Below are 1,032,050 nucleotides of genomic sequence, written 5' to 3' on the forward strand. Positions count from 1 at the left end.
CATTGGTCCAAAATGGGACAATAGAAAGACAAGAAATAATAATGACAGGAATGGGTTGCAATATATTTAATTATTTTAAATCCATAAGTCCATAGTAATGAGAGAGAGAAAGAGATCGTGTGAAAGAAAAGTGTTGAAAGGTAAGAAGTGAAGTTTCTTTTAAGGATGAATTCTAGTTACTATAGAAAAAATGAATGACGGATTTAGAAAAATGACTATTTTGCGACCGCCAATATAAAAACTACTCCAGATCAGAACCATCAAGAGTTGCTAAAAGTATTATTGGGTGAAAGATTTTTGAGGTATAGGACAGTCCCATGGCTTCATAGTATCATCACACAGACCTTATCAATTACAAAGGGAGATGCTACCTTTAAAATGGAGAGATGTGGCAGTCACCTCAAGCTAACAAATTTAGCATCACAAACAGGGATACAGTTCAACATTACGTAAGTGCTTGTGCGAAGCATCACCTATGTAGTGCAGGTATTTGGGCCAAAAAGATGCTTAACCTGAATATAATAAGGAAATAGTCAAATCCAGAATGTGGGACAAGACAAATCACTCTAACTCTTTAAAAATTCAGTATTATGAGGAACAAAAAAGTCAAGCAGAGGGGATTATTCTAGATTAAAAGAGATTAAGGAGATGTAAGAACCAGATACAATGCATGAAACAACTGAATCCTGAATAAGAAAATAAACTACAAGGATATTTTTGGGACAATTGGGGAAATTTAAATATGGGCTGTATACCAAGTTATAATTTTGAGTTAATGGTAATTAATTTAATTAATGTTCTTTATTTTATGAGGAAGTAGTGTTTAGGGATGAAATATCATGTCTTCAATTTTTAAGTAGTTCAGAAAAAGAGACAGAGAAATAAAGAAAATGTGATAAATATTAACAACTGGGGAAGAAAAACGACTGGAGAATCTAGATGAAGGATATAGTAATTGTTTGTAATGCTATTCTTTTTTAAATTTTGTAAAATGTTTTGTAGAGACAGGCTTTCACTGTGTTGCCCTAGCTTGTCTTAAACTCCTGGCCTCAAGCAATCCCCCTGCCTCAGCCTCCTAATGTGCTAGGATTATAGGCACGAGCCACTACATCTGGCCCTGTAATACTATGTTTTAAGTTTTCTGTATATTTGAAATTTTCTCAAAAAAATCTGAAAGAAATTTTTCTTTTGTAATATAAAAATAATATACATTTATGGTAATAAAATGTTGTATTGAGTTTCTAAAGGAATGTTTCTTGCAGACAATTAACAACGTGTTAGGTATCTATTACTGTTACTATTGTATTGTTACCTTTTTCTTGCATTATCTGCCTAAACTCTATTCCTGATAAATCTACTTTGTAAATGCTTTTTGTTTTCTGATACTTTGGAATTAAACCGTGTTGCATCATGATTCATAGACAATAAGAGTCTGCAAGACAATATTTTTTTTTTTTTTTTTTTGAGACGGAGTTTCACTCTTGTTGCCCAGGCTGGAGTGCAATGGTGCTATCTCAGCTAACTGCAACCTCTGCCTCCCGGGTTCAAGCGATTCTCCTGCCTCAGCCTCCCAAGTAGCTGGGATTACAGGCATGCACCACCACGCCAGGCTAATTTTGTATTTTTAGTAGTGATGGGGTTTCTCCGTGTTGGTCAGGCTGGTCTTGAACTCCCGACCTCAGGTGATCCGCCTGCCTCAGCCTCCCAAAGTGCTGGGATTACAGGTGTGAGCCACCATGCCCAGCCAAGACAACATTTTTTATGGGTTTTAATCAAGTTTTAATAAGACCTTGTAATGTATCTCTACCTATCAAGTAGGAATTTTCCCATATATTAAATATAGGTATATTATTCTAAGTGTTTATATGGAATACACTTTTTTTATTATAAACATTTACAGCAAAACCTTTCCTGGTTTCTTCTTAAAATATTTTTATGGTGTCCCCTAGTTCCATTTTTTTATTTCCTCAATTATTCAACAAATATTTATTGCATAGCTACTGTGTGCCGTGTGCCAGCTACTGTGTGCCGTGTGCCAGCTACTGTGCTAGGCTGTTTATATAATCTGAACAATGACAGTCTTAGATTTTTTTTGTTTAACATTTATCATTACTGTAGGAGAGCTTTAAATACAGTACACTGTTAAAGAGTACATATCTAATAGTACCCCCACTTTTACAGATACCAGAACTTCTCTTTCTGTGTGTGTTTTTTGTTTTTGTTTTTGTTTTGAGACGGAGTCTCCCTCTGTCGCCAAGGCTGGAGTGCAGTGGCACGATCTCAGCTTACTGCAACCTCTGCCTCCCGGGTTCAAGCAATTCTCCTGCCTCAGCCTCCTGAGTAGCTGGGATTACAGGCGCACGCCACCATGCCTGGCTGATTTTCGTGTTTTGAGTAGAGATGGGGTTTCACCATGTTGATCAGGCTGGTCTCGAACTCCTGACCGTGTGATCAGCCTGCTTCAGCCTCCCAAAATGCTGGGATTACAGGTGTGAGCCACTGTGCCTGGCCTGTTTTTGTGTGTTTAATATCTCTGATGCCGATTTTCAAATCTGTGCTTTGCTCTTGTGTTTGATCCTTAGGTATAGATATATTTTTATGAGATCTTGCTTCCCACTTCACAGAGAAAATATAGGCTGTAAGATATGAACTCTGTAGCTTCAAATTACAACTATAAACTTCTATGCATTTTTGTTCATTCTTACCTCCTTTCCTGCCTCACAATATGAAGTGTTGCTCCTCTTTTTGCATTTGATACTTTTGGCTGTTTCCTTTTTCTTGAAAATATCTGTTGCTTTAGATGTCATGATGCTACATACTCCTGCTTCTTTTCTTGAAGGCCAGTTCTTTCTCGGTTTCCTTAATGGGGTCAGTTTTGACCATCTGCAGTTTAACTGTTGGTATAACACGGGGCTCCATTCTTTGCCTATTTCTTTTCTTACAGAACTTGTCTCAGTCAGTTCAGGCTGCTATGGCAAAGTACTACAGGCTGGGTGGCTTTAAAACAACAGAAATGATCTCTCAGAGTTCTTGAGGCTAAAGTCTGAGATCCTGGTGCCTGCATAGCCAGGTTCTGGTGAGGGCCCTCTTCTGTGTTACACTCTGCTGTCTTCTCGTTGTGTTCTCATGTGGCAGAAAGAGGACATGAGAGCTCTCTGGGGCCCCTTTTTATAAGGTCACTAATCCCATTCATGAGGGCTTCATCCTCATGACCCTCCCAAAGCCCTTACCTCCTGATATTGGAGGTTATGACGTTAACGTATGAACTTGTTGGGGGGGAACACAAACATCTGGTCTGTTGCAGAACTCCTTCTACCCTCTTACCCATTCCATTGGTTTTATTTACAATAATGTTTTCCCTGGCCTCAACCTGTTGTATCCAACTACTTACTAGATGTCTGCACCTGAATATATCACAAACACTGCCAAACTGGCAAGTCCCAAGCTGAGCTCTACAATTCCCACTTTCTGCTTCATCAGCTATTCAACCTGTAATTTTTAAAAATCTCAGTTAGCTACCACCTTTTAACTTTATTATTTAAAGACAAATACTAATTCTATCCTTTATTCTCTGTTGCAGATATAACATAAATCTCTTTCATTGAATCCCTGTAATCATTTTCAGTAATTGAGTTCAGCTACTTCAGAAGTTTTTCAACAGCACTTTGGTAAATGTATATGTCTTCACTTTCACATCTTTCCACATTAGGTGTCCTCTACTGAAGGAAAATATGAATATTTCCCGTTTAAAACTCTTTTATTTATTACTTTGATACTTCTCTGGCCATCTCAGTTGCTCCTGGGTTTGAAGTTCTGGTTTCAGCATCTGCCTTAATCATTTCCTTATGCTTTTAATAGCTCATTATTAGATAATATAGGCCAAATATTAATTTAACATTTTATAGCTATATCTGATTTAGATTGCTAGTATATATGTCAATCACAGTTTATATATTTTATACATTAAAGTAACCTAATGGCTTGGGAGGCAAATATTCTAATTATTCAGAGATGCATATTATATATATGTATCTCTCTTACATTATTCAGAATTAGTGTGGTTTTGTAGATGGCACTTTTCATATAAGAATTTCTCTTCATAAATATAGGCTGGGTGTGGTGGCTCAAGTCTGTAATCCCAGCACTTTGGGAGGCCGAGATGGGAGGATCAGTGTAGGTTAAGAGTTTGAGACCATCCTGGCCAACATGGTGAAACCCCATCTCTACTAAAAATACAAAAAATTAGCTGGGTGTGGTTGGCGCCTGTAGTCCCAGCTACTCGGGAGACTGAGGCAGGAGAATGGCTTGAACCTGGGAGGCAGAGTTTGCAGTGAGCTGAGATCAGGCCACTGCACTGTAGCCTGGGCGACAGAGCAAGACTCTATCTCAAAAAAAAAAAAAAGAATTTCTCTTCATGAATATAAACATATCATGCCTGATTTTGTACAGGACAATCATTCACTCTCTAGGAAAAGTTATTAGTGACTAAAATAATAGAAGAAGTTGGAGGTTAGGAAATTCAGAAGCCAGGAGGAGCCCTGTTACTTTAAGGAGAAGATTGACTATTTTATCGTTTTACATTTCATGTTATATAATACATTTTGGACATAAGTGCAGTGGATTGTTTTGGATGAGACCAGGTCCAAAGATTTTTGAAATGTTGAAGAGAAGATGTGGCTAAAACTGCCTTTAAAATTTATAAGCAGGAGACTTCTCAGTGGGAGCAGAGCTGTGGTGGCAGCAGCCAGCCAGGCGAGACTCAACCTGAACCTGAATTTTACTGCTGCTGGCTTATAGGATATTGAGAAATTCAGGCAGCAGCTTCATGCTATTAAAAGTTTTTGAGTATATAGATCAAGGTTGAAACTCCCAACCCTATACTGAAGAGTACTTAGAGAAGTCTCTAGCTAAAAATAAACAAGTTAAAGGCAAAATGGACACAATAAAGAAATTTAAAAGCCTTATGCTTCAAGAATGGACATGGCTAAGAATTGAGCCACCAAGGTGGGAATCATCCATCTTCTTAACTAGCTGATTTTTACCAAGCCTGAAGGTACCCATTTATTGCCCTTGCTGAACCGACATGCCCGTTACAAAGTATTTGTGAACACTGAATATTAAAGTTTTCTTGCTAATGTGGAACTGGAACAATTACTTCAAAACCATTATAATTTTCCTCAAGGCATATGTCCTTGTAATTTGACCTTGCTGGGTGCTGGAAACTTCAAGTTATGGGAGATGTGAAACCAGTTTTGTTTTCTCTGTCCCTGAAAGTTTATATTATTGTCATGTTTTCAGGTACAGGCAACTTCACATCTTTGGGTGTGATTTATTTAATTACTCTCCATGGGAAAACCGGTCCTAGGAAAATCATTTTGGAAATATGAACTATGCTTGGTAAACTAAAGAGTTTTAAAAATTAAAAGTTACAACTCTTTATTTTGAGAATGGGTCTAGATATAAGCAAACACTGAACCCTGTTTTTCCTCAAAAAATAAAGTCATTGTGGCTGGGTGCTGTGGTGTGTGCCTGCAGTCCCGGCTACTCAGGAGGCTGACACAGGAGAATCACTTGAGCCCAGGAGTTTGAGACCAGCCTCAGCAATATAGCAAGATCATCCCTGATTGTATGAAAAAATTTAAAAATTAGCTAGGCTTGGTGGCACGTGCCTATAGTCCCAGCTACTCAGGAGGCTGAGGCAGGAGGATCGCTTGAGCCAAGGAGTTTAAGGCTGCAGTGAGCTGTGATGGCACCACGGCACTCTAGCCTGGATGACAGACCTCATCTCAAAAAAATAAAAATAGGCCAGGCACGGTGGCTGACGCTTGTAATCCCAGCACTTTGAGGGGCCAAAGCGGGTGGATCACGAGGTCAGGAGTTTAAGACCAGCCTGACCAATATGGTGAAACCCTGTGTCTACTAACAATTCAAAAATTAGCCGGGTGTGGTGGTGCGCACCTGTAGTCTCAGCTACTCGGGAGGCTGAGGCAGGAGAATCACTTGAACCCGGGAGGCGGAGGTTGCAGTGAAGCAAGATCGCACCGCTGCACTCCAGCCTGGGTGACAGAGCAAGACTCCATCTCAAAAATAAAATAAAATAAAATAAAAATAAAATTTAAAAAATAAAGTCATAATCAAAATAACCACATAAATGAAGTGTTCTGACTTAGATGCATGCTACTTTGTCTTTTTGGGTGGAGGTTGGAGAAGGCATGTGGGGATGTTTGTGTGCTAGGTGTTGTGACAGAATATATGAAAACAGTTGCTTACTTCTATGGCTAAGGCAGACTCTCTGGTTGGTAGGGAGCTAGTGCTGAGAGAAGCTTGCCAGAGATGAAAAATGAATGGAGAGGAGAAGTCAACAGGGCAGTCTGCGAGAGACCTCATGAGGTTTGGGCTTGAGCACCTGGGAAGCAAAGTGTCATGAATGGAGGGAGCAGGCCTTTCTCCCCATATCCACACAGGACCCAGCCCTGTTCTGGCAATGTGCAAACAAATGGCTCTGCAAGTATCAGGGGGCTACAACCTTGGCCTGATGGTGGGGAGCCCACAAAGGGTGCTGTCAGCATTAGTGTCAGTGATCCTCCCTCAAGCAGTGTCAAGGGCAGTGGGCAATAGCCAGGGCCAACCAAAGTAGAAGAGAAAGAACATGGTGGTCCTGAGTGGGAAATGGCGTGAGAACAGCTGAATGGTGCAGGGCCCATGTTATACCATTGCATCCACATTTTACTCCCTGTGACTCTCAGCTGGGCCCTGGGAGTGATATTCACCCAGAATACCATGTCGGTCATGCATTCCGGAATTGGGCAATGTGTCTGCCTGGTCTTGGGAAGCATGCCTTTTGGAGACTCCCAGAAATAATTACAGGCTGCTTTTCATGGGCCACTGAGGTTCAAGCTATCAAACTTGTAGGGACCAAGCCATTATGATTTTGAGTTTCGAGTTAATACATCCTCATTTTATTCATATGGTCTGATAACATCTGGGGGTCCTCGTTACTTAGCTTTTACCACTCTTATCAGAGATTGTTGGGTTGTCTTATAGTAGGAGCCAGTGGGAGTATAAGCAGTGTTCCAAATTCAAGTGCATTTGGAGGACTGATGAGACAGGCCTGGCAGCATGCATTTGCATGGGGGTCTGGGATGGCTTGTAGGTGGGTCAAAGACTATGAACCTGTGTTAAATTGAGTGATTTTCAGAATAGCGTAATATCCATCATTCAGATTGTTCTCCATTCCTACTTATACCTGGGTTTTGAGGTAAATCTGCAAAAAGGTCATATTTAATTTAAATCTGTTCAGGGCAGAGCTTATGGCAAGCTCTAGTGGGAGAATCAGTGTAGACCGCTCTGGAGAGAAGACATGCCATCTGAAGAAGATAATTATAGAAAAATTTTCTGGCACATTACTGGGAGAAAATTTGACCATAGGGAACCAGGGGGTGATGGGTCCAGAAATGCCCATTAGGCATTTTGCCAGACTTGCCAAGTCATAAAGACAGGTGGGCCCAGGAGCAGTCCATCAAAAAATTGAAATGGTACATTTGGGGTCAAATGTGAGCAGAGCAGAAGGCACAAGTAAGCTTCAGGGAAAGGTAGCCTAGACTGATGTCCCCTGCCACAGATGCACAGGTACCCCTACCCTAACTCACACTTATGACTGTGTTGTGGGGAGAGTTCCCATACAGCCAGCTAAAGGAAGATGTATTAGTCCGTTTTCATGCTGCTGGTGAAGACATCCCCGAGACTGGGTAATTTATAGATAAAAAGAGGTCTGATGGACTCACAGCTCCACATGGCTGGGGAGACCTCACATCATGGCAGAAGGCAAAAGGCACATCTTACATGGGGCAGACAAGAGAGAAGGAGAGCCCAGTGAAAGGGGAAACCCCTTATAAAACCATCAGATCTCGTGAGACTTATTCACTACCATGAGAACAGTATGGGGGAAACCAACTCCATGATTCAATGATCTCCCACTGCATCCCTCCCACAACTTGTGGGAATTGTGGGAGCTATAGTTGAAGATGAGATTTAGGTGGGGACACAGCCAAACAATGTAAGAGGGAAAAGCCCAAACCTTGTTTACAGATGTGTCTGTTGAGTTACATGGGTGCAAACTGAATATGTATGTGGCTGCATTATATTCACCTTTAGAGATGCCCTTAAACAATACTGGGCAGGGAAACTCTTCCCAATTGGCAAGCTGTGAGTGGTACTTTGTGTGGAAGGAAGAGTTGCCCAAGATAAGAATATATGCAGATTCCACGGCAGTGGCCGGTGATCAGGGGCCTAGAAGTCAAAGACTGACAGATTGGAGGCAAATAAAGTCTAGGGAAGAAGTGTGTGAATAGACACTTGAGAGTTAGCAAAAAATATGCAGGTCCTATGTCAAAATGTTAACATCAGGCCGGGCGTGGTAGCTCATGCCTGTAATCCCAGCACTTTGGGAGGCCAAGGTGGGCAGATCACTTGAGGTCAGAAGTTGGAGACCAGCCTGGCCAACATGGGGAAACCCCATCTCTACTAAAAATACAAAAATTAGCCGAGCATGGTGGTACACACCTGTAGTCCCAGCTACTCGGTAGTCTGAGGCAGGAGAATTGCTTGAACCCAGGAGGTGGAGGTTGCAGTGAGCCGAGATTGCGCCACTGCACTCCAGCCTGGGCAACAGAGTGAGACTCCATCTCAAAAAAATAAACAGTTATCCACCAGAGAGCATCCAACATGGATAAGGCATGTGATGGTTAATTTTGTGTATCAACTTGACTGGGCCACGGGGTGCTCAGAAATTTAGTCAAACATTATTCTGGGTGTGTCTGTGAGGGTGTTTCTGGGCAAGATTATCATTTCAATTGGTAGACTCAGTAAAGCAGATTGCCCGCATAATGTGGGTATGTCTTGTCCAATCAGTCGAAGGCTTGAATAGAACAAAAAAGTTGAGTCTCCTACAAGTAAGGGGGAGTTTCCTCCTGCCTGACTACTTGGAGCTGGGGCATCAGTTTTGTCCTGCCTCTGCACTTGAAGTGAAACATTGGTTTTCCTGGTCTTTAGCCTGCTAGGCTTTGAACTATACCTACACTATTGGCTCTCCTGGTTCTCAGGCTTTCAGACTTGGACTGGAAAAACACCATTGGCTCTCTTGGGTCTCCACCTTGCCAACTGCAGATCTTGGGACTTGTCAGCCTCTATAATTGCATTTGTTTCCCTCTACCTCTAGGTAGGTAGGTAGATAGCTAGCTAGATAGATCAATCTTATAGAGATATATGTACATAGGCCCTGAAGGTACAATTAAGTTATTTAAGAAGTGGCCCAAATGCCCATGGTCCCCACTATTTCTAATTACCTTCTCTCTTACAGCCTGCACCTGTGGCCTCATGGCGCATTCTCTACAATCAGTTGACAGAGGAAGAGAAGACTCAGGCCTCGTTTACAGATGATTTTGCATTCTATGCAGGTACGACTCAAAAGTGTACTTCTGCCACATTACAGTCCCTTTCTGAGACATCCCTGAAATACTGTAGGAAGGGAAATCTTCCCAGGTGGCAGAACTTTGAGCAGTGCACTTGGTTGTTCACTTTGCTTGTAAGGAGAGATGGCCAGATGTGCAATTATGTATCAATTCTTGAGCTGTGGCCAGTGATTTGGCTGGGTGGTCAGGGACTTGGAAAGAACATGATTTAAAAATTGGTGACAAGGAAATTTGGGGAAGAGATATGTGGGTGGACATCCCTGAGCAAAAAACTTCTGAAGTTATTTGTGTCCCATGTGAATGCTCACCAAACCAAAAGGTGATGTCAGCAGAGGAGGATTTTAATAATCAAGTGGATAGAATAACCCATGTGTGGATACCAGCGGTATTAGTCCATTCTCACACTACTGTGAAGAAATATGCAAGACTAGGTAATTTATAAAGAAAAGAGGTTTAATTGACTCACAGTTCCACATGGCTGGGGAGGCCTCAGGAGACTTGCAGTCGTGGCAGAAGGCACCTCTTCACAGGGCAGCAGGAGAATGAGGGCTAAGCAAAGGGGGAAGCCCTTTATAAAACCATCGGATCTCGTGAGAACTCACTCAATATCACGAGAACAGCATGGAGGAAACAGTCCCCATGTTTCAATTACCTTCTACTGGGTCCCTCCCATGCCATGTGGGGATTATGGGGATTATAGTTCAAAATGAGATTTGGGTGGGGATACAGCCAAACCATATCACCAGTGAAACTCTTTCCCCAACAACCCCATTATTGTCCAATGGGCTCATAAACAAACTGGCCATGGTGACAGGGAGGAGGTTGTGCATGGGCTCAGCAACATGGACTTCCATTTACCAAGGCCAACCTGGCTGTAGCCACTGCCGAGTGTCCATTCTGCCAGCAGCAGAGACCAACACTGAACACGCCATATATGGTCCTATTCACTGGGGTAATCAGCCAGCTACCTGATAGCAGGTTACCATTGGACATATGGAAGAGGCAGCATTTGGTTCTTACAGGAACAGACATTTATTCTAGATATAGATTTGCCCTCCCTGAATGCAGTGCTTCTGCCAACACTACCATCTGTGAATTTATAGAATGCCCATCCACCATCATGGTATTCCATACAGCATTGCTTTTGATCAAGGAAATAACGTTTCAGAAAAACAGAGGTAAAGAAATGGGCCCATGTTCATGGAATTCACCATGTTCCCCACCACCCTGAAACAGCTGGCTTGACTGCATGGTGGAGTGGCCTTTTGAAGACACAGTTACAGCTCCAGTTAGGTGGCAGAGCTGAAGCAAGGTTCTCCAGGAAGTTTTATATGCTCTGAATCAGCATCCAATACGTGGTACCGTTTCTACCTTAGCCAGGACTCACGGATCTAGGAAGTAGTGGGTGGAAATGGGAGTGGCACCACTCACTGTTATCTCTAATAATCCACTAGCAAAATTTTGCTACCTCTTCCCATGACCTTATGCTCTGCTTGCCTAGAGGTTTTAGTTCCACAGGGAGAAATGTTTCCATCAGGAGACACACCAGTGATTCCATTGCACTGGAATTTAAGACTGTGGCCCAGACATTCTGGGCTCCTCATGCCTCTGAACCAACAGACTAAGAAGGGAGTATCTCTGTTGACTGGAATAATTAATTCTGATTGCCAAGGGGGAAATTGGACTACTACTCCACACTGGGCATAAGGGAGAGTATATCAGAAATACAAGCAATCTTATTATTATCATGCCCTGTGACTAAGGTCAATGAAAACTACAACAACGCAATCCAGACAGGATTAATAGCCCAGACCCTTCCGGAATGAAGGTTTGGGTCACCCCACTGGTAATGAACCCCCAGCCAGCCAAGGTGCCTGCTGAAGGCAAAACGAAAACAAAAGGGGTCATGGAAGGAGGTGATTATCAATACCAACTATGATCATGTGACCAGTTACAAAAATGAGAACTGTAATTGTCATACATTTATCTCCTTTATTTTGTTATAAATATGTATGTATGATAAGTAACTTTGTTTCTTCCCTCTTTTATTCCTTTATCATGTAACATAAGATGTATTGGCTTTATATCATAGTATTTAAGTATTGTTAATTTTACATCATAGTATTTAAGTTGTGGGATACCAAGGACAAGAGTAAATGTCACTCAAGGATTTTACCTCCTCTGCTGGGGAAGGGATTAATGTGTTTCCAGTTGTATGCAGGGTAGTTGTGTCATGTTAGGTGGAATTATGACATTGGTTCTGTCTTTATTTGGAGATTAAATATGATTTAAGGAGATGTGTATATTTGCCAGCCTGACAAGGGGTGGACTTGTGATGGTTAATTTTAATGTGTCAACCTGACTGGTCTACAGGGTTCGTAGATATTTGGCTAAACAATATTCTGAGGTTATGCATGGGCCCAGTGACCTGACCTCCCACTTACCAAGTCTGTTCTAACTGCTGCTGTCACTGAATGTCTAACCTGCCAGCTAGGAAGACCAATGTTGAGCCCCTGATAGGGCACCATTTACTGAGGAGACTCATTGGCAACTTGATGGCAAGTTGATCACATTGGACATCTTGCTTTTCTCACTCAATAATACCAAAAATATCTTATAACTCTTAAAGTCAACTTGCAGAACTCTATTTTATTTATTTATCAATTTCTACTATGAACAAAGCCAAAGAGAACATCCTTCTATGTGTGATCTTCTCCGTGCTTTTACTCCTAAGGGATATAAAGCAGGTTTGTCATTGCTTGGGAAAAGATACAAGTAAATGTAATTTGAATATATATTGCCAGATTGTTTTACAAAAAGGCTAAAATATTTCTTGTTTCCACCAACAATGTATGAGAATCTCCTTCTCGCCATAGTCTTGCAATAATAGGCGTTATCACTCTTTAAAATTTTTGACATATATATATATATATTTATTTTTTTATTATTATTTTTTTTGAGATGGAGTCTCGCTCTTATTGCCCAGGCTGGAGTGCAATGGCACAATCTTGGCTCACCACAACCTTTGCCTCCCAGGTTCTAACGATTCTCCTGCCGCAGCCTCCTGAGTAGCTGGGATTACAGGCATGTGGCACCACACCCAGCTAATTTTGTATTTTTAGTAGAGATGGGGTTTCTCCATGTTGGTCAGGCTGGTCTCGAACTCCCGACCTCAGGTGATCCACCCACCTTGGCCTCCCAAAGTTCTGGGATTACAGGTGTAAGCCACCACTCCTGACCCATTTACTGTATTTTCAAATGTTTATTAGCCATTAGATTTTCTCTTCTGTGAATTGTCTGTTCATATATTTCAAGACTTTCTTACTAGTCTTTTATTCTCTTTTGCATCAGTTTGTAAAAACTCCTTGTACAGTATCATTATGGAATAGTTACCTCTCCTATGTATTATAAATATTTTCTCTGCATTTATTATCTATTGATTTTGATTACTGTATCTCTTCCACATTTATTCATATAAAAGTTTTAAAGTTTTGGCCCTGCGTGGTGACTCACGCCTGTAATCCCAGCACTTTGGGAGGCCGAGGCAGGTGGATCACCTGAGGTCAGAAGTTCAAGACCAGCCTGGTCAACATGGTGAAACCCCATCTCTACTAAAAATACAAAAATTAGTCGGGCATGGTAGCAGGTGCCTGTAATGCCAGCTACTTGGGAGGCTGAGGCAGGAGAATTGCTTGAACCCAGGAGGCGGTGGTTGCAGTGAGCTGAGATCATGCCATTGCACTCCAGCCTGGGCAACAAGAGACAAACTTAATCTCAAAAAAAAAAAGTTTTAAACTTTTATAGTCTAATACGTTTATTTTTTTCTTTTGTCATGTCTGGGTTTGTGTCTCTCCTACCTAAGTATATATTTTCCTAGATTTTTCCCTCTCAAAGATTTTGTTTGTTTGATTGATTTTTAATTTTTTATCCATCTGTAATTTATTTCTGTGTCTGGCATAAGCTAGATATCTGAGTTTTTTGTTTTTTTGTTTGTTTTGTTTTGTTTTGCTTGAGACGGCATTTCGCTCTGTCACCCAGGCTGGAGTGCAGTGGCGCGATCTCGGCTCACTGCAAGCTCCGCCTCCCAGGTTCACACCATTCTCCTGCCTCAGCCTCCCGAGCAGCTGGGACTACAGGCGCCCGCCACCATGCCCAGCTAATTTTTTGTATTTTTAGTAGAGACAGGGTTTCACCGTGTTAGCCAGGATGGTCTCGATCTCCTGACCTCATGATCCGCCCACCTTGGCCTCCCAAAGTGCTGGGATTACAGGCGTGAGCCACCGCGCCTGGCCCAGTTTATTTTCTTTTAGATAGTTGTGCCAGCACCATTTATTAAATAATTCATCTTTTCACAAGGATTTGCACTACCACCTTTATCACATATTACTTTTTGTATATATACTGAGTTCTCTTTCTAGGTCCTTATTCCATTCCATCAAGATGTTTGTCTAATCTTCTACAGTTCTTTAATGATTTGGTAACAGTGATTTTTCAGTTTGTTCTACTATCTGCCAAATCTCCCCTCACTTTTTTTTTCTTTTTTTTTTTGAGATGGAGTCTCACTCTGTTGCCCAGGCTGGAGTGCAGTGGCGCAATCTCGGCTCACTGCAAGCTCTGCCTCCTGGGTTCACGCCATTCTCCTGCCTCAGCCTGCCGAGTAGCTGGGACTACAGCCACCCGCCACCACGCCCGGCTAACTTTTTGTATTTTTAGTAGAGATGGGGTTTCACTGTGTTAGCCAGGATGGTCTCGACTCCTGACCTTGTGATCCGCCCACCTCGGCCTCCCAAAATGCTGGGATTATAGGCGTGAGCCACTGCGCCCAGCCTCCCCTCACTTTTTTTCTTGCTATTCTCAGTCATTTATTTGTCCATGTAACTCTTTCTTGCTTTTTTTTTTTTTTTTTTTTTGGAGATAGAGTCTCGCTCTGTCACCCAGGCTGGAGTGCAGTGGAGTGATCTCAGCTCACTGCAACCTCCACCTCCCAGGTTCAAGTGACTCTCCTGCCTCAGCCTCCTGAGTAGCTGGGATTACGGGTGTCTGCCACCACACTCAGCTAATTTTTTGGTATTTTTAGTAGAGACGGGTTTTCACCATGTTGGCCAGGCTGCTTTTGAATCCTGATCTCAAGTGATCCACCCATCTCCGCCTCCCAAAGTGCTAGGATTACAGGCATGAGCCACTGTGCCTGGCCTGTCCATGTAACTCTTAAAGATATTTAATCCAGATCACCCACTGCCTATTCGAGTACTAATTGCAATGTAACTAAATTTACACATCATTTTGGGAAAATTGTCTTACCTAGTTTTTACAAATAGATGTTATTGTGTATATTTCAGGTTTAAACATGATGTTATGGGTACAAATAGACAGTAAAATGGTTACCAAAGTGAAGCAGATTAACATCTATAATGTCACACAGTTTCTTTTTTGGTGACAAGAGCAGCTAAAGTCTACTCTGTTGTTTTCAACAAACATCCCTAATGCAATTTTATTAACTTTATTTGTTATTTGTTTTTGTGTTTTTGAGATGATGTCTTACTCTGTCACCCAGGCTGTTGTGCAGTGGCACAATCTCGGCTCACTGTAACCTCAGCCTCCCAGGTTCAAGCAATTCTCCTACCTCAGCCTCCTGAGTAATTGGGATTACAGGTGCCTGCCACCACACCCGGCTAATTTTTTTTTTTTTTGTATTTTTAGTAGAGATGGGATTTTACCATGTTGGCCAGGCTGGTCTTGAACTCCTGACCTCAAATGATCCACCCACCTCGGCCTCCCAACGTGCTGGGACTACAGGCATGAGCCACCGCGCCTGACCAATTTTATTAACTTGAGTCTTCATCTACATTAAATCTTTAAACTTGTTCATCCTGCATATCCACCGCTTTGTATCTTCTGATCTACATCTCCTCAGTTCCTCTCCCACGTTTTAATAGTAGTCTTCTCATCCAAGCATATGAATGCTTTCTCTTTCTTTCTTTCTTTCTTTCTTTGATACAGAGTCTTGCTCTGTTGCCCAGGCTGGAGTGAAGTGGTGCGATCTCGGCTCGCGCCACTTATATTTATACCATTTTTCCTCTCACTGAAGGTACTACACTGTTCAAGACAGTGTTAAGTAATAACACTGCTGATATAGCATGGTGTTGTAGTTATTAAAATCAACTAGTTATTCATTTTAATAAAACAATTTTTGGTATTTTGTTATTTAGGACATTTCCTGTTGGGTTTTGGTAAATAGTCTATTATGTTAATAATTTTCTTCTATAGCTAATTTGTGTAGAATTTTTTTGTTAGGAATGGCTATTGAATTATATCAGTTATATTTTCATGATCATACATATCATGTATCTTGACGTGATCATATAGTTTTCCTCTTAAATCTGTTGATATATTGGATTATATTGACAGGTTTTCTGTTAGTCAACCACCTTTAAAAAATCTTGATTACATTTCTGAATTCAGTGTAATTGTGTGGAATCGTGCATATATATTCATAAACTTAGAAATGTGCATCTATACACATAAATGTGACTGAGCTACAGTTTCCTGTTTTGTTTGGCTTTGTTTTGTTTGCATTGTCTTTATTGGGTTTAGATTTACAGTTTGCTGACTTCTTAAAATAAATTGATGGGCTTTTTATCTTTTTTTGAATAGCCTGGAATAGTATAAATCACATTGAGATTTTATGCTGTTTAAAGAATAGATAAAACTCAGCTGGGAACCCATCTGTCTCTGGTGATTTTTGCAATGTTAGAGTTTAACACTTTTTCAATTTCATCAACGGTTATTGTTCTATTTATGTTTAGTCTCTTTCTTGGGTGAGTTTTGTTTATATAGGAAATCATCTCTTTATCCTCCTGTTTTCAAATTTATTGACACCAAAGTATATGTGTATATGTGGTATCTCTTATAATTCTTTTAATCACTTTATCTCTGGTATGTCTTCTTTCTCATTCTTAGTCTTATATATGTTTATTCTCTTTATTTCTCCTTAGTTAGACCGGTAAGAGTTTAAAAATATGATTTGTATTTTCAAAGAACATGTGTTTTATGTTATTAAGAGTGGACAATTGAAGCTACAAGGCATCATATATGTCTGAATTGTCTCTGATGATGGAGGACATCATAAGAAATATCAAAGACACTTCTGTAAAAAGCCACAGAATATGCAAAGAAAGCAATTATATGCCAGACAGAAAATAATGGGGTGAAAGACAAGAAATAAATATAAATTATGTTTAATTCAGTCTTCATTGTCAACTAGGAACTCAAAATAAGAACTTTCAAATAAATGCCATGACTTTAGCAAATGGATGTGTTCACATAAGCATAGGTGATGCACCAAAAGCACACTACTTTGGGGAAAAAATGGAGTCAAACCTATACTGAGAAAGAAAATGTTTCCTCAGTTATCAAGCTATCTTGTCTAAGAGTATTGTGTGGAACAGTGTTCAGTTCTTATTTTGTAGTCAAAGGATGTTCTAAAATTAATCTTTATCATCAGCAGATAAGTAGATTGTATTTATTAATACCTTTGTTCTAAACTAAATAATAAAACCATAAAGTTTCTGATAAGTTTGAAAACATTGTTGACCAGAAAGGAGCAAGAATATGGAGAAAATGGAAACCAGGAGTAATTCACACATATTCACACATAGGCAATGCTCAGGGTGTGTGTGTGTGTGCGTGCGTAGCCTCTCTCTCTCTGTGTGTTTCTATGTAGTCTCTTTGTTAATTTAAAAGTATTAAAAAGTATTATGTATGATCATTTATAAAATAATCATGTCTGATATACTGAAATTTAAGTATCATTACAATAATTCCATTTCATTAACTTTTTTTTTGCTTGTTTTTTTGAGATGGAGTCTCCCTCTGTTGCCTAGGCTGGAGTGCAGTGGTGCAATCTCAGCTCACTGCAACCTCCGCCTCCCGGGTTTAAGTGATTCTTATGCCTCAGCCTCCCGAGTAGCTGGGATTACAGCACACCACCATGCCTGGCTAATTTTTGTATTTTTAGTAGAGACGGGGTTTCACCATGTTGGCCAGGCTAGTCTCAAACTCCTGACTTAAGGTAATCCACCTGACTCAGCCTCCCAAAGTGCTGGGATTACAGGAGTGAGCCACCATGCGCAGCCTCATTAACTGTTTATAGTTTTATTAGAAACAACACTACAAGCTGCTATAATTTAAGAAATCTGGCATTCTTCATTGTTGCAGCCTTACAAAAGAGAGGTAAAATCTCAAGAAAAAAATCACATATACATACATTAAAAACAAAGCTGTTTTTAAAAATACAGAAACCACAAATTTTATCAAGAGTAACTACAATAAAAGAACCCCACATTAATTAAATACACCATTTAACATACTGCTATCATTACCATCAATTTCTGCTGATTCTGATCTTTCATTTTTTACATTTAACAATAATAGTTATCACTTATTAGGAAGTTACTATATGCCAGGCAGTAAAATACATCAAACTCATTTAATCTTCTGAATGACACTGTAAACAAGTATTATTACATATCTTGCCCAAAATTTATTTATATTATTGATCAGAATACCTACACATCTGGGCATGGTGTCTCACGCCTGTAATCCCAGCAGTTTGCAAAGCCAAGATGGGAGAATGCCTCGAGCCCAGGAGTTCAAGACCAGCCTAGGTAACAAAGCGAGACCTCCCCTCTACTACGAATAATAATAATAATAATAATAATAATAATAATAATAAATCAGCTGAGGGTGGTGATGTGCACCAGTCCCAGCTACTCAGGAGATTGAGGTTGCAGTGAGCTATGATCACACCACTGCACCCTAACCTGGGGAACACAGCAGCAAAAACCTGTCTCAATAATAATAATAATAATAATAATAATAATAATAATACCTATAGTGTTTCTCAAGTATGAGTTTCAGTGAATTAGTGGTTCTAGCTTAGTGTCCATTCACATTCCAAATATATAATTTGGCTGGACACGATGGCACATGTAATCCCAGCACTTTGGGAGGCAAAAGCAGGCGGATCACTTGAGCTCAGGAGTTCAAGACCAGCCTGGGAAACATGGTGAAACCCCATCTCTACAAAAATACAAAAAATTAGCCGGGCATGGTGGCATGCTTCTGTAGTCCCAGCTGCATGGGAGGCTCAGGTGGGAGGATTACCTGAGCCAGGGAAGTCAAGGCTGCAGTGAGCCTAGATTGTGCCACTGCACTCCAGCCTGCGTGACAGAGTGAGACCCTGTCTCAAAAAACAAAACAAGGCCAGGCGTGGTGGCTCATGCCTATAATCCCAGCACTTCGGGAGGCTGAGGTGGTTGGATCACTTGAGGTCAGGAGTTCAAAACCAGCCTGGCCAACATCGTGAAACCCTGACTCTACTAAAAATACAAAAATTAGCCAGGTGTGGTGGCGCATACCTGTAGTCCCAGCTACTTGGGAGGCTGAGGCAGGAGAATGGCTTGAACCCTGGAGGCGGAGGTTGTAGTGAGCCATTGCACTGCAGCCTGGGCAACAGAGCAAGACTCTGTCTCAAAAAAAACCCCATAAAGAAACAAAAAATGTAATATAATTTGTTCCTGAAGACTAGCTTGATTATACAATGCAGCAGCAGGCTTTTCTAGTAACCCTAATGCAGAATTGAGAAAAGTACATAATCCTTTCTACATATATCCACATACCCATACCACCCCCTCTACCTTCAACACATCTTCCTTCCCCCTCAGTCCCTTCCTCTCACCTCCTCCCCCACCTCCTCTTCTCCTATCATTCTCACAATTTGTTATCACATCCTTGAAGTCACCTTTTATTTATCTTCTCAGTGTGAGAGTCACATATGATGTTTATCAACATACAAGACCCATCTGCACACATGCAACTTAATTTCCCTGTGTTGACTGCTCTTGTAGAATTCAGGGTCCAGGCCTGTCCTCTACATGAATTCCCAGCTTGCCCAACCCCCTAAACTGGTTCCTCTCCTCTAGTTTTACACATTCAGGCAAGTGGAGTGAAGCAACTGAGCAGTCACCCACCCAGGTATTCAAGCCATAAACTTAAAAATCACTCTTGAGTCCTCTTTTTCGCTCTCCACAGCACCGCCATCCATTACGTCTACCTCCAAATCTTTTTTCTTTTTTTTTTTTTTTTGATACAATCTCACTCTGTTGCCCAGGCTGGAGTGCAGTGGCGCAATCTCTTGGCTCACTGCAACCTCCGCCTCCTGGGTTCAAGAGATTTTCATGCCTCAGCCTCCTGAGTAGTTGGGATTACAGGCATGCGCCACCACACCCAGGTAATTTTTGTATTTTTAGTAGAGATGGGGTTTCACCATTTTGGCCAGGCTGGTCTGGAACACCTGACCTCAAGCAATCCCCCTACCTTGGTCTCCCAAAGTGCTGGGATTACAGGCATGAGCCACCACCACGCCTGGCCCCTCCAAATCTTTACCCCTAAAACATATCCTGAATCTTTCTACTTCTCCCCCCTGTCACTACTGCCACATTGTCTAAAGGATCATCATCTCTTACCTAGATACTATGATAACATCCTAATGGTCTCCTTGCTTTCACCTTTGTCACTTTATGCTCCAGAATTCACCTGGCAGCCAGATGGTTTTCTAAAAATATCAATCCTTTTATCTTACTTTCCTGCTCAAAATTATCCAATGGACTGGGTGTGGTGGCTCACACCTGTAATCCCAGCACTTTGTGGGAGGCTGAGACAGGAGGATCACTTGAGGCCAGGAGTTTGAGACCAGCCTGAGCAACAGAACAAGACTCCATCTCTACAAAAAAAATAAATAAATAATGTTTTTAAAAAAACAACAACAAAAACCCTATCCAATAGCTTCCTAATGCGTTTAGAATAAAACCCATATTGCATACCCTGGACTAAAAGACCCTATATGAACCAGACCTCCTTTTCTTGTCGGTCTCATCTTCCATCCCAATCCCTGGTGTATTTTCTTCACAGTTTGTTTTTCTTCCGTCTTACTTTTTTTTTTTTTTTTTGACAGAGTCTTGCTCTGTCACCCAGGCTGGAGTGCAGTGGCATGATCTTGGCCCACTGCAACCTCTGCCTCCCGGGTTCAAGCAATTCTCCTGCCTCAGCCTCCTAAGTAGCTGGGATTACAGGCACGCACCACCATGCCCCGCTAATTTTTGTATTCTTAGTAGAGACGGGGTTTTACCATGTTGGCCAGCATGGTCTCAAACTCTTGACCTCGTGATCCACCTGCCTCGGCTTCCCAAAGTGCTGGGATTACAGGTGTGAGCCACCGCGCCTGGCCCCCGTATTACTTTCTTGCTTATGCTAATAGGTGTGTGAGCTTTACGATTTGTGTACCATCTAATGAAGATGACCTGTATATATTTATTACAGAGGGGCAAAACAGAAGTTCTTCTTTGGACACTTGACTTATTAAAAGCCTAGGGAAAACCCATGCATCTCTGATCAATTAACTTTGGACAAAGGTGTCAAGATTATTCAATAGGAAAATAATAGTATTTTCAACAAATGGTCCTAGGACAACTGTATATTCATATGCAAAAGAATGAATTTGGACCCCCTACTTCACACCATATTCAAAAGTAACTCAAAATGTATCAAAGATCTAAAGATAAATGCTGAAACTACAAATCTCTTAGAGGGAAACAAAGGTGTAAATCTTTATGACCTTAGATTAGGCAATGGTTTCTTAAATATGACACCAAAAATACAAGCAACCAAAGAAAAAATGGGTAATCGGGGCCAGGTATGGTGGCTCATATCTGTAATCTCAATGACTCAGGAGGCTGAGACAGGAGCATCACTTGAGGCCAGCAGTTCAAGACCAACCTAGGCAACATAGCAAGATCTCATCACTACAAAAAATATGTATTTTTAAAATAGCTAGGCATGGTGGCACACACCTTTGGTCCTAGCTACTCTGGAGGCTGTGTCAGGAGGATGACATGAGCCCAGGAATTCAAGGTTACAGTTATGTTCACACCGCTGCTGTACTCTAGCCTGGGTGATAGAGTGAGACTCTGTCTCAAAAAGAAAAAAAAAAAAAGAAAACCCAAACAACACAATCTTAAAATAAGCAAAGGATTTGAACAGATATTTCTCTAGAGAAGATAAACAAATGCAATGAACATGTGAAAAGATGCTCAACATCACAAGCCATTGGAAAAATGCAAGTTAAAACAGCAATGACATACGAACTCATACCAACTAGGATGACTACAGTTAAAACAAAAATAAAATCCAGAAAATAACAAGCTTTGGCAAGGATGTGAAGAAAATGGGGCCCTCATACCTTGCTGGTGGTGATGTAAAATGGTACAGCCACTGTGGAAAACAATTTGGCCATTCCTAAAAAAACAAAGTGTAAAGTTTGCATGTGACCCAGCAATTCCAAGCCTAAGTATATACCCAAGAGAACTGAAAATATGTGCTCACACAAAAACCTGTACATGAATGTTCATAGCGGTATTATTCATAAGAGCAAAAAAGAAAAACCAACCCGAGTGTCCATCAGCTGATGAATGTCATACATCCATATAATGGAATATTATTCAGTCATAAAAGGGAAGGAAGTGCTGACACATACTATAACATGCATGAACCTAGAAAAAATTATGCTAAATGAAAGAAGTCAGACACAAAAGTCTACATATTTTATGATTCCATTTGTATACAATGTGCAGAATTGGCAAATACATAGAGACAAAGTAGATTAGTGGTTGCCAGAGGTTGAGGGGAAGAGGGAATAGAAAATGATCGCTAATGAGGACAGGGTATCTTTTAGGGGTGATGAAAATGTTCTGGAGTTAGATAGTGGTGATGGTTGCTTAACTTTGGGAATATGCTAAAAACCATTCAATTGTATACTTTGAAATGGGTTAAAATGATAAATGTTATGTAAGTTTTATCTTAAAAATTCAAAATAAAAAAATGCCTAGGGAAAATGTCAAGAATTTGGTATGTATACAAGTCAGCAGCCCAGGGAAGAGGCCACAATAGAGATAGAGATTTAGGGGAGATTGAAATATTGATGGTATATAAAATGCTGAGTCTGCCCTGTATTTGTGGATAATATGATTGAATGTGAAGAAAATTCTATGGCCTCCATAAAACAACTGCTAGAACAAGTAAGTGAATTTAGCAAGGTCCCTGGATATAATAAGGTCATATAAAAATCAGTTGTATATTTATATACTGCATCAAACAATTGGAAAGTAAAATTTTTAAAAGCACTCCATTTATAATAATATTGGAAAGCATATAACATACTTAGAAATGAATTAAGCAAAATATATGTAAAATCTCTACATTGAAAATTACAAAACATTGCTGAGATAAATTAAAGAAAACCTAAATGAAGAAATAATACCATATTTGTGGTTTGGCTGAGTCAATATTGTTAAGATGTCAGTTTTCCTCCAAATACATCTACAGATTTAATGCAATCTCAATCATATCCCACTAGGCTTTTTTTTCTTTGATTAAAAGGCTCATTCTGAAATTTGTGTGGAAGCATAAAAGGGCCTAGAATATCCAAAGGAATTTTGTAAAAGAAAAACAAAGTTGGAGGACTAACATTACTTGACTTCAATATTTACTATAAGTTTAAAGTAAGGCAATATGGTACTGCTATAAGGATCAACAAAAAGGTGAATAGAACTGAGGAGAAATCTGAGAAACAGAATCACACATATCATTTGATTTTCAACAAAGACACCAAAGCAATACAATGAAGAAAGGAAAATCTTGCAACAAATATGGGCTGGGTGAGGTGGCTCATATCTGTAATCTCAACACTTTGGGAGGCTGAGGTAGGAGGATCGTTTTAGCCCGGGAATTTGAAACCAGCCTGGACAACACAAGACCCTGTCTTTATAAAAAATAAAAAATCAGGCCAGGCGTGATGGCTCATGCCTGGTAATCCCAGCACTTTGGGAGGCCGAGGTGGGAAGATCATCTGAGGTCAGGAGTTCAAGACCAGCCTGACCAACATGGAGAAACCCCGTCTCTACTAAAAATACAAAATTAGCCAGACGTGGTGGCGCATGCCTGTAATCCCAGCTACTCGAGAGGCTGAGGCAGGAGAATCGCTTGAACCCTGGAGGCGGAGGTTGCAGTGAGCTGAGATCACACCATTGCACTCCAGCCTGGGCAACAAAAGCAAAACTCCATCTCAAAAAATAAATAAATGAATAAATAAAATGAATAAATAAATAAATAATCAATAAAATGCTAGAACGACTGAATATCACTATGGAAAAAAATGAACCTTAAGACCTATCTCACACTATACACAAAAATTAATTCTAAACTGATTAAAGACCTCAATATAAAGGTGAAAACTACAAAGCATATAAAAGAAAATATAGGAGAATATCTTCATGACTTGTAGGCAAGGTTTGCAGAACACAGAACTATCTTGCCATAAAAGAATAGATTGGTGAATTAGACTTAATAAATGTTTAAAACTTCTCATCAAAAGAATCCTTTAAGAAAATAAATAAGCAGGTCATAGACTGGAAGAATATAGTCATAGGGCTGGGCGCAGTGGCTCACGCCTGTAATCCCAGCACTTTGGGAGGCCAAGGCAGGCGTATTACTTGAGACCAGGAGTTCAAGACCAGCCTAGCCAACATAGCGAAACTCCATCTCTGCTAAAAATGCAAAAAATTAGCTGGGCATGGTGGTGCTTGCCTGTAATCCCAGCTACTCAGGAGGCTGAGGCAGGAGACTTGCTTGAACCCAGGAAGTGGAGGTTGCAGTGAGCAGAGATTGTACCACTGCACTCCAGCCTGAGCAACAGTGAGACCCTGTCTCGAAAACAAAAAATAATATGTGTGTGTGTGTGTGTGGAGAGAGAGAGAGAGTTATAAAATCATTTTCTAACATAGGACTGGTACCCAGGAAATAAAGAGCTTCTACAACTTGATGATAGAAAGACAAATGATTCAATTTTTTAAACAGGCAAAGAATTTGAACAGAGAATTTACAAGAAAGTTAATAAGTACACAAAAATCTTCATCATCACTAGTCATGAAGAAAATGTAATATAAAGTCACAATGAAATACTACTATACTTCCACCAAAATAGCTAATTTTGAAAAGAACAGCACCACCAAATGTTGGCAAGGATGTGAACAACCGTAACTTGAATTCTCATATATTGTTGGTTGACGTGTAAAATGAAATAATGCTTATGGAAAAGGGTCTGACAGCTTCTTATAAAGTCTTGGATCTGGATGAAACTAGTAAGAGAGAGACTAAAGATGGTTAAGAAAAGGGAGTCAAGTTCTAAGGACTAAAACATGCTAACATTTAGAAGTCACAGAAACAAAGAGTATTCATAAAAAGCACTGAGAAACAGGAAAGAATAAATCAGTAGAAAACTAAATGAGTGTAATGTCAGGGGTGCCAAGACAAGAAAGCATAGTGAAACTTCCATCCTTGACAATGTTTTTTTGTTTTTTGCTTTAATATCCATTTTGTTTGCTATGACACTTAGGTTACTTCCGGTTAATATTTGGCTAGAATATTTATTTTCTGTCATTTTATCTTCATCTGTTTTGTATCAGGCATGCCTCATTTTATTGCACTTCTTTTTAGCGTGCTCCACAGATAGCGCTGTTTTCACATCGAAGGTTTGTGGCAAGTCTGCATCAGGCAACTCTGTTGGCGCCGTTTTCCAATAGCGTGTTCTCACTTTGTGTCTCCGTGTCACATTTTGTCAATTCTCACACTATTTCAAACGTTTATGTTATTATTATGTATGTTATGGTGATCTGTGATCAGTGATCTTTGACATCATTATTATAATTGTTTTGGAATGCCATGAACTGCGCCCATATAAGATGATGAACTTAATTGATAAATGTGTGTGTTCTGACTGCTCCACCAGCTGGCTTTTCCTCCATCTCTCTCCTTCTTCTTGGGCTTTCCTATTCCCTGAGACATAAACATTTTGAAATTAGGCCAATTAATAATCCAACCATAAAATAACCCTACAATGGCCTCTTAGTGTTCAAGTAAAAGGAAGAGTCATGCATATGTCACTTTAAATCAAGAGCTAGAAATGATTAAGCTTAGTGAGGAAGGCATGTTAAAAGTTGAGACAGGCAGAAAGCTAGGCCTCTTGTGCCAAACACTTAGCCAAAATGTGAATATGAAGGAAAAGTTCTTGAAAGAAATTAAAAATGCTACTGCAGTGAACACACGAATGATTAGAAAGCAAAACAGCCTTATTGCTGACAGAGAGATTTAGTGGTCTAGATAGAAGATCAAATCAGGTACAACATTCTCTTAAGCCAAAGCCTAATCCGGGGCAAGGCCCTAACTCCCTTTAGTTCTATGAAGGCTGAGAGAGGTGTGGATGCTGAAGAAGAAAAGTTGCAGGCTGGCAGAGGTTCATTATGTGTCTGGAATTGGTGGGTTCTTGGTCTCACTGACTTCAAGAATGAAGCCGCGGACCCTCGCGGTGAGTGTTACAGTTCTTAAAGGCGGCGTGTCCGGAGTTTGTTCCTTCTGATGTTCAGATGTGTTTGGAGTTTCTTCCTTCTGGTGGGTTCGTGGTCTCGCTGGCTCAGGAGTGAAGCTGCAGACCTTCGCGGTGAGTGTTATAGCTCTTTAGGGCGGCACGTTTGGAGCTGTTCGTTCCTCCTGGTGGGCTCGTGGGCTCGCTGGCTTCAGGAGTGAAGCTGCAGACCTTCGCAGTGAGTGTTACAGCTCTTAAGGCGGGGCGTCTGGGGTTGTTTGTTCCTCCCGGTGGGCTCGTGGTCTCGCTGGCTTCAGGAGTGAAGCTGCAGACCTTCGCAGTGAGTGTTACAGCTCATAAAGGCAGTGTGGACCCAAAGAGTGAGCAGTAGCAAGATTTATTGCAAAGAGCAAAAGAACAAAGCTTCCACAGCGTGGAAGGGGACCCGAGCGGGTTGCCACTGCTGGTTAGAGCAGCCTGCTTTTATTCTCTTATCTGGCCCCACCCACATCCTGCTGATTGCTAGAGCCGAGTGGTCTGTTTTGACAGGGTGCTGATTGGTGCGTTTACAATCCCTGAGCTAGACACAAAGGTTCTCCAAGTCCCCGTCAGATTAGCTAGATACAGAGTGTCCACACAAAGGTTCTCCAAGGCCCCACCAGAGTAGCTAGATACAGAGTGTTGATTGGTGCATTCACAAACCCTGAGCTAGACACAGGGTGCTGATTGGTGTGTTTACAAACCTTGAGCTAGATACAGAGTGCCGATTGGTGTATTTACAATCCCCGAGCTAGACAGAAAGGTTCTCCAAGGCCCCACCCGAGTAGCTAGATACAGAGTGTGGATTGGTGCATTCACAAACCCTGAGCTAGATGCAGAGTGCTGATTGGTGTATTTACAATCCCTGAGCTAGACATAAAGGTTCTCCACGTCCCCACCAGACTCAGGAGCCCAGCTGGCTTTACCTAGTGGATCCTGCACTGGGGCTGCAGGTGGAGCTGCCTGCCAGTCCTGTGCAGTGCGCCCGCACTCCTCAGCCCTTGGGTCTGAGTAGTGGTTGATGGGACTGGGCGCCGTGGAGCAGGGGGCGGCGCTCATTGGGGAGGCTCCCACCGCACAGGAGCCCACGGAGGGGGTGGGAGGCTCAGGCATGGCGGGCTGCAGATCCCAAGCCCTGCCCCGCCGGAAGGCAGCTAAGGCCCGGCGAGAAATCAAGCACAGCGCGGGTGGGCTGGCACTGCTGCGGGACCCAGTACACCCTCCGCAGCTGCTGGCCTGGGTGCTAAGCCCCTCATTGCCAGGGCCTGGCGGGTTGCTCCCAGTGAGGGCCCGCCAAGCCCACGCCCACCCGGAACTCCAGCTGGCCCGCAAGCTCGGCGCGCAGCCCCGGTTCCCGCTCGCGCCTCTCCCTCCACACCTCCCTGCAAGCTGAGGGAGCCGGCTCGGGCCTTGGCCAGCCCAGAAAGGGGCTCCACAGTGCAGCGGTGGGCTGAAGGGCTCCTCAAGTGCGCCGAATGGGAGCCCAGGCAGAGGAGGCGCTGAGAGCGAGCGAGGGCTGTGAGGACTGCCAGCACACTGTTAACTCTCAATAAGATTTAAGGGAAAAAGCCATGTCCATAACATAGAAGTTCAAGATGAAGCAGCAAGTGCTGAGGGAGAAGCTGCAGCAGGTAATCCAGAAGATCTGGTTAAGATCATTGATGAAGGTGGCTACAGTCAACAGATTTTCAATGTAGATTTTAAAAGCCTTCCATTGGAAGAAGATGCCATGCAGGACTTTCATAGCTAGAGAGGAGAAGGCAATGCCTGGCTTCAAAGCTTCAAAGGACAGGCTCACTCTTTTGATAGAAGCCAATGCAGCTGGTGACTTTAAATGAAAGCCAATGATCATTTATCATTCCGGAAATCCTAGGGCCCTTAAGAATGACCCAAAATCTACTCTACTCTGACTACTCTAACAAAGCCTGGATGACAGCACATCCTTTTACAGCATAGTTGGCTAAATATTTTAAGCCCACTGTTGAGACCTACTGCTCGAAAACAGATTTCTTTCAAAATATTACTGCTCCTGGTCACACAAGAGCTCTGATGGAGATTTACAAGCAGATGAATGTTGTTTTTATGCCTGCTAATGCAATATCCATTCTGAAGCTCACAGATCAAGGAGTGATTTAACTTCCAAGTCTTATTATTTAAGAAATACATTTTGTAAGGCTATTGCTGCCATAGATAATGATTACTCTGATGGATCTGGGCAAAGTAAATTGAAAACATTTTGTGAAGGATTCACCATTCTAGATACCATTAAGAACATTCAAGATTCATGGGAGGAGGTCAGAATATGTGTAGGGCTATGCACATGCCCTAGGATGTATGCATGTTCAGGAATTACTTGAGAATCTGTAGGCTTTCATCTTGGGCTAACCTTGGGCTCTGTGCAAACATGAATTGAAGGCAAAGGAAGAGTTGTGAATGGCCTCACTGAGTGTTGAAGGCATGCCCTAACCCTTAAACAGAGCCCCTCAACAAATACTGGGAGACTTAATGGTTCCAAGCATTAAAAAAAAATCTACATTCAGTCACTAAAAACTAAATTAACTGAGAAGTGAATTCAGTGCCACGCATGACAAAGCATACAGATTTTATAGAAGTAGTTCAGAAAAGTCACTAGATAAACAATATTAACAACAATAAAAACAAGCCCAGGGAAGGGGGTGGTATATTTCATTTCCAGAGTTGACACATTCAATTATCTCAATGTCCAGTTTTACAACCAAAAAATTATGAGACATTCAGAGAAACAAGAAAGTGTAGCCCATACAGAGGAAGAAGAACATTTAATAGAAACTCTTCCTGGGGAAGCCCATATGTTGGACTTACTAGACAAACACTTTGCAGCTAATTTAAAATATGTTCAGCCAGGTGTGGTGTTTCACGCCTTTAATCCCAGCACTTTGGGAGGCTGAGGCAGGTGGATCACTTGAGGCCAGGAGTTTGAGACCAGCCTGGCCAACATGACGAAAGTCCGTCTTTACTAAAAGTACAAAAATTAGCTGGGCATCATGGTGCATGCCTGTAATCCCAGCTACTAGGGAGGCTGAGGCAGAGAATCACTTGAACCTGGGAGGCAGAGGCTACAGTGAGCCGAGATCATGCCACTACCTTCCAGCCTGAGACACAGAGCGAGACTCCATCTAAATAAATAAGTAAATAAAATGAAACATGTTCAAAGAACTAAATAAAATCCTGACTAAAGACCTTAGAGAAAGTATGAGAATAATGTCTCACCAAATATAGAATATCAATAAAGTGATAGAAATAATAAAAGAGAAACAACTAGAAATGCTGGAGTTGCAAAGTAAACTAACTGAAATGAAAATTTCACTTGAAGAGCTCAACAGTACAGTTGTGCAGACAGAAGGAAGAATCAGTGATCTTTAAAGATAGCTCAGTTAAACCTCAGCGAGGTGGCTAATGCCTGTAATTCCAGCACTTTGGGAGGCTGGAGGATTGCTTGGAGCCAGGAGTCCAAGACCAGCCTGGACAACATAATGAGACACCATCTCTACAAAAAAATTGGCCAGGCATGATGGCTTACCCCTGTAAACCCAGCACTTTGGGAGGCTGAGGGGGGCAGATCACTTGAGTCCAGGCGTTTGAGACCAGTCTGGGAAACTTGGCAAAACCCCATCTCTACAAAAAATACAAAAATTAGCAGTGCATGGTGACACATGCCTGTGGTCCCAGCTACTAGGGAGGATGAGGTGAAAGGATTGCTGAGCCTGGGAGATCGAGGCTGCAGTGAGCCATGATCACACTACTGCATTCCAGCCTTGGTGACAGTGAGACCCTGTCTCAAAAAAAAAAAAATTGTTTTTAATTGCTTAGTATGCTGGTGGTATGTACCTGTCTCAAAAAAAAATTTTTTTTAATTGGTCAACATGGTGGTGGTGTGTATCTGTAGACTGAGCCACTGAGGAGGCTAAGGCGGGAGGATTGCTTGAACCCAGGAGTTCGAGGTTACAGTGAGCTATGATTGCACTACTGCACTCCAGCCTGGGAGACAGAGTGAGACTAAACAAACAAACAAACAAACATAGCTCAATTACAATTACCCAGTGTGAAGAAGAGAAAGAAAAAGGAAAAAGAGTGAAGAAAAATGAACAGAGCCCCCAAAGACCTCTAGGACCCCATGAAGTATAATACGCTAACATATGCATAAAGGGAAGCCAAGAAAGAGAAGAGACAGAGAAAGGGCAGAAAGAATATTTTGAAGACATAATGGCTAAAAACTTCCCAAAATTTGATGAGAAACATCAATCTACACATTTAGGAAGCTAAATGAAATTCATGTAGGATAAACTAAAAGATTGTCAGACCTAGACACATCACAATCAAACTCAAAAGGCAAAGGCAAAGAGAGAATCTTGAAAGCAGCAAGAGAGAAGTGACTCGTCACATTCAAGGGAGCCTCAATAAAATATCATCTGATTTCTTACCAGAAAACCTAGAGACCCTGCGATCACATATTCAAAATACTAAAAGAAGATACTGTCACCCAAGAGTTCTATATGTCAAAAAAACATATTTTAGAGGTAAAGAAGATATAAGGCATTTCTATATAAACAACAACTGAGAAAATTTGTTGGTAGCAGAACTGCCCTATAAGAAACACTAAAAGGAGTCTTTCAGGCTGAACTAAAAGGACATTATACAGGAACTTGAATCCACATGAAAAAATAAGGAGTACTGGTAAAGGTAACTGCATAGGTTATTTATTTATTTATTTATTTATTTATTTATTTATTTATTTATTTATTTATTTATTTTAGACAGAGTCTCACTCTCTTGCCCAGGCTGGAGTGCAGGGCGCAATCTTAGCTCACTGCAGCCTCTGCCTCCCGGGTTCAAGCAATGCTCCTGCCTCAGCCTCCCAAGTAGCTGGGATTACAGGCATGTGCCACCAGGCTCGGCTAATTTTTGTATTTTTAGTAGAGACAGGGTTTTGCCATGTTGGCCAGGCTGGTCTCGAACTCCTGACCTCAAGTGATCCACCTGCCTCGGCCTCCCAAAGTGTTGGGATTACAGGCGTGAGCCACTGGGCCCGGCTATGGATAAGTAAATATAAAGAACAATGTAAATGCATGTTTTGTTTATAACTCTTTATTTATCCTATTTGATTTAAACACAGCTGCATAAAGCAATAATTATAAATCTGCACTGATGCATGTGCACTATATACTGTATGACAGTAACAGCACAAAGGAGTAGGGGGAGAATGCAGTTTATAGAAATAAGGTTTTTGTAGGCTATTAAAATTAAGTTGCTACTAACCCAAACTAGAGTATTATAAATTAAGATGCTAATTACAAACTAGATAGAATCTTTCCTGTCTCTTACCACTTTTCCCTTCCTTCCTTCCTTCCTTCCTTCCTTCCTTCCTTCCTTCCTTCCTTCCTTCCTTCCTTCTTTCCTTCCTTCCCTCCTTTCTCTTTCTTTCTCTCTCTCTCTCCCTCCCTCCCTCCCTCCCTCTCTCTCTCTCTCTCTCTCTTTCTTTCTTTCTTTCGAAGGAGTCTTGCTGTGTCGCCCAGGCTAGAGTACAGTGGCGCTCACTGCAACCTCCACCTCCCGGGTTCAAGTAGTTCTCCTGCCTCAGCCTCCCGAGTAGCTGGATTACAGGTGCCCACCACAGCACCTAGCTAATTTTTGTATTTTTAGTAGAGACGGGGTTTCACCATCTTAGCCAGGCTGGTCTCGAACTCCTGACCCCGTGATCCACCTGCCTTGGCCTCCCAAAGTGCTGGGATTACAGGCGACAGCCACCACACCCGGTTTTCCCTTCCTTTCTTTTACCCTAAATTTGGAGGGGGCAGAAACCATGTCTAGTTGATTAGGGAGCAAAAAGAATGAGAAAGTGGAGAAACAGAAGTCAACCAGGGTTATCTTTTCCCACTACCAACTATCACCTGAGGGAGAGAAAAAAGTTTATCTTAAATAAAGTTCACTTATTGCATTTATTTGTTCTATTACTACATATACATTGTTAAATATTATGATATTTTATGGTACTTAAAATTTTAGACTCGGCCGGGTGCCGTGGCTCATGCCTGTAATCCCAGGACTTTGGGAGGCAGAGGTGGGTGGATCACTTGAGGTCAGGAGTTCAGACCACCCTGGCCAAAATGGTGAAACCCAGTCTACTAAAAATACAAAAATTAGCCAAGCATGGTGGCAGGCACCTGTAATCCCAGCTACTCGGGAGGCTGAGGCAGTGAGCCGAGATGGTGACACTCACTCCAGCCTGGGCAACAGAGTGAGACTGTGTCTCAAAAAAATAAATAAAATAAAAATAAACAAAAAATATATATAAAATTTTAGACTCACACCTGCACCCCTGCTGCGGGTCATGGTTCTTCCTCCTGCTCCTCATGTGGCTCTTGTTCCTTCTTGCACAGGTTTTTCTGCTGCCTAAAACTCCTCAGACAAAAATAAGACCTTGACAGAACAATAGAAGCTCCCCCAAAGCCTCCTGTGTGCACCTTCATCCCTTCAAGTTTCACACTGTTCTAACACTGTGGACTGGCCTGTCCTCTATCTATCCTCTAGCTGTCTATTTATCTATCTGTCTATCATATTATTATTATTATTTTGTAGAGATGGAGTCTCACTATTTTGTTTAGGCTGGTCTTGAACTCCTGGACTCAAATAATCCTCCTTCCTTAGCCTCCCAAAATGCTGGGATTACAGGCATGAGTCACAGTGCCTGGCCCAATCTGTCTTTCACATTATGTAAATAAACTGGAGTATATATTCTTTTGAATATTGCTTTTGCTTAATACTGTTTGTCAAGTTTATCCCTATTTTTTTATATACCCACAGTTCATCACTGCACAATAGTCCATTGCATGGATATACCACAAGTGATATACTCTGAACAAAAAATCTATTCTGTTGATAATAGACTTTGGTATTATTTCCAGTTTTTGGCTATTAGGTGCTACAATTAACATTCTTGTGACTATGAAAACATTTCTCGGCTGGGTGCAGTGGCTCACGCCTGTAATCCCAGCACTTTGGGAGGCCAACGTGGGCAGATCACCTGAGGTCAGGAATTTGAGACCAGACTGACCAACATGGAGAAACCCTGTCTCTACTAAAAATACAAAATTAGCCAGGCGTGGTGGTGCGTGCCTGTAATCATGGCTACTTGGGAGGCTGAGGCAGAAGAATCCCTTGAACCCAGGAGGCGGAGGTTGTTGTGAGCTGAGATCACGCCATTGCACTCCAGCCTGGGCAACAAGCGCAAAACTCCGTCTCAAAAAAAAAAAGAAAAGAAAAGAAAAGAAAACATTTATCTTTTCTCTTGGGTATATATGTAGGAATGTTAACTTTGGGGTCAGAAGATTGGGTATGTTCAAACTTGTTAAGTAACACAAGTTATTTTCTAAACTTCTTTACTGACTTACAATGCCATTATCAGTGTAGGAGAGTTTTCAGTCGATGTTCCAAAAACTTCTTAAGATTTTAGAGATATATATATGTATATATATATATATGTATATATATGTGTGTGTATATATATGTGTGTATATATGTGTGTGTGTGTATATATATATATTTTGTTGTTGTTGTTGTTGTTATTGTTGTTGAGACAGAGTCTTGTTTCATCGCCCAGGCTAGAGTACAGTGGCGCAATCTCGGCTCACGGCCACCTCTGCCTCTTGGTCTTAAGCCATTCTCCTGCTTCAGCCTCCAGAGTAGCTGGGACTATAGGGGTGTGCTACCATGCCCGGCTAACTTTTTGTATTTTTAGTAGAGACGAGGTTTCACCATGTTGGCCAGGCTGGCTGCAAACTCGTGACCCCAGGTGATCCGCCCGCCTCGGCCTCCCAAAGTGCTGGGATTACAGGTGTGAGCCACTGCACCTGGCTAAAAATTTTTTATCATATAAGTACCAAGTGCTAATGCACTTTGTACCCCCTAAATTTTTTTTTTATTTGAGATGGAATCTTGCTCTGTCGCCAGGCTGGAGTGCAGTGGCTTGATCTCAGCTCACTGCAACCTCCGCCTCCCGGGTTCACACCATTCTCCTGCCTCAGCCTTCCGAGTAGCTGGGACTACAGGCGTGCACCATCACGCTCGGCTAATTTTTGTGTTTTTAGTAGAGACGGGGTTTCACCGGGCTAGCCAGGATAATCTCAATCTCTTGACCTCGTGATCCGCCTGCCTCGGCCTCCCAAAGTGCTGAGATTACAGGTGTGAGCCACCGCGCTGGGCCATGTACCCCCTAAATCTATTTTTTAAATTTTAGATCATTATCACAATAGTTTAAATTTTCCTGATTACTAATGAGGTTGAGAATACCTTTTCCTATGTTCATCAGCCATTGGAATAGCCTTTTTTGGTGAAGTGCTTGTTCAACTCTCTTGCCCATGTTATTTTGTGTTGTCTGGCTCTTACTGGTTTGTAGGAGTATTTTTATTTTGGATACAAGCTCATTGTTAGTTATATGTGTTGAAAATATCCTCTCCCACTCTGGCCTTTTTCTTTTCTTTTTTTTTTTTAATTAATTAATTTATTTATTTTTGAGATGGAATCTTGCTCTGTCGCCCAGGCTGGAGCGCAGTGGTGCGATCTTGGCTCACTGCAACCTCTGCTCCCCGGGTTCACGCCATTCTCCTGCCTCAGCCTCCCGAGTAGCTGGGACTACAGGCACCCACCACCACGCCTGGCTAATTTGTTGTATTTTTTAGTAGAGACGGGGTTTCACCGTGTTAGCCAGGATGGTCTCGATCTCCTGACCTCGTGATCCGCCCGCCTCAGTCTCCTAGAGTGCTGGGATTGCAGGTGTGAGCCACCGCACCTGGCTGCCTTTTTATTTTCTTAAAGCCGTCTTCCAAAGAACAGAGTTTTGCTTGTTTATTTTATTTTTAAAAAATATATTTATTTTTAAATAAATTTATTTAATTGGTCGGGTAAGGTGGCTTACACCTGTAATCCCAGCACTTTGGGAGGCCAAAGTGGTGGATTACCTGAGGTCAGGAGTTCAAGACCAGGTTGGCCAACATGGTGAAACCCTATCTCTACTAAAAATACAAAAATTAGCCAGGTGTGGTGATGGGCGCCTGTAATCCCAGCTACTCAGGAGTCTGAGGCAGGAGAATTGCTTGAACCCAGGGGGTGGAGGTTGCAGTGAGCTGAGATCACACCACTGCACTCCAGCCTGGGTGACAGAGTGAGACTCCGTCTCAAAAATAAAAAAAAAATATATAGATATATATAGTCACATTTATTGATCTTTTCAAATCTTACTAATGCTGTTTATATTACAGCCTAGGCTGTTGATTCTGTTCCATTGTTCTGTTCCAATTTCACACTGTCTTCAAACATCATGTTTTTAAAAGGTATCTTAGATCCCTGAGTCTATAATAAGACTGAAAAAGGGGAAGGGGGGACATAAAAAATCTTTGTGTAATTATTCCATTGAACAAGCAGGACTCTCTGACATAGAATTGAACAAATTAATAAAATTGTTTTGTGCATGCAACTCTATGAAGTCCTGGCCCCTCGGCACCTGACTGCATGGCACATTTTAAGGTGGTTAAGAGTGAAGCCCCCTGGAGGGAAACTGCTCAGTTTGTATCAGAGCTTCACCACCTACTAGCCAGTGACTAGCCTTGATTTCCTTATTTGTCAAATAAGGATAATAATCCTACCTACCACATGGGGTTGTTGTGAAGATGGAATGAGATAATACATACAAAGTTCTTAGCACAGTTTCTGGAAAATAGTAAGTGCAAAATAAATGTTAGTAATTACCAAGTTTGTTGAACAAAGAAGTCCATCTGAAAACTTCCCCTGGTGTGTTCATGCCTCAAGTATTCTGGGGCTCAAATCAATTTAGCATCAAAAGACTTTTATTATTCCTTCTGATCTAGCAAATCACAGAGACTTGGTGAATTAATTGGAAGGCAGACAGTGGCTTGCAGCACTTACACATTTGAAGCAGGAGCATCTGAAACCTATGACTGTCATTTTTCTGATCAGTATGTTTTTCTCTGTCCGATAATATTTCTGTGTTTATTTTTCTTTTTGAGGTTACCTTGCTTCTGCTCTAGTATTTGCCTTGAATCCTTTTTCTTTTCTTTTCCTTTTTAAATTATGAAATATTAACATCACAGAGAAAAATAGAGAAAATAATAAATCACCAGGTCACCCATAACCAACCTATATCAGTGATTACTATTTTACCTATTTGCTTCAAATTTATGCTAAAAAAAAAATAAGAGACATAGTTGAAACCCTTATGACATTACCCCCTTCCTTCTCCAGAGGCAAGCACTGTACTAAATTTCATGTTTATTCTTCGCAGGCATTTTTTATACTTGCACTTCATGTATACAAATATCCATAAACAGGATATAGAATGACTATGCAAGTTTTAAAAATTTATATAAATGATATAATATACTTACTACTTTAATTGAATATAATAACATTTACTATTTAATGAGTAATAGCAACATTTATCTATTAATCTTTTTCTTGATAGGTATTTAAGTCTTCCCTTTCCCTTTTTTCTTGTATTACAAACAATCCTGCAATAAACATGCTTGTCTCTATTTTCCAGTTTTGAGTGCTACCTGATTCATGAGTTTTTCTTTGTTCAAACTGTTAAATTTGTCTAAAGTTTAATTTTTAACACTAGAAATAGCTTTACGACCTGTATGGTTCAGCAGTCAAGAGATAAAGAGGCTAGAGCTTGGGTCAGACCACCTCCAATTGCTACCTCATATTTTCCTGTACAGATTCTTCTTCTCTTATGGAGCAAAAAAATATTATCCATGGACCATGTCCAGCTCGACATTTGGGATCTCTGGATGGAGTGCCATCCTTTCCATCAGGTGTGAACTTGGCTTCCCATAGTCCTGCAACCCATAGGCTTAAAGACAAATTGCCAATGTCTAGGACACCTAATATACAATGGTGAAGAAAACGAAGACAACTGCAACAAAAACTCCTGCTCAGAGAAAAGGGGAGAACGGGAAACTACAGCAATTACCAATCTTGACAAATTATCAAATCCTGCTGGGCAATTACTAAGTCCTGCTGGACAAGATCTGTGAGGACTCTCTGCCCTGGTTGTGAAATAAGTTCCTTGCTTAGCCAATCTGGCAGCCCCAGTCTTCTCCCTGTCCCCATTATCCCCTCATTGCATTGTAGATAATGCCCTTCTCCACCTGCTGGTACTATTGAGGGCCCATAGATTTCCTTAGGGTTCAATAGCCACGGGCTATTATCAGATTTGGATTTTTTTTTTCTTTTAAGACCAGATTACAAGCTTCAGTGTTTTTTGTTTTTTAATCAATACAGTTCTCTCTCAAACTCAGTAGATTTTTGGATAATGTATTTTCAATTAATTTTACATGCAAGTAACCAGAGCCCAGATATTTTCTAGACAGACTTCAGTCCTGAGAATGTTTGGCTGTTAGGCTGGCCTTAATGCTCTGCCAATCCCCTACCCTCAGAATTTAATGGCCACTGCCTTGAGGCATTCTTACGAACGTCAAGAGGACAACATCCTTAATCCCATCTTCTTCAGCTGGTGTTGCCTCTTTGCCTGGCAAAGCCATTCTTAAAATGAAGGCATTGGATAAAGTTCTGGGCTCCTGGGCATCCATCCTGCCAGGTCTGCTGCTGCAAAGCTCCACTGGTGGGACCTCAGGGTGAGGTGCTTAAGCATTAGGCCTTTTCAGTTTCACAAGTCTCTCTACCTCAGAAATGGAGGCTCTCTGCAGAGTGAGCCCCTGTTGACCATGCAGTTCTCCATCTTCTCTTTCCTCTCTGCTCAAATTCCGGCTGGCTTGAGTCTCAGTTTGCTCCTCTTTTGGAGGTCTTCGTTGAAGGTGGCAAGAAATACAGCTTCCCAGCACACTTGGAGGAAAAGCCAAAGTCTTTTCAGTCCAAAAGGCCTTTCCAGATCTCATTCCCCTCCCCCAGGACACACGCCTCTGCATCACTTTTTGCTATCCTTCTGTTTGTCTCCATGTTCTTTCATGAACACTACAAGGACACTCCTGCTATTTTCCCTGCTTAGCCAGGGCACCCAGGTCTCCTCCTGGCTCCCTCTCTCACATACTTCAAGCATCTGTTTACCTGGCAAATTATCGGAGTTCTGACTCCTCATATAAAATAGCAATCCTATCTTGGGAACTACCTATCTCTTTTAATCTGTGAATTTGTTTTCCCATAGCACTTCTTAGATTATACATTATATATGTATTTGTTTATTACCTGTTTCCCCCACTAGAATAGAAACCTTATGAGGCCAGTCACGGTGGCTCACAACTGTAATCCCAGCACTTTGGGAGGCCAAGGCAGGCAGATCACTTGGGGTCAGGAGTTCGAGACCAGCATGGCCAACATGGTGAAATCCCGTCTCTGCTAAAAAAATAAAATAAAATAAAATAATTACCAGGGTGTGGTGATGGGTGCCTGTAATCCCAGCTACTTGGGAGGCTGAGGCAGTAGAATCACTTGAACCCAGGAGATGGAGGTTGCAGTGAGCCAAGATCATGCCACTGCACTCCATGAGAGCAGGGGTCTTGGTCAGTTTTATTCACCACTGTATCTGGAGTTTCTAGAACAATGCCTGGTATGTGGTAGTAGCAGCACATAGTAGAAACTCAAATATTAACTTAAAAAGAAAAAATACCGCATTGTGTCAACATTCTGAAATTTTCTTACTATTCACTAACAGTCAGAAGCCCTAGTAAGCATATGGTATATATTCCAAGCTATGGCTGGTGACAATCTGCTCAAATGTTTAATCACCATACACCAAATGTCGCCAGCTCTTCAGCCTTAAATGATTGGCTTCTTGGTACCCTCTGGCCTACTTTTTCTTAGCTAATCCCCCAATTTAGTTTATTTTTTCTTGCAGCTTGTCATTTCTGAAAAAATTCATAATCAGAAATATTTTGAGCCACAAGTAATAAAAAACTTCAGTGTGACTATTAAACAGAGCATTATTTGTCTCAAGCCACAAGATGTTTGAGGATAGGTAGGCAGTCCAGATCTGATACAATGCATTCTCCAGGTCCAGGCTTTTTTAATTCTCTGAAACAGTTTGTATAAGATAGAGATTCCCTGGCAATTAGGTAACATTCTCTTGTAAAACTTCTGTGCATGGTGTCTGTTGATGGAGAATAATTTCCTATATCTTCTTGAGTCAATTTTTGTAATATACATATTTTTTTCAGAAATATATTTTTAAATATAAATTTTCATGCTAGCTTTTAAGAAAAAGATGGAAATTTAGAGTTCGTTGTTGTTTTGTTTTTGTTTTTTTGCATCTCCCATTTTTCAAGTGCTTTTAACTCAAAATAGTCAACATGCCAGAGTGGAATATTTGGGGTGGTGTGTTCCAAATTCTTTCAACACTAACAGTAAATAAACATGCTCAGCAATTAATATTTCAGGATTTTATTTTATTTGGAAATGATCTAAATATTCACTGACTATCCATCATTTAATTTAACTTAGTATAACTGCAGGGTATAAGTTACCAAAGAGATTTCTGAAACTATTTTTTAAAGTTTATTTATAAGCTTTAATTTTATATATGACTATTTAATTCACTTATTTTTAACAATTATGTTTGGATTGCTTATGAAAATTTTATGCGATATTAAATAACTAGCATCATTTTAAGTTATTTTTCTTGCTGATAAGTTTTGTAGCATAAAGATAACCTTTTTTAAATTTTATTTTTAACTAGTAAAACTGGGTAGAAGAAGTTGTGTGCCTGTATTACACTTAATGCTGATTACTCTGAAAACATGTCTGGTGTTTTTTAAGTTTTTTTTAAACCAACAATATTTTTGTTTACCAAAGTTTTCCCAAGTCACATGAACTTAAAAAGTATATGGGTCATTTTCTATTTTCCTGGGAGTTTTAGGGATACTTAATTTATATAAGAGCTTATTATTATTATTATTATTATTATTATTATTATTATTTTGAAACGGAGTCTCACTCTGTCACCCAGGCTGGAGTGCAGTGGCCCCATCTCGGCACACCACAAGCTCCGCCTCCTGGGTTCATGCCATTCTCCTGCCTCAGCCTCCCAAGTAACTGGGACTATAGGCGCCCACCACCACGCCCGGCTAATTTTTTGTATTTTTAGTGGAGACGAGGTTTCACCGTATTAGCCAGGATGGTTTCGATCTCCTGACCTCGCGATCCACCTGCCTCAGCCTCCCAAAGTGCTGGGATTACAGGCGTGAGCCACCATGCCCAGCCAATAGCTTATTATTATTATTAAAGCCAATTAAATAGAGCAATTGGCCAGGCGCGGTGGCTCACACCTGTAATCCTACTACTTTGGGAGGCCAAGGTGGGCAGATCACCTGAGGTTGGGAGTTCGAGACCAGCCTGACCAACATGGAGAAACCCCTTCTCTACCAAAAATACAAAATTAGCCGGGTGTTGTGGTGCATGCCTGTAATCCCAGCTACTTGGGAGGATGAGGCAGAAGAATTGGTTGAACCCAGGAGGTGGAGGTTGCTGTGAGTCAAGATCGCGCCATTACACTCCAGCCTGGGCAAAACAGTGAAACTCCATCTCAAAAAAAAAAAGTATTTTACAAATTAATTTTGACAATACTATGCGGTGGCTCATGCCTGTAATCCCAGCCTTTGAGAGGCCAAGGCAGTAGTAGTAGATGGCTTGAAGCCAGGAGTTCTAGACCAGTCTGGGCAACAGATGAGGCCCTATCTCTAGAAACAATTAAAATATTAGTTGAGTACAGTGGCATGTGTCTGTAGTCCTAGCTACTCAGGAGGCTAAGGTGGGAGGATCAGTTGAAGCCCAGAATTTGAGACTAGCAAGGGCAACAAAGTGAGATCCTGTCTCTACAAAACAGTTAAAAATCAGCCAGGTGAGTGGGCAGGCACCTGTAGTCCTAGCCATTCAGGAGGCTGAAGCAGGAAGATCATTTGTACCCAGGAGTTGGAGGCTGCAGTGAGCTATGATCATTACTGCACTCCAGCCTGGGCAACAGAGTGAACAAAGCGAGACCTTTTCTTAAAAAAAAAAAAAAAGAAAAGAAAAGTCCGGGCGCGGTGGCTCACACCTGTAATCCCAGCACTTGGGAGGCCGACACGGGCGGATCATGAGGTCAGGAGATTGAGACCATCCTGGCTAACACGGCGAAACCTCGTCTCCACTAAAAATACAAAAAATTAGCCGGGCGTGCTGGTGGGCGCCTGTAGTCCCAGCTACTTGGGAGGCTGAGGCAGGAGAATGGCATGAACCCAGGAGGCAGAGCTTGCAGTGAGCCAAGATCGCGCCGCTGCACTCCAGCCTGGGTGACAGAGCGAGACTCTGTCTCCAAAAAAAAAAAAAAACCAGAAACTTGGCTGGGCATGGTAGCTCACGCCTGTAATCCCAACACTTTGGGAGGCTGAGGTGGGCGGATCACAAGGTCAGGAGTTCGAGACCAGCCTGACCAACATGGTGAAACCCCATCTCTACTAAAAATACAAAAATTAGCTTGGCGTGGTGGTGCGCGCCTGTAATCCCAGCTACTCAGGAGGCTGAGGCAGGAGAATTGCTTGAACCCGGGAGGTAGAGGTTGCAGTGAGCCGAGATCACGCCACTACACTCCAGCCTGGGTGACACAGCAAGACTCTGTCTCAAGAAAACAAACAAACAAAAAAAAAAACACAACACACCAGAAACTTTTAAGGTTTATTGATTGTCCTTGAAATAAAATTTTGGCAGGGCAACTACCTTTGGCTGCCCAATTCCAGGGGCCACCATTCACAAAAACTACAATATTAAAGGCACACCATGGTGTGCAGAGAATAACCAACATGAATGCCCTTGGTAGCCCTGATGCTTGGCCTGCAGAAACAGAACAACAGCAAGGACAGCACAACGAGGATGATCATTGTCAACATTCTATAGCACTTTTCTGTTTATACAGTACTTAACTAGAGTGTCTTATTGCCCATCTAACCAATGAAGTTACTATGGCTCTCCTCCAAGCTCCCCCCATCTTTTTTTTTTTTTTTTTGAGAACAGAGTCTTACTCTGTCACCCAGGCTGGAGTGCAGTGGTGTGATCTCGGCTCACTGCAACCTCTACCTCCTGGGTTCAAGTGATTCTCCTGCCTTAGCCTCCCAAGTGGCTGGGTTTACAAGTGAGCACCACCATGCCCAGCTAGTTTTTGTATTTTTAGTAGAGATGGGGTTTCTCCATGTTGGCTAGGCTGGTCGCAAACTCCTGACCTCAAGTGATCTGCTCACATTGGCCTCCCAAACTGCTGGGATTACAGGTGTGAGCCACCACACCCAGTCTTCCCCCCATCTTTATCGATGTATAATTGACAAACAAAAATTGTATGTATTTAAGATGTACAGGTTGCTGTTTTGATATATGTGTACGTTGTGAAATAATCATCACAATCAAGCTAATTAATACCTATCATCTCACATAGTTACTATTTTATTTGTGTGAGTGTGTGGTGAGAACACTTAAAATCTCCCTTCTTAGCAAATTTCGAGTATACAAGATAGTATGTTAACTATAGTCACATTGCTGTGTATTAGGTCTACAGAGCGTATTCATCCTGCATAAGTGAAACTTTGTACCCCTTGATCAATATTTCCCCATTTCCCCTCCCCCAGCTGCAGGCAACCACCATTCTACTTTCTGCTTCTGTGAGTTTGTTTATTTTAGATTCCACTTTCCTCCTTGTTAAGCACAGTTCCTGGGTTCTGTGAGCTTGAAGATGATGAATAAAGAAGGAAAACGGCAGGAAAGTAGGGCCAGCAGTAAAGCATTCACCTCATGCAAAATTTAAGGGGGCTCAGAATCAAGATAAAGATTAATGCAATTTTTTTTTGAGACAGGGTCTTGCTCTGTCACCCAGGCTGGAGGGCAGTGGCACAATCACTGCTCACTGTAGTCTCGACCTCTCAGGCTCAAGCAATCCTCCCAGGTAAGCCTCCTGAGCAGCTGGGACTATAGGCATGCACCATCACGCCCAGCTAAATTTTTTTTTGTATTTTTTTTTGTGGAGATAGGGTTTCACTATGTTGCCCAGGCTGGTCTCTAATTCCTGGGCTCAAGTGATCACCCCCCTCGGTCTCCCAAAGTGCTGGGATTACAGGAATGAGCCACTGCTCCTGGCCCTGAAATATTTTTCTTTAAGTCTAAATGCAAAACATCCAGGATGAACTGAATACCAAAAATGTAAACAAAGAAAGGCTGTCTGTTTTTGTTTGTTCTATGACCTTGAGTTATTGCTCAATGGGATCAATGTTTCTGATCAGCCTGAGGTTCACAGGCTATAGGGCCATGGTGTCCCTTGATGGGTAGGTTTATGAAGATTTACGATGGCATGTGAACAGATTGGGCAAGCTGGGACATTATGTGTAATCACGGTTTTTTATTGGAGAGCCTTTATTAACTTTTCCACTTGGTTCACAATATGGGAGGGTATTTTGGTAAGTGTGTATATAGGGGCATAGATTTCCCTGTTGCCTCGGGCTCCAATAGGGCTTGGCATGGTACTGCAGGAAAGTTCTTATTTTACTGGTATGCTTGGAAAATGGCTTCACAACTTAGGGTCTGGCAGGGGTTTAAAGCTGACTTTTTCTCTCCTGGGACTCTTCTTGGGTGGTTCTCTAGAGGCTGTCCCTGGAACATTTGGCTGCATTTCCTGTGATGTGGGTGAAAGTAGTGATTCGACAGGTTGGTCAATTCTCTCTCTGGTTTTTCAGAAGTTTGCGCCATAGACTCTTGTCTTCTGATGTCCCCTCATTCTTTCTTGTGGTTCCCTGGGGCAGGATTTAAAATGGCAATCTGGCTCTCCACTGAGAGGGCTCAGTGAGCCTTAAAAACACTTACACATCCTTTGCTCTGACGCTGTAGGAGCACAGGCCACCTGCCCTTCACTCCCTTGTCTTTATCCTGCTTCTGCATGTAATGCCAGCCTGAAGTCTCTGGCTTCAAGACTTTCCAAATGGGAGTCAGGCACCAATCCACTCACTTGATGTAAAGGGAGAAGGGCCCTCCACTACTCCCCTGAGGTGGGCAGAGAGACAATCACAGAATCAATATTCTGCAGGTACATGTACCACAAATTCTTCTCCTTTTAAAAACAATTTGCTTCCTTTATGCTCTCAATATAGGTCAAGGGTTGTTATGAGCCATGTTACCAGTTTTCAGGTATCTACTTTAAGACTCCTTTAGGATGATGGTTTGTCTCAAAACTCATTTTGGTATCTAATATCTAGAGCCTTGGGGTCTCAGCTGAAAATTCCATTTAAATATTTTGCTAAGTTTCACTTTTCTCTAAAGATTTGAACATGGTGAAATAAAAGAAGTAGTCAATTAAGATTCTTTAGCTCTATTCTTAGAGGCATAAGCCTGCATTTAAAAAAAAAAAAAAGACAGGCTGGGCGCTGTGGCTCACACCTGTAATTCCAGCACTTTGGGAGGCTGAGGTGGGTGGATCGCTTGAGCTGGGCGTTCGAGACCAGTCTGGGCAACATGGCAAAAACCGATCTCTACTAAAAACACAAAAATTAGCTGGGCATGGTGGTGCATGCCTGTAATCCCAGCTACTCAGGAGGCTGAAGCAGGAGAATTGCTTAAACCAGGGAAGCAGAGGTTGCAGTGAGCTGAGATCGTGCCACTGCACTCCAGCCTGGGCATCAGAGTGAGGCTCAGTCTCTAAATAAATAAATAAAAATAAGTAAGTAAATAAATTAAAAAACCCATAATATTTCAAACTGAAACCCCTGGGATCCTTGGCAATGGTGTGAGGATGAAGTCAATACTGGGATCATCACCTGAACTGAGTGCCCTTCCCAAGTGATGGCCAACTCAGTTCAGAGAGGACAATGGTTCATCAAACTTCATTTTCTTCAGTACCTCCTATTGAGAAGAGCTAAAACTCACAGGTAAAGATTCCCAAGGTGGCAGTAGTTACAGTCTCGTTATCAAATAAAATAAAATATATGAAAGACAAACTTGCAAGAGCTATTTAAGGATTCGTTTTTATTATTAATTTTCGCTGAAAACCAAATTCTCTATATGCAATGTCAAAGTACAGGTCAGCCAAGTTTCTAAGTGAGTAATTTAAAAATCCAAAATTAGCAGAGTTCAATAAAGTAAGGTTTGGCAGTGAATGTCTTTATTCTACTGTATATATCGAATGCTAATCTTGTTAGGCGTTGCTGTGAAAGATTAATATTCAGCCTCAGGCCAGTTTATCTGTGCCATCTCTCTGTGAGCACTCCTTTTAAGATTTAGCTTATCAGGCTGGGCGCGGTGGCTCACACTTGTAATCCCAGCACTTTGGGAGGCCGAGGCGGGCGGATCACAAGGTGAGGAGATCGAGACCATCCTGGCTAACACGGTGAAACCCTGTCTCTACTAAAAATACAAAAAAATAGCCGGGCGTGGTGGCGGGCGCCTGTAGTCCCAACTACTCGGGAGGCTGAGGCAGGAGAATGGCGTGAACCCAGGAGGCGGAGTTTGCAGTGAGCCGAGATGGCGCCACTGCACTCCAGCCTGGGTGACAGTGTGAGACTCCATCTCAAAAAAAAAAAAAAAAAAAAAAAAAGATTTAGCTTATCTAAGAAAACCCAAGTCACGGTAAATGCTTCTCCTCAGGTTTATTTTCACATTTGAAGTAGGACAGTGCTGCAGAATAAACATTTATTTATTTATATGTCAGACTGATCTGACATTCATCCATTAAGCTAAACAATTTCTTCAGAGAAGCTTTTGGAGTAGGCCAGTGTCCCTTAACAGAACAGGAGATTCTTGAGGGCAGGGACCATTTGTATGTCGCCGCTGCTATATCCCCAGGGCCTAGCCGAGTAGATGCTCAGTGGTCACAGGTTGAATGAATGGATTCATTTACTCAATAATATGTGACAAGCCCAGTGTTCTGTACTGGGATATAAAGAAGAAAGACAAGGTCCCTGCCTCTCCAACAGCTGCTGGTCCCTTCGTGGCTGACGGACAATGAACTGACAACTGCCATGCAGTGTGAAAAGCACTTTAGTAAGGTACGTCTAAGTTGTTTCAGGAACACAGAAGAGAAGTATGTAATCTAGCCTGGGTGAAAGCAGGGGGAATGAGGGAGCTCAGAGACAGTGTCCAGGAGAAGTGTTGCTTGAATTAAGTGTTTAAGGACAAGTAAAAATTATCCTGGTCAGAGGAGTAAAGTAGAAGCAATTGCATGGTCAAAAGGAAAGAGGCCAAAGGGCATGCTTGTGTATCAGTACTGTTCTAAGGCAGTGAGTCTAAGAGGTGCCCTGGGGGTGTGTACTTGTGTGTGTGTGTGTGTGTGTGTGTGTGTGTGTGTTAGGCTGGAAAGGTCAACTGGTGCTTATTCACTTCCCTCCCATGGTTCTTCCAAAGACCCGCCACCCTATTTTCAAATAATGGGCTGAAACAGAATGTTTAACCCCTGTCTCCTCCATTCCCATCCATTCTCCTAAATCATCTGATTGTCCTTGATGCTGGTATCTACCTGGTCATGACTCCTTTTCTTTCCTCTCCCTATGTGGGTGTGACCTTCTCATTTGCATGGATCACAATCCTTGGTGCAGGGACCATCTCTGAATCAGCTCCAAGGTCACCCCAGAAGGGCGAGAGTCCTTCACATCACAAATGGCTATTTTTTTCCCCCTACAGAATCATTTAGTTCATTAACTTACTTTTCTATTTTTCTTTGCATTCAAAGGCACAATCTAAATATTCATATCTTAGTTTTATCTTTGGGAAAAGCCAGGAAGTGTACCACACAGCTAAGGCAATGGAACAGTGGAATACAACTGGGTTCCAGTAAATCCACTATCACTAGTAAGGTGTATAACTTTGGAAAAAAAAATTTTTTTTGAGATGAAGTCTCGCTCTGTCACCCAGCCTGAAGTGCAGTGGCATGATCTCTGCTCACTGCAACCTCCACGTCCCCAGTTCAAGCGATTCTCCTGCCTCAGCCTCCTGAGTAGCTGGGATTAGAGGTGTGCGCCACCACACCCAGCTAATTTTGTTGTATTTTTAGTACAGACAGGGTTTCACCATGTTAATCAGGCTGATCTCAAACTCCTGACCTTATGATCCGCCCGCCTTGGCCTCCCAGAGTGCTAGAATTACAGGTGTGAGTCACTACGCCTGGCCAAAAGTGGTTTTCTTATATTTAAAGCAAGAGTTGGACTTGTACTAGGTGCTAAGATATTACTCGGTTTGAATTCTTGACAGGCAAAGAGAAAATATTCTGCTTTATAAACAGGATGGGGGGAGGGAAATAGTACTAGGTCCTAAGATATTATTCTGTCTGAATTCTTGACAGGCAAAGAGAAAATATTCTGCTTTATAAACAAGATGAGGGGAGGGAAATTGTTGATACTGAGCAGAAACAGTAGATATTCCAAGTCACTTTCTCTCTGTCTCTCTCTGTCTGTCTCTCTCACATATACACATGTGCACACTGGATGGAAACAATTCAGTTCAAAGAAATCAGCTTAATAGAAGCTCAGCAGTGGGTGTAAGGTTAGCATTCTCCATAAATGTTTTCATAGTTGTACAGTTGTAATTAAGTTCTGCTTGAGAAAATTGGTTCTCACGGTGCAACCTGAGAACTTCCTTCGTGGCTTCTTCAACTCCAAAGCTTGAGTGGGTCTCTGTGTTCTACAAGTGGCCAATTTAATTTTTCATTCTAAGGTCCAAAGCACCTATGGTACCACTGAGATGTGGTGTCACCTACCTGACCTCTCACTAATATGTGGTAGAAATTGGTGATCTGTATTTTTCAAAGGAAAAATAAGTACAAAATCTTTTTATATTTAGGTTGTTGAAGAATATCTTTTCATCTAAAGGAGATCTAATTACATTGTTTTTCTTCAAGGGGATAGTTGGTTCTGCGTCTCCAGTATTGTGTGTGCGTGCATATGTGTGTGTACCTGTCTCAAATAAAGTAACAATTCCAGTTTGGCAACCCCCTAATTGCAGGGATTGCTAAAAAGATTATTATGCATGTTATTGCAGAGAACTCAGCACCCTATAAAGTCATGTGGCAGGAACTAGGGCATGTCTCAATTTACCACATTAATATTGCAATAAACCAACACCTCTCTGTAAACATCAGGGTAAGGAGGACTACCTAGAGGCTGGCTTTGTAGGGTCTTCTAAAGAATTTTTTTTTTTTCAGGAAGATGGAGAAATCACAGTAGTTTCATTAATACATATTTTGTTCTTTGGCTTTTCTCCTTTTATTCCTTATTTTAATTTCTCTTTTATTCTAATTAGAAAAGTAATACATGATGACTATAGAAAGTTTTTTTTTGTTTTTGTTTTTTTGTTTTTGTTTGTTTGTTTGTTTGTTTTTTGAGATGGAGTCCCACTCTGTCACCCAGGCTGGAGTGCAGTGGTACCATCTCAACTCACTGCAACCTCTGCCTCCTGGGTTCAAGTGATTCTCGTGCGTGTCACCACACCCGGCTAATTTTTGTATTTTTAGTAGAGACAGGGTTTCACCATGTTGGCCAGCTGGTCTCAAACTCCTGAACTCAAGTGATCCACCCACCTCGGCCTCCCAAAGTGTTGGGATTACAGGTGTGAGCCACCGCATCTGGCCAGAAAGTTTTAAAAGTGCAGAAAATTATAAAGAAGCAGAAATTAAATAAGTTGATATCCCATCTCCCAGTTAGAAACACTGCTAACCTTTGGAAACACTTTCTTCCAGTCTGTTTCCCCATGCATTATAAAAAAGTTATGCCCTGCTTTTTACACGTAATATTATACAATATACATTTTTCTTATTTAAAAAATTATTATGCCTATCATTTCAAATGGCTAACTAGTGTTTTACTTATGAAATTTGTCTAAACAGACCCCAAGTGTTAGATGTTACGTTAATGTCAAACTTTTCACTTGCATAAAAATGCTGCATTGGCTGGGTACAGTGGCTCATGCCTGTAATCCCAGCAATTTGGGAGGCCGAGGTGGGCGGATCATGAGGTCAGGAGTTCGAGACCAGCCTGACCAACATGGTGAAACCCCATCTCTACTAAAAAATACAAAAATTAGCGGGGCGTGGTGGCACGCACCTGCAATCCCAGCTACTCAGGAGGCTGAGACAGGAGAATCACTTGGACCCGGGAGGTGGAGGTTGCAGTGAGCCGAGATCATGCCACTGCACTCCAGTCTGGGCGACAGAGTGACTCTGTCTCAAAAAAAAAAAGAATGCTGCATTGATTATCTTAATATTAAAATATTTGTGCCTCCTTCGAGTCACTTCTTTAGTACAGATTATTAAAACTGAAATTAGGCCAGGCGTGGTAGCTCATGCCTGTAATCCCAGCACTTTGGGAGGCCGAGGCGGGTGGATCACTTGAGGTCAGGAGTTCAAGACCAGCCTGGCCAAATGATGAAACCCTGTCTCTACTAAAAATACAAAAATTGCCTGGGTGTGATGGCATGCACCTGTAGTCCCAGCTATTCAGGAGGCTGAGGCAGGAGAACCACTTGAACCTGGGAGGCAGAGGTTGCAGTGAGCCGAGATAGTGCCACTGCACTCCAGCCTGGGCAACAGAGTGAGACTGTGTCTCAAATAAATAAATAAATAAACCCAAACAAACAAATAAACAACCCCTGCCCCGAAATTACAGGATCAGAAAGTAGAACATTTTAAATAATTTCAAGTGTCTTTTTAAATAATTTCAAGTGTCAAACAATATACCCATGTAACAAACCTGTGCCCGTACCCCCTATGAATCTAAAAAAAATCAAAGTTTTATTTTAGAATTAGGGGGTACATGTACAGGTTTGTTACATGGGTATATTGCATGACGCTGAGGTTTGGGGATGTGAATGATCCTGTCACCGAGGAAGGGAGCATAATACTGAATAGGTAGTTTTTCAGGTGTTCCCCTCTTCCCCTCTCCCCAACCTCTAGAAGTCCCCACCGTCTATTATTTCCATCTTTATGTCCATGTGTGCCCAATGCTCTCACTTATAAGTGAGAACATGCAGTATTTGGTTTTCTGTTCTTGCGTTAAATCACATAGGATGATGGCTTCTAGCTTCATGCATGTTGCTACAAAGGACATAATTTTGTTCTTTTTTATGGCTGCCTAGCATTCCATGGTATACATGTACCATATTTTCTTTATGCAAACCATCATTGATGGGCACCTAGGTTGATTCCATGTCTTTGCTATTGCAAGTAGTGGTGCAATAAACCTATGAGTACATATGTCTTTTGGGTAGAATTATTTATTTTCCTTTGTATATATACCCAGTAATGGGATTGCTGGATACAATGGTAGTTCTGTTTTAGAATCTTTGAGAAATCTCCAAACTGCTTTCCACAGTGGCTGAACTAATTACATTCCCACCAGCAGTGTATAAGGGTTTCTCTTTTTTTCTGCAGCCTCACCAGTATCTGTTACTTTTTGGACCTTTTAGTAATAGCCATTTTGACTTGTGTGAGATGGTATCTCACTGTGGTCTTGATTCACATTTCTCTGATCATTAGTGATGCTGAGCATTTTTTCACGTTTGTTGACTGCTTGTATGTCTTCTTTTGAGAACTGTCCATGTCTTTTGCCCATTTTTTAATGGGGTTGCTCGTTTTTTGCTTGTTGAATTGTGCAAGTTCCTTATAGATTCTAGACATTAGTCCTTTGTCAGATGCATAGTTTGAGGATATTTTCTCACATTCTGTAGGTTGCTTGTTTACCCTGTTGATAGTTTTGCTGTGCAGAAGCTCTTTAGTTTAATTAGTTCCCATTTGTCAGTTTTTTTGGTCAGTTTTTTTGTCAGTTTTTGTTTTGATGCAATTGCAAAGCCTCTTTAAACACATTACGAAATTGCTATTAAGCAAGGACATATTAGTTTTTATTCCTACCACCAGCAGTACATGAAAGAAACTGTTTCAGTACACCTTCAGTTTGGGGCATTCACATTTTAATACATCTTTGTTACATTGGCAGGTAGGCAAAGTATTATATATTTGCAGTTTTAATTATGTTATTTGATCATTAGTGAAGTTGATCATTTAATCACATATGCATTGTGTATTCATATTCTTTGTCCATTACTATTGAGAATTTAGAATTGTTTTTAATTTTACTCATTTGCATGAGCTTATTTAGTACTTAGTCCATAATGTTTGTTTTCCTATTTCCCTCAAATGATTGCTTATATTTCAAACCTACACATATCTTTTTGATACACAGAAGTTTAAATATTTGCTGCAGTCCATCTTTTCAATCTTTTGTTTTCTTTTATTATTATTAATATTTTTTGAGACGGAGTCTCGCCCTGTCAACCAGGCTGGAGTGCAGTGGTGCGATCTCGGCTCACTGCAACCTCCGCCTCACGGGTTCAAGTGATTCTCCTGCCTCAGCCTCCCAAGTAGCTGGGATTACAGGCATGTGCCACCAAGCCCAGCTAATTTTTTGTTACAAATACAAAATAAATACAAAAAATACAAAATACAAAAAAAAAACAAAAAAATACAAAATACAGAAAAAAGTAAATTTTTGTATTTTAGTAGAGAGTTTGACCGTGTTAGCTATGATGGTCTTGATCTCCTGACCTCGTGATCTGCCTGCCTCGGCCTCCCAAAGTGCTGGGATTACAGGCGTGAGCCACCACGCCCAGCCTCTTTTATTAGTTTTAACCTTGAACGGTTATCTCCAGTCCTGAGATTTAATAAAGTTTTTCTCCATCTTTTGCTGTATATACATACATTATTTAAAATGTAACACACACACACCCCTACACATACACCTCACACCTACACATACACCTGAAATTCAGAGGGTATACCAATCAACTTAAAGAAAGCAAAGGTAGTGATTCACCAAGAAGTTAAAGCTGTCGTTTATTAAGAACCAGTTGGACCGCAAATTTCAATAAGAGCATTTGAAAGAAAAACTTGTTACCATGGATGGGTGGCTTATTATGAAGAGTTGGGGATGACAAAGAGGAGGCTGCTAGAGAATCCTTTTCCTGACTGCATTTTCACATTGAACTTGAGGCCTCCTCATGTTCTCCACTCTTCTTTTTTCTGAGGCCTCCTCATGTTCTCCACTCTCTTCTCTTTTTTTCTGAGTTTCTAGAAGAAATGTATGTGTAGCAATCTTGGATCCAAGGAATGATGACTTAAAGTAGCTGTGGGTTGTAGAATACGAAGTTCCTCATTTTCAAAAAAACTGAGAGCAACTAAAAGGTTAGAGAACTGAAAGAAATGGTCTGGGAATGCCCGGGAGTCTCTTACCATCTTTTCCTGTGATAACAGAAGCAGGTTGTTAAACAGAAAACTTGAGTCTAAGGGTATGGAAGGTGGTCTCTGTAGTTGTGAAGCCAGAGGGAGAGGAAGTTGGAAGTTTCCCTTTTGACATGAAATAAAGGATATCATAATTAGATTACACATCATACAATTTGAAATTCAACATGAGAAAGGTAAATATTTATACTTAATAAAATTTTATCTATACTGTGGACCTGTTTATTTTTATTTTACCCCTGTGGATTATTTAAACATTTGTTTTGGTGAACAGTTTAGCAAGGACATTTCTTAAAAACTGAAATTGTAACGTATGTCCTCATAATCATTCTTACTTGGAAAATGCCTAACTGACGGGTCTCTTAGCTACTGCCTAGGTTTCATTCTTTAACCTATCTGAACAGCAGGTATAGTGACTAAGAGGAACTGCTTAGTTTGTGAAGAACTGGCTTTGTAAACTCAGCTTTATAAAGTGACCACAAATTTCACAGGTCGACATGTGTGTCCTGTTTGAGCTCACTTGTCAAGGGTTGTTATAAAACTTGGGGTTTGGTTCTGCATCTTCAAGGGACTGTGGGCAAAACACCAGCTCTTGGAATACCAATTTCTTTAACTGTAATATTGGGGCTTTGGCTGAATCACTAAAGCCCCACCTAGCTCTAAAACTTGAATTTAAAAAAATCCTGCAATTAGGAAAAATCTAACAAGCATAACTTTTCTTGTTCTTCTTTTTTACCTATATAAAAATGACATTTTAGGAGAGTCATAGGAAGCAGCCCAGAACTTTTTAGCTAATCAGGAATACTAGAAAGACAAATTTATGTTATTCCTTTAAGTAACTCTTAATCGAATAGGCTGTCTCTAACTTTACTATGTTGGTTCCCTTTTTTAGATGGATTTTTCTGTTTTCTTTGTTTATAACAAATCTTGATACAATATGTACCTCATAACAATGTTTCTGTCAGTGATGGACCACATATAAGGACAGCTTCTAACACCCAGTGACATCCCAGCTGTCCTAACATGGTAGCACAATATATTACTTTTTCTATGTTTAGCTACATAAATATTTATCACTGTGTTACAGTTGTTTACAGTTTTCATCACAGTAACATGTTATACACATTTGTAGCCTAGGAGCGATAGGGTACACCATACAGCCTAGGTGTGCAGTAAGCTATACTATCTAGATTTGTGTAAGTACACTGTGATGTTTGTACAACTACAAAATTGCCTAACGACACAGTTCTCAGAACATATACCCATTGTTAAGCAACGCATGACTGTTTTTGTTTGTTTTTTTTTAATTTTTATCTTTTGGAGATGAGTCTTGATGTGTTGCCCAGGCTGGAGTGCAGTGGCGTGATCTCAGCTCACTGCAACCTCAGCCTTCTGGGTTCAAGCAATTCTCGTGCCTCAGCCCCCTCAGTAGCTAGGACTACAGGTGCACGCTGCCATGACCAGCTAATTTGTTGTATTTTAGTAGAGACGGGGTTTCACCGTGTTGCCTAGGCTGGTCTTGAATACCTGAGCTCAGGCAGTCTGCCCGCCTTGGCCTCCCAAAGTGCTAGGATTACAGGTGTGAGTTACCACGCCCAGCCAATATGACTGTATATAAGAAATATCTATCATATTCAATTAAATTCAAATATTTTAATAAAGAATTAAAACATTGCAAAGAATAAAAACATACATACTAGAATATCTTCCTACGGTCAATTGTTACTAGGCAAAGAAACTGGCCATGATTAAGGCACTACTGCCACCTGATGGCACATAGACTAATTACAGGAAAAGTATCATGAAAAGTCAGCTTTTTCAATGAGTGAAATTAAAAACTGATGATATATTTTTAGCCTTTTTTTTTTTTTTAAGACGGAGTCTCACTGTCTCCCAGTCTGGAGTGCAGTAGTGCGATCTAGGCTCACTGTAGGCTCCACCTCCCAGGTTCAAGCCATTCTCCTGCCTCAGCCTCCCAAGTAGCTGGGATTACAGGGAACCGCCACCACACCCACGTAATTTTTGTATTTTTAGTACAGACAGTGTTTCCTATGTTGGCCAGGCTAGTATCGAACTCCTAGCCACAAGAGATCCGCCCACCTCTTCCTCCCAAAGTGCTGGGATTACAGGTGTGAGCCACTGCGCTCGGCCAAATTTTTAGTCTTAAATGGTCCTCCAAAATTTATGTTTAAGAAGGCATCTGGCTGGGCGAGGTCCCTTGGCCTCATTTAATCCTCATGGCTACCCTATGAGGAAGGTACTATTATCAGCTTCATGTTACACACAAGGTAACTGAAGAACACAGAAGATGAGTAAATTACCCAATGTCATAATTGGTAGAGCTAGGATTCAAATCTAGTCTGCTTGGATTTAAAATCTGCTCTTCACCACTATACTCTACCACTTCTTTGTTGTCCATCACTTGAATAAAATTTATTTAACAAAGTACTCATTTCTGAGTACTTAGGTAGTTTCTAAGTTATTATTTTAAATAATAACGTGATGATCATTCTTGTGGCTAAATTTTTGTAAACAGATATCATTCTACTCTTAGACTAAATTCTGAGAAGTAAAATTGAGGATCAAGTGAACTTCACATATTTAAAGTTCGTTATCTAATTGCCTTGTGTCAGAAAGTAAGGAAATGCTCAAAGAAAGGACGTGTACCAATCAATACTTCCAGAAGCAGACCTATGTTATTCTTTGTTTTTAAATTGACTTTCAAATTGCAAATGTCATACATTCTTATAAAACATTCAAACAACTCTAAATCTACTTTTTGTGTATCCTAAGATTCAGCAACAAAGTAAATACATTGTGATTAATGGGAGTCATGTGTCCTAGTGTTAAATATATTAGTTATAAATAGGGAAAGTGGAAGGCTAAAGTGAACCAGTGGTATTGGATTAGAATAGAAGGTATGGGTATGAATTTATGGGTTTTTTAACATATTTACATAAATATGGTATAGAAATAAATTTAAGTGTGTGTGTGTGTGTGTGTGTGTGTGTGTGTGTGTGTGTGTATGTGTGGTGGGGGGAGGTATGTATGCATTTGTGTATATATTTCCTAACCCTGTTAAGAAGGCCTAAAAGCAGACCGGGCGTGATGGCTCATGCCTGTAATCCCAGCACTTTGGGAGGCCGAGGTGGCAGATCTCTTGAGGTCAGGAGTTCAAGACCAGCCTGGCCTACATGGGGAAACACCGTCTCTACTAAAAATACAAAAAGTAGGTGGGCATGGTGGCGTGCACCTGTAATCCCAGCTACTCGGAAGGTTGAGGCACGAGAATCGCTTGAACCCAGGAGGCGGAGGTTGCAGTGAGCCGAGATCCTGCCACTGGACACCAGCCTGGTGACAGAGCTAGATTCTGTCTCAAAAAAAAAAAAAAAAAAGGTCCGGCATGGTGGCTCACACCTGTAATCCCAGCACTTCAGGAGGCCAAGGTGGGCGGATCACTTGAGGTCAGGAGTTCAAGACCAGCCTGGCCAACATGGGGAAATCGTGTTTATTCAGGAAGCTGAGGCTGGAGAACAGCTTGAACCCACGAGGTAGAGGTTGCAGTGAGACAAGGTCATGCCAGTGCACTCCAGACTGGGACAGAGCAAGACTCTGTCAAAAAGAGAAAAAAAAAAAGGTCTAAAAGAATGAAAGCCAGTAGCAATTAACTTCCAAGTGCCATTCTTCATTAAAAAGAACCAAATATCCTTGGAGAAATGGCAGACTGCAAGGTTGGGGCTGTGAAAGTACAAAATGAGTGTAGAGCAGGGGTTCCAACCTCCAGGCCACAGACTGGTACTGTGCAAGGAATCTAGGTTGCCTGCTCTTTGTGAGAATCTGATGCCTGATTATTACAATGTAATAAAAATAAAAATAAAGTACACAATAAGTGTAATGCACTTGAATCATTCTGAAACCATCCTCCACCCCCCAGGTCCATGGAAAAATTGTCTCCCACAAAACAAGTCCCCAGTGCCAAAAAGGTTGAGGACCAAAAACCAGTCCCTGGTGCCAAAAAGGTTGGAGTGCACAATAAATGTAATGCACTTGAATCATTCCAAAACCATCCTTCACCCCTGGGTCCACGGAAAAACTGTCTTCCACGAAACCAGTCCCTGGTGCCAAAAAGGTTGAGGACCGCTGGTGTAGAGCATCTTTGTGTCAGAAAGTAAGGAAGTGCTCAAAGACAGAGGGGACATGTCTAAAGGATGTGGGAGCCAGCTCCACCGGGTCCCCCACTGGCCAAATCTGGGGCAATTTTGTGTATCAAAATACATGATGAGGATAAAGAATCCATAGCAATATGGATTCTGCATCACAATAAATAATTCTGCATCAAAGTAAATAATGAGGATAAAGAATCCATACTGACATGAATGAATGAAAGAATGAATGAATGGGGAAAAGGGAAAGCTTTCTTTGATAGTAAAATTCCAACTAATTAATGTAGAAGGAATGATGGAATCAGAAAATCACCATTTCAAAGGGAAAAGTAGCAAATTAACAGCAGAAAAACTTGGCAGACATCCCTTTAACCAGTGTTCAAAGTATTTTTTGTTCTTTTTTTTTTTTATGAGGCAGGGGTCTTGCTATGTTGCCTAAGCTGGTCTGTAACTCTTGGGCTCAAGGAATCCTCCTGCATCAGCCTTTGAGTAGCTGGGATTACAGGTGCATGTCACCTTGCCAGCCAGTAGTGTTGAAAGTTTAACATCAGTTGTAATGGGATATCATGTGCCTCCTGACGTGAAACATTGAGAATACAACAACAGTTCTGTGAATTTATTGCCAAAAATGGTAACCTGACTTGAATCATGAAGAAATATCAGACAAACCCAAACTGAAGGACACAAATATCTGGACTGTATTAATCAGAAATATCAAGGTCATGAAAAACAAGGAAAGACTAAGTAAGAAACTGTTTCTAATTAGAGGAGACTAAAGAAACCTGACAACTACATTCGATTCACTACTTGGGATTTTCTTTTTCTATGAAAGTCATTATTGGGGCAGTTAGTGAAATTTAAATATGTTCTATAGATTAGCTAATAGTGTCTTATCAGTGTTAATGTCTTAATTATCCTGATTTTAGTATTATCCTATGGTTATGTAACAGAATGTGTTTAGAGAATACATGGTGAAGTATTTAGAGATAAGGGGGATCATATCTGCAACTTACCCTCAAACAGTTTTTAAAATGTACACACACACACGCACACATGCAGAGATTGCAGAGGGGAAAAAAACAGAAAGAGGGAAAGATAAAACATCCATTACAAATGTGACAGATGTTAACTTTTGGGGAATCTAGGTAGAGGTTACAAAGTAATTCCTTGTACTATTTTTTTTTTTTTCCTCCCAAGACAGAGTCTTGCTCTGTCATCCGGGCTGGAGTGCAGCGATGCGATCTGGGCTCACTGCAACCTCTGCCTCCTGGGTTCAAGCAATTCTCCTGCCTCAGCCTCCTGAGTAGCTGGGATTACAGGCGCGTGCCACCATGCCCAGCTAATTTTTGTATTTTTAGTAGAGACAGATTTTCACCATGTTGGCCAGGCTGGTCTCAAAGTCCTGACTTCGTGATCCGCCTGTGTCAGCCTTCCAAAGTGCTGGGACTACAGGCATGAGCCACTGCAGCCGGCCTCCTCACAGTATTTTCGTAACTTAGTATAAGTCTGAAATTTTGTCAAAATAAAAATTTAACAAAATTTAAACAATATAAAAGTGTATCTGTTTAAAAAAGGGAACGGGATTTCAAAGTGATTTCTTATTCTTCTTTCATTCTTTCCACAGATCTTATCACAATGAATAATTTGGTGAGTAGCTTTCTAAATTTTTGCTATGCATATACAAATACATGTATACGTATGTGTCTCCATGTTTGTTCCTGTACAATTTCTAGTAGGTTCATACTTCACTATACAATAGAATATTTTGCTGCTTTTCTTTTTTTGATGGAGTCTCACTCTGCCGCCCAGGCTGGAGCGCAGTGGCGCAATCTTGGCTCACTGCAACCTCTGCCTCCCAGAGTTCAAGCGATTCTCCTCCCTCAGCCTTCCAAGTAGCTGGGATTACAGGTGCCCACCACCATGCCTGGCTGATTTTTGCATTTTTAATAGAGATGGGGTTTCATCATGTTGGCCAGGCTGGTCTCGAACTCCTGACCTCAGGTGTTCTGCCCACCTTGGCCTCCCAAAGTGCTGGGATTACAGGCGTGAGCCACCATGCCTGGCCCGCTGCTTGATTTGTAAAATGCTATATTACTGACATTTTCCCATGTCAGTACATATACATATACCTCTTTTTTATATATATAACTAATGTAGTTCTATAATATCTAGGGTATGGATGTAGTATGACTCATATACTAATTTTCCCATTGATGAACATGTGGATTGCTTTCTTTTTCTATAAAAAACTGCAACTAATGGCCAGACGCTGTGGCTCACACCTGTAATCCCAGCACTTTGGGAGGCCAAGGCGGGCAGATCATGAGGTCAAGAGATTGAGAGCATCCTGGTCAACATGGTGAAACCCTGTCTCTACTAAAAATACAAAAATTAGCTGGACCTGGTGGTGTGGGCCTGTAGTCCCAGCCACTTGGGAGGCTGAGGCAGGAGAATCGCTTGAACCAACAAGGCGGAGGTTGCAGTGAACTGAGATCACGCCACTTCACTCCAGCCTGGTGACAGAGTGAGACTCTGTCTCAAAAAAACAAAAAACAAAAAACTGCAACTGACATTTTTGTGCATTTGCCTCTATTTTCTGTGGTATAGATGTGGAATTCCTGAGTCAAAGGATATTCATATTTAACCTATTGATAAATATTGCAAGGACTATTGCACTGTAGAAAGCACAAAGTGCAGCTAAATAGCTTCTCTTAATGACCACTGGGAGAAGCATATGTTAGCAACAAGTGTGAATAATGCTAAATCAAATTTGTGGGTCATTTGGATGAGTCTTATGGTCCATGAGCTGCTTACAGCTGTGCATTGCTTGCTGGCCAGCACAGAGCAGTGACAATCAGCCATGCGTGCATTGCTATCAGCACAGAGAAGGGAGAGTTGCCCTTGTATATTACTTGCAAACTATGTGTTATCTCATGCAGGCTGGTACATGATTACAGTCTCCCAAGAGTTAATTGTTAACTGGAGGGGTTATGCTAACTCTGTTAAGTGCCCATTATTACCTACATGTTTTCTGTTGTGTTTATTTTAAGAATGCAGACAGCTATTAATTATTGCGACAGTTGGATCACTATTTAACTTCTACTTTACTTTCTTCTCCTTACTATTTTCTCATCTTTTAGTCACAATTGATGTAGTAATATCAGTTATATATCTGTAAGAAAATATCAGAGGTACTGAGAAAGGCTTACTATAAATGAATAAATATAATAGTTTATTTTATTATTCCACCCACAATCCCTCCTAAAAATATCTGTTTTATCCAGTAGTCTGGCTTTTCATCTGCAATGAATATGTCATGTTTTGTGAAAGGGGTGTATGTGTGAGGGAAAGGGGGCAGAAATAGTTATCCCAATCAAATGTATACTCAGAGATTGTTTCCAGGCCAACAGAAGTGCTTTTGAATTATTGCTGTAAATTAGCATATTAAAAATAGAATAGTTTTTAAAATATAGCAGGTTAAAATCTTTAGGCAGCATAAGGTTTATTATTATGTGACTTTAAAACAATGGAAGGAAAGATGAAAAGATAGTTTTCAAGTAATATGTATTGAGTTTCTCTTCCAAGTCTTGGGCCGGGTGCTAAAGAACACAGATGAACAAGGACATTGATGTTCTTTGTCCTTGAATAACACACTTTTGTGGGACACAGACAAATGAGCACGTAGTTATGATATGAAGCCTGTGTAATATTGACATATACTGGATGTAGGTGTAAAATATCAAGGTAGCAGAGAAGAAGAAATAATTAGTTTTGACTGAGGGTATCAGAAAAATTTCAATGGAGATATGATCTTTGGGGTGGCCCTTGAAGGATGAGTAGGAGCTCTAGGTTGGTAAGACATAATGGAAGACATTTCAGGCAAAGAGAATAATGAATTGCACGAGTGAAGGCAGAAAGACTTTTGGATTCCTTATACACCTGTGACCTCTAAGAACTCTGAAAGTTAATGCAAATCCTAGGCCAGTGCTTCTCACACTTTCTGTGTATACAAACCATCTGGAGCACAGTAATATTCAGGTTCTGATTCAGAAGGCCTGGAGCGAGCCTGTCATTCTGCATTTCTAACAAGCTCCCAGGGGCCTGGGGACCACACTTTGAGCAGAAAGGCTCTAAGCACTGTAAACTGTTGTGTGTTTCAGCCAGGCCTGCTACTTGGTGCAGCCTAGAAACAAGATGGAGATCACACATTTGTCTTTTGCCACGAGAAAATTTATAGCAAGTATCTAAAGGCCCTCTTTTTGAGACTGTGATATTTCAGAAACAGATTCTGCATTGTACCTGTACCAGCCCAGGTATAAATAGAGTGACTCATCCTGGAGGCCACTTGTCCAGATGACATGGGAGCAAGCACTACAGGAAAGGTGAGGGAAAGGTCCTGGCAGGCCAGGCTAGTTCCTGTGCATCCAGGGCAATGGTGAAATCCTTAGTGTGAGGGGACTGTGGCAGGAGGTGGGAAGAAAGCCAGACACGTAGTATTTTCACAAGATTTAAATTGGTTGGGGCTCCTTCAGAATAATAATAATAATTAGAAAAACATAACCCCAATCACCCCTTTGAGTTTTTTTTGATGATGCTTTCTCCGGTATTTAATTTTTAGTGAGAAAATAGCTACATCACTTGGAATGGTTTGTTTTAAATTCAAAACTTTTTTTTCCTTAAAAAAACCATTAAAAAAATCATAGAAATAGGCACTTGTCCTTTGCAGAACACTTGACAAAAAACAAAAAACAAAACAAACAAAACAAAAAACCCACAACATTTTGGGGTGGTCATAGTTCAGTAGATGATTTGGACTCATTTCCTCTTCTTTCTATTGTCCATACATCACCCAGTTGCCTACCCTCCTTGGGGTGTTGGCGCCAGTGAGGGTTTGGTAATATGGCAAACTGTTATCTGCAGTTGGAGAAGAGCTGGGGGGGCCCGCTTGTTGTGCTAGAGACAAATTGTGATCTCAAAATGAGGTCACTGAGCTTTTCTTCACTTTCATCTTCCCTGCTATTTATGCTGATTGTGAAATGGAATAGGAGACTTCTTAGATTAATGAAGGAGGGGGAGAGATTAGGTGATTATTTTTCACAAGAAAGATCATTGTGGACATGCCTTCTTTTCCCTAATAAAATTTACAACCTACACAGATAGCTTGAAGCAGACCACATGGCTACAATTTAGCACCCAGGGACTGGAATGGGCTGACTACCTCTATCCCAAAACATCCCCACATAAAGACTGTTGCAGAAACAAGAGATCATGCTAGATCATATTAGAGGGATAAACAATTATCAACACCAAGGACTCACGAAGGATAAATTAAGACAGATGTCTGAGCTTGTCGGAGAGAACGATAAAACCAGAGGCTGAAGGAGACTAGGTGATGAGGACACCACAATGCAAAGTCAGTGCATCTTTGATATATTCCCAAGCACAAGGTAAGAGCCCAGGTCATCTGGATGCCTGCATCTTGGGGCTTAGTAAATAAGCAGCTTGGAACCAGAGTTTATCTCTTTCAATTTTGCTTCCACCAGAATTCCTAAAAGGGATTCTCATGTTTTAGAGGCATATTTAACACCTGGAAGAGCTTGTTGGGAATGCAGAGTCCTGGGCTGCAGCCCAGCCTGCTGACTCAGAGAAGCCCCTGATGATTCTCAGTAGGTGGATTGAGCCCATCCTGCGAGCATAATTGCCTTAGTGAATTCACACTAATTGACAAGGCACTTGAGGAAAACAAAAACAAAAACAAAAAAACAACAACAGCAACAAAAAATGTAGGTCTCGTGACACTAGGAAAGAAAGTCATGTTTTTACCCCTGCTGGTCTCCCACCACAAGCTACGGGCAAAGAAGGGAAGAGATCCAAAGCAGAGAAAACACAAAATAGACAAACCTCAATTTTTACATCATAGGGGTATTTTTAAAAGGCTGTGTATAATCAAATTTGTGTGAGTTAATCTTTACTTTCCCTTAAGTCTAACTCAATGTATCCACTTTTGATTTTTAATGTGGTAATGACTTTGTCATCTTTTTTTTCTCTTCTACTTATGCCATACTTGTGGCATACTTATGCCAGCCTCTCCATCCAGAATTGAACTGCCTGTGAACCAGCTACAGAGAGCACCCAGGGCCATTTGCCTCACAGCAGCAGAGCTGCTTGTTTACCGAGAGCTCCAGCCCCTTGTTGGCAAAGGTGGACCTCTTGTCTCTCAGGGATCACTCTGCCTCTGGGTTCCTGTATCCCTGTGTGGGATTTACACACTGCCCGAGGGCCTGGCTCTTCCTGGGTTCTGCTCCACTGTTGCCCAGCTGACCTGTCAAGTTGTGGTTGGAGACCCAGAGTGACCCAGCCCCTACATCGCCCATCAGACTTGTTGCCCTGGTCTGGCTGGCCATTTATCTGGCTCTGGGATTAACTCTAAAATCCTGAGGGCACCAGCCTTCTAGGAGTCTGATATGGGCCATTTTCCCTGGAAATATAAATGAAACTGACTGGCGTGGGAGCACTTATAGCTCTTGCTGGTCCTCCTGGTCCTGGGTCCAACCTAAAAGGATCTTTTTCACCATTCCCACTGTCCCTGATCAAATCCATCTCTCCTTATTTGTCATATGGACCACCCTGGTGCTCTCCTGACTTACCTCCTTCCACCTTTTTTAGTCTATTTTAGTCCACCGTCCGTTTGGCTGCCCGAGGAAACTCTGTAAACTATGGATCTGACATCATTACCCTGCCATGTCCCTTTAATAGTTCCCCATTATCTGAGGGTAAAGCCAAAATTCACAATGGCCCACAAGGCCCTATCTCACCAGCCTGATCTCTCTCTCTTTCTCTCTCTCTCTCTCAAATCTTCCCCAAAATGCCACTTATGCTCTAGCTATAGCGAACATCTTATTCTTTCTTTCTTTTTTTTTTTGAGACTGAGTCTCACTCTGTCACCCAGGCTGGAGTGCAGTGGCACGGTCTCAGCTCACTGCAAGCTCCGCCTCCCTGGTTCACGCCATTCTCCTGCCTCAGCCTCCCGAGTAGCTGGGACTACAGGGGCCTGCCACCACGCCTGGCTAATTTTTTTTGTATTTTTAGTAAAGACGGGGTTTCATCGTGTTAGCCAGGATGGTTTCGATCTCCTGACCTCGTGATCCGCCCGCCTTGGCCTCCCAAAGTGCTGGGATTACAGGCATGAGCCACCGTGCCCAGCCTTATTCTTTTTAAGTCTATGCCATCTTCCAATGCCACATTTGTGTCCTCATGTTATGTCCTCACCCTGGAATGTTCTCTCTTCCCATTTTTGTCCCTCTTGCTTTTTCTTCAGCTTTTTTTTTTTTTTTTTTGAGACAAGGTCTTGCTCAATCACCCAGGCTGGAGTGCAGCCTCGACCTCCCAGGCTCAAGTGATCTCCCACCTCAGTCTCTTGAATAGCTGAAATCACAGGTACGTACCACTATGCCTGGCTAATTTGTTTATTTTGTAATGATAGGGTCTCCCTATGTTACCCAGGCTGGTCTCAAACTCCTGTACTCAAGAGATTCTCTTGCCTTGGCCTCACAAAGTGCTGGGATTACAGGTGTGAGCCACCATGCATGGCCTTGTCTTTTTTCTTGAATAAGAATCTCACCTTGTCCCCCAGGCTGGAGTGCAGTGGTGTGATATTGGCCCATTGCAGCTTCGACCTCCCAGGTTTAAGCAATCCTCCTGCCTCAGCCCCAACAAGTAGTTGAAACTACAGGCATGCACCACCACACCCAGGTAATGTTTGTATTTTTTTTTCTAGAGACGGAGTTTCACCATATTGCCCAGGCTGGTCTCAAACTCCTGAGCTCAAGCAATCCACCTGCCTTGGCCTCCCAAAGTGCTAGGATTACAGGCATAATCCACCATGCCCCGCCCTCCTTTAGCTCTTTTAACATTTTTTGTTTTTTTTTTTTTTGCATATTATTATGAAATGGTAAGCATTCGTGACGGAAAATTCAGAAAGTGTAGAAAAGAAAACCAACCATAGTCTCATCTCTCATAAGCAACAAATGTTAATATTTGGGCATAGTTCCTCCAGTCTTTTTGTTCATTTGCATTTTTCTTTTGATAACTGACAGCATTCTATACATGAACTCGTATATTCATTTTTTAAAAATTTTTTGAGACAGGATCTCTGTTGCCCAGGCTAGAGTACGGTGGCCCAAACACAGTTCACTGCAGCCTCAACCTCCCAGGCTCAAGCGATCCTCCCACGTCAGTCTCCTGAGTAGCTGGAATCACAGGCACACACTAACATGCCCAGCTAATTTTTAATTTTCTTGTGGAGACGGGGTCTCACTTTGTTTCCCAGGCTGGTCTCTAATTCATGGGCTCAAGTGATCCTCCCACAGTGCTCCCAAAGTGCTGGGATAACAGGCGTGAGTCACTGTGTTTGGCCTATGTTGTCTTAAAATAGTCTTAAATACCAACATGGGCAATATAATGAGACCCTGGCTCCACAAAAAGTAAAAGAATTAGCTGGGTGTGGTGGCATGCACCTGTAGTGCCAGGTATTTGAGAGGCTGAAGTGGGAGGATTGCTTGAGCCCAGGAGGTTGAGGCTGCCATTGAGCCATGATTGCACCACTGACCTCCGGACTGGGTGATAGAGCAAGACCCTGTGTCAATTTTTTTTTTTCCTGAAACATATTTTAAAAAAACAAACTTTTTTTTTTTTTTTTTTTTTTTGAGATGGAGTCTCGCTTTATTGCCCAGGCTGGAGTGCAATGGTGTGTTCTCAGCTCACTGCAACCTCTGCCTCCTGGGTTCAAGCGATTCTCTTGCCTCAGCCTCCCAAGTAGCTGGGACTACAGGTGTGCACCACGTTCAGCTAATTTTTGTATTTTTAGTAGAGACAGGGTCTCACCATGTTGGCCAGGCTGGTCTCGAACTCCTGGCCTCAGGTGATCCACCTGCCTCGGCCTCCCAAAGTGCTGGGATTACAGGCATGAACCACTGTGCCCAGCCAAAAAAGCTTTTTGAAAGTACAATTCAAAAAATTTTAAATAAAATTTTAGACTTACCAAAAAGTTGCAAAAATATACAGAGAATTCCTGTATATTCTTCACCCAACTTCCCTTAATGTTAACATCTTATAACCAGAGTATAATTATCAAAACTAAGAATTTTTTTTTCCACCATAAAGTTACTACTTTTCTCTTTGTAAATAATATTTTTTGTGGGGGGGATACTTTGAGAGCATACAAATATCCTGCTTCTCCTTAAACTTTTGCCCATCAATTTTAGCATCCATCAGTGGATACTGCTTGCAGTTATTATTACTGCGATATTCTAACCGAGATTTTCTATTTCCTTATTCCTTACATTTTACAATTGGAATTCTTCTGTAAAGTAAAGTACCTTCTCCTCAATTTATTTATACTGTATGGACTCAAAGATTTTTATTTAACCATTGGGTTTTAATCTAGTACTATCATAATATAGTACTATGCTTAATCCAGTAGTATTCTTATTTATTTTGTTGCTCAAATTGTTTCAGCCTTGGCCATAGGGGGCTCTTTCAGTTTGGCTCTCGTGCCCTTTCAACAAGATCCCCATCCTTTTTTTTATGGGGGGGCACTTCATTAGTTTTTAGCATAATTTGTGTCTTAACCTCTCCCAGCTCTGGAATCCACTATTTTTCCAAGGAACCACAATTTCTTTTGTTGGAGAATAGTATTTAGAAAACAAGGTCAGCCAGGCGTGGTGGCTCACGCCTGTAATCCCAACACTTTGGGAGGCCGAGGAGGGCAGATCACGAGGTCAGGAGATCGAGACCATCCTGGCTAACATGGTGAAACCCCGTCTCTACTAAAAATACAAAAAAAAAAAAAATTAGCTGGGCGTGGTGGCAGGCACCTGTAGTCCCAGCTACTTGGGAGGCTGAGGCAGGAGAATGGTGTGGGCCCAGGAGGCGGAGCTTGCAGTGAGCCGAGATCGTGCCACTGCACTCCAGCCTGAGTAACAGAGCAAGACTCAATCTCAAAAAAAAAAAAAAAAAAAAAAAAAGAAAACAAGGTCTACGACTTGCATTTTGGAGTCAAAAAACATGGATATTACTAACAGCTAAGTATACATGCTGCCAGATTTTTTTTCAGTAAGTTTAAACTAAACACACTGCCACCAATTTTTCCAGTTCTACTAAATCATATTGTGTGTCAATTCAAATGGATTATCATTCATCTATCTTTCTCTTTATTCTTCCCTCCATCCTTCTGTCTCTCCTACTCTCTTTCCTTTTATTCTTACTTTCTCTTTTAATATAATGAGAAAAATGTACCTCATTTATTCTTCAATCCAGGTGAGTTTGGATATTTCTTTCATTCATTCAACAAAAATTTAGTGATGCCAACTGAGTCAGATTCTAGGCAATAGAGACATCCTCTTTTGGTTAATATTTTCATGGAATATCTTTTTCCATTTTCTCACTTTCATTCTACGTGTATCTTTGGATCTAAAGTGAGTCTCTTATGGACAGCATATAGTTGGATCATGTGTTTTTATCCATTCTTTTAATCTCTGTCTTTTGATTAGAGACTTTAATCCATTTGTATTTAAAGTAATTACTGATAAGCAGGGACTTCTGTTATTTTGCTATGTTTTCTACATGCCTTATGGCTTTTTAGTTCCTCATTTTCTTTTAATTTTTACATAACTTTCCTTTATTTTTTTTTAGAGAAATGTTTAAATTCCTTTATCATTTCTCTCTGTGTGTGTGTGTGTGTGTGTATATATATTTTTTCCTGTTGCTCAGGTTGGAGTGCAGTGGCTTGAACATGGCTCACTGCAGACTTAACCTCCTGGGCTCAATTGATCCTCCTGCTTCAGCCTCCTGATTAGTTGGGACTAGAGGCACAGGCACATGCCACCACGTCCAGCTATCTTTTGTATTTTTTTGTAGTGACAAAATGCCTGGCTCCCAAAAGGGTAAAATGAGAAAAATAGAGGAGAAAAGAGGGTCCTTACCCTTTAAATCCCCTGAAGTCACTTCAGCTAAAGGCAGAGGGGCTTGCAAGAATAGGAGGAGGTGCAACAACAATGGCTACCTCTTTGTATGCACTTCTGTGTTCAGAAGCAGACCATTTGTCTGAATAATGTCACTGTAGACATGAGTGTACAAATACCTCTTTGAGACCACCAATGTCAGTGGTCTGATTTTTAAAAATCAATTTTAATTACATAATTTTCAACATCTCATATGGGTCCCCACATTATTCTTGCATTTTACAATTTCTCTTGTGTTCTCTCCTATTTGGTTTTCCAAATGGATTGTTTTTCCAACTGCACTCCAAAAATGTCTATTAAAATTTTGATAAAAATTATAAAATAAATTATATAAATTAAATGTAAATAATTATCTTTTTGGGAAACCAAATATTTAATGTGTTCACTAAATTGTATCAATGCAATTTCAAGCAAATGCCAATTGGAAGACCAAGCCCAGGAATTCATAGAGGAAACAATCTTCCAAATAATAAGGAGCACTAAGGTGATCTTCCCCTTCAGCCACAATACTAGTAGCTATAAGAGTGTAAGTCAGTCAGTATTATCCAGATTTCTGAGCATTTACCACAGCATCAATTTTCAGAATTCTCTGGACAGTTTCATTTGCTAGGGTCAGAGCAATAAATGAAATCACAAAAGTTGGGCAGCCAGTTTTCCAAAATGGAAATACTGCCCTTTTGATACTAATGCCTGCAATTTTTTTCTTGTTAGGCATGTTGATTTCTTAGTTCTGTTACTGTAGAAATGGGATTCAAAGCCAGCATTTTCAGCTAGTGTAGTTGGAATGACCTCCATAGCATCTGCAAAACATGAACACTGTAAAATTCCATACCACTCAATGTTCACAAACATTCAGTTAACCATAGGGCCAATTCTATTGGAGCACCACCTCCTGCAGTAAGAGCTCTCTTCACCAAACAGCAAATAATACATAGCACATCGTGAATGGAAGGCTCAATTCTTCAGTCCTATGACAATTTTAACTGTTTTTCCAGCACTTGTACAGCCTGTAGTCTTGAGCAGTTTTCCAGAACCATTTAAACTGACCTTCTCAGCTAACTCAGCAAAACCCAGCATGTCAGTGTGACTTGGTCAGTACGAGCAACTGGTTTGGTTCCAATTGTCTTACAAATGAATTCAACATCTTCTTTTTCAATATTCTTAACCAACATAATAATTTTGTTCAGGAAATGTCATGCAAGATCACTAGGAGCGTCTCTAAAGTGTCCTGTATGAGAAGGACATTATATCCCATTTGTAAAAGTTTGCTATACTAAACTTAAAATATAGGCTCTCTCTCTCATAGCATTTAGTCCATCTGAACATTGTCAGAAACTGCTACTTGATTTCCAAATCTGTTGGGAGCAGATAAGCAAAACTGAATGTGCCCAATCTTAGCCTTTTCAAATTGGGTTATGCCAGAATTTACCACTTTCTGGGTGAGAATAAGACCTTCCACCAACTCACAGTCATCAATTTTTCCACCAAGTTTCTTAACCGCAGTCATGTATTGCTTAACAATGGGGTACAATCTGAGAACGGCATTGTTAGGTCATGTTGTCGTGCAAACATCATAGAGTGTACTTACACAAACCTAGGTGGTATAGCCTACTACACACATAGTTACATAGTATAGCCTATTGCTTGTAGGCTATAAACATGTACAGCATGTTACTATACTGAATACTACATATCTAAACATTGAAAATGTACAGCAAATACATGGCATTATAACCACTGTCATATGCAGTCTGTTGTTGACTGAAATACTGTTACATGACACATGACTGTATGTTAATATCTCTAAGATTTACAGTAGTACCTGTAGCTGGGTCACTTTCATCACTGCATTTACACTCGTCGGAGGAAGCAGAACTTGAATACTGAAAGACAACCTGTGAGTTCAAAGAACTGGTGGCACTGTTTAACAAAGTTTCTCTGTCATTCAGTTCCACAGGTTGAGATATGTTACTTAAGATCTCAATACCCTTTTCCAAAGACTTCTGGGATGACTTGGAAGTGATGGTTGGATGAATCCCTTTCTGAAGAAGCTTGGCCCAGGAACCTATGAGAGAGCCAGCAATAGTGCCAACTGATGCAGTGCTATCTCCTGCTTCTATATCTTAGCTCCCCCAGCATTCTCCTGCTGGATGTGACACTTGCATTTGTTTCAGAATGGTGGCACCATCATTTGTAGTGATCACATTGCCTTTTCCACCTTTAATCTTTTTTCCCATTCCTTTTGGTCCAAGGCTTGTTTTAATAGCATCAGCAACAGCTTTGGCTGTGATGTTGCTGAACCAGATCTCAGCCTGCTTGTCATATCCCTGACAGGCACCTTTCACACAGCAGCTGGCAGCCCTGGTGGGTGCCCTGCTCCATGGTCCAAACAACATCTTTACTTGGGCATGTTAACTAAAACTTCCTCCTTATGTGTTACATCTTGTTTTGTTTTTTGTTTGTTTTGCTGTCAGGTTCTAAAGATGTGCTCCTTTAGGGTTAGGGAAAGGCTCCAGGATGGCTATGGAATTCCACTAGGGAGCTAGAGGGCCACAGGAATCTACCAGCTGGGGGACTTTGGCCAAGTTACTTTAAACCATAGTTCTCAAAGTGTGATCTCCAGACCAGCATCATCAGCCACACCTGGGAACCTATTACAAATACAAATTCTTGGGCCCTGTTGGAGATCTATTGAACAAGAAACTGGGAGTGGGGCTTAGCCATTTATGTTGAACAAACCCTCAAGATGCTGCTGATGAATACTTAAGTTTGAGAAATACTGTGTTAAACCATATTTCTTAACCTTGGCTGCACAGTAGAGCCACCTAAGGAGCTTTTCTCTATCTACCCCTATTCTGATTAGTCTGGAGGGGGACCGGTGACAGGAATCTTGATTCTAATGCATAACCAGAGTTGAGAACCACAGCTCTGAACTTGTTTGTGTATAAAATGGGGGAAAATAATACTTACCTCTTAGAGCCGTTGTAGGGATTAAGTGATACAACTTACAGTAAGAGTGAAGCAGGCCGGGTGGCTCACGCCTGTAATCCCAGCCCTTTGGGAGGCCGAGGCAGGTGGATCACTTGAGGTCAGGAGTTAGAGACCAGCCTGGCCAACATGGCGAAACCCCGTCTCTACTAAAAACACAAAACAAAATTAGCTGGGCGTGGTGGCGGGCGCCTATAATCCCAGCTACTCTGGAGGCTGAGGCAGGAGAACGGCGTGAACCCGGGGGGCGGAGCTTGCAGTGAGCCGAGATCGCACCACTGCACTCCAGCCTGGGCGACAGAGCGAGACTCCGTCTCAAACAAACAAACAAACAAACAAACAAACAAAAACCAAAAATACTAGCTGGGTGTGGTAGCGCACGCCTGTAGTTCCAGCTACTTGGGAGGCTGAGACAGGAAAATCACTTGAACCTGGGAGGCGGATGTTGCTGTGAGCCAAGATGGTGCCACTGCACTCCAGCCTGGGCAACAGAGCGCGACCCTGTCTCAAAAAAAAAGAGTGAAGCAGAGTGTCTAGCAAATGGTGAAGCACTTGACAAATGATAGTTACTGGTATAATAATACTCAGAGAGGTTAGAGCTACATCACCAGGTCAGGAAAAGACAGTGGGACTTTGAGGGTTCAGGTTATGACTCTGAGGTTGCCAGGCCATGCACCATAGCTCTCACTAAGCAAAGTTTTTATGGTTGCTTGTGGGTCTTTGTTCATACCATTTGCTTCAACCCTTTCTCTCTGCTTGTGAAAATCCTACATTAAGAGTGTGATGAAAGGTACAGGGTTTGTCACCTACCAGGGATGGAGAATAGAAAAAAAAGAAGGTACATGTTTTAGAGTCAGCAGTTTGAACTTAAAACTTCAGTCTAGACATTTATAGCTGTGTGATCTTGAGCATTGGTCTCCTTATCTGCAAAATGGGGATATTTATCATATGGGGGGGCATCAAATAAGATATAGCCTGCAAAGCGCAATGTATTAAACACTCCAGAAATGCTGGCCTTATCTGTATTTATTGCTGTCCTGCTTGGGAAGTCATTCCTGATGATGCAAACATTGACCTCTTTTATCTCTAACCCTCTTTTTAAATATTAACTTGTTACTAGTTTGGTGCTTAACCCACTGGCCATTTCTCACAGATATTCTCAGACTGGAGCTCTTTTTAGATTAATCTGTATCCTTAGTCTTTCAATTTCTGTTTAGAATAGTTTTTATTCTAAACTCAACAGGCCAATTGTTTGTGGCTCTATCGGGAAAATGATTCTGCACTGAGCCCAATTTAGATTGTCTTACTGAGACAAGGCTAGGTGGAGCTCGGTCTTCTGCAACAGGGACACAGAACATTCTCCATAAATGAATCCATCCTTTCAGAAAACACATATTTCCTTAAGTAGAATGGAAAAGGTCTCAGAATCTACCTTGGTTTAACTCTACTTTCTACTTTAATGTGAATCTGTAATATTGCCACATCTCCAATTAAGTTACAAAATTGCATCTGGCTAGTTTTATAACTCTTCTCTCCATTTTGCTGCCTTTATGGCATTTAAAAAACATTTCACTGTTTTAAGTTCAGCATAAAAATTTTACTGTTTATCCAGTTATCTTAGTATCCAGGGCTGGACAGTCTCTCTGTTTTATCTAAGTATCCTTGAATGTAATACTGTTTGTTTTGCTGATTCTTTTTTTTTTTTTTTTAAGAAATGCTTTCTTCTGAACCTTTCTTGAGTACTTAACGAAAGCCATGAAGGCAGGGTTGGCAGGATAACAGATGTTTCCCCCTATTTATTGCTCCTGAAGTTTGTTCCCTGCTCTAAATCTCTAAAATTAGGCACATAGGATCTTTGGGAGAAATGTGTGAGTAAAGAGAGACGGGGTGAAGCAGGCAGAATTTCAAATTTTGATTTATTCTTTCTTGGAAAATGATTTATAAATACAAGCATTATGGTTATATATGTTTATATGATGCCTTATGTTTATTTTGAAACACACATATATGGTGCTTAAAAAATAAACTTATGGAGCCCATAATTACATAAATAATAAGATGTTACCTCTCATCTACCTCCTCTTCCTGAACCTATCATGCTGCTTGTAAACGTGGCGAACTTTATATTTTTAGGAGATATGTGTCAATGCTGCCACAGAAAATTGCGCTAGTAAGACACAGCAGTACTTACTAGTCACATAATGTGCTATATGTAAAAGTTTTTAACTTTTTATAATTTACAGAGTTCTTTTCACAAATATCTTATTTCATTAATCCAGTGAAGTATTATGATTTTATAGAGAAGGAAAGAGGTTCAGAGAAGTAACTGACGTCACATAATCAGTAAGTACACTATATCACAAACCCATGACTTTTGAATCTAAAACCCAGTCTTTTTACTATGTTATGCTGAAATCGAGGGCAAAATGGTCTATGCACACTGATCCCCACACGTTAGAAAGCACCAATAGTTTAGGTTTTGACCAGAGAAATCCAATTAAACAAACTGGCTAGTCTAAACTTGGAGTTAAAGATTTTTTTCTGATTACACTTAGTCACCATCTTAACCATTGGTCACTGTTGTCCTGAAATTTGTTGACTTCCCTGGTGTCAAGAGTTAACTTTTCCTTATCTTCTATTGATACCTTCCAGCTGGTCCATCGTACTTCTGTACAGGCTGTTTTGAGTCACACAGCTTGCTCTATCAATTGAAGGTATAGCTTATGTACAAATGTATTTTAGCTTTCATTTCTGATTTTCAGCCTGGAGCAGTGGCACACTAATCTACTTCTGCGTTATCTACAAACTTCCCTGTCAATCATTGCCAAGGCTCACTGCAGGGTCAGGGTCTGAGATCTCACTGAAGCTCTTCCATCGGCAAACCAATACATTGATTCTTTACTTGTTTTCTGACTCAGGTCTGCTGTTAGAATGTAATGCAGTTATTCTCTTTAAAATATCATGCTAATTCTCTTAAGTTCCTCTTACATTCAGATCTTTCCCAAAAGCTGGAGATCACATAATTCAAACATCTGCTGAGCTACATTGGGTTCAGGCTGAGATCCTGTTTCTCAGCTCAACATCCTGGGGTAATCATCCACCTACACCTGGCTCAGCTGCATTGGCCAAGAATAACAGTGCATCTGCACTTTTCTAAGCACGTTTCTGAGATCTTGCCAATACTTTGTAATACACACATGCTCATTCACACAGTCTTAGGGACTAAGTCTATTTGTCTCTGTATCCTCTACAACTATCATGTGTCAAGCACATGGCAGGTGCTCAGTAAAAAGTTCTAAATGGGCTGGGTGTGGTGGCTCATGCCTGTAATTCCAGCACTTTGGGAGTCTGAGGTGGGTGGATCAGGAGGTCAAGAGGTTGAGACCATCCTGGCTAACACAGTGAGACACCTTCTCTACTAAAAATACAAAATATTAGCCGGGTGTGGTGGTGGGCGCCTGTAGTCCCAGCTACTTGGGAGGCTGAGGCAGGAGAATGGCGTGAACCCGGGAGGTGGAGCTTGCAGTGAGCTGAGATTGCGCCACTGCACTCCAGCTGGTGAGAGTGAGACTCCGTCTCAAACAAAAAAAAAGGTCTAAATGAATGAATTCTCCTTTTGCTGGAATTCACTTCTACCACATACAAACCACCCAATTTTATTTTATTTTATTTTTTTAAACAGGCTATAAAATAGGCCCTAGCCATACCATCTGGATTAGGTATCTTTAAAAATAGCATTCATTTAAACATATGTACTGGGAATCTTTCTACTTCAGGAATCATTCAGTGTTACAGAGAAAGAAAACTGTGGCTGGAGTAGCTGCTATACATACTCCAATAAATACTATCACACTAAAATGCTTTTATATTTTGATTATTTTTTGAATAATATATGTTTGAATATTGACACTATTGTACACTTAAATATGGTTAAGATCATTAATTTTATGTTTTTACTACAATAATAAAAAGTTATTAAAAAATTACTGGACATGCTAAAGATTCAGAACAACTCTTGGAAAAAAAAAATCAGAGAAGCCTTCACAATTTTTTTTTTGAGACAGAGCCTCGCTTTGTTGCCCAGGCTGGAGTGCAGTGGCACCATCTCAGCTTACTGCAAGCTCCGCCTCCCTGCCATTCTCCTGCCTCAGCCTCCCAAGTAGCTGGGACTACAGGCACCCACCACCATGCCCGGCTAATTTTTTTGCATTTTTTAGTAGAGACGGGGTTTCACCATGTTAGCCAGGATGGTCTCGATCCCCTGACCTCGTGATCCACCCGCCTCGACCTCCCAAAGTGCTGGGATTACAGGCGTGAGCCACTGTGCCCGGCCAAGCCTTCACAATTTCTTTGGAAACTCATTGCTGGAATACAATAAAACCAGCAGCGAGCTACTCAAATCTATACAACAGTCATCCCTCATAGAACTTCTAGTTATGTTCAAGCTTTTCCACAGAATTTCCAAAGCCCTTCATGATCTGGCCTCTGTTTTCTTACAGCCAACCATGAACAAAGTCAGTGTTTCTTGAACAGACAATTTCTTCATACCTTAGGGCTTTGCAAATAGTACTCTCTGCCTCAAACCCCTTTCTCACCATTTTCCTTTTGGCAACCTCTTATTTATTCTTCAAGGTTCAGCTTAAATATCATTTTTTTTTGAGATGTAGTCTTGCTCTGTTGCCAGGCTGGAGTGCAGTGGCGTGATCTCAACTCACTGCAACCTTTGCCTCCCTGGTTCAAGCGATTCTCCTGCCTCAGCATCCCGAGTAGCTGAGACTACAGGCGCATGCCATGACGCCCAGCTAATTTTTGCATTTTTAGTAGGTGGGGTTTCACCATGTTGGCCAAAATGGTCTCGATCTCTTGACCTTGTGATCCACCCACCTCGGCCTCCCAAAGTGCTGGGATTACAGGTGTGAGCAACAGCGCCCGGCTTAAATATCATTTCTTTAGGGAAGCTTTCTTTAAATTCCCTAATGTGATTTGGGCTTCTGGCTGTCTCTCTCTGCATTCATCCATCCATCCATGCTCTTATAGAAGTCTGGCTTTTTCCTTTGTAGCATGTAATACAATTGTATGTAATTATGTAATATTAGTCCCTCCCACAAGACTGAAACTTACATGAGGTAGGGAGTATTTCTCTTGCTAACCACGTGTATTACCAGGGCCCCAATATCTTGTACAGAGCAGGTATTCAATACTTCCTTTTAAAAGATACTTACTCTACAAATTCATCTTAATAGATTTCTCAAAGGAGTAGGTGAAGACACACAAAAAGTTTGTGAGCTTGGTGGTGGAGACAGTGGCTGAAAGGCCCAAGATGAAAGAAGTTTAGGGCTGGGTGAGTCAGTAAGCAAGAAGGGAGAAATGAGGACACTATAGGATGCTCACTTAATGAGGATTCCCCCAGCATCCCATCCCACCCCAAACAAATCATCAAACAATAACTTAGGTATTTATTTCATTAGAGAATCAGGTAAACCTCACATTACACGGCCAAGGCCAAAATAATTTTGCACAGTTAGAATGTGTTCAAGAAACCAGCCACAATGTAACCGGATTAGATTTCACCAAGGAGATGACTGTGTTCCTCCAAATAAACTTCATTTAGGAAGATGACATTCCTCCAATATGTGGAAAGACAATAAATGCACTTTCTTCTCTCCGCCACTGAGGAAGAAAGTCTCCCTCTTGAGGGACCAACACTATTTCCTTTTTGCTGCTCTTTTCCCTTCTCCTTTCTTTGGTTTCTCCTTTCCACGAAGCTTCTTTAGTCGTTTTTGCTCATCCATAAAATCCTGATGCTCATCTCTGAATGAAGAAGGAAAAAATAATTAACCAGTTATTTTTACAAGAGTAGAAAAGTACACTAATCTAGCACTGCTCTCTTAGGTCATTCTGGTTATCGATCTTTGACTTTTACAAGTTAGCCACATGCTCAGCTTGGTGAACAAAAAGTATAGGGAGTCCCTAACATAGAGATGCGGTGTATTCCAAAAGTTCACTTGTAAGTCCGTTTCCCCTCACAGAAACACTGCCACAAGCTGCAGGGAAATTCCCAGGCCAGCCTACATAAACCTACATAACAATGACACAATACTAATGATTACCCCAAATTTCCCTGCAACACTAAGACTAAACAGAGAGGAGACAAAGTGGGAATCAGCTCCAATAGCTACACAGAGACCCTGACTGCCCTAGGAACTAGCATCTACTCAGAATGGGGTGAGGTCTGGAGGAAGCTCAGCCTGGCCAACATGGTGAAACCTTAGTGGCAGCAGGTAACTCACACAAAAAGGCTGCTGAGGAAAGGCTCAGGCAGAAGGAAGCCAAATCAAAAGACAGATACTAAAGGAATCAAAGCAGCCAGGACTACGTAAGTATGTGGATGGCACAGAAGTTGATGATTGCTTATATTATAAAAAAAGTCCACATCTTAAGCCCAGATACCTAAAGATTGGTATGGTGTTTAAACATGTAAGCTCTGGATTCCATGTGAACCTGGGTTCAAATTACGGCTCCACCATTTACTAGATCTGTCACCTTGGATAAGTGGCCTTACCTCCCTGCACCTTAGTTTCCTAACCTGTAAAGTATGGATAATAACAGTGTATGAATCAAATGTAAGAGAGGGGTGTGCTGAGCTTAAGTTTTAACTCTCTAGGCTATCCATGAACATCATGGACAGTATACAACTCTTTGGGATTAGTGGTGAGTGTCCCCAAATAATTCTCAACAGTGCAGCTAGTATAATTCTTCTAAAATATATGTCAGATCATGCCACTCCTGTTCATAGCCCTGCAAATAGTTCCCCATTTCAACCAGAGCAAATGCCATTGTCCTTACTATGGCTTCACAGCCCCTTGCAATCCGTCTCCAGTCCCACACCCTCCCGGTACCTGCACGCCTCCTGGAAAGGAACACTCCCACCTCAAGGCCTTTGCTGTGCTCTTGCCCCTCTGCCTTGCAAACTCTTCCCCAAGTCCTACTTGGCTCACTCACCACCTTCAAGCCTCTGCTTAAACCTCAACTCCTCAACGAGGCTGACCCTGACTGTCCTGTTTCATCCTGTAATCTAGCCTCTCCCCACCTACTGCAGGCCCCGTCAGAACTCTGGATCCTGCTCAGCCGGCTCTACTATTTTTTTCCACAGCATGTTCAACTTTGTAACAGATCCTATAATTTACTTATTTTTTTTTCCCCCTCTTCTGTCCCTCCTTCATTCTCATCAACCGTTGGACAGAAAGAAAGCTTTCTGGCGACTCTGTCTCTGTTGATGATACAAGCTAGGTACCTGGTTAACTGAATGAATCAATTGTTTCTGAGAACTGGTGCTTCCCTCCCTCTTTTGCAGGTCTCTGAATAATATTTTCTTTATTGGAGACTGTCTAGTTTCATCCTGCCTGATGCCACAGGAAGCCTAGCATTAGAGGTATCATTTACCATACCTAGTGACTACGTGAAAATAATTTTGTTTTTCTATGGATAACTATATTTCCCTGTCCCCAAAGATAGCTAAGTCTTTATTTTTCAAACAAACAGACAGCAGCAGCAAAAAGATCAATTAAAATAACTGAATGTGATTTTTTCATGGGTTATAATCTTCTCCTCAGGATATCTGCCTCCCAATATTTTATTTTGGGTTATAATAAAATTAGTTTTTATTTTCTGAGCCCAGACTAATGGCAAGAGAGGTAGTCCCAAAGCAATTCCAAACATTCAAAACATGTCATAGATTGTAACCTCTAATGTTAACCAAGCACATCTATTATGTTCACCGCTGTTCCCCTAGTGCCATCTTAAGTGCCTGCATGTGGAAGGTACGTAAGAAATATCCACTGGATAGTGAATGTACCAATCTTTAGTGATCTGCAATGAATGTTATGCTGTACTATTAATTCTATTGTATTAGAATAAATGGTTCCCAATAATTTTAGTATTGTTGCCCAAAGACAAGTCCAATTACAACTTGTTAAATTTTTAAAAAGATGGTAGGTATTTTAACTTTATACAATTATGTACTATTTGAATTCTTTTGTAATGGGCATGTATTAGTTTGGTAATTAAAAAAATAATAATTTTTTTTTTTTTGAGACCGAATCTCGCTCTGTTGCTGGAGTGCAGTGGCACGATCTCGGCTCACTGTAACCTCTTCCTCCTGAGTTCAAGCAATTCTCCTGCCTCAGCCTCCCAAGTAGCTGGGATTACAGGCATGTGCTACCACACCCAGCTAATTTTTGTATTTTTAGTAGAGACGGGGTTTCACCATGTTGGCCAGGCTGGTCTCGAATTCCTGACCTCAAGTGGTCTGCCCGCCTTGGCCTCCCAAAGTGCTGGGATTACAGCTGTGAGCTATCATACCTGGCCAAAAAAATAATTTAATGAGAAAGATCACATAGGTATTTGATTTTTTTTTTTGAGATAGAGTCTTGCTTTGTCACCCAGGCTGGAGTACAGTGGCATGATCTTGACTCACTGCAACCTCCATCTCCTGGGTTCAAGCAATTCTCTTGCCTCAGCCTCCCAAGTAGCTGGAATTACAGGCGTGTGCCACCACACCCAGCTAATTTTTGTATTTTTAGTAGAGACGGGGTTTCACCATGTTGGCCAGGCTGGTCTCAAACTCCTGACCTCAGATGATCTGTCTGCCTCGGCCTCCCAAAGCGCTGGGATTATAGGCCTGAGCCATTGTGCCTGGCCTGATCTTTTTTTTTTCAGAGATGCACACAGTTCTAAGCACCTACTCCCTAGACATACACACACATACAAACACATGGTGTTAAGAACCTGTGTGATTTACGTATTATCCTTAAAGGCAAACTACAGCTTATCCAGACCAAATTAATATGTCAAAAAGGGTACAAAATAAAAATGCCAGAAGACAGTAGGAAGAAATGTCAACAAAAATGCCACCAGAAGAGAAAGAAGGCTCCCACATACCAGTTAAGCAGCAGATCAGGTGTCGGTCAGGGACTCTGTTCATCTGATAACAAGAGCCCACTGCCCTGGCAACCTTGGTGTTTCTGAGGCTTTCTTCCTCAGTACTTGGACCAGTTTTTCTCTGCATTGTTTTTTTTTTTTTTTTTCTCGAGATGGAGTCTCACTCTGTCGCCAGGCTGGAGTGCAGTGGCGCGATCTCGGCTCACTGCAACCTCCGCCTCCCAGATTCAAGCAATTCTCCTGCCTCAGCCTCCCGAGTAGCTGGGACTACAGGCGTGCACCACCATGCCCAGCTAATTTTTGTATTTTTAGTAGAGACAGAGTTTCACCAAGTTGGCCAGGATGGTCTTGATTTCTTGACCTCGTGATCTGCCTGCCTCGGCCTCCCAAAGTGCTGGGATTACAAGCGTGAGCCACCGCGCCCGGCCTCTTGGCATCCTTTTTAGAGTGCTCTTAGATTAACAAATGATTAAACACCTCTCTACAGCTCAGTATCTATTCAACATTAGTCATGTTGTAGACATAATTAAAATATATCTTCCAACAAGCATGAATTTCCTTTTTTTTTTGGTCTCTCCATTATGGGTATTTTGAAAGAAGCCTTTCTCCTGCCAACTGTACCTTTTGAACTACCTGGGCTCTATTATAAGAACAAAACTACAAGGATAGAAAGGCTAATTTTTTTCCTTTTCTGATCTACTGAAAAAAAGTCTCTCATAGGTCCCTCTTTGTGTTTGTCATCACCTGTAGAGTCCAAGAAATCGGAGGGTCTGCATGAGTTCAGCATAAGTGTGGTGATTTGGATACCAATCATAAGTCTCCTTCTTCTTGGCCAAGGGCAGTTCACTAAACAGTTTCACCACTTTCATAGACTTGGAATTAGTAGGCCTGGTGACTTCACCAAATAGCCGGGCACTGAGACGAGACATGCGGAAGGCATATTCTGAAAGGGAGGACATTTCTTGAGTGGCAAGGAGTTAGAGTTCCTATTGAAAATGAGAAGAAAGGTAAACAGGTTAGGGTAAGAAATTCCAAGATTAGCTAATGAATACGTTAGAAAATGCAAACACAGCAAGCCACTCATGGATCAGCGCAGTGTTGGCAGGATATGCCTTGGAGTGGAGAAGTATCCACAGTCCAAATGGCTATTTCCTTTCCATGCTTTACAGCTGCGATTTTTGCACTTCGTGTTTACATGCCATTACTTCCTTGCTGTATTGCCTCCTTTGCAACCAACTATTTTGTGATTCACCAGGTTATTTACTGACAGTCAGTTTACCTATTTGTAGGCTGGGGATGAAGAAGACAGGGAAACAAGTTATCCTAGTCCAGCATTATTATACCTTCAGAAAACACCCACCTAAGCAATCTGCAGCATTAATATGCTGACTGCTTGCCATCAAAAGGTGTAATCATGGCAGAGACATAATTATGTTGTCTTTACTATCAGTCCTTTGAACACTGTTCTCCTCAAGGGCTCCAGAAGGCTCTGAGAGCTGCTAATGAGTTATGAGGTCATTTGGCTTCTAGGTTACTGAACTGAATTTTGCCTAGAGACTGAGAGCCATTTGGGAAAAACAGACAGTAGCCCTATAAAAATAAATCCAATAGCTCAAAAGATCCATTTTCTTACTAAATAGAAGGCACGTATGAATTGTAAGGTTACTTGCTGTATCCTCCATCTTATATATTCTGCTTTAATGCAAACTAGCTAAGTTCTTATCAGCTGGAAACAGTAGCTTTTTCTTCAGAGACATACAACACTGAAATGGGTATAAGAATGATATCCGTGATATGCACGAATTACAGCTAATAGACATAAAAAACTATACAGGGGATACATAAAAATCAAGAAAGCTGCTGGTGGAATAACTATCTCAACTCAGTTTAGACCAGACGTAGGGGTTATTGTTGGCAGAATATGCCAATTTATGAGAAATTTTAGTAGTGAGATGAGAATCTTTGCTGACTCAGAGACTATCCTGGGAAACAGTTCAGCTGAGATGAAAAGGTGCTGATATTCAAGCAGGAAAAAGGCATAAACTTTGAAAAACCAATGGGAGAAATGTACCAAAAAACCCTCCTACATAAAAATGGTGCCAAGTGAATTTCAAAATAGTTCTTGCAAGAAAACAAACTGTGTTTAAATTAAGGAAGTTTTAATGCTTGTTTCAAGATCCATTAACAGAGGAGGCTGGGCATGGTAGCTCATGCCTATAATCCCAGTACTTTGAGAGGCTGAGGTGGGAGGATCGCTTGAGGTCAGGACTTCAAGACCAGCCCAGGCAACATGGAGAAATCTTGTTTTTACAGAAAAAAAAAACAAAAAACAAAAGAAAATAAGAAAATTAGTCTGGTATGGTAGTGCACACCTGTAGTTCCAGCTACTTGTGGAGGCTGAGGAGGGGGACATCGCTTGAGCACAGGAGTTTGAGGTTACACTAAGTTATGACTGCACTACTGTACTCTATAGCCTGAGTGACAGAGCAAGATTGTGTGTCAAAAAAAAAAAAAAAAAAAAAAAAAAAAAAAAAAAAAAGCAGAGGCTGATCTCAAACCACTGTCAACCTCAAAACCATTCAGAACACCAACCAAGCAATTTTGGGTCAATAGTGCCACCTGAAGGCTGGCAACGGTAGAACTGTCAGATCCAACGTCCACCCCTCCCTCCCCACCATCTGCAGATCACCTACAAGCCTGTTCTTCCTTTTCCATTCAGCATTCTCAGTTTCCTGATTCACTTCTTTCCCAACTCTGGTTGGGGGTGGGGTTGTTAGGACTAGGGTTATAGTCTCAAGGTGAAAAAAATTCATTTAGCAGTTTAATGTATAAACAAATCAGTGCCATAAACCTCTAAAAAGCCTTGCAAATGTCCAGAGTCACCTAGTTTCTTTGCATGCTTTTTCTCTTCCTTTGCCCTTTCCAAACATTAGATGCAAAAACAATAGTTGCTTCATCAACTTTGCTTTGTTTGCTTAATTACCATTGTGGCATCAGAATAGATTTCTGCTGTAATTGCACAGTATTTCCACAGTTAGTTATCTGTAAGCTGGTCTGGGAACTATCAGTTTGTTACAGTGTTTTCAGGAAAATCTGTTCTGAATTCCAAGTCCCTTTATTTGTCAATGAAGAGGCAACAGGGATTCCTGAGGCCTAGGTTTGACTACTGGCTCTGTCACTTAATCCTTGGGTTATTGTGAACAGTTACTCATCCTCTCTGAGTCTCCTTTTCTGAAAACAAAGCTTGCATGACTAGTGCGAAAATGAGTAACAGTGGCATTCAGTAGTAAATGGTAACTTACAAAAAAGAACGAGCCCAGATCTGTAAGTTTGGTTTTCATATATTCTACATAGACACATTTGTTTATTCCTTGTTCTTAATCATGTTTAAGAAAAAAAAAAAAGAGAGAGAGAGACAGACAGATAGATACTCCATATAGTAAAAACTTTGTGCCTCCCTGGAATGATGACCTCATTTACAAAGACTGACAGCCAGAGAAACATAGGGAGAGGACCAGCACCTTGGTAACTTGACAAGATAGCCAGGAGGAGGAAGGGACTCAGTAGGACAGTAGTCACTGAAGCCATCATAGGATGCTGCTGTTATGTCCATGCCCATTTTGGAATGTGGCAAATTACTGGGATACATACCTTGTAAGTAAAAAGGTCACACTAGAATCGGCTGGAACATGGTTATATCATAAAATCCAAGTCCTAAAGTTTTATGACAGAGAAAGGGAATAAGCCTTTTCAAACCTGAATCCCTTACTAGAAACAAAGGCCCACTTGCTAAACAGGAGGAAACCGAAAGTGGTTTTAACAATTACCAATGACACTGCTTTGTTGTTTCCTTCCACAGTGCACAGACACATGTCTCTCACGAAGAATAACACGGGAGCTTTTCTTATAATGTGCATGTCAATTACATTTTGATTCACATGAAACCATTCTCGGGGAGTACAAGTCACTTTAAGTGTTACCTTTCTTTAAATGTGAACTAAAGAAAACTGTACTCTCATGAAAAAAGTTAACTGGAGCTGAAAATGCTAAGCAAAAACAAATTACTCAAATGTGCTGAGCAAAACAAATTAAGCCCACATGAGAAGAAAATTCCCATATTTTTACTTTGGCATAACAGGGCAAACTTCTTTGATCTTTTTGATAGGTCTGATGCATTTAAAAGATTATTTCAATAAGTGGCTTTGTATTAGGTTTGCCTTTTCTCTTTGAAAGGTAAAGATGAAGTGCAAGAGTTCTTAACCGGGATGTGCTTCAGCGTTTTGAAAACAGTGGAAGTGTACATCTGTATGCTGATATGTGTATGTATGTGTGTGTGTAAATTGTTCTGGGAGAGAGCTTTCTCCAGTTTCCCAAAAACCATTGGTTAGCAGAACGCACCAGCTGCAGAATAAAAAAGCTGGTTGGAATCTCGCCTCTGCCTTTTAATGGCCACGTCGTTTTTGTAATGGTGCTTATTCTCTGCCAGGTTCTCTCATCGACTACACGAGGACAGTCATACTATCTGCGATGTGAAGCTAATATGCAAAATTCACGGCACAGTGCCCACCCTAATAACCATCAGGATCCAAGGAATTCACATACAGTGTACACACGTTGTCATAGAAACAATCTAAACATAAAAACAATCTCAACAGAATGCTTAAAAACAAAAAAACCCGGTACCGATTATTTTACGGAGTCATAGAGGCATCAACGGCACTGAAAATGTATTAGCTGCATTCAGCTCATCAAGAACAATCTTCAACTCCCTCCACCTGACTCGATCATGCCTGACTGTGATGGAAACTGTAGTAGTGTCAAGTCAACCGATGTTTGACTCGGGAGCGCATTTCGCAAATATTTTTCTTAAATATCACCTTACCGTATTTTTCTTAAGGTGGTTACAAAATTAATCTGCAGCCCACCACCCAAAGCTACAGTGCCGAAGGCCGTGTGATGAGCAGAGAAACTGAGCCTTCTACTGTTAACCAATATGGAAGAGAGTAACTGCGCCTGAGAGGAAATTACGGCAGCGGAAACGCGGGTATCCTACGTTTAAGAAATCCCCCAACTGAGGCAGAAAAAGGCCAAGTTATTTGTGTGATGCACGTGAACCGCCCGAGCTGGTCACTAATGAAGTGGATTCGCCCTATTCCTGGCGACTCTACAAGGTTGGAGACCCCCGTAGACCTCTACAGCCATCGCCCCTTGCTGCAGACCCCCAAAGTCACCGACAGCCTTACCTGGACCTGACCTTCCTCACCCACGCGCCCTCGTCCCGGAAGGCCCGCCCCCTACCCGGCTCCAAGCTCGCGCAGGCAACTATTACGGGGAGCAGTAGAGAAACGGAAGCTTGGCAGCTAGAGCGGAGCCCTAGTGAACGACCCGGAGTTACTAGCTCCCCCTCCTGAGGCCTCCGAGTGTACCTGGCGCCTGCGCAGTAAGGCTAGCGCCGCCGCCTGTGCGGAGGACCCGGGGAGGTGGTGGGCTGGGGAGAGTTAGGGAGGTCTGGCTCTCCTGGAAGGGCTTGCACGGTTCGGTAGTATGTTTTGGTGGGAATGGCTACAGACCTGCCTCCAAAAGCTCTGAAGCAATGGCGATGCGTGTGCCGTGTGGTCTTTCTGACCGACTTGCGGCGCCATCCCCCTCCCCTTCCATCTATCTGCTCATCTTCTAATAGTTAATTAGGATCCCCAGCTGCAAGCCTTCCTTGCTACTGGGTTAGGAGCGCTTTCCCCCATTGACCCAGGAGCTTCTTCAGGGAGTAGGGGATGGAACGTTTGTCTCCTCAGTAGTTATCTTAGACCTCGCTAGGCATATAGTAGAAAACATTGTGAGTATTTCACCCCATACTAAATCTGTTTTCAAGCAAGCCACATCCCATAGGCATTGTATGCAGCACTTACTCAATGTTTGATAGTTTGGGTGAGGAAACTGTACTAGTTTTCTGAGTATCGTTCAAGGCATTTTATAAATATTTCAAAATGTACCCTGGAATTAATATCGGTAGTGAGTTGCCTACCTAGTGGGTATTGTATTTACACCCTCTTTCCTCCTACAGAATTTACTTTTAAGTTAGAATTTGACGTCTAATCAATCTATGCTATAGGATTTGCTTTTATCAAGTTAAGTTTTGACATGTTATCAGCCTTATATGATATAGTAAACAGCCTTATAAAGTTGGGTCTAGTGACTACATTTAAGTTTACAAAGGGGTAATGAGTATCCTATACATGGCTACAGTCCAGAAAAGAAGTCCTAAGGAGCGAAACTCCTGGGAGAAATTTCGTCTTGTCTTTTGTACTTGTTTCTGTGGAGTTGGCTTGTTTTTATGTAATGGCCACTGAATCATATAAACAAGAAGACTTCCTTTACGTGTAAGCTGCTGGTTTAAAGCCAAATTTTAATTGGCTCGAGGCAAGAGCTATATATATATATGTGTATATTTTGCATAAACCTTGTTGGCTTCGTTTTGTACATCCTTCCTGTTTTTTCCTTTTCACGTATGAATTATTGGTGTTATCAATGTTTTGTGAATTACTATAAGCTACCATAAATCTTTCTTGAAACATAGCTAGGTATATAGAGTTTCAGGTGACTGTTTAGGTACTTTGCACTATCACTTTTATTAAGTCAATTTCATGGGGTTCATATTAGTTTCCTGAGGCTGCTATAATAAAATACCACAAACTCGGTGTTGTAGAGCAACTGAAATTTATTATCTTACAGTTCTAGAGGCCATAAATTCAAAATCAGCATCACTGGGCCAAAATCAAGATGTTGACAGGGCTGTGTTCCCTCCAGAGACTCTAGGGGAGAATCAGTTCTTTGACTCTTCCAGCTTCTGGTGGCTGCTGGCATTCATTGGCTTGTGGCCACATCACTTTAGACTTCAAGGCCAACATCTTCACATCTCTGCTCCCTTTTCACACTGCCTTCACTATGTGTGTCAGACTTCCCATTGCCTCCCTTTTAGGAATGTGTAATTGCATTTAAGGCCCATGGAGCTAATCCAAAATACTCTCTCAATCTGAAGATCCTTAATGTAATCACATCTTCAAAGGCCTTTTCCCCGTATCTGGTAACATTTGCAGGTCCCAGGGATTAGACTCTGTTATCTTTGGGGAACAGTTTTAGCCTACCACAGGATTAGAAGGAGTAAGCCATTGAAATTGGCCAATCAGAGACTGTTACTTATCAATAGGAAAGTTGGAATATTAGGGATGGAAAAATGAAATGAATAGAATAAAATTGAACCTCCTATGGATATTGACTTCACCAGACCTTGGCTTACCCATTTACACCTCCAAGATAATGCAGTTTTAAGAGCACTTTTTATAATCAGAGATTGCTCTATAAATCAGATATTTCCTTATATATTTCTATTTTCTGTAGTCCTGTGTTTTCCAATTGTGTGCTGTGAATCATTAGTTGGCTGTGAAATCAATTTAGTGAATAGAGACCAGCATTAAAAGAAAGACATTAGGATAAAAATATCTAAATGCATCACATGTAGTAGGGGTAATTATTGTTTCATGAAACAATATGTATATGTGCATTGGATCATAATATAAATATATTTCTTGCTGTAGGTTGTGGTAAAATGGAAAGCCTCCACTTTAAGTGATTTCATTATTCATCATACTCTTTGGCAAATGTTCTTTGTCATTAGGCAGGGCAAGAATTAAAGCTACATCAACTTAAAGTTCTTATGGTGTGGCATAGTCCAAGGGGCAGGGGAATATTTATTGCTTTAAGTAAATCAATTTACAGATACCGTATTTTCATAAGTATTCTTTCTTAGCATCATGTAGGTTCTTTTTTACATCTGCATTTACAATAGTTCTTGGACCTTACAAAAGAAAGGTATATCCATCACTGAAGGTGTGAGGGATATACCTTCCAGGATGACAGATGAAAGGAAGATTCAAAATGTTTTGGAGGAAGCTTCCTCTAATGATCAATCAAGGCACCATCAACCCTTCTTAGGCTTCATGTCTTTTCCTCTCTTACATATATTCCACTTAAGGGGGAAGTACGGCTGTCAGAAATATGGTAATTGGTTTGTTGTGATTTTCTGAAATCAGATATACTGTGTGAATGTTAGTGGTAAGAGTGACAGTAATTTTCCTTTAATCATCAGATGTCTTCCATCCTCTGTTGAAAAGTGCAGTGTTTTTGAAGGAGAATCTGGTAAGAGCAGAGCAAAGCAGCACTGAAGAAAGTATCGAAGACAATTTTTTTTTCCCGTATATTTAACCCTAAGCAATTCTTTTCAGCTATTCTCAGTACTTCTCCATAGGATATAGCATTATCTGGAAAGAAAAGCAACTCTGAACAGCTGAAGTAGTAGAGCTTTGTGACAGATTTTTTTTTTTTTTTGGACAGAGTCTCGCTCTGTTGCCCAGGCTGGAGTGCAGTGGCGTGATCTCGGCTCACTGCAACCTTCGTCTCCTGGGTCCAAGCAATTCTTGTGCCTCAGCCTCCTGAATAGCTGGGATTACAGACACCTGCCACCACGCCCAGCTAATTTTTGTATTTTTAGTAGAGACAGAATTTTGCCATGTTGGCCAGGCTGGTCTTAAACTCCTGACCTTAGGTGATCCACCTGCCTCCATCTTCCAAAGTGCTGGGATTACAGATGTGAGCCATCGCCCCTGGCCGTGACACTGATCATTATAAATATCATACAGATCATTTTCAGGTACCTTCATATTTTTCACATTGCACTGGAATAAACTGTGCAAAAGTCATACATAATTTTATTTTAGATTTGGTGTGTGTTGTTCAATGAATGTGAAAATGTATTGTGATAATCACTGATACAGTTCACCAAATCTTTTCCATTTCCTTCCACTTTGGCTAGATTGTATTTCATGGGAATTCTGAGATTGGTTAGGATCATGTGACTTTTTCTGGCCAATGAGTTATGAGCAGATGTGAAGCATCACCTTCCGATTAAGGTGGTTATTTACCCTGATGAAACTCCAGAGCTCTCCTTCCCTTCTGAGACAGAGAGTTGTTGCACTGTCAGCCTGTGCTCCTGAGTTGTTATGAAGGGCTGATCCTATTCCACCAGCCATAATGGAAATATAGCTTTTGTTAGAAATGAGCCGTTGTTGTTTTAATTCACATGCCTCTGTTTTAAGTCATACAAATTTGTTGTTTGTTATTGGAGCATGACCTAGCCTATCTTGTCTGATACACTTATTTTTATCAAATTCTATTATGAAATAGAGAAATACTTCAATCCTGACTTTCTTTCTGCCTCTTATTAACAAAAATAAAATTATGCTTTAGCCTCTAGGCTGATTACTTTTTAAATAGCATATTCTTTTATTCTTCATTAAATATATAGGAAACATTTTGATTATGATTTCCAAAAAATTGTTTAGAGCTATTCTAGAATATTTATATATTATTCTTCTTCAGTTATTCCTAAAAGCTGAAAACCAAAGTTCAATATACACACAGACATACTGAAGGAATATGGTCTGTTATACTCTAATTCATAAATAACATTCATCTCACACATTATGTTTTATTATTAGGAAATAAGTAATGAGAAAAACCATATAGATTTATTCTTGGTTTTATGGCTTATTATAAAAATGGATAAACCAATTCTAATAGTTTTGATATCATTTTAATCTTGGCTACTTTTAATAATTGAGGTTATGAGATGTATTTGATAATTTCCTAGTTTAAAAAAACTAAGAATACATATTCTAATACATTTAGTTAAAAATGAGGTTAGAAAGTAAATCTGACCTAGATGATTGGTTTGACAATGAGGATTAACTTTACTAATTAGATTATGTGGCTAATGGGTGTTTTCTATAAATTGAATAAGCCATATCTACAGCTCCAAGGTTTGGCAAAAATGTATAAAGTGCATGATGATATAAATCATTTTATAAAAGATATTTTGTATCAAAATTAACAATATATCCATTTTACTAACCCCTTGATGGGCTCAAAGATCCTCCCACCTCAGCCTCTGGAATAGGTGAGACTACAGGTATGAGCCACCATGCCTGACTACTGTTTAAAGTTTTTGTAGAGACTGGGTCTTGCTATGTTGCCTAGACTTGACTCGAACTCCTGGACTCAGGTGATCCTTCTCCGCTTGGTCTCCCAAAGTGTTGGGATTACAGGTGTAAGCCACTGTTCCTGGATAAAACAAGGTGATTCTAAATGAAAACAGAACAAATATAGATTTTGCAAATCTTGGTGTTGCCTTTTTGGTATATTTCCCAAACATTGTGAAAGCGAATGACTGTATAATACATGCTCTTAAAAGTCAGGTTGAAAGTAATTCTTTGTTTTCAGAAAAAGAAGAAGGGACTAGGTAAGTTTTTAGCTGACAGATAATTAAATAATTTTTGTGATAGATTTCTATGTACCTTTGTCATATAACTCAGAGAGAGTTCAAATAATTGGGTGATATTGTCATATGCTAAAACATGGATGAACCTTGAGGACATTATGCTAAGTGAAATAAGCCAGTCACTAAAAGACAAATATTGCATGGTTCCACTTATATGAGGCATGTAAAGTGGTCAAATTCTTAGAAATGGAAAGTAGAATGGTGGTTGCCAGGGGGTGGAGGGAGGGAGGAAGGGGAGTTGTTCCATGGATACACAGTTGCAGTTTTGCAAGATTAAAATTTTCTAGAGACCTATTGTTCAACAATGTGCATATAGTCAACATTACTGTACTGTACACTTAAAGATGGTTAAGATGGTAAATTTTATGTTCTGTGTTTTTTTTTACCATGGTTTAAAAAAATTGTGTGATACTGCTATAACACAGGTTTTCCCATTTCCATCCACTTACATGAACACATTTTCTCAATGCTTACATCCATTTAAGTGAAGATAGTAATAGGATTGATGCTGTCCCCTCCAAGCAATTAAAAAGTCATATTTGACTATATTAACTACATGGGGAAAACTTCATCTATCAAGGGATATGTTAAGAAGTTTTTTGTTTATAAGTGTTCATCAAAATTCATGATATATTTAAGTCATTTTGATCATTTGTGTACAAAAAGTTGTAATGATAACCCAAAGGGAAAAATATTTTCAACACATACTTTTAGTCATAGAAGTTAAAAAAGTTAAAATTCAATTGACAAATATTTTGTTGCAGGAAAATATGACACATGGTCAGTAAAAGCTTTCAAGCATAAAAACATATTAAGATAAAGTAACATTTTGTGAGAGGAGTAGAATATAACTTCAAGGAGAAAAAGCAATGATGTAAACTGGCCAAGTGCAGTGGCTCATGCCTGTAATCCTAGCACTTTGAAAGGCTGAGGCGGAAGGATCTCTTGAGCTCAGAAGTTCGAGAGTCTAGGCAACACAGGGAGACCTTTTTTTGCAGTTCAGTAGTTTTGGGGGGAACAGGTGGTGTTTGGTTACATGAATGTTTTTTTTTTTTTTTTGAGACACAGTCTCACTCTGTCACCCAGGCTGGAGTGCAGTGGTGCAATCTTAGCTCACTGCAACCTCCGCCTCCCCAGTCCAAGTGATTCTCCTGCCTCAGCCTCCCGAGTAGGTGGGACTACAGGTGCGTGCCACCACACCCGGCTAATTTTTTGTATTTTTTAGTAGAGATGGGGTTTCACCGTGTTAGCCAGGATGGTCTCGATCTCCTGGCCTTGTGATCCACCCGCCTTGGCCTCCCAAAGTGCTGGGATTACAGGCATGAGCCATTGCGCCCTGCCCTACGTGGATAAATTTTTTAGTGGTGATTTCTGAGATTTTGGTGCAACTATCACTCGAGCAGTGTACACTGTACTCAGTGTGTAGTCTTTTATCCCTCACCCCCACTCCTGCCCTTCCCCCTGAGTTTCCAGAGTCATAATATCATTCTTATGCCTTTGTGTCCTCATAGTTTAGCTTCCACTTATAAGTGAGAACATATAATGTTTGGCTTTTCTTCCTGAGTTACTTCACTTAGGATAATAGTCTCCAACTCCATCCAGGTTGCTGTGAATGCCATTGTTTTGTTCCTTTTTATGGCTGTGTAGTATTCTATGATATATATATCACATTTTCTTTACCTGCTCGTTGATCGATGGTCATTTAGGCAGGTTCCATATTTTTGCAATTGCAAATTGTGCTGCTATACACATGCGTATGCAAGTATCTTTTTCATATAATGAATTATTTTCCTCTGGGTAAATACCCAGTGGAAATTTTGTTTGCTTTGTTGAAGATCAGTTGGCTGCTAAGTGTTTGGCTTTATTTCTGGGTTCTCTATTCTGTTTCATTGGTCCATGTGCCTCTTTTTATACCAGTACCATGCTGTTTTGGGAATTATAGCCTTGTATTAATAGTATAGTTTGAAGCTGGGTAATGTGATGCCTCCAGATTTGTTCTTTTTGCTTAGTCTTGCTTCAGCTGTGTGGGCTGTTTTTTGTTCCATATGAATTTTAGGATTTTTTTTCTAGTTCTGTGAACAATGATTGTGGTATTTTGATGAGAAGTGCATTCAATCTGTAGATTGCTTTTGGCAGTATGATCATTTTCACAATATTGATTCTATCCATCCATGAGCATGGGATGTATTTCCATTTGTTTGTGTTGTCTGTGATTTCTTTCAGCAGTGTTTTGTAGTTTTCCTTGTAGAGATCTTTCACCTCCTTGGTTAGTTGTATTCCTAAATATTTTATTTTATTTTATTTTATTTTTTGCAGCTGTTGTAAAACAGCTCTTGAGTTCTTGATTTGATTCTCAACTTGGTTGCTGTTGGTGTATAGCAGTGCTACTTATTTGTGTACATTGATTTTGTATCCTGAAACTTTACTGAATTCATTAATCAGATCTAGGAGCTTTTTGGATGAGTCTTTAGCGTTTTCTAGATATATGATCATATCATCAGTGAACAGCAACACTTTGACTTCCTCTTTACTGATTTGGATGGCCTTTATTTCTTTCTCTTGTCGGATTGCTCTGGCTAGGACCCAGTACTATGTTGAATAAAAGTGGTGAGAGTGGACATCCTTGTCCTGTGCCAGTTCTTAGGGGAAATACTTTCAACTTTTCCCCATTCTGTATAATGTTAGCTGTGGGTTTGTCATAGATGGCTTTTATTACCTTAAGATATGTTCCTTCTGTGCCAGTTTTGCTGAGGGTTTTAATCATAAGGGGATGCTGGATTTTGTCAAATGCTTTTTCTGCATCTATTGAGATGATCACATGATTTTTATTTTTAATTCTGTTTATGTGGTATATCAAATTTATTGACTTGCATATGTTAAACCAACCCTGCATCCCTGATATGAAGCCCACTTGATCATTGTGTATTATCTTTTTTGATATGCTGTTGGATTCAGTAGCAAGTATTTTGTTGAAGATTTTTGCATCTATATTCATCAGGGATATTGATCTGTAGTTTTCTTTTTCTTTCTTTCTTTTATTTTTTGGTAAGTCCTTTCCTGGTTTTGGCATTAGGGTAACACTGGCTTCATAGAATGATTTAGGGAGGATCCTCTCTTTCTCTATCTTTTGGAATGGTTTCAGTAGGATTGGTACCAATTTTTCTTTGAATGTCTGATAGAATTTAGTTATGAACCCATCTGATCCTGGACCCTTTTTTTGTTGGCAATTTTAAAATTACTGTTTCAACCTCATTACTTGGTTTTGGTCTGTTTAGAGTTTCTATTTCTTCCTGATTTAATCTACAAAGGTTGTATTGATTTTGTTTGTCTTTTCAAAGAACCAGCTTTTTGTTTCTTTTATCTTTTGTGTGTGTGTGTTTTTTTGTTTCAGTTTCATTTAGTTCTGCTCTGATCTTTGTTATTCATTTCCTTCTACTGGGTTTGGGCTTGGTTTGTTCTTGTTTCTCTAATTCTTTGAGATGTGAGCTTAGATTGTCAGTTTGTGCTCTTTCAGACTTTTTGATGTAGGCATTTAATACTCTGAACTTTCCTCTTAGCACCGTTTTGCTGTATCCCAGACATTTTGATAGGTTGTATCACTATTATCATTCAGTTCAAAGATTTTTTAAATTTCCATCTTGATTTCATTGTTGACCCGAAGATCATTCAAAAGCAGATTATTTAATTTCCATGTATTTGTTTTGTTTTGAGGGTTCCTTTTGGAGTTAATTTCCAATTTTATTGCACTGTGATCTGAGAGAGTACTTGATATGATTTCAGTTTTCTTAAATTATTGAGACTTGTTTTGTGGCCTATCTTATGGTCTATCTTGGAGATTGTTCCTTGTGCTGATGAAAGTAATGTATATTCTGCAGTTGGGTAGAATGTTCTGTAAATATCTGTTAAGTGCATTTGTTCTAGGGTATAGTTTAAGTCCATTGTTTCTTTGTTAACTTTCTGTCTTGACTTGTTTAGTGCTGCCAGTGGAGTACTGAAGTCTTCCACTGCTATTGTATTGCCAGCTATCTCATTTCTTAGGTCTAGTAGTGATTGTTTTATAAATTTAGAAGCTCCAGTTTTAGGTGCATATATATTAAGGATTGTGATATTTTCCTGTTGGACTAATCCTTTTATTTTTATATAACAATCCCTCTTTGTCTTTTTAAACAGTTGTTGCTTTATAATCTGTTTTGTCTGATATAAGAAAAGCTAATCCTGCTCCCTTTTGGTTTCCATTTGCAAGGAGTATTTTTTTTCTATGCTTTAACCTTAAGTTTATGTGAGTCCTTATGTATTGGGTGAGTCTCTTGAAGACAGCAGATATTTGGATGGTGGATTTTTATCCATTCTGCCATTCTGTATCTTTTAAGTGGAGCGTTTAGGCCATTTATATTCAACATTAGTATTGAGGTGTAAGGTACTGTTCTCTTCATCATGCTAGTTGTTGCTTGACTACCTTTTTTTTCATTGTGTTATTGTTTTATAGGCCCTGTGAGATTTATGCTTTAAAGGGGTTCTATTTTGGTGTACTTCAAGGTTTTGTTTCAATATTTACAACTCCTTTTAGCATTTCTTGTAGTGCTGGCTTGGTAGTGGTGAATACTCTCAGCATTTGTTGTCTGAAAAAAACTTTATCTCTTCTTCATTTATGAAACTTAGTTTTGCCAGCTACAAAATTCTTGGCTGATAATTGTTTTGTTAAAGGAGGATAAAGATAGCATCCCAATTCCTACTGGCTTGCAGGGTTTCTGCTGAGATGTCTGCTGTTAATCTTATAGGTTTTCCTTTATATGTTACCTGATGCTTTAGCCTCATAGCTCTTAAGATTCTTTCCCTCATCTTGACGTTAGATAACATGATGACTATGTGCCTGTGTTATGATCTTTTTGCAATGAATTTCCCAGGTGTTCTTTGAGTTTCTTGTATTTAGATGTCTAGATCTCTAACAAGACCAAGGAAATTTTCCTTGATTATTCCTTCAAATATGTTTTGCAAACTTTTGGATTTCTCTTCTTCCTCAGGAGGGCCAATTATTCTTATGTTTGGTTGCTTAACATAATCCCAAATTTCTGGAGGCTTTGTTCATTTTTTAAAATTCTTTTTTCTTTGTCTTTGTTGAATTGGGTCAGTTAGAAAGCCTTGTCTCTGAGCTCTGAAGTTCTTACTTCTACTTGTTCGATTGTATTGTTGAAATTTTCCAGTGTATTTTGCATTTCTCTAAGTGTGTCTTTCATTTCCAGATGTTGTGATTGTCTTTTCTTTATGATGTCTGTTTCTCTGGAGAGTTTTTCATCGATATCCTGTAGTGTGTGTGTGTGTGTGTGTGTGTGTGTGTGTGTTTGAAGGAGTCTCGCTTTGTCACCCAGGCTGGAGTGCAGTGTCATGATCTTGGCTCACTGCAACCTCCGCCTCCCAGGTTCAAGCAATTCTCCTGCCTTAGCTTCCCCGAGTAGCTGGGATTACAGACACATGCCACTATGCCTGGATAGTTTTTGTATTTTTAGTAAAGACAGAGTTTCCCCACGTTGGCCAGGCTAGTTTTGAACTCCTGACCTCAGGTGATCCACCCACCTCGGCCTCCCAAAGTGCTGGGATTACAGGTGTGAAGGTGTGAGTCACTGCCTGACCTGTTTTTTTTTTTGAGATGGAGTCTCACTCTGTCGCCCAGGCTGGAGTGCAGTGGCGCGATCTCAGCTCGCTGTAAGCTCTGCCTCCCAGGTTCACGCCATTCTCCTGCCTCAGCCTCCTGAGTAGCTGGGACTACAGGCACCTGCCACCATGCCCGGCTAGTTTTTTGTGTTTTTTAGTAGAGACTGGGTTTTACCATGTTAGTCAGGATGGTCTCGATCTCCTGACTTCGTGATCCACCCGCCTTGGCTTCCCAAAGTACTGGGATTACAGGAGTGAGCCACCAGGCCTGGCTTTTTTTTTTTTTTTTTTTAAGACAGAGTCTTGCTCTGTCACCCAGGCTGAAGTACAGTGGCATGATCTCAGCTCACTGCACCCTCTGGGTCCTGGGCTCAAGCGATTCTCCTGCCTCAGCCTCCTGAGTAGCTGGGATTACAGTTGCCCATGACCACACCTGGCTAATTTTTGTAGTTTTAGTAGAGCAGGGTTTCACCATGTTGGCCAGGCTGGTCTCGAACTCCTGATTTCAGATAATCTGCCCACCTTGGCCTCTCAATTTGCTGGGATTACAGGCGTGAGCCACCGTGCCTCCCCCGGCCTGTTTTTTTAAAAAAAAATTTCTTCAAATTGGTTTTTACCTTTCTCTGTTACCTCCTTGAGTAGCTGGATAATCAACTGTCTGCATTCTTTATCTGGCAATTCAGAGATTCTTCTTGGTTTGGATCCATTGCTGGAGAGCTAGTGTGATCTTTTGAGTGTGTGATAGAACCTTGTTTTGTAATATTACCAGACTTACTTTTCTGTTTCTTTTTCATTTGGGCAGACTGTTTCAGTGGAAAGATCTGGAACTCAAGGGCTGCTGTTCAGGTTCTTTTGTCCCACAGGGTAATTCCTTGATGTGGTGCTCTCCCCCTTCCCCTAGGAATGGGGCTTCCTGAGAGCTAGACTGCCGTGATTGTTATTGCCCTTCTGAGCCCTGGGCTGGTGCTAGGCAATGTCTGCAAAGAGTCCTGTGATATGATCCATCTTCAAGTCTCCCAGCTGTGGATACCAGCACCTGCTCTGGTGGAGGTGGCAGGGGAGTGAAGTAGACTTAGACTCAGTTAAAGTCCTTGGTTGTAGTTTTGTTTAGTGTGCTGGTTTTCTCGAATGCTGGTTATGCTAGCAGTGAAGTTGTCACACAGATAGACTCGGGACCTCTGTTTGGCCAGGATGTTGCAGGTGGTGGAATTAGCTATTGTTTTCTCCTTCTTTGGAGCAGGATTGTTCTCTTATAAGTTGCTGTAATGGCTTGAGTTGGTTGGCCTCCAGCCAGGAGGTGGTGCTTTCAAGAGAGCCCCACCTGCAGTAGTAGAAGGGGGATATAAGCTTGCCCTACATTTGCCAGATAAGTAATCGGCTTTCTCAGGTCATGGTTGGGGCCATAGAGCTCCCACGAGTTTATGTCTTTTGTCTTTGGCTGCCAGGGTGGGTAGAGAAAAACCATCAGGAGGGGGCAGTGTTAGGCGTGTCTGAGCTCAGACTCTCCTTGGGCAGAACTTGCTGTGCCACTGTGGGGGATAGGGGGATGCTTCTCAGGCCAATAGAATTATGTTCCCAGGGGGATTGTATTTGTCTCTGCTGCATCATACAGGTCACCAGGGAAGTGGGGAAAGCCAGCAGTGACAGGCCTCACCCAGCTCCCATAGCCAGCAAAGCTATTCTCACTCCCTCTGTGCCCCACCAACGGCACTAAATTTATATCCAGACAGCTGGCAAGCAGGGCTGAGATCTTGCTCCAGGCTACTAGCCTCCCCAGTGAGAAAGCAAGCAGGGCCCTCAGGACTTGCTCCTCCCCACCTGCCCACACGATCTCAGCTCACTGCAACCTCTGCCTCCTGGGTTCAAGTGATTCTCCTGCCTCAGCTTCCCAAGTAGCTGGGACTACAGGCACGCACCACCACACCCAGTTAATTTTTGTATTTTTAGTAGAGACGCAGTTTTACTGTGTTGGCCAGTCTGGACTTGAACTCCTGACCTCAGGTGGTCCACCTGCCTCAGCCTCCCAAAGTGCTGGGATTACAGACGGGAGCCACCATGCCCAACCGTTATGTAGTTTTAATCAAAGTTATGGATACAGGAAAGCAAAGTTTTCTTCTGGTGGTACATACTACTACAAATAACCTTTTCTTCCTTTTTGTTTCTGTTACTCCCTTGTCATATATTTGTTGCATACTATTTTATACAAAGAAGTTGATAAAAAGGAGAAATAAAACTTAGCAATGTAGGAAAAATTATCTTATCAAATGAATTTAAATACATTTTCTCTTACATCAGCACAGTTAAAAATGTCAATTTTTTTGTGAAAGGATTTAACAGTGCATAGATATATAAAGACATATTATCAAAGAGTTTTTGCATCCCCCCAGGTCCTTTATTTCCTATGTTCCCTCAGTTTCTTGTTTCAAGACTTACAACCATAGAACTCCATTTACCCTCCACCCTTTATCAGTATTACATCTGCATATATTAGAACCCTTACCAGGGGATGTGATAATTTTTGCTTTCAACAGTCTATTTTAATAGTCTCATCTATTTTAAATAAATTAAAAGGGCCAGCCATGGTGGGTCATGCCTGCAATCCCAGCACTTTAGGAGGCTGAGGCAGGTGGATCACCTGAAGTCAGGAGTTTGAGACCAGCCTGGCCAACATAGTGAAACCCTGTCTCTTCTAAAAATACAAAAATTTGCCAGGCATGGTGGCTCACGCCTGTAATCCCAGCTACTCTGGAGGCTGAGGCAGGAGAATTGCTTGAACACAGGAGGCAGAGGTTGCAGTGAGCTGAGATCACACCACTGTACTCCAGCCTGGGCAACAGAGTAAGACTCTGTCTAAAATAAATTAAAATAAAATAAAATAAATTAAAGGACAAAAATATTTATCCAGATATTTACCATTTCTGTTGTTCTTCCTTTATTCTTAAAATTTCAAGTGTCCCTCTTGAATATAATTTCCTGTTGCCGTGAAGAACTTTCAACATTTCTTTTAGAGCAGGTCTGCTGGTTACATATTCTCTTTTTTTTCTTCATGTAAAAATGTTTTTATCTCACGGTCATTCCTGAAGGATAATTTCAGCAAATGTCGAATTCTGGTTTGACAATTCTTTTCTTTCAGTTCTTTAAAGATGTTGTTCCACTGTTTTCTGGTCTCCATGATTTCGGATGTAAAATCAGCAGTCATTTGAATAGTTCTTCCCCTTTATATAATGTGCCACTTTCCTTTCTGGCTGTTTTCAAGATCAACAACAAGAATAATAAAACTTGGTGTTCAGAAGTTTGATTTTGATGTGTCTGGCCACAGTTGATTTTCTTTGGAGGTGTCCTATTTGGGATTCTAAGCTGCTTTAATCTGTAATTTAAGTCCTTCATCAAATTAGGGAAGTTCTGGCCTTTATTTTTTCAAATATTCTTTCTGAACCAATTTACTTTTCCTATCCTTCTTGGATTCCAGTGAAATGAATGTTAGATAATTTGATGATGTTCTGTTCATTTCTTCCCCCTACCTCTTTGTTCTTCAGATTAATGTCTATTAACCCATCTTCACATTCATTGACTCTTTCCTTTGTCATTATCTCCATTCAGCTATTGAGCCCAATGACTTTTTCATGTATTATATTTTTTAGTCCTAAAATTTGCATTCGATTATTTGTTATTCTATTTTTTTCTGTTCGCATTCTAAAATTAAATTTTTAAATGTTTTTCTTCTTTTTAGAGACAGGGTCTCACTCTGTTGCCCAGGCTGAGTACAGTGGCACAATCATAGCTCACTGCAGCCTCAAACTTCTGGGCTTAAGTGATCCTCCCCACTTGGCCTCCCAAAATGCTGGGATTACATGCATGAAACACTGCACCCAGCATCTGATGACTTTTGTATTTCTATTCCCTTAAGGAGTGTTTACCTTTACCTCATGAAACATAAATGTGATAGGCTTTAAGGTCTTTGTCTGATATTTCTAACATCTGGGTAATCTTGAGGTAGTGATCTCTTGATTTCCTTTTTCCTTGAGATTTTTCACAGTTTGTTGGTTCTATGTTGAGTAATCATGGACTGTATCCTGGAAAATCTGAATATTATATTGTGAGGTCTCTCAGGCCTGTTTAATTTCTCTAGAGAATGTTGATTTTTGTTTGTTTGTTTTAGCAGGCTAGCAACTTGATTTGATTCAGACAGTTCTGTATCACACACAGATCTAAATGTAAGAGCTAAAACTATAAAATTCTGAAGAAAGCATATAAGAACATTATTGTGAAATTTGGTTAGGCAAAATGTTCTTGGATTTGATAGGACAGGAAAAACATAAACCATAAAAAAATTGTTAAATTGTACTTTATCAACATTTAAAAACTTCTGATCTTTGAAATAAACTGTTAAAAAATGAAGAGACTAGCCACAACTGGGAGAAAATAGTTGCAAAAATATATCTGAAAAGGATTTGTACCCAGAATATTAAGTAACTCTTACAACTAAAAATTAAGACAATCAATCCAATTATTAGCCCAGTTAAAACTTGGGCAAGCCAAGTGTGATGGCTCACGTCTGTAATCCCAGCACTTTGGGAGGCCTAGGTGGGTGGATTACCTGAGTTCAGGAGTTTGAGACCAGCCTGGCCAACATAGTGAAACCCCATCTCTACTAAAAATACAAAAAATTAGCCAGGTGTGGTGACACATACCCGTAATCCTAGCTACTTGGGAGGTTGAGGCAGGAGAATTGCTTGAACCTGGGAGGCAGAGGTTGCAGTGAGCTGAGATCGCACCATAGCACTCCAGCCTGGGTGACAGGAATGAAATTCCCTCTCAAAACAAACAAACAAACAAACAAAACAACAACCAAAAAAATGGGCAAATGCTGTGGACACTTCATCAAAGAAGTACAGATGAGAAATAGGCACATGAAATGATGCCTAACACCATAGGTTATTAGGGAAATGCAAATTAAAGCCAACATACTGAGTAGAATGGCTAGAATTAAAAACAAACAATAAAAAGTGCTGATGTGGATGTGGAGCTAATGGGATTGAAAAATGGTACAGCCACTTTGGAAAACAATTTGCAAATTATGATAAAGGTAAAAAATACTTACCAAGAGGCCCAACAATTCCATTCCACCCAAGAGAAATGAAAAAATATGTTTACAGAAAAACCTGTACCCCAATTTTTATGGCAACTTTATTCATAATAGTCCAAACTGAGAAACATCCTAAATGTCCATCAACTGGTAAAGAGATAAACAAATTGTAGTACCTATATACAATGGAATACTACTAAGTAATAAAAAGGAATAAACTACTGATACATAACCACAGTGTGAATAAATCCCAGAATGATTATGCTTAGTGAAAAAAGCCAGACACAAAGGACTACATGCTGTGTGAGTCCGTTTATATGACATTCTGGAGAAGGTAATACCATAAGGACTGGAAACTATAGGGACAGATCAGTGGTTGTCAATGGCTGGACACGAAGGGAGGGGATTGAACACAAAGGTGGCATGAAGGAACATTTTGGGTAATGGAAATGTTTTTAAATTATGTTAGTGGTTACACAACAGAATATGTTTCCCCAAACTTATCAAACTGTATACCTAAAAAGGCTGAATTTTATGGCATGGAATTACATCACAAGAAACCTGAATTGTTAAAAAAGAGATATTCTTTTTATAGCTTTTTGAATGAATGCCTCCTTTACTTTTTCCTTTTTAAAATTTAGATTTTGCTCTGTAAAATGTGGTACAGATATAGCTGAAGTTCTATCCCTCCTACCTTTTCTCTCACTTTCTTTCTTCCCAGAGATAAGCATTGTTCTGAAATTGGTGTGTATTATTCTCAGGTGTCCATTTTAACTCTTAGGACATATGTATGTATCTGTAAATAATATACATACAACTATTTTTTATTTAAAAATTATATAGATGCTATTATTCTGTATGAATCTTTTGCAGCTTGCTTTAATCACTTAAAATTGTGTTTTTGAGATTAATCCATGTTAATATATACAGATCTAATTCATCCATTTTAATTTATGTAGAGTATTCCACTGTATGAATAAATTACAGTTATTTAGCTATTCTTTTTACAATAAGGGGACAGTTGTTTCCATTTTTTATCTTTTGTTATCAGAAACAATGATTCAATGAACATTTTCTATAAGTCACCTTTAGCATATGCATAAGAATCTCTTTAGGTAAGGCACCTAGAAATGTTATCACTGGTTTAAAGGATATAACTTTCAACTTTATTAGGCATCACTGAATTGATCTAAAAAATGGTTGTGTGAACCATTATGGAAAGTAGCGTGGAGGTTCTTCAAAAACTTAAAAATAGAACTACCATATGATCCAGCAATCCCACTACTGGGTATATATCCAAAGGAAATGAAATTAGTATGTCAAAAGGATATTTGCACTGCTATGTTTATTAAAGCATCAATCACAATAGCCAAGATATGGAATCAAGCCTAAGTGTCCATCAGTGGATGAATGGAAAAAGAAAATGTGGAACATATACACAATGGGATATAATTTAGCCATAAGAAAAGGAAATGCTGTCATTTGTGACAATATGGATGAACCTGGAGGACATTATGCTAAGTGAAATAAGTCAGGCACAAAAATGCAAATATCTTCTCATTCACGTGTGGAATCTAAAAATGTTGATCTCATAGAAGTATAGAGTAGAATGGTACTTATCAGGGGCTGGGGCAGTTGCATGGGGTTGGGGAGATGGTTAAAGGATACAGAATTTCAGATAGGAGAAAGTTCAAGAGATCTATTGTACAACAAGTGACTATCATTAACAATATATTGTGGAGGAGCCAAGATGGCCGAATAGGAAGAGCTCCGGTCTACAGCTCCCAGCGTGAGCGACGCACAAGACAGGTGATTGCTGCATTTCCATCTGAGGTACCGGGTTCATCTCACTAGGGAGTGCCAGACAGTGGGCGCAGGTCAGTGGGTGCGTGCACCACGTGTGAGCCGAAGCAGGGCGAGGCATTGCCTCACTCGGGAAGCGCAAGGGGTCAGGGAGTTCCCTTTCCTAGTCAAAGAAAGGGGTGACGGACGGCACCTGGAAAATCGGGTCACTCCCACCTGAATATGGCGCTTTTCCAACGGGCTTAAAAAACGGCGCACCACGAGATTATATCCCGCACCTGGCTCGGAGGGTCCTACGCCCACGGAGTCTCGCTGATTGCTAGCACAGCAGTCTGAGATCAAACTGCAAGGTGGCAGCGAGGCTGGGGGAGGGGCGCCCGCCATTGCCCAGGCTTGCTTAGGTAAACAAAGCAGCCGGGAAGCTCGAACTGGGTGGAGCCCACCACAGCTCAGGGAGGCCTGCCTGCCTGCCTCTATAGGCTCCACCTCTGGGGGCAGGGCACAGACAAATAAAAAGACAGCAGTAACCTCTGCAGACTTAAATGTCCCTGTCTGACAGCTTTGAAGAGAGCAGTGGTTCTCCCAGTACGCAGCTGGAGATCTGAGAACGGGCAGACTGCCTCCTCAAGTGGGTCCCTGACCCCTGACCCCCGAGCAGCCTAACTGGGAGGCACCCCCCAGCAGGGGCACACTGACACCTCACACGGCAGAGTACTCCAACAGACCTGCAGCTGAGGGTCCTGTCTGTTAGAAGGAAAACTAACAAACAGAAAGGACATCCACACCAAAAACCCGTCTGTACATCACCATCATCAAAGACCAAAAGTAGATAAAACCACAAAGATGGGGAAAAAACAGAACAGAAAAACTGGAAACTCTAAAAAGCAGAGCGCCTCTCCTCCTCCAAAGGAACGCAGTTCCTCACCAGCAACGGAACAAAGCTGGATGGAGAACGACTTTGACGAGCTGAGAGAAGAAGGCTTCAGACAATCAAATTACTCTGAGCTACGGGAGGACATTCAAACCAAAGGCAAAGAAGTTGAAAACTTTGAAAAAAAATTAGAAGAATGTATAACTAGAATAACCAATACAGACAAGTGCTTAAAGGAGCTGATGGAGCTGAAAACCAAGGCTCGAGAACTATGTGAAGAATGCAGAAGCCTCAGGAGCCGATGCGATCAACTGGAAGACAGGGTATCAGCAATGGAAGATGAAATGAATGAAATGAAGCGAAAAGGGAAGTTTAGAGAAAAAAGAATAAAAAGAAATGAGCAAAGCCTCCAAGAAATATGGGATTATGTGAAAAGACCAAATCTACATCTGATTGGTGTACCTGAAAGTGACGGGGAGAATGGAACCAAGTTGGAAAACACTCTGCAGGATATTATCCAGGAGAACTTCCCCAATCTAGCAAGGCAGGCCAATGTTCAGATTCAGGAAATACAGAGAACACCACAAAGATACTCCTCGAGAAGAGCAACTCCAAGACACATAATTGTCAGATTCACCAAAGTTGAAATGAAGGAAAAAATGTTAAGGGCAGCCAGAGAGAAAGGTCGGGTTACCCTCAAAGGGAAGCCCATCAGACTAACAGCAGATCTCTCGGCAGAAACTCTACAAGCCAGAAGAGAGTGGGGGCCAATATTCAACATTCTTAAAGAAAAGAATTTTCAACCTAGAATTTCATAACCCGCCAAACTAAACTTCATAAGTGAAGGAGAAATAAAATACTTTACAGACAAGCAAATGCTGAGAGATTTTGTCACCACGAGGCCTGCCCTAAAAGAGCTCCTGAAGGAAGCACTAAACATGGAAAGGAACAACCGGTACCAGCCGCTGCAAAATCATGCCAAAATGTAAAGACCATCGAGACTAGGAAGAAACTGCATCAACTAACGAGCAAAATAACCAGCTAACATCATCATGACAGGATCAAATTCACACATAACAATATTAACTTTAAATGTAAATGGGCTAAATGCTCCAATTAAAAGACACAGACTGGCAAATTGGATAAAGAGTCAAGACCCATCACTGTGCTGTATTCAGGAAACCCATCTCACGTGCAGAGACACACATAGGCTCAAAATAAAAGGAGGGAGGAAGATCTACCAAGCAAATGGAAAACAAAAAAAGGCAGGGGTTGCAATCCTAGTCTCTGATAAAATAGACTTTCAACCAACAAAGATCAAAAGAGACAAAGAAGGCCATTACATAATGGTAAAGGGATCAATTCAACAAGAAGAGCTAACTATCCTAAATATATATGCACCCAATACAGGAGCACCCAGATTCATAAAGCAAGTCCTGAGTGACCTGCAAAGAGACTGAGACTCCCACACATTAATAATGGGAGACTTTAACACCCCACTGTCAACATTAGACAGATCAACGAGACAGAAAGTCAACAAGGATACCCAGGAATTGAACTCAGCTCTGCAACAAGTGTACCTAATAGATATCTACAGAACTCTCCACCCCAAATCAACAGAATATACATTTTTTTCAGCACCACACCACACCTATTCCAAAATTGACCACATACTTGGAAGTAAAGCTCTCCTCAGCAAATGTAAAAGAACAGAAATTATAACAAACTATCTCTCAGACCACAGTGCAATCAAACTAGAACTCAGGATTAAGAATCTCACTCAAAACTGCTCAACTACATGGAAACTGAACAACCTGCTCCTGAATGACTACTGGGTACATAACGAAATGACGGCAGAAATAAAGATGTTCTTTGAAACCAACGAGAACAAAGACACAACATACCAGAATCTCTGGGATGCATTCAAAGCAGTGTGTAGAGGGAAATTTATAGCACTAAATGCCCACAAGAGAAAGCAGGAAAGATCCAAAATTGACAACCTAACATCACAATTAAAAGAACTAGAAAAGCAAGAGCAAACACATTCAAAAGCTAGCAGAAGGCAAGAAATAACTAAAATCAGAGCAGAACTGAAGGAAATAGAGACACAAAAAACCCTTCAAAAAATTAATGAATCCAGGAGCTGGTTTTTTGAAAGGATCAACAAAATAGATAGACCGCTAGCAAGACTAATAAAGAAAAAAAGAGAGAAGAATCAAATAGATGCAATAAAAAATGATAAAGGGGATATCACCACTGATCCCACAGAAATACAAACTACCATCAGAGAATACTACAAACACCTCTACGCAAATAAACTAGAAAATCTAGAAGAAATGGATAAATTCCTGGACACATACACTCTCCCAAGTCTAAACCAGGAAGAAGTTGAATCTCTGAATAGACCAATAACAGGATCTGAAATTGTGGCAGTAATCAATAGCTTACCAACCAAAAAGAGTCCAGGACCAAATGGATTCACAGCCGAATTCTACCAGACGTACAAGGAGGAACTGATACCATTCCTTCTGAAACTATTCCAATCAATAGAAAAAGAGGGAATCCTCCCTAACTCATTTTATGAGGCCAGCATCATTCTGATACCAAAGCCAGGCAGAGATACAACCAAAAAAGAGAATTTTAGACCGATATCCTTGATGAACATTGATGCAAAAATCCTCAATAAAATACTGGCAAACCGAATCCAGCAGCACATCAAAAAGCTTATCCACCATGATCAAGTGGGCTTCATCCCTGGGATGCAAGGCTGGTTCAATATACGCAAATCAATAAATGTAATCCAGCATATAAACAGAGCCAAAGACAAAAACCACATGATTATCTCAATAGATGCAGAAAAGGCCTTTGACAAAATTCAACAATCCTTCATGCCAGAAACTCTCAATAAATTAGGTATTGATGGGACGTATTTCAAAATAATAAGAGCTGTCTATGACAAACCCACAGCCAATATCATACTGAATGGGCAAAAACTGGAAGCATTCCCTTTGAAAACTGGCACAAGACAGGGATGCCCTCTCTCACCACTCCTATTCAACATAGTGTTGGAAGTTCTGGCCAGGGCAATTAGGCAGGAGAAGGAAATAAAGGGTATTCAATTAGAAAAAGAGGAAGTCAAATTGTCCCTCTTTGCAGATGACATGATTGTATATCTAGAAAACCCCATTGTCTCAGCCCAAAATCTCCTTAAGCTGATAAGCAACTTCAGCAAAGTCTCAGGATACAAAATCAATGTACAAAAATCACAAGCATTCTTATACACCAAGAACAGACAGAGAGCCAAATCATGAGTGAACTCCCATTCACAATTGCTTCAAAGAGAATAAAATACCTAGGAATCCAACTTACAAGGGATGTGAAGGACCTCTTCAAGGAGAACTACAAACCACTGCTCAATGAAATAAAAGAGGATACAAACAAATGGAAGAACATTCCATGCTCATGGGTAGGAAGAATCAATATCGTGAAAATGGCCATACTGCCCAAGGTAATTTACAGATTCAATGCCATCCCCATCAAGCTACCAATGACTTTCTTCACAGAATTGGAAAAAACTACTTTAAAGTTCATATGGAACCAAAAAAGAGCCCGCATCGCCAAGTCAATCCTAAGCCAAAAGCACAAAGCTGGAGGCATCACACTACCTGACTTCAAACTATACTACAAGGCTACAGTAACCAAAACAGCATGGTACTGGTACCAAAACAGAGATATAGATCAATGGAACAGAACAGAGCCCTCAGAAATAACGCCACATATCTACAACTATCTGATCTTTGACAAACCTGAGAAAAACAAGCAATGGGGAAAGGATTCCCAATTTAATAAATGGTGGTGGGAAAACTGGCTAGCCATATGTAGAAAGCTGAAACTGGATTCCTTCCTTACACCTTATACAAAAATTAATTCAAGATGGATTAAAGACTTAAACGTTAGACCTAAAACCATAAAAACCCTAGAAGAAAACCTAGGCAATACCATTCAGGACATAGGCATGGGCAAGGACTTCATGTCTAAAACACCAAAAGCAATGGCAACAAAAGACAAAATTGACAAATGGGATCTAATTAAACTAAAGAGCTTCTGTACAGCAAAATAAACTACCATCAGAGTGAACAGGCAACCTACAAAATGGGAGAAAATTTTTGCAACCTACTCATCTGACAAAGGGCTAATATCCAGAATCTACAATGAACTCAAACAAATTTGCAAGAAAAAAACAAACAACCCCATCAAAAAGTGGGCGAAGGACATGAACAGACACTTCTCAAAAGAAGACATTTATGCAGCCAAAAAACACATGAAAAAATGCTCATCATCACTGGCCATCAGAGAAATGCAAATCAAAACCACAATGAGATACCATCTCACACCAGTTAGAATGGCAATCATTAAAAAGTCAGGAAACAACAGGTGCTGGAGAGGATGTGGAGAAATAGGAACACTTTTACACTGTTGCTGGGACTGTAAACTAGTTCAACCATTGTGGAAGTCAGTGTGGCGATTCCTCAAGGATCTAGAACTAGAAATACCATTTGACCCAGCCATCCCATTACTGGGTATATACCCAAATGACTATAAATCATGCTGCTATAAAGACACACGCACACGTATGTTTATAGCGGCACTATTCACAATAGCAAAGACTTGGAACCAACCCAAATGTCCAACAATGATAGACTGGATTAAGAAAATGTGGCACATACACACCATGGAATACTATGCAGCCATAAAAAATGATGAGTTCATGTCCTTTGCAGGGACATGGATGAAATTGGAAATCATCATTCTCAGTAAACTATCGCAAGAACAAAAAACCAAACACTGCATATTCTCACTCATAGGTGGGAATTGAACAATGAGATCACATGGACACAGGAAGGGGAACATCACACTCTGGGGACTGTTGTGGGGTGGGTGGAGGGGGGAGTGATAGCATTGGGAGATATACCTAATGCTAGATGACGAGTTAGTAGGTGCAGCGCACCAGCGTGGCACATGTATACATATGTAACTAACCTGCACAATGTGCACATGTACCCTAAAACTTAAAGTATAATAATAAAAGAAAAAAAAGCAAACAATATATTGTATTCTTGAAAAATGCTAAGAGAGTGCATGTAAAATGTTCTCATCATAAAAATGATAACTATGTTAGGTAATGCATATGTTAATTAGCCAGATTTAGTCGTTCCATAGTGTATGTATATTTCAATTTTTTTTTTTTTTTTTGAGACGGTCTTGCTCTGTCACCCAGGCTGGAGTGCAGTGGTGTGATCTTGGCTCACCACAACCTCCGACTCCTGGATTCAAGCAATTTTAGTACCTCAGCCTCCTGAGTAGCTGGGATTACAGGTGCCCACCACCACACTTGGCTAATTTTTGTATTTTTAGTAGAGACGGGGTTTCCCCATGTTGCCCAGGATGGTCTTGAACTCCTGGCCTCAGGTGATTGACCCGCCTCAGCCTCCCAAAATGCTGAGATTACATAGATGAGCCACCACACCTGGCCATAATGTATGTATATTTCAAAGCAATATGTTGCACACAGTAAATACATCTAATCTAATTTTATCTGTCAACTAAAAAAATTTTAAAATGGTCATACTAATTTCCCAGTAGAAATATATAAATATTTCTGTTTTCTCACTTCTAATTTTCATATGAGCAGATTTGTTAAGCTTGGGGAGAAATAACATCTAATATGCATATTCTGGATTATTAGCAAGATTGTATCTCATTTATCTCATTATCATTCCCGTCTCTTTTGTCACACTAAGCTGTTCCTTCTTCCATGTAATTCATCTCAGTGATGATACCACTATCCTTCCAGATGCTCAGGTCAGAAGTCTGGGGGTTATCTCTGAGTTCCCATGCCTCCTCCCCCACATCCACCCTCCAAATCCCTTTGTTTCTTATCCACAACATTATAATGACCTCCTAACTAGTCTCCTCCCTCCAGCCTACTCTCCCTCCAGTTGATTCTGTTCACTGTAGCAAGAGTATTTGTATTTCTGAAATACAAATCTGATTACGTCACTCCCCACAGCCCCAGCATTCTCTGGTGGCTTCCCATTTCTCTTTGGCCATTTCTCTTTGGCATGGTTTACAAGTCTCATCACAAGCTGGCTTCTCTGCCTACAGCCTCATATTTCTCCACTCCCTTCCTCAAAATTCTCACTCTGGTTTTGCTGAGTCATTTTCAGTTTTAGGATGTATCTCTACTTGGAACATTCTCTTTTCTCCTCTGACTAATTCGTCTTTTTTCTCAGATGAGGTAGCATTTCTTTCAAATAGACTTTCCTGCTGCTCTAAAACTGTGTTGGTGACTGAGTGAGTGTGTGTGTGTGTGTGATTGTGTAGTGAGGGACAGGGTAGCCTGCAGGTAAAGTCTGTGGCTAGACTGAGTATAAAGAGTGCCTAGGTTAGAATCATGGCTCTGCTATTTCTCAACCATGGCACTTTGGGCAAATTCATTTCTTCACGACTCAAATTTTCTTACCTGTGAAATGGCAATAATAATAGTACCCACCTCCCAGAAATTGTTGTAAGAATCAAATAAATTAATACACATGTAATATGCTTGGGACAGTGATGGTCACAGAGTAAGTGCTCATTGAATTCTAGCTGTATAAAAATGATATTCCTTTTTTTTTTTTTTTGAGACAGAGTTTCATTCTTATTGCCCAGGCTGGAGTGCAATGGTGTGATATCAGCTCACTGCAACCTCCGTCTCCCGGGTTCAAGTGATTCTCCAGCCTCAGCCTCCAGAGTAGCTGGGATTACAGGCACTTGTCACCACGCCTGGCTAATTTTTGTATTTTTAGTAGACATGGGGTTTTGCCATGTTGACCAGGCTGGTCTTGAACTTCTGACCTCAGGTGATCCACTGCCTCGGCCTCCCAAAGTTCTGGGATTACAGGCATGAGCCACTGCACCCAGCCCTCTTTCCTTTTTTGTTATAATTATTTACTTGTGTATATTCTGCACTTTAGGCTCTTGTAGGGTAGAGATTATAAGTGTTTTGTCATTGTACCCTTCAAGGCTAGTGCAGAGCCTGTTCCATAGTAAAAATTCAATCAGAATTTACAGATTGATTGAAGGAATGTGGGAAGAAGATATCCTTGAAGCCAGTCTAACTGAAAAAAAAAGTGTTCTTCTCTAGCTTTTTTTTTTCTTTTGGAGATAGAGTCTCGCTCTGTCACCCATGCTGGAGTGCTGTAGGATGGTCTCGGCTCACTGCAACCTCCGCCTCCTGGGTTCAAGTGATTCTCCTACCTCAGCCTCCTGGGTAGCTGGGATTACAGGCATGTGCCACCACGCCCAGCTAATTTTTGTATTTTTAGTAGAGACGAGATCTCACCATGTTGGCCAAGCTGGTCTCGAACTCCTGACCTCAAATGATCTACCCGCCTCCGCCTCCCAAAGTGCTGGAATTACAGGCATGAGCTACCATGCCCAGCTGGTCATCTCTAGCTATTCTTAATTCAAGTAATGTTAATTGCTCTTGTTTCTGGGTTCTTAGCCAGTTTCTCTTAATCAAGCATCATATGATCAGCACATCATAGATTCTTTCCAGATCTTGCTTGTTCACTAGGTTTACCTAACTCTTTTTCTTAACACTTTGCTAGTGGAATAATGACCTCAGGCCTGCACAGTGGATCTTAGCTTCTTCCCGCTCATAGGACTTCTAGAAGCCCCTCAGCAGCAGCATTGATTGAAGAATCAGAGCAATGGGACCGAGTTTTCAGAGTAGAAGGGAAACGTGTAACAGGCTGTGAGAATGTTCTAAGCAAAATCTTGGCGCCAGGAATGTATTTAAAATGTTTTTATTATAGAGAATTTCAAACATATATACAAGTGGAGGAATAATGTGAAGAATCCCTACTTACTCATTACCCACTTTCAGGTGACATCAACCCATTCCCTGTCTTGTTTCACGTGATTATTATTTTGAAGCAAGTCCTAAAAACATCATGGAAACATACAATAGTATGATTTCATTAGCACATATTTCAATGTACCTGTCTAAATGATTTGGACTTTTTTCTTCATTTAAAACAAAACCAGGAAACATCAGGATGTCTTCTAGTAGGTGAATGGATAAATAAACTGTGGTATATGCAGACAATGGAATATTACTCAGCACTGAAAAGAAATGAGTTATCAAGCCATGAAAAGACCTGGAAAAAACTTAAGTGCATATTACCGAGTGAAAGAAGCTAATCTGAAAAGGCCACATACTGTATAATTCCAACTATATGACATTCTGCAAAAGACAAAACTATGGAGACAGTCAAAAGATAAGTGGTTGCCAGGGGCTGCAGGGAGGGAGGGATGAATAGTTGGAGTAAAAATTATTTTTAGGTCAGTGAAACTCCTCTCTGTGATACTACAATGGTGAATACATTTTTCTAAACCTCACACAATGAACAACACCAAGAGTGAACCCTAATGCAAACTCTGGACTCTGGGTGATAATAATGTGTCCATGCAGCTTCATCAGTTGTAACAAATGTCCCAGGCTGGTGGGGGGTGTTAATAATGGGGGAGGCTGTGCACTGGGGGACTGGGGACATGTGACAACTCTTTATACTTTCTGCTCAATTTTGCTGTGAACCTAAAGCTGCTCTAAAATATAAAGTGTATTTTTAAAAGTACAAGTATTATTTTCAAAAAAACAAAAGTAAAGACAAAAACCCCCAGCTTATTCGGGACCTTGTAATGAAGTGCTGATGAGTGACATTATCATGGTACTTTGGCCTAAGGACTCATGAATATAAAGATCTGGGCTGACGTGGCCTACTCCCAAACCTGAACTCAAATCTTGGAACTTACAATTTGGACAGAGCAGAAAGTCACCTTCCAATACCAAAGGGAAAGGATCCAGACAAAGATGTTGATGTCATAGAGGTCATTGGAAAATACATCCCCATCGGTATCCAGAAATCCTAGCATTTAGATCACTTGGGCAGGAGGCAGTGTCTGAGAGATTAACACAGCCTAGCATAGCCAATGGACCACGTAGAAGAACTCTCGTTTAAGGGGGCATAATACTATTTGTAAATTACAGGCACACATGCTTGTATTAGACTGGCTGCTTCTCTCAGCTTGGTCTTTGGTTGTTTACCTATCTCATGACTAGAGTGAATTTTGCAATCCTGGGAGAGGCATGTTTTCTCTTGGCTCCCAGGAGCAGCATTTTTTTTTTTTTTAAAAGGTCTTTGGAGTCAGACAGAACTATGTGTGAATCCTGTCTTTCCTACCAATGACGCTTAGATATTCTTCCTTATTAATAAAACAGGTTGGTCACAGCTACTTAGCAAAGCAATTGTAAAATTAATAAGCATGATATGCGAACTACCTGGTGTGTGTTTGCCATTAGTCATTCCTTTCAGTTTAAAGTTGAACCTGCCCTCCTAGGAGTTACCAGAAACTTAGTATCTCTGGACTTGGTCAACAGAAATTTCATAAATTAGGCTGGGTGCAGTGGCTCACGCCTATAATCCCAGCACTTTGGGAGGCCGAGGTGGATGGATCACCTGAGGCCAGGAGTTCAAGACTAGCCCGGCCAACATGGGGAAATCCCGTCTCTACTAAAAATTCCAAAATTAATCGGGTATGGTGGCGTGCATCTGTAATCCCAGCTACTCAGGAGGCTGAGGCAGAATAATCGCTTGAACCCAGGAGATGGAGGTTGCAGTGAGCCAAGATCGCACCACTGCACTCAAGCCTGGGTGACAGAGCGAAACTCCATCTCAAAAAAAAAAAAAAAAAAAAAAAAAGGCAGGGCACGGTGGCTCATGCCTGTAATCTCAACACTGTGGGAGGCCGAGGTGGGAGGATCATTTGAGGTCAGGAGTTCGAGACCAGCCTGGCCAACATGGCGAAATCCCGTCTCTACTAAAAATACAAAAATTAGCCAGGTGTAGTGGTGCGTGCCTGTAGTGCCAACTACTTAGGAAGCTCACTCCGGCCTGGGGAGCAGAACAAGACTCCATCTCAAAAAACAAAACAAAACAAAAAACAAAAAAAAAAAAAGAAAGAAAGGAAGAAGAAATTTCATAAATTAAACTCTGTTTCTGGCATTTATTACCAGTAGATCAGACTCCTGAGTAGACTCTTTTTAAAAAAGTTCTCCATATTTCTTAATTTCTGAATCCAAAAGTTTTCTCAAAGTTTTTTCCACAATTCTGCCCTGGGTGACAGGGAGTTCTTGTCCTCAGATACACACCAGAATGTTAGAAATTCTTAGTTAATGGAAACATCCTGCCTTTGAGCAGTCTAATGATAGGATTAGCATTCTGAGAATTCCACATTTATATTTCATCATATCCTCCCTAACCCATTTTGAGTTCTTAATTGAGCCATAATGATTTGGAGAGAATGTATTATTTTCCAATAGCACCATGGGGAATCAGAGTTCCCAGGATGAAAGACAGGTTTGAAAGAGAGCTTGGAAACCCTCGAGGAACACTCATTTGCTTCCCAAATTGGACTGCAGTAAGCTTTCCCAGTGACAAGACTGACACTTCATTGGGTCTTTCTAGTATCTCTTTAGTCTCCGTGGCTTTACTCTCCCATTTCCAAAGTGATAGATAACAGTGTCAGTGGTCAGTATCCTCTGAATGGAGGCCGAATAACTTCATGTGATTTATTCATAATAATAGCATCATAATGCGTACCCTAGAGGGTTAGGGAGTCAGGAGAGTGTTATGGTTAAACACAAGAGTTTCAAAGCCAGACTGTGGGTTTGAAGCCCAGCTCCACTATTTACTAGCCATGTGACTTTGGACACATCACTTAATCCTTTTAAGCTTGACTTTCGTCATCTGTAAAATGGCGGTAATAATAGCACCTATTTTGTAGTGCTATTAAAATATTAAGTGAGATAACCTCTGGTATTTAAGTGCTCTATAAAAATCTTTTTATGATTGTTCTTAAAAGTCTTAACAGAGATGAAAGATGAAAGTATTAAAGTGTGAAAGCCGCAGCACAGTAGGTGCTTACTAAATGCCAGAAGTTGATGATTGATTATTTTCTCTTTCTTTAACCCTTCCTTCTCCATCAAATGAGCAGTAAAAATGAAACACAAATGGCAAAGTAGTTAAAGTCCTTGACTCTGGACGCAGATTATTTGGGTTCAAACCTAAATCTGATGTTTACCAGCTATGTAATCTTAGGTAAGTTAATTAATTTCTCTGTGGCTCAGTTTCCTCATCTGTAAAGGAAGGATACTGATAGAACCTACCTCATAGGATTATTCTCAGGATTAAATGGGTTAATATTAGTAAAGTATTTAGTAACAGCCTCAACACACAGTTAGTGCTATATACATATGTAGTAAATACAAGATATTTAATTTGTAAATTTTTAGTACCGAATTCCAGGTGTGTATGTCCTCATTATGTAAATATATTACTATATGGTGAGCATAGACATCTTGAGGTTGCATAAACCATGGATTAATTGTATTGTAACAAATAGAGTTTGAAAGTTTAAGGAAGAGAAATATGAAAACCAAATTTATGTAGTTACAATAATAACTAACATTTATTCATTACTTGTTACAGATCAGTTAATGATTCAAATACTTGACATAAATTATCTCATTTAATTACACCATAAGCCTTTGAGGTAGGAGCTATTATTATCCTTATTTTATAGATGAGGAAAATGAGGCGCAGAGAGACCATGTAACTTGCCTGAGGTCACAGAGTAGAGCCAAGGTTTAAACTCTGAGTCTGACTTCATTGCCTTGGCGTGTCCTCATCATGCTCCATGGTCTTTTTGATACGGGAAAAATGTGCTCTGCAGGTCATGGGCTTAGTCCAGTGCCCTGGACACTTTTTGAGTCATCAACCCCTTTGAGATGGGGTGGACCCTCCTCAGAAAAAAATGTACACACTTAGGTTAGTGTTTATCTTCTACATAGTCTAATGCTAGTTCAAAAATTCCAATAGCATAAATCAAGTTTTTTTTCCCCCAAAATATATTGCACTGTTTATTCCAACATGTGTTTAAAAGCACAAAAATAGCCTGGGCAACATGGTGAGACTTTGTCTCTACAAAAACTTAGCCAGGCATGGTGGCTTGCACCTGTGGTCTCAGCTGCTCGAGAGGCTGAGGTGGGAGAATTGTTTGAGCCTGGGTGGCTGAGGCTGCAGTGAGCTGTGATTGCACCACTGCCCTCCAGCCTGGGCAACAGAGCAAGACCCTGTCTCAAAAAAAAAAAAAAAAAAGCACAAAAACGAATACCTAAAAAATGCAGGCACTCCTGGTTCTGCTAATTACACAAAAATAAACAGATTAAGGAATAAATTTGGATATACTGAAGGCTGGCTCAATGAAAAATAAGGTCATTAATTCAGACACAACACTGAGCTGGTGGTGTGGTTTCTCTGACAATTACATTAATGGTTAAACTTCCAAAGGCAGATAGGCAACAGATACTACAGAAGTTTTAGGATGTTTTTCTTGGGGAGTCATGGAGCAGCTGTGCTTCACCACAGTTGCTGGAACACTTGTGTTGGCCAGAGTCCTGGGACTTTCCCTTGCTTTCCAAACAGGGAGAGTTTGACACTGCACCTACACTTGCTTAGGATCTGGCGTTCATCTATTGAAGCCACAGATTCCTTCGATTTTATCTTAAGCAACTGTATTAGTCCGTTTTCACACTGCTGATAAAGACATATCCGAGACTGGGCAATTTACAAAAGAAAGAGGTTTATTGGAGTTACGGTTCCATGTGGCTGGGGAGGCCTCACAATCATGGCTGAAGGCAAGGAGGAGCAAGTCACATCTTACGTGGATGGCAGCAGGCAAAGAGAGCTTGTGCAGAGAAACACCCATTTTTAAAACCATCAGATCTCGTGAGACCCATTCAGTATCACAAGAACAGCAGAGGAAAGACCCGCCTCCATAATTCAATCACCTCCCACCGGGTTGCTCCTAGGACATGTGGGAATTGTCGGAGTTACAATTCAAGATGAGATTTGGGCGGGGACACAGCAAAACCATATCAGCATCCATAGGCAACATTTACTGTTTTGATCACCTATTACACATTTGCTTTTTTTTCTGGATTAGGGCACCCTGAATTTCCTTTGGAAAACCATTTCTCCAGGACTCCATTCCTGTGGATTGTGGATTGGGTGGGGGCTCCCTTCTTTCTCCAGAGGCAGCACATGTGACCAAGGCCAGATTAATCAGGAGCAGGCCAGTGACCCAAACTGATCCAATCAATATGAATCCAGGGACTTACACCTGAGACACTGAGATTCTTCTTTGCTGGAATACAACCTGGGAGGATGAGAGCCTAGGAAGCTGCTGACTGAATGATAGTTGGAAAGAAACTGAGTCCTAACGACATCATTTGGGCTCCTGGATCAAGTCAGGCCTGAAAATCATTGATATGGTTTGGCTCTGTGTCCCCACTCAAATGTCATGTTGAATTGTAATCCCCATTGTTGGGGTAGGGACCTGGTAGGAGGTGATTAGATCACGGGGGTGAATTTCTTCCTTGCTGTTCTCATGATAGTGAGTGAGTTCTCATGAGATTTGATGGCTTAAAAGTGTGTAGCATCTCCTCTTTGCACTCTCTCTCTCTCTTGCTCCACCATGATAAGACGTGCTTGCTTCCCCTTCACCTTCTGCCATGATCGTAAGTTTCCTGAGGCCTCCCCAGCCATGCTTCCTGTACAGCCTGTGGAACTGTGAGTCAATTAAGCCTCTTTTCTTTATAAATTACCCAGTCTCAGGTAGTTCTTTATAGCAGTGTGAGAACAGATTAGTACAATCCCCGAGGCTTTTCAATAACAAGCCCAAACCTTTTGCCTACAACAATTTGAGGTGAGTTTCTGTCACTTGCAACAAGAAGAGTCTTAACTAATGTTGCATCTGACAATTGGACTATTGACCTTTGTATTATGCATGGTAGCTTGTGCCTCATTTATAAAGATGTATTTTTCTTTTAAAAACTTGTTTATGTCTTCTTTAAAAAATATAATAAACCTTTGTGATTTTTGAGAACTTTCAGAGATCTTCATGCATCCCTAATTATTAGTTACCCTTGTAGCATACATTATTTCCTAAATCAGCAATATCCACGAGATAGCAACAAGTCAAAGACAAAAATGTTGCAGTGGGATTTCGATGCTCAGGACAGGCACCAGAGACTTGGGGCACAGGATTCTCAAAATTAACGTTTTAGCAATTTTTTTATTGCTACATGATGTGGACTTCAGAATAAAGAGTAGACTAACTCTTCAATCTAAATCCTCAATACTAGACATTATATTTCCTTACTGTGTTAATTTGTCCTACTGCAATTTATTTCCTTTCCCTGTCATTTCATCAAGTCAGGATTCCCTCCCTCCCTCCCTCTCTCCCTCCCTCCCTCCCTCTCTCCCTCCCTCCCTTCCTTCCTTCCTTCCTTCCTTCCTGAGACAGAGTCTTGCTCTGTCACCCAGGCTGGAGTGCAGTGGCATGATCTCAGCTCACTGCAAACTCTGCCTCCCAGGCTCAAGTGATTCTTTCATCTCAGCTTCTTGAGTAGCTGGGACTACGACGTGAGCCACCACACCCAGCTACTTTTTGTATTTTTTTGGCAGAGACAAGGTTTCGCCATGTTACTCAGGCTGGCCTCAAACTCCTGGGCTCAAGCAACCCATCCGTCTTGGCCTCTCAAAGTGCTGGGATTATAGCATGAGCCACCACACCCAGCCTGGAATTTTCTTTCAAAAGCCTTCATATCTAATATCCATGCTCCTTGAGTTAGTCTGTAGCCTAACTGTATTTGGTAGCCACTAAACAAAATGAAAATATTGGAAATGTTCTAGCTTCTTGTTTAATTTAAAATAAAATTTAATCTTTCCCTAAAGTCCACAGTTTATTGACCTTTACATTTTAGATTTTTTGTACTTGTTGATACAGTAAAAGCAGAGACATTTAAATGAGTTTTAATTTAAGAGAAGCTGGTATTTGAGAAGTAAGATTTATGAAATGTCTATTTGAGGAGTGATTATTTGCATGTAAAATTATTTTTCACTTTAAACAAAGCTTTCTTTATGTTTCCTATTAATATTCACCCTAGTGAGTTAACTATTTGACTTAATGTATAAAGTTTTACTTAAAATTCTAGAATTTCAGAGCAAGAATGGTACTTGAAGATACTTTTACATTTGAGGAAGTCAAGGAAAGAGGCAAGTAAAATATTTTATTCTGGCTGGGCACAGTGGCTCACATCTGTAATCTCAGTACTTTGGGAGGCTGAGGTGGGTGGATCACTTGAGGTCAGGAGTTTGAGACCAGCCTGGCTAACATGGCAAAACCCTGTCTGTACTAAAAATACAAAAATTAGCTGGGTGTGATAGCACATGCCTATAATCTCAGCTACTCAGGAGGCTGAGGCAGGAGAATCCCTTGATCCCAGGAAGGGGAGGTTGCAGTGAGCTGAGACTGTGCTATTGCACTCCAGCCTGGGTGATAGAGGAAAAATCTGTCTCAGATATATATATATATATATGTATGTGTGTATGTATATATATATATATATATATATCTCACCGGTGTCTGCTCATGCCTCCATATAGGGGCAGAATATTACCCCACCCCATTTTCAGACTTGGCCATATCACTTGCTTGGGCCAATGGAAGAGACAGTAAGTATGCCAATTCTGAGCCAAAGCTGAGTTGAGTTGAATTCTGCCTTTTCCTCAACCACTCCACATCAGTACTTCTAAATCAGGAATTTCATCTGGCATTTGGTCATTGGTGGTGGCAAAAGTTGACTCACAAGTCCAGTTCTGTGGCACTGAAGCTGAGCCTTGAGACTGTTGCTCCAGCTTTCCAAATGATTCTGTGAGCTATTAATACTTTTAAATAAATCCCTTTTCTGCTTAAACTAACTGATGAGGATTCTTTTTTTTTCACTTAAGACATATCCTCTCTACTCCATAGACACATTTTCAGAAACACTTTTTTTGTGATGAGTTCAACTGCATGCTTTCTGAAGAAATGAGAAATAGGTATATTTAGCATGCTTTCTGAAGATATGGGAAATAGGTCTATTTAGCATTTAGTATTAAACATATGGTGTGTTTAATACTTTATATGATTTCCAACCCCCGTCCCCCCAGTAATCATGTTGGTGTAGATTAAAAAGGTATTTTACTCAGGATAGTTGAGGCTGTGAAGGACCAAGAATGCTCACACTCTTCTATAGGAATGGAAATTGCTATACATTTTTTTTGGTATGAAATTTATTAGTTCAGTTTTAAACAGCCTTAGTATTCTGCATATCATTTATTTCATCCATAATTTTTTTTTGCTTCATAGAAAGAGTTTAATAATCACAGGGCTGGCCAAGTGGAAGGATGGGAGTTAATTCTCAAATCTGTCTCCCAGATAATTTGAAAGCTAGGGTTTCTTAGGGATAGTTTGATAGACAGGGGACTAGGGAATGGAGACTGCTGATTGGTTGGGCTGGGGATGAAATCATAGGGCTGTCAAAACTGCCTTTGTGTGGTAAGTCAGTTCCTGGGTGAGGGTCATCAGTCTGGGAGATGTTATTCTACTAGAATGCAAAGTCTGAAAAATATCTCAAACCCCAGTCTTAGGTTTTACAATAGGAATGTTGTCTGTAGGGGTGATTAGAGAACTTACAAATTTTGTGCTCACCCCATGTGCCTCCTGAGCAGTAAACAATGACTAGTTATCATTTATGCCTGGGTCTTAGCAGAATTCAGGCCCCTCCCATAATTCTAACCTTGTGGGCTGTCATGAATTTTACAAAGGCAATTCTATCCTTGAACAAGGAGGGGCTATTATCATCCTTGCTTTAAGGTTAAACTATAAATTAATTCCTCCCATAGTTAGCTTAGCATATGCCCAGGAAAGAGCAAAGACAGTTGGTTTGAGAGGTTAGAAGCAAGAGTGAGTTAGGTATGTCAGATTTCTCTCACTGCCATAATTTTTGTAAAGACAATTTCCATCCCCAATTTGAGCTTGACCGTACTTCATTCTTGAGTTGTGAGCTACAGAGATGGGAAAAGGCTAACGATTGCTTTAACTTCTTGCTGACAGGGGGGTGTAGTGGGGGTAAAAGTTGGCTTATTGGTAAGAGGAATAAAACCATTTTGCTATTGTCTGCATGTATTCATGGGTGTCTTGTGGGGATCTCGTATTAGTCAGGGTTCTCCAGAGGGGTGGAGCTAATGGATATATGTATATATGAAAGGGAGTTTATTAAGGAGAATTGACACACAGGATCACATGGTGAAGTCCCACGATAGGCCATCTGCAAGCTGAGGAGCAAGGAAGCCAGTAGTGTCTCAGTCCCAGTCCTAAAACCTCAAAAATAGGGAAGCCGACAGTGCAGCCTTCAGTCTGTGGCTGAAGGCCCAAGAACCCTTGGCAAACCACTGGTGTAAGTCCAAGAATCCAAAAACTGAAGAACCTGGAGTGTGATGTTTGAGGGCAGGAAGCATCCAGCACAGGAGAAAGATGAAAGCCAGGAGACTCAGAAAGCCAGTGTATCCCACCTTCTTCTGCCTGCTTTTTCTAGCTGTGTTGGCAGCCCATTGGATGGTTCCCACCCACCTTGAGGGTAGATCTGCCTCTCCCAGTCCACAGACTCAAATGTTAATCTCCTCTGGCAACACCCTCACAGACACACCCAGAAATAATACTTTGTATCCTTCAATCCAATCAAGTTGACATTTCATATTAACCATCACAGGTCCCAAGGCTTGCATGACAAAGATACTAGTACTCTCATCTACAGTTTTAGCACAGCACTAAAATGAACAGCAGACTGTAAGATAAGGAGTCCTAGCATAAGAACTGAAAGCCCTGGCTTCAGAAGCCCCTGTGGAACAGATCTGAAGTCTTCATCCATCAATTCTATAATGAAACTTTTTAAAGGACAAATCAGGGATGTATGAAAAGATAAAGGATGTCATAATAGCACTATTTGGAATAATATTTATAAGAAAAATGATATTTATTTATTTATTTATTTTTTGAGATGGAGTCTCGCTCTGTCGCCCAAGCTGGAGTGCAGTGGCACAATCTCAGCTCACTGCAACCTCTGCCTCCCAGGTTCAAACGATTCTCTTGCTTCAGCCTCCCAAGTAGCTGGGACTACAGGCATGCACCACCATGCCCAGCTAATTTTTGTAATTTTAGTAGAGGCAGGGTTTCACCATGTTGGCCAGGATGGTCTTGATCTCTTGAACTTGTGATCCACCCACCTTGGCCTCCCAAAGTGTTGGGATTACAGGCATGAGCCACTGCGCCTGGCTTGATAATAATATTTGTAATAAAAACTTGGCACTTAATATTCCAAGAACTGTAGGACAATTACAAAAGATGTAACATATGCAAAATGGGACTTCCAGAAGGAGAGGAGAGAAAGGAATAAAAAAATTATTTGAAGTCATGATGACTGAGAACTTTCCAAAACATCAAATCATAGATCTAGGAAGCTCAGAGAACACCAAACAGTATAAATATAAAAATATCTACATGTAGCCATATCGTATTCAAACTGCAGAAAATCAAAGACAAAGAGAAAAGACTTCAGATAGACTCATCATCATCATCCTTCAACAGTCACTGCATGTGATGTTGGATGATTTCCTCTTGGGATTGGTTGGTCAACCATAATGGATATCATAGCCACAATCTTACCATGCCTTCTTCATCTCTGACTCTAAGGAGTCACCTTCCTTTCCACTGTTGCCTGGTTCTGTAGTCTGTAACAGATTCATAAGCTTTGTGCAGTGGCAGTAAGGTAGCCAATGAGGTTTATTTGAGGCGCAATTATTGCTAATTGAAACAGATTCGTAGTGCACAGAGAGTGGGATTTGTAGTTAACTACATCTAGATTTTTAAATCCCCACCCCACTGTTTACCAGTTGGATAAACTTGGACAAACCACTCTCTGAGTGACTCTCTTCATCTGATTAAATGAAGATATTAGTAGTTCATAGGACTGTTGTGACAAAGCAGGTCACCAACAAATGGGAGCTGGATGCTCATAGTTTTTTTGTTTTTTGTTTTTTTTTTTTTGAGATGGAATCTCCCTCTGTCACCCAGGCTGGAATGCAGTGGAGGGATCTCAGCTCACTGCAGCCTCTGTCTTCCCGGTTCAAGCGATTTTCCTGCCTCAGCCTCCTGAGTAGCTGGCTCATTGCTTTTCTTCTGACTTGCCCTAACTTTCAGGTATCTGAGGCGGTTCAAGGGGTGCTGGTTTTCTTCACAAGACTGTCCTTTCACTGGTCCCAGAATCTTGCTTTCTGTTCATAATTCCTGCCTCCTCTCTGGCCTTTTTTCTTTCCTCATGTGGATGTTTGGGGTCCCATTATTTTGCTTCTTGATTCTGTTTCTGTGACACCACTAGTTCAGGAGTGGTGACTTACCCTCTCCACTGCCCCAGCTCGGTTCTGATTTGAGCTCCACCCCTGTCAGTTCCCTCCATAGCTGGCCTTGTAAACTTGGCAAAGTCACGTAAAGTCCTGTGCCATACCTGTGCTTTTTTACAGCAGGTGCCCATCAGACTGAAACGTACTGACCAGATGAGGGAGGAGGTGGCCTTTGCCTCATAAATGTCATAAAAGGATGGAAAATTGAAAGCAATGAACAGAGAACCCTGGAAAAAATCATGATTTTTTTTCTCCTGAAAAGACTCTTCACTGTCAAAAAGAGTAAGGCAAAAATGTATAGTTGAAAGCACTTAGAAGCAGAATTATCTCTAAGGAGAGTACTTTTAATTTTGGATGTCAATGGCTCCTTTATAGATTTTGTGCTTTTGAATGAATTTGTTCAGTAGGAATTTCGGGAAGGCTGGCTACATGGAGAATTAATCATACATATAAGCCTTTGAATGTGAGTACCTTTACTATCTTCATATGGCCATTATTTTCAGATGGTAATACATGTTCACGTAGAAATCTAGAAAATACAAAAGCCCTTGAAGAGAAAATAACCCAGAAATAATCCTAACATTGTGGTATATTTCCTTGTCATTTATTTTTCTTTACAACATTTGGATCAGATTTTACCCACAGTTTTATATCTTACTTTTTGCACTTACCAGTATCTGTTTGAGTATTTCACTACATTCTTAAATATAACACCAACATGTTAATTTTAATAGCTGCTTGTCATTCTATTGAATGACTTATCTTATGACTTACTCAGCCAACCTCTGGTTTGTTATGAGTGAGCTGCTTTTTGTGCCTGTGTCAGCTGTGGCAGGCTGTGGCCGTGTGAGCATTCTGTAATGCAACGCCCTCGGCTGTGCCTCCGAGGCTTGCACAGGCCTTTGTTGACAAGCAATTTCTTTTCTAGAGTGGGGCGCTTCCTAGTAAGGCGGGCATCTTCAGGAAGTGGTGGCAGAATGGAAATCCCCACACTCAAGTTTCCCCTTGATAGGAATGACCTCCACTGCCAAGCTGGAGTCTGGGGTTGGCTGGGCTAATGTGGCTGTATTGTGGTGGGCCAGGGTGTGTTTGTGGGTGTGTGCATGTGTGTGTGTGTGTGTGAGAGAGAGAGCGAGAGAGCATAGTCAATAAAGCCGTCCACCACAAAATTCTCACGCACCCTCCAAGGATTGTGCAATTTTCTGTCTTTCCTGAGATGATCCCCCTTTGTCTGAGATGATGACTTCCCTTTGGCTTTGCTTTGATTTTTATTTGGACACCATGAACTGAGTGGTTTAAAAACAGATATTTGTTTTCTCACAGTTCTGGAGGCTGGAAGTCCCAGATCAAGGTGCTGGTGGGTTTAGTTTCTGCCAAGGGCTGTCTTCCTGGCCTTTGCTAAATCTCTTTGCAGATGGCCTCCTTCTCACTGTGTCCTCACATGGCCTTTCTCCGTGCTCATGTGGAGAGAGAAAGAAAGAGAGAGATCTCTTCCTTTTCTTATGAGGTCACCAGTTCTATCAGGTCAGGGCCCCACCCCCCTAACTTTAGTTACCTCCTGAAGACCCTATCTCCAAATATAGTCACACTGGAGATTATGGCATCAACATACAGACTTCAGTGGAACGCATTCATTACATAACACCTACATTATGGTCTATTTTTTTTCCTACAGCATTTATCATCTTTTAAAATATGGCCAGGCACGGTGGCTCATGCCTGTAATCCAAGCTCTTTGAGAGGCTGAGGCAGGCAGATCATCTGAGATCAGGAGTTCAAGACCATCCTGGCCAACATGGTAAAACCCATCTCTACTCAAAATATAAAAATTAGCCGGGCATGGTGGTGTGCACTTATAATCCCAAATACTTGGGAGGCTGAGGCAGGAGAATCACTTTAACCCAGGAGGCGGAGGTGGCAGTAAGCTGAGATCACACCACTGCACCCCAGTCTGCGCAACAGAGAGAGACTCTGTCTCAAAAAAAAAAATTTTTTTTTTATTAAGTTGGTTTTTACCCGTTTCCCATAGTAGAATATACGCTCCAGGAGGGCAGGGATCTTTGTTATTCATGGAGGTCTCCCAGGAACCTAGAAGAGTACCTGCATCTAGTAAGTGTAGAATGAATGAATGAGGTCAGCAACCATGGCTGTCAATGTGGGGAAATAAAAAAGGAAAAGGATACAATGAAGTCCTGGTAATATGTAGAAAATCCCCCTCCCCTGGAAATACTGGATATCTAGAAGGGGAATTGAGAGTTATCCCACTCTAGAACTGTCAATACCTTGTCCTGCAACATGTAAAAATGTCACTTGATTGGGCAGGATGTAAGGGAGACCCTCCACATTATGGTTCAAATGGGGGCAATGGTGCCATAGTCTACTCAGTCTACTATAAGAACATACCATAGACCAGGTGGCGTAAATGACAGAAATTATTTTTCACAGTTCTGGGAGTCCAAGATCAGGGTGCCAGCATGGTCAGTTTCTGGTGAGGGCTCAGATACTGGCTTGTAGACAGCTGCCTTCTCACTGTGTCTTCATGTGGCAGAGAGAGAACTCTGGTGTCTCTTCCTCTTCTTATAAGGGCACTAATCCCATCATGAGGGCCCCACCTTCATGACCTCATCTAAATCCAATTACCTTCAAAGACCCCATCTCCGAATACCATCACATTGGGCATTAGTGCTTCAATATAAGAATTTTTGGGGAACACAATTCAGTCTATAGGAGACAGTGTAGCAAGTGATCAGGACTTTCAGGATCCAGCCTCAGAAGTCAGGTTAGAAGTAGAATGGGATGCTGTCCACATAACCTATGCCTCCTCAGCCCAGAATTCAATGATTGGAAAACATTGAGGCATTGCATAGGCCGAGGGGCATCGCTGTGCACTCATTCAGGTCAAAACCTGGCTGGGCAGCTACCATTTCCTTGTCACTTTTCCAGATCTTGAGGAATTGTAGTCACTTACAGATCTAATTTCTTACAAATCATGTTTTTCATGATTTTTAATGAATCATGTCTTGTTCTTTTTATTTATAAAAAAATACTGAGGCTTCTGGGATGGGGAATGCAGAGTCTAAGAAGTGGGTATCACACTATTTAAAATACTGTGATTAAAAATATTTTAATATTTATGAAAGATTATCCCTTAATAATATTTTCGCTGTTGTCATGAATATTTTTTCAGATTACCTTGAAAATTATTTTTTCAAGTTCCAAATCAAACAAATGGAGATTTCAATTGGCACCATATTAAATCTATAAATGACTTTGAAAAGCATCGGCACTTTTATAGTATTGAGTTGTTTCATTTAGGAACATGGTAGGTTTTCTTTTGTTTTGTTTTGTTTTGAGACAAAGTCTTGCTCTGTCGCCCAGGCTGGAGTGCAGTGGTGTGAGCTCGGCTCGCTGCAGCCTCTGCCTCCTGGACTCAAGCGATTCTCTTGCCTCAGCTCCCGAGTAGCTGGGGTTACAGGCGGGTGCCACCACGCCCAGCTGATTTTTTTTGTATTTTTAGTAGAGATGTGGTTTCACTATGTTGGTCAGGCTGATGTTGAACTCCTGACCTCAGGTGATCTGCCTGCCTCGGCCTCCCAAAGTGCTGGGATTACAGGTGTGAGCCACCGCGCCTGGCCAGAACATGATAGGTTTTTACATTTTGTTTATATCATTTGTGTCTCTCAATGAAGTTTTGTAGTTTTCTTCATATCCTCTCCTTTCTTTGTAACTGTTATTCATAAGTGTGTTATAGTTTTTGTTATCTTGAATGGAAGAGTTTTCCAATATATTTTCTGATAATTAATTGCTATTATGTTTGAAAGTATTGATATCTGTTTATTTTTCTTATATTCAGCCATCTTATCCAACTCTCTTATTAGTGCTACTAGCTTGTTAGTTTATTCTTTTGAATTTTCAGTCATTTTCTGTATATAGTGATAGTTTTGCATCCTCCTTTCCAATGGTTATAACACTTATTTTTGTTTCCTGCCCTTTTCTTGACCTCTAATATATTAAATAGTAGTCTGATGCAGTGGCTCACTCCTGTAATCCCAGCACTTTGGGAGGCTGAGGCGGACAGATCGCTTGAGGTGAGGAATTTGAGATCAGCCTGGGAAACATGGCAAAACCCCATCTCTACAAAAAAATTAGCTGGACATGGTGGTGCATGCCTGTAGTCCCAGGTACTAGGGAGGCTGAGGTGGGAGGATCGCTCTGGGCTCCTTGCTTGAACCCAGGAGGTGGAGGCTGCAGTGAGCTGTTAAGTGTGCCACTGCACTCCTGCCTGGCTGACAGAGGGAGACCCTATCTGAAAAACCATCATATATATACATATGTGAGACAGCATATTTATCTTGGTCCTGATTTTATTGGAATGTCTCTGAAGTTTCACTGTGTGCCAGTTCACCGTGTCCTGTTTGCCTTAACATCTGTTCCTTGCCCTTCCCTGCTCTGTTGTACTGCAGTGGACTGAAATCGGCGTGTCCCAAGGTTCCCATGTCAGCTGGCTTCCTGCTGAGTGCAGGCCCTGGGAGGTTCTGGCAAGAGATTGGTGAGTAGAAGAAAGGGAGAAGCCCAGGTATTCCTCCCTTGTTCTCTGCCACAAGTAGCAACTCTAGCAACAGCTGCATCTGTTTCGTGGCTCCAGCTCTGGCCAGACAGGTGTCTCCATGGGTCCAGCTTCTGTTGGGCAAAGCTGGTTCCAGGTTTCAGGAAATACTTCTTCCTTTTTTGTTTCTTCAGCTAGGCTGCCCTTAGTCCCCACCAAGAGGGTCCCTTCCCAACCCCACCTTAGAGGGCTCTGCATATTCCAAACACACACAAATAACCGAACTGAAGAATTCATGGTTGCCTCTATGTCTTGAGTTCCTGCATCAGGTCTGCACGGCATGGACTGTGACCCTAAACTTCTGCTCTTCTGGTTAACACAGAATGGGCCCCAGGAAAGTGCTCTGAGATACCTCTTGGCCTGTATCCTCAAAACAAAAGACAACTGCATCTGAGTGCCATTAAGTGTTTTGGGTTGTGTTGCTGCTGATGTTGGGGGTGGATTCTGCTTTGACGTGCTGAGAGGATCTGAAGGTAGAAGCACTTAGACACAAAAGAGGACAAAATGATTAACTTGTCAATCTTTTCTCCCAGACAGCATGTGTTCAGTAGATTTTTGAATAAGGAAGTATAATTTCCCAGAAGGCATAAGTATCCATTTTCTGTCTTCCTTTGGTGTTCCAGTTCATGGTTCTGGAGTTACACGGGAATTAGGATGATATTTTGCAACAGTTGTACACGGTACCTGAGGACTGTTTTGCGATATTAAGCAATTCATGTTGCTCTTAACTATATTTCTTGACCCATTCTGAATTTTGGCCTAAAATACAGAAACATGCTAATGTCACATATCGTTCATAGTTTAATGTGTTACTAAGAGATGTGGCCTCAGCTTGAGCCAATAGTCGTAAAATTCTTTGGAGAAATTAAAAGATTATAGGTATTTATGCTATATCTTGAATCTATCCACAGACAAAGCACATTTAAATGTGATCTTATAGCCACTTGAAGACATATGATGGAAATTCTGACTAAAAAATGCTGCCAAAGTCATTAAATTTTATTTAGAAAATACATAAGGTATACTAGATATAAGATGTACCAGCTACCTGAAACAACAGATGATGCTCACATATAGAGCAAAATGTGGTCTTTGGTGGAAAAGGAAATCAGTTTTGGATTTGTGCTATCCACAATTCTTTGATGTGAACTATTGCTTGTTATTAATAATGTAAACAAAATAGGTAGGAGGTCCTGAAAGGGAGTCCTCCTTAAAAGGTTTCTGGCTTAGTTTCCTTTCTTTTGAGGATTTTTAACATATAAGCCAAACGAAATCCAAGGATTAAACTGAAAAAAAAAGTAAAAAAAAAAAATGTACAGAAACAAAAATCTGTAAAAATTAGATCTGTAAAATCTTAGATCTGTAAAAATTCAGATCTAAGTTTGGCAATTTCTCACTTAATTTTTAAAATATATTTTTAAATTTTAAAGAAAATGTTTTTCTCCAAATAGAAATGAACTGCATGTGAAATCAAAATGATATTCTAATAAAATATTAGGACATTAGAACAAGAAAATGAAAATGTTTTTATGACTTTAAATTAGTCAGGTGTGGTGGTGCATGCCTTTGTCTCAGCTACTTGGGAGGCTGAGGCATGAGAATGGCTTGAACAAGGCACATGTACCCTAAAACTTAAAGTATAATAATAATAAAATAAAAAAAAAGAAATATCCAGATTAGGCAAATCTAAAAAAAAAAAAAAAAAAAGAAAGACTTTAAAGGAGAAGATTAATTATCCCAAAGTAATGTCTATAAAAACTATTTTCCAATCATTATAGATCAAGATATGGTCTTGATTAAAGACTGATTTTAATAAATTAAGCAGTATGTTTTGATTTTTGGTCTCCTTTATCCTAGCATTGGAATATTTGAAAGATGAACTTAAGAAATGTTATATGGATCTAGATATTACTTTAAGAGATGGTAAAACAAAAAGGTATATATGATCGATCATGATTTATATGATAAAAGTAAAATATAATATTGTTCTGCACTATGAGCTTTTCATAGATGATTGTTACAGTGCTTGAAAATAACGTAAAATTTCAAAATAAGTATGCTTTAAACATTTTACCAATACTTCCAATAAAAGTGTTACTGCCTCAGTAGAGTGATATTTGTCCAAGTTGAAATTAATAATGCTAAAAAAACCTATCTGGCTGGGCATGGTAGCTCATGCCTGCAATCCCAGCACTTTGGGAGGCCAAGGTGAACAGATTGCTTAAGCCCAGGAGTTTGAGACCAGCCTGGGAGCCATGGTGAAACCCCATCTCTACTAAAAATATAAAAATTAGCCAAATGCGGTGGCATGCACCTGTAGTCTCAGCTTCTCAGGAGGCAGAGGTGGGAGGATCTCTTAAGCCTGGGAGGTCGAGGCTGCAGTGAGTTGTGATGGCACCACTGCAATCCAGCCTCTGCTACAGAGAGAGACCCTGTCTTGAAACAAAACAAAAAACGATCTAAAAATTACAATGAATCAAAAAGTTGTTAAGAACATTTGGCATTACCATCAATAGAAGTTATGTGAAAATCTTGATTATAGCAATAGGATTAATGATTTTTCTGGAGTAAACATCAAGAAAAATAAGAAAAAATATGTATAATTAGTTATGAATTATGAAATGCTTTTATTTTACTATGTATTTGAACATTGCTGGTTCACCAGCACATGCTATTTTGCCAACTTTTATTTATGCAAGAAACATAACTTGCTGGGCATGGTGGCTCATGCTTGTAATCCCAGTACATTGCGAGGCCAAGGCAGGAGGATTACTTGAGCCCAGGAGCTTGAGACCAGCCTGGGTAACATGGTGAAACCTCATCTTTACCAAAAATATGAAAATTAACCAGGTGTGGTGACACACGTCTGTAGTCCCATCTACTCAGGAGGCTGAGATGGGAGGATCAATTGAATCCAGGAGTTTGAGGTTGCAGTGGAGTACACTGCTGCACTCCAGTCTGGGTAACAGAATGAGACCCTGTCTCTATTAAAAAAAAAAAAAAAAACTAAAATAACTTTACATGTATTTATTTCAAAATTTTGTCATCATAAAGGTATTTGTAATATAGAAGGATAGAACACACTTTGATTTAACAATTTGTCATTTGACTTATTTTAAACATTGAGACTTATGGTATGTGGACCTTCATTTGTATGCTTGCCCTGGGGTCTCTCAATGTTGCTTTTAACCCAGGGTGCTAGTGGCTTCCTGCTGTCAACTTACTGTTGCCTACTTGGCTTTTTACCCTTTGATTTTGCACAAATAAGTAGATACATGTATATTTTCTTATGCTCCCTTTTTTTTCTGTATGAAAAGTAGAGTTATGGGTTGAAGTCCTAACCCCCAGTTCCTCAGAATGTGATCTTCTTTAGAAATAGTGTCATCATGGCAGGGTGCAGTGGCTCACGCTTATAATCCCAGCACTTTGGGAGGCCGAGGCGGGTGGATCACGAGGTGAAGAGATCAAGATCATCCTGGCCAACATGGTAAAACCCCGTCTGTGCTAAAAATACAAAAATTAGCTGGGCGTGGTGGTGTGCGCCTGTAGTCCCAGCTACTCGGGAGGCTGAGGCAGGAGAATCACTTGAACCTGGGAGGTAGAGCTTGCAGTGAGCCGAGATTGAGCCATAGCACTCCAGCCTGGCGGCAGAGCAAGACTCTGTCTCAAAAAAAAAAAAAAAAATCGCATAATCGTAGATGTAATTAATTAAGATAATTAAGATAGGTCAAACTGGAGTAGGGTAGGTCTCTATAGCAATATGACTGTTGTCCCCATAAGAAGAGGGAAATTTGGAGATGGAGATGCACAGAGGAGTGATGTGAAGATACACAAGAGGAGATAGTTATGTGATGACATGGGCAGACAAGTACAGAAGGATATCTGCTGGGTCATAGAGACATGTCTTTTTCATCTTAACAGTGACTCCAAATTGCCCTCTAGAGTGGCTCTATCAGCTCATGCTCCCACCAGAAGTGCATGAGAGCATGTTTCTCTATGCCCCAGCCAACACTTGATATTAACAGACATGTACATTTTTTTCCCCATCTGGTGGGTAAACAACAGTATTTTAAAAACATTTGCATTCTGTAGATTACTAGTGAGGTTTTTTTCGTATGTTAATTTTCCATCTCAATTTCTTCTTCTGTAAATTGTCTTTTTATAAACTTTGCACATTTTTTTCTCTTGTGTTGTTTTATTCCTACTAGTTTGAAATATTTCTTTATGTAGGAGATGATCTTATTCATTTAAAATTATCTCTAGTTTAGGAACACCTTTTACATATCAAGAATGTTTGTTGGGTTTAATTGGTGGTCTTTTTAGCTTCTAGTGAGATGATCAAATGATGTTTATTTGACCTGTTGATATGAGGCACCTGTAATTGTAAGGATCTTAAAAACCAGAGCAGTGAGATATTATGTGGGCAAGAGGAATGATACCAATGTGGAGCTTTCAAAACATGTTTAGAGGGTGTTTCTTTGAGAGTGAGGAAGTCATCGTTAGAGGCTAGGCTGAAGCCCTGGGCAGAGTCTTATAGAGATGTAAAAGGTCTGAACTTTACCGTACAGACAAGGTGAAACTACTGCAGAATTTTATTTTATTTTATTTTTAAGACAGACTCTCATTCTGTCACCCAGGCTGGAGTACAGCAGCATGATCTCCGCTCACTGCAGTCTCTACCTCCTGGATTCAAGTGATTCGCGTGCCTCAGCCTCCCGAATAGCTGGGATTGCAGGCCTGCACCACCATGCCTGGCTTATTTTTGTATTTTTAGCAGAGACGGGGTTTTGCCATGTTGGCCAGGCTGGTCTCGAACTCCCGGACTCAAGTGATCTGCCCTCCTTGGCCTCCCAAAGCTGGGATTCCAGGTGTGAGCCACTGTGCCCAACCCTACTACAGGATTTTAAAGGATAACTGTGGAATTTAAGAAGATTAATATGGTGGTGGGGTGGAGGAAGATGAGGAAGAAGAGAAGGAAGGTAGTTAAACTAATATGACTCTCTAAAGCTGACTTTTTTTTTTTTTTTTTTGATACTGAGTCTCACTCTGTCACCCAAGCTGGAGTGCAGTGGTGTGATCTTGGCTCACTGCAACCTCTACCTCCTGGGTTCAAGTGATTCTCCTGCCTCAGCCTCCCAAGTAGCTGGGATAACAGGCACCTGCCACCATGCCTGGCTAATTTTTGTATTTTTAGTAGAGATGGGGTTTCAACATGTTGGCCAGGCTGGTTTCAAACTCCTGACCTCAAGTGATACCCTGCCTCGGCCTCCCAAAGTGCTGGGATTACAGCCATGAGCCACCCTGCCCAGTCTTAAAACTGAGATTTAGAAAGAAGATCTGCATGAGAAAAGAAAGATACCTGTTCGCCCATAAATACTAGCATGTCATTGACCTGGGAACTGTGTCAGGAGGGCTAGAGCTCAAAATAACTTTTGGGTTACAAATAATGTCCAAATTGTGCAAAGTTAATTATGAAAAAAGAAATAAGAATATGTAGGGAAACTTTGCTCTAGACAAATGATGTATTTTTTTTTTTTTTTTGAGGCAGGGTCTCTCACTCTGTTTTCCAGGCTGCAGTACAGTGGTGCCATCATGGCTCACCACAGCTACGACCTCCCAGGCTCAAGTGATCCTCCTACCTCAGCCTCCTGAGTAGCTGGGACCACAGGTGCATGCCGCCACACCCAGCTTTGTAGACATAGGATCCCACTATGTTGCCCAGGCTTGTCCAAACTCCTGGGCTCAAGCAATCCTCCCACTTTGGTCTCCCAAAGTGCTGTGATTAGAGGTGTGAGCCACTGCACCTGGCCAAATTGTGTAATATTAATATTGATATGTGGCAGAGAGAAAGAACATCTCATCAACTTATTTTGCTTTCAATTGACAATGTCAAAGAGAGATTTTCAGGCCGAAGGTGTGGTATAGTGTAGAACAATATGGTAACTGAAGGCAGTTCAGAAGGGGTGAAGAAATTGGAGGAAAACATCTGTCTGCTCCAGGTGAACTGTGTTCCAGGAAATGGAGAGAACTTTGAATGATGTCTCAACCTTTGTCGGTGACTTTAGAGAGAGCTTGCAGAATGTTAATGTTGCTTTAAAAAAGGGAGTGGGTGGGTGTGAACAAATGAAACGCCAAATTTGAAAAATGCAGATTTCACAAATCACAGATCAATGACCTTAATGCCATTTTGGAGCAAGATTCTAGGAATGGCTTAAGAAGGGGATGACTTATGGGCTCCCAGAAGAGGAAGTGAGGATCATTAGAACTCCACAAAGGTCATATAAGAACATGACAGACTTACCAAATTTTCTTCATAGGTTTACATGACTTCTAGATGAAGGAGGTATTAGCTAAAAGGAACACTAACAACCAGAAAGTATCAGAAACCAGAGAAGAGCAATCACAAGAATGAACAAGGGGTATTTAGTCTGGAGGAAAGAAGGTGTAGGAAGAACATGATGACTGATGTCAAGGGCAAGAAGGACCACTAAATGGAAGACAAATCAGGCCTCATCTGTGGGCCTCTAGAAAGCAAAAACAAAAGCCAATGAGTATAATTATACAGACTTAGGAGAAAGCTCAGTATAGGGAAGAACTGTGTAGCTACTTTCACTGTCTGAAGTGGAGTGGGCTGCTTGCAGACAAAGTGATTCCCCCATCACTTCAAGTGTGCAAGCAGAAGCTGGTCATTCACTCTTTGGAAAATGTTGTAAAAGAGATTCATGCATTATTACATGTGTGTTTGACTCTAAAGACTCTTCTGATTTTGAGATCCTATGATCTGGGATGGTGTTGGTGCAAATGGGAAGAAATAGGTTGGAAACACAAAGATGGTGATGCTATAGCTAGCAGAGTGGAAGGAATCGGAAGCAGGCAGTAGGAAGAAACTTAGATCACCCAATTAAGAAAAGATAGTCATGCAACCGTCTTAGCCCCGAGGACCAGGATCATCCCGTAATAATATAGGGCTGCCCAAGGTAATTGCACTTCAAAGGAGGCCATGAATCAATAACTTTATAGGATTTTTGGGATTTCATCAAGGACAAACATTTCAAAATAGAATTTTAATGATGTTCAGTAAAGAGGAGGATAGTGTACCATTTGGGTTGCCACTGCAAGCAGGGCCCGAAATACAGGACTGCTGAGGACCTTGGGGAGTGGGCCAGGCACATCCTTGGAAGCAGGCCTCAGGTACAGGCCAGGAGAAACTAGATGGGTGGCACAATGGAAGAGGAAGGAAAGATAAGGACAAAATAAACAGGTACATTTACTAGGAATGAACAACTGCCTGGACTGCCAGTGGTCTCAGGGGCACCCCCTTCAGCCGGGTTTAAGAAGAGAGGAAAGCTGGAAACCAGGAGACTGGGGCTTGAAGGCCCCCTGTGCCCTGATTTCGCGAGTGACCTTGTAGATGTCATTTCACCCCTTTTCTACCTCCCTGTTATCAAATGCAGGCAGCTTGTTAGCCTAAAAGTGCTCTCGACTTTAGTGAAGAAGATAACTTTAGAAATTTAAGATGTTGTCTGCATGAGTGCAAAGTGTTTGCGCTTATTTGTTTCTCTATTTTCAAGGTTGGGGGAGGGTGCACTGGTTAAGGGGGGTGGGTAGAAAGGAAGATTAGAAGACACTGGGGCCAAAGTCACTTGACTCCATCTCGACATCCTAGGGCAGCCAGAGGGCAGAGATCTGGCCAAGGGCGCATGCCTGCAGTCCCTCGACCAGCCGGGCACCAGAGAATCCAGCGGGCCTCCTCAGGCTCTGCTGTCCCTTGGGCAAATCCCATTGCAGAATCCAGGGGTGAAAAGCGAAAGCGAGGCACGCCCCTCCCCCACTAGATGGCACTGAAACGCCTCGTTCGCGCTTTTCAAAATGCAGGAAGGGCGGGGGAGAGAGAGAGAGAGAGAGGGAAAAAAAAAAAAAGACAAAAAGAATATGGTGGAGGTGCGCTCATTTTGGCTCACAAGCCCCGTTGTGCAAAGCAGGGTATCAGACACTCTCTTTTTCCCCAGGGCAACTCTTTACCCGGCAATGCCGTACCTCGACTTTGGGGTGAGGGTGAAAACGAGGGGTGAGCGTTAGAGTGAAAAACCCAGCGTTTGATGCCGGGAGGGAGGGTCCCAGCCTTTGCGGCGCCGTCTCACGTGAGCAGAGCAGGGGGGCTGAAGTTGGGATGAAGCGGGGCTTGCCTGGGGCCCACCCGCTCAAGGTCTGGGGTCCGGCGCTACCTGCCAGAGCCCCTGCAGAGCCTAAATCCAGCGGCCACCCTTACAAAATGACAAACCCTGCATCGAGGTTTCTTTTAACCCCACCTTCCCTCAACGCTCGAGCTCTCCAGCGTTTTCAAAATATCTACTAACCGACCATCCCCCATCCACCATTAAATTTCTCTCCTTGTCTTGAGTCGATCAGCCAAATTTCTTCTTTCTGTTCCTGCCGAGGAGGGAGGGCAGGTGGAGGTGGGTGTGTGTCGGGGTGCCTGGCTCTGGCTTGGGACTGGACTGGGGCTGGCCGGATAACTCCGCAGCCGCTCTCAGCTCAGTCCTGGGTGGAAACGCCTGTAGCTTGCAAGGTAGCGCCTGTGGCTTTCTGGGGAAAAAAAGATCAAATGCCTCCCAAGACACCAGCGACCCAAACCGGGGATGCAGGGAGCTCGCTTGGCCCCTTTGAAGGCCGACTCCGCAATAAGCAGTTTTTCCTTTAAATAACTGTAGTGGATTTGAGAGAATTTTCCATGGCTGAAAAGAGAAACAGGAGCTGTAGGCAACATCCCTAAATTTATAATAATGCATGTAAACATGCTACATACCACATATATGTATATGTGCATAAATATGGATGTGGTTGGGCACATACCTATCTAGACACCATTGACTTGCCTGGTCAAAGAATAAGACTTAGACATTTCGTGCCTGGGAAATGGTGCAGTTTATCTTTAAGGAGACTAGAAAAATAAGAGATGAGGCTCACGTTGCACGGATGACATCACTAGCTTTTGGCTGCGCGCTCGGTGTTCTCGTCTGTGGGTTTTAGCCAAGGCTGCAGCTACCCGCGCCCGACGAGAGAGCGCGGCAGCGGCTTCCTCCGGCGCCCGCACCCGGGCAATGCGATTTCCCCAGTCCCCTGGGCGCAGCCTGGGCTCTCGCGCCTCCCGGGCACCAGCCGAGCCTGCGAGGCCTCGGAGCCGCCGCGGCTAGAGGAGGAGGCGACGAGGGGAAGCCGAGTGACCCAGCCTCCCTCCCCCATCCTCTCCCCATTCATCTCGGCGACCACCGCGCGCCGGGAGCCGGATCGTGGGACGCCGAGGCCAGGACGGGATTCTCTGCACGCTGTCGAGTGAACCGGCATCTCGGCGCCCGGGTGGGCTGCGAAGAAAATGGTGCAATCTGAGAGCGACTGAGCCCAGCTGGGCAGAGCAGACGGGGTGCCAGAGTGCCAAGGGCTCAGGTGGCTGGAGAAAGGGGCGGATTGTTTGGAGGGGCCGGGACCGGGGTTTTCTTCGGTGCCTGCGGCATTTTCTTTGCACCTGGGCGGCAGGCTCCCGGGGCTCCCGGGTGCCAGATGAAGTGAGGCGGAGGCGTCGCGGGAGAGCCGGAGGCGTCGCGGGAGAGCCGGAGGCGTCGCGGGAGAGCCGGGTCCGGAGGCGGCCGGGTGGACACTCCAGGCAGAAGACGGCGCTGGGAAGAGCTGCGTGACGCTCGGGGGCTGGCGGCTGGGCCGGCAGCGCGCCGTGGCGGCGTGACCTGTCCATGGTGTTGAAGGCGCGGTGGGCCGAGCCCCTAGCGCCGCGCGCAGTGAGCGCTGCCTGCTGCGCCCTCCGCCGCGCAGCCCGCCCCTCGCGTCCGCCAGCAGCCGCCCAGTCTCCGCAGACCCCAGGCCGGGTCTCGTCCGGTAACGCCGCCCGGGTGAACACGCTGTCGGCCCGAGGGGCCGTCTGAATGGCGATGCCAGAAGCAGGGCACCGGGGAGCTCGCGGGGAAAGGTCGGCCGAGAGCGTGCGTCCGCGGGGAGTGCGCCTCTGAGCGCAGCACGCGGGTCAGAAGGAGCAACCGACCTGCTGGTGACCAGAGAACGGAGATTTTAAGAGGACCCTACCCAAAGAGGAAGAACATTTCTGGGTGCGCGCCCCAGGTCTTTGCTTGCAGACGGGCAGGGGGAGAGGCTCTGAGCCAGAGACCTAGGAGGGACTCCGAGAAGCCGGCCCCAGCACCTGGAGGTTTCTTTCGCCCGCCGGCCGCATCCGGGGCGTTCTACTTCACCCGGTGGTCCAGTGGCGCCTCCTGACAGCACCCCCCGTCCCCCTCAGAGAGACAGGCGAGTTCTGTCCCGTCACCATCCTGCACAAAGAAGCCCCACCGCAGCCGAGGACACTTGGCATTTAGTTTCCGGCCCGAGGGCAGCGGCGCCCGAAGCCGGGCTGGGAGCCGAGGCGGCTGCTTCGGGGCAGTCGCTTCCTGCGGGGCGGGGAGGGGGCGGGAGGCGGCCGCGCTGGGTTCGCCGCCGCCGGAGGCTGCACCTGCCTCAGAGGATGCCCAGGAACCCGCGGGAGCCTCTCCGGATCAGAACTTTTTAGGCCGCCCGCCCCCATCCCCGCAGTCCCCGGGCCGTGCTCCGGTAGGCGGGGGCCGAGAGGGCGCCGCGGCGCGAGTCCCTTTCCTGCCCCCTCCCCCAGCTCGGCCGCCCGCCGCTTTGTTCCGGGTGCGGCGAGGGAAGGCGAGGCTGCGGCGGATCATGCCCATGGTGTAGCCGCCAAGCGGAGGCATGGCTGCCGGAAGGTTACTGCTCTACACTGGCCTCTCGCTAGCGCTCTGCGCCCTCGGCATGCTGGCCGTGGCCATCTGCTCGGACCACTGGTACGAGACGGACGCCAGGAAGCACAGGGACAGGTGCAAGGCCTTCAACACCCGCCGGGTCGACCCCGGCTTCATTTACAACAATAACAACAACTTGCCGCTCCGGGCGAGCCGCTCGCGCCTGGACCGCTGGGAGGGCAAACTCCTCCGGGCCCGGAATCGCCGGCAGCTGTTCGCCATGAGCCCCGCGGACGAGTGCAGCCGGCAGTACAACTCCACCAACATGGGCCTCTGGAGGAAGTGCCACCGGCAGGGTTTCGACCCCGAGATCGCCGCCCTCATTCGGAGAGGTAAGCGCCGGGCGCAAGGCGTGGCGCTGCGGAGAGCCCGGCGCCTTTAGGCCCCGCAGCCCCTCGCGTCTCCTTCCCAGGCCACAGGCTATCAGGTCTCTGGGTTCCAGGCGGTCCGGTTATCCAGGCCTGGCTGAGCCTCGGGGCCAGGACTTGCCTCCCAATAGCTGTTAATGAAGCTTGGTACAGGCTTAACTCTCTCCCCTGCCTCTCCTTTCGCGCGTCTCTGTCGGGATTCGAGTGGAACCTCATGGTCCAGGGTTCTTATCCAGGATAATGCTTCATCAGCCTCTGAGAAGAAGGGAATCTGGAACGTTGTTTGTGGTCTTAAAGGAAGCCCTTTAGGAGTCATGTGTCAGGGGTAGACAGGTCCCTAATTTTTGCTGAACTGATTTAATCAAGGAAAATTGGGGGAAACATTTCACAGAGAAGGCCTTATTCATACCAGAAACGTTTGCTGAGCGCTATACTATACCAGATATGGTGTAGGCACTGGTCATATAAACATCAATAAATCACAGCCCCTGTCCTGTAAGCAGCTCCAAGCCAGCTGACCAGCAGCATCATATCACAATTCTTTATGTCTCCTTCTGAAACAGTGGTTGACTGTAGTGACTTCTGTGCATCGAATATCAACAAGGTCTAATAAGTAAAAAAAAAAAAAAAAAATAGTTCTTTCAGTAACATCAAAGTGGGCATGTCAGAGAAAAAAAAATAAGATTTTCAGAAAATGTATATAAAAATTCCCAAAGTGTACGTCAAAACACAAAACAAGCTGCATTTGCTAATGATAAAAATTTATTTGATACTTTAATATGATCACATTACTTAAAAAATTCTGCTTATCTGATGGAATTTGTAAACCTTGTGTGATTTATACTTTGGAAACCATCCTGTTGTCAACCCACTGGAATATTGCTTGAATGTGTATTAAAACTGCTCTGGAGAAAGGAATATGTTCTCTTCTATGGTAGCTACATCCTAGGAAGATGTGCAGATTTTATGAGTCTGGTTTTTTTCCCCTTGTGTTTCATTCTCTTTAACTATTAAATGGTGATGTCAAGGTGACAAAGATACTATTATTTGCAAAGTTTTTAAGGCCAAGATATAAAAGCAGTTCTTAGTGTCTCATTATAATGCTGTGAGGTTTGCTGCTGTATTAAAATAATATTTATGAGAACTGATGTTCTTTGATGGATACAAGTGTGCAATTGATCAGAAAAAATTGTTAATTTGCAAAAAAGTCAAGTGTTTAAGAATGACAAGCAGTGGGTCTGGTCTAGGTGGCCAGCTCAGATTTAGGTGAGGTGGCTTCAGAGACAGAATCTATCTGTTTGTTTTGTAGCTTCTTTAGAATGACTAGGGATTTTAGCTGATTTTGTCATTGGTGTGTTAATACAACCAATATCCCATTTGCTTCACAATTGGGTTCTTATTGGAACCAGGTGACCCATTTGGAGCACTACCACTTTGTAAAGATGTACAGAATATTAGGGGAGTCCAGAAGAGACCAACTTGGGTTTGGCTGCCAAGGCAGGAAAACAAGAGGGCCTAGAATAGTTTTTGACAATGAGTGACCTTATAACAGTGTTGAGATTCTCAGATTTATAAAGTGTTATTTTATCCATGATTTTCTGCTTTCTTTAAAATTGAAATGAGAGGAAGTTAGCTGAAATGTGAGGGAGAATTCATGTTAATAATGAACAGCAAACACTGGGAGAATTTGTTGAAGGATATTCTTACTTTTCCTTCCTTGAGTGCCTTCTAGAATAAGAGAGGTATCCCTTCTTGTGTTGGTTAACCCCACTTAGAGAAAGGGGGATGGAATTCATGGTTTCTGGCGGTTCCATTCAGAGCTTTGATTCCCTGTTGCTCTGCTTGGCAGTCTGACTAGAAAGGTTGACTTGGTCTGTGCACCGGAGGGGTTGGTTGCCATAGTGACATGTTCTTCCGGTGAAGCTGGAAACAGAGACAGGGAAAGGGATAGGGGAAGAATGTACAACATTTTGATTTTGTATCGACTGATTTTTAATTGCAGCAACAGAAAATGGACATGGCACAGCAGGGGTATTGAATACACTGATACCTAGAGTTGGCAGGGCATTGTATTTCACTTGAACTAATGGAAATGGTGTTCCCCATCGCCCAAAATACAGCAATCACTGTCAGCGGCAAGCACCCGCTTACCATGGCTGTTTCTGTCCATTTGACATTCTTGTTAGGTATTATTGAGATAGATGACATGCCAACCTTACAAATCTTGAGAGAGTTAAGGTCACTATCTTCATTTTTAACCTCAAAACACACTCTTTGAAAACCAGATCTTCCTTTTCTGAGCAGCAATAGACACATTTTGGAAATAAGTGCATGTTATATTAGTAGAATTCACAAGCAATTCCAATAACATATAGAACACAATTTTTACACTTAGTGTTCCTCTTAGATGGGCAGATTTTATAAGGAAGTTAAAAAGAGAAACTGATATCCCTATATTTAAATGAGACATTTTAGAAAAAGATGTTTATCTCACATTATTCATTAGAAACCGCAAAAGAGATCTCAGACCTCTGTCTTCTTTGAAATATCTACTTTGATTAAAATTCTGGAAGATATGTAATGGGCAAGGGAAAAAGAAAACCAGAGAAAAGACTTTAAAATCTGTTAATATATAGGAAAATTAGAGACTTATCTAAATGATCTAAAGAACTTAGTTATTTGTTAAATCGATGTTCATTACATTAGAAAGTGCTATTTGTGCATTTCAACATAAAACCACATAATTAATAAGAAAACGAACATCAAATCTATGTCTGATTTGAAGGTAAAGTCCTCTGGATTCATATTCATTCTGAAATCCATTCCCCTCCAGGACCTTCTGTCATGCTGTACCCACACGTATGCATTTCTCATCACTGTGTATTCATTTGTTTGCATTATTAAACTGTAAGTTCCTAGAGGTCAGGAAAGACCATCATTTGTTAAATACATTCACCAGATGCTTGGTATTTGGGAAATATTTCATACAAATTAGGTTCACAGAAATGTATCCATCCGAGCTTATTCTAATTATAGAAACACTTGTGTGAGAATTTAAGTAAAAAATTAGAAAATCGTGATTGGAAAATATGAAACAGTGTGGCTGTCAGGCCCGGTTAATATTGCAACAAATGCTACATAATCTATGAAGGGACGATTTCTTGAGCTTTGCCAAAGAATAAGGAAAACAGACAATTCTGTTTTGGATAACATGTCACTAAGCAGACACATATCACTTGTGGACATTATTTTTTATCATGGATAAGGTTTTAATTATTTCCTTCTTGGGGGTAAGATTGGATATAGGGTACAGCAAGGGTAGATTACCCTGAATTCCCATTTGTTGGCATCCATGACAAGTCTTAAATCAGGTCCTTTTGTCTTCTTGCTTTTAAATCTCATCCATGTCTCCCTAGTAAGTGACTGCAGGCACTGGGGACAGATCAGTGACAAGATCAGTTTCTGAAATCCAAGAGACTTCCAGACCCTTAGGAGGAGGAGTTATAGGTAGGATTTTGTTCTAGGGAACTCTAAGGGGAAAATTATATTATTTGGTTTGTACTAAAATATTATATTGATATAGTTTGAAATAAGTAGAACTTCAACTGATACTCTAAGAACTTTTTATTATTTGAAAATTGGCCTTATAATAGACTTTGACTTAAAGAGTTCCCATAATCACAGAGTGGTTGTCAATACTCCAAAAGTAATTTTAAGAAAACATTCACATATTTAAAAATTAATAATGGGATCAGCAAATATTTACTACACATGTATTGTGTTATGGGCACACATCGCTAGGATGAAGAAATGCATAAGATCTGGTCCTCAGAATTTGCATAGTCTGTTAGTGTCAGAGAAAATAGGTTACAACTACAGGATGATGAGAGCAGCAACAGAAACAGATGCAGAGGAACACAGAGAAAGTGATGGTGGATTGTGTCGGCAGTAGCGGGAGGTAGGCAGGAGGAGGTTAGGGAAAGTTGTCCTGAGGAAATGAAATCTGAACAAGATGTTTGATAAGGTTTGGAGGTGGATGTGGAGGAAGGATATTTCAGGCAATGGGCCAGCATATGCACAGCCATAGAGGTGTGGAACAGCAGTTTGGCCTTGTGAGTGTTGATTTCTGGGGCAAGGAGAAGGAGCAGACCAGGAGCTGGAGAGCAGCCATGGACCAAGTCAGGGAGCTCGTATATCAAATCCCCTACAGCTATGCTGCCCAGCTGGGGAGCCACAACCCACATGTGGCTGTTCAAGTTAACAATAACCAAAGTTAAATAAAATAGGCTGGGCACAGTGGTTCACGCCTGTAATCCCAGCACTTTGGGAGGCCGAGGCAGGTGAATCACTTGAGGTCAGGAGTTCGAGACCAGCCTCGCCAACATGGTGAAACCCCATCTCTAGTAAAAATACAAAAATTAGCTGGGCATGGTGGTGTGTGTCTGTAATGCCAGCTACTCAGGAGGCTGAGGCAGGAGAATCTGCCTGCTTGATACAGCTTGAACCTACGAGGTAGAGGTTGCAGTGATCTGGTATCATGCCATTGCACTCCAGCCTGGGTGACAGAGCGAGACTCTGTCTCAAAAAACAAACAAACAAAAATTATTTCCTTAGTTATATTGGCCACATTTCAAATGTTCAGTAGCCGTATGTGCCTACTGGCTATTGTATGGGACAGTGCAGATTACAGTGAACATTCCCACCATCGGAGAAAATTCTGTTGGACAGCGCCACGCAGAGCCTATAGCCTCTAAAAGAACCAAGCACATAACTTTGTTTCACATGAGTATAATTCCATGATAACTTGGGTTTAAATTTAAGTATATCATTCTACACTTTAAGAAACTTTGCTACTTGAATATATTGGGCAGAAGGCTTTAGTTCATGGTCAATTATGGTAAATCTATATTTTAATTTTCTATCATCAACTCACAGAATTCTCACAAGCTTCTCCCTTCTTCCCTCCTGCCCTCTCCATCTCCATTAAACATCACTTGCAAAGTTGGTGGGGTGGGAAAGAGATTAATGATAATTATAGCCAATCTTGATGACAGGTCTCTCCTAAAAGTTTTATATGTATTAGCTAATTTATTGTTCATAATAACCCTAGGAAGTATAAGTATTATTTTAAATTCTCATCCTAAAGTTGAGGGAACTGAGGCACAGAAAGGTAAGATAACTTGTGAATTCTCACAGTTAGGAAACAAACGTGTCAGAATTTGAATTCTGGCTCCGGATGTGGGAACTCACCCACCACACTCTACCATCATCTTAGAATCTATCGGGGCAGGAGTGAGGTGGAGAAGAAACTGGGATATTGATTCCACAAATTGAGAATAAAAAGGAAATAATACTCTTGGAATCTCAATTCTAAATTGAAGTAATGAGAGTGGCTCACACACCCTGTTTTGAAGCTCACTGACCAAAGTGCATACACATTTTGTCATATAACTTTTGCTTATTTACTTCGCTTGCTGTGGTAGATGCTGAAATTATAGACATGAAGGACACATTCATTCATTCAACAAGTATTTATTGAGGGCCTTTGGGCTGTGCATCAGGTACAGTGTTGGACCAAATGGAGAAGCTTACATTCCAGAGGGGAGAGACAGACAATAAATAAATACTCACGGCTGGGCACGGTGGCGCACGCCTGTAATCCCAGAATTTTGGGAGGCTGAGGAGGGCGGATTACGAGGTCAAGAGATTGAGACCATCCTGGCCAACATGGTTGAAACCCTGTGTCTACAGAAAATACAAAAATTAGCTGGGTGTGGTGGCGCATGCCTGTAATCCCAGCTACTCGAGAGGCTGAGGCAGGAGAATGGCTTGAATCCAGGAAGCGGAGGTTGCAGTGAGCCGAGATCGTGCTACTGCACCCCAGCCTGGGTGATAGAGTGAGACTCCATCTGAAAAAAAATACTCATAGAGTAAAAATAATATCTAATATATGAATCGTGTAATATAGCACAGGGTAATGGGCACCATGAAGGTCTGCCCTTACTAAGCGCAAAGGGGAAGAATGACAAGTAAGGCAAAAATGAAATGCAGTCATGTGCCCCGTAACATTTTGGTTAAAGACAGACTGCAGTGGTCTCATAAGGTTATCATGGAGCTGAAAAATTCTTATGGCCTAATGACATCATAGATGTCACAGTGCAGCAACCCATTACTCCTGTGTTTGGGTTGAGGCTGGTGTAAACAAAGCTACTGCACTGCCGGCGGTATAGAAGTCTAGCACAAACAATTATGTACAGTATGTAATACTTGATAATAAAATGACTGTTACCGGTTTATATATTTACTATGCTATACTTCTAATCATTGTTTTAGAGTGTACTCCTTCTGCTTATAAAAAAAAGTTAACTGTAAAACAGCCCCAGGCGGGTCCTTCAGGAGGGATTCCAGAAGAAGGCATTGTTATCATAGGAGGTGACAGCTCCATGTGCGCCATTGCCCCTGAAGACTTTCCAGTGGGCTAAGATGTGGAGGTGGAAGACAGCGAGATTGATGATCCCAACCCTCTGCAGGCTTAGGCTAATGTGTGTGTGTGTGTCTTAGTTTTTAACAAAAACGTTTCAAAAGTTGAAAAATAAAAAATTTTATAAACAGAAAAAAGCTTATAGGATAAGGATATAAAGAAAGAGGCTGGGTGCAGTGGCTCACACCTGTAATCCCAGCACTTTGGAGGTTGAGGTGGGCAGATCACCTGAGGTCAGGAGTTCGAAACCAGCCTGGCCAACATGGTGAAACCCCGTCTCTACTAAAAATACAAAAAATTAACCAGGCATGGTGGCACATGCCTGTAATCCCAGCTACTTGGGAGGCTGAGGCAGGAGAATTGCTTGAACTTGGGAGGTGGAGGTTGTAGTGAGCTGAGATTGCGCCATTGCGCTCCAGCCTGGGTAACAATAGTGAAACTCCATCTCAAAAAAAGAAAAAAAAAAGAAAGAAAATATTTCATACAGTTGTAAAGTTAAAAGAATTAAAAAGTATATAAAGTAAAAAATCTACAGTGAGCTGAGGTTATTGTTGAAGAAAGAAAAATATTTTGTATACGTTTGGTGTAGCCTAAGTGTACAGTATTTATAAGGTCTACAGTAGTGTACAGTAATGTCCTAGGACCTCACTTTCACTCGCCACTCACCTCTCACTCACTGACTCACCCAAAGCAACTCCCAGTTTTCTAAGCTGCATTCATGGTAAGAGTCTCCACAGGTGTATCATTTTATGTCTTCTCTACTGCATTTCGACTGCATCTTTCCTATGTTTAGAAACACAAATACTTACCATTGTGTTATAATTGCCTACAGTATTCAGTACAGTAACATGCTGTTCAGGTTTATAGCCTTGGAGCAATAGGCTATACCACATAACCTTGGTGTGTACTAGGCTACACCATCTAGGTTGTGGAAGTACACTCTGATGTCTGCATGATGACAAAATTGCCTAACGATGCATTTCTCAGAACATATCCCTGTTGTTCAGTGACATGTGACTGTAGTTCCATACAAGGAGGCTTTGGGTGTTGCAGGGAAAGGAGGTGGTAAACCTAATATAGACTGGAGTTCAGGGGGTTTCATTAGCTGAGGGGCCTCCACAGGCTCTTTCTTTCTGCATTCTTTATTGAATTCCTAGAGGGCAGGAACTGTTTAATGTCTAAAACACACTTGGGGTCCTGTACTTAGTAGGTTCTGAGAAACTGTTTGCTGATTAAAAAACTTAAGACATACTCACCTTCAAAGAAACACATGCAAACATCCATAGTCTTGTATACATGATGTGCACCTCCTTGTGTATACGCCATGTGTATGCCCATATGTAATAAATAAACACTCATAGTCCCACCTCTCCTCCTCAATCATCCTAAAACTCAACTAACCAGTGAGAGTCAATGATTCAAGAAGAAAACCTGTGACTTACTGGGCAAATGAATGGATGGAGTAAAGAGATGTGTTTTGAGCACCTGCTGTGTGCAGAGCTCTTTGCTACGTGTGGAGGGAGAACAAAAAGGCATGGTTGGTTCCTGTCCTAAGGGAGCTTACACTCCAGCTTATGGTTTCCCAAGTTCATTGTCATGTGCAGTGGTATCAGGTGCTTCCTCAGGAGGTCTTACCTGCATCAATTGGATAAGGAATCAACTAGTCAGAGAATGCAGGAGTGAGCTCTTTTTATTGAGTCAACAAAGTCTAGAGCCTTTTTTTCTGTTGAAGAGGTCAGTTTATTTATTCTTTTACTGTAGGGTCAATTAGAGGATCAATACTGTATATTCCACTTCGGATTGTCCGTTGAAAACATTTCCCCCTCTTTGCTATTAGTAAGTAATCCTAGGCCTTCAGGCAGAATGCTAAACACACTCTGGGTTAGTTTGACCCATCATACACAGACACGCACACCTCCCCCCACACACATCGAGATGTTAGATGTTACAATCACAAGCGTCTATTTAGATGCAGATATGTTTGTAACTTACTACTCCCAAACAATCCACAGAGAGAGGAGGAAGGGTGTGACTTGGTGAATGAATAGATGGAAAAATCATCCTAATGTCTTGATTGCTGTTTTCGAGAGAATTCATATATTCTCTTATATGACTTATTTTCTCATATGTAAAATAATGTGTTTAGATTCTATAAACTCCAAGCCCTTTCATACTTTTACATTTGATGAGAAAGTTAGATTTAGGTGTCAAAGAGTAGATAATAGGTACATGGTTGAGGGAGGGTGAAAAGAGGGGCAAGGCAAAAGTTGATGGGGGGTGGGAAGAGAAAGAGGGAGGGAGGGAGAGAGAGAGACAGACAGACAGACAGACAGACAGACAGATGTGAGAGACAAAGCAATTTCTAAAGAGATCATCCTGGGTTCTAGTTTGCAATAGGAATAGCTAATTTCTTACCGCTCTAAAAACATGTAATAAAAACGAACTTTTCCTCTTTCAAATGGCTTGAAATGTGATTTGCAGTTCAGGGTTTAAAATGAAAAACCTAAGAGAAAGGTGATGACAGGTGCACAACACTGTCAATGTACTTAATGCCACTGGACTTTAAAAGTGGTTAAAATGGTAAATTACCCCCAGGAAAAAAAAATACATTTAAACACTCAATAGAGAAAGGAACTGGATTCTGTTTAGTGTGTGGAATAATTCGTAGCCAAGGCTCTTCATTCATTCAGCAGATTTTTTTTTTTTTTTTGAGACAGAGTCTCGCTCTTGTTGCCCAGGCTATGTAGCTGGGATTACAGGCACATGCCGCCATGCCTGGCTAATTTTTGTATTTTTAGTAGAGATGGGGCTTTGCCATTTTGGCCAGGCTGGTCTCGAATTCCTGACCTCAGGTGATATGCCTGCCTCGGCCTCCAAAAGTGCTGGGATTACAGGTATAAACCACCACGCCCAGCCTATTCAGCACATTTATTGAGCACCTACTATGTATTAGGCACAGCCAAAGTATGCTTGGGATGCAGAAGTTAGTAAAACATGAAATTCCTGCCCTCGTAGGGCTTACAGCTAAACATTTTTGAGCCTTAGATTTTTTTTGCTTTTTCTGAACAGAGCTTTTAGGGAGTACCAATATATAAAACAAGGAAAACTAATGAATACATCCCTTGGGCCATTTAAAAATCATTGAATGGTGAAGAACATTTCACTGAACTTATTTAAAAAATGTCTATTAAGCACCAACAATGCCAGGCACATTACTTGAGGTGAAAGATTTTGAGTGAAATCTGTTGTTTCTGTCCTCATGGAGCTAAAAAGTGAGGAGATAGGTAAACTCACAAGTACAAGCCCCCTGGTTGGTTCTATGGGAGATTTCTGTGCTGGGAGCCTGGATGGCTGGGCCCCATCTGGGAGCTGTCAGCGCATGTTTTGCAGAAAAGCGGACATGTGATCCTAAGATGTTCTTAGAGAGAGATTTGTGGATTGATAAGGTGGAATCTCAGCCTCCCTTAAAAGTTATGAGCCCTGACTAGGTAATGCTTGTCTAGTCTCCCTGCCACCCCTGCTTGTCCCCCAGATGCCTGTCCTTCTCCTAAAAGGCAGCCATTGCTGCCCAAATTTTATAAATCATATCATATCAGAGATCATATATTCATGATGTTTAAAAACAGCAAGTATAAATATAAGCCGGGCAGCGAACAGGTGATTCAAAGATGAAAAAAGTTTATTGTTTTGTAATTTTTTTTTTGTTTGAGACCGAGTCTTACTCTATTGCCCAGGCTTGAGTGCAATGGCACGATCTCGGCTCACCACAACCTCCGCCTCCCAGGTTCAAGTGATTCTGCTGCCTCAGCTTTCTGAGTAGCTGGGATTACAGGTGCGCACTGCCACATCACGATCTCGGCTCACTGCAGTCTCTGCCTCCCAGGTTCAAGTGATTTTCCTGCCTCAGCCTGCTGAGTAGCTGGGATTACAGGCACCTGTCAGCACTCTCGGCTAATTTGTATTTTTTTTTTTTTTTTAGTAGAGATGGGGTTTCACCATGTTGGCCAGGCTGGTCTCGAATTCCTGATCTCAGGTGATCCACCAGCCTCAGCCTCCCAAAGTGCTGGGATTACAGGTGTGAGCCACCATGCCTGGCCTATTTTTTGTAAATTTGTATGCACAGAGATGGCATTTAAATGACCTTCCAGGAGTCACTAGGATTCATCTACAGGTGATGTTTCATCTGAGTAGAAGCTGCTGTGAGCATTCACAGAAGTTTGACAGATTTGCTGCTTTTATGGGAGACTGCAGTATCTGAATTATTTCAATTGATTTTTTTTTTGGCGTCAAAGTATTTTGCCAAGAAAAGGCAATTTACTTTATATTAGGTCATCGTCATGCATTTATATCATTTCCTGCTTTTTAAAATGCCCTGCTGTTCTATATTCTGGAGCTCACTCTGCTGGACACTTTATTTGCTCTGGAGTCCCTCTCATTCAGTTTTGCCCTCAATTTCTCTTCATCTTTATAATAGTGATTCTATTTAGGCAATGCAGCTCCATTTCCCCAAGGGCCTGGAGTATTCGCAGGCCTGGATGGGCTAGGGTTGTTTTTACCTGAAAGAAGCTCCATGCTCAGGCGATGCTGCCTGCTCACTGGCACAACACTGGAGAGAGATGAGGTACTCTCTCATGAGGTTGAAGACGTGCGTGCCTGTGGCCCGGCCCTTCCACTTATGAGCACGTGAAGCCCATCCAAGAATGTCCATGGCACCACTGTTTGTGACGGTATCACAAAATAAACAAAAGATGTAAATGTTCATTAATAAGATAATGATGTATGGTATATTCATACAATAGAAATGATCATGGTATATTTGAAATACATGTATTCATATTAATTATTATTATTTTTTGAGACCGAGTCTTACCCTGTCGCTCAGGCTGGAGTGCAGTGGTGTGATCTTGGCTCACTGCAACCTCCATCTCCTGGGTTCAGATGATTCTTGTGCCTCAGCCTGCTGAGTAGCTGGGACTACAGGCGCCTGCCACCACTGCTGGCTAATTTTTATACAGCAGGGATGGGGTTTCACCATGTTGGCCAGGCTGGTCTCGAACTCTTGACCTCAAGTGATCCGCCTGCCTTGGGCCTTCCAAAGTGCTGGGATTACAGGCATGAGCCATCATGCCTGATCCAATTAATATTAACATTAAAACATGTATTTCAAATATACTGTAATCATTTCTATTGTATAACACATGTATGTTAATATTATTACATGAAGCATAGGTATATATTTCCAAATGGATAAACACAACTTTGAGTAAGAAAGGTAGGGTGCAGAATGAAATATAGAATAGGACGCCATTTATACAAAGTTCAAAAACAGGTAAAACAATATTAGATATTCTCTAAAGAAACATATTTGCATTGTATGCATAAAAATATGCATGAGACTAATAAACACAAAATGAAGGATGGTATTTACTTTTCTCAAGAAAGGGAAAGAAATGGAATTGGGAAGGGTGCCAGGGAACTTCCAAAGCATCTGTGATACTTTATTTATTTATTTATTTTTTGAGATGGAGTCTTGCTGTGTCACCCACGCTGGAGTGCAGTGGTATGATTTCTGCTCACTGCAACCTCCATCTTCTGGGTTCAAATGATTCTTGTGCCTCAGCCTCGATTACAGGCACCTGCCACCACGCCCAGCTGATTTTTATATTTTCAATAGCAACAGGGTTTCACCATGTTGGCCGGGCTCTTATCGAACTCCTGACCTCAAGTGATCTGCCTTCCTTGGCCTCCCAAGATGCTAGGATTACCGGTGTGAGCCACCGCATCTGGCCTGATATTTTGTTTTTTAAAAACAAAAAAACAGAAGATCTGAAGCAAATATTCACATGCATGCACATTCAAGCCACATGAGCGATTGTTACAATTCTGATAAAAAAGGTAAAATTTTATTCAGATTGTGTTGTTCAGTGTGCAGGATGCAGGTTCTTTAAGGAAAATTACCAGAAAACTTTGTCCCTGGGGCAGTCTGTGGTTGACTTTTGTAAGTAGGAACAAGAAGCATTTAGAAAAAAGGGGAATCAGTTCATCCCTAACCAACAGTTTTCCTTGAAATTAGCTGTTAGAGAAGAGTGTAGACAGAATAACATTTTGCTTTATTCCCTTCTGATGTGTAAGAGGAGGAAATCAGGGCTTTACAATGATTGATTACTGAGATGGAGACTAATGGACGAGTCATTCCAGCCCCTTTTAAATTTCCTGCTGCTTGTGGAGAAAAAAAATCAAGAATTCCAAGAGCCACTAAAGTCACTTTTTCAATTAACTTGATCATAGATTGAACTTTAAATAGATAGAGCACTGAGACAGAGAGTAACCAGCTATTGAGGGTGTGAGACAAACCCAGAATTGAGCACAGACCTCTCAGAAGGCATTTTAACCCCAGGGAAGATAATTCAGCGAGAACTAGTAAAGAAAAGGTGAGAATTGATAAAAAAGAAATAGAATATATTTGTCTTCTTTAGCAGTTTTCATATCATTTTTGAAACTGAGTAGAGAGTGTTAGTAAAACTTTAAGGTATTGATCATTTATTCTGAAGATTATGAAGGTGGCTTCAGCCAAGAGTCCTTATGTTAAGATCACGTGTTTCTGCCTTCCCTATTTATACAAACTATAGCTGGAATAGAAAAATCCCCTCAGAATTATAGCAAGAACTCCATTTTTCAGTTTATAATGCTTTGAAAAAACCAAAGCTGGCCTCTCATTACCAAGGGATCATGAAAGTTCCAAGGGATTTCAGGGGTGTTGAAGCAGAATAACTTCAGTGCTCATGTTTTGGTAACCACAGGGCTGGAAGAGATGCCCAGATGCAGCCCTGGACAGGCCTGGGCTGAAGGTCCCAGGTGGGTGTTCTGCTTGGTTCTTGATGCTCTGCAGGGAGGGAGACATGTTGCACTTCATGAGGTGAATGACCTTCCACTTTGGGAAAGCCTGGCCTCTGTGTCTTCAACCTCTTCTCTCTCACTCCTTCCTCAATGTCAACATCAGTGGAGTGGAAGGTGACTTGCTTGGCCCTTGTTCTTTTTAGTTGTGGCTTCTCTGCTTGCCTGGCTTTCTTTCCTTCCTCGTGTGCACCTCCCATGCACTCCCATGTGCTAGGTTTCCTCACCCATCCCCCTCCTGAGACTGCTCCTGAAAAACCTCACTCCCTGGCTTTCCAGACACTGTTCTCTACCAGATCTGTGTGTAGCTCTATTCTTATTCCTTCTTCTTTGCCAGTTTTTCTTCCTCAGACTGTGTAGATATCCTTCAGAATTCCACTTCTCTTTCTCACTCTCCACCTTCTCCTGGATCAGTCTCAGCCACGTCTAGGGCCATTTTCTTTTATGCTCATGACTAGTTGCACCGGGAATCTCTAGCCAGTCTTTCCATCTGAGCATCTTGCCTATTGGATATCTCCACTAGGATCACCCATGGGTCCAAAGGAATCTATTTCATCTTTTTCCTCCAGACTCATCTCTTCTTCATTTTCCTCTGTCTTGGAGAACATGGCTCACTGCCATAAATGTGTTCTTTTGAGAATTGTGTGTTCATATCCTTTGCCCACTTTTTGATGGGGTTGTTTGTTTAAATTACTTTGTGAATTGGGGATATGGAGGCTTTAAGAAAAAAAATAAACCTTAAAAAAGAAAATAAATTGAAGTTTATTATATGCATTATAAAACAATTCACATCATTGTTCCTTTTAATAGTGAATCCCCCACCCTAGCCCAATGAAGTTATGAATCTTTTTAAAATGAGATTTCCAGATCTAGTGCATAAACTGAGATAAACTTTCATTCATTCAACAAATATTTACTAAGTACCTATTATGGCCCATGCATTATATCCATGCATTATGCAAAACCCTGTGGATAAAAAGGTGAATAGGAAATAGTTCCAAAATGGTCTCAAAAGGGAGGGAAACATATGGGTAAGCAAATAAATACAACAAAATGTCACTATTGCTGGAAAGAATGTATGTTTGGTGTGTCCAGAAGCCTAAAGGAGGCAGAAAGCACTTCGACCTGGTATTTGGGGATGAGGGGACATCCAGCAAGACTGGGAGGAAGGGCTTTAGGCTGATTCCTAAGGGATTAGCAGGCACTGGACAGGCAGACTTGGAGGTAGGGGGCCGAGATGGGGAGGAGGCTTCCAGACAAAGGAAGCATCATGAGCAAAGGCTCCCAAGGGATAAATAGGAACACTTTTACACTGTTGATGGGACTGTAAACTAGTTTAACCATTGTGGAAGACAGTGGCGATTCCTCATGGATCTAGAACTAGAAATACCATTTGAGCCAGCCATCCCATTACTGGGTATATACCCAAAGGATTATAAATCATGCTGCTATAAAGACACATGCACACATATGTTTATTGCGGCACTATTCACAATAGCAAAGACTTGGAACTAACCCAAATGTGCATCAATGATAGACTGGATTAAGAAAATGTGGCACATATACACCATGGAATACTATGCAGCCATAAAAAATGATGAGTTCATGTCTTTTGTAGGGACATGGATGAAGCTGGAAACCATCATTCTGAGCAAACTATTGCAAGGACAAAAAACCAAACGCTGCATGTTCTCAGTCATAGGTGGGAATTGAACAGTGAGAACACTTGGACACAGGAAGGGGAACATCACACACCAGGGCCTGTTGTGGGGTTGGGGGAGGGGGAGGGATAGCATTAGGAGATATACCTAATGTAAATGACGAGTTAATGGGTGCAGCATATCAACATGGCATATGTATACATATGTAACATACCTGCACGTTGTGCATGTGTACCCTAGAACTTAAAGTATAGTAAAAAAAAAAGTCTAGCCACCACTTCATGATAATCTTGTCCACTTTTGCTACCCTTCTTGCCTTTCCCAGACTCTTCCTCTCATCAGCATACTTGGATACAGAGAAGCCTACTGCCATTCTTGTTCCTATCATGAATCTAAGAATTTCCAAATCTGCTTCTGGACCTTTAAATTTTTTTTAAAAATTTAATTTTAGAGACAGGGTCTCACTCTGTGGCCCCGGCTGGAGTGCAATTGTGTAATCATAGCTCACTGCAGCTTTGAACTATGACCTCAAGGGGTCCTCCCACCTCAGCATCCCAAACCCCAGAGTGTTGGAGTTACAGGAGTGAGCCACTGCACCCAGCCTACTTCTAAGTCTTTTACTGGCATATCCAACTATTTCCTCAGCATCCATTTCCAAGTTTCTCAATGTTAATCAGCAGTAATGTCCTCGGGTTGTCTTGATGAAGCCTCTCTCTCAAACGTTGTTGAGAGCAGCCTCCTCATATCTCCTCTGATAATGACTTTGGTCAGATAATGAGAACAGACTGATGAAGGAAAGCAGACTGTGCTTTCTGTAATTTCCTCTTCTTTGGTTTATTCCTCAGTTCACTTTTCATGACTTTCAAAATGAGTGGGTCAGTGATGTTGGGAAAACATGGTGGGTATCTGCCTCTGATTCTCTGATGTATCTGTCCCTATTGTGGTAGGTGAACATTACAGAAAGCATTTGTCCCCCATAGGGGGATTCAGGGACAGAGAGATGTCATGGCCAGCCAACACATCTTTTCTTACAAAGACCACCAAATTCCAGGTTAACAATATGTGAGAGAGTTTCACTCCTTAGGGTCTCACCGAGAAGCAGATTCTCTTTGGAAATGCCAGTGACTGTTGTTCAGTCCAGGTCATCTCACAGTCAGGGTTTTAAGGACTTCTCCTTTAGCCATAATATCTGAAGGGCACAGCCCATTGCCACCTAACTCAGATAAGTAGAGTAATTATTTTGCTTTTAGCAGATAAATATAGATATGGCTGCATTGCTTGGCTCTCTAAACTAGGTTGAATAAATGATTCATATCAAGGAAATATTTCCTATGACCCCCATAACTCCTGGATTTATATTAGGAGTTAATTATGCTAGGTTAAGCTGGAAAATGATTTCCAGCACTTTCTGCCCAAGTTGTATAAAGTGCTGTAGGTCAAAATTCAGTAATAACCATTGGGTAGGCATTTCTGTTAAATTTGTGTTTTGAAGAGCTGGCTTTAATTTAAAAAAATTGTAAATATTATTAATGAGTTATACAGTAATTCAGGTTTCATAAAATGGTGGGTAACCCTTTCACTGGAAAACTGTCTCTTGTTATATATATATTTATTTAAAAACCTGTAGGAACCCAGTGGTCTATTTCAAACTGAAGGTGGCATTTCTTCTCTTTGGGTCAGCAGAGTTGTTAACATTTCAAAGAAGGACATTTGTGCTCCTCTGCCAGCAGCATGCCTGTATCAGCTTTTATTACACATATCTTTAGTGGTGTGGTGGCTGGCTGGGTGCTTGTAGATCAATAAGCTGCTAAAAAGGGAGCTGCATCAGAGACCATAATGGCTTCTTCATAGGAGATAGATTGTCTCCAGGTAGTGAAGTGCATTTAGGAATAACAACAAGAATATCCCTGCATTGAGATCCTTATTATTTAGAAGAAAGAAATAGATCCTTTCAAGGTGATGAGTCCTAGAATGTACTTTGTTAATTTTTTGAGACGGAGTCTTGCTCTGTCTCCCAGGCTGGAGTGCAGCAGCGCGATCTCGGCTCACTGAAACCTCTGCCTCCCAGGCTCAAGTGATTCTCCTGCCTCAACCTCCTGAGTTGCTGAGACTACGGGCGTGTGCCACCATGCCTGGCTACTTTTTGTATTTTTAGTAGAGACAAGGTTTCACCATGTTGGCCAGACTGGCCTCGAACTCCTGACCTCAAGTGATCCACCCACCTCGGCCTCCCAAAGTGCTGGGATTATAAGTGTGAGCTACCACGCCCCACCTAATGTACTTTAACATGCTAAAGATACATTCCAGGAGGTCTTGTGTCCACTGTTATAGCTGAATTCCATACAAATTCAGCTTCTGTTAATGGAAGAATTCCCAGACCGAGAAAGACAGGATTAGTTCCCTTGGCCTCAAATATTTCTTGATTATAGTAATTCTTGGTTACCCTACCAATTTAAAAAAATCTTGTAATCTGAACACTGATTTTTAAGAGACTTGGGTGGGCTTGGATATAGCATCAGTGAGGAACTAGGAAAAGTAAAGGCCCTGGAAATAAAGTGATATAGATGGAAGTGGAGGGTAATGGAAACCTGCAGAAGACAGCATGAACCTCCTTGGCTGAGTTTCTTGACTTGAAGGCTGGGGACACTTACAGTCTACCTGTGCAAAATGTACTTATGTACAGGTGAGGTCCTAGGTCCATATGAACTGAGGGAGGATGGTGACTTTTTCCAGTGGGGTAACAATTTCTACTTTATGCTTCTCCTTCATGATGCATGGGTAAATTATATAGATTATATATTCGCTTGTTCAACAAATATTTGATGAATACTTACATGTCATAATTTGTACAGGGGGCTTAGGATGCAGTAGTTCACTAAATAGGCAAAATCTTTTGCCTATATGGAGCTCATATTCCACTGAGAAAATGGACAATAATCAGATAAATAAGTAAAACATATAATACATTAGATAAAGCTTAGTGCTAAGGAGAAGAAAACAAAGCATGGAAAAGGGATAGGAAGTGTGAGGTGGTGAGTTGAAATTGCAGATGGGATGGCCAGAGAAGAGTGCACCAATAAGCAGACATTTGAGTCAAGGTCTGAAGAACATGAGGAACTAGCTATGGGGCTCTCTGAGGAAGAGGATTTCAAGTGGAGGGAATAACAAGGGCAGTGACTTTGATGTCAGAGAATGGTGGCATGTTATAGAAATAGCAAAGGTGGCAGAATGAATGGGGCAGAGCAGGTGAGGGGCTTGTAGTCAGATGTCAGGGAATTAAAGATCCATGTTACGTAGTGTTTGAAGGTCATAGGAAGCACTGTAGGATTTTGAGAAGAGGAGCGATGTGATTAAATTTATGGCTCAAAAGGATCCCTTGGGTAGCTGAATTGGTAATAGATTATAGAAGGGCATATATAGAAGCCAGGAGACCAGCCAGCAAAGATGGTGACTAGAACCAGAGTACAGGGAGAAGAGACTGGATTCTGGATGTATTTTGAATGGAAAGTTATCAGGATTGGCGGAGGGATCAGATGCAGGGCAGATGAGAAAAAGAAGTCAAAGATGGCACCAATATTTCAACAGGAGCTGGCAGAGCAGAGCTGCCATTTACCATGATGGATAGGACTGCAGGATCTTGTTTTGAAGATCTACTATTTTGTGTATGATAATCTTTGAGTGCCTTTTTAGTTGCTCAAGGGGAGATATCAAGAGTTAGCTGGATATATAGGACCGAGTTTGGGGGAGAAGTCTCACTGGGGATGTAAACAGAGGAGTCATCAGCTCATGGTACTGGAAGTTGTGAGACTGAAAGAGATCACCTAGAGAGGGATTGATTGTAAACTTGGAAGAGAAAATATCCAAAGATTAAGCCCTGGGGCACTCCAGCTTGATAGAGCTCAGGGAGATGAGTTGGAATCTGCAAAAGAGACTGTGAGGGACAGTCAGTGAGTTAAGAGAACATTCGGGAAAGTGTGCTGTCCTAGAAGCCAAATGAAGAAAATATGTTAAGGAGGAGGAAGTGGTCACCGCTGTGAAGTGCTGTCAATGGGTCAAGTTCAATGAGGCCTGAGACTTGAATTTTGGATTTCACAATGCAGAGGTCATTGATTTCAGTGTTGGGGGTAAAAACTTGACCAACATGGGTCCAAGAGTGAATGGAAGGAGAGGAATTGGAGACGGTGAGCAAAGACAAATTTTTAAAGGAGTTTTGGTATAAATATAAAGAAAGAAATGGTAACTGGACTGAGAAAGTTAGGTCAAGAGAGACTTAAGTTTTTCTTTTTAAATTAGAGAAATAAAAGCATAGGTGTAGGCTGATGGGAATGGTTCATAGATAGGGACAAAACTGATGGTGCAGAAAAAACAAAAAGGAGAGAATAGAATTGCAGGAGCAACTGCTGGATAGGGTTGAAGTAGGAAGGAAGGTGGGAAAAAAAAGATGGAAGGAAATGAACATGGCCCAGGAAGAAACACATGTTTTAGGTGAGGCAGGAAGAAAAAATTGGAGATGGCCTTTCTTGATGCAAGGCATCAATTATTTTACTCACATTACAACCTAATGGGAAAATAGAGCAAAGAGCTTTATGCTTTTTAGAAGAGAGTTTCTATAGTATTTTAGCATCTTTTTATTATTGAGTAATTAATGGGAGTTCTCTGAAGAAAGCAGGATTGGAAAGTGAACCTTACTCTATTCTATTTGGGTATGGTGGTTTGCATTTGCTTTATAAAAAGGATCTCTGGTCAGAGTAGCCTAGCTATTCTAAGCACTGGGTGGCTGGTGATTGGTTGGACATTCTGAGACATTTTGGCCTCAGTTAGTTGGAATGTGACACGCTGTGTCTTGAAGTATGGTGCTCTGAAAAGCATAAACAGGTTTCATTTTTTAAAAGAGAGGACAGTGCATCCTCAAACCTCTCTTTCTAGTTGCTATCTCCTGTAGGGATCCTTTAGCCAATGGTTTCTGCAGTTTTTAATTTAATAGCATCACTCTAATTAGAATTTAGGGTGCTTTGGCTCTGATGACATTCAGGTCATTTTTTGAGATAAAGCTGCTTTATTTTCAGGCTGAATAGCCACATTCTTGCCTTGTCATCCTAAAAATGCTTCACTGTGTCTGCATTTCAGAGCCTCTGATTAAATGACTGAAGACCTATAGTGATGCAGAATCAATTTCTTTGTTATTATACTGTTAAGTTCTTTTTAAAAATGAAGTGCAATAATTCCTTGTAACCTCCCCACAACAAGTATTTTCTACATTAATATAGAAATTACGGTCACAAAACCTTCCTTTCTTGGAAAAAAGAGTCTGGCTATTGTGTGAAAATTATTGGCCACATTTATAGGCAGCCACTTTGTAGGTTTTTTGAGAAGGTATGGATGTCATTAGCCTTTTTTATTTCTTCAGTGGGGTTTGTAAGGACTCAAAATTCTAAGAAAAGCTGTGTATGTTCTGGAGACAAGGAATAACAGGTGCAAGTTAGTGGAGCAGGTGGTGTGTCATTTTCCCCGTTGCCTTCTACTCAGAAACGGTGGGATACTAGTTTCCAGTTTGGAAACCATGTGAGAAATGCCATTTAGTTCCACCTGTAATTTGCCTTTAACTTTTGACTTTTTCTTTACCCTTCTGATGTGTGTCTGGGAATATGATGAGTTCTACCTGTAAACAAGTAGATTCTTAATTTCCATAAAATGTTTTTTGGAATGTGTGTCATGACCAATTTTATTTTTTCAAACTCTTGGGAATTTTTTAGCTTATGATTTTTCTCTGTTACGTTATTGCTGCTTTCTTCCACAACTATCCCAGTACATAGCCTTATTGAATAGATTGCTCTCCTCCATAATCTTTGGTTGCCCATTTGCTTTCTGTCTTTCAGCAGCTGTGTATTCTCTCAATCAGATCATTTCAACAGTACTTTTATTTTCACCAATCAAACCCTGAGCCACCTCACCAATGTGTGTGGCATGCAGAAGATGTATGATTATTCTCATTTTACATACAGAAGACCTGAGGCTCAAAAATGTTTACCATCTGTTGCCTGGCTAATAAAGAGTGGAAGCAGATCAGAACCATTGCCTTTTCCAGTGATCTTTCAACCACTGCACTCCAGGATGCTGCCTCATGGTGCTGTGTTGAATTGGGGGTGTGCCTGTGTGTTTTCCTGTTTTGTACTTTTACCTGTCTTTCATCACCTGGTATCCATAGGAGTGGCCAGGTGGGTGAAGAGAAGTATAAATGCTGATGGTAACGTAGGCAACCAACCATATCCTACAAGGCCACTACTGGCATTGATGGCCTCGCCCATGGTATCCAGAGGGGACTATACAACATGATCAGCCTCTTGCTCTGTCTCCTCATAACTGGCATTCTTCCAGCTTTGAGGGGTAAATATTTAATAGAGTAGTATTCTAGTCATAGATATTTTGTTACACTATGCTTTAAATTGCATTGCAGGTCAAATGTTTGCCCACTGAACAGACAGTGCCTTTCCTTATGGGTGTATAGCCAGGCTATTTTCCTCAGCATTCTCTGCAGTTAGAGTTAGGTGTGGCTATGTGACTGGGTTCTGGACAGTGATATGTGAGTATAAGTGGTATATTCCACTTCCATGTCTGTCCCATAAAATAATTCTGTGTGATTGCCTATTTTCTTCTATCTTCTCTCTGGATGCTAATATTCTGGGTGATGTTAGAAGGCAAGGACTGAAGATGGCAAAGCCTTGAGAAGCCTGAGTCCTCGAATGTCAGAAAACAGTGACCTCCCCTGTGTTGGTGGCCAATTGGACTTTAGTGAACAAGAAATAATCTTCTGGAGCTTCTGGATAGCTGACCATGTGGAGGTTCCTAGAAGGCGGTGTAACCAGGGAGGGCAGGGAAGCTCCATACCCCTTCCCTTATACTGCACTCTATAGTCTCTTCTGTATCTTTTGTAATATCCCTTATAATAAACTACAAAATGTAAGTAAGTGTTTCTCTGAATTCTGTGAGCTGCCTCAGCAAATTAATCAAATCCAAAAGGGGATCATGGGAACCTTAACTTCAAGGTAGTCAGACAGAAGTTCCAGAGAGGCTGGGTGGGTGGCTCACACCTGTTATCCCAGCACTTTGGGAAGCAGAAGGATCACTCGAGCCCAGGAGTGTGAGACCAGCCTGGGCAACATAGCAAGATCTCATCTCTACAAAAAATTTAAAAAAGTTAACTGGGCATGGTGGCACGTGCCTGTAGTCCCAGCTACTCAGGAGGCTGAGGTGGGAGGATCATCTGAGTCCAGAAGATCAAGGCTGCAGTGAGCTATGATTGCACAGCTGCACTCCAGCTTGGGTGACAGAGTGAGTAGTTGTCTCAAAAAAAAAAAAAATTCTTAGCGAAGTTACAGAGATTTTAAAGTTACAGTAGCTGGTATTCCATTAGTTATACATGTATATAATAATGCATCCCCTTTCAACTGTAATATGAATCCTATATCGCAGCTAACATTGTGGCGGGCGCCTGTAGTCCCAGCTACTCGGGAGGCTGAGGCAGGAGAATGGCGTGAACCCGGGAGGAGTTTGCAGTGAGCCGAGATAGCACCACTGCAGTCCGGCCTGGGCGAAAGAGTGAGACTCCGTCTCAAAAAAAAAAAAAAAAAAAAAAGACAAAATGTAAACTGTCTACATCTAGGTTAACACAATACATGTTATATTAATCTGTATGTATTTATAACAAGATTTGAAGAAATGAAGAATAAATTCAGTACTTTTTTCCCTCTCAAAAATGTTAAGAATGGTCAAGGGTCTCTTAACCTCATCCTGGTTACTATTCAAAAATTGAAGAGAATCAGTCCACCTTGACCCATTTTGGCCAATAGAGCGATACGGGGTCTGTCCATGGTCCTGAAATCTTTAGCATTTTCATCAAGTGCTAAATTTGCAAACTTCCCCAAACCTCATCATCTTTGATGTGTACAGTACTTCTTATATAACTTATTCATCATATACTTATTTTTCTCCTTCAACAAATTGCCATTCGCTTTATTTTTCTTTTCTTTTTCTTTCTTTTTTTTTTTTTTTTTTGAGACAAAGTCTCACTTTGTCACCCAGGATGGAGTGCAGTGGCACGATCTCTCTCACTGCAGCTTCGACCTCCCTGGTTCCAGTGATCCTCCCACCTCAGCCCACCAAGTAGCTGGGACTACAGGTGTGTGCCAGCATGCCTGGCTAATTTTTGTATTTTTTGTAGAGATGGGGTTTCGCCATGTTGCCCAGGCTGGTCTCGAACTCCTGGGCTCAAGTGATCCACCTGCCTCGGCCTCCCAAAGTGCTAAGATTACAGGCATAAGCCATCACACCCAGCCAGATTTTCTACTGTGATTCATGACATTACCAAAAGTCCACCATTCTACATGTTCCCTTACCAAAAATATGAAGCCTTACAACTTTTTCCCAGTGAGAAGGTATCTTTCCAATTTATTATCTCTTTTACTCACTTGATGTTAGAGTCTGTGCCACTTGAAACTTTTGGTACTGGAAAATGTCCCCAGTGTCAATGGAAGAATGTTCTTCTAACCATAATTCCTCATACCAGATTAAATACAGAACTGCCCTCTTGAAGGGCTTAATGTTTTGGATCCCAGATTTATCAGATTTGTCAGGACACAATTACAAATATTTTTTGTCTTAACCCAATTTAAAGGCATTTGTATGTAAAGTGGTTTGTCTAGGCTACTGTTTTAAGTAGCTTCTGTAGAGAGTGAGCAGTGAAGAGTGTAGACCCTGAAGTTATACTGCCTTCAGATCTCAGCTTTACCGTTTACCAGCTGTGTGACCCTGAGCAGATTACTTAAGCTTTCTATGCCTCAGTTTCCTTATCTATAAAATGGAGATTATATTTGAATTCTATCTTAGAGATTTATTGTGAAGGTTGAGTGAGTTCATACAAGTAAATGCCATAGAATAGTACCTGGCACATAGTAAGTGTAGGCTATTGTTATTATCTTTAAAACTCATAAGAAAATAGAATGGGTTGACAAGGCCATTTCCATGTGCGTATCTGCATTAGATAACTGCCAAAATGATTTCTCTTGTCAGAAGTGCTGTATGTGCAAGTGCATATCTGAAAGTCTCCAGTTGTGATTTCTTTGGGGCTTTGCCTTCACCTTTCCGATGAAGTTTACCCTTTTAATAATCTGTCTGGCTCCATCTCGGCCATTGTTATTTACAAAAACCAAACCCAAAACAAAACAAACAAACAAACATGTTTAGAGAAACCGAAAACAAAAGTCTTCTAACTTTGCTAAAGCCAATTAGACCATACATTATCAACCAGGGCAGAATGGAATCTAGGGACAGCTGTGAAGTTTGTCTTTGGAGATCCCAGCCTCCTCCTTCAGAATATTTTCCTCCTTGATATGAATTTTCCTCCCTTTTCTATGAATGAAGTCATTTCTCTACCTTCCTTCCTATTGGCAGACCCTTTATTATTTTCAGTTGTAAATGACTAATAAAGTTCAATTCCTGGCCCTTCCCAGGAGAACATGCCACAGATATGGAGACTAAGCTTTAGGGCAAAAGGATACATTTCTAATGTGAAATTTAAACTATTAGGTAAGATGAGTATTTTGTGGCCACACTTCCCTTTTAAACATTATTATAAATAGCTACTTTTGAAAACTTTCTTACATGTCTGGGTCTGATTAAGGGTTTGCACATTAATTCATCCTGAATTGAATTGTCAATGTGCTGAATGGACTCATATGTAGCCAGCAATGTATTGTTAAAGAACCATAAGCTGCAGCCTCTCAAAGAGGGATGCAGATCAGAATAGACCTCCACACTCAGTAATGTTCTAATCTCTTGATTTGGCACAGGAGCTTGGTTTGCACTATTATAGACCTATAGCAAATCACAGTTTCTTATGTATCAACTGCATTCATGCATTATGGTCCTTAATCACAGCTTTGGTGACATTTAATGGAAAGATCACTGTGCTAGGTTGAGTCAAAGCATTGACTCCTATATCCAGCTCTGCTGTTTACCTGGGTCACTGGCCCCTTTGGAGCTTGTGTCTGTAAAATGAAAACGGTGTCTCTTTTTTTTTTTTTTTTTTTTTTTTTTGAGACGGAGTCTGGCTTTGTCGTCCAGGCTGGAGTGCAGTGGCGTGATCTTGGCTCACTGCAAGCTCCGCATCCCGGGTTCACGCCATTCTCCTCCCTCGTAGCTGGGACTACAGGCACCCGCCACCACACCCGGCTAATTTTTTGTATTGTTAGTAGAGATGGGGTTTCACCGTGTTAGCCAGGATGGTCTCGATCTCCTGACCTCGTGATCCGCCCGCCTTGGCCTCCCAAAGTGCTGGGATTACAGGCGTGAGCCACTGCGCCCAACCAAAATGGTGTCTCTTAATTCAGACTGCAATCCTAATCACCTGGGCAGTTTTAGAATAAGCAGATTCTCAGACCCCACATCTGTAACGTCTTTTTTTTTTTTTTTTTTAATAAGTAACTTGTAATTCAGCATGTTTGGTTGGGCCATGCATTCTATAATATAGCTGGATTGGGAATTACTGGATACGTCCATCTTTTAGTTCCTTTGGAACTTTTGATTGAGTGGTCGTTTTCTTCCTGAAAATTCTCACTTTGCTCTCTGTATAAGTGCAAACACTCATACACATTTCTTTTTGGAAAGTATGAGAGATGCTAGCATTTTCTATAACCAGCTTGGAGTAGATAGCATGCTGTATTTTGTGGAGGAGAGACAGGAAAACTAGTCAATCTCCCAGATATTCCTGATTCAGTCTGGCTCCCTAATCATCATGTGTTTGTATTATTTTAATTAACATAAATTTACAGAAGTTCCAATACACCTATTTCTTACAATAAATAGAAAAGCATGCTTCATCAAATATTAAATAGAAATTATTTTTAGACTCTTTGCTCTGAGGCTCTTCTGTAGATATAAACAAGGGCTGACTGTATTGCACACAGATACATATATGAATGTAGAATACATATATGCAGAATGTATACATATTCTACATATATATGTAGAATGTGTGACAATAAACTGATTTTCTTATGTGGCTCATAAACTAATTCAAAATTTATTCCGAAAGAGGCATTCCAAATGTCTTCTGAGTAATGGAATAATTATATAGGCCCAAATGTAAAGTACTAAAGGGCTTTGAGGAATGAAACTGAGTGTATACATTTTGGTGTTTGTTCTGTAAAGAAACAGATGCCGTCAAAGAATCTGGCTACTTCATAGATACACATATTTTGACTTATGTGCCCTCAAGCTATTACACCACTCCCTGGATCTTTGGAAAGGAGATAATGTAAATTTCCACAGGCTCGATTTGATTACTTTTCTAAGTTATTAAAATAATTCTTTCAGATATATCCTCTGGAGCATTAGATAAGCCACCAAATTCTGAGTGTAACCTGTAAATCTGGGAAAAAATATTTTGGCTCTTTTGAACCTAATTTGGGTTTGGCAGAAGTTACTCTAAATCTGTTGCTTGTTGTCTAACTCTTGATTAATTAATTAATGAATGACAATAAAATGTTTCATGCAGTCTTTCTGTTTTTCCCTTTAACCTTTAAAAACTGGAATAATAGATTTTTACCTCTTTCTGTCTTTTTGCCTATGGTCATGTGGTAAACATTGATTTCTTCAGCAACAAACCTCACCAGTGATTATACAGCCCTAGTTGTAATGGTTGAAGTGATTAACTCCTGTTTTCTCTGGTACAGGTGAAGACGCCCTTGTGGACACAGGGTGTGTTAAGCTACTCTGAGATGATTTGAACTTGGAAGCTGCCATAATGGTAATAATCCTGAAACAAACATGTCTCATGATGCATTAGTGCTTCCCTCTATTTTGTGTGGTGGCAGCAGCCGGAGAGACTGATGGATAACAGATAACTATCTATAAATAAAAATACACGCAGCATATTCTGGTACAGTCAACTCCATTAGGTATCACATATTTTTGTTGTGGTAGAGTTTAGTTTTAATGGCCTATTACTAAAAATTACATGTCCAGTGTGTAGTGAGCTGAAGCCCTGCTCTTCATGAATTAGCCAGTGCAAAGGAATAATCGGAACATGGGGATCTTCTAGGATGTTTGTCAGTACCCTCTATTTTTTTTCTTCAGGTGCCTGGATAGTGTGTGTTAACGTGTGTGTGTGTGTGTGTGTGTGTGTGTATACATACATGCTCATACTGTATGCTTAGTTATGTGTATGAGTAGATTTTGGTTTTTTTCAGTAGGTTTGATTAGGATGTTTGAGGTGAGACTCAGCGAAAAACAGGGAGGCCTGTTGAAGAGTAATTGCTACTTGATGGCAGAACTAAAGCACTGTAAAGAGGTTAGCAACCCTATTTTATTGCCTGCAATGCAGAGATTTTGTAATTAGTAGTTTCATTAGAGAGTGCGAATGACTATTAAAGGGTTCAGCCAAACAAAGCATTCATTGTATTGGAAAATTTACTGTAATCCGATAGAGAAAGTACTGTTTTTGTGAATCATTTGTTAGGGTGGGTAAAGAGTTTCACTATCTAAAACCTTTCTCTTATGAAGAAAGGTTTTTATTCATAGGCTTTGACCTATATAGGACAGTGGTCACTTTGCTAGAGACCTTATTTGCATTTATCATGCTTGTGTCTGGCTGCATGGGGTTCCCTGGTCTAATTGCAGGGTATATTTTATTCAATTGACAGGGGTTGGTGTTCAACATGTTTTTTGGGAGTTGGGACAGTTGTGTTTGGCAGTGGTGTTGCCTGCTACAGATTTAATTTTTCGAGCTCTCCTACACTGCTGCTATAAGGCCAACAGAAACGTGCTAGTTTCTAAGCATATGCAGGTTTCCTGGCATAGAAAATGCTTATGGGGATGTGCCCACACACCAACTGTCTCTGTTTAGGAGTAGCTGTCCCTATTTTTTAACCACATTCACACTTTGTCAATCTAGAGGAGTACAGTGTATTTTAATCAAGCCCTAAGGCAGCTCTGTGGCTAGGTTAATTATAACCCTCTCTTATATTTGCACAGTGTTTTTGAAGCTTAGGAGCATTTCCACTGATCATGGTTCCTTTGATTTCCCAAGCTTTCTGTGAGGCAGGCAGGGTAGCTGGTATGACCCCATTTCACAGAGGAGAAAGTTGAAGTTTATGAGATTGAATGAAATGTGTCCAGTTAAGTGGCTAAGGCGGGTGGAGCCAGGCCTCTGGAACCACCATCTGGATCTCTCTCCATCACAGGCAGCCACACTCACTGACATCCCAAGGCTTGTGCTCTAAGGGGCAGTTAAATCCAGGAGCCCAAAGATACCCAGAGTAGCACTTCATGTCATTTGTGGGTTTTCCCTACTGCTATATCTGTCATTTTCCAGCTACCTAGTCTTCTTTCAAATGCGGAAAGGAAAAAAATTATTGCTCCCCAGGTGGGGTCAACTCATCTCTTCTGAGAACGTTGAAAGGAAGAAACCAGTCTAGACCTGCTGAATCACAATTGTGGTTGTAGATCACCGGGGTAGGAAAGAGAGGGGCAGTTGATAGTGGACATATATTGTCAGGCTGAGTTGAGAGTATAAAGCATTGTAACCAGCATGTTTTCTCTCTCGTATCCTCTTTGATTGGAAGTTGAAATTCAAGTGCCTTCAGAATCCCATGTACAATGATCACCTTTCTGAGTTTCCCTGTCTTCTTTCACTTTGCCTCTGTTGGAGCACATATCATATTACACTATAATCTATTGATTTTTGTGTGTCTACTTTACCTGATAATGAGTTTTTTAAGGGCTCTATCTCATTTGTCTGTTTATTCTCATTTCTGTCACCCTGCCTGGCTCATAGTCAGTCCATGGGAAATGCTGGTTGACTGAGTGAATTTTTAACATTGGTTTTAGAAGGAGGATTAGGACTATCTTTGGGCTTCTATGTAGCTTTAGGGAACAAAATTTGACCTGGAAGAAACCTGAATTTGTGCAATAATGAGATGTGGTTTTTGAATTTGTACCACATAATATGTTTTTTCTATTTATTTAAAACACTATTGCTGACATTTTCTCTGAAGATTTATTGGCAGATTTTACTAAGACTGTATTAGTGGTGGAATTATGGATTTTCCCTGGTAAGCCCTTATCATTGCAAAGAAAACAGGGTTGATTGGATTCAGGATCCTTTCAGGAACCAATTCCTCTGCATAATCACTGTTGACAGAAGAGTATCTTCCCTTGGGGTCACTGGGTATCATTTGAAAAAATAGAAACTATTTTCTTCCGTTCTCACCTACCCCCTGCCATGCACAACCGAAAAAACCATTCATGCATTTTCAGAGTGACCAGTTATTTTAGTTGAATCTGAGCCAGGTCAGAAATTTTATGAGTTTTGAATGTAAAACAAACATGATTTGCTTTTCCCCGACCTCCTGAGATGCAGGAGCTTCATCCTGGGCAGCTGGTAAAGCCTTTACCTCACTTGGAGACTGACGGCATGTGGGCTGTCCTGGCCCCTGCTGTAGAGGTGAAGGATCCTCTGTTTTCAGCCTGTATTTCGAGCACAGTGACCTATGGAAGGCTGAGGTGGGCCTCCTGTGGAGCTCTAGAAAACATTCTACTGCCAGCAGGAGAGATGACACTCCTCTCCAGGTGCAAGAATATATTAGAAGATGTGAGGAGGGAACTACTGCAGGGCAAAGCTGGGATTCTTTCTAGGGCTAAAAATGCAATTTGGCATTCAGAGTTTTATCCTCCCTCTATCTGCTGCTCTGTCTCTGCCCTCTCAGCCCTGTCATCAGCTACCTCTGCTGCTTTCTACTCTCTCGCTCATTGAGACTGAATCATGTCTCTTATTTATGGGCTATATTAGTTTGCTTGGACTGCTGTACCACAGACTGGGTGGCTTAAACACAAAAATGTATTTTCTCACAATTTTGGAGGCTAGGAGTCTGAGATCAAGGTGTTGGCAGGGCCGGTTTCTCCAGAGGCCTCTCTCCTGGGCTTGTAGATGCTGTCTTCTCCCTGTGCCTTCACGTGGTCTTTCCTCTGCACCTGTGTGGTCTTCATCTCCTCTTATAAGGACACCAGTCGTATTGGATTAGTGCTCCTTTAATGACCTGGCTTTACCTTAACTACCTCTGTAAAGACCCAAATACAGTCAGATCCTGAGGTCTCCGGGGGTAGGGGTTCAACATGGGAGTTTTAGGAGAATACAATTTGGCCATAACATGGCCTGAAAGTCAGAACTGTTTGTGAACTTTGAAGACAGTTGCATTGAATGAGAGTCACAGATCTGACTTAAACCACCACAGCAGAGAATTACCCCAACCCCAGTGTGGCCTTTCATCCCAAAGTTGACATGATGGACGTGTGAGGTGGGAGAGGAAAGAGGGGCAAAGAGCAGGGGTCACTGTGGGAAAAAGGAAGGGCCAGCTGGCTAAACTGTCATTGTATGAGCAAACCCCTACTCCACCCCAAGATTTTATTTAAAAGAGGGAACATTGGCTGCCGCGGTGGCTCACGCCTGTAATCCCAGCACTTTGGAGGCCGAGGTGGGCGGATCACTTGAGGTCAGGAGTTCAAGACCAGCCTGGCCAATGTGGTGAAACCCTGTCTCTACTAAAAATACAAAAATTAGCTGGCGTGGTGATGTGTGCCTATAGTCCTAGCTACTTGGGAGGCTGAGACATGAGAATTGCTTGAACCCAGGAGACGGAGGTTGCAGTGAGCTGAGATCGTGCCACTGTATTCTAGCCTGGGCAACACAGTGAGACTCCATCTCAAAAACTAAACAAAACAAAACACAAAAAACATATTTCTTTTGTTTTATTTAGCTACAAATAGAAATGCACATTAATATCATTTTCATTAAAAGCACTCTTCTCCCTAATTTCACTCATCATTCATAATGACTTCTTCCAAGTTCGAGCTGCTAAAGATGTTAGGGGAAAACCTAAAATGCTCTAAATAGCTCTAGAACAAAGTGTTTGGTCATTAGAAGACTATGAAAGCAAAGCCAGAAGTTTGCACAAGGTTCACATAATTCAAAAGAGCCTTTTAATAGAGCCTTTAAAAATGATTAGTTTGGGGCCAGGCATGGTGGCTCATGCCTGTAATCCCAGCACTTTGGGAGGCCAAGGTGGGTGGATCCCTTGAGCTCAGGAGTTAGAGACCAGCCTGGGCAACATAGTGAAACCCTGTGTCTACTAAAAATATAAAAATTAGCCGGGCGTGGTAGTGCACGCCTCTGGTCCCAGCTACTTGGGAGACTGAGGCATGAGAATTGCTTGAGCCTGGGAGACAGAGGTTGCAGTGGGCTGAGATCTCAGTCAGTCTGGGCAACAGAGTGAGACCCTGTCTCAAAAAAAAAAAAAAAAGAAAAAAGGGTCATTTTGGGTCAGCCAAGGCAGAATTGTGAAAAGGTGAGTTTGTATTTATACTTCCATTTGACTTTGCATTCTTCATAGTTGTTTTCTGACAGTTCCAAAGTGCCCAGTGATTCTAAAACTGGGGTTCCCCTGCTTCCTAGGGAGTGCATGATGCCCAGGGCAGACATGGCACTCTTTTTCTAGCTTGTGCATTTTAAGATTGTTTAGGAAATCAATTAAATCGTTAAATAATTTAACAGTATTTGTATATTAAAACACATAGATATATTACAGAGAGGAACATAAAATGCATCTAACTTTTAAAGTGAAAACATGATTCTTTAAAGACATTTAGGTTTTGGTGGGCCACGCCCACCCTTCATTTCCCCTAGGAGTACAAGCTCACAGTTATTTCCTCTTTGGAGTAGGTTGACGGGTTGTGAGAAAGTTTTAGAAATACTTAAACTCTCTCTGAGATACCAGATATCTGGAGCCTTCTTTCTTCCTCAGGCCACTTTCTGAAGTAACAACTAGATAATTTGATAAACACATTTGTGTAAATGTGCTAATAAATGCTAACCTGTTCCTGGGAACCCAGTGGTCCTCCCCCATCATCACCATCTTCACTCCTGGATAAACTATGTATATTCTAATTGTTACTTTTAGTAATCTTGTCTCTGCCTCTCATTTACTGTATTCACTTAACACATATTTCATATTTATTGGGTGCTCATAGTGTGCCAGGCACTGTTCTAGGCATCCAAAATTCATGAGTCAAAAATAAACAAAATCCCTGTTCTGCCTGAGCCTAGTATTCCAATGGGGAGACAACAATCGGAGGCTGATGAATGTTTTGGGAAAAGATGGATCAAGGTAAAGAACATGGGGAGTGTGAAGTTGGGGTGTTGGTTTGCAATTTCAAATAGACTGGACAGGGAAGAAGAACTCACTAAGAAGATGACACTGAGGGAGATACAGGACTAAGAAATATTTTTCTGGAGTAGGAGGGGGAAGAGTGAGGAAGCAGCCTGTGCAAAGTATCTAAAGCTGGAGTATGCCCAGTGTGTTTGAGAAACAGCCAGAAGGCTGGTGGCATGGAGTAGAGTGAGTGAGGGATAGAGCAGTAGAAGATGTGGTCACATAGGGCCACTGTCAGGTCCTGGCTTTTACTCTGAGATGAGAGGTTGTTGGACCATTTTGAGCAGACCAGTGATATAATCTGCTTTATGTTTTTCAAGGATCATTCTGGGTACTGTGTTGACAAAAGACAGTAGTGGGGGAAGAGTGGATGCAGGGAGATCAGTTAGGAGCTGCGTTTCCAATGTAGGCATGGTGATGGTAGCATGGGTCACAGTGTTGGCAGTGGAGCGGGTGAAAAGTAGAGATACTTTAAAGGTACAGTGAACAGGATTTTCTGATGGATTGAGTATGTAGAGGGGATATGAGAGAAATATAGGACTCAGGGAAAGCTCCACAGTTTTGCGTGGCCAAGAATGGAGTTGCCATCAAGTAACATGGGCATTGAGATGGCTAGCACAGGCTTTAGGGAGATAAGGGCTTTGGTTTAGGGCATATTAAATTGGAGATGTCTGTTATACATCAGAGAGTAGGCACTTGGATATATGTGTCTAGAGTTTAGCAGAACAATCTGAACTGGAGATACAAATTTGAGAGTTGTCAGCGTTGATGGTATTTAAAGCTATAATTAGATGAGATCACCAAGGGAGGGGACAAGAGAAGATAAAAGGCCCATGGACTGAGGCCTGGGACACTATAACAAAAAGAGTTCCTGGAGAAGAAAAGGAATGGCAAATAAGATTGAAAAGATGTGATTGGTGATGTGCTAGAGTTTGTGGTGTTCTGGAGGTCAAGTGAAGAAAGTGTTTCCAGGAGGAGGAAGTGGTCTGTGTCAGATGTTGCTGGTCGAACAGCTGAGGACTGAGATTTGACCATTGCATTTGGCAATTTAGAGGTTATTGGTAGTATTAGCGGTGGAGGAGTAAAAGCCTGATTGGACAAGGTTCATGAGAAGATGGAAGGAGAAATATTGGAGGCCGTTAAGAGAGAGAACTCTTTAAAGATGATTTGTCATAAAGGTGGTAGAGAAATGAAGCATTAGCTGGGACAAGAAGGGATTTTGGGAGAAGGATTTTCAGAGATGGGAAAAATAACAGCATATTTGAGTGATAATGGCGTGGTCCAATGCAGAAGGAAAATTTGCTGATATGGGAGAGAGGGAGAATCATTAGAGTGATGTTATTGAATAAGCACAAGGGGATGGAACCCAGCGTGCAGGTTTGCATCCAGAAGGTTCATGGGCAATCCATCTATAGTAGCAGGAAAGAAAGCAGAGTGTGTCATGGTTAGACTCGTGCTGTTAGGTAGACAGATGTGGTACTGGGAGTTTGTGGAAATTCTTTTGATTGCATCAATTCTTGGTATTGAAGGATGCAAGATCATCACCCAAGAGTGAGATAGGGGAGCAGGTGATGGAGGGGCAAAGAGGAAGGAAGACATGTGAAATAACTCTCCAGATGCTTGAACAAGTGGGTGGACTTAGACTTCCAGTATCCCGGCAGGCAGGTTTAGGGCTCACTTGAGGGCTGTGGTCCCAGGTATAACATGAGACTAGTTTGGCATGATTGTGTGTTTTTTCTCTAGCAGTGTTCTGCTGTGTTAGCAAAAGCATGGAGAAGGCAGAGAGTTGGAGTTAACCAGGAGTGTATTAGTCCATTTTCTTGCTGCTGATAAAGACATACCTGAGACTTGGCAATTTACAAAGGAAAGAGGTTTAATGGACTTAAAGTTCCACGTGGCTAGGGAGGCCTCACAATCATGGTGGGAGGTGAAAGGCACTTCTTACATGGTGGCGGCAAGAGAGAGAATGAGAGCCAAGTGAAACGGATTTCCCCTTATCAAACCATCAAATCTCATGAGACTTATTCACTACCATGAGAACAGTATAGGAGAAACCGCCCCCATGATTCAATTATCTCCAACTGGGTCCCTCCCACAACATGTGGGAATTATGGGAGTACAACTCAAGATGAGAGTTGGGTGGGGGACACAGAGCCAAACCATATCAAGGAGTTAGTTGGAAGTGAATGAGAGGCATGGGAATGGAGTGATATAGCGCCTGGTGATGGATTCTAGGCTGAGATATGTGGACCAAAAGGACAGGAAAAGGTAAGGGGTGGTGAAAGGGTGATGGGATCAATGTGTTGTAAGTCTTCGTGGAGTTAAATGATTGATGGAGAAATGGATATTAGAGAGAGTAAGCTGGAAACTCAGGGGGTGGTGGACAGAGTGTGACACATGAAATTGTGATTATGGAGGAGTTGCAGTTATTGGCAATGACAAAGCTTTTGGATTCTTACCTGATCTCCTGCTCTCACTTTTCAAAGGCCTGGGTTCCTTTTCTTCAGTATACTTAATTCAGTTTAATTAATGTTTATTAGTGTGATCATTTCCTTTGCTAGATTGTAAGCATTGCAAGAGGGGGGGGACCGTGTCTTTCTCCTCACCATTAACCCCCCTTGTCTAGGACGGAGGCTGGCAGATTGTAGGAGCTTGATAAATAATTGTGGAAAGAAAAGTAAGTCCCATGGTGAAGGTAGTTAATTTGGGAGAAGCCTGTGGCAGGAGATGGCTGTTGTGGCTTTTGATGACACTAACACAGGAATAAAAAACTGACTGTTGGGCTGGATGTGGAGGATCATGCCTGTAATTCCAGTGCTTTGGGAGGCATAGGCAGGAGGATTGTTTGAGTCAAGGAGTTCAAGGCTGCAGTGAGCTATGATTGTGCCATGGCACTCCAGCCTGGTGATAGAGCGAGACTCTGTCTCTGTCACTCTCTCTCTCTCTAAAAAAAAAAGACTCTTAAGCAAAAATTAAACAGGATTTTATAAAATTTATGACTTATTGATTAAAAGATAAATAAAACCCTATGCCATTTTAAAAAGCCAATTTATAGGAAAAAATGTACATGGTAGGAAAAGTAATGATTGGATTTTAGCAGCTTATTTCTTTAATAATTTTATTTAAAACCGTATCTTTTAATTTGGTGTGTGGTAATTGTTGTTTCTTTATTCATTCAACAGTTGTATGAAAGTCTATTATGTATCAAATGCTAAGTAGCTGTGGATTTCAATGGAACAAGACAAAGCCCCTTCCCCCAAGGGCTTATAGATTATAAAATTTGTTTGAAGAAATAACTTTTTTAGTAAATAAGTAGCGGAAGTCCAATAATACAATTTGGAACATATAGTTACATCAGAACTTGGGAAGAACACACAAATATTGATTCAAATTGTGCTACTTCCACCTGAAGCACCACATTAATGTATAGAGGCAGCATTTGGAGAACCAATAAATATACACTCAAAGGTTAATAGACAAAACTATAGGTATGAAGAAGAGAGGCAGCTGTTTAGATGTGAGCACTTATTCATGCTTGCCTGTTCTCCACATGTGTCCTCTCCTTTTTCTTCTCTTTCCTTTCACCATCAGGGTAATGCCTGGCACATAGGAGAGCCGAATAAATCTTGACTGAGCGAGTAACTAATTTTCCTAAATTCCAGAGAATAGCAAATTTCTCCACAGATACTGTTATAGACTGAATGTATGTGTCCCCCTAAAATTCATATGTTGAAGCCCTGACCCTAGTGTGGCTCTATCTGGGGTAAGGGAGTAATTGAGATTAAATGAGGTTGTAAGGCTGGGGCCCTGATCTGATAGCATTGGTCTCCTTGTAAGAAGAGACCTCTGAGAGCTCGCTGTCTTGTTCTCCAACTGAGAAAAGGTCATGTGAACACACGGTGAGAAGGAAGCCAGCTACAAGCCAAGAAGAGAGGCTTCACCAGAAACCAAATGCTGCTGGAACCTTGATCTCAGACTTCCAGAAATGAGAGAAAGTAAATATCTGTTGTTTAAGCCACGCAGTCTATGGTCTTTTGTTATGCCAGTGTATTAGTCGGTTCTCATGCTGCTGTAAGGACATACCCAGTAATTTATAAAGAAAAAGAGGTTTAATGGACTCACAGTTCCACATGGCTGGGAGGCCTCACAATCATGGCAGAAGATGATGGAGGAGCAAAGTCATGTCTTACATGGTGGCAGGCAAGAGAGCGTGTGCAGAGGAACTGCCCTTTTTAAAACCATCAGATTTCATGGGGCTTATTCACTATCGCAAGAACAGGACAGGAAAAACCACCCCCCCAAGATTTGGTTACCTCCCACTGGGTCCCTCCCATGACACTTGAGGATTATGGGAGCTACAATTCAAGATGAAATTTGGGTGGGGACACAGCCAAACCATATGAGGCAGCCTGAGCCAGCAAATACAGGCACTGTGGAGACTGGTGTCTACAACCTGAAGAATATGGCATCTGCTAACCTGTCCTTATCTAACATGTTAATTTGCCATTTTTGTTTTACAGGATTGCTTCAAAAATGCTTTCTTTGCTGACAATTCATTAGCCTAGGGAAAGTCCCTTAAATATAGGTGGCTTCTTCTTGTCTCAGCTGTGAAGCCAGCTTGTGTAGATCGGAGAAGATGAATGTTAAAAAGTTGGAGTGGATTTGCCAATGTTAATTCTGGATGAAGAAATAATTAAAGAGAAGGAGGAATGGTCAGAACTGAAAAGGCTCTTAATCATTTCTTCAGATAGAGGGCTAGAACACTTTATAATAATCCTGGAGGAAAAGGAGTAAGACAAATTAATGCCATTGTGAATTGTGTTTATATTTACTTTTCTATTGCCAGAAATGAGTGTTTGCCTATATCAATATTTTCATTCTGATTATACCCCTCAATAAACTGAAGTGTGTGTATTACTTTACAGTAGTTGAAGTTAACAATCTTGGCATTTCCTGACAAAGGCAGAAACATTTGTCTCTAGAAGTATTAAGGATACACAATTTACAAAGTCAATAATTATTTTTCCTGCTATTTGCTTATATTTGAACTTTAGTTTTTGCCTGTATGTATGTGTATATTAGCCTGTTCGCTGGTAGTCATGAAGAACGAACACACATAGGCCATTTTCATGCTTTTTGGGCTAATTTTAATCTGAGAGATTTATTCACCTCAAAGTGGTTTATTTTCATAAACTACCTCATGAACTCATGAAGTCTATTTTTTAATTTTTTAATTTTTTATTTTTTAACCTTTTTTAAAGGCAGAGTCTTGCTCTGTCATCATGCTAGAGTGCAATGGCATGACCACGGCTCACTGTAGCCTTGATTTCCTGGGCTCACGCAATCCTCTCACCTCAGCCTCCTGAGCAGCTGGGACAACAGGTGTTAGCCACCACAGCCTGGCTAATTTTTGTATTTTTTGCAGAGATGGAGTCTTGCTAGGTGGCTCAGGTTGGTCTCGAACTTGTGGACTCAAGTGATCCTCCTGCCTTGGCTTCCCAAAGTTCTGAGATAACAGGCATGAGCCACCACGCCTAACCGAAGTCTTTTATTACTGGATTAGAATTTAACAATCTGTTAATAGTCTCAGGCCAAAGTATCAGTAATTTCTTCTCTTCCTTGCTTTGCTGCCCTACATATTTTGCAAGGATACCTCTCCATCATCTCCAGGCATGTGACTCTAGGAAATCTAAGAGGGTAAGTATTGCTGATCACAGCAAAGAGTGGCGCTCTCTCTTTTTTATCAGAGAGAGGAGAACTCACCTGGACACCTCTCAAAACCATGCATTTTGTTCTGCAAATAGCCACTCATCCACTTGGTCAGGGTGATAAAAGGCTTTTGCTGGGTGAGTGGCCAGGAAGTGTATTTCATTTATCTTACTCCTCTAGCCCCTCATGTGGGGAAGAGGTATAAAAGGAAGTAAAATATACTGTGACTTGGGAACTTGCTTTGCATTTTAACCAGAGGCAGACCACTGGGTATCAGCAAATACTTTATCAGGCTTCCAAATATTAAGTAGATATTTGGAATATCTACTCAAGCTGTCTAACAATTCAGAGATAGCAGGAATAGTTGGAGACATTTTGAGAGATGCTGAAGGATGAGAGTGAGAAAACTCAAGGCCCTTGCTCATGTCTGTGTGGCTGATTGGTGGTGGGGTAAAGTACTCAGACTGGTGCTCTTAACTCCAAGATTGGTTTTTGGGTTTCAGATGCTTGTTTAACAGTAGAGTCCATTTTGTTCTCACTCAGCTGTTCTAGTTGAAGCAGGAGGGGTACCCTCAGAGCCCTGCGCTCTGTCCCATCTGTCCCATCACTGTCCATCTGTTCCCTGAGATCCTGAGTCTCCACATCACACAGCTTGCACACCATCAGACTTGAAAACCATTGGACTTGAAAACCATTGGACTAGACAGGCATGGAAGGTTCAGGTGAGGGCATTGCACAGCCAGATGGGACTGCTGGGACCCTTTTCCTTCCTATTCTCATACCTCTTCCTGGGAGGATCCTTTCAGACAGAATGACCAGTCAGAATGACCACCCACCTCAACACCCCATCCTTTAGGAAGCCATTCCTAATTACCCAACTGGAATGGGAGTCCCCTCCCTTTGAGCTCCTTCCGTGCATCTGTTTCTCTGGGGGTTCCTCTTGATGTCTACCTCGCAGTGAGCTGGGCCATCCTCAGTCTGAGGCCGGGGACCATGGCATGCACATCATTACATGCCAGCACCTGCAGCAGCAAGCCGTGTATCACAGGGACTCAGTGAATGTCTGTAGAATTGAGTTGAGGACAACATTTTATTTGGTTACCATTGAATGGGCATTTGAGCTATATGACCTCTGATTTATAGGCGTGGTAATTGTGCTATCTCAGACAGGGGAGAAGGTTATTTAGATAATGTGATTAGTGTACAGAAATGCTATATAGAAATCTAACATAGTGGTTATCTATTGTCTTGCTATTTTCACAGTTAAGGGCATTTTAGTATGAGAATCAAAGATGGTTTATAACTGGTATAAAGAGGAAGCCTTGAGATTTCCAGATCTGAAACCAGATGACCACAGAAGAGCATTGATTAATATGTGAAGGCCCTAAGGGAGAAATGTTTGCATTGATTCTATAGGAATTGCAACACACCTCCTTTCAGCATAGCATCGTACTGGTTGCTGAGGCAGGCAGGCATCTCTGTGTCCTGTCTCACATCCTCTTTGTCCATCTTGTACTCTGATCATTGCTGGGCAACCAGCCTCACACAGATGTAACTAGACAGCATCTCTCTTCAGCTGCACTGTATATCTGTATATCTCTCCCTTCAGCTGCACTGTATCTCCCTTCAGCTGCACTGTATCTCCCTTCAGCTGCACTGTATCTCCCTTCAGCTGCACTGTATATCTCTCCCTTTCTGCCCCAGGGTTTCTGTGAAGCATCTTTGGGAGACCTGTTGGACTTCATGCCTGTGCTACCTGGAGATGCAAAGGAGTCAACAGCTGTCAGGCCAACACTTGACCAGTGAATAGGAGCTGGTGGTAAAATGCTCTCTCCTTCTGCCCTTTGGGCAGGTGATTCTGAGGCCTATTCTATTTGTCTCTTTCCAAAGTCTCCATGGGGCTGAGCTCATTAATGTGCCGGTGCACTGGCTTTCTCCCCCTCCTGGGCTTCCCTCTCCCCCAGTTTTTCACTCCTGTTCTTTGGATCCATCCCAGATAACCTACTGCATATAAACTATTATCTCAGACTCTGCTTAAGCGGGGAATTCAGGCTAAGGCAGGGGAATAAAGAATGTAGTAAGATATTTTCCCTGTCCTCCAAGAGCTTCCCCTTTGATTGGAAAATGGTGTGGAACACTGGGGTTACTTTAGAATGTCTTGTATGGGTAAAGGCCAAAGTGGGTGACTCAGCTTGGGTAGGTGTTACCAGAGAAAGAAAAAGAGAAGGGCCGTGTACATGGAGCTTGTGGACTAGATTGATCCCAAGAAGGTCAGTTAGGATCTGTGGGATTTGTGTGTGTGTGTGTGTGTGTGTGTGTGTGTGTTTGTGACAGAGTCTCGCTTTGTCACCCAGGCTGGAATGCAGTGGCGTGATCTTGGCTCACTGCAACCTCCGCCTCCTGGGTTCAAGTGATTCTCCTGCCTCAACCTCCCGTGTAGCTGAGATTACAGGTGTGTGCTACCATGCCCAGCTAATCTTTTTTTTGTATTTTTAGTAGAGGCAGGGTTTCAGGCCAGGCTGGTTTTGAACTCCTGACCTCAGGTGATTCACCCAACCTGGCCTCCCAAAGTGCTGGGATTACAGGTGTGAGCCACCATGCCTGGCTGGATCCATGGGATTTGAATGGGCTGGGGAGAAGGACAGAGGGGACTCCAGTGTTATGTAACAGTAGGAATGAGCTGAAAAGCCGGGTGGGGCCTAGGGGTGTTATAGGGAAAGAGTGAAAGGTGTATTCGAAATTATCAGATTGTTTAAAATTTTTAACACCAGGCATAGGACTCAGAACTTTCCCTTAATTTGATGAAAAGTAGGAATTGATATGTGGAAATTTTAAAACTTAGAGGCTATTGGATGGAGAAGGGAGAGAAAGGGCTAAGAAACTGTTGAGACATAAAAGTAGGGATCAGGCGAATGAGGGGCAAAGTTCCCTGGCTCAGTCAACTGAAAACTTCACTAGCACCTGCTAGAAGCAAGGATCCCTGGGGAGGGCAAAGAGTGACCTTTCCAAGGGCATTCACCTCTGAGGGCAAAGGCCTGTCTGCAAGGTTGAGAGCTGCATTTAAAGGAAAACATTCTTCTGAACCCCCAGAGTTGACTTAGATTATTTTTATTATCATGTTATTTAAATATGTATAAAATAAAGCTAGGTATAAACTCCTAGTACTTAAAGCTCTCATATATCCATGAAACCAGATGAGATTTACACATTAAAAACAAATAAAATGACAAAACCAATAAAATGGAAATTAACAACATTAATTTAATGTGATGGATGATGTTTTTTACTCAAATGAAATTGCTCTTGGCAAATGAGTATGGCGCTGGCAGCTTCAGCTCCGAGTTCAATGTTTCATGTGTCCCACACTGACTTCATTCTCTTTGAATTTCTCTTTGAACCACTGAGAAACCTTTGTTTGAACAGCTGGCCATGACTGAATGCATTATTTACCTATCGAGGTGCCTCTGTTCTCATTAGCCAGAGACAATTTGGTGTTCTTTGTGCCAACACAGCCATAAGCCCAAAGCAAAGGTGGGTGCAGACACAGAATGGCAGAGTATGTTTCCCTCTGCCCTGTGGCCTTCCAGGAGGTGCTGGAAGAAAGCTCAGAGATGGAGGTGAAAGGGAAAAAGAGGACTCAGGAGTACAAACAGCATCTCCTGAGACCAAGAGGGATGCTAGATTCAAATGTTTAGTTCATTTAGGGAGTTGAAGTCAATTTCTTTGACTATTAAATTCCAATGAATTGAATCTCCAATGAATTGACTCTGCAATGAACTTGGAGACTTTTTTTTTTTTAAATACTTTAAGTTCTGGGATACATGTGCAGAACGTGGGGGTTTGTTACATACATATACACATGCAGTGGCGGTTTGCTGCACCCATCCTCCCATCATCTACACTAGGTATTTCTCCTAATGCTATCCCTCCCCTAGACCCCCATCCCCTGACAGGCCCCAGTGTGTGATGCTCCCCTCCCTGTGTCCATGTGTTCTCATTGTTCAACTCCTACTTACGAGTGAGAGCATGCAGTGTTTGGTTTTCTGTTCCTGTGTTAGTTTGCTGAGAATGATGGTTTCCAGCTTCATCCATGTCCCTGCAAAGGACATGAACTCATGCTTTTTTATGGCTGCATAGTATTCCATGGCATATATGTGCCACATTTTCTTTATCCAGTTTATCATTGATGGGCATTTGGGTTGGTTCCAAGTCTTTGCTATTGTCAACAGTGCTGCAATAAACTTGTGAGCATGTTGTCTTTATAGTAAAGTGATTTTTAATCCTTTGGGTATATACCCAGTAATGGAATTGCTGGGTCAAATGTATTTCTGGTTCTAGATCCTTGAGGAATCACCACACTGTCTTCCACAATGGTTGAACTAATTTACACTCCCACCAACAGTGTGAAAGCGTTCGTATTTCGCCACATCCTCTCCAGCATCTGTTGTTTCCTGACTTTTTAACGATTGCCATTCTAACTGGCGTGAGATGGTATCTCATTGTGGTTTTGGTTTGCATTTCTCTAATGACCAGTGATGATGAGCTTTTTTTCATATGTTTGTTGACCACATAAATGTCTTCTTTTGAGAAGTGTCTGTTCATATCGTTTGCCCACTTTTTGATGTTTTTTTTTTCTTCTTGTAAATCTATTTAAGTTCTTTGTAGATTCTGGATATTAGCCCTTTGTCAGGTTGATAGATTACAAAAATTTTCTCCCATTCTGTAGGTTGCCTGTTCACTCTGATGATAGTTCCTTTTGTTGTGCAGAAGCTCTTCAGTTTAATTAGTTCCCATTTGTCAATTTTGGCTTTTGTTGCCATTGCTTTTGGTGTTTTAGTCATGAAGTCTTTGCCCATGTCTATGTCCTGAATGGTATTGCCTAGGTTTTCTTCTAGGGTTTTTTATGGTTTTAGGTCTTACATTTAAGTCTTTAATCCATGTTGAGTAAATTTTTGTATAAGGTGTAAGGAAGGGGTCCAGTTTCAGTATTCTGCATATGGCTAGCCAGTTTTCCCAATACCATTTATTAAATAGGGAATCCTTTCTCCATTGCTTGTTTTTGTCAGGTTTGTCAAAGATCAGATGGTTGTAGATGTGTGGCGTTTTTTCTGAGGCTTCTGTTCTGTTCCATGGGTCTATATATCTGTTTTGGTACCAGTACCATGCTGTTTTGGTTACTGTAGCCTTGTAGTATTGTTTGAGGTCAGGTAGCGTGATGCCTGAACTTGGAGACTTTTTGGGGGGTTAAGGGACCGTTCTATGGCATCTGTGGTGGAGTAAAATATTTGTGAAATGTTACATTATTTGCTATCCCTTATACAATTTTGGGAAATTATTGTGTTGTAAAACACTCCTGTGGAAGGGAGTTTAGTTGCAAAGTTCAGATGGTGGGACTCGATCAGCACTGCAGATGTTTCTGTCTGTGGCTCATTCTTGTGCCCACAGTGGCCCCAGCTCTTTGAGAGCCTCTCTTTCAAGGCTGATTCCTGGATTTAGGTTGGCCTCCAACTCAAACTGGATTCCTTTTCGAAGCCTGGCCTGTCTGCCTTTGCTCAGGGCCCACAGGTGAGAGCCTGTGAAGAGCCCTGAGTCTAGATTCAGGCAGCTGGGTTTCAATCTTAGCTTCTCCATTTGCTATGTGACATGAGACAAGTTACTTAAACTCTGTGCCTCTGTCTCATTATCTGTACAATGGGGAGGATAATAAATAATGCCTAGTTTGCAGGATGAAATGAGTGAGTATATGTGAAGTGTTTAGAACATCCAGCGTATAGTAAGTGGTATACAATAGTGACTGATGGTGATGGTGATTATTCTAGTTAAATCAGGGATCTGTGACCCCAGCGGGGAAGCTCTGGGCCTGCTCGTTAGAGTCCTGTACAAGTATTGTAGGACGCCTGAATGGCTGACAATTTTGAAGACTCTTTGCTAAAGAGGCAACATTAGGGTAGAAAATATATCAATGATCAAGAACTCTCATTATTTCAGATCTGGTTAATTTGCCTATTTGAAAGACTTTGTGGTCAGAAGAAGTTTGCCTTCGCAAAGAAGAAAGGGTACTGAAGAAATCGTATGAAGGAAACAACGGTGTAAACAAAACCGAAAGGGTCTTGTTGAAGCCACTTCGGAAAATCTTACTTCCTAACAAAGTTTATTTTGCATTAAAAAAACAGATGTGCTAATTATGTGTTAATCTTATCTATTTAGTATAGCGGGTCCCCAAGGATAATTATTTGGCACGCGCGGCTCTCTTAAGACATTTTGCTGAGTCAGGCAGGCCTTGTATTAGTTTGAGTTCTCCCAGAAGTCCTGAAACAAGGGAGGAGGAAGACTGGAAGGGGCATGGGGGAAAGGAAGCCTGCAGAGGCTGAGCTGTTGAGCAGGTTAGTGCTGGGGGCACCTGGGGCTCCATCCCACTGGAGACTGCTGGGAGACAGAGCAGAAAATGGTTCAGGTTACTCAGCCTGACCCATGAGGGTGCTGGCCTATTTATCCATTTATCCACTGATTCTCCTCAGTCATTTGTTGAGGCCTGCTGGGGATGGGGGCATTAATTACCTGGCACTTCTGGTCTGTCCCACTTGGTCCCAGTGAGCTCTAGTGGCTAGAGGGAGCTGTCAGGCATAGGCTTGCAAGTGGAAGATGTAGAGGGCCTGCAGGGCCTGAGGAGCCCTTAGGATGGGGGCGGAACACTGATGTGGGCTACTGCCCTTCCTCAGACTAGAGTGACTTAGTGTGATTTTACAGCATGTGTACTCTCTCTGCCTAATGTCGATTGCTCACTACACAGAGACGGTTCAAGCCTGTGTTCTGTGTAACATCTACACCTCAGGGTGGCACTCAGCGCATCTTTATGCACATGCTTTGATGTATTTTGCAGGTATATTTGTTAATTGTCTTCAGTGGGGAATCCCTGTCTTTTTTGTTTGGTTCAGCCTCAGAAATAGGGAGGGTAAGGGTGAGATGGAGGAAAGGCTGGAGAAGGGAGCCGGGGTTATGTGGGTTGAGAGAAGGCGATGAGGCCCTTGGAATGTGAGAGGGCTTTGGATTGGATACCCTCTGGTGCAGCTCTCAGTGAGGCAGAATGAGACCTCAGAGGGCATTGCGGGCTCTCTTTTCCTCCTAGTGTTTGGAGGCCTGGAGCAGGGCAGAGCTCTGCCATCACCATGGGATTAAAAGTGTTATCATCAAGGCATAGTCTGCTTTTATTGGATAGTCCAACTGTAATGAGAAAGTGGCCAGATCTTAGACAAGAATGGAAGGGTGAGGTGAGGTGGAGATGTGTCTTGTAACCATAGCTTTGGGAAGGGCAATGTTTTTCTCCATATCTGTAGGCAAAATTTGGTGACTTAGCATTGAGGGATCTGGCTTAGAATAGTGAGGCGATCTCAACAGTGCGTGCCATGTGGACCTGAAGTCAGAAGCCCTGCATGGAGTCTCAACTCTTCCCTTTAGAAGTCTTGTAACCTTGGGCAAGTTCAACCTTCCTTTCTTTTTATCTGCAGAAGGAAGGAAATGGTAATATGCAATTTATCAGGTTGTTGTGAGAAAATATATCTGTTTATGAATGGATAGCATTCATATCCATGTTAGTTTTTTAAAAAATGGTGGACTACTTTAAAAGTTTCTATTCAATAAAATGCTTTTAGTAACATAATGCAATACCATACAATTGTGCAAGATTATACAAGATAATCGTAGCTTTTATAAAATGTTAATTCAGAATATATATTAATAGGACACAAGCTTTTAAATCTAGTTTTATTTTTATTAATACTTTTTAATCAAACTGCTAATAAAATACAACTAAAGGTGTCCTAAAGAAAAAAGCAGTCCCTTGCCTTCTGTTTCCTAAGCCAGTTTTTTTAGAGGCAATGACTTTGGAAGTTTTTAGTTATTTTCTCATATATCACCATGTTTAAAAATAATATACTTTGCTGGATGAAGTGTCTCACTCCTATAATCCCAATACTTTGGGAGGCAGAGGTGGGAGGATCCCTTGAGGCTAGGAGTTGGAGACTAGCCTGGGCAATATAGCAAGACCCTATCTCTACAAAAAATAAAAAAAAAATAGCTGGATATGGTGGCACGTACCTGTAGTTTCAGCTGCTTCAGGGATCAGAGGCTGAGGTGGGAGGATCACTTGAGCCCATGAGGTCAAGGCTGTAGTGAGCCATGACCATGTCACTGCACTCCAGACTGGGTGACAGAGCAAGACTCTGTCTCTAAATAATAATAATAATAATTATTATAATTATATACTCCTTCTGCTATTTCTTGGAGAGCATTGCATATTATGACTTTCTAGCATACTTGATTGGATTATAGTCCTTATACCTCATCCTTCCCCCCTTCCCTCTTATTTTCTTAATATTACTGTATCACTATTTTTGGTTAAATCCCTTGTCAGTGTTTACATTATTATGACTGTGTAAATATCATTTACTTTTAAGCCAAATTGTATTATGATGATGTTTAATTATTGTACATTGTTTTGTTTTCCTAGAGGTAATAATCACCTTTAAAATCTTTTGCTTAGCTTTTTATCTATCTATGGCTAAATTTTCCCAAAGAGTATAGTAGATCTGTGAAATACCTGTCAGTATTGTTTTCCAAACACCCACACATGTCAGATACTCTGTAAGTTCCGTTTCCCCTTTGCAGAGCCCTCTTTCTTCCAGCTTGAGTTAGTTTCTCTTTAGGCTGGGAGTGTGGTCTCAATTATCCTAGGCTTTAATTGATCACACTCCTGATTAGATCACCTCTTCCATGAGTGCTCTGTCTTCTTTTTTCTTAGTTTATTTCCTCTTTTTGTTGCAGTACATCCTGTAGTAGCCTCTTTAAAAAGGGTGTGCATTTTTGAGTCCTGTTTGCCTGAAAATGCTTTTATTCTCTCAGTCTTGCCTGATGGTTTGATTGGGAAAAGAGTTCGAAATTAATTATGCCTCAGTTTGAAAGCACAAATCTCTGGGTAATGAGAGATGCGATGTCTCTTAGATTGTTTCTTTTTATGAGACCTGATCTTTTCCTCCCCATGAACCTGGTATCATTGTCTTAGGCTTTCGTTGGGTCTCTGGAGATGAATCTCCCTTCTTTTTAGCACCCCCTTTTTGACTTGCTGAGCTTGTTAACTTCCTTTGCTCTCTTCAGTCAGCTACTCTCACCTGTTCTCTTCCTTCCAAAAGTTTGTTGCAATCTTTCATCTGTTGAAGTCTCCTTTCCCATTCTTTGTCTTTGTGGGTTGCAGGCATTTCCCCCACTTAAACCCTTTCCTTCCATTGGTAGATTTCGTGAGGGTAGGAGAAAAACAAGTGTTATTGGATTTGCTCTGTCCAATTAGAAGTCTGTTATTATTAGAAATAAATGAAAATGGCCTGAATATTTCACTGGAAAACTGGAACATAATTTATTCAAGGTCTTCTATTTAATAAATAAATAAGACTTTTGCTGGGTAAGCAAACAGAGAACAGTGAAAAGGAAAAAAAGGAATGGAAAAAGGAAGGGAGAGAGCTCAGTAGAAAAAAATATGCCTTGAGGAGGGACTTCATAAAGACTTTTCAAAAGGGGAAAAAAGCGGAAATCTAGGCCAGTTCTGTCTAATGCAGGCTATCCAGACACTGTAGATTAGGGAATTGTTATTGATAATGGATTTATCAATGGACAATTATTGTAGCATCTTTTTCAAGGGCTGTCACATGTAAGAATTTTATGCTTGTCAGTCTCAGAGCGTCTTAAGGACACAAGATTGTAAAACAAAGGGATGTTGATTCTGCAAAACAAATTCCATCCTGTCCTAGGAATGGTGGTTCACCTCTATCAGAGAGAGACCACCAGCATCGTGGGAGATGAAATGCTGGGTCCAGGGACATCTCCATGTACTGTGTGGAGACTGTGGGCCTAACTTTAAATATGATTACACAAATGTAATATTATTTATGGTATGGGAGGAACCATAATATCATGATGGTATGGGAGGAAATTATGGATAAGGGCTTTTTCCTTTTTCATCTTGCCTATTATTTTTCTTCTTTCTTTCCCACTTTTCTTCTTTGTAAATCTGAAGGCTCTGAATGAAAGATAACCATAATAGCTTGTTTGTTTGTATAGCTATGAAGATAACCATTACAGCTTGTTTGCTTCCATAGCCAAACATTATTTCCTGCCCACTTGCAGGCGGATCAAGGCTACTGGTCAGAAAAAGAAGAAAAACATTCTCAAAGCTGGAAATTCCAGTTGTGGTCAGCCAAGAGCCTCTGTCTGAATTTCAGTCCAGTTCTACACTCTGTGTTATGCCTGACATTCTGAGGCTGCTTCTGCTTCTTCTCCTTTAATTATTTTTATTGCCGTCTCTTGCTTTAAGGCTCTTCTGAGTGTCCTGCATGTTGCCTTAGCCTGTCTTTTCTCTGTCTCTTGATGCTGTATCAAGGATACATAGGAAAATAGAAATTATGCCCACTTTGTGGGAAAAGAGACTTTTGGAATCAGATAAGGCTGGGAAGACAACACTGAGCTTTAATGGACTGGGTGTTCAGGTGGCCTGGGAGTCTCTCCCTTTATATCTTCAGGCCTAGTGCCAAGACTAGTGGTGTCACTGTCTGTCATTGTGAAGATTCTCTGAGGTCTGCGTGGCTTTCCATGTCCTGCAGTAGATGTAGGAAACAACAGGAACAAGAGTGTCTTCTCCTCTCCTCCTCATCACATTATCCCCTGAAGCTCCTGGAGGAGTTCACAGGCTGAAGTGTTTGCATTCATGCAGAGGAGATGGCAGCTGTTAGTGGCTGTGCACCTGCCTCAGACCCAGGGACATGGAGTCTAATTCCGGTGTCTGTACTGGTGACCACTGTGAACTCAGGCAGACCTTGACCTCAGTGGGCTTTGGCTTCCTTCATTGGTAGTGGGGGAGCTAGAGATTGCTGCAGCCCTTTGAACTAGAACATACTCTGAAGCTCTTGGCTGATATACATGCTAGGATGGCATACTGCTTACTTCTCCTTTCTTAGAGTCATATAAACAGTTAGGTTAGGTTTTTTTTTTGAGACAGAGTCTCACTCTGTAACCCAGGCTGGAGTGCAGTTGCATGATCTAGGCTCACTGCAGCCTTGACCTCCTGGGCTCAAGTGATCCATCCACCTCAGCTTCCTGAGTAGCTGGGACCACAGGCACACACCACCATGCCTGGCTATTTTTTTTGTATTCTTTGTGGAGACAAGGTTTTGCCATGTTGCCCAGGCTGGTCTCAAACTTCTGGGCTTAAGAAATCTGCCCTCATTGGCCTCCCAAAGTGCTGGTATTACAGGTGTGAAACACCATCCCAGGCCTGAACACTCTGTTTTTAAAGGTTTCAAACAGGCTGGGTGCGGTGGCTCACACCTGTAATCCCAGTACTTTGGGAGGCCGAGGTGGGCAGATCAACTGAGGTCAGGAGTTGAAGACCAGCCTGTCCAACATGGCCAAACCCTGTCTCTACTAAAAATACAAAAATTAGTCAGGCGTGGTGGTGTGGGCCTGCAATCCCAGCTACTCGGGAGGCTGAGGCAGGAGAACAGCTGGAATCTGGGAGGCAGAGGTTGCAGTGAGCCAAGATCATGCCACTGCACTCCAGCCTGGGTGACAGAGTGAGACTCTGACTAAAAAAACACAGAAAAAAAAGTTTCAAATAAATGTGAACTTCTGCCTCAATGGACATAGGTTAGTCTATCTGGTAATGAATATCAAACATTAAGAAGTGATGATTTTTCTTGTGTCTCCTTCTGCCTCCTTTTACTATTGGCAAGCATGGTTGCCTCGACTGTAAGCTCTCTGAGGGCGGGACTCCTGGTTGTCTTATTTTGGAGATCCCTTCAGAGTATCTACTTGTCCACATTCCTGAAAGTGAAAAAGTGGGTCACATTTTATTTATTTTGTTTCCCCAGCACCTAGCAGAGTGTCAGGAATGTATAATAATAAATATTTGTTGACTCCAATGCCTAACATATGGTATTCTAAGCATGCATTGTAAATGTTTGAAATTGCAACATAAGCAAGGTAGGGATATGAGTATTATATTTTATTTTTTCTAAAAAAACATACACTGTGTGAAATAAAAACCTTTCAAAAAAAGATTACACAGCGGTTTTCTTTCTCATTACCCATCACTTTTCTCCTCCCTAGAATTTCAAGACTTATTTTCTCACCAAACAGAATCAAAAGACAAAATTGTAAGAAAGCTTCCAGAATTACCTGGGCTACCTACTATCCCCCTTTATGTTTGTTGGAAGTTAACCAAAGATAAAAGAAATATCTGAGGCCCCCTATTGGGGTGTTAATTAATTGTTTCTTGTCCAAGGAATTAAAAAAAATGCTTCAAGAGAATGTCTGTGTTTGAATTAGCAGACAATCTCTCTCCTATCTCAACCTCAGTTTTCTTAGTTGACATTCTCAAGTGTCTCCAATTAGCTTAAGGAGTGTTAAGACATTAACAAAAATTCCCAAGGCAAAATTAATTTCAATTTGCTTTGGCTTAAACAGATATGCCATACATCACCTCAGGAGGAAGAAGCCTGTTATAAAATCTGGCCAGCAACAACAATAACAGTAACAACATAAAAACTCCGCAAACTGAAACAACTCAGATTTCTCCCTGCTTGTTAAGAAGTGAAGCCCGGCACCGGATGTGGTGGCTCATACCTGTAATCCCAGCACTTTGGGAGGCCGAGGAGGGTGGATCATGAGGTCAGGAGTTTGAGACCAGCCTGGACAACATGATGAAACCCTGTCTCTACTAAAAATACAAAAATCAGCCGGGTGTGGTGGCACACACCTGTAATCCCAGCTACTTAGGAGGCTGAGGAGGAGAATTGCCTGAACCCAGGAGGTGGGGGTTGCAGTGAGCCAAGATCATGCCACTGCACTCCAGCCTGGGCGACAGAGTGAGACTCTATCTCGAAAAAAAAAAAAAAAAAAGAAAAAGAAAAAGAAAAGAAGTGAAGTCCAGTGCCACAAGCCATTTGAAACCTACCGGAAAATGAAGTTGTAGTTTTAATTGCAGTTGGCATTTGCAACCCTCCAGGTAAAAGAAGTCAGTTTGCTAGAAAATTTCTTTTGGCACTGGAAGTGCAGGAAATTAATAAGAATGAGCTGAATATAAGTTGTATTTAACCTATTAAAGCCCAGCTTTGGAATTTCTCCTGGACCCTCAAGTAACCTTGTCTTTTGTCAGTTGGTAGACTTTGTTGAGTGACTGCTAAGGGACACCACTGGCCTTTAATGCTGAGAGCTCCCTTCCCTAACAGGCTTTGTGCTAGTTAGCAGGAAGGGAGCAAGACAGTTACCAAGCGATGACCAGATTGTGTGAAATGAGTGATCAAATAGTTGGTGTGGTAGGAGTTCGGAGAAAGGAGAGGACGTCTTGGATTGGGGTGGAGGAAGAAGACATTATGGAGGAAAGGATTCGGAGAGGACATTTGGTTTGCAGGTTGGGGAGGGGATTGGGAAGAACATTCTAAGCTGAGGAATAGCATGAGTCAAGCACTGTCCTGGCATGCTGGGATAGAGGGTGGTGGGGATGGGGCCTGGAGGAGGTGAATGGGAGATGGGGCAGGAGAGGTGGGCTGGGACTGGTTTGTGAAAAGCTTTGTAATTTGAGCTAAGTCTTGACGCTGTAGATCCGTGGTTTCCCACATTTATTCATTTAGCCTCAGAACCCTTTCTTAAGATGCAGTTTTACGTGGAAGGCTGTCATATAAAATGGGTAGAAGTGGAGATGTGCTGTTGAAATCTGCAATGTTACCCTCAAACCTGACCCTCTCTATTCCTTCATCCGATACTCTGCACCTTGTTCCTGCTTAGTAAGTGGAAAACCACTGGGAAAACACTGCTTTAGCAATGGGCCATCAGTGATGCTTTTTGATCAGGGGAATGACATGCCTGGAAGATAATGACACAGTAATTTTAAATTCAGTTTTCTATTGTTTTATGTCTTGTTTATATTCGTGGGCACTTGATGGACAGGCTAAGTTGGATTGGTGTTTGGTGTTAAAATCACGTGCGAGACCTTGGTCTAGAAAAACCCTGGGGGAATTTTGAGACCGAAACTAACCATCTCCTCTTTGGTATCTTCTCAAAGCGTGTGTGTGTGTGTGTGTGTGTGTGTGTGTGTGTGTGTGTGTGTATGTGTGTGTTGAGGAGTGGGCAGCTGATATTTATGGTGACCAAAAGTTGCAAAGTGTGGAGGCTGTAGGATCAGGCGGATTTGCAACAGATGCAGCTCTAACATATTCAGCCATGTGACCCTGTGTATCGCTGACCTTCCCAGGCCATCAGCAGTGAATACCAGGAAAAGCCTTGCAGGTGAGAGGTGGACATGACCAACAGTCCAGCTGTTCCTTCTTGGACACAGTGGCCATAAAATAGTGTCCCTACCTCTTGGGTATTTGGTTCTCTTAGCCCCTTTCTCCTGCAAGGGATCGAGCTCTTTTTCTTCTTACTCCAAATTTAGCTCGGATAGACCTTTTGAGTTTTTAAAAAGAATATTTGGTAAACTTTGACTCACCTGGGAACTGTTTTGTATGCATTTATAGTGGGCTGAATGTCTAAAAAGTTATGTTCATGTCCTAACCCCTAGAACCTGTGAAGGTGCTCTTATTTGGTAAAAGACTCTTTGCAGATGTAATTAAGGATTTCATGATGAGATCATCCTGGATTTGGGGTGAGCCCTAAATCAGAAGACAGGTGTCCCAATAAGAAGAAGAGAGGCCACAGAAGTACAGAGACACACAGAGGGGAGGGCCACGTGAATATGTAGGCAGAGATTGGGATGTTGGAGCACCAAAGATACTGGAGGATTACCAGAAACTGGAGAGAGGCGTGGAATAGGTTCTCCCCTACAGCCTCTGGAAGGAGTCAGTTCTGCAGAGACCTTGATTTGGGCTTCTGGCCTCCAGAACTGTGAGAGAGTAGATTTCTGTTGTTTGAAGTCACCCAGTTTGTGGAAGTTTTTTATGGGAGTCCTAGGGAACTAACACAAGCACTGTGGGTTAGAGCCTTCTCTCCCCTTTGTGGTCAGCCCTTTTAGCTTCGCTGAGAAGTCTTTGCTTCTTTAGGGGTTTTCTACTTTTCCTTTTCTGTGAGGTCTTTCATGCTGGTAGAATAAGAATTTCAAGTTTTGGGTTCAGTTCTTTTGCACCATATTACCTCTCAGATTCTGTTGGCTATGGGATCTGCACTTCTCTGAGCAGGCCCAACGCGAACCACAGGGCATAAGAGGATCTGATCCCCTTTTCCTAAAGGCTGTGTGAATTCCAGTTCACTGGCTATTTCTTCCTGTATTGATAAGGTGATTGCATAAATTATTGTCCCCTTACTGATAAGGTGAGCATATAAGTTAAGTGAGACACACTTGGACACCCTTGAGAATAAAAGGGACACTATTAATATTTATAACAGGTGTAAACTGGGACTATCCCAGGCAAACTGGGACAACTGGTCATATCTAGAACCTGAATACAGTTCCACTGGGCCTGCTTTTTGGTCTTGTCAGTATTAAGTCAGGAATAATTGCTTGCTTGGCCTTAGGAGGAATTGTTGGCCTTCCCAAGTCTCTTTTCTCTTGCTTCCTTATTCTCTCCAAAGGTTGAATATTTCTTTATAGCTAAGGAGTTATCAAACTTCTTTGGTCTTCAGACTTATTTGGCAAGGCAAAACAGCCCCTGGGCACCTTACCTGTCCTCATTTTTGCTACTCAGCATTGTAAAAATGCTTCTCTACAATGAACAAGCACATCAGGCTATTTTGGCTGTAACATCAATTAACTTGGATCCTTGAAAAAAAAAAAAACTCCAAAATATGTTAAACAAATTGTTAATTCATGCCAGGAACAAAGCACAGTTTGTCATGTTTCATACATTAATAGTGCATGGGGTTAACTCTTGAACCATCTGGAGGGCAGAATTCCGGGGCCCACGATGAGTGTGGTAGGGAGGAACTGAAGTCAGACATTGTTTCCTGATTCCCACATCACTTCTCCTGCTAAGAGAACAAAGAGTCATCTGTTGGATGTTCCTCTGGAGAGTAGAAGCCAGGCCACATTCTCTAAAATTAGCCTCTTCTCCTCTGCTGTTGTCAGAAACAAGGAGCCTTCCAGGAGGATGTTTGCCATCACCACCAAGAAAGACCTAGAAATGTCAATTGTAATTAAACACCATGATTGGAGATATATTACCCATATTGCTCCTCAGAAGAAATGGATTACCATGCATGATGTTTCAGTTACTAAATTAAAAATTAGAGTCTAAGGTTTCTCCTGTGGAAGTCAGTGAAATCCTGCAAGACCCTGTGGTCACATTTAGAGAAGCTGCCACCAGTTGCCCCAGGATAGTGGGTTACATGGCTGACTGCCCATTTCAGGGATGCCCTTGAGGGTACGGATTGTGTTGTGATGTTCATTCGTGTGTCCTGGGGAGCTAGCATGGTCCTGGCAGCTGAGAGATGCTCAGGAAATGTGGATTGAATGAATGAACTATTTATGATAGAGGAGGTCCAGCATTCTCATTTACTGCAGCCATCAGTAGCTGAAAATATCTGAGATATCATATAAGAAATATTCATATTCCCGTAGGTACATCTTTATTTTGCTTAGTTGCACTTAGATTAGTTAGAAATTTTTATATTGAGGTATAAGCTACATACAATAAAGTGCTCAGCTCTGTAGTGAACAGCTCAATCTTTACACATGTACACACCCATGTCACCAGCACTCAGATCAAGATAACGAATGCTTCTAACACTCAAGAGCATTCCCTTGTGGATCCTTCTAGTCAAAAACTCCTGCCAAATAAATATAAACACTCTCTGACTTCTATTATCATAGGTTGGTTTTGCCTATTCTTGAACTTCATATTGTTGATGAAAAGAGTCAAACTCTTAAAATTATTTGAAGAGATATATTCTGAGCCAAATGTGAGTGACCATGGCCCATGATATAGCCCTCAGGAGGGCCTGAGAACAGGTGCCCAGGGTGGTTAAGGTGCAGCTTGGTTTTCTACATTTTAGGGAAACATGGGACGTCAATCAAATACATTTGAGAAATACATTGGTTTGGCCCAGAAAGGCAGGATAATTCAAGGGGTGAGGGGCGGGGCGGCGCGGCTTCCAGGCTATAAATATTTTCCAGTTGACAATTTGTTGAGTTTTTCTAAAGACCTGGGATCAATAGAAAGGAAATGTTCAGATTAAGACAAAAGATTATGGAGACCAAGTTTCTTTTGAAGTTTCAAGTCTCATAGTGGCTGCCCTTAAAGACAATAGATGACTGATGTTTCCTATTCAGATTCCTATTCATACCTTTAAAAGGTGCTAGACTCTCAGTTAATCTCTTCAGGATTTAGAGGGCCTGAAAGAGAAAGATTTAGCTATATTAATAGAGATTCTTTAAAAATGTGAATTTTCCCCCACGAGGAACGGCTTTGCAGGGCCATTTCAAAATATGGCAAAGAAACATGTTTTGGGGTAAAATATGTAGATTTTCTTCTTTGTCACATAACATTATGCAAGTCAGATTGGAAAGTAAGTCATCATATACAGTTAAATAAAACCCATCTGATAAGAATTTACGGTTTGTAGGGCATGACTCCCCAGACCCCTTAGATAGGAATTTGGACAAGATAAGAAAAATCAGTGCTTACTCCTCAATATAAATGTAATTGTATAGTATGTGATCTTTTATGTTTGCCTTCTTTCACTCAATATTATATCATGAGAGTCATCCAAGTGGTTAATTGCTGTGTAGCAGCAGTTTGTTCTTTTTATTGCAAGGAGCTATTCCATTATATGACTATACCACAATTTATTTATCCATTCTACTGTTTGGGTAGTTTCCAGTTTTGGCTATTATGAATGAAACTTTTATGAATATTTTTGTTCATATCTTTAATTGCACATATATTCTCAAAGTTTATGTTTTTCTTATAAGAGAGGAGGGAGAGGAGGGAAATAATAATGATAATAATAATAACTGAGACTTATTGAAAGCTTACTATATTCCAGGAATTATACTAAGCAATTAACTAAATGCTCTATCACCATAGCCCATGCATGCTTTTTATTGCTATACCATTCTGCCTTCCAACTTCACACCTTAATTAGAAAAACTTAAAAGCAAGATGGCCTTTTAAGTACAAACTGAGTATGTGATCAGTCAGCATCTGAAATTATGTAATTAACTTTTTTGTTTATTTTATAGCTGACCCTCTCCCACTGCTGCCATTTCATTCCCCATTAGAATGGGAACTCATCAGTTTTAGGGTTGAATTCCCAGGCACTCAGTTCCTTGCCTGGACCTGGTAGACTCTCAGTAAATCTGCTTTTTTACAGGAGAGCTATTTTCTGAAAGATTATTTGTGACCAAGTTGTTTTTGAATCTCAGAAGGCATTTGCTGCAAAACTCTCTTGGACCAGTCCACCCAACCTGATATTATTGACCTAGAATGCTAACAGTAGCTACCAAAACTTTGTACATTCTTTAAAGAGAGCAGATCTCTCAACTCAGTTGTTTGCTGGTATTTTTGTGTGCTCTTTATTGGTAATCTTATACTAAGCAGCTTAATTTTTTTTTTAATTGAGTGTTCATTAACATACAATAAAATGTCCAGATCTGAAGTGTTCTGTTTCATATGTGTTACCAGCTGAGTGTAACTATCACCCAAAATAAGATGCAGAATGTTTCCATCAGCCCATTATTCTCTCATCAATTCTCCACCTTCTCCCAGCCCCAACCAATCACAAATCTGACTTCTTTTAGTATAGATTAGTTTTGCCCACTTTAGGGTTACGTATAATTGAAAACATACACTACATGCTCTTTGTCTACCTGGCTTCTTTTACCTATCATAGGGTTTTGAGATTCACCTTGTTCTGTTTATTTTTATTGCTGAGTAGTATCCTCATAGTATGAACATCTCACAGTTTGTTTGTCTACTATCTTGTTGATGGGCATTTGGGTAGTTTCTAGTTTTGGGCTATTTTGAATACATTTGCTATGAACATTTTTGTATAAGTCTTTTTGTGGACAGATTTTCATTTCTCTTGGGTAAATTCCTAAAAGTGGGATTATTTGGTAAGTGCATGTTTTAGCTTTATAAGAAACTGGCTGTCCTCAAAAGTGTTTGAACTATTTTATACACCCACCAACAATATAGGAAAGTTGCAGGTGCTCTGCAGCTTTACCAGCATTTAGTATTGTTATCATGTTAGTATGGTCATGAGTATGCAGTTCTGTTTGTACATGCACTCATTTCCCCCAACATTTGCTTTTATATAATTTCACTCCTCTTTCTTTCTCACCATAGACTTTGAACCTTTATTCCTAGTCCTAGGCCTTCGTTTTGAGTGCTGAGGCTGAGGATTTCCTTCACTCTGAAACTCACTGTGGATTCAGTGTTCTCTGCTTGAGAAAAGAAGACTATTAATTCCTCCTACCTATCTTTGTTTGGCAGGTCATAAGTTCCTATTGGGCTTCTAAGGGCAGACTACCATTTCTGTTGGATTTTTGGCTGTAACCAAATTTAACTAGAAAATAAGCTTTCAAGATTGGGGACCTTATCTGATTTGAGGATCATTATATTCCCAGCTTTCAGATCAGTGCTGGCACATAATAAATATTTGTTTAATGAACGCATTTTAAAGCTATGAAAGTAAACATGTTACACTTTAATCAACATTTAGCAATGTACTTATTAGGAGTTTCTGACAGTGGCAAAGTTAATATTTGAATTTTTCCTTAAAAACAAAATGTAATATGGTTTGGTGATAGGGTCTGGAAATAGCCTCTGACACCCACCTGCACGTGCCACCTGGGGGCCTGGGAACTGGTCTGCCCAGCCTGCCACTGCCACTGCTGGTGCCCACATGTGCCACTTGGGGGCTTGAGGGTTGGCTGGCTGATGCTACCACCACCACCCATACCATGCGTGCTACCTAGGGGCCTGATGACCCTCCTACACACCCAAGCCACCATTGCCACTGTAGGCACCCAAGCAAGCTGCCTGGAGGCCCAAGGAGCCACCTGCCTGAACTTGCTACCACCAGTGCCCACATACGCCACCTTGGGATCCAAGGACTGACAATTTCAGTTCACTGCCACCACCACTGGTGTCTGATGACCAGTCTGCCTGGCATCCCTGTCTCCCACAGAGCCTTGCCGTAACCTCCACTAACAACTGCAGCCTAAACCACTGAAGAATTCATAGACACCTCTGATGCTGATTATAGTTAAAGAAATCATACAGACCCTACATTACTGCACCCACCCAGAATCAAAGCCAAGGTATCCTACCCAAATAACATTATAGATATATCTATAGAAAAAGTCTTTTCTTATGAAAGCCAATTCATAAAATTGGAAGAAGCAACTGTTACACTAGATGTGCAGGTATTAATGTAAGGACACAATAAACATGAAAAAGCAAAAAGATATGACACCTATAAAAGAATACAATAATTGTTCAGCAACAGATTCTAATGAAAAGGAAATCTAAGAAATGCCTGAAAAAGAATTCAAAATAATGACATTAAAGAAACTCAATAAGATACAAGAGAACACAGATAAACAATACAGAGAAATGGGGAAAACAATTCATGATCTGAATGAGAAATTCAACAAAGATATACTTACCATAAAAAAGAACCAAACAGACATCCCATAACTGAATAATTCAATGAATGAGATAAAAAATACAATTGAGAGCCTTGATAACAGACTAAATCAAGCAGAAGAAAGATTTTCTGTTCATGAAGACAGGTCTTTTGAAATAACCCAGTCAGACTTAAAAAATAAAAATAAAAAAGAATAAAGGAAGCCTACATTCCATACAGGATGTCATAAAGCAACCAAATATTTGAATTTTGAAAGTTTCAGAGAAGAGAGAGGCAAAGGTGTAGAAAACCCATTTAACAAAATAATAGCTGAAAACTTTCCAAGTCTTGCAAGAGATATAGACAACCAGGTACATGGAAATTCAAAAATTCTCAAATAGATTCAACCCAAGAAGATCTTCTCCAAGGCAGATTGTGGTCAGACTGCTAAAAGTCAAAGACAAAGAATTCTGAAAAATAACAAGAGGAAAGTATTAAGTTACATGTGAGAGAGTTCCCATCAGACTAACAAAAGATTTCTCAACAGAAACCTTAGAGGCCAAGAGAATATATCATGGGATGATATATTCAAAATGTTGAAAGAGGTGGGTGTAATGGCTCATTCCTATAATCCTAGTGTTTTGAGAGGCTGAGATGGGAGGATTGCTTAAGGGCAGGAGTTTGAGAGTAGCCAGGGTAACAAAACAAGACCCCATTTGTACAAAAAATAAAAACATTAGGTGGACATGGTGGTGCATGCCTGTAGTCCCAGCTACTTGGGACGCTGAGGTAGGAGGATCACTTGAACCTGAAAGTTTGAGGCTGCAGTGAGTTATGATCATGCCACTGCACTTCAGCCTAGGCAACAGAGTGAGACTCTGACTTGAAGAAAACAAAACAAAATAAAACAACAACAACACAAAAACCCAACACAACAATGTGCAGAAAGGGGGGAAAAAAAGAAAAGCCATCAGCTAAGAATACTAAATCTAGTAAAGTTAGCTTTCAAAAATTAAGGAGAAATAAAGTCTTTCCCAGACAAGCAAAAACTGAGGACATCCATCACCACTAGACTGACCCTACAAGAACTGCTTAAGGGAGTCCTACATCTGGAAATGAAAGAACAATATCTACCATCATGAAAACACACAAAAGTATGAAAGCAGGTGGTAGAGCAGACACATAATGGGAAAGAGAAAGGAGTCAAATGTTACCAATACAAAAAACCACCAAACTGCAATGATAAACAATAAGAAAGAAAGGAACAAGGAATATACAAAACAACCAGAAAACAATGAACAATAATGACAGTCCTCACCTATCAATAATAACTTTGGCTGTGAATGAATTAAATGTCTCACTTAGAAGCTATAGAATGACTGAATGGATTTAAAAAATGACATAAGTTTGTGCTTCTTACAAGAAACTCACTTCACCTGTAAAGACACATATAGACTAAACATGGAGGGATGGAAAAAGATATTCCATGCTGATATGGTTTTGTTCTGTGTCCCCACCCAAATCTCATCTTACATCTCCCATAAGTCCCACATGTTTTGGGAGGGAGCCAGTGGGAGATGACTGAATCATGGGGGTAGGTCTTTCCCATGCTGTTCTTGTGATAGTGAATGAGTCTCATGAGATCTGATGGTTTTAAAAATCGGAGTTTCTGTGCACAAGCTCTCTCTTTGCCTGCTGACATCCACATAAGATGTGACTTGCTCCTTCTTGCCTTCTGCCATGATTGTGAGGCCTCCCCAGCCATGTGAAAAAGAGACAAAGAAGGTCATTATATAATGATGAAGGGATCAATTCAGCAAGAAGATATAACAATTTTAAATATATATGCACTCAACACTGGGTGCACCCAAATATATAAAGCAAATATTATTAAATTTAAAGGGAGAGAGAGGCTTCAATACAATCACAGTAGGAGACTTGAACACCCCACTCTCAGCATTGGATAGATCATCTAGACAGAAAATCAACAAAGAAACACTGGACTTAAATTGGACTTTAGACCAAATGGATGTGACAGACATTTACAGAACATTTATCCAATAGCTGCTGAATACACATTCTTCTCATCAGTACATAGAATGTTCTCCAGAATAGGCTGTATTTTAGGCCACAAACCAAGTCTCAATAAATTTTAAAAACTCAAAATCATATCAAGTATCTTCTCAGATCACCATGGAATAAAAGTAGAAATCAATAACAAGAGGAACTTTAGAAACTGTACAAATGCATGGAAATTAAACAACATGTCCCTGAACAACCATTGGACCAGTGAAGATATTAAGAAGGAAGTTAAGAAAAAATCTTGAAACAAATGAAAATTGAAACACAGCATACCCAAACCTATGGGTTACAGCAAAAGCAGTTCTAAGAGGGAAGCTTATAGCAATAAATGCCTATATCAAAAAAGTGGAATGATTTCAAATAACCTAGTGATGCAACTCAGGAAACTAGAAACACAGAAATAAACCAAATCCCAAATTAGTAAAAGGAAATAAATACCTAAGTGAAATAGAGACGAAAAAAATACAAAGGATCAGTGAAATGAGAGGTTTTTTTTGAAAAGATAAATAAAATTGATAAACTGCTAGCTAGACTAACCAAGGAAAAGGAAGAGAAGACCCATATAAATAAAATCAGAAATGAAAAAGGAGATGTCCTAGAATTCATATGGAACCACAAAAGGCCCCAAATAGACAAAGTGATACTGAGCAAAAAGAACAAAGCTGGAGGCTTCATACTACCTGTCTTCAAAATATACTACAAAACTATAGTAACCAAAACAACTTGGCGTTGGTATAAAAACAGACATATAGACCAATGTAACAGAATAGAGAACTCAGAAATAAAGCCACGTTTTTACAGCCAACTGATCTTCAACAAAGTCGACAAGAACCTACATTGGGGAAAGGACTTGCTCTTCAATAAATGGTGTTGGGAAAATTAGATAGACACATTCAGAAGAATGAAACTGGACCCCTATGTCTCACCATATACAAAAATCAATTGAAAATGGATTAAAGACATAAGACTAAAACTATAAAACTACTTGATGAAAACATAGGGGAATTGCTTCAGGACATTGGTCCAGGCAAAGATTTTATGGCCAAGACTTCAAAAGCATATGCAACAAAACAAAACCAAAAATAGACTGATAGAACTATATTAAACTAAAAAGCTTCTGCATAGAAAAGGAAACAACACTTTGAAGAGACATCCTGTAGAATGGTAGAAAAGAATTACGAACAATTAATCAGCAAGGGATTAATATCCAGAATATATAAGGAACTCAAACAACTCAACAGAAAAACAAAACAAAACAAAAAGCCCAATCCCATTAAAAAGTGGGCAATCGGCACAGTGGCTGATGCATATAATCCCAGCTACTTGGGAGGCTGAGGCAAGAGGATTGCTTGAGCCCAGGAGTTCAAGGCTGCAATGAGCTATAATTGCACCACTGTACTCCAGCCTTGGTGACAGAGTGAGACCCATCTCTACAAAAACAAAAAGTGGGCAAAGGATCTGAATACATATTTCTCAAAAGAAGACATATAAATAAATGGTCAACAGGTATATGAAAAGATGCTCAACACCACTAATCATCAGGGAAATGCAAATTTAAGCCACAGTGTGTGAAATATAATATCACCCCAGTTAGAATGGCTATGATGAAAAAGACAAAAAATAACAAATGCTGGGTTGGGGGGATGTGGAGAAAAGGGAATTCTTATATGCTGTTGGTGAGAATGTAAATTAATATAGCCATTATGGAAAACAGTATGGAGGTTTTTAAAAAAACTTAAAATAGAACTACTATATGATCCAGCAGTCCAACTACTGGGTATTTATTCAAAAGAAAAGAAATCAGTATATCAAAGGGATACCTGCACCCCTATGTGTATTGCAACACTATTCACAATAGCCAAGATACGGAATCAACTGAAGTGTCCATCAACAGATGAATGGATAAAGGAAATGTGGCATATATATGCAATGAAATACTATTCAGCCATCAAAGAAAATGAAATCTTGTCATTTTCAGCAATGTGGATGGAACTGAAGGTCATTATGTTAAGCAAAATAAGCCAGGCACAGGAAGACAAATATCACATGTTCTCATATATGAGAGCTAAAAAGTTGATCTGATGGAGGTTGAGAGTAGAATGATATTTACCAGAGACTGGGAAGGGTATGTGTGGGGCATGAAGAGAGGCTGGCTAAGTTCTAGTGTTTGAAAATATAATAGGGTGGCTATAGTTAGCCATAATTTATTGTATATTTCAAAATAGCTAGAAGAGAAGATTTTGAATATTTCCAATACAAAGAAATAATAATTGTTTGAGGTGATGGATATCCTAAATACCCTCATATGATCATACACATTGTATGCATATATCAAATATCACAGGTATCACATAGATACGTACAATTATTGTGTATCACTGAAAACAATTGTTTGAAGGATATGAAAATAGAGAAAATACACTGAAGTTATTAATAATAAAATGCAACTTCTGAGTTGACACAGTATTTAGCTGTCCATGTTGTATGATGGAAGGGGGCTGCTGTAAGTTTCCATTCTACAAAATATATCTCCCACCAGATTAGCAGAACTCCTAAAATGCATATTAGTAAAGATTTGTTTCTTGGCTTAAGGTGCTCTTATTTTCATGAGATGTCTTTTAAAATTCATTTTTTTTTTTTTTTTTTTTTTTTGAGACAGTCTCGCTCTGTCGCCTAGGCTGGAGTGCAGTGGCGCCATCTCGGCTCACTGCAAGCTCCACCTCCCGGGTTCACGCCATTGTCCTGCCTCAGCCTCCCGAATAGCTGGGACTACAGGCACCCACCACCATGCCTGGCTAATTTTTTGTATTTTTAGTAGAGATGGGGTTTCACCATGTTAGCCAGGATGGTCTCGATCTCCTGACCTCGTGATCCACCCACCTCGGCCTCCCAAAGTGCTGGGATTACAGGCATGAGCCACTGTGCCCGGCCTAAAATTCAAAATTTTAAGGGAGAGTCATATGGGTCCTTATGGAGAATTAGTTTAACAGATTTTATTGCCAGTTCCTTTGTAAGGTCTGGAGAAGCAAGACCCCAGAAGAGAGAAGATGGCCCAGGTGGGTTCATCCCAGGGCCTTGCCTTCTGAGGGTGGGGGTGGAGGTGTGTGTGGGTATGGATGGGGAGTTTAATCATCTCATGTTTTGGGAGGTGAATGTGGACTTAATGCTGGACTTGGGAAGCAGTAGGGAAGGCACTGAAAAAAAAACCTGTTTCAAAATTTAGTCAAGCTATTAAAGATAAGACTTACAGGTTGAAAGTATAAAAGTGGTGGCCGGGCGGGGTGGCTCACGCCTGTAATCCCAGCACTTTGGGAGGCCGAGGCGGGTGGATCACGAGATCAGGAGATCGAGACCATCCTGGCTAACATGGTGAAACCCCGTCTCTACTAAAAAAATACAAAAAATTAGCCGAGTGTGGTGGCACGTGCCTGTAATCCCAGCTACTCGGGAGGCTGAGGCAGGAGAATGGCGTGAACCGGGGAGGCGGAGCTTGCAGTGAGCCGAGATCGCGCCACTGCACTCCAGCCTGGGCAACAGAGTGAGACTCCATGTCAAAAAAAGAAAAAAAGAAAAAAAAAGTGGTTCCCCACTTTCTTTTTATTCCTAAAATCATGTACAAAAATGACTTACATGTTTTCAGGAGGGTTTTTTCTCAGAGATATAAAAAATTATGGACGCCAAAGTTAAACTTTATCTTTTAGACATAATCTTCAATGAAATCACCTCAACATTTTAAAGATATTTTTAAATTTTGTTCTTTTCTTTTGCCATTAATCACACAGTCAGCTGAAATACAATGAATATGCAAAGATGAGTTTGCTTTCACCTATATTTTTACCTTTTCGGCCTGCCTAATGGTTTCCATCTTTGCTCAAATGTGTTTACGAGACTTACAATTTTTATCTTCAATATTTCATTTCCCATTCACTTTAAAAAATTTTTTTAGGCAGAGTCTCACTGTTGCCCAAGCTGGAGTTCAGTGACATAATCATGGCTCACAGCAGCCTCACCCTTCTGGGCTCAAGAGATCTTCCCACCTCAGCCCCTGAGTAGCTGGGACTACAGGGACATGCCACCATGCCTGCCTAATTTTTTGTAGAGACAAGGTTTTGCCATGTTGACCAGGCTGGTCTTGAACTCCTGAGCTCAAGCGATCGTCTGCTTTGGCCTCCCAAAGTGCTGGGACTACAGGGATGAGCTGCCACACTTGAGCCCCCATTTGCTTTTATGAAATGAATGATTATAATTTCCATAGTTGCACAGACATTGCTCTGCTAAATAAGATGGCTGTACTGAGAAACTAAACTCCTGTTACTTCTTGGTGAACTTAGTATGAAGTTTTTTTTTTTGAGACAGAGTCTCACTCTTGTTGTCCAGGTTGGAGTGCAGTGGTGTGATCTTGGGTCACTGCAACCTTCACCTTTTGGGTTCAAGCGATTCTCCTGCCTCAGCCTCCCAAGTAGCTGGGATTACAGGTGGCCACCACCACACCCAGCTAATTTTTGTATTTTTAGTAGAGGCAGAGTTTCACCGTGTTGGCCAGGCTGGTCTTGAACTCCCGACTTCAGGTCATCTGCCTACCTCAGTCCCCCAAAGTGCTGGGATTACAGGCACGAGCCACTGCACCCAGCCAGAGGTTCTTCTCCTTACTATAGCCTGTAGCATCAAGGTCTTGAGTGTCTGGCGCTTGCATACCCCCTCAGCCTTATTTCCCTCTGCTCCACCTCTTGTTTATGGCACTTCAGGCATCCGGACATTCTCTCCATTCCTCAGATCTGCCAAGGTCCTTCCTGCCAGAGGGCCTTTGCATGAACTGTTTCCGAAGATCTGAAGTTTCTCCTCTCCTTACAGGACCCAGACCTTCAAGTGCAGGCTTAAAGTGAACTCCTCAGTGGGGCTTTCTTAGAACACCCTGTTTAAATTAGACTCCTCTCTCCATTTATATACTTATTTTTACTAATAGACTTTATTTTTTAGAACAGTTTTGTATTTACAGAAAAACTGAGCAGACAGTATAGAGAGTTCTTACAAATCCTGCCCATAGTTCCTCCTATTTTTAACATCTTACATTAGTGTGGTGCATTTCTTTCCATTAATGAGCCAATGTTATATCAGTATTAATGCAAGTTCATAGTTTATTCAGATTTGCTTAGTTTTTACCAGATGTCCTTTTTCTGTACCAGGATCCCATCTAGGACTCCATATTAGATTTATTTCTCATGTATCCTTGGGCTCCTCTTGGCTGTGACAGTTTCTCAGAATTTGTTTTTGGTGACTTTGACGGTTTTGAGGAGTACTGGTCAGGGATATTGTCAGATGCTCCTCTACTGGAACTTGTCTGATGTTTTTCTCATAATTAGACTGAGTTATGGGTATTTGAGAGGAAGACCACAGAGGCGAAGTGCCATTTTCATCACTGTGTATCAAGGGTGCATGCTATCAACGTGATTTATGAATGTTGACGTTGATTTTGATCACCTGAATGGGGCAGTGTTTGTCAGATTTTTCTACTGTGAAGTTATTTATTTTTCCTTCTTTTCCTACTGTACTCTTTCGAAGGAGGTCACTAGACACAGCCCACCCTAAGGAGTTGGGAGTTACACTTCCCCTCCTTTAGGATGCAGTATCTATATAAATTGTTTGGTATTTTTCTGCATAACAAATTTATTTCTTCTCCATTTATTAATATATTCAATCATTTATTCATATCAGTATCAACTCATGAATATTTATTTTACACTTTAGGTTATAATTCAGTACTACCTTGCTTATTTTGTTGCTCCAATTGTTCCAACCTTGGCCTTTGGTAGCTCTTCCAGATGGTTCCTGTGTTTCTTTGACTTTGCCCCATCAATTTTTTTTTTCATCTTCTTACTTTCTGGCAGTACAAGATACTCTAGAATCATCTTGTATTTTTCCTGCCCCAGTCTTGGAATCAGCCATTTTTCCAAGGAGCCCTGGCTCCTTTTATTGGAGAATGGCTTTAGAAACTGAGATCTGGGTGCTAGGTATGCCCATGGCTACTGGTGTGTTCCTCATTTGTTTTTTATTATAGTACCCTGATTCTTTCATCCATAGCTTAAATTATACAGTATGTTATGATTCGTTTGCTTTCCTATTTATTATCTGTCTCCCCACATATATTGTCAGCTCCATGAGTTCAGGTGCTATGTTTCACCCACAGTGCCTAATACATAGCTGGCCCTCAATCAACATTTGTTGAAGGAAGAAATGAATGAAACCTGGCCAGGAAGCAGAACTTTCATGAGAGAGCTTGCAATGTTCATTCAACACCTGATGAATTAATGCCCAAGTTTAACATATGAGCCATGGTTTAAACTTTATGGGTTTCAGTGCATAAAGTATTAAAGAAAAGTTAGACTGATTAAAAAAAGCTGAATGTATGAAATTGAGGATTCCATTTATGTATACAGTACTTAACAAGTTCATTAATTGTGTTGATGTTTATATTCTAATTCTCTAGGCAACTTAAAAAATAATTTCAACTTCTATTTTAGATTCAGGGGGTACATGTACAGGTTTGTTACCTGGGCATATTGTGTGATTCTAAGGTTTGGGGTATGATTGATCCTGTCACCCAGTTACTGAGCATAGTATCCAATAATTATTCCACCCTGTCTCCAATGTCTATTGTTGCCATCCTTATGTCCATGAGTACCCAGTGTTTAGCACCCACTTATAAGTGAGAACATGCAGTGTTTGGTTTTCTATTCCAACATTAATTTGCTTAGGATAATGGCCCCCAGCTGTATCCATGTTGCTGCAAAGGACACAATTTCAGCTTTTTCATGGCTGCATAATATTCCGTGGCATATATGTACCACATTTTCTTCATCCAATCCACTGCTGTTGGGCACCTGGACTGATTCCATGTCTTGCTATTGTGAATAGTGCTGTGAGGAACATATGAGTACATGTGTATTTTGGTAGAACAAGTTATTTTCTTTTTTCTTTTCTTTCTTTTTTTTTTTTTGAGGTGGAGTCTTGCTCTGTCGCCCAGGCTGGAGTGCAGTGGTGCATTCTCTGCTCGCTGCAAGCTCTGCCTCCCAGGTTCATGCCATTGTCCTGCCTCAGCCTCTCAAGTAGCTAGGACTACAGGTGCCCACCACCATGCCTAGCTAATTTTTTGTATTTTTAGTAGAGACGGGGTTTCACTGTGTTAGCCAGGATGGTCTCGATCTCCTGACCTCATGATCCACCCGCCTCAGCCTCCCAAAGTGCTGGGATTACAGGCGTGAGCCACCACCCCCGGCCGAACAATTTATTTTCATTTGGATGTATACCCAGTAATGGGATTGCTAGGTCAAATGGTAGCTCTCTTTTAAGTTCTTTGAGAAATCTCCGAACTGCTTTCCACAGTGGCTGAGCTAATTTATATTTCCACCAATAATGTATAAGCATTGCCTTTTCTCTGCAGCCTCTCCAGCATCTGTTGCTTTTTGACTTTTTAATAGTAGCCATTCTGAGTGGTGTGAGATAGCATCTCATTGTGGTTTCGATTTGCATTTCTTTGATGATTAGTGATGTGGAGCATTTTTTCATGTTTGTTTGTTGGCTGCAAATATGTCTCTTTTTGAGAAGTGTCTGTTTATGTTTTTTGCCTATTTTAAAATGGGATTATTTGTTTTTTGCTTGATGAATTAAGTTCCTTATAGATTTTCGATTTTAGACATTTGTTGGATGCATAGTTTGCAAATATTCTTCCATTCTGTAGGTTGTTTACACCGTTGATAGTTTATTTTGCTGTGCAGAAGCTTTTTAGTTTAATTAGGTCCCACTTGTGAATATTTGTTTTTGTAGCAATTGCTTTTGAGGACTTAGTCATACATTCTTTCCCAAGGCCGATGTCCAGAATGGTGTTTTCTAGGTTTTCTTCTAGAATTTTCATAATTTGAAGTCTTACATTTAAATCTTTCATCTATATTGAGATAATTTTTTGTATACGGTGAAAGGTAGTGGTCCAGTTTTATTTTTCTGCCTATGGCTAGCCAGCTATCCCAGCACCACTTATTGAACCAGGAGTCCTTTCCCCATTGCTTATTTTTGTTGACTTTGTCAAAGATCAGATGGTTGTAGGTGTGTGGCTCTATTTCTGGTTTCTCTATTCTGTTCCCTTGGTCTATGTGTCTGATTTTGTACTGGTACCATGCTGTTTTGGTTGCTGTAGGCTTATAATATAGTTTAAAGTCAGGTAATGTGATGCCTCTGGCTTTGTTCTTTTGCTTAGGATTGCTTTGGCTATTCATACTTTTTTTTTGGGTCCATATAAATGTTATAATAGTTTTTTTCTAGTTCTGCGAAAAATGACTTTGGTATCTTGATAGGAATAGCATTGAATCTATAGATTGCTTTAGGAAGTATGGCCATTTTAACAATATTGATTCTTCCAATTCATGGGCATGTAATGTTTTTCCATTTGTTTGTGTCATCTATGATTTCTTTCAGCAGTGTTTTATAGTTCTCCTTGTAGAGATCTTTCATCTCTTTGGTTAGATGTATTCCTAGATTTTTTAAAATTTTATTTTTGCAGCTATTGTAAATGGGATTGCATTCTTGATTTGGCTTTCAGCTTGAATGTTATTGGTGTCTAGAAATGACATGGATTTTTATACATTGATTTTGTATCCTGAAAGTTTACTACACTTGTTTAGCAGTTCCAGGAGCCTTTTGGCAGAATCTTAGGATTTTCTAGGTATAGAATCATAGCGTCAGTAAAGACAATTTGACTCCTTCTTTTCCTATTTGGATGCCTTTTATTTCTTTCTCTTTCCTGATGGCTCTGGTTAGGGCTTCCATAACTTGTTAATTAAGCTTTATGATCAGAAAAGGTATCTGTGAATTCTAGCTGAGTATTGCTTTCTGTAGGTGAGATATCTGGCTGGTATTTATTTTATTTTATTTGCTGTTAGGTATAATAAAGACTAAAGTTTTTTCCTATGCCAAAAATAAAATAAAAAGAATAGCTGAGGGCAAAGAAGTACAAATAGAGGCTCAATAAATGTGCTAATTATTTTTTCTCTGTTGAAGGTAACATTTTGGAACAAAGCTAGAGATGTGACATGGTAGAGCACAGAGGGCTGGATGGGGCTGATGGAGCGCTCTCCTTACAGTGCTGAACCCAGACACAAACGATGCTGGGAGGCCTGAGCACTGGGGGTCGGAAGTGTTTCTAAAGGATACTGGCTTGCAGAGAGCAGGACTCTAAATTCAGGCAAGGGACACAGGAATAGTCCTTTATTTAAGGATGGGCTCAGAGATTTGGGCACAAAGGAGGTAGGAGCTCCTTTCCCAGACATGCAGTTCAAGGTGGGAGCAAGAGTGAAGGGCACAATGCCAGGACTGGACCCTGCAAGCCAGACCCGAGGCTGAATTCTCAGTTGGCCCACAACACCGACGTTGCTTGTTTTCACTGACCAGGCTCAGGGTGGCTGAGGCTGCAGGGGCTCCAACTTGGGTGGGGAGGATGGTCATGTCATCCTAGCTCTAGGTTGAGGGGAAATGCTGAGTCTGATGTTGGAGTCTTTGGTTGCTATCTGACCTTTAGCTCTGGCATAATTACTTTTCTGAGGAAATTATTCTAAGGTCACTTTTGGTTGCATACTGAGTCAGTCGGCAAGACTTGCCCCAGGCCTGTGACTCAAAGTTCTGTTCCTGTGCAGCATAAATACCTGCGTCCTACCAGGCCTGGTGGACCCTCGGGTGCCCCTTGGCTCTGCTCCCTCAGGCCTTGAGCCATGCTGCTGCCCTCGGTCAGTCCCTGGTTCCTGAGGAGGGCTTGAAGAGGACTGTTAGCGTCCTGACTCTGCCACTCCAGCCAGGGGTTCTGTCCTCTAGGAACTGCTCTCTTTGGCCTCAGATCCACCTCTTCCCTCAAGGCCCAAGCCTGGTAGAGCTAACCCCGTTGTGCCTAGCTTTTCTGGCTTCTGAAATCTGGACAAGGAAGACCCAGTGACTTCCCCTGGAAAAATTCCTGGAAACTCTATTTTAAGAGGGCTCCTTCTTTCTAGGAACAGAAAGATGGCCTTTGTTTATTTCCTGTCTCCTATAAAAGAAGCATCCAAACCTGCCAGCATCATGGCTCAGTGCATTGACCCCTGAGCCAGGCATCTTGCTGGAAAACACGAAGTGTCTCTTTTACTCTTTAATTCAGTGGCTCTCACACATGAACGTGTACAAGAATTTCACCAGCAGAGTTCAGGGCCCCTTCCTGGGAAAGTCTGATTCCGTAGATCTGAAGTAGATAGTTTTAGGTCCCCTTGATGCTGATGCAGGAGTTGAGAACTGAATTGCCTTCAGGGGCTGGGGGTGGCCATCTGCAATTGCAAGAGCTGCTACTTGCTGAGCTGCTTGTCTTGTGGCCTAAATTAGGGCTCCTGCCCAGTTACTAAGCCTTTTAAAATACTTTGCTGGCCAAACACTATACATGCCAGAGGGCTGTAGTTTGCAATTTTTCGTCTAATGCTTCTGGAAAGCATTAGGTTCAGGGAGCTGAAGGGTAAGTATTTGTTGGAGTAACAAGGGGAAGGGATTTCTTATTTGTTGAGTGCTTACTATATGCTGAGCACTGTGTTCAATACTTTTATATCCTATATCCATTTAATCCTAATAAAGCTCGGCAAAGTAGGTGTTAATACCCTCACTTACGGATGAGGAAACTGACACTCAGAGAGGTGAAGTAACTTGCTAAGGTTTCCACGAGTGGGCGGCAGAGCTAGGATTTGGGTGTAGAGCCAGGATTTGAATGCAGAGCTAGGATTGGGTGCAAGTCCACTTGACTTTAAGGCTGGTGTCCATCCCCAGAGGGCCTGTTACTTCCTTCTATTCCATGCTGCTTTCCTGGAGGAAGAAGACATCCAATCCCCAACTTCAGCATGTGAGTGCCTAGTGGCCTGCGAATTACTCTTGGGCAGGGTCTTGTATTGCGAGGTGGATAACAGCACAGACCCTGGACTCTGACAGCCTGGGTAGGAATCCAAGTTCTGCCACTTTTTAGCTAAGTGACGTTGGATATATTACCTAACTTTCCTGCACCTTGTTACATCATGTATATATAGAGTGTAATTATAGTATCTATCATGAGATTACTATGAGGATTAAAAGAGTTAGTACAAGCACAACACTTAGTGTCTGCTATATAACAACCACTATCATTGGCTGCTATTACTATTATTATCAGTACTACCAAGGATCTTCATAGCCTTATTGTGTAGCAGCATGGCGTTTGGCCTGTCACTGGGGCTTAGTGAATGTTGGTGAATGAATATATCCCAGTTAGCTCTTCCATGGTCATTCTTCCTTTCTCCCATTTACCCATAATCCTTCTACCATCCTTTCCCACCCCTTCTCCTGCTCCCTAAGCCGCAGAAGCATGGAGGTTTGTACCTTCAGGCTGTGTCTGTGCATGAGGATTTTAAGGTTAGTTATGGGAAGGCGCTTGCAGCTGGATCACCATCTGTCTGTGTCTTCTGTATCTGTGTATTTCTATGGGTGGACATATCTATAAGAGAATGACTATTACATGCATTTGCATCTTGGAGCATGATTTTGCATTTTTGGTTGTGTCTTTAGTAATGAGAATGTATAAGAGTGGATATCTACATGTGCAGGTGTCTTATATGGAGGGGTGCTGCTACTCCCCTTGAATTGGAAATTAGTCAAATGAGGGTTTTGGAGAAGCATAGTGAGTGAAGGAAAGATTGGTAGTAAAACCAACCTTTTTTCTTTCCTCCCCTTCCCTCCCTCCGTCCCTCCTTCCCTTTCTCCTTCCCTCCCTCCCTCCCTCCTTCCCTCCCTCCTGTGTTCTAATAGAGGAGTGCATTTGGGGTAGTGGAAGCAGGGGCTGTGGTGCAGAGGAGGTGAGGCTGGGTGGTGGTGAGGCTGGGTGGTAGGGGTGGGAGGCAGGCGAGGAGAGCCTTGTAAGCCGTGTTTAGCAACTTGACTTTTATCTCAGAGGAATCTATGAAAGGAGGGATGTGTTAAGATTTTTGCATTTTAAAAAGAAAAATGCCACATGGAGGATGGACTCTAGGAGTTCAAGGATGGAGGCTGGTGGCCAGAGGGAAGGCTATTGTGGAAATCAAGGCAAGCGATGAAGAGGGGTGTGATGGAAGCAATGGAGAGGAGGGGTGAGCATATGCAATCTAAAGAGCAGGACTTGGAGATTAATTGCACATTGGGGAGAAGGAAAGGAAGTCCCTAAGGAGCCCCACGTGGGAGAATGGGCACACCATGCTGCCATCAGCTGAGACAGAGAACACAGCGAGAGAGACAGGTTGTGGGGGAGTGGGAGAGGGATTGAGCTGAGGGTGTATTGAGTTTGGGGTACCCACAGGACATCCAGTTAAAGATGTTAAGCTGTTGGATGTAGAAGTCTGAACTTTAGAGAGAAATATCCACTTATAGATGGCAATTGAAGCTAGGGATGAAGATAAAGTTGCCCAAAGAGAACATGTACAGGGGAGAAGAAGAGAACAGCATTAGGTTTCTGTGCTGCTGTAACAAACTGCCACAAACCTAGTGGCTTGAAACAGCACAAATTTATTATCTTATAGTACCAGATATCCAAAGGCTGAAATGGGTCCTAGGGGGCTAAAATCAGGGTGCGAGCAGAGCTGTGTCCCTTCTGGAGGCTCTAGGGGAGAGCCCATTCCCTGCCTTTTTCAGCTTCCAGAGGCTGCCCACATTCCTTGGCTCATGGCCCCATATCACTCCAACCACTGTTTCTATTGTCCATCATCTTCTCCAACTTTAACCTTCTTGCCTCTCTTTTACAAGGACCTTTGAGATTACATTGGGCCTACCTAGATAATTCAGTATTATTTCCTCATCACAGACCCTCAGCCATGCAAGGTAACATACTCACAGGTTCCAGCGATTAGGATGTGAACATCTTTAGAGGAGCATTATTCTGTCTACCACAAGGACCTAAAACAGAACCCCAAAGTTTACGGACATTAAAGGCACAGACAGAGGAAGAGGAGTGTGCAAAGTAGGCAGGGAAGTTATAGTTAGAGGAGCCAGGAAACCATGGCCTGGAGATTGGTCAGGGATGAGAGAAGATGGTCAAGAATTTCAAGAAGAGGGAGTGATTGTTCGTGTCAAATGCGATAGGTTCTGCAGGACAAAGATTGAAAAATGCCTATTGGACTTGAAAATCAAGAAGCAGTTTATTTATTCAACAAATATTTATTGAGCATTTATTGTGTGCCAGGCACTATTCTTGGTGCAGAGAATAGAGCAGTGATGGAGGTACAGTCCCTGCTCATATCCTACTGAGGGTGACGGGCAATCAATCAGTCACATGGTTCTAAGTGCCATGTAAGGAATCGAATTAAGAAAGGTGTGAGAAGATCTCTGGGAAGATTTCTGAAGACGTGATGTCTAAGCCTATGGCTGAATGACAAGAAGAGTGGGTCATTTGAATCTTGGGGGTGGCATCCCAGGCACAGGGAACTACTAGTGAAAAGGCCCTCACTTGGGTGGTCCTTAGCTTGTCAGAGATGGAGAGGAGCTCTATGTGGCTGTGGCATGAAGGTGAAGTGGAGGGCAGTAGAAGTTAGGTTGGGAGAGGCTGTGAGGATCATGGCTTTGGGCTTTGAATGCCAGGTAAGGAGTTCAGATTTTGTGCTAAGGTTTTGTTGTAGGAGGGGTCAAGAGTGGAACAGGGAGACTAGTAAGAGAGAAGACTGCGGTAAGAGATGATGTTGGGTTGGACTAGATTTCAGTAGTTGTTATCCTCCAAAAATATATGTTGAAGCCCTGACCCCTGGCACCTGTGAATGTGACCTTATTTAGAAATAGGGCCTTTAGGCCAGGTGCAGTGGCTCAGGCCTGTAATCTTAGCACTTTGGAAGGCCAAGGTGGGTGGATTGCTTGAGCTCAGGAGTTCAAGCTCATGGGAAAACCCCGTCTCTACTAAAAAAAATACGAAAATTAGTGGAGCATGGTGGTGTATGCCTATAATTCCAGCTACTCAGGAGGCTGAGGCAGAAGAATTGTTTGAACACTTGAGGTGGAGGTTGCAGTGAGCCGAGATCGTGCCGCTGCACTCCAGCCTGGGTAACAACAACAACAACAACAACAACAACAACAAAAATAGGTCCTTTACAGATGTAAGTTAAGATGAGGTCATACTAGATTAGCATGGGCCTAACGTAATGTGATTTGTGTCCTTATAAGCAGAGGGAAATTTGGACTCAGATACAGAGACCCCTGGGGAGAACGCCTTATGATGACTGAGGCAGAGAAGGGAGTGATGCAACTGCAAGCTAAGAGCCACCAAGGCCACCACCAGAAGCTGGGAAGAGACAAGGAAGGGTTCCGCCCTGCGGGTTATGGAGAGAACATGGCTCTGCCAACGTCTCGATTTTGTCCTTCTGGCTCTAGAACTATGTGACAATACATTTCTATTGTTTTTAGCTGCCTGGTTTGTGGTAGTTTGTTACGACAACCCTAGAAACTGATGCAGCAGTGGAGATGGGGAGAGGTGGCCTGGGGGTAGAGCTGACAGGATTTGTTGATGGGTGGAAAGTGGGAGGTGAAGGAAAGAGAGCAACTGAGGACAAACTACATTTGTGGCCTGAGCACTCGAGTGGCTGAGGAGTCTCTTTACTGGGGTCGGAAAGACTATGGATGGAGCAGATATGGGGAGGAAAATCAAGAGTTGAATATGTGAGTCAGAAGCTGAGCCAGAGGTATAAATTTGAGGGTCATTAGCATATAGATGGCATTGAAATAATGACAGTAAATGAAGTCACCCAGGGAGAGGAAGTTTCAGACAACCCTGAACGGCCTTGAAACGTCCTAGTTTGGAAAAAAGTATTTTCCAGTGTCGGATATTCTTGACTTTTTGTAGGTCCAAGTCAGGATGCAATTTTTCCCCCACAGCTACATGGGCTCAGTTATATGTATGTTTCTTTTACTTTAACTGGGTTGAAAACTGGACCAAAATATTTTGAAGCTCTATCAGTGGGTAGAGTCTGTTCTTCCCTCCAAAGTCCTCCCCAACAAAGAAACAGTTGGACTGGTCTTGGGACTTCCCTTGACCCATGAAAGTGGCAGAAGGGACGTTGAGCTAGTTTCAAGCCCAGGCTCCAGAGGTCTTTCAGCTTCTGGCTTTGGCTTCTTGGCTCACCCCTGCTGTCACGGAATGAAGCCTGGGCTGGACTTCTCTAGGATGAGAGAGAGGTCCAGCTGACAGCTGGGGCTGAGGCCATTTTGGGCCAGTCATTTCAGCTGCTGTCTGACTGCAACCAAATGAGTGAGTCCAAGTGAGACCAGCAGAACTGCCTAGTCAGCCGACAAGACTGGAAGAAATAAATAGATTGTGGTTGTTTTAAGTCACATACTTTTGGGGTGGTTGATTACACAAAGGGATACACTTGGTGTAGACCTTGTATCCAGATAAGCAGGATAATATGGAAGAAAAGAGCTACACTGTTCAGGGTCATGGAAATAAATCAGGATTTAATCTAGATGCATGATTAAATGAAAATCCAAAAGGTCACGAAATAATACATCATTCATGAAATGATAAAATACAGAAGGTACATCTCAGAGACCAAATGTCATCCATTTAATTATTCCTTCAACAAATATTTAAGGGTCTGCTCTCTACAATATGCCTGGCAGGGTGGTAGATGAAGGACACAGAGGAAAATGGGACGAACACTCAAAATACTGTCACTGACTCTCCCCTTGGCGTTTATTGTTGAGTGTACAGCATCCCTGTGTGCTAGAAATGGCCGTGGAGATAGAAAATGTGGTTAACAATAATAATGGCTGCCATTGATTGACCTCTCACCAGGTCTCAGGTACTTTATATTCATTATCTTATTTAGACCTCACCACAACCCTGTGTGGTGGGGATTATTCTTCTTCATTCCACAGCTAAAGAAACTGGGTCTTGTAAAGGATAAGTGGCTTGGCCGGGATTACACAGCTGGAAAGGGGTGGATGAGGCACCAGCTGGGTCTGACTCTCAAGTTTATATTCTTTCCACCAGGTTGCCTATTTTCCATGAGTCCCTCACCTGACTCTAAGGCAGGGGCTAGATCCAGATTGTAGGATGGGCTCGGTGGATCCTGTGGTCAGACAGAGTCCCTGACTGGGCTGGCAATTAGCATCGGGAGGATTGATGGTGAAAGTCACTGTGGAGATATAGTTCTCTCTCTGCACAAGGAGAATCAGGACCTCAGCGGGAGGGGAAGGCCATGTGAACCCACGCCATCATGATTTTAATCTGTGTGATCTTGAAAGACACCCCTCCTTCCTGCCAAATAGGTCTTAACAGGCAGGGCTACTCTAGGACATTGTCTCATTATACCAGATTCAAGACTCAGCCACATGTAGGGGGTGTGGGTCAGCTACAGGGGGGGTGCCCCTCACCTCTCAGGTCCCTTCTGGCCACGCTGTGTCCTGTGGGCTCCACAGCATGGATGCTGCAGCCAGGATTCATGGGTACAGCCTGACACGTGACGTCACAGCCATTGGACAGTGTGCTACAGTGGGGGCAGTAAGCTAAGATCCACAGAGGACTTCCCTGTCTCTGTGACTCGTAGGGAGAGAGGGGGCTCAGTGGCCAGTGAGTTGCCCTATGCTGAGAGGCATGGCACTGTGCAGGATTGGAGGAAGCCTGTGGCAGCTGCCTCCCTGGAGCACATGTGGATAAAAAACTCCCAAGCCAGGAGACCAAAGTCAGCATTCAGGATGGGATGCAGGCTGACTGAGCCCCACACTAGGAGGCTGGGAAAGACTCTTGGCCCTGGGAAAAGGCATAGAGCGCTCTTGCAGCAGCCGGGCTTTTCAGCCTCCAGCCCAGCGTGGGTTGCTCTCTGCAGGGAGGCCCTTCTTGGTGGCTCAGGACTGGTGGGCACTGTCTCTGGGAGGAAGGGCCTCAGAGTTCTGAAATGTCATGCTAGTGTGGCTTCCAGACTTCAAAAAATTGGGGTCACCTCAAAGACAGTGATCACCTCTTTTTGCTTCCTGATGCTCATTTATAGACTCCAGGTTTCTGCGAGTCCTGGAACTTGAGGGCAGAGTGTGACCCTCTGTCACTTCTACATCAAGAGACCAAGCTTTGTCCTGACTGGGATACTTAGGAGGGTTTTGAAGTTAAAGTTTTTTTCTGAGATAGCATTGTGGACTCAGGAGCAAGAACATTAGCAGGGGATTGGGAGGTGGAAAGTGGGCTCTCTCGTCCAGTGGTTCAGTGGGGGGGCCTCCAACCCGAGGGGCTGCTTCTCCCCTTGGACACAGCTGGCCTTTCCACTGGACAGGCAGTTAGGTAGACTCTATTAGACCCCCGTGGAGGCCAAGGCCAAATCTCAAAATATGTTCATTTCTCTTTTTAAATAATAGTTACTATTCATTTTCTCTAATAGCAGTAGCTAACATTTACTAGACATTTACTATGTGCCAGGAATTGTGCTAAGCACTTCACAGAGATTATTTTATTTAATTCTAGGAGATAGTACCAGAATCCTTTTTTCAACAGATGGTGAAAAGGAGGTGCAGAGAAAGTAGATATTTTGTCTTAAGTCACATGGCTGATAAATCGTGGAACCAAAAATTAAACCAAGGCCTGAATACTTAACTGTGCTTCTTCCAGATGAAAGACACATGCTTTCGGTGAAAATTTGCAAAACATAAAAAAGCCAGATTGTCTATAGTTTCTCTATTCACAGATAGCAACTGTTAATATTTTTTCCATGTACCCACGTGTATTTTTTTTAAACAAATGGATTTGTGAAAGTGCTGATTTATAGACTGCTTTCCCCCATCTCTGCAATATATTTTGAACATTTTCCAACGTTGAAGATTTTTTCAACACCTCGATTTTTAGTGGCTGCAAAGTATTTCATTATCTCAGAATCCATAATTTACTTTTAAAAATCTCTCCCTTTTGTTGGAACTTTAGTTTGCTTATAAATTTTGTTGTTATAAATAATGCCATGATAAGCAACTTTGTTCAGGCATCTTTGCAAATAGACTGCTTGAGGATAAATTCTATTAGTGCTATTTCTGCATCAAAAGGCATGTACATTTAAAAGCTTTTGGTATTATTGCAAAAACGTTTTCCTGAAGATTTACACTAATTTACTTTCCCACTAGCAGAGTATGATAATATTCATTCTTCACAACTCTGCTGACAGTGAGTATTTCATTATTTTTAAACTTTGTAAATTTTCTCATGTGAAAAATACCTTTTTAAATGACAATGGACACTTTTTATATGTATTGGTCACTTGTTTTTCTGTGAATTGCCTTTATTTTATTAGAATGTTTATCTTTTTCATATTGATTTGGATGAGCTCTTTATATAAGACATAAGCATTTTGTCCTATGTTACAGATATTTTTCCATTTATCATGTACTTTCATTTTTATCATATCTTTAACATACAGAAGTTTTAAATTTCTAGGTAATCAAATTTACCAATCTTTGGCCTTATTGTTTTTACTTTTGGTTCTATGCAGGGTGATATAGACACCTTCATTTAAAAAAATCAATTCTTTTACTCATTTTGAAGTCTTGATGAATATTTATTCAGTGCTGTTCTGTACCTGACACTTTCTAGGCATTGGGGCTACATAAGCAAGGTGGGCAACTTTCCCATTTCTATTTACTTTTGCTATCCATCTGAGATTTATTTTTAAATACGGTCAGCTGGGGGCTGATTGAATGCCTCTGTAGTGGCTCTGTCTTCCATAGGTGGAAAAGATAAAGAGGAAAATTCTTTAGACAAGGCCAGAATTTGAAGGCTTGTGCCAGAATGGCTTTCTGCCTAAAGGAAACATGTATTACCAAGAGATCAGACAGTAAAATTGCAAAGCCCTTGCCTCAGGCCAGCCCATGCCACATGGGTCGCTGAGGTCCTCATTGCTGGAACTGGTCCTCGAGGGCAGGTGTGGACCCTCATCTAGGACAGACCGAGGCTCTGCTATAGACTGGTTGGTGTCTTTGTTTGTGCAGTTAGTTCTGCAGAGGTGGCTTGGTATGGATGGGAAAACTTGACCCACTGAAGGTCATGTGGCTCCCCTAAACTGATCACACAGTAGTGTCCTTTGTCAGAATCTTGCTTTTCTGGGTCAGGGCAGCTGTTCTTGCACATGTGTTTTCCAGTAAACATTGGATCCTTTCTCCATGGAAAGGCGATGGGCCTGGATCCACGGTGGCCCTTGGATACTTATAGTTCTGTTTCTTCATGAGTTAGCTGGAGCCCTGGAGCTCTTAGTCCCTGGGGTGCAGCTGTTAACTTGTTAACTATTTTTTTTTTTTTGAGGCAGAGTCTTGCTCTGTTGCCCAGGCTGGAGTGCAGTGGTGCAATCTTGGCTCACTGCAACCTCCACTCCCCAGGTTCAAACGATTCTCCTGCCTTAGCCTCCCAAGTAGCTGGGACCACAGGCGCACACCACCATATCTAATTATTGTATTTTTAGTAGAGATGGTGGGGATCTCACCATATTGGCCAGGCTGGCCTTGAACTGCTGACCTCAAGTGATCCACCTGCTTCAGCCTCCCAAAGTGCTAGGATTACAGGTGTGAGCCGCTGCACCTGGCCCAGCTGTTGATTTTTTCAGCTCAGGTTAGGAAAGGAGAAAACAGGTTGGTTTCCTTGCTGTTGCCCAAACTCGGCCAATCTGTGGAGGACTCATAGGACACAGTGTTAGGCGGGTCCAGGGCCGAAAACAGGGGACAGGTGTGGGCAGCAAGAATCAGGATACTGGGATTTTAGGCAGAAGATTTAGACAGAGAAGTAGTTTGTAGAGATCACATTAGGCACATGTGAGTCGGGTACTCATCATACAGGGATGCAGCCCATGGGGCTTTTGCTGCCAAGGATCTGGGTAGGAGCTCTTTTTTCCTTGCTAATTCTGTTTTTCCCTCTCTGAGTATCCCTGTCTGTGGGGATGGCTCTTCTTAATTTTAGGGCAGGCCATGACTCCCTGATGGGGGCATAGCACCCCATGGTCTAAATACACCCACCATGATTTCAAGCTCTCAGCAGTTTAACAGCTGGCACACAAAATGAAGCTTTTGGTTCTGAGCTGTTGGCACAGGCTGGCTCCAGCACATCATCAGCAGTGCCCTCACCCTTCCAGTGGTGTTTGGCTTCCACGTCTGATGGAAGGGGTATGTGTGCTCAGCCATCCTTGGGTCAGGCTAGCATCTGAGGTGCCAGTAGCCCTGGCAACCTGCTGGCTCTTCAAGGAGGTCTCAGTTTCTTCCCAGGCAGGGCCATTTTCTTTTGTTATTCAACCTCTGCCCAGACTTGGGGCATGAGTCCTGGCATCAGGCATCTTAACAAATAAGGGGTCGGGCGTGGTGGCTCACATCTGTAATCCTAGCACTTTGGGAAGCTGAGGCGGGTGGATCACCTGAGGCCCGGAATTCGACACCAGCCTGGCCAAGATGGTGAAAACCCGTTGTTACTAAAAATAGAAAAAATAGCTGGGCATGGTGGTGGGCACCTGTAATCTCAACTACTTGAGAGGCTGAGGCAGGAGAATCGCTTGAACCCAGGAGGCGGAGGCTGCAGTGAGCCGAGATTGTACCACTGCACTCCAGCCTGGGTGATAGGGTGAGACTCCATCTCAAACAACCAAAAAAACCCCAAAACAAATATGGAGTGACCCATTTTCAGTGACTCCCTTAGACACTTGAGCTTATTTTGTATTTCTAGCATGATTCTGCAAATCTCACTCATAGTACTGATTGCTCTGCCAATAACCAGCTCTGTAACTGGGGGAAGATCAATTACCTTCCTTGTGCCTCAGTGTCCTTCTGTGTAAAATGACAGCTTTGGAACTGGATCTCTGAGGTCTTTTCCAGCCCTACTATGCCATGATTATAAGAATTTTTAAATGACAGCAGTATTTATAGGCAATGATATTACTAAGGCAATGTTGAGGCTGACTTGAAATCTGTGTGAAGCAGAGAACATGCAAAGTCCCTTGGGAAAAAAGCGGTTATTTTTGAGTACCATAGAGCCTAGTAATAAAACACAGATTCAAAAATGAAAAACGTCAGCCACATTTCTTAGGTACAAAAGATGGACACCTTGAAAGATGATGGGGTTAATGGATTCAGCTCTGATGCTCCCAGTGACTTCAGCAGAAGAAGAAAGGGCCTCCTGGGAAATCAACAGGAACTTGTTTAGACGGATCAACTCTAAATTATGGAGGGATTATCCAGGTTAAATCTTGCTTTCATGCTTTTTGACTGCATCTATTCTGCTTAATTACTTACTTGGTTGGCATCTCAGATTTCCTCTCTTTTCTTGCAGCCTGCAGGGAATTCCTTTGATGAGATAGGGTGGGATGGTGAAAAAGCTGTGGATTAGAAATCAGGAGACCCAATTTCTAACTGGTTGTAAGGCTCTAGCAGATCATTTCTCCAGCCTGGGTTTCAGATGCATCTGTTGATAAATGAGGGATTTAGGGTAGATCAGTGGTTTGTAACCAGGGGATGTTTCAGAATGCTGCTGATCTAAGCTGGGCTGGCCTCCCAGCTGTAGTTGGGGCTCAGGTCTTCTCCACCCAGCTCCCAGCTTTCAGTTTTCTGGGGCCAGCAGACGACCCTGAGTATATCCTTCTCTTAGCAGTGGTGAAAGTGGAAACACGCAGTACTTCTGGAGGCCTGGGGGGAGCTGAGGCTCACTGTCCCTTCTGCCCTCTTCCCACTGGCCAAGACAAGTCACATCGCCAATCTGGACAGACCTGGGACGGGGATGGATGCTCTGCCTCTCTTGGTGCAAACTACCAAGTCTCATGGTGATTTTGAGGACAGGAAAGGGTGAAGAATTGGGACAGTTGGTGCAGTCTACTGGAGAGGACCACACACTTCCTCCTCTCATGCTGGAGTCCTAGGAGAGGAGCTTCCTCATTTTATAGAACAGCTTTAAGGCAAGAAGCATAGCAAAGCAAAACAGATCCTCTCTTTCCTACTCCTGCGCGCGTGCACACACACACACGCACACACATGCACACCAGCCAACCAACAAGCAAACAAATGAAACTCAAAGCACCCAGGGACAATAGCAGAACAACAACAACGACAACACAGAGAGAGGAGGTCTGGGTCCAAGAGAGTAACAGCTGCTTCCTCATCTCTCTCAGCAGCCGGACCCCAGGTCCTGTCGCTGGCAGTCTTACTCAAAAACACTTTTAGTTATAACTAAGCCCAACTTGCACATCTGTGAAATGGGGATGATAACCCCAATCTCACTCCTCGCAGGTGACTGTGAGTTCTGAGCAAGGTAACAGTGATGACGCTTCCGGCGTGATGCCTGGCACATCATGGTGATAAGATGTTAGTTTCTCCTTCTTGCTCCTCTCTGAGATCCTCATTTCCTCACAGCTGAGTGTCATCTTAGCCTCCTGGAGGCCCTTCCACCCTGCTTCCTGTGTGCTGCTCACTGGCTCTACTGTTCCCCGCCTCTGTGCCTCTAATGAACCACTCTCCCCTGCCTGGTGCATCTTTTCCTCTCCTCTCTGCCCAAATTGGGTTTTTCCTTGTAGGCCAGCACGAGTCCCACTCTCTTTTGCTAACAGACATCAGTCTGCAACAGTCTCTTTCTCTTTACCATGCGGTATTTAAGCTTGTGTGGCCTCAGATTGCCAATTTTTTGTTTTTTGAGATGGAGTCTCACTCTGTTGCCCAGGCTGGAGTGCAGTGGCGCAATCTCGGCTCACTGCAGCCTCCACCTCCCGGGTTCAAGCGATTCTCTTGCCTCAGCCCCCCAAGTAGATAGGATTACAGCCATGCACCACCATGCCTGGCTAATTTTTGTATTTTTAATAGAGACAGGGTTTCGTCATGTTGGTCAGGCTGGTCTCGAACTCCTGACCTCAAGTGATCCACTTGCCTCAGCCTCCCAAAATGCTGGGATTACAGGCATGAGCCACCATGCTTGGCACCTCAGGTTGCCAACTGATGTCTGTCCTGAAAGTTCTTCAAGAGCAAGATCCGTGTCTGATCAATGTCTGTATCCCTTATATCCGGACATTGCTAAGAACACAATAGGTGCTTAGTAAATATTTGTTGAATGTTTAAAGACCAATCTCAGCCTCCCCAAAGCCATCCTTTATCTATAAATGTGGCAAGGACAAGAAGACCATCAGGAAGAACAAGACTCCCAGGGACTTGAGAAGAGGCCGAACCTGTGGACAGGGTCACTCTCTGCCTGGAGCCCAGCTGGGGATACCTAGATCTCACGCTGTCCTCTGAGCACTGGGATCTGCTGACAAGTGTGGATGGCTGATTGGCCAATTCTCAGGCCTCTGCTTGGAGATGCGGTCTGACTTCCTGCCAGCCTGCATGCCGAAAGAACAAGCCTGCATGCTTCAGTAATGTCTTGGTCCTGTGGGTGACCTCTTGATGAGTCACTTTCTGTTCTTGAGGAGGCAGACAGGGAGCCTGAGAGAATGAAGGTTAAATGGAAATTTAGGATTGTAAAAAAATTAGAGATGGAGAGGACAAGGGAAATGAGGAAGAGGTTAGGCAGGGCTTTGATACCTTTTGTGAACTATTTAAAGATATTTATATCCCTTGCTTTTCTCTGATTCTGTGAATGATGTCACCATGTACCCAGGGAATCAGGCATCTTCAGCGGCCCCTTCCCAACCTCTCCTGCCTGCACCCCTGTTCTATCCCCATCTGATGGTTGCTTACATCTCCTCATCTCCTCTTTCTTCCCTCTTCTCTTTCCAGGGCCTCATGATGACCTTCTAGCTGCAGTGGTCTCCCTGCAGTCACTCTTGCTCCCACAATCTATCCTATGTGTTACCAAGCCAGAGGGATGGTTTAAAAATCCAAATAAAATCATGTTACTCACCTGCTCAAAACCATCAGATGACCTCCAGTTTCACTTAGTTTAAAATCCCAGCTCCTCGCTCTGGAAAACAGTATGGTAACTCCCTCAAAAATTAAATATAGAACTGCTGTATGATCCAGCAATTCTACTTGTGGGCATACACCCCCCAAAATTGAAAGCAGGGTCTTGAAGAGATGTTTGTACACCCATGTTCATAAATGCATTATTCACAGTAGCCAAAAGGCGGAAGCAACCCACATGTTCACCGACAGACAAATGGATAAACAAAATGTGGCATATTCATAGAGTGGAATATCATTCCATCTCAGAAACGAGGAAATTCTGACGCACGCTGCAACACGGATGAACCTGGAGGACATCATGCCAAGTGAAATAAGCCAGACACAGTAAGACAAATACTGTAGGATTTCACTTATATGAGATAGAATATTCTTTCTACTTAGAATGGACAAATTCATAGAGACAGAAGGTAGAAGGGTGGTCGTCAGGGGGTTGGGGGATGGAGGAATGGGGAGTTGTTTAATGGGTGTGAAATTTCAGTTTGCATAATGAAAATAATCCTGGAGTTTGGCTGTGCAACAACATGAATGAACTGAACACTACTGAGCTGTTAAAATGGCTAAGGTGGTGAATTTTTAAAAAATTATTCAACAATGGGGGAAGCATTGTTTATTTTATATATATATAATTTTAATATATAATATATATAATTTAGATATGTAATATATAATCGATATATAATATATATATATAATTTCAATTGTTTTTGGGGAACAGGTGGTGTTTGGTTACGTGGATGTTATTTAGTGGTGATTTCTGAAATTTTGCTGCACCCATCACCCGAGCAGTGTACACTGTACCCAATGTGTTGCCTTTTATCCCTCACCCCACTCCCACCCCTTCCCCTGAATCCTCAAAGGCCACTGTATCCTTCTTATGTGAGGTGATGAATTTCAAGCTGTCTATATCTTACCTTCTGACTCGCCAGCCTCCCATGCTGGGCCCTGGTACACAGTGATACCCCGGCACCAGCTTCACTTCTCCTTGAAGGCTCCGAGCTCACTAGCTTTTGCTGTCCCACTGGCCTGAGCATCTCCTCCCAGAAGAGACTTGGTTTGGCCGGTCACTGCCTCCTCCTTGCCCCTCCTTCCCTCTGCCACATCCCCACCTATCTTGGCCTTGCTAGTGTCGTCATTCTCTAGGATGGATTACGTTGCTCTCTGCCTCCCTAACCTGCTGTCTGACTGTGCCTTGGTGGCCAGAAGAGTGCTTGCCACATGACACATGCTCCATAACTGCTTGTTAAGTGGTGTTTTCTGAGGCCTGTGTTTGAGTGACTATTGAGAGCGGGCATATGGGGCATATGTTCTGTACCATTTTCCTTATGGTGGGTCTGAGTCATCTGGAACCAGCCATGATCTCTGGTACACTGAGCTTGTGCTCAGTGATGGGAACTGGCCGGATGTGGGATTAACACAATTAATTGGCTTGCATAGAGATTCAATTATTAACCTTAAATTCAACACATTTTTATTGGATTTCTTTTTCTTTTTTCTTTTTTCTTTTTGTTTTTGAGACGGAGTTTTGCTCTTGTTGCCCAGGACGGAGTGCAATAGTGCGATCTCGGCTCACTGTAACTTCCACCTCCCAGGTTCAAGTGATTCTTCTGCCTCAGCCTCCTGAGTAGCTGGGATTACAGGCATGCACCACCACGCCTGGCTAATTTTGTATTTTTAGTAGAGATGGGGTTTCACCACATTGGTCAGGCTGGTCTTGAACTCCTGACCTCGTGATCTGCCCACCTTGGCCTCCCAAAGTGCTGGGATTACAGGCATGAACCACTGCGCCTGGCCTGGATTTCTTTTATGCTCAAAGCATGAAGGAAGGGGAAGAGAGATGTAAGGATGAATGGGACACAGGACCTGTCTCGAAGAGCTTCTGTCTGACAAGATTGGGATGAGAGTGGCCAGGGCTATGGTGGATGGCGAGGTGGTGAGTGGTCTGAGGGAGCCACAGAGGGAGGGGATTTTACTCTGAGCCTCGGGGCTGCAGAAAGCCTCGACGGGAAGGCTCTGCTGGAGGTGAGCTGGGAAAGGCAGAGGATTCTAATAAGTGGGAGGAGGCCTGGACGGTGACCCAGGAGCGAAGCCAGAGCCTTTGTGGGTCTGTTGTGTGGCCATTATTCTGTCATGCTGGGGGAATCAATGGCTTCTTAGCAGAAGAGTGACAAGATCAAAGCTGAGTTTTATGAAGGTCATTTGTGACCATGCGCAGGAAGGCCTGGGTGGGTTGAGGGACTGGCAGCAGTGGTCCCCCAGATCCAGAGGCTCTTCCAGGGGAACAGGTGGGAGGCAATGCGGGCCTGGGCGTGGGTGCCTGGGAAGAGGGTGAGAGACATTTCTGAGGTGAGCTGGACAGAACTTGACAACTCTGTGTGTGTCTGTATAGGTGAGAGAGTGGGTGGTGTGTGTGACAGTGTGTGTGTTTGTGTGTGAAGTGTGTATGAGAGAGTTTGTGAGGGTGGTGAGTGTGTGAGAGAAGCAGAGTGTGTGGCATGTGAGTGTGCAACTGTGTGGTATATGAGTGCAGCAGTGTGGTCTGAGTGTGCAAGAGCACGTGAGAATGTGTGTGTTTGTGTGAGGATTTGTGAGAGAGCGTGAGAGTGCGTGTGTCTGTGTGCACTTGCAGGCAGAAAGGGAGGCATCCTTCCCAGCGCTGAGCAGCCAGCACTCCCTTGCCAGGAGCTAATTTTCCAGATGCCCCACAGTCAGGTGCCAATAACCGCCTTTCTCCACCTGCAGGGCTTGGCCAGCTCCCCTAGGATTCCCCGTTTCCCCACAGGAACTGCAGAGAAGCCTAGAACGAAACAAGAAGCCATCTCTGATTTGGAGGCTGACGCGTGACGCCTTGCGCCCTGCAGCTCCTGCTGGCTGTCGTCCTGCTCTTTGTCTCCAGCCACTTGCCTCTCACCTTGTTCCGCTCATGTTTTACATCCCTCAGCTGTCCCTGGGCTCTGTGGCCTGACCGTCCTTTGACCCCCTGTCTGCTCATTGCTGGCATGCGATACACCCTGGGCTTTGCTGGTTCCGGATGCTGCCCACACCCAGGGCTGACACCTGAACAATGTTTACATAGAGCAAGTTGAAGCTTAATAAGTAATTGTGGAATGTTTGAAAAATAAGCAAAATGGGCCCAACTAAATACATTTGCCTTTTAGCACTACTGCCTATGGGAATAAAAGCAATATTCATCCCATTATAGGATGTTGACATCTAATTTAGTTTCTTACCAATGCATAGTTAGGAAAGAATCTCAGTCCCATGGTACCAACACTAGCATTTTATTTCATTAATCAAAATAGGCATGTTGGATTGAATTTAGGCACAGCAAAAGATGGGGTCTGGTATAAATGGTTTTTAAATCATGATTTCAAGAGGTGGTATTGTGTAGATAACTCAGCATTTGAATGTGCTTTTATGGGAGTGAAGAATAAAGCTCCAGAGAGTGTGTAGGCAGATTTCCTGATCCATTTGTGGGCAAAGGATTGATTGTGCATGTGGTGCCAAGCGTGTGTGTGGATCCCTCACTTCACTAGCAAACCAAATCCATTTCCTGTAGAACGTTTTATGGCATATATATATAGCCAGTGCTTGCCAAAAATAGATTCCCTTCAAAGTTGAGGTTTTAAAGCAGTGTATCAGCTAGCTTTTGCTGTGTGACAACCAACCACAAAGCCTCCGTGGCTTACAATGAACATTATTTCTCCAGTGTCTTCAGGGTGCAATAGATCTGTTCTGTTCTCTGCTGTGTGGTTCTGCTTCTTGGCTGGACTCATTCATGCGTCTCTAGGTTGATGAGAGCCTGCCTGAGGTGCCTTAGCTAGGGCGGTTCTTCATGTACTTATCCCCCTACCGGAACCAGCAAGCTAGCCAAAGCATGTAATTCTCATGATAATGGTGGAAGCCGCACAAGTATGGAAATACATAGGCCTTCTGGAAGCCTAGGCTTGGAACTGGCATACTGTCACTCCCACCATATGATATTGACCAAAACAAGTTATGTGGCTGAGCTCAGATTCAGGGGGCAGGGATAACGACTCTACTTCATTGGTGAGAGAAACTGTGATGTTTCATAGCAAAGAGAAGGGTGAAGAATTGGGATCATTAATGCAGTCTACAACAGATTGGTATTCTCTATTTAGCAAACAGCAATTTTTTTTTTTTTGAGACGGAGTCTTGTTCTGTGGCCCAGGCTGGTGTGCAGTGGTGCAATGCTGGCTCACTGCAACCTCTGCCTTTCAGGTTCAAGGTGGTTCCTCATGCCTCAGTCTGCCAAGTAGCTGGGATTACAGGTGAGCGCCATCAAGCCTGGCTAATTTTTTTATTTTTAGTAGAGGTGGGGTTTCACCATGTGGCCAGGCTGGCTTTGAATTTCTGGCCTCAAGTGGTGTGCCTGCCTCAACCTCCCAAAGTGCTGAGATTACAGGGTGAGCCACCATGCCTGGCCAGCAAACAGCATATTTTAAGCAGATTTAGTGAAGAATGCAAAGGTATAGACATTTGAAATAATCATTTATACATAGATAGTGAAAACTGAATTTTTTTTAGTGTTGTGAAATTATTGATTATTAGAATTACAAGGAAACCATGGGAAATCAAATCCCAGCTAATCCTCTAATTTTACAGACTAAGACATTTGTAACTCAGATTGGGGAAGTGACTTTCCCTGGGTTTTTAGGTTAGTAGTGACCGTAACTACTGAAACCTTATTTTTTTCTGAATATAATACTCTTTGATAGATACAATAGTACACATTTTCCTTTGTACAACCCCCTTTTAATGAAAACCAAGTAAATATAACAAATGCATCATTTTTAATATGTGAGTCTTTGGTTCCTGAAACTCAAAATGTGAAATTCACAAAATTATAATTTGCAGACGTGTTGCTGTGGTCAGTAATCTATTCCGAAATGTTAGATTTCAGAATGTTATCATTAGAGTGAGATAGGCGAGTCAGTGTGACAATCAGAAAAAACCTGCATTGCAGTATTTTACCCTGACTTTTATGGGTGTGATTATATTAATGCTGCAGTGCTGGTTTTTGGAATTCTCACCAACCAGTGAGACCCAGTGGAGGAAGCTGGACTGGGACAGGACTTGGGTTTCTGTGTTTGCTTTGTTGTCGGTGATGGGACCTGGGCACATGTTTCAGCTCTTTGGTTCTGTTACTCATGCGAAAAATGACAATTTGGACTAGATGGAATTTAAGACCAAGTCCAAGGCTAAGATTCTAATTTTTATATCAGTGATAGAAATTGTGCAGGTTTTCATTCTATTGCTGTTATTAACAAGGATTAGGTTTGGCTGCATTTGATAGGAAACCCCCAAATAAGTGGCTTATAGAAGATACAGGTGATTTCTCTTTTTCATAACAAAAAGAGGTTTGCAACTAGGAGTTCAGGGCTGATAAGAGGGCAATGAGTGTTGTCATTAGGGATCTAGGCATCCATCTTTCTGCTCTGTTATCCTCAGGACATGACTTCTATCCTCAAGGTGACTTCAAGGTCACCTCATGGATCAATAGGGCTGCTGGAGTTCCAGCAATCACCATCATTTAACAGGTAAGCAATAGGAAGAAATGGGAAGGGTAGCACTTGCCTCTTCCTTTTTGAAAGACATTTTATTTTGAAATAATTTTAGATTAATAGAAAATTTACAAAAATAGTACAGAGAGTTTCCGTGAATCCTTCCTTTAACTTTCCCTAATGTTAACATCTTACAAAACCATGGTACAGCTTTCAAAACGCAGAAATTAACATTGGTACAATATTATCAACCTGATAATATTATTTAATAGAATTTTGCCTATTTTTATACTAATGTCCCTTTTTGGCTCCAGGATCCAATCCTGGATCCCACGTTGCATGTAATCATTATATCTTCTTAGTCTCCTTCAACCTGTGATATTTTCTCCATCTTTTCTTGTTTTTCACGATCTTGATAGTTTTTAAGAGTATTGGTCAGGCATTGCATAGAAAGCTCTTCAATTTGGGTTTCTCTGATGTTATCTCATGGAATAGTCTGGGTTATTAGGTTTTGGGGAGAATTTCACAGAAGTGAAGCCCCCTTTCATTGCATCATATCAAAGTCCATGATATCAGCATGCCTTACTACTGGCAATGGTAACCTTGACCACTTGGCTAAGGTGGTGATTGCCAGGTTTCTCCACTGTCTAGTTATTTTATTTCCCTTTCCAGACCCTCTTGGTTAGAAGCAAGTCTCTCAGTTCAGCTCACACTCAAGGAAGGAACATTCAGCTCCACCTCCTGGAACCCCCTCCTTTTAAAGGCATGTTCCTGGAAGTTCAACACAAAACTTCTGCTTTTACAGCTGGAATTTAGTGTAGTGTAATGAGTGGTGAAGAGCTTTGACTGGGGTCAGGCCGCTTGAGTTGAAATCTCAGCGGTGGCACTCATTAACAGTATGAATTGGGCAAATTACTTAACTTCTCTGGGATGTTTGCCCTGTAAAAAGGGGATAATCACTGTGTCTCTCATAGGGTTTTTGTGAGATTAAGTGAGTTTATGTACAGAAAGGTGCTTAGCATTGTGCGCGGCACATAGTGAGGGACTGTCATTGTTAGCCATGGGCATTGTTACATGGCCACACTTAGCTATGAGACAGCCGTGGAAATGTAGTCTTTATTTGTTTTTTTCCAGGAAGCGACAAGCCTAGCTAGCTAAAAATTGGGGTGCTGTTCCTGAGGAAGAAAAGGCAGGCTGGATAGTCAAAGACAACCAGCAGCATCTGCCACAATTGCTGTACTCAGACTCTGGGCCAGTAGACCTATAGTAGGTGGGACCCAGATGAAACCTTCTTCCCAATTATGAAGTCCCCCTTGTGCAGGATCCACAGTGCTCTCTAAGGGGCCATTTTGGGCTCTAGGAGAGTGAGAAACACAGATTGCAACCAGACAGGTGCTAAGAGGTCATCAGGAATTAAGGGTCCTGCTGGGTTTATTTGATCATTGGGAACAATCAACTTTCCTCTGTGTCGGAATCCCAATGGAGGAATCCTTTTGAGTAGTTCACACCAGCGTGAGCTGGTGGAAGCAGCAGTGCATCCATGTGAGTGTTTGATATGTTTGCTTTCCTCAGAACATATTTAATCTTCATAAAGGGAAGGTAGCTCCTTTGGAAACTGCCATAAGAGATGGGGTGGGCTAGAAAGCTTTGCAAAGATCAGAGCCACCTTATATTATCTACTGACAAGAGGGGATAGGAAGAAACATTCCTGGGGATGTGGAGGGCTGCTACCCAGGAGACCCACAGGAACGGTCCCAGAACCTGCCCTAACCTTGTCTTTCATGTATCAGGTGCTCCTTTTTAGGACAAAGAGTAGCACCAGGAACCAAGAACTTTATCACTGCCAAGTCTTGCCTTTGGGTTTTTAGTTTTGAAAGATGAATGAGAAAAGACCAAGGACAGCTTCTCCTGCAGATGGGAGCTAAACACTGTGATCATGGCTGGAGTGCAGTGTGCCCTTTCTGGCTATTGCTTTTCCTCCTGAAGTTTGATACCCACAGATTCCTCTTAACAAGCATTCATTCCCCTTTCTTGTCCTTGTATGGGTGACTTGGAACAGATGGTTTCCTCTCAGTCTCATGTTAACTCTGCCAGATTCGTATCTATCACTTAATATTATGTTTGGAAAATGACAATGTTAAAGATCATAGCCAGTAGCTTCTTGTGTGGCCTATAGCTAGTCATTTAACTTCTCTGGGCTCCAGTCTTCTCATCTGTAAAATGAGGGTGTTGACCTATGTGATCTAAGGTCCCTTGCAGCAGAAGCTGCTCTGGGCTCTTTGCTTTGCTCTGAGGACACATGGAACTAGTCTCCTGACACATTATCTAGAGTTGCCTGTGAGTACTACATCTTGTCCTTCAATGCAGGACTTAAGAAATCGCCTCTTCGCCCATGCGTCTGTTACCCCAAATGCCCCTCACTGTCATTTGTCTCCCTGTATGAGTGCAAGCAGATCCAATATAGGACACTCTGTCTTGCGTATCTCAGCATCCTGGGGCCCTCAGTGGCAAGTTGGCATGAGGTAGTCACTGTGAGTGTGCGCTAATCGTGTTGCCCTCCTGCCAGTTCGTTGCTCCTCATTCCCGTCAGGTTCTATTAGGAATGACAACTCTGAAGTGGATTTGTGCCTTTAGTCACGTCACCATGTACAAAGGGCCTGGATCTATGTCACTGACATCCCTCGCTCTTTTTCGTCCCTTTGATCACAGCCCATGTCTGATGTGCCCTCTCACAAAGGGCTTCCCTTCAATCCCTTAAAATTTTGTCAAATGCTCAGGCCTGTGCTGGCCTCAAATGCATAATTAGTGAATGTAGGGTAGCTCTCTTCCTGATTCTGAGGCTGCTCTACCCTTTTAAGGCCCTGTAAAGGAATGCAGCCCTGGACAGGGCCGGTGTGCCCTGGTGGCTCCTCCCAAGGCCAATTTGCCAGCAATCTGAGAAGCCTACCCGTTGTGCCCCAGGGAAGCAGCTTTTTCCTGCTGCTCTGAACACAGAGCAGCATCCCACCTTATATTTGCCCCTACATTTTTGTAAAAATCTCATAATCATTTGGCTTCCTTTCACGCTTTCATGCACTCACTTAGCTCCAACATTTATTGTGAATTTGCTGCAGCCAGACTCTTCTATAGATAGCACTTTCAAGTTTATGCATCTTTTTCAGGCACATTTTCTTAACATGTTTGATTTTCATGACATCCCTGCGAGATGGCCAGGGCAGAGACCGGGAATCTGAGTCCCATAGTGTTTAAGTGACTTGCTTGAGCTGGTGGAGATGGATCACCTACCTAGCTGGGTTGTCTCTCTTTTCTAATCCAAAGATCTCTGATATTTCATGCCTTTGACTTGGTGTAATTTGGTTGGCTCGTGGCTTCAAGTCATTCTTCTGGTGACCTTCAATTTAATGCAAACTTCATGGCATCTCCTTCCAGAGACACATCCTGCCTTGGAGAAGGTCTCTAGGCCTTGGAGAATGGGAACCAAAGCTATTCTGTTCTTGTGCACTTGGCATTGGGGATTGTAATTTGTGGAATTACATCAAAGGGGCAAACTGAGAAATTTTTAAATCCAGCACTCTCTTCCCCAGATTTTGCTCTGATTTCCTCTTTCAAAAGATGATTCTGCCTGTAATCCTAGCACTTTGGGAGGCTGAGGTGGGTGGAACACTTGAGGTCAGGAGTTTGAGACGAGCCTGGCCAACATGGTGAAATCCCATCTCTACTAAAAATACAAATTACCTGGGTGTGGTGGCGAGCACCTCTAATCCCAGCTACTTGGGAGGCTGAGGCAGGAGAATCGCTTGAGCCCGGGAGGTGGAGGTTGCAGTGAGCTGAGATCATGCCACAGCACTCCAGCCTGGGCGACAGAGGGAGACTCTGTCTCAAAAAAAAAAAAAGAAAAAAAAGAAGATGATTCCTCCTGGATATTTTCTTTTTGTTTCATTTTGTTTCTTTTTAATTTTTATCGGGACATAATAATTGTATGTATTTATGGGATACATGTGATATTTTGATACAAGCATACAATGTGTAATGATCAAATCAGAGCAATTGGGATACCCATTACCTCAAACATTTCTCATTTCTTTGTGTTGGAAACATTCCAAATCCATTCCTCTGATCTCCTCTTTTAAAAATTAGTTCTTCCTGAATATTTTATGTGTTTAAATTTAACTTTTATTTTAAGTTCAGGGGTACATGTTTGTTATATAGGTAAACTTGTGTCATGGGGGTTGGTTGTACAGATTATTTTATCACTCGGGTATTGAGCCTAGTACCCATTAGTTATTTTTCCTGATCCTCTCCCTCCTTTCACCCTCCACCATCCGATAGGCCCCAGTGTGTTGTTCACCTCTATGTGTCCATGTATTCTCATCATTTAGCTCCTGCTTATAAGTGAGAACATGTGGTATTTGGTTTTCTGTTCCTGTTTTAGTTTGCTAAGGATGATGGCCTCCAGCTCCACCCATGTTCCTGCAAAGGACATAATATCATTATTTTTAATGGCTGCATAGTATTCTATGGTGTATATGTGCCACATTTTCTTTATCTGGTCTACCACTGATGAGCGTTTAGGTTGATTCCATGTCCTTGCTATTGTGAATAGTGCTGCAATGAATGTATGTGTGCATGTATTTTTATAATAGAACATTCATCTGGTTAATATCTAGACACATGGCTCTTGGGGTAATCAAGGCTCTGACAGGCTCTGCAAAGAATCATCCACATGCTTGCTTGTAGCATTTCCTCAGTATTTATGGAGAAAATAATCACTTGCAGAAAACTCTGGGGATACAAAGGTGAAAAAGACACTTGTCCTGGCCTCAAAAGGCTCACAGAGATTATTGGAGCTATTAGAAACCTTAGAGATTCTAGCACAATTTTCCGCGTTTTGATTTTCAGACTTTTATATTATATGCCAATAATGTTTAGCAATATTTGTGCAACTCTGGATTAAAGAAAGATAAAAAATTCACCACAATCTTTTTGGTCAAATCAAACTGTTTTCAATAGTGTATGTTCCCTTCCACTGTTTGTTCACATGAATACATAATTTCTTTTGCATAAATGAAGATTTTTCTTCAATCTTATGCAAATATTTTTCCATATTGCTACATAAATACAATCAAGTGTGTATTTCACATTCTTTGGCTTTCCATTACTATTGGATACTTAGATTTCTACATTTTTGCCATGGTACAGCTGCAATAAACATTATTTGGGTATAACTTTAAAATTCTTTGGGTTCTTTCCTTAGCCTAAGTTTTCTCAAGTGTGATTACTGGGTCAAAGACTAGGCATTTTCATGGTTTCTGGTAAGTATTTTCATATTGTTATTCATATGTTTGTATTAATTTATTCTGTCACCAAAGTGTGAGTTAATTTTCTTGATCTGAATAGTCCCTGGATAGAGTCCCTTCCATTTATAATGAGTAATTTTTGGGATTCTTACAGGACCCCCAAAATAGGTATAATCCGTCTTACAGTTGATTATACCTTGTTTCTTTCACTGCGGCTCTTCTCAGTTTTTTATTGAGTGTGTTGTGACCGGCCATGAGATCATGGGTAAGTGACTTAATATGAGTATGCCTCATACTGTTCACCTGTAGATGGGAACCATCAGTTGTTTCTCGTTGTTATAAGGATCAAACAATGGAATTTATGGAATTGCTCTGCAAATGATACAAAGGTCAGCTGTTACCGATGGTGTAACTGATTGCCCCTCAAATTCCCCCCCATATCTGCTCCAAATGACCCTTCCCAGAATGGCTGCCACTAAGTTCCCACCAGCTGACAAGGACTGTGTGCAATGCATTGCTGTATCAAAGTTGAGACTGTGGGGCGGGGACAGACATAGCCGCTAACAGGAAAATATCTGGAAGTGCCCTAGGCAGCATTAATCCTGGACCAGCCCCTGTTGGTCAGGTCTTCATTTAACTGCTGTTGCTCTGCCTTCCCAGCCGCACTATCATAAGTCCTGTGCCTGACCCTGAATACACCAAACTGCAAGGCACAGTCAGCATTCCTCTGTCAATCAATGTCATGTGACTTACATGTTCTACTTCACTCTGTGATTGATCTACAGCCTTTGAATAGTTATTACAGGTTCAGACTACACATCACACACACATACACACACACACACACACACACACACACCCTAAATATAAATTAAAATAAATGCTTGAAGTGTAACTCTTCACTTTTGAATCTTCTAGTCTACTCTTAGCTCTTCAGGGTAGGCCTGTTGTTTATTTAAAAATAGGTTGGGTGCAGTGGCTCATGCATGTAATCCCAGCACTTTGGGAGGCTGAGGACAGAGGATCCCTTGAGTTCAGGAGTTGGAGACCAGCCAAGGCAACATTGTGAAACCCTGTCTCTGGAAAAAAACCAAAATTTTATACTTTTTACTGTGTGATAGGCAGTGTTCTAAGTGCTTACACACATTATCTTACTTTGTTTATATAACAATGCTATGATGTAGGTACTTCTGTGAAATCGTTTTTACTGACTGGGAAACAGTCTGGGAGCTCAAGTAACTTGCCCACAATCACTTAGCTGGCAAGTGATGGAGACAGAATTAGAACTCAGGTCTTTTGACTGTTCTGCTAGTTGGTGTTTCCGGGCTGTGGGTTGGCCAGACTCACGCCTATAATTTATTCTGAAGTGGGGATGCATGACCACCTTGCCAGGCCTCGGTCTCCCGCATGACACTGTCTTCTGAGTGATGCATGCAAATTCCAGACAGAGGGGATGGCTGTGGTGTCACAGCAGAGAGCCAGCAGACAAAGACAGTGTCTTAGACAGGGCAGGGGGTAGAGAGGCGACAGTTAAGCAAGGCAGTGTGAACATGTGCAAATGTGGGCCAGCTTAACACCATGAACCCAGTGCCTAACACCGTGCTAGCATTTGTCAGGCTCTCAATACACATTTGTGAATGAATGAATGAAGGGCAATGGCAAGAGGCATGTGTGCCTTCAGGTCTTGTTGGAGCCTCTACACATTAATTCTCAACAGGTAATTGTTGAGTACCTATTGTGTGCTAGTGCTGTGATTGCGACCATTTATTGTGTACTTACTATGAGACAGGCACCGTAGTAGGTGCTTGATACATGGTTTCTGTATTCCTTTCACGGATGCTGTGTGTTACACATTGCCCTTTTACAGATGAGGAAACTGAGGCATATAGAGATTAAATACCTTCCCCAAGGTTACAGAGTTGGAATCAGTATTCCAACTCACAGAACAGTGAACATAAAGTAGTCTATTTCATAATTTTGCTTCATCTCATTCATTCATTCATTCACAAATGTGTATTGAGAGTCTGCCAGATGCTAGCATGGTGTTAGGCACTGGGTTCAAGAGTGAAACCTCTGATCTGCTGCTGCCTGGGAGGATATTAATCATGTTACATAGGGAGTACCAGACTCCATGTCTCTGCCCTTGATGGGGAGTGTTGGGAGTATTTTTCATCTTGAATGTAAGCTGAAAGTTATTTTTCACACCAGAAAGGAAACCAAGACCATCTTAGACATGCAGTGAAGCAGAGAAAACAAGGCTGAGGAGGGGCCCCTGGAACAGGGAACCAGAGTAAATTTCAGGGCCCTGCAACCTCAGCAAGTGGTGCTATGTCTAGCATCTACAAGGAGCAGGCTCGGTTTCAGAGCCTCTTGAGAAGTAACTGACCAGGACTCTGTTACCTCCCAGCAGCACAGGATGCCACAGAGGAGGACCTGAGGAGCAGATATAGCGGGAATGGATGAGAACAGAAATGATTGCTGGCCACATTGGCTAAGGGAGGAACAATTAGTGATTATGAGATGGTAAAGGTGTAGTACTTCTAGTCTGCTGTACTTAATTTTGTGTAAGTTCCATCTCAAAGCAAAAATCGTCATTCTCCATTAATTCTTTTGTTCTCCTTGTTAAATCCTGATTAAATTATTCCCTATAGTATTGTACAGATGAGATCTGCACAGATGTATTGTGGTGTGTGTGACTATGTGTGTGCATGAATATCAGAATATCACTGTTGAAGTCCAGATTGTACGTCCTGAACAGGGTGACCAGCTAAGTCTCCCAGAGACTGCTGAGCATTATACTTGGCTCTGGGGATCCAGGAACCCATCACTAGAATTAATGTGGTATTGAGAAAAGTGAGTAGGTACTTGAAAAATTGGTTAGTTTTGGGGTCTGAGTCTATATACCACATTGAGAATTCTATGATGGATCATGTAACGAATAGTGCAACTGGAATGAACATTATAGAGAAGTAGTCTAGTTTGAAGCACTTGAAACAGAGGTAAATACTGCAAGGTAGACTGTAAGCTCCTCGAAGGCAAGAACAATGTCATGTGTAAATTTATATCCCCAGTACCTAGTATCATGCCTGACACAAAGTAGATGCTCAGTAAATGTTTTCTGATTGAGCTGAATCAATAATATACAAAATGTTATGGAAACAGAGTTGAACCAGTCGGTTACTCCCTGACCACGCTGCCTCCAAGGAAGGCTTCACTGAGGTGGGAGTATTTGAGTCAAGACTGAAAGATTGGCCTGCAGTCACAACTGCAGGATGTGAAGATATCAAAGAAGATAGCCTATCTCACATGAGAAACTTGCAACCCTGACAATATATAAATCAAATTTAAGGTCATTGAATAATAACTTATGCCTGGGATCATTTCCTTCTGAATGTCAACCTCAATCAATCATAATATTTGTCTGAATTTGTGTTGAGGGAAGGATTCTGAAGTCTTATACTAGTTTTGGATTGATTGGCCAAGTTTGCCATAGGTGGGGGAGGATTACTTGTGTCATACATTAGCCATTGCCATATTAAGTCTCTGGACTCTTCAAAGTAACCCCTTCTCCTTTCTTTTGACTCAACTCCATATATAGAGTTAATAGGGGCCAGCATTGTGTTTTGTGCCAACTCAAGCAAGAGGAAGAGACCATGAAAGTGTGAGAAGTGATTCTCTACCTTTCTAATCAGTCAAGTCCTCCATCACAAAAACATTTTTTAAAAATTATACTTTAAGTTCTGGGGTACATGTGCAGAATGTGCATGTTTGTTACATAGGTATACATGTGGTATGGTGATTTGCTGCACCCATCAACCCATAATCTACATTAGGTATTTCTCCTAATGCTATCCCTCCCCTAGCACCACCCCCACCCCCTGACAAGCCCCAGTGTGTGACGTTCCCCTCCCTGTGTCCATGTGTTCTCATTGTTCAACTCCCACTTACGAGTGAGAACATGTGGTGTTTGGTTTACTGTTCTTGCATTAGTTTGCTGAGAATGATGGTTTCCAGCGTCATCCATGTCCCTGCAAAGGACATGAACTCATCCTTTTTTATGGCTGCATAGTGTTCCATGGCGTATATGTGCCACATTTTCTTAATCTAGTCTGTCATTGATGGGCATTTGGGTTGTTCCAAGTCTTTGCTACTGTGAACAGTGCCGCAATAAACATAAGTGCGCATGTGTCTTTATAGTAGAATGATTTATATTCCTTTGGGTATATATCCAGTAATGGGATTGCTCGGTCAAATGGTATTTCTGGTTCTAGATCCTTGAGGAATCGCCACACTGTTTTCCACAATGGTTGAACTAATTTACACTCCCACCAACAGTGTAAAAGCGTTCCTATTTCTCCACATCCCCTCCAGCATCTGTTGTTTCCTGACTTTTTAATGATCACCATTCTAACTGGCATGAGATGGTATCTCATTGTGGTTTTGATTTGCATTTCTCTGATGACCAGTAATGATGAGCTTTTTCTCATATGTTTGTTGGCCATATAAATGTCTTCTTTTGAGAAGTGTCTGTTCATATCCTTTGCCCACTTTTTGATGGGGTTGTTTGTTTTTTCATGTAAATCTGTTTAAGTTCTTTGTAGATCCTGGATATTAGCCGTTTGTCAGATGGATAGATTGCAAAAATTTTCTCCCATTCTGTAGGTCGCCTGTTCACTCTGATGATAGTTTCTTTTGCTGTGCAGAAGCTCTTTAGTTTAATCAGATCCCGTTTGTCAATTTTGGCTTTTGTTGCCATTGCTTTTGGTGTTTTAGTCATGAAGTCTTTGCCCATGCCTATGTCCTGAATAGTATTGCCTAGCTTTTCTTCTAGGGTTTTTATGGTTTTAGGTCTTACGTTTAAGTCTTTAATCCATCTTGAGTTAATTTTTGTATGGGGTGTAAGGAAGGGATCTAGTTTCAGTTTTCTGCATATGGCTAGCTAGTTTTCCCAACACCATTTATTAAATAGGGAATCCTTTCCCCATTGCTTGTTTTTGTCAGGTTTGTCAAAGATCATGTGATTGTAGATGTGTGGTATTATTTCTGAGGCCTCTGTTCTGTTCCATTGGTCTATATATCTGTTTTGGTACCAGTACCATGCTGTTTTGGTTACTGTAGCCTTGTAGTATAGTTTGACATCAGGTAGTGTGATGCCTCCAGCTTTGTTCTTTCTGCTTAGGATTGTCTTGGCTATGCATGCCCTTTTTTGGCTCCATATGAAATTTAAAGTAGTTTTTTCCAATTCTGTGAAGAAAGTCAATGGTGGCTTGATTGGGATAGCATTAAATCTATAAATTACTTTGGGCAGTATGGTCATTTTGACGATACTGGTTTTTCCTATCCGTGAGCATATAATGTTTTTCCATTTGTTTGTGTCCTCTCTTATTTCGTTGAGCATTGGTTTGTAGTTTTCCTTGAAGAGGTCCTTCACATCCCTTGTAAGTTGGATTCCTAGGTATTTTATTCTTTTTGTAGCAGTTGTGAATGGGAGTTCACTCATGATTTGGCTGTTTGTCTGTTATTGGTGTATAGGAATGCTTGTGATTTTTGTACATTGATTTGTATCCCGAGACTTTGCTGAAGTTGCTTATCAGCTTAAGGAGATATTGGGCTAAGACAATGAAGTTTTCTAAATATACAAACATGTCATCTGCAAGCAGAGACCATTTGACTTCCTCTTTTCCTACTTGAATACACTTTACTTCTTTCTCTTGCCTGACTTCCCTGGCCAGAACTTCCAATACTATGTTGAATAGGAGTGGTGAGAGAGGGCATCCTTGTTTTGTGCTGGTTTTCAAAGGGAATGCTTCCAGTTTTTGTCCATTCAGTATGATATTGGCTGTGGGCTTGTCATAAATAGCTCTTATTATTTTGAGATATGTTCCATCAATGCCCAGTTTATTGAGAGTTTTTAGCATGAAGGGTTGTTGAATTTTGTCAAAGGCCTTTTCTGCATCTATTGAGATAATCATGTGGTTTTTGTCATTGGTTCTGTTTATGCGATAGATTACGTTTATTGATTTGCATATGTTGAACCAGACTTGCATCCCAGGGATGAAGCTGACTTGATCATGGTGGATAAGCTTTTTGATGTGCTGTTGGATTCGGTTTGCCAGTATTTTATTGAGGATTTTCACATCGATGTTCATCAGGGCTATTGGCCTGAAATTTTCTTTTTTTGTTGTGTCTCTGCCAGGTTTTGGTGTCAGGATGATGCTGGCCTCATAAAATGAGTTAGGGAGGAGTCCCTCTTTTTCTATTATTTGGAGTAGTTTCAGAAGGAATGGTACCAGCTCCTCTTTGCACCTCTGGTAGAATTCGGCTGTGAATCCGTCTGGTCCTGGACTTTTTTTGGTTGGTAGGCTATTAATTGCTGCCTCAATTTCAGAACTTGTTATTGGTCTATTCAGGGATTCAATTTCTTCCTGGTTTAGTCTTGGGAGGCTGTATGTGTCCAGGAATTTATTCATTTCTTCTAGATTTTCTGGTTTATTTGCATAGAGGTGCTTACAGATTCTCCAGTGGTAGTTTGCATTTCTGTGGGATCGGTGGTGATATCCTCTTTATCATTTTTTATTGCATCTATTTTATTCTTCTCTCTTTTCTTCTTTATTAGTCTGGCTAGTGGCCTATTTTGTTGATCTTTTCAAAAAACCAGCTCCTGGATTCATTGATTTTTTTGAAGGGTTTTTTGTGTCTCTGTCTCCTTCAGTTCTGTTCTGATCTTAGTTATTTCTTGTCTTCTGCTAGCTTTTGAATTTGTTTGTTCTTTCTTCTCTAGTTCTTTTAATTGTGATGTTAGGGTTTCGATTTTAGATCTTTCTTGCTTTCTCTTGTGGGCATTTAGTGCTATAAAATTCCCTCTACACACTGCTTTAAATGTGTCCCAGAGATGCTGGTATGTTGTGTCTTTGTTCTCATTGGTTTCAAACTTCATTTCTAACTTCATTTCTTTATTTACCCAGGAGTTATTCAGGAGCAGGTTGTTCAGTTTCCATATAGTTGTGCAGTTTTGAGTGAGTTTCTTAATCCTGAGTTCTAATTTGATTGCACTGTGGTCTGAGAGACTGTTTGTTATGATTTCCGTTCTTTTGCGTTTGCTGAGGAGTGTTTCACTTTCAATTACGTGGTCAATTTTAGAATAAGTGTGATGTGGTGTGGAGAAGAATGTATATTCTGTTGATTTGGGGTGGAGAGTTCTGTAGATGTCTATTAGGTCCTCTTGGTCTGGAGCTGAGTTCAAGTCCTGGATATCCATTTTAATTTTCTGTCTCATTGATCTGTCTAATATTGACAGTGGAGTGTTAAAGTCTCCCACTATTATTGTGTGGGGGTCTAAGTTTCTTTGTAGGTCTCTAAGAACTTGCTTTATGAATCTGGGTGCTCCTTTATTGGGTGCATATATATTTAGGATAGTTAGCTCTTCTTGTTGAATTGATCCCTTTACCATTATGTAATGCCCTTTGTCTCTTTTGATCTTTGTTGGTTTAAAGTCTGTTTTATCGAGACTAGAATTGCAAACCCTGCTTTTTTTTGCTTTCCATTTTCTTGGTAAATATTCCTTCATCCCATTATTTTGAGCCTATATGTGTCTTTGCACATGAGATGGATCTCCTGAATACAGCACACGGATAGGTCTTGACTCTTTATCCAATTTGCCAGTCTGTGTCTTTTAATTGGGGCATTAAGCTCATTTACATTTAAGGTTTATATTGTTATGTGTGAATTTGGTCTTGCCATTATGATGCTAGCTGGTTATTTTGCACATTAGTTTATGCAGTTTCTTCATAGCATTGATGGCTTTACAATTTGGTATGTTTTTGCAGTGGCTTGTACCGGTTATTCCTTTCCATGTTTAGTGCTTCCTTTAGGAGCTCTTGTAGGGCAGGCCTGGTGGTGACAAAATCTCTCTGCCATTTCCTTGTCTGTAAAGGATTTTATTTCTCCTTCACTTATGAAGCTTAGTTTGGCTGGATATGACATTCTGGGTTGAAAATTCTTTTCTTTAAGAATGTTGAATATTGGCCCCCACAAAAACATTTCTTAGCAGACTGGATAGAATAGACTTTGAAGAGATTCTAGTGAAGGTGTTTCTTTAAAAATATTACTTATTGTAAAGAAATTATGCATCTGGGAAGACATAGAAGCGTTTTAGCACTGTCCACTTTAATGTAATAATCCTAATCATTTCTTCTATAATCATTGACATATGAGCTGGACCACAAAGTTTAAATTTCCAGATTACTTACGCTTTGTGTGACAACCTACACAAAGCTTAAAACAATTTCATTGACAATAACCATAGAATTGGTTGTAGAAATTATTCCTTCTTAAATGGCTTGGCTTGTTTTAGCCATGATTTAAAGTGATACGTTGGTGATACGCTGTCATCATCAAAAGGTCAAGTATTCTGTTTTGCTGTAATGCAATTATGTGCTCCCTGGTGATCCCTGCACTGAATGGCCCCAGGTTGTTCTGACTTTTGAGATCTTCTTTCTCCTGAGTCCTACTTTGACAACCACAGACAGCCTCTTGGCTGCTGTCAGTTTGCCAGCTTTTAGCAGTAGTTCTTTCTGGTTATAATTTTCCGTGGCCTCCAAAATTACACAGTTTAACTTTGCTAGACTTTTGTCTAGAGGAAGCAGCAGCAGGCTCTGAATGGAGGCCCGAGGGACTCTCCTGCGACTAAAGAATGTGCACTTTCTGTGAATGGGTGCTGGGCTTGTTCCGAACCTCTTTTCACTTGCTTTTGGGTTCTCAGCTGACTTTTGCTTAGTTGAGGTTGATCTGTAAGTGCCCTTCAGATAATTCAGGTGGAACTGTGCTGCTAGAGAGCTACTGATTTTATGGACAAGCCCTTGACATCAAACTGGAAACCACTGGTCTATAGAATAAGACTTCAGACTAGAAAGCTAAAGGTCTAGATGTACTTGCTAGAACTTGCGTAGCTTCTCTGAAATTTGGAAGAAAATGCCCTCCTCCAGCCTAGTTTAGTTTTCTGGATAAAGGGCTATATTAATATTGGAAAATTATAAAAGTTAATGCCTGATTTGAAGGGTTAATAATAATTTAGGCAAAGTAGTGGCGGCATTTGCCAATGGAAAAAAATGGATACATTTTGGAAAAAAAGGGACTTTTCTTGATAAGTTAATTTTTTTCTTTTGAGGGACAGAAGGCAAGGAGAGGCTTTCTGATAAAAAGTCATCATTTGAAATGGTTGCATAATATTAGTCAGTTGGCAAGTCCTTTAGCATGGATGCAATGTGCTGCTACTGTAATATGCAGTGTCACTGGAAGCTAATCTCTTTATTGATTTTTTTTTCCCTGTGAACTTGCTGACAGCAAAAGATTAGGTCTAGAGAAATAGTTGTAGTTCAAGTTCTATTTGAAAATATTTAGAATTTAAACTGACCTTTACAAGAGAAAGGGCTGCAGGGAGTGGGATTTAAGTGGTTAGGGACAGAGCACCGTATGAAGGGTGAGGTTGAGGGGAACGCCTTTCTAATGCCAGTGTCAGAGCAGGCCATCCTGGACAAGTGTCCTCTGTCCCGAGGGCCATGTGAGAGCCCAGGGCCAGGCTGACCCTTGGCCACACTGCAAAGAAGATGAAGTTTGATTTTGTCCCATTTAGTACTTAATGCACTTTACTCTCCCTTCTGTAGCCTTCTCCCACAGCTCCTCTGTCTCTCCTGGCCTCGCCGGTTTGTCCAAAGCTCCAACTGTCTACTCTTCTCAGGCCCTCACACTTTCAGTGCCCCATGCTCCCAAACCACCTCCATCACGTCTTCCATCTCAGCCCATTTTTAAGAGGAAAGCAATTTAATTAAACCAACTTAAGATGTAAATGGCTGGTGGTCCATAACTCTCCGTGAAACAGTATGGGGAGAAATGGTGTTTTTCTTTGTGCTTATCATCGATATGTCAAAATGGTAGAGGGGGAGAATTGATGGCTGTGTTTTAAAAAATTATGAATCTAAAGAAAACACAGGCCAGGCGTGGTGGCTCATGCCTATAATTCCAGCACAGGCTGAGGCCGGTCGATCACCTGAGGTCAGGAGTTTGAGACCAGCCTGGTCAACATGATGAAAAATGCAAAAAATTAGCCAGGCTTGGAGGCGGGCACTGTAAATCCCAGCTACTTGGGAGGCTGAGGCAGGAGAATCGCTTGAACCCAGGAGGCGTAGTTTGCAGTGAGCTGAGATCGCACCACTGCGATCTCCAGCCTGAGAGAGACAGAGAGAGAGCCCATCTCAAAAAAAAAAAAAAAAAGAAAGAAAGAAAAAGAAAATATAAATCTACAAATCCATGCAAAAGTATATCATTTGTTCCAGCCCTGTCTTCTAGTTTACCTCTGCCCAGAGGCCTCCCTTCCTTTAGTCACTTCATGGGAACAAAATTAATGTTTCACTTGTAGACTTATTGTATCACATAATTGGGAATATCCAAATTAATACAATGGGTTGTTTTGACATATTATCTTTTTAGTTTTCAATACCACCTTGCTGAGGACAGTAGTGTCTCCAAGTTCTCAAATTGTATAATTATCTATTACTTGTGGTTTGACCTAAGACTTGTCTCCTAATTCCTCTGGCACTCAGTTTCCTTATCTGTGAAATGAGAAATATAATCAGATATCTCTAAAGTCACTTCCACTTGTAAACTTCTAGGTTTTATTGTGCCCTGTCCTCTCTTGTTTCTAAATCCCATTTAAAAAAGGCTCCATGTAAGGAAAATTCCATCAACATCCATTCATCCATCCTCCTCCCCACCCATCCATCCACCCATCCACCCATCTGTCAATTCATCCATCCATCTCTCCATTCCTCATGTGCCAAGTATGATAGTGAACTGCATAGGGTAGCATGGTAAGGATTCAAAAGCCATAGAAGGTATGATTCCTTTCTCCAGAGAACTTACCTTTCAGTATTTGAGGCAAAATTAGATACATGAAACAGCCAGAGACTAGGAACAAATGCAAGTGTGTGTCATTACAATGATGTGTTCATAAATACATCTTCAAATGTGTCATTAGATTGTAAGCCCTTTGAGGCCTCAACACACAATAAGTTCTTGATACTTTTGCTAAAACTCATGATAAAGTACATACAGTGGTAATATACAATACAGGATGACCAGTGTAGACTGGCTGACTGGGGAAGGGTTGATGTAGGCTGGCTGACTAAGGAGAGGCTCAGTGTAGACAGGTTGACTCTGGAAATAGTTGGTGTAGACTAGTCGGTTCTGAAAAGGCTCCATGTAGGCTGACTGTCTCATAAAGGGCTCAGTGTAGGCTGGCTTCCCACAGAGGGAAATATTTGAGATGAGTGGATTGGGAGGTTATATCCTGTGCCCTAGTTCTGCCATTAACATTGCATTTCTTTGCAAATAAATGTACCTTTGTCACTTCAAATCTGCAATTAGCATTAACTGTCAATGACAAGACTAGGGTGACAGTGAGTTCGGGTTCACAGCCACGAGCTAGGACCAGGAGAGCCACAGCCACATATACTCCTCTTTTATCTCTGGTCCTTGAATGTTATCATGCTAAACTGCATCCCTTATTTCCTGAAAACTCTTGGTAAGTCTTCCTCCTTGGGTGCTGATCCTGTTCAGGATCCGCAGTCACTTTCTTTAGAATTATGGTGCTACTGGCTGCCCAACTAGGAGGCTCGCCTCAACCCAAAGAGTCCTGCTGCTGGAGTCCACCTACCATCTTGGATCCCTTGCCTGTGAACTAATCTAGTTTTCACTAGCGACACTGATATTTAGACTGGGGGTCATTATCATTCAGGCTAGACCTTGAGCTGAGCAGTATTTTCACCCAGCCCTGCTCATTCCCAGTGCACACCCTTTCCTATTGGCTTACTTTTGAAGTTCTCATGCCTTGAAACTAGACCTATGAGAATATGACACAGAGAAACAATATGACACAGAGAAAGATTTTGGGGGCCTGGACAGTCAGGGGTCTGGAACCAGGTAAGTGTCCTGGGCACTGGGGGAACTCATGCATGCTCGCCAGGCAGCAGCCTCAGGCCACCACGATTGAGAAGGCCTGCATAACTAAGGACATGTTGCAGCCAGGAAACTCTTTAGACTCTTCCTACTGGGTCCAAGAGGGTGGGGCCAACAGCCCTGGTCCTTGACTTGTGTGTCAAGAAGTTATTGTGTGTTAAGGTCTCAAACTTATTATACTGGCTTGTTATACTGGTCATCCCTGTATTGTATATTCCCCTTATATGTATTTAAACATGAGTTTTAACAAACATATGTCAAGAATTTATTGTGTGTTAAAGCCTCAGACAGTCCAGTTCTAGGGCACAGTCCATCTGGAATCACACAGGTAAGAGAAGAGAAGTGGGTCACCTGGCCGGAAAGAATTAGTAAGGGAAACAGAAGAGTTGATGGGGACATTGGGTTTTGATATGGCTTGGCTGTGTCCCCACCCAAATCTCACCTTGAACTGTAGTAATCCCCACTGTCAAGGGTGGGGCCAGGTGGAGATAATTGAATCGTGGGGCGGTTTCTCCCATACTGTTCTTGTGGTGGTGAATAACGCTCATGAGATCTGATGGTTTTATAAATGGGAGTTCCCCTGCACAAGCTCTCTTTTCCCTGAGCCACGTAAGATGTGCCTTTGCTTCTCCTTTGCCTTCCACCGTTTCCTTAGCCATGCTGAACTGTGAATCCATTAAGCCTCTTTCCCTTATAAATTACCCAGTCTCGAGTATGTGTTTATTAGCACTGTGAGAACGAACTAATACAGCTTTGAATAGTCAACATGTTGAAATGATGTTCATCAGACATTGAAGTAAGTATGTCAAAGTCCTGAATTTTGTCACTAATCAGACCTTTTTACTGGAGAATCATATGTGCTTGAATGAATGAAGTGCACTGCCTTAATGGCTAATATTCCTGATTGTAAAAACAATGTTGGCTATACATCCTAACACCTTGTGAGTCAGAGGACCTCAGAGTAAACATTTTGTCCTTGATCTCTTCCAGACCTAAACTCTTTCAGCAGCATGGGGTTAATAAACCAAGGGTGGGAGGGAACAGCTTGTGATCTTTGGCGGCCTTCACAGCCCACCCTGTCATTAGAATGTTCCCTCTCAAATTCTGGGTCCTCTGATTTGCCCTTAATTGTTGAAAATGCACAGGAAATTAATTTGGTAAGTGGCAAAAATTAGTGCCCTCTTAAGTCAGACCTTTTCATTCTGCAAACAGCTGGGTTTGAAATTTTTCTTTGTGTTACCTACAAAAAAGCAGTTACTTATCTGTATTAGAAATGTAAATAAGTATCATTTTCTGATTTCAAACAATTTAGAGACACCTATTTATATCCTAAACACTGATGTGTTAGTCACCACATAGTTCTTTATGTTTATTAAAGCCACAATTCCTTAGACTTGCCTTCTCTCCTCCTCCTTCTCATCTTCCTCCTCTTTGCTCCTCCAAATAGATGACATTGTTACCTGCTAAGGCCGAGACTGCATTTTCTTACTTTTCTCAACCCAGCACCTTGTGTTGTTCATGATACCTAATGACATGAATGATGGATAATTATGAATATGTATATGATTATGATGTTTGAGAAATAAGAGCATTTTCTGGAAGTGACAGGTCCTGAGCTGAGGAATGTGGGTTCATCCACGTGCTGGTTCATGGTGGAATTAGCCCCGGCATGCGGCCTCCTTGGTGTGCAGGACAGCCAGGTTGGCCTCAGCAAAGAAGCATCACGTTCAGACACGATGGAACTGGACCTCTCTGAGGTCAGACTTCAACCAGTGATGCTTCTTGGAAGCTCGTCCCTGCACTTGGTGGGTTTTTATTAAAGGAGAGACATTCTTTGTGAGTTTTCTTGGGGGATTCCTCTCCTTCGCAGAGTTCCCTGCAGAACAGCACAGGCTATCAGCCATTACCAATGAGAACAGCAATTGCTTTTGAAGCTTGAGGCAAATATCAGGGCCTAGTAATCTATGTAACATTCTGGAGGCCATATTTCTATTATCTTGAACAGTATTTTTCACAGTTGCTCGGTATTTGTTCACTGGATTTTACCTGATTGATGTGATAGATCTGCAGTTGCTTTATTGTCTTGGATCAGGTTTTAAGCCTGATTTTCAGTCCTTCCTCCGCCACTGTTACTCTTTAGGGACCCTCAAATTCTTCCCAGTGGGTTCAGAGAGTCCCCAGGAGTGTCTTACGTGTTTCTAAATGCTCTTGACTCTAGGCTACCTGGAGGGCTCTGACATTTCCTTCACCCTGTCCTCTCTGCCAGCAAGACCCACACTATGGCCTATTTAGCCCCAACTTTGAGGGTCTCCTGCCACTCCCCATGTCTTATATGTGGGAGCCTCTGCTCTCCTAGTCAATTTCACCTACTTGTGCTGCCTTGGGTGTGTGGCAATGTCTTGTGGGGACTTTTGGCTGTGGGCTCTTTGTTTATTTTGTTAAACTTCTCTTCTCTAGGGCTATGACATCAATTCCCGGAGCACGGAGCTTGGGGGAACTCCAAAGCAACACATCCCCCAGCATTTGGAATCCCCCTCTCCTCACTATGATCTATTGTCCTTGGACCAAGTTTACACGCAGTGACCCTTTTCTCAGGATGAATATTTTCCTGGCCGACTCATTGATCCTTGGTACAAATAAACTTCTGGAAGACCCAGAGAGAGGAAAACACAGGTAATCCTGGGACTAGACTTTAGATATTCTGAATTCCAATCAGCACTTCTGCTCTAAGCTGCAGCTGCCGTACTGTCCTTCTGGACGTGGCCAGACACATCTAAAGCTCAGCGCAGTTGAAACGGGAAAAGTTCCCTTGCACCCCTCGCAGGACGTGCGATGGTGATGTGGCTCACTTCTTCAATGCCCTGCTGCTCAAAGCTCTAGGGGAGCAGACAGATAGGCAGGCTGTGGGGCTCCAACCCCACGGCAGTATCTAGGGGTGAATGTTTACAGCTGAAGCCCCAGTGGGCGTGTGTTACAGGGTGCTCTTTAGTTTAGCCGTCCGTAGGTGGCTTGTGTTAGCTCAATTAGCCTCCTGCCTTATCTCCAGGACAGAGGGCTTTCTGTATCCCAGGTTTCTTGCCTTGGTGTACTGGAAGAATCAGATCACACATGGGCTTGGAGAATGAGTGCAAGGTTTTACTGAGTGGAAGTAGCTCTCAGCAGATGAGGGAGCCAGAAGGGAGATGGTGTTCCCCTGGAGTCAGGCCGCTCAGCGGCCTGGGCTCTCCTCCGACTGCCCTGGCCAAACTCCATGTCGTTCTGCTTGGTCAGTGGCCTGCTGGCATGTGGGTGCCTGTTGGTGTGCGCCCAACATCCCCTCAACGCGCAGCCGCTTGTGTGTTCCTCCACCAACGTGTTTTCTCCTATCTCCAGCTGCTTGTGTCTTCTTCCGCAGATACGTTCCTCTCGACGTCCAGCTGCTTGTGTGTCTTCTGGCTAGGGTCTCTGGGGTTTTTATAGGCACAGGATGGGGGTGTGGCAGGCCAGGGTCGTCTTGGAAAATGCAACATTTGGGCAGACAAACAAAAATGCCAGTCCTCACCTCGGTCCGTGGGGGTGGAGCCCTAACCAGGGACCATGCCCTCCTCTACCCAGCACTTCCCTTCCCCCTTTCCATATCACAGTCGTGGCTTAGGCTGTTAAGATGTTGCATTCAGGGCTTTTCTGGGGAGCTGTTATTAAATGCCTCAATCAGAGACCTGCACAGAGCAGATCTCTGTAGATGATCTTAATTGTGATATTAATGTGGACTTTGGTCTTTGATCGGCTCCTCCTGAGAATTCTCTCCTTTTGAAACTTCAATTTCTTGAAACCTTCTAGATCCTTAGTAACTTATCACCTTTCCTGCCCACTGTGACTTGATACTATAAAAAAGAAAAATGGGGTTTGGGTAGGGGTGTGTATGTGTTAGGGTGGAGAGAAAGCCATTATCAACCTGTAGCAGGTTCGGTGTGTAGTTAAAGAGGCAAGGTCATCGATAGGAAACCAGAGCTAATCCTAGAAGGTCCAGTGGGTGCCAAGAACCAAGCAGGTGGTGCCAATAGTCCTGGTCCAGAGAGGGAGTTGTGTTTTGAAAGTTGGATGCATTTTTAGGGTACCAAGTCTGTTTGGTTTGACATCAGGAAACCCACAAAGATTATGTGAAGTAAAGAGGGTGAATTTGCATGGCATGCCTGGCAGTGGTGTAAACTGCAGCAGCCCCATCCTGCCCTTCCTCTCGGGGCCTCTGCTCCTCCTTCCCCATCTGCTGTCTCTACTTAGCTTCTTCCTTGTCCATCTCCCTCCTGCCTTAACCTACATTTTATTTCATTTTATTGATGTTGTTTGTTTTCCTTGACACCAGCTTAATCTTATAGTCCCCTCTTCACTTCAGCTGCATTCTTTCAGTGTTTCTGGCATCATCTTCACTTGAGAGAGGATTTGATCAGCCTCGTTCAACATCTTGTGCTGGACCATATGGCATGGGTGGCCAAGGCATGCTTCTCTAGTTTCTAGGGGATGGAACTGTGAAAACTGTTATGTGAGTGGGTCTCTTGATTCCCAGGGACAATAAGTAGCCCCACCAGTGGCTACTAACAATGTGGCTGCCTTTTCACCAGGGCTGTTGGCCCTGCAGTGTCTTAGGGGTCACCTGGTATCTGGCACAGTGGAGCAGCACAAATCCATGTGGATGGCACAGAGCCTGTTTCTCCTAGAGAAGCTTCTTTGAGATGATGCTTTTTTAAAAAAAAATTTTATTATTATTATACTTTAAGTTCTAGGGTACATGTGCACAACGTGCAGGTTTGTTACATATGTATACATGTGCCATGTTGGTGTGCTGCACACATTAACTCGTCATTTAGCATTAGGTATATCTCCTAATGCTATCCCTCCCCCCTCCCCCCTCCCCACCACAGTCCCCAGAGTGTGATGTTCCCCTTCCTGTGTCCATGTGTTCTCATTGTTCAGTTCCCACCTATGAGTGAGAACATGCGGTGTTTGGTTTTTTGTCCTTGCGATAGTTTGCTGAGAATGATGGTTTCCAGTTTCATCCATGTCCCTACAAAGGACATGAGCTCATCATTTTTTATGGCTGCATAGTATTCCATGGTGTATATGTGCCACATTTTCTTAATCCAGTCTATCGTTATTGGACATTTAGGTTGGTTCCAAGTCTTTGCTATTGTGAATAGTGCCGCTATAAACATACGTGTGCATGTGTCTTTGTAGCAGCATGATTTATAATCCTTTGGGTATATACCCAGTAATGGGATGGCTGGGTCAAATGGTATTTCTAGTTCTAGATCCCTGAGGAATCGCCACACTGACTTCCACAATGGTTGAACTAGTTTACAGTCCCACCAACAGTGTAAAAGTGTTCTTATTTCTCCACATCCTCTCCAGCACCTGTTGTTTCCTGACTTTTTCATGATCGCCATTTTAACTGGTGTGAGATGGTATCTCATTGTGGTTTTGATTTGCATTTCTCTGATGGCCAGTGATGATGAGCATTTTTTCATGTGTTTTTTGGCTGCATAAATGTCTTCTTTTGAGAAGTGTATGTTTATATCCTTCGCCCACTTTTTGATGGGGTTGTTTGTTTTTTTCTTGTAAATTTGTTTGAGTTCATTGTAGATTCTGGATATTAGCCCTTTGTCAGATGAGTAGGTTGCAAAAATTTTCTCCCATTCTGTAGGTTGCCTGTTCACTCTGATGGTAGTTTCTTTTGCTGTGCAGAAGCTCTTTAGTTTAATTAGATCCCATTTGTCAATTTTGGCTTTTGTTGCCATTGCTTTTGGTGTTTTAGACATGAAGTCCTTGCCCGTGCCTGTGTCCTGAATGGTATTGCCTAGGTTTTCTTCTAGGGTTTTTATGGTTTTAGGTCTAACATTTAAGTCTTTAATCCATCTTGAATTAATTTTTGTATAAGGTGTAAGCAAGGGATGTTTTTAAAGTGACTTTCAGTATATCAATCTCTTTAGCTCCTGTGTTGTGTGTAATGGCTAAACCCACATCTTCACATGCCCGAACTCACTGGATCATCACAACCACCCCTTGAAGTAGGTACGGGTTGAGGATCCCTAATCCAAAAATGCAAAAATCTGAAATTATCCAAAATCTGAAGACACTCAAAGGAAATGCTCATTGGAGCATTTCAGGTTTTGGATTTTTGGATTAGGAAGGCTCAATGGTGAGTATAATGCAAGTGTTTCAAAAATCTGAAAAGATCCAAAATCCAAAACACTTCCTGTGCAAATACTCAACTTGCGTAACTGCTCTTATTAGATGTAGGACGAAACTGAGTCAGCAAGAAGTCAAGAGACTTGCCCAGTTATACACAATGAGCAAGTGAGAGACAGATCTAGCTTCCTGACTTCCAGTCCCAAACATTTTTCCTGTATGTTCTACATCTGTATGCCTGCCTTGTGCTTCCCTAGGTGTTATGAGGAGATAAAACAGAAATAAGCTTACATTCTAGTTAGGATAAGCTGCAAACAACATCCATTAAGACAGTCATTTGAGAGCTGATTGCTCTGTGCTGGTGATTGTGACCTTGAAGTACTCACACGAGAGGACACACAAAAATTACAGGCTGCTTTGCAAAGTCTGGGATGCGCTGCGGATTGAAGATAAGCCTGGAGAGAATCAAGGTCACAGACTTACCCAAACCTGAGAAACCCTGAAAAGAGCCAGCGTTATTCATTGGTAATGCTGAGCTAGAAGGTGTCCCTGAATCCAGCCGCCTGAGGAAGGTCCAAGGCCACATGGCCTGATGCTGAATTAGTTGACAAGGAATCAGGCCCAAACCGAGGAGGTCACAGTGTCCTTTGGAAAGACAGAGTGGTGGACCCAGTGTAGCTCTGAAGGTCTACAATGAAGCCATGTTTCATCTTTCAGACAGCTGTGGTACCTGGACATCATAAGAGGCTTTCTGAGCTGTTTGAATATAACCCAGAATGAACATCAAATGACAAAAGAGAATCCCTCACTGCATTGTGCTAGAATGTAGCCAGAGGGAAAGACTTGAAGGCCTGTTTCCAAGAGCAAAGCTGTAATGGATTGGCCACGCGAAGCATTGAGTGAAGGCAGAACTCTCCCATGCAGTGGCTGCAGGGGCACCCAGAGTAGAGGAAACCCTTCCAGGGCACTCTGGTGTCAGGAATGAATAGCTGAGCCCGGCCTGTGGGCCGATGCTGGTGGGCGGGCAGATAGCAGACGGGCAGAGCAGCAGGAACTTAAGGGCAGCCTGTAGACTATTGGGTCAATTCCTAGGTCTGGCAGCCAGGGACCAAGCCTCTGAAGTTCATCTGAGGCCAGGAATCCAGAAGGTGGAATCCTCAGCTTAGGGAAACTGGTGACTGAAGCGGTCATCACAGTCAGGCCCTGGTCATGGGAGAATAAAGCAGAGGCCCAGTTACCCAGTCTGGTATATAAGGTCAGGGCAGAGTTCGTGGTGGCAGTGACAGAGCTGGCTCCCACATCAGCATGAGCAGCATCCTGACTGTGTCAGCCATTCTAACGTCTCTCTAGGAAAGGTCAGCCCTGCCTTGGAGTTTAGAGAGGGGTGGCCAGAGTTGTGGGGAGAGGAGGGCTCTGAGTACCAGAAACTGGATGGTCTCGACCAAGAACCACCAGGGCTGCTGGGCCCTGTGCAGCTGTGAGTGTGGAACCCTGAAGGGCAGGGCTCAGAGTCTGAGGTTCAGAGAGGGGAATTGGCCATCCCCACATCATCCTGGGCAGAGCTGGAACAGACCCATATTCTTTTTTATGATTTTAACTTCACCTTGTTTTGTTTTTTAGCATTATAATCAACATTTAAAAAATAGGCAATACAATCACATGGTTTAATGTCTTAAAAGCAGAAAAGGATAAACAGATGTTCCTTGACTTACGACAAGGTTTTGTCCTGATCAACCCATCATAAGTTGAAAATATCAGCAGTAGAAAATGCACTTAATATACCTAACTTACCAAACATCATAGCTTAGCTTAGCCTGCCTTAAATGTGCTCAGAATACTTACATTAGCCTGCAGTTGGGCAAAATCATCTAACACAAGGCCTATTTTATAACAAAGTGCTGGATATCTCGTGTAACTTTTGTTTTTTTTTCTTTTAGACAGGGTCTTGTTCTGTTACCCAGGCTGGAGTACAGGGGTGTGATCACAGCTCACTGTAGCCTTGACCTCCTGGGCTCAAGCGATTCCCATGCTTCAGTCTCCCAAGTAGCTGGGACTACAGTCATGTGCCACTGTGGCTAATTTTTTTTTTTTTTTTATAGAGATGAAGGCTCTCTATGTTGCCCAGGCTGGTCTTGAACTCCTGGGCTCGAGTGATCCTCCCACCTCGGCCTCTCAAGGTGTTGGGATTACAGGCAGGAGCCACCATGCCCAGCTCATGTAATTTACTGAATACTGTATTGAAAGTGAAAAACAAGTTGGTCGTATGGGCACTTGACATATGGTTTCTACTGAATGTCTATCACTTTCCCACCATGGTAAAGTTGAACAATCTAAGTCAAAGTATCTTAAGTTGGGGACCATCTGTACAAGCAATGTTTCTTTCCCTCTCATTTTCGCAAACTCCCAAGTATCCTTCTGTAGACAACCAATATTACTAGTTTGCATCCAGAGATGTTTTATGCATAGGCAAGCGTATACCTATTCATCTATATTTATATTTGTCATCTCTTTCCCTTTTTTTTACATAAATGTGGTATACTGAGTCCTCACTTAACATCGTCAATAGGTTCCTGGAAACTGCAATTTTAAGTGAAGCAACATACATCAGGTCCTTGAATAACATTGTTTCATTATAATACTGATGAGAAAAAATAACTGGGTTCATTATACATCATTTCGCTTAAAGCCAGTTTCCAGGAACCTATCAATGACATTAAGTAAGAACTTATCGTATATATTACACCTTGCTTATTTTCATTTAGTTTATCTGGTAAGGCTTTCCATATCAGTTTCTAAAGCGTCTTGTCTATTTTTAAGTGGCTGTATTGCCTTCCATTGCATGCATGTACCATAATTTATTCATTCTCCTATTGATGGAAATTTAGGTTGCTCTTATGAGCAAAGTGGCAATGAATAACCTTGTACATCTGTCATTTCACACCTGTGAAACATCTCTTGGAGAAATTACTAAATGTGGAATTTCTGGGTCAAATTGAGGCTTTGTAATTTTGAGAGATCCTGATGGATTGCCCTCCAGAGAGGCTGAACAAATTTACAAAATTTACACTCCAACGGCAACTCACGACGGTGTCTGGTTCTCCACATCTCACCACTGCCATCAACCTTGCTTCCGGGCCTTGTCCAGAATGATAGTTACAAATGGCATTCAGTGTAGATTTAATCTGTTAGCTGTCTTATTTTGAGTGCTCTTGAGTATCTTTTCATATGTTTAAGTAACATTTGTATTTCCATGAACTTTCTGTTCATATCTTTTGCTCATTTTTAAATTGTATTGGTTGATCTTTTTCTTATCAGTTGTAGGTGCTTTTTTAATCTTTGCAGCAAATGAGTTCTTTGTGATGTGAGTTGCAAGTACTCCTCTCAGTTTGTTTTTTGATTTTGCTTATGGTAGGTTTTGCTATGTGAAATTTTGTATTTTTACGTGTTCAAATTTATCAGTATTTTCTTTTTTGGATTTTGGGTTATAGTTGCAAAGGCTTTCTTTCTTTTGGGCTATAAAAAGGTTTTAATCGTGTTTTCTTCCGATGCTTTGTGACTTAAATTTTTCCAAACAAATATTTGATCCATTTGGAATTTACCCTGGTTTAAGGTGCAAAGTGTGCCTTCAATTTTATCTTATTTTTCCCAGAGGGCTATCCAGTTTACTGAATATCATTTATTAAATAAACCATCATTTCCCTTACTGATTTGAGATGCCACTATTACTATATAGTAAATTCCCATATTTTAAATTGAGCTGGGTTTTCTGGATTCTGGCCCAGTTCTTCTATCACCTAGGCAACAGAGAGAGGCAGAGCCCTACTGGGAAAGAAGCACCAAGTAGCTATAGAGAGAGGACAGGCAGAGGGCTCCAGGTCTGCAGGGAGTGACCAAGATCAGCAGAGACACCAGAGGTTAGATAAGGACCATCAGGGTGTGGAGGGGGAGATAGGCCATGTACCTGGGGAAAGGAGAGGTGGGGGTGGCCGGTCCAGCAGAAAGAAGCACCAAGGCAGATGTTCCAGGAGCTAACTGGGAGCTGCTACAACTTGGGATGAGAGAAGGGAAGGAATGGGGACTCTCCATGCAGTGGTCTTTTTTTTTTTTTTTGAGACAGAGTGAGCGAGATCACCCAGGCTGGAGTGCAGTGGGGCGATCTTGGCTTGTTGCCAAGCTCTTGCCCCAGCCTCCTGAGTAGCTGCGACTACAGGCGCTTGCCACCACACCCGACTAATTTTTTGTATTTTTAGTAGAGATGGGGTTTCACCATGTTAGCCAGGATGGTCTCGATCTTCTGACCTTAGGTGATCCACCCAGCTCAGCCTCCCAAAGTGCTGGGATTACAGGCGTGAGCCACTGTGCCCAGCCAGTGATCTTCATTTTTAGGTGTTTACTTCAGTCTGTTTCAGTACTTAGACATCACTTGCTTTGGTGGTTTCATATCTGCCACTTTATTCCATAAACATCTCTGCGATGTGCGTTTTGAAGTCCTAATTCCCAGGGGGGAGGCATCTTACTATTTGATATTTATTTTTATTTTAAAAATCTTAATGTATTCCATCTTCTGTAAGCAGGAAAAAATGTAGGAAAATGGAAATTTCTCCAATGTTAGCTGCCCATGCCCTCTATCTAATTGTTCCACTCTGGCCATGGTCTCTGCTTACCTCCAACTCCTCTGCCCGTCCTCCAGTCAAGCCCTGCCCCTGCAGCCTTCTTCTCCTATGAGGCGGTGGCCCTAGCATCCTCTACCTCCAGCCCTTCTGCTAAACCATCCCTGCTCTTGGCTGTGCTTTTGGGATCCTGAGTTCCCCTGAGAAGACTTCCTGGCCAGGCTCGTGCAGCACCAGTTCTGTTCACCACAGTGAATGGAGTGGCAACCTGAGGCCTTGCAAAACTAGATAAGAGACAGCTGTCTGTCTTATCTCTCTCTGCTCCTGTGTGCTGGCTTCTGATTTCAGAGAGGCCCTGAATGCAAAACCTAAGGGACCCCTGGAGTCATGGGAATAATGTGCTTATGCAGAGGAGTTGGGCAGCCCTTCCAGGGTCAGGTGACTCCATCAGCACGAGTTGCTCCTCTCCACTCACTCTGTCTGGATGCCTGGGGTCCCAGGGGGTACCCACTTGCCACCTCTTAGCTCTTATGTTTGGGAAGTGAGAGTGGCTGTTGGACTGTGCTGCAGGAGAAGGGCGAGCACAGTGTGCAGGGAGGCCTAGGCCGAGCCCATCCCTGCAAGGAGCAGTCAACTTCAAGGGGACCTGGAAGCCAAGTGTAGACTGGATGGGCTCCTGTGCATCCACCCTACCCATGTCTGCAGCCATACTCAGGCCCCCACTCTGGTGCCTGGACAAGCACAACAGCCCCAGCCCAGGTCCTTCCCTGAATGCCCTGCTGCCAGTTCCAAGGGCCCCCTGCAGGACCCTGCCCAGTTCTGGCCCTCAAAGTACTTCTGTTTCCTGTTGAGTGAGGTGCAGACTCCTCATATGCCATTCCAGGCCTTGTAGGCTGGCCTCAGGCCACCTCATATACTTCTTACGTGGCAGCAACAAGAAAAAATGAGGGAGAAGCAAAAGCAGAACCCCCTGATAAACCCATCAGATCTCGTGAGACATATTCACTATCACAAGAATAGCATGGGAAAAACCAGACCCCATGATTCAATTACCTCCCCCTGGGGCCCTCTCATAACACCTGGGAGTCCTGGGAGATACAATTCAAGTTGAGATTTGGGTGGGGACACAGCCAAACCATATCATTCCACCCCTGGCCTCTTCAAATCTCATGTCCTCACATTTCAAAACCAATCATGCCTTCCCAGCAGTCCCCCAAAGTCTTATTTCAGCAATTACCCAAAAGTCCACAGCCCAAAGTCTCATCTGAGACAACACAAGTCTCTTCTGCATATGAGCCTGTAAAATCAAAAGCAAGCTAGTTACATCCTAGACACAATGGGGATACAAGTATTGGCTAAAAACAGCCATTTCAAATGGGAGAAATTGGCCAAAACAAAGGGGCTACAGGGTCCACCCAAGTCTGAAATCCAGCAGGGCAGTCAAATGTTAAAGCTCCAAAATGATCTCCTTTGACTCCATGTCTCACATCCAGGTCATGTTGATGCTAGAGGTGGGTTCCCATGGATTTGGGAAGCTCCGCCCCTGTGGCTTTGCAGGTTATAGCCTCCCCACCAGCAGCTTTCCTGGGCTGGTGTTGAGTGTCCGCAGCTTTTCTAGGTGCACGATGCAAGCTGTCGGTGGATCTACTATTCTGGGTTCTGGAGGATGGTGGCCCTCTTCTCACAGCTCCACTAGGCAGTGCCCCAGTAGAGACTCTGTATGGGGTCTCTGACCCCACATTTCCCTTACACACTGCCCTAGCAGAGGTTCTCCATGAGGGCCCCATCCCTGCAGCAAACTTTTGCCTGGGCATCCAGGCATTTCCACACATCTTCTGAAGTCTAGGTGCAGGTTCCCCAACCTCAATTCTTGACATCTGTGCACCCACAGGCTCAACACCACGTGGAAGCTGCCAAGGCTTGGGGCTTCCACCCTCTGAAGCCACACCCAACCTGTACATCAACCACAGCTGGAGTGGCTGGGACACAGGGCACCAAGTCCCTAGGCTGCACACAGCACGGGGACCCTGGGCCTGGCCCATGAAACCACTTTTTCTTCTTGGGCCTCCAGGCCTGTGATGGGAGGGGCTGCCATGAAGATCTCTGACATGGCCTGGAGACATTTTCCCCGTGGTCTTGTGGATTAACATTAGACTCTTTGCTGTTTATGCACATTTCTGCAGCTGGCTTGAATTTCTCCCCAGAAAATGGGTTTTTCTTTTCTATCACATAGTTAGGCTGCAAATTTTCCAAACTTTTATGCTCTGCTTTCCTCATAAAACTGAATGCCTTTAGCAGTACCCAAGTCACCTCTTGAATGCTTTGCTGCTTAGAAATTTCTTCCACCAGATACCCTAAGTTATCTTTCTCAAGTTCAAAGTTCCACAAATCTCTCAGGCAGGGGCAAAATTCTGCCAGTCTCTTTGCTAAAACATAACAGGAGTCACCTTTACTTCAGTTCCCAAGAAGTTCCTTATCTCCATCTGAGACCACCTCAGCCTGGACCTTATTGTTCATATGACTATCAGCATTTTGGGCAAAGCCATTCAACAAGTCTCTAGAAAGTTCTAAACTTTCCCACATTTTCCTGTCTTCTTCTGAGCCCTCCAAACTGTTCCAGCCTCTGCCTATTACCCAGTTCCAAAGTTGCTTCCACATTTTCGGGTATCTTTTCAGCAACACCCCACTCTACTGGTACCAATTTACTGTATTAGTTCATTTTCACACTGCTGATAAAGACATACCCAAGACTGGGAAGAAAAAGAGATTTCATTGAACTTACAGTTCCACATGGCTGGGGAGGCCTCAGAATCATGGCAGGAGGCGAAAGGCACTTCTTACGTGGCAGCAGCAAGAGAAAATGAGGAAGAAGCAAAAGCAGAAGCCCCCAATAAACCCATGAAATCTCATGAGACTTACTCCCTATCATAAGAATAGCACAGGAAAGACCGGATCCCATGATTCAATTACCTCCCCCTGGGTCCCTCCCACAACACATGGGAGTTCTGGGAGATACAATTCAAGTTGAGATTTGAGTGGGGACACAGCCAAACCATATCAGTATGATACTGTACGTATCAATGCGCAGTTCTATTTGCTTTTAATATTATATTTTGAGATCTGTCACTATACACACACACACATGCACACACACACACAGTTCTATTTCATTTATTTTAATGACTCTGTAATATTCTATCATGTGAATGTGACCACCTTTTACTTTTCCACTTTTTTCTGGTTTTTACTCTTTTTTTGGATATTTGGTTTTCACTCTTTTTTGCAAGCAATGCTGTATTGAATATCCTTGTATATATGTCCTCCTCAGGCACACATGTAGGAGTTTGTTGAGGGGCTGTAAATGTGGGCCATAGGACATATACATTTCTACTTGATTTTGTCAAGTGTTTGGAACAACTTGTATTCTAAATAACAGTGTCTGGAAGTTTCTATTTCCCCTGTCTTTACCAAGTCTTGATATAATCTGTTAGGTTTGCTGTTGTGATTGGGAAGTGGAATGTGGAGCAGCGTTTCTGAAAGTTAAAAAATAATAAATTCCATCTTGGCTTGGACTCATCAGGTTAGAGCTAAGGGTTGGGGGTTAGGGGACACTTGTTTAACTAACCTGTATCACCCTTGCAGGTCAAAGGTGAGTCCTAAATCATGACTCCCCTGGGTGCATCGAATATCAAACTATATTTGGTGCTGAGCAGCTGCAGCCATGTTTCTGCTTTCATGTCTTGGGGATCTCGTGCATGCGTGGAGGAGATGTGCTGGAGAAGCTCATTGGTGTAATTGGTCTTCAAGGGGCCTGGAAATCAGGGCACAGTAGGCTCAGTCCTTGAGCCAGGAGTAGGATAGCAGGACACAGCTAGGGTTACAGTGTAATGGGAGATGCTGCCTTGGGCTGTGAGTGGGGATGGGGTGAGATGCCAGCAACATGGCTGAGAAAGAAACTGAGATCAGTAACCGAGGCCAGAAGAAGACAGGATGATAGGAAGCTGTCTCCTAGACATTCATTTCTTTTGTTAAACCATGACAGATTTGTGCTTGCTGCATATCTTAAAGGACATTCGTGGTGTCTGACATATATAATCTGTGTCCCAAATGGTGCCATAGTATAATAATAGCAATAACAATTATGGATTGCTTATGACATACCAGGCACAAAGTGCTTTCCCTGTGTGAACTTATTGAATTCTCACAGTATCCCTAAGGGGGTAGATACTTGCACCACAGCATTTTAAAATAAAGACACTTGGGTATAGAGAGAGGGCTTCATTAATTTGGCCAAGATCCCATATCTAGGGATTCTTAAAGCCAGGATTAGAACCCATGGCAAATTGGTTCCAGCACCCATGCTCTTTATTCTGCATAGTGCTGCAGGACACAGGAGGAAAAGAGTGAATAAGTTGCTTTTCCTTTTTTCAGTTCTGTTTTTGAATTTCATTGCAACTAGGGAGTCAGGATAAGTTAACCCTTTAATTAACATCTGTAATCTAGCCAAGCCATTTAACTTAAACACGGAAATAATCAATTTTGTGAGTAGACAGAGGTATAAAGAGAAACATAATTCATCTATTTGGGGTTTCTACATTCTGTCTGTGATCTTTAGTTTCCATTCAAGTTTTTTGTTTTTTGGTTTTGAGATGGAGTCTCACTGTCTTGCCTAGGCCGGAGTGCAGTGGTGCGATCTTGGCTAACTGTAACCTACACCTCCTGGGTTCAAGTGATTCTCCTGCCTCAGCCTCCCAAGTAGCTGGATTATAGGCATGCACCACCACACCTGGCTAATTTTTTGTGTTTTTAGTAGAGATGGGATTTCACCATGATGGCCAAGCTGGTCTCGAACTCCTGACCTCAGGTGATCCACCAACCTTGGCCTCCCACAGTGCTGGGATTACAGGCATGAGCCACCGTACCCTGCCAGTTTCCATTCAAGTTTTAGCTAAGGCATATAACAGGTTGAAGAGGAAAATAGTCCATCATCTGAATTGTGTTTCTCAAGTACAACTCAGTTCCCCCCAGTTCTTCCCTAATCTCTTCTTTCCCTCTCTCTCTCTGAATTAACTGGTAAAAAGGAAAATCAGCATTATGTAACTCCCTTTTCAAAGGAAAAGTGGAAAACTCAGTGATATGCATTTTTTTTTCCCTAGCTGAAACTAAACATTCATTCAGCTGTTTGGAAGCATCTGTGTGGCTGTTTGAATCCTCTCATTTTTATTGAGCTCAGTCTGTAGGAAATGCCTGGCCTTGGCCTTCTGGAGGTGCATACCTGGGGGAGGCAGACTTGACTGGGGAGAAGCTGGCCAGCAGAGTGTCTGCCATCAGGTCCCAAAGCCACACCCAGAGGTGGCAGCGGCAGAGCCCAGGAAAGCCATCTCTGTCCTGGCATCTGCAATTCTGGTGACTCATGAACAATCATTTTACTTTTCTCTGAAGAAGCAGGAATGACGAATTTCCAAGTCTGTTTATCTTCTCTTTGTCCCTTTCCTTTAGGACAACTGCCTCATGCTGAATCCTTAATTTAAAGAAAATGGATGTTTCCCTCTGGCCTGAGAGCTGGGGATTCTTATCAAAAGTGACATTAAAAAAGTGCCAGACTGGCCTCCTTCCCCTTGCTGGCCCATCCTTCATCGCCCCTGCCTGCCTCCATCACTGTCTCCCATCTCCAGATCTGTCTCCACCTCCTGGGTCCCCAGAGAGAAAGCATGAGCTCATTGTTTTCCTGTGAAAAACCAGATCTGGTCTCCTTCTCGCCTCGTTTGTCTGTCAGAGCCTGGAGATGGATGATTCTTCCCCTGGCTGAAACTGTACCTGGAGGAGCTGCGCCGGGTGTCTGCACCGGGCGTGTGGGGCCGCAGGCCGGGTGGTGGCAGCTCGCGGCTCTGAACTTTCCCAAAGGTCATTAGGGATGTGATGGGAATAAGGGATAGATTATTTACTACACCCCAGATGGTAATCTAAAGCCACACCTCACCTTCTCATTCTTTCCCAAGAAGTCTGTTTCAGGCTGGAAAATACATGAGCGAAGTGGGGAAAAAGAAGCCAAAAACACACAGGCAGGATGGGCCATGAGGGGCACAGACGGTGACAGCTCATGCTTTATTTCCTCTTGTGAAGAAGCGACTATGTAATGACATTTAAAAATGTCTTGTTTAAAACATGCAAAAAAACTCAGAAAAGGGGCAAAGGCATTCAGAATGCAGGAAAAAAGGAATTAGGATAAAAAGGTGGTAGCTCCCACTAAAGATGAGGTGACCTTTACAACAGAAGACTGTGAAATGTTATAGGTTGCTGCAAAAGTAATTGCGGTTTCTGCCATTAGTAGTAATGGCAACCTAGTAGGTACTTTAGTTAAGAAAAAGAGTCTCTTGATAAAGGAATGAAAAGAACCTGGTTAGCAAATGCAATGATAAGGCAGAGAAATGGAAGCCATCCGGCATAATTTGGGGAAGATCTCCATCTGTTATAGTGGGAGAGGTGCTTGGTGGTACCCCAGTGGGGAGGCTGCTTCTCTCTCTTTATTCCTCGCTAATTTTCTTCCTTTCTCCTTTGCTTCCTTTTTCCTTCCTCTTCTCTCTCTCTTTTCTTCTTTGAGACAGGTCTTGCTCTGTCACTTAGGCTGGAGTGCCATGGTGCCATCATAGCTCACTTTAATCATGAACTCCTGGGCTCAAGCCATCCTCTTGCCTCAGCCTCCAAGAAGCTGAAACTACAGGTGCAGGCCACCATGCCTGGCTAAATAAAAAATTTTTTTTGGCAGGGCGCAGTGGCTCACGTCTGTAATCCCAGCACTTTGGGAGGCCAAGGCAGGTGGGTCACGAGGTCAGGAGATCGAGACCATCCTGGCTAACACGGTGAAACCCCATCTCTACTAAAAATACAAAAAATTAGCTGGGCGTAGTGGCAGGCGCCTATAGTCCCAGGTACTTGGGAGGCTGAGGCACGAGAATGGTGTGAACCCAGGAGGCGGAGCTTGCAGTGAGCTGAGATCGCGTCACTGCACCCCAGCCTGGGCAACAGAGTGAGACTCTGTCTCAAAAAAATATATATTTTTTTGTAGACAGGATCTCGCTATGTTGCCCAGGCTGGTCTTGAACCCCTGGGCTCAAGTGATTCTCCTGCCTCGGCTTCCCAAAGTCTTAGGATGGTGGGTGTGAGCCACTGTGCCTGGCCCATTTTTATTTCTTAGTTGGAATGCTGACCACCAGATGATGTGAAAGCACAGGTAGAGGTGGCTTTCTAGTGGGCTGTCCTGGTTGTAGGGGACATAGTTTTTCAGAGGTGGTTTTTCTAGTGGGGCTGAGAGGTGGTTTTTTTAGTGTGTCTGTTCTGGTTGCGGGGGGAGACAGGATGGCTTGAAGGAGCTGTGGAATGAAAAGTGCTGTGAGCCTGGAGGCAGGTGACCGGTGTCTAGATTTTCAATGAAAGAGAGCACTATCAGGGGATTCCGTGAATATGGACAAGCAGCCCAGTTAGAGGGAGCCCTGGAAAGCTGTCCAAAAGGCTTATTAAACAGATGGTGGGTGAGCACACAGCGAGAAAGTGGTGATGCCGGCAGAGTGAACAAGCCATGCCAAGCTGACCTCATTCCCTTTTTGGATACGGTTCTTAGACAGACTGATAGGGGTGAACAGTGTGGGCAAGGTCTCTCATGACATCCAGGTGGACAAAACAGGAACATACGGAGGCAGATCAGGGAGGGAGCTGAGTTCCTGGCAGCGGAATGATGGCACCCAAAGTGCTTTCTCCTAACTGCTTGATTTCGGGTCACGACAAGGCTTTGTGTGTGTGTTTGGGTAGAGTTCTGCCTCCAGCACCGCCCTGTGGAAAGATTTTAGCGATGGCTTGGCGAGGATGGGGATGGCCTGCTGATGCAGCATGTGGGACTAATTGCTAATTTGTAGAATGACAGAATCACGATCCAAAATTTTTTTCAGGGGCCGGAACAAATAGAAGATCCTACACTGAGGTAACAAACCAAAATATTTTAAAAAACTGAAAAATGAGAAAGGACAGCTGCCCATGCACATGAAGGGGCAGAGTTGGCTTAATAGCTTTGTTGGAGGAAACCACATCGGCGCCATCCCCTCGGGTGACAGCACCGGCACACAGCAGCCCACAAAGCTAAGAGGAGGCCAGGCCACATGGCCAGAGCTGTGACACCAGACCTGGGAGCCGGTGGCCCTACTGGGTTTGCACAGGTCTGACTGTGCACAGGAGTGACTGTGCTCAGTGCTCCGTGTGACCCTGGGAAAGATTCTCAACCACAGACTGAACCTGGAGGATGGCCAGTGTAGTAATGGGTTTTGTGACTGTGTGGTTGGGGGAGCCGGGAAGTGTTCAGCTGGAAGAAAAGGAGACTTGGGGGTGGGGAGGGGCATAAGCATTGTCTTTAAATATTTATGGGCTGTTGTATGGGAAGGGGATTTTATTGAAGGCTCACCATGGAGCAGGTTTTACATGGGTTATCTCATTTATTCCTCATCTGTTTTCTGAGGGGTGTGCTATTATTACCATCAGTATTTTGCAGATGATGAAATAGAGGCTTTGAGAGGGTGAGCCCCAAAGGCTCCTGCTGGTAAGTGGCTTGTCCTGGGAATGGGGACAGGAATGTAGCTGAGACTTAAGACGTCAGATGCGGGCTAGTGAGCACTCTGAGCTCTCCTTCGCTTCTGTGCTCTGTGTTACTGCGGAGCTATCTTCTCTCCAGCTTGTTAAAGAGCTATGGAAGCAAACATTTTGTCTTACTCTGATAAGAGCAGTAGAGTCTGTAGGTGCTGAAAATCCCTGCAAATGGAAAAGTTTTACTTTATATGTTTCCAATATAAAGCCTTGGAAGATCTCCTGCTTTCTTTCAGAAGAGACTGGTATTTCCCAAGTTCTTTTCACATGTGTGGCAGGCCTACTTAAGAGTGTGTTAGGTGGATTTGAATCCCACCCCTGCCACCTAATAGCTATGCACTTTTGATAAGGATACGTCTCTAAGCTTCTCAGTCTTCATATATGAGTGGGGATAATAATGCACCTTTTAGCATTAAACAAATGAATAAAACAGTTCTGTGCACAGTACCTAATACACAGAAAGTATTCATTAAACAGAAGCTATTGTTAAAATGAATAACAGTACTCAAAGCATCATTTTCACCATCAGGACCACAAAGGTGAAAAACACAAGCTCCTCCATCTCAGAGCTTTTACCATAGATAGAAATACCTGATGAATATATAATAAATGTGTTGCAATAGACCAGCAGAAGGTGTTTAGGGGCAAGGTAAGGGGGTCAGAAACATGATGGTCGGGTGGGCAGGTGGGTGACAGGTTTTGAAAATGAAATTCCATGTGTGTAATGAGGAGGGTCCCCCGAGCACCTCTCATAACAAACATTTATGTAACATAGAATGGAAAGAAATTAAATATTTAGAACTCAGTCTACGCAATGCATACAAAACAACATTAAAAGGCCGCATTGATACGGCAGTACAAAAAAACAAAGCATACAAAATGGAATGCATTTGAAAGCATTGAAAATAAAAACATAGATAACACTTTTCCTTAGCATGAAGAAAATAAAAACTTCTTTCTGGCTGGGCCTGCAGCAGCTATAAGCCTTGCAAATCCTTGGACTCAGAACATCTGGGAGGAGCAGAAGGCGCTAAAGAGAAGATGTGGGGGAGGTGGGGTGTGGAGATTTCTTGAAATAAGCTTTTGTGAAGAGTTGCCTTTTAAATAGGGAGAGCTCCTGTCAACATTGCCGGTCTTGGTGGAGGTTGCCAAGGGTGTGCCTTCTCCACCTCTCCCATTTCTGCCCCATTTGGGGACAGGGCTGTGGGGGGTGTGGGAATCACCAGCATGGTTTGCCCGCTTGGAAGCCCCAGAATATTCCTGGTTTGCTTCCTGCACCTTTCATCACCGACAAAGTTTCCCTTTTAATCTCCAATCTTTAAGCCCCGAGACTCCTGTGTTCCTCCACCCAACTCTCGTGGTCTTTAAAGAGTCCAGTGTGATAATGCGAACGCATCTGATAAATGGCCTTCTTAATGTGCTAAAGAAAAATCTCCCTGCTAAGATGTTATTTTCACTTTTTTCTTTTTTGAGAAAATGCTCTTTAAAGAGGAGACGAAGCCTGAGCCTTAAATCTCTAACTGGTTTTGTCTTTTTTTGTTGGTGGTTTTTTTCCATGTGCTCTTTCTGCTTTTGATTTAATCTTCCATATATTAAGTGCGGGGGATTAGCCAGGCCTCGGGCTAGAAAGTCTAAGAACTGTCAGCCCATTGGGTGAGACAGCGTCAAGTCCTAAAGGCTGACACTGTGGTGGGCAGAGGCCAGCATGTGCCACTTGGAGACCCCACGTGGGCTGGACACTCCAGACATTGTCACCGTGGAAAGGTGAGCAACATATAGGACATGGACGATGTCCCTTCCTCCCTTTCTTTCTTTCCTCATCAGTGGATGTATTGAGTTCCTTCCATGTACAAGGCACTGTGGCTGCAAAAATAACCCTTGTTCCCAACAAATCTTCCACCCAACAGTGAATCCTTATAGCCGTGGTGTCTGAAACTGCTGCACTCATACTGGAAAGCACATACCTGGGTTAGTGAGGCCAGACTCTGCATCCCAGCTTTTCCCCTGGCTGGCACAGATGAAGGCCTGGAGGCCTCTTTTGTGAAACAGGGCTGGTCCTAGAATACCCCCTCCTGGGGTTGTCATGGGGACAGCATGGGATAATACGGGAGCCTCTGGCATGTGGTCGGCATTGAATAGATTTTTGTTTGTTTTAAAAAAAGGAACTCTGGGGTGGAGGAAACACATGGACTCTCAGAAGTGGTCCAGTAGTGTGTCCTGGACTACTAGAGTCTATCCCTTTGCCTGTAGATGGGTGAATACCAAGAGAGGAAAGGGCCTCGGGGGAACCAAAAAGGAAGAGAAAGCCTGCTTCATCCAACAGTGCTGATAGGACCCTTCAAAGTAACCGCAAGACTAAATTGTACCAGTTCCTTTTTCAAGCATGTAAACCTGTCTGCTACACTCCTCTAAGTCATTGTTCTTAGTTTGGGTTCTTCCAAAAGTAGAGCTTGTGACAGGGACTCTGAGGGAAGCAGGTGGGCAGGAGCTGGAAGCATGAGACCGGAAAGAGGGGAAGCCAGTCAAGAAGGTGAGGTTGAGCCAGTGACTACTGTGAGCGTCAGGTTCAATTCCAGGGGGACCCTCTGAGGAACTGTGAGAAAGCATCTCATAATTACTCTCCCAAAGGACGGGGCTGTTGCTCTCCATCTGTCACCTCTGTCACCCCCTTAGTTGAGAGCTGCTTTCCCGTAGTTGCTCAGCGTGGGCTCAGTGGACTTGGGAAGGGAGTGGAGGTAGGGAGGGCTGCTGGGTGCTTGCTGTGGGCACTGTCAGCTTTCCCAGGAGCGTCCACTGAAGCTTCAGCTGGAATCGGAGGTGAACGGAGGGGATGTGGCACAGGACACTGAGGGCGATTGCACTAGTTTTGTCCACAAAGATTCCAGACTAATTTTAAGACATTGTGTAAACACAGCTCGTGGGTGGGAATTCAACCCTGGTTTGGCTTTGCTGGTTGCTCTCAGATATGGCTTCGGAGAAGAGAGCAGCAGATACTTGGAGCCATTACTCAATTTACCTAGTAGATCATTTGATCAAATAGCAGGCCTTGATATCTATTTTTCACTCATCCAAATATAACTCAGGGCTTCCTATGTGCCCTTTGCTGTGCGAATGTAAACAAAAGAAATGGCTTCTGACTTTTTTTTAAGAGACAGGATCTTGCTCTGTCACCCAGGCTGGAGTGTGGTAGTGTGATCACAGCTCACTGAAGCCTCAAACTCCTGGCCTCCAGCAGTCCTCCCACCCCAGCCTTTTGAGTAGCTAAGACCACAGGTGTGCAACACCACACTCGGCTAATTTTTAAAAGTTTTTTTTATAGAGACGGGGTCTCACTCTATTGCCCAGGTTCGTCTTGAACTCCTGGCCTCAAGCGATCCTTCCACTTTGGCCTCCCAAAGTCCTGGGATTGCAGGCTGAGCCATGGCACTTCGACTGATTTCGATAAACTCTGTCTAGTGCTGGAAACTGTTCTTTGAATAAAAAATGATTTGGGAATAAAGGAGTCTAGGAAAATCTGCTGTAACTGTCCCTTTTTGGGGCAGTCACAATGTATATTAAAAACTCTTAAAGTCCTGCAATAAGGAAGCTGTTTATACTTTGTTTAACCCAACCTCTCCTAAATACACTGGGCCATCACGTTCCAATCCTACCTCACCACTTGTAAAGTGATGGGTGGAGAGAGTTCCCACATTCCAATTCTTCCTCGGCCACCCTGTCAGCACCAGGTGCCCAGGTGCCGTTGTGAGTAGTTTAGGGCCTTGCCTTTGCCTTGGGTGCTTCATCCCTTCTCAGCATCTTTGCTCTCTAGGCATCCTCTGTAGCTGAGGGGCCCTCCCTCTGGAGGAAGGGGATCTGGGATCTCAGCCCTTCAGACTTATTTACAAGAGCTTTAACAATGGGTGTCCAGGAGAACAATATTTGATCCGAAGGAATGACTCTGTAATGGAGATATAAAGTACTACAGCATTTGTTTAGGGAAGATAATTTTAGATGGGCTGAACTTAGGTCCCAGCACTGCCTCTAAAACCACTCTGCCTAGAAGGGCCCTGCTTAATATATATTACCCTTGAGTGATAGACTTCTTTGACAAGCACTTAGGAAGCCCTGGATTGCTGAGAGCTGATACATATGGGAGAAAAACTGCCTGCTGGCATTGCTGTAGGTGTGACCAGACTTCAGAATTCAGTGTCACTGCACGCAGTTTCTGTGCCATCTCTGGCACCCTCCCTTCCTTGGTCTCTGTTTCCGTACATCAGAGCTCTTGCTCCACCAGCCTCCTGGGGCTACTGTGTGCGAAAATTTATACTCGATAGACATAGATCTGTGTTTATAGCATGATGCAAACATTTCAGTAATATTATTTCTGAGTTCCTGTGTTCATGTCCCCTTAAAGTAGTCTTAGGACAGCAACTGATAAGAATAACTAATATTTACTGAGCACTTACTAAGTGCAGGGACCACACTTAGTACTTGATGTGAGTTGTCATGCTATGTTTGGGTCTTAGAAGACTTGAGATGGAGAAAAAGTAATGGAACAGTCTCTTCCCATTGATGCTTCCCCATGTCTTCCTTTGCCACCAGGGACCTCTAGGAAGGAAGAATGTGCTAGCATTGGACTAAGTGGAAGCTAGAGTGATGCATTTGGAAGTGGAAGAGTGAGGGGAGATGTGAGAGGAAGAGCCCTGGAGAAAGAGAGGAATGAGCTGGATGTTTTGTCTGCCTTTCCAACCTGGCCTCTGTCTTCTGCACCTGCTCTGAGCTCCTGGAGGTTGACCTACCCTCCGGCTTCTAGTTTGGGTTGTGCTACTGGGAGGAACTGATGGGAGATTGAAGGTTGGAGCAATGAGAGGTTGGGTGTTTCTTCCCTGCCACCTCACCACAGGTTGGCTGTGACTCTCCGCCAAAGGCCGCATCATCTCTGTCCATATGGCCGCCCTTGCCAGGTCCCGGTGACAGCTTGCTCCTCTGCCCCTCCAGGCCTTGGGGTCATACCAGCTGCTTCTGTTGCCAGCCCTGGGTCCTTTGCACCATCCTTCACTGGTCTCTTCATACTCTGTGTTTAGCTTTGTAAATTGCCCTCCCTGTTTTGCTGTTAATGTAGTAAGGACATTTAACATGAGATCTACCCTCTTAACAGATTTCTGAGTGTATAATAGTATTATTAACTATAGGCATAAGGTTATACAGCAGATCTCTTATTTATCTTGCACAACTGAAATCTGTATCTGTTGAATGGCATCTCCCCATTTCTCCCACTCTCCAGCCCCTGGCAACTACCATTCTCCTCTCTATTTCTATGAGTTTGACTAGTTTAGAGAATTCATATAAGTGGAATCATGCAGTATTTGCCCTTCTATGACTGGCTTATTCACTTAGCATAATGTCTAGGTTAATCTATGGTTGTCGCATGCAGCAAGCTTCCCTTCTTTTTAAAGACCGATTATATGGCATTGTAGGGATGCAATATTGCATATCGCATGGATACAGCTTTCCCTTATCCTTCATCTGCTGATGGACATTTAGGTTGCTTGTATGTTTTGGCTATTGTGAATAATGCTGCAATGAACATGGGAGTGCAGATATCTCTTTGAGATAGTGATTTCAGTTGTTTTGGATATATGCCCAGGAGTAAGATTGCTGGATCATTCGTAATTTTTTGAGGAACCACCATACTGAGCCCCACCGTGGCTGCACTGATTTACATTCCCACCAATAGCATGCAAGAGTTTCGCTTTCTCCGCCTCCTCGCCAATATGATTTACTTATTTATTTATTTTGATAATAGCCATCCTAACAGGTATGAGGTGATATCCCCTTGTGGTTTCAGTTTGCATTTCCCTGATGATTAGTGATGTTGGGCATCTTTTCCTGTTGGTCATTTGAATGTCATTGCCTTTGGAGAAATGTCTGTTCAAATCCTTTCCCCATTTTTTAATCAGGTTGTTCTTTTGCTGTTGGGTTAAATTGTCCTTTTTTGAAACTCTCCTTAATTACCTGTGTCTTGCTATGACCCTGACATATGGGCAGGAGGGGTCACTAGCTCAGAAGGCAGAGCATGACTGAGGGTTTAAAGTGTCCCACCAGGCCAGGGATGGTGGTTCACGCCTGTACTCCTAGCACTTTGGGAGGCAGAGGTGGAAGGATCACTTGAGCACAGGAATCTGAGACCAGCCTGAGCAACATAGTGAGACCCCATCTCTACAAAACATAAGAAAAGGCCAGGTGCGGTGGCTTGTGCCTATAATCCCAGCAATTTAGGAGACTGAGGTGGGCAGATCGCTTGAGCCTAAGAGTTTGAGACCAGCCTGGGCAATATAGTGAGACCCCATCTCTACTAAAAATAAAAAAAAATTAACTGGACACGGTGGCATGTGCCTGTAGTCACAGCTATTGCAGAGGCTGAGGTGGGAGAATCACTTGAGCCCAGGAGTTCCAGGCTGTAGTAAGCGATGATTACGCCGCTGCATGCCAGCCTGGGTGACATAGTAAGACCCAGTCTCTTTTAAATAAATAAATAAATAAATAAGTCTCCCACAGGGGCCACAGGAAGGAGCCACCCCTGGGATCTCAACCAGCCAGTCCTCCCCCACCTGAGGCTTCTAGAGGGAGAACAGAGACTCTGGGCTGGGATGCAGGAGTTTGGTGAAGAAGGGTTTGTCCTTCCTTCCAGGTGTAGCCCCTCTGCATTGTGTGCTGCAGGAAAACCTGTTTGTATTAGGCAGCCCACATTCTGGGCCTACTTATTTGGTGCCCAGATGGTTCCTGTATTTACAAAAGCCCAGCACGCCGACAGGACCTGCAGACACATGGATAAATATTTTGCTTTTCTTTTTAGGCAATATTTGAATCTTTCAAATTTAATTGCTGTCAGAGGCAGGATGCTTGCAATCCCCCAGGCAAAGCAAATAGCGAGGGCCTGCAGCGGGGCTGTGGTGGCTGCTCCAGGCAGGCTCCCTAGCCAGTCACCTGCAGTGCCTGTGGGTTGGCTTCTTGCTCTTGCTGAATGTCAAGGGCCTCTTCCCTCTCTGGCTGGCTGGGCTGCGGTTGGAGGAGGTTAAAGGAGCTGGCTCCAGCCTGCCTGGAACCAGTGGCAACTTGTTGAGTTTCTGTTGAGGCTGAGAGAATCTGACCTGAGCTAAGAAATCAGGTACTTTCCTCACACAAGAGGGAGTCACCAATCTGGCCATTCCCAGTGGGATCTGGTTTTGTGTCCCAAGGCTGGGTCTTGGAGGTGTTTTGTTGAATCTTGAGATTATTGTAGGTAGGGCTGCTGCTAGCTCGTAAGGCAGCATTGTGCAAGTGAGACAAAGGCAGACCTTCTGGCAGGGGCAGCCCCCAACACCCCCCAGCAGGGTGCAAGGCTTGGCCAGCAGAGCAGCAGCTGGGTTTCAGTGCCCAGGTATCCCTGGGAAGTGCCATTGTGCAGGACACAACCTGCCCAACTGCACATGTCCAAGGCATGATGGTATTCTTGTTACAACCTTCTACCCTTTATATCTTCCTTTCCTCTTTCTTTGATTCCTTTTTTTCCCCAAAACCATTGACCTAGTTGCCCCGGGGCTACATTTACCAAGTACATTGAGACACTGTTCTGTGATCATATGCCATTTTCTTCTACCTCACTGTGATTAATAAGCCTCTCCTTGTATTGTCCAGGCAGGGAAGAGGCATTTGCTGTAGACTCACAGAGTTCTGCAACAATCGCCTCCTTTAATTCATTAGATTCTAATTTGCCTCAATTATTTTAATTCCTTGCATGTAATAAAAGCGGTTGGATTCTTTGCCCACTGCAGTCTTACAAAGAACACCTCGTATTATTCATTTCTTTCCTCAAAGCACATGTTATTATTGGTGCTTACCTTGTGCTAGGGGCTGGGAAGATAAAGATGAATGAATAAGGCAACATCCCTGCCCTTGAGAAACTCATAATCTAGTTGGGGAGTGAGGCATGTAAACAGATACATCACAGTGCAGGAGTGTGTTTGCTGCAGGAAGGACAGAAGCAGGGAAGCTGCTGGTGGAACGCCTGCTGCTGGGGTGCAATCTAGATGCAAGGAAGGCTTTGCTGAGGAACTGTCATTTGAGCCATCTCTTAGGATGAGTAGATGTTTACTCATCCTAAGGGAAAGAAAGGCAGGAAAGAGAATAGATGCTAAGTCAGGAGTGAATATGGCATATTCAGGGTAAGGTGGGAGGTTCACCTAGCTGGAGCCTGGGTATGTGAAGGCTGGGGCCTGAAGGGAGCTGGGACTTTATGCCTGAGGAGTGTAGGGTTTATACTGTGTGTAAGAGGCCAACAGAGGGCCTGTGAACGGGGTGTGACATTATCACATTTTCCTTTATAGAATACACTCCACGTGGGAAGGTGGCCTGGTAGAGGAGGCTCTCTGGTTAGACAGTCCTGGGTTTTAATCTTGGCACTGCTACCTCCTTGGGTGAGTCATTTAATCTCCTCATGCCTCCACTTTCTCATTAAAAAATAGGGATGAGGGGCTGGATGCGGTGGCTCATGCCTGTAATCCCAGCACTTTGGGAGGCCGAGGCGGGTGGATCACCTGAGGTCGGGAGTTCAAGACCAGCCTGACCAACACGGAGAAACCCCATCTCTACCAAAAATACAAAATTAGCTGGATGTGGTGGCACATGCTTGTAATCCCAGCTACTTGGGGGCTGAGGCAGGAGAATTGCTTGAACCCGGGAGGCAGAGGTTGTGGTGAGCCGAGATCGCACCATTGCACTCCAACCTGGGCAACAAGAGCAAAACTCTCTCTCAATCAGTCAATCAATAAAAATTAAAAAAATAGGGATGAGGATGGTAATGCCTACTTAATGTGGTTGTAGAATGGATTAAATGATTAAATGAGATGATATCAATAACAGAGTTTCCCACTGGTGGAATAAGTCCAGAACCCATAAATAGGTTCCAGGTGTGCTGGAAACCCTGGCTCCTTCAGTGCCCTAGGAGCCTGGACAGAGCCATGGGCAGCCTCATCTGTTTACTCCAGGGAGCCTTGTAAACATCTTCTGTGTGTGCACCATAGCATAAGTAAAGTTGGAAACCAGTGGTCTACAGAGCCTTGGCGAGTCCCTCCTATCTCGTAAGTCCTTAAACAATGTGATTGTTGACTGTATCAGGACAACTACTACAGGAGGAGGGGAGACAGAGAGTAGGTGCTGGACTCCAGGGACATTTCTGAAGTAGACCTGGCAGAATTTGGTGACCAGCTGGCAGGTCAGGAAGGCAGGGCGCCCTTGAGGAGGAGGCAGCATTTGCAATGACTGCAGGATTTATGATGTAGACTGGATGGGAGGTGATGCTATTAATGGAAATTGTTATGGAAATTAGAGCGTGTGGGGTTGGAGGTGTGAATGTGAATGGAGGAAGTGGAGACTGGCTGGTAGACTCCTTTTTCAACAAGTTTTGCAAGTTAAGGAAGGAGGATGACAGGATGAAGGTATGAGGAGGAGGTGTGCTTAGGGGGAATGCTGGGGACATGTGAGAGGCTTCAGGATGCTTGTGGGCTAAAGGAAAAGAGGCAGAAAAGTTGAAAAATGGAAGATGCAGGAAGAGTGCATACTACTCTCTAGAACGTGCCTCTTGGACAGCGTCAGTCCCCTGGGAGGAGCGTCTGCCAATAACTGGCAACTGGGCAGTTGTCCAGATATGATTTACAATAAGGCATCAGTTTCATGAGGCACTGTCTAAATTATTGCACTTCACCAATTGCAGGTTCCCTGCTGACAGTGGGCCAGGGGGTCAAACAGTTCAATCATGTGCACCACTTATAAATTGAAAATCAGTGGGGTGCAAAATGGATTACCATCAAAATCCATTCAGGTGCAAAACAAAATTTAAAACCCCCTAACCTTTGAAAATCACCCCTTTCCTGATTCTTCACAATGCTCTGATATTGAGTCTTTATATCCCCCAGATGAGCAAGCGTCAATAGATAGGCTGCAAGAAACCAAAAGTAATGGGGGAAGAGCTCCCCACCGTCCCTTCCTTTTGGAATTTGCAAACATAAAGGGTGGATTTATGCATTAATACACTGGCAATTTTGTTAGTTTCTCCAAGGCAGTGGTTCTCAAACTTAAGTGTGTAATAAAATCCCTGGAGGGCTGATTTAAATTCAGATTGCCAGGCTCTACTTCCTAGTTTGACTCAGTAGGTCTGGGGTTGAGCCTGAGAAGTTGCATTTGTAGCAAGTTCCTAGGGAATGCTGATGTTGCCAGCCCTGGGACCACACTTTGAGAATCTCTGCCCTAAGATCTAAATTTGACAATCTAAGATCTATTTTGACAATCGACTAGTAAAGCATGCTTTGATTGGTGTTGAGTCTGTTAATAAATCAAAATTTTGTTCAAGAAACCTGAAAAGAGACTAGTTCAAAGAGACACGGATTGATCTGAGTGCTTTGTGTTCAGAAGTGAGGTTGGGAGGATGAGGATGGGAGGATGGAGGCCCCTACCCACCATTCCCCCAGCTCACCATTCCAGAAAATTGTGTGTGCCCAAAGCACAAATGATATCATTAAGGCTTAACAAATCCTGCTGTCTGCTGGTCCCGGGGTGGAAACTGTTGATGTCCTTTCATGCCAAACTTCCTCTCTTGACTTGAAAGTTGATTTTCTTGGGAATGTTAGACAAGCTGCTATCAGCCTAAACATTGGTTCTTCCCACCTCTGCATGATCCCAAAGAGGTATTTTTCCATCTAAATCAATGCTATTTGATTGTAGTTCTACTCTCTTGCTGTTTTTGAGTTGAAGGTATTGTCTTTCTGTAGTTGTCACCAGGCCCAATATGAAATAAGTCTTCTTCTCCAGGATGGAAAAATTAATCCCAGAACGAGTCCAGATGTGGTTGCTGCTTCCTTAACATTTTGTTTCCTGTTTCTCTTTTCTAGGAGAAATTGAGCGATGTACGTACATCAAATACCACTACTCCTCAGCAACCATCCCCAGGAACCTCACTTTCAATATCACGAAGACCATCCGTCAGGATGAGTGGCATGCCCTACGTAAGTGCACCTGAGTCTCAGTGGCTGTGACTGTGCTGTGAGGTCCCCTTTGGAGGGATTGGAGGATTGGATGTGCCTCCTTCTGGGATCTGTGGATGGTCTCAGAACATTGAGATGGTTCCATAAAGTGCCAATATCTTTGGGTTAGAATTGCCTCAGTTGGTTTTGATTGCATTATAAATTTGGGGAGTTTGCTTCTAAAATTAAAGAAAGAACCAACCGTCAAAACTTCAGAAACAACTAGCAATTAGACAGTCATCTTATTTCACTACCCTGGTAGGCATGTAAGATTTCACCTACCTGACTGAACCAACTCTTGGGATTTATTAATAATTCCAGCCTGTCTTCAAGTTGCTTGGAATATTATTGTGGTAACCTGTTAGTCCCTTGGGTTGCATTTGTAAAGGATGAGACCAGCTGGTGGTTGCAAGATGCATCACATTGGAGATTTGCATCCGGGTGGGTCACTAAGAAGTAGGATCTGGTCTTTAAAGCTACTGTTTACCCTCAAATGATAGGTTTTGGAACCCTGGTTCATGTGCAATTCCTCAGCAAAGATCAGAATATCTGTGTGCATTGGTTAGGGCATTTCTTGGCCAGGGATCCTCAGAGACTTAAATGACAATGAGAGGGTTAGTTCATGAGCAAACAGAGTTTGTTGGCTATTTTTACTCTTCTGCGCCATTGGGATACATTGCTTGTCTGTGGCAGGAGAGCTCTGCTTCCTGCAGGCACAGTTCTTCAAGCTGACACATTCTTACTGTCAGCAGGTTCATGCTGCCTCTGTTGATTTGTCATGCATTCATAGTCCATCTTTTTTCACCAGATTCTGAAAGGTTAAGATTCTGTTTTCATCTATATGTGAAGGGTGATTCTTTTATTGTTTCCTGATAGTAAAGATCCCTTTATTGGTAAACTTTGAAGATAGTAGATCTCTAGATGGAAAACATCTCTCTTCTCCTTATAGGTGCTTAGTTATGTTTTTCGTCTATTAGGCCCACCAGGTGTATTCTACTTTTGGGATTGGCTTTAATTAAACCACCACAGCTTCGGATGGGAGTGGGAGGTGAAAGAGACAAGTAAAATTAAACAGAACAATCATTCATTGGTTTCAAGAAGTATATTGTGGCTGCGTGTCCAGATGATTGTCACTAAATACTCCTGGCCTGAAATGATAGAGCAGGTGCCAATGGCTGAGATAGCATTCACCGGGCTGTTTCCCCTACAAGATTTATCCATTACTAGAGACACTAAGCAGCATATGGGAATGTAGAGCTAATGTTCAAAGAGGATTCCCATGTGCTGGCATTGAGCTAAGCATACCACATATTTAATTTCAATGTTATATTTGCCTTAGAGACACTAGTCATCAGGGTTATTAATTTCCTTTTCAAGGTAGACATGTAAGGACTAAAATGTAGAAATATACAATAACTGCTTATTTCCCACAATGTATTGGTCTAATATAGTCCCTTCTTAGGAGCCTAAAAGGGATGTTCAAGATTGATAAGTCCTGTTGATTAACCATTGAAATCTAACTTAAGTTATGGGGGTCGTAATAGGATTCAGAATCTAAGAAGGAAGAAATTATTGACATAGCAGCTTGAATTCAAATTAACTCCATTTAACCAAAGTTACTGTGTTTCTTTTTGTGCCAGTGAATACTGAGGCCACAGAGGGCTCTTTAGGGAGCTCAAGTTCAGGGGTGGAGGAGGGTGGGGGATGGGGAGAGACATTCATAATACAAGTAATTACAAGGCAATGTGATAATTACAATATAGTAGAATTGCTTTAAGCAAGTAAGATAATTTGGAAATTTTTTAGCAAGAAGGAAAATTATTTTAGTGTAAATTGCACAGATACTCTTCAGGGAAACCTGGTAGAACTCTTTTGACTGCACACACTGTAGATACGTGGAATTCAAAGAGATTACCTAGGGAGGCATCGCTGGAAACATGTCACGAGGCATTGGCAAAGACAGAGAGGAGAGGATAATGCCAAGCTTTGTGGGGTCTTCTTTGAGCCCTGCGTGTCTCCAGGTTCTTATTCCCAAACTGTAGTGCTGTAGGGTTCTGCAAAATCTAGTGTGCAGCCTATGCTGTGAACTGGGGTGACAGATCTATTTTTAACTGATAAAAGCCATCTCAACGACTGATATATGAAAAGGTCTCGGGCACTTGGTGTGGGTGAAGTTGAGGCCACCTTTTGGTGAGGGATTCATCTGCCTCTTTCACAAAGCCGCCTAATGGGCTGTTAAGCAGAGAGAGGGAACATTTGCCATTTCTGACATCGATGACAGTTATTTTTAGCCAGAGGGCAGGTGAGCATCTGTCACAACTGAATTTGGTACTAAGTGTAATTGGGAATGCTGGCAAGAGGGGAAGCATAGGAAGTGTCGATTTTAATTTTTAGAGGTCAGATATTGATGACATTAGGTGGGAAGTAGGCACATAAGCCCCCTTTAAAATAAAGTAGAAATGATTAAATATTAGCTAACTCCTGATCAAACATTGGAAATGAAAAAAAAATCAGTTTGATTTCTTTACTTGGTTTGAGAGTCCTGCACTCTTTAAGTGGAATCAAGTTAATTCTTTTCATTCTAGATTGGTTATCATCTTTATTATTATTATTATTATTATTTTTTTTTTTTTTTGAGATGGAGTCTCACTCTGTTGCCCAGGCTGGAGTGCAGTGGCACAATCTTGGCTCACTGAAACCTCTGGCTCCCGGGTTCATGCGATTTTCCTGCCTCAGCCTCCTGAGTAGCTGGGACTACAGGCGTGTGCCACCATGCCCAGCTAACTTCTGTATTTTTAGTAGAGACAGGGTTTGACCATGTTGGCCAGGCTGGTCTCAAATTCCTGACCTCAAGTGATCCACCCGCCTCAGCCTCCCAAAGTGCTGGGATTACAGGCATGAGCCACCGTGCCTGGTCTGGTTATCATTTTATAATTTGACCATAATATCTTGTATTCTGTAATTTTTCCTACTATATAGTTTTTGCCAAAGGAAAGACATTTGATTTTTTTCCTGAAACACTTTCTGGCAAATATTTGGACTTTGGTTAAACTTGAATTATATACTTTCCTTTCTTTCTTTCTTTCTTTCTTTTCTTTTCTTTTCTTTTCTTTCTCTTTCTTTCTTTTCCTCCTTCCTTCCTTCCTTTCCTTTTTCTTTCTTTCTTTTTTTTTTTTTTTTGACAGAGTCTTGTTCTGTTGCCCAGGCTGGAAGTAGTTGGGATTACAGGCATGTGCCACCATGCCTGGCTAATTTTTGTATTTTCAGTAGAGACCAGATTTCACCATGTTGGCCAGGCTGGTCTTGAACTCCTGGCCTCAAGAGATCCACCTGCCTCAGCCTTTCAAAGTGCTGGGATTACAGGTGTGAGCCACTGTCCCTGACCTGAATTACATACTTTTCATCAGGAATTTGCATGTGGCCTCATCATCAACCATTGATATAGAAATAAAATTTTCAAGTAGGAAAAGGCACAATTTGGTTTAAAACTACATTGTGGTTTTTGAAAAGTTAAGCCTACCAATGGGAGGCTTAAATGATGGTGTGTGCGCTCATACACCTTATGGTCGGGTGACTAGCAGGTGAAAGGATAGAAGATTCTGGAGGCCACTAGGCTTACAAATCTAATTGTAAAGAAAGAATAAACTCCATAGAGAGTAAAGGCCAGAGGATGAAGCCTGTGTGTGTGTGTGTGTGTGTGTGTGTGTGTGTGTGTGTGTGTGTGGTGGGGAAGAGGGGTGATCTTTGTGGATGAGGTTCAAATGCTGAGTTGTCCAGGTGAACTGGTGTGTGTGTGTGTGGTAGGGAAGAGGGATGATCTTTGTGGATGAGGTTCAAATGCTGAGTTGTCCGGGTGAACTGGTGACCAGGTTCTCACTCTGGCTTTTTAGGTGATTGCTGGTGGGTACTGTGGGTGCCTTTCTCCTTCTCACCCTGGGAAAAGGCAGAATTCCTTTTGGAGTTGGGATCCATGTCCTTAGTCCACCCAGGCCTGGTGCAGCCCATCTGCCTTCCTACCCACCCACTATCTGGCTTGAGGTCCCAGCAGCCCTGGGTGGGCTGCGGTGTGGTGCGGTGCCCTGGGGTGCAGCGCGAAGCGAGGTAGAACAGCATTTATCCTGCCTCTGTGGGCTCCAAGGGTAAGCTTCATGCCTGACCCAGATCCTCTGGCTGCCTCCAGGACACAGCGGGACAGGCAAGTGTCACTGGCCAGTGAGGAGGGGACAGGCAGCTGCAGGAGGTGAGCTGGGCTGGTGCTGCTCCTGGGTGGGCTGTCTGGTTTACGTTTTAAATATAACAGAATCTGATTGACAAGATCAGGGGAAGTGGTGGCATTTTAAATGGAGCTGCTTCACTCTCTCACTAGACTATGTCTTTATATGCTTTTCATATCCCACAGTCTATGGTAGCAGTGCTTGTTTGGAGAGTTCGGTGTCCTCGGACAACCCCCAGGAGCTCCTGAGGCCATCCCCAGTAGCTCTGCTCTTGTTCTCCCCGCCACAGGCATTGCCCTTTCAGCACAGGTGGGGCCTGGGCCTTTCCCAGTGTGGCACAACAAGGGGAGGTGGCTGATAGGGAGTGGGGGGTCTGCGACAGGACCTGGGCAGCCAGGGTGGGCTATATCAGAGGAAGCTGAGAAAACAGGGGATGGGAAGATGTCGCTGAGAGGTCAGTGCATCCGTCCCAGGAAGGAACTGGGATGGCATGGAGCTGGGCCTTGGCTGCCCCAGGTGAGGACCCCAGGGAGGCTGGCAGAGGGCACGGCAGTAGAGCCTGCCTGAGGTTGCAGGGCAGACACCCATTGGAAGGTATTAGCTTTACTTCAGCCTGGGTGACAGAACGAGACTCCATCTCAAATAATACCTGCCTGAGGTTGCAGGGCAGACACCCATTGGAAGGTATTAGAAGTGGGTCTTCTTTGCCCCTTGATCTGCTGATCTGCTGGGCAGAGCCTCTGTGGGCAGCTGTTACTAAGGTTCCCTCAGGGTCAGATCCCTGAGACATGGACTCACTGTGACGTGAGCTCAGATGTTCTCATTCTGCTTGGCGTTTTCAAGATGGAGGTTTTTGCTCCCAGTAGATTGCCCCTGGCAGCGAGAATCAGAGAGCTGGAGCTCTACTTTCCTGCAATCAGATGCTCTCTGCTATCTTTCGAGTTGCTGAGAGCCAAGAAACCCAGAGGTGTTTTTTGAAGCTTTCTTCTGTCAGGACTGAGGGTTCAACTAATTAGATTGGGTAGTCACACAGCACATTTCCAGCTGGCCAGGGAGGGAAAGAGTGAGAGACGATTTCCCCTCCGAGACTTCCCTACTCCCTACCCCCAACCCCGCAGACACACAGACACGAGCTCACTCGTCGGCCCTGTGGCTGTTGCCTCAGGCAAGCTGAGCACATACCAGGACCAGGCAGAACAGGCTTCTCATCTACAGCATTGGGGGTCCTCGTCTTCACCAGCACAGTGGATCCTTGCACACCTGGGGCAGAGAACATCAGTGCCAAGGAGCCATCCTGAAGCAGGGTACAGCCTGGCTGGCAGAGGGAGGGAGATGAGAAGAGGAGGGAGGGAGCAGTGGGGATGGAGGAAGGGAGGCAGGAGACCAAGACTTTGTGGATGAGCAGGGACATTTTAGTGTCCATACCACTAGGAGGGACAAGAAGTAAAAATCCAGAACTGTCTCACTTACTGCAGACACGTGGATGACACACTTGGCTCCCGGTCCCCACAGCTCTTGATCTCTCACCACTGCCTGTGGGTTGGCTCAGTCTTAGGGGACCAGTCCTGACCCCAGGCTGGTGTATGGTGGGAAGCCCAGCGTGTCCTGGTGCTCTGGTGTGGATCTTGGGGCAGGACTCTTAACTTATGTTTCTTGGCTAAGCCCAACCCGGCCCCCCACACCTGGACTCTCCCGTGCCCTCTTCCTCGCCCTCTCCCTTTCCAGAATTAGAGGGTCCTGCCGCTGAACTCCAGGGTCCCTGGTGCTGTCTAGACTCTCTCCAGCCACCCTGGGTCCTCCACTCCCCACTGGCATCAACCTTCTCACCCTGAACTTGTGTTGGCTCTTTGCCTGATGGTACCTGCCTTCCCTTTCCCGGTGGACTCAGCTGGCCAGTTCTAGCCCAGCCTGCTCCAACGTAGAATGGCCACCTTCTGAACTTTCTTCCCACTCAGAACTCTCTGGCTTTCTCAGCCTGGGAGCTGCCTAGACACCTGGTCCCTCCTCCCCCAGCCATCCTTGTTATGAGAAGATGAATGCTGTGGACCAAAGGGCTTGGGATGAAACTAACAGTAATAACAACAGTAAGCACCTCTTTTTGTTCAGTCAGCTGTAATGCTGCTCAGAGGATGACTCGACGTTTCCTCCCAGGAGCCCCTCCAGTGTTGTTGTGGCTCCTTTGCAGATGAGGTAACCGAGCCAGTGGGAGGGGCTGCCTAGAGGTCCCATCTCAGACCTCAGAGGAATCCGAGGGTGAGGGCTCAGAATCCAGGCCTGAGCTCCAGTAGGGTCCCTCCAGCTATTTTTTTCTTCATGTTTTTGGCTGATGTTATGGAAAACAGCCTAATGAGGTAAACATCCCAGACATTAGAAGCTCAGGTCCCCTGCAGCATCAGCCATTTTCCTTCTCCCACATCCGCATCGGTGCTCAGCCAGTATGAGGCTCTTACTATTTGCAATCTGTTGTTAGCTGCCTCTTGCTTGCAAGACTGGGATCCACGGGGGTCATCACTAGCAAGAAACCACCTCCTTGCCCCAGAACTAGAAAAACTTCGTAGCAAGAAAACTCAGCCAACAGCGTGTCATCATAGGTTGCCTTGAGTCCTGAAGTCTTTGCTTTTTGCAAACCATTCCTTGTGTCTCTGCCCCAACCCAGCCCCTGCAGAGAAGCTTGTAAACCTTTCAGTATACCCACTGCCTCATGCCTGTCCTCCCAGAGCTCTGGTGGTATTTATGCACCAGGCCAGGCAGAGAACAGAAACCCCTTAATGTGATATTGCACCAAGATCTGTTCTTGCAGAAGTAACTCATGCCAGGACATTTCCTTTCCCTCTCAGCTTTCCTGCCTGTCAAAACTGACCTCTTATTTGTCCCATTCCCTCAGGTTTCTGTTGGAGAACAGGCTTACTGATTTGATGAACATGCTTGAGCTAGGGCGTTAATGTGTTCTTGGATTACCTTCCCTGGATAGCATTTTTATTTTTCAGGAGGCCTGCCCCAAGGAATGATGGCAAGGGAATTATAGGTAACAGAGATCCTTTAAAATTATGAATGTTGGGCCAGGCATGGTGTCTCATGCCTGAAATCCCAACACTTTGGGAGGCCGAGACAGCTGGATCACTTGAGATCAGGGTTCGAGACCAGCCTGGCCAACATAGTGAAACTCGTCTTTACTAAAAATACAAAAATTAGCTGGGCATGGTGACATATGCCATACTTGGGAGGCTGAGGCAGGAGAATTGCTTGAACCTGGGAGGTGGAGGTTGCAGTGAGTGGAGCTCGCGCTGCTTTACTTCAGCCTGGGTGACAGTGAAACTCCATCTCAAATAATAATAATAATAATAATAATAATAATAATAATATAAAAAATGCATGTGCATGTACAGCTGTGGGTCCCACCTACTTAGATAGCTGGCCTGGCTGGGGGTCAGTGATTAAAATGCACTGTAGCATGGCTGCCTATACAAGGGCGCCCTCTACATGGATAAGAGGGAGAGTTTATTTTTGAGATGACCTGGGGGGAGGGAAGGGAGGAGGCCTGGAGTAGGGGTGGGAGGGAGTACAGTACAGCCTTTTCTGTTAAAGACATCCATGTCCTGAACAAAACCTAAGAACCACTGTGCTGGTATAATTACAGTCTTCAAGCCACAATTCATGTGAACGCACAGGTCCAATTTTGTGCTGGGAATTAGTTGGAAGTCTGGCCTGGAGGCATTCTCTCAGCTTCTGCAGATTGGAAGTGGTTTTCTTCTGGCTGAGTGCCCTGATACGGACATCACACCATGAAGGAGAACTGGGAGAACAACCCCACTGTCCGCCTTCATCCATTTGTTCATTCAATAGTTGTGGAGTGTCTGTTCTGTGAGAACCCCCATGTTGGGTGCTGGAGGGGATATTAAAAGGTATTCTGCTTCCCAAATTGGATGATATATTTCCAGGTGCCAACCAGGTAAGGGCTCAAATTACTTGTTGTTTAATGTTTAAACATTTAAGACTACCTAGAGAGTGCAGGCTAATGCTGCTGACATGTACACTTCATGGGTCCCAACTTCCATACTTAAATCAGCAAGGATTCATTGCAGGGGAAAAAAACAATATATAAGACAAACTACCTTATCTCGGTAAGAGGCGTGGCCTGCTTTTTACAGCGAGGGAAAAGTGGGCATCATCCAGGACTTGCCTCTTCTTTGTCCTCTAGGGGAACTGTCCCAGTTCCAGGTGCTGAAAAGGGAGCTTAATATGGCAGGTGATTACTCTTTTCAAAGTTAAGACAGTCTGAGCTCAGCTTCCGGGCAAACTGCTGCAGTGAGGAAGAGGAACAGGAACAGGTGCTCAGCACTCTGGCTGGCAGAAACAGCTCAGTGATGGAGAATCTGGGTTAGGTAAGACATGGATGTCAGAGCAGGCAGATACCTGGCATCAATAAAGTCAGTCAGCAGGTATAAGTCCTGTAGGTGCTACTTTGGCATTCCAGACTGAATGAGTGAACTCCCAGGGAGGACTCTTAGCCAAAGGAAGAAAAGCCCCAGCTTTACAAGAAATTTGGAATAGAAGGTTATTAGAATAAGAAATAGACAATGGTGGCTGAGAGAGGAGCCCACTTATAAGAACCAGGGCACACAAGGCAGGTGTGCTATGCCCAGAGCAAGATGGGAGGCTGTTATAGTCAGAGCACCAGTCACAAACAGTGATTGGGTTTGATCCTGGATTTTGGGGGATGGGTGTTCTGAAGATGGGGAGGGCAGCAGGAAGGTGGCTGGGAACAAGGATGGGGTAACAGAGCAAGTAACCAAGTTCATGTTGTGTGATGAAAGTCCTACCAGAGTCAAGGCCAGTGCTTCCCAGATGGGGTCCATTGCCTGGAAGTGTCTGCATTATCTGGGGACTTGTTTGAAATGCAAATTCTTAGAGCCCAGCCTAACCTACTGAGTCAGAATCTCTAAGGGTGGGACCCAAGAATCTGTAAGACCTTTAACACATGAAGGTTTGAGAGCTCTTGGTCTGGAGAGCATTGGTGTGGATCGTAGCGGTCAGAGAAGGGTCAGGGCAGGAGAGCATGGGTAGGCTTGGGATGGGAGATGGAATATAGCAAATTAGCACAACCTCTCAGGGAAGCAGGACCTGTATTTGTGTGCTGTCTGTTTACTGGCTATAGATTTGGTAATTTACTTTCCTTCCATATTTCTTGTGGTTAGTTGAATACAACAGCATGGAAGAGGTGAGGTGATTTTTTGTTTTGTATTGTGTGTGTTAGCTAAGGGAATCTTCCTAATATCTAGCCTCCAAATCTCTATCTTATGTTTTTGATGTACTCCTTTAATGGGAAACAGGATTCAAGCCCCATGGAGTCCAGCAGATATTGGATTGAGTTCCACCTCTGCCACTGTCTAGGTATATGACTCTTGGAAACTATTTAAGCGTTTTGACCCCAGTACACTCATTTGTAAAACAGAGATGGTAATACCTGCCTTGAGGATTAATATAAAGTTTAAATTAGATAAAATAATTCATGCACAATCTCTGAGTAAGTTTGCAAAGTCTGATGCCAGCCAACATGAGACACTATTATTATTGGAAGGCAGGGGTCCCATACTGAGGTCCCATGGGAGCTGGGGGGAATGCCTCTGAAATGACATTTCATCGACTCAGGGGCTTTTCTGTTTGACTCTGTGCAACCTGTGCAGGTGAATTGGCCTTGTATGTGGCTGTTTGTCTTGGTGAGTGTTGGGGGTTTGCTGTCTGCACAGGTATGTGTGATGGGAGCTTGCATTAGGTGTTTACAATGTAGGAGTAGAAAGTGGCTGACTATTATTTACTGGCAAGTGTAGCATATTGTGAAAGGAGTTTCAGGGCAGAGAATTATCAGTGTTTGAGGTCCTCAGTGTGGTGGCAGCAGCAGAAGCAGCTCTTTAATTTATCAGTGGTGCCCAATAAGAATGCAATTTAGACACAAACAGTCTCTAAAAGAAGATTTATGTACTTAGTGTCTAAAAAGTAACATTTCAGAGCTTTGAAGATAAATACAATGTGAGTACAATGTATTGAAATTGTTGAGGGGAACCAAAAGACTCGCCTGTCTAGCCCGGCCCTGCCTTCCGTTTGCTATGATCAGATCCTCTTCTATTCTATTTCAGATGTGTGAAAACACACATCTGAAAGGAGGATGCTGCAAGAATGTTGGACATAGAGAGAAAGGAGGGCCCAACAATAGGATAAGAGCTGCGGTTAGGGTGGAGGGGAGGCCATAGAGGTGACATTACTATACTGTATTACTATCCCCTTATTTTCATCTCTTTGCCCTGGTTCTGGTGCTGGCTATGTCATAGATTGGATTATGGGATTATGGAGTTGGGGTTACCAGGCAGAGCTAAGATGTTTGGGGTGCATGGAAGGGCCTCTTCAGATGATTCTGAGAGGAGAACCCCTTCCTTTCTTAGGCTTTGGAGCTGATGTTCTCTGCTGTTTTCACTCTTTTTTTTTTTTTTTTTTTGTATTTCCCTGATATCTAACTCTGGTTTAACTTTGGAGGTCATAGCCAAGAGGCCTGCATGCTTCTGGGTCATTCTGGCTTGCCTGGAGTAGTTGTGCATGGAATTCAGCCTTCCACGTGCTGAGCTAGAGTTCTGGGAGTTTGGGGGCGGGGATTGAAAGCCTAGTGGTACTTATCTTGTTTCACTCTCTATGCATATCCATCTGAGGAGCCTTCTGGGGAAGCTTGGCACAGAATACAGTTCAAACCTTCCTAGGTCCTTTACAATTCAACATTCCAATCAGCACCATCAAATAGAACTCCCTGTAGTGATGGAAATATTCTGTAAGTCTGCGTGATAGCCACAAGCCACAAGTGGCTACTGAACCCTTGAAATATGACTAGTTCAACTGAGGAACAGAATTTCAAATTTTACTTATAAACTGACATGGTTTGGCTGTGTCCCCACCCAAATCTCACCTTAAATTGTAGCTCCCATAATTCTCACCTATTGTGGGAGGGGCCGGTGGGAGATAATTGAATCATGGGGGCGGTTTCCCCCATAATGTTCTCATTGTAGTGAATAAGTCTCACGAGATCTGATGTTTTTATAAAGGGTTTCCCGTTTTGCTTGGCTCTCATTCCCTCTTGTGTGCTGCCATGTTAAGACATGCCTTTTGCCTTCTGCCATGATTGTGAGGCCTCCGTAGTCATGTGAAACTGTGAGTCCATTAAACCTGTTTTTCTTTATAAATTACCCAGTCTTGGTTATGTTTCTATCAGCAGAGTGAAAACAGACTAATACATAAACCAACTTAAATTTGTGTGTGACACATGGCCAGCAGCTACCATATCAGACAGAGCAGTTCCAAACAAGCAGTGCTTGTATTTCTTTTACGGATTCGATCTCCAAGTTATAGACTCTTGATTACAAGCATTCATACATTAGAAACAAAACTTTATAGGTGACCTGGATGCCCCAGCCATTTTCGGGGTATAGGAATGCACATTTCCTTGAGTTCCCAGATTCTTGCTCACCACTCAGCCCTTGGGCTCTCAGCAGCCCCAATCCCAGAGCTACTTGGGGTGTTCCTAGGCCTTTCTGCCAATCTGTGTCCTCTGCAGGTAAGGAGAGAGAGGCAGCAGGGCAAAGATCTCAACATTTACCCGAGCCAACTCTGGGCCAGGCTGTCACAGGCTGAGTTCCCTGGGAAGTGGACTCAGATGGAGTTCAGTTCCTTAGGACTCATGCCTGTAGAAGGGCAGGGGAGGAATCAGGTTCTGGCAGAAGGAGAAGTCAGGCTGGGATGTGGGTGTGATGACACCCCTTGGAGGGCTCTCATCCTAGAGCGACCCTTCAAAGTCTCCTGAATGAGGTGGAAATGGCTGGGTCTTTACACTCCCACATTGGGCACTTCTTGGATATAGGCACTGGAAGTGGAGTGACCTTGAGTATGTGGCTCTGGGTGTATGAGCAATCTCTAAAGGGATTGACCGCTAAAGGTTGACAGCCTTTCTAGAACCTGGCAGCAAGTCTTTCCTTGCAGGGAGGTCTGGAAGGTGCACCACAGTGCCTATCATGCGGGCATTTGTCTGATGCAATCAAGGTTGCCAGTGATGGAATTGAGACAAGAGATCTAATACTTCCCCCAGAGCTACAAGAAGAGGCAGGACTAGAATCCAGACAGTTGTGACTGCAAAATTCATGCCCTTTCCTTACCGCCAGGGAGCCCCACACATATATCGTGGGGCAGGCCTACTGCCCTTCTCTTCTCCCAAAGGACCTCCCTGCTCCATCCTTCACCCCTCCCCCACCATAGGCTCTATCCTATTATCTAAAGTAAGTGAAGAACCCTTCTCTTTGTCCATTTGTTCGAAAGAAATGAAAGAAAGCTATTTATTTTCCACTTCTCAGTTTTTCTTTTTCATTTAATTACTGCTATCACAACAGGAATTTTTTTCTATTCCTTTTCATTGCAAATGTATAGTATTTCATTGACATTATGAGTTAAATAGGCTTTTGTGGACTAGCTAGAAAGCCAGTCATCATTTATAACAGACAGGACTTCTCTGGAAATGGGTTCTGAATTCTAAATAATTGACTTAACAAATGAGATTTTGGAATGGAATTCATTGCAAAGCTGGAGACTTACATCTTTCTATTTTCCAGGCAGTTTTGCCTCTGAATGGGCTTGCCATCTCTGCCCCCTACCCCAGCTACATCTGTCATTTTTAGACTGGATCCCCCAAATTGGATACCCTCAACTCCCATGATGAAAGTTCAGATTTCTCTGTCCCTTGTAGCCAGCCCCTGATACAAAATCGATGATTGCCCCTTGATGTGCCCTGTGTAGGCTTGTATGAAGTCCAGAAACCCAACCAAGGGACATCCAGCGTCCTTGGTGCTGGGATCATCCAGTCTTAGGCCCCAGTCTCAGTTCACGTTGGTAAAGTGAGACCCATTCTGCCACGTTTCCCTGAGGCTCTTTGCTTGGGCGCCTGGCACCAAATTAGAAATGAGCAATCAGGTGTGTGTGGTGTGTGTCAGCTTCCGAAACCATGAGGCTGCTAAACATGGGTGTGGAGGTAACACATTTGACTGACATCAGCATCTGTGTTCCATCCGCTACCCCATCCACTGCCTCACTCTTGGAGCTTCTAGTGCTGCACAGTTGCCAAGGAAACTAGAAAAAGCTACTGTGCACAAGTCACCTCCTCCCCAGAGCTCATGGGAACACCCTCTTGGGGGAGGGTGTGAAGAAGGAAGGAGCTGCTCTTCAGGTGGTTGTTCATGAGTATGGATGACAATGCTGACTGACACCAGCCCCGAGTAGGTAGCTCCAGGCCGACTACCCTTCCAGAACCCTCCCCAAGGCTGGCTTTGTCTCCGTGTTGCCTGAGTCCCACACACCACCCTCTCTCATCTCACATTGCCATCAGTACCTACTCAGAAGAGATCTTTTCATTTTCAGGAAGTGAAAATTCCTTTACATCAAAAAGAATAGGGACTTCTGGTTTTATAGGTGAGGTCTCAAATACAGCTACTGTTTAGCTTGGCAGAGCTAACAGAAACATACAGTTTTAAAAACTACTGGCTAGGCATGTAGGCTCATGCCTGTAATCCCAGCATTTAGGGAGGCTAAGGCAGGTGGATCACTTGAGGCCAGGAGTTCAAGACCAGCCTGGTCAATATGCTAAAACCCATCTCTACTAAAACAAAACAAAATAAAACAAAAATTAGCCGGGCATGGTGGTGCATGCCTATAATCCAGCTACTCAAGTGGCTAAGGCATGAGAATTGCTTGAACCCAGGAGGCGGAGGTTGCAGGGAACTGAAGTTGCACCACTGCACTCCAGCCTGAGCAACAGAGTGAGACTCTACCACTCTGAAAAAAAAAAAAAAAAGAAAAAAGTAATTACTAGTTCAGTTTTGATCCCTCATTAAATTGAAGGAGAGAGGCCTGGATTTTTAGTGTTTACCATTCCTGGCTGGAGCTTTGCAGATCTGGTTCACGAGGAGCCATCTTTGGTTGTTGTTGGAATGACTTGCAGGGCTGGTCCTTAGTGCCCAGTGTGGACTGAGAGTCCACTGTGTGGACAGCACTGGAGCTGGGCAGTGAGAGAGACACCTTAGGGAACCTGAAGTCTCCCAGGGAACACAGAGCAGTGACACAGACTCAGGATGGCAGAGGCCGGGGCTGGAAGTGTGGTAAACAAAATGCTTTTGGCTGCATCCAGAGGAGGAAACGATCATCTTAGCTTGGATAACTGGCCAGGAATAGTGGCATCTGAAAGGAGCCTAAAGTACTTCACTCATTTACTCAAGTAAAACGGTTTGAGTTTCTCTCACTTACCAGACACTGTTCTAGGCATTAGATGGAAGAGCGGCAATCCCTGCCCTCATGGAGCTTGCATTTGTGTGCAATAATCACCACTTACTGACAGATGTGCAGAGGCTGTGCTAAGTGCCTGACATACCTTATTCACTGAAATCTCAAATGTACTATGAGGTGAATATTATTATTATATCTGTTTGACAAAGGAGGAAACTGAGGCTAACAGAGGTTAAATAAGTCACAGAAGAGCCGTGTCCTATGAGCCTTATGATGACTTTAGGAGGTCTTAGGAAATGCATCTGTCAGCCAGGCATGATGGATGTGAGTGGGCAGAGTCCGGACTGTGAGGAGCCTTTGTGACATTCCTGCTCTGAGAGAATGGGTCTGGACTAGACTCTCAGCAGGGGATATGAAACTTCGCAAAATAGGGAGGTGAGGCCACCTGCTAAGGTGGTGGTTGCCCTTGCATAAGTGTTTTAGGGCACAGCAGAGATTCTGAGGAGTATGGACAAGGCCTGAAGAAGCTTCTGTGGCTGTTTTCTAACCCACTCTCTAAAGGATCGTAGTGACTGTCTTTATCTCCAGGAAGACATTTATCAGCACTAACTATGGGTGTGGAATATGAGAAAAATCCTAGAAAGCAAGATTTCCTTGAAGTGTAGGGAAGAATTAACTATATTTTCTTATAGCTTACATTTCTCTGTCCATACAAAGAAATAAGGTGTGTGTGTACACACACACACACACACACACACGCACACACATATCACATTCAAAAGCAAATTCAACTTAGGCATCTAATAAATGCATGAATCGTGTATCTTTTTGGCTTTCAGGTCTCACATCATTTTTATTGTGTTATTAAATAAGATCACTTTGATTATGATCATTAATCCATAAAAATAGTTTTCATATATATGTTGTATTTAAATAAATTTAAATATACCAAGGTCCTTGCTTTTTTTCCCTTTTCTAATCAAGTCCAAGATATCAGAATTATTCTTCAGAAAAATGTCAACTGAAACACAATTCTCAACTTCACTAATTATTCACGAACTCAGATTTAAGATAGACTTTCTTCTTTCTTTTTTTTTTTAGACTAGATTCTCATCTAGGGGTCATGAAGGGGGAAAAAAAATCAATGAGTAGCTATCACTTACTCTCAGAAGAGGGGTTCCTCTGCCTTCCCTGATTGGAGCTGTGAATAATTCAACACCGTCCCAGGCTCCCTTTTCCTTTCTTGAGGTTGAGCTTATTAAAATTGCATGGCCAAAGGACACTGGTGAGGAGATGGCTGGTGCCCTCCATATCGGCTGTCAGGATCTCCAGTGCAGCCTCATAACAGCTTAAGCCCCTGCTCTGGGAGCACTGAGCTGCCGCCAGCTAGGGGTGACCAATGGGTGAATGAAGATAGCAGTGGAGGAGCAGCCAGCTGTCTCCCTGACTTGTATCATTTTCCTCCATTCGCTCGGCATCCATCCTGGTGGGGTGTGGAAATGGAATGCTGTCTCCATGCTTACTATTGATCAACTTCGTCATCATGGTTGGCCTCATCATTAAGTATTTATAGTTCACTGAGTGAAAGGTAAGTGCTGAACAGACGGGGCACCCCTTTTAGAAGCTTTCCAAGACTATAATTCATCTCCTTCAGTGAGATGGAGTCTCCAGAGACAGAATTTGAACAGTCCATGGATTAGAGTCAGTACTATCTTTTTTTTTTTGGTTGTGGGGGTGGAATTTGATTACATGACTAGGGATTTTTTTTGCAAAATGATGTGTGTGTGTGTGTGTGTGTGTGTGAAACTTTTTTTTCATGGGTCAGTGTATGAAGTTTCTAGGACCAGGTAGGATTCAATTGGAGGCTGAATATGATGGAACCAAATCAGACTTAAAATTCCATGGACTCAGTTCAAGATTTTTTAAGAGTTGTCAGGGAGATGGAAACCTAACAGTAAATCCAGCTAATCTTGAAAAGAGGGAGGAAATTTGGGTCAGGCATTGTCACCAAATGCTACTCTGGCAGCATGCATTTGCCCATCCTCTGAATCCTGTAAGTCTCTGGTTTCAATCCTTCCCTGTAACCACCTACCCCATCCCCAGTTCCATGGAGCAGGGGAAACATCCTTTTCTTCCTCATTACATTAATGGTTTCCCTTCCTATTATTTTCTCTTGCGTTTTCCATCAGCTTATTTTATTTCTCCTGATCAAGATGAAACATAATTATTATAGAAAAAAATCAACAGACTAGTATAAAAGAAAAGCAGAAACAACCACTTGAAATGCTATAATCAATAGGCAAATTACAGGCTGGGCATGATGTTTCATTCCTGTAATCCCAGCACTTTGGGAGGCCGAAGTGGAAGGATCACTTGAGCTCAGGAATTTCAGACCAGCCTGGGCAACATAGTGAGACCCTGTCTCTACAAAAAATTAAAAAAAAATAGTGGAGAGGATTGTTTGAGCCTAGGAGTTTGAGGCTGCTGTGATCTATAATTCCCCAGTGTACACCAGCCTGGGCCACAGAATGAGACCCTGTTTCAAAACAAACAACAACAACAAAAAGAGACAAACTACCGTTTGTGTTTTTCTTTGTATTTCTTTTCATAGCATAAATTATACTCTATAATTTTGTATCCCAAATTTTGTTCATAATTCTATGATAAGCATTTTCCCTTGTCATCAAACTCTTCATAAACATAATTTTAATTACTTCATCATATTCTACCATGTAAGTATACATAATTTACTTAACCTTTCTTCTAAAGTTAAATGTTTATGTTGAACTAGTTTTGGGCCATTATAATAATGTTATAATGATAATCCTTGTGCATAAATCTTTGATCATATTTCTGATAATTTGTTTAGGATAAATGCCCAGAATTGGAACTACTGGCTCAAAGATATGAACATTTCTTAGGTTCTTGATATATAATGCCAAATTGCTTTCCAGAAAAACTGAGGCAGTTTATAGCCCTACCAAATTTTACCTTCATTGAAAAATCCTTTTCCCCTCAAGATATATGCTGATTTGATTGATAAAAAAAGTTACTCATTTTTGAAATTATAAGAAAGGTTGAATTTAAGAAATGGTTATCAGCCACTTGTACTTCTCCTTTGTAAAGTTCTCTCTTTCTTTTCTTTGTCTCTACTGTCCTGTTACCTTACTTTTGCCATCTCTAAGTAGATCAGTGTCTTCAGTGGGTGTGCCACTTGGCCAAAGACTCCTTACTTCTCTTGTTACCCTCTTCACTTTCCCCCTTATTTAATCTTTTCCACTCTTTAAAAAATTTATTTTCTAATTTTTGAGACAGAGCCTCGCTCTGTCACTCAGGTTGGAGTGCAGTAGTGCAGTCATGGCTCACTGCAGTCTTGAAGTTCTGAGCTTAAGCGATCCTCCCACCTCAACCTCCCCAGTAGCTAGGACTACAGGTGTGCTCTACTGCACCTGGCTAATTTTTATTTTTTGTAGATTACAAGACAGCTCAGAGGTTCTCTCATAGGACAGCAGAGGCTGAACCTTGCAGGCAGGTCACAGGGTCTCTCTGGGTTGCCCAGGCTGGTCTCAAATTCCTGGCCTCAAGTGATCCTCCTCCCTTGGCCTTCCACTTTCCTACTCTTTTAGATTTCTGTTGCAGGGCAAAAGAAATGGACAACCTTTGGATAAGAGGCACCAAGCCCTAAGTGATGTTCAGAAAGGAAAGCCCAGAAGCTACTTAAATGGGTTCAGGAACATTTGGGATTTTTCTGTCTTGAAGTTCTTTTACAGCTTGGGGAACTCCCAAGAGGACTGAGACATTGTCCTGTTTGCCTCTGCATTTCCAGCACCTAGAACAGAGCTGGTGCATACAGAAGGCAAGCAGCTCAGTGCATATTTATTGAATGATCAAACAAAGCCTTCTCAAAGTTCAGGTTTCTTTGCCATGCTTTGGGGCTCCTGACCTAGAGCTCAAGAGGAAAAAAAAAAAAACACGACAAGGCTGCCAAGGAAGTTTGAAATTAATCTTCATTTTGCAATTTGTACAAAAATGTAATTAGATTCCTTCTCCAGAGGTAATCCATTAATGTAATCAATGATTGCAGTTACTCAGTATGTAACCTGAAAAAAAAATTGCTGATGCCTCAGAAAAATAAACACTTGCTTAGTAAAATAATTCCGCACCCAGTGCCAGCCATTTCCTGTTTTCTTTTTCTATTTGACATGGTATCTCCTCTGCAGCATTCCTATTTAGAGACGGAAGCAAAGCCTGCTCCCTGGGGGCTGGAAGGGCCCTCTCTGCCACTGCACCTGCAAGGTGGAGACTTGCTGCTGCTTGGTGGAAACTGCACAGTAGCATGGCTCCCTCCACTGGCAGTTCTCCCACGGTCAACTAGCTGGGCTTCAGATAACTGACCACATGATCTAGCCTAGGCAGCATTGCTTTTTCTTTCTTTCCTTTTTCCCATCAACTTTTATTTTAAGTTCCGGGGCACATGTGCACGATGTGCAGGTTTGTTACATAGGTAAACATGTGCCGTGGTGGTTTGCCAAACTGATCAACCCCTCACCTAGGTATTAAGCCCAACATGTATTAGCTATTCTTCCTGATGCTGTCCCTCCCCTTGCCACCCCCAACCCTACAGGCCCTGGTGTGTGATGTTCCCCACCCATGTTTCCATGTGTTCTCATCGTTCAGCTCCCACTTATAAGTGAGAACATGCGGTGTTTGGTTTTCTGTTCTTGCAATAGTTTGCTGAGGATAATGGCTTCCAGCTCCATCCATGTCCCCACAAAGGACATGCTCTCTTTCCATTTTATGGCTGCATAGTATTCCATGGTGTACATGTACCACATTTTCTTTATCCAGTCTATTATTGATGGGCATTTGAGTTGATTCTATGTCTTTGCTATTGTGAATAGTGCTGCAATGAACATATGCATGCATGTATCTTTATAATAGAAGATTTACATTCTTTTGGGTATATATTTAGTAATGTGATTGTTGGGTCAAGTGGTATTTCTGGTTCTAGGTCTTTGAGGAGTCGTCACACTGTCTTTCACAATGGTTGAACTAATTTACATTCCCACCGACAGTGTTAAAGCCTTCCTTTTTCTCTGCAACCTTGCCAGCATCTGTTGTTACTTGACTATTTAATAATTACCATTCTGACTGGTGTGAGATGGTATCTCATTGTGGTTTTGATTTGCATTTCTCAAATGATCAGTGATGTTGCAAACCAAATCCAGCAGCACACAAGCACAGCATTGCTTTTTCTATACATTTTAATTCTTAGTTGAAATAGAAGTAAAAATATGAATTAAATGCCAATAAACCCATGTAACCTTAGGGGCTCAGCTTCCTTACTTCCTCTTTCTGTAGCTTTCTTCTCCTGCCAGAAAGCTTTCCCTGGCTCCATGGTGTTCATGGATCTCCAGCCACCCTACTTTTACCAGCAGGCAGGGCTGTGTCCCATTAGGAGCCCTGAGCCCCCTGCTACAAAGCCCTTGGGGATCCAGCAGTCATGCCCCAAACTCAGGAAGCAGGAGATTAGTAATGGAGGCACCACAGCCTGATTGAGAGAAGCTTGAGGAGATGATCTGAGTACAGCTGTGAGTTGCCCTCCCTAATAGCCAGAGGGGAGTGGATGATGTCACTCCCTTAGGTGGAAAGTTCTCTTGTAACTTGGAACAGATGGAGCGAGAGTGCATTGATTCGAATGTGGTCATCCTGGAGAAGTGTGTTAGTTCTGAGATTGAAACCTCAATCTTCCCTGCTCCTCTCTCCAAGGCAGATTGGGAGTCTCTCCTGTGAACACTGCTGTCAGCACACTATTTAAGTTACAATTATTCACTGCTGTGCTTGTCTATGCTAGGGCAAGGGGCATACCTTTTTATCTTTTAATCCCAATGTCTGGTATGATATCTATCTGGCACATAGTAGGCACGAAAGACATTTCTTTAATCAAACAAAGTTAAAGAATGTGAGAGTGGAGTTGTTAGGTGCAGGATTAGCTCAAAGCCTAATGGGGGTGACCCAGGAAATTGCTGAAGGTCGAATTTCTATTGCTCTCAGCTGCGCGAGCACTGTTCTGAGAATAAATTTTCTCCATTTTTCCATATTAACCTTGGAAACCTTTCTCCAAGTGATAGTCCACCGTAAGCTCTTCTTCTATTTTGGGCTACTCCTTCTCAGGGTTCCTATGCATTTCGGCACAGACACTTGTTAAGAGCTAGACTGGGGGTGTTATAACTTCCATGTCCCACTGGGGTATGTGTTTTGTGAGGGAAGAAAGAGTCTTAGGTCCCTTGTAGCACAGATACCTTCAGGGAGCTGGGTGTTTATATAGAGCCCTGAGCACTTTGACATGGACTTTTGCTGGTCAAAAGAAGGTTGAGAGCCCTATTCATTCCCATGAGTTCCCTATCAAAATGTTCTTGTCCCTTTTGCAAAACTGGCAATGCCAAGTTCGACCTCTTTGACTTCATTGTGCATCTGTCCCTATCACATGAAATATTTCCCAGGGCAGAATTGTCAAACAGTGATCCCAGGACCACCAGCATCAGAATTACCTGAGTGGGCTTGCAAAAATGCAGATCCTTATCCTGCCATTTCAGACTACTGATTTAAAGATTATTCCTTTGTGCTAGCCAAAGTTGGATAACTTCTGTCTTCAGGCATGGGGAGTTGGTCCCCCTAGGTGCAGTAGTCCTCTCTGATGCTTCTAAAAAGATGTATGGTTCAGATTGCACTGGGAGAAGGTGACTACTCTCTTTTGCCTGCCTCTTGCTGGTCTATAGTTATATGTAAAGTCTGTGATAGGCATTTGTGGGGATAAAATATCAAGACACTGCCTCTGTTCTCTGTTGTGTAAAACTTAAAGTGTCTATATTCATAAACAAATCACTTCAATAAAGGGCACGTTGGGGCAAATCAAATGCCGTGAAACATGGGGAGAAGGAGAGATCATTTTGCTGAGGTTAGGATGATCTGGTGAGAGTTTTATGGGATTTCAAATTAGGCCTTGAACAATGGCTGGGACTTCCCAGACAAGAGGGAAACAAAGACTTTCTAGATTGATGTAGCAGCTTGATCAAGTCATGGAAATGAGGAGGCCAGAGGGATGTCTGAGCAGCAGAGAGGAGTCCTGTGTGGCTAGGAGGGCGAATGCAGGAGGCTGTACCATGAGAGGAGAGATGGATGCTGCTTAAAACTCAGGCACACCAGGGCTGTCTTCTGTGTCCAGGGTGGTGAGTCAGCTTTTCCAGCAGGATTAGATATGATCATTCCCCCTCGTGCAGAACCTGGTCCGAGAATTTCCATGCCCATCACATTTCCTCATTCTGGGTTAATCAAACCCTAATTCCCTTTGCATCTTCTTGTACCCCATGACCTCAAAATTGTTCTGTGCCATCTGCACTCTCGTCTATGTGGCAGAGCCAAGCCTTGATGAGAGAGCAGAGGACAGGCCAAGAAGAGAAACAGTTGGGTCAGTTCTGTGCCGTCTATGCAGACGTGGGAGGTGAATAATCTGAAACAGTGGGTGATACAAAAGGCATTTATATTTGGCTTTGGAACGCACGACATGATTGCTGGCAGCGGGGGTAGCAGATTTATCTTCCTAATTAGGCAAATATTCAAATGAGTTGGCACTCTCTGAACAAGCCACCAAATCCTAAGGCCATGTAAAAAGAAATCCTAGGATCAATTTTCATTTCAATATGAGTATTATTTATGTTAGTACTAGTTGGAATGTTCTAGAGTATTAGCATTCAAAGATTCCCATCACATTGGCTTCTATGGCGAATGGGCTTCCATCGGCACATCTTCATTTGTGACTGATTTTCCGTGAAGCTGGGAATGACCTTTACCAAATTTCAGAATCATTAAATGAAGCCTTCTGATTTATTGTGGTAAGGAATATGTTCTTATATTAATAATAGTTTAATGGTTGGTGTAGAAGACTTGCTTGAAGAATCATTTCTGTGCCTGTGTTGCAGTGTACACAGCAGGCTAGAAACAGCCAATCACAATTCTAATTCCTGTTTGAACTTTAGCTTCCAGTAAAGTACAGATGTAAATTATTGCATATACTCTAAGCCCATGTGTAGACAGAACAGAATTGATAACCATCAATAAAAGCATTCATTTTAAGTAATTAATCTAATCATGGAATTTTATAGCTAGAAGTGACATCTGAGGTCATCTAATCTAACTTTATCATTTTAGTGATGAGGCCCAGAGAAATTTAAGGAACTTGAGGATGAAGTACTAAAGGTACTATGGGCTTTTATCCATGGGCTAGTCAAGGAGAAAAAAGTGCATTTGTTGCTAAAACCAAACCAAACCTCAAAATCCTTTGTGGATAATTCCAAACAGTTGATTGTCTATGCATATGTTAGTCCCCATACTTCATGGGGTACATGATGGAGAGGATACTCCTAATCATTCCTTAACAATTATTGACCGAGCCCTAAGAAATTGCCAGGGCCTCGGATACAGTGAATAAGATAGGTGTGGCCCTTGTCCTTTGAATCTTACAATCTCCCCTAGACACGCAGTGCTTTCCTGCTGGCTTTCAGGCCTGTCTTGGCCGTCCCGGCTCAGCCTTCCCAGTCCTGGATGTGGGATAATCTTTAAGCCTGTCCACTGTTTAGTTTTCTGATGAGAGCAAACAGAAGAGTGTAACAGGGATTTTCTTCTCTCTTCTGGATCACCAGCAAGAGATGGGGATGAGAGAACCAGACCAGAGCTCCCTAATTCCAGCTTCCAAATGTTCTCTGAGATGCAAACCTAGTCCACACCCCACCCCCTTACCCCCACAGGTCCCTGTGACTATCTGGAGGTAGAGGGTACAGGGAGCTCCAGTCTCAGAGAGGGTTTGTATTGAGTGGGAGAGGAAAAGGAAATTTTCCCCAATATCACTGACTAAGCTGCTCCCAAATTTGAGAAGTTACAGAGATTCGGTGAAGAGAAGCACAGAAAGGGAAAGATGGGAAAGAGAGGAGAAAGCAGGTGCTTGTGTGCAAGTGGGGTGGGGTTACCAGGACCCCTGGGAAGAATTCCCAACAATCCTGGACATTACTTCTTTCTCCCCTGGCTGCAGATAGATGCAGCCCTTGGGAGGTAAGCAGGGGCACTGGGGCACTTTCTCTTGGCCCTGTGTGCAATGTCACAAGAAGATAACAGAACCAAACCACCTGCCTGCAGCCTGCATCTTCCCTCAAATATTGCAGGCCATTTGAAAAGGATCACCTCTATCTTCACTCCAGGGACAATTGCAGCACATGGGATGAGTGACGAGTGGGAGAAAATAACCTGCAGTGAGGGAAGCCCTGGAGAGAAGCTGATTAGAAATGCCTTGAGAGTGGGAACAGTCAATGGGAAACTATTAAACAAAGCAGGAAAAAGAGGTGATTATTTATCTGATGCCCTGATGAGGGAAAGATTTTTCGAAGCTTAAGGGAAATTACAAAGGAAAAGATTGATAGGTTTGTTCACCTTCAAATTAAAAACTGTGCAGGCCGAAAAGTAATGAAAAATTAAAAGGCAAGGAAATTGGGAAAATACTTGCAACAAACATGCTAGACAAAATATTAACTTTCCAAATATGGTAAGAGGGCATGCAAATAGATTCAGAGCCCAATAAATAAATGCATAAAGGATGTGAACAGGTTGCAAAGAGAAATGGACATTTCTAACAAACATGAAAAGTATTTGGTTTCACCAAGTAATCTGAGATGCAAATTAATACACTAATAGCATATCTTTTGTTTTGTTTTGTTTTTTTACCTAACAAAATTAGAAAACTCTCAGTCATTGTTGGTGTGTTCATAGGAGATCAAATTGATACAACCTTACTTGAAATCAGTTTGGCAATATTTATCACAAGTCTTAGAATGTTCATACTCTGTGACTAAGTAATCCCATTTAAGGGTCTTTATCCTAAGGGAACAATGTGAAATATACAGAGAGTTTTAAATTCAAATTGTTCATCACTAAAAATTGGTAATGATCTTAATGCTCAAAAATGGGGTAAGTGTTAAACAAATTATGGTTCAGTTATATAGTAGAGTGTGCTATAACCATTAAATGTGACATTTGCGCAGTTTTTAGACATAAAGAAATGCTTGCATATTGAATACAAATTGAAAAAAAGAATAATGTAAAATGAGATGTAGATTATCCGTCTAGCTAGAATGTTAAAAGATAATATATACACATATACATAGAAAAGGGCTGCAAGGAAATAAACCAAAATGTTAACAGTGATTATCTCTGGGTGGTGGGATTATGAGTGATTTTTCCTTTCAAGATTTTTTTTGTATTTAATCTTATAAACATATGTGATTCATTGAAGTAAAATAATAACAACCACCACCATCACCATCACATACTTTATTTTGAAAGTAAGGACAGGGCTGGGCGTGGTGTCTCACACCTGTAATCCCAGCACTTTGGGAGGCTGAGGCGGGCAGATCACCTGAGGTCAGGAGCTCGAGAGCAGCCTGGCCAACATGGCGAAACCCCGTCTCTACCAAAATACAAAAATTAGCAGGGCATGCTGGCACATGCCTGTAATCTCAGCTACTCGGGAGGCTGAGGCAGGAGAATCGCTTGAACCTGGGGTAGCTGAGGTTGCAGTGAGCCGAGAATGCACCATTGCACTCCAGCCTGGGTGACAGAGCAAGACTCTGTTTAAAAAAAAAAAGAAATTAAGGACAGGAGGAGGTAAACAGGGCACAGTTTGGGACTGTAAAACCCAGTCCCAAGCACAGACTGGGAAACCGGTTGACTTCAGTGGAGGCTCATGCTCAGGAGCTGCGTTAACAAATCCTGTTGCTGTCTCTAGGCTCAGAGTCCAGGGAGTAGGACAGGTTGTTGAGAGGAGCTGAGTCTTACCCTGAAGCCTAGGAGTTAGATCCAAGTCCAGTTTGGAAAGGTCTCACTTCTCTATGGAGAAAAAGGGGCAGCTCAGTGGTGGTCAGTGTTATGACAAGTGGGATAGAAGCCCCCAGGGAAAAGAGAGGGAGGAAAGAGACCTTCGGGAACCTGGAAGATTGTTTTATATCCTCCCTGGGTCTGGCTTAGCGTGCGATAGAGAGCCGTGCTTTTGATATATCTTAACTGTGTGTAACCTACAACCCAGGATTCTCTAAACTTTAGAAAAAATACCTGTGCAGTTGAACTACAGTATCAGGGCTGCAGTGGACCAGACAGGGAAGTAATGCTTCAGAGAAGAAGAGAAAACAGGGAAAGACCAGGAACCCAGAAGACCATCTCTGGGAGAAAAATCACTCTTAGTGATGGAAGCAGTGAGTGAACTGAGGCAGGTTCAGCAGTATCGCGGCTGGGGGCAGCCCCTGTCTGGGTGTGCCACTGTGAGTTTCCTGACCTGGCCACTGTTTATGCGGATCTAAGCCTGTGTTCCCACATAGCTTCCCTGTGACCAACAGCGAGAGTGCTGCTGGGTTCTGTGTGGTTAGGGGTGCAGTCTGTAGTCAAGGAACAGAATGAAATTAATTAGCCCCCTTGGGATAGCTGCAGCCTATATCTTTGGACTCGTTAGCAAAGGGCTCTAACTAGGTGAGATAACCAGCTTCACGGGTAGGTTAGCTCTTGGCTGTCAGGATTTCTATTCTCTGCCCAATAGAGCAGAGGCTGAAAAATATTTCACAATAATCATCACAATGGAGGGACTCTGCAGGAGCCGGTAGGAGATAGGTTTTTTTTGTTATTGTTGTTGTTAGCTGACCCAACTATCCTGACATCATTCCTGGGCCTGAATGCAAAGCAGATAAAGTCCCCTCTGTGCATGTGCATGTGTGGGGACGTGTCACATGCATGTGTGCATATACATTTTGCTGTAATGTGTTCTTCAGATCTGGGGATATCTTAGGTGGGTTCATCCAGAAGCAGACCTTGAAATGGAGCTTTGTATGCAGAGGTTACTGGGGAGTGCCATGGGAGAGAGGGAGGGAGGGAGGAAGGCAGGGGAGCAGGACTGGGTAGAGGGAGCCACTGAGCGGCAATGGAGTTGCAGCAAACGTCTCAGTCATTTGGACCTGGGATAGCCCTTCAGAGTGTCCTGTTGTTTTATGAAGTCGGTCACTTCGTACCCTCCACTGACCCAATTGACCTGTCATTGGGTGCCAGCCATCGCTTGGAAAGGGTCATACCTTAGGTGAAACCTTACCTTTGGCCAGGATTGATTCCCCGGGTGGAACTCAGCCTCGAGTCTCAGCAGGGGGATAACTAGAAGATCCCATGCCTCTGCTCTGAAGTGGGATCTTGGTGGCATCCCACGGCACCCACCACAGGGGGTGATGAGGGTCTTAGAATCCCTGCATTCTGAAAACTGTTCCCATCCTGGGCTCATCCATGGTGGTTTCCAACAGGACAGCCTTCCTGATGGTCCTGGTCACTGTATCAGGTGGCTACATGGAGCTTTTCCATAGGACTTGGTGGATCTGCTTCTAGAATACCATCAACCTCATGACCTGTGGCGGTGAACCTGGGCTTTGCCCCCTAGTGTAGGGAGCTGAAGTTGGTCACTTGAGCACTGTCCGGTAGAAACAGAACATAAGCCACAGATTTCACATTTTTCTTGTAGCCACCTAAAAAAATAAAAAGAAACAGATGACATTAATTTTAATAACATAGTTTAACTTAATATCAAAATTTTATTTCAACATATAATCAACATTGAAAAATATTTTAATTCGATTTAATTATTTTGTACTAGGTCTTTGAAATCACATGTTAATTTTATACTATGGTGCATCTCAATTCAGACTGGCTACATTTCAAGTGTGCAGTAGCCACGTGTGGGTAGTGGCTACTGTATTGGATAGTTCTAGAGTACAACCTCTTTCTGCCACGAATTTACTCCTCCCATTTAAAAAAATGAGGTTTTTAATTGGGACATGGCCAATAATTCAAATTAATTACCATTATTATTAAAAAACATGTACAACACACCAGATTGAATTTGTTTTATGTGCAGTACAAAGAAGACTATTCCAGATTGGTATTTTCCTTCTAGAAGTTTCTAAGCTTCTGCTACAGTGTTTACTGATTTGGCTTCTAAATCTGTATTATCAGTCTTCAGCTCAGGCTGCAAAAGTAGAATATTCTTGTCTCTTCCATGGATGATGACACCTTCCACTTTCCCAAAGTAGAAAGTTAATGATTTTCTGTGTTGCAAGTGAGGACAAGAATTTCTGTGATTACAAATTTTACTTTTAAGAATATTTCTGGGTAAAACTATTTAATTGATTAAATTGCATTTTAATACCGAAGAGAACAGTATTATAAATGAGTTAGATCTCCTTTGCCTTTGGCAAACACCAGGATGGATTTTCTAGGTATAAACACACAGCTGTGTGCACTGTTTTGCTATTATTTATATGAAGCCAATTGCTTTCTCATCCTCTACTGCGCTGAGTTTGTGTGTGTTCCTTTTGCTTTTCCATGTCTCTGTTTCTCTCCTCCTCCTTGTGATTTGGTATCTGCTAGCTTTTGATAAGTTTTCTGAAAGGTGGGTGCTGGGAAGGTTGCACTTCTGGACTTCCTGCCTTGTGACTCCACCTGGTGGGAAGCCCCCATGAGTGGAGGTTCCATGAGTTGAGAACATTGTCATGTCCTCTGGGATCCTTTTTTTTTTTTTTTTTTAATTTATTTCATAGCTTTTGGGGTACAAGCGTTTTTTTTGTTCTGTTACATGGATGAATTCTATAGTGGTGAACTCTGGGATTTTAGTGCACCCGTCACCCGAGTAGTGTACATTGTACCTAATGTGTAGTTTTTTTTTAATCCCTAGCCCCCTCCCATCCTCCCCCTTCTGAGTCTCTGAAGTCCATTATATCACTCTGTATGCCTTTTTTTGGTTGAAGAAGTTTCCTGCTTTCCTGGTTCATCTCATCCTAGGCACCAACATTACAGATTATTTAGAATTTATCAGGTTCTGGCCTGGCGCGGTGGCTCACGCCTGTAATCCCAGCACTTTGGGAGGCTGAGGTGGGCGGATCACCTGAGGTCAGGAGCTCGAGACCAGCCTGGCCAACATGGTGAAAACCCGTCTCTACTAAAAATACAAAAATTAGCTGGGCGTGGTGGCAGGCGCCTATAATCCCAGCTACTCGGGAGGCTGAGGCAGGAGAATCACTTGAACCCAGGAGGCAGAGTTTGCAGTGATCTGAGATCCCGCTGTTGCACTCCAGCCTGGGGAACAAGAGCGGGACTTCGTCTCAAAAAAAAAAAAAAAAAAAAAAAGAATTTATCTGGTTCCTCAGCTACCAAGGCTCCAGCAAGATTTGAGGGCACGTGGTGGCGTTGGTTTCTGTCAGACCTCTTTAAAGGAGCTTCGCTTTGCTTCCTTCAGAATAGGCCTGGCTAGTTGAAACACATGAACTACATACCTAATTTTAGATTTTCCAGTAGCCACATTAGAAAAAGTAAAAAGGAATGGGTTGACTTAAATTTAATAGTGTATTTTACTTGGCCCTATATATCCAAAATATTATTCTTGTTTCAATGAATAATCAATGTAAAATTTATCGAGAGATCTTTTTTTTTGCACTAAGTTTTCAAAATCTGGTATACTTAAAACACATCTGAATTTGGGTGCTACATTTTCATCAGAAATACTTGATCTATAGTTTTATAGAGTCCATAAAACTGACAATTGAAAATGTGAATGCACATATCCAAGTTATTCCAGACATATTTAAAAGTTTTTTAATAACTGAATTGAGTACCAAAAAAATCAGCTTTAATATTCACGTTCCTATTAATAGAACTGGTTTATCTTTTTGAAATAAGATTAACTTTGAAGCAGATTGACTTGAAGCAGAGTGAAAAGTAGTCCTACCAAACAAAGTTGTGTTTAGTGGCAACAGGCTTTATATTGCCTTCATTTTAAAATTTAAGTGGAAGTTTAATTAAAATTACATCAAAGTCGAAATTTACTTTCTCAATCCCAGTAGCCACATTTCAGCTAATCAATAGCCACATGCCCGGCTATTTTAGAATCTTTTAAAGTACTGTTGAATTGAAACAAACAATATAAACAGAGCAGAACTGCATAGTGATTTCCTCATGGTATTCGCTCTGTGGCTATTTTCACACTTTGTGTGAGTGTGTGTGTGTGTGTGTGTGTGTGTGTTTCTCCATTACCTACCTTCCCGATTCTTTTCCTTTTTTTTTTTTTTTGAGACGGAATCTCACTCTGTTGCCCAGGTTGGAGTGCAGTGGCACGATCCTGGCTCACTGCAGCCTCTGCCTCCCAGGTTCAAGTGATTCTCCTGCCTCAGCTCCCGGGCAGCTGGGATTACAGATGCTTGTCACCATGCCAGGCTAATTTTTGTATATTTTCAGTAGAGACAGGGTTTCACCATATTGGCCAGGCTGGTCTCAAACTCCTAACCGCAAGTGATTTGCTCACCTCTGCCTCCCAAAGTGCGGGGGTTACAGGCATGAGCCACCGTGCCAGGCCCCGATTCTTTATCTGAGATTCCAGCTGCTGTCTCTCTGCCTTTGAATTGCATTCGCTCCTGTCTCCTGTCTTTATGTCATTGTTTTCCACTTTTCCCTCCATCTACCTTTTTTTCTTCCTCTTTCTCCTCCTTTTGCGTCTGATTTTCTTCTTGAACTAGGCACAAAGTCTATTTTTTAAATGTTCTTTTGTGTATTGGCTAGCTTTAAATCCCCAGGAATAAAATAAGAGAGACAGTTTAGATTTTTCATTCACGGTAAATAAAGTAAAACTTAAACAAACCCCCAACAACCAAAGTCATGTGACCCTGGCTTGATTGCCTTTTTTTCGGGTCATTGACTAATGAAGGGGAGAACTGTCTCTTTCTCGGAGTCCATGCGAGGTCAGCCTGGGACTCTGTGTGTGCTTTTGCAGAGAGGGCCTCTGGGATGGTCACTTGTGGATTTTTGTTCTTTTGTTTTTGACTCCAACCGTTAACTTCTGCTTGGAGATTAAAAATGACACTGAAGTCTCTCAGCATTTCTGTCTTTGTAAGGGGTGGAGCGCGGTCAGCTCTGCTCTATGGGGTTATGGCAGCCATCAGAAGTAGGAAGAAGCCTCTCAACCAAGGATGTGAGATGCTGATGAAGCTGAGGGAAACGTCAGCAGGGGCTGGTGGTGTCCTCAAATGGAGACTGGAGGAAGGGGAGCAGAGGGGAGTGAGGCAGGAACCTCAGGTTAAGTTGGGCCAGTAGAAGTGTGACCGTTACCAGGTCACTCTCCTCGCTGGGCCTCGGCTTCCTTCCTCCTTCTCAAATCCAGCTGCACTCTTTGTGGTTCCCCTACTGTACTGGCCCATGGGCCCAGATCTATTTTGTAGAACATTCTCATTCTCATTGCCAGCCATGCAGCCAGTGACAGAGCTGAGAAGAGGTGAAGCCAAACATTTGTATTATTAAAAGTTATGAGGGGAAGGAAAGTAATAGTAGCGAGTGTATTTTCATGTTCCATTTCACTCCTGGAATAATTCAAGTCTGTGTGGACCAGTTTTGCTTGACCTGTCAAGGCCCAAACATGTATCCACCACTGAATACCCCTGTGTATCTGTGTCCTCCACAATGCCTGCCCTCATGATGGTCCAGTATTCATAGCCTCCCACTAGAGCTGGTAGAAGAGGCAAAACCGGGGCTGCGGACATTTTGGGGGAGCGTTTTGTGCAGTTCAGTCTTACTCAGTTTACCAAATGTTTCTTACTATTTTTTCAAACCTATATTTTTAGGCTGTTATTTTGCACCAGGCCCTGAGATAAGCATTGCATAAAGCTCAGCTCATTTACTTATGTGCCAGGGTAGACAGGTCCTTTAAAAAAATCCATACAGTTCCTTTCATCCAGAGCTTGTAAGTATGTGTATATAACATAACTGATGGTGTAAAACATAACTCATGAAACAGGTAACTGTGCAAAGCAGTGTTGTATTAAGTACCCAAATGATACTATGGCAAATAAATGCATCAGACATTCAGAGAAGGGAGAGATGACTTAGGACTAAAATTGAGCCTTGAAGGTAGCTATGACTGGGATAACTGGAGAGAAAGGAAGATGACATTTTGAGTTGGAATAAAAGGGGCTAAAATTTTGGTTATGGTGGGCTAGAAAGGCTATAGGACACAAAGGATACACATGTGAGTAATTGTTGAATGAACAAACGGATGACTCCAGGCTTTTAAGCCTAGGTGGCAGAACCTAGTGAGGCTGTGAGAAGGAGTAATGAGAATGGTGACAATGATTTCAGTTTGAAGCACGTAGAGTCTGTGATGATGACAGGTCCGGCTGGAGATGCTTGTGGGCACCTGAGTTAGAGTGTCAGTGAAAAATTGAGTGAGAATACAGATTCGAGAGTCATGGAATAGAGGTGATAGTGAAGTCATAAAATAGGATGTGTTTCCAGGATGAAAGAGGAAGGTGTGAAGTGCACATAGGTTGCCCTCAGGGGGAAGAAGAACTCAGCAAAGGGCACAAAGAAGGATGCACAGGGCCGGGCTTGGTGGCTCATGCCTGTAATCCTAATATTTTGGGAGGCTGAGGTGGGCAGATTGCCTGAGCTCAGGAGTTTGAAACCAGCCTGGGCAACATGGAGAAACCCCATCTCTACTAAAAATACAAAATTTAGCAGGCATGGTGGCGTGTGCCTGTAATCCCAGCTACTCAGGAGGGTGAGGCAGGAGAATTGCTTGAACCTGGGAGGCAAGAGAATTGCTTGAACCTGGGAGGCGGAGGTTGCAGTGAGCCGAGATCGCACCGCTGGACTCCGAACTCCAGCCTGGGTGACAGAGCAAGACTCCATCACCAAAAAAAAAAAAAAAAAAAAAAAAGGATGCACAGGGGAGGTAGGAGGAGAGCCAAGAAACATCATGTTAAGGGGCCCAGGAGTGAGAAGGTTTCGCAGTGCGGGCTGCCTCCTGGGAAAGGGAGGGAAAACAGGACTGTGGAAAGGCCAGAAGCAGAACCCAGGCTGCTTCTGGAGTGGAACTGGGGAAGGACATTTGTGGATGGAGGTTTGTTCATTTTACACTTGCAGATAATTTTGCCCAGAGGCCTGAATGTTAAACTCTTGCTATAGAGGTTAAGACTTCTTTTGAGAACATTTTGCAAAATAAAGAAACGGCAAAAAGTCTCTGATAGTCTGTTGAGTTTACAGCAAGAAGAGAAATCACCGAGGTCTTAGAACTGTTTTCCTTCTCTTCTGAGAATCCTCTCCTGCAAACTCTCTCATTTCTGCAAATAGTGCTCATACGCTTTCACTTGTCCTTAAGCTCAAATGCAGCCACATCGTATATATAAGCCAGCTCCCCTGATGGAACTCCACAGGAATTGGGAATGCCTATAGATTTTTCAGCAGAAATAGAGGCAAGAGAATTGGCATGCTGTGAGTCGATCTTCATCCAAACCTTTTCCAAATCCATATTCTTTTTGTTGTGTAAGTTTGTCCAGTGAATTTCATTATGGTCCATGATAGAAATGTTATTGTGTGGAGACAGATGTAAATCCACTTCTGTTATATAAACAAGTACTTTTGGACCTCACTCTGGAACCACCGTCAGACTGGAAAAGGGTTTGGAAGTAGGGATGGGAGTAGTAGAGTTTGGGAAATGATGCGATTTTTTTTTTCCTGAATTCCAACTAAACCTGTAAATTTTTAAGATTTCTACAAACTTAGGAAAAGCCTGTTTAGCTTAGGCCTATCACAACTTTTTATTTTTGTTCAAATTTGTTTCTGAGGGGATGAGTCTGAATAAGAATCAGGTTGCTTCCAGATCCCAGACAGCTACTGAGGACCAGCAGCAAATGTGTCCATTTTTTGTTGATAGTTCATCTCTATGGAGCCATGCTTATTTTAGTTCACATAAAAATGTATTACCAAATATCTATTACTTCCTGAGTAAAATGAAATTGAAAAATACTTACAGAGTAATGACCCATTTCCCCATGTGGATGCAAGTGGCAAATCTTTTCATTCATGATTTCAGCATGTATTTATCAGGTTCAGTACAATGTTTCTGAGACTACGAAAGGGTATTTGGAGTAACATCCATCCTCTAGGGGGTTGTAACGTAGGTAGAGAGACAAGAAGATCTTCAATAAAATGATTTAAAAGTAATTTGGCTAAATATGTAAGACACTTTGTAGCCTATATGCTAAGAATTCAAAATAAGTATTTTTTTAAGGGGTAGAGAAACCAGAGATGGCTTCCTGGAGGAGGCAGATCAAGAACTGGATCATGTAGAGTTAAAACTGGAAAAAATTTGTGGAGGCTGGAAAAGAGTGTGTGCAGGTAAGCAACGGCGTAGAGGTGAGAACAAGAGACATGGTGTAGGTGAAGAATTTGTGTTGTAGAGAAACGAAGGATGAGATTTGGTAAAGGGGCCGGGGTCAGAGTACAGAAGGGCCTGAGTGCCAGACTCGTAAATGCTGTGCACACCTTAGGGGCTACGGGGCTGCTGTAGGATCTGAATAAGGGAGCATGTCCAGCCACCCCCAGCACTCTTTTCCCCATTACCAAGCATTCATTCTTTAAAGAGCTTATTGCTCTCTAAAATAAACGTCTGGTTAGGTTATCTGTTTGCTTCTTTGTAGATCATCTCTGCAGCTAGAATGTGAGCACCATGGGGTCAGGGAACATGTGTCTCTGATTCGCGATAGGACTTTTCCCAGTATCTAAAACAATCCTGACAGAATTATATATGTATGTGTGTACATATGTATACATCTTTCGCTCTCTCTATATATGTATATATAGAGAGAGAACTTTGTGGAAATAGATATTTATCTTTATACATAGATATCTCTCTCTTTATAGGTTTCTCTCTACACACACACACACACACAATTCAAATCAAGATATATGGCTATGTAGATATAGATATTTATATATACACAGATATAGATGTAGATAATTCTTTATATACATGGATATATCTCTCTGTAGGTCTCTCTGTCTCTCTATCTATATAAGCTTCCTGGAAAATAATGCACACTTAGAATTTTTTGCCTACGGTTTTAGACTGGTTACCTCCCTATCACAGTAGTCCATCCCCAGACCCATGAGGAACCCTGAAATGGGCTTAAGATCACAGGTTCTGCTCGAGATGTTTGAATTCAGCTGCCTCCAAGCGACATCCATAGCTTCTCCCTCTGTCACGTGGGAAAGGGATTTTCTTTGGGCTTTCATTCTTTTTTTTTTTTTTTTTTTTTATATTATACTTTAAGGCTTTCATTCTTTCTGGCAGTAGGGAAAGGGAAAGAGGATGGAGCCATGCTTTGTCTTTGTATTTCTAGTGGAGGATGCAGAGGAAGAAGAATGGGAGAAAACTTCTAGCAGATTCTCTAAAAGGTGGGAGCTGTAATACCAGGGCATATCAGAGGTGTGATTGTCAGGTAATGTAGGATGCCAAGTTACATTTGCATTGCAGGTAAACATTGACCAAATTTTTTGTGTATGTTCCAAGTATTTCCTAGGATATACATATACTAAAAATTATTTGTTGTTTATCTGAAATTCAAATTGAACTGAGTGGTCTTTTTATTCCCTCTAAATCTGGCAACCTTAATTAATTGGGGGCTCTCAGGACCCTCATGAGATCTTGTGTCTGGCACCCCTCCAGGCCCTGTCATGTGTCCTCCCCTGTCACGTGTCACTCAATCCTCTGTTAATACATATGTGACCAGTCTTCCCCGTTCTCTTTTTTTTTTTTTCAGTCCATCTCTAAAGCATTGTGCAAGTTGTTTCTTAAATTGCAAATATAACCATGCATGGCTTAAAGATGGGGATATGTGGCCGGGCACAGTAGCTCACGCCTGCAATCCCAGCACTTTGGGAGGCTGAGGTGGGCAGATCATTTGAGGTCAGGAGTTGGAGACAAGCCTGGCCAACATGGTGAAACCCTGCCTCCACTAAAAATACAAAAGTTAGTCAGGTGTGGTGGCAGGCGCCTGTAATCCCAGCTACTCAGTAGGGTGAGGCACGAGAATCGCTTGAACCTGGGAGGCGGAGGTTGAAGTGAGCCGAGATTGTGCCACTGCACTCCAGCCTGGCAAACAAGTGTATCGGATATTCAGAGAGTGAGACTCTGTCCCAAAAAATAAAGATGGGGATACGTTCTGAGAAATGCATCATTAAGCAATGTTGTTGCTGTGTCAATATCCTGGAGTGTACTTATACAGACATTGACGGTATAGCCTACTACGCACCTGGGCTACATGATATAGCCCATTGCTCCTAGGCTACAAACCTGTACAGCATGTTACTATACTGAATTGTACACAATGATAAGTATTTGTATATCTAAATATAGAAAAGGTACAGTAAATATAAGGTATAAAAGGTAAAAAATGATACTTCTGTATAGAACACTTACCATGAATGGAGCTTGCAGGACTGCAAGTTGCTCTGGGTGAGTCGGTGAATGAATGTGAAGGCCTATGACATTTGTATACACTACTGTAGGCTTCATAAACACGATACACTTAGGCCACCCTCAATTTATGAAAGATACTTTTCTTTCTGCAATAATAAATTAACCTTAGCTTACTGGATGACCACTGTCATATATGTAGTTCTTTGTTGATGGATACACCTTAGCCGGTGTATGGACTATATTTTGTTGCGTGCTCAGAGCTGGGTCTCTCCTATTGTGACTTTAGAGTTTCCTGCTGAGATTTTTGAGCTGCAGATAATGTGGGCTGTTGGATGTTGGTGGTTCCTTATAGAAGAGGGGCCTACTTGGAAGAGGAAGAGTGACTGATATGGTTTGACTGTGTCCCCACCCAAATCTCATCTTGAATTGTAGCTCCCATAATTCCCATGTGTCATGGGACAGACCCAGTGGGAGATCGTTGAATCATGGAGGAGGTTTCCCCCATACTGTTCTCGTGGTAGTGAATAAGTCTCCTGGGATCTGATGGTTTTATCAGGGGTTTCCACTTTTGCTTGGGTCCTCATTCTCTCTTGCCTGCTGCCATGTAAGATGTGCCTTCTGCCATGATTGGGAGGCCTCCCCAGCCACGTGGAACTGTGAATCCATTAAACCTCTTTTTCTTTATAAATTGCCCAGTCTCAGGTATGTCTTTATCAGCAGCGTAAAAACGTACTTATACAGTAAATTGGTACCGGTAGAGTGGGACAGTCCTGTAAAGATTCCTGAAAATGTGGAAGCGACATTGGAACTGGGTAACAGGTGAAATGGCAGAAGTAGGCAAGAGTGAGAGGGCAGAAGAAGGCCCAGTTCAGGGAGGGTGTTAGCAGGATGCTAACACTGAACTCTGCCCTGTTGGTAATTACATGGGACCCAGTGAGAAAAGGGGCTCCTTGTGATGTGCCTGGCCAAGGGTGGAGTTGTCTGGAAAAATGGAAGGAGGCTTCCTTCCACTTGGAGAACTTTCTCTGCTCTAAATGGGAAGCTTATCTTCTGCCATTCCAATGGTTGTTGGTACTATTTCATCTTTTCCCTGGAGATGCATTTCAGATAGCAGAATTTTGAAAAGAAATTCTGTGTGGCTATATTAAATCTAATATGAGACTTTCCTTTATCTAATATCATTCTAATAATTCAGAGGCAAGCTTTAGTGGAGATGATTAATTCAACATGGATATTTCTTACCTTAAGGAAACAAAATTTAAACTTACAAGACCAACGTCGTAGAGATGAATTCTTTTTAAAGAAATAAAACTCCCAAAATGAAATATTTTTTGGGCCAAAATAGTTAACTATTGGTAATAATAAAAATAACTAATTTTTTTTTCTGAGCAACTGCTGTATTCCTGGCATTTTAGATTGAATGTATTCACTACCTCCAATCCTCTCAAATACTCTGCAAGATGCCTATTATTAACTAGCTAGTTTTATAGATGTGGAAACTCAGTCTCAGAGAGTTAACATGGCCAGTGAGCTTGCAGGTCACCTTTACAGCACTCATGCACTGATTTATTGAATCTTCATACCAGCCTTATGCATAGGTACTATTATCATTATCCCACTTTATAGATGAGAAAATTGAAGTGCAGAGAGCTTAAGTAACTTGTTCAAAGTCACACAGCTAGTGAGTGGCAGAGGAAGGATTCGAACTGGGCAGTCTGGCTCCAGCATCAATGCTCATTTCCACTACAATATGTCCTCTCCGTGTAATTGGGACAGGACCAGAAGGAAATATATTGCTAAGGAAAGAAAGCATGACAGAGTAGGGAGAACCACTTAGTTCCAGGAGCTCAAAGGAAAGAACACAGGATGGAGTGTCTGATGTTCTCATGGGAGCTAAGTGGGGGCTCTGTGCTCGCCTTCCTTTAATCCCCCTGGGCTTCTTGACATTTATCACAATCAGCCTCTCCATAGCAAGAGGCTCCTGCTGAGCACCTGGCCACGTGTGGTTCTTCTCTCATCCCCCCTTCCCAAGATGCACTAAATCAGTTTCCTTTGCCTGTTACCTTTTAATAATTTCCAAGTGGAGCCCTGGCCAGCATGGCCTCATTGTTTGCCCAAGCCTTTTTCATACCTGACAGGATCAAATGGGTCTAATCACACTACAGTCTTTCTTTCTGAAAGCATTTAGGTCCAAAGCATTGTCTCTGTTTTCTTCCCACCTCGCAACAGAAGGGCATTTCTCAGCACTCCAAGCTGTGGGAAAGGAAAACTCCTTTCCTTGGCTTTTCCTTTGCATTCAACTCTATGTTTCCCTAAAGGGTCAGCTACGCTCCAATGTACCTAAAACACAGTTCAGATTTTGCAGATCTTTTTTAGGCATCTTCTGTGGGCCATGTGGCTCTGCTGGGCCCTGAGGTTACAGTGATGAGTGAGAGAACTCCTTCATCTCAAGAGGCTCACAGTCTAACTTGTATGGGTCTCTCAATCCCTAAGGAAGATGCAGTCTCTTTGCCAGAAACTTCTATACTGGAGGTAAACAAGCAAACAGAAAAAAACAACCAAACAAGCAGAAGCACCCACAGGAATCAGAGAAGCATTAAAAAATGACAGCTAGAGTGGCCTGGGCAGTGCATTACAGACAGATATGCAGGGAAACATATCATATGTGTACCTGGGAATGGGCCAGAAAGGGGTGTGATGCAAGACAGTACTAGGCAGTTTGGGGGAACATGAGAGGGTGAAGAAAGAGCAATGTACCCTCATGGCTTCCAAAGTTCTGCAGCTGGAGATACTGCAATTAACATTTATTGCCAGGACCTACTAGGTGCATGATATAGAGTTCCCAGGCAACCACTTAGCCTACAAGATTACTGCATCAGTAAAAATTATTAACACATTAAGCCATAATTATTAAGTGAAATAGCGACAGTAATAACTCCAGAGCAAACTTATAAAACAAATTTAGAGCCTTTATTACCCCAGGTATACTTTATCCACCCCGTGTTGTACCTGTTACAGTGTGCCCCAACCCACGGTCCTCTGTCCAAGGTCAACAGACTAATATTTCTTTGATTTATTAGTAGACTTGGCCTTAAAATCACATTTTCTCTTGGGTCATATCCCCATGAGTTTTGCACCTGGGGATTTCAGCAGCACCTGACAACTCACCTTTTACTGTCCCTAGGGTGCAAGGGGGAAGTTGCTTCTCTCTGAAATGTCATTCAACTTGATGTTTTCTTTTATCATTTAATTTTTTTCCTCTTAAGAGAGAGACATTTCTCTAAGATCCCTGTTTGCTTAAGGCTTAAAAAGTTGCAATTCTACTATGTGTTAGTGTCCCTACCGAAGATGCTATGAAATAACTAGAGGAAGACTTTGTAAAGCTACAGGACTGAAGTCACTAGAAGTACTAATGAGACAGGAAAGACTAGAAGGCCTGCCATTAGAGGGCAGAGTGTGGACCTATTGTCCAGAGGGTCTTTTCCCCACTAGCTGGTATGGGGCAGGTACCAGTCCATGGATGGGAAGGTTGCAAAAGAGAAGGGACCCTTGCAATAGGAGAGGCTGCCTGCAATGGTGAGGACTGGACAGGGGGTCTCTTCCTGCTATTTTGGGGGTCTGAGCCCTCTGTCCTGCAGGCACAGCCTCACAGGTTCTGGAGTTCAGGATGGTTCATCTTCCAATTGTGCCCATATTTGCTGTTCTCAAAAGAAACAAGGGAGGCATGTGAAATTCTGAACTCTTCGATAACCCCAAGGGAAACTGGCCACGATGTAGACGTCGCTCTAGTGATGAAGTTGTTGAGAAATGAAGATGAGAATTCCTTGGGCCAGTTTCTGTGCCCATGGATTTGATGTCTGTCTGAATTTTGGAGTTAGTAAACACATCAGTGTTACATAGATTGAAGGGCTCTTGTTGAAAGCCTTGTGATACCTGTAGTAGCTGATGTGTTATTACTAATTCTACACATCTCCTGGATATATATAGCTCCTGGATCTACATAACTCCTGGATGAAATTGAATCAAAGAGACCACAGACTGTATGGTACAGTCTCTTACCTAGAAGTCTAGATGTGTTGTTGTCCAAAGTCTGAAAGCCAATACAGCAGTGGCACAGTTAGCACCAGGTGTCCTGGGTCTCAGTCTAGGGCTCTTTACTGGCTTGGCTGCATTTGCCCCAGCTCCATTCTCCTTGCCCTGTGAAGCTGATCTCCATGGACAGCATTGCCTGAGCTCCCTGGCTTTCTGCCTTCCACTTGGGTTTGGCCATTGGGAGGCACCACCAGAAAACCAGAGGGCAAGAGAAAAGAGGTGGCAATCTGTATGTGCACATGCCCTGCCCTCTGCCTCCTCCAGTTCTGTGGTGCTATGCTCCTTTAAGGCACATCTTGTGCAAAGTGGCCTTTCTTCCACAGTTTTGGCTCCTGCAGGCTCTCAGGCACACACAATTCCCTCCCCTGGTTCCTCAGGCCTAGGGGCAGTATCTGCTTCCCCCTTGTTGCCAGTCCCTTTGTGCTTCCCTATCCCTTATTGGTTCCTTTAATTCTGAACACAGCTGTATGCAGAATTCCTTCCTGAAACTCTTTCCCGTTAACTCCCTCTGAGCGTGCCCACTGTGTTGGGTCCTGATGGATCCAGGTTCCTCCTTTCTCCGGGGTGTTTGGATCTGCAAATGTGCAGCTTCAGCAGCTCCATGCTATGCTCTTTTAAATCCTCTGTAGCAGGTTTATCTTTGTTTACAAAATAGCTGTGCTCCAAAAATGCTGCATTAAGTTAAATATTTATTAGTTGAGTCCCTGTTTTTCTATACTATTTTCATTTTAGATACACATTTTCCCTTCTTTTTTTTTTTTTTTTTTTTTTTGAGATGGAGTTTCACTCATGTTGCCCAAGCTGGACTGCAATAGCACGATCTCAGCTCACGGCAACCTCCGTCTCCCAGGTTCAGGTGATTCTCCTGTTTCAGCCTCCTAAGTAGCTGGGATTACAGGCGCCCACCACAGCGCCCGGCTAAATTTTGGTATTTTTAGTAGAGACGGGGTTTCACCATGTTGGCCAGGCTGGTCTCCAACTCCTGACCTCAGGTGATCCGCCTGCCTCGGCCTCTCAAAGTGCTGGGATTACAGGCGTGAGCCACCGTGCCCGGCCCCCTTCATTTTTGAAGGCTCTACAAGGAGTTGTGACTCCTAACACTAGGGACCTTTGTTAGGAGCCCCTACATAACAAAACCTGCATTTGTATCCCAGGGCAAAGCTATACATCTTTTGGCAAAGGAAAATATGCCTCCCTGTTCCCTTACTGTTTCCCCACTTTCAACTTTTTGTTTATGAGTTTGGAATTTTGCTTTTTGAAAAGGTGTCAAAAGTGGGGCTTGCCTGGACTCTGCTAGTAAAGTAGAAGAGAATCTTCCCGGTGGAAAGGAAGGACATTTATTTGAATCTGCTTTGTTTCCTAAGTGAGAAATAACCAGTTTCTCTCTTGTTTGATTGGCATCTGAGGATGGGGCCATCCCACCAAAGTACAGAGGCAGCATGGGTGGGAAATGGCCTTTCAGAGGTAAGCCCTAACAGGTGATGCCAGCAAGGCTGCCTGGGTGTGGGGCAGCTCGTTTGCTGAGATGACCCCAGCTGCTTACAGGTGCTACTCAGGGTTCCCAGGAGAGCACCCCCTGCCCGCCTCGGCTTGTCTCATTGCTTTCCTTCTCACTTGAAATTAAAAGCTTGTTTACTGCTGGCTAGGTGTGGTGGCTCACACCTGTAATCCCAGCACTCTGGAAGGCCGAGGCGGGTGGATCACCTGAGGTCAGGAGTTCGAGACCAGCCCGGCCAACATGGTGACACCCCATCTCTACTGAAAATACAAAAATTAGCCAGGTGTGGTGGCAGGCACCTGTAATCCCAGCTACTCAGGAGGCTGAGGCAGGAGAATGCCTTGAACCCGGGGCGGGGCGGAGGTTGCAGTGAGCTGAGATCGCGCCATTGCACTCCAGCCTGGGGGACAAGAACGAGACTTCGTCTAAAACAAACAAACAAACAAAAAAGCTTGTTTACTGCAAGTAGAATTCAAAAGGGGTGATTTTTGAGTCGTAGTGATTTTCAGTGTACACAATTCTTAGATACCAGAATCTAAGTAAAAGTGACCCCCATTTTAACAGCAGGTGATAAATAAAAATCTGTACTTTCAGAAATATATGAATCAGGGGGCAGTCTTTCTCCATATAAAATAATTTTTCACTTCACAATCTGAAAAGTTCCTTATCTCCCTTGAGTGTTTCGAATCACTGGTTCTCAGTAGAGATGAGAGAAACTTAACTGTGCCAGGGTGCATTGTCTCTTGAAACACAACTAAGAAGGAAGAAAACTAACCATGAGGTCAATGGGAAGATGGGACTTAACATGCAAAGCTTATTTTACACACAGTTTTCAGGAGCATGACGCAAGGTCTGCTTGTTTTTCTCATTTTTCCCTTCTCTTATCAAGGTCCCTGCCAATGGGATCGGGGCATCAGAGGCAGAGCTGGGGTACAGAGGTTGGATTCCACTTCCCGGCGGGATAGGGGTGAAGGTAGTACAAGAAACAGCTCAATTCAAGGCCAGACTCTAGCCTTAAAGGAACAAGCATACTTTGCATGTTGTTATTTGACAAGACTTTGCAATTATTAAAGACTTTGCTCACAGGAAAAAGGCAGAAAAGGAGTAACCAGAAACAGTGGTTTCTAACCCTTTGATTTCATTAACAAACATATGTACCTCTAAAACAATGGAACACAACATTGGATCACTAGTAAAGAAATTGCCAAAACCTAGTTACCACTTACTATCACTTTTGCTTTGTAAAATGATGAGAATTTTAACATGAATTTTAAAGTATAAGGACAATCTCAACATAAAGGAGAGTTATAAAAATTCAGTTCAATGAAAGAGTCATTACATTATTCTTATTTTTCTAGTTTTTTTTTTCAGGGTGAGTAAAAAACCTAATCCTGTACCGATATGAATCTGTAGACTGGATATTGTCCCTGACCCCTGCCTTTTTTTAAGATACAGGGTCTCGCTATGATGCCCAGGCTGGTCTCAAACTCTTGGGCTCCAGCCATCCTCTCACCTTGGCCCCCCAAAGTGCTGGAATTACAGGCATGAGCCACTGCACCTGGCCATTTGGGGCTTCTAACTAAAGCAAAAGGTCAGGATGGATCAGGCATCGAGAGAACTGTGGTCTCTGCTGAGGATACTTACATTTCCCATACCTAGGGATGAGAGAAACCTGTCATCCATCCATCTATCCATCCATCCATCCATCCATCCATCCTTCCTTCCATCCATTCATCCATCCCTCCATCCTTCCATCCGTCCGTCCATCCTTCCATCCATCCCTCCATCCCTCCATCCATCCCTCCCTCTGTCTATCTATTCACTTATTTATTCATTCAGTGAATATTTAAGGAGCACCTACCTGTGGTAGGGCGTATTCTATATGCTGGGGATTTAGCAGTAAACAAAATAGACATTCTTAGCTCTGATACATTCCAATATAAATAGAAGACCATAAACAAGTAAACTTAAATTAAAAGAAGGGATAGGGCTATGAAGAAAAATAAACCAAGAGTGTTTATTTCAAACACAGTAATCAGAAAAATGCTCTCCCATGAAGTGAGGGCAAACCCCAATACATTTAATGGGAAAACCAAAGCGATACTTGGGGGAAGAGCCTTACAGGTGGTGCCAAGAGCAAGTGCCGAGGCCCTAAGGCAGGAGGTACTTGGAATGTATAGTAACTCAGGAGACCAGAGTGGCTAGAGCGCAGTGGCTGAAGGTGAGAGTGGTAAGGGGTAGGGTTGGGGGTGTAGCCAGGGCCAAGTTCATGTAACCTACAGCAAGATGAGCCTCTGAATGTTTTCCAAGTGTGATGGAAAGCTCTGGAGAGTTTTGCATGGGGAACTGACATAATAAGATATATACTTGAAAGGTCTGCTCTGGCCTCTAGGTGGAGAATTTTGTCTCAAGGGAGAAGGATGGAAGGAAGGGGAGCAGTTGGGAGGATATTGTACTTAGCCTGGTGAGAGATGATGGTGATTTGGACCAGGTAGTAGTGGAGGTGAAAAATAGTTGGATTTGGGATACATTGTCAAGATGTTGCTGACATGATTGGATGTAGGGTGTGAGAGAATGGAATTATCAATTTCTGAGATGTGCAACGCTAAGAAATGCCTATTTGACATCCACATTGGGATGCTGAGTTGGACAGTACAATATTTGTATCTGGAGTTGAGGGGAACAGGTTCAGTGTGCATGATATTGACAGTTATGGTGCTGGACGAGATCACCTTCAAAGGAAGGGTACAGATGAGAGCAGCCCAAGAACTCATATTGAGACAACCCAACATAGAGTCATGGAAATTGGAAGGATCCAAGAAAGGAGACTAAAAAGGAATGTCCAGTGATGTGGAAGGAAACCCAAGAGATTGATGTTGCAGAAGCAGGTAAATAAGATATTTCAAGAAAGATGAAGTGCTCAACTCTTTCAAATGTAGTGGAAGCCTGGATGAGGTGAAAATTCAGAACCAGGGAAACTAGCTGGTTGTTGGTGATCCCCTAATAATGGAAGAAGTAAGTCCCTCACTTTCTTCTTTCTCTGGTTCTAACTTCAGGTTCAGTCCAAGCTGTCCTCCTAATAGCTCTTGCTGTTGAGAATTATATTTTCAAGATGTTGACACAAAAAGTCTGTAGGATCTATGTTTCTGAATACTCAAATTCAAGTTATGTCATGTTTTTCAGGAATATGACTGTTGGAATATGTGGGGATTCCACAGTTCGCAGCTTTTTAAGAGCTGAGTGACCATTGAAGTTTTAAAATCCAGTCCTCAGATCACAGACTGCTTTCTAGGTATTCCCACTCTGACTGCAAAAACTCCCGTCTGACAGTTTCCGCTTTCAGCTCCTCAGCTCTTGATATGTGTGCTGTAAGAACAGCGAAGCCAGAAGATGGAGCGGGGAGGCAAGGCAGCTAGGCAAGAAGCTCTACAGCATATAGTGGGGTCTTTTTATCTTTTATTTTTAAATTTTTATTTATTTATTTATTTTCTTTTAAATCTAGATGGACAGTCTCTGCCTTTTGATTGGAATGTTTCATCCATTCACATTTCATGTAAATATTGATATGGTTGGATTTCCATTGGCAGTTTTGCTATTTCTTTTCTATATGGTCTCCTATCATTATTGTTTATCTGTTCCTCCCTTCCTTTTTTGTTTAGTTAAATAGATATTTTCTAGCATACCATTTTATTTATTTGCTTTAAAAATTTTCCCTGTATTTTATTGTGTTTTTTTAGTAGTTTCTCTAGAGAGCACATTATGATCTTCAGTTTATCATAATCTACTTCAGATTAATACTAATTTAATTCTGGCAAAATGTGGAAACTTTGCTCCAGTAGAACTTTATTTCTTTCTTCTCCTTTATGCTATTATTATCTCATATATATATATATGCATGTTATATATGTATATATTTCATCTTCATATGTTATAAACCCCCAGATATGGTTCTTATATTGTTGTTTAACATTGTTTAGCAGGGATGTCCAATCTTTTGACTTCCCTGGGCCACATGTAAAATACACTAACACTAACAATAGCTGATGAGTTAAAAAAATCGCGACAAATTCTCATAATGTTTTAAGAAAGTTTACAAATTTGTTTTGGGCCACATTCAAAGGTGTTCTGGGCCACATGTGGCCTGTGGGCTGCAGGTTGGACAAGCTTGGTTTAAAGAATAAATCTTATGCCTTTTAAATGCATTAAGGGCAGAAAAGAAAAAATATTTGCCTAGTCATTTATATTTACCTTTCTGTGCTCTGTTTTCTTCATGTGGATTCACGTTACAGCCCAATGTCATTTCCTTTCAGCCTGAGGACTTCCTTTATTATTTCTTGTAAGGCAGGTCTGATTCGATGAAATCTCTCCATATTTAATTATCTGGGAATGTCTTTATTTTGCCACATTTTTGAAGCATCAGTTTGCTGGATATAGAATTCTTGGTTAAAAGAGTTTTTGTCTTCTTTCTTTCTTTCAGCCTTTAAATAGGTCATCTCGCTGTCTTCTGGCCTACTGTTTCTGATAAGAAGTCAACTGTTAATCAGATTATTGTTCTCCTATATATATGAGTCAGTTTTCTCTTGATGCTTTTAAGATTTTCCCTTTATCTTTGGCTTTTAACATTTTGACTGTAATGAGCCTGAGTGTGGACATTCTTCTGTTTTTCCTGCTTACAGTTTACTAAGCTTCTTGAATGTGTTGATTAGTGGTTTTCATCAAATTTGGAAAGTTTTTGGCCACTAGTTCTTCAAATATACTTTCTGTTCCTTTCTCTCTCTTCTTGTCTTCTGGGACTTCTATTATATGTATGCTTGATAGTATCCCACTATTCTCTGAGATGTTCTTCATTTGTATTTATTCTTTCTGGTCTTTAGATTGCATGATTTCTATTGTCCTGTCTTCAAGTTTGCTTATTCTTTCTTCTGCCATATGATATACTCTTTTAAGCCTCTCTAATGAAGTTTTATTTGTTGTTATAGCTTTCAACCCCAGAATCTCTGTTTAAAAATATTTTTATTGATACTACCTATTTGATGAGTCATTGTCATACTTTAAAAACTCATTAAATATGGTTTCCTTTAATTCTTTGAGCATATTTATAGTAGTTACTTTGAAGTCTGTCTGGTGATTCCAGAACCTGTTTAGAGTCATTTTATATTGACTGCTTCTTTTTCGCCTTGAGTGTGGGTCACACTTTCCTATTTCTTTGCATATCTCATAATTTTTGGTGAAAACTGGAAATTTTAGATAATATATTGTAAGAACTCTAGGTTCTGATTTTTCCATGGGGATTGTCACTGTTGCTTGTTGTTAGTTTAATGACTTGTCTGGGCTAAGTAAGATCTGTATCCCCGAAAATACGTAGCTACTAATGTTTCTGCTTAATTCTTTACTTCTCATTTTTATTTTTAAGCTGGTTTTCTAGGGGTTGCTTCTAGGTCACCATAGCTTAGTGGTTAGCCAGCAATTGGTCAGAGGCTATGCCCAACACCTTAATCTGGTAGGGTCTCCATCCCTTGCTGAAGAATCTGTGGATGGATTGGGACATACACTCAAAGTTCAGTCAGCTTATAGGTCTCCCTGGCTTTTACTTTCCGTTATGCCCTTTGTGTCTCCTCTGTCTGTGCACAATGCCTCACATTCACCCAGGGGTGTGTGGATAGCTGGGGCCCTCTCTGATCTCTCCTGAGTGTGAGGACAGCCTTGTAATGCATGCAGCCTTTCAGACCACCAGGGTTATATGGGACTGTATCAAGACCCCGATGTTTTATTTTCTGGATCTCTTTGTTGTATGTCTAGCTTGTCTGCCATTTAGTTGCTTGCTTCACCTTGGCATTGACCTTCCTCATTTATTTGCCACCAAGATTGCTACTGTTTATGACAATGCCCAGGAGATTGCTTTGTTTTGTTTTGCAATATACTCCAAATCAAGCCAGCTGCCTTCCTCAGCAAAGCTGATGATTTTCTTATCTTGTTCCACCTTAATTGAAGTACTGTTTCATTGGAGGAAGAGGTGGGTGGGAACATCTCCTAAGCTAAAACCCAGCAGATTCCCACTGATCTTGGACAAACGTTTTTCAATTTGATGTATGTCTTTCATCAATGTCCAAACTTTTCATATTGTTTTTTTGACCATTTTTTCCCCCAGTTCTATCACCGTTTGTTGGGAAAAGGATTTTGCAGACTTCCCACCACCATTCCAGAAGTCCCTCCCCATCCTTGTATTTTGGTCATCTCTGACTCTGCCACTTTTGTGTAAAATCATCTCCCTACCTCATCCTTAGGAAGCAGGTAATAGTCAAGTAATCTTATTTATGCAGCACAGGGCAACCCAGGCCCCATCTGGAATATGGTGAAATAAACATGGTGCATCTTCTAGAAGTTTCTATTTTACTTGAAGATTTGGAGTGAATGTTATGTAGGTGGTAAGTAATTTAAAAAAACATTATTTTCAAATTAATAAATCTAGATACAGAGTAGAAAACAAAATTCACAAAAAATATTCTTTTTAAAGATAAAACCATGTAAGATATCAGAGGAATTTTACACTTACTGGGGCCACTTTGGAGTAACCCCACAGGTATCACTTCATGCTCAGAAGTATTTCCATTGGAAAATTACAGAAATATTATAGAGATTAGGCTTAAAACAGTTAATAAAAGATAATATAGGCTTTATTGTGAGAAAGCTTTAGGATTCATTAAACTTAAAAAGACCATTTTGTAATAATATAAATGATAACCCCAGATCAGCCTTAGTGACTGAAAAGAATTGTGAATTCTCAATGCAGTATATTTCTGTATTTAAAAAGAAATCCAAAATTAATGAATGTATTGCTTGCAGTCAAAAACTGTTGGGGTGGAGGCTTAATTTCTGCATAACCATTTTATTCGGGGCACAAAGTTTTTATAAATTCAATTTGAATGCCCTGTTCGCGAGGAAGAGGGCAATGCACTCTGTTCTATTAAGAGGTGGTTCTACTTCTTCCTATTTGCCTCAAATTGGGAAACCTCACTTGTATAGGTTTTTTTTTATTGTCTCCCAAAGCCATTTGACTTTGTTACCCTTAAATTGGTTGAAATCTAGGTGAGGGCTCAGGTGAAACAGGGGCAGAAGTTAGAACCTTTGTCTGCAGGAAACGCTACCATTGGGGTATAGGTGGAACTTTTGGGTGGTTGGAAATGGGACAGATGAGGCAAAGAAATTGTAGATGCAGAGGAGGGTCCCAAGTGCAGGGATCGTTAGTCATATATGGTTTCAGAGCTAACAAAGCAGCAGTTCAGGAAGTCTAAGACCAAGTGAGTGCTTGAGAGCTGTGAGTGAACGTGATTATCATTACAACTTCCCCAGACTGAGCTCCTGCCGCGCTCCAGGTCCTCTGCTGGGTGCTTCTGCCTCCATCACAACTTCAGGAAGTAGCACAAGGGCCAGGGAAAGAAAAGTGGAGTCCAAAAGTGAAAAGAAGTGGGAGACAGGGAGTGCGTGCTCTGTCTGTTGCAGCTGCCTTTAACCCCTGCATGCATCTGTCTTATCTACCAACAGACAGTAAGGGAAATTACTCATTTTGCACCTTGAGCTTCATAGAATCCTGGCTCTTAGACCTGGAAGGAACCTTGCTAGGCTCCTGTTTCCAACAAAATAAATTATTGTTATCCTTAGCCCCACAGGCAGCTAAGGCCAGAAAAGAGCCCTAGAGACTTAGAATGTTAGGGCCACAAGGACCTTACAGCTCATCCAGTTTCCTCTCCTACTTTTAATAGATAAAATAACTGTTCACAACAGGAGTCATCCAAGGAGAGAAGATAGCGGTGCCAAAACTAGAACCAGTTTGCAAGCCAAGGCAGTTTGCTTCACACCAGGAACCCTGGGCCATCTTTTATAAAGTGGCTTCACTTAGTGAATCCATTTGATTTGCATACTTCTCTGGGCTCAGCAAGTGTCCACTTTTTCAGGCTCTGATTTTGAGTGGAATCTATAGAACATCAGGGTTTGGTGCTCTCTTTCTCCCTCTGCTGGCTCTCCAAGCTGATTCCCTGAAACTGACACAGATATTTGGGCCAAGAAATGATTTCAAATAAAATGGAGGCATGCATGTGAGTTGCTTTGGAAACAAGGGAGAAAGCGACAGCTTTTTCTTAAAGAGGTAAAACCATTCCAATGGAAAGCTTGATACATACATATAATATATATATATATGTATATATATATATATCCCTCCCTGCCTTTCCTGGTTTCTCTTGACTACACACAATGGCAAAGCAAAAATGGAAAACTTGAAAAAAAAACTTGACAGCATTTCTATGATTCAGCTGGCAATTTGCTACGGTATCCAGGGAGACAGCTTCTCACATACATTAGCATAATGTGAAATGGCAGCTAGAACCAGAATTTACTGTCTAAGCAACTCAGCCTGAACAATCATTGACGACAATGCAATTTAAAGGAAAGCCAAATATTAGGCGTAAGTGACTGATATAGCCCTGAAACCTCTTCATTTTAAACATATGGGGTCCAGTTTGTTCCTTCATTTTTACTCCGTATTCTTGGGGCAGTTGGCTGGGACTCAGGGTTAACAAAGGAAGATATTGTGGCTAGTTCAGACCCAATATAGCATTCAGCCAGCATCAGCTCACTCTAGGCCTTTATCACCCAAATGCATTTTCTTTCCCTTTTGATTTTTTTGAGGCTTTCCATTTCCACTGGTATCCAAATGCTGACATTTCTTCTTCCTGTATTTTCCCCATGAGCCTTGACAGAAGAATGTACCTCCTTGCTTCCCAGTTATCTGGACACTAAACCACTGCAGATAGCAGCACAATCTTGAAAAGGAGCTTTGTTTCTAAGCGGAGGGGCCCAGCAAGTGGAGGGAAGACATCCTTACAGGGGTGTGATTCCTGAGGATTTCAGACGTTGTTGTGGCTGACACTCTTACTGACCTCTGGCTTCCCTGAGCATTCCTCTGGCTCCTTTTTCCTCTTTCTTCTGCCTATATAATTTCTTCTCTTGGGCTGAGGACCAGGCTCAGTGGAATAGTGGCGATAACATTTTCCAGGCTGATGGGAGACATGGGCACAGGTGGCAGTTTCCCAGGTACAGTCTTCCACTTGATATTGCTTCCAATTCACCACCTACCATTGCTATTTATGCCAGACTTAGAAATCCCAAATAACCCAGAGATAGGACCTCTCCCATATTGTACGTGGAGGTCAGAGGACAGAGTGAAGGCTGGGGTAGGGGAAAGGTCTGTCTGTATACATTAATTCAGGGAGTGTTGATCATTGAGACTACACAAGGACTTGCAAGTGAAGGCAGAGTAACAATTTTATGCTTTGAGGTTTGCCTTATGATGACGACAGGGGATGGCCCAAGGATGTGGTTGTTCAGTTTCCTGGAAACTTCCTAGTACATACTGGAATCTGGCTGCTCATCTGCAGGGATTTTCCCAGTGGCCTCTGCAATGTTAGAGGAACAGCCCGCAAGACTGCCCTCATCTCTGACACCAATTGTAGATTTAGAGGTCCCCAGGACCACTTTTACTTTCCATAGTTCTGTAGAAGGATGCATAGAATGTACCAAAAGTGTTTATTACATGGTACAGTTTATTACAGTTCAATAATACAGATTAAAATTAGCCAAGGGAAATGGCACATAGGGAAGAATTCAGGAAAATTCCAAATGTGGAGCTTCTGTTGTCCTCTCCCCTTGGAGTCATGGAGAGTGGTACTTTCTTGGCATCAACATGACAGTATACATGGAACATTGCCAACCAGGGAACACACCTGAGCCTAGGCATTCAGATATTTTGGTGGGGGGCTCCATCACATAAGTAGGGTTCATTCCAGTCTCCAGTCCAATCTTCAGCTGGAGGTTGAGCTGACTCAGCAAGACCCAAAGCCCTCACTGTGTCACATTGTCACATCATACTAACTGCATGACCCAAGGTCCTAGGCAAACCAAGACACTGCTCTCAGGACTTTACATTTCAAGGGCTTAGAGACGACCTCCCAGAAGCCAAGGGCAAAGGCCAGACTCTCTTTGGGCAAGGTTAATTCTTTACTACACAGTCTATCTTTGTTTGCCTGTATCTTCTTTGGGACTTCCCATGCCAGATGCAGAAATGTGTTCCGTTGTGGTAGGGTGTTCTGGAGCTGTAGGAGGCAGTTGGCAGTCATGGAAATGGAGGCGAGAGAACCACAGATGAGGGAGGGGGGTGAGGAAGTGACTGTAGCTGGCAAGGAAGGGATCCGCTATGAAGAAGTGTGCTGAAAGCTTATGTATGAATAGAGTGGGAGACATGAAACCCAATGGATTTGTTGGTAAGTGAAATACTGTTCTAGGTTGTGATTTACTCTTTCATTTTGTCCATCAGGTTGGTATTACACCAAGGATAAATATATCTTAACCTTCAGGACTGAGAGCTAGTCTTGCCAAAAAGGCAAGATGAATTAAGGTCACAGTTGGAAATAACTTGCTCTGGAGTCAATGGAGGTTTTGTTTTTGTTGTACATCCATATAGGCAGTAGAGATACCAAGTTGCATGGGAGGAAATGGACTGTGTTTTGCGAGCATGTCAATAGTAATGACTATTATAATGATAAATAATAAAGGCTGCCATTTATAGAGTGCTTCCAAGTGCCAAGCACTGTTACATTATTTACCAACATTATCACATTTAATTATTTGAATATCACTAATGGGGGAGATATTATTCTCTGAGTTTTATAAGTGTGAAAATTAAGCTTTTGAGTGGTCAGTTAGCTTAAAGACTCACAGATGACAAAGCCAGGATTCAAACCCAGGTCTTTCTGACTTTAGTGTCTATACTCAACCTGCTGCAAGTCCCCATGATGGACATGGTTAACAGGGCTTCGCAGGTAGAGATAAACCTCTGGTTTCCTGGTTTGGTCTTTCATGTGTTTATTTCAAAAGTGGCTTCAAAAGACTGTATCTGCTAGGACTGAGGCTGGGTGCACCAAGAGCCTCAGTCGTGAAAGGCTTTGAATGGGGCCATGATGATGGGGTGGGGTGGGAGAGGGCTGAGTTTCATGGCTTCAGGACTGTGGCGCAGACTTTACCTCAAGGGACTCCCTGGCTCACAGGGTGAGGTTGCATGTTCATGCCTGTTCATCTACACCAGGAAGGAGATGGTTTATATTTCCTCCTGGTAGAAGGGATCTTTCTGGGGTGGGACTCACAGATTAAGAATATAAAAAACAGAGATAGGAATAGGCAGTGTTGGAATTCTCTAAGGGTATCTTATTTATTGTTCTGTCTCCAGCATCTAGCATAGTACGTGGCACCCTGGAGAAGGTTAGTGAATATTGCTGGATAACCAAGTGGGTAGATACACAAGGCAGTTAGGTGGGGCACGTCTCTTTTGGGATTGGGTTGGATGAAGAAGAAAGAAGCAGAATCAGCTTTTCCACCACCAGGTACATTTTCAAAAGGCTCCCAAGTACTTTCAAAATAACACTTGACATTTGTAGTTTAAGGTAAACTGTATAGTTTAAGGTGCTCTCATGTACTTCCTTGGTGAGTTGCTGAAGGCCACATAACTCATAGAGAACCGAGATCTTGATTATTTGGAGAGGCATTGTGACAAAAGGTCTGGGTTTCCCCAGCTGAAGGCTCTTTACTAGTTGGGCTAGAGCTCACCCTCATTCATCAGCCTTGGATGTGGTGCCTGACTGAGGGATCAGAGTCCCCTGTGAGCTTGTCCTGAGTGTGGAATTCCTCCTGCTTCATCATCTAGCCCATTCTGGAGCACATCAGCTCTTCTGGCATCAGAGACCTTAACTCAGAGGCTGTTTAGGGACTAGAAGAGACAATGTCTCTTAAAGACCCTCTTAAATGCCTTAAGAAAAATACCGATATTTGAAGCTCCAAAGCCTTGAGCAGCCCCTCTTCTGGTGCAACTCATTGGGACTTCCCTCTGTGGGGGAGAATCATTGCATTCATCTTCCAGGTGCCTTCAGAAGCCACCTGGACCATGATTAGTAACTGCCTTGCTAACTGGCCAAGGCATGCCTGAGGTTGGACACCTCACCCCAGTGACCCTGGAATGTTGAGTAGAGAGAGAAGCCTCATTTCTGGTGCCCATCAGTTATCTGTTAGAAACTCAGAATCCTGAGTGTAACTGCTTTCTCAACAGATGTTGTACACTCTGAGCTGTTTGTTCTGGAAAACCCTGTGTCAATGGAGCATTCCCGGTGGGTTTAGTTCTGCATACTCCCTACCTCAGGAGGAGTAACAAAGGTGTGGTTCCTGCAGGCTTTTGGCTTAAGGAAGTCTGTGAGAGTCTTCCGGTGGGCTAGGGGCTGCCTCTGGACATCTTGAGCAAGTCTCAGCCACACCTGTTGCAGCTTCTGTGCGAGCCATTGGTGCCTTTAGTCTCAGGGGGACTCAGGACTAAGGATGACTTGTGTAACACTAAGGCATGAAAAGGGAGTTATTATTTACAGGACATTTTCCAGAAATACCGCATTGCTGTTGATTGATGATGAAGTTGTTACTCACATGGGAAACTTATTTATTAACTGAGATAGGAGAGGACAACCAGACCTGAGTTAGGGAGCATTTTTCAATGCTCTTACTACAGTTGAATTTTCTTAAGATGTGGCTGGCCCAGATTGTTTCCTGAGAGCTGTCCACAAGCCCACAGGGCCTGCCTCTCATTTCTCTGAAATGAGGCAATCCTTCTGGAGGCTTTGCCCTTGGCCAGGGTGACAGTAGTAGGTTAGCAGGTGTGTCACCTGCCCTTTCCTGCTACCTGAAGAGGTGAGTATGGAGCAGGATGAATGTGACAACACACAGCATCCTCCTGTGACAGCCAATCTAGAGCTAAAAGCTTGTTGGCCCAGGAGAATTCAGCCAACAAGCGAAGCTCTGTAACCTTTCTTGGTTCTGTTTCCTGGTTTCTGGGTCCTCTACTTACCTCAAATTTCTATGGTTAATGGGTTTTCCTGTCTATCCTGACAAGGCCTTAAATAATTGTTAAATTCGTTCTCACTAAAGTAGTAGGAGCTTGAGTGAGTCCTACCTAGAGTACAGCTTTTGTTTTTTTAGAGAGAACTGAAAAGAGAGGACATTGCCTAATTTAAAACAAGGCCCAGCCAGTAGTGGGTTTGGAGGCCTTGGTAACGGAGAAGATATTGGAGGGTGACCCTCATTAGCTCATCATGTTGTCGGCTCCCCTCAGCCTCCTCTTCCTCTGCATTAGGTTGGCTATGGCTTTGACCCAACATCCTCCAGGGCCCAGGCTTGGATGTGGGCATCCCCAGTTATGGACTGACATCAAGCATCAGGCTGGAAACCAAGCCATGTCTGCAGAGATGCAGGAGTGGCTACCAAGCCTTGTGTGCTTCAGGCTTCACCGGCACTGCTACAGTCTTCTCTGGGCTTTTCCAGCTTTCTTGCTTGAGCACTTGGGACATTTTTATATTTAATTTATGATATATCCTTGTCTAGAACAGCTTTCCTTTAAATGCCTCTGAAGGGCTCTGCTGGCCTGATTCTCTACTCCTCATCATATAATTGGGGGAAGGGGCAAAAGAGGGCCAGGCTGATAACCATTTCCTCCTCAGAACATAGCAGGTGCCTGCACTTAGCAGATGTTCCTTAAGTATTCTCGAAGTTTACCCTGAAAGTCAGTGTTGGAGCTGATAAAGGGGCACGAGCCTGATTCCAGCCCATTTGTGGCTCTGTCTCCCATGCCACTCTGCTTATATAGACCTACAGAATTACACCGAGCCCATGCAAGCATTCTACAAAATGTTCATGGAAAATGCATATTATGAAAAAACTATGCAATGGATTTCTAATTTTTTTTTTTGCACCAAAATAAACTCGCACTAACTTGCAATAACATGTCTGATCAGGACCCAGTTTGAAGCACTAAGAAGGATAAGACATTAGTTTAAAAAAAGTCCCTGTCAGAGCAACATGTATTCTGTTAAAATTGAAGCAAGAACAAGCATCAAATTTATGGTGAAACTTGAGCGGAAGAATGGTGAAATCATTGATGTTTTATGAAAAGCTTATGGGAAAAATGCCCCAAATAAATCAGCAGTTTACAAATGGATAACTTGTTTTAAGAAGGGTTGAGACAATGTTAAAGATGAAGCCTGCAGCAGCAGGTCATACACATCAATTTGTGAGGAAATAATTCATCTTGTTGATGCTGTAATTGAAGAGTACCCGTGATTAACAGCAGAAACAGTATCCAACACTATAGACATTTGAACTGGTTCAGCTTATACAATTTTGACTGAAAAATTAAAGGTGACACAACTTTTCACTCAATGAATGCCCAAACTGTTGCACCCAGTTCAGCTGCAGACAAGAACAGAGCTTTCAATGGAAATTGTAAGCAAGTGGGATCCACATCCTGAAGCATTTTTTCGAAGAATTGTAACAGGAGATGGAACCTGGTTTTACCAGTGCGATCTCAAAGACAAAGCACAATTAAAACAGTGGCTTCTAAGAGAGAAAATGAAAGCAAGAGCAAAGGTCATGCATCAGTTTTGAGATACTCAAGGCGCTTTGCTTATTGACTTTCTGGTGGGCCAAAGAGCAATAACACCTGCCTATCATGAGAGTGTTCTGAGAAACTTAACAAAACTTTAGCAGAAAATGCCATGGTGGAGAGAGTCCTCTACCACGGCAATGCTCCTGCTTGTTCCTCTCATCCTTCAAGGGGGTTTTGCAAGAGTTTCAGCAGGAAAATTGTTAGGCATCCCATTTACCTTACAGTCCTGATTTGGCTCCTTATGATTTCTGTTTGTTTCCTAATTTTTTTTCTTTGAGACATTCTCACTCTGTTGCCCAGGCTGGAGTGCAGTGGCATGATCTTGGCTCACAGTAACCTACACCTCCCGGATTCAAGCAATTCTCATGTCTCAGCCTCCCAGGTAGCTGGGACTACAGGTGCACGCCACCATGCCCAGCTAATTTTTGTATTTTTAGTAGATATGGGGTTTCACCACGTTGGCCAGGCTGGTTTTGAACTCCTGACCTCAGGTGATCTGCCTGCCTCACCCTCCCAAAGTGCTTTCTGGGATTATAGGCACGAGCCACTGTGCCTGGCCTTTGTTTCCTAATTTTAAAACAGCTTTAAAGAGAAACAATTTTTCTTCAGTTAATAATGTAAAAAAGACTGCATTCAGATGCTTAAATTCCCAGTGCCCCTACTACTTTAGGGATGAACTGAATGGCTGATATCATCTCTTACAAAAGTATCTTGAGCTTAATGGAGGTATGTTGAGAAATGAAGCTTATATTTTTTATTTTTATCTTTTAATCTTTTTTCCATGAATTTTTGGAGTCTTGTGTTTCTCATTTATCAACAGTATGAAATGCAGTGACTGGCTAGACATTCATGACAGGACAGATTTCCCTAGATATCGATGACTTTATGTCTTTTGAATGGAGAGCTGTGGTGCCTGAAGTTCTACTATAAGAGTTGTGTGACTTTGCGACCAGGCACAGTGGCTCACACCTGTAATCCCAGCACTTTGGGAGGCCAAGGCAGGTGGATCACTCGAGGCCAGGGGTTCAAGACCAGCCTGGCCAACATGGTGAAACCCCGTCTGTACTAAAAATACAAAAATTAGCCAGGGCTGGTGGCGCATGCCTGTAATTCCGGCTACTCAGAAGGCTGAGGCAGGAGAATCGCTTGAACCCAGGAGGTGGAGGCTGCAGTGAGCCAAGATTATGCCACTGCACTCCAGCCTGGGTGACAGAGTGAGACTCAGTCTCAAAAAACAAACAAAAAACTCATAAAAAAAACACAACAAAAGCAACAACAGAAAAGAATTGTATGGTTTTGGAAGAATATAGTAGCAGAAGTAAAGACCTTTGAGGGAGCACCCTGTTCAAAGCTCTGATTTTTGTATGGTCAGTACACAGCTCTGGGGAGCACCTGGTTCAAGCCCAGACACTCAGGTGGGTACAGACAGTCTACAGCTTTGGGGAGCAACTGGGTCAGGTCCAGAAGCTCAGGTGAGCATTCTACATCTCTAGGAAGCATCTGCTGTAGGTGGCACAATCTTGGCTCACCGCAGCCTCTGCCTCCTGGGTTCAAGCCATTCTCCTGCCGAGGGACAATAAGAAGCTGACATTCAGGAATTTTCTTTGAGTAGGTTCTCTCAATCCTAAAGATTCATGTAATGTAGTAATAAGTGTATTCAGCCACCTTTTAACATTATTTCTGGTTGTGAAATGTGTTCACCAAGAGTGTTTCACTACCTTGAATGATTGTTTTGTTGCTATTCTTTCCAGTCTTGCTAAAGCATCATTTCTAATTAAAATATGGGGTTTTTAAAAACACTATAGGATTCGAGTTGAGGTTTAATCAAAAGGATGCAAAGAAAGATAAATTCTCTTTACAAGCCTCCAGAAACTGAAGCATAGCTCTTGCTAGCCTTCGCTGCTAAATGTTGTCATGTCCTTAGTAACGATGTCGTTATCTCTCTAGTATCAGAAAAGAAAATGCCACTGCACTTTGGCCACTGAGCTAGCTTGCTTAGCCCGGGTGTGTAAGAATGTTTCCATCAATCAGCCTCTTTTGTCTCTCCTGTGCCTTCCCAAGCCTCCTGGTTCTTTTCACTTCTGTACCTTTCTGCTGTACCATCTTCAACACTGTGGATGGTAGTACTAGCTGACAGGCAGGTACATTGCAGGCCTTCTCATTCCCAAGTCCTCTAAGCCAGGGATGTTCAATATGGGCTCTAGAAGTCTCCCCTGGGACTTCAAAGGGACAATCAATTGTCTCCTCCATTTGTCTGTTGCCCCGAGTAACAGAGGAGTCCCTACCCCAGCAATGGCTCCTGGATGAGACATGCAGCTGTATCTGGTTCCAGTGAGTATTGTTCCTTCATCCATTTCCTGAGAGGCTGGAGTTGGGGTGGGAGGAGGTCTGCTTCAAAATCTCTCCACGTCCCAAGCATTGTAGCAAGTACTCTCAGTCATCTCTGCCTTCAGTAAACTCTCATTTCCTGTGGTTTCCTGAGGGGAAGGAATGAGGGGGCAAAGATTGTAAGGCACCATCCCCAAGTATTTCCCTGAGTTGGTTTCCTTCTGACTTTCCTCTTAGGAGCTTTTTGGTCTAAAGAGTGTAACTGGTGTAGGAGCTGGGCAAGGGTGAATGGACTCCATTTCTCGTGCTCATCATGAGATGGGCCCCAGTGCATAGGAAGAGTCTGCTGGTGTTGATCGTGGTCCCTTTTCCTGAATCACTCCCTTACATTCATTTTCATGAAAGGCACCACGGAGCTTCATGACCCATTTCCTCTCTCTGGTCATTAGTTGCTGTTTCAAAACAAGATCCTTCTGTCATTGATCTTGGCTCCAGCGTTGAGCTCAACTCAAGGGTTGCCTGCGCTCTTTCACAATCTGGCAAGTGTAACAATACTGCACATTGACTGCGGGCTTTCCCTTAGTTCCAAGTATGGTGCTGCCTAGTGCTTCACTTGTATTATCTCCTCTATTCTCCATGACAATCCTGTGAGGCAGGTTCCTCTAGTGTCTCTCTTTTACCATGAGAAAATGGCAGCTCAGAAAGGTCAAACTTGCCCATGGTCACACAGCTGGTAAGTATCAGCATTTAAACTTGCATTTCCACCTTCAGATCTGCCCTATTGTGCCTCATCTTCATGTCCTTGCACACATTGTCCCATTGCTTGGGCCTCCTTCTCTCCATGCTTCAGTGCTCAGCTCAAGTCCTACCCCCTCTTTGGACATCCCAGACAGAAGTGATCTCTTCTATGGACTCATATAGCTCAGGTAGCACAAACTGCTTACCATTCACTGCCTTATGCTATAGTTCATTTTCATGCCTCTGCTTACCAGTTGAGTGGCACATTTTCTGAGGGCAATTCCTAATGCATTTCCCATCTCCTGCAGTGGTTAGCATACATTCCCACATAGTGTTATGTTTGACAAATCCTGGTTGTTGATTATGTTACTTTAAATTTGGGCCATTACCTGTGAAGGCAGGAATGCATCTCACTGAATTGATATCGTGCAAAGCAATTTGAGAATTTTACTAGCATAATTCACTTTTCCAATCCCCCTTATTTAAGAAATAATTTGGTTCTAAAACAAGGCATAATATATGGCTATTTCCATGAAATGATTCACTGAAAACAAGAAAAATGGTTTAAACCTTCTGAAGTTAAATCTACAAATAACATTCAGTGTCAACTATGCTGTTTCCCTGCCAAAAAAACAAAACCTCCATTTTGAAATGTAACTGTTGGGTCATTCCACCAGAGGTCCCGAGAGCCCCAGTGCTGGGAATTATATCCGTAGGCACAACCTCTTTTCTGCCCACAAATCCAGAGATTCTGAGAGCTCCCCTCTACACATCAGCCCGTGGGCTGCCCTTGCCATCCACCCTGAGCAGTGTAGGCACTGCTTCTCATTGCTGCTTTTAAACATGACTTGCGGACAAGATAAGAGCAGCAACTTGATTTTCAGCCATTGTGGAGAACTGCATGAAGTTCCTCAAAAAATTAAAAATAGACCTACTGTTCTATCTAGCAATCATCTTCTGGGTGTGTATCTAAAGGAACTGAAATTAGTCTGTCAAAGAGATATCCACACTTCCATTTTTATTACAGTATTATTCACACTAGCCGAGATATGGAATCAACCTCTGTCCATCAATGCATGAATAAAGAAAATGTAACATGTGCGCACATACATACACACCATGGAATATTATTTAGCCATAAAAGGAAGGAAATTCTGCTGTTTGCAGCAACATGTATAAACGTGGAGAACATATGCTAGGTAAAATAAGCCAGACAAAGAAAGACAAATACTGCATGATCTTATGTATATGTGGAATCTAAAAAAATCAAACTCATGGAAGCAGAGTAGTAGAATGATGGTCACCAGAGGCCGGGAATGGGAGAATGGGGAGATGTTGATCAAAGAGTACAAACTTTCACTTATAAGATGAACAAGTTCTGGGGAGCTCATATACAGCACAAGTGGTAATGGATGTGTTCATTAATTTGGTTGTGATCATTATTACAGAATGTCTACATGTATCAAATTATCACATTGTGCCCTTTAAATATGTTCCATCTTTATTCATCAATTAAATATTTAAAAAATGCTACAGAAACAAAATGTTAAACCCTGAGGGTCCTTGGAATATAAGAAGCGAGTGAGAAATGGAGCCATTTTTGAAGAAACATTAAGGCACAGATATGATGCCAAACTAAGATATAATTATAAAACCAAACCAAAGCATTGCATTCTACAACGAATAGAATAGTGATTATTAATCATCTAAGTGGATACTATTTCAGAAAATTGACCAGTAATTATGACTGCGGAGAGAGCGTGTACTTGTATTTATTCTCTCATTGGCTCCAGTTATAAGCAGGTCTGCCAGCATTTCCCTTGCCCGAGGCTCTCACTGCTCTCACCATCTCCATACAGGCACTAGCAATGCCCGTTTCTTTATCTACAGTACCACTTTTGGTCCTGATCTCTGGACTTTTAGTTCCCACTGCCTGTTGGGCATGTGGACATATGTTTGGATGTAATAGGTTTCTCAAACTCAACAACTAGTCTCTAAAGATGACTTACATCTCCTACTCCTTGGTTTCTTCCTCACTGAGCCCCATCCATACCACTTGGTGGTGGTTTCTTCAGCAAACCAACTGCTGCCTCTGCCCCTCTACATTTGCCCTTCAGTAAACTGAACACTTAGAACACTTTCCCCAGATATTATAATGACTTGTTCAGAACTCTGCTCAAATGTCACCTCTTTAGAGAGCTTTTCTATGCCACTCCTCTTCTGAAAGTAGTTCCCATTCACTCTCCCGCCTTACTTTTTCTTCCTTGCGCTTGTTACCACCTGACATTGTAAATGGCTTTGTTTTTTGTCCATCTGTCCCACCAAAATATAAATTCAACCAGGCCCAAATCTTTGTTTTATTCAGTCTTATGCCAGGCACATAAGTTGGTGCTCAACAAATTTTTATTAAATGACTTAATTAACTTATAATATTTCTTCCCATTCCAGACCCCTCCTCTGTGTGTGTTCTGGTTCCATTAGCAGCATATTCGTCCATCCAACAACTCACTTGCTGCAAAAATTTGGATTTCGTAGGTTCTGACTCTCTATCATAAATCACTCCTGGAAATGTTAGATTGTATACCTGGGCCCAGGGCTGAAGCAAGAGTGCAAATGGAATCCAAAGAAGGCCCACCCCCTTCTTTTTCTATTCCGGCTCTGTTCCATTCCAGGAGGGTCCTCACTTCCACAGGTATGGCAACCCAATCTGCAGGTCCAAGCTCTGTCCATGCCCAACTCCATGCCCTCAAGGGAAGAAACATGAAGAATAGGCTGTTTCTTTGGACAGAGAATTCCAAAGTCCTGGACGCTTGGAGTTTGTGATCTAGAAGGAGGGCGGAGGGTGAGGTCTGCATGGGAACATCCCTTTGGCCCCTGGGCAAAGGCACAGCTGGAGGAGGGCCAAATCAGGGCCTTCTAAAAAGCAGGGACCGAGGAGGCAGCTCTGTTGCCCTGGTCTAATGGCAGCGCTGCCTGGGATGAAACCCAAATTCCAACCAAGGGTGGATGGAACCAAACGAGTGAAGTCCCAAAAACATGTGCCTTCCCTCCGCTGCCTAAAAACCGAAGATTTAAGTTTTATATCTCAAGAGCTAGCAATGTGGAGGTTTAGAAAAGGAAACTTAGATAAAAATACTATCAGAAAACTGGACTTTATCAAAATGTAAAGCTTTGGTTCTCTGGAAGACACTAAGAGAGTGGAAAGACAAGCCAAAGACTGGGAGAACTATTTGCAAATCACATATCTGATGAAGGATTTGTATTCAAGTTACTAAAAACTCATTAAAAATAACAAACCATCCAACAACAACAACAAAAGTTCCTATGCCCAGCACTGTCTTGGGAACTGGGAAGAGTCCCAGCAAGACTCTACCCAAGTGTAGTACCTCTTCTGAGAAAAGACAAAATCAAAGCCATATTTGAATAAGTAAAGTACTTATAGCTGCAGTTTTTATGAATATATGCAACGGGGTATCCAGATGACTTTGTGATAGTGAGATGATGAAAACTGTGTAGTTTGCCTTGTAACACCCCACTCATCTGCAGGAGCTTCAGATGAAAGGGCACTGATGTCCAGCCTCTCCTATAAGATAGTTGGCAATAATCCTTTGAACCCTGTAGGGGAAGGATGGGAGCACCGCCCTTCAGCATCCAGAGGGGGTGCTCATGGGTGAGTTTCACTGAAGGACTGTTAGTATCTGAAAGCAGGATAAAGAAGTTGCAAACCTCTCTGCTTACCTTGCTCATAATGTAAATAGCTCAATCAAGGTGCCTTCTGGATATAAGACTATGCTTTCTTTAATTTCATTATAAGGTTCATGGAAAAATGGCAATATATACAGTCCAAGGAAAGCACTTCTATACATAATTATTTGTTGTACAGAATTCATTATCACTTAATCAATGACAGACTGTTTCTCAAGGCCATTGGCTGGAGTCTGGAAGCATCATTGCTGCAGAGAACAATGATTTGTGAAGATTCAGAGGCTTCTCATGCTATAATGGATGTGTTCATGGAGAGCTGCATGTTAAGTACATATGGGCACATCTGATCATATTTTATAAAAATAAATTCATGACAACTTTTGTAGAGGGAATCCCATTCTAAAGTAAAGGATGATTCTTCCTCTGTTTTGATTAACCTCAGTGCTCACCAGTTTGTTCCAGATGTTTTTCCTGAGTATTAGAAAGGCTGAGGGGACATGGGGAAAATGCAGTGGGTCGGGGCTCATGGAAACAGTGAGTTTTGAGATGGCAGTGATGGGAACTGAGGAAGGGGAGGGTCATAGAGATCCGGGTGTGCCTGGGTGCCAGCAGGCTGCCTTGGGGGCATCCAATGAGTCCTGTGGAAACAAGCATGAGTCACAGCTGGAAATACACTCATGCATCGCTGAACGACGGGGATATACCCAGAGATATGAGTTTGTATTAGTCTGTTCTCATGTTGCTAATAAAGACATACCTGAGACTGGGTAATTTATAAAGGAAAGAGGTTTAATTGACTCACAGTTCTGCATTGATGGGGAGGCCTCAGGAAACTTACAGTTATGGCAGAAGGGGAAGCAAACAAGTCCTTCTTCACATGATGGCAGCAAGGAAAAGTACTGAGCAAAAGGGGGAAAATTCCCTTATAAAACCATCAGATCTCACGAGAACTCGCTCACTATCATGAGAGCAGCAGCATGGGGGTAGCTGCCCCCATGCTTCAATTACCTCCCACCAGGTCCCTCCCATGACACGTGGGGATCATGGGAACTACAATTCAAGATGAGATTTGGGTGGGGACACAGCCAAACCATATCAGTGTTGTTAGGTGATTTTGCCGTTATGCAAATACCATAGAACATACTTAACACAATCTGGATGGTAGAGCCTACTTACTATACACCTAGGCTATACAGCATAGCCTGTTGCTGCTAGGCTACAAACCTGTACAGCATGTGGCTGTACTGAATATGGTAGGCAACTGTAACACAATAGTATTCGTGTATTTAAACAATGTAAACATAGAAATAGTACAGTAAAAATATGGTGTAAAAGATAAAAATGCTATACCTGTATAGGGCACTTATCATGAATGGAGCTTGCAGAGCTGGAAGTTGCTCTGGGTGAGGCAGTGAGTGAGTGGTGAGTGAATGTGAAGGCCCAGGACATTACTGTACACTGCTGTAGACTTTATAAACACTGCACACTTGGGCTACACTAAATTTATAAAATATATTTTTCTTTCTTCAATAATCAACTTTACTGTATAAAGCTTTTAATTTTTAAAAACTTTTTGACTGTTTTGTAATAATACTAGCTTAAAACACCAACACATTATACAGCTGTATAAAATATTTTCTTTCTTTGTATCCTTATTCTATAAGGTTTATTTTCTATTTGTAAAATGTTTTATTTCATTTACTTTTTACTTTTTAAACTTCTTTGTTAAAAACAAAGATACACATACATTAGCCTAGGCCTGCATAGGGTTGGGATCATCAATCTCGCTGTCTTCCACCTCCGCATCTTGTCCCACTGGAAGGTCTTCAGGGGCAATGGCACACAGGGAGCTGTCATTTCCTAGGATAACAATGCCTTCCTCTGGAATCCCTCCTGAAGGACCTGCCTGAGGCTCTTTTACAGTTAACATTGTTTTTAAAAAATATATATAAGTAGAAGGAGTACATGCTAAAATAACAATAAAAAGTATAGTATAGTAAATACTAGATGACAGGAATTTTTCAGCTCTATTGTAAACTCTTGGGACCACTGTCATATACGTGGCTCACTGTTGGCTGAAATGTCGTTTTGCAGCTCGTGACTGTGTGTATGTATGGAGGGGCAGCTGACCTAAGTCTTCAGGTGCTTGCCCCTGGGACTTAGATGTGATTCATCAAATGTTGAGAGTCCTGGGCAAAAGGATATTAGGGTAAAAATGAATCTTAATGAACCAGCATATATATATTGAATATCTGCTGAATGTTACCATGCTGAACATCTACACTTATTCCTAACATAAAAGTATACAACATTCCATCTCATGGACCTTATAATCTTGTTGGAGAGATAAGATATGAAGATATGAAGAGTCAGATAAGAACAGAAGACACTAACTTTGGAGACTAATAACAATAAATACAACAGGGCTAAATGTTAGAGAATTCTTCTTAGATTTAAAATACCAATGAAGAAATTCAGAATTGGGAATATCTAAGAATTTTAGATGACTACAGTCTCATACATGTCGGCAGTGGGAAATAGCTTCCAGAAAGGAAATATACACAATCTCAAGCTTCAAAATGAAGGCTTTGTTCCCAGGGAAAGAGGGCCGAGGGGCCTTCGCATTCTGCATAGCTAAGCCCCTCTGGTGCATGGCTTGTGCATGGGCATGACATCAAAAGATTGCAGGGCTGGACACGGTGGCTCACGCCTGTAGTCCCAACACTTTGGGAGGCCAAGGCCAGTAGATCACTTGAGGTCAGGAGTTCGAGACCAGCCTGGCCAACATGGTGAAACCCTGTCTCTACTAAAAATACAAAAATTAGCCAGGCTTGGGGGCTGCGCACCTGTAATCCCAGCTACTTGGGAGGCTGAGGCAGGAGAATTGCTTGAACTCGGGAGGTGGAGGTTGTAGTGAGCCAAGATTGTGCCATGGCACTCCAGATTGGGTGACAGAGCGAGACTCTGTCTCACAAAAAAAATAAAAATAAAAAAATAAAAAATAAAGATTGCAAATGCCTCTTGAGGGGTATGGTCAGGGAAGTGAAGGGTCTAGAAATCATGTTGAATAAGGAGCAATTACATCATTTATTCTTCAGCAAACACTGCTTGAATATATATGTGCAACCAGCGCTGTGGAACGTGTTAGGGATTTAGATGGGAGTTTACTGAGGTCCATCTAGTTAGCCTGGAAAAGAGAGGACTGAAGGGTGAAATTTAAGAATAATCATGTAGAAGAAAAGTTCCAACGGGCAAAATAAGGGTTGAAAGGTGGAGATTAAAGGCAGGCAGAATTGGGACCCAAGTAAGGAAAATCCTTTATCACCATTAGACCAGGGTGAGCACTTTAGCTCTATCTGCAAAATAGCTTTGTGATGAGAATCCACCAAAATTAATGTGAATAAAGCATGTGTGAACATTATGTAACCTCAAAATGTCTGATCAAGGTAAGATTCTGTTCAGAGTGAGGTCAAACAGAGGTCATATGCTGACCGTCGATGAGTCCTTGTCTTGGATTAGTTGGGCCAGAGAACTTCCTAGGTGAGTAGCTCAGGAATGCTTTTCTGCAGTCTGGGGCTGGTCTATGAGGCCATTTTCTCTGGTCCAAAGCAAAATGAAAAAAAGTAGAAAGAGGAGACAGGAGACGGCAACATAGTAAACTTTTCATTTGTTTATTCTGAGATTGTGTGTTTCAGGTGCTTTTCATTTTTCTTTGGTATAAGAACGTTCTTTATTTCATGATAGGATGGTGTTAAAGGGTTTTGTTTTTAAAACAGTGTTACTTTTAGCAAAATAATAAGTTGGCACTGCTTTTATGAGAGGATTTTATAGGCCTGTGAAATTTTAAATATTGGGAAACACTGTCTGATTTTCTTTCTGACTCGAAGGCTGTCACAGACTGTAAATAAGAAGAGTGATGGGGAGAGCAAATGCTGTGACAAGTTGTAGAAGGGAGAGCTGGCCACCTTTGTTCTAGGCAAAGTAACTGTTCCCTTAGCAAGGCAAAATCTAGCAAGCTGGACTCAGAGGCGTGCACTCCTGGCTGGGAAGGAGAGGCTGCCCTGGGCCTCAGGTGGGGTTCTGCCAGGGCAGCCCCAAGCTGGAACCCTGAGTCTGACCTCAGTTACCAAAATGACTGGAGTGTCTCTCGAGAAGCCAGCCGTGAGGAAATAGCACTGGCTTCTCTTCCTAGATGGCCCTTTCTGTAGCCATCGGTGGATTCCCATTGCATACCTCCATGATTCCCAAGTTATTCACTTCTGGAATCCTAGAAGTCCAAACTCTCAAATAGACTCCATTTTCACTCATTGACTTTGTGTAATACACAATACTCTTTCAGTTGCAAGTGACAGAAACCCAGCTTGGTGAATCCAGTTGCAAGCTCACTTCCCATGGCATGAGAGGGGCAAGGGTGGGGTAAGTGGGGCCCCCATGGGCCTTCCTGGGCTCATCCTCTAGAAAAAGGAAATAAAGAGAGGTGCCGCTCTGAACAAATAAGAAATGTCTAGTATTGCATGTTTGGGAAAGTTCCCTGTCTGGACTCCATTCATATGGTGGACTCCCTGCTGGCTTAGACCAGTAATTAAAGCATGATTTTTTTTTTTCATTGAATGAGTTGAAAGAAACAACCCTGGCTCTTGACTACCCAAACAGGTCAGAAGCAGGCCCATGTCTCTGGGCACCTGATATAGTTTGGCTGTGTCCCCAGCCAAATCTCATCTTGAATTGTAGCTCCCATAATTCCTACGTGTTGTGGGATGGACCCGTGGGAGATAACAGAATCATGGGGGTGGTTTCCCCCATACTGTTCTCGTGGTAGTGAATAAGTCTCACGAGATTTGATCATTCTATAAGGGGAAACCCCTTTCCCTTGGTTCTCATTCTATCTTGCCTGCTGCCGTGTGAGACGTGCCTTTCACCTTCCAGCATGATTGTGAGGCCTCCCCAGCCACATGGAACTGTGAGTCTGTTAAACCCATTTTTCTTTAAAAATTACCCAGTCTCAAGTGTGTCTTTATCAGCAGTGAAAACGGACTAATACAGCACCACTAACAAAACTCCATTTTCTGGGGCAGCTTTCTTTAGCATGGAGTTGCTTTCCAGAAAACATGCATTTAAATGACACTTTTTTCCTCCTAGCAGAGGTTCTGATTCCACGGGTCTGGGGTGAGACCTGGAACTGGCATTTGTGCCCAGACCCTGGGTCTCGGGGGAATGACACAGGCGGCCTGCTGGCCACAGTTGGAGGCTGCTTCTCTTTCTTGTTTTTTCCTGTTTTTCTGCAAAGCATTCTGGTCTTTCCTTCAGGCAGTTAATATTTTGAAAACGAATGGTTAAATGTACAAAGTGAACTATTTCAGGGAATCTAGGAATGAATGCTTTTGCAAGGTGAAGCACAATCTTTTGATGATGGAGCCCCCTTGTTCTCTTTGCTCTGCACCCTCTCCTGGGAAGGGATATTGTGGTTTGTCAAAATTCTGTGAAGGGCCTTTTTTTTTTTTGGATTCAAGGCACCCTGTTACCGGAGAGCCTGTGATAACTCCAGCTATTAGTATTAGTTTATTTTAAGTCTCAGTTTTAAAATAGCTGCAGGGCTGCACCTAGAATAAAAATGAATTAAAAAGAAAATCACGGAGTGGAATTTAAATAGTGCCTCAGGGATAGGCTTGCTCTTCTGGTGCCATCAGTGAGACCCACACGATAGAGTTTTTTTCCTCCTGAAAGCCTCACAGAATGCCACTCACATGAGCAGACAGGGACTTTTGTCATCTTTTCTTTTCTGGGGTTTAAAAATATCCTTTTGAAGGAACACTTGTCTACCTTCCAGTCATTTATCTAGTCTCTAGTTGAGGACCGAGCAGCGAACGTGCGTCGTCTGTCTGGCAGGGACCAAGGACTGCAGGGCGTGATACTGGGAACATGAAGTCCATTAAGACACGGTCCCTGGAGCTTTCTGTCTAGTGTGAAGGTGGAGAAGCAAATGCACCCTGGTAATGGGAGGGTTCCTGTTTGTCCTGTGTGCTACCGGTGAGGAACACAGAGACCTCTTTCTGGGGAGTCAGCTATTTCGTAGAAGAGTCACCCTGGAGCCAAGTCTCCAACGATGGGTCAGAGTTTTCTAGTGGGGGGAGATACTTTCAGCAGAGGGAACAGCATGTGTGCAAAGGGAGGGACACGACATTGTGGAGGTGCAAGTGAATGAGAGGAGAGCACAGGAAAGCGGCAGGACAAGTGGCAGGCAGGCCTGGGGGCCCAGTCAAGAGTGGATTTGTGTATACCTGGAACTGTCTGGATGTTATTCTGGAGGTGAAAAAAAATTAGGTAAGAGAGTGATGTGATTGGATTTGCTTTTTGTTTTGAATGACCATTTTGCTGGTAGAGTAGGGATTGTATTGGTAGTTGTGTGAGATTGACAGGGAAACCTGTTTGACAGCTATGGCAGTGGTTTGGGTGAACAGTGCTACAGGTGTGAACCAGGCCAGGGCACTGGGGATGAAAAACTGGTAGAAAGAAGAGATGTTTAGAAGGTACAGCAGAACAAGAGGTACTCTAGACCTAGATGGAGTGGCCAGGGAAATAGGAGGAAAATCAATTGCCAACGGAGAAAATTCAAAGAAGGAAATATTCATAAGGCCTGAAAAATACCCCTGGGTTTGCAAGTTATGGGTTTGCCAATTGTGAGGCTTCTGTAACCCTGCCCTTGGGGAGAACAGTTTTGAAGCGTCCACTGGTGGATTGGAGAAACAGACTGCAGTGGTTGGAGAGAGGATGGAAGAGAAGACGCTAAGATAGGGCTCAACTATAAGGAATGAATTGTAGAATTAAGCCACCTGCCTATAATCAGTAGGGCTTTCCTTTTTTATCTCTTTTGCTCATTATTATCACACCATATCCCTGAGGGTGAAGAACAACTTTGAAGAGGCAATGCCTGATAAATCTGGAATAGGGGAGAATAATTGGGAAATTCATTAATGATCACTCCATTTGTAATTCTTTTACGGAGTCCAAATGGTAGTTTACAACACCAATTTAAGCCTTATCGCATGAGAGGTATTGACTTAGTATGAGTCCCTGGAGAGGAATGCTAGTGAAATTCAAACATACTTGTGAATGTAAATTCAAACCCACATAGGACTGTAATCAAGGCACAGCCTATTCAGCAAATGAACACTTGAAGATGCAGGAATGGCAGATAACAATCTCAAAATATTTTCATTTTTCATTCTTTCTCCCCAACTGCATTGGGATGAAAAAGAAGGACAGGAAATAATAATGAAAAATTCTAGGTATAATGATAGATATAATTTATTGAATGCTTAGGTGGTGCCAGACACTGTGCTAAGTCTAGTTTGCAAACTATCTCATCTATTAGGTTGGTACAAAAGTAATTGTACCAACCTAATAATGCTTCCTCTAATCTATAAGGGAGGGACTATTACTATCCCCGTTTTGGCACTGAAGAACTTGAAGGCCAGTTGGTCACAAGTCTGGTTCCATGGATGTCACCATCCCAACTGGGCAGGCCTGGCTGTGTCCTAAGAGCATAGACTCAGCTCTTTCCCAAATGCACTGGCTCTCAGCTTATTTGTCAACAAAGGGAGGTTGGTTCAAAATGCCTCTAACGTGCTCTCTGGCTGTAACATTCAACCAACTTCTTCCTCCTGTGGTTGCCTTTGCCTCTGGCCCCAGGAATCCAGCAAATGTGCTTTAGCCCAAGCTGAGAGTGACCAGTGGGAATGAAGATATAAGTCTTCCAGACTGGGGAAGCAGACGGTGAATTTCAAGTGCACCAGAGGAATATGGGAGTCCCAGCAGTGGCTTCCTTCTTAAACATTTACCATCCTGTGTCCTGCAGCAAGAGGATGGCATTCCCCCTGGATGGACTCTGATTTGCTTTTAAGTGTGCATTTCTCTAGAAATCTTTTTTTCTTATTCTTCACCTTTTAATTTTGTATGTTTCACTTTTGACGTGTCTTATTGCAAAGACAAATGTCTGAAGTGTTTTTTGAGATTTCCTGTTGTTCTTCCCGAGGCAGCCACAGCATAAGCTCTTTGCCCCTCTACTTCTCAGCACATAAGCTTTCTTACCATCTATCACTGGAGTCAGGGGTGAGGGGAGGACCACATGACAGTTGGTTAATATACACTTATTTTTTGGCAAAAACGTTTTCTCTGGGACCAGAATGATCTTGATACTGAAAAAATTTCTGGTGCTAGATCCTCTTTCTAAGTGTGAAAGGACTTATCTGGAATGCTCCAGAATGATCCCAAGTGTTGAGCTGAGAGGGACCTGGCAGCAGAATCTGATTATTGAAAAGTGGCAATTGTTGATTTATTGAAGACAGAATAATAACTCAGCAGAACTATTATGTTGAGCTGAACCCGACCTCCTTCAGCCGAATCATGTAAGAATGGCTGCTGCATGGCTGTTGCTGCTACTTATTAAGGCTTGGTGTTCTGGGCACAGTGCAATGCATTTTTACATGGTTGATCCTCACAGCAAATGAACAACACAGGCTTAAGGAAACAAGCAACTCTCAAAGTCCTGCAGTGAGTAGAGCTTAGCTGTTGGTAGTCAACATGCCAAGCGATTCGGGACTTGAGCCTGTCTCCAGAGGTTAGAGATGTTCAGTTTCCTCTTAAGGTTCTTACGTAGATTTTTTTCATGACTTTATCTACATCCTCCTTAAATTTACGTTTTTAGTCCTTACTGGCTCTTGATATCACCAGTTTTGTTGTTAATATTAGTAATTTCTAACTGCCCTAAATTTGTCTGTTTTAAGATTCAAGGGATGATACCTCAGTCTGTTATCTGGAATATGGTTTACAAATCCAGTTTTTCTCTTCAAGGCTTTGAAAACATTGACATTGTCTCCTCCTAACATTTTTATTTGTCTTGCAGACTCCTAATTTATTTAATTTATCGTTAGCAAGACGACTTTTCTGTCTTTTGATGATTTTAGCTGCCCTTCTCTAGACCTTGCTGATTCCATTATCTTTACCAAGAATTGAAAGTGAAAGTGGCATTTGTCATAGAATGCCATGGTCTTATTCCAAAGTATCTTAGGATGGAACAATACAAGGCATAATATGGGGTCAGTGAGGTTTGTTACACGAGTGAATGACCACCAACACTACTGTCTGTTCAAACCCAGTCTGAAGGGTGAATCAGACCGACCATTGGCCTTGAGGGCCTGGACTGCTCAGTATTATCTCAAGGATATCAAGGGTTATTGGAAACTGTGTAATCAAAGGGGCTCCATGACTTTATGCAGGGATTCAGTAGGGAGCCAAGAAGGTTGAGAATAGTTCAGAGAACAGAGTCTAAGACCAATCAAGAAGAATGGATCAATTAGAGATATGAATTCTGGTGCTTATATTTTTGTGGAGCTGGTTGTGAGATAAAAGGTCAAGCCTACCAGACTGAAAAGTGTATGTGAAGGCTCTTTAAAAAAAAAAAACTACATACTTTATTTGGAGATCACCAGTTTTTCCACTAATGTCCCTTTTTCTGCCCCAGGATCCAATTCAGGATTCTTTTTTTTTTTTTTTTTTTTGAGATGTAGTCTCGCTTTGTCGAGTGCAGTGGCATGATCTCGGCTCACTTCAAGCTCTGCCTCCTGGATTCACGCCATTCTCCTGCCTCAGCCTCCCGAGTAGCTGGGACTACAGGTGCCCGCCACCACGTCCTGCTGATTTTTTTTGTATTTTTTTTTTTAGTGGAGACAGGGTTTCACTGTGTTAGCCAAGATGGTCTCGATCTCCTGACCTCATGATCCACCTGCCTCGGCCTTCCAAAGTGCTGGGATTACAGGTGTGAGCCACTGCGCTTGGCCAATTCAGGGTTCTACAGTGCATTTAGAATTGCCCCATCTTGATCATCATATAGGTACATATTGTAATGCATATTTTCCTGAAAATTTATGTAGAAATTGGATTTCTGTACCATTTGACCCAGCAATCCTATTACTGGGTATATACCCAAAGGATTATAAATCATTCTGCTGTGAAGACACATGCACACGTATGTTTATTGCAGCACTATTCACAATAGCAAAGAGTTGGAACAACCCAAAAGCCCATCAGTGATAGACTGGATAAAGAAAATGTGGCACATATACACCATGGAATGCTATACAACCATAAAAAGGATAAGTTCATGTCTTTTGCAGGGACATGGATGAAGTTGGAAACCATCATTCTCAGCAAACTAACACAGGAACAGAAAACCAAACACCGCATGTTCTCACTCATAAGTGGGAGTTGAACAATGAAAACACATGGACACAGGGAGGGGAACATCACACACCAGGGCCTGTCAGAGGATGGGGAGCTAGGGGAGGGATAGCATTAGGAGAAATACCTAATGTAGATGACGGGTTGATGGGTGCAGCAAACCACCATGGCACATGTATACCTATGTAACAAACCTGCACGTTCTGCACATGTATCCCAGAACTTAAAAGTATAATAATAATAATAAGAACAGCTGAAATTAAAAAGAAAAAAAAAGAAATTTGATTCCTGTAAATCAAATGACTTACATCATAAATTATCAAGATAACTGATACTATCTATATTGTACAATGACAGAACATATGCATTTTTACTTTATACTCCTAAATTATTGAATATTAGCAAAGAAAGGAGGGTCAACAGTCATCTAAATATATAACTTTTTATTTTACAGAGAATTACCCAAATAGGTGAAATGGCTTAGATAAATTCACATTGTTTTAGGTATAGAGCCAGGACCTCAGTTTTCTTCCTAGTCTAGTGTTTTTCTAGTGTATATTTTGCCCTTATCCCAACCATTACAACCCATGTGAAACCTCTTTCTTTAGAGATGGTATGGTAACTTAAAGAGCCAGCTGAAGATAATCATTCATGTGGTAGACATGGCCTGGCTATCATATTGTTTGAAGACAGAGATGCTGGCTTCTCAAGACCCTTCCAAGCTTGGGTCATTTGCTGTCCATGCGAGCCTGTCCAACCTCGGGGAGAATCACACTTACCATTGGTCTCCACAGACAAGAGGACCCTAAGTCTTCCCAAAGCAGTGCCCTGGACAGACTGCATAGAGGATGTGTGACCCTGAGCCAGCACTAGAAAGAAGAATGTGGAGAGTCCTCCAGAGTTTGTTGTGTTGGTATTTGGCTTGTCTATAATTAATCTGTACAGAACATTGCTTAAAATAATCAGGCCAACGTTAGAGACTGAGGATACTTTTACAGTTCTGGGATTTTTAATGAAATTTATTCAAATTTGAATTATAAATAATCTAGGCTAGAAAGTTAGGGGAGTTCTTGGAGGTTATATATTAAATGTAACTGTAAGAAAGTCCTTGAATCGCTTGTTTACTACAATTACATCCTTTCCTTTTTCTGAGGATCCTCGGGAGAAGTCTCTTTTGGGTCTAGTCTCAGTAATAATTGCCCTTCTTTTCTTTATTCCTTTCTACCTTTCTGTTTTTTCACCCTCCTTCCATCCACCTCCCCTTATATCCTGTTTTCTTCTTGCCTGCTTTTATAAATTTCATAGATGGTGTGAAATGAATAATTGATCACAATTCCCTTTTGTTGTTGCCTGATAATTTGGCTCTAAGAACGTTTAGAGCCAAATTAGTGGTTCATCTTCAGCAAGTGAATAGAACTTATTTTAACAAGTGGATAGGACTCTATACTGCACATTTTATTATTGGTCTTATTTATGGCTCAATTTTTATGTCTCTCATATCCTTTGTTTTTCTTTCTCATATATTCATAATTTGTAGTGACTTAGTGGATTTTTGGTGTCCCTTTAATCAACCCTCAACCCTTTTTGGAATGATATAGGTCATAAAAACTAGCAGCATAGTTGTCCCTCTTAAAATATAGAAATGAGGTTATGTAGCACAATTTATGAACCCCAGTGGCTTTCAGCAATCAACATCTCTTCCATATACTCAGGAGCCACCAGTTTCATAATTAATTCCATTGTGGGCTTTAGCTTGGGCTTTTGAGGGTGTGCCTTCCCCCTCTCCTCCCACCTGATCTAGACAAAATCTGAGCCTCTTCAGGTCTCTGGCATCTCTTTGAAAATGTCCCCCAGACATGGACCTGTGAGCCCCACCTTCAGTGCTGGGCAGTGCTTTGTCGGGGCCTGAATAGTTGAACTCATTTAAAGAAGCCAACTGTTCTCCTATTATCCTTTCACTCTCTTGTGCTTCACTTATTTCTTTATGATGTTTATTCTACCTTGCTTCCTCTCGAGATCATTTTCCTAAGGAAAGGCAAACAAACTAAGAGTTTTGCCTTCTTATTGCCATCTGTGAGCATTAAATTATCTTCTCTGAGCAGTGGATTCATCATTTCTCACTTGTTTTTTTTCCCCCCACAATACGTAGCTCAAAAATTCTTTTAAAAATGTTCTAGCACTTTTTGAGCCTGCAGCCCTTCTGACAGATGCCCTGACCCCTGTGGCGGAGCTGTGTGCCCATGCGGTTGGGGACCCCTCCTCCCCACATTTGTCCCTGTCACTTCAATGCTCCAACTCTGGCAGACAGCTGGTGACTGTGTGGCCCTCTTTAGATGCCTCTACTCTTTTTTTTTCCCCCTCTGGGATTGTTTGTGATTGTCGCGCTGAAACTTGACCTGTCATAATCTTTCTTGCTTGAAGGGCTTACCCTGTTGGCCTGCCTAGCCATGGGATTCTACCTATTTTTCTCCCCAGTAATGTTTTCCATTCATTTTTTTCTCAAGTCCAGGTGCCTACCCAGTGCCTCGCTCCATCCTTTATTCCTCGTCTGTTGCAGCTTCAGTTTTTCCTGCTGGCTCCTTAGCTTCTACCTACAAAGATAAGCAGAGCATCCCTGTCCAGAAAAAAATGAAAAAAAAAAAAAGATTTAAAATAAGAAAAGAAAAAATGATAGAAAGAAAAAATGATAGAAAGAAAAACCCTCTTTGATTGTGTTATCCCCTCTGGCATCTCTCTTACATCTTCCTTTTGCATTTGCACCCACATTCCTTGACAGTCCCGCTGCCCTATCATTTGCTCCCACCCACTCTTTCCTTGGTCCTTTGCAGACGGACTGCTGGTCTCCTGATGCTTTGAAACTATGAGCTCCAGTGCGGTTGTCCGAAAGAGCTGTTCCCACACAGGCAGCGAATACCAGGCTCTACAGTAAAGAGTGACGTTCCTCACTGTGTGCTGGTTGACTGCATTTCTTGGCTTATTCCTTACCTTGCGTTCTGCTCCAGTGCTTTTTCTTACCTGGCTGCTGACCTAGCTGTTCATTCAACCTCTCTATCCTCACCTGCCCTATCAGACTGACAGGTTCTCATCCCTCTGGGCTAACAGCCTTGGCTTTCCTCCCAGTTTTGTTTTCATTTCTTTCCCAATTAGTCTCAATGCATTCAAAGATAACCCTGGAAAAAATTTTCTCCTGCTGGTCTGACCCCCAGGATCTTCCTGCCTATGGACTATTCCCTGCTTGCATGTATCATTCCCTGCTTAAAAATCTTCAACTACTTTTATGATATAAAGGATGAAGTCCAACATCATTTGCCATAAGCTCTGGTCACGGAACACATGCCTTTGCCAAGACATGGGGGAAAATAGTAATAGGGTCGAGAGCACCAGCTCCAAATCACTGTCTGGGCTCCAGCCCTGGCTCTGCTGTCATCCTAGAAGCTAAATAGCCTTATGCAGGTTACTTATAGTCCACAATATGTACCTACAGGTTTATTGCAATAACTCTGTAAAGTGCTCAGTTTGGTGCCTGGCATATATTATCATGACCTTTGGGTGCAGTCTCAGAACCCATGCAATCCAGCTTGACTTGAAAAGGAGAATGCGGCTGGGTGTGGTGGTTCATGCCTATAATCCCAGCATTTTGGGAGACCAAGGCAGGCAGATCACATGAGGTCAGGAGTTTGAGACCAGCCTGGCAAACATGGCAAAACCCTGTCTCTACTAAAAATAAAAAATTAGCTGGGCATGATGGCATGTGCCTGTAATCCCAACTATTCGGGAGGCTGAGGCAGGAGAATCACTTGAACCCAGGAGGAGGTGGAGGTTGCAGTGAACCAAGATTGAACCACTGCACTCCAGCATGGGTGACAGAGAGAGACCCTGTCTCAAAAAAAAAAAAAAAAAGAAGAAAAAAAAAAGAAAAAGAAAGAAAGAAAAGGAGAATGCATCAAGGTGCAGGGCTTTCATGGGGCTCCCACACAAGGAGAGCAGCCTGACCCCAGAGGACTCAGATCAGGATGGAAATGGAACAAAGTTGGCCAGGCATGGTAGCTCATGCCTATAATCCCAGTGCTTTGGGAGGCTGAAGCGGGAGGATCATTTAAGGCCATGAATTAGAGGCCAGAGACCAGCCTGGGCAACATAGTGAGACCTTGTCTCTCCTCCCCCCACAAAAAAAGAAGAAAGAAGAAGAAATGGAACAAGGCAGGGGCTAGTATGGTCCCTTCTGTCCTGATAGCTCATCTCTGCCTGTCTGCATTTGTCTGCTTCATTCTACTCATTCTGGAGACTGCCTTTCACTTCTTTTGGTTCTTAGGAGCAGATGGTCTCCTTGTAGCTCCTGAGTTTCTGCACCCATAGAACAGCAGACCAGCAGATAATCCAAATTCTAAACTCTTGGGAGAAAGCATCTGTTTGGTTCAGTTTTTGTCATGTGTTCACCCCAATTCAAACAGCTGTGCTGGGGTGAAGTGTGAATGGTCACTTAGAACAAATATGGTTGCAGGAACTGATTCTGAGGACAGAGAAGGAGGTGTGGCTTACTAACACTTAAAAGACATTTACTACCTTCTGTCTTCAATCTCATGGCTTAGTGTGTCCTTATAGGAACTCTCCACTGGGCCAAACTCAGTGGCCTCCCTGCGAACATTTACATCCTAATTCTCCAACCACTGCCCAGGTGTGAAATGTACATTCCTCCTTCACACACATACACATGTGCACACACACATACACGTGCATGCACACACGCACACACACGTGCATGCACACATAAACACATGCACACACATGAGCGTGCTTTAAATAATACATCACCTTCCATAGTCAGCTCAAGTCAGATTTCTGTAGAATAACTTTTCTATCACATCACCCCACCCACAAGATTGTCTTCCTTCCTTGAATTCTATAACACCTGCCCCTTTCGGCCTCTCCTTTGTCACAGATTAAATGCCTGCAGATATGACTTATCTTCTGGGTAGACTGCAAGCTCTTGGAAGGCAGGAGGCATAGCTGGTTTCTGCTCAGAGATGATGGCTGGGAATAGTGACCATGTCCACCTTCAAGCTGTGTCCCTTCCCAAGTGATTACACTTTATTCCGAAATAAAGTGGTTACTCACTCAGGAGATTCCTGCCACCTACCCATCACTGGCTGGCTCTTCCTTGATGTCAGAATTGTGTCAAGAAGAGCAGTTTCCCTAATTGCTTTCTCTACCATTTGGGAGGTAAAATTGTCAGCAGGACAAGGCAGGAATCTATTTGATGTTCTACATGTAATAGAGTGAGGCCTCCAGGAGATAGCAGGATTCTCGATAGTGCTGCTGTTGCTGGATTCGGAGAACGCTTTGCCATCTATATTGGGAAAGTGTTATTTATCCCCTGCAGCTGGAGGAGTGTTCTGTACTCGATTACCTCAACCAAAATGACTTCTGGTTGTCTCTCCTATTTTAGGAGACCCTGTGGGAAATCTTTTTATGATCTCGAGGCCTGACATCACCGTGTATCAGACTCTTATTTCTTATAAGAAGCAGCTGAAATTAACAGACGGTGCCTATCGTCTGTTATTCTTAAGTAGGTTAGACCATGATGTGTGCCCCCGTTCCTGGAAGGAAAGCTGGGCAGTAGCGCGAGGAGTGAGAACACATAATGTCTACAGGTTTCCTTTTAAAACTCTTTGTTGAGTAATCACACTGACTTCCTTTCTTTGTTGAGTGAAATGTGCCACTCATGTCTGGAAAGCGGTAAGAAAATTGACATCAAGGCTCACAATTCCTGCCCCATGGGGAGGTGGTAAAAGAGGTGAGAACACCTTACTCCTTCCCCATCCACCAAGACAGTACCAAGAACCCTGTGCCGATTGTAGGGTTTATTGAAGAATCGCACTTTCAGTTTTGTGGGAAATTTAGAGACAACAAACGCCTTTTGGTCCAGCTTTGTCTTTTGGAGTGCAGAAATTTTCATCTTCTTACAATGAAAAAAAAAAATCACAGTCTTGTTGAGACCATCGTGAGGCAACCAGAATTTTGGCAACTTGCTGGGCATCTCCTTTTCTCTTCACCTAAATGTGGTCCCTGGGGGTCTGCCCTTGGTTTTGTGTATGTCATAGAGATCATTTTTTTTTTCAAATATCAAAGCCCTGCCTGCTCTTTTCCCTTTCCTTATTGGCTCTTTGTTATTTCATCTTGGATACACATTATGGAAAGACAGCATTCTGCTTTGTCAGGTTACAAATAGCCATCCTGTGCCTCATGGGAGGGAGCCTCCAAGCACCAAGATGTACCTACCTCCTGCCCCATGACTGCAGGTCGCTAATGTTTCCTTCCACCTGTGTGAAAATTTACCAAGAATTTACTTAAATGTTCTGTGAAGCATGGAACACTGCTCTTACTTAGAAGATCCAGAATATTTATGCATATGGAGCACAGCTGCAAACTTGTTGAATTTCTCCCCTCCTTCTCAACCTACTGTGTCATATTCTTTGACATTTTCCCCTCTTTGGTTTATTCTAATTTCTCAGAAATATCTTCTCACTGTCAGCTTGCCATCTTGTCTAGGAGTCCTTTATCTTGTCTAATAAACCAGACGTAAAGAATCATTCCTCAAGCACCTTTCATCTTTGGGACAGAGGTATGAGCTTGCCCTTGCAAGTTCATCTCCCTGGGCAAGAAAACAAGAGGGCAGCTCACACATGCCCTGAAAGTCATTGGCCGGGAGCCCATGTTCTCGCATCACTAATGAACCAATATCCTTCCAGCTTCTTCCCCATATTTCACCTTTGAATACCCCTCTGCCCCCTGAAGTTTGCTTTTAGATCTTTTTTTTTTTTTTTTTTTTTTTTTTGAGATGGAGTCTCGCTCTGTCACCCAGGCTGGAGCACACTGGTGCCACCTCGGCTCACTGCAACCTCCGCCTCCCGGGTTCAAGTGATTCTCCTGCCTCAGCCTCCTGAGTAGCTGGGATTACAGGTGTGCACCACCATGCCCGGCTAATTTTTGTATTTTTAGTAGAGATGGTGTTTCACCACGATGGCCAGGCTGGTCTCAAACTCCTGACTTCAGATGATCTGCCCGCATCAGCCTCCCAAAGTGGTGGGCTTACAAGTGTGAGCCACCGCACCCGGCCAGATCTTCTTTTTATTGAATTCTCTGACTACTGCTCTGTGGAAGTGTTGAGCCTGCAATAGTGAGATTGCCAGGGTCATGGCAAAAGGGTCCTGTGAAATAAAAATGTTACAGAGACCTATAGGTCCACCGCAATCCCAGAGATTGTTCTATTTTTGGAGGCAAGACTGGGGAGAAACCAAATCACTCTTATCTGGACAGGAGGACTCATCTGGGGTTTGGAGATGAAACACACTTGAAATGGCCTCAAAGACACAAGACCTGACTTTAGTCTATCATATTGGGGACCCCTAGAAAAGGACCCACCTGGGGGTTCCTCTGCTTTTCCCAGACATGGCCAGACCTGAGCATCTTCCAGGTAGTCACCTGTTTCCAGCTCTTCCTCTCTCCCTGGAAGGCCTGCAATTCACTAGGAATATGGTCTTTGGCATTCCTTTCATTTAGAATGATATACTTGGCTGTTAAGACCCCTGACTTGTGCCTTTTTGTTTGCTTGCTTTTTCTGGGTAAAAAGTGACTTTTGGAATTGGAAGTACTAAGGAGCTTATGCATGACAGCTGTATCTGCAGGCCCCTAATGATGAGGGGGAAGTGGAATGGTGGCTAAGAGTGGGATGCAGGCAGAGGAAATGGAAAAAAGAAAAGGAAGTTGAGACCATGGGAGAGCTAAGAATCAAGAATGTCAGCTTCACTCAATTCAGTCTTCTGTTGGACATTCACCAGGAACTGCTTGATGTTGTTCCTCATGATGGACAACAGAGGTTCTCTTTGCTTCTCTCTAATTTGTTATTGGGAGGGCAGAGGAGAAAGTTTTGTCTACAGCAGAAGGGCTTTATGTGTAATGCTTGTCAGGGTTACGAACCTGTAACCAGCACCATGCCTGGCATGTAGAGAGTGAGTAGGAAGTCTTTATAAACCTCTAATAATAGAAGGCATCTCATTGTCCCATCACAAACGTAGGAAACCCAAAAGAATATGAAGTTCTTATGTTGTTATTTCCTTCTTAAGCTTTTAATTTGAAAGGTAGCAAAGGTTCTGCTCTTTGACATTTCTACCCCCTGCAATTCTGTCAGGAGAAATAGGTCACATCATGGTGGGAAGAGCAGAGAATTTGAATGGGGAGACAAGGGTTTGAGTCCCAAGTTTGCCACTTGGTGGTAAGGGATGTTGGGCCAGTTTGCTACTCTCTCTAAACTGTGGGTAATAGTTCTTGCTCACTCCCAAAGTGCTGTAAGATAAAATAAAATGATGTGGACAGGAGGAGTCTGGAAACTGCAAATGTGGTCTACAAGTATTAGTTGCAATGATTACAGAAATAAAGATGTAGTTTCAGGGCCCCTTAGTTCCTCTCCACCCCTGCTGATCTCAGCTATTTGAATACGGAAAAGAGAACGCAGCCCTTCTGAGAAAGCCAGGCCTTTTATTTTGAGACTTAGGATCTCAGACCCAAAGCAAGAAGCAGCAGGACACCAGCTTTCTCTCTGACAGCCTCTGGTGCAAGCAGGTCTGGCTGGACTATGTACATAAAGATGCTTAACAGAAAGAAATAGGCAGTTGAAAGAGACAAAGTTAGGCTCAGGGTGAGCATCCTTTCTCAGCCGTTACAGCTTTCAAAAAATGTTAACTATACTAAAACCCCCAATTAAAGACTTTATACATGGGGAAAACAAGCTGAGTCAGGGGATTGTCCTTTAGAGACCCAGTCCTCTAAGATCCCAGTCTGAGTCAGCAAAAACAAAGGTGGTTTCAGGGGGCAGGGATTTCATACCTCTCTCCCACTGAAGACCAGACTCCTTGAGAGAATATAGAGAAGAGAATAGAGAGAAAGTACATCCTGAACATTATTCACTTTACCCTCATTTCTCTCATATAGAAAATAATAGAGAATCTCTTGTAGAAGCCCCTGCCTTTTCCGCCTTTCAGCTGTGCTACATCCTGGTGGAATGCACCCTTGCCATGTGCACAGCCCTCACCTGTGAAGAGACATCAGGCAAACGTGGGCCCTTTTCAATCTGATATGATTTGTCAGAACTCTGCTTGCATAGGTAATTTTGCTGTTTTAATACCACTAGATAGAGAGGCTGCTTGGGGCTTGCTGCCCTCAATATGGGTTTGGGATGATGTGATGAGAAGTGTTCTTCCCTTTTGTGGGGTCTCCCACAGCCAGAGCTGCCCACCTGGGAGCCTACTTGAAATATGACAGATGTCTGCACCTGCACGCTTGCTCTGCTATTCTGTGGGAGGTCCTGGACACAGGTGAAGAAGGTATCCAGATTCCAGAAACCTGAACACTGGCTATGAGGGAGATGGGGGTTGGAGGAGATCTTTTGCCCTCCACCATGGTTAAGTGAATTGAAGTTAGGTATTTGGCTTGGGAAGCTGTGCAGAGAGGTGAGGAAAGAGGACCTCTACAGCAGGCCTGTGAGAGGAGGCTACTGCACATCCAGCCCAGAGCTGGTGACCCAGCATGTGTAATCCACTATTTTTTTTTCTTGTCTTTTCCAGGCATTAACTGTCTCTTGGCCTGCTGTGATATACTCCCAAGAGGATTCCTTATAAGGTATCCTTATTCATGAGTGCATTTAGCTCAGGGTCTGGTGGGTCCCAGATGCTCAAGGATTATTTTTATGAGGCTCTATGAAGAGGCAGAGGCAGCAGCTACCTGTTGAGCTGTGGTTGGTAAGTGGGGAGTGTTTTCTTTGCAAACAGGCTTGGCCTTGCCTTTGGTTTCTGCAGGGGGCCAATTCCTCTGCTCATTCACTTTATCTTGTATCAAGAGAGGCAATTCACAAAGCACACGGCCAAGAGCAAGGAATGAAATTAGAGCAGGTATTTTGGCTGCCAACCTGGAGGCAGGTGAAAGAGCAGAGAGGGAATACAAGCACAGAAGAGAGGCGAACCTTTGTCCCCACATTTCCAGAAATCTGAAGATGGCCCAGCCACAGCCCTGTTCCCATTAACCTCCCAATGCTAATGGTGGCTGGTTTGCATCTGTGTTAACCTTTCCAGGCTTGGTGTCTGTAACTGACAGCAGCGCACACATGTCTCTTCTAGTCGAGGTTTCCAAAGATGCAGAAAAAAATTAAATGCAACAAAACCCTAAATGTTTGCACTGCAGCCAAAGGGGAAGCAGTACTTTTTTTTTTTTTTTGACAGGGTCTCGCTCTGTTGCCCAGGCTGGAGTGCAGTGGTGCAATCTCAGCTCACTGCAGCCTCCACCTCCCAGGTCCAAGCAATTCTCCTGCCTCAGCCTCCCGAGTAGCTGGGGTTATAGGTGCGTACCACCACGCTCGTCTAATTTTTGTATTTTTAGCAGAGACGGGGTTTCACCATGTTGGCCAGGCTGGTCTCAAACTCCCAACCTCAAGTGATCCACCTGCCTCGGCCTCCCAAAGTGCTGGGATTACAGGTGTGAGCCACTGCACCCGGCCGGGAAGCAGTGCTTTCCACTGGTCTTCAGGGGCAAGGGTTTGGGAAAGAGGGTTTGTGTGGAGATTTAACATTTCTTATGAGTCTATGGCAGGCCAGGCACCATGCTAGGCTGAGGATGCAGAGATGAATAGACAACAGTGCCTGCTTGCAGAAAGCCCTGGTCTAGAGGGAATATGCTAAGACAGCCAGCTCTCTGAGGTAACACAGATTTATTTTAATCGAGTCTTAGAGACCTAGGCTTCTGGCAGACTTCTTTTAAAAACTTCTTATTTTGAGATAATTTTAGATTCACACGCGGTTGTAAGAAAAGGCACAGAGAGATCCCATATACCCTTCACTCAGTTTCCCCCAGTGGTGACATCTTGCATCACTGTAGTGCAATCTGGCAGAATTTTAAGTCTGTTTAGGCGTGTTTTCTCTGCACCGTCTCCCATCTCCTCTTTTATTCTCTTCTTTTAAGATCTTTCTCATCTCACCCACACAGCCTTTGCAGGCTACAGGGTCTCTGCAGCCATGGAAGAAAGTCACTTAATTAGTCAACATATTCATATTACAGTGGCAACTTGTGTGCTTCGAGCTTGTTCTGGAGGGAGAAAGCCTACAATGGTGGTTCTTAGTTCTATTTGTTTTCTCACCATTTACTTGTACATCATGGTACATCCCTAGGGAAGTTGAGATTTACTGAGTTAAAAGAAATAACCACCGTTGTTATTATTATAACAGCAGTAACGTGACCAAGCCTTTGCGTTGTATGTACTGATGTATGTTTTCCTTAAAACAACTCTAAGGGGCAGTGCCTGTGACCTGAGAGGTTAAGGATATAATTGCTAATAGTAGAGGCAAGATTGTCTAACTCTAGACTCTTTCTTTAAAGTAGAAGTTAAACAAAGGAATGAATGGGTAACAGTGGACTTTCAGGAGCCCAAGCAGTGTTGTGGGAGCAATGTCAATAGGACAGGGAATCTCTTTCTGGTGCTTCTTTTATTATTATTATTTTTTATTATACTTTAAGTTCTAGGGTACATGTGCACAACGTGCAGGTCTGTTACATATGTATACATGTGCAATGTTGGTGTGCTGCACCCATTAACTCGTCATTTACATTAGGTATATCTCCTAATGCTATCCCTCTCCCCTTCCCCCACCCCACAACAGGCCCCAGTGTGTGATGTTCCCCACTCTGTGTCCAAGTGTTCTCATTGTTCAATTCCCACCTATGAGTGAGAACATGTGGTGTTTGTTTATCTGTCCTTGCGATAGTTTGCTGAGAATGATGGTTTCCAGCTTCATCCATGTCCCTACAAAGGACATGAACTCATCCTTTTTTATGGCTGCATAGTAGTCCATGGTGTGTATGTGCCACATTTTCTTAATCCAGTCTATCATTGATGGACATTTGGGTTGGTTCCAAGTCTTTGCTATTGTGAATAGTGCCGCTATAAACATACGTGTGCATGTGTCTTTATAGCAGCATGATTTATAATCCTTTGGGTATATACCCAGTAATAGGATGGCTGGGTCAAATGGTATTTCTAGTTCTAGGTCCTTGAGGAATCGCCACACTGTCTTCCACAATGGTTGAACTAGTTTACAGTCCCACCAACAGTGTAAAAGTGTTTCTATTTCTCTACATCCTCTCCAGCACCTGTTGTTTCTTGACTTTTTCATGATCGCCATTCTAACTGGTGTGAGATGGTATCTCATTGTGGTTTTGATTTGCATTTCTCTGATGGCCAGTGATGATGAGCATTTTTTCATGTGTCTGTTGGTTGCATAAATGTCTTCTTTTGAGAAGTGTCTGTTCATATCCTTTGCCCACTTTTTGATGGGGTTGTTTGATTTTTTCTTGTAAATTTGTTTCAGTTCTTTGTAGATTGTGGATATTAGTCCTTTGTCAGATGGGTAGATTGCAAAAATTTTCTCCCATTCTGTAGGTTGCCTGTTCACTCTGATGGTAGTTTCTTTTGCTGTGCAGAAGCTCTTTAGTTTAATTAGATCCCATTTGTCAATTTTGGCTTTTGTTGCTAAAACGTACTCCCGTCCTATTCCCTCTTGCCCTCTCCCTTTAAAACCAAAGCTGGGCCCGATTATCTTCAGTGTGAACTCCAATAGAGTAGCTGGCAGTGGAGAGAGATCTGGGGTCACAACTTGTGCAGACCAACATTGGGTAGAATTCTTCAGAAGTTTATTTTTAAGCTTCTTGAATTTATATTCATGAGCCTCCAATAGTTCTCATCTCACTAATCTGGAATGTATGGGATCAGAGTAGAGATTGGCCTGGACTGGTCAGTACTATCTCAAGGATGTCCAGGGTGATTGAAAAACTAGCTTTTCTAGTACCTCTTGGAGGGAAGGAATCCGGTAAACAAGTAAATATGGTGAAAAGAGGACCAATTCCTTATATGCACTTGGACACATTTGCAGATATGCAATCCACATACCAATTTCAAAAACTTTGTTTTGATTTTTGGTAAAGAAGGTCAGTTAGAGATTGAAGTTGAGAAAGATATGGAGAGATCACCTCATTTACAAGCCAGGACTTTGACCCCTACTCCAGCCTTCTCCCAGCCCTATTTTGCTTGCATGCACACCTGAGTTTGGTAGGAACATGTGGGATTTTGTCTGCAGGAGATGGGAGTAGAAGGCTGTTTCTGGGAGGGGTGGGTGAGAGAGAGATATGTCACTGGAAAAGATCTATTTTGGGGAAAAGGAGAGCTGCCTCGTAGTGGTGGTGGTGGTGGGGCTAGAATGGTGTTTCAGAGAAGGGGGTTTATCCTCTGCCTCTTTCTTCTTAGAAAGCAAGCCAGTTTCTTTTTTCTCTTTTTTGAGATGGAGTCTCACTGTGTCACCCAGGCTGGAGTGCAGTGGTGTAATCTTGGCTCACTGCAACCTCCGCATCCTAGGTGCAAGTGATTCTCCTGCCTCAGCCTCCCAAGTAGCTGGGATTATAGGCATGCGCCACCACACTCAGCTAATTTTTGTATTTTTATTAGAGATGGGGTTTTGCTTACATTAATGACGGTAGTCTTTTGCATTTTCCAATCAACGAGCAGGTTCCCAGAATGTCACTCTTTGCACCCAAAACCCCTCCTCAGGCAGAGCGGAAGCACCACCTTCCAGATCCATAGCCTTCCCTCAGGGTCTCCCTTCTGCAGGCCTCCCTTGGCCAGGCCTGCCTCCTTCCTGCTTAGCTTCCTAGGTTCTTTATCCTGGAGGTTCCCTAACATCCTTCTCTAAGCAGGATAGGAAGACCCCATGGGACCTTTCCCTTTGGTTCTCTGCAGAATTTCTACTGGGGGTAGAGGAGAGGAAATGAAGGTGTCCTCTCTTCTGTCCCTTCTTCCTTGCCACATACTTATAGGCCAGAAAATCTGGAATTCTGGAAATCAGTTCTGTGAGGTCCACAGAGTGACTTCTTTTATTTGTTTTATTTTGGAAATGGGGTCTTGCTCTGTCACCCAGGTTATAGTGCAGTGGTGTGATCTCAGCTCAGTGGAGCCTTGAACCCCTGGCTCAAGTGATCTTCCCACCTTAGCTTCCCGAGTAGCTGGGACTGCAGACATGTGTCACCATGTCTGGCTAATTTTTAATTTCTTGTAAAGATGGGGTCTTGCTATGTTGTCCAGGTTGGTCTTGAACTTCTGGCCTCAAGTGATCCTCTCACCTTAGCCTCTCAAAGTGTTGGGATTGTAGGTGTGAGCCACCATACCTGGCCCCTCTTGTTTGTATTTTAATTCAGTGTCAACACTGAACACATTTCACACAAAAATTACAATCCACATTTGTTCGTGGAGCCATCAGGAGGAGCCACGTGGTGGCTGCTCCCTCTAGGATGTACTTTGTCTTGTTGGTCAATCCCATGACCTCGGTGTCTGTTGCCACCGTTGCCTGCCCCACTGGCAGGCATTGAATCCAGTGGGACGGCAACTGGCCCCATTAGCTTCTGTTCAGCTGCTTGTAGGACATGTCCTCATGGGACTCATGTATCTGTGATCAAGCAATGGTAGTCCTCAGGAAGAAAGGCTATTTGATGAGCTCTCAGTGTGGGAGAGATGAATGAGAAAGTGAGGGAGGATGGGCCACACACCTGGTCCACTAGAAAAAGAGTTCGGGTGCCTTCCTGTCCCAATCCACCCCTCTCTCTGATGAAACAGTGGAGGAGAGTGAGAACCTTTGTTTCTCCTCTCCGCGAGCTTGGATCCCTTCTTCTGCTTCTTCTCCTTCCACCTCTTAGTTTCTTGGATCCTCCCATCTCTCACCATTTGTGGCTGATTTCAAAGTGTAGCTAAGTAACATCCTGGGGGTGGGGGGGTAAAGCTTTTATTTCCAACATTTATCAAGGTTGTTGACCTACACAGGATAGCACAGAATCCCAGTGTCCTGTCCCTTCCAGCTTTTCTCCCAACGCCACCACCCCACTACTTCTTCCCGTTGCCAGACCCCATTCCCATCCTTCCCTCTTTCCTCTTTTCTCTTTCTGTGTTCATCTCTGTTTACCCTTCTTAATTTTATTTTCTTTCCAACTCACAATTTTTAGTTTTGTATTTGCATTTCTATGTTTCTAGAAAATTCCCCAGCTGGCCCTGTCTGCCTCTCCTGAATAAGTCCCCTTCCCCCACATCTCTCTTTGGCTTCCAGTCCACTTTCCTGGGTGGTGCAATATACTTCCCAACTGCAGAGGAACACTTAACTCTGCTCAAAAGGCTTTGTTCCAGATCCTTCTGAGTACCGCAGCACCTTACTCTGAAATGTGGGTACGTTAGAAAGAATGCTCCACCACCCAGGAAGTGAGCTTATACCTGAAAGACCTGGCAGTATTTGGAGGAAATTGGGATTTAATTAGCATTTCCTTTTATGCCACTGTCAATATGCTTCTGTTACGTTTATGGGACTGTGTGGGTATCCTCTGGTGGCTAATTACGTGAAATTTATCTTCTTTGTTAAACTTTAATAAACATGCACAATATATAAAGTTGAAACTGGTTCTTTTGCCAAAAGTGAGATTCTTAATTTGAATAGGGACTTATTTTTCTTCTCTTTAAGGAGAGGTAGTTTTACGTATTTATGTTCTACTGCTGGGTGGGTGATATTTGTAAATTTTTTTTTTCTCTTGTAGGAGATAATGAGTAATCAAAACCAGCAACATGTTCTCTTTTCGTTCAGGTGCAGAAAGATTGTGATGGAAAGAAAGCTAAATGGGGACTTAAATTTAGATCGTTCCTGTTGTGCCTGGTTTTCCAATCTCGAGCTAAGTGTGTTTAATTATTCCAAGAGCAGTGTTTCGTAGGTGTGTGTGAAGGTCAGGAACAACTCCACTCCTTGCCATGTGGGAAGTGTTGGCCTCTTTTCCTGTGGTGTGTGGGACCTGTGCGTGTTCCCAGATGTCCTCCAAATCCAGCAGCCACCAACAGACTGCTTGTGAGCACCAGTGCAGAAAGAACTCAAGGGAGCCCCGGGGGGCCCTCATCCCACAGAGAAGAGAGTCCTGAGCTGAATGGAAATGATGCAGTGAGCACCCAAACAACTCCTGGGTTCGAGGCTGTGATGACAGCATCCATTGTTCAGATGAAGAAGTTGAGGCTGGGTACAGTAAAAAGTCTGGGCAGGTGTGGTTGCCAGGGGTTGGGGGAAGGAGGAGTGGGGAGTTAATGTTTAATGAATGTGGAGTTTCAGTTTGGGGAGATAAAAAATTCTGGAGATGGCTGATGGTGATGGCAAATGTACTAAATACCACTGAACTGTACACTGAAAATGGTGAGGTGCTATGTCTATGTTATCATAACGAAAACAAGGTTTTATAACTGCTAGTCTTTAATTTTAAAATGCAAAGATTCAGATGAATGGATAAAACAATGTGGTGTATCCATACAATGGTCCATTATTCAGTCTTAAAGAGGAAGGAAATTATGATGCATGCTCCAACATGGATGAACCTTGAGGACATGATGCTACGTGACATAAATTAGTCACAAAAGGACAAATATTGTATGATTCCAATTATATGAGTAGTCCACTTATATGAGTATACATAGTTATATGAGTAGTCAAATTGACTTTGAGTAGTCACTTATATAAGTAGTCAAATTCATAAAAACAGAAAGTAGAATGGTAGTTGCCAATGGCTGGGGGAAAGAGGGAATGGGCAGTTGTTGTTTAATGGGTACAGAGTTTCAGTTTGGGAAGATGAAAAGTTCTGGAGATGGATGGTAGAGATGGTTTCACAACAAAGTGAATGTACTCAATGCTACTGAACTGTACACCTAAAAACATGGTTGAGATGGCAAATTTGCTGTTATGTATATTTTACCACAGTAGAAAAAAAAGTCTTGGCAGGCTGCAAGGTGCCAACAAAACTTATCTACTGTCCCACTCCAGTGCTCTTTCCATGAGTGTTAACTACCTCCCTGGGAACACTGTGTACACAGAACTAGAAAAGATTTCTCTGTCCTGACAGATGCCCAGCATTACTGCATGCCAGAGAGCAAAAGGCAGCCTGATAGAGACTTGACCTCCGGGCACAGAAGACGCAAACTCAAATGCCAGCTTGGAAAAGGGATTAATGATTTAAACGATTTGAGGCAAAGAAAATGCTATTGCTGCTGGTTTGGCTTACTGAGAAGGGTTCATTAATTCACATATAGGAGTTCCAGGGGGAGAAATGTTGTCCTAATTATGTCTTGGGTAATTTGGTCATTTAAATGGCTAACCAATTTGCAACTAGGTTCTTTCTCGAGGTATCACATCTTTATTCAGTGCCATTCCTTCCTGCCAGGCGGTTCTTTGGATGTGTGCATCGTTGTGGGGATGTTAGCCTGTCTTTGCCCATTGCTACGCTTCCTCCTCTTCAATCATGTGACCGTGTAGCTTTTCTGTGGGATTGGAAATGTGTCTAGCTGGAATTATCGCCTGTGTTAGCAGGATTCTTGTAGCCTCCAGAAGGTACAAGGCCAAATACCATGTTTGCAGCATCTTCCATGAATAGTTGTCTTGGGTAAGGATCAAACAATTATACTTCAATTAAGGGGAGATTCAGAACCCATCCAAATTCAATCCTTGAGAAATGCCTGCTGCAGGAGCTGGCTTCACATTGACAGCCAGAGTCCTGCTGCCCGGACAGGGCTCACCCTACCGAGATGGCCTCCCCAAACCTGACGAGCTGCGTGCTCATGAGAGGCGCGCCATGCTCAGCTGTGAGTGAGGCTTGTTAATTGAGAGATGAGGCCTGAGGCTGCTCTTGCTGTTGTTTCCCCAGGCTGTACAACATGTGCAACCAGGTTTTGGTGGAGAGAGAGCTTTAGGATCAATGATTCCTACTTTATGCCTCCACCAATCCCCATCACCTCATGGAGGCAAAGACATTGAATGTTTTGGGGGTAAGAAAATGCAGTGTTCTTCCCAAAGCAGGGGAAAAAGGAGCAAAGCATATTTATTGTCAGGGTCTCCTTTGATATTAATAATGGACAAATGCTACTACTTACTATGGTCAGGCACTATGCAAAGTGCATGCAACATATTGCTCTATGTAATCCTTAAAATAACTCTATGACGTATGGGTGTCATTGTCTCCATTTTAGAGATGAAAGAAATGAGAGGTTCAGTGACTTGTCTCAGACCACACAGCCAGCAAATAGTAGAAACCAGATTTCAATCAATCAGGTTTTTGGATGCAAATTTCCAGATTCTTTCAGCAGTACTGTAGCCACTCAGGGGCTGATGTTTATTGCAAGAGCTAAGTATCTAGGGCTGATGAAGGAAGTTGCCTTTAATCCAGAAGACCAGACAGCTACAGTATGTGGTTATTAATTGGTTCGATTTTTTAAAAGCACTACGTATTTCTCCTTTTTATCTTCCCACCTGAAAGATCTTACATGCTCTGTGAGGTACTGGCAATTAAGGATGGAGGTAGAGGAGAATGTAGGGGTGGATGCTTGGGGAAGGGGGTGGGCAGAGTGGTCACAGGATGGCAGAGCTCCATTCTTCTGAATGGGTTCTATGCTGTTTTGAGACAAAGGAGCGAATTTGCTCCATTGCCTCTGTGCACTGCCTACCACCCCACCCTCTTCCCACCTTCTGCCCAGCATATGCAGACCTTCCCCAGGCAAAGTCTATCCTGAGCTGCCTTCTCTTCTCTTGCACACTCTCTTCTCCAGGGCTCTCAACCACTGCTTTACTTCTGCCACCATGGCCACTGCTGTGACCACCATCATCTATGGGGTTCTCAGTTCTACATCACCAGCCCTAGCCTCTCCAGGCTTCAGGCCTGCTGCCCAACTCCCTGTTGCACAGTTGCCCTTGGAGTTGCTGCAGCATCTTGATTTAGCATGCTCTTCATCACCTTATCTCCCCTTCCTCCCCACTCTAGCACTTCACCCCACCTGACCACTCTGTGGCACAATTCTCTAGCCACCTAGTCCAGTTCTCTTCAATACCTTCATCTCTTATTTTCCATATCTAACTTGTTGCAAGTCCTGTGATTTCTGTGTTTGCAATGTCACTAGCATCCATCTCTTCCTTTTATTCATTCACAATCTCCTTACTACACACCCACTATGGGGCAAATGCTTTTCACACCGCTTGCATCTCCCAGTCCTGATTCTCCCAAACTTTTTCAACAGACAAGCAGAATAACTTTTCTGGTGTCTCTACCTTCAATCTATTTCCACTCCACACTGTCCTATGCTATTGCCAGATTAATGTTCCCCAGGTAAAACCCAGATCATGCAAGCTCTGTCAAAAATATTTTATGGTCTATGACATATTGGGCTTTCCAAACTATGAACCTCAATCACCTTTCCAGCCTCGGGTTCTACCATCACTTCACTGCCCCAAAAGAGAAGGAGCAGTAAAAGCCATGATTATAACCCAAGTAATAGTAGTAAAGCAACAACCATAATAAAGGTAGTAGCCAATGCTCATAGAACACATTCTGGGGGCTGAGCACTGTTATAAGTGCTATGTATATATTAACTCATTTAATTGTCATACCCACCCAATGAGTTGGCACTGTTCTTGTAGTCAATGCACCACCTGCTATTGCAGATTAGGCCCTGTGCTTTTCTTTTTTTCTTTTTTTTTTGAGATGGAGTCTTACTCTGTCACCCAGGCTGGAGTGCAGTGGTGCGATCTCGGCTCACTTCAACCCCCGCCTCCAGGATCCAAGCAATTCTCCTGCCTCAGCCTCCCAAGTAGCTGGGATTACAGGCGAGTGCCACCATGCCAAGCTAATTTTTGTATTTTGTATTTTTAGTACAGATGGGGTTTCACCATGTTGGCCAGGCTGGTCTCAAACTCCTGACCTCAAGTGATCCGCCCACCTTGGCCTCTCAAAGTGCTGGGATTACAGGCATGAGCCACTGTGCCTGGCCGGCCCTGTGCTTTTCTTATGCACCTTTTTTCCTACTGTTATCCCTGTCAATACTCCCTCTGTACCTCTCCAGGTCTAAATCTTAACCCTTTCTCGAGGTTATCATGGGTGGTCTGTCCTCCTGTGCTTTTCCACAATGCTGGTCATCTATTCCCATTAGATGAGCTCTTTATGTTTCTGCTTCTCTCCCATTGCACTCCTCATTTTCTGCCAGGTGTCGTAGCCATGTATGTACTTGGGTTATTTTGTCTGGTCTCTTGAAATACTCTCAAGGGCATGGACTGTCTCCTCTAGATCTGTATACCACGTAGCATCCGGCATGTGCTTTATACATAGTAGATGCTAGATATATTTGGTCAACTGAACTGAAGTTAATAGGATTGAATTCACATTCCAGATTCCTTGGCTGCCGTTAATGTCATTCATATAGCCTAGTCCCTTGCAGCTAAAAGGCTAGATAAACCCAATCAAATCAGAAAGAATGAAGATGCCAAGTGCGAGTAAGAGGCAAAATCCTCTTTCACCTGCTCATCAGTATTCAGTAATTGTCTGTGCTCTTTAAAAGAAGCACATGGGAGGGGCCATCATAGAGGGATGCCCTTTGCTGAAGGGGAAGGAGAGGAGGGATGCGTTTTTGTGGCTGTGTTAATAATGCACATGGGATCTGAAGGTACAGGTTCATGCCATGAGTCACAGGAAGGAAATTCTGTATCTAGAAAAGGTGTCCCCTTTCTGAGTATGGCTTTCTTGTGTTATGCCTAATTAGCTTTGAAAAATCAAGCATTATTAGTATAAGTCATTCTTGTAGGTTTATTAATATGAGCAGCTTCAAGTAGGAAGAGGTTAGAGGCAAAAATACATGGGGTTTCCATGGTTCTGAGAGTCTGTTTTTTTTTTTTCTGGTCTCTCTGGTCTCCTTAATTAAGGCTGTTCCAGTCCACCTTGCCTTCTTCTAAAACCCTCGTCTTTGCTGTATTCTATTCTCTTTGTGCCATCCCTCTGTTTAAAAAACCACAGTGACTCCCAGTCCTGATCTTCCCAAAGTAAACCACACTCATACCTACGTCACACTGCTTGGCCTTCAAGCCATAAATAAACTCCCATCTCTTCTAGGAAGCCTTCCTTGACTTCTTCATTCCATACAAATGCCACTTCCACTTTCCCAAACTTCTGCAGACTATGTGGTCTGTCCCACACAATTTAGTACTTAATTATATCACCATATATAATGGGACTGTCTTCGTTTTTTATTGGGTATTGGCTTTGTCTCCCAAATGGATTGGGGTTTTCTTGAGGACAGAGATCTTATTCTATTTTGTTTTTCTGACTCAGCAGCCCTTCACACCATGTTGAGCATATATAATGTACATATTTTTCCTTTCAGATATTGATTGATTGGCTAAATCATAGAAATTGGGGATGTTGGTACCATTTTTATATCACTTTTTTCTGAACTATAATGCTTGGACTGTAGCCAAGTTTAGCCTGACTATTGAAATCAGACTTTTTTCCATTTAAAGGGGGCAATATTTTTGTTTTAAAAATGGAAAATGGATTAATTTAGCAAGGATTAACTATCACTTTTGTAATAGATAATTTCCATACGGGTATATTTTAGCAATCTGTGAAGGGTGCTAGTCCACCTCTGTGGCCAGGTACCCTAGGGTATGGCACCGGCAAGGGATCCTGGCAGCGGGTGCCACTCACTTGCTGGGTCCCCTACATGCTTTCCTCCTCAGTAGGGCTCCTTTCTGGGAGCCCCCACCCATAGGCCAACGGGAGGCTCCCATCAGACTCTGCCGGAGCACATATATACCAGAATCCGGCATTTCAGAGGCACTGAGGGGTCACGGGACCTCTGAACTAATGGGTGTGATTGAGGGGCACTCCCCGTTCTCCCTGACTCTCCCCATAAGGACAGAGATTAGCCTTCCTAAAAATGGGATAAATAGGAAGTAAGAAAACACTTGCTTTCAATCTTTCAATCTTTTCTTTATTTTCTAGGAAACCAACCCATGTTCAGTACATGTTGATGGTAGGGGAAGCTAACTTCCTATATTCCAGGCACCGGGCTAAGGGCTTTGTCTACATGACTCACTTAATCGACATGTTGAATGTAAGCCTAGCAGGGTCTTTAAGTTTGGTCACATTGTTAGAAATATGGAACCAACATTTAGTGGGTGATTAGTGATTGTTTTTGAATGAATGAATACAAGTGTAGGGCTTGTGATTACCTTTACTGTGAATAACTTGACTTTGCAGAGCAGATGTTTTGTATAAAGCAGTTTTCACTTATTGTGTCTTATTGTGTCTATAACATTCTGTGGTAGAGATTTGATTTGTATCCCCATTTGAAGATGAAGAAGCCGGGGAAGGAGGGATGAATAACTTGCCCCAAGTCACACATCAAATAAATGTCAGGGGCAGAAACAAGACTCAGATTCTCTGGTTCTAAGACCCAAACTCTTACCATCTGCCTACTATGAAGTGGAACTCCAGCTGAAAGAGATAATTCTGAGTCATCAGACTTGTAGCTCAATGGTCAGATGAGATAGAACCAGTCTGCTGACAGGTGGGGCGGGAAGCTCTGTGGGAAACATTGGAAATGTGTTGTACATTTTTCACCTGTAGTTTCAAAAAATTTTTTAAAAGCAGAACCATTTGTGTGTATTTTTTTTTAGAGACAGGGTCTCACTCTGTGCCCCAGGCTGGAGTGCAGTGGTGCAAGCATAGCTCACTGCACCCTCAAACTCCTGGACTCAAAAGATCCTCCCACCTTAGCCTCCCAAAGTGCTGGGATTACAGGCATGAGCCACTGTGCCTGGCCTCAACACATTTTTATGTAGAACCCCAATATGTAAAACAGATACATGTGGGGCTGCTTTGGTTGAGAGTGGGGTTCAGGGCCTGAAATCCCACCCCAGTTGGTCTCCTATCACCCTAGAGTAGCTCCCCAAAGAACACAGCATGAAAACCATGCATCCGGCCCAACCTTCTTATTTTAAAGATGACAAAACTGAGTTCCAAAGAGGCTGTGCAACCTGCCCGATGCTGGGCCATGAGCTGGGTGGGGAGGGGCCAGGACCCCGGCTCCTGAATCCCCAGCCTTTGTTGTAATTGGCCACCTTTGTCATATTTGTGTTTCCCAATTTAACATTACAGACTGACCCAAAAGCACAGAAGTCAAACAAACATGGTATAAAGCCATGCTGATTACTGAGTACTCCAGGGGAGGACTCAGGAAGTGGATTAAGTGAATTTTTTAGAGGAAAGGAGCCCAGAGCTTCAGCTTGAACTACAAGAGGCTTTATTTTGTTGTCAGGAAGAGTAAAATACTTCAACAAACACATTTTATTTTTTATGATTGCAACAATAATACATTTACATTATAACTTGAAAAAGTATAGAAAAAATTAAAGAAGAAAATAAAAATCACCTGTATCTCCACAACCAAGAGATATCCACTCAAAGCTTTGTATGGTGTATCTCTTTTCATTATTTTTCTGTACATAATGCAGATATACCTAAGTGGTATCAAATTGCTTTATATATTGTCTCGTGTTCTGCCTTTTGCTCTTTAAATAGCATGTGAATTTTCCATTCTCACCAGTATATTGTTGAAAACATAATACTCTCTCTCATTACAAAAGTAATACATGTTCATTGTAGAAATTTGGAAACTATAGATAAGCACTAGGGAGAAAATAAAAATCGCTGATAATCTCAGTACCCCAAAATAACTGTTGCTAGCATTTTGGTGAATATTCTTCTGGTCTTTTTATTATACCTACTATGTAGACATCCTTAATATGATTATGTGTGCTTATTTTCCACTTTGATAGATTAGGGATAGATATTAATTTTATCTTCTCTTGTGACTTGATGATAAACTAAAAAAGTTTATTGATTATTTGTTATTCTTCCACAAATTACCTATCCGTGTCTTGTCATTTCCTATAGATTTCTTATAGATTACTTAAAAGTTTTTACTACTATAAATAATGCTAACTGACTATATTTGCACACAGATCTTGTCTGCATCATGCCTTTAGGATTGGGTTAGAGAAATAGGGTTCTTCAGTTACTCAACACCAGAAGTATATGCAGTACCCATTTCTCTAAACTTTTAGCTGTTATCTTTAAAAAATGTCCAATTTAACCCCTTCCTTACACCTTATACAAAAATTAACTCAAGATGGATTAAAGACTTAAATGTAAGACCCCAAACTATAAAAATCCTAGAAGAAAGTCTAGGCAATAACATTCAGGCTATAGGCATGGGCAAAGATTTTATAACAAAAAACATCAAAAGCAATTGCAACAAAAGCAAAAATTGACAAATGGGATCTAATTAAACTGAAGAGCTTCTGCACAACAAAAGAAACTATTATCAGAGTGAAGAGACAACCTACAGAATGGGAGAAAATTTTTGCAATCTATCCATCTGACAAAGGTTTAATATCTAGAATATACAAGAAACTTAAATTTACAAGAAAAAAACAGTCCTATTAAAAAGTGGGCAAAAGACATGAATAGACACTTCTCAAAAGAATACATTTATGAGGCCAACAAATATGAAAAAAGTCATCACTGATCATTAGAGAAATGCAAATCAAAACTACAGTGAGACACTATCTCATGCCAGTCAAAATGGCAATTACTATTATTGTTATTTTTATTTTACTTTAAATTCCAAGATACATGTGTAGAATGGTCAGGTTTGTTACATAGGTATACATGTGCCATGGTGGTTTGCTGCACCTATCAACCCATCATCTAGGTTTTAAGCCCTGCATGCATTAGGTATTTGTCCTAATGCTCTCCCTCCCCTTGTCCCCCACCCTTCAACAGGCCCTGGTGTGTGATGTTCCCTTCCTAGAATGGCGATTATTAAGAAGTTAAGAAACAACAGAAGCTGGCGAGGCTGTGGACAAATAATGCTTTTACACTGTTGCTGGGAATGTAAATTAGTTCAACCATTGTGGAAGGCAGTGTAGCAATTACTCAACGACCTAGAACCAGAAATACCATTTGACCCAGCAATCCATTACTGGATATATACCCAAAGGAATATAAATCATTCTATTATAAAGATACATGCACGCGTATGTTCATTGCAACACTATTCACAATAGCAAAGACATGGAATCAACCCAAATGCCCATCAACCATAGACCAGATAAAGAAAATGTGGTACATATACACATGGAATACTATGCAGCCATAAAAAGGAATGAGATCATGTCCTTTGCAGGGACATAGATGAAGCTGAAAGCCATTATCCTCAGCAAACTCACACAGGAACAGAAAAACAAACACTGCATGTTCTCACTTATGAGCGGGAGCTGAACAATGAGAACACATGGACACAGGGAAGGGAATAACACACACCTTGGCCTGTTGGGGGATGGTGGGAGGGAGAGCATCGGGATAAATAGCCAATGCATGTGGGGTTGAATACCTAGGCGATGGGTTGATGGGTGCAGCAAACCACCATGGCACACATTTACCTATGTAACAAACAGGCACATCCTGCACATGTATCCTGGAACCTAAAATAAAAATTTTAAAATGTCCCATTTAATAAGTGAAAAATGGCCTCTTGTTTTAATTTTAAATTAGTAGAAAGGTTAATTTTTTCATATTTGATCATCTATTTACATGAGTGCTTTTATACTGGCTAATATGCTTTGCTCTTTTTTCAATTAGATTGCTGGTTTTCTAACTAATTTATTAGAGTTTCAAAAATATAAATTCTGAATATTAACATTGTAATATTTGCTACAAATTTGTTTCTCATCTTGTACCATGAATTTTATATTTGATTTAGTGTTATTTGCTATTTTATTTTGTATGGTTAAATCTACCAATTCTCTTCTCTGATTTTCTACCATTTGTCTTTATGCTTAGACATTTCTTTAAAAAACTATTTTTTTCTGGTTCAATTTTGTTCAGTTAGCCTTAAAACCCATTGTGGGTATTTGTGTGTCATCTGTCCGAGGTGAAACAGTTTAGGAAAGATTTTAAGGGAGAGTGAGGACAAAGTTTGAGCAGTCATCTGAAGGCATTGTGAGCTGGCTGAATGGAGTGAGTGGGGAGGAGGATGTAACTAAGAGAGAAAATGGCACCTGAATGGAACTGGGATTTAGGATGTAGAAGAGAGGCTTGTGACAACTGGACAGGGTCAAGGGATGCATCCCCAAAGAATGTACTGATTAGCACCGTTGAAATACAATCAGAAACCAAGGTTGAAAGAGAGAAAGATGACTTCTCTACTTTCTGCCATCCCTACCTCAAGGTGGGGCCCTGTGGCCTCTACTCTGTAAGACCTCCTGGGTGGTCTTACTTATTCTCACACTTCCCATTACCTCCCATATGCTGTGGACTCCACTCCTTAATTTGAATCTTCAACCTGGACCTCTTCTGAAATTGAAGTGAATATCCAACTACCTAATGGTTGGATATCTTCTCTCAGATTCAACATGGTCTGAACTGAATACATCATCTTCCCTCTTCCCCTGCAGAATCCAATTTATTCAATGTGCTCTTCTTCCAGAGTTTTCTATCTTAGTGAATGGGTTGGTTAACAAAGTGGTTCTGAGCTCTACTTTCAGAAAGGTATGGTTAAGAGAAAGGGATTCACATCTCAGTGAGAAACTTAAGTAATCACGAAGCTATTCTGTGGCTAACAAAGAGAAAGCACTAGAGTAGGTCCCAAGGAAAGGTAAAATGGGAGAAAGAATGTTCTTTGAGTTGGGAAATAAAGCTCTAACCCGTAGATATTTCAATGGCCCTGAGAGGTCTTTGGGAGACAAAAGTTTCTGAGGATTGCTTCAGTGTAAGGATTCCATAAATAGCCTCCCCAGTATTCAACTCGCAAAGTCAATCTCCAAAGGTCACATATTCCAAAACAGTTTCTAAATTTGCTTCAATGATTTGCATTCATAGGAAGATGCACCTGCAGATCATGTAGGGCAACAACTAAGCAGTAGAATTGAAATCCTCTGCTGGTGGTCCATGGAGGGTGGTAAATGCAGTTTCTAAAGCAGGTGGAAGCCTTTCAAAGAGTGAATTCTCAAACGTCTCATTTGAGCAGAATTGGCTCTTTATTGTATGTTTTTAATTAAGTGAACACACAAGTTGATTGGAATGGGGCCGGTTCTTTTAAGATAAGCACCTTAAAGTTTTAAATAACAGATGTCCAAATTTAGGCCAGTTACATCTTTGAGAGAGAAGATAAAGAATGCCTAGCTGTCTGGGAATGCAGCCCAGTAGGTCTCAGCCTTATTTTACCCAGGCCCTATTCCAGATGGAGTTGCTCTGGTTCGAATGCCTCTGACACAAAGGTTGGAAGGTGAGAAAGTATTTTTTAAAAAAGTCTATTTGGAGGGATTGGAGTCACTGTTTCAAAAATCAGAAAAAAGTGAAACAGCATCACTTGTCACTCTAGTACTGACCGAGTGGGAAAGAATGTTTGCAATTGCTAAGGGGTATAATAGAAGATTTTGCCATGACTCCTTCTGTCCATGTCCTCACCATGTCCTTTCTGGCAACCACTAAGCTGATCAGAGAACTTCCCCTTTCCCTGCTCTTGGGCTCTCTCACGGTTTGCTCTCACCCTCATGGCTCTCCCTGGAAGTTAGGCTCTCTCTTGCTCTCCCCATGTTCATGATCTGTCTCCTTTCCCTTGATAAAACCTAGTCCTGCTGGGATACTGCCACTCTCAGCTTCTAATCCAAGTGCCTCCTGCTAACTTGTGGAAACAGACCACAGACATTTTCTTTTGAGGAAACTTTGCAGACCTTTAGAACGAAGGCATTAATTCCTACACAATTACGAGAGAGAGTTCTATGCCAAAAGGAGGCTTGGACTCCAAACACTGTATGCCCTTGGCCAAACGCTTTGCTTCCTTCTCTGTGTTTTGGCTGCCCTTTGCAGAGACTTTGCTACAAGATCATTCTGCGAGTTGACAGTCTGAAAGCAGAATGGAGATGTGGCTTCCCGTGGGCAAACTGGACATATTTTTATGTTTAAAACAATTCTGGCCGGGCGCGGTGGCTCACGCCTGTAATCCCAGCACTTTGGGAGGCCGAGGCGGGCGGATCACGAGGTCAGGAGATCAAGACCATGTTGGCTAACACGGTGAAACCCCGTCTCTACTAAAAATACAAAAAATTAGCCGGGTGCCGTGGCGGGCGCCTGTAGTCCCAGCTACTCCGAGGCTGAGGCAGGAGAATGGCGTGAACCCGGGAGGCGGAGCTTGCAGTGAGCCGAGATCGCGTCACGCCACTGCAGTCCGGCCTGGGCGAAAGAGCGAGACTCTGTCTCAAAAAAAATAAAATAAAATAAAATAAAAATAAAATTCTGCATTTGCACTTTGTGCATTGCTGGTGTGCGTCTTTGGAAGGAGGGCATTATTTCAGAAAAATGTAGAGGCACACTTTTGTTAGGATCCCCCTGATGAGACCAAGAAATCAGCATGTGCAAAAATCACTGATTGAAATCCAGTCCCTGATAGGGAGCAGACAAGAATGAGAGAGAGCTTCCACTAAACGATTCCAGTGAGATCTGAGAGCAATGAGGTGAAAATAAACAGAGCAAAAACTTTTGGCTGCCTGTGGCGCAGCCGTTTCAGCCTCCGCCTCGGCTGAGTATCACCACCACCTGACATGTCTTTCATTTAGTTGCAACAGCCATAGCTTCTTTGCTTGGAAACCCAGGAGATTTCTTCTCTCATCTCTCTCCTTCTTGGGAACGTTTAACCCCTGCCAACTGGAATCAGTATTGCAGGGAAGAAAGAGCAGCCATATGGCTTCAACTCTCAGGAGGACAGGTTTCAGGCCTCTCACACATCATTGGTACCATGGAATATTTTTCTCCTGCAAGATTTTGGGCTGGCCTTATAAGAAAGAGAGGATCTGATTGCAGGATGTTTATACTCTTTTGGGGACAGGACAAGGTTCCTTCTGATGGGGCAGGGATGAAACTCTTGGCTGGCTATGCCATTGCAGTCACTGCCATGTTTGTGGCCATGTGAGCAGTCGTGTGGTTGCTTATATCAGTGCTCTCCTTCCACCACATACTCATTCCTCCTCCCATGTCTTTCTGGCCCCTGTGGTCTAGCTTCTGTCCCCAACAGGCTCCCAAGATGACACACTTTGAGGAACTCACTGGCTCAGGCCCTGTGTCCTTTCTTGGGCATCCTCATTCATCTTTCCTATTCAGCAATCCTTGCTGCTGCTCCTCTGGCCATAGGTCAATGTCTAATCTTGCTTCTCTTCTACCTTTATGACTGCTCCTTCTCTGTCCATCAATGGCTCTTGTGTCTCTCCACTTTTCCTGGATGCTTACTCTGTCCTTCATTGCAGACTCTCCTCCCATTGAGACCTCAATCACCCTAATGGCCAAGTCATCGGCTCTATTCAGATATTTCCAATCTATGCTCTACTTTTAAGAAGTTCCAGCAGAATATGGACCAGATGCTTAGTGGCCATTTCTACCCAGGTATCACAATCACATCACAGGTATTATTGTTTCCAACCCAGTCTGCCTAAAATTCATCAAATCCTTCTCCATCCACATCTGAGCCTTCTTCCTGATGTGCTTCAACCTTGAAAGCCAAGGCTTATGGCCACTTGGTTCTGTTTTGGGGCATGTATCCAATCAGTTGCCCAGGCCTGCATCATAGTTTTTTAATGTCCCTCCAATCTATTTCATGTTCCTTACCTGTCTCAGTCTAGTTACACCTGAAGTTTTGCCTGTGAACTGGTCTTTCTGCCAGCCTCTGACTAACTTCTGTTGCACCTCTGTCATATAGATTAATCTTCTGAAATCCCCTCATGCCTCCACCAGGTCCTCTGTGCAAACTCTTTACCATTGTCAGCAGCCTAAAGTCTACCATTTTCGGGCCATCATTAAAAAACTCTGATTCAGGCCAATGTGAATCCACACCTCCAGTCAAGTTGAGTGACACTGTGTCCCCGGAACACGCCAAGGGCAGTCCTGTCCCACACCTATGCTTGTGCTAGTTTCCTTGTCTAGAATGCCCTCTCACTTTCCTCTTCTTGTTTGCAAATCTTACCCTTCTTCAAAGTCTAGATTGGGATCTATTTTCTCATGAAACTTTCTATAAATATTCATCTCAACACTGATATTCTGTACTTACCTTACATTTAATCCCATACTTTCTGGTATCTTTTGCATCTTTTGGATTTAGATTTTTTCCCTTTTCATTTACATGTTTTAAGGCCCTGACGTGATTATAAGCTCTTGAAGGCAAGAGCCTTCCACTTACCTCTTGTGTCCCGCTTATTACCTGGTACAGAGCTTGACATGTGGAGTTGCTCGGCACTAGAGTGCGGAATGAAGTTTAAGGTTATCTGGGACTTCTACCTTATTTTAATCAAGAAAGCCTGTATTTCAAACAGCTATTTTACAAACTTATTTATTAAACTGTTCTTCCCTCCCAACTTCCCATCAGTATGTAAAAATACAGTTTTACTCATCAAAAAATAGTGCTGTTTATCGTTTATGAGCTTGATTATATATGATTGACAGCTGAGGCCTCCTAATAGGCTCCTTGTTGCTAAAGACATGTCGGCTCATTTTCCTTGATGAGCCTGTGAGAGAGATGCCCAGGGTGGAATTTGCCAGTGGTCATGTGTTTGAACTCTAGGGAGGGAAGGAAGTAGCAATACTGCACACAGCAGCTGCTAAACGGGATTCAGGCACAACTTGGCCCTGTTGACTTTTGCATTGAAGGATATTAAAGAAAGACAAGATTGGCTGGCTGGTGGGGCTGGGCCTATTTCTCTGCTTGGCAAATTCAGAAGCTTGATTTAATTGCTCACATTTTTCTGAGGGGGAAATTGATATTCACCAAACCTATAAATGCTGGTTATAAAAGCAGCATTCCATTGTATTAACTCACAGTTAACTTACAAACTTTAGGAATTTATATGTTTATATCCATTTCCTAGGATTGTATGTGGAAGGTATCAAGGCATCTAGGCAAACTAATTCTAAGTCAGAGAGTTGATTTATGATGATTATAAGTGAATCAGAGCAGTGATCTAGGGGGAGTCTTTCAAACTCTGGGACAGCCTGGAAAAATTGCCTCTGGACTGCTGTGTGTGTGTGTGTCATCCACACACTTACACACATACACAAATACAACACACATTTCCCACACGTTTACCTCTGACATTTGCAAGTATCTATTGAGTACCTACTAAGTGCTGAGGACACAGGCACTATTCCTGCTCCATGGGGTTCATAGACAGGTGTCTGTTTTCGATGTCATTGAGTAAATAGTAGCAAACTCTTATTCATCAAGTTGTTTTTCCTAACTCCCTGCAGATGGACATTTTCCTTGTCTTAAAACTCATTTCTTAAGTTGGTATGTTTATAAAACTGGCTGTTCTCATCAATTTTGTGTCACTTTATTTTTGTGACACACAACTGCCTCTCCTGCAGTTTTGGATGCTGCTGGCCTTGCATGCAGGTACAAACACTCCAGTAATGGGAATGATGGTTAGGCATTTGCCACAGTTCCCCAGTTCTGGCTTTGGTGCTGGATATCCTTGTTCAACTCAGATATATCAAGGAAGATGACCCAAACTTTCCAATCTAAATATTTCCTTTTTTTCCTTTAGTAGACATAGACCATGTGACTGTGAGTTTATCCTACATCTGTCTTGAAACTTTGCTGTATTGCATACAGAAGCAAGAAGAAGCTCCTGTTAAAGCAGCCATGGTCAAGGCAGGAAGTGCCATTGTATTCAAAAGCAGCATCTAGTAGCACAGCTGTTTTTGGAGATGCCTATAGGGAGGGGACTTTTACTTTTTTCTTAAGGAAGAGAGTGGGAGGTTGCCTTCTGAGTCAGAAAAAAGAAGTGTCAGGGTTTCATGCTGAAGCGAAGAAAGGCCCTTTGTGGTTATAATCCTACCTTTCTGTTTTGCCCACCTGGCTGCAGGTGCATCAGTGAGAACAGCAGAGCTTTTCTAGCTGATGAGCAAGCAAGAAGGTCAGGCTGAGGCTATGTCTTTAATTAGTGTAAACAAAACAGGTGGCACTAGCACTAGACCTGGAGAAAAACTGCTGGTGTCCAGGAGACACTAGGAGGACTTTTAAGGCCAAGATGACTTGTGGTCCTGGGGCCAAAATGCTGAGGATGTCTGTCCAGGAGTGATAGGATGCCAAGATAAAGAATCTCTGTGTGCTCTGATCAAGCTTTCAGCATAAAACTGATTAGAAACTCCAGAACCATAACCCAGTCCTAGGAGTTATTTTATTCCAAGATATGATCCAGAGTGAGTTAGAACAGAGCATTTAACCAGAATCTAGGGATAAGACTCAAGTTCATCTGGTTCTGCCAGCAATTAAGGGTTTAGTGACAAAGTCTCAATTTTTTTGATGTATATTGGGAAGTAAATTGTAACTGCGATGGTTGCCTAGAGGTATCAAAAGCTGCAGAATGTGATTCTTGCCAATATCCACAAGTGTAAAATGCCAGAAGCATTTGTCTACCACCTAATGTTTATTTTAATTTATTTTATTAGATTTTGGCTTAAAAAAAGAAGATGGGTGTTTGGGGAGGGAATTATAGATTTATTTTAAATGAAAACAATTATTGAATAAGCTTTCTTTTCAGATCTTGTGGTAATGACTGCAGTATAATCACAGCCTGGGGTATTATTGGATGACCATCCATCCATCCTTCTGTCCATCAGTCCATCCATCCATTTGTCCATTCAGTAACAGATCATTGAGCCTACAACATGGCGTTCCCTATGTAAATGTCACACAAGTATATTGAATGTTGAGCCTGTAAAGATAAAGTATGATGATGGCTGGCCATTCTTTCTTATAACCCATTTTGAGAGTGGGAATGGGGCTGCGAAATCAATAATTGGGTGTTTTAATGCTACAAAGCTTGGTTGTTCACATATCCAAGCTGGCTTGAATTAATCTAGTGGGGGGAAAACCCAAGTGTTTGGTTTCAGAAAACCGTTCAAGTTTTTATTTAGCTTTCATTTCTTTGAATACGTGTTTTATCTGATTTTAGAACTTTTCACTCACACTAAGGTAAATACCATTTGTCACTCAATGAGAAATAAAGATGTATTGGAGACTAAAATATTCCTCATCTCTTCAAACCCGTGCTGTGTTGCCCAGTTGTTTGATAGCTAAACCTATGCCACCCCTTCAGAAGCCTGTACCAAGACACTTAGAATTTTGCTGCTTTAAGTCTGTCTGATTCACAGCTCATCTTGATCTTACAATATCTGCTACCTTATAGAGAGCAACAACAGTTCTATCACATGTGCTAAGAATAATACTGTCGAATATTGTTAAACTGCTAGGAATCAACTTTTGGAAAAGAGCTAAATGAATGTGTGTTTCCCATGTTGTCTCAATTCAGTTAAAGAGATCTTTTTTTAACCATATGTGCCAGAAATGCTTACCTTGGATCCAAGCTTGAATATGAGATATTTCTGCCAAAAAAAAATGAACAATTTTTACCAAGTTTCAAGTGATTGAAAAAAATAGTGACTGTGATGGTTGGAGAGAATTGTCAAAAACTGCAAAATGTGATTCTAGCTGATCTCCAAAAAAGCAAAGTACAAAGCAGAAGGCTTAGAAGTAGCATAAAATCAAGAGATTTGGCAATCCTAGTGGACCACTGTATTTAGAACAAGAGTATAGGAGAGTCACTCTAGAAATAAATTGGCTTTTAACGACCTGTCTCAAAAAGCAGTGATTTACATTAGGTTTCCTGTAGGAAGATAGTGCCTCATTGACAGACTGCACAGCCCTGGCCAGAACCTTCTGGCCATTTGTAGCACTGAGCTTGGGCCCACAGGCAGAAGACTCAGGTGTTCCCTCCTGCCTTCAACAGGCTTATGAGCTTGACAGTTACAATACCTATGCCTATTTCACTGGCCTTTTGGTGTCTCTGTTAGTTTAAACTCATTTGCTTAATATCCATTGTCAGGCCTAGGGGGAGTTTAGGCATTTTTTCATGGTGGAAAGATGTAATATAGAGGCCAACTTCTGAAGCATGCCATTGAAAAACAGCCTCCCTCATTGTGCCAAAGTGTTTGTATTCTTTACTTTCTTTCTTTCTTTTTTTTTGAGACGGAGTCTCACTCTATTGCCCAGGCTGGAGTGCAATGGCATGATCTCAGCTTACTGCAGGTTCAGGTGATTCTCCTGCCTCAACCTCCAGAGTAGCTGGATTATAGGCATGCACCACCATGCCTGGCTAATTTTGGTATTTTTAGTAGAGACAGGGTTTCACCATGTTGGCCAGGCTGGGTTTGTCTTCTTATCACAGAGTTCAGAAAAATAGGCTTTAGAGAAAGACTGCTTGGGTTAGAATCTCTGCATTTCTACTTTCTAGCTGTGTGGCCTTAAGCAACTTTCTTAATATCTCAGTGCCGCTGTTTTTCATCTGTAAAAGGGGATGTACTAAACCTGACTCATAGGATCAGTGTGGTTGATATGATATGGTTTGGCTCTGTGTCCTCACTAAATCTCATCTCAAATTATAATCCCCACATGTTGAGGGAGGGACCTGGTGGGAGGTGATTGGATCATGGGGGTGGTTTCCCCCATGCTGTTCTCATGATAGGGGGTTCTCATGAGATCTGATAGTTTAAAAGTGGCAATTTCCCCTGCATGCTCTCTCTCTCCTGCTGCCATGTAAGATGTGCCTTGCTTCCCCTCTGTCTTCCACCATGATTGTAAGTTTCCTGAGGCCTCCCCAGCCATGTGGAAATGTGAGCCAATTAAACCTTTTTTTCTTTGTAAATTACCCAGATTCAAGCAGTTCTTTATACCAGTGTGAAAACAAACTAATACAGTGGTGATTACTTATATTAAGGGGCTCAGCACAACGTATGTGTTCATAACACATTGGCCATTATATGAGTCAGAGAACTCCACCAGGCATGCATATTTGAGCTGGAAAAGTTGAGCCAACACCTGTGACTGAGGTGACCTCTGGGGAAGCAGAAAGATGACTCAGGATTTCTGAGCCTTGTGAGTTCAAAGGCTGTGTCTTTCTACAGGCCTCAGTGTCTGGCCCATCTCACCTTGGTTCCTCTTTCTGTCTCCTGAAGCTCAGGAAATCCCTCACACCTGGAGGCTCAGGCCCATTTTCCATCCTGAGCTAATTCTGGAGCGCTTTACATATTCAGTCATCATCTGTTTATATATTCATTCACTCAGCACATTGGTGCCATACCATTTGTTAAGTATTTTGGATATTGCCTTGTATTTAATCACCAAAAAATCCTATGACAGAGGTATTATCTGTAAAATGTCCCCATTTTACAGAAAGGAAACTGAGGCATAAAGAGGTTAGATAACTTGCTCAAGGTCATACAGGTAATAAGTAGTGTGGGATTCAGACCTGGGTTATCTGAGTCCAGCTCCTGCTCTTAAGCTCCAGGCTGTGGCACCCCATCTTGTGAACTTCCTGGAGAAGGACTGGCCTTTCAGGTGGGGGGAACCTTGCAGAAATTGAGATGTTTTTCAGTTTGTTTCCCACCTGGGCCTACTCTAAGAGTCCATTGTTGAGAATACACCCATTCATGGCCACTGGTGGGATTTTGTTCCATGCACACACTTCTTAAGAAAGTGCAGTTCTTCCTTGTGTGACTCCCCTCTATTGAGAAGTTAAGAACACAGTTACAGCCTGGGTGAGACTTAGCATCTGGAGGTAGCCAACACCAAGCACACATCCCTGATGATCTCTAGAATTGACCAAGGAAGCTTAACTGATCATCAGTATGGTGGCTGCCATGCTTTAGGATTTAACATCCTGTAAAATTGGGCATACCTTCCCAAGATGCCAATGGCCTTTCTCAAAGCAGATTGCCCCTCACAGGCATGGGCATCATTTTCCTAACGTGTCAACACCTGTGTGCACAGTAGGACCTCAAGTGACATTTGTTGGGTGTCATGCATGCCACACACTGTGCTGGTCACTGGAGTCCAATGAATGAAACTAGACTTCTCAAGGAAGCCACAGCCGAGTAAGAGAGTGCAGTCAGGAGGCAGTGGTCACTATTCACACCTACAGCCATGTCCTCATTCTCACGTTTTCTCTTACCCTTGCCTGCCACAATTCCTTGAGTGTGGCTTTAAGGGCTCAACTGTGGCTCCGTTACTTGTAATTTTGTTCTGCTAAGAGTACCAGGCCTGAATAGAACACCAAAGAAAGAGGGGAGCTGCTCATAATTGCCATATGACAAACCTTGAGACCAGAGCAGAGGTTCTCAATCTTGGCAGCCCATTGGAACCACCTTTTAAAATCAGCTTTTAAAGAAGCATGGATGCCCAGGCCCTGTCCTGGAGTTTCTGATCTACTTGTCCAACATTAAAAAAAAAAAAAAGCTCTCTAGGTGAGTCTCACGTGCAACCATGAAGGAAGATGCTCCAGGACCCAGGAGGCTTGTATTCAAACAGATATAGAAGCCATTTCCCACTGACCAAAGGCAGCCTGTGCTCATCACTATTACTGCCAGCGTATATTTTGTGGAGCTCCTCGTTCTCTGTTTTGTGCTGGGAAATGAGAAGGTAAAATCAAGTTAGACGCTTACAGATTGGCTGGGGATCTGATATGGTCTGAGGTCCAGGACCAGCCTGTTTCATTCATCATACATCCTTACTACCTGCTCGGTTGTAGAAACTCAATAAATGTAGCCTATTTTGTTGTTATCATTAACAATAATGATGGGAAATCACAATGCCGAGGAGTATAACTTCAGTGTCCATTAGAGATGTTATAAGAATAAAGAGTAGGCAGGGCCTGGTGGCTCATGCCTATAATCCCAGCACTTTGGGAGGCTGAGGTGGGCGGACCACTTGAGGTCAGGAGTTCGAGACCAGCCTGGCCAAAATGGTGAAACTGCATCTTACTAAAAAAAAAAAAAAATTAGCCGGGCATGGTGGCATATGCCTGTAGTCAGTCCCAGCTACTTGGGAGGCTGAAGCAGGAGAATCCCTTGATCCTGGGAGGTGGAGCTTGGAGTGACCCAAGATTGCACCACTGCACTCCAGCCTGGGCAACAGAGCAAGATTCTGCTTTAAAAATCAATCAATCAAACAAACAAAGAACACAAAGAATACATAGTCATAGGAGTCTGGGGTCAAAAAACTTCCTGGCAGAAGAAGACTCTAGCAAGTTCAGATGGACAGGGGATATTCAAGGCTGGGACGTGTCGAGAACAAAGGCTTGGAGGTGCATGGGGTATTGGCAAACCTGGTTACCCCAGCCTGCCTGGAACATGGCCTCCGACTGAGGTTGAGTGTCCAGGAAAGGAGAGGTTGAGGGTGGAATGAGAGCAGGTGGCTAGGAAAGCACAGGCTTTCTTGTGAGGACTCCTCCCCTCTCTCCTTCTTCTCCCCTAAACCCCCCTGCCCCATTGTATTTTGAGGTTGGGGTTCAAGAAACATTAATTAGTGAGCTAGACTTCTGGCTATTAACGTGCTTTCTCTGGTCCTGGTTTTTTAAATTTTTATTTGTATTTTACCATTTCCTTATGTGCCCTTTTGTTGTAAGGGAAGGAGATATATCTTCCTTTGGAATTCTGAAGTGCCAGTTGTCAAATAACTTCTGGAAGGTTGAACTGAAATGGTTTGAATGCTGCTTTTTACAGAATGTTAAGTTTAGTCAGGCTCTCTGCAGGTAGCTAAACCTTGGTAAATGTTAAAGAGAAAGCCCTCTTTAAAAATACTCTGTTTAAAAACTGCTTGTTGTAGAAAATCCAATGCAGAAGGAATAAAGAAAGCAAAAATCTCCTTAAATTCTTCTACCAAGATTGGCTGATTTGCCTCTCTCTTTTTCTCTCCTCTATCATCTGGGTACACAAATACATATACATACAAATGGAGTTTTATAATAAACATATGAGATACATACATGTTTCAAGCTCATAATATTTTACACTGGGGTGATATACCTGCTGTTTTTCAACCTTCTTATTTGACTTAATATGTGTGGTGATCTTTCCACATTAGTGAGTAAATTCTACATCATTATTTTAAGGGCTGCATAGCGTATCACTTTATGGCTGTATTATTATCTAACCATTTTCTTGTTTATAGGCATTTAGGTGGTTCTAATCCTTTTCCAATTACATTTTGTTATTAACTTGTAATTAACAGTTGGAGTGCCAAGTACTGTATTTTAGCATTCATATATTCAACAAGTATTTACTGAGTGTCATACACTAGGCTAGGCACTATAGCAGTGGTTCTTCATGAACAAGAGACAAAAATCCCTGCCCTTGTAGAGTTTATATTCTACTATGAGACATGGATAATGAACAAGATAAATAAATAAAAGATAAAGTATGTTAGGTAGTGATAAGTACAAAGTAGCAAAAAAAGCATGGAAAGGGATATGAAGTATTGAAGAGGGGATGGAAACAGATTTTGAGACGGGTTGTCAGGAAGGCCTCAGAGAGTGGGGGACTTTTGGATACAGACAGGAGGAAACTAGCCATGGGATTACAAGGGGTCAAGCAAATTGCAGGCAAAGAACCAGCAAGTGCAAAGGTCCCGAGGCATCGAGATGCTGGTACATTCAAGAAACTGCCTGGAGGTCAGTGAACGTGCAATAGAGTGAGTAAGAGAGAGCTTAGTGGGAGATGATGTAAGAAACGTAGGGGGGAAGCAGATCATTTAGGCCCTTGGCTTTTGGAAGGAAAGCCATTGAGAAGCTTTGATCGGAGGACAGATATTATATGAATTGTATTTTCATAGGATCATAGCCTGAAGACAGGGCAAACTCAGAGGCGGAGACACAGGAGGCTACTGGAATATTCCAGGTAGCAGAATGTAGCCGCCTGGGGAGAGTGACAGCAGGGAAGATGATGAGAAGAGATAGGACTTTGGATATATTTTGACCCAACAAGATTTGCTGACAGATTGGATATGGAGTGTGAGAGCAAGAGAGGAGACCAGGGTTGTTTTTTTTGTTTGTTTGTTTGTTTTCCTGAGCGATTGAAAAATGCAGCTGCCATTAACTGAGATGGAGATAAGTGCTCCTGGTGTGAGGGTAGTGGGTTGGGAGGGGCTTCAGGAGCTGAGTTTCAGACTCAAAAGACCGTTGGGATGCAGCATCCCATGCCTTTGAGCAATTTCTCTTTACAGCTCTTCTCATTTAAAGCACAGGTTGCCTCCCAGTTTTGAGAAATGCAACTGTTAGATTTTAGGGGATTTCCTCATCATATTTTTAATCAGAGCATATCATCCCTTTCAAGAATCATTTGCTACTTGTATGTGTGTGTGTGTGCATGCACACATTTGTTTTAGCCATAAATCTGTTCATCATCGATTACATTTTTGGTTGGTCGTCTTTGTGGATTCTTTGTAACTATGTCCCTTTGCATAAAAACAGGGCCTTTTGTTTCCGAAACCATGATTAGCTCCTAGCCACACTCTCCAATTGAAATCATAATTTGCTCTTTGTGACAGCATCGTGGTTGCTCTTGGAAATGATTAGGATGTCACAATTGGGATTAGGACTCCAGGTGGAGAGTAAGTGTGAGGGGCTGATGACAATTTTCTCAGAAGCAAAAAAATTCCTGCCTCCTACTCCCATGCTCTTAGTGATAAGGGAAGGAGGCCAGGAAAATGTATGATCTATAAATAGAACTGCTTCTAAGGAGCCTGCTGAAGGTTTCATTAGGCATCAGAAAGTCCTTTACACTTAGCAATTAATGGCATTGATTTGACTGCGCTATAATATAAAGATGGAGAAAAGGAACCTAGATGTGCATCTTTGTGGAGCAGATGCAGGCAAAATGCCTGAGAGAACTCTAAATGGGGGCTGTAAATCTCACGTCATCCCCCCAAGCCCCCAGATTATAAAAGCATCTCGAGGAAGAAAACTTCTGCATTTCTGTGTTAACTCTTTATTGTTGATGCTGTGCTTTTGTCTGTCACCCCAGGAGCTGCCTACCCGCAACAAGGGTATCCCCAGGATACTCACTCTCCCACTGTCCCCCAGGGACCAAAGGCCAGCACTTGATGCTTGACCTTAGGTGTGCCAATCTTGGCACCTCTGTTTTACCTGGTCTCCATAGGGACTGGGCTTATGGTCTGACCCCATCAGCATGATGCTCAAGCCTACTGCACTGACAGGGCCCAGAGAAGGTGTAACAAGCCTGAACTTCTTGGGAAGGCCACAGGGGATCTTTTTCTTTACACTGGTCCATGTTCTCAGACTTGGAAAAGTGACATCAGAAGCCCCCTCCTCCATTTTTCCTGAGTGAATTATGTTCAAGCCAAGCAGCTTTTCCACCTGGGATGGTTTGAATCAAGATAGATGACTTTGGTTAGTCATGGAAGACAGCCCTGGGAAAAAAAAAGTCTGCTTCTCTATGGAGCTCAGTCATAAATAGACAGAAATGTAAAGACCTTGTAGGTTTAGTCCTGGGAATAACTGAGGATTTTTTCACCTTTTTAGATCACAGACACCTTTGGTAATCCAATGAAAACTGTAAGTCACTGCAGAAACTCTCAGATACAGCCAGCATTGCTAATGTAGTCAGAAAGTTTATAGAATTCCTGAAGTACAGTTGTGAATAACCCTATTTTTATAATATTCAGACATTTTAAAATTCAATGAATATTTATTGTCTACCATGCATTCACCACTGTTCTAGGTACGAGGAATATAGCGGTGAACAAAGGAACCATGTATTTTTAATTACATGTTAACAATGGTTAAAAATCTCCTGAGTAGAAACTCAGGTAATTCTCTTTTTCTTTCTTTTTTATCTTGCTTTCTCATTTTTCTAAACCAAACATGCATTATTTGTATTAGAGAAACATAATAAAAGAGACAAAATTCATGGTTCATTTCTGAGAATAATGCACAATGACAAATGCTCCTTTGAAAACAGTAGTGATTTGAAATGAATTTGTGTCTTATCACTCATGATAATACAGAGGTATTCTGATAAATAAAGATACTGGTATGTGATGGACATGTTATTTAGTCTAAAGCTATGATTGCTTGTAGTGCCTATGGGTAGATGCCTCACAGTAATTAAGGCCTCCTGGGAATCGAATGTTCCTATTATAGATTAAGAATGGTTCCTCTAAACCAAGGCTTGGTAAACTTGAACTACAGACCAAATCCTGTTTTTATAAATAGTTTTATTGGAACACAATGATGCCCCTTCATTTACATATTGTCTATGGCTGTTTTTATACTACAAAAGCAGTGTCGAGTAGTTATGACAGAGATGGTTTGGCCCACAAAGCCTGAAATGCTTACTAGCTAATCCTTTATAGAAAAGTTTGCTGATCCCCATTCTAGACTTGTGCTGTCCAATAGCACCTTCTGCAACAATGGAAATCTTCTCTATATGTTCTCTATATGTGTTGTCCAATATGGTAGCCACTAACTACATGTATCTACTGAGCCCTTGATATTTGGTTAGTGGGATGAGGAACTGACTTTTGAATTTAATTTAACTCACATTTAAATATAAATAGCCATGTGTTGTTGGTGACTACTGTATTGAGCCATGCAACTCTAGACCAAACCATGAAATTCTTTCCATATGTCTCCCCGAGCCCTATTTTCTGTGCCATTGTTCAAGCTGAGTGCTATTCTCTTGGTTCTCCCCAGGCTCTCTAGACTAAAATGTTTTTCTTTTAAACGTCTTTTACTATTCCTAAATTGGGTAGACGGTGGCCTCTTTGCATGATGTAGAGAGTTTATGAAGTTTCTGCCCAGAAAAATCCCATAATGGGAAAGACAGATTTGCCAGAGGAAAATGTTAAATATTGGGCAGAGAGTGTAGAAAGAGCTCAAATCTGTTTTTAAAAAAATTAATAAACTTATTTTTCTGGAGCAGTTTTAGTTTCACAGCAAAACTGAGCAGAAGGAACAGAGGGTTCCCATATATTCCTTGTTCCCACACATGCACAACCTCCCCCACTATCAACATTCCCCATTAGAGTGGTACATTTGTTATAATAGATGAGCCTACATTGGAACATTATTATCACTCAAAGTCTATAGTTTATATTTGGGTTCACTTTTGATGTTATAGATTCCATGAATTTCGACAACTATATAAAAACATGTTCAAATCCCTTTTTGGGGCATAAGAAGGACAAGATGTATGCTTGGTTTCTATGTGTCCCAGAAAGTTTATGTGTTGGAAACTTGATCCCCAATGAGGACATGTTGGGAGGTAGGACTTTCAAGAGGTGTTTAGGTCATGAAGGCTCTGTTCTTATGAATGAATTAATGTCATTATTGTGGGTTCCCTATAAAAGGATGAGTTTAGCCACTGCACCCAGCCACAGTTGTGTTTTTAATAGAAGATATTCTATTAAAGTTGCATTATAGTTGAAAACAACTTCTAAACCAGCACCACATCCATATAGAGTGTGTGTAATTCAGCATGAACACTAAGTGAAAGTCAGTAACACGTTGGAGAGGCACCAAGCTGAGCTCTTTCTGCCTGGCTTCCTCATGCATTCCAGGCACAGACCCTGAGTACTGGCTAGCACTGGGAGTATTTAGCCAGCTTGAGAAGTGGAGCAGTGAATCTTTCAAGGATCTTAACTGAACCTGGTATCATTCATAAGTGCATCACAAGATCTTCACTTGCATACTCAATTCTGTTTCCCAGGTGGAGAAGATAGGGGTAAGGTTGGCTCCTGAGGGAGAATGTATCTATTTTCCTTTCTGGTCATCACATTTCTTCTGGAGGCACAGACCCCGTTATTGTGACTGGAATGACGGAGAGGAATGCCAGCTGGAGTTTCTATCCAAACTTCACACAGTGGTATGTTCTATCCAATACCTTTTTTAATGGGGGAATAAGAGAAGGAACTGTGAGACACAGTATCTTCTGATAGGAAGAGAAATAAATAGGCTTTTTCTCCCCACCCTCAATCCTTTCTTTTTCCCCTGGAGGAGGCTAGAGACTCAGGGAGGGAGTTCCAAGCCTAAAAAAGTCACTTTGATGTGTTTGGAAGAGCTCTTGCCTAAGAGATGAGACAGCTGGGCCACTGAAAGTGTAACTGGGTCACTCAGGGTCTCTGGGTCTAACCCAGGAACAGAAGGGGAGGAGTATCTGAGTCCCTGTGAGTCCTCACACTGGTTTGTAACCTTCTCTCTCTTCACCCTGTGCCATATCCTTCTGCAACACTTGGCATGAAGCTTTCCTTCTGCTCAGAAGACGTTGAAGCTGTTGTCACAAATCTTCTCTGACACAGGCCAAGGAGCCTGGCCAGTGCCATCTACCATTCCCAGGTTAAATGACCTAGGCCAAAGGTGCCTTTCATTTTCTTTTCCTATAATGAATCTTAGGCTTGTTGACTTGCAAAGGGCTTTGAAAACAGCTAGTATAAGATCAGCTATACTTCCAGCTCCTTTTTCTACAGGTGAGGCTCAGAGAGTTTCTGTGAATAGCTCAAGGTGACTTAGGAAATTAATGGTGAGAATCAGGTCTCATGACTTTCAGATCATTTTGATATGCTGTGCTTCCTTCCTGATTGGCCTTCTTTATAAATTAACATATCCCCCCCAATCTATAATGTCTTTAGATCAATTGCCCTTAGGTGTTCTTGGAGTCAACCCTGAAGCCTTGGAATGGGAGGCAGGGTACTTGAGGCATTGATTCTGGATATCCTAAAATTCCCTGAGGGGCACAACATCTGTTACTCCCCTCCAGCGTCCAACCTGAGATATCTGGCAAGAGATACCATGGAGTTTTGTTAAAACATTACATGGTGAAATGAGTGGAGTAATGCCACCCCTCAAACTCTCTTCCCACCCCCTACCTGGGGTGTGGATTTGTAAAAGTGTCTGTCTGGGCAGCGTCCTGGGCACCCTCCTCATATAAGACAAGAGGAAGAAAGCTGGGGCTCTGGCTATCTGGCCATCATGGTTGCCATTCTCATTATTCCCTCCCATGACTGGGTAACAGATTCTGCAAGGCAGCGTACAGCCTCTTGAACCACCGTATCAAATCATCATCCTTTTGTCCCGAGGCTTATCAGGTCAGCAGAGTTGCCTTTTATTCCTCTTCCACAGGATAAAGCTTTTCTGTCATTGCAATGTATTCAGGTAAAGTCATTTGTTCTTGGTGTTTTTGTTCAAAAGAATGGAAAAACTAGTTGTACTGAATGGCTAGCACATTGACCATCCTACAGAACATTTTATAATAGCCACTGCAGATGTGCTGGGGGAAGAAAATCAACCTGTGTTCCAGAAACACTTACCCAGCATCCCTTTACTCAAGTTACACAGTCTGTTCTGCCCTGTTAATTAAACAAGTATCAAGCGACCTGCTATTATCAGGGAACTGATAAAGGGACAGAAAATAAAATAGGAGATGTGATCCCAGCTCATAAAGAGCTAAAAACAATCTGGCTGGGGACATGAAACTCACACAAAGAGGGGAACTCATCAGGAAGTATTCTAATGACAGGTTAACGAACGTGGTGGACACAGAATCAATGGTAGCTGAATGTGCTCACCAAGGCCTGTGGCCAGGAGATACACTAGGACTGTCACTGCATGGTGAAGATGGCCATGGTAACCCTGAGAAATTTAATCTTCACCCTGAGGGCAGTAGGATCCTATTGAAGGGCTTTTCTTTTTGGTTGAAAGTTTATTTTAATTATTTAATTTGATATAAACTTCTGGGATACATATGCAGGATGTGCAGATTTGTTACATAGGTAAACGTGTTCTATGATGGTTTGCTATACCTGTCAACCCATCACCTAGGTATTAAGCCCCACAGGCATAAGCTGTTAATATTGATCCTGACACTCTCCCTCCCCATGTACTCCCAACAGGTCCCAGTGTGTGTTGTTCTCCTCCCTGTGTCCATGTGTTCTCATTGTTCAGCTCCCACTTATAAGTGAGAACATACGGTGTTTGGTTTTCTGTTCCTGTGTTAATTTGCCGAGGGTAATGACTTCCGGCTCCATCCATGTTCCTGCAAAGGACATGATCTCATTCCTTTTTATGGTTGTATAGTATTCCATGGTGTATATGTAGCATATTTTCTTTATCCAGTCTATATTGAAGGACTTTTAATTGGAGGGTAATGTGATTAGATTTCTCACTTAGAGAGAAAACACTGCCGGCTGGGTGGAGAATAATATGGGAGGATGTGGATGGTCTTGACACAGAATCAGAGAAGATGGAAGTGAAAGGTAGATCAGTAGAAACTGATGGATTTGAGGGAAACTCTTCAGTGGGAAGCCACTGGGAGGCTTTGCGAAGAAGAATGATGTGATCCAACTTGTACTTTTAATAGGATCACTCTGGCTTCTGTGTTGAACATATATGTTTTGCTGGAGGTGAGAAGAGGGCAGTAACAGAGAGACCAGTGATTGTAATAATCTAGGCAAGGGATGACGGGCTTTGACCAGGAAGGTAGCAGTGGAGGTCATGAGAGGTAGTCAAATTCTGCCTTTAATTTGAAGGTTGAGCCAACAGGCTTTGCTCATAGACTAGGTGTGAGAGAAAGAAAAGTCAAGCATGACTCCAAGGCTTTTTTGGTCTTAGCAGCTGCAAGTTGTAATTGCCATCAACTGAGATTGAGACGAAAGCAGGAAGGGTTGGATTTATAGGGGAAGTGCTGGGTGTTGACATTTGGCATGCCTATTGGCTATTCTAGTGGAGCTATTAAGTAGGCAAGTGGACTACAAGTCTTGAGTTCAATGTGAGGTGGGGACTGGAGACATAAATTTGGGAGTCTTTGGCATGCAGATGGTCTCTAAGGCCATAGAATAGATGATAACACCAAGGGAGTAAATGTAAGTAGAAAAGAAAAGTATTGGACTGAATCCTGGGCACTTGAAAGTTAAGACGCAAAGGTGATCAGGGAGGAGCAGCAAAGTAGATGGAAAATCTGTGGTCTGTGAGTTGTTGGAAAACCTGGTGGTGTGATGCTTAGAAGCTGTGTGGATAAAGCCTTTTGAGGGGAGGAAATGAGGAAATGCAACAGTTGCTACTGGTGGGTTAAGAAAAAAGAGGACCGATGAGCTTCCCTTGGAATTAGCAGCATGAAGTGCAATGGTGAGCTTGATAAGAAGAGTTTAGGGGAAGTAGAGGAAGTAAAAATGTAATTGTACTGGTTTCAGAGAAAAATGGGAGACAAAAAATTGGATATAATGACCACACATATCTCTTGTGAAGAGCCTTGCTGCAAGGGAAAGGAAGGAAATGGGGAGGGGTAGTTGGAAGTGGAAGTGGGGTAAAGGAATTTGCTGGTATTTGATGACAGTTTCAGCGGCTGATGCAGTGAGCCTGATGGAGGGCAAGTGTCTATCTGCTGAACCTTCAGAAAGGGTGAGGGCTTTGGGCCAGTGATTGCATGGCTCCAGGGCCAGGGGCAGACCTTGGGGTTTTCTTCCTGGTCTCTTTGTGACTCTCTTTGTGTCTGTACCCATTTCAGTGTTCTAACCCATTTGTCTTTTTATTCAGAATCTCCTATGTCTCCCTTTGGAACATTGCCTCCTGAGGCTGTGTCCTCTGGATTGGTTTTCCCCTGTGTTCTCAGGACACTTACCTGTACCCCTCCAGTGAGTGAGGAGATGACCTCCTGGTTGTGACTGTCCATCTTCACAGCTCTGACCTTCACATCTGTCATTCGAAGTCAGTCTAACTGAACTCATGGTTCTGAATTGTCTTGTGTTGCTGCCCAAGAGCCAAGACCCTCTTCCAAACTTTCATGCATAGTTTTGTTCATTAATATATAAAGCAGGTGCCAGTTATTCAGATTCACATTCCAAATATTTTTAACTCTCATTCTTTTAATTACATACATTATATTGCCAGAAAATTAGAATATACTTATAAACAAAAGGAAAATAAGCCTCCGTCGGCTCACTACCCTCAACTGGCTGCTGTTAACATCATATGGTTCATAGATGTACTAATACACCTAAAAAGAAACATGTTCTGTTGAAGAATTCTGTTCATTCAGACCAATCAGCAGCCAACACGATTTCTGCAACCCGTGACCCCATTCTTCCATGAGCTTTTACTTTTTTTTCCTCTGAACACAACTCCCTTCATCGTCCATTCCTCTAGCTCACTCATCATGTGAATGTCACGGGAATGTCTGTGAAGGTTTTCAAGCATCTCTTCCAGATATTGTTTTCACATTATACAAAACAACAGTATGTGTATATGGGAGGAGGGTAACAGTTGAGTTTGCCCAGAAAATAGAGGCATGAAATGCAGATCAGTTTGTTTCCTGCCTGCAACTCTATTTCTCTGCACCAAAATGTATCTATTGCCCATCTCACCTGGAATATGCAAAATGTGTCAGGTTTCTTTAGTGTTTCCCCACCTTGTAGTGAGTGTTGCAAATTAAATTCCAGACTCACCAGCCTGTGCTTCATTCATTGTTTTGGGAACTGACATATTTTGGTGCTTTGCTGTTCATTTCCTGCTTGCTGGATGGCACAGTTTTAGTAGGTTGCAGGGATCTCCTTTTGCTCACACCAAGAGCACTTAGCGGAAGAGTTGGCCCATCCATTTGGAATCCACCATTTTGAGAAATTTTCAAGTTTATCATTATATCCTCTCTACCCAGCCCCTTCCTTGTTCCTAGAGGTCAGCAGCCCCTAGGGGTGGCCCAGAATTAACATCTACTTCTTCCAGATCTCAATGACATCTCAGTGAAATAGCCAGCTCTCAAATTCTATGGTGTTGAAAACAGCGTTAGACATAAACATTGATAAAGCTTGATCACGTGTTAGTTGGCAGGCCTTGGCCAGTCTGGGACTACTCACAATTCATGTAGGTATGGAGGTTTCCATTTTCTACCCTCTTCGCTTCCCCAGCATCAGCCCTTTGTCACAGCCAAGCACAGCTACTTTGAATTAATAATTCCATTTCTGGTTTCAGCAATCTCTTATTTGGCTTTTCTGCCTATGAAACCAAATGCTCCCACACAATCATTAGCAAGTGTGGGAATTGTTGTTAGGAGCTGAATATTTATTGTACACCCACAAATTTTTAGGTGCCATGCAGAACATCATTGCCCAGGATTGCTTTTGTCTAAGATGCCAGAGGAAGTTAATTAGCATTTGAGAGAAATGCCTGCATTGCAAAATGGCCTCCTGACCATTGTGGCAGAACAGGAGGGGTGCTGGAGGAGCAGCAGCACAGACCAGAATGGGCCAGAGCTGACCCAGACTCTGTCCATGGTGCTGAGTAGAAGTCCTCTAAGGCAGCAGTCCCCAACTTTTTGGCATCAGGAACTGGTTTCATGGAAGACAATTTTTCCGTGGACTGGGGTGGAGGGCGGAGAATGGTTTCAGGATGAAACTATTCCACCTCAGATCATCAGGTATTAGTTAGAGTTTCTAAAGGAGTGCGCAATCTAGATCCCTTCCATGTGCAGTTCACAATAGGGTTTGCGCTCCTATGAGAATCTAATGGTGCAGCTGATCTGACAGGAGGTAGAGCTCTGGCGGTAATGCTCACTCGCCTGCCCACCTGCAGCTCACCTTCTGCTGTGGGGCCTGCTTCCTAACAGGGGGAACCCCTGCTCTAAGGGCCCAGGAAGAGGAGGGTTGGAAGAGAAGCCAAACCTAGGGGGAAGAGGCTGAAATTGTTGAGGAAGCCAGTCTCCAAAACTGTCTGGTATTTGTTCGTCTTCACTCCACACAACCCTGGGATAGAAACCAGTATTGATTTCTGGAGCTTCTCTGGAAATGTGTGGCACTTGCTCAGGATGGGCTTGAGATGCAGTATAGGGTTTTGGTCAGACCGATGTGTGTTCGAGTCCTGTCTCAGCAATTCATGAGTAGGTGTCCTTGGGTAAGTTACATAATGTATGTGGGCCTCTGTTTTCTCATCTGAAAAATGGGCATAATAACATCTCCATGCAGGTTTATTTTGCAGCTTAGAAATTAAGTATATTGTGAGCCTGGTACTACATTTGTCTCATAGAAGGTAGTCAGCACATGCTAGCTATTATTAATGGCTGTTGTGGTCAGTTCCTATTGCACACTTGCAGTCATGTATCTACAGGGACCTGAAGAAGATGAATCCTGGGCCAGCTACCCTAGGCAGAGTCCCAAAGAAGATACACAACCAAGTTCCTTGGGAACAGGGGGAAAAAGCTGTCTGTATTTGAGCATGCAAAGATCTATTGAAGGGGGTAGGCGAAGAAAGCCCCACATAGTGGTCACCATCCCATAGACCCTCATCCTCCTCCTCTTTGCAAATCAAGAGTGAAAAGCCTGGGAAATATGTGTAGCTGGCATTCTGAGCCATGTGTATGCCATGTCCTATAGAAGGAGAGCACTTGATCCAGGTAATTAAAAGTGTCAGCTCCTTATCCAGGAGAGGGTTCTATTAAATTATGTGCAGTAAATATTTTTGCAAGTTGGAACTCTGAAGAAGACTTATTGATCTGTGGCAAGCTGCCAGGCAGCTGGTAAAGATTTGGAAAACGGTTCTCAATCCAGGGCAGGTCCTAGGAGAAGTGGGGAGAAAAACCAGTCTGGAGGATCTTTTGTTTCACCTTTATCGTTTCCTCCCTCAAGGGGCCTGCAGTTTCTCCTGGGGCTGCCAAATCAATAGCAGACAATGATATAAACAGCTTGGTTAGTGCAGCCTCCATGGTTCTGATACAAGCCACAGCACAGTTGCTCAGGTTGGGCAGCCTGGATGGAGTCCTGGATAAGGAGGGAAATTAATGTCAGGAGACCGAGAGAGTCTGGTCCAGCAGAGGGAACAAGCAGCACTATTAGGAGACGGGCAGAGGGGATGAAGCTACCTGGACCCTCAGCTCAGCTTTCTCCTCCAAGAGAGTTCCTGACCTACGCACTGAGGTCAACCCTCTTCTCCTGCCACCAGGGTCCCTATCTGTCTCTCTTCCTCTCTTCTGCCTCAGCACTTGGTGCTGGCGCTCTCCTCCCAGAGGGCGCTCTGGAAATGATGCTGCTTTAGAAGTTGGGTCTTGAGAACAGATGGGAAGTGAAGCCGGGTTTGACCAGATCTCTCCTCATGGTCTTGGTTCTGGACAATTGGACAGGAACCCTGTGGAGGAGCCCAAGGCAACAGCTGAGAGGACCACCCAAATTCCCCCAACTCATGAGAAGTTTCATGAGAAGCTCATGAAAACAGTCACAATACAGTGCACAGTTTGGGATTACTATTTTTCCCCCTTTAAACTTCTCATTGCCTCACCTCTCCCCCATTAGCGCAATTTGATGGGATCTTGTTGGCATCACAGATGTGTTCATAGCAGAGACTTGTGGTCACCTCTGTTGGGTCAGGTTGGCATTCCAGGTGAGAAATTCGGGTGATGTTAGAGGGAAGGCTGGGGAGATGGTGTGTGTGTGTCCTAGGTAGTTCTGAGGCCATATTCTTTTTTCCTAAATCTGGAGAAACTTTCTAATTTTTCCCCAAGTGTCTCTGGGAAAAGGAAGCCGGGCTCTATGCGTGAAGTTGAGCTCTCCGCAGGGAGCCATTAGTTTGTTGTTTAAAGAAGGCTTTATGCTTCGCAGCTTTAGATCATTTCACATGATGAAACACCGTCTCACTACTGACAATTGTAATTTAAAATGTTTGACAGTCTTTTCAACTGAGAAAGAGTAATCGTCACTTGCCAGGGGCAGACTTGGAGAGTCGCTGTTACGCGCCAACTGGAAGAATCTTGCTGGCCCTGCCCTGGTCATCCTGGGCTACACGACTTTATTTGCTGCTCTTCCTCATCCTGACTCTTTTCACCCACGTTGGCCACTCTCTACTTCCAGGCTCCTCTACTCCTGCCCACGTGTAAACTGCATTCTGGTCCTAACTCCCTGGCCTCCTGCCTGTCTGCCTCCATTTCCTCATCTATTAAACTCTAGGTGTCTACATCCCTGCCTGCCTCTTTCACTGCAGGACCAGGCAGTGGGAAATGCTGAGCTTTTCAGAGATCAGTCAGGAGGAGAATGTTTGTTAAATGACAGAATCCTGGTTGTGCCACTGTCCACTGCTTGGCCTTGGTCATTCACTTCACTACTGTAGGTCTCTAATTTCTCATCTGTAAAATAAAACTAGTAACACCTACCTGTTTGGGCTGTTGTGACTTGTAGAACCAATGTTGTAAAGTTCCTAACACAAGGATTGGCTCAGTTAATCTTAGTTTTATCATAAGGATGACATCAATAGGACGCTATGTTTCAAAAATAATATAATTATATAAATGCATTGTTATACTGCTCATACACTATTGTCCAATGAACTACACATTATATAACTCTTACTACCATCACTTCTAGCATCCCACCATCACCACCACCAACACTACAATCATCACCATCACCATCACCACCACAACCACCACCATCATTTCTAGGATCAGCACCACCACCACCATCACCACCATCATAACCACCACCATCATCATTACCGCCATTTCTAGCATCAGCAACACCACCACCACCCCATCACCACCATCACCACTACCAGCACCATCATTGCCACCACCACCACCACCATCATCATCACCATCATCTCTAGCATCAGCACCACCACCATCACCACCACTACCACCACCATCACCACCACCACCACCACCATCACCACCACCACCACCACCACTACCACCATCACCACCACCACCACCACCACCACCATCACCACCACCACCAACACCACCACCACCACCAACATCACCACCACCACCACCACTACCACCACCACCACCACCATCACCACCACCACCACCACCACCACTACCACCATGATCACATCATCACCACCACCACCATCACCACTACCACCACCACCATCATCATTACCACCATTTCTAGCATCAGCAACACCACCACCACCCCATCACCACCACCATCACCACTACCACCGTCATCACCACTCCCATCACCACCATCACCACCACCCCCATCACTACCACCACCATCACCACCACCACCTTCACCACTACCACCACCACCATCACCACCACCACCACCACCACCACCACTACCACCACCATCACCACCACCATCATCATCATCACCACCACCACCATCACCACCACCACCACCACCATCACCACCACCACCACCACCACCAGCATCACCACCATCACCACCACCACCACCAGCATCACCACCATCACCACCACCACCAGCATCACCACCACCACCACCACCAGCATCACCACCACCACCATCACCACCATCACCACCACCACCACCACCACCACCACCCCCACTACCACCATGATCACATCATCACCACCACAACCATCACCACTACCACCACCATCCCCATCACCACCACCACCACCATAATCATCATCACCACCACCATCACTACCACTACCCCACTACCACCCCACTACCACTATCTCCATTAAAAACAGCAGCAAGAAACTCTTATTGGGCTTACTTGCCAAGTGCTATTGTAAATGCTTTACATGTAATTTACTCAGGTAATTCTCAAAAAAACTCTATGATATATTCAAATATCACTAGCTTCATTTTTCAGTATTATTAGCTTATGGTATAGATGATAAGTTTAAGGCCTAGAGATACTCAATAATTTGCCCAAGGTCATAGAGTTAATAAGTGGTGATGAAGCCTCTGTTCTGGCAACACTTTTGGCTACATCTTTCAGGATATTTATGTGTGTGCTTTTGTATTTGTCTGTGTGTCTGGTATGTTTTCCTATATAGGTCAGTGCATGCTTTGTCATTTAGACAGTGAGGCCCATGGGGCTCTTATAAAGCCTTTTAGTCCACTGCAAACAAACAAAGGTGGAAAATATTCAAAAGAGATCCAGCAGATAGCATAAAATGGTTTGATTTTTTTTTTTTTTTTTTTTTTTTGAGACGGAGTCTCGCTCTGTCACCCAGGCTGGAGTGCACTGACACAATCTCGGCTCACTGCAAGCTCTGCCTCCCGGGTTCACACCATTCTCCTGCCTCAGCCTCCCAAGTAGCTGGGACTACAGGCGCCCGTCACCATGCCCGGCTAATTTTTTGTATTTTTAGTAGAGACAGGGTTTCACCAGGTTAGCCAGGATGGTCTCGATCTCCTGACCTCATGATCCACCCGCCTCGGCCTCCCAAAGTGCTGGGATTACAGGCGTGAGCCACCACGCCCAGCCGATTTGATATTTTTTAAAGCGAAGTTATTTTTGAAAATCTGTGATAGAAATTAATTAGAGCAATAGAGGTATAACAAAGGGAAGGAAAGTAGAATTTTGGTCATGATGTAGTTAAAGCCTTTATTAATAAGTCTATTTTGTTTAAAAGTTTATTATAATCAGCGGAGAAATGCTGTAGATTAGTCAATTATGTAATTGAGCATTCTCTGAACCTTTATTTATTCCCAACTTTGTTTTCTTCCCTGTCAATCAAAGAAGCATATAAAAGCAATCTTTGGGGTTCAAGCTGGAGGGCACTCTTATTCTGGCCAGAAACATCTTATTAAAATAGTTAAGAATGAAAACGCCTGGAACCCTAGAGTGCCTGCCCTCTATTTGATATTGGATGGGGATGGGAGAAAGACAGGGGTGATGTCTATTTTCTTACCTTATTTAGAACAAAAGAAAAAGAAAACTCCCTTTTTAGTGATTTCAGACATCAGTACCACAATGGATGGCTTAACTGCGAGTGAGTTTGGGACACTGTATGCAGTATGAATTTGCAGGGAGGGCAGTGACCAAACTGTCCCCCTGGCCAGCCACTGGCCTATGCAGCAGTGTGGTGGGTGGGGTATGCAGAGGGTATGGCGGCTGACTTGATAATTCCACCTCTCACTGTCAAAACCACTTCAAGCTGGCCAATGATGACATCTCTGCATAAAAAGTCACATTATTTTATATTTTAGAAAATAGGGCCTTAAAAGCTTGCTCTAGGTATATTTCTTGCCCATCACAAATAATTGTGCAATGGGGAGCTACTCTGACCTAGAAGCTATAGCTGCCTATTAAAATGAAAATTGTTATTTCAGAAATATGTGGGGACTTCCATGGCGGGTGTTGGGGAGAGAAGTTGTGCATGTGTATGCGTGTGTTTGTGAGCGAGTGAGACAGGTTGTGGGGCCTTCACATGTAGTAAATTTCTTCATACCAGGTTGCGATGGCTATAGCGATGTTCCCTGGGGGCTGTTTTCTATCTCTTTGGCTTTCTTGTCCCTGAGGAGTGGAAAGATGGCCCTTCCAAGGGATGGTGTCTGCAGGTGGGGAGTGATCGTTTCCACACTGGACAGCTCACATAGCCAGGAGGGGTAGGGCAGCCACCTCTGGTCCGCCTCAGTGGACAGGGCCCAGAGAATGGGCAGTGTGCTGCAGCAGATGGGCTCACATGGGGCATGTGGAGCTGAGCAGTTGGGAGGTGGAGCAAGTCAGCAATGGTTCAGGAAACCAACTGTCCCAGCTACTGGAGTAAGTACAGATTTCAGAAGTCAGGCCAAGCAGGGGGTCAGAAAACCAAGACTACACTTCAGCAAAAGATCTGCTAAAAGGGATGAAAATTAGCAAAGGAGATTTTTTAAAACTAGGGAGTTCATAAAGTGGAAGGTGCAAATATAAAATGGAATAGAAAAACGAGGACATTCATGTGGTTCATGAAAGAAAATGTAAACATTAAAGCAAATTCTCACCCCATCTTCAAGGATATGTGGCCTTTGGGGCAGAAACCAGTTGTTGATGCTGTAAGTGTAGGGACAGGCAGTGGAGAGCACCTGTCTAAGCTGGGGGAGAATGTAGGCAGGACCAGGGACAGCACAGACTGCCCTGGAGGCAATGGGCTCATGTTAGTAGAAACTGCAAAACATTTGCTGTCAGCCTGGCTTGAGGCCAAAGAGCAGGACATTTGTCTGCATGGCAGGATTTAGGACAAGTTGGAAAGGTCATTTTGTCAGTCTTGGAGTAAAACCAGGATCAAATTAAAACATGATTGTTAGGCATGATTTGATGAAAAAGGTACTGTGTGGACAGAATAATGACCCTCTGTCAAGATAGCCACACCTTAATCCCTGGAACCTGTGAACATGTTATCTTACATGGAAAAGAGGACTTTGAAGATGTGATTAAGTTAAGAGAGATTTGAAGATGCTACACTGTTGGCTTTGAATATGGAGGAAGGGGCCATGAACCAAGAAATGCAGGCAGTTTCTTGAAACTGGAAAAGGCAAGGAAACAGATTTGTCCCTAGAGCTTCCCGTGAAAGCATAGCCCAGCTGACAGCTGGATTTCAGTCCAGTGAAACCCATTTTGGACTTCTGACCTACAGAACTGTAAGATAATCGGTTTGTGTTGTAAGCCACTAAATTTGCGATTACTTGTTACAGCAGCAATAGATAACTAACACAGGTACCAATTTCTTCTGAGATACTCATTTCTTCAGTTTGCTGTAGAAATTTAATCTATAAATCTTGTTATTATAATTTGGCACATGTAGCTGTATTAATATTCTATTTAAAGAAGGTTTTATGTTTTTCAAAGAGGTAAAGTCATGCTTCTTTCAATTTTTGTCAAAAGTCGCCTATGTCAAGAGATATTGTATGCTCCTCAGAGGAATCCGATTGTGGCCATACCACCACCTGTTGGTAACACAGTCTTCATTTCAGGAAAATATCTAAGGAAAGCACAAAGCACATCAGGAGCAGTGCAACAGAAAAACACTAAAGTAAAAATAAAAGGAAAGGAAAAGAAATATCATACCTTGACATGAAACTGTACCTGATCGTTTGGTGGGTCATTGACGGATTTTATAAATATTGCATGAGCCTAGTACACTTTTAGAAAACAGCTTCTCTCCTTCTCGGGTGTATACAGAATACTGTATGCTGTTATTTCTGCAACATCATCTAATCCTTCTTATTTTTTCAATAATGTATGAATTATGTATCTGTTTGGTTTCAGCTTTGTCACTAAATATGAAACTCACCGCTCCCTTCCCCCAAATCAGAAAGAAAGATAAGCTCTAAAAAAAAATTTGCAGCCAAAAAATATTGAGGGAGCTCAATGTATGGAAATATATATGCACCTTCACAACAAATCCACACACAAATATAGGTGTGCATCTTCTACCTTCTTCCTCAACCCAGAGCTGTTGTTGACCCCGTTTGGAGTTATCTGCACACAAGCTGGAGAGAGGGATGCAAACTGCTTGCCGGTTGTTGTTTCTATGGAAACTGGCAGAGACAAAAGGCCACAAAAATGAAGGAATAAGATGACATCTAAGGATTCAAAAACAAAACAAAATGAGATTTTCTTTTCCTCTCTCCACACTGTGCTACTTTAACTTAGTGAGCGCTTTGGTTTACTGAGCCGGGAAGGTGTGGGGAGGAAAATGAGAAGGAAAAAGAGCAAGGATTTCTCTTCTGCCCAGTCCCATTTTACCTAAGGGGTTTCTCTTTGATTTTTCATCACCTTTTCTCTCCTCCTAAAAAAGAAAAGCATCAACCCATCAGTCTGAAGGCAGCACACTCATCTCTCATTTCTCTCTGAGAAAGGAAGTGTGCTGATTTCAGCTCCCCCTGAGGAAGATCCTTCTAAACCACGGACCGACCATCTTCTGACTGTTTTTCGTCTTCACTGCAGACAGGCAGTGGCTGGGAGGCTGCTTGGGATGACCACTAAGGGCTCTGCCAACTCTCCTGTCTAGCAATTTAGTGATTAATCATTTTAGTCATTTACTTAGAAGAAATGGGACTGAATTTCAAATGCATCTCCTTTTAACTAGAAAAAAAAAAAATTATGGCAAAGCTCCTGTCTTGAAAAGCCCAGAAATCTTCCCTGGCCTTTCCATCAGCCCTGTTCTACCTTGACCTGGGACACTTCCTACACTTGGGGCTCCAGTGACTTTTTCCCACTTCAGAAATTAGTTTTGACTTCTCCAATGTCTTCTAGTAGGAATGTACAAATTACGTCAAAATACAACTTTTTTTCTTTTTTGAGACCGAATCTCATTCTGTCACCCAGGCCGGAGTGCAGTAGTGTGATCTCAGCTCACTGCAACCTCCGCCTCCTGGGTTCCAGTGATTCACCTGCCTCAGCCTCCCGAGTAGCTGGGATTACAGGTGTGCACCACCACGCCTGGCTAATTTTTGTATTTTTAGCAGAGACGGGCTTTCCCCATGTTGACCAGGCTGGTCTCAAACTACTGACCTCAGGTGGTCTGCTTGCCTCTGCCTTCCAAAGTCCTGGGATTACAGGCATGAGCCACACCCGGCCCAAAATATAACTTATAAGCAAAGTGTTGAATAAAAGAGCAATAATGGATCCTTCAGTATCATTGGTTCTAACCTTCCCGATGTGGATAAGTGAATCACTAAAGTAGTATTTCTCAAACTGGATCATCTAAGCCACGATAGGTGGAATCCTTTGTTAAAAATGCATATTCAAAAAAATTCGTTTTCTCAGAACCCCTTCTCAGACATTCTGAGTGAGGAATCTCTTGGGAGGGGCTGAGGAATTTGCTTATTTTGTCTTCAAGATCCAGCTCCTCCTTCCAGCCGAGGTCTTCCTGATGACCCTCAGGGAGGCAGAAAACTTGGGCTAGGCTCACCTGTTAGGTGGTTGCGTAGCTCTTTGGTTGATAAAGAATTTCTTTAAGGTAAATTTTAGCAAATTCTCCTCCCTTGAACAGAGAGAAGAGCAAGCTGAGTATCCACTTTCACCAGACTCTTCTCACATACGGATAACTTAATCATTCCTGTTTTTTGTTCCTTTCGAGTTTCCGCAGTCAGTGAGGTGTGAAACTCTCTGACCTATCTCATGTCGAGTCAGGCTTCAGTTTCTCTCAGCTTGATTGACTGTTCTGCCCACTGTCGGTAGGTTCTTCAAACCATGAAGTTTTTGTGATGCCTATCCTAATAGAATGCCAACTTCCTGTCATTATTTTGTTTTCCATTGCTCATGTCTAGCTGCGCCTCTTGAAAACATCCTGTACCACTGTTTCTCAAACTTTAGCTGTATGGGACTCACCGGGATGGCTCGGGAGAGAGAAAACACAGATTGCTTGGCCCACCCCCAGGGTTTCTGATTCACTAGGCCCGGGCTGAGGCCTGAGAAGTTTCATCTCTAATGAGCTCCCAAGCGATGCTCACGCTGCTGGTCCGGGGACTGCATTTAAGAACTGCTGCCCTAGACTTCACTCACATCTCTGGACCATGTAGGTCTGATTCATCCCCGTACCACTCGCCCTTGCATTGCGTATGACAAAGCCATGCACAGTAAACATGTATTTATGCTGAAGCAGACAAATGAAACAGGACACCTCCATGACCTCACCCTAGTCCTGGGATTCTGATTATGAATTTCCAAGCCAGATTATGAGTTTCCAAAGCCAGAGAGGCCTGTGGGGTGGCACTCCCCATGTCTGCCTGTGGCCCATTGTCAGATTCATTTGCAACTTCAGATTATAAGGCCAGATTGGTGCTCAGACTGTTGACCTTCCTGCAGCTGCCTAGCTCAGAATCAGGCTCTTATAGCCACAGCTGTGATGGGAGCACTTTTTTTTTTTTTTTTTTGAGATGGAGTCTTGCTCTGTCTCCCAGTCTGGAGTGCAATGGTGCAATGGTTCAATGGTGCAATCTCGGCTCACTGCAAGCTCCACCCTGCCGGGTTACACCATTCTCTTGCCTCAACCTCCCAAGTAGCTGGGACTACAGGCGCCTGCCACCAAGCCTGGCTAATTTTTCATATTTTTAGTAGAGATGGGGTTTCACCGTGTTAGCCAGGATGGTCTTGATCTCCTGACCTCAGGATCCGCCCACCTCGGCCTCCCAAAGTGCTGGGATTACAGGCGTGAGCCACCACACCTGGCCGGGAACTCTTTTTAAGCCTTTGTGCTCTGACTTGGTCTTAGAGAGAACTGTGGGGCTGGCTGCCCGAGCCCCTGATCTCCTGTTGCAACCCAGAGGATCCCTGATCTTGGCCTGTGATTCTCAAACCTCTTTGGGAACAAAATAAAACCACTTATTCATACTGCAGAGGAAAGGACAGCTTGGATTGTGACAGATTTTAAAATACGGAGTATATGAGATATTGGCTCCTCGCTATATGCTGATCTAAAATTCTCTGGAATTATTAGGTTGGTGCAAAAGTAATTGTGGTTTTTGCCATTACTTTTAAGGGTGACACAGCTTAATAATGGTCGTATCAACAGCAGCAGCAGTTAACATGGATTATCTCATTTAATATTCTATGCTATAAGGTTTTATGAGTCCCATTTTAAAGATCAGAACAGTGAGGATTAGAGTGATTGAGTAACTGGTCCTTAGCCACAGAGTTCAAGATGTTGGTTTCAGATCTCTGACTTCAAGGCCTGAGCTCAGAACCCCTGGTCTGATAGCCCTTCAGTCACTGAACTTCATCAGATGGCATTTGAAGGGATCCAACTAATGTTGAGTTCTGCTTTATAATGAAAAGTTATAAGTTTCTCACACATTTTAGGCACTCTTTTTACTTTGAAATTTTTAAAAATGTAATTTTAAGACTTTTTAAAGCTGGGATTTTAGTTTCTCCCTCCCTCCCTCCCTCCTTCCTCCCTCCCTCCCTCCCTCCCTCCCTTCCTTCCTTCCTCCCTTCATCAAAAGACCTCTCAGAGGGAGGAACAAAGTATAAAACAATAAAGATGGACACAGAAGGTACAGCACCCCCCAACACACACACCAGGCCCCTAGGAATTCAAAAATCAGTTTGAATACTACTGGGGATTGTAAAGATTTCAAACTTTTGGAACTCAGAAGACCTGTCTGTTAACTGTGGCTCTGCCACCGGCTGGCTGTGGAAGCTGTGGGAGTAAACTTGGTGGTCTTGGTTGTAAAGTGACAGAAATGAACAGGACCACATCTCTGATGCTACCCATTATTTAATTACTAAACATGAGTTAATAGCTAACAAGATGTAGTAAAGAAATAGGTTCTACTTTTATGAAGAGATTAAAACTAGTCATAATTAGCATGTCGCATACAAATATGTCATGAAAAAGAGCTTGGAAAGAAATTTTGTCCTAAAGCAAGTAAAAAAATTACAGATATATTTCATATATATTGCTACTTTGCTTGGGATACCCCCAACTCTCACTTTTCCATTTATATATTGAAGAGACCTTACGTTTTAACCTAACCCTAGTCAGATTGGAACAAATTCATGATCAATAGTACCAAAGTCAGCAACAGGTTAATTGTCAAAACCCCAAAACTTACAAATAAAGTTAGAGAGGGAGTTAATAATTCCGTGATAAAATCATTTAGGCAAACAACTCGAGATTGATAATATCAACAATTTGAGATTGGTAGGAAAGATTTTTTGGAGAGTTTCTGGAAAAGTAGGGTATCTCCTTCTGCCTTGATTTTGTTTTGGTTTTGTTTGTCCTCATCGTTATAGTACTTAGTCTCTTTCTTTGCCAAGCTACAGTAAAGATGGCACCGTTGTAGTGAATGATAGAGTTATCACACAGCAAGCTGTGTTGTGTGCCTCAGGATCATGTTATCCTTGTTATGTTCAAGTATTAGGTGATTTTGTCATTCTCTTCACCCTGCAATGGGCTTGGTACAGATGGTTCGTGTTTCACAGAAAATGCAAAAGGAGATCTCATGTGAAAACGAACACTTATCTCTCGAAGAAAAAAGTTAAAGAGGTTAGTTTAATTACTAACTCAAATTATAAGTATTTACTAAAAAATGCTTACTGATTGTTTTATACTAACTACCATTTTTAACATTAGACTGGCATTTTTAACTTTTAAACTTTAAGAGAGTTGTTAACTAAATGAGACCTGCAATTTGGGCATGCCGTCACCAGTTCTTATCTTCCACCACCTTATAAGGGACTTATAAAACCTTATAAAACTTTTGTTTTGTGGCATATGATTCAGATCTTATCTATGAAATTTATATTTATTTAATCCTAGTACTTTGGGAGGCTGAGGTGGGCGGATCATGAGAGACCATCCTGGCTAACACAGTGAAACCCTGTCTCTACTAAAAATACAAAAAATTAGCCGGGCGTGGTGGCGGGTGCCTGTAGTCCCAGCTACTTGGGAGGCTGAGGCAGGAGAATAGCGAGAACCCAGGAAGTGGAGCTTGCAGTGAGCTGAAATCATGCCACTGCTCTCCAGCCTGGGCAACAGAGCGACTCCATCTCAAAAGCAAACAAACAGAAAAAAACAAAAAACAAACAAAAAAAACTCTTTACCCAAATAGATGAATATAAAAAACAGTAAATCATGCTGTAGAAAATTGGATAGAGAAATACTAAAAAATAAAGACCTAGGTGTAATTTTGGACTATTTTCAACAACTTTTACTTCAACCCTGATGTTATCACCAGACTTCCTTCTTTCCTAATTTATCTAAATGTTACCTGGAAAAATTAGCCCCTCTTAGGACAGTACCTACCTTCAGGGCTTGACTTATAGTCAGCTTTGTGTAAGATTTGTTAGGACCTTATAAGTATCATGTGCCATTACCTGTACTTCTTCCCTATTCTCACTCCAGCCACCTCACACATAGGCAATAGACATGTGTGTACCCATACACACTCCACACACACTGCTACACACACACACACCTCTAATTCTTTGCTTTTTTTTTTGAGTCCTTATGATTCTCTCCCACACAGAAGGAGAGAAGAAAGAAAGAGCCACATGGATATGTATATACCAACAGTGTGTGGTACACACACACACACATGCTAATAGGATTACATGTTTTACAATTAGAAAGCAAATTTCCATAACAAAGTAAATTACTCATTGATATAATTTAGCTCTGTGCCCCTACCCAAATCTCATGTGGAATTGTAATCCCCATATGTTGAAGGTGGGGCCTGATGGGAGGTAATTGGATTGTGGGTGTGGTGTCTAGTGGTTTAGCACCATCCCCCTAGTGCTGTCTCATGATGGAGTTCTCACAAGATCTGATGGTTTAAGTGTGGTGCCTCCCCCTTGCTCTCTCTCTCCTGCCATCATGTGAAGAAGGCCCTTGCTTCCCCTTCACCTTCTGCCATGATTGTAAGTTTCCTGAAGCTTCCCCATCATGATTCCTGGTAAGTCTGCAGAACTGTGAGTCGATGACAACTCTTTTCTTCATAAATTATCCAGTCTCAGGTAGTTCTTGACAGCAGTGTGAGAACAGCCTAATATACTCATAAAGAAAAGAGAGGTGTGTCTTGCACCATAAGGAATCTTCTGGATCAGGTTCTACTTAGATTTTCCTTCAAATTTAAATATAGTGTGGAGGAGGGCCATGATATTGTATGCAGACTCTAAAGTTAGGGTGTAAGATAAATCATTCCCTTGGAAATCTTTTTGGGCCATGCCACATTGGAGACAGGCATACAGTCTCTCGGGTCTCCTGGCAGAGCTGGTTTTCCTTTGGTGTGGGAACAGACCACTGTTCAGCTGAACATCCTATGACATAATTGGCTGGCGTTTAGGAGCCACATTGTGCAAAAATACTTATCTTTAAGCACTAGCATCATGCTCCATGTAGCAAGATGCTCATGGCTGAGGGAGTCATGGTAACCAGAGATGCCTCTGGGGCCAATAGGCTCATGGCCCTCTTCTGGATCCTAGTCTGTCCACACAAGCACAAAGTCTATGTGTGGTCTGTGTCTCTTACTCTCCACATCTCCCCTACCCCCCCTCTGCCTTCTCTGTCTCCTCATCTGTCTCCTTTTCCTGTCCTCCTCACCTCACTTTATTCTGTCTGTACCCCACCTCTCCACTATCTGCTGCACCACCAACTGTGGAATTCACTTAAGTAGAAAGTATGTGTAATGTAATGAATGCAACCTCAGGACAAACAACTGGGACAATCTTGCCTTATCACAGTAGTTACCTAGGAGAGATGATTTCACCAATAGCCTCTGTCATAGAACCTTTCAAAACTTAATTTCCAAAGGTCCACCTCAATGAGTACAGAACAATATTTACTGGCTGGGAGAGAAAAGGGTTTAAACAGATCTAACCACGTTTAGCAACAATGCTTACATATGCTCTTGTGTCCTTGTGAGATTTTATCAGCCAGGTTATTTTACTTTATTTTATTCTTGTTTTAGCTAAAATCTTGGGTTTTACGATAGCGGGTTGGTTTTTTTGTCATTGTTTCTTGTTGGTTCATTTCCAAATTTCGCAGTTATTTCATTCTACTGAAAAATAAGGTCACAAAATCAATGAAGCAAAGTTTCCTTTGTAATAAAGCCCAAATTGTGTGACAGTTTTCTAAACTCGCCATTGCAGAAGCTATGTAATGCATTGCATCCAACGTGTAATTCAGATGGGCAAGATTCATGTGGTCTTTACAGGGTGCTGGGCTTTTTTGGGGAGAAGCAGCGTGGTGAGGAGGCTGTGAAGGAACGGCATTCCGACTGGGGAGTCAAGTGTTAGAAGAAAGACAGGTTTCTGGAAGAAGGAGACCATCTCTGGGCCATCTTGGCAATTGTAATTTAGGGGGAGAGCAGTCTGAAATTAGTTAATCTAATTTAGACTGTGAGGAAAATGTAGCCATTTACGAAAGAGTGTGGATAATTTCAGGCTGAAAGCAAATCTTCACCCACAAGAATATCTCCAGTCTAGTTAAGCTAATGAAACCTTAACTAGGTTACAAAGAAATCAGAATATAGGAGTTTGAAATGGACCTGTAAAGAAAGGAGGCAATTGTAATTAATGTGTATTACCCTGGGTGGACGGCTGATTTTGTCTGAAAAAGGATATCTTTAGTCTAGTTAAGCTAATGAAACCTCAACTAGGTTACAAAAAAAATCAGAGCATTAGCGAGCAGAACTGACAGTGGAAGCTGTCAGCATCCTGTTGAGAGTGACTGGCAGAGCTCATGACAGAGTGACTGGCGGGGTTCATGACTGGGTAACGGCGGCAGAGTATCGCTGATTGACAGGACCATGAAATGTTCCCACAGTGACTGACACACAGCAAAGGAAAAAGATCAAGAAATAACAAATAATATAGTTTATGTATATTTTGTTATCTTTCCACTAGACTTTTCTTCTGCACTTTATTTAATAGCTAATCAATATTGTTATTGGTTCATAAATAAACAATCCAGCTTTTATTTATAAACTAGAAGTGTTCTGTATTTTTAAAGTATTCTATTTCTGATTTATATATTGAGTATATTTTTATAGTATTTATTTGTACTGATATTTCCTTTGTGTATTGAGCTTGCTGGAATGTTCAGATTGTCAAAAGACACTATGTATATTTATATGCACATTAGTCATGGGAGTAACCTACAATCTCTGGGTGGAAAAAATGACCGATGGATCATCCTAAAAGCAGACGTATTGCAGGAGAAGATAGACAGGAAACGGGCCCAGACACGCTTTAGATCAGGCTCTGGAAACCCTGAGATGGATGGGTTCACATTTAGATATTCAACATGCGTATTTTGAACTCTTGCTGTGTGCTGGATCTATATGAGGTGCTTGGGTTGCAGCAATGAGCAAAACAGACAAAGATCCCTGTATTCAGGAGCTTGCACTCCAGTGATGGAGACAGACAAGCAATAAACAAAACAAATAGGTCAATTATCTGTTATGGCAGAAGGCAATCATTTCATGGAACAAAGGAAAGATTCAGCAGAATAAGGGGACAGGAGTGCCAGTGGTTGGATCACTGATTTTCTTAAAGAGGGGAAGAAGCTATAATAACAGTGTCAAGGCCTTTTAATTCTTGGGTGAGGTAGGGTGGGCATGTGCTGGATAGGAAGAACAAGGCAGAGCCAGGGCAGAATGTAGTGTTAAACTGCATGGTCAGGGTAAGCCTCATGGAGAAGGCAGCCCCCTCATTGTTTATTTACTGAGTTCTCACTATTTGCTGAAACCCTGAGGAAGAATCCATGCATCCATCCATGCATCCATCCATGCATCCATCCATGCATCCATCCATGCATCCATCCATCCATCCATCCATCCATCCATCCATCCATCCATGCATGCATCCATCCATGCATCTATCTGTCCATCCATCCATCTATCCATCCATCTAGTAAGATTGAGTGCCTCCTATATGCCTGGCACTGTGCTGGGCTTGAAGTTACAGAGATGAATAAGACACAGTATCTACCTTCCAGATGTCACAATGAACCGAAAAAACACAAGAAAACCAGTTGATTACATTGTAGAGCTCTGTCTTCTAGTGTCCTTTCATTCAGGCCCAGCTGAACTCTTCCTTCCTTCACCAATGAGGCCTTCTTTGACCATCCCATCGAGAAAAGCCCTCTCCATGCCTTTCTAATCCTTGACCAGGGTTAATTTCACTCTATGGTATGTATCACTCCTGGCATCGTAACATGTTTATTTGTATTTTATCTTCCCCCACTAGAATGTAAGGTCTGAGAGGAGGGACATTGTTTTGTTCAGGGCTGTATCATTATTGTCCGAAACGATACCTAGTATGGAGAAGATAATTAATATTTGTTGAAAACATGAATAAATAAATGAAGTGCTATAAAAGAGGGATATATTAAATATGGTGCTGCTGACCTTGTATCTCCTAACATAGCAGTGAGCAGAAAAAGCAATATTCACATAGAATCTCCTGGGAACAGTGTAAGGGAGATGATTAAAGTAATGTTATTATAGTAAGAAAATGTAATATATGTTTACCAGGTTAAATTTTTTAATTTTAAATTACAAAATATTTCAGACAAACAGAAAAGTACATCAAATGGTCATATATACCTTTAACGTGTATTTTTGTTTTCTTTTTCTTACATACACACACACAAAACAAAAGACTTCCCTGAAGGTTTTATAGTGCTTGATTCCCGTGATTCAAAGCAGCAGTACTTAGTAACAAGCAGCCCTTGATCACTTAAAAACTATAGAAGTCGTGTCTAAAGAGTCAAAGAATAACCCCTATCCCTGGCTTGGTGAAACTGTACCTGGGGCCCTCCTAGAACACGTGACTTGCTCATCCTCTGGCATTCTTATTAGCAAATCTTACCTCCATATGGATGATGGATGGAGTGCTGTGCAGCAGGAAGTGATGTTAGCAGTGTGACAACTAAAACTCAGTGTCTTTGGAACTGATCTCCTCTGAAGCACTGATCTCCTTTGATGTAGAAAGCCAAGGAAGAGTGTCTCACCTATTCCTTTTCCAAAGATAGTCCATCTTTAGCTTTTGCTACAAATGACCCCCAAACTCTCGTGACATAAAGTAACAATTGTGTATTTAGACCAAAAGTTTCTGAGTTGGCAGTGTGGTCTGGGCTCAGCTGGGCAGTCCTTCTCATCTCCAAGAGGTCACTCATGCATTTACAGTCAGCTGAAGTTGGCTGAGGGCAGGCTGGCCTAGAATGGCCTTAGCCGGAACGGCTGGTCACTGCCTCTAGCAGGCCAGTCCAGGCTTGTTTACTTGGCAGTTTGGCAGGTTTCTGAGAGAGAGCAGCAGTGTGCGAGGCACAGGTGTGCAAGGACAAGGTTACTTTTGCTGTATTCTGTTGCTCAAAGTAAGTCACAAAATCAGCCCACATTGAAGGGGTGGAGAAAAAGACCCCACCCCTTGATAAGAGGGGCTTCAAAGTCACCTTTGGAGGAATGTGGATACAGTAGGGAGAATAGAATGGTTGTGGCCATTTTTGCTCAGAATCTTCCCAAAGACTGATACCATTTTACATCAATCTGAATGTCTACTTTACTTTATCTTCTCATCTCATTTTTTAAAAATTGAAAAAATGTCCTACCAATTTTATGACCCTTTTTAGCACCCCCCAACTTCAGATCACTGAACCAGGTATTTTTTAGAGGTAAGAAATGAACAAATAATGAAGTGGTATGTCCCACCTTCAAAGATGCTCCTGCAAACAGAAAGAAATAAGAAAGAGACTTGAGAGGCTGTGAGACGGGGACAGAGAGACAGAGGCCAGGGCAGCATGTCCAGGAGTGGAGTCCACCACCCACCACCACTATGCCAGAGAGCTGGGACAAGGATGTGTACCCCAAGTCCCCATGCCCTCGCTGCAGGCCTTGCTCCCCAAACCCATCACCTACTTGATGAAGGCCTTTGACCTCCTCATGGCCTTTGTGAGAGAGTTTATAAAGGGGCAGCATGTGAAGAAGGTATTACTACTACCACTGGGAGTATCGCCACATGCCAGACATCATTGAATGCAAGGAGGATGTTTTGTGCATGTTTGGAGCTGAAATGCAATGGAGAAGGGACCACAAAATCAGTCAAGAAATTGTTGACCTCATCCAGGAGAGGCTTAAGGAGGGAGCTACAGACAGACTGTGCCAAGGAGCTGGAACCCTTCACCCTGGTGGCCAAGGCATGCCAGGACCGCTATCATGACCAGGGAGTCCACTATTTTTTTTTTTTTTTTGAGACCGAGTCTCACTCTGTCACCCAGGCTGGAGTGCAGTGGTGCGATCTTGGCTCACTGCAACCTCTGCCTCCCAGGTTGACGTGATTCTCCTGCCTCAGCCCTCCTGAGTAGCTGGGATTACAAGCACGCGCCACCACGCCCCACTAATTTTTTTTGTATTTTTAGTAGAGACGGGGTTTCACCACATTGGTCAGGCTGGTCTCAAACTCCTGACCTCATGATCCACCCGCCTCGGCCTCCCAAAGTGCTGGGATTCCAGGCATGAGCCACCGCGCCCGGCTGGGAGTCCACTATTCTGAAGTACCTGGTGAAACAGAGGAAGAGGATGCTGGTGGAGAGAAAAGCTGCAAAGGAGGCTGCTGCTGCCTGAGGCAGCTGTGTGGGTTCCCCCTGCGCTATGTGGCTTTATATGACTATCACTGTATTTCTGAAATAAAGTGATGCAACCTGAAAAAAAAGAGACTTGAGAACAACACGATTTCATAGAAGTTTGTTGAGTATCCCAAATGTGCCAGGCTCAGTAAGAAAAAAGAGAACCAAAGATGGATAGAATACAACTTCTCTTCTTGAGGCATTCACAGTTGTTTTCAAATTATTTAGCATTGTTTCTGGTGGTTCACTCTCCCTCACCCCTACATTCAAACACAAAGTCCCGTGGATTTTGCTTTTAAATGCCTCCTTGGATGCATCCCTTCCACCACCACCTTGGTTCAGTCCTCTTCATCTGTTGCCATGACTACAGCACACCCTTCTTGCTGGTCTCCTCACATCAATCTCTCCTTCTCTGCCAATATATCGGCTGAGTTCACATTCCAACTGGAATGTCCTCTGACATGCAAACTTAGCCATGCAACATGCTCATAGTAAGAATGCCCTCATGAGCATTCTCCTAAGGATCTTTCCAGCCTAAAGGTTCACAGCTAAGGATCTTTCCATGCAACACAAGACTCATTTTGAGCTGGCATGCCCTCACCCCACCGTCTCTCCAGGCTTATCTCACATTTTATTCTCAAGGAAAACAGAACTGTTGGTAGTTTCTTGAACATGCCAATCCTTCTCAAATCTTTTGCTTTACATAGATGTTGTTCCTTTTGACAAGAGCCACTCTTCTCCTACTTGTCTGCCTATAGCCTGTAACTTTCTTTGAGGACAGGTCATTCTCAAAATTACTAAGAAGCTGTATATGATACTCAAAACATACACTATTACTGCTGTCTCTGATGACTTCAGACTTCCATTCCTACTTCAAGCATAAGCCCCATTGCTCCTTTCCTATTAAGATCACACTGCACCATCATTGCCTTTGTTCTGTTTTGTTCAGTCTCTGTAACCTTCTTTAAGACAGTGACCATATCTTTTTAGCCTTCTCTATTCAGCAACTAGTACTTAATAAATATTAATGGGATGAATTAAATCAAACCAGAAAGAAGTGGAAAATATTAAGTTCATTTTAGTTATACTAATGGACAGGCAGCAAAGTATCCTCTAATGATCATTGAATTTGATGCCAGAAGAGGCCGCCTTGCCCCTTAATAGCCATTTGACCTTGAGAAAGTCTCATTCTCTCTTAGAGTTTCAGTTTCCTCATTAGCTAAACAAGAATAAACCTACCCCTGTCTACCTCATAGTGTTAAAAGGATCAAATGAGAGAATGAAATGTGGGCATCCGATTATTTGCAAAGCAAATCTGAGAACTAGCCCAAATCCTTAGAGCAAGCTTTAAAGAGTCTACAGTCTTTTAGCCCACTCTCGGGCTCCACAGTTTATGGTCTGCAACTCGTAAAGTCTCCAGGAGGCAGTAGCAATATATATGATTTGAGTATGAATGTATGTTATGTTTTGAGCTTAATATAGACTTCAAAATACTGTCATTTTTGGTTTCTTTTCTTTAGAATAAGATATCCTCAAAGAATGTTAAAGAACTTATGTATCAGAGAAATACATTGTATTTGGCAGAAATGTTTCTGGTGCTGAGGCGGTTATGCTATGCACAGTAAGTTCTCTTCCACTTCCTGCCACAACTCTGAAACCTCAAATTTGGCACAGCAGACAGTTCTGACAAAATAATGAAGCAGCTTACTCATTCCAGTATGGACCAGGAAAATGAGATGTTCAGGAGTCTGAGTGTATGTGTTCACATGTGTGTGTGCTCAGGCCTTGAAGTCTTTTCTTTTGGGAGCAGTTTCTTGTATTCTTTCGTATCCCCTTCCTACTTATTCAACCATATTCCTCCATTATTAACCCCCAAAGTCAAATCCTTTTAAGCCTTAGAAACCTACCATAGTGGCCCATCTTTATGTCCCACACTCTCCACCTCTGTGGTTTCGTGGTTCCTATTTGTTCACTCCCTTTAGTTCCATTTCTGTGTCCTTTGTTTGTTCCTGAGCCATTGTTACTTGCACCACCTCCTCCTGGGACATTGCACTGAGTTTCTCTCTTTCCTTTCATCTCCTCAGGACTCCAGTGTCTTCTGACTTTTCTCCCCTTTCTGTGAACTGATTTTGAATATCCTGTTTAGCAAAATGTTTCAGAGATTCTAGCTGCTTATTTTAAGATTCCAGTTTTCCCCTTTGAGTTTTTATTTTTATTTTTGTTTTGCTTAGAGGAATCAAAGTTGTTTATGTTAATAAAACATTTCACTCAAGGCAACCAGACCAAAGTAAACAGCTTCCTCCACCAGGATCTCTGCTGCTGTGATGGGGTGGGGGTGATGGAAGGGATGAAGGGCTGTCCCTTGGGAAAGCAGAGAGAGATCCAGGGTGAATAATGATCACTTTCTAGGGCCGTCTCCAGCTTTATTGAAGGGAATCAAATGTTCTTGCTAATATTGTCAGGGCTTTGGCTGCTGTTCAGACTTGGTGACTAACTCAGGAAATAAAGGGAGTCAAAGGGGTGGATGGGAAATCTGGGGAAGAAAAACAGAGCCATGACCAGTCAGGCTTCCCTTCTTGTGGTGGAGCCTTAGAGAAGCATTGGGACCCCCATGGACTGATAATCCCTTCATCAGTCATGCACCTGCCATGAATTGAGAGAGATGCAGAGCAGATGAAAATCACTGATTTTCTTAAAGAGAAGAAGAAGCTGTAATAACTATGCCAATTCTTCAGTGAGGTGGGGTGTGTATGTGCTGGATAGGAAGGACTAGGTGGAGCCAGGTGAGCCTTGATTGGCATTCAATGCAGATGGGCATTCAACACAGATGGGCATTCAATGCCGATGCATTCAACGCAGGTTAGGGTTGTTTTTTCTGCAGAAGCTTTTTAGTTTGACATAGTCCCATTCATCTAGTTTTGTTTTTATCACCTGTGCTTTTTATTCAAATTTTATTTTAGATTCAGGGTGGGACATGTGCAGGTTTGTTACAAGGGTATGTGTGATGCTGAGGTTTGAGGTACGATTGAACTCGTCACCCAGGTGGTGAGCATAGTACCTGACAGGTCATTTTTCAATTCCTTTCCCAACTCCCTCTTTCTCTCCCCACTCTAGTAATCACATTGTCTATTATTTCCATCTTTATGTCCATGTGTACCCAGCGTTCAGCTCCTGCTTATAACTGATAACGTGATATTTGGTTTTCTGTTTCTGTGTTAATTCTCTTAGGATATTGACGCCAGCTGCAACCATGTTGCTGCAAAGGACATGATTTCATGCTTTTTTATGACTGTGTAGTATTCTATGGTGTATATGTACCACATTTCATTTTCTTTTTCCAATCCGTCACTGATGGGCATCTAGGTTGATTCCATGTCATTGCTATTGTGAATAGTGCTGTGATGAACATACAAATGCATGTTTTTTTTGTAGAATGATTCATTTTCCTTTGGGTACATGCCCAGTAATGGGATTGATGGGTCAAATGATAGTTCTATTTTTAATTCTTTGAGAAATTTCCAAACTGCTTTCCACAGTGACTGAACGAGTTTACATTCCCACAAATAGTGTATAAGCTTTCTCTTTTCTCTGACACCTCACTGACATCTGGTTTTTTTTGGTCTTTTTAATAGTAGCCATTCTGGTTGGTGTGAGATGTTATCTCATTGTGGTTTTGATTTACATATCTCTGATGATTAGCAATGTGGAGCATTTTTTCATATGTTTGTTGGTCGCTTATGTGTAGTCTTCTGAGAAATCTGTTCATGTCTTTTGCTCACATTTTAATGGGGTTATTTGTCTTTTTGCTTGTTGAATTGTTTAACTTCCTTATAGACTGTGGATATTAGACCTTGTCAGACCATAGTTGCGGGGTTGGGCGGGGGGGGGGGGTCTCTGCCTTAGGATGAGCTGTCCAAGTTGCTGAGTGGCCTCACTCAGCAACTTGGACAGCTTCAAATGGCCTCTTGGTCATTGATCTGATTCTCAGAGTTTCTGCCTCAGAACTTGACTACCTTTGAATCTTGCTACCCTTGGCACTATGACATCATACCATCCCTCCTTCCAACATATTCTCTGGATCCTGCAGTCACTCTCTACCCACTTCACTGCAAACATGATATTTTGTGGTCCATAAAATATATCCTAAATCAATAACTGTGAACACAGACCCCTTAAGCTGGGGTAGTGAGGAAATGCCCATTATGTAATTATGGTGGATTGCATTGTAATTTGTTTTAATTGTGAAAAGAGAAACTGATTCAGAACAAGAGTAGATTCTTAAAGAAGAAGAAAAGTATTGCAATATTGGTTCAGAACCACCATCTCCAACTTTCTTCTGCTGCAAATAATATCCTCAAATGAGGGCTCTATTATTTTCCCTAATGTCAGCCTTAAAAGTTAAGTTGCCCAAGCTCTTCTCTTTTAGGAGCCTTTTGTAGCTAAAGTTGACAAATTTGTCCAAATCCCTTTTGAATCTTTTCATATTTCCAGTTAGTACCACCTACAGAAATAATGAGGTGTACATCTTTACAAAATCTGTTGTAAAATTACCCTTTTTTGATCCTAAACTCATCTCATTTGTGTGTTGTATGCCCTCTCTCCCACCTGTCTTCTTGTTTGTGGACGTGTGAAATAAGTTTGTTTTATGTACATTATTCATTGCATGATAAGCATAGATCATTGTCTTTCTCAGCCCTTGCTGTCATAGCAGGAGCACTAGCCTGGGGCTCCCCAGCACCTAAGATATCTGTGAGAGAAATACAGGTGATTCATGGACTTGGAAGGGAAAAATTGCATCTTAATTTAGTATTTTCTTCCATTAAAAATACCACCAATAGGCATCACAGATATTTTCATATCATGTTATAATTTTTGCGGGTGTATTTAAATATCATTTATATGCATCACTACTTCGAATTTATGGAATTAGTATATCTGCCATCAGCCCTTGTTACTTACAGTGTGAATAAAGAAACACATATATCACTACATCACCAATTTTTAATACAAGTGTTTTGATAACTAGGTAGCATTATTATGAGTTTTCTTAGTTGTAGAGTGTATTCTATTTTGTACATGTGAGAACATTATCCAGAGAAGGCATTCATAAGAACACTAGACTGCCACAGGTGTCCAGGTGCAAAACAGGTGAAGAATCCCTGTGTTACAGACTACAGAGTCCCAAGATTTTTGGAATTCTGTCTTTGTACAGCAGCTCATGTATCCTGGAAATCATTTTAACTGCCCTTTATCTAGAGCCCCAGTTCTTGAGAACAGAATTGAGCATAGCATTTAAGAAACTGAAATGTTATTGTTTATATAAAGGAAAGGTAGGCCTTTCTGCCTTATTTCCAATATATATTTTGATGATGATTAATATTTTATTGAGCTTGGTCCCTAGCAGCACACTGGCCTGGTATCCTCAGGAAACGTCCTTTCTTAACAGATACTCAGTATCTAATTTCACATGGGAAGTTGTTATCATTTATATTGAAATGCATTGCCTTGTTATTTAAAGAAGCATGCTCCCCCCTTCTTTATTTGCCCATTGCACTGGTTTACAAGTGTTTCCTATATCTTTTTCTCAATAGCTTGTTCCTCTCCCCACACAGTTTCATCTACAAGAAACCTCTATGTCTTTTCCCCTCAACATCATTTATAAAGATGCAAAAAAGTACTGGTCTGCAGCTTATCTCTGAGAAACCAGCTCTTTACATTATGTTTCTCTACCCAGAGACAGGGATGTTCTTTGTTCCCTAAACCAACTCTTTGTATACATGAACTTCCAACCCTACCCTGTCTTCTCAGTCCCATGAAAACTCATTACATAAATTAAAAAACCATTGAGCTCTTTCATAAAAGTTTCCCAACTTTTCTTAATGACTAACATTTTGTTCCTCTTTATCTAGATGCCTACTTCCTTTCTCAAAGAATTCTAATAAGTCGGCAAGCATTCCCTTGTTTGAGCCATCTGGCTTTCCCTTAATAGAGAATGATGTTTAGATTTTATAACTGTCCATTAAAAAGGAATATTTTTGTAACTATTAGATCTCAGGGAGATGGGGTTTAGACAAATCATCAATAGATACAGAATTCTGATTTTCGGAAGCTTTGTTAGTTACTAAAAGTCATTCCCAGCTACTCAGTCCTTCACACACGTGCCACATGCACCCACTCACCTCTGTACGTACTCTTGTACAGACAGTTCATAATTACTAACCAGGTGACCAGCTGCTTTTCATAAAATGGCTTTGATGAAACCATTGCTTTGATAACTAAAATGGTAGGAAGCAGCTACATGTATCATTTAAATGAACTAGCCCCAAGAAATTCTATTTGGGAGACACTTTCATATAAAATCCAGGAAACTTGCACTAGCATCTAAAAAAGAAAAAAGGGAAAAAATACCTTTTCACTCAGTGTTTTATTGATGATTTGTTTTCTTCCTGACTCTCCAGAGTACATTTGGTCTCAGTGAGATGTGTTCATCATTTCTGCCCCAGGGTATAGCCTCCCAGCACGGTGTCCTCTTTGTAGTTGAGTCTTGCATAATTAACACATTTGATGGTATTGTTGAAGTTCTGTATTGAATCTCTCTTTACCATTTTCTTATAGTAACTGCCATGCTCTCATTCAGCCTCTTGGATTCACTCCATCCAAACCTGTACTCCAATCTCTCCTAATTGACCCATTATCATTAACTCAATTGTTAGCTTACTCTAACCATAATGACTGTAAACAATCGTGATGATAAGCTATTCTTACAAGGGTTACTGAAACAATTTGACTCACAGTGGATCATATCCTCTTATTACAGGCTCGATCAGCCATTTCTCCAGGTCCATCTTGGAGTTCTTGTGAATAGGGAGTGCATTTTCAATTATCCAGTCCAGAATTGGGGGCTGTTTTTATGAGTAGGCTACATTTTTTGGCCAGTCGTATTCTTGAAATTCCTTCAGAACTCTTGACTGCCTGCCACCTGTATTAGTCTGTTTTCATGCTGCTGATAAAGACATACCAGAAACTGGGTAATTTATAAAGAAAAAGAGGTTTAATGGACTCACAGTTCTACGTGGCTGGGGAGGCCTCACAGTTATGACGAAAGGCAAAAGGCACAAGGCATGTCTTACATGGTGGCTGGCAACAGAGCGAAAGGGGTTTCCCCCTTCATAAAACCATCAGATCTCTTGAGACTTATTCACTCCCATGAGAACAGTATGAGGAAACCGCCTTCATGATTCAATTATCTCCCACCGGGTTCCTCCCACAACACATGGGAATTATGGGAGCTACAATTCAAGATGAGATTTGGGTGGGAACACAGCCAAACCATATCATCACCCCACTCTGACAACTGACTTATATTTATTTCATAAATTTAGCTTTGTGCCATGCTTTACCTGCATAGAAGCCACATGACCATGCCTTTCTTACTAACAAAATCCTGATTCTGTTCAGATAAGGATAGGGAAGGGAAGATAGGGATGGCAGGTTCTTCCTGCAGCCTTGGGGAATGAGTCATAGTTGATATGAGCCAGCCATGGTAATCCCATTCTGCTCTCATAGAAACTCCTTTTCTTGGCCTCCATGCATCAAAGGATATTTGTAGGTATTCTCTTATTGCAGCTAATAAGAGGAAAGAAGATGTCTTCTGGAGGCTTCCAGAAAGGATTTTGATTCCAAATCTAAGGCCAGGTTTTCACAAAGAGTAAGCCTTTTTTCCTCGCTCATTCCTTCCTGCTTGGCATGCTAGTGCACAGGCAGGATGTCTGCAGTGGCTGTAGCTGTCTGACAAGTATGACGGAGTGGTCAAGAGAAACACAGAATGCTGACCCAGCAGCCTAATGTTTCTTTGCCCTCACTAACTCTGTAGGAATCCATTTCCAGACTTAGCGTTATGTAGGATAAAGAAACAACTTCTCATAAATCAGATTTTCTGATACTTGCAGCCAAACACATTCTTAACTGATTTGGGCTTAAAATAAAACAGTGTTTTAACTGTGATTTCCATCTGGGATTTAGGTTGGAATCAAGTTCTACGTTTTGGTTTATAGGTGTACTGATAAGTAAGAATCAAACATTTTAGAGGACATTTTTAGGAACAAAATACCATCCAATACTCCATGGTGGAAGAAAAAAAAAGGTGATTTGGTAATTCTTGGGAGCTGTAAGACCAGTCAGCAAAGAGAACATTAATCACTGGGCCACTCAGCCAGAAGAGGCCTCCAAGAAGGGAACAATCAATGAATAGGTCTTCTCTGGGCAGACAGAAGAAAAGGTCAAAAGCATTAAGCCAGGAAAGGTAGGGGCATCTCATGTACATTTTCCAGGACTGTGTGTCAGAATAATAACTGTTTCAAGGGAAGCAGTCTGGTATTTCAAGAGAGGCCAGTCTCAAACACTGGCTTGGGAATGTCCTGCCACTGGCTGGTGGTCCTTGCTCCTTTACTGGAGTTGTATCAAAAGCAAGTATCACAGGGCCATTTGTCTTCACCATCCCTCTAGGCTTTAGGGTGGGGAAGCAGGAAGTAGACAAGCAACCCAAATGGAGCACCAAGTAATTTGAAGAATGTCCTGTAAAACCAGTACTAAAAAAAAATCTTTGAAATGGAAAAATCTTCAATTTCTCTATGTCCAAGCACAGTTGGGGGAGAGGAGAATAGAGGTCCTGGTTTGGTAAGATGTGTATTGTTTGATGTACACACTTTACATGTTTAAAAGATTAGTTGCCAACATTTAAAAATCAGGAGATTTTACATAAAAATCTATGTTTCTGATCTCTTTTTAAAAATTAGCCATCCTGGCAATATTAGGCCTGCATGACATGACATCCTGGCAATATTTCTGCATGACACAGTGGTCAGAGCAGAGTAACCCTTGTCCCGTTTTAGCCTGATGTGTTCTCTCTAGTTTGCCACCATCACCCTCTCTTGATTGTCTCCATGACACCGAGGCTGAGTGTTAGTTTATCTATCATCACTCTTGCAATGTTATTTTTCTCATAATTGAGACTGTCTCTCTCAAGAGTAGGAAAACAAAAGAAAAGATAGAGTAGGCTGCATGTTTCTTACACCCAGCCCACTTCATCATTAAAATTAGCTGCCTACCAGCACCTGTAGGCCTTAGAATTTGCAAACCCTACTATAACTGTACTACAGACCACAAATGGAAATTTGTCTTTCTGACACTTTCAAACTCACCCTTCTTGGAAAAGGGAAGGTGATAAGGTTGATTTTTCTTACAAGGCAAAACATCTTTAGTGCATGGCAATGGCTAAATTAATTCAGCTTTCCAGACCCTTTCCTCTAAGACAGCTAGTCTGACAAATGCCATTGCTAATTAGCGCATCGAGTCATGGCAGAGAATTCTGGAGGTCACAATTAGTGCTTTTCAACAGGCCCCACAGATTAAGATATGATTTGCAATCTTCGTCTGGCACTGAGGAAGTCCTGGGTGTCAGCAGTAGGCCCTTTACTTTGTATTGGCAGAGGGTGCCCCACCAGGGCCATTTGCTGGGACAAAAATCACTCAATTCCAATGCAAGAAAATAAACATATGGCACCATAGTCATGACAAAGTGGACCTGTTTTGGCTTTGAAGTGTACAGACAAGTTGCCTGCAGCCTGATCATCTCTCATGCTTCATAGTAAAATGCTGTCCCCATGGTGCCTATAAAACCGCTGCTTTCCTCTTTGATTCTCTCCTAAGCAAGAAAGCATAACACATGCACTTTTTTTTTTTTTAAAAAGACCTATTAATTGGTCAGACAATTAATATATCCACTAAAAGAAAAGTGCTCTGTGGAACAAGGAGGACTAGATAATTTTATGATGAAAGTGTCAAATCTAAGAATCATCACTCTGTGGGGGCATTTAGTGCTTTGAGGTCAGCATCATAACTTTGCTGGCATTCTGGCTGAAGGACTGGCTTAGGGCCTGGAATCTGGACATCCATGAGTAATTGGGAAAGCATCTGTGAGTTCCCCCACCTCAGCTGGGCAGAGATGCAATGAGCAGTTTGAAAGTTACAGGAGAAGTGGAAAGGAAACCACCCGGGCTGTAGCCATTTCTCCTGGAGCGACAGAGACACTCAGGGGTCAGTGCATGTCATCCAGACACAGCACACCTCTGGCCGGCCATCTGGAAAAGCGCTCATGAGGTCAGATATGGCCAGAACCATGGCAAAGGGAAATTGTTTGAGCAGGTATAGCAAAGGCTGGGAAGATAAAGACGGGTCTGTCCTCTGGAGACAGAGCAGGCCGAGAGCTCCCATGCCAGTGGATTCTGGAAAATTGGCAAGGCGGAAAATTTAAAGGAGACAAAAATCATCGGAAAAGTCCCAAGGGCCCTAACACCAAATAGCTCATTAATGCTTGGAAAAAAGAGCGAGCGAGTGTTAATGTGAGTCAGCATGTTGTGACTTGTGAATGGGACTGGCACAAACCTTCGGGATTCGCCTTTGCTGGGTTAGTAAACAGTTAGGAATTCCTTTAGGATCTTGCTGTTGAGAGCCAAAATATTTTGAGCAAAATGCATCACACATCACTTTCTTCCCTGAGTCTATTGCACATATCTTTTGGGTGTCAGTTTCTCAAGATATCATAACTTAGTTCACAAAGTGCTTCCACACGTGGCCTTGTAGGGCCCTCCCAGTAAGTAACCTTCTGGAGTTGACGGAAGTATTTTAATTTTCACGTGAGAGAAATTGAAGATCAGTGAAGTGATTGGCCAGGGTCAGGCTCATGGGTGGGAGACCAGGACTTGAACGCAATTCTCTGATTCTAACTGCAGTGCTATTTCTGCTCTCTGAGGCTGAATGTTTTCCTGAGATGAGGTTGGTGTGTCACGAAGAATTATCCCCTTCTGTCCTTCGTTTATCTTCAGAAGTGGAAAACAGAGAGTTCTGTGGAAGTTAGGTCTCTTGTAGTTGCTCATTTGAAACAAAGTGCTGTTTTGAATAAAGATAAGCCTGGACACACAGGAGATGTGCTCAACCTTCCTGAGGCTATTCTCAAAGTTAAGTAGAGGATCCTTTCAGCCCAGGAGGTTGAGTCCGTAGTGAGCCATGATTGCGCCACTGCACTTCAGCCTAAGCAACAAAGTGAGACCCTGTTTCTAAAAAATAAATAAATAAAATAATAAAAAAGAAATAAGAATATTTAAAAATGAAAATAAAAAATAAAAATATTAAATATTAAAGAATTTAAAATTGAAAAAAAAATAAAGGTTAAGAAGGCTTCATACATCACCTTGACTCACTCCTAATATCTGTTTAGGCTTTTCTCACCCATGAATGTATCTATACTATGTTTAGGTATAGTTACAGCTTTCCATCTTCTAGAAGTAATAGATTTATGTTTTCTGCCTACAACAAAAAATGTGGCCTCTTTTCACTTGTCCTATGACTAACTCCTTCAAATGCTACTTTGCAAAGTGAGCAGTTCCCCTTTCCTGCCCTAAAATAATTTCCCAGTAGCTGTACCATTTTAGTTCAGTTAGAGATGCATTCCATTGTACTGTGCTTCTGGGCTATACTCCCTTTCAAAGAAAATACCTCTCCCAGATATTTGTTCCCAAGTATTAGGAACACATTAAAAAGTTGGGGCTGGGCACGGTGGCTCACGCCTGTAATCCCAGCAGTTTGGGAGGCCAAGGTGGGCGGATCCTGAGGTCAGGAGATCGAGACCATCCTGGCTAACACGGTGAAACCCCGTCTCTAGCCAAAATACAAAAAATTAGCCGGGCATGGTGGCACGTGCCTGTAGTCCCAGCTACTCGGGAGGCTGAGGCAGGAGAATTTCTTGAACCCAGGAGGTAGAGGTTGCAGTGAGCCAAGATCATGCCACTGTACTCCAGCCTGGGTGACAGAGTGAGACTCTGTCTCAAAAAAAAAAAAAAAAAAAAAAAAAAAGTTGGGCCAGGGATCACACAGTGAAATTACCACACTACAGGCCAGGTAGGTAACCCAAAGAATGGAGTGGGCTGGGTGTCAGAAAAGCAGCCCCGTAAGAGTAATGTAAAGGGAAAGTCCCTCAGCCTCTGCGTGGGGCAATAGGGAGTGGAGGGGGCTGAGGATAATGCCCGCTGCCGCTTCTCAGCTTTGACTCATGATGCTGTGTGAAATATAGGCCAAATGTTGCCAGATCTTTTGGTTTTTCAATAAAATCTGGAAGTCCATATTTGAACGTAATGCCTCCTGACTTATTGATGTTGTAACTCATTAAAAGAATTTTAAAACATTTTCTGGACTAAACGAAACACATCTGTAGCCTAGTGATAGTGGCATAGACTGACTTGGGGGGCCTGTAGGCCCGTCTCAGAAACCCCATCTCCTCATTTCTTTAACATGGACACTTGGCATTTTCTCAGCCTTATGTAAAACACTGGGTAAATGCAGCTTTGAGAACGCTCCCTCTTTCCAACCAGATTGCTGTCTTCACACCCTTGCTGTAGACGTTCTGGGTTCAAATTGACCCTTATGATGTCAATTAGAAACTAAATTGGAGTGTGACCTTGGCAAAGATAGAGGACATCTGTAAAATGAGGCAGACAAGCTTGAAGGCCTCCAGGGGACGCTTCTGACTTGATGCCCTCTCAGTGTGCTGTGAGATGGTGGCCACCAGCTTTGGGATTGAGCCTGTTTTAATTCATATGCTGGGTGCTTAGGACCTGTATGAATTGGGGCCCATCTCCTTCACCCCTCTGAGCCTCAGTTCTCCTGTCTATAAAATGGGGATTGTAAGGATGTTCTCAGGACTAGAGGAAATGTATGTAAAGATCTTGACACAGAGCTAAATCAATGTCACCATAAGTTTCTGTTTTCAATGGAAGATAAATGGACTGGCCTGGCTTACAGCATATCTCCAATCTCTGCCTTTCTTCCATCACATGGCTGTCTGCTCACTGGGTGCCCGTGTCTTCACACGACATTCTGTCTGCAGGTGTCTGTCTGTGTCTCTTGTCTTCTTGTAAAGATACCAGTCATATTGGATTAAGGGCCTACACAACTCTAGTATGACCTCGTCTTACCTGACATCCTAATTACCTCTACAAAAATTACCTGACATCCTAATTACCTCTTTCCAAATAAGGTCAGCATCACAGGTTCTAGGAATTAGGACTTCGGTGTATCTTTTTTGGGGATACAAGTCACCCTGCAACAGTGATCTCAGGCAAGTCATTTAACCCTCAGAATGTCACTTCCATCTTTTGTCTGCCTCTCCCATCTCTTGGAGCAGATCAAATGCAATAACGTTGGGAGAAACGTTTCTATAAAGCATAGAGCGCCTTTATGGCTGTATTAGTGCTTGTTCTCACCCTGGAAGGGATGTGGTAAGGTCAGAGATGATGACTGCTGAGCATGTGCGTTCCTTTGGAGCTATCATAAAAATAAAAGCTTGTAGCATTTATTATTAATAACCTGTTTACCGGATCCCTGGAGACCAAAGAGCCTGCTGATGGGATCCTTTGACACACTTCTCATTTTTCCTACTCCTGACCACTCCCTCTCCTGAAAGCATGTCTGTGACTTCTGGCTTGAAAGGGAAATGAATGTTTTGTTTTCCCTCCCAAAGAAAATAAACGCTATGCAAGCGTCACGACAAATTTGTTTCAAGGAATTTTGCTTTTCGAATCCATGCTGACTCCCTGACTTGGTTGCCTGTTAGCCCAAAGGATACATTTCCTTGTGTTTAAGGCCTCTTTGTTTCTGAAGGTTTAAAAACATGCATGTCTGGTCTGTATGTGCTCAGGGATCATTTGCTTTGGGGAGGGGCTTCTCTGCATTCTTGGCATTTTGACCTCTTTGTCTTCCCAGCTGCCCTTTCTTGTCTGCCTTTGGATTTCTTCTTATCCTCTTTATGGGGCCATTTTGTTTGGTTTTCTATAACTTTTCTTTAACGGCCATTTCCCTCTCTACTTTTCTGCCCCATTTTCCTTCTGCTTTTCTTCTTCACTTCTGCTTCCTTTCCAGAATGTAGATGTCCCTCCCCTCTCCCACTCACGTCCTTTCCTTCATCCGATTTGGATGGGCTCCTTGGCTAACCTCTGGTTAATTTCATTCTAGGGGCTGCTCAGGCTCTCCGGCCCACAGTATACCCTGCAACTCTTCTGTGACAGTTTATAATCTGTTTTATGGACCTGAAAACTATTCACTCTCCTGGCTCCCTAAAGGAGATTGCTGATGCTAAATTGAATGGGGAGGGTCTGGGTGGTGGAGCTGCTCCTTGATGGACAGCTGCTTATTTATGTCCCTCTGTTGTTTGTTGAGGGATTGTGCTGCTGCCATTCAGGGGGCCACATGACTGCAGGGGGGAGGGGCGGGGGGGCAGGGGTGGGTGGCCAGGGCCTGTGAAGACAGCACCAGCCCAGTGGACCAGCAGAGGGAGGAAGGGACTCTTTCTGTCCTTCTCGAAAGGTAGGAATTTCTTTTACAAACCAATTATTTGATAACAGAGTGGGAAGGTACTCCATGCACTGGTTCAGCAATTACCTTTTTTTTTTTCTTTTGAGACTAAATCTCATTCTGTTACCCAGGCTTGAGTGCAGTGACATGATCTCGATTCACTGTAACCTCTGCCTCCTGGGTTCAAGCTCAAGCGATTCTTGTGCCTCAGCCTTTTGAGTACCTGGGATTACAGGCATGTGCCACTACACCTGGCTAATTTTTGTATTTTTAGTAGAGATGGGGTTTCACCATGTTAGCCAGGCTGGTCTGGAACTCCAGACCTCATGTGATCTGCCTACCTTGGCCTCCCAAAGTGCTGGCATAAGCCACTGCGCCCAGCTGACAATTACCCTTTGAGCTCCTGTTAGGACCCAGGCATGATGCTGGGTCCTGGGAGTATAATGTGAGATAAAACATTTTCTTAAAACTGGAAGATCTTATTGGTCAATACACAAATAATTATAGAAACAAGGTATAATTTCAGGCTATGCTGAACACTGTGGAGTATAACCTGACCTCCTCTCTTGGGAAGCAGAGGGAGGAGACTGAGGGGTTTCCTATGGGACAGGGACCTTGAGCTGAGAGCTGAGAGGTGGTTAACCAAGGCAAGGTGGAGAGGATGGGGTTCCAGGCAGAGGACAGCACGAATGCAAAGACCTTTAGAGCAGGTTGACCTTGGAGCGTCTGAAGCTCTGAAGACAGGACTTGGGAGCTGGAGAGCATAAAGGCTGAAAGGCCCAAGACCCAAGAGAAGGAGGCAGAGGCCATGCTTATTCTGGAAGAGCAGGGATATGTTGAAAAATACAAAAAGGGGCCAGGCACAGTAGCTCACACCTGTAATCCCAGCACTTTGGGAGGCCAAAGTGGGCAGATCACTTAAGGTCAGGAGTTCAAGACCAGCCTGGCCAACATGGTGAAACCCCATCTGCACTAACAATACAAAAATCAGCAGGGCGTGGTAGTGTGTGCCTGTAATCCCAGCTACTCAGGAGGCTGAGGTGGGAGAATTGCTTGAACCTGGGGGGTGGAGGTTGCAGTGAGCCAAGATTGTGCCACTGCACTCCAGCCTGGGCGATAGAGTGAGACTCTGCTTCAAAAAGGAAAAATGATCTGAAACCCTGCTAGTCACTCTTCTGAACTGATATCATACTATTTTGCATGTTTTAAACTTCTCTGAGCTGTAACATATAAAGTGCATAAAGTGTATTTATCATAAGTGTACACCTCATTGGATTTTTACATGAACAGGTTCTATGCCTATATACTTGGGATTCCATTTTTTAATGTAACATTATATCACAAAAATTTTGCACTGTTAAAAGTACTTCAAGAATATGAAACATAAAGACTGAATACAATTCTACTACAGGGGGCTTCTTATCCATGCTCAGTGTGTACATTTCTTTTGTGTTGATTTTTCCCGATGGATCTGTGCACTGAACATTATTGTGGATAAATGTTGATGCATATCTGGTTATCATAGAAATCCTGGAAGTAAAAGAGGCATACAGGTGAGGCTCTTGATACATATTGTTAGATTGCTGAAAAATTCCTTTTTTACTTCAGAATTTCCAATGGTATGAAAACATTCCCAGATCCCCTCTGTGTGGTTGTCTCTTCAACTGGGTCTCTCACTAGAGGACCATGCCGCTCCTGCTTTGCTCCCTTACATCTGAGTCTGAACAAAAAAATTCTCAAGGAAGGGGTTGTTAGTGAGTGTTTGACTTGGTGGGAAAGACTGACATGTGGGCCGTGGGCCCCTCCTGTAGATGGGGCCGACTCTAAGAACAAAGTATGGGGCTCTTGCTCACCCCCCTTTCCCAGTAGACTTGTCAGTAGAAGAGGTTTGCAAGCCATGGAAAGAGGTAAACATCCCTTCAGCCTCAACTGGGCTTCTCAACTGTTCCTCTGGTATTTCTTTCCCCAGTGGACCCACCCATTCCCCATAAGGTACAAATATTCAGTATTTGTTTGTATTTGTTGAATTAATAAAGAGGTAGTTTCTTAAGTGATACTGCCTAGTATAGTTTCCTCTCATTATTATTCTTTTCCAGTCTCATCTCTCTTTCTCTCTGTCTCTCCCCGCCGACGTGTGTGTGTGTGTGTGTGTGTGTGTGTGTGTGTGTGTGTGTGTGTTTATGTAGAGGAGAAAGAAAATAAATATCACCATAGAGAAGGTAAAATTCCGTTGATCTCTTTGGCTCTGCCTTTCTCTCAAAGCAGCAACTCCTTACAGGGTTTCTGGGCTTCTCCAGCTGTTTAAAATGGCTGGCCTCCTGTGTGCTTCCTTGTTTGTATGTCTGAGCAAAGTGGAAAATTCAAAGGAAGGTGTTTTGCTTTTTCCCTGAGCAAGAATGCCGAGCAGGGAAGCGCCTCCACCCCGCGTTCCTAATGGAGCTTGCTCTCTGCAGACTGGCTGTGAGCCCAGGTTTACAGAAATTCACTTCAGACAAATACATTCTGCCACTTTCACTCTTGGGAACAGACATGGCAGAATCCCAGTGGGTCATTCCATCTGTCCCCTGGAGCCGGGATTACTTCCTACCTTATAGCCACAATGACTTTTTCAACACAACTTTTAAATAAGCCATAAAATGGAAATATGCCTGGCAAGTGGGGAAATATTCTATTGCTTGAAAAAGCCCATAGAATCAAACAGCTTGGAGAAAAACAAATAAAGAGAACAATATAAAAGCAACAACAAGGAACAAATTGCTGCTTATTTTGTTTCTCTTTTTCTCAGTACAAGGCCAACCTAGTCCTTAGTCCTCCCAAATAACAATGGGTTCCATGTAGGTTTTGAAGTCACAGGCCTGAGGCAAGGGGGGCCTGCCCCAGGTAGGAGGGTCCTGGCTCCAGTGGAACTGGGAGGAACCCCCCAAGTGTGTGACTGGACCACAGAGAGGGAGAAGTCATAGCAGGGGTGGCAGCAGAGAGAAAAGGAATGGAACGTTGCAGAGAGATTATTAAGACAGAAGGCCCAGTTTCAGGATATTAAGAATGGTGGTGAAGAGACACAGGAGAAGGCAGTGAGGATCTGCGGTTTTAACTGACCAGCAATTCAGGGAGTGAGGTGCATTTTGGCAGCTGAGGAACACCTTGGCAAGAGGGACAGGGCTGGGCTGAGCTACTCTTCCAGATGAACCACCCTGGAACATTGCTGAGCTTTGCAATGTGCAAAATGCATAAGACATGGTATCTGCCTTCAAAGAGCTTTTAATCCAGCAAAAGAGACTAATATGTGCAACACGTTGGGTAAAACAACATGTGATAAAGTGTTCTTGTACAGATAATAGACAGGGACTTTTATTGGTGCTCAGAAGGAGGAGCTAGTTTAGACTGATATAGTTAAGTAGGATTTCCTGGGAAGACAAGGATTTGTGCTAAGTCTTGGAGGAAGAAAGAGATTTGGACAGGACTTGCAAAGCATTGCAGATTCTGGCTCTGTGACATTTGCCAATATTTAGTAGGATCGTTTCTGCCAGGGTGACCCCTTAGAGTTTGTGTAATTGCTCCTAAGGATTAGAGAAAACACAGCGTTCCTCTTTGCACATGGCAAATGCAGAGGATATGCACATTGGTCTCCACCTAGGCAAGGACATCTGCTGTTTGACCACTGATCAAGACTCTCAGTCATGCGGCTCAGAAGCCCGATGTTGTCTGCATTCTGAATATGGATCTCTCTTTTCTGAGAGGATGCACGGTTACCAGGTTCAGGGGATGAATGTAGAAAACCAGAACATTGTACTGTGTACTCACACTGACAGATGAATGGGCACATAGGTGGAAATATTCATTAGCTTATGTGACCAGCTCTTGTTTTCTCCCATGTAGGCAGATCTATGAGCAAAGCTGAATTATAAGCAACAGAAGTTACTGTGTACTACAGGTTGGATCTTTGTCCCTTCCAAACCTCATGTTGAAATTTGGTCCCCAATATTAGAGATGAGCCTAATGGGAGGTGCTCGCATTATGGGCTGGATTGCTCATGAATAGATTAATGCCCTTCCTTGGGGGTAAGTGAGTTCTCACTCTATTAGTTCCCTCTAGAGCTGGTTGGTTAAAAAAGAGCCTGATACCTCCCCACCTCTCTTTCTTCCTCTTTTGTCAAATGATCTGCACACCCTGGCTTCCCTTCACCTTCTGCCATAGTGGAAGCAGCCTGAGGCCCTCACCTGACGCAGACACCAGTGCCGCGCTTCTTATACAACCTGCAGAACCAGAAGCCAAACAAACCTCTTTTCTTAAAAAATTACCTGCTTCAAGTATTCTCTTGTAGCAACACAAAACAGACTAAGACACTGTAGATACGGAATAAGTGGGGCTAGAAGGAAGAAGGAAAAGGGATTTAATGGCACTAGGCTGAAACAAACTAGATATGTTGATCTCTCAGCTACCTCTTATCTCTTCTGTGAGAACAGAATGCATGACACCAGAACACTAAAGGTCTGAAGGCTGTGACCCCCAGCATACCTCTCTGCATTAGAGGTAGACTTACCACTAGGGCCAGGATACCAAGTGGCCACTGGCTAAGGCCACTCAGCCCATCTGTCCGCCTACACAACCTCTCTTCCCCTTCTCCTCCCTGCTAAAGCCAGTCCCTCTGCTCCTAGCTAGATCCCATCTCTTCTTAACTACTAAAGACATTGCTCTACCAGTTCTCCACTTCTCATCTTCTTTATTTCCTTTTCTCCATTGGGTCAATCTCAGAAGTGTACAATTATCTGTTATTTTTCACTTCTTAAATAATAGTCTTCACTTGGACCCATGTTTCCTGCCAGCTAATCCCCCACATCCTTTCTCCTTTTTTCAGCAAAGCTTTACAGAGAGTTGCCTTCTCCTCACTGGTACCAGTTCCTCTACTTTGTTTCCCTCTTAAAGTCACTCTAGTCTGACTCTCACCACTCCCTCACAAAATCTACCCTTGGCCAAGTCACCAATGACTTCCACATTGCTAATCCAGCAGCCAGTCCTCAGTCCTCCCCTCACTTGACCTATTAGCATCATTGGACAGAATGGATCATTCCCTTCTCTTGGTGACCTACAGCTGCATCTCATTATCCACCATCCTCTCCTCACTGTCTCTGCTCAGGACACGCAGATCTCCAGGCTGTTCATCATGCAGGCCAGGTGCGCTCTTGCTCAGGACCTTGGCATAGGCAGTTCCCTCCCTGCAGATTACCCTGTGGGTCACCCCTTCACCTCCTTCAGGTCTTTACTGAAATGTTACCTTCTCAGTGGGGCTGCCTTCCATGCAGCAGTTACATTATAAAATGCATATATCTGCTTACATTCTAGGTTCCCAAAGCCCATTGCCTCTCTGATCAGAGTCCATTTCTTCTGCAACCCCAGGGGACAATCACATAGAACCTCCCTCCTCATCTATATGGGTTTTATAAAGGACACAAGAGAAGTTGCTGGAAGTGTCTATGTTCCCATATAGAATGTCAGTTTAATTATTTTAAAATTATGAACACAACCTCAGAGAACTGCTTTGAAAATGCAGAGAACTGCTTTGAAAACTATGTGTAGTTCTGAGGATGTCTTCCGTAAGTATAAGAACTTGGTGGTTAGATTTACTATTAGAGCCAGACTTGGAACCCAAATGATTAGACGACTTCCACACATCTGAGCCGTCCAGACTTGTGAGAAGACTGGAGGCAGCGGTGATGAGGAATGGGGTGGGGTGATGAAAACTAAAAGGCTCTTAACTAAAAGGGATGGAAAAAAGGAGAGGGAAATGGCTTAGTGATTAAGAGTATTGGTTTTAGCGTCAAGACAGCCTGGAGTCCACCACTGTCTCAGACACTTAGTAGCTGTGTGACTTTGGGCAAATTATTTAATCTCTCTGAACCTTGGTCACTTTATATAAAAATAGAGTTAATTGGGCCTTCCCCTCAGGACTTCAATGATGAAATGAGATCTTGCATATGAAATACTTCTTGCAGTTCACAGCATATTGGAAGTGCTATGGAAACAGGAACTCTGGTATTCTTGTTGCTGTGGTGCAAGCTCTGAGAATAGGCAGAGGCCAGAGCAAATGGTGAGAGAAAGGTCACAGATGAGATGAAGTCTATGAGATGTGATCCTCGGACCCAAATAAACAACAACAACAGCAAACAACAACAACAACAAATCCTGGGGACCAGTATGGAGCCACAGTTGGAAGTGTACTTGCAGAAGGTTGGGTTTCCCTGGGAAATACACTACGAGACTGAGATTTGAATGCAGGGGGCTTCTCAGGGGATGCTCTTGGGAACGACGCCTGGAAGGAGTGAAGGAAGCAGGACTGCTCAGAGTGGGAGGGGGAACTACCATGCAGTTGCAGCCAAGGCCTTTGCCAACTTATGAGGTGCTCTAGAGCTTGGGTGGCCTCCTAAGAAGTCCCAGTTGAGACAAGGGGATCAGGCCTAATACTGCCACCCTCCACCCCCCCAACACACATTGGGCAGGCTGCTCCCGGGGAAGGGGCATTCCCTTGGGTGAGGCAGCCTCCACTGAGCCTACAGCAGCCAACATTGCCCATAGCTGGGTGAGGGAGGGCTTGGTTCTGAAGGGTGAGCTGGGCAGCACACCACAGTATTCACTACAGGCTGGTCCAGAGGCAGGGAATTGAAAATATTTAAATCTCTGCTCAGGAGTCAAAATGTGAACCTAAATTTTGTGAAAGAGGACTCACAACTATGCCCCCAAATTCCTCACATGGGCAAACATTTAGTTAGGCATGAAATCCAACTCTGGGGGATGGACTTTAACAGACAAGGAAATGGCCATGATTTTCAATAGGCCCTCCCCTCCTTCCATTTATTCCTTAAAGAATGGCTATGAAGAGAAAGCTTAGATCCACCCTGTAGCTGATGACATGGGAAGCCCTGAGCTGGGTCACCAAGGTAAGCGTGTTTCTGATGTGCAGTCCGGGACTGTAAACGCCCAGGAGCAGCTCCTTCTTCATAGCCTTGTGGTACTGAGGTGGGGCTTCATCCAAGCTTCTTGATTTGAAATCAGCATTTAAACGGGATTCCACCAGCAGGTGTGTCTGTGGCTCTAATGGGAGAGACTGTGGCATCTCTTAGATGATTTCCTGGGGCTCCATAGTGCCAGATGCCCTATTTGGCTAACCACTCTTTAAAACAATACTTATTTAGGCACACACACACACACACACACAGATACGTAGCGTAGACAAAACTCACTCTTGTGCATACAACCTTCTCCCACCTCTTCTTCATTGTGTGCATTGGAGTGGAGAGAAGCGTACACAGGTGGGTGAGAACAAGTGTTTGTTCAGGGGAGAGAGCTGGCCTAGAGGTAGACTTGGAGTGAGAATGAGCCCAGTAGCACAGCTTAAAAACCCCACGCGCATACAGCGTCAGAGTCTCTTCCATCTGCGAAACCGCCTCTTCCCGAGTGCTCTCGCACATGCCACCCCATGTGACAATTACTTAAGCATTCATGGGACTTCCTTTCTCAAACCTGCAACTTGTCACTTGATTTTACTCCGGTGTTTACTTTTGTAGGCAATTTTCTCTGTGCGACTATAGATTCATCTTTGGTATTTGAACTAAATTTGTGAAAATTTAATCTGATAGATGAGATCATTACTAGAGACCTTGCCTTCCTAAGACTCCATGTGTACCAAAGGTAATGAAGCAGTATACCAACTGCATTTACAAAATCCCAGGGCACACGACACCTTCTGCATCCTCTTCAGTATTCATTTTGTAGTTGTCTTAAGATATATGTCCCCATGTCCCATGGCTGGGATTTGAGAGTTTGTCTTCCTGTTTCTGTGCTGTTTCTTGTTCGTAATTTAATGTATCCTTGGATACTGACAGATACTTTCCCTTCAAGATTTTGCAGATTTGAAGAACAGTTCATCGTCTCACTTGATTTACCGGATGATGGTCATGACCATTTGCTTTCATTTGCTCCTTTAAAACACTTAAATGTTGTTCCCTCTTTCTGTGATTTTAATAATTAGGAGTAATTTATGCCTAGGATTATATAACCTTGATGAACTCTGACACAATGGAAAGGTTTCAGTGTGGTCCATATTTGAAACTGCTTGCAGCCTGAAAATACTGTCCCCATCATTTCAGGGTCATTGTGATATGCCATGTGAATTGCAAAAAGTGAGTCCTTCCATTACATCCATCTTGACTGCACCTGCATAGAGATTGTCAAAGTCAGACCCTTATTTTTAAATGAAAAAGACAGAGAGTTACAAATATAGTAGAAACCTTTTACGATGCTGATTTTAGCAGACAGGACTAACATCTGTGTTAGAAGCAAACTGCATTACATCCTGTTTCTTTTTATAGTAGTAGGTAATCGTTGTGTTCCAGGGGAAAGTATTTGACTCCAGGGGTTCTTCCACCATTTTCTGTTAAGGAAGCCATGAAGAAATGAGCCCCCTGTTACTCTGTATAATTCTGGGTTATTGGAGGCTACGGTTATTAAATTATATTTAGGAAGCCATGGTTATTGTGGTGTATTTAGAATTGGTCATGTTGTGCGTCTGTAAGAATTTAATACACTGCTGTATTAATTAGGAGGTAGGGAGGCTCACTTACAAGGGGAGATCATTTTTGGGGAAAAGGCCAGCCTCTTAGACATAAAATAGAAACAGAGAGGGCAAGCCTTGGGTGAGCAACAGAAGGAGACAGGCCTCTTGGCCATCGGCCTGCAGGAGTTCATATCGACCAACGGGGAAGTAGCCCCAGAGCTGGCAACCTGGGGACTAAGGCAAGATGACCCTAAGTTGTGCCAGTCCTTTGGGGACCTATCTTAATCTTTGTAAGCCGAAGCAAGTTTCTATTTTATATTTGTAATGCCTTCAGCATTTGTCTCCCTTTTGATCTTCCTTAATGCTTAGCAAGTCTTTTAAATGCTTCAGCCAGACTTCCTGTCCTTTCTGTAAGGAACTATATTTAAGGGTAACCAAATAGTCCCTGTTGATGAGGGAATGTTCTACTTTACAGAAGAAAGCCAGCTAATAAGAAGAAGAAGAATTAAAAAAATAGTTTTGCCAATCTCAATGGAATTATTGATTTAGGCAAGTATTATTAACTGGCAGTAAAATCACTGGATATGTACCTACTTGGGAAATAAACATTTGTTATATTACCAAAAATTATACCAACTACATAGGTTACTTTCTGGTCTAAAGAGGAAAACATAACTCTAATATAGGAAAGAGACTCATATCACTGCAATCCAGTAACCATAACATCGCTAATGATGTAACAGCCTGATGTTATATGTCTTTGATCTAATTAAATACAACTGCAGAACACCATCGATGTCTTCTTGACAAACATGTTTAACATTAATCCATCAAAATTTTAGATAGATATTTCAGTGTCAGGGAATACAGGGGATAGAGAAACAAGCTCAGCATCACCACGAAGAAGCAATCACACAAATCCAATAGGTTGGAGCAAAAGTAATGACGTTCTTGATATTTTAATGGCACAAACCACCATTACTTTTGCACCAACCTGCTGGAAGTTGAGACATTCTGCAGGACTACTGGCTTGGTGTTTTCACAAATCAAGGTCAATGGGGAGGACTTGCTAGATTTGAAAATATTTTAAAGGACATGACAATCAAATATAATCATCCTTGATTAGATTAAATTGGAGAGAAATTTGAATATGATAAAAGTATTAGATGATGTGAAAATGTACTAAAATGGAAAAGAAGAAATCATTGACTGCAAAAAATTGCTGTAGGATAGTGTGCAACCTAAGGTCTCATGTTGATAAATATATATGTACACATATATCAGGAAAAGAGCCAAAAAGAAAATATGCCCTAAGATTGTAACAGCTGATTTCCAGGTAGTAGAAATGTGATAGTTTGCTTTGATTTTTAATTTTTACTTGTCTATATTTTGTAATTTTCTGTAATCCATGGGGGCTACTTCTGTATTTATTTATTTATTTATTTATTTATTTATTTATTTATTTGAGATGGAGTTTCGCTCTTGTCACCCAGGCTGGAGTGCAATGAAGCTATCTCGGTTCACTGCAACCTCCGCCTCCCGGGTTCAAGTGATTCTTCTGTCTCAGCCTCCCTAGCAGCTGGGATTACAGGCGCTTACCACCACGCCCAGCTAATTTTTGTATTTTTAGCAGGGACGGGGTTTCACCACATTGGCCGGCTGGTCTTGAACTCCTGATGTCAGGTGATCTGCCTGCCTCAGCCTCCCTGCTTCTATTTTAAGAAATCACTTCGTGACCAGCCTGGCCAACATGGTGAAACCCTGTTTCTACTAAAAATACAAAAATTAGCTAGGCGTGGCAGTGGACACCTGTAATCACGGCTACTCAGGAGGCTAAGACAGGAGAATCACTGGAACCCAGGAGGTGGAAGTTGCCGTGAGCCAAGATTGCACCACTGCATTCCAGCCTGGGCAACAAAGAGTGAAACTCCATCTTAAAAAAAGAAAAAAGGGAAAAAAAGAAAGAAATCACTATAAATAAAAACATATCAAAAATAAATTAAGATTTCATTTTATGTGATGATCTACTGGTTCTTTTGGAAGTTGAGTACTTTTTAAATAAATTTTTATTTGGGAGTAATTTTAGATTTACAGAAAAGTTGCAAAGAAAGTACAGAGAGTTCCTGTGTATCTTTCACTCCATTTCCCTTACTGTTAACATATTATATAACTACAATACATTTGTCAAACTAAGAAATTACCATTGGTACATTATTATTAATTGAACTCTCAACTTTATTCAGATTTCATCCCTTTTCCCACTAATGTCCCTTTTCTGTTCCACAAAGCCACACTGCATTTAGTCATCGTGTCTCCTTTGTCTCCTCTGGTTGGTGCCAGTTTTTCAGCCTTTCCTTATTTTTCATGACCTTGACAGTTTTGAAGAATACTGCTCTGGTATGTTGTAGAACGTCCCTCATTTTATATTTGTCTGATGTTTTTCTCATAGTTAGACCGGGGTTATAGGCTTTGTGAGTCATACCATGGAGGTCAAGTGCTCTTCTTGCATTATATGATATCGACATGACTTATTGCTGGTGAAGTTAGCCTTGATCACCTGGTTAAGGTAGTGTCTTCCAGACCCCTCCACTACTTTTCTAGTGACTATTTTTTGAAGTTACTATTTTTCCCTTTCCATACTTTATTCTCTGGAAATGAGTCACTGAGTTCAGCCCATATGGTTTTTTTCTGAACCCTCCCCCACTGCCCCCACCCAAAACCAGAGCACTCATTAATTTTAGCTGAGCTAAGAGGAGTTAATTTTTGGCTACTTTTGAAAGAGGCATTGCCTGGTTAACAGCACACACTAGGGTGGTGGCATTGCCGGAGATGGTACTGAGGGAGAGGCCCCTAAGCGAAGGTGGTACCTCGGGCATAAAGCCCAGAGTCCTTGTTTAGCCTCTACAGCTACATACTGACCTTTGCTAACCTGCAGATCTGTTCCAGGCTAAATTAGAAAAGCATGCATTTCACTTTATTCAAGAGGTAGTCCTCCCTTAGAGGGGCTATTTTTTATTTCCACAGAGCTTTCATTGCTACTGGAGAAGAAACTGCAAGAAAAAGGAAAGGATGGTAGCGAGAGTGAAAGAAAACTGCCAGCCAACTTCTCTTCCCTGTTGGACATCCCTTCCCACTCTGGGAAGTGGGATATGCTGCCACTAGCCACGAAACATTTCAGAATTGCCCTTGGGGGCACCCTAGATGTGCAAGTTATGTGACATAACAGCAGTCTGTTTCACGGTGCACAACATGGGCACCAAGGGGCCTCAGAAACATCCTCTGCTTGGGGGAAACACAGAGCAAAAGGAGCCACTCCGGATTTGGAGAGCCATGCAGGGGCATCCTAGTCTCTCTCCAGTCTCTGCTCAGACAGGCCATATAGTCCATAAGCTCTGTTGGACTGTCAGTTAACAGAGTGTTCTGGAGCCTTCTAAAATGGCCAGACTGTAGGCTGGGCACAATGGCTCATGCCTGTAATCCTAGCACTTTGGGAGATCAAGGTGGGAGAATCACTTAACCCCAGGAGTTCAAGACCAGCCTGGTCATCATAGTGAGACCCCTGTTTTTCTAAAAAAAAAAAAAAAATTAAAATGTAAAAAGTTGGCTGGCATGGCAGCGTGCACCTGTAGTCTCAGCTACTCGGAAGGCTGAGTCAGGAGGATTGCTGGAGCTCAGGAGGCCGAAGCTGCAGTGAGCCATGATCATGCCATTACACTCCATCCTGGATGACAGAGTAAATCCCTGTCTAAAATAATAAAATAAAATGTCTAGAGTGCCCCTCAGCAGGTTCATGAGAAGCAAAACCAAAGCAGTCACATTATCTTCAAAACAACTTGGTTTGTTATTATTTTTAATCCTAGGCCTTGCTGGTTTCCCGCAACTTTGCCCAATAGAGGGCTGTGTGCTGTGCCATTCAGTTTTCTGTGGCATGAGAATCCTTTCATGATATTTAGATGGGGTCTTCTCCATGGACACAGAGCTTCATAGATTCATATGGTACCTTATATCTGTTTTCCTTCCATCTCTCTCATCCACCTTCCTTCTCTCTCTTTCTCCCTTTCTTCCTTTCTTCATTATGAGATTTATAATGTGAGAAGTGAAGGCTTCTGGTTCAGGCTAACACTAAAGAGTTCTTAGGAGATTTTCATCAAATTGGGGGATGTCTCAAGTATATTACAATTCTACCAGAAAATCCTTTTACCTTTAGAGGGTTTGGAAATGAATGTAAATTTACAGAATTTTACATTGAAGGCTTTTTCTGTCCATCTTTTCTTACTACTCTAGATGTAGACTAAGAAGTTGCTTAGCTCACCACCCTCTACCCATAAATATAAATCTAAAAACAAATTTAGTCGAATTTTAAAAATGCATATTTCAGCGACAAAATGTTGAGGTCTAGATGTGTATTTTGGGGAATACTTGATTAAAGTCCCCACACATTGGTGCTGACTACTTCACTAGCCTAGAACTGATTGTAGTTCTATAGCTCTTAGTGAGGGACAGCAAGAAAGTCAATTATGTCAGCATTTGTTCACTGTGCACAAAATCTAATCTTTAAGTCATATTCTGTTATTTTTGTGAAGACCTTCCTAATTGAATAGGAGACTCTATGTTTCTTATATTCAATTGTAAAAAACTTTCTGCAACTTTAGAAAATGATATCCCATACCCCTTCTTTGCAATATCTAAACTTGATGACTTTCATTCCAAAAATTTTTAGGTTTTTAGTGTTTTTGCCTTCCTAACTGGAATATACATTTTCCTAAGTGTCTTGCTCAAGTAGAATATGTTGTTTACTACTAGGATTATTTTGTGCTATGTATAGGTCTAGTAGTTTGATTAAACTTGGGGAAAAAAGAATTCTATGTCCTTTTTAGTAGTGGAAATCCAACTGCTTATTGTTGTTGTTATTTATATATGTGTATGTGTTTGTTTTGGGGAGTATTCTGTGCCTTCCTATAAGCAAATATTGATTGTATGCATTTATCATTCTGATCCTTGAGATAATTATTCATATAAGTTACAATCATTCTCAGCTATAGTATTAGATCTTTTCAGCTGATCATGGCATGGATGTGAAGTAGTCTCAGCATGCTAATCTCAGTGCATTTTAAAGGCAGGGAAAGAAGGCTATACCTCTCAGTCTGTTAGGAAATTTCAGATTCAAATATACATCTAGGAGAAAGCAGACCTAACTGGGGATTACAGAGGCTAACATGGTGGCTGCTGAGTACCTGATAACAGATCCATCACTGTCTCCCCGTACCCACCCCATAACCACAACACAATTCACATCTTACCTGCCTATACAGCATATTTTGTATGCACACTTCACTGTCTCATAATACTGCAGAGGAGTGAGGTGAGACAAATAGAAGAGTTCCCAGTCCTTGAAGTTGGGGCAAATGTAGCATCGATGTGACTATAATCTTTACATGGAATTCAGTGATGTGAAACCCCCCACCTGTTATTAAAGTCTTGTAGTTAATAAGAAATAGCTTCTTCCAATTCTCCTCTCATGGCCTTGCTCACATCTCTTAAATTCTTGTAGATCCTTAAGCCAAGTAACAGATAATTCTAGTTTTTTATTCATAATAAAGATGTAGACTCTTTCCCTGTAGTAGTAGAAGAAGTAATTTCCATTTGATATTCCTGTGCCACATTTGGTTTGTCAGAGAACTAAGTGTTGTGTGAAATTTGTCCTTCCTTAGAAGAAGCAGTGTTTGTTTTTTATATTTCTTCTTTTTCTTTCCTGAGCTCCAAATACTTCTGTCTAAATGTCATTATTTCAAAAGTCAAGTCCTATTTCTCTTAATTCTTTCCAGATATCCCACCAACCTTATTTGATTAGGACATAAGGAGTCTCAAATATATTTAAGTGAATAAAAAAAATTGAGGGCCTTAGTAGCCAACATTGCCTATATTTTTAAAAAGCCCTAACTACTTCTCTGAGGTTTTGTGTAATTAGGGCTGGTTGGCAAGGATAGGAGCGACTTTTATGTCTTAGGACAATGACAGTTCAGATCCCCCCCTTTTGCCCACAAGGATGGTACATTTTCTATTTTATCTGAGGGGCACTGAATGTATTTACACTCATCTATTTTGTTTTGGCTAGAATGTTCCCCATTTTTAATACAGAGAGTGGGCCTCAGAGATCCATTTGTTCATGCCAGATTTCAATCTCAACCCTACTCTCTGAGCTCCAGGATCAGATACCTTCTGCTATCTAGTTAATGTCTAACTGAGATCTTCACAGAATGTCTAATACTTATCTCAAATGTAACTTGCCCCAACAGGGCTGGATTCTCCTCTCCCATTCAACGAAGTATGATCCCTCATTGGCCCATTATTCTCCATAGGGAGAACTGTTCTACCTCCTGCCAATGCTCCTCCTATCATCTGTTCTCCATGTAGCAGCCAAGGTGGCCTTTTAAAACAGAAATCATGTGTCAGTCCCCTGTGTACAAAAGCCCAAAGATGTCCTATTACGCTTAGGTCAATATCCAGACTCCTCATTATGAATCATTAGGCACTGTGTTTTTTGGCTGCTGGCTGTCTCTCCACCTCTTGTGTGCCAGGCATCACTGTAGGCACAGGAATCTGTGAAGTGCCAGACAAAGCCTGCCCTCTCCTAGAGCTGAGAGTCTGTGGGATTTTAAAGGATGGGTCCCAGGACCTTTGAGAATCCACCAATTTGTGAATATTGCTTGTTATTTTAAGATCCCTCATAAATTACAGTTTCTGCACTGACTGAAACACTCATAAATTATGTTTTCTAATTTTCCTAGTCCATATAAGTGAACTTGTCATTTCATGTGTCTGATCTGCTGCCAAATTTAATATTCTACTTTTACTTTATTACAAAACTCCATTTTCTAAGACCTCTTCTCATCTATTACCAGCATTAACACTGGCTTTCTTTAGTGGACTGTATTTCACAAGAAAGGCAATTTTAAAAAATAATCACTTTATGCATGTTAATATTAATATATATGTAATGACAAAGAGAAAACAACAGTAACACGTTGAGTTGGGTATGTCACTAGCTAAATGATTCAGTCCCACAAACAAACCTCACAATGCACACAACTCAAAGTGATGCCTTAGCAAAGGGGTGTTTCTTTATGTCACTGGAGTCTTTTAACAAATGTAGAAATCACAGCAACATTTACCAATGTGAATCCACAGAAACTTCCTTGCCTTCCTTTCAGATATCTTTATCATCACTGCCCCATTCTCCCACCCCAATCTCCTTGGAAATTTGGGAGCTTGAAAAGCAAACTCATTGCTATGCCCCAAGTTGTGGCAAAGCTTTGGGCCAGGGTAGGAGGCTGCAGCCCAACCTTTACTTCCTTGATAGTGCATGAGTTCACACTGGCATTGAATTGCTGCTTTTAGCATTGCTTTTATTTTCTTTCTTTCTTTCTTTTTTTTTTTTAAAGTCTAGCTTGTTTAATAAACAAGAAAACAGAGTAAGATAATTCTTTTTTTTTCTTTTTTTTTAAATTATACTTTAAGTTCTAGGGTACACGTGCACAACGTGCAGGTTTGTTACATATGTATACATGTGCCATGTTGGTGTGCTGCACCCATTAACTCGTCATTTACATTAGGTGTGTCTCCTAATGCTATCCCTCCCGCCTCCCTCCACCCCACAACAGGCCCCGGTGTGTGATGTTCCCCTTCCTGTGTCCAAGTGTTCTCATTGTTCAGTTCCCACCTATGAGTGAGAACATGCAATGTTCGGTTTTTTGTCCTTGCAAAAGTTTGCTGAGAATGATGGTTTCCAGCTTCATTCATGTCCCTACAAAGGACATGAACTCATCCTTTTTTGTGGCTGCATAGTATTCCATGGTGTATATGTGCCACATTTTCTTAATCCAGTCTATCATTGATGGACATTTGGGTTGGTTCCAAGTCTTTGCTATTGTGAATAGTGCCACAATAAACATACGTGTGCTTGTATCTTTATAGCAGCATGATTTATAATCCTTTGGGTATATACCCAGTAATGAGATGGCGGGTCAAATGGTATTTCTAGTTCTAGATCCTTGAGGAATCACCACACTGTCTTCTACAATGGTTGAACTAGTTTACAGTCCTATCAACAGTGTAAAAGTGTTCTTATTTCTCTACATCCTCTCCAGCACCTGTTGTTTCCTGACTTTTTAATGATCACCATTCTAACTGGTGTGAGATGGTATCTCATTGTGGTTTTGATTTGCGTTTCTCTGATGGCCAGTGATGATGAGCATTTTTTCATGTGTCTGTTGGCTGCATAAATGTCTTCTTTTGAGAAGTGTCTGTTCATATCCTTTGCCCACTTTTTGATGGGGTTGTTTGTTTTTTTCCTGTATATTTGTTTGAGTTCTTTGTAGATTCCGGATATTAGCCCTTTGTCAGATGAGTAGATTGCAAAAATTTTCTCCCATTTTGTAGGTTGCCTGTTCACTCTGATGGTAGTTTCTTTTGCTGTGCAGAAGCTCTTTAGTTTAATTAGATCCCATTTGTCAATTTTGGCTTTTGTTGCCATTGGTTTTGGTGTTTTAGACATGAAGTCCTTGCCCACGCCTATGTCCTGAATGGTATTGCCTAGGTTTTCTTCTAGGGTTTTTATGGTTTTAGGTCTAACATTTAAGTCTTTAATCCATCTTGAATTAATTTTTGTATAAGGTGTAAGGAAGGGATCCAGTTTCAGCTTTCTACCTATGGCTAGCCATTCCCAGCACCATTTATTAAATAGGGAATCCTTTCCCCATTTCTTGTTTTTGTCAGGTTTGTCAAAGATCAGATGGTTGTAGATGTGTGGTATTATTTCTGAGAGCTCTGTTCTGTTCCATTGGTCTATATCTCTGTTTTGGTACCAGTACACATGCTGTTTTGGTTACTGTAGCCTTGCAGTACAGTTTGAAGTCAGGTAGCGTGATGCCTCCAGCTTTGTTCTTTTGGCTTAGGATTGATTTGGCAATGCGGGCTCTTTTTTGGTTCCATATGAACTTTAAAGTAGTTTTTTTCCAAATCTGTGAAGAAAGTCATTGGTAGCTTTTATTTTCAACATGTGGAGGAGACACTTTACTGGCAGAGTTACCCATCTTTCTATATTGTATTGAAATCTGTTCTCAGGGATTTGCTTTCTACAGATCAAGTTCTAGAGATCTCACTGATCTAGTATTTTGATATTCTATATAGTGTGGAAATCCATAATGCATAATTGATCTACTCATCTTCTCTTATGGAGCATGCTAGTAGTCTTCTATTTCTATTTCCACATTTCTTTGTTCTTAGATAAACCAAACCATCTTTCTACATTTGTTATGTACCCCTGAATTCAAAATGAAACCCAAAACATTCTTTGCTCCAACTAACCATCAAAACTTAAATGTATGTGGCTTTTAGGTCACCCAATTTTTTTCTACTACAAAGAGAATCTTTTCCCACTTTTCGTATTTTTCCAGATAAATCTCATGACACTGTTCCTGATGTTTCATGGTCCTTAATTATGGCAGCTCTTCAGTAGCTGCAATGTGTCCATCTCTGAAATCAAACAGTATGTTGAAAGAATAACCGTTAACAGGGAACCAGTCCCCTTGGGCTGTGTATACATAATATGGCCCTGCCATAAGATGGTCTGCTCTAGGGGCATTCTCACGGGTAGAATGTCTTTCTGTAAGCACGGTGGGGATTCTCAGGGATAGTCCACACAACCCAGATATTTGGGCTTTTTAAATAAAAATGTACATTGAAAAATTCAGAAAACATTACGTATAACTGTGAACTCTATTTATAAGTAATTCATACGTAGAGCAAATAGTGGGGAAAACTCCAGGCTCCAAACACATATCATTAATGCTCACCGAAATATTAGCAAACAGTGTTTCCCATCATCCTTTTTGTTAAGGAGTCAACAACCTTTTTATCCAGTTCTACCTGTTTATCCTGCTTATTCTCAGCCATGTTTCAAGACATAAATCCTACTTGCACCATTAGCGCCTTTCCTGTTATTCCTGGACCACCTGCTGGTCTTATTATCCCTGGCCTAGGTGAGTCTAGGAACAGCTGTTACCAGTCCCTTGGGTCCACTTCCATTTCTGCAAGAAGAGCAATTCCCTGACAACACAGAAGATAACTCCTTCTCTCTCCACCACCCTAACTTTAAAAATGATTCCAGCTGCTAGTTTGGCCCCACCTGGGCCTGGTTGTGTTGCAGAGAGATTGGACTCTTCTTTTGGGGCTTCTTTCTGAACTCATTAAATCACACAAAGGTGACAGATTTTCTGTGAAGCGCTGGACTTGCTACAATATTCCTCTACCTTTCAGCACTTCTCAGCATTCATTCATCAACTCAAGAGGACCAGAAATCTTGGGCCTTATGAGCAGGTGGCCTCTAAAAAACAGAGATTTTGAGGGGCCAAAGGGGTTTGAAAGCTTTGCTCCCATCTTCTGGGCTCAGAGTTGTCATGGATTTAATTAGTCCTCCCTGTTTCCTCCTTCAGCTCCTTTCTCTCCTGGGTGATGACCCTTTGTAGTAGAATGCCTCCACTGGTGCCATTCTATACAAAGGGTTGTTTGGGGACCTTGCAGAAACTTCGGCAGTATTCCCTGGACTCTGAAATATGGGAGAAGTCAGAAGCATTAAAATCTGCTCTCAGGAACTTTGCTTTCCACTGAGTGAAATTAAGTGCTACTTTTGCTTTCTATGGAGCTGCCTATTACCTTACATGAAGGTCTTATATTCTTGGTTTTTTGTTTGTTTTCTCTGGACACGCTGTGTAGTTACACATATTTATGGGGTACAATTTGATGTTTTGATACATACATGTTGTATAATGATCAAATCAAGATATTTAGTATATCCATTACCTCAGGCATTTATTATTTCTTTGTGGTGAGAACATTCTCGGGTTTTAAACATTCTAGGGCGATGTCATGAGTACTTTGAAACTATTACAAAAGCTGTGGATCTTCTTCCAAACACTGCGACTATGCATATACCTGCGTTATCTTCGGCCCGTCCTTTGTTTGCACGCAGTGGAGATCAACTCTGGCTAATTTAATCAAGGAAGGATCCTGGGGTGGCTCATGAAATTGAATAAGAGAAAAGTGACCTGGATGAGGGCAAGGAAGTTCCAGGGGCTCAGCAGCCGGGGTTTGGGGGTTCTCTTTCTGATGCACCATCAATAACTCAGCTTCAATAATCCCCAGTGCCCATATCTGCCCCAAATTTCAAAATCCCGGAAGAAAGAAGTCAAATTATTCTAGCTTGAGTCAGAATCTGTGGGCTCTTCCAGGAGGTTGGGATGCTTATGAGGGTCCAGTGGTGGAGGGTGAGGCCATTCCTAGCAATGGGGAAGTCATCATGAGCTAGGCAGGCATTTCTCCTAAATCTCAAATTTGCATGCAATCTCAGGGCATTCACAGTCTTCCTGCTTTGAAGGAAGATATGACTAGTTTTGACAGAATTCATGGAATCTTGACTATTAGAGTTGGAAGGAGCTTAGATTATATCTACATAGCTTTATTGAGCATTTACTATGTGTCAGACATCAGGCTAAACACTTTACATGCACTTTCTCATTTTATTTTTACAGTAACCCCATAAGACAGGTGCATTTTTATTCTATAGATAGGGAAACTGAGACAATCACCATAGAAAAGATAGTTTGGCATCCCCTAAATGCCTCATAATTTATTATAGTCAGAGGAAGAAATTCTACCCCTTCTTCTGAGCTCCTAGAGATCCATATTTTATATCCAGTTAATAAGGTAAATTACAAAACAACATTTTGTCCCCATCTAAAATGGATTTCAGGGCAGACAAATCCCCCCTCATTCCTATCTTTTTAAATGCCATAGTCAATCAGGATTTTGAAGAGGTTTTCATAGCGAGGAGCTATATTTAGCAGACTCCTTTTAATAAAGGAGGAAGCGCTCAGCCTTCTCGTATCTGCGCACCCCCGTTCCTGTCACCCGGTGGGTGGCCTCCCTCTGCCCACCTGCCCACCTCCTGCTGCGCTTCCCTGTGGCCTGACACTTGTCTTCCATCTCCACATGTCTCACCCACAACTGTTCCGTTTCTGGGCCTCTCATCCACCCACTCTTGCTCTGTTCTTCTGTCACAGAACCCAGAACTCCTGCAGATTCCTCCTCGCCTTGGTGGTCATCATGTCGGCCACTCCCCCTTTCCCGCAGGCAGCCCACTCCCTCACTCTCTCCCCACCTGCACTGAAACCTGCCTTCGTCCACTTACCTGCTGTCACCTGCTCTGGCTGCCAAGCCGCACACCCTTTGAGCTTTCATCAGCAGATTCTGGGGTGTGTGTGTCTTCCTGGGTGTGAGGTTGTGACCGCAGATGACATTATACGACATGTCTGTCAGTGAAGCAGCTTTCTTTACTCAAATAGTATTATTTCAGCTTGAGCATGGTATCAGGTGGCTGTAAAGTTCCTGGAGGTTAGGAGGAGGAAGCCCAGGTGTGTCTTTGGCTCCTCCAGACTTGCCAGAATGCCAGGCTCATCGTAGGGTCTCCGTAAGAACTCGCCGTGGACCACCCCACTCATGTCACTAATAGTCAGGCTTCGAATGGAGACATCTGCCTGAGATAAATGATGTGCACGCTTTCTACTCGAAGAAGACGGTCTCTAATAATACCGCCTGTTTTGCTGTGCATATCACTGTGAACTCACTAAAGATTGATCTACTTTCCTCTAGGTAAAAAATATTCTTGTCACTTTAATTGATTCATGCTGAATTCTTCTAAACAATGAGAAAGTAGATTAATTCTTTCTTCCTCCTGAGGTTGTTTTGCTCCCCTCCCTCAGCCTCCACACCCATTCCTGCCCGTCAGAAGACTCAGGTTGTGATCTCCAAAACCTAATCCTAGAAATGGTTAAAGAGCTAATTGAAAAGTACTAGAGTAATAACTACTCCGGGTTGGCATTAATTTTTTCCCACCAATCACTGCAACATAAGTGGTGAGCACTGGCTTTCACATGTTCAACTCCTTTGCCATTTGGAAGTTGCATGATGCTGGATGTTTTATACACAGTTTGGGGCTGATTTATATAGGGTCAGAAGACTTACTCTCATTTCCAAAGATCTACATACATAAACAAACAAAAATGAGTTAAATCAAATAACCTGGAGCTTCCTGAAATTTTTATTAAGGAAGGTGCAGATGTTTTAAATAATACCACTTTGGCAAACTCATCTGCATGAGCAGTATCCTGGGACAGTCCAAAAGCTCACTTCTGGTACCTTACTCCTGGCAGCAGTAAGGTTTCAATAGCTTTTCCTAGGTTCCAAAGTCCAACCGAGTCTAGTATAGTGTCACCACTTATTGATCTACAGGATCTAGGAACTGGGCCTTTTTGGATTTCTTTAAGCTGGCAGAAACAAACTCCAAACCCTAAACTCCAGCCAGCGGAAACATGCCAGCAAATTCATCACTTCTTCCGGATACCACTACTCACATTAGGTTCAAGAGGTACGAGTACAGAATGCATAGTAAAAAACACGTAGCTATTCTGGGCTCTCCTCTGTCAATTACATATAATGGATAACGTAGAAGGGAAAGGGTATCTGTTCTCTGTTACCAGCTTGCCACAATGAGTAAGTCACATGTGCTCTCCTGACAGCCCCTTCTGGACCCTGGAGTGGTCTGTCTAGTAGTTTGGTTTTGAAACTGGGTCATATCCAGGCCTAGACTTCCATTTGTACAGCCTAAAGGAAGAAAGAAGGTACATCTGTACACAACATAGTATAGTAAAAGAAAGAGCAGTGATAGCTATTATGTGTTTATCACTTAGAGCTGGGAAGATTGATGGGTGTGGGAGGCCCCGATGTTCCCATGATCTTAAGATCTCTGATGAGCCAATAATAACACACTAGTGCACCAACTATGCAGCTGTCACGAGGCAGCACCAAGCTGTCAAAGTCATCAATAGAATGACAGCCCCCTTTACTTTCAAAATTGTCCTTGATCAGTGTCAAAGCCATTATTATTAGGAGATGTCTAAATGAATCTAAATGGGAAAATTATGTGGAGTCTATGGTTTTTACAAGAAATCTTTGAGTCTGAATAGGGAGTCATTCAGAGACTTGGGGGGAAAAGGCTGTTCCTAGTGACCCCGGTCTTTCAGAGGGGTGACTGGCATGAGCACCTCGAAGGTCTGCCTGGGATGTCTAGAAAAGGAGAATCTTTTTCTTTTTAAAAATGTGGCTGCTTTGGAAACCGAGCAGTCTCTGACAGAAGGCAGCCTTCAGGGACCAGGCACATGGCTGGAAAATGTCTTGTTCTAGGCCCAAGCAATTACCACTAAGGGACATTTTAGCTGCATTTCACCTAGAACTACTTCAAGCACTAAAATCCATTTCCTCTCAGGTTAAAATTCCCTTTTTAAAGAAAAATAGAAAGAAAGAGAGGGAATTATTTAGGCTGAAAGGACAGAATGAGAGAAGCCAAGCCAAAACTGAGTTAAAAGGTAGATCATACCTCTCTCTGCGACCTTCCTTCCTTCTTTCCTGGGCTTTGGGGGCCACACCCTCTATGTGAAGTTGGGAGGTGGCTCTGTGTTACTCTTTTATCACAGGCACTGGGGGCTCTAAGCCCCAGGCCTACACTCTTCTACTATGAACAGGCTTTGGTGGTTTCTATTCTCAAGTGACAAGCTTTTTGTTTATTTCTGTTTCCTATTTCACAAAAACATTTTACTGTGGTTTCAGACAGATCAGCTCCCACTCAGAATCAAGTGAGTTTTACTGGTTGATGAAATCCTCTCCTACTCCACAGGGGCTGGCCTCATCCCCAGCCCTTCCAGGGGCCACCTGGTATCCCAGTGGGGTTTGAAGAACGCATGTCACATTCTACAATTTGGTTCACCTTGCCTTTGCATTTTCAAAGCCAGAAATTCTCAAACTACCTGCCCCGTTCTGACACGACATGTGATTAGACATTTTAGACATAGCTTGAGATTGAAGGCAGGGATCATAACTTCCCAGTTACGACCTTTAGCTCTCAATCCCATTTTACTCAGAACCTTTCTAATGTGCATATTTTCTTGAAAGAAAATTTATGCTTCTCTACCTCTGCAGGGAATCTCAGATGAATTATATACACAGTGTACTCAGCCTTGGCCAGTATCTGAACATTGATTTTGTTTTTAAGAGCAAACAAATATTTATGGAGAATACAAACAATATGCGGCAGGAATTAGGGAAAGAATCACTCTGGTAGGGAGAACGAGGGAGGGTTTTAAAAGGAAGATGGCATCTGAGCTTGACGCAGAAAGTGAATGCGATTTGACAGATGGGAAAGGAAGAGAGAGTTCAGAGGGCAGGGCTAGAGATGGTGAAGTGGCCAAAGAGGCTGGGCAGGAAACCCTTGGCAGAGCTGAGATGGTCTTGAAGGCCAGGCTGTAGTTTACTGTTTATGGTGACAGTTTTGTTCTTTCAACCCCCTGCTTTTTTTTTGAGACAGAGTCTCACTCTGTCGCCAGACTGGAGTGCAATGGTGCGATCTCGGCTCACTGCAACTTCCACCTCCCAGGCCTAAGTGATTCTCCTGCCTCAGCCTCCCAAGTAGCTGGGATTACAGGTAGGCACCACCACGCCCGGCTAATTTTTGTATTTTTAGTAGAGACGGGGTTTCACCATGTTGTTCAGAAGAGTCTCAATCTCCTGATCTCATTACCCGCCTCGGCATCCCAAAGTGCTGGGATTACAGGTGTGAGCCACCACATCCGGCCTCTTTCAACTCTTTAAAAACACTTTTTAACACACCATTGCTGGCTTGAAGTGATTTTTTTTATTGTGGTTAAATATACATAAGATTTACCCTTTTAACGGTTTTTGAGTGTACAGCTCAGTGGTCTTAAGCACATTCACATTGCTGTGCGACCATCACCTCCATCCATCTCCAGAACTTTCCATCTTGCAAATCTGAAACTCTGTCCTCCATAGACACGAATTCCCCCATTCTCCCCTCCCCCAGCCTCTGGTAACCCCCACTCTACTTTCTGTGTCTATGAATTTGCTGACTCTAGGGACCTCAGATACACAGAATCACGCCTGTTATTTTGTGAGTGGCTCATTTCACTTAGCATCATGTCCTCAAGGTTCATCCATGTTGTAGCATGTGTGAGAATGTTCTTCCCTTTAAGGCTGAACAACATTTCATTATATGTGTGTGCCCCAGTTTGTTTATCCATTCATCCATCAGCGGATACATTGGTTGCTTCCACCTTTTGGTTATTGTGAATAATGCGTCTGTGAACATGGGTATGAAAATATCTGTTGGAATCCCTGCTTTCACTTTTGGGGGAGTATACAGAGGAGTGGAATTCTATGTTTATTTTTTTGACAAACTGCCATATTGTTTTATTATGAAAAATTTTAGGCATGTACAAAAGTTGAAAGAAAAGTACAATAAACAATTATATACTGATCACTCAGATTCAAAACAAAACAAGTCTCAAACTACCTAACCCTAGAATGCAATTTGATTGATGATCTTACATATAGTATGAGATAGAGAGACAAAGATTATAATATCCTAGTTCTGACCTTTAGCACTCAATTCCATATCATGCACAAAATTCTGATACTTATTTGCTTAAAAGAAAATTTATCCTTCTATGCTTCTAAAGTGAACAGAGAAATCCATTATCCAAATCTAACAAGTGCTAATATTTTGCCATATTAACATCATCTTTCTCTCTTCCTCTCTGCCTACCTATCAAAAAGTTTGATTTTCAGTGATCCACTTCAGTGTAAATTGCAGGCTTCAGGACCCTTCATCCCTGCATACATCAGCATACCTACATACCCACATTGCCATGATCACATCCAACAAAGTGAGCTATGATTCCCTAACATCACCCATGCCTCATTCATTTTTTAATGTGCACAAATGTCCCCCAAATGTCTATTATGGTTGGGTTTCTTTTTCCAAACCGGAATACAGTAACCAAGGATCGCACATGGCAGGCCTTTGACTCTATCCAGCAGCTAAAAGGGAGTCTCTGGAGGTTTTGAGCAGGAGAGAAAAGATCAAATCTGGCTCAGTGGACAGCAGCATCTCTCTAGGTCCCTGGGAGCCATAATCTAACTCTTGGTGGGTGGATTTAGAAGACTCAAGAATGAATCCCTACTCAGAGGCAAACTAGATGTAGGTTCTAATGGGGCTTTCATCTGTCATATACTCTTGCCAACCTTCAACATAACTGAAAAAAAGACAGAGTAGTCATTACCAAACAACCACAAGTTCTGCATTCACCATCTCCAAGCCTTGTTACTTAAAGTAAATAATGCACCAGTTGCAGCAATCTTAGCCTGTGCTTTTGTGGCACATTTAGATGCTGGGAATTCACAGTATGTATGATAACTCATTTTCTTCTGCAGGGCTCTTCCTCTCCTCTTTGGTAAAGAGAACTTGCTTCTGGGGAAGGAGGCAGCCCTCCTGGGGCGAAATGGGAGGGGTGTTTTTCTTCTCCAGGGCAGCTCTGTCTTTAGCTTACTGTGAAACCAAGAACTCTTAAATTCTTAATCTGTCACTGAATCAGCAGTGTATTTACTGAGAGACAACTATTTACTCAGCATCGAGGGGAAGTCACAGGAAATATAAAACACTTGAAACCAGGAGAAAGAAAACTAATAGAAGCAAAATAACGACAGAATCCATGCTTTCAACCAAGAGTACAAAGTGTAGCAGTTGTTCAAATTAGGGAGAGATCAAAGAGGAAGGAAGGAGCCAGAGGACTTCCAGGAAAGAAGGATGCGTGGCATGTGGCTAAGACGTCAGGAGCAGGGGAAGATTTCTATCTTCTGGACACCATGAGATCAGAGCTCAGTGCTCTTCATGGAAACCATCCCCTCCCATGACTTAGTGGGTATACCAGCAGCTGCTCCAAAGAGAAAGAGAAAGGTCCAAAGAGAGACGACATTGTTAGAAATCTCTTGCAAAGATGTTCTCATAATCTCAAGAAAACTAGAAATTTATTCCTCCTGGTTGTTTATGCTTGTGGTTATCACAGATCATACCCTTGCTTTCCTTCAGGGAGCCGTGTTTGGGGCATGGAGAATATTGGGTAGGCCAACTAGACAAGTGAATTTCAAGGTTACAACACTCCATTGTGGGGAATTCATTCAAAGACATGCTTTTAACTTTCATTTAGGAGGAATTTATTAGCCTAGAATATTTCTTTTCTTCTTTAGACAAAGGGACAGCTTCATTCTTTGATATTTACCCTCCATTATTTATGTTCTTTTTACCTTCAAAAGACTGGACACATTCCAGGGAAACTCCTCTTTTTTTTTTTTTTCCCTCAATGAATCAGTGGCAAGTTCTGTCACTTGAGGTCCTGATGACGTGCAGTTGGGTTTCTTGAGGATTTTGCTTTTGTGTTGAGAATGATTCCACAGAGTTTGGTAAGGGGTTTTTCCCCTAACAATCACAGCCGTGCCCTCTGCACCTTCCATGAGACCCTGAAAAGACTGGAAAGAATGCGTCACCTCCGTGACAGCTTCTTCACCCCCGCCTGTTGCTGGTCTTGGTGCTTGTCTACAGAGATTTAGTGTCACGGCAAGAAATTAGGCTTTGGGCCTAAAAGGGTTTAATTCAGATATGGCCTCCCCACATCCTTGGTATGTGAACCTAATATCACGAAGACCCTCTCCTGTGTGGTGGCTTGGGAGTGGAATCTGGGTTTGAAGCCCAGCTCTGCCAGTTACTGGCAATGTGGCCTTGGATCAGTTATCTACAGGTTTTTGAACCTCAGTTTCCTGATCTATAGGATTGAGGCAATAATATCTAACTTATTTTGGGGATAGTAAGTTACATTATAAAATGCCTCATCTTCCACAATGCATGAGAACACCAGCCAAATCATAGCCCCTGTGTAGAATAATAACCTGTGTGGTATCTCCGACCCAGGGATACAGTCCCTGACATAGATATCATTTTCTCCCAACACCAGTGTTCATGTGGATCTATGGTATTTTGAGCAAGTTCTGTCATTTTCCATTTTGCATCTATGCTATATTAGTTTACATATTCTCAGACTCTACTAAGATACAGAATAGAGGAATGACATAAACAGTTCTTTTTATATATATTTTTTCTCCTCAGCTATATCTCACCCCAAATCCTCTTTTGCCTCACTACTCTGAATGTCTTCCAGCATACAAGCCTGCTTTAAAGTTCTTGTTCTATGTTTTAACTATGTGTTCCCCATGAACTCTGTGACCACCTATGATCCCTTTGACCTTTCATGATCTCACAGCTTCTCTTTGTCTACCCTCAGTACCCTGCCGCCTCTTCACCTGCAATGTGACCCTCTCACTCCTGTTTCCAATTTGCCTTGTCCAGACACTGGGCAGTCCTCCACTTCTGACCCCTGGACACCTACTTGTTTTTATCTAATCATCCTGATTCTAGTCCCTTAGTATCCATAGAAATTTGGCTGCAAATATACTCCAGGAGAATCTACAGAAGGAATCCACAGAAGTGTAGAGCAGTTACTAAGAATTTCCCAACCTGGGCAATATGGTGAAACCCCATCTCTACAAAAAATACAAAAAAATTATCCACACTTGGTGATGAGCACCTGTAGTCCCAGCCACTTGGGAGGCTGAGGCAGGAGGACCACTTGAGCCCAGGAGGTTGAGGCTGCAGGGAGCTGGGATCATGCCACTGCACTCCAGCCCAAGCGACATAGGGAGACCCTGTCTCAAAAACAAAATCAAAAATAATTTCACCTCACAAGTAGATAGCGTTGCTCAGTTTCCAGAGTTTCCTTGTTTTGGATCTCCTCAGAAGCTCAGAGGAGGAGCAGAGCTGGTTGGTTACTCTCTTCTTAGGACAAGGAAGCTGCAGCCTAGTGACATCAGAGGTCTCCCCAAGGCCTCCCTGCCAGTCTGCAGTGGTTCCAGAACCCGAGGTGATAGCATCTGGCTCTGTCCTCGCTCCACCACGCTCTGCTCCCCCTCAGTCAATGGCAAATCAGCACTGTATATTCATGTGCTTATTTATACACATATGGATTTCTATATCAGGGGAATGGGAGAGAAGGATGGGCATGGGGGTTGGGAATGGGTTGGAACCAGAGAGCTATAATTCATCCTTTCTCCCACACAAACCACTGAAATACCACATATAATAAACAGTGTCACCCACAAAATGCCATGATTATACAGCATTGCTTCATATTCAGGAGGAGAGGGAGGGGGCGGCACTAATTAACAGGTGGATTTGGGAAATTTACAACATACTATTACTGGTAATAGAATTATCTTCACCCTTAGTCATCAAGGAGATACGGGGATCCTCCCAGCTCTGCATCTGGCCATGCCCTGAGAGACAGAGTGATGCAAGGGGCTTGGGGGTGCTCACCAGCTCTCTCAGAGAGGGGAGGTGGGGAGCCAGGCAACAGCTCAGGGTTGGGGGTGGCCATGCCATCACAGCGGGGAAAGAGTGGCATTATCAGGCCAGCACGCCTCACCTGTTGGGCATCCCAAGTTGTTCCCAGTCTTCTTGCATGCCTCCCCTCCCAGGAGTTTGCTGCCCAAAATCCAAAGTAAGAAGAGTAAGAGTCTGTTTCAACATGTTAAAAGAGGCAAAGAGGCAAATACCCTACCACTTTCCCATCGCCCATGCCTACTCCCACCTGCCACTCGCCTGCCTTTTTCCCAAAGGCGCCCCATACTTACTCTGCTGTGCCGCAGGGGTCCCTGGTTCTGCGGCATTTGCCGCCTTGAAGGTCTTTGAGAGCCAGAATGACCTTCAGGGCTCAACGAGTCTGGGCCTCTCATACTGCAGAGTGGAAAACAGAGCCTCAGAAAGATGACGCGACAGCGCTGGGACTAGAAAAGTTTCAACCCACGCTTGGGCTGACCACTGCCTTTCTTCCTCCCATCGTAATATCTGCATCTGTTCACGGGCTAGAGGCTGCTCCATATGTGGCCTCAAAGAAGAGAAAAATGGGATAAGGTTTAAGGAACAAGACACAGACAGTGGGCACAGTGACCCGTCTTAGCAGTCTGTTAGATGTCCACATGAGCCCAGAGAGAGGATAAAGAAGGTAAGCATTGCAGAGTGGAAATGAGAGACAAAGTGATAATGGAGCTGGTAAAAAACACACTTCAACAGTCGCTGAGGGTTGGGTGTTGTTGAAATCTCACCATCAATTCTGTATGGGACAATAGCTCTCCAAGACATTTGTGATTATTGTCATTCATTCAGGAGAGAAAAAGAGAGCCAACAGGACAAAATGTCATCAAAATTGACTTGGTTTTTTGTCCCATGAGCATTGTTGAGGAGGGAAACGAGATGTGGGAATAGTGTCACTATTACTGCCATCATCACCGTAAGAACACCATGGGGTCAGCTCACGTTCATTGAAGGTTGAGGGCTGCACAGAAGATGAACTTCAGTTGGTGCCTGAAGTGATGAGATCGTGGAATTTTCTGCCCAAAATCATAGTGATTAACTGTTTCCTCCAGCTTCTTTCCCCCAGAAATGGTACAGTGAGAGAGGAAAAATAAAAACCAATTTAAGTAAGCAGAGCCTTGAGAGACAAGAAAAGGTTCTTCTCTTGAGTAATTTTTGGACTTCCTTTAACATGGGAATCCTGAGGCCATTTGTGCTGTGAAGATCCCTCTGTTGGCAAATCAGGTCAGGAGTAACGTCACTTCCCTGAGTCAGACCTCTCCAGCAAGCCCTCAGACGGACGGACCTTACCCAGAGCCACCAGCCTCCAACTTAGAATGAGCCATGGTCTGGATTTTCTCCATAGTAGGTGACTTGGAACTTGGAACACATTTTCTGATAGGCATCATGCTATGAATGGCAGACAGGTTCTCCAGCCAGTGAGTAAACACCCGTCAGCCCATTTGTAACTGAGCTGGGAGTTAGGAGCCCTGGATTCTGGTTTCAGCTCTGTCACTAGCTGCCTATGTGATATGAGCAAATCCTTTAGTTACTGCCCCTGATTTTCTCACCCCAAGTCTGATTATTTCTCTCTATTGGCTAATATAGAATTTCATTGCCATTAGGAATACTTTCATAGGAAGCTATATTCCAGTTCCTCATGTGTAATGACAAGAATGCATCTCTTCGCCCACCCGAGGCAGAGGCAAGGAAGTTCTGCCCACACTGTCCCCAGCAGCCCAGAGCCTGGCTGCAGTAGTTATCGGGCAAATGGGGACTCAGAAGAGAGCTAGAGCTGTGATATTGGCCCCTCTGGCATCAGGGCAGCAGGGAAAATGGGAAGGGGTCCAACTCAGCTATACCAGGATCTGAGTCAAGTTCATTTTCAGAGTCAGGAGATTGGTAGTGGTGTGTGGAGTGGGCAGGTAGGAGAGGTCACCAAGGCAAGTTTGGGGAGGGGTGTCCCAGTGTGTACAGCTCAACTTTCTAGTGCATGGGGAATTCTGTAAAGAGGATTTGACCAGGGTTAAGGGCGATATCAAAAGCAAACTTTAGGATATTTAAGACCTTTGCCTGACTTTTACAGTCTAGAACTTCATGGCAACTCCTTCAGGGGGGTAAATTTGAGTTCTATATCACCATTTTGAAAAGGAGAAGCCTTTTCCATGCCTTTTGCTTCTGAAACACCTTGGACATCTGGGAACATTGAGGATGGAGGGATCCTCTCTTTTGCTGTGCTGCTTGGGTAGCAGCTGTGACCCAGCTCCTATGCCTTGGAGTCTGGGGAATACCCAGAGAAACAGGAGGACGGCACAGGAGCTGACTCAGGGGAAGCTGCAGTGAACAGCACATCCCCTCCTCTCCACTTCTTTCCTCCCATCCCCTCTGTTTCTCTCTTTCCCACCACAATGAGGTTTCTTTTGTTCCCAAGGTTTGAAGCCTCAGACACCAGTGTGGTATTTTCACTGGGACATCTGCAAGAGCACATGGGAGGTAAATTTGACTGTTCAGCAGGAAGCAGGAAATGTGATTTGCTGGAATAGTTTGATGGAAAACTCTGAGCTTTCTGGAAGCCACAGGGGGTACTGTGGGAGGGCTTCAGCAAGCCCAGGGTTGGCAGGTGATTCAGGTAGCTCTTGCCCAACCGTCTCTGTCTACAGAGGAGGAATCTAAGACCCAGAAAGATGAACTGACTTCGCCAAGATCATCAAGCTAGGAGGTGACAGAGGAAGGGCAGTAACCCCACTATTTGTCATTATTAAAGCTCCTGGTACATTTTCAGAGAAGAGGCATTAAGGAGAGATGGCTCAAAGGGCATCTTCATCAGTGGGAAAATACGCCGTCTCCCCAGTCATCCCAATTAGAAAGTATCAAGCGGTAATCAGTGTGCTCTGAATATGCGGACAGCACAGATTCAGCACCTGTTTTCTTCCTTTGCTTTTTCTTTTTTAATTTTGGAAAGATTTCATATCAATGCTAATTCTGACCAGATTTATCTCCTCCATCCTGACTTCCCTCCCATTTTCTTGTTTCTTATCTTCAGGTGCCTATCACACATCCCCACTCAGACCTTGCCTTTATCTCAAAGCACGGCACAGGCCAGTTGAAGTGCTTTTCTCCTTATACCTGGACTTTGGCTGCAGCTGTCTGACTGGATTCCTGGCCTTCAGTCTGTCCCTGACTTGGGTAACACTGGAGTCTATTGCTAGCGTAAGCACTGTGGGGAAGCTAGTGGGAAATATGGAGGGTGGTGGCATCATATTTGAATATATTAGCTGATATATAGTCAGGGCAGAATCATGACAAGACCTCAGGTCTCCTGATTCCCAGTCTAGTGCTTTTTTCATAACATTCCAGTATAGTAGAAGTAAAAAGTGGTGCCCATTCTTTGGAGTCTATGGTAATGAAATGTTCTCAATAATCACAAATGTCCAAGGAGGGTGGCTTGTCCTTAACTAAGCTTGCTAGACACCTCTGGGTCTTTGCAGAACAAGTCATTTCACACCTGTTTTCTAAGCATGTGTCTTTGCATTTCTCCGAAGATGGTTTATGGGCATCATTTTGTTCGCCTTCGTTGTTTGCACCTTAAACTACATTAAAGGGAGTATCAGATGGCTTCCAGACTGCTAAGTCAGCAAGGGCTCTCTACATCTCTATGAATCCTTTCCTCTGCTGGCCCTAGGGATTTTCTACTTTCCTTTCCTTTTTAAAGTTATGTCTTACTTTGGGTCTTGAAATTTTCATTGCTCCTCCCTTTCTTCCTTCCTATATTTGAAAATAAGTGCACCAGTATTCTCCATCTAAAAAGAAAATGTAGTGGCCAAGAAAAACTCATATTCAGGAACTTTACAAACAATCAGTCTCCCATGTGTCAAACTCTGTGATGGGTTCTGGGAACACAAAGATAAATAGAAGCTGATATTTGATCTCCAGGAGCCCATGGGTACAGATGTTTAGAACATGAAATTCCAAGTGCTATGGGTCGTCATGCATCACTGCAGGGATTCTTCTAGTAGAAGGCCACCCCTCTATACTGGGAGTTCTAAAGTTTTGGACCAAGCTTAGCAGAGGTCTCTGCTCATATTTTTTATCTTTCCTGCATCTATTCAACAGGTGACAAAGACAAAGATAGGTCCAAATGAAGTAAGACGGAGGTTCAAAAGTACAGAGAAGTTTCTATATACTCTCTTCATTTCACCCTTCCTTGAACTTCAAGATGCTCTTGCCCCTGGCTTATTCTCTCAAACACATTTGCATTTTGCTGCCACTGCTTCAACTGGGGCCCTGGGAGGTATGTATCCCTTAGCTTGGGCCAGTTCTGCCCTTCTTTTTCCAAGACTGTTTCATCTTTCCTAGAACCTCCTGTCTCCTCCTCCTCCTTGTTTGAGGCAGGGAATACACCCACCCATTCCCAGAATAGTGCCTTTCACCCATACTCTTGTTTAAGGCAGCTGGCAGCTTTACATCAGAGTTAAGTCTTTCACGTAATTCTGTCAAAAGGTGTTTAAATCCTTTTGCAAAGCAAGGGCCTCCTTAACACTCTCACGAAGAAGGCTGCAGCCTGCTCTTCGTGGGTTGTAGGAATGGTCAAAGAGGGCTTCAGGAGAAAGTAACCTTTCATCTGGGCCTTGAGGTGTGAGTAGTAGAGTGGGGAAGTATTCTAAGTACAGGGAGTCACTGGTGGGACACACAAGAAACACAGAGTGTGCAAGGACATGGTGTGTCACCATCACCCGTCTGGCTTGACTTCTCTGCCCCACAGCTTAGATGGTAACCAGTTGTCCCAATATTGCATGTCTTCTCTTTTAGCCTCTGAGATCTTCTCCAAAGGCCTGAGCATCTCCTCCTTCAGAATGACTATCTGGAAGCACTTATCAGGGGCAATAAAAGTGTGGGCCAGTGGTCATTAAATGTCCAAGTCTCCAGTGGGTCATTGCTGATCTAGGGTAGCTATAGCCTGGGAGCCTCTTCTTCATCCTCAGGTTTATCCAGTGTCAAAGCATCATTTTGCAAAAGTTAAAAACATGACTCTCATATAAAATAGAATGAGTACATTTCAAAAATATATTCAATTCATGAATGAATGAGGGAACCCACTAAGATGGTAAAAAACTGATTCTAAGACCATTAAAGAACAAGAGTTTATTCCTTCCATAGGGAAAGGCATTTAAAATAACATTTAAAATATATTAGAATGAGATTGCTAGGTAAGATATAAAATTGGTTCAGGTACCACTGGGCAATAAACATTAAGCACAGGGGTTATCTTTTCTTTTATTTTCTTATTTATTTATTTAGAGACAGGGTCTTGCTCTGTCACCCAGGCTCGAGCACAGTGTGGTGCGATCATAGCTCACTGCAGCCTCAAATTCCTGAACTCAACTGATCCTCCTGCCTCAGCCTCCCAAGTAGCTGGGACTACAGGTGCATGCCACCACACCCAGCTATTTTTTTTTTTTAATTTTTTTAGAGATGGAGTTACGGTATGTTGCCCAGGCTGGTCAAGAGATTCTCCCACCTTGGCCTCGTAAAGTGCTGGAATTACAGGCATGAGCCACCGTGCCCAGCCTGCAGTTATCTTTTTTACAGGACAGAAATCATTTGTGTCTCTACAGACCATACGCATCTGCCTTGCTGTTGGATGGAATAATTTACTTGGCTATTGGTTTTTTAAAAGTTAACATCCCTGATGGAGTTGTAAATATCCTAATCAATAGTAAATAGCAAAAATCGAACCAACGTGCACTCCCCTAAAACATCAGATAACTCCAGGTAAACACCCCTCCCACAGCACTATAGTAAAAGGACCTGCAATCAGTCCTTTGCTGCATCTCCAAATCCTGCACGATTGTTTCTAATGCCAGGATGGATGTTCTTAGCAATGTTTTCTTTCATTAATAACACCAGCAAACATTTACTGAATGCTGCAGCGTGTAAGGTACTCCACGGTGCCAGGGAGACACAAGGAAGGGTGAGCAACAGTCCTGCCCTCCGGAGGACCCGATCACTACACTAAAAGGCACTCCAAGGAAGGGTTACAAAGGAGGAGCCGCACAGGCAATGGACACTATTCTAGTTCTGGAGAGAGAAAAATCCATTCTAGCATGGGAGGGCCAGAAGGCTGCTGAGGAAGCTCCTTTGCACCTGCGAGTTTAGCTCACTCCGTTTTCCCCTTGTCTGGTGTGTGGTATTGGCCAGCGTGGGTGTAGGCCCCCTTTGTGCATTCTGCAGAGATGGGAGTCCGGTCTTTTTCATAACTGCCTTCCTCCTTCCCTCCCCGTGCTGCTCATTCCTGCTAACTTTTCACCTGCCATGTGGGAGCTGCATCTTGGTAGAGCTCAAGTGCTGCTGTCTCTGGCTGTGCAGCTGGTATACCTCAGCGTGCCAAGCCACCAGCACCCTAGGACCAAGCGGGCTGGTGCTTCCAGGCAAAGACACAGCTGAGCAAGGGGAGGAGAGAGGATGGAGGGTGGGAGAGAAGTGAATTTATGGGCAGTTGCCTGAAGACGGGAGGTCAGAGGTGAAGGGACCTTGACAGATGGACTAGAAGAGATAGATGTTGTAACTTTGGCTAGTTTGAGTCTGTAATTAGCCCCCACCAACCTGTGATGACAGGCACTTAGGCACTCCAAGGTGAGGCCTGGGGCTGCCTGCGCACTGGAGGCCTGAGTGCTGACAGCAACTGCAAATCTGCAGAGGGCTCTGGCTTAGTAGCAGAGGGAGTAGAATAGAGATGTGTGGATACTTAGCTTTCCTTTGTTTCTCAGTTAACTGCTATAAAGAGGAACCTACTGCCCTTGGCAGCATTCTCTCAAAATATGCTATTTTCCGTAATCCTATGGAAGTAGGCCCCAAACAGGAAATGGGGACATGGGCATTCGTTTCTTTGTGGCTGGTATAAATTTCATTTGCCCTGAGTTTGTGGCTATTTGAAAGATTGGCTTTGAGGCCACAGAGGCCCCAGAGATAAGCCTACAAGGCTGTTAAGGCCAAAGCAAAACACCGTGACAAAGTTATCTCACCCCTGGCCTTCCTACAGGCTCTCCGGAGAGGTCAGCGGGGCAGTGGTTCATGCAGCCAGCCATGTGTGATGGTGGAGTGAGTGAGGGTTTGGTATCACGGGGGCCTCATCAGACCCTCTCTCTACTACTTGTGTGATCCTGGACATTGATTTTGCCTTTTCTGAGCTTCGTTTTCTTTTCTGTCAATGGACACACTAAGGCTGGTTTATGATTTAATCTGATCAAGTGTCAGGGCCTTTTCCAGTGCCGGGCATAGTGTAGATGCTCACAGCAGGAATCAGTATAAGAAGTGTCAGAGCTCCCAACTGCTCAGCCCCTACAGGGAGAGAGCCTGGTTATTATCCACCCTCACAAGACAGGCAAGAGCTCAGACTCTTTTGACTGGAGTCTTGCTTCTGCCACTTGCTTTACTATGATCTTGGGCAAGATGCTCAATATCTGTGTCTCATTGCAAAATGGGAATAATAATGGTCTGTATTTCACATAGCTATGAAAGCACAAAGTGAGAAAATCTACATCAAGTACTTAGTCCCATGCCTGGTACATCGTCCCCCTCAATCATTAATAGCTAGTCTATTGTTACAGAAAATTCCTGTCCCTGGCAAGTGCCTAATACCCAAGGAGGGAAGTGGTCATGAGTAGTTATTACAGACACAAATTTCTCCAGAAAGACCAGAGGTTCTCCCTCAAAATGCATCACTTCACTACTTTGTCCCTTGCAGTTCAGAAAGGGTGCTCCTTTGCAGTCCATCCTTTGAGTTCCTTCTCGGAAATAAGCAGGATAAGGTGTTTACCCCCAGTGTATTAGTTTTCTAGGGCTGCCATAACCACCTGTCATATACCAGAGGCCTTAAAACAATGGAAATTGCCGGGCACGGTGGCTCATGCCTGTAATCCCAGCACTCTGGGAGGCCGAGACGGGCGGATCACGTGGTCAGGAGCTTGAGACCATCCTGGCTAACATGGTGAAACCCCATCTCTACTAAAAATACAAAATATTAGCTGGGCGTGGTGGTGGGCACCTGTAGTCCCAGCTACTCAGGTGGCTGAGGCAGGAGAATGGCGTGAACCCAGGAAGCGGAGCTTGCAGTGAGCCGAGATCATGCCACTGCACTCCAGCCTGGGCAACAGAGTGAGACTCCATCTCAAAAACAAAAACAAACAAACAAACAAACAAAAACAACGGAAATTTATTCTCACAGTTTTAGAGGCTGGAAGTGCAGAGGCAAGGTCTTGGCAAAGCCGTGCTCTCCCTGAAGGCCATAGGGGAGGATCCTTCTTCGCCTCTGCCTCTAGCTTCTGTGGCTTCAGGCACTCCTTGGCTTGTGGCACCATCACCCCATCTCTGCCTTGCTCTTCACGTGATCCTCTTCCCTGAGTCTCTGGGTCTCAGATCTTCCTGTCCTTTCTCTTCTAAGAGTAAGAGGCATTGGATTTAGAGCCCACCCTGGATCCCGGACGACTCATCTCGAGATCCTCCATTCAATTACAACTCTAATTAATTACATCTGCTAAGACCCTATTTCCAAATAAGGTCACATTCATAGGCACCAGGGGTTAGGACTTACACATATCTTTTGGTATAAATTCAATCCACTACACCCATTTTATGTATAAGGAAATTGGGGCTCAGAGAAGTTTCCTGCCTTTTCTGAGACTGTCTGGCTGCTTAGTGACACAGCTCAAACTGAGATCCAGGTCTCCTGATGTCTTGTCCAGCGCTGTATCCACTGCTCTGAACAACCCTCTGACCAGCACCCAACAGCACAAGGGCAAGGCTAGGGGTGAAGTTTCCCGTCTACCCCCTTGCAGTATGTGGGCACACGGAGCTCCTGTTCTGGGCCTTTTAGGCCCTACCCTCTCTCTCTCCTACATCAGCACAGGCTTTTCCATGTGTCTTCCTCTGTGGAGCTGTTTCATGCTAATTTCTTCCAGTGGAAACTAACCTGTATCTGTGACCCTCCCCTCTCCTACTTGAACCACAGCCAGACGTAGAGGCCTTGAGTACTAATCCAGTGGAGGGCATAGGGATATAGGAATTGCAGCTCCTCTGACAAACTGGTGCAGTTTGGGCAATCGAGCTTTCAGATACCTTGACTCATGCCCAAAGACAGCCAGCCACCTGGCATCTATGCCAAGGGCTCGGCCTGGCTAGGACAGTGCCATCAACCACATGTCCTTGGGCCAGAGGAGGGGACCTCACCATCATGGAGGCCTTTCCCTAAGTCCAGAGACAAGGTCATAAGCTGCCTATGGAGCTTACCTTGACTTGGACCTTATTTGATTTTGACTGTGGGGCCAGTTTCCTAACTTAAGGAGGAGAAAAACACACTCCCAGCTATCTCCCAGGCTGTGAGGATCACATGAACTAACTTATATAAAAGTTCTTTAATACAAGTGTGAGGATTAATTATATGGTGATTAGCCTCCCACTTTTGTCCTCCCCACATCATACACAAACCAAACCCAGACTCCTGACAACTAGACTCCTTCACCAGGTTGTGCACCTGTTCCTCTTCCCAGAGTTCCCAGGTGCACAAAAGTGATCCCCTGCCTTTCAGAGGGGAAAGGGTCTACAAAAAAGGAGGAGGCAGGGGCCTTGAAAATGTCAGTGGGGCTCCCCCTTGCACTACCATGAAAACCTCTGAGTCTCCTTGGAGTGGCGATGGGGCTTCCTGGTGTCACGAAGTAGCTGTGACAGGCTCTACAGATGGATTTCCATTTTAATGGATGTGTCAGGGCATCAAAATGTCTCTGTTGTGTTCATTCCTCATTAAAATGGAAGCCCATTGCTACAGGACACAGAGGAGTTGTGCTGCATTATTTATTGTTTTTTATCTGTTTTCCTAAAACTGGGCTGTTCAGGTTCAAATGGCAGATAAAATTGCCACCCACCTCTCTCCACCCTGTCATTTTCCAGCTCACATCTGTTCACTGCACATTGTATGTTAAATGTTACACTACCAGAATGTCAGAAGCCCTGAGCAGTACCTCCAAAATCTGATTTGTCTAGCTTCCTGGCAACTTGTAGGGGTTATTTCTGTTCTTTCCTTTCTTAGGAAGGTCCCTGGCTCTGGCTTCCATCTCTCTGCATTCTGGCCTCTTCCCCATCTTGTATCCCATGAAGCCACTGCCCTGAGTGTGAGGAAGTTCCTGCCTCTTTCCATTGATGACTTTGTTCCCTGCCTTCCATCTTGACCCTGTACTTAACCAAACCCCTAATCCTCTCTCCCAGATTATGATAGAGTTGGATGTGAAATAAAAACTCCCTTCACTGCCCATAAATCCTAAGGACTTCTAACAGGACAAACAACTACTAATTCAGCCCCACATCACTTGGAGAGCTGTGTCTATGTTTATTGAGGTTACTTATCATTGCACTGATGTTGTTACACAATTACTATGCATATATGCTGGATCAAAAGGACCATATTTCCATAATTGTGACGAACTCCTAGAAAGACAGAGATCACTTGAAATGGCTGTGGTGCACTTAAAGTTTTACTTAACCAAAATATATCATATTCTAAGTAGGAGGAGAAAGAAGCAGTTTGTGTAGGCAGACATGGAAAAAATTTTGTTTTATAATGCTGGACCTTCGAACGTCATCTGTTAAGATAAAAATCCTATAACAAGCGCCACATGACTCAAATTCTGAAGTTGAAGTGGGGTTTTGTTACAATGCATGTATTTCTAGAATTCGCACCTCCAGGTTGCATAAACTAGAGATAAAATAGAGTTGATAGCCAGTTTCACTGTAATGAATTAGGGAAGGGGAAAAAAGTATCTTAAATGGGGCAAGGAGGGACCACCATTCTATCACCTCATATCCTTGTTTCTCTAAGCCAACAGTCAGCAAATTATGGCCCATGGGCCAAACCCAGCCCACCACCAGTCCCATACAGGAATACCTATTGCTTCCTATATTGCCTATTGTGTTTTCATGCTACAGTGGCAGAGTTGAGTAACAGAGACCATATGGCCTGCAAATCTGAAAATATTTACTATCTGGCCCTTTACAGGAAAAGTTTACTGGCTTCTGCTCTGAGCTGTTGACGCTCTGTGCTGTTTAGCATCCATGGGTGAACTTTCTGACAGAAGAATCTGAAAGGCTGCCCTGTTTGATGTCTGCAGCAACCAAATAAAACCAAAACAAAATAATTTGTATTTCACAGTCTGGAGCATAGAAAAACTGTACAACCCAGTGTCACATAGTCAGAAGATTAACTATGCTTCTTCTTTGTAGATTGCTTGCTCCTGGATGTGCTTTTCCCCTCAGGAATGAAAATAGCACCATGAATAATAGTAATACTGCATTAGAATGGTTCCCAGCATTTATTGAATGCTTCTGATATGCTTTGAATAGCTTACATATATTCGTCTACGGCCATACCACCCTGAACGCTCCCAATCTCGTCTGAATAGCTTACATATATTCAAACAACGCTGGGGAGGTAGGTGGTAATCATGACCCACTTTATAGATGAGGAAACTGTGGTCCAGAGAAGGTAACTGACTTTCCTGTGTCACACACCTGGAAGCATTAGAGCCTATTGGAACCCAATCTGATGCCCGAACCTACATCATGATCCAACACTCTGAGAAGCATGTCTTTTTATAGCATTTGTTGAAATGAAATTTTATCTAGATTTTCACAGAATCATAGAATTTTATAGCTGGAACACTTTGGTACTTGATGGCCCAGCCTGTCTCATTTTGTCAGTAGTAACTAACATGTATATGATGCTTTAAAGTTGAAGAAGCACGTTTACATAGATTCTCTTATTTGATACACATGCCAACCCCATGATGTAGGCAGGTCTCCTTTTCCAGAAAAGGAATGGAGGACCAGAGACTTTACACACATCGCTCAGTAAGAGCCAGGACTGACTGGGCCTCATCCCTGCATTTTCTGACACTGAGATTTATTAGATTTCCAAATGCCACATGACCCAAGGATTCAGTGATTTCATTTGTTCCAAAGTCTCCTAGCTAGTTGTCAGCAGCACCAGGGCTAGAAAAAAAAAAAAAAAAAGGTGAACCTATAATCCCTGGGCAAGAAAGGGGAGCTAGTCCAGGAATGTCTGTTCATCTCCCTGGGGAGGACGGGGCAACATGAGGCCTCCTGAGGCTTTGGGGTGGCTGGTTTCTAGTGACAGCTGCAGATCCTTTCATCCCACGTGTGCTGAATATTATGTGCCAAGCACTGTATTAGAGTAGTACGTCTCAATCCAGAGAGTTTGTGAAAAAAGAGATTGCTTGGCCCCACCCCCAGATATTTCATTTCAGCAGGTCTGGGGTGGGCCTAAGAATTTTCATTTCTACCAGTTTCCCAGAGTGGCAGGGCTGCTGCAAGGGATCACATTGAGAGAATCACTGTATTAGAAGCTTGAGACATGGTGACTGAATCAGAAAGAGTTGTGGTTCCTGCCCTGAATGGAGCTTGCCTATGTGAGTGAGTGGATGAATGAATGAATGAATGAATGAGCGTGGGGGCAGAGAGAATGCAGTGTGTAAAGAACACCTTTACAACACCGTGTGGAAAGAACTAGAATAGAGATAGGTATGGGGAACTGAATAAAGAAGCCAGCTTAGTCTGGCTGAGTACAGAAGGCTTTGCAGAGGAGTTGGCCCCTGGTGGGCTCTGAAAGTCCCAGACGTGTCAACCAGGCAGAAAGGGGAGGTGAGTTTATTCCTAAGAAACAGCTGGTGAAGAGGCACAGGGTAGGAGAGTGGGAGGGCTGAGAGCCTCCATGAGTTGGGGAATTCATGGTAGATCTGACTGTCATGAAAGGTGTATTTGTGTGCAAGAGACAGGGAGGCAGGAAACTAAGAGAGAAGGCCAGGGGGCAAAACAGCAGCCACGCCACTGAAGGTCTTGACTTGCATATCAGAAGAGCTGGGATCTCCTTCTAGAAGCAGTGGGGAGCCACTGAAGGAGTTCAAGGTGTGGAATAGCAAGATCAGGTGTGCATCGGGGAAAGATGCAGAGACTCGATGCACGTACTGTCAGCTGGAATTAGGCCACCCCATGTCACTATCATGTGAGAGGACAAAGGGCCCGTGGGAGAAATGGGCAATGCCACTGCAGATGGCTGGCAAGAGGAGGGAAGAAAAACTGTTCCCAGATGCATTTTATTTGGGACTCTTGCTAACTGCATTTTAGACCTTTAAAAAAAAGGTCACCAGAGAGCTATTGAGTGTCTCAGGAAGAACAAGGGAATGTTTGTTTTGATTCTACTTTGCTGTGTGACCTTGAGCAAGTTACTTAATCTTTCTGTGCTGCTGTTTCCTCATCTGTATAATGAGGATGGCAGTGAGTTGTGAGGATTACATGGGATAGTATAAGTAAATTGCCACCAAGTATATTCTAAGTGCTCCACACATATTTGGTATTTTTATTAATTTATTTTAGTTGGCATCCTTTCCTTTCCTGGGAGAGACGATATGGTTGAATATTTTTGTTTCATCTCTGGTCTCTGTAATTAGCCTGCTTTCTTCAAGAAAGAGAACAGCAAGAGTTCCTCCAGTACGCAAACACAAGTGCTTGTCCTTTTTGACTGTCTTTGTCTTTTTTTTTTTTTTTTTTAGAAGTAATTTCATGGCTCATGCACTTGATATTCCATCAGGAAAGCTGGGCCCCTCTATCAAGCAGATGATCGTCCCTGCCGGGCATTCATTGGCAAATCACAATTCTGTTAATTAACACAATGTGGGATTCCAGCTCTCAACTCCTTTCAAACTCACCCTTTCTTCCTTGGGTTTTGAGTTGCAGCCTCTCTCCTCTGCTGAGCCCCGGGTGACATATGTATCTTGGAGCCATCTCTTTGTCTTTGCTTAGCCCTGGGCTCAGCAGCCGCCAGACCATGGGCCGCCTGTCTCCTCCACCTCCACCTGCCTTGCACATCCTTGCTCTGTGCCTGCCTTTTTATCTCAACATCCCCATCACCTGTTTTCTGGAAAATTTCCCGATTTCTCCCCAGTGTAAAAAGGGGCATGTGTTTCTATTCCGAGCACTTTGCTTTGACTTGGCATGCCTTCATGGACTTCAGCGGGGAGTCTGGGTCTGCGTAATGAGCCTCTCAGCATCGCAGCTGCCAGCCTAGAGGAGCACTGCTTTGCTAATGCAGATGTAACAAATTCCACCAAACAAAACTCCCTGAACAGACGCCTTCACAAGTCAGGGCTCCAAGCTCTGCCTTTTGTTATCACTTTGGCTACTTCCCTTGAGACTGTGTCCTTGGTCCTTTTCTTTTCTTTTCCCTCCCTCCCTCCCCCATCTCTGTCTTTCTTTTTTTCTTTCTCTCCTTCCTTCCTTCCCTCCTTCCTTCCTTCCTTCCTTTCTCTCTCTCTCTCCTTCCTTCTTTTCTTTTCTTTTCTTTTCTTTTCTTTTCTTTTCTTTTCTTTTCTTTTCTTTTCTTTTCTTTTCTTTTCTTTCCCAGGTCAGGGTAATGGGTTGTAATAATCCACCTACATCCTCTGGCCTGGTACCTGTCACCCGAGACCTAGAAATCGCAGCCTCAGAGGTGCGGTGACTTATAAAGTCCTCAGCGGAGCCAGGTCCTAACCCAAACCTCCTCACCTCTTTTTTGGCACAAACTCTGAAAGAACTTTGAAAGGTTGAGAGGACTGTGTATATCATGCAATCTCTTGTTGCTGTTGCCATGACGATCGTATTAAAAGTGGACCCCCATGGGCACTGGATTGTACACTTGAAAATGATGAAGATAATCAATTGTACTACAGTGTTTTAAAAGGCCTGAAATTCCGACGCATGCTACAACATAGATGAACCTGGAAAACATGCTAAGTAAAATTAATCAGATACAAAATAACAAATGTTGTATGGTTCCATGCATTTAAGGTATATGAGTGGTTGAATGCATAGAGAAATTAGAATGGTGTTCATGATGATTGCCATTTTACTCGAATAAAATAAAAAAAGAAAAATTTTAAAAAAGAAATTAGAATGGTGGAGGCTAGGGGTTGAGGAGAAGATGGAGAGTTAATGCCTAATGGGGACAGAATTTTAGTTCGGGAAGATGAACAGTTCTGCAAATGGGTGGTGGTGATGGTTGCGCAACAGTATGAATGTATTTCATGCCATCAAACTGTATATTTTTTAATGGTTAAAATGGTAAATTTTATGTTATGTATAAACATAATTTTTAAAGGGGGAGGAAGGAACCACCATGAAAGCATTTTTAAAGCCCCAAATGAGCATTTTTAAAAAAGCAAAAAATGTAAAAATAACTTTTTAAAAGCTCCCTTTATTGACTCAAAGTCATTCTCTTAGCTTTAGGATATAAAAAATGGATTATGTATAATTTGGGTTGTTCACAAAAATCATCGTGTTTGTTTGGCGCATTCAATTTAAAAGTATAACTCAACTCACCCATTCATTCAGCACATTTATGGAGATGGTGTGGGAGGCAGAGTGCTCAGCCTGAAATAAAACAATCAGCGCAAACTCGCTAATTGAATTTCATTTAAAACGGTTGACATTTTTCTTACAAATAGGTTGACAAGCTGCTGAACCTAAGGAATCCAGCATCTTTTGATTCTTGTGGGTTGTATTGGTGAGTCTGTTTCAGGTTACTGGGAGGAGGCAGGTCTGGCTTGTCTTTGGTGACAGGCTTTTGTTGCAAGGATGTGAGGGAATGAAGGGTGCAGGGAAACCATATTCTCCCTGGGTCCCAGGGCTTCCCAGGTTGGACTCTGCAGAAACTGTGACTCAGTGTTGTTTGGGTTTCAGGCTGAGCTTGAATAAGCTGCCCTTTCAGTATGCCCTTCATAGTCCTGTATCCCCAAAGAGCATCTGATTGGGTCAGCTTGTCTTTGTTCAGTAAGAAGTGACCACATAGGGCAGGGCGTCCCTCCACGCCATCTCTGAAGCATAAGGTCATTACGACGATTAAACGAGTTAAATGGAGAGTCCTTAGAACAGTGTTTTATTCAACACATGGTGAGTGGTGAATCAATGTTGTCATTCTTATGAAACAAGACACAACGCAAGACCCTAGGATGAGAGTGGGAGAGTGCAGGAACGAAGTGTAAAATCTAACCAATGTTTGAATATTCTGATTCAACCCCATCCAGATATAAATTGTTCAAGAGCCTGCTCTAAAGGTGATCTGGGCTTTGGAGTGGAGGCAAGTTCAGAAGAGAAGCAGCATGACCATCTCTTAGGTTTCTGCCTTGGGATCATGGGCCCAAGAGAGTTGCACCAGCCTGAATTGGTTGACAACACAATTCATGATGTATATTGACAAAAAAATTCCACTTATACATTTAGATTCTGCAAAATGTTGAGTTTTATTTGATCTGAACCGTTTGCTAGCGAGTATTTGGATAGATTCAGATGAGGGAAGGAAAAGAAAATGGCTTTGCCAGTGACGTGCAGTGCTCAGCGGAGCTCGGGGGAGTCAGGCTCACCCAGTGCTCAGTGTCCCACATAGATCACCTTCGTGGAGCACATAGTATGTGCCATGTGTGAGCCCCTCAACTCTCACATTCTGAGGGGAGGCACTGCTATTAATCCCATTTTACAGAGGGGGAAACTGAAGCATAGAGATAACCAGTCTGACAAGAGCCAATGTTCGTACCCAGCAGTCTGACTTCAGACACTTTTGGGTCTCAAGAGTCTCGATTTCTAGTTTTAATTTAACAGCATCACTGTAATTGGTGAAGTCTTTTGTTCTTCTTTAGATCTTTGGAAGAATGCTCAGCTTCATGATGTCACAGAGAAGCACAGTTGATTGTGCTCTACCTCAGTGTCATTTTGATCTTCCATGTTATGAAAAGCGTTGGTCCGCCAACCATGAATTTTTACCTGAGCCCTTCTATGCGCCACTCACAGTGCCATGTGTAAAGCAATTGTATGCCACCCCCATCCTCTGCCTGACATTCAGGAATTTTACAGCTGATACATTGTTTAGGGTATCTGCGTTTCCTTTTTCTATTTTTCTATAGAAAACTGATTCCAAATCACAACTTTTTTTTCTTCCCCCAATCCCAACATGTATCTGTAAATGTGTAATTGTTGTGAGTCACATTGATACTTCTTTTAGAGATTCCTGTGTATATTCCAATTCTTGAAAGAGACCTACTCAAAAGATTGCCTCATGGACAAATGGCATAACAGCCTTAAGGATCTTAAGGAAAAGCAAAATAAAATTAAAAAGACTTCTGCCCATGCGTATTGTCAATCATGGACAGAGACGTTAAAGAAAAAAGTGCTCTGTTCTTTTGCAAGACCTTGGATCCTTTTTTCTGGCATTCTTGGGTCATTTTCCTCTAAGTCAAGTCTTTGAGAGTATTTAGCAGGCAGCTGCTGATAGTATTTGGTTCACAGAGGCTGCTGATGAGAAAACTTTCTTTGTGGAATCGAAATGCCTCCATGGAAGGACAGCTTCTGCGTAGAAGATGCTGAAAAGAGCTGTTTGAACTTCCTTTATCCTTATATTCCTTATGTAAGCTCAAGGACATTTGTTTGTTTCTGTGTTTGTTCTTAAATAATGTTTTAAGTATTTTCCTCTTTGATGTAAGAGCAACACATACTTATTATTGTGGGGAATTTAGAAACCACAGAAAACGATAAAGAGGAATAAAAAAAATCATTGAAAATTCTCTTCTCCCACTATTAACCTTTGGTATATTTCCTTTTGGTCTTTTTTTCTTGCTTATTATTATCATTAGTGTTTATAATCATTATAATTACGTATCCAGGAGCAGATAAAACATACAATTTCATGTCTAGTTTTTTCCAACATTACTTAATTTCTCCAAAAACATCATTTTTATGGCTGTGTAATAGCTCATAATGTGAGTATACCATAATTTCTATAACCATATACCAATTGTTGGAATAGTTTAGGTCATTTTCAGTCTTCACAATAGAGTATTTAATGTCTGCAATATGCTTCTTACATAAAAGGATATAGTTGGTCAGCCGATAACATTTGGAAATTAATACTTCACTAGAGTATCTGCAAATGACTTTTCCTTCTCAAACTAATTTGCTAGATAGAAAGATGTAAATGTTTATATAGAAAGCTATTGTCTAGCTTATATCTATCTCCATCTTCTCTGAGCATCTCTCTCCCTGTCTATACTCACATACCCACAAATACACTGTTATTATAAATGTGTATTTATATATTTAGTAGTAGCATCTGCTTCACATAAACATTATCTAACTTTGAGAAATTAAATGATCCCTGCAGAGTTCCAAAAGTTGGGTCAATTATATGTGTGCGTTATTATTTATTCTATTATTTGCTACAAATCAAGCTCAGTTGATCATTTCCATGTCATTAGAAGATAAGTGTATCTTTCTGAGGGCTAAGGGTCATGCTGAGCTAGAAGGTTGCAAGGCTGGAGAGGAAGTGCCTTCTTTCCAGCGTCAGCAAAGGCTGCGGACAAGCAGGGCATGAAGCAGGGCATGGAGAAGGGTGAGCCAGCTGCCCACTTGGCCATTGGCACTGAGTGTGTGAAGGAGGGAAGAGAGAAAGGAGATTGTGCTGGTGAGGAGGGTCACACAGGAAGGGCCTAAAACCTAGGCCTTTCGTGTGCACTTCACTCTGACAGACAGTGGGAAGCCACAAGGCTTGAGCACGGAGGAGAGAGAATGAGGTTGGCTTTAGCAGAAGTCATCTGGCAATAGGATATGAAATGAATTGGAGCAGAGAAACTCCGGAAAGACAGACTCTGGGGAGTGGATCTGCAAGAGGGAAGAAGACCAATGCTTACTGAGCTCCTGCTGAGGGCCAGACAGCATTTCATGTAAACTATCTCATTTTACCGCCTGTCCATAGAGATGGGAAAATTGAGACCTGTTGAAAGTCACAGGGCAGAAAGCGACAGAGACAGTGTTAAACTGAAAACTGAAGCTCAGGCTCACTTGACTATGCCGAGCTGCCTGGGTTCAAGGGAAGAAGGGCAGAGTCAGAGCAGAGGCAGCATCTCCAGGGGCCGAGAGGAGGAGCTGCAAAATCTAGTTACTGTAGAGGCAAAATCAGGTGAACTTGTCAACCTATCAGAAATCCAGGGACAAAAAGGAATGAAACTCAAAATGTCCCTGAGATTTGGGGGACAGACAGATTGCGAGGATGATGATGCCATTGTCATCAATAGGGGATGTGCCCTTTGATAGTGAAGATGAGAAACTGGGTTTTAGAAGTTCTGAATTAGAGGCACAGGCAGACCACTCAGGTTAGCATGTCCAATCAGCTGTGAGAGATGTGGATCAGAAGCCCAGGAGAAAGATTGGCACCACTGATGGAGATGTGATAGACATAAGATGCATAGAAATGCACTTCTGATTCATGTAAGTTACAAATATATATGAATGAAGCTAAAGCACAATGTAATATTATAAGCTTATATAAATGTAAACTCTCACCTTTCAATAGGGAGAATATTCTTTTTAAATTCTTTGTTGAGTCATAAGATCTGAGAGCCAGAAGGAGCCAGGTTTCTGCTTTCTTCCAGTTCCAAAACTTTGAGTCTTGCTGTGTGTTCTCTTGTGCTGAGTCTTCTGAGCAGGCAGGACAGTGAGTTCCTTGTTTAGCCTTGTTAACTTCCTCAAGAACATGTGGAGGACACACCAGTGAGTCCGTCCTATTCACAGACATCGGAGGTGCTGTCCCAAGTCCAGAGACATTCCCACCACCTCTACATCCAAATCCTACAAGCACGGAAGGCCCTGACTCTTTTTCTTTTCCAGTGACAGAGACCATGTCTCCAGAAGGCAGAAATAAATCTTGAACTTGGGAATTATTTTGTGCTACTGAGTAGGAGGACACAGGAAGTATAAAGACTCCATGAGCTAGTTTCAGAGAAATATCTTGCCTCTTGCTCCTTTAGGAATCACCTGGAGAGCAGAACAGGCTGGCTATCAATATATAAACATCTTGCCTTAAATATTTTACCCATCATACTTTAAAAAATCCACGATCCATTTAGTTTTATTCCAACTTGGAGGTAAATCAAACACACCGTTTCCTTTGGGAGAACTGAAAAACAAAGGCTTTGCCCAAATGTTTCTCATTTTGTTCTGGATTTTCACGTATCTGCCAATGACCTTGGCCTCATTAGTGAGCACCTTATTCAAGCAGGCTTCGATAGCCTGCCACAGAACAAAGACAACATCAAGGGCAGAGGGAGAGATTGGCACACATGGGGCTAACGGGGTGGGGATGCTTGTCTCTTGTAGAACCAGACACAGAGTACATAACGAGCATTTACTTAACAAAAGACCCAACAGCAAAACACCGGCAAAATTCAAAAGTGACTGACTACACGTGAAGCATGAAAAATGTTTCCAGTCATGTGAGACGCTTCAAGCATAGAAAGCAAACCATGCAAAATGGAAAGCGTTGGAAAACATAAAAGCAAAGCCATTAGACATCACTTTTGAACAAAACAAATAGAAAAGCCTTTCTCATCATCCGCCTGTAAGTGAGCTGTGTACAGTGCACTGTCGACGGTTGCTGGCACATAGTAAGTGCTGAGTAAATGTCAGCTCCTTCCTCCCTTGCTACCTCATCATCCAGGAGAGACACTGTGGGCTGCTAGTCATTCATGCTCCTACCAAATGGAATAGATGGATTCCTTCGTTCCATAGAGATTTAGAGCTTCTGCTATGTCTTAGATGCTGTGAGAGACACAAAGAAGAAAAAAATGCAGCCTCTGTTCTCCAAACAATTGGATGACTGCCTAAGATGTGGGAGAACAGTAGGAAAGAACACAACAAGAGAACCCCAAGGCTTTCTGGACCAGCGGCCTTCTCAAGACAGAAGGGCTGGTGTCTTACCCATCTTTGTCTCTTCAGGGCCTAGAATAATACCTGACTGAGAGAGAGACCTCAGTGAATGAACAAATGAATGAGTCAGTGAATGAATGAATGAATGGGCACTAAGTGAGAGGTCCCACCCACGATGATGCTACATGATTGGCACTTCTTACAGAATGGGTGATTCTAGAGCTGGGAGTGACTTGGGAAGAGGAAAGGTGCCTCTCACCTGTAAACTCATCCACTTTTCTCCCTACCCCCCACCTAGCAAGCTGTGTTCTCTCTTGTTTCACTCTCCACTAGCGCCTTCCACTGAATGTGCCTGTGTGGGTGTACCTGTACATTGCGTGTCTGTTTCTAAGCCTTTTTGAGCACTTACTTAGCAGTTACTTTGTGCCAGCCTCTAAGTAATATGCAAGTATAATTCTCATAACAATCTCATGAGATAGGTACTATTATTAGACCTTCTCAGAGCTGAGGAAACTGAGGCCCAATGATATTAAGGTCACATGACTAGTAAGAGGTAGGTCCAGAGCTTAAGTCCAGACAGTCTGACTCCAAAGCAGTGTCCTTTACCGCTGAGCTCTGCTGTCCACGTTTATCAAGTAGAACCAGGAAGAGCTTCCCTCAGTTTGCCTGTGGTCTGCTATATTGACTTGGATGAGATTCAGAGCATGGGAAAGGTTAAGTCCCAGGTATTAGGTTCATCCTCTCTGCTAAGTCTTTCTCCTCTTCATAGAAATATACTTAAGTCTTACATCCTTTATAAAAAAGAGAAGTCCTCCCTGACTCTGTGTTCCATCCACACTCACTGCTGCTCCATTTCCCTCCTCTTCTCTCCAGCCAGGCTACTTGAAAGCATACTAGTTAGGAGTGACTTTCACTTCCTTACCTCCCACTCATCCCCAGTAACCCAATGAAATTGACTTCCACTAAAAGAGCCCTTGACAAGGTCACAGGGGACCTCTTCTAGTTATAAATCTAGTAGGGGCCACGCAGGAAAAAAACATGCTGTAGTAGAAACCATGCTTCCTATCATTAGCACAATGCCTGGCACACAATCAGCACTCAGCAAATTGCAGTTGAAGGTTTTATGATCTTATGTCTTATTTGATCCCAGTAACATTAGCCATCAGTGAAACCTGTTAGTTCCTTCACTTCCATGGTGTCCCTTATGCTAGGTTTGCCCTACACTTTTAGGTCATCTGAGTTCATTCTCCTTCTCTTCTTCTTCTTATCCCTTAAATGTCGGTATTCAAATTCTGTTCTTACACTTCTTATCTTCTCACTTTATGTTCCATCTCTCGAAAAGCAGGCATTCAATCCTACAGCTTTAACTACATGATTTTCAAGTCAGTATCTCAAGTAGTAATTGCTCCCCTATGTGCTAGACTTGTACAGCCAGTGCCATAAAGGGCATTTCCAATTAGGTGTGTATTAGGCACTTAACGAATTAAACTTGACAAATTTCTCTTCTCTTATGAGATTTGTCCTTCCGTGCTATTTTTATTTATTTATTTATTTATTTTTAGAAGAAGTCTCACTCTGTTGCCTAGGCTAGAGTACAGTGGCACAATCCTGGCTCACTGCAACCTCTGTCTCCCAGGTAGAAGTGATTATCCTGCCTCAGCCTACCGAATAGCTGGGATTACAGGCATGAGCCACCATGCCCAACTAATTTTTTTGTATTTTTAGTAGAGATGGGATTTCACCATGTTGACCAGGCCAGTCTTGAACGCCTGACCTCAAGTGATCCACCCACCTTGGCCTCCCAAAGTGCTGGGATTATAGACGTGAGGCACCGCGGCTGGCCCCGTCCTTGCTTTCCATCATGCCCCTCCAAAAAAAAGAAAGAAAAAGAAACCCCAAAAGAAAGGCAACACTCTAGGTCTCCTCTTTGAGTCTGTGTCTTGGTCAAGGACATCACCAAGGATATCATTTTCCCCATCATCCAAACCAGAATCCTGGGAGTCATCAGTGGCTCATCTTTCCCCTTCTCTCATATTCAATTGATCACTAATTCCTAACAGTCTGACTGCTTTACTATCCCCTGAATTCAGCCTCTCAACCCTGTTCTCTGCTATAGTGCAGGTCTTCATCATTTGTGGGATTGTCTTGTCTCTAAGACTTTCTTCCTCCCAGTCAGAACTCCACTCTGCAGCCATGGTCACCTTTCTAGAGAAAACAAAAACCTAACCAGCTTCTCCCCAGCTTAGACTCCTTCAGTGGCTCGCCATGGCCTTCGGGATGAAATCCAAGCTCTAAGCATGGCATATGGAGTCCCTGGTGAGTGATTGACCAAGTGAATTCCTCATTAAAAGCAGTTTAATTGACCAAAAATCTCTATCCCCTTCTCTAGTCATCAGGATGGAAAATTGGAACATGTATTTATTCCCAGAAAGAGAACTTAGCTGGTTACAGCAAGTATATCTTTGTTTCTAACAGATCACTACGATCTATTATATGGCTCTAAGTCAGCATGTTATAATAATTACGTGGCCAAAAAAACCCATTACACAGGAGTATATAGAACATTTACTCTTTCTCCTATTCATCAAATATGATAAGCAGACTCCTGCCTCAGTGCCTTTGCATCTGCTGTTCCCTCTACCTGGAATACTCTTCCCCCAGACATTCACATACCCATTCCCTCCCTTCCTCAGGTGTCTGCTTAGATGTCACCTTATTGAGAGCGCTTTCTTGACCTCCGTATGTTAAATAGCAACTCTCCTACATCTACTTCATTACAGCTCATCCCCCAACCTACTTAATTTTTTCTCCATAGCATTTATCACTGCCCCCCCCACTACATACACATATATATGAATATGCATGTAGTTTGTGTCTTTCTCTGGAAAGTGTGTTTAATGGAGCCAGTAATTCGGTTAGGTCCACTGCTTCACCTCTTGCACACAGCAGCTGCTTGAGAAACATGCATTGAATGAATAAATAAATGAATGTAGGATGAACCCAAAGAGGGAATTTCTGTTGATGGAACTTTTTTTCAAGTGAGAGGTAAGATACTGACTTTAGTTTCCTTCTACGGAGTTTCTTTTCTTGGCAAGATGTTTATTTGAATGAGCTTTAACCATCTGCTAAAAAAAGCCTGGGTCAACATAGCCTTCAAAAATAAGTCAATAGAGCTGCAGAGAAAGGCACAGGGGAAAGGAGAGGTCGACCGAGCCCACTCAATCTTTACAGGTCACTAACAAGCATCTCCTTAACAGGAGAGGGAATGAGTGGAGAGAAGGAAGCACTGCCTTTGAAGGAGGGAGGGGAGAAGGCTCTGTTACCTCAGGCACAGTGACTCCCAGCTTTGTGGGAGGTACACAAACCTGTTATCATTGATTTGATTTATGGTTCCTCAGCCTTCCTCAAAAATGGCTCCATGATGTATTATTAGTGTTTAAATAACGTTCTCTTAGTTTGCACATTTTGCTCCATCTCTTGAGATAAAGACAGGCTGGCATGCTGCATATATACATGGCATTGAGAATCACAACTACTGGGGCAGAGTCATCTGGTCTACCCCCTAACTTCTAGGTAGCAAGGAATGTTATTCCAATGTCAGAAATTAGACAGGTAAACACAGAAATTAACCTGCTTCTATAAAGTAAGAACTAGAAGAAGGAGTCAGAGGCTATCTCCTGTTCCCAGGACAGCAGCCACTAGTATCCTTTAGTCCTCACTACCCCTAAACCCTCATTTTTCCTGCCATATTGCTTGATCCTGCCCTTCTATGCAATGGGCTTTGGAAAACATCCTTGCTTATATGTGGATGGAGGTAAGAACATACTCTTTAGGCCCCTTCTCCATCATGCTTCTAAATTAGAAAAAAAATTTGCTAGAATTTTAGAATTTAAAGATTTTTTGGGGGAAAAAATAAGTTGCTACTCTCACATTTCCACTTTGTAAAGACTGGTATATCCTGCACCTGTTAAATACACATTGGATGATACCAGTCATACTCACTGAGCCTTGTATTTGTTCCTCGCCTCGTAGCATGGCAGTGAACACAAATCATCACTGGCATTTGTGGTAGCACTTTACAGTTTACAAAGGGCTTTCACAGATCTCATCTGATCAATGACTCTAGGAGACCACAGAGCACAGTGAATAAAAGCGTGGGCCTTGGAGTCAGACCAAGATTCTCACCCTAGTTCTGCTGCTTCTAAGCTGCCTGCTTGGGGCAAGTTCCTTATGATCTCATGGGTAAAAGGGAAATGAAAAGCTCATCAATTCTGGGGGAGGATTTAAATGTGACAATGTATAGAAAATTCTTAGAACATGCCTAGCACATCAGAAATCCTAGTTTTATCATCATCACTGTCATCATCATGATAATCATCATCATCATCATTATATCATTCTTGTCTCGGATATGACTTGCATAAGGTCATCTGTAAACAATTTATTTAAAAGACTGTACCTACAACTTTTTTTTTTCTCACTACAACCTTTTAAGCCCATCCTTTCTGAGCTGCCATATCCATTCCTAGGTGATATCTATGGGAGACTCCATAGATTTGGGGGTAAATTGTCACATATTCATAAGCTTTTATTTATAGGTATTAAAATTTGATTCAGATCTAATATCAGAACCTCAGTCTTATATTAATATTTAGTTTACATCTTCTCCCTTTCCCAGCTTGGGCTTGACATTTTCTTAGAAACCTGCAATACGGAAAGAGATCTGTTCAGCTTCTTTATTTTTACGATTCTACCTGCTCCCTGTTAACCCTATTACTTCTGGCTCCTCCAGGGCTGCGGTTGGTGAAAGGAGGACAGGTAAAAGGCCAAGGCTCTGACTTGCCTGGTGTTATTGCTCTCCGGGCCCTCCATGTGGTGGGGCCCAAAGGCTGGCTCTCCCTCTCTTGTACAGGACTTTTGGGGTTCCTTTGGGAAAGCTTTGCAGGAATTGGTGTTGCACCATTGATTGTCTCCTGATGTGGGGAGGACACCTTCCAGCTGAGCTGGTTCTGCTCCCCCTTCACCTCCCATTTCTGGTGCTACCTCACAATGGAGACTCTTCTTGTTGGTGTGATCGTACGCTAATGGGCAAAGCTGTAGGACAGAGTCTTTTCAAGGCGCTTTAGTCTTCATTAGCATCCACTTGGTACATGGAGAAACCACTGGATCCTTCCTCACACAGAGCCTGTCTTGGCTTTGTTGCCACAGGCAGCATGAAACAGCCTCTGGCCTCATTGTTTCAGGCCACAGCTAGGCACCCTCCCCTGTGTCCTCTAAATTCTAGAGTACCTGCACATAGCTCTCTGTGTGGTTCTCTTGAGGGCCTTTTTCTGTCCTTGAGCCAGCTACCACCAGCTTGAGACGTGCAGTGGCTGGAGTGGGGAAGCTCCCATGGGGAGAGAATAGAAATGCAAGAAACTGTCACTCACCAACCTTCTGCGTCAATCTCCTGGTCTCTTGTTACATGTAAACTGAAGGCGGCGAGTGCGCTATGAGTTGCAGAACTAGATTGGGGCACTTTGTAGCAAGCTCTACACAAGGTCTCACGCCTCTCTTTAGAACAGTGCTGTCCCATGGAAATATCGTGCAAACCACATGTGTAACTTAAAATGTTCTATTAGCCACCTTACAGACACAAAAAGAAACAGGTAAAATTAATTTTCATTATTTATTTATTTATTTTGCAATGGAGTCTTGCTCTGTCACCCAGGCTGGAGTGCAGTGGTGTGATCTCGGCTCACTGTAACCTCCGCCTTCCAGGTTCAAGTGATTCTCTTGCCTCAGCCTCCCAAGCAGCTGGGGTTACAGGTACCTGGCTAATTTTTGTATTTTTAGTAGAGACAGGGTTTCTCCATGTTGGCCAGGCTGGTCTTGAACTCCTGACCTCAGGTGATCTGGCCTGCCTCGGCCTCCCAAAGTGCTGGGATTACAGGCGTGAGCCACCATGCCCAGCCCATAATGTACTTTATTTAATCCAATATATCTAGATGTTCTCATATCAACATGCAATCAATATAAACAATTACTATTGAGATATTTTACAAAAAGTCATGCTGAGTCTTTGACATCTGGTACGTATTTTACACTTAAGCCTGTATCAATTCAAGTGCTCTACACCCACATGAGCTGGTGGCTACCATATTAGACTCTTCAGCTTTAGAATATGGAGGAGGAGGAGGGGGCTTGCCATCTATTGGTCTCAGCTTTGAGGGCTCAGAACTAAGAGTTTGTTTGTGACATATACAACGCTTTCCAACCAGGATGTGCAGAATGAGGACTCAGATGCTGGTCTTCTAGCCTTGAGTTCAGTATTTGTTTGTTTGTTCTTCCCATGCTGTCATGCTGTTCAAACGAATTGCCATGCTTTGTTCCTATGAACCTCAGTAGTTAAAGGGGCAGATTTGAGTAAGAAGATTTCTATAGTGACATTTGTTTTTTTTTTTTTTGAAATGGAGTCTTGCTCTGTCACCCAGGCTGGAGTGTAGTGGCACGATCTTGGCTCACTGCAACCTCCACCTCCTGGGTTCAAGTGATTCTCCTGCCTTAGCCTCGCGAATAAGTGGGATTACAGCTGCATGCTACCATGCCCAGCTAATTTTTTTTTTTTTTGTATTTTTAGTAAAGATGTGGTTTCACCATGTTGGTCAGGCTGGTCTTGAACTCCTGACCTCAGATGATCCACCCACCTTGGCCTCCCAAAATGCTGGGATTACAGGTGTGAGCCACCACATGCCTGACCTCAACATTTGTATAAATTTTGTTTGAGATTCCGGCATGGTCCCAAAGTGCCTTGCCACTAAAGTGTGAGATATAGTCAGACAACAGGTACTCAGGGAACCAGACACACGTCACTGAAAGCATCACATGCAAAAAAGGCAATGGTGGCCATGACACCTTAGAGCCCCATTCCTCCTTCCTGGCAATCAGCCAGTGTTGGCCTGCACTGGAGCTGCCAAGTAAAGGAAGCTCAGGCCTCCAAAGGTGAACATCTCCACAGTACATGCGCACTGTTGGCCAAAGAGGAGCATGGCAGGTCTGTAGCTTTCACTGTAAAAAGAAAATATTTAGTGGCAATATTTCTTTTAAAAGACAAAACTTATGAGATGCAATCAGTGGCCAGGCCTCTCTTCCATCAGAGCTCCAGTTAGTGCAGCTTGCCTCATGATCCGTGCTTGGAATTTTTAAAAAACAATAAAGCTCACATCTCTCAAATAACTCAAAAGCTGATTGTTAAAGTAACACATCCTTATTGTAGAAAAGAACAAACAAAACCCAAAATATCACAACCCAAAAAAGCCTCCCTGTTAACATTTGGTGTACTTTTCCTTTGCTTTTCCCACGTGGGTAGACATGCATGGCAGCACAGAGATACACCCGCAGTACTCAGACGGGGGTCATAAATGTAGGCTTGTGCATTATTCTTCATTTAATATTCTCTTATGAATTTTCCTCATGTCCTTCAAAAGAATACTTTTAATAGCTGAATAATATTCCATTACATTTGATTGAATGTCCAGTTCCCTTCTGGGGTTTGAAGTGGCACGGATCATGAAATGCACTGAGGAATAGAAAGGGCATGGACAGACCAAGACACCTTCCCAGAGCTGCCTGTTACTGGCTGTGTGACCTTGGCCAACTAAAATCTCTTTGTCTCAATTTCCAAACCTACAAAATGAGAAAAATAGCGCCTACCTTATATAGTCGGGAGGATGAATTGACATGTGCTATGCAAATTGCTCAACACATGCCTGCACTTAGTAAATGCATAATCAGTGTTAATTCCTATTTATCTTCCCCTTTCCCAGGCTTTTCAAATCCTTTGCCATCAGCCAAATCTCAGGCACCTGCAACATTTTTCTGGGTTGGCTAACACCCTCTAGGGTACCCATGTGTTTTAAAGCTCCCATCTTCTAATTGTTTTGTAGTAACCCTCTGGGGGAACATTCTTGCCAAGCAACCCCAAATTCCTGCACTTTGCACTCTGCACAGCTCTCAAGTGATGTGTGATATAGGGAAGGAGAAATGGAAGCTTCTTTGGGGTGGGGTAGCAGATTGTACCAACCTAGTTTGTCTTCATCAGTAAAGACAGCCAGAGGACGGAGAACTAGACTCCAAGCTGGGTCTACCTAAGCACACCTGGTTGGCTGAGCTGCAGTTTCCTTTCATTCTTCCCTTCTGCATTTTCTGCTCTTGGCTTAGCAGCGAGAAAGGGGCCATTCTTGTGAGTTTTGGGTTTGCGACTCTGCCTCTTGGTCTTGCGTTTTACCCCCTTCTTTCTTCCCTCCAGGCACTTGTGTTACCAGCTGACCTAGCTTTCATCAGGCGAGTACAAATTTTGCAATTTTTCTTTCATTGTTTTGACAATGGATTTGATTTGTATATGTCAGCCTCACATAATATCCCTATTTAGAGCAATTCTCTGATCCGGAGGTAGGATTGAGGAGGAGGAAGTGTCAAGCCTGTCTTCTGACCCAGAAACCACTTCTTGTTTCCACAGAAACTACCTTCCCCCACTATCTCTTCCTGACTTGGGGTAGGGACAGTGCAGAAATGTCTGTTGGGTTCCTAATCTGTGGGCTATCATAGGTGCTCATTAAACTTTATTGCTGTGTGTCATCTGGAATCTGGCCCCATGTTGATGTTTTCATTGTAGACAACAAAAACTATGTTGAATTATTAAGTGATAGTTAATGCTGGCTTTAAAAAATGAGATTGGAGAAGAGAAAAATTGACTTTAAGTTGCAATTATATTTAAGTCACTGAAGTGGATCCGCTCTCCTCACCCTACACTATGCCACGGTGCATACAGTTTTAGCAATTCTTGCAGAGTGGAATGGTGATCTCACTTAGCAAATAAATATTTAGTGAGCACCTGCTTATGTCAGGCAGTGCTCTGGAGACTAGAAAGACAAAACAAACCAAACATGAATGCAACCCTCAACAAGCTTAAATTTATTGGTGAGAGGGAGACATAAATAATTATAAAAAGATGTGGTAGTGATATCAACCAACTGCTCCAGGAACCCCAAGGACTGGATGTGAGTGTCTACTAAAGTACCACGGAAGTTTCCCAGAGACATTTACTTTTTAGGGAACTCTGCAAGGATGATGAGAAACTTGACAGATGGAGCCAGTGGGGACCCATGTTGGCAGAGAGCACAGTGTCATCATGGAAAGAGGAAGGGGAATGGCAGCTTGTTGTGACTAAAGCATGGGGGGCTTAGAGAAAGATGGTGATGCAGGGAGAGGCAGAGGACAGTTCTGAAGGGCCTTTTAGGGATCAAAGCTCCAACTCATGTACTTTTTCATGGAAACATAAAAACTATCTTATTTTGACATAAGAATAATTATTAAGTATAACTACATTATGTAGTTATATAGAGAGAAAACCCTAAACACTCCATTAAAAAGCTATATTTATTATAACTAATAAACTAATACTACATTTATTATAACTAATAAAGTTGCAAGTTACAAAATCAACATACAAAAACCAGTAGCATTTCTATACATTACTAGGAAACTATTTGAAAAAGAAATCAAGTACAGTACAGTAGCTACAAAAAATTTAAACACTTAGGAGTAAATTTACCCAAAGGGGTGAAAGATCTCTACAATGAAAACTATAAAACACTGATGAAAGAAATTGAAGAAGACACTAATAATGGAAAGATATTCCATGTTCATGGATTAGAATAATTTATATTGTTAAAATGTTCATACCTACCCAAAGCAATCTAGAATTCAGTGCAATCCCCTATCAAAATACCAAAGACATTCTTCACAGAAATACAAAAAGCAATTCTAAAATTTGTATGGAATGACAGAAGACCCCAAATAGTCAAAACAATCCTGAGCAAATAGAAGCAAGCTGGAGATGTCATACTTCCTGAATTCAAAATATACTACAAAACTATAGTAATCAAAACAGCATGGTACTGGCATAAAAACAGACCAATGGAACAGAATAGAGAGCCCAGAAATAAAGCCACACGTTTACAGCCAACTGATTTTCAACAAAGGTGTCAAGAACACACAATAGGGAAATGACAGTCTCTTCAGTAAATGGTGTTGGGAAAACTGAATATCTACATGCAGCAGAATTCAGTTAGAACCTTATCTCTCACCGTATTCAAAAATTAACTCAAAATGGATTAAAGACTTAAACATAGGCCTTGAAACTATGAAACTACTGGAGGAAAACAGGGGAAATGTTTCATAACTTTGGTCTGGGCAAGGATTTTTTTTTTATATAAGACCTCAAAAGCACAGGCAACAAAAGCAAAAATAGACGAATGGGATCAAACTTAAAAGCTTCTGTACAGTAAAGGAAGCCATCAACAGAGTGAAGTAACAATCTACAGAATAGGAGAAAATAGCTACAAACTATACATCTGACAAGGGATTAATATCCAAAATATATAAGAAACTAAACAACCCAATAATAAAACAAACAATTCAGTTTAAAAATGGGTGAAAGCTTTGAATAGACATTTCTCAAAAGAAGACATACAGATGGCCAACAGGTATACACAAAAATGCTCAATATCACTAATCGTCAGGGAAATGCAAATTAAAACTGTTAGAGCAGGTAGTTAGGCAGACATGACCAGAACAGGAGAGGACTCCCTGTGAATGCCAGGTGACCATCAGGTGATGGTCGGTCAGTTGTTAACTGTCTCTCTATTAATAAAATAATAATTGGTCATAGCTGGTGCCAAGGAAAGACAGTCTCCCAATAGATAGAAAACACCTAGCCTGACCAACATGGAGAAACCCTGTCTCTACTAAAAATACAAAAAAAAAATTAGCTGGGCATGGTGGCACATGCCTGTTATCCCAGCTACTTGGGAGGCTGAGGCAGGAGAATTGCTTGAGCCTGGGAGGCGGAGGTTGTGGTGAGCTGAGATTGCGCCGTTGCACTCCAGCCCGGGCAACAAAAGTGAGACTCCACCTCAAAAAAAAAAAGAAAAAAAAAAAAGAAAAAGAAAACAGATGAAGCTGGTGAACAGCAGCTTCCCAATAAGATCTCAGGAGTTGGGTGAGCAGGCTCAAGCATTCACACTAAGAGGCAAAATGGCAGCGTTTAACTGGTATATGACCTTCCTGTGAAAATGCTAGACCAGGTAAGGGAAAAATGCCTCATGGAGGATGTGCACAACTTTAGTAAACACACTGTGTGTGCAGCCCCTCCCAAGTCCTGGCAGGCCACCCCGCATGTGGACAGCCGCTCCAAGGGAAAAATCAAGGGGAGAGAAATGGAAACCCTGGAACCATGCCAATGTATAAAGCCCCATCTTAAGGGCCAAGCAGGGCACTTGGATCTCTCAAGTTGCCCGCTAGGCCCTCTTCCAAGTGTACTTTGCTTCCTTTCACCCCTGCTATGAAACTTTTCACTAAACTCTCACTCCTGTTCTAAAACTTGCCTTGGTCTCTTCCTCAGCCTTAAACCTACTTCTGCCCCTCAGCTGAATTCTTTCCTCCAAGGAGGCAAGGATTGAGTTTGCTGTAGACCCACTGGATTCACTGCTGGTAACAAAACCACAATGATATACCATCTCACCTCAGTTAGAATGGCTACTATAACAAAGACAAAGGATAACAAGTACTGAAAATGGAGAAAGGGAACCCTTATACACTCTTGGTGGGAATGAAATTAGTACAGCCATTATGGAAAACCATATGGAGGTTCCTCAAAAAACTAAAAATAGAACTGCCATACAATCCAGCAATTCCACTACTGACTATATACCCAAAGAAATTGAAATCAGTATGTTAACGAGATATCTGCACTTTCATGCTCATTTAGATTATTCACAATAGCTAAGACGTGGAATCATATCACCTGAGTGTCAACCAATGGATGAATGGATAAAGAAAATGTAATATATATATGTATACACACACACACACACACACACTCATACAATAGAATATTATTCAGCCATAAAAAAGAATGAAATCCTGCCATTTGCAACAACATAGATGAACCTGGAGGACACTATGCTAAGCCAGGCACAGAAACACAAGTACTGCATGATCTCACTCATATGTGGAATCTAAAAAGTTGATCACATAGAAGTAGAGAATAGAACAGTGGTTACCAGAGGCTGGTGTGGTTAGAGGTTAGGAGGGTATGGGGAGATATTGCTCAAAGGATACATAATTACAGTTAGATAGGAGAAGTAAATTTCAAGAGATCTATTGTACAGTAAGGTGACTATTGTTAATGGTGATATATTATATTCTTGAAAAATACATAAAGAGTAGCTGTTACGTGCTCCTCCCACAAAAGTGATAACTGTGTGAGTTCATTTGTTGATGAGCTAGATTTAACCTTTCCATTTTGTATATGTACTTCAAAACATCATGTTGTACATGATAAAAACATAAAATGTTATCTGTCAATTAAAAAAGTGAAAAATATATAATTACATTATGATGCGGAACCAACTTACACCCTAGAAGAAAGTCATAGGCAAAACCTCCCATTATGGAATTCGCTGTTTTAGTTCTTCTTAACTAAATCATTGATGCTTTCCCAGCAGAGTCTCAGTCCTGCCCCATGTCTTTTCCTTCCAGATCAGTGCAGTGCTTACTGCCAGAGCCCAGGGTTCAAATAGCCTCTGTAGCCACAGGCGCCTCTGCTATTAGCTGCTTTAGCCTCCAGCTGTTTTGGCCCTCGGAGGATAGGCAGCACCAGCTCCCTGGGGTGGATGCAACTCAGTATCAATAAATTAAGAAGTAATGCCTTCACCTTGGCCTCTCCAGGTACCTGAAAAGCATAAGAACAGCTTCCAGAACTCTGCTTTCTCTGGGTCCCAAATCCTTAATCAGGGGCATATCCCAACATGTTACTCAGCACCTTATGTGCTCATGTATGGCAAATTCGAGGGATGTAGCAGTACATGAAAAAATGAGAACTGCTTTAATTTAGGTGACTTCTATTTCTATTTACACTTATATAGCTCTAGCATTGCGCCAGGTACTATTATAAGCAGTTTACACATATTTACTTATTTAATCCTCTTAACAGCTCTTTGAAGTAGGTATTGTCATAACCTTCATTTACGCATGTGGAAACAGACCCAGAGACGGGGACTACTAATTGGCTTGAGTTCCCAGCACCCTGGCTGCGGAAGAGCCAGGATTTGAATGGGAACAGCCTGATTTCTCCTGTTCCTGCCAGTTGCATCTCTATATGGCTTCCCAGAATTAAAACCCCCACTTCCTTCAGAGGTGGTTGCTGTGCAGTGATTGGGCCCTGGAATCTTCCCTATCCTTTGAATTAGCTTGTCCTGGTTGATCCCGTGGCTAGCAGGTTCATTGCAGATTCTCTCTCTCTCTCTTTCCACCTCTTACTTCCCAGACCGACTGATCCTTTGGGACAAAAACACTTGAGTTCTGCCCTCACCACTTTGCTGTGCCCTTCAATTCCCGTGACCTTGATTTTTAAGGGCTTGATTAATTCGTGAATGAATGTCCGGCTCTCAGGGCAGCTAACACCCTCCTGCTTTGTAACCCAGGCTGCGTGCTCCTATCATACAGAAGGGAGAATTCCAGCAGACCTCCCCAAGAGGTGCCCATGTGGCCATCAGAGGACCATGGCCCTGCTGGCCTCCAGCTGCAGTGCAGCACTACAGGCACTGGCTGCTGGGGCCATGAATCCAGCGGTATTGATATGCTTCTTTCTCTAGCCCCAGTAATTACCATCGCAACAAGGTCTAACGCATACTTACCCTCACCATTTCTGGGTTTTTTTTCCATGAAAAAAAAATCCCAGTCATCATCATTATTTGTGCAAGGTCTTTAAAGAGCAAATAGAAAGACATTCAGCCCATATATTTTCTTTCTCTAAGTGGTGTTTATTTAAATGCAGATATCCTGGTTTCCTGTGTAGAGTTGCAAGCAATACCTATCCATTTAAATGTTAATAGGAGTGTAAACTTCAAAATCAAAATTTTTCCATGAGGGAGAACAGCTTTTTCTGGTTCTATTTAATGGTTCTCCTTGGCTTTCCTCCTCCACCTTCCCTCATCAACCTCCCTCTGCCCACTCCTTTCCACCACCCTGAACTCAATTCAACAAAGCATAAACGCACCTTTGTCATTTCAAAAATTAGAATGTTAAACGTTAGGGTCATGGAATACAGATAATGGACTCAAGCCTGACATGATTCGTGAGGAGATTTTTCTCTATCTTGGCCTTTGCCTGCAGAGTCAAACTCACCATTCTGGGCTCTTTCCAGGGGGATTATTCTTAGGCCAGTCCCACATCATATTTTTCCAAGGCCTCAGAGTTAGGGTTTCCTCCTTGTTCTTTTCTTTTTCTTTTCTAAAAAGGCAGGAAGAGATGGGGAAAGAAATACAAGCTATATATATGTTCCCGAGTACAAAATACTGCTGTGGGCACAGTTAGCAATCACAAAGAAATAAAAAGGCAGTTTCTTACCCCTAAAGAGAGGAGATTGACGCATAGGTTAACGAGGATGGGCAGGAATACATGCACAGGCCTTTCCTTGGGCAGAGAAGCAATCAGGACTGACTCAAGTGCAAATAAAAAGCAACAAAGATTTTTTAAACAATGGAAATAATGTCTAATGCCTTTAAGTGCAAATATGGGATAGAATAACCTTCCTGAGGACCGCATGGGCCAAGCTTTGTGTGTGAATGTGATATCTGGCCTCATCTTCCTTTTCTTTCTTTTTCTCTCCTTCACTGCATCTTTTTTTTTTTTTTTTTTTTTTTGAGGCAGAGTCTCACTGTCGCCCAGGCTGGAGTACAGTGGCATGACATTGGCTCACTGCAACCTCCACCTCCTGGGTTCAAGCAATTCTCCCTGCCTCAGCCTCCCGAGTAGCTATGATTACCGGGGCATGCCACCATGCCCGGCTAATTTTGTGTTTTTAATAGAGACAGGGTTTCACCATGTTGGCCAGGCTGGTCTTGAACGCCTGACCTCAGGTGATCTGCCTGCCTTGGCCTCCCAACGTGCTGGGATTACAGGCGTGAGCCACCACGCCCGGCCCCGCATCACTATTTTTATCCCACTCTACTCTGTGCGTTTTGTAAGCCTGCTTAAGTCTTTTTTGGAACATGGCAGGACTATTAATACATAAGTTAGAACTGAGTATATAAGTTTCATAGATTTTGGTCCCATTATTTTATTTCAGGTATTCTTTTTGTTCCCCACCTAGTTCTTTTTTAATAGTATTCTGTTTTTGTTTCACAGAGGCAATATCTTTCTTCTCTTGTCTCTCTGCAGATATCAAAAATAATTTTGAAATTTTTTTTCTTCTCCCTGTAACTTGTTTCTGCACACTGTTTTTCTCCCCATTCATGGGCTTTTCTCAGATATATGAAGATGGTTACTTGTCTGCTCATGTTGAAAAATGCCTGCAGGCACTGAATGAACCCCAGTTCAACTGGGGCTTCATTGTAGAGGGGTCTGAGGGGCGGATTCTGGGGCACTGCTAGTGTCTGTAGGTCTTTCCTCTGTGCTGGTCATCCCCAGAAAGTCTTCTCCCAGTCTCTAGGCTAGAGGGCAAAGCCCTGGCAGCAGGTCTGAGAGCCAAGTAGAAGAGAGCTGGGATCAATGCTATAACTCAACATCCATATGCACACAGTCCATAACTCCATCAGGGTGCTGTAGTGAACTTCAGTACAATACCCTGACCCTCAACTGTGCTGGCTGACCCTCACCTGTTGATCTCCAAACCTAAGGACTGTGTTTTATGACCCCCTCGTACCCTGATCCCAGAAGTCAAGGGAGAGAGGAATCCCTCAGTGATATGCAGTGGCCAAGGCGATGTAGGAATCTAGATCCATCTTAAATAACTTCCACCAAATCCCTGTTTTATTTCCCTTTCTTCTGCTTAACAACCAGATCCAAATGGACCTGCTGGTGCCAGTTCATGAGCCTTTTGGGGATTCCACAAGTTGGTTTTCAGCTTCTCTGATACTGACTTTAGATTTGACTCTTTAGGTCCAATTTTGACTCTTTAGGACAGCATCCGTCAGCCCTGCAGACTTTTGTTGTTGTCATCCCTGTCTCCTTTTCTATTTTCCCCATCCTTGAAGACTTCCGTCTTTCTAAGAAATCTCTTGACTGTAGTCTGGCTTGGTTTAGGAGGAGGAAATGCTAGACACATTTTTTTCAATCTGCCGTTATAACCCAGAAATCTTTAATTGCATTATTTTCTCATGTAACTCAAGAATGCAGCTCACTCTTCTTGTAGTACACTGGTTTTGAGATTATTTGTCAATAAATTATGTAATTTCTTTGGATATTGCTCTCCTCATCTGTAAAACTCGAACATTTCTTGTCCTATCTACCTTATAAGTTGTTGTTGCAGCTTCCCTGAGTTACCACATAGGTCTAAGGACAAAGTAACCAGCTGTTCATGCACGGCTCTGGCAAAATAAGGTTTTCAGGGTGATGTGAAATCTTTCCAGGTTAGTGGAAATACACAGGCCTGGCCTCTGATTTTCATTCTTGTTTCTAGATCAACAACTTAGCACAACCCTCACCTTCTGCTGACAAAGCCCTTTGGGAGGAGGCAAAGAGTACCTCATCTGTGTTAGAGGACAACAGCCCCTCCCCGACCTGGAACACAGACTTTTGGAAGAGGAATTATTGTCTTCATTTTGCTGCTGTTCTGCCTTTTCCTCTGTTTTCTTCTAAGTAAAACACTTTGTTCTCATTCTCCAACAATTCTCACCTTCCCTCTTTTTCTAATTTGCATTTCCATTTTGTTTTTCTGCCCAGCCCACTTTCCCATCCGTGGCCAAGGTGGACACCTCTTATTGACCCATTGTCCACTTAATTCCCCCAGGTAGAACCTTTGCTCCCTGGCGTCTGCAGAGCCTGGGGAACAGTACAGGCCTTCCAATGAGCAAAGCCAGGTGACAGCTGGGCCTCCAGCAAGGTGGGACTCTGCAAAGTTGTCCTGTCTAGTGCTGCCGAATGGGATAGGATTTCTCCTAGAAAGAAACCTCCACACATCGAAAAGAGAAGGGTGCAGAAGATGAATGTGCTGACCGTTTATACCTCCTGTTTGTTTATTTTTATCAGTTTCAGATATTTGTACATTTCTGGGATACGTGTGATATTCTGATAAATGCATAGAATGCATAATGATCAAGTCGGGATATTGAGAATATCCATCACCTTGAGCATTTATCATTTCTTGGTGTTGGAAACATTCCAAACCCTCTTTTCCAGCTATTTTGAAGTACACAATACATTTTTGCTAACTGTAGTTACCCTACTCTGCTATCAAACATTAGAACTTATTTCTTCTAACTGTATGTTTGTGCCCATTAACCAATCTTTCTTCATCCACACCCGTCCCAGCCTCTGGTAACCGTTACTCTACTTTGATTAGATCAACATTTTTAGCTCTCACATATGCGTGAGAACATGCAATATTTGTCTTTCTGTGGCCTGGCTTATTTCACTTGACATAATGACCTCCAGTTCCATCCAGGTTGCTGCAAATGACAACATTTCATCCCTTTCATGGCAGAATAGTATTCCATTGTGTATATGTAACACATTTTCTTTATTCATTCATTGAAAGACACTTCGCATGGTTTTGGTATAAAAACACATGAATCAATGAAACAGAATAGAGAACCCAGAAATCCACATATTTATAGCCAACTGATTTTCAACAAAGGCAGCAACATACGCTGGGGGACGGACATCCTCTTCAGTAAATGGTGCTTCGGTAAATGGAAAGACTGGATACTCATATGCAGAGGAATGAAACTAGGCCCCTGTCTCTCACCAAGTAAAAAAATAAACTCAAAATGGATTAAATACTTAAACGCAAAATCCAAAACTATACATCCTGTTTAAGGAAGTATAAGCCCCTTACAGGGAAACCTTCTTTTCATTGAAAATAAGCTGTTCTCTCTTTTCCTCTTCCCACCACCTTTTGGCCCTTGAAGATGATGGGGAGTAGAAGCATTGGTAGTAAAGAGTATCCCATTTCCAGGAGATGATCCAGATGGGATCACATGTCAAGTGGGGACCATTCTCTACTGAGAAGGCAGCTCAGGCCTCGGTCACTCCAGAGTCTCTTGTGGTGGTGGGGAAAGCAGGGACTAAGGTATAGGGCTGGTGGCCATGGAGACAGCATTTGGGGAGACGGAGGGAGAGGACGGCACAGATGATTCAATAAGAAGGGGCAGGAGTGCTCCTTCCCTTCTCTGACTGGCTGTGGCTGCCCACGCAGGCCGCTGGCCTCACAAGCTCCTATTGTGATCAAACGATGGTTTCAGCAGTTCCATCTGACACATATGGTAATATGAGCAGGGGGTGCAGTGCTGCATGATAATCAGGCACCCTGGGCAGTTCCCATAAGTGACTGTAAGCATCACTTCTACCTGGCTGGGACAGGCATCCCGGGTCAGCCAGGGCAGACAAGGGCGGCCCTAGTAGAGCAGGAACCTGCCCTGTGGCTCTCAAAGATCTCTGCCTCTGTGACTGGAGCCCTGTCCTCCTTCCTCTGTAGGCCCCTCCTCACCAGAAGGAAGGGTCTGCTGCTGTTCCCCTCCTGTGCCCCGTCTCTCCCCACTCCCCGGCCAACTTCCTCCCTGGCCGGGGGCTGTCAGTGTCTGATGGTCAATGTCAGGACAAGAAGGGTGGTCTGGATCCCTCTACAGAGGGGTCTTAAGCCAAACTGCACCATATGACTTTTTGTTTGCTCTGCTGGGGTTCCCCATGGGGTGGCTGGAGTGAGAGAGAGGAATGGAGGGGATGGGACCTGGACACCTTTTGAGGTATGTGGTCTCTGAGGTATTCTCCAAAGAGACCTGTGGGGTGTTTGTTTCTCAGGGTTGAGAAAAGATTGTCCAGGCAGGCTGCAGCAGCTGGTGTGCTTGCACGGGGTGTGGATGTGGTTTGCTTCAGGCACTTCCGTTTGACAGAGAGGGACCCCCAAGGATCCTCCAGGCTGTTCTGCAACCCCCTGGGAAGCACAGACCCTGGGGCAGAGGCAGGATAAATAGCTTTGCTCCTGTGTGGAGCCCCACTGGCAGGCTTAGGGCACAGGCTCAGAGGTGGGTGGGTGGAGAGAGGGCCCAGGGAGCTGTGGTGGGTGTTGGTGAAGGGTAGAGGAGTGGGTGGCATGAGCAGAGGGTCAGAAGGTTGAGCTCTAGAGAAGGGGTGATGGATGAGGAAAGTGTGCCCGGAGCTGGTGGGGGCTGGGGTGCGGTGGGCACGTGGAAGGGTAGGGGGCTTGAGAGCAGCTCTGGCTGCCTCTGCGTGCAGGAGGGCAGGGGTGGGCGCTGGGGAGGAAGCCAAGCCAGATGCTGAGTGGCCAACTGAGCCATGGCAACAGCTCTGCCCTCTCCCTTCTGCTAAAAATACTGCCTTTCCAGACAACCCTCTTCCTCCTGGAGCTGATGGGTCAGCCAGGCGTGGAACAGAGAAGGGCCTGACTCAGAAAGCGGGGCTGACCCGGGGGTGGAGGAGATGGAGTAAGTGCAAGAAAGGGGTCTGCTCTGGAGCTTAGAGGAGAGCAGGAAGTGTGGCTCTCCTCCTGCAGCCCTGCATACAGGGAAAGCTAAGCCCAGGAGCCAGCTTGGAGTTGAAGGAACAGAACACCAGACCCCCCATACTGTTAGCTTTCCCTCACCTGCAACCTCCTAGTGAGACCGGGAGAGCCTGGCAGGTGCAGCCTGACTACCCAGATCCAGCAGCCCATTTCTGTGGTTCTCAGCTCCTTGGAGAGGCTGAGTGATGCTGTGTTTGGAAGCTGGGAGTGCTGGACAGGTCTGGGTTCCAGTCTCTGTTCTACCGCTTACTAGCAGTGTGCCTTTCAGCAAGTTGCTGCATTTTGCAAATAGGAATAAAGATAGTACCTGTCTCAGAAGGTTGAGATAGATATATAGCTAGGCAGCGCTATGCCTGGCACAAAGGAGGCATAGAAGAAATGGCCACGATATTGTAATGATCTGTCCCTGTGCTTAGGATCCAAACTGCTGTGGCCTGTTTGTGCACACAAGGATAGAGTCACCACAGGGGATCCTCCCTCTGCAAAGATTGTGTGCTCCTATCTGAGAAGGGCAGGTTGCCTTCCTGCTCCTGGAGGGCCACTCCCTCTCTGCACCCACCCCAGGGCTGGGGTATACCCTGGCCCTCAGTCCCAGGCTCTGCTGCTGACTGTTGCTCGCCTGCTTCCCCACAGACCTGCGCAGAATGACGGCTGGCTTCATGGGCATGGCGGTGGCCATCATCCTCTTTGGCTGGATCATCGGCGTGCTGGGCTGCTGCTGGGACCGAGGCCTTATGCAGTACGTGGCAGGGCTGCTCTTCCTCATGGGAGGTAAGGCTGCAGGCTCGGCTTGTGGGTGGCAGTGGACAGGGTCCTGTTTACCACAATTTGGGGAGAATGGCCAGAGGGCACAGCAGAGGGGACCATGACGTGACTGGGGTTCTCATTCACTCATCCATTGGTTCACAAGCACTTCTTGAGTTGCTTTTAGCTCCTCACCACTGCACCAGCTGTTGGGGATACAAAGGAAAATAAGACACGGTCCTCACCTTTCCCTCAGAGCTGACTGCCTGTGTGGAAGAAAGACACTTACGGAGATGATCATGAGATGGGTGGTTACAGCAGATGGAGATATCAGACCTGGAACAAGCATGAGCCCAGGAAGTACTTGGGCATTTCATTATATGCAGGCCCTGGGCATTAGTGTGGGAAGCTGGAAGCAGGTGCTATCTGGGCACTTTCCGTCCAAAAGTCTATCTTCACCTCTGACTTATGGATCCTGAAGCTGCCCCCCTTTCAAGTAAGGCGGGGGTGGGGCAGGACTAGACCGTCTCTTATATCTGTCTCTCTTACTCCATTATTTTACCATCATGTGCATAGGACCACTCCAGCGTCCCTCTAGAGGGATTCTACATAAGGAGAACTGCACAGCTATGTGGGAATAGGGGTCCAGTCCATGGGAAGTAACAGTGAGTCCACTCCTCTTGTGCCTCTTCTTTCCCTGTAAGAGCTAAACTGTGCTTTTTGGTCTCCTGGTTTGAGTCGCAGTCCCAAGCTGAAGTTGACCACTGGGTATGTCCATCACCATCTACCCCTCAGACAAAGGTAGATGGGTGGATTGTGTGGGGCTCAGTAGAGGGAGATTGGGGCCTGGACAGAGGGAATTAGAAATATTGTGGCTCACACCTGTAATCCCAGCACTTTGGGAGACCAAGGCGGGTGGATCATGAGGTCAGGAGTTCGAGACCAGACTGGCCAGCTTGGTAAAACCCCGTCTCTACTAAAAAAAAAAAAAAAAAAAAAAAAAAAAAAAAAAAAAATTAGCCAGGCATGGTAGTGCGTGCCTGTAGTCCCAGCCACTTGGGAGGCTGAGGCAGGAGAATTGCTTGAACCTGGCAGGCAGAGGTTGCAGTAAGCCAAGATCGTGCCACTGCACTCCAGCCTTGGTGATAGAGCAAGATTCCATCTCAAAAAAAAAAAAAAAGAAAGAAAAAGAAAAAGAAAAAAGAAATGTTTATGGAAAGAGATAAAAGTAAGTCCTGCATTTAGAAACAAATGTCAGTTAGAATTTAGGCACCTGTAGCAAACACCCAACTCAGGTCCCTTCTGTGAGCCACCAGGCTCTGGGTTTCTGAACAGGGGCAGAGGGTGAAGGAGAGAGCCATGCTGGCTCTTTGTCTGCAGGTCAAGCTGGGGACAGGAGGAGTTCATTGCTCTAGGTGTATGGAGTGATCTTGGGGGTTAGTGAGCTGTGGGATTTGGCTTGAGTTCTGAATTTATTGAAGGTCTACCCTTATTCCCTTGAAACACAGCCATTCTGTGCCAAAGACAAGCAGGGTCTTTCCAAGGAAAAATCACTCAGGGCTAAAAAAACCGTCTGCTGTTAGAGTCAGGATGCCCCATGCCAGAGCTGCCTCCTCAGTGAGCCCCACACCTGTGGTTATGGCAGAGGCTGGGGGAGTGAGGGGGACGTGATGGCTCTGTCTAGTAGTTTCCACACTCCTCCTTCTGGTCTCCCACAGAGACAGAGGCTGACAAAACCAGGCATGCTTCCCTGCTCTGTGCCTCAGCATACCCTTCAGTGAAACAAGGAGTCAAACTAGCTTGATGATTTCCACACTATATTTTAGCAATGGAAGCTTTTTTGGTTTTCCTTTTGCAATCCAATCTTATGTAGCCCCCCAAAATATAAAAAGATAAAAGTGGAGCAGCTCTGTTTGTAGTGAGTGTTCTCTCTAAGACTCTTTTGGATATATAAAGGCAGGCTCTGGTAAAACAAGGCTTTCCTAAGGCTCTAGAGAGGTCTCCCAGGAATCCAAGAAAAGCTGAGCAAACAGGCCTCGGGCAGATAAGGAATCCAGTGAGCCCTGGGAGCCAGCTTCTTTCATCTCCACTTCTTTGATGGCATTTGAGGCTCCTGCATGGTTTTTCATTCTCCCTTCTCTTCATGCCAGGCACAAGGTTCAGATCCTGCCCAGGTGCTACATCTCCAGGACTCTTCAACTCTTTGACAACTTCCCTCTGGCCTGTTGAAGCCAGCTTCCAGAGAAAGAGATTGTGTAATTCGCTGGCTTATCTTTTCCAGACAGGGAACACATCACTGGTCAAACAATAAAGGGACAGAATTTGATGACAGTGGTTGACCAACAGATGTGACTGTGGTAGGGTCATTGGGCTATATCCCACTTAACTGAGACCTTGGTGAGCACCCTCCCGGGATGGAGTGTGGGGGCAGTGAGGGATTTGAGTGTCCCTGGAGCCCTGCCCTTGGACCGTGCTGAGGCACCTCCCAAAAGCGTAGGGCTCTGGGGAAGACCTCTGAATGCCCCTGGGCTCAATTAGGAGTCAGAAGCCCCTTTCTATAGGGTGAATGAGTGAGAGCCTTGCTTACCTTTGTCCAGGCAGTGGTTCTCAACCACTGCACTTTAATCACCTGGAGAGCTTTTAAAAAAATACTGATGCTGGAACCCCACTCCAGACCCATCCAAGTGGAACTTCTGGGGATGATCTTAATGTACAGCCAGAGTTGGGAACTAGTGGAAGAGATGAACTTTCCAGTTCTTTCTAGCGCTAATATTTTATGGTACTAGGGATGAACTGGTTAGCCAAGACCTCTCATGTTTTTTTTTGTTAACTCCAGCTTTTAAGGACTATTTCTCCATACTTTATGCTGCAAGAGATAGGGCAGGGCTGAGATGGGGCCTCGATTATTACTGGGAAAGCTCATCCAAGCTTTTACTACTGAGGGTCCCAGGTAAATCTGCTTTCTTGGGGACATGCAATCTATTTTTTAAGTGGCAAAACCATCCTGTAAGACTGTAAGATACAGTGTTAGCATCACAGAAAGATCTGGGGAAGCTGCTGTTCTAAAAGCTGCCTCTTGCTGACTGCGGCACCTTCCAGGATGGAGCAAATTCATCTCATCCACAGATCAGGTTGCCTTCTTATTTGTCCTGGTGCGTTGTTACTTGTGTCCATAGGTAAAGCCATGTCTTCCTGAAAGAGTCTGGGGAAAAAACGGATGTCCACATACCTTGTGGGTACCATTAGGCACTAACAGAAGGGGCTGGAGAACAAAGCCACTAAGAGCTGGTCCCTCGAAGTGTGGTCTTTCTTGAAGATGACTCTCTCAGGGGTGGGAGGGCACTCCCTTTCTTCTCTAGTTAGGGTTCTTTCCAACTGGGTTAGACATAGCTATGGGAGTCCAGAAGTCCCAGGCAGCTGCCATCTGCTGACTGTGAGCTAGGGACTAGGGAAGGAGCAGACTAGAACAGAAGCTGCACTTCCCCTCTCCTTGCTCAGCAGATAGAGCAAACTGAGAGCCTGGGGCATCAACCCAAAAATGATGCCTTGACCTCTAGAACCCTGTATGTCAGAGAGACATGTCAGCACCACCCCTCTCAGAACCTGGCCAGTCCCTGCTCTCTAGGAGTTAATCCTTAGGGGTTGGCCTGTTGAAGAATTTGGAGAGTAAGCCACCTGTGACAGCCACCTCATAGATAGAGCAGAGCAATCAGCCACTCGAACCATAGAGAGTTATCACAAAGTGGGACAGAAAGGCCCCGTGGCCTTAGCTTTCACCCAGGCTCAGGTTGCTCACCCAGGCTCAGGTTGCAGGCATCTATAACCGAGCACCGACAGGAGCCTGAGGGTTAAAATGGGGCTACAAGTGAGAAGGGTGGGGGGACAACATCAGCAGTGCCTGGAGCTGGCCAGGCCTGGATGTGGAGCAGGTACAGCAGGAAGAGGCAGCAAGAATGAAGAAGGTAAATTTGGAGACAAGAGTTCAAGAGATGAAATTGCAGGTGACTTCAGAGGAAACTGCCAAGGCCAACATGGAAATGGAAGAATTCTATTCCCAACCTCTCCTATCTTCCAATATGAAGGAAGATGGCCTGCGCTGGGCACTTTTCTGTTCCAGGTTTAACTATTTCCTGGTCAAAGTAGGGGCACCCTGCACCCTGGGAAAGAATTAGCAACAAATTGTTTAATGAACGCTCAGCCCCGAGGAGATGATTAATTAAGTAGGGCAGCTTTGCTCAACCAGGAGGCCGGGGGTGGCAAGTGGGATCCAGTTTTCCCTTTGGCAGGGCCTTCAGGGGAGAATCTCGCCCAGACTGGCACAACACCATTTGTGTGCCTGATGAATCACCAGTGACATTCAGAAGCTCAGGAACAGGATGCCACCAGGGAAAGACTGCAGGCAAGGGAGCACGTGACTGCTATGAGTTCCTGTGATTCCCTTGCTGGGTGCACCTCAGTACTGCTTCGTGGATACGGATCCCCAAGATGAGCGTAAACATCAACGTATGCCCTACCCCATCAAGACCCCTCTCACACACCCTCCCACACTCCCTGGAAGACATCCATCGCCTCCTCCCCGAATCAGGTCTAAGGCTCCATGATCTTTTGTCTAGGCTAATGCTGGAGCCTCCTCTCTAAACGCCCTGACTCCACTCTGGCCACCGTGCAATCAGTCCTTCACAGAGCAGTTAGCATAATTTTACTTAAAACCATAATCAGATATGTCAGTCATCCACTGTCAATGGCCCAATAGCTTCCAGTTGAACTTAAAATCTGAACTCCTTACACCTCTTTAGAAGCTGTTTGTAATCAGGCTCATGCTGCCTCTCACCTCCTTTTCTGTTTCTTTCCCTAAAGTCGGGTCACTCCTACCACACTGGCTGCCTTTCTACCCTGGAACACCCAAAGTTTTACTTCAAGGCCCTGGAGTGATCTGACCGCTTTGCACATAGTGTTTCCTTGTAATCCCTTGTGGATGGCTCATTTTTCCAATTCAGGTTCCACCCTTTTAGAGAGGACTTTCTTGACCACCCAGTTTCATGCAGCCACCTAGGCATGCTCTACACTTTATTTAATTTTCAGTAGCACCCTCTTTATTTTCCAAAACGTTTGTGGTTGTGGTGTTTTCATTTTGGCTGATTTCTTAGGAGCTTAAAATAACAAACACTTATTATTTCATAGATTACATGGTTCAGAATCCCAGGTACAGCTTAACTGGATTTTCTGTGGAAAGTCCCACAAAACTGTGATCAAGGCGTCAGCTGGGACTAGGTTCTCATCTGATGTTTGAGGCCCTCTTCCAAGATCACAATGTTGGCAGAATTCATTTCCTTGCACCTGCAGAACTCAGGGAAGTTTGCTTATTCAAGGCCAGCAAGAGAGAGAATCTCTGACTTCTTCCATCTCTGACCTCTAGACCCTCTGTTTGTTTGATTTTTAATAGACCTTATTTTTAGAACAGTTTTAGATTTACAGAAAAATTGAGCAGATTGTAGACTTCCCATAGTATCCTCTGCCACTGTATCCAGTTCCCTGTATTATTAACATGTTACATGATTATGATACATTTGTTATTACTAATGAGTAAATATGTACATTATTATTAGCCAACGGCCCCAGCTGACTCCGATTCCCTCAGTTTTTACCTGATGCCCTTTTCTGTTCTAGGATCCCGTTCAGGACACCACACTGCACGTCATTCTCGAGTCTGCGTAGGCTCCTCTTAGCTGTAGCTGTTTCTCAGACTTTCCTTGTTTTTGACGATCTTGGCAGTTTGAAAGAGTACTAGTCAGGCATATTGTAGAATGCTCTTCTATTGAAACTTGTCTGATGTTTTTCTCACGATTAGACTGGGTTAGGGGTTTTGGGGAGAAAGAGGTAAAATGCCATTTTCATCACATCATTTCAACATGATTTATGACTGTTGATATTGTCCTGATCATGTGTTTCTCAAGTTTCCACACTGTAAAATTATTTTTCCCCCATTTCCCATGACTTCCTCGGAAGGAAGTCACCACGTGCAGCCCACGCTTGAGGAATGGGGCGTGAAGATGGAGTGCTGCGATGGAGATGCTCCTGTAGGATGGAGTAGCTATCTAATTTGGAATTCTTCTGCGTGGAAGGAGGTCTGTCTCTTCTCCCCCATTTATTAATTTATTCAGTCATTTATACCAGTGTGGACTGATGAGCATTTATCTTACACTTTGGGTTTAATCCGATACTACCTTCTTTTGTTGCTCTCATTGTTACAGCTTTGGCCATTGGGAGAGCTTTCTGTTGGCTCCTGTGCCTGTTTGAGATACCCCCATCAATGTGGGTTTTGGTTTTGACTACTTTTTTATTGTTTGCTTGTTGGAGCACTTAGTTTTTGGCAGGCTTATCTTATATATTTCCTGCCCTAGACCTAGAATCAGCCGTTTCTTCAAGGAGCTCTGTTTCCTTTTATTAGAGAAAGGTATCAGAAACCAAGATATGGGTGATTGGGTGCTAGGTATCTGAAATGTTTTTAACATTCTGGATTTGTTCACTGTCTCTCTCCCTGAACTTAGATATATGCTCCATGATCTCCAGAACTTTGTCTGCTTTCATGAAGGGATACCTTCCCTAAGGTATCACTAATGTCAGGAACAGTGTCTGTGCTCTTAATAAATATTTGTGGAACAAATATATAGGAAAAGTGAATTGTGTGTAACAAACAAAATATTTTGGTTTTGTCTCAATAGAGCAGCAATTCTTCAGTAAAATACCCCATCTTATCTTCTGTTCCTATTCTAATCATCTCCCCTTTCACAAGATTTCTTGTCCTCTTGTTGTCTTTATTTGAACAGTCCAAGGATCTACTTCTGTTATAAACTATCTCAAATTCTTTTTGGAGATAGAGTATGAATTACACTTGAATTCATGAAGAGCTTTCTGTCTTGAACTTGGACTCATAGATATAAAATAAAAGGGACTTTAGAGACCAACCAGTTCCACTTCCTTGCGTCACCAGGTAAAAGTAGTCATGTCAAGTTGTCCTAGGTCACCTGGCCAGTGAGTGGCAGATGAGAGCTGGAGCCCAGCCTGGGACCCAGCCTGCTTTCTTGCATCCCCAGCCCTGCCCCTGCTTTTGGCACCCCGTGTTGAAGATCTCCCATGTTCAACCCCGTGTTGAAGAAGCAGGGGCCCCACAGCCCCTGCTTCTTCCCACACTAGCACAACTCTGGTTCTGGGCTTCTAAGTGGGTGCCAGTATGTGTCATTCACTCTGTGTCTCCCTCTCTCCCTTCGCTCCTTTCACAAAGCACAAAGGGGCATATGGAGGAGACCGCGGCCAGAACCAAGGGCACGGGTGGTAATGAGAAAAGGAAATCATTAAAGTTTCTTTTCCTACCACCTGTGATCAGTGTGACCTTTTATACCTTCCCAGTCAGTCAGGGGGAATGAAGAGAATGCCCTAAAGAAGCTCAGGCTATTATGTGTGAGTGATTGCAGTGATTTGCAAACCGATGATGCCACATGTCTGGCATCTATACCCGCTCCACCAAGCTCACCAGAGAGCAGTTCAGCTGTGTGATGAACCCCCAGACACTCAGCATAACACTCTTCTGCTGCTAGACAAAGATCTTCATGGAGGCCTGGGCATTCTGAAAATATACAAGCCTAAAATGAAAAGTCCAAGCAATGACCATCTTGCCTGGAGGACTGTTTCTTTTAGACAGTAAAATGATTTAAGGGATCTTATAGAACAACATTCAGGTTTCCCCACCAGCCTTTCCCCACTGTTATTCCTAGCTTGCTGTACTTAGAAACATGCTAGGATGATGTTTCAAAGTAATTAAAAGTAATGACAAAAATGGCAGTTACTTTTGCACAAACCTAATATAAGTTCAGGAGGCATTATATCTCAAACTTCATGACTCTTAGGTCAGACAGGGGAGACATGGAGTAAAAGGACCATATAAGTTAGATATTTTGGGGAGGGAGAATATATTCAGTAAGCTAATGACTTACTATGAGACAGGCTTACAATAAACCCTTGATAAATGGTGCTGTTACTGTTACATGTATAGCCTAAGTGAAGTCCATTTTAATAGGCAGAGAAGTATCTGTGAGCTATCATGGTGAATCAAGGGCAACTCTGGCATAAAACCCATCTTCTTACCCTGCCAATCTGCTTTTATAGTTTTATGTGAGATTTCACTAGAACATCACAACTCATCTCTTGACTTTTTGTCTTATAATCTTTCTTTCAAAATCCTGATTAGAGACTCACAAACTACTTCATACCCTGGAGCGTATCTTGCCTCTTGGAAAGTGCAGATTTCAATATTTATTAGCATTTGATGATTACAATTAAAACAAATCAGGGAGGGGGTAAGTCATGTCACTAAAAGACATTTGAGGGAGAAGGCACATTGTCAGGAGGACTAGGAAATAACATCCGGGCTTACCTAATGTACCTCACATAGAATGAGTGGCCAGGATGCACCACTTCAGTAACCCAGGCAGCAGGAGGGCCTCATTTTCACACTGAAGCTGGGGCAGACCCAAAGGAGTTTCACCTTTGCCACCCAATGGGACCTGCCCCTCCTACAGATGTGGGGTTCAGAAGAGAACAGGGAGCAGCCTTATCCAAATGAATCCAAATCCGGTCAGCAATTAAAAGCCATGTCAGAATGCCCCATCACTCGCCTGCCAAGCCTTCAGGAAAGCCACAGTGCCACATGTTCGCCAGAGCAGGAGGAGTCTTTGTCATTGGCTTTCTGGTTGGAAATGCTAAGACAGAGCAGCCCCTGGAAGGAAATGCAAAGGAGGATGGTTGGTGAAGGCATCTCAGAGAGTTTCTTTGGGAAGAGCCAACCCTTGTCTATACTTGCACATGAGCTGTCTTCCATTCTCTGCCTCTTGATTGGGGGTGAGAGTCCTAGTTAAGTGGAATCACCCAATTGAAGAGGGAATTATGGTTTTGTCATGGAGAACCAGTCCAGGACCAAAAGAGTCTTGGACTAGCCATGTGGCCCTAGGAAAGTTTCTTATCCATTTTTCATGCCTTGCTTCAATTTTCTCATCTATAAAAGAGGTCCAATAACAGGACACACTTCAGGCACAGCTATGAGGCTTGCAGAGTTAATACATGTGAAGGGCTCACAACAATGCCTGGCATTGTGCTGAATACCTTTTAAGTTATTATTATTATTTAGCTACTGAAGTACTTCTTTTTTTAAATAACCACCTTTAGTGACACTGCCCTGAGCAGCATCATCCCATCACTACCAATGCCACACAAACGCATTACATGCCATCGAGATGAAAAAGAAGAAATCTTTAGACAGGTAATGTCTCTCCGACTGATCACCCATACTCATTCATTTATTTGTTTGCTCAATAAATACTGATTGCCCATTATGTGCCAGACACTGTCGAGGCACCTAGGATACAGAGAAGAGCAGGATAAAGTCCTCAGGAAGCTTACATTCAAGTTGGAGAGACAGACCAAAAGCAAGTGCCATAAAAATATAGTGCGATGTTAGGTGATAAGAACTATGGAGAAAAATAAAGCTGGGAAGGTGATAGAGATGGGGGCATGGCTGTTGTTAGAGAGGGCATGGAGGGCCTATCAGTGGTGGTGATGTTTGAACAGGGCTTGAATGTAGGGGGCAGGGAGCCATAAGAAGACTTGGGGCAAGATCATGCCAGGTAAAATGAGCAGCAAGGAGAAGGGGCCTGGGAGAGGACTGAGCCTGTTGGGTCTGAAGAAGTTGAGTGAGAGGATGACCGTGATGGGAGCAGAATGAGACAGAGATGACTCTGCCAAGAGCAGATCATTAAGGGCCTCAGAGGCGTGGGCAGGGGCTGATGGACCGAGGGGCGTCCATCCCCATTCTGCTTGCCCTGCTCTCTATCTGTTTCACAGCTTGCCCTAGGCTTCTTTCCTGGGCAATCATTTGATACCGTGTGACTTTTATCAACCTCTCTGGCTATGTCAGCCTCTCTACCACCTGCCACTCCCAGTTCCAGTGAGTGGGGTGCTGTGTCTGTCCATATCTGGAGAAGCCCGAGCAGGGTTAGGGGCTGGCATGTGCCCCCTGAAGGTGTTGCAGGGGCAGCCGCACCATCTAGCCTGTACCAGCTATACAATTTGTGGGGCCCAGTGCAGGATGAAAACCCAGGATGCCTCGTTCAAACATGATTAAGAATTTCAGGACAGCAACAGTAGAGGATCCAAGCAAGTGGGCGACTGCATAGATCACATGCCCATGAAGCCAGTTCTGCCTCTAGCATTGTCCCACGCTTAAATGCCCTGAGCCCGGAACTCCATAGACTTTTGCTGCAGGGGCTCCCAGAGATCTTAAGAAACCAGATCTCGTCTCTATTCTGCTTGTAAACCCCCTTCTCCCTAACCAGTCTGCTGTGCTTAAGACCACCGCTTGCCTTTGATGACTGAATAATCACACAAAGCATGTGTGCCTCTTTCCTTATGTCAAAAGCTACTCCCCAAATATTGAGAACACAACCTGTTAATCAGGAAAAGCTGTTAATAAGACAGTTGCTTTCTGTGATAAGAGAGAATGTACCTTGAAAAACTTTGGCAGGGCCTCCAGGGGAGGGAGTAAGATCAGAATTTATTGAGAATTGGATGTTTGATTTAAAGCCATTATTTCAGTGTGGACATGTGATTAACGTTGGGTATGAATAATTAGATAATGATTGGGTAAGAATAATGATAATGTCCTGGACTGGTGGGAACAGCAAGGTGAAGATTTTGAGGCCAAGGATTCAGAGAATCTTGGGGCACATGCTGTCAGTTGATGCTTTTGATGAAAGTGTTGGTGGATCTTTTGGAAAGTTCCTGTAATGAAACAATCAAATCATTTACTTGCACAGGACAGTCCCAGAAGTGTAAAGGAGATGGCAGAATAGGAAAGCCATGTTCCTGTAGACAGTAAGGTCAGGCTTTGGTTCTCAGTGTCCAGACTGAGGGTGGGGGAGACGATTTGAGTTCTCACTTAGGATGAGTGATTTCCCCCAGCCCAGTGCCCTCCCAGCTGGCCTGCCTCCACCACCACAGCCATGCTGGACATGTCCAAATGACTGAATAAATGCAGTCCAGGCTCAGACTGGGACCGTGACACCCTGAGGTCTCCTCCCGTCAGCATTAACAAGACCCTGTCTTCTCTGGGGTGGAAATCACTAAACTGTGCTGAGTTGGGGTCCGTTGCTTCCATACCATGGACAGACAAGCAAGGTGGGCCAGGAGGAGGGTGAACAGGAGGAGAGAAGGGGGACAGGGTAGATGAAGACCATCTCTACCTCTGGAGTGGTTGTCGAGAAGGGACTGATTCCTCCAATAGCCCTTTCTGTGGAAATAAAGACCTGGAATGTGATGATGACTCCACAGTGCTGGATTGCTATGGAAACTTAGGTCATTTCTAAAGTAATTTCAAAAGTCTCCCTCTCCGTGGCTCTTCTGGGATGCTCTTACAGAGGTTTGTAAGCCTCAGAGAAAGGGAAGTTGTCAGACAAGCTTCTGGCCCTTGAAACAAGTCACAAATCAAAGAAAAATGCTGGTTTCTGAAGTAAATGGAGAGACCCCTCCTATTAGACTTAAAAGCTGTTCCCAGGAAACAAGAGGGACAAGCAGGTCAAAGCAAAGAGGAGTTTTCTCTCTCCTGTTCTCTGAGGATGGGGGCATTGATTGCAGGGGTGGGGGCAGGTTGAGAGTAGAGGGGTTAAAGACAGGTAAGAAGTGACCAAAAATAGCCTGACCCAAGGAAGGGAGGCACTCTCTGCCCTCTTGAGGCTCTTTGTCACGTCCAATCCTTGATGGCTGAGATGTACTACAGGGTCTAGAGCCTGGAGGATGGAATCGAAGCCACCGGGCACCAGGGCAAACCGGACCAGACCAGACCAGACACAGGGTCCCCCTGAGATAGGCTTAGAGCACATTCTCAGTGAGTAAGTCAGAATGTGCAGACAGGAGGGAGGGTGCCTGGCTCCCTCTGGGTACCAGAGACTCGGAGAACTGGCCCAGATCGAGAGCTGGGGAGCAAGGACTCGGCAGCAGCCCTCACTATGAGCCGCCAGACACACCTTGGCCCAGGCAATCTCTCTGAATCTCACTGCAGATGATGCACCCCTGCAGAGGAGGTGGGCGAAGCCTGGCAAGCCTGAACAATTCAGCAGTCTGTACAATACAGGGGCATTTAAGGCCTAGGGGAGAGGGACTCTGGGAAGGTCTCAAAGCATTACACTGGAGAGGATCTATGAACATAGTGCCTGAGCTGTAAATGAATTCTGCTCTTGTGGATGTATCTGCTCATCCTAACAGAGTCTGGGCTACTGGGACAGGCAGGAAATGGTTTGCCTTTACTCACCATGTCTGAAATAATTGGGGAATGAGGGTCTATGCAAAGCCACTGTGCCTCCCTGACTTTCTGAGTCCTCCTGATTTCAAACATAGTTTCCTATGATCAGATCATTTCTCATACTTTGTGTCTTGATTTGGGGTTTGGAAAATGCACTCACCCTATCTATAGATGCTATCAAAAGGTCAAGGACTTCCAAGATCTGGCTGTGAAGGAGGCAAGCCCATCCCCACTTTAGTGAACCATTTGAACATGCCCAATGCTTGTTATTCATGAAGTGGGCAACCAGTTGTTAAGTACCTACTACGTCCTGGGTGCTGTGGAAGAGAAAATAAAATCAAACCCATCTCTGCCTCAGGGTTGCTCACAATTGTAGAGAGGAGCCAGACACCTGGATCAATAAGAGATATATTAGCTGTTTTCTTTTTCAGGACTGAAACCCTTAAGTGCAAAATATTTAAAACAAAAGAATTTTGTGTTGTTTCAGCAGAAAAGAGGACATTGCCAATCCACCCATTCACCATTCTTGGGGCAGGAAGTTTGTGGCCACCCAAAAAGGGAGGAAAGGGGGCCATTTATGTTTTGGGTAACACCTTACAGTTCACAGAGCTTTAAAGGGAGGATAAGGTCTCATTTGACCTGAAAACCCCCATAGGAGGCAGGTGGAAGAGGTGGAGAGGGAAGAAGATGAGCAGACAACCTATAGCAGGTCAACAGTAGACACTGTTCCAACATTATCTCCTTTCATCTCAGCAGCCCTTTAAGGTCAGCATTACCACCCTAATTTTGTAGATAATAAACTAGACCCAGAGAGCCATGAAACAAGCTTGGAGTCATGCAGTTAAGTAAATGATGGAGTCTTAATCTAAGGTCTTCAGACTGGTACCCATTCTTACTTTTGTGTTCCTGTGACAGTAGGATAAAACAAAAGGTTACTGGGAATGCCACCTGTGGTAAAGGGACAGGCCTCCAAAACACAGGCTTACTCACATGCATTTGTAAGCCAGAGGGTCCTCCTCCACTCCCACCAGCAAGGGGCAGGCAGATGTTATTTGGGGTAGGAAGGAGGAAGACAGGTCAAGAAGGCAAAATGGAGCCACTTCTGCTACCGAAGTGTTAACAAAGGCCTCAGGGCCAGGTGGAATGAATGTTATCTGGAGTCAGACTCAAAAGTTCTGCAACCCTGGGCAGATTTCTCCTTTATACACCTCTGTATCACCACCTGTAAAATCATACCTGCCTTGTACGGTTGTTATGAGAATTAAATGAGTTGATGTGCAAAATGCTCAGAACCATGCTTGGTCTGTAGTGAGCACTTAGTACATTTTTAATAATGTGTGCTCAGTTTAGCACTGACTCCTACCTTCTTTGCAGTTCCTAGTACTCGCTTAGAGTTTAAGTACCTTGGTCAAGGTACTTGGCCACATCATTCCCAAAGCCGGAATTCAAACTCAAATCTATTTGATTCTGAGGCCAGGGCTTTTAATTATGCAGCACTGTCTTCCAAATAACCATTAACTTACTGACACGGCTGTGATCCTCAAACAGCTCATGACCTGGTAGGGTAAGAGACGACTCCACACGGCCATCTCATCATGCATGGTACATGAAGGGCAGTGTTCTTGGGCTGGCAAGAAAGAGGAAGCTGGTTCTGTTCATAAAATATTTCTTAGAGAAATAGGAAAATGAGTCTCTTTAGCTGGATATATGAACATTTTTATGTGTTTTAAGACAAACGGCAAAGCTTGGGGCTCATGAGGCAGAAAGGATAATCCTTACTTATTACTTCTAGAGCTCCACTACCAACCCACTTCATCTCTTGGAGTCTCTGTTCCCGCCCTGTCTCGGAAGCTGGCTTCTTGGAGATGTGCTTACTCCTGGCTGTTCCACCTGTCACCTGTCCTTGACCGTCCTGTTCCTGACCTCACTAGGGTTGACCTAGCTCCATCTTTCGTGAAACTTTCATCTCTTGTCTTCTATAACAATACCCTTTTGATTGTTCCTTTTTCCTTTTCTGTTTTCTTTGCCCTTTTCCACCTATAAATATAGGCTTTTGACTCTCTTTGCTTTTTACCCAAAAACATGTCCGCTTGTCAACAACACCCACCATCACAGTGATGATTATCTCTGCACAAATGAATCTGGAACATGTTATGAAACAGTCTTTCCTGAGCTCTGGCCTCATGTTTTAAAAATGCTTTCTAGACATCTCCACCTTTCTGGAACCTCAAACATACTTTGACCCGGATTTGTCCTTTCTCTATATACGTTGTGCATGTGCTTTATGTTTATTGAGTACATGCTAAGTGCCTGACTGACTGTAGGCACCTAACACATGTCTGCTCTGATCTTTCCCTTCCTCCAGCAAATTAGCTTGTTTTCTTCACTTCCTTGCAGATCGGTCTATTACCTGAGTCATCTTCCAGTTTTCCGTTTTCACCCTTACCTTTCCATCAATTGCCAGCATCTGCCAATATTTCCTTTGCAATATTGTTTGCAGCTCATTCATTTGTTTCCATTCCCTGAGTGCCATCTGGGCCCTTAGTACTATTGCAGTAGTTTGGGAGTCATTTAGCCCTTGGTGGAAATCTCTGTCCCACCACTTAGTTGGCAACCTCTGAGCCTGCATTTTCTCATCTGTAAAATTGACATAGTGCTGCTTACCCTGTAGGGTTGTTGTTTAGATAAAACAAGTTAATATATTAAAAAAAATATCTAGCAGAGAGTAGGCACTCTATAAATGTTCATTTCCCTACTTTCCACTAAATTCATCCTTTACAGCATACTGCTTTTCTAAAGTACACTTACATCATTTCTCTGGTGAAAAAATATTCTGTGGCTCCCAGTTGTTAAGAGAATAAAGGCCAATGTCCCCAGCCTGGAGTTGAATGTCAGACACAATCTTGTCTCATGTCTCAGACAGGCCCATGAACCACAGGTGTTCCAGTCACCCCAGTGACTGACTGTCACTGCCTCCATGACACCCTTTTCTGCCTATTGAAGCCTGAAGCTGTTGTCAAGGCTCAACTTACAGTTAGCGTCTTCTAGAAACCTTTTTGAATGATCTTACCTAGACCCAGACTCCTCCTCTGAACTCGGACCTCACTTTGTTCCATTTTGATGGCATTTGCCTCATTGTGAGTGTCTTGGACAGTAGTGATCTAGTCATTTCCTAGCTTTCCTCTGAGTCAAAACCTCCTTGGTGGCAGGGGCTCCCTGCCTTGTGGGTGACTCCGGTTGTTATTTTGCTCATCTTTATTTTAAGGTTTCTGGTAACTTTGACTTCTTGGCCTTGGGTCCTTTCTGCTAAAGTGACATAAATTACAGCCAGTGCCTTTTTCCTCCAAGTCTTTCAAATATTTGGAAACAACTCTATCACACTCTTAATTATCTGCTTTACAAACTAAGTTCAGCTAAGTAAACATTGATTGGATACCTACTGTGTGCTAGACATTGTGTTAATATCTAAGACACTCAAATAGTAACTTGTATGGTCCCTGTCCTTAAAGACTGCCCAGGCAAGTGGTAGAGGCACGTAAGTGCTCAGAGCAGCCCATGACAAGTGCTATAACAGGGCAGATTGTGGGAATATGGACAAAGGGAGCCTCCCTCTGCTGGGGAGTCAAGAGGCCTCACAGGAGAGCTAATGGTTGAGGCTGAAGCAGGAATGCCCCGTTCTTCTCATTGCCCCTCGAAGGGCTTTCAATGTCCATCTATCAAAGGAAACTGCTCCTAGACCTAGAACTGGCAACTTTTCAGAAGCAGTATGCCAAGTCTTTATTTATTCATTCTAGTTTAGGATTTCACATGTCATTAATAGATTTCCATTTTTATATATCCCTATGTAACTAAACTCTGTTGTGAATGAAGCAAAAAATCCCTTTTATCTAAAAAAAAAAAAGCTTAAGCAGCTTTACATACAGTTAAAATGTAAATCTAGTATGATATTTGACCCTCCAATTTGGGCCCTGGGTAATAGGGAATGTCAAGAGCTGTGTCCTTGCCATTGCCACCCTAGCAAAACCTAAGAATCTCTTCTTGAAGTTTCTGCCACACTCCCAGGCACAATTTATTTAAAATAATAATTAATATAATTACCCCTCTGGCTCAGCTCTTAACATTTTCAGATAAGTTCGATCAAAATCACATTTCCCAAAAGCCTCTGGCTCACGGCTTTTTATAGCCCCTGAGTTAGCATGGCTAAGGGAAGTGGGGCAGCCATTCTCTTCTCACCTTGGCATTCCATCTAGACCCCATGTCATAAAGTAGGAAACTTCTCTCCTCTCTTTAGGAGGATGCAGACTCCAGCTTTTAAGGCCTTACAGAGAAGTGACTGCCTTCTCTGATGGTGACACTGGTGGGAGAGAAAGCCAAGCACGTGGGGCCCAGTACCCTTTGGGTCCCCTCCCCTTGCTCACGTCTCCATGTGGTCAGCCTTCCTGGGGTCAGGGCCCAAGACCCAGGCCAGCTTCAGGAGGCCACTTTGGGGACCTTTCTTCCTTTCCTCCTCTCCTCTCCTCTCCTCTCCTCTCCTCTCTCTCCTCTCTCTCCTCTCTCTCTTCTCCCTCCTCTCCTTCCTCTCCTTCCTTTCCTTTCCTTTCCTCACCCACCAATATGAGTCAACACTTCTGGGTTAGTGTATCTGCTCTACAGATTCGAACGTTCCCTCCTAAAATGTAAACCTGGAGAGAAAGTATTGGGGATCTTGACTGTGGCCATGGGAAATGGAACAAGCCACAGTTGCCACTGTAGACTTGTCAGTAACAGAGCTGGTATATTTCTCCTCATCTGCCTCCTTTCTGTGGTTCTTTTCTCATTAGAGTTTGAATTCAGAAGGGTGCGGAAGATGAGTGAATAATTCTCATTCCTCGAATAAACCCCCAAGAGGAAAGTAGAGCTAAAAGGGCTGCCAGGTAGAGACCCATTCCCAAGGCAGAGGGCTTGGGGGAGGGCCTGAAGGGAGAAGAGGACATTCCTGATGGGCTGAAGTCCATGCTGAGCTCCTTTGGGCCCTCTTCTGACCACCAGCTTCCTCTGTCCACTGGTTTAGTCCCTGACCTGTTGAGAAGCTACAGGGATTCTCATTGAAAGAGATTTAGTGCTCTGATCTTGATTCATTTCCTTTCTTGACCTCTCTATCCTAATCCTTATAGAAAACTCGTGTCCCTTCAGAAGGAGTCACCCTTCTACCTGACACAAATAATGTGTGAAGTTGTATACAGGTTGTGATAGGCTTCCCTAGTTCTATGAAGTAGTCAGATTTTACCAACTCAGCCTGAGTCTGAAGGGCCCTCAGAACCTCCTTGGGGCCACATCGGATAATGATAAGCCCTCTTCTTCCAATCTCACCAGCTAGTTGATGAATCTTATTTAAACACCACTGTGTGTAGGGTCCTACTGGAGAAGAAGAGAGATTCTCTGCTTATATTAATTTCAGTGCAACTGGAGAGACAATCATACAGGTGTACATGAAATTGCTGTGATGAGAGGCAACTTAAAAAGTGGCTAAAGCATGGGTTTGAATCCTGGCTGTAGTATTTACTGTGTGGCCTCAGGCAAATTATTTAACCTCTCTGTGCCTCATTTTCCTCATCTAAACCTTACAATGTTGCTTCGAGGATTAAAAGAGTTAACATTTGTAAAGCTCTTGGAACAATGTCTATCATATTATAAACATTACATGCAAATGATTTATCCATATAAAGCTATGTATGCATTCAGTGACCCAGTGGTGGGGTGACAGCCTGCAAAATTCACTTGGGTTTAGGTTTTCATCTCAGAGAAAGGCTAGGGCCAAGCTGATAAATGTGCTGGGCATATGGAAACATAGCCAAACCAGGTGGCAGGCTTGCCTGATCTTTTGGCTACCACCCCAAGCTTCTCCCTCTACTAATTAACATGGCATTGGCTTGAATCAGATAGGGCAGAAGCCAGAGAGATTTCATTCAGGACACAATTTATTCCAGACACTTAAACAGCTGGGGCCCAATCCTTCCATGCTTAGAATCAAGGCAGTTTAGAGCTGAGCCTCATATGCACATTGATGTCAAATAATGACATCTAATGGTCTCATCCACCACCCCTTCTGTGCATGTCAGGAGGTGAGAAGCAGTATCCTCTCTCCAGATAGTTCATGTTTGACAAAATAAGTGACAGCTAGTCCTAGAGCAAGTCAGAGAGAATAGCACCTTCTTACCCCAATATCTAGAGTCATAGGATCATTTAGATGAAAAAGAAGGACCATAGAGATCTGGTCCTACCCCTGTATTTTATGGCTAAAGGGATCATGATCCAGAGAGATGAAGTGATTTGACCACTTATGGGCAAGAATGGGACCAGATTCTTGGTAGTGTACACTTTCCACAAAACCACACCCTTGTATGTTGTAGCTCCCCTACCAGGAAGCTGGTACAGGCTGTCCTGATGTACCCCCTGGTCAAGAGAACCTTATGACTACCAAAACAGGAATTCAAATGCAATGATAGATCTGTGTGTCCTGGGCCTCATGCCAGCCCTGGGGGAGTGATGCAGCTTTCTTTGCAAAAGCCTTGCATGGTACCTAGAAGATGAATGGCCAGAGCAACCAGGAAGATGCAGTGTCAGAAAAGGTCTGCAGGAAGTTCTGTATTATTGTCAGTCTTGTTCCCAGCAAGAAACCCAGGGCAAGGTTTCCCTCTGCCCTACAGATTCTCCAAGTTTGCTCCATGGACCATTGTCATTCACCAGAAAGAGTTGGCTAGAAGAAGGTGAGAGAAGAAAAGCAGGGGCAGGAAGATGGCACGCTCTAAGTGGCTTCACTCTTGGAAGCACACTAATCACAGCTTGAGGATGCTCCTTACTGCACAGCTGTAGGTGCCACTCTCAGTTTAGTTAAGAAGCCAGTTGGATCCCACTAACTCTCAGCTCTGAACCAAGGCCCAGATGGATAAGAAGCTGCAAAGATTCACTTGGAAAGAATATGGATGGTGCACTCTTAATTTGTTTCCTTTCCAGAACTGTCCTTCCCATCCTATATAGAAAGCTCATAGCAGATCTTCACAACTTTTCATTTCACGGGGAGCATGAAATATCCAAGGCCAGGTGGGCCAAGTGGAGGGGGCTAGAGGTTACTTCCCCTGGAGTATTGTTTTTTTTAATGAAAGCAGTGGAAGCAAGTGGAATGGATGGTTCTCAGATGTTTCTGCAGCCAAATAATTTGAGGCTTTACAGCAAAATCAAATGTTTGCACTGTCACATGCTTTGAGACCTTCAGCAAATTATTTAGCTTGGGATGACTATGTCAATTACATAATTTATTTGCTGTATACATCCTAATATACCCACATATAAAGAGGTGTATATATGTAATTTTCATAGGCATATATATGTATGTATGTGTGTATACATGTGTAGATCTGTATAATCTCACAGCAACCCCAAGAGATACAGAAGATACAGAAACTGAGGCCGAACTTAATTCAGCCTATGCCTGAATTAATCACTGTGACTACAGAATGGCTTCCTCATAAGAAAGAATAGTGGTGATGTTTTAACCAAAGGAAGAAAGAAGGAGTGTATGCTATGTAGATTAAAACTAATAAAAATGCCACTCTCACAGTCATTTAATAAGAAAGTGTGGGGTAACCATCAATGGCAGCTCTATATTCCAGAGAAGCCAGGGTCAGAACCTCTGTAGCACTTACAAAAGGTCCCCAACTTGGATATTTACTGCAGGATTCTTTGTAATACTGAAAAATATGCAACTGTGCAAACATCCATCAGTGTGGAGGAATGGTAAACTTGGTACATGCATGCAGTGTAACATATTTTGTGGTTAAGATTTTGATATATAGGCATGGAATGTTATCAAAAGCACATTAAGTGGTCAAAGCCAGATACAGAAGAGTAGGTATGATTTTATAGGTATAAAACTTACAAAAATGTATAAGAACAGAAAGAAAAATGGAAAGAGTACACACCACACTGTTGGCAGTGTTGGTTGAAAGTGATGGGAAAGTCAAGTAGGAAGAAGGACAGTATCTATTTGAGTCATGTATCCCTTTCTAGATGGATGGTGACCTTTTCTCTCAACTTTTTATTACTTTTTGTTTGTTTGTTTTTTATTGTTTGAGATGAAATCTCACTCTGTAGCCCAGGCTGGAGTGCAGTGGTGTGATCTCAGCTCACTGCAACCTTCGTCTCCCGGGTTCAAGCAATTATCCTGCCTCAGCCTCCTGAGTAGCTGGGATTACAGGTGCGTGCCACCACACCTGGCTGATTTTGTATTTTTTAGTAGAGACTGGTTGAGATATGAGCCTAACAAGCTTCTTCACAGACCCACCAATGTCATCATGTACCCCCACTGGAGGCTGTAAACTCTTAGATCTAGGAGATAAGTTCCATTACCAAGGAGGATCTGTCTCAGAAGTGTATCTTGAGATCCTTCCAAGTTCCATGCTTCTGGTTGTGACAAAGCCCACAGAATGAAGGGTCCTGAGTAAGCACTTCCTCTGTTCTCTGTTGAGAGCAATTGCTCCCCAGAGTAGCATTTACAAACCTGGGGTGGGATTGAAGGAGAATGGAGTGGGTGATGGAGATGAAAACAGGAAACATTTTTTTTTTTTGTCCTTGAGAACAATTTTTCTTCAATCTCACTTAAAGCTTTCCATTTCTAATATTATACCTTACATGTAGAAAGCAATTTTAACTCTTCACATTCATTATTATGGCTCTTCAAAATAATCCTGCAGAGAGGGTATTATTCTGATGCTGAAGTCCTGCAAAAAAAGAAAACTGCTTTCCAAAATCCAAGGTGTCCATTGAAACACAAGGTGTGTACATGCATGGGTGCATGCACCTGTGCGCACACACACACACACACATACACACAAACACAGCAATATAATGCACAAACACCTCAGCAATCACATAACAATTTAAGAAAGGGGAATGAGGGGACAAGGCATAGTGTGTTTACTTCATTCTCCTTTAGATTTCAATGTTTTTTTGGTTTGTTTGTTTGTTTGTTTTTTGAGACAGAGTTTCACTCTTATCGCCCAGGCTTGCGTGCAATGGCATGATCTCGGCTCACTGCAACCTCCGCCTCCGGGGTTCAAGTGATTCTCCTGCCTCAGCCTCCCGAGTAGCTGGGATTACAGGCATGCGCCACCACTCCTGGCTAATTTTGTATTTTTAGTAGAGACAAGGTTTCTTCTTGTTGGTCAGGCTGGTCTCGAACTCCCGACTTCAGGTGATCCACCGCCTCGGCCTCCCAAAGTGCTGGGATTACAGGTGTGAGCCACCACGCCCGGCCAATGTTCATATTTTTAGTTATAAGCTGCACAGCCTAGAAATCCCATTTGTCCAAGTGATAAGGATTGAATGCTCAGTGCTGTGTGTGATACCAAAGGAGACACCACCATGCCAGTTCTTGAGAAATTCACAGGCTGGCTGAGCACAAGCTCAAACAGAGGATAGGAGGTGCAATTAATTGGTAGCTTGCTGTTTCGGACCATAAAAATTTTACAGATTCAGAAAAAGTGTGGATAATCTCGTGCTAGGCATACTTGGGGAAGATGTCTTGGGAGATTCAGGACTAGGATTAGACCATAATGGGTAATTTCAAAGACTGTGTAGACCGCATGGAGGATGAGAATTTCAGACTCCGGTCCAGGAGACAGGACAATGGCACTTTGACCTTAGTAAATTCCCGTTGTAATGAAACCCTTTGAACACGCTGCCAATGTCCCCTTCCATTTGCTCAGTCCTTGGGATGGCTTCAGAAGTTTGTAAAGGCTCTAGCTTCAGTGTAGAGTCTCCCAGGGCCACTGATCTTGTGATCCAATCTAAACTTACACCCAAAAGAACAAATGGATTGAAGGGAGCCGAGTGGGAGTGAGCATAATTACCTGGGTGAGGGAGAATAGATGGAGAAAAAAAAAAAAAAGAATACAAGATGCCTAACAGGTATTATTTTCTGTGGCTATGTTAGATGCATGTTCTGGCTAGAGGATGGCCACAAGGTCTGGCCACACAGATATTCTTATTTCATCCTGTGTTGCAAAGTAATATTAATAAGCCAATTATTGTATATTCACCTATTGTATTACTTTGTCAGGGATGCTATGACAAAATACCACAGATCAGGTGGCTAAAACATTACAAATTAATTTTCTTACAGTTCCGGAATCCAGAAGTCCAATCTCAAGGTGCCAACAGGGTTGTTTCCTCTGAAGCCTCTCTCCTTTGACTTGCAGATGGCCTCCCTCTTCGGCCTCTGCACAAGGCCATCCCTCTGCGTGTGCACGCACCTGGTGTCTCTTTGTATGTCCCAAGCTCCTCCTCTTATAAGGACACCTGTCAAATTTGATTAGGGCCCTCCCTAATGGCCTCATTTTAATTATCTCTTTAAGAGCCCAATCTCCAAATATAGTCACATATGAAATACTAGGGGTTAGGGTTTCAACATATGAATTTTTCAAGGGCAAAATTCCTGTGTTTCCATGGCCATCCGTAGATGTGTAAAAACCAAGGGAGAAGACTCCAGGTTCTAGGATAGGAATCTGGATGTATTCTCTTTGGAAATGAGGCCAGCCTCTATGGATGGACCAGTCCCTGTAGTCGCTTGAGTTGGGATGCTGTTTTGCTGTGGAAAGCTCACACCTGGGTGCAGAGCAGCCGTGTCGTGTATAGACACAGCCTCAGGAACACAAACCCTGCTTGCCCCAGAGGCTTGACTCCCGAGTTCCACTCCTGGCAGAGTCCTCCTGGAGTCTTTGCACAGCTTGCAGAATGATCAGTGATTTTTGCCTCAACTCAGAGCCCCATCCCACTCAGCATGTTCTCTTTCTGAACACATCCACCCTCCCCTGCCTCATCCCGACAAATCCCTAAGGCGCCTTTGATGTAAAACCCTGTGACCTGCCTGTTGAGTGCTGATGATGCAATCGTGTATAATTCAACAGTAATTTATATTCCGTGCAGGTCTGAACAAAGCTGTAAAATGCTCTCGAGAGCTAAATGCGGCTGAAGCGTTTAATCTAAGCAAAGGCAGGGTTTTGTATCATCTACTTCCCAGGACGGATGTGCCACTGTTGAAGGAGGAGGCCCTCTCCTTCTGTTTGCTGATTTGGTTCTTGTTGGTTTTAAAGATTGGAGAGGGAATAGAGGGAGGTGTCTCATGGAGGACTTGGCTGCTTCTTCTCTGACCTCCCTGATACACAGCCACGTGGGTGTTTCTGCAGAGCTTGCCTTGCAGCGACCTGTAGGGCTCCAGTCAGAACACAGGCCCTCTCTCCACATAGCAACAAGAGAGGAAGCCAGGACTGGGGATCCGCAGACACCGTTCCTCATTCCTGGGAGCAGAAAATGTCACACAGATGGATATCTGGATCTAGAAACCTGTAGAAATTGTGCACCAGTGAAGTTGTGGGCATAACTTGGTCACATAAGGATTAGATATTTGGGCAAATGCCTGTGCACACAATGTGTAACTGCCCTGAATCTCTGTGAGAAGCCTCGTGAGGGCCTCAGTTTCCTAGGAGACGGCTTCTTGAATTAGTAAGAGCATTTCTGCTGCCTAGCCTGAGGCCTCAATTTTGATGCTATTTCTCCACAGGGTCCATTGCTGTGTCATGACTGCCGTGGCTTCTCTGAGAATCCCTAAGTGGAGTGGAAACACATGTTCTAGCCTCCCCTTTCTGTGTAGGCTAATCCAGCAACAAGCACACAGGAAGCACTGCCTTGTCCACCTTATACACCTGCAATTAGCACTCAGAGTGAGCTGAGCAGGGAGTTGGCTCCGTAACTCTGCATATCAACTCAGAAATATTTTGGTCATTAACCTTTAAGGTGATACTGGGAAAGAGCCAATATTGAGTTGGCTGACTAATTGTTTGTTCCCTGGTGACATTTCAGGGTGGCAAAAATTAGCTGCTCCCCAACAACGCTATCCCTACCTGGCACTTCTAACATTAGCGACACATTCCAGGGATCCAAGTTTCTGTTTCCTCTGGCTACCACGTGGTGCTTTCTAACTTTCAAGCAGGGATTCACTGATGTCATCACTACAACACTACCCATTGGCCCCAGAGCAGAAAGCGGGACTGTGAGGAAACAGCAGAGAGGGTGGCCATTTGGACTCTCTTAGCCCAGGACTTTCTAGTTTTAGGGCTGAAAGTCCCAGGTTCCAGGCACCATCCTCCCTCAAATTGCAGGCAAACTGGAATGGTTAGTCATCCTACTAGGGAAGCAAGACTTTGAAGGAATAAAACAAGTCAGGAACTTACGGAAATTTGGGCTTATGGAGGTAGCACTAAAAATTTGTGTGTGGCCAGGGAACACCTTGAATATACCGTGCCCCTGGGGATGGGGTGTAGAAAGAAAGAAATAATCACATGAACCAGTCGTGGGAGTTCAAGTCAGAGGAGGGGAGGATGTTGCCAGCGAGGACGTGTGATGTGGGGAGAGAGGAGAGCTGGGAACTGCAGGGCTGGAAAGACCAGTGGAGGGTGGGAAGGACTGAGGGGGAAGCCTGGAGCCAGGGCAGCTTGGAAACCGAGGAAAGAGATAGCCAAGCAGAAGGAAGGTGTCAGGTAGCCAAAAAACTAAAATTAGCAAGAAAACCAGAAGCTAATATTTGGCAACCAGAGAAATATTAATGAGGGATGGCAGCAATGTGAATGTGAAAGAGACGGAGGAGGCAGCTATGTTTGGTGCTGGGACAAGGAGTGGGCAATCTGGGCATGAAAGTGGCTTCCTCTCTTTCACCTTCACAGTGTGAAGGGGTCCTGGGGGAGCAGCAGGTCCAGAGCACCGAGACTATCCTCCCCTCTTCCAGCCAGGTGTTGACAAGGGCTCAGAGATGGGAGTTGCAAGGTGATGTTGTGGATGTGATTCCTGAAAGAGCTTCAGGAGGGGACAGTCATCAAAGGAAGCGTGTGTGTCTACATAGCCCATTCCCCACCTCGGCCATGCCTTCCCACTCACAGGTGTTTACAGACGGGGACACTGGAGCTCAAGGGTCTGCAGGGTGCTGCTGCTTATGTGTCAGCAGGTCTTAACAGCACAGCTCTCGGCCTGCAGCTACTTGGGGTGGTGCCATCCCTTCTTCTAAGTGGACTCCTGAACTCTGAGCCAATGCCAGTGAGAGTCCTGGCACAGAAACGGTAATTCGTTTTCGTTTCTCATTCCAACCAGCTGCGACTGGCTGGCTCCAGCTAGCTGCCTGGAGGACTGGGTTGAGCAGGAGTCTGAGGTCCCTTCCAGAACCAGCAGGAAGAGGGTTGAGATCAATTTGCTGTTTCTGCCAACGGCAGGGCCTTGCCACCCACAGAGCAGCCACTGGACTTTGCCATCCAAAGGAAAGTTCCTCCAATGACATACCTTAGCTCCCCTTGCAGATGGACAAAGCCGGTGATTTTCAAAAATGTTTATGTCACTGGAATTCTGTCTTCCAATGAAATTTCACATGGAAACAGATCAAATCAAAGCTATTCTGGCCAAATAGAAGAGAGGGTTGGGAGTCTCTTCTACTTCCTGCCTTCCTTCCCAGTGGCAGCTCCTGAGCTGCCGCCATGGATCAGGGTTTGAAAACCACTGGGGGAGATGCTACTTCCGAAGAAGTCCAGGGACAGTCTGAGAGAATGACATTTGAACTGAGATCTGAGCAGAGCTGGAAGAAGGCCCTTCTGGGCATGGGAACAGCCAGTGCAAACAAAGTCCCTGAGGTAGGGCAACCTTCACTGGCTTGAGACAGAATGCTCTCTAGTGTGGCCAGAGTGTAGGGATGGTGGGAGTCAGGGTGATAAACGAGGTTGGCTAGGTAGGCGGGATGCACTCAGGTAAGGAAAGACGCGCAGGATACAGGAATAGAGGCATTTGGATTGTGTTCTGAGTGTGATAGAAGCTATTGGAGGGTTTTAAGCAGCAGAGAATCATAATCTGATTAATTTTTTTAAATACCACTGGCTACTCTTTGAGGGCAAAAGTAGAAGGCAGGACTCCAGTGATCTGTTACAGCGGTCTGTGTGAGAAATGATGGAAGCATGACTCAGAGGGTCGCAGCGAGCCTTTCAGAAGTTAGAGGCATAGTAAGTGTTGTCTGCGAGCATGCCGTCTTACTGCAGGCACAGAGCCCTAGGACAATGGGGCACTGAGATGAAAGGAGGGGACCTTTGGGGACCCCTTTCTGTTTACTGTCTGCAGAAACCCTGTCCCTCCTTCAAGACTCTACTCCTGTGGGAAACCCTCCCCGACCCAGCATTGTTGTCTGTATCAGAGTATAACTCTTACCAGTTGCTACTGGTTATTTATGACTCACGCTCTTCCTAGAGACTACTAGACTTGGGAGGGAACCTTACAGTCCTCTACTCCAGCTCCCTGATTTTACAGATCAGGGACCCACCATTCAGGGCTGATAACAAACTCAGGTCTCTTCCACCTCAGTCTGATACTATTTTCACTTCATCTTCAACTTTTCATTTATGCATGTCTCATATCTCTGCCTAGAGTATAAGCTTTTTTAAAAAGCTTTTTATTTTAGATTCATTAAAGATTAATTCTTATTTTAGATTAATTAAAGATTCTTAAGGGCAGGGATCATGTCTTATTCTTACTTTGATGTCCCTAGCATGTATCATAAAGCTTGACCCAAACATAGAAGTTCAACAAATATTTGCTGATTTGCTGTTCTGCATACTAGGGCGTCCACAGCCACAGGAATGTCTCCCTCCTTCCCCATCATCACAGTTACTATGCCACCAATGCCCCCTCCCCAAGACCTGACATTACTTACCACCAGCCACCAGTCCTACTGTCATGACTGCCCTGGCCAGGGTTATGCCTGGCACTGCTTACAGCCAGTGTGTGGAGCACGCAGCAGAACCCAGCTCCCAAAGGAAGGGTTGGGGGCAGAGTTTTTTCATGTTGTTGTTACACCACGACTACAGTTAGTATTGGAGTCTGAATGGGATTAGGCCCAAACCCCAATTCATAGTGGGCGTTACTAAGAAGATATGACTATGCATTACTATTTATTCTAGTTCTTGGATCCTCACTTATGTATCAATAAATGCTCATGTGAAATACCATGAAGACTTAGCCCCAGAGGCCATGGTCTGCTCCTGCTGGGGAGAGCAGGACTTTTATCTTTCCCATAGAGGGGACGCATACGGACTCTTTTCTGAGTAGAAGCCCCCTCATCTGCATCAGTAGCTCTCCCCAGGCTTGTGCCACTTGCACAAGGGACTGCTGAACTTTGGGTAATGGAGGAGGTTGCAGTTCCCGTGCTGTAATTAGACATCTTTTAATTAGACATCTTTTCCAGCAGAGCCATTTAAAATATTTTCCTAGAGGACCTGCCCCCTAACCTCAGCCAGTCAATGGGGAGGAGTTTTGAATGCCACACTCCCCAGTTTGCCACCAAACCACAGGCAGAGAGTTGTGTTCATCACACTAGACAGAAATCTGTGTCAGTCAGGGTCCTTGCCCATATGTCTCCCCTTTGTCCCCCTCTGTACGGGATTCAATCAATGTTTGTCAAAGCATATCATTACGTAAACTGTCAGAATACGGTGCTGAGTAGGAATGGCACCGCGTTATTCATTCAGTCCCTTTATCGAGGATCTACTATGCACCTACATTTATCTATTTCTAATTATTAGTACACATTTTCAAATTTGAACTTCTATGTGGAGAGGTACATAAAAATATAAATTATTGGCTGGGTGTGGTGGCTCACATTTATAATCCTTATAAGCCCAGCACTTTGGGAGGCCAAGGTGCCTGGATTGCTTGAGCCTAGGAATTCGAGGCCAGCCTGGGCAACATGGTGAAACCCTGTCTCTACAAAAAATTTAAAAATTAGCTGGGCATGGTGGCATGCAGCTGTAGTTCCAGCTACTAGGGAGGCTGAGGTGGGAAGATCGCTTGAGCCCTGGAGGCAGAGGTTGCAGTGAGCTATGATTGCACCACTGCACTCTAGTCTGGGCAAGAGAAGAGAACCTGTCTCAAAAAATGTATATATTAAAAACATATAAATCCTTGCTCATAACAGAAAACAGTAGCATATATGGAAATTAATCAAACCTCTTCCAACTCTTCCCTCTTTGACACATGGAATTTCCAAGCAAGTTGTATCACTGGTCTACTTTAAGGGCCATCTCAAGTGGGAGACATAAAGGTGTTTTCCCATCTGTGGGAATATTGACAAGAGCTAACAGAAAGAATTTCAAAAGGTTCCACAGTCACAGAGCAACCAACAGGAAGTGAAGGCAGGAAGATTCCTCATCAACTCTATTAGTATAGCAGAACAGCAAGATGAATGTTATGAAGAAGTTGAGTCATTTTCTACTGGTACTTAGGTCCACCCGGACCTTATCCCTTCACTCCCCATTCATCAGCCACATCCTTTGTGTCTTGCCTGCCCTGCTGTGGAATATGCCATGAGAATCATGTATATCCAGCTTCATCAGCTACTGTCAGCTTGGGAAGACCACAGTTTCCTTGAGGTTGACCTCCTGTCTCAGAACAAATCACTGGACTTCACCAGCATAGCATGGCTTTTGATAAGAAGAAATTTCTCCATTTCTTTAAGTATCCTCTGTAGAAACAGTTTATATAAAGTCCTTGGGTGACCTCAATCCCATCCACAGCTTCAATTTATGAGATGATGACTCAGACCACATTTCTGGCTCAGAACTTTCTATCAGGCTCCAGATCCATGTTTCCAAATGCCTTGAACATCCCAAGGGTGGCTTGAACTTGAACTCACCTCACTGCCCCCCCTTTCTGTCCTAAATCTAAATTTTAGTAAATTATAGCATTACATATCCAATGATAGGTTCACAAACCAGCAATTGGAAGCATCCACAGTAGGTGAGGCACGAGCAGGCTGGCTTTGGTCTGCTGGAATCTGGTTTATTTGAAACTAATGCCAAGACACAGCTTCCTCTTATTCTCCCACCCCAGGCAATTGCTCTTGCCTTGGCTGTGTCCTGCAGGCTGCTTCATTCTCCTCTCCTGCCCCTGCTTCCACCCACCTGGAATCACTTCTCCAGGTCATACAAAGCACCTTTGCCCCACACAAGGATTCAAGCAGGCTGACCAACAGAAGTCATCTTGAGGAACTTGTAAAAACTATAGATTCCCATGCTCTTACCCAAGACCCTCTGATTCAGGGAGTCTAGGTTGAGACCTAATCCACCCTGGGGGCCATCAGAGAATTCAGTCTGAGCCCTAGTGCACAACATGAAAAAAACTATGATGTTCTGTAACTCCCACAAGTTTGGAGTACTGTTCTCACAAGCATTGATGGCACTACACACACACATCACACACATGCACAAATGCATCCACACACATGTACAAATACAAATGCATACATGTGTGACACAAATGCATTTTAGTCATACTGTCACTGTGCCCAGGTCACCTTCAGTTGTTTCTACAAATAATCATTGAGTAAACAATCATCTACTAAGCCATTCGGAGCTCCCAGCTCTGCTCCCACCTTGCCAGACTTGCCCCTTCCCCCGATGACCACGGCAACCTCCTAACTGGTCTCCCTACCTCTGGGCTGCCCTCTACACTTCTGACTTAGTGGTCTTTGGAAATGCAGATTGAAGTCACCAAAGTGCCTTGACCCCACATAAAGGTCAAACTTCTCAGCTCTGAAAACAGTGCTTGCCCAGTATCTGGGGCTTCATTTGGTCTGCCCTCCGACAGCCGCTCCTCAATGCGCCCTCACCACAGACATCTTCATATCTAAATCTCACACATGTCCATACCTAAATATTTGTCCCCAGGTGGGATTATTTTCTTAAAGTGAAATTACTAGGACGAAGGTGTGAGTATTTTAAAAATCACCTTTCTGCAAGGAAACACCAGCTTACACTCCCCCTGGAGTCTATGGGATTGTCTATTTTACTGCCCCCTTACTAGTTTTGGAGATGATCTTTCAAAAAAAAAAAAAAGCAAAACAACAATAAAATAAAGTGTTGCTGATTTGATAGATTATCATTATGCTTTTAATTTTCAATTCTTTGGTTATTGGTAAAATTGACCATTTTTCACATGTACAATCCATTTGTATTTCTTCCTCTGGATCTGGGCTTTGGCCGATTAAGTTTTATCTTTCTCCAGTAAAAACTTGTTTCAAATCCTATAGCTCCAAAGTGTGGTCATTGAGCCAGCAGCATCAGCATGCCCCAAGAACTTCTTCAGGATGCAACTTCTCAGGCCCCCACCCCAGATCTCCTGAACCAGAAACTGTGGGTGTGGGGCTCAGCGATCTGCTTTGAGTCCTCCAAAACTACAAACTGCCCTAACCCATGCCGAGTGAGAGAGAAGGCATCTGGAACCTAGGTGTGAAATAAGGGAAACCCATGAAGTGACCCACTTTGCCTGGCACCAGTTGTGAACAGTACAGTGGATGAGACTGCAAGCTCTGGAACTAGCCTGCCTGAGTTTGTAACCTGACTCTGCCAGTTACTAGCTGTGTGATCTTAGGCAAATGACTTAAGCTCTCTGGGCATCAATGTCCTCATCAGTAAAATGGGGATAATATAACCCACATCTTAGAGTTGTTTTATGAATTAAGGTTTTAGTACATGCCACATACTTAGTGAGGCAGTGTCACTGTCTGGGGTAATTATCCGACATTTGTCATTCTCACGCCAGGGAACTCGAGGACACAGACACACAAGAAGTGGGTTTAGGACCGGAGGTTTAATAGACAAAAGAAAGAGAAAGGAGAATAGCTCTCTCTCTTGCAGAGAGAGAAGGGTGCCCAAGTGGGACTTCCAGTCTGTGGCGAAGTGCATAGGGTTTTATAAACCCGCTTGAGGTGGTGGCTTCTGATACATAGGGCTCAAAGATTGGTTGAACCAGGTGTGACATTTACATAGGGCACGAAGAAGCTGGCCACCCCATCCTAATCTTTTCATTATGCAAACGGATTTTCTACCTGGCGGGCACCATCTTGTTTCCTCCTTACTCTTCATGTGGTTGACAAAGAAAAGGGAAGATGCAGCCACCATCTTGAACATGCCTAGCCCCCAGGCAGCCTCTTCCTATTGGCACAGCTGCCAATATGCACCCATGCAAGCTTCCAGCTTGCTTATCTATGTCTGCAGCGCTCAATTTTACAGGCTGCTCATTTGCTCAAAGAAATGATTTGGGGGTTGCTTTTTATTAAAAGGAAAACCTTACCGAGGACTTCTTTACCCTCACTATCTGCCTAAATAATTCATTTTTAACCACTGTATCATTAGAACAGTTCCTAGCACATAGCACTTAATACTTATTTTAGGGTCAACGGTGGCCATTTAAATTATCACGAGCTCGTGAGCCTCATTCTTCCACTCTATATTTTCTTCCTTGTCTTCCAGGAAGCTTCTGGAAAAAATTAGGCTAGATCTTAAAGAAACAAGGCTCAATCTTAAAGAAACTTGGCTGTTAGAAAGCGAGAGTTTTAATAATAAATATAAAATTGAATGCACCTCCTTTTGTTCCTTCCCTATAATAATGCTTTTCCTTTTTCTTCCTTCCATTGACCCAGCCCAGCCTTCCCAAACTATACATCCTTCTTCTGCTCATTGCTCTCATATCAGTGGTTACATAAAGAACAGAAAACACGGCAAATGCAGAGGAAAGTTATTGAATTCATTTTAGGCACACCAAAAACTTGTTGTATTAGTTTAAAATGGGTTTATAATTCTAAACCATTTTATATCATTCTACCTCTTGTAGCAGTTTTCTTATTAGAGACTGATGTAAGTAATGTTTTTAAGAGGACGCCCCATCATCAATAAGTTTGTGAAATTCGGCATAAAGTAGGGTAGATGAGTTACCTTAATATTAATGTGGATGATGCATGTTCACGGGTGAGAAGTCATGAGCAGGATTCTCCGTCTTTTGACTCTGCCTCCCACTTTGTAAAGGATCTCATAGCGTTAGCATTCCAGAGAGAACACTTTGGGAAATGTCTTATAGGAAAAAGGAAAATATTTCCAGGTTTTGGAAGAATTGTTGGTGAACAGATTAAAGGAAAACCTAATACTGTATGAGTAAGTTGTTATGTATAAGAAAGAGAAAAGATTGTTTTTCTCTTTAAAGAAGTAGCAAACAGTAGGTGTTTTCCATGTCTCCAAAGAAATACAATGAATTTAAAATACTTTAGGAAAATGAACTGAATGCTCTTCTGCTCACTCTACCCCACACAAAATGCTCACGAGATATCTATTTAGCATCTTCCCAAAGGAGAGACTTCCCGAGTGTGTCCAAGACTGGGCCATTATTGGAGAGTGATGAAGTGATGATCCTTTAATACTATTCTCTGCTCCATGAATATTTCCAGATATTGACCTTGGTGATAACCTGCTCTTACCTAGACTTCCCAGTTTTCCTACTCAAGAAAATTGAAAATGTAATAATATTAACTTTTCTCTTTCTCTCTCCCGCTCCTCTCCCCTTTCCTTCTCCATTTCCCCATCCTGTGTCTTTTCCCTTGTCCTCCAGGAACCTTCTGCATCATTTCACTGTGCACCTGTGTGGCCGGGATCAACTTTGAGCTGTCACGCTACCCACGCTACCTGTACGGACTCCCTGATGACATCAGCCATGGCTATGGCTGGTCCATGTTCTGTGCATGGGGGGGCCTGGGCCTCACACTCATCTCGGGATTCTTCTGTACCTTAGCCCCTTCTGTTCAACCTGTCCCGAGGACCAACTACCCTAAATCCAGACCCGAGAATGGGACAGTGTGCTAAAAAACAAACCCATACATACATATATATATATAAATATATATATATAATATACATATATAAAACAAAACTAAACTAAATCAAGATGATGCCAGTGCCAAGGTAGAGTTGAGTTGGCTCAGGCACCTGCATCTCGCCGGACTTTGTGTTGCCTCATCTCTGAGATGGGGAAAGTTTTTCCATCCTGTGGCTCTTCCATCAGTTCTTGACTTTTGGCTTCATGGTCTCTTGAAGACAGAGCAAACACCACCACTTGCGACCGCGTCTTGATCCTCATCACTGGTGAGGATGGGGTGGTGAAGGGACAGTGGAAGGGGTCTGAGGCAGCACAGATGTAGAGAAGGAAGTGCCACCCACTGGGTCAACGGGAGAGGACGCCACCCCTAACCAGTCATATCACAGGGTAACAAAGCCCTTAGTTCCTAGAATGTAACCAAATTATTGAGGCCATTTTCAGAATCACTTCTTCTCCTGCTCTTCCTGTTCGGACTTCCTTCCCAGCCCACCAGCAACACACAAGGAGTGGAAGAGAAAACAAACTGAGAAGGACGTTTTCTCTTTGCTGCCAAACTTTTGGACCATGTTTCATAGGTGGGAAGGGAAGAGAACATGCTGAGAGGCAAGATCTGCATCAATGAAAGGACGCTTCGGTGGATGCTCAGACAACCCAGTCTTACCTTCCAGCTGCCTTACACCCAGTGAAACAAGAGGCCACCCTGTCCCCAGCCGCACCTGCACTCCCTGGGCAGACTGGAGCCTTGGAGTCATGCTGTGATGTGTGTGTGTGGGTGTGCGTGCATGTGTACTTTGGGCGGTTTCCTTTTTTTCTTTTCTACCTTTTAATTGGAAATACTGCATTATGACTGTTGTCTCTCTTATCACTGTAGTGGTTTCATGGCCCCAGATAGAGGCCCAGAGACCTAGAAATTGTCATGAGGGACAGGCCTATAAGGGTGCCAATTCTGCAGCTACAGATCCCTGGAGTGGTGTGTGCGTGCGTGTGTGTGTGTGTGTGTGTGTGTGTGTGTGGTGGATGTTTCTTGAGCGTGGGGTTTTATTGTTTGTGTTGTGTTTTTTTAAATTGTTTCTGGTATAGCTGAAATTTCCAGAGGGCAGAACCAAGAACAAAGCCACTGGGCCAGAGGACCCCCGTGGTTCTCCACATTACAGCTCTGGGACTCTGCACGATTTAGTCCTCTAATTTTGGAAGTTCAAGACACAGCTGGGCACATAAGCCATGAGAGAAGAGGGGGAACACACGGTTCAGGAGAGAGAAGAAATGTTGCTCTGGTTGCTGTTGTACAAGAACATAAACCAACAAGACCTTCACTCCCCATTATAGAAGCTGTCCTTTGTCACTGGACATCTCCCCTTTCCCTAGGGGTGACCTCTGTACAAACGAAAGGAAGTGGGTCACATGCAGAGAGAGCACCTCCATTTCCCATGGGCTCAAGTTTGTATGATATTGTGTAAATTAATGCAGAACTCTTGACTCTTTCCATCCTCTTCCTTTCCCTCTTGATATTCAAGGCCATGAATCCCAAAATAACAGTCTTAGTGGCTAGCACCCAAACAGAGGTGGAATAAATCCACCCCAGTGTCTCGGGCTCATTTGAGCAAATTAGCACTGCAGGTGCTGGCAAGCAAAGTCAGCCAGAGAGTTGTGAACGCTGTAGGGGTGGGAGTCTGCTGGAGTGGGCTGGAGCCGCTCATAGTCATCTCAGTGAGCCTGCTGGTGCCCAGCAGCCCTGGGGAGGCCAGGTGAGAATCCCTGAGCTGGTGTAGCCATGGTCAACTGTGTAGCAGAGAATCCCATTGTTTCATAAACAAATATGCTTTGGGAGCTTTGCCAGGCACTCAGCAGCCTTCCTTCCACTGCTGTGTGATCTGTTTCATTTACACGTCTTCCAACCCATCTTCCTACCACTCTCCTCCTTTTCTCACCTACTAACCACTTACCTTCTCTCTCTTCTATCTTCCACCCTCATCTGCTCCTTTGAACTGCGTGTGTGTAATTCATATCTGGATATGATATGACATCTGATGTGCATGAATGGGGTTGAATGTGGATCTCTCTGTATGTGTATCTGGTGCATTTTGTGTACGTTTGTGTCAGTACGCATCTGCACACAGGTGTGGGTGCACTACTCAAGACTTCCTTACTGGGGACTCTGGTCAGCTTCTGCAAAAGGTCTCATGTGTGAGTTCCCTGTGTGTGGGTGTGCTGGGCGATAGGGTAAGGTGTGCAACGGGAAAAGTTGTTAGCTTCCAGTTGGGGTTCTAAGGATTATTTTTAAAACAAAGGATTTATTCTATGAGAAGGGAAATAATTTTCAGGAAAACCCAGTTTTTCAATTGGGCATTTTATTTCTAATTTTCTTTGAAAAGTTAGATTTCTCCCTTAAGGGGAAGGGCATACTTGGGCTTAAGGAAAAGTGAAGAAAAGTATCTCAGATTGAGAGGCCTTTTGTCTTCCTTCCAAGTGTCCTGAAGGGGCTCTGCCAAGGAAGGGACAGACAGGTGTTCACGAGCATCCATTTGGGGGAGAGGGCTTGTCTATGACCATACTGAAATTCCAGCTTTTTTCCAGTTGCAGGAGAGAGGGGAAAAATTCTAAATGGGGAAATTTGCTATGAACCATTTAAACTTTTTGTGAGTAATCATGTTTGAGGATGCTGGCTCACAGACCTATCATTATTTATATCCTCTTTTTAAAAAAAATCCCATACTTTCAATGAATAGATTATCTGCTCTATCCAATTATTGTCTTTGTGACAGACATTTAGCAAAGCTTACTGCATCCCTTTGAAACCTTGAGAGTTCCTAAAATGTTAGAAAGCTCCCAGGAAAGATGTAAACAACCTGGGCTCAACTCACCAGCCCAGAGCAGGGGCTTTGAGTGACTTCTTTGATAGCGGGGCCAGATAAGTATGAACACACTTTGGGATCTGATCCTGCTGGGAAGCAAAAGACGCCCAGCCACATGACCAGGATAGAGGCCCCTTTCAGACGGCAAGTCCTGGCCAATGGGAGGACTTCTCAGGTGACCTTGATCCCTCTAGCATAAGGGCTTGACCACAGATTAAAACATGTGACTCCAACCAGTTACGGAAGCTTTCTGGCTGTGAGGTAGCTGAGGGAGATGAGGAGGAGGAAGAGAGGAGCCTTGACTTGTGAGGCTCTGTAGGTCAGACTCTGCTAACTCCAAATCAAAGTGGAACCCAACCTTATGAGGGCATTTAGGGTCAATGACCTCACTAAAGTCACCAGCCGCAACCCCAGGTCAAGTTCAAACTTCTTACTGGCATATGAACATGTATGTGCTTTGAGCTCCATGCAAGTCAACCTTGAGCCTGGGGCCCATTGCAACTTTTATTTCCTTCCCTACTCTACTACCTTGAGATTCAGGAAAGTGAGGTATTCTACCTAGAGAGAGTCCCATATCTTTTTCTCCTTATTTTGGGAGTTACGGTTTCTTCTTCTGTTTCCGTTTCCTCTCTCTCTACTCACTCCTACTTTCCTCCTGCATCAACTTTGGTCAATTAACATAGACAAGTGATTCATCTGTAGAGAGGCTCCTAGACTCCAAGCAGCCCCCTTCCTTGTTCATTGTGGCTGTAGGTTTTATAAGGAGGTCTGTGGCTCCCTGGCATCAAAATATGAAAAATAAAATCTGTGCCTGTTCCAGCTTCAATCCTCCTCCAAGCCTTAGCTTTTCAACAACCCTACCCTTTCAACTTCAGGGATCATGGAGTCACAGAGACTGGACAACTCCTCCAAATCTAGACAAAGACTTTCTTAAGCGCCCTGAGCCCAGGTGCATATCTTCCCATCAGGGATGAGTGGTCCCACCTAGCAATGCTTGCCTCTCCTGTGACAAGAGGGTAGGATATCCCAGGACTCTGAGACTGGGCCCTATATCTCAATATTCATCCACACTCATGATGAGATGCCGGAAATGAATGCACTGTGTGTAGCTGTCTTGATTTAGTGGGAGGATGTGCTGCTTAGGTCTCCAAAGATGCCCACCTGGGTCAAATTCAGAATAATGAACTCAGGTACATCACCCAGAGGCATTTAGAATGGACTCTCTCTTCACCTGGATTATGTGCTGAGTGTTAAGTGATTTTTCAAATATCTGGGGGAAGGAGTGGGAAGAGATACACTCTGGTCATCCTTTGGTGTGGTTTGTGGGGGATACTTGGTTGATTCTTGTAGTTAAAGTGAAGTTGCTTTTCTGAAAATGTTCCCTGTCTTCAGGGGACTTACCCATCCCAGGGGACACATCCATCCCAGGGGACACAGCCAGCCCTTTCCAGGGAAATACGATGTTTCTGAGTGAGAGGTGATTTCAGTGCAGATAGAAAGAGCTGGTGCACACCAGCAGGGTTGCCTTCCATGCCATCTTCCAGCTGGTGTGGGATAGACTAAGGGGGCAGATTTTTAAGAACCCCACCAGAGTTGACATACACACGTGATTCTCGTGTCTGTCTCTCAAAGTTCTCAATGTCTGGGGCTGTGTTTGCCCTCTTTTCATTGATGCTGCCATGATGCAAAATGTTTCTTAAACATTATTCCTGGTTCTTAGAATATGTGATTACTGAGTATTGGATTTCTTTCCTGAATAATAACTGCTCATTGTAGAAAATAAGAAAAATAAAATACAAAAAAGACTACAAGATTTTTCATAATCCAGTCACTCTGAGGCATCTACTGCGGGCCCAATCCAAATGGTCATGACCTCAAAACTTCCCCAATGAGTGCTTGTCTCTGGGTTGGCAGCTGGGGCCATGTGAGCAGTGTACACCACAGAACCACACTGGTCTGCGTTGAGTTGACCCTGTGTTCCTGGCAGCAAGAGTGCAGGGCCCTGAGCCCCCAGAGATAGCAAAGAGGCCTAAAAGTTTAATGCCAGACCTTAGGGGCAGGATGGAGCAGGGCTAAAAGATGTCTCTTTGGGCCTGTCTGCCTGCTTTCCTTCCTTCCTTTTCTTTCCTTTTTTTTTGGTCAGTTGCCATCTCAATCTAATCATAGATGTAAGAATGCGGAAGCCAGAGTAACTCACTCATTAAGCTACACTTGTGTAACAGTTACTGTAAATTTCACTACAGCTCTGCACTGAAATGATTTGTGACTCTGGGCACTGTGTCTTCTCCATACTTGAACTTCCTCATCTACAAAATGAGGATAAGTGATAACACCTTACCTCATGGTATATTAAGGGTGACAAAGAAATTGCAAAGTGATTTGCAAACATGAAGTATCATATGAGTTATGTATGTTCTAATTATCCCTCAGAAGACCCCCCGCTGGAATGGAATTCTCACATCAAGTGTCTGTGCCTCGCTGCTGAAGGATAACCCAGAGTGCAAGGTCATCTTTGTTGCTGAACAGGGCTGGACCTGTCGCACTTAAGCACACTTAAAGGATTCTTTTCTTCATTCAGGTCCCCCAGATAAATTGGCTCCTTATTTTTCTTTACCTATTCCTAGACTTCCTTTTGTCTAGAGCCAGTTTTGCGAGGGGCACTTTTATCCATCTCAGTTATTCCCAGAGGTGACAGAATGAGTAAACCATATGGGGCAAATAGCATATATGAGCTAAACCAGTTAACTGTTAACCAAGGCACATGGTCAATGCCTTAGTATTTTTTTTTTAATTCTCCTAACGTTATTTCTAGCTGTACATTCCCAAAAGGAATGGGTGGAAGCAAATCAGATTCTGAAAGGTTTCAATGATCTTTCAAGTTTAGGATGAGACCAAGTCTCAAGGAGCTGGGATCTTCTTTCTCTTGTCAGTTGCTGAAGCCAGTAGCTTCGTCAAAAACATATGAATTCATATAAGGAAGCCCTTTAGATGGTACATTCACTAAGATGTGTCTGGGTGTGATCCTGTTTGGGAAAAACAGAATCCTAGGTTCTAAACAAGAAAAGAACGCCCTTCCCAAAGGGTCCGCACACTTTCTGCTTTGCAGCGGATCAAGTGTCCTTGTGAGGGTGAGACTTCCTTCAAGGGAAGGGAAGCCATTGCTCTCTCTGTAGATAGAGCCCAGCTGGTAACGGGGGAGCCACCCAACTGCAGGGGGGTGTATGTTCAGGTGTGAAAAACAGAAAACTGGGTCTGAACATGAAGAGTTGCACAGCAGTAGTTCGAAGAAGCTGGCATCTCTTTGGCAAACACCAACCTCAGCAAATGCAACTCCTACACTTCATTCCCAAGGACCAGGTGTTGCTCCTTAAGGAACTCTGTATCCCTCTCTCCTCTCCAGAACCCCATTCCTCCCACTGGCTGAGCTTTTCCTTTCCTTTCCGGGTCACCCATAGACCCTCTCCATCTGTACCAGTGCGTCTGTGTTGTGAGCGTGACGAAGCCTTTCCTGTGAAGAGCTTTCACGAACTCATTCTCATACTCCTTCCCCATTTCCACCCATGGTGTGACTGTTTTGCTATTCAAGACTATCTGTAAAAATGTACAAATAAAAGTGAAAACTGAAAATAAAGGGGAGGGAGATTGAGATTAAACAAATGCAATGATGTAGCCCTTAGTTTTCTGAGGACTTCTGTGGACGGTCCTAAAATTCTGAGTTAGGGTGGGATCTGAAGGGAGGGATACCATTGACACAGGAGGTTTTTTTCTGGTTGTTTCTCTCACAGTCATCAGTGTCTGCTTAGAACTCTCTGTTCTAAAGGTTTTTCCCTGTAAAGTAGAATGCACTTCCCCCAAAATAAAAGTAAATCAGCAATGTTTGAAGGGTCATGGCAAGGGTCATGACAAAGACCTGACTCTGGGGTGGCATGAGTGGCCCTGTCACCGGCTCACTCAGGGCCTTGGGGGAGTCTCATTACCTCACCTTGTCTCCACGTCTTCTCAGCCAAATGGGGATCAGGGGCTTCCAGGGCTCTGGGGGTGCGCAGTCCCCTTGTGTATTTTGCTGCTATTTCTAGAGAGACTTTGAGCCCTTGCTAGTGCGTGCTTACTGCGTGGAGGTAAATTAGGAGACGTTTTCTCTCTGCTACTCCTGGCCTCTGCTTTCGCCCCTCAGAAAGTGACCTTGAGCTAGCAGCCAGTTTGCACTCAGAGTCCAGAGCCTTCTATCTACCTTTTCATTCTCAGATTCCTTTTCCCACCCACTTTGACGATCTCATTTTACTATCAGTCTCTACTGACTGAGCTTTGCTGCACTGGGCTGGGGTAGGAGAAAGAGCATCCAAGGAGATGATGTGTGAATTGCTTTGTAATTTATGACTCACCATATAAATGTGGCTTGCAGTGTCAGAAGCAGGGAGTCTGGCCAAGGGTTGCTACCAAATAAGACTGAAGATGGTGGAGGCAGTGGTGGCGTGGAGGCAGTAGGCAGAAGATGTGGGTTGGGAGCAGAGGTAAGATGAACGGAGCTTTGGGAAGGACAGATGGCAGAAGCACCAGAAAATCCTCAGCAAGGCAGCAGAGAAGGATCCTCAAAGCAGTAACCCTGAAGTAATAGGAAGTAGGAAAGAGGAGCAGGGATTAGGTAAATCTGCAGCATAAACAGCTGTCTCCCTGCAGGACTGAGAAGACCAGCTGCCCCAGAGAGGGGAGGCATGTCGAGCTTGGCCAGTGACCCAACCCATGATTAGAGGCACCTTCAATCCCAACTTTCCTCTCCTCTGCTGGGTCACAGTGATGGAGCCAGCTTCAGGAAGGTAGTATAGACCAGCGTCATCCAATGGAACCATGATCCAAGCCACATATGCAATTTAAAATATTCTAGTAGCCACATTTTTTAAAGTCCAAAGAAACAGCTAAAATCAGTGAAATTAATTTTTAGACTACATTTTAACCTAACATGTCAAAAATAGTATCACTTCAGCATGGAATCAATATAAAAATTACTGGGATATTTTACATTCTTTTTTCCAAATGAAGTCTTCAAAATCCAATGTGATTTTCCTCTTAGAAAACATCTCAGTCTGGCCTATCCCTATTTCCAGTGTTCAATAGCCACACCTGACTACTGGTTGCTGTATAGGACAGCACGGACTTAGGTTCTTCATTAGGAGACTGATGGGGGGGTCCTTCCTGGTGGGTCACTCACTGCCATAGCTCTTGTCATAGCTGATGAAGGCAGGAGTGAGTCTTATTGTGTTGGCCTAGAGTAGAAAGCACAGAGCTATGTCGAGGCTGCTGTCTCAGCCTCTGGAAGTTCTGCTTCACCTGCTTAGTAAGAGGAGATGACCACTCCTGTGGACTGCATGTCCCATCTGCCCCCAGAGGGTGTCGGCGCTGCCCCAGTCATGTCCCTGATGACCTGTCCAAGTCCTAGAGGCCAAAGCAGGTCATATTCTTCAGCTGCAGGAATGTCAGCTACTGCCTCCCACCCCTTAACCTGATCCCCTTATCATATAGTGGGGAAGGGGCAGGCAGGCCTTCTGTCAAGAACAAAGATCTCTACAACATTTCGTCACCTGGGCCAGTCACCTGCTAATATCATCTCACCAATATTTGGAGCTGTTTTCTGAATCCCTTAATTTTCTTAAATATTTATCTTAAAGTCAAATGCTAAAAAGGAGATACCCTGGGAAGGGCAGTGGCCACAGGCAGACTGGGTCTCCTAGGAGGTGGTGGTGTTGGTGACAAGTTCTACTTGGACTGGGACTCAACCCACCATTGCCTACCTCTCTTCCCTGCCTGGAGACCTTCCTTAGGATTGAAGAAACCTCTTTTGTTTGTGAAAAAGATAGGTATCGAGATCTTAATGGAGAGAACAGAATAAAATGCAAGGAGCCAACCCCTGGGTATTCTCAAAGCATTTCAACGGTCAGTATAACAAGGTTTGATTGATTTAAAATATAACATTCTGAGCCCTGTGTTACTGAGCAAAAATGAGCTGATTTGGTGAGTATGTTTTATATATGGTCATTAGACAGGGACCATAACTGACAAAACTCTCAAACGCCTGGAGTGTTTATGGCCCACCAGATTATTGCTCAGTCCATATAAATTTATTTACCTTTATTTTAATTTGCATAGTGCTTTCTGATTGGTCAGACAAGGAGTGGTGTGTACCGCAGGATTCTAACAACGCCTCTGCCCTTGGAGGTAGCAATTCCTGTGGTTATTGGTGCTAAAATAAGATAAAATATTATGTTAATTTGTTCTGATATGATGTGAATAAATGTGTTGTTTAATCTTAACAAGAATGCTACATCTTATCAGATCTATTGTACTGTCTGTTCCTTCTCATAATTAATTAATTACAGGAAAGGCGATTCAAACCAGATCTTGAAACTATTGTGATATTCTGAGAGGTAAATTTAACAGGGAAGTGGGAGGGCGGATGAAAAGGGAAATTGCCAGGTTCCTGTGACTTTGAAAGGACTGAGGAAGCAGAGAGCATTTGGGGACTTCACTGAAACTGACTGCATCTTGCAATTTTCTTTTTCGAATTGGCAGAAATATTGTATTTCCATCGATTGAAGAAAAACAAGTGTCTGGTAATTAATTAAATGACTTGTTCATGGAAAAAATAAAAATAAATAATCTGTCAGTTGTGGAATGTAAACTGATTAAACAATTAAATAAAGAAGATTATGTTGTGTGTTTTAAAGGATTGTGTCTGCTTAGGGGTAGGGAGCAAGATGGGGGTGGGTGGAGGCTGCAGTGTTTGATGGTGAAGGGTATTTTTCCCTCAGGTTCTGTATAGAAAAAAGTCAATTATTATGTAGATAACCAGCTGAAAACTTGAATCCAGAAGAAAATAGATAGCAAACATTTCAATCACGTGAAGGCCAAAGGTACATGCTTTGCACATTGGGTGGAAGGAGAAAACATGGAGAGGGATTCAGAAGAGAAAAAGAGGGAAACTGTTGTTCTTTTTTTCCTATTACTGGCATTAATAACTCTTTTTAAAAGACTTTATGAGATGCTGGAATGACTAATTACATTCTAACCCCTCAACCTGTTTCCCAGTTCCCAGTGAAGAGAGAAATTTCTCTCCTAGTCTTCATCAGCTTTGTCCCTAACTTTGAGTCACAGTTCCTTTCCACCCATCTACCTCTTCAAAGGTTTGGGCTCACACCTGGGTGGGAGGCTAGGGGAGGAGGGGAGTGGACTGGAGAAGCAAGTGCTCTGTAAAGGGTGGTGTATCTCAGCCAGCATTTACAGTGAAAGAAACTGGCTGTGTCTGATATAAGTGGGAAAGTAATTTACTGATGAGACATGGGTAGCTGGAAGCCTGTAGGAAGGAAATCAAGAAGAAACGCGTGGCTGAGCAGCCAGAATCACATCTCACGCTGATCTGGACCCTGCAGTCACCGCTGCTGGACTCTGGGCACCACAGCTCGCCCGGCTGCTGCTACTGCCCTGAGGCCGTATGGCGCTGCTTCTGCCGCCACCTCCACCAGGATGAATCCCCAGGGCCTTTCTTCTCTCACGCAGTAGCTCTGGTGTCAGAATCCCACATGGGTGCGCCATCTAAGGAGACTGAGAAAACAGGTTTAGAGTCTTTTAATCTTCTCTCTTGAGGGATGAGCCCTGCCTCCCACCAAGATGCATGGAATAGACAATTCCCCAAACCTAGATCTGGGCAGCCCGAAAGAAGAAATGTCCATTAGAGGTGGGATGGCTGAGGGAGAGGAAGGATACCTGAATGAGAGGTATATTGCTGCATCTCCGTGTGGTAGATCTCTAGGGTGGCCAAGTGGGTGTGACATAAACCATGACAGTGATTAGTGTCGTGGCTAGTAACCTCTGTGGAAAGATGGGCACAGTGCTGGGCCTTGCACAAGAAGACCTGCGTGGATTTACTCTGATACAGAGTAATATCAGCTGTGGAACTTCTTTAAAAGGGGCATCCTGGAGGTAACAGAGACAGTAAAGCATTTCAAAAGTAAGTGCAGGTGAGGGCAGGTGGCTTATAGAATAGATGAGGGAAGGGTTTTACAAGTGGAAAAGAACTTGAAGAAATGGGAGAGCCCCACCCCACCTTGGTAGTAATGTCCCTTAGAAGAGAGAAAGAATGGAAATACCACTGATCTTAAGAAGTGAGCAAGACTTTCCACCCTTGCACCTTCCAGGGAAAACAGGTGGAATTAAAGAGTGTCTGCCCCAGCCCGGGCAGGGGTGAGTAGGATGGGGAAGATGTTCTCACCAGATCCTGGGACTTCTATGCTGCAGCATCGTGACCTGAGGGGTGGATGCAGTTGCCAGCAGCTCTTTGAGGCAGAAGGCCCCGATGCTCTGTGGACAGCCTCAGGTAAGCCACAGGAGACATCCTGTTCTCCTTTTTCCAATGCAGCACCACTTTGATTTCCGTGTCTCAAATGAATTATGCAGCCCACAGAGTTTAGCAGAGACCTGGGTTTGTGGGAAACACACCTACTCCTCCTCACCTTAGCTTCAGAGCTTCTGGGCGCAAATGTTCCTAGTGAGAGCTGTTAAATAATTGCAGACAGGCAGTTCCAAGAGCCATAACCAAGCCCTCAAAATACCCAGGGTGGTTCATAGAGGGCAGTCTCCTCCAGGAAGCCTTCCTCCCTGAACACCCACCTGGGCGAAGAGCTCTTTCCCTAACCCTGTGGCAGCATGCTGTGTCTCTCATGGTGCTTAGCACCTCTGGATGAAAGTATTGCTTTCCTTGGGATCCTCACAGGCACTAAGCTGTCTTGAAGCACAGGGATTCTGACTTACTCATCTTGGTATCCCAACAACTAGCAGCACCTGGTGAGCAGTAAGTGCTCAACAGGTGCTTACTGGTCTGAACCAAACTAAAGCCTTCCCCCATCCACCTCCACAAGTGGATTCTTAGTGGCTGGTATTAAATTCTTCTTTAGAGGTCCCCAAGACCACGCTCGGATTCAATGATTTTTCTGAAGGACTGACAGAACTCAGAAGAGCTACTATACTCAGGGTTATGCTTTATTACACAGGAAAGATACAGATTACAATCAGCAAAGGTAAAAGACACATAGAGCAGGGTTCAGGGGAGACCAGACGCAAGTGTCCAGTTGTCCCCTCCAGTGGATTTCAACAGACAGCACTAAATTCTCCCAGCAATACTGTGAGAAAACATGGAAGAAGCATTGGCAATCGGGAAGCTCACCTAGCCTTGATGTCCAGGGATTTGTGTGTGTGTGTGTGTTTGCGGGGGTGGTGGGGGGGTGGTGGTAGTCACCTAGGCATGAAGTACCTATGTGGCTAACCTTAGTTACTCGGTCTCCAGCCCTGTCAGAGGTCAAACTGATGACCCATGGCCAAGGTCTCCACCATAAGTCACATTGTTAGCATCAACTATCTAGCATGACCCAAGGTACAGCAGGTGAACAAAGGCATTCTCATCAGGCAAGGTATTCTAAATGATCTATGGAGGTAATTTAGAAGTGATCTATCTCCAGGAGCCAAAGGCCAGAGCTCCCTTGGGATGGGCAGAGTTGGGGTAACCCAAGCCCAGAGCTGAGTCAACCCTCTACTACACACTGAGCTATGTGCTGAGTCAGAGCAAACAAAACACACTTCCTGTCCACATCAGAGTTCCTTTCATGTATCCTGTATTCCTTCTCTTTCCCTCTACAGACAAATCCAGCCATGGCCCTCTTTCCCCGGGAAGACCATTATGTCTAGCGGTCTCCTTTCTCTCTGCTTCTTCTCAGGCAGCTCCATGCACCCTTCATAAGAGGCTGGGGACAGGGGGATGAGGGTGGAAAGAGCACAGTACTTGAATCATTAAGCAGGTCTGGATTCAAGTCCTTCCCCATATAAATTGTGCCACTTGGCCTCCTCAACCTGTGTCTTGTAAAAACAGGTATTCCAACACCTCTGTCCCATACCACTTTAGAAAATGGAAGAGTTAGCAAATATGAGAGTGCCTTGCCCAGAATCGTTATTCAGTAACTGTTAGCCTCCCTTCACCTCCCATGCACAGTTAGTCCTTTTTCTTTGTTAAGCAGATTCTATATCTTGCCCTTCTTCTTTTTTTTTTTTTTTTTTTTTTTTTGAGATGGAGTCTCACTCTGTCGCCCAGGCTGGAGTGCAGTAGCACAATCTCAGCTCACTGCAAGCTCCGCCTCCCGAGTTTAAGTGATTCTCCTGTCTTAACTTCCCGAGTAGCTGGGATTCCAGGTGCCCACCATCACGCCTGGCTAATTTTTGTATTCTTAGTAGAAACAGGGTTTTACCACGTTGGCCAGGCTGGTCTCGAACTCCCGATCTCAGGTGATCCACACGTCTCGGCCTCCCAAAGTCCTGGGATTACAGGCATGAGCCACCATGCCCAGCCTAAGAAGTATTTTAATACTGAAACCTGTCCAGTGCTTAGTGTCCCACACGTACCCCACTCACCACACCCAAAGCTGACAGCAGATGTACAGTGGATTTATTAATATTTTAAGTGAAAACACATTTATTGTATTCAATCACTGTTTAGTCTTTGCAACTATCCTATACAGGTATACAGCTATGTGTAATAAAATCATGCTTTGAAATATTTTTAATTCAGGAGAAGAGAAAATCTGGGATTGAAAATACTCATTCCCTCTGCAGAACTTTCCTTTGCTAGGAGTGATAGAAATGTTCTAGAACCTTGCTACTCCTCCACGGGTGATTCTCGGACCAGGAGCATCGGTATCACTTGAGATCTTGCCAAAAATGCAAAATCTTAGGTCCAACCTCAGATCTACTGAATCGAAATCTTCATTTTAACATGATCCCCAAAGGATTTGTGTACACTGGTCTGGAACATTCATTTACCTAGGTGTGGTTTGAAAGATTGCTTCAACACTTCTGCTAGGTTTTTGTTTTTGTTTGTTTGTTTGTTTTTGAGATAGAGCCTTGCTCTGTCACCCAGGCTGGAGTGCTGTGGCTTGATCTTGGCTCACTGCAACCTTGACCTCCAGGGTTCAAGCGATTCTCCTGCCTCAGCCTCCTGAGTAGGTGGGACTACAGGTGCACACCACTACGCCTGGCTAATTTTTGTATTTTTAGTAGAGACGGGATTTCACCATGTTGGCCAGGCTGGTCTCAAACTCCTGACCTCAGGTGATCCGCCCGCCTCGGCCTCCCAAAGTGCTGGGATTACAGACGTGAGCCGGGCTCAGCTGCTAGTATATTTTATCTAGAATAATGATCACATAGGACTTCAAAAGACAATGAAAAAAAAAATCAGTCTAAGGTTTCAAAGCCACACCAGAAAAAGCATCAATTTAAACTAATGTCCATAGAAAAACCCTTCCTGCTGGGTCTAACTCTGGTTTTTAGGGTAAGTACCAGGGGAACAAGGCCTAATGAGCAGGTGTCAGGGAAGCATTGACTCTATAGTAGCCTGAGAGCAGGTGTGCATAAGACCACATGGGTTTCAATCACCACAGGAGAGCAGGCTTGGGTAGTCCCAGGAGAGGAGCTTGCTTTTGCCTCTTCCTGAGAAAGCCCGGACCATGTGACCAAGTAGATCTGAAGGATGAGGGAACTGGAAGCCATCATCCTCATTGTCACTTCTTTTGTGTTCTTTGTAAGCTAGATTGCAAAGATTTCATTCATGACAGTTTAACTCACGGTTACACATAAGGACTCTGGAGTCAGACCACTTGAGCTCAAACTTGGCACCATCTGCTAGTGTTGTAACTTTGGGCAAGATATTTAGCCTCTGTGTGCCTCGCTTTCCTCCTCAACAAGTGGGGATAATAAAATAATACCTGCCTCACAACATTGTTGTGAGGATACAGTGAGTTAATCTCAGCCACATGCTTAAAACACTGCTTAGCATATTAGTAGATACCATATAAGTATTTATTATTAAATAGTTTAAAATATCAGTGGCCTGTGCAAAGTCCCACTGGCTAATGAGGTGATGTGACTCTGCAGCTGCGTCTTAAAGCAGATCCTTCATAAAGAATACCAGTGGGAAAGGATTTTCTGTGGAATAGCACTTTGAAGTCGATGATGGTGCAGGTCATCTGGAGTTAGTGGGGAAGGCCTTTCTCCATGTCTGGTGGCATCACTGGCTGGGCCTGGAGCTACCCATGTCAGGGTGTGATGCCACTGATTGGGCTGCAGCCCCTACGGTGATAATATCCACAGTTCCATCCCCTGTCCGGTGGCTGGGACTGCAGTTGGACTCCCTCTACATTCACAATGTACTTCAATCTCTCAGTTGTGTTAGGGGACCAATAAAGAACCCTGCTTTAGCTTGTATGTTCATTGCAGCACTATTCACAGTAGCAAAGATATGGAAGCAACCTACATGTCCATCAACAGATGATTAGATAAAGAGAATGTGGTGGTGCATATACCCAACGGAATACTATTCAGCCATGAAAAGAATGAAATCATACCTTTTGTAACAACATGGATGGAACTGGAGGCCGTCATCTTAAGTGAAACAAGTCAGATGCAGAAAGACAGACACCATGTGTTCTCACCTATAAGTGGGAGTTAAATAATGTGTACACATGGACATAGAATGCAGGATGATAGACAACGGAGACCCAGAAAGGTGAGGGGGTGGGAGGGGAGTGGATGATGAGAAATTACTTAATGGGTACAATGTACATTATTCAGGTGATGGATACCCTTAAAGCCCTGACTTCATCGCTAATCAATGCATGTAACAATATTACACTTGTATCCCACAAATTTACACAAATTTTAAAAAAGAGCCCTGCTTCAGGACCCTGTCTGCCCCCAGTGAGGTGGAAATGACTGTGAAATGAGTCTTTCATATACCTTCAGAGTCCATCTTGTGTTGTCACTGAGGTTTGGAACAAGGGGTTGCCTAGGGTGGGGGACTCCTTAGCTTTTGGTCTCTTGGTTCCCTACACTACTCTTTAAATTTTGGCAATGTGCTACATAGGGTTAAGACTAAGTAAGTAATTCTCCCCCTCCATGGCCTTTAAGCTACAAGAAAAAATTGCAAAAAGAACCAACACTACTTATAAGTAGAATTGTTTTTTAAGCACATATTTTGTGTCAGGCACAGTCCTGGGTTATGGGGATGGAGCATTGACCAGAACAAACTAATCTTTACCCTGAAGTTGCTGACAGTGTCATGTGGGGTAGGGAGAGACCAGTAATGAAATAAGTAGTAGTCAATATCGTAATACGTTATCTGGAAAAAAAGACAAATCAGGGAAAAGGAATGGAGGTGCTAAGGGTGTGGTTTTAAATAGGGACAGATGACATTCTGATAACAACCAGAAGGAGATGAGGGTATGGGGAAAGATCTGCACTCTAGGGACACAGATGCTGTGGTCCCTGGGTCAGACTTTAGGAACACAAGCAGAGGGAGGAGGAATGGGGAAGAGAGCAACAGAGCCCATTCCAAGTCAAATGTTCGCTGCAACTTCATGCCAACATGCTGTTTACACAAACTGTGGGACTCAAATTGGGGTTTTCACCACACTGTGATGCTGCTGAGCCATTTTTTACTCTTTTCTTCCTTATAGCTCAGCTTCTTAGTAAGAGATGGACCTACCAAGGGACATGCAGTTTCCTTTGGCTCCTTTCAGCCCTGAAAGTGAACCACTGAGACTGGTATTCAAGTATCTTTTTGAATGGAATTAGCCTATCTGGCACAGTAAAACCCAGTTCACCAAAGGTCTTCTGCCCTCTGTATTAACACGTGTTCTCCATCCACGACAATGGAATTCCATTGTTGTGTACTTCAGGAATCACAAATCATTTTAGTGGCTTAAAAGACTTTGAGCCAGGTGCGGTGGCTCACACCTGTAATCTCAGCACTTTGGGAGGCCGAGGCAGGCAGATGACTTGAGGTCAGGAGTTCAAGACCAGCCTGGCCAACATAGTGAAACCCCGTCTCTACTAAAAAATACAAAAATTAGCCTGGTGTGGCGGCGCATGTCTGCAGTCCCAGCTACTCAGGAGGCTGAGGCAGGAGAATCACTTGAACCCGGGAGGCAGAGGTTGCAGTGAGCCGAGATGGCGCCACTGCACTCCAGCCTGGGTGATTAGAGTAAGACTCCGTCTCAAAAAAAAAAAAAAAAAAAATTGTGGACTTCACGACCTCCCTTGCTCACAAGGATTATCTCTGCTTGAGAAGAAAAAGGAAACATTTCAAAAAATGTAAAATATAAACGTTCAATTAAGACAAACTTTTCTTGTTCTGCGTGCTCCTTCCCCGCAGTGGCATCTTTGGAGTTAGTTTTCTTAATCTTTTCAGCAGTATCCAAATTCCTTGGGTGTTTACCACCATAATTGGTGGTTTTAATAACCTGATAAATGCTCTAAAATTGTAGGCCTTAAAAGATAATTATCTCTGAGGTTCATATACTAGAACAGTGAAGGGTTGGGACCTAAAAAAAAAAAAACTTTGATAATCTATATCTACAAGGTGAGTGGGAAGAATCTCCATAAGGCACTGCTTTAGAAGGTAAAATGATGCTTATGCAAAGTAGTTCTCATTAATTCTGAACCAAATGGTCATAAAAACAAAATGGCCTTCAGAAAGTACTCTAGCTATCCAAGCTTGAGAATTTGGTTTCTAGCCCCCAGAGGTCTGCCTTTTAATATAACTTTCAAATGCTGAAGGATTGAGCTTCATCTACACTAAAATTAGGACTAAGCAAAAATAAAATCTATCCTTAGCTATTTTGGAGGCCAAGTGTGGATTCATCCTATTGGATATTGCATGGCTTGGAATATGCATTTTCTTTTTTTTTCTTTTTTTCTTTTTTGAGACAGAGTCTCGCTCTGTCACCAGGCTGGAGTGCAGTGGTGCAATCTTGGCTGACTGCAACCTCTGCCTCCCGGGTTCAAGTGATTCTCCTGCCTCAGCCTCCCGAGTAGCTGGGACTACTTGGGAGGTGCATGCCACCATGGCCAGCTAATTGTTGCATTTTTAGTAGAGACGGGGTTTTACCATGTTCGCCAGGATGGTCTTGATCTCTTGAGCTCGTGATCTGCCTGCCTCAGCCACCCAAAGTGCTGGGATTACAGGCATGAGCCACCGCGCCCGGCCTGCATTTTCTTCTGGAACAACCCAGTTCCTCTGATACTGAAGACTTTTCTGAAACTAAAATATGCAAAGACTTTTAAGTCATTTTAGAAAAAAAAAAAAAGATGTCAGTTTATCTGCACTAAGAACTGCAATTTAAAAAACCAAAGGATTCTTAACTTTAATTTTTTTTCCCCGTTGGAGAAAATAAGGAAAAGGCAAAAGAATAAGGAGGAGGAGAAGGAGAAGGAGGACGGAGGAGGAGGAGGAGAAAGAAGTAAGAAGTAGGGGGCATCTGCAATATCCTACCACCTAAAGATAACCACCATTAACATTTTGACATACTTTTTTCTGGTTGTTAAAATATTTGTAATCATGTCGAATACACAGCATAAGTGTTTTTACATACTGGCTTGTAAAAATCAGGGGCATTCTCTTCTTTGTGCTGAATATTTCATCCTTCCATCTCTTATCATCTTCCTGCTTCAACATCAAAATACTTCAGCTTGAAAAGAGGCCAGACTTTGAGCAGCAGCTCCAGCCTTGATCTGGAAGCCCATCTCAGTTTTAAATCCTGCCTTCAAGTGCATAACAGTGAAGCTCCACTTTTCATTTTGCCCCCTTTTATCCCTTAATAATTAGCACAATTGTTCTGCCAATAGCTAAGATGCCGGTTGGCTTCTTCTCCATCATTTAATGAATTTCCTTATCAGAGCCATTATTAAAGTGCTGCTTTTCCTGTTGTTAGCGATTTTGAAGGATTATATACAGGTTATTCTATTGTGACCTCTTACTTCCCTCATTTCTCTTTCCTTCCTCCTCTCAATCTCTCTCCCTCCTTCTCTCCCCACTCCCTTCATGTATGTCTCTCTCATTCTCTCCCCACTCCCTTCATGTGTGTGTCTCTCTCTTTCTCTCTGTCTCTCTCCTCCCCCCTGCCACAGGCACACACATTTTCCCGTATTCTACCAGCAGAACAGAAGTAAACCTGAATACTCAGTTGGGAAACTTGTGGGAAAGCAGTTGAGAAAAACTGAGGTGTAGGGATTAGATGAGGGCTCAAGATTTTTGCATGCTTTCGTACAAAATAGACTATAATGTAAATAACATCCTCTAGATTTGTGCAGTACACAACCTGGACAATATTCACAGTGGCCCAGTGGTGCAATCTCAAGGCTGAATCCCAACGAAGGTGAAAAGAGCACACAGGAAGCAGAGCTTGATGCTCGCTCATTTGTATAGGGGCTGCTACAAGTGTTAGAGTGAACACATGGATGCGATTGTCTGGTTGCCCTCAAGCAAGCTGCTGTTGCCTATTTGGGAGTATTTGACTTAGTGAGGAGGGGCTCCTAGGAGAGATGATTTGCAGAGTCCATCTGTGAAGAATCAGCCGTGGTCTTCCGCTCCCTCCCCAACCTCCACACTAGCTGTGGAAGCCTGGACTAACTTCATACTCTGACATGGAAACAGTGCTGGTGTTACTATGAATTGTGTCCCTCCAAAAAGATGTTGAAACCTTAAGCCTCAGTACCTGAGAATGTGACCTTATTTGGAAATACGGTCTTTGCAGATGATTAAGTTAAGATGAAGTAATTAGACTTGGCCCCTAACTCAGTATGAAGGGTGTCTGTAAAAAGAGGAAATTTGGACACAGAGACGTGCACATAGGGAGAATGCTAGATGAACATAAAGGCAAAGGCCAGGTGACACATCTATAAGCCAAGGAACCCCAGTGATTGCCAGTAACCACCAGCAGCTTGGGGAGAGGCATGGAACAGATTCTCCCTCACAGCCTCAGGGGGAACCAACCCTGCCAACACCTCCAGAACAGTGAGACAATACATTTCTGTTGTTTAAGCCAACTGCTTTGTGGTACTTTGTCACAACAGCCCCAGCAAGCTCGTACACCTATTGAGTGTGTAGAGAAGCACAGTGTGGAATCTCCTTCTCCAGCGATGCCTTTGTCATTTCAAAGAAGCTTTACCTTTTATGGAGATGGGTCTCCTAACCCCTAACACATCAGCATAAGTTTGCTCCCTTTCTTCAGCAGCTTCCCGTTTACTGAACCCTTGCTAGGTCCTAGGCCTCATGCCAAGAAAGCCCTTTAATGTGTTTTTTAATTCACTCCTCACCATGTCTCTATGCAGAAAGCATGGCTATTAGCTATCTTTGCAGATGAGAAAATGCGCTCAAAGAGGTTAGGTGACATTTCTGAGGTTCACACAGCTGGTATGTAGCAAACCTAGGATTCAAAATCCAGATCTGTCTGCTCCAAAACTCATACTCTTTTTTATTTTTTATTTATTTATTTTTTTTTTGAGGCTGGGTCTTGATCTGTTGCCCAGGCTGGAGTGCAGTGGTGCAGTTATGGCTCACTGCGGCCTTGACCTCCCCAACTCAAGCAATCCTCCCACCTCAGCCTCCTGAGTAGCTGGGACTGCAGGAGCATGCTACCATGCCTGGATCATTTTTGTTTTTAATTTTTAGTAGAGATGGAGTCTCCCTAGGTTTTCCAGGCTGGACTCAAACTCCTGGGCTCAAGTGATCCTCTTGCCTTAGCCTCCTAAAGTGCTGGGATTACATGTGTGAGTCACTGAGCCCAGCCAAAACTCATATTCTTAATGATTATAATGTATTTTCCTTGCCACCATGTAGTTTGTATTTTCAAAATCCTTAAGCATCTTTAAATTTACCTTTTATTTGCTCTCTCTAGATTCTTTTCATAAATCCAAACTTCTTATTTTGTTAAAGACATATTTTTATTGAGGGAAAACACTCCCTATGTTCACCCTATTATAATTTTACTTGACCTGAAATTGGGCAGTTTGAAGTTTTCAGTGACTGATAACATAAGCTTCCATTTTTCGAGCATTTACTATATACCAATCACTTTACATTAATTGTCTCTCTCAATCTCTATACCAAGTCTCATTTTTCAGACATGAGTTTAGGTAATTTGCCAAGGTCACATAGGAAGCGGGGGTCATGTCAGATTTTGACTGTAGAGCCTGCATCTTAACCACTTTGTTTTATCGTATATCGGTTTTTTCCCTACTGAAGAGAATAAACAAGCAAAACATAAAAGCACTTGGAGCCTGGGCCCTGTTGCAGGAATGCCATCGCGTGCCCTTTCACCTGCCTCCTCATTTCTCTCCTGGACCACCACAGTCATCAGCAATCTGCATCCTCCCACTCCACACCCTCCCATTCAGTCTGTGCCCAGCAGCCATATTGAAATGAAATACACATCTGATCACAGCACTCCTAGGCTGAAAACCATTCAATGGCCTGCTGTTGTACTAAGAAGAAAATCTACATGCCTTCTGAGGCCTTCAAGGCCCTATTTCTTCTGACCTTCCCTATTATTGATCCTCATCTGCCTACCTCTCCTTAACGCACTAATCTGACACCACCTCAGTCTAATTCCAGTTCCTCTAGCAATGCCAGCATGTCCTGACCTCTCAATCTCCCCATGTGGTCCCTCTGCTGCTCACAGTCTCCCCATTTTTCCCTCACTCCTAATCATCCTTCAGATCTTGGCTTAAATGACACTTCTTCAAAGGCCTTCCCTGATCCCCCAAACAAAAGTAAATCCTTCTCTCTTAGTCTTAATATCGGACCCTGGCTTTGCAATGCACTTTTATTCTAATTTGCAATTATGTTGTTTGTCTGCTCATTTGTTTTTGTCAGCCTTTCCCACTAAAAACTTACGTTCCACGAGGGCAGGGACTCTGTCTTTAACTCTGCAGCCCCCGAGCCTAGCACAATGCCTGGCACATACTGGCCTGCGAAATGTGTGTGGAATCAATAAATAAAAGGAAGGAGGTCAGCACCTACTAGGAACCACATAGATATGGACCGCTAAAGGCGAGTTTCCATAACAGGACCTCTGAAAAGAGGTGGGAACGACAGAAATGAAAATGGGAATAAATTCTGCTTGTTCCTTCCACCTTTGTTTCATTTTTGAGGTTTCTAGAAACAATGAGCACATCAACTGCCTGATACTATAGCTGAGCTGCTAACCACCCCCTCTTCCTGTTCTCACAAACCCCATTCCTGACTCCTCTCCTCTTGTCCCCAGTGAGAGATGGCCATTCAAACCACCACCTCCCACCTGTGCTTCAAAAATGTATTTTCCTTCCCCACATCTTAGATCTCACTGTTTTCCTCATTTTGCCTCATTTCCTTACAACAAAGAGTCTGGTGATCTTAGAGGATTATTAAAGGGGGAATAAATATTGATGTGTGTGTGTTGCAGTTGTAGGGAAAAGAGGGAAATGTAATGGAAATTGCCAAGTAACGGTTCTGCCTGTTACCTGGTTGCCAAGGTAATTGTGAATCTCTATCTTGCTCTTGACCAGCCATAGGCAGCTGAGAACACTGGTGGTACATGTCTCCCCAGAATCCACCTGAGTCCTCTGCAGGTTGTCTGTGTGACATCTCCCCAACCCCAACTCCCCTCCACAGTCTCTCCCCTCCTCACGACCCTCAGGAAGAAGCAGACTCTTGGCCTGTGATCTTTGAACAGAGACAGGTGGTTGTTAGAGCCCTTGCTATGTTTAAGTGAGAAGATGTTGAGTCTAGATGTGTGCGCACTTGTGTTCGGATGAAGGACAGAGACGATGCCCTACAGACGTTGGAACAGCAGAAATGCAACCTCTTCAAACCTTGAGGACTGTTGACTTCACAAGAGAGAGAAAGTACCCACCCCTCATCCTTCCCAAACTGTTTTTCTACTAAAGCATCCAGCTCATGGAGAAAATAGAGACACGTGGCATCCCTAGCAGCTGGAGCCCACCTGCGGCTGCAGTCCAGGAAGATCTCAATTCTGTCTTCACCAAACCACAAGGAGAACTGCAGGTAATTTTTTTGTTCATTTTCTCCTCCATCCTGTTACACCACCAGCTCCATCACCTTCCGCTGCCCTGACGTGAACATGAAGCAAGGAAGAGAGATGGGCAATGGTCTCTTTTTTTCATCTTCCAAGAGTTTCTAGTAATATTTTTGCTTTCCTGTCAATGCATATCTTCATTTGGCTATTTTCCCTTCCTTCACCTGGTCTAGATCTAGATTTTGATGGAATATACATTTTTCTCTAGAAATACAATTGCTGCCAATACAAATTCAGTAGGGAAAATACTGGGTGTGATTTAGAACCACCTGGTGAGCCTCATTTCTCTAATAAAAATTTCATGGCTCTTGAAAACCTATGTATGCATCCATTATCTCATGTGATATTAGAGCCACCAATGGCCTTGCTTCACTTCCAGAATCACTGGCAAATCTTACTTCTTTCTTCCTTTCCCCCCTCCCCATTTCCCAGTTTTCTAACTAACACGATTATTTTAAAGGAGTATCTGTGAGATTAAAACAAATACTATATTAAGATTATGTGCCTTAAAATGAAAGTAGCTTCTATCTCTACTTCATTTTGAAAAGTACTTATCTACCAAGAGGAGAAGATAAGGATCCCCTGACTCTGCCATTTCTCTTTTATAGAGATAAGAGTAGACAGATTTTGTAACTTTTATTGAATTCGGTGGACACAATGACTTTATAACTATTATATACAAGTTATAGAAAAGTTGACTCTGATTTCAGTTATTGCAACAGGCTTTTTCCTATTCCTTTCTTCTCATCCTCAACACCATCTGAAAATTTTTAGATTTGTATGTCCTTTTTAGCCCTAAAATTCTAAGAAAAAGAGGCAATGAAAGTCAGAGGAGTTATCTAAAGTCACCCAAGGAGAAAGAGACAAATCCAAGACTTGAACTCAGTTCTCCCAACTCTGAACATTTGCTTTCATAACATTTAAAAAATCATATTAAAATTGTTATGAGGCCATTGGAAATTTGAACACCAACTGCACTGAGTATATTAAAAATTATTGTTCAGCCCAGAACAGTGGTTCATGCCTAGAATCCTAGCACTTTGAAAGGCCAAGGTGGGAGGATCGCTTGAGCTCAGGTGTTTGAGACCAGCCTGGGCAATGTAGTAAAACCTCGTCTCTAAGACAAACAAACAAAAAAATTATGTTAATTATTTTAGGAGTGTTAATGATAGCATGAGTATATGTTTTTAAAGAGACCTTATATTTTAAATGTAGACGCTGAGATAGTTATGGGTTAAGTGATAAGATGTCTGGGATTTGCTTCACGATAATATAGGAGGTGAGGAATTGGTTAAGGTACAGAAAAACAAGATAGGTGATAAGTTGATAACTATTGAAGCCGGGTGGTGGGAGCACCATCACATGATTTTCTATATTTTTATATATGTTTGAATTTCCCATAATTAAAGTTTATTAAATAGTAAAAATAAAAACCATGTTTTCCTCATACATCTTTCCAAATAACAGACTATAAGATCCTGATTTTGGGATTTGCATCTCACAGTTATTGCAGGGGACCAACATGTCAAATCCCAAAATAGATTTCAGAGCAGACATGGGGATTAAGAGACCAGCTAAATATTCAGCCACAAATGGGTCATTGCTGAGGGAAGCCAAGAGTCCACTAGAAATGCAGGGAGCATGTCACTAGGTTGCCAAAAATATGCCCAGATTCTGACAGATGTCCCCTCTGAGGAAAGCACAACCGTGCTCTCATCTTCAGTGGAGTCAGCACCCAAGGACCCCTAAAATAGCACCAACAATGCCTTGCTGGTGTGTTAAAGAATAGCAAAAGACATTTTTAGTTTCCTCAACATGATTTTCATTCTTCTTTCTTAGTGCGTTATCAAAGAGAAGCCTTCTTGGGCACCATTAGTGGGTGATAAATTGGTGGAGGTGCTTTAGAGGACAACCTGACAATATCAAGATTTGAAAGGCACTCGCAGAAATTCTCTTTCTGGAAATTTTGCCCCAGTTATATTTATATACAGATACTTACACAAAGATATTCATTGCAGCACTGTTTGCTATAGCAAACATCATAAACAACTTAGCATTCATTCTTGGAAAATGGCAAACATAAATCTGATCGTATAGTGGAATACCATATAGTCATTAAAACAACCAAGGTCAATCTCTGTGTGTTGGTTATAGAAAGACATACAAGATAACCATTAAGCAAAAAACACCAGACATGTAAGTTTGATCTTAGAGGAGACTAGCAGTTTCCAGAAGGTGTGTGAGTTTGTCCTTAGACACAGTTGAGAGTCGCCCTGGACTGGGGGAAGAAAATTGATAGAGCCAATATTCAATCCAGGTGTGTCTGGCCACAAAGACTGTGTTCCTAACCATTCACAGCCTCTTCATGTTTACATACTTGATCTTTTGCAATTCTGGTGGCATGAACTTGGGGATGCGGCCATTCTCTGCAGTGCCCAGCACTTCCTTGGACCTGTGGGCCCCAGAGCTCTCTCAAAAAGAGCTCCTAAGCTCTGGGGCCAGATGGAGCAAGCTAAGCACATGCTCCTATGAAGACCTGGCCCCCAGTGTCAGTCACTGGAGATGTGGCCTCTTGAAGTTTTCCCCTTATAGTTGGGACACAGTGTCCTTGTATTTTTCCCAGGGATTTCTCCTGGGGCAAGATGGAGGAAGCCAGCTCTTGAACTTTTCCCCTTGCTGTCAGTGGCCTGTGAGAACCTGGTATGTGATCCATATAAGGATCTTTCTCCTTGGCATGTCTTTCTTTCAGCTTTCTTTCCTTTGCTTTCTTCAGGAGAGATTAAAAGAAGCTTAAAACCTCTGTAGAAGGGAAAAGAAGACATGACAGAGGAATCATTTTAAAATCACTATGTTTCTCCAAAATATGGAATTACTGCAAAAAAAATGGTCTAAAATCAAAAGAATCCTAGTTTTTCACTTCTGAAAGTCAATGTTGAGTCTCTGTGTTTGACCTATATATTTCCCCATCGTATTCAATATACTGATACATAAAGAAAGCATCTCAGTATGGGGGTAAGGTGGTAGTGGTTCAGACTCCCACAGAGATTTGGTGAAGACAGGGAGAAGATCTTTCACATACAGGCTGAAAACAAGTTCAAAAATCAGGTAGAGGCTACGAGATTGCTGTGGTCAATGTGGGGCTGCAGGCGTGAGCCTGAGGCTGCTCAACCAGTTTTGCTCTTGAAGTCCCAGTAGCCAGCGGTGGAGGTGATGACTTAGACAGTAAGAGCCCTGTACAGGTAGAGAAGCCATCCCTAATAAGATCTGATTGTGAGAGGCTGCAAGTTTTCACAGAGAGAGACCTCAGGCAGGGGATCTTAACCTTGACCAGAAGGTGAGGAGGCAGAACGTGCTTCTAAAATTCTATGCTGAGAGGCCAGAAGGTTGGAGAGAAATTTCTGGCTGAGACAACTCTCCTTCCCTTTTCTCCTTTCTTTCCTCCTGCCTGTTGAAGCAATCAGACAATGGATGGAATCCAAGAAAATGGTTGCCTTTAGCAACCCAAATTCCTTAACTTTAAGTTGTGATTTTCCGTTACTTTGTTACCCCCTTTGGGCTCTCTCTTTTCGAAGTGTGACACACTGAGCATCATATTGAATAGAGATCTAATATAGACTGTAGCCTAGTGATTGCTTCGTGGGCTTTGCATGTCATCCTTCTATAAATACAGTCTGGTATCATTTTGGCTTTTCAGCAACAGCAGTCCACTGCTGCATCCCTCCGTCTGTGGGCAAGCATGACCTCTCTTGTCTTTGTGTTACACCTGTGCCAAATCTCTCCTCCTCAACCCTGATTTTCCATGACTGGCTTCCCTGTCTCTAAATTTACCACTTTCTATATTCCCACTCTTAGAAACTGCGGCATGATATTAGCAGAAGCCAGAGTTATTCAAATCCTTCTCTTTGACTATTGTCTAGAAAGAAAAAACATCTTCAAACTGGAAGGAGCAGAAATAAAGGCTGACGGAGCAACTACAACTCATGGACAAAAGCAGCAGCAGCCTCTTAAAAAGAATGGAGCCTGAAGCTGCAAAGCCCTGGGTTCAAGGGCAAGCTCAGTTTTTTTCATAACCGTGTGAGCTTGGGCAAGTTTTCTTACCTGTGAAAGGAGGCCATTTCACTACCTTATCTCTAAGCTACCTTTTAAAGACTCAAGCATTAATACCCCACCCTGCAATAAGTCCCCTTTTGGAAAGCTTATGGACTTTTGGAGTTCCAGAGTCAGATGGAAGAGACAAAGCCTGACCTGGTTTTCTAAATCTTAGGATATTTTATTAATCTCATTATGTTTGACACCTCATGGAAACAAGAACATGGATATCTTCTACCAATTCCAAGGCTTACATTCTGAACAGGGACTATAGGAATAAGAGGAAAACTCCTTCCCCCATCAGGATATTTTCCAGTTGCCTCCTGGTTTGGCACCATCTTCTCAGGATAGCAGCTTGAGTTATGATCAGGGAAGGAGTGAGTCTGCCCTGTGGCCTTCACCTCTAATTCTGACATGTTTGACCTGGAAGGTCTCCTTCTTCTAAGTCCTTGGCATCTTGTGACAACTAGCTTGGCCTCTTTATACCATGGGAATCATTCATGGCCTTAATATGTTCAGCCTCAAAAGAACAGAAGAATACCAAGATGTATAGAATCTTCAAGTCAACTAGGGAGAAGGTTTAAAGCTTCCTGAGATGAAGATAAGCAGCTTCTCACCAGGTGGCTGTGTTTGATAGTTAAAGATATTTAAGGTGACAAAGTTTGTTCCACTGCCTCATCCTTTAGCATTGGACAAAAATCAGAAGAAGAGTAGTAATCAGTCTCTGACAGCAGACCCTTGCCACTAAAGTGAGGAATCCAGGAGAGCTCTCCTACACTTATTAAGGCCAACCTCAAAAAGTTTATTTTCAAGTCTAAATAACTTTATCTGTGGATGTTTAAAGAACTTGTACTATAGTCTCAAAGTCACAGTTATTAATTTTTGAGGAATCATGAAAGAGATAAATAAGATTGGAGATAGCCATCAGATGGGATGCCAGTCGTGGAAAGTCAGCCTAATATCAATGCCAAGGCATATGCTAAATTAGACTTACTTAAAAAGCAGAGGGTGGTTGGAGGAGACTGTAGAATTTAAAAAAGCTTGCCACCAGTACCACAGCCACCATACGCATGCACCATACTTGCCTTGTTTCATTTAAGTTTTAATAGATTATTTGGCTGGCAAGCTTCAGGGGCTACTGTGCTTAAAAGTATTTCTGTGCTTTAGACAATGTTTTTAAAATGTCATCTGTAAGATCTTTGTGGATAAAATGGTAAAATAAGGGATGTCTGGTAGTATTTCAGTGTACATTTCTAGCTGTTGGTTGATTACCCAATATGAAGGGGGTGACTCTTATTAGAGCTAGTCCTAATCCTTCCAACATTGTCAAAGAGTGGGATAAAAATGGAAAAGACGGCTGCATGTTGTGGCTTATGCCTATAATCTCAGCACTTTGGGAGGCCAAGGTGGGAGGATTGGTTGAGCCCAGGAGTTCAAGACCAGCCTGGGAACCATAGGAAGACCACATCTCTACAAAAAAAAAAAAAAAAAAAAAAATTCAGCCAGACATTGTGGTGCATGCCTGTAGTCCCAGCTACTCAGGAGGCTGAGGTGGGAGGATTGCTTAAGCCTGGGAGGTCGAGGCTTCAGTGAGCCATTTTCAAGCCACTGTACTCTAACTTGGGTGACAGAGTGAGACCCTGTCTTAAAAAAACCAACAAAAAAAACCCCACAAAAGATATGTATATCGAATTTGCCAGTGACCTTAAGCCAGGAAGGATTGCTAATGTCTTCACTGACAGCATCAAATTTAACGTGATTTTTGTCAGACTTTACCTTGAGTTAAAACAAAAATATATATAAAGTTCCTACCATTTGAGTTCAAGATCAATCACACACATGAAGAATGGGAGAAAAGCAGCTTGGCAGAAATCCACATGCAAATATCTTAGCATTTCAGTTGATCACAAACGTAATGTGATGTATCTTTAAAAATAATCCAGTGCAGTGTTTATTTTCTCCAACCAGAAGTAAAGTATTCAAGCACAAAGCATTTTTTTTCTCCCTGTATCTCGTGCTGCTCAAAGACCTGGGAAACTGTGTTCAATTTCTCACCTTTACAATTTTAAGAGAGTTACTGAATAAAACTGTGTATAGAGGAGAGCATCCAGATTGAGAATGATAACGATAACACATTTTTTAAATGGGAGTTTCTTGTTACTATTTAACCAAAATTTATTGACCATCAATTATGTGGCAGGCACTATCATTGTCCCTGGAAATTCAGGGATACACAAGATATGAGCCTATTGTCAAGGTGCTGATAATCTAGGAGAGGAATCAGACAGGTGTACAAGGTGAGGCATAATGAAGCCAATACTGCAGGGTAGGAGCATAAGCCGATGGGAATGGATGGGCAGGTGCAAGTCATTTTGATTGAGAGGCTCAGGAAAACTCAGAGGAAGTGCACTTCAAGAATCATACCTTCCTAAGTTGAAAGAAACCTTTTTCTTAGGGCATATAAAATTGGGAGGAGGGGGTGGATAATGGCTTCTTCTCAAAGATCCCTTTAACTCCAAACTCTATTTTGTATCTGAAGACTGGTCCTTGTACTACAAGGTCACATAGCTGGTTGCAGCCCTCAAGTTAGAATTCTATGGCCGTGTAGTCCTACGGAATTTCATCCCTTTGTTTTTCCTGTGGGCCATTTTTCCCCAATTGCTAAACCTTATTTTGCATGATTTTCTGCTAGAATTCAGCTGGCCAGCCAAATTTAGTATTGCCTGACAGTTTGACAGCCACATACTCAATTCCTTTGTCCAGATCACAAAGCCTCTGACTAGAATAGATCCGCCCTCAACCCAGAGCAGGTGGCTTACCACTAGGTATGTCCCAGGCTGCTTTCCAAAGATCTTTGCCAAGGACAGGATGGGTGTGAAAGGACCTCAGGCTTGTGACGGAAGGAAGTAATAAGCTCGAATGGAAATTCTATTACATTAAGAAAAGGCAGCCATGAAAATAAAGCTAAATAATCCTACTGAGCTCAGCAAGATAAATATATATGTATTTTATCCGTGTTGAAAATAGAGGAAGGAGAAAGAATGGAAGACAACTTGTATAGTTTGTTATCTCTAAAGCATCTACATCTTGTTGCTTGGGAGGGTCTCCAGTAGATGTGCCAACTGGGGCTTCAAGATCAGAATTTGCATTTAGGAAGTTCACTTTCATGGGGTTTATCCATCTGTGTTACAATGGTAGCTGTTCTTCAAGGTGAGGTGGACTCCCACAGGTAGGTCTCAGCAGTGCCCTTCCACGCTGTCTTCATTAGCTCTGGTTCCCTTGAAACTTTGTGGCCAAGAATCAGGTGAAATCTTAAATTTATTAGGAGAAAAAAAAAAAGGAGAGTGAAAATTCAGTCAACAGAGCACGTACTACCACCAAGAACCTCCTAGAATCCACATTCTCTCCACATTTTATAGTCTTCTCCTTATCTACATGATCTCATATTTTCACTATTGGTATAAATGGGATGATTAATACACTGTGATGGTCTAATTTTATGTGTCAACTTGGCTAAGCCATGGTGCCCAGATATTTGGTCAAACACCAGTCTGAATGTTGCTGTAAAAATATTTTTTTAAAGATGAGGTTAATATTTAAATCAGTAGACTTTGAGTAAAACAAATTACCCTCTGTAATACAGGTGGGCCTCATTTAATCAGTTGAAGAAATCCTTACTTGAAAACAGAGTGAAGTCCCCAGAAGGAGAAGGGAATTCTGCCTTAGATTGCCTCTGGACTCAAGTCACAACATTAACCCTTCTATGGGTCCCCAGCCTGCCAGGTTACCCTGCAGGTTTTTGGACTTGCCCCAGCCTCCACAATTATGTGAGTCAATTCCTTAGAATCAGTCTCTCATGCTCTCTCTCTCTCTCTCTGTCCCCAGATAAAATCTCACCTGCTACTTAGCAGAGGAAAACTAGGCTCCAGATGTAAACTCCTTTCACTTTCCACTCCTATACTCAAGGAATCACCTGGGCTTGCACGTGTCCTCACCTTGTACCTTCAAAGCTAAGAGAAGATGACCCATTTTCTGTTCTGAGTTGGTCTGTCCACCTGTGCTCTTGATCTGAACCCTTCCCATCTTCCCCAAAACCGAGACCTTGCTTCATCTGTTATCCCCTTTCCAGTACTTACAGCTGTGCATCCACTGCCTTCCGTAATACTTAAAAGCATGCTCGAATATCTCCCATGTTTTACAAAAATAAGCAAAACACCATCTCTTTGAACGCCTTATCTCTCTCCTTTCCTTCACAGCTAAGCTCCTCATGCTAATTTTTCCCACTGTCATCTCCCATTCACTCTTCAACCTGCTACATTCTACCTTTCACCCCTCACCATGCCATTAAAATTTACTCTGCCAAAGGCACTGATGATCCTTAGTTGTCAAATCCAGGGGTTGCTTTTCAGTCCTGACTTTGCCTGGCCTCTGTGCAGCCTTGGACACTGACCACTCCCTCTTTGGACTTCTCCACTCCCAGATACTATGACTCCATCTCTCCTGGTTTTTCCAAGTGAGAGATTCATACTGTGGTGGCAGAAGAGATCATCTTAGATGGTACAAGGTCTCAACTAGAGCTGCGTATGCTGCGTAAAATTGTACCTTCTGTATCTGAGCCTTCAACACTAATAAAACACAAGTTTTATAGTGAGAAAGTTGATGCTTTTTAAATTTTCTTCTAATTTTTCTGATTCAAACAAAGAGAAAGTCTCAGTTTCATATTAGTATGTCTTTAACACCTCTCTAACACTTGCTCATCTTCGTTTTCTAAAAACAGAGAGAGAGCAGTCTAGATGTAGAGCCTTCTCTGGCCAATAGTTACCAGCAGAAATGTAGAAAAGGAGGTTTTGGTTTTTCATTTCCATTGGTAGATATTTTAAGATTACTTTCTCTTTATGACAATTGATACTACTTTCTCATCTATTATAGGGATAACATGTTCCCTTTCAAAACTTACAAAACAAAGAGAACTGAATGGAGAAAAAAATCCCCAGAAAATCATAGCACAGGTGACATGAGCCTGGGGTTTGCAAATGCCCGAGGTTCGGGAAACGTGGCCTTCCCTGTCAGTGTTTCTCAGGACTCTGACCTTGGCCTCCTCTCATGCCATACAATCTTCCTGCGATTTCTCATCTAGTCCCATAAATTCAATGATCTCTGATAAAATGCTGACCTCCAAATCTCTCTGTAGCTCTCTCCAGAACTGTCTGTCAATACAGATTTAACCACCTCTGGGATATCCCCATGAGATATCCCACAGGTGTGTCAAATCATTGTCCTCCTTCCCTCCCTGCATTCCCTGTCTCAGTGAATGGCACCAGCCTGTCAACTAAACTGAGCAATTTGGAGTCATCCTTGGAACCTCCTTCTGCCTCACCACCACCCAATATCCAGAGTGCCTGAGTCTTTATGCACTGAAGTGAGTCCCCTCTTTTCTCTCCTCTGTGCTGCTGCCTTAAGGTAGTCTCATCATCTCTTGGAAGGGTCCACCATGTGCAACCTCTGCTAAGCTTTTGGGGCGCTGATTTTCCCCACATACAAAAACAAATGGGCCATATGAAGAGTGCGTCTAGATCTGAGATCCACAGATGGGCCCCATGGGAGTCTTGAAATTGATTGCAAACCTTTCTGTGAGTGACCATGAATGCATTTCTCTAGGATAAGAGCCCATGACTGTCCAGATCCTCAGAGAGACTTTTGAGGCTAAGTGGGGAGCCCTTTCTCAACAAACAGAACCGTCATGCAGATTAACAAGGAGACTGAGTGAGACATGGGTTGCACTTAGGATTCTCTAGCCCTAGCCTCAACCAGGCTTTGCTTTGGGAGGTTCTCTCACATCTGCATCGCTCACCCAACAAACACCTACCTTTTGAAGCCCTCAGCCTCTGTATAATGGCACACTGCTTAGATAATAACCTTAGCTGTTTGGGGTGTCTCCCTCTTAGATGTGTAAAGAAGATAATGAGGGAAGATAGATGCTTCTATGAAGGGAAAAATGCAGAGTTAGAATGCCACAGGCAACTCTTTCAAAATATTCTTCAAAACCCCAGTTAGAGTATTCAGGGCCTTAAGGGAGCCATGAGGAACACATGTATCTGTCCCTCACCATTACAGGGAAGGAGTGTGGGGTTGTGTGTGTATTTGGTCATCATTATAACAAAAATAAAAACTACCCTTTCTGGAGTTTACTATTGCCAGGTACTGTGCAAAACCACTCTACGGTATATGTTCTGTTACTATCCACATTTAACAGATAAAGATACTGAGATTTGGAGTAATTAAATAACTTGTCCATAGTCCCAAGGCTAGTAAGTTACAGAGTTGGAATTCAAGTGCATATCCTAACCATTTTGTTATGCTAACAAAAGCATAATCAATTTTTCAAAGTTTATTTATATCTACTACATCAACTGCAAAACAAAAGTCACAGTTCAATTTGTTCCATGCATTGCAAATATTTTACCCAAGATAGAAAAAAAATACCTACACTATCATATTCAAAGGCCTGGTACCCCACCCACTTGGAAACATTTTAGTCAGACTATGTTTACGAGTTTTGGGAGGTTAGGGGGATATAGATTAAGTCGCTTGCCCCATTATTGATTAAATGATGGCACAGAGGCAAACTTTAAATCATGGACTGTCATGCAAAGGTTTTTGCGAAAGCCTCCAGCATATTGGGAATGCAGGAGGGGCTCTGCCATGCCAAGGCTACAGGGATCTTCAGGGGGCAGTCCAGACCCACACCACCTCTCCCAGTCTTGTCCCCACTCTCATATCCTGCTAGTGTTCCAGTGACTACTAAGGTTCAGAAAAGAGGCCGGGGTTGGTGTCCATAGAACAGAGCCAGCTTTAATGCCTGGAGGTTTCCAATAATTATGAAGAGAATCCCCCAGGCATCACCAGTCCAATGGGCTAAATCCGAGGGAACTCTAAAGAGAAAGGTTAAGACAGCTGGTCATAGGCATCAGGAAGACATATAAGAAATATAGCTGGCTGGTTGTGGTGGCTCACGCCTGTAATCCCAGCACTTTGGGAGGCCAAGGCAGCTGATCACCTGAGGTAGGGAGTTCGAGACCAGCCTGACCAATATGAAGAAACCCCGTATCTACTAAAGATAAAAAATTAGCTGGGCATGGTGGTGCATGCCTGTAATCCCAGCTACTCGGGAGGCTGAGGCAGGAAAATCGCTTGAACCCGGGAGGCGGAGGTTGCAGTGAGCTGAGAGCGTGCCATTGCACTCCAGCCTGGGTAACAAGAGCGAAACTCAGTCTAAAAAAAAAAAAAGAAAAAAGAAAAAAGATAAAAAGACAGCCATTACTGGCACAACATAAATGGTAATAATCACTATCATTTATTGAGCACTTACTGGGTGCTAGGTACTGTTCCAAGGAATTTAATGTTTAATCTACCAACAAGTATGGAAGAGACCAAATTCATTTCTTTTTCCTCCTAGACACAGAGACTTCATTTCTCAGCCTGCCTTGACATAAGTGGGTCCGGGGTATTGTGCAAAGTGTATTGCCTTTAGGTCTGATCCATAACCCCTCCCCTCATCCACCCAGCTCTTCTCCAGATGATCTTCCTCTATCTGGCAGTTAGCAGAACCACAAAATGGAAGGAACATGAACTGAATTTCCATGTGGAAGGTTGCCCATTGAATACTCATTTGGACTATTTTACACATGGAGTTAACCTTTATTATACTAAGCCAGGAAGATTCAAGGGCTCACCTGTTAAAGCAGCTAGAGTCCCTACCTAATTGCACAAGCCCACAAGTAGTGCTATTACTATTGTCATTTTCAAATGAGGCTTTTCAAGCAGAGAGTAGCTTTCCCAAGGCCTCAACGAGTAAGTACCAGAGTCAAGATTCAAATCCAAGCCATTTGGTGCCAAAGCCTATGCTGGTAGCCACTAGTTCTCTCCTATAAGGAGTTGTGGGGATGAATGAGATAATGCATACACAGTGTTAGCATAGTGAAGGAAGCGTGGCCACTGTTAAATAAAGTCAACTCAATGTACTTGTTCATGATTATTATGAATGTCCTGAGGTCCTTCGTAGACTCTTCTTCCAGTCCCATCCTGATGCCCCAACCCTCAATGTGGGGGCACATTTCTGTCACCTGAAGAAAAGGAGCCATGAAAAAATAGGCAAATTTGTATTCTAATAAACCCTAACTCACACCTACTATGTGTCTCTGACCAACTATAGGGAATAAAATATTTGCTACTTTTCTGCTGTCTTTTTCTGTGTGATTATAGCTATATATTGAAGTTTCATGTGCAAGTTGGGGCAATGTATGTATGTGTTGCTTGTAGAATAGGTCTATTTGCACTGTGGCAAAGTTACAGATCTGTCCTGGTCTGGGTTTTTAATCACCAGATTGAAAGAACCTCTTCATACGTATGTGTATCAATTTGGAAGTTAGGGGAATAGCTAATACGATAGAAGACAAAACCCAGACTTCAACTGTTCTCAACAGGCTGGAATGATGAGCAAGAGCCAGGAAGAAATTTAATAGAGAAAAACAAATGGCAGAATTTTAGAAGAAAAGACCTTATAAGTCATTGACTGGAGCCTCTGATTAAATCCTTGAACTAGATAGATTTCCTCCCTCCTGATTTTTACTATTCTAATCACACCTGTTTCTGACGATCTCTGAGTGTGTGAAGAAATTACTGTATCTGTTTAAAAATCTTGTTAAATTCCAATTAAATGAACTGGGATAGCTTAGATTTTTAAACCCCAAGCTTTTAAAGTACATATATCAGAGGCAGACTTGTATTTAATCCCGTGTGTGTGATCTGTACTTTGGAAAGTGTTTAGTGAATACACTTCAGTTTTGTTTGTTATTGATTGGTACAGTAGTTCTGGCAGGGAAACCATGGTGAAGCTACAATTTAACTGGTCATTTTATTTATTTCTGTCACCTGAAGAAAAGGAGCCACAAAAAAATAGGCAAATATGTATTCTAATAAACTTGAAGTCAGGTAAATAGAACAAATTTATTAGTTTCCTATATGAGAGAAGTGTTCATAGGTTTGATGTCTAATAAATTTGCTAAAGCTGAATGCTCCTCAAAATGTTCCAGTGTTAACCTAAAAAATTCAAGGTAAACTAGTCCCACTTAAGTACAAGGTAAAAGCAAAGGGTTAGACTGAACAAAGAGTGGTAATATCATCACTAATAATTAAAACAATCTTTCTTTTTTATTTCAATAGCTTTTGGGGTACAAGTGGTTTTGGTTATGTGGATGAATTGTATAGTGGTGAAGTCTGACGCTTTAATGCACCCATTACCTGGGTAGTGTATATTGTACCCAATAAAACAATCTTTCTTAAATTGCAAAAGACATCAGATTCACTTTGAGCGCTTAACAAAATGCAGATTCCTGAGTCCTGTCCCAAGACTATCAACCCGGAATCGCTGTGGACAGGGCCTAGGCCTGTATTTTAACAAGGTCCTGACATATTTTTTTAGGCATATGTGAATCTCTGGACTAGAAAGAAAATATCTAGATATTCCTATTTCCTTACAGAAATAGATAATTCATGATTAAAACAATAGTTTATGTTCTGCTAGTACTAGTTTATGCTGATCTGGTTTTATTGAAGATTTGTATTTTTATGCAAAAATATAACAGAGCAGAAAAGCATGCTATTCAACACTCTATAGAAAGCCTAGTGGTTTGGATTATAAATCCATAACCAAGTCACCTCCCATTTCATCAGTGGCAGGGCACCTAATGGCAATCAAGTACCTGGAAGCTAAAAAGCATCCACCACTGTCGGGCTGTAAGCCCAACCTCTGGTCATAGTAAAGACTGCAGTGAGAATGACCAAGTCAAAATAGAAAGTCCACATCTTTCCCATTTATTTTAATTGTAGGTCAGTGAATGTTTTCATATCTGCTCCCCTGCTCATTATTGTCTGTGTGCCGTTATGAGTCCTCGCTACACTGAACTCAACTCCCCTTGTGTCCCTTTCAATCTGCTCTGGAGGCTAGTTTTTGCCCTGGGCCTGGCAAGTCCTGGGCAGGTCTTCAGATTTGTCTCATCCTGTTAGTCATGAGAGTAAGTTTCTTCTCATAGTTAATATGCCCAGTCCCAGATAATACTTAATCCCATCTGAAGCTTTGCTGCTCCCTCAACTCTGTACTGCCTGCCGAACAGGACTGGGGCAGATGGCTGCTTTTCTTTCTCTACTGGCTCTTAACTACTTGCTAGCTGCTATTTCTGGCCCTGATGAGGATGGATAAAGGGATTCAGGAAAGGGTACAGTTTCTGGCTGCTGTGCAGTTGGTGGCCTCTGGCCTTGCAGAATTTCCAAGTACACTCTTCACTCAAACTTTATCTCTGTAGTTTCTCTGAGATGGCCCTCAAGAGCCTCCCAATGGTGTCGTAGTAGACCAGGTGCTGACTCCCCACAATGGCTGTGTCAGCTTCCAACACTCAGGCTCTCCACTGCAAGGGTATACCCCTCTGCTGGTTCAGTTCATCCCACCAGGCAGAGGTTGTGGGCCAGGTCCCTTTGCAGATGACTCTGGGTCATCTCCATCCAGCATATCACACATATGGTCCACCAGGAAACATCATTGCTCTACAGGTACACGTGCAAGCACACATTGCTCCAAGGGCAGTTCTCTGTGTCTCTGTCTCTGCCTCTCAATCTCTGCTCTGCCACTTCAAGCCTTTTTCTTTTATATTTTCAAGCAAGTATTAGATACTAGTTCCTAATATTCCCTAAGAGACATGTCAGGCTCTCTGAGTGATCCCAGCAATGCCTGCTGATTTGAGAGGAGTGCAAAGCATCTGTATTATTTTGTTTTCACACTGCTAATAAAGACACACCCAAAACTGGTAACAAAAAGAAGTTTAATTGGACTTACAGTTCCACATGGCTGGGGAGGCCTCAGAATCATGGCAGGAGGCAAAAGGCACTTCTTATATGGTGACGGCAAGAGAAAATGAGGAAGAAGCAAAAGCAGAAACCCCTGATAAACCCATCAGATCTTGTGAGACTTATTCACTGTCATGAGAATAGCACAGGGAAGACCGGCCCCCATGATTTAATTACCTCCCTCTCGATCCCTCCTACAGCACATGGGAATTCTGGGAGATACAATTCAAGTTGAGATTTGGATGGGGACACAGCCAAACCATACCATTCCTCACTTGGCCCCTCCCAAATCTTATGTCCTCACATTTCAAAACCAATCATGCCTTCCCAACAGTCCTCCAAAGTCTTGACTCATTTCAGCATTAACCCAAAAGTCCACAGTCCAAAGTCTCATCTGAGACAAGGCAAGTCCCTTCCGCCTATGAGCCTGTAAAATCAAAAGCAAGCTAATTACTTCCTAGATACAATGCGGGTACAGGTATTGGGTAAATACAGCCTTTCCAAATGGGAGAAATTGGCCAAAACAAAGGGTGTTACAGGGCCCATGCAAGTCTGAAATCCAAGGGGGCAATCAAATTTTAAAGCTCCAAAATGATCTCCTTTGACTCCACGTCTCACATCCAGGCAACACTGATACAAGAGATGGGTTACCATGGTCTTGGGCGGCTCTGCCCCTTTGGCTTTGCATGGTACAGCCTCCCTCCCAGCTGCTTTCATGGGCTGGCATTGAGTGTCTGCAGCTTTTCTAGGTGCACCGTGCAAGCTGTCAGTGCATCTACTATTCTGGGGTCTGGAGAACAGTGGCCCTCTTCTCACAGCTCCACTAGGTGGTACCCCAGTAGCAACTCTGTGTGGGGGCTCCAACCCCGCATTTCCCTTCTGCACTGCCCTAGCAGAGGTTCTCTATGAGGGCTCTGCCCCTGCAACAAACTTTCACTTGGGCATCCAGGCGTTTCCATACATCTTCTGAAATCTAGGTTCCCAAACCTCAACTCTTTTTTTTTAGATGGAGTTTCACTCTTGTTGCTCAGGCTGGAGGGCAGTGGCATGATCTTGGCTCACTGCAACCTCTGCCACCGGGGTTCAAGTGATGCTCCTGCCTCAGCCTCCCGAGTAACTGGGATTACAGGCGTGCATCACCATGCCCAGCTAATTTTATATTTTTAGTAGAGATAGGGTTTTACCATGTTTGCCAGGCTGGTCTTGACTCCTGACCTCAGGTGATCCTCCTGCCTCAGCCTCCCAGAGTGCTGGGATTACAGGCATGCGTCACCGTGCCTGGCCCAAATCTCAATTATTGACTTCTGTGCACCCACAGGCTCAACACCACATGGAAGCTGCCAAGGCTTGGAGCTTCCACCCTCTGAGGCCACAGCCCAAGCTGTATGTTGGCCCCTTTCAGCCATGGCTGAAGCAGCTGGGACACAGGGCACCAAGTCCCTAGGTTGCACACAGCACAGGCACACTGGATCTGGCCCACGAAACCATTTTTTGCTCCTGGGCCTCTGGGCCTATGATGGGAAGGGCTGCCGTGAAGGTCTGACATGGCCTAGAGACATTTTCCCCATGATCTTGGGCATTAACATGATGCTCCTTGCTACTTATGCAAATTTCTGCAGCCCGCTTGAATTTCTCCCCAGAAAATGGAGTTTTCTTTTTTATCACTTAGTCAGGCTGCAAATTTTCTGAACTTTAATGCTCTGCTTCCCTTACAAAACTGAACACCTTTAACAGTACCCAAGTCACCTCTTGAATGCTTTGCTGCTTAGAAACTTCTTCTGCCAGATACCCTAAATCATCTTTCTCAAGTTCAAAATAACACAAATCTCTAGGGCAGGGGCAAAATGCTCTAGCTTTAGCAGTCTCTTTGCTAAAACATAACAACAGTCACCTTTACTCCAGTTACCAAGAAGTTCCTCACTCCATCTGAGACCATCTCAGCCTGGATCTTATTGTCCATATCACTATCAGCATTTTAGGCAAAGCCATTCAGCAAGTCTCTAGGAAATTCCCAAACTTTCCCACATTTTCCTGTCTTCCTCTGAGCCCTCCAAACTGTTCCAACCTCTGCCTGTTACCCAGTTCCAAAGTCACTTCCACATTTTCGGGTATCTTTTCAGCAGTGTCCCACTCTACTGGTACCAATTTACTGTATTAGTCCGTTTTCACCCTGCTGATAAAGACATACCCAAAACTGGTAACAAAAAGGTTTAATTGGACTTACAGTTCCACATGGCTGGGGAGGCCTCAGAATCATGGCGGGAGGCGAAAGGCACTTCTTACATGGTGGCAGCAAGAGTAAATGAGGAAGAAGCAAAAGTGGAAACCCCTGATAAACCCATCAGATCTCATGAGACTTATTCACTATCATGAGAATCGCACAGGAAAGACTGGCCCCATGATTTAATTACCTCCCCCTGGGTCCCTCCCACAACACATGGGAATTCTGGGAGACACAATTCAAGTTGAGATTTGGTGGGGACACAGCCAAACCATATCAGCATCAAAACTCTGTAAGTGTATGGATGACTCCTTCCATGGGACAATGGCAAGTGATGGACTAACTGCAGCAACACTGGTTTCTTAAGCTCGTGAGGTATTTTGCATGTGGTTCAACACCTTCTAGTATATGGGGAACATGACATCTATTCCATTGTTCTCTATCTTTAGGGATTTGGTGGAAACAATAGACCTCAGGAAGACTGGTATTAAACATCCTATTACATGTGTACATTCATAGACATGCCATTGTGTGCCAGTTGAGCATGGGAGAGAAGGAGAACTTATCTGGATGGTATGTTCTTTAGAAGATAGCATCAATGAGAATAAATATGAAGATACATGGTAAATATAAAGTGATGATGATTTCTATGCTATCCTATGCTATTTATGTGGGACTCAATTGGTGGGTGGAAAAGCAGAGAATTTTAGGAAATAGAGTAAATAAAGAGGAAGGAGAAAACCACCAAAAAAGTAGTAGGGAGGATAGAAAATTTCAGAAGAACAAGTGAACAAAGAATTTGAAGAAATAATTAACAATTTAGAGGCCAGGCACGGTGGCTCATGCATGTAATCCCAGCACTTTGGGAGGCCGAGGCAGGAGGATCACCTGAGGTCAGGAGTTCGAGACCAGCCTGGCCAGCACGGCAAAACCCCGTCTCTACTAAAAGGAGAAAAATTAGCTGGGCATGGTGGCGGGTGCCTGTAATCCCAGCTACTCAGGAGGCTGAGGTAGCAGAATCGCATGAACCTGGGAGGCGGAGGTTGCAGTGAGCCGAGATTGTACCACTGCACTCCAGCCTGAGCAACAAGACAGAGATTCCTTCTCAAAAACAAAACAAAACAAAACAAAACAAAACAAAACATTTTACAGAACCTCAGTAGAGAAGGGAAAGGTACACTGAGCAGAAACTTGGCAACCCAGCTCCCCTGTGACCCTGATGATCAGCTGGGCATGGAACCATTTTCCTGGTCTACCTATCCTGAACGTTACAGATGCTTGGAAACACTGTTGGTTTCCTCTCACTGTCATGTTTCAGCTCTATTAATCCTCCGCATGTCCTTTGGGAACCACTGGACTAGAGGATGTCTAAGGTCAAGTCAAGCTCTGGGAGTCTACAAGGCACTCTATTATCTAAAGACAGTCATTTTGGGAGCTCAGCTCCACAGCCTTCCTTCAGAGTGGCAGTATCCTGAGTAGAAACTGAGACTAAGGTGGAAATTAGGCTGTGTCTCTGGAATAGCAAATAGACTCAACTTCTTAAGCATGTTCATTTATAAGCAGAACCCAGCTGGGACTTGGCAACAGAGGATGCTAGCTTCCGGGAGCCTGCTAGACACTGTAGGTCAAGGTAATGTGGTGACAGGGTTGGGCCCTGCAGCATCCAGGTAAGCCCAGTATTGCCAAGGCCAGGGACTGGAGCTGTGAGAAGATAAGATAACTCCCTTGTGTAGTTGTTCCAGAAAGCAGGCTACAGAGTTGCTAAAATAAGTGGAATTAGAGTAAAGGAAGGGCCAGGAGACCCTATGAGCAAGAAGGAAACAGAGCGAGAACTAAAAGGAAGAAGAGGTCTATAAGAATGGAGCTCAGGGGCCGGGCGCGGTGGCTCATGCCTGTAATCCCAGCACTTTGGGAGGGCGAGGCAGGCGGATTATCTGAGGTCGGGAGTTCAAGACCAGCCTGATCAACATGGAGAAACCCCATCTCTATTAAAAATACAAAATTAGCCAAGTGTGGTGGTGCATGCCTGTAATCCCAGCTACTCAGGAGACTGAGGCAGGAGAATCCCTTGAACCCCAGAGGCGGAGGTTGCGGTGAGCCAAGAACGCACCGTTGCACTCCAGCCTGGGCAACAAGAGTGAAACTCCGTCTCAAAAAAAAAAAAAAAAAAAAAAAAGAATGAGCTCAGAAAGTGCTTGGTGGACCCAGGCAACTCAGGCAACCCAAAACCCTTGGTTTCCAAAGCTTCCAAGAGGCAGACAGAGGTAGAAGCAGGGACGACACCAACTGCCCATGCCTTCCCCCAGCTTCAGGAAACCCAGCCCAAAGAGCCACAAAGAAGGATGACAACTGGGGGTACATGGAAAGGGCATTCAATCCATGCTTAGATATTTGAGTGAAACAAGATTGGACCATTACTGTCACTGTTGATGTGTAACTGAAGTGATGAAGTGGTTTTTCTAGGGAGCTTGGAACGTCAGCTCCATTATTTTAGAACTGTGCAATGTATTATCAGCAGTTCCAACGAAGAAGTTGCTTTAAACAACTGTAAATTGTGCATTTTTAACCCACAGGCTTGGGATGGAGTTTGGCAGTGAGGAGACTTAGTGTAACAGAAGAAAGTCATCCAAGATGCCTGAGGAAAGAAACCTTCAATTGAGGTGGCTTTAGTGATGCCCTTTATATTAAGTGCTCTGTATACTGGGTAACATCCGTGGGCCCAAGAGAAGTCTCAGATGTGGCCCAGAAAGAAGAACAAGAGAGAAAGAGAGAAGAGAGAAGCTGAGAGAAGGGGAGGGGAAGGGAAGGGGGGATGGGGAAGGGAGCAGAGGAGGGAGAAGGAGGGGGGGGAGGAGGGGGAGGGGGGACGAGAGGAGAGGAGAATCCAGGCTGCAGTGATGGAGTGGAATATGACACCATTCAGTGAGGTACAAGGCCACAGCTTCCCCAGCTTTGGGAAGCTTCCCTAAGGAGGGAATAACCTCCAGGACCCCCCTCCCCGATCCCCACCGGGCCTCAGGTGCCCTCCCTAGCCAGCACGTGAGTTCTCTCCAGTGGTGCGACCTGTTCTGCTCATGATCTGTCTGCTACTAGCCAGCCGGCTGGAAAATGTTGCCAAGAAAACCGCAGAGACCAATGTTCGGAGGAGAAAACCAGAAAGAGGGGCCTGCCTGGCCCCTTTGATCCTTTATGGCCGATTCCGCGGACATTGCTGCTCCTCACGCCGGCAGCCCTCTCTTGAGTACCTCAATTGCAGTCTCCAGACCCTCCACCCCGCCGGGCATTCCTGCGTCGGTGTCCCAGTCGGTCACAGTCATCGGATCCTCCTGCAGAGCAGTAGAAAGTCCGGGAGGGGTCCGTGCCCGTGGCTCCAGGAAAGGAGCGGCCAGGTACCTGCCAGGTGAGACCAGGCACTTCCAGGTGCGACCAGGTACCTCCCAGGTGCGGCCAGGCGCCGCCTCATCTCTCGGTGGGCGAGTGTATTTATTCCAAACCCAGGCTGAGAGGTGACAGCTTCGAGTCCGCTCGGGAAGGAAACACCTCGCAGGCCAAGCACAAAGGGGCTTACTCCTTTCTTTTCTGCAGCGGCAGCTTTCCCCCTCCCTCCTGTTTCTCCGCTTTCCCTCCTTTCCCTCCACCATTCCTCGCCCACTCCTGCCCTTCCCGGGTGGGACACGTGAGCTGCTTTGCTGCCCGGATGGAGGCTGTAGGGCTCCGCAGCTCCCAAGGCGCTTCTGGATGAGTCTGCGGCGCGTGAAGCGCCAGCTCTGCGCCAGCCTCGTGGCCCACACCTGCGGCTTGATGTGTCTCTTAAAGGGCCCTTCCCTCTTTCCCGCTGCAGCTGACCTCTCTTCAGCCTCCTCGCTCGCCTTAGTTTCACCTACTCCAAGTTCTTGCCCTCTCAGTGTTTGTCCCCTACAACCCCTTTCCTTCCTGTATTGACTTTCACCATTACCTTCTCTTCCGGTTCTCTCATTTACATGTCTGTTTTTATCTTCACTGTTTAGCCGGGGTCTCACCCCTTACCCCCGTCCCCATTAACCCAGCCTTCTCCCTCCTTTTCTTCTTCTCAATGTTTTTGAACCCCTTTTCCTCAGTTAGCCATGAGTAACACTTGACAGCAGTAGAACCTGGCTTACTTGCAAACTAGAAAGAGGTCCTAGAAATAACTAAATTTAGGACACACTTCACGGACATATTAAACAGAGCACAGATAATGTACTTAAACCTTTCTTGATGACTCAGGTGGGCAGTGTTCAGGATGAGCTGTGGTGGGAGGAACTTCATGGATTGACTACACTTTGAGGTCAGCATGGTTGGGTTATCAAATTGCAGAATCAGCAGCTTTATCCTTTTGATTCACCAGGAGCAATCACACGTTGTAGAGTCACACTATAACATTCGCAAGAGAACAAAGACAAAACTAGATCATCAGTGTATTGATTTATTAGGGGGGATAAACTGTTAGTGGTATAGATGGGCTAGATGCTCACCAATCCTGTTTCTTCTGCTTGGGCACATAGGGAGACTATATTCCCCAGCCTCACTTGCAGTTAGGTGAAACAATGTGATTGAGTTCTACCCAGGTGAATGTGGGCAGAAGTGATATATGCCACTTGTAGATATAGCCAAAAAATGTCTCAGGTGCTGGAAGTGAAGGACTTTGCAATGGAGGAGAAACACAGTAGAAGGATCCTGGATACATAAGTCACCACATGGAAGACAGCCACCAGGAGAGATGCCTGACTCACATTGGACTGTCATGTGGACAAGAAATAAAATGTTACTGTGTTGAGACACTGTGCTTTAGAGATTGTTTATAAGTTAGCATTAGTATATCTTTACAGGGGAAAAATAACTTGTTTCCACTGTTCCAAATACCCATTTCCCATACCAAGGTATATAAAAAACCTTGTTGTCAGAGCCTTGCTTGGTAAGCATGAAATAGAACAAAGCCCTGAGAGTTAGTTTATTTAACTGCAATTCAACTTAAGCAAGACTTTTTGCTTTAGCTTAGAATACTGGAAAAAAGTTGATATTGCAAGTAAGGTGGGAAGGGCATTTAAATGGTCATTTTTGAAACATAGGGTACCATCTAACTACCTGTTCATCTTTTGATTTAGGAGGAAAGAGGAGCATGAGAACTCAGAAGAAATTGTACCTACTCAGAAGTGTGGAGTGAGGATAGAAGTTCCCAGATTCAAAGGCATCATGAAGTGTCATGACAAGATAGAAAAGACTTTGGGCTGGCCAAGAAGGAACTGGATAAAATTATGAGTGAGGTAGGTGTTAGTTAAGTTCCAGGCACACATATGGTTTGCCATCTTGTCAACATCTCCATGTGGTTGCCTAATCAGTGTTAACAGAAAAACTTTTGACAAATTAAATTTAACAGAGTTTATTTGAGCAAAGAATGATTCATGAGTTGGGCAGCACTCAGAACTAGAAGAGGTTTGGAGACTGCCCTGCGAAGTGGGCAGTAAGTACTTATAGACAGAAAATGGAAGTGGAGTACAGAAATAGCTTGATTGGTTACAGCTAGGTGTTTGCATTATTTGGACATGGTCTGATCAGTTGGCTAACTCAGTTGGCTGAGTTAGCTTGCAGTTTGCTACATAGTGAGTCAAAGTAGAGAAACAGCCTCAGGCAAATGGCCTCCTGCTTATTTAATTTAATACAGGCCTTCCAAATCTAGCAAATCTAAAACTTCCTCTCAAAGCCCCTCCCATTTCAATAAACATTTATTCTATTTTTCCAATTTCTTGGACCAGAAACCATAAAGCTTGTCTTAAGTCATCTCTTTCTCTCATGCTCCACATTAAGTCCATTAGCAAATTCTGTATGCCCTACATCAAAATATGTCCAGAAATCAGCTACCTCTAGCATCAGGCTGTGCCACCTTGTTCCAAGCTACAAACTTCTCTTCCCTATGGAGGTACAAAGGTCTCCTAATTGCCCTCCCTGCTTCCAGCCTTGCTCCCCTACTATCTATTTGCAGTCACAACATTTTTATTTTAAGATGGAAATCAGATTACATTAGTCAAACTCTCCAAATGATTGCCATCTTACCAAAAATGAAATCCCAAGTTCTGATAGTGGTTTCCATGATCTGTGCCCCTGCTTCATGAGAAGAGGAACTTAGTCTGTTTTGTTCTGTTTTGTTTAATGCTGTGTTCCCAGCAAGAATGCTGCCTGGCACACATTAGGATTGACTAAATATTTATTGAATGATGGACATAGAGGTAGAGACTAGGAAGAAAAAAAAAGGAAAGAAGAATATTTGAGGCCATAGTCACAAACATATACAGCATGGATTTAATGACCTTTGGTGGTGATAGCTCAAATGCTACAACATGAGAATGTCACCATTGTATAAGGAAGATCTTGGAACACACTCAGTTTCCTATTTTTTATGAAAAATGTGAGGCTTTCCCCAATGAAAATGAGGAAGACAGTTAATTCCACAAGCATCTTGGCTTCTTGACTTTTTATTTAAAGTATTTTTTTATTTTTATTTTTTGGAGACAGAGTCTTACTCTGTGGCCCAGGTTAGAGTGCAGTGGCATGATCTCAGCTTACTGCAACCTCTGCCTCCCGGGTTCAAGCAATTCTCGTGTCTCAGCCTCCCGAGTAGCTTGGACTACAGGCACACACCACCACGCCCGGCTTATTTTTTGTATTTTTATTAGAGATGGGGTTTCACCATGTTGGCCAGGCTGGTCTCAAACTCCTGACCTCAGGTGATCCACCAGCCTTGGCCTCCTAAAGTGCTGGGATTATAGGCATGAGTCACCACGCCTGGCCTTCCTCATTTATAACATCATTCATAAATTCTTTTAATTTAGAAAGTTCTACTAAAAAGTAGAAGACATGTACCACTATGTAGCTTAATGTGCACATGTCAAGGGCATTGTATATTCAGATACTGTATTTCCTTTGATAGATGCAATCTTGCAGGTGGATGTTAATGAATAAGCATAACCAAAAATATGGAACATCGCTCTAAATCTGTTCTGTTGGATATGAGGAGTCCCAGCTCATTTCCTCATGGTCTCTTGTTTTCCTTGGCACACCATCCCTGTGGGTAGTGATTCGGGTCTCACCTCTGCTTTATGTCATCCTTCAGGTTCTAGCTTAAATGTCTCTTCTCAGAGAAACCATCCCTGACCACTATCTAAAGTAGGCAGCCTCTACCTGGTAATTCTCCTTCATAGAGTCCTCTTGTTTTCCTTTGCAGCACTTATCAATGATCTGTAATCACATATTGGTTTCTTGCCATTTATTCAATGTTACCTATCTTCCCAGAGTGTAAGCCCCTTGAGGTCAGGACCATGTCTATTTTGTCACAATGGGATGCCTAGTGCTTGACTTCAGTAGACACTCCATAGTAGACGCTGCATAGGTATTCGGTGGATACGAGAGTGAAACAGTGAATGAAGGAAGGTGGACCTGGGCCAAGGAGCTGGGCGGCCAAGGTCAGGTTTATGCCATCAGCCCCACTCAGGACAAATGTCCTGACTCCTGCTCGGAGCCCTCTTCCCAGTACTCTGTGCTTCCCACAGCTGTTGATCATCTCACTGACAAGCAGGCTCAGCCAAGAAAGTGGAAAGAGGAAAAGAAAAATGAGGCACAGGAGGGTAGAATGGAAAATCTCAGCTCTTTTAGCAGCCACTCTTTCTTATTTCTTGCTAGAGTATTGGCACCTTTAAAAGCCTTGGCTGTCCTCCCCAACCTCCCCACACAATCACAAACCGCAGCACCTAGAAAAAAATAAAGGCAAAAATCAATGTGCTAAATCTCAGTTGGGCTCAGTAGCAACTCCCTGCAGCTTCCCTCTGCAAGCCATGGAACTGAGCTCTCCAGCCCTCTCCCTGAACTTGACTCCAGGGTTGGGGAACTTGCATGCTAAAAATATGCCCTCTCCCCTTCGGCAACCCATTCCCAACCTGGTGAAGACCAAGGAGGAAGCTTCTGAGATTCTCCTTCTTGCCTTCCATTTGCAGCTCAGATTGTCTGTCCAATGACTTCATCTACCCTCTCCTGCTGTCCACTCTCTGCTCCCTTTCTTCTCAGCCCTCACTTGGTCTCTGCCCTACTTACCCAGCCAGTGGCCTCTAAAGTTTTCCATTCAGAATTTCCCTCTTTACCTTCTCTTTTAGATATGTAGAAAGTGAAAGGGAAAAGGGGATTGTTATCTGGGTACAGACGGTTGAGTTGGGAAGAGAATCATATTTTGATTATTAAAATATTAAAATGATACAGTTTCATTTCCGCGCCCCCCCCCGACCTTTTTTTTTTTTTTTTTTTTTTTTGAGACAGAGTCTCACTCTGTTGCCCAGGCTGGAGTGCTACTGGAGGCTCACTGCAACCTCCGCCTCCCTAGTTCAAACAATTCTCATGCCTCAGCCCCCTGAGTAGTTGGGATTACAGGTGTGCACCACCACGCCCAGCTAATTTTTTGTATTTTTAGTAGAGGGGGGTTTTGCAGTCTTGCCCAGGCTGGTCTTGAACTCCTGGCCTCAAGCACTCCACCTGCCTTGGCCTCTCAAAGTGCTGCAATTACAGGCATGAGCCACCGCACGTGGCCCATTTCTCCCTTAACCCATATTCTTTTCAGCTTTTCCCCTCTAAGTCTGAACCAAGGAGTCTACTGCCCCAGGGAAGGAGAAGGTGAGAGCCATGGATAACTAAGAGGCAACCAAGCACCTTTTGGTGTCAAATCTCACTTGACCACTTAATCAGGAGCTTTCTCTTGAAAGCTAGGCTTTGTGGAAAAAGAGCAGGGATTTCTAAATTCTAGAACTCTTCCTTTAATGCATCGAGAGCCCTGCCTGGCTGGCTAGATGGATAAATTTTAGGAAAGGACAGTCCATGTCAGAGAGAAGACTCATCTCATTGGGTGCTAGAAAGAAGCATATGAGGGATACGAAGAGACAGAGCAGGGACAAGAGATCACATAGGTTCTCATTCCTAGGGACAGACACTCAGGTACATGTGCGCGTGTGTGTATGCACACTCATGTGCGAGCGTGCATGCATGCCTGTAGGTGAAGAGCAGGGGAGAGAAGTGGGGAACCTGCAAATGTTAAAGTGAAAGGTGGGCTCATGTCACACGTACCTGGGCATACCTTAGAGGAAGCTCCCAGCTCCCAACTAAAGTCCCACTTCTTCAGGGTGAGAAGAAGCAGTCATAAGGCATCCGCTGAGGAAGTGGCTGGATGAGGGAGCCTGGGGCAGCACTCCCAGCTCTCCACTGCTGGCTCAGGAGGAGCAGAGGACTCAGATGATCTTACCAGACCCAGAGAAGATGCTGAGAGGGCTGGAGGCCCACAGAGGTTCGTGGTCAGGAAAAAGGGACTGTTAAGGACAGAGACTTTGAGACCAGGGCCAATGGCTGGGCCCTGCCACACTTCTCAGTCCTTTTTGCAGATGATCCTTTATTCCTTTATATCCTTTATTCTTCTTTGTATATGAACCCTGGACTTCCTAACTCCCTCTCTTAGTGATATAATCCAATGTCACAGCTTTAAACACGTGCATGTCTCTAGGCCTAGATCTTCCTTGAACACTAGATTGTTAAAGGCAGTTCCTTCCCCACCATTTCCACTTACAAAATAAAAGTATCGGCTGGGCATGGTGGCTCATGCCTGTAATCCAAGCACTTTGGGAAGCCAAGGCGGGTGGATCACCTGAGGTCAGGAGTTCAAGACCAGCCTGACCAACATGGTGAAACCCCCTCTCTACTAAAAATGTAAAAATTAGCCAGGCGTGGTTGTGTGCACCTGTAGTCTCAGCTACTCAGGAGGCTGAGGCAGGAGAATTGCTTGAACCTGGGAAGCAGAGGTTGCAGTGAGCTGAGATCATGCCACTGCACTCCAGCCTGGGTGACAGAGTGAGACTCCATCTCAAAAATAAATAAAATAAATAAATAAATAAATACGTAAATAAAAGTATCCAAAACTGAGCTGGGTGTGGTGGCTCATGCCTGTAATTCCAGCACTTTGGGAGGCTGAGGCTGATGGATTCCCTGAGGTCAGGAGTTTGAGACCAGCCTCGCTAAAATGGTGAAAACCCATCTCTATTAAAAATACAAAAATTAGTTGGGCATGCTGGCACATGCCTGTAGTCCCAGCTACTCGGGAGGCTGAGGCAGGAGAATTGCTTGAACCTGGGAGGTTCAGGTTGCAGTGAGCCAAGATGGCGCCACTGCACTCCAACCTGGGCAACAAAGTGAGACTCCGTCTCAAAAAAAAAAAAAAAAAAAAAATCCAAAACTGAACCCCTTGACCTCTTCCCTCCCTAGAAAACTGCTCCCTCTCAGTCTTTCCCTTTTTTTTATGGAAACACCAGTCTTCTAGTTGCTCAATGAAATCCCACGAAGCATGTGTGATCCCTTTTTCTCCCCTGCCATTAGTAAACCTTGCCTACTCCACCCCCGGTGCTGCTACCCTGGCCTGTGCCCTTGTCATCTACCTGAGGATTTTGCAGTTGCCTCCTAACTCACCTTTCTTCTCCCACTCTTGCTCTCTACAGTCTATTCTCCACACAGCAGCTATAGTGAGACCCCTAAAATTTACTTGGTGCAGAATCCTCCAATGTCTTCTCATCTCATTTAGAGTAAAAGCAAAACTCCTTCCCATGGTCCACCAGGCCCACCACAGTCTGTCTGCCCACTGCCTCTCCTGTTCACCTGCTCCAGTCCAGCCAGCTGGCCCTCCTTGCTCTTTCTGTAACATCACACATGCTCTTGCCCGAGGGCTTTTGTACTTGATAGTCTCCATGCCTGGAAGGCCCTTCCCCATATTCAGACCTTCACTTTCTTTGGGACTTAGCTTCAGATGGCTTCATATTAACGGGGACTTCCCTGACCACACTACCTAGAAAATGGTGGTCTCACCCGGCACGCCCTATTTCCCTCAGCCTGCCTCTCCACGCCTTATATTGCTCATCTCCCCGACATATGGCAAATTATTAGTCTATTTATTATCCATTGCACATCCAGAAGAACATAAGATCCATGAAGCCAGAGGGTGAGGACTTTGTTTTGTTCACTGCTGTATATTCGGCACCCAGAATGCACCTGGTACATAGTAGGGGTTCAATCCATATTGTGAGTGAGATGATTGAACAAAGGTTCCGGGTCCCCCATCTCTGCCACCACCAACTCCTGAAGACTCTCTACCTTTCCATGCACCATCCTGGAAACGAACCAGCTGTGGAGGAAATCTGAACAACTGAACTTGAAACCAGAAAGAGTCTGAGTGATCTAGAAGCAAGACTATCTGTGGCCAAATAAGCTATGAAACCATACACTGAGCAAGTATTACTTTTCTTTCTCTTAGTAGTTACCCAGTGGGATGGGAGCTGCTGATGAAGAACAGATCAGTTATGAGAAATTAAAAAGCTACATTTTCTTGGCACATCTGAGTGAACGGCAGCAACAAACATTTCTGCACATGTGAATCTGCGTGGCTCCTTGCATGAGTCCAAGGAGCACATGTGATCACCTGCCTTTGTGTGCAGTGTGACAGAGGATGCATGAGACCAAATCTCTGCCTTCAAAATGCTAGGTAGCTGGGGTGCTATGATACATATTGTAGAGTTAGAGACATCCTCGTGAAAGCAAGTGGCCAGATTCGATTATACAACCACATAACCACAAAATCTTTTAACAAAATTGTCCTGGTGTGAAAATATTAGGAAGAATGCATGTTCCTCCAAACTGGGTTGTAGGAGGGACAGCTGAGTGGACATGGCAGTGTCAGGTCTCTATTACCTGACTGAGTGGACCAGGCTTGGAGCTGGGTGTCAGAACAGTCATGTCTAGACAGCCCCCTAACAAACAAAAGGAGACGTGACTTCTCAGAACTCACTTGTTTCCAACCCTTGGGAACCATTTCTCAGAACAACTGCTCCAAGAAAGACTTGAGAAACCATCCTGTGGATTGAAAAGGATCAAGAAACCACTGTTTTCTGTACTCAAAGGGAAAGAAGGGTCCATCTGAAGTCTCTCTGGCAAGGAATCCATGTCCTGATTTGCATATACGGAGTGTGTAGGGATCTCAGCCAACAAGAGCTTTATTTCTGCTACCTAGCGTTTGTGAGAGGGATGTCTAGATGTGACTGTTCTGACATGCTGTCACTGTTACCTGTCTTCTTCTACAGTGAAGGCACTGCTCTTCAACCAACAAATGTGGATTGCACACCAAGCCCGTCCCTGTTCTCCATGGCAGGACAATGCCTTCATTCAGGGAGTCACTGTTTGTAAATCTGAGCTACCCTTAACGCTTTCACATGGATGTGTGAACTGCACAGGCCAAACCTCTCTCACAAATCCCTGCTAAGGGCAGCAGTACTAGGTGATTCCTGTAGTATTGATCTATGACTGACTCACAGACTACCCCAAATCTAGCCATTTAAAACAGAAAGTATCAATTACCTCAAGGTTCCTATGAGTTAGGAATCTGAGTTGGTTTAGCTGGTGCTTCTGGCTCAAGGTCTCTGGCCAGGGCTGCAGTCTTATCTGAAAGCTCAAAGGTAGAAGAGCTGCTTCACAGCCCACTCATGTGGCTGTTAGCAGGCCTCCAAAGATCTGCTTCCAAACTCATTCATGTGGGCTGCCTCCATGACATGACAGCTGGAATCCCCAGAAAGAGAAATCAGAAAGAGAGCAAGAGGCCGGGCATGGTGGCTCATGCCTGTAATCCTGCACTTTGAGAGGCCGAGGCAGGCAGATCACTTGAGGCCAGGAGTTTGAGACCAGCCTGGCCAACATGGCAAAACCCTATCTCTACTAAAAATACAAAAAAAAAAAAAAAAAAATTAGCTGGGTGTGGTGGTATAGGCCTGTAGTCCCAATTACTTGGGAGGCTGAGGCACAAGAATCACTTGAACCCAGGAGGTGGAGGTTGCAGTGAGCTGAGATCATGCCACTGCACTCCATTCAGTCTGGGTGAGAGAGTGAGACTCCATCTGAAAAAAAAAAAAAGAGAGAGAAAGAGAGAGCAAGAGAAAGAAATCAAGATGTAAGCCAGAGTCATTTTATAACCTTATCTTGGAAGTGACATACCGTCACTGAAGCAAGTCAAAAAGTCCAGTCCACATTCAAGGGAAGGGATTATATAAGGGTGTGAATACTAGGAGGTGGGGCCCACTGGGGCCATCGTAGAGGCTGCCTACCACATTTCCTTAATCCCAAATTTCCTTCCTGCTACCACATGGATGCTGCTTCCTGAGCCACAGCTACTTGGACTAGGAGCAGGCTCCTGACTCAGGCACATCCAACCCGCAAGCTGGCCAGATGTGTCTTGGTATGAGAGTTAAGCCCAACAGAGGTGAAGATGATAAAGTCCAGCCAATTACTTTCTCTCTCTATGTTCAATTTGATCTGAAGGTACAGCAGGTGGGAACAGTGTCACTGAACCCTATCAACAGCAGAGCACGAGAACGTGAATTCCTGCTGCTGGGGAGACAATGAAATGATATGGGCCTTCAGATGTCTATGAATCCTGACCCACCGTGGGTGCCAGTTTTCAAGAGGGTAAGCTGTACTATGTTTTCACCCTTTGAAACCTGCTTGTTCTGCCCTTCTCAAGTTCCCAGAAGTTATTACTGCCTGGCTGAGAGATTCCTGTTTTACTTATTTTCCCATAAAGAAACCATCTCTTAGCACTCATGCCCTAAGGAGGACTATGCCCCGCCATCAGAGGAGTCTAAGACCATGTGGTGACATCAGGTGGTATACCACAAACATGGTCAGGTCAATAAATGCATGGGTGCTCACAGCAAGAAAAGATCTATCAATCAACAGGTATTTTTAAAAATAGCCACCATTTATTGAAGGTACTCATCTCAGTGCTTTACCTGAGTTATTTTATTTAATGCTCCCAATAACCCTATGACCTCTGTCTTATTATCTCTGTTTTACCAATAAAAACAGAGCCTTGGCCAAGTTCAAATAGCTGATAAGAAGCAGAGTCAAGATAAGGGTCTAAGTTTTTCTTATTCTAGAGCCCATACATTAAGCCACCTTTCCAGAAACTTCCATTTCCAGGTGTGTCTCCTTCCATTTCAGGTGTGACCTTAGATATGTGTGTAGTAAATAATTTAATGTCGCCTAAAGAGAGGACTGGACTTTGTGCTTCACTCTTGAGAGGCAATTTCTAAGCTCTTGGAATGTCCCACCTGATAAAAGTTTTCCTGGGGGCTTTGGGCCACACCAGAAGGTCTAACATTGTGATGTATGGTGGGGTCTTTGAGTCATGTGGTATCAGCTTAACTTCTAAAGGGGCTGGGGACTTAGGCCAGCCACATGGGCAGTGACCATGTCTATGTGATGGAACCCAACATGGACTCTGGACACCAAGGCTTGGGGAACTTCCCTGGTTGGCAGTGCTCCATGTGTATTGTCACACACCATTACTGAGAAAGTAATGCTGGGTATATCTCTCTGGGAGAACACAACTGGAAGCTCTGTGTGTTTGGAACTTTCCTGGATTCTACCCCATGCATTTATTTCCTTAGCTGTTTTTATTCTGTTTTCTTTCACTGTAATAAACCATAATTCTGAGTAGAACAGCTTTCAGGGAAGCTGTGAGTCCTTCTAGCAAATATCAAATCTGAAAGTGGTTTGGGAAACCCCTGGACTTGCAATTAGTGTCAGAGTCAGGGCAATTTTGTGATCTATTCCCTCACTTTGTAATGTGTCTCTCAGGCTCTCAGCCTGAGTTTCCTCATCCATGCCACTGGACAAGATGATAATAATTGCTTTACTTATGTGGAGCCAGATACAGTGTGGGTAACAAGCTCTGGAGTGGCGCAGTGCACATCCTGAGAAACCGTATGTGGCAGCCCTGGTTATCTTGCAAGTTGTAAGGACTGAATCTTTTTGACATTTACTAAGCATCTGCTCTGGAGATCCATAGATAAGTAAGACATGACACTCATCCTCAAGGGCTTATCTTATAGGGATGAGACCAATAGGAAAGAAACATTTGATAAGAAACAGTGCCACAACCATGTTATTTTTAAAAAATCTTATTGGAGCATTACAAAGATACAAAAAGTAGGCACATTTGCTTGTATGGCTCAACGAATGATCAGGAAGTGAACACATCCATGTAACCATCCATGTCAAGAAGCAGAACATGACCCAGAAGCATCCCAAGGCCCTCGTTCTCTTCCTAATCACCTTTCTTCTTCCTCCCCACATGAAGCCGCTACCTTGACTTCCAGCAGCGGGCTTGCATGTTTTTTAACTTTATATAAGCGGAGTACTACCATATGTATTCTTTTTGTGTCTGGCTTCTTGCTTCACGTTATGTCTGTGAGATCCATTCAAGCTGGAGCTTGAAGCTGTGACTCATTTATTTCACTGCTGTAAAGAATTATGTTTTATGAACATACCACAATATACAATATATAAAAATCTACTCTACTCCTGATGTACATTTGGGCTTTTTCTACCTTTTGGCCAACAAAGATTATACTGCGTTAAGCAACCTCAGAGGTGTCTTTGGAAGCCCATGTGTGTGCACATCTGTTGGCTACCATGGGAGGCAAAGTAATGATCCCTCAAAGATGCCTGTCCCCTAATCCCTAGAACCTGTGAATATGCTACATTTCATGGCAGAGGGAATGAAGGTAGAAGATGGAAGTAAATTTGTTAATAGCTGACCTTAAAGTAGGAAGATTATTCTGGATTATCCAGGCAGGCCCAGGGTAGCACAAGGATCCTTAAATGTGGAAGAGGGAGACAGAAGAGGAGGTCACAGTGGCGTAATGTGAGAACTCCCCTTTGCTAGCTTTGGGACCATCAGACAAGGACTGCGGCTGGGCCTCTAGGAGCTGAAATGATTAAGGAAATGGGTTCTTTCCTAGGGTTTCCAGATGGAACACACCTTAGCTGACACCTTGATTTTAAGTCAGGAGATCCATTTCCCACTTCTGAGCGGCAGAACTGTAGGATAATATACTGGTATTCTTTTAAGTCACTAAGTTTGTGGTCATCTGTTATGGCAGTGATCGAAAATTAATATAACTGTATTCTTATAAGTAGAATAACTGAGTATGTACATGTTCATCTCTTATAGAGATTGTCAAGCAGTTTTCAATTGTGGTTGTATCAGTTATACTCCCACCAGGAATATATGAGTGTTCCCATTGCTCCACACCCTCATCAATGCTTGGTGTCGTCAGGCTTTTTAATTATAGCCATTCTGTTGTGATATCTCATTTCTATTTCAATGTGTTCCTCTAATTACAAAGGCAGTGGGGTAACTTTTCATATGATTATTGGACATTGGGGTTTCCTCTTAAGTGAAGTGCTGATCAAATCTCTCGCCATGTGTGATATTGGGATATAATAAGATATATTTGGCCTTCATCCCCAGTTGCTGCCACAGAGCTCCTGAAACGTTTATAATTTCCTCTTGGTAAAATGTTTAATTAACTGATCTTCTTCGATATCTTTTATTCTAGTAGGGAGCATCTTTTATTCTAATATTTGGTCTTTGACCCCAGTTCCTGACACAGAGCTCCTAAATTCCTTGAAATGTTCTAGGTGATAGGAGTGTCTTTTGTCAAATCAGATGACTCTTGGTGGGTCCCTGGATAGGGGGCTGCTCATCAGAAATATATGACACTGCCATGGTTAGACGCTTGGAACTTTCAGCCCTACCCCCTATCCTCCAGGAAGGGAAGAGGGCCTGGAGATTGAGTTAATTGATTATGCTTATGTCATGAAACCTCCATAAAAATCCCTGACATATGGGGTTCGGAGGAGAGCTTCTGGGTTGATGAATACATCCACATGCTGGGAGGGCGGTGTACCCAAACTGTAAGGGGACAGCAGCCCCTGCATTCAGGACCCTTCCCCACCTCACCCTATGCACCTCTTCATCTTGCTGCTCCTCTGTCTGCTTTATTATATGGTAAACCAGCAAACATCAGTGTTTCCCTGAGTTCTGTGAGCTGTTGTAGCAAATTGTCAAACCTGAGGGGAGTTGCGGGAACCCCTGATTTGTAGCCAAGTCGGACAGAAGTGTGGGTAACCTGGGGACCCACCACTTGTGGTTGGCATCTGAGTGGAGGGCAGTCTCGTGGGCTGACCCCTTGACGTGGGGGATCTGCACTAACTCCAGGTAGGCAGTATCAGAATTGCTTGGTATGGGAAACCCACACATTTGGCGTCAGAAGTATTGACTATAGAAGGAAAAACAGCTTTTTCTTAGTACCGTGCTATACCTGTTTGCTGTTGTGATAAAAGAGGAATAGACTTTAGAACATAGCTCTCTATTTATTCATAAAGCCATTCTGCATTCTCAAGTAACAAAATTAGGATTTTCTTTAATATTTTATGAGATTTTTTTCTTTTCTTACTTGTCTTTAAAATAGTATTGCAAACAGGAGCAGATTCTTCGTCTGGCTATCACAGTATGGCTATTTTAGTGGGCTACAACATAAACCCACACATATATACACACACACACACACACACACACACTCACACACACACAGAGTTGCAAACATATATGGCACAGTGGAAACAAATATGAAACAGCTCTTAAAGCCACTAATGAATATTTTTAAAACAGTAGTCATAAACACTAACAGACCATTAGGATATTATTTATAGATTAATAATCTCTGCATGAGACTATTTCATTCAGAGGCTCTGTGATGAGTGCATTTGGGCTGGCCTGGGTATTGAATGATGAGATTGATACATGATTTTCTTCAGCTGATATAACTTCTAAAATAAATCATTCATACAGTTGGTGACTCATACAATCCATTTCAGTATGCTCAGCTACATGTTAGGAGATTTTTATTTAATTTAAGCATTTTCATTATTGTAGATTTTTATTGTTCACTGTTTAGTTTTGTCTTGGGTAATTGCTATAATAAGGTTGCTAGTCAGAGACTGCAGATAAAGAACAGCAATTCAACAATTAAAAGGCAACCAAGAATGCAATCTGTTGAGTACCAAAAAAAAAAAAAAAAAAAATCAGATCTGAAACTGCATGAAGATGGGCTGAAGGCCAAAACTATTAATGCAAAATATGATTATTTCCAGTGGTGAACCAATATGTGTTGGGCTCCTGTGTTACATGGGGGCTTTTGTAAGAGAATCCGAGCACCAGCATTTGGTAGGACACAATTAGACTATCTCCTCCCAGAATTCCCTTTTTAATACTTTCAGGATTTATTATACCAGGTCCTAATCCTTTCCTCTTCCTCTTTTCCTCTGTGTTTCTTCCCTTTACCATTCCTTTTTTTTTTTTTTTCTTGAGGTGGAGTCTTGCTCTATCACCCGGGCTGGAGTGCAGTGAGGCAATCTTGGCTCACTGCAACCTCCACCTCCCAGATTCAAGCGATTCTCCTGCCTCACCCTCCCAAGTAGCTGGGACAGGTATGCACCACCACACCTGGCTAATTTTTTTTGTATTTTTAGTAGAGACGGGGTTTCACCATATTGGCCAAACTGGTCTCAAACTCCTGACCTCGTGATCTGCTTGCCTCGGCCTCCCAAAGTGCTGGGATTACAGGTGTGAGCCACCATGCCCAGCCTACAATTCCTCTTTCTATGTGTCTTTCCATGCTCAGAAAACGTAAGTCTTGAGGGCAAGGACCTAGTCTTCTTTGCATATCTTTCTAAGTATCTTTGGAAATTGTCTGTTCACCTCTGCTTCCCTCAGCCTAGTTCAAGCCACAATTTCTCACATTGCCTCCTGTGGACTCCTGGTCATTCTACAGCCATCCTTACTCCTCCCCATCCCTCTTCAACCCCATCTTAGAAAGCCTTCACCCAGCGGCCAGACTGATCTTACACAAATTCGATGGAATCATTCCTGTACTTAAAATGGCTTCTCATTACTCCAAACTCTTCCACATCTCCTGAAGATCTTTCCTGGTCAGCCTCCAGCCTGCCTCACCAGCGTCTTCTAGAATCTTTCTCCTTCTTGCTTTGAGTTCTCCCTTTCAGATCCTAGAACATACTGTGCTCCTTTCCACCTCAGGGCCTTTGCACACACTGCTCCCCCGAGTTGTGAAGGCTTTCTGTGTGATACCAGCCCGTTGGGTCTCAACTTAAGCATCACTTCCCCAGACCAGCCCTCCAATAATCCTAGCCTTGGTCAAGTTGTGTTAAAGTTTGTTCTCAGAGCAAACAACCCTTATTTGTCCTTTCCAGGACTTACCACAATTGTGAAATTTTAACTGTATAATTCATTCATTCCTTCAACTTTCTCTAGCACTTAATATGTGCCCAACACCAAATATATACTGATGAACAAGACAGACCTGTCCCCAAAGACCTTATAGTCTGGGCAGGATGGGGCATAGGGCATGGAAGGGGGAGCAGCTGATACTAACACATAAATATATATTGCAAATTATAGTAAGTACTTAAAGGAAAGAACAGAGTGCCATGAGAGACAAGTGCAGGAGCCCCTACTGTAGACTAAGGAGTTAGGAAAGATCTCTCCAAGGGGATGAGTTTCAAGTTAAGACCCAAGGCAGAGAAGGAGCCAGCCATGGAAATGCCTTCACATGTGCTGTTCCCTCTGCTGGGACAGGGAATTAGGTGGGAAAGAGTTTGGCATGTTTGAAAAGAAGGAAAGAAGCCAGGATGATTGGAATGCAGTAAGTGACAGGGAGAATAACCCATGGCAAAGCTGGAGAGTAGGCAAGGGCTAGATTGCATAGGGGCTTGTGGCTTAGGATTTAGGAGACTACTGTAAGGGCATTGGGAAGGTTTTTTAAAGATTTTAAGCAGGGTAGCTATGATGCAACTCCTTAAGTGGAGAATAGACTTTTGGAGGCAAATGTGAAGGTGGGGATTGCAACGGGGCTATTTCCAAAAACTTCCAGAAGGGAAGTGTAATCCCTTGGACTAGCATGGTGGTGATGGAAATAGGGGATAAACTGGTTAGGGAGGCAAATCTAGAACTTAGTTTTGAACATGCTGGTTTGAGATGTGTGTGAGACACCCAACTAGATGTGTTCAGCAGCCAGTCATACAAGCTGGAGTGAAAGATGAGGTGTCGGCTAGAGATGTAGTAGAATCTCATCTGACTTCAGGGTTAATTTGTAAAGTCAGCATGTAAGGCCAAAGAATAAACAATTAAAAATCATCCTTCAAAAACCCTTAGAGCTGTGGACCTGAGTCTTTGGAAGCTCAAAAGATAGGAGTTAACTTGTTTTTCTCCCTGATGTGTGGCCACAACTTCTCCCATCTCCCCTCCTCTCCAACAGTATCTTCTCCGGTTTAAGCGAAGTCAAAGTCTGGTTTGTAGAAATGGAAATATGGAAAAAGTAGGGTTGGCTTTTTTTTTTGTCAAGTGACTAGAGTTGAATCACTGTTCATCTAATGTAGCTTTACTGTATTACTTGGGAATCATCAGCAAACAGATGGTTTTTAAATTATGGAGATGGATAAGTTCACTTAGGGCAAGAGATGAGAGCTGTGCTAGTTTCCCAGGGCCATCATAACAAAGTACCAAACCTGGGGGGCTTAAAACAACAGAAGTTCATTCTCTCACCATTTTAGAGGCCAGAAGTCAGGAATCAAGGTGTCTGCAAGGCCAGGCTCCCTCTGAAATCTGCACAGGAGAATACTCGGCCCCATCAAGCCTCTGGTGTTTGCTGGCAGTGCTTGGCATCCCTCGGCTGATCGATGTGTCAGTCCCACTTCTGCCTCCATGGTCAGCAGGCATCCTCCCCTCGTGTGTCTGTGTCTCCATGTGGTATTCTCCTGCCCATGTGTCTTTCTCCCTGCCTCTTAAAAAGACACCAGTCGGATCAGATTAAGAGCTCACCTTACTCCTTATATGACCTCATCTTAAATAATTGTAGCTGCAGAGACTCTATTTCCAAATAAACAAGGCAGTGGGGGTTAGGACTTCAATGGGTCTTTTTGGGGAACACAACTCAATGCGTAACAAGGGTGCACGGCTCTCTCTCAGCAATAGCAATGGTAGAAGTCTGGTGGGCTGGGCAAGGTGAAAGAAATAGCAGCTCATCTGGGCTGTGCTCCCCATTAGAACATCTAACTTCCCCCTCAGAATGTCACAGACTGCATGCAAACGAGGCTGCATCTTTCCTGTTCCCCACTGTTCCTCAAAACTGTGGGTAACAAATGTGAAAATAAGTTACCTTTGATAGGCTGGGCGTGGTGGCTCACGCCTGTAATCCTAGCACTTTGGGAGACTGAGGCAGGTGGATCACTTGAGGTCAGGAGTTTGAGACCAGCCTGGCCAACATGGTGAAACCCTGTCTCTACTAAAAATACAAAAATTAGGCAGGCCCGTTGTGGCAGGTGCCTGTAATCCTAGCTACTCGGGATCCTGAGGCAGGAGAATCACGTGAACCTGGGAGGCAGAGGTTGCAGTGAGCCACGATCATGCCATTGAACTCCAGCCTGGGCAACAGAACAAGACTCCATCTCAAAAAAAAAAAAAAAAAAAAAAAAAAAGTTACCTTTGCTATGACTTTCTAAACCACAGTCTATTTCTCATAGGAAAAGTTCCACTTTCCAGAGACATTTCACCAGTAATCTCTTCACTTTCTAGATTGGTCTTCCCCTTTCAGGCCACATCTCTACTTACTTAAGTTTCATCCACCTTCCTGAGGCTGGCCAGAACATACCGCAATAGAGACAGCCACTACATAAGAATCACAGTCAGACGACACTTCCATTGCATCCGCTTTGCCCTGGTCATTATATGGACATTCCCAATCTACTTCAGTCCTTTCCAAAATGTGTCTTTCCAGATTACACATTCCTTGCTGTACTTTTTGTGAACTGCTCGCCAACCTCAAAGTGCAAACATGACCACAATCTCTTATTTTTCTATTCAATTGCACAAGGGGCCAAATGACTAATTTGCTGAAAGCAGGTGCCTGTGTTGGGAACTTTCATTCCCCTCGTCCACCATGTTGAGGAATTCTGGAGGTTTATACGGCCTCCAGAGGAGTCAGGATGGTCTCCATAACCCCCTAAAAGAGAAAATTAGGGTCTCCAGTCTTCTATTGCTATTGATTGTCAGTATCACGAGGTGTCACTGTTGAAAACTTGTTCTATGCAGTCTCAGAGCTAACAATGATTTGCCCTGGGATGATGCTTTCTAGAAGGCCCAGATCCCATCACAAGCCACTGTGGTTTTCTTAAGGGAACAATCCCACATTCTCAGTACAGGGTTACATATATTTGTCCCTAGCCTCTTCTAGCTGGTCTCTCTGCTTTCATTCCTGCTGTAATGGATTATCCTAAAAGTGTAGAGGAAGCTAAAATCCCAAAAGACACTGGAGGAAAGAATGGGTGGTAGTGCTGGGAGAAGAAAGTACATTGAAGATGCTGTTTTCTGCATGAGATCCTTGCATTAAATCATGTCAGCCTTAGTGTGAAGTCTTGAGTTATACTTTATGTTGTATACCTCTATCAAATTGAGCTCACCTAAAACCCTAGGAAAGACACAGAATAGTCACTGGAGAGTGTAGGGGACTGATAACATTTCCCCTGCTTGCAAGTGTTTAGAATATAGAGAAAAGAGCTCTGGACCTGGAACCAGAAGACCTGGGTTCAAGTCGTTGCCTTGCTGTTTATTAGCTGTGTGGCCTCCAGAAGTCACTTGATTTCTTTGACCTCAATGACCAATCTGTGAACTCAGGGCAATTCTAGTCTTTTCCATTTACGATGTTCTTGTGAGAATCAAATGGAGTAATTTGAAAACTGTAAAGCACCATGTAAATATGAGGCTTTTCCTCTCAGGCTTTTCATTTTTTTTTTTTTTTTTTTTTTTTGAGACGGAGTCTCGCACTGTCACCCAGGCTGGAGTGCAGTGGCACCATCTCGGCTCACTGAACCCTCCGCCTCCAGGTTCAAGTGATTCTCCTGCCTCAGCCTCCCAAGTAGCTGGGATTACAGGTGGCTGCCACCACACCCAGGTAATTTTTTGTATTTTTAGTAGAGATGGGTTTCACCATGTTGGTCAGGCTGGCCTCGAACTCCTGACCTCAGGTGATCCACCCGCCTCGGCCTCCCAAAGTGCTGGGATTACAGGTGTGAGCCACTGCGCCCAGCCCCTCTCAGGCATTTCTAAAAATTAATCGACTTTTCTGGTTTACAGAAAAATTAAGCAGAAAGTAGAGTCCCCATATATTCTCTACTTCATCCCGTTTCCCCTATTATTAACTCCTTGCAACAATTTGTTACAATTGAACAGCCAATATTGCTATATCATTATTAATTAACAACCATAGTCTACATTAGGGTTTATTCTTTGTGTTGTACATTCTGTGGGTTTTGGCAAATGTATGACACATATCCACCACTATGGTATTACACAGAATAGTTTCACTGCCCCACAAATCCCCTGTGTTCTGCCTATTTATCTCCTCCTCCCTCCCCCTGAACCTCTGGCAACCTCTGATCGTTTCACTGTCTCCATAGCCTTATCTTTCCCAGAACATCATATAGTTGGAATCATACAGTATGCAGCCTTTTCAGATTGGCTTCCTTTACTTGGCAATATGCATTTAAGTTTCCTCCATGTCTTGTCTTGTCTTTATTTTATTTTATTTTATTTTTTTTGAGATGGAGTCTCACTCTGTCACCCAGGCTGCAACCTCTGCTTCCTGGGTTCAAGCATTTCTTCTGCTTCAGCCTCCCAAGTAGCTGGGATTACAGGTGCACACCACCACACCTGGCTAATTTTTGTATTTTTAGTAGAAATGGGGATTTCACCATGTTGGCCAGGCTGGTCTTGAACTCCTGACCTCAAGTGATCTGCATGTCTCAGCCTCCCAAAGTGCTGGGATTACAGGCATGAGCCACAGCACCCAGTCACCTCCATGTCTTTTAATTGATAGGTTGATAGCTCATTTCTTTTCATTGCTGAGTAATATTCCAATTTATAAGTGTATTCCCAACAGAATTTTTACTTAAAAAAAAAAATGACCAAAGACTACATTGCCTTAGAGTTCAATTAAAATAGTATCAAGAGCTACGTGAAAGAGAAAAAAAAGGTGAAGAATGGAAGATGGATATGGGAGGATGGACGGAGGCTATAGGCCCTCATGCAGATGTTGTGTTTTGGAGGAGGGAGGGATTCTGGGCTGGTTGTAAATATAAGAAACACAATATATCCACTCTATCCCATCCTTGAAATACAGCTTAGCTGCCAGCAGCCGGATCCCCTAAGTGCAGAGCCTGAGCGGTCACCCTAATGCACCGTACCTGGGTTCGGTACTAATGGCAGATCGAGAAAGAAATGCTAGAGTTATGTGTCTCTCAAACCACAGCACTACTAGCTGTATGCCTGATCCATAAGAGCATGCAATAGGCTGGGCGTGGTGGCTCACGCCTGTAATCCTAGCACTTTGGGAGGCCGAGGCAGGCAGATCACCTGAGGTCAAGAGTTCGAGACCAGCCTGGCCAACATGGTGAAACCCTGTCTCTACTAAAAATCCAAAATTAGCTGGGCGTGGTGGCACGTGCCTGTAATCCCAGCTACCCGGGAGGCTGAAGCAGTGAACCTGGGAGGCGAAGGTTGCAGTGAGCCGAGATCGCACCATTGCACTCCAGCCTGGGTGACGACAGCGAAACTCCGTCTCAAAAAAAAAAAAAAAAAAAAAAAAAAGCATGCAGTAGATGCTTGAATGAATGGTTGAAGAAGCACAGGATAGGCCGCCAGACTTGGGGACTGAGGGAAAGTGGAGGGAGGAGGCAGAAAGTGAGGGTCATTAATGATCTTTTCATAAGGCCTTTGAGAGACTATTGCCAGGCCCCAGACCCCCTTTACAAACTGCTGAGCACTGCAGGGGGACTATTTGCGTCAGACTTAAGCCAAGACATCTCCAAGATCCCTGACAATAAAGCAAACACTAGGCTGGCGCTGGCTAATAGAGGAACCCAGAGGGAAAAACGCTTTTCTGTTTATGGACAATTCTCCTTCTACAGCCGGATCTTCAGCGCCACCTAGTGGTGTGCTCTTCAGGCTGTCTGCACTACCAAAGCAACCGACTAAGATTCAAATGCCTTGGTTTAAAGCTGCAAGGATTAAAACTTTCCTCTTAAGGTCTAAGATAAGAGACTATGTGGGCATAATGAGCAAATTGAGAGCTTTAGGATTCACATCAGAGAAACTAAGTCACAAAACTTAATCTCAGCAATCACACACACAGTTAGTAGTAGGATTTTGTAGTTGCCCATACCGTTTTGCAGTTTTGGACATTGAGTAGTTTTGGACAATGAGGCCAAGATCAAAAGTTAAAGCCGTGCAAAGGAAATGCAGAACCAAGAAGGGAAAAAGAGAATCTGATCCAGCCCCTGCCGCCAGGCAGGGGAAGTGTTATTTCCATTTCATATTTAAAGCAAGTAAAACCCTACGAAATGTCCAAGGTCAAATGTCCAATATATGAGGCAAGGACTTGAATTGTGTGGAGTGTGCCTTTTCTTTTGCTATGCTGCTTCAAAGTACCCCTTTTCTTTCAATATTTGCTTTGTTTTGCTACAATTGCACTGATATTCTCCTACCAATGGATCAATAAGCTTCATTTCTATTCTAAACTCACAAACTACAGTGTTCCCCTAAAGGCTTGGGTCATTCTGTCTGTCTCATGCAGGAACTAGAATTCCCTAGAATGTTCATAATGTGAATGGCAGTTCATGTGTTATATATACATTAAATATCTTATGTATAATGTTAACTCATATTCCTTTTACTTGTTAACTGACCTTAAATTAGGTCAGTTTCTATATGTAATACTGTAAATATTAATTAGATTGCAGTTAATTTGTTGATAATTCATGGTGATTATATTAGTTATACAATTCACAATGAATTTTTAAAATCTGCCTTTTCTTTAAGGGAATGTGGTTTGGAATTAAGTGGAGAACTTACATTTATTCAGCATCAGATATTGACTAGGTGATTTTACATATACTAATTTAATCTTTATGATTAACACTATGAGGTAAGTCAAATAATTATCTTTATATAGATGAAGAAAGAAAGACAGAAATTGTAAATAACCACCCCTAGATAGACACTAAACAGAAGAGCTGGAAATTGAAAGTGGACTTTCTGTCTTGAAGTCAAGTAGTATTTCTACCAGACCTCTTGAATCCACTAGACTCGAAGTCCAGAAGTCTAAGTTTTATTTCCAACTTAAATACCACATACAATGCTGTGTACTATAATATCCTTTTGAAAATTCACTATGCTCATTTGTATATCCACAGTCCTATTGAATTCTAATATAAACATACATGTTTAGCAACACTCATGGAATTATTGTTCTTTTTCGGGTTTTTTTTTTTTTGAGTGTGTACGTATATCTATTAACTCTCCTCTGAAATAGTGCTCTATAAAGCACACAGTGATTAGTGCTGGTCTGGAAGATAATATGCTGGAGAGCCTGATTGGAGCGATCTGGACTAGAGAGATAGCTGTGAACTGAATGAGGATTGAGTCTTCCAAAATAGTCCTTGGGCACACTTGCCAAAAACAGCTCACAGCATAATTTTGTTTTAAAATACTTGTTTGTAACCTTGCTTGTTGAAGAAAGAATTAATGTAGGAGAACAGGATTTCAGTGGCATAATGGTTATCACCAGGGCTCTCAATGAGAATGTAAAACGTATCTATGGCCTCCTCTCTCTTCCTTTCTTTGACATCTCTCTCCTCTTCTTGGATTGCTTCCCGCTCTGCTGGCTCATCTTAACCTGCCCCTCCCAGGGCTTACTGGGTTTCAACGTTACCTCTCACACCTCTTCCGAGTTCCTCAGTGCTTGTCAGTTTGATGTTAGGAAAACAATCTAACCAAATTGATATTCATTATATTATGAGTCCTTTGTGCTTCAGGAGTATTTGTGATGGGAATAATTAAGCCTCCTTTAACTGGAAAATTTCAAATAGCTTCAGGGAGGTTTGGGAGAAAGAGCGTCAATGACTGTCTGAGTCTGTAACCCCAAGCTTGTCTGTTCCATTTTCCTGTGTCACATAGCCTCTGCCAGTGGATTCAGTGCTATTTATACTGGGACTCTCATCCCAGTCCTAAATCTAGCATAGGAGCAGACAGATAGATGCCAAAAAAATACAGCAACGATTCATGATAAAAACTCCCAGAAAACTAGAAATGCAAGAAACTTCCTTAACCTGATGAAGAGCACCTATGAAAAATGTATAGCTAAGATAACTCTTAATGGTGAGATTCAGAATGCTTTCTCCCCAAATCAGGAACTAGACAAGAATATCTACTCTCACCAATTCTATGTAATAGTCCCCTTAAATACTAATTGATAATATAAAGAAATAAAAAGAGATAAAAAATATTGAGATTGAAAAGCAAAAAGTAAAACTGCCCTTATTTGCATATGACATGATTGCATACATGGAAAATCCTAACAACTACAAAATGTACTATACCAAGGAAGTGTATTTAGTAAAGTTACAGTATCCATTTTTTACATGAATGTAAAAAAAAAAAAAAAAGTATATCTAGGCTGGGAGCCGTAGCTCATGCCTATAATCCCAGCACTTTGGGAGGCTGAGGTGGGCAGATCACCTGAGGTTAGGAGTTCGAGACAAGCCTGACCAACATGGAGAAATCCTGTCTCTACTAAAAATACAAAATTAGCTGGGCGTGGTGGTGCATGCCTGTAATCCCAGCTACTCGGGAGGCTAAGGCAGGAGAATCACTTGAACCCAGGAGGTGGAGGTTGCTGTGAGCCGAGATCGTGCCATTGCACTGCAGCCTGGGCAACAAGAGTGAAACTGTCTCAAAAAAAAAAAAAAAAGTAATCTAGGCCGGTCAAAGTGGCTCATGCCTGTAATCCCAGCACTCTGGGAGGCCAAAGTGGGTGGATCACCTGAAGTCAGGAGTTCGAGACCAGCCTGGCCAACATGGTGAAACCCTGTCTCTACTAAATTTACAAAAAATTAGCCGGGCATAGTGGTAGGTGCCTGTAATCCCAGCTACTCAGGAGGCTGAGGCAGGAGAATCGCTTGAACCCAGGAGGTGGAGGTTGCAGTGAGCCGAGATTGCGCCATTAGTGAAACTCCATCTCAAAAAAAAAAATGTATATCTATATTCTAGTAATCAACAATTGGAAATGGAAATTTAAACAATACCAGGTATAACAGTACTAAACAGTGGAAAACACTGGAATATATTTAACAAAATATGGTGCAAGACATGTACACTTAAACTTAAGAAACATTACTAAGAAAAATGAAATAATACCCAAATAAATGGAGATAAATACCATATTTATAAATTGGAAGACTCAATTTTATAAAATGATTAAATCTTAAATTGGTCTATAAATTCAACGTAATCTGGATCACAAGCACAGTTTTATTTTTTGTAGACAAAAAATAAATTGACAAGATGATTCTAAACTCTGTATAGAAATTCGAAGGACTTAGAATAGCCAAAATATTTTGAGAAAAGAGAACAAAATTGAGGACTTAAGCTAGCCAATTTCAAGACTTACTAAAGAGCCTTATTAATCACGATAGCATGGTATTGGCATAAAGATGGACATATAGATCAATAAAACAGAGTAAAGAATCCAGAAAAACTCCATACATACATGGTTCAATGATTTGCCAAGGTAAGTCAGTGGAAGAAAGGATGGCATTTTAAGAAATAATGTTGGGCCGGGCACATGGCTCATGCCTGTAATCCCAGCACTTTGGGAGGACAAGGCGGGTGGATCACCTGAGGTCGGGAGTTTGAGAACAGCCTGGCCAACATAGTGAAACCCCATCTCTACTAAAAATACAAAATTGAGCTGGGCATGGTGGTGCGTGCCTGTAATCCCAGTTACTCGGGAGGCTGAGGCAGGAGAATCGCTTGAATACTGGAGGCAGAGATAGCAGTGAGCCGAGATCGCACCATTGCACTCTAGCCTGGGCGACAAGAGAGAAACTCCATTTCAAAAAGGAAAAAAAAAAAAAAAGAAAGAAAGAAAGAAAAGAAAAGAAATAACGTTGGAACAACTGAAGAGAGGCATATGGGAAAAAGAACCTCAACCCCTACCTCACACAGTTCACAAATATTAACTTAAAATAGGTAATAGAACTAACCAAAAAATAAAAATAAAAATTATAAAACTTCTGCAAGAAAAAAAAACATCGGAGAAATCGGAATGATCTTGCCTTAAGCAAAAAACTCTTAAATGGGCCCTACAAATATGAACTATAAAAGAAAAAAATCAATAAATTGTACTTCACCAAATGTAAAGCTTTTGCTTTTCAAAAAGCACTGTTATAAAAATAAAGCACAACATAGACTGGAAGAAAATATTTGCAAAATATATCTGAAAGGGATTTGTATCTAAAATATATAAAGAACTTTAACAATTCAATAAGAAGACTTTTTTAAATGGGCAAAACATTTCAACAGATGCTTCGTCAATATCTTCTACAGATGATTAGATATATTAGGATGTCTTCAGTTTTAAAACTAACATACCAAGTGCTGGTGAGGATGTGGAACCATTGGAACTCTTATATCCTGCTTCCAGGAATGTAAAGGAGTGCAACCAGTTTGGAAACTAGTTTGACAGTGTCTTAAGAAGTTAAACACACTTACATAAAACCCAGCCATCACTTTCCTATGTATTTACCCAAAAGAAATAAAAACATAAACATATATCACAAAAAGACTTGTATACAAATGTTGAATGCACCTTTGTTTATAATGGCAAAAAGCCTGAAATAACCTAAATGTCTGTCAACAGGTGAATGAATGAAAAAAATTGCAGGAAACCCATGCAATGGGCTACTAGTCATCAATAAGAGCAAACTACTGAAGCACACAATGGATAAATCTTAAAAAAAAAAAAAACCGTGTTGAGAGAAAAGCCAGAAACAAATGGTTCTATATTGTACAATTCCATTTATGTAAAACTCTAAAAGATATAAATTAACATACAGTGGTAGAAAGAAGATTAGTGATTGGCTGGTGTTGGGGTGGACTGAGGGAATGTGGGAACTGACTGGAAAAGGGTAAGAGAGAACACTTGGGTGGCAATGGAAATGTCTGTATCTTCATTGTGGCCAGTATAGGAACATACGCATTTATCAAAAGTCATCAATCTGCACACTAAAAATGGGTGCATTTCATTGTATGTAAATGTTATGCCAATAAGATTTATTTTAAAAATTGTAGTGGAAATGCAAGGAGAAGAAAGGGGGTAATTTTGGTATATTTCTATGTTAGAGTGGGCAGATTTTGAGTAGGTTTATATGCTAAGAGGAAAAGACAGTGGAGATGGAGGGAGAAAATACCAGAGGGAGGAAAGGACTGATGAGGCAGATTTCTCGGGGATGGGAAGATGGGGGTGCCATCCCAAGCACGGGTGGATGGATGAGCTGTGGATGGGAGGAGTGAACATAAGCTCCCTGAGTCTGCAGCAGAGGAAAGTGGTTGTACTATTAAGTTTGAACAAAGACAAATGTAATTTTGTATGTGGGAGGGCAGAAAGCAGAGGAAGTTCATGGCTCATTCAATCATTCAACCTTTATTTATTTTATGCCAGGCACTTTATAAATAAAGATATGGATATTCTGTAAGAAAGAATAATACTGTTTCTGCTCTCATATAATTTAGAATACAGTAGATGGGGGGCATTAAACAATTAAAGAACTAAATACATAATTACAGATTATTATGAATGCCATACAGGATAAGGAATCTATTAAAGAGGGCAACAGAAGGAACCTAATTTAAACAGATGGCTCAGGGAAGGTCTCTTGAGTGAAGCCACCTTTCAGCTGAGAGGAGGAAGGTGAGAAGGAGTTAGGTGATAAGTGAATGGAATGGCTTCAGTGAAGACCTTAAGGTTGGACAGATTTGGGTACATTTCGATACAGAACAATAATTATATGTGAGTTTTAAGAGATTAATATAAAAAATGAAACCATAGAAAACTCCAAGAAAATATAAATACATTTTGATCACTAGATAGAGGACTCTCCAAGAATATGCCTGAGATTTAACTACATAAAATTCAAGAGGTTTTTTTCTTTACTTTTATTTCGAAACATATTGTAAACCAAGTGCTAAATATTTGCAACAAATAAGTCAAAGGATTACCATCCTTACTACATAAAGAGCATGTATCAAACTGACAAGAAAAGCATTAAAACATCAACAGAATCCAGTTAGTAGATCATCCTTCTAAAATGATTGATCCTTTAGTCATTTAGGTAAGTTTATAGAATTTTAAAAATAAAAATAAACATAAAAAGCAAGTTGGGAAAATAGAATAAAAATACAAGTAAAAGGCAAATTTCTATGGAAGAGGAAAATGGCTGGATAGATGAAAAAATAGTTTTACTCATAACCAAAGAAATTTAAACTGAAAAAATGAAATACTATTTTCCCAGCAATTAAATAAGTAGACATTGGGCAAAACAATACTTATTGATGGCAAGGGTGCTATGAGAGGCACTATCCAGTGAAGATAGTGGGAACATAAATTGGTTATAAGCTTTTAATTAAAAAATTTGGAAAAATGCATCTGGAACCTCAAATATATTTCCTCTGATTCATTAATTCTAGTTTTAAAAACTAACCCTACATTTATAATAAATTACATCAATTATTTAAATTTTTTAAGTTAAAATCTTAATGGGTAGTCATTCAACAGTAAAGGAATAGACCAGGTGAGATGACTCACTCCTGTAATCCCAGGACTTTGGGAGGCTGAGGCGGGCAGATCAGTTGAGGTCAGGAGTTCGAGACCAGCCTGGCCAACATGGTGAAACACTGCCTCTACTAAAAAAATACAAACATTAGCCAGACGTGGTGGCACGTCCCTGTAATCCTAGCTACTGGAGAGGCTGAGGCAGGAGAATCACTTGAACCTGGGAGGTGGAGGTTGCAGTGAGCTGAGATCGTGCCAGCCCCACTGCACTCCAGCCTGGGCAGCAGAGTGAGACTCCATTTCCAAAACAAAAACAAAACAGTGAAGGAATAAACAGTGATATATTCAATATTGAAAATATTATGATCTATGGTCACTGGAACAATGTGGCCCTAAGGACAAGGGACTTTTACTACCATACCAACCCCAAAGACATCACACTGGCTAGTCCACTGCATCAATGCATCAGAGTAGGGGGAGGGCGCTGTGCACTGCACCTTCTACCAAAAGAAGGCACATGTTTTCGAGGCAGCAAGTATAAGATTTGTGTGTGCTCCAGTACCCACTTGAGAGGTGAATGAAAAGCTACCAGGTTTCAGTGAGCTCAGAGCATGAGAAGATTCCTCTGCTGATCTGATATGATCTGATTTTGTCCTTTAGATCTAATTATGCTTCCAGTGTCTACAGACAGCTCAGCATGCTTTACCAGAACCACTGTCTGGGGACTTACGGTAGGTCTTATAAATGATTGTAGTTTCTTGAACAACATTGCTTCTAACCAAGGACCCCATGTTAAATAATGGGTTATAGCAGACGAGAATCACTGGTCTTATCATGTGATACCCAACAACCCAGAAGCAGCTGGCCTTATAGAATAGTGGAATAACCTATTATACTTCACTCATGCCCTCAGTTAAATAAATGCTTTCAATATAAAGTGCTGCCTGTAAGATTAAGAATATTCTTTGAACCAGCTCAATATATGATGCAGTTCTTCCATTAACCAGAGTACATAAGTCAGGGAACTAAGTAGTAGAATTGAAGATGGACCATCTCACAAATACTCAATGACCTCTGTTCACAACTTTTTGTTCCATGTCCCCATTGTATAGAACACTTAATACTCAATGAAGGAACTCTAGCACCAAGAGATTAATAGTCATGCTGAATTTGAAGCTTAGACTAGCAGCTGGTCAATACAGGTACACAACAGGGTTTTTAGTCAGTGTGTCCAACACATGCATTCATTCATGACTAACAGCTCCACTTATCTCTTTTCTAGCTGTCACTGTGGTGACAAGCTTTGCATGTGCTCTGGCTGACTTTAGAGAGGCATTGTCAGATGGAACCCAAGCCTTCTGCCTCCTTCTCCCTGGGCTCCCTTGTTGGCACAGCTGTGAAGCCCTGCTCAGCACCCACACCTGTGCTTCCTGGAAGTGTAGGTTGTTAACACACTGTGGGGCAAACTTTTGACCAGTGGGAGGCAAGAGCTGGTGGATAAATCCTTCCACCTACCTCTCCTCTATGGGATGGTTCTTGAGAGTCAGTTTATATGGATTTTTTGGAAGACTGCCCCTTTGAATGAAGCAACTGGTCACACTTAACAGTGGTCAGCTCAATACCACATCCTCATTTGGGCTGTCCTGCCTTTGCACTCCCCTTGCTTCTCATCATCCTCCTTGGAATTGCATGTCTTAATAAAGTAACAACATATGAGCCCTAACCCACAAACTCTACTTACTGAGGAACCCAGGCTGAGACAGCTAGCAATGTGCAAGGGGCATGGGTGAGCATGCACACATATGCACACACACATACACACCCTGTATCATACAAATACTACTGAAATGTAAAGGAAGGTTTGTTGAGAAAAACAATAGTGGCAGCAAAGGGAGGAGGAGGAAGAGAGTGCATATGACATGATCCCTTAAATTCTTATTATTTCATATTGAGGTGTTCTTGGATTGGGCACAGCTGGTCATACTGTGGAAAGTCCTCCAGGAATGGAATCCTGTCCCTTCTGCTTTTGATATTTCTAGGGAAGTTGGGAGACAGACAGAAACACCGGGTCTACTATGTGATGCTGGGAGCATCCACACCAAGGAAATGATTAGGATCTGGAACTTAGCTAGGGGAGTCTGCACAGCAAGCCAGAGATTTTGCATTCTTTGTTGAGCTAGCTCAGTCCTACCAACTGAGCTTATAGTTAAGCCTGCTAAAGTTGGGAGGGAAGCAAGTCACCAGAGGCCCTAAGCAAAAGATTTTTTCTCGTCAGGGACAATTCACCACAATTTTCAAGGGGAAATAAAGTTGCTGCTGTGCAATGAGGGCAGGAAGATGAATGCATGAAACCCAGAAGAACACACTGGACACCTCTTTATATTGCCATATCCAGTGGGAGTGTTAATGAAAGACGACTACATTTCCAACCAGGCAGGACCCAGAACTCAATCCTCCAGGAATGAAGATCAGATCCCCCTTACCCCCTGCAAAAACAAACCAAAACAAAAAGCCTAGCTTGAGACCAGGTGCAGTGGCTCACACCTGTAATCCCAGCACTTTGGGAGGCCAAGACGGGGGAATCACTTGAGGGAGGCCGAGGAGGCAGATCACTTGAGGCCAGGAGTTCGAGACTGGTCTGGCCAACATGGTGAAACCCTCTCTCTGCTAAACAAACAAACAAGCAAACAAACCAAAAAGCCTAGCCAGCTGAGGGCTGGCCTGAGGTAAGGAGGTATGAAATGAATTACAGAGGGGCAATCAGAATCACAGCCACAGCCCAGCAGCAAGTGGCAGAACCAAGAACGGCAACCTCCACTCGTGTTTCCCTTTTGTAAGGTCCCATGCATTTATATGTTTCCATTTAATTTCCTTTGCTTCCCTGTAAAATTTGCCTTTGATGTTCTGCAGTTTCAGTCTGATGTATCTGCTGGGTTTGTTTGTTTGTTTTGAGACAGAGTCTTGCTCTGTCACCCAGGCTGGAGTGCAGAGGCCTGATCTCAGCTCACTGCAACCTCTGCCTCCCAGGTTCAAGGGATTCTCCTGCCTCAGCCTCCCGAGTATTTGGGATCACAGGCACCTGCCGCCACGCCCAGCTAATTTTCGTATTTTTTTAATAGTGATGGGGTTTCACCATGTTTGGCCAGGCTGGTCTCGAACTCCTGACCTTGAGTGATCTGCCTGCCTCAGCTTTCCAAAGTGCTGGGATTACAGGCATGAGCCACTGCACCCAGCCTGCTGTTATATTTTGAATACTGCCTCTTCCCATCTCTCTACTCTCTCATTCTGGAGCTCCTATTAGACATCTATTGGATTTCATTCTGTCTTCCAGAACCTTAACTCTTATTTATATTTTGCCTCTCTTTTTTCTCTTCTTGCTGTATTTGGTTAATATCCTCACATCTGTCTTCTAGTTCAATAATTTTCTCATCAGCTGTATTTAATCTCCTCTTTAACTTATCACTGAATTTTAAATTTTAGTAACTACGCATTTTAAAATTTTCTGGGTGTTATATTGAGTTCTTTTAAAAATTTGCTATTTTGTTTTTCTTTGTGCCTTGTATTCTTCTTAAGATTAAAATTTTTTTCTTTAGTAACGATTTTCATCATTTTGAACTATTTTATTTTAAACTATAATTCAATTATTTTAAGTTTGTGGGGCTCTAATTCTCCTATGGGTTTTTTTTTCCTCACTTACTCAGAGTAAATCATTTTTTCATGTATTTTGTGATTTTTTAAAATTGTGACATCTTTAGAAAGGTTTTTTAAAAAATAGGAAAATCCTTTTTGGCCTGGTATGGGAGCATTCCCCCAGAGGCCTTTGTGTTTGCTTCTGTCAGACACTCAAAGCTATTATCACTATGAGACTAATTTTTATATTAACTTTCCCAGTTTTGAGACTCTGTACCACTGAGATAACGTGTATTCAAATCAGAAAACCCACCCTAGGCACAGATTTGGTGTTATCACTTATTTGGGGACTCTTTTTCCACCTAGAGCTCAGGCTGGGACACACCACTTCCTTGTCATCTTCCTACATTGGTGAGTAGATTTTTAAAAATTTTTTTCCCTAGTGATTGTAGTCAGAGGTTTTACTTCCGGCTCCCTGACTTTGGAGGACCCAAGTTCTCATGTCTTGTGCTGAGACATAGCTTCTAGATTGTTGAGCCGGAACCCTCAAGCCAGGCAATGACATCATCGGCTCATATATTTCTATTTTAGCTTTCAGGTCCCGCTTATTTTCTGGCCCCATGGGATGAAGCTTCCTTTACGGCAAGTTCAGTTATGCACTATGAATCCTCTTGTTATGTTTTAACCCGAATTTCTAGGTATTGGAATAGGTAGACTTTTCAGGTCTACTACCTTGCCAGAACCAAAATTCCAAAAAAGTCTTATAATGATGGTGTGTACCTGTTGTTCTCCAATGCCCTATACTTAGAGCAATTTGTAGTTTAAAAAATAAGAAAATTCAGAGTTTTTATTATATGGTCACTTATTAGGATGACACTACCATAATTACTATTTTGTTTGAAATTTGGTTTCCTAAAAAAAAAAAAAAAAAAAAAAATTAAAAAAAAACTGCTGGACTCTATGCTCCTGGAACTGAAAAAATGAATTACCAAAGTAAAAAACTTAAAATTCATTCCAGGTAGAATTTCCCTTTTCTTCTTCCAGGGTACTTAGAATTTGGGTTACTCCCGAAAACCAAAATTTGCAAAACAATGTTGGAGACCTGGCTCAATACAATCAGTGTGGGCCCTACCTTTGTTCCTACTCACTGCCATATTAAACAGGCAGCTGGGAAGTGCCGACCAGGGCCCAGCTGGAGTCAGGAGGAATAAGTGGCAAAGGATGACAAGAAGACACATTAACAAGAGAAGTCACATTCAGGAAAATGCAGGGCCCATATAGATCACGGGTGACAATGGGCAGCGTAGAGCGTTCTTATAAAACCTCATGCAATGATGTGAAAAAATATTCTCTCTCCTAGGAACCTGTTGGTTTCTTGAAAGGCCTCATTTACATGTTTCCAATCTGGTAGCAATAGATTCAGTGGATATTAAAGGTCATAATAAGGAAAGGATTTTAAGCATAAATACCACAAGAACACCATTTCATATTTTTTTCCTTAGGGGAAACAAAGTAGTCTAAAGAAGTATCTACATGCAAAAAATGAGCAAATAAACCAAGATAAGTCTTAAAAGAATTTGTACATAATTTTCCATGATCAAAGTACTCACCCTGGGAAGCATCTGTTCCCACAAGCAGGTTTCATTGGCGATGCTACATAGTAAGGTTACTAATGGTGATAAGGACACTATATCTTTTTTTGAACTTTTAACTCTATTTTAGTGTTAATGAATCTACAGAAAAAGAGCATAGCACAGGTCCAAGGTCCAGGGAAATGACTGGAGGATGATTTTAGGAAAAACCAAAGGTTAAGCATCCCATTGATGTCAACTTGCTTTCTTCTGTCATCGATTTTCACCCTTAAAACCTTGCCATAGGCCAGTGTTGTGGCTCACACCTGTAATCCCAGCACTTTGGGAGGCTGGGGCGGGTGAATCACAAGGTCAGGAATTCGAGAGCAGCCTGGCCAATATGGTGAAAGCAGTCTCTACTAAAATACAAAAATTAGCTGGACTTGGTGGCCCATGCCTGTAGTCCCAGCTGCTCAGGAGGCTGAGGCAGGAGAATCACTTGAACCCGGGAGGTGGAGGTTGCAGTGAGCAGAGATCATGCCACTGCACTCCAGTCTGGGCGACAGAGCAAGACTCCGTAAACAACAACAACAACAACAAAAATCACACAAAAAAACCTTGCCATCATTTTTTTTTTCTTTTAAATCACTGTCCTCGTTGTGTTTCCTATCCACCAATATAGCCTATGGCTTGCAGTTTATCAAGTTAGGGCTCATGGCTTCAGGGAACAGAAAACCCTGACTCCCCCCTAAACAATAAGGGAATTTATTATTTCATGTAATAGGATGTCCCAGACTTTGGGCAAACTCCAGACATAGTACAACCATTTGGTTCCGTGATGTCATTGAGGACCTGGGCTCTTTATCTTTTTCCTCTGACATTCTCTGTGAGTCGGCTTTGCCCTAGGGCTGGCTCCCTTCATGGATGAAGAATGACTATAGCAGTTTCAGGCATTACGTACACATATATGATCCTATAGGAGAAAAGTGCGACCATCTCTTTCTCTTTTTTAAAAAACAGCTTTATGGAGATATAATTCACATACCATACAATTTTCCTACTTAAACTTCATGTTTCACTGAGTTTTAGTAGATTCATAGTTGTCCTACAACCACCACCATCAATTTTAGAACATTTTCATCTCCCTAAAAATAAATCCCATACCCATTAGCAATCATTTCCCACTTCTCCCCAACCTCCCCCCAGCTGTAGTCCTAGACAACCTCTAATCCATGTTCCATTTTCATGCATCTGCCACTTCTGGTGGTTTCATGTAAGTGGAGTCATACACTATGTGGTCTTTTGTGACTGGCCTATTTCACCTAGCCTAATTTTTTTTTTTTTGAGATGGAATCTCACTGTGTCACCCAGGCTGGAGTGCAGTGGCGTGACCTTGGCTTACTGCAGCCTCCGCCTCCCGGGTTCTGGTGATTCTCCTGCCTCAGCCTCCAGGTGGCTGGGATTACAGGCATGCACCCCTGTGCCCAGCTAATTTTTGTATTTTCAGTAGAAATGGGGTTTCACCATGTTGGCTAGGCTGGCCTTAAACTCCTGACCTCAGGTGATACTCCTGCCTTGGCCTCCCAAAGTGCTGGGATTACAGGTGTGAGCCACTGCACCCGGCCCACCTAGCCTAATGTTTTTAATGTTGATTGCCATTTCTTTCTTGAATTCTCCCTTTTAAGAAGGAAACCTTTCCTAGAGATCTCTCAGCAGACTTCCTTTTAAGACTGTTCTAAATCGAGTGACATGATCTATTCCTAATCTAATCATTGGAGATGGAAGAGGAATGACTGTGATTACCTAAAGTGACTGTAAACTAACCCTTGGCAAAGGGGATGGGGTTATCTAGTCACCTGCTTTGTAGTTACAGGCAAACAGGGGCTGGGAAGGTGAAGAGTGGATGTCTGAACAAAATTTAATTCCTGTTAGGAAAGAAGAAAGGGGCAATGGATGTTAGGTAAGGAGATAAAATGTACAATACACTTTAATGATACAACATAACAGTTACGAAAGAAGCTAAGAATGGTGTAGGGGGCTCCACTTATCTTTGGTTTATTTATTCCACCAGTCTTCCTTCCTTCCTTTTTGTTTTACACCTGTAAGCTTCAGACTCTAGAGTGGTGGGTTCACCAACCACTCCAAATCCTACCCCTGCAATGGATTTTATTATACCACCAGGTTGAGTGAAGCTGACCAACTTCAGGGGCTTCAGGGAGGTGGTAAAGGCAGGGAGGGGATAACTGAGAGGTGAGAGTCACACAGTGCCCACATTCTAGGTAATCAATTGACAGCAATTCAGCATGCCATCATTGCTGTTCTAGCTGTATGTAGTTGATGTACACAACTGAGAGGGAGGTTGCAAGTATGAGAATTTTTTAATACACATATAAAAAATTATATATCTCTATATATCTTGTCAATGAGCAAAAAATTGAAATGTGAGACTACCTTAAACCTTGATTCTTTCTCTCGTCTTATGTTCTTGAACACTCTTCCACAGTAGGGGGCAATCTGACTGGAGAGTGAAATACTCTTTCTTGTTGAATGACCATGGCACTCCTGTCTTAGTTTCTTCTCACCCTATTTCTAGGCCAAGGTCATTTCCCTGTAACATCCTTAATAACGGATTCTGAGCCAAGACCAGGCACGGTGGCTCATGCCTGTAATCCCAGCACTTTGGGAGGCTGAGACAGGCGGATCACCTGAGGTCAGGAATTCGACACCAGCCTGGCCAACATGGTGAAACCCTATCTCTACTAAAAATACAAAAATTAGCCAGGTGTGGTGGTAGGCTCCTGTAATCCCAGCTACTTGGGAGGCTGAGGCAGGAGAATTGCTTGAACCCAGGAGGTGGAGGTTGCAGTGAGCTGAGATCACGCCATTGCATTCAGGCCTGGGTGACAAGAGCGAAACTCTGTCTCAAAAAACAGACAAACAAAACCCAACAGATTCTGAGCCAAGAGAATGTTACCTCAGGATTGGTTCTGGACTAATGAGAAGCTACTGGGATGGTCAGCCACCATATTTGGAAAATGCTAGAGATCTTGAGTTGTAAGTAAGACTCTTCCATTCCTGGGAGCTACTGGTTGTCAGTCAGTACATTCGTCCTCAAGGGAACATAAATTCATTTTGTAAGCAACTGGGGCCCATACTTTCAATGTGTCACTTATTTCAATATGCATAAAGTATAGTATTATATGTGGCAATGTGTTAGATGTGAAAAGAGACACAAGTCCCTATCCTTGACAGTGCAAAATGTTCTTCTCTGACGATCCCAGGCAAGAGCTGAAGACCCAGGCAAATTCCAAATAGCTGCTTGGGATGACTTTTCTGCTCCTTGGGAACCTCACTCAGCTGTTAGTGATAGTGAACAGAGAACATGGAATAGGAAGTACATAAGCCAAGCCCTTCTCTCTGGCTGTGTGCATTTGGATCTGTCTTTGGTTCTCTCTGTGGCATGAATGTGCCATTGAGCCTCAGGGACTGTGCCCGAAGCACTGTTCCAGGCCTCTAAGGGCCAGAGTGTCAGACCTGAGTCTTCTCTGGCATCGTAGATCCTTAACACGGATCAGCAAAGGAAGCTCTCCAGGACTCTCTTTGACTATGAGAGGGAACTTGTGTTAGTCCTTGACTAAGAGTTTTGTTTTGTTTTGTTTTGTTTTTTGAGAGGTAGTTTTGCTCTTCTTGCCCAGGCTAGAGTGCAATGGCGCGATATCGGCTCACTGCAACCTCCGCCTCCCAGGTTCAAGCAATTCTCTTGTCTCAGCCTCCCATGTAGCTGGGATTACAGACACCTGCCACCACGCTTGGCTAATTTTTATATTTTTAGTAGAGACAGTTTCACCATATTGGCCAGGCTGGTCTCAAACTCCTGACCTTAGGCAATCCACCCATCTTGGCCTCCCAAAGTGCTGGGATTACAGGCTTGAGCCACCGCGCCCAGTCTAACAGAAGTTCTTGGGGCTGCCTAAGTCAGAGTGTCAGGTTTCTGTTGGGCTGCAGGAACCCATTCAGGGCTGGCTAGAGCTTGTGCCTGATTATTCTGGAATCTGAATGCATCCTAGTAAAATGGGATTTGGAAGAGAGTAGAATTGGTATAGGTCTCCAAAACTCCAACCTACACATCTGCCTGCAGGTGTGTATTCAGATTCCCTTAATCTCCTATATTTCCATCCTTCTTCATCCTTCATCAAAGCTGACCTTTTCTTATTTGGGGAACCACTTTCATGCTGAAGCCCTAAAGCATACGCTGAGTCTGACCCTTGGAACATCAGCATCAAGTCTCAGATTTTTCTAGCCTGCAGGTGAGCAGTTCAGAAGCTTATTTCCAAACACAAACGCTTTAGATAGTTGGAAAAGAGGAACTGAAAATAATGGTCTTCCATACCCTATGACAACATTTTAGAGCTAGAAGGGTTTTTTTTAATGGTAATGTTCTCAGTCCCCTAGTTTACAGGTGGAGACTCAGGAGAGAGGGCTAGAAAGTTATTGCTGCTAAACAGTGTGGCCCAATGGATTGGTGCACCCTGGCATAAGGAATATGTTTACTGCACCATAGCCTCATTGAATGTCCCCACCCCGGCCTTTTTTTTTTTTTTTTTTTGAAGCATTCACCTAGGGGGACATAGGTAGGATGCATGTCTACACGTAGGAAATGTGCAGACTAGATAGCAAGCTCCATGGGGCAGGAACCATGAAGGGCGTTGTACCTGAGCATACCCCCAGTGCCTGATGCAGGGCCTAGCGCACCCTCAAATGTTGGTTGACTGGCCGGGTGCGATGGCTCATGCCTATAATCCTAGCACTTTGGGAGGCCAAGGCAGGCAGATCGCTTGAGGTCAGGAGTTCGAGACCAGCCTGGCCAACATGACAAAACCCCCGTCTTTACTAAAAATACAAAAAAATTTAGCTGGGCCTGGTGGCACACACCTGTAATCCCAGTTACTCAGGAGGCTGAGGCACAAGAATTGCTTGAACCCGGGAAGCAGAGGTTGCAGTGAGCTGAGATTGCACCACTGCACTAGCGCCTGAGCCACAGAGTGAGACCCTGTCTAAAAAAAAAAAAAAGTTGGCAGACTGAATGCTGGAAAGAAGAAGGACCTGGCTTTGTCCCCACACCAATCTGGTGAGCGAGTACAGAATGTAAACTGTCTGGAGGTTGGCATTGGCCTAGCTTCTCCGTTGCTCTCTTGTTCTCTAGAATCCAATCAAGCACCTGTGGCCAGAGAGCTGTGTGAAATGGAAACCAGTCCCACCAGCCCCTGATTGCACCCCCGCAATGCCTTCTCGCCCTGTTTAATGTTATGTCCAAACTCCTGGCCGCCGTCGCCTGTCTCCACCTTTCCAGCTTCCTCGCTTGGCCTGTCTCCTTAGCTCTCTCTGTCTCACCCACACTGGCCTGCAACTCGCCAGAGTGCCCCAGGCTTTTGAGCTTTTGCACGGGCCCTTCCCTCTCCAGGCTCTCTCCCCTGGATCTTTGCTTCAGCTGCTCCTTCTTGACATCCAGGTCTCAGACCAATGGCCCCTTACTCAGAAGGCCTAGCACAGGCCGCCTAATTCCACACAGTTCTCCCCCTTCCCGCACTGCCTTCCATCACCTCGTTTCATTTTCTTCGTGGCACGGAGCACCATCTCCAATGGCCTTGTTCATTTAGTTAATTTATTTTCCGACTTAGTTCCAGGTGCTAAAACAGTGTTACCTTGGCAGGCTTCCCATCAAATATTGTTGCGCAAAGGATGGATGGATGAAAGGAAGAGTGAGCCAATAAACGAGGGAACGCCGGGAAAGGCAGCCTCAAGGCGGCGGGCCCTGCCACCCCCACCGTCCCAGAGCATCCCAGCCGGTTCCCGCCCCCGGCCCGAACTGGCCCGCGCGCGCTCGCAGCCCCGCGGCGGAACCCGAGGGCGGCGGCAGCGGTTTCCCTTGAACGAGCCGGGGAATCTGGAGGGAGCACACAGGAAAGGCAGAGCCACGAGCTGGACCAGCCGTGGTGAGTGCAGCGGCGCCCAGGCCGGGAGCGGAGTGCGGGTTGCTGGGACTGAGCGCGCGAGCGGGGTGGGAGTTGGGATGGGGGCCCGGGGCGCTGGGCGGAGCCTCTGGAGTCGCGCTGGGCCGAGAGCCGCGGGGACCCAAGCATCAGGGGTCGTGGGTGCAGGCGGCGGCGCGGCTTGAGGGTAGGGGGTGCGGGCCTGGCCGGCGCGGCAGGGGAGGGCCTCGCGCGTATCCCGTGGTCACGGCGGGAGTCAGCTGTCCTGGGTTCGAGTCCCAGAGCTGTCGCTAACTTGTGGACCCCCCTCACTTCGTCCCTTGGGCTTCAGCATAGTCCTTTGCAAAATGGGGCCAATAGTATCAGATCCATTGATGGGTTGGTTGGTTCATTCATTCTGGCGCTTTACTAGGTTCTGGTGCTGCAGATGGATAGACGAACTTGCCCATGAGGGGTTCACTATCTAGTAAGAAAAACATTTCCACCTGGATACTCCACAGGCGTGTCAAATTCAGTATCTCCTAAACCGCACTACTTTTCTCCACAAACCTACCACTCAAATCTAAATGACTGAAATCACTATTCAACCAGTCACCCAAGCACAAAAACCTGGCTTGGTTCCTCCTCTCTCACTTACTACAGTCAATGGACCACCAACTGCTGCCAATTTCTACTTTCTAAAGCTTTCCAAATCCATCCTTTATCTTGGTTTGTTCTTTTAGGTGCCTAGAGATTATGGCAATAACTTCCTAATGGTTCTCTTTAGCTTTAATTTTAGCTTCTTCCAGTTCATTTTTCATTCTGCTATAAAGTGGTCTTTTAACAGGTCAAATATGATTATATCACCCACCTGCTTAAAGCCCATTAAAGGTTTTTCATTGTCTTCAAAATAATAGCCAAAGTCCTTAGTGTGGGTTCCAGGTGTTTTCTGATCCCACCTGGTCCTCAATCCTTTATCTCTAAACCACTGTTTCTCAAAGTCTGGTTTAGTGGTGACCTCCATTGCAACCAACGTGGGAGTACTTGTTAACAAGTGAAGATGACAGCTTAATTCCAGAACAAATGAGACTCTAGCGGGAAGGGGCAGTTCCCAGGATTCTGTGTTTTTAACAAGTTCTGCACTAAAGGTTGAGAACCCCTGTTCTAGACACTCCAATTTTTACTCCGCTGTTGATGAGATTCAGGACACACTGCCCCAAAATATGACTCGTTGGCATTAGAGGAAACAACTGAAGCAGGAAAGTCACTTTGTGTCTTCCCACTTTTCTCCCCTGAAGCAGGCCATAAAAGAATTGTTTGACCTTCTTCTGTATAAGACCCTCCAGTGAGAGGTGCTCATCCTATAAGTATAGGATCAAGGAAAGGAATGCCCTTATCTTTGAAGACACAGGTACACAGAGAAGAATCAGAACAAATAGGCCTTGCTAAATTCTCCCCAGCATATTACTGTTAGATCATACCCCCTTTTTCCAGTCTCAGCCATGAACCTAATTCTCCCCTCAACTATCTACGTATGTTTCTCTCAACACACTTTACTGTCTTTTATGCCTTTGTACACTCTCAGTTTGGGCTACTGTAAAAAAAAAATACCAAAAACTGGGTGGCTTAAACAACAGAAATTTAATTCTCACCGTTCCGGAGGCTGGAAGTCCAAAGTTAAGGTGCCAGCATGGTTGAGTGCATGGTGATAGCTCTCTTCCTCGGTTTGTAGAGATCTGTCTTCTTGCTGTATCCTCACAATGCAGAGAGACCATCTCTGTAGTGTCTAGTCTTATAAGGACACTAATCCCTTTCATGGGAGCCACTCTTATGACCCAATTATCTCCCGAAGGATCTATCTCCTAATACCATCTCAATGGGGATAGGGCTTCCACATCACCATTTTTGGGGAACACAGCATTCAGACAATAGCATCCACAAAACTCCTTCGTTACTTTAGTGACTCCTCCTCATTATTCAAGGCTCAGGGAAGACTTCATTGACTGTGCAGCACCCCCTCAGCCCTAGACCAGGTTAGGTTCATTCTTGCAGACTCTCACAAAGCCTTGTGCTGACTCCTCGACATTTATCCCACTGTACTGCAATCATAATTGTATAATTGTGTTAGCATTGTGGGTTTGACAGTTGTGAGCACTTGAGAGAACGCATGAGACCCATTCTTCTCTGCCCTCACCCCCAGCACAGAGCCTACCATATAGGTGTTTATTAAAGGGCTCTTGAATGAAGGAGTGATTTAGGGCCAGATGGAGAGGAGTTCAAGAATTAGTTGGGCCTTTGGAATCATGTGTCAGCCTGACGGTGTATGGGATTCACAGGAAGATGGTCTCCCTGGCACTGGCTTCACTGCTGCTTTTGATAAGGATGTTTCTACCCTTGAGAGGAATTTTAACCAATGGGATTTAAAGGGAGTCATAAAAGAACTGGACTTTTAAGTGGAAACAGTTTTTTTTTTCTTGGTCTATATACCTCACTAACAGATAGTCATAAAAAATTTTGCTTAAATTTTTGTTTATCTAGAAAATAATTAAGTTCATTTTCAAAAACTTAGAAAGTACATTGCAATTTTAAAAATAAACATCACCCACCATTCCACAACCTAGAGGGATCTACTTTAAAATTTCGTTTTTGAGCCAGGTGCAGTGGCTCACGTCTGTAATCCCAGCGATTTGGATGGCCAAGGCGGGAGGATTGCTTGAGGCCAGGAGTTTGAGACCAGCCTGGGCAACATAGTGAGGCCTTGTCTCTAACAAAAAAAGGAAAGAAAAAAATTAGCCAATTGTAGTGGTATGTGCCTGTGGTCCCAGCTACTTGGGAGGCTGAGGCAGGAGATTTGTTTGGGCCCAGAAGTTATAGTGAGCTATGATTGTGCCACTGGACTCCATCCTAGGTGACAGAGTGAGACCCTGTCTAAAAAAAAAAAAAAATTGTTTTTGTTTAATTGTATTGGTTTTCTTTTTAAATTTATACTCATGTTTGAACATAATTGGTATAATGCCAATTATATATGGCTTTTTATCCTGCTAATTTTACTTAACATTATGTTTTGGGTTTTTTCCCCCATCAGTAAAACTTCTGGGTAAAAAAAATATTTAATTGCTATTTAACTTATTCATTGAACAAATATTTCTTAAACAGCTATTGTGTGCCGGATCTTACTTTACGCATGGGATACAGCAGTGACCAGAATTATGTCCTTACTCTCATGGAGTTTACATTCCAGTAGGATTAGGCTAATAAATGAGCAAATGAATATAAGCATCATCAAATAATAAATGTCATGAAGAATAAAGATATTCTGTAGTGTCCCTCTGTTTTTTAGTAAAGTCTTCCTAATTTACCTTCTTTAAAGGAGTGTATGAGTGTCTATCATTTTATTATGTCATCAGTGAATATGATCATTTAAAAATTTATTTTGGTCAATAATGATAGTTCTTTGTAATATGCATGTCTGATTATTCAGGAAGTTGAACATTTTTAGATAGCCATGTACATTTCCTCTTCATTGAGTTTTCTATCCATGTTTTCCTATTGAGGACCTGGTATTTTCTTCTGTTTTGAACTCGCCCTTCATATTATTATTTTTTGGGACACTTACATTATGATGGATAGACAAATGTATACTCTTAAACAGTGGTACAGTGAGGCTGTAAGGAGTTAGAAAAACCAGAGGAAGCCTGAAATTCCCTTCCTCTCTTTCTGCCCCTCCCTCTTCCTTCTATTGCAATGAAGAAATAGTGATCAGAGAGGGAAGAAGTATAGGTTAGGTGGAAATACGTGAAGGAAGAAAGAAAGGTGGATGCATGTGTGGGTGGATGAGAAGATGAAGATGATGGAAATAGAAGGGAGAAGATGAGCTGAGGCCAGAGGAGAAGTGGTAAGGAGGAAGAGGAGTGAGTGGGAAAAAAAGGAGTGAGAGAGGATAAAAGAATGGAAGACAGAGTAATAGGGACATTACATGAAGACCATGGATAAATTATATTTTTTTCTTTTTCTGCCTCTACTAACCTAGCAAATCTCTAGAAGATGACGGTGTTCTTTAAAACGCTTCGAAATCACTGGAAGAAAACTACAGCTGGGCTCTGCCTGCTGACCTGGGGAGGCCATTGGCTCTATGGAAAACACTGGTAACTATCTGACAGCCCCATCCCACCTTTGCATCTGCAGCAAAACAGCCCCAAAGGGCCTCAGGTTAAAATCTTGCTCAGCTGTGCTTATCCCTATAAAACGTGGTGTAAAAGAAAAATAAATGTTATTCAAAGCAAAAACAAAGACTTCTTGTAACCAGAGCTGGAACTACATGCATACTTATATCCAGTGGTTAGAGAATAAAGTAGAGACATCAGAAAGGAAGCTATTTTTATTCATTATTTTTATAGTGGAAGAGATTAAGACATCTTAGAGAAGTCCTTTCCCAAGTTAGTAGTGTGAACCCCCAAAATCTGAGACAGGTCTTAGTCAATTTAGTAAGTTTATTTTGCCACAGTTAAGGACGTGCGCCTGTGACACAGCCTCAGGAGGTTCTGACGACATGTGCCCAAGGTGGTCTGAGCACAGCTTGGTTTTATACATTTTAGGGAGATATGACACATCAATCAATATACGTAAGATGAACATTGGTTTTGGTCTGGAAAGGTGGGACAACTTGAAACAAAGGCAAGACAACTGGAAGTAGGAAGGGAGCTTCCAGGTCATAGGTAGATAAGAGACAAATGGTTGCATTCTTTTGAGTTGCTGATTGGCCTCTCTAAAGTAGGCAATCAGATATGTATTTATGTCAGTGAGCAGAGGGGTGACTTTGAATAGAATGGGAGGCGGTGGGGCACAGTGGCTCATGCCTGTAACTCCAGCACTATGGGAGGCTGAGGCAGGTGGATCATTTGAGGTCAGGAGACCAGCCTGGCCAACATGGTGAAACCCATCACTACTAAAAATACAAAGATTAGCTAGGCAGTAGTGGCGTGCACCTGTAGTCCCAGCTACTCGGGAGGCTGAGGCAGGAGAATCGCTTGAGCCTGGGAGGTGGAGGTTGTGGTGATCCCAGATCGGGCCACTGCACTCTAGCCTGGGTGAGGGAGTGAGACCCTGTCTCAAAAAAAAAAAAAATAAAGAATGGGAGGCATGTTTGCCCCAAGCAGTTCCCAGCTTGACTGTTTTTCTTTAGCTTAGTGATTTTGGGGCCCCAAGATTTATTTTCCTTTCACAGTAGTAAGCAAGGACTGGAACTCATGTCTCCCTGGCATTTTATTCCTTCCATTTCTTACTATAGTCTCTTGATCTGTCATCAAGGGACACTTACTGAATTTGTTCCTCCATCCCGTGTTACTATCCTCATCTGTCCCATTAGCCTACATTAATTTAAATGAGAAGTAGACTTTCAAACCTTTTGTTTAAATAAAGAATTCAGAGGAGTCATGGATTTTATTAGTCTTCCTGCATGGAGGGAGAAGAAAGTGCCAGAGCTCCTCTTTTAGTTTAATATGGTAATAAGATTTAAATAAACAGAGAAGTTTTTGTATAAAAATTATACAAAAGACAGCCAATCAAATTGCAGTCTTTTGGAGATTAAGGACTACATTTTAAGTATGTAGCAACACTGAAATCCAGATGTCTTAAATGACGGCTTTGTTGAACAGAAAACAGAACAGTTACTCTTTGAATTAGAAGTCTCCACATTGGAAAAGAGATTCATATTGATATTTTGTGAACACTCAATTCACCACTGTGAGAATAACTTTATGATATAACATGATGTCTGCTTTTTTTGCAGCTGTGGAAAAATTGCAATACATTCCCCTTCTTTTCTTTCTAAGTGTTGTCAAGGCCAGGCACTCAAATTCCATTAGCCAGCATCTAAGGAAAAAAGCAGACATAAGAAGCTTAAAATTTGTAATTAAGAAAAGGGTGGAGCAGATATTTTAACAAATGGAGCATGGAATGTTTGGCTTCTTCTTTTTCTAACTACACTTGGGTCCTCAAGGCCCCTTTGCTGGAGCATCCAATCTAGGCCATGGCTAGGTCAGTCGGGGAAAATTCCCACCCACTGAGGATTGCTGCTGTTTCTACGACTAGGTGAAGATTTGAGGAACTGTGTACTCTGTTCAGGATGTCTTTAGAGGAACCATGATAAGTTCTTGCCCATGTAGCCTTGAGACCTTAAAAAAGGACCATTAAGTCTTCAGGACTAATGGAGGCCGTGTTCTAAATTGGATCTGAAACAGCTTGAGCCAGAAGTGTGGTGGCAGCCTGGAGGCCTCATTTTGCTCTGTCTTCACCCTTGACATTCAATGTTACTGCCCCAAATGCAAACTCCTGTTGTCCTATTGCTTTTCTTTTTCTCAGACTGTTCTCTTGCATGATTTGGTACTGTTTAGCCTTTTTAAAAAATTGTGGTGAAAAAACACAGGACATAAACATTTTCACCTTAACCATTTGTAAATCTGCAGTTCGATGGTGTTAAGTATATTCACATTGTTGTTCAACAGATCTCTAGAACTTTTTCATCTTGCAAAACTGAAACGCTGTACCCATTGAACAACTGCCCATTCCCGCCCCAACCCAGCTGTCCTTGACAACCACTATTCTACTTTCTGTTTCTAGGAATTTGACCACTTTATACTTTGTGTCAGTGAGTCATATAGTATTTGTATTTTTGTGGTTGGCTTATTTCACTTATAATGTCCATAATGTTTAAATTATCTTTACCTTTTCTTTTTTTTTTGAGACGGAGTCCTGCTCTGTCACCCAGGCTAGAGTGTAGTGGTGTGATCTTGGCTCACTGCAACCTCTGCCTCCCAGGTTCAAGTGATTCTCTTGCCTCAGCCTCCCAAGCAGCTGGGACTACAGGCACGTGCACCATGCCTGGCTAATTTTTCCATTTTTAGTAGAGACGGTTTTGTTTTTTTTTAACCATGTTGGCCAGGTTGGTCTCGAACTCCTGACCTCAGGTGGTCTGCCTGCCTTGGCCTCTGAAAGTGCTGGGATTACAGGTGTGAGCCACCGTGCCTGGCCTATATTATCTCTAAATGTAAAGATATATTCTTTACGTTTAAAGAGGTATGGTCTTTACATCTGTCAATGGACATTTTGGTTGCTTTTACCTCTTGACTATTGTGAAACATGCTACAATTAACTTGAGTGTACAGATACCTCTTGGAGATCCTGTTTTTAATTATTTTGGATATATGCCCAGAAGTGGGATTGCTAGATCATATGGTAGTCTATTTTTAATTTTTTGAAGAGCTTTCATACTGTTTTCCATTGTGGCTCATCATTTTACAATCCCACAAACGGTGTACAAGGTTTTCAGTTTCTCCACGCCCTCATCAACACTTGTTATTTTCTGTTTCTTTGATATGGGCTATCCTTATGAGTGTGAGGTGATATGTCATTGTGGTTTTGGTTTGCATTTTTCTAATGATTAAGGAAGTCAAGCATCTTTTCACATGCATGTTGGCCATTTAAAAATCTTTGGAGAAATGTCTGTTCACGTCCTTTTTCTATTTTTAATTGAGTTTTGTTGTTGTTGTTGGCTTGTAGGAGTTCTTTATGGATTCCAGATATTAATCCCTTGTGAGATATATAATTTTGAATATATTGTCTCCTATTCTGTAGCTGGCCTTTTTACACTATTGATCATGTCCTTTGATATATATTGTTTTTAGTTTGGTTAAGGCCCATTTGTCTACTTTTGCTTTTGTTTGCCTCTGCTTTGGTGTTATATTCAAGAAACCATTGCTAAATCCAGTGTCATGAAGCTTTTCCCTATGTTTTCTTCTAGGAGTTTTATATTGGGTCTTACATTTAGGTCTTTAACAGATTTTGAGTTAATTTTGTTTATATGGTATAAGATAGGGGTTCAGCTTCATTATTTTCCATATGGATATCTTGTTTTTCCAATACCATTTGTTGAAGTGACTGTCATTTCCCCATTGCGTGGTCTTGGCATCCCTATTGAAGATCATTTGACCATATAGATGAGGATTTATTTCTGGGCTTTCTGTTGTTCATTAGTCTATATATCTGTATTTATGCCGATACCACACTGTTTTGATTACTATTGCTTTGTAATATATTTTAAATTCAGTACATATAAGACTTCCATCCTTGTTCTTTTTCAAGATTGTTTCGGATATTTGGGGATTTCTTGAGATTCCATATGAATTTTGGGATGTTTTTTCTATTTTTGCAAAAAATGCCATTGGGATTGCATTGAATCTGTACATTGTTTTGTAGAATAGACATTTGAACAATATTAAGTCTTCTAATTTATGAACACGGAATGTCTTTTTATTGTACTCTTTAATTTCTTTCAGCAGTGTTTTGTTTTTAGCATATAAGTCTTTTACCTACTTGCTTAAGTTTATTCCTAAGTATTTTATTCTTTTGATGCAATTGTTAATGGGATTGTGTTCTTAATTTCCTTTTCAGATTGTTCATTCTTAGGATATAGAAATATAACTGATTTTTGTGTGTTGTGTATCCTACAACTTTGCTGAATTTATTAGTTCTAACAGCTTTTTTTTTTGGTGTAGAATCTTTAGGGTTTCTACATATAAGATATGTCATCTGTGAATAGAGATAATTTTACTTCTTCCTTTCCAGTTTGGATGCCTTTATTTCTTTTTTTTGCCTCATTGCTCTGGCTAGAACTTCCTGTGCTATGTTGAGTAGAAGTGATGAGTGGACATCTTTGTCTTATTCCTGATCTTAGAAGAAAAACTTCCAGTATTTCAAAATTGGGTATGATGTTAGCTGTGGGCTCATCATAAATGACCTTTATTATGCTGTGATACTTTTCCTTTTGTTGCCCTCCCCCCATTTTTTTTTTTTTTTTTTTGCCTATATATCCCCAACCTTTTCACAGAACAGTGCTCACATTCTTTATACCAAACTTGTTTTTACCCTGAGAAAATCTTACCCTGTAGTCTTCTTGAGTGGAAGCTGCCTTGTCCTTTCTTCTTCTTCTTTTTTTTTCCCCCATCAGGTCATTTTATTATTATGGTTTTTACAAATTTTGTTTTATTTTAATAGTTTTTGGGGTACAGGTGGTGGTTTTTGGTTACATAGATAAGTTCTTTAGTGGTGATTTCTGAGATATTGGTGCACCCGTTACCCGAGCAGCGTACACTGTACCCAGTGTGTAGTATTTTATTCCTCACCCCACTCCCACCTTTCCCCCTGAGTCCCCAAAGTCCCTTATATCATTCTCATGCCTTTGTGTCCTCATAGCTTAGCTTTCACTTATAAATGAGAATATATGATATTTGGCTTTCCATTCCTGAGTTACTTCACTTAGAGTAATGGTCTCCAACTCCATCCAGGTTGCTGCAAGTGCCATTATTTCATTTTATTTTATGGCTGAGTAGTATTCCATGGTGTATATATACCACATTTTCTTTAGCCACTTGTTGGTTGATGGGCATTTAGGTTGGTTCCATATTTCTGCAATTGCAAATTTTGCAGCTATAAATATGCATATGCAAGTGTCTTTTTCATATAATGACTTATTTTCCTTTGGGTAGATACCCAGTAGTGGGATTGCTGGATTTAATGGTAGTTCCGCTTTTAGTTATTTAAGGAATCTCCATACTGTTTTCCATAGTGGTTGTACTAATTTACATTCCCACCAGCAGCGTAAGTGTTCCCTTTTCACCATATCCATGCCAACTTCTGTTATTTTTTAATTTTTTAATTGTGGCCATTCTTGCAGGAGTAAGGTGGTATCTCATTATTTTTTTAATTTGCATTTCCCTGATGATTAGTGATATTGAGATTTTTTTTCATATACTTCTTGGCCATCTGTATATCTTTTGAGAATTGTCTATTCATGTCCTTAGGCCACTTTTTGATGGAATTATTTTTTTTTCTTGCTGATTTGTTTGAGTTCCTCTGTGGTGGAGTGCCAGTAGGGAACAAGGACCTCTTCTCCAAGGCCCTATGTGATCACAGAGGCTGCCTGCCTATTGGGGTTTAGGTGCAACTTTCCCTACTGTGTCCAGTGCTGCAATTTTGTCTCTGCTGTGAGAAACTACCCACAAGCAGAAGGATCTAGAACTCAAGGCCTGCTCTTCAGATTCTTTTGTCCCATGAGGCGATATCTTGATGTGGTGCTCTCCTGCTCCTCCTAGGGATGGGGCTTCGTGAGAACCAAAGTGCAGTGATTGTTACTGGTCTTCTGGATCTAGCCATCCAGCAGGGATAGCGGGCTCTAGGCTGGTGCTGGGGAATGTCTGAAAAGAGTCCTGTGATGTAATCCATATTCAGGTCTCTCAGCCATGGGTACCAGCACCTGCTGTGGTGGAGGTGGCAGAGGAATGATGTAGATTCTGTGAGGATCCTTGGCTATAGATAGGTTTAGTGTGCTGGCTTTCTTGAATGCTGGTTATGCAAGCGGTGAAGTTGTCACATGGATAGACTCAGGACCTTTGGTTAGCCAGGATGTTGCAGGCAGTGGTATTAGCTGTTGTTTTCTCCTTCTTGGGAGCAGTGTTACTCTGTCATGAGTTGCGGTAATGGCCTGAGTTGGTTGGCCTTCAGCCAGGAGGTGGCATTTGCAAGAGAACACCAGCTGCGGTAGTCATAGTGGGATTTGAACTTGCCCTAAGTTGGGGCAAGTATTCTGGTTTCTCAGGCGATGGGTGGGGCCATAAAGCTCCCAAGAGTTTCTGTATTTTGTGTTCAGCTACCGGGGCTCATAGAGAAATACCTTCAGGTGGGGGCAGGGTTAGGTGGGTCTGAGCTAAGACTCTCCTTGGGGAGGGCTTGCTGTGACCACAGTGGGGTATGGGGAGGTGGTTCTCAGGCCAGTGGGGTTATGTTCCAGAGGGCATTATGGCTACTTCTCTTGTGCCGTATAGTTCACCAGGGAAGTAGGGGATAACTGATAGTGAAAGGCCTCATCCAGCTCCCACGCATTTAGTGTGGCTGGTCTCACTTCCAGAGTGCTCTGCTAACAGTGCCAAGTTTAGATCCAGGCAGCCTGTGCGCAGAACTCAGATCTGCCCCAGGTCATAAGCTTCCCCGCTGAGAAAGCAGGCAAGGCTTTCAGGCCATGCTTCTCGCTGTCTGCTCACAATGTTGGTGGCTCCTGCAAGATAGAGTCAGGGATGGCGTCTTTGGGCTTGACCTGGAGACTGTGTGCCTACAAGGTTTTGCCCACTGCTGCTTCTACTTTTTTATTTCACAGAGTTTCCTAAATTTGTTCCAGCTCTAGGTAAGGTTAAATCCTTCTCCCATGATCTGGATTTTCAAATTCCCCAGTGGGGATGTGCGTTCAGAGGTGGGTTTTCCCCCCTCACACTTTGGGGAATCACGGTTTTTCGTCTGTCTTGCAGCATTTGCAACAGTGTGTTGCTTCTTTCAAAGCATCTTTGAATTCTTTCAGTTTTCCTGGTACATTCCTGTGGTGGTTCTTGGAACAAAAGATCACAGTGTGATTCTCCACACACTGTTCTGTCTGTCCAGGTGGGAGATGCAATGCACATTAGCCCTGCCTTTTATCTGTCATCTTGCTCCCATCTCTGTCCTTTCAAATGGGATCAGGGTGTAAGGATGTTGGGATTCTCCTGGCCCTTCAGTAGCTATTCCAAACCATTTATCTTCCATCTTATACATCTTCCATCATTCAAGACTTTTATCTGGCTATCCAATAAAACTATAAATCTTCCAGCCTTCTGGGATCTCAGTTACATTCAGCTTAGGCTTTGGCGCCTGGCTTATCAATGTCATTTTCTTTCTAAGTCCTGTTATCTTCCCGGACACCCTGAGTGTCCATGTGGATGACCTACCTAACAACTTGTCCCCACTTTCCTTGACTTCTTCTGTATCTGTGACTTTGACCCACTACTCCACCTTCTTCCAACTTCACCCCCTTCTCATTGGTTGAATGCTAAACTTTATCATCACTTGCCCCTGTTCCACTTCTGAAATATGGAACTTCGGTATCCCATTCTGTCATTACGGCCTTCTATTATTCCAGTTTTTCATTCCATTACTTCTGCTCTTCAGTGTTATTAGGATTTCTTGTCCCTTGGCTCCTCTGTTTTCTTCCCAATCTATCACTCTTCCTTGCTTTTCATCTTTTTCATATCGTAGATTCCTTGATCCAACACATCATACGTTCCTCAACTCCATTTTTCACATGTCATTCCTGGGCTTTTTAAGCTCTCATTTCCTCTCGTTTTCACAACTAAAGGTTTGTTTTTGTTATTGTTGTGTTTAGAGATGGGATCTCGCTCTGTCACCCAGGCTGGAGTGCAGTGGTGTGATCATAACTCACTGCAGCCTCAAAATCCTGGGCTCAAGTGATCTTCCCACTTCAGCCGCCTGAGAAGCTGAGACTATATGTGCATGACAGCACACCCTGCTGATTAAACCTTTTGAATAGGTTCTCTCTGCTTTCCTATCTCCCTCTCATGCCACATCCTCTCCAATTTTCATTATAATTATTTTCACCAGTTTTATTTTGCATTCTTCTTGACCACTGTATTAGTCTGTTCTCACGCTGCTAATAAAGATACCTGAGACTGGGTAATTTTAAAGGAAAGAGGTTTAATTGACTCACAGTTCCACATGGCTGGGGAGGCCTCAGGAAACTTACAGTCATGGCAAAAGGGGAAGCAAATACATCCTCCTTCACATGATGACAGCAAGGAGAAGTGCTGAGCAAAAGGGGGAAAGCCCCTTTGAAAAAACCATCAGATCTTGTGAGAACTGACTCACTTTCATGAGCACAGGGTGGAGGTAACCACTCCCATGATTCAGTTACCTTCCATTGGGCACCTCCCATGACACATGGGGATTATGGGAACTGTAGTTCAGGATGAGATTTGGTGGGGACACAGCCAAACCATATAAACCACTCAGCTTTAGACACAGTTGACTCTCCTCGAAATGCTTCATTTCTTTGTCTTTTGACTCCCATATTCCTGTTTTTCCTCCTCTGTCTCTGGCTGTTTCTTCTTCTTCTCCTTTGTTACTTTTTTTTTTTGAGACAGAGTTTTGCCCTTGTTGCTCAGGCTGGAGTGCAACGGCATGATCTCGGCTCACCACAACCTCTGCCTTCTGGGTTCAAGCGATTCTCCTGTCTCAGCCTCCTGAGTAGCTGGGATTACAGGCATGTGCCACCACACCTGGCTAATTTTGTATTTAGTAGAGATGGGGTTTCTCCATGTTGGTCAGGCTGGTCTTGAACTCCCAATCTCAGGTGATCCGCCCTCCTCAGCCTCCCAAAGGGCCGGGATTAAAGTGTGAGCCACCGTGCCCAGCCTCCTTTGTTACTCTTCTCTGCCCTTCTACTCAGACATTAGAGGAGTAGTTCTCTAGGACTCTGCCCTAGGCCTTCTTCTCACATTATATTCTCTTCCTGCATGATCTAATCACTCATGATGTCTTCAGTTACCAGCAATATGAAGCCATATCCCAGATTTTTGTCTCTATAAAGACCTCTTTTGAATTCCAGACCTGTATATACATTCAGCTACTTGTCTATTTGGATGCTTCACAGGTGCCTCAAACTTAACAGATGGAAAATAAAGTAAAAAGTTTTCCTGCCAAACCTGTTCCTTCTCAGTAATTGGTACCACTCACCATCCATCTAATTTCCCAAACTAGGCTAGGCTTGGTGGCTCACACCTGTAATCCCAGCACTTTGGGAGGCCGAGGCGGGCAGATCAACTAAGGTCAGGAGTTCGAGACCAGCCTGGCCACCATGGCGAAACCCTATCTCTACTAAAAATACGAAAGTTAGCTGGGTGTGGTGGCGCATGCCTGTAATCGGGAGGCTGAGGCAGGAGAATCTCGTGAACCCAGGAGGCGGAGGCTGCAGTGAGCCGAGATCGTACCACTGCACTGCCTGGGTGACAAAGAGAGACTTCGTCTCAAAAAAAAAAAATTCCCAAACTAGGAATTTAAGCATCATCCTTTATCCTCCTTCATTCCCTGCATCCAGGTCATACATTCTAAAGGATTTTGCTCCCTCTACATCTCTTAATGTATTGAGTTTCTTTTTCCTGTCCTCACTGTCATGGCTTTTGTCCATACTACTATTGTCGCTTGCCTGGGTTCTTAATAACAGCCTCCTCACTGTTCTGGCACCTACTTTTGCCTGTTCCTAATCCATTTTGGATACCGTTGCTAGAGTAATCCTTTGTAAGTACAGATTGCTATTGCTTTGAGACTCAAGCACAATATTCTTACCAGCTCTACATGTGCTTGGCCCCTGCATACATCTCTAGACTTGCCACATTTTATACTTTAACACGTGAACCTTTCCGATCTTCCGAAGTGACATGTTCTTTCTGTTTCAGGATTTCTTGGAATGTCCTTGCACATGTTGTTCTCCGCGGAACATTCTGACTTTCTCTTCTTCCTTAGACAACTATCATTTCTCCAAGTCTCAAATGTTATTTCTTTAAGCAAGCCTTCTTTGTCCTCTCTAGTCAGGATTAGGCAATCATCTTACATTTTCTCCATAGTACTATGAACTCCTCCTATATATTATTCATTGCTATTGTGATTTTCTGTTATTTGTTTCTTCTGTTATAAGACTCTACAGGCAGGGGTGCTGTTTGTCTTGCTCAGTGTTGTCCTGCAGGCCCAGTACATAGAAGATACTTGACACACATTTTATTTATGAAAGATGGAACAAACAAGAGAATGAAAGGATGAGTGTGCAGAGGGCAAATATCAACCTTATTGACTGACCATTAGGAATTCACAAACCTAGGCTGTTGAGTCCTTCTGAAGGAAATTATACCCTAAATTCATAGGTTACTCTTTCAATTTCTACAACATTTATTTTGAAATACTCATGAATTTCCTTACCCACTCTATCTTCTCTATACTTATTCTTAGACAACCTAAATCCTAGTTCAAAGAGAATGTAAAAAACATGGGCAGTTACCCCAGAGTGCATATTGATGTTCTGTCTCTCTGTCTCAGTGGCTGAAGCTGCCATCCTCCTGGTCAGCCCCTCTGACTCTCATCCCATTGTTTCACCTCCCATTGGTTGTCTATTTCCTCACTTGTATCTTTAGTCTCAGACTTTCAGTTTCTCTCTCCCCTATTTGTCAGAATCTTGCTCATACATCTTCACTCAAATCTGCATTCCCATGTGTTTGGTGACCTGCTCTCATCTTCCATTGACACCGTCCTCAGAAGTGTACCTCACACTTGCAGTCCTACCTCCATTTTAGAATAAGCTTAGTAAAATGGCTTGTATCCCATCATCTGATTGAACCTGCTCTTGATGAGGTCATTAATGGCCTCTTAGTTGTTAAATTAAAGGGATACTTTTCATGCCACATTTGATTTTCTTGGCCCATATCCTTTTAGGTACCTTTAGATATCTTCCTGCTTTGTTTGTGCCTTGAATGTTCATGTCCCTCATGTTCCATTCTCATTCTACACACTCTGTAAGGGATCACAACCACACAGTTGTTTTCAGGTATGATATATGGATTTTGGAGTCATATTTTTCTAGCCCAGGTACTGGTTCTCTTGACATTTTGTATGAATAGAAAACAAATATTTTTTGGTAACAGATTTGTGAAAAATTGCATATTTTAATTTCTTTTTATCTGACCCCTTTTGATTACTGCTCTTAGTTTGTCTTTTGATATCAGATATTATTTATTTGGAGGTTCTATTCCATTTTTACTGTATTTATAATTTTTTTCTCCATTGAGAATTCCACCCCCTTCTTTTTCTCCCTTCCCCCAAGTTTCAAAGAAAAAAAAGTCTGTGATATTTTTCCCCTCTGCATAATTTCCCCACAGCAGGTTGCAGCAGTTGACAAGAGCAGCAGGGACTGCTCTCAACTGGAGAAGAGCAATTGCAGAGGAGAAAATGACCCTGTTTGCTGAAAGTAAAGACAGTTTAAGGATTGCTCATTCCTCTTCAACTGCTTTTACCAAGCTTTCCAGCTTCCCTGGGGAAGATTATGTTCCAGGTTGTTCGGTTTATCATGTCAGCAGTTTACCTGCAATAGTCTCTCACTCATTTCTGGTCCTTTTAGTAGCAAAGAGTCTGCTAATAAAAAGTAGCATAAGAAAGGAGGCAGTGGAGTATAAAAGTTGTCTCTGGAGTCGGACTGAACTGACGCTTCCTAGCAGTGTGACCCTGTGCTCTCTAAGCCTTAGGTTCTTCATCTGTAAAATGGGGATAATAATAATATCTCACTGGGTCACTGAAGGATTGATTAAGTGATATAACTGGAAAGCTGTTAGCATCCTGTCTGCTAGATTTAAGGGTTGAATAAATGCTAGTAATTGTGAGTAAACTTGATATAATACATACTCAGCCCTGTGGAAGTTAAAACCAAGTGCTGCTGGTGACTGGGTTGTGGGTGACTTGAGAGACCGCCAGTGGGAAGGGAGATGTGGATCTGCCAGGTGGTGTAAGGTCTGAGCCTTTTATTTATTTCGCCTTTCATATGTAACAAGACAGCTTGGAAAAGTATAGTTTCAAGACTGACCCAACATAACTACAAAAGAGGCCTGCCATACGTGGTTAAAAGCAGCAAGCCGTGTCGGAAGCCTTTTCCATCTGATTTGGGCTCAGATTATTCCTGCATCACTGGGGACCTTGTCCTCGCTCTTCCCAGCTCTGGTCTGTCTCCCCATGATTTTGGCTGGTGAGCTTTGGCACATCTCCCCAACTAACTCCCTTGGCTGAGCAGTTAACAATAGCTTGGCTCCTGCTTAGTTCTGGCACATGGTACTCAGTTTACTCCTTTGGCTCAGTGCTTCTGACACCAGTTCTGCTACCCACCTCGGCCTGTGACCCAGGGCCATCCCATTTCTTTCTTTCTTTTTTTTTTTTTTTTTTGAGACACAGTCTCACTCTGTCACCCAGGCTGGAGTGCAGTGGCACGATCTTGGCTCACTGCAATCTCCACCTCCCAGGTTCAAGCAATTCTCTTGCCTCAGCCTCCTGAGTAGCTGGGACTACATGTGTGTGCCACCATGTCCGGCTGATTTTTTTTTGTATTTTTAGTAGAGATGGGGTTTCACCATGTTGGCCAGGCTGGTCTTGAACTCCTAACCTCAAGTGATCCACCCTCCTCAGCCTCCCAGAGTGCTGGGATTACAGGCATGAGCCACCACGCCTGGCACCTCCCATTTATTTCTATGGAGCATCTAGCTTCTCAGCTTAGGATCCTGGTACTTTCCTGGAGATTTTAAAATCCCACAGACACCATAAATTCCTTGACATTAAGCTTGCAAAGCAAGTGTGCTACTGTAGCAATGGTCCTGGTCCTTGTGTTTAAGGGTTTTAATTAATATTGGAGTTTTCTTTCTCCAAACATAGGAACATTAATTTTGATTACTGTATATTGGCTTTTCTAAGCATTGGTGCAAGCCACCTTTCAAGTTCTATGGTCAAAAACAGTTTCTTAGAAGTAGTAAAATTAAATGGTTATGAGTTTGCCTGAGGGGTGTGTTCAGTGTCATTCGATTTTACTGAGAACGTACTACTAATAATAATGATAGGCTGGGCGCGGTGGCTCACACCTATAGTCCCAGCACTTTGGGAGGCCGAGGCGGGCACATCACGAGGTCAGGAGATCAAGACCATCCTGGCCAACATGGTGAAACCCCGTCTTTAATGAAAATACAAAAATTAGCCGGGTGTGGCGGTGTGCGCCTGTAGTCCCAGCTACTCAGGAGGTTGAGGCAGGAGAATTGTTTGAACCCGGGAGGGGGAGGCTGCAGTGAGCTGAGATCATGCCACTGCACTCCAGCCTGGGCAACAGAGCAGGACTCCGTCTCAAAAATAAAATAATAATAATAATAATAATAATAGCTAATACTTAATCAGTGATTGCCATGTGCCAGGCACAGTTCTGAGCACTTTACATTTATTAACTCATTTCATCTTCCTTATAACTCTATGAGATGGTTATTAATCTCATACTCATGTGAGATTAATAGCCCTATATAGATGAAGAAACTTAGGGGCAGCAAGATGAAGTAATTTGCTCAAGGTCACACAGCTGGTATCAGAGCCATCATACAAAACCAGATAGTCCTGATCCTAACCTCTCAAAATGGCCACTGTGTCTTAGGAGCGTGAGAGAGATGAAGAACTGTAAGCTGAGATTACCTTCTATCATAAAATCCATTTGGAATAAGAGAAATTGTTATACCACAATGCTTCAGAGTGTGAGCTTCTGAGCCAGTGGAGTCTGGGTTTAAGTCTTGCCTTTGCCACTTTCTGGATGTATGATGTTGGGCAAGTTATTTAACTTGTTAAACTTCACTTTTATTTACCTGTGCAATATGTCACAATATTATCGTGATGCTAATCACTGCTCCTGGCACATATTAAAAATAGTACCTATTTTAGACCAGGCGCAGTGGCTCACACCTGTAATCCCAACACTTTGGGAGGCTGAGGCAGGCGGATCACGAGGTCAGGAGTTTGAGACCAGCCTGGCCAACATAAGGAAGCCACTTCTCTACTAAAAATACAACAAATTAGCTGGGCATGGTGGTGGGCACCTGTAATTCCAGCTACTTGGGAGGCTGAGGCAGCAGAATCACTTCAACCCGGGAGGCGGAGGTTGCAGTGAGCCGAGATCACGCCATTGCACTCCAGCCTGGGTGACAGAGTGAGACCCTGTCTCAAAAAAAAAAAGTACCTATTTTTATTAGAGATATATAAGGCACTACTATGTGCTATGTTCTGTTCGAGGGGTACAAAGTAAATGTTAAGGATGTCTAAAGAAAAAAAGATTAATTTAAAAAACTTTTTATTATGAAAATCTTATGCGTATAAAAATTAGAGAATAGTATAATAAATCCCCAAGTAACATTTACTGAGCTATAGCAGATATCAATATTTCACTAATTTTGTTTCATCTATGTCCTCTACTTTTTTTTTTTTTTTTAACTGGAGTAGTTTAAAGTAAACCCAGATATTATATCATGTTACCCATAAATACTGCAGTACCTTACTCCAATAGATAGGGACCTAAAAAAAAATCACACTGTCATTGTGATTATCATGAACTTGAAAAAAACAAAAATTCTTTTATCTAATATTCAGTCTGTGTTTCTATTTTTCTTATTGTCTCCACATTGTTTTACCGTACATTCTGTTCAAATCAGTATCAAAATGAGTTTCTGTCTCTTAAGTCTCTTAAAGTATAACTCCTCTTCTTTTGATAATATTTACATGTTTTAGAAACTAGGTCTACGTTTGCCCTGTAGAATTTTTCATACCCTCGACTGGGCAGATAGCTTCTGCATAGCTGTGCAGAGCCATATGGGAGCCTGAGGCAAGAAGAAAAACCAGTGATACTGGCCCTGACTTTATTTAAAATTGTGTTATTATATTCATTATAACTTTTTTGCATTCATTTTTGATTTTGGAAAATACCTATTAAAATATTTATCTCCAGTACTGTGTTTTTTGGCACACCCTTAAATGGTGCCCTTGAGGCAAGTGCCTCATCACTGTGTTCTAGCCCCAGCCATGAGTTGCTTAATTTGTTCCTCTATCCCTCCTGTGTCTTGTCAGCTGGTGATTAGATCCACATTCTGGAGCTTTGCTATTCACAGTGTGGTCCCGCAGCATAAGCATCTCCTGGGAGCTTCTTAGAAATACAGACTCTTAGGCCCCATCCAGAACCTACTGAGTCAGAATCTGCTTTTTAACCAGATCCCTAGATGATGTGTTTGCTCATTAAAGTTTGAGAAGCACTGAGTGGAGCCATAATTAGATTCCAGTGCAATTTATTTGGCAAGGATGCTTATAGGCCTGTGGTGAATTGCTTACTTGTATAACTTTAAGAGGCATATATTGTCTAGGTGTCCTGTTTTTGGTGATACTAAGATTGATCAGTAGATTCTCATGTGATCAGCTTGACCCATCCATGAAAGTTAAGAAGGATCACTTCTTAGAGTTCACTAGAGCAAAATGGTTAAGAAAGGGGGCTCTAGAGCCCAATAGTATGGATTTGAATCTTGACTTTACACAGCAAAGCAACCCTGGATAGTTACTTAACTGCTCTATGTTTCAAGTCTCTATCTGTAAACTGGAGATAATAGTGGTACCCATTTCACTGGTCATGCACTTTTTTTTTTAGAACAATGCCTGACACAAAGAAAGCTCTCAGACAGAAATAACACTTCTTTTCTTCTTTAGTCTTTTCCCTCCTCATCAGAGAAAGCATCCTTACAAAGATATCATTTGAGTTAAGTCCTGCAGAATGAGTTGGACAGTGTTCTAGGTGATATTAATTACTTAATTATAAGCAGAAAATGGGAATTCACTCCATATTTTTGGAGAGTGGCAAAGAATTAGACTTGACTGTAAAGTTGCATGTTTTCAGGAGGATGGGGGAAAATCCAGCTGATGGAAGGCTTTGGATATAGGAAGTCTGTAGTATTTGGGGAACAGTGAAAATTTTTAAGGGAAGAGAATGTCATGAACAAAGTAGCATTCAAGAAGTTTCATACAGCACATCTGTGCAGCAGGATACATTTGAAGGAAAAATGTCTGAAGGTTAAGAGTGCATTTAAATAGTTTACACAAAAGGTAATAAAGGCCTAAACCAGAGTGATGGCATGAGGAATGGAAGAACTTATGGGTGGATGTGAGATTGTGATAGTGTGAATAATACATGAGCATGGGTGCCAAAGGCAGGGGGTGTCTCTGCTTTGAGTTTTGCTGCTTCCTAGCTATGTGGCCTTTATCAAGTTACTTAACCACCTGAACCTCTGAGCCTCAGTTTCCTTATAAGTATAATGGGAATAATTACACCTGTTTGGCAGGTTAGTTGCAAGGATTAAATAGGTGTGTCAAGTGCCTGGTACTGTGCTCAGCTTATAGTTATCCCTCAATAAATGCTAGTTATTATTATTACTAGGTAGTTGACTGGGCATATGATTGAGGGAGAGGAAGGTAGTAGAAATGATTTTTTGGCTTCAAGACTAGGATAATTGGTGATATAGAAATAAGAAAGTTGCCAGGGAGAATTGGTTTAAGGAGGAGATTTTATATTCTGTTTTAGATACGTTGAGTTTGAAACCCCGACAGGCTATCGGGGGGGAAATGTGTTGGATGCCAGGGGTAAATTATGCATAAGCCACACTTGACTAGACTCATAGATTTACTTTTGGTGCAGATTATGGTTTCAATAATGGTTTGTGCTCCGTTTTTCAGTATCTTTGGGGTTTCTGACAAAGCAGATGTCTTACCTTGACATCAGTTCAGATTAGACTCTGACTTTGCAGTCAATGGTCTGGGGCCTGGCTGCTTCATCCACAGCTGAAGGTAGGGAGGTTTTGTTCCCCCTCATGGCTTTTCCTCATTCAGATTCTGCTGACATTTTAAGAAAGCAGTTTGTTTTGCTTTTTAGCCATTTCAAAGTTTATCTTTTTCTCTCTGTGCACAGGCTGATGCTGAAATTGGGGTATTAATGGGTGCTATTTAAAGAAGCTCATTTATGGGCAATTAAATAACATGCCTGTCAGCCCAGATTTGATAGGGAATAGGGGAACCTTTTAAAATTTTTATTTTAAGTACAATGAAGTTTAATGATATTTCCTTTCTTTCAACTCTTTTGTTAGATTATCCAGAAAGCAGATTTCTTCTTTTAAAAAAAAAACTATATATTTATTTTGCTTCCTCCCCTCTGTCTTGGGAGTGGTGGGCTGAGATGGGCAGCCAGTATATTTAATTTATATTCTGTTTTGTTGATTTCACATGATTTTAAGGGAGTTTCACATCAATGGTTTTACACGTTCCAAGCGTTACAGAGAGAATAATCCAGCTGATGCTAAAACTAGACCCTCTGTAGGTAGTAACTGACATCTCAAACATTTCATGTCCCAGAACAGCAAAAAGATTGACAGTAGTAGCTGCTAACTTATGTGTTTATAGGCCGGAAGTTGTCCAGATCTGTCACGTATTCTGGAACCCAAAGTAAATATCATTTCATGCACGCTATTTATAGAGAACAACTTGTGAGGCAGAGGGACGTAGGGACATAGGGACTCTCTCATTCTATTCTTTCTTCTGGAGTAGCTGTCAAGAGCTCTATGTAATCTGTTTTCTCTCCTTTTTTTTATTATTATTATACTTTAAGTTTTAGGGTACATGTGCACAATGTGCAGGTTAGTTACATATGTATACACGTGCCATGCTGGTGTGCTGCACCCATTAACTCGTCATTTACTCTCCTTTTTTTTTAAATGTAAATAGATCTGAGTACCTTGTATGTAATTGAGTCTCATTATATATATTTGTTTATAATTGTATATGCAAATACATAATGGCTGATGGCACAAAAAGAACTAGTAATTTGGTTGCCTAGTAAAGATAATGTTACACAGTATATGGAAGAACAGTATATGGCATAAAGTATTTAAATTGGAGTGTTGGATGGAAGCAAATAAATGAAAAAAGAGCAGAAAAATGGAAGAAGTGACTGGACCATGAAAGAATGTCAGTGCTTATGAGAATTAGGGGTAGAAATCATTGAAAAAATGGCTGGTGGTAGAAGCTCAGAGAAGGATGCCCATTAGTGGTACCCAGAGCTTTGCCTGATGGTGGTACAGTCTGGACTTCAGCATAAACATAGCAGCCAGTCAGAGGCAGAACTTTTTCCCCAGTGCCCACAGAACTCAGCTGACTAACGTGGGCTCCTGTGAATATTAGGAACAGAAACGGATATCTCGTGGAGACCTGAGGCTAGGATAAGAGAATGAAAATAGAAAAATTTCATGTTCTAACAGGAGAAAAAGTGAGCTATGAAGACAGGCTTCCTCCACTTCCATTTCTCTTGGTCAATAGAATGAGGGGATAAACTGCAGAACTATCCTCTGGTTAATGAAAAATTCTGCAGAACAGACCAAAATGATTAGCTTAGTTATGTGAGAGAAGCCTCCAGGCGATACATTTTTCATTAAGTCATTTCCCATCCTGAACTGGAGAGGGAACAAATTGTGTGGAGAAAATCTGAGAAATTAGAAGGTACTTGAAGTATTCACAAGTAGTAGCTTGTTCCACTTGAGTGCACAGAAGTGTAGAGTACAGTGGTTGGGATTTGATAAGAAGGGAAGTTGTGGTTTTGGGATTTCTATACTTTATTTCAGGGAGCGAGAAAGAATAGGTACCAAACTGGAGCTTTACTGCAGCCTTTAGCTGTTATTTTAGGTGAGGTTATTAGGTTATTTAGGTTATTTTAGGTGAGGCCTTCCCATGGAGGGCAGACGTGGCGTTTTGGCTAATAAGTGTTCTTGAATTAATGAATTCAAGTGGGGTTAGGTTTAGCTGGGCTTTTTCCTAAACCCACTTGCAGGAAAGAAAAATGGTAGTAATCACTATAGTGATAAATCATAAATTGAGGTGACCGTAAGTGTGGCATTTGCCAGTACATATGGCAGAACAGTGGACAGCACTTTCTTGATTGCGTTTTTGTCATTTGAGAATGTCTGTAGAGAACAGAAGAGAAGCAGAGTATTGAGGGGGAAAATGCCATGTTGAGAAGCAGGAGACTTCAGTTCTAGGCCTAAGCCTTTTAGTAACTTCTGTCCAAGTGGGCAAATCACCAGGCCAGATGCTTTTACAGACTAGGTCAATTAGTTATTTTCTGGGAGCTCTAAGGAGATGACAGCATCCTGCTTAAGTGAACATACCAGAATCACTTGGCACTTAGAGACCTGAGCTTATAGAATTACATGTGCTCTGTGTGTGTGCCCAAATGAGAATTATTGCTGTATTGAACTTTGTTACTAATGGGATATTGTCATATATTTGTTTCACGGGTTTCAGGGTGTGTGGAGAGGTTGACAAGCATTGGACTAGATAATTTCTAAGGACTCTTCCAATCTGAAAAATTAAGATTTCCAGGAAATGGAAATTGGGCTTAGATGCCTTTTACAAAGGCCTTTTTTTTTTTTTTTTTTTTTTGGCCTGGCTGCTTGTAGGGCTTTCAAACTTTCACAGAAAATAAAAATAATGATAGTAAAAACAGGGATTTTAGACCTGAAAATTGCTGTAAATATTTGGAAGCCATGGTTAAACAGTGGGTAAATTCATATCTCTGGGGTGAATCACAATCTCATGTAATGAGGTAAAACATATTTTGGCAAAAGGCTGCTGGGAGGATTGACTTTATTGAGACACAAGATGCTGCAGCCCTGTTTGTGTTGGTTCATTCCTCATTCCTTGGAATAGCTATTTTGTCAATTTAAATGCTGAATTAAACAATGAACTTGCTAACTATGAACTTGACTTCCTCCCTTCTTTCCTTAATGCTTCCCCACTTCTTGGAACAAAAATGCTTTTGGCTTGCTTTGTATTAATATTAAATATGTTGATTGTTGCCTTGTTAAATATACCACTAACTAAAGAAATTCATTCAGAGGAGCCATTTGTAAACCAAAAATATATCAATAAATTTTCAGTGCCACCAAAAAAATAGCACTGGAACATACATTTAATTTTCTCAGCAAGGCAATTTTTACTTCTATAGAAGGGTGTGATTCGTGGATGGAGCAATGGTGAGAGCACACCTGAACAAGGAAGGAGAAGGGATTCTTATTCCTGATGCAGGTAGCCCCTACTGCTGTGTCATTCCCTTGTTGTCTAGGGTTGGACCACACAGTCTAAGCTAATTCTGATCTGCTATTTTAAAGAGAGCAGGGGTACCAGCCAGAGTGGCGGGGTGAGTAGTTTGGCAGGAAGGGCAGTTACAGAACAGGTGACTCAGGATGAGTCAGGATGGAGCAGGTGACCAGGGGTGACTCAGGTCAAAGCAGATGACCAGGGGAACAGATTTGAACTACTGATTAGAACTGGTGGGATACTAGATACTAGATACTGGATACTAGATACTGATACTAGAGACAAGGGGGCGAAGAGTACCAGGAAGTTAAACCTTAAAATGGAGAATCAAAGAATAAGAGAGCTGAACATACTGACATAGTGATTCTTTGAAGAGAAACTTGGAGTTCACTATATCTAACAAAAAATAAAATTCAGGCCAGGCGTGGTGGCTCATGCCTGTAATCCCAGCACTTTGGGAGGCCGAGGTGGGCGGATCACAAGGTCAGGAGATCGAGACCATCCTCACTAACATGGTGAAACCCTGTCTCTACTAAAAATACAAAAAAAACTAGCTGGGTGTGGTGGCGGGCACCTGTAGTCCCAGCTACTCGGGAGGCTGAGGCAGGAGAATGGCGTGAACCTGGAAGGCAGAGCTTGCAGTGAGCCGAGATCACGCCACTGCACTCCAGCCTGGGCGACGGGGTGAGACTCCGTCTCAAAAAAATTTAAAAAGTAAAATAAAATTCAAAGGTCTCCCCAGCCCCCTCAACTATCTAAGTGGACTCCCTCCTCAGCCAGGGCACTCTAAAATTTAACCTGAAAGACTGGTTTGGGCCATGAAAGGAAGAGTAGCGGTCAGAGGGACAGGCCTCATTCTGTCTTTCCAGGGTTAACATCAGCACCAACCTTAAGGCTGATAAGAAACATTTACAATCCATTTTCTCTGAAGCTTGCTACCTGGAGGCTTCATCTGCATGATAAAACCTTGGTCTTCACAATCCCTTATCTTAATTCAGACATTGCTTTCTACAGATAATAACTTTCAACCAATTGCCACTCAGACTATGTTTAAATCTACCTATGACCTAGAACCACCCCCCAGTTCTGTAGTAGGACTTTTCCTTAGTTCAGCTAAAGACAGGGTCCTTGTCACGTGACCACAAAAAATTAGGCTTGCAGACAATTTGAAGGGTGAGAAAAATGGAATTTATTGGGCAAAAAGGCAAAAATAAAGGGAAACAGGGACTGTCAGCAGAGTGAGAGTCCTGCTACCATAGCCTTCCTGCCTTGCTGACTGAATTCCAGGTTCCACCCCAGAACAGGAGAGGCCAGTCTCCTCTCTGCTGCAAAAGGCAGGAACTTCCTGAGGCTTCACCCCAGTGTGCACTCCGCCCAGTGCACAGGCCAGTTGGGGTTTCTTGGGGACCCCTTTATACTTGGCTGTCTCAATTCAAGTTGTCCTGCCCTTCCGGATCGAATGCCCCAACATAAATCTTTTTTTTTGAAACAGAGCCTCACTCTGTCACCCAGGCTGGCGTGCAGTGGTGTGATCTCTGCTCACTGCAACCTCCCAGGTTCAAGCAATTCTCCTGCATCAGCCTCCCAGGTAGCTGGGACTACAGGTGCATGACACCACGCCCAGCTAATTTTTTTGGAATTTTTAGTAGAGATGGGGTTTCATTATGTTGGCCAGGCTGGTCTTGAACTCCTGACCTCAAGTGATCTGCCTGCCTTGGCCTCAGTGTCACGCACGTCTGTGTGAAGAGACCACCAAACAGGCTTTGTGTGAGCAATAAAGCTTTTTAATCACCTGGGTGCAGGTGGGCTGAGTCCAAAAAGAGAGTCAGCGAAGGGAGATAGGGGTGGGGCCATTTTATAAGATTTGGGTAGGTAGTGGAAAATTACAGTCAAAGGGGGCTGTTCTCTGGCTGGCAGGGGTGGGGGTCACAAGGTGCTCAGTGGGGGAGCTTTTGAGCCAAGATGAGCCAGGAGAAGGAATTTCACAAGGTAAAGTCATCAGTTAAGGCAGGGACCGGCCATTTTCACTTCTTTTGTGATTCTTCACTTGCTTCGGGCCATCTGGACATATGTGTGCAGGTCACAGGGGATATGATGGCTTAGCTTGGGCTCAGAGGCCTGACATTCCTGCCTTCTTATATTAATAAGAAAAATAACATAAAATAGTATTGAAGTGTTGGGGCAGCAAAAATTTTTTGAGGGGTGGCATGGAGAGATAATGGGCGATGTTTCTCAGGGCTGCTTCGAGCAGGATTAGGGGCAGTGTGGGGACCTAGAGTGGGAGAGGTCAAGTTGAGGGAGGATTTTGTAGTAAGGGGTGATATTGTGGGGTTGTTAGAAGGAGCATTTGTCATATAGAATGATTGGTGATGGCCTGGATGCAGTTTTGTATGAATTGAAAAACTAAACGGAAGACACAAGGTCCGAATAAGAGAAGAAAAACAGCTATTAAAGGACTAAGAATTGGGAAGGTCCAGGACATCCAATTAGAGAGTGCCCAAGGAGGTTCAGCATACCCCTGCCAGCAAAGATTATTTATGTACTTTAAGAGGGAGTTAAGAGTGGCAGTTTGGGGATAGCACCAGGAGATATCAGCTGTGATGGCTTGGAGAAACAGTGTAAACCGGCAGTGTAAACAAGAGCAGGGCATTTATGAGTAGTTGAGAATGGTCAATAGGAGTATGACTAGACAGAAGATAGTAGGGATGACAAGTTTTTGGGGCACAGTCCAAGTTGGGCTGGTGTCTGGAATGAGACTGGGGCCTAATAAAAAGGAGCGTTCATACAGGAGCTCAAATGGGCTGTACCCTGTAGCATTCCAAGGACAGGCCCGAATTCTGAGAAGGCAAAGTGGTAAAAGTATTGTCCAGTCCTTTTTAAGTTGGTGGCTGAGCTTGGTGAGGTGTGTTTTTAAAAGACCATTAGTCCGTTCTACCTTTTCTGAAGATTGAGGATGGTAAGGGGTATGAGGGTTTCACTGAATAACAAGAGCCTGAGAAACTGCTTGGGTGATTTGACTAGTAAAGGCCGGTCTGTTATTGGACTGTATAGAGGTGGGAAGGCCAAACCGAGGAATTAAGTCTTACAGAAGGGAAGAAATGATCGCGGTGGCCTTCTCAGTCCCTGTGGGAAAGGCCTCTACCCATCTAGTGAAAGTGTCTACCCAGACCAAGAGGTATTTTAGTTTCTTGACTCAAGGCATGTCAGTAAAGTTAATTTGCCAGTCCTGGGCAGGTGCAAATCCCCGAGCTTGATGAGTAGGGAAGGGAGGGGGCCTGAACAATCCCTGAGGAGTAGTAGAATAGCAGATGGAACACTGAGAATTGATTTCCTTGAGGATAGATTTCCATGATGGAAAGGAAATGAGAGGTTCTAAGAGACGGGCTAGCGGCTTATAACCTACATGGAAGAGGCTATGAAATGACGACAGAATAGAATGGGCCTGTGAGCCTGGAAGGAGGTATTTTCCTTGGTCTAAGAACCATTTGCCTTGTGTGGGAAGAGATTAATAGGTGGAAGTTTCAGTAGGGGAGTAGGTGGGAGTGACCAATGAGAAGGAGAAAAACTGGCTGTGAGGGACAGAAGTTGCAATGCTAGCGGCTTTTTTAGCTACCTTATCAGCATAAGTGTTGCCCTAAGCAATGGGATCTGACACCTTTTGACAGCCCTTGCAGTGAATGACTCCAGCTTCCTTCGGAAGTAAAGCAGACTTGAGAAGAGTTTTTATTAAAGAGGAGTTAATGATGGAGGACCCTTGCATAGTGAGGAAACCTCTTTTTGCCCATATAACAGCTTGGTGGTGCAGGATATGGAAGGCATATTTAGAGTCAGTATAAATATTGATGCGTAGTCCTTTTGCAAGAGTGAGGGCCCGAGTTAAAGCAATGAGTTCGGCTTGCTGAGAGGTAGTGGAGTGGGGGCAGAGTGGTAGCCTCAATGATAGATGTGGAAGATACTATAGCATAGCCTGCCTTTGCTGGTGAGTGGCAATTAGGCCTGGTAGAACTGCCATCAATAAACCAAATGTGATCAGGGTGAGGAACAGGAAAGAAGGAAATATGGGGAAATTGGGTGAATGTCAGGTGGATCAGAGAGATACAGTCATGGGGGTCAGGTGTGGTATCTGGAATAATGTGGGAGCCTGGAATGAAGTCCAGACCGGGAACAATGGTAACTGTGGGAGACTCAACAAAGAGTGAGTATAGCTGAAGAAGCCAGGGAGCAGAAGGTATATGTGTCAGGTGTGAGGAAGAAAATAGATTTTGGAAGTTATGAGAGCTGTAGAGAGTGAGTTGAGCATAGTTTGTGATTTTGAGGGCCTCTAAAACTATTAAGGCAGCAGCAGCCACTGCATGCAGACCATGAGGGCTAGGCTAAAACAGTAAGGTCAAGTTGTTTGGATAAAAAGGCCACAGGGCGTGATCCTGGTCCTTGTGTAAGAATTTCGACCGCACAGCCCTGCACTTCAGCTGTATGTAATGAAAAGGGAGTGAGTGATAGGGAGAGCTAGTGTGGGAGCAGCTTCTAAAGCTGTCTTCAAGGAATGGAAAGAGGAGTGGGGAAAGGATTTAGGATCTATGGAGTCAGCTAGGTTTCCTTTTGTGAGTTTATATAATGGTTTTGTTAGGATGGCAAAACCAGGTATCCAAAGGCGAAAGTATCCAACCATGCCCAGGAAGGAAAGGAGTTGTTTTGTAGAAGTGGTTGGGGTTTGAGAGATCAGTCGGACACGATCGGCAGGGAGAGCACGTGTGTTTTTATGAAGAATTATGCAGATATACGTAACAGATGAAGAAATTTGGGCTTGGCTGAAGTAATGGGGGCTGTCTGTGAAGTCTTGCGGCAGTACAGCCCAGGTAATTTGCTGGGCCTGATGGGTGTCAGGGTCAGTCCAAGTGAAAGCGAAGAGAGGCTGGGAGGAAGGGTGTAAAGGAATAGTAAAGAAAGCATGTTTGAGATCCAGAAGAGAATAATGGGTTGTGGAGGGAGGTATTGAGGATAGGAGAGTATATGGGTTTGGCACCACAGGGTGGATAGGCAAAACAATTTGGTTGATAAGGCACAGATCCTGAACTAACCTATAACGCTTGTCTGGTTTTTGGACAGGTGAAATGGGGGAATTGTAAGGAGAGTTTATAGGCTTTAAAAGGCCATGCTGTAACAGGCAAGTAGTAACAGGCTTTAATCCTTTTAAAGCATGCTGTGGGATGGGATATTGGCATTGAGCGGGGTAAGGGTGATTAGGTTTTAATGGGATGGTAAGGGGTGCATGATCAGTCGCTAAGGAGGAAGTAGAGGTGTCCTATACTTGTGGATTAAGGTGGGGAGATACAAGGGGAGGATGTGAAGGAGGCTTTGAACTGGGGAAAAGGGTGGCAATGAGGTGTGGCTGTAGCCTAGGAATAGTCAGGGAGGCAGATAATTTAGTTAAAATGCCTAGACCTAATAAGGGAGCTGGGCTGGTGGGGATAACTAAAAAGAGTGCATAAAAGAATGTTGTCCAAGTTGGCACCACAGTTGGGGAGTTTTAAGGGGTTTTGAAGCTTGGCTGTCAATACCCACAACAGTTATGGAGGCAAGGGAAACATGCCCTTGAAAAGAAGGTAATGTGGAGTGGGTAGCCTCTGTATTGATTAAGAAGGGGACGGACTTACCGTCCACTCTGAGAGTTACCCAAAGTGTCTGTGATGGTCCAAGAAGCTTCCGAGGCAATTGGACAGTGTCAGTCTTCAGCCGCTAAGTCAAGAAGATCTGGGAAGGAGTCAGTCAGAGCCTTGGGCCGGTTGGACAGTCCAATTTCCAGTGGGGTCCTGTACAGATGGGACATAGCTTAGGAGGAATCCCGGGCTGCGGACATTCCTTGGCCCAGTGACCAGATTTCTGGCACTTGAAGCAAGTTCCTGGGGGAGGTGGTCCTGGAGGAACGCCTGGCCGCTGCGGTTTAGGTGTTTGGAAGTTCTTGTGTGCTGGAGATGTGGCTGGGGTTTCTCTCACAGTGGAGACAAGGAATTGCAATTCAGAAATACGTTGCTACTTGCCTGCCTCTACTCTATTATTGTACACCTTGAAGGCAAGGTTAATTAAGTCCTATTGTGGGGTTTGAGGGCCAGAATTTAATTTTTGGAGTTTTATTTAATGTTGGGAACCGATTGGGTAATACACTGTATATTGAGAATAAGACAGCCTTCTGACCTTTCAGGATCTGGGGCTGTAAAGCATCTAAGGGTTGTTGCCAAATGGGCCATGAACTGGACTGGGTTTTTTATATTTGTTGAAAAAGAGCCTAAACGCTAACCAATTTGGGAGAAGTCGGATAAATAAAAAGGAGCATTAACCTTGACTATGCCTTTAGCTCCAGCCACCTTTTTAAGAGGAAATTGGTGGGCAGATGGGGGAGAGCTAGCCATGGAACGAAACTGTAAGCCAGATTGGGTGTGAGGAGGGGAGGTGATAAAAGGATTATAGGGTAGGGGAGCGGAGGCTGAGGAAGAACTGGGACCTGGCTCAGCCTGGTGAGGAGCAGCCTGGGGAGGAGGGGAGAGGTCAGATGGGTCCATAAAAAAGGAAGATTGGAAAGACTCAGCAATACTTGGGGTTGGGACTGAGGGGACAGGCGGGAGGGAAAGAAGGAAGATTTGGGACAAGTTGCATTGGGAACAGAGACTAGGAAGGGACCGATGTGTAAAAGAATGCCTGGACATTAGGCACCTCAGACCATTTGCCCATTTTACGACAAGAATTATCTAGATCTTGCAGGATGGAGAAATTGAAAGTGCCGTTTTCTGGCTTTTTGGAACCATTGTCGAGTTTGTATTGGGGTCAAGCAGTATTGCAGAAGAAAATAAGGCATTTAGGTTTTAGGTCAGGTGTGAGTTGAAGACGTTTTAAGTTCTTGAGAACACAGGCTAAGGGAGAAGAAGGAGGAATGGAGGCTGGAAAGTTGCCTATAGTGAAGGAGGCAAGCCTAGAGAAAAGAGATGGTAGAGACATGGAGAGAAGGGGTGGGGGTGCTTGCCCCCCAGGAAAGTGGAGAGGAAAGAGAGGGTAGAGACACGGAGAGAAGGGGTGGGGGGGTGCTTGCCTCCCAAGAAAGTGGAGAGAAAAGAGAGGGTAGAGACACGAAGAGAAGGGGTGGGCGGTGCTTGCCCCCCAGGAAAGTGGAGAGAAAAGAGAGTGTAGAGACACGGAGAGAAGGGGTGGGGGGTGCTTGCCCCCCAAAAAGTGGTGGTTGCCACTAACGGTGAAGGATCTAGGAAGGCGTCCCCACGGTGATCAGACACCTCTTAAACATCCCCACAGTGATTAAACACCAAGGGAAGATTGTCTTCCTGCGTCCGTGACTGGCGCCGGAGTTTTGGGTTCACGGATAAAACATGTCTCCTTTGTTTCTACCAGAAAAGGAAGGGAACTGAAATTAAGAGAAGGTAGAGACTGAAAGATGGCACCAAGATTGAAAGGAGAAAGAGGTGGAGGGATAGTGAGAGAGGTTGGAGAAGAGAGTAAAAAGAGGCCGCTTACCTGATTTAAAATTGGTGAGATGTTCCTTGGGCTGGTTGGTCTGAGGACCTGAGGTTGTAGGTGGATCTTTCTCATGGAGCAAAGAGCAGGAGGACGGGATTGATCTCCCAAGGGAGGTCCCTTGATCCGAGTCATGGCACCAAATTTCACTTGTGTCCGTGTGAAGAGACCACCAAACAGGCTTTGTGTGAGCAATAAAGCTTTTTAATCACCTGGGTGCAGGTGGGCTGAGTCCAAAAAGAGAGTCAGCGAAGGGAGATAGGGGTGGGGCCATTTTATAAGATTTGGGTAGGTAGTGGAAAATTATAGTCAAAGGGGGTTGTTCTCTGGCTGGCAGGGGTGAGGGTCACAAGGTGTTCAGTGGGGGAGCTTTTGAGCCAAGATGAGCCAGGAGAAGGAATTTCACAAGGTAATGTCATCAGTTAAGGCAGGGACCAGCCATTTTCACTTCTTTTGTGATTCTTCACTTGCTTCGGGCCATCTGGACATATGTGTGCAGGTCACGGGATACGATGGCTTAGCTTGGGCTCAGAAGCCTGACACTCAATGTAAATCTTAAATGTATTGATTGCTGTTATTATGTCTCCCTAAAATGTATAAAAGCAAGCTGTACCCCGACCATTTGGGGCACGAGTACTCAGGACCTCTTGAAGCTGTGTCATGGCTGTGTCCTTAACCTTGGCAAAATAAACTTTCTACATTGAATGAGACCTGTCTCAGATATTTTGGGTTCACACATTTGACCTAAAAATTCCTGAACGCAAGTTGGTGTACTTTTTACTAGTGTAGGAGGCAGTGCTGTATATTTGTCCTTTGCATTTGATAGTAGAATTTTTAGCTGTTTTTCTTTTGCTAAACTTTTCACCATCAGCAATGCAGATGTTGAAATTTTAATGCAATTGCCTCTGTGGCCCTTATTTTCACTCACATCTTCTAAGCACTCTAAGGGGCATTGAAATGAAGACAGCCACCACTTAATATATGGTTGTCAATAGGATTTCTTCCTGACCGTTTATGCTTTCATGACATTAGGAAACTTCTTTGTTGCATTGGGCTTGGGAGAGGTAAGAAGATACAAATTTCTTTGGTAGCAGGTAGTGCATGATGGTGTGGTTTGGAGAACAAGAAGAGATAACCTTGTTTGGTTAAATGGGGAAGACCAGACTGGTAGGCCCTAAAATCCTTTTAAAAATCATTAACATTTTCATTGTTCCCTTGGCTTTCTGACCTGTTACACTGCATACCTTCTATCCAAATGGAGATTCTGTCGGCCCAAAAGATCAAGCATTCTTCCTTAGCAAGATGCATTTCCTCCTGCTGGATCAGCTGTCTTTCTGTCAGAAAGGCAGAGCTGGTCACTATTTTCCCATTATCTGTTTGGGTAGGGAGTCCGGGAAATGGGGAGGGCTATGCAATATATAGTTTAGAAAAGCTCTCTCCCTCTGCACACACTTTTAAGATTCATTTTTGTCTTTGCTTCCATTTCTTTCATTCCTATTGCTCCATGGGCAACCATGGGCACAGCCACTGGCAATATCATGATTAATTATTCTAGGAAGCCTGGATAAGTTGAAGTGGTTGTTATAAACGTCTAAACTTGAAATCTATTTTTTTAAAGCAAAGACTGTGTTTGCATGCACCAAGGGAAAAGCTGGTGGTAGAAATTGCTGTACAATTTGCCTCTAGACTGTAGTTGGAAATATTCTTTTTGGGAAATAGGACAGATCAAGGTGGTTTTTCTCTCCATGTAAAGTTGCTATTGGAATAACAACTTATCTTATTTTACAGTCCTAAAGTAATAAATAAAACATTTATGACTTGGAATAAATTGAGAGCATCCCATTACCTATAGTAGCAGGCATGTTCTTATTCTTTTCAAGCCTCAGGCAGAGTGACATCAGCAGATTTTTTTCATTTTCTAATCCAGAGCCTTCTAATTTCTTTCTGTCAAAGAACCTGCATTTTAATACTGAGCAGATCTGCAGGGACCCTTTTTGATATGACTACGTTTTGTAGCACCTCTTTTAAATTGTATTTAACTTCAATTCTCAGAAAACAGCATGGTGTAGTGGAAAGAACATGGGCTTAGAATTTATAGAGTGTACTTTTTTTTTTGGTTGGCTTGGAAATGAGGTCTTCAGTTCACATTCAGATTCTTGACTCATTAGTAATCTGGAATTTTCTGATGACCACACTCAGAGTTCTTCTAGCTACAGGGCCACTTCTTGTGGTGCTTGTGGTGTGTCAAAAGGAACTCCCCGCTTAGCCTCTTTAGAGGGTACTTCTTCCATTACACTCTACACACCCACACACCCTGGGAGCTTCTTGATCTGGTAACGTTTTTGTGCGTTTGGAATTTTTTAGTTTTTCATCCTGTACTACACCATAATGACTCTTACCCTTGCCCTTTGGTGATTATCACATTGGAGAACCATCCCCGCTCATCGGTGCTTTCAGAATGCCAAATCCTCATACAAAGAATAACCTTCAGTTTCTCCTGCAGGACAAAGCATGCCTGTCTGAGCACAGTGAGTCAATCTCTCCTGTTCAAACATTTGCCACTTATTTATTAAACAAGTATTTACCAAGTACCCTCTATCTACGAGTGTGTGCTGTGGGCTGTGGATGAGAAAATGGTGAATTATCCATGATTTCAAGAAGTCTATAATCTAGGAAGGAAAATAAGAAAAGCAGTTTTTGTGTGGTGGGGTAAGGGCATGGGTTGTATTGTGCTTGGCCTTTTTTAAAAAGGAAGGGATAAAATGATCCAATCCTTGAAGATGTAAAGTTTGTTGTGTCTCTTAAGAACAGCAAAACATGCAGTTTGCCAAGAGCAGAAGCAGCATCAAGGGGGAATGGTGGAAGATAAGGAAAATTTTTCCTCAGTTATCTACCTGATTTTTCCTTTGACTTTCAAATGAAGTACAGGGTCATTTTATTTGAGATTCATTTGGTATTCTCTGTCAACTGTCCATGATCAGGGTATCTCTTCCTCCTACTTTTCACCCTACTCGTATAGATCATCATATCCACTCTCATTCCTTCTATCAACATACAGCTAAGATTGCTATACAGAACTTCAGACCTGCATTTCCAGCTGTGGCCTAGACACCTCCACCTGGGTTCTCACCCCACCTCGGATAGACAGACCCAGAACTAAGCTCAGTTTCCTCTCTCTCACACCTGCACTTTCTGCTTCATTCCATCTCTGTGAATGGTACTGCCTTCCAGCAATTGCTTAATGCAGGATGTGGGCGCTATCTTTGACCCCTCATCTTTTCTTTAATTCCCACCAGCCATCCCTCAAATTTACCTCCTGAATATCTGCTGAATCTGTCCTCTTCTCTGTGTCCCCTCTGCCACCATCCTAGTTCCAGTCATCATCACTGACTGTCACTGAGGGAGCCTCTGAAGTTTCACTAGATTCAGTCTTACCTCTGACCAATGCCTTCTTCACACACTGCAGCCAGAATAATCCCTCCAAAATGTAAACCTGGTCACATCAGTTCTCTTAAAACCTGTTAGTGGCTCCTTATAGCCCTTAGGGTAAAATCCAAATTACTTAAATAGCTGAAAATGTCCTTGGTGACCTGGCCTTTACTGGCTCCTCCCACAGCGGGTGGCCTCCAGCGGTTCCGAACTACTTTCTCTTTCCTAAATTGGCCATGTTCTAGCACTTGCAGGCTTTGACATGCTGTTTCTCTTGCCTAGATTCTACTCCCTATTTTTGCCTGGCTACTTTTTATTTTTCCCCTAGATCTCAGCTTCAATGTCATATCCTGTAAAAAGCCTCTAATTCTCTCAAAACTAGGTTAGATGCCCCCATTATGTGCCCCTTTTATGGATTACCTAAAAGTGAAATTGCATCTTGATTACCTGTTGAATTGTCATCGTTCCCTACTAAACTATAAACTTCACTAGGACAGGGAATGTTGGGCTTATTCACCAGTGTGTCCAAGACACCCAGCACAGTGCCTGGCATATTATTTATCAAGAAACATGTTTTACTATGCCACCAATATTTACCAAGAGCTGTTCTTCTTTACCACTTGATCCTAAGCTTCTTCAGGGCAGGACCAAATCATATTTGTGTGCCATAGGCAGCACTTTGTGTTAAATGAGTTTGTTTCAACAACTACCTTCAGAAGCATTATTGCATCTGACCTTTTAAAAAATATTATGTGAATATAAATTGAAAAATTTAAATTAGATGAGACTATGCAATTTAAAAAAATGTGCTATAAAACATACAACTAAATGAGTAATTGCCCATTGAGTATTGTCTGAAGTTTAGAAGAAAAAGCATCTGCTTAGGGCCAGGCTGGCATGGGTCTGAATTCCGACCCTACCGTTAGCAGAAAGGGGTCCCAATCCAGACCCCAAGAGAGGGTGCTTAGATCTTGCACAAGAAAGAATTCAGGGTGACTCCATAGAGTGAAGTGAAAGCAAGTTTATTAAGATAGTAGGCCAGGCACAGTGGCCACACCTGTAATCCCAGCACTTTGGGAGGACAAGGCAGGCAGATCATGAGGTCAGGAGTTCAGTTCAAGATCAGCCTGGCCAACATGGTGAAACCAATACAAAAATTAGCTGGGTGTGGTGGTGCACACCTGTAATCCCAGCTACTCGGGAGGCTGAGGCAGGAGAATCACTTGAACCCAGGAGATGGAGGTTTCAGTGAGCCGAGACAGCGCCACTGCACTCCAGCCTGGGGGACAGAGTGATACTTCGCCTCAGAAAAAAAAAAAAGAAAAGATTAAAAGATTGACTACTCCATAGGCAGAGCAGCAGCATGGACCACTCAGGTGCTTATTCTTGTTACTTCTTGATTATATGCTAAACAGGGGGTGGATTATTCATGAGTTTTTTCAGAAAGGGATGGGCAATTCCCAGAACTGAGGATTCCTCCCCTTTTTAGACCATACAGTGTAACTTCCGGATGTTGCCATGGCATTTGTAAACTGTCATGGTGCTGGCAGGAGTGTCTTTTAGCATGCTAATGTATTCTAATTAACATATAATGAGCAGTGAGGACACTAGAGATCACTCTCATCGCCATCTTGGTTTTGGTGGATTTTCGTTGGTGTCTTCACTGAAGGTTGTTTTATCAGCAAGGTCTTTATCAGCTATGTCATATGCTGCCCTCCTATCTCATCCTGTGACTTAGAATGCCCTACCTCCTGGGAATGCAGCCCAGTAGGTCTCAGCCTCTTTTTACCCAGACCCTACTCAAGATGGAGTCACTCTGGTTCAAATGCCTCTGACACTACCACTTAGTAACTCTGTGTTTTTGGGCACGTCACTTTCCTTCTCTGAGTCTTGGCTTCCTAATCTGTAAAATGAGAATATTTTCTGTTACCTGATAATGCCTACCTTGCAAGGTTGTTACAAAGATTAAAGGTTTATGAAAACAACTGCCATAGTACTTGGTACAAGGTTGTTGCTCTATGAATTTTAAGTTTTGTCTTTTATTCTGACAATGCTGATATTACTGAAATATTTTTGGAATTTCTTTGCTGAGATAGTTTTCAGAGCTTGCTATAGATCATTAGACTATCTCAATGGGAGAAATCTTTTTTCTTTGAGGATGTGTTTGATTTTTAGGAATAGTCGGGTTCAGATAGCAAGATCAAGATGGTTAACACCATTTTTGATATTAAACAAAGTTAAGTATGATTTTTTTTTTTTTTGAGATGGAGTTTCGCTCTTGTTGCCCAGGCTGGAGTGCAATGACGCGTTCTCGGCTCATTGCAACCTCCACCTCCTGGCTTCAAGCGATTCTCCTGCCTCAGCCTTCCAAGTAGCTGGGATTATAGGCATGTGCCACCATGCCTAGATAATTTTGTATTTTTAGTAGAGACGGGGTTTCACCATGTTGGTCAAGCTGGTCTCGAACTCCCGACCTCAGGTGATCCGCCCATCTCGGCATCCCAAAGTGCTGGGATTACAAGCGTGAGTCACTGTGCCAGACCCAAAGTTAAGTATGATTATAATGAGATCTTCTTTTGTAATATCAAAATTGGTACATATTCTGGCTCTCTCACAGGTGGCATTGACAGGATATTCCATTTGGCACATTAAATTCAGGGAATTAACTATCACAAAATCTTTTTATTTTGAATAGCATTCTGATAAATTAATCAAAATTAATAAACTCAGGAGAGCTGAAATCTTTAATAATATATTTAATCACAAGCTAATAATCAGAAGTTTACTTCTAGCAACAAAGAACTTAGGGAAAAAAATGATCTAAGGTGCTACCCCATATTCTTGTGCATATTCAGGGCTATTGTCTTTTCAGCTAGGTCCGTGGAAATCAGTGTGCCTGAGCTGTGGCAAGGGTGATGTTCTTTATTAATCACCCAGAGGAGCCTGTTGCCTTTCGGAGACCTGTCCTTCATAGTAGAGGAGGAGCCTGGAAATGGGCAGGATATAGAGATGGGATTGTAGCTTTTACAGAAGCATAGAGGGCTTGTGCAGAAAAAATCCACAGGGCGAGTTTGTAGGAGAGATTGGAGGTACAAGGTAATTAGTCTACTAAAGGAAAGCATTGAAAGCAGTGGCCGGTGGGAGCACAGTCCGGAGAGGCTGGAAGCTGCGTTCCCAGGGCCTGTGCAAGTTGGACTAGGGGTCAGCACAGTCCAGGGGGAGGGTCAGTGACAATGCCCAGGTTACTATGAGGAATCTCATACTATTTTGTTATCCAGAGGTTACTGTGGGTTCAGTGTTTTACCTCTTTATTGTATATAAGGTCATAAATGCAAAGTATCCAGTAAGCTATAAGGAGTTAGTGACATGTTAATTATTTTGAAGATATTTCGCTAGTTTCTACCCTGAATTTACCTCATCTTGTAGTATATTTTTGTTGTTGTTACTGATGTTAGAATGATTCAGTGAGAGCATTTGATTGGGAGGGACGCAAGAAGAAAAGTGAAACATGAATATGTGTTATTTCCTGTGGGTCATTCAAAAAAACATGAATATTTGTGAATACTGGGTGTGGAGGAAGAGAAGGTTGCACAACGCTCTTTGCCACCTGGGCACAGGGGAGCAGAGTCACTTAAGCCAATGGGGACTGGGCTGACTTGTGCTGGATTTCACAAGGGGTGAGTCTCCTGAAAATCTTTGTTATCAAACAACATCAGCTTTTGGGGTACTGATGTCATGATAATTTCAGTAAAACATGGTTCTTAAGTTTTTTTTTTGTTTTTTTTTGAGACAGAGTCTCGCTCTGTAGTCCAGGCTGGAGTGCAATGGCGTGATCTTGGCTCAATGCAACCTCCACCTCCCGGGTTCAGGCAATTCTCCTGCCTCAGCCTCCCGAGTAGTTGGGATTACAGGCATGCACCAGCATGCCCGGCTAATTTTTGTATTTTTAGTAGAGACGGAGTCTCACCATGTTGGCCAGGCTGGTCACGAACTCCTGACCTCAAGTGATCCGCCCACCTTGTCCTCCCAAAGTGCTAAGATTACAGGTGTGAACCACTGTGCCCTGTGGTTCTTAGGTTTCAGATTTCAGATTCACAGCGTCCATACTTCCCTGTGGATGGTGTTCTCTTAGTGAAGCCGCCTGCTTTGTGAACTTCAGGGGTTGTTTTGCAGCCTGGCTGTGGAATCACTGAGCAGCAGCCTTTGACAGCAACTCTGGCAAAAAGCAAAGCTTGCTTATTGTTTTTCATTCACTGTAAATGTCAAATCACCCAGAGGAGCCTGTTGCCTTTTGAATTCCTGTGAAAATGCAAAATTTAAAGTTTTCAATGTTATAAAAAAAGTCTAGAAAGAGAATATAAGCAAAATAACCTTTTTTCAAGTTTTTCTATAAATTGGTTATTGTTCATCTTTTCTGGGTATTTGATTTCTTAACTTTTGTTAACCACGTTGAAGTTACTATCTTAGCAGTGCCAGCAATGTGCATTAGCACAAGCTCTTAGATGAAGATTCTAGAGCCCCGTAGGTGACTGGAGCCATTTAAAATGCTTTTATGGTAGAAACCTATTTTAGAGACCTTGATGTTAAATAAATAGGTGATCACATTCTGACAGAATGCTTTCATTTTTGGAAGCCAAAATTTTGCCTCATGACAAAATTCTCCATTTATGATTTATTGTCTGACAGTGATATAAAAAACAAGTGATTTAGATAAGACAGTAGCAGAAGAAACTTAATATCAAATTTACTTGTGGCAAATGACCTAATTTCCACTGGGCAAGAAAAATGCAGGATATGTATATTAGTTTTCTGTTGTTACCTTAACAAATTACCACAAATTTAGTGGTTCAACACACCACAAATTTCTTGTCTTGCATTCTGTGAATTAGAGGCCCAAAGCAGCTCTCACTGGGCTAAGACAAAGTGTGGCAAGGGCTATGTTCCTTCTGGAGGCTCTAGGGAAGAATCCTTTTGCTTTTCCAGCTTCTAGAGGCCACCACATTCCTTGACTCTCTTCAGAGCCTTCTTCCATCTTCGCAGCTGGCAAGGTTGCATTTTTCTGACCATTCTTCCATAATCACGTCTGCCTCTGATCACAACCACGAAACTCTCTGTTTTGGGACCTTTGTGGTTAGATTGGGCCCATCTGGATGATCCAGGACGATCTCCCATGTCAGGGTCCTAAGTTTAATCATGTCTGTAAAATCCCTCTTGCCATGTAAAGCAACATATCCTCAAGTTCTGAGGATTCGGATGTGGAAATTTTGGGGGGATGTGGCATTATTCTGGTTACCATAATATGGAAATATTTAACACAGACTTTTATTCGGAGGATGTATTTTTCAAATGTGATGATAAGTTGTTATCAGGGTTTTTTTGTTTTTTTGTTTTTTGTTTTTTTCAGCAGAGTCTCGCTCTGTCGCCCGGGCTGGAGTGCAATGGCATGATCTCAGCTCACTGCAACCTCTGCCTCCCAGGTTCAAGTGATTCTCCTGCCCCAGTCTCCCGAGTAGTTGGGATTACAGGCACCCACCACCATGCCCGGCTAATTTTTGTATTTTTGGTAGAGAGGAGGTTTCACCATGTTGGCCAGGCTGGTCTCGAACTCCTGACCTCAGGTGATCTGCCCACCTCAGCCTCCCAAAGTGCTGGGATTACAGGCGTGAGCCACCATGCCCGGCCTGTTATCAGGTTTTTAAGGAACTTTCACTAGGGTGTTTTTAGAGAAGAGGTGCCTATATTAAAAAATTAAAAAGCTCACAAATTTTGTTTGGATCATAATCTATTAAAGCTAATGATTATTCTCTTTTGCTTACTTTGATAGTGATAACCTCCTAAGGAGAGCAGCCTGTCAAGAAGCTCAGGTAATACTACTTAATGTGATAAAATTAAGCCCCTCCTTATCTTCATTGTGCAGAAAACTTAAGCTCTTTCAGGGGACTCGCACAGTGTCTTGCATCTGTGCAGTTTGGCTATTTTTTAGCACTATCAGGATGAATCACGCTGGGAGCCAACTCTGAGTAGAACTCCAGGAAGTTAACCATCTGGTGAAGAGCAGTTCTGACGCCCACCCCTGTAGACTGTTTGTTTCTGGATTGGTCCCAAGAACACAGAACTGGACTGGTAGAAGCTCTGGGAATTTGTTTGTGTCTGCAGTTGTCTTTGTAGATTTGTCTAACCCCTGAATCATCCCTGATCTGAATAACCCCCAAGGATATCAGTTCAGAGCAAGTGTTACCTCTAAAAGTCAAATCTTCTTAAAATTGTTGATTCATATTTTTAAAGCTCATCTCCAAGTTCAACTGATCCATATCATGTACACTGCTATATTCCATGAGATTTTACTTAAATATTCATTTATATGGCTAATTATAGCTGGATTATAATATTTGTCCTTTCAAATATAAGACAGCATTTTTGCCCCCCCCACTGCAAAAATGTGCATTATACCTTGCAGATGAAATTCTGAGACTGAGTTGCCTTTTTGTTTTATATCATTTGAGCTTATGATGTCAGAAATACCAAAATAGAAACATGAAAATCAAAAGTGGCAAATGCGTGAAGCATTTAGTAATAAAAGTAGGTGGCAGACCTCATGTTTGTTTCTGAAATGTTTTAATGGATGACAGTGAGAATAGATACTATAAATTAATTCCTCTCTTTAGCGATTGTTACAATAGATACTATAAATTAATTCCTCTCTTTAGCAGTTGTTACAGTATATACTATAATTCCTCTTTTTAGCGATTGTTATCTAGCTGTTCTAAACCTGTGTTTTACGAATTTGATTACTTCTTTGTTTAAATGTATTATCTTTCATATGGCTCTAAGTTGTTTTAGAAATCAATTCAAATAAACTTTAATATTAAATTAAAGGTGATCCCTGTCCCAAGCCAATCATTAGCGACTGGAAAATCTTCCTGGAGTACAGTGGTGTGATGTTGGCTCACTGCAACCTCTGCCTCCTGGGTTCAAGCGATTCTCCTGCCTCAGCCTCTTGAGTAGCTGGGACTACAGGCGCACACCACCATGCCCAGCTAATTTTTGTATTTTTAGTAGAGATGGGGGTTCTCCATGTTGGCCAGGATGGTCTCCATCTCAACCTCGTGTTCCACCTGCCTTGGTCTCCCAAAGTGCTGGGATTACAGGTGTGAGCCACCACACCTGGCCCCTTTCTCTCTTTAAGGAAGAGTAGACCTGTGTGATTGTAGGGCCCTCCCTTTCTTGTTGAAAGTAAATGCCTCCACCTCTGTTCTAAATTCTCTCTCCTCATACTTTTTCAGGGATGATGTTCCTTTAGTTATTTTCTCCTTCTCATGTATTTCTTTCTTTCTTTTTTTAGACGAGTCTTGCTCTGTTGCCCAGGCTGGAGTGCAATGGCACAATCTCAGCTCACTGCAACCTCCGCCTCCCAGGTTCAAGTGATTCTCTTGCCTCAGCCTCCTGAGTAGCTGGAATTACAGGCACATGCCACCAAGCCTGGCTAATTTTTGTATTTTTAGTAGAGACGGGGTTTCACCATGTTGGTCAGGCTGGTCTCAAACTCCTGACCTTGTGATCCACTCGCCTTGGCCTCCCAAAGTGCTGCAATTACAGGTGTGAGCCACCATGCCTGGCCTTATTTCTTTCTATTCTAATTCTCCACTTCCCCTGCATGTTTAGTTCCTTCCATCTCACAAATGGAAGTGGATCTGTCCTTATAGCCTCAGCTGGCTAATTTTCCTATCTGTGTACTTCCTTTTACAGTCTAAATTCTTGAAAACATGATATTTAATAACAAATCTCACATAAACTTAATGTAGTCTCACATAAACTCCTTAGCTCACTGTGAATCTGAGATTTGATTTGCAAGTAGGTACCAACTTTAGACACTAAGAAATGAGGGCAAGGAGGAATAATCTTACTACCATAGGTGTGGAATCTGATAGGCCAGAGAGAATGGTTAGTGATATCATTTCTGCCACATTCCAGAAATAGTATAGATAGAAAAAGGAAAAATTACAGTATTTGGAGATTTAGCAGCAAAATGTTAAAGTCTAAGTAAGAATGAAAACAGAATAGAAATTATAATGTTCCAGAAACTTCTTACAAAGAAATAGTCTGTCTTTTTCTCTACTTCAGAAAAAAAGTATTTTTGTTTTTGTTTTTGTTTTTAAAGCAAGCAATAGACAATAATAAGAAAAGCTCCAAAATGAACTGTCAGGGAGATAGCAGATTTAGAGTAAGTTATTCAATAAAAAATATTTGCATTACTTTTTTTCCTCCTCCTATCTTTACTTTGTACTTCCATAATAGAATTCTACTTTGTTGGTTCAGGCCTCCTCCCACCATTCAAGACCCCAATTTTTGCCCATTTTGGTACTTTCCTATTCTTTTTGTTGACCATCATTTCCAATTCAGACATAATAGCAAGAGTTCCCATTCATTTCTCATTTGGACTCCTCACATCTAGTCCTCTGCCTTTTAATTCTACCTCATCCTTGATCCTCTCTTTAGAGCTTAGAGAGGCTTTGGAACTAGAAGATGTATATTCCAGGCTTGTAATTGATCAACTCTGTGACTTTCAGGAACTTAATCTTCCTGATTCTGGACTTTCTAATCTGGAAAACTGAGATTATTTTATACCTCCTTGGTTTCTGAGAACTAAGAATAATGTGTGTAAAAATGTCAAATAAAAGGTGCTTGGTATATATTAGTTATGTTTCTTTTCCCCTGCCAGTTGCTGCTATTTAGTTATCATACAGGGTTGCAAAGAAGAGAAGGCAAATAGAGTATTCGGTTTATTTTGTATGTGTGTAAACATATGAAGATTAACTGGTAACACAAAGATTCTTCATGAACAAATTTTAGTAATGAGCTGGAAAGAATACTGTACTCTGAAAACTAAAGACATAGGTTAAACTTCTCTCCTGACAGACTATGGCCTTACTAATTATATGTTATAATAAACCTAGCTATATCTTATAGAGAAAATAAATGTTATTTGCCTCTAGTAGATAAAGCAGGATTTTTTTATTCCAATACAAAATACAGCTTATTGTCATTAAATAATGTTACTTTTTGTTGTTGTTGATGGTGTTTTCGTTAATATGAGATCATGAAAGAATATTTTTCCCCAAGGGTAGATACCTTATGTGCTGCAAGTACATTTTTTTTTGGAATGAAAGAATACATGTGACATTTACCAAATAAATGGACTTTTACTGAAAACTTTGCTCTTTTCTTTTTTAGGTGTTTGGCAATCAACTCATTCCTCCCAACGCACAAGTGAAGAAGGCCACTGTTTTTCTCAATCCTGCAGCTTGCAAAGGGTAGTTCCGTTTGTGACTTGTTATATACTTGCTTTTTCTAAGGGGGAAAGAAACCACAGACTATCAGGCAGCTAGTGAGATTGTGTGGAATTGGAAGAACTAGGTTTAGTACTCTTCTAGCAATAAGATTCATTTGTAATGTAGAAATAACAGTTAAATGAGAAATAACTATAAAACTAATGGATGCTTAGCAAACTTGTCTAATTGAAGTTTAATAATCATTCCATGATTAACACCTACAAAGATGTCTTATTTGCTTGGAAGTAGTCCCCTCGGGAGCGACTGCTGTACTGCTAGGACGTAAATCCTTAGGCCATCTCTGTCCACAGGATGTTCAGAAATGGCCAAGAATACTGTGGGCTTGGGAGATCAGAAATGTTCTTTCCAAAAGAGATGATCCTTGAGCTAGGCCTGGGAGGAAGCAGGCAGGAGAAGACTACCCATTCTTCTCAGCTGAGGAAACAGCCCATGGGACAGGGGCCTGGAGACAGGAGTGACCTAGTTATGGCTTTGTTATGACACAGGACAGCCTTTAACTGATCTGGCTGGCCTGGAAATGTCATGTGGGAATTGTGGGAATTAAGGTGTGAAGAATCGTTGAGACTTGGGTATATAATGATTTGATCATGGCAGTTCATTGATTATACAAATGAACCACACTAAAACGTGGAAAGGCTGTATGTGGGGATGGGGAGTGGGTGTGTGGAGACTCAAAGTCTGTTAAGGAAAAATAAATAGGCAAAACTTTTTTTTACAATGTTAGATGTAACTATTATTCAATTGGAAAGGTGAATACAAAGACCCTGATGGCTTTAGAATAAATAATTAACATTTTATTTTGAAAAAATAGTCAGAATTAAAGGGTTGAGTGTTAAAAAGTGATATCTCTTATGTCCCTAATGTCGAGAACGATTCTTTTTGGCTTTTTGGGAATCAGAAAATTAGCACTTTGGGTGCAGTGGTTCATGCCTGTAATCGCAGCACTTTGAGAGCCTGAGGTGGGCAGATCACTTGAGCCCAGGAGTTTGAGACCAGCCTGGGTAACATGGTGAAACTCTGTCTCTACAAAAATACAAAAATTAGCTGGAAAAAATGCAAAAATTAGACACATGTGGTAGCATTTACCTGTAGTTGCAGCTACTTGGGAGGCTGAGGTGGGAGGATCACCTAAGCCCGGGAGGTCGAGGCTGTAGTGAGCCATGATCGCGCAACTGCAGTCCAGCCTGGGCAATAGAGTGAGACCCTGTCTCAAAAAAAAAAAAAAAAAAAAAAAGAAAGAAAAAAGAAAATTAGTAAATATGTATTAAATTGGATTCTATAAGATCTAAGTCAAATGACATTAAGGTAATAAGAACAACAACAAGAAAGATAGTTTGGGCTGAATTGTAAGTGGTAGGCATAATGTTGTCTGGAGTAAAACACAGGGTCTCTGAAGTCATTTTTTCTAGTCATTTCTTGAGAGGCAGTGAGTGTGACTTCACAGACAGGAGGACACATCCTGCTTTATTTCTTTGTAATTCAGTGGTTTAATTCAGATTGTCTAAACAGACTATTCTGCCTAACTGAATCATATCTGCTGGGCTTTGTTAGAGCCGCTTCCCTCCCCCATAAACGCACCAGTCATAATGCCTATTGATCATTTTTGTTTAATATCAATACTAAATCATACCAACAAATCAACAAGCCCTAATATAACACAGTCAAAATACCTAAGATAAGTAAATTGTCAGTGGTGGCCCGTGGCTGAAGATAACAGAGAACTCAGCCTGGGTCTGGGAGTTTGAGGAATCTGGTCTGTTTACTGTTTTGCCACTTACTAGCTCTATGATATTGTGAGAGTTAATTCACTTCTTAAATCCCCAGTTTACTCATCTGTAAAATCAGAAAGGCAAGAGTACATACTTTAACAATTATGTGGAATAGGGACCTTTGGTATTAAATGAGATAATGCTTATTAGGCACTATTTCCATTTCATAATAAGCACACAATGTAAGAAATATAAACTGCTGAAATTGTTACTCTTGACTATGGGTTAGGTTCAGAACAGTCTTCACTTCGCTATCCCATCCTTCCCAGAAGCTCTTGTACCTCTCCTTCGACCTACTTCAGTGTAACTGTTCTATTCCTTTAGAGACCTAATAAATTAACAACCTGCTAATTTCTGATGAAACTTATGGCAATTTGTTTAAGCAATAACCAGTTATTTTGAGTTCCTGCTTCTAAGAGGTATCTACATTTTTAAAATTAATAAGCAAATTTTTCAGAGCAATTTTAGGTTCTTTTTACATGTAAATATATTTGCATTTTTAAAGGTAGATTCTTGTTTAAAACTATAACATCTTTATCTAAAGGTAAGCTAAAATACTGCCACTGAAGGAAAGTCTTTTCTAAAGGTGTTGTCTCCTTTAACAAGGTGAATCCCTGCGTGCTTCTGGGAAAGTCTGAAACTCTCCAGCATCCTTTCTTTTTTTCTTTTAAAAGCTTTCACTATTTAATTGCACTATTTTTGTCATCATAGCTCTGTCCTGACACATAATTTATAATTTATCATGTAGCTATTTCATTATGTAGTACTGGTTTAAAACTACATAAGAGCTTTAAGAAATAAGATAACTCTGTGTTTAGCATTAATAAATAATACATAAAAGAGTAATTATTTTTTGTGTGTGCCTGAGTCTGGAAATTGCTAAAAGTACCTAAGGTTTTTATTTAGCCTCGGTGTTATCTCACCCTTAATTATGTAATAAATAATTTATTTCTTATTAGTAACACTTGTTTTTCAATCTTTTATATAGAACATTAGAAGGAAAAAAGTCTTCACCTTCATTTTAGAGGTTTTCTGAACTTATAACATCATATAAAGATGTGAATAAAGACCCAAATATTCTAACCTGATTTCTTAAACTAACTCAGAGGAGGTTACAGATTTGTTGTGATTGATATGGCAGATTGAGACTTCTTCAGAATTTTGCTTTTAGGAAATAGATCTGATCCACTTCCAACTGATCCTTTCCTATCAATCTAGTAATGAAAGCAACCCTGGAAGGAGAATTGTTTGCAGTATCACTAGCTCAGTGCTTTAATGTTGGGTTAAGCCCCCAGAAATGGTGAGCTGGAAAGGAGAAATTATCATTTACCCTTTTATGTTCATTCTAATAATCATTCAGAACAGTAGAAAGGTAGAAAATATTTAATTTGCTTATAATACACTCAGGCCCTTGGTTTGAGATATTCTTTTGGATGGTTCTTGTGAAAATTTGTGCAAGCCTCTCAATTTCTATTTTAATTCACAATAAGAAGTGATTTGTGTTCTATATGCCATTTGGTGGTTCTTTTTAGTTTAAAGAATATTGAGCTTGGCCTGTGCATAACTATACGTGTTCCTCATTAGCTGCCTTTGTACCTGAATATAAAGTGTCTCTTCTATAAAATATCCTTAAATTCTTGTATAAAGTATCCTTAAGGTCAAAGGATACATCCTTAGTTTAAAAATAAGAAAGAGGACTGAGTAAATGTGGATATAAAAGTTAGGTGTTTGACATTGATTGAAAGTACTGGATTTTTTTTTCCTTATGTGATAGTTGAAATATTTGAGTAAAAGGTCAACTAATTGGTATGTTTTAACATTAGTTTGACTTTGAGACTATGCCATTGGTGGAAGAGATTGTTTTGCAACTTCTGTGTCCCTGGATTCCTAGACTGTGTTTTTGAATTCTGACCTGAATTGGACAAGAGTTCACTGTCAGAATGATATGCATAATACTTTTGAAATATGCAAACTCTTTGAAGGCTGTTTTTTCTCTTCTTATAAGACATCGTGTTGTTTCCTTTTCCTCAGAATTTACATGTCTACATTTGGGGCAGGTTTATTCATTCATTTGTGCATTAATTCATCAGATACTTAGTAAGTACTTTCTAATTGTGCCATACGTAATCCTAGAGGTCAGGGGATTCAAGGATTAATAAGATTTGGTATTTATTTTTGGAACGCTTCCAGTCTAGTCCTGACAACAGTCTTGGAAGTCTCTAATCACCATACAGTGTGAAAGTCACTAACAGAGATGTGTATAACGTACTAGGGGAGCACAGAGAGGGCATGACTGTGCCTGGGAGTTTCAGACTAGCTTCTGGTGAATTAGTAGTTTGGTCTGCTTTGTCATGTTGTATTCCTAGCTCCTCCACCTGTGTCTATCACACAGTAGGTGCTCAATGAATACTTGAGTGAATCAAGCATTGTTGCCTGAATGGAACCATATCTAGTGTTCGTTCTTCCCCTAGAGGAACTACTTTGTGAACTGTAAGCCTCCCAAATGGATAAGAGCTTATTGCATTAGATAAACAGCAAATTCTCAAAGGCCCCAGAGTTTAAGGTTCTATTTTTCCATTCATATTAACTCATTACTTGTTGTTAAACTTTCTGTGCTTGAACAAATAAAGGAAACCCGTATTGCATAGTCTTTCTTATTCTGCCCTGAAGAAGATTGTAAGGCTTTTTGTTCTTGCTCTTGATAACCTGTGTTAAAATGTTTATATTTTTTCCTTTGTTTACAGAAAAGCCAGGACTCTATTTGAAAAAAATGCTGCCCCGATTTTGCATTTATCTGGCATGGATGTGACTATTATTAAGGTAAGAATGGCTCCTGAATGTTTATTTCACCCAAGCAGCTGCCTCTTATAACAACCTCTTCTCTTGGCTTCTTAGCAAAAATTGCTTGTCACAAGAGCAAAGAAATTAATGTTGTATCCTGTTCTGACAATTAATAAATGTAGTTTTGTTTTTTTCCAAATAGTGTCAGCTTTTCATTTTCAGAATAGGATTGGATGGAGGCTTGGAGAACTTGACACCTTTCATCTGAGAGATAGGATGTGGAATTACATCTCTTGGAAGATGAAAGTTGTTATAGCTGTAAGAATTCTTTTCCTGAAAATACACAACCTTCAAGTTTGAGTAATTAATTTAATTTCTTAGTAGTTCCACAAACAGGTAAACCATTTTCTCTCTGGTAAGGAATTATCTTTGGTGAAGAATTTTAATGGTAAAGCTTTCGAATTTGTGAGATTTAGTTAAGAAGAAAAGGAGGCAAGCATAAATTACAAGGAATTGTACTATTTCGAAGATGCAGGACTCTACTTGTTGAATTTTAAATGAGATATATGTGGGTAAGTACATACATGTGTATATAGTGAAAACCTCTCTTACTGTGGTTATAAGTCTGTTGACCAATTTCTAATATTGTACACTTCCAGGAAATCATAGAAGTTAAAAAGGATCATTTAGTCTAGTTTACCATGCAATGTTGAACCCTCTTTTCCAACTTTTCTGTCATGATTTTCCAGTTGTTTGCCCCTGGGGATAGGAGAAAGGGGAAGAAAACTAACATATATTTGAGTACCTGTAATGTGGCAGGTATGAGAGACCCTAGTATGGTTATGTGAGACTGATGTTTGTTTCTTCAATGATTGGTGAAACTCACAGCTAAAACCATCTGGATCTGGAGCTTTCCTTGAGGGGAGATTTTCTTTTGTGTGTGTGTGTGTGTGTGTGTGTGTGTGTGTGTGTGTGTGTATGTAGAGACAGGAGCTCACTATGTTGCCAAGGCTGGTCTTGAACTCCTGGACTCAAGTGATCCCCCCCCACCTTGGCTTCCCAAAGTACTGGGATTATAGGTGTAAGCTACCATGCCCAGCCTTTTTTATCTTTTTAAAATTTTCAATGTACATTAAATTTCTTTAACAGTTCTAGAAGTACTCAGGTTTCATTCTTCACTTAATTTTTGTAAGGTAAATTCTTCAAGGAATTTGTTTCATCTAAATTTTCAAATTAATTGACATCAGGTTGTTCATAATATCTTCTATTTAACTTTTAAATTTCTGTAGCATATGTAATGTCTCATTTTCATTCTCAATATTGTTTATTTGTACCCTCTCTTTTTCCCCTCAGTAATCTTGTGAGAGGTTTTTCAATTTAGCCCTTGCCAAGAACCGTTTTTTGGCTTATTGATCCTCTCATTTATATGTTTCATTCATTTCTGATCTTTTTTTATTGTTTCATTCATTCTACTTTTTAAAAAAATTTTTTCTGCTGTGCTTTTGCTGACATTTTAACTTCATTACTTATTTCATTTTTACCTTCCTTTCTTATTGTATGTATTTAAGCTACAGATCCACTCTACTGCTTCAGCTGCATCCTATACTTTTTGATGCATAATATTTTTATTATTTATTTTTAAATATTTTCAAATTTTCCTTGTGATTTTTCTTGATCTATGTGTTTTTGAATTTCCAAATCTAAAGTTTTTCTGATTGTCTTTGTTAATGATTTCAGACTTAATTGCATTTTGGCCAAAAAATGTAGTCTATAAAATTCTAGTATTTTAAAGTTTGTTGAAATTTGTTTTATGGTCTAACATGTGCTCTGTTTTCATAAATGTTGTATCTATGCCTAAAAATAGTATATATCAGTTATTGGGCACTATGTTCTATATATGTTCATTAAGTCAAGTCTGTTAATTGTGTGGGTTCAAATCTTCTATGTCCTTACTGATTTTTTCTTCTGTTTTAACTATATAAATTCTCAAGAGGGGGTATTAGAAATCTCCCACTGTAATTGTGGATTTGTCTATTTCACTACATAGATTTGTCCATTTTTGCATTTTGTATTTTGAGACTTAGGTTATTAGATGCACTAAAGTTTCAGATTATTTCATTTTTCTTACATTTCGACCCTGTCATAGAATGACTATTTTTAGCACAAATACTGCCTTTTGTGATAGTCTATCTTATCTAGTATTATTGGTAATTTATACTAGCTTGCTTATTTTTAGTTTTTGCCTGGTATCATTTTTATATCCCTTTATTTTCATCTTTTTTCTCTCCTGAGATTTTAGATGTATTGTTGATAAAAGCATGAAAGCAGGATATTGTAAAGCCCATTTTCTCATCTTTTGACTTGACTGTTTAATTCATTCCAACATTCTATACCAGTTATCTATTGCTACAGAACAAAAGGCCTCACTGTTTTTCTGCTTATGATTCCATTGGTCAGTAGTCTCGCCTGGGCTCATAGTGGCATGGCTGAGGAAGGGTGGTCTTCGATGGCTTTACTCACGTCTCCAAGTTGATGCTGGCTGTCCCCTGGCTCATGTTGTCTCCACTATGTATCTTCACATGGTAGCTCGGTTCCCTGAAGTCAGTTACAGATATCCTCTAATTTTATCCCTAAATACTTTTATGTGTATTTTTAAACAAATAAGAATACTTTTGTATTTATCTACAGTGCCATTTTCATACTTAGGAAAAGTAGCCATTCTCTTTTATCATCTTACACTATCTAACCCCATCTTATACTATCAAATGTCCTGTGACTCATGTATTTGTGATTTTTTCCAGTTTAAGATACTTATCAATTATATGCAAGTACTAATATGTATATTACATATACAGACAATAGACATTTAGAAGGATGAGATTAAAAAATAAATAGAAATACTAATGTTTACTTTTTATGCCTCAGTAGAAACCACTACTCTTTACAGGGTTTGTTTTCTTTCTTTGGATTAGCTTTTATTTTGAAATAATCTCAAACTTATAAAAAAATGTACAGGAATATACAAATTCCCATATCACTTACCCAAACTCCTCAAATACTGTATTAACATTTTACCATGTTTACACATGCTCTCTCTTTACATGTATGTGTGTGTATATGTATGAATGTGTATATATATATATATATATATATATATACACACACACACATTATTTTCTGGCTTGTTTGAGAGTAAGTTTCAGAAATAATGTTCCTTTATCTCTAAATATCTATATCCTAAAAACAAGGGCACTCTGTTATATAACTGCAAGAACAGTTATCAAAATCAAGAAATTAACATTGATGTACTATTATCTTGTAGAATTTTTTTTTTTTTTTTTTTTTTTTTTTGAGACAGAGTCTCACTCTATCACCAGGCTGGAGTGCAGTGGCACATTCTCATCTCACTGCACCCTCCACCTCCCGGGTTCAAGCGATTCTCCTGCCTCAGCCTCCTTAGTAGCTAGGATTACAGGTGCGTGCCACCACACCCAGCTAATTTTTGTATTTTTAATAGAGACAAGGTTTCACCATGTTGGCCAGGATGGTCTCGATCTCTTGACCTCGTGATCTGCCTGCCTCGGCCTCCAATTGTTCCATGAATGCCATTTATAACAAAAGAAAAAACACTTTTTCTTGTTCTGCATCCAATCTGGGATCACATATTGTATTTAGTTGTGATATTTGTTTAGGCAACTTTAAAAAATTCCTCAATTTTTTTTTTTTTTAAGAACGTCCTTCAGTTTGGGTTTATCTACTGTTTTGTTATAATTAGATTCAGATTATGTAGTTTAGTGGAAGTACCACAAAATGTTGTGTCTTTCTCAATGCATAATATATGTATGACAGTCCTGTGAATTCTTTAAATTAAATTTTTAGCTTGAGATTTTTCAGATTATCCGGGTAGCACACATTTCGGTTACTTATGTAAGGACTAGCCTAAAGTTGTGGATTCTCAGGGAAGATGTTTATCCCTTCATTTAGCACCAAATTTCAGAACACGAAGGTTTCTTTGCAGTGCCCTGGGAATCGTCTAGGAGTATGAGTGAGTCAACCTTGCTTTTATTCTCTCTAAACTGCACATGCAGTCTTTTGGGTTCTGGTTTATAGTGGGGTGTGGTTCTGTACTAGATTCACTAATCTTGAGCAGGTCCTGGGATTTTTGTTTGCTTTTCCTAGAACCTGGTGAAACTTTGAAAACCAACATTCAAATCTACCTGGTTTACTAGATGCCCTCAGAACATTTACTGCATAGGTGCTAGTTTTATATTTAGTGTTCCTTACTTTATTCTTGTTTATTGATGCATCAAAGATGTTTTCATTATTTTACTCAGTAGCTTTAATTTTCAATGGCAGGGTACCTAGCCTACCATTCTTTTAGAAATGCAATTGTAGCACTTCACATAGCTGGTTTTATTTAAGTCACATAAAGCTCAGTGAAGTTGAGTGTTATCATCTTTATTTTGTGAATGAGGAAATTGAAGATACAAACATCTAGAAACCTGCTCAGTTATATAATTAGTAGTGGCAAAACTCATTTAAACCTAGGTCTGTCGACTCTAAGGCATGTGCTTTCTACCTTAGGCTTTGTCTCCCATTTGACATGAAAGCTCCAAGGCAACCTATTTCATCTTAGGATATCACTATTAGAATATTCTTCTTCATTTTGAGAAGAAATCTGTTTCCCAAGAGTTTTTACACATAGGTCAGTGGTTTTCAACTCTGGCTGAATATCAAATTACCTGGAAATGTTTAAAAATATAAGTTGTACCCAGGTCACACTCCCTAGATATAACTAATGTGGAGTGGAGTCTGTCTGTATTTACAAAATAATTTCATTCATTCATTCACTTGTTCATTTGTTTATTAATTCCCAGGTGATTATAATATGTAGTTGGATTGAGAATCATTGACTTCAGGCTTGGTTCTATCCCATGGGTTCATGTGAAAAAAGCCTAATGTTTCTTCTGCAAAATAGTCTTTGGAATAATCAAGAATGTTATCCTGATGCTCCCTTGAGCCTTCAGTGGTTTAAACATTTCCAGTTTCTTTCCATGAGGTATGGGCTATCTAAGGAAGAGTGAAGCAAGACCACCAAGTCTCTTGTTCCATATACTATTCTTTCAAACAGCTCAAGCTTAGAGTCTTTTGTTGTTGTCGATATATCATATTTTGAGTCATATTGGACTCATTATCTTGTTTGCTGTGTACCATCAGCCACTTTATAAAAAAGTAGACTTTATTTTTTAGAGCAGTTTTAGGTTTAAGGAAGAATTCAAGAGAAATCACAGAAAACCTATATTCCTTCTCTCCCCTGACCACAATTTCCTGTATTATTAACATCTTGCGTTAGTGTTATAAATTTCCTACAATTGCTGAGCCATTATTGATGCATTATTATTAACTCAAGTCCATAGTTTTCATTTGCATTTGGTCTTTTCATTTGCATAGTTTTCATTTGCATTTGTGTTGCACAGTTCTATGGGTTTTGAAAAATGCATAATGCATTGTGTTCACCATTATATTATCAGACGGATTAATTTCACTGTCCTAAAAATCCTCTCTGTTCTTCTGCTGTGCCTATTCATCCTTCCCTCCACAGCTGTTTTTACTGTCACCATACTTTGCTATTTTTAAAATGTCATATAGTTGGAATCATACAGTATGTAGTCTTTTCAGATTGGCTTCTTTCACTTAGCAATATGCATTTTAGGTTTCTCCATTGTGTTTTCATGGCTTGTTAGCTCATTTCTTTGCTGAGCAATAGTCTATTGTCTGAATGTGCTACAGTTTATCCATTCACCTACTGAAGTACATCTTGGTCACTTCCATTTTAGCAACTATGAATAAAATTGCTATAAACGTTAATGTGCAGGTTCTCAGGTGGACATAAATAAGTTTTCTAGTCATTTGGGTAAATGCCTAGGAGTGCTTTTGCTGGATAATATGGTAAGACCATGTTTGGTTTTATCGGAAACTGCCATTCAAAGTGGCTGTACCATTTTGTATTATTACCACCAGTGAACTAGAGTTCCTGTTGTTCCATATCCTCGTCAGTCTTTGCTATTGTCAGTGTTTTGGATTTTAGCCACTGAAATAAATGTATAATGAAATCTCATTGTTTTAATTTGCAATTCCCTAATGACATATAATGTTGAGTGTATTTCCATATGCTTATTATCCATCTGTAGATCTTTGGTGAGGTGTCTGTTCAGATCTTTGCCCTTTTAATTGGGCTGGTTTCTTTTTGTTGAGTTTTAAGAGTTATTTATATATTTTAGATGCAAGGTGTTTGCTATGCATTTTGCATATATTCTTTCTCAGGCTGTGGCTTATCTTTTTATCCTTATAATAGTGTTTTTCATAGAGCAGAAGTTTTAAATTTTACTGAATTTTAATTTATCAATTTTTTTTCTTTCATGGATCTTGCTTTTGGTGATGTATCTAAAAACTCATCACCAACCCCAAGATCAGTTAAATTCCCTCCTGTGTTATTTTACCTTTAGGCCTATGATCCATTTTGAGTTAGCTTTTTTGAAAAGTGTAAGGTTAGTGTCTAGATTTTTTTTCTGGGAGGGGGCAACTGTTAGGCCACCTTTTTATCCTTCCTCTTTTAGTGCATTTGGGATTTTTTTCCTAAGATCAGAGCCTCAAATATATTAATATTATCTCTATTAATCTTTGAAATTATGGTCTGTCAAATCTGTCAAGATCTTTTAAAATTTTTATTCTTTTATTCATACACCTTTTCACATTTATTAATTTTTGAGACGGATATTTGTTTAGTGCCCACTATGAGCTAAGCCTTGTTCTAGGTATTGGGGATATAGTCTTAACAAAATAAATTCCCTATCCGTCCTTAAAGAGCTTCATTTCAAGGTTTGAAAGCAAGAATGCAGGTGAGAAACAAATATATCAGTAAATGTATAATTTGTCAGATGGCGATGAGTGCTAAGAAGAAAGATTAAGCAGGGTAAGGAGACAAAGGCTAATAGGGGTGTTATTTTACTGCAGATAGTCAAGGAAGGTGGGTCTGACAAGATGAGCTTTGAACAGACACCCAAAGGAAATGAGTTAGTTATGTAGATGCTTGAGGAAGAAGTATCACAGTATCACGAGCTGTGATACTGCATGTCCAAAGGCCCTGAGGCATGTGTGTATTTGACATATTTGAAGCATGGTAAAGAGGCCAGTGTAGTTGGAGTGAAATGAGCAAAGGGTGAGAGTAAGAGAGGATGAGGTTAGGGAAGTAAGGAGGGGAAAATGTCAGCTTTGTATCATTTATGTATCTAGTAAATTACCTTTCACTTCCATTGTTGATAAAGTATTGCCTAAGAAAAGGCTGAAGGGGGACCCTTAATGAAATGTCCTAGGAATCTTCCAGCAATTTGACATCATTCCAATGAGCATCACATTTTGGACATAGATATTCAGTTGGTAGCTCATCCACTTACTTGTTTTCTAGCATGTTGTTTCCACATGTCTTCACCTTGTCCACAGGGATATCATAAAGTGACTTGCCAGGCATCTTGCTAAAGACCTGATGTAATGTGTCTGTCTAATTTCCAAGATCTACTAATGTAGCTAATCTGTCAAAGAAGGAAATGAGGACAGTATGAAATCACTTGGCCTTAGTGAGAACACAGGCTAATTCCTCATGATCACTTATTTCTGGGTGTTCATGAACCATCCTTTTCATCAGGAGTGACATACATACTTTTTTTAAAAGTCAAATATTTGCGAATATGTAACTGTAAAGCCCATAATTTTATTTTTAGAATAAAAGTGGAACTATTCATCCTAAAATTAGATGGTAGTATTTTAAGGAGTCTTCCTTTTTCCTCTGTGTTCACTGTGAATTAATGTCACATAGGACTTACTGGCTCAGATGCTGGAGTCTTTTCTCGCACTAGTTGGATGTCCAACAATTCAATTCAATTTGATTGAATTCAATTCTGATACCAACGCCTGGAGTTAGTGCAGACTCCAAGGGGTTAAGGGCTGAGTTTCACAAGACTGTCCACACTTCAGGCGCCAGTCTTACATCCTGGGGAAATGGTCACCTGTTCTTCTGACCTGCCAACTACGAATCCAGGGTTCTCCCAACCTCCACTCAGGTTCGGTAACTCAAACTCAGGAAAGCACTTTACTTAGTTTACCAGTATATTATAAAGGATACTACTCAGGAACAACAAATGGAAAGATACATAGGGCAAGGTATGGGGGCAGAGGGATTGGCATAGAGCTTCTATGCCCTCTGTAGGTGTGCCTTCTCTCAACACTTCAGTGTTGAGGTATTTGCTTCCAGCCTGGAAGCTCCCCACACTCCACTGCTTAGGAAGGTTCCCTTAAGCAGGCATGATCAATTAAATCATTGGCCACTGGTGAGTAAACTCAATCTCAGGCCCCTCGCTCCTCCCTGGAGGTTAGGGGTGGGGCTAAAAGTTCCAACCCTCTAATCACCTTGCTGATCTTTCTGGTGACCAGCTCCCATCTTGAAGCTATTCAGGGGCCCACCAATCACCTCATTAGCACAAACTGGCAAGATTGAGAGGGCCTTGCCATGAATAACAAAAGACATTTTTATCACTCAGGAAATTCCAGGGGTTTTAGGAACTCTGTGCCAGGAACCGAGGACAGAGACCAGACATACATATGTATATATATGTATGTATGTATGGGGTTTTTTTTTGTTTTTTTTGTTTTTTTCCTGAGACAGAGTCTCGCTCTGTCGCCCAGGCTGGAGTGCAGTGGTGCAATCTCAGTTCACTGCAACCTCCACCTCCCAGGTTCAAGCGATTCTCCTGCCTCAGCCTCCTGAGTAGCTAGGATTACAGGCGTGCATCACCATGCCCGGCTAATTTTTGTATTTTTAGTAGAGATGGGGTTTCACCATGTTGGCCAGGCTGGTCTTGATCTCCTGACCTCGTGATCCACCTGCCTTGGCCTCCCAAAGTGCTGGGATTACAGGCGTGAGCCACCACGCCTGGCCCAGATATATATATATTTTTATTATGCCATAGGTGCTTAAGCCCATCTGAAATCCAGACATTTAATTTTTGTCTATTAGTATGTATAGCGTGATATCAATTGGAGGGAGTGTTTCCTATTTTAATATTAGTTGCATTATGTCTATTGAAATTTAGTGTTTGGTTTTAGAAGTATACATATTATTGGTGGCTTAAATGGTTCATTGAAGTCTATGTATGTATCTGAAATCAAATGGTATCAATAAAAATGGTAAGTCTTAGGCATTGTTTTGTGACGACTTTGAATCCTACCTGTATTTCTTTATGTATGGTCATAACAAAACAATAATAACCTTTTATTTAGTGCAATACCAGTTATGAACAGTTACCTTACCAGTTGCTTTACATACTGCTTTACAACTGGTTTACAGAGAAGTTATCATTATTCCCTCCCTCAACACACATAATTTCAGTGATGAGGAAATTAAGATCCATAGAATTTAAGGTCACTCAGCTAAAAAGTAGCAGAGTTGAGATTTAATCTGGGTCTCTTGGGCTCTGACATCTGTGCTCTTGTCATTACATCTGCTTCTCCCTATTTGCATGTACACTTGACTTCCTATAAAGGATGTAATAGAATCTGCACTCGACTGGAAATGATGCCCTTGACTAGCTAGCTGTGTAAGAGACAAATTATTGGGTTTGAATTTTATTTTCAAAGTATGGAGCTGACTAGATGGTTTCTGAGGTCCCTCTGGCTCTAAAAGTGTAAAACTGTAACGACTGTACATAATTGCTTTGATAGCTATTTTTTTCATGTCTATCAGTTATGTAAAATTTACGAAGACAGTCAATGTAAAACTTTAAAGAAGATATCCCACATTTTTAAACCTTTAACCTTGTGGCTCTAGGTTGATAAACTCACCAAAGGCTTCCTTGGTATTTCAGACAGATTATGAGGGACAAGCCAAGAAACTCCTGGAACTGATGGAAAACACGGATGTGATCATTGTTGCAGGAGGAGATGGGACACTGCAGGAGGTATGACTGTTTTTCTCTTTGAAGCTATTTTGAAGGTGAGAAAAATGGAAATTAAATCCTAGAGCAATGGTATCTTGTAATTTAAAGAAATTTTTTATTTTAATTCATTATTTTAGGATTGTTGCTCTCTAAAGCTAGTATAGCTTTAAATTTTTCTCCTGCACTTCCATTTCATTGCTTTTTGTAAACCCTCTACCCAGCACATAGAAGGATTTTTGTATTATCATATTTAAGTTTGATAATATTGAATATAACAGAAGAAAAAATGGTGGTGGATGGGATAATCTCGTTATATTTTGAAGACTCTTATGAAGTAGCCCTGTTTGTAATGGAATCATAGTTTCCATCAACAGGTATGTTTCTTATAAATAGATATTCAGCTATCCATTCTCACGTCATTTCCATTACATATAATATTATACTACATTAATAGGAAGAGGTATACATGTTAAGATACATGCATCTGCTTTTGTTTTAATATTGCATCTTCTCAATGAGATGCCACTATGCACCTATTAGAATGGCCAAAATTTCAGAACACTGATGATATCAAATGCTGGCAAGGATGTGGAGCAACAGGAACTCTCATTGTTGGTAGGAATGCAAAATGGTACAGCCACTTTGGAACAGCTGGGTGTTTTCTTACAAAACTGAACACACTGTTAACATACAATCCAGCAATCATGCTCCTTGGTATTTACGAAAGGAGTTGAAATCCTGTGTCCACACAATTGCACATGTAGCAGCATTATTCATAATTGCCAAATCTTGGAAGCAACCAAGATGTCCTTTAGTAGGTGAATGAATAAGTAAAGTGAGATATATTCAGACAATAGGTATTATTCAGCACTAAAAAGAAGTGAGCTATCAAGCCATGAAAAGACATGGAGGAAACCTAAATGTATGTTACTAAGTGAAAGAGGATAGTCTGAAAAGAATACATACTGTGTGATTCCGACAATTTGATATCTGGAGAAGGCAAAACTATGGAGGCAGTGAAAACGTCAGAGGTTACCAGATGTTGAAGAGAGGGATGAATAGGCAGAGGATTGGTAGGGCAGTGAAACTATTCATTATGATACTGTAAGGGTGAATACATTTGTGTTACACACAAATTTGTTTAACACAAATTTTGTGTGTGTGTGTATTTGTTATACACAAATGTATAAGTGTTATACATTTGTGGAAACCCATAGATCTGCAACACCAAGAGGGAACCCTAGTGTAAACGATGGACTTTGGGTGATGATAATAATGTGTCAATGTAGGTCCATCAGTTGTAACAAATGTGCCACTCTGGTGAAGGATGTTGATAATGGGCGGAAGGTTCACGTATAGGGGGCCAGAGGGACATGGGAAATCTCTGTATTCCTCTCAATTTTGCTGTGAACCTAAAACTACTTTTAAAACATAAAATTTATTAATAAAGATACCCTTAATGCTTATTTTGTTCCATTAAGGGTGGTAAGTATGTTACCCTGCAAGTACTCTTCTTTTCTAGCAGCAGAGTAGTGCATTCATTATATTTTGGAAACCCCTAAAGAGCCCAGTGCAGGTGATCCCATGCACTGCTTAATTATTCAATCCTATATACTATAATTCATATTCATACCTCATTTCTGATTGCCTGTTGTCCCCATTCATTGGTTTTACCAGTGTTCAGGGATCAGAAGCTAACAGCAGAGTACTGTCCTATGTTTGACTTAGTCATTATGTGAGCCTTAGTAAGCTTCTTTTAAAAAGGCTGTGCTAATGATGTTGTAATTGTTTTTATGGCTTTTTAATGAAGTGTGAAGAATATTGATAGCATGCCTACAAAGAAGGAAGTAGACCTCTCAACAGCCCCATTTATTCCTGAAATTCAGTGAGGCAGGAGAAGATGAAGGGAGGAGATCTGGGTCAGGTTTTACTTTACAAAATGTTTTTAAAGAAATTGTGTATTTGGTATAATTACAGTCATATAAAATATGCACTGATTAGAAAAAGGATTGGAGGGAAATATATCAAATATAAACAAGTGATTTATAATTGGTTATCTGGGACCGGGTGCGGTGGCTCATGCCTGTAATCCCAGCACTTTGGGAGGCCAAGGTGGGCGGATCACCTGAGGTCCAGAGTTTGAAACCAGCGTGACCAACATGGCGAAACCCCGTCTCTACTAAAAGTACAGAAATTAGCTGGGCATGGTGGTGGGCGCTTGTAATCCCAACTACTTGGGAGGCTGAGGCAGGAGAATCGCTTGAACCTGGGAAGCAGAGGTTGCAGTGAGCCGAGATCATGCCATCGCACTCCAGCCTGGGTGACAGAGTGAGACTCCATTGCAAAAGAAAAAATAATAATAGTTGTTTATCTGGCATGGTGGAATTATGAGAAATTTTTTTTGTATTTAGGTATTTTTCACAGTTTTTACAGAATACTATCCTTCTTCATATTTGTCAATAAGAATGATTTGTTAAGTGCACACTCTCTGAGTGTAGCAAAGTGCTTTTTTCCTGTATGTGTACTTCATAGTAGTAAACTAGGGTTTTCTGTATAATTGATGTGTACATCATATTTATACCCATTTTACAGAACTTAAAACATATTTTTACTAATACAACTTGGAGTTTTTATAATTATTTTATCTTAGCCTTTATTGTATTATTGATCCTAGGTCAAAAATAAAATCTAATTTAGCTCTGATTGTATTGGAGAATACTATATGTTTTAAGATCCAATGCATCTTTTAACAGAGCTTCTAAGAAGAAAACAGGAGTAAGTTTATGGTCTATGAAAATTGAATCCAATTCTTTTATTGTAAAGGAAATACATATTATTTATAACAATGTTTTATTATTACATTTGTAGGTTGTTACTGGTGTTCTTCGACGAACAGATGAGGTGAGCATTAAAGAAAGAGTAATTGCATTTTAACTTTTATTTTTCTGTTCTTTTTTATTGCTTTTCTTTCTTTTACTTTTTTTTTCCATTTTATATTTTAAAACGGGTACAAATTGTGCTTTCTTGAATTTTAGAAAAGAAAATACTGCTACCCATGTCATCGAACACATATATTAACACATGGGGACTTTTCTGGTTTGGTAATTGATGGTATCCAATAACTTTGACAATGGTTATTTAAAATTTTGTTATGGAATATTTTTTTCAAAGAACTTTTTCATAAAAGAAATTGTGGCATATTCATATAGTGGGAATCATCTAACAGTTAAAATGAATGAACTAAATGTATAAATATCTACATGGCTAAATCTCAAAAGTTTTGAATAAAAAAAAAGCAGGTTGCCCAGGTATGTTATGCATTTCTACAATGTTTTAAAATTCAGAAAACAATACTATGTATTGTTAATGGATGCTTAGATATGTAGCAAAAGAATAATAATGTGGATGAAAAGGAATCACACCAACCTCAGGATAATGGTCTCCTCTGGGAAGGGAGAGAGGAGAATAGTTTTAGAAGGGACTTTCATTGTATCTCTATCGTTTTATTTCTTGAAACATATGAAGCAAAAAGGTAAATGTTAACATTTGTTAAATATAGGTTGTGTGCACATGGGTGTTTTTGTAACATTATTTTATGCACTTTTCTACAATAGCTAGAAGATCCTTCTCAGTCCCTGTGGTAATAGTACATTGTGCTCAGAATTGTTTTGAACCTTACAGTATCTATTGTATGTGTGGCATTTAATTAAGTTAACTGCTATGCCAGTACCATCTATTACTCGAACTTGTTTATTCTCTTTGCCTTATTTGTACTTAAGATAGTTTATAAAGCACCTTCACCTGTCGTTGGTCACTGTATAAATGGTAGACATTTTTAGTTGAATTTTATCTGCAACTTTATCAAATAGTGTGACAATGTAATACAGTCTCTGTTGCACTAGTGCATTGATATATTATCTTCAAAACCCTCATTATCTTAACGAAATTTCTTTCAAACAGTTGTCATTAATGAGTACTAAAATATTTCTTCCAAATTCTGAGTCATTTTGTTTTCATTGACTGCCTTGTTTTAGAAATTACCCACCTAGCTTTATTTGATTACTGGTCTAAGGATGTGGAAAGGAGATGGGGAGGCAGATACAGGGTCAGTTATTTGTCATAGTGGACACACCTGTGCTTCTCCATTAAGCCTGATTTTCTGATCATAACAATAAAACTTTCCTCTTCTTTTCCCCCCACCAGGCTACCTTCAGTAAGATTCCCATTGGATTTATCCCACTGGGAGAGACCAGTAGTTTGAGTCATACCCTCTTTGCCGAAAGTGGAAACAAAGTCCAGTAGGTTGTCAATGTGGGGAATTAGCATTTGTGGGTGAGCGAGCCTGGGAATGAAAAATTTATGTGTATGCTATAACTTTCTTGAGTTTTGATAGCCTGAAACTTCAAATAATTAAGAGGAGGACCTAGATCAGAGTTCAGCCTTTCAGTTCATTGGGAAGTCTCCCAACTTGGTTGTGGGACTCTTATAATAAGTCTCCAGGTCAGGTAGGGAGGTGAATACTTGATGTCCTTTTGTCAGTTATGAAGATAATATCCCTGACCTAAACCGTTTTTGTGCTTGTACATTGTAAGATTCTTTAGTGAAGACATATTTGTGCTGATCATTTGTTTGCTTTAAGTATATGCAATGACAAATAACAAGTCCCTTGTGAAGACTGAACTAGTAGCCTGGCTTCATTATCTTGATATTAAAAATAGCTAAAACAAGTAAATATAGCCACATCCTTTTGGGAATACTTAAAGTGGTAGACAGTGTAGACAAAGTAGACAGGGAAAGCAGTGTGGCTCTGACATCTAAATTAAATTGCTGTGAGTCTCACAGTGTTCTTGGGAGTCAAGCAAATTGTTGTTATTATTGTTCTTTTTTGCTTGAAGGCATTATGTAAGCAAAGCTCTGCTCTTTCAAGAAGATAGGAATCTTGAATTTGAGCTTTGACAGTGATTAATAACATCATTTTGAGCAAATAGTTGTCAAGAAGACCCAAATAAATGGAGAGATAGCTGAGAGATCAGTTGCCTGATGGTTAACGTAAGCTTTGTGACACATTGGAGGAAGTCAATAAATAAATATTTGTTGCATGATTTAATGAAAATTTTCTCATGATTTTTCTGGTTATAATCTTCTAGAATAAATAATAATAATACCCAAGTGATTTTCTGTTTTGGTTAAGGATTTTTTTTTCTGCTTTGGAATTCTTTGATTAGGCTGGCTTTTGTGAATTTATTTTTGCTATTGTAATGTTAGGAGTCAACTGTATATCTTTTAACAATTCTATATTTTAATAAGCATCTTAGTCCAGTTTTCAAAACACTAGGCATACACACATATATATATATATGTCAGATCTTCATTCAAACTTCTTTTATATTTCAAACCTTAATATAATGGGGATTATTCAGCTATTCATTAGCCATCCTGAGGGCCTAACTACAGGAGAGGCCATTTCAGTTGGCCATCCTTTTTTTTTCTTTTTCTTTTTCTTTTTTTTTTTTTTTGAGACGGAGTCTCGCTCTGTAGCCCAGGCTGGAGTGCAGTGGCGCGAACTCGGCTCACTGCAAGCTCCGTCTCCCAGGTTCACGCCATTCTCTTGCCTCAGCCTCGGAATAGCTGGGACTATAGGCGTCCGCCACCACGCCTGGCTAATTTTTTGTATTTTTAGTACAGATGGGGTTTCACTGTGTTAGCCAGGATGGTCTCGATCTCCTGACCTCGTGATCCGCCCCCCTCGGCCTCCCAAAGTCAGTTGGCCATACTTTTTATTCCCGGTTTAGAATTTCTGAGGGGCAGTAGATAATGACAGGTAATTGCTCACATTTTTGCTTTTCCAAGATGAATCCTGTCTGATTCAGGTGTTGGTTACATTAGAGAGCTTGTCTTCTCCTTGTGTCAGTGTAGATTTTTTGAATTGCTTTAGCCAGTATTCCAAATAGCATATGTCATTGATCCAAGGGTAGACCATTTTCCTTGGAGACCCCTTGCCTGTCCAAAAGCTAATTTACACAGAGTGTGGCAACCCCCAGGGTCTGAGAGAGTCTTCAGTTTGGGGGAACTGATTTTCCCTTGTAGTTAAACTACTACTGTTGCTGCTGATATTTATAGTTTAAAAATTTATAAAACTTAATTTATAAGCATGCCCCAGGGCTCTTAGGTAATCCAGGAAGTCTGTCCTGAGTTCAGAGTTCTGTAGGCCTCATAAAATGGCAGAAGCCTAAGGCTATTTAAAAAGAACAAGGCTTTGCTTTTTACACTGCTGTCAAGATTTGTTGTACCATAGTTACTACAGAGGAAAAAAGAATTTTGAATTTGGAATGTTGCAAGTAAATAATCTGAAAAGTGCTATTCCATGCTACAGTGCTGCTTTATTTAGAACTTTTAGTTATTGGCAGGAGAATGATAAATTATAGGTTGCAATTTTAGCTGTCTTCTGCCAAGCAATTTAGGAAAAAAATTTAATATAAAAAGACTTTATGAGTTACGACAATTTTTTTTTTAAGGTCAGCCTCTCAAAGGCATTTACTAAATCCCTCAGTGTGTTAAATACTGTTCAGAATAAGTACAGTGCTTTAGGATCCTTTCTGATAGCTTTTTTCAGAATTAATATATTCATATCAAATTAACTTAAACTTGTGAGCATGCTTCTTACTTTCTCCTACACTGAAACTCATATTCCAAACTGCTGCCTACTTCCCAAGTAGCATCTATATTGGAGAGAAAAAAATGGTGTAAAAATGAGTTGATAGAGAAACATGAGAAAGTATAATAGTTTCAGCTAGAGTTTAATCCAAGCATTTGAGTTAATTGTCTATCTTGGGATTTTAAAGTATCTTAAGTTGTACCTAACTTTGTTAGAAACACTGGTTTAGGTGGATTTGATTCCTTAGGTGTTTACATTTAGTCCTGAGCACACTGATGGGGAGGCCTGTAGAGCACCCAGATTTTAGATGTGGATTTTTTCTTTGGGAATCCATTGATATCCATTTGATACGTCCAAAGCAGCCTTATAGGTTAAGTTAGCACATCTTTGGAGACAAATTTCATTTTGTGACATGCTGGCTCTGTCCTCTTGGTAATTTCATTCAATCTCTCTGAACCTCAATTTCTCTTACATGTGTTTATCAAATGCACACTAGTAGTACCTACTTCAGAAGATTGTTAAAAAGCTAAAATAGGTCTATTTAGGTAAGTGTAATTATGCCTAGTAAAGTGGACTTTATTCATATTTATTAAAAATTCATTTGGGGGGACAAACAGTAAATAAATAGGTTGACTACAATTACTGAGTCTAGATTCTATAATTAAAACAAATATAAATCAAAACAGATAAGCCTCTATTCTATTGCTAACTTCTTCACCTAGAAAAGTTTTTTTTTGTTTGTTTAAAAAAGGAAAGAATGTTTTGTAGTCATTCAAATCAGTTACCATAGGATGGCAACAATTTCTATGAAATTCACAGTATCAACCAGTTCTGCACATAGCAGAATAGATTAGGAGGTGCTCTGTTTGGTTAGGAACTGCCCTTTTTTGAATGGAAATTAAAGTACTTTCTAAATGACTTCTACTTGTAGTTGTACTTAAACTCCAGACAAAATAATTATTTTACTTTATTAATAATAATTACCGTATTTATTTTTCCAAAATATAGCTATGTAACAATAGAGGCAATAGGACACTAACACTGATATACCTTTACAAAAACATGAAATACATATGGATAAATCTAACAAAATATGTGTAAGATTTATATGATGGAAACTACAAATCAGTGAAGAGAGAAATCAAGAAGACCTAAGTAAATAGAGATACTTCTGTGTTCATGGATTGTGAGGCTTAGTACTGAGATGTCATTCTCTCCACAACTGATCTATAAATTCAATACAATCCCAATCAATGTTTCACAAGGCTTTTTGTAGAAATTGAAAAATTGATTCTAAAATTTATATAGAAAAATAAAGGAAGCAGAATAATCAAAATAATTTTGAAAAAGAACAAAGTTTAAGGATTTACCCTATCTAATTCCAATACTTACTCTAAAGCTACAGTGATCAAAACAGTGTGGTGCTGGCAAAACAAGAGACATAAATCAGTAGAAGAAAGAGTCCAGAATTAGACCCACACACATATGGACAATTGATTTTTCAATAAGGGCACCAAAGCCATTCAGTGTATAATAGAAAAGACAGTTTTTTTCAACAAACAGTATTGGAACAGTTGAACATATACAAAAAGTAAACTTCAACCCATACCTCACACTATATCTAAAAATTAGCGTAAAATGGATTGTAAACCTATATATAAAACCTAAAACTGTAAAGCTTCTAGAAGAAAATCTTTAGTCATTAGAGAAATGCAAATTAAATCTACCATGAGATGCCACTATGCATCTATTAGGACAGCATAAACAAGAAAAAAAAAAAAGCAAACAAAAACCCGTCAAATAAATGCAGCAACTGAAACTCTTGGATATCACTGGTGCAAATACGAAATGGTAGCCACTTTAGAAAATGGTTTGGCAGTTTCTTGTAAAATTAAACATATACCTACCATATGAGCAGCAATCACACTTATAGGTACTTATTCAAAAGAAATGGAGATATATGTCCGTACAAAAACCTATACGTAAATATTTATAGTAGCTTGATTCCTAACTGCCAAAAACTGGGAACAATGCCAATGTCCATCAACTGGTGAATGGATAAACAAATTCCAGTACATCCATACAATGGAATATGGATAGTCTACTGATACATCCATTCATAAACAATAGTGTAGATGAATTTCAAGCTCATGCTAAGAGAAAAAAGCTGAACTGGAAAGGCTCCATACTTTTCGATTCTATTTTATGACATTCTGGGAAAGGCAAAACTCTAGACGCAGAAAACATAGTAATTGTCAGGAGCTGAAGGTGCAGGGAGTGGGTTGGCTGCAGAGGGTTATGAAGGAACTTCTTGGGATGTTGAAAATGTTATATATATTTGTCATGGTGGTAGTTATATGACTGCAGCGTTTGTCAAAATTTATAAAACAGTGTACCTAAAAGTATGAATTTTACTGTGTATATATCATACCCCAATAAATCTAACTTTAAAAAAGAAGTAACACTTCCAGTTTCCAGTTCCACATGTAAGGAGCTTGGAAGTTGTCACTCTGTCCTAACAATAAATAAAAAGCTGAACAACCTGAAAACTCAGCAACTCTTCTTGTATCTGAAGGAGAAGGTAGGACATAGGGCAAACTGCTGCCCCCAAGATTGGAGAGACAGGGGAATACAGGGGATTTTGACTTAACGAAGACACACATTGGAAACCACTTTGGAAACCAGTGCCAGGGTAGGAAAACCTGACCTGTAATTGATAAATTGCTGAAGCTCAGTGTGATTAGCTCTGAGAGGAGTCCCAGTCTACTGGGATCCAGTCATAAGGAGTCCCCCACAATATTGTGAGATATGCCTCCAGGAGCTCAACCAGGAGCTCACAATAAATATCAGAGAAAAATCGCCTTATACTTCTGGCACTGGTGGGGAAAAGGAACCATTTTGAAATATGCCACAGTATTCTGTTCTTCTTAACAAGGCCTGTCCTCAGGAGAAACGAGTTAACCAGAGCCCAACCTGCTGGAGTATTATCAAGGTTTAACTGGGGAAGGGAAATACTTAATTCTAGTCAGCTCCAGCCTTGCATGTGGGAGAAGGGAAAAAGCCAATTCCAGCCTACTCTAGCCATTCTGTCCACCTAAGGGAAGAGAAAAAACTGAGAAACATTTGTTCAAAGTCCAGAGACAGGCTCATTAAAGCCTGAGACCTAATCATCGAACCTAATCATTGCTTCCCCTCCCTTCACATGCTACATGGATGTCAATAGTACATGCCTTTTGATGATACTTTTTTTAACCTATAGACTTTCCAAATGGCTCTCAGAATGTAGATAAGAACGGTCTGTGTTCAAAAGAATCAGCAATTAAAATGAAGCGCATCCTAGTAGTCCTGGAAAATAAGAGAAATATGTCTCAGGTTCTGGATTATATTTTGCTAAGATAACTATAACAAATTCTGCCCTTTAATTACCCTTCTGGCTGTTAGAGCAAGAATAAGTATTGTTTTTGGAAATGCCTGAATTTCTTACAATGAATAAAAAAAGTTATTAAGTGTCATATTTTCCAATGGCAAATAGGAGTCAGGCACAATGTAGAGACTCAGTAAATGTTAAATGAATGAATGATCAGTGCCTTGTATGAACTTCTCCTTGCCAAAACTTTCTCTTTGAGTCCCTATAAACTACTAGTACTTTGGCAGGAGGGAGGGAGAGAGGGAAGGAGGGGGAGAGAGAGAGAGGGAGAGAGAGAGAATGAGAGAGAATATGTGTGTGTGCGTTCGTGCATGAGTGCATGTGGCAGTGTGGTGGGGGAGATGTTGCCTATTTTTCATAATATGATCATTTCCTTTTCTCTTTTAGACATATTACTGATGCCACACTTGCCATTGTGAAAGGAGAGACAGTTCCACTTGATGTCTTGCAGATCAAGGTAAATCTTTTCATCACATACTGAAAAAATTGTGAAAGTAATACTCGCTTACATGTTAAAGAAAATAAAATGTAGCAGTTCAAATGAGGTTATAATGAAAACAATAGTTGCTCTTCCATTCCTACCCCAAGTATTAGTCCCCAGAGGAAATAATTTTACCTGTTAATTCTAGTTGTTATCACTAATTAATATGCTTTTGCCCCTATTTAAAAAATGTGGCTAAAAGCATAATATTTACCATTGTAGTCATTTTTAAGTATACAGTTCAGTAGTGTTAAGTACACTTAGCTACTTTTTTTTTTTTTGAGAAGGAGTCTTGGTCTGTCACCCAGGCTGGAGTGCAGTGGCACAATCTCAGCTCACTGCAGCCTCTGCCTCCTGGGTTTAAGCAATTCTCCTGCCTCAGCCTCCCAAGTAGCTGAAATTACAGGCACCCACCTCCACAACTGGCTAATTTTAACTACTTTTTGATTTATCACTTTTAGACCTTATCTTTGACCTCTTTGTTATACAGGCATACCTCATTTTATTACACTTTGCCTGACTGCATTTCACAGATATTGTGCTTTTTACAAATTGAACGTCTGTGGCAACCCTGCCCCAAGCAAGTCTACCAGTGTCATTTTTCCAACAGCATGTGCTGACTTCATGACTCTGTGTCACATTTTGGTAATCCTCACAATACCTCAACCTTTTTCATCATTACTATATTGTTATGGTGATCTGCTATCGGTGATCTTTGATGTTACTATTGTAATTGGGGCACCACGAATTGTGCCCACATATAATGGCAAACTTAATTAAATATGTGTGTTGACTGCTCCACCAACCAGCCATTTCCCTACCTTTCTTTGTTCCCTGTGACACAACAATATTGAAATTAGACCAGTTAATAACCCTACTTGGCCTCTAAGTGTTCACATAAAGAAGACGCATCTGTCTCTCACTTTAAATCAAAAGCTAGAGATGAGGCCAGGTGCGGTGGCTCATGCCTGTAATTCCAGCACTTTGGGAGGTCCAGGCAGGTGGATCACTTGAGGTCAGGAGTTCAAGACCAGCCTGGCCAACAGGGCGAAACACCATCTCTACTAAAAATACAAAAATTAGCTGGGCATTTAAAAAAAAAAAAGAAAAAAAGCTAGAAATAGGTATGCTTAGTGAGAAAGGCATGTTAAAAGTTGAGATAGGCTGAAAACTAGGCCTTATGCCAAACAGCCAAGTTGTGAATGCAAAGGAACTGTTCTTGAAGGAATTAAATGTGCTACTACAGTGAGCATATGAATGATAAGAAAGTGTGGCCTGGTGCAGTGGCTCATGCCTGTAATCCCAGCAGTTTGGGAGGCTGAGGTGGGTGGATCACTTGACGTTGGGAGTTTGAGACCGGCCTGACCAACATGGAGAAACCCCATCTCTACTAAAAATACAAAATTAGCTGGGTGTGGTGGCACATGCCTGTAATCTCAGGTACTTGGGAGGCTGAGGCAGGAGAATCACTTGAACCCGGGAGGCAGAGGTTGCGGTGAGCCGAGATCACGCCATTGCACTCCAGCCTGGGCAACTAGAGCAAAACTTTTTCTCAAAGAAAAAAAGAAAGAAAGAAAAAAGAAAAGAAAGTGAAGCAGCCATGTTGCTGATAGGGAGAAAGTTTTAGTGGTCTAGATAGAAGACCAAATCAGCCACAACATTCCCTTAAGCCACATCCTAATCCAGGGCAAGGCCCTAACTCTCTCCAATTTTATGAAGGCTGAGAGAAGTGAAGAGGCTGCAGAAGAAACGTTTGAACCTAACAGAGGTTGGTTCATGAGGTTTAAGGAAAGAAGCCCTCCTCCTAACATAAAGTGCAAGGTGGAACAGCAATTAGCTGATGGAGAAGGTGCTGCAAGTTATCCAGAAGATCTAGCTAAGATCATTGAAAGAGGTACCCGTACTAAACAACAGGTTTTCTGTATAGACAAAACAGCCTTTTATTGGAAGAATGTGCCATCTCAGACTTTCATAGCTAGAGACGGGAAGTCAATGCCTGGCTTCAAAGTTTGGGACAGGCTGACTCTCATGTTAAAAACTACTGCAGCTGGTGACTTTAAGTTCAAGCCAATGCTCATTTACCATTCCAAAAGTCCCAGGGCCTTTAAAAATTATGCTACATCTACTCTGCTTGTGCTGTATAACTGGAAAAACAAATCCTGGGTGATAGTACATCTGTTTACAGCATAGTTTACTGAATATTTTAAGCCCACTGTTGATACCCACTGCTCAGAAAAAACAATTCCTATCAAAATATTACTGCTTATTAACAATGCACCTGACCACCCGAGAGCCCTGATGGATATGTACAAAGAGATTAATGTTGTTTTCTTGCCTGCTAACAGACATTCATCCTGCATCCCATGGATCAAGGAATAATTTCAACTTTCAAGTTTTATTATTTAATAAATAAATTGTGGACCAAAGGTCATCAATAGATGAACTACTGTCTTGGCAACAAAGTGAGACCCCATGTATACAAAAAAACTTTGTAAAAAAATTAGACAGGCATGGTGGTGTGGGCCTATAGTCCCAGTTGCCATAGATAGTGATTCCTCTGAAGGATCTGGGCAAAGTAAATTGAAAACCTTCTGGAAACGATTCACCATTCTAGATGCCATTAAGAACATTCATGATTCATGGGAGGAGGTCAAAATAACAATGTTAACAGAAGTTTGGAAGAAGTTGATTCCAACCCTCATGGATGACTTTAAGGGGTTCAAGATTTCAGTGGAGGAAGGAACTGCAGATGTAGTAGAAATAACAAGAGAACTGGAATTAAAAGTGGAACCTGAAGATGTGATTGAAATGCTTCAATCTTATAAAATTTGAATGGATGAAGAGTTGTTTCTTATGGATGAGCAAAGAAAGTGATTTCTTGACATGGAATGTAATCCTGGTGAGGATGCCGTGAACCTTGTTGAAATGACAAAAAAAGGATTTAAAATATTACATAAACTTAGTTGACAAAGCACTGGCAGGGATTGAGAAGACTGACTCCAACTTTGAGAGAATTTCTGCTATAGGTCACATGCTATCGAACTGCATACATGCTGCAGATAAATTCATGAAAGGATGAGTCAACAGATATTGCAAACTTCATTGCTGTCTTATTTTAAGAAATGGTCACATCCACCCCAACCTTCAGCAACCACCACCCTGATCAGTCAGCAGCTATCAGCATGGAGGCAAGACACTCTACAGCAAAGATTATGACTCACTAAAGGCCTAGATAATTGTTAGCATTTTTAAATTTAGCATTTAATGTTAGCATTTTTTTTAAGTTAAGGTGCATACTTTTTTTGACATAATGCTGTTGCGCACTCAATAGACTATAGTATAATATAACTTTTATATGCACTGGAAAACCAAAAAGTTTTTTTGACTCATTTTATTGTGATACTCACTTTATTGCAGTGGTCAGGAACCAAACCTGCAACGTCTGTGAGGTATATAAGAATTGCTCTCTATCTCCTCTCAATATAATTGAAATGCTATTTTTAGTTCCTTTATTTTATTTATTTATTTATTTTTGGACAGGATCTCACTCTGTCACCGAGGCTGGAGTGCAGTGGCACAATCACAGCTCATTGCAACCTCAAACTCCTGGGCTCAAGGGATCTTCCTGCTTCCACCTCCTAAGTAGCTGGGACTATAGGCCCATACCACCATGCCTAATTTTTTACAAAGTTTTTTTGTATAGATGGAGTCTCACTTTGTTGCCCAGGCTGTAGTTCATCTATTGATGACCTTTGGTCCACAAGTAATTCATCTACCTCATATGGTTGTTTTGAATATTAAAAGAGTTAATAAATATAAATAAATATAAAATACTTAGGACAATGATTTTTACCTGTGTGTATGGTGGCCACCTCTTCCTCTCATGCCCTGCCAAAGGTGAAACTGTTCTCATATCTCATCACTCTATTAGAGTAGCTTGTCTTTTTTTGAATTCAGGCTACTTGGTCATCTTGCAATCTTAGCTCTCTGGTGAGCTTTATTAAAGTTATGATTTTGTAGATTATCTGGCTTTTTCTCATTTTTAGGGTGGGACTATGTTCTTGTACTTTCCTGCATGCTAGGTGGGAATAGAATTTCCCATTTTTCTTATTGTGTAATGTTTTCTTACTGATTTATACATGAACTGATGAATTATTTTAGAAATATATTTTTTAAAAAGCCTTAGAAGCAATGATACCTAATAGCAGTGATCATACCTGGCACCCAGAAGGTGGTTTTAAATACCATTCCCAATAAAAATAACCAAGGCGCTGTGAAGGATTGGCTTTCGCAGGGCAATAACAAGACAAGAAAGTACTCAAAAGCTGATGGAGATATCACAAAAGATGTAGCCTGCAGGTGTCCTACTCGCCAATTTGAGACTCTTTGAATATTACAAAGAACAACAACGATGGATCATAACCTTAAAAATGAAGAATCCATGAGTTTCCAGTGATATTTCAGGATTGCCAGCTTGAAAATGCAGAAGGAATGATAGAAAATCGCCATTTTTAAAATCACCTGCGTAATAATTGATTCAGGTAGAGATCATCAGTGAATACTAAAACCACTGGATAAAAGATTGTTGGGAAACAAAGCCCACAGTCTCAAAGTATCTCAGATTACTTAATAATTTAAAAGGGAAAAATATACTTTGATAATGGAGAAATCTAGTGATCAAACTTAGCATCATGAATAATGGATAAACTGACATTGTCTGCCTCCCGAAGTGATATACTGAGAAGGCTATAACATCACCTATGTATTTTGCTGCACAAAGTGTTAACTAACTGAATATAATCATGAAGAATTAGACAAATCCAAATTCTAAAAGCAAAAATTGGACTCATCAAAAAATGTCAATGTCATGAAATCCAAAAGAAGGTAGACAGTCTGTTCAGGATTAAGGAATACTAAATAAATAACTAACTGCAGTACAAGAGCCTGAATTGGAAAAATGAGAAACAATGGCAATCATGAGAGGCAGTATTGGAACAATTAGAGAAATTTTAGTATTAACTATATCTTAAATATTATGTATTGATGTTAGATGTCTTGAGAGGGACAGTGGTGTTATGGTTAAGTCTGTGTATGTTCTTGTTCTTAGGAGATGCAAGATGAAATATTTAGTGGTACAGGGTCATGAAGTCTGCAATTTATTGGCAAATTTAACATCTCTGGAGAACATATACACATAGATAAAGCTAATGTGGAGGAAATGTTGGCAGCTGGTGAATCTGGGTGAAAGCTTTAAATGGTGTTCATTGTACTGTTTAAAAATTGTTTTGGTTTGACACTTTTCCAAAATAACTTTGAGGGTAAGAAGGTCCAGTAGCTGTTGTCAATTCTTGATCAGGGTTCTCTATTAAAAAATAATTTAATTCTTAGAAAACAGATATTCTCACTTGGATAGTAGTTACATAGCGATTCCTTTTTCATCTAAACTCTTATTTTTTTTTCTGGAAAGGGCAAATTCCTAGGAAGGCAAAGCTGCGAAGTTAAATAACCCTATAAATAGTGAGCCTCATGTTCTTAGATTTGGCCTTAAAATGTACCAGCTACTTTCAGGATGAACATCTTATATTCATTCACGTTCCCTGGTATTTGTGAAAGAAGGATCCTCACTGTGTCATGATTCCAAACTTCAATCCCAAAAAGTTGCTGTTAGTTACATAGAGCTTGCTATATGTATATTTACAACTGGTGAACCCATGAGCTTGCCTTTTATTTTCTTCTCGTGCACTGATGTCTGGACTCTTCACCATGACCTCATTGATCATGATAAAAGTGATTTAAATTGCAGTCGATCTTTTAGCATATAATAAAGCTAACTTGTTTTCATAAAATGGGATGGCTATGCTGAAATTTCAGCCTAAGAAAGGTACTACAGATTATTATCTATGGAGATACTATTTAAAATACTGTTATTACCAAAGGAGGTGCATCAGGATACATCTCAATAACTGATTTATTCTTTCTTATATATGTGTTAGAAGTAATCCATCCCAGAGTATCTGAGATTTAACTGGAAATTCTTGCTGTGCTTTCATTTATTTATTTATTGAGACGGAGTCTCACTCTGTCACCCAGGCTGAAGTGCAGTGGCACAATCTTGGCTCACTGCAACCTCCACCTCCCAGGTTCAAGCCATTCTCCTGCCTCAGCCTCCTGAGTAACTGGGACTACAGGCGCATGCCACCACACCCAGCTAGTTTTTGTATTTTTAGTAGAGACGGAGTTTCACCATATTGGTCAGGCTTGTGTTGAACTCCTGGCCTCCTGATACACCCACCTCGGCCTCTCAAAGTGCTGGGATTACAGGCGTGAGCCACCGCGCCCGGCCTGTGCTTATATTTAAATGTCTCTTGTCTCTTTTATGTTTTTCTTTGAAATATGCTGATTTTGTGAATTGATGAAACCAGTATCAAATTTACCACAGGCTCTGTGTATTGATGACACAACCCAGGAAGAAAATTCTGAAAATCAGTTCCTAGAAAACGTGGTACAACAGTCTCTGCTCTGGTTTCTGAGGAACCCAACTAAGTTGGATACATTTTCTCTTTTTTCCTTATTTCTGAAAATTAATTTCAGAATATGGGGGAAAAGATTATAGACAAAGCCTTGTACTATAAGCATTATAGATAAAGCCTGATACCACATTTTTCTTCTTTTAAAGAACAATCCAACCCTATTAAACATATGTCTGATGATTCTCCATAGATAAAAGAAATAGTTCTTGGAAACAATAATGCCTTATATTTAGCTTTTTAGATTGTTCAATCTGTGTTCACATTTCACTTGAATCTCCCACTCAGTGAGGAAGTCGAGGTGAGATTCGTATCCTCATTTGACAGGTTAGGGAAAAAAAGAATCCTTTGATTATGACGAGTTGTGCTGGAGATGTAACTAGAATTTAGATTTTCTTTCTCATAGTCTGTTGGTTTTTCCACTTAACTGCTTTGTCCAGGTGGCATCATAGTTGGCACCATTCCATGATTTTTGAAGGGCAGTTTTTCCCATATAGACATCTATGATGCCTGATAACTTGACTTTAAAGTAATTACTGGGAAGGTTTATAGAATTCTTTGTAGCTTTTTCTTTTTGTTTTTTCAACTAGATTCTTAAGACCCTGCCAACCCAGAACCAAATAAGGCATAGAGGGGAGTTCATGGGGAGTTAGAACCTTTCCCTTTTCCCTGTTTGCCATTCCTGGCTAATTACATGGACTCCTTCTTTTTAGACCCTGGCTTTGATGATTCTCTTAAGATGATGCTTGAAGCTGCTTCAGAACTCCTTTAGAACACCTTCTACTTTGTTTCTTTCTCTTTATCTAGGATCCCTGACATTTCCAGATTAGGCATCTATCTAGTTTATAGGACTTGTTTTCTTTTCAGTGTTCCTTAAGCGTTTATTCCAACCCGCTCGCTCCATTATTTTCTTCCACAAACCCTAGGCCATTTTCTCCCAGGGATTTACTGTTTCTAGGGGAGGCTGTGAATTGGGGCAGCACATCTCCTTTGCTGTGAAGATCTGACTGTGTGCTTGTCTTTCTTTTTCTTTTTGTTTTTGTTTACTGACCCAACCATCTCAAAATTTGACTGCCTACCCAGATGAGTGGGTTAAGATACAGTGGGACTTTGTCTATTATTGGCTTCTACTTTGTCCATCTGACCTTGCATGCTTTTTCTGTGTTCATGTGTACCCCAACAGGGACTAGTCTCTCCATGACTGGTCCTCAGGGCTCTTCTGAATCCTGACAGTCCGATGCCCATCTGGAATACTAATTATTCTCTAGATCTGCTCACACATATTCTGCCTTGCTGGCTCATTTCCTGTTGTCCAGAGCCATTCTCACCTTTTGCTAGGACACAGCACTCCACATCAGTGGAACTTTGGGGTCACAAGGCTTTTTATTTAATTCTAATGGAATGTTCCTAAAAACTCTTCCCCCGAGATGAAGAAAGAGAAAACAGGGTTAGAGGATCAGTCGGCAACCCTCAGTACTTATCTCAGCGCTTCTTGCCTACACTACATGCTTTAGAACAGCATTTACCAAGAAATACGAATTATACAAAAATGTCCTCCCAAAGAAGGGTTGCACAGTTAACAACTCAGGAAAGCTGTATATTGTGCTTCCTCTTTTGGAAATGTGTAATGTACATTAACATACTAAAGACTCTAAGAAGAACTGTAGTAAACATAACTGGCTTCAAACCAAGTAAGTTTGGTATTTTCCAATTTATTTCACCATGGAATCTTCTATCATCATCATCAGCAGCAGCAGCATCATCCTCAGACATAGCACTTGTTAACATGTTATGAAACATTTGGGGAAATGATGCTAAAGACATATACTGTTATTTCTCTCCCTTGGACTAGAATCACTTTCTTCTCTCCTTTCTCTTCTTTCCAGTTCTTTCCAATCTCTCCTAATCTAGGTACCTTGTTTTTTAAATGCTGGCCAAATAGTGCAAAATTGCAGTTAGATAGGAGGAATAAGTTTTGAGATCTATTGCACATCAGGGTGACTATAGTTGATAATAACGTATATTTAAACATAACTAAGAGAATAAACTTCAAATGTCTCACCACAAAAAAGGATAAGTAAATGAGGTGATGAATATTTAATTAGTTTGATTTAATCATCCCACATGTCAATTACATTGTACCCCATAAACATATACAAGTGTGATTTATCAATTAAAAATAATAATTTATGTTTTGTTTTAAAATTTATATTTTCCTTGACCATCTCCTAAGCTCCCCCCACCCATTGTACAATTGTACCTACTTCCCTGATACTCAATAGGTATCTCAATATAAATCAGAAGCCTTTGGTGTATGAAAACTTACCACACTATTATACTTACTTAGCAATTTTGTTAAGTTGAAGGCATTAAGTGGGATTTAATTTAGACAATTTTTAGATTCAGTTCTAGATGAGAGAATTAAGAGGGACACTGACAAGCAACAGAGGGGGTTGGGTAAACAAGATAATGAGGCTGTAAAATCATGGCGGAACAACGGAAAGACTAGACGTTTAGCTTGGAGAGCATTAAGGCTAGGGAGGGAATGTAAGTGCTTCGAGGCAGGGAGTATGTTAGTGTGTTCACCATTGTGTCCTCAACTCCCAGCACCATGCTTGGCTGAGTAGGGGTTCCATCAATACTGAGTGGATGAGTGAAAACATACCTGTCTTCAGATACATGAGAGGTGAGGTTTGTGAAATTCCAGTGAGGGTAGGAATATTTTTGGCTCCTGTAAAAGCTTTATGAGGTTATTCTGTCACCTCATTTTATGATTAAATATAGTAATTTTTAAATTTTATGTATTATTATAAATTTTTACTATTGGCCACTCACTGCTAGCAGGTGAGGATACAGTGCTGATAGCCCCTTTATACACTCATAGGAGATAATGTAGAGAAGGTTGTTTAAGCAAAAGATGACCCTGTTTTCAGAGGTAGAAGCCAACGTTCAAAAGTTAAGTGACTTGCCTAGGATCACTTAGGTATTCTGTGAGGATTCTCACTTCAAAACAATTCTACGTTATTATGCCATTTTATAGATCTTTAGTGGTCAGCATGTAACATTCCTAAGAAATAATACAGTCTTTAAATGATCACTTATACTTTGATAAAATCATCACTTATTACACCCCAAAATTCTGGAGTCATCTTTGACTCCCTCATTCAGGCAAGAAGTCATGTTGGCTCTACCTTCAAAATATATCCAAAATCAAGCATTTCTTCTTGCCTCTGTTCTTACCACTCTGGTCCCAGCTGCCTTCATCTTTTATCTGGATCATTCCAGGAGTCCTCAAATTCTTATCATTCCCTCTCCCCTTGCCTCCCTACAATCTGTTGTCAGCACAACAGCCAGTGTGTGGTCAGGAATTAGAGCATGTCACTTCTCTGCTCAGAGCCCATCAATAGCTTCCCATCTCCGAATAACACCAAAGTCATTCAAAGGCCTTCAAGGCCAAACACAGTCCAGTCCCTTTGACCTCTCCGGCCTCATTTGGATTTCTCATGTACTTCAGGTCTCTGTTCAAATGTTAGTGCATCATTGATATCCTCCATCACCTCCTTATATTAATAAGCAATCCTGGGCGTGGTGGCTCACACCTGTAAGCCCAGCACTTTGGGAGGATGAGGCAGGTGGATCATCTGAGGTCAGCAGTTGGAGACCAGCCTGGTCAACATGGTGAAACCCCGTCTCTACTAAAAGAATACAAAAATTAGCTGGGCGTGGTGGCGTGCACCTGTAATCCCAGCTACTCAGGAGGTTGAGGCAGGAGAATCACTTGAACCTGGGAGGCAGAGGTTGCAATTAGCCGAGATTGCGCCACTGCACTCCAGCCAAGAGTGAAACTCCGTCTAAAAAAAAAACAAACAAAAAAACCCCAAAATTTAAAAATCCTCCTTACCCTCAATGTCTTTGGGCTGTTTTTTCATCCCACTCTCTCTGCTTTCTACTATTTCTAGCTCCTTTATTGTTGGTACATAAAGCAATGATTAGAGAAAAATCTTTTTCCTTACCATTCCCTCTTGGTTGCTGATGCCCCTGTGCTGGCTGTCTTATGGGTTCATGTGTGAATTCTTTGGGATTCCTCCCCATGGCGTACATAGTTTTCTGATGTTAGAGATCTGTTCTAGCTCCACCTTTTTCAACTTCCTGTGGAGAGCATCCAGGCTTGGTTCTCTCCACAGCTTCTAACTACTGGGATACTATCATCCCTGGGCTAGGCTCTTAGATGGGGTATTGTCAAGATGACTCAAAGCCCTGTTATCTTACACAATATCCACTAGGCACCCAGAAAACTAATATGTCCTTGCTGTACCAGCCACTGAGTTGCTGCACGTTCTCCTTTTTTCTCTGCCATTTCTCTCTGGTTCCCTTGTCCCTTACTAAAGCAGGTACAGAGAGTGAAGATGCAAGTCTACTGCACAAGCAGATACTCGACAAAGGGATGAGAGGCCAGCGTCCTTTCCTTGCAGGCTTCTTTTATTGTGTTTGATTCTCCTAGAAATTTCTCTGATTCTCCTAGTCATTCCAAAGCAAGTGACCTGCTTTTGGCGTAGTGGAAACAGGAGTGAATGTGGTGTTGGGGGAAGCACTCTTACCCTTGCGGAGAAGACAGCATGCTTTCTCTAGGCAGCGACTTGCACTGCCAAGGATTTGCCTCCAGTTCCTACTCTTCTCCTTGCACTGGCTGTGGTGGGAATCAAGCTGGTTCTGCCCACTTTTAGCAACTTCTGTGGAGTCTTATGTAGCATTCGGTAGCTCTCTTTAGAGTGTGGGGGCACTGGGTGCCTGTCAGTTTTCAGCTCTTAGACTTTAGATGAAATTCTGAGCTACAGGAAAAATTCCATTTAGAATCCTGGTACCTAGATTATTTATAATTTTTAAGGAAGGTTCAGGGTAGAGTATAAACTCTTAGGGACATTGGCTGTATTGTGCATTTTTTCTATATATTGCTTAATTCACTGATTTATTAGAAACTCACTGATTATAATATGCAGTATTTGGCCATAAAGCACTGGACCAAATCCAAATCACTTTTTATTTTGACTTTTTGTAACACGTATTTGACTGTATTTTCAGATATTCAGGTGAAACATTCTAGAGTACCAGGATTCTGATCTGACTTGAGAGCTCTTGATCCTATAAGGAAAATGCAGGCTTAAGTTATCTTTGCCTTGGACAAGTACATGAAAGAAAGGAAATTCTAGCTGATCTGACTACTGACTGGCTCGAGAGGTAACATAGTTAGATACTCTCAAATTTACAGTCCAAAGTATGACAGTATGTTCCCCTGCCAGCAGATTCATGAAACCTGATGTGTAAAAATTACCTTCATATTACAGTGTGGCTTATTCAAGTATTTTTACTAAGCACTCACAGGGTTAATGTCTTTAATGTTTGAGCAGACTTTTTAGAATTTTGGTTTGATGAAAAGTAGGCCATGAACATTTGCTGAGTACTTACATGTAAAGAGTTCTGAGTGATTGTAATCATGAATTTAAATGAAATGTATTTAACTTCCAGGGTGAAAAGGAACAGCCTGTATTTGCAATGACCGGCCTTCGATGGGGATCTTTCAGAGATGCTGGCGTCAAAGTTAGCAAGTAAAGGATTACTATATTGATGTGTGATGTTTTTTAAAAAAATCTTATTCTGTCCCTGCCTTTCAGGTTTTAATTCACAGTGATCTTCTGGGAATAAATTTGGTGGGCCTGGAGGTTGAATTATGTGTGAATAATGGAGGTAGGAACAATCAGGTAGAGGTTTATGTCCTATATGCAGAAAGGCTGGGGCAAGTTGCAGCTTCCTCAACACTAGCTGGGCAGTAGCTGAAGAGGAGAAGGGTATGTCTCTATTTTTAGACACACTATTTGAGCATAGGTTAGGCTCAAGCTAGGCTGTAGGGAGAACTGGATTGCCTATCATTCTGCAGCTGCTTAGCTGGGTACCAAGTGGAAGGGACTGCCTGGGCTACAGCCTTACGGAGCTGTTGCAGTCAGACGACTTTTCCTGAGAGGTATTTTTGTGAAGGCCTCGCAGATTGGGAGACCACAGGCCGCTGCTCTTAGAGGAGGAAGAAAGGCGGCGCCTGGCTGTGCTGTGAGATGGGAGAAACAGGCCTATCGAGGAGCTGATTAGAGGGCCAGTGTTGGCTTTTCATGAGAATTGACTTATTTTTGGAGAATCCATTGTATGCAATGAAACTCTTGGCTTGGAGAGAGGGTGTGTCATGTTCCATTTGCTGTGGAGAGGTAAAGTAGGCAAGGGCTTGCTGAGCAGGACTGAAGGGGACACCATGTGAGATTCGCTTCATACCTGGTGGTGGTATTTTCTCTTTACCTTTTCTTAAAATCGAGGGCTTACAGTTTGAGTATAGTTTAAATGAATTGTGGCTGATCTCACACATAGCTCTCAAGAAATTGCTCTTTCACTTAATAGGCCAGCCTGCCATGCTTTTTTTTTTTTTTTTAACAGAAATTTCTCTCACTTGTTTCACTTTATTATTCTTGCTAATGAGATTCCTGACAGTGAAATGTCAAAAGAGAGACATTACCATATTATATTACATATTGCATTCTGAAGTATTTCACATCTTTTTATTTGCAAGTGTGCCATGATTATGGGATTCCACAAATTACCTTGTGTTTGATCTGAAATCTCAAATCCAGCAGCTCAGCAAGAGAAACTGCTTAGCTTTCCCCAAAAAAGTCTGGTTAGGACAAATTGCTTTCCAAAATGTGTTAAGCAACAAGAAAGCACAGTACAGGTCAACACTTTTAGGACTATTTTATATACTAGCCCCATATCTCGATTGGTTTCTGCACAAAGAATTTTAAAATTCTGATTGTTATTATGTGCTACCTTGGCTAGGCCCATCCACAGAGTTGCTGTTTGTATTACGAAAGAAATGGTAGAGATATGAGAAATCATTTCCTAGCTGGCTGTAGGAAGACTACAAAGACAGTGGCAAAATGTACTATTGGTAGAGGTGAAGGAAACCGAGGAAATTTTAGAAGGTAACTGCCTGAGTTGAGATGACCTTCTACTTGGCTAACTAGGGAAAGAAGCAAGCTATAAAGTAAATTTTAAAAAATAATAACACAAAAAATCAGATGATCAAGGGCCTCATCAGTAGTAGCACAGTATCAACCTGAATAATAATTTAGAATGTTTCTGCATTCCCTCTTGGATTATATCTAAGCTCTTTGTCTGTTATTCCAGGCCCAACTTACTCTGTCATCACCCCTAATTATATAATTATGTATCTTTACTTCTAAGCTTTTCCCTCTTTCTCTGACTGTTATCCTATTTCCCATACTCTAAGTTTTGTACCCTGACTTTATTCTGTGCCATTTTATAGGCATGGCTGCTCCAGTGATTTTAGGCCCTTAATGACTTTGTCTCTTTAATTCCCCTTACCAATAAGCAGTGATCAGTTTATGCTTTTCCTTATAGTCATTCATTGTTTGCTTTTACATATTTGGGTCTTATTTTCTCAAATCATAAGCTCTCAAAGGTGGGAAATTTATACTTTATATTTCTTCTGTTTCCTCCGCATTCATAGTGAGTGCTAAATAAATGTATATGATCAGAATCAACAGAGAGCAGTTAATGTTGAGTGATTTGTTAACAGAGATAAGTTTTAAGAGAAGAATCTATTTTATGCCATTTTCTAATTCTGATTAGGTGTCTTCCTCTCTCCAGTAGCTTTTATGTATTTAGCAATATGCAATAGATTCTCATTATTCCCAGATTTAACATTTGCCATTTTAGAGCTATATAACATGAGTAATGTGAAATTATGCTGGTTTACACATTTTTAATTGAGTGTGCCTATGTGCATTTGTGTGTGTGAGAGGACATGGTGTACAGGATCTAGTCATTTAGCTTGGGATCAGCACATCAGAGCATGCAGTGTTTGCATCTTAGTGTGGCTGTATCATCCTTTACTCATAGCTCTTTTGAACGTACACTTGACCCATTGTATCCATAGATGTAAACAAATGCAGACACAGAATATTTGGGGAAAAAAATATTCCACAAAATTCCAAAAAGCAAAACTGGAATTGGCTGCACACTGAGTACTGTGTTGAATCCGTGCAAATAAAGTGATGTGTAGGCACTGTATTAAGTGTTATAAGCAAGGTAGAGATGATTTAAAATATGCAAGAGAATGTACATAGGTTACGTGCAAATATGCCATTTTATATCAGGGACTTGAACATCTGCAGACTTTGGACTGAGGGACAACTCTATACCAAACTGTATTCTATGGCTTAAAGGATGTGTTTAAAGGATGTTGTGAATTTAGTGACTCAAGGAGCCTGGTTATATATCTCTCATAAATTGCAAGAATCTTTACTGCATAACTAATTACATATAACTTGACAAGGCATCAAAATGTGGATTTAAAATTGAATGTAATACTCTTTTATACTAAGCCATAACCTCCTAGCTACCAGAATAGCCACTCATAGCAGAGATGTAATTCTAATGTATTGTCTGCCGTGAATGGTATCTATCACGATAGTTCTTTTGATATTCTTATCAGATTTTTATCTTGGTCTTTTCACAGGTACTGGTATCTTGGGCCTCTAAAAATCAAAGCAGCCCACTTTTTCAGCACTCTTAAGGTAAATGTGATTTACAGTGTAGAAATTTGCTGTGTTATTTTGTTGTTTCTCTGTAATGCATATATTTGGTATTTTTTTTTAATTACTTACTACAGATGAATGTGGCATGCTTCAACACTAAAACAGGGCATGTTTGATTAAATACAAATACAGAACGCATTCCTGTTTTGATAAGCAATCACCCTTCATCTACCAATTCATTCCCTCTACTACCAAACCCATATTTAATCTCTCTTAAGCATTCTACTTGCCTTTGCTATTAATTCACTCTCTTGCCCGACAGACCTTGAGCATAATGACATATTTCTCACCGATTATTTTATGCTTGTCTATGTTAGTACCTGGAAATGAATTGAAGATTTGTATCTGAATATATAATATCTAATTGTACAGGTTTGTGTTTATATCAGTAGGTTTCAAACTATACTAGCTAAATATGGGCGGTGGTTACTGTATTGGAGAGTATAGATAGGGAACATTTCCATGATCAGAAAAAGTTTTATTGGGCAGTGCTACTCTATATGATACAATAAAAAATACTGGCATAGAGAAAAGCCTAACAATTTTTATTAGTGAAAATGCTAATAGAAAAGTCATCTTTAACTGTGGACTACAGACTATATTCAGCTTTTATGCAAATCAAAGTGGTATACTGATAGTTTGTCTGGCCAATCTGAAAATTGGCAGATGGGGTTTGAATGTAGTGAGAAGGTTGGTTCCACTGTTAATATTCGGAGTTATTGAGTGTTTTTCTAATTATAAAAGTAATACATGTTCCTTGCAAAACATTTGGAAAACATAGCTTCCTTTACCTTTTAAAAAAATTCTGGCTGGATTAAAAGATTAAATGTAAAACCCTAAAATCACTGAACTACTAGAAGTAAATGTATGTGATTTTAAAAATGAACTTGGCAGGGCAAGGTCTTTATATACCAAGGGCAAACTGGATTAGTAAAATCGGTTATTCCTCGAGTTTCATTGGTGGAGTTGTGAGTGCATTTAGGAAGAAACAGAGTAGCTACATATTTAAATGGAATATAAACTGTTTCCACTATTTATTCAGCAAACAATAGTTGACATATGCTTGGGATACAAAGTCAAATGAGACAGTTTTCCTGCCCTCAAGAAGTATTCAGATACTGGGAGGGAAGTGTAAGTAAATCAGCAGTTTGGCAAGTGCTGTGAGAGAAAGATAGAAAGACTAAGAAGGGAGCAGAGAGGAGGGGCATCTAAATCTAATGAGGGTCAGAAAATCTTCCCAGCGGAGGAGACACACTAAATTTTGAAACATTTAAAGGCTGTGTGAAGTCACAGTGGTGTGACATGGCCCTTAATTATGATTAATGCAGTAAAATGGCAGGAAGTGAAGCCAGTGGGTTAGGTAAGGGCAGGTTATGGCGGGTTTTGATGTGCAATTTGACTTTTATCCTTAAAGCAATGGGGAGTTATTGAGTCTTAAGCAGAGGCATGAAATGAGCAGATTTGCATTTTAGAAAAATTGTTTTTTTCTAAACAGAAAAACAGGATGTTGGGTAGCTCAAGGCAAGGACATTAGATAGAAGATTGTTAAAGTAGTCAGGTGGGAAGTGACGTATAGACTAAGGAGGTAACAGTATTGACAATAGAAGACGGATTAAAGAACTGTTAAGTTAGAACCTCAAAAGTCAGAAGAATGTAGGATTATCAGATTTCTGGTATGAGGGACTAGAGTTTGGTAACTGGAGTTTTCCACTGATGTTGGTAATACTAGAGTAAATCAAGTTTGTGAAGAGAGATGAAATTTTCAGTTTAATCTATGTAGAGTTTAACATACCTGTGGTACAGACAAGCAAAGATACAATTGTGATTTAGGTCGGAATTCAGCAGAGAGGTCTGGACTAAAGAAACATATTCAAATGTCATAAGTGTGTGAGCGGTGTTGAAACCATGGGTTGGGTGAAATTACCATTGAGTACAGATGGCCAGGAATATCCCTAAGGGACATAAACATTTAAAGAACCACCAAAAATGACTGAGAAGTGCTAAGAGAAAATGCAGGAGAGAATACTAACATAGAAGCCAACAGAAGAGAGAATTTCAAGAAAAAAGTAAGAGTTTCGAGAAGCAAAAGCGAAGACTTTAAATATACAGACAAGAGAGTATCCATCGAATTTGGCAGCCTCCAAAAGCTGGGCAGCCTCCAAAGTGTGGTGGCTAAAGCCAGACTGAAGAACATCAAGAAATAAAAGTGATGTAAAGAAGTGGAGACAGCAAGGACAGGCTTCAAGAAACCTGACTTTGAAGAGAAGGAGATAGGGAAGGCAAAAGCTGAGAGAAACATGGGGTCAATATGGAGTTTTTAAAAGTGGAGAATATCCATGTGTTTCTAGACTGAAGAAAAAGAAAAGAATGTGAGGAGGTGAGAAGGGAGACAGAAAGCATGACTGAATTGGCAAAATCCAAGAGTGGGTAGAAGGGTGTGGGATCCAGAGTACTGGATTGTCCCTGGACAGGACAAGGGACACCTTTTTTCATTGATACAGGAGAGGAGTAAAGGGTAGGTCCAGATGGAAATGAGATTAGAGAAAGTTAAGGTATTCTCACTGATGTCCCTGATATTCTCACTGAAGTGTAGGAAGCAAAGTGATCCTGTCAGAAAGGCGGTGAGTAGTGGGATGGGGTATCCTGAAGAAAGATGAATGTAGGAGGAGGCTTAGGATTATCAAGTAGCACTGAAGACCTGAGGCTAACAATTTGTAGACATGAATGCTCCTTTGGGTGACTGCTTTTCCCTGTATTAATACTCAGCAGGAGTATCATTTTCTCCTCTAGTAATACTGAGCCATGATGTAAGAGTACAGGAACTTAGTGACAAGGCTGATCCAGAACTGGGGCTTTTTAGGACATATTGTAGAAGAATAAAGACACAGGAAAGCCAAGAGTAAGTGGAAAAAGAAAGCAATTGAAAGTAATTGACTATCAGTTTGGCAGTGAGGGGAAAATGAGTGGTCAGGGAGTAGAATCCTCAATGTGATTGAAAACTTGGTGCAGTTAGGTCTTCAGGGGCCCACAATAAAATCCCTCTCTTCCTCTTTTTAGTTTGAACCAAGGTATGAAAACAAATGCAGGAACTAGGCAGATGAAGATCAAAACGTCATCTTTATAAATGTCAGCAGGAGTGGAGGACAGAGCACAGATATGTGGTCTCTATCTGATCTCCTAATACTGTGAACTGAAGGTGTCCATTGAAACAGCTCCTTCAGGGCAGAGACCACCACAAGAAGCTAATTTTCACCACATGAAAATTAGAAGCAGTGACCGTTTGAGACAAGGACAGCTGCTGTCAGAGAGAAAGGAAAGGGCTGGATCCATGCATTGGTCCTTCTAGACTTGGGGAGGAGTGAGTAAGCGGTGGAGTGAGAGAAGCCAGTGTTGCTACTGCTTTGTAATTCACCACCTGGAAACTTGAGAACAGGGAAGCATTTCACCCTAAGAGACACAATGGGCACAAAAAATCAACCAGAAGAATATGGGATGTGATTAGAGAGCAGGATCTCAGGGTTTTAGATTTCCAAAGTGGAATAGTTCTGGGTGACATTAGGGGCCAGGATGTGGCCATGGAAATGGGTGGATGTGGTGAATCAGAGGTGATGTCAAGGGCTGAGAGGCTGGGGTATGGTTTTAATTATTCATGCGGTCAGGATGTGATCCAGGGTGACACTGGACTTGGGATGCCAGGACGTAGAAGACAAAAAAAATTAGAGTGTGAGGGTGATGGGCTTTGAAGCAGAAGTGAGAAGCCTTGGGCTGGATTGTGAGCCTGGGCTAAACCATTCTGGCCTGTGTGTGGAATAAGATTCCAGAAGTGAGGTAGGTACTTGATGCAACTGGATTTCCTCAGTTTCATTTTGCATCACCATCCGTAAGCCAAAGATAAATTTATTACGGATGACCCTATGTTCATTCACCCTCATTTTGGACAAATGTAAATGGTGGTGGTTAGCCTATTTTAGGGGGAGCAATGGAGGCAGTACTTCCTGAATTCATGGTTTTTAAGATGTAGCTTTAAGAGGAAAAGAAAGCTTGAGGATTCCATGCTCCAAACTCGCATTCCATCCAGTGAGAGGAGATTATTAGTTCACTTTCTAGCACGTATAGGTAGACAAATAAATAACTTTTGCAGAGAGAAACTCCCAGAGTGGAATTGTACATGCATAACAAAATTTTTCTCTCTCCACATTAAAAGGAGTGGCCTCAGACTCATCAAGCCTCTATCTCATACACGGGACCTACAGAGAGACCTCCCAGTGAACCAGAGGAGACCCCTGTACAAAGGCCTTCTTTGTACAGGAGAGTATTACGGAGGCTTGCGTCCTACTGGGCACAACCACAGGATGGTGAGCAATGTGGCGACTAAAGATTGGAGGGCCCTGGTCAGTTTAGAAGTGCCCTAAAGTAGACCTCCAAAATCAGTTTTAGAAACTTAACTAGAGCAGGAGAAGCCTCTCAGGGATCACTGAATTCATCCTTCTGTGTGCCACCAGAGCAGGCCCAAGCAATGTGCCATCAATGGGCATAGCAGTCTCTGTGCACAGTCTTTCTGTTAATGTGACTGCTTTTGGTAGTGATGTTTTAGGCACAGAGATGCCATTTTTACCTCTATGTATAAGAAGCATGAAATAAATAAAATGAAGGCAAAGAGTCAGCAGAAAGGTTGAGAAGCTGAGCTGAGCAGCTAGCAGCTAGCCGTCCGTGGTGGGTGGTGAAATGTTAATGGAAGAAACTGACCTGTATCTAATGGATTCCCACAGCCCTTTCCCAAGAGGTGAGCCCGGAGGTCTGGAAAGATGTGCAGCTGTCCACCATTGAACTGTCCATCACAACACGGAATAATCAGCTTGACCCGACAGTAAGTGTGCTTTTTTATTAGAAAAGCATTTGGTACCTAAGAAAAGTGACAATAGCTATAGTCCTCTCCCACTAATTCAGTTATTTTTGTTTTTACCCTGTGGAGACAGAGAGGGCAGTGTCAGGAGAAAGAGGATGTGGTGTGCCTTTAAGGAATAACAGCAATGAGGAGAAGCTGCCAGCTGCAGGAGTGGCATAAATGCTTCTGGGGCTCTGATTACATGTTCTGCTCATTGCTTAATTGGCATTCAGAGAACTTAGGGCAAGAGGGCTTTAGAAATGAAAATTAGCTATTCCCATTTGTCACTGGAAAAAAATTGTGGAACTTTTACTTGAGTAAATATCCACGATTTTTGTGACTATACTAAATATGTCAAATTAGATCCTCAGGAGAAAAATACCCACACACATACATCTGTATCTATATCTACATATGATTTATTTAGGCCCAATCTATAGGTATGCACTATCCCATACGGTAGCTATTAGCCACATGTGGCTAGTTAAATTTAAATTAATTAGAATTAAATAAAATTCAAAACTTAGTTCCTAAGTCACACTCACCACATTTCAAGTGCTCAACAGCCATATGTAGCTAGTAGCCACCATACTGGAAAGCACAGGTATACAGCCTGTCCGTCAGTGCAGAAGGTTCTGTTGGGTGGTGCTACTATAGACAATACACCCAAAAGTATTGAAATAAAGCAGGCATTGGCAAACTGGTCTGCCACCTGTTTTTGTATAGCCCAGAAGCCAAGAATCTTCTAATTTTAAATGATGCAAAGAAAATCAAAAGAATAATTTTTGTGAACAGAAAAATATGTAAAGTTCAAGTTTCAGTATCCATAAATAAAGTTTTATTGGAGCACAGCCATATTCATTCACAAATATATTGTCTGTGGCTGCCTTTGTGCTACAGGGGAGAGCTGAGTAGTTGTGACAGATTGTATGGCCCAAAGCCTAAAATGTTTATTATCTGGTCACTTACAGAAAAAGTTTACTGACCCTAGTATAGAGAAAACCTTGGTAATTTATATCAATGAGAATGCCAATAGGAAAGTAATTGTTAACTGTGGACTAATTACATTCAGCTTGTATGCAAATTAGTCTGTTCACAGTTGTCTAGGCCAGTCTGAAAATTAGCAGATGGAGTTGGAATGTCGTGAAAAGTTTGATTCCAATATTAATAGAGTGATAAGTTTGATTCTAATATTAATGTTCAGAGTATTGAGATGTTTTCTAACTATGAAAATAATACATGTCCATTGCAAAACATTTGGAAAACATAGCTCCCTTCACCCTATAAAAAAAATTCTAGTTTGATTAAAGAACTAAATGTAAAATAATAAAATCATTAAAGTAGTAGGGTAAATGGCACACGTTTATACCTATGTAACAAGGCTGCGCCTCCTGTGTATGTATCCCGGAACTTAAAATAGAAGTTTGAAGTTAAAAAAAAGTATTAGGGTAAAATCTAAGTGATTATCAGTATAAAATTAAGGAGGACAAGGCCTCTCTAAGCATGACATTTAAGGCAAAAATCATATTGATGCATTTGTCTTTTTATTTAAAAAGACATTCTAAACAAACTTTTAAATGACATATTGGGAAAAATATTAGCATGTGATAGACCAGGAATTCACTTTCCTTTTAACAAGCTCTTAGGATAAAGCAATGAGAAATGGGCAAAGGACTAATATAAAAAGTGAGCAAGGGGTAAGAATAGAAAATTCATAAAAGAAATAAGCATATGAAAAAATAGCTTATATTTGCTGATTATTTACTACATGTGAGGCACTGTCCTAAGAATTTTACATAATATTATGTAATCCTTATAGGTAGATATCTTTATCTGCATTTTGTAGGTAAGGAGACAGAGTGATTTCAGCAAAGAAATGCAAATTAAAATAGTAAGATTGAATTGTCATGACTAAAAAACATGTTATAGATTAAAAGCTTAGTGGTGGTGTGTGTTTCTGATGGGAATATAGATTGGAATATCCTGTCTCAGCAATTTGGTATAGTATACATAAAGTGTCTAAAATATATGCATACCTTCGGCCCTATTAACTGTATTTCTAGGAATTTATCCTACTGAAATAACCTGATGAATATATAATGTAGGCAGTCCTTTTTTACATAATGGAAATCTGAAAAACACTGGTGAAAGTGGATATGTGAATGCTAAAAAAAAAAAAAATAGATTCTGTTCCAGAGGAATTTAAAAGAGAAAGATAAAATGTCTAATTATACATCTCCTTTATACTAAGTCTTTAATAATATGTATTCCGAGTATTTTGTTCATGTTCTTTACCATTGTTCTTTTCTCTGATGACTGAGTACCCCTGAATGGATTGAGTTCAGTGAGTATGTGACTGCGCTCAAGATTAGCCACACTCACAATGCCAAGTGCTTTTTATCTTTGTGCCTATTATAAAAGTATACGATACTGTGCCGCTTATCACGAGTAGCAGCAAATTCATTTGTTTCGTTTTTGCACAATTCTTTATAAAAATAAAAGCAAATGCAATACAATAAAGGCAATGTAGCTGCCGTGTAATAGCTCAAAATGTTCACTTATTAAAAGCAGCACATTCAGTGTATGAAAGAAGCTGTAGGAGTATAGAATGTGTGAAAAGTAGGATCTCTTATACAACTATGCTCACTGTATAATAGTAAAATATTTGCAATGAACTAATCAGACTGAATAAATTTTGGTACATTTATTAAAAGTCATATCTATTTTATATATGTATTATTTTCTATCTATTGACATGGGAAAAATAGGTGAAAAGTTTTGCAACATAGTTCCATTTTTCTTTAAAAAGGAAATACCTCCACTTATAAGTGAGTTTTGTGAATGATGGAGGTAAAGCTCCAATTTTATGTTCTTTCCAAATAGAAAGCCAGTTGTCCAAGCGCCATTTATTGAAATCTCCATTTTCCCCCACTGATCTTCAATAAACCTCTGCCATACATCATGTCTATATACATGTAAATGTTTCTAGTCTCTTTCTTCTATTGTTGTTCCATTTTCTCATATTTATACTAATACTCTGCTTCTCTTATTATAGTTTTATAATAAGTTCTATGTTTTTCTCTTTTTACACAGTCTCTTGGCTATTCTTAGCTCATTTGAGTTCTATAAATATTTTAGAATGTTTATTAAATTCCACATAAAAATGTTATAATATTGATCTCACTGCATTGTACCCATAGATCAATTTGGAGAGAAATGACATTTCTACAATATTGACTCCTCTAGCATATGAACGGGGTATATCTCTTCATTTATTTAGGTCTTCAATGTCTTTCAATGAAGTTTTATAGTTTTCTCTGGAATATCCTGTCTTTTGCTGGATATATTCCCAGTTATCTTAATTTTTATGCTATTCTAAATAATATCTATTAAAATTTCATTTTCTACCTGATTTAGTAGATGGACATATAATTGATTTTTATATCAATGCTGAATCAGCAACCTAATTAAATTATTATTAATTATTCTAACTTTCTTTCAATGAATTCTTTCAAATTTTCTACAGATTTAGTCATGGCCAATGCAAATAGTGCAAGTTTTGTTTTCTCTCTTCAAATACTTATCCTTACAATCCTTCATTTTACTTAGAGCACTGGATAGGACCTCAGTACATGGTTAAATAGAAGTAGCAATAACAGGAGTCCCCATCGTCTTTCTTATTTCTGATTTAGAGAGAAAGTCTTCATTGCTTCATGCTTGTATTTAATGTGCTTTCTTTTTTTATAGACACCCTTTATCAGATTAAGGCAGTTCCTTTCTATTCCCAGTTTGCTAAGCATTTTTATCTTTCATGTTAAATATCTTAGATATTTAATTTTATCAAGTACTCTTCCAGCATCTATTGAGATAATAAAGTTTCCTCATTTAATCTGTCAAAGCAATAAAATGAACTGATTTTTGAATGTTAATGTGAGACTTTTGGCCAAGATGTAGCAAAAAGCACCAGCTTTATACCTTAAACACCTTAAAAATTGGACAAAATCTTTGAAACAACTATATGAGACATTGGTATGAGACAAGCAGCATAGGACAGTGAGTCCAGAGAGCAAGAAATTGAACACAGTGAGCCTGATGCTTGCCCGAGGTGACTGCTGGAGAGAGGCCACAGCCTGCGGAGAGGGAGCCCACACAGAGCCCATGCCCTACCTCAGTTGAGGGGTCTTTGAGAATTTTGAGAAATCAAGGCAGCTAGAATTGCAAGGCAGGATACAAGAGAGCCCCATGGAGAGGAGAGCCGCACCCAGAACCAAGCTAGAGGTTTACGGAGGTGTCCTCTGGAATCTTCAGCTGAGTACTGACAGGTGCATGCATGTGAGAAACCACCACCCAAGACAGAGGTTGAGTTACCTACCAGTGAGCAGGCGGGACAGTCTCAGGAGAGTCAGTCCTCTCACAAAGCCAGGAATAGTTCGTGTTCAAACCAATTAGAGTAGAAAATCCTCTTCAGACATGGGGCATTGGGTAGTGTCCTCAGAAAGGTATTGCCTCACTAGTGAGTCAAAATTAATTCTAGACTAAAGGCTGCCCTCTTCCCTGTTAACAAAGCTAAAGGCTCACCTCCAAAGAACCACAGTTTCTTTCTAGGTAACTTAATTGTGCCTCCAGAACAAAGCTTTAGAACAGGGGTCAGCAAAGGACAGCCCACAGGCCCGACTATCCTGCTGCCTGTATTTGCACAGCCTTGAAGCTAACAATATTTTTTACATTTTTAAATCATTGAAAAAAATCAAAAGAAGAGTATTTTTCCCCGTTACGTGTGGAAATTGTCTTCAAATTTCAGTGTCTTTAAGTCAAATTTTACTGGAACACAGGCAGGCTAATTCATTTGAGTATATTCTCTGGTTGCTTTCAGCTACTATGGCTGAGTTGAATAGCTGTGAGAGAGACCTCATGGTCTGCAAGCCTACAGTGTTCACTCTCTCGCTCTTTACAGAAAATGTTTCCCGACCCTGTTCTAGCTGAAGTGTGGCTCTCCCCTGAGTTTTGCCTTTCCCACAGTCTTTAAGCAGTGGCTGTGCTTTCTTTCTTTTCCTCCCCTTGTATGCTGGGCCTGGTGACTTGGTGGTTGTCCTCCTGACTCATCACTGCTTTAACCCATTCTTCCTCCTCCTCTCTAACTACCCCCCCCCAGCCCCACCTCTCAATGTCCTATTGTCAGAGCAGATCATTGCTCCTGGGAGCTCCTGAACCCTGGGCCATTCTTACACATTTATCTATAATGTTAATTCCTAGCCCACTGTCTCCCTCTCCAATCTACTCCTGTCTTAATTCTCAACACGGCAGCCAGAGTGATCCTATTGAAATGAAGCCAGAACATATTTCCCTCCTTAGAACCCTCCAGTGGCTCTCTGATTCATTCAGCCTAAGAGCCAGCTTCCTCGCCATGGTCTATGAGGCTCTGCTGATGTAGCTCCTCTCTTCCCTGTCTTCCTCACTTGTTGCCCCTGTCATTCGCTCTGCTCCAGCTACACGGGCTTCCTTGCTGTTCCCTGCTGTCAGACATGTTCCCCCAGCACCACCTGAAGGCCTCCGCCCCAGTAGTTCCCCTTGTGTGGATTGCTCATCCCCGGATTAGGGGTTCTCAAAGTCCAGTTCTCAGATCAGCACATCAGTATCACATGGAAGTTGCTCGAGATGAAAATTCATGGGCCTCACCCCAGATCTACTGAACCAGAAACTTGGGATGGGGCCAGAGTCTGAGTTAAAAAAAAATTATTTTTATTGATTGATTGATTGAGACGGAGTTTCACTCTTGTCACCCAGGCTGGAGTGCAATAGTGCGATATTGGCTCACTGCAATCTCTCCCTCCCGGGTTCTAGGGATTCTCCTGCCTCAGCCTCCCGAGTAGCTGGGATTACAGGCGCCTGCCACCACACCCGGCTAGTATTTGTACTTTTAGTAGAGACGGGGTTTTCACCACGTTGGCCAGGCTGGTCTCGAACTCCTGACCTCAGCTGATCCGCCCGCCTCAGCCTCCCAAAGTGCTGAGATCACAGGTGTGAGCCACTGCGCCTGGCCAAAAATTATTTATTTTTTAGTTGACAAACAAAAACCAGAGTCTGAATGTTACCTGCTCTACAGTGACACTTGCTAAAGTTTGAGAACCACTGCCCTGGATGGCCACATCACTGACTCCCTCACCTCCTTCAGGTCTCTTCTCCAAGGCTTCTCCACGGGACCCCCTTTTTTGTAACACAGCCACTGCCATCAGCGCCACCTCATGTTCCTTGCTCTGCTTCTTTGATCTTATTTTCTAATAAACTCTAATATAGTTGTGGCATCCTTATCTTCTAACAGAGTTTATAATTTACTGTTTTACTATGATCGATCTATTCCCTCCAGTCTCTACAGTAGAAAGTAAGTTCTTTGTAGACAGAAAGTCATGTGGGTTTTGTTCATTGGTGTAACCCAAGCTCCGTGGGTTCATGGTGCATGACTGGCACTCAGTAAGTAGTTAAATAAAAGGTGAACTTTCAAAGTCATCCACTTTATGTTTTGTAATTCTTAGTTGAGAGTTCTTTGTTAGTTACCCTTTAATCTTAGGCAAAGGCTTTAAGGCTCTCAGAGGCCTCAAATCCTGGGCCTGAACATTTTGAACCTACCCCAAAAGAAACAAGACCTCTATTTGAAGCTGACATAGAAGTTGTGGGATTGATTTACAGAGGGCTAGGTTTGTATGGCTAGTCACGGACTGGTAGCAAATTATGGGAACTGGTCCAAGAACCAAGTCTGTTTTGATAGCCATTTTGTCGTAGCTCAAATCATCCAGAGCTTTCTGTGGCTGGAAATGGAAAGTTTTTAAACATTACCATAGAATAAACGGATTGCTGTTTTCCAACTCTGGTTGCACACCAAATTTGTATGTAGAGCATTAAAGAAGCACAGGCACTTGGGCTCTCCACACCAAGCAGCCGATTCCATGCTGTCATGTGAAGCTCATGTACAGTGAACACTGAGATTGCTGGGATGGGCTGAAAGCTTGGCCTGCAAGGGAAGTAATCCTAGAGACTAGAACAGCTAATAATTACTAGTGAGTGACAGAACGTCCAGAACCTCCCACTCTGAGTTTTGTTTGCTTATGTAGTAAAAAAAAAAGCCAAGCAATGGAGATGAATTTTCTATAAATTATACCTCAGTAAAGCTCTTAGTGAAAAAAAAAAAAAAAAGACTGAAAATAGGTTTGGAATTAAATCACTACAAGTAGAGTCCCCTATCTATACATAGCTTCAAACTATGAACCATCCAAGCTGAGGATGACAACAGGCTGCATTAGCCAAATTTTAAGAGTAATGACGTTAGTGTTCTTAACCATTTTAGAGCAAAGAAGATTTTCTGAATATCTGCATTGAACCTGACACCATCAGCAAAGGAGACTTTATAACTATAGGGTAAGTGGACTGGGGTTCACAGGAAATGAGGCTTGTGATTTTCTCAGATTTTACTATTCAGAGTGCCCCATGAAGTCTAAGACAGAAATCCAGCCAAAGCCTTGTCTTGTTTGGGAATTTCGATGTTATTTCTTTCCTATGGGCTGACATGTATAGTGCCCCTCTCCTATGCTGGCCATCACTGTTCATTTTGTGGGGATCAGAATGTAAGAGCAGTCTTTGTTTTTCAATTGAAACCAAAGAATTCAATGAAGCATGACACAGCGTCAAGAACTTTGGTTTCAGGGTCAAAGAGCTGAATGCAAATTTTGGTTCTGCCACTTACCCGACGTCATGACTCGGATCATTTAGCATCTCTGAATTCTTTCCGTCTACAGAATGAAATAATCATCTCTGCCGATCTCAGGACTGGCTTTCAGCCTTGAGTAAGAGAATGTGTGTCAAGCCTTTTTATATTTTGAAGCACTTCACAGTATCCATTACTATTTATGTCAGTTCACCATGTCCTCCTATTCCCAGGGCCTTCATGAAAAACTGGAAAAGGTATTGAGTACCTTGGACATTTCCCAGGCCTTTTTCCCTTTTCCAATACAGAATACCCTTCCAAGTTCTGTGATTTGTTAAGTCCTACCTCTGCCAGAATTTTATTGGTAAAGAACACTATAAATCCTCCTTCAGAGCATCTGAGGAGCTGGTGTGTTCCCATGCCAACTGGTAATCTGCTCAGCTCCGCTTTTCTGTGCCTTGTCTCAGAGCTCCCTCTCGTGCCCATTTAGGGATCACACATTTCTGCTGCAGCGGCCTGGTCTCCATGGCTACTTCATTATCTACACAGGCACATAAGTTTGTTGTTCTTGCCTTTGGCATAAATTCTTCAGAGACTGAATAGCTGATTCTGCAGCCTTTGATTTTCTTGCTGTATCTATAAGAAGGGAAAATCCTGTTCCTTCTACAGAATGTCCAGAAATCACACAATCTTCATTGACAGTCTGGCCAGTGAGACCAGCAATATTCAAATCTCCTTTATGATACTGGTATCCAGAAATAGAGACCCCAATTCTATTGCTAAGGTTAGGCGAAGCCACTATGTTCTGCATTGTTAGCACCAGTGGCAGCCAGTGTCCTTCTGTTCTCTACAGGAAGTGAAATCAAGTAATGTCTGTTTCCTCTGGATATCTGAAGAGAACATTGTGAAGCTGCGTTAGAAAACTCTGATACCGTTTTGTAGAGTTACTGTTGTTAATAAATGATAAATAATGGACTGATTTACTTAGATTAGCTTTTACTGTATTTCCACTGCCTAAAAGATACATCTGCATGAGGTGGAGTGTGTGTCTGTATATGCGCTGGAAATTTTACTCCATAGTCACTCAGTCAAGGTAGATATTGTATGCCAAGTAGACCGCGTTATAAATACAGTCATCCCACGGTATCCTTGGGGTATTGGTTCCAGGACCTCCCTCAGATACCAAAATCCACAGGTTGTCAAGTCCCTTCTATATAGTGGCACGGTATTCGCATAGACTTAGGCACGTCCTCCCTATGCACATTAAATCATCTCTAGATTACTTATAATACTCAATATAATGTAAATGCTATGTGGATGGTTGCTGTCCTGTATTCTCTAGGGGATAAGATAGTCTGTACGGATTCAGTACAGGTGCAAAAATATGTATTCTCTATCCTCAGTTGGTTGAATCCACGGGAGTGGGACCCACAGATAGGAAGGGTTATCAGAGAACTTCTAAGACTAGTTGTTCATATACATAAAAGAAATATCTACATTAAAGTAAAAATATTTTCTCCTTCAAGTAATCACAAGAAGTACCAAATACCAGAAGTTTAGTACTTTTCCTAAAGAATTTCATTCTGATTTTTAAATTTGAGACTAACAATCTAAGAATTAGGTACATGTGGAATGATTATTTTTAAATCAATTTTTAGATCAAATTAAGAGCATTTCAGAGAAAGTCATAACTTCATGCCCAGTTCTCTACATTCAGTCTAGAATGTATCACAAGGCTAAGCAAGAATCACTGTTGGAAAAATTATTTACAGAATTCTATGGCTTAATAGACCATCTGTCCACTTATGTAAGCTCATAAAAAGGGGGAAAGAAGTTGCTACATTGTTGCAACCTAGTGCCGTTGCCATCACTGGTCTTAAGCTTGCTTTTTCCTGTGCTCACAGAAGTCGAAAGGTGAGAAACCCCAAGCTGCACGTGGAGGGCACGGAGTGTCTCCAAGCCAGCCAGTGCACTTTGCTTATCCTGGAGGTGAGTGGGGAAGGGGTCGGTAGTCACAGCATTTGATTCGTTCATCATCGGCCTGCCCCTCTGTGGTGTCCCATCCTTCCTCTCTGTTAGCTGACCTACACTTAGGCACATATTGTGTGCCAAGCATTTTGCCAGGCTCTGGGTCATATTAGCGGGGAGCTGAAAAGGATGGCAGAATCTCCTTGGGAGTCATGGATTTAGAGTGGACTTTTGAAGACTCCCATCGTTTTCGAACCAAGGTTCTTCCCTAAAGTGAGTTTTAGGTCTCCTTTTATTTTTCCATATGTAAATAATGCAGAAGGTTACTGCATTAAGACACATAGAGAATTGTCTAGCTGGCAAATGTTAATAGTGGCTTTTACTTTAACATTTTTTATAAAGGATCTGGAAGCAGTTTTCAGTTCAACACTGAATTTTTCTGTATTATGAAATGCCATGCTTAGAATAACCTATGTAAGTGAAAAAAATTGGAAATAGAATCTGGAATTGGGAGGTTATTCAATTGTCAATACGGAAAAAAAGGAGGCTCTTCATATAGCCTTTGAAGACATGTGGCCATATATTACTGTATTCAGACAAGACTATAGGTAAACAGAAGGTATCCCCATAGTGACTGGCGTCACAGTTTCGATATAAATATTGAATTAAATGCATGAGTTATGGAAGGGTTTCATAGACTGTAATGATATTAATGTTGATACACCTTAGGTATATCAAGCTAAACAAGTCTTAGAGAATAATGAAAATGATCCAGCAGATACAATAGCTTGTCGTAAGAGAATTAGCTGTCTTTATTTTTATTTGAGAAGGATTAGCATAATATAGAAAGACTATGAGTTCCTTAAGACATGGCAGGACCCTTGCCTTTTAATACATATTTGAAAATTATAACCATGTTGTTCAAATCCCAAAATACTCTGGGAGGAGATAGGGGCCAAAAAAAGAAAATAAATCCTTTTTCATGGATGGTAGAATTAGGATGTTTCCAGAACCAGCACTGTGCCCATCATAGTAGGCACTGAATTTTTTTTGTAAAAGAACATTAGGATAGCTCCTCAAGAGAGGATGTTGTTTTCCATAATGAACTTCTTCTGGTGCTGCTGTGAGACCTCCAACTCCAGTAGGCCACTGATGTGTGTTTGAGCTGTTCTGAATATTCTCTTCTCCCCAGGGAGCAGGGGGCTCTTTTAGCATTGACAGTGAGGAGTATGAAGCGATGCCTGTGGAGGTGAAACTGCTCCCCAGGAAGCTGCAGTTCTTCTGTGATCCTAGGAAGAGAGAACAGATGCTCACAAGCCCCACCCAGTGAGCAGCAGAAGACAAGCACTCTGAGACCACACTTTAGGCCACCAGTGGGACCAAAAGGGAACAGGTGCCTCAGCCATCCCAACAGTGTCGTCAGAGGGTCCCCAGGGCATTTTCATGGCAAGTACCCCTCTGCCCCCACTCCAGCAGTGCTTCCCAAAGTGTGCTCTGTCACCTGCTTTGCAATCAGCTTCCATTAGCGCATGTTTTATTTTGGTGTGACGGTTGGCCCTCCTAAACACGGACTTTCCTCAGGCTGGTTCAAGACGGAAAAGGACTTTCTTCTGTTTTCTTCCAAAGTGCAACCACAGTGGAGAGCCCACAGTGGGCTTAGCCTGCCTAGGCCCTTCCATTTCTCTTCTTTGACCGTGCTAGGAATTCCAGGAAAGTGCATTCCTGCCCTGGTGACCTTTTCCCATTTCTAGGCTCCTCCACAGGTGCTGCTATTTTGTGAGCTCCGGCTCCTGTTTAGCTTTTATTTCAGTTCTAACCTCAGTCCAGAAACATATGCGAGGTTGTTTCCCTCTTCAGCCACGGCTACAATACTGGGAAATGCTAGTTTTTATTTTTTTAAGTAGTGCTTCCTAAATGGTTTGCATGAGAGCCACCTGGGGTACATGTTGAAAACTGATTTATTTGGGGTCTACCCCAAACCTAATAACCCAAATTTGGGGATGGGGCCCAGGAATATGCATTTTTAAAAAGTCATCTGCCCTTCCCAGGTGATTCTGTAAGTTGTCCCTCAACTGTACTTGGAGAAATCGTGTTTTAAAGCAGTAGTCCACAAAGTATTCTGCTCATGTGCCCCCAAAAGTATTTTGAAAAATCATGTATACCCTCACCCATCTAAGTTGATATCTAAAATTTTATCTAAGTTGGTATCTAAAATTTTTCATGGGAAGTTAAATAGTTGACAAAGTATGTATTTGCTGGTGTCGTGTAAATATTGGTATTTTAAAATAAAAACTGTTACATCACTATTTTAAACATATCCAGTACAATTTAAATATCACAACAATTTGACACCCTTCATTCATTTATAAAAATAAATGAGCTAGTTCTTTAGTAGTTAAACATTTCAAATTGGCTTTTCTCCTTCTGTATTTCCATACCACTTTTCAGCCAAGAATCCTATCATAATGTAATCTATTATGCCCGACATCTTTTAATCATTCACCCCATTACTTCTTGTCAACAAAAAATATAAATGGAAATTTTTTTTTTAGCTCTTGCTTTAAGTGTTTGTTTGTTTGTTATCTCAGTCCAGAACCAATATTATCGTAATTAATTATTGGTATATAATGAAAACGGTATTAATATAATTCTTGGATGATTAAATGTTTTTTTTATTAGAATGTTCTTTATCCTAATTAGTTCATTTATCCAAGAATACATGAATGTGATTTACAGCTGAGATGGGGTTCAACCTCAGCTGTATTCCTTGTTTCTGTATAGATGTAAGCACATAAATTCTATGGAATAGAATTACGTTAACAATGTTTTTACAGTTCTTTGGATTCCTTTGGCATTTTGACAAAGATCACAGTGCTCTATCATCAAGAATTATTAATGATGATCTATCAACAAACAACTTGATTAGATTCTCCTTTAGTCTGTTGAAAGCAGAGAACTGAAATCCACCTGATTTGCCATGGCTTTGCCAGCCAGTCATTAGCACCATTTACTTTTACTATCGCTGACATTTTCCTTTGTTCAGTGGCCCTGAGGTTCTTTCTTACACTCTAGGGGGCAGTGCACCACAGGAAGATCAATGAGGGAGGATTGCGAGGGGGAAGGGGAGGAAGCAGAGCTGGCAGGCCTTAGCTACAGGCTCTCTCAGGCAGATCCCTTTTAAGATACATACACCATGCCCACACATCCCATGGAGAGAGACCAATGCTTTAGTAGATTACAGAACAGCTATGAAAAGTCCATGAATGAAGATCACAAAAAGGAAGGCTTTCTTATTTCATACTGTATTCGTCAGGGTGGTAAAAGTTCTGCTTTTGGCAAAAAACATAACAGACGGTTCCAAACATCAGCATAAAGATCACTCATCCCATACCACCCACAGGTAGGAAGGATGCTGTAGTATATGAAAAAAGTTTTCACCTGAGCTGAGAGCATTTAGCATATCGTGGTTCTGTAACAATATCAAGGACCAGTGCAGAATCTGGCTTTCTTTTCTGATAGGCTACCAGTGTGTGCTTATGTGTGCTCATTTTGTGGTTCTAATCATAATGGTACATATAATTAGGGAAGGATATGGAAGCCACTTTAGAATCTTATTCATTTTTAAATATAAATATGCCTTGTTTCAAACTTTGATTCAGGCTTTCTTTCCTGTGAGGGCTTGGTTTCCTTATTGTTGACTGCTTTGTTCTTTGCCTTGTCCTTCCCTATAAAGCCTGCATGGAAGACGTTTAATAGTGCAACTAAAAGAGAGTCAGCTGAGTGAGGCTTGTCAGCCAAAGCTGGAATGCTGAGCTATCTGGAGGAGATCCCAATAACCCAATTTGGGGATGGGGCCCAGGAATCTGCATTGGGAAGTCGGCCACCCTTCCCAGGTGATTGTTTAGTACAAACTTTTTGACAGATTAATTTCACTCAAATGCAAAGATTAATCCCAGCACTTTGGGAGGCCAAGGAAGGTGGATCACCTGAGGTCAGGAGCTCGAGACCAGCCTGGCCAACATGGTGAAATCCCACCTCTACTAAAAATACAAAAATTAGCTGGGCATGGTGGCATGTGCCTGTAGTCCCAGCTACTCTGGAGGCTGAGGCAGGAGAATCGCTTGAACCCGGGAGGCAGAGGTTGCAGTGAGCCGGGATCGCACCACTCTGCACTCCAGCCTGGGTGACAGAGCAAGACTCTGTCTCAAAAAAAAAAAAAAAAAAAAAAAAAAAAAAAAAAAAAAAAAAAAACCCGTAGTTGCTTTCTATTAAGATAGGGTTTTAAATAAAGCTTTTTTCCTTTCCCTCACAGCTGTTTTGCACATATCTGGATGCAGTTATATTTCCTAAGTGCCAGTGCTTCACATATGTAACTGATGCATCAGTTCTCACAACAACCCTAGGAAGTAGCTACAGGTTGAGCATCCCTAATCTGAAAAGGCGAAATCTGAAATGCTCCAAAATCCGAAAGTTTTTGAGTGCCACCATGATCCTTAAAGGAAGTGCCCAGTGGAACATTTTGGATTTTGGATTTATAATGCAAAGATTCTAAAATCCTAAAACATCTGAAATCTGAAAATACTTCTAAGTCCCAAGCATTTCGAATAAGGGATACTCAGCCTGTAATAATATATGGTTACATAGCACAGAAAATAGGAACCTGACTTTGAATCCAGGCCATTTGATTTACAGAGCCACCAATAGCAATGTACTCTATACCGGTTCTAAATACATACTGTAACTCCCCAAGAGGTTAAAAATGAAATAAAAGTTTAGAATATACACATATACCAAATATATACCAAGTACATAAAGTTTTAAACTGAACTTTGATAAGAGAGTTTGTAAAGTAAAAGGGTGGTGGTCTCTGTGGGATTCTAGAAGTTTCCTGATGTAATTAAGGGTACACAGCCCTGGCTCTTCTGGGTGGCGCAGTTATTCCCAACTTTGTTTCCCATTACCTGGAGAAAGTTTGTCCAGACCGTGGCTTCTAGAAGGACAGGTAGCAGCTCCCCAATCTCCTCCATCATCACTGTAAGTGAAGTCAGGTTCAGCCCCCACAGGCTCTGCTCATGGAGTAGGCCACCATTCCTTCCTACCACAAACCACATTTCTCGGACTGGAGAAGGGATTGCAGCACGCATGTTCATGTTAAAATGTGAACTTTAATTGTAAAAATCATTTTCTGTAAATATAGTTATATCAACCTCTCTGCACACAACTTGGTTCAGATATATACAGATATGATATTCATAGATGTTATTTGTACCATAGAACAAAATCAATTCAAGAAACATTTACTTTTAGCTTCAGGATTAACCCCAGCTTTCTTTAGGCCTTAAAATTACCACCACTGGAAACAGAGAGAGAGCACGGCATACCTGGGCACACCAGTATTCAGGGCAAAATCTATGAAGTGTCTTACTAATTTCATAATATGAGGTAAAGACCCGAAACAAAAATAGATTCAGTCTCTCGTATTGCTATAACTCTTAGGCTGGGGTATTAATCAAAATAGGATTTTTACATTTAAGGCGACAGGGAGGCTATGCTGATTCTAACTCAGAAAGAAATGGGAAAACAGTTTTTCTAAGGCTACAACTATTTGTTTAGGCTTATTTTCCCGGACCTATACAAAAATTCAGTCAACAAGTTTTGGGTAAATAAAGGAAATTCATTTTGCTTTCCTCTGCTCTGTCCCTGAAGTCACTCATCCAGGTTGGCTGCTCAAACACCAAGAATCTCCACCATTCTTCACTTGACAGTCTTTGTGGACACGTTAGACCCAAACTTTTTTTTGTATAACACCATCTTAAAATTTTTTAGTATACTTTATCTTTCTTTAGTTTACCCAAAGGAAGGAGTTTTCACTCTAATGTCAATATATTTGCAACCATCCAACTCAAAGACCTCTGTGTCGACTGTTCACTTTGTGGATCATCTCTGGCTCATTTAAAACATCCTGCCTCATCCCCACATTCGCTGACTGGCCTTAGAAAGCAAAGTAAATTTATTGTTAGTCTAAATAAGCATTCTATAGCAAACATAAGTAATTCACACCTGGCCTACTATGAAAATTAAATTTTCTGAATTTAGATCATATTAGCTCTAAAAGCCCCACAGTATGCTAAAAATCGAAAATAAATTCTAAAAAGAGGAAAGCAAGGCTTTTGTCTCCATCATCATTTCTTTATATAGCACTAGAAAATTCTTATTCCCCTTCTAAATTTGCAATTTCATCCAACTGCCCCTAAATTCTAGTTCCAAAAACAAATTAAAGTGCCAGTTATAACACTACCTCCCACTCCCACCTCTCTCAAGAAAGAGGCCTAAAAATAAGAATGATGACATTTACCCTTTTTTGTACTAGAGCTTTACTGAAGGTTGGTATTTTTATGTCAACCTTCCTAGGACTGTCAAGTCTGCCTCCTAAAGAGCGCTGTCAGGATTTCATAGCACAATCTCCTTATTCACTCTCCAAATTATTTACATAGTAAAACTTCTATGGGGTCTCAGCCACCACCAAATTACAAAACTGCCCATTTCTTCTAGAATAATAGTTTTAAAATTTCCTTCCATTTCAGTATATGCATACTCAGTTCATCACATAGTAATATCAATAAAAAAATAAACTTCCATTTCTTATAAGAAAAACATTAACTTAATTCACAGTTAGCCTTTTCCCACAACACTCAATACTCCAGTAGCTTCTAGGAAGAGAGGTATATTAGTAATAAAAATGGAATATTAAAAATCCATGACTTGGGAGTAAACAGAGCCCTTAACTCCTCCTCTCCCCCTACCTGAATCACAAAAGGGTTTTCCTGAAATGAGAGGGGATGGGACTGGGGTCAGCAGGATTCTCACCTCGGTCTAACTACAAGGTACGGGGAGAAGACAGGAGGGCTGGCCATTTGGCAGAATCCAAGCCTACTAGCTTGGGATCTACTAGGGAGATAAAAGCCCATGCCTGGCATATTGGTCCCCATTCTAATTGTCTTGCCCATGTTATACCTGTCATCACACTAAGGCAAGTCCACTGCCAAGCTGAGCATTATCCTATTTTATTCATCCACCTGCCCCTCCTCCTTTACCTCTGCAAGGTTGACCTATACAGGGTCTGGAGAAAGCATCTCAATCCATTCCCTGGGCTATGCAGTTGCAAAGGGAAATAAATGGTCCCTTGGGTCTCTGCCTCTTCTCGGAGGGTTGATGTCCTAAAACTGAAAGCCTAATTCATTACTGTCCTTTACAAAAGCTTCCCTGAAGGCCTCAGTTTAAAGATGAGTGATTTCATCTTTTACTGTGTTTGAAGGGCTTTCAGTGCATCAAGACTGAGAGCAAATTCATCCTCATAGCCACCAGAAGGAAAAACAATGATTTAGCTAAGATTTAATTTATCTTCTAGCTAAAGTGTCATCGGTAGTCACATGATCAACAAATGTTCACATGTGGCATCTGGAAGCATGTGCACCTGTGTGCTATCTTAACTTTCTTCTCTTGACTTTAAAGTGGAACAAAACAAGGTAAGTTATAGATGCAAGTTCCTAAGCTAAATTACTTCTATTGATACATCAATGATTTCAGCTTCCCTCCCCCTAACCAGATGGAAGCACAGATGCTATAATGGATGATGGATATGGAAGGCAAAAGCCTTCTAATTCATTGCAATCATAATTTACTGAGGACTGTACAGGTCCAAGGTGGGACACTGACACTGGAATGGTCTCTACCAGGCATAGGGAATGGTTCATGTTTAAAGGCCAAGCAAATTCTAAACACATAATTTGGGCCATACTTTTAGTCTGGTAGGGGATAAGCCCTACCATTTCAAACTCCTTGTGGAGAGTCCTAAGCCAGGGGCCAACTGGACATTTTCCCAAAGGCTGGGTAGTATCATCTGCTGAGCCTACAGAATTGAAAATACCCTCTTGAACAGGCCTTTGTCATATTTTACATGGATACCAACGAGCCCCAAACCTGAATTCTACTCCCACCTGGAATTTCTTCTGACTTATTCAGGAACAATAGGGCAGCCCAGCCAGCATCTCAGGTCAGCAATTATTTCCAAACTGGCACATAGTTCATTTCACAGTGTGGCATGAGATCAGGCTGACAGCTTCACAGGAGAACTAGGCCTGCTCAGGCAGGCGAGGGCTGAGGCCCGGCAGGAGATGGTGGCAGAAGGTGTCACATCACAGGTATCCAACCCTCCTCCAGGAGGCTAGTGGTCATCATAATGCCCGCCCCTAAAGAGCTTACAGACCTAAAAGTCTGTGAACGATGTTCAGCACTTTCTTCTGAACAAAAGCAGATGGTTTCTCAGAAAATATTTCAAGACTGGCAGAAAAGCAGGTCCACATGGCTCCTAGCTTCTGCTGCCACTGTGGAATTCCCTAGTAGAGAACTGGTAGCAAAGGATCCTGGGTTGTGCCTGTTAATTTGTCATGTTGGGGAGCAGAATCTGGCACAGAGCAAGGCTTCGAAAGGTGATTTCCGAGGCCACAGACTCCACTTCATAGCCCAGGCAAGACATACTCTGAGGATGCTCAACAGTGGCAAAGGTAACTGAAGAGATAAAGCACACGCTGTTCAGCCAAGCAGAGGCTCTGCACAAGATTTCTGGTCCTATGAAGAAGCTGGCAAGGTAGGGAAGGACCAATTTATTGGAATCTCTCTTAAAGGGAGAAGTTCTGCATTGGGGTCAGCTGAGCCCAAGGCCCCTATGACCTGAAACATGGCACTGCCTCACTGGCACATTCTCCTCTGGGGCCACCCATACCCTGGCCCTCTGCATGAGCAGGAGGGTGGACACGTGGAGATGTGAGACAGAAAGCTACCGAGACAAGCACAAAGTTAAGGGAACCCAGAAGCCCTGACTCACCATTCAAAGGAAAAAACAGGAACTTCATTCTCACCCTGCTACGTTTATACCAGCACTTCTGAGCTTGCAGTTAAAACTGCAGTGTTTGCATATAGCAGGCTCAGAGCTGAAATGCCTCAAACAGCTCCTTCCGGCAGATTCCCTAATTCCAGAAAAAGGAGATCTTCTTGTGTCCTCTAGGAGAATCAGACCTTTCCTTTCACTTCTACTCCTGCCTCTAACCACCTACCCCCAGCTTAAAACACCCTGAACCTCAGGATACCACGAAAAATAACCATTACTTGACAGAAAGGACCCCTCAACCCTTGAGAGGCAAGAGGAGAGGGTTGCATGTAAAGGAGAATAAAAGGTGAGGCTTCAACCTCGAAACACAGATTTTTTTTTCTTTTGTAAACATACACATTACTGAAATGACAGCAACCCACATTGCAGACGAGAAAAGTCTATTAGCTGTACAGTTTACATTTCAATGCCCAAACTTATTTATATATTTACATAAAGATGCTACCTTGATTAATCAATGTCTATTTGCATTTCCACATGTGAATTTCTTCAGTTTTGATATTCCATATGAAGGAGCTACAGTGAAAACACTTTTGAATAAAGCAGTGAACCCTAAGAACCTTATCTTGAGATGAGATGTGTGAACCACCATTTGAATGTTATTTCTCCCTGCTGTGTATGTTAGTCTGGCTGGGTGTTGGTCGCAGACATGGATGCACTGACGGCTATTCCCATAACCGAGCCAGGCGGGAAGGGGGAAAAGGAAGACATTATTTGTCACCAACAACCCAGTATCCCAAGTCAAAATTCTCAACTATGGCCAAAAAGGCCTAAACTCGACCCACAGGAACTGGCTTTCTAACTGGTTGACAAACACGTAAGCTGCCCTCCTGCAAAAGCCAACCAGAGAACAGGCAGGTGGCAACAGGACCCAGCCTAGAGCAGAGCACTTCAGAAGAGGATGGATAAATCCATCAGGGATGCTCAGGGCTTCCTGACCACTGTCCCGGGTGAAGGCACTGCCACATTTTCTCTCAACAAATCTGTTATGTCCCTGGATCCAATTATTTAGCCTAAGGAATGTCACCTCTGCTAAAGAGAAGTGTGTTTGTGAGGGGTCCAAAATGATAAACCGTCTTGTTAGCATCGTGCTCCACCCTCTGAGTTAACCAGCTCAGATCCTTGCTAGATTTTGGAATCCAGTAAATCTGTGTTGACCCAGAGGTGCTGCTGCTAATGCCTCCAGAGAACTCGTGTCCAGATGAAGAGACTTAGAGTGGCTTCTCCATCCTGCTCGAACTTCAATTGCTCTATCCTCCGGTAGCCCAAACTTCAGCCTTTAAAAATACCCAACTTACTCCAAGAGCATTATTGAACCCTTAAGAGACTAAACTGGAAAATTAATTTGCTTGCAAGCTCCAAGGCCAGCACTGGCCCTTAGCAATTCACCAATTCATCCCAAGAGGAGGAAGGTTCAGACAAAGAGGAACATTACATTGCATGGCCACCATCAAGTTACTCTGAGGAAGGTTTCCAGGCTTCATTCTATAATTTTAGTTTTCAGCTCACTGATAAGCAACCTCTTTCATTCTGACCATAAGATAAGCTCATATTTGGTGTCAGAAACATCCTTTTTTCCCTCTTTGTGGTCCCTACTCAAGTAAACAGAGAAGACATAAAGTTGCCCTAATGAACAAGAAAAGGGATTTGATCCCAAGACTATAGACTCCTAGAACTACTAAAAACCTTAAAAGATCATCTGGTCTAGTTTCTGCCTTTAGGCAGATGAACATCTAAGGCCACAGGGGACAGGTGGTTGTCTTATTCTCAAATACATCAAGGGACAAAGACCACACAGACTTTCTGAACAGTCCATCCCAATGTTTCCAGAGCTCAGCCTACTTCTAGTGATACAACTCCCATGACCAAGCCCAAAGGACCAGCAGCTCTGGGAGAAAGTGGCAGATTCCAATATCCTAACACGGCAGGACACAAAACCAAGGTGATCTCACCTTATCTCTAGGGAAAAGGGCAGAAAGGAAATTGCAAAAATTATGTTTGTTGGAAAGTATAAACAATATTCCTTTGTGTCAACTTAATAAAAAATGAGGCCCTCTCGGGGCCTGGGGTGAACTCCGGGCTGCTGACATCCCACGTGAAGCGGCTCCCAGTCCTGTTGGCTCCTCCTACGGGCAACAGGGGTTGTCGATAACCAGCATGACATCAATGCCATAGGCCTCCAGCAGGTCCAGGAGAAAGCTCCGGTCTCCTTGGGGGTCTAGGCCCATGCCCCGGGCATGCTCTGCTGTCAGAGTTTTGTCTTGACTGGCAGACACCTCCAACAAAGTCTGAAATATCCGGTTGTTTTGTTCTAGGAAAAACCTGCATTTGGAAGACAAGACACAGGAAAGGAAGGAGGGGGGAATAAAAAGCTCACCAGATAATCCACATATGGGGAACCAAAACTATACTGTTTTGTTTAATGTACTTTTCAGTGGATTCGCAGGTATCTTTTAAAAGAAGAAAAGAGTAAAAGTTAATTATTCAAGTGCTACTAAGGTTAGCAAAGAAACCATTTGGCATTAATTATGGTGTGATTAGGGAAATCTCTAAGCAAGATGGCCTGTCAAAATCCATTTTCCTGTTGAGGGAAGTGACCTGGGTTTAAACAGCCTGAGAAGAGGCCCCCAAACACTGCTTTTCTCTCTTTCTGCTTAGTCATAGGAGGAAGCAAAAATTCAACAACAACAACAACAAAATGAACGTGAGCCAACGTTACCCTTGGGTGTTTGCTCTCCCTTGATGACTCTTTGGGAGGAGTGAGATTATGCACAGATCAAGATTTAAAAGTCACCGCTTTAGAGTGCTTTATGAACAAACAAGCCCTGTTCAGGACAGCGTTCACTGTCTAGTTAGACTAGACAGTCCAGCCCCATACAGCTCTCAGGTCGGCAAAGTGCCTGGTGCCTGAAGCGGCCCTGGGTGCTCAGGAATTTCAGACACAGTGGCACATGTCATACCTGGATGAGACTGTGGCTGTGCTCAAGTCTCAGATACTTTCCACCTAAACAGGATGTAGGTTTTAGGAAGTCCACTATTAGAATCAAGGTGCTACACTTTTGTAGAAATGCCCACATTAAGTTTTCAACATCAAACCACAACCTCACCCCTGGAAGACCAAAAAGGAAGCTGGGAGAATTCAGTTGATGCCACAGAAGGCTACTTCACCCAGCTGTCTAGGAATGAAATCAGTACTGTGAGGTGGAAAGGCCCTGGCTTCTGCACCTACGGGGCAAAGAGATTTCATTTGATTCAAGAATTAAAATTTCAGATTATCCCATAATATTCAGCGCAAGGAACTACTCTATTCAAAGGAGGCAATGGAAATGAGAAGTCCCTGAGTCCTGAGGGACAGACAGAGCTTCCAGGCGGTGGACATCCTCGATGTAAAAGCCCAACAAGGAAAGAAACACTAAGACTCCTGTTTTCTCTTAAGGGCCCTGCTTCTTTCCCTAAGTCCTCTGGGTTCCCCCTAATGGCATTTCAGGGCTCAGGTTCGCCTCTGTAAGGAGCCCGGCTCTAAGTGCCCTTGGCAGCAATAAACAGCATCCCTGGCCCGCAGTGAATGACATGGGAGGGATGCAGTTCACTCAGTGCCGAAGGGATCCTCAGGGAGACTCCACATCCACGGCCCCAGGACTCACAGCACGAAGAGGTCCTCTTCATAAGGGTTGTAGTCTTCTTCTACTTCCTGGGAGTACAACAGCATCTGCCTGTTGGGAAGATCACCGTGAGACTCTGGTGCAGGTACCAGGACCACAGTCACAGGTGAGGCCTCAGCCAGGCATCTTCAATGGGCCACCACCTCCCAGGAAGCAGCACCAGCCAGAAAAGGGATCAACAGGGTTTGGACTCAAAATCCCTGGGGTCCAGGGCCAGTTCTGCCCCTGGTAATCTTAGGCAAGTAACAATCTCCTAGTTGTCTATCAGAAGGGCATGATGATGATGATAATACTTATTTCATAGGATCACCAGATTATTGACAATGACATCAGATACATATAAGCAAGCTTCTAATACGGCGACCAACACAATGAAGGTGCTCAGTCAAGGTGCTTCTAAGCCGCACACACAGGTACATCTAAAGGTCACGTGGAGAGCAGCTGGCAGCTAAGGTAATTTCCACAGATTCCAAAGTCCATTAGAAGAAAGAAACCAGCACTGTGGATCTACTCCCCTCCTATCAGGGCAGCATACAGGGAGCCTGGCCTCTTCTACTGCGGGGCTTCCCTTCATTTCCATCTCCATCCCAGGCAGCATGGAGACTGGCAGAAATGTGTCAGGGAAGGGGCAGAAGACAGGCTTTGCAGAGACCCCCATGCTGGAGCTGCCCTGAGGAGGGTGGAGCCCCTGGTTCTCCCCTTAGCTGCCACTACCTCTGCTCATTGAGCCGGCGGTACTTCTCCCTGTCAGCACTGTTGATCTTCAGCAGCGGCTGCAGGTGGTCGTGGTGTGTCTTCACATTCTGGTTATCCACGTAGACGTCATACAGCTCCCGCTTCTCCTCGAATATCTTCTCTGTGGTGCCTGTGGAACCCGGGGTTAGAGAGGTGGGAACCCACCCGACCCCACTGGGAAACAAGGCTCCCAGGAGCCCTGTGTCTGGGAGGAGCAGGGCTGGGACCTGAGGGCAAGATGAGGGGAGGGCCCCATACTCACAGGCCACATAGGACACCTCTACCTCCAGGCTCTCGATGTCAGCCACGTTCACGTAGAAGAAAGGCTTGGACTCAGGAATGGTGCCCCCGATGCCAGGCAGTGAAACGTTGGCCAAGCAGCAGCAGCAGTACACTGTGGGGACAGAGGAGGTGAGCGGGGAGGGTCTGCCCCTCCACAGCCCTTCCTCCCTCGGAGCCTGCGGCTCAACACCTCTGCTCCAAGCTATCTGGTGCTTCAGGATCCAGGTGGTCCTGGCGTTCTGAGGAGACTGGAGGTGGCAAGCCTTTTGGGGTGCCATGGCAGAAACTGACCCCTCAAGGTGACGTCAACAACGTGCTTCCCAAACCCAATAAACATTTCTCAGTCTTTCTCTAGCTGGTCTTGCTTAGAATTTGACCTTGTCAGAACTCCGGCCTCTGTAACCCTTGTGTCTTCCGGTTCCCCCTTCTGCCTGTCCCTCCCTAGTCCTTTCTGTCCTTCCACCTTTCTGGTCCACTTCCTGTGCCTGGAACACCCCTCCACACTTGTACTTTCCCCAGGTAACGCTGTCCATCCTGGATATGAGTGCAGAAATAATCTACCACCCTCAAATCTTTATCTCCAGCTCAAACGCCCACAGGTCCCGACCCAGCTAGGCAGGGTGGGCAGACACCCCTGCTGTGAAGGTCTCAAGGCAGCACACCCTCATCACATCCCACACTAACCTTATCAAGCCAGCCCCCGGCTCCTCCTCCGTCCCCCATCTGGTGGCCCCACCACCCTTGTTATCCTAGACTCTTCTTCCACTGCAACCTCACACACATCAGAACTTTTACAACCCAATCAGACAACAAGTTTTGTCCAGTTTCTCTTAAATCCATCTAGAATGCATCTTCTCTGCTTTAATCCAGCCCTAATCTTTGGCCAGGCCACTGATGTGTCATCCAACCCATCTTCTACATTGTCAACAGTGTTCACAGCCAATCAGGTCACTCCCGGGCTTAAAACCCCATCCCCTGGATGTGGCCCAAGCTCTTCCAAACTTGGTCAGTGACAGAAAGACTCAAGCAGTTTCTGCTCCAGGGATTTAAGCAGCACTCCTGACTCTGGCTTCTGGTTACCTCTATAGCACACCACGCCCACAGGTGGGGGAGAAAATATCAAAATGCGCTTTCGAAGTAAGGCAAATTTCCAGAGGATGAGGATCTGTTCTCCAAAGAACTTTATAAACTGAGACATGCAGCCAGCTGGGTGTGTGATCTGAAAAAATTGAGGGGAATAGGGAGGAGAAAGAGTGAGGAACAGCTTCTTAGAAATATAGCAAAAGGTATCTAATCTCCTTCTCTGAAATTCTGAAGTCCATCCAAACAGATACATTAAAGGATGCTTATTTCCACACACAATGATGTTTTTCACTTTAAAAGTCTTACCTTTAAACTGGATTTCTATAATACAACAGCTCCCTGATACACGGATGTTTGAGTTGAGTGATCATTATTTTACTCAGGAGAACAATGCAAAGGAAACAAAGCTAAATTTAAATTTAAAAAAACCAGAATAAAAGCATCTGCTTCAATAAGAAAACTCAACTCGAAAACATTACTAAGCACTGTTAAGTAATAACATGATGAGCAAACAGTCCCCAGTCAGATCCCAAATCTATGGGGGCTGCTACTGTGCAAAGTGAGGTGTCTGCAGAAGTCATAGGTAGGAAGGAGCCCCTGGCATAATCCCTGCTGCACTTCACCTCTGACCACTCTTCCTTCTTTTTTTGAGATGGAGTCTGACTCACTCTGTCACCCAGGTTGGAGTGCTGTGGCGCGATCTTGGCTCACTGCAACCTCTACCTCCTGGGTTTGATTTTCCTACCTCAGCCTCCCAAGTAGCTGGAATTACAGGCATGCACCACCATGCCCGGCTAATTTTTGTATTTTTAGTACAGACAGGGTTTCACCATGTTGGCCAGGCTGGCTTTGAACTCCTGACCTCAAGTGATTCGCCCACCTTGGCCTCCCAAAGTGCTGGGATTACAGGCGTGAGCCACCACGACTGGCCCCACTCTTCCTTCTGTCACTAACTGGCAACCCCTGAATTGCCTTCTAGGAACACTGAGCCAAGGAGTATCACAGGGGTTAAGAGCATAAGCTCTGATCCCAGGAAGAGCTGAATTCCAATCCTGGCCCTGCCATTTACTAACAGGGAGATCTGGGGAAAGTTAGCTAATGTTTCCGGTTCACTATCCTTAACTGTGAAATACGGAATCATCACCTACCTCGTAGGGTTACTTTAAGGACTGCCTGAGACAAAACATGAAATAGCACATAAAAATAGCCAATATGGGGTGGCCACTACTGTTGCTTTGAAAAACAGAAAGGCTTCAAACCCTGGGCCTTGCGAGCTTTGTGAAAGGTCATTTCCATGCCAAAGTGCCAGAAGAAAGAGCTCATCACCCATCAGGGAGGCAGGCAAGAGCACTTCTGAGAGAGGCACCGACTCTCGGGCTGCGTGCTAGGGTTTAACAACCACCAGCCTTCAGAGGCACCTACACCCGAGCCTCAGGGCAGCCTCTGCACTCTGCCTGTCCAAGCCAGGGCTGTCCTGGGCCCTCCGAAGCTGCGTCTGCACTACCCGGAGAGGATTTCCCTTTCCAAGGCATCACTCCTGCATTGATACCATTCCCCTACCCCATGCCAGGATAAAGGCGACCCTGCACTGAACATGTCCTGTTTGCCACCCATGCCTACTCCTCTGCCACTGCAACCCAAATCATGAGGAGGAGAGGCACCAAGTGACCAAGGCTGGTTGCATCCCTCCAATCGCTATTTCTCTTCAAAGTCTAACAGCAACCAGATAGGAAAGGGTGCCAAAGCACACGCCGGTTCCTCCCAGCTTTCCCACTGGTTATCTTCAAGCTCCCAACTTGTTCTTCCACCACACAGAGGCCAGGCGGGGCTTGCCCAATGTATATTTTATAGGCTAGTGGGAGAAAGCAATTAAAATATAGCCTGACAGAGCCATGATGGGAGAAGAATGGGGCTTGGTGGAGCAAACTGGAGGGTGCCTGATCCCACTCTAGGAGAGACAGAAAAGACTTCCTGGGGGAAGTGATGTTGAAGCTTTGACATAAAGATGAATCTGAGGCCGGGTGCTGTGACTCATGCCTGTAATCCCAGCACTTTGGGAGGCCGAGGTGGGTGGATCACAAGGTCAGGAGTTGAAGACCAGCCTGGTCAACATGGTGAAACCCCATCTCTACTAAAAATACAAAAAATTAGCTGGGTGTGGTGTCGCATGCCTGTAATCCCAGCTACTTGGGAGGCTGAGGCAGAAGAATCGCTTGAATCTGGGAGGCAGAGGTTGCAGTCAGTTGAGATCGCACCACTGCCCTCCAGCCTGGGCAACAATGCGAGACTGTCTCAAAACAAACAAACAAACAAACAAAAACAGATGAATCTGAGGGAAGGTGTTCACAAAGGCCTGCAGGTAAGAGGCAACATGGCCCTTCTTGGGACCTGCAAGTAGTTCAGGCCCTGTGCCCAGGCCCATGCCAGGGAAGCACTGCCCACAGGGCCACCTCCTTTCTTCTAAAAGGGTCAGCTCTAGAGACTTCTCACCCCTCCTCACCTGCACATGCAACAGGAATTCCTCCTGCTTTCATTGAAATCTCTTTCCCTTTTTCCAGCCTTGTTTCTCTGTGGCTTTTACAGAGAAATCTCTTTTCTTGATGTCTCCAGTGCGTACCTTCATGTTTTCCCTCCAACCTTTCAAGTCCATACTCCATCCTCTTTTCACTCCAATTTCTTTTTACTCCCTAACCACTGTCAGTTCAGTGTCCATAGCAGGCTCTGATAGACCCATGCCTGCCACTAGGGAAGCCCTCCACTCCCGGGGCCCAGCCCCCCTCCCCTGTATCCCTCTCCCACTCCCCTATTTTCCTAAGGGGAGCATTTAGCAGCCACATCTGGACCTCTCAGAGAGGTCTTCCTCTTCCCTCTGCTTCCTTTCCAGTTTATTTTTTTCCCTCTGAAACATTCCTATGTCTGACTCCTACCTTAAAAGCTTCTTTAAAGTTTTTTTTTTTTTTTTTTTTTTTTTTGAGAGGGAGTCTTGCCCTGTGTGGCCCAGGCTGGAGTGCAGTGGCGCTATCTCAGCTCACTGCAACCTCCGCCTCCTGGGTTCATGCAATTATCCTGCCTCAGCCTCCCAAGTAGCTGGGATTACAGGCGCATGCCACCATGCCTGGCTAATTTTTCCATTTTTAGTAGAGATGGGGTTTCACCATGTTGGCTAGGCTGGTTTTGAATTCCTGATCTCATGATCCACCTGCCTTGGCCTCCCAAAGTGCTGGGATTACAGGCATGAGCCGCCGTGCTCAGACTAAAGCTTTTCTTTATATGTGTGTTCATGTTGTAAAAATTCATTGAATTATATACGTATGATTTTTGAACTTATTTCTATAAAGTTTTATATTTCAATAAAAAGCTTAAAGATATATATATTATTTTCCATACATGATAAATATTGTATCATATATACTATTTTTGAACTTATTCCTATAAAATGTTATATTTCAATAAATACTGACAGATCTATTATATTATTTTCCATCCATGACAAGTATTATTATATCATACATGCTATTTTTAAGTGCTGTCATTTTTTTTCCTGGTCCCTGCCTTTTTTGTACATGTAAGCCTTGCCCTACTGCATCCCATACTTTACCTCATCCAGGGAATACATAACTTAATAAGCTCATATACACCCATCAATACTTTCCATGTTTATGTCTGGGTGTGTGTGTGTCTCTATCTAGACAGACACTGTGATTGTTTAACAACAGTGTAATCATATCACATGTACAGTCGGCTGGCCCTCTGTATCCCCTAATACCGTATTCTCAGATTCAACCAACTGCATGCAGATCAAAAATATTTGGAAAAATAAAGAATAACAATAAGAAAATTTAATACATGTAAAAACCAACATAGTATAACAACTATGTGCATAGCATTTCCATTGTATGAGGTATTATAAGTAACCTAGAAATGATTTAAAGCACAGAAGGTCCCTGATTTACCATGATTCAACTCACCAAGTTTTCAACTGTATGATGGGTTTATTAGGATGTAGCCCCACGTTAAGTCAAGAAGCTCCTTAAGACTTTGATGGGATTATGGCTTCTACTGAATGTGAATTGCTTCCGCACCATCATAAGGTCGAAAAATCATACATTAAGTGGACCCGTCGTAAGTCAGGGACTGTTGGCTGGGTTGCCAGCATTAAATGCACTTTGGACTTACAATGTTTTCAACTTACAATAGGCTTATGGGGGTGTAACCCCACAGTAAGTTGAGGAGTATCTGTATATGGGAGGATGTGCATAGGTTATACGCACATACTACACCCTACTATATGGGGACTTGAGCATCTGCAGATTTGGGTATCTGAGGGAGGGTGCCTAGAACCAAGGCCCTGCAGATACCAAGGAATGATGAGTTTTCTGCACGTTGCTATTCTCACACAAATGAGTCCTTCCATGTCACCTTCTTATGCTCTAATTCACTACTCACTATGACTTTCTAGTTTTCTACCACTGTGAACAATGCTGAATTAAATATTGTTACACATACGTCATTCTGATGGATAGATCCTGAGGAGTAAGGTTGCTGAAACAAAAGCCACGTTTTATTTATTTATTTATTTAGAGAAGTCTCACTCTGTTGCCCAGGTTGGAGTGCAGTGGCGCGATGTTGGCTCACTGCAACTTCTGCCTCCCGGGTTCAAGCAGTTCTCCTGCCTCAGCCTCCCAAGTATGTGGGATTATAGGCACCCACCACCAAGCCTAGCTAATTTTTGTATTTTTAGTAGAGATGGGGTTTCACCATGTTGGCCAGGCTGGTCTCAAACTCTCGACCTCAAGTGATCTGCCCGCCTTGGCCTCCCGAAGTGTTGGGATTACAGGCGTGAGCCACCATGCCTGGCCGTGTTTTTTATTTTGATGTGCTGACATATTGTTTTGTAAAAAGAAGACACTCCACTGTTATTTGTATCTGCAACCATAACAGTACCCTCTTCCCTGCATCTCCTAGGGTCTAACAGTTATGTTAATGAGCTGTCCTCAAAAGCATGGGCCATTTTCTTTTTTCTCTCTTAGTCCCTCATCCCTGGACTCTTATGGGGAAGAATACAGGTACATTTAGGTCAGATGCTGGTCACCTCCCTGTGGATTTGGAGATAATTCCAAGAGAAATTGGACTCTGAAGGAAAAAATGGGTCTAAGTTATGAGCAGACAGAAAGAGAACAGGACTCAGGTCAGTGCAAGCCCAGAGTACCTCTAATGGCCCTCTAACGATTTCTTAATGATTGTCTCTCAGCCTATGCCACGGGGTTGGGAAACCTGCAAATGACAATTCCTAAACTCATACGCCAATTGGCTTCCTGTTAGAGTTCTTCAATGGAGAGCATGGACTGTATATTGAAAGGCAGAAGGAAATCTCTTCCGTTTCTTGCTCCAGCTGGTATTTCTCCAGGAGCAGAAGATACCTATGACTCCAGCCTCCAGCTTTCCTTAGCATGCACAGCACACGTGGAGCCACACCTCCTGAGAGGTCCCAGCACAGATGCGCAGTGCCTCCCTCAGCGATCTGAGCACTGGCTGTGCAGGGACCCCTCCTGCAGGCTCCCATGGTTTTGATCATTCTGCTTCTCTTGCTTTGTTACCCTAGCCCTAAGGAAGGGTGGCAGGCAGCCTCTAAGATAGTCCCCAGTGATCCCCACCTCTTGGTATTTACAGCCTTATGCAATCCCCTCTTGCTCTTGAGTAATTTGCTTCTAAGAAAATATGGTGACATTGCAGGGCTGTCACTTCCATGGTTAGGTTACAAAGGGTTCTGACTTCCATCCTGCTAGTACACTCTCTTACTGGCTTAGATAAAGCAAGCTCACATAGTGGAGAGACCCACATGGCTAAGAACTGAGGGGAGCCCCCAACTAACAGCCAGCAAGGTACTGAGGCCTTCAGTTCAAAACAGCCCTCAAGAAATTTGATCCTGCCAACACCCACCTGATCTTAGAGGTGGATACCTCCCCAGTCAAACCTTCAGATGAGCCCCTAACCCTGGCTGATACCATCTCATGAGAGATTGTGACATAGAGAATCTGGTTAAGCCATGCTGGGATTCCTGACTTACAGAAGCTGTGAAATAATAAATATGTACTGTTTTAAACCATTAATTTGGGGATTTGTTCCACAGCAATAAATCACTAATATAGGGTGTTAGTCAGGCTATTATCTATAATTACTAAATATGGGTTACCTATTCCTTTTTTACTCCTTCAGCCTTCCAACTCCTATATTACTGATTTCCTGTATTAAATTAGTTTGAAATACCTACATGGTCTCTTTACCTGGTAAGTCCCTAATTGGTACTTATTAGGATTCAAGTTCCAGGGTCTACTATTTAAGGCTCTCTACAATCTAATTTCAGCCTATTTCTCCAATCGCTTCCCTCATGCCAGCTGACAAACATTTAATCCCAGCCAAACTAGTTTGCTCATGTCTCATGAACTTGTCTTGCATTTTTCCATGTCCACATCTCTGCAAAGACAATGAAGTGGGGCAGGAAACATGCACTGGCTATGGCACTAGACCTCTGTTTAAATCTTAGCTCTAACTCCTATTAGCTATAAGACCTAAAGCAAGTCACTAGCCCTTTATAAGCCTCAGTTGCTTTCGCTGGAAAACAAGGATTTAAAAAAACAAAAAACAAAAAACATTTACTTTTATTTTAGAGAATGCTGCAACAGGTACAGATAAATAGCTGGCACAATGCATAACTCCCAGAAGGTGCTGAGAAAGTGACAGACCATGGTTCTCACTGCTGCTCACACCTTTCCTGGTTCTGGAATCGGCATTCCTCACTTTCCACCTAGCCAAATACTCAGGGACCGCGTCCTCTCCCAAGGCATCTTCCCAGAGTTCTCCCTTGGACTCTTGGCATAATTTCTCTACCAGGGGAGCCCTAGGTTTCCATGGAAATATCCTGTGACCAACCACAGGGGACAGAGACAGAAGAGAAAGAGGAGATTCATGTTCTTAGTCATATTTGCACCCTTCCAACACCTAACGCTTTGCTGGGTGTTTTGCTAACTGTAAATAGGCATATTCTAGTACCAAAGCCAAAGTACTTCAGGAACAAATACAGAATGAAGTAACATCAGAAGTGTCTTAACTAAGAAATGTCATACTTCTTCATCAGACTCTTCATCTTTAGTTCAAATGTCTAGTGTTAAAATATCAGAAGCAATCAACAGAATTAAATCTATCTTTTCACAACTGGCCTATCACACACGCCTTTATACTATGATTACAGAAGTGTCTAGAAAGCATATTGTTTAAGATAACTTGCCTTATGTTTTAAAAAAACCAAATGCTTATGTTGCAACTCTGTTCTATCAAAAGTAGACATTTTGTATGATCCAAAGACATAAATTTTTTATTCATTAAAAATTAATCAACAGCTACTATTCCCAGATACAGATCCAGTATCGTGTAAGAAAAGCAGGGCTAACCTCACCTTCATCTCAGGGTACATGTATCGGTGGATGGAAGGCAGCCAGTAGACAGGGGGCAGGCTGCTGCCTCTGCCAGGACCAGCATGGAGCACCCCCTTTTTGTCCTCATAGAAGGCAGCCAGATGAGAGTAATGTCCTGGCATCTCCAACTGGTGCCTGCAGAAAAACACACACACACACACACATGCATACACACACACACACACACACACACAGTGAGAACAGCCCTGGTCACAGCTCTGCTACCACTCCTACCCTCCGCCCACCTCAAGGGCTGTAGCACTCAGGGGCAAAGGCCCTGACATACTCCAAAGATCCCCATTTGGAGGTTGCTTAGGTCACCTCCTTTGATGTTACAGAAGATCCTTAGGAAAAGTTCAAACATGGGCCTGAAACTCCCTGACAACACCATGGAACACAATTCTTTTTCTCATGGGAAACAGACAGAATTAACAGACTATAACTAATGTCTATTGTTCTTGAGCAAGGTACGCCGGAGACTGGGTGCCACTTCCCAGAGAATGGCTGCTTCCTGTGAGAAGGGCCAGCTTGGAAGCCTAAAATTCCCTGCTTAAAGCCGCTCTTTGTTTAGAGAACTCACGCTTGCCTGCTTGCTTTGTTGTTATGGAAGAATACGGAGCTTACCCCAAATGTCTCAAATAAGGGAAAACAATTATTATTGGATGTCATCAGGGCTCATAATTTCTGCATCAAGTATAATAATAAAGAAATAAAAAGCATCAGAATCTCTTCTCTGCCCGCCCCACCGGCTCGGGTCACAGAGCCTGGCTGTGCCTGGTCCTGCTGGCCAACCCCAGACCCCAGAACCCAGAAGGCAGCACCGAAGCCCTGGGCCATTTCAACAGTGGAGAATCCTGCCCCCCAGTGGAGCGCAGGAGCACTGTGAGGACTGTTTGTCACTATATTTAATGGGGGTGTTATAGGTTGAATTTTGTCCCCACAAAAAAGATGGGGCCCCAGCACCTCACTCAGAATGGGACCTTTTTTGGATAGCATCTTTACATAGGTAATCAAGTTAAAATGAAGTTACTGGAGTGGGCCCTGGTCCAGTATGAATGCTGTCCTTATAGAAAGGGGACTTTTGGACACATAGACACACACATACAGCAAACAGCAGGTGAACGTGATGACAGAGACTGGGATGATGCATCTACAAGCCAAGGAACCCCAAAGATTGCCAGCATCCACCAGCAGCTCAGGGAGAGTCCTGGAACGGATTCTCCTGCATAGCCCCAGAGGGAACTCACACTGCTGAGACCTTGACTTTGGGCTTCCAGCCTCTAGAACTGTGAGACAGTATGTTTCTGCTGTTTTAAGCCACTCAGTTTTGGCACTTTGTTATGCAGCCCCGGAAAAGCCCTAATTGAGGGAGGAATAAAAAGCGCCAAAACCCTCTTAGCCCATCTTTATTTTCTCAGTGTCCTACAATTTCCATCAATCAATGAACAAAAAGCAAAATATAGCTTCACTGAGCAAGGGAAACATCCCTAATTATGGTTGGCCCTGGAACAGCAGTGATTAAAAATAGGCACTCCCCGCTGCCACACCGCCTCTGCAAACTGCCACGGTGGCTTACCCCAAACTATGACACAAACTGTTGAGTCAAGATTTTCATCAACCAACTATAGCCCTCTATTCTCCAACCATCTCTACTCCAGAGTGATTTACAGCTCTTATGTCAAAGTGATGACAAGAGACCTTCAGACAAATTTATATTTTAAAAAGGAAAAAAATCATCACTATATTCATATAATGATTACTAATGTAAGATGGATGATAGCTCCAATTTCAGGGCTCCTGTGCGTTGTAAGTTTTGACAAGGACGTAGTCCTACTGTAACAAATATAGTCCTCCTATAACAAATAACTAGTTGGGAGGAGGTTGCTTGTAGTCACTTAGCTCACTTTTACAAATGTTCATGAGCTAGACAGGAAACCCATGGTCTAAGCTGTGTCTGACTATTCTGAGAAGATGGCAGATTTCAGATACTTTTTAGGGAAGTTTGTCAAACTGACGAAAGTCTGATTCACAGAAAATCATACAAAGGTAATTATGTTCAAAGGTGTTTTTATTAGGATGGAATTTCCCTAAAAAGAACCCTGAGAATCATTTTATTATATTTTAATACTACATTTTCTGTGTTATAGGGGGCTGTGTCAAGGGTAATTTATATTTTTTTCATTCAAAGGTGTTTCATTAGTATCAAATTTCCCTAAAAAGAATACTGAGAATCATTTTATTATATTTTTAATACTATATTTTCTGTGTTAAAGGGAGCTGTGTCAAGGGAAATATTTTTTCATGTTCTAGGTTTATTGTTTGCTGATTTGCTGCTCAGTTGTCTTTTCTGTTTGACTACATTAAACTGTATACTTGAACCACGATTCTAAAGAAAAGTTCAGTACAAAAGTTAGAGTCCTTTAGACAAAGAACTAATATGAGGATTCTGTCCTTTGATTGCCTCAGATATTACTGACTGATGGGACAGAACAAGGCAATAATATGGAATCTGAACATAGAGAAAAATACAAATTGGCAGTTCCTGGATGAATGTTAAGCAACTGCTGTATGAAAGACTCAAAATCTAAACACACTACAGATTTTGCAACAAACAAGATTGTCAAACCACAATATCAAGAAAACCAAAAAGTACTGACACAAGGCTCAGAGTGCTGGATGATAAGTTAGTCTTCAAAGATGATGTCAAAGCAGCCCTTCCTGGTGAACTTACCTACAAGAATGCAGAAAAACCACCACACCGAAATGCACGCCAAACCACCTATGGAAACTGTCCAAGAGCCGTGACACTGTAAAAACTAGAGAATAACCGGCTCAATATATATTATTAATCTGAAGCCATAGGCTGCTGGGCCAGAGACCCTGGGATTCTCCTCAAGCCCACAGCTCCTTCACTGATGAAACACAGCCATATGTGGCCATGCAGATGCCCAGTGCAACTGACCCTGCCTGTCCCTACCACACTGGCAATAATTCATCCACGATCAGAATCAGAGATGCCTTTGTGCGACAATTACACTTCATCACTCTGGTGTGTTAATTATTGGTCTGAACAGGCCGGGCGTGGTGGCTCACGCCTGTAATCCCAGCACTTTGGGAGGCTGAGGTGGGCGGATCGCTTGGGGCCAGAAGTTCGAGACCAGCCTGGCCAACATGGTGAAACCTGTCTCTACTAAATATCCCAGCTACTCGGGAGGCTGAGGCACGAGAATTGCTTGAACCCAGGAGGCGGAGGTTGCAGTGAACCGAGAGAGATCACGCCATTGCATCCAGCCTGGGTGACAGAGCAAGACTGTCTCAAAAAAAAAAAAAAAAAAAAAAAAAAAATATATATGTGTGTGTGTATTTACATATGTGTATATATATTTATATATATTTATGTGTGTGTGTGTGTGTATATATATATATATGTATATATATATATGTGTCTGAACAAATTGTCTTCTAGCTCCTGGCTTTGCAAATGCAGAAAACTAAGCACTCCCATTTACTGCGGGTGCAGGGATACTGTGACACCACCTTCTGAAGGGTAACTTACAGCTTGTATTAAATTGTACATTGTACACATCCTCTGATCTAATGATTCTCCTTCTCAGAGTGAGGCCTAAAGAACTATTTCTACACGTGAACAGTCATTTACTCACAAGGATGCTGATGTTCACAGGGGTGAAAAAAACAAGGAACACCCTAAAAGCCCAATAACAGTGAAACAGTTAAATAAATTGTGATGTATCTATATACTGAAATGCTGTGAAACCACAATAATGTTGAGGACATAATTCATGATACACCAGAAAGGTTAATATACCAAGTTACAAAATTTACATACTGAATGACCTCAATAATCTTTTTTTTTTTTTCTTTTGGAGATGGAGTCTCGCTCTGTTGCCCAGGCTGGAGTGCAGTGGTGCAATCTCAGCTCACCGCAACCTCCACCTCTGGGTTCAAGCGATTCTCCTGCCTCAGCCTCCCGAGTAGCTGGGACTATAGGCGCACGCTGCCACGCCCAGCTAAGTTTTTGTATTTTAGTAGAGACGGGGTTTCACCGTTGTTGCTCAGGCTGGTCTCGAACTCCTGAGCTCAGGCAATCTGCCTGCCTCAGCCTCCCAAAGTGCTAGGATTACAGCGTGAGCCACCGCGCCCGGCCAATAATCCTTTTTAAAAAAATAAAATAAAATAAAACGTGTATGTATAATATATATTTGCACATGGGAAAAGACTAGAATGGTATAAAACGAAATGTTAACAGTAGATATGTCTGGCTGGTGAGATCATTTTTTTCTTTGAGCTTTTCTCTATTTTTTAAAGTTTCCTATAATAACTATATCTTAATTTTGTACTTAGTCATTTTAAACTTTTCACTATGAACATTTTCAAACATATACACAAAATGTAGAAAGAAGAGAATGAACCCCATGTATTTATCATCTAGCTTCCACAATATTTGATCCATATGGTTATATCTATACCCTATACCCTACCATTACCACTTTTTTCCTAGAATGTCTTAAAGAAAATCCCACCTCATAACATTTCATTGATAAGTGCTTTGTAAGGCATCTCTAACTGATAAAGTCTGTTTAAATAACGTAACACATAATCACCATGCCATTATCTCATTTAACAATAATAATGCCTTAATATAAATATCTAATCCACATTCAAAATACAGCCACTGTCCCCCAAATGCTATTTTACAGTTGGTTTGTTTGAATTGAGATCTGAGCAAGGTAAAATGTGGTTATGAGTCGTAGGTCCCTTTATTCAATAACAGTCCCTCCTGCCTCTAATTTAATTTTTTAAATTATGAAATAGTTCTCCAATATCTTCTGATTAAGAAATAATCATTACAAAGACTCTTTAGAGAGATACTGAGGGCAAAAATTGTAGATGAAATACAAATAAATAGGTTTGGAACATCAGAAGTCAGAAGAAATATAAAACACAGATTAAGTGTTGCAGAAATGAAGACTAGTGAATTTATGTAAAAGTTGCTGCTGTATTCAAGTATTATCCTAAGCTAGACCTAAGCTTATCTAACTCTGCTTCTTTCTTTTCCTCATACTCTGTCATACAAGTCTCTTCTCTTATGTTACCTATAGCCCTCTTTAATCACCAAGCTGCAAAACCTTTCTAGCTATGACTCAGAATCTAGAAGCCATAAAAAGATGAATGAATTCAAAGAAAAACACCTACATGACAAGAAGGCAATGTTAAAAGACAAATGACAAAGTGGTAAAATATTTTCAATTTATACAACAAAGAAAAAATTTCCCTATTGTACAAACTCCTAGAAATTAATAAGAAAAGGCTGGGTGTGGTGGCTCATGCCTGTAATCCCAGCACTTTGGGAGGCTGAGGCGGGTAGATCACCCAAGGTCGGGAGTTAGAGACCACTCTGACCAACATGGAGAAACCCCACCTCTACTAAAAATACAGAATTAGCCAGGCATGGTGACACATGCCTGTAATCCCGGCTACTCTGGAGGCTGAGGCAGGAGAATCTCTTGAACCCGGGAGGCGGAGGTTGTGATGAGCTGAGATCACACCATTGCACTCCAGCCTGGGACACAAGAGCGAAACTCTTTTTAAAAAAAAAAAAAGAAGTAAAAGAAATTAATAAGAAAAGGTAAACAACAAAATGTAGCAAAGGCTAGAAATGGTTCACAGAAAAAGAAATACAAATGACTCAAACATACATAAAGGTGCTTAACCTCACTTATAAGAAAAATACAAATTAAAACTATACTGATGTACTATTCTTTTATCCATCAGGTTAGAATGTTCAAACTTTCATTTTGTGTTGGCAATGTTGAGGTGAAACAGGCATTCTCTTGCATTACTGCTGGGCATGCAAATGGCACAACCTCTATGGGAAGCAATTTGACAGAATCTATTAAAATTACATATACATATATCCTTTGAGCCATCAATTTCATTTCTGAAAATTTAATATACAGATATACCCCTCACGCGTGAAATGCATGATATTCAATGCAGCATCATTTGTAGCAGGAAATGGACTGGAAACAACCAAATGTCTATTAATAATGAACTTGATAAATGCTATAATTCTATAGAAGGCATATGACACAGCTGAAAACAAGGAAGAAACTCTCAACGTACTGATATGAGATCTTTCATACTGTTGAATGAAAAAGGCTAGGTGCAAAACAACACAAATAACATGCTATCTTTTGCAAGAAAAGGGAGACGGTAAGAATATACATTTGTATTTGTATATATATACACACACACACACTTTGGGATGATACATGAGAAACGAACTGTGATTACTGAGATTATTTGGATGGATATGGGAACTGGGTGAAGATTTTTCACTGTATGTGAGTGGTAGTCCGCCACACTCTTCTTCCTTTAGTAACAGAACCTTCCAAATTTTAGATGGACACGTGGACGCCCAGCTAAAGGCCACATTTCCCAGATTCCCTTGCTACTATGTGTGCCTAGTAACCAAGAACTGGTCAACGGAATGTGAGCAGAGGTGGTGTGTTCAACTTCCAGATCCCTCAAGTTCCTGATCCCAGAAGTTGAACACACCACCTCTGCTCACATTCCATGGAGCCAAGGTCTTTCCCTCTTCCTACATGCTAGAAAATGACAATGTAATGGGGAGACAGCTTCTACCATGTGGATGAGGACAACACTCTAGAAAATGACATAATGTAAGACTGAATGACTCAGGTCCAAGAATGACCAGTGGAACAGAACCACCTACCCACAATGAACTACTACGACTGCCATGCTGGAAAAGCTGTAATTCTATCTTACTGTGTCACTGTATTGGGGGTCTCTTCTTCATTACAGCAACTTAGCCTATACTCTAAAAGCCAAAAACGATACCTGGAAATGAGTTACTACAGTATCAAAAACCATATAGAGACACTGGCTTTGTTGCTGGAAGGGGAGGGTGGTGAGAAAATAGATATTGCAGACTAGAAAGCTGGCAACCCTTGTTACACTTGTAGCAAAACATCTGCTAAAACTTCAATAACTTGGGAGACCCTGTGTCATCTGAATTTGTAGCTTTATGGGAAGCAGTTGGAAGTAGAATGCTGGTGTGTGTTGACTGCCCCTTGTATGCTTTTAGTGAGCTACTATAAGAATAAGATAAAAACAAACAAGAACTGGCTGGTTTGCAAGGAAAAACGGAATAAAATACAGCCTACTAAGGGTCATGTGTTCGAAACTTGGCAATATAAATCCACTGAGATTCCAACAATTTGGGACCCCACAGGGCTGGAAAAGCCAATGCTACTGTACACCAAAAGCAGGAGACAGGAGTCTCTCTCAGGGCATCTATGAAAGTCTCCAGTTTAGTATTCTTGGGCAGACAAGGGAGTCAGCTTATTTACAAAGATCAGATTTAGGGAATCACCTCAAGGAAGTTATTATGAAAATGAGGGAGAAAGGGATGGGCCAAAAAGAGAGGCCAGTAACTATAATCTAGTCTGCTAATTAAAAACAATGACCCAAAGAAGATCTTTGGCCATGGATATTTTACCTGGAACTGACTGGAAGCAAACAAACCAGAAGTCAATTTAGTTTTTGAGAGACATGTATTGTCACATGCTTGGCTTATAAAAGCCTGTGACTTCTTGACCCCTTAAGAAACCACTAGACCTCCAAATCTATACCAGCAGGAAAGGTGTTCTAAAGCTGTACAGCCTCAAGAAAGGCATGTTCTCCAATGCCCACTGTAGATGTGGTTATGGAGGAAAATGAAGAAAGAATCTTCTAGAAGACAAAGCCAAGTGCCATGGAGGACAATGGACAAGGGATTCTACACAACAGAACCAAAGTTGAGCCAAGAGCATACTGACTCTGCAATTCCTGCTCAGCAGAATTTCACTGTTGTTATGAACCAGTGACCATCCGTATTTCTCATTCTTCCCTTTTCCAAACAGAAGCTTGTATTGTGGTTCCTACTTTACCTCCTACATTGCATTTGGGAGGTAGGGAGTAGAGGGACTTGTCTATTCTTTTATAAGTTTTCAGGGTAAGAAGAACCATGCCCTGGCCTAACGTAAAGGACTACTGCGCACTACAGAGAAATCCTAGATTTTAGACTGGAAGCATGAACTGAATGAGACTCCGTGATGTCTCCTTTGGGGTGGGAGGAATGGCCTCTACAAGGGGGAAGAAGAGTATACATGGATACCTGAGTGGCCAGAGGGGCAAACCGAAGCAGAAGCTGCTAACTTTTTCTCAAGGTCAAGTCTTCCCTTCTTCCTGTTTGTAACCAGTGCCCCAGAGTTCTAACTGGTCACAGGATCACCCACCTAGTAGTGATGCTTCCCAGTCTACTTTGCTGTTGGGTGTGTCTCTGTGATTGAGGACTTGACAATGGAATATGAGAAGTGAGATATGTAAATTCTAGTCTTTCCTTCTTCCCTATGGGCTGAAATGCAAACATAATAGTAGTGAGCAGCTTTTAACATTTGGGAAAGAGCACCTTACAATACAAAACCACTCAGGATATGGTGGAATAACAAGAGATGAATGTGGGTCCCTGAACAATTGTATGGAACAGAGCAGGCTACCCAACTTGACCCCCTGCCTACCTCTACGCTATGACATGAGCAATAATCTTTTATCGTAATCCGGCCATAGTAATTTTGGGCCTCTGTTCTTGCCTTTTAGCCAGGACCCTATCCAATATAATACCACCTTAAAATTTTTGGATTTTGAACCATGAAACTGTATTGCCTACTTGGAGAATTAGCTTTTTAAAAGGAATAATATTGTTTTAAAAGTGTCAAAATCCCAATAAAATGGTCTTTTTTAGAACTTCATAATATTACTTCTGAGACAAAAAAAAAAAAAAAGAGGAAATATTTTGAGTACAGAAAAAGACATATGTGCAAATGTATTTTCCACAGCTCCAAAAGGTAGAGGAGCAGCTAAAAAAATAAACAGTAAATAGAAACATGCTGCATGTTCAGCCACAGAGAATAACCAAGTAAATGTATAGGACAGCTCCAGCATTGAAGAGCTATTAAAATAATCATCAAAATGACAAACAGGGAAGACAATGGGGGAAAAACATATGCATCATGGGTATTCCTGGAGAAGAAAAAAACAGAATGCAAAAGTTAAATATTTTATTAAAGAAGAAAAAGTTCCTAAAATTAAAAATAAAAGAACTGTCTATTGAGCAAAGGGGACAAACTATCCCAGAACATACTGATATGAACTAATAAATATTTGGCAAGTTCAGGCCAGGCTCAGTGGCTCATGCCGGTAATCCCAGAACTCTGGGAGGCCGAGGTGGGCAGATCACGAGGTCAGGAGTTCGAGACTAGCCTGACCAACATGGTGAAACCCCGTCTCTACTAAAAAAAATAAATAAATTAGCCGGCTGTGGTGGCGGGCCCCTGTAATCCCAGCTACTCAGGAGGCTGAGGCAGGAGAATTGCTTGAACCCAGGAGGCGGAGGTTGCAGTGAGCCAAGATCACACCACTGCCCTCCAGCCTGGGCGACAGAGTGAGACTCCATCTCAACAAACAAAAACAACAAAAACAAAACAAAACATTTGGCAAGTTCAGAAACAGCACAGACAAAGACAGACTCTATAGGTATCTGGATGGAGAAACTTCTCCAAAACGACTAATTTCAGATAACAGTAGAACAATATCTATAGCATCCTCAGGGGAAGAAGAAAGCATTCAAGAATTGTACAACCAGCTGAGGATAAAGGGAACAGGCCAATAGTATTAATCATGCAAGATCCTTTCAAAGAAATAAAAGTGCTTGATGGTAAAATTCAACCATTAAAGATTTTTATTTTTTTATTTTTTAAACAGGGTCTTGCTCTATCACTCAGGCTGGCGTGCAGTGGTGCAATCATAGCTCACTGCAGCATTGAACTTCTGGGCTCAAGCCATCCTCTCACCTCAGCCTCCTAAGTAGCTAGGACTACAGGTGCACACCACCATGCCTGGCTAATTTTTTTGTTTTTGTAGAGGTGGAATCTTGCTTTGTTGCCCAGGCTGGTCTTGAATTCCTGGCTTCAACTGATCCTCCTAAATTGATCCTCCTTGGCCTCCTAAAGTGCTGGGATTACAGGCGTGAGCCACCATTCCTGATCAATTTTAATGTTTATATATTGTTTCCCAGTAAAGTACTGACACCATATTGTCACGTTTTTCATAATTGTTTTTCTTAATTTTGGAGGAATATTTCAAGGAATAGTATATCTTACTGTGAAAAAATATTTACTTGAAGTTATAAGTAAAATTATGTTTAATATATTTCATTAACACAGCCTGCTATTTGAGAAAATTAAATTCATAAAATATTAATCCTATTTTTGTAAAGATATTTGTATTCTAGAATCGCATTCATGGAATATTGTCAATGGATATCTGTGAGTGTTAATATATGAGAGGATTTTTAAAAATCCTCTGTACTTTCATATAAAATTTTAAATAATAAACGTGTTTTCCACAAACAAGTTCATGTGTTCAAAGCTGAAGATCACAATTATGTTGCATAAAAATGTTTACGTAGTGATAAATTTTAAAAGTATAGACTATAAAAGAGGATATATATTGTATGATGCCAAATATATATTTTAAACGTACACACATACACAGAAAAGAAGTGGTAACATTTTATCAGTGCTTCAGGGATTAGGGATAAATTTTCCCCTCAAAATCTGAAATGTAATTAGGTTACCTGCATGATGAAAAAAATGTAACTAATCGTTTTGCTGCTTCTGTTAAAAATTCTCTTCCTATGCCAGGCACCTTGGCTCATGCCTATAATCTCAGCTCTTTGGCAGGCTGAGGCAGGAGGATCACTTGACTGCAGGAGTTCAGGACCAGCCTGGGCAATATAGTAAGAGCCTGTCTCTACCAAAATATATATATATATATATATATATATATATATATATATATATATATTTAAGTTCTCTATTATCCCAATCATAGTAAGAATCCCAATAATAAAAGGAGTAGGCTTTAAAAAAGTTTAGGATTTCTTTGCCTACTTGGGGCAAGGAGGTAACTATTGCGGCTTTGCATAAACAAAGATCATGTACCTGTCAAAAAATGACTTAATTTTAAAAAGTGATGGTAGTATTAAATCCAAACTGAAGGCAGAATATACCCCAGCTTTCATTATAGAGTGAAGACTCATCATGCAGGACGTTGGCTGAAACGAAAGGACACCACCCGAGGCGTGAAACATCGCCATGGATGTTCTTGGAAAGACATCTGCTGCTCTGGCACGCAAGTGCTGTCTCCGAGGGCTCGTGCCATATGCACCAGCTGGTGGATCCTGCTGCCTCCCTGCACATGTACGGAAGCCACGTACCGAACCTGGTTCTCCAAGAAGTGCATGTAGCGGTAAAGCAGTGTGTAGGAGGGAGAGAGGATGCCCACAGACTTCATCCGCGCGCCACGTTCCAGCTCGCTCTCCACGGGCATGTTGGCAAAGCAGGCCAGGCCGAAGAAGGGCCCCTTTCGGAAATAGCTAGAAGAGACCAAATACGTAGTGTGGCTCAAGATCAGAGAGGAATTTTGAGATGCAATCCTAAACAAAACAAATGAACTGTGTTCGGGGCTGTCAATGACAAAGCTCAGCCTCAAGAAAACAAGCGGGCCAAGCCACGTGACCTCACTGATGAGCTTGAAGAGATTACATAACTTGCCAAGGGTCACTTGGCTGGAGCTGGGACTTAGTCCGTGGCAAGCCTGCCGCTCAGCTGCCCACAATCATGGACACATCTCTTCTCTCCTGCACCACGACTAATGACTTGGATGGGAGAAGCAGAACCAACATTCCTCTTCAGGCTCCTCTGGAACTTGGACTCTCTTTCGTAGCATAAACCACAGTGATTCTTCCCTTACTTCCTGAGGCTCTGATATTTTTCACTGAGCTGCCATTTTATTTCCTCCTCTTTCTCACACTTGTATCAATCATGAATTAAGCCCCATGAGGAGATTAAAGCCACTTCATTACCCTTAAGCTCTTTCCATTGTTCCTTCTCGCAAAACTCTCTGAATGCCCCACTACACAGGACTAAAAAATGGCCTTACTTAAAGCTGGAATTTCAAGGTTGAACACATAGATGTCCTCAGTTAACTCACACGGGGCTGAAACTGTGCACTTTCATTAAAACCAAACCTCAAGTGAGGTCCATGTAATTTCTGAGAAAGTGAGAGAACCTCTACAGGCAGGGATTCTTAAGATTTGCAGGTCATGAAGCCCATTGAGAATCTGATGAAAGCTAGACATCTCACTAGAAAAATGATGTAAACACAAAACTATCCATGTATTTTCAAGGCATTTACACACAGCACACGAAGACCTCCTAATAAGAGCCCTTCTGCTTTGGGGAAAGTGTGGAGGTGGGGGGAATGGTACGAAGATGACTCCAGTTCAGAAGTACTTACATGAAATCAGATTGGATTTTATGGGACCCACTGGCCATAGACTTGAACTCAACACCTTCAAGGTCAATATCTTGAGGTAAGCACCATTCTACCATGTTTCCTGTAGGAAAAGGAAGATGCAAGTTAAAAGAAACAACATCATTCAAAGAAAATGGGTTAGTACAGGGCTTAGCTCACATGGCTTTTCAATAAACCGACTGCTGACTCAGCCTCAGACAGACCAGCGAGATGCTCAGAGCTCAGCCCCTCCATCACTGGCAGGGATGACGCCGGAGGACGTGGAGATGGACACTAAAGGAACCTCCCATTTCTGCCCTCAAACACTGTTCTCCTCCCTCATGAGGATGCTGCCTTTGCTTCTGTCATTCTGCTCAACCACTTCCAAATCTGCTTTTTGCAGCCTCACTTCTCTGCATGTTTTTTTAACCTTCCACCCTCATTTCCTTATCTTGTGTTCTCCCCTTAATCCCTTGAGATCTTGATTCTATCTATAGCCACTAATGACTGGGAAAAAATCCCAAAACATTTTTAAAATTCTCATTCTCGTTTACTTCTAGGTAGCATTTGCTAATTCCTCAAACATTTCTCCTCTTTTTCCTGGATTTTCATGATAGAATACTATTTTAGTGCTTTTCCTACCTCTCTGACCAATGTAACTCTGTTTCCCCTCCTCTCTCTCTCCTCTCTAAGTGAGGTCCTTCTTCAAGGGACAATGATATTTGCTTCCAGAATTTTGGGACTCATTCACTCATCATTGATTATTCAGTTTCTCCTGAGCTAGATGCTGGAGATACAAAGTCCCTGACCTCAGTGAGATTAGATTCCAGAGAGAAATGAGGAGAGCTAGAGGAGATCAGCAGTTACAGTGCAGTGGGATCAATGTTATGACAGAGGATAGGGTGAGATTTTTTTTTTTTTTTTTTCTTGAGACTGAGTTTCACTTTGTCGCCCAGGCTGGAGTGCAGTGGCACAATCTCGGGTCACTGCAAGCTCCACCTCCCAGGTTCAAGGCGATTCTCCTGCCTCAGCCTCCCACGTAGCTGGGATTACAGGCGCATACCAGCACACTCGGCTAATTTTTTTTTTTTTTTTTTTTTGAGACGGAGTCTTGCTCTTGTCACCCAGGCTGGAGTGCAGTGGCGCGATCTCGGCTCAATGCAAGCTCCGCCTCCCAGGTTCACGCCATTCTCCCGCCTCAGCCTCCCCAGTAGCTGGGACTACAGGCACCCGCCACCAGGCCCGGCTAATTTTTTGTATTTTTAGTGGAGACCGGGTTTCGCCATGTTAGCCAGGATGGTCTCGATCTCCTGACCTTGTGATCCGCCCACCTCAGCCTCCCAAAGTGCTGGGATTACAGGCATGAGCCACCGCACCCGGCCATGCCCAGCTATTTTTTTTTGTATTTTTAGTAGAGATGGGGTTTCACCAAGTTGCCCAGGCTGGTCTCCAACTCCTGACCTCAGGTGATCCACCTGCCTCGGCCTCCCAAAGTGTTGGGATTACAGGTGTGAGCCACCGCTCCAGGCCAAAGTAGGATTTTAAAAGTACAAGCATGCCTCGGGCTGCGGTAATCAGGGAACTACACAATAGCAGTGTTATCTGGAGTCTTGAGAGAACACTATAGAATACTCCCTGTTGTTTTCATGCATATTCAAAAGGGTTTAAAGCAAAACACTAAGCTATTTGTGAGATTTCATTTCAGAACAAACTTCTTATTAACACTCCAAATCCTAATTTGCTAGGCATTAGAAAAACCATCAATAATCCCAGCCAAACAACGCTTTCAGATAATTGTTCAGGGCATCAGGGAATACACAATCTAGTCTCAGGACATGGTAGATATCATAGAGCATTGTCGAATCTCACACTCAACAGCCCAAGTCACTTTCAAATAGTTTATTTTCAAAAGAGGAATTATGATTCTGATCATTTAGTCAATTCACTAAAGTGAAAAGCATGAAAAAGGAATTAAGAGTTCATAAAGCAGAAAGCCTCGAACAATGTTATGTTTTTCAGGGTCAAAGATAAGAAAAAGCACTCAGAAAGAAAGAGGGGTGACCTTGGGGATAAGACAAGTTTTTTAAGCACCAAGTTCCCCCACGCTTTCCTATATTTTCCCCTACCATCCATGTCTATTACCTTCACAGTCCAGTCGTTTTTTTCCTGTGGAATGCATCAGGACAGCTAGGGAGATTTAAAAGGTGCCAGGGGCTACCCTAGGTCTATAGAATCACCATCTTCCCTGCCCTGCCACAGGGTGATTCTGCCGATGCATGCCAGCGATAAGAGCCCCTGCTTGGGCCTCTGTATACACGCTCCTAACGCTTAACAGTGGCAGTATATGGTCAGCAGAGGAAAGGGACAGTCTGGGACAGAGCTACAATGACCCTCGATAGGCTCTGTCCTCCTCATACTCAACCAACCTGCTTCTTCTAATACTTACTGCCTTGTTTACCCACACGCCACACATTACGGGGTTCAGCTAGCTCAAATTTAGCTTCTTTCCTCCAACCCAGCCTGCCCATGACTACTCAGTGTCTTAAAACTTTATTTACCCAAATGTTATATTGAAGTATAGCATAAGTATAGAAAAGTGCAAAGATGTTTATTGCAGCACTATTCACAATAGCAAAGACATGGAATCAACCCAAATGCCTATCAATGGTAGACCGGATAAAGAAAATGCGGTACATATACACCGTAGAATACTATGCAGCCATAAAAAGGAATGAGATCATGTCCTTTGCAGGGACATGGATGGAGCTGGAAGCCATTATCCTCAGCAAACTAACATGGGAACAGAAACCCAAACATAGCATGTTCTCACTCATAAGTGGGAGCTGAACAATGAGAACACATGGACACAAGGAAGGGAACAACACACACCAGGTCCTGTCAGCAGGGAAGGGGAAGAAAAAGCATCAGAATAAATAGCTAACACATGCAGGGCTTAATACCTAGGTGATGGGTTGAGAGTTGCAGCAACCACCATGGCACATGTTTACCTGTGTAACAAACCTGCACATCCTGCACATGTATCCTGGAACTTAAACTTTTAAAAAAAGAAAAGTGCACAAAGTACAACTCAATGGATTTTCCCAAAGTAAACATATTTGTGTAAGTAGCACCCAGATCAAGAAGCTGAAAGAACATTATTTGTACATCAGAAACCTCCCTCATAGCAGCTCCAAGTCATTAACCCTCTCTCATGAATTAGCTTAGCCTCTTCTGAGTTTCTACAAAATGTAATTATAGTTTGCATTCTTTTATGTCTTTTATGTCATCCATGCTGATGTGTGTAGCAACAGTTTGTTCATCTATTACTTCTATCATATGCATGTAGCAGTTTACCTGCTTAACTGGTGATGCACATTTAGGTTACTTCCAATTTGAAGTTACAGCAACGGGCACTGCTGTAAACAATCCTGTATTTGCTATCTGCTGAAATAGCGTAAAGTGGCATTGTAATGCATTGACCTGGTTGGGCTGAACTATCCTTCTCAGAATTCCCTTCTTTGTATGTTTCCAGCTGAGATTTGGAAGTGAATCAGTAGCCACGTTATATTTGCATGTGTAAGGTCAGTGCAGAAGGTCCACTGCATAGCTGCTTCTCTGCAGGCTTACTACAGTGGTGAGGGGCAGCAGCCAGCCCTGATGATGCTGCAGCCACCATCCCTTGATCTTCCTTCAGTTTCTCTGACTCCTAAGCCAGGTGTATGTTTAGTTCCATAATAAAGGGCATCGGTTTCTCCTTAGGACACCCACATCACCAAAGCTGGATACAGTAACAGCCTGATCCACGTTCCCACCTATCTTCATGAGTTTCAGCTTCTTACTCTTCTTTTTCCTCCTCCTCCTCCTCTTCTTCAGAAGTTTACTCTCTTCCTTCATAACTGTCTGCCCAGTAGACTTCAAACTCCAACATCAGATACAAAGAACAGCCTTATATAGATTGTCTAACAGCTCCCACGGTTGCATAAAACCAAATCCCTGCAACAAATTCCTTTATGTATCTCCTAGTTTTTCTGTTCCTCTGATTGAACTTTGACCAACACAATATGCACATTTCTACTGACTACATCCCTAGGAATAGAACTGCTTTAAAAATGTTTGCGTCACTGCAAAATAAGACACTTTCAATGATTCCCAAAGTAGTATTTCCCAAGCTTATGTTAATAGGGCTTCTGCAAAAAAGAAAACAAAATTTTGTGAAATGTGTGTGTTTTTGGCCAAATTATCTTAGCTTAAACAAAGCTAGACACATTCCTTTATTGCAGTATTTCTCAGAGCCTTTAATATGCCACTCTGCATCGTGAATCTCCATGAGATCAATACAGTGCTTAATGTTTCCCCAAATTATCTTTTTTAAAGGAGTATCTTAAATCTTTTTAAAAGGAGTATCTTAAGAGACTAATTTTATAGAAGGCATTTTTTTTAAAAAAAGAAATACAGGTATATCAGGTGTGCAAGCTGTCCTTCCATATCCACTCTTCCCTTCTTATATGAATCAGAACCTGCTATTTTTAGCTTGGTGCATGGCCTTCCAAATGAAGGCTATGTTTCTCAGTACCTTCATGAGTGAATTCTGGTCAGTGTCATGTGGACAGAAATGAGGTGCATCACTTCCAGAAGGTGCCTGAAAGGCAAGGAGCACATTGCCCCTTTCTCCACCCTGCTACCTGGAATGTGGATGTAGCATTGTATCACAGAGGGGATGCTGGAGCCATCGGTCAACGTGGGTCTAGGTCCCTGGATGACCCTGGAGATTTGGGCCAGTATTCTAGCCCCAGGCTGCTATCACCTGATCGTTACATGAAAAAGAAATAGACTCCTATCTTGATTATGCCACTGTTGATTTGGGCTTCTAGTATTCATGTCCAGCCTATGTCCTACTTAGTACAGCTGACCTAGAAGATAAAGTCCCCATTCCTTAGCCTGGTTCTCAAACCCTCTTCCTTGCTCCTCTGTGCCTACCAAATCTAATTGCACAGAAACAGAAAGGAACAGAGGGAGCGAATGACATACTGTTAGTTACATCCTTCACTCCTAGGTGGACATAAGCCCATCTGGGTTGGGAAGAAAGGTCCATTAGAGGCTGGCAAATCAAAGAACAGGGCACAGGCTCCAGAACACCACTCTGGGGAGAGGTATCCTTATCCCATGGCAAGCACATTCCTGCTGACAACTCCTTGAATGAAAGGGAAGTAGGTAGAGCTACTATGGCCCTTAACTCTACATATCATAATCATGTCTTTGACGTCTGTCTCTGCAGGAGTCTGTTAACTTTTACAAAGTGAGGATTTTCCTTGTCTTCACATTTCTATATAGTATCATGCCTTGCACAGGACAGAATGGGTATTTTAAAAAAAACAGATTTATTAAGGGCATGCATGTGTTTAAAAAAATTGATGAATTAGTGTTAATTACCTTAGCAATAGTAATAATATTGTAGTTACATAGGAAATGTTTAAAAAAACTGATGAATTAGTGTTAATTACCTTAGCAATAGTAATAATCTTGTAGTTACATAGGAAAATGTTCTTATCCTTAGAAGGTTTATACTCAAACGTTTAGGAGTGACATATTATCATATCTGTGACTTACTTCCAAATGGTTCAGGAAAAAAAGGCATATCCCTATCTGTATATAGTCAGTTCTACTTTTATCACTTACTGGATTTGTGTCAATGCAACAGATGTACTTGAGAGCAATTTGAGCACAGGGAATTTCACATTCACTTATGCTATAGACTCAATGCAATCCCAATCAAAATCCCAGCAAATTATTTTGCGGATATTGACAAGTTAATTCCAAAGCTTACATGGAAAGGCAAGAGACCCCAAATAGCCAACATAATACTGAAGAACAATAAAATTGGAAGACGAACAATGCACCCAACTTCGAGACTTATATAAAATTAATCAAGAGAGTAGGTATTGGTGAAATATCAGACAAGTAGATTAATGGAACAGAATAGAGAGCCGTGAAACAGACCCACACAAATTAATCACATAATCTTTGCCAAAGGAACAAAGGCAATACAATGGAGAAAAGATAGTCTTTACAATAAATGGTGCTGAAACAAGTGGACATCTACATGCAAAGAAATGAAACTAGACACCTACTTTATCCCTTTCACAAAAATTTATTCAATATGGAAAGTAGCTAGCCTAGGTAACATAGTGAGACCCTGTCTCTACAAAAAAAAAAAAAAAAAAAAAAAAAAAATTAGCCAGGCATGGTGGGGTGTGTGCCTGTCGTGCTAGCTACTTGGGAGGCTGGGGTGGGAGGATCACTTGAGCCCAGGAGTTTAAAGCTACAAGGAGCTATGCTCACTCCACTGCATCCCAACCCAGGCAAAAGAGTGAGACCCTGTCTCTAAAATAATAATAATTTTTTAAAACATGTAAACCAAAATGTAAAATGCAGAATTATAAAATTTCTAGAGATAACACAGGAGAAAAATCTGGGTGACTTTGGGTTTAGCAATGAGTTTCTAGATATAACACTAACAGCACAATTCATGAAGGAAAAATGGATACATTGGACTTCATTAAAATTTAAAACTTCTGATCTCTGAGAGACACTATTAAGGGAACGAAAAGACAAGCCACACACTGAGAGAAGATATTTGCAAAACACATATCTGATAAAGGACTGTTATCTAAAATATACAAAGAATTCATAAAACTCAACAATAAGAAAACAATCCAACTTTTTAAAGGGGTAAAAGATCTGAACAGACAACTGATCAAGGAAGATACACAGATGGCAAATGACATGATGTTGACTATTTTTTCATATGCTCATTATGCAATTGCAAATTAAAATAACAATGAGATATCATGACACACATATCAGAATGGCTAACATTCAAAACACCAAATGCTGATGAGGATGTGGGACAGCAGGAATTCATTGCTGGTGGGAATATAAAATGGCACAACCACTTTGAAAGACAGTTTGGCAGTTTTTTACAAAACTAACATGTTATCATCAAATGACCCAGCAATGATGCACCTTTGTATTTATCCAAATGAGCTGAAAACTTACATCCACACAAAACCTGCACACAGATGTTTGCAGCAGCTTTATTCACAATGGCCCCAAACTGGAAAACAACCACGATGTCCTTCATAGGTGAATGGATAAATAAAACGTGAGATATCCATACAAGGAAATACTCTATAGCAATACAGAAAAATGAGCTATCAAGCCATGAAGAGACATGGAAGAACTTTAAATGCATGTAGCTAAATAAGAGAAGCCAGCCTGAAAAGGCTACATACTGTATGATTTCAACTATGTGACATTCTGGGAAAGGCAAAATTATAGAGACAATAAAAAGATCAATAGGAAGGGAGGGATGAATAGGTCAAACATAGGATCTTTAGGGCAGTGAAACTATTCTGTATGATACTGTTATGGTGGATACATAACATCGTGCATTTTTCAAAACCCATTGAACTGTACAACAGTGAACCTTAATGCAAACTATGGATTTAAATAAACAATAATGTATCAATATTAGTTCATCAATTATAACAAATATACCACACTAATGAAAGATGTTAATAAAGGGAAATTATATGTGTATGAGTGAGGGGGAGGTAGTATATGGGAACTCTGTACTTTCTGCTCAATTTTTCTGTAAAACTAAAATTGCTCTAAAAAATAAAATACATTAATTATTTAAAAAACCCTAATTGATGAATTAACCTAAATTAACTGCCCTAAGAGTGGCAATGATACCATGGTGATGTAGAAAAATAGCCTTATTCTTAGGAGATTTATACTGAAGTATTTTATTTTATTTTATTTTATTAAGAGACAGGGTTGCCCAGGCTGGAGTGCAGTGGCCCAATCATAGCTCACTATAACCTCTAACTCCAGGGCTCAAATGATCCGCCCATCTCAACCTCCCAAACAGCTGGGACTACAGGCATGCGCCATCATGCCGGGCTAATTTTTAAAATTTTTATAGAGATGAGGTCTCGCCATGTTGCCCAGGCTGGTCTTGAACTCTTGGCCTCAAGAAATCCTTCCACCTCTGTCTTCCAAAGTGTTGGTATTACAGGCGTTAGTATACATATTCATGCCCAGCCCATACTGAAAAATTTAGAAATGAAATGCCATGACATCCACAACTTACTTTCAAATAGTTCAGCAAAAAAAAGAAAAGTCTATATCTCCACACACAGTCAGTTCTGCCATAATGCTTGTTGAATCTGTTCCAAAGCAATCGATGTATTAGGGAATTTGACATTTGCTTATTCGTGATTTCAATCATGAACAACACAAAGTCAATGTGGAAAACTACACCCAGCTGAATCAAGCCATGTCGGAATATACAAAACACACCCACCTTAAGCTTCTCCTGCTACCTCAGGTCACCTCGTTCTGGGCCATGCCATGCACCTCTAGCGTCACAGTTTTGCCTCTGAGTTCAGACAGCCCCCCTCCCACCACACATAGTAATTCACAGGCTCAATCCTTTCAGCACTCACCTCCAGATACAAACACCAGGTCTTTTAAAGGTACAGTTCCACATTTACTAAGTATGTATTTCTTAACCATTTATCATATGCAAAACTGTCCTGTAGTTTTTGGTAGGTTCCTATCTTTTTTTAAAAAAAATGTGCCACTAACAAAGTTTTTCTCATAAGCCCTGTGATTTTTACTTCATGATTTTTTTTGCCGCACAGTGATTTTTGGAACATATATTTCATGTTACAGGGGAAGTGACTATGTAAGAATAAAGCAAATGGGGCAAAATGTCAATAAATGGGGAATCTAAGTGAAAGACAATACAGGTTTTCACTGCACTATTCTTTCAACTTTTCAAAACATTTCAACTTACAAATTGGGGAAAATAATTGAAATAATAGCAATATGAAAAAAAGGAGAGCATAAAGGACTTTGCAAAAGCCAAAAATAATTGAGGCAATGTAGCACAGATAATAGGGAATGAAGCGCTATCAGGGCTTGAAGCTATCCTACAGAAACATTACAAATGAAAACCAGCTTACATATGGAATTTGAGGAGGCTTAATGGAAAGTGATTTTGCATAATTAGTAATCCTTATGGGATGCCATTTAATACCAGAAAGAAACTCATCCTGACTGCTACTTATCCCAGGCTCAGTCTTCACATTCCATGCTTTTAGGTTTTCCAGATATCCTCACTGTATTAAGAACTCAGCCAGGGAGCTGGGGCCTGGAAGATTCAACAAAAGAGGTCATCTCATGGCTAGTCCATCAAAGAGAGGAGGTGCCAGTGACAAGTGCCTTTTTCTCCCCTAACTTGCTCTCTTTCCATCTCTGTGTCCTTTCTCATCTTGGACCATGACTTGGACCTATTACAGGTACTTACAGGCACTTCCTAGCCTCTACTGCAAAGACAACTTCTGAGGAGGGATTCGCATGACCACGGGAGGCACAAATGTGGCAATATGCATTGTGTACATTCAGCTGGTCACTGAACAAATATTGGTGGAGCACAACTTGGCAGCACGGTGCCTGCCAGGTGCTGAGCTCATGCAAAGGCAAATATGTCTGTGTTTAAAGGAACTTGGACTAACCGACTATGAGGCTGGCAGCTCAGTTACCCAGGCAAAGCCAGAAGGTCAGTGTCGCGCCTGGCTGAGGATGTACAGATGGTCTGAACCCTGCCACTTCGCAGCTCCAAAGGTCAGCCTGACAGCTCTGCGCACCAGGGCCTCCCAGAGCTGGGGTTTTATAAGCCCACGCGCTAGGCCAGAGGTAGGCTGTCCTATCTAGGTTGACCACTGCCTCTGTCTTCCAAAACTAGTTCTGTTTAAATGAGAAATGACCAAACCCCCAGCTGTCTTAAAATTCATCACTATTTCCTAGGGAGATTGGACATTAACTGCAGTAACTGCTGTCTGCTAGAAAGTTCACCTCAAAATATTTAAAATAGAGAAAGCAATGATCTTGAACCAAAACAATCTCTTTTTAATAGGAAATATGTGAATTTCTTCTTCCTCCTCTGTTAGATGGTTCCCAAGCAAGCACTTCCTCCTGAGCTCTTCATTTCCTATCCAGAGACTGCCTCAGCTGGAGATCCTCTTCCAGCTCCTCTGACCTCAGGAGTGGAACTCCCACCCCAGCACGTGCCTGAGGTTTTACTCTTTCCACGGGCCTCTTCCCATCTGTGTATACATATGCCCTGATTGTAATCAGGAAGTCAAAACAAATCCTGTTTCAGGAATAAAGGCATGAATCAGAGTATTCTAGGTCCCAACAATACATTCCCTTCACATAACCACCTAAAGGGGCCATCAGATCCCACAGGTGGAAACCTCCAAAGAGTATTTGGTTCAGACCCTAACATCAGAAAAGTAAATAACCCAGGTGAGTTGACTTTGGGTCTTACACGGTTTGAAACAGTCTTAAAACCACCTAGGCTGAGAGCACATCCAAAGCAAAGAGAAAAGCATCAGGATAAAGAATCCTGAGTCAGGAAGAAGCTAATCCTGCTGATTTAAAGTCAGCTATATGCCAATCCATGGCTGAATTCCAATGCATTCACTTTACAAAGAAAGACCTTCCATTTCACAGATCCCATATCATTCTCCACTGGGTGGTAGTGTGGTGTGGATAAGGGGTGCAGGTAGACTTGGGCTCTGGCCCTAACTTTAGACAACTTAATGGCTCTGTGCACCTGTTTTTCTCATGATTATGGTGAAGCCTGTTGGGAGGATCAGAGGCAGGTCACTGAAACATGTGGCACAGTCCTTGGCACACAGCAGGCACTCAGGAGGTGGTGGGTATTACAATTACCATTTTTATTTTCCCCTCCTCAATTTTCAAGAGAAGAAACTGACTTCACAGCAGATGGCTACAAACTGATTTCTCCCTGAAAACCACAAGCAGGTGAATCACCAACAGCCTGGGAAAGATTCTACCCAGGTGGGATTAAGCAAATGAACCACAACTGTATTCCACTGGCATTTGGTGGAAATACAGGGGAAGGATGGCGACATGACAGAGTTTCTCTTCCTGTGAGACGTTCTGGCCGGATATCAGAACAGGCTTTTTCTTTGCCTGCATTTGAGCTGTCCATGCTTACGACTGCTCTTTGCATCTTAAAATTGTCCTCCAAATTTTCCATTCACATTCTACTTTGTCACTTTCCCACCCATTGCTAGAGCCATTTATTATTTGCCACAAGTCAGATGACCTGGGCAGCGCTCCAAGTGGTGCCTCAGACACCAGACCTAGCCCTATTCTCACTGGGCCTCCATCATCTCCATTGTTTAAAAAAAATGCTTATGTTTCATAGACTATACAGGGAATCTACAGAGATTAAAATTAGTGTGTGTGATTTTAAACATACTCATGTGACACAAACATAGAAGCGCTCGGATACATTAAATTAAATAGGTGTTTAGATGTAATCTGGGCACTGGCTAGAGGCTGAGGAACAGGTAGAAATTCATTCCCAAGAAGAAAGGGAGAAACATCTTGAAAACCTCAGCAGGCGATCTGCCTCTCACCTTACCCCTCCTCTTGCAAGCTGCCCCAGTACAAACACAGGGAGCACAGGAATTTCTCCCAGACACCCACAATAAAACTCTAAACGCAGCAGTGTAAAGTGAATCTCTTATAAAGAAACAGTCTAATGAGGCAGATGCAAAGATGTCCAGACATTGTATGTTCAAAGCTTCATCGGCCTCCATCCTGCCCACACACAAGTCCTCAGCCACACGGTGATACCGCTCTTGCCACCATCTGGGGGCAGGGGTGTTCCCCAAGTGTGACAATATCCTCTCCTTTAAGCAGACTAAGAACATTTTACTAGAAGCCCAAATAATGAAGTAAAATTAAAATCAAGGCTCTAAATCATGGGGTTGAACAAAATGAAACAGCAATATTCTGGCTTCCAACATCTTCCACCCAGCTTGCAGAGTTAGCATCTGGGTCTGGTTTCAATAGCAGCTTTGTGGCCCAGATGATCAGCACCACCATCCTAGGGCCCCCTGCTCCAGATAAGGACTGAGTGTATGTGTAAGCCTCACTTTGAACCTGAAGCCCCTAGTTCTTAAGTCACCTGTAGACTCAGCAACCATAATTTTCAATCCATGAGTCTGATGGAAATAAGCTTTAAGACTCTTTCTCTGATTCTTCCCACAGATGGCCAGCCTAGCTTTCCAAAACTTGTATCTAAAAGTGCAAAAGGATTACTCTTATTTCCACACCTTAGAGAATCACTGCATATATTCCTGCTCAAACACACACACACACACCCTTTCTAACAAGGATCCACCCCTCCTTTTCCCTCTTACTCTACTTCCTAATGAATGTACAGCTATGAATTCTCTTCTTCCTCTTTCACTCTCCCTCTCTCTCATGCACACACACTGATTTGGACACATGCCAACAGTTACCCACATTACATGGGAAGATGCACATAATGCCATGGCCTGGGCAGTAAGTGATGGGGGTGGCGGAGGGTTGAGGTGGGTGTGGGGTGGGGGGAGGAAGGATCTCCTAGGAGTGGAAACCGAGGACACAGGTGGGAGAGACATGGGGAAGTGGCTAAGCAGGCAGGCCAGCGAGAGAAACTAAACAGCAGACAAATCACACCTATGTAAGAACTTCTAAAATATGCTCTAATTTTGGTAAAGAAGTCAATATTCACTTTACCGCTTTTGGCAACACAGGCGAAGGAGGGGCAAAAGTCTGGGTGGGCCAATATTAAATAGGAACAAATAGCAGATCTGCCTCAGCAGTAAAGGGGGGAAGATGCTGGGCCAGTGATGCCTCCAGCTCACTGTGCCACTATGGGCCTCACTCCACCGGAACCATCACACAAGGGGTACATCAGGCACTCTCTGAGGAACCTGTCCTAGTGCTAACCTTGAGGCCCTCAGAAGCTCAGTAGCATTCATTCACTACATCTCCTACTTTTAAGATATATATAAAATAAAATTATATGGTACAAGGTCTATCATAGTATTTTTACAGGAAGCAAAGTGCCATTTAGGACTAGAATAGATGACAAAAGAGACAAACACATTTATGGTCAGTAAAGGACTGCTTTCCCCCCACAAAAAAACACACAAAAAAACACAAGTTACAAGTGCTCCCTCTCACACTGCGCTCTCTCTTCCTCCCTCCTTTCTCCTCCATCCCTGGATAAGTAAGGATCAGATGCCAGGGAGCAGGGGTTCAGGCAGCATAGTATACTAGAAAGACAATGGGACTTACAGTCAAGTATTTATTGGCTGCTTAATATTCCCAAATTACCTAACCATCCCTGGTATGTTCCCTCATTTACAAATTGGGTATAAATGATCATCAAATTACAGAGCAGTGATCAGAATAAATCAAACAGCATTATAGTAAAATGCCTGCACAAAATGTCTAAATGTGTTACAATCCCTTCTTTGCACAGTAGCCTTAGTCTGAAAACCATCACTCACACACACACACACACACACACACACTCTGTATACACAAATTCACAAAGCCATGCTCACTGCCTGTGACTGACAAGGAATGGGGGCAGGTACTAGCCCTCTGGCGCTTTTATCAATTGATAGATATCAATTGGCCAATATCAATAATTGATCAATTATCAGTATTATCCACCCTGTCTGTAATTAGTATAAAACTTCTTTTCTCTTTCCCTTCCCTAAGACTCTACCACTGGAGCTACCAATACTAAATCAGACCGTGTGAATGTGCCCTTTCCATTCCTTCTAGTTACTCTGAAATATTTCCCAGGATAAGTCAAATGCTGGTAGCTGTTTACCTGTAAATGATGTGGTACAGTATAAGCAATATGATTAGTTACAAAGTATTGGTTTTTGTCTAGCATTACGGGTTACTTTGGTCAAAAAAGACCAATACTTTTCAAACTACTGGTATCTAGGAATCTCAAATGCGAGTCAACCAGCATGTGTGATGAACACTTAAAAAAAAGAGAAAAGAGCCACTGCATTCCAGCCTAGGCGACAGAGTGAGACACTGTCTCAAAAAAAAAAAAAAGAGAGAGAGAAAAAAGAATGCATTACATGTAGAAGGAGTCAGCACTACTTCATGAAATGTCTATTTCAGTTACATAAGTACTGTACGTGTATGTGAGCATACTGGTTGTGATGTAAAATTAACTTCACATGATAGATCAGTCAAGAGTTTGAAAGCCATGGAATGTGGCAAAGGAACAAGCAGAAGTCACAAAGGCCTGAATTGTCCCCACAAACTCTGTCCCTGCAAATGGAGCTCCACAGTGAATCCCACATTCTTCCTGTGTCCTACAGCTGAGAACCCCAAAATTACCGGCCTGGAACCCATCATCAGCTGCCATACCGGATTCCCCTTCTCCAGATCCTAACCCCTTTTTTTCTCCACTCCATCCCACCTCATCCCAGAAAGCAGCCAATATTTTCCCGCACGAACAGGCACTCCACACTCCAGCAGCTGCCCTGGAGACATTGACAGTCACACCTGGGTTTCCTTAAGCCCTGACACCACGACTCCTGCGATGACACCTCCTTCCCCCAACCCGGAACAGCAGAGCCACTCTCAGAGTCAGAAGTCCCTAGCTGACCCTCCAAGGCTTCCTGGGCGCGCAGGGTCGTTCTTCCACTTTCTGTCCCCCGTGGACTCTCACCTGGAAAACGCACACCCCCCTGCCGGGTGGTTAGGCTAAGATTATGTGGGATAAGACTTTAATTCTCCAAGCATCTCCGAAAGACAGCCTATCCGGGGAGGCTTCTCCTTTAATCAGCCTTCAGCTGAATCCCTCAGCCCCATCCCTTAATGCTCCCGGCGTTAATTCCTCAAAATAATGCAGTCAGAGAAAGTGAACTTGGCCGCTAGGAAAGTTACCCCAGAGGAAGCGACGGGGAGCTAGGGCGAGCGGGGAGCGGGGGACGGGGTGGGGGGCGAGCGGGGAGCGGGGGACGGGGTGGGGGGCGCCCGGGGAGTTTCCTCCGCACAACGTGAAAAATCTTCTAGCCCCCAAGAAAAGAAAACAAAACCCAACGTGGCCACAAACCGGATGCCCTGTCACTGAAGTGCGAACACCACTGTGGGGCTGGGACTCAGAGGAGAGGAGGGGAGGGGAGAGGAGGTCGGCGGGGCTGGAACAAAGCCCTCGGGGCCGCTCCGAGAGGCCGCGCGCCAGCACCCTGCTGCGCCCCGAGGGAGAGAGCTGAGGACTGGCCGACCCCCGCCCTTCCCCAAGCCCGGGAGCCCGGGGCCGGCCCTGGTGCGGGATGCGGGGCCGGGAGGGCAGGTGCGCGCGCAGCGAGCCCCTCCCCCGCGCCCCCAAAGCCCGTGGGCACCCCGACCCTCCCCACGCGCCTGGCCCCGGCGCGGCCCTCACCCGAGCGGGGGTCGAAGGTGACCACGAACACGGCCACCACCTGGTCCTCCTCCACGTCGCCCAGCTCCAGGCGCCCGGGCTGCAGCAGCACCTCCGGGGCGGCCGGCTCCTCGGGCTCCCGCCTCCGGGGCGGCTCCGCGGCCGGCCGGGCGCCCCCGCCGCCGCCCCGGCCCCAGCCTCCCGCCTGCGGCTGCGGGGCCTGCGGCAGGGAGACGGCGGGGCCCTCGGCCCAGCGCAGCAGCGGCGCCGCGTCTCCCTGCTCCACCATGGCTAGGCGAGGCGGAGCCGCGGGCGCGAGGGGCGGGGCGGGCGGGCTGCGGGAACCCCCCTCGCCTGGCCGCGCCAACGCCGCCGCCGCCCGCCGGGTCTGGCGCTGCCCGGGGCCCCGCCGCGGAGGCGCCTTTGCCACGGAGCCAGAGCAGGCGTCCGCGGAGCCGGCTTCGGGAACCGCGAGCCTGTTCGGAGGCGCCCGTGTGCACGTCCGTGTGTGGGACGCGTGCGGCCGGAACGTTCATCCTTGCGTCCATACACCTGTGTGCGGGTGGAGGTGCCTTCTCACCTAGGGTTCCGTGGTATAGCTACCACTGTGAGTTTTTATGTCACCATTATTTTTTAAAGTCCGCTGGTCCTGTGGACCGTGACAGATATGTATTACATAATCCTGGATGTGTGGCAGAAGCTGCTTCTAAGCAGGGGAGTGAAGCGGAGGCGCTCTGGCTACCCAGGTGTTTGCAATATACTCATCAATAAACACTGAAAAGGCCATACGGTTAAAGTTTGGGAATTTTGTTCTTCCTTTTATATTACAAACTGATTAGGATGGAGATTATAAGTTTATTTCCTGGTATATATACAACTTGAGGGTATTAAATTAGGAGGTGCTGGAGCATTTGTGGGACGAGGGATATTCCCTCAGAAGATCAGGAAAAGGAAGTTGCTCAGGGGAGAAAGAGGAAAGTCAGCTCTAAAGCTGATGGCTTTGGAAATTGATTAGGGGTTTTCTGTGAACCCCCATTTTATATTTAAAAATAAATTTTACATGCCTCAATCCTTGAGGTAAATCTAGCAGCTAAGTAACTCTTTAAGAGGAGATGTGTATAAAAATAGGAATAGCTATTAAAATAGAAAGAAGGAGGTGGCAAGAGAAGGAGGTACACAGTTCATCCAGGGTTCAGCAAGGCTCCATGGTTTGCCTGTTCGCAAAAGGACCCAGTAGAGCTATGTGCTGGGTGCTACTCCACGGGATGTTTATGAACCTCCGTGTCCTACACGTCAGCACTGCAATGATAATGTGATTTAACCCCTATCCCTAAGAAGATAATCAATGACTGCCCTAGGCTGCCACTTCTAATCTAAAATCTATGATATAACAATAAAGAATGTACTTATGCAGCATTTTACCCCCAAGAACAGGGTCTACTTTCATTATTTACATATTTAGTTCAGCCTTTCCTCGACCTTACAAGGGCAAGTTTATAAGGACAAGTAAGTGACCATTCAACGCTCACTCCCTGGAGTATGTAGACAGTCACTGAAATAGATGGGGAGCCCCAGGCATGGTCCAGCCAACACCAGGGCCACGGCATTATCTGGCTCATTCAAAGGCACACCAGACTAGGCTATATCCAGACTACTCCAAGCCGGATTCCAAAGCCGTCTACTTCATAGGATCAGGCCATAGCCAAAGTTTTTCAGGTTGAGGCATTCAAAATTTTATTTTTAAATATAAAGTAGAGGTTCGTAGAGAATAAACAATTTCCAAAGCCATTGGCTTTAGGGCTGATGGACTTTCTCTTTCTCCCTGGAGGGACTTCCTTGTCCTGATCTTTTGTAGGAATAGCCACCTTCCACCACCCCCACCCCCCAGCACATCCTAGATTTAATACCCTCAAGCTGTGTATATACCAGGAAATAAGCTCATAATTCCCCTCCCAATCAGTTTTTTATATAAACAGAAAAGCAAAATTTCCAAACCTTAAGGCTATGGCCTTCTCCAGTCTTCATTTGTGTGTATATCCTGGCTTATGAACCACAATGTCTATCTTTAAATTCCTAGTGCATAATAAGTGCCCAAAAATACTTGTCAATTAAATATATGAATGAAAGTAGAGACAATTCTGTGCAATGGGCCCTCTTGTCAGACTTTATCTAATATCTTGGACATAGTAGGTGTTGGAAAGTGTTAATGACAGTGATGACATCCCTCTTAGCACATGCATTCACAGTCTGATTGAGGTAGTATACCTGACCATCAGAGTTATCTCCTCTTTGATGACTGAATTTCACAAGATGATAGGGAGGGAACTAATTGAATTTAGCTATTAGAACAGCTCTGCTGTTGACGAAAAGAAGAGAGGAAGGGGCAATCTTATTCAGGGACCCTAGTCTGATGTAATATTTCAAAATGATTTCACCTAGGACACCATATGTGTAAAACTGAAAATTTATTTTACTTTCCCAAATACTAAATATGTCTATGTTATATCAAATACAGAAAAATACCTTTGATCTATAATCTCACCACTGAGTTGGCCACTGTTAAGATTTTGCTGATCCTATTTCATCAATTCTAGGATGCAAAAATTTTTAGTTTTTAATGTTGCCATAGTGACTCACGATCGCTGCTGGTCCCCGCTGAGGTCTAGTTCTCACAGAGGACATTTTGACTTGCTTTTGTCAGCCATCTGGAGGCACCACCAACCTGAGACTGCTTTGAATAAATTCTCCACTGAGGTGCATTCAACCACGCAACCTAGCTTCAATACTGACTTGTAGTTCACATTCTTGGACAAGACTTTTTTCTCCTTTCACCTAGTGACCCAGTTGAGACAAGCACGTTTTCTTGCTTGTCAAATATCTCCGTGTGGGAGGTTTACTTGCCAAGTTTATTCATGGTACCCCTATTAGACTTCTCATTTTTTTAATCTGAAGGCACATAAATATAATAGAACAGTCGGCCCTCCACCTTCACAGGTTCATCATCGGTGGTAATGTTACCTTGTTGCTGACAGGTACTATGTAGTTAGGCCTAGGAAGGTTGCATCTGCACTGAACATACGCAGACTTTTTCTTGTCATTATTCCTTAAATAATACAGTAGAATGACTGTTTACATTGTATTAGGTATTGTAAGTAGTCTAGAGATTATTTAAAGTATATAGGATGATGTGCCTAGGTTACATGTAAATACTATGCCATTTTATATCAAGACCTTGAGCATCCATGGATTTTGGTATCCATGGGAGTCCTGGAACCAGTCCCCGCAGATATCAAGGAAGGACTGTATATCTTAAAATAGATATATTTATGTTTACATGTTGAATTTATGTTCTATATCCATTTTGTGTTCTTTTTACCCTTAACATCAGAATATGAACATTTTGAGATCCGATTTAGAAACTTTTTATATGCATCCTTTTTTTTTGAGATGGATTGTCCGGCATCATTCTTATGTATGTTTTCCATTGTATGTGTGTTTGATAATTTACTTAGCCATCTTTCATTGCTAGATAGTCAAGACCCTCCCTTTTTGTTGTGCCTAAAGTTTTGACCAAATATCATTCTTACTAAGCCCTGTGATACTAAGCCCTGCGCATAGCACTCGGACAGCTGGGAAGAAAACAGACGCTCCTTCTCATCAGGCTCACAGCCAGGCAGGGAAGACAGCTTCAAGGCAAGAAATGAAATATAGAACGAGGGGTGACAGGTAGGGCAAATGTGATCTGCCATTCAGGTGGCTGGCTTATGGGATAGCTTGCTAAAGGTGGCAATGCTGGGTTAAAGTGCGTTCACAATTTTAAGGTTCTGTTGATTGTGCTGCCAAATTGTTGATTCACCAGTGTATATGAGTATCAATTTCATTTCACCCTTGTCTAAATGAGGTATTGCCACTTAAAATTCTTTTTGCCAATTTGTCAGATGAAAATAACATTTTGTTTCTGTTTCTGTTTTGTAATTAAATCTCTAATAATGTTTTCAAACTACATATTGGCGAATTGTGGTTCCTCTTCAGCACACCGTCTGTCCATCATGCCCTTTGCTCGCTTGTCCTTTGCTCATTTGCACCATCTGTCTGTGATGCCCAATACTCATTACCAATTTGTATGAGTTCTTTATGCAAAAGAATATTAATCTTTTGTCTGCCATAATACTTAATATTATTTAATTGTTAATATAAAGTGTTGTATGTTTCCAATGCCATTTATTTGCTACAGAATCAGTTTTCTTGTGACTTTTTATGTTGCTTTGACATTTAGAAAGTTGGTCCCCCACAAAAATTTGATCAACATTCACTTCATTTTTATTTTTTTGAGACGGAGTCTTGCTCTGTTGCCCAGGCTGGGGTGCACTGGCACGATCTCGACTCACTGCAACCTCCGCATCCCGGGTTCAAGTGATTCTCCTGGCTTAGCCTCCCTAGCAGCTGGGATTACAGGTGTACGTCACCATGTCCAGCTAATTGATGTATTTTTAATAGAGATGGGGTTTTGCCATGTTGCCAGGCTGGTCTCGAACTCCTGACCTCCAGTGATCTGCCTGCCTCAGCCTCCCAAAGTGCTGGGATTACAGGTGTGAGCCACCGTGCCCAGCTCACTTTTTTTTTTTTTTTGGTTATTTATAAATTGATTTCCTACATTTAATTTCTTAATCTATTCAATGCCTATATTGATATGTGGTAAGAAGTGAGACTAAAAATTTTGCGTTGAACAGTTAATCAATAATTCCTGCATGACTTATTGAACAGTTATTTCACTTCCTATGACTTGTAATTCTCCTTTAAGTACAATAGTAAATTTCTGTATGAATCACTCACTGCTGACCCGTCTGTTCTTACACTAGTACCACACTAATTCTTATACATATATTTTAAACTTTTATTTCCACGACAAGTAGTCTTGTTCCTTTACTGTCTTTTAAAAAAATTATTCACCTATTCTTTGACTATTATTTTTCCATGTGAACTTTAAAATCATTTTATCTAATTTCTCAAAAAAGTGAGAGTTTTCATTCAAATTGCATGAGAAATACATATTTACTGTATATAAAGAAAGAAGAAACAGCATCTTTCTATCATTGAGTCATTTCATTCTATCTTGCAGGAACAGTGTTCCATAGAGATAAGGAATAGGTAGCTCTGCATTCATAATTAATATGCATAATTAGTTGACCAAGACAAATACTGGTGATCCAGACAAGAATCCAAACTGTGAGACAAGCCGAGGTGTTGCAGGGATGAAATTAAGAATGGACAAGATGAAGAAAATAATCTTTGTAGTGGTCTAAGGAATATCTATACCCTTATCTGTCCTGTGAATTGAAGTTCTGCAGTCAAGATTCTGAGAGGACCCAAAGCCCAGTGCCTACAGGGACATCCTGGGTGCATCCGCTCCAGTCTCCCTATTTCCTAACATCCACTTTATACATTAGACCACACTAGTTGTAGTATCAGCCCTGTCTGCACTAGTATTTCCTTTCCAAGTCATCTGTGCTACAGGTGCTTGTTGGTGTGGCCCAAGTTTAAAGCACAGTAAATCATATCCCGCAGAGGTTATATTCAAGTTGTGCCAGAAATGGTATAGAGATTCATAGAATGACGTAGATTTAAAAAATTAATACATTATTTAAAATCAGCACATCCCTCCCTTTTAGTCCTTTTAAATTTGTATTGGGGCTGAAAATTAAGTTTGAAACCTCATAAAAGCTATCCATTCTGCAGTGGTGTACATCATGGGGATAGATAGAATATTTAACATACTTGATTCACTCTGGACATATTTATTGAGTCTACCGTGTGCCAAGACTTGATCCAAGTAATGGAAATAGAGCATCGAATAAGAGTTAAGCCTCTCTCCTCATGGAATTTAGATTCTATTGGGGGTGGGGTGAGGGAGGCAGTCAATATTAAAAATGAACCATTAAATATATAATGCATGATTTAAGGATTCTTGCTGTGAAGGGACGTGACACAAGGCAAGGGGCCAGTGAATGAGTGTGGGTACTCTTCAGGGTTATCAGGGAAGACCTCTCTGACAAGTGACCTTTGAGCACACACCTGCAGGAAGGGATGGGGCGAGTGAGATGTGGAGAAAGGGCATGCCAGCAGGAGCAAAGGTTCTGGGGCACAAAAGATTTTGGCATCTGAAGGAATAGTGAGAAGACTAGAGCAGAATGCCTGATGGGGAAGACGGCAGGAGTCAGACAGGCTGGAGATGGACCATGTGGCCCATGGGCCTTGGTGAGGGGGCTGGCTCTGTCTTCTGAGTGAATTGGGAGGCACTGGAGGATTTGAGTCCAGGAATGTCAGCATCTGACTTACTTTTTATTTTTATTATTTATTTAATAATAGTAACAATTATTATTTTTGAGATGGAGTCTCACGCTATCACCCAGGCTGGAGTGCAGGGCCGCCACCTCAGCTCATTGCAACCTCTGCCTCCCGGGTTCAAGTGATTTTCATGCCTCAGCCTCCCAAGTAGCTGGGATTGCAGGTACCCACCACCATGCCCAGCTAATTTTTGTATTTTTAGTAGAGACAGGGTTTCACCATATTGGCCAGGCTGGTCTCAAACTCCTGACCTCAAGTGATCTGCCTGCCTCAGCCTCACGAAGTGCTGGGATTACAGGTATGAGCCACTGCACCTGGCCTTGGCTTACTTTTTAAAAGGATCCCACTGGTTACTAGGTGTGGAATAGAAAGCAACAAGGCAAGGGGAAGAGCAGGAGATGCCCATGAAGAGGAGGCTGTTGCCTTCAGAGGCAGGATAGGACTGAAAGGATCTCTTATGGATTTGATGTGGGGTTGCAGAGAAAGAGAGGAGTACTCACTTGTTTCCATTTCCTGACATAGTAAACATCACAGGAGGAGTGATGTGATGGGGAAGTTTTGGACATGTTAAGACTGAAGCCTTGTTAGACATCCAGAGGCAATTTGATAAGGCAGTTGCAAATCTGAAGTGTAAGTTAAAGTTCTGTGACTTGGATGTAAATTCAGAGGCTACCAGCTTACTGTTGGTGTTTCAAGCTGTGGGCTGAGTGATATTCCAAGACAGAGAGTGCATACAGAGAAGAGGAAAATTTGGGGGAACTGAGCCCAGAGGCCTCCAGAGTTTAGAGGTCAGGAAATGAAGATGAGGGAGCAAAAAGATTCAAGCACTTTATTCGCCAGTTTTAAAAAAATGTGCATTTCTGTGTTTGCTTGATTACCTTTAAAAAGTTTATTTTAAACATTTTAATAAGTATGTGTTTATGGCAAAAAGTTAAATGATCGAATTGCATGCAAGACACACTGTGCAGCAACCACCTCCTCTAACCCCGCCATCCCTTTCTCCATCCTTAGAAACAGCCACTTTTGACAGTTTATCTTCAGTTTCTAGTAGTTACCTACTGCGGAAGAGCTTAAATTCTTCTTTACCACATTTCAAAAAAATCACAAAATGTTTTATGAAGGTAAAACTTCAGCGTAGGAATCTCTTGATTGGATCAGAAGGATGAAGAAGTAGCTGGGGATGTTTGACCAAGTTACTGATGACCTCCAGAGCTCATCCCTTGGAGCACTGACAGCAAATAAGTCAAGACGGAGCACAGTAGAGATCCATCTCTGAGAATGTCTCCTCCATACCTGCTCATTTCTTCCCGGTGAGGCACTGTGTGTGTGTGTGTGTGTGTGTGTATGTATGTATGTATGTGTGTGATGTGGGAGAGGCAGAAACAGACATACACACATACATACACACACAGAGACAGACAGAGAGAGAGAGAGAGATCTTATTTCTGTGGCCGGGGGCGGTGGGGCTGGCCTTGGTGCAGGTCACACAGGTGACCCATTACCTGTTCTAATCTTAGGGACTCCGGGAATGACCACAGCCCAACTGTGACTAACAGAGAAAAGGTCAGACTAGTGGGTCTGTACCATCGTTTTAAAATGTCTGCTCCTTAAAGTATCAGTAGGATATCATCAATCTCTAAATTACTGGGACATCAAATCAGAGATCTATTCCTATCCTAAGTATGCTATGTGTTGTGTGTGTAGACAAGTGGTATGTTTCTACTGTCACAGCTATTTTGATGAATAATCTCTAGTTCTAGCAAATGGGAAACTTTGGCAAGAGAAGCAATTTGTTAAAATCTGTTTGATTTATTCATCAGATAGATTTATAGTAGATTTCAAATTAATAGAATAACCTAGGGGTTTTTATTAATGGCACTAAAGTATCCATGGGTAAAATATGTTGTCACTGATTTGCTTCAGAATACCCCAGCACTCACCCTCAATGAAGTTGCAGTTATGAACTAAACAAGACTGTAAAGCCATACATAATTTTTGAAGCTAGGTTATGGATACATAAGGACTTATTATAGTATTTTCTCTATTTTTGGTATGTTTGAACATTTCCATGAGAAAAAGTTAAACAAAAAGGAGGAAAGGGTTAATAACAGACTCCTAGGCTTTAAAGCAGCCTCCAGGCTTTATTTACTTAGCCCGTAATCCTTCCTTGGAATTCTGTTGTGCCGGCAGTGCCACCCATGAGATACAATTTTACGAGCACTTTGAAATGAGAAATGTGATGGGCAAATATCAAGTATTGTTAATGATTTATGTAATTATCATTGGATTCATCGCAGCTGACAAGTGGCTGCTTCTGTACACTCTCTCAGCAGGCAGGGAGGAGATTAGGAGAAGGTCCCCCTTCAAGGTTGCTGGCTTTGCTGACCATCCTTGTCATAGGAACAGAGCTGTGAGGAGTCAGGAGCACTGGAGACCCCTAGTTTCAGTGGATTCACATCCACCGCAGCGGCCCCAATCTGGACCTGGTCAGTGTTGCCGCTGCTGATGGATTTGTCCAGGGAGCAGGAGAACATACACTGGTGATTAAAATAATGTTTTCTCTAAGTTACTGCAAACTTTCTCCTGTGTAGTTGAGGCAACACTTCCAGTTGTGGTGAGAGATTGAACAAAAGAAAAAGCATACAATGTTAAAGCTGGCAGGACCTTAAAGACACTGCCTAGCCCTCTCACTCAGCAGTGAGTCGTAGATGATTCCTCCAGATCTTGACGAGGCCCACAGGCCCTTGTTTAAGAACGTCGCTTGCTGCTTTGCTGCTTCTATGGGGCACATTCTGGTGATAAAGGCCAGCTGTTTTTCTCCACCAGCATGGAGTTCTCTCAACTTTGTTTCTGGTTTTTAGAGTCCCTGGCCAATTGTCTGGAGACCCAGAGAGCCACTGTTAGTCTAAGGTCGCTTCATAAATAAGGGTAATCCCGGTCCTGGATTCTGCCAGACTCCTAGAAAGACTGACAGTGAAAGTGTCATTTCTTGCTTGGGAAACCATACTTCACAATGGTTTTCAATAGGGCACACCCATTAAATACATAAGAATCCAACAACACTCTTTTTTCAGAGTCGGAATGACTCAGTCCTAATTCAGTCTTAAATAAATAATGTGCTGGACCTTTACTTAGGCCTGTTTAAGTGTTTTTTACAATTCTCTCTCCTGACTTGGGGGACAATTAGGCCAGCATGTTCTTCCTTGGAGCGACAGACTCTCAAATAGCTCATTTTCCATGGCCTTAGCTTTACTTTGACAAAGGAACAGTCTAACCAGGAAGGTGAATAAAAGTTTCCACGTCTTGCGAATTTGAATAGATAGATTTTCCTGCTTCTGTTCTTCCCATCAACATTTCATAGGCCTCAGAACCAAGTCTGGTCAGAGTGGAGTCTAGGCGCTTCCTTATCACTCAGCAGTGTGTCTGCAAGGGGAGAACTTCCCTCAAGCACACAGTTGAGGGAACTCAGCCCTGAGATGCAAGGCTGCCCCCTTCTTGCACATCTTACTCCTGGGAACTTCGCTTTCCCCCTGTGCAGCAACTCCTGACACGTTAAGAAAAAAATTCAAAATTTTTTTTAAAAAGTCAAATATGGAGTATTTTAAACATGATTGAAATATATTAATTTATTTCCCCAAATTCATCCAAAAACAATTTATTGAACACCTACTATATGTTAGGCATTAAGGGGGAAACCCTCCCCTTTTCCTCTTATTGCCACAGATTACATGGGTCCCCCTTTTGACACATCATCTCAACTATCACCTGAAGCTTTATGTTGGGATGGATGCCTGTGGGATTAACATATACTGAAGCAGAGATGAAATTTTTCATAATGGAAAGAGGCTAAAAATGAAGAAAAGGCTACAATGTGACCAAAAAAATAGTGAGGCCATGGGCCAGAGGCCATAGGTAGCACCTCTAGGGATTCCCTTGGGTCATCCAGATCAGCAACTATGCAATTCTTATTATGTAGTTGTCCAAATTTGGGATATCTTTTTTGTACTCATTGTTACACCTTTCTTATTCTGAAGACTTAGCCACAATCATTATCTTCTGAGTAACAATACATGAAAAGGTGAATGGTGCAAGTTTCTAACAGTATTACTGCTGATAACATAAGACCTCAACCATTGCAATGGCATAGCTGCCTCCCTAGGCAAACAATGTAGTCATAAATAAGGGTAATCAAGAATTATAGCAAGGGAGAGAGAAAAAGCAGCAGGTGATAGAAAAAAAAAAAAAAGAAAACCTGGTCTACTTGGGTAATACCTAATAAACCAGCCCCTGTGCCCTGTCTACAGGACAATAATATAGCCAGTGTTTTGAGTCAGTCCTGTTTTACTGAGAGCAAAGCCAGCCTCTAGCTGCCTGGAGAGGCAGGAATGACAAGCCATGGCATGTGAGGGGAAATTCATCAACATCAAGGCTATAGAAAAGAAATCCTATCATCTGGCTTGCTGATTTGTAAACAAGACACTCCTAGGCTGAGAATCCCAGTTGATAATAATTGCATTACTGGTAACCTACGAGTTCTCCTTTTTCTTTGATGATTCTGTTTTTACTGGCCCCTGTAGGATACTGAATCTCTGACAAAGGTGGGCAGTGAGTTACTGCATTTTGTGAGCAATATTTTACCCCCTGTTGAATTATCTGGGATAGTTTGTGTGGGTGGGAGGCTGTAGGGAAGGGCCAAGGAAGGATGAATTGGTGTGCCCACCTACAAAGGGCTGGAGCATGAGAAGGCTTTGAGCTGAAAAAACACTTTGAAGTCTCCCCAGTTAGTTTTCATTTGGATTACCCTCCTCAGGAGTTCTGGCTGGGAATGGGGAAGGAATTAGGAGAAAGTGGTGGAGAGATCTGTGAAGAGAGGGAAATGGAAGAGGGGTGACAGGTAGCAAAGACTATAAAGAGAAGGGAAATAACATTTGTTTCAAACTCATCAAGCAGGCCTTGGTTCCTGTCTCTCTTTGGGCCCATGTTTATCATGTAAATAATTCCTTATTTGCAGTCCCTCTGAAGCCTCCTTGAGGGGCACGAGTGTATCATTTTCCTTTTTCATGGACTGCCTCTCACATAGTTTTCTTCTATAATGTGATATCAGTGAGGCCTTTTTCCTTTGATATACCTATACATTGTGTAATGATTACCAAAAATTTACCACACCCATATGCACCCATGCTGTACATCAGGTCCCCAGAATTGTTCATCTTATACCTGAAAGTGTGTACCCTTTGATCAGCATCTCCCCATTTCCCCTGCCTTTCCAGATCCTGGTAACCACCATTCTACTCCCTCCCTCTAGGAGTTCAACTGTTTTTGATTCCACATATAAGTAAGATCATGTAATATCTGTCTTTCTGTGCCTGGCTTATTTCACTTAATATCCCCCTGGTTCATCCATGTTATCACAAACGGCAGCCTTTCCTTTTTTATGACTGAGTAATGTTCTATTGTGTGTGTGTGTGTGTGTGTGTGTGTGTGTGTGTGTATTCACCACATTTTCTTTATTCATCTGTCCATGGCTATTTAGGTGGTTTCCATATCTTGGCTGTTGAGGATAATGCTGCAACGAATATGGGTGTGTTGGTATTTTTTTGAGATAGTGATTTTATTTCCTTTGGCTATATAACTGGAAGAGAAGAGGGACAACTTGGTTGTATAATAGTTGTTTTTTTCTTCAAAGAGTTTTCCATCCTTCTCATAGGGGCTTCTCTGAGAAAGAAATTAAATAATGTGTACTAAAGATATTAAAAAGCATTTTACAATATAAGGCATTTTTGGCAGAAGCCATTGCTGTTTTCCAGTGATCAATATCTGTTTCTATGGGTTGTTGATCTTTCTAGCCTTTCTTTTGTCAGTTTAAATTTTTGTTCAATTCCCTAGAAGCTTTAACTGCTAACAGCTAACAGCTGCAGGAGGGAGATGCCTGAATTAGGGCAGGTGTGTTTGGCACAGAGCTAAGCTGTGTCTCTGTCAGGGATACAAACTCCAGTCAAGATATGTTAGAGGCTGTTTAAGGATCATTATGATAGCCAGGTGATGCTAAATTGTAATTACCTGCTGTTAGCTATTGGGTGGGTGGGGAGGAGAAGGGAGGAGAGGGTGATATTTATAAATGGCAGGTGTAAGGAGTGAAAATAATTTCTTTTCAATATTAGCTTATTCCCAAATTGGCTAATGGGTATTTTTAAAGCCATGCTAAATTAAAGGAATTCAATTTTCTCACTAGTATTTGGTAACACATGGGAGACTATGTGTCATATCCAGAAGAGTTCTGTACATGAACTGCATTTAATTGCTCCGAGAGTCACTGGAGCTTTCTTTAATCAGAATGGAAATCAGGATAAGCTGAGGTCTTATAGATTGGTGGTACTTAAGGCAGAAAATTAACACCGTGTCTTGTAGCTGTTAGTTGGTAGAGGGAAATTCAGGCTACCATCGCGAAACCTGAAGGTTAAGTTATTTTCTCCTCCCTGCTTCTGTAGGTTCACAGTGTTCCCTTCTGATAGAGCTTTTTGTCTGTGTTGTAAAGCTCTTTGGCTGAGATGGATGACAAAGATATTGACAAAGAACTAAGGCAGAAATTAAACTTTTCCTATTGTGAGGAGACTGAGATTGAAGGGCAGAAGAAAGTAGAAGAAAGCAGGGAGGCTTCGAGCCAAACCCCAGAGAAGGGTGAAGTGCGGGATTCAGAGGCAAAGGGTACACCACCTTGGACTCCCCTTAGCAACGTGCATGAGCTCGACACATCTTCGGAAAAAGACAAAGAAAGTCCAGATCAGATTTTGAGGACTCCAGTGTCACACCCTCTCAAATGTCCTGAGACACCAGCCCAACCAGACAGCAGGAGCAAGCTGCTGCCCAGTGACAGCCCCTCTACTCCCAAAGTAAGTAAGGGGTGGGGGAAAAAGGGACGCAGGTCGCCAAGCTCTGCTTTCCTGTAGTTTAGTTGATAGAGTGGATTCATGTGTGTATGACAGTCACCTCCAGGCTGTGTATATCCTCAATTACACATTTATTGATGAAAATGAAGAAATTAAAATTACCAGAAAATGGACAGAATTAAATGGTTTGCCAGTTGTCTTCTCAAAACCACTGGTGCCAGTAACTGTTGGCTATTGGCCACAAACAAATCTTGGGTAGAAAAAAGTCCCTAGTTAAAGAATATTGGAACTGGAAGGAATATTGAGATTTAGAGCTCCAGCTGTGCAGTTTACATATGAGAAAATGAAGGGCCCAAGACAGAAACTGTCTCACAGCTCAGCCAATGTTACAGACAGGACTAGAAACCTGATCTTTTTGGCCTAGTCTATTGTTCTTTCCATTACGCCAACTGGCTCTATTTTTGTGTGATTATTTACTAATACTTTCTAATATAAGAACGTCCACACTCACTGTTTGAACATAGTCATATGTCTTTGCTGCTGCTCCTCCCAGAAACAACTCCTCTCCCCTCCTTGGTCTAATAGAAGAACCTGGAGGTTCTTCTAGTATATGTCAGCAAAGAGGAAACTTGTTGATACTTCTTCATAAGCTGAGGATGGCAAATAAGCAAGAGTCCCTAGTAGCATATTCCTTTATTCTTGTTGTGATTGGTGTCCTGTTGCATCATTCATGTTATTAAAGCCATAGTTGGGGCAGGGTTGCCTCTAATCAACTCTGGTGCCATAGTGTGTGAGTCCTAGGATTGGTATTAGCTCGGCTTCCTGCTGGTTCAGCTTGAGGCACTTAAGATCATCATAATAACATCTGTGATCCTGACTGCGACACAGCTGCTATCAGCAGGTCTCTTTAGTACCTGCTGGGTGTGGGTACCATGTATACCAGGAAATTCTAAGCTGCTTGTTTGAATTGTAGAAAAGCTAATATGCTCCGATGTCTATCTCTGGGTTTTTCAGTGGTCACAGCACCAGCCAATTAATCACCCATTTATTCTTTGAGAATTCCCTATAGGTAAGGAGCATATAATACAGTCTCTGCCCTCAAAGAGCTTACAGTCTAGCAGAGAGAGAGTAGTTATGCCAAAAGGCACTATGTGATAAGTGTGGTCAGAACCCGCTGGACAGATTCTCAGTGTGGTGATCAGGAAAGAAAGAAAGGTATAGGAAGGGCAATGAAAGTTGGTCCAGTTTTGATATATGGGGGAGAATGGGCTGAGAGAATGTGGCTTTGAGTAAGAGTACACAGAGAAGAAAACATGACATTCATTTGATCATTCACAGCTTAACTGAACACCTTGATGTGTTAGCAGACCCTCTGCTGGCAAAACCCATTCACTGCCTTCAAAAAGAGCCCACAAAATGAATAAAGATTAAACAAATGAAACAATAAAGTTCAAAACATGTGTACTAGAGGAATGGTTGAGCATGATGAGAAGGAATTAGGAATTAAATCTCTATCAGGGAAGACTTTCCAAAGAAAGTAATGTTTGAGAGATGTCTTAAAGGATATTTGGAGTTAGCCAGGCAAAGAGGGGAATAGGAATTCTAGGCAAAGGGAAAAGCATCCACCAAGTTATGGAGGGGAAGGAGCTGCTATACTTGGAAAACAGCATGTTATTCAGTGTCGGGCCTGTGTGTGAGAGAGTGCAAGAGATGAGGCCAGTGTAGGTGGGCAGAAGCTAGATCAAGATTTTAATCCTGAGAGTGTTGAGAGAGCCATTACCATGGTTTTGAGTAGAGGGATTTTTTTGGAAAAATCATGACCTTTGTATGTATTGTGGGATGGAGCATGAGAGAGCCTGGAGGTAGAGCAGTATCTGTCTTTCTGTGCCTGGCTTATTCAGAATAGCCCTGTTGAACAAAGAAGAGCCTGGACTAGGACAGTGAAAAATTAAGAGATGACTTGATGGAGAGGTTGAGGGAAAACGAAAACAATCTGATGACTGAGGTTTCTTGCTTGGTTCAGTAGACAGAATCAAGATAGATGACACTAAGGGATATATGGGCTTGGAGAAAAGCAGAGATGTGGTATAAAAAGTTGGATAACTGGGTATGGGGCACAAGAAAACAATGAAAATTGGAAATCCGTATTTGGATATCTACAGCATTTAGGAAGTAGTTGAGGCCATGGGTGGAGATAAGGTCACATAGCCTGAGTGCCAGAGTAAGGAGAGAAGTGGCCCAGTTAGAAATCTTGGATAATGCATTTAAGGGAGAGGCAGAGAACAGGGCTTGGGAGCAAAACTGAAATGCAACTGGGAAAGTACATACTTTATGAAAACATCGTTTGTGTTAGAGGAAAGAGGCTTGATGGCTGATCATTGTTATGCAGAAGACAAAGCTGCATGGGAAAGGAGGATTGGCTTAGTCAGTCTTGTCAAGGGATGGAACCAAAAATCATGTGAAATTCAGTTCACTGTAAGGACTTCCTGACAGAATCATCTAGAGATAGAAGAGCATGCTTAGGAGGTGTAAGCTCCCTGTGGCTAAAAGCATAGAACACTCGTTGATGACCGACCACTTGGTAGGAATACTGCAGAAGGGATTTGTTAGTCTGTTTGCCTTGCTACAAAGGAATACCTGAGACTGGGTAAATTATAAAGAAAAGAGGTTTATTTGGCTTACAGTTCTGCAGGCTGTACAGTAAGCATATTGCCCGTATCTGCTTCTGGTGAGGGCCTCAGGAAGTTGACAGTCATGGCAGAAGGTGGACAGAAACAAGGCAGCTTGTTACATGGTGAGAGAAAAAGTGAGACAGTGGAAGCAAGACAGGAAGGAAGTGTCAGGCTCATTTTAAACAACCAGATCTGGTGTGAACTAACAAAGTGAGAACTGGTTCATTACCATGAGGATGGCACCAAGGAATCTACCTCTATAATCCAAATGCCACCCACCAGGCCCTACCTCCAGCACTGGGGATTATATTTCAACATGATATCCAAATGATACCAGGATTCAAGCATCAGGGGACTCATCATATTGACTGGGCCTTTAAAACATCCAAACATCCCAATAATATCAGGATTCAAGCATCAAGGGACTAATCATGTTGACTGGGCCTTTAAAATCCTTCTCTGTCCCAAGATACTATGTTTGTGTTTTTGTGAGAGGTTGCCTTCTCTTCTCACCATCTTCATAAGTCAAGTAGCTATCCCCCAAATTTCCCTTATCTCCCTCAATCATCTGTGCTACAGCTATTCCTTATGGAATTATTTGCCCTCTCTAGAGCACATTTATACTCTCAACCTGTGTCATCTTTCAATAAATTTTCAAATTCCTCTGCTTCCAAGCAGAAGTTCTTTTCATATGTCTTATCTCAAACTATGTTATTTGAGATTTTGAAAGGATTACTCATAATTCTATTATTCCAGCAATAACGACTATATTAACATAATATTCTTCCCTACATCATAAGTGGCACTCACAAATTCTCTTGGCCCTCATATTTCCTGACTAGAAATTCTAATATTGTCTTCCCTGATATGAATAATTTTTATCTGAATATTTTCTAGGCCCCTTATACTTTCTTTGAGATGTGACAACTAGAACTATGTGCTGCATTCCAGGTGTGGCTACCCACTGTTTCGTATGTAATAGATGTGTTTTACTTTCCATATGATAATCAGCATTACAAAAAACGAATTCTCAGAATGACTTACTACAAAATGCTAGGTTCATTTTGCAAATCACATTGATAACTGAGAAATATCATTATAGTTTCACTTATTTTGAACCAATCCTCAGTCTTCATGATAAACACGCAGGAAAGCTGTGAGTCTGTCAGCGTGGGCTTGTCTGCCTCCTGGATTCTTCAAGCAGCCCTATGAACTCCAAGATAGGAGAAACACTTGACTCTGGCAATGACGTCATTTTTCTTCACTTAAAAAAAAGGCTAGGTTACTATGTAAATTCTATAGCTTCCTTCATTCCTGCTTATTCAATCATTTATTTAGTATTTACAATAGATCCAATATTCATTTTTGGTAGCCTCACATTCTTTAATGAATCACGCAATCTGGCTTCTGCTTCTACACTAAAATATCATGGGCAGAGATGATCAGAACTGTAGAAGTCTTTTAGAAAGGGCCTCACAGTGCAATGCTTATACTGTGGCCCCTGTGTGTGCTGCCATACTCCTGAAGGTCCATAACACAGCTACTCCTCTGGCCCCTGACATCAGGTCAGCATTCTGCTTTGGAATTCTTTGGCTTTTCCCTTCGCCCTTTGGTTTCATTCTGGTTAGGTTTAGGCTGATGTTCTCTTCTTGTATGCAACTTGGAGTGGTAAGTCCTTCACATTTACCTATTTGTTGGTAGCTGGTTGTAGCCACTGCAAAGATCTGAATCTTAAGGGCTTAGAGTACTAATTTTCAATCTCATTACCGCACTTCATGAAGCACTTCTCAGTTAGTGCTTTAAGTGAAATTAAAAACTTTTTTCATGTTTAAATAGTCTATGAAATCTTTTCCTTACAAGGTGATTATTTCTAAACACTGATGAACTGCTGAATAATGAACTATATATTCCTTAATATTTAGAATTCACTTCTGTACCACTTGGCATCTAACCCAGCATCTGCTACATAGTAGGCACCAAACAAATATTTGGATGAATAATTGAGGGGAAGTTAAAGCATAAGCTCTGAGAATATAGTCATTTTTATTTGTCTAAACTTAATGTCCATGTCTTTAAAAACTGGAGATAGGACAACAACTGGTTTTCATAGCTAGCTAACAGAATTGCCCAGGGGAAGGGGTTGGAGCTTGACTAAAGTACAGATTCCTGTGTTGACTTCATGAATCAGAATATCTAGAGGTAGAGACTGGGATTCTATAGTTTTCATAAGAGGAGCAGTTACAATGCAACCAGTTCACATGGAACCAGATAATCTCTAAGGCCCCTTCAGCAAAAGCATTCTTAGATTCAAATATTAACTAGCTAACTGATAAGGAATGTCTTTACTAATGCTATTATGACTTGCCTTTTGTCATCCTCATTCAGACCATGCTGAGCCGGTTGGTGATTTCTCCAACAGGGAAGCTTCCTTCCAGAGGCCCTAAGCATTTGAAGCTCACACCTGCTCCCCTCAAGGATGAGATGACCTCATTGGCTCTGGTCAATATTAATCCCTTCACTCCAGAGTCCTATAAAAAATTATTTCTTCAATCTGGTGGCAAGAGGAAAATAAGAGGAGATCTGTAAGTGCTCTATTACTTATGACTTTTGAGAACTGACCCTACTACAGTCAAGCAGTAAGAAGTGAGTGTTAAAGTAAGATTAGGAATGAGAACTCTATTTGAATGAAATGTATATGCTTACATATTCTCCCCTCCCTAGATATCAATGCTGGTTTTACCTGCTTTATCACAGAGATTCCAACATCTTTCCATTCTGATATGTACTGTAGATGCTTTCTCTATAAAAGGATGAGACAGAATAAGCAATAGATCTCTGGCTTCTATTAGGAAGTTGAGTGGGCTATGGAATTGCATTCAAGGGGTCCCCTCTGGTTAATATGAGGCTGGCAGTTGGGGAACGTGTAGCTCAAACTTCAAAGAGTACGTTGCTGCTTTGAGTCTTGTGTGACTAGTGATGAAAGCTATAGAGCATGGATTTGAACTTCTCTGCGGGTGATGGAAGATTGGCTGAAGCAAAAAAGCATTGCTTTCAGAGCTGCTAAAGAATAGAAAGCCAAACTGCACTATTCCATAAAGGGCCCTGAATGACAGAAATCATCCAAATAAGGATTGTGCATATTACTCAGGAACATTACTATGTCTCTCCAAGGCTTTTTTATAGAATGGAATCGCCTCCAAAGTGGGGCAGTCATTTATGTTCATATGTACTCAGCGAAATAAATGGACAGCTAACAATGTAAACTTTGCAGAGCATTTAATGTGCTATGTCAAGTTGTTTCTTTGGAGTCAATGAGTATGTGTTAATCAGTCTTTGACCAGAATAGGTTCTCTCAACACTATCTCCTTCTTACTTAAATAAACAGGACTTCAGCACAAGTCCACCCACCTACTTTGGCTACCAAGAATTCGATTGGTTTTAGTTCTTAAGGAGTCTCTGTAAATCATTATACTCTCACCGAAGCCAGCAACAAAGACAGCTAATATGAAATCCTGACACTTTTGTAGCATCATTTGGTGCTTCTAAGAGAGTATTTTTCCTTATTTTTATAATTTATAAACACTTCATAAAGTATTACAATGTGGTACTAAATCACAAATACCAAGCATTGATTTATTTCCATGAATGCAGAGTGCCTTCCATTTGCCATTTCTACCTTGTGTTTCTCCAAAAGAAAAATCTACAGCTAGTTGAAATCTTGCTTAAGGATCCAGAATACAAGTATGCATGGCAAAGAGGATGTCTGCTGGTCACTTAGCTTATCGAAGAGTAATTGAAAATATCTCATCCCAGGTTAGAGCAGATTCTGCCCTACTTGCAGTCTACCTGTGAACCGATTACAAAGCCAGATTCTAGGGGAGGGGTGGGTGTCGGAAAGAGAGTGTGGTGTGGCAGTGAGGAGCAAATGCTTTGGTGTCAGACCTGGCTCCAAGTCCCAGTTCTGCCACTTGCTAATTGTTTGACCTAGAGTTATTTAACCTCTCTCTGTCTTGGTTTCCTAGTTTGGGGATAATAATACCCATTTAACAGTTGCACATATGTTCTGTGCTCTCTTGCTCCAGCACATGGTGTTTTACCTGCTGAAAACCTCACTCTTTTCCCTTAGCTAGTTCCTACTCGTTCCCAGAATCTTGGCTTATATATTCTCTCTTCTGGGAAAGCTTTTCACTCTTGAAATAATTGAGTGCTGTCCATGGTATCCTTGTTATCTTATCCAGTTCTAGGTTCTTGTATTGAAATTTCCTGGTTATCCCTGCCTCCACATATAAACCGAAGAGAAATGAATTGTCTTATTTACTCTTAAATCCCTAGAACCTAGCATAGTTCGGCCTCAATAAATATTAATTATATATTGATAAACTTTTTTTTTTCTAAGTGAGGAAGCTGGTCCAGAGGAAGGCAAGGGAGGGTTGCCTGCCAAGGTAAGCGTAGTTCTTTGTCCCAGCTGCCACAATATAGGCAGTTTATCCTATTCTTTCTCTTCTTCCCCTCCCCTTCTCCCTCTCTCTCCTCCCTCTTCCCTTCTTCCCTACCCTCCCTTTTCTCCTTCCTCACCCTCCCCTCCTCTCCTTCACCCTGCACCCTCCCTCCCCTTCTTCTACCCTCTCCTTCTGCCCTTCTCCTTCTGCCCTCTCTTCCCCATCTCCCCTCCTCCCCTCCTTTCTCCTACTCTCCTTCTCTCCTCCCCTCCTCCCCTCCCCATCTCACCCCATCTCACATGCTAGCTTTGTAAATGTGCTTTGCAGCTGAATTTATCTGGACCCTAGTCAGGGTCTGTGTTCTCAGCTAGTTGTAACTTTGCCAGGCAGTGATATGTATATGCTGGATCATTACTTTAGAGTATTTTAAAATTACATATTTCTGCTACTATTTTAATCTGGAGAAAAACTCTACACTCATGGGGTAGAGAAGTGAAGGGAAAATTAAGATATTTTTGGTCTCAAAATAGAAAAAGATAATGGAAAAAAGGGGCATAGAGCCAGAGATTTATATGTAAAATTTTAGCTCTTAAATGTATCAATATTTGATTTTATAATGTTCACAATCTTTGATCCATCCCTCATTTGATAATCTAACCTAAGAAAATAATACTGTAAACATTATCCTTAGAGATGTTTATTGTAACAGCAAAAAAGGGGGGAGACCAAATGCCTGATAATAGAAAAATGGCTAAGCTAATTACAGTTTTAAGTCAGTGAAATACTAAATTGCCATTAAGATTGTTATAACACCTTGAAAACATGTGTATGTTAATGTTTAGTGTGCAAAAGACTCAAAATTTTATACGCTGAATGACCATAACTATCTATTGCACATTAATCACAGGGAGAATGAAATGGAGGTATAACCACTGCTATTTCAACATTTTTGAATGGTGGAAACTTAATATTTGTTTTTCCTTTAAATTTTTAAAGTTTTCTGAAGCAAGTTTTATTTGCGTAAATAAATATGTTAATATGTTAAAATGTTAGCACTTGCCTATTGTAAACATCACAGAAAAGAAGGCCACTGGCACAGGTGTTCCTTCAAATGCAAATGTTTCTGACTTATGCCTCCATTATTTTACTGTTGGATTTTATTCCTCACTTATTTTATAATTTATCTCTTGATTTCAGATAGAAATTCTAATATTTATTGAACATTAAATAAGTGCAAAGCATTGTATTTAGTTACACCCTTTAAGGAAAAACATCTGCCCAAACAGTAGTTAAAACCTTTGAAATTTCAAAACAATCTATATGTAAATTAGAAGCTATGAGATATATGTATTTGTGTATATGTGTATGTACATATGTGCAATGTGAATATACATATGCGTGTATATCTTTAAAATCTAGAAGAGGTTAGTAAATACTTCTATGAAATAGAGCTTGGGTAGGAAGAGATTGTATATTAAGATAATTTTAGGCTAAGGAAGTAAATAACTTTTAATGCTATCAAGGCAGGAGAACAGAGTTCAGGTGTAAGAGGGGTATGGTGGGTGGGGAGTGGTCAGGGATAGATGCAGATGGTATACTGGCTTCATTGGTATCTAGGGGGACGGTAGTCAAGTAGTGAGTGCGCAGTTGGTAGAAGGTCTTGAGGCTTTCTTATCAAGAGTTTGAATTTCTCATGGGAAACAATTAGGCATCTCTGATTCTGTGGTATCATTTTGCAAAAATAATTCTTACTATTAGAAGAGTTAAAGAGAGGGCTGGTAGCTGTAGCCAATCCAGACAAGAAGGGAACAGAGCTTGAGACTGGCTAAGGGTAATGAAAATTAAGAGATCTTGCTGATGAAAGTGACCAGAATTAGATGTTGAAAATGAGGAAGTAGTAAAACCCAAGATTTTTCAAACTCATAAAGTTGGAGAAAAATTCTTCAGGATTGAGACACTGAGAAAAGATGACTTTGGGAGATAAATCAGCTTGGATTTAGATTCATATAAATTTATGGAGATTTTTGGTCATAATAGTTTAATGAGAATTTACTATGTACTTGACACTATCCTAAGATATATTATAATATATGTAATACTGTATATTCTCATGTAATATTTAAAAGAACCCTGAAGAGTAGTTGCCATGATCTTCATCCTACAGATAGGAAAACTGAAAGGAGTTCAGATTGGCCTGGGGTTATTTACTACCTGGGCAATGAATGATGTTGCTAGTTGGCCAGTAGCGGGAGTGGTTGCTAGACCTGAGCACATAGTCTGAACTAACCAAAATTGTCAAAGTTTGACAATTTTGACAAAATCATTTCTCCAGGCTGGTATTTTTGGGAAAAGAAACAGAAAACAAGTATGCTTATTCAGCTTGAGATGGAAACATTAGCATTCAGACTTTAAGACACATAAAGAAGGGGGGTCTTTCATTTCTTTTAATTTGCTCCACCCAGGTCCCAGTTATTTTTGAACTAAGGACAGTAGCTCTGGGAGTGAGAAGTTGTGTCCCCTTAGGAACATGTAGAAAAGAACAGTATGCCCAGATAGAGAAAAGAATATTGAAAAATAAGTGAGAATTGTCAGTATAGGGTTGTACAGAAGGTTACAAAGAAAACAAAGAAGATAGTCAGCAATTGGGGAGATTCTTGCTACCATGAATATTGACCCAAGTAGAATTCATTGCAGTCACCTCAGAAGTCTTTTTGAAAACTTGGAGCAACTTAGGACTGTAATACTGTTTAATTTTATTGCTTACAACATGGTAGAATTACTCTAATTTCCTTTTTATTAAAATACTTTAGAGATGTGTTTTACGAGAAACCAACATGGCTTCCCGCTATGAAAAAGAATTCTTGGAGGTTGAAAAAATTGGGGTTGGCGAATTTGGTACAGTCTACAAGTGCATTAAGAGGCTGGATGGATGTGTTTATGCAATAAAGCGCTCTATGAAAACTTTTACAGAATTATCAAATGAGTGAGTACCTTTGAAATGCACTAAAAATATAAACAGATTTGGAGAGTTGTTTCTTGTCAAATTATTTTAAATTAAAGCACCGATGTCATTAAAAATCATTTGTGTTTTAAAATCACCCTACATTATATGTTGTCTCATATTCATAACCTTTCTGAGTTTTCCAGCTCAGAGATGTTACTTCCTAAAATACAACACGATCATTTTAGATCATGATGTGTTTTTGTTTGTTTGTTTTCTGTCACCAGGCTAGAGTGCAGTGGTGTGATCTTGGCTCACTGCAATCTCCACCTCCTGGGTTCAAGTGATTCTCCTGCTTCAGCCTCCTGAGTAGCTGGGACTACAGGCGCGCACCACTACACCTGGCTAATTTTTGTATTTTTAGTAGAGACAGGGTTTCACCATGTTGGCCAGGATGGTCTCGATCTCTTGACCTTGTGATCTGCCTGCCTTGGCCTCCCAAAGTGCGGGGATTACAGGCGTGAGCCACTGCACCTGGCCAATCATGATGTGGTGTTTTGTTTTGTTTTGTTTTTTTGTGGCTTTTACTTTCTACTGCTGGTCTTTCTGACTTTTTAAAAAATGAATAGATTTGTGGAATTGTCCTCTGGTGTCTGTTTCATTTATCAGAAATATTACCAAACAGAAAGTTATTATAAAGTCACTGGTTTATCTTTACTTTACGTTAACAATGAATTCAATAGTAAAGTTTCAGAGACTACATGCAAGGGAAAATAAAAGTTTGTTTGATTCCCAGAACTGTTCAAAAGTTCTTCCTTAATCACAAGGAAAACACATATTTTCAGATCAGCCAAGGCTTTTTATGAACTGTGAGGATATACTTAACATGCAGAATCTAGAATTACAGGTTTTATACAGGTTTTAGAATTCCTTTTTTTTTTTTTTGAGATGGAATCTAGCTCTGTTGCCCAGGCTGGAATGCAGTGGCACCATCTTGGCTCACTGCAACCTCCGCCTCCCAGGTTGAAGTGATTCTCCTGCCTTAGCCTCCCAAGTAGCTGGGACTACAGGCATGTGCCACCACACCTGGCTAGTTCTTCATTTTTATACTGAGACTCATCAAGTACTCTATTTTGCTTAATTTGTGTTGGGATTTTCTATTCCATAAGGAATATCTCTCCCCAAGGCTATTCCTGTGAGTATATCATATTGGCTGAGGCTAACATTCACTCTAATGACTGCCTGGCCTTTATAGAGATGAATCAAAGGCCCATTGCAATATCCACAATCTGGTGTACAGTGGCCTTCTCGTTAAGCCCATTAAAATGTTTTGATTGTGATAGGATGAAATGAAGACCTGACGCACATCTGCCATTGAGGCATAACCACTTAAAGCTCCTCTTTACATATGCCATGTTAAAATAAAAAAAAACAATGGACTTTGGCACCAGGCTGACCAAGGTTCTGCTCTTAAGTCTACTATTACCAGTTCGACTTTGGGCCACTTACTTTCAACAGCCTTCATTGTTTCCACTGTATATTACCAAATGATTATTAAGATTCAATGAGATAAAATAGTAAGCAAGCAGTGAGCTCTCAATAAATATTCTGCCATTGCTAGTAAAGCCTCATATTTTTAAGAAACATTTTTGTGTACATTATCTTGATTGATGTTTTTATTCCTCAATGCTTTTCTGTCTCATAGGAATTCGGCTTTGCATGAAGTTTATGCTCACGCGGTGCTTGGGCATCACCCCCATGTGGTACGTTACTATTCCTCATGGGCAGAAGATGACCACATGATCATTCAGAATGAATACTGCAATGGTAAGTAGTATATAGATGAATAACTACGAAGAGGGAGATGAACTTTATAAGCCTTCAGAAATAAACTTTCCCTCCTCCTCATAGTTCATTCCACGGATAGCAGATATACCTAAAAAGTCTGTACTATATATTATAGTCTTGCTTGGAAGCACAGAGCTTCTCTTCCTCTTAAAGGGGTCCTCAACTTATTCTTTCTTTCCCTTCTGTTGTCAGGATAATCATTCAGTTCAGAAAATATTTATGCCATGCTAGACCTTGGGCAAGTGAAGATGAGTTAGATGTGCTCCCTCCCCTTAAGCAACATCCAGGCTGGTAGAGAAACCAGAGCTTTGGTGGCTGCAGCCCTCCTCCTTGTTGGTAGCACCTCATGATCTCACCTACACACTTTGTCTTGGAGTGACTTCATTTTTTTTTTTCTTTGAGATGGAGTTTTGCTCTTGTTGCCTAGGCTGGAGTGCAATGGTGCGATCTCGGCTCACCGCAACCTCCACCTCCTGGGTTCAAGCAATTCTCCTGCCTCAGTCTCCCGAGTAGCTGGCATTACAGACACCTGCCACCATGCCTGGCTAATTTTTTGTATTTTTTTTAATAGAGGCAGGGTTTCCCCATGTTGGTCATGCTGGTCTTGAACTCCTGACCTCAGGTGATCCACCTGCCTCGGCCTCCCAAAGTGCTGGGATTACAGGCGTGAGCCACTGCATCTAGCCGAGTGATTTCATTTTTAACAAGCTCCAAAACGCTCTTTCCTTACTTATTGTTTCTAATTAATAAGTCATATATAGTGTATAAATTCTAAGAATACTTGCAAAAAATAAAAAACTTTACTGTAGCCCTCCTTGTTTCCGAAACGAGCTAAATTTTTCTCCCTTCTGAACTTACATGTCATGCTAAAATAATTCTTTAAATTCAATTTTACACAGAATGCATTTAAATATTATTTCCCTCAAATTCCATGACTATCTCAGAGCTCAATGAGTGGAGCTATGGTTTTTGTAACTGCCAGTTAGAGCTGGGTCTCTATAATTTGAAGAACCTGCCAATGAACACTAATTAATAGTGTTCAGAGGCCGGGCGCAATGGCTCATGCCTGTAATCCCAGCACTTTGGGAGGCCGAGGCGGGCGGATCACAAGGTCAGGAGTTCGAGACGAGCCTGGCCAAATATAGTGAAACCCCGTCTCTTCTAAAAATACAAAAATTAGCCAGGTGTGGTGGCATGCACCTTTAGTCCCAGCTACTGGGGATGCTGAGGCAGGAGAATCGCTTGAACCCGGGAGGCGGAGGTTGCAGCGAGCCGAGACCATGCCATTGTACTCCAGCCTGGGTGACAGAGTGAGACTCCGTCTCAAAAAAAAAAGAAAAAGTGTTCAGAAGCATTCTAATACCTTAGAATCAAGATCAGATAGCTATATGAATCCAGGCCTTTTATTTAATTGATAACAATAAATCGAGTACAGTTGATGTACAAATACTGTGGCTCAAATAAGATTTAGGTGTATATGCAGCTTTTATATTCTCCTTGGGTTGCCAGTCATTAAATATTTTATGATCTATTTCTAATGAAATTAGACTTAGACTCCATTAATTAAAATTACTGATGGCCTATAACTACTAGCCTGACACTGACATGGAGCTAATCATTGACACCAATAGTAGCTATATGACTATGCCTGATTGATCTTCTAGTTAATAATTAGGTAAAACTTTTAAAATGTTAGCTGGTACATACTTGAATCAATGGGGCCATATACTGGATACCTGAGATACTGGCATTTTCTTTTCCTCTTTGAAAGCCCTGTAATTCTCCTTTCCAACATGTCTGTGGTATAAATAGGGCAGATATTATGCTTTGCACTGACACCGAAGTAATCTATTTGTTGGGCTGAAGGCATTCATGAGGAATGTATTGATCAGAGTACTATGCCATTTTATACAAGGCTCTTGGGCATTTGGGGCTTTGATATCTGCAGGAGGTCCTGGAACTAATCCCCTGAAGATATAGGAGGCCAATTGTATTTACTATGCTTTCATCTATAAGACTCATACTGTGGGGCTATTCTCTGTTGTTCTTTCCCAGGTGGGAGTTTGCAAGCTGCTATATCTGAAAACACTAAGTCTGGCAATCATTTTGAAGAGCCAAAACTCAAGGACATCCTTCTACAGATTTCCCTTGGCCTTAATTACATCCACAACTCTAGCATGGTACACCTGGACATCAAACCTAGTCAGTGTGATTCCCTTCTGCCACTTTTACCGTATTTTGTTCTTTCTATGCTATCATCAAAATCTAGGTCTGTATGTCTATCAAGTGTCAAGGACGGTGTTTGCTGGCAGAACCCCTTTCTTCCATTTGTGTTCCTTAAAAAAAAATCAGTTAAATAGTTTTATTCTCCCCTAGGCCCAACAGACATAGAAAAAAAGACTCTTACCCATATAGTAGTAAGGCCAAAAAAGTAAAATTAGGTATTTAATTTTCTACAAAGGCAAGTGACAGCATATCAGCTACATTCTGATTGTGTTTATGACTAGGGCTATACTCATTCTAACTCTGCACTGATTAAAGAGAAATGAGTAACTGTCACTCATTAATGTGAAACCCAAGGACAAGTTCTTACTATTTTTTTTATTTTGGGGACAATAGTACTCTGATACCAGTCCCATCAGAGAATGGAGAACATATGAGATCAGTTCAACTTAAATAGGTATTATCAATCACTAGCTGTTCAGAAGCGATGTGAGATTTCATACAAAAAAAAAAACCTTAGTAGTCTATGTCCACACAAAAGAAGAAAGGAGAGAAGCTGAATTGTCAAATACAGAAAAGAATCTTTGAGAGGAAAAAGCTTAGAAGTCATTACTTACATCTATCCTGTCATTTTTTTTTCAGGTAATATATTCATTTGTCACAAGATGCAAAGTGAATCCTCTGGAGTCATAGAAGAAGTTGAAAATGAAGCTGATTGGTTTCTCTCTGCCAATGTGATGTATAAAATTGGTTAGTCTGCCTTATAGCCTTACCAGTTACCATTATCCTATAAAATTTATAGTGATGACTCAATTTATTCATTTTAAGAAAGACATGCTTTTAAAGCTCTTTTGTTCGATTTTATTCTTTTTTCCTTTTTCTTTTTTTAGGTGACCTGGGCCACGCAACATCAATAAACAAACCCAAAGTAGAAGAAGGAGATAGTCGCTTCCTGGCTAATGAGATTTTGCAAGAGGTATAGATTAGGGAAATGGAGGGTATTTTATAATCTGTTGAACCTTTGACTCTCAAATGGAGGATCTCAGTGCAAAAAATTAAAACTGTATATTTATCATTATGGTACCGCTCTTCCCATTCAGAATGGAGACCAAAGATAGGAGAGAAACTCTTCCAAAAAAGTGAGGAAAGCTGGCTCAATCAAGGATGAATCAGTATTTAGACTATTCTTTCTAAATGTCCTTTACTGTTTCCCAATATTTCTTAGACTTCCTAACCTCATGGATTGCCTACTAAGAAGGAAGCCTTTTCCTCAAGCCCATATTGGTCCAATCAATCTATCATGCCATTATCCTTCTGATAGCACCACCAGTTTTGGTTATTGAAATGATGTTTAGTCATTGCCCATCTTCTCCAATGTCTGTTGAGTCAGGCCTAGGAAGGATATAACTTCTTCCTGGGTGATAATCAAGTAAAAATGAGTATTCCCTTCCTGTGATCAGCCAAGTTATGTAGCAAGCCTTTCTGAGCCTGACGGCAAAATGGCAGTAAGTTTCTGCCTTGGACTCCTCAGGGCACAGCAGTGTTAATCAGGTAGATTCATGTTCTCTCTTCTCTAGAAATCACTAACTACAGTGAATGCACCTTTGACCGTCGTGTCTGTTTAAACCTTTTATGCACTCGAATGAACCTTTCCTACCAGTTGTATTTTAATCCAGACTCACCCTGCTTGGCATAGTAACTGGCCTTCCTGTCTTCTGTTTTGAAGGATTACCGGCACCTTCCCAAAGCAGACATATTTGCCTTGGGATTAACAATTGCAGTGGCTGCAGGAGCAGAGTCATTGCCCACCAATGGTGCTGCATGGCACCATATCCGCAAGGGTAACTTTCCGGACGTTCCTCAGGAGCTCTCAGAAAGCTTTTCCAGTCTGCTCAAGGTGATAGCTCTTACGAGATGAACAGAAGACGCAATATCTATTTTTTTAGTGCGATGGCAAGTAGTTGGGCAAAGAAAAATGGAGATGCTAGTAGTGTCACTAACAGAAAAAGGAACGTGACTAGAAGTCCAGAAAAAATAAGGGATGGGTCCAGGCATGGTGGCTCACACCTGTAATCTCAGCACTTTGGGAGGCCGAGGAGGGTGGACCACAAGGTCAGAAGATGAGACCATCCTGGCTAACACGGTGAAACCCCGTCTCTACTAAAAATACAAAAAATTAGCAGGGCATGGTGGCAGGCACCTGTAGTCCCAGCTACTTGGGTGGCTGAGGCAGGAGAATGTCTTGAACCCAGGAGACAGAGCTTGCAGTGAGCCAAGATCGCGCCACTGCACTCCAGTCTGGGCGACAGAGTGAGACTCCGTCTCAAAAAAAAAAAAAAAAAAAAAAAAAAAGCAGGCAGCGGAGGGGGCGTGGATCGAGAATTTCTTAAGGAAACTCGGAGGATATTGTAAAATCTTTTCATGCTTAGTTTAAAAATCCTGTTACAAACATTTTTTCATTTGTCCCTTCTAACAACGCTACAAGGTAGACAGGTGGCATCTTATCCTGCAGTTGAGGAAACCATGGCTCAGAGCAGCTCCTTGACACCTGTAGTCACAATGAATGACTGGCTAACTCCAAAATCAAATCTGGTCCTTTAGCTCCTACTTCAGGGTTTTAACTATTGTTAGTGATAACAGTGATAGTACTAAAAGAATGAATTTCTATTATATGTAAGAAGGTATAAGACTACTTTATTGATAATTGATAATACCAATTATTTGAGCTATTAGAAAAAAGGCATAATGTCAATTCAAAAATCTATGTTTTACTTGCTCTTAATGACATCTGAGTAGTGTGGGGACAAGAAAAGGAAGATACTATGTTGAAATAGAAACAAAAAGCTTATACTGTCAAGAAGCTTAATCATGTCAAGAAAAGTGTATATATGACTTTAAATCATGTCTTAAGGAACAGGATTGGTTAGGATTCCCAAAACAGCCTTAGAAATATCTATTTCCTTGGAGATTAGATTATTTTTATTTTTATTTTTATTTTTTATTTTTTGGGACAGGTTCTCATTCTGTTGCCTAGACTGGAGTGCAGTGGCACAATCATAGCTTACTGCAGCCTTGAACTCCTGGGCTCGAGCAATCCTCCTGCCTCAGCTTCCTGAGTAGCTGGACTGCAGGTGTGGGAGATTAGTTTCACAGTTTACTTGCAAACTTCAAATGTATTTACAAATCTGTCCTTCTTCCTGACTTCTTTTGCTTTCCTGAAAGGAGGCAAACTCTTCCTCCTTCCTTTTGTTCAGTCTAATCACCTATTTCCATATGTAAACCACTTTTGCATTTAGTTGATATTTCAGTACCTAAATGCTGGCCCTGTACTAGATAAGACATATATTAATTTTGTTAAATTCTAAAAATAGTTCAAGAAAGTGAATATAATTATCCCAAATTTCAGGTAAGGGAAATGGAGCTTCAGCAAAGTTTATACAACAAATGGTGGAGTTGGCTCTGAATTTGGTCTGAATTTCGTTCAGTGTTTTCTTCATTATATGACAGTTTCAGTTGCTGTATATAATTAGGTATTTTCTACTATATTCAAATCATGATAGGTTACATCGTCTACCTTAAAATAAATGCTTCAGGAATATTGTCATGTTGGGTTGTTAATACTAAGTGAAAAAGCAACATGATGTGGTAGAAAGTAAACTGGAGTAAGAGTTGGGCAAACTGGGTTTTGGTCTTGTCCATTCCAGTAATTTGGATAATTTTTATCGAGAGTCTTAGTTTTTTCTGCTTTAAAACTAAGGCAATAGACTAGTTAACCAGCCAGCTCCAAAATATGATTAAAAACAAATCAAAGGTGTGGACAACTGGTGCTACCAGACATGGACAATCCTCCTGCCCCAGGTGGAGCTCAGTTTTCATTTCTTTCTTCTGCACAAAGCAGAAGCAATGTCTTACAAAATCCACCAGGAGAAGCTGGGTTGGAGTTGGCTTGAATGGGAAGATTTTTCCCAATAGCGAAGCTTCTGTTTCTTTCCTCTTGGTCCTATATCATCAGAACATGATCCAACCTGATGCCGAACAGAGACCTTCTGCAGCAGCTCTGGCCAGAAATACAGTTCTCCGGCCTTCCCTGGGAAAAACAGAAGAGCTCCAACAGCAGCTGAATTTGGAAAAGTTCAAGACTGCCACACTGGAAAGGTATATTTTTGGATGATGGGGGGTCAAGAAAGAATCTGAGCACTACTCACAATGGTATGACTAGTCTACTGTGTCTTCTCTGTGGATTCAAGTATAAATATATTCACCATTATAATACATAGGTCCCTGCCCACAAGGAAACTGGCAGCATGCGGCTCTTTGTAGCATCGGGCTGGGAGGCTCTGTGATTAGGTTGCTTGAGAGAGAAAATTCCAGTTAATGCAAACAAAGGAAGCAAGAGTGAGGAATATAAGGAAATACCAGTAAAGAAAACTTAGGATTCTAAGTGACAGCAGGTATCTTAGTAACTGGTTGGTGATCACCTAATATAAGATAACCACAGGTAAGATGGGTAAGACCTATTTTAGAAACCCATAAATTTCAGGGGCAGGCAGGTAGACATACTGTCCTGGTACACATTTGGAGGAAGGATTATTTTTCTGAGCAAAGAAAACGATCTGTTCCCCTACTCATGTGGGCTTGTATTCATGCATATATTTACTTGTTAATCCATTCCTTCAATAAATGGGAATTCAAATACTTACCTGGCAGGGAAGATACCATGATCACGAAGGTGGTTTTTCCCAGCGTGAGGCTCATCGATTGCACTCCGGATGTGCTGACCCCTGAGATATTCCCAAATGTGGAAAACTCGACTGCATAATTAGTTGTAGTGGGGGACTGCGTTCACGCTTTCCCCTGAAAAACGGAAACAAAAAAATAGGAATTTGATGGGTTGGGGTTGGAGATGAGCAGTGTTCTGAAGGCATTTTTGAGTAATTATTACATATACTGTACGCTGTTGAAAATACAAAAGAAGAAAATGAAAAATTTTCTTGCTTAAAATAAGCTTAGAAGTCCAACTTCTCTTGGATATACAGTCATCCATCTTGGAAAGATTAGCTTTGAAGCATCCCTAACCTGATTTCTTAGTATTAATAATAACTTGTAGAGACTCTTGGCCTTTAGTCAGGTAAATCTTCCTAATAAGCCGCTTAATATTTTTCTGTTCTAGTTTTGAATTCCATTGTCCCAGCTAATAAAGAAAGTACAAAGTACTATACTTACATATGTTATTCACAAGAATATAAGTACCTCTTAAGGTGTGGTGTATACATTCTGGGAAGCCAGCTATGGAGACACAGGTGACTATCATCAGCCAGTACCAGTGATGGGCACCTATCATAGAGATGGGGCAGACAGCATCTTGAAATTGTCTAGACCAGGGGTCCCCAGCCCCTGGGCCATGGACCAGTACCAGTCTGTGGCCTGTTAGGAACCGGGCTGCATGGCAGGAGGTGAGCAGTGGGTGAGTGAGCACTACCGCCTGAGTTCTGCCTCCCATCAGATCAGTGGTAGCATTAAATTCTTATAGTACAAACCCTATTGTAAACTGTGCATGTGAGGGATCTAGGTTGTGTACTCCTTCAAGAATCTAATACCTGATGATCTGAGGTGAACAGTTTCATCCTGAAACCATCTCTTCCCCCGACTCCCCACCCATGGAAAAACTGTCTTCCTCGAAATCAGTCCCTGGTTCCAAAAAGGCTGGGGACCGCTGGTCTAGACCAAGTGTTGAAAAACTTGTTCTGTGAAGGGCTAGAGAGTAAATATTTTATGCTTTGTGGGCCATATGCTTTCTGCTGGAATGATTTCAGCTCTGCTGTTATATGTTGTCAATGGCTGTTTTTACACTATAAATGAGTGGCTGTGTTCCGATAAGACTTTATTTATAAATACAGGTGATGGGCCAGATTTGACTCAGAAGTTGTGGTTTATTGACCCTGGTACCTTTCATATGTAGCCTGAAGAGCTGTTCACTTAATTTAAAGCATTTTAAAGATCACTTATACTCCAATCAGCAGAGCCTGGGGAGCTAAACCTGCCATGTTGTATGACATGTGTGTGTCAACCATTTTTTATGACAATCATAGTAACTGAATTTTGTATTCTGTACATAGCTCAGGCTTTTTGTTTCTGTAAATACTGAAACAAGAAGAAAAACATTTATATATGAGTTTTGATCATACATATCTCTGACTGGAGATCAAGTAGCCTTTGCTTTTTCTCCCTCACACTTCAGGGAACTGAGAGAAGCCCAGCAGGCCCAGTCACCCCAGGGAGATACCCATCATGGTGACACTGGGGTCTCTGGGACCCACACAGGATCAAGAAGCACAAAACGCCTGGTGGGAGGAAAGAGTGCAAGGTCTTCAAGCTTTACCTGTGAGTAATCTTCCCCTTAAGAACTCATTTTGCAGCCGGGCGTGGTGGCTCACGCCTGTAATCCCAACACTTTGGGAGGCCGAGGCAGGTGGATCATGAGGTCAGGAGATCGAAACCATCCTGGCTAACACGGTGAAACCCCATCTCTACTAAAAATACAAAAAATTAGCAGGGCGAGGTGGCAGGCGCCTATAGTCCCAGCTACTCAGGAGGCTGAGGAAGGAGAATCGCTTGAACCCGGGAGGTGGAGCTTGCAGTGAGCTGAGATCGCACCACTGCACTCCAGCCTGGGCGACAGAGCGAGACTCTGTATCTAAAAAAAAAAAAAACTCATTCTGCACCAGCCAACCTTTTACTGTAGAACCTCTGTAAATAGATATCAGCTGTCCCAACCTTCCTCTTATAAAATGAAAAAATTAGCCAACTTGAATGCCCAAGGATTTCAAAAGCTACTACTAATTTACCATTTGTAGCCAAGATCCTAAAGCTAGTAAGGCTTTGTCTTCGCAAGGGTCCCAGACACAATAATTGGAAGCCATTTCTCTTCTCTATTGTTATATTCCTAATGCCACTGATCAATAACTTATTTACTTCTCACACTTTTGATGAACAGCAGGAGAGCGTGAGCCTCTGCATTAAAGGAAGAAAAGGAAAACAGCCCTTGGTTTGGCCTATGGATTACGAGGTTGCTGTTGCTGATTCCCCACCAAAGATCCCAGGGACTCGTTGTACATAGAAAGGAATAGAATTTAGTTTAGAGTTGAAGTCACAGCTTACAGAAAATGTGCCTGGATTTCCACAGCGCTTCCCAGGTTATATGATGCTGTTCCTAAGAGAGAATTCCCAGCTTCTTTGAGGAAGTGGGTCTCCTAATGTATACCCTTTCTGATATTGTATTTATTAAATAAATGGTTTCACCATTATGTGAGGTGGGTAAAAGTTAGACTGCATGCAACTTGGACATCTCTGAGCTCGTTGTTAACTTGCAGAACAAAAATGCTGTGGGGAGAGGCTTCAGGGAAAACTTGATGTGCCTGTGGTTGTTCTCCATCTATTTGCCCTGCCTCTCTTGCTGTTCTGGTTGGTTTGATATTCTGGGTCTCACCAATTTCTCTTGATTTTTGTGAGAATTTGGCTTTGTTTCTTGTTTTTTAAAATCATATTTTATCTAAATCCTTTTTCTGTACACATTTTTAAAGGAAGAGAATACTGTATTTTTAAATAAAGGTTTTTATCTTGTCCAAAGCCTAATTACAGGTAAAATATCCTTTGTAAAATGTAACTAACAAAGAATGAGAAATTTATGTCGGAGAACATTTTATGAATAAAAGGGTAAGAGAATTGAGTGGGTCAGTAGTAACAGGTCTTGGTGGCAAGTCTCAGCTTCACAGATCCAACAGTTAATGATGGTCAGGATCTGCTAGAAAATTATGTTGGTCATAAAGGTATTTGATAAGCTCTGTTTGTGTCATCTTAGTGAATGCAACCTATTAATGATAATGGCTTTTTCGCTGCTTGATTTTCTTCTTTTCCTCATTTTTAAAAGCTAATTAAGTTTTTTTAATTGAATAAACCCTAATACTATTCTTTGTTCTGCTTTGGAGTAGCAGTTCTTTCCATGCAATTAAGTGTGGTGGTGGTCTTCCTATAGCCCATTGCCATTTTTCTTTACTAGGCTCTGTTCAAAATTATAAAATGGGGTTAGTTTATCTCTTGCCACCTCCCCCTCAACACACACACACCAGGCCATGTTCCTTGTAGTATAGTACAAGGTCACCACAATTTCTGATTTAGAAACAGGGAAATTATTAAGTACATCCAGTGTATAGATGAGAATTGTTTGGTTATACTAGTCTTCTCAGGCATTGATAACTATGACTGTTTGGGTCTACAGCCTCTTCTCTACTGTGTTCCTCAGCCTAGCTTCGCACCTGGTGCCAGTTCCATTGGCTCTGACTCTGGCTCTCTGGCTCCGGCTCTCTGGCTCTCGCTCTCACTCTCGCTCTAGCCCGCTCGGGTCCTCTCTGGCCTACTCGCGCTCTCTCTGGCTCGCTCTGTCTCGCTTTCTCTCTGGCTCTCTCTCTCTCTCTCTGGCTCTCTCTCTCTCTCTCTGGCTCTCTCTCTCTCTCTGGCTCTCTCTCTCTCTCTCTGGCTCTCTCTCTGTCTCTCTGGCTCTGCAATAGCAGGATGTCACCAAAATAGTATGTATCTGCATAGATACTACTGAGTGTGAGGGACTGGGTCTTCACTGGCCTTGGCGTTTCATCCCTTCCATTTCAGTTAGACGCTTATTTCTTACCTCAGTAAGTTTTGTTTTTGCACAGAGATCATTATATAACTTGGAAACTAATTATCACAATTATTTTATTAACATCATTGGGCTGGTAACATTAAAGAAGTTAAATTAAAATACTTTAGAAAATATGTTACTTCTCTATGGATGTATTCTAAATGTCAACACTGACATTAAGGTACCAACAGATACTCTTGAGATCTAGAGGAACACTATTGCGCTCTACTGGTCTAATAAGCTCTAACACATGTACCAGTTTAGAGAATCCATTTACTGAAAGTTGTAGAAAGATGAATATTGAAAGGTATGAACCTTTCAGCCTGAATGACTAAGGCTTTTTATCTCTAGATGAACCATATTTTCAATCTTGAATTAGATAAAAATTGTCAGGTTTTTCTTTAAATTAAAAAATAGCCATAATAACTACTAAGTATTGCTAAAATTGCTTTCAAACCATTCTAAAATATATGCAAGTAATCAGTGTAGGTAATAAGTGCTGCAATTTTTCAGCAGTTATGAGGCTTTAGGTAAGCTGATTTAAAATCAAAGTAAAAACCTGATTAACATTTCTTTAAAAATGGATAATTTACAGCAAAACGGTCCAAGGCTTCCTATTTATGATAAAGTATTGCCAGTCTTGGTCTCTACCAATGGATGCCTATAGCTGGAACCTTTTTAATTTAGGGAGAAACAAGTCAGGCCAAAGGTGACTTTGCACCCCTGGGCATTTATGATACACATTTCTTTCTCATTCATCTTTGCAAATGATAAAAAGCCCTGTGTCAGTATACTACTGCCAGGCATTAAAGCTGATTAAAGCCATAATGCTACCTGTCACCACTTCACAGCATTGGGAAGGCCATCTCTGGGTCCATGGATGAACTACACAAAGTGTGTTTATGTGTATCCTATGGAGAGGTTTCAGGGCTTCCTCATCAAAATGCAAAATCTAGGTTTCTGAAAGGGTATCTCTGATACAAAAATACATTGGAGTCACTATTCTAAGTCCTCGATTAAAAAAATAATAATTTTAGGGCTCTTTGAGCATCCTTCTGGGTTCTTCCCAGAAATACGAATGCTTATTTGAGCATCCCTTCTGGATTCTTATTTCCATACCCTGGCCTGTGGCCTGGGCCCTACTAGCCTGTCCTTGTTTTAAAGTATACTGTGAACTGGATATTCACAAGTTCCTTGACCTCTAAGAGCTCGCAGTTAACAGGAGGGATGAGGTACCTTTGTGATCATTTGTTATAAGATGGACTGAGTGAGGAAAGAAAATGAAATGGGAAAACAGAAAGGAAGGACCGTTTGAGTAGAGAAGTCTGAAAGTGTGTGAGGGGAGCGCAGTTCAGATCCTGAGGACGGAACAATGCAACAGAAGCATTTGTTGTGTTAGGAAGAGGGATCCATTTGATAATAGAAGAAAATGCTTTAATTTCTCCATGACATTTTACATCAAAAAACTGTGTACATTTTATCATGCTTTTCTTTGTCAAAGAAAAAACAACTGAAGTAGCAGCACTGTGACTCTCTCCAGCCAGCAATCTCGGGAGAATGTGTATTGGCAATTCCTGTCTGAGAATTCAGAGTACTCCAGACTCTCCACTAAGATGTTATTTATAAAGTTGTAAGAGTTTGCTCAAGGTTGTCTGTTTTCAATTTGCATGGTGCTTTCTGTATTTTTCTTTATACAACTTCTCCCACACTCCTTACTCCAAAGTATGCAAATAGAAAGGGAGATATTAGTGGCATCATGAAGAAAGAAATTTTAGGGCCAAGTGATTGGATACAGGTGAATGGATGTGGGTGGTCAGAGAGAGATGAAGCTGATTACAAAGTTCAAGTCTGGGAGAATCTTGGTACCATTAAACAAGGAGCTTAGAAGGGAGAAACTGACTTTGGGCAAAAGGGTGAATTTGTTTTTCCTTTGACTCTACCCCTCAAGTGGAAGCAGGATTTTTAGAGAAAATCATTGGAAGTCATTGACAGTAGTAACATAGCAGGTGGGGTGTGGGATTACTAATTCCTGTGCAAGGCTTGAAGGCAGTATAACATGGTATGTTTTAGGAGCTCAACATTGTGAAGGTGCCAGTAAAATGGAGGTAAGCATCTAGAAATACAGTTTACCAACTGGTGAGCAAGACCTTCAGGAGTGCGTTAAAGTGTGTGTGTTGGAAGCTATCTTAAGATTTTATCCCTAAATGGCAAAAATGGGCAGATGAAAGGTTTTAGGTAGAGGCCTGAGGAGGTGATTTGCCTGTTAGAACAATATGGTGGGTACCTTCTTTCTCCACAGTCTGGACAGTGCCAGGACCAGGAGAAGGAGTGGAAGGGGCAGCCCCGCTGGTGTGGGTTCTGCAATTTATGGGGCTCCATACATCCTTTTTCCCACTAGGCCCAGGGTTAGCGTAAATGAGAAGGAATTTAAGGGGCACCAAGGAACTCAGCAATCAAGATTTGTGATACTTTAATGAAATATTCTTAAAATATTAAAACTAATGAAAAAAATTCATGATGAATAAAATACCAAAATTTTAAATAAAGACAAGATCAGTAAGCTGAAGTTAATTAAAATTATTTAAGGTTGTTACTTAGTCAAGAAAAATTGTGAAGGCATGGCAATTCTCTCAAAACAAGCAAAGCAGATTTGAACACATTACTGATCGGTTTACTTCCATTAAAAGTAAAGTTATATTACATCCATCTTGGCATAAATAAAATATTTAAACTTAAAACAATGTTGTGAATTTTAATACACCTGTAGTGTAACAGGTCCCCCCCCACCCGGGTTACTAAAGAGTGTATGTCCACTGCCTGAATCCTGAAGGCCATGTGGCAAGGCCAAGGTGACCAGCCAAAGAGCAGGTGTTTGAGAAGCCAAGCATCCCAGAGAATATCTGAGAACCTACCAAAGAAAACAGCTCCATCACACACAGTAGGCTAAAAGCCAGAAAATTAGCTTACAAGTAGCTTAGGGATGGGAGGCCAGGCGGATCTCTACAGCTGTCATGCTGCCATCCAGGAGTGCCTTGTATGTAAGTCCTGATAAACTCCTCTACTCGCCAAGCTGGACTTGTCTGGGTTAATCTTTGGTTTCTCGGCTTCCTCTCAGTTTGGGGGAAGGTTTTTATTAATGCAATTCTGGGTTTTTCTTGTTACAATATCTACTTTAAAAATTTTCAATACTTCAACTACTTTAATGTTCTGGAAATATATGTGTATATATATTGATATATAACACATATACATATATATTGATATATATACACATATATACATACATATATTTTGTGTGATGATATATATATACCCTGTCTCAAAAATATATATGTGTATATATATTGAGATATATATACACACATATTTCATTGATACATATTGATATATATACACACATATATATACACACATATATATATTTTTTGAGACAGGGTCTCTCACTCTGTTGCACAGGCTGGAGTGCAGTGGTGTGATCATGGCTCACTGAAGCCTCAACTTCCCAGGCTCAAGTGATCCTCCCACTTCAGTAGCTGGGATTATAAGCACATACCACTATGCCTGGCTAATTTTTTTTTTTTTTTTTTTTTTGAGACGGAGTCTCGCACTGTCGCCCAGGCTGGAGTGCAGTGGCACGATCTCAGCTCACTGCAAGCTCCGTCTCCCGGGCTCTCGCCATTCTCCTGCCTCAGCCTCCCGAGTAGTTGGGACTACAGGCACCCACCACCACGCCCAGCTAATTTTTTGTATTTTTAGGTAGAGACGGGGTTTCACCGTGTTAGCCAGGATGGTCTCGATCTCCTGACCTCATGATCGGCCCGCCTTGGCCTCCCAAAGTGCTGGGATTATGGGCATGAGCCACGGCGCCCGGCTGCCTGGCTAATTTTTGTATTTTTTACAGAGACAGGGTTTTGCCATGTTGCTCAAGCTGGTCTTGAACTCCTGGGCTCAAGTGATCCACCCCCTCAACCTCCCAAAGTGCTGAGATTACAAACATGAGCTACTGGACCTGGCCAAAATTTTTTTAATTAAACATTTTTTTTGTTTTTGTCTTTATTTTTAATTTTTGTGGGTTCAAAGGAAGTGTATATATTTATGGGGTACATGAGGTATTTTGATACAGGTATGCAACGTCAAATAAGCACATGATGGGGGATGGGGTATCCTCTTAATTTATCCTTTGAGTTACACACAATCCAATAACACTTATTTTAAAATGTACAATTAAGTAATTATTGACTATAGTCAACCTATTGTGCCATCGAAAATAGTAGGTCTTATTCGTTCTATTTTTTTGTACCCATTAACCATCCCCACCTTCCCTCCAGCCCCCCACTAACCTTCCTAGCCCCAATTTTTAAAAATACATAAGCACACATATACACAGGGGTGCATATTCTTCCTTGTGCCTCAGGCTCCAGTCTGGCTTGGATCCTGTATTCAGTTAAAATTTTAATACAGTCATGCACTTCATAATGATGTTTTGGAAAAAGACTGCATATACAACAGTGCATATACAAAGGTGGTCCCATAAGATTACAATGGAGTTGAAAAATTCCTATCGTCTAGTGACATCATACCTGCTAAAACATCAGAATGCAATGTATTACTCATGTGTTACTTGATATTAATAATGACTATGTCACTGGTTTATGTATTTACTATACTTTTTATTATATTATTATTTAACTTATTTTTTTAAAGTTAACTGTAAAACAGCCTCAGGCAGGTCCTTCAGGAGGGATTCCAGAAGAAGACACTGTTATAGGAGATGACAGCTCCCTGTGTGTCACTGCTTCTGAAAACCTTCCAGTGGGACAAGATGTGGAAGTGGAAGGCTGAGATTGATCATAATGACCCTGTGTAGGCCTAGGCTAATGTGTGTGTTTATGTCTTAGTTTTTTTAAAAAATGGCTAAAAAATTAAAAAAAAAAAGCAAAGGTAGAAAAAAGCTTGTAGAATAAGGATATAAGAAAAATATTTTTGTACAGTGGTACAGTGTGTGTTTTAAGCTAATTGTTATTACAAAACAGTTAAAACGTAAAAAAATTTGAAAGATTTATAAAGTTATAGTGAGCGAAAGTTTATTAAAGGAAGAAAAGTATTTTTTATAAACTGAGTGTAGCCTAAGTGTACAGTGTTTATGAAGTGTTTAGTGGGTACAATAATGTCCTAGACCTTCATGTTGGGCCACCACTCACTCATTTACTCACCCACAGCAACTTCCAGTTCCGCAAGCTCCATTCATGGTAAGCGCCCCATACAGGTGTGCCATTTTTATCTTTTATACCGCATTTGTACTGTACCTTTTCCATGTTTACATACGTTTAGACACACAGATACTTACCATGAATTACAATGGTCTGCGGTATTCAGTACAGCCCCATGCTGTCAGGTTTGCAGCCTGGAAGCAGCAGGCCACACCACACAGCCGAGGTGTGTCCAGGCTCCACCATCTAGGTCGTCAAAGTACATTCTGTGGTGTTCGTACAGCAACAAAATCGCCTAATGACGCAATCCTCAGACCTTACCCTGTTGTTAAGGTACACATGACTCTTATTTTGTTCCTCCCGGATTTCCTGCATTAATTTTTACTTTTTAAAATATTACATTAATATATTATTTGATTGCCAGTTTTTCTGGTGCTCCCTTAAATTGCACAGCCTGCCAGCCCTTCCCTGGCTCCCCTTTCTTTTTCTGCTTTTCTTAGTGCTTCAACAGACCTGGGACGTTTTCTTTTTCTTTTTCTTTTTTTAAATTTTCTTCTTTTTTTCTTTTTCTTGTTTTGTTTTGTTTTGTTTTGTTTTGAGATAGAGTCTCGCTCTGTTGCCCGGGCTGGAATGCAGTGGTGCGTTCACGGCTCAATGCAGCAACGACCTGCAGGGCTCAGGCGATCCCCTGACCTCAGCCTCCTGAGAAGCTTGGACCACAGGCGCGCGCCACCACGCCCAGCTAATTATATATTTTTTGTAGAGACAGGTCTCACTATGTCGCCTAGGCTGGTCACAAATCTTGCTTTTTTTTCCCCCAGGCAGAGCTAGTCTCTGTTTTGCCTACCTCGCCCCCTCCTGGGCCCAGTTAGAAACCTCATCACATAATTTCATTTCTTTCCAAACTTGAAACCTTCTAGACTTGAAACCTTCCAAACTCACCACTTGGCGGCGTTGATCCATCCGCCCGCGCACAAAGAGAAGATCGCGGAACTTCAGAGTTAAGGGGAGCCGTTTCCCGCAGCGCTAGCCGGCAGAATTTCCAAGGCGCGAGTTGCGGAGTTTCTGTTTCCTTTTTCCTCTGGCGAGCTTTGCGTTCCCTGTGCGCCGGAAGTGATCCCCTGCGTGGCTGGGCTGCTCGGGTTAGATCGTCAGGTGAGGGAGGAGGGGATAGCCAGCGCGAAGGAAGTGCTGGAGTCGTGTGTTTTGGCTGCGCGTGATCCTGCGTGGGTCGGGAGGTGTTTCTGTGTAGGTGTCTGGCCCTTTCATCAGTCGTGCGGAGGACCGCGTGATTTGCTTCCAGTTCTCCTCGGTTTTCAGGTGGTGGCGCCATCTTCGGTAAAGGGTGCCCACCTCTCCCTATGGTGTGGCTGGCTAGCCCGGGGGTCTCTACGCTGCTTGGTCTTTGCCAACGGAGATGAAGGCAGTAATTTTTCAGTAACAGGTTTCAGATATAAGTCCCTTGGTGATGCTAATATTTATCGAGGCCTTACTATGCATTAAGAACTTTTTTAGAAGTTTAGAAAATGGCAGTGAATAAAGCAGATAAAAATCTCTGCTCTAAGGGAGCTTGCATTGTAATGAAATTTGAGAAGACAGTGGATTGGAAGTGGGATTAACTCAGAATCAAAATTTTGTCGATGGGTTGGAGGAAGAGGAAGTTATTTGGGACCAAAAAGACATACAGGTGTGAGTTTATTTGGGAGGGAGGAAGGAATCCTCATCAGATGTGCAGGAATGTTGGTACGTTGTGGTCACAAAATTGGAGTGCATAAAAATTATGAATATAGTTAGGAATTTAGGACTGGTGAGTTGTACTTTTGCCATAAGAGGTAATGTTTTTTTCTTATTTTGTTTTTTTCCTTCAGGAAAAGCCTAAAGATTAGACTGTAAGAAAAGAAAATAGAAGCCATGTTTCGAAGACCTGTATTACAGGTAGTCACTTGTCTGTATTAATACTGAGATGTATTACTATCAGCCACAGTGATCAGAAGACTTCTTTAGGCTTTTAACTACAGGGGCAAAAGACCTTTGAGCTCACCCACCCACCTCTATACTCATTTGATATGGAGGATTGGCGACGATTTTGCCAGTGTAAATTATGTTCACTAAAACAAAAAAAAAGTTCAGGTTTATTCACACATAATAGGAATCATTAATTTTTAAAATGTGTGTGTGTTGCTTGAATTTAACCAGTGAGAGGACATTAAAGGTCTTTAGTGACCTAAAGACTGTAGGAATCATTGTTCCAACTTTTTTCTTAAGGCATGTAGTTGCTTTTTTGACCATCTACCCCCTGTGTTGCTAAACGTTCCTCTTCCCCCATCTTTCCACACTGAAGAGAGCATCTCAAGTCTCACTGGTCACCACAGATTTCACTATGTAGAAAATGCCTTCTCATTCCACTTAGTATGGGTCCTCACTTTTCCAGACACTAGCCCACCTTGAGCCAGCTTAGACTACCATTTTTCCTCACTTACCACATTCGGGCACCAGCTCCTGTAGATTCTTCTTTGGTTCTCCTACTCCCCACCCTCCTGTGAAGACCATTGAAGAATCAGTTCCTCCATGACTCTGTCATTTTCCCCACCGTAATCCTATATTCTTGGATCCCCACTTTAACCTGTATGTATCTTTAATCTATTTTTTTCTGTATTGAAATGTGAAACATGAAAAAGTTATTGCTTCTTAACACTAACGTTACAGTATTAAAATGTCTTTAAATAAGAGTTAAAAGTTTAATTTAAAAAATTATCCAAGTTAAATAATCCTTTCCTAATCTTCTCCAGTAGATTTTTGTGTGCCCCAAATGAGACATTGTTATTATAAATCTCTGTGTAAGATTTATGAGCTCTAGCTTGTCTGAGCACTCAAATGACATTTCCAGAATCATGACACAGGTTCTCATTAGCAGTTTGATTCTATAGTATGTTGTACTCATATCTTTATTTTCTTATCCGCCCTCTGCTCCTAAGTTTAGTGATAGGATTAGATAGCCAACAGCACCCTGGGGATTGGTGTTTATTTGATTGGTGGACTTCTGCTTTTTATATTAACAGTACTGCCACTTCAAAAATGTTTCTCTGATAGAATGGCTAGCTCTCTGAGCTCTGAATTCAGTGATGTGTACTCCCATCTTTACAGGAGCTCTTGAAATTAAGGAGGCAGCAGAGGGCTTTGGGAAAGCAGTAGCATTGGTGTCAAAGGGCCCTGGGTCCTTGAGATCACTTGCCACATACTTCCTGCAGGAGCTTGGGCAGGTGATGCAGTCTCTCTGAGGTGTTTTCTCAGCCCTAAATGGGAATAATTTTACATAACTTGTAGATTTAGTTTTAGAATTGATAATAGATAAATCCCTTAGCTGATATTCAGTAATGATTGCTGCTATTATGTGGTAGTGACTACCTTTGCTGACAATGATGTGACTTTGACTTGGACAGTCGAGTCTTTGTGTTTAATCAAAGAACCAAATTTATTAGACCTTTTTTGATGCACTGAAAACAGGAAATTTCCTATGAAATATTTATAAAAACTGTATTAGGCTAAGCTCACTACTGAAGCTGTTTAATTTTTGCAATAGCCTTGTGAAGTAGGTATTATGTATCATAATTTTTGCTTATTTTAAAATGAAACACTTTAGATTAATCATATTAGGTATCCTAATTCCTTTTAAGGTCTGAAGGAGCAACCAGGGGAAGGCAGTTTCATAGACACAGGGAATCTGACTTTGGAATATGTTCCTGTTGCTGTGTCAGAAAGTCATTCATGTGATTAGTTTTAGAATGTATTGTTTTGTTGGAATGTAACCTATTTCTCGTTCTCTAAACCAGCAGACCCCAACCTTTTTGGCACCGATAACTGGTTTCATGGAAGACAATTTTTCCATGGAGGAGGGGGGTGCCGTGGGGATGGTTTCAAGATGAAACTGTTCCACCTCAGATCATCAGGCATTAGTTAGATTCTCATAAGGAGTGCACACCCTAGATCCCTCGCATGAGCAGTTTATAATGGGGTTCTGCTCCTGTGAGAATCTAATGCCACTGCTGATCTGACAGGAGGCGGATCTTGGTCAGTAATGCTTGCTCGCTGCTTGCTGCTCACCTCCTGCTGTGCAGCCAGGTTCCTAACAGGCCACAGACCTCTACTAGTCCTCAGCCCTGGAGGTTGGGGACTCTCCTCTAACTGGCTGTTCGTTATGCCTGAGAGTAAGGCTTTGCATTTATTGCACACCTCCTGACATTTGTTTGATCATTGCATATGTTATTAATGAATCTACTTATTAAATTATTAATTATAAAGCATCTCTTTTAACTCTCCTTTGGTCTAATGATGGATTAAATCAGTACCCATGTTGGATCTAAATTTCTTAATTTCTAAAGTCTACTGTAACCAAAATACAGTAATAATATACCAGTTGTTTATACTAAAAAAAAATTAGAGGATGTATATATTGAATATATGTAGTACTTTTTGTCTCTTTTTGTCTCTCCAGCTAATGAAAGCTGGATTTTGAAAATACTTGGCAGCAACTCTTAGGTACAGGTTGGATTTACAAATATTATCATACTCTGTAATGTTAAAGTGATACTATTTTGATTTTTCCTTTTGTGTGCAAACACAGAAGTGCCATAATCAAGGAGATGTCGCAAAATAAATGGGAGTACTATAACTTAACTCTTGAGCATGCCTTCTAGTACCTTCCTTGTACCTTTGGGCTTCTGCAGTAGGCTGCTCTTGAAGTGTTTGCCGGGGCCTTCTGGCACTCTGTTGGGAGAACATGAGAAGAGCTTCTCTTCTCTTCTGGAATTTACAGGAACTACTGACTATGTGGTGAATGAACGTGAGTAATTCTTCTGTTTGCATTTGCCTTTCCTAAAAAATTAAAGCCATGTTACTCATTTGTTCTTCTTTAGGTACTTCGTCAGTTTGTAAGACATGAGTCCGAAACAACTACCAGTTTGGTTCTTGAAAGATGTAAGTAGCTAATTTCCAAGTTTAAAATGTTATTTTTAGTAATTTGCCAATCTCAAATGTGTTGTAGAAGAGGTATGCTGCTTGGGTTAACCATGTTGCCATTGTGCTTTTAGCTCATGTTTGCTCTTCAGATCTTAGCCTTGACCCATCAGGCTGTGGAGACATAGTATAAACTGAGCCCCTATTCTCCTTATCAGCCAGTTACTACTCATTCTTGTCAACACTGTCCTGCATAAGAATTTCCTTGAGTCATATTTGGTTATCTGAGTCTTCCCGAGTTATGTTGTATTAGGCTGAGATTGTAGAAGATATTGTTTCTTCACAGAAATATTCCCTTGTGTTTATAAAGATTTTCAGATCTCAGATTTGTTCTTTTAGCTCCACAGTCAGTTAAAAAAGATATCTTAAAGAAGAATTTAAGATCTAGAGCTTACAGTTTGTTTTGTGGGGCTGCTTTCTCTATGACTATTTTCTTCTTTCTTGCCAACTCTCTTCTCTCGCAACCTCTCCTTATTCATTCCTTAACTTATTTTCTGATCTTCCAGAACTTGGGTTTTACTTAATACAGAGATTGAAGTTGAAGTCATATTTATAGCATTTCTTCTGGACATTTCTCTCAGTCTTGGGTGTGGATTTCTTTTTTTTTGAGACTGAGTCTTGCTCTGTTGCCCAGGCTGGAGTGCAGTGGCGCGGTCTCCGCTCACTGCAAACTCCGCCTCCCGGGTTCATGCCATTCTCCTGCCTCAGCCTTCCAAGTAGCTGGGACTACAGGCGCCCGCCACCATGCCCAGCTAATTTTTTGTATTTTAGTAGAGATGGGGTTTCACCGTGTTAGCCAGGATGGTCTCTCTCTCCTGACCTCGTGATCCGCCCGCCTTGGCCTCCCAAAGTGCTGGGATTACAGGCGTGAGCCACCGCGCCCAGCCAGGTGTGGATTTCTTTAATGGTCAGCTTAGAGGCTGCTATAAAAAAATACCATAGACCAGGTGGCTTCACCAACAGCATTTATTTCTCACAGTTCTGGAGGCTAAAAATCCAAGATTCGTGTGCCAGTATGATTGAGCTCTTGGCGAGGGCTGTCTTCCTGGCTTGCAGATGGTTGCCTTCTCACCGTGTCTTCATATGGTAGAGACAGAAAGTTCTGAACTCTTCCTGTTCCTATAGGGACACCTCACCCTCATGACGTCATCTAAGCCTAATTACCTTTTAAGGATCCCACTTCCAAATACCATTACATTGAGGGTTAGAGCTTCAACATACAAATTTTGGGGGAAGGGGCACAAATATTCAGTCTATAGCAGGTTGTCTCATTTGGTCTTGATGTTGTGTTTCAGCCCTGAATCGTGTGCACTTACTTGGGCGAGTGGGTCAGGACCCTGTCTTGAGACAGGTGGAAGGAAAAAATCCAGTCACAATATTTTCTCTAGCAACTAATGAGATGTGGCGATCAGGGGACAGTGAAGTTTACCAACTGGGTGAGTACAAAAGACTGGGGTTTTAATTTTATCAGCAATAAATAGATATTATTTATTGCCAGTTATCTAATTTAGAGATAAACCACTTTAAACAAGATCTGTCTTTCATTCTGTTTGTTCTCTTAGAAATCGTGACATTGGTTTTCCTGGGCATGTTGTCTGTTGGCATTTGTAACCAATTTCCTATTTTTATGATTTAGGTGATGTCAGTCAAAAGACAACATGGCACAGAATATCAGTATTCCGGCCAGGCCTCAGAGACGTGGCATATCAATATGTGAAAAAGGGGTAAGTTGAAGAGGGAAGGATCTTATGGATTGAATGATTTAAAGAACCGATAAGAAGTGTTCTCATGGCAAGGAGTGTGTAGTCTCTTAAATCCCTGAGTACTACTAATGACTGTATTAAGAGGTATTTACTAAGTCCTTGATACTATATGCATGGCATGTTGCCATGTGTGACTAATTTGAAGGTGTATAAAACATAGTTTTAGCTTTCTAAGAACTTACAGTTTAGGGCAAACAGGGTGTGTACATAAATAGAAATAGATGAGGCAGGAGAGAAGGCAAAGTGTATCAAGTGGCATTTGAGCAAGTCAAACATCTGCTTTGAGGAATTCCTGTGCCTCTGTGGCCGGGGATGCTGAGGGTGGCTTCTTGCCTGTTGGCTGCCACATGGTATTTCCAGCAGAGGATCTGGAATGTCTGAAGCCTGACATGCCGACTTCATCTTCGTGGCAGTTATTTTATATTTGATGATTTTCTATAGGCTTAATAGTTCCCTTTTGGAAGGCTTGGATTGAGTATGTATAAAAAGTATGTTTTCCAAACTCATAGAAGGACAAAACGGTGTGTGTAACAGCAGTTGTATTGATAGTTAATATGTTTAGAAACGTACTTGTTTTGTAGAAAGAAAACATATTTTATGAAAAATAATTTAGCAATCACTAAAATTTTTCTTTTCAATAACTGTATAGCTTTTCTTCCTATGTATCTTCATTGCCCTTTATGTATGTTTATGAATATGTGCACATACACACACAAACACATATAAGGTATTTCAAGGGAAGTGTCTGCATTCCCACTTACTGATTGATGGGTGTGTGTGTGGGGTGGGGAGCACCTGATGTTTCACTAATCTTTCTGTGTTGTACTTTTTTGGTGGTGGTAGACTCAAAACTGGTACTATTGTCATCTTTCCACTCTTGAAAATCATGATTAGGTTTGTTATCTAGTTTAGCCTCTAGATAGTGTAGAAATAGTCTTAGTAATTACCTCTAAGTGGTATACTAAGCTGATACAGTGTAGAAATAGTCTTAGTAATTAACTCAGGGTAATATTATACTAAACTACAAATCCATATTTTGAATTTTAATCATCTAAGTTTCTAAGGTCATAGAAAAGAATTGATAAATAAGTGAAAATCAAGTCTGTTAGGGACTCCAAAATCAAAGGTCAAGGAAAATGATACATTGGAAATTATTCCTAGAGATTTAAATGTTGCCACTAAATTTCCCTTTGAACTGTTTTGTTTTATTTTTTAACTTCCGTAAGAGAAATAGCTGACAGATGAAAACATTGTCTGTTTTACCTAGATGTTACCAAGTCTGTTTGGACACTCTGTTTTCGGTACTCCTAATCCTGAACCTTGAGAAGTGGTAGCAAAAATTAGCTTATATATGATTATATATTTCATCCTTGTCATATACTCAGTACCACCCTGACCTGACTCTTATAAAGCATATTAAGATCTCAACTAAAAACTGTACATTTTATTTATATCAGGTCTCGAATTTATTTGGAAGGGAAAATAGACTATGGTGAATACATGGATAAAAATAATGTGAGGCGACAAGCAACAACAATCATAGCTGGTAAGAAGCTTGTGAAAATAGCTGTTTTTTCTTTTTCTCCTTTTCTTTTTTAAAAGCTTGGCTACACTATAACTAACTAGGGTTAAGAGTACCAGTACTTATGAGGTAAGGCAACTCACTAGAAGATGTCCATAACTCTTATTTCTCTACTTGCTAAGAGTTTGTACATTTATCCCTTCCTTTAAAAAATTATTTTTATACTTACAGTTTTAGTCACAAGTAACTTTTGAATAAAGCCTAAAACTGAATTATCCATCCCAGTACTTATTGTTGAGAATTACAAAAACTCTGAATGTATTGTCTTTTGGAAGGATCTAGCCCTAACCAGGAAGAAGCGTATGCCAAGATAAGAATTACACTAATGTGAGTGTGCAGATTTATTCGGAACCTCTTTGGTACTTAGTATGTGAAATTTCTATTTGAAATTAAGATTTTTTTAATTTTATTTTTTTTAAGCCAGAATCTCACTCTGTCACCCAGGCTGGAGTGCAATGGCACAATCTCGGCTCATTGCAACCTCTGTCTCCTGGATTCAAGTGATTCTCCTGCCTCAGCCTCCTGAGTAGCTAGGATTATAGGTGCGTGCCACACCACCTGGCTAATTTTTGTAATTTTCGTAGAGGCGGGGTTTCACCATGTTGGTCAGGCTGGTCTTGAACTCCTGACCTCAGGTGATCCATCCACCTCGGCCTCCCAAAGTTGTGAGATTACAGGCATGAACCACTGTGCCCAGCCAAGAAGTTTTTAATTTTCTCTTTTTTTGTTTTTGTTTTGAGACAGGGTCTCCCTCTGTCAACCAGGGTGGAGTGCAATGGCGTGATCACAGCTTACTGCAGCCTCTACCTCCCCAGGCTCAGGTGATCTTCCCACCTCAGCCTTCTCCCAAGTAGCTGGGACAACAGGTGTACACCATCATGCCTGGCTAATTTGTCAATTTTTTTGTAGAGATGAGGTTTCACCATGTTGCCCAGGCTGGTCTCAAACTGCTGGGCTCAAATGATCCTCCCACCTTAGCCTCCCCAAATACTGGAATTACAGGCATGAGCCATTATGCCCGGCCTAATATTCTCTTTAAACAAAATACAGTACAACATAGAAAAGATGTACACGTAAAGGTTAAAGAAGATTAAGAAGATATCCCTTAGGAAAGAGTTTTTAAACTTTTGAAAATGCTATAAGAATTTTGAAAATAATATACCCCTCTGGATGTCTGCAAGCGACATTAAGAAATTTTTTTCAATACAAAATTGTGTTATTTTTAAATGTATCAGTGGAATCTAAATAGCATAGCAATGTGATACCTACTATCCTGTAAAAAAATACCAGTTCAGCATTTGGAAATTTTACATTATTCTTTTTTCTTTGAACTTGTTTTACTGTTTTTATTTTCCCCTCAGAAGTGTATCTTAATAGTATATGGTATAGTTAAGAATTTTTTATTACCCTGTTTGTAACAAAAATGCATGCATAAAAGAAACTTTAAAATATTTAAAAGAATTCTATGACAAATTCTCCTCAATTGACTTATCATTAAAGTTGTTTTTAGTACCTAATTGACCAAAACAATTTTAATGTATTTAAATTATATTGGAAATATGTCTTTAAATGAGATAGATGGTGCTTTTTTCACTTCTTGAGTAAATTGCTAAAATTAGACATTGTGAATTTTGTGCTTTTGTTTGCTTTTATGGACATAAATACTAAGAAAGCTTTTTAAAATAAATACATGGCAATAAACTAAATTTTACTATGTTAATGTCTCTGTGTTTATGAACTTCTGAGATATGCCCAAATTAGATTTTTTTTTTTTTTTTTGAGACAGCGTCTCACTCTGTTGCCCCGGCTAGAGTACAGTGACAGGATCCCGGCTCACTGCAACCTTCGCCTCCCGGGTTCAAGCGATTCTCCTGCCTCAGCCTCCTGAGTAGCTGGGACTACAGGCACGCGCCACCACGCCCGGCTAATTTTTGTATTTATAGTAGAGATGGGGTTTCACCATATTGGCCAGGCTGGTCTCGAACTCCTGACCTCGTGATCTGCCCACTTCAGCCTCCCAAAGTGCTGGGATTACAGGCGTGAGCCACCGTGCCCGGCTAGATAATATTTTTTAAAAATTGATTTTTGGGCTGGATGCAGTGGCTCACGCCTGTAATCCCAGCCCTTTGGGAGGCTGAGGTGGGTGGATCATTTGAAGTCAAGAGTTCAAGACCAGCCTGGGAACATGGTGAAACCCTGTCTCTACACAAAATGCAAAAAGTAGCCGGGTCTAGTAATGCGTGTCTGTAGTCCCAGCTACTCAGGAGGCTGAGTCATGAGAATTGCTTGAACCCAGGAGGCAGTGTTTGTAGTGAATTAAGATCATACCACTGCACTCCAGCCTGGGCAATAGAGGAAGACTCTCTCAAAAAAAAAAAAAAAAAAAAAAAAAATTTTTTTTTTTTTTACTATGGAAAATGTCAAACATATATAAGAGCAGAAAAAATGGTAAAATGAACTCCTACCATTTCGCTTCAGTGTCAGCTGATGGACAGTGTTATATCCATGCCTCCAGCGACTTGACCTACACCTGGATTATTTTGAAACAGATGCTAGACATAAGTTTATTCATAAATTTCCATAGGAATCTCTAAAAGATAAGGTGTCTTTTTGAAAATGTAACTACCGTGCTATTATCACATCTAATATTAATAAATTACTGTTAATTTTTTTACTAAATATCGTAGTGTTCAAATTTCCTTGATAACTTCATAAACATTCATACATTATATTACATGATTTCTACCTTAAGTCTCTTAGATTTGCCTTTTATCTTTCTTCTTTCCTTTGCTCCAGAGTTCATGTCTTAACCACCATACCTTATTAATAATTTATAATTTGTTGTATAGAATGCTCACATGTTTTCTTACTGCTAAGTTTCTTTGAAAGTGTATTAACCTTGAAAAGCAGCGTAGGTATTTTGCTACCCTCCTGTGGGTCCCAATATAAACCACAAGTGTGGGCAAACTTTAGATTGTTCGGATTATTGAGTTGTTACTAATCAAGCCAAATGGAAGCATTTCAGATGATCTGCTGTTTTGTTTTTTTTCCTTGTCACTAGGTTCCACTAGCACAGTCAGTTTACTTTAGGTTTATGTCTAATGGTAAAATTGAAGAGCTCTTCAGTGACATTTGAATTGAAGAAAATAGAGTTTATTGGTTGATCTGTTTTATTGGTGATTTTTTTTTCTCCTAGGGATCCTGTCTGTAACTAAAAAACCACCACCAGTGGATGGCACTCTTGGCTTTTTCCACAGTGATATTAATTCGAGTAGTCTCTTCTGAAGTAACCGTTCTAGACCAAAACATTCTAGTTTTTGGAAGACTATGGTCATGAACAAATATTCAGTCCTTGGTGGATAATTTTATAGTTACAAGAATCTTTTGGAATTATAAAGGAAATGCAGTCATTCCTCCATGTCCCTTGTTCCTGCATCTGTGGATTCAACCAAGCACAGATTGAATATATTTGAAAAAAAGAAACCAATAAAAATAATACAACAACAACAAAAATACAAGTGAAACAATACAGTGTAACAGCTGTTAACATAGCATTTACCTTGTATTAGATATTGTTAGTAATCTAAAGATGATTTAAAGTATACAAGAGGAAGTACATAGGTTATATGTGATTACCATTTTATATCAGGGACTTGAGCATTGTGGATTTTGGTATCTATAGGGGTCCTGGAACCAGTCCCCCAATGGATACTGAAGGATGACTACTACTTGCCTCTGTTCTTTTGTTTATTTTTAGCTAACTCCCTCTGGAACAGCATTTTAAGAGCAGTGTCTGATATTTTTGGATAAAAATGCTAACTCTGTGATGTTGATTCATAAAATGTTCCCAAGAATTGGTATATTAAAATTATTCTGGGCCAGGTGCGGTGCTCACGCCTGTAATCCCAGCACTTTGGGAGGCCAAGGCGGGCAGATCACTTGAGGTCAGGAGTTCAAGACCAGCCTGGCCAACATGGTGAAACCCTGTCTCTATTAAAAATACAAAAGTTAGCCAGGCATGGTGGTGCACACCTATAATCCCAGCTACTGGAGAGGCTGAGGCAGGAGAATCGCTTGAACCCAGGAGGCAGAGGTTGCAGTAAGCTGAGATCGCACCACTTCACTCCAGCCTGGGTGACAGAGACTCCATCTCCAAAGGAAAAACATAAAGTTATTCTGTATTGTAATTTAAAAATAAAATTTCTTCTATTTGAATTTTTAAAGTTAAAAACATAAGTAAATCCTGTCATTGCTAACAGGGCCACATACGGACTCTTACTCTTTCCTCTAGACCCCCAGAGTGTAGAATGTGATACACTTTTGTCCTTTTCTCTGAGGATGTGCTGCCTAGTGTCATGGAATCTGCCTGACCATTGCAAGCATCCAATTTTGTGACCAGTTCTTTTGCAGGAAATTGTTTCTGAGAAGACTGAAAGACAAGAAATATCCCACCTCTTCTAACAAGATCTGAATTGTTCGAAAAGCAGCCAGTGTCTAACTTGTAGCTCCACTTATGCCAACTGTATATATACCTCTCGTGAGCATAGCAAGTTATTTAATATTTTGAAAAGATGGCTAAAATCCTTTTAATGAACAGCACTAAAGTTATATGTATTAGAGGAGAATTATTGAATGAGATGGAGAAAGAGTTCTGAAATTAATATTTACATTTTGGCTTTTTTACAGATAATATTATATTTCTGAGTGACCAGACGAAAGAGAAGGAGTAGAAAGGATGATTCTTCTTTGGCCATCATTTGGTACAGTCTCATTTCCAAGTCATGTATAATCTTTATGGCTTCCAAGGACAAGAATTAAAATACTCTTTTACGTAAAATGAGTAATAATCTTTTTTCTGACTGTCGTTCTCGCTCTCCTTTTTGTGGTATAATCTTGGTAGCTACTATCTGTTATGGCATTTACTAGTTGTTTATTCTTCTAGGGGTGGTTTCTATGTACAGGTATACAAAATAGTAAACTTTCAGGCTCATTTGTGTTATGGCAAAGGGATAAATATGCTTTGGGAAGGTCTCCTGGTTTTTGTATACACTTCTATTACAATATTGATTTGTCCAATCAGTGAATTTACTGAGCATCACTGTATGTGAGACATTTATCCCGTATTTGTAAATATTGATTTTCTTAACGTTTTGCTCTGTAGACATGAAGGCAAGGACTGAATCTTCTGTTTGCCTGCACTTTAAACCGTGCTTTACATAGAATAGCCACTCAGTAAGCATTGATAGATGAATCATCCCAATGGGATTCTAAGCTTCAGCTCAAATTGAAGGGGGTTGCTGAGCAGTGGTTAGTGTCTAACCTAAACATCTTTAAGACTAACCTACCTTCTTCATGTCTTTTGTTTTCAGACAGTTTCATTAGTAGCATTGATGAAACATAGTTTACCAGCAATAAGGACCTGAATAATTAGAGATGAAATCGTTCATCTCCAGGTGATGCCACAGGAGCTGTAGTTCTATTCTTTCTCTGCCCCTGTTATCTGTGGGGAAAAGAAAGAGAGATCAGACTGTTACGATGTCTATGTAGAAAGAAGTAGACATGAGAGACTCCATTTTGTTCTGTACTAAGAAAAATTCTTTTGCCTTGAGATGCTGTTAATCTGTAACCCTACCCCCAACCCTGTGCTCGTAGAAACAAGTGCTGTGTCGACTCAAGGTTTAATGGATTTAGGGCTATGTAGGATGTGCTTTGTTAAACAAATGCTTGAAGGCAGAATGCTTGTTAAAAGTCATCACCACTCCTTAATCTCAAGTACCAAGAGACACAAAACACTGCAGAAGGCTGCAGGGACCTCTGCCTAGGAAAGCCAGGTATTGTCCAAGGTTTCTCCCCATGTGATAGTCTGAAATATGGCCTCCTGGGAAGGGAAAGACCTGACCATCCCCCAGCCCGCCACCTGTAAAGGGTCTGTGCTGAGGAGGATTAGTAAAAGAAGAAGGCCTCTTTGCAGTTGAGATAAGAGGAAGGCATCTGTCTCCTGCTCGTCCCTGGGCAATGGAATGTCTCAGTGTAAAACCTGATTGTATATTCCATCTACTGAGATAGGAGAAAACCGCCTTAGGGCTGGAGGTGAGACATGCTGGCGGCAATACTGCTCTTTAAGGCATTGAGATGTTTACATATGTGCACATCAAAAGCACAGCACCTTTTTCTTTACCTTGTTTATGATGCAGAGACATTTGTTCACATGTTTTGCTGCTGACCCTCTCTCCACTATTACCCTGTTGTCTTGCCACATCCCCCTCTCCGAGATGGTAGAGGTAATGATCAATAAATACTGAGGGAACTCAGAGACCGGTGCTGGCACGGGTCCTCCGTATGCTGAGCGCTGGTCCCCTGGGCCCACTTTTCTTTCTCTGTACTTTGTCTCTGTGTCTCTTTGTTTTCTCAAGTCTCTTGTTCCACCTGACGAGAAACAGCCACAGGTGTGGAGGGGCAGGCCACCCCTTCATCTGGCGCCCAACCTGGGGCTAAGGGATCTATTCTATTTATTTGCGCTGACTGAATTTTTTCTTCCACTAATTTAATTTCTTTTGTTGCCTCTGGGGTTAATATTCTTTTAAGTCTGGGTCTCCTCTTAAGATAGAGAGCAAATTTGACATGGCATAAGTAGGAATGCGTAAAGTTGGCTGAATCCAATTAATATCGCCTAGCAATTTTTGAAAATCATTTAATGTTTTTAATGTCTTTTTTTATTTCTATTTTTTGTGGCTTAATATTTCTATTTTCTATCTGCATCCCTACATAATGAAAAGGAGTAGAGGTTTGAATCTTATCAGATGCTATTGCCAGTCCTGCGTTGGCAACCTCTGCTTACAGAAATGTGTAAGTCAATTAATTTGTCTCGTTTCTGCAGCACATAAAATATCATCAGCATAATGAATGATATAACAGTCTGAAAACTTGTCTCTAACTGGTTGAAGAGCTCGACCTATGAAAGTCTGACAAATAGTTGGACTATTAAGCATTCCCTGAGGTAACACTTTCCACTGAAACCTGGTGGCTGGTTATTATTTATGGCTGGTATAGTAAAGGCAAATTTTTCACAATCCTGCTCCGCCAGAGGAATGGTAAAAACGTAGTCCTTCAGATCAATTATAATTAAAGGCCCGGCTTTTGGGATCATGGCCGGAGAGGGCAACCCGGTTTGGATAGGTCGCATGGGTTGAATTACGGCATTTATGGCCCTTAAGTCCGTTAACATACGCCATCTGCTGGATTTTTTCTGAATTACAAACACAGGAGAATTCCAAGGCGAGAATGAAGGCTCAATATGTCCCTTTTCTAATTGTTCATTTGCTAATAAATGTAAAGCCTCCAGTTTTTATTTTGGTAGCGGCCACTGATTTACCAATACGGGTTTTTCTGTTTTCCGACTTAATGAAATGGTAAGTTTAGGAGGCTCTACAGTGGCCACCCCTAAAAAGGATACCCTATTCCTTTTCTTTCTTGATTTCTTTCAGTCTCAATTGGGACTTTAATGCCATTTTCATTTTTTCCTAGTCCTTTTCCTGGTATATATCCCATCTTAGTCATGATTTTTTGACTCGTGGGGCTGTATAATGGAGCGGGCATAGTGATTTCCGCACCCCATTGTTGTAATAAATCTCGACCCCACATATTAACAGGAATTGAAGTAATCATTTGCTGAACAGTACTTTCTTATCTGGCCCTAAACAGTGTAAAATCATAGTACTTTGATGCACTTCTGAGGCTGTTCCTATGCGGAGAAGTCCTGTAACAGCCTTTTGTTTAGGCCAATTTTTTGGCCACTGATTTAAAGCAATGATAGAGACATCTGCTCTAGTGTCTACTAACCCTTCAAACTGTTTTCCTTGAATAATGGCCTTACACACAGGTCTGCTGTCTGAGACCTGACTTGCCCAATATGCGGCCTTTCCTGTCGGATCAGTGCTTCCAAACCCTCCTGTTTTTATCTGTTTCCAACCGTAATATAAGGCAGGAGTAATAATTGAGCAATCCTGTCTCCTGGACTGGCACTCCAAGGAATTGAAGAGCTAATAACCAGTTGAATTTCGCCTTTATAGTCTGAATCAACCATACCAGTATGAATTTGAACTCCCTTTAGATTTAGACTTGAGCTTCCTAAGATTAGTCCTACAGTCCCTTCAGGCAGTGGGCCATATATGCCTGTGGGGGTTTTTTGTGGGGGTTCCCCTGGAAGCAGAGAGACTGCTTGTGTAGTACATAAATCTACTGCTGCACTGCCACTTGTGGGGGACAATTGTTGTATTGTGGTAACTGGCTCATTCCCTGAGGCACTTGGGACAGTGGGGGTTGTTGTCCCTGAAATCCCTGAGGAGCAAAGGGCTGAATTGGGAATGCCCCAGTTTGTTGTGGGGCCTGAGGCGGGCCCCTCTTCTCATTTCCCGACAATGGTTGCCCATTTCTATCAAATTTAGAATGACATTGACTAGCCCAGTGTTTTCCTTTTTGACATCTTGGACATAAGTCAGGTGGCTCTTTATCTGTTGTTGTAGTAGCTTGAATAGTTATATTTTGTTTATATGAGACTGGGCAATTCTTTTTTAGATGACCAACTTGACCACAATTATAACATTTCCCCCAAATGTTCTAACTTGTCTTCTAAAGCAACTCCCATTATTGCTTGAGCCATAAACATAGCTTTATGCATAGCTCCTCCTCCATCACAGGCTTTTACATACTCAGATTACATCTGATCCTGTGGGAACCTTACCTTTTAATGGCTTAATGGCTGATTGACACTCAGGATTGGCGTTTTCATATGCCATCAACTCCACTATGACCTTACAAGCATTCTCATCGGTAATTGACTTTTGAACAACATCTTGGAGCCTTGCCACAAAATCAGGGTAGGGCTCTTTAGAGCCTTGTCTTATTGTATTGAATGAGGGGCAGGCGGTTCCTGGGTCTTGGATTTTTTCCGAGGCCCTAAGGCAGGTAGCTCTAACTTGCTCAATGGCCTCATTTTGCATTAACGCTTGTTGACTAGTAGTGCTTCAATTTTGACCTGTTCCTAATAGTTGATCTGCATCTATGTTAACTGGAGGATTGGCAGCCCTATTTCTTCAGACCGACCTGTTGTTGTGCCCCATCAATCCACCAAGTCTTAAATTGTTAAAATTGAGAGGGTGAGAGAGACGATTTGGCCAGAACCTCCCAATCATAAGGAATGAGTCTATGTCCATGAGCAATGGAATCTAATAATGTCCTCATATAAGGGGAGTTGTGTCCATACTGTTTTACTCCCTCTTTCATATCTTTTAGCATTTTTATAGAAAAAGACTCATATCTGGCCTCAGCTAGGGGAGGCTCTCCCTCTTGGGCCCCTTCTCCAGGTGGTATTGGTTCTAATATTACTGGGAATTGCCATGCCTCAATATCTCTTTGTTTTCTTGCCTCATCAATAATTTTATGTAATACACTACCCTGCTCACTAGGTGGTGCTGTAGGATTAAGTCTCATAGTGGGCGGCTGAGGGTATGGCGCCCTGTGCTGTGGTGCTGGGAACATTCCTGGCTGTCCATACTGATTTTCCGGGGGTGCCCGACACTTAAGTTCGGCTGGCGGCCAGTATTGATAGGCTACTGGCAGTTGGGTCTTATTTTCTACCGGCTGATATTGTGGATACTGTATTTGGATTGGCATTGCCGTGACAGAGACTCTATCTTTCTCTATTTGATATTCTCTTGGGGTTTGTACTTGTCTAACCTGCATTTGAGGTTGTAATGTTACAGGCATCTGAACTGCTGGAAGAGGAGTTGGCCCTCGTGGTTTAGACTCTGATGGCCCTGCTAATTCTGGACCTTTTTCTTCTAATTTTAACGTTTCAGGATATATCACCTCCTGTAATTGATTATAATCAACATTTTGCATTGACTGAGCCATTACCGGCTCTGCTACATACTCACAATGTAAACTTCCCGTTCCTTTCCGGGATTTTATCCCTGCCTCTTCTTTACAATCTATTACACAGCTTTCAGGGGCATCAGAAACTGAAACACTATCTTCTTCTGTTTGAAACGGTTCTAAAGCTACTTTAATAATGACCCAATCATTCCATACTGTAAGTGGGATGATTTTACCCTCCCTACTTGCTTGTTTTAATTCTTTGCCATTTTTTCCCCAATCTTTTAGATATAAAGTTCCCTGTTCTAGAAACCATGGGCAAAATTTTCTATTGTTTGAAATAGTGTGATTAGATTTTTTTGTAGAAACTCTAACTCCCCCCCCTTTTTTTTAAAGAATTTTAATAGAATTGAGATGAGAGGCATATTTACTTTTAGTTTGCCCCATTGTTACCCTGGCTTTTTCCAAGCGCGCAAGCTTACCGCAAGGCTGACTGTAGACGTACTTGGGAATCTCTCGTTGACTTGTCCTCAATGACCACGCTGGAGCGTACCTTCACCCTAGAGAAAAGCACCCACGTTGGGCACCAGGTGAAGGGGTGGCCTGCCCCTCCACACCTGTGGATGGGGCATTGATAGATGAATCATCCCAATGGGATTCTAAGCTTCAGTTCAAATTGAAGGGGGTTGCTGAGCAGTGGTTAGTGTCTAACCTAAACATCTTTAAGACTAACCTACCTTCTTCATATCTTTTGTTTTTGGACAGTTTCATTAGTAGCATTGATGAAACATAGTTTACCAGCAATAAGGACCTGAAATATAACTAGAGATGAAATCGTTCATCTCCAGGTGATGCCACAGGAGCTGTGGTTCTATTCTATCTTTCTCTGCCCCTCTTATCTATCCTTTTAGAGTCTTCTTCAGAACTCTTGGGGAAGGTAGAAGAGGATCCTCTTAACAACCTCTGTCAGTGCCTCCCTTAGAGCCTTAGGTCCTACATTTTCCTTTTATTTTTCCACATGAATCATTATGTACATCATGTAATCTTACTTTTTATTACAAGATTCAGGAAATTTTAGAATACTAATAATTTACCAATAAAGATGAAATAGTAACTCAGTTTTTCAGTGCATCTTTTGCTCTTTAAAGTTTACATCAGCCCTCCCGAGGTCTGCCTGCCAGTTTGCTGCTGTATCCCAGAGGTTGGCTGCCACTGTGCAGGTTGTTTTGTTCAAATGGTAGAAGTCTCTCATACTGTCTAGGCCACTCTGTCTCCAGTTTGGCCTCTGACCCAGCCTATATATTTGTTCCCCAGCCTACATGTTCTGTCCTCTCTGCCTGAGAGTACGAGTACAGTGCTAACTGTAGCTTAGGTCATATTGGACTTTATTAGGTTCAGAATTCCCAAACTATGTTATAGGTCTGTGACTTTTTTGTTTTAAGGTATTTTCTGCACACTTGAGTAGCTTTTTTTATACCTACAATGCATTTTGGTTGAGGAAAGATGGAATTTTTTAGCTTTATCCTCTCCTTGCTCAGGAACGGTAGAAAATTCATTGCTGTTTTCTCCTGCCAGCCATCTTTCTTTTTCCTGCAGCTGGGACAGTTAATCAGCATATTAACTCTGCTCTCTTAAGTTCACACATTAAAACTGCCTGGTGATGTAGTCTTTATTCCTTCATGCCACATTCCTTAAGCAAAATTGGGCAGTGTATAAAATTTATCTTTTGAGCAACTCTTTCTTCCATCAGCACAGCAGCTTTTATACTCCTTAAGTGTTGTGAGAAATTATGCAGATTAACAGTCCTGTTTAAGCAGGGTAATAAATCTCTGCTTTGGGAAAATGACATGGTGAACAGAAGAGCTTAATTACCAACCTGGAGCAGTTTCTCAGCCCTGAATGCAGGGGTGGAAGAGGATGCTGTGCTGGATCACTGTGAGCCGAGGGGCTCTGCTTTAAACTCTCCCCTGGAGGTTGCCTCTTCTCTCCATGCCTCTGAAAGGCTGTGGAGCTGAAGCAGTGGTGCTTTATCAGACTTAGGTGTGTAGCATGCAGTCCTCAGCATGCGTATGATTCTATCAGAATGATTCTCGCCTCAAGTCAGTCAGACTTGCTAGGGAAACTTTGCCTACCCCTGGGAAGCCCCATCTGCTGAGAAACTTTCTCCTGCCCCCTAGCTGGTCTAGGAAGAGCGCATTTGGAAATATGATAGCAGTAAATAGCAGTAAAAGACTAGGGGTCTTCTAACCCAAGTTTTGGGTCTTGCATTTCCCTTTTTGATGTGATAGTGTCAGGGAATAAACTTCAGAAAACTGCACTGTGACCTCGATTTGGAGGTTTCCTGTTAAATGGTAAGATGAATAGTATACCTAGAAGAATGGGAGAAAAAGTTTCAAACAGTATGTCTGGGGTATCCCATTTTTGAAAAAGAAGTTGTAATGAAGATAGGCTTAATGTCTGGAGGGAGAAACATGAGGATGTTATTATCTCTAGAGAGGGTGATTATGCGTGATTTTCCTTGTTTCTTTACAGTTTTTTTAATATATATTTTAGCATTGAACATATATTACTTTTATAATAAAAAAAAACTTTTTATTTGGGGAAAAAAATCTTTCCATTATTTCTGAGCCAGACTAATTTACTCATTCACTTTTAGTGAGTACCACTTTACTGGATATGAATGAGAAAATCTTTTATATATTTTCCCCCACTATCTGTATTTTAGCATCTCATGCTTTTATAATTCATTCATCTGTTAATACGTGTACACAGCCCAAAATGATTTACTTTGAATACCAACCTAGCCAGGTGCAGTGGCTCATGCCTGTAATCCCAGCACTTTGGGAGGCCAAGGCGGGTGGATCACGAGGTCGGGAGATCAAGACCATCCTGGCTAACATGGTGAAACCCCGTCTCTACTGAAAATACAAAAAATTAGCTGGGTGTGGTGGTGGGCGCCTGTAGTCCCAGCTACTGGGGAGGCTGAGGCGGGAGAATGGCGTGAACCCGGGAGGCGGAGCTTGCAGTGAGCCGAGATCACGCCACTGCACTCCAGCCTGGGCGGCAGAGCCAGACTCCATCTCAAAAACAAAACGAACAAGCAAAAAAAAACCCAACCTATATGAGATCTACTGTTTGCTGCCTTTACAGTTCTCAAAGAATCAATCATTTCTTAAAACACACTGGACATTTTATTCAAAGATGATCCAAAAACACCAAAGATATATTTCTGTGGCAGTTTTGGCAATAGAGTATACATTTCTTTAGGAATTACTTGTCATTGCAATGTGGATTACAGCCTAACTTTTGCAGCCAAGTTAGGAGAAATTAGTGCTGTTTTCCCTTTGTTCCCTAATGAGATCATGGCAATTCTTGAAGGCAGGGTTTTCTTTTACTAAAACCACCCTTTTTCCCCAATCTAACTCAGCCTCACACAGTGACATGGAGATTGATAAATGTTTGTCATTCGGTTAGGTGGGACTTGAAAAGAAAATGAGGGCAGGATCATCTTGCTATTTTTCTGTTAGAGTATGCATAATATTCTGTGAAGATTTGTGGGAGTAACAGCAAGAAAATCGTTGTGGAAAATGAGAGGCAAGTCCAAGGTTAATGTATTACGGGGAAATCTCTTAAAGATGTAACAATAATCATATTAATGACTGTCATTTCTCTTCTGGTTACTATGTACCGAGCTAAGCTAAGTACTTTTTATCATTGTCTCATTTAGCCATTATCCTAAGAAGAAGGTACAATAATCCCGTTTTACAGGTGAGGAAACCCAAAACTGGGAGAGGTTAAATAACTTGTCAAAGTCATGCATCTTCCAAGATGCACACCTGGAGGTTGAACTCAGGTATGTGAAGTTTGCATTTTGCTTTCTGCCCAATGCCTGCCTCCACTTGCATTCATTCTCCACTGGCCCTCCATATCCACAGATTCCTGCAACCAACTGTATTTGTCTGTTTTCACACTGCTATGAAGATACTACCTGAGACTGGGTAATTTATAAACAAGAGAGGTTTAATTAACTCACAGTTCCGCATGGCTGGGGAGGCTTCAGGAAATTTATGGTCGTGGCAAAAGGTGAAGGGGAAGCAGGCACCTTCTTCACAAGGCAGCAGGAGAGGGCACAGGGGAAACTGCTACTTCTAAAACCATCAGATCTGGGGAGAATTCCCTCACTATCAGGACAACAGCACGGAGGAAACCACCCCCATGATCCAGTCACCTACCAGGTCCCTACCTGGACATGTGGGGATTACAATTTGAGATGAGATTTGGGTGGGGACATAACCAAACCATATCATCCTGCCCCAGCCCCTCCCAAATCTCATGTCCTTTTCACATTTAAAAACCAATCATACTTTCTCAACAGTCCCCCAAAGTCTTAACTCATTCCAGCATTAACTCAAAAGTCCAAGTCCAAAGTCTCATCTAAGACAAGCCAAGTCCCTTCCACCTATGAGCCTGTAAAATAAAATTAGTTACTTCTAAGATACCATGAGGGTACAGGCATTGGGCAAATGTTTCCAGTCCAAATGGGAGAAATTGACCAAAATAAAGGGGCTACAGGCCTCATGCAAGTCTGAAAACACGGCAGAGCAGTCATTAAATCTTAAAGCTCTGAAATCATCTCCTTTGATTCCACGTCTCACATGTAGGCCACCCCAGGGCATGCTGATGCAAGAGGTGGGCTCCCACAATCTTGGTCTTGGGCAGCTGCCCCTGCGTTCCTGTGGCTCAGCAAGGTACAGCCCCTGTGTCCACTTTCATGGGCTGGTGTTGAATGCCTGCAGCATTTCTAGGCACTTGGTGCAAGCTGTCAGTGGATCTACCTTTCTGGGGTCTGGAGGATGGGTGCCCCCTTCTCACAGCTCCACTAGGCAATGCCCCAGTGGGGACCCTGTGCAGGGGCTACAACTCCACATTTTCCTTCCACACTGCCATAGCAGAAGTTCTCCTTGAGGGCTCCTTTTAGCCGTGGCTGGTGCTGGATCCACTGGGATGCATGGAACCAAGTCCCGAGGTTGCACAGAGCAGTTGGGCCCTGGGTCTGGCCCAGGAAACCATTTTTCTCTCTAAGACCTCTGGGCCTGTGATAGGAGGGGCCGCCAAGAAGGTCTTTGACATGCCCTAGAGACATTTTCCCCATTGTCTTGACTATTAACATTTGGCTCCTTGTTACTTATGCAAATTTCTTCAGCCAGCTTGAATTCCTCCTCAGAAAGTCAGTTTTTCTTTTCTACCACATGGTCAGGCTGCACATTTTCCAAACCATTATGCTCTCCTTCTCTTAAATATAAGGTTCAGTTGGGCATCTTCTATATGTCATGCACCCATATAGGACCTGAATGTAGGGATGTATATAACAGGATTCCTGCACTGAAGGAATTCACAATTAAGCTTATGAGGGGTTAGGGAGGATAAGCAGGAACTTTTGTAGCTAAATGGGATAGGGTGTGAGGAGTAGCTTAGAAGAGAATGGATAGGTGAGCTTTCAGCAGAGGAAACAGCATGAGCAAAGATCCAGAAACAAAAGTTTATGAAACAAAGGTGAGGCATGGAAAGTGGGTTGGGGCTAGATAGTAAAGGGCCTTGAAAGCTTTCAGAGAACTTTGGCAATGGGGAGCAATAGAAGGTTTGAAAACAAGGACATCTTATCAGAATTGTGCGTTAGAAGAACAACAAAGACAGAGTGAAGGGCTAGAAGGAGAAAGCCTAGAGGCAGTTAGGAAGCTCTAATAAGCCTAGAAAGGTTAGCAAGAATGGGGATGAGAAGTGACTTGAGGGGCGTTTGGGATTCAAGTTGATTTGACAAATAGTAATTGTGTACCAATTTTGTGCCGGACCCTGTGCTAGGCTCTGTGTTAGAGATACTGCAGAGAATCACTTATAGCTTCTGCCCAAGATCTAGTGGTGACACAACCACTATTGCTAAGAGGAAATGCAATTCAGAGGTGGTTCTGAGGTTCCTGCATGGAGATGTGTGGATAGTAGCACTTCATTTCTGAGTTTATGGAACATGGATGTGGGAGCAGAGTTGAGAGGGGGAAAGATAATGAGCTTAGTTTTGAATAAGTTTATCTGTAGACTTTCTAATGGCTCTTTGGCAGGGTATTAATTATATTAGTCTGGAGCTCTGAGGAGAAGTTGAGACAGGAGTGATTATTCTTTTTCTTCTGCTAAACACATTATAAATGGTTTATGAGATAACATTTTTGTTTTGTATTTTTAAATTTTATTTATTTATCCTTTATTTATAACATATGTATGTATGTTGGAGTCTCGCTGTGTCGCCCAGGCTGGAGTGCAGTGGTGCGATCATAGCTCACTGCAGCCTCAAACTCATGGTTGCAAGTGATGCTCTCACCTTGGCCTCCTGGGTCACTGGGATGATAAGCATGAGCTACCATGCCTGGCTGTGAGATAACTTTAAAGCATTCTAGCTTTCTATTGTAGATTCTAGCTTTCTGTTATAGAAAACCATATTGTGGAAAAGATTTCCAGTTGCCTACCTGTTTTAAGATGTACCTGGGACTTGCCTTAATCATGTAGGGTAGGAGACAACTGCTTTAATCATGTTACACAGACAACTGCTTTGAAAGAAGAGTCTTTTATTTCACAGTTCCCAATAGGAGGTGGCATGCTATGCCATGCAAGGCCACTCAGGGATGCACTGGAGTTGGTCAGGAGGAAGAAGGAGAGGGGAAAACATAAGCCAGAGCCTTTGTTGTGTTTTTCATAGGGAAGCAATGAGTAAGGCACCAGTGGAAAGCTAAGCAAGTTTAGGATTGGGTAGTTTGAATAATTTCAGCAGGCTGCAGGTTCTCAAGATGGTCCCTAGTTATCAGGTGCCTGGCCCTGGGGTGATTGAAGGCAAGGTCATAGTGTCCTGGGCTCGTTTTCTACCTCCTAAGCAAAGGAGGTAGATGGGAGGGGCAGTGTGGATTCAGGATTGGCTGGTTTGCTTATCAAAGGAGTTTTCTCAGGCGAGTTTGCTAACTCCAGGAATTAGCTAACCTTGGGAGGGCATGCCCTCTCTGGGTCTGCAAGGCCCAAAAGTGTCAAAGCATAAAATACAGAAAATAAACATGATTAATGCACTACCCAGTATTTATTGTCCCTTCTGTATTTGTAGAACCCAGATGTGACAGGGTGCACAGCACATGTACTGCATTCCTGTTCTTTTCAGTTAGGGGTTGCCAAGGGGCTATAGGCAGAAGTCACTTGGTGATGCTCTCAGGGAACTTTCTATATGAGTTACTCTTGGGAGGCGTATCCTGTGTGCTTCCCCAGACTCTCGTCCTACAGCATTTTCTTTTTTGTCTGAAATGTGGACATTTCATGGCTGGATTTCCAGTTGCCATCTTGGACCATGAGGCAATCTTCAGAATGGAAGATAGAAGAAGCTGGGATCTGCAATCACCATGCAACCACCATACCAGCCTGGACAGTTTGCCTCTGGACTGCTTTGGGAGACAAAAATATACCTCTCCTCTAAGCCACTTACTTGTGTTGTGTACTTAAACCTAATTCTTTCTTATTCATATATTGTTGACTTTATCTCCATATACATGAGCAACTCTTTACTCTTATCTTTCTCTTACATGACCTTTCACGGCAAGTAGAAGTAAAATCTTTTCTTTATTCCCACAATCCTTTAGGTTTTAAACTAATGTCTCATTAAATTTAGGGAAGGGAGTAGGACATAAAAAGTATACAAACCTTAGCAATTAGCTTTAAAAAGAGTCAACATAAGCATACTTTAATATAAACTACATACTGCTTAATTCTGCATATAGTCCTGAATGAAGATCCTTAATTAATAGCCCCTTGTTAAATAGAGGAGCTCTTAGGTTAAGAACAGAAGTATTGTTCTTATGCCTCCCTGGACAGTATTATAGCAGACTAGCAATCCAGAGTGGGTCTGAGACTTCCCACTGCAAGTCCAAGATCGGGATGTAAGCTTGGCCACTTTCTGGTGAGGCTTCTCTTTCTAGCTTATAGCTTACGGCCATCTCTCTGCATGTAAGCCAGGCTCCAAGGGGCATGCCTTTTAATTCTAATCCATGATCAATGGCACTGAACTTTTACAATTTTATGCACTTAAACCTCACTCCAGGTGGATAGTGGCTCCTAGTGGAATTCCTTTTCTGTATCTCTGAGTCCTCGCTCCTGAGGAATGAGACTTTTTACTCTTCTGAGTAATTCTGAGCCTCCTCCATTTGGTGCCGCTCATCTTTCTGTTTTGGGTAACTCAGAGCCCTACACCCTTTGAAACTGAGTCCAAGTCCTCCATCATCTTTGTGACCTAGATCTCTTCCTTCTCTATGTGACACTGGACACTACTCATTTGCATTTTAGCAAAGAGCTGCAAAGTTTAGGTTCATAGATGGAATATGACAATCCATATCATCTGTGAAGAGGACAGACTAACCTGAAAGAGCCAGAGAGGATTTCCTAAATTGTGCTCTACGACAGACTAAATTGGGCAGAGACGAGACAGGTACAGTGAAGCAACAGGTAGAGGAGTAGATTAACGAGAAAAATATCAAATCAGTGAGGAGATTCTACGTATCAACAGAAAGAACAAAGATCAGGGCTGCCTAATTGCTGACACAATGGGACTCACCGAGGGGGTGTTCCTGATTCTGTCTGGCACTCAGTTCACACTGGGAATTCTGGTCAATTGTTTCATTGAGTTGGTCAATGGTAGCAGCTGGTTCAAGACCAAGAGAATGTCTTTGTCTGACTTCATCATCACCACCCTGGCACTCTTGAGGATCATTCTGCTGTGTATTATCTTGACTGATAGTTTTTTAATAGAATTCTCTCCCAACACACATGATTCAGGGATAATAATGCAAATTATTGATGTTTCCTGGACATTTACAAACCATCTGAGCATTTGGCTTGCCACCTGTCTTGGTGTCCTCTACTGCCTGAAAATCGCCAGTTTCTCTCACCCCACATTCCTCTGGCTCAAGTGGAGAGTTTCTAGGGTGATGGTATGGATGCTGTTGGGTGCACTGCTCTTATCCTGTGGTAGTACTGCATCTCTGATCAATGAGTTTAAGCTCTATTCTGTCTTTAGGGGAATTGAGGCCACCAGGAATGTGACTGAACACTTCAGAAAGAAGAGGAGTGAGTATTATCTGATCCATGTTCTTGGGACTCTGTGGTACCTGCCTCCCTTAATTGTGTCCCTGGCCTCCTACTCTTTGCTCATCTTCTCCCTGGGGAGGCACACACGGCAGATGCTGCAAAATGGGACAAGCTCCAGAGATCCAACCACTGAGGCCCACAAGAGGGCCATCAGAATCATCCTTTCCTTCTTCTTTCTCTTCTTACTTTACTTTCTTGCTTTCTTAATTGCATCATTTGGTAATTTCCTACCAAAAACCAAGATGGCTAAGATGATTGGCGAAGTAATGACAATGTTTTATCCTGCTGGCCACTCATTTATTCTCATTCTGGGGAACAGTAAGCTGAAGCAGACATTTGTAGTGATGCTCCGGTGTGAGTCTGGTCATCTGAAGCCTGGATCCAAGGGACCCATTTTCTCTTAGAGTAACAGAGGGCATGGGGTGGAGCCCTTGAGCCTTTTGGCCTGGCTCAAGACTACAGGACTCTTCCTGACCTTCCTATGTTACCAGTTCCATAACATCACTAGGAGAGAAACACTGACTCCTTTGCCCCTGGTCCCTGGGCACTTGTTCCAAGGTGAAAGCCACGCTTCTCACGGCCTCTCTCTGTATGGTGGTTGTGGAGGTGGGGAGGGTGCAGGAGTAGTAGTCTTGGAAATGACCATGTCGTAAGAACACTCTCACTATAAACATATGGTGCTGTATTTTAATAATCATCAGCTCGACATAATGAGTCTGATTACTAGTTTCAACTTAAATTAGATACTAACAGTGATAAAATTACATAGTAGACTTGAAGGAAAGAGCAAAAGCTTTGCAGTCCTGTAGATGTGGGTTTGAATTCTGATTCTGGCCAAGATTTTTGGCCTCCGGTGAGTTACTTTAATTACCTGTCTGATTCCCTCTTCTGATCCCTACTGGCCATTTTAGCACAGTGTGTTGTGTACAGTACTCAGTAAGTGAAGGCTATTATTGCGCTAATATTGGATTGTGCAGCAACAGCAATTTCCATATGATTCCAGTTCCCACAAACACATTGTGTAATGATGAAAACAGTGGAAAGAAAATCAAGACCTTTAGATTCTAGATTCCAATTCAATCTTGCATTTCATGATCATTTTGCTAAAGTACATTTTCAAGTAATTATTTTGTAGATTGGGCAAAAGACCAAGTAGTTTTGTTTTTATTTTTGACCAAGATGCCTACCTGGTTTTAAAATTACAGTTTTATCAAATGTAATGTAAGTGAATTTTGTAAGTTTAATCACTTTTATTTAAATAGAAGTATATAGGCATTGATTTACTTCCTGTTATTTACAATTTTGACATGTCAATGAAAAGATATTGCTTAATATCCTGACGAATTCTCAAATTTGTAAACATATTCAGTTAATACACATGGCATTATTCAGAAATGTGTATTTCTAGCCCTAATGGGACTCTCAGAAGTGGACTGTTGTGGCTAAGAATGTAGACCCTGAAATTAGACAATCTGTGTTTAAATCTGGCTTTGGCCCTTTTGAACTGGGTGACCTTGGGGAAACTTCTTAACCAGTCTCTATTTAACTTTCTTCACCTGTAAAATAGAAATAGTAATTTGTGTGTGTGTGTGTGTGTTGGGATAAAGTTGTTGGAAGGAATGAGTGAATTAACACATGGAAAGTGCTTAGAGTTCTACATGGAACAAACACACAGTAAAACTGCTATCGTTGTTATTTTGTGAAAAGGAGCATACTTTGACATAATAAAAAGGAGTATATTTGGACATAGCATGAATGTCCATTACATTACTGGACATTTGGTCATATGTAACCAGAAATTGACGTTAGGGTTGTTCTGGGATTTATATGTTAATTCCTAAAATGATGGGAATAAAATTTCCTTTGGTCTGCACAGTTTGCATTATCCCATTGGATTAAACACCTCCACAACCAGCAAGTGAGGGTTCAGGAGAAAAACCATATTACTGATAGATAAAATAAAGAACTGACTTGTTTTCATCACATTTGAGCTTGTAGAGTGAGTAAATTTTGTTAGTCCCACTATCATTAAATTGTCATTGTGACTTGGTGGAGCTTGGCCAACGGTCTGAGCAAGATTTCCAGGTTAACTCTGAAATACATATTTTCAGGAGTTGATGAGTGGAGTTTCTTGGCCATGTTCTGTCTGGTGTCAATTTCCATTTGTGGCCAGACAGTGTATTCATAGCCAGAGAGGAAAGATTTCTGAATTGCCCTTGGCTTTTCAGGCTTCTCCCCTTATTGCCCAGCTAGCAGATCCCCTTGAGAAAGGGATGAGTTCTGCCTAGCTTCTGGATGTTGCTGTAATATTCCAGGAATGAATACATGGTTCACTTCATTTTGATTCTGGCTAACCTTGATTCCAGTTCATTCCTTCCTGCCACAAACATTTATTTAACACTTATTGTGCACCAAGCACTGTACGAGACCAAGCACTGCACGAGACGCTTGTTCCTTGAACACTGTTCTGTTCTCAAAAACATTACTTAGTGCGTAATATAGACACAGAAACAAGTATTTAATTGCTGCATCACTGAAACAGGTGCTTCAGGTACAATAAAGGGATCATCCGATCTTGAGGGTCCTGATGCAGGTGATCTTTGTATCTAGACCCCTTTTGTGGCAGCCTTGAAAATGTGCGCTCGGATCTCTGCTGTGGAGGCACAATTGGCTGATGGCTCCAGCTTTGGAGATCCACTACCTTGAGGCCACATCTCCTGCAGGCTTCTCCCAGCCAGTGGTGGAGCACTGTGGAGTACTAAGGCAGGTCTGTTTTGCTGAGACATGCGACTCCTCTAACAGGCAATTTTGGCCAAGGACTCTGCATCAGCTTGGTCGAAGTTTTCTTGGACCTCTACTGCACTTTAGAACTCTCTCTACCCAATTATTCCATACCCCTCTTTACCTCTTCCCCCCTTTTATAGCTGTCAGACCTACATTGCTCTCTGAATACTCTGCTCACTTCTTCTGGCTCCCACCCACCTAACATCTCTTGCACATCTAATCTTTTTTAAGCCTCTGCCTCTTGGCAGACCTCTCATATAAGTAATCTCTGTATTAAAAAGCTAGTGCAGGTGATAAAGATACTCACTAAAAGACATATAAGTGTATGTGCATATGTGTGTGTGTGTGTGTGTTCTAAGTGCACCAGAATTCTAGAAATCATTCCAGATTCTGCCTTCTTCTACAGCCTCAATATCCATTTAGTTGCCAGATCCCTTTGGTTGTACTTCAAAACATTTCCCTCAAATGTTCCCTGGTCTCCATTTCCACTCTTTTCAGCCCATCAGAGTGATTGCAACAGGATTCTAACTAGTTTCCTGCTTCCAGCTCCATCCCCTTCCAGCAAAGCCTTTCCTTATTACTTGGATTGTGTTCTTCATACAGTGAAAATATGAAAGTAATGCTACCCTCTTGAAAGTCTTGCAATGGCTCTCCATTGCTTTGGGTAAAGTCCAAACTACTTAGTTTACAGCATAAAGTCAGTCTTCATTTGGTCTCTGTTTTCTTCTTTTTAGTTTCATCTTCTCGTTCCTTGCTTTTCCAAAAGAACTTTGAACTATTTCTAGTTCCCAAATATGCCATACTCTTCTTGCTACTATGCTTTTCCATGTGCTGCTTTCTATGCCTAGAATTATCTTTCTTATCAGCTGTGTCAACTTCTCTTATTCTTCAACACCTTCCTCCTCTGGGAAACTTTCTCTGACTCTTTTAGGTGACGCTAAGCACTTATTCTTTGTGTTTTTCTAATGTTGTACATGCCTCTGATCACATTAGTATAATAATTATGCCCAAATTCTGTACCTACTATGGCATAGATACTTCGTGATTTATCTTTCCAGTTTCATCTCCCACTACTTCTCTTCCTGTCCTTGTACCCCTCCCCTCCTCTGTTTTCTGAACCCACCACACACTGTCACCTCTTAGTCTGCATGTAGAGTTCTCTGCTTCCAATATCCTTCTTTCTCCCTACCTTAGCTTTTTTTTGGATAATCTCTTTGCATCCTTTAAGACTTAATTTATATGTCTTCTCAGTTCCTGAACTGCCAAAACTGGATCAAGTGCGCCTCCTGAACACTCCTGTTGCGCTCCTTGTGTTTCCTTATTATGGCATCTAAAACTCTCAACTCTAATAGTCTATTCATCTGTCTTTTTTACCATGTTGTATATTCTTTGAAGGGAGGATGTGCTGTGGGTGATTCTTCTCTATTTCCCTAGCACCTAACAGTGTCTGGCTGATAATAAGTTTATAGAATGAAAGAACCAGTGAGGGGAAGTCTAGTGTAGTAGAAAGAGCTCAGTCTCAGACCTTTCAGCTTAGCCACTTCTTTGCTGCTGTGGTTTGGATGTCCCTTCCAAAACTCATGACAGAATGGAATTGTGTCCTTGTAACAGTGTTGAGAGGTAGGGCCTTTAAGAGGTGATTTGGTCATGAGGGCTTTGCCCTCATGAATGGATTAATGCAGGAGTGGGTTTGTTATTGTGGGAGTTTGGCCCCCTTTTCCTGTCTTGTTCTCATGTACACATTCTTGCCCTCTGCCATGTTATGAAGTACTAAGTAGGCCCTCATTAGATGCTGAGTTGATGCCAGCACCATGCTCTTGGACTTCCCAGCTTTCAGAACTGTGAGCCAACTAGACTTCTTTTCTTTATAAATTACCCAATATGTGGTATTCTGTTATAGCAGCAGAAAATGGGCTAAGGCATTTGCTCTGGTATTAGGCAGTCACTTATTTTCCCTGATCTTCATTTTCCTCACTCATAAATAGGGATAACCATATACTCCTCCTAGGATGCCTGATGCACTGCTGGGAACATAGCAAGCATTTAAAAAACCACAAGTAATGGAAGTTTTCTTCTTTCTCCTAAGTGCCATGTATACTTTTTTGAAAAAAATTTTTTTTTCTTATTTTAAATTTAATCACCTTCCATCTGGAAACTGAGAAGGAGAAGTTTAGCTACTATTTCATATAAATTAATATTGACAGAAGACTAAATTTCTTTGAAGATAATTTTAAAAAAATAAATAAAAGTAACAAATCTGAAAATGTTTACATTACTTTCTTAAAACTTCTGAAATATTAGCTAATAACAGAAGAATCTTCATGCCAATTTTGATTTTAATTATCAATAACTTTTAACGTAGGGTCTCCTTAAAAAGTCTCATTTATAGAAATCATTGCTACAAAAAGCTTAAGGAAGGGTGTATGTTTTTTTGCCCCAACTTTTTTTTTTAATTATACTTTAAGTTTTAGGGTACATGTGCACAACGTGCAGGTTTGTTACACATGTATACCTGTGCCATGTTGGTGTGCCGCACCCATTAACTCATCATTTAACATTAGGTATATCTCCTAATGCTATCTCTCCCCCCTGCCCCCAACCCACAACAGGCCCCAGTGTGTGATGTTCCCCTTCCTGTGTTCATGGGTTCTCGTTGTTGAATTCCCACCTATGAGTGAGAACATGCGGTGTTTGGTTTTCTGTCCTTGCGATAGTCTGCTGAGAATGATGGTTTCCAGCTTCATCCATGTCCCTACAAAGGACATGCATTCATCATTTTTTATGGCTGCATAGTATTCCATGGTGTATATGTGCCACATTTTCTTAATCGAGTCTATCATTGTTGGACATTTGGCTTGGTTCCAAGTCTTTGCTATTGTGAATAGTGCCGCAATAAACATATGTGTGCATGTGTCTTTATAGCAGCATGATTTATAATCCTTTGGATATGTACCCAGTAATGGGATGGCTGGGTCAAATGGTATTTCTAGTTCTACATCCCTGAGGAATTGCCACACTGTCTTCCACAATGGTTGAACTAGTTTACAGTCCCACCAACAGTGTAAAGGTGTTCCTATTTCTCCACATCCTCTCCAGCACCTGTTGTTTCCTGACTTTTTAATGATCGCCATTCTAACTGGTGTGAGATGGTATCTCATTGTGGTTTTGATTTGCATTTCTCTGATGGCCAGTGATGATGAGCATTTTTTCATGTGTCTTTTGGCTGCATAAATGTCTTCTTTTGAGAAGTGTCTGTTCATATCCTTCACCCACTTGTTGATGGGGTTGTTTTTTTCTTGTAAATTTGTTTGAGTTCATTGTAGATTCTGGATATTAGCCCTTTGTCAGATGAGTCGATTGCAAAACTTTTCTCCCATTCTGTATGTTGCCTGTTCACTCTGATGGTAGTTTCTTTTGCTGTGCAGAAGCTCTTTAGTTTAATTAGATCCCATTTGTCAATTTTGTCTTTTGTTGCCATTGCTTTTGGTGTTTTAGACATGAAGTCCTTGCCCATGCTTATGTCCTGAATGATATTGCCTAGGTTTTCTTCTAGGGTTTTTATGGTTTTAGGTCTAACATTTAAGTCTTTAATCCATCTTGAATTAATTTTTGTATAAGGTGTAAGGAAGGGATCCAGTTTCAGCTTTCTACATATGGCTAGCCAGTTTTCCCAGCACCATTTATTAAATAGGGAATCCTTTCTCCATTTCTTGTTTTTGTCAGGTTTGTCAAAGATCAGATAGTTGTAGATACACAGTATTATTTCTGAGGGCTCTGTTCTGTTCCATTGGTCTATATCTCTGTTTTGGTATCAGTACCATGCTGTTTTTGTTACTGTAGCCTTGTAGTATAGTTTGAAGTCAGGTAGCGTGATGCCTCTGGCTTTGTTCTTTTGGCTTAGGATTGACTTGGCAATGCGGGCTCTTTTTTGGTTCCATATGAACTTTCAGGTAGTTTTTTCCAATTCTGTGAAGAAAGTCATTGGTAGCTTGATGGGGATGGCATTGAATCTATAAATTACCTTGGGTAGTATGGCCATTTTCACCATATTGATTCTTCCTATCCATGAGCATGGAATGTTCTTCCATTTGTTATTTCATTGAGCAGTGGTTTGTAGTTCTCCTTGAAGAGGTCCTTCATGTCCTTTGTAAGTTGGATTCCTAGGTATTTTATCCTCTTTGAAGCAATTGTGAATGGGAGTTCACTCATGATTTGGCTCTCTGTCTGTTATTGGTATATAAGAATGCTTGTGATTTTTGCACATTGATTTTGTATGCTGAGACTTGGCTGAAGTTGCCTATCAGCTTAAGGAGATTTTGGGCTTAGACGATGGGGTTTTCTAGATATACAATCATGTCATCTGCAAACAGGGACAATTTGACTTCCTCTTTTCCTAATTGAATACCCTTTATTTCCTTCTCCTGCCTGATTGCCCTGGCCAGAACTTCCAACACTGTGTTGAATAGGAGTGGTGAGAGAGGGCATCCCTGTCTTGTGCCAGTTTTCAAAGGGAAATGCTTCCAGTTTTTGCCCATTCAGTATGATATGAGCTGTGGGTTTGTCATAGATAGCTCTTATTACTTTGAGATACGTCCCATCAATACCTAATTTATTGAGTGTTTTTAGCATGAAGCGTTGTTGAATTTTGTCAAAGGCCTTTTCTGCATCTATTGAGATAATCATATGGTTTTTGTCGTTGGTTCTGTTTATATGCTGGATTACGTTTATTGACTTTCATATGTCGAACCAGCCTTGCATCCCAGGGATGAAGCCTGCTTGATCATGGTGGATAAGCTCTTTGATGTGCTGCTGGATTCAGTTTGCCAGTATTTAATTGAGGATTTTTGCATCAATGTTCATCAAGGATATTTGTCTAAAATTCTCTTTTTTGGTTGTGTCTCTGCCCAGCTTTGGTATCAGAATGATGCTGGCCTCATAAAATGAGTTAGGGAGGATTCCCTCTTTTTCTATTGATTGGAATAGTTTCAGAAGGAATGCTACCAGCTCCTCCTTGTACCTCTGGTAGAATTCGGCTGTGAATCCATCTGGTCCTGGACTTTTTCTGGTTGGTAAGCTATTAATTATTGCCTCAATTTCAGAGCCTGTTATTGGTCTATTCAGAGATTCAACTTCGTCCTGGTTTAGTCTTGGGAGGGTGTATGTGTCAAGGAATTTATCCATTTCTTCTAGATTTTCTAGTTTATTTGCGTAGAGGTGTTTATAGTATTCTCTGATGGTAGTTTGTATTTCTGTGGGATTGGTGGTGATATCCCCTTTATCATTTTTTATTGTGTCTATTTGATTCTTCTCTCTTTTCTTCTTTATTAGTCTTGCCAGCAGTCTATCAATTTTGTTGATCTTTTCAAAAAACCAGCTCCTGGATTCATTGATTTTTTGAAGGGTTTTTTTGTGTCTATTTCCTTCAATTCTGCTCTGATCTTAGTTATTTCTTGCCTTCTGCTAGCTTTTGAATGTGTTTGCTCTTGCTTCTCTAGTTCTTTTAATGTGATGTTAGGGTGTTAATTTTAGATCTTTCCTGCTTTCTCCTGTGGGCATTTAGTGCTATAAATTTCCCTCTACACACTGCTTTGAATGTGTCCCAGAGATTCTGGTATGTTGTGTCTTTGTTCTCGTTGGTTTCAAAGAACATCTTTATTTCTGCCTTCATTTCGTTATGTACCCAGTAGTCATTCAGGAGCAGGTTGTTCAGTTTCCATGTAGTTTAGTGGTTTTGGGTGAGTTTTTTAATCCTGAGTTCTAGTTTGATTGCACTGTGGTCTGGGAGACAGTTTCTTATAATTTCTTTTCTTCTGCATTTACTGAGGAGTGCTTTACTTCCAACTATATGGTCAATTTTGGAATAGGTGTGGTGTGGTGCTGAAAAGAGTGTATATTCTGTTGATTTGGGGTGGAGAGTTCTGTAGATGTCTATTAGGTCTGCTTGGTGCAGAGCTGAGTTCAATTCCTGGATATCCTTGTTAACTTTCTGTCTCGTTGATCTGTCTAATGTTGACAGTGGGGTGTTAAAGTCTCCCATTATTATTGTGTGGGAGTCTCAGTCTCTTTGTAGGTCTCTGAGGACTTGCCTTATGAATCTGGGTGCTCCTGTATTGGGTGCATATATATTTAGGATAGTTAGCTCTTCTTATTGAATTGATCCCTTTACCATTATGTAATGGCCTTCTTTGTCTGTTTTGATCTTTGTTGGTTTAAAGTCCATTTTATCAGAGACTAGGATTGCAACCCCTGCCTTTTTTTGTTTTCCATTTGCTTGGCAGATCTTCCTCCATCCCTTTATTTTGAGCCTATGTGTGTCTCTGCACATGAGATGGGTTTCCTGAATACAGCACACTGATGGGTCTTGACTCTTTATCCAATTTGCCAGTCTGTGTCTTTTAATTGGAGCATTTAGCCCATTTACATTTAAGGTTAATATTGTTATGTGTGAATTTGATCCTGTCATTATGATGTTAGCTGGTTATTTTGCTCGTTAGTTGATGCAGTTGCTTCCTAGCCTTGATGGTCTTTACAATTTGGCATGGTTTTGCAGTGGCTGGTACCAGTTGTTCCTTTCCATGTTTAGTGCTTCCTTTAGGAGCTCTTTTAGGGCAGGCCTGGTGGTGACAAAATCTCTCAGCAATTACTTGTCTGTAAAGGATTTTATTTCTCCTTCACTTATGAAGCTTAGTTTGGCTGGATATGAAATTCTGGGTTGAAAATTCTTTTCTTTAAGAATGTTGAATATTGGCCCCCACTCTCTTCTGGCTTGTAGAGTTTCTGCCAAGAGATCAGCTGTTAGTCTGATGGGCTTCCATTTGTGGGTAACCCGACCTTTCTCTCTGGCTGCCCTTAACATTTTTTCCTTCATTTCAACTTTGGTGAATCTGACAATTATGTGTCTTGGAGTTGCTCTTCTCGAGGAGTATCTTTGTGGCGTTCTCTGTATTTCCTGAATGTGAATGTTGGCCTGCCTTGCTAGATTGGGGAAGTTCTCCTGGATAATATCCTGCAGAGTGTTTTCCAACTTGGTTCCATTCTCCCTGTCACTTTCAGGTACACCAATCAGACGTAGATTTGGTCTTTTCACATAGTCCCATATTTCTTGGAGGCTTTGTTTGTTTCTTTTTATTCTTTTGTCTCTAAACTTCTCTTCTCGCTTCATTTCATTCATTTGATCTTCCATCACTGATACCCTTTCTTCCAGTTGATCGAATCGGCTACTGAGGCTTGTGCATTCGTCACGTAGTTCTTGTGCCTTGGTTTTCAGCTCCATCAGGTCCTTTAAGGACTTCTCTGCATTGGTTATTCTAGTTAGCCATTCGTCTAATTTTTGTTCAAGGTTTTTAACTTCTTTGCCATGGGTTCGAACTTCCTCCTTTAGCTCGGAGTAGTTTGATCATCTGAAGGCTTCTTCTCTCAACTCTTCAAAGTCATTCTCCGTCCAGCTTTGTTCCATTGCTGGTGAGGTGCTGCATTCCTTTGGAGGAGGAGAGGCACTCTGAGTTTTAGAGTTTCCAGTTTTTCTGCTCTGTTTCTTCCCCATCTTTGTGGTTTTATCTACCTTTGGTCTTTGATGATGGTGACGTACAGATGGGGTTTTGGTGTGGATGTCCTTTCTGTTTGTCAGTTTTCCTTCTAACAGTCAGGACCCTCAGCTGCAGGTCTGTTGGAGTTTGCTGGAGGTCCACTCCAGACCCTGTTTGCCTGGATATCAGCATCAGAGGCTGCAGAACAGCGGATATTGGTGAACAGCAAATGTTGCTGCCTGATCGTTCCTCTGGAAGTTTTGTCTCAGAGGAGTACCCAGCCGTATGAGGTGTCAGTCTGCCCCTACTGGGGGGTGCCTCCCAGTTAGGCTACTCAGGGGTCAGGGACCCACTTGAAGAGGCAGTCTGTCCGTTCTCAGATCTCCAGCTGCGTGCTGGGAGAACCACTACTCTCTTCAAAGCTGTCAGACAGGGACATTTAAGTCTGCAGAGGTTTCTGCTGCCTTTTGTTTGGCTATGCCCTGCCCCTAGAGGTAGAGTCTACAGAGGCAGGCAGGCCTCCTTGAGCTGCAGTGGGCTCCACCCAGTTCGAGCTTCCCAGCCACTTTGTTTACCTACTCAAGCCTCGGCAATGGTGGGTGACCCTCCCCCAGCCTCACTGCTGCCTTGCAGTTTGATCTCAGACTGCTGTGCTAGCAATGAGTGAGGCTCTGTGGGCAAAGGACCCTCCGAGCCAGGCGCGGGATATAATCTCCTGGTGTGCCGTTTGCTAAGACTGTTGGAAAAGCACAGTATTGGGGTGGGAGTGACCTGATATTCCAGGTGCCGTCTGTCACCCCTTTCTTTGACTAGGAAAGGGGATTCCCTGACCCCTTGCACTTCCCGGGTGAGGCGATGCCTCGCCCTGCTTTGGCTCACATTCGGTGCGCTGCACCCACTGTCCTGCACCCACTGTCTGACACTCCCCAGTGAGATGAACCTGGTACCTCAGCTGGAAATGCAGAAATCACCCGTCTTCTGCGTCACTCATGCTGGGAGCTGTAGACTGGAGCTGTTCCTATTCGGCCATCTTGGCTCCACCTGAAAAAGTTTCAAACTTCTAAATTCCTGTTTCTTCATGACTGACCTCATTCTTCAGAGCTGTCATCAAATAAGTTAAGTGCCATTCATTTGCTTTGACTGTTTGCCCTAAAGCCTTTCTTACAGACCTGTCAAGAAGCAGAGTTTGGATCCATGACTGCAGTGCCTGCTGGTTGGTCTTCTTGGGCTCTAGTAAATAATCAAACTTATAAGACTGTCTTAGGCTACTGTGGTACCAGCCTACTCAGATGGATATAGTTGAGGGGCGCGATTTACCAGCAGGGCAGTGTCAGGCCTTCCTCTTTTGCAGAGTTTTTGGTGCAGGCCATACAGTTCAGGTACAGTAATAAGAGACCCACAGTAGGGTAAGGGTGGGAGCTGCTGCAAATTAAAAGCTTCGTGTCCCAAAAGATCCAATTTATTTTGTGGTAATTTTGTAGACAAAGCTTCTAGGGTTGAGTCAAGGTACAGGTACATGGGAAGGAAGCCCAATGCATGTAGACTCCGTAAGATACTTATTACAGTTCACTTATAGTTCCTTCCAGTCAAGATGCAATTTGCCAATCAAGAGTCTTTTTTTTTTTTGTTCTAGAAACATAGTTGATGTTCTTACCCTTATCATATAAGGATAAGATTATCCTTATCCTTATCATCATGATAAGGAAAACAGCTAGGAAGTTTAACCATAGGTGAAATTCTCATGCATAGGGAGAAAGGGTTCTGCTAACACTTTTCCTATACTGACCCTTGTGGAAATAACTTCTAACTGAATGAGCTCATTCATTGATCGTGCTAGCCAACCTTATCACATCTTAATTATAGCACTTCCTCCTACAGAGAACCCAACAATTTGGTATAGTACATTCTAGATAGAGTTTGTTACTATCTAATTCTGGGAATCCTGCTCTTTTGGCCACATTTATCTGTTATGGCTTACTCTATATCATTTATTCTATTTAAATGTGATGTTAGTAATATTTCAACTTCACCACTTTAATGCAGCCATCTATGGATAATTAATTGGAAATCTGTGCTATAATTTTCCTTTTAGTCATAGTCTTCCTGGCTCATTCTGTTTGCCTGCTTACCTGATGTGGGCATGCCTCTATCAGTGCCTGTTAGTTTTGAATAAAAAGCTTCTGTAAGCACCTGGGCACCAGGTCAGATAATTTCTCCAGGCTAGGCTTCCTGTCATCTGTCTTAAAGGGCCTCATGAATGTATTCCCCTCTTCTGGACCTGATTATTATTAAATCTTAGCTCCTTTTTCTTGTCTGTTTCTATTTGGACTTGGCAGTAGGACTTTGTGCTGTACCTTGATGCTACTTTGGTAACATCTGTGGCTGCATCCAGGATTGCACCTTGGTTTCATTCAGCTGCTAGAGAAGATAAGAGATGCCATACTCTTACATTCACCTATGGGCCTCCATAATATCATTTGCCAGGGATATTTTGCCATTTCCCATCTGAGCAAGTACAGAGAAATCCAGCAATGAGATGCCTAGCTGTTTGGCTCACAAAACTACAACTAATGCATTACTGTGTATCTCATTCCAGGGTACCTGGATTGACAGTTAATTGCCTAAGAGAAAATAGCCACATATGATCTAAACATAAACCCAGATTTATAAAGGAAACACCTACAAGGGCTGACTTAATTTTTTCTAAGAAAAACCAGAACATAGCAAATGGTTATGGCACAAATCTATGTATGTAGATAGAGAATGCAAAGCAAAGGGCATCAGAAAGAATGGGATTAATTGAGAAAGGTTTTCTCAAGGAGGTATTGGGTCTTTGAACTTGATCTATTAGATCACTGTAAATCGCTATAAGTGAATCACTGAGGTTGAAAGAGTGGCATTGGCATGGCCAATTGGTGAAACTTGTTGTGGCAGCAACAGATTAGAGGGGAGAGAGAAATTGGATTCTGGTCATCCATGAATATGTGGCTAGGAGGTGGGTGGGTAGGAGTGAGGAATTAGGATTTCCACCATATTCTGGCATTTTTATGAAGAAAAACTTTACCGTAAAACAGTGACAGAAACATTGCTGGACTCAAGCTCTCTGGTTTGGATTCTAAGTTTTTGGAGCCTGCTGTGACTCTTCCCTCTCGCCCTCCTGCTCTTGGAGGAGTGGACTCCCAGCATCACCTAGGCTTGCTGTAATTAGGCATTTCTAAGGAGAACAGGATACTAATGAAGAAATAGTAATGTAATCCTTGGAAGATTTGCATCTCAGTAAAATCAGGTGGCCCTTGATCATGAATGGCTCATTTGCCATGCTGGGAAAAATTAAAAAGGAGATGTCCTTCCTGGCTGGATACTGGTGTCTGCTTATACATTTTGGTATTTCTCCTGCCTCCACTATCAGCACCACAACTGCTGAATCCTCAATGAGTAAAGATGCTTCGGTTATTCTATTTCTCTGCTATTATTGCCTCAGTTATTTTAAATTTTGTAGGAATCATTATGAATCTGTTTATTACAGTGGTCAATTGCAAAACTTGGGTCAAAAGCCATAGAATCTCCTCTTCTGATAGGATTCTGTTCAGCCTGGGCATCACCAGGTTTCTTATGCTGGGACTATTTCTGGTGAACACCATCTACTTCGTCTCTTCAAATACGGAAAGGTCAGTCTACCTGTCTGCTTTTTTTGTGTTGTGTTTCATGTTTTTGGACTCGAGCAGTCTCTGGTTTGTGACCTTGCTCAATATCTTGTACTGTGTGAAGATTACTAACTTCCAACACTCAGTGTTTCTCCTGCTGAAGTGGAATATCTCCCCAAAGATCCCCAGGCTGCTGCTGGCCTGTGTGCTGATTTCTGCTTTCACCACTTGCCTGTACATCACGCTTAGCCAGGCATCACCTTTTCCTGAACTTGTGACTACGAGAAATAACACATCATTTAATATCAATGAGGGCATCTTGTCTTTAGTGGTTTCTTTGGTCTTGAGCTCATCTCTCCAGTTCATCATTAATGTGACTTCTGCTTCCTTGCTAATACACTCCTTGAGGAGACATATACAGAAGATGCAGAAAAATGCCACTGGTTTCTGGAATCCCCAGACGGAAGCTCATGTAGGTGCTATGAAGCTGATGGTCTATTTCCTCATCCTCTACATTCCATATTCAGTTGCTACCCTGGTCCAGTATCTCCCCTTTTATGCAGGGATGGATATGGGGACCAAATCCATTTGTCTGATTTTTGCCACCCTTTACTCTCCAGGACATTCTGTTCTCATTATTATCACACATCCTAAACTGAAAACAACAGCAAAGAAGATTCTTTGTTTCAAAAAATAGTGGAATTTCAGTAAACAATACCTAGATTTACCTGATGGTTTGGGGGCAAGATTTTCTGTTTGCAGTTTTCCCAGTGATCTGGGGAATTCAGTTTTGTGATTGCTGATCTGACATCATAGGCTTTTGAGTGCCTGAATTTCAGTTCATTCTGTAAATTTTTTTTTGGTATGTAAGTATTTTAAAATAAGGCACATTCTGTAAGAAACTTTTTTGAGGCATTATTTGTCATGTATTTTGCATGGCCATTGAATCCATGTATAATGGAAATCATCACATTGTTTCATTGTCTATTGAAGTATAATGGGAAATTCTTCCAAATTAGAGAACACATTGGGGTGCACATGATGAGTTAGATATTTGTGGTTTAGCTGAGGAGCCCTGAGTAAGGGCTCAGCAGTGGATAGGTGGTCACTGGGAGCCACTGGACTGACCAAAAGCAGAGGAAGGGGGTTCAGTGCAAAGAGAAAAGGAAAAAAGGAAGGTTTCAGAGAGAAAAGAAGGAAAGAGAAAGGTGAAGAGAAATAGGCGTACACTGGGCCGGGCGCGGTGGCTCATGCTTGTAATCCCAGCACTTTGGGAGGCCGAGGCAGGTGAATCATGAGGTCAGGAGATCGAGACCATCCTGGCTAACACAGTGAAACCCTGTCTCTACTAAAAATACAAAAAAATTAGCTGGGCGTGGTGGCGGGCACCTGTAGTCCCAGCTACTCGGGAGGCTGAGGCAGGAGAATGGCTTCAACCCAGGAGGCGGAGCTTGCAGTGAGATGAGATCGCGCCACTGCACTCCAGTCTGGGCGACAGAGCAAGACTCTGTCTCAAAAAAAGAAATAGACGTACACTCTGGGACAAGACAGAAAAAGTATCCTCACACTTGCTGGGTAATAGTAACTGTGCTATTCCTATCAAGAAACCCTAAGGTTTCTAGGCTTGTTCTGGAAAAGAGGATATTGCCAGAGTTGGTAAGTAGAGGAAAGTGATTAGTATTTAAGAAACTGAATCAAGAATGGTTCCAAAAGTCTTAAAATCCAGGGAAACCAGCTTAAGGTCAAAGGCAAGTGCTAGATAATGAAATTAACACCATATGAGTACAAATTTACAAAATACTGTACTTCACCATAGGCTATGGAACTCAGTGGAAAGCCAAAGAAGCACTGGACAGGTGGTGGGAGTGCTTGACTTGTGGTGAATTTATTTCATCTGCTTATACATTTGTACACAGCACAGTTCTTCTCCAGAATGTTGTTTCTGTGGCTGGGACCATTGGACTGTGGCTCCAAAAGAACAAGAGTCTGAAGATGGGATGTTAACAAGTTTTGGAATGTCAATTGGGGAATCATAATTTGTATTTATTTAGGTTTTTTTTGGTGTTCATAAAATGCTTATGTAATATTTACATATGTCAAATAAATCTTAAAATTTTATAAATTACATGACTTTTCTCATTCTGGCTACCAGAATCTTGACTGCAATATTCAGTAAAAATTACCCAAGCCAATATTTTGTGCTATGAAACCTGGAGGTATTCATCATGTTAAATCCTAAGAGAGATAAAAGGATTACTGAGAGTGATTAAATGCATACTATGTCTTAAGAACTCTAAATGAGTGGCAGAAACCCTCATTGGTCCCTCAGTATCTGTTCTTTCTCCTGTCTTCCACAGTAATCAAATCATTAGCTGTTCAGAATTTTGGCAGCAAATTCCATTATTGCCATGTATGTGAGCAGAAAAGATGTATATAATTTCTAGGTGGTACTTCAGAGCAGTCCTGCCTTCCCTTCCTTAATCTTTTCTTTGTTATTCCCTCCATGAGCTGGAATGCTGACATCATGATTGTCTATCTTGGACAATGCAGATGAGGTGAATGCTTGGGATAGTGAAGTAATTCTCCATGCTAGAGCTGGCTCCATGGTTCTTCACACTGTGGACTTGTAACACCAGCTCTGGTCTGCTCAAGCCTGAACTCCAGGACTGTTGATGAGAAATCAGTGTCTCCATTCTTTCAGGTGCTGGAGTTTTGGTCTCTGTTACCTTAGTCAAATAACCTATGCTATACCTTAAATATACACAATAATATATATCTTTATGATGAAATAGTATGTATTTACCATCTTATTAGTCAAAGAACCTTTTTATATGACCTACTAAGTGAAATTGAAATAAAACCTGTACATGTGGTATAATACCATTTTTTTTTTGGTAAAAATGTGTACATATGAAGAAAAGTCTAAAAGGAAATATATAAAAATGTAAACAGTAATTATTTTAGGTGGGAGGAATCAATAAATTTTTTTGTGTATTGCAAGTTTTCTATAATGAACATTTTTATATAATCAAAAAATATTTTTAAATATATAATGTATATATGGTCTATCTATCTATCTATCTATCCATCCACCCACCCACTCACCTACCTACCTACCTACCTACCTACCTACCTACCTACCTCCCTCCCTCCCTCCCTCCCTCCCTCCCTCCCTCCCTCCCTCCCTCCCTCCCTCCCTCCTTACCTAAAAGACAGAGAGGGAGTTCTGAGGTCAACATCGAGTTTGTCCTCGCTAAGAAAGGTAAGTGAATTGTCTTGCTTTGTCTGGATTCCTTTTATTGTATTGGCAAAGTTCTGCCAATTTGTTTCCTGTTTGTCCTACACTGTCTTCAATTTTCCCCTCTCTGGGTTGGATGTGTTGTCTTTGTGTTAGGACTGTTTTTGCTGTTTGAAGAAAGTCTTCAGTCTTTGCTTAGGCACTTGCCCAAAGTCTCCCTTGGGTACAGTTTTTAAGAATGCTGTATGTTTAGAGTTTTGCTGGTTCTGATATGCTCTGCTAAATACCCACCACTAAGTACTTATTAACCAAGGATTTAAAACAATTTGGATTTTGGTTTGATTTTTTCAAGACACATAACTTAGAGGCTCTCTAATAAAAATAATATCCCGCATACCCCTCCCTTTTCCGCAGTAGGCAGAGCATAGAGGGAGGTTAAAAACTCTTTGTTAAGAAGTCACTTTCTGAAGTGGAGGGCAGGTGTCAGGACAGTGTACAACCTCATGAAACACCCATCGTGGTAACCAGAACTCAGGGTCATTGTCATTTAACTTTTAACTGCTACATGCCCAATACTGTATGAGCTACATTTCCACATGTTATTATTTTAGTTGGTCATAACCTCTTTGGTAAGGTAGCTATTATTGTCTCCATTATATAGTTGAGAAAATTAAGGCCCAAATAAGCCATATGAATGGTTCATAATAGCAGAACTAGGAAGGAATAGATCCAGAGATCCCAGTGTAGTCTCTGAAAGTATGAAATTATTGTGGGTGCTTAGTTTCCTTAGCTGAAATGAATGTCATGGTGTCACATAGACTCTGGGCTTTTAGGCCTTGAGATTTATATGAGATATGTTTTTAAGTGAAAAAGTAGTAACATTAAAGAAGAAAAAATTATTAGATTTCTTTTGAATGTTGCTACTTGGGAAGGAATAGGCCAACAGAAATGTAATGAAAAGGTAGATACAATTTCTATAAGAACTAAATGAAATTTTTAAAAATTTCAAGGATTTTAAGAGCTTGTTTATATCACTTAAGTTTCACTTAAACATTTCTAAACATGTCTGGCTTTAGGTTTCCCTGATCATTGCTACCTGCATTCTGTTAATGAACCATTTTCAATTTTTTAAAAAAGAGAAAAGATTACTGGAAAGGAGTATTTTAAAGCATGAACAGAATGTAACTTTTAAGGTAGCATCAAAAGCTACAGTCTTCAGGTGAAACTGAAGCTTACTGAAGGCATTTAAAATAAATTTTCCAATAATATAATTTTTTTTTACAAGTTAAAGCTGGAGATGGATCATCTACTCTAGTTCACTGGTTCTCAAAGAGCACTGGGAGGGTGAGAAGTATGTCAGAGTCCATTGGGAATTTTTATTTTTCACATTTTATATACAGTCTGTGTGGGTTTCTCAGCTCTATTTAAAATATACGTGTCTTCATTCATTCTGGGTGTGGGAGTGGAAGGGGGAAGTGGAATTTGACAAAACTCCCTAGGGATTTGGATATTGTGGTCTAAGGGAAGGCACAGGTATAAATTTATTTCTCCTTCTAAGAGAAGAGCCAAGGCCAGTTTTACTCCATGAGGAAAAAAGTGTGAAAATAAATTCCATGTTTGTATAAGAATTTGCCTGGCATAGAAATTAACAAGAGAGTGATACGGGTTAATGGGGGTGGGAGAAGAGGAGAGGAAAGGGGAGACATGAGGGTAAGGTCAACAGCAGGAGGAGGGGTGCAGTCTGTACACCCTCCTCCCCATGCCTGGCAGAGGTGTGAGGTCAACATCACTTCACCACGGTGTGATTGTCCTCTGTGTTGTCTATGTGGATATATGGGGTCTGGGAAATGGGGTGACTGTAACTCTGCCTTGAGTCAGCAGGAAGGAGCCAGGAGCCCTGGGCAAATGACTGAGTGTGTGCACAGCTAGCTTGCAAATGAGATATCTAAACACAGGTGCATACTTGATTGGCCTGACAACATTTCTGACCTATTTTAAATATGGAAAAATTATTTGTCTCAATTTTGCTGCTTTCACAGATGGGACAATGACTGTGGTTATAATGATCTGAACTCCAGGTACCTCAAGAGAAGAAATAGCTAAACATTGATATTACTCAGAAAAGACCTCTCCTAACTCCTACCCACCCCTTTACATCTTTGACTTTTATGTGTTTTAAAGGTCTGGATTAATCAGTCTCTCATCTTTATTAATGCTTTCCAGACATTCTGGAATTGTGCAGAACTGGACACCTGTGTCTAGAATCAGTAGCTCAGTTCATCCTGGATTTGCATACTGTGAATAACAGACTTCAGGTGCTTTCTGACTTTATTGAAAGTAGTAGTTAGGGAGAGAAATCACCAGGGAAGGAAAGAAAAATAACAGTAATTAGACTATTTGGGAAGCAACAGGCTGGGTCATTCGTTTTATCATCACGATAGCTCTGTGATGTAACATTATCATCATCATTTTATAGAGGGGACACTGAAGCTCAGAGGGGTTAATTGGCTTGTCTAAGGACAAGAAGTGGTTGAGTTGGGAGCACCCCCAAATCTGTCCAACTTCAAACACATTGCCTTTCTCTGCATGGCCGCAAGTGCCCCATTGATTAATACATCTAACAGAAAGCTAATCTTGAGGCCTAACAGAAAGCTATCTAACAGAAAGCTATCTAACAGAAAGCTAATCTAACAGCTAATCTTGAGGCCTGTGTCCCATTGAGAGCTGGTACTAGCATGAACATGTGAACTCTTTGCCTTGGATGGGCAGACACCCAGAAAGCCCTGTCTGTAGCCTGTGCTGCTTGACCCTTTCCTTAGCGTGATTTTGCAATATTATGGGAACACCTCAGTGTCTTCTGGATACGCACAATTCTCATTGCTAAATGCTAAAAATGTAATTATTATATCTGAGTTTTATTTAAATTTTTAAAATGTTTTATTTCATTTTATTTTCTAATATTTTATAGAAAAGTTGCAGAATGAGTACAGAGAGTTCAAATATCATCCTCACCGAGTTTCTGCTAATATTTATATCTTACCATAACCATGGTACAGTTGCATTTAGTGTCTCTAGTCTGTGTCAGTTTCTCAGCTCTATTTAAAATTACCTTGCCAGTTTTAATGATTACTATTCAGGCATTTTGTAGAATGTCCCTCAGTTTGGGTTTGTCTGATATTTTTCTCTGTTAGACTGAGGTAAAGTGCCCTACTCATCACGTTAGGAGTTCTGTGATATTAACATCACTGGTCACTGGTGATGTTAACCTTGATCACTCGGTGAAGGTGGTGTCTGCCAGGAACATTGTAAAGTTACTATTTTTTCCCCCATTTCCACACTTTGTTCCTTGGAAGCAAGTCATGTCCAGTACAAACTCAGAGGGAGGGAAATTATGTGCACCTCCTGGAGGGTTCCCCACATTTTGCCTGCTATAGTTAAAAATTCTCAGCCCTCCAAATTTCGTATTCATAAAAGCACACAAAAATAACTCCCTGGGCCGGGCGCGATGGCTCAGCCTGTAATCCCAGCACTTTGGGAGGCCGAGGCGGGTGGATCACGAGGTCTGGAGATCAAGACCATCCTGGCTAACACGGTGAAACCCCGTCTGTACTAAAAAATACAAAAACTTAGCTGGGCGTGGTGGCGGGCACCTGTAGTCCCAGCTACTCGGGAGGCTGAGGCAGGAGAATGGCATGAACCCGGGAGGCGGAGCTTGCAGGTGAGCCGAGATCGCGCCACTGCACTCCAGCCTGGGCGACAGAGCGAGACTCCGTCTCAAAATAAATAAATAAATAAAATAATAAAAAAATAACTCCCCCTCTTTCATCTGCAGTCCCCTCACTAGCCCGCTTTTACTCTATTCACTTTCCTGCCCTGAATAACGTTGCCGATGCTGGTCATTTTCTTCCTCGGGGTTGTGATCTTTGCTGCACACAGCAGCCTCAGTGGTGTAGTTTGTGCTTCCTCCTCTCTCCGAACGCCTAAATTGCGGCATCAAAGAGGCCGCAATGACTGGTGAGCAAGACTCCTCTTCCTCATATTTTGTGAGGAAGGAAGCTGGCAAGACTATGAATTTGTGTACATTTATAAATTGTGTTCCTGTTACACATGGTTATTAAAAACATGCTTGATCTGTTCAGTTTCTGAATATCTGAACTAATTCAGCTCATTAAGGGAATTTGTATACTTAGGTCAACAGCTTCTACAGAGGCGTTGCCTTGACGCCATCTAGTGGCAATATAGGCACAATTCTGAGAAGCATTTTAAAAAGTCTTGAGTAAAGGAATACAGGTTTGCAAGAGAGATGTAGAATAGGGGATGGAAGATGGAACTGTACTGAGTCTGGTAGCAGGACAGGGTGATTTTTTGGGGGAAAGTGCCAGGTTTTGGAAACCAATGCTTGTTCTTTGTTTCATTCTTTTTAATATTATAGACTGCTCTGTTGACGCTGAGTGTAAAGCCATAACTTGCCCCTGTGAGCGTCTCTTTGGATGCTTGCATCCCGCTTGATGTTTCATCAGCTTTCTTTTCTTGGTTCAGGTACTGCTAAAGTAGCTGAGGGCTCAGAACAGTGGGGAATAGGAGCATGAATACAAGAGACTTTGGTAGAAAGAGTTATGGTAGTATTATGGCAGACACATTTTGGTTGTGTCAAAATTAAAAACCATACTGTTACTCTGGTAAAGTGGATGGCACTGAGGCTGTTACTCTCCACATACACCCCTTCATTGCAGCTCTTGGTGTGGATGCCGATAGGCTGAACAGTTCTGTGTGGAGATGAAGTAGCAGCCGTGGTTCACAGATTTCTCTCCTGCCTCACCTCTCCTAGAATTTATTATTCAGCAGTTGATATTTATCCTGTCTTCTCCTTGTTTTTGCTTGTTTGCTCACCCTATCCTTTCCTTTGTTTTCATTGTCATTGCAGTAAGCCTTTGCATAGGTATAAATATGGCTCTCATGTTTATATATTCAAATTTCAAACATATTGAAACCATTAATTATTTGCCTCACCCACCAGAACATAAGCTGCATGAGAGCAGCAACTTTGTTTCTTTCCATTGTATCCCAAGAGCTTGGAACAGAGGACTGGCACATAGTAGTCATTAATAAATATTGGTTAAATAATTGATAAATGTCATGCTTTCCCTTTTTTTTTTTTTTTTTTTTTTTGAGACGGAGTCTCTCTCTGTCACCCAGACTAGAGTGCAATGGCATGATCTCGGCTCACTGCAATCTCTACCTCTCGGGTTCAAGTGATTCTCCTGCCTCAGCCTCCTGAGTAGCTGGGACTACAGGTGTGTGCCCCCACGCCCGGCTAATTTTTGTATTTTTAGTAGAGACGGGGTTTCACCATGTTGGCCAGGCTGGTCTCGAATTTCTAACCTCAGGTGATCCACCCGCCTCGGCCTCCCGAAGTGCTGGGATTATAGGCGTGAGCCACCGCGCCCGGCCCATGCTTTCCCTTTTTATAACATGAGGTGCCTTGCATTTGCCACTGTTAAATTCTCAGACTGTCTTACTTAGGTTTTGTGGAGTTAGGTCGGGTGGAAGTAGGATTTCAGGAGACTGTGCTCTAGGCTGTCTGGATTTTAGTTCTTTCCTTCGGAAGGCCATTCTGTAATTGTGTCTCTGTACCTAATGTCAGATCCCAGGCCAGTGTCAGGTAGATGTAAGTGACGGTGAGACTGTTACCTTCAAGAACGTTTCTTCTGGTCACAGCTGTAACATCTTTACCAGAGAAGGGATTTCAGACAGTAACAAAACTGAGTGGTGAGAAGTGAAATGCTCTGCCATAATATTGATACCGTCCCCAGGGATTCTGACACAGCCAGCAGCAGTACATGTTCATCAGCACTGAAGCAGGGCACCTCCTGATTCAGCAGAGAGACCCTCCCCTCCCCAGCCATGTTGGCGGCTGCCCTAGGATTGCTGATGCCCATTGCAGTGGCTGAATTTCTCATTGGCCTGGTTGGAAATGGAGTCCCTGTGGTCTGCAGTTTTAGAGGATGGGTCAAAAAAATGTAAGGAGTCCCTATAAATCCTCATGATTCTGGTAAGCAGCCACTTTCTCCTACTCAGGCCGATCATGTTGGACATAAGTCTGTTTCCACTTTCCCAGAGCAGTGGTTGGCTTTACTATCTTAATGTCTTCGAGTCCTGGTAAGCCAGGCCAACATGTGGTTTGCCACTTTCTTCAGTGGCTTCTGCTGCATGGAGATCATGACCTTTGTCCCGCTGACTTCTTGTAGCTGAAAAGACTGGGTTTTTGTTTTTTGCTAGTGTCTTTCAAGATCACTTTTTATTTCTCATCTCTTGTTGGCTGGACCCTTTAAAAACCCTTAACAGGAAACAGCAACATCCTGCATCCCATTTTAAATCTGTTATTTTTATATATTGCAGTCCAGTGAAGAAGACTGATTGCTATTTGTGATGTTTCTGTTTCACTTGTCTTTTTGTAAAGACATCACAGGAAGATGGAGGACCACACAGCTGTCAGGAGGAGGCTCAAACCAAGGTGCTCATCGCTCTGAACTTCCCCCTTTACATGGTTTCTGCCTTGGCCAGCCACTTTTCCATGACCTTCTAATCTCCCTCTGATCTCACCATTCTTGCCATCTCTGCAACACTCATGGCTGTTTATACTTCACTTCCGTCTATTGTAATGGTTATGAGGAATCAGACTTGTCAGAGAATTCTGTAGGAGATGATATGTACATGGAAATCCTAGAGGCCATGACTTGGAAGAAGGATCTAATCAGGCCCTTAACTGTATCACTGACAACAGTAAAAATAACTGTAGATTTTAGAAAAATGAAATTTTTATTCTCAATTCTCCTCATTTCTTCTTTGATTTTGAAACAAAATGAAAGGGTAACATGAAAAACAGGCTAGAAACTGGAGCTTATTGCTCTCTAAGCAATGCAAATCACATCATTTTAATAAACTACAGAAGTCAAAACCGAGTTTTCATATTTTGCATGGGAAGTATCACATTTTTAAAAATTACTGCAGATAATCAAGTTTTCTTTGCCAATATGCTATGTTTTTGATAAAAGGAAGTAGAAAATAGCTATAGTTTGAAAATAATGTATTTTAAAAAGAAGTGAGCCTGTATATTTTTTAGGCAAGCACTTTTCTTAGGGGAATTAGCTAAATTATTATCTCAATTTTCTATGTAGTTTAGCCTCTCAACACCGGTAGTAAAGTAGTCAAAAACCTATCTTTATATTTCTGGATACTTTGGTTTTTTTGATGCCAGACTAGCTTTCTGGAAACATGTCAGTTGGCTACCAGGATTGGTGGCAAATTCCACTGCCAGGCTAGATTGGGGCAGGTGGGGAGAGAGAGGCACTATGTCTCTATCAGAAAGTCACCAAAGAAACACTGTTTTTGGACGAGTTCAAGCCTCATCTAGATTTTTAGTCCAGTAGAAGATCGTGACCGTCTCTACCCCTCCATAGCCTACAGCCAGAGTTTTAGAGTACCAGGCCTTGCAGCTTGGTGGAGATGATGTACAATGGATGCTACCTGGAGGCAGGGACTGTGTGTTATAATGGCGCTGTCCCCTGTGCCTAGTACACTGTAGTTTGACACAAAATAAGCATTTTGTAAATTTAATCCGAAGGAATGGAAATCTAGTCCTACAATCCATTCAGTTATTAATAGAGCAACTGAGGCCCAGAGACGGGCAGTGGCCTGCCTGCCTACAGCTTCGTAGAGAGTTCTCAGCATGCTTACTTTTTTTTTTTTTGAGATGGAGTCTTGCTCTGTCACCCAGGGTGGAGTGCAGTGGCGCAATCTTGGCCCACTGCAGCTTCCATCTCCTGGGTTCAAGTGATTCTCCTGCCTCAGCCTCCCGAGTAGCTGGGACTACAGGCAGCTACCACCACGCCCAGATAATTTTTGTATTTTTCGTAGAGATAGGGTTTCACCATGTTGGCCAGGCTGGTCTCGAACTCCTGGCTTCAGGTGATCCACCCGCCTTGGCCTCTCAAAGTGTTGGGGTTACAGGTGTGAGCCACCATGCCTGGCCCAATGTTCTTTTTGTGAAAATAAAATTTCTTTTTTTATATAGCATATGAGCTCATAACTGGCACGGTATAGCACCTGAGCATGTTTTGATTTGGTCTTTCTTGTTGAGGGGCCTTGTTACATTATATCCTGGTGTCTAGACTTTGGCCCAAAACCTTTGAGATGGAGAGCCAGTGTCTGTGGTACTGTTTGCAATCTCTGGTTCTACACTCAGGGTTCATTCATGTAGATGCAAATACAGATGGTATCATAACTTCCAACCTCTCTGTTCCTCATCACAGCTGTTCAGTCTCGCTTGAAGATAGATTACAGAAGGACGAGGCCAAATCCAGATTTTGTGGTGTGCAAATTTACCCTGGTGTGTTATCGCTACCAGGGGATCTGACCTCAGCCAGGAGCAGTGAGAGCCTCCTCTCCCCAGCCATGCTGAGTGCTGGCCTAGGACTGCTGATGCTGGTGGCAGTGGTTGAATTTCTCATCGGTTTAATTGGAAATGGAGTCCTTGTGGTCTGGAGTTTTAGAGAATGGATCAGAAAATTCAGCTGGTCCTCATATAACCTCATTATCCTGGGCCTGGCTGGCTGCCGATTTGTCCTGCAGTGGCTGATCATTTTGGACTTAAGCTTGTTTCCACTTTTCCAGAGCAGCCGTTGGCTTCGCTATCTTAGTATCTTCTGGGTCCTGGTAAGCCAGGCCAGCTTATGGTTTGCCACCTTCCTCAGTGTCTTCTATTGCAAGAAGATCACGACCTTCGATCACCCGGCCTACTTGTGGCTGAAGCAGAGGGCCTATAACCTGAGTCTCTGGTGCCTTCTGGGCTACTTTATAATCAATTTGTTACTTACAGTCCAAATTGGCTTAATGTTCTATCATCCTCCCCAAGGAAACAGCAGCATTCGGTATCCCTTTGAAAGCTGGCAGTACCTGTATGCATTTCGGCTCAATTCAGGAAGTTATTTGCCTTTAATGGTGTTTCTTGTTTCCTCTGGGATGCTGATTGTCTCTTTGTATACACACCACAAGAAGATGAAGGTCCATTCAGCTGGTAGGAGGGATGTCCGGGCCAAGGCTCACATCACTGCCCTGAAGTCCTTGGGCTGCTTCCTCTTACTTCACCTGGTTTATATCATGGCCAGCCCCTTCTCCATCGCCTCCAAGACTTATCCTCCTGATCTCACCAGTGTCTTCATCTGGGAGACACTCATGGCAGCCTATCCTTCTCTTCATTCTCTCATATTGATCATGGGGATTCCTAGGGTGAAGCAGACTTGTCAGAAGATCCTGTGGAAGACAGTGTGTGCTCGGAGATGCTGGGGCCCATGATCTGGGAAGAAAAGTGTGGTCAGGACACTCTTGGGACGCTCTTTTGATAGCTCTCTATAAGGGAGCTGCTTTCCATGTCTTTTAAGATTTTCCTTCTTTTACACCAATGTAATGAATGAGCAACAGAAAATGCGGATCAAAACCCAATACTATTTCTCTTTTGGCAATGCAAAGTATATTTTTTTAATGTACCACAGAAATCAAGGCTAGGGCTTCATGTTTGGTAAAAGAGGTATTATATTCTCTCTACATATAGCAAATAATTCATATATAAATTGTGTTTTTCCTATTATAAAAAGCAGAGATTAGGAACAATTCTGTCTACATATAGCAAAAATTCATATATAAGTTGTGTTTTTCCTAGTATAGAAAACAGAGATTAGGAACAATTATAGTGATCATTAATTTTTATGAAATTTTACCTATACATTAATGTTAGTCATTTTAGATATGCTTTTTAAAAAGTATCAAATAATTTCCCCATTTCTCTGCTGTAATGTGTCTAATTATCTAACTGAAAAACAAAACAAAACATCTTTATATTTCTGGAAGTTTCTTTGAGGCCTAGCCTTGGCTTTCAGAATAAAAATCAGGCTCACGCCTGTAATCCCAGCGCTTTGGGAGGCTGAGGCGGGTGGATCACGAGGTCAAGAGATCAAGACCATCCTGGCTAACATGATTAAACCCCATCTCTACTAAAAATATAAAAAATTAGCCTGGTGTGTTGGCGGGCACCTGTAGTCCCAGCTACTCGGGAGGCTGAGGCGGGAGAATGGCATGAACCCAGGAGGTGGAGATGGCAGTGAGCCGAGACCATGCCACTGCACTCCAGCCTGGGCAACAGAGCGAGATGCCGTCTCAAAAAAAAAAAAAAGCAGAATAAAAGTCAGCTGGATGCCATGATCTGTATTAAGCTCCAAGGCCCAGGAACTGGAGTGGGGCAATATGAGAGTGAGGGGCACTTGCTTCTGCTTAAAAAAAGACTGCTTTTGAAGAGGTCACGCTGTCTGCTCTTCAGTCATTTAGCCATTTTGCCTGTCTACTGTGGCCTCACCACAGCCTACAGTCAGAGTTCTAGTGTGCCAGGTCTTTGAGTTGGAGGGAGATCATTTAGAATGCCAGATCCATGGCAGTAGGAACTGTGTCTGTTTTTATTTTCTCCCACGTCTCTGTGACTAGAACACTGCCTATTGCATAATAAACGCTTAATAAATATTTTGTAAATGATTGAATAGCTGTGCTAACTGGTTTTACAATGCCTCCTTTGTATTGTAGGTAGAGAAACTGATGCCGAGAGAGGGGCAGTGGCCTGCCCTGGGTTTCATAGAGAGCCTGTGGCAGTGCTGGGACTAGAGCTGTTTCTTGACTCCTGGTGCAGGGCTCTTTCCTTTACAACATGCTACTTTCCTAATGTCCTTCCCTCCTGGGAACCCCGTGCCTCTTTCTACAGACCCTTCTACACAACTTATTCTCTTCCTTCTTTCTAGCCTTCTTTGTTTCAGTTCCAGGGGGATCTGAAATCCAAAGGACAACACTTGGCATTCTTAAATATTTTTTTTCACTTCCTATGGATCACACTAATCTACTTTCATTAATCTATTCTCTCAAACATATCTTTTTCTTACCTGAAGCTGAGAATTGAGGTACATGCTAGGCACATGTGGATATTAGTCATCACACAGGGGGAGATTGGTTCCACTGTCACTGTGAGTTGTGTGAGGTCAAGTACCATATTTTATGTCCTGGGAAGGATCATATTCATTCTTTTTAAATAGAAAGGTGCTTCTGCTTGGTTATATTTTTGTTAGTAGGATGAATTTTCATTATACCATTTCTATTTTTTTTACAGATGTCCTTTGTGACCAGTTGTTGTAATAGTGACAATAGTATTTAACATTTGTATTGGGCTTTACATTTTATCAGACAATCTCATATATAGTCCATTATCTCATTTGATTTTAATAGCAACTCTATGCAGTTAGCAATTTTATCCCCAATTCACAGGAGACAAAACTCAGGCTGGAGTGATGATTTGCCCAGGATCATGAACTTGTAAATAATGCAGATGGAGCAGACCCAAATTTTTTGACTCCGAGTCTTGTGCTCTTTCCAGTAAATCCTAAGTATCTCATTGTTCATACTTGTAAGACTTCAAACTAGGATTAGCCTGTGGAACTTCCCTCAAGTTTATGAGTATTTTTACACACATGCAATAAGCAATTAATCTTTCAAATTTGGTATTGATGGGATGCCTGGGTGCTAAGATCCAAAATCACAACAGATCAAAGTTTATGATCTGCTTTTCTTAGTGACAAGGTATGGAATCAACCTAAGTGTCCATCAACACATGAACAGATAAGGAAAATGTAGTGTATACATGTATGTGTATCTGTTTCATTTTCTACTTTTCTGTACTGTTCAAATTGTTTTTAGCCATGCTCAAATATCACATTTGAACATTTGAACAGATAAAAAAATGTAGTGTACATATGTATGTGTATATATGTATACACACACACAATGGAATATTATTCAGCTTTAAAAAAGAAGGAAATCTTGTCATTTGGAAAAATGTGGATGAACCTGGAGGACCATTATGCTAACTGAAATAAGCCACATACAGAAAGACAAATACTGTAAGATCTCACAGATGTGTGGAATTTCAAAAAGCCAGACTCACAGAAGCAGAGTAGGATGGTGGTTGCCAGGGCCTGGGACGTGGGGGAAATAGGGAGATGTTTGGTTTCTGTTAGGAAGAATGAATAAGCTCTGAAGAGCTAATGTAGAGCATAGTGACTATAGTTAATAGAACTGTATTATATACTTGAAATTTGCGAAGAGAGTAGATGTTAAATGTTTTCGCTAACAACAACAACAAAGATAATTGTGAGGTGGTGGATATGTTAACTTGATTGTGGTACTCATTTCACAGTGTATACATATGTCAAAACATCATGTTGCGTACTGTAGATATATACCATTTTTGTCAATCATTCCTCAATAAAGCAGGAAAAATTATTGCATTTTCCACATCACCTTTTGGGATTTGATTTCCTTCTTTTTCTGTACACAATTTACCTTATGATGCATATGAGACTGCTTTGTGTTTTAGCAAAGAAAACAAATCCGAAGGCAAATATATACTCTTGAATTGATTCCTATGTAATTGAATCTTTTATAATTTGCATTCTTAGAGTTGCAGCTGGATCCATGTGTGTGTGTGTGTGTGTGTGTGTGTGTGTGTGTGTAGATATTAATGGCCTTACATTTAATTATGTGATATGCTCTGTGGTGGTGTAGCCGAGAGGAGATGTGAAATGTTAAAAATGTGATCTGTGAGCATGGCTAAAAACGATTTGAACAGGACAGAAAGGTAGAAAATGAACAGCAACGTTTTTCCCTCCCACCTTCCATTATTAGTCCCACTGCCTGGATATAATGGTATCTTATCACTTGTGTTAGTTCTTTTAGTGGTTATTTTTTACGACTCTGAATAGTAAGATTTTGGCTCTCTTACTTGTTTTATCAGCTTTAAACTGTAGCCTTTGAGTTCCATTCATCAAGGTTTGGGGATTATCTCATTTTACCCCTAATCCATTTTCCTCTCCTAAATTTGATTAGTTTTATTTTGTTGTTCTAACAGTCATTACTTTTACAATTGTAAGTAATATATTTTCTACACTGCTTTTTTGAACCATGCCTTATGACAGTATCCACAGAGTCCCGATTATGTAGGAGGAAGAAATTAGTGCTTCACCAGTCCTGCACTTCTCCCATATCCCAACTCCTGTCACCTGTGGTATCAGTTATAAACAACTTCATATGACTTCAGGAGAAAGTACACTTATCAAAAGGAAATTGGCTAGAGTATAGAACCAGGGAGAAGGCTGGAGAGTCAACCTCAGAATGGGAACCAAGAGGGATTAAATAAACAAGAACACAATCAAGTCACACTACAGGGACTGATGCTGGCACCACCTCTCCTGTTCAGCTGTTAACATTGTGTTCTTGACACTGCCACTGCCTCTGAGACTGTGTCTCTTCGAGCCATCCTGGGTGGGATTTTTGGCTGGCTGATTCTAGATCACAGGCCTAACCTAGCTGACAGGCCCTGGGGTGAGGAAAAGCCTGGTTTCCCTTTGGCTTCTGAAATATGCACTTTTAAATTAGGTGAAATAAATTATTCCACCATTGAATTAAGCAGCAGAATGGGTACAGCTCCTGGTGTGGAATTGATGCACTGGAAGGCCAGCTCTAGAACTCTCGCAGGAGATATGGTGAAGTAATAAAGAGATGGGAAATTTAAAAGCAAAGCAATATGGCACACAGAAATAAAAGGACACTCATAGGTATGATTGGAGCCCCAGAAGGAGATGGAAAAAATAAGCACAAGGAATGAAATATTTGAAGAATTAATGACCAAGAATTGCATTAACGATGAAAAAAGACTAAAAGGGCTCAAGGGGTGTCAAAGAAGACAGATAAAGTGGGAGGAATTTGTCACACTTAAACACATTGTAGAGATTTAAGAATATCGAAGACAGGCAATTTTACAAAATTTTGAAAGAACAGATCAAGAATCAGATTGACATTTCTCAGGAGAATACAGAACAAGATTTTTCATGACATTTTATTCTAGTAAATATTTTGTTCTTATTTTCAAGTAACACCAAGAAGAAAAGTTTAGAAATATTTTTCTGGCTAGGAACATATTTTATATTAATTATAAATGGAGAGTTAATTCTAAAAATGTCAGTGAAGGCTCAGTGGTTGATTATCATAAGGTTAGTGAGCAAATTCTGAAATATTTGAACAATCAAAGAAAATCTTGAAACTAAAGGATTTGGAGAGATTGTGATGTCAATACTCACAAATGAATTAAAGGAGTCAATGTGGCATAGAATTGGAGATGACTCTGGAGGGGAAAAAAAGTAGCACAAATAATTGCCAGTGCATCAGAATTTGTTAGAATGCAGTGAAGAAAACAGGAAAAATTAAGCATTTCAACTGAATACAAAAGAAACAAACAGGGGGCTGGGTGCGGTGGCTCACTCCTGTAATCCCAGCACTTTGGGAGGCCGAGGCAGGAGGACCACGAGGTCAGGAGATCGAGACCATCCTGGCTAACACGGTGAAACCCCGTCTCTACTAAAAATACAAAAAAATTAGCTGGGCGTGGTGGCAGGCACCTGTAGTCCCAGCTACTCAGGAGGCTGAGGCAGGAGAATGGCATGAACCCAGGAGGTGGAGCTTGCAGTGAGCCGAGATTGCACCACTGCACTCCAGCCTGGGCGACAGAACAAGACTCCGTCTCAAAAAGAAAAAAAAAGAAACAGAGTAAACTTTCTCCCAATTAAAGAGAAAGCCTTAGCAATAGATGAGCATCTTAAGAAAGAAGCTGAAAACATTGCTGCAGTGATCTCCCTTAGTGGAAGCTACTGGAGTGGCTTCAGGGACTTCCACATTCTACACATCTGTTGAGTTTTTGGTGAAACTGAGTGAAGATTAAACAGCAGTAAAAACATTCCTCCTGTGTTTTAAAAAGTGAACTGATACAGTTGTACTCTTGTTCAGATTTTAAATTTTACCTTTTTTAGTTGACAAATAGTAATTGTATATATTCATGGGGTACTTAGTGATGTTTTGATACACATAATGTATTGTGATCACATCAGGGGAATGAGCACATCTGTCATCTCAAACATTTATTATTTCTTTGTGTTGGGAACATTCAATATCCTCCTAGCTATGTGAAACAATGTAATACCTTATTGTTAACTATAGTCATCCTACACTGGTTCAGATTTTTAATTGTAATGAAATTAATCTCTAAAAATTAATTCCCTCAAAGATCTATAATAAGCTCCAGTATAAAGGCTGTGAATGATTGATTGACAGATGTTGAGTGCAAAGGCTATAGAGATTTATCATCCTAGGATTTTTATTAGGGTTCTTTTTATTTCAGTTAGTGCTCTAGTTACAAAGTTACATCGGTTTTTAATAGTCTTTTCCAACCTTATTCTGTCCTACCCCCAAATACACTCATATTTTATGTATGATTTTGCAGAATTTAAAGTTTTACAAGAACATATATATCACTTTATGAAGGAAGGCCTGTAGATACCTCATAGGTTGTCATGAAGATTAAATGAATTAATAGATGTAAAGGGCTTACAAGAGTAGCCGGTATATAATAATGGATGTAATTTTTTATCCTTAATATTATTATCATACTACTATTTAGGAAAAATAATTTTTACTTTTGACAAATTATAATAATGTAAATTATGGGGTACACAGTGATAGTGATGTTATATATAAACAGTGTGGAATGATTGAATCAAGCTAATTAATATATCTATCACCTTAAATACTTATTTATTCCACTTGTGTAACTTAACTGCAACAATCTACTCTTTGATCAACATCTCCTGATTCCGTCCACCCCGCCCCCAGCCTCTGGTAACTATCATCCTACACTCCGCTTCTATGAGTTTGATTGTTTTAGATTCCACATGTAAGTGAGATCATTAGGTGTTTGTCTTTCTGTGCTTGGCTTATTTCACTTAGCATAATGTCCTCAGGTCCATTCATATTGTCAGAAATGACAGGATTTTCAAGAAATAATTTTTTTTTTTTTTGAGACGGAGTCTTGTTCTTTCGCCCAGGCTAGAGTGCAGTGGCGCAATCTCGGCTCACTGCAAGCTCCACCTCCCGGGTTCACGCCATTCTCCTGCCTCAGCCTCCAGAGTAGCTGGGACTACAGGCGCCCGCCACCGCGCCCGGCTAATTTTTTTTTTTTTGTATTTTTAGTAGAGACGGGGTTTCAACATGTTAGCCAGGATGGTCTCGATCTCCTGACCTCGTGATCCACCCGCCTTGGCCTCCCAAAGTGCTGGGATTACAGGCCTGAGCCACCGTGCCCGGCCTAGAAGAAATAATTTTAAATATTTGCACTTGCAAAGAATAATTAAAAGATAAAGAAAATAGAATTGAAACACCAGATAAATATGTAAATTTAGCAGGTGATACATGTGGTCTTCTTTTCAAAAAGGATTATTCAATAAATGCTGCTGAAACAAGTGGCTAACCATTTAGGATATAGTAAGATTAGATTTTTACTTCACATTATCTTTACTAAATTTGAGGGAAAGAATAAAGTGTAAGCAATGAAACCATAAAAGCTCAAAGAAAATATAGATGAATAAATTATTGGGGTATGAAAGAAATTTCTAATTATGCTATCAAGGACAAGAATCATCCAAAAATTATTAACATATATGATCACATAAAAAATTAAAACTTTATGTCACAAGCAACATGCATATAAATTTACATAGCAATGGATAAATTGAGGAAAAAATTGCAACTAAGCATATATAACCAGAAGGAGTTATTAATTGTTACAAAATTATTAAAAAGAACCATAACATTCCAACAGAAAAATGAGAAAGGCTTTGGAGGCAATTAAAAAAATGAATCAATATAAATGGTTTATAAACACATTGTTATTTCTCACTAGTCATAAAAAAGTGATTTTTTGTAATACCATTTGTGTTTATCCAGGTAGCAAAGATTAAAAAATGAAAGATAATGGTTTTACGAGAATACAGGGAAAGGATATTCTTATGCATTGAAGATGGATGCATTAATTGGTATAATATTCTGAGGGATAATTTGGCAGCATATTTTAACACACATGTATATATCTTGATATAGCAATTATGCTTTGTAAATATATTTCTATTAAAGATCTATGTAAAGTTGCTTTTACAAAGATGTTCATCACACAGTTATTTATAAAACTGAAAAATTGGAAGCATTCTAAATGCTAAACTGAATAGGACTGATAAAATAAATTGTGGGTTCAAGGCAGAACATGGGTGATCTGCAAAATTTCAAACTGAAAAGTTAATTTTCAATGGCCTTGGACTAAGGACTAGAGGGAACAAGATAATAAAGATATGGAAGAAATAAATGGGAAATATAAATTTCAAATGACTTTGATTCCTTTAATCCTTCCCAAGCACTCACAAATTATTTATGAAATTTTCATTTATTTCTTCAAGTGTGTTGTTTTTCTGACTGATATATATGAAAAAACCAAAAGTTTGTTCTTTGAAAAGAGTAATAAAGTAGAAAAAAAACTCATTTGGTATAGGCTGAATGTTTGTGTCCCCCCAAAATTTGTATATTGAAACCTAATCCTCAATGTGATGGTATTTGGAGGTGGGATTTTGGGGATGCTGTCAGGTCCTGAGGGTAGAGCCTTCATGAATGGGATTAGTGCCTGATATGGTTTAGCTGTGTCCCCACCCAAATCGCATCTTGAATTCCCACGTGTTATGAGTGGGAGGTAATTGAATCATGGGAACAGGTCTTTCCCATGCTGTTCTCGTGATAGTGAATAAGTCTCATGAGATCTGATGGTTATAAAAAGGGGAGTTTCACTGCACAAGTGCTCCTCTCTTTGCCTGCTGCCATCCAGGTACTATGTGACTTGCTCTTCCTTGCCTTCCACCTTGATTGTGAGGCTTCCCCAGCCACGTGGAACTGTAAGTCCAATTAAACCTCTTTCTTTTGTAAATTGCCCAGTCTTGGGTATGTCTTTATCAGCAGTGTGAAAACAGACTAATACAGTGACCTTGTAAAAGAGGCCCTAGAGAGCTCCTTTGCCCTTTGGGAAAAGATAGCTGTCTATCCACAAGGAAGTGGGCCCTCACCAGACGAATTTGCTGGTGCCTCGATCTTGGACTTTGCAGCATCTAAAATGGTGAGAAATATATTTATGTTGCTTATAAGCTACCCAGTTCATGGTATTTTGTTATGGCATCCTGAGCAGACTAAGAAACTACTGATAAAATACATTAGGAATAAAAGAGAGATGCTAAATAATATGAATGCAGAATGGTCCTTAGCTACAGATAGAAAATATTAAAATATTTAAAAAATACTATACATAACTTTGCTTCAGTAAATTTGAAAACTTAGATGAAATTGAAAATTTCTAGAAAAATACAATTTACCAACACTGATTTAGGAATAAGAATCTGGCTACTTATTTAATTTAATAAATTTAAACAGTAGTAGTTAAAATATTTTCACATAGAAAACAAGCTTAGGTATTTTTGCAAGGAAATTTTACCAAACTGTAACTTAATATTAAACAAACACTTCCAGAGAATAGGAATAAAAAGGGCAGATACTCTTTAAGCTTTACTCTGAGGTCAATATAACTTTGATGCCAAAACCAGACAGAAATAAACAAAAAATAAAAAGCACAGGCCCGCTTAACATATAAATATAGAAGTAAATGTTTAAAATAAAAGTTATTAAATTATTTAAAACCAGAATTCAAGAGTTAGTAGAAACAATTAGACATTATGATGAATTTGTTTATCCCAGGAAAGCAGGGATAGCTTACCATTAAGACTACATAAACACCATTTGCTCCAGGAACATAATAAAGAATAAAAGCCATATGATTCACAGACTACCAAAATTGAATCAAAAAGAAATAGAAGTTCTGAATAGACCTACAAAAATATACTGGATTTTTAATTTAAAAGACAAAAATTTCCTTCAAAGAAAAGTCCAGGACCCGATGGCTTCACTGGTCAATTCCACCAAACATTTACAGGATTAGTACCAATTTTTGGTAAACTCCTCCAAAAAATAGAAAAGGAAGGAAGGCTTTCCAACTCATTCAATGAGGCCAGTTTTACCTTGATAACAAAACCAGAGACATTGCAATACAGACCAATATCTCCTATGAATATAGATGCAAAAATCCTGAACAGAATACTAGCAAACTGAATCCAGCAACATATACTGCAAACAAGTGGGATTTTCTCAAGTAATACAAGGTTGTTGATTCTTTGTGACCAAAGAATCAGAATAAACGTTGATATAAGATAGGGTCAACCGCACCAGCAGGATCGAAAAACAGTAGTGTTGAGGTTACAGTCAGTTAATAGTATGGTAATGCTGGCGGCTAGGACTGGGAGAGAAAGGAGTAGAAGGATTGCCGTAATGAGGACTGATCACACGAAAAGGGGTGCTTTGATACTGGGATATGGCTGGGGGTTTTATACCGATTATTGTGGTAATAAAATTAATGGCCCCTAAAATAGAAGAAACACCTGCTAGGTGGATTGACAAAATGGTTAGATGCACAGACGCTCCCGCATTTATTAGGCTTCCTGCTAAAGGCGGGGTATTATTGTTCAGCTGGTCCCGCGCCGTCTTCTGCTATTGATGATGCAAGTAGGAGTAGGAAAGGGGAGGAGGGGAGAAGTCAGAAGCTTATATTTTTTATCCAGGGGCATACCATATCGGGTGCACCAATTATCAGAGGGACTAGTCAGTTGCCAAACCCCAGTTATCGTTGGTATTACCATAAAGATTATGATGAATGCGTGGACGGTAACAATAACGTTCTACATCTGATCATCTCCTAGCAGAGTTCCTGATTGGCCTAATTCTGCTCGAATGAGAAGGCTTAGGGCGGTGCCCACTATCCCCGCTCATGCGCCCAATAGCAGGTAGAATGTTCCGGTATCTTTATGGTTAGTTGAAAACAATCAACGATTGATGAACATAAGTGGAAAAAAAGGTAAAATGGCTGAGTAAGCATTAGACTGTAACTCTAAAGACAGAGGTCAAGGCCTCTTTTTACCAGCCCCGAGGTGATTTGTCACGTTGAATTGCAAATTCGAAGGAGCAGCTTCAATCCTGCCAGGGGAGGGGGGCTTCTCCTGCCTTTCTGCTCGCAATGGCGGGAGAAGTAGATTGAAGCCAGTTGATTAGGGTGTTTAGCTGTTAACTAAATTTTCGTGGGTTTGAATTCCACCAATCTAGCAAGGGTTTAGCTTAGTTAAAGTGGTTGATTTGCATTCAACTGATGCAGAATAGAGTCTGGCAGTCCTTAGGTCAGTTACAGAAGTTAAATACAATTTACTTACTAAGGGCTTTGAAGGTCCTTGGTCTTATGTAACCTAAATTTCTACGTTATAGTCAGTATCAGTGGAGAGATAGGTAAAAGGAGGGTAGAAAAGATGGTAAGTAGGGGGGAGAGAAATATGGTTTTTGTATTTTCGAATTGTCATTTTATTTTCATATTATTAGATGTGGGGAATATTGCTACTGAGATGGAATAAATTAGGCCTGTGTAAAAGTACAGGTTGAGTAGGGTTATGATAGCTATAATGGTAGGGGTAATAAGACTATTGTTTTTTGTAAATTCTTGAATGATGGTTCCTTTAAGCAGAAATCCTGTTAATAGGGGTAAGCCTCCTAGGGATAGTAAAATTAGTGGAATTACAGGTGTTAACCATGTTAATTTGTTTCAGGTGTGAGATAGTGACAAGGTTGTGCTTATACTCAGGTTGGGTGCTAGAAATGTGGTAGTTGTTAAATAATCAGGTTTAGAATGGTAATGTTTGGGTTACAAATTATTACTTCTACTATTCAATTTAGGTGAGTAATTCAGGAGTAGGCTATGATTTTATGCAGTTGTGTTTGATTAAGTCCTCCTCAGCCGCCTACTATAATGGATAGGAATGTGACAGATAGAAGGATGTTCGTGTTTATTGATGGGAAAATTTGATACATGATTGAGATAGGGGCTAGTTTTTGTCATGTGAGGAGAAGTATGCCAGACATCAGAGATGTTCCTTGAGTTACTTCTGGGACTCAGAAGTGAAAGCGGGCTATTCCTAGTTTTATTACTAGTGCCGTTATTATTATTAAGGATGAAGATTGATGAATAGTGTTTATTGTCCACTGTCTAGAGGCCAGGTTATTGGAAAGGATACCTATTATGAGAATTATAGATGTGGTTGCTTGTGTAAGGAAATATTTGGTGGCTGCTTCTGTAGAGCAGAGATTTATTTTTTAAATTAAGATTGGGGTAGGAGCTAGTATGTTTATTTCTAGGCCTGTTCGGATGAGAAATCGGTGTGAAGCTAGCATTGTGATAAGAGTTCCTGTGAAAATAGTGAGATAATAAGCTGAGCTAATGGATTAATTAGTACAGAAAAGATATAACCAACATTTTTGGAGTGTGGGCCCGATAGCATATATAGCTGACCTTACTTTAGGACGTGGTGTAGTAGGTAGCATGAAGAATGTTGAATTCTCAGGGGTAGGTTCAATTCCTATAGTTCTAGAAATAACAGGATTTTAACTTCTATTGTTTACTCTATCAAAGTAATTATTTTGTCAGACATATTTCCTATGTTTGGTGTGGAATGCTGGAAATTAGGACGGGCATTGAGATATATGACATGCAAAATGCTAGTGTAAGTGATAGGAAATTTTTTCGTAGAAGATATGAGTTGGTCATAGCAGAATTGGGGGTATGCTGTTTGAATTCATAAAAGCAGGGTGGTTAAAAGGGGGGTCTTGGTAATGAAATTTGTGGAATAGAGTTCTGGTGAATATCTAGTGTGCAGTGCTCCTAGGAAAATAGTAGTAGTTAGGGCATTTATTATGATAATATTCATATATTCTGCTATAAAGAAGAGAGCAAATGAACCTGTGGCATATTCAATGTTGAAGCCTGAGACTAACTCTGACTCTTCTGTTAGATCAAAAGGGGCTCGGATAGTTTCTGCTAATGTGGAGATAAATCATATCATGGCTAGGGGCCATGAGGGTAGAAGCAGTCAGAGGGATTCTTGCATTGTGATGAGTGCATATAAATTAAATGAGCCACTTATCAGTAGGACTGATAGGAGGATAATGGCTAGGGTGACCTCATATGAAATTGTCTGGGCCACAGCTCGTAATGCATCGATTAGTGCATAATTTGAATTAGATGCTCATCCTGATCATAGAATAGAGTAGACGGCTGGACTTGATGTGGCTAGTATAAATAGGAGGCCTGTATTAAAATTAATTAGGGGATTTGGTATAGGGAGGGGACTTCACAGAGGAGAGCGATAGAAAGGGCCAGGGTTGGAGCAATAATATAAAGGGTGATAGTAGATGTGGATGTTGAGGTCTGTAAGGGCTCTTGGATGAAACGTTTTATTGCGTCAGCAAATGGTTGAAGCAGTCCGCAGGCACCTACAATGTTAGGTCCTTTGCGTAGGTGTATATAGCCTAAGATTTTTCGTTCAATGATTGTAAGGAATGCTATAGCGATTAGAGTTGGAATGATAAGTAGGAGAAGGTTAATTATAGGCATATTGTTAACAAGAGGTGGCTGGGCCTGGTGGCTCACACCTGTAATCCCAGGACTTTGGGAGGACGAGGTGGGTGGATCACTAGGTCAGGAGATCGAGACCATCTTGGCTAACACGGTGAAACCCCTTTTCTACTAAAAATACAAAAAATTAGCCGGGCGTGGTGATGGGTGCCTGTAGTCCCAGCTACTTGGGAGGCTGAGGCAGGAGAATGGTGTGAACCCAGGAGGCGGAGCTTGCAGTGAGTGGAGATCAGGTCACTGCACTCCAGCCTGGGCGACAGAATGAGACTCTGTTTCCAAAAAAAAAAAAAAGAAGAAGAGGAGTTGAACCTCCAGTTATAAAGTTTTAAGTTTTATGCAATTGCCGGGCTCTGCTATCTTAACAAACCCTGATCTTGGTTAAGGTGTGTGGTGATTTGTTAGATTGAGATAGCATCATCTACGGGGTGAGGGCACTTTATGAAGTGGGCCCTATCTCTCTTGTTCTTTTGTAGTAGGAGAAATGTTAAATAGATAGAAACCAACCCACATTACTTTGGTCTGAACTCAGATCATGTAGGACTTTAATTGTTGAACAAATGAACCCTTAATAGTGGCTGTACCATTAGGATGTCCTGATCCAACATTGAGGTCGTAAACCCTATTGTCAATATGGACTCTAGAATAGGATTGTGTGGTTATCCCTAGGGTAACTTATTCCATTGATTAAATTATTGGGTCAATGTGCGTTAACCCGCTTACACTAGTGAGGTCTTAGTTTAGGTTGTTCAGAGGTTGAGTTATGCTCCGAGGTCACCTCAACCAAAATTTTTAATGCAGGGATAGTAGGCTAAGGCCTGTAGGCTTTTTTGAGTTTTTATTTGCATTAATGCATTTGGTCAAGGTGGTTTCAACATCTGAAAATTAATGCAATATACTATATTAATAAAATAAAGGGCACACATTCATATGATCATCTCAATAGATGTAAAAAAAATCTGACAAGGTACAACACCCTTTTATGATAAAACCATTCAACAAACCAGGTATAAAAGGTGATATGGTTTTGCTGTGTCCCCACCCAAATCTCCTCTTAACTATAGTTCCCATAATCCCCACATGTGGTGGGAGGGACCAGGTGGGAGGTAATTGAATCATGGCGGCAGTTTCCCCCATGCTATTTGATTTGGTTTGGCTGTGTCCCCACCCAAATCTTATATTGAATTGTAGCTCCGATAATCCCTACATGTCATGGGAGGGACCTGGAGGGAGGTAATTGAATCATGGAGGGTGGGTTTTTCACATACTATTCTTGTGATAGTGAAAGGTTTTATAAAGGGCAGTTCCTCTACACACGACTCTTGACTGCCATCATGTAAGATGTGACTTTGCTCCTCCTTCACCTTCTGCCGTGATTTTGAGCCCCCCCTAGCCATGTGGAACTGTTAAGTCCATTAAACCTATTTTTCTTTATAAATTACCCAGTCTTAGGTATTTCTTTATAGCAGTATGAAAATGGACTAATACACTCTTCTTGTGATATTAAGTAAGTTCTCATGAGATTTGATGGTTTTGTAAGGGGCTTCCCCTTTTACTCAGCTCTCATTCTTCTCCTTCTTGCTACCATGTAAAGAAGGACATGTTTGCTTCCCCTTCTGCCATGATTGTAGGTTTTCTGAGGCCGCCCACCCCAGACTTGTGGAACTGTGAGTTAATTAAACCTCTTTTCTTTATAAATTACCCAGTCTTGGGCAGTTCTTTATAGCAGCATGAGAATGGACTAATACAGAGGGGAACTTTTGTAACCTGATAGGAGGTATCTACAAAATGCATATTCTTAATGGTGAAAGACTAATGCTTTTCCCCTAAGGTCAGGAACAAGGCAAGGATATCTGCTCTGCCACTTCTATTCAAGATCGTACTGGAAATTCTGGCCAGGATGATTAGGCAAGAAAAAGAAATAAAAGTTATGTAGATTAGGAAGGAAGAAATAAAATTCTCTTAACTTGTAGATTATGTGATCTTGTTTATAGAAAATCCTAAGGAACCTACACTAAAAAGCCATTAAAAGTAATAAATGGCTTCAGTAACTAACAAAAGACTCACACATTTCCTCTGGTGGATGCTAAGGTTTAGAAAAAAAAATTACTTGCAGAATACAAGATCTGTATACAAAAATCAATTGTATGCGTGTATACTAGCAATGAACAATTCAAAAATAAAATTAAGAAAACACTTCCCTTTACAGTAGCATTAAAAAGAATAAAATACTTAGAAATAAATTTAACAAAAGTGCAAGACTTAACACTAAAAAACCAAATAGCATTGCTGAAAGAAATCAGAAAAGACATAAATAAATGGAACTATATCTGATGTTCATGAATTGGAATGATGTAATATTTAGATATCGATACTCCCCAAATTGATCAATGCAATCCCTGTGTAAATCCCAGCTGGCTTTTTTTGTTGTTGCAGAAATTGACAAGCTGGTTCTAAAATGTATATAGTATTGTAAGAGAGCTATAGTAACCAAAACAATTTCGAATAAGAAGAAAAAAATTTTGAGAACTCACACTTCTCAGTTTCAAAAACTTACTAGAAAACTGCAATAATCAAGACACTGTGGTACTGGCATAAAGATAACATACGAATCACTGAAACAGAATTGAAAGTCCAGAATTAAACCTTCACATTTATGGTCAAATGATTTTAGTCAAGGGTGCCAAGACAATTCAATGGTAAAATAAGTTTTTTCACCAAATGGTGCTGGATCAACTGGATATTTACATGCAAAAGAATGAAGTTGGATTATTATTATTATTATTATTATTATTATTATTATTATTATTATTTTGTGAGTCAGGGTCTTGCTCTGTTGCCCAGGCTGGAGAACGGTGGCACAGTCATGGCTCACTGCAGCCTTGACCTCCTAGGCTGAAGCAATCCTCCCTCCCAAGTAGCTGGGACCACAGGTTCATGTCACCATGGCTGGCTAATTGTTTCCTTTTTGTTTTTTTTTTTGTAGAGATGGGGTCTCATTGTGTTACTCAGGTTGGTTTTGAACTCCTGAGCTCAAATGACCCTCCCATGATATCCTTTCAAAATGCTAAGATTACAGGTGTGAGCCACTGTGCCTGGCTTGATGTTGGATTCTTACTTCGTACCATATATAAAAATTGACTGAACTTGGATCATAGACGTAAGTGTAATACCTAAAAGTAAGCAACTCTTTTTTTTTTTTTTTTTTTTTTTTTGAGATGGAGTCTTGCCCTGTTGCCCAGGCTGGAGTGCAGTGGCGCGATCTTGGCTCTCTGCAAGCTCCGCCTCCCGGGTTCACGCCATTCTCCTGCCTCAGCCTCCCGAGTAGCTGGGATTACAGGTGCCCACCACCACGCCCAGCTAATTTTTTGTATTTTTAGTAGAGACAGGGTTTCACCGTGTTAACCAGGATGGTCTCAGTCTCCTGACCTCGTGATCCACCTGCCTCGGCCTCCCAAAGTGCTGGGATTACAGGCGTGAGTCACTGCGCTCGGCCAAACCTAGGCAACTCTTAACAAGAAAACTTATAGGAGTAAATCTTTGTAACCATTGGTAATCATTTCTTAGATATGACACCAAAAGCATAAGCAAAAACAACAAAATAGATAAATTGGACTTAATTAATTTTAAAAACATTTGTGCCTCAAAGGACACCATCAAGAAAGTGAAGAACGAATTATAGAATGGTAGAAAACACTTGCAAATAATATATCTGATAAGGGACTGGAATCCAAGATATATAAAGACTTCTTACAACTCTCTAGTAAAGAGACAATACAAGTAAGAAAGGGCAAAAGGGTTTTAATAGGTATTTTTCCAAAGAAAATATCCAGATGGCCAATAAGCACATGAAAAGATGGTCAACAACCTTAATCATCAGGGAAATGCAAATCAAAACCACAATGAGGTACTACTTCACAACCACCAGGATGGCCAAAGGAAAAAAGACAATAATGCATACTGATGAAGATTTAGAGAGATTGGAATTCTCATTCATTACTGGTGGGAATATAAACTAGTGAGCCCCTGTGGAAAACAGTTTGGCAGTCCCTCAAAATGTTAAATACAGAGTTTCCCTGTAAGCCAGGAATTCCATTTATAGGTATATAGCCAAGAGAAATGAAAATACATAGCCATACAAAAATTTGTGCACAAATATTCATGGCAACGTTATTCATAGCAGCCAAGAAGTGGAAACAACCTAGCTGTTCATCATCTGATGAATGGACTAAAAAAAAGGTGGTATATCCATACAATGGAATATTATCCAGTCATAAAAAGGAATGAAGTACATAGATGAACCTTGAAGACATTATGCTAAGTGAAAGATGCTGTCACAAAAGACTATGTATTATATCATTCCACTTATATAAAAGGCCCAGAACAGGCAAATCCATAGAGATAGAAAGTAGATTAGCGGTTGCTAGGGGCTGGTGGATAAGAGGAATGGATAATTAATGCTTATGGGTATAGCATTTCTTTTTGGGTCATGAAAATTTTCTAAAATTAAATAGTGGTGATTATTGCGTAACTCTATTAATACATAAAACCCACTGAACTGTATATTTTAAAAGGGTGGGTTTTATGGTATCTGAGTTTTATCCAAATAAAGCTATCATTAAAAACCATACTTGTCTGAAAAATACAAAACAAACATTTGATGAGATTCACTAGTCCTTTGTGTTAACTTTTTTTTAAGTAAACCAAGAATGGAAAGGAGCTTCCTTAAGTTGATAAGCATAACAAAAAAATCACAAACATTATTCTAAGTGAGGAATGGTAGAAGCTGTTCCTTTACACTGAGGAACAAGACAGAAATGCCAACTATCACCTTTGCTATTCAGCATTATACTAGTAGTGATAGACAGAAATAAGATTAGAAAAATAAATTGAAGGAAAAGAAGAAATAAAACTATTAGTCACGGTTCTCCAGAGGGACAGAACTAATAGGATATATGTATATATGAAAGGGAGTTAATTAAGAAGAATTGACTCAGAGGATCACAAGGTGAAGCCCCATGATAGGCCATCTGCAAGCTGAAGAGCAAGGAAGCCAGTAGTGACTCCGTCCCAGTCCCAAAGCCTCAAAAGTAGGGTAGCTGACAGTGCAGCCTTCAGTCTGTGGCTGAAGGCTGGAGAGCCCCTGGCAAACCACTGGTGTAAATCCAAGAGTCCAAAGGCCAGAGAACCTGGAGTCTGATGTTCAAGGGCAGGAAGCGTCCAGCATGGGAGAAAGGTGAAAGCCAGAAGACTCAGCAAACCAGTTTATTCCACCTTCTTCTGCCTGCTTTTTCTACTGACACGCAAGCGATTGGATGCTGCCCACCCACATTGAGGGTGGGTCTTCCTCTCCCAGTCCACTGACTCAAATGTTAATCTCCTCTGGCAGCATCCTCGCAGACACACCCAGAAACAATATTTTACATCCTTTAATCCAGTCAAGTTGACGCTTAATATTAACCATCACCAAAACTGTCATTATTTTAAGAGAATATGATTGTTTACATAGAAAATCCCAGCAACCTAAAAATTATTGGAAAATAAGCTAATTTATAAAGGTAGCTAGATGTAAGGTTAAGACACAAAAGTTAATGTATTTTTATATATCAGTATAAAACAATTAGTAAGGATGAGTTTTTAAAGGGTTGTTTTTTTTTCACAGCCTCTTATTAGTATTCTATAAAATTCTGGGAAAAAGTTAGATATTACAAGCCTCATGGTGAAAATTACTTTCAGATTCTCAATTTTGACTGCACATGAGGATCACCTTGACAGATTAAAATATATCCTATTGTCCAGGTCTTGCCCAAGCAATTAAATCAGAATCTCTTATATGAGACTCAAGAATTATGCCTTGTAGAGCTCCCCAGATAATTCCAGTGTGCAGCAAAGGTTAAGAAGAGTAGACCATTAATCGCATTTACATTTTTCTGAGATGAAGTAAATTTTATTAGCATAGTATCATGTTCAGATGAACTTGTATTGAATGCAGCATAAAGGATTACTTTTATGCAAATAAGTATCAACAGTTTGGATTTCATTTCTTTTAGTAAGTCTTTGTAATTCAGTATTTTCTGGATATTTCTAAGGAACTAGAAAAAGGGATGGGAGAACATCTCATGACAGGAGCATTCACTTCAAGGTCCCTAGCTGTGTGAGTCAACAGGCTTTGGGTCTTCTTAGTATCCCCAACAAGAGCATTTGCCAATCCAAATCATTTTCTTCCAAGATTCATGTCCTGGGTGTCTCTGGAGATCCATTGCCTTCCCATCTTCTTTTGCCCTTTTTTTCCCAACATCACCTTCTCAGACTCAGGAGTCACATTTTTGTCACACATTATTATACCTTTTCATAAACACATTCCCTATCCTCACTTTCTCACCCTTGATCATGGTATTCTCACTATTCCATATCAATCATATTTCTAGGAGAGACGTACTACCTCCCAGCCACCTTCCCACTCTATTTTCAGCATTCCTGAGATTCCTCAGGAGAATTCTTAGAGCCTGCTCAAGTTTTAGGGATCCACATTCAATGTATTTCACTAAGTACCCTATTTAAAAATGTTACTCCAGCACTCACAATTTTACTTTATTTTTTCCCATAGCACTTATCTGATATCATTCATGCATATTTTATTTTATTTATTTGTTAGCAACCTGTGTTCTAAACTAGAATGTATGCTCCATAAGGACAAGGATTTTTTTTTTTCACAAAAAATTGCTGGGTCACAGCTTGTCACCAGGATGTTTGGGGGAGACTGTGGGTGAAGCAAGTTGATCTAGGGGTAATATTTGGAGTTCATTTTTGAACATGCTAAGTTTGAGATATATATATATATATATAAAATCTAATATATTAGATTTAACTAATTTTAAAATAGTTAAAATATTAATTTTTATTAATATATTTTTATATTTTATTATTGATTTGTAATATATTAGGTTTAACTAATAGTTAACTAACCATGTATAGATTAGATTAGATCAGTTAAATATGTGAGACTGGAAGTGAAGGGAAAAATCTAAACTGGAGGTAAATATTTGGGAGTATTTAGACTAAATATGATATTTAAAACTGTAAGACTGGGCCATTACTGTAGGAAAAGGTGCTGCAGAGCTGAGCAGTCAAGGTGTGTGACTTCACTGAGGACCAGACCACAGAATTCAAGGAGGTTTTCTAGCTGTTTGACTGAACAGGTGATGGTAAGATCCTGTATAGTCAGTGTGGGGATGTGATGAGGGTCCTGGGTGAGAACCCCACCGATGCTGAGGTGATGCAAGTCCTGGAGATCCCCAAAAGTGATGAGATGAATGTGATGGTGCTGGACTTTGGGCACTTCCTGCCCATGTTGCAGGCTGTGGCCAAGAACAGGGACCAGGGCCTATGAGGATTATGTTGAAGGACTTTGGGTATTTGACAAGAAGGGGAATGGCACCATCATGGGCACTGAAATCTAGCAAGTCCTTGTCACACTGGGTGAGAAGATGATAGAAGAAGAAGTAAAGATGCTAGTGCAGGGCATAAGGACAGCAATGGTTGCATCAACTGTGAAGAGCTTGTCCATGGGATGCCAAATGGCTAAGGACCTTCCCAGTCTCCCCAGAGCCCGTGCCTTTCCCTGTGTGAGACTTCGTATCTAGCCTGAAGGCTTTCTAGGCTCTTTTGTCACAGCACCTTTCCCATCTTGTCTTTCTTGGATAATGTTTGGTCAGCTTTTACCAAATAAACTTGCTCTCTCTGCGCCTCCCCAAATAAATGAAACTATAAGACTGATAAAAATTACTAAGGAAGTGGGTATAGACAGAAAAGAGATGTCCAAGACTAAAACTTGGGAACTACTGATGTTAAGAGGTTGGAGCGCCAGTGAGGTAGATGGAAGTAAAAAGACCATGATGTCCTGGAAGCCATGTAAAGAAACTGTTTCCAGGAAGAGGGATTTACCAACTTTGTAAAATGATGCTGATCTGTCAAGCAAAATGTGACCTAACAATTAACCTTTGAATTCTGAAATATACAAGCATTGGTGACTTTGGAAAGAGCAGTTTTAGAGAGAATGCTTTGGAAAAGCTAGATTGGAGCTGGAGCAATAGATTGGGGAGGAGAGGAATTGGAGGAAAATTAGGGAGGAATACTGGAGTGGTTTTCTTGAATAGAAGAGAGGGGATGCGATCTCATGAGGCTTAGCCTTAAACAGGAACTATTAAAATCCTCAAAAAGATAATCAGGAAAGCTTATATAAAAACAAAGTCATCTATTATTAATCTCTCCAGCTAGGGAAAACTTCATTAAGAGCAGAACATCAACAATGTACACAAAAGGGAAGTTACAGAGGGTTTTTTTTTTTTTTTTTTTAAAGGACTAGATCTGGTGTTAGGATTATAAATTGGGTGATTTCTCTGGGTAGTCTTTTGGAAATGGGGAATGAATTGGGCTAAATGGGGAGGAGGCAGTCATTTTTAATTGGCTTGGGAGCACAGAGCGGGGCATTACGTGTTTTTCTTTCTCTTTTCATCTGAATTCTGAAACTTGCGGTCTTCTCTTTCCAGACCATGTTGTGGTTTGTTCTTGCTTGTTTTGCAGGATTGGTAATCTTCTGATAGTTAGGATTGTTAGTTTGACTTGCATTTCTCAGACTGTCTTTCGATCATTCTCTGGTTGAGGCTCTGTGATTGATAATTTTGGTGATCTATCCAGATATACATTTTTGTTTGTATGTCTTTTGTCATATTGATAGTCATTTCAGTTTCAACAAATGCTATTCTTTCTTGTTGCTTCTGCTGCATAATTGTTTGTTGAATCATTTGATGAGACAGTGGATGCATGGCAGCATTTAAGGTAGAGATCACACATTTGAATACAGCACAGTTTGTAATTCACTTTTAAGCCTGGAACAAAACAAGTCTAAATTAAACCAAGAGAACAGGTCCCATTCCCAATCTAGAAAGCCCACAGGATGAGATATGAGTATGTTAGCCAAATCACCTAAACTGTTGATTTGTTTGTTTACTATTCCTTATAGTAATATTAAAGATTCCAAAATGGTCTGTAGAGATGTAAGTTCAAAGTCTTTCCTTAAAATGGCACATGTGTGCTTTGAGAGGCTAATAATATATACAAGCCTATCTTGTTTTGAACCATAACCTGTCCAGTCTCAAAATGTCTCAGATGAGGAGCTCTATGGCCTCAGAGACATTGTCTAGCTCTTCCGTCAATCTCTGAGCCATTGTGTAGTACTTACCATATTTTTCAGGCCTATAAAACAATTAAGATGCTTGAGGACAGAAGAAGGAAGCATAGAATCTCCCCTCAGTTGTTGAAGTTTTGAGTCTCCAATTGAGTCTCAGTCTTTATCCTTCTTGAGTTTAATTATATTTAAACATCTCATCTCTTTTTTTTTTTTTTTGAGATGGAGTCTCACTGTGTAGCCCAGGCTGGAGTGCAGTGGCACGATCTTGGCTCACTGCAACCTTCGCCTCCCGGGTTCAAGCTATTCTCCTGCCTCAGCCTCCCGAGTAGCTGGGATTACAGGCACCTACTACCACGCCCAGCTAATTTTTCTTTTTGTATTTTTAGTAGAGATGGGGTTTCACCATGTTGGCCAGGCTGGTCTTGAACTCTTGACCTCAAGTGATCCACCCACCTCGGCCTTCCAAAGTGCTGGGATTATAGGCATGAGCCACCGTGCCCGGCCTATTTTTTTAATGAGGGAAAATTCATGTGCCAAATAGAACCAGGTTGATGTCAGGAGCTGTCTGGAAGGCAGGCATGAGTTTACTGAGATAATACATGACCATCCAATTTGCAGCTAGTACTCAATGAGCTTTTGTACTGCAATTCTAATGCATGTCATTGGGGGCAATTTAATGACCTGCTTTCAGACAAAATATCCCTATGGGATTGTGTAATTGTGCCACAGGGGTGTGGTGCCACTCAGAAAAATTGGTTTGGTATCAGAAAGTGAAATCAGCAGTAGATCAAAAGTAGATAAACAGTAGATGTATAGTACAAGAATTAAGTTGAAGTTAGTAGTTAGCCCTTATTGTGGGATCTGTAAAAATGAGTCAGCTTCTACTTGTGGACTATTTATTTCTTTGTCTTTTTCTAAACTCTAATATTGGAAAAGTTTGTGAAGGCTACCTCCTGTGCGAGGTGTTCTGGTTTTCATCCTAAGTGTGATCTGATAATGAGTTTTTGAGTTTTGGTTGTCTGACCTGTTATGGTGTTTGCCATCTAAAAATTTGGGTAGTAGTTGATTTATATTTTGAGGAAACCAACTGATTTATTAGCAGAGACTGATAGTAATAGTCACTAAGTGTTACTCAAAGGAAAGTGTTTATAAACACAATTAGTTTGTGTGATTTAGCCATATCATGAGTGAATTGTAGCTAGATGTTGATTCATTCCAAGAAGTGATTAGGGATGCACAGAGTAGTATTAAGGAATGTTATCAATTAAAAGTAACAAATGTGTGTTAGCAGTTTAGAAGCTTGAACTGGGAGAAAATAAAGAAAATAGCTAGGAAAATAAAAACAGGAGCATGCAGGTTAAAAAATGGGACACGGGATATGAGTTTATTTATGGTTTCAGTCATCTGGACCTTGTTCTGTGAGTCTTAGGAAGAACCTGTCTACAGCAAGAAGTCATCTGTTTGTCTGAAGATCTGTGAAAGATGTCATGTACTTCTGGAAGATGCCTGGATATGCTTAGCTTGAGATCACCCAAATGTTCAGATTTCCGAGTAGAACAGGATATTTGAAATTCTGAAACAAGACCAAGTTGTTACTTGAAGTTTGACCAATGTGTGCTTTCAGTGGTATTCAGTAATGTTCTTTCCAATGAGCTTCAAAAACAGTCTTTCTTTGAAATCTTTAGTATCTCAGCAATGGATGAGAAAAGTTATGTTGTGGAAAAATAGCTTGAACCTGTTGGTGATATGACTAAATATACCAATTTAGTCTCTTATAAGTAGTTTGGCTAATTTCAATTTTGTCATCCTTTTATCCTTTCTACTTTCCTAGAATATTGAGTATAATAAGGGCAAGGAAGCTTTTTTTTTTTGTAAGTGCCAAGAACTTACAAAATTCTTGGGGGGCAGTTCCCATTAAATGTGTTTCCCTGTCACTAGACAGATTACTGTGAATACCCATGTAGGAAACACAAAATCTAAAATCTCTTTGTATTGCAAGAACAATTACTTTTCTAAACACAACCTCTGCAGCGACCTGCCTGGGAAGCCAAACCATTCTAAAACGCTGAAAACATTTTAGAATGGTTGGAATATGGTCAATAACTTCCAGCTTCCCTATTTTTTGTCCCTGTTTCCAATTTGGGATCACCCAGAGAAATCCAGATATACTTCCCAAACCAAACACATAAGATGCCTCCTTTCTAGCTGGCCCAGCTTCTCCATGCCAACAACCTCTAATCAGAGCATACTTGAAGCCTTTCCTGTTTTTTATTGCAAAGCTTTACCCTTTCCTGCCTGCCTTTGAATCTCTGCCGAATGCTAGTGATGGTGGCTGATTGCCTTGCTGCAGCAAGCTCTGAATAAATTGACTGTATTTTTTTCTCATTTGGGTGGTCTTTGTTTATTTATACAGTAGATATAGTTACATCAGAGTCTGTAAGGAATTCCATGATTTTCCTTTAACAATTAGGCTGAATAGTCCTTGAGAGGATTATGGAAGACAAGAAACTTTGTGATACCAATAGTTCCCTTGGGCACCATATTTGGTCATCTTTAAAGAAAACTTTCTTTTTATTTTTGAATAAGGTGGATCACTGGCTTTTGCCATGGACCTTTTCTTGGCAATATCTGCAGGTATCATGATCTTTCATTCCGTATGCCTGGAAGACGCAGATTGATTGCTAATTTCAAATGACGTTAGTAAATCCTCTTTTTTTGGTCTGTTTTCTAGGTCTCATTTAAAGTATTCAGCAATACTCCATGGTTCTTTTATGCCAAAGTCTTTTGTTCTAATTTACTTTTTCTATTAGATCTACTATATCAGATTTTAGTCCATTGATGAAGACAGGACAAAGTTCCCTTGATCTCATTTTTTACATTAACTCCAGAATAGTGTTGGAAGACCTGTATAAGTCGATTTCTGTAGTCATCAATAGACTCCTTATTTTTCTTGTTTATAGGACTGAATTTTTGTTCAATCTTTGGCACGGGGTAAGTTTTAGTCTTTAAAAGTTATTTACTAACTTGCTTTGCTATATTCAGCCCTTTCCTGTTATTGAGAACTAGGGTTTTTTTTAGATTGCCTTCAGCTTCTAGCCAGCCTGCACTATTTATCCATTTTAAAAGACAATGGATTGGCTTATTAAGATGAATCAATTGAAAAGTATCAGTTAGTACATGTCTAATAGAATTCTGAATGCACTAAGTTTAAATTCTACTTGCACACGGCAATTTTCGTGCTTATTAATCTCCTCCTGAGGGGTTCTCTGAGGAAAAGGAAGTCTAGAAGCAGATTGGGAGGGCTAAAAGAGTGGTAGGAAGACAGGGAGGATTAAGTAGGATAAAAGGAAACCGATGTCCTATGGAGAACTGTAGACCCAAGATTGAAATAGATATATATTTATCCTTTGCTAGAGAATCCATTAAGCACACCAATCACATTTCTTTCAGAGATTTCTGCATACTAGCTTGACAAATGCCAACCACTGGATGTTCAAAATCTTACTACTTTTTCAGTATATCTCTAAGATTGTGGTTAACAGCTTCAAATATGGATCCCAATAATCTACAATATCTGGTAGTCATAGTCACATCTATTGTGGAATCTTTTCCCCTTTAGTATTGGCTAGACCTAGTGACTTGTTTCTATTGGATTGACTATAGCAAAAGTGATGGGCTGCTACTCTGAGTTAAGTTACAAAAGACCGTAACTTGCACCTTTTCTCTTGCCTTCTCTCTTGCTTGTTTTGATAAAGCAAACTGCCATGTTGTGAGCTGCCCTTTGTGGAGGCCCACATGGCAAGGAACTGAGAGTGACCTCCAGTCAACAGCCAGTGAGGAACTGAGGCCCTCCATTCAACAGTACAGGAGAAACTGAATCATGCCAGCAACCATGTGAAGGGGCTTGGAAATAGATACACACTAGTAAAACCTTAAGGCACTGGTCAACACCTTGACTGCAGCTGTTTGAGGGAATCAATCGCCAAAAGACCGAATAAGCCATGCATGGATTTCTGACCAACAGAAACTGTGAGATGATAAGTGTTTGTTGCTTTAAGCCTCTGAGTTTTGGGGTAACTTGTTGCATAGTAGTAGATTACTAATAGACATACAATTTTGTTTTTTATTTTTTATATTATTTTGTTTTTTAAATTTTTTTTTTTTTTTGAGACGGCGTGCAGTGGCACCATCTCGGCTCACTGCAAGCTCTGCCTCCCGGGTTCACGCCATGTTTTTTTAATTTTTGTGGGTAGATAGTAGGCGTATATATTTATAGGTTACATGAAATATTTTAATACAGGCATGAAATGTGTAATAACCACATCAGGATAAAGAGGATATTCATCACCTCAAGTATTTGTCCTTTGTGTTTCATACAATACAATTATACTCTTTTAGTTATTTTTTAATTTTTTATTTTTTGAGACGGAGTCTCACTCTGTCACCCAGGCTGGAGTGCAGTGGTGTGATCTCAGGTCACTGCAACCTCTGCCTCACATTTTTTAAATCTATTCATCTATTGATGGGCTCTCAGATTGCTTCCAAATCTTGGGTATTGTGAATAGAGCTGCAACCAACATTGGAGTGCAGGCATCTCTTTAATATACAGATTTCCTTTCTTTTGAGTATATACCTAGGAATGGTGGCTCTATTGGTAGTTTTCGGAGGAAGCTTCAGACTGTTCTCCATAGTGGTTGCACTAATTTACATGCCCACCAACAGTCTATGAGGGTTCTCTTTTCTCCATATTCTTGCCAGCATTTGCTATTGCCTGTCTTTTGGGTATCAGCCATTTTAACCGAAACGAGATAATATCTCATTGTAGTTTTGATTTGCATTTCTCTGATGACCAGTGATGTTGAGCACCTTTTCATATGCATTTGCATTTGTATCTTCTTTTGAGAAATGTCTATTCAAATTTTTTGCCCATTTCTTAATGGGATGATGAGATTTTTTTTTCTCTAGATTTGTTCAAGCTCCTTATATGTTCTGGTTATTAATTCCTTGTCAGATGGATAATTTGCAAATATTTTCTCCCATTCTGTGTGTTGTCTCTTCACTTTGTTAATTTTTTTTTTCTGTGCAGAAGCTTTTTGACTTGATGTGATCCCATTTGTCTATTTTTGCTTTTGTTGCCTGTGCTTATGGGGTATTACTCAAGAAATTTTTGCCCAGGCCAATATTCTGGAGAGTTTCCCCAATGTTTTCTTGTAGTAGTTTCATAATTTGAGGTCTTAGATTTAAGTGTTTATTCCATTTTTATTTGATTTTTGTATATGGTGAGAAATAGGGGTCTAGTTTTGTTTTTCTGCATATAGATATCCAGTTTTCTTGCACCATATTTTGAAGAGACTGTCTTTTCTCCAGTGTATATTCTTGACGCCTGTGTTGCAAATGAGTTCACTGTAGGTGTGTGCATTTGTTTCTGGGTTCTATATTCAGTTCCATTGGTCTATGTATCTGTTTTGATGCCAGTACCATGCTGTTTTGGTTACTATAGCTCTGTAGCATAATTTGAAGTCAGGTAATATGATTCCTCCATGTTTTTTCTTTTTGCTTAGGATAACTTTGTCTATTCTGGGTCTTTTGTGGTTCTATATAAATTTTAGGATTGTTTTCTCTATTTCTATGAAGAATGTCATTGGTATTTTGGTAGGATTACACTGAATCTGTAAATTTCTTTCAGTAGTATGAACATTTTAGCAATATTCTTCCAATCCATGAACATGGAATATCTTTCCATTTTTTGGTGTTCTATTAAATTTCTTTCATCAGTGTTTTATAGTTTTCATTATGGAGATCTTTCCCTTTGATGGTTAATTCCTAGATATTTTATTTTATTTGTGGCTATCATAATTGGGATTACTTTTTTGATTTCTTTTTCAGTGTGTTCACTGTTGGCATATTGAAATGCTATTGATTTTTGTATGTTTATTTTGTATCCTGAAACTACTGAATTTGTTAATCAGTTTTAATAGTTTTTTTTGTGAAGTCTTTAGGTTTTTCCAAATGTATATTATATCATCTGCAAACAGGGATAATTTGACATTTTCCATTCCAATTTGAATATCCTTTATTTTTTCTCTTGTCTGATTGCTCTAGCTAGGAATTCTAGTAGTATATTGAATAATTGTTGTGAAAGTGGGCATCCTTGTCATGTTCTAGATCTTAGAGGAAAGGCTTTCGGTTTCAGTTTTTCCTCATTTAATATGATACCAGCTGTGGGCCTGTCACATATGGCTTTTATTATGTTGAAGCATGTTCCTTCTATATCCAGTTTTTTGAAGGTTTTTATCATGAAGGGATGTTGAATTTTATTAATTGAATTTTCAGCATTAATTGAAATGATTATATGGTTTTTGTCCTTCTGTTGATATGATATATCACATTGATTGATTTACATATGTTGAACCATCCTTGCATTCCAGCAATACATCCCACTTGGTCATGATGAATGATCTTTTTAATGTGTTGTTGAATTTACGTTGTTAGCATTTTGTTAAATATTTTTGCATCTGTATTCATCAGTGATATTGGCTTGTAGTTTTCTGTTTTTGATGTATCTTTGTCTGATTTTGATATCAGGATAATACTGGCTTCATTCCCTCTTTCTTTATTTTTTGGAATAGTTTGAGTAGGATTGGTATTAGTTCTTCTTTAAATGTTTGGTAGAATTCAGCAGTGAAGCCATCAGGTCCTGGGCTTTTCTTTACTGGAAGCCTTTTTACTAAGGCTTTGATCTTGTTACTTGTTATTGATCTGTTCAGATTTTTTATTTTTTTCATGCTGCCATCATGGTAGGCTGGATGTGTCTAGAAAATTGTCAATTTCTTCTAGGTTTTCTAACTTACTGGTACATAATTTCTCATAATAGCCACTAATGATCTTTTAAATTTCTGTGCTATCAATTGTAATGTCTCCCTTTACATCTCTGATTTTATTTATTTGAATCTTTCTTCTTAGTTAGTCTGGCTAAAAGTTTGTCAATTCTGTTTAACTTTTCAAAAAACTTTTTGTTTCATTCCTCATTTGTATTGTTTTCTTCATTTCAGTTTCATTTATTTCTGCTCTGATCTTTATTATTTTTTTCCCTCTACTAATTTTGGATGTGGTAGAAAAGCTCTTGCTTTTCTAGCTCTTTAAGAGACATTATTAGGTTGTTTATTTCAAGTTGTTCTTTTTTGATATAGGAACTTATAGCTATAAACATCCCTCTTAGTACTGCTTCTGTTGTACCACAAGCTTTTGTATGTTGTGTTTCCATTATTGTTTGTTTCAAGAAATTTTACATTTCCTTTCTAATTTCTTTATTGACCCATTGGTCATTCAGGAGCATATTGTTTAATTTTTGTGTATTTGTATAGCTTCCAAATTCCTCTTGCTGCTGATTTCCAGCTTTATTCCATTGTGGTCAGAGAAGATACTTATTAATATTTCATTTTTTTGAATGTTTTAGGACTTGTTCTGTGACCTAATATATGGTCTATCCATGAGAATGATCCATGTCCTGAGGAAAAGAATATGTATTCTGTAGCTGTTAAATGAAATGTTCTATAAATATCTAGTAAGTTCATTTGGTCTATAGTGAAGATTAAGTCTGATGTTTCTTTGTTGATTTTCTGGGAAGATCTGTCCAATGCTGAAAGTGGGGTGTTGAAGTCTCCAGCTATTATTGTATTGGAACCTGTCTCTCTCTTTAGCTCTAATATTTGCTTTATATATTTGGGTGCTCCAGTGTTGGGTGCATATATATTTAAAATTGTTATACCCTCTCACTGAATGACCCCTGTATCATTATATAGTGACCTTCTTTGTCTTTTATAGTTTTTGTCTTGAATTCTATTTTGTCTGATATAAGTGTAGCTACTCCCACTCTTTTAGTTTCCATTGGTATGTTATATATTTTTCCATCTCTAAATTTTTAGTTTATATGTCTCTTTATAGGTGAAGTGTGTTTCTTTTGTTTGTTTGTTTGTTTAATTATACTTTAAGTTCTGGGGTACATGTGCAGAACGTGCAGTTTTGTCACATAGGTATACACATGCCCTGGTGGTTTGCTGCATCCATCAACCTGTCATCTACATTAGGTATTTCTCCTAATGCTATCCCTCCCCTAGCCCCGACCCCCCAACAGGCCCCAATGTGTGATGGTCCCCTCCCTGTGTCCATGTATTCTCACTCTTCAACTCTCACTGATGAGTGAGAACATGCAGTGTTTGGTTTTCTGTTCTTGTGTTAGTTTACTGACACAAGATTACTGAGATTGATGGTTTCCAGCTTCATCCATGTCCCTACAAAGGACAGGAACTCATCCTTTTTTATGGCTGCATAGTATTCCATCGTGTATATGTGCCACATTTTCTTTATCCAGTCTATCATTGATGGGCATTTGGGTTGGTTCCAAGTCTTTGCTATTGTGAATAGTGCCACAATAAACATATGTGTGCATGTGTCTTTATAGTAGAATGACTTATAATCCTGTGAGTATATACGCAGTAATGGGATTGCTGGGTCAAATGGTATTTCTAGTTCTAGATCCTTGAGGAATCACCACACTATCTTCCACAATGGTTGAACTAATTTACACTCCCACCAACAGTGTAAAAGTGTTCCTATTTCTCCACATCCTCTCCAGCATCTGTTGTTTCCTGACTTTTTAATGATTGCCATTCTAACTGGCATGAGATGGTATCTCATTGTGGTTTTGTTTTGCATTTCTCTAATGACCAGTGATGATGAGCATTTTTTCATGTTTGTTGGCTGTATAAATGTCTTCTTTTGAGAAGTGTCTGTTCATATCTTTTGCCCACTTTTGGATAGGGTTTTTTTTTTTCTTGTAAATTTGTTTAAGTTCTTTGTAGATTCTGGATATTAGCCCTTTGTCAGATGGATAGACTGCAAATTTTTCTCCCATTCTGTAGGTTGCCAGTTCACTCTGATGATAATTTCTTTTGCTGTGCAGAAGATCTTTAGCTTAATTAGATCCCATTTGTTTATTTTGGCTTTTGTGTGTTTCTTTTAGGAAATAGATCATTGGATCTTGTTTTCTTAATGCATTTAGCAAGTCTATGTCCTTTGATTGGAGAGTTTAGTCCATTTACGTTCAATGTTATTATTGATAAGTAAGCACCTACTCCTGCCATTTTGTTATTTGTTTTCTTGTTGTTTTGTGGTCTTCTCTTTCTTATTTCCTTCCTTCCTTTCTTCCTTTTAGTGAAGGTGATTTTTTGATGGTATGATTTAAATTCTTGCTTTTTATTTTGTGTGTATTGTATGTTTTTTGATTTAGGGTTATCATGAGGCTTGCAAATACTATCTTATAACCCGTTATTTTAAACTAATAACAACTTAATACTGTTTGCATAAAATAACAAATAAGCAAAAAGAAAACTAATAAATAAATAATTTCAGATGGAAATATTCCCTTTAGCATTTCTTCTAGGACATGTCTGGAGCTAATGAAGTCCCTCAGCTATTTGTTTTGGGAAAGCTTTTATTTCTCCTTTTTGTCTGAAGGATATTTTTGACAAATATACTACTCCAGGGTAAAAGATTTTTTTCCTTCAGCACTTGAAATATGTCATGCTACTCTTACATGCTTGTAAATTTTCCACTGAAAAGTCTGCTGCCAGGTGTATTGCAGCTCCATGGTATATTTTTTGTTTCTTTCCTCTTGCTGCTTTTAGGATCCTTTCTTTATCATTGACCTTTGGGAGTTTGATTATTAAATGCCTTGAGTTAGTCTCCTTTGAATTAAATCTGCTTGGTGTTCTATAACCTTGTACTTGGATATTGATATCTTTTTTAGGCTTGGGAATTTCTCTGTTATTATCCCTTTGTGTAAACTTTCTACTCCTATCTCTTTCTCTACCTTCTCTTTAAGGCCAATAACTCTTAGATTTGCCCTTTTAAGGCTATTTTCTAGATCCTGTAGGCATGCTTCACTGATTTTTATTCTTTTTCCTTTTGTCTCTTCTGATTTTGGATTTTCAAATAGCCTGTCTTCAAGCTCACTAATTCTTCCTTCTGCTTGATCAGTTCTGCTACTAAGAGACTCTGATGCATTCTCAATATGTCAGTTGCATTTTTCAGCTCCAGAATTTCTGCCTGATTCTTTTAAGTTATTTTGATATTGTTAAATTTATCTGATAGAATTCTTAATTTATTCTCTGTGTTATCTTGAATTTATTTGAGTTTTCTCAACACAGCTATTTTGAATTATCTGTCTGAAAGGTCACATATCTGTTTCTCCAGGATTTGTCCCTGGTGCCTTATTTAGTTTATTTGGTAAGGTCATGTTTTCCTGGATAGTCTTGATACTTGCTGATGTTCATCTGTGTCTGGGCATTAAAGAGTTCAGTATTTATTGTTGTCTTTGCAGTCTGGACTTGTTTGTACCCATCCATCTTGGGAAGGCTTTCCAGGTATTCAAAGGGACTTGGGTGCTGTGATATAAGCTGTATCTTCATTAGGGGGAACCCCAAGCCCAGTAATGCTGTGTTTTTTGTAGTCTCACAGAAGTACTTCCTTGATGGTCATGGACAAGATCTGGAAGAATTCTCTGGATTACCAGGCAGAGACTTTTGTTCTGTTCCCTTACTTTCCCTCAAAAAAGGGAATCTCTCTCCCTCTCTTTCTCTCTATTCTGAGTCTCCTGGAGCAGGAGGTGGAGTGACACAAGCACCCCTGTGGCCACCATGAATATGAATGCACTGGGTCAGACCTGAAGCCAGCACTGCACTGGGTCTTGCTCAAGATCTGCTGCAACTACTCCCTGGCCACTGCCTTTGTTCGCTCAAAGCCCTGGAGCTCCACAATCAGTAGGTGACACCAGCCAGGCCTATTGTCCCTCCTTTTATGGGAGTGAGTTCCCCCGGGTCCTGGGCAGGTCCAGAGGTGCCATCAAAAAGCTTAGAAGTGTACTTGGTGTTCCATTGTACTGTGGCTGAGCTGGCACTCAAATCACAAGACACAGTCTTTCCCACTCTTCCTCCTCTTTCCAAAGGCAGGGGAGCCTCACCTTCTGACCATGACAGGACCACAGGGAGTACTGCCAGGCTAACGCTGATATTTCCTCAAGGTCCAGGAGCTCTTCAGTCAGCTTGTGGTGAATGTTGCCTGGCCTGGTACTCACTTTTCAGGGCAGTGGGCTCCCCCTCTGGCCCAGGGCAGGTCCAGAAATGCTGTCCAAGAGCCAAGGCCTTAAATCATGGTCCTTCAAAAGCCCACTTGGTACTCTATCCCTCATGGCAGAGCTGGTACCTATGGTACAAGACAAAATCTTGTATATTTTTCCCTTCACTTTTCTCAAGCAGAAATCTCTCCCTGTAGCCACCACCGCTAGGAATGTTCTGAGTTTCACCTGAAGCCAGCAAGTCTCAGAGTCTCATGCAAGGCCCATGATATACATGATATACATGTTAAATTGGTGGGGTTATTAGGGGGAAGATCAGTGGAGCCTTCAATTCTGCCATCTTGCTTGACCCAGCCTCCTCAACCAAAAGATACAATTTTGGATGTGTCAAATGTTCCCCCAAAGTGGCCACTGAAATTCCAGGTTGTTCTTTATAAAATTATGCCATTTAGAAGGTTAAGTTCATGAAATAAGATTATACTATGAGCACATATAATAAACCAGAGTCTGTCAGGAAGTGGCGTATATTTATTTTAGACAGATCCATGAGGATTAGGTCTATGGTCAGTTGGATGTGCTCACTTATGAAACTGTGTTTTGAGCTCTCCAATATAGTTAATTAAAGCTAAGTGTTTTTTTTTTTTTTTTTTGAGAGAGGGTCTCACTCTGTCACCCAGGCTGGAGTGCAGTGGTATAATCTTGGCTCACTGAAACTTCTCCTGGTCTAAAGCAATCCTCTCACTTTAGCCTCCCGAGTAGCTGAGACTATAGGTGTGTGCCACTATGCCCAGCTAATTTTTTTTTTTTAAGAGATGGGTTTTGCCATGTTGCCGAGGCTGGTCTCAAACTCCTGGACTCAAGTGATCCACCTACCTCTGCCTCCCTAAGTGCTGGGATTACAGGCATCATCCATCCTGCCTGGCAAGCTAAGAGTTCTCAAGGAAGAGGGAAGGAAAAAGATCTGGAAGGAGAAACAAGGAGGCGAATGAGGGTGTCTCAGATAATTGAGCAGTTCATACTTTATTCACTATTTGCTTTGTTCTATTGATTTATGAAACAGATTCTCATACTTGTGCCATAGGAGTTTAATTATTGAGATAGAGTACATTTTACTGTTTGGCAGGACAGGGCAAACCACCTCCACTACTTACTCTTCATTATTAATGTTTTGGCTCTTCTTGTAAATTTATTTTCTTTAATTGTTTTGTTAAACTAAAGAAAATTTCTTGTGATTCTGCTTAGAATGTCATAAAATTGATTGTTAAATTAGGGATTGGGATGTCGGTAATGTGATACTAAGTTTTCTCCATCTAGGAGCATGGTAGATGCTTTCAATGTGGGTGATAAAAGAAATAATGATTCAAGTCTTTTTTTATTCCACTCAAGAAAATTTTGTGCTTTTCTTTAGAGAGGCAGAGAAAAATTTCCATATGTTTATAGTTTTGGTTAATGTTATTATTAAAATATTTTCCTTATATTTTAAAAGTAATTATTATGGCCTATCAGAACACATTCATTATAGATAACATTTAATCAATAAAATCAATTGGGATTTCCAATCAAGAGAGTTGGCAGTTCTATTTTATGCAAAATAATGATTGTTATGTTTCGTGCTTTTTTCATGTGTACTTTTTCTTGTCTATTGCTTTGGATAGAATTTTCAGGGCAGAGCTACTTATAAAGATCATAGACACCATCCTTATGTCTTATGTCTAGCATTTCACAGTTGGAATGGATATAGCTAAAAAGTGGTGCAACTGGGGTTTAAGTCCCTTATATGTCAAAAGCCTATTCTCTTTCCTTTTTGCCGTAATAACTTGCTGTTACTGAGCATAGATAATGGAGTTATTTTATTTATATTTTTAAATTTAAGTGATCCTAATTCTTTTAGGTACAGACACTAATAAAACTTTGCCTTTTAACTCTAGCATTTCTATATTCTTTTGGTTAATTACATAATTAATACTTGGATAATGAATTTTATAACTAGCATTGTGGTTATAAGGTAAACATTATGGAATTTTCTGTCTTCAGTTAAAAAAAATGGTCACTTATTTTGTCTTCTCTAATATATTCTTATTTCTTTCTATTTCATTGCTTCATAGTTACCCCCAAAACTTAGTGACTTAAAACAATAATTTATTATTTTTCATGTTTATGTAGGTTGACTAAGTTCAACTATGTGGTTTTTGTCAGAGACACTCATGCAATTGAAGTTAGATGTTGACTCCACTGGAGTGGATGGTTCACTCATGTGCTAGGCAGTTGATGCTTACTGTTGACTGGGAGCTCAACTTCAGAGCCTCTATTGGCTTCCTCATGTGGCTTGAACTTCTCATAGTACTTTAGCTGGGTACTAAGAGGGAGTATCCCAAAAGTGAACATTCCAAGAGGCAGCAGGGGAATCTGCCAGGCCAGTTAAGTGCTATCCATGGAACTGGCATGGAATCCTTTTTGCAGTGTTTTACTGACCAAAGAAGTTTCAGGGTCCACCTAGATTCAAAGCACTAGAGCTGTGTTTCTCAACCAGGGACAATTTTGTTCCTCATTTTTGATTGTCATGACTGAGAAGCAAGCTGTGCTACTATTATCTAGTGGTAGAGATCAGGAATCCTGCTAAACATCCTATGATGCACAGTGCAGCCCTCCACAACAAAGAATTATCTTGTCCAAAATGTTAATAGTGCCAAGACTGAGAAACCCAGATTAGAGAGAGAGATTCCACTCTTGTTGTGGGAGTGGCAAGATCACATTGCAGAAGAGCTTGTGGAATGGGAGGTGTTGTTGTGGCTATTGTTGGAAAATGTAATCTACGACACATCTCTTCCTCCCTTTTATGTTTTCCATCCTCTTCATGTTTTATTTTCAATTTTGATTTTTTAAAATAATTTCAACTTTTATTTTAGATTCAGGGATTCGTGTGCAAGTTTGTTACCTGAGTATATGGTGTGATGCTGAGGTTTGGGTGTGATTGATATCATCATCCCAATACTGAACATAGTACTCAATAGTTAGTTTTTCAACCCTTGCCCCCTCCCACCCTACCTCCTCTAGTAATCTCCAGTGTCAGTTGTTGCCATCCATATGTCCGTGAGTACCCAGTGCTTAGCACCCACTTGTAAGTCACAACATGGGGTATTTTGTTTTCTGTTTCTGCATTAATTTGCTCAGGATTATGGTGTTCAGCTGCATCCATGTTGCTGTAAAGGATATGACTTTATTCTTTTTTATGGTTGCATAGTATTCCATGATGAATATGTACCACATTTCCTTTATCCAATCCACCATTAGTGGACACCAAGATTGATTCCTGTCTTTGCCATTGTGAATAGTGCTGTGAGGCATATATAAGTGAATGTGTCTTTTTCATAGAACAATTTATATTCTTTTGGATACATACCCAGTAATCCAGTTGCTTGGTTGAATGGTAGCTCTGTTTTCAGTTCTTTGAGAAATCTCCAAAATGCTTTACACAGTGGCTAAACTAATTACATTCCCACCAACAGTGTATAAGTGTTCCCTTTTTCCGCAGCCTCACCAGTATGTTGTTATTTGACTTTTTAATAATTGCCATTCTAACTTCATGTTTTATTGCTTTGTCTTTGTTTCCCCAAGTGCTGATCTAAAGTTCTGGTTCTACAATAAGCATTTATTTGGTCTGGAGGACTCCCATACACTCCATATCTCTGAGATGATGCACAGTCTAATATAGGCGATTATGATAGTCTTGTGGTTTGGGAGCCTAGGCGGGGCATTGCCATAGGAATATGTGTTTCATAACACTCAATTGGTTTGTTTTTTTGGTCTTTCCAAGGGTGCTATGTTGTTCACACCAGCTACCTCTGTGTTAGCTCCAGAGCTAAAAATGTGTCCTGGTGCTTTCCTTATTCCTTGAGAACTTTTTTTTTTTTCCTTTTTGAGTTGTGTCTTGCTTTTACCAGTGCTTCTGTAGACTAGAATCCACACTTGGGTCCGTGACTCTGTGAATAGATCTTTCTTCATTGCCACCAGACCCTCACATAAATTGGTTGGATAGAGATCATAGCTCTTTCCTGCAAATTCCCTTCATATCTTCCCTTTATTTCATGGGAATTATTTTCCAGTGATAGCCTGCTCATATGTTCTGTTTGCCTGAACCTCTTCCCATGACTTAATTCCAAGACCCTTCAAGATTGCCTACTACAAACTTATGGATCTCCCTAGTTTGGGGCTGATGCTCTAATCTCACTCTCTGTGCAGTAATTTGATCCTCTGGATTAATATCATGGGGGATTTTATCTAGTAATTTCCAGTGTTTCTCTATAATTAGAATTTTACTCAAATTTGCCACCCTGTTTTTAATAAAGCTCTGAAAATTCCAGTTTTTCAGACTTACAAGATAATATTTATCTTAATCAAGAATATTGTGTTTGCTTTCTCACTGGGAACTAACCAGTTTATACATATCTTCTGTCTTTAATACTTGGATACTGAGCATCCTCTCCTTACTTAGAGTATGGAACAGCCATGAAGATGGCCACTTGAGTTTTTTCTGCCTACTCACTAGGAGTCAGTGATGTTGTTTGAATTTATGTCCCTGCCCAAATCTCATGTTGAATTGTAATCCCCTATGTTGGACGAGGGGTGTGGTGGGAAGTGATTTGATCATGGGGGCAGATTTCCTCCTTGCTGTCCTTGTGATAGTGAGTTCTCATGAGATCTGGTTGTTTAAAAGTGTGTAGTACCTCCCTCTGCTCTCTCTTCCTGCTTCCCTAGCTATGTAAGACGTGCCTGCTTCCCCTTTGCCTTCCACCATGATCATAAATTTCCTGAGGCCTCCCCAGCCATGCTTCCAGTATGGTCTGCAGAACTATAAGTCAATTAAACCTCTTTTTTAAATAAATGACCCAGTCTCAGGCAGTTCTTTATAGCAATGCAAGAACAGACTAATACAGTCAGATATGCATGGATATTTGATTCCATATTCTCTGAATTTTTTCCCTTCTTAGACATAGTTCCTCCTTCCTTCTGTTGTTTAGATACCATTTGAGTCGATTGTATCCTAAAAATGTTTTGTCAATACTTAACTATAAATATTACTTTAATATTGCATAATTTATTTATAAAACTTGATTAGAAACCACATTTTTAAGATGTCCTGTTAAAAGTATTTTCTGAACATTAAACAAGACAGCTATATTTTAAACATTAAATGTTATTTTTCCTAAAAAATGAAGAAACAAAAACCCAAAGGCAGACCCTAGATTTTTTTTCTGATGTTTTCTGAGTAGTAAGGGTTTTTGAATCCTCTCTATAACAAAATAAGCAAAAAGATAATATTTATATGGCTAGAAGCCTAGCGGTGAGCTGCCTGAAATTGCATGATTTCTGTTTTCTAAATAGAGAAATATTTTTTCTCCATAGTTGCCTTTTTATCTGCAATGGCTTTCTTTCATTTTTTGGAAGAAACCATTTTCAGATTTTTCCACTTAGTCTTAATTGATTATTTAACTCAGTCATGTATGTTCCCGTGATACTTTCTGTCAAATCCTTCCCTTAGCAACCATCACACACCGGGTCAGATAAATGTAAATTCTGACAGAACTTGGGCTAATCCACCTCCACTATAGTCTCCCCCCATAATTATTGTTTTCTATTTAACATTAAGTACTTTTAAACCAATATCTTTAGTAACCTTTAAAAGGTTACACAAATGTATAGCGATTTTCCAAAAGCCCTTCTCCTTTGGCCTCTTATTCTTTTTCAGTAGAGAATTCACTTTAGCCAAGAGTGTGATGTCACACTGACTAGGATGGGTCTAAGTCAGAAGAGATTAATATCTACGGTTATTTAAAATTTAATATTCAAATGCATTAGAATATTCTAATAAGGAGGTGTATGAGAGATACTCATCTTGAAGCTTATCTGATTATTTCTTCAATTTGTTGCTAGATTTTATAATAACTTATAAAATCTGTATCAGGGTTTAATGATCAGTCCAGCTGAAGTTCTAGACAAGCTGAATTCCTAGATAAAAATCGATGTCCATGAAGTAATTCCAAGACATATAGTTGACAGATAATCTTGAATTGAAAATATTTTTACTCTTGGCAGTAATTTTCTGCTGAGATCTATAGCCATAGAAATTTCTACATTGATGTTCCTTGACTTGTCCAATGTTCAATAAACCCATTGTGAGTTGAAAATATCATAAGTCAAAAACACATTTAATAACCTAACCTATTAAACATCATAACTTAGCCTAACCTACCTTAAACAAGCTCAGAACATTTACATAAGCCTACAATTTGGCAAAATTATTTAACAAAGGTATATTTTATAACAAAGTGTTGAATATGTTGTTGATTGACCAGTATACTGAAAGTGAGGAATGGAATAGTTGCATTGGTACTGGAAGTACAGCTTTTACCAAATGTATATCACTTTTTCACCATCATAAAATAAATCCAGAGGTGAACCGTCTTAAGTCAGGGACTGTATGTATTTTGAAGATGATTAAATTATACTAAATCTATATTGTAAATATTAGTTGCTAAAACTACACAGGTTAAAACCTATTTCCCTGGATTATATGATTTTTAGAAATATAAAATGATGTGCTAATAGTTCTATAAGTTATTCTTAGCCTTGATTAATGTTGTAGGCATTTATCTGCAGATTACTTAAGTTTATCTCTGCTGTTATTAGTCATTGGATAAAGTCCAGGCTATTAACAAACTGGAAAATCTTTGAAAAGGAAGAATAGATTTATTAACTCAAAATATGATGATTACCTTATTTGGTTTGAAAATTTTTGTTTTGGCTTTTGTCCTTCATTCAAGGTTATTTACCAAAATATATAAGTTGAAATGATCTTGGCAATCACTAGTTGATATCATAATGCTATCACTCTCGTTTATACCTACATTGAGCTTAAGTCTATCACTTTCTGCAATATAGAACTGGAATATTATGGAGTGGTTTCCAGGAAAACTTTAAATTTAAATAAGAAAATGGAAGATTCACTCTATACAGACTTCAAATAATTTTTCACTAGGGGCTAAAAACTAAAAGCATGTGAGAAACCATCAAACTTCTTGTATTATCTAAATAGGTACATTTAACCTTACCTAAAGAAAGGCATAAGTGAAAGTATTCAGGAAACACTTGCATATCTAGAAATGTAGCCATGGAAAGATGTAAGAGAAATGGCATAGGCTTTGGAGTCAGTCACACCAAGGTTAGTATCCCAGCTCTGCCATTTTTATATTTCTAAAAATCATATAATCAAGGGAAATAGATTTCTATCCTGCTTAGTTTTAGCAACTAATATCTGCAATATAGATTTGGTATAATTTAATCATCTTCAGAACACATACAGTCCCTGACTTAAGACGCCATTTACTAACTATGTAGGCTTGGACAAGTTACTAAATACCTTTTCTTCAGAAACCTCAAGTAAGCGGGGAATATAACTACCTTTGAAGAATATAATGCATGTCAAAATGTCTAACACAGTGCCTGATATATAGTAGATATTAAAAAAATGGTAGCTTATCTTCCTGTATTGTCTTTTAAAACATTTTAAATTTAACATTTTTATGGGTAGATAGTAGATGTATATATTTATGGTTACATGAAATATTTTGATACAGGCATACAATGCATAATAATTACAACAGGGTAAATGCAGTATCCATCATGTCAAGGATTTATCCTTTCTTTGTATTGCAAACATTCCAATTACACTATTTTAGTTATTTTAAAATGTACAATAAGTTATTAACTGTAATGCTATCCTGTTATGCCATCAAATACTAGATCTTATCCATTCTAACTGTATTTTTGTACCCATTAACCAACTCCATTTTCCCCTTCCCCCCACCTCCATTAAGTTCATACAAATGAGCAAGGCAGATTTTGTCATGATAATTTCAGGCTCCGATGTATCGACAATATGACCCCAAGGTTCTCTCTAAGATGAGGAACTATTCTAAGAAAACAAGGAGAACTGGGTGACCTTACTGGGCCGTATTTAAAGAGCATATTTTTATTTTGGAGTAAACTTGCCTCTCTGTCAAAGGTGGAATACAATCTCAAACACTTTGGGAGGTTGAGGATTGAGATCAGTGAAATAACATCAATGAAGATCAGCTGACTCCTCCCTGAAGGAGAAAGCGCAGTATAACCTCAGATGTAGAAGCCAGGAGTGGAGGGAGGAGTAGAGGGCAAGAGATCTTAGGGGAGTAGCCCCCACAGTCAGGCAAAGTATCCTTTTGATGATTCAGCCTCGAAGCCCATGTTGTTGGTCACTGTGCCTGAAGAACAGCACTCTTAACTGGGGGAAGAAAACAAAATAGAGGAGTTAATTGAATAGTAATTGGTATGATTTGCCTTTGCCTAAGTTATAGGCAATTGGGAAAAGAGGAAATATTTCCCATTGCCTGGGACATGATTTCAATGCTTGAAGATTTAATTTCAGCTCAAAAAAGTTGGTTGTTGTTGTTGTTTTTGAGGCAGGGCCTCACTCTGTCACTCAGGCTGGAGTAGAGTGGCGTGATCACGGCTCACTGTGGCCTTGACCTCCTGGGATCAGGTGATCCTCCAACCTCAGCCTCCTGAGTAGCTGGGACCACAGGCACACACCACCATTTTTACTTTTTTTTTTTTTTTTTTTTTTTGTAGAGATGGGGTTTTGCCATGTTATCCAGGCTGGTCTCGAACTCCTGAGCTCAAGCAATCCGCCTGCCTCCACCTCCCAAATTGCTGGGATTGGAGGTGTGTGCCACTGCGCCTAGCCTGTGTTGTTTTTTAAATGGATCTAGCTTTGTTACATTTGGGTCTTGACAAGGTTACCAGCTTAAAGGGAGGGTATTGGGCTCTTCTTTTATTTCTTTCTGACATTCTTTTGTACCCAAATTTGCATTTCACAGGGTCAGAAAACAATGCCAAGTGGCAGGCTATGTATTGAAAAATACCTTTTTTTGGTAATGGGAAGAGGTGTATGGGAAGTCTCAAGGAAGCTTAGATACCATTCTAAGTTTAGAGTTCTAAGTTTACAATTCTAAGCCTAGAATTTAGAATTTATTCTCAGGAAAACTGGCAGCCATTGAAGGTTTTAACATTGCACTATAGAAAGTACTAATAGCTATTTTTGGATATGTGGATTTAAAAGTTTTGTTTTCTATGGCTGCCATAACAAATTACTACAGGTAGCCTAAAGCAACACAAATTTATTATCTTACAGTACTGTAGGTCAGAAGTTTGACAAAGATTTTACTGGAGTAAAATCAAGGTGTCAACAGAGTTATGCCCCTTTCTGGAGAGAGTCTATTTCCTTGCTCATTCTGATTGGTTGCAGAATTCAGTACAGCTGTGATTCCAGAACTAAAATCCCCATTTCCTTGCCAGTTGTCAGGTGAGAGCCCGTCCCAGCTTCTAGGCACTGCTCACATTCTTTGCCTTGTGGTTCGCTTTCTATTTCTTCTGTTTTCAAAGCCTGCAATAGCTGGTCAGTTTCTTCTCATGTTTTGAATCTCTCCTGCCTCTTGTTCTGTTTTGCATCTCCCCAACAAAACCTTCTGCCTTCCTTTTGCACTTTTTGTTTGTTTGTTTGTTTGTTTTTTTGAGACGGAGTCTCGCTCTGTCGCCCAGGCTGGAGTACAGTGGTATGATCTCGGCTCACTGCAAGCTCCGCCTCCCGGGTTCACGCCATTCTCCCGCCTCAGCCTCCGGAGTAGCTGGGACTACAGGCGCCCGCCACCACTCCTGGCTAATTTTGTTCTTGTATTTTTAGTAGAGACGGGGTTTCACCATGTTAGCCAGGATGGTCTCAATCTTCTGACCTCGTGATCTGCCTGCCTCGGCCTCCCAAAGTGCTGGGATTCCAGGCGTGAGCCACCGTGCCCGGCCTCGTTTTTCACTTTTAAGGCCTATGTGGTGACGTTGGACTCATCAGATAATCTAGGATAAACTTCCAGTTTCGATTTTCATAACCATAATCACATCTGACTGTATTATATTCACGAGATTAGAGTGTGGACATCTTTGCAGGGCCATTATTCTGCCTACTACAAAACTCATTAAAGTGTAGATTATATTTTAAACCCTAAGAGTAGAAAATATTACCCAAGGAGAATGTGCAGTTTTTTCTTGAATCTTCACCTGCTGGAAGGTTACTTTACCCATCCTTGTCCTACATGTCCCAGTCTTTTGGATATCTGGAATTACTCCATCACCTATAACAGAATACTGTAGACTGTGTGAGGCTTATAAACAACAAAAAATTATTTCTCACAGTTCTAGAGTCTGGGAAATTCAGGATCAAGGCACCAGTAGATTTGGTGTAAGATGAAATTCACTTCCTGGTTCATAGACTGCTGTCTCTCGCTGTAACCTCACATGGCAAAAGCAGGAGGTGAGCTCTCTGGGCTCTCTTTTATGAGGGCATGAATCCCATTTGTGAGGGTTCTGCCTTCATGAACTAATCACCTCCCAAAGGCCCCACCTCTAAATACCATCACTTTGGGGATTAGGTTTCAACTTATGAATTTTGGGGGGACATAAACACTCAGTCTGTAGTAGTGCTTTACCAATTTCTCAAGCATATAGGACTATTTTAGGACCGTGGTCTATGGCTAAGCCCAATTTCTGCCCTTCACCTCATCTCAGCCATCTCTGCCTTTCAAGCTCTGCTACTGCCTATATCTTCTTCGGATTTACATGACATCTTCACCTTTCACTGGAGCTGCCAAACTCCCTTGTGGACTTGATTTATGATTGTTGACCTTGTTCTGAAGTTTTCTTTTTTACTTTCTCCTCTTCCACTAACTCTCTCTCTGAACATACTGCAATCTATGTAGAACTGAGATGAGGTATGACTTTTCCTCGGAGAGCTTATCCCAGTACCCAAGATCTTAGCCACAAGTGAGAGCTTCAAGCCCTTTGAGTGGAAAGAGAAGGAGGCAAATAAATAGGAGCCAACATCTTTTATGATGCTGTAGACTCCCATATAACACTGAGGCTAATAGCAAGGAATTTAGAATCTGACAATTTTGGGTTCCATTTCAGGCTCTGATATCCACCAGCTATGGGCAATGTTAAATAACCTCTTTTAGCCTGCATTTTCTCATGTGTAAAGTTGGAACAAAAGATAACCTCAAAGGTTTGTTATGAGCATTAAATGAGATAATGAATGTAATCCAGGACAGTGTAGTAAATGTTCATTTCATGAATTTGATCTTAGTTCTTCACACCGTTGTAGGATACAGAGACACAAACAAGAAAACATTGGCTACTAGTATGCTACATTCCCAAATTTTCATTTGGAGATTTTATTTTGAATAGAGGGAAAATTATCTTCTTGTATAGTCCATGGCAGAGCCAGTGGAATGCAGAGGGAGAAGTAGGGTCTCACTTGTCCTTAGCAGTGTTCTCAATCCAGGATACATATTTGTAAACATTGGTGTAGATGCCGACGTCCCCTCCCATGAAGTGCCCCACCTCGATTCCCTGGAGCTTGTCTTTGCAGATGACAGTAGCAACGGCCACCTCCTACCGGAGATCATGCAGAGAGAGAGAGAGAGAGGAGAGAGAGAGAGAGTAAGAGTGTCAGATCTTCTCACAGGAACCCTAGTGTCCCGCTTGGGTGAGCCCTGTCTGCAGGCATATGCTGGACTCTTGAAAAGAGCACCGAATCAGGGGACAGGATGCTTGAGCCTTTTTTCTCATTTTGCTGTAATTAGCTTTGTGTGACCTTGAAAAAGTCAGAGGACAGTCTCTCTAGAAATCACATGTAAAATGGGTCAGACTCCATTTTTTTGAACTGGTGAAGGCATTTTCTATTTGTGAAAAGTCTGATTTATTTTTAAAGAAATGCCTGTTTTCACAATTTTGCTTGTAGTTACAAGAATGAATACCTAGGAAATGGTGTGCTTAACTGGAAGTACTTTATAATGTCCTTTAATGAATAAAGACAATTTAAGGGGATCCCATTACTGAAGAAACAATGCTGGCTTTGCAGCAGCCTTATCAAATTCTCAAAAAATTATTTAGACATCTAAAATAGTTTTTACATCAAGAGTAAATAGTTAACTGGGCATATGCAAGTAAATGAAAGCTGCATATAGAGATAAGATTACCCCAAAAATTCGGCTGAATACTTTCACAAATTTCACACATAAGGAATTCCTGTGGCTTTTTCCTTGTTCTGTTTTTTGGCATTCTCGATCAGACATCACGGGGGCCTCCAGGTTCTGCCGCAAGTCAGGGTGTCGGCCTGAGGGAGACGGGGATAAAATAAAACATCCTGTTGACAGTGGTTATTTTAGTCCTTCTGACCACCAGCCTCTATTTCAACTGGTATCTTTTTGTGTGTGTTTAAAGAAAATAAGGAATGCGACAAAGGAGAGAAATCATCAAGAGTGTGGTTATGAGCTAATCTCGAGGATTTTGAAAAAGGCTTTACGTCTCTTTAAGGTAGAGTATATTTTTAATTGGTGGCCTGTCTTGGAGAACTAAATGACCTGAGGCAATTCTCAGAGGTGTCCTTTACATGTGAAATGAGCATGTATGAGAAGTAGGACCACACCTTCTTCATGTGAATTGTGTCTCTGCCAATCAGGAATGGCTGGGCCTCTGTGCAGAGTCAGATGGCCTGGTGGCTCCAGCTGCCAAAGCCCTGCAGAGGCAGTGGGATATTAGACACCCTGGGAAAGGAGGAGCTTTGTTCCTCTGGGCAGGTCTCTGTTTGCCAGACCACTCAGGTAGCGTCTCTATTGGGTCTCCTTTCATTCTCCTTTCCTCCTCTCTCCTCACAGCTATGAGGATATGGATGTTCCTCCTAAAGGACAACTGATGACCCTGATTTGCTGTGGAAGGCACACTTACCACTGTTTTCTTGGCTCCAGTCCAAACCTGAGAGTAGACAGACAGTGCCTGGCCGGACATTGGTGGTGGCGAGGGGAAGGGGCTGGACTTTGGGATTGAGCATGGCAGGCTTAGCCAGCTTGATGAGCATGAGGTCATCCTGTGGGGCGCTATCACTGTAGTTCCAGTAGCGGACGATCTGAATGGGGTTAATTGTCTGTTCAGTACCGTCTCTGACTCTGCTCTTGAAATTTCCCAGCATCACTTTCAGATTTCTGGAGGGAGAGGGGTTGGAAGTAATCATCATCATCATCATCATCATTGCTAAGATACTGAATGTTACAAAGTGCCAGGAACTGTACCAAGTGCTTTTTCTGGATTATGTCATTTAACTCACAACAAGTCTATGCAGTGGATTCTATTTTTATCCCCATTTAGCACATGAATTAATGGGGCACATAGGAGTAATTCACTCAGGGTGATATAGTAAGTAGTGGAGCCCTTCACTACATTTTAATGTTGTGTTCTTTAATGTAGTGGAGAGGAAGAGGATGCATGTCAAGGAAATGTAATTTTGTCGCCTATCTAACTGAACAATTTCCATTTTGGTGGAGACCAGAGAATAAATAACCTAGTTCTGGGTGTCTCCTGTTTGGTTCCCTAGCTGATGCACTAACAATCCTATTCCATCTGCTCTGCACCTTTGGAAGGGGACATATATGGATTTAATCAGTGGGCTCTCTTGTCCTCTGGCTTCCTTCTATTGGCCAATAGGAAGCACCAGAAAGTAACTGGAGGAAGAAGAGTGAGATTGGAGTACTTATCCTCCCAGGTCCCTCCCTGCAGTTTTGTCACAGAGTGGCTGTGCTCCTTGACTAGGGGTTACAATCCTTATCAGGTTGTCTCCTCACACAGGTCTCTCTTTTTCTCTATCTCTCCTTGCCTCCTTTGAAATTATTTTCTCCTCTTGCCTTTTTAGGCCTAGAGGTGGTAACTGCATTTTCTTAATACACCCTGGTGGTATGGAACCATTCTTAATATTGTCCCTTTAATGTCTCCATACCTTTGCAATTGGTTCCTTCTTAAAACTCACCTCAATTGACCCAATTTGAGTGCATCATCAGTTACCTGCTAGATCTTTAAGTGATAAAATGCATTCATACTGCCAGTAAAAAAAAAAAAAAAAGAAAAAAACTTATGAGAGACTGAGGAGGCATAACATGTAGCACAGGGTTCCTCAACAGTGGCACTATTGCTGTTCTGGGCTGGACAAATCTTTATTGTGGGGACTGTGCTGTGAATTGTAGGATGTTAAACAGCATCTTTGCTCTAGCCTCTCCCCATTAGATGCCAATAGCACTGCCCCCTGGTTGTGACAACCAAAAACATCTTCAGACATTGCCAAGTGTATCCTGTAGAGAAGTTACCCTTATATGAGAACCACTGATCTAGAATGAACAGTAGCTGTTTTGGGGATGGGGATGCCCAAATACTCAACGGTAAATAGCAGTGAGCTGGGGCCAGCACCCAGCTGGGTTTGATGAGGATGCCCACACAGGGGTTGAAGTGAGACTTGAGGTACACCAAATAGGGAGCAGGGTCTTCTTTCTGAACAGATGAGTCAGCAAAGAAAAATGTCCCTGAGAAAATAATGAACATTGTTAATACATAAATATTATAAAAATAAGGTAACAGTCTCTTACTTGAAAAGGAATCTGGATGATTCTTAAACAGTTATCAGTTAGCCAAGAAGTGTTAACGTATTTGACATGTTTTTCTAATAAAAATGTAAATTAAAATGATATGCCATTTTATCTCATTTATAATAATTTTGTTTAATATTGATAATATTCAATCTAAGAGAGTATAATGAGAGACACTCATCACTGCTAGTAAATTGATTCCATCTTCTTGAAAAGCAATTTAGAAACAGGCATCAAGAATCATAAATTGTTTATAACCTGTGACCTAATCATTCCAACCCCAAGAATCCATTCTAAAGAAAAAAATCAGATATAGACAAGGATTACAAACAAGTATGCTCATATTAGCTATAACAGCTGAACACTGGAAACATAAATATCTGACATAGTAATGTTGGACATTGAAATGAAGCACATCAAAAAGTGGAACATCATATATAATAAAAATTAAACTAATTAGAATATTAAACAGCAAAAGAATATTAATGCTTATTTAAGTTAAAAAGAACAAGAAAATTGTGGATATAATCTATTTGTCTAAAAACAAATAAATAAAAACATTTAAATGCAAAAAATATATAGATTCTGGGAGTAAACTCAAAGTGTTAGCATGTGTTGACTAAGAGGTGGGATTATGAATGATGCTTATTTTTCTACTTTAAAAATGTCTAAATTTTGTAATATGAACATATATTGTTTTTATAAATGAATTATTTAAAACATACCCTAGAGAATAAAGGGGAGGAAGGCTGATTCTAGTATCAGAAATAAAGCACTCTTCTTGTCTTGGCTTCTCTTGCTACTCCTGTTAACCTTCCCCAAGACTGGGTCTGTACATCACCACACCCTTCTGTGTGATCACACAGTTAGAAACCCCAAAGAGAGAAGGGTAGACTGTAAACAAGGGCAAGAGACATTGAGCTCTCTATAGCAGGCATTGTTCTAAGTGCTTTACATAGATTTATTTAATCTTCACAATAACTCTTTAATATGGGTAGTCATACCCCCATTTTGAAGAAATTGAAGCACAGAAGAGTTAATTAACTTGGCTAATCTCACACAGCTAATGTGTAATACAACCTAGGCAGTCAGAGAATGGTGGGAAATGCCTCACCTGCAAATTCTGCTGTCAGAAGAACCCCATGTGGGGCAGGGACTACGGAAGGTAGGGTCCTAGTACTTGATCTTTTGTTTCTACTTCTCTGTTTCCTGCATTAGGGTCGGCAGGAGGACACTCACTGTTAAGCCTTCTCCAAGGCACATGTGTGCCTTAACCCACCCTACAGCTTAACACTAGAAAAGTGGGCTCAGCCTATCCGGAGAGCCTTTGGATGGAGTCTAAGAGGCAGGACTCCTAATTCTGCTGATGACACTATTTTTGACTCTTTTTCTGCACCCTTCGCAATCCTGCCTCTGTCTCACCCCATCCATTAACCTGTGCTTTACAGGACAGAGTACAAGGTCTTGAGTACATACCAGCGAGGACACCCAAATAGAAGACATATTTCATGGTGATCCAGCTCTTCCCCCTGTGAGATGTAGAAGAAAATCAGCAGAGTGTGGAGCGGTTGGCTTAGTTGTCTTCTCAGGAACACCTGGTAGACTCAGTGGCTATGGTTAGATACGGAGGCACTCCACGGGATTGGAAAGCAGCTCTGGGCATAAACAGGGGAGGGAGATGGCTTCAGAGAGACAGATGAAAGCCCTCTGTTCCAGGGAAGGTGGAGGACTGTGCCTCTGTTGGGGCATTTCAGGGAAGGAAACTCCTGGATTCAGCTCCTTCTATCTGCTGCCCCTAAAAACACATCTGTTTGAAGGTTGTTCAGTTGTCTGTGGAAATGGCAGCTCTAGGCTCAGGACTTATCTTCCCCACAGAGTTTCTGAGACCAGGGCTATGAGGGACAATATTCTTTACCTTAGCTCAGGGAGTAAGTGTCCTGAGGTTTGCTCTGAACCTCCTAATAGTTACTTATACTTTCCCCAGCCCCTCCCATCTTTGTTACACTAGCTTCATATGTCCCTCTGATCACTGTTTCATCACTCAGTCATCATCACCAACTTGGTGTTTTTTGTCCTGAGCAACAGCATTGAGCCAAGAAAATATGGAAATGAAAAGCATTCATAGAACAGTTATCTTGATAGTTGGGGAATTGTTTACAGTCTAGATGACATTAGGCCTGGTGACAATTCAGAAGGCAGTACCTCTAATACTTAAAGACTTAGACCAATAATAGACTACCAAAGTCATCCTTGGATAATTGGGAGCACAGTCTAACAAGAAAATGAGCGGTAACACTAATAGCTGATATCCTCTAAGCATTTACTGAATCCTAGGCACTGAGCTAAGATCTTTACGGACTTGTCAGTAGAGATTTTATATCAGGTTAGTCTGAGATGTAAAATTCACTACACTTTGTATCGCTCTAACCCTTTAAAGTTTCTTAAACCCATAATCTCTTTCCAAATGTCACAACAACCCTAGAAAGAAGAGATAGGGCTGGGTCTGGTATCAATTTCTGGTCTGTGGGTGGCAGAACTGAAGCAGAGAGAATCTAAGTAGTTTTCCCAAAGTCACATGTCATGGGCAATGAGAAATAGGCCTTGTCACTGGTGTAGGGTTGCAGGTTCCCCACCAGGATACTTAAGGGTGTATGGCCACTGCTTGAACCTTAATGGCTAAGTAGTGAGTCAAGGACACGGTGCCCAGCCAAGGAGCAGGTTTCCTTGATGGCCAAGTGGTGAGTCAACGCCATGGTGTCCAGCTGAGGAGCAGGTGTCCTTGAGTACCCAAACATCCCAGAGAATACCTGAGAACCTATCAAGGAAAACAGTCCCATCATGCACACACAGTAGGCAAAGAGCCAGAAAATTAGCTTAAAAGCAGCTTAGAGATGGAAAGCAGGGCAGGTCTCTAAAGGTGTCCTCTGCTATCTAGGAGTGTCTCATATGTAAGTCCTAATAAACTTATCCACTGGCCAAGCTGGACTTGTCTGAGTCATTCTTTGGTCTCTTGGCTCCCTCCTAGTTTGGGGGAAAGGTTTTTTTAAAAATATGATTCTGGATTTTTCTTGTTACAATTGGCATCACAAATGGGGTCAGAGAGACCAAACTTCAAGCCAGGAATGAGTGTCTATGGTGGGGAATCCCTGGGCAGTCGGCAATGTCCATGTGGAGTGGAGTTGCCCAACTGCACAACTTTTGTGGGCCACTGCATGAGTACAGGGATGCTTGGAAAACATGGGCAAGGACTGAATACCTATTGCCAAGAAGCCAAGATATTAAAGTATGATAATGATAGTAAATGTGGTGTTATTGCAATAAGGCTGGCTAATCACAAATCATTAGAGCAGGAAAGGGAGAAAGGGTAGAAACTCCAGCAGAAGATAAAAGGCGTGGTTTTCTAATCCTCCAGCTGGTTACATATTATGGCCCTTTCTTGTGTACATTTTAAAACTGACGGGCAAATTACAACAAGAAAAATTCAGAGCTCAAATGTTTAATCTACAACTATAGAGTTAAGTAGAGTCTTCTAAAGCTCTCTATTTCTCTTTCCTTTTCTGCCTGCTTTGAATCTACTGTTAATAAGCTACTGGTATTGAGATAAAACTCACTAATTCAAGGTCAATTTGAGATTTTTTTTTTCCTCATATGGTTCAGCCAGTTCTAGCTAAAATGTAAAGAATTAAACTCATTTGGAACTGAAAAAAAATGGATAAAGGAGGTTTTAAAAAATCAAACTGCCATAGAAACTGCTTTACCCAAATTATTGATCTACTGCTTTCCTTGGGTTACCTATTGGGGCAAATAAAGTTTAGCCATGTGAACAGGTCCCAATTTTATCAAAAATAATCTGGATCCAGCTGTCTTTTATATAGCAATGAGTTTGTGAAGCTAGAATTCCAAAAGCTATTGGTAAAAGCTATCGGATCTTGCATGTATATGTATAAACATGTTGAAATGTGTTATGTGTATGTGCATGTATTATGCTATGTGTTATATCTAGCATGGTACTGAATAGCTTATAAGTAAATACGTACTCATAAATTAAATAAGTCCAGATGCTTTTCAGGTTCACGTGAATTCAATAATCTTTGGTGAATAAGCTGGCTTCAAAATTTTTGACAAAAGTAGAAATGTCCTCAAAAGTGTCAGCATTCATTTTTGTCTGAGTTTCTTGATTAGATAAGTTGTATATTTGCCCCTCCTAGATAGTTTAAGGTGTCAGGTTTCTGACATGAAGGTTCTAAGACTATAAATCCACCCCCAAACAGAATGATCTTTGTGTGATTTTTTTGATAAGCAAGATTAATTTGATATTGTCAGTTTAATTAAAACAGCTGAATTTTCTGAGTTATTGGTAAAAATGCCTATGTCTTTAAGTTTCTTGATTAGACGAACATCTGATATTTATAAGCCATTAAAATGGTTAACAGGGAAATAACTCGTAATGATTATTAGCTTTGTCTAATAAGTCTAATGAGCTTTCATTCTCATGAGTAATCCAGATAAACCACTAAAAATGAATAAATTCAGTAAATGTAAATGAGATAAACATAGGTAAAACTTTTTGTGTAGTTTAAAATCTTAAAATTATTTTAGCTACTCATTGAATGTCTGGGTCATTTCCAGTTTAGAAAGGGTTATGATATGAGACATTGGTTGCAGTTCTTTTGCCATTTAGTGGAAAATGGAATCTATGATATGGGGGAAGCATTGGTGGATCTCAGTGGGCTGGATAAGAGCAAGGACTAAGTTCGGAAAGTAATCACTTGTCCCAGCACAGGCAGGCAGTGAATGTAAAACAATACTGCCTGCCAGGGGCACACTCTGAAATCATCAAAACAATTTAGGCATTACATAAGGTACAAATAGGCTGGCCCAGAGCCCCTTTAACAGCCCTGGGTAGCCTGTGAAGAAGCCAGATGGCACCTGGAAAATGTTGGCAGGCTACCATGAGCCAAACAAAGTGTTGCTCCCTGTATATGCAGCTGCTCAACTACTAGAACAAGTGGCCCTCAAGCTGGGAAATGTCCATCCTGTGACTGACTTGTCTAACGGCGTTTCCAGTATCCCTTTAGCAGAAGATTCACAAGGCCAGTTTGCCTTCACTTAGGAGGGCCAACAATGGACTTTCCAGGTGCTAACACAAGGGTACCTGCACAGCTCCACCATCTGTCACAGCATGGTTGCATGGAACCTGTCTAGGCCCTGTTTGCCTGCCTCAGTCTCCCTGTTTCACTATATTAATGATATCATGCTAACCTCAGAGTCTCTTACAGATCTGGAGACTGCTCTACAAACTGTCTTGGATACCCTAAAAGACAGGGGATGAGAAGTCAGCCCCCAAAAGATAAAGGAGCCTGGCAAAACCGTCAAGTTCCCGAGAGTTACCTGGTAGGGTAAGACGTGAAACATAAGCTAGCACAGCAGCCTGTTCCCTAGACGGTAAACTAACACCAGGTTTTCTTAGGTTTACTGGGCTACTGGAGAATATTGATTCCTCGTTTGGCACAAACCCTCTGCCCATTATACACCCTCATAAAGAAAAATAAACAATGGGACTGGACATACGTGGAGCAAGAGTCATCTGACAAGACAAAAATATTGGTGAAACAAGTGCAAGCACTAGGGTTCCCACTGCCACAGCACCTTTTGTGTTAGAATTCACTAAAGATGCCATGGGGATGATTTGGGGTTTGTGATAAAAGCAACCAATGTGAATGGTACCTGTAGGATTTTGGTCTCAGTTATGAAAGAGTGCAGAACCTACTGTATAGTCCTCGAGCAACAGCTGTTGGCCATGTATAGGGCATTGCACGAAGTGGAGGCCATCACCAGGAAGCAGACTATCACACTAAAAGCTGCCTACGCCATAAAAGGATGAATGGAAGGCCTTGTAGCCAACACCATCTCTGGGGTAGCACAGTCACACACCCTACAAAAATGGCACACCTATGTACAACAGAGGGGTGTCTCATCCACTAGTCTTTTAAGTCAAGCACTACAGGAGGTGCTCAGACCCATCCACTTTGAACAACTGGAGGGGTTTGACATGACAGTGGGGCCACCTACTAGGCCAATCACTGTATATGAGGGGACCCTGCCCGTAACTGCTAGGACCTGCTACACTGGTGGGTTTAGCAAAGGCACCCAGCACCAATGGTCAACAGTTGTAGCGCAAATGAACCTTGATACCTTATGGATAGAATAGGGATTAGGACAAAACATTCAGTGGGTCAAGCTATGGGCAGTTTGGATACTCATCACCCACAAGCCCTGGTCACTAGTCACTTGGACAGAGTTAGGCTACATACAGAGGCCTTGCCATGTGGATCAATCAATGGGCTGCAGAAAATCAACAGGTTTTGGGCAGGCCCATTTGGGGAATGTCCATGTGGCAGGATGTTCACCTCAGGTTACAAGAGAAGGATGTGCATCTGATGGTGTATCAGGTAGATGCACACAGCCCCAAGTCACCTCCCAGAAATCACGAGGCAGACACCTTACTCATGTTCAGGCAATTTACCCCAGCCCATTGGAGGAGGATGCCATGTGGATACCTCATAAGAGTGGCCACCAGTGGGTGGCTATAGGGTGGGTCATAGCAAAGGCAGCAGGCATCCCTTTCCAAAATGCAGATGTTCTGGCAGCTTTTCAGAACTGTGAGATCTGTTCATGGCTGCGACCTAGAAAAATTCCCTCCACATCAGTTCACATACATCGAGCCATGCAATCTGTGTGAGAATGGCAAGTTGATTATATTGGACCCTTGCCTCAAAGTGGAGGGGAAAATATGCCTTAACTTATGTGGGCACAACAACAAGGCTGCCACAGGTCTTCCTAGTAAAAAGTACCACTCAACTGGAGACTGCCAAGTGTCTCACTGATCTTAGTGTCATGTATGGCATGCCAAGAAGGATAAATAGTGATCAAGGCCCCTATTTCATGGGCCATGATATCCAATACTGGGCATCAAAACAAAGTATACACTGGAGGTTTCCCTTACCATATAACCCAACAGGGACAGGCCTTATAGAAAAAAAGGATGTTCATTAAAAACCCAGTTACGTGCATTGTCTCAGGATGGTTCTTTAAGGTCCTGGGCTAAGAATCTCCCTGAAGCTATACAAACTTTAAGTGAGTCACCAACGACCACCATGGTATCATTTCCTATGAATGGTTGGCAAGGCCTGTGAAACAGGTCCCACAAACTCTCAGGGATGCCTCTGAGACTCTGAGAAATGCTCCTGAAAAGATGGACAGGCTGTGCTCCTGAGAACACCAGTGGATCTGCTAAGAGGTGATAGCTATGTGGACCTGAAGTTGAGCTGGAAAGTGCCCCTATGCTGGACTGGTTTTATGGCACTGGAGAATGCCATGAAGAAAGTTGGAGGGGAGGTCATCCCAGCTGTGCTCCTTGATGGAGGTCCGAGAGCCTTACAATGTCAACACATGGCAGCACCAATACCTCTGGAGCAGGCACCATGCAGATAGTGTGGGCAAGGCCAGAAGCTTAGCAATTGGATGCTTACCCACTCCTAGGGAGAGAAGCTATGTGTGGTGCTGTAAGACAGACCTGAGACCCGTAGTGGCCTCCCTGATAAGACCAATGGGAGAATATACAGCGCTAATAATGTTATAAGGAGTGGATGTACCCATGAAAGTTCCTACTAAACATCTGTGTCTATGTCCATAGGCTGTTGTTACTGCTACCCACAGCAGCTGGTAATGTCTTTCTGGACTGGGCTGCGACTACAGCAGCAATCAGCAACCAGTCTGATTGTTGCGTTTATGGATACCTTTCCTTATCAAATGATAATGATATGTCTTGGAATAGTCTGCCTTTATCCCTACAGAATTGGAGTGACTGGTTCAGCAGCACTAATAATGCGACTCAGGTTCACTGGAGATTGCCTTCACTTGGAAGCCCAATTGCCAACTTGATGGTGATCCAACTACATGTTCCCTTATAGGCTCTGTTGTCCCTAATCCCTGATAAAGAGAATAATGTTACAGATACTTTAAATCATTTGTCCACTCAGATCTATGACATAAGTCATTCAGGTTTCTTTGACCTATTTTCAGATTGGTCACACATCTTACCTACTCATTGGAGTTATGTTTTGCCAAAAGGTGTTATAATTGTAGTTAGCTTCTGCTTTTTATGCTCTTGTGTACACTGTGGATGTGGCCTGTATGCACAAGCCATGGCTATACATTATTAGCGTGTATAGTTCTTCCCGTTGTGCCCAGCTCAGGGACTCTCATGCAAGATTGGCAGCAAGAATGTATGAGTTTGTGGACAGGGTGGATTTTAATGTGACAGGTCCTCCACCATGTTACTTAAAGGGTGTATGTCCACTGCTTGAACCATAAAGGTTGGACAGTGAGCCAAGACCATAGTGCCCAGCTGAGGGGCAGGTGTCCCTGAGAACCCAAATATCTCAGAGAATATCTGAGAACCTACCAAGGAAAACAGCCCCATCACACACACACAGTAGGCAAAGAGCCAAAAAATTAACTTAAAAGCAGCTTAGAGATTGAAAGCAGGGCAGATCTCCAAAGCTGTCCTCTGGCGTCCAGGAGTGCCTCTTATGTGAGTCCTAATAAACTCATCTATTCACCAAATTGGACTTGTCTGAGTCATGTTTTGATCTCTCGGTTCCAGCCCAGTTTAGGGGAAGGTTTCGTTTTGTTTTGTTTTTTAAATGATTTCTTCCAACCATGTCCTCCAGCATGGAGCTCTTAACACTGTGCAGTCACTCCCACAAATTCCCTAAAATGTAGAATGAAAAACGTACATGGCATACACTCTCCTGAAACTCACAACCAACCTAGAGGTGTGCTGGGGAGTAGTGCTGGTTTATGAAATGTTCTTGAGATTCTAAGATGGGGTGGAGTTGTAGAAAGTTCTGTGTGTGTGTGTGTGTTGCGGGGAGGGACTAGTTAAAATAGGTAAGAAGTTGAGAAAGAGATATACTTTACTCTGAGCTTGTTTTTCCTAGACTTTTCAGACATATTATGAACCAGGAAAAGAGTCTGTAGCCTGGTTTGGGAGGGTGAAGGGGTTGCTATCTAAGAAAAGATATCTAAAGTCAACAGATTTTCTGGAGGAGATTGGCACTGGGACTACAACCTATCTCTAATTTTCAAATTGATATCTTTGGGCCCGCGCATACAACTCTCTCCTGGAAACAATTTTTTTGTCTCTCCTCTAGACCCTTGAAATTTGTCAAAATTAAACTCCTCATATGCCTCCAGTCTTTCAAATTAATTCTGCTCTGCAGTTTTGTCTAAATACCTATGATACTTGTAACTTTTCTGTTGTGCTTGTTCTGTTTATTTTTGTCTTTTTTTCTGTGTTCTCTGATTTTGAGCATTTTACAATTCCATGTTCTCACCTCTCAACATACCACTTGTCATCCAAAGAGCTTTTTATTTTAGTCTTTGAATTTTTTAGTTCTATAATTTTTATTTCTTTTTTACAGTTCTATTTCTTCGGTGAGATTTTACATTTTTAAAAACTCTGTTTCAAGAGTGTTCTCATTATTAAAGTATTTTTATAGTTGCTGCTCTAAAATTCTTGTCCCATAATTTGATCATAGTCATAATAGAATCATTGAGATGTATTGATTGTCTTTTCTTTCAAGTTCCAGGTATTTCATTTGTTAGTGAGGACATGGAAGGGCTAAATTATCTTCTCTACTTGTTATGCCTGAATTTCAGTTCCCAGCCCTGTGTGGGAACTCTTCTTGCTCTTCAGGGGGTGATAATGGCTGCATACTGCTTCTTACCATAAGTTACGGGACCAATCCACTTTGCTCCAAGGTTCCAAGGTTGGGACTCAGCACTCTTTTTGGAAATTCTCCAAAACCTGTGTTCATCAGGAAATCTTAGTGGTATGCAGGTGAAGGGGAGCTCAGCTATTAAGATAAAACTTGCCTAAGAAATATTCCACTTTTAGCCAAGCAAAAATAAATATAGTATATTACACAGACAGTCATGTGTCACTTAACAATAGGAATATGTTCTGAGAAATGTGTTGTCAGGTGATTTTATTATTATGCAGGCACCATAGAATGGACTTACATAGACCTAGATGGTATAGCCTACTACACACATAGTCTGTATGGTATAGCCTATTGCTCCCAGGCTACAAACCTGTACAGCATGTTACTGTACTGCATATTGTAGACGATTGTAGCACAGTGATATTTGTGTGTTTAAACATATCTAAACACAGAAAAGTTACAGTAAAATATAATATTGTAATCTTATGGGGCCACTCTCATACATGCAGTCTGTTGTTGACCTGAATGTCCTTGTGTGGTACATAACTATATGTAAAAATAACTCCCCAAACCTGTTCTTAATGTTTTAAAGATCCATCTAAAGTATCATTACTATATTTTATTTTCACTGCTATCTAATATTTCTTTTTTTTTTCTTTTTTTTTTTGAGACGGAGTCTCACTGTCGCCCAGGCTGGAGTGCAGTGGTGCCATCTTGGCTCACTGCAAGCTCCGCCTCCTGGGTTCGCGTCATTCTCCTGCCTCAGCCTCCCGAGTAGCTGGGACTACAGGCGCCCGCCACCACGCCCGGCTAATTTTTTGTATTTTTAGTAGAGACGGGGTTTCACCGTGTTAACCAGGATGGTCTCCATCTCCTGACCTCATGATTCGCCTGCCTTGGCCTCCCAAAGTGCTGGATTACAGGCATGAGCCATGGCGCCTGGCACTGCTATCTAATATTTCAATGTGAATATCACGCAATTTGTTCATTATTTTCTTGGCAGATATTTGAGTTATTTATAGTTTTGTGCTGTTTTGAAGAGTATTGCTGTAAATATATTTGTACCATGTACCTTGGAAAGTATTCTTGTGTATATATCTGCTGTGTGTGTGTATGTGTTTGTGTGTGCATTGGTGTATATCTGCAAGTATATCTCCGGGTGTATACCTCCAGAGTATATAATTAGGAGTGAAATTGTTGGGCTGTAGACAATACAAATGTTCACTTAAAAATCCTCCAGTAATCTGAGTTCTTCCAATATTGGATATTGTCAAACTTTTAATTTTTTTTCCAGATTGTCAAATGTTTTGTTATGTTCTTAATTTTATTACTTTTGTTAATAATGATGATTAGCATCATTTCACCACCTCCTCCTCCTTTTACCAGTGGTTCCTTTAGAAAACACTTTTGCATGTCTTTTGAACATTTCGTATATTGAATTTCTAAAATATTGCTTTTTTGGACTTCTACAGATGCTCAAGATATTACTCTTTTGTCAGTTATATATGTTTAAATATCTTCTTCAAGCTTGTGGCTTAATCTTCCCTTTGTGGTGTATTTTGATGAATGAGAGCACTTAACTTTAATATAATTTAATTTAACACAAATTGTTCATCTTTGTTTGTGCTTATTGTGTATTGGCTCAGGTGAAAATATCCTTTATGACCTTAAGAGATAAGAAAGATATTCTAAACTTACTTCTACAGATCTGATAAACAACTTCAGCAAAGTTTCAGGATACAAAATCAATAGCATTTCTGTACACCAACAATGTCCAAGCTGAAAACCAAATCAGTAATGAGATGTCATTCACAGTAGCCACAAAATAAATAAAATACCTAGGAATACAGCTAACCAGGGAGGTGAAAGATCTCTACAACTAGAATTACAAAATACTGCTAAGGAAATCAGATGACACAAAGGTATGGTAAAACATTCCATGCTTATGGATTGGAAGAATCAATATCATTAAAATGGCTAACGATTTTAATGATATTGACCAAAGCAATTTAGAGAGTCAATGATATTTCTATCGAACTACCAACATTTTTTTTTTAACAGAATAAGAAAAAAAAACTATTCTAAAATCAAAATAGAACCAAAAAAGAGCCCAAATAGCCAAAGCAATTCTAAGCAAAAAGAAGAAAGCTGGAGGCATTACATTACTCAACTTCAAAGTGTACTACAAGGCTACAGTAACCAAAATGACATAGTACTGGTGCAAAAACAGATACATAGATCAATGAAACAGGTCACAAAACCCAGAAATAAAGTGGCACATCTACAACCATCTGATCTTTGACAAAGGTGACAAAAGCAATGGGAAAGGACTCCCTGTTCAATAAATGGTGCTAGGATAACTGGCTAGCAATATGCAGAAGATTCAAATTCAAACTGGACCCCTTCCCTTCACCATATACAAAAATCAACTCAAGATGGATTGAAGACTTACATGTAAAACCTAAAATGAATAGAACTTTAAAAATATGATTCTGGAGATAGGACCTTGCAAAGATTTCATCTTTGTTTGGATCCATTGGGTATAGAGGTATTGTGATCTTTTGGGGGTGTTATAGAACCCGGTTTTGTCATACTACCAATATTATTTTTATGATTCCTTCTCATTTGGGTAGTCTATTTCTTCTAATTATTCTTGAATTTACTTTTGATTTGACTATGTTTTTTAAAATTTCCTTTTCCCCCTTAAGGCAGTGATTTTAATGTTTACAATTTATTATAGTCTAACTTGGCTCTTGGTGCTTTCAGAGTTGAAGACTCTATTACTTCCTTGGTTATAGAGTCTCTTTGATGGCTTTTTCAGGTGCTGGTTGTGGTAGCAATGTACTTAGTGTGTGAGCAAATTCACTGTTTTTTATAGGGTTGGAATGGCAGAAGTCTCTTGAAGCTTTTCTCATTCCCCTATGGTGTGGACTTTATTTATTTATTTTTTTCCCCCGTATTTTATTTACTGGTTTGAATAGTTTAGGCTTTAGGTCAGTAGGGGAGTTATCCTGTATTAGTCCATTTTCCACTATGAAGAAATACCCAAGACTATGTAACTTATAAAGAAAAGAGGTTTAATTGACTCACAGTTCTGTGTGACTGGGGAGGTCTCAGGAAACTTAGAAGGCACCTCTTCTCAGGGCAGCAGGAGAGAGAATGAGTGCAAGCAAGAGAAATGCCAGATGCTTATAAAACCATCAGATCTCACGAGAATCCTCATTATCATGAGAACAATATGTGAGAAACCACCCCAGTGATCCAATTACCTCCACGTGGTCCTGCCCTTGACACATGGGGATTATTACATTCAAGGTGAGATTTGGGTGGGGACAGAGAACCAAACCATAATATTCAGCCCCAGGCCTCTCCCAAATCTCATGTCCTCATATTTCAAAACACAATCATGTCTTTCCAACTGTCCCCCAAAGTCTTAGCTCATTCCAGCATTAACCCAAAAGTTCAAGTCCAAAGTCTCATCTGAGACAAGGCAAGTCCCTTCCACCTTTGAGCCTGTAAAATAAAAAACAAGTTAGTTACTTCCTCAATCCAATAGGAGTACAGGCATTGGGTAAATAAACCAGTTCCAAATGGGAGAAATTGGCTAAAATAAAGAGACTACAGACACCATGCAAGTCAGAATTCCAATAGGGCAGTCATTAAACCTTAAAGTTCCAAAATGATCTCCTTTGACTCCATGTCTCAGGTCAAGGGCATGCTGATGCAAGAGATAGGCTCCCAAGGCCTTGGGCAGTTTGGCTCTGTGGCTTTGCAGGGCACAATCCCCATCCCAGCTGCTTTCATGGGCTGGCATTGAATGTCTGCAGCTTTTCCAGGTGCACAGTGCAAGCTGTCAGTGGATCTACCATTTTGGAGTCTGGAGGGCAGTGGCCCTCTTCTCCCAGGCTCCACTAGGCAGTTCTTTAGTGTGGACTCTGAGTGGGGGCTCTGACCGCACATTTTCCTTCTGCATTGCCCTAGCGGAGGTTCTTCATGAGAGCTTCACCCCTACAGCAAACTTCTGCCTGGACATCCAGGCATTTCCATACATCCTCTGAAATCTAGGCAGATGTTCCCAAACCTCAATTCTTGACTTCTGTGCACCCACAGGCCCAACACCACATGAAAACTGCCAAGGCTTGGGGCTTGCACCCTCTGAAGCAACAGCTGGAGCTGTACATTGGCCTCTTTTAGCCATGAGTGGAGCTGAAGCAGATGGGACGTGGGGCACCATATCCTGAGGCTGCATAGAGGAGGGGGTCCCTAGGCCCAGCCCACAGAACCATTTTTCCCCCCTAGGCCTCCAAGCCTGTGATGGGAGGGGCTGCATGAAGGTCTCTGACATGCCCTGGAGACATTTTCCCCACTGTCTTGGTGATTAAACTCTTTCAACTTTTGCCCATTACCCAGTTCCAAAGTTGCTTCCACATAGCAATGTCCCACTCCAAGTACCAATTTACTCTATTAGTCCATTCTCATGCTGTTATGAAGAAATACCTGAGACTGGGTAATTTATTTAAAAAAGAGGTTTAATTGATTCATAGTTCTGCATGGCTGGCTGGGGAGGTCTCAGGAAACTTACAATCATGGCAGAAGGCACCTCTTCTCAGGGTGGCAGGAGAGAGAATGAGTGCAAGCAGGGGAAATGCCAGACACATATAAAACCACCAGATCTCATGAGATTCACTCATTATCACAAGAACAGCATGGGTGGCACTTCCCCCATGATCTAATTACCTCCATCAAGTCCCACTCTTGACCTATGGGGATTATTACAATTCAAGGTGAGATTTGGATGGGGACATAAAGCCAATCATATGATTTCCCACAGATAAAAACAGCTTTGTCCAAAGCAGACGGGTAAATGTACTACCCAATGGTGGGCAGAGGTCCTGGCCTTGATGGAGGTGGCTGGCAGAACTCTGAGTAAAATGCACTGAAGTCTTATGAGAAGGAAGGACTAGAGCCACCTAATTTCCCCTAGAAGGCCAGCAGGAAAGCTATTCACCTCCTAGATACACTCCTGACCCAGTGTTCTAGCTATTCAGAACAGAGAAGTATCTCTTTTCATCTGTAGGAATGTTGATGTTCCAAGTATAGAGGAATTGTGACTCTGCATCTTGTGCAGACCTATACCTGGAAGGTGCTCCTTCTGTGGGGATGCAGTCACCCTGAAATGTTCCAGACAGGTTCTATAGGTGCATCCACACTGAGCTCCCATGGGAAAAACTCCAGCTGTTTCTGCAGTGGTGGATGAGAGGGAAAAGAAGTCCCTTCTCCAAGATCCTTCACAAGCACCAAGGCTGCCTGACTGCTGTGGCATGGCTGCAGACTTTCCCTGCTGAACCCAGCACTCTGACTATGCTTTTGCTGAAATAAACTTCCCATTATTGAAAGATCTGGGACTTGAGGCCTGTCATTTGAGTGTTTTTGTCCCATGGGGTTTTCCCTTGATGTGGTGCACTCCCACTTCCCATAGGAGTAGGGCTCCTTGAGAATTAGACTACTGTGAATGCTGTTGTTCCTCTGGGTCTAGCTGCCCAGTGTGGTTGCCATACTCCAGGCTGGTGCTGGGGAATGTCTGCAAGGGATCCAGAGATGTGATCTGTCCTCAAGTCTCCTACCAGTGGTTACTAGTACCAGCTTTGATGGGGGTGGCAGGGGAGTAGCAGAGACTCTGAGATTTCTTGGTTATAGGTGGCCTTAGTATGTTGGCTTTCTCAAATGCCAGTTGTAGTAGTAATGAAAAGGTCATGTGGACAGACTCATGAACTCCTGGCCAGGCCAGGGTGGTACAAGCAATGGTGATAGTTGAGGTCATGCACAAGTTTTCTCCTTCCTGGGCACTGTTATTCTACCTGTAGATGCTGTAATAAACTCTGTTGGTTGGCCTTCAGCCAGGAGATGGCATTTGCAAAAGATCACCAGCTGTGGTAGTAGCATTGGGATTTGTGCTTGCCTTATGTAACCCAGGGAAATATTCTGGTTTGTCAGGTGATGGATGCAGCCAAAATTTTCTCCTTTGTATTAAGCTACTAGGACAGGTAGAGGGGCAAAGCCAAGTGGTGACTGGGTAAAGCAAGTACATGCTCTGACTCTCTGTGTGTGTAGCAAGTAGCAGCCCTTATGGGAGTCAGAGAGGTGGTTCTCTGATCACTGGGGCAATATTCCAGAGAGGAGTGTAACTGCCTGTGTTGCACAGAAGACTGCATGCAGGGAGTGGGGAGTAACAGGCGGCAGTAAACCTCCCTCAGCTCCCTTGCACTTGGCAAGGCAGATCTCACACCTGCAGTTTTCTGGTAGAGCAGTGAGCTAAGTTCAAGGCTTCTATTCTCAAAACTCAAAACTGTCCCAGGCCATATGCCTTCCCCACACAGAGGCAGGAACCGTGGCTTTCAGTCCACACTCCTCCCAGTCTGCCCACACAGCCTGGGCACCTAGCTCCTGCTCCTGTGGCTGTAGCATCCTTCCCACTCACCCCCCTAATTCTGGCCAAGAGAGTTCTTCCTCACTTGAGGTTATACCATGAAATTCAGTTGAGAACTTCTTTCAACCTGCAACCAGTGCCTGAGTTAATTGGCCCCTGTGAGGCAGAATAAGGAATGGCTTCTCTCAATCTGTGCTGGAGACTGTGAATACTTGCAAGACTCCTCTGCTGCCATTCTTTATGTTCCTCACCACTTTCTAAGTGAATTCCAGCACTGGGCAGAGTTAAGGGCTTCTCATGTAAGCTGAATTGCCAGATTCCCCAGAGAATGTAAATCCTGGAGGTAGTCTTTCCTTCTGTCACACTCCAAGGACTTACAGTTTTTTGCCTGGCTCATGGTGTAGAATGCAGCCTGCTGCTTCTTTCAAAGACACTGTGGATTTCAGTTTTCCTGTTGAGTTCCTGCATTGCTTCTTGGAAAAAAGTTCGCAGTGTGAATACCTACACACTACTTTGTCTTTCTAAGTGAGAGAGGCATGTTAACTCTGCCTCCAATCCATCTACTTGGAGAAAAAGAAACCAACTTAGAGTCTATTTTTTCTGATATTAGTATAGCAACTCCAGGTTTATTTTAGTTACTATTTGCATGAAATATCTCTCTTTTTAAAAAAAGTTCACTTCCAACCTCTTTGTATCTTGGGATTGAAAGTGAGTCTCTTGTAAACAGCACATAGTTGGACAATTTAAAATAATTATTCTGCCAATTTCTGTCTTTTGATTGGAGAGCTTAATCTATTTACAGTTAAAATAATTACTGATAAGAAAGTACTTCTGCCGTTTTGCCATTTGTGTTTTGTTTGTCTAATATCTTTTCTCCTCATTTTCTCCATCACTGTCCTCTTTTGTGTTAAGCTGACTTTATTTTTTTGTAGCAAAACATTTGCTTCCCTTCTTATTTCTTTTTTTGTATTTAAAAAAATTATTTTCTGGCTGGGCATGGTACCTCACTCATAATCCCAACACTTTTTAGGAGGCTGAGGTAGGAGGATCACCTGAGCCCAGGAGTCTGAGATCAGTCTGGACAAGATGGCGAGATTCTGTCTCTACAAAAAAATTTAAAAATGTAACTGGGTATAGTGGCTTATGCCTGTAGTCTCAGCTACTTGGGAGGTGGAGGCAGGAAAATCCCTCGAGTTCAGGAGTTTGAGGTTGCAGTGAGCTATGATCACAACACTATGCTCCAGACTTGGTGAGAGAATAAGGCCCCATCTCTAAAAATAAATGAAGAAATAAAATAAAAGTTTTTTCTTTGTATTTACCTAGGAGATTATGTTTTACATCCTAAATTTATAACACTATAGTTTGAATTGATACCCATTTAACTGGAATATCATACACAAACTCCAGTCTATACAGCTCCAATCCCCTCTTTCATGCTGTTGTCACAGAGTACATCTTTATCTATTGCATAACCAAGAAAATAGATTTATAATTATTTTTAATTCATTTGTCTTATAAATTTTGTATAAAATAAAACGTGGAGTTACAACAACCAAAAATACAATAAGACATTTTTATATTTGTCCATGTAGTTATCTTTAGTTGAGATCTTTATATACTCATTAACTTTAAGTTTCTGTCTAGGTTTCTTCCTCTTCAACCTGAAGGACTCCTTTTAGTATTTCATGTAGGGCAGATACTGGTACCAAACTCCCTTAGCTTTCATTTTTCTGAGAATGTCTTAATTTCTTCCTGTTTTTTGAAGGACGGTTTAGCCAAATACAGAATTCTTTTTTTTTTTTTTTTTTTTTGAGATGGAGTCTTGTTCTGTTGCCCAGGCTGGAGTGCAGTGGCACAATCTTGGCTCACTGCAAGCTCCGCCTCCTGGGTTCACGCCATTCTCCTGCCTCAGCCTCCCGACTAGCTGGGACTACAGGTGCCTGCTGCCACACCCAGCTAATTTTTGTATTTTTAGTAGAGACGGGGTTTCACCTTGTTAGCCAGGATGGTCTCAATCTCCTGACCTCATGATCTGCCTGCCTCGGCCTCACAAAGTGCTGGCATTACAGGCATGAGCCACCGTGCCCAGCTGCTGAATACAGAATTCTTAGTTGACAATTTGTTTTCCTTTAAGCATTAAATATACTACCTTACTATATTTAGCCTACATAATTTCTGATAAAAAATTGACAGTTGATCTTATGTGAATCCCATGTATGTGACAAGGTGCTTCTCTTTTGCGGCTTTCAAGTTTCTCTCTTTGATTTTTGACTGATTATAATGTGCCTTTGTGTGGATCTCTCTAAGTTTCTCCAGTTTGAGTTTATTGAGCTTCGTTGATGTGTAGATTCATGTTTTCAACAAATTTGGGCCATTGTTTCTTAAATACTTTTTATGCACATTTCTCTTTGTTTCTTCCTTCTGGGATTTCCATTATGTGTATGTTCAAGTGCTTGATGGTGTCCCACAGGTACCTTAGTCTGTTTACTTTTCCTCTTTTTCTTATTGCTCCTCAAACTGGATAATAGCAATTGTCCTATCTTCAAGTTTGCTGATTATTTCTTCTAGCTTAAATATGCTATTGAACATCTTTAATAAATTTCCCATTTTAGTTATTATACTCTTTAGCTCTAGAATTTCTGTTTGGTAGCTTTTTTCTATTAAAATATGTTTCTCTAAACATTTAAAAAAATTATTGACATTCTCATTTTTTTAATACATCATTTTCCTGATTGCCTTTAGTTTTCCTTTAGTTCTTTGAACATATTTAAGACAGTGGTTTAAAGCCTGTGTTTATTAAGTTCAATACTGGTCTTCCTCAGGGATGGTTTCTGTTGATTTATTTTGTTCTTTTGAGTGGACCATACTTTCTTATTTCTTTGTATACTTTGTGATTTTTTTGTTGAACCTCAGACATGTGGATATTATACAGTCACAATTCTGTAAGTCAAATTTTTTGTCTTCCCAAAAGTTTGTTGTTGTTTTTTATTGTTGAAGTAGACATCCACTTGTTTAGTGATTTTGTAATACTAATTTTATAAAGACTGTATTCTTAGTCATATGTGGTCACTGAAATCTCTATTTCTTTAGCTGTGTTTAGCTAATGTTTTGACAGAGATTTCACTGAATTCCTGGAACACAATACAAAAATCAAAACAAAACAAAACAAAAACTTCAAAAACTAACAAATAACGAAAAAGTCAAAACACAAGTAAACAAGGAAACAAACAAAAAAACCCCCAAACAACCATTTTCATCTCAGTAGGTTGACTCTGTGCTGGGGTACTTCTCCCGTACTTAACCAGGCTTAAACTGAATCTAGACATCAGTCAAAAGTAAAGGGTTAACATCTTTTTGGATCTTTTCTGATCATGCATTTTGCCCCTAGATAAACATGTGATTTTCTAAATTCCCCGGTATATATTGTTTCTTCCGAGTTCCATAGCTTCCCAAAGAAACCTTCCCTGACATTTCCTCTGAGACTTTAGATGCTCTATTATATGTCTCAATAGTAATCTTTTACCCTGAAGAATTTTTGTTAGTCTTACAATATTCTTACACAATAGCTGCCACTTTTTGCCATGAGTAGAATCTGTGTTAAGTGAAACAAAGATTAGCACATTGTGCCAGTCCTTCAGGTAGTCAAGGCAGATTAGAATAGACATACATAATACTTTGTGAATGAGGTTTGCTCTGCACCCTCTGGAACCAGAGACTGGATCTCACACTGGGGATACAGGCTGTCATTTTCAAGACTGCTGGTGAGATGGGGAGAGGGTGGGCAAAGGTAAGTAAAAACATCATGAAGCTTTCCTAATATTTTTGGGTTTTTTTTCTTGTATCAGTGTTTACTTGGTTGCTGAAAAACAATATTTTCTGAAGTTCTAATAAAGTTGATTTTGGGAGTTTCGGGTTGTTTTTTCTTTTCAATTGAGAGTCAGGAGCTTGAAGCTGGCTATTCCACTATTTTCTCATGTTACTCATCCCTGGCCTCTGGATTTTTGATGTGTATTCATCAAGTTTCTCTAGAGGAAGAGAGCCAATAGTATATGTGTATACACACATGCACATGCACACACACACATACACATACATTCCCTTTTATATATACATGAAAGGGAATTTATTAGGGAGAATTGTCTCACATGATTACAAAGGTGAAGTCCCCAAATAGGTTGTCTCCAAGGTGGGAAATGAGAAAAGCTGGTAGTGTAGCTCAGTCCCAGTTCAAAAGCCTCAAGACCAGGGAAGCTGACAGTATAGCTGCCAGTCTGAGGCAGGCTGCTGGTGCAAGCCCTAGAGTCCAAAGGCTGAAGAACTTTGGGTCTGATGTCCAAAGGCAGGAGGAAAAAAAGGATCTCACTCTAGAAGGGAGAGAGAAAAAGAGAGAGAGGAATCTAAGCAAGCTGAATGTCCCCCTTCTGCAAACTTTGTTCTAGCCTCACCCATGGCCTATTGGATGGGCCTCTTCTTCCAGTCCACTGACCTACATGTTAGTCTTTCCTGGAAACAGCCTCACAGACACTCCCAGGAGCAATGCTTCACTGTCCATCTAGGCATCTCTCAATCCAGTCAAGTTGACACCTGTGTTAACCATCACAGGGAGTGTAGTCTCTGTAGGGTTAAATGGAATTAGGGAGATACACATGAGAGAGTGCAAGACTGGCTTGACTTGTTTATAAACAGGACTTACAGCCTAGAGGAAGATGGCCTGGGTTTTGAGAAACTCTTGATGAGGGAGATTTCAAGTTTTCCCATTACTCAAAACTTTTAAGAATTCTCAAACCTGATTAGTCTCGGGAAAGAAGAGCTGAAAGTTTCTTTGGTGTTTCCTTCACTGCATCCCTAGGGTTTCCCCGAACTAACTTTCCTTAGTGAATAATATTACTTAGGGATGCACTGCAGAGTGAAAGAAGGAGGGAAAGAGAAAGAGGGAAACAGTGGGGCATCCCATGGCATTATGATTTCTAGACTTTCTCCTCAGTGTTTGTGTGAAGTCAGTTTTCTCTTTCACTGAGAGTGAAGAAGCAGCAGCTTCCTCTGGCCCACAGAGCAATCTCAGCACTAATCAGTCAGGAGGCAGCCTGGGTCGAGTCCTAGAGAGCCATTCAACTTTTCACTTCAGGGTATTTCTCTGGAGATGAGTGTTTTCCAGGAGTTCTGCTCTGTGAAGGAGAAACTAGGAGAGGCTCAGGATAGAACGTTCTGGGCTTGTTTGCCCTCTAGGATGAGGACATTCAGATTTTATTAAAGAGTAATAGGCTCATCTTCAAATTCTTCTTGCATAGCAGAAAGCACTTTCAACTATTCTCTGACTCAGTGCTTGACATAGGCACAGGTCATTGCTATTGTTAGAACCATCATCTCTCCTTTCTTTTTACTGGGTCCCACGTAAGCAGAGGTTGTGGGAATTCGGACTGAGTTCTTCTATCAAGTTGATCCTTGTTACCCAAATATCATTTTACAAGAGGTCTCAGAGAGAGGACTGAATGATGACTGGGCACTGTGTCAGTGAAGACAGAAGGGAGGGAAAGCAGCTGCCTTCAACATTGGCCATAGCCAAGTGTGCATAGGCTCTGATCATAGATTCATCCTTTAATTGATGAATTCATTTAATTCATTCAGAAATAATACTAGATCATGAGACACAATGAACAAGGATGACAATCTTCTTGCTTTCATGGTGCTTACATTGTAAAATGAATGACAAAATAAACAAAACATAAACATACAATTTCAAGTGATGAAGGCTAAAGAGAAAAGTAGATCTTAGTGAGGAGATAGCGAGTGAAGGATAGTATGTGTTTTTTTAGACAGAATGATGAGGACAATTTCCCTGAACTTGGACACTTAAGCAAAGACCTGAAGGAAGTAAAGGATAAAGCCCAGAAATTCTAAGATACTCAGGAAATGGGGTCTATTTTACGTTAGTGACAGCTGACTCTTTAATTTCTGGTATGATTTTGGGAGAAAAATGTGATTGTATAAGGAACATTGACTTTGAGGATACATCCCAAACTTTCTAATAGAATGAGACCATAGCCTCGATATTTAGGACCTGGGCTGAACCTGGAAGTCACACTTGGTGGCTTTGAGCTCTCCTAGAGGCAAGGTCTGTAGACCTAAATCCTTTTGTTTGCCAGTCCGAGTATGAGGTCAAAGTGGGACAGATAGAGGCTGAGGATAAAAGTTCCTCCTATATATTCTGTCTGAATCTTTCTTCTCTCGCAATGATGAAAAGAGTTGTCAGAGTCTTAGAGAGAGATGGCCAGGTTCAACCCAGGCCAGGTGCTGGTTTGTCAGCCTTCTGTGAGAAGACACATTCACTGAGGACAAAAGTAAGGTAGGCTTTCATCCCCAAGATAGGAGGGAAGAAAGGAGTAATCCATGCAGGGAACCAGCTGACCAGTAGATTGAGAGATCCTCAGTCCTTGCCCTTGAAAATTTATAGATACTCCTCAGGAGACTTCCATACCCTCACTCTCACCAACACACAGCAATAATGATGAAGGTAAAGCAAAAGTTTTAAAATAAACATCCTGTAAATGGAACCTACATTCTGATGAAACAAAGAAATCGAGTAACCAGCTCAGGGGCGTTGGCAGGGAAACTTTTGTATAGAACATGAGACTGGAGCAGGAATTTACAGGATAGAAAATACTTGGCAGACAGAGTAGTTTAGGACCTTCCAGGTGGAAGGGAGTTAGTGGTAGAAATGAACACAGTGTGGTCCTGGAGACTGACTGCTGGCTGTTCAGAGCAGAGTGGGAGGCAGGTGAACTGAGCATTGAGGGTGCAATGGTGCATGCTGGGCAGGGTATAGGCTCTCATGTCTAAGGTATGGCACTGGGGACTGGGATCATCTTCGTGACCAACTCAATTTTCCTCACACATTGTGCATATTTAGAAAAATTGCCACTGACCATATACAGGAATAGTAGAAGACAAATGCCTACCATTCTAGTCATGGTGTGTGGCCTGTGAACAGGAGGGGGATTGCAGAACAGTTTCTACTTCTGTTAAGGTGAGAAGACGTATTAACTCTCTTTTGTTTTCTAGATTTCATGAGTAAAAAGCACTCAGAAGTAAATGTTGGGGAATTACTCTAGCACCACTGAATTTTTTCTCTTAGGCTTCCCTGGCTCCCAAGAAGTACGCTGTATACTTTTTGTGAACTTCTTCTTCTTGTACGCAGTGACAGTGATGGGAAACAGGGTCATCATTGTCACTGTCTGTGTTGATAAACATCTGCAGTCCCCCATGTATTTTTTCCTGGGCCACCTCTGTGTCCTGGAGATCCTGATCACATCCACCGCTGCCCCTTTTATGCTGGGGGGTTGCTGCTTCCAAGCACTCAGATCACGTCTTTGACAGCCTGTGCTGCACAGCTATATTTATACCTTTCTTTGGGTACCTCGGAGTTGGCATTAATGGGAGTGATGGCTGTGGACCATTATGTGGCTGTGTGTAACCCTTTGAGGTACAACATCATTATGAACAGCAGCACATGTGTCTGGATGGTCATTGTGTCATGGGTGTTTGGGTTCCTTTTTCAAATCTGGCCAGTTTATGCCACTTTTCAGCTTACTTTCTGCAAATCAAATGTGTTAGATCATTTTTACTGTGACCGAGGACAATTGCTTAAGGTATCCTGTGAGGACACTCTTTTCACAGAGTTTATTCTTTTTCTAATGGCTGTTTTCATTATCATTGGTTCTTTGATCCCTACGATTGTCTCCTACACCTACATCATCTCCACCATCCTCAAGATCCCGTTAGCCTCTGGCCGGAGGAAATCCTTTTCCACTTGTGCCTCCCACTTCACCTGTGTTGTGATCGGCTACGGCAGCTGCTTGTTTCTCTACATGAAACCCAAGCAAACACAGGCAGCCGAGTATAACTGGATAGCGTCACTGCTGGTTTTAGTGGTGACCCCTTTTCTGAACCCTTTCATCTTCACCCTGAGGAATGACAAATTCATACAGGCCTTTGGAGATGGCATGAAACACTGCTATCAACTCCTCAGAATTTAGCTCTGTCCTGGGGACAATCCTTATCATGGACTTCAGTAATCTCAAGGTACTAATTTAAATCTAAAATGACAGTTCTCATCATCAAATAGTTTGTAATCTACAAGGGATATTTAGGGCATAGACAGTGCTTCAATTCATTATTGGGTGACTTCTATATGGGAAATCTATTTATTCTTTTTAATGTACATAAATACATGTCCCAAAATAAATATGACAAGTGTAAACATCTGAAATACATGAAGATTTTAGAACTCTCAGACTGTGAATGGGAAAAGCAAGAAATGTGATTTATCTGATGTCTGCTGTACTAATTTGATTCTAGATGCCAGAATTATCTTCCCCTTTATTGCCTTATGGTTTCATGGTGTGTTCTCATCGTGTAAGCCTCACTATTGTGTCTCTCAGTGACCTGTGGTCCACCCTCAAGCTTTCAATGTAGTTCCTGCCTCCAATATTCAATGGTGATAGTAACTTTCTATGGGTTTTCTGACTGGAAGTTGTGACAGTGAACTCACTCCCCCATACTGACTGCTTAGCAATCTTCAGGATGAATGTGTTTTGATACAGGTTTAACCCTAATTTGTGCACCTTCTTAGCCATAGATGAAAGGTTTTAGAAAGAAACATTTTTTTTTACCTAATGTCGCCAACATCAAATGAGGGAGCGCAATGGAGGTATGTTCTGGAAGGCGATGTGATAAGGGATAGATGGCTTTGCTGTGTCCTTGGGCTGAGGGTGGATTGGAGAGAGGGCAGAGGGACAGGTGGCCTGTGGCCCCTTTTTCTCTGTCTCACACATTCTTCAATCTTGACATGGTACATTCACCCTCCATGTTCCCTTTGCTATCCCACTTCCTGCTCAGTTTCTTTATTAATTTCATTTATTCTCTCTCTCTCTGTTAGTACCAGATTCATCTCTTTGTTCCTTTTCCCCCTTCATTCACTCACAAAAACCAAGTTTATCAAGCCACCTTCTAGCTCCACACTGAGCTCCCTTAATCCTTATATCTCAGTTTCTGTGTTGCCCCATCATCTCCCTTGTTCCTGTCATACCCACTATTCTCAATTAATATTTCTGTATTGCATGACACAGATTTCTTCTGCATTCTTACACAAGTGATTACACATGTTTGGGGCAACCCAAATGGACATCAAAAGGTGACTACTCATATGATTTATGGCACTTTCATTCAGTTGAACATTACATAACTGTAGGAAGAATGAGGAAGTTTTCTTTGTCATTAAAAGAAAGTACTTCAGGGTACACAGTTGAGAAAGAAAAGCAAAGAGTAGACCAATTTTTTTATGTGTTTCCTTTTTGTAAGAACAAAGCAAAACTCTGTTTATATTTCTATTTGGGTATAGTTGCATGAAGAAATGCCTAGGAGGGAAACCAGGAAATCAGTTATCTTGGGGATGTGTTGGTGGGAATGGCATTCATGGGAATAGTCGGTGAGGGAGGCTGTTTATGATACAGCTGTGTACATTGCTTTCACTGCTACTTCATAATAATGTGTTACCAACTCAAAAATAAAAGACATCATTCTGCTTCTAATTGCCAAGGAAAGTGTGCTTGCTTATCCAAATATCTGATGGTAACAAAGGACATATTTTGACAGAAGAATCTTTAGTAACTCTAGATACTTTGTAATGTTTCTGCAGAGCTGAGCAGTGGTACTGGGAGAATAATAAGGGAGAAGAGATGGAGCTTCACATTTCTCTCATTCCCAGACCTTCACTGCTTTTGTAAGACTATATATTGTTTGGATATTGTGGGGGCTTCTTTTAATTATCCTATGTGTGTTGAAATTATCTTTGTCCAATCTGTTTTGTTTTTACTCTTTGCATCTTAATGAAATCTTCTGTCATATAGAGGTATTCATTTTGCCTTTGTCCGGTTATTACTTTTATGATATATATTTCTGTAATCATTTAAAAAGTTTTTTTCTATCCAAATGACTTAACGAAAGTCCATTGTAATATCTACATGCCCTGACAGAGTAGATGTAACACAATAGTTTTTATTTAAAAAAAGAGAATAATGGGAAAGCATGTGCAAAAGTTTTAAAAAAATATTTTCAGTAATCATATTGATGGAGATAGTATTCCAGGATGGTTATGAGTATAATGTGAAGTAAAGGAAATGTGTCCTTTATTTCAAATAAATATGGAATATTCTATTTCTTAATATAATATGGAGGAGCTTAGGTAAATCTCTATATATGGGCAGACTCAGTGCGTGGGCTCTCTCTTTCTCTGTCTCTCACTCCTGGCTCTGTTCATTGCCATAACTTAGCAACATTGACCAATTCGATTACAATGAACATTCCTAGGCCCTTGTTATAGTCTTGCAATACAATTTCCTGGTAAGAGAAATCAGTGCTTCTTGGAGAAATGACTGGTTCCTCATCTAGGATGGGGAATCCACAAGATGAACTTGAAAATTCATATCATACCAGATATGAAAGATTACTAGGGTTATATTAGAATACTCAGGACTCAATTAGAGGAGACTTCTACTGGCCAAAGATGAAAGAAGTTGTGCTTCCAACCTATCAACTATTTTTAAATTTATGAGCACAATATTTAAAAATAATCACCTTCCAAAGATGATATTTATTATTCATCAGACCTAAGCTTCTGAACCAACCAACTTATAGAAAACTATGTGGAGAACAGAAAGACACATTGAACTGCACCACGTAGGTGGAATTGGGAGAATGGAGATGCTAAGAATTCTACCATAAAAACACCTGAGTTTCTCAACAAATAGATTGGAAAGAGGTGAAAAGGCTGTAGAGAGAATCTGAAGATTAGAATAGATGTAAAGAACATATCAAATAAAAAAAAGTAGAAGACTCTATAGTGTGTGATAATTTAAACTGGAGTGATAAAATCTTTAAGGAATACAAATAAATGATTACTTAAAGGTAAAGATTATCATTACTTCTGAGGATGTGATGAGTGAATTAGAATAGGACACATGAATGGGCTTCTGCGGTTGCTATTAAAGTTGTATTTATTGATCCGAGGGGTGGTTGCAAAATAATTTCTTAAGCTATGCATGTGTTCAGTGTAGTGTTTCTATATATGTTTCACTTTAAAATAAAATGATTTAATTTTCTCTATATATTTTAATAGTTTCAATTTCTGATTTTGATATTTATTTAAAAAATAGGTTATTATTTATTTTGGGATAGGTTAAAGGTTGACGACAGGCTGGACCTCTAGAAATCACAGCCTTAGGCAAGAGTTAAGGGCTAAAAGTTCATTTGTGGGTGGGGGGATGCACTTCTACTATAGCAAAGTAAAATGAAGTGAGACAGGAAAGCATGGTAAAGAATGCAGTATGATGAATAACCATGTGAACATTGTTTCCTGATGATTAGCTGATGACATAATTGTCTATATAGAAAGCCTCTAAGATTCTACCAGAAAACTCCCGTAAGTAATAATATATTTTAGCAAGGCTGAAAGAGACAAGGTCAACATGCAAAAGAAATTACTAACAATGAACAATTAGAATTAAAATGTATAAAATAATATCATTTTTGATATCTCCAAAAAAGGGAAGTACTAGGTATGAATCTAACACAATATGTTTATCATCTTAGCAGAAAAACCTTAAATCACCCCGAAATTGGATTCTCCCTTCATGGATTGGAAGACATAATATTGTTAGTATGTTAATGGTTTCCAATTTCATTCATGGATTCAGGGAAATCCTAACAAAATTTTAGCAAGCTTTCATGCAGATAGTAACAAAAGAATTTTAAAATGTATAAAGGGACGCAAAAGTTATAGAATGGCCCAAACAACATTGAAAAAGAACAAAGAAGACTTACATTACACAATTGGAAGACTTTTAGTGACGTTACAATATCAAGACAGTGTGGTATTGAAAAATGATAGGCATATAAGATTAATGAAAGAGAATAGAGAGCCTAGAAATAGATTTAAACAACTGTCAACCTAGTTTCCACAACATTGCAAAGGAAAATCAGTAAAGAAGGGTTAATTTTTCCAAAAAACAGTGCTAGAATAGTTCAGTGTTTCTATGCAATATATATAAAATATGTATAAAAAAAATATGCACCATGGAATACTACACAACCATAAAAAAGAATGAGGTTATGTCCTTTGCAGCAAAATGGATGGAGCTGGAAGCCATTATCCCAACAAACTAACACAGGAACAGAAAACCAAATACTGCATGTTCTCACTTATAAGAGGGAGCTAAATGTTGAGTACATATAGACAAAAAGAATGGAACAACAGATATCAGGGCCTACTTGAGGGTGGAGGATGGGAGGAGAGCCCTCACCAAAAACTACCTATTGGGTACTATGCTGATTACCTGTGTGATGGAACAATCAATACACCAAACCCTCATGACATGCAATTTACTTGTATAACAAACCTGCACATGTACCCCTGAACCTAAAATAAAAGTTTTCTAAAAGATAAAATGAATTTCAGCATGTATCTTGTGACTTACCTAAAATTAGATAAAATGACTTTAATGTAAATGCAAGATTATGAAACGTCTAGGAGAAAATCTACATGACCTTGAGTTTGGTGGTTAAATTTTAGATAAAATACTAAAAGCACAATGAATGAAAGAAAAAATTGTCAAAATTGAAAACTTTTGCTGTAGAAAAGTCACTATGAAGAGAACAAAAAGATAAGGCACTGGTTGGAAGTAAATATTTGAAAATCTCATATCTGATAAATAATTTGTATCCAGTATGTACACACACACACACACACACACACACACACACACACACACACCCCTGGAAACTCAATAATAAGAAAACGAACAGCTGGGAAGGATGTGTAGCATCAGAAACTCTCATTTATTGCTGCTTGGAATACAAAATGTTTAAACCACTGGAGAAGGCAGTTTTGCTGTTTCTTTTATAGTTAAACATAGACTTCACATACAAGCCAGCAATTTTGCTTGCAAGGTATTTCCCCAAGGGATGTGATAATTTAAATCATTGCAAAAACCTGCACATGACTATTTATAGAAGATTTATTCATAATTGTCAACAATGTGAAGCAACCAAAGTGTCCTTCAATAAGTGCATGGTTAAAGCAATTGTAATCCATTTATACAAACAGAATACTATTCAGTGATAAAAAGGAGAGAGCTAATAATTTTCATTACAAAATGGATGAATCACAAATGAATTTTACTAAGTGAACAGAGCAATAGCAAAAGGCTACATTGTATATGATTCAATTCTAATGACAATCTATAACAAAGGAGAAAGTTATAGAGATGGGAAAAACATAAGCAGATACTTTTGTCTTTGAGATAAGTAATGGAGACGTATTTGACTAGAGAAGTATAGAGGGATTTTGGGGTGATGGGATTAACCTGTATGATCAGATATATTATGCATTTGCCAAGCTCATAAAATTTTACAGCAGAAAAATAAGCTTTGACGTATGGACATATAAAAATATCAGAGGAAGCTGGGGATCTTTAGATAGAATGCAGACTGTGAAAAAATAATTTTTGTGTGATATAACATCACTGAAGACAGTGGGGGAAAATAGAACTGCCTTAATTAACTTTGGAAAACACTATTTTGATGAAAAACTATAAGGTGAAAAGTAGAAGAACTATACATCATCACTGTACTCTCATTACTAAAGTTGATTCTCATGGAGAAAAGTGTTAACAATTTTGAAATTTCTGTACATGTAAATTGGGGTTCAGCAAGTACAAAAAGGGTTGCAGATGGCAATAATCCCACTAAGAATAGAAAAGTTAAAGAGATGCAGGCAGAAAAGGGTAGAATGCACCATGTGGTACTGAATTAGAGTCAAAGACATCAGCTTGAGCTCATGTTTAGCTTGATATAGAGGCAGATGGATAGATATGAAAATTATATATATATATATATATATATTTCCTAGATCTGTCTGCTGAGAAAACCTAGAAACAGTAATTATTTCTCTACCTTGTGTTGAGATATTATTTTGTAATAATATCCAGTAACATAAACCAGGGCTTCTTGGAGATGTGGCTGATCCAGGGTCTCAACAAGAAAAATCCAGATAAGGCTGGAGCATCTATAGAAATACTTTTCGAAACAAAACTGGCACAAGACAAGGATGCCCTCTCTCATCACTCCTATTCAACATAGTGTTGGAAGTTCTGGCTAGAGCAATCAGGCAAGAGAAAGAAATAAAGGGTATTCAATTAGGAAAAGAGGAAGTCAAATTGTCTCTGTTTGCAAATGACATGATTGTATATCTTAGAAAACCCCATTGTCTCAGCCCAAAATCTCCTTAAGCTCATAAGCAACTTCAGCAAAGTCTCAGGATACAAAATCAATATGCAAAAATTACAAGTATTCCTGTACACCAATGACAGACAAACAGAGAGCCAAATCATGAGTGAACTCCCATTCACAATTACTACAAAGAGAATAAAATACCTAGGAATCCAACTTACAAGGGATGTGAAGGACCTCTTTAAGGAGAACTACAAACCACTGCTTAACGAAATAAAAGAGAACACAAACAAATGGAAGAACATTCCATGCTCATGGATAGGAAGGATCAATATTGTGAAAATGGCCATACTGCCCAAGGTAATTTATAGAGTCAATGACATCCCCATGAAGCTACCACTGACTTTCTTCACAGAATTGGAAAAAACTACTTTAAAGTTCATATGGAACCAAAAAAGAGCCCGCATTGCCAAGACAATCTTAAGCAAAAAGAACTAAGCCAGAGGTATCACACTACCTGACTTCAAACTATACTACAAGGTTACAGTAACCAAAACAGCATGGTACTGGTATATAGACCAGTGGAACAGAACAGAGACCTCAGAAATAACACCACACATCTACAACCATCTGATCTTTGACAAACCTGACAAAAGCAAGCAATGGGGAAAGGATTCCCTATTTAATAAATGGTTCTGGGAAAACTGTCTAGCCATATGTGGGAAGCTGAAACTAGATCTCTTCCTTACACCATATAAAAAAATTAACTCAAGATGGATTAAATACTTAAGTGTAAGACCTAACAGCATAAAAACCCTAGAAGAAAACCCAGGCAATGCCATTCAGGACACAGGCATGGGCAAGGACTTCATGACTAAAACACCAAAAGCAATGGCAACAAAAGCCAAAATAGACAAATAGGATCTAATTAAAGAGCTTCTGCACAGCAAAAACAAAACAAAACAAAACAAAACAAAAAAACTATCATCAGAGTAAACAGGCAACCTACAGAATGGGAGAAAATCTTTGCAATCTACCCATCTGGCAAAGGGCTAATATCCAGAATCTACAAAGAATTCAAACAAATTTACAAGAAAAAAAAACCCCATCAAAAAATGGGCAAAGGATATGAACACTTCTCAAAAGAAGACATTTATGCAGCCAACAGACATATGAAAAAATGCTCATCATCACTGGTCATCAGAGAAATGCAAATCAAACCCACAATGAGATACCATCTCATGCCAGTTAGAATGGCGATCATTAATAAGTCAGGAAACAACAGATGCTGGAGAGGATGTGGAGAAATAGGAATGCTTTTACACTGTTGGTGGGAGTGTAAATTAGTTAAATCATTGTGGAAGACAGTGTGGTGATTCCTCAAGGATCTAGAACTAGAAATACCATTTGACCCAGCGATCCCATTACTGGTTATATACCCAAAGGATTATAAATCATTCTACTATAAAGACACACACACATGTATGTTTCTTGCAGCACTGTTTGCAATAGCAAAGACGGAACCAATCCAAATGTCCATCAATGATAGATTGGATTAAGAAAATGTGGCACATATACACCATGGAATACTATGCAGCCATAAAGAGGATGAGTTCATGTCCTTTGCAGGGACATAGATGAAGCGGGAAACCATCATTCTAAGCAAACTATCACAAGGACAGAAAATCAAAGACCGCATGTTCTCACTCATAGGTGGGAATTGAACAATGAGAACACATGGACACAGGGCAGGGAACATCACACACTGGGGCCTGTAGGGGGGTGGGGGGCTGGGGGAGTTATAGCATTAGGAGAAATACCTAATGTGTGTAAATGACGAGTTGATGGGTGCAGCAAACCAACATGGCACATGTATACCTATGCAACAAACCTGCACGTTGTGCACATGTACCCTAGAACTTAAAGTATAATAAAAGAAAAAGAAAAAAATTTCACAATAAGAAAATGCTTTTCAAAACAAAAGGATGGAGCATGTCAAAGGGATACAGGACCCAACCTGAGTCTCAGTCTTAGTCCCTGTGGGATGCCATAATGGAATACCGTAGACTGCATGGCTGATACAAATTAGAAATTTACTTCTCACAGCACTTGAGGATGAGAAATTCAAGATTAAAGCACTAGCATATGTGGTGTCTGGTGGTGGTATAAGGGGCAAGAGAGGTCACTGGGGTATTTTTAATAGGGTCACTAATCACATTTATAAGGGCTCCCTCTTCATGACCAAATCACCTTCCAAAAGTCTAACTCTGAATACCATCATCTTGGAGATTGTGTTTCAAGAATTTGGGGGGAACACAAATATTCAGTCTATAGCAGCTCCCAATGGCCAAAGCTAGAATAATTTAGCAAATTAAATGATGTAGAATGAATTATAACTTATAGTATAAAATATTAGTATTTTATAAATATGTAATGTAAATGAATGATTGAATAAAGAAATAATTTAAGAAATTACTTTTATTTTTCAGAACTGCTTTGGCTATTCTCTAACCACTTTCCGTATAAATATTGAAATCGGTCTGTAGATATCCACAAAAAACTTGCTGACATTTTGATTAGGAATGTATTGAAACCTTAGATCAAATTGTCTTAAAGCCTCAAGGAATAGGATTCTTTCAATTCATGTGTAATTCTAAATGTTTACCCACATGGTTGAATGGCAATCCTTTGGTGGTAGGAAGTCAATCCCTAATTTTTTCTGTCTCCCATCCATGTTCTCAAGTCTTATTTTTAATTTAGGTATATTTGTCTCTTCTCCATGGCATCAGGCTTCCTCATAAGTCTTCCATCAGTGTGTGCCAGTGACTTTATGCTTAAATCTTATATCTTTCTATTGCCACGACAGCAGTGTACAAAACTATCTAACAGGCTTTACAACTCCTCAGAAGCCATGTACATTTATCAGATCCTTATTTTAGAATCGTCATCCATTTTAGTTCCTATAGCTTCATTCCAAAGAGTTAACATTGTTTTTGAATACCGTGCCTGATGTCATCTTTTCCACTCAGGTGCACTTTCAGTGGTTAGCAACTCTGAGCTTATTATAGACTCTGCATCAGAGGAGTCTACCCAAACTTGGAGTCTCCCTATTCAAAAAAACTGCCTAAACAGTTACTTTTATACTCACATACTCATTTTTATATGTAAATACTTATATAATTTTCTATTAATAACCCTTGGACTCCAAACTAAAAGGAAACAGCTGAAACCAAAGGGACACAAGAAAGCATCTACATAGCTCATGTATAGTAAATCTACCTTCTGTACTATCCTCCCTTAGAAAATTATTTCTAGACTTTTCATTGTTCATTTTCTGTTTAGGTCATAATCTTCTATGCACCATGTCAAATGATCTTATATTAGCTAACAAGTACGCAGAAGTTACCAACTTTTGAGATCACAACATGGGCCTACATAAACAGTATATGTAGGCGCAACAGTAAGTAATCATAACATAGAATACGTTTCGATTACATGTATCTTTCAAGTGTGTATTTGTGCTATTGCAGTGAATATAAACAGAAGTTTATGTAAAAATATTGTTGAATTTGTGGTAGTTTTTGCCAGGAAAATGTTTTTAATTGTCCTTTCATCATTGACTGTAATGTTTTCACTATATTTATATTTTTAATTTAAATATTTAAATTATTTAAAAATCATAATCATATAGGCATAGTTTAAAAAATTTAAAGTAATTGTAAGTGATTGATATAGGAAAATGGCAGATTGTTTCTCTTTCCCATTTTACTCATGGTAGTACTCTTCAGAGTCAAAAACTTCTTTTTTTGGTACATATTTAGTGATAATATGCTTATATAAATATTTCATAATTTATGAAATTTATTCTTTCTGTAATTAATAAGTTACTTATTAATTTTTTAATGCAATTCCTTTCCCCCCTCCCCAAATAGTTCTACATACATCTCAAACCTAAACCTAACAAAGCTCTGGCTTTGTGTTCTGTAGGCCTGGTATAGAGCTCTTGTGCAGGGACATCCATTCACAGTTTTCATGTGATAGCTTTCGTTTTACCAACTTTTCTATCTTCTTCTTTTTTGGTTTGCTTCCAAGTTTTGATGGAGCAGAGCTTCTAGCATCTTTTTATGATGCTACTTTTAGAATCCTCTTTTTATCTTAGGTCTGCTACTGATTATAATACGTCGTGGGGTATCTCATTTGGATTGAATCTGATACCTCATATCTTACACCTAGATATTTACATCTTTCTCTAGGTTTGGAAAGTTTTCTGCTATTATATCTTAAATACTATTTATACCCCTTTCGCTTTCTCTGTCTTCTTTTGAATCCTGATGACCCATACTTTTGGTCTTTTGATATTATCCCATAAGCCTTTAAAATTTATTTTCATTCTGTTTTTTACTCTTGCTGTATATTGTTAAATACTTTGAGTTCACACATATTTCTTCTGTTTGATCAATTCTGCTGTTGATGCTCTGTATTGGGATTTTAAATTTAGTTTATTGTATATTTCAGCTCCACGATTTCTTTTTTAATTTCAATTTCTCTGTTAAGTTTCTCACTAATTTCTGTATTGTTTTTCTGTATTTTCTTGAGATTCTCTGAGCTTCGTTAAAATAGGAACTTTGAATTCTTTGTTAGGCTGTTCTTCCATCTCCATCTCTTTAGGGTCAGTCAGTGGCACCTTATTTTGTTCAATGGCACCTTATTTTGCCTGCTTAGTGATGTCACGATTCTCTGATTTTTCTTAACCTTGTGGCTGTGTGTCGATGTTTGTACAATGAAATAGGTACTTAACGCAGTCTTCACAGTCTGCCTTTGTTTGGCAGTGTTCTTCAACAGTAAGCTGGTTGAGAAACTCGGGGCAAGTTTGCTGGTAAAGTCCCTGTGCTTGTGATTGCTTCATCTGTTGTATCACTAGGGGGTGCTCTAAGGCCAGGCTGCCACAGAAGGAATCCCATGGCCACTGACGTTGATGTAGCCTTGGCTCTCACTCAAATCATATGGCCATTGAGATTTGTAGCACTGAGGCCTAACCAAGACCTGTGGCTTTTATGGCCTACCTATTCTTAGGATTGCCTTGGCTACTCAGGATCTTTTTTTTGGTTCCCTATGAATTTTAAAGTAGTTTTTTTTCCAGTTCTGTGAAGAATGCCATTGGTAGTTTAGTAGGAATAACACTGAATCTATAAATTGCTTTAGGCGTTAAGGCCATTTTAGTGATATTGATTCTTCATATCCATGAGCATGTAATGTTTTTCCATTTGTTTGTGTAACCTCTGATTTTTTTGAGTTAGTGTTTTGTTTTCTTTGCAGAGCTCTTTCATTTTCCTGGTTAGCTGTATTCTTAGGCGTGTGTGTGTGTGTGTGTGTGTCAATTGTGAATAGAATTGCATTCCTGATTTGGCTCTCAGATTGACTGTTGTTGGTGTATTACGTCATCTGCAAAGAGCGATAGTTTAATTTCTTCTCTTCCTACTTAGGTGTCTTACTTCTTTCTTTTGCCTGATTGCTCTGGCCAGAACTTCCAATATTATGTTAAATAGGAGTGGTGAGAGAGAGTTTCTTGTTTTGGCTTTCAAGGTGAATGCTTCCAGCTTTTGCCCATTCAGTATGATGTTAGCTGTGGGTTTGTCATAGACGACTCTTATTATTTTGAGGTATGTTCCTTCAATACCTAGTTTATTGAGAGTTTTTAACATGATGGGGTTTTGAATTTTATCAAAAGTCTTTTCTGCCTCTCTTGAGATAATCATGTGGTTTTTATGTTTAGTTCTGTTTATGTGATAAATCACATTTATTGATTTGTATTATTGAAACAACTTTGCATCCCAGTGATAAAGCCTACTTGACTGTGGAGGATTAGCTTTTAGATGAGTTGCTGGATTCAGTTTGCCAATATTTTGTTGAGGATTTTTGCATCTATGTTCATCAAATATATTGGCTTGAAGTTTTCTTTTTTGTTTTGTTTCTGCCAGGTTTTCATATCAGGATAATGCTAGCCTCATAGAATGAGTTAGGGAGGAATTCCTCCTCTTCAATGTTTTGGAATAGTTACGTTAGGAATGGCACCAGCTCTTCTTTATACATCTAGTAGAATTCGGCTGTGAATCTGTCTGGTCCTGGAGATTTTCTGGTTGTTGGTAGGCTTTTTATTACTGATTCAATTTTGGAATTCATTATTAGTCTGTTCATAAATTTAATTTCTCCCTGGTACAATCTTGTTAGGCTATGTGTTTCCAGGAATTTATATGTTTCTTCTAGGTTTTGTAGCTTGTGTGCATAGCAGTGTTCACAGTAGTCTCTGAGGGTTTTGTATTTCTGTGGGGTCAGTGGCAATATCTCCTTTGTCATTTCTGATTGTATTTGGATCTTCTCTCTTCTTGGATCTTTGGATCTTCTCTCTTCTACAGTGGTGGAGGCAGCAGGGTTCTAGGGTGTGGGGACCCCTGTTGGCAACTTTGCACAGTGTTGCACTGGTGGTGGTGGTAGCACAATGGCAGGGAGCTGGTAGGTTCAGCTCTGTGTGCATTCTCTGTGTGCCACAGGCAAGAGTGGTAGCTCAGGACAGGGGGGAGATTTCACTGTTCTCTGTGCCTAGTTTCACTTGTGTGGCAGTGCTGGCACAAGGGCAGGGTGCTGGCAGGGGCAGGACTGGCTGACTGTGTGCCTTCCAAGGCTTTGACTGCAATGGGGGTCTTGTGGGGAAAAGGGGAGTGGAGTGTACTCCCATTGCAGCAGTGGCAGTGTGGGGTGCATGCACACAGGCTTGCTGGCAGTGCAAGGAAGGCAAAACCTGCCTGTGCACACTCATACCAGCAAAGCAATGTGAGGGGTTTCCATGGGCCCTGAGAAAGCTGCAGTGTGGGGAGGGAGCAGGCAGGCTGCTGAGTGGCCACAGGGGCTGCCTCAGTGGAGTTCTCTGCTAGCCAGGCACAGTCCACCAGCACAGGAGCTATGATGTGGGCCCCGAAGACACCCAAGGCTGCCCTCTAAGCAGGTGCTACCAGACTGAGGCCCCAGCAGACCCAGGGGTGCTCAGTTCAGAGCAGTCCTATCTGATGGCCAAGATTGCCCTGCAGAATTTAGGTCTGACCTTTCCCCTAGGGCTAAATTCTCCTATGGTAGCAAGTTGAACTTGGAGATTTGTGCTTCCCTGGACATGCTCCACTATAGACGCTCCCACACCAAACCTTCTGGGCTCACCTTCGGCTGGTGTGCTGCCCCTACCACTTCTCTAAGTAGCATTCCCTGTCAACTCAGGTGTCCATGGTGGTCAACATATCTCCTGCCGGGATTGCAGAGTCCCATCGTGAGAACAGGTTGCTCCTTTCCAGTTCAACTCACCAGATCCCCTGGAGTTGTGTGGGGCCAGAAGTCAGTCTCAATGCATGGTGGCCCTGTGCAGGGTTCCCAGCTTCCTTCCCCTTTAGAACACCTTCTGTGTCTTTCCTCTGTCCACTCTCAGTGCTTTCCCTCTGAAGATCTGTAAGTAGTGCGCCAGTCATCTGGGTACCTCGTGGCAGCTGTTCCACCTGGTTACGGCTAGTTGACCATCTTGCTCTCTGAAACTGCTCTAGATATTCTAATTTATGTGCATAGAGGTGTTCATAATGATCTCTGAACATATTTTGTATTTCCATGGGATCAGTTGTAGTGTCACCTTTGTCATTTCTCATTGTACTTATTTAGATCTTCTCTCTCTCTTTTGTTGGTAATCTAGCTAACAGTCTATCTCTCATTTATACTTTCAAAAACCAAACTTTTGGTGTCATTGATATTTTGTATGGATTTTTGCATCTTGATTCTGTTCAGTTCTTCTCTAATTTTAGTTATTTCTTTTCTTCTGCTAGCCTTGGGATTGGTTTGTTCTTTTTTTTTTTTTTTCTAGTTCCGCTGGGTGTGACAGTAGATTGTTAAATTTGAGATCTTTGTAACTTCTTGATGTAGGTGTTTAACACTATAAACTTTCCCCAACACTGCTTTTGTTGCAGGCCAAAATTTTTGATATGTTGTGTGTCAATTTTCATTAACTTCAAAGAATTTTTTGATTCCTGCCTTAATTTCATCATTCACCCAAAAGTCGTTCAGGAGCAAGTTGTTAAATTTCCATGAAAAGAAATACTTGATATTCATTTCTATTTTTATTGCACTATGGTCTGAGAGTATGCTTGGCATAATTTAAATTTTTTGAATTTATTAAGACTTGTTTATGACTAAGTATGTTGTCAATCTTAGAATATGCTCCATGTGCAGAGGAGAAACATGTATATTCTGTGGTTATTGAGTGGAATATTTTGCAGATGTCTAATTGGTTGAGTGTTAAGTTTTAAACCTAGAATTTCTGCCAGGTGCAATGGCTCACACATGTAATCCCAGCACTTTGGGAGGCTGAGGTGGGTGGATCACAAGGTCAGGAGATCGAGACCATCCTGGCTAACACGGTGAAACCCCATCTCTACTAAAAATACAAAAAAATTAGCCAGGCTGGTGGCGGGCACCTGTAGTCCCAGCTACTTGGGAGGCTGAGGCAGGAGAATGGTGTGAACCTGGGACCCGGAGCTTGCAGTGAGCTGAGATCGCGCCACTGCACTCCAACCTGGGTGACAGAGCGAGACTCCATCTCAAATAAATGAAAAAATAAAAAAAATTAAAAATCTAGAATTTTTTAGTATTTTGCCTTGATGATTTGTCTAATGCTGCCAATAGGGTGTTGAAGTCTCCCAGTATTATTTTGTCACTGTCATTTAATAGGCCAAGAAGAACTTGTTTTAAGAGTCTGGGTGCTGCTACGTCAGGTATATATATATTCAGGATAGCTCAGTCTTCTTGTTGAATTGAACCCTTTATTATTATGTAAGTCTCTTCTCCATTCTTCTTGATTGTTGTTGGTTTAAAGTCTATTTTATATGATATAGGAATAATGACCCATGCTCTTTTTTGGTTTTTCTTTCCATGATTTATCTTTCCCCATATCTTTACCTTGAGGCTGTGGGTGTCTTTTCATGTGAGATCGGTCTCTTGAAGACAGCAGACAATTGAGTCTTATTTTTTAATCTAACTTATCATTCTATACCTTACAAGTGGGTTATTTAGACCATTTATGCTGAAGGTTAATATTAATATGTGAGATCTTGGTCCTTTCATTGTGTTGTTAGCTTGTTGTTTTGTGGGCTTGAAGTAATTGCTTTATAGTGTCTGTGGCCTTTGTGCTTAAGTGTGTTTTTGTGGTAGCAGGTATCCTTTTGTTTCCATGTTGAGTACTCCCTAAGCACCTCTTGTAAGGCTTGTCTAGTGATTACAAATTCCCTTAGTATTTGCTTGTCTGAAATGAATTTCGTTTCTCATTTATTTATACAGCTTAGCTTATGATATGAAATTCTTTGTTAAAATTTTAAGAATGCTGAAAATAGGCCGACAACCTTTTCTGGCTTGTAAGATTTCTGGTGAGACATCCGCTCTTAACCTAATAGAGTTCCCTTTGTAAGTAACCTAACCTTTCTCTCTAGCTTCTTTGAAGATTTTTCTTTTTTATTTAGCTTGGTGAATCTGATGACTGTGTGTCTTGTGGATGATTGTCTTGTATAGTATCTTGCAGAGGTTTCTCTATTTCTTGAATTTACATGGCAACCTCTCTGGTGAGATTGGGGAAATTTTCAAGAATTATATTCTTAAATGTGTTTTCCAAGTTGCCTACTCTCTCTCCTTCTCTCTCATGAATACCAATGTGTCATAGGTTTGGTCTCTTTATATATTCTCATAATTCTCAGAAATTTTCTTCATATTTAAAAATTCTTTTATCTTTATTTTTGTCTTGCTGACTTTGTTTGAAAGACCTGTCTTCAAGGTCTTAGATTCTTTCCCAAGCTTGGTCTATTCTGTTGTTATTTTTCCAGATCGTATTATGAATTTCTTGTAATGAATGTTTTAATTTCAGAAGTTCTATTTGATTATTTCCTAATATGGCCATTTCATCTTTCAACTCTTGCATGTTTTAATGAATTCATTGGATTGATTTAACTTTTCCCTTTATCTTGGTGAGCTTCCTTACCATTCCAGTTCTGAATTCAATATCTGTCATTTCAATCTGTTTAAGAACCATTACTGGGGAGCTAGTATGCTCATTTGGAGGTAAGGGGACACTCTGACTTTCTGAATTGCCAGTGTTCTTGTGCTGGTTCTTTCTTATTTGAAAGGGCTGGTGTCCCTTGTCTTTTTGAATTTGCTTTCATTTGAATGGGGCTTTGAAAAATTTTTTATTTTTCTTGAGGGTTTAATTGTGGTATAAATTGAGTATAGTTGATTGGCTTTGTCTCTGAGTCCTTTCAGAGGGCCAAGGCTCTGCACAGGACCTTTATTTGTCGCTAGGTTCTTGCCCTGGGTTTTACAGGTGATATATACTGGAACAACATTTTTGGTGTAGTAACTTGGGCTATGATCCAGTAGATAGCACTGAAGAGTAACAGCCAGCAGATAGGCTCTTACTCAACTGTATGGATCTTTTATCTTTCAGTGCATTTACAGCAGTACTCTGTGGTGGGGGGGTGGGAGAAAGATGACATCCTTGCCAGTTCCATTGCCAGGTTTTAGGGGAGCCTCCTCCAATCACTGGCACCATGCCTGCATTTCATTTGTTTGGTGTTCCAAGCTGTGGGGTTCCCCTGGGCAAAACCTATGTCTGACAGACGGGCCACACCCTTTCTGGACCTGCCCTGTGGAAAGAGGAATGCCCCACTGCCACACCTGACCATGAGCCTGCGTCTTAGTCTTCTTAGTGCTCTGAGAGTGGGGGCTCTTTCCCTGCATAAGCACTAGCCAAAGATCTCAGTTTGGCACTCTTGAATTGTGTGCTGCTCCTTTTGGGGTATTGGGACCTGGCTCATCGCTTTGTCCTCTGACCTCTCAAGGTTGGCTGCTGGCTGTGTTAGGGGAGCCAAAATGCTTCCAGGCCCCGGGGAAAGCATTCAGGTGGGTCTGCCAGCAAAGCACTTATGCTGGACAGTGAAGGCTGTGCCGTGTACATGCCCTTGTGGGAGCAGCCAGGCAGTTGACTTGGAAGGAGCTGGCAGATAAGGGTTATGCAGAACAGAAATGCCACAAGCACACAGGAAGCCCTGTTCTGTCCTGGTCCAGCAGCCAGCTGGGGTTAGAGGTACTCAGAGGAAGATGAGAGCCTTGGAGAATGGGCACCTATGGTAGCATTTTGCTGCAGCTGCACGACGTGCAAAAATCTCCTAGACTCCATTAGGCTGGAGCTGTCTCTGCCTACTTTTTGGGAAGATCTCTCTGCCAATTTAAATGTCTGTGGGGGTTGTGGGGTCTTTTGTAACTAGTATCCTAGAGGTCTACAGCAAGAGTGAGTATCGGTGCAATCAATTCATTCACCCCTTACTTAGTTGGTATTTAGGGCTGGTGACTAGTACTAGTGCTGAGAAACCTTGTACAGGATTTCCAGCTTCCTCCCTCTTCAGCTTAGGCATCTGCATAGCTTCTCTATAAACTCTGTTTTCTCTATGAAGATCTGTTTGAAATATGTTGGTTTACTTGATATTTTGAGCTCTCTCAGTGGGAGAGGTGCTCCATGGCTGTGTGTAGTTGGCCATCATTTCCCCCACAGGTACATTTGAACTCCATAATTCCACCCCCCCAAAAAAAACTTTCCCCAACATTTCCTCTGAGGCATTAGATGGTGGGTTGCATGTCTCAGTAGTAATCTTTACTCTAGGTAACTGTAGGATTATAGTTGTTCTTACAATGCTCTTGAGCAATACCTGCCACTTTTCACCATGAGTGAGTTCTGCTATGTTGGGTGAACAAGGTGAGGACCTTGTGTGAGTCCTTCAGGTAGCCCCAGACCTATTTGAATAGACATACACAGTACTTTCTGATTAAGGTTTGTTCTGCTCCCTCTGGAAGTGGGGTCCCAAGTTCCATACTGGAGATGCAGACTGCCGCTGAGCTGGAGATAGTGTAGGCACAGGTAAATAAAAACATGATAAAGTTTTCCTAACATTTTAAAGTTGTCTTCTTCTTGAATCAGTGTTTGCTTGGTTCCTGAAAAACTTTGAATGTTTTCCAGATTTCTGGTGAAGTTGGTTCTGACAGTTTCTGCTGTTTTCTTTCGTTTCTCTGGAGGGAAAGGAGCTTGGAGCTTCCTAGGCTAATATTTTGCTCACATCACGCACCATTCCCCGCCCTGAGGATTTTTGATGTGTGTCTGGGAAACTTTTGTGGAGTTTTCTGCTTGCTGATAACTTGGGCTTTGTAGGGCTAAGTGGAATTAGGGAAATAAACATAAGAGCACATTGGGAGGCCGAGGCAGGCAGATCACGAGGTCAAGAGATCACGACCATCCTGGCCAACATGGTAAAACCCCATCTGTACTAACAATACAAAAATTAGCCGGGCGTGGTGGCGCGTGCCTGTAGTCCCAGCTACTCAGGAGGCTGAGGCAGGAGAAGCGCTTGAACTGGGGAGGCGGAGGTTGTAGTGAGCCAAGATTGCACCACTGCACTCCAGCCTGGGTGACAGAGTGGGACTCTGTCTCAAAATAAATAAATAAATAAATAAATAAATTTTAAAAAGCACAGGGGGTTGACTCGAACAGTTTGATGCTAACCAGGATTCAAAGTGTAGCGAAAAGAAGCCTGGATGTTGGCACACTGTTGATGAGGAAGATTTTAACTTTGCTCATTATACCAAACTTCTAGGAGTTCTAAATCTTGATTAGCCTTAGGAGGGAAGATCTGAAACTTTCTTTGTTTTCTCCTTCACTGCATCCCTAGGGTTTTTCTGAACTAACTTTCCTCAATGAATAACATTCCTTAGAGATATGTTGTGGAGGAAAAGACAGAGGGAGAGAGAAAGAGAGAAACTGTGGGGCATGCCATGGCACTATGATTTCCGGACCTTTTCCTAAATACATATGTAAAGACAGTTTTCTCGTTCACTGAGAGGGAGGAAGCAGTAGCTTCTTCTGGGCCACAGAGCAGTCTCAGCACTAATCAGGCATGATGTAGTCTCGGTTGAGACTTAGAGTCATATGGCTTTTCACTTCAATTTCTTTGAAGGTAAGTGAATTCCAGCAGTTTCCATCTGTGTAGAAAAGAGTGAGAGAGGTTCAGGATGGAAAGTTTTAGACCTGCCAAATTTCTAGAACAAGGACATTCAGACCCTAATGGGTAAGCTATGAGACAGGCAAAGGAGATTGGCTCATCTCCAAATTCCTTCTGTACAGTAGAGAGCACTTTCAGTTCTCTGATTCATTGCTGGATGCAGTACAACTCCTTGCCGTTGTCAAAACCATCTTTGACATCATCTCTACCTTCTTTTCATCTGGTCCTGGGTAAAGAGAGATTGTGGAAATCACTCTACTGAGCTCTTCCGTCAAGTCTGTCCTTGTTACCCAACTGCCATTTTATAAGGGGTCTCAGAGAGAGGACTGAATTGTGACTGAGCACTGTCTCAGTGAAGACAGAAGGGAGAGAAAGCAGTTTCTTTTAGCGTTGGCTATAGCCAGATTTGGAGGGGCTTTGTTCACAGATTCATTCTTTAATTGATCAATTCATTGATTCACTCAAAAGTAGTACCACCTCATTCTGTATGAGATATAGTGAACAAAAATGACAATCTTTTTGCTTTCGTGGTGCTTACATTGTAAAATGAGTCAGAAAATAAAAAGTAAACATATAATTTCTCATGATGAGCGCTAAAAAGATAAATACATTCTGATCAGGTGATAGAGAGTGAAAGGTGGTGTGTATTCTTTTAGAATGAAGAGAAAATCTGAACTCAGATACTTGACCAAAAACTTGGAAGAAGTGAAAAATAAAGCCCAGGAATTCCAAGTTACTCAGGATGCAGGGTCTGTTTCATGTGAGTGACAGTGGAATCTTCAATTTCTAATATGATTTTGGGAGAAAAATGTGTTCATAGAAGAAATATAGGCCCTGAGGTGACTTCCTAAATTTACTGTTAGACTGAGACCAAAGCCATCTGTATTTAGGACATGGGGTGAACCCAGATGTCACACGTGGTGGCTTTGGTCTCCTGATGGATCCAGGGCTTTGGATTATCCTGAAGGCAGAGGATGTTGAAATCGGACTAAAGTCTCCTATTTGTCAGATCCAGCATAAGTTCAGTGTGGGACAGTTAGAGTCTGAGGATAGAAGTTCTTCCTCTGTATTTCGCCTGAATTTTCTTTCTCTAAGAACAGTGAAAAGAGTTGTCAGAGTCTTAGAGAGAGATGGTGAGGCTCAACTCAGCCCAGGTGCTGGTTGCCTGCCTTCTGTGAGAAGACACATTTACTGAGGACAGGAGCAAGGGAGGCTTTCTTCCCAAGATAGGGAGGAAGAAAGGAGTAATCCATGCAGGGAACCAGCTGGCCAGTAGATTGAGAGATACTCAGTTCTTGCCCTCGAGAATTTATAGAAACTCCTCAGGAGACTTCCCTACCCTCACTCTCACCAACACACAGCAATGATGACGAAGGTAAGGCAGAAGCTTTAAAATAAACATCCTGTAAATGGAACCTACATTCTGATGAAACAAAAGTAGCCAGCTCAGGCGCATTGGCCAGGAAAACTTTTGTATAGAACATGATACTGGAGCAGGAATTTACAGGACAGAAAATACTTGGCAGACAGAGTAGTTTAGGACCTTCCAGGTGGAAGGGAGTTAGTGGTAGAAAGGAACACAGTGTGGTCCTGGAGGCTGACTGCTGGCTGTTCAGAGCAGAGTGGGAGGCAGGTGAACTGAGCATTGAGGGTGCAATGGTGCATGCTGGGCAGGGTATAGGCTCTCATGTCTAAGGTATGGCACTGGGGACTGGGATCATCTTCTTGGCCAACTCAATTTTCTTGGCATATTGTGCATAGTTAGAAAAATTGCCCCTAAACCGGTCGTGGTGGCTCACACTTATAATCCCGGCTCTTTGGGAGGCCGAGACAGGTGGATCACCTGAGGTCAGGAGTTTGAGACTAGCCTGGCCAACATGGTGAAACCCCATCTCTACTAATAATACAAAAAAATTAGCTGGGTGTGGTGGCACATGCCTGTAATCTCAGCTAGCCGGGATGCTGAGGCAGGAGAATCTCTTGAACCTGGGAGGTTGCAGTGGAGGTTACAGTGAGTTGAGATCGTGCTATTGCACTCCAGCCTGGGTGACAAGAGTGAAACTCCATCTCAAAAAAAAAAAAAAGAAAGAAAAGAAAAGAAAAATTGCGCCTGACCATATACAGGGAATGGTAGAAGACAAATGCCTACCATTCTAGTCATGCTGTGCAGCCTGTGAGCAGGAGGGGGATTTCAGAACAGTTTCTACTTCTGTTGCGATGGGAAGCCATATTAACTCTTTTTTTTTCGCTAAATTTCAGAAGGGAAAAGCACTCAGAAGTAAATGTTGGGGGATTACTCTAGCGCCACTGAATTTTTTCTCTTAGGCTTCCCTGGCTCCCAAGAAATACGACGTATCTTATTTGCGACCTGCTTCCTCTTGTATGCAGTGACAGTGATGGGAAACGCGGTCATCATCATCACTCTCTGTGTTGATAAACATCTACAGTCCCCCATGTATTTTTTCCTGGGCCACCTCTGTGTCCTGGAGATCCTGATCACATGCACCGCTGTCCCTTTTATGCTCTGGGGGTTGCTGCTTCCAAGCACTCAGATCATGTCTTTGACAGCCTGTGCTGCACAGCTATATTTATACCTTTCTTTGGGTACCTCGGAGTTGGCATTAATGGGAGTGATGGCTGTGGACCGTTATGTGGCTGTGTGTAACCCTTTGAGGTACAACATCATTATGAACAGCAGCACCTGCATTTGGGTGATAATTGTTTCATGGGTTTTGGGGTTTCTTTCTGAAATCTGGCCAGTTTATGCCACTTTTCAGCTTACTTTCTGCAAATCAAGTGTGTTAGATCATTTTTATTGTGACCGAGGACAATTGCTCAAGGTATCCTGTGAGGACACTCTTTTCACAGAGTTTATTCTTTTTCTAATGGCTGTTTTCATTATCATCGGTTCTTTGATCCCTACAATTGTCTCCTACACCTACATCATCTCCACCATCCTCAAGATTCCATCAGCCTCTGGCCGGAGGAAATCCTTTTCCACTTGTGCCTCCCACTTCACCTATGTTGTGATTGGCTACGGCAGCTGCTTGTTTCTCTACGTGAAATCCAAGTAAACGCAGGCAGCCGAGTATAACAGGGTAGTGTCACTGCTGGTTTTAGTGGTGACCCCTTTTCTGAACCCTTTTATCTTCACCCTGAGGAATGACAAATTCATACAGGCCTTTGGAGATGGCATGAAACGCTGCTATCAACTCCTTAAAAATTAAGTCTGTCCTGAGTACAGTTCAAATCCTCATCATGGATTTGAGTAATCTGATAGTACTAATTGAAACAAAGTGATCATTCTCAAAATCAAACAGCTCATGATCTACAATGGATATTTAAGCTATGACATGGCTTCAATTTGTATTAAATTCTTTTTCCATGGAAGATCAGTTCATTATTTTTTAAATAGATGTGTACATTTATTAGCCCTCTGTACTTATAATGCATGTTGCAAAATAAATGTGAGAAGTGTAAACATCTGAAAGATGTTCAATGTTTTGAACCCTTGGTCCTGATAATGGGAAAAACAAGAGAAGTGTGATATATTTTCTTTCTTTCTTTCTTTCTTTTCTTTCTTTCTTTTTTTTTTCTTTTGAGACAGAGTCTCGCTCTGTCACCCAGGCTGGAGTGCAGTGGCTCGATCTCTGCTCAGTGCAAGCTCCGCCTCCCGGGTTCACACCATTCTCCTGCCTCAGCCTCCCAAGCAGCTGGGACTACAGGCGCCCTCCACCATGCTCGGCTAATTTTTTTGTGTTTTTTAGTAGAGACGGGGTTTCCCTGTGTTAGCCAAGATGGTCTCGATCTCCTGACCTTGTGATTGGCCCGCCTCGGCCTCCCAAAGTGCTGGGATTACAGGCGTGAGCCACTGCACCCGGCCAAGTGTGATATATTTTCTTACCTCTGACATACATATTTGATCCTATGTGCCGAGATTGTCTTCCTCTACATTGCCACGTGGTTTCAAGGTGTCATCTTATTGTGTAAACTCACTAGCACTTCCCTGAGTAATCTCAGGGCCAGCACAAGCTTCAAATTTTCGTCGTCGATTCCTGCTTGCAGTGTCCAGTAGCGATAGTGCCTTTCTTTGGGTTTTCCGATTGGCATTTGTGAGAGTGAACTCACTCGCCGACCCTAACTGCTTAGCAATCTTAAGGCTGAATGCGTGCTCCTACAGGTGCATCTCAGATTGGTGGGCCTTCTCAGGCGTGGATGGAAGATCTTAGAAAGAGGCATTTTATCTAATGTCACCCACGTTATTATGCCAGCTTCAGATGAGGGAGGAAAATGGAACTGTGTCTGGGAGGCGATGTGATAAGGGACAGCTGGGCTTTCTGTGTCTTTGGGCTGAGGGTGGAATGCAGAGAGGGCAGAGGGAGTGGTAGCCTACAGCCCCTTTTCCTGCGTCTCACACATTCTTCAATCCTGACATAGCACTTTTGTCCTCAGTGCTCCCTTCGCTTTCCCACTTCCTGCTCAGTTTCTTTCTTAATTCCTTTTTGTGTCTCTCCCTCTGTGACTACCAGACTCATTTGTTTGTTTCTTTTCCCCTTTATTTTCTCACAAAACCCAAATTTATCAAGCTGCCTTCTAGCTCTACACTGAACTCCATTAACTCCTGTATCTCAGTTCCTGTATTGCCCCATCCTCTCCCTAGTTCCTGTCATACCCACTATTTGCAATTAATATTTCTGTATTGCATGACACATTTTTTCTGCATCATTACACAAGTGATTACACGAGTCTGGTGGCAACACAAATGGACATCAAAAGATGACTACTTATATACTTTATGGGACTTTCATTCAGTTGCTATTATATGAGGGTTGGAAACCTGAGGGTTTTCTGTATCAATAAAAAGAAAGTGGGCCGGGCGCAGTGGCTCATGCCTGTAATCCCAGCACTTTGGGAGGCTGAGATGGGCGGATCACGAGGTCAGGAGTTCGACACCAGCCTGACCAACATGGTGAAACCCCGTCTCTACTAAAAATACAAAAATTAGCCCGGCGTGGTGGCGTGCACCTGTAATCCCAGCTTGAGTATCACTTTGGGAGGCTGAGGCAGGAGAATTGCTTGAACCCGGGAGGCAGAGGTAGCAGTGAGCTGAGATGGTACCATTACACTCTAGCCTGGGAAACAGAGTGAGACTCCATCTCAAAAAAAAAAAAAATGTATATCTCCAAGATACACTGTTGAGTAAGAAAAGTGAAGAAGAGAAAATATTTATTTGTTTCCTTTTTGTAAGAACAAAGTACAACTTAATTTATATTGATACTTGTATATAGTTGCATAAAGAAACATCTGAGAGGGAAACCAGGAAATGGGTTACCTCGGGGATGTGTTTTTGGGAATGGCATTTATGGGAATGGTCTGTGAAGGAAAACTGTTTATGGTACAGCTGTGTACATTGCTTTCACTTTTACTTCATAGTAATGTTGTACTATCTCAAAAATAAAAGACTTCATTCTGCTTCTAATTGCCAAGGAAAGTTTGCTTATTTATCCACATAATTGATTGTAACAAAGGAGATATTTTGGCAGAAGGGTCTTTATTAACTCTGAATATTTTGTAAAGTTTCTCTGGAGCTAAGTAGGATAAATGGAAGAATAATAAGGGAGAAGAGATGGAGCTTCACATTTTTCTTATCCTGAGGCCTTCACTACTTTTATAAAAATATAGAGATATTCTTTAGAAATTGCAGATATTACTTTACATTATCTTATGTATGTTGAAAATATCTTTTTTTAATCTGTTTTTTGACTTTTTAGTTTTTAATGAAATCTTGTCATGTAAAATTATTAATTTTCCTTTAGTCAAATTAATAATTTCTTTTGTGATTTATATGTGCATATATTGTTAACAAATTTTTACTCAAAAGATTCAAAAATTGTCTTTTAAAATATCTAGGGTTGAGCGTGGTGGCTCATGCCTGTATTCCCAGCACTTTTGGAGGCTGAGGCAGGCAGATCACTTGAGGTCAGGAGTTTGAGACCAGTGTGGCCAACATGGTGAAACCTTGTCTCTACTAAAAATTTTAAAAAATTAGCCAGGCGTGGTGGCATGTGCCTGTAATCCCAGCTACTCAGGAGGCTGAGGCATGAGAATCACTTGATCCTGGGAGGTGGAGGTTGCAGTGAGCCAAGATCATGCCACTTCACTCCAGCCTGAGTGACAGAGTTAGACTCTGTCTTAACAAAAAAAAAAAATCTATGTGGTTTGACAGTGTAGATGCAGGAGGACAATGTTTTTAAAAAGAGAAGAATGGGGATAGTATATGCAAATATTTTAAAAATGTTTTCAGTAATTATATTGGGGGATATAGTATTAGTATTTTATAATTGTTGCATGTATAATGTCAGATAAAGCAAATGAATACTTACTGAATATTCTAATTTTAAATGTAATATAGAGGAGCTTAGGGAAAGTCGTTAGATTCTTCTGTTTAAATTATATATATGGTGGATTCATGGTTAATCTATCTACCACCCATTTACCTATTTACCTGCTGGCTTCGTCCACTCAAAATTCTAATAACATTGACCATTCCAACAAATATAATCATTCCTAGGTTCAGATTGTGGTATTACAGTAATTTTTCTTGATGTGAGAATCTAGGGCTTCTTGGAGAAATGACTGATTCCAGGTTTAGTACAGGAAACGTGTAAGAGGAACTTGAAACAGATGAATACGTTTAATTGCACCATGTGGATGAAATGAGCAAAACCCACATCATGGAAAAATCGACTGTCAAAATACCTGAGTTCTTCAACAAGTAGATTGGAAGAAAGTGAATGGGCTATACAGAGAATCTATAGATTAAAATAGACTTAAAACGTATAGAATTACAAAATATACAATACTAAGCTATAATGTGTAACAATTCAAGCTAGGATGATTAAACTAGTCAGGAAAGCAAGGCAGTAATTTCTTAAAGGTTGAGAATTGTAGTTTTTGCTGATGATGTGAGCATTGCAATTGTAATGGAACACACAAATGGATTTATGTGACTGCTATCAAAATTCTGTTTCTTGATCTTGGTAGTGATTGCAATTATTATGAAGTGGTTCACCTTGTAATAGTTACACATATTTTTATGTGGTGTTTCTGTCTCAACATTTTATATGAAAATCAAATGATTAAAATTATTTTGAGGCAGGTGAGAGGTTGCTGACAGCCTGCACTCTCTAGAAATCAGAGCCTTAGGCAAGGATTAAGTGCTAAAGATTTATTTGAGGAAGGATGCAATCCTAGTATAGCAAAAGTAAATGAAGTGAGGCAGGAAGCATGGTAAACAAGGCAATGTGATCTATTACCATGCTGACCATTGTTTCCTGATGATTAGCCAATGACATGATTGTCTCTATAGAAAGCCCCTAAAATTCTACCAGAAAAACCTCCTGGAAATAATAAGAGATTTAGTAAGGCTGAAAGAGACAAGGTCAATATGCAAAAGTCAATTGCTTTTCTATATACCAGTAATGAACAATTATAATTGAAGTATATAAACTAATATCATTTTTTTACAGCACCCAAATAAGTGAAGTACTTTGGTATCAATCTAAAAAAATAAGTTCAGGATATTATTAGAAACCTATAAATTACTGGTGAAATAAATCAAAGAAGCTCCAAATACTTGGAGAGATGTACCATACTCATGGATGGAAAGATACAAAATTGTTAAGATGTTAATTGTTTACAATTTTGTTCTATGGATTTAGTGCAATTTGAATCAAATCTAGCAAGATTTTATGTAGATATTGACAAAATATTTCTAAGATGTATAGCGAGGCAAAGGTAATAGAAAGGCCAAGATAATTTTGAAAAAAGAATGAAGTCAGAAGACACACCTGAAAGTCTTAATTTTAAGACTTCTTGTAATGTTACAATGATCAAGTAATGATAGACATATAAATTAATGATAGACATAAATTAATGATAGACATATAAATTAATGATAGACATATAAATTAATACAAGAGAATAGAGATCCCAGAAATAGACCTAAGCAACTATCAGCTTATTTTTGGCAGCATTGGGAAGGAAATTCGATAAAAAAGGGTTAACCTTTCTAAAAAAATAGCCCTGGAACAGTTCAATGTTTACATGCAATAAGTGTGAATGCAAAATTGTGAAATGTCTAGGAGAAAATCTAGGTGACTTTGAGTGTGGTGGTTAGTTTTTACATAAAACACCAAAAGTACAATGAATGAAAGAAAAAAAATAGAAAAATTAATCTCTATTAAAATTGAAAACTTTTACTCTACACAAGTCACTGTGAAGGGAAATAATCTGTACAACAAACCCCCATTTCACAAGTTTACCTATGTATCAAACCTGCCCTTCTACCCTGAAATAAAAATTAAAGTTTTTTTAAAGATAAGTGAAAGAAAATATTTGAATATTTCATGTCTGATAAAAAACTTGTGTCCAGAATAAACTGGATAAAAACATCTCTGGAAACTCAATAATAAGAAAAGAAACAGCTCAATAAAAAAACCTTGGAAAAGATCTGAATGGCTACATCCTAAAGAAGATGTAAGGATGGCAAGTTTACTTTTAAAAAGATGCTGAACGTAAATTGTCATTAAGAAATTGCAAGTTAAAACAACAACGAAATACCACTCTAACCCTATTTGGACAGCTAAAAAAAAAAAAAAAATTCTGACAGTTCCAAATGCTGGGAAAAATGTGGAGCATGAAGCAGCTTCATTTATTGCTGTCTTAGAAAAATGTTAGGACCACTTGGGAAGGCAGTTCAGATGTTTCTTATAAAGTTAGACTTCCCATACAACCCAGCCATGTACTTGCCACATATTAACCCAAGTGAAGTAAAAATTTAAATCCACACAAAATCCCACACATGAATGTTTATAGATTTATTTATAATTACTAGCAATTAGAAGCAATCAAAATGTCCTTCAGTAGGTAAATTGATAACAAATTGAAATCCATTGGGCTAATAATTCACATAACAGAATGCATAAACTGCAAATGCATTTTGCTAAGTGAAAGAAGCTATAGCAAAAGACTCTATAGTGTACGATTCAATTCTAATGACATTCTGTAACAAAGGAGAAACTAATAGAGATAGAAAAGAGATAAGTGGATACTTACATCTTTGCGATAAGTAAGAAGACAGTATTTCACTAGGACAGTACAGGGGCATTTCTGGGTGATGGAACTAATCTGTATGATATTGTCGGATCCATTATGCATTTGTCAAACTCATAGCACTTTACAGCACTAAAACTGAACTTTAATATATGCAAATTTAAAAATATCAAAAAAGAGCTTGGTGAGTCCTAAGATAGAATGCAGACTTTGACAAAAAAATCTGTGTGTGATATAAGTTCACTGAAGAGGGTGGGGAGTATGAACTACCTTATGTAACTTTGGAAAACAGTGGTTTGACAGAAAACTATAAGGCTAAAAGAAAAATAACTACATAATCACTGCACTGTAATTGTTAAAATTGTTTCTCATGTAAGAAAGGGTTAACAATCCTGAAATCGCTGTACATGTATACTGGAGTTAAATAAGTAAAAAAAAGGATAGTGGATGGTGAGAGCCTGGTTTCTTACTAAGAAGAGAAGAGCTACAGAGATGCAGGGGAAGAAGGATATAATGTATCATGTGGTACTGGATTAGGATCAAAGACATCAGCTTGAGCTCATGTTAACTTAATAAAGATGCAGACAATAGACATGGAAATTATTGTAGAGATCTGTATACATGTGCTAATACATAAACATTTACTTCCTATCTCTGTCTGCCGAGAGGGCATAGACACAGTAATTACTTGTATACCCCATGTTGGGATCTTGTTCTGCAGTAACATTGTTGAAAAAAATCAACCAGGACTCCTTGAAGACATCAATGACTCAGGGTCTGAGCAAGAAGAACTAAGATAAGGCTGAAGCATCTTGTAATGTTAAAAAGTATAGAAATGCTCTTAAAAACAAAAAGATGGGGGCATGTCAAAGGGATACATGACCCAACCTGGAGGAGTTCCTTTCTTAGTCCCTGTGGGATGCTATGAAAGAATACCATAGACTGCGTGGCTGATAAACAACAGAAATTTACTTCTCACAGCTCTTAAGGCTGGGAAGTTTAAGATCAAGGCACTAACAGATTTGGCGTCTGGTGATGGCAGAAGATGCAAAAGAGGTCTCTGGGGTCTTTTAAACAGGGGCGCTAATCACATTTATGTGGGCTCCCTGCCATTACCTAATCACCTTGCAAAAGTCCTGCCTCCAAATACCATTGTGTTGGGCGTTACGTTTCAACATACGAATTTTTGGAGGAATACAAGCATTCACTCTATGGCAGCTTCTAATAACCAAACCTAGAATCATTTGAGTGATAAATTTAATAATGTAGTTTGGATTATAACCTATAGTATAAAATGCTGATATTTTATAAATATATGATATAATTAAAGGATTGAATAAATAAGTAATAGAAAGAAATTATTTTGTTTCTCTTTGTCAGAACTGTTTTGGCTATTTTCTTACCATTGCCTTTCCATATAAATATTGGAATTAGTTTGTAAATCTTTATAAAACATCTTGCTGGGATTTTAATTGAGACTGTTTTGAAACATCAAAATGTCTTACAACCTCAAAGAATAGGACCCTTTCAATTCATGTATCATTTTAAATGTTTAGCTTGACCACATGGTTGAGTGGCAGTTCTTTGGTGGTAGGAGGTCAATACCTCATCTTTCATGTCTCGCTGACATGTACTCAATGTCTTATTTTTGGTTTAGGCACATTTGTCTCTCCTGTGTATCATTAGGCTTGCTTGTGTGTCTTCCATCAGTGTGCACCAGTGACTTAACTTTAACACTTTGTGTCTTTGTATTGCCATGAAACCATTGTACAAAACTCTCCAACAGGCTTTACAACTCTTCAGATGCCGCATACATTGATCAGATCATTATTTAAGAGTCTTCATTCACCTTTAGACCCCCTACATACAATCCAAAGAGCCAACATTGTTTTTGAATATCAGGTCTGTGTCACTCAGCTGCACCACCAGCAGTTAGCAACTGTGACCAGCTTATTATAGACTCTGCGTCAGAGGGGTCAATACAACCTTGGGGTCTCCACATGCACAAGTGCTGCCAGAATATTTTATACTCAAATACTATATAATTTTTAATTTTAACCCTTGTAATTCAAAGTAAAAGGAAACAGCTTAAATAAAAGGGACGCTAGAAGGCATGTATATAGCTCATATATAATGAATCTGCCTTCTGCGTGGTTCACCATTAAACAAATTTTTTGGACATTTTCTTCTTCATTTTCTGTTTAGGTCATAATCTTCTATGCACCACGTCAAATGATTTTATGTAAGCTAACAAGTAGGCAAAAGTTCTCAACTTCTGTGATCCACAATGTGGACACACATGGACAGTAAATAGTCCATGTAGGCCTAACATATGTGTATCTTTTAAGTGTATGTTAATGCTAGTACAAAAATTCATGTAAAAATGACAATGAATTTGTAGTAGTTTTTGCCAAAAAATATATTTTTTTCAATGGTACTTCCATCATTGACTGGGATATTTTCACTATATTTGTATTTTTAATTTAAATATTTAAAAAATTAAAGTCATACATGTGTAGTTTTGAAAATATCAAATAATTATAAGTAACTTACATAGAAAGGTGACAGACTGTTACCCTTTTCCTTTTACTTATATGGTGCTACTCTTCCGAGTATTCAACTATGTCTTCTGGTACATATTTAGTAGTAATCTGCTTGTATAAACATTTCTTAATTCTCAAATGTGTTTTTCCTATAGTTAACAGGTGCCTGTAAACATTTTTGTTTGTATTTGCAAATTTTCCCCCTAAGATGATTCTACATACATCTGAAACCCAGCGGTATTTTTCCCAAATGATCTAGCTGTGTCCTCTGTAGGCCTGGGACACAGTCCTTGTCCAGGGACATCCCTTCACAGCTCTCCTGTGTTGCATTTCTTCTTTCCAAACTATCTGTCCTTTTCTTTCGCTGTTTACTTCCAAGTTTTGATGGAGCAGATCTTCCAGCATCTTTCTAAGGGAAAACTCCTATGAGCGAAGTTTTTTGAATACTTGGATGCTTTATTTCAGCATTATACTTGTCAGTAGGCTGTATTTCAGCATTATACTTGCCAGGTTGTAAAGGCTAGAATTAACCCTTTTCCCCCATAACTTTAAAAGCAGGCTATTTGTTTCTTATTTTCCCAGGAACTTAACTGTTTTATCATGGAGAAGAGTCAGCTGTCTGTTTTTTAGGAATCTTGAGTCTCTCTGATGCGTGATCCCCTGTCTTCTGGCTCTGGACTTATTAGGGCATTTGGGAGTTACTAGGCCACTCTGAGTGAATGTGGTTTAATTTGGACCAGAGGGAGAGAATAAACTAGACCTGTATGTTGGTGGGAATAGATGGGTAAGGGATGAAGAGAGGGCAGATTTTGAAGTGCCTCCTCCAACATTCTGTACATAGGGAGTTGTAGGCAGAGGAAGCATATATGAATAGCTCAGATCACACAGCTCTAGGAAATTCGCTGTTTTCTTGGACTAGATTGAGCCTGGCAAAAGGGTCAGGGTTAGGAAAGTAGAAAAAGAATAGATACAAATAGGCCCTAAATAGTACAAGGAACCAGGTGAGTCACTTCAGAAGTCAGTGCCATTGACACTGTTACCAGAGGAGCAGCATCCCTTATAATTGCAGCATGGATATCCACAGTGCAGGGCACCCACTGGTCCAAGGCTGCTGGTGTTGGGCTGGAAAATGGAGAGGTTGGGTACATGCAGGTATTTATGTGCATGCTTGCATGCATGTACACACGAGTCTATCACAGGAACACAAGCTATAGATATTAAACTCTAGTTAGTAGATAGCTGTTAAATCCTTAATTAAAGATCAACTCCAAATGCCACCAGAATGTAAGTGGAAATCTCTCCGTCTTTGAGTATCTGTAAATGTCAGGAAGCATCTCCAAATGAGGAAATCATTTTTTTCAACCTGAAAAGTTTCTCTGCATTGACTTACTCACAGGGGACTAATTATTTCACCACTTTGAAAACTTTGTAAGGAATTAAAGCAATCATCTCCTTCTCAGAGGGCCCACACCTTTATTAGGTTTCTACTTATATATCAGGGCAAAAAATCACTCAGATTTTTCTCTTGAGAGACTCTTCTGCAACTCTTCCAACCTCTTAATCATACCCCTCTGTCAGAAATCAAGCAAAAAAAAAAAATCTTTTCTTTTTTGCTCTCCCTTTCTTCGACTTCTTGGTTTCGGGAACTTGGTTTAAGATAAACAATTGGTCCATTATCACTTGCATTACATAGGAACAACTCTGTCTCATATTTAGACTAATACAACATAAAATATTTTAGGGAACTAACAGGCAGACATTTTCTATTCTTAGAGCATGAAGGAGTATTTTATGAAGTATTTGCCATTAATTTTCTGAAGACCTTTTTCTTGGTCACTATTCTTACAAATCCTATTTCTGGGGATAAGGTCTAAGAATTACCCCTTAAGAATCTTAGTCTGGTTTCAGGTCTAACATTTAAGTCTTTAATCCGTCTTGAATTAATTTTTGTATAAGGTGTAAGGAAGGGATGCAGTTTCAGCCTTCTACATATGGCTAGTCAGTTTTCCCAGCTCCATTTGTTAAATAGGGAATCCTTTCCCCATTTCTTGTTTTTCTCAGGTTTGTCAAAGATCAGATAGTTGTAGATGTGTGGTATTATTTCTGAGGGCTCTGTTCTGTTCCATTGGTCTATATCTCTGTTTTGGTACCAGCACCATACTGTTTTAGTTACTGTAGCCTTGTAGTATAGTTTGAAGTTAGGTAGTGTGATGCCTCCAGCTTTGTTCGTTTGGTTTAGGATTGACTTGGCAATGCAGGCTCTTTTTTGGTTCCATATGAACTTTAAAGTAGTTTTTTCCAATTCTGTGAAGAAAGTCATTGGAAGAAAACCTAGGCAATACCATTCAGGACATAGGCATGGGCAAGGACTTCACATCTAAAACACCAAAAGCAATGGCGACAAAAGACAAAATTGACAAATGGGATCTAATTAAACTAAAGAGCTTCTACACAGCAAAAGAAACTACCATCAGAGTGAACAGGCAACCTACAGAATGGGAGAAAATTTTTGCCATCTACTCATCTGACAAAGGGCTAATATCCAGAATCTACAATGAACTCAAACAAATTTACAAGAAAAAAACAAACAACCCCATCAACAAGTGGGAGAAGGATATGAACAGACACTTCTCAAAAGAAGACATTTATGCAGCCAAAAGACACATGAAAAAATGCTCATCATCACTGGCCATCAGAGAAATGCAAATCAAAACCACAATGAGATACCATCTCACACCAGTTAGAATGGCAATCATTAAAAAGTCAGGAAACAACAGGTGCTGGAGAGGATGTGGAGAAATAGGAACACTTTTACACTGTTGGTGGGACTGTAAACTAGTTCAACCATTGTGGAAGACAGTGTGGTGATTCCTCAGGGATGTAGAACTAGAAATACCATTTGACCCAGCCATCCCATTACTGGGTATATACCCAAAGGATTATAAATCATGCTGCTATAAAGACACATGCACATGTATGTTTATTGCAGCACTATTCACAATAGCAAAGACTTGGAACCAAGCCAAATGTCCAACAATGATAGATTGGATTAAGAAAATGTGGCACATATACACCATGGAATACTATGCAGCCATAAAAAACGATGAGTTCATGTCCTTTGTAGGGACATGGATGAAACTGGAAACCATCATTCTGAGCAAACTATCACAAGGACAAAAAAACAACACTGCATGTTCTCACTCATAGGTGGGAATTGAACAATGAGAACACTTGGACACAGGAAGGGGAACATCACATACTGGGGCCTGTTGTGGGGTGAGGGGAGGGGGGGAGGAATAGCATTAGGATATATACCTAATGTAAATGACGAGTTAATGGGTGCAGCACACCAACATGGCACATGTATACATATGTAACAAACCTGCATGTTGTGCACATGTACCCTAGAACTTAAAGTATAAAGCTTTGAGCTTTATACTTAAAGTATAAAGCCTGAGCTTTAACTTGTTAGGTAAGCCAGACCAAGAGATTCAGTTTTCAGGAAGCTACTAAATCCCTGAGCAGACCAATAATAAGTTCTGAAATTGAATCAGCAATAAAAACACTGGCAACCAAGAAAAAATCCCAGGACCAGATAGATTCACAGTCAAATTGTACCAGATGTATAAAGAAGGACTGGTACCATTCCTACTGAAAGTATTCCAAAAAATTGAGGAGGAGGGACTTTTTCCTAACTCATTCTATGAGGCCAGCATCATCCTGATACAAATGGTTCAGATTCTATAACCTCATTAGACTCGTAAAGGAGGATATGTTAGAGGTTGGGAGAAAATCTGTCCTGGTGAGACTGATTCTTAGATTCTTTGATCCCCTTACATTTCTCTTCATTGGTCAGGGACCATGGGTGTATGTAGTCATTTGAGAAACTCTGGGATGGTGTTTGTGTAACAGGTCGAATGTGAAACCCAGCTTGCTAGATGGAATCCTTGGATTATGATATGTGGCACAATAGCATCTAGGAATCACAATCCCAAATAAGAGAGTGATGCAACTGAGTCTGAGTCCCACAGTTTAGAAGGCACTGAGGAGGGCATCCAAATCCACCTGCCACTTGGTGCAGGAATCCTTCTTATAACATTATTACTTGGTGGACATTGAAACATGACTTGACCATCTCTAGGGGTGGTGAAAACATAACTTTAGGAATTCAACAGTTTAAATTTAACCAACTAATCAAACTAAATGTAACTTCCTCCCATTGTCCAATTCTGCCCTTTTGAGTTACATGGACTGGGTTTTAAGTGTCTTTTCACTTAGATCTTAAATTTTCTATACAAAATATTTCAATGCCAGCAATCATGATATGGAATCTTGACCTTTTAACATCCAGACTGCCCATCTCTAGATGCCCATTAATTTTATAGTGTCTGTTTTAAAATCCAAAGATCAGGGTTGACTTTAATATCTTATATAACTCATTGATGGTGAACACAGTGGGAGACCACTTACGTGGTCTGTTCACTACTCCTCTGCCAAAGTAGTCTAAGATGGCTTGCAGAGATTTAGTCTGGTGAATTACTGTCCTTCCCATGTTCTTAATTCATTTGCAACATGATTAGTAAAGGAATGACAGATATTAAGTATCTATTATATTTCTGGTACCAAGAAGACACTGCATTCTCCCATATAATAATACCATTGTCATTCCACATGAGAAAATTAACAACTTCAGTAATAAAAGGTATACTTTACATTTCAATTTCCAAATATTTTCCCAAATAAGTGTACAGTTTTTTTAAAAAAATCAAGGATCCCATCAAGGTTCATGTATTGCATGTGAATATTTTGAGTTTTAAATGTTTTAATCTATCGCATTCCCTCTTAACACTTCTGCCTTTTAATTTAATTTGATTTTTTGGCTGTGTTTGTTCCTCTTTTCAATGCCATTTATTATATTTCACTCAATATAGTCCTCTTTGGGCACCTTGTAATTTACTATTTGGTTCTGAAATATTTTTAACAGATTTTTAAATTTCTTTCTCAAATTTACTTAACTATTTTTTTCATCTGTTGCTATTTTTTGTGCACTGCTATTCTGAGTTTTTTTTTTAAATTCTGATTTCCAGTGTTGTTTCCTATTTGTAAATGCCTTTTAGTTGTGGCTAATTCATGTTGGGGATTTATTTTATAGTCTTCCTCAATTTTGTGAACATTTGGAGAATATTTTTGTCAGCTGAACATTTTATTTTTCCCTTTCATTTTGTTGTTTTAGAAGCATTATATGTATATTTATTATTATCTGTTGCTTCAAAATTTTTGGAGGTTTCCTGATCCAGCAGGAAAACTTGTTTGTCATTTTGTCTGGATGGTTTACTATGTTTCTTCCTATAGTGCTCAATGCTTTCTGTTACTAGACATATTGTGCTTGTTCTTTAGTAAATGGTGCTATTTTGGGAGAGGATGAGTTGGTACTTTTTTTGATACTCGTGTTTTTCTTAAGACCCTAATTTTTGCCTCTTGCTTCCCCTTCATCTCCAAGGCTCTAAGATTCACCTCCCACTTCAAATTGCTCGCACCTCTAAAAGAGTATGCTTTTCCTAGACAGATGCCTCTGTTCCCCTGCATGTTCGTATACCCTCCCACACCTCCTTTTTTTGATCTTCAATAGTCAGTGCTCTGATCCACAAGGCTCAGACCTATTCTCAGTATTTCCCATTCAGGATATGATCTTAACTTTCTAGGGATGATTTTTTCTCGGTTATCCTTTCTCTCTGATAAGACCAGTGACTATATATTATGAAAGTCACCCCAATCATACTAGTAGTGTGGGACTGAAGTTTATGCTCTGGAACCTTTACTAGAAATTTCACTTTATCTTACAGCGAGCCATCAGTCAGCACCTGTTTGGAGTAGTGTATACACACCAGGGGACATCTAATTAATGATACTATCATCCAGTTATTCATTTTACATCTTCTTTTAAAAAGTAACACTGTTTTGAAATATGTCGATTAAAATTAAGTTACATTATGTTTGTGGCATTTCTTTTTGTACAGGTGAAGTAGATTACTTTACGTGTCTTTAAACTATTAACACAAAATTTACTAACATTTATTGAATGCCTACCAAGTGCTAGTTATTCTTCTTTGCAATGGAGAAAAGAAGATACAGTAAGACATAATGCCAGCCCTTGAGGAGCTCAATCTTAATTGTGAGAGGCAGATAAATATGTGAATAATTATAGTACAGTGGGTTAAGTAATTCATGATTAATAATGTACAAGTGCTATGGTATATTAGTCAGGGTTCTCCAGAGAAATAGAATAAGATGAAGATACATAGCTACCCATATCTGTATCTATATAAATGAAAAATTGGCTTACACAATTATGAAGGCTGAGAAGTCCCAAGAGCTGCCATCTGAAAGCTGGAGACCCAGGAAAGGCAGTTGTGTAATTCAGTCCAAGTGTGAAGGCCTGAGGACCAGGGGAGCTGATGGTGTAAATCCCAGTCTAAGGTCAGAAGAAAATGAGATGTCCCGGCTCAAGCAATGAGGCTTGAAAAAAGAGGTGAATTTCCCCTTCCTCCACCTTTTGCTCTATTCTCAGTGGATTGGATGATGCTTGTCCACATTAGGGAGGTCAGTCTACTGAGTCCACCAATTCAACTACTAATCTCATTTGGAAAGACCCTCATAGACACATCCAGAAATAATGTTTACTCCATTATGGCCTACTTGAGTTGACACACAACATTAACTATCGCATTGGGTATACAAGAGCAAAAGTTTCTAACTCTGTTTGAGACAGTCAAGGAAACATCCTCAAGTAGGTGGCAATTGAATGGGTCTTGATGAAAGAATATAAGTTTGAAATAAGGTGAAGGTAGAAGGGAGAGAAAATTCTTATCTAAGTCACTAGCATGTGGAGAGGGATATAGGCCCCAAATTATATTTTACATTTATGGAAAATCAACTTAAAAAGTTGAAGTTTTGGATAGACTTTCTGCAAAGTGATGACAGGTATCTAAAACAGATCAAAATCACACAGAAATGTTCTCTGAAATGTATCCATGACAGAGGTCAGCATGCCTAGAGGATATATATATGTGTGTGTGTGTATATATATGTATATATGTGTATATATGTATATATGTGTATATATATGTATATATGTATATATGTGTGTATATATGTATGTATATATATGTATATATGTGTGTGTGTATATATATATACACACACACATATATAAATGTATTCCTCATATATAAATGTGTGTATATATATACACAAAGTTTGTGTGTGTGTCTATATATGTGTGTACAAAGTTTAAGGTGTATGTCATGGGTGTTCACATTCTTTTATTATAGTACAATTTTATTATACTCGAAATAAAAATCATTTTCACCCAATTTTATTTTCACTATTGATTTTTAAATAAATGAGCTTGGGGAATGCTCGAGAATATCTCTATTAAGTGAGGATTAAGGAAGATTTGAAGCACTAGAACTGAATGTCCATCTGGATATAGGGGAAGAGGTAAGGAGAATGTATTGTGGCTAATCACAGATAAAAGATCAAAATAGGTGAGTAGCTGAAAGAAGAACCAGAGAGGGGAGGTCACTGACTCTCTTGAGAAACATTTACAACAACATACAAGAACGACATTTACATCAGAAAATTTAGTCTTGCCAAGTTGATTAATAGATATTTATTCTCCATCTAAAGCTGATTAATAAGGTAGTATCTATTTTAATTATTTTCTATTGCATAAATCTTTATTATTTCTTAGGCATTCTTGAAATTCTCAGGAGTGGCATGTGTCTAAGTAATATAATCTGCCACTATCTCTACCTTATTTATTTACCAATATAACAACAAAGAGTAATGGATTAAAAGGAGTAATATATAAAATAAGAGTTAAATAAATTTTGAAAAGAAACAAAGGCATCTAAGAAATAAAAAAATTACAAGTTCCTAAGAAAGAGTACATTAGACTGAAAGTAAAATAAAATGTATTGAGCAAAGAAATAGAAATAGCTGAATTATGAAATTGAAACAATTAAAGGGGTATAAAATATTAGAGAAAAATAGGCAAGATTAAAGAGATAAGGTAGGCTAAGTAGATCCATTACATACATTTGGAATTCATAAAGAACAACAGCAATACAATGAAAAAATCTAATATTTAACACTATGTTCGATAACTGTCTTGAAATGAGGATAGTTTTGAATATACATAATGAAAGGATCCACTGTGTATCTGGGAAAGTGACCTGGAACAGATACACCTGTGACAAAACTATTAGACTTTGAAGGTAAAGAAAAAATTCCAGGAATATAAAATACCACATACAAGAAATGTAAATCATGCCAGTATCAGATTTGTTAATAGAACCAATAAGCAAGAGAGCAATTTATTTTCCTAATTATTTCCTTTAATTAGGAAACAGGGAGACAAAGGATGACTGAGAAAATATTTTTCAAAAGAACTCTTGGGAAACACAACCATATTTTAATATCAAATGAGGAAGATTTCAGTACAAAAGTGATAAATGTGAAAAGATTTTTAATTCTAAATGCCCAATTCTGGTAAGGTCATACATTTATGAATGTCTGTGCATCATGTAATGTAACAATTACCTTCATAAAATAGAGACTACATGAGGTGAAAGGAGAAATAAAATACACACAAAACATTGAGAGACTTTAATACTATTCTCAGTCCTTAGGACAACTGGGCAAAAAGTAAGAATAAAAAGATTTAACGCAGTCAATAAAGCAGACCTTACAGATATATATGTAGATTCTCACACACCAGAAGTAAAAAATATTTTTTCTTCTCATAATTCTTTTAAGAGACATATGAATCTTTAAAGAAAATACTATAATCCCATATTCTGGGGGTTATAGCATCTATAGATTTAATGTATGTGATAATGGCGTAGTGGATAGGAGCACAAATGTAAGTGTACTTTTCCAAGGCTCTTACATTTTATGTGAAGTGTTGCAGTATCAACTCTTAATAGACTGTGAAATTTAAGGGTGCATAGTATAATCTCAATAACAAACACTATAATAATCCAAAAAGGTATGTCTAATGTGTCAATAAAGGAATTAAAATAAAAACTTAAAAGTATTTAGTTTATCTAGAAGGTGATAGGAAAGGGAAATAGAAGAAAAACTATAGATGAGACAAATTTAAAGAGACAGGAAAATGGTACACCTAAATAAAAAAATCAATAGTTAATATTCTATGTAAATGGACTAAACACTACAAATAAAAGTCATAGATTGTCACACCAATTCTATGATGTCTACATGTGATATACTTTAAATTAAAGACAGATTGAAATTACAGTGGTGAAAAAAGTTATTCAAACAGTAAGCTTAAGAAACCTGGAGGTGTTAGGCAACATTAGAAAGAGTAGACTTTAAGGCAAGAAGTACTACCAGATATAGAGAGACTGTCATCAGATTTCAGGATAATCTCCCCATATCAAAAGCCTTAATTTAATAATATTTTCAAAGTCCTTTTTTTGCCATACAAGGTAAAAATGCCTTTTGAGTGCCATATATTCAGTTTCTGAGGATTAGGATATGGATATCATTTGGTGGGAAGCATTATTCAGCCTACCACAGCCTGTAATTAAAAGCTTCTCTACACTTCCAAGCACTTGGGAATTGTTTAAAAAAAATAAAATAAATAAGTAAGTAAGTAAGTAAATAAATAAATAAATAAATACAAGCTTTTCTACAAAGGCAATTACTGGCCTGGATGTTCTCACTGATTAACACTTCTTAGCAATGTAGAAATAAATAATATTAATTTTTCCATAAAATAAAAAAAGACATCCCAGTTTGTTTGATGATAACCAAAATTACCTTGATACCAAAACCTGACAAAGACCTTACAAGAAAGGAAAACTCCAGGCCAGTATCTCTCATAACCATAAACATCCTGAATAAAAAGTTAGCAAATAGAATTCGGCAATATATACGAGGGAGAATATGTTCCACAATTTCCCCATAATCTTTCCAAGTCAATTTTCCCCAGGAACAAAGCAATCACTGTGGGGATTTCTTTAAACGTGGATTTTGATGCTTTTTGCCTATTCTAGAGCATTATGTGATGAGTCATAGTATGCATTCTTTGGTGTCTGGCTTCTCTCATTCAGTGTCATGTATATGAGATTCGTCCATCTTGTGTGTATAGTTCGTTATTTTTCATTGCTAAATATTATTTTCTCATGAATGTATAGTTGGTTCTCATTATTTGTGGTAGTTATGATCCATAGTCTCTGGGAATACTAAATTAATGAATACTGAATCACTGTTCCTAGGGAATTACAGGGATAGATTACTGCGAGCCTCTTGTTACAATATTTTTGCCAACTGATCAATACATAACCTTTTCAAAATGTATGTTTCCTCTTAAAGACACCTTATTTAATATATATTGTTGATTCATTAACACTGAGCTCATGGCTCACAGCACTATACCTTACACCAGAATGAAGCATATTTAACACATGCATTTTCTCTGTAAGGCACATCACAGCCTTCTTGCATTTAGGAACACTAGACAGAACTTTGGTATTATGCTTAGGAGCCATTTCAAAAAGCAAAATCACCAGCAAAAAGTACAAAAATGCAAAAAAAAAAATGTGGCACTGAAGACCATCAGAAGGACACTTGTTTACAGGATGAGAACAAAAAGAAGGCAGAGTGTTGTCTTATTCTGTCTCAGCTGGAAACGAGTGTAACGGGTGACTTAAAACTTTCACAAGTCTGTGCATGCTTGTACATGTCAGCCAATAGCCCGAGAAGAACTACAAATAATGATTTTACAATTACAAATAAATTTATTGAGTAGGTGAATTCACAAATACAGAGCCATGAATAATGAGGATCAGCTCTACCATTCTCTTGTTGATGGGTATTCGTGTTGTGTCATAATTGGCTACAATGAATTAAACTGCTATGAACCTTCTAATACAAGTCTTTATGAGGACATGTGTTTTCATTTCTCTCAGTAAAATACTTGGGAGTGGAATTTTTCCATTATAGGGAGGTGTATACTTTCAAGAAACTGACAAAACTCTTTTCAAATGAGTTTTACTGTGTTATACTCCCCTCTACTTCTGAAATCTTTACTGGGCCAATATGGCATTAAGCAAAACATGGAGGATATCTAAAGAAATGGAACCATGCCCTGAATGAGGTAAGTTGTTTCTGCAATAAGGGTTCTCAGAGAAAGGTTCCATCCTTCTTGGATTTCCTCATTCACCAGGGGCCTTCCTTACTCCAGCAGTCATTACACAACCAACACTGCTGCTCCAAGGCCAAGACTCCCTGGGCAGCTGTCAGCATTGTTCCCATGGGGATAAGGACCGCTAGGATGTGTCCTTACCTCACAATGTGATTACTGACTCCTCATCTGTTAGTGTCATTTCTGAACCTGCACTGGGTTAACACTGGGAAATAAAAACTTCCCACCCACTTCTTGCAGGAGGCTGTGTGGGTAAGCTCAACATAATCTTATTTCAAGAGATCATAAATTGATTGGTACAACTTTTTGGAAGGTGATTTGATAACAGCTAGTAAAATTTAGTATAATAATTTAGCAAGATACAAGTGTAAAAATATATGGGCTTACATGTGAAGGTATTTATTGCAGCATTATGCTGGTAAAAAATTGAAAACACAAAATATTTGTTAGCAGGGTACTCATTAAGTAAATGATAGTTTTTTCATAAGGTGAATATTTAGTAATCATTTAAAATATGAGGGATATATAAATGCTAATATGGGAAGGCTTAATAAACACACACATATACACATATAACAAAAGGAAAGTTGCAGGCCAATATTTTACTAAAATATCAAGTTTTTAAAAGACCATAAAAGATACTCATGTATATGCATAGACAATTTCTGTATGGATGTACTAGAAACTAATAGTAGTGTTTGGCTCTAGCAGATGGATCAGCAAGATCAGGCATTGGTGAGAGAGGCATTTGCATTTTTGTTTTATATTCCTTCACAAAATTTTACTTTTCACATGAACTGTGCCATTTTTATGATAAATGAAAGTCATTTTTAGAATGTAAACATAAATATTTTAAATGTTATTTTGCTATTTTACTGAGTTTGCAAGCCATCTTTGCTTTTATATAGTAGTTTTTAATTTGCATTTCTCAAATGTCGGCTCTTCAGCCTTTATGCCTACCCTTCAAGTAGCTTAGGGAGGAACCCTGCTAGCATATGAAGACCTGGAGGGGAAATGGTTGAACAGCCACAGTTGGAATGTATGCATGCTGGAGAGACTGGAATGGGCTGTGGCATTGGTTGACTGTGAGGCTGGTTTGTGTGGCAGATCCTCTCTTTGTTTCTCTCTAAGCAGGGTTCCCTTAACTATTGGCAGAGGATATCTAGTGGCAGGAGTGCAGAGATCATCTGGAGAAGATGGGATCCATAAGGTCTTGGAGATAAGGATAACATTTTTGGCAAAGGCTATTTGATTGCCCCTTAGTTTTTGATGTGTCTTGGAGCCATTTGTCATGTCTTCTGCTTGGGGCTGGTTAGGCTCTGTAGGGCTAAATGGAGTCAGGGAGGGGCATAGAGGAGAGCAAGGTATTGGCTATTCACAGCCTGGAGTGCTTAGTAACATCCAAGACTTAAGGCCTGGGAGGAGGGCAACCTGGGTGTTGAGAAACTTTTGTCTGGGAGATTTCAGATTTTCCCGTTATACTAACTTTTTCATGTTCTAAAATGTGATTAGCCTTGGGAAGGAAAGGTGAAAAGTTTCTCTGGCTTTCTCTTCACTGTGTTGCTGGGATTGCTTTGAACCTGGGAACATTCCGTTAGTGAATAAATTCTCCAGGGGACAGATTCGGGAGGTAAAGAAGGAGGGAAAAAGAAAGAAGGAGACAATTGGGCTTTCCACAGCATTATTACTGGACCTTTTCCTAGGGGCAGTGTGGGGACAGTTTTCACTATCACTAAGAGTAAAGACAGCAGCATCTTGTTGTAGCTCATGGAGACTGCTCAGCACTAGCCAGGCAGAAGGTAGCTTGGGCTGGTCCCTGGGGAGCAGTAGAACTTTCCAAGCCTTTCCCCTTCTCTGGAGGTGAGTGTCTTCTAGAGGTTCCTCTCTGTGAAGTAGAGAGTAGAAGACCATCATGATAGGAGGGCTGAGGCTTGGCTGCCTTCTAGAACAAGGATACCTAGAGCCTGAAGAGTAGACAGGGGAGTTGCATAGAGGATGAGCTCTGAATCAAATCCTCCCTCCAGGGCAGAGGGCAGATTCATCTCTTCTCTGCCCCATGATGAAGAGAGGCACAGTGCTCTGCCACTACCTAAGTCTCTGCCCTCTCTTTTAGCCCTATTTCTTCTTCATATCTGCTTGCCATATTGTAGGGGAGCTCCACAAAGAGAGACTTATCTTTTTGACTGGGCAATACTTTAGTGAAGAGTGAATGGAGAGTCACATCTTACAACAGGAAAGAGAATCTGGTCAGTATCACTACTCTGTTTATTCATTCATTTATTTATTCATTGCATAAATATTTAAAGTGTACTCACTGGCTCAGTGTCTTATTCTGTTCTTGGAACTGAAGATGTGACAGTAAAAAAAAAAAGAGGCAATCTTTTCTCAAGGTATTTTATTCTAATGTAAGATTCAGATTTCAAATGAATAAACAAGGAAAAGTTTAATATCATTTTAGAAGAAGGTAGAGGATATATTGCCTCTAAACCATAGCTGTTTTCTTGTCTCATGGACTCAGGGTGGAGGTCACATTGGGATTTGGGAATTAAAATTCCAGCCTTTTCACTCCTTCTGGATTTCTCCTCCTCTGTATCATCTGATGACAAGAGGAATAACTCTCAGAGCCAGAGGTTGCTAATTTGGCGCTGGCCATACTCTGCCTGCTTGAAGGAGACACATTCACTTAGTTAAAAGGTGGGGTATAACTTTCATCATAAAACAGAAAGAAAGAAGTGGGCAATCTACTCCCGCAAGCCAGCACACCAGAAGTCAGGGAAAGACTCAATACTGTGTCACAAAATTGCTCTTACTTTCTGACAATGGGCAGGTTAGACCCTACCTCCAAGTCAGCCAGTTCTACCAATACAAAGAAATGATTATAAAGATAACTGAAGTGAAAACTTGAACAAGCAGAATGCAAATGTAGCCCACTGTATTAGTCTGTTCTTACACTGCTATGAAGAAATACCCAAGACTTGGTAATTTATGAAGGAAAGAGGTTTAATCGACTCATGGTTCTGCATTGCTGGAGGGGGGGTCTCAGGAAACTTACAATCATGGTGGAAGGCAAAGGAGAAGCAAGGACCTTCTTCACAGGGTGGCAGGACAGAGTGAGTGCAAGCAGAGGGAATGCCAGATGCTTTTAAAACCATGAGATGTCCTAAGACTCACTCACTATCATGAGAACAGCATGGGAGAAACCTGCCCTCATGATCCAATTACCTGCACCTAGTCCTGCCCTTGATACATGGGAATTATGGGGATTACAATTCAAGATGAGATTTTTGGGTGGGGACAAAGCCAAACAATATCACTCACACTCAGAGGAAACAAAGGAAAGAAGTAACCACATCTAAGTAGGATTTGCTAAAAATACTTTTGTATAACGGTTGAGATGCAGTAGGTTTTTGCATGACACGGACATAATAGGTAGAGAAGACAGTTTAGTTCCATTCAGGATGGAAGACATAAATGAGCAGGTTGTGATCAAGGAAGTGCTTAGGGTATCTGGTCAGAGCAGAGTTGGAGCTGAGATGTCCAGTGAATTGAGAGACAATAGTGCGTGCTGGGGTGGATGGGTTTTCATGCCTGTGGTGCAGTGTTGGTGACCAGTGCTTATCTTCTTGGACATATACATTTATCTACCATTCTACCTACCTATCTATTCTTCATAAAACATTTAACATCAACCTTGTATAGAGTCATGGTGTGGAGCCTAGAAGCCGGAGGGGAATATTTTCTCAATCTGGAAATGTCTTTAGTCCTTTTGTGATCAGAAGCAGTCTCATTTTTTTTTTTTGGCTCTTTCCATTTCACAAGGAGCAAATCCTCAGGACTAAATATGTGGGAGTCACAGTGGTGCTACTGAATTTTGTCTCTTAGGCTTCCCTGGCTCCCAGTAAGTATGCCATTTGTTACCTTCTTCCTTTGTCAGTGATTGTAATAAGAAATTATGTAATCATCATAGTATGTGTTGAGAAATGCCTGCTGTTCCTCCTATATTTATTCCATGGTGACCTCTCTGTCATGGAAATCCTTATCACATATACTGCTGTTCCCTTGATGCTCAGGGGTTGTTACTTTCCATGATTCAAACAATACCTTTAATGACATGTGTTGTCCAACTCTATATGAACGTTTTTGGGGGTACACAAAATTTGCATTACTGGGAGTGATGACTGTGAACCATTATGTGGCTCTCTGTAACTCTTTGAAGTAAAACATCATTATGAGCAGACACACTGCCATCTGGCTGGTAATTGTATTATTGATTGGGTTCCTTTCTGAGATCTGGTCAGTCTATGCCACATTTCAGCTCCCTTCAAATCAACTCAAAATGAATTAAAAACTTAAATGCAAGAGCTGAAAGCTGAAACTGCCTTAAAAAGAGGGATATCTTGCCATATTTGACAACAAGGATGAACCTAGAGGACATGCTAAGTGAAATAAACAGAAGAACAATATCCCACAAATGTAAGGTACCTAAAATAGTCCAACTCATAAGAGCAGAAAATAGAATGGTTTTTCCAGGGGAAAATGGGGAGTTGCTGTTCAATGGGTATAAAGTTTTAATAATACAAGAGAGTAGCTTCTAGAGATCTGATGTATAACATTGTGCCTATAGTTAACAATACTGTATTGTGCACTTAAAAATTTGTTAAGGGGGTAGATTTCATGGTAAGTCTTCTTGCCACAATAAACAACAACAACAACAATAACAATAAAGGGGCAGGAATAACTCCTTAAAAAGGATTAATAGGGCCGGGTTCAGTGGCTCACGCCTGTAATCCCAGCACTTTGGGAGGTCGAGGCAGGTGGATCACTTGAGGCCAAGAGTTCAAGACCAGCCTGGCCAACCCTATCTCTACTAAAAATACAAAAATTAGCCAGGCATGGTGGCGTGCGCCTATAATCCCAGCTATTCCAGAGGCTGAGGCACAAGAATCACTTGAACCTGGGAGGCAGAGGTTGCAGTGAGTGGAGATCGTGCCACTGCACTCCAGCCTGGGTGACAAAGAGAGACTCCATCTCAGAAAAAAAAAAAGTGATGAATAGGTTTATTACCTTGATTGTGGTGATGGGTTCATAGGTGTACACTTATTTCCAAGTTCATCAAATTGTTTACTTTAAATGTGTGCAGTTTTCTCTATATCAACCATTCCTCAATAAAGCTGTTAAAAATTTAAAAATCTACCGTAAGCAAGACAGTATGTTTTGGGCAAAAGAATAGAGAATTAGATCAATGAAGCATAACAGAGAGCCCAGAAATAGACCCACACAAATATAGTCAACGAATCTTTAATGAAAGAAGAAAGGCAATCCAATGAGAAAGGATAATCTTTTCGACAAATGTTGCTGGAATGACTGGAAATCCAAACCAAACAGACAAACAAAATTCAGACACAGACTTTATACCTTTGGCAAAAAACTAACTCTACTTGGATCATAAACCTAAATGTGAAATGTAAAGCTTTACAACTCTAAAACAAAACATAGAAAAACCTAGGTGACCTTGGCTTTTGTGGTGACTTTTTAGCTACAATACCAAAAGCACAATATGTGAAAGAAAGACTTAAGAGAATGAGAAGAAGAGACACAGTTTGGAAGAAAATACTTGCAAGACACATACACATTACAGAACATGTATCACAAATATACAAAAACCTCAAAACTCAACAAGAAACTACTTGGTTACAAAAATGAGGAAATATCTGAATAGATCACTAAAGAACATGTATAGATGACAAATAAGCATGTGAAAAGATGTTCCACATCATATGTCATCAGGGAATTGGAAATTAAAACAACAATGAGGCCAGGCACGGTGGCTCATGCCCATAATCCTAGCACTTTGGGAAGCCAAGGCAAGTTGATCACCTGAGGTCAGGAGTTCGAGACCAGCCTAGCCAACATGGCAAAACCCCACCTCTACTAAAAACACACACACACACACACACACACACACACACACACACACACACACACACCCTGGCATGGTGGTGGGTGCCTGTAATCCCAGCTACTAGGTAGCCTGAGGCAGGAGAATCGCTAGAATCCTGGGGGTGGAGGTGGAGGTTGCAGGGAGCCGAGATAGTGCCACTGCACTACAGCCTGGGTAACAGGGTGAGACTCCGTCTAAAATAAAATAAGATAAAATAAGACAAGATAAGATAAGATAAGATAAGATAAAATAAAAATAAAATAAAATAAAATAACAGCAAGACACCACTGCACACCTAGTAAGTGGCTAAAATCCAAAACACCAGATGCTGGTGAGGATGTGGACCAACAGGAACTCTCAGTCATTGCTGGTGGGAATGCGACATGGTACAGCCACGTTGGAAGACAGTTTGGTACTTCCAAAAGTTTGGTACTTTCTTACAAATTTTAGCACACAATCCAGTAATAGTTCTCCTTGATATATACCCAAATGAGTTGAAAATTAATCTCCACACAAAAACTACTACGTGAATATTTATAGCAGCTCTATTCATAATCGTCCCAAGTCAGAGGCAATCAAGATGTCCATTATGGTTGGATTTTTGTGCCTCTAAATTCATCCCTTGTAGACTTAACCCCCAGTACCTTAGAATGTGAACTTATTTGGAAATAAGGTTGTTGCAGGTGTTATTAGGTAGTATGAGGTCATAATGGAGTAGGGTGGGCTCCTAAGCATATGACTGATATTCTTATGAAAAGAATGCCACTTGAAGACATACACAGGAAAAAATGACTTGTGAGCTTAAAATATAAACCAGAAAAGAAATAGAAAAAAAAATCAACAAAGCCAAAGTAAAGTCTCTGAAAAAATTAATAAAATGGATAAATCCCTAGCAAGAATAATAAGGAAGCAAAAGCACACAAAGTAACAATATCAGAAATGGGAACAAGGGATATCATAACAGAGACAGTGAACCTTGAAAGCATGAAAATGAGTATGAGCAACTTTATGCCAATAAACCCAACAATTTAGATGAACTAAGCAATTCTCTTGAACACAATTCTTCAAAATGGACACAAACTGAAGTAGAAATTCTGAATAGTCACATAGCTATTAAATACATGGAACCCGTAATTAAAAACTTTCTCACAAATAAAACTCCTGGCCTAAATGTTCTCAGTGATGAACTTTGCCAAACGATTTAGGAGGAAATAATGCAAATGTTTTTTTCCCATAAAATAGGAAAAGAGGGCTTATTTTTCCATTCATTTATGATAGCTCAAACCTGACAAGGACCTTACAAGAAAGGAAAACCACAGACCAATATCTCTCATTAACAGAGGCCTAAATGAAAAGTGGACCAAATATATTGCAGCAATTTAAAAAGGGATAGTATAGCCAAGAATTATCTCATAATCCTTCCCAGTCAATTTCGTTCCAAGAATTGCCTGGGATTTCTTTTATGGATTTTGTCCATTCTAGAGCATGTTACATTAGGACCATACGTTAAGCATATTTTGGTGTCAGATTATTTTATGCAGTGTAATGTATCTGAAATTTGTTTATGTTGTATACATCAGTACTTTGTTACTTTTTTCCTGACCATTATTCCCTTATATAAATATGTCGTTGACTCTCATTATTGGGGTTAGTTACGTCTTATAAAGTCGCTGGGATCACTGAATTAGAAAGTAGTGAATCATTGCTGAATAGTATTTCCTCATATGAATATCAAATTATCTTGTTGATGGGCATTTATTTTCTGTCATTAGTAGCTATAATAAATATACAATGAACATGTAACAGAAATATTTGTGAGGACATGTTTTCATTTGTATTAGGCAACTGCCTAGAAATAGAATTGGTAGGTCACAGAGTAGATGTATATTTAAGTTAATAAGAAATCAGTGTTTTCCCAGGGGTTTTTATTATTTTACATTCCTTCCTACTGCTCCATTTTCTACTCTGCCAATGTATAGTTAATAACCCTGGAAACATGTCTGGAGAAACCGAACCATGCCTTGACTTAGGGAATTTGGATCTGTAATTTGCTTTCTCAGACAAAGGTTCCATCCTCCTCAGACTTCTTCATTTCTCAGCACCCTTCCTTCACATTTCTCCACCTGTCATAACATGACTCAGGACAGCCACCTGGGCAGCTGTCAGCACAGTTCCCATGACTGAGAAGCCACAGTTGGAATGTCTGCATGTTGCAAACAGTGGAATGGGTGTAGCATGAACAGTCCATGAGGTTGAAGCAGGTGGCAGACCCTGTCTATTACTCACTTAACAGGGTTCCCATAACTATAGGCAGAGGATTTCTGATAGGAGTGCAGAGATCATCTGGAAACATGTGCTTCATAATACTTGGAAATGAAGAGAAAATTTTTGATAAAATTCCATTTGGTGGCCTCTAGAATTTTGCTCTGTGCCTAGGAGTCACTAGTGGGGCCATCACGGCGAGCGGGGAGCTTAGGCTCCACGGGGCCACGTGGAATCAGGGAGAGGCATGGAGCAGCTCAGGGGGCTAACCATTCACAGCCTGGGTTGCATGGTGATAACTCAGAGCCTGAAGGAAGGCAACCTGGAGTGTTGATAGGTTCCTCATGAGGGAGATTTCAAGTTTGCCCATTAGACAACTTTTCGGTGTTCTAAAACTTGATTAACCTCAGGAGGGAAGGATGAATGTTTTTGGCAGCTTTTCCTTGACAGCATCCCTGGTATGTCTCTGAACTTGTACAAATTGTTCCTCAGTGAATACTCATCCTTGGAGACAGATAAGGGAGTGAGAGAAGGAAGCAAAGAGAAGGAGAGAGATAGAGACAGTTAGACTGTCTCCTCAGCACTCGTATTTCTGGACTTTTGCATAAGCTTCTGTATGAGGACAGTATCCTTCACTCTGAACGGAGACAGAAGCAGCTGTTCCTGTCTCCTGAGCATAGCTCAGCACTAGGTGAGCGAGAGATAGCCTGGGCTGGTCCTTGGGGAGCAGTAGAACTTTCCAGTCCAGGCTGCTTCTCCGGAGGTGAGTGTCTTCCAGAGGGGGTTCCTTTCTGTGAAGTAGACAGTAGGAGAGCATCATGATGGGAGGGCCGGGGCTTGGCTGCCTCCTAGAACAAGGATACCTACAGCCTGAAGACTGGACAGTGGGAGTTGCATAGAGGATGAGCTCTATAGCAAAGCCTCTCTCCAGAGCAGAGGGCAGAATCATTTCTTCTCTGCCCTGTGCTGGCGAGAGGCACAATGCTCTGCCATTACCCAAGTCCCTGCTCTCTCATTTCTCCCCATTCCTTCCATATATCTGCCTGCCACATAGTAGGGGAGCTCCAGGGAGAGAGATTGCGGGTTGACTTCATGTTGCTTCAGAGAAGAATGAATGGAGAGAAGAAGAGTCAGGCTGTATAGTCCTTGTTCATTCACTGATTTTTTTTCTTTAATCTATTCATTGATATATTCATTTAAAATACAGAGTGCATACTCTGTTCTAGTGTCAGACTCTGTTCTTGGCACTGGTAATACAACAGAGATGAAGTGAACGAGAAAGAGAAATGACCTACCTATGAAGTATTTAATTAAATATTGGATTTTGATGATAAATTAATAAACAAGTAATAGTATAATGTGACTGGAGATGTTGGTGAGGACAATTAGTATGAAAAATATAGCCTAACACAGGTTTGAGAGGAAGGTGTGCCTGTATTGTTTTAGAGAAGCTGAGTGGGAAGGGGCCCATAAAGAGGAAACATTTGAGCAAATACCTGAATGTGGTAAGGGAAGGAGTCCAGACATTCTAAGGAGTTCAGAGTGATCCATTTTGGTGTCTTCTGACACTTTTTGTTGCCCCAGTAGTCTGGAGAAAACAGGGGGTCACGGAGGAGCAGATCTGCTCTGTGGAACTTCCAAGCTGCTCTAACAGACTGAGACCATGGCAAGTTGGATGCAGGCACAGACTTCCCATTGGGAGGTCTTGTCTCTCTGCTGAAACTGGGGTGCTGAGAACTGGGAGATGCAGAGGATAAGTTACCTCCACACCACAGCTGTTTTCTTGTCTCCTGGCCCTAGGGTGGAGGCTGTGTTGGGAGTTGAGGATTAAAGTTCCAGCCTCTTCACTCCTGGACTCCTCCTCTTCCTCTTTGTCATCTCATAACAAGAGAAATCAAAATCTCAGAGCTAGAAATTGTTAACTGGGAGCTGATCAGACTCTGTCTGCGTGGGGGAGACACAGTCACTTAGATAAGAGGTGGAGATGGCTTTCATTATAAAAATAAAGAGGAAGAAGTGGGTAATCCACTCAAGGGAGCTGGTATCCCAGAGGTCGGGGAAAGACTCAATACTTTGTCTTAAAATGGCTCTTACCTTGTGACAATGTCCTGGATAGACCTCACTTCCCGACATCACCCCCCAAAATGGTAAATATAACTGAAGTGAAAACTTTTAAATGAACATAATGCAAATGGAGCCTGTGTTTAGAGGATACAGAAGAAAAAAGTAACCATGCCTGTGTGAGATTGGCTAGGAATACTTTATTTATTTATTTTTTGAGACGGAGTCTCACTCTGTTGCCCAGGCTGGAGTGCAGTGGTGTGATCTCGGCTCAAGCAATTCTCCTGCCTCAGCCTCCTGAGTAGCTGGGATTACAGGCGTGCACCAACATGCCCGGCTAACCTTTGTATTTCTAGTAGAGACGAGGTTTCACCATGTTGGTCAAGCTGGTCTCAAACTCCTGACCTGGTGATCTGCCTGCCTTGGCCTCACAAAGTATTGGGATTACAAGCGTGAGCCACCACACCCAGCCAGGAATACTTTCTTATAATTGTTTAGATACATTAGGATTTGCAAGATGGAGACATAATAGGCAGAGAAGGCAATTTAGTTCCACCCAAGATGATAGAGGCGCTGGTGTAAGTGAACACGTTGTGATCATGGAAGCAGACAGGGTGACTGGTGAGAGCAGAGTTGGAGGCAGATGTCTGGTGTATTGAGAAAGAGTGCATACTAGGGTGGGTGGGTTTTCATGTTTACCATTTGGTATTCATAACTGGATTTCATCTTCTTGAACATATACATTTATCTTCAAAAGATATATATTCTTCATGAAGTATTTGACATCAACATCGTGTAGAAAATAGTAGAGTCAGGTTATGGAGTTGAGGAGCAGGAGAGGAATGTTTTTTCAACCTGAAATGTCCTTAATCTTTTTAGGATGAGAAGCAGTTGTTCTCTCTCTTTTGCTCTCTAGATTTCACAAGGAACAAGGGCTTAGAACTAAATGTTGATGAATTACTCTAGTGCCACTGAATTTTATCTCCTTGGCTTCCCTGGCTCTGAAGAACTACATCATATCCTTTTTGCTATATTCTTCTTTTTCTACTTGGTGACATTAATGGGAAACACAGTCATCATCATGATTGTCTGTGTGGATAAACGTCTGCAGTCCCCCATGTATTTCTTCCTCGGCCACCTCTCTGCCCTGGAGATCCTGGTCACAACCATAATCGTCCCCGTGATGCTTTGGGGATTGCTGCTCCCTGGGATGCAGACAATGTCTTTGTCTGCCTGTGTTGTCCAGCTCTTCTTGTACCTTGCTGTGGGGACAACAGAGTTCGCATTACTTGGAGCAATGGCTGTGGACCGTTATGTGGCTGTCTGTAACCCTCTGAGGTACAACATCATTATGAACAGACACACCTGCAACTTTGTGGTTCTTGTGTCATGGGTGTTTGGGTTTCTTTTTCAAATCTGGCCGGTCTATGTCATGTTTCAGCTTACTTACTGCAAATCAAATGTGGTGAACAATTTTTTTTGTGACCGAGGGCAATTGCTCAAATTATCCTGCAATAATACTCTTTACTCTTTTCACGGAGTTTATCCTCTTCTTAATGGCTGTTTTTGTTCTCTTTGGTTCTTTGATCCCTACAATTGTCTCCTACGCCTACATCATCTCCACCATTCTCAAGATCCCGTCATCCTCTGGCCGGAGGAAATCCTTCTCCACTTGTGCCTCCCACGTCACCTGTGTTGTGATTGGCTACGGCAGCTACTTGTTTCTCTACGTGAAACCCAAGCAAATACAGGCAGCTGGTTACAATCGGGTAGTTTCCCTGATGGTTTCAGTAGTAACTCCTTTCCTCAATCCTTTCATCTTCACCCTCCGGAATGATAAAGTCATAGAGGCCCTTCGGGATGGGGTGAAACGCTGCTGTCAACTATTCAGGAATTAGCCTTGCTCTGAGGACTTTTACATGGTAAAGCACTTAGTATGGATTCTAGAATAATCTGAAAAGAACTTGCTCATCTTTGAACTGCATCATAATTATTACCATTATCAAATGATTTGCATGCAACAAAATACTTTTAAGTTACAGCTACGGTTTTTAGTATGGTTAGTTGTTACTTGAAACTCAGTCTATTATTTTTAAGACATGTCTTGCTATCTAGCTATCTATCTATCATCTGCCTTTCTTAAGATATGATGATTTCACAATTAAACTTTGAAAAATTAAATGTCAGAGATAGACTATCTATATAGTCTAGAAAATAGACTAGTGGTTGCTTAGGGCTGAGGGGAATGCAGACATAGGGTAGTGATAGCTAAGGGGTACAGGCTTTCTTTTTGAAATGATGGTTGTAAATATCTATCAATATACCAAAAATCATTGAACTATACATTTTCAATGAGTTAACTTTATGGAATGTGATTTATATTTCAATAAAGCTTTTGAAAATAGTATATTAGATCATGAAGAAGTATTGTGAAGAAAAGTGAAACAGGAATGAAAGGGAATATCTCTTGCAGGAGTGTTGAAATTTCAAATAAGGTTTTCAGGGAAGGATTGAGAGAGGTAAAGTGGTGATACATTCGGAAACTTGTTAAAGAACATTCCAGGCATAGTGAGTAATAAGTGAGAGATCCTAGGGAAGGCATAACAAAGATGCTGAAATGGAGTGTGCAAAGGAGAAAGCAATTGCAGTCAGAGTGGTAACTGGAATGCAGACCATGTAGAGCCTTGTGATCCTCTTTTTTTCCAGGTATGCAAAAAGATAATATTATTTTACTATTTTTTCTTTTTTTTAAAATTATACTTTAAGTTCTAGGGCACATGTGCACAATGTGCAGGTTTGTTACATATGTATACATGTGCCATGTTGGTGTGCTGCACCCATTAACTTATCATTTATATTAGGTATTTCTCCTAATGCTGTCCCTCCCCTCTCCCCACACCCCACGACAGGCCCTGGTGTGTGATGTTCCCTGCCTGGTGTCCAAGTGCTCTCATTATTCACTTCCCACCTATGAGTGAGAACATGTGGTGTTTGGTTTTCTGTCTTTGTGATAGCTTGCTCAGAATGATGGTTCCAGCTTCATCCATGTCCCTACAAAGGACATGAACTCTCATCCTTTTTTATGGCTTCATAGTATTCCATGGTGTATATGTGCCACATTTTCTTAATCCAGTCTATCACTCATGGACATTTGGGTTGGTTCCAAGTCTTTGCTATTGTGAATAGTGCTGCAATAAACATACGTGTGCATGTGTCTTTATAGTAGCATGATTTATAATCCTTTGGGTATATACCCAGTAATGGGATCACTGGGTCAAATGGTATTTCTAGTTCTAGATCCTTGAGGAATCACCACACTGAGCCTTTTAAGGATGTTTGCTCTTTCCAGAAGCACATTGGAAAACCATCACAGGGGGCTGAAGAAGAGTGACAGAATCTGTTTAATGTTTTAACAAGATCATCCTGGTTGCTGGATGAACAATACACGAAAGGACAATAAAGGGAGAAGGATGAAGGCCAGATGGAGATTGCATCAGTTAGATTTTGCTATACGAGAGATAACCAGAAAACTCCAGTGGTATACAGTGATAAGTTTTTATTTTTGTGCTTAGAGTTTCAGCTGATCTAGGGTGGCTCTGCTGATCTCAGGTGGATTTGTTCGTGAGTCTAAGGGTTGGATGGGGGTTGGCTGACCTAGGCTGGGCCCACATTTGAGGTCATGAAAAGTGTGCCTTTGATCTCATGTGGCTTGGCCACAACATTTTTAAGGCACCCTTCTCTGACTTGCGCAAATTTTTATTCCCATATTATAAATGAGTAAACAAGTTCTGAAAAATTAAGTGGGTTGCCTACATTAAGCTTCTAGCAAATTGAAAAGCTACTTCTTGGATGAAGATCTCAACTTCAAATCCTCCACAAAATGCTTCTCCTAATGTCTAATGCCATTGAGATACATAGAGGAATGTTATTTAATATGTGCAATAATTTTTTGAGATAGGTATTACTACCCCATTTTATCAGTAAGGAAATTAAGACCAAGAAAGGGTAAGAAAACTGTACTGATTCACACAGCATATTAGAAACAAAGTGAAAACTCAAATTCAGTGGCTTGCTAAATTTTCATTGCCTTTTTTTTTTAAAGCATGCCACTGCTATCTAATAAAGATCACATATATCTAAGCTTGCAAGGATCCAGGAACTCTCCCAATGATGAACTTAAACCAAAGCCCACGTATTCCCTATCTACTCCCCACTCCCACCCCAGGCCATTGGGCTCCTTTTAGAACCTGCACAGAAGTGTCTCCTAATCTTGGGGGAAATTAAACTGTCTACTAAAGAAATCACTAGATGTCTACATTTCCTGATCTTAAAAGTTTGCAGTTATTCTGTCATGAAATAGGAAGTGAAGCAACTACAGTTCTCTCTTCTCAAAACAGAAGGATTAGGATTTCCTTTCTGTTGTCTGAGTTCTGGGGCTTGCCTTTGGCTAGAGTTCTGTTGATATTTTTCTCCACCTAGACTCAGCCTTTCTTCCCTTCTCAACGGTAGCACTTATCCTTTCCCAACACAGTCAGAGAACTTGTATCTCCACCGGCTACTAATATAATTCCAATTTCCACCCCATCTCAAACACAAATTACTTCTGGTAATTCCCTTCAAGCAAGTTCTGACACCTGATGTGTTATCTCATGTTAAAAAATTGTAAGTGGCCATGCTAAGGAGCCAAAAATGATGAAACCTAGGAATGCAGAAGCAGAACTTAGTGTTGTAATAAAAAATATGATTTACAACAATCTTGTTTGGTATACATACAATGATATGTACAGTCATTACTGTGGTACATTGTTATTAGACACAAAATGGTATGTGCTATACTTAGGTGACTATTATTTCCATCAGTTTTATACATGGTCTTCCTTATGGTTTAATTATTCTTACTCAAAACACAAAAGGCATCTCTTTTCTCTTTCTTATGCACCAAGCAGAGTATATAGCTGATGTCTTGTGAGTGTGGAGAACAGCCAGGGTACTCCAAGACTTTTCTTCCTCTTTCTTGCCTTTCTTCCAGTGTGGCCAAATGAACTCCCTGTTTCCTGTCTTAGGTGATTTCCATTTGACCCTGATGTTCCCTTTTTACTATGTGCTTATTCCTTGCCCCCAGCCAATGTTTCCCTGAGCAGCCCTTCTCTTTTTCTACTGCTTCGTCGGCTGGACCAGTTCTAGATCAATGTGATGCCAACCAGTGCCAGGCTCCTTGGGGTCAGTAGGCTGTGCCTGGTATCAGGCTTTCTCCAGAACTGAAGGGACGAATATATTGTGATAATTGTTGCCTAAGAGACTATCCAAAATTTTAAAAATATACTCAACAAATACAGCCAGGTACTCAAAACCTTCAGAGCAAAAGAAGCCTGCTTACCTAAATTTTGGTTACAAAGGAGTTACATATGTTATAATGGAGTTTCAGAAATATGACAAGGGAATTTTTAGCTTAAGTGTCTCTTCAGGGCTTTGCTGAAGAACAGAAATCTAGTGTGTTTGGTTCCCTTGGCTGCCTGGTTTTCTTCAAAGGGGTCTCCAAGAAGGTTCCTATCCTGCCCAGACCTCTCTCCATTCCCATAAACAATGCTGCTGTCCGTGCTTCTCCAAGCTCAGCACTAGGAGCCCTCCCCAAGGTCAAGCCTTAGTTCAGACTGAGGAGAGCCTCTGCTACCCTGGCTTGTGGAGTTAGGAGGGGCATGTGAATGGGGTTCCCTTGAGAACAGAGATGAAGTCACAGGACCTATGTTTATCTCTCTTCCACCATGGTAATCCCTAAATAATGTTTATAATTTCTCACTCTACAGTTACTCCCTAGTAGTATGGTATACTCTGAGGCTAAAATAAAACAAACCCTGTCAACAGACTAGGCCTTTTTGATCAGTCAGAAATGCTCAGTACTACAGAAGCAGACCTCATCTCTATACCAACTGAGTTATTTCCATAAAACTGATCCTGTCTCCTGGAGATGGCTAGCGTCCAGTCCCCCAGTGCAGAAGAAAGAAGCTCAGTTTCCCAAATGGGCAAGGACCGCTACTGGTAGACAGATAGGTAAGTAAAAGAATCATTGGCCAGATGACCTATATGGATTCAAAAAGAGTTGCAAGTATAGTTCTTGTCACAGGGAACTGTGATCATTTGGCATTCTTCTCACAGATCCTGCGGTAGCTGATGTCACATGATGCAGCATCAAATGTCTTTGTTAGGCCAATGGTCGCACAGTTGAAATTCTGATTCTGATTGGTAACACTAAATGAGAAAACAAAACAAAACAAACAAACAAAAAACAAAGCATGGTGATGGCCCATCATTTTAGCCCAGCCTCTTCCTGATTCCAGAATGAGAGTCTTGCAGGAGTTTTGCCTTGAAGGGCAGCAGACTACCAGGCCCACACACGTCTCCATCTGGGTAGCCTCCTTTTTAGCTCAGATCCCTTTCCTAATCCAGCTCCGCAAATGCAGCTCTAAACCCACCCTTTCCTGTCAGCTCTCCTGTGAGCTTGTATGGATTCACAGTCTTGGACTAACTAACTCACTCTGGCGTTCGGTTAGAAGCATCTCATGGGCTGTCTCTTCTTCCAAAAGTACTGTTTAGGATAGTATGCATGTTCACAGCAAGAGGACAGGAAGGAAAAGGAGAGAGGTTGTGCATCCCTTTCCAGACCATAGTGGCCTCAGAAAAACTTGGTGGAGGTATTTGTTGGCTCTCCCACCTCTTTTTCTGTCATTCAGTCTGTTTCAATCTGACTGAAAAGACTCTGGTTTCAGAGAAATGTCATGTGTTTTGGACTAGCTTTATGATATTTAACACATTTCTAAGCTTTTCTTGTCCTCAGTTCAACTGTCTGTGAAATGGGGAGTGATAAAATCTTTTCATGTAGCATCATGGGGAATATTTCAGGAAACAACATATGCAAAGTGTTTAGCATAGTGCTGGCATTAGCAGACACTGAATAAATGTCAATTTCCTCCTCTCTGTAGGGAAGCCCAATTACAGGCTGGGGGACTTGACTTGACCTCTGTCTGAATCACTGTTTTTGTATAAACACTGGGAAGATTATTGGTGTTCTCACCAATCCTCATCTCCATGGAACAATTCACAGGAGACAGCTCTTGGGGGTTAGAAGTTCATAGCTTTAAGACATAGACAAGTTGCTTATAATAACCTTTCTTAGATAAAGAAGGCATATCTGGGGAAACTTGTATGTACTTTGTAATAAAATGTGATCTGTGGGTTAAAAGACGAAGCCCTGTTGATCAGTCGGAAACGCTAGTGTTATAGAAATAGATCTCATCTCTATACCAACTGGGTTGCCTCCATAAAACTGACCCTGTCTCCTAGAGATGGCTAGCATCCAGTCTAGACTCGTATCTAGTCTGTTTGAAGTCAAGAGACTGAGCTTTTTTGATCAGTCAGAAATGCTCAGTGCTATAGAAACTAGCATCTATAGAGAGCTACAAGATACATCAAATGAATGCTATGTAGGTGGATTTGTTTGGATCTTGATTTGAATAAAATAATTTGCTATATGAATACTCTTCTTTCTCCTTATGAAAGTTTGATCTCTTTCATAAGAAAACATTTATTAAAATGTGTCTCAGGGAATAGATGGGTTGGAAGAAAGGAGAAGAGCAGAACAGAGTCAAGTGTCAGCGTTTGAGCTATTCCAGGGTGAACCCACCAATCTCAGGTTTGGTCTTTTGAAGCAAACCAAGATCCCCAGGAAACTGTGGGATGTTCACGTACTTGCCGTTGAACACAGAGTTGTTGATCCATCGCCACCTTTTCTCTTCACGATGGTAAATTAAGCCAATAAAATACTTCTCAGCATCAGTTATGTCCTGAAGAAACTTCTAGAAATTAAAAAAAAAATTTCACCAGTGAGTCTTTTAATGATGCCTCTCTTGAGCCAATGTGCCCATGATTATATCTGATCCTGGGAATAAGGAAGGCCGGTAGGGAACTCTGGGACCGGCTATAGCTGGGACTCACAACTAACCCTAAAGAAGTCATTGTCAAGATTCAGAGGGAATTTGGAAAGCCTGAGGTCTTATTAAAACACAGATTGCTGGGCTCCTGGTTAAGTAGGTCTAGTGAAGGGAACCAATAATTTACTTTTCTACAAAATGCCCAGGTGATACTGATGTTTCTGTCCAGGGACCACACTGTGAGAATGAAGGGGAAGGGGTACTGTACAATCTAAAACAGGGTCATTTAAAAAAATATGTCATGCTTCTATCCATAGGATTGTTTTTGTTGCCAGAAATTTTGTATGCTAAGTGAGGCTGAACCAAGAGCTAATAAAATGTGTTTCTATATGAGTACTTAGGAAAGGAAAACGGTGAGATTTAAAAGTGTATTGCTTTTAAAAGTGTAATCCAAGAAGAAATAAGCAAGTGCCTGTCGAATATTTGCTGATTTGACACTAGTCCTAGACATCTTTGTTCTGTAATTAATTGGTGAGTTACAAATCATTTCAGCCAGAAGTGTTTCCTATACTTGTCACATACGTCCCATAATCAATGGGTATCCAAGTCTTATTCTTTCCATCCCCATGGCTATTTCCTTAGTTTCTCGCTTTTCAATGTTCTCCTTTTCTGAAATATCTTATTTCATTACTTTTTAATTAATTACTGAATGTTCTCATTCACCAAACATCTCTCAAGTGTCTATTATATGCCATGCATTGTGTTAGGCTGAGGATGTGGAAACAAATATATTTCTCCTCAAAGAAATTATGATCAAGAGGGTTGGCAAACTACAACCAGTGGGCCAAATCCAGACTTCATCCTGTTTTGGTAAATGTTTTATTGGAATGCGCCCATGCCCATTGTTTACACATTATCTATGGCTGCTTTCAAGTTACAACAGCAGAGACCAATGCCCTGAAAAGCTTAAAATGTATGTTATCTGACCCTTTTTAAAAAAAGTCTTCTGACCCATGGTCTAAAACCAGAATCCTTAATGCTGAACTCTCATGCTGGAAGCCATGGACGGTTTCCCAGGAAAACTATGAAACCACTAGAATGTTACGAAAAATATTTTGCTTATGTAATGTTTCTGGGAAGGGGTACATAGATTTTATCACCATTTTTAAAAAGTCAGTGGTCCCATCATGTTTGAAGAACCACAGGTTTAATGAGGGAAGACAACCAACTTAACTAGCATAAGGAGGTATCTCAGGTGTAGTACTAGGAAATTTTATACTGGATCGGAAGAGGCAGAAAGGAGGAAGCGATCATTCTACATAGATCTGAAGTTTTTCTAGAATGATAGATGAGGTGATACCTGAGATGAATTTTAGGAGATAGCTAAGTTTGTCAGACAAACTGTCGGGGAGAGTATGGACTTCCTGGAAGAGAGCATGGATTATAGGCAGGTGGGGAAGCAGCCTGGAGCACTTGAGGAACTACGAGATGCTTAGTGTAGTTAGTGCAGAGGTGGCAGGGAGGTGGTTTGAGAGACAAGGCTGGAGCAAAGGCAGAGGCGGCACTGTGCAAGGCCTGATATGATGTAAGATACATTGGATGTGCTTTGGTCAAGGAATAGGCTGAGGTGGACATCCAGGCCAAAGTGACTCAGCGAGTTTAGGGAGCAGGCATATATATATATATATATACTTGTTATATAACCTATTTGTGTAAGCTCATGCTTAGCTCAGAGCCACTATTGTTTGAAAAAGGTATAATTGACCTGCCGATGCTGTGCACGCAACTTGGCTTGGCTCAACGTGCCTTGACATGGTACAGGCTCTGGTGCCCAGAGAAAGAGAGAGAGAACCAAGGCTGTCCATCTTGCAGACTGATAGAGGGCAGCCAGGACATGGCTCAGCATGCATTCATGCCCGGAGGGAGAAAGAGTTAAGCTGCTGACCCTGAACGCTAAGGGAGAGCCGGCTGCGCAGCTGTGAATGGGAGCGGCTGGAGCAAGCAGCTGAGACAGACAGACGGAGAGTATGAGAAAGCTGCTGATAAAAGAGCTGCTGAATAAAACTACATTTCACCTGTGTATGGCCCCCCGAGTGTTCTTTCAGCTATCTGCCACCCACCCACTCCCCTAGGACCTTAGCATGGGCTGGAACCTGACCCTGAGTGTGACATTTGGTGTGGTCATGAACCTGACATATGCCATGCTAGGAGAACTGGCGTTTAACCCACTTTAATTTGGAAAATGGTACAGTTTAGAGCCTTAGAGGTATTATAATGTCAGTTCTGAGGAGGATAGCTAGAAAGAGTGCAAAACTGGAGGCAAGGAGATGGATTAGAAGAATTCTGAAGAAATCCAGGTGAGAACTGAACTATTTGTTGTTGGCATAGAGAGAAAAGGACTTGTTTAACAAATAATTGAGGAAGAAAAGAGAAGGTAAAGTCCCAGAAAACTCTTAAGCCTTCAATCTTGGGTGACATGAGTACTCACCAGTATTTGGAATGCAACAGGAAGAGTGGGGGGGTCAAATATAATTGACTCAGTTTTGAACATAGTTAGTTTGTGGGCCTCTTGAAACATCGAAGTGGAATTTGGTATACTTGTTGGGAGGAGAAGGATGAGCTGGAGATACAGACTTGAGAGTCACCAGCAAACCATTGCCATGATGACCTTTGTCTTTTTCTTTTCCGTTTTTTTTTTTTGAGACAGAGCCTTGCTCTGTTGCCCAGGCTGGAGTGTAGTGGCACAGTCATGGCTCACTGCAGCCTCCGCCTCCTGGATTCAAGCAATTCTTGTGCCTCAGCCACTTAAGTAGCTGGGATTTCAGGCATGCACCACCTCACCTGGCTAATTGTTAGCAGAGACATGGTTTCACCATGTTGGCCAGGCTAGTAGTGATGACCTTTTTCATCACCAAGGAAAAGGTACATGGATGTGTTTTGGTCAAGCAAATTGGGATCCACAAAACTTAATGGGTGTGGCAGACTTGTCACACTTGCTTCTTCCCGTTGCCTTCCCTCCTTTCCTCTTTTCATTCCCCTGTCTTTCTCCTGCTTTTCTATCTTAAGACATTTTCCCTTGCTACCTGGGTACTTAGCCCTAGAGGGTTTGTAGCATCCAGATCCCTTGGTCATCTATTACCAAGATTCAGAAAGGAGATCTTCTTACAAATTCTTCTAAATCACAGGAGGACTTTCTAGAGGAGGAATAAAGGGATAGAAGCGAGAGAAGCAAGAGTATAGTGTATGTAGCACGGATTAGAGTATGGGTTTTGGAGTCAGAGAGATCTGAATTCAATTCCACGTTCTGTTATTTGACCTTGGGCAAATTACTTTTCTGTGCCCTAGTTGCCATTTATAAAATGTGGATAATAATACATCCTCATTATTATTATCATGATCATCAACTGCAAATTCAGTTCTATGACCTGATTCTTACTTTTTCACATTACTAATTTTGTCAGTTCACGTCTTCCTTGTTTACTATGCAGACTGGGATGGTACATTGACATCACATCTATAAGGTATTCTTTTTGTTGTTAAACAACTTTTATACACATCATCTCATTTGGTCATTTGCTTCACTTTAAATGTCTTGGCCCATCCCCAGGATGTCAGCTAATTACAGTGCGCTATAGAAAAGACCACAAGGTGCGAATTTCTGTGGTTAAATGAAACTGGAAAATCATGCTGCTTCACTGCTACTAAGAAGAATCTTCTAACCTCCAGTCCAGAACAAATAGCTTCAGTTTTTCAGCCAGCCACCTCTCCATTCCTCACTCCATCCCATCCCTACTCCCCCAAGTTTCCACCCCATCCCACCCACTGAGGCTGTGTGGAGTGTGTGGCTTTACTGTACCATTCCAGTGTTCTCACCAGTTTCTCTGGCGTGTTGACAATTGCCAATGTGGATCCTTTTCCTCTGCAAAAGTCCCTGCTTTCATTCCAAGATGATTCAGAAGTGGATAAGAAAAAACATCTTGCTTGATAAAATTCCCAGTCTTTGGGGCAGACTGAAGAGGTCCAAGAAAGGAGAGTACGAGTTTACTGGTTTGGGTTATAAATCCTGCAACTAAGTCATGAAACAGTCATACATATTTTTGCTTTGTTTTAACAATTATATTGGTAAAAATTATTCTCCATCCAGGAAGAAATTCCACCCAGTCTAGTCTGGTTCCTTGACAATAATATAAGGAGAATAAGGAGAAGAGCGCAGTGGCTGAATAAAGTTTCCATTAGTCATCCCCCTACAGGAACACCAAATTTGACAACTATCTACACACAAAAAAGCACATATACATACATGAGAACAAAAAATCAGATGAACACTCAGTACCTGGATAGCTGAAAGAGGCACTGCAGCAGGTAGGAAAGATAGTCTTGAACTGCTGATACCACCCCCACCCTATCCCTGCTGCAGTGACAGCATGGCATGGTAAAGTCTATGTGCATGGGAGAGGGAGTGTGCAGGGATTGTGAGACTTTACATTGGACTCAGTGCTGCCCTGTCACAGTGGAGGGCAAAACGGACCAAACTCAGCTGATACCCACCCATGGAGGAAGCATTTAGATGAGCGCTAGCCGGAGGGGAATAACCCATCCCAGTGGTTGAAACCTGAGTTCTGGCAAGCCTCGCCACTGTGAGCTGAATTGCTTTGGGGCCCTAAATAAACTTGAAAGGTAGTCTAGGCCACAAGGACTGCAACTCCTAGGCAAGTCCTTGTGCTGAGCTGGGCTTTGAGCCAGTGGAATTAGGGGGCACCTACTGAGATACCAGCCAGGGTGGCCAAGGGAATGCCTGTGCCATTGCTCTCCAAACCCCAAGCAGCACAACTTGCAGCTCCAAAAGAGATCCTTTCTTTCTGCTTGAGGAGAGGAGAGGGAAGAGTAAAGAGTACTTTGTCTTGCATCTTGGATGCAAGCCACAGTAGAATAGGGCACTAGTCAGAGTCGTGAGGTCCCCATTCCAAACCCTAGTTCCTGAAAGACATTTGTAGAGACACCTAGACATACCCTGGGCCAAAAGTGAATCCTCTGTCTTGAAGATAAGTACACAGTCCTGACAGGATCCCTTACCTGCTGATGAAAGAATTCTTGGGCCCTGAATAACAAGCAGCAATACCTAGGTAGTATGTTATGGGCCTTGGGTGAGACTGAGATGTCTTGGGCTTCAGATGAAACCCAGCACATTCTTCTGCTTGAGAAAAGAAGAGAGAAAAGTAAAGGGGGCTTTGTCTTGCACCTTATGTAACAGACTGGCCACAGAGAAGTAAAGATCAGCTCTTGGGGTCCAAGATTCTAGGCCTTGACTCTTGGATAGCATTTCTGGACCTGCCCTGAGCCAGATAGGAGCCCACAGACATAAAGCGTAGGTTCTAGGCCTGGCTGCATTCGTGACAAGCTGACCAAAGAGCCCTTGTGCCTTAAACAAAAATCTGGCAGTGACCCTGTGGGCCTGTGATGGTAGTGGTCATAGGGTGAAGCTCCTCTGCCTGCGGAAAGGGGAGGGAAGAGTGGAAAGAACTATGTCTCATGATTTGAGTTTCAGCTCAGCCACAGGAGGACAGAACACCAGGTAGATTTATAAGGTTTTTGACTCCAGTCCCTGGTTCTAAGATAGCATCTCCAGACCTATTTAGGGCCTGGTGGAACTCACTGCCCTGAAGAGGAGGACACAGGCTTGGCTGGCTTCACCGTATGCTGATTATAGAGCCCTAGGACATTGACAAAACATAAGCAGTAGCCAGGTAGTGGTTACAGTGGGCCTTGGGTGAGGCTCAGTGCTGTGCTGGCTTCAGGTCTGACCCAATGCAGTCCCAGTGGTGGTGGTCACAGGGATGCTTGTGTCACCCCACTCCCAGGTCTGGGCGGTTCAGCGCAGAGAAAGAGATTCTGTTTGGGAGAAAGTAAGGAAAAAGAATAAGAGTCTCTGTCTGGTAATCCAGATAAATCTTTCAGATCTTATCCAAGACCAACCAGGTGGGTACCTCTACGAGTCTGCAAGACCCATTACTGGGCTTGGAATGTCCCTCATGCAGATAGAGCTTAGTTCACAACACCCAAGTCCTTTTGAATACCTGGAAAGCCTTCCCAAGAAGGATGGGTATAAACCCAGACCATGAAGACTACAATAAATACCTAAATCTTCTATGCCCAGACACTGATGAACATCCACAAGTATCAAGACCATTCAGGAAAACATGACCTCACCAGTTGAGGTAAATAAGACACCAGGGACCAATCCTGGAGAAACAGAAATATGTGACCTTTTAGACAGAATCCAAAATACCTGTGTTGAGGAAACTCAAAGAAATTCAAGATAACACAGAGAAGAAATTCAGAATTCTATCAGATAAACTAAGAGATAGAAATAATTAAAAAGGATCAAGCAGAAATTCTGGAGTTAAAAATGAAATTCACGTACTGAGGAATGCATCAGAGTATATTAATAACAGAATCAGAGAGGTCACAGAAGTCAGAGGAGACAAAAAAGAATAAGAAACAATGAAGCACACTTGTAAGGTCTAAAAAATAGCCTCAAAAGGGCAAAGGTAAGAGTTACTGGCCTTAAAGAGGAAGTAGAGCAATAGATAGGGGTAGAAAGTTTATTCCAAGGGATAATAACAGAGAACTTCCCAAACCTAGAGAAGGATATCAATATCCAAGTACAAGAAGGTTATAGAACACCAAGTAGATTTAACCCAAAGAAGACTACCTTAAGGCACTTAGTAAGCAAACTCCCAAAGTTCAAGGATGATGAAAGGATCCTAAAAGCAGCAAGAGAAAAGAAGCAAATAATGTACAATGGAGCTCCAATATGTCTGGTAGCAGACCCACAGTGTTACTGGGCTTGGGATGTCCCCCAAGTGGAAATCTTATAGGCCAGGAGAGAGTGGCATGGCATATTTAAGTTGCTGAAGGAAAAAACTCTTTACCTTAGAATAGCATAGCTGATGAAAATATCCTTCAAACATGAAGGGGAAATAAAGACTTTCCCAGACAAATAAAAGCTGAGGGATTTAATCAACAGCACATCAGTCCTATAAGAAGTGCTAAAAATAGCTCTTTAATCTGAAAGTGAAGGACATTAATGAGCAATAAGAAATCATCTGAATATACAAAATTCACTGATTATAGTAGGTACATGGAAAAACACAATATCATAACAGGGTAACTGGTATGTAAAGTATCTTAAGTAGAAAGACTAAAAGATGAACCAATAAAAATGATAACTACAACAACTTTTCAAGACATAGACAGTAAAAACAAAGTTATAAATAGAAACAACAAAAAGTTAAAAAGTGGGAGACAAAGTTAAAATGTAGAGTTTTTATTAGTTTTCTTTTTTTGCTTACTTGTTTGTTAATGCAAGCAGAGTTAAGTTGTTATCAGCTTACAATAATGGGCTATAAGATAGTATTTGCAAGCCTCATAGTAACCTTGAATCAAAAAATATACAGTAGATATATAAAAAACAAAAAGCAGGAAATTAAATCATACCACCAGAGAAAATCACCTTCACTAAAAGGAAGACAGGAAGGAAAGAAAGAAGGAAGAGAAGACCAAAAAACAACCAGAAAACAAATAACAAAATGGCAGAAGTAAGTGCTTACTTATTAATAATAATATTGAATATAAATGGATTAAACTTTCCAATCAAAGTACATAGAGTGGCTGAATGGATGATAAAACAAGACCTAATGATCTATTTTCCACAAGAAACACACTCCACCTATAAAGACACATACAGACTAAAAATGAAGGGATAAAAAGAGATATTCCATCCCAATGGAAACCGAAAAGGAGCAATAGTAGCTATACTTATTTCAGACAAAATAGATCTTGAGACAAAAACTGTAAGAAGACACAAAGAAAGTCACTGTATAATGATAAAGGGGTCAATTCAGCAAGAGAATATAACAATATAAATATATATGCATCCAATACTGGCACACCCAGATATGTAAGGAAAATATTATTAGAGCTAAAGAAATAGATAGCCTCCAATATAATAATAGCTGGAGAGTTTAACACTCTGCTTTCAGCATTGGACCAATCTTTCAGATGGAAAATCAACAAAGTAACATTGGACTTAATCTATACTATAGACAAAATGAACATAATAGATATCTATAGAACATTCTATTCATCAGCTACAGAATACGCATTCTTTTCTTCAGCATATGGATCATTCTCAAGGATAGACCATATGTTAGGTAACAAGACAAGCCTTAAAACATTCAAAAAATTGAAATAATATTAAGCATCTTCTCTGACCACAATGGAATTAAATAGAAGTCAGTAACAAGAGGAAGTTTGGAAACTGCACAAATACATGGAAATTAAACAATATGCTCCTGGATGACCAATCAGTCAATAAAGAAATTAAGAAAGGAATTGAAAAACTTCTTTTAACAAATGATAATGAAAACACAACATACCGAAACCTGTAGGATATTAAGATGGAAGTTTATACCTATAAGTGCCTGCATCAGAAAAAAACAAGAAAAAAGAAAAACTTCAAACCAAAAACCTGATGACAAATCTTAAAGAACTAAAACAGCAAGCACAAATTAAACCCAAAATTAGTAGAACAAAAGAAATAATAAAGATCAAAGCAGAAATAAATTGAAATGAAGAAAACAATACAAAACATCAATGCAACAAAAGTCGGCTTTTTGAAAAGATAAACAAAATCAATAAACCTTTAGCCAGACCAAAAAAAAAAAAGAGAAAGAGATGACCCAAATTAATAAAATCAGAGATGAAATAGGAGACATTACAATGGATGGCACAGAAATTCAAAGAATCATTAGTGACTGCTATGAGCAACTATATGCCAATAAATTGGAAAATCTAGAAGAAATGGGCAAATTCCTAGACACATACAACCTACCAAGATTAAACCGCAAAGAAATCCAAAACCTGGACAGATCAATAACAAGTAATGAGATGAAAGCCATGATAAAAACTCTCCCAATAAAGAAAAGCCCAGGATTCAATGGCTTCACTGCTGAATTCTGCCAAGTATTTAAAGAAGAACTAATACCAATCCTACTCAAACTGTTCTGAAAAATAGAGAAAGAGGGAATACTTTGAAATTTATTCTATGAAGCCTACATTACCCTGATACCAAAACCAGACTAAGACACATCAAAAAATGAAACTACAGGTAAATATACCAATCAATATTGATGCAAAACACCTCAACAAAATACTAGCAAGCTGAATTCAACAATGTATTGAAAAGATCATTCATCATGACCAAGTGAGATTTATCCCAGGAATGCAAGGATGGTTCAACATATGCAGCTTAATCAATGTAATACATTATATCAACAGAATGAAGAACAAAAACCATACGATCATTTCAATTGATGCTGATAAATTATTTGATAAAAGTCAACATCCCTTCATGATTAAAACTCTCAAAAAACAGGGTATTGAAGGAACATCCCTCAACAAAATAAAAGCCATATATGACAGACCTACAGCCAGCATATATTGAATGGGGAAAAAATGAAAGCCTTTCCTGTAAGATCTGGAATATGGCAAGGCTGCACTCACTTTCATCACTGTTTTTCAACATAGTGCTGGGAGGCTTAGCTAGAGCAGTCAGACAAGAGAAAGAAATAAAGGGCATCCAAATTGGAAAGGATGAAGTCAAATTATCCTTGTTTTCAGATGATATGACCTTATATTTGTAAAAACCTAAAGATTCCACCAAAAAACTATTAGAACTGATAAACAAATTCAGTAAAGCTCCAGGATACAAAATCAACAGACAAAAATTAGTAGCATTTCTATATGCCAACAGTGAACACTCCGAAAAGAAATTAAGAGACTAATCCCATTTATGATAGCTACAAATAAAGTAAAATATCTAGGAATTAATTTAGCCAAAGAAGTGAAAGATCTATACAATGAAAACTATGAAACATGGACAAAAGAAATTGACAAGGACACCAAAAAAATAGAAAAATATTCCATGTTCATGGATTGGAAGAATCAATATTGTTAAAATGTCCACTCTACTCAAAGCAATCTACAGATTTAATGCAATCTTTGTCAATAACCCAATGACATTATTCACAGAAATAGAAAAAATTATCGTAAAATGTACATGGAACCACAGAAGACCCAGACTGTCCAAAGCTATCCTAAGCAAAAAAATAACAAAACTGGAGGAATCACATTACCTGATTTCAAATTATACTACAGAGCTTTAGTTACCAAAATGCCATGGTACTGTCATAACAACAGACATATAGACCAGAACAGAAGAGAGAACCCATAAATAATTCCCTACATCTATAGTGAACTCATTGTTGACAATGGTACCACAAACATGCATTGAGGAAGGGACAGTGTCTTCAATAAATGGTTCTGGGACACTGGATATTCATGTGCAGAAGAATGAAAGGAGACCCTTATCTCTTGACATATACAAAAACCAAATCAAAATGGATTAAAGACTGAAATCTAAAATCTCAAGCTATGAAAATACAAGAAAACTTTGGGGAAACTCTGTAGGACATTGAAGTGAGCAAAGATTTCTTGAGTAATATCCCACAAGCACAGGCAACCAAAGGAAAAATAGATAAATGAGATCATATCAACTTAAAAAAGCTTCTGCCCAGCAAAGGAAACAATCAACAAAGTGAAGAGACAATCCACAGAATGGAAAAAAATGTTTGAAAACCACCCATTTGACAAGGTATTAATAACCAGAATATATAAGGAGCCCAAACAACTGTATAGGAAAAAAAACCTAATAATCTAGTTAAAAATGGGCAAAAGATCTGAATAGACATTTCTCTAAAAAAGTTGTACAAATGGCAAATAGAAATATAAAAAGGTGCTCAACACCATTCCTCATTATAGAATTTCAAATCAAAACTACCGTGAGATATCATCTCAACCCAGTTAAAATGGCTTTTATCCAAAAGGCAGGCAATACCAATGCTGGAAAGGATTTGGAGAAAAGAGAACCCTCATACACTGTTGGTGGGAATGTAAACTAGTACAACTATGGAGAAGAGTTTGGAAGTTCCTCAAAAAACTGTAAACAGAGCTACCACATGGCCCAGCAATTACACTCCTAAGTATAGGCCCAAAAGAAAGGAAATCAGTATATTGAAGAGACATCTGCACTCCCATTTTTATCGCAACACTATTCACAATAGCCAAGATTTAGAAACAACCTAAGTATCCATCAACAGATGAATGGATAAAGAAATGTGGTACATATACACAATGGAGTACTGTTCAACCATAAAAAAATCAGATCCTGTCATTTGCAACAACATGAATGGAACTGGAGGTCATTATGCTACATGAAATAAGCCAGGCAGAGAAAGACAAACTTCACATGTTTTCACTTACTTGCAGGAGCTAAAATTTGAAACAATTGAACTCATGGAGATAGAGCATAGAAGGATGGTTACCAGGGGCTAGAAAGGGTAGTTGGTGGGGAGGTATGGGGGAGAAGTGGGGCTTGTTAATGGGTACTAAAAAATAGAAAGAATAAATAAGATCTAGTATTTGCTGGCACAACAGGGTGACTATAGTCAAACATAATTTAATTGCAGATTTAAACATAACTAACAGTATAATTGGATTGTTTGTAATACAAAAGATAAATGCTTGAGGTGATGGATACTCCATTTACCCTGATATAATTATTACATATTGCATGCCTTTATCAATATATATCATGTAACTCATGAATATATATACCTACTATGTACTGAGAAAATTAAAAAATAAAAGCCAAAATAATATGTACAAAGAGAATGAACTGGAAGGTCTTTATGGTCCCTTTGAGCAAAAAAATTCCATAAGAATAAAGACAATGGGAGAAATCTCTAAGAATTCAGTGCATGAGAACCTAGGGGATGGGGAGTAGGTTGTAACCATGCACTTTACCTGTTCCATAGCTCCTTGTGGTAATGAAGCCGTTGGGACTTGGGGAACTGCTCCCAAAAATCTGTGAGACTAAAGTGAAAAGTAAACCTAAAGGTTATGGTATAATGAATACAACACAGAAACAGAAACATCAGAGTATGGGCTGTGTGACTCTGAATCATGGAGATGACAAGAAGCTCTTGGCCACTCTGAGCTAGAACATTTCAAATAATTTCTTTCTTTGAGCCTTCCATCTAACTACTGTCATTATTTGTCATGCTTGACACCCAAATCCTATTTCATGTCTCCTTTTTTTGATGTAGCCATAGGCATCAAATCCTGAGAAAAAGAACAGAAGAAAGGAAAAGTAATGGAGGAATTTAGTATCAGAGAGAAACTCTCACAGTCCTATCGTATATAAACCTTTGACAGTGTTTTCTCCAAAGGACTGTTTGGAGTACTTCTCACCCAGGCTCCACACAGCATCTTTGCTGTTCTTTCTATTTCTGGTGTCCCAGATTCAGTATGAAAATTCATAATCCTGGGCAACTCTGGGACTCTTTTCTCATCAGCACTGTATTAGCGCTAAGGATTGAAGCTAATTGGAACAAAATTTCAGGGCCAAGTGGATATTAGCAGACAAGGAAGCAGGTGAACTTTAGGGAGATTTTCTATAAGCAGGGACGGGTCCATTCATTTCTAGAAATCCATATAGGGGCCTCATTTCCCTGGGAACACTGGCTGTCTGAGCAGGCAGCTGCAGTGGCTTCAGAGGCTGGTCAAACATCTAATCGGGCTGCCAGTTATTTGTCCATTGTGGTTGAAGACCACTTTACTCTGACATCAAATTAGTTACTTACATTTATCTTAATGAAACAAATTGGCATTCACTTTTTATTTCAGTACCCCATTTATAGACTCTAAGATGTAATAGCCTGGTTTTCATCAGAAACTACTTTGAGATTATAACTTAAGGACTCAATACATATTTTATGAGTATTTTCTCCATACAGCTCACTGTATTGGGTTGCCTCTGTTGATACTAAGATAAATGAGAAACGGTCTTTCTCCTAACGATGTCAGTAGTAATAGGTGTCTTAAGAGGAAGTGAGAGGATGTTGTTGGGAAAGGCTTCAGAAGGAAGCTGGTTTAATAGGGAGAGGAGAACCATGCCCCACTCTTCTCTCTATCTCCCATAGCTACTGGCTATTAAGCACTTTCACATTCTATTACAATGATTAGATATAAATCATCCCCATATCCAGGAGAAAAACTAAGGATCAGAAATTTCCCTCAGTCTGCTCTTGGTTTTCTCATATGTAAAAGAAAGGGAATTAATTAGAAGATCTTTATGGACCCTTTGTACAAAAGAATTTCTTGGGAAAGGAGGCTGTGTGGAAGGTCTCTAGGAATTCAGCATAGAAGTAGCAGGAGGATGGGGAAAAGATTTACCACCATGCAGATTACCTGTTCCATAGCTCCTGGTGGTGGTGAAACCATCGTTACTTTTGTTAAAAATCTGTGGGACTGAAAAGAAAATCAGCTGTTGGCTCAGCCCCAAATGTGACTGCATGATGAATATGACAAACAAGTATCAGCACAGGGGCTGCTAGGGTACTGTGACTATTAGTGGGAAATACTGAACTCTCTGACTCAGTGAAGATGCATAAATGTGGTTTTGTGACTACGTTCCCTTATTCATATTTCTGTCCTGCTGTCTGACATGCTAGGAATTGCACCTTCAGATTGCATCATGAGGAAGACACCTCTTAGCTAACTACTGCCTCCCACTCACGTTTCCTTCCTCATTTATTTTCCCTACTGGCTTCTGGGGCTAGAGAAGATTCTAGTTTCTGATTGCAGTAAAATCCTTTCATAGGAGGCTTCTTTAACTAGGCATTTGGATGAATTAATTTATATGTATACAAAGAGAAATTTCTTTCTCAGTTAAATCCTGTTACATTATACTTCAGCTCTTACCATGGCCTTGTCATTGGGTTGAACTGGAGCTGTATTTTAGATTTTGCCAACAATAACAAGCGCTGCCAAGTACTTCAGCTGAGATCACCCAAATAATACTCTACTAGCAAAAGCTTTGCGTGGCGTTCTAACCATCAGAAACTGGTAAGTTCTATATCTCCAAGGTAGACCAAGGAGCCTGGCCCACTGTGTGTGCTGGGGAGTGAGAAAGGCATTGCCAATTGACCTCAGGTTGGGTCAGTTAGTCTCAGGTGGAAAGACTTGGATATGTAACCTTTACACACAACCATGCATTCTGAGAGAAGAGTCAATGAGCAAGACAACATGAAGTTTGGGGCAAGAGGTTGCTCAAATACTCACAATAAAGTAGAAATAAGGTCATTCCAACAACTTTAAGCACTACCACAATAAGCCCAGAGATGATCATGTGCCAGTTCATGATGAAGGAGCTGCAGGGGCCTGTGAAGATTAGAGCACAGCAGCATCAGAATTCGGGTACAAGGCTGCTTTTCACTAGGACATATCCCAGCCTCTCGCTCAGAGTACCCAAAGCAAGGCAGGCTTGGAAGACAGGCATGACATTGACAGGTACCAGGAGGTGACCCAACATGGGCCGCGAACACAGAAAGAACCATGTATTGATTGGAGCCTTGGAACTTGGCATACTGCCTCTCCTTCACTCATTCCCTATTCCAGGCCTCAGCCTTGCCCTGTTTGTGGCCTCCTAAATTCTGTCTAATAATTAAACCCTCTCCTGTATTTTGAGAACCCTTATCCTTGAAATGACCCTTGTTCCCAAGGACCTTAGTCTGTAGCCTTCACCATACTGACTTAAGTTGTCAGAAGCCTCAATCTTCCAAATACCAGGGGTAGGTGAGAGACAGGACAGGCATCCCTGAAGGTCTTGGCATTGGTCAACAGTCCATGCAGCCAAGACAGACAGACAGACTCACCTCTTTCTCCCTGGAAGGCTAGGCTTGCTTGCAGATGGGGGTCTTCCTGGTGGCCTAATGCTTGGTGTGGCAGGCAGGGGCCCCGTCTCCTGAGAATATGCTCCTTTTGCCCAAGCAACGTTCTTCCTTCTTCACAGTCTCTGCCTTGGTAGCATCCCCGAGAAATACCTCTTCCTGTTCAGTGGGGTTCTTGGCAAAGGGAGCAGGCGGGGCAAAGAAGGGAAGAGACTCTCTAGCCCTAGTGGTGGCAAGAGCAGACTTCCTGCCAGGAGAGTTCTAATGCAGAGGAACATTTTAAGGACAATTTGGAAAACAAAATACCTCAATACAGATTCACCCTTCCTCTGTGTCTAAATCTCCTTGAAATACAGTGGGAAGAGAAATGTAGTAAAATTTTAACAAACATTGAATCTGGATAAAAGGTAGCTGGAAGTTATTTGTACTTTCCTTACAACATTTCTGCAAGTCTGAAATTATGTCAAGTTAAAAATGTTAAGAAATCCAGTTGAAGACACTAATATGAATGAGCAGGTTCTTGCTGTTCCATTTGCTCCATTTGCTGGAGCTCTGCTCATTCCCCTTTATCATGGACTCCTCTCTGGCACCACCTGCTCACCTTCCAGACCTCATGGTGGCTCTTCAGTGTTTCTTGAACATGGCACTCTGCTGGATACAGCAGTGGGCTGGGGTGAACAATACTCAAGTCCTATTGTCAAGGAGTTTTTAATTGCATGTTAAATTTGAAAATTTGCTTTTATTTTCCCTACTATGAAAACTACTGTGCTCATGACAAAAAAATGGCTGGAAAATATTGACAAGGAAAACTGAGAAAACAAAAACATTTATAACCTTGTACATTTAGTTATAGTCATTGCTAGCACCTCAGGGTGTATCCTTTCGAGATGAGTAGGTAGATAGAAAGATAGTTGGATAGATAGATAGACAGAAAAACACTGGTTCACAAAGAACAATGGGAACATATTGTACATATTGTTTTGTAATCTATCTGCTCAAGATTAAGCTAACACTATGTTATATATATCTTTTCATGTCAAAATATAGATTTTGATAATGTATTATTTAATATGTGCATAGCATTCAGGTATAAAACTATATGATTTATTTATTCAGGTGTAAAAGTATATTATTTCTTTAACAATTGCATAACCACAAATCTTCTAGTAAAGTGTGGTGGACAAGAACAAAGTTTTAAAAATCAGTCCTGCTTTTGATTCCTGGAGCTGACCTTCACTAGCTGAACATCCTTGATTAAGTTACTGAGTCTCTTTACCTTCCATTTCTTTATCTATAAATAGGAGTAATTATAGTAAATACCACATAGGATTGTTCCGAGAAATGAGCAAGATAATGCTTGTAATTTCAATAGCGTGATACTCAGCATCTTAAACATAAATCCTTAGTATTCTAACTATTTTCTAAAACTTTTCTAACTATTTTCCCAATGCACAGTGAACAGCTAAGTGCATGCATCCTTTTACATGTCCTTAATAACTTTCTTGGGCTAAGTTATCAGAAATGTAAATGCTGGATCAAAAGACATGTACATTTGGAGGGCTTTGGAACATTAAAGTTGTGTTTCGTTTTACTTGGATAATCCTCTGTGTTTTTGAAAAATCTCATTGAACCTGATTTATCTGGTCACAAGGTAATTACTTCTAGACCCTAGATTTGCTGTCCAGAAGGATCCACGTATTTGTTGGACAATAAATATGGCCAATTATGCCAGCTATGTTAGGAAGTATGGGATTCAGGAGACTTGGTTATTATTATTTAGAAAGATTTTAACAGAGACTTTCTGAATAACTTAATAAAATCTATACACTTGGATAGCAAGTGAATCTTTTATAACAAAGAGGTATAAGAGATCTTTCAAATACCATCAAAAGAGAAGAAAATGTCATAGTGTAAAAGGATGTCCACAGAAGTTTTGGGGGTAGTACTCTGACTGATGCATTGTGGGACACCTCTGCTCTGCTAGAAAATCTAAAGAAAAATCTAAATTCTTGTTCAAGGCTTTGGACTGCAATGCTTTTCTTAGACTCGACATTATCAGAAACCATGCTAAAAAAAAAGCCAATACCTGCAATGGCAAATGCCACTGAGGGGTTACTAGAGATGAAGTCAATAGCATTGGGGCCCATGCCCATTGCTTTGGGAAAATAATAAGAAAGGGGCTTCTAGTCACACAATTGTAAGGAAATACCCACACATTGTTTTTTGGGGAAAAAACCAGGAATTCACTAATTTTTAATCAGTTGTTACAGGCTGGGATAACAAATTCTCTGCTTAGTGAGCCAAATTAGATTTTTTTCACTAGGCTGAGTCCTAAAAATAAAGAAAAAAGTTTTATTAAAGAGTAAAACTGAAATTTAACTTTGGCAATCTTCATGTGACATTAAGTTGGAAATGCTAAGTCTTTAGGGACTGTATTATGCAATATTATAATTGCCTGAGCAGACAACGGAGTCAGCTGTACATTGTAATTACCAAAGAGTTAAGAAGACCATGCCCACAATTGTAGGTAATTTGGAAGGGACACAGTATGTGGCTAAACAAGACTTCTGGGTATATCGTGTGTGTTTTGTGGGGGAAAATGGCAGTGTGCAGTGTGTGTGTGTGTGTGTGTGTGTGTGTGTGTGTGTATTGACATGGGTAGTCATTAAAAGCTCCCCTATCCTAACAGGAGCAAAAAGAGGATCTATAAAATTTTCTTAATCCAGCTCCCAGGATCAGCTGTTGATGCTGATAGGCTATGGCACCACACAGCTGGACTGCTATTTTCAGAATGTTTACCCTATGGTGACAGTGGCAGCAACAATACCAACTTGGTGGACTGATCAGACTTTGTCAAAGTAGAAACTGTAACTGCCACATTTGGATTAGGTGTCCATGGGGTATCAAGAAAGGAAACCAAAAGAAGAAAGGACATCCTATGTTCATTAATTGGAGTTTCAAGTGGTATCAACATGAATATTTACAGACATAACTTTATTTTGTATCTCAAGATGATAAAGACTAGTACTGTCTCTTGAGCCTTATTAGTAGCATATATATATATATTTATATATATATGTACATACGTAAGTATATGTATATTTCCTTAAATGTATATTGCTGGAATTCTCTCAGGCAGTTTAGTGAGAAAACCTGAAAATTTGAAAGAGACCTGATGTTTCCCCTTATCTTCACAGTCAGAATTTTTGAATGGATTGCCAGTTTTCACAGCCCCCTCTTCCCCACCTCCTGCTTTCTCCTCAGCTCACGCCAGTCTGAGTTCCACTATGACCACATCACTAAGTGCTGACTCCTACTCGATGAATTAAATGGGCTCCTTTCAGTCTTTATGCCACTTGTGGCAGAGGCCCACACTGGCCTACATTGTATAATCTTTTTCTTGGTCTCCATAATTTTACATTCTCCTGACTTTCTTCCCTTCTCCCTGGCCTCTCCATTTATTATTTTTCTCCTCTGCCTATTCCTCAAATTTTGTAGTTATCCCTCCTCTCTTCATCTCACGGTTTTAATCACCATGTTCATGAAGATGATTCCTAAATCTTTATCAGAGAGCTTCAGATCTATATATCTCTGACTAGCTACGTTTTTCATTGAGGTGCTTCGCAGACACCCCAGAGTCACCATTTCCCAAAATGTATTAATTGCTATACCATGGCCAAAACATGTTCATTCTCTTATGTTCCATGTCTCTGAATGTAAAGACAATTTGTTTAGTTGCCTGAATCATGAAGTGTGGGTATTATCCTTGGCTTCTCTCATTCCATCCCATCTATGATGGTTAATATTGAGTGTCAACTTGATTGGATTGAAGGATGCAAACTATTGTTCCTGGGTATGTCTGTAAGGGTGTTGCCAAAGGAGATTAACATTTGAGTCAGTGGACTGTGAGAGGCAGACCCACCGTCAATTTGGGTGGGCACCATCTAATCAGCTGCCAGCACGGCTAGGATAAAAGCAGGCAGAGGAACATGGAAGGACTAGACTGGCTGAGTCTTCTGGCCTTCATCTTTCTCCTGTGCTGGAGGCTTCCTGCCCTCAAACATCGGACTCCAAGTCCTTCAGCTTTTGGACTCTTGGACTTAAACCAGTGGTTTGCCAGGGTCCCTCAGATCTTCGACCACAGATGAAGGCTGCACTGTCAGCTTCCCTACTTTTGAGGTTTTGGGACTCTGACTGGCTTCCTTCTTCCTCAGCTTGCAGACAGCCTACTGTGGGACTTCACCTTGTGATAGTATGAGTCAATACTTCTTAATGAACTCCCCTTCATATATACATCTATCCTATTAGTTCTGTCCCTCTAGAGAACCCTAATACACCATCTAATAAAACTCCAAGTCATGGTGACTTTACCTCCTCAAAGTCTATCAAATGTATCCTCTTTACTATTTTCTCTCTGCTATCCCTTGGCCCTCTCCGTGACTCCTTCAGTAACCTCCAAAGAAACATTTCTGCCATAATCTTGCCTTTAATAGTTCTCCACTCTTTAGTCAGAATGATCTAAATGCAAACTTGATTATATAATTTCCATAATTAAACATTTTAGTAACTTTCTATTGCGTTTAGGACAAGGCTTTGGCCCCTTAACATGGTCTTTAAGTCTTTGCATGTTCATTCTTTTAGCAAACGTTGCTGAGTGCTGCCATGAACCAGATACTCTTCTGGGCAATGAGGACCATGTGCTGGTTCTTCTGTACCTCTCATGACACCACATCTACCCTACCATTGTCTGCTAGTGACATTAAACTTCTAGTTTTTTATGCACTCTGTCCTGGATCCAACTCTTTAAATATTTATCTGACACATGTTTATTGAGCACATAATATGTGCAAAGCACTAACGGCACCTCTTGTCTTCCAAGCACACACGTATACTCCTATATCCTCTTTGACTAAATAATTCTGATTCATCTTTCAGGTCTGAGCTCACTCTTCAGGTCTCATCTTTTCAGAAAAACTTTCTTGCCAATTCTCTTTCCCTGGCCCAGTTGGGTTTAGTGACTGTTATCTTTGGTGTCGCATAATATCATGTATTTTTTCCTTGGGAGCACTTATTGCATGATAATTCACTGGTTTGCTTCCCCTATTAGACTCTATAAAGTCAGGAAGGCAGGCCTGAGTCTGTCTTCTTCACAGTTGAAGCTCCAGCATATCCACAGTGCTCAGAACACTGCACCATGGAGTTAGGCTTTTAGACTTGTAATCTAAATCTTTATTTGTGAGAGCACGGTAAGGCCTAAAAAATATTTCTAACCAATCAAAAATTTGTGCAATAGTCTTTATACTAGTTGACAAATTTGCTGTCATAGTGTTCAAGAATGATCATTTAAGTACCAGACCATCTCCAAAAGTATTCATTCCTGATTAAATCTTTCTATCTCAAATAACCACCTTGGAGAATGCATTGTGATTATAGTACTTTAAATAATAACAAACCATCCCCTAGTTTGTAAATAGAGTTAACTTATATTCACCCTTACCATATTAATAAAACTATATATTTTAAAGGAAATTGCTGCTCAGATAATATAACGCACCAGAATTCATACAAACCACAGAAAAAGGCTGCTTTGGGAATAATTAGAAGGAACGTCTAGCAGAACTCTATTATATATACCTGAACCTGATGTGTCAGAGCTTTGAGGTGAGGGGAGGCTGTGGGGCCTGGAGACAGGCTGATTTAGAGCTTGCAGGAAGGCTGTATGGTTCTGGAGCCTATCAGCAGCAGAGATGCACTTGGCTTCTATTTTGTACAGTGACTCCTTAAATGAATTGGGAATCCTATTGCAGAGAACAGTCATTCCAGTTGGATTATGATATTACCCCATTAATATAAGGCTGTCCCAGCACCAAGCCAAAGAAACACTATGCTCAGTGGCCATACTTCCTGCTCAGTTGGTCTCTAGCCTGGCAACACAGAACTAGAGTAAATATAAAACTCCCCCCATTTTCCTTGATCAAATCCTCTAAGATGTGGTATTTGCAATATCTATCAGAACCCATCACTAGGCTTCAGGACTTTGAATATGGGCAAAACTCTCTCATTTCTCACTTCAAAGTTTAACACATGGAAAAAACAATGGGTATGCTAGAATATAGTAACTCAAAATAAGATGAGCGTTATGAAGAAAGAGATCCAATGTCCATCTGTGAAACAAAGTCATTACAAGACATAGGAAATGTTAGAAAACACCTCATATGTTTTTATTAAGATTTTAGAGAACACTAACTCTATGAAAGAAATATGACTTAATATAATGAAATGGACAGACAAACACTTTGAGATTTAATTGCTGGCTTAAAAAAACAATGAAGTGAAGGGCTCTGAATAGCTGATTGGATACAATAGAAAGAAAATAAGTAAATCAGGAGATATTGAAATATTAATTTGGAATTCAGAGAAAAAGTGAAAAAGAAATACAATAGAGGAGAAAGAAAGAGATATTAATATTAGATCCAACAGATCCTTATACATTCTGTGGCTTGCAAAAGAGAAAGCATGAAAAAATAACATATAAGAACAGCAATAATCAAAGTAATTGTGAAAGAAAATATAAGTGAAAAAGCTGAAAATTAGGCAAAATCAATGAAAGGAAATCTAAACCTAGACATTATTTCGGATTTCTTTAAAAAAGAAATATTCTGGAAGCCTCTAAGTAGAAAAATCTGTGAAGGAAACAAAATATTAAGTGTCTTTAAAATATTTGTTGAAATATTCTAAATCCTAGATGATCATAGATAAACATCTAGGGTTTTGATAGTGAAATGTGACTCAGGAACCAATAATAAAAGTAAAGTACAATCCAGATTCAACTTAAAATTGCTCAGGGATGTGGCTGTCAGAATTTGTGATTTATAGCCCAACTTCCACTCCCTCTTATGCAGAGTGCTCAGAGCCCTGTGGTCTAATGGGATGCCTGGTAAGAGGAAAGGGTCTATCCTCTCTAGTCTAGACATTTGACTTTCTTCAGAAGAATTCCACAGAAAAATGACACCAGAATACAATAATCTATCACTATATTCTGGGTTACTCAACCTAAATAGCATCGTTTTTATTTATTCATTTAGTTTTTTGAGACAGTCTCACTCTGTCATCCAGGCTGGAGTGCAGTGGCGCAATCTTGGCTCACTGCAACCTCTGCGTCCTGGGTTCAAGCGATTCTCATGCCTCAGCCATCTGAGTAGCTGGGATTACAGGCATGCACTACCACATCAGCTAATTTTTGTATTTTTAGTAGAGGCAGGGTTTTACCATGTTGGCCAGGCTGGTCTCAAACTCCTGACCTTGGGTGATCCGCCTGCCTTGGCCTCCCAAAGTGCTGGGATTACAGGCGTGAGCCACCACACCCAGCCAAAATACCATCTTTTAAAGAGTTTATTTCACAGTTCTCTGTCTCATTTCCTTATCCCTTGTAAGCAAGTGCTTGAATGCAGAAACACACTCTCACACCCCATTGGAGAGAGGTTGCAAACTGGTGGCCCATAGATTGCACTCAGTATGCGGCTGTATTTAGTTTGACCTGTTCAGTGTTTTAAAAAATTTGGATCAACATATTGAAATTTAGATTTCAACCGATATCCCAGTACTTAGGAGATCTCACACTATGGAGAACAGATTTGCATAGGCCAGTGGTCAGCTGGAGCAGGAGTCAGGCCTCATCAAGTCTGTCTCCAGTCTCACCACCTCTGTGGAAGGAATCCAGTTGCCAGCCATTGCCATGCATGCAAAGCTGTTTTTTTCTTAGAGTAGAGTGAGAATGGTTTACAGTCATACATCTATTGAAAGAGGGAAAACAAAAGATAGAATGAGGAGACCACAGGCTTCCAGAACAATGAAAAACATGTGTATACACATATAAACATAAAAGATACATGCGCGCGCGCACACACACACACACACACACAGAGAAAGTTTAAGAGTTTTTAGTATTTGGGGACTCTGGAGGCTACATGGCATACCTGGAGGTCAGGGAGCAAGGGCAGGGAAAGAGAGAAAGGGACCTGTGGGCCGACACTTTATTGGGGTCAAGGAGTCATCTAAACAGATTTTCCACATGGAGTTTTAATTGGTGCGTTTAAAGCAAGCAGGCATAAGTTCCAGGGGCACACAGAGGTGGTCACTGCAGCATGTCTGCACACTCCATGTTGGGTATGGGGGTCAGGGTGGCAAGTAGAGCAGGTTGCAGCCAGCTGACCTATAATGAGCTGGTCACCAGGAGGCAGTTGTATAAGGCAGCTATCTGGATTGGCCACACAGGAGAACCTGGAAGTGTAGAATTGGAAACCATATCAAGGGTGACTGAGCCCTGAGGGGACATATTTCTTTGTGAAAATTACACTATATATATATATATGTATGTATAAATATGTGTGTGTATATATATGTATATATGTATATATGTGTGTATATGTGTGTATATGTATATATATGCATATACACACATATATACACACACATATTTATACATACATATATATGTATATGCATATATACACACACATATATACACACATATATATATGTATATATATATATTTTTTTTTTGAGACAAAGTCTTGCTCTGTCTCCCAGGCTGGAGTGCAGTGGCGCAATCTCTGCTCACTGCAAGCTCTGCCTCCTGGGTTCATGCCGTTCTCCTCCCTCAGCCTCCCGAGTAGCTGAGACCACAGGCGCCCGCCACCATGCCTGGCTAATTTTTTTGTGTTTTTAGTAGAGACGGGGTTTCACCATGTTAACCAGGATGGTCTCGATCTCCTGACCTCGTGATCCGCCTGCCTTGGCCTCCCAAAGTGTGACTTTGCCAAAAAATACAACAAAAGATACCATTATGAAACAAAGAACAACTGTTATCTAGAAAACCTACATGATTAAAACTTAATTAACTAAAAGAAAGAACTAGAATTTCCACAGGATGAATTTCTGAATGCAAATAAGTGATGCTATTGTGAAAAAGTGGCCATAAATATTTTACAGATGATGAGTTTCTCAAAGAGTGAAACTACGGAGTGAATGAGAAATACTGTTGCTGAGAATAGTGACCATACCTGGGGACTTCTTGGCGGAAAATGAAATATTCTGTGGTGCTTTATATTGCAGCTGATGAAAACAAAGATATAAATCATAATTCTAAGCAGCTAGCTATATTTACTTGTGGTACTGATGAAAAATTTTATGCAACCAATGAATTCATTAAAAGGGTACCCATGATACATAAAATATCAAGGAATGACATTTTTGTGTGCCAAGAAAAGCCTTGATATTCCACTGTAGAGAAGTCAAATTAGTAAGCATGACTATAGAGAAATTCTGTGATGATGCATCTAAAACACAGACTTATTCATGAATTTAAAACCACTGTGGCAACATTTTGCAATGGCAAGGAAGTGAAGTCTGTTTATTGCATCGTTCATCAGGAAACACATTGTACTAATGTATTTATAGATGTGGTAGTTAACGTAGTATACCAGACATGCTTGAATGTCTAGGACCATAAAATATTCAGTGCTTTGTATGATGAATTGGATGCATAACACGATAATCTGTTGTATTCCACATGTGTACTAAAAAGCATAAATGAACAAAAGAAATATAGGTACACAGGGATTTAAAAGAGTACTACATTTCACTGACTTTGCACATTATTTTTAATACCATCTCTGAATTTGGGATGTATCTTACTCAATGATAAGAAGGCACTGTGCAGTATTTTAATAGGCAGATTTTAATTTTTCTTTCTTAGTGATATATAAAATTATGGTGCATCTTACGATTGACGTTATCTGAGATTCTGTGAAATATGATTATAAGAGAATGCCACAAATTTAAGCCATTATAATTTAAAACTTATAAAAAATAGATAAATAGCTATATAAATAGAACTTAACAAAATTGACTTGAGAAATAGAAGTTTTGAAGTGCCCTAGCTAAAAGATGGCCCTGTGATTTTGGAAGAATTGTAAAGCATAAGCTGCCAGAAAATATCATTTGAAAGCAGCAATTTCTGTGATAAGATTAAATTTGAAATCACTTTTGAGGATCAATAGTCTTTGAATTTAGGAAATATTTTGAATTACACAGATACACAATTATAAAGGTAAGACTTACAAATTTTGTGATTGTGGCTGGGGCTGGTCATAGTAGTCTGTTCTCACGCTGCTGATAAAAACATACCTGGCGGGGCACAGTGGCTCATGCCTGTAATCCCAGCACTTTGGGAGGCCAAGGCAGGTGGATCACCTGAGGTCAGGAGTTCAAGACCAGCCTGACCAACATGGTGAAACCCAGTCTCTACTAAAAATACAAAAATTAGCTGGACATGGTGGCGGGCATCTGTAATCCCAGCTACTCAGGAGGCTGAGGCAGGGGAATCGCTTGAACCCGGGAGGCAGAGGTGGCAGTGAGCAGAGATCGCACCATAGTACTCCAGCCTGGGTGACAGAGCAAGGCAAAACTCCCTCAAAACAACAACAACAACAACAACAAAACCCACATACCCAAGACTGGGTAATTTATAAAGGAAAGATGTTTAATGGAATCAGTTTCACAGTTCCACATGGCTAGGGAAGCCTCACAATCATGGCGGAAGGCAAAGGAGAAGCAAAAGCATGGCTTACATGGTGACAGGCAAAAGAGATTGTGTAGGGGAACTCATTTATAAAACCATCAGATCTCATGAGACTTACTCACTACCATCGGAACAGTATGGGGGAAACTGCTCTGTGATTCAATTATCTCCACCCGGCCCCGCCCTTGAGACGTGGGGATTATTACAATTCAAGGTGAGATTTGGGTGGGGACACAGCCAAACCATAAATGGTGAATTGGTATAAATGGTGAATTGACTATTATAAAGGTGCATCGAGCAAAAGGTTCATTATTTTGTTTGGTGATGGATAGTGCATATAATTCTGCCAAAGCAAGATCTCTTTATCTGTTTTTATAGTGTTGTGGCCTATAAACCAATGGTTTATAAACTCAAATACCTATAAGGGCCTGAAAATTAGTATAATGTGTGAAATAAACCAGGGATAAGAAAAACATCTCTCAGAACTATAAAACTTTATTTTACTGAATGAAGCACATAACACAAACATGCATAATATTGGAGAAAATATATTAAATTCATTGAAAAAACACAAACTGGGGTGGACATGGCCGCTCATGCCTGTAATCCCACACTTTGGGAGGCTGAAGCAGATGGATCACTTAAGATCAGGAGTTTGAGACCAGCCTGGCCTCATGGAATGACATGTAAATGTCCTATCAGAGAAATATTTAAAGTGCTTACATAGTGTGTAATGTTAACAAAAACGGCCAAATCTATGATGTAATCTTTAAAAAATATTTTACAGGGCCAGATGCGGTGGCTCACGCCTGTAATCCCAACACTTTGGGAGGCCGAGGTGGGCAGATCATGAGGTCAGGAGCTTGAGACCAGCCTGGCCAACGTGGTGAAACCTCGTTTCTCCTAAAAATACAAAAATTAGCCAGGCATGGTGGCAGGCGCCTGTAATCCCAGCTACTCAGGAGGCTGAGGCAGGAAAATCGCTTGCAGTGAGCTGAGATCGCACCACTGCACTCCAACCTGGGCGAAAGAGCAAAACTCCATCTCAAAAAATTAAAAAATATATATATAACATATTTCAGGTATACATAAAAGTATAAATGATAATATAATAATAATAAACACCTATCTCCTAACCTAAGAGCTGAACCATTACAAAATAATGGAATCTCTTTTTATACTACTCTTCCATCAGCAGTAACCACGTTCCTGAATGAGGTGTTTATAATTCTCACACATTTCTTCCTGTTTTCTCACACACTTATGGAACCCTGTATAATATGTGGTGGTGTTTTGTAGATATTTAAGAACTGCAATAATGGTATCCTAGTATATAAATTGCCCTAAAACTTTCCTTGTTCATTCAACAATATGTTTGTGAGGTCATCCATGTTCAGTTGCACTGCTGTGTAGCACACCATTGCATGAATATATCACAATGTGTTTATCCATTTATCTATTAATAGGTATTTTGATGTTTCTAATTTGGTCCATGTTGGAGCTGAGATTTGCAATTATCAGCTGTTATGACTCCAGAACCTCCAGGCTAAACAACTGACTACACTACTTTCAATTGGAGTCTCTCTGAAACTTCATATCCTAGAAACAAAAAGTAGCGGAAAAACCTCTGTCCATGATATTCAAACTCGTTGCTCAAAGATCTAAATGGAAAATAAAAGACACAAAATAGTGCAGTAGGAATCCCCAGGTTTATACCAAACTAAACCGTGCGTAAAATCAATTATTTAATTCCATCAGGTGTTTAAACAAGTCGAAAGGCACTCAAATATCACCTTCCCCAGGCTCTTACTAATTATTTCCATAATTAATCTGAGGTTGGAATGTCTGGGGCTAACTCTGGAAATCCTTAAAGTTCATAGATGGGTGATTAGGTTTTTCATGTTTCCCTCAGGCTATGGATATCTGTGTTCACACTTCCACATATGAAGGGCTCGGCTACCTCTCTCCTCCAACTAGGCGATGCCTGAGGACCTGAACTGCGTCTGCAACTTGGGAGATGCTAGTCCTCAGCAAAACAGTGAAGTCCATACACTTTGTCTTCACCAATTCTTCTTCAGTTTCCCCTACTTCTACTATAGGCATGGATGACCCTCAAGTGCACACTGCATATTTGCTGAATGATTAGGAGAAGAGATGATCTGGAATGAGAGGGACTTGGAGCATTCTCCCAATATAATTACAAACTATTACATAGTTGTGTATATTTAGGGCCTTTTTTTGCACAGAAAAGCTTGGGGTTAACGCCTGTGTCGTCATTTCATCTCCCAACCTTATTTAAAAGTACGACACCTGCTCAGGCAGTATTTAAGTGAATAGCACCATTAAATAAATCAACCTTTATTTAAATTTAATCATAAACCTGTCAAGTTAAATATACCTTGCAAACAAAGTGGATCAAGTAGAATAAAACAAACTATGTAAGAGGCTCTAGCAATAACCCATTCTTTAGATCTTCTCTGACAGTTCATCTTTTTTTTTTTTTCGGTACTGAAATTTAATCTTCTATTTAAATTTCCCATTGAGTCTGAGCCAGGCCATTCTAAGAATGATGCTTTTTTTTTCCTGGTCCACAACTAACTTATGTGTTTATCCCTTCTCTACGTGTCTGCTCATGGACTTAATTGTTCCATTTATGTGATTTTGTACCACTCAGCACAGCATAAATCTTTTGGTTACAAGGGCCAGAAATTCAATTCAAACAGATTTAGGCAAGAGTGGTATGTATTGGTTCATGGAATATGATAAAAGGTTGCACAATGAAACCAAAACAGGGCAAGGATATAGCTGGGCCTCTGGAACATCAGGAACTGAATAAAAGCAGGTTTTAGCCATATTCACTTCTTGTCGCTGTTCCTTTCTGCGTGTAATAGGCTATATGGTAGAGAATATAGCTATGAGAAGCTGCTGGATTTCATGTCTTACCAATGTTTTCTTTGATCAAGTTAGAAAATTCCCAAAAACAGACTTTGATGGGCTTGCAATGGATCCATCAAATATGGTAAAGGGTGGGATCATGGAGAACTCTTGGCGACAGCACGAGGAGGAGCAGTTGCCTCTAGGTGGAGGTGGTTGTTCTCTGAAGAAAGGAGGGACTGAGAAGTCAGAAAAAAAAAAAAAGGCCTTTTCCAACCATCCTCACTACCTCTTGCCCACTTGCTCCTCCCAGAATTTTACAGCCTCTAATCTTCCCAACATTTTCCTTCTACCTTTATAACCCAAATCAAATCTTATATTTTTCAGGGTAGCCTCTCTTTTGATGACTACAAGTCTATTTCTAGTTCCAACCTCTAATCTGAGTTTCACTTCTTCATTTTCAAAGGTCTGCTGGTGTTTTCTAAGTGGAAAACATGATGTCTACCCAGTTGTAATACACTCCAAGTTTTACTATTTCTTCCAAATTCAAACCAACTTCCTCTCTCAACTTCTTTAATTTTTCTTAAGTGATTACATCATATTAGAATCCCACAATGAAATCCTCCCTGATTCTTCCTTCCCTATCAACTGCCATATTAAGACACTAGTTGATGATGTTTTTCCAAAGGTCTCTCAGTCTATTCCTTCTTCATTATTCCTACCACCTCATCCCAGACCAAATTTCCTTTTATTGTAACTGAAGTGTACATGGTTCAAATCCTCTGTCTCCTCCTCGTCAAATAAATCCTGCACATAAAATAACTGCTGTGGTTGTGTCACTTCCTTACTTAAGATTCTGTTATAACCGCTAACATGAAAAAGCCCCAACTCTTGAGCTTAGCTCCATAATCTGACCTCTACCTGCTATAGAGAACTTGCTATGCTCATTCCCACCTCTAAACCTTTGTCTATGACATTCACTTGCATTCTGATCCAAAGCCTGGTTACACAGTTTGTTTATGCCAATAATTTTGACACCTAATTAGATGCAGCCTCTTATTGCTATTTAAATGTTTCCTATATGTTTGTGTGTAACCCTCAACTAAATTGAAGGTTCTATGCTAAACAGACCACATTTTATTACTCTGTATCACCCTTCGAGCCTAAATGCAGGGTACTAGAAAGGGCTAGTATGTGGGCAAATACAAACAACTATTATTTTCTCTTCTCTTAGTTTCTTGAAAATATAACAATTTCAAGAAAAAATCCAATGTGGAATCCAAAAAAGTTGAACTCATAGAAGTACTGTACAACATTGTGACTATAGTTAATAACCATGTATTATATTACTGAAAATTGCTAACAGAATAGGTTTTAAGTGTTTTCACCACAAAGATATGGTATGTATGTGAGGTAATGCTTATGTTAATTAACTCGATTTAGCCATTCCACAACATGTGCCTATTTCAAAACAACATGTTGTATATGATAAATATATACAATTTTTATTTTTCAATCAAAAAATAAAGCAAAAATGATTACATTGCATTGTGGGATTTACAATAGATATGTATGTAAAATATATGACAAAAAGGGCACAAAGGATGAGGATTGGTAGCCAATGAAACCATACTTTTGCAAGATAATTGTATATAATATTAACTCTAAGTAGTTATCACAGGATAAGAATTGATTCTGTAATCCTTACAGCAACCACCAAACTTTTATAAAAATAGGTATATCTAAAGCGCAATAGAAGATTTAAAAAATTTTTTTCTAAAAGAAGTCAGGAAAGAAGGAACAGAAAACAAAAACAGATGGAACACATAAAAGACAAAATACCAACATTGTACACCTAAATCCAACCATATCGAAATTACCTTGAATGTAAATGAGCTATAATCAAAGGGCAGCAATTAAAAGACTGGATAAAAATAATATCCAACAACGTTCTTCCCTTAACAAACATTTTTTTTTTAATTTTCTGAGATGGCTGACTGTAGGGAGACCTGCTGAAACTATTGCTATGGAATAAAAGATGAAATGCTCCTGATTATTGTAAATACAAAATTGCATGCAGGATTGTGTAAAGACAATGCCAGGTTGGACTGCCAGAATGAGCCAACAGCGCATGATGTGCTTCCCCCTGCAGAGAGCTTATGAATGGACATGCAGTCAGGGAGGTTTCACATCACCAAGATTCCTATCCCAGAAAAGCAGATGTTCATAGCTCTGGGAATGGAATGCGACCCTTGTGGAGAGCCTATAAACAGACGCATGGGCAGGGGCGCCTGTCCATATGGATAAGATAGGGCTATAAATGCCCTCATCTTGCCACGGCTCTTCTAGGACTCTTTAGGGTTAAGGCATACTCTCTTCTGAGAATTTCTGGTCTAACCAGTTGTCTAGCTTCATGTCCTGTTTCCATGGATTGTTTGTAACCAGCTTTTGTTGCAATTGTTACTGCTGATTAATATCTTGCTAATCATAGGTTATGGAAAGATTGTGTTTCTGTTTTAAGGCTCTGTTAGAAATTACTGATGCACACACTATATTGTAAATTCTTATCTCTGTATACTGTACTTCTACAAACAAATGTACTGTACTTCTACATACAAATGTTATGTTAAAGAATTACTTCATCCCCATGTGACTATCTCACCTCATAATCAAATGACCCTAAATCCCTCACTAACCTACCCCTGCCCTCACTAAACTTAAGAATAAATGCTAGTATATCCAGTGCATTGCTGGCACCGTGGGAGCAGAAAGCGGTGACCCCCCTGGACCCAGCTTTCACTATCTTGTGTGTGTCTATTATTTCTCGACCTGCCGGTCCGCCTGGGAACAAAGAGAGAGCCCCATTGCATTGCAGGCTGCTGGCCAGATACCGCAATATCTGACACTTTCATTTTCAAGTGGGGTTGACTCTTTGTAGTCCAGAGTGCTGTGGGCCTGTCTGGAATGACATGGTTTCTAAGGTCAAAATGCAAAGTAAACACAGGTCACTATGAGCTGTACTTTCTCCAATGTGCTGGTCTACTTGTTTTACTTTTCTTTTTGTAAAATACTTGTTCTTCATTTTTTTCTATTGTGGTAAAATACGAAAAACAAAATTTACCAACTTAACCATTTTTAAGGGTACAACTCAGTGGTGTTAAATACATTCATAATATGCAACCATCATCATTGTGCATCTCTATGATTCTTTTCATCTTATGAAACCAAAACTCTATACCTATTAAACAATAACTCCTAATTCCCCCCTTGCTCAGGCACTTGGCAGCCACCATTCTATTTTCTGCCTCCATGATTTTAATTACCCTATTATCTCATATAAGTGGAATCATATAATATTTCTTTTTGTGACTGACTTGTTGCAGTTAGCATAATGTTCTCAAGGTTTAACCATGTTTTAGCATAATGCAGACTCTTTCCTTTTTAAGGCTGAATAAAATTCCATTATATGAATAGACCACATTTTTCTTATCCATTCATTGTTGATGGACACTTTGGTTGCTTCCATATTTTAGTTATTGTTAGTAATGCTACTATAAACACAGATGTACAAATAATCTTTTTGAGATCCTGCTTTCAATTCTTTTGGGTATATACACGGAAGTGGAATTACTGGATTATATGGTAATTTTATTTTTAACTCTTTGGGGAACTGCCATACTGTTTTCCACGGTATGGAAAGTCTTTGCTTAAGCCAATGTCTAGAAGGATTTTTCCGATGTTATTAATATCTTCTAGAGTCTTTATGGTTTCAGGTCTTAGACTTAAGTCTGATCCATCTTGAGTTGGTTTTTGTATGAGATGAGAGAGGAGGATCCAGTTTCATTTGTTGATGTCATTTCCCCACTTCATGTTTTTGTTCACTTTGTCAAAGATCAGTTTGTCGTATTTGGCTTTATTTCTGGGTTCTCTATTCTGTTCCATTGGCCTATGTGCCTATTTTTATACCAGTACCATGCTGTTTTGGTGACTATGGCCTTATAGTATAGTTGAAGTTGTGTAAAGTGATGCCTCCAAATTTGTTATTTTTGCTTAGTCTTGCTTTGGCTATGTGGACTCCATTGTTTTTTCTAGTTCTGTGAAGAATGGTGGTGGCATTTTGGTGGGAATTGCGTTGAATTTGTAGATTGCTTTGGCAGTGTGGTCATTTTCACAATATTGATTCTACCCATCCATGAGCATGAGATGTGTTTCCATTTGTTTGTGTCATCTATGATTTCTTTCAGCGGTGTTTTGTAGTTTTCCTTGTAGAGGTCTTTCACATCCTTGGTTAGGTATACAGGTATATTCCTAAGGTTTTTTTTTTCTTTTTTCTTTTTGTAGCTATTGTGAAAAGGGTTGAGTTCATGATTTGATTCTCAGCTTGGTCACTGTTAGCATATAGCAGAGCTACTGATTTGTGTACATTAATTTTGCATCTGGAAACTTTTCTGAATTCATTTACCAGTTCTAGGAGCTTTTTGGATAAGTCTTTAGGGTTTTCTAGGTATACGATCATATCGTCAGCAAACAGTGACAGTTTGACTTCCTCTTTGCCAATTTGGATGCCCCTTATTTCTTGCTCTTTTCTGATTGTTCTGGCTTGAACTTCCAATACCATGTTGAATAGAAGTGGTGAAAGTGGGCATCCTTGTCTTGTTACAGTTCTCAGGGGAAATCCTTTCAACTTTTCCCCGTTTAGTGTAATGTTGGCTGTGGGTTTGTCATAGATGGCTTTTATTACCTTAAGGTAGTCCCTTCTATGCTGATTTTGCTGAGAGTTTTAATCATTATAATTTTGATTTGCATTTTCCCAATGATTAATGATGTCGAACATCTTTTCATGTGTTTATTGGCCATTTGTGTGTCTTCTTTGGAGAAATGTCCATTCAAGTCCTTTGCCCCCCTACCCCCGCCCTTTTCTTTTGAATGAAGCAACAAAAGCAAAGATTTATTGAAAATGAAAGTATACTCCACAGTGTGGGAGCAGGCCCAAGCAGCGGGCTCAAGGGCCCAATACAGAATCTTTTCAGGTCTAAATACCCCCTAGAGGTTGGTGTTCCCCCCTTCAGAGTGGTGAGTTACCCCAGGCCCTGGGTGGGTCCACAGATGATATCTGGGAGCCAGGGATTAAAGTAAAAAACCCTAGAAATTTACCTGGTATCCCATTCTACTGAAGCTAAGCTGGCACTCAAACCACAAGACAAAGTTTTTCCCATTCTTCTCTGCCCTTTCCCCAGGCAGAGGAGCCTCTCTTGTGGCCACCAACACCACGGTTCCACAGGGAGTTCTGCCAGGCCTCCACTGATGTTCACTTAAAGATTAAGAGCTCTTCAGTCAGCTTGTGATGAATGCTGCCAGGCCTAGAACTCATTCTTCAGGGTAGTAGATTTCCCTGCAGCCCAGGACAGGCTCAGAAATACTGACCAAGAGCCTAGGACTGGATTCAGGGACTCCAAGATCCTGCTTGGTGCTCTAACCTACTGTGGCTAAATTGGGACCTAAGGTGGAAGACAAAGCCCCATTTACTTTTCCTCTTGCTTTTCTTAAACCATAACCACCACAGCTGGAGATGTGCTGGATCACACCTGAAGCCAACATGTCTCAGAGCCCAAACTGCAGCATATTACCTGGATATCACTGTTGGTTATTCAGGGCCCGGGGGCTCTTTAGTCAGTAGGTGATGCATCCTGTCAGGTCTCCACTTTTACAGGGCAGCACTGAGTTCAATGTAAAGTCCCTCAATCACTGCACTCTCCTTCTCCGAAAGAAATTGATTTCTCCACAATGTGTGGCTGCTTTCGGGGGGTGTGGGCAGGGTGGCACAAACACTCTCTTAGCCACTCTGACATAGGTCATGTGCCCCCCAAGTCCACTGGCTCTGAGCCTAACCTAGCACTAAGATTTGACCAGGAATTGCAGTCCTTGTGGCCCAATCTGCCCCTCAAACTTACTTAGAGACCTAGATCACTCCGTTTTGCAGTGGCAAGGCTGGCCAGAAGTTCTGGCCTCTGGGATAGGCAATTCCCTTCTGGCTAGGGCCAATTCAAATGCTCCCTCCATGGACAGATGTCAGCTGAATTTCACCTGGTTCTGCTTTCTGCTGTGACAGGGCAGCACGGAGTTCAATGCAAAGCTTCACACCTGCTGTGCCCTCCCTCAAGCACACAGATATTCTATGCCATGTGGCTGTTGCCAAGGCATAGGGAGGGGTATAGGCTTCTATTCAGCCACGTTGCTCCATCCCTTCCCCTTCCCTTTTCTAAGCTAATAAGTCATTACATAAATTAGTCTTTTTTTTTGTTTTTTGATGGAGTCTCGCTCTGTCACCCAGGCTGGAGTTCAGTAGTGCCATCTTGGCTCACTGCAGCCTCCACCTCCCAGGTTCAAGCAATTCTCTTGCCTCAGCCTCCTGAGTAGCTGGGATTACAGGTGCATGCCACAATGCCCAGCTAATTTTTGTATTTTTAGTAGAGACAGGATTTCACCATGTTGGCCAGGCTGGTCTCCAACTCCTGACCTCAAGTGATCCACCCGCCTTGGCCTCCCAAAGTGCTAGTATTACAGGCTCTCAAAAATGAGCTACCATGCCCAGCCTAAATTAGTGTTTTTAAATTATGTACAAAACAAAGCGTGGAGTTACAAACTAAAGTTACAATAATACTAGCTTTTAGACTCATAATTTTTAAAGTGTATTAATCCCTTTAATCATGTAGAGAACAAAAAGTGGAGTTACAAACTGTTGTTACTAACTTACACTAGCTTTTATTAACTGCCCATGTAGCTTTATTAAGGTCTTTTTTTTTTTTCATACAGCTTTGAATTCCTATCTAGTGTTCTTTTGTTTCACCTTGCAGGGCTCCCTTAAGCATTTCTTGCAGAGCAGATCTGGTGGTAATGAACTCTATCAGATTTTCTTTGTCTGAAAATGTCTTAATTTCTTCATCACATTTGAAGGACAGTTTATTGAATGAATATAGGATGGTTGACAGTATTGTTTTTAGCACTTTGAATATATCGGTCCAGTGCCTTTCTCTTAACAGACATATTTGAAAAATAAAGAGATATTTGAAAATAATAGGATAGAAAAATTAACCAAGTGATGTAGTTTGGATGTTGTTCTCTCTAAATCTCATGTTGAAATGTAATCCTTAATGTTGGAGGTGGGGCCTGGTGGCATGTGTTTAAACTATGAGGGCAGATCTCTTGCGGCTTTGTGCTTTCCTTACGATAGTGAGTGAGCTCTCATGAGACCTGGATGTTTAAAAGTGTAGTGCATCTCCCCTCCCCTCTCTCTCTTGCTCCGGCTCTTGCCATGTGAGATGCCTGATCCCCCTTAACTTTCCATCATGACTGTAAACTTCCTGAGGTCTCACCAGAAGCAGATGCTGTCGCTGTGCTTCCTGTATAGCTTGCAAAACCATGAGCCAATTAAACCTCTTTTCTTATAAATTATCCAGCCTCAGATATTTGTTTATAGCAATGCAAGAACGACCTAACACACCAAGAAAACGAAAAGCATATCAATGCTAGAGTGACTATTTTAATATCAAAGTGAACTTCAAGGCAAGTATTATAAGATATAACGTATTATGAGAGATAAAGGTAATTTTAAATTATTTTATAATTCTAAAATTATAAAAGGGTAAATTCATCAAATACACATAACAATTATAAACATGTAAGAATTTAATATCAGAGCTTCAAAAAGGATGAAGCAAACACTGACAGGACTACAGAGAGAAGTAGACACATCCATAATTGTGGCAAAAGATTTTTACACTTCTTTCTTATTATTTGAGATTAAAATGAGACAAAAAGTCAGTAAGAATGTAGAAGATCTAAATAACACTATCAAGCACCTTGACCTAATTGATAGTTATGGGGCACTACATTCAACAACAGCATATCTTTTTCAAATATACATGAATTATTCACAAAGATAGACAATATGCTGGGCCATAAAGTAAGTCTCGATACATTTCAAAAGATTGAAATATTACAGAATATGTTTTCTGATGGCAATGGAATTAAATTAGAAATTAGTATCAATAAGATATCTAGTGAAGTCCCAAATTCTTGGAAATTAAACAGTGCAATTCTACATAAAACATTGGTTAAACCACAAATATAAAGTATAATTAGATAAAAGTTCAAGTTGAATAAAAATGAAAATGTAACATATCAAAATTTGTGTGATGCAGCAAAGAAGTGTTGAGCAGGAAACTTAAAGCTTAAATGTTTATATTAGAACAAAAAAATGTTAAATTATTGATCAAATTCTCTGCCTTAAGAAGCTAAAACAGGAAGAGAAATTAAACCAAAGAAAGAAGAAAAGAAATAATAAATAATAAAACATAAATAGGAAATAAAAGAGAAAATCAGGTGAAACCAAATGATGATTGCTTGTAAACATCAATAAGTTGATGAATCAGTAGCTAGAACAATAAATAAAAAGAGACAACAAAATAATCAAAACTGAGAATGAGGGAATAGAAAGCCGGATACTACAGACATTAAAATGTTAATAAAGGGACATTCTGATCAAATTTATGGCAAAAAGTTAAAAACTTAGATAAAATGGACAAACTCCTTAAAAAATGAAACCAAAATAGACACAAGAAGAAATAGAAAATCTTAATAGTACTATATCTATTAAATAGGTTGTAATTATTTTAAAAAAAGCAAACCTTCATGAATTAAAAACTTCAGGTCCAAATGGTTTCTCTCATGAATCATATCAAATATTTAGAGAAGAAATAATACCAATCTTACA

General features: G+C 41.7%; 14 protein-coding genes, 2 long non-coding RNA genes, 1 other non-coding gene and 3 pseudogenes across 40 annotated transcripts; 13 read left to right on the forward strand and 7 right to left on the reverse strand.

Annotated features, from left to right (window-relative positions):
* Positions 1–67,995: 67,995 nt before the first annotated feature.
* Positions 67,996–69,850, reverse strand: LOC100968917 (T-complex protein 1 subunit delta-like; annotated as a pseudogene).
* A 6,028-nt stretch (positions 69,851–75,878) lies between these two features.
* MRPS33 (mitochondrial ribosomal protein S33) lies at positions 75,879–84,755 on the reverse strand. 4 transcript variants are annotated; one of them, XM_008965949.4, is made up of 3 exons: positions 84,626–84,755; positions 80,127–80,368; positions 75,879–76,253 (listed from the first exon to the last, which is right to left on the reverse strand). In XM_008965949.4, the coding sequence occupies exons 2-3, from the start codon at positions 80,339–80,341 to the stop codon at positions 76,148–76,150; spliced, it is 321 nt and encodes a 106-aa protein (XP_008964197.3). In that variant the 5' UTR covers positions 80,342–80,368; positions 84,626–84,755; the 3' UTR covers positions 75,879–76,147. The 4 variants fall into 4 exon arrangements, with proteins under 4 accessions (XP_008964197.3, XP_008964198.3, XP_003813434.3 ...); XM_008965950.4 differs by having other exon boundaries at positions 80,127–80,325; positions 84,626–84,711; XM_003813386.7 differs by lacking the exon at positions 84,626–84,755 and adding an exon at positions 84,265–84,399.
* A 37,221-nt stretch (positions 84,756–121,976) lies between these two features.
* Positions 121,977–122,127, forward strand: LOC112440640 (U4 spliceosomal RNA; annotated as a pseudogene).
* A 15,183-nt stretch (positions 122,128–137,310) lies between these two features.
* TMEM178B (transmembrane protein 178B) lies at positions 137,311–544,057 on the forward strand. Its single transcript, XM_003813383.6, has 4 exons — positions 137,311–138,375; positions 276,161–276,274; positions 501,271–501,408; positions 534,224–544,057. The coding sequence occupies exons 1-4, from the start codon at positions 137,994–137,996 to the stop codon at positions 534,472–534,474; spliced, it is 885 nt and encodes a 294-aa protein (XP_003813431.1). The 5' UTR covers positions 137,311–137,993; the 3' UTR covers positions 534,475–544,057.
* Positions 544,058–558,042: 13,985 nt separating this feature from the next.
* On the reverse strand, positions 558,043–617,186 carry LOC106635005 (uncharacterized). Of its 3 annotated transcripts, XR_010112811.1 has the most exons (5): positions 617,056–617,186; positions 595,034–595,271; positions 578,720–578,883; positions 564,191–564,682; positions 558,043–560,081 (listed from the first exon to the last, which is right to left on the reverse strand). It is a non-coding gene; the product is annotated as an uncharacterized LOC106635005 (long non-coding RNA). The 3 variants fall into 3 exon arrangements; XR_010112809.1 differs by lacking the exon at positions 558,043–560,081 and having other exon boundaries at positions 560,095–564,682; XR_010112810.1 differs by lacking the exons at positions 558,043–560,081; positions 578,720–578,883 and having other exon boundaries at positions 560,095–564,682.
* Positions 617,142–719,735, forward strand: AGK (acylglycerol kinase). Of its 7 annotated transcripts, XM_055115462.2 has the most exons (17): positions 617,349–617,411; positions 621,073–621,217; positions 621,353–621,467; positions 658,694–658,733; positions 662,101–662,180; positions 666,733–666,808; positions 676,687–676,779; positions 679,627–679,659; positions 680,962–681,056; positions 687,228–687,297; positions 699,372–699,451; positions 702,424–702,481; positions 706,707–706,857; positions 707,272–707,369; positions 714,727–714,797; positions 716,988–717,072; positions 718,244–719,735. In XM_055115462.2, the coding sequence occupies exons 3-17, from the start codon at positions 621,367–621,369 to the stop codon at positions 718,379–718,381; spliced, it is 1,269 nt and encodes a 422-aa protein (XP_054971437.1). In that variant the 5' UTR covers positions 617,349–617,411; positions 621,073–621,217; positions 621,353–621,366; the 3' UTR covers positions 718,382–719,735. The 7 variants fall into 7 exon arrangements, with proteins under 7 accessions (XP_034821007.2, XP_008964195.1, XP_008964192.2 ...); XM_034965116.3 differs by lacking the exons at positions 617,349–617,411; positions 621,073–621,217 and adding an exon at positions 617,142–617,346; XM_008965944.5 differs by lacking the exon at positions 621,073–621,217 and having other exon boundaries at positions 617,340–617,530.
* Positions 719,736–722,196: 2,461 nt separating this feature from the next.
* On the reverse strand, positions 722,197–767,330 carry DENND11 (DENN domain containing 11). The gene is made up of 9 exons (XM_034965115.3): positions 767,035–767,330; positions 751,677–751,776; positions 750,595–750,753; positions 739,214–739,367; positions 731,758–731,896; positions 730,658–730,789; positions 730,375–730,525; positions 729,643–729,711; positions 722,197–728,320 (listed from the first exon to the last, which is right to left on the reverse strand). The coding sequence occupies exons 1-9, from the start codon at positions 767,300–767,302 to the stop codon at positions 728,125–728,127; spliced, it is 1,368 nt and encodes a 455-aa protein (XP_034821006.2). The 5' UTR covers positions 767,303–767,330; the 3' UTR covers positions 722,197–728,124.
* Positions 767,331–774,188: 6,858 nt separating this feature from the next.
* Positions 774,189–808,515, reverse strand: LOC117981135 (uncharacterized). Of its 3 annotated transcripts, XR_008626071.1 has the most exons (5): positions 808,387–808,515; positions 799,069–799,222; positions 798,281–798,719; positions 794,986–795,094; positions 774,189–776,902 (listed from the first exon to the last, which is right to left on the reverse strand). It is a non-coding gene; the product is annotated as an uncharacterized LOC117981135 (long non-coding RNA). The 3 variants fall into 3 exon arrangements; XR_008626070.1 differs by lacking the exon at positions 798,281–798,719; XR_004672677.3 differs by lacking the exons at positions 774,189–776,902; positions 798,281–798,719 and adding an exon at positions 784,564–785,468.
* WEE2 (WEE2 oocyte meiosis inhibiting kinase) lies at positions 779,501–802,339 on the forward strand. The gene is made up of 12 exons (XM_003813373.4): positions 779,501–780,248; positions 785,303–785,499; positions 787,314–787,359; positions 790,167–790,339; positions 792,003–792,124; positions 794,201–794,347; positions 795,011–795,118; positions 795,259–795,344; positions 796,095–796,265; positions 798,381–798,523; positions 800,607–800,749; positions 801,363–802,339. The coding sequence occupies exons 1-12, from the start codon at positions 779,907–779,909 to the stop codon at positions 801,386–801,388; spliced, it is 1,704 nt and encodes a 567-aa protein (XP_003813421.1). The 5' UTR covers positions 779,501–779,906; the 3' UTR covers positions 801,389–802,339.
* Positions 799,061–799,225, forward strand: LOC112440625 (U1 spliceosomal RNA). The gene has a single exon (XR_003028641.1). It is a non-coding gene; the product is annotated as a U1 spliceosomal RNA (small nuclear RNA).
* On the forward strand, positions 807,018–821,444 carry SSBP1 (single stranded DNA binding protein 1). Of its 10 annotated transcripts, none has more exons than XM_003813377.5 (7): positions 807,080–809,587; positions 810,118–810,184; positions 813,163–813,223; positions 814,558–814,698; positions 814,899–814,986; positions 816,483–816,571; positions 821,294–821,444. In XM_003813377.5, exons 2-7 carry the CDS (start codon positions 810,161–810,163, stop codon positions 821,335–821,337), a joined length of 447 nt encoding a protein of 148 aa, XP_003813425.1. In that variant the 5' UTR covers positions 807,080–809,587; positions 810,118–810,160; the 3' UTR covers positions 821,338–821,444. The 10 variants fall into 10 exon arrangements, with proteins under 10 accessions (XP_014201302.1, XP_003813425.1, XP_003813424.1 ...); XM_003813376.5 differs by having other exon boundaries at positions 807,080–809,569; XM_003813374.5 differs by having other exon boundaries at positions 807,080–809,497.
* Positions 821,445–831,882: 10,438 nt separating this feature from the next.
* TAS2R3 (taste 2 receptor member 3) lies at positions 831,883–837,608 on the forward strand. Its single transcript, XM_034965118.3, has one exon. The coding sequence runs from the start codon at positions 835,102–835,104 to the stop codon at positions 836,047–836,049; it is 948 nt and encodes a 315-aa protein (XP_034821009.2). The 5' UTR covers positions 831,883–835,101; the 3' UTR covers positions 836,050–837,608.
* Positions 837,609–841,598: 3,990 nt separating this feature from the next.
* On the forward strand, positions 841,599–851,738 carry TAS2R4 (taste 2 receptor member 4). Its single transcript, XM_057302774.2, has one exon. The coding sequence runs from the start codon at positions 849,397–849,399 to the stop codon at positions 850,294–850,296; it is 900 nt and encodes a 299-aa protein (XP_057158757.1). The 5' UTR covers positions 841,599–849,396; the 3' UTR covers positions 850,297–851,738.
* A 2,870-nt stretch (positions 851,739–854,608) lies between these two features.
* TAS2R5 (taste 2 receptor member 5) lies at positions 854,609–865,226 on the forward strand. The gene has a single exon (XM_055115467.2). The coding sequence runs from the start codon at positions 861,031–861,033 to the stop codon at positions 862,189–862,191; it is 1,161 nt and encodes a 386-aa protein (XP_054971442.1). The 5' UTR covers positions 854,609–861,030; the 3' UTR covers positions 862,192–865,226.
* A 6,997-nt stretch (positions 865,227–872,223) lies between these two features.
* Positions 872,224–886,051, forward strand: LOC129398281 (myosin light polypeptide 6-like; annotated as a pseudogene).
* Positions 886,052–906,999: 20,948 nt separating this feature from the next.
* Positions 907,000–912,497, reverse strand: PRSS37 (serine protease 37). Of its 2 annotated transcripts, none has more exons than XM_008965943.3 (6): positions 912,190–912,497; positions 911,751–911,803; positions 910,070–910,211; positions 908,593–908,846; positions 907,845–907,981; positions 907,000–907,257 (listed from the first exon to the last, which is right to left on the reverse strand). In XM_008965943.3, exons 2-6 carry the CDS (start codon positions 911,782–911,784, stop codon positions 907,117–907,119), a joined length of 708 nt encoding a protein of 235 aa, XP_008964191.3. In that variant the 5' UTR covers positions 911,785–911,803; positions 912,190–912,497; the 3' UTR covers positions 907,000–907,116. The 2 variants fall into 2 exon arrangements, with proteins under 2 accessions (XP_008964191.3, XP_054971229.1); XM_055115254.1 differs by having other exon boundaries at positions 907,006–907,257; positions 908,596–908,846.
* A 20,846-nt stretch (positions 912,498–933,343) lies between these two features.
* Positions 933,344–936,381, forward strand: LOC100967872 (olfactory receptor 9A1-like). The gene is given in 2 exon segments (XM_055115255.2): positions 933,344–933,822; positions 933,825–936,381. Coding segments are annotated over 2 exon segments (942 nt in total). The 5' UTR covers positions 933,344–933,581; the 3' UTR covers positions 934,526–936,381.
* Positions 936,382–955,360: 18,979 nt separating this feature from the next.
* On the forward strand, positions 955,361–959,176 carry LOC100992848 (olfactory receptor 9A1). Its single transcript, XM_008965942.5, has one exon. The coding sequence runs from the start codon at positions 956,173–956,175 to the stop codon at positions 956,962–956,964; it is 792 nt and encodes a 263-aa protein (XP_008964190.4). The 5' UTR covers positions 955,361–956,172; the 3' UTR covers positions 956,965–959,176.
* A 28,814-nt stretch (positions 959,177–987,990) lies between these two features.
* LOC100992163 (olfactory receptor 9A4-like) lies at positions 987,991–988,942 on the forward strand. The gene is given in 2 exon segments (XM_008965941.2): positions 987,991–988,563; positions 988,565–988,942. Coding segments are annotated over 2 exon segments (951 nt in total).
* Positions 988,943–991,283: 2,341 nt separating this feature from the next.
* CLEC5A (C-type lectin domain containing 5A) lies at positions 991,284–1,009,927 on the reverse strand. Its single transcript, XM_003813369.3, has 7 exons — positions 1,009,807–1,009,927; positions 1,009,214–1,009,312; positions 1,008,341–1,008,400; positions 1,006,895–1,006,963; positions 998,843–998,979; positions 994,788–994,894; positions 991,284–993,290 (listed from the first exon to the last, which is right to left on the reverse strand). Exons 2-7 carry the CDS (start codon positions 1,009,290–1,009,292, stop codon positions 993,176–993,178), a joined length of 567 nt encoding a protein of 188 aa, XP_003813417.3. The 5' UTR covers positions 1,009,293–1,009,312; positions 1,009,807–1,009,927; the 3' UTR covers positions 991,284–993,175.
* Positions 1,009,928–1,032,050: the final 22,123 nt, after the last annotated feature.

Source organism: Pan paniscus, chromosome 6, assembly GCF_029289425.2.
Source record: "Pan paniscus chromosome 6, NHGRI_mPanPan1-v2.0_pri, whole genome shotgun sequence".
NCBI classification, from domain to species: Eukaryota; Metazoa; Chordata; class Mammalia; order Primates; family Hominidae; genus Pan; species Pan paniscus.

Excerpts from the sequence above, each read along its gene's own strand:
- MRPS33 (XM_008965949.4), bottom strand. The coding sequence starts at position 80,341 with ATGTCCTCCCTTTCAGAATATGCCTTCCGCATGTCTCGTCTCAGTGCC. Across the intron at positions 76,254-80,126 it reads CGATTTCTTGGACTCTACAG|AGATGAGCATCAGGATTTTA; the intron begins GTGATGACAAAC and ends TTCTTCATTCAG.
- TMEM178B (XM_003813383.6), top strand. The coding sequence starts at position 137,994 with ATGGCTGCCGGAAGGTTACTGCTCTACACTGGCCTCTCGCTAGCGCTC. Across the intron at positions 138,376-276,160 it reads CGCCGCCCTCATTCGGAGAG|GAGAAATTGAGCGATGTACG; the intron begins GTAAGCGCCGGG and ends TCTCTTTTCTAG. Across the intron at positions 501,409-534,223 it reads GCTGCTCTTCCTCATGGGAG|GAACCTTCTGCATCATTTCA; the intron begins GTAAGGCTGCAG and ends CTTGTCCTCCAG.
- AGK (XM_034965116.3), top strand. The coding sequence starts at position 621,367 with ATGACGGTGTTCTTTAAAACGCTTCGAAATCACTGGAAGAAAACTACA. Across the intron at positions 676,780-679,626 it reads GAGATGGGACACTGCAGGAG|GTTGTTACTGGTGTTCTTCG; the intron begins GTATGACTGTTT and ends TTACATTTGTAG. Across the intron at positions 699,452-702,423 it reads GCTGGCGTCAAAGTTAGCAA|GTACTGGTATCTTGGGCCTC; the intron begins GTAAAGGATTAC and ends GTCTTTTCACAG.
- DENND11 (XM_034965115.3), bottom strand. The coding sequence starts at position 767,302 with ATGGTGGAGCAGGGAGACGCGGCGCCGCTGCTGCGCTGGGCCGAGGGC. Across the intron at positions 750,754-751,676 it reads AAAATCCAATCTGATTTCAT|CTATTTCCGAAAGGGGCCCT; the intron begins GTAAGTACTTCT and ends GGTCTCTTCTAG. Across the intron at positions 730,526-730,657 it reads AGAGGTGTCCTATGTGGCCT|GCACCACAGAGAAGATATTC; the intron begins GTGAGTATGGGG and ends CGGGTTCCACAG.
- WEE2 (XM_003813373.4), top strand. The coding sequence starts at position 779,907 with ATGGATGACAAAGATATTGACAAAGAACTAAGGCAGAAATTAAACTTT. Across the intron at positions 795,119-795,258 it reads CAATGTGATGTATAAAATTG|GTGACCTGGGCCACGCAACA; the intron begins GTTAGTCTGCCT and ends TTCTTTTTTTAG. Across the intron at positions 798,524-800,606 it reads AAGACTGCCACACTGGAAAG|GGAACTGAGAGAAGCCCAGC; the intron begins GTATATTTTTGG and ends CTCACACTTCAG.
- SSBP1 (XM_014345816.5), top strand. The coding sequence starts at position 810,161 with ATGTTTCGAAGACCTGTATTACAG. Across the intron at positions 810,185-813,162 it reads TTCGAAGACCTGTATTACAG|GTACTTCGTCAGTTTGTAAG; the intron begins GTAGTCACTTGT and ends GTTCTTCTTTAG. Across the intron at positions 814,699-814,898 it reads CAGTGAAGTTTACCAACTGG|GTGATGTCAGTCAAAAGACA; the intron begins GTGAGTACAAAA and ends TTTATGATTTAG.
- TAS2R3 (XM_034965118.3), top strand. The coding sequence starts at position 835,102 with ATGGGACTCACCGAGGGGGTGTTCCTGATTCTGTCTGGCACTCAGTTC.
- TAS2R4 (XM_057302774.2), top strand. The coding sequence starts at position 849,397 with ATGCTTCGGTTATTCTATTTCTCTGCTATTATTGCCTCAGTTATTTTA.
- TAS2R5 (XM_055115467.2), top strand. The coding sequence starts at position 861,031 with ATGGAGAGCCAGTGTCTGTGGTACTGTTTGCAATCTCTGGTTCTACAC.
- PRSS37 (XM_008965943.3), bottom strand. The coding sequence starts at position 911,784 with ATGAAATATGTCTTCTATTTGGGTGTCCTCGCTG. Across the intron at positions 907,982-908,592 it reads CTGGAGCCAAGAAAACAGTG|GCCGACACCCTGACTTGCGG; the intron begins GTAAGTGTGCCT and ends CGTCTCCCTCAG. Across the intron at positions 907,258-907,844 it reads TATTCAGCCGAATTTTTGGG|GAGGTGGCCGTTGCTACTGT; the intron begins GTAATCTTATCT and ends GATCTCCGGTAG.
- LOC100992848 (XM_008965942.5), top strand. The coding sequence starts at position 956,173 with ATGTTGGGGGATTACTCTAGCGCCACTGAATTTTTTCTCTTAGGCTTC.
- CLEC5A (XM_003813369.3), bottom strand. The coding sequence starts at position 1,009,292 with ATGAACTGGCACATGATCATCTCTGGGCTTATTGTGGTAGTGCTTAAA. Across the intron at positions 998,980-1,006,894 it reads CACAAGGAGCTATGGAACAG|TCTGCCCCAAAGACTGGGAA; the intron begins GTAAAGTGCATG and ends GGACCTCTTCAG. Across the intron at positions 994,895-998,842 it reads TCAACACGCCAGAGAAACTG|AAGTTTCTTCAGGACATAAC; the intron begins GTGAGAACACTG and ends TTTAATTTCTAG.